This window comes from Ambystoma mexicanum, chromosome 13, assembly GCF_040938575.1.
Source record: "Ambystoma mexicanum isolate Mex_15411 chromosome 13, UKY_AmexF1_1, whole genome shotgun sequence".
Lineage (NCBI taxonomy): Eukaryota > Metazoa > Chordata > Amphibia > Caudata > Ambystomatidae > Ambystoma > Ambystoma mexicanum.
Window position 1 is genome coordinate 710,821,802 of NC_090938.1, and position 960,807 is coordinate 711,782,608.

Genomic DNA, 960,807 nt, shown 5'->3' on the forward strand with positions numbered 1-960,807 from the left:
GTGTGTCAACACCTGTCCCGACTGCATATCCCTGAACCTCCTTCCCCACCAGGGTCTCAGGGGCCTGTGTGAGTTTGACCTTGCAGGCACCCGGGACATGGTGGGGGTGGTTGTTTCGTGACACTCCCGCACCTGTACAGGGGACCTGTGACAGTACACATCCATTCATGGTGCATCATCCTATGTCATGTACCACACATGTCTCACATCCTGTGTTGACATTGTTTTGCTGTGCTACCTTGGTTGTTGCATCATTGTGGTAGTACTTGGCCTTTGTGAGGTACTGCTACGTCAAGTCATCTACTGGAGGGTGTTCAGGTTTGTTGTTATGCCTTGGATTTTGTGATTTTGGAAATGAGTGTGGATTCTGAGGGTTCAGGCATCTTTTTACACACAAGGTGGGAGATGGTGAAGAAGGGTAAAGGTGATCCTGTGGCCAGGTGGAATTGAGGGTTGTGGACTCCATGACCCAGTTGCAGTTTTCAGTGGGTCATGGTCATTTGTGAGGGGGGGGGGTTGTTGTTGATAGTTGCCTTGCCCTGCAGTGTGATGGGAACTCTGACATAGTAATGGTGGTATCCTATGTACATGTTGTGTTCTGCTGATCAATGCCTGTTCATGTGTTGTGTTTTCCTTTCAGGTGCGAGGGGATAGTTGTGGTTTGACATGCTGGGGTGTACACATGGTGGATGTTCACATGTGATGTGTAGGGAACACTGATGGTCACTTGAGTGCACATGCATATGTGGAGTGCATGTCCTTGCAGAACCACACACTTGCACTCTGATGCACTACATGTACTCCCACCCTTGCATATCCACGTGTACACTGTTTGCCTTCTGGTGCCCACTGTGTCCCGGCAGCACATGTTCTGTGACCGATTATGGATCCAGTACATGCCTAATTTGATGTTTGATGTGGTCTGTCACTTAGATGTGATGCTCAGGGTGTGCATCACACACAATGGCTGTTCACTGTGCTGTGCGCTGAGCAGTGTGATGCAGGAGTAGGACACTGCACACATGAGCTACAGTGTTGATTTTGCAATGCATAATGTGCATGTAGACAGGCATTCATTGTTATGTTACGTCTAGGACTGTTGTAATGCATTTGGAAATGACTTATTTTGGGTGGGAGATTTTGTTGGTCTGTCTTTTCATCTGATTCCGGGTCAGGCATCATTGTCCGATGCCACTGTACATTTAGGACATGGCAATGTGTAGCTTATCGTTACTGTGTTGGTGTATGGGTATTGCTTGACATGTCATGTTGATGTTTGGGAGGGTTTGAGTGACATGACAGTGATGGCCATGGCCTGTTTTGCAGGTGTGTGTGATGCACATCTTGCATGTCCGGGTCATCCGCTTCTCAGAGCAACTAGCTGGGGGTAGGTTTCTCTCCGCAGCAGGGCCCTCCCCCTGGAACAGACTTCCTGCCTGACTTGAACATGAGGGGAACCATCTCCAGTTCTGGAAGCACCTCAAGACCTTCCTCTTTGCTTCTGCTTACTCTCTGCCTCTCCCTTGCAGAATTCTTCACTGGAACTGCAGAGGAGCTGCAACTGGGCCACTCTCACCGACCTCGGTCCCTGGCCCAGCCACTCTCCACTTGCACTGCCTCCCTGGCAACCCCTGCACTGCAGTACTGTCTCTCTATCCCTACAGCCCTCCCTTCCCAGCACTTGTCTGCACTTACCTTTGCAGTTGCCACCAGCCGACCTATGTATTATTTTTTTGGGCTACTTCCCCTGTACTGGACTACCCCCCACCCTTCCCCTTGCACTTTTCCCTTCCCCCTACCCCTGCACTTGCACGATCTCAATGACACCTGGCCTAGTAGTACCGTTGTCTGTCTTCCCTGGTTCCCCCCTCCCTGCCTCATTGCGCCTTGAAATACTTGTGTATGGCCCATATCATGTCATATGTCATATGTGTGCCTTTTGGTCACACAGGATAGCTTGTGTTTAAGTAGCTAGGGATGCAGACGATGTGGCACTTCCATGGCAACTATCTCAGAGTGGTAGGGTTGTGACAGTTGACTGTCTCTTTGTCATCATCGATTGTCACCTGGTATGTGCCAGGCCTGTGTGCACTCCGCAGAGGTGGGAGTTTAGGTGAAAAATGTGGCCACAAGCTGGGTCCGGGCTTCCTCGCCACGTGCCCTGTCCCCTCCCATGGGCAGCGCCTGTGCCTGTGGTTGGGGATGTGGGGGCACCACCATGTCCACCGGGACGCCCTGCCGTGTTGCAACATTGTGCAGGACACATGCTGCCAGAATGATCCTGCACACTACTGGTGGTGCATAGAGTAGTTGCCCACCAGAGCGGTCAAGGGAGCGGAAACGTGACTTGAGCACTCCGAATGTGCGCTCCACTATGCCCCTGGTTGCAATATGGGCGGCGTTGTATCTTACCTGGGGTGGTGTGGTGGGGTTCCGGATTGGCGTCATCATGTGGTTGCTCAGAGGGTAGGCACTGTCCCCTGGGGAGGTGATAATAGTTGAGATCATTAGGGTTTGGATATTTGTCTGTGTGTGACTTGCATGCATGTGCAAGGGCATTTGTACTGACCTAGGAGCCATGTGTCGCCATGCTGCCCAGCTTCCAGGGTCCGGCTCAGGGCGGACATTCTGTATATGAAACTGTCATGGGTGGAGCCAGGGTAGTTTGCATAGACAGAGGTGATGATTCCCTTTGCATCACATACCACCTGTACATTGATGGAATGCCAGTGCTTGCGGTTTCGGTAGATGTGCTCAATGGCCCTAGGTGGACTTAGGGCCACATGGGTGCAATCTATGGCACCGAGCACTTTGGGGAAGTGTGCCACCCTGAAATAATCCAGGACAACGGCCTGCCTTTCTGCGGGTGTTCTGGGCATGTATATGTGCTTGCAGACTGAGGGGCGCGCTGTCATGATTGCCAGTACCTGGTGTAGGCAGCGTGACTGCGTGGCCTGTGAGACCCCCCCACTATGGCAGTGGTCCGCTGAAATGACCCAGTGGCCAAAAAATGCAGGACATTGAGCAGCTTCTCCAAGGGGCTCAATGCTTGGGAGCAAAGGGTGGGGGATGTGAGGTCTTCTTCCCACTCCCTGACCAGGTCTAGGATGATATGGGGTGGAAACCTATACCTGCCGTAGACCTGGTCGTCAGGCATCCCAAAAAGGCTTGTCCGTGGTGCGAAAATGCGTGCCCTGGCTATTCTCCTCCTCCTGCGGTGTCCCACGATGAGTGCAGCGACAAATGGGGCATTCATCGTAGCTGTATATAGGCGTTTGTTGCCCGCGCACTTTTATGCTGTGCGCGGGGACGCCTCCGCCTGCCTTCGTGTGGGCGGACGCGTTGACGCCTGTGCACGTCTTTTGCCGTGCGCGGGTTTCCCGTATTCGGATACGTGGTAAGACTGTAGGTCCGAGTGTCATCGCGTGTGATCGGAGGGGAGTGAGCGTACACGCGATTGGCCTGGTACGTGTGTTTCGGGGTGCGCGGGAAATTCCACACGCTATTAGCCTGGGTACGTGTGTTCCGGGGTGCCGGGAACTTTCACACGCGATTGGTGGAAATCCACGTGTGTTCTGTCATCACGTGCAATTAGGGAAACACCCGCGCGCGTCACGTCACAGACGCGCTCACGCGCTAAGGGCCTTTGGTCCAATGAAATCGCATATGCGTGCTGCCGTGCATACGCGCTAAGGGCCTTTCCTCGTATTACACGCGGACGTGCAGTTTTCCACGCGCGCTTACGCGCATGGGCCCTTTCCTCGTATTACACGCGGACGTGCAGTTTTTCACGTGCGCTGAAATGCCCATGCACGTCTGTACGCGTCACGTCACAGGGGCGCTTGTGCTTGAGGGGCCTTCTGTCCAATGAAAATGCGTATGCGTGCAGACGCGCTTACACGCTAAGGGCCTTTCCTCGAATTACACGCTGCCGTGCAGATTTTTCACGTGCCAAATCACTCCGTATCAAGCTGGCCACGCGTAAGCACACGGAAGACCACGCTCCTGCCCAGACTCCTGACTGGGATTCCATCGCTCCACAGCCCAGCCCCAGGACCCAGTTGCCCACCCACTCCTGCCTCTGGGGTTGTCATGTCGGGGAAAACACCATCTGAGACCACTGACAACCCCTGGCCAGAGAGGCAGAGGGGCACCAGCTTCAGTGCCACCGAAGTTGGTGTCCTGGTGGAGCAAGTCCTGGGGCAGTATGATGCCCTCTTCGGAAGTTCCCGCGCCGACAAGGAAGGACAGACTCGGATCTGGACTGACATCGTGACTGCCATCAACGCGGAGAGGGTGGCAGTCCGCGACTTACAACATGTCAAGAAGCGCTGGGAGGACTTCAGGTCCAGGACCCTGAACAAGGCCCGGCGCCTCTTGAAGGCAGCGGATGCCAAGGGGCGCCGGGGCCACTTGTCGGAAGAACAGATGAGGGTCCTGGAACGCATATCCCCAGCGGTCCACGTCCAGGTCCTTGAGAGGCAGACCCGTCTGGAGTCGAGCGGTGAGTGTACATGCATCCTGATTGTGAGCAGTGCGTGTGGTGATTGTTCAGTAGTGTGCAGGTTGCACATCTGTTTGTATGGGGTCGAGTATGGGTGGGGGTGTACAGGGCCGTGGGGCTAACACATGCGAGGGCTGGTATGTGTGAGACATGGATGGTGCTTGTGTGTGTAGGCTTGCATGCCAAATGCAGTTGTGTGGGCACACATGTTTGGATGAATGTGTATGTAAGTAGACATGTCCGTGATGTCACGCATGTATGTTGTTTTCGGCTGCATGTATCAGCACTGTGTACATGTGCATGTGTGTGTATTTGACAAGGGTGCAACAGTGATGCAACATGGATGCATGTGACAGCGGTATGTGGAAGCCTGATTGGCAGATGTGACATGGATGCCCGTCTGAACACTGCGACACTTGGCAGAGGTGTACACATGCATGCAAGTGTGGTGGTGTGTGTACATGTGTGGTGCACTTCCTGTGTTGCATGTGATGTCTGGCTCACCTTTGGCTGCTCATGCTGTTGTATGTGTATGGATGGTGCTGGCAGTTGCGATATGGCTGTGGTATGGCTCATGTGTGCGAGTTGAAATGACATGTGTGTTGGGGATTGTGATGACATGTCTGAGGTTTGCCAATGCCACTCATGTACAACTGTCATGTGTGTATGTGTCCATTGTACAGTGCCCTGATGCCTGTGTTTTGTTTCTCCCTGTCTGCAGCGTCAACTGATGAAGAGGGCGGAGAAGGTGCTGTGGAGCACAGCGGCGGGGATCCCACCGCCAGCCGGAGACGCAAGGCCCGGCTCCCCTCCCATGTTGTGATCTCGTCGGGGAGTGAGGAGTCCGGTGCCGCGTCCCAGGCCGCAGCTGCCGGGGGAGGTCCAAGAGGCGGAGGTTGGAGTTGGACTCCTCGGCAGCAGAAGGGGCAGCTGGGACCCCACAGGGCCCAACAGGGGAAGATGGCACAGAGTCATCCAGGTTGGTGGGGGGTTTGGTGGAGGAGGAGGCCGTGCAAGCACCAGAGACGGGGTCTGGAGGTGGGGATCCCACTGGTGCTAGTGGTGCAGTGCAGGACCAGGGACAGGAGGCAGCACAGGCCGCCGCGGAGGTGGAGGCTGCCCCTGGTGGCTGGGGGGTGGGGGTGCTGGGAGACATGGGTGGGGGCCTGGTGGAGGCTGCCCCTGCACTGCTGGGGGGTGGGGGTGGTGGGAGACATGGGTGGGGGCCTGGTGGAGGCTGCTCCTGGTGGCTGGGGGGTGGGGGTCGTGGGAGACATGGCTGGGTGCCTGGTGGAGGCTGCCCCTGGTGACTGGGGGGTTGGGGGTGGTGGGAGACATGGGTGGGGGCCTGGTGGAGGCTGCCCCTGCACTGCTGGGGGGTGGGGGTGGTGTGAGACATGGGTGGGGGCCTGGTGGAGGCTGCCCCTGCACTGCTGGGGGGTGGGGGTGGTGGGAGACATGGGTGGGGCCTGGAGGAGGCTGCCCCTGCACTGCTGGGGGGTGGGGGTGGTGGGAGACATGGGTGGGGGCCTGGTGGATGGGGGTGCTGGGAGACATGGGTGGGGGCCTGGTGGAGGCTGCCCCTGCACTGCTGGGGGGTGGGGGTGGTTGGAGACATGGGTGGGGGCCTGGTGGAGGCTGCCCCTGGTGGCTGGGGGGTGGGGGTGCTGGGAGACATGGATGGGGGCCTGGTGGTGGGTGCCCCTGGGGGGTGGGGGTGCTGGGAGACATGGGTGGGGGCCTGGTGGTGGGTGCCCCTGCACTGCTGGGGGGTGGGGGTGCTGGGAGACATGGGTGGGGGCCTGGTGGAGGCTGCCCCTGCACTGCTGGGGTGGGGGTGGTGGGAGACATGGGTGGGGGCCTGGTGGAGGCTGCCCCTGGTGGCTGGGGGGTGGGGGTGCTGGGAGACATGGGTGGGGGCCTGGTGGAGGCTGCCCCTGCACTGCTGGGGGTGGGGGTGGTGGGAGACATGGGTGGGGGCCTGGTGGAGGCTGCCCCTGGTGGCTGGGGAGTGGGGGTGCTGGGAGACATGGGTGGGGGCCTGGTGGTGGGTGCCCCACAGTGCTGGGGGGGTGGGGGTGGTGGGAGACATGGGTGGGGGCCTGGCGGTGGGTGCCCCTGCACTGCTGGGGGGTGGGGGTGCTAGGAGACATGGGTGGGGGCCTGGTGGAGGCAGTCCCTGGTGGCTGGGGGGTGGGGGTGCTGGGAGACATGGGTGGGGGCCTGGTGGTGGGTGCCCCTGGTGGCTGGGGGTGGTGGGAGACATGGGTGGGGGCCTGGTGGAGGCTGCCCATGGTGGCTGGGGGGTGGGGGTGGTGGGAGACATGGGTGGGGCCCTGGTGGAGGCTGCTCCTGCACTGCTGGGGGGTGGGGGTGGTGGGAGACATGGGTGGGGGCCTGGTGGTGGGTGTCCCTGGTGGCTGGGGGGTGGGGGTGCTGGGAGACATGGGTGGGGGCCTGGTGGTGGGTGCCCCTGCACTGCTGGGGGGTGGGGGTGCTGGGAGACATGGGTGGGGGCCTGGTGGAGGCTGCCCCTGGTGGCTGGGGGGTGGGGGTGCTGGGAGACATGGGTGGGGGCCTGGTGGTGGGTGCCCCTGCACTGCTGTAGGGGTGGGGGTGCTGGGAGACATGGGTGGGGGCCTGGTGGAGGCTGCCCCTGGTGGCTGGTGGCTGGGGGTGGGGGTGCTGGGTGACATGGGTGGGGGCCTGGTGGTGGGTGCCCCTGGTGGCTGGGGGGTGGGGGTGCTGGGAGACATGGGTGGGGGCCTGGTGGTGGGTGCCCCTGCACTGCTGGGGGGTGGGGGTGCTGGGAGACATGGGTGGGGGCCTGGTGGAGGCTGCCCCTGGTGGCTGGGACCCCACAGGGCCCAACAGGGGAAGATGGCACAGAGTCATCCAGGTTGGTGGGGGGTTTGGTGGAGGAGGAGGCCGTGCAAGCACCAGAGACGGGGTCTGGAGGTGGGGATCCCACTGGTGCTAGTGGTGCAGTGCAGGACCAGGGACAGGACATGGGGGTGCTGGGAGACATGGGTGGGGGCCTGGTGGAGGCTGCCCCTGCACTGCTGGGGGGTGGGGGTGGTGGGAGACATGGGTGGGGGCCTGGTGGAGGCTGCCCCTGGTGGCTGGGGGGTGGGGGTGCTGGGAGACATGGGTGGGGGCCTGGTGGAGGCTGCCCCTGCACTGCTGGGGGGTGGGGGTGGTGGGAGACATGGGTGGGGGCCTGGTGGAGGCTGCTCCTGGTGGCTGGGGGGTGGGGGTCGTGGGAGACATGGCTGGGTGCCTGGTGGAGGCTGCCCCTGGTGACTGGGGGGTTGGGGGTGGTGGGAGACATGGGTGGGGGCCTGGTGGAGGCTGCCCCTGCACTGCTGGGGGGTGGGGGTGGTGTGAGACATGGGTGGGGGCCTGGTGGAGGCTGCCCCTGCACTGCTGGGGGGTGGGGGTGGTGGGAGACATGGGTGGGGGCCTGGAGGAGGCTGCCCCTGCACTGCTGGGGGGTGGGGGTGGTGGGAGAAATGGGTGGGGGCCTGGTGGATGGGGGTGCTGGGAGACATGGGTGGGGGCCTGGTGGAGGCTGCCCCTGCACTGCTGGGGGGTGGGGGTGGTTGGAGACATGGGTGGGGGCCTGGTGGAGGCTGCCCCTGGTGGCTGGGGGTGGGGGTGCTGGGAGACATGGATGGGGGCCTGGTGGTGGGTGCCCCTGGGGGGTGGGGGTGCTGGGAGACATGGGTGGGGGCCTGGTGGTGGGTGCCCCTGCACTGCTGGGGGGTGGGGGTGCTGGGAGACATGGAGGGGGCCTGGTGGAGGCTGCCCCTGCACTGCTGGGGTGGGGGTGGTGGGAGACATGGGTGGGGGCCTGGTGGAGGCTGCCCCTGGTGGCTGGGGGGTGGGGGTGCTGGGAGACATGGGTGGGGGCCTGGTGGAGGCTGCCCCTGCACTGCTGGGGGTGGGGGTGGTGGGAGACATGGGTGGGGGCCTGGTGGAGGCTGCCCCTGGTGGCTGGGGAGTGGGGGTGCTGGGAGACATGGGTGGGGGCCTGGTGGTGGGTGCCCCACAGTGCTGGGGGGGTGGGGGTGGTGGGAGACATGGGTGGGGGCCTGGTGGTGGGTGCCCCTGCACTGCTGGGGGGTGGGGGTGCTAGGAGACATGGGTGGGGGCCTGGTGGAGGCAGTCCCTGGTGGCTGGGGGGTGGGGGTGCTGGGAGACATGGGTGGGGGCCTGGTGGTGGGTGCCCCTGGTGGCTGGGGGTGGTGGGAGACATGGGTGGGGGCCTGGTGGAGGCTGCCCCTGGTGGCTGGGGGGTGGGGGTGGTGGGAGACATGGGTGGGGGCCTGGTGGAGGCTGCCCCTGCACTGCTGGGGGGTGGGGGTGGTGGGAGACATGGGTGGGGGCCTGGTGGTGGGTGCCCCTGGTGGCTGGGGGGTGGGGGTGCTGGGAGACATGGGTGGGGGCCTGGTGGTGGGTGCCCCTGCACTGCTGGAGGGGTGGGGGTGCTGGGAGACATGGGTGGGGGCCTGGTGGAGGCTGCCCCTGGTGGCTGGTGGCTGGGGGTGGGGGTGCTGGGTGACATGGGTGGGGGCCTGGTGGTGGGTGCCCCTGGTGGCTGGGGGGTGGGGGTGCTGGGAGACATGGGTGGGGGCCTGGTGGTGGGTGCCCCTGCACTGCTGGGGGGTGGGGGTGCTGGGAGACATGGGTGGGGGCCTGGTGGAGGCTGCCCCTGGTGGCTGGGGGGTGGGGGTGCTGGGAGACATGGGTGGGGGCCTGATGGTGGGTGCCCCTGGTGGCTGGGGGGTGGGGGTGCTGGGAGACATGGGTGGGGGCCTGGTGGTGGGTGCCCCTGCACTGCTGGGGGGTGGGGGTGCTGGGAGACATGGGTGGGGGCCTGGTGGAGGCTGCCCCTGGTGGCTGGGGGGTGGGGGTGGTGGGGAACATGAGTTGGACATTGGTGGGGGCCTGCTGGCAGGTGCCCCACAGTGCTGGGGGGTGGGGGTGGTGGGAGACATGGGTGGGGGCCTGGTGGAGGGTGCCCCTGGTGGCTGGGGGTGCAGGGGGACATGCGTTGGTGGGCAGTAGTGCAAGTTGACATGTGGGTTGGCTGGGGGGCATGGCCATGGTGGATGGGGTGCCTGCAGGACATGTGCAGGGTAGGCCCCTGTGGTGTGAGCCACCTGCAGGGGCCGTGGAGGGTGTAGAGGGAACACCTGGGAGGACCCACACGTGCAATTCACGTGTGCTGCTCCCCGCGCACCCCTGTAATACACGTACCCTGATGAGATCGCGTGTGGAACTTCCCGCGCACCCCTGTAATACACGTACCCTGATGGAATTGCGTGTGGAACTTCCCGCGCACCCCTGGAATACACGTACCCTGCTGATGTTGCGTGGGATACTTCCCCCGCACCCCGAAATACACGTACCCTGATGAGATCGCGTGTGTAACTTCCCGCAAACCCCCGAAATACACGTACCCTGATGAGATTGCGTGTGTAACTACTCGCGCCCCCCCGAAATACACGTACCCTGATGTGATTGCGTGTGTAACTTCTCGCACACCCCCGAAATACACGTACCTCGCTCAATCGCGTGTGTAACTTCCCGCGCACCCCCGAAATACACGTACCCCGCTCAATCGCGTGTGTAACATCCCGCGCACCCCCGAAATACACATACCCCGCTCAATCGCGTGTGTAACTTCCCGCGCACCCCCGAAATACACGTACCCTGATGTGATCGCGTGTGTAACTTCCCGCGCACCCCCGAAATACACGTACCCCACTCAATCGCGTGTGTAACTTCCCGTGCACCCCCGAAATACACGTACCCCGCTCAATCGCGTGTGTAACTTCCCGCGCACCCCCGAAATACACGTACCCCGCTCGATCGCGTGCTTTGCTTCCCGCGCACCCCCGCAATACACGTGCCCCGCTCGCACAGGCCCAATTGCTGTATGTTGCCACTTTTGTGATGCGCTGGGACTCTACCGCCTGCCTTCGTGTGGCGGACGTGTTTCAGCTTGTGCGTGTCTTTGGCTGTGCGTGGCTTTGCCCTATTCGATTCCATGAATACGTGTGGTTCGAGTGCGTGTGGGCGTTCCGTCTGCTTCCCTGCAGTACATCCCCAGTTACGCCCTTATTTTCGCGCGTTGTTCCCCATTCCGCGCATTACGCCCCGTGTCCCGCCCACTTTCTGGTGTATGCGCCGAGGTTGTGCGCTTTCACTGTGCGCGTCAGGTTGTGCGCTTTCACTGTGCGCGTCCCGCACGCCTTTCGGGATTTTGCAGTGACTTGTGCGCCATGCACGGGTTTGGCGCACATCCCGAGGTGAACACGCGCAGGGACTTCCATGAATCGCACGCGTGCGCGTGCGCCTGTTTTTTTCCGCTTGCGCCTGCTTGCGCGAAGATTTTCGGCGCACGTTTGTTCCATGAATCGGCCCCTTATTGTGTAAAAATTGATTCACTATGTGACAGGGTCATTAGTTTGATCCTATAAAGGGGGAGCAAGGAACTCAGGAACTCTGATGTGATGTGGGGGAGATGAGGGGATTCCAGGCTCATGGGACTATGCATGTATATTGGTACCTCTTTCTTGGGCCTGATGACCATCAGATTCTGTCCTGGCCAGGTCTCTTTCTCTTCTCTATCAGGTGCTTCCAAAGAGAGTATGATTACCAGCATATACCAGACACCTCCAACCCTAGGGTGGATAATGGTTCCTGGGAGGCAGCAACATGCAAAGACTTAAAGTACCCCAATGTACCTAGGCCCAGCAGACAAGACCCAGCCTGAAACAGGGGGGAACATACTGTTTACCCAATTGCGAACAGGATAGGCTTCCCTATTCCTGAGCCGAATGGGAGACCAAACACCCACTACAGACTACCTATAATTGGTATAGGGGAGCAGCAGTGGGCGGGAACAAGCAGAGAACAACACATAGCTGTGGGAGACCTGGAACACCCCGCAAAGTCATTGTGGACATTACCTTACTTGATACAGACGAGAGCCGGAGAACAAACTAGCGCTATGACCGCATGGCTGGGTTGAGGGAAACAGATTGAAAAGGGAGCGGGGATAAGAGCCCTTATGAAGACTTTCTTGGAAATCCAAGTCAGCAAAAGGAGGAGATGGGAAGAGTTGGGAGTAGCTTAGCTAGAGATTGGCCCAAGGAAGCTGGTGACACAAGTAGCCAAAGTAAGCAGAGAGAATCTTTTGGGCAGGAAGGCGAGGGCTATAAAAAGCCATCAGAGTCAGTCTGCAATGAGAGGTGTGTGGGTGAGGTTGGAGGAAGGTCACAACACCAGAGAGAAGTGTGCAGTATGCGGAGGAGGACATGGAGGAGACTTTTTGCATGTTGAGAGAGGGTTACGGTAAGGTGTTGGGATTTAGAGGGTGGTACTTATTTGGTAGTGAGTGAGTGAGTGAGTGAGTGAGTGAGTGAGTGAGTGAGTGAGTGAGTGAGTGAAGATCATTTTTGGAGGGAGAGCAGGAGAAGGTTGAGAGTAGGGGTGAGAAAGAGAGACATAGTGAGAGAGATCAGGAGGAAGTGAGAGGCAGAAAGGTGGAGGAGAGGAGAGGAACAGATAGAGAAGAGAGATCAGAAAGGAGTGGGAGAGTAGCAACGAGAGGAGGGAGGGATGGAGATAAGACCAGGAGACAGAGGGTAGAGAGGAGAGGGATCAGGAGTGTGGAGACAGTAGAAGGGATTGATGGAGAGAGGGAGAGAAGACCAGGAGATGGAGTGTGGAGAGAGAGAGAGAGAGAGAGAGAGAGAGAGAGAGAGGAGAAAGGTAAGAGTGAAGAAATGTTTGCAAGATGGTCATCAAGAGGAATGACGTCGGGAAATCAGACTACCCTGCTAGGTCACTTCGGCTTCTCTATCTAACTCCCTCAGGGAGATGCTAAGGCATTTATGCCTCTCTCTGGTAGCCCTAGTCTAGATAGTAGGGGTCATTTGGCTATAGTGAATCTATGTTGCAAAAAAGAGAAAGGGTACAGGGACAAACCCATAGACATGAATCCCCAATTGGCTTCTTTTGATCATATTTATATAATAAAAGTGGCAAACCTCTTCCTTTTGCCAAGCGACTTATTGTCACAACTATCTATTGTACGTAGATATTCTGATTGAATTGCTATGGTGCAAGATGAACAAAAAAGGATGTAAGTAAAGAATTATGCATGGATGGTGGGGCGATGGGGACCCCGCAACCTGGGGGAGGAGACATACTAGGGTGATGGGCCAGAGCCAGTCCTACCACAGAGGCAAGGTGAGGGAGTTGGAAGGGCCCCAGTTTATGTTCCTCCCTTATGAGCCTGGTTGCAAATTAGAAGTACCGCTTTTGAACATCCCATGCCTGCTGTGCAAAATACAGGCCAGTGTCTTCTCTCTTTTGTGAGAAACCTGAGGGTGTTCTCACTTGCAGACCTCAGGGATCCTTTGATCAGGAGGCCAGGGAAGGGCCATCGCTCTTGGATCCCAACTCTGGGGGCGGAGGAGCAAGGGAGGATCAACTGGGCAGGGGGTCCTTGGGGGCTGTGGGAGGAGCGTCGTCAGGCGAGACACAGTATCCCCTTTTTTCCAACACACCCCCTACGCAACATGCCCTCTGTCTTTGTAGAATATTGTCAACCGAGTCCCTTCACACCCCAACTCTTTACCCTAGAAAAGGGAAAGAGAAAATACCATGGGAAACCAAACAATATTTTAACCCTTAAAAGTAACCTAGTCCCCCCCTCTTCAAAACCCAGAGGACATTTAATACATTCACCTTTTTTCTCCCTAGAGAACTACAAAACCCATAATTCTTATTTTCCAAGATATCCTTCATTTTCTGACATGTTCGCACACGAGTTACCTACAGTCACAAAATGAAACCACACCGCCCAACGTTCCCTTGACCCATTAAGTTACCCATGTACTGAGACGAGGAAGAAACATCCAAGAAGAATCAAGATTACCCATAGGAATCAATGCTCCAGGGATTCCTATGGGCAGTCGCCATTTTGTGCCAATAATGAGGCCAGGCAGAGTCAGGCAGGGCTGGGCAACTGATCACACCTGACTCCAATTAACACTCCCTGTCAGTATAAAAGGTGGAACACACAGGTCCTGCAGAGGTCTATAGTAAAAGCCCTGCACATTCGAAAGTCGTCGACATCAGTAAAAGGTCTGAGCCCGACTGAGGGAGATCAGAAGTGTGATAAGTTAAGGGAAGGGAACCCCTAACGAATGAGAATTAAGTTGGGGAAGGGAACCCCTGCAAGTGCTGTGATTACGAGGTCGGATCCCGGCTGAGGGGGATATGCGTTGAATCAGGTACTTGTTGTTTGAGAGGTCCAAACCCGGCTGAGGGAGACCTATGTGAACTGTTAAAGCTTTGAGAGGTCTGAGCACGACGGAGGGAGACCTACGTGAACTTTTTGTTGAACTGTGAACTTTTTGTTTAACTGAAATAACTTTTGAACGCTGTAAAAGTTACTTTAACGTGGAAGGCCTGAGCCAGAGTGTGTCATACTGTCTACGGGGGCCGCCTTACTCCATGCTGTCCCATAACCCATAATTCTTATTTTCCAAGATATCCTTCATTTTCTGACATGTTCGCACACGAGTTACCTACAGTCACAAAATGAAACCACACCGCCCAACGTTCCCTTGACCCATTAAGTTACCCATGTACTGAGACGAGGAAGAAACATCCAAGAAGAATCAAGATTACGCATAGGAATCAATGCTCCAGGGATTCCTATGGGCAGTCGCCATTTTGTGCCAATAATGAGGCCAGGCAGAGTCGGGCAGGGCTGGGCAACTGATCACACCTGACTCCAATTAACACTCCCTGTCAGTATAAAAGGTGGAACACACAGGCACACTCTGAGCGAGCTGGGGATGCTGGAATGTGCACAGAGGCTGAGAGTAGAGAATTTGAGCTGGAGAGACCCTGGAAGGCCAGGAGGAAGAAAGACTGCCTAACTGCTGGGCCTGTGAGTAGAGGGGAGGCTGCAGTGTGGAGAAGGAGTTCTAACTCCAGAGAGCCAAACCAGGGGCAGCTTGGGGTTACCTGGCAGTGCCCACACCAGTGCTCCTCCCCTAGGCAAAACAGGAAAGCCCAGGCCTTTGAGGGGCAGGTGGCGAGACCCTCACCTCAACAAGGTATCCCCTTTACCTCATGCAGCTCCCAAGACCCCTGGAATGCAGTATAGGGGAGCTGATGAAGTGGGAGCAAAATAAGAAAAGTGCATTCTGAGACATGAAGTTGAAAGACTTTAAAACTTTGCAAATCAAGAGGGGTCCGAGCCCCACTGAGGGAGACCTGTGTGAGGAGGGAGGGGTCCGAGCCCAGCTGAGGTAGACTCCTGAGAGGACAGAGTGAAAGAGAACAGTGCCTCCAACATTGCATTTGAAAGACACCAGCCGTAGCTGTGGTATCATCCTTGGCTCCCAAATCAAGGATACGAAAAAAGAAACCAACACAGCCGGTGAGTTGAAGCGAGTAAGTGATGAATAATAACGATACAGTATAACAGACTGGTCCGGCATAGCGACAGTTGAAAGTCTCTGTTGAGCAAGTTCTGATGTGAGCCTAACGGATATGAACTGTGTTTGATTTCAAGGCAAGAGAAGCCTAAAGAAAGTGAATCACGTTGAGTTGCAAAGTGAGAGGTCCGAACCCGACTGAGGGTGACCTGTGATGAACTGCGAGTGATTGAGAGGTCCGAGCCCGGCAGAGGGAGACCTGTAGCAAACTTTGAGAAAGTCAAAGTGGTCCTGCAGAGGTCTATAGTAAAAGCCCTGCACATTCGAAAGTCGTCGACATCAGTAAAAGGTCTGAGCCCGACTGAGGGAGATCAGAAGTGTGATAAGTTAAGGGAAGGGAACCCCTAACGAATGAGAATTAAGTTGGGGAAGGGAACCCCTGCAAGTGCTGTGATTACGAGGTCGGATCCCGGCTGAGGGGGATATGCGTTGAATCAGGTACTTGTTGTTTGAGAGGTCCAAACCCGGCTGAGGGAGACCTATGTGAACTGTTAAAGCTTTGAGAGGTCTGAGCACGACGGAGGGAGACCTACGTGAACTTTTTGTTGAACTGTGAACTTTTTGTTTAACTGAAATAACTTTTGAACGCTGTAAAAGTTACTTTAACGTGGAAGGCCTGAGCCAGAGTGTGTCATACTGTCTACGGGGGCCGCCTTACTCCATGCTGTCCAACGTGGTGAGGAGAGCTGACTCAGCCATCTTGATCTTTTATGTTACAACACTGATTTTCCTTTACATACACCTTTAGCCATGGAACCATTTATTGTAATAGCGTAAGGGCAGGCCATAGGTTCATTTAGCATAGGCCACTTTATTTTGACAGACATGACTAGGACTATGTTATTTGATGGCAGAGCGTGCTCCCATATTTAGATATAGGGCCAGATAGGAGTTTTTCCAACCCTTGTTGCTCAATAAACACCCTTGAACCTTGCATCTCTTGTGTCTGTCTTCACGTTTGATACCATGCCTCCCTTACACTTTCCTTTAGGACTACTGAACCCAGAGATCCTTGCGACAAAGTGAGAAGCATTCTACCCACCTGCATTCTCTGCGCTCCTTTTATTTGCGCTATTTTCTGAGAATCTCCTTGACTTTTAGTATGTATTAAATATAATATCATGTCTAAAGTGCAAAAATTATAACCTGCTAATACAGACAAATACAACACTGCATTATCCACGCTGCTATAGACTAATATAAGAACTGTAACCAACATGTGTTTCGTGCTTTGTTCATAAAGTAGTGACCCTAATTCCACTTTTTCACTGACTTTTCCTAACAGCCTACAGCTCATGTTTTTCTGTTGTTGGTCTTGTCAGTGCTCTGAGACCTTTGAGTGTGTGGCGCTATGCAACCAATAGATAGATAGATGGATAGACTTCCTAGAAAGGGTAATTTTAAAACAAAAAGGCAGCTTGCATGCAGAACACCAACAGTCCTGCTGTTGGGTCCTCTGCATGCACTTTTCTACTCTTGCAAGGCAGAATGCTAAAGTAAAGAGTAGAACAAGGCAAAATCGCTTCTACGCTTTACATCTAATCTCGGTTTTGAAAAAAAACATAAAATGTGCCTGCAAATGACACTTTGCAGGCAGTATTTACTAATGGATTCCTATGGAATTTGCTTGCTCATTAGCAGGTGCTAGCTAGGTTGATTCCCAAGGAATCCATTTGTTTTACGCCTGCATGAAAATCTCGAGCATGCCTAAAACGATGCGCTCACACAAAACGAAGGAGGAAAGCACGGCTCTGTGCCCCTCCTCCTCTGCCTTGTGTCAGCTCGAAAATAGGGCAGGGCAGAAAAGCAATATGCCTTGCTTTTATGTCTCCATTTTCTGCACTGCCAGGGGCAAAATGACCCCCACAATCTTTAGGCGCAATTGTAGTTAACAAAGACTTTCTTTCTTGCCTGCTTCATCTTAGTAGTGGATTGAAGTGCTTAGGGAGACATTCTCGATTGGGTCGATTGCAAAATTAATGCGTAACAGCACCTTTACGCTTTAATGTTGAGCTCCATCTCATTTTAGTGCCTTTCCAAGGCATAGGAGGGAGTTTGCGTTTTCGCTTTGCTTTCCTCATCCGTCTTACAGGAGCACATGGTTTTACGTCTGCAGGAGATTTTCATTCAGGTGTAAAACCAAAGGATTCCTATGGAATACCTGCATTTATCTTAAGTAGTAAGTGGATTCCATTTATAATCATTACAAAGCGCTGTCTGCAAAGCATAATTTCCAGGCAGTGTTTTATTTATCATAACAAAAGTGAAGAGTAAAGACGATTTCGCCTTCATTTACTCTTCACAATTATACGCCCCTTTCAGAGCGTTGAAAATTACATGTGGAGGACCAGCAACCAAAAGTGCCAAGGGGATGGTGGTCCTCTGCATGTAATTACCATATACTTTTAATTGAACCCCTTAAAAGTTAACGCTGAATACATTTTTCAGATATTAAAATACATTTTCCAGGGTAAAAGTGTGGCTATTCTTTCCAAATTCGGTCACGGAAAACATCAACAGAGAGCTCTCAAGTTTCCCATGTTATGCACGAGAAGGCCACGGAATTCTGGTCTTCTAGTTTCCCTAAATTTCAAAAGGGAAAGAAAAAACGACATATCACAGAGTGCAAAGGGGGAAAGGGGACTGGATGGAATTCTCTTTCATGACCACGGGACTCTTGAGAGCTCTGACAATATTTGAACCAATATCATTATCCCAGCACATTAGAATGATGCATGTGCATTTTCAGCACTGCCCTAAGCATTGGCTTTAACCTCTAACCACTTCAACCCACTTCCAGTATGAAGAAAACTATGCGGAACACCTTTGTTAACGGCAATGGCGACAAAAGTGTGTTTCTAGCAAGACCTTGAGAAAGCGCATTTAGGGACCTTGAAAAAGCACAGTCAGGGTCACCACTTTATGAGCACAGCGTGTAACACGTGTTTGTCAGTGTTATTTATTTATTTATTTGTGTTGGTGTTAGGCAGAAACCTGTGCAGTTCCCTTAGGGACCACTGCAAAAGATTTAAGACTACAGGTGTTGGCAGTAAACCCACTTGGTAGCAGTCTGTACCACCCAGATTTACCTGGTAGCTTTGGCTGAGCAGTCAGACTTCCCTCAAGAAGAGCTAGGCAGTATGCAAAGTATACACAATAGGCACTCAGACACAATAATACAAGCAAACACTGACCAGAGCTTTGGTATCAAAGTATATAATTATTTATTTAAAAACACACTGTTGAAAACACTCCAACACTCTTATTGTAAAATATTCTAAACACAGTTACTATTATAATATATACACCCGTTTTTCCTTATCAGATGAGTCACTGTAAAACACCACTTATTTTCATACAGAGGTGAGCGCTTAACTAGATGGCACTCCAATAAGTTTGTGAGAAAGGGACGGGAAAAGACAGAATATGGAAAGGTATACCACTCTAAGATTCAGGAACACTATTAGCAAGGCAGAAGAGCAAAAAGTACTGGTGAGCCAAAGTCCAAAGGCTGGGCCCCCTCTTAGAGAGAGCAGAGCACAAATGCGCCCAAGATCACACAGCTACACTAGGCTTAGAAAGTCTTGCAGAGGGTTCAAAAAAGAGTTTAGAGAGGCTTAGGAAAGTTTAGCCAAGGTGTCCCAGGCTAACCCAGGTTCGAAAGCCGGGGGCTAAATCTACCCCGTACAGTCGGTAGCAAGGGAAGGCAGGCGGGACACGGTACCTTAAGTGGGAAGGATTCTCCAGCAGTGGCAGTTGTTCCTGGTAGTGGGTGCAAGTTGCGTCGTCGTCCAGGGGAAGAGAAGATCTCGACTTGGAGGAAAGATGAAGGTCGTTGCACTACCAGGGAAGAAACCAGCCGTGGAGTTTTCCGGTTAAAGGTGGTACCTTTGCTTCGCGCTCGTGGTAAAACGTGGTATCCCGGTTGCTGGGGTGCTTGGCACAGGCAAGGCGGCCACGAGGTACGTCGGGAAGGCGAAAAGACGGTGAAACTGATTATCCCCACCAGTCAAAGGAAGAAGACTCTCCGGCGGGAGATCTTCTCTGTCGTTGGGAAAAGTGGTGAGGCAGTCCAGCAGGGCTCCACTGGTGGTGGTGTCGTGGCAGGTCAGCTCCGCTTCTCCCTCGTCGAATTCTTAGGTCCTGTGGCGACTTCTAAAGTTCCAGTCCCCAAAGCCCTGCTTTTATGCAGCAAACCCCCATTCACTCAGCCTAGCTGTCACTCAAACATGCTAAGTGGTGAGCCGGCCGGCTCACCACTTGGGCCAATCAGGATGGAGTGCGACTTGAGTTGCCTAGGCAACTCAGTCCAGGGTGCCTAAATTCCCCTCCACCCCTCCTAAGTACCCCAGACAGAGTGGCACCACTTTGGAGGGCTTCTGTGGAGAAGCCCGCCAAAAAGTGGAACAAAGGGCTCGACTTGGGTTGGAGTCACAGAAGAGAACACAAACGCCATTTTAGAATTAAGTTTTGGCAAAAAATACCAACCGGAGAATTAATATTAATTAAATAAACCGGAGGTATGTTCGAGGCTACCGTAAATAATTAAATAAAGATAGTAGCCTAAAACAATGGGAAATCCCATAGGAAAATATTCGCGGTTGATTATAAAAAGTAGTATCCACTGCCACCAGCCAAAACTTGATCAGGGGGGACGGAGACGTGCCCCCTCGACTAACAGATCCTGGGGCAGTACGTCCACAATATGATGGTTTGTACTGGTTCTGTTCAGAATTTTTAGACTAGTAAAGTCAATGATGACTTTACATGCCCTGGGAGATAGTAGTCAGTCCCAGGGTATGGAGTCTATACTGGGGGTTCACTATGACACCCCTGTGTCACTGCACTGAGGGTGCTATGTAACACACATCACAAAAACACATGAAGCCCTATGGGGTAAAAGACCCCATAGCCCATTAAACACATCTAGATCCAAAGAAACACACTCAAATCATGTCCAAGAGTGAGGGTAAAAGAGTCTCACTCTTGGCAGGAGAAAAAAATAAACCCCAAAAATCCAGCAAAGCTGCTGGGGGACTCACTAGGTTAGGAAATTCAGCCTAAACAGAGAATTCTCCCTAACACTCGCCCCCCCCCCCCAGACTAAGGGACATGAGGATTTAATCCACTCCTGGATGAACCTCATACCTCTAGTCGATGACATACATCCTAGAGAGTCCATCAGCATTTTGATGGTGACACCCTGACCTGTGCTCAATGGTGAAATCAAACCCTTCCAGGCAGATTGACCATCTCAATAGTTTTGGATTTTCTCCCTTCATTTGCATTAACCATCTCAAGGGTTGGTGGTCAGTCTGAATGACAAAAGTAGAACCATATAAGTATGGCCTAAACTTCTTCAGTGCCCACACAATAGCAAAGCATTCTCTTTCTATTGTTGCCCACCTTGTCTCAGGATCCTTCAGCTTACGGCTGATGAAGCAAATGGGGTGCTCCCTACCCTTCTCATCCAGTTGGCTCAGAACTGCACCTATACCTACATTGGAAGCATCAGTTTGTACAATGAAAGTTTGGTGGTAGTCAGGAGCTCTCAATACTGGAGCTTGGCACAGAGCTTTCTTCAGTTTTTCAAAGGCCTGATTGCACTCCTCATTCCATTTGACCTTTTTAGGGAATTTTGGAGAGGAGATTACATTCAGTGGAGAAGCTATGGTCCCATAGTTCTCAATGAAATTCCTGTAATACCCAGTGAGGCCTAGGAAGGCTCTCACTTGGGTTTGAGTAGTAGGTGTTGTCCAATTTTGCACAGCTTCAATCTTGCTGAGCAAAGGCCTTATTTCTCCACCTCCTACCTCATGCCCAAGGTAGACCACCTTACTTTGACCTATCTGGCATTTACTTGCCGTGATAGTCAAATTGGCCTGTCCAAGAGCCTGCAAAACATGTCCTAGGTGGTTCACGTGATCTTCCCAGGAGTGGCTGAAGACTGCAATGTCATCCAAGTATGCCATGCAGAAGTCCTCCATGCCAGCCAGAACTTGGTTTACCATCCTTTGGAATGTAGCAGGTGCATTTTTTAATCCAAAAGGCATGACCTTAAACTGGTACAAGCCAACTGGGGTGGAAAATGCAGTTTTCTCCTTGGCATGGTCTGTCAAGGCTATTTGCCAATAGCCTGACGTAAGGTCAAATGTGCTGAGGTACTTGGCTGCGCCAAGTTTATCCATCAACTCATCTGTCATTGGTAAAGGGTGGGCATCAGTCTTGGTGACTGCATTAAGAGCTCTATAGTCCACACAGAATCTCAAGTCTTTGGATCCTGCCTTTGGTACTAACACCACTGGGCTAGACCATGGACTAGTAGAGGGTTCTATTACCCCGAGATCAAGCATCTTCTTGACCTCCCCCTTGATATGGGTTCTCACATTTTCTGACATTCGGTATCCTGTGCTTTTGACTGGCAGACACTCACCAGTGAGTATTTCGTGTTGTCCCCAAGGGGTCAAGCCTGATGAGAGTGAGAACAGGGAGGCAAACTGATTTAACATAGATTTGCACTCCTCTTGTTGCTCAGGTGTCAGATCTGAAGAGAGATTGACTCCTTCAATTTTTTCATCTAAAGGTACACCTCTGAGGAGATCAGGGAGAGACTCACTCTCTTCTTCCTCTGCTGCTGAAGCTAGAAGCAAGGCTCCTTCTTCAGGTCTGGAGATGTACGCTTTCAGTCGGTTGGTGTGGAAGACTCTAGGAGCTTCCCTGGGTCTGCCCAGATCCACCAGATAGTTGACCTCTCCAAGTTTTCCCACAACTTTGAAGGGTCCCATCCATTTGTCTTGCAAGGCCCTCTGCCTTGTTGGAAGCATAACGACAACTAGCTGGTCTTGAGTGATCTCAACCATGTCAGCCTTTTGATCATGCCAATGCTTGACCAAAGCTTGTCCAGCTTTCAGGTTATCACTAGCTTCTGCCATCATGTGTGACATTCTCCTCCAGAGACCTATCACATAGTCAGTTACTCTTACTGGCTGACCGGATGGCCATAGAGAAGTTCAAAGGGAGAATAACCTACTCCCTCCTGAGGGACTTCTCTGTAAGCAAAGAGAAGGCATGGCAGTAGAAGGTCCCACTTTCTTTTCAGAGGTTCCTCTAAAGCACCTATCATGCTCTTCATGGTTCTGTTAAATCTTTCTACCAACCCATTGGTTTGGGTGTGGTAGGCGGTTGAGAACTTGTAAGTAACTTCACAGGTTTTCCACATGGCTTTCATGTAGTGGGACATAAAGTTTGACCCTCTGTCGGATATTACTTTCTTAGGAAACCCAACCCTGGTAAAAATACCAAGGAGGGCCTTAGCCACAGCCGGAGCTGTAACAGTCCTCATAGGAATTGCCACAGGGTATCTAGTAGCATGGTCTACTACAACAAGGATAAACCTGTTGCCTGAGGAGGTAGGGGGATCAAGGGGACCAACAATGTCAATCCCTACCTTCTCAAATGGGACTCCCACAACTGGGAGAGGCACTAAGGGTGCCACATTCTTGGCGCCAACCTTACCAGAAGTTTGGCAGGTATGGCAGCTCTTGCAAAACGTATCTACTTCGGCCCCCATTTTTGGCCAATAGAAGTAGAGTGAGAGCCTTTCCTTGGTCTTCTTGAAGCTCAAGTGACCAGCCAAAGGAATCTCGTGGGCTAAGTGCAAGAACTGTTGTCTGTTTTCTTGAGGTACTACAAGGCGTTTGTAGTCTCCAGGTTCAGACTCAGTTGGTTCACTGTAGAAGAGGCCATCTTCCCAGTGCAACCTATACTTCCCAGGCTCTTGCCCATCAGCCTGAGCAGCTGCCTGTTAGCGGAGACCCTCCAGAGTTGGACATTCTCTTTGTCCCTTACGGAAAGCTGCCCTGCTGGGCCCACCTTCTGCCAGTAAAGACTGCAGCTCAGGATGGTCCTCAGGGTCTAGATCTCCAATAAGTTCTTGGCCTCCCACTAGCTCTTCTTCAGAGTCTAGTTCAACCATACAGGGTTGTACCTCCCTCTCAGCCTCAGCTGGAGGTGGAGTTACAGGTGTAACTGTTGTAAGCACTGGAGTGCTTGCTGCTGACTTTTTCCTAGGAGTCTTGGGTTGCCCCTTTGCTCCTGATCTGGTAGTTACTGCAGTGGTAAAGGAGTGATCTCTGTCATCATCTCCTGAGATAACCCTCTCAGGGATTTCTCTCTTGCAGGTTTTGTGAGCTCCTGTAACCTTTTACTAGGTGGTCTGGGGGTATGTGACACAACTCCAAGAGCTTTTCGGTCATTACCCAACAGAACCCTACCTGGCACTTCACATTGTACACTGACAGGTATTTTTACAGCCATGCCATTACACTGGATGAGAACTGGTAAATGGGGACACATCTGCACAGGCCCTCCAGCTAACTTGGTGAGGCATTTGGGTGCCTTAGCAACATCCTCTGCCTTGAAAAATGATTCATCCACCACAGTTATGCTGGCCCCAGTGTCTCTAATGGCAGGAGTCTCCTGACCATTCACCTGGACACTGTCTTTATAATACTCTTTAGTATTATCTGGGATAGAATTATACACATCTAAATTCTGTTGTTCCCACAACCCCAGAGAGACTGAAGAAACACTGGCTGAGACACCAATGGGTTCATCAGCCAGCAGTAGAAAGTTTCCACTTGCCATGGGTACTTCCTCTTCTGGAGCGAAGGTTAAGGAGGCAAGTTGGATCCCTGAAGGTTTACCCTTGCATCTGGGATCTCCTTTCACATGGTCAGTAGAGCCACAAACAAAGCATTTACCAAATGCCTTCTGGAATGGAGGCTTGTTCTGACCTCCCCCTGGTTTGGCACCAGAGGAGACACTATTCTGTTGTGGTTTCCCTGGTGGCTTACCCTTCTGGTTTTGTTTGGGGCCCTCTTTGGAATTTGCAGTATTAGAATTCTCTTTGGAGTCCTTTTTAGGCTGTTTCCCCTCATCCTTTTTCTGAGTTACCCCAGAATCCTTGTGAGTGGCCCTGTTGGCAACCCACAAGTCAGCAGCCTTAGCTAGTTTTCGGGAATCTAATTCCTTTGAATCAGCCAAGTGCTGTCTGAGCTCAGGAGAGCAGGCATCATAAATTGACTCCAACATAAAAAGATTCTTCATACCTTCATAAGTGTTCACTTTGTAACCCTTAATCAATCCCTCTAAGTTTTTCAACCCTTCACTCACCCAGGTAGCCCTAGGGGTACCATCATGCTTTTTGAGGGTTCTAAACCTGTTAAGATACTGGGAAGGGGTCTTCCCAAACCTAGCTATCAGAGCTAGTTTCACACATTCATACTCTTTCCTATCCTCCTCCCCCAACTCCATTACCACATCAGTTGCAACAGGGGGAAGCCTAGAGAACAACCAGGTGAGTAAGTCATTTCCTGTGATGTTCTGGAGCCCATGATTATATTCAGACAAAGACAACCAATCCAACACATCCAGCTTAGGCTCATACATACCAACCAATTCTTTAGGCATCCGGGGTCTTTTAGGACTGGAACTTCTAGAGGAGCCAGAGAGAGAAGCATTTTCGACAGTTAATTTCTTCATTTCTAGCTCATGCTTGAGCTCCATTTCCCTTAGCCTTAGTTCTTGATTCATTTCCTGATGTCTCTGTTCAGCCAGAGTATTCAGTATCTTGAACTCTAGTTCAAGTTTCATTTTCTCTAATTCGAGATATTGAGGACTAAGTGTGGGACTTGGCAAAGGCCCAGTAGGTACAGTAGGTACAGCAGGTAGAGCAGACAGAGGCCTAGGGGGGACAGTCACAGCAGCCTCACCCTCCTCTTCTGACTCTTCCTCAAGATTATCAACATTGTGATCAATATCAATTTCTATACTGTTGTCTACATTTTCTGTCATGGTAGGTTCCTCAGAACCATCATCCAGACTTTGATTAGCTAACAACCTTTCTATTAATTCGATCTTCTTGCCTTTAGTCAGGAAGTTCTTATGCTTACATAATACTCTTAAACAATCAGCAGTTTTTGTAGCAAGGGACTCTTGACTATACGTTTCCATAGTTGACATGTTAGAAAGATTACTTTTTCAGTGCTAAGCTTTGTGGTTAGTTGTACTAAGGTATCCTCAAGCACTCTAAAGTGTATACTCAATACAAATCCCACCGCTGTACACCAGTGTTAGGCAGAAACCTGTGCAGTTCCCTTAGGTACCATTGCAAAAGATTTAAGACTACAGGTGTTGGCAGTAAACCCACTTGGTAGCAGTCTGTACCACCCAGATTTACCTGGTAGCTGTGGCTGAGCAGTCAGACTTCCCTCTAGAAGAGTTAGGCAGTATGCAAAGTATACACAATAGGCACTCAGACACAATAATACAAGCAAACACTGACCAGAGCTTTGGTATCAAAGTATATAATTATTTATTTAAAAACACACTGTTGAAAACACTCCAGCACTCTTATTGTAAAATATTCTAAACACAGTTACTATTATAATATATATACCCCTTTTTCCTTATCAGATGAGTCACTGTAAAACACCACTTATTTTCATACAGAGTGAGCGCTTAACTAGATGGCACTCCTATAAGTTTGTGAGAAAGGGAGGGAAAAAGACAGAATATGGAAAGGTATACCACTCTAAAATTCAGGAACACTATTAGCAAGGCAGAAGAGCAAAAAGTCACTGGTGAGCCAAAGTCCAAAGGCTGGGCCCCCTCTTAGAGAGAGCAGAGCACAAATGCGCCCAAGATCACACAGTTACACTAGGCTTAGAAAGTCTTGCAGAGGGTTCAAAAAAGAGTTTAGAGAGGCTTAGGAAAGTTTAGCCAGGGTGTCCCAGGCTAACCCAGGTTCGAAAGCCGGGGGCTAAATCTACCCCGTACAGTCTGTAGCAAGAGAAGCCAGGCGGGACACGGTACCTTAAGTGGGAAGGATCCTCCAGCGGTGGCAGTTGTTCCTGGTAGTGGGTGCAAGTTGCGTCGTCGTCCAGGGGAAGAGAAGATCTCGACTTGGAGGAAAGATGAAGGTCGTTGCACTACCAGGGAAGAAACCAGCCGTGGAGTTTTCCGGTTAAAGGTGGTACCTTTGTTTCGCGCTCGTGGTAAAACGTGGTATCCCGGTTGCCGGGGTGCTTGGCACAGGCAAGGCGGCCACGAGGTACGTCGGGAAGGCGAAAAGACGGTGAAACTGGTTATCCCCACCAGTCAAAGGAAGAAGACTCTCCGGCGGGAGATCTTCTCTGTCGTTGGGAAAAGTGGTGAGGCAGTCCAGCAGGGCTCCACCGGTGGTGGTGTCGTGGCAGGTCGGCTCCGCTTCTCCCTCGTCGGATTCTTAGGTCCTGTGGCGACTTCTGAAGTTCCAGTCCCCAAAGCCCTGCTTTTATGCAGCAAACCCCCATTCACTCAGCCTAGCTGTCACTCAAACATGCTAAGTGGTGGGCCAATCAGGATGGAGTGCGACTTGAGTTGCCTAGGCAACTCAGTCCAGGGTGCCTAAATTCCCCTCCACCCCTCCTAAGTACCACAGACAGAGTGGCACCACTTTGGAGGGCTTCTTTCGCCACATGACCACATTTCCAATGGAGTACAATCCTAACTCATAATGTATTGCAGTCAGGGGTACACACTTCGGCAAGCATTTAAAGACAGACCTCAGTATATGTTCTTCATATTTAACTAATCCATCAATGGCCCACATAGGAAAATGTTCGAGCCCGTAACAAAACTGAGGTAACAGCTTGCATTTGTAATAATAGGTAAGAAGGAGAATTTCCCAATTTAATATCAATTTTTTTTAACTGTGCTATTTGAGAAATAACCTTCCCTTGAAGGTATTGCCTATAATATGCCTTCTTTTTCTCCCCATAGATCGGGTACCCCAGATAACGAAGTTGTGATCGGACTGCCAATTTTTCGTGGTTCAGAAACCACACTATCCTCAGCCTACTAGGTCTAGAATGTAGGCGAAGGATTACTGTTTTTTAAGCATTAATCAATTAGTCAAAGTGTAGTCTCTAAATGCAGTCAGCAAACGTTGCAATCCTTGCAGGGTATGGTCGAACAACACAAAGTCATCCGCATATGTGGTCCAACTGATCTTAACTCCCTCTACTGTGGGAGGAATGAAAGCTGCCACCTCGAGTATGCCACTGGCATCAGATGCATATAAGTTAAAAATGGTTGGAGCAGAAACGCACCCTTGGCGTAAACCATTTAAGGCATTGATAGGCATGGACAATGTTCCAGTGTTACTAAGATTACTAAGACGTATCTGTAGCTTTGAGCCCTCATGCAGATGGTACAAAATCGATAACAAAGATGGTAGACCAATTTGATGTACTTTGCCCCATAGTATACTCCTGTCAACCATTTCGAAAGCCATAGTAAGGTCTATCGATGCTACATAAACAGGAAAAATGTTGCCCTTCCATGCTTTATCTTGCATTATGTTCAATAATAGACCCCCTGCATAAGTTCCTATGTGCTTCCGATAACCAAATTGGACCCTGGACATGATATTATTTGCATTCGCCCACTCTTGGATATGGTTCAAGACAAGACCGGAAAACTATTTCGAGTCTGCCACCAAAAGTGCAATCGGCCTATAATTTACTGGGCATGATCTGTCCCCTTTCTTATACACAGGTACTATTTAAGATATGTGCCAGGTTACCGGTATAACCGTACCCTTAAAATATCAGTAATAAGCATGAAAAGGGTTTTTGTCCACAAATCCACATTACCTTTAAAGATAACATTTGCCAGACCATTTGGCCCGGCCGCCCTAGATGGAGATGCCTTCCGCAACAAGGCTTTAATGTCCTTTTGTACGATTGGAAAGTTCCACAGAGTATTTATAATAGATATAGGAAGGGAGTGATGGATTTTAGAAGGGGTATAAATAACTCCAACGTGGCCTTCCCATTGTTTCTCCGATATTGCAGAGGAATGTACAATAGGCTGAGATAAAATCTTATTATTTATTAATGCCCAAAACGATCTAGATGTTGGATCATTTAGAGCAGTTAACATTTTTTTGCCATCAACTTGATAAAGAATTGCTCTGTGGGCCTTTATTTAGTTCTTCCATTTATTTTTAACCTTTTTTTCAGCACCTCTTTCTCTATTACAGAAAGGCTTTGTTTCTGAAGATAGCTAAGCTCTCTTAATCTATTATTTTTTAAATTTTTTAAATATCTGATCACCTGGTCATAAGTGTGTTGATGCTTCGTATTCTTGCAATTAAGACCCAAAGGGGATGCTGTATTCTTTATAGTGGCTTGCACATAGTGACAAAAGGCATCAGTGGTATAAAGAGTAAGCTTTTACTCCATATTTGAAAAAGTATAATCGGATAAAAAGACAGCATTAGTATTAACCACATTATCCTTATGCCAAACAATACGTGTCTTGGCAGTATACACCAGGTATGAGGAGGGACATGTCCCATATTTCGATGACCCCCCCCACCCCTCCGAATTCTAGCTCCAAAATTTTATGATCACTACAAGCAGTTCTCTCTAAGCGAAGCGAAGTTGCTAGATCAAACAGTGGTTTCGAAAAATAGATGTAGTCAATTCTTTTAGAAAATGTACCACTAAACCACGTTATGAGGTCTGTAGTTTCACTACTGCCATAATCAATAGATCCGGGCCCATTTCATGGCTTACTTGAAATATACGTCCGAGCGATACTAAGGACTCAGTCAAGTTGGTTTTAACACTCCAGTAAATATTAACATCAAGATGTTACAGGGGCCAAAGCACTTCATTAGCTGCAGCAATATGGCTAAGCACCATTTAGTAATACGAAAGACCTTTATAATTATTGGTCCCCCATCCGCTCGAATTGCAGTTATTAGACCCCACCAGGATCTACCTAGATCTCCCTTTCGAGGCTAGTTCAGAGTGCACTATAAATCCATCTAGGACATACGGGGTTGTGAGCCATGTCTCTTGCAAGCAAATAATAGAACATTGCATTAGACTGGAACATTTCAGGGGAATTTTTTAAAAACCTGTGGCCCCTAGTGTTCCAAGACACTAGGGCCAGTTTACCAGCTGCATTAACTATTTGGGTTCAGACCCTGAAGTTGAGATATCGAATCCCGTAGAGTCATTGCCAGCCACCTAAGAATAGAATCACTCGACTCTTCACCTCCCGTAATCCTACCTGTAACCCTCTCTGAGTCATCCACACACATTTCCCTTAATTCAGCCAACTGAGTTCCCGCACTAGTGTTTCCAAAACCCCTGCTGGCACTACACAGATCGCATCCAAATTTGTGAAAGGACTCTGCCTCCAAAAGTACAGCTTCATATACTGTATGGCAGTAGAATACTATCCATACATAATCATATTGTTCAGGGTGCACAGAATCTACACGTTTTATACCCCCCGAAGAGATCAGCGAAAGACTCAGGATTTCATTAAACAGGGCCAGCATTCTCCATCAATTCAAGGAGATTGGCCCACCATGGGAGAACAAATAATGCAGCAGGACACTGGGGTTCTCGGGATAATGGGGCTGTCGTAGCTGAATTTCATCCCCCGGGTTATGGTATTTAGGACTGCCCCCACTTTCAGGTTGAGTGTACTGTTTAGGGTTGACCTCCTTTTCCAGTTGATGATTTACCTGTGGCCGCTCCAAATGGCCACCCACCCTCTGATGGTCAATTGCCAACACACTTTGAGCTAGAACAATTCCTTGAGTCAGGGGGGCATTAGATACCTTAGGATGTTCATCCAGCATTCATTTTATTACCCTTCTAACAATTTGTTCGGTCATTGAAACCTCTCCCTCTGCATTCTTTAAGATAGATTGGTCTTTATTATTCACTAGTAATTTTTCGATACCCTTTGTCTCACCCTCCGTCGATACAACGGTTAGTGGATCCTTCAAATGATTTCGCGTACCCTCTATGCCACTGCCCTCCGGGACAACATTTGGGCGTTCATTCAAAGGTTTTGCCATCCCTTGACCATTTGACTGAATGCTAGCTTTACCTCCAAAAATTCTTGAGTATGATACAGGTGATATATTTCTATAATTGACGATTTCAGATGTAACGGGAATGGTCTTATCCCTTATTATGTCACCAGATCCCATCCCCAAAGCACAAACCAATATTGGGTTCCCAGTAGTTGCAGATTATATCCCACTGGTATTCGATGTATTAATGACCTCTGGCTCTACTGTGGATCCCCCCAGGTTTCCTGTTAGGTCGATTACAGTTTTTTTAGGGAAAAAGTTGAGCAAACTGCCCTTTGTCTCGTTATTATTCTATTGAACAAATACTTTTTTAGGTGTGCCCCCGTGTCTTTTAGATTTCCCCTTCTTTTTCATGTTTCCAGTGATGGTATCAGAGGCCAGAGATCCTCCATCCCGTTTACACATCGTTTCCTCATCCCCTGAAGTATCCAGATTAGAAACCATGTGTGTGGTAATTACATCTTCCTTGATGAAGTTACGCCAATTTTTCTTGGAATCCCTATTTTGACCCTTCCCTAACGTCTGTTTATTTTTATTGTTTTTTTGTCAGCCCCTCCTTACTTTTAGGAGAAGAGGAGCATACCTGCCCTAATGGCTTATCTCATTCAAGATCATCTTTGTTTTTTAATGTACTCTTAGGGGTTTGTAGAAGTCCTAGGGGTTTGTAGAAGTGAGGGGGGCCGTAATGCTCCCTTTTAATTGGGGGCAGCCACCCCTGTTTCAGGATAAGGTTCTGTATTGGTCTCTATTGAAACTGCAATGTTACTCTTAGTAGTTACATATTTTCAGCGTATCTACAACAGTAATGAGATTTCTAATTAATGTGGTATGCAACTGTAATTCCGCCAGAATTTGGGCACTAAACATTCCAGCAGGACCCTTGTCATGAATCTCTTCAAAGAAATCCGTAACAGGTTTCCCCACTAAGGTTCTGGAGACAGTAGAAGAAGAATTCTTCCTACAACTGTAACCCCCTGTTGTTGTAAACAGACAAGCTAAGGGGTCTAGTAGTTGGAAGATTGGACATCACTCCCGAACACCTGTATATAAACAAAATAACACAGGTTACAAATCAGTAACGCTAGTATGTCTTCCTGCCCTGCATCAGAAAGTTTCCCACCTGTATAGGATTCAGTAGGTGGAGAGGACAGGGAAGTCATACGGCAGTGACGTCCTAGACCACAGCCAGAGATCTATGAAAATACAGGAGTAACCAGCATTAATAATCCGATCATACAATAAACCAGAAATAAAGACAAAGAACTGGTTGGATCTTACCATGAGCCAAAGTCTGGGAATTTCAATGTTCCAAGGTAATATCAATCTTGCAATTCCATGAAGAAATCCAGAAGGAAAACACAGTTGCAAACAGACACCTATCCCGCCGGCACGAGGACGCCTAGGCAGCAGACAAGAAAGCATCTCTAGTTCCAAGCTGCTGAAAAGCACCACCTACCCCGACGGCACGAGGACGCCTAAGCAGCAGACAGGAAAGCGTCTTTGAATCCGGGTAGATGTGATGCGGGAAAATGGGTGTTGAAAGTCTAATGCATAGAATCCCAAAGTACCAATGAACCGAGAAGAACAGAGTTCCAAATGCCACAGGAGAGCGGGTCCGTAGAATCCAGGTAAATGCAAAGAATTCACGACAACCAGAGGGAACACCAAAGCAATCCAATACACGGTCCGGGGTCCAGTACACAAGAAGGCAGGATAACCAAAAGGAAGTTCCAAGAGTAGTCAAAAGGCAGGCCGAGGTCAGAGTTACAAAAGAAATCCAAAACGAAACGCCACCAGATTGCAGACAAAAAAATGTTCAATCAGAAGCACTGCTGCGTTTTGCCTTGGCAGTTTTATTTCCGGAAGCAAACATCCCGGAGCGACGCCATGTCACGTGACGTCGCATTACGTGACGAGGAACGCGTGTTTGGCGTCCCAGTCGCCATGGTAACTGCCAACGCCTGAAGAACGGTGCGTTGTTATCGGACCTGCCCGTAAACCCGATTGGGAAATCGGAGCGCCAAGCAGGTACCTTCCTCAAACTCTTGTGGCCAGATTGCTTTGTACTCCTGACACCCTCCTCCCAATTACGACCCGGTGGCCGCCGCTCTTTTTGGGCAGAAGTAATTTCCCAATCAGCCTCTTGGCTCACCGGATATTGAGATAGGGGACTGTCAGTTGGATCCTGAGCTAAGGCGGAAGTTTGAGAGGAGACACAACTCCCACGTTCCCTAGCATTCTCCCGCCTAGGGGAGCATAGTAGATCTGCAGCAGACATCAGCAATTTGTTAGTTACTCTGGCTTTACTCTCTCTAGAATCAATCAATAAAATGGATACTTCTCCTTCATTAGGATTCTGCATCGCTGAATCCATTATGGATGGAGGAGATGGAGGTAGTGGCATCTCAAGCGCCACTTTCATTGTCCCCCGAACCGGGGTGAACACCAATGGGGCAGACAATATGTCATCAAAAGCTTGCACCCCCGTTATCGTTTCTCTTCTAGTTATTGGCCCAGTCCTGTTATACGTGTACTTAGTGTGCTTCACAGCACCAATAAGTACAGCAATACAGGTGGGGATGAATCTCACAATAGGACCAAGAAACTAACATGCAGTTACAAGTACAGATGGCTCCTGCCTGTCAACACAGATTGCGTCAGAACACACACTAAGTGTGCTTCGTAGCACCAAGAAGTACAACAATACCGACGGGGGCGAATATCACAGTAAGACCAAACAACTAAACAGGCAGTAATAAGTGGAGATGGCTCCTGCCTATCGAAATTGCGTTAGAACACACAAAAAGAATAAATGAAATACCTGATATTCTGCCACAAAGCGTTGGTTAGTACCTATAATCCCAGCATTTGTCCATTTGTCACCAACACATACACATAGCTCATTCCTTTTTCCCAAAAAAGTATAGAATGAGACCTGATTGTTTGTTGGCATAAAAAGGCTGCAGAATTTATTCCACAAGAACACAAAACCAAACTGCACACATTTGTGGAAAATTGTTCGCAAGATGCGGGGACTGCTCCGTGTCCAAAGAACCTGCTTCCCCCTTTCCTTCCCCAAGAGTCCATAAGTAGGCCCAACTCTCCCCACCTTGGCATCCGAGCCTCTCCTGCCCCTGCAGGTGCTCCTGGGCGGGGAGAGAGCCGTTTCCTTGGTGGAAGCTGAGCCGTAGTTGTTCCTCCCAGACGCCCCTGCCGCTTAGGCTCCCAAGGGGCGCTGGGTCTGAGAAGAGCGAAGACCCTTCCCGCTTTCTCCTGGCTCGTCCGGAGTCTGTCTCCTGTGTTTGTCCGGCCAAACACCGCCACACCGCCTTGTCGTCCTGCGACGACGACGACCAGGTGCTCCTGCGTGTTCCGCTCGTAGGGTTGGTGGGTGGGAAAATGAAACCTTGCTCTGCCGTCACACGAGCGGGCGTCCCACAGCTGCAGCTGGATGCTGCCTTCCGTGCTGACCCCGCTCGATATAAAGGGAGAAACCCCTCCCCTTTCTTTTGTTTGCCCTTCGCGGGCCGCGCTTTCTCTTTCGCTGGCTTTCTGCTCTTTTGCCGCCTTGTCACGGCGCCTCCCCCTCCTTCCTACAGTGGGGGAAAGGGGGGAATCCAGTGAGGACACTGCCCGGGTTATCGGGGGTGCCTCCTCCATTTTGCTGTGCCTTGTGTTCGTCGGCACTGGCATATCCCCGGCATTTGTCCATTTGTCACCAACACATACACATAGCTCATTCCTTTTTCCCAAAAAAGTATAGAATGAGACCTGATTGTTTGTTGGCATAAAAAGGCCGCAGAATTTATTCCACAATAACACAAAACCAAACTGCACACATTTGTGGAAAATTGTTCGCAAGATGCGGCGACTGCTCCGTGTCCAAAGAACCTGCTTCCCCCTTTCCTTCCCCAAGAGTCCATAAGTAGGCCCAACTCTCCCCACCTTAGCATCCAAGCCTCTCCTGCCCCTGCAGGCGCTCCTGGGCGGGGAGAGTGCTGTTTCCTTGGGGGAAGCTGAGCCGTAGTTGTTCCTCCCAGACGCCCCTGCCGCTTAGGCTCCCAAGGGGCGCTGGGTCTGAGAAGAGCGAAGACCCTTCCCGCTTTCTCCTGGCTCGTCCAGAGTCTGTCTCCTGTGTTTGTCCGGCCAAACACCGCCACGCCACCTGTGGGTTCCCGCCCACCGTGGTTCCCCCCTTTGCTCCTCCTCTCACATTTCCAAGATTTTTGTGCAAATATTCCAGAAAAACAAGTCCATACCTAACGGAGATAGGTGTACCCCATCCATCAGAAAATATTCTGCGGATTTCAAATTAATCAGACCATATCTGATCTGTCCAAAACCTCTGCCCCTGCAGAATTTCACCATGGCACAGTTTAGCTTGCGCCTGGATTTCTCCACTGCCGCATGCTTGTCCGCCCCTCTCCATTCTAGCCTCGGAATGATCTCAGACCACACTATCTCTGTTTCCCCCAGCTGCCCCGCCAGTTCCTGCAATGAGAACATCATCTCCCGCATGAGAGCCCCTCTCCCTAAACTAGTTAAATTGTTCCCCCCCAAGTGAATGATCAGGATGTCAGGTTTTTCTCTGGTGGTTAAAAGCTTGTGCACCTGACCTAGCAGCTGCGCCCATTTCATACCCGGCACTCCGTGCCACCCAATCCTGAACTCGCCCGCCGTCAGCTTTTCCCTTTCAGCTGTCCAGCTAGCCCCAGCCCTAGACACCAAGGAGTGTCCTACAACCCAAACCGATATCTTCTTCCTTCGGGCTGGTGCTAGAGGGAGAAAGAAGAAGGCGTGTCACCACTACATTTTTTCAGGCCTAATGTACCTCCTAAAACAACCAGATTTCCATCTCCCTATTTGTTTGATTGCCACTTCACCCATACCCACGGCCGCAGCCGATGTTGGGGCCCCGATCCGGAAAGAGTGTGTTCCAAACACGCCTTCTGTCTCCCCAATTCTGTCCAGAGACAGTTCCATTACTCTCTTAAACTGAAAACGACTTAGAGCAGAACCATCCCAATGAATAAGTAAAGGAGCCTCATTCCCGGATGGAGGACTCACGCTTAGAAACCCCGCCACTGCCCTGACTGGGCATACCAGGCTCCCTGTAATGGGCAGTAATGACACTGTGCACCCTCTGTCCTCCTGATCTGTTTTTGACCTTTTTACCCATAGTGTTACTTGCTCCTCGGAACATTGCACATCCTGTATTTGTAGATACCTTGCGCCCTTTGCCCCTCTGTTCTCCGGGACCAGCTCACTAACCCTGAACGCCCCGAAGAATGCTAATGTAAAAGCCGCTCTGAACAAGAGTACCTCAAATTCCCCATGGCAGATTTGTTCCAGACTGGCGACCACCCTCTGCAATTTGACAAAATCTATGGGTCGCCTTTCGTCCCCTTTGGGTTTCCCTTGCTTTGCCCAACCTTTCATAGCCATACAAATATAATGTTCTTTGGTGGGATCGCTCCCTCCTTCTAATTTTGTAAAATGGGCGATGGCTGCCAGGTGATGATCCATCCAAGACCTGGTTTTCCCTTCCTTCCATCCCCAGCCCACAAAGGCCCTTATTGGCCTCTCCAGCTGGTTTCCGCCCAGCACTTCTTGCTTGAATTTCAGGTACCGCTCTCAGCATGACTGATAACCTTTTTGTCGTGCCCAGAGCCAGCGCCGTCTGAATCAGGGAACTCAGATTCCCCCAATCATGGCCCACCACTGTGTTTCGAACGGCGTCATCCCTTTTTCGGCTCCCGGGCAACACTCTTGAAATTTCTCCCACTGTAAACGAAAGAGAGCATCAGCTGCTGTGTTCTGTACCCCCGGGATGTGTCTAGCTCGCACTTCAATATTCCAATAAAGCATGCATCTGTTGAGTTCCCTTAGCAGCCGCAACACTCTTGCGCCGCTGGCAGACCCCTGATTAATTATCTGGACCACTGCTAAATTGTCTGACCAGAGCATGACTTTGGTGTCCCTCAGCTGCTCCCCCCATAGTTTAAATGCCACCATGGGAAAGAGCTCCAACAGTGTGATGTCCTTGGTGACACCTAGGCGATGCCACTCCTTCGGCCATGCTGCGCTGCACCATTTCTTGTCAAGGATCGCCCCGAACCCCAGCGCCCCGGATGAGTCTGTAAATAACCTGCGTCGGGGCGTGGCCAAGAGGGCCATGTGAAGAGACGTGAGCTGAGGGAGCTCCTATGATCCTGCAGTGATCCTGTGGCATACGCGCATCAATAAGTGATTGTGCTCGCCTGCAACTCCGGGGGCGGACTTATGAATAGAGCGGCCGTGCCCGCTGAAGTTTGCAGTTATCTCAGTGATGCCGTGACGGAGATATATATAAAAAAAGGATTGAGAGCCGGAAGGAGGAGGCAAAATGGCCGCCTGGACACTCGGACAAAGGAACTGACTGGCCGCAGTGTGACGAGTGCCCCTGTTGAAAGGGTATGTGTCCGATACGCTCCGAATGCCCGCAGAGGGATTTCACGCTGGAGAGGAGAGCCCAGCGCACGAACGGGAGCCGCGGACAGACGACAGTAGAGGAGTGAGCTGCCAGTGCCCGCTGATCCGTGCTTGAAGAAGGGGGGGGCTATCACGGCCCATAGACATGATCGCGTGGGGCCTGGAGGATACTTTGTAACAGAAGGGCACGCAGCCCAAGGAAGGTGCGGAAAACAGCGAGGCCCGGGTTTGTGTGTCGCAGGGAGAGAGACACGAATTCGGAGGGGCAGGCCAGCAGAGATTGCGAAGGTGCCGGCTCGGAGAGCTGGCCAGCTGAGACTTGAGCGGGCTGGAGGGGCTGGAGGGTCGTGTTATAACGGCGCTGGATATAACGAAACGGCTTGACTGAGTCAGAGCCCAGAAAGACACACGGGGGGTAGCATCGGCGCCCCAAACAGCGGATGCAGATTCTGACCCCCTCCCCAGGAGGCAGATTATTCGGCTGGGTCATTGTTGGCGGCAGGAGAACGCATAAGCCAAAAGCCGCATGGAAAGCAGAAGGACATAAAACAATACCAGGATAACCCCTAACATAACAAGGACGCTTCCAGGGGCACAGTTTCCTTGGTGACACGTATGGCTACCCCTGGTGCTGCTAACACTACCCGGCAGGAGTGAAGAAAGGATGATGGACTGAAGGGCCACTGTATGCCGCCCAGAACTGGTTGGAGGGGCCGTGACGGTGTCGGTGTCCCATAAACTGGGAGGCGTGGGAGGTGTGGAGACTAAGGGTGCGCCTCCTTGCTCGGACATCAAGTTGAATGCTGGCTTAGTAATACGTTTTGAAATGAGTGAATCCAGGAGACAGCTTGAGACAATTAGACCTGAAGATGGCGCTCGATGGCTGAGACTGGTGTCTTCACTTACTACGGTCGCTTGCCGAAGATCCGGATGAGTGTTATGAGGTACCCCAGTGGCGGATTTATCTAATCACGTGGGAGAGCACAATCCATTGTGGCAAGCGAGGAATAGGCTTGGGACGCTGGGGTAGGGCCGCCTCCAGTGCGGAAGACAGCACTGGGCCGCCCCTCTGGAACCACGTAAATACTAGTGCGGATGCATTACATGAGATGTGTTCATAGGGTTATTGTGGATGCTCTGGAACGTGCACAGTGGACGAAAGCAGGCGAGTCCGCGCCTCCAACGAGAGGAAACCTAGGAGACCTTGCACCTTGGTGTGTATAAAGGCAGACGGGGCTTGCCAAGGAGGAGGCTGGCAGAGCTTTTAAGGTTCTAAGGACCCCATGTAGGGGTGAGGCTTTGGACATCGGAACGGAGTGTGTGCCCTTCTCCCCCTGATTGTGGAGCATAAGTGGTGGGTGGACCCACGACATACGGTTGCCGCGTCATGTCTAATAAGTCTGTAAGACAAAAAGGGAAGCAACCCACGTTGGACGAGTTTGCTAAAACACCGACGGGCCTGGAAAGTACCAAGAGCAGAGACAAGCTTCCCGCAGGTGGCATGGCCGCAGCGGGCCCAAATCAAGAGGTTCTGGCTGCAATTGCGGACTTGAAAGCAGACTTGAAGGCGGCCTGGGAGGCCAAGCTCGAAATGGTTGTGGCTGACTTGAAAACAGTGTTGGACCTTAAGGTCGGAGAAGTGCGCGAGGAGGTGAATCTACTCTGGCAAGATGTGAGGGCCCTGTCGGAGCGCACAGGGAGTCTGGAGAAAGAAGCGAGTTCGAACACAGCGGACTGTGCCACACACAAGTCGGAACTGTATGTCCTGGTGCAAAAAGTGGGCAACCTGGAGACTAGAGCGGAGGAAGCGGAAGGACGCACCCGAAGGAACAATATTCGCATTGTTGGCATACCGGAGGGAACAGAGGGCCACAACCCCACGGAATTTGTCAAAACCATGTTGTTACAGGAGATAACTGGGGGTGTTCTGTCTCAGGGATTTGCTGTGGAACGAGCGCATAGGGCTCTAACAAGGAGGCCGCCGCCAGGCAACCCGCCTAGGCCAGTTATCGCCAAGATCCTCAATTATCGAGATCGAGAAAGGATTCTGGAATATTTTCGCAGAGGTGGAACAATCAAGCGAGGGGAGGCACACATAACAGCCTACCCGGACTACACCCTGATGGTGCAGCGGAGCCGAATGAACTTCGGGGCTGTTAAGAGGAGACTTAAAGAGGCGGGTCAGAAATACATGCTACTCTACCCGGCGAAATTGAAGGTTTTTCATATAAACAAGACTTTATTTTTCGACACTCCGGAGGACGCCATGGGATGGCTTCACACGCAGGGCTGCCCCCAGGAGCCGGATATCCAGGCGGAGGAAGGAGGCAGCAGAGATAAGTAATGAGTAACGGGAGCACAGGGAGATGATGGCGCTTAAGACTATGGGACTTGATTATAGTCATGGACGTGGCCTGTCCGGAGGTGGGCCCGGAGTAGAATAGACTATGCATTGTGTGCACGTTGGCTGTTGCTTTTTTAGGGAGCCTTTCAGGGCTAGTCCTCACACCCCCATTTAGTATTAATAGTTAAGTGGCCAATAGGGCGACTTCACCCTACTGAGCTCTGAGCGTACCAGACAGGGCTAGATGTGGGGGTGCCTGAGATCCAGGGATGGAGCTGGGCAACAGTTGGGGAGGAAGTTGTTGGGGAGGGGTTGGGTGGAGGGTGGGGAGGGAGGTGGGGTGTTTTGTGTGTATATAGTTTTGGGGAGTTTGAGCTTAAACACGAGCATACAGGGAACGGCCCTAGATTTGTACCTACATAGCGCAGGCGGATGGGGTTGGCTGAGAGGGGGGAGATGAGCAACGACGAGCAATGGGGGATCTTAGAATGGTGACGTGGAATGTCAGGGGACTCAATAGCTACCTAAAAAGGAATAAGGTCATGCTGTACTTGAAAAGACAGAAGATAGATATTGCATTGTTACAAGAGACGCATTTGACACGGGAAAAACTGGAGCTGGTGTAGAGGAAATGGAAAGGTACTGTAGTGGGGTCATCGTACTCGGCCTATGCCAGGGGAGTGCTGGTCTGGGTGGCTCTGCACGTCCCGTTCCACCTGATACGGGAAACGGTGGACCCCGAGGGGCGTTTGGTCATTGTGAGAGGGGTGGTAGAGAATAGAGAAGTGTGCATTGTAAACACGTACGCCCCTAATCACAATACGGCGGAGTACTTCCGAACTATGTGCACCAACCTGAGCTTGTGCCTGGGTAGTGCAGTGATCTGGGGAGGGGATTTCAATTGTGTGCTGAACCCCGTATTGGACAGGTCGGATGACAAGATGGTCAGGCCTGCTCCAGCAGCTAGGGCATTGCAGGCGTTGTTAGATGACTTTGGATTGGTAGATGTTTGGAGAACCAAGCATCCCGACGAGAGGCAATATTCACACTACTCGGCCCCACAACAGTTGCATACTAGACTTGATTATGCCTTTGCCACATCAGATGTAATGATGGAGATCGTGCATACAGAGTATAAGACGAGGGTCCTGTCGGATCACTCGCCTTTGGTTCTGGGGTGGCAATATAGCCGCCCTAGGGCACAGATTCCGACATGGCGCCTTCGTGCGGAGGCGCTTAAAGATCCGGTTTTTCGGGAAGATATAAGAGATGAGATCATCAGCTATTTTGAAGTGAATACAGGCAGTGTTGACTCTGCGGGGACACTGTGGGAGGCTTTTAAAGTGGTGATGCGGGGTGTTGCTATAGCTAAATCAAAAGGCCTGCAAGATGGGGTCCTGGCTGATTTACAGAGGGTGGAAGGAGACTTAGAAAAAGAACTAAAAAGTGAAAACATAGACGCTGAGCTAGTGCTCAAGCTACAGCAACAGTGTACAGAACACTGGGAAAGGCTCTGTAATATTAATTATAAAAAGTACGTTGAAAGAAAACATGCGGGTGGAGACAGAACGGGCCGTCTATTGGCGTGGCTATATAAGAGTGAATCCCCTAGGCCCCCGATTAGGACGGTAACCAGAGAAGATGGGGAGGTAGTAGACACCCAAGAGGGAGTCAACAGGGAATTTGCGGATTATTATAGAGAACTATATGAGGATAGAGGAGGAGGCAGCCGAGATGAGATGATGGGTACTCTGCAAGATATAGGATTACCCAAGATAAGTGCAGAAGAAAGAGAGGAACTGGACGCACCAATTACTTTGGAGGAGTTGGAGGAGGTTGTTAGGCAGCTACCTACTAGTAAGACTCCGGGAGCAGACGGATAACCTAGTGAATTCTATAAAGCGTATGGGGCGGAAGTGCTCCCCCCAATGTTGGAAATGCTCAATGAGGCGTTTGAAGTTGGACGATTGCCGGAGTCACTTAGAGAAGCGATCATAATACCGCTCCCTAAGCCTAACAAACCTGGGCATAGCTGCGGTTCGTACAGGCCGCTGTCGATGCTGAACCAGGACAGCAAAATATTAACGGCGGTCCTGGCGAATAGACTGCAGAAAGTAATAAGCGAATTGATACACCCAGACCAAACGGGCTATGTCCCAGACAGGAATATTACGCACAACCACAGGCGACTTCATCGGGTGATTGAATGGGGCTGTATCAATGAAGGAGAGATGGCAATTGTGTCTTTGGACGCAGTAAAAGCTTTTGATTCGGTCAGGTGGGAGTGGCTGTTGGCGGCTTTGGGGGAATACGGAATGGGGCCGGGGTACATTAGGTGGGCGGAGATGTTGTATAGTGCGCCACTAGCCAGGGTGCGAACAGGAACAGTGGTATCGGAAAGATGGCAACTCAGCAGGGGCACCAGACAGGGGTGCCCCTGGTCTCCGATGTTGTATATTCTGGCTCTGGAGCCCCTGGCACTATACCTAAGGCAACAATACGACACGATAGGTATTGAGGAGGGGGGCGAATGGCATCTGATATCCCTATATGCGGATGATTTGTTAATATACTTGAGATACCCGGAGGAAAATCTTCAGTATATACTGGAGGTGATGGAAAGCTATGCGAGGCTGTCCGGCATAGCGGTGAATCCCCAAAAATCGAGCATTTTCCCGCTGGGCAGTTACAAGGGAATCCCTGCAGAAAGGTTGCCGGTGTTACAGGTGCCGTGGACGGTGAGCTCTTTCCGCTACCTTGGTATAGATGTGTGTCATACGGCAGAGGAGGAGCATAGGTGTAACACCGTGATGGCTGTTGAGAAAATCCGCAAATGTATGAGGTTTTGGGAGAAACTGCCCCTAGCGATGATGGGGAGGGGAGCGATGCTTAAGATGGTGGTTCTGCCTAGGCTCCTACATTATTTTAGCAATATCCCACATATGATCCCCAAGAAGTTTTTTGTTCAATTAAATGGTATATGTAGAGACTTCCTGTGGGGGGGGTACCCGGAATAGGGTAGCGCTCTGGAAGTTGCAGAACTTTCATGACAAAGGGGGGGTCAAGCTACCTAATTTTGAGGCCTATTATATAGTGAGTCAATTGCAATTTGTGGCCAAATGGCTCTCCGATGAAGAGACCCCTGAACTTAGATTGTTTGGACAGGACTGTGCCCCGTTTTACCTGAAAGAAATTATCTGGTTGCCTGAGTCAGAAATACAGAAGTGCCCGGGGATGATGAGGCTTGGGTGGAAAATGTGGCGACGAGCATGTATAATGATGGGGGACCCGCTCCCGTGTACCCCACAGGTACCTCTGGTTGCTTTGGCGGGAGGAGATGAGCAACTGAGGGTGATTATCAGAACTTATTGGGAGTCGGTGGGGCTGGTGACCCTGGGAGATATATGGCAGGAGGGGACCATCAAGGAGTTTGAAGGACTTGGAGATGAGACGGGACTACATAGGGGCCAGTATGTTACGTACCACAGGCTGGTGCGGAAGATTCGGAAAACGTGGCCCGAAACGGTGTTGGAGGGGGAACCAGACACCATTATGGGGATGATATATGACGCAACTGAAGGGGGGCATGAGATCTCTAGATTGTATGAGATGGTAATGACTAAGGTTAGAAAGGAATTGACAGATTTGAGATTGGATTGGGAAACAGAGGTGGGAGCCCACATGGAGGATGGGATGTGGGAACGGGCCCTGGGATATCATAAAAAAGTATCTAGGAATGCCAGATTGCAGCAAATACAGTTGTATGTAACGCACAGAGAATATATGACCCCGCTGAGAATATCTAAATTCAGGAATGCTGGGAGACAGGCGTGCCCTAAGTGTTGTGAGGAAAATGTTGACATGACGCACATGTTTTGGGCATGCCCAGTGATCGAGTGTTTTTGGAGGGAAGTCGCACAAAAGCTAGCAGAGAAAGGGGTCACGCTCGCTGTAGACAGGGCTTGGGCCTGCCTGTTAGGAGGGTTTCCCAGGCCGCGAAAACTGATGCATGTAGGGAAGCTGAAGGACTTGGCGTACGTGCTTGCAAAGCGGAGGATAGCCATGGGATGGAAAAAGTGTCATAAGCCACGGGTGGAGGTGTGGTGGAAAGAATTACAGAAATGGGCAGAGGCTGAAACAATGGTGTGGCAGGAGGCAAGTAGCATGTCCTGGGAGGAAGAAATGGGTACCCTGATGGCATGGAAAGCATTGATATCTGGTCTATTTGGAACAAGGTTAGATCCAGAAGAATCTGAAGAAAATGACATCCTGCCGAGTGTAGCAGACACTGAATGTGAAGGACAAACAGGCTCGTGAAGGGGGGTGGGAACAGAGGGGCAGTGAACGACAACTAATTGATGTTGATGTAATAATTGTGGATTGCACTGCATGTTTTGTTTATATTGTTGGTTGTTTCAAAAATAAAAAAAAATATTAAAAAAAAAAAAAAAAAAAACCTGCGTCTGTCTTTGCTGTTGCTTATCGTTCTCCACATGCGCACCCCATTGAAACTGTCCAAAAAACCGTCCCACATGGCCAGGTCTTCCCGTACCTCAGCACCCAACCTGACATGTTGACCTGCATGCTGCAGGCCAACCATTTTTAGCTCAATACTCCTTGCGAATGCCTTACCCACCGGGATGACTTTTCCCGCAAAATTGAGATTATCAGCCATGACCTGAAGTTCCCTCAGGGTTGCCTTCCTCTTGAACCTCAAGCCCTTGATGCATGCCTTTAGTTTAGCCACCTTGTCCTGCGGAAGCCTGCATACCCCTTGCACCGAATCAATCTCGATACCCAAGAAAGTCAAACAGGTCACTGGACCCACAGTTTTCCTTTCGGCCAGCGGGACCCCCATTACCCCCATCAACCTCTGGAAAACCTGCATGATTTCCCTACACTCTGTCGTCCCCTCTCTCCCAATGAACAAAACATCATCCAGGTAATGTAGCACAGCGCCCATCTGGCACTCCTGCTTTACTGCGAACTCCAGGAAGGTGCTAAACGCCTCAAAATAGGAACAGGAAATGGCACACCCCATCGGCAGACATTTGTCATAATAATATCGCTCTTGCACCTTAAAACCCAACAAGTGCTGACTTTCTGGATGTATGGGCAGTAACCGGAATGCCGATTCGATGTCCGACTTTCCCATGAGGGCCCCTTTTCCAGCTGCCCTCACCATCTCTACTGCATCCTCAAATGAAGCATAATGTACCATGCATTCCTCCTCTCCTATCCCATCATTGACTGACTCACCAACCGGGAATGATAAGTGATGTATTAGCCTGTATTGTCCCTTCTCTTTTTTTGGTACAAGCCCTAGAGTCGATATTACCAGGTTAGGCATTGGGGGATGCGAGAATGGACCAGCTACCCGGCCCAAGTCCACCTCTTTGGCTACCTTTCGCTCCACAACCTCGGGCATCCCCAAAGCTGACCACAAGTTGCGGGCCTCGGTGCCCCTTTCCCTTTCCGCACATGGGATCTTGAACCCCCACCTGAAGCCTTCCCACAACAACCTAGCATCTTCAAAGTTATGATACTTATTCAACCATGGAGTCCTAGCTTGTGTGTTAACCGGAGTTGGCAGCCTCCTTTTAATCACTTCATCACACAATTTTACTGAGGCAACATCTGACAACATATTAATAGCTTCAGTCCTTCTTGACCTTGCTTTTTTCTTTCGAGCCACCCCTGTGTCTTCCCTCGCTGTTTGAGGAGCTGCGCTCCTTGCTGAACCCTCCCCTCGGGTGTTTGAGACAGCAAGTTCTGCCAAATGGGCAACCTTCCTCTGAACTGACCCTCCAGCACTCAGCCTGCTTCCCCTGGTAGCTGTTTCTGTTGCTCCAGGAGGAGTGCCTGCGAAAGGACGCCCTTCCTCTTCGGGTATAGCCACCCTTGCCCCTCCAAACCTGGGACTTCTCTCCCGTGGCTTTTTCACCCCCTTCACTAGAAAGTACCAGCTTATCCACTACACCCCAAGCCAGAGCTGGCCATACCTGCATTTTTAAGCGGAATGCCCGATCATACTGTAGCCAGCCCTCTCCTCCCCGTTTTAAATAGATATCATGGATGTAATGGCCATATGCCAGCATAGCTGATGCATCCTGTGGGAATTTTTCTATCATTATGGAGGTATAAATCATAAAGGCTTTTATCCAGTAATGAATGGATGCCTCGGTCTTGGGTGTTTCCTTATCCCTTTTCTCCTTCTCTTTCTCAGATAATTCTTTTAACCCGTTACCCAATGGCTCCATTCCCACGAACTCCAGGATCTCTATGAATTCTTTCTTCCATACCCTTTCTTTGACCGACATTGGTATGTGCCATGACAAGGAATTCACTGACACCCTAACTGGTGCGAAACCTGGCATAGTCCTCCCATACTGTGTCATAGTACCCCATACTCCATCCTGTCCCGCATTGGTGGCTTGCGGTATTCCCATGTTAGCTACCCCTTCCCCCACCATGTGGGTGGCTGAGCCACCACTCCAGAAGTTGCACCCCACTGGTTCCCCATGCCGCTCCCAATTATTGGGATCGTAGTGGTCCCTGCTACAGGCTGTTGGCTAGGAGGCACCTGAACTGTCGAGAGGTTCCCGTTGTCCCCATTACCCGTCATGCCTGCCCCTTGACTTTGTGCTTGGTGATTCCCCCCGTTCAGTGTTGACGTGATAGGCCCTCCTCCCGGCCACTGTACCCCTGTTGCCGGCCCCCCGAGACCCGAGAGGTTTCCTGCTGGCTGGCAACCCCCACTGGCCCCACCCCCTGGGCCAGATGTCACCCCTTTCTGATGCAATACAGTTGACCCGCTCCCCATTTGGTTAAATGCATTCACATTCCCACTCAAAAGTGGCCCATTGCCCCCACTGCCCCAGGCTTGCATACATTGCAACACCATACCTTTCACCATTTCCATGGAAGCTGGTCCATCATCCCTCACTGCCACCGGTCTGGTTACAGGCGTGTTGGGCGCTTCCTGATTCATGGGTGCAATCACGGGTGCGGGTGCCGGTACGGCTTCAACCTCTTGAGCCCTTCCTCTGTTTTTAGCGGGCCCTGCCCCCGCTTTCCTGTTGCTCGTGGCTTGCCCCTTACTCGCTTTCGCCCTTTGCGTCATCACCCTCTTCCTCTTCCTTGTTGGCTCTTCCTCCTCTTCCATCAGTCCTTCATCTTCATGATCCCGCAACTCCTCTTCGTCCTGAAACATTAACGGTGATTCAGGCCCCTCATTGGTACTCGGATGGTTTTCCCCTGGCTGGGTGACCAAGGCTTCCATCCAGTTGCTGCCGTGCTTGGCCACAACCACTTTGGCCATTGCGATGAAAGCATCTAAATCCATACTTAGCGGCGACTTTGTTCCAGGCCAAACGGGCTTTCCAGAACTTTGTTCTGCTCCCAAGCTAGGATTTGTCTCAGGCACAAGCAGCCCACTGCTTTAGAAGAATCTGGATGGGAGACAAGATGTAGAAACCACAAAGTCTGCTTCCGGATTCGTAACTCTCCACCCGCTGTTCTCCAAGGTACCTGTAAAATGCCCAGGATGCTCCGGACCTGAACTAGGACACAGGCCCCAAAATGTTTCTCAAGTGCCCCTTTGTTCCGCACACTGTATTATAACTCAGGTCCCCAGCATTCACAGAACACGCACCCAACCGTTGAGCCACTGGTGCCTGTGCCTCGGCGGCGCTGCACGCCCACAACAAGGCTCACTCATGGCGCCAGCTGCTTCCTGTGCTGCGCACACTGCTCCACCACCTCGGCGGCGCCACGAGCACGAGCTGCTCACCCTCGGCGGCGCCGCGCGCTCGAGCTGCTGTCCCTCGGTGGCTCCTCGTCTCCAGCTGCTCCTCTTCCCCAGGGACGCTCCCGCTGGTGATGTGCCCGCTGCTGCTGCTCTCTTTCAAGTTCACTGGACGCCCGACTTCTCAACCGGATTCACGGAGCGCAGCCGGCCGAAGCTTCCGATTGTCCCGCGGCAAACTCTCTGCTGCCTGAAGCTGCAGATGGTCCCGCGGCGAACTCGCTGCCCGAGCCGAGACCACAGCTGCTTCCCCTTCGGCGACGGTGTCCCCAAGCGTTTGGTGCCGCCGTCTCTGCGATCCCAGCTGACATCCACTGCGGCAAGACGGCGCTTCGGCAGGCACAGTCCCAGCAGGCACGGGTAAGCGACAAAACCTTCTTCAAAACTAAACCTTCCTCTGCTGTCACATGAGCGGGCGTCCCACGGCTGCAGCTGGATGCTGCCTTCTGAGCTGACCCCGCCCGATATAAAGGGAGAAACCCCTCCCCTTTCTTTTGTTTGCCCTTCGCGGGATTTTCCCCCGTTCTGCCGCGCTCTCTCTTTCGCAGGCTTTCTGCTCTTTTGCTGCCTTGTCACGGCGCCTCCCCCTCCTTCCTACAGTGGGGGAAGGGGGGGGGAATCCAGTGAGGACACTGCCCGGGTTATCGGGGGTGCCTCCTCCATTTTGCTGTGCCTTGTGTTCGTCGGCACTGGCAAAAAGAAGGGTCTATTCGCCTGGCCAGAGAAACAAACATATGCAGCTCCCCATTTCCCGCCCCCGCCACCCAGGCGAACAGCCTAACAGCTCACACTTGGGTGTGCGCGTGGTGTGCATGCACGCCGCACGTATAGGCTAGGCGAGGGAGGGGGCGTTGTCCACAGAGAAGTCGGGCTGCTGCAGAACAAAAAGGAGAAGCAAAATGCAAACGCAGGAAATAGTTGTGTCTCAAGATTGACACAAAGTCCACAATGGAATGGCAGTAATAGAGAGATTAATTACTTCAAAAGAAATGTCCATAGGGTTTCGCCGCTGCGACACACCAATAGCACTTCCTCTTGTCCATGCAGCAATGAACACAAGTAGACGGCTGGAAACAGCAAGGCGGAGCGAGGCACAGCGAAGCACAGCCTAGCGGCTCGCACTTGCTAACACAGTGTTATAGTGTTCTCTATCTGCAGGGATTACATGCTGTTTTTACAGTTACGTGTTTTGCACTTTGGACATGATATTGCATTTAATAGGTTGTACCTTCTATACACAAGTTGCAAAATTGCATTGGACTGTATAAAGTATCTTGTACTTCACCATATCCAGTTTTGACCTATCTTACATGTATAATGTGCTTTGAAATGCACCAATTGCCAGTTAGTTGCCCAGAAATGTTTTGGGCAGCACCCCCTTGTTACATTGCATTTCAGTTATATCCAGACATCTCAAGTTTGAGCTTGCCATACGTGAGAAGGCTATCAGTCTCTTTTTTTCCTTTGAATTTTTCGACTTTCCTTTCCCCATTTTATTTATTATAATTTTTTTAATTTGCTTTTATTTGGTGTTAAACACAAGAGATTCATAACGTATACTTAGCGTTCGAGACATTTTACAAACAAGCAATTCCCACCCTTCTCTCGCCTTGCCAAGTAAACATGTTGGAGCAAATACAATCCCCCGAAAACCCCGTCCCTCCACCCCCCGCCCTCCTGAACAAGGTTCAATCTCTTCATTTCACATTCTGTCATGCTGTTATGACTGTGCTGTACAAGGTTCACGTTTATGGATAATCCGTTTAGTAACAAAAAGGAAAAAAGAAAAGAAAAAACAAGGTGGTCTTGGCTATGGCGATGACTTATCTCACAGATTGCAGGGGCTAGCTTCTCTCACTGTTCATACAGTACAATTTGCAAGTAGATTTCTCGCTCAGGGTCCATGTGTCGCACCCCACCTGGAGTTTGGGGCGTGTTCACTTGCAAAGTCGCCCCACAACGTTTCATTTTGAGCCGCTCTACCATGAAAGGCTGCAGTGATCCTTTCCATAGTGTAAATGTTTGTGGAAACACCAATCCATTCTTTTTTGCTGGGGAGTTGGCTCGCTTTCCACTTGATCACCAAGCAGGCCTGTGCAGCTAGGAGCAGGGGTGCCACAATACCATTCACTCTGGTCACAGAATCATCAATTTCTTCCAGTCCAACCAATTTCAGTAGAGGTGTGTCCATCCGGGAAATCCTGTCTACTTGCTTAATCCAACCCAACACTTCATTCCAGTATATCTGCACACGGGGACAGTCCCACCACCTGTGCCAATAGGTAGCTCTCTCCCTGCTTAATCGCCAGCATAAGGGGCTCGTTGCCTGAAACATTTTTGACAGCCTGTAGAGGTCATATTGACACCTATGAAGCAACTTAATAGCATGCAGTTTGTATTGAGCTGCGGTCGAGACCTGTGCAGCCCTTTTACAGATCTTCTCCCATGTACTCTCATCTAGTTCCCTACCAAGATCTTGTTCCCACCTTTGCTTGAGTTTGGCATTAGATCTTGTCCCGTTGTCCAATGGGGCCCTATACATACTTGAGATCATACCTTTATTTTCGGTCCTCATGTCCAACAACTTCTCAAATGGCGTGAGTTCTCTTTGCACTTTCATTCGGCATTTCTCTCTAGAGAGAATGCCCTTGAGTCTAAGATAGAGGAAGATCGGGATTGTGTGAATTCCCAGCGCTTCTTCAAGTTCTCAGATCGTGTCACAACTGTCACAATAAGTATCGGAGCCGTCCCTCCCACTTCCCTCCTCCGACTCCTCACCTGACGAACTGGAATCCGTGGTGTATCTGAGGACTTCTCAGTATTGATAGAGGCTCGATGCAGAATCCCTTCTGCGGTGTGAAGCCACAGTGGCCACCGGTGAACTGTGGCCACTGCGGCCCCGTCACCAAAGGCAGGTGAAGAGGGGAAAAAGCCAATGTCAAAAAACTCCTTTGCTGAGGTTGACGTGCTGGTGGTCGGCTCGGTGAAATCTGGAAGCCTGGAGCAGTCCGGACCAGCCAGACATAGAGAACCCCGAAGGGTCAGGGCACCGGATAATCGGTTCAAAGCGCAGGGAGAATGAAAGGGAACAATGGTTTGCAAGAGAGAGCCTGGACTAAAAGCGGACGTAAAACAGGAGTCTGAGTCCAGAGGGAGAGCAGCGTGTAAGGAGCCACGTTGCTAGACAGGAACAAAATTAGACCGGGAAGGAAAGGGAACCCTGAGGGGAAAGAGAGAGAGAGCAGAAACGAAAGAAGAAGCACTAGCGTATAGCAACAAGGTAAGCAAAGCGATAGCTCAGATGTTGCAACGCGCCGGCAGCCGGGGAAACGCAGAAGTTATACTTCCCCGCTACGAACGACGTCACCACAAGCAAAACGTGAGAAAGAATAGACCGCCACCTATGCAAGGGCAAGAAAATGTGTGGCAATCTAATGGCCACTCCAACGGAACCGATGCCACAGCCTCCATGCGGTCGGGCGCGTGACAGTATGCCCCTGTCTGAAGGAAACCCCCCCTGGCTTGCCCGGATGAAAGGTGTGAAACCTCCGGAGTAACCTTGGGGAGTGAACGTGGGCCAAAGGTTCCCAGAAATCATCCGATCTGGGATACCCTTTCCAGACAATCAAATACTCCAGTCTCCCTTTGTGGTATCTAGAGTCGAAAATATGGGAAACCTCGTATTTGGCACTTTCTGTGGTGGCCCAGAGATGTGTATGGTTCAATGTGGAGTGTCCATGAGATTGAAAGAAAGGCTTGAGTAGAGAAGCATGAAACACCGGATGGATGCGTTTGAGATTAGGGGGAAGATGTAGTTTGTAAGAGACAGGATTGATATTGGCTAGGATGGTAAATGGGCCCAAATATCTGGGAGAAAGCTTAGAAGGACGGGCCCACCGAGGGAGGTATTTGGTGGATAACCATACTTTTGAACAGACCTTCCAATCGGGGCCCTGCTGACGGTGTGCATCCGCTTGTTTCTTGTTGTATTGGGCCGTATCTCTGAGACTGGATGAAGCAGTGGAATGGGCTTCTTGGATTGTAGTAAGCACAGAATCAATGGCTGGTAGCTGGGATTGTTTATGTGACACAGGGAGAATGCTTCTTGGATGAAAACCGTAGGTGCAGTAAAAGGGAGACATTCTGATGGCAGAGTGTCTGGCGTTATTATAAGCAAATTCTGCGGTAGGTATAAGCGCCACCCAATTATCTTGTTGCTGATTGCAGAAGCATCGAAGGTATTGTTCTAAAGTGGCGTTCGTTCTCTCTGTCTGACCGTTGGTCTGTGGATGGAAACCAGAAGAGAGTGCTCTTTCTATGCCCAGATGGTGACACATCGCCTTCCAAAACCTAGAAGTGTACTGTGTACCTCGATCCGAGATAACTTTATCCGGCAGTCCGTGTAGACGGAAGATGTCTCGAAGAAAGACCTGTGACATTTCCTCAGCTGATGGTATCTTGGGTAATGGGGATAAATGCGCCATCTTGGAAAAAGTGTCTACTGTCACCATGATACAGGTGCATGAATTTGAAGGAGGTAAATCGACTATAAAGTCAGTAGTGACAATGCCCCAAGGACGGGTAGGAATGGTTGACTGTTCTAGCAGTCCTATGGGTTTGCCAGAATGATACTTAGCTTGCGCACATACTGAGCATTTCCGAACATATTCTGTCACATCTTTGCACATCTGAAACCAGAAATTTGAACGCTGGACAAGATCTAGTGTTCCTGATACTCCTCGGTGACCAGCAGTACATGCGTCGTGACAGAGACGGATCACCTTCTTACGGAGTTCGTCCATGGGTAGGTAGAACTGCTGACCTCTAAACCAAAGTCCATCCTTCTTTTTGAAATGCTTAGTTGTGAAGGGTTGTTCGCTTTCCGTAGCCTGTCTTACTTGCTGTAAGAATGTGTTGATGGTTGCAATGTGAATCCGATCAGGGAACATTCGCTCTGGGTCAGAAGTAGGGGTCTTACCGGCATCCTTCCTAGACAGAGCATCAGCCAAAACGTTCTGGCTTCCTGGGTGGTAGGTGATGCAGAAGTCATATTGGGCAAAGAAGTGAGCCCACCGCGCTTGTCGCAAGTTTATGCATTCCATCGATTCAAGGACTTTAAGATTTTTATGATCGGTCCGAATGGTAAAGGGGTGAGCCCCTCCTTGGAGTAGGTGTCTCCAGGTCTCACAAGCCTGTTTCATAGCAAGCAGTTCTCTCTCCAGTACAGAATAATTCTTTTGACTAATGTTTAATGTCCTCGAGAGATAGGCGATGGGATGTTCTATGCCCTCGAATGTTTGGAGAAGACCCGCCCCAGTGGCTGCTGCAGAGGCATCCGTCTCAACTATGGAAGGCTGAGATTGAATCGGATGTCGGAGAATCGGGGCAGAACAAAATAGAGTCTTGAGATGGTGGAAACTCTCTTCGGCCTCACGGCTCCATTGGAATGGAGAAGAACTCTTCTTTAGGAGAGAAGTGATGGGGAGGACTGCATCAGAGAAATTTTGAATGAACCTACGGTAGTAGTTAGCCAAACCCAGGAATCTTTGGACCTCTTTTACAGTGCTTGGTGAGGGCCATTACAATATGGCAGCCACCTTCCGTTTGTCCATGGAAACCCCTTCATGAGATAAAATGTATCCCAAATAGGGTATGGAGTCAACGCCAAAGACACACTTTTCGAGTTTGGCACGTAGATGATTGTCTTGGAGTCGACGAAGTACTTCGGAAACATGAAGAGTATGTTGCCTTGGATCCTTAGAGAATATAAGTATGTCATCCAAGTAAATGATGACAGAGACAAACATAAAGTCAGAGAACAGGCGGTCCATGAACCTTTGGAAGACTGCTGGCGCATTAACTAAACCAAAGGGCATCACCCAATATTCATATAGACCAAAAGGGGAGGTGCGAAAAGCAGTCTTCCATTCATCCCCTTTTCAAATACGGAGGAGATGATACGCACTCCGTAGATCGAGTTTAGTGAAAATCTTGGCTCCTTGTACTGCTTCAAGGATGTCCGATATGAGTGGCATCGGGTATCTATCCCGTATAGTGACCTTGTTCAGTCCACCAAAATCGATACAGGGTCTAAGTTCGGTGGAGTCTCGCTTAGGAATGAAGAACAGAGGGGCCCCTGCGGGGGACTTTGAAGGCTGTACCAATCCCTTTTGTAGATTGCTATCCAGATACAACCGGAGGGCCTGTCTTTCAGAATTAGAAAGTGAGAACATGCGCCTAAATGGTACCAAAGCTCCGGGGACCAGATCGATGGCGCAGTCCTCCGGTCTGTGAGGAGGTAGCTCCAATGTAGTCTGATCATTGAAGACTTGTTGATATTTTATGTACTCCGTCGGTAGGGAGTGGATACCTACGGAAAGAGCTGAGGTCGAGTTGGTGGCTTGAATATTAACAGTGCACGAGTGCAGGCTACACTGTTTCTTGCAGTATTCTGACTCGAAGGCTAATAAGTTGTTGGTCCAATCAATCCAGGGGTTATGTGAGGGGTCTGACACAATTTTCTTAGATTCATGTACTAAGTGAAGAGTCTTACGGATCGTGTCAGCCCCCTGCCTACCTATAATGAAGCCCACCTGATCAGGGTGAATCAGGAAGGGCATGTGGATCTCTAGCCTGGCCGCCAGCACACGGGTGTAGATCTTTGCATCAATGTTAAGAAGGGAGATGGGGCGGTAAGATCAGCAAAGTTTGCGGTTCCTACCGTCTTTGGGGATCACTGAAATCAGTGCTTGTCAGAATGACTCTGGAACCACTCCTGTTTGCAAAATATCATTGAAGAACTGAACCATAAAAGGAAGAAGGGATGATGAAAAGGTCTTATAGAACCCAGCGTGTATCTATAATTTCCGGGTGCTTTAGCCAATGGGAGTCGCTTAATCGGGTTTTCAACTTCATCTGATCTTATAGGAGACTCTAGTATTTCCACCTTATCCTGTGCAAGTGTAGGCATGTCTATTCCATCCATATATTGATCTATCTCTGCCTTTCCCTGTGTCATTTCAGATCTATAGAGATTTTCATGTATCATTCGCCCTGAAATATTCTGTAATCTCTTCTGCCATATGCGCATGAAAGACAGGGGGCCTCATTACAATTCAGGCGGTCTGGAAATAACGGTGGCGGTAAACCCGCCCCCACCGTTGTTTCCGGACCGCCTGATCCCGACTCCTGCAGGCGGGAGGTGATGTTCCCGCCAGGTCTGACCTGGCGGGTTTACCACCGCCCGCCTGCAGGCGGACAAGGAAACACCGGCACCATCACGAGATGGTGCCGGTGTTTCCATGATCCCCACTCCCATTGAGTCCCATAGGACTCAATGGGAATGGGGATTTACACCATTCCGCCTCTCGAATTCCCGGGACACCGGGGTTGTAATGCCCTGGTGTTTCTGGGAATCACGGAGGCGGAATGGTAATACGAGTCCGGTGGTAACCAGGCGGTTTTACCGCCTCGGTTACCGCCGGACTCGTAATGAGGCCCAGGGTCTTTCCAAAGTGTCTCATTGCAGCGCCACTTTGTGTCTCTATGTGGTAGTGCAAGGAGACTCATATTGGTGGTGAGCATATTGTGATCAGCCATGAAATCGGTATGATCTCGGAGGCAGTTGTGGCCTCACATAGTCCTGCAGATAGGTATATGTAATCAATTATAGTGAATGTGGGGTGTGGTGCTGAATGAAAAGTATACAATGCTTGAGTGGGATGAAAGTGTCTCCAAATGTCCTGCAGCCCATACAACTGTATCATTTCAATTACCTCTGTTCTGCCACCGTTTGTCGATACAGATGCCCCTGGGTTGCCAGCCTGCCTATCAAGAGTGGGGTCTGCCCATATATTGAAGTCCCCACCCAGAATGATCTGTCCCGCAGCTTCAAGCATAATTTTTGGGATCCCCCGTTGGAGGACGCAGGGCTGTCCAGTATTGGGGGCATAGAGTGTTGCAAGTGTGAGTATGGTGTTGCGCATCCTACCAACCAATACGATGGCCCTTCCTTCCATGTCGGACCATGTCTTGGTGACTTCAAAGTTGAGTCCCTTTCTCAGTAGTATACCCACACCAGCTTTTCGTAGGGGGCCCGAGCTCCAGTATTCAGATGCAACCCTCGAATAGAGGACCTTACGCTCATCGCCTCTCGTGTACTTAGTTTTCTGTAGGAAGAGTACATCCAGATTCGTCCTCTTAAATTCTCTAGTGACTAATGATCGTTTGGTGCGGGAGTTGAGTCCCTTCACATTATGTGTGCCAGCCCTTAGGAATCCGGATCTGTCCGGTATAGAGTCTGTAGCCATAGCCCTTCATACTACTCATTCGCTCATACAGTGAACACATACAGCATATTTCTAAAGCAGTTATAATAATTTTGCACGTAACTTTAAATGAACTTGTCACTTTCCCTCCACTTCCCTCACTCAATTTTCCCCTCCCCTCCCCCTAAGTGGCATCCGATCTAACTGGGTTATTTTCACCTAGTCAGTTTCGGACCACCATTGAGGACCATGCATCCGCTGGTCCCATCACAGAACACTAATGTTAACTTTGAGCCCCCTTTTTCTCCCCCCCATCACAATACCACAGGTATATTAATCATTTCCATGGTCGTCGTTGTCATCCGTGTGTGAGACATTCCGCCAGTGCTGTTAAGCGTTCCGCCGGTCTGAGGTACCGGCTCTACAGAGCAGTCCTGTACGAGTAGCAGATTTAGTGTTCCATATCTGGGGACACGTTCATTCTCCTGAACTTTCTAGATCCTGGTATCTTCTGCCGTCGCGGTCCTTTAATTCTCCATTCTCTGTCTGCCTTTCTCCTTCCGTTTCGATTTGCTTCTTTCTCCTGGTCGCCTAGTAAGTCAGCCGTGCACGTGCCGATATCCTTTTCTGATTTCAGCCTGATCGTACTCCCCTCCAATTCGAATGTAGGTGAGAAGAGGTAGCCCCAGCTGTACTGTAGCCCCTTCTCTTTCAACCTTTTGGTGAGTGGGAGGCATTTCCTCCTCATAACGAAAGAGAGGGTAAATCTTGGTAAATTGAAACATTTGCTGCATCCAGGGAGATCTGAGGGCTGTGCCTGGCCTTCTCAAGAACTCTAGCTTTGTCAGCATAGTTGTGGAACCGGGCTAAAACCGTCTTTTGGCCACTAGTAGCTCCCTTCGCCCTGTGGATGCGGTCGATTTTGGGCTCATCTACCGACTCATCCTCAAATAGAAGTTTCATGAGTGTGTGTAGCTTTCTTTTCAGATCTAGTTCGGTCTCCCCGTTCACTTCCGGAATGCCGAAAATGCGCATGTTATTGCGCCTTTTGCAGTTTTGGAAGTCGTCGACTTTCAGGCGGAATTCTTCCTCCCTGGCTTCAATTTCTGCAATCCTCTGCTCCATTTGGATTTCGGATGTGCCGAGGGAGGTCTGATTGTTTTCGACTTCTTCCAGTCTTTCCTCCATTTTGTCAATTCTCTGTGTTATTTTAAGGACTTTTCCACCTGTGTCGGCTCTCATGTTCTTCATTTCATTCAACAGATCAGCAACATCAGCGTTGGTTGCTGCCGCTTCTGTTCCCGATGCTGCCATCTTTGGGATCGTTGTAGGAGAAGCACCAGTGTGATGGGGGGAGAACCTGTAAGACGCGAGTTTTGTTCTAATGTCCATGTGGTCTTCAACTTCAGCGTTTCAATGGGAGGTGCATCTGATGATGTGTAAAGATCCGTTATGACCTAGATGTTTCCTTCGCCTTCGTAAGAAGAGGGCACACACCCCAGGAGTGGGGGTCCAGCCTTCTCGTTTGTGGTCGGGGGTCCGAGTGCATGGAGTGGGCCGCCTCTTACAATGGTACCAGGTACGAGAGGGGGTCTGGCTTCTCGTATATCACAGTTGTTTTTTCTGAGGGTCTTGTTGAATGTGAATGTGTTACAGAGGTCGATGGTCTAAGCAGGGAGTATCACCATAAAGGGGGCTCCAGTTGGTAAGGGCACATGACTTATGAGGAAGACACATGCCCTGTGCAACAGGTGCCCAACCCTCGACAGGGGACAGGATATCAGAAACAGGTTCGTTGGGTGCCCTATGAGTATGTAGTCCATTGAAAACCTGTGTAATTGGACAAGCGGTATCCACCGGTGTCAAACAAGTGCAGGTGCACCGGAGGAGGGCACATGCCCCGAGTTTGATGGGCCAACCCTCCGGGTAGGTTTTTCAGTAACGTCTATGAGGCACCAGAGGCTGACCTTAACGAATCTGCGTCCTTCGTTAGCTCTTTAGGGGTGGCAGGCGTTGTGGTATACTGTGTCCACGCAGTGCCTGCTCATGAAAGGGAGGAGGAACCAGGCTGTCCTGCGGGGTAGTCTTAATGTCTGCGTGGTTCTTTGGTTAAACTCTGTCGAGCCACTAATGTCACATACCCTTTCGGGTGCAAGAATGATAATAACGACTGTTCCGAACTTGCATATTCCGATTCTGCACTGGGGAGAAGATACTGTTGGGCAGGTTACCTCTTGGTGAGGGAGTTACCTCATGGTTGTCACATTGATGTTGGTTTAGATGCAGTGGGGGCTGAGAGTCAGCTGACTTCAGATTGATTCCAGGAGCATTGACAAAGTTCCGCCCCTCATCTTTAGGTGTTAATTGTGTGCCACCTGCTGGTCCACATGAAGTGTACGTTGTGTAACATCCTTATGACCAAACTAAGCGTGTGCCCCCTATAATGGAGAGCGCAGTTTCATGGTCAATAGTGCAGAGGGCTTTTAATCCATCCACCGCTGTTACTGCAGGCGAGTGGGAGGATCGTTTAGCAATCCAGCTCAGCAGGTCGGGCGTCTGTTGGATTGCCTTCCCCTTTCTGTTTGCGTCACAGTGAACGTGGATTGTGCTGTTTACTCATACGCGACTTGCAGGCCTTTACTTTAAACGCCTCAGTGTTGGAGCCTGCTTAGTGGAACCTGCACGTGCTTATATGCTGGCTGTGCGGCGTGAACACAGTCACCCTCCTCATCGACAGGATCCCCGGTTGGGAGCCACAGGTCCGGTGTCCCAGATCCGGTGGGGTGCAGGCGGTCGGCTCGCAGCGCCTGGCTGGGAACAGCGGGCAGTCACCCAGGGCCCGCGTGTATCATTGAAAAGGAGCACGCTGGTCCAGAGTGCAACCCCCCGGGGGCAGGCATCCCGTGGGAGGCACACACTCACCGCAACCCTGGCGGGGGAAACTAAGCCACAACAGGGGGCAGTGGGGGTCGGGAAAACTCACCGGCACCCTCACCTTGCCCCGGGGGGACAGCAGGTCCAGGCCGCAGCCGTTCGCTTGTGGCCTCTTGTCAGGACGCAGCGAAGGCAAAGGTCTCCGTCGCAGGGCTCTGTGTCCAGGGTACAGGCACCGCAATGTTACTCACCACACTGCAAATGGTCGGAATGATGGAGTCTGACCTTGTAGACAGAGCAGTGGTTGGAATCTCGGAGCAATCAGCCTCTTATGCACCAGCTACCCTGATTTCAATGAATCAGGCTTCCTCATAAAGAGGGGCTCTTTTCTATGATGAATCACTCTGGTGTGTGGATATATGACAGACACAGGTATCAATCAAATAAAGGAGCGTGGAATACGTGTACCGGTAAGCTAATTGCTGAAAAGGAACCACAAAAAGGGTTAAATGAGGTACAGATGAAATCAATAAATGATAGAAGACTAATTCACAATGAGTACCTGAATGTATAGGCAGTTGGAGTAATACTAGGAGAACAGGTTCTGTGCCTAAAACAGTAATCCCAAAAAACAATGAGAAACTAGCAGACTTATATCTCCTCCCCTTATTATTTAAAGGATGAAATGACTAACCAGAAAAGGGTATGAATATGGAGTAAAGAATCCCAGCTGGACAGAACACAACGTCAGAAGAATATAATAAACAGGGAAATTAGTAGGGTAAAGTACACCAGAACGGCACGAGGGACGCGCTAGGAACGGGTTGGTGCATGAAACTGGAAAGCGTCCTGGAATGCACTTAATAGGCAAGTAGTCCAAATCCAGCAATTAGGGAAAAGTTCCAGTCTAGGAAGTCGTATCAAAATACATATGGGCAAAGTAAGGCAGCACTGAGTTGATCCAAAGAAACAAATGAAGAAACCAGAAGGGCTCAGTTCCAAGTGTAAAAGAGGTACACTCTTTAGTGAACACACGCTGCCCAGAGTCGTCCTCTCCTCCGCAGCCCTTGTGGATGGAACCAAAGGAAAAGGAGCAGCGGAGAAGGAAGGCTTCTAACAGGAGGCTGCCAGCAATCCGAGGAGAGTTCCAAATTGTAACCGGCGTGTCGAACAAAGAACAAGGATAAGTCAGTGAGGTAAACCAAAATCGAGGAACCAGGAAATCAAGCAACTAGGAGGAAGTTCACTGAGAGTGATGAGGGAAAAGTAGCACAGAGGCTAAACATGTAGGGATACGCGTTTACTACAATTAGCAGCAACGAGCCCCCGACAGGAACAGAATTTATGTAACTAAGGGGCGGAGCCTCTGCATACGCGTTGTGCGCAATGAACGTGCCAGCTGACACGGCCGAGCCCGGCGTCCATACAGCCTCCATGGCAACCGGTAACGCAGCCACACAGATGCCTTTCCCTGGGCTGTGTGAGCCTGCAGTGAGGCAGAGGGGAAGTCACGCTGCCGGAGCGCAACACGCAACTGTTGTAAGCTGCTTCAAGCAGCGCGGTATTCTCCTTTGTCCTTCGTCCTCAGTTGCCCCAGGTCCAGCTCCCTTGCGTGTACACCGGCGTGAAGTTACTTTTGTTTTCTGTCTTCGCTGCAGTATCAGGCCGCTGCAGGGAAGCGCCGTCACAGGGCTTATCTCGGTGTTCTCGCCATCAATTTTCACCGGATTTTCTGTCAGCTGGAGGAGGGGTTATTCACAAAATGGTTTTGATGAATATTTCCAGTGTGGGGGGCCTATAAGTGGGGGCTCATGCCACTCATGGGGACAAGGGGTGTGGCGCTCACACAGAGGTTGCAGTCATCCGTGCGCCCCCTGGTGGCCATCCTTTCCTCATTTTCAATTTAGAAATTACGAGTCTCAGAATTCCAAGAAAAAAACCCAGGACAGGTTGGGGAAACTTGAGACCTTTGTTTATATCCAGTTTTCACTATGCAACCGATCAAGTATGCTTTAAAATTAATCATTTTAATTCATTTTCTCAAACATCCCCTGTGGCAGAACCGCATACACTTTTGAAAAGCATTCCATTTTAACCATAGTCCCTGTGATCTAAAATTACAATTTACCAGTACTTCCCCAAACATTATTTGGGCGGGATCCTCCCATACCCACATATAAAGTTATTTCTAAAACATATACCACTTGTACATGTACTAGCTCTTTGTGATTTAAAATGAAACATTGTCCAATACTTTCACAAATGTTCCTCAGGGTTGAAAAATACAAATAAACAAAATATGCCAAACAGTTATATCCAGGGATCTCAAATGTTGCTTGCCATTCAGAAGAAGGCCATTTAGTCTTGCTTTTTTCTTTGAATTCTGAGACTTTACTTCTTTCTTTCCAATTTTTACATTTAGGAATCGAATAGTCCCAGAATGCAAGTTAAAAATAAATAGGACTTGATGCCTTCTTAACATGGTAAGAGGAAACATGAGAGTTCTGCAAATACTTAGTGCACTTAAAGATATCACCATATTGAGCCATTTTTAAAATCATTTTCTTACCATTGCTCAACTTTGTGTATCGCTGTTCACGTTAATTGGGGCCCTGGGACAGTGCACCCCAAAATAAAAAAAAGCCTGGCTACAGGTGGCATCCTTTTGTAATACATGGCAGCCTGTGATATCTGTATAAAAGCCTGTACATATTTGTGTTATTACAGGCTAATTGTGACATCACTACTGACCTCAATTAAGAAAGTTGCATCACAACTGCTCTGTATTCAGTTATTGTGCTTCAGTTATGAGATTGAAATGTGTACATGTCAACCGTTTCAAATGAAAAGGCGGGTGAAAAATGAAGATTTCACTTTTGCGGGTTTCATCTCCATCGACATCTGTGGACCGGTAAGGGGATTGGCGGGTGAGGGAATGACTCTATGGTTGGTGTCACCTGCCAAAAACAGGTGAGTTTACAGTCTTGTGCTAGCGAAGAGCAGACTTCCAGCTGCGCCACAACACTTAATCAAAGCTGTGACAAGCTTTGCAAATTCCTTTCTTCAAAAAACACTTTCTGTGACACTTTGCAGCCGCTAACTGATAAGGAACTGTTTATGGTAGTATGTTTATTTTTTGCACTGCTGGAGTTTAAAACAGAGAGCATGAATCTGCATGTTATTACTTATTTCTTTATATATGTTTTTATTAATTTTGTGGGTGGCATCACAACATAACACCAACCTTCCCAACTCCTCCCCTCCCCGACCTTCCCCTACCCAGGGAGAGCCGTCTTCACTGCTTTTCTTCGGACAGTGTTCATGATGTGAAAAGGTCCAAAATCATTATTTTGTGTGGAGACCATTGAGCCAAGTAGTCTAATTGTATATATGACAGCACTGATCCCCATTCCTTCTGAAAAGACCCTTGTTTGCCCTGGAGTTTATGTGTCATCCATTCCACTGTAACTAGTGCCCACACCTTCTGCAACCAGTCAAATATCGTGGGCGGGGCTCGCTGCTTCCATTTCTGGGCTATCGCTAGCCATGCTGCTATCAGTAAGCCCATGACCCCTCTCCTCTGCCATTTCATAAAATCCTTTGCTTTAGGGTCCCATATCCCGCATAGCCAGACCTTTTCTCCTATTTGGCCTGTGCCCGATATCATCCCCTGTATCTGTCTTATTACTTCTTTCCAAAAGCCCTGTAATCCCTGACAGTCCCACCAGATATGTCTCCAGTTCCCCACCCTTGAGCAACCTCTCCAACACTGATTTGAAGTTTGCAGGTACATTGCGTTCAGTCTCTCTGGTGTGTAGTGCCATTGGACCACCATTTTTACCCACATTTCCCTCATCTGTATTGCTGTGTCTGCTTGGGTATGTTTTTCCAGAGACCTTCCCAATGTTGTCTGGAAATTGTTTCCCCTAGAGTGACTTCCCACTTCTTCATGTAGCTCCAGTGGAGCTCCTTTTTCTGTACATTAATACATTTATATAGTGATGAGACCAGTTTCTCAGGGCCTGCATTGGTCACAGTATACGTTTCGAAAGGGGTGAGGTCTCTTGTAGCTGCGTGTTTAATGGTCGGGGATTTCAGCCAGTGTCTGAGCTGCTCGTATTTGTACCTGTCAGTCTCTCAGGTCTAACAGTGCCTTACATTCCTCAAATGTTCTAATGTTCTGCTTGTGGAACATATCCCCTATTTTCGTGCAACCTGCAGATTCCCACTTTCCATATGCCCCCTTCTCCATTCCCTGTGGGAACTCTGGGTTCCCAAATATGGGTTTAAACAGAGCTTGGTCTTCTGGTTAGGCCACACCTGCTTGATAACTCATCCCAAGTTTCAAGTGATGCTTTCATCACCTCGCTAATGTGTACATTTTGGAGTCTGTGCTGTTTCTCTTTCCACATGGTCTCAGCCAGCGTGGCACCCGCCACCGCTCTGTCTTGAGCCGCTCAGATTTTATGTCGGTCCCCTGTGATCCATGCTTTTAATACCTATAGCTGCGCTGCTTGGTAGCATTTATGGAAATGCGGAGGCACTAGCCCTCCCTCCAGGATTGGAGCTGACAGAACCGTTCTTGCTACTCGCAGGGGCTTTTTTTCCAGATATATGAAATGGCCGCCTTTGTCAATGCTCTAAAAAAGGATTTGGGGATCTTAATTGGAATGGCCTGAAAGTAATAGAGTAGCTTGGGCAGGGTATTCATTTTTATAGCAGTCATTCTATCCCACCACGATATCAATAGGGGGTTCCATCTAACCAGGTCTTGTTTGATTCTCTCCAATAGCTGCAGGTAATTTCCCCTATATATGTGCTCCACCCTGGCAGGGAGGGTTATGCTCAAATAAGTTATCCCTTTGTCAGCTATCCTTAGGTGCAGGGATTCCGCCCGTCACCTTATCTCGTCATGCTCCCCCGCCAGTATTCTAACTTTAACCCCCATTTGCCCCAAATCTTTCCAATTCTTGTATCGCTTCAGAGAGGGAACGTAGTGGATCCGTAATGGCTACCAACATATCATCTGCGTATGCTACTACTTTATGTGTCCTCTTGTTAGGCAGAATCCAGTGCAGTTCCTTAGGGAGCACTACACCAGATTAGGACTACAGGTGAGAGCAATAAATCCCCTTTGGTATCAGTCTGTACCACAAAGATTTAGTTGGTAGCTGTGGCTAAGCAGTCAGACTTATCTCAAGAGGGAGATGAGCAGTATTCAGGGTTTACACAATAGGCCTACTGTACTATGGCACAAGGAAACACAGACCAAAGCTTTTATAGTTAAAAAGTAGATATATATTTATTTTATACACTTCTAAGAAAACACATGTATCACAAGTATCAAGCAAGTTAAATTAAGTCAATAGAAAAATATACACACTCCCTATATAAATTGTAGACCAAGTGAACCAGAGTGAAAACTGAGCAAAACAGCACAGTGACAACTACACACAAGGGATCCTCTACCAATTTCTCACAAGGGAGGGAAAACACAAGTTATCTAGAAATAGGTTCTTATACACCCTAACAACACTTCCCATCAGCTGTGAACCAGTTCAGCAAGACAGTGCATCAGTATAGGCAATACTTCAAATGAAAACTGAGCAAAATGGCATTTCAAAATGATTATGCAGTGGGAAGGAAAGGGTAGTTATAAGAAAGGGTTGCACCACACAGTTCGAATGGAGAATCAATCTCGATAAGGCAGGTCTAACAAATGTGACCAGAGTCAGTGGGCCTGTGCCAGAGTTAGCGGTACAGAGCAAGGGCCCAGGAGCAAAATGTTCTTGTAGCTGCAGTCAAGTCTTTGGTTAACGATGTTGAAAAGGTGGATGCAGAAAGCGAAAGACAATGTTAAGAGAGAGGGGCAGCCAACCCAACAGGTAGGTAAAGGTAGGTAAAGGATTTAAAACACCTTTAGCACTACCGGGAAGAAAGGGCGGCCTGGCGGAAAAATGTACCTTAAAAATGAAGAAGTGGCTCCTGCGGTGGCGGTTGTTACTGGTAGTTCCTGCAGTTCGGGTGATCCAGCAGAGGAAGAGAGGCTCTCGTCGTGGAGGAAGGTTCGAGGTTCTGCACTACCCAGGGATGAAACCAGCCGCGGTGCTGCCAAACAAAGTTTAAAAGGTACGCTCCTTTTAATCGCGGTCCGGGTCGATAGCTGCTTGGCTATCCGGTCTCCAAGTGCGGGGCACTGGCGATTCGACCACAGCAGGTTTAGGGAAGGCGATGGGAAAACTGGTTGGCCACACCAGCTCAAGGGAAGAAGGCTCTTTCAGATGAAGATCTCCTCTCTTCGTGTGGAGAAAAGTGGTGAGACGCTGCAGCAGGGCTTCACCTGTGGTGGTAGTCGTTGCAGATGTCTTTGGCTTCTCTCCTCTTCGGTTCCCTAGTTCCAGTGGCGACGTCTTGCTCTTCCAGTCCTCAGGACCCTGCTTTTATGCAGAAAGATCCCCATTCATACAGCCTAGCTGTCACTCACACAGTGGAGTGGTCATCTTGGCAGGAGACCCTCCAGCCTATCAGGCTAGAGTGCAACATGGGTTGCTGAGGCAACCCTCACCAGGGGTCCTACTCCCCTTCCCACACAATGGACCCACCTCAGACTCAGTGGCGCCGGAATGAGGGCTTCTGTGCAGAAGCCCGCCAAACGGACGAACAAAGGATCCCCGACCTGGGTTAGGATTGTAGAGAAAGACACGAGAAAGAAGTTATATTAAAGTTCTGCCAAATAAAACCTACTGGAGCAAAGTTAATATTAAAATGCACCGGCGGTATGTTAGAGGCTGTCAGAAAAAGTGGTAGCCTCGAACACTGGGAAAATCCCATAGAGAAATATTTGCGGTCGAATATTTATGGTAGTAACCACTGCCACCAGCCAGAAACTTTTGAGAGAGGTACTGTAGGGTACACTCTCGAAAATGAACATAGGGGAAAAACTATTAACCCCTTCCAGTACCTCCTTAGAAAGATGGGTTGTACTGGTTTAGTTCATAGGATTTGACTAGTAAAGTCAATGGGGACTTTACATGCCCTGGGAGACAGTGGTCAGTCCCAGGGTATGGAGTCTATGTTTGGGGGTCGCTACGACACCCCTGGGTCACTGCACTGAGGGTGCTGTGTAACACATGTGAATATAGATGGTTCCTATGGGGTTGAGAAAATCCCATAAGCATTAAACACAAAAATAGCCTAGAACACACATAGCATAAATGCCTAAGAGTGGGAAAAAGAGTCTCACTCTTAGCAGTTGAAAAGAAACAAACCCTTCAAATCCAGAAAAGCTGCTGAGGGACTCTATAGGTAAGGGAAATTAGCCATAGTATGAGAATTCTCCCTAATACTCGCCCCCCCAGACTAAGGGACAGGAGGATCTAATCCACTCCTGGGTGAGTCTCTTACCTCTAGTCGGTTATAAACATCCTAGAGAGACCATCAGCATTTTGGTGGTGACATCCTGACCTGTGCTCAATGGTAAAATCAAACCCTTGGAGGCAGATTGACCATTTTAGCAGTTTTGGGTTTTCCCCTTTCATTTGCATTAACCATCTCAAGGGTTGGTGGTCTGTTTGAATGATGAAAGTAGATCCATACAAGTATGGTCTAAACTTCTTCAAAGCCCACACAATGGCAAAACATTCTCTCACAATAGTTGCCCACCTTGTTTCAGGTTCCTTCAGTTTCCTACTGATGAAGCAAATGGGGTGCTCCCTACCTTTCTCATCCAGTTGACTGAGTACTGCACCTATACCTATATTGGATGCATCGGTCTGTACAATGAAGGGTTGGTGGTAGTCAGGAGCTCTGAGAACTGGAGCTTGACAAAGGGCTTTCTTCAGGCTTTCAAAGGCCTGATTGCACTCCTCATTCCATTTGACCTTTTTAGGGAACTTAGGAGAAGAGATTACATTCAGTGGAGAAGCTATGGATCCATAGTTCTCAATGAAATTCCTGTAATACCCAGTGAGGCCTAGGAAGGCTCTCACCTGGGTTTGAGTAGAAGGGGTTGTCCAATTTTGCACAGCTTCAATTTTGCTGAGCAAAGGCCTTATTTCACCACCTCTTACCTCATGCCCAAGAAAGACCACTTTACTCTGACCAATTTGACATTTACTTGCCTTTATGGTCAGATGGGCCTGTTGCAGAGCCTGCAAGACATATCCTAGGTGGTCAACATGTTCTTTCCAAGTAGGGCTGAACACTGCAATGTCATCCAAGTATGCCATGCAGAAGTCCTCCATCCCATTCAGAACCTGATTAACCATCCTTTGGAATGTAGCAGGTGCATTCTTTAATCCAAAAGGCATAACCTTAAATTGATATAAACCAACTGGGGTGGAGAATGCAGTTTTCTCCTTGGCATGGTCAGTCAGGGCTATTTGCCAATAGCCTGACGTGAGATCAAATGTGCTGAGGAACTTGGCTGAATCAAGTCTATCCACCAGCTCATCTGTCCTTGGCAACGGATGGGCATCAGTCTTAGTGACTGCATTTAGAGCTCTATAGTCCACAAAGAATCTCAACTCCTTGGATCCTGCCTTTGGTACTAACACAACTGGGCTAGACCATGGACTAGTAGAGGGCTCTATTACCCCGAGATCAAGCATCTTGTTGACCTCGCCTTTGATGTGGGTTCTTATATTTTCTGACATCCTGTAGCCCCTGCTTTTGACAGGTAAACAGTCACCAGTTTGGATATCATGTTGGCCCCAAGGGGTCAAGGCTGGCGCTAGAGAAAAGAGGGAGGCAAATTGATTCTTTTTTTTTTTTGTGCAATCTTTTTAGATTTTTACAAAATGGTCTTTCGTCGTTACGAAGTAGATGGACTCAAAAAAAAAAAAAGAAAAAAGTTATCACAAGAGCTTTGGTCGTCTAGACTATGCAGGGAGATCTAGGTCGCCGTCTAGCTCATGGATGCGAATTCACGTTGGCATCAATGAGGGTTGGTCTTTTCCATGGCGATGATTAGAAGTTTAGCTGTCGGAATTAGCCATCTAGTTCGAGCTCCTGTGATTAGACGGTTTCACCACGTATCTTCATCATCTATGAAAGAGTTTATGTGCAGAGGGCCAAAGAAGGCATCCCTTTCTTGTGCAATCGCTGGGCAGGCCATCAGGAGGTGTCTTATAGTTTCTATTGTTTGTGAATTTTTGCAGTCGACAAGTTTTGTCGTTAGTTGCTGCTCTGATAGCTAAGATTTCCTGGGTGGGTAGTAGATTGAGACGAGCTTTTAGTAGAGTTTTCATTAGCAGTTTACTAGGATACTTTGTGCAGTACTCCATTGGCTCTCTAAGCTTGTTAGGAGCAGGTGGCAGATGGCTTAGCAGTTTGTTTGATGCTGCTTTTTCGTTTGTGTTTATCCAATCTAGCCATTCCATTTTCGATTTGATTCTTAAAGGATTTTGGAGTAGTTCTTCTTCTGAACACGCGATCTCCTGCAATGTTTTGTTTTTTAGCATCTGGTTGTTTCCATTGGTAATTTCTTCATTAATCATGCGGTATATTTGGAGGCTCTCCGGGTGTCGAATCTTTCTAAATAGCTGCATTGTGCTTTGGGCCACTATTGCAGTCAAAGAGAGCAGGCCGAGTTCTCGTTTTATTGCTGCAAACGATGTGGATTTTGGAAGTCCAAGTACTGTTCGCCAGATAAAGCCTTCCAATTTAGGCCAGAGAGTGGACGGGATTGAAGGTGTTGCATCCATGCCGTATACCAGGGATGGAATTACTTTTGCCTTGTAAAACTGGATTGCAGGTAACAGGCTAAATTTGCCATATTTCCTATCAACTGCTCGGAGCTGGGCTGTTAGGTGTTTAGTCTTTGTCCATAAAGATTGTTGCATACTAGATGCGTTCTTAGAGCTGTCAATTTCGACCCCAAGGTATTTAAACGCTGAGACGACTTCGATTTGTGACTTGAAGAGGAACCACTGCAGGCTTTCTTTCTTCTTATTTCCCTTTTTCTGCATAATCAAGATTTTAGTTTTTGATTCGTTTATCTCCAAATTGTTGTCCTTGGTGTACTGTGCGAGGTTGTCCAGTTGGCGCTGGAGTCCGACCTGTGTGTGGTCCAAGATTATCAGGTCGTCGGCATATAGAAGTCGATTGACCCTTACGTTGCTGACTTTGGGTGGAAATGACCTGATCGTATCTTGAGAATCTTTAAAGTCACCTAGGAACGATATGAAAAGAGCGGGCGCCAGCGGGCAGCCCTGTTTCACTCCACGGTGGGAAGGTATACGGTCGGATAGTAGACCTTGGTTGTTCAGACGGACAGACACGCTGGTGTTCGAGTGGAGGGCGATTATGGGAGCCAGGATTTCTGCGGGGCAGTTCCATGTCTTTAGTTTATTCCATAGTTTAGGCCTGTCAACTCTGTCGAATGCCTGAGATAGGTCGACGAATGCAAGGAAAACTCTTGGTGCGCCCGACAAGACTTTAGCCCTCATTACAAGTCAGGTGTTAAGGGTTTAACGGCGCCGTCGGCACCGTTAACCCTTAACGCCTGATTCACACTTTAACGCCTGATTTTTGCAGGAGTTAAAGTCCAAGGCGCTAAGCGACCTTGGTGCTAATTACGGCACCGTACTTTACGGTGCCGTAATTAGCGCCTTCCCCGTCCCCATTATGCCCTATGGGGCAAAAATGGGAATGGGGAAGGGCAAATGGTGAATGGGGAATTACCGCCCCACTCACCTTGGAATGGGGCGGTAATTCCACCATCCACCATGGCGGAATCTGGCATGGACCATGGTGCTAATAGCACCATGGTCCACCGCCTGACTTGTAATGAGGGCCTTTGTCTTTAATGATACTCAGGATCATTATATTGGCTGCAGTGCTAGCGTTTTTCTGGAATCCAGTTTGTAGTGGGTCAGTAGAGGGAGAAAGCCGTGCCCATTTCTGAAAGTAGCTCAGGAGGATTGTGGCGAAGACCTTACCTATGACATCCAGCAGGGCTATAGGTCGATAGTTGGAAGGGTCCTCTCTGACGCCCTTCTTGAAAATGGGGACGATAACTGCCTGGGTCCAGGAGTCGGGTAGTGTCCTTCGGCTTTTGCAGTCTTTGAAGATCAGACTCAATACCGCTGACCAGTCATCTGGGTATTCTTTTAGATCGGAGTTTGCTAACCTGTCCGGTCCAGGGGCTCTTGATAGTTTCAGCCTTGTGATGACTTTTTTTATCTCGTCTTCGTCTGAGAGGTCCACCCAATTTCCTTCTTGCGATCTCGTTGGAGGGTCGATAGACGTTAAAGGTGAGTCAAAGAGTTCTGAGAAGTGTTTGACCCAGTTTTCTTTGGTGACAGAGTTAATCATTAGGGTTTTGGGATGACAGTCTGTTTGGTTGACCATAGACCAGACGTCCCGAGATTTTTTGGTGGCTAAAACCTTGAGCATACTCTCTGCATCTGATTGGTAAAGGTCACATCTTACATTTCTCAGCCATTGTTTGTAATTTCTCCTCTCAGTATGGTAAGATTCCCACAAGGTTTGCTGTGTTCAACGCAGCGGCTTCTTTCTTTAATTTCCTTAAGGATCTGCGTTTGGTTACCAGGGTAGCGTTATACACATGTTTATGATTAGACCTTAGATCATTGGTGAGCTTCCGTGGTTTTTTAAAAAGGAAGGAGCAGAGGAATGTAGCTGTCTCTGAAGATTGCGTCTTTCGCTTCAATATGAGAAGTTAAGCTTTTGTAGTTATCAGTCAGAGATTTGATGTCTTTGGAGGACATACACAAACAGGTAGCCTGGGAATTTGTCCTGATCGATGGTTTGTAAAATAGATGGTCGCGCACACTGGTGTTACATTTAAGGTTCAATAAGTCGTGGTCGCTAGCCTTTGTTCTAATTATTTCAAAGGAGGATATGCGCTGGTAGACCTTTTCAGAGACAAAGATGTAATCGAGGGTGGCTGATGAGCTATCTCGTTTCCACGTAGGTATCAGCATTTGGTCGCTCATAACATTGGTTGCGTTGTGGAGGTTCCTAGAGGTCATTAATGCTAGCCATAGTTTTCCCCTTGACTCTGCCAGAGTGTAGGGAGAAGCATTTGTCTTTGGCGCCGTTAGGGCTAAACAGTTTACGTTTAAGTCCCCACAGATAAAAATGTTTGGGGTTTGATGTTTAATTCTTATTTCGTCAATGATATTGGCGGCTGCATCGCAGAAATTTTCTGGTGTTGTTTTTTGAGGGTTCCAATAGGAATTGATGATAGCAAGGGGCTCTCGAGAAGGTTTTCTTTCCACTGCGATTTCGTCCATCCATGTGGCAAGGACAGCCAAGAATCCATAGGTTGCTTCTATTTTCTTGATGATATGTATGCCTGAGCCTATGCGGGTAGCTGTTAATAGGCCAGATGACGGGCGACCCAGTGGGCCTTTGTAGGCAGGAGAGATCTCTATGTTGTAACCATCCAGTGCCGGTTTGTCCAACAACCAGGTTTCCTGGAGGCAAAGGATGTCGTGTACTCCCAGGTTGTAGCTGTCAAGTTCAGTTAGGTGCATATGGCCTCTGGTGTTCCATGAGGCTATGGAGAGAAGCGAGTTGTCCTGAGCTTCCCGTTTTGTTCGCGTCGGGGGGGTCGGTGGACTGGCGCCCCCTGTTTGCTGCTATCTTTTGATACCCTGTGTTAGGGCATCCCGTATCCATGACCAGCTGCCCTTTTTTGGCACGACGTCTGAGCTAGTAGTGGGCAGGTCTAATGTTTTTTTCTACTTTCAACAGCGTGTTCCCGAGAGGATCGATGGTCTTGATATCGAACTCTCGAAGGGTGTCGGGGAGTTTGGTGTCTCCCTTTGTCGTTGTAGTTTCTGTGCTTTCTTCTTGTTAGGGTTCTCCCATTTCTGGAAGGACCATGTTTCGATTTATCTGGTGTGTTTGTTCGTTCCCAGGCTGATCTGGTATAATTTTGGATGGTTTCTCTCGACTGAGATGAAGTTTTCCTCCTTCTCGAAGATCCATATAAGTCCTCCGTTCGTGATTTGAATCTATATTTTTTGATGTCTGAGGTCTTACAGTTCTCTTCGTGGTTGCTACTTGTGTTCTGAATTGGGATCTCGTTGAGTATAAAGCCCAACTGTTCTAACTCCTTGTAGACGCCCTGAGGAATTTCACGAAGTGCCGAGCTCCTGATATGAAGATACGCTTTTGCTTGCTTGGACCTGTGGTACGGCTCGTTTAAGGTGAAGTCGTTTGAATTTAAGGCCTGTAGCGTGTGTACTTGTTTTAAAATCTTGAGCACTGTTCTTCTGTTTAGAATCATGTAGTGTTCCTCCGTAATTTTTTGTTCTATTTTAAATAGACGGGTAGCTCTTGTTGTAGGAACTTTTGATCTTAAAAGGGTCTCTTTCTGGTTTGCTGGCGACGATTTTCGTTGCTTAGAGTCGGTCTGCTCGGGAGAAGTTGCCAGGCGACCTGCTGTCTCTTTCTAGTGTGGTTGAATAGTTCCCGAGAGCTGCAATGTCGTCGTTCTATCCTTGTTCTCAGATTTATGATGTAAGGATGTTTCCTTGGTTTTATCGTTCTTAGAACTGGGAGGGGCCTTTGGTGCTTCAGTTTTGGAATTGGTAGCATTTTCAACTTGTGATTCTGAGTTTTCTATTGTGTCCCAGTGCTGTGTTAAGTCAATCATGGAGCTTCGAATCAAGAAGTCCTCCGTAGTCCTGGGGGAGGGGGTATCGTGTGACTCTGCGTTGTCATTGTTTTCTCTCTGGTATTGAATATCTTGATTTTCATCCGTCATTTTTTATTGTTTTCTTTTTTTATTAGTTTTCCTTGAAGCCAGCACTAGATCAAGCGCTGACACTGTTTCCGAGTTGGAAGAATCTTCTTGGACGCCTGTAGCGAGTTTCAGCACAGGATGGTTCCTCGTGGCGGCCACCGATTTTAGAGAAATGTCACTTGGTGGCGTAGTTTAAGGTGCTTTAGTTGGCAGATGAGAATGTTTATCAGTTGTTTTTAAGAACACTGGAGCCAATTCTATAGGCGGAGATGAAGGCGTTGACTGGGTTTCTTTATCAGCCATGCTTGGTTTGGCTAGATTTTAAGGAGTTTAGTTGTTCATCGAGCGAAGCAAATTTCTGGTCCCAAGTGTCTCTGTGTGTCTTGTTCCTCTGTTCCAGGGCTGTAATGAAGCCTTCGACGAAAATCAGCTTGGTGTGCATCATTGCTGTGATTGTGATGTGATCTTTTAAAGAGTCACTGATGTTCTCGTAGAGTTTCCCAAAAGGTGCTAGTGCTATTGTTATAGCCGACATAATAGTTGTTAGGTCGGGTTTTTCGGAAAATGATTCCTTGGCGCTTGGTGTAGATATTTCACTTAACCTCCTATTTTTAGGTGGTGATCGATCTCTTGTTGTACATGGCGATGGTGGCGCTGTAAATGCAAAGCTTTCGTCTGTCTGGATCGATCTGTTCAAGTTTTTTGGTTGGAGTGAAGGTTGGACAGTTTCCAGTTGACTCTTCGATGGGCGGCCAGGGACGCTATACTGTCTAGAGAGTGGTGACAGTGCCGACTTTCTTTTGGTAGGTGAGTTTTCTTTTGGTGGGCTCTCAGTGGCTCGTGGTTGTGCGTGCCCGTTTATTTCTTGTTCTGTGGGTGAGATGGGTTTATTGATGTTCACAGCTTGTATTTGCGTTTCTGTTTGTTTTGAGTTTGTTTTAGACAGCCCTGGTGCAGTGATTTTAACTGGGGACTGATTTTTCATGGTATCACCAGGCGGGTTTGCCGTGGGCGGATTTTGGTCGTCTGTAGGGGGTGAGGCGCTATTGGGGTTAGCGCTTCTTTCCGGTGTAGATTTGCCATAAGTTGGTAGCCGGGGTGTCTTTTTTGCGTTTTCATTCGCTTTCCTTACTTTGGGCACTGGGGGTAGGTCTTGGATAGCCTCCAGAATTTCCGCGTCCGATAGTTCTTGGTCATGGTCCAGCTTTCTTTTACATTGTTTTTTGGAGACGTCTTTAAGAACGACTGATAGAAGCAGATGCGGAAGAAGTTTTTTTGTTGCACGTTTTTTTTGTATTTTGACGTTTGAGAGTTTTGTAAGCAAGACCTAGATTCCTTCAATAATTTTTGGCGCAAAGGTTTAGGGGCTTTGTCGAGAGGAGTCAGTTTTTTTGACTTTTGGTTTTTCTGTGTTTGGGTATTCTGTAATGTGGAGAGCTCTACAACTGTAGAGTCAAATAGGTCTTTTTCTGCATATTGTTGCTTAGAAGAGGGTGCAAAAGGATTGTTTGTGGTAACAGAGGAATGATCTTTGGGGGATTGCAGACTTGGAACATTTGTTTCAGTGTTTCCTGGGAGGTCTAGCTCAAAGATTTGAGACTTCCCTATTGGTAGGTTGGAATACGTTTTTTCGTTTGCGGTCTGCCGACCGTCGTTGTTTTGTTGTGGGGAGTCCGTGGTAGGGCTCATTGCTGCGTGGATTTGTGCCAGTACCAACATGATCGCTGGAGTCACGTTTGTTTACGGCGATCTGGAGGGCTTGCTTTCTTGTCCTCTGCTGCTTGTAGCTGGTGTGAGGGGCTGGGTTCGGTCCCATCGGGGGGGGAGATCCTCCTTCCCCAGTGAAGCCCGCCCACCATACCCCTCAGCTAGTTCATGGGTCGGAACCAGTCCTCCGACCTGCGGGAGTCCACCTGCCGGCGGAATGTCTCCTCAGGCCTCTGCTGGCTCTGACAGCACAGGGGCGGGTGCCGGCCGTCCTCCGACAGTCACGGCCACTGCTCCTCTCGCCAACCCGGGGGTCCGGTGGTGAGGCTGTACGGAAGGCGCAGAGCGGGGGGAGGAGGAGAAGATTGCCGCTGCAGTATGCCGTCCCGGTGAACAAGGCGCAGAAGCACCCGTGGGGGAGAGGCATTCCTCCAGCTCAACGATCCGCGGCACAGGTGAGACGGGCAAGTTGGGAGGCATAATCCGGTCCTTGGTTGGCGATGGCGGTGTGAATGCAAATTTGTTGGTAGCTTGAAAGTTAAAGTGGTTTGAGGAGATCCTGGTCTCCGCATGCTCCGCAGGTAGATTTGTCGGGGACAGAAAAGGTGAACGCCGAGAGATGTCAAACGGGTTTTCGAAATCACACCGCGTTTTTGACGTTTTGTTTGCAGAAGTGGTTGCGGTAAAGGGTGTGTTTACACTCGTCCTTGTCTCCTTTACTTTTTTGGTTGGAGGCTTCTGTAGATGAACTTCTGGAGCCTTGTAGTTACTTCTAAGCCTTCACACTTCCAAGGCTGATTCCGACGGTGACAGCGATTCTGATGGTGATGGCGATTCCGGCGGTGTTTGGGGGAGGGAAGGCGCCCCAATCGACGCTCCGATGGCAGGCTTCATCCGGGAGCAGCCGCGGACTGCCGCAGACTGCTCAAACCTCAGCTCAAAGCTCCGCTCACCGCTCTGCGGTGTCTGCTGAGTATAAGTGGGTCCTCCCACAAACGACACGGTAGAAAGACTGCCGCAGACTGCTCAAACCTCAGCTCAAAGCTCTGATTCAACAAAACTTTGCACTCCTCCTGTTGCTCAGGTGTCCAATTAGAAGAGAGATTAACTCCTTCTATTTTCTCAACTAGAGGCTTGCCTGTGAGGAGGTCAGGTAGAGGTTCACTGTCCTCCTCCTCTTGAGCTGAAGCTAGAATCAAAGCTCCCAGTTCTGGTCTCGAGACATAAGCTTTTAGATGGTTGATGTGAAAGACTCTAGGAGCCTCCTGTCAGAATTCCTCTTCACTGGTTGACCCCGTAGTGTAGAAGAAGAATTCTTCCCACTAATGTACCCCTCTGAATGGTAATAATTCACATACAGAGGGATCAATTAATTGAAAGATGTTTTCAATGATGTTTGGATTTCCCTCAGAGACCACCGTAGCTGTAGAAGGAAAGAAGCATAATTAGTATCCAAGTATACCGTGTCTTCTCTAAGTACTAACACTCCTCCCACACTAACCTGCTTAGAGATAGAACAGATCTTAAGTTGATTAACCTCGATCTAGCAGGAACCGGAAACAATAGGAATTCTCTGCAAAACAAACGACCTCTCTGGTTACTATCCCCTTTTACACTACGGTACTAATAAGAAGAAAAGCACAGAGATTCTTACCAGAGGGAATCCAGGGTTTAACTATGCATGGTAAATATTCGTGATGCAAGAGAAAGATGAATTGGGAGGAATACGGGAAGTCAAAGTGTTTTTCCTGATGTGCAACTCCCGTGATGCAACAAACGTTGTCCCACGTAGCAGCGGAGGCTGTCCCGCGGCGCAGCCGATGCTGTCCCACGTTGCAGCGGAGGCTGTCCCGCGGAGTAGTATTCAAGAGAAGTCCTTTAAACAGTCCGGGTCAAATCCATACGAGCAAATGTAAACTAGAGGAAAAGACGATAATCAAAATCCGAGGGCAGAAGGCAAGGGTCGAAAAACCAGTAGATCAATGAAATACCAAAACAGAACAGGATTATCCAAAAGCAAGGTTGGTTATGGAAGCAAGGGTTCAGGATACCAGGTAAACAAGATGCAAGACAGTAAACAAGTAGCGCCAAAAATGCTTTATCAGAAGCACTGAGCAAGCAGGGGGGCAGGGTTAAATATCCAATGTCACATGATCACCGCCGTGAACCGACACGCACGTTGCCTCTCCTTAGCAACGCAGTGCTAAGCTTCCATGGCAACCTCCAGCCACCTCGGAGGCCCGTAGTTCGGGTTATTCCTTTCTGTGAACCACAACGCAAAACTCGGTTGAGTCCCGTGTTTCTACTGATGAAACGAACAGTACGTATCCCATTCCGGGAATTTGCGCGCATAACACCTCCTTAGGATTGCCTAAATCCACCAGAGAGTTCACCTCTCCAAGTTTTCCCACAACCTTGAAGGGTCCCATCCATTTGTCCTGCAAGGCCCTCTGCCTTGTTGGGACCATAACAAGAACTAGCTAGTCTTGAGCGAACTCAACCATGTTGGCCTTCTGGTCATGCCAATGCTTGACCAGAGCCTGACCTGCTTTCAAGTTATCACTTGCCTCAGCCATCAAGTGTGACATTCTCCTCTGGAGTCCTATCACATAGTTAGTGACTCTGACTGGCATGGGGGAAGGAGCACTCTCCAACCCCTCCTTGATCAGGGCCAATGGACCTCTGACCGGATGGCCATAGAGAAGTTCAAAGGGACTGTAACCCACTCCCTCCTGGGGGACTTCTCTATATGCAAAGAGAAGGCATGGCAGTAGAAGATCCCACTTTTTCTTAAGAGGGTCTTCTAAAGCTCCTATCATGTTCTTCGTGGTTTTGTTAAACCTTTCTACCAATCCATTTGTCTGAGGATGGTATGCTGTTGAGAACTTGTAGGTAACTCCACAGTTTTTCAACATGGCCTTCATGTGGTGGGACATAAAATTTGACCCCCTGTCGGATATTACCTCCTTAGGAAACCCAGCCCTGGTAAAAATACCAAGGAGGGCCTTAGCCACAGCCGGAGCTGTAACAGTCCTCATAGGAATTGCTTCAGGGAACCTAGTAGCATGGTCTACTACAACAAGTATAAACCTGTTGTCTGAAGAAGTTGGAGGATCAAGGGGACCAACCGTGTCGATTCCTACCCTCTCAAATGGTACTCCCACCACAGGGAGAGGCTCTAAGGGTGCCACGTTCTTGGAGCCACTTTACCAGAGGTTTGGCAAGTGTGGCAACTCTTGCAATACTTATCTACCTCAGCCACCATTTTAGGCCAATAACAGTAGAGAGAGAGCCTTTCCTTGGTCTTCTTGAAGCTCCAGTGACCAGCCAAAGGTATCTCATGGGCTAGTTGCAAGAATTGGAGTCAGTTTGCTTGGGGCACTACAAGTCTTTTGTAGTCCCCAGGGAGTGACTCTGTTGGTGCACTATAGAAGAGGCCATCTTCCCAGTGTAACCTATACTTCCCAGGCTCTTGCCCTTCAAGCTCAGAAGCTGCCTGGTGGCGAAGACCTTCCAGAGTTGGACATTCTCTTTGTCCCTTACTGAAGTCTGCCCTTTTGGGTCCCCCTTCTGCCAGTAAAGACTGCAGCTCAGGATGGTCCACAGGTTCAAGATCTCCAATGAGTTCCTGACCTCCTACTAGATCTGAATCTTCAGGCTCTAGTTCAACCACACAGGGTTGTACCTCACTCTCAGCCTCAGCTGGAGGAGGAATCACAGGTGTGATTTTTGACAACCTAGGAGATTTACTGGTTGGCAGCACTGGAGTGCTTTCTGCTGGTTTCTTTTTGGAGGTTTTGGGTTACCCCTTTGCTTCTGGTTGCTTTGAAATAGCAGTTAAAACTCCAGTGGAGTAGGAGTGATTTCTTTTTCTATCATCTCCTCAGGAGAGCCCCTCAAGGTCCTCTCCCTTGCAGGTCTGGTAAGCTCCTGTAATCTCTTACTAGGTGGTCTGGGAGTACTTGACACTACCCAGGTTTTTCAGATCATTGCCCAACAGCACCCTTCCTGGTACTTCAGATTGTACACTCACAGGTATCCTGACAGTCATTTCATTGCACTGGATGAGAGCTGGTAATTGGGGAGGCATCTGCACAGGCCCTCCAGCTAACTTGGTGAGGCGTTTGGGTGCCTTAGCAACATCCTCCACCTTGAAAAAAGATTTGTCCACCACAGGTATGCTGGCCCCAGTGTCTCTAATGGCAGGAGTCTCCTGACCATTGACTAGGACACTGTCTTTATAATACTCTTTAGTATTAGGAGGCATAGAATTATACACATCTAAATTATGTTGTTCCCACAACCCTAGAGATACTAAAGATACGCCAGCTGAGACTCCAATGGGATCATCAGCTAGTAGTTGAAAGTTTCCACTGGCCATATGTACTTCCTCCTCTGGAGCGAAGGCTAAGGAGACAGTGTGGACCCCTGAAGGTTTACCCTTACATCTGGGATCCCCTTTCACATGATCAGTAGAGCCACAAACATAACATTCTCCAAATGTCTTTATGAATGGTGGCTTGTTCTGACCTCCTTCTGGTCGGGGACCAGAAGGTACACTAGCCTGGTTAGGTTTCCCTTGTGGTTTACCCTTAGAATTTTGTTTGTGGCCCTCTTTGGAATTGGAATTATTTGAATTATCTTTGTTGTCTTTCTTTGGCTGTTTTCCCTCATCCTTTTTCTGAGTTACCCCTGAATCCTTGTGAGTAGCCCCGTTGGCAACCCACAAGTCAGCAGCCTTAGCTAGTTTCTTAGAATCTAATTCTTTTGAATCAGCCAAGTGCTGTTGTCAGACTGTTGAACCTCACCAACCTTCTCCTCACCTGTGGCTTCCTCTTGTTTGTCCTTGGAGTGCTTGGAAGGCCTTCGGGGAGTCCAGGTGTCTTCCTTTGCAGGCTTGTCTCTGGACTTCCTGTCGTGCAAGTAGGGCCTGGCTCCCTCGGAGGCCTCCTCGACAGGAAGTGGGACCTGTCTTGGGGGGCCCGAGGAGCCAAGGTCCCGCAACAGGGAAAAGACCGATGGACGGTAAAAAACCCTGTGTAGTCTTCCGGAGATCGTGACGAATATTAGGCTCTCCAATGGGGGATGTGGCTGTTCGTGATCCGGAGTGAACCAGGAAACAGTGGATAAGGTAAGTCAGTCCGTCCACCAATATGGATACGGCTTGAGGAAAGGAAGCAGGATCCCATCCGTGGGAAATAGACTGGACGCAAGGTAAGCAGAAAATGAGGAGAGATTCGAGAGGAATGAGAAGAGGGGTAATCCCGGAACGGGGAAACGCTCCGAACCCAGAAGAAAAGGTAGGGGTAGAAAGGAAAGCTGTAAAGTCCCCACTTACCAGACACGGCCAGAAAGGCACAGGGAGGAACGCGTAGATACGCGAGAATGACGGCAGGCCGCTAGGATGAGTGGCAAGACGCTGTAAGAAAAGAAAAGATTGAGAGAGTGAAACGGACGAGCGCCGTGAAAGGGAAAAGGGGTTGGAAGCAAAGCCAACCGAAGAGCAAGGGCAAGCGGGTGAGAGAGTACTGCAGAAGGCACTGGAGGAGGCTAAACGCAGTTTAGCCGAGCGCTGGTATCACAAAGAAAATAACACAGATACAACGCGCCGGGAGGTGGGCGTGGCTTGCTTAAATAATGAAGGCTGCCATGTTGAATGAGGACTGGCCCGCTAGCAGAAGGTTCTCCGCGGTGAAATCTTCCATTTCTGCCATAGCTTCCATGGATGGATCCTGACAGTATAACCCTTCTCTCTCCAAAAACCCCCTGGTTTTCCCAGGTATCTTAGGTGGAATTCTCTCAGTAGCCTTGGGGCATGCAGATGGTGTCTGGGTTCCCAGGTTCTTTCTTCAGTGGAGAAACCCTTCCAGTGGACGAGATACTGTAGACTGCCCCGACGATACCGGGAATCCACCAGGTATTCCACCTCATACTCCTGTGGTTCTACTGTGGGCGGAGTCTTGGTCTTCCGGAGCTTCCGTGAGAAGGGATCCTCCTTATACTCTTTTAGCAGTGAGGTGTGAAAAACTGGGTGAACACTCTGGAGGTGCTTAGGCAGGCGGATTTCGTAGGCCACTGGGTTTATTTGTTTAATGATAGGGTAAGGACCCAGATATCGTGGTGCAAACTTGCCGGTATGTATCCATTTGGGTAGATATCTCATGGATAACCAGACCCTTTGTCCGGACTTCCATTCTGGATTGGGTCTTCTACTCCTGTCGGCCTACTTCTTTTGTGAAAGTTGGCTGTCCTCTAATGCTTCTCTCGCCAATTTATGTACCTTCTTTAGTTCCGATAACCGGTCATCTATGGTGGGAGATTTGGTGAGTTGCATTCCGGACCAAGGCATCTGCTGAGGATGGTAACCATAAGTGCAATAGAAAGGACTCATTCTCGTGGAGGTGTGTTAGTTGTTGTAGGCAAACTCAGCCTGTGCGAGATAGGAAGACCAGCTCTCTTGTCTGTTGCTGCAAAAACATCTTAAGTACTGCTCAAGACCGGCATTGAGTCTCTCTGTCTGACCGTTGCTCTGGGGGTGAAAGCCGGACGACAGTGCTCGATGTATTCCCAACTGTTGACACAACGAAGTCCAGAACCTGGAGGTGAATTGGGTACCTCTATCAGAGACTATGGTTCGAGGCAGTCCATGCAAGCGTACTATATCCCGGAGGAAGACAGAAGCCATCTTTGGAGGTGACGGAAGTCCTTCTAATGCAGAGAAATGGGCCAGTTTACTGTGTGAATCAATGGTTACCATGATTGCGGTCATTCCCTTTGATTTCGGTAGATCAACAATGAAATCTGTGGACACGTGTTCCCAAGGCTGGGTTGGTAGAATGGGTTGCTGTAGTTTACCCAATGGTTTGCCTCTTTGGTATTTGTTGGTGGCACAAATCGGAGAGGCTGAAACGTATCTCTTTACGTCCTTGTGGAGTTCTGGCCACCAGAATCTTCGGCTTATGAGATCCTGCGTCTTCTTGATACCGGGGTGTCCAGCGAGGGGGGCATCATGACACCAGGAGAGGATCTGTTCCTGAAGTCCTTTTGACGGGAGAAACAACCCAGTACCGTGGTAGTACAAACCATCATTGGCCAGATTGACTGTGGGTGGCACGGTTGATAGCGAACCGTATTGGGTGGTAAGTTCTTGCAAAAAGAGAGAGACACCTGCCATGATCTTAAGGTTGGGAAACAAGAGATTGTGATCTCGATTATGGTTGGCTTCTTCTCCTTGACATCTGGAGAGGGCATCTGCCATTCTGTTCTCTGATCCTGGTAAATAAGAGATGTGAAAATCATATTGAGAGAAGAAGTGTGCCCATCTGGCATGTCGGGCGTTAGTACACTCCATCTGCTGTAACACTCTGAGGTTATGGTGATCCGTTCGTACCTGAAATGGATGCGCTGCTCCTTGTAACAAGTGTCTCCACTCTTGACATGCCAATTTGATGGCCAGTAGTTCTCTTTCTAGAACGGAGTAATTCCGTTCGCTTTTGGGTAGGGTTTTGGAATAATACGCTACAGGATGCGCGAGACCGTCTTCTGCTTCTTGCAAAAGTATGGCTCCCACTGCTCCCCCCAAGGCATCTGTTTCCATTATGAATGGCTTTGCTTGATCCGGCTGCACCAATATGGGAGCGGAAGTAAACAGCACCTTGAGTTGTAAGAAGGCTCTTTTTTGTTCCGGACCAAAGGAGTACTGAACCCCTTTCTTAAGGAGACCTGTGATGGGTAACATCAAGTTAGAGAAGTTGGGGATGAACTGGCGATAGAAATTAGCCAGACCTAGGAAAGACTGGACCTCTTTAACGCTTCTTGGCTCCTTCCAGTCCAGAATAGCCTTTATCTTTCCTGGTTCCATCCTGATCCCTTCCTTCGAGAGGACATAACCTAGATAAGAGACTGAGGTCACTTCGAATTGGCATTTTTCTGGTTTTACCAGAAGATGATTTGCTCGGAGTCGATGTAATACTCTTTTGACTTGTTCACGATGGTCCTGTAGCTCTTGAGAATAGATCAATATGTCATCTAGGTAAACGACCACTGAAACAAACAACATGTCTGAGAAGATTTTGTCAATGAACCTCTGAAAGACCGCAGGGGCGTTTACCAGGCCGAAGGGCATAACCCTGTATTCGTACAAGCCGAAGGGGGTTCCGAAATGCAGTCTTCCACTCGTCTCCCCTCCTCACCCTGAGGAGATGGTAGGCCCAATTTAGTGAAGTAAGAAGCTCCTCTGACGGCTTCTAGGATGTCCCTTATGAGTGGCATAGGGTAGCGATCGCGGACAGTGATCCGATTTAACCCTCTGTAGTCTATACAAGGACATAGCTCGGTGGTGTCCTTTTTCGGAATGAAAAACAGAGAAGCCCCCCCTGAAGACCTTGATTCCTGTACAAGACCGTTCTGCAGGTTGTCATCCAGATATCTTCTTAAGGCCTGTCTTTCAGAAAGGGATAGAGGAAACATTCTGCCAAATGGAACAGCAGACTCTGGGGTCAGTTCTATGGCACAGTCCTCTGGCCTATGAGGAGGCAGGAGTTTGGGTGTTGTGTCCTCGAAGACCTCAGCATATTCTTGGTACTGATGGGGAACCGACGAGACCACCTTGAGGAGGGGGTTCCCTTGTCCTTGTCTTCTTTAACTTGATGGGTCGATCGGCAATGTTGTTCACAGTAGGGAGAATCAAAACGCACGCAGTTGGTAGACCAGTTTATCTGCGGATTGTGTCTTCTTAGCCAGGGTATCCCTATCCCCAAGGGAAAGTGGGCTGCTCTTATGAGGTCGAATACCAGTAGTTCCTGATGCTCTCCCAGATCCAAACGTAAGGGTAACGTCTCAGATTGGATCGGGCCTGAGGACAGGGGGGTACCATCTACTCCTTCAACCGGAATGGGCCTTTCCTTCTGCCTAAAGGGGATCTGTTGCTCTCGAGCCCATCCTTCATCCATAAAATTCCCTGCGGCACCGCAATCCAACATGGCAAATACCTCTACACATGAGGTTCCGGTTGTCCAAAGTTTGACTCGAAACACCATGAAGCTGTTATCTTCCTTTAGTTCTGTTGGTCTGGTAAGGTTGCAAGGACTGTGTCTTGTTCCCCCGAGACCTCCCTTGCAAAGGACCGAGGGTGGAAGTTTTCCTTTCTTCTTGGAGGAACTTCAGGGCAGTCTCTGAGGAGGTGTTTTGAAGAGCCGCAATACATGCAGAGACCCGAGTCCCTGCGTCTTTTGCGTTCCGCAGGCGTGAGAGGGCCTCGGGCTGCTCCAATCTGCATAGGTTCCTCTTGGGTGGACGGTTCCCTGGTAGGGTGAGGAGTCGGGCTGGATGAGGGTTGACTGGGACGAGGTCTTCTCCTTTCCTGGCGATGTTCGTTGAGACGATACTCTAACTGTAGAGTGAGAGACATGAGATCCTGAAATGACGAAGGTCGAGCAACCCTGGCTAACTCATCTTTCAACTCATCCTGAAGTCCCCTCCGAAATATCGTCTGTTTGGCAGATTCTGGCCAGTCGGTCTTCGCCGCTAGTCTTAGGAAGCGAGATATGTAGGTCTGTACATCTGTGCTTCCCTGTTTGACGTCTAGAATTGCTTCAAAAGAGGTGTACAGGACCTCAGGTCGATCGAATCTGCCCTTGAAAAGGTCAACAAATAAGTCATAATTAGCCAGTGCTGGATCGTTTCTTGTCACCAACAGGGTGGCCCAAGCCAAGGCATTCCCTGTGAGATTTGCTATGAGGAACCCCACCTTGGATCTGGCAGTTTCAAAGCGTGAGGGCGAAAGGCGAAATATACGTGGCAGGCGTCCAAATACTCCTTTAGTCCACCCGGGTAGCCGTCATATTTTCCAAAGGATAAAGGCATGGGTGGTAGATCTCCTTGCTCGTCCCTATGTAGGACCACTTGCTGGCGCAGGGCTGCATTTTCGGTTTTCAAGGATTGGACATCTAGGGTTAGCCCCTGTAACGCTGTCACCAGCTCTTGATACTGCTCAAGGGAAGCCATGTGTCTCTTTGGGCGTTGTATTCTGTCAGACTGTTGAACCTCACCACCCTTCTCCTCACCTGTGGCTTCCTCTTGTTTGTCCTTGGAGTGCTTGGAAGGCCTTCGGGGAGTCCTGGTGTCTTCCTTTGCGGGCTTGTCTCTGGACTTCCTGTCGTGCAAGTAGGACCTGGCTCCCTCGGAGGCCACCTCGACAGGAAGTGGGACCTGTCTTGGGGGGCCCCGAGGAGCCAAGGTCCCGCAACAGGGAAAAGACCGATGGACAGTAAAAAACCCTGTGTAGTCTTCCGGAGATCGTGACGAATATTAGGCTCTCCAATGGTGGATGTGGCTGTTCGTGATCCAGAGTAAACCAGGAAACAGTGGATAAGGTAAGTCAGTTTGTCCACCAATATGGATACGGCTTGAGAAAAGGAGGCAGGATCCGATCCGTGGGAAATAGACTGGACGCAAGGTAAGCAGAAAATGAGGAGAGATTTGAGAGGAATGAGAAGAGGGGTAACCCCGGAACGGGGAAACGCTCCGAACCCAGAAGAAAAGGTAGGGATAGAAAGGAAAGCTGTAAAGTCCTCACTTACCAGACACGGCTAGATCCACGAAAGGCACAGGGAGGAACGCGTAGATATGCGAGAATGGCGGCAGGCCGCTAGGATGAGTGGCAAGACGCCGTAAGAAAAGAAAAGATTGAGAGAGTGAAACGGACGAGCGCCGTGAAAGGGAAAAGGGGTTGGAAGCAAAGCCAAGCGAAGAGCAAGGGCAAGCGGGTGAGAGAGTACTGCAGAAGGCACTGGAGGAGGCTAAACGGAGTTTAGCCGAGCGTTGGTATCACGAAGAAAATAACACAGATACAACGCGCCGGGAGGTGGCCGTGGCTTGCTTAAATAATGAAGGCTGCCATGTTGGATGAGGACTGGCCCGCTAGCAGACGGTTCTCTGCGGCGAAATCTTCCATTTCTGCCATAGCTTCCATGGATGGATCCTGACAGCTGTCTGAGCTCAGGAGAGCAGACATCATAGATAGACTCCATCATAACAAGATTTCTCATTCCTTCATAAGTGTTAACTCTATAACCCTTATTCCATTCCTCTAAGTTCTTCAAACACTCATTCACCCAAATAGCCAAAGGGGTACTATCATGCTTTTTGAGGGTCCTAAACCTCTTAAGGTACTAGGAAGGAGTCTTCCCAAATCTAGTTATCGAAGCTAGTTTTACACATTCATAATCCATCCTATCCACCTCCCCCAACTCCATTACCACATCAGATGCAACAGGGGGAGCCTAGAGAATAACCAGGGGATCAACTGATTCCCTGTAATGTCCTGGAGCCCATGATTATATTCAAACATAGCAAGCCAATCTAATACATCCAACTTAGGTTCATACATACCCACAGTCTCTTTAGGCATCCGGGGTCTTTTTGGACTGGAAGATCTAGAGGATTCGGGGAGAGAGCATTTTCCAAAGACAATTTCTTCATCTCAAGTGTAACGCTCACCTGACTCCCACGGGGGCGCTGGCCTGGTTCGCGCTGCTGTGACCTCGTCTAAGGTGATGCACAGGGTTCGGAAGACGGACTGGACCGGGCCCCAGATCTGGCTTGTCTGACTCGCAGAAGCATCCTTCTGTAGGTGAGAATAGGGGGTTAACTGTCTGCGGGGTAATGCAATCGGCCTCCCACTTACCCCTCTCACCCTCCTCAAAACCCTTCGGTGCTTCCCCGTAGCGTCTCACCTTAGGGTCTGGAAGGACGAGCTCTCCATCCTGCTTCTGATGCAGGGGCGCGTTGGTATCCAGTTACGTCACTGGATTTTAGGATGGTTGAGAACCAAACTTGCTTGGCTTCCAGGTAAGTTTTTTCTATAAGTGGTTCCCCTTGTGTCCATGCATTAATGTTCTAATGCTAGTGTCTTTTTCCCCATAGGGGCCGGGGTACGGAATGCCGGGGAACAGGCACCGACCCGAGGTGAGCGGTGAAATCCTTGTGGAAATCAGGTAAGTCTTTAATGAGTGTTTTGGTAATGTCTTTTCATTCACTCATTAACGCTGATGTCTTTTTCCCCTTAGGGGCCGGGGTCCGAAAATGCCTGGATGCGGCGCGGACCCGAAATGAAAAGGGAATGACCCAACAGGTAAGTCTTGACATGGAGTTTTAGCTTCCCTTTTCCCTTCTTTCTCTCACCTTTGTTCTTGTCTTTTTCTCCCTAGGCGCGGGGGCGCGACTGCGAATCCGGATGGTCGCTGCTGAACATGGAGGCGCCCTGTAAAGGTGAGTAGAATGCGGCGCTGCAGCGATCGATGTGATGTGCTTTTAAAAATAAATGTCTTCCTTTTCAGGATTGTCTGCGAAATGTCTCTGGGATGCAGATTTAGCAGGTGAGGCCTTTTCCTTCTTCTGTTCTCTTGTTCCCTTCCTTTGCAGGTGATTCAGGATGCTGGCAGGTGTGGCAGAAGTCAAGATGCAGGAGCAGACACGGTGAGCGTCCAGCTGCTAGATGCAGAACAACGCAAAGCACGTGTGGCTGATCGGGTGTGGTTTAAATAGCCTTGGAAGAAGTTCCTAGAATGTGTCCTTCCTCCAATCAGGTATGTATCCTTCCCCGACCACGCCCGGGTGGTAAATGAGTCCCACAGGTAAAGTAGTTCCTTTCAGGCCTCAAGGAGGCCGGGGTTCTGCAGCATGGTCTGCTTCAGGTAAGTGCACCCAAACACTTTCATAATGAGCCTGGTGCCTATGGCGCCAGGACTGACATTTTCTATGAGCCTGGCGCCATAGGCGCCAGGACGCTGTCCAAAGGGCCCCTATAAGGGGTTGCTGGGACCTTCCCCGGGGACTTGATGTCCGCTTTCGGGGACGCAGGGCCTGAGCCGGCTCCCCGGGAGCGGGCATCGTGACAGCACTCCCCCCCAAGGCCCCTCCCAAGGTTGTTCCCTCCGGGGGTTTTGGTTTGTTTGGGAAGAGTCGGTGGAATTTCCTGACTAATCGAGGTGCATGCACATGGTCACTGGGTTCCCACGACCTCTCCTGAGGTCCGTACCCCTTCCAATCAATTAGGTAGAAAAGCTTTGACCTAAACATTTTTGAATCTAAAATGTTCTTCACTTTGAATTCGGGTTCCCCATCTATTTGAATAGGTTCTGGAGGTTTGAGTAGTCGGGTTCCGGGGACCACTGGTTTCAGAAGTGACACATGAAAAACAGGGTGAATTCGCATATTAGCTGGTAAATCAAGTTTAACCGCTACTGGGTTAATTTTTTTTTTTTTTTTTTAAATTTTTTATTGATTTTTCAACGCAAACAACAATACAAACCAAACAGCAGTGCAATAAACAATATTCCAATAAACATTTAACCATTAGTGCGCACTACTCCCCTGATCCCTCCCCCCTCGCGAGCCATTTTCCATGTCTTGTTCCGCTTCTGTTGCACATGAGCGGGCATCGTCATCATCTGGATTTCCCAAAACCCCTGTCCCGAATATGCAGGATATCAATGTCTTCCATGCCATCAAAGAGCCCAGTTCCTCCTCCCAAGACATACAACTCGCCTCTTGCCACACCGCTGTCTCAGCCTCCGCCCATTTCTGTAGGTCATTCCACCACACCTCAACCCGTGGCTTGCTACATTTTTTCCAGCCCATGGCTATTCGTCCTTTGGCCAGCACATACGCTAAGTCTTTCAGTTTGCTTACATGTTTCTGCTGCCGAGGTCTGGGAAACCCACCCAGAAGGCATGCCAGGCGGTGTCTATGGCAAACGTGACCCCTCTCTCTCTCAGCTTGCGCGCCGCCTCCCTCCAGAACCCCTCAATCACTGGGCACGCCCAAAACATATGCGTCATGTCCGCATTTTCTTCGTCGCATTTGGGGCACGCCTGTCTGCCTGCATTCCGAAATTTGGATATCCTCAGAGGGGTCATGTACGCTCTGTGCATGACGTACAGTTGTATTTGCTGCAGTCTGGCATTTCGAGACACTTTCCTGTGGTACCCCAAAGCCCGTTCCCACATCCCATCTCCCATTTCGATCCCCACCTCACTCTCCCATTCCAATCGTAGGCATGTCAGTTCCTTCCCGACTTTCGACATCACCATCTCATACAGCCTAGAAATTTCATGTCCCCCTTCCGTTGTATCATATATCCCCGCCATCGTAACCTCCGATTCGTCTGCCATGATATTCTCAGGCCACAGTTCCCGAATTTTCTTCCCCAATCTGTGGTATGTAACATATTGGCCTTCGTGCAATCCAATCTCCTCGCTAAGTTCCACAAACCCCTTAATAGCACCCTCCTGCCACACATCGCCCAATGTCACCAACCCCACCGATTCCCAGTAGTTCCTAATAATCTCCCTCAGCTGTCCATCCACCCCCGCCAGGGCAACCAGTGGAATTTGCGGAGAACACGGAAGTGGGTCACCCATCATTGTACATGCCCGTCTCCACACCTTCCACCCCAGCTTCACCATCGCCGGGTACCTTCTCGTGACAGCCTCGGGCAACCAAATGACCTCCTTTAAGAAAAATGGGGCACAATCTTGCCCGAATAGTCTGAGTTCTGGGGTCTCTTCGTCGGACAGCCATTTAGACACAAACTGTAGTTGGCTCGCTATGTAATACGCCTCAAAGTTTGGGAGTTTGACTCCCCCCTTTTCATGAAAGTTCTGTAACTTCCAGAGCGCTACTCTGTTACGAGTACCATGCCACAGAAACTCTCTGCAAACCCCATTTATTTTAGTGAAAAAACCCTTAGGGATCATGTATGGGATGTTGCTAAAGTAATGTAGCAGCCTAGGCAGAACTACCATCTTGATCATCGCCCCACGCCCCATCATCGCTAGGGGCAACTTCTGCCAAAAGCTCATACATGCGCGTATCTTCTCAACAGCCATCTCTGTGTTGCGCTTGTATTCTTCCTCCACCGTGTGGTAGATGTCTATTCCCAGGTAACGGAATGTATTGACTGACCAGGGCACCTGGAGCACCGGCAGCCGCTCCGTGGGAACACCCCTATAGCAGCCCAACGGGAAAATGTACGATTTCTGGGGGTTGACCGCTATGCCCGACAACCTCGCATATCTCCCCATCACGTCCAGGATATATTGTAAATTCTCCTCCGGATGACTCAGGTACAATAACAAGTCATCCGCATACAGGGATATCAGATGGTTTTCTCCCCCCACCTCAATGCCCACGATATCATACTGCTGCCGTAAGTACAGTGCCAGAGGCTCCAGGGCCAAGATATACAACATCGGGGACCAAGGACACCCCTGTCTGGTGCCTCTACTAAGCTGCCATCTCTCGGATATAATCATGCCCGTCCGAACTCTAGCCAGCGGAGCGCTGTACAGCAGCTCCGCCCATCTAATATATCCTGGTCCCAGTCCGTATTCTCTCAAGGCCGCCAGCAGCCACTTCCAATTAACCGAGTCGAAGGCTTTAACAGCGTCCAACGACACTATCGCCATTTCCCCATCACTGTTAGATCCCATTTCAATCACCCGGTGGAGTCGTCTATGGTTTTGGGCAATGTTTCTCCCCGGGACATATCCCGTTTGGTCCGGGTGTACCAGTTTGCCTATCACCCTCCGCAGTCTGTTGGCCAGGACAGCCGTTAGTATTTTGCTGTCCTGATTCAGCATAGATATTGGTCTGTACGACCCACAACTATGCCCGGGTTTATTAGGCTTAGGGAGCGGTATAATAATCGCTTCCCTGAGCGATTCCGGCAACCTCCCCTTCTCGAACGCCTCATTAAGCATATCAAGCATCGGGGGGAGTACTTCCGCTCCAAAAGTTTTATAAAATTCACTGGGCAGGCCGTCCGTTCCTGGGGTCTTGCTAGTGGGTAGCTGCCGGACGACCGCCTCCAACTCCCCTAGTGTTATTGGGGCATCTAGTTCCTCTCTTTCCTCCGTGCTTATCCTGGGCAGCCCGAAATCTTGCAGGGTCTCCACCATTTCCTCCCGGTCGCCGCCGCCCGGATCCCCATACAATGCTTTATAATAATTTACGAATTCCTCATTGACACCCTCCTGGGTATCTATCTGCTCCCCATCCTCTCTAGTTATTGTCCTAATCGGGGGCCTCGGGGTTTCTCTTTTATATAACCATGCCAAAAGACGACCCGTTTTATCTCCTCCCGCATGTTGCCTTTCAATATACTTTTTGTAATTTAGATTACAGAGCCTCCCCCAATGTTCTGTACACTGCTGCTGCAGTTTAAGCACCAGTTCGTTATCTATATGCTCGCTCTTCAGCACCTTTTCCAGCTCTCTCTCCGCCTTCTGTAAATCGACCAGGGCCCCATTCTGCAAACCTTTCGATTTAGCAATCGCCACCCCTCGTACCACAACCTTAAAGGCCTCCCACAGAGTTCCCGCCGAGTCAACGCTGCCAGTGTTGGTATCGAAATAGCTAACTATTTCCTCCCGCATGTCTTCCCTAAAAGCCTGGTCTTTAAGCGCCTCTGCGCGCAGGCGCCACGTCGGGATCCGCGCTCTGGGGCGGCCATATTGCCATCCCACCACCATAGGCGAGTGGTCCGAGAGGACCCTCGCTCTATATTCCGCACTAGACACATCCCCCAAGACGTCCGACGTGGCAAAAATATAGTCTAGCCTAGTGTGCAACCGCTGCGGGGCCGAGTAATGCGAGTACTGTCTCTCATTGGGGTGCTTGGTCCTCCACACGTCATCGAGCTCAAAGTCCCGCAGCAGCGTCCGCAGCACCCGGGCTGCCGGGGCGGGCCTAATCACCTTATCGTCGGATCTGTCCATCCCCGGATCCAACACACAGTTAAAATCCCCTCCCCAGAACACCGCACTCCCCACACACCAACTCAAGTTGGTACTCATGGTCCGGAGGTACTCTGCCGTGCCCTGGTTCGGGGCATACGTGTTCACTACACACATCTCTCTGTTCTCGACTACCCCTCTCACCATAGCCAGACGCCCCTCAGTATCCACACGTTCCTGCTGCAGTTGAAACGGGACATGCGGCGCCACCCAGATCAGCACGCCTCTAGCATAAGCTGAGTACGCGGATCCTACCACCGTTCCACCCCACTTTTTCTTCACCAGCTCTAATTTGTCTCGGGTCAAATGCGTCTCTTGCAGTAGTGCGATGTCTATCTTTTGTCGCCTCAAGTACAACATAACTTTATTCCGTTTAAGATAGCTATTGAGGCCCCTGACGTTCCATGTCAACAATTTTAGCTCCCCCATGATGTACTGATATCTTGCACTCTTCCCCCCGACCATCCCTGCTCGTTCATGCTATCCAGAAGTCTCATCCAAAATCTTCCCTCAGGGCTCGCGATCCCGTTCAAACCTCCCAACACTATGTACACCCCAACTGCCCCCACACCCCCCATTCCCCCTGCCCATCCCCTCCCCCCCAACTCCCTCCCCAACTGTTGCCCAGCTCCGTCCCGGAAACTCAGGCCCCCCCACATCTAGTTCCGGCTGTTACACACAGAGCCCAGTAGGGTAAAGTCGCCCTAGCGGCCACTTAACTAAGAAATACTAAACGGGGGTGAATGGACCAGCCCTGAAAGGCTCCCATGTACGACAACAATTACAGTGCAAACAGTGCATTTAACATCCAGTTCCAGGCCCGACCTCCCCAGGCCATAGCAATAACTATAGTCAAGTCCCATAGTCTCCGGCAACACCCTCTCTCGTCGTAGAGCACTTATCTCTCATTGCCACCTTCATCCGCCCGGACCTCCGACTCCTGGGGGCTGCCCTGCATGTCCAGCCAACCCATGGCTTCCTCCGGTGACTCAAAAAACAGGGATCTATTATTGTGGATCACCTTTAATTTGGCCGGGTAGAGGAGCATATATTTCTTCCCTGCCTCTCTCAATCTTCTCTTGACCGCCCCGAAGTTCATCCGACTCCTCTGCACCATCATGGTGTAGTCTGGGTAGGCCGTTATAGTGGCCTCCCCCCTTTTGATGGTTCCTCCTTTACGAAAATGCTCCAAAATCCTTTCCCGGTCACGGTAGTTGAGGATTTTGGCTATCATTGGCCTGGGCGGACCGCCCGGTGGAGGCCTCCTAGCCAATGCTCTATGTGCTCGCTCCACCGCAAAACCCTGCGACAGCGCACCCCCGGTGATCTCTTGGAGCAACATATTTTCAATGAAGTCCGTGGGGTTATGACCCTCCAATCCTTCCGGGATGCCCACAACACGGATATTGTTCCTTCGGGCGCGCCCCTCCGCTTCTTCGGCCCTGTTCTCCAAGTTGCGTACTTTCTGTTCCAAAATATGCAGGTCGGCCTTGTGTGAGGCACAATCTGCCGTGTTGGCGCTGCCCTCCTTTTCCAGACTCTCTGTGCGCTCCGATAGGGCCTTCACATCCTGTCGAAGTAGGTTCACCTCCTCCCGAACTTCTCCGACTTTGAGGTCGAGCGCTGTTTTCAGGTCCGCCACCACCATTTCAAGCTTGGCCTCCCAAGCGCTTTTCAAGTCCGCTTTCAGTTCAGCGAGAGCAGCCAGCACGTCCTGGTTTGGGCTAGCCGCGGCAATGGGTGGCTTCTCCTTGGTCCGAGCACTCTCTGGGCCCGTCGGTGTCTTGGTAAACTCGTCCAATGTGGGCTGTTTTGCTCTCTGTCTGACGGCCTTATTCGCCATTCCTCAGCCGCTGTGAGCCGTGGGCCCGTACACGCGACCCCGTCATAGGATCAGCCACTATCCGAGTGTCCCCCAAAGGTCAGGGCCAAAGCACGTAGTCCGTTGCACCAGTCTGCTCAGGCTGGTCCTAGTGCCGACCGCCGACCGTCGCCGACCGTTTCCCAGGCCCGCCTTAGGTCATCGGTGCCCACAGAGACGCGCTGACGCTCTCCCAAAAGCTTATCTGTATCTCCACGGCCTGCACCGCCCACGTCGCCGCCGATCACCGCGAGGGTGTTCCTTTCAACGCGTTTGTGTCCCCTCCATTGTCCGGTGTGGCCGCCATTTTCACTCCGTCCGGTCCGCGACTCCAGGAACTTCGATGGCATTTATCTACCGTTGCCGGGCTTGTGGAGGTTTCAGCTCTTCCATAGTTGTGCAGCTCACATTCATGGACAGGTGCTCTCGTTTCTGGCCTGCGGGAGTTAGTGCCAATGCACTATTGCACAGGATAAATGTAGGATCTCCGGGAGCTCTCCCAAGAGCGCGTCCTCTCACATGGCTTCCAAGCCACGCCCCCCCCGCTACTGGGTTAATTATTGCCGTAATAGAATAAGGTCCCAGATATTTTGGGTTAAAAGTTCGAGGCCCTTTGAGCGGTAAATGTCTGGTAGCTAACCACACTTGATCCCCAATCTGATACGGAGGTGCTTCACTACGATGTAGGTCGGCATTCTCCTTGTATTTTCTCTTGGCTTGTTGTAAATGCGTGGTTGCCTCTTTGAAGGCTCGGGTAATGGTAGAATGCAGATGTTCTACTGCGGGCACTCCGAGGTTCTGAGGTGAGTCGAGGTTTGAGGTTCGAGGGTGATGTCCAAACAAGGTATAAAAAGGACTATGGCCAGTTCCAGAGTGTACCGAATTATTATATGCGTATTCGGCTATCCAAAGAATGTCTTTCCAGTTGCTTTCAGATTGCTGTAACATACACCGTAAGTACTGCTCAAGGGTCTGATTTGTCCTCTCGGTCTGACCATCAGTCTGAGGGTGGTGACTGGTCGATAATCTTACGTCGATTTGTGCCATTTGACATTTGCGCCAGAAGTGGGAAATGAATTAGCTTCCCCGGTCAGAGATTAGTATAGATGGGAATCCATGTAGCCGAACAATATTTTTGAGGAATTCTTTGGCTAGGACAGAAGCTGAAGGTAAACCTTTCAAAGGAATGAAGTGGGCCATTTTGGAAAACAAATCGCCAATTACCAGAATGGTATTGTATCCCGAACAAGGAGGCAAGTCCGTAATAAAATCCATTGATAGGGTGTGCCAGGGTGCTGGCGGTATGTCTAGAGGTTGAAGGAGACCGGCTGGTCTTTTCTTTTGACCTTTATTTTGGGCGCAAACACCACAGGACATCACAAAAGATTTAACATCTTTTCACCAAGAGGGCCACCAGAATTGTCGTTTCACCTTTTCCATTGTCTTGGCAATACCGGGGGGTCCCTCTATTAATGTATCATGATAACCTGAAATAACTAGTTCGTGTAAATCCTTGTGCGGCAGGAATAAGCGTCCTTGGTAATAAGGTAAACCATTATCTATGGTAAAGTCTGATCCCTTTTGTATCCAATCCTGTAGGACTGTAGGGTCCAGGAGTTGTTTCACTCTGACTTGAATGTCTTCAAGCGTCTGTAACGAAGTCATGCCTAGAATTCTCTGTTCGGTAATTATTGGTACTGGTTCTGAGTTTGTATCAGATTCTCCCATTCCAATTCGGGATAAGGCGTCTGCTTTGCCGTTCTTGCAGCCAGGTCGATAGGTAATCACGAAATCAAATTCAGCGAAAAACCAAGCCCATCGGAGCTGCCGTGATGACTGAGCCTTGGCGGTTTTCAAATACTGTAAATTCCGGTGATCAGTGATCACCGTGATGGTATGTCGAGCGCCAAGCAGGTAATGCCGCCAGGCTTTAAAAGCGGACTTTATGGCTAACAGTTCTTTGTCAGTGATTGCGTAATTAATCTCTGGTGCCGAGAATTTTCTGGACCAAAATGCTACGGGATGCAGTTGGTTGGTTTCAGGATCTCTTTGAGACAGAACTCCTCCCATGGCTAGGCTGGATGCGTCAGTTTCGACGACATACGGGAGATCTGGACGTGGGTGTTTCAATATAGGTGCGGAGGTAAACTTAGCTTTTAAATCCTGGAAGGCCTGCTCGGCTTCTTCAGACCATTGAAAACGTTTATTTTTCCTCAAGAGTGCAGTAATGGGTTGTACTATGCGTGAAAATTCCGGGATAAACCTGCGATAGAAATTGGCAAAGCCGAGCATGCTTTGAACCCCTTTTACAGAGCTAGGTGATAGCCATTTGAGGATGGCATCCACTTTTCTTGAGTCCATTCGGACTCCTTTGGGTGTCAGGATGAAACCGAGAAACTCAACTTCTGTGGTATGGAAAACACATTTCTCCAGTTTAGCAAATAGTTTGTGTTGGCGCAGTTTTTCCAGAACTGCCCTAACGTGTTTTCTGTGATCAGATTCCGAAGAGGAGTACACTAGAATGTCATCGATATAGACGACAACACAAACATTGATGAGTTCCCGAAGGACATCATTCATGAAGAATTGGAAGGCAGCAGGTGCATTGCACAACCCGAAAGGCATTACCTGGTATTCGAATAATCCATATTTTGTACGGAAGGCTGTTTTCCATTCGTCGCCTTCTTTTACTCGCACCAGATGATATGCCCCCCGGAGATCTAACTTGGTGTATATGCAAGCGTCCTTCACCTGGTCAAGGAGTTCAGGAATCAGAGGCAGAGGATAACGGTTTTTAACCATTATCTGGTTCAATGCGCGGTAATCGATACAAGTTCTAAGGTCGCCTTCTTTTTTAGGCACGAAGAACAAAGCCGAGGATGCCGGGGACTTTGACGGGCAAATAAAACCATTGGCGAGGTATTGATCCAAATATTGTCTCAAATGCAGGTTCTCAGGTTCGGTAAGGGCATACATCCTGCTACAAGGGGGTTGTGCACCGGGCACCAGATCGATTTGGCAATCGTACGATTGGTGAGGAGGTAACGTGTTGGCCTGTTCCTTTTGGAAGACGTCCTGAAAGTCCTGGTATTCCGGAGGTAATTGCATGGAGGCAGAGGTTACAGATGCTAGATTAATCTTCAGGTTTTCTGGGTAGCATGTTTGTGCACAATCCGGGAAGGTTATTCTCTTAGCTCGCCAATCAATTCGAGGATTATGTGTCTCTAACCAAGGAATTCCAAGAATAACCTGAAACTGTGGAGCCTTGATTACATCAAACACAACTGCCTCCCGATGATCCGTCAGGACCAATAAGAGTCACCCCAGTAGTGGAATGTGTTACCGGTCCAGAGGCAATTTCAGTTCCATCGACTGTGGTGATGACATCTTTGCTGGTTTTAGGACGGAGAGGGAGGTTAATCCTAGAGGCCAATTCACGATCCACATAGTTTCCAATAGCCCCACTATCGATGTATGCCTTTATTGCATGCAACCGCTTAGGCTTTTCAGGATCTACGAGAACCATTGGCACAATGAAATGCGAGGTCTGAGAGTTAGTTTTCAAGCTCGGCAAGCGGACCCCTATGCTTGTCGGGCTGAGTCGTTTCCCGAAACAGAGTCTTCATGGTTTTTATCAGCGGCTCCTACCGCTTTTCGGGGCGGTTTTGCCGGGCAATCTCGTAGAAAGTGTCCAGAGTTCCCACAATAAAGACATAATTTTAACTGCCGCCTCCTTTCATGTTCCTTTTGAGTTAAGGGTTCTTTAACCCCTCCAATTTGCATAGGCTCAGAGACATCAACTCCCTTGGGGTTAGCGTGGGTCTTGACCAACACCCGGGTCTCAAACCTGGACCGATCTGTTTTTCTGTTTTGAAGTCTGTGATCCAATTGGACCACTAAGTCTATATATTCTGTGCATTCTTGGGGCGGATTTACAACTTGGGCCAAGACATCTTTAAGTTCTCCGCGTAGACCTCGATAAAATAACGTGACTCTTTTATCCTCTGGCCATCCCGTTTCCACAATTAGTCTATTAAAGGTTGCAATATAGGATAGGAGGTCCTGATTGCCCTGTCGCAGGGATAGAAGTTCGTCATCCAGAGCCTGCCCCTGAGAGTGTCGAGCAAATAACCTTTCCATGCTTACTTGAAATCCTTGAAAATCACGGAGAATCGGGTCATCTTGAGTAACCAGTGGAACTGACCAATCGGCAGCGCAGCCGCTGAGATATGACAATACAAAGGCTACTTTGGTCTGATCATTAGGGAAGGCCCCAGGTCTGCATAGGAAGTGCAAACGACACTGATTCATGAATACGGCGAATCGTTTGGGGTCCCCAGCAAAGCTTTCAGGTGGGGCCAGCGGCATGTTTCCAGGTAGATTAATCTGCACAGGGTTACTGGGAACCACAGGAGCGGGGTTCCCTCCGGAACAGGGTAGAGGAGTTTGTCCAGCTTGACCTTGCAAAAGCTGTCTGGCCAGGTCATCAGTTCTTTCCTTTGATATTATTAATTCCCTCTTGAGGGCATTAGTCTCTTGACGAGCGGCATGTACTTCGGCCCGTAATTCCCCCAGTAATTGGGCCAACTGATCAGTCTCAGAAGTTTCCATAGCGCCTGGGTGGGAATTTGTAGGAAGGCTTCGCGTTCTGTAACGCTCACCTGACTCCCACGGGGGCGCTGGCCTGGTTTGCGCTGCTGTGACCTCGTCTAAGGTGATGCGCAGGGTTCGGAAGACGGACTGGACCGGGCCCCAGATCTGGCTTGTCTGACTCGCAGAAGTATCCTTCTGTAGGTGAGAATAGGGGGTTAACTGTCTGCGGGGTAATGCAATCGGCCTCCCACTTACCCCTCTCACCCTCCTCAAAACCCTTCTGTGCTTCCCCGTAGCGTCTCACCTTAGGGTCTGGAAGGACGAGCTCTCCATCCTGCTTCTGATGCAGGGGCGCGTTGGTATCCAGTTACGTCACTGGATTTTCGGATGGGTGAGAACCAAACTTGCTTGGCTTCCAGGTAAGTTTTTTCTATAAGTGGTTCCCCTTGTGTCCATGCATTAATGTTCTAATGCTAGTGTCTTTTTCCCCATACGGGCCGGGGTACGGAATGCCGGGGAACAGGCACCGACCCGAGGTGAGCGGTGAAATCCTTGTGGAAATCAGGTAAGTCTTTAATGAGTGTTTTGGTAATGTCTTTTCATTCACTCATTAACGCTGATGTCTTTTTCCCCTTAGGGGCCGGGGTCCGAAAATGCCTGGATGCGGCGCGGACCCGAAATGAAAAGGGAATGACCCAACAGGTAAGTCTTGACATGGAGTTTTAGCTTCCCTTTTCCCTTCTTTCTCTCACCTTTGTTCTTGTCTTTTTCTCCCTAGGCGCGGGGGCGCGACTGCGAATCCGGATGGTCGCTGCTGAACATGGAGGCGCCCTGTAAAGGTGAGTAGAATGCGGCGCTGCAGCGATCGATGCGATGTGCTTTTAAAAATAAATGTCTTCCTTTTCAGGATTATCGGCGAAATGTCTCTGGGATGCAGATTTAGCAGGTGAGGCCTTTTCCTTCTTCTGTTCTCTTGTTCCCTTCCTTTGCAGGTGATTCAGGATGCTGGCAGGTGTGGCAGAAGTCAAGATGCAGGAGCAGACACGGTGAGCGTCCAGCTGCTAGATGCAGAACAACGCGAAGCACGTGTGGCTGATCGGGTGTGGTTTAAATAGCCTTGGAAGAAGTTCCTAGAATGTGTTCTTCCTCCAATCAGGTATGTATCCTTCCCCGACCACGCCCAGGTGGTAAATGAGTCCCACAGGTAAAGTAGTTCCTTTCAGGCCTCAAGGAGGCCGGTGTTCTGCAGCATGGTCTGCATCAGGTAAGTGCACCCAAACACTTTCATAATGAGCCTGGCGCCTATGGCGCCAGGACTGACATTTTCTATGAGCCTGGCGCCATAGGCGCCAGGACGCTGTCCAAAGGGCCCCTATAAGGGGTTGCTGGGACCTTCCCCGGGGACTTGATGTCCGCTTTCGGGGACGCAGGGCCTGAGCCGGCTCCCCGGGAGCGGGCATCGTGACATCAAGCTCCTGTTTGAGCTCCATTTCTTTGAGCCTTAGTTCTTGGTGTCTCTGTTCAGTTTGGGCACTAATTCTTTTGAATTCAAGTCTCATTTTTTCTAGAGAGATAAATTCAGGTCTTAATGTGGGACCTGGGAAGGGTCCAGTAGCCACAGGCTGAGGCCTTTGAGCAGGCAGAGGACCAGAGGGGGTGGCATTGTTATCCTCCTCTTCCTCATCTGTCTCAACAATAGCATCTTCAACATTATCCTCATTACTGTTTGCTACATTCGCTGGAGTAGTGGGCACTACAGCACCACTATCCAGACTTTGTTTCTCTAACAGTCTATCAATCATTTCTTGTTTCTTGCCTTTGACAGGAAGGCCTTTCTGTCTACACAGATCCCTTAAATAATCAGCAGTATTAGTAAGGAGGGTCTCCTGGCTGTAACTTTCCATAATTTTGACTTTTGTTTAAAATAAACTTGTTGTGATAGTTAGCCTTGTGGTTATTTGAACCAAAGCACTAGCAGAACTCTAAAATGTAAATCCAATACTTTTATCCTCACCGCTGTATACCAGTGTTAGGCAGAATCCAGTGCAGTTCCCTTAGGGAGCACTACACCAGATTAGGACTACATGTGAGAGCAATAAATCCCCTTTGGTATCAGTCTGTACCACAAAGATTTAGTTGGTAGCTGTGGCTAAGCAGTCAGACTTATCTCAAGAGGGAGATGAGCAGTATTCAGGGTTTACACAATAGGCCTACTGTACTATGGCACAGGGAAACACTGACCAAAGCTTTGTAGTTAAAAAGTAGATATATATTTATGTTATACACTTCTAAGAAAACACATGTATCACAAGTATCAAGCAAGTTAAATTAAGTCAATAGAAAAATATACACACTCCCTATATAAATTGTAGACCAAGTGAACCAGAGTGAAAACTGAGCAAAACGGCACAGTGACAACTACACACAAGGGATCTTCTACCAATTTCTCACAAGGGAGGGAAAACACAAGTTATCTAGAAATAGGTTATTATACACCCTAACAACACTTCCCATCAGTTGTGAACTAGTTCAGCAAGACAGTGCATCAGTATAGGCAATACTTCAAATGAAAACTGAGCAAAATGGCATTTCACAATGATTATGCAGTGGGAAGGAAAGGGTAGTTATAAGAAAGGGTTGCACCACACAGATCGAATGGAGAATCAATCTCGAGAAGGCAGGTCTAACAAATGTGACCAGAGTCAGTAGGCCTGTGCAAGAGTTAGTGGTACAGGGCAAGCGCCCAGGAGCAAAATGTTCTTGTAGCTGCAGTCAAGTCTTTGGTTAACAATGTTGAAAAGGTGGATGCAGAAAGCGAAAGACAAAGTTAAGAGAGAGGGGCGGCCAACCCAACAGGTAGGTAAAGGATTTAAAACAACTTTAGCACTACCGCGAAGAAAGGGCGGCCTGGCGGAAAAATGTACCTTAAAAATGAAGAAGTGGCTCCTGTGGCGGTGGTTGTTCCTGGTAGTTCCTGCAGTTCAGGTGATCCAGCGGAGGAAGAGAGGCTCTCGTCGTGGAGGAAGGTTCGAGGTTCTGCACTACCCAGGGATGAAACCAGCCGCGGTGCTGCCAAACTAAGTTTAAAAGGTACGCTCCTTTTAATCGCGGTCCGGGTCGATAGCTGCTTGGCTATCCGGTCTCCAAGTGCGGGGCACTGGCGATTCGACCACAGCAGGTTCGGGAAGGTGATGGGCAAACTGTTTGGCCCCACCAGCTCAAGTGAAGAAGGCTCTTTCAGATGAAGATCTCCTCTCGTCGTGTGGAGAAAAGTGGTGAGACGCTGCAGCAGGGCTTCACCGGTGGTGGTAGTCGTTGCAGATGTCTTTGGCTTCTCTCCTCTTCGGTTCCGTAGTTCCAGTGGTGACGTCTTGTTCTTCCAGTCCTCAGGACCCTGCTTTTATGCAGAAAGATCCCCATTCATACAGCCTAGCTGTCACTCACACAGTGGAGTGGTCATCTTGGCGGGAGACCCTCCAGCCTATCAGGATAGAGTGCGACATGGGTTGCTGAGGCAACCCTGTCCAGGGGCCCTACTCCCCCTCCCACACAATGGACCCACCCCAGACTCAGTGGCGCCGGAAGGAGGGCTTCTGGGCAGAAACCCGCCAAACGGACGAACAAAGGATCCCCGACATATATTAAAGTTCTGGCAAATAAAACCTACCGGAGCAAAGTTAATATTAAAATGCACCGGCGGTATGTTAGAGGCTGCCAGAAAAAGTGGTAGCCTCGAACAAAGGGAAAATCCCATAGAGAAATATTTGTGGTCGAATATTTATGGTAGTAACCACTGCCACCAGCCAGAAACTTTTGAGAGAGGTACTGTAGGGTACACTCTCGAAAATGAACATAGGGGAAAAACTATTAACCCCTTCCAGTACCTCCATAGTAAGATGGGTTGTACTAGTTTAGTTCATAGGATTAGACTAGTAAAGTCAATGGGGTCTTTACATGCCCTGGAAGACAGTAGTCAGTCCCAGGGTATGGAGTCTATGCTTGGGGGTCGCTACGACACCTCTGTGTCACTGCACTGAGGGTGCTGTGTAACACATGTGAATAAAGATGGTTCCTATGGGGTTGAGAAAATCCCATAAGCATTAAACAAAAAAATAGCCTAGACCACACATAGCATAAATGCCTAAGAGTGGGAAAAAGAGTCTCACTCTTAGCAGGTGAAAAGAAACAAACCTTTCAAATCCAGCAAAGCTGCTGAGGGACTCTATAGGTAAGGGAAATTAGCCATAGTATGAGAATTCTCCCTAACACCTCTCAGCCATTTGTATCCCTTGCATAGTGGTTGCTTCTCGAAGTCTGATAAGAAGGGGCTCCAGGTAAATGGCAAAGAGGAGCAGGGACAATGGGCATCCCTGTTTTGTGCGACTGGTGATCTTGACTCTACCCGTGACTTCTCCATTTATGGCTAATCCGATGGAGGGTGAATTATAGTTTGCTTGTACCATTTTTATCAATTGTTTCCCCAATCCCATGTGTTTTAGTGTCGGAAGAGGAGTGATAATTCTACCCAGTCGAATGCTTTGTCAGCGTCTAATGAAAGTAATATTGCTGGGGTTTGGGTGATGGCGATCTTCTCTACTAAGTGAATGATTTGTCTTTTGTTTTCATGGGTTTGCCTCCCCGGGATAAACCCTGATTGATCTAGCCCTATCAGGTCCAGGAGGAGAGGTGATAATCTCCCTACCAGAATTTTTGGGTATATTTTTGAGCCCAGATTTATTAGGGCGATTGGCCTGTAGGATCCTGGATGCGATGGATCTTTCCTTTGTTTGTGACATACCAATACTTTAGCTTTGTTCATTGATGCTGTAACGTTCCCCGCCTCTTTGGATATGTTATAGAGCCTCGTCAAAAATGGGGTCAGCAATTCAGTGGATTTCCTATAGAATGATACTGTGTACCTGTCAGGAGCCAGAGCTTTATTTAGTGGTAGACCTGCAATGGCTTTCTTTACCTGTTCCTCACCGATTTCCCTATCCAAGCACTGTCTATCTGCTTCTGTTATTTGCGGTATGGTCACCTTGTTCAGATATGTTTCCTGCTCCTTGCATTCGGGATGTCCGACTTATAAAGAGACTGATAGAATTCTCTGAAGGCCTCCCCTGTGTCGCTGGTGCATGTCTGTGTTTTCCCCAATCTACTGCAGAGATTTTTAATCGTTAGAACGTTTTGTTTGGCTCTCCATTCTCTCGCTAAGTATTTGTCTGCCTTTCTATAGTACCAATGTTTAAGATGTATTAAGCTCCTCTCTGCCCGTTTCGTACTAAGCGTTTCTAATTGGCCGTGTACATGTCTCAGGGCCTTCTTCTTCTTCTTATTACTGGGGTTTTGAATTATTTCCCTTTAAATTTCGAGTCGTTTCCCCTCCAATTCCTTCTCCCATTGGACCCTCTACTTATCCTTGGCCGCCTTTAGAGCTCTCATATGTCCCCTCATTACTGCATTGAATGCTTTCCAAATGGTCTCTGGCGATACCTCTTCTGTGTCATTCAGGGTGAAGTATTCTGTAATCTTTTCTCGTGTTATTACTTATTTTAATGCAGGAAGTGACAATGTATTTTAGATGCATTTTATTAAACTGCTTAAACAATTTTTCTGAAATACATTAAAAAGCTGCATATTTGTATTTTTTATCCAGATTCTAAATTGATTTTATGCTTGCAATACATTAAGCAAGAAGCCCGGAATTAAAGGGGGTGACCGCATAAGTCCATCTATTAATAAGGAATACAATATCCCCTACAGACAGTATGTAAAAGGATATTGCAGGTCACCTTGGAGTCCCCCGACCTTGGGTACTTTATCCTATAAATGTGCGCATGCTTAATAGTGTAAAATGAGGGAATACTTTGAACAAGTCTACAAGAAGGCATTATGTAACGGCCCTTGGCAATCACGTGTGGAGGTAATATGTGGAGAATTCGCGCCATTTTTTTGTTATAGTATCTTTGCAACCACCGGAAAGCAAAGTGAATTCAATTATATTAATAAGCAGCCTTCGTATTTACCTAATCTACACAGATGGTGTCCGTAGTAGAGGCGGAGTCCCGCTCACCTCGGCTTCATTAGTGGGGAAAGGAAGACACCTGACGGTTAACGTCTCCCCAGCGTCGTGCATCATGGCGGCGGCAGCAGCAGCTCAGGCAGAAACGCTTGCATCGCAACTCACTTGTTCGATCTGCTTGGACTATTACAAGGACCCGGTGATCCTTGGTTGCGGGCACAATTTCTGCCAGGCCTGCCTCGTTCGTTTTGGGGCGAGATTCGATATTTGTATGTTCAGGTGTCCCCAGTGCAAGGTCGCGCATTTCGACCGAAACTTCCAGTATAACCTGCAGCTGGGGAACATTGTGGACGCGATGAAAATTCTCCTGCCCGACATGAAACAAGGAAACCTGTGCGAGAAGCACTTCGAGCGTCTGCAGCTGTTCTGTGAGGACGACATGCAGCTCATGTGTGTGGTGTGTGACCGCTCCCAGGAGCACCGGTCTCACAAGGTCATCCCCGTAGAGGAGGCTGCGACCAAGTACAAGGTACGTGTGTTTACAGGAGCGTGGTCGATTCGCAGTAAATCGGTAGGCCATGGTTGGTTGCCAGCAAAATGTGTCCGGGGTGGGATCAATGCGAGACGTGCTTTACCGACGCTTTTGTGGTCTTGTGGGTGAGTGTCTGCACTGGGAACATGACAACTTCGGTTCAAATTGTGGTGCCCGGAATACGAGAGGATGTTTTATTAACGCTTGCCTCACTGACACCGAAGGTGACTATGGCCCGAAAATCAGCACCGGGTCAGTGAAAATAACCTCTCTAAGACTGTAACCTTTTCCCGAGCGCGTTTTCCTGACTCCCTTCCCCTCTAACGTTTTCCCTTTCTTCCCCCTATGTTTGACTTTCGACAATTTGTAAGGATGGTTTGAAAAGTGTGCAAACAGAATAAAGTAGTTGCACAGCTGTAGACCTCATTACAGAAATATGTTAAGCAAGTGTACAAATGTGGTGTTATTTTCTCCCAAACTTTGAATGGAAGACTACTAATACCAGAATGCTGTTCAACAGAAGGCTTAACAAAAAATGTGATCACGGGTCCCCAATTCAGCTATTCCAGGATCTGGCTGGGAGCACATCTCAAGAAGAGGCGGATAAGTCCAGTGGTCAAGGAGCTGCCCCACAGAGGAATAAGATACAGATGGACTTTTCCGCTTCGACTGGTCTCTGAGGGGGGAGGGCGCTCGGAAACTCATCACTTCTATCCATGAAGGTGCCAACTTGATACAACTGAATGTAGGAGATCCTGGTGAGGACCACCGTCCCAACCTGAGAACCGAGTGAGGCCACGACCTTGGGAGTGGTCGGTGGGAGAGAGCCCAGCCAGGGAAGGGCGACTTTAAGCCTGTGAGGTACAAAATATGGCAACGTTATGTTGGGGTGGTGGGACTTAATGGGGTATAGGACGCCCCATCGGTTCTGTGATTTTACAGAAGATATTTTTGTTCAATGGGTTTATTTACCCCCCCAAAAATCCATCGGAAACAAATCACAAAATGTTTCTTGTTTTTATTTGGTGAGTCCCCCACCCGTGTGGTTTTTTAAAATTTTTTTAATTTTTTTTTTTCCAATGGATTTGTTTCAGTTAAACAATCCATCGGAATAACAATTTCAGTAAAATCACTGGATAACCGCTCGATCTTGATTATCACGAGGGCGGTAGTTCCCCCGGTGGGAGGTATCGCTGAGAAGGGGGAGGGGAGCAGGAGCAACATCCTGGAGTTGGGGGTTGGGATGCAGGAGGGGTTATGAGCAGGGAGGGGGGGGGGGACTGGGTAGGTACAAGAAGCCTGGGATTAGCACCGGGACATGACAATGGGAGGGTCAGCAGAGACCGGAGCAGGGATGAGGATGTCAGCAGGTGGGACTGTAACTGGGGAGGGGGACAACGCAGTAGAGGCGGTGGCAATTCGAGTGTGGTCTAGTAGCATGACCAGTCAGGTGGGCAACAAATAATGTGAGAGGATTCAACTCTCCACTCAAGGAAAAAACTGGAGTTGTTTTCGAGGATATGCCTTGATATGTTGGCACTCTAGGAGACTCGCCTTCTGAGCTCTGATCAGGCGTGACTGCAACTGAGGTTTTTTTGTGGATCATCCAGGCCTCGGGCTCAAATAAGACGTTCTATGTTATTTAGATTTTTGTAGATCGTTTTGCCAAAAGACCGATTTAAAAAAAAAAAAACAAAAAACATTTAGGACGATTTTAGGCAGCCTACAAAAAATCATTTCGCCCTGCCCCCACCCCTTCTTCCTGGATTTACTCCAAATCGGGTTTTTTTTAAAACCTCCCCCCCACCCTCTTCTCCCTTGTGACTGCTTCCGGGTCCTGGTGTGCCTCTTGTCCCCTGCGCGCATCTGTGTGCCTCGCAGGGGCTGACCGTTTGATTTAGAAAGACCACTCTGTCTTTTCTAAATCTTTTTTTATTTTTTCTGCCTTGGTGAAAACGGTCTGTTGACCTAATACCAATAAGACATGTGGGCTGTCCCTGGCTATTAGCGATGCAGTGGACTTTAGATTTAGAGCCACCAATGTGGATATGGGGGGGCAGGTATGTACTGCGGGTGGGTTGTGTGGGTCGCATCAATATACGCTCATAGCAAAGGGCAGGAAGTGTTTTTGAGGGAATTCCTGGATACACTTGAGGGGTTCGTTATCGGCCAAATCGTGCTGCTGGGAGACTTTTTAACATTGGCTGGTCTCGGGATCTAGATGGGGAAACTCAGGGACTGACCCATAGGGGAGGGGTGGCGTCCAAGCCACTGAATGACAGACTCAACGTCTTGGGGATGTCTGGCGAGGGATGTACCGAGAAAGGGCTTTACTTTCTCCACGGTTCACAATCTCACATGATTATATTTGGGTTCCCTATTGGGTTGGGTGACAGATGTAGAGGTGGACCCTCTAGGCATAGCAGACCATGCAGTGGTCACAATGATTCTGACCCTCATCGGGTGCAAGGCGGCGCTGGACGGTACCAGGGAATTGCTCAGGGACCCACTTATAAGGGAAACTCTGGAGGATAAGATTAGGGACGTTTTCGACCTCGTCACGTCTGTGGACATGAACACCCGGTGGGGTGCGTTTAAGGTGATGCTTGGAGGGATCTAATTACAGCAAAAGCAGAAGGAGACAAACAGTGGAGGGCATTGGAGGCTCAGTTGGAAGCCGAGGTAGATGAAATTAAGACAGCCAGTGCGGGAGCGCCAACTAGACGGGCCATGAGGGAGTACTGCCAGGCAGTAGGCCAGCTCAATGTCCGAAACGAGCAGGGAGAGAGATCCCGGCTGTTTGTCCTCAAACGATTCTATGGAAAGGCCAATAAGTCGGATAGGTTACTAGCGTGTCAATTGAGGGGGAGCGTCGTCCCGTAACGTTATAGCTGCAATAAATGATAGCACTCTCTCACAGCAGACATTCAGGAAGTCTTTGCCTCGTATTACGGGGGCCTATATCATATCATTCCCAGAACCGCCTCGTGCCATTACAGAAGGACTATGTAAGTGAGGTCCATGTGCCTAAATTGGTAGCCGAGACTAGGGAGGCCCTAGGACGAGAGATAACGGAAGAGGACGTAAGGAGGGTAATTTCAGCCCCCCCCCCCCCTCCCTCCTCCCATAAAAGCAGACCTCAGTAAATGAAAAACATGAGAATCTCTTGGTTAGGCAGAATTGCAGCAGTCAAGTCAAGATGGTCACACGCTTCCTCGCCTGCTTTACTTCTTAAGGTGGTGCCCAACGCCACCTTCCGGGACCTGGGGAAGATTACGGGTCAGTTCATATGGGAAGGTATGCACCCGCGGCTTAACAGTGGCGTCCTAATATCCCCTAGGGGTCCCAAATTTCCAGTAATAGTATGAGGCATCCCAGATCTGTATTATAAGGGAATTGCTCTCGGGAAGTGAGGGGAGACTGTGGGTGGCAATGGACTGGGTGGGGTCAAGAAGGGATCTGCAAGAGGTTCTGTGGCTACCGCACCCGCACAGGTCACGTCATCTATAACTCATTGCCATAACGAAGCTTGTGTCCGCACATGGGACAATGTAGCTAAGAAGTACGGGATCACAACGTTCCCGTCCCAGTTTACCCTGCTGTACAACAACTCAGACTTTTCCCTGGGGGCTTTTATACATTGGCAAAAAGGGGATGCTGTATGATTCGGGATATGTTCCAAGGCTTCACTGTATGACCCTTAAATGCGTGTAAACAAAGTTTTGAGGTGGGAGAAAATGAAAGGTTATGTACGCTACTTCCAGATGAGGCATTGGCTTTTCGACCCAGATATCAAGAAGGCAGCAACGCACCTATTCACCCAGTTTGAAAAATTCCTAATCTACCTAATGACGTATGATGAGGGTAAGGAGGGGGCTTTATTTTGAGTGTTTTACAATGTTTTAGCAGCCGCCATCACCAGTGCAACGTTGCTTTACACGGGGCAGTGGGAGAGGACGATTGGGAGGGAGCTGGATAGGATTGATTGGGAAAGGCTGTGGACGCTGGTGCCCAAGACGGTAAAGGCCTCTCGGCTACCGGAGTACCGGTATAAACAGATTTTTAGTGGCACTACACGCCATTCTGCCTCCACAGAATATACCCTGAGCATCAACGGCATGTTGGAGGGTGTGTATGTAGGGGGTGGGGGAGTGGCTCCTGGTCCCACATATGGTGGATGTGCCCTAAAATTGAGCCATTCTGGAGTGAAGTGCTTGAGGCTCAGGAGGGAGTCTTTTCCATGGCCAGAGGAAGGAACACTAGGGTTGGATGGTGTGTTGAGGGCAGAGGAAGTCCAGAACAGTACTTACTTTGGCAGCAATGCCCCTTATAGCACAACGTTTGAAAGGGGCTGACATCCCTACAGTGCAAGACTGGTTATGGAAAATGTGGGAGTTTGTGGCCCTGGAGTGGGCAACATATGTGATGAACAATAACTTGGTACGCTTCGCCACAGACTGGGGGCATATCCTGGCGTTCCTTCTGGAAGACTCTAGAGCCCAGTGGTGCCCTAGGCACCTGAAGTTACTAGACTTGTTTTAAGTTGCCTGCTGTTCCGCCACTATTCTTCTTGGTTGTGGGTGGGTACTTGCATGGGTTGGGGGGCGGACGGTAGGTATTTCTCGAATTGTATATTGTCTGCTGAAAAAAAGTTAAAATTAATAATGTGGGTTTTATATATACTTTGAAGGTTCAGACTCCTACAATCCATGTGTGGAAAGGTTACCTGGTTATTTTTTTATTGTTGGACAAATGCATGCTTCATACATGAGGGAAATGTGGCAGGTGTTAAATACAGTCGCATGAAAATAAGGGAGCAAGTTCCAAATATTTTGTTATGTTTTGTCTTGTTAGAAGGCATAGATTTAGGCAGTTAATTGGTTAAGAACTGCAAAATGGGCATTTTTATTCTGACTTTAGAAAATGTCTTGTCCAATACAATGGTTACTTAAGACTTCGTTTTTACAAAAGGTGCAACACAACCAACAGTCTATGCCAACACCCTCCCACGCCCATACCCCTGACAGCAAGGTTCCTCCAGCAGAGCTACAATCCGACATGACGGCATACACAATACCCATAACAACTCGCATACATTCAAATGAGTCCTATGCCTGATACAACCGTCTCCTAGGTTATCGGCCTGGCTGGAATTCTTCAGTAAATACCATTTTAGAGTCGTCGTAGATCTTTGGGCCTGCTACGCGGAGGCAACATGACATACTGCGTCTCGTAATTTTCGCAGTTTGCAAGCAAATGTAACCATTGTTGAGATGTGGGTACTGGTCCTCTTAACCATGCTTTTGTTGTACGGGATCTTGCAGAAATGGATACCATGCCAAGGAGCCGTCTCATACGAATGTTCCCCCATTCCAAATAATCCAAGTACCAATATTGTTCATAGGATTCGCTGGTACATCAAGTTCCGTCATTTCACATGCAATGATAATAAGCAGAGACCAAAAGCGTATATCGCGGCACCCTGAAGCCAAATGCAGGAAATCCACCCCCTCCGCGTGTCTTCTCGCATCTAGAAGAGGCCCTGTTGTAGTATTTCTGTTTAGCAGGTGAGTGATACATTTGGTGTAAGTATTTGTAATCTGTCATCTGAAGTTCCTATTCAGTGTGATGGTTTTAGTTTGAGTGCACGCCTGCTGCTACTGTTTGTCTGTGAAGCGCACCCCCAGTGAAGCCTCCCATCTCTCTGGCAGTATCCCACATGTAAAGAATGGAGGGGGTTATCTATATAGTTGGGGTAGAAGCACAGTGCATCCCAGCCAAGGTTCTCTAATGGTAGCAATGGACAAGCAACCAAGGCTGAGACACGAGGGTGCTGATGCAGGCTGCTTCTTGGGAACAGTGAGTTCCCAAGCTCCCCACAAAGGATTGTCCACACACTGTTATGTGCTAACACAGTTCTTTTATTAAGTATAATACGGTTCAGGTAATTTTATACCAATAAATAACACGTTGTACTCGGGCAACCCTATTCTAATAAGGGCAATAATATATTTCTGTGGTACCACAGTATACTTAAATGCACCCACTGCTGACTAATTAAAATGCATAAGAATAACTAGGCATTGTGTAACTTCATAGACCATGTAGAAAGGCAGGCAATATTCAAAACATTGGCAGAATGCTATCTTTAGGACCAAAAAGGCATTACACTTGAAAGGAAAAGTGGAGGTGTACTTTGTTATATATTACAGACCAATCCAAATATGTTAATTAATAGTCTGCTTCTCTTTCTACAGATCCAACTAACCTCAAAGTACCTGGAAAGCCCCAGGAGAACAGGATCCAAGACTAATCTGGGACCCTTGTATCATTCCTGAGGATGAAAGAGGCCCTTCCTCGTCACATTATCTTTGGTGCTTTGGCAGGCGAAGTAGTGGAGTTGTTGGCTTAACTCGACAAGGCCTCTCGAAGATGGACCCTCTCTGGAATCAGTCACTGGGATGTTGGTGTCGAGCAGGAGGAGGGAACCAAGCAGTGTCGGAAAGGCAGCAATGCAGGTCTTTCGCGTTGGGTCTCAGTTGTCTAGTTGCTACACAGGCTGTGGATGTCCAACAAATATTGAACTTGCTCTGGACCTCGACAAGTCTTGAAAGAAGAAAAGTCCTTTGGTTGTCAGTGACTTTCATGGTGATGGGTGCAGTGGTAGTAGCAGGTGTCGACTTGCAGTATTTCACGGTTGGCTGCCTTTCAGTTCTTTGGCACTGCAGCCACAGCACGGTTGATGGGGGGGCCTCCGGTGACTTGGACTTGTGCAATGGCCTGGACTATGGATCCCCACTAAGTGTGGACCCTCGGGACACTTTCTTCAAGGATTGGTGGAGAGCAAGCCTCCGTGTGGCATTCTGTACAGGCAGTGAACCTGGATCTTCTACGGCGCAGAAAAGTGGACAGATATGGTGGCTGCAGTGCCACTTGAAGATTTCTTCGGTTACTTAGAACTTTGGCAACTATGGGTGTTGGGCACTTCCGGGGGATGCTCAGCAGCTTGGCTTCTAGCGGTCGCAAACACTCCTCCTGACCCTGGGCGACACAAATGGACTTCTTGGCTTCAAGATGTCGAGGCACTCCTCTTCTGGACCCACGAAGATCCCTTCTCCGGACGGCAGGCAAACAGGACTGGCTTCCAGGGCACTTCAGGTGAAGAGCAGCAGTTGCAGAATGTTCCCTTGAAGCTACAGGCAGAGGTCGCCTATCCAGATCCTCTGGCTCAGTCCTTGATTCATCAAAGCAGCCTTTGGATTTCTTGAAGAGTTGCAGCCACAGGCTGCTTCTTCCAGCTGGACCCAGGATACAAGCGTAAGATGACTTCAACTTCTTGCTTCAGGTTTTCTGTTTCAGCTTCTGACAAGGTGAGGTCCCGTGTTATGCAAAACACTTCCGATTCACTTAAGCTCAGTCAGCCAATCGCACACAAGTGCATTCATGCAGGCAGCACCCGCTCGGGCATTCAGGCCATTAACCCAAAACCAGACACCGCCAACACAGAATGTGATTTCATCCATACACCATTCATACAGGTTCCATCCAAAGGGTGTACCCACAACAAGTAGTCCCTGGGAAGTCTCCAGCCAGTTTGACTGGAGCCAGCCCCAGAGCCATATATGGTCCTTCCACCCAACAGCCATTCAGTGGAAGGGAACCATGCTAGGTCTTCTCAGGACTTTGAGAAACAAGGGGTAAAGGCAAAAGAAACCAAGAGGCTACAGTGGCCATCTTGTCTTTGTGTAGGAATCCATTGATTCCTATGGCAGGGCCTGGGTAGCCCAAAAATGGAGGTTACCTAGAATCACTGTCCAGTCAGCATGTAGCTGCCAATCTAATATCCCTCCGGAAATATTCAGGAATCGGTTGTACAATTGTTTTTGTGCGCACCTCCTATCATAGGATAATTTCTCAGACACTTCACCCTTAACTTTTTCCTTTTGGAGTGCTGCACAACATTTCATTAGACTTTAATGCCAATTTAATATGGCTCAATATTTGCAGAATAGAGATGAGAACAGTGCTGACCTTTTTGCCCCTCGGGGTACAGGCAATGATCCATTTAGAAACTGAATACATAAAACTGAGACACTAGCACAAAAATTCATCAAATTGGAGCGACTTTGTAAAAAGGAAATCAATAAATATTGGGAACAAGTCTCACTTAAGAACTATCTCAAACAAAATATTATTCCCAGAGGCCTCGGGATACTTATTTTTCTGGATCTTACCCATCTGGATGATCAAGCCCTAGCATCAGACTGGGCAGCAAATCTGACTATCAGTTCCGAAAATATGATGAACATTTTAGTAAAACATGCGGAACGTGCACATACTAGAGTTATTATAGAAATAGAACAGATCAAGAAGGAAATTTCAGAAATGCCTAACCCTACTGCAACTAAGGATAAAAACTACGACAAGATGAATACTATTTTAGGCGAGTACCAAGATGACATTAAATTATGCAAGTTCAGGAAGGTTTACAGAGACGAAAAAAATTATATTAACGATAAAGTGTACACATTTCTGGCCATATATGATGATCAATCTTTAATTAAAACTCCCACAACATCACTGGTTACATCAGACATGGACTCTGAACCAGGTTCATCCGATGACTCAGACCAAGCTGAAACTTTAGAGGCAGCACGACCTACAAGAGGATTTTTTTTGGCAGAAATTAAGAGGTACAAAAAGGGTAATATTCCAAACTATAAGCCAGTACGCTTTCAAAAAACCTTCCCTTTAGGCCCAAATACTTCAACAACTCCCATAACCTCAGAGGATAAGGAGCTAAGAGGAGAGGGAACAGGAAATATAAGCAAAAGATTTACGAGATCCAGTCTCGAACATCCCAAGCCAAAGCCGATTCTAAAAACCTAGTCATAAATCTATCGGACAAACAACTCTCATTAACGCATCACTGTGCTAAATTATGGCCTCTCCTTCGCACCCAGCATTACGTCTGATATGACGGAGGTATAAATGGACCTATACAAATTTACTAGAAAACTCAAACATTTTCATAATAAGCCCACTCTCTATAAACCTTACACAACCCCACCATCGACCAGCACCAGGAGCATTGAAGACATTGAAAACCTACATCTCCTTGCAAACCTCACAGGAGAAAATAGCCAATCTTTAACTGAGATTCAAAGGGACCTAGGGGTACACCAACGGAATATGGACATTTTGGAACTAAAAAATAGATCTAAATTTACACCACCCACTATTGGAGATAATGCAATAGAACTTTTCTACAGAGCTATCACCAGAGAAATCCATCAATATATGGATGGTCAGCATAGGGGTTACACGAGTAAGAATCACAACTTGTCTAAATTAGAACGTCAAGCTCTTAAAGAGTTAGCTGCTGACAGCACATTGGTGATTAAGGAGGCAGACAAAGGAGGAAACTTTGTTATTCTTAATAAATCAGACTATATCAGTATGGCTCAAGAACACCTCGCAACACCGGGTTGCTATCAAACACTTAATCATAATCCTACGGATGAGACTGTTCAAGAACTTTGGATATTGATACAGCAGTGGTTTCAGTTAGACTTAATCACTGATGATGATAAAATCTTTTCTGATCAACCCTACCCCTAATGCCAACTCTTTATTTGTTATCCAAGGTACACAAACCCTTCACTAACCTACCACCTGTGCGACCTATCATGAGTGGCCAAGGAGGGGCCACTGAGAACCTTGCTACATATATTGACTCCTCTATCAAGGACCTCGTACCGACAATACCGACGTATCTTAAAGATACGACTCATACTTTACAAATTCTCAATAATATCACATGGGAACCACACTACTTTTTGGTTACCCTAGATGTAACTGCACTGTACACATCTGTCGAACACACACTGGCACTCAAGACTATTGATCATTCTTTCAGATCTCATTCATCATCCCGTGCTTTGCATGTTCAAATGTTAAAAAGCTTTGTAGAGTTTACCTTAAAACACAACCAATTTATCTTTGATGATAAATATTATGCCCAAACTAAGGGAATAGCAATGGGCGCCAAATATGCCCCAGTCGTAGCCAATCTATTTATGGCATACTTTGAAGACCTGTATATCTTTTCCAACAATCCCTTCAGCCAATATATCCCCATTTGGAGGAGATAAATTGATGATGTTTTTGCCCTCTGGTCAGGTACACTCAGTCAATTCAATGAATTCATACAGTTTCTCAATCGGAACCAGTTTGGTATTAAGTTCACTGGCAACATAAACGCAACGGAAATAATGTTTCTAGACCTCAAAGTTTATATAATTGATAATACCATACAGACCTGCACGTTTCGCAAAGAAACTGCTGTAAATTCTATTTTACATGCTAACAGCAGTCATAGAAAAAGCAAACTTTTGAGAGCTGGAAGAAACTGCAGTGAGGAAAAGAACTTTGAAATAGAAAGTAAGTCAATGGGAACCAGATTTAAAGAGAGGCTATACAATTCCAATTATTAACAAAGCATTACAAGATGTCAAAACAATGGAACGATCCTCTCTCTTATCACAGACTTCGGGTCCTCCAGCCAAAAGCTCTACCACCTTTCCTCAATATGTGAACTTTATCACCAAATTCTCCAGTGATTCTAAATTCATCTATCACATTTATTCCAGAGAAACCTATGATTACATTTTCGAAAGCCCCAACTCTCAGAAATCTACTGTGTCCCTCCTTTTTGAAATCTGGTTCCAATAGACAGGACAATTGGTTATCTAAGAATACCAAACCCAGTGACTTTCATAAATGTGGGACATGTAACTTTTGTAAGTTTGCTCTGTTACCTACTAAAGTATTCACCTGTCATTGAGATCTCAAAGTCAATATTACCGATTTTATTAACTGCCGTTCTAAGTACATCATATATGCAATTGTCTGTGTGTGCAAGAAAGTGTATATTGGCAGTACCATCTGAGAGCTGAGAATAAGGACCAATTTGAATAGTCAAGATGCCAAACTGCCTTTTGCATTGCATTGGCAAACGGAACATCAAATGGCACAGCGATGCGACATCAAATATGTTGGTCTAAAACACATCAAGCCACATACAATTTGAAGCAACGTCAAGAAGAAGCATCCATGATTTGCAAATTACGATGTGTGCAGCTTGGCTTAAATCAGGAACATGAACTAAATGTATTTTTATGATTTCATTATCTAAGATACATGGAAGTGGACTCTGTTACTTGGTGAATTGGTTGACGCTGCCACATCCCAATAGGTGTATTACCTGACAAGTTTACCGTGGGTCTATCCCACACTAATATAGATCAAAACAATACCTACACATCAGTTTGGGAGACACTATCACCTAGTGCCCCACATTAGACCATACCCCCCTTTCTGTCATAAGCTACACCATTGTATTAGTTCTTGGTTAATAATATACCGATGTTCACCCATGCGCATCACCTAGCGTAAGTATTTACCCATCTTGAAACTACCTTCTCATCCTCAGCTGGACCTATTGGAGGGCTATACAGATACTGAAATCAACGTTTTTTAAGCATACCTTTAATTTCGCTTAAACCTAGAAAATGTTCTCTTTTATGATCTTTTCTGACTGTTAAATTAGTGCTATTAATTTGTTGGCACTCACCATTTCGAACATTAGCTACAAAGTTTTCACTATGCACCTATCTAATTATTATTCTGGCCATTTGGCAGCTTCATATAGAACCGCATTGCTGTTTTACTGACACGCAAAACAGATGTTGCTGGTGCATGGTACAATTGGTTCTAACTAGGGCTTTACATCTAACCCAATCCCATGACTTAGCACGGGCATGCTCTACTGTGCAACTCGTCTGTGGTCTTTTCCAGGCAAATGGCAGCAGTTAATTGGATGCACGAATCGGCAATGCTGCCAGTAATTAACAAACAGTGAGCCGTTTTTAAACGCAATTATTATTACTTCATTTAAGTGACTAAATGTTGCGTGTGATTTCCAAAATGTAATTGTCAAGTAAACTTGTGGGATACTACGTGGCGCATTAGCAGGGGGTTGCCAGGCAAGCTCTGAGCATTTAAGTCACATGACCATAGGTTATTTATTTCACCAGGGCCTTTTTTATAGGCCGACACAGCCAACACCCACATTCCGTGAGTCTGCGACCAGACACACGGCAGCAACTCTAAGCCTCGAATGCATTGAAGCATAAAATAGGTAAGCTCGCAATGTTTAAACGTGCACCCAGTGACGAGCCTTTTTTCCTAGAATCACACTAATTAGTCACCTTACAATTTTTGGCTTTTACCTTAATGTGAATGTAATTACGGGCTAGCGTGGACTATTACAAAATACTTTCTTTTTGCTTTCTCTTGTTTCTCTCATGCATCAGTATACTGCATGCTAAGCTGACAACAAGTCCTTTATTTGGCAACCTGACTCAGGACATTTTGCCCTACTGAAAAGTCAATTCGCAACTTTCAATACATTGAGAATGATAGGTAAGCCTCAAGTATTTTCCATTTAAACGTGCACATTTGACTATGAGCCTTCCCCCAAATGGTGACTGGTTATGACAATAGCAGGCTGATTCTGCTTTTCAGATCAAATACATTATATGGATGTTTCCCTCAGATTAGAAGTCTAAACAACCTAACATTCAGCGGCTTTATGCACACAGCCAGTACCTCGCTGGCATAATGTCAGGTACTTTTCAGCTAATAACCCTATCCTTTTGGGATGTGAATATGCTCACCAAGGCACATTTGTTTGACTCAATCATGATGGTATGATGAATTTGTATGTGTGCTTTTCACTCATTCTATTCTTTGTTTTCTCTTCCCCCTCCCCCATCCCTGTTTCTCTACATGCCTCGATGTTTTTTACTTTTGCTTTGTCTTTTGTATTTGAAATGGTGTGAACTTTTAATTGACTTAAACCCACTTTTGCGTGTGATTTACGGACTATGCACTACTGGTTATGTTCTGGTTAGTTATACCGGTTTACGCCCTGAAGACGGCCCGGTTAGGGTTGAAACACGTGTTGGCATGGCGTTGTTTTGTTTTTGGTTCTTGGAACATTATTAAAAAATCTTCTTTAAACCGTATATCTGATAACCTGTATTATTCCCTAGGAGGGAATTTGTGAATTCTTCATAATTATTATAAGCTTTGTACCGGGTTCTTTTCAGACTTAGGTTGGCAGCGCAGACAGTGAGGCTTTCCAAATCTCTTGTAGCTGCCACCAGCCCATTCCCTGCTCTGTGGGCAACACACATGTGCCCAAAAAACATACAAGAGGGGTACATGGGTGTTCCCCTATCCATGGGTGCCCTAAGGATATCTCATGGGTACTGTTCACCAGAAGGTAAAAATGAAGAGCTGCACTGCCAGAGGTCCAAACTGGGTTCCTGTGCCAAAAAACACACAGAAAACGCCAACGGAGAAGTGGTAGGACAAGGACCAGGAGGCATTGTCCCTCCAAATGCCTTTCCAGCATCACACTGCCTCCGAACCGTTTGAGACTTACGCCTTTTGTAGATTGTTGGCACCATCTTATTGTACCTAGGTTGAGTGGAAACGTGAAGCTAGGGGTGAAAATATAGGCACCTCGCGGGTAATCTCCACGTGCTGCCGCACAACATTTTGAGTCTCATATAGAAGATCATAAGTTTACTTCCCCTCTCTTCCCTCAGCTGCTGAAGTGTTAAATCTCCCAGCATGTGAATCCCCAACACCTGAAAGTGCAGCCGGATAACCCTTTCCTGTGTTAAAAGAAACATTAACGTCCTAAATCGAGAATACAACCCCCTATACCCATCCTTTCCACCATCTTCCTCCAAGCAGCCTTGGTTACATGAACATTCTGGACCAATGTGCCCTCTAATTTTTTTTTCCTCAAGTGCGGAAATGATATTTCTTTGTGCGCATCTTTTTGAGCATGTTTAGTTAGTGATATACCATCTCTGAAGAGTTTGAAAGGAAAGTTCCCCTTCTCAACCACTGCAATTCTTTACAAATCAGTGTAAAAGGAGCATCTTAAAACTCCTTTTCTGAAAATATAGGCTAAATAAAAATAATTTCATATGTAATTATAAGGAGAGCTCATATGCCGTAGTACCTAACAACAAAAGTACTCCTGAACAGAGAGAAAAACGTGTATGCACAAAAAAAGCTTTGCATGCTCAGGATAAACAAAAGGTTTAGTTGTGGCTATTCATTCGTCTGCACTGCTCAGAGACCACACAGAAAGTGCTTAATGCCATTGGGAAACAACTCGTGTTTATGGCAAAAAACAAGTATCACTAATCACTGATGTGACTGTCAAAAATGCAGACATTATGCAATTTTTGCAAATTGAATAATTGTAACTGAAAGGAATGTGTCAGAAAACATGCCAATAAGAGGTCATGTGCCACTTTAATGGAGTAAATCAAGGGCCAGGAGAAAATGCCTCTCATTTGTGTAAAGATAATTGCATCAGCATAACTGCACCACAGAATATGATGAGCAGAATTCCTGGGCCTCTGCTCACTAGCCACGTTATGTTGGTCTGTGAGTTGTGACGTTTACTCAAAACCGGCCTTGCAGCTAGGAGGCGCATACACCATCCATTTTACTCCCTAAAAACAGGGCAATGTGCCCAACAAAAAATAGGAAGCCATGAACCTATAGGAATCTACCCCTGCTTCGACCCACAAAATTCCACTGCTGTCTTTTCGAATCAATGACCAGCGGAGCAGTGGCATCGGTAGAAACTCAATAATATTACTGCCCGATCTCAAGAGGAATTTTAAAGGGAAAGAACCTATTTTAATAAGCATGACATATCCCTACTAGCAAAGCCAACTACATTCTTACTCCCTGGAAAAAATCTTTTGAATCAAAGTATGGAGTACAAACCCTGCTTGTAACCCTGACATAGGAAGTGAAATTACAGGGCACATAATGGTTTTGCCCACCCTTGCTCACCACAGCCTAGACTAAAATCAACAAGAGCCTTACTGAGGTTTGTTCTGGTGCCACGTTGAAGAAAATTACATATATTTGCCCTTTAAGTCAACCGTAGCAATGCTCACAGGTACAACATATTGAGTACCTTCTTTAACTAGGGACGACTCCTCTGAAATTCAGTCATCAGTTGAACAAGATGCATGGGGATACTAGAGGCAATAAATGCAAACCCATGATTATATTGACAAGCCCTCACCAGCTGAGCATAGACAGAAATAGAAGGTGCCGTTTCTTATACTAGTAATATAGTTTCCTATCCTTTTAGCAAACAAATATTTCCTTCACTTTACTGTACTGCCAAAACATCTGATTTGGTTGCTGAAAGTTGCACATTTTTTCTTCACCCCAACGGAGTGTTCTCCTGTTCCCTTTCACCTGTTCCCATCCCCGGCCCCTGTACTAGCCTCCAATATTAGTTGACAGGGCTCTGTAAAAAGTGAGGGATTGCAGCAGTAAAACACTAACTGGGATATTTGCTTACCTATAATACTTTGCAAGCATATCGAATTTAAAGCCTCACAATGGTATTGTGTGAAGTTTAAGAAAATGTCATAAATCTACATGTGCACAATTACTATGAAGTACATGCAAGATTGTTTGCCACATACCCCACCTTTCAATTGTTGGGTAGGATTATATGGTATGCAATCTTTATATCGAAGGTTTTATAAAGCATGAACATATATCGAATATTTTATAGTGAATGCATTTAGGGGTGGGGTAAACGGTTAAATATTTTTGAGAAACGGTTGGGGTGGCTTTTCAGGGGCAGGAAACTGGGGTTTGAGTGGGGATGTTAGACCAGAAACTACCCTATAGTAAGTACAGGATGTTAGCCAGAAACCAATCGCATCATGTGACAAACATCGCAATCGCAGAATCGTCAATGTAACCAGAGTGTGTCCATTTTGTGAAATGCCGGCCATTTGCTTTTTCTTTTCTGTCAAAACGCTTTGCAAAATGTATTCTATGCTTCAAACTCCTACCCGGTGCAAGGCCATGGCCTGAATGCTGAAATACTAACACAGACAGGAATGTCAAACTATGAAGCGATACATTGTTCTTCTCTCACTAAGTCTTGAAGGCGAGCAGAAGCTGCATCTAATCGGTAGTCTAGGTGCCGGCCTGTCTAGCAGACGCTTTAGTAAAGGGCAGTTAAAACACGAATTATATTCTTCTAGCAGTACTCCTTCGCAAAGAGTTGTATTTTCTGCTTCAGAACTGTCTGACCCTTAGCTCATGAACCGGAACACACAGATAACGTGCTAAGGAATGTTTCCCTGCTACGAACATGATCTTTTCACTGAACTAGGAGCTCTATGTTCCCCATAACAAGAAAGCTGTCTCTGCTGCCATTGCTAGCATAACTATGTTTAGACTGACTGAACACTTGTCATAACGTGTCATATTTGTCACTACTGTCGATCACTGAACCCTAGCCTGAATGATATGTTTATGGGCGGATCGAATTGCCTTCGTAAAGATTGTATGTTGTGTGTGTGTGTGTATATATATTGCTGCTTGAGCGTTGCTTGCTCTTGCGTCTCACGAGGTCTGGGAACACATGTTGCGAGACGTTGAGACCCAGTCAGCCGACTGAGATACTTTGAAATAAACCAGACTTGTTTGGAAATCGAACCTTGGGTCTGTCGTGTCACTAGTGTATATGGTTATTGTGCCTTAGTTTCCATATGATGTCTTTATGGCCTAGCAGGGACACCCCAAAAAGAAACAATTCTCTATAAAATGTTTTGTTTTTTATATGTTCATTCTTTATAAAATATTTCGGTATAAAGACATGTAACCGGATTATACAAGTACTCAGTGAAACCATTTTTGTATAGCAGAGAGTTAACCTATCATTTGTTAAGGTCTATGCTCCATAGAACTCTGAACAGTTTGAAAGGTTGCTGATTGTGTGAAAAACATTCTAGTTATCTGACTATTGTTGCACTCATTTTATATACAAATAATGCCAGGCAGAGTCCATACCAATTATCTCTTGGAGGCCAAGTAAATAATATTGCAATGTTGCTCTCCGCTTATAGGGTGATGTTAACAATGCTTAATTAGGAGATGCTGGGCATGACATGTGCCTACTCCAAATCTTTACAGGACAAATTCATATTTGAGATTTATAATGCGTTAACTTGCAAGGGGGACTTTTCAAAGTGCTTGTGTGACATATCTACAAAGAATAGGAAGCATGGGATGAGGTTACACATCCTAATAGCCTGTTTACTTATAGTCAGTAGCCAATATTTGAGCTGAAACTTGGGTTACATAGTTTGGGTAATGCTTTTGCTAAGGCACCATGAGTAACGGAAATGATTGTGCTTGAACGTCATTCATATTATAACAAACATAAAACAAGACTTGTATCTAAGTCTGGTAACCTTTTGCAGAGCTAAGGTAGGCAGAGTTACGGTTGTCTGGTAATATCTGAATGTGGCCTTGGGCAGAGTCGAGTCATGGTATAAGTGTGGTACAGTCAAGTATAGGAGTCATGGGTGGGGCGGGAAGATAATTTTGTTAATGTGGGCATGGCATATCTTATATGTTCTGTTCATGGAGCCACTTTTTCATATTCATTTTTAACCTTGTCAATGTATTCTGTTTTTAAGGGTTTTAGTTTTTTAAGGTCAAGCTTGTATAGTAGGTTAGACCAGAATATCAAGAATAGTTAGTATAATTTAGCTTTTTGAGAGAAGACAAATATTGGGTATCGGCTGTGGCTTGTCCTTTATTACATCTTTTTGGATAGGTGGGAATTGTCTGTGTGCGCTGCTAAAATTCTGAGCGGCACCCAGAAGGAAGCTGGGCAAGCGCACATGCGCACAGCTTAGAGAGAACATTGCCCTCAGGAGAAACGACAGGTTGTGCTGTGTGTAATCGCTAGTAAAATTTAGCAAAGGTATCGTTAATCTTCCCAGCCCTCACCAGATTTCCAGCTCCATCTTCAATATCCCTGTTCTCCCTTTCTTATTGTATCACACAGGCTGTCAGGTCTGTCTCCTTCCCCATATCTGGCCCTGTGGGGGTCTTCCAAAATACAAGCCTAACGAAAGGCCAATTCTGCAAATTCCTGTCTGGCTGATCTAGCACAAGAAAGCAGAGTTAAATCCCCTCCCTTGGTCCAGTAATGAATCCATGTCTGTCAGCCCTTTTTCAAGTTGGGAATGATTTCACTACCTCATGCTCCTTAGAAATGCAAATACCCCTTGTGTAGACTTAAACGTTTCCCAGACTGTGTGAAGTTATGAACAGAGTTCGTATTGCAATAAAAAAAGATTTCCTGTGTAATTTTCATCTCATACAATTGGGACCCTAACTGTCTCTCCTCATCCTCCTCCCCCAGCCTCTAAAGCGCCAGTGCCGATGCTGATACCTCCCATCTGGCCAGACCAACGAGTACAAACTATGAGTGATCACATAACATCCTGGCCAATATCTTGCACTGAAATGAGTTACGAAGAACTCCTGGGTTTGTCATTATGTAATCGATGCGTGAGGAAGACCCGTGAACCTGAGTGTGAAACGTGTATTCTCTGTCAGAAAGGTGTACCTTCCTCCAGTGTCGATGCAAAGTTACAGTCTCCAGCCCATATCTGCTCATAGCCCTAAAATTTCCACAAATGACTGGCACACACAGCAAAAAACTTGGAATTGCATATATTAATGAGAGCAGCCATATTAGCCCTGAGTTCACTCGCCCGTAGTAAGAAGCAACCTTGCTCATCTGAACATGCCATTTAAATTGTAGTGAAGAGTGTAGGTATCTGTAGAGTATGATGAACCATAACGTGTACACCCCCCCCCAGCCCTGTGCAGCCGGGAGCCTATCATCTCTACACAAGTGGGTCTCCTGCAGCATCAGTACATTTACCTGGTGTCTGTTGGCTTACTGCCAAAAACAAAAGGTGGGGACCCCTACATGGGCATCTGGGGTGAAATCAGTATATGCTAAACAATGTGATGCCCTATGTGCTGAAACTCAAATGTATTTCAGAAACTGCATGCTGAGGACCAGAGACTGTGTTCTTATTAAAAAATATATCATTTTATTCTATTACAATTTCATAAATCTGTAAATGCATCATTTCTAAACATATTGTTTTTTCACTATTGATATCAGCCTGTAGTTTGTGTGAGCTTCTTATTCTTACTAATGCGCCTTTCTGCTTCATTAAGACCACTACACATTGTTCCAGCTGTAGTTCAGAGGTGTCCACCGTATGGGCTAGGGAGTCTCTTTTGTCCTAATGTATCCATGCTCTCCTTAAAGGCACACTGGTTGTGTCACGATTCGCTCCTTTTGCTCCCGTTCCCACCATTGGTGGCATGATTTGGGGTTTATACCCTACTGGACTTTCCTTCCGAACCTTATGCTACAGTGCTGTGGTGAATTGGGAGCGCTAAATCCTTATTTTCCATGCTACCTCCCTCTGGATCCATTCCAGGTTTTTGGAAGCCAACATGCTGCTTTAATCAAGACTATGCTTCCCAGAAGGCCTGGCCCACTGCTTCATCTCCACCCTTGCAGGACAAGGTTCGGTGGAGGATAAGCAACACCTGTGGCTGGCAGGTGCAGCAAGCAGCACACCTGAGGCATGTGCTCATTAAGCAGCTTTAAAAGTCTGTTTGCTTCAGTTCAGCGCTGGTCATTGAGGCAGTGTTCCTGTTTGTGACTGGTCCCTTGTTCCTATTTTCTTAGCTTAGTGTCCAGTTCCTAGTTGATTTTCTTGTTCTTTTTTTCCCTGGATTTCGAATTTAATGCGGTTGTGATTTTCTGCTTCCTGGATTCCCTTTCTGTCTTACTCTGTTTTGCAGGCAGCACTTCCAGTGCTTTCCTTTTTCTGTCCAGCCCAGTTTGCCTGTGTTCAATATTTCTTTGACTTTGCCCTACTGCTGCTAAACCTTGATCCTTTAGTCTCTCTGCTCATTTATAGATTTAGCATTTTGCCTTTCCTTTCCTGGATGGGGAGGTTTTGCCTTTGTAACTTCCTTGTCCCTGCTCCTGTTCCTTTACTTACTCTTGGAATCTATTCCAGGTTTTCCCTTGCACTTCTCCATTGGTTTCCTATTGATTATTAGCCTTGGTGTGCTGTTGTAGCTAGCTCCTGTGTGAATGCCTAGGTTTTCATCACTAATCTGTAATCACTATTACTACTTGTCCCTTGTCATGAGTCTTATAGCCCCTGCTGTTATAGCCTTTCTGGGTCCCTGTTTGATCAACAGGGTTCATGGACTTCGCTAACATTTCAGGTGGTATTTCTCATCCTCGTGAGTATTGTCTTTAAGTTACCTTATACAATACCATCAAGGGTGTTGGATCACAGATCCTGTCGTTGCTTTGTGGGCTTAGAACTGACAGTACCTGTAACAGCAATTGTGGGTAAGGAGTTTGCCGATTTACTTTGTAATCGTAGGTAGCTTCTAAGTGCTTATCCCACATTGCTTTTCATATATTTGTGTTATTACGCTCTACTTGCACATTGTGGGTTTTAGTGTACATGTGTCTTGGTTCCTGTGTGCATGTTGATTGACTCAAAGCTATTCATTGTGTGATCTTATGCACATTTCCCATGCCATATTCACTGCCTTTGTCCTCTCATGATCGGGTGAGATTAAGCCCCTCTAGATCCTGCACCAAGCTGCCTCCTTCAGTTTCAACACCTGCCTTGGCCACAGCTGGCGTCTTCACAGAAGACGCCTTTTTCTGGTGTTCTCTATGGTGTTCCCTACGGGAGGCCAATGCTAGAGCGCACACCCCAGCCACCCTGCTCTCACCAGCAGCCCTCCCCTCTTTAGCTGTAGAGGGTCTTATCGGCGCCCAAGGAACTTGGGCGTCCCTTCCTGTATGGCTGTACGCCACCGCTGCATCTCTGGATGGATTGCAGGATATACACTGGCTGGCAGCGACATCGGACCGCGCAGAGGTTCTAGTCAGTCCCAGTATGGGGTCCGACCACGCAGAACCACAGAGTGTCTCTGCCCTTGAGGGACTGTTGGGTTCAGAGCTGGGGAAACCAGGCCACTCGCCCAAGGGGGTCCCCCCCCTCCCAGCAAGCAACTCTCAGCACCCTACGTTTCCTCCGGGTTGTCAGACTCCTCCTGCCACTATGGAACGGCACAAAGGGTTCGCGCAGAGCTTAGAGGGGAGGTCTCAGGCCCAACCACACAGCAGGATCCAGCCGTAGACTCAAGCGGCGCATGGAGCCAACACTGCACAGCCGGACAGAAATGCCCAGTACCAGCCCCTCTGGTGCTCTGCCACACTTTCTGCCCCACAGCAGTGCCACTTCAGCAGGCATTGGGATGTATTGGAAGGATATTCCTGGTCTCATCTTGGGAGCTCTCTGTATTTGGCCATCTTGCTGCATGGCCCACAGCACCCTCTGAAATGAACCATAGCTCCTTCTTTGCATATTCTGCTAAAGCAAAGAAAGTGATGAACAATAATTGTGAAGCCTCCATGGTCTGATGGGTGGGAGGAGCATGTTTGTCTCCAGTGAGTCACATGGGGTTGGGAATTGACTGGCAGAAAGGGTCCAATGCCTGGAAGCAGTGCAGACATCCTTGGTGTAAGGCACTCAATAAATCAATCAAATCAATCCTAGATTTCACAATTCTTTTACAGATGGATCTCACTCCCACACTCGTTTAATTACAAAAATATATTCTTCCGTTGTTCAATTTTTATTAAAAACAAATCTAAAAAGAAAATGTTACACATCTAAAAAGAGCATGTTACACATCTTATTGCGAGATCAACAATACATACACATATGAAAACCACCCACACTTGTCTCGGTAGGATAGCTTAGGGGCAATGCGCGCTCGTATTAAGGCTGCAGGCGTGCCGGAAGCAGTTTGGGTGCCGATCTTAGGTGATGGGAGCCTGAGGCTGCTGGGTCAGGGGGCTGCAGCTGTGGGAAGCCTGGCAGTGATGGCCCTGACGGACCCCGTGCTGGCCCTCTGTGGAATGGAGAAGATTCGCCGAAGCGCCTGAACCGGAGGGCCCCGCCGCCACCCAAGTAAGGAGGTGGGGGGGAATGCTGGAGAGTCTGGTAGCCCGCGGCAGCCCTGGTCAGCGTGGGGCAGGCGCACTTCTAGCTTGGCTGCCGGCCTGAGCCTGTTGCTGCAGAGGAGGGCACTGCGTGGCCGTGGCAGTGACCAGCTCAAACCGAAGTGGGCAGCCTGGGTGAAAACTAGCAAGGGCACGCAGAGGCGATTGCCTCACCAACGAAACGGCAGCCTGTGGGAAGGGCCAGGCTGCACACGGAGATCTCTCAAGCATGAGGTGGGCTGCCTGGGTGAAATGGTTGGGAAGTCCACGGAGGTGACCGTCCCCTCTCCCAGGAACGAGGCTGCTGGGGTGAAAGACCCATACACCACACAATGGAGACGGCTTCATTGATCTGGTGAAGCGGGCTTCTGGGGTGAGCAGACAGCATGAGGGGCACAATTGCTGGGCAGAGACGCTCGTGCACCCTAAGAGCCTATAAGCCTTGGCTAAACAGCGGTGGGGGCTCCAACTAAAACGGGTCGAGAAGAGGGAACAGGGGTTGGAGTGATTCGGAGAGGGATGCGGCCCTGGAACCCACAGGTCAGTGACACCTCGACATACGTTCATCTCCTCGCACACCCGGCTTCATGGCGACCCACCCCCCTCCCCCGAAGGTTATACTTGGTCCTATCCACACAGCCTGCGCAGTGGTCCGGATCTGTTGGGGAGCAACCATTTAGACACGGTCAGGCACTTCAGTAGCAAACAAGATGTCCAGGGGTGAGGTCTAAGACTGGGCCGGGCGACATCAAGGCGCTACTGGGGATCCAGGAAAGGGAGAAGGAGGCTAACCCCAAAGAAATATTGGCTGAGGTTCACCCACCTCCAACAGGAAAGGCGACGCCAACATCTTTCACGGAGGAAGACCTGGTGGAAATGCTCTCCCTATGGAAGCAAGACCTCATGAAGGAGATCAAGGACACTGAAGAGACGATGCTGAGGACAGTGGTAGACCTAAACTCCCACGTGGTCAGGCTGGAAACGAGGGTAGAGGACACACTGTGCAAGCAGGCCCATGACCAAGCAGAACTCACTAACAGATTCCTTGGCTTAGAAGAACAAATAGAAATGTGGGCCAAGCAGGAGGACCTCGCAAACCCCTTTCGATGAAATATCAGGATTTGTGGAATACCGAGTGAGGTTGCAGCCTATGACCTGGGAGGGGGGGGGGGGGGGCGGCTATGTGAAGGAACTGTTCGAGACACTATTAGACCTCCCAGAAACCGCGGTGGTGGAAATACAGAACACACAAGGTTTATACTGCGCAACAACAGCGTTGTAACCTTTTACCGGATGTGCTCTACCGTATCCACTTCTTCCAGCAAAAAGAACAGATCATGGCTGGTTCAGTTTCGTTGGAGGCAAATGGCACTATTTGAAGATCTGGCACCACGGACCCTGGCAAATAGGCAGAAACTGCACGTCGTAACAGCCTGGCTGTAGGCGCAGCAGATCAAATATCGATGGGGGTTCTCTGCAAGCAACTATTAGAGCATACGAACCAGAAATATGCCATCGGATCTGAAGAGGAAGCAGGAACATTGATGAATGGGCCACGTGAGGATCCATTCCTAGGAGAAGTGTCCCAAAGCCGGGAAGGGACTAACTGGGACACATCGAGCAGGCCGAGACAGAAGTTCTCGGAGGAGGCCCTCAGCACGACAAAGACTGAGGGGGTCTCAAGTAATAATGTGATTCGATTAACCTGCGTGCGGGGCAGAATTGAGGGGCTTGGTTCTGCACCTTTCAAAAGCTAAGGCCACTCCTCCTCATGACAAATGGACGAGTGCATACTCCAGTTGATGAAGAAAATTGGGCACGTGGGGGAGACGACGTTGTGCAAGACGGGTCCAATCTACTTTTATCTCAACTGCCCGATATGTTAGTGTGCAGGTGTAAGGACCTCTGCAATTTAGGGTTGGGGTTTTGTTGGCAATATTACTTCTGGTTTATTGTTTTTGGTCCACGGTTCACAGCCCTTCTCAAGATGCACAAACACTGAGTAAGAGGTTCCCTACTTGCTGCTCCAGCGGGCGCACTTCACCTCACCACACGGGGCATGGTTAACATAATGGACCTAATACACAATGGCTAATCCTAGTATTAAATGCCTGACCCTGAACGCGAGGGGACTAAACTCGCCTGTAAAGCGAAAAGCTATCATTCAGAGGCTCACTTTGATGGAGATAGACATTGCATTCATTCAGTAGACCCATTTATTAAAGGAAGATTGAAAAATGCCTGATCGGGAGGGGTTACACACGCATACTTTGTGACGAGTGGGCAGAAGAAACGGGTGGCTATCATGGTCCGTAAGGGGTTACTGTTACGTGTACAGGATATTAAGGGACACACAGGGGAGGTACCTGCTGGTTAAAGGGGACCTTGGAAATGGTAAAGACACGCTTGGGGCGATTTATGGCCCGAACGAGAAATGGGGGGACAGTCCCGGAAGGGCTTAATGGGATTGTTGGGAGATTCATGGAGGGCGAGGTAATACTAGGTGGGGACTTTAATTGTGTGGTGGACACAACAATGGATAAAACCCTGCCCCTGACTAACAATAACAGTTAACTTTTATGCCATTTTGAGGGAGCTTGCACTGATGGTGGCGCTTTGCTCATCAAGGGGGAAACGGGGTACACTTTCTTCTCAGCAGTACACAGGGGTTTCTCCAGGTTGGATATGTTTTTGGTCTCTCATACCATTAGTCACCACTATAGAGCTCCTGCCGAAAGCCCTTACAGATCATTCCCCGGTGATACTGGAGTTGGACCTGGAATTGGGGGGGCCCCATGGCAAAACCTCCCTGTGAAGACTGAACAAATGTATCCTTGGGGACACGGTAATGAGAACAGCAATAGAGAAAGCAATAACCCTATACTTCAAAGAAAACAAGACAGGGGATAGACATCCGCACTGTATGGGATGCAGGGAAGGTAGTATTCCGGGGGTCATAATAGGTCTGACAATAGCCTGGAATAGATCCTAGCAGAAAATGTGCGATGGTATGGGAGAAGGAAAAGGCACATATCAATAGTCAGCAGGTGGGTGCTAAGGGACCCTGAAATAGCCAGGCAGGCACTAGAAACGCATCTAATGGGGGGGGGGGAAAGCAGCACAATCATAACTTATGATAAAGCAATTTTATTACTCTAGGGGATAATAAGGCGAATAAGCTACATCATTTAGGCGATTCGGTCTCTTCATGGGGGGAGGGGAGGGAGTCCCGGGCCGGATGGGTTCACACTCATTTTACAAAACCTTTGCGGGACAGCTGGCCCCACACCTCACTACACTTTAACTCCTTCTCCACCTTGGGTAAAGTGACTGACTCTATGGCTGAATCTACAACTACTTTGCTACTGGCCATGGAACGATCCAGAGGAGTGCACCTCCTACCGTCCAATAGCCCTGTTGAACACGGACGCAAAGCTGTACAGCAAGATTATAGCGGCGAGGTTGAAGGAAGTTCTCCCACACATTATAGATGCAGATCAAATGGGGTTAATCAAGAATAGAGGGGCCCATGATAATATCAGGAGGGTGATTAATTTAATATCCTTGGCCCCAAAATTTCCAAGAGGAAACTCACTCCTTTCCCTAGATGCACACCGTGCATGTGACAGCATGGCCCGGGATTTTCTGCAAGTTCTCCTACCACTATATGGTTTTGGTCCAAATAGCAGTAGGCTAATCCTAGCGAAATTTCAAATCCCCTCTACTGTGGTCAGGGTTAATGGGAGCAATCTCCAATTCCTCATCGGAGGGGTGCCCGTTGTCACCCCTGATCTTCGCAATGGCTATGGAGCTGCTGGCACATTGGATCTGCGATAGTCCCCATATACAGGGCAGGGAACACACATAAGTAGTGCTTTACGCGGACGATGTCATCTGCTTTCTACAAGACAACAAACAGTCGATTACCCCCTCCCCCCCTCCTTAATGGACCTGCTGGCTGAGTTCCACTGGGTCTCTGGATTCCAAATCAATCAGGGGGCATGCCCATAGGAATCCTGCAAGACGTCCAGTTGGCGCTCCAGTCAGCCTTCCCCTTCAAGGGGGTCGAGAAGGAGTTTATATATCTGGGGGTAAACATCACTAACACAGAGCCCTTCACAGGGCTAATATCCCACAACAAAAGCCACCGTGAAAGGCTTGGAAATCCAATACATATTGTGGCTTGGAAGGGTGACCGCAGTCAATATGACAATCGTGCCCAGACTCTTATATACGTTTCAGGCATTACCAATTAATATCTCCGACAAACAGCTGACAGACCTGCAAGGGCTGTAGGGCAGTACATCTGGAAGGGGAAACGCCTGAGAATCCTGCGGCAAACACTCAGAACAAAGGAGCTAGGGGGATTGGGAGTCCCCTGTTTGCATAGGTGTTCGTCTGGGGTTCAGACAAAATCAACTCTAAATTGGAGGGGATAGGGCAAAGTGAGACCAACACTCCACTAGCCAATCTGCCCGTCCTGACTAGACTGGTCATGATAGGTTTGCTGGAATCCACACACACATCACTTGGATAGGGCCCGGTTGGGAATCAAAGCTTTTATAGGTCCACTAACACTAGTATTGCAGAATCCAGAGTTCTCATCAGGACTGGTATGGGAATGTTTCAACTGCTGGGAATCCCTGGGGCTTCTGCAACTTGTATATAAAGATGGGCTCCCCTTAACATTTCTAGAATGTAAGACTAAATTCACGCTCCTGGAATCAATGAGTTTTAGATGCTGTCAGATTAGACACTGGGTTTCTAATCGTAAGATAAAACGGTCGAGTACTCTAGGGCCCCCCCACCTCCCAGGGGTATCGAAATCCATCTGACGGAAGGGCAAACTAATCCTAGGATCTCCCGGTGCTATTGCTTACTTGATAAAGCCCAAGGGGTGGACAAGCTCTCTTACATGAAACAATGGGAGGACGACGTGGAGGCTGAGGACTCTTGGCAACGCATATGGACCCGAACCAACAAGAGTTCCAGGTGCATGGGGTATAAAGAATGTGCAGTTAAAACCTGATTTAGGTGGTACATGACAAGAAATGAAGTTGGGAATTAAGGACATTACTGGAGCACCACTCCCGCTGTGCCCCAGAGTCATGCTCTTGGCAGAAGTACCAGAAGATGGGGTATACCCAGCCTCCGGCCATAGGGCTGATCTAATAACCCAACTCTAATTGGCAGCAAAACTTAATCGGGCACGTTTCTGGAAAACTCAGGAGGGGGCGCTGGCATTGTACTGGTGGATCAAAGTTTGGGGCATCATTGCAATGGAAAAACTAACAGCACATTCAACAGGAAAGATGACATGGTTTTCTCGCACCTTTGCCCCATTCTTTGATTTTGTGCAGCAGAGGGAACAGAGGTTCTTCCACCCACAAATTCTGAGACACTTCCTACAGTGCTGATCATCTCGGGGGAAGAGAGTTCAATTGAGGTGGGGGTGGTTGGGGACGGGATTGAGTGGGGAATTATTAAATATTGCTCAAGCTATCTGACAGAACCAACCTTTTATTTTGTATTGTTTGTCTTTTTATTTAGTAGAATGTTGTTGCTATGTTTGTTGAGGGGGGGGGTTAAGATTCATGAACTGTAAAAGGAGATTCTGATGATTTATGGTGGACTTCTGGCTGGCGTCGTTCATCGGAGTCTAAATAAAAATATATTGCACAACAAAACATTTCACAAATCTAGCAACTTCTCCATGTGACCCCACACAATTTCATGCACACAGGAATGAGATGGACAACACATTATGTTTCTGATACAAATTATACATAATTCCAAAAGGAGAAGGCAGCAATAGTGATCCCGAAGGGTTAGTACACCAAAAACTAAGAACAATTTTAAACTCAAAAGGCAAATACTATAAACGTAAAAGACCACACGTTCTACTCTGTTGTCTTTGACATATGCTGAACATCACTATTATTGCTTTCTCCTTATGGAATTATGTAAACATTGTTTTTAGTAAAAATTGAAAAAGATAATTGTTCCTTTACCAGCTATTAACGTTTCTTGAGCAGACCTGATTTATTCCTGCTTGTGGATACTGTAACCTCTCACTGTGTCAGCAAAGGAGGGGTACCCTATTTGATGCTTTCAATGGGTGCAGATTAGTATGCTTAGGAAATAAACCAAGTGCTACTGGCTGCTTGGAAACTAGCACAAATATTGGAGCAAACAATTCATTCTTAGCTCTAAATAGTAGAAGAAAACAAGGATGAAAGGCTACAAACTGACATAATGGCTACACAGATCCGTGCAATAGGTGGCAAGCCAACAAGCTCCACAGACATTAAATACTTCCGTTAGGTGTTAGCAGAAATTGAAGTAAGCTGGTATTATTATCCATGTCTATTTAAATAATTATGCAGTAGTGCGCACACACAGTGGAAGCTTTAGCTTCAATAGGCCTTCATTACGGTCCAATATACACGAAGCCCATTGGCATTCTGGCAGCCATCCTCTCTCAGCCCCTCCAACCATGCCTCTCCCAGGCGTTTCAGAACAGCCCTCACGTATACATTCGACATACCGCATCACACAGCAAGTACACTACACACCTCCCCCTTCGCACATACGTGCACATACACACAACACAGGTTCTCACCGACATCAGCCTACTATTTAATCTTAAAATATTCTTGGGCCACATCTTTTTCTTCTTGACCTCCTTCTCACATTGTCTCTTTATTCGTCTCCTCGGGACAACGTTGTTCCTTCACCACTCTACTCGCATTCCAAGTCCTCCCATCCTCAGTCATTACCGCATTGTGAAAGAGCTTTATCGCTTCAAACGGTTTAGACCACTTCAAGGGTCCATCCATCTCTCAATGGTGTAGGTAACTTCACTCTTGACACATCGATAATTTCCACACAACTGACACCCTTTCTCTTGTTGTAGTTCCTTTGTTTGTCATTTGCCTCTCCACAACACCCTCCTTTGCTTGCAAGACACTGTCCCATGCCCACTTTGCTTTTTTCATCCAGGGAGGGCATAACGTGCAATTAACTTGTCTCCCCCCCTTCTTAATTCAAAGGGTTTCACGTCGGCAGAACTACGTGGCGCTTCAGTTCTACTTCTCACTACACTATCCCACTCTTCACCATTGGTCCATGCCCACCTGATACATTGATAACATTCACCAACGCCATTGCCTTGTGGGTGATAGATGGACCTATGTTCAATACCATTCTCTGCTAGATACCGATGAATCTCCTTGGATTTGATTTGCCTTGTTTGTAATTATGGTGCTTAGATTTATTTATTGTTCGCTTGTTAGGCTCTCACACAGCAAGTAGATACTGTTTCAAAGCGCCCATGGGGCAAAGGGACAGAACAAGGGATTGATACATATTGAATAAACAAGGAAGACAAAGGAACAAAGGACAAACCTACTGTGCCTTGTGAGTCATTCAGACCATGCAAGTGCAGCAAGGAAGAGGGCAGAGGAGGTAGGTGCTGGAGTGTCCGTACTCGTGAGTGTGCAACAGATTAAGTGCTACAAAGCCTGGAGCCGTGTTGGGTGCAAGTGTGAGCGTCCAAGGCGGAGGGAGAGCCAAGGCATGTGCTGAGAGTAGATGGAGGCTGGGCGATTGGGTGTGGTAGCTCAAGGGCTCAAGGATGCATAAGGCCCAAGGACACCAATCGCAGAAACTGTGTGATTAGCAGAGGAGAGATTGGAAGGAGCAGGTAAAGAGGAAAGTCTTGAGGAGCTTCTGGAGTCTAGAAGTCCTGCTCAAGGCACAGAGGGAGGGGAGGGGAGGGAGGGTGAGTCTGTTCTATAGTGTGGTGCCAGCTGAGGAAAGTGATAACCTCTTTCCCTCTGTTTAGCAAAGCGCTTTACATGCAGAGTTGGTGCCAGAGGAACGTAGAGGTCTGGAGGGAGAGTATTTAGTGAGATAAATTGAAGATGGTGAGGAGCCTGGACCCAGACAGCCTTGCAGAGGGATTTTGATGTTCTTCACTAATGACTTGCCACAAATCCTCCTACTTAACCTATGGTCTAATTTAATCATTTGTATAAGCAGTATAGCAGATTGGTGCTGCAAGGGGTCCATTAATCGATTCAGAAAGACCACACTGATGGATTAAAGGCTTGTGTATGTACTGTGACTCTTCCAGCCCTTTGTTGGGGGTTTGTCCTCTGGCTCCACCTAGATGGCATGGAAACGGCAGCTCCTGTTCCTAAAAGGGATAGAAGAATGGGAGGCTCTTGCATGTCTTTTTAACAAGCCTTTTCCACCATGCGTCCTACACAATCCATCAGATGCCTTTGCTGATCATGGAAGAAACTCTCTGGAATTATGATTCGGTCTCCTGGGAAGTACCAGCTATGGTGGATTCTGGAGCCTGTCGGGTGGGGGGGGGGGGTTTCATGACCACACTTGGGCTAAAGAAAATAGAGTTCCTTGTGTGACTCAGGAGGTTGCTCTCCCTGTTGAAGGGGTTGATGGAAGGGCTTTGGATGGAGGTCTGATCCAAGAAAATACAATTGACCTACACATGCAAATAACACAACACCACAAGACATTGGCCTTTGACATAATTCAAGCTGCTCATTATCCAGTTATTCTTGGCATTCTTTGGCTCACTCACCACAACCCGTATATTTAACTGGAGTGCAAATACATTGTTTCTAGGATCTGAATTCCGTATCACCTGCTGTTGTAAGTCTTATTCCCCCCCCCCCAAGAGAAGTTCTTTGTGAGAAACCACAAAGCGTGGACAAATGTGGGACTACCAACTGTACTATTCCTGTTCAGTATGCAGATTACCAAGAAGTCTTCAAACAAAAAAATGGTAAAAAGCATCCACCTCAGACCAGAGGATTGTAGAATCGATCTTTTACCACATACAACTACTCCATGTAGTAGGATGTACATCCTCTCTCCTTCGGAGAAATTGTCCCTTAAAGCTCATTGGCTTGAAAATCTGGAGAATGGATTGATAAGAGAATCTACCTCCCCTAGAGGCGCCTCATTGTTTTTTGTCTGTAAACTGGACACTATGGAGTTATGACACTGTATTGACTACAAGGGCCTCAGTCAGATCACCCGTAAAGATATGTACCCTTTACCTCCTATCCCAGATATCCTGGAAGCCTTCCGAGGAGCTACTATCTTCACAAAACTTTATTTAAGAGGAGCATATCATTTAGTCTGAATCAAAATGGGGGATGAATGGGAAACCGCATTCAGAATACCCTTTGGACACTGTGAATATTGTGTTATGCGTTTTGGTCTTTCCAACGCCCCCTCGGAGGTTCATGGACCACCTGTTTCTGATCTTTTACAACAGGCTGTGATTATATATCTTGATATATTGATTTATTCTACCAACCCCAATGATCACCAACGACGCGTGAAAGAAGTCCTTTGTCGACTACAAAGAAACTCCCTAAAGGCAAAACCTGAAAAATGTCTTTGGCGCCTCATCCGTTCACTACCTAGGTTATATTTTGTCAGCTCATGGTATTGCCATGGACCCTAGAAAGATGCAAACCATATTAGATTGGAAACCACCCTGCATTGTAAAGAAAAAACATTTTTGGTTCTGGCAAACCTCTACTGCAGATTTCATTCTGGCCTTCTCTAAAAAGGTATTCACCCTGAAAGAACTCCTTAAAGGCAATTGATTTCACTGGGATTCCATAGCAGATACCTTTTTGCTTCTAATGGAATGTTTTACTACAGCTCCCATTTTGATTAAACCTGGCACTGCTCTACCCTTTTATACCAGAAACGGACACCTCAGACAGAGCAGTTGATGCTGTTCTTAAACCGCTACAAAAGGATGGAGAAGAACATTGTGTCTTATTTCTCAAAGACATTAACAGAATCGGAACGGAACTCTTGGCTTCTAAAAAGAGCTTTGAATGGATTGTGTCCTCCATCGTATTCCCCATCTTTGACATGTAATGTCCACAGCTATGCTACTTCGGAAATTTTTCGGCAGCGGGCATCCTGCGTCGGGTTGATGTCCCTCGAAGGCCTCCATCGAGGGTGACGTCACTAGATGTTATAAATAGGATGCACGCCGCCCGTAGCCTCAGTTCCGTTTTTTCCGCAAACGTGTTTGCTTCGAGACTCGGCGCGTCTCATGTATTTTTTGAGAATGTCTTTGTCTACCCCTCCGACTCCGCGGTCTGGCTTTAATACTTGCGGGGACTAAGTCTAAGATGTCGATTACGGACCTGCGCTGCATTTGTTTGTGGTGTCTGGGCGAGAGTCATGACACCGACGACTGTTAGAAATGCCAGTCGCTGACTGCTAACGCCTTGCGGGAGTGTAAGGGAAGTTACAGGTAGGTTGAGGTACTAAACCCACAAAGTGCCGAAAAGCTGCGAAAGGGATGTCCACCGATGATTCGAGGGGTGACTCTGGGGTGACTCTCCTCATCGGAAGGAGTCCCGGGGATCTCGATCCCGGAGTGGGTCCCGCCACTCGTCCTCGTCTAGGCACTCCCGGAAGCAGCGTCACCGGTCGCCTTCCTCTTCCGATGATGGCACTACGAGGAAAGTGGCTTGTCCCTCTAAATCCTCGACTTCTGAGGAATGGGAGGCCTTACGGGAGCAGATGCTGGCGATTTTTCAATTCCAAGGCATTGTTCCGTCCGTGCCTTCGGAAGACGGTCTTGGTCCGATGCTTGCGCGCCTCCGGGCCTGGGTCCTTGGCGCGATGCTCATCGGGAACCGTTGAGGTCCTGTTTGGACAAGGTTCAGGTTGATCGCCAGATGTGCTAGGGCCAGGTCTCGATCTTCATCCCCTGCAGAAATCTGGTAAGGGCTCGAGGTCGGCATCGACTGTCAGCACCGTGTCCATCGGATACAGAGGTTGGTGCTTTGCCTTCGCTCCAGCCCTCAGCGCCAATGTCGAAGCCGTCGGAGCCCTCGACACCTTTGGGGCCATTTGGGCAGAATTTGCCAATGGAGGTCCCTGGTACTGTGGATCCTCCAAGGATGGCTAAATTCAAGTCTGTGAACCCTGTTCAGGATTCCAGACCCACTTCTGTCCCTAGGCAGGAGTTCTTTCTAGGCAGGAGTTCTTTCTTCCACTGGATATCTATGAGGAGAGGTCATGTTTGGAATTTGACCGTGTTGAGCCTGATGTGGCTCCTGTCTTTTCCGGGGACAGTCAGTTGGAAGAGTTGCGTCAATCGCTACGTGATGCCAGTGGCTTGGACACATCTCCTGAGGTGGAGTTTGGCAGGCCTGAGCCTGGGGCTCATGCTGAGTCCTCTTATCACGAGACTGATGGCTAGTGTTACTGAGTATCTTGGTTGGTCTAGTCCTCTGGATGCATTTCTACAGGATGACTTGACTAATATTTTGGATCAAGGTCCGTCCTCTGACCCTGTGTTGCCTTTCCATCTGACTTGGTAAAAAAGGGTGGTGGCTGCTTGGCAGACCCCGGAGTCTCTTCCGGTAGTTAACTAAAAAATACTGCCCTTGCAGTTGCGACCCCAGCTACCTATCCACTCACACCAGTCCCGAGAGTTTGGTGCTTCAGGCAGCCACAGCCACCTTGAGGCAGGCGGTGTACCCTACCATCCTTCCTGATGGGGACGACAAGCACTTTGATGGTTGGGCATGCAAGGTGTTTTCTGTGGGGAGAATGGCACTGAAGTCGGCCAACTCCACTTGTGCATTGGCAAGATTTTCACACACTCTGTGGACTTGCGTCTCTCTAGCGGCTGAGCAGATTCCCGAGGGGGAAGAAAGGGATGGGTTCCTTGCTCTCGTGCAGGATGGTGAGGATGTCATATGTGAATCCCTTCAGTCTGGTTTGGACACGGCCGACACTGTTAGCCGGTCCATGGCTGCGATCACCATTATATGCAGGTTTGTGTGGTTGCGGAAGACAGGGTTTGCTCCAGATTTACAGGCCCGTCTTCTGAACATGCCCTTTGATGGCTCTCATTTGTTTGGCAGCAAGGCTGACTAGAGCCTTCAGAGGTTGCAGACCTCCAAAGCTGCTGCTAAATCTTTGAGTGCAGCAGTGCGTCAACAGCCGCCTTTTCATCGTAGGGGACAACAATGGAAGGGAGGTTCCTTTCGTTACTACTCCTCTTTTGGTAGGACGCGAGGAGCCGCCAATCAAAGGAGTCAATGAAAAAGTACCTGTGGTGGTTGGGGAAATAGGTGCCAGAGCCGCTCAAACTGCAGCCTCTTTGCCTTCAGGCGCTGCAACAGCTGCTCCAAAAAAAGTTGAGGCCATGTTCCATTGTTCTCCAGTTGGGGGCAGACTGTCTCATCTCAAAGAATGGCGAGCTATTACTTCCGATGCGTGGGTTCTGGAGACAATAGCCCACGGCTATTGCCTTCACTTCCTAAAGCGGACTCACGACAATCCACCGGGGAGTGTCTCTTTGAAGCTTCCGGATCCGTTCCTTGTGCAGGAAATCTTGACCCTGCTTGAGAAAGGCTCTATAGAACTAGTATACATCCATAAGGGATGGTATTCCCCATATTTTCTGATTCCAAAGAAAGACTGGGGACTGAGACCCATCTTGGACTTGCGTTGGTTGCACAAGTTCCTCAGGAAGGACAAGTTCAAGATGTTCACTCTTTCTCAGGTCCTTCAGACCCTTCAACTTCAAGATTGGTTGGTGTCTCTGGACCTACAGGATGCTTACTTTCATGTGCCCATTCATCCAAAGTAGAGAAAGTACCTGATGTTTGCAGCTGGCAGCTCGCGCTTTCAGTTTCGGGTCCTTCCATTCGGATTGACCTTCGCCTGAGGGTCTTAACCAAGCTAATGGTGGTGGCAGCATATCTCAGGCAAGGGGGGGGATTCACATCTACCCCTACCTGGACGACTGGCTGATCTGAGCACGTTCTCCTGAGCAAGCTCTGGATCATCTCAGTCGCACCTGCCGCTCCCTCCACAAGCTGGGCTTCTCCCTCAATTTCAAGAAGTCGCATGTGCACCTCAACAGCTCCAGTACATCGGGGCTGTGTTGGACACGTCCATGGGAAAGTGTTTGCCTCCCAAGGTGAGGGCTCATCACATTGTACAGATGATGGACAAACTTCAACATGCCCAGAGTCTTCCGGCTTTCGTATTCTTAAGGTTGTTCAGTCTCATGGCATCCAGCATTTTTCTGGTGCCAGAGGCCAGACACTGGATGAGATCCTTGTAATGGGTCCTCAAGATGCAGTGGTCCCAATTCTCAGGCAAGATATCAGATCGCGTTCAGGTTCCACTCTCGGTCTCGCAAGATCTTCTGTGGTGAGCCAGCGAAGGGAATCTGATGAAGGGGGGAGCCTTTTTGGTACCCTTAGCCAGTGGTGACGGATGCTTCCCTCACAGGATGGGGAGCTCATGCTGACCACCAGCGGTCATTGGTCTCTGTCGGAGTCCAAACTCCACATCAACCTGTTGAAGCTGAGAGCCATCAGGCTGGCCCTGAAGGCTTTTCTGCCATCTGTGCGGCGGAAGAGTGTCCTGATCATGACGGACAACACAGTGGCCATGCATTACCTCAACAAAAAAGGGGTCGGGGGTAGGGTCACTCCCCTTGTGCAGAGAGGCAATGCAGCTCCTGTTCTGGGCAATCCAGCAAGGAATTTTACTCTCTGCAGTTCATCTGGCCGGAGAGGTGAATGCGGTAGCAGACGCTCTGAGCAGGCAGAGCACAATCTCTCATGAGTGGGAGTTGGCTCAGGAAGTCCTTCTGGAGATCTTCGCCCTTTGGGGAACCCCACAATTGGATCTGTTCGTGACCAGTGCCAACTGCAAGTGTGAGAGATTCTGCTCAAGGGAATTTACTGAGAGGAGCTCTAGGCGACTCATTCGTCGTGGATTGGTCATTCCCACTTCTGTACGTATTTCCTCTGGTCCCCGTCATTCCTCAAGTGCTAAGGAGGTTGCAGAGGTTTGGATCCCACATGATCCTCATTGCTCCGGATTGTGCCAGGAGAGCGTGGTACCCGGACCATGTCCATCTGTCCTCCACGCCGTCCTCCCTACCGAGAGGATCTTCTCTCGCGCAAAGGGTTTGGGTGGGATTTGTGTCGGGAAGGGTTCTCCATCCAGAGGTCTAAACTCTCAACCTTCATGCTTGGTTTCTGAAAGGTTGAGATATAAGGATTGGGACCTCCCAGATGTCGTGATGGAGGTGTTGCTTTCGGCCAGGCGGCCGGCAACCAAGTCCCTGTACCGTTGCCGTAAGTTTTGCGACTGGTGCAGAGGACACAATGTCGATCCTTTTCAGTGTTCCATTCCCATCGTTATGTCTTTCTTGCTTTATTTGGCCCACAGGGGTCTTCAAGTAGGTACCATTAAAGGTTACCTGGCGGCGCTGTCTATCTTCAAGTGCACATCTGAAGAATGTTCTTACTTTAAGATTCCTTTCATTTCCCAATTTCTTAAAGGGCTCACTGTGTTCCCACCGTCCCAGTTTCAGGTGCCAGTATGGTATCTGAATTTTGTGTTGAAATTCCTGATTGGTGCTTCGTTTGAACCTTTGCACTCTTGTCCTTTGAGACTGTCTTTCAAGATGGTTTTCTTGGTTGCTGTTACATCCGCTCGCAGAGTGAGTGAATTGCAGGCCTTTTCATCTAAGCCACCCTTTACTGTGTTCCACAAGGATAGGGTTGTACTGAGGGTATGTCCATCCTTTCTAACTAAGGTAGTGTCTGAGTTTCATTTAAGCCAAAATGTTGTACCTCTGCTTTTTATCCTCCTCCTCATCCTGGTAAGGAAGAGGAGCGACTCAATCGGTTGGACTCTAGGAGAGCTCTGAGCTTTTATACTTCTAGGATGTCCAGGGTCAGAGTGGACGATCAACTCTTTGTGGGGTACGCTGGACACCGATTGGGCAAGGCTCTTAACAAACAGACCTTGTCTAGGTGGATTATCCTCACCATTACTGAATGTTACAGATTGGCGGGCAAGGTCCCTCCTGAGGGTTTGCGAGCTCCCTCCACTAGGGGCGTGGCTACTTCCAAAGCCCTGTAGCGGGGAGTTTCTATTAGGAATATTTGTGACGCAGCTACATGGGATTCTATTCACACCTTTGTCAAGCATTACTCCCTGGATACACTCCATGGACAAAAGTTGGCCTTTGGTAAAGCAGTTCTTTATTCTGCCATCTGATTGGGTATTCTAAATTCTTCACCCTCCTCCATTTTCTGGTACTGCTTTGGGAGTCTGTCAAAGATGTGGAATACGTTGGAGGAACATCCAGTCAAAAGAACATTACCAGTTGGTAAGTAACTTGTTGTTCTTGCCATTAAATTGGCCAGTAAGGAATGGCATAACTTATTATTTGGAGCACCTGAAACAATAGAAATCTGAACAGATCATCGAAATTTACAAAAGCTTCAATCATGCAGAAACTCCAGACAAGCCCGTTGGGCTCACTATTTTTCCCAGTTTTGATTCAACCCGACTTATCTTCCCAGATCTAAGAATCTTGTTGCAGATGCTCTATCCCAATGGGGTCAGGAAAATAATACAGGGCAATGTCCTGAATAAAAAAATACTACCAAATTCTACCTTTTTATATATGCCAACTTTAGAGTATCCGTTCTACTCTTCTTACTAACCCACCAACAGAAGACTTTTGCGAAAAATGTTCATTGACCTATATAAAGATGGCCTCTTATTAAAAGCACACTATAACTCAGAGACTGGAGGTACTTTTTTACCGACCACTTATAAACAGCCCTCCAATAGACTTTGATTCAAACAATACATCATGTTTAAAGGGTCACTTGCTTCCCCACTATCCCTTCTTAGTTATTCCTCTTATGTTTTATGATCATTATATTGTCATATATCACACCAGCTTTTTATCAAAAATGGCTATTTATTTTTCTTAAAACACATCATGTAAAACATTTTTGAACACTCTTCTTTTTTTCTTTGTTCAATTGTGAGAAAAATCAATACAATTGGTTGACAAATGTATATGTCAATACTTTTCAATTTCATTGTGCACATCCAAAAATTTGTAGTAATGCATTTTTTGACAATGTTTTCAAGATAAAAATATCATAAGGATCTGTTTGCTCCCCTCTGTCATAGAGAGGTGCCTCCCAGTCCCAAAACCACTTTACTCTGTATTACTATCACCCATGCTTACGTTCATACTGCATTCAAACCATTAAAAGGAACACAGCTCTATATTCCCTTCGCTATCAATTGGGTCCAAGTTATTTACGTTGTTTCATGACGCACCAATAGGGGGACCTCGAGGAGATAAAATCTACTCCTGATGCTCTCGCCCCGGCAGTTTTGGTGACCTAGTGTCTAAAAAGACACATCGGAATATGTAAAGACCTGCAGTCTTTGTGCACAAATGCAAAGTCCCAGACAGCGACCAGTTGGTAACCTATTACAACCCACTGTACCTTCCAGACCTTGGTAGATCATTTCTACCAACATATCTACCCCCATCTAATGAGAAAAAAACCATTTTGGTCACCATTGACACATTTACTAAATTGGCTCATTTCACTCTGCTGGACAAACTCCCTTCTGCACCAGTATTTTTACCAGAAATATTCAGTTTACATGGCCTTCCTGAACACGTCATATTGGATAGGGGCCCCTCCACACCTCCAAATTTAGGACTGAACTAGGGAGAAAGATGGGAGTCCAATGCAATGTATCTTACAGCTATAATCCCCAGATTAATGGGCAGACTGAAATGGTAACCCAAACCCTAGAACAATATCTCAGTTTTTGTTACCTCTACTCAAGAAAATTGGTCCAACCTCATACCCAGAGCAGAGTTCTCTTAAAATCACTTTCCACTCATCAGTCAGAGTTAGACCTGTTTACTGTTCCAAAGGTTTCCATCCACTTCCCTTATGGTCATCCGTACCTGCCTTGGACAACTTGCTCTTGCAACGTCAACAACCTAAACAAAACCTATTACAAGTCTGAGAAGACAACCAGAAACGTTCTTCTGTTAAACGTCAAGATTCCGTACCTTACAAAATGGGCGTAATGGTTGTCTGCTCGACACCTACCAACCCATTTAGTCCCTGGAAAATGTTCTCCTACATTTTCTGGTCTTTTTTGGTGGACAAAGTTGTCAATCCCGTGGCCTTCCGCTTACGATTGCCATCATCCTGGAAACATATTCACCCTGTGTTTCACAGTTCTCTACTAAAACCTTGGATTCCAGTTTCTTCCCCCCACCATCCTAAAAAAATAAATATTCCCCCGTCTGTACTTTGCGATCAAACAGTGACTCAAGATATTATCGTGGACGACTACAATATCTAGTCGATTGCAAAGGGTATTCGCCTTGTGAAAGGACATAGGAAAACGGTATACATGTACATGCGCGCAACCTGGTAAAAAGGTATCAGGATTGCCAGTCTTTTAAGGCTTCCCTCCCTTCCTCCTCACCTGAGGTATCTGTAGGGTAGTCTTGTGCCGCCGACCTTCTTCCTGGACGTCTTCGAGCTTGATCCTTGCCATCTTTCTTGCCTTCCTTTCTTTGACGTAAGTAGGGGCGAGCTCCCAGGGATGCCACGCTGTCTGATGATTGGGGAACCGAACAGCGGGAACTCCCGGGAGCCGGCTCCTGAGCAGGGAAAAAGCCCCAATGGCAGAAAAAACCCTGCGTTGAGAGTCCTGAACAGGAAGATGTCCGAGGTGATATCTTGGGAAGCTGAGAATGACCAGAGTTTCAGACTTGGAGAGCTGAGAGTGGCCGATTGACAATAGGGGAATATCCTAGGTAAACAGATCACCGCCAGAGAAGGCGAGGATGGAGGGGAAAAACACCAGGAGAGAATGCAGGGATTTCCAGAGGAATGAAGTGGAGCACACGGACCCAAAGGAAGGTAGAGCCAAGGCGCCAATGAGGGAGAGACCAAAGGAGCCAAGCTGAGAGGAGGGAACACAGAGAGACCGGTCAGAAGAACTGGAAAGCAAGCAAATGCAGGCAGCAGGAGCGGGAGAAAAAACAAAGTCCAAAGGAGGGATGTCAAGTCAGAACGGTGGTAAAACAGCGTTACCTTCGAGCCGGGAGAAGCAGAGCAGGTGCAACGCGTAGAAACGCTGCTGGAGCCCGACACTAAATTACGTCGGTGGCCATCTTGGAAAACACTAGAGCGGTGCTTCCAGACGGCCGTCCAACATAACGGCACCTGTCAATGGCGTCTCCATAAATCCAAGAAGCGCCGCCCGACAGGAATCATGACAAAAGGTTTAATCATCATCCCTGAAAACCCATGTGCGAATATTGCCCCAACATTTGTCATGCTCACAGTGGCGGCATTGGATACCCATTCCAACATGGTGTCTGTGCCGGGTCGTTTTGCCCATACCAGAACGGCTGCCGACTCTCACATTGCGTGCTAAAAGCCTACTCCCTTCCGGAAACTAACACTATGAAACTGAAGCGGCCCTGGTAAGAGAAGTATCACAACTGCATTTTTATTACGTGGACGTTAGTTTATATCCTTTTCCATATGACCTCCTTGCCTCGTTTTTCCTTGTTTCGTCCCTTCTGGCACGCTATTAGTTTTTCCAGTGTTCCGTTACTCACAAGCCCTGGAACGTCCCTTCTGCTCTTTCAAGCTATGCTATTTTGTGAGCTTCCTTGCTCGCTCTGCTCAGAATTTTGCTGGAATCCTTTTTTTGTTGTGCTTAGCACTGCCTCAGTGCCTTATGGTGATATTGCCTATTCTACTCATGGAACTGCACCTTCCTTTGGCAACCCCCATGGTCTACAAAATTGTGCCATTATCTGATAATTCTGAGATCATTGACGCTGTTATCCATCGCTACAGAGGTTTTTTCCCAGGTTTTATTTTGTCTGACTTTCTGGCTCTCAGACAAGCCTCTTTCTACTCCCCCCCCCCCCCTCCACTGTGCCATTAGGGGTCGAGTTGGCGGCCCAAAGAGACGGGCCCTATCTCTTCCCGAAAAAAAGGCAAAGCCAAGTCTACAGTTAAGGTGTGCAACTGACCATGGTTTTGTTTGGATTTTATATACTTCGTTTTTGCACACACTTTTTGCTAATTCAAAACGGAGACATTTACCTTTGCACAAATGGTTCTTCATTTTTAGTGTGAGGGTCTGTTATGTTTTGGATACAAGGACAGTTTTCATTATTCTCACGACCAGACTCGGACAGTTTTTAGTTTTAGCTTCCTAGGCAGGGAGAAACTCTTTAGGATAGGGACAGAAGGGCCTTTATCCAACCCCTTTATTTTTTTTCCATTTAACTTTTTATTGGCAGTTGAGACAAACAAACCACTGTTTGGCAACTTTGTGATCCTCCCCTCCTTGGTCCTGCCCCCTCTGATTTCTCACTCTTCTGTGGTTGATGAGTCTTGGCGACCTTTTTTTCTGTGAAACTTTGTCTCGTCACAAAGATTTCATATTCATAAGTAAAGTTGTCTGATTTTCCACCATTAGTTATCCATAGAACACAAACGGTAAATCGCTTGGAGTTTTTGAGTAAAAACATTTACATTTATTTTTTGAAAAAATAAAGTTGAATAATGTAAGTAAATATACAATTTTAACAATGATTGATTTTGAAATGTACCTGTTGAACTTCACTGAAGTCACAGGGAATTGGCGTTAGAGTTGGCACTATGCTGTCAGCCTGACAAAATAAACCCATGAAATTGACATCAAAAATATGCTGGATTGTAATGTGATTTTCATTATTGGCACTCTAGATGTTGAGCAACAGTATATTAAAACATACATAGACCATTTTGGGAATAAAATATTCCATGTCATTCTTCTACAAACATGGTGTTGGAGATGGATTAGTATCCATGTTGCAAATGGGAAGGCAAATGACACAAGATTGATTGCATGCATTCCGATTTTTATTTTTTTATTTTTTCTTTCTCTCTCAATTATTAATTGATCATTTGTTATTACTTGGAAACAAAATTGTATTAATCAACAATCATTAATAGCATTCAATAAAGTAACACGTGTTGTACACAGGGGTCCAGATACAATTTTGTGGTGGGAATATGTTACTCCCTATTTTTAAACTTTGAGAGTAAATGTGATTTCAAGAGTAATTTGTTTTCTCCTTTGCAAAAAATGTATGTGACGTCCAGCCGACGTGTGCAAAAACTGTGATAATCATTACCAAGCTGCAGCTTTCTGCATTGTGACGGAATGCACCTTTCAATATTTCTTTAAGGTCTGGCCATTTGATTGCTCCCGTTTTATATTTAAATGTTTAAAACACAAAAACCTAGCCAATTACATAGTAAAGCAAACCTGAATTGTATCGTCTGTTTTTGAGGTTTGATAGCAGAATTGTCTTTTGGTGTTTTAGTCCTAATTTCCTGTAGCTTTTACTACCTAATGTTATGATAAAACAGTGCAGCGAGGCAAGGACTCATGCTAATATCTATACCTAATCTCATGGTCCAATCGTTATTTATATAGCGCTTTTGGCAAAGCGCTGTACATGGAACATATTTATCACAATTATCACCAAACCGAAGTCTGTACTCCTTTATCGACCTCGAAAAGGATGAAAGGCTGAATGCACGTAAATTAGACGTGCATACATTTTACCCACTGTTTTTATAATTGGTGTAAATTAAATTGTTTTTTTTCAGCGCGCAAAGCCTTGAGTCATCTAGGTGCTAGTTACAGTTAGTGCTTGTTACAGTTCATAGGTCCGAGAACATGCATTAGGATTACAGCATTGTGGTAGTTGGTGTAAGCATATTCTGACATGCCTCACCGCATGTTACAGGGGGCTACATCAAGCATGCATATATCATAAAGGGAGAATAGGTGCAAGTATACAGACTGGCGAAGCCTCACCATGTTAAGGGGGCTACATCAGGCATGCATTTTGTAAGGACATAGTGCACAGATTATAAGTGTAAAAATGATCTGCCTCGGCATGATTATGCACACAGCACAAACTACAATTGTGCAATACTGGTTTGCTTTCAGTTTTTTAGTGGGGGGTGGGGAGCATACTTTGTTCCAAAAGAAGAATTCTCAATGGCAACTTAGTTTTCCATCTTCTTAATTAAACAATCCTAACATGCTAGGGAAATAAATATGCACAGTGCTTCTGTTATCCACACACCACACAGCAGAAGCTAAATGGAAAGAACCCATTTCTTTTATCGCAGTGTCTTTTTTTTGAAAGGCTTCAGAGAAATGCGCTGTTTCAGAGGCTCTTCTCCATGGCTTGCAATTACACCCATGTACATAAAAAAAAAAAAAGGAAAAAAAAAAATCAAAAGAAGCTTTCTGGTTTCTGTCAAGTAACTTGACCTTTGCACTCACCTCTGCTCTAAACGGGTGTGTGAAAGTACACAGGAAAATAATAAAGCTGATTTTCATGCATAAAAAGGCCTGGTACGAACTTTATCTGGAATCCTGGTCGTACCTCATCCGCCCGACTAGTTGCAATAGAAGACTAGGTTGCCGAAGTACCTGCATCCCCCTGTATATACATTTAATTTTTTTATTTTACAATTGTAATGTCGTGAGAGAAGCATAGCAAAATAAAGTACAATAAAAAGAATGTGATAAGATTCTACATTCTAATATTATCCAAAAAATCGAATCAATAACCATTATCAAGTTTCTGAAGTTGTACTTGACCTTGTACATTTATAGTAGTCTCAAATGTACACTAGGAAAATATTACTTGAAACAGAAGTGAGCTTGATGTGATTCCAGAATAGTTGTCAATGTATATTCATAACAGTTGTCAATCAGAAAGATGTAGTAAAAATACAAAATGGACCATTTCAGACACCATAAATCGGTCTATGTGCATGTCCGTAGGGCTCACGATTTGTATATTTGAGGTATATGTCCTTTCCTTAGTGGTAACGGTCTGGACTTAAATCAGTGTGGTCAACCTAATGACAGACATCGTAATCATCACATTTTGTAAATGAGCCAATTTTCATATACTGCTATAAAGTTTTTAGGAATGCTCACATTGCAGTTAACTTTTCGTGTAACCGACAAGTATGGATTTAATCATGGAGAAAGTGTACAATTTAAAAACATGTGTAAATGTTAGCAATATAGATTGTCATATATGCCAATATTACACAAATCAATCGCCTTAACTATTGACACAGAAGTTCAATAATTGTTCTATATGCGCAGGGGCAGCACTCTGTAACAAGATTTTAAAGAACTCCCAGAACATGGAAAAAAGGTACAAATGCTGTGTAATTGTATTTAAGGCATAAAAATAGCCTGCAGGCAGCAAAAGAAAACACCAGAGCAACGCGTGTCACGCCTCGCACAGCCCTTGATAACACTATGAATGTGTCTACTAACCAGCAACACAGTTTAAAAGCTTGAATTCATGCTACCCTAATCACATGATTGGGTCCCATGGGACTACTTCAAGCACTGATACCTTGACCGCTATGCAACCATTTCAGCCGTTTTTTCCTAGCATAGAAAGCCATGCCTACTTAGTGCACATATATAATGGCCATCTGGTGAACCTTGAATATGCGGTAAAGAAAACTGCTTCTTATCGCAACCATTCTGCAATGACATTTGCAGTTCTCTAGAATATAACCCTGCATAAGGATTCATGCCAATTATAGATATATGCTAAAATAAGACTGCTGAGTGCATAGCAAATGATCCACGCAGCAGCCAAAAATCGGCCTGAATAATGCCACAGTGTTTGAAGTCCATGTATGTTGAAACAAGCAAAATTGAAAGTGACCCGTGCAATACAAAGAACCTTTGGTTACCAATTCATATCAACGATGAATAACAAATAGTCATAAGGTGCTTTTGATAGTATAAATTGTAAACATTGTCATTCAAGCTAAAATGACTAGTGCAGTATAAGTGTAAACATGTTCTTGCAAGATAAAATGGTAAGTGCATGCTAATAACACAAACCCTGCAGTTCACGGTAATGGGAGTATAATGGAACTGTCTGCGCTGTGGTCTCTCTGATAAGTAGTTAGAAATCGGTGCAAACTGCATATAATAACTGCCAGGAGGCAAACCATATTCTCGCAGACAACACATGATCGTAATGGTTCCAGTACCAAATACAAAATATACCCCAAGCAGGGCTGAGTATGTAATGAACACCTACTCTAAGATGGAACTATCTAATGCATGATCAATGTAAACATATCTACTCTAAAGTGACTAGTGCATAATCTTATTTGCATCAATGCAGAGATATCCTGTGTTGCTCAAACACCGAACATGTACACAATGGAGCACACAGATCTACATAAAATAAATACAATTAATACGGTTTAATCAAACTACCACATCCTCCCCTAAATACTCTAACCGGCATAATTTATTTAAAACATGATGCACTGTCAAAAGCAATTCGGACCTTAAACTAAAAAAGGGGTGGGGGTGAAAAAAGCAATTGAGTATGAAAAAAATTAAGGACCTCAAATATTTTAAAATGTTACAAAAGCATTTAAGCAATTTTAAGCAGAAGGTTCACAAGAGTCGGAGGACCAATACTTTAAAAATGGCGGGATGTCCCAAAAAAGTGTATAATTCCTAGTCACTGTTCCAACCCAGAGGAGTTTTAGTTTCAAAATCAATGAGTCTGGTTTGATTCTTTTAACTTAAGTATTCTGTCTCCACCTCTCGGATGTTTCAATACATGGTGAGCCCCAAAAAATGAAAAGCCTTCCATTTTACCCCCATGACATTTGTGGAAATGTTTGGCTACAGGATAAGCAAAGTCTCAGTGCTTAAAGCCCTAATGTGCTGTAAGGTTCTTATTTTCAGTTTACACATGGTACTGCCCATGTACTATTTGTTAAAGGAGAAGAAAAGATTGGGCAGGGACCCTCTTTCCTGACTCTAGAGGGTGTATAGCTAAGAGGACAAAGGTACGGAGAGTCGAGGCTACCCCTCTCTGACGCACAGGAGGTGCAGAAAACCTGCAGAAGGCTAGGGATTATTATAACGCAGCCATTTGATCGCACAATTCAAGTGAAAATAATACTTGTAAAACAAAATGTATGTATTAATTAATGTACTGTCGGACATTAGCAGTACATCTCTTCGATCACCCATTGTGCTACTAACCACACTGCGTACAGAATGGTATGTTTTACGCTCAGTTAATAGCGACTGCCTTTTGATGATTTTTTCAATATGTTGCCTCAGTGTGAATACATTTTGTTTTACCAGTATTATTTTCACTTGAATTGTCTGATCAAATGGCTGGTTTATAATGATCCCTAGCCTTTTGTAGGTTGTCTGGACCTCCTGTGCGCCAAAGAGAGGGGTAGCCTAGACTCTCCGTCCCTTTGTCCTATTTGTTAAAGGGACAGCACAGAGCATAGACCACATATTCTGTCTCCCAGGTTATTTTCTGTTCAATGGTATAGTTGGAATTAACAGGATGTTTAAAACTAGATATTGCAGTAGCATATTGACATACCTTGTACCTGTGGCATTTATAAAAACCAATACATGGTCCTACAAGCCAATTCCTGATTGGTTCTTTAATGGGGGACAAAAACCTGGAAACGGGCTGATCTTTCATGGATCTAGATTTTCTAAAAGTGACACTGGTTCGCACTGATAATACCGGACATAAATCATCTGTCTTCAAAGCATACCAGTATTTATTGATATTGCTTTGAATCCTGGATGATTTGGACCCATAGGTCAAAATAAGCTTGAGTTCCTTATCTTTGATGGTAGTATCTATGGCTTTATTTAAAAGGACATGCCTATTCAGATTTCTGGCTTTTTGAATTGCTCTTTCATTCTTACCCTTTTGGTAACCTCAGGAAAGAAATGTATGAGGCATAGGTGAGCATAATGCATCAAACTCTACCAAAGTGGACTATTTCACCTGAACCGTATGAATGCACCATACGGAATGCTTTTGATACAGGCAGCTGGCTGACTATTGGCTTGTAGAGGAGTATTGGAACCTTTGGGTTTACGATATACTGAAGTATTGATTTCTTCTGTGTTTATACTGAACTCGACGTCCAAGAACACAATTTCGGAATTATTGTATTTCTGTAAGGTGTAGGTTAAGATTATTGTTCAAAATGTGAACAAATTCCAGCCATTCCTTCTCATTACCCGTACAGATAATGAAAAGGTCATCAATAAACCTCAGCTAACCACTTTTTCTTTACATTTCTCATTCGGAAGACCATACTCTGTTCCTTTCGCACCAACCCATGGCGAGGCTTGCATATGTTGGGTCAAAGGTAGCCCCCATTGCAGTGCCCCTCGCCTGGTGGTAGAAGGAACCATTGAACAGAAATGCATTGTGCATCGAAGAAAATTAAAGCATATCCAAAATAGTTTGTGTGACTCGAATTCAAAGATCTTGTGCCCAAAAAAGATTTACAAGCCAATGATCGTAATAGAAGTATATAATGAAACCACGTCTAAGGTGGCCAAAAACGTGCTGGATTCCCAAGGGATTTCATCATTAATGTGTTTCATAAAATCAGTAGTGTCCTCCAAATAGGCAGGAAGTGTGGATACCAAGGGTTTCATGGTTTCATCTACAAACTGGGCCAGATTTTCAAATAATGATGTTACAATGGATCTTCCCGATAGTTTTAATAATGACTTATGGAAAGAAAATTGTTGGAATTGCTGGCATCTGAGGAAAAATACATTTTGCTGTAGTATTCTCTAAAATGCCACGATCAACCCATTTGAAGAAGTATGTGTAGTTCATACATTATGGCAGGAAATGGATCAGTAGTCCATTTATAATAGCAAGAGTGATCCCTAAGCTGTCAGCTTCCGAAACATAGTCAATATGATTTCAAAGAACTTCAGAGCCCTTATCAGAAGGCTTTATGACTACATTATCAAGTTGTACAAGTTCAGCCAATGTGGATTTGTGCTGAATAGCCAAGTTCCTGGATGGATTAAAATCAACATGCCGTAATCTCTTCAAATCATGAATCAGGTCCTGAAATGCCTCTAAGCAGCCTGATATGAGCAGATTAAATTTATATTTGGGTCTTAGATTTGTATTTGTAGGCCAGTCTGTATTAATGCCAAACATAATTTGTTTCTATTCAATATCCAGTAATGTAGGCAAATCAGATATTTCCAGATGTGTTCTGCCAGTTCACTCAGGTTTTTTTTAACTTCTTTGGCTGGGTTGACCCAAAATTAGTTTGACCAATTTATGCACAATCTTCAGTTAAAGTCCAAGCAGGTCTTTGTATAGTTAATATATATTACACAACTTTCTCTCTATGCACATTGATCACTCTTTCAACATTCACTACTCACCAGACTTGTGTGCTGAAACACAGTTGGAACAGCATTGGGAAGAAATTCGCGAAGGGGTCTTGAGCAATCCTTTTTGGTGAACTTTGATGGTTCGTACATATCTTGAGAGGAGTGCATGTTGCAGATGCAGATTTGATTGCCCTTCACGTCCTGTCCTGTGAGACATCCTTGGCTCTGCTGTCAATCTCGGTTACTGGAAATCCACAATTTAACACCCATCAACGACTGATCCTTTGGGGAAAATGTGCATAATTGTAGCCAGAGTTTTCACATGGCGGATATTCGGGCACCCCAAAACGATAAAATCTAGCAAAAACACTGCTGTACAGTTTGGTAACAGTCCTGTGACATACTCTGAAAAGAGACCCGGTGCACACCACTCTTTTGTCCAGTGAAGAGAGCTCTCTAAATATTCACATTAATCAAAAAGTACATGTCAATGTGCAGGGGAGAAAACGCAGTCCTGGCACATGGACCGTGTACTGACGAGACAGAATAAAAAGTTCCCAAGATGTGGGAACCCCTGCACACAGGCATAAAAAGCAAAGCTGTTCCATTATCGGATATATACATGGTTTATGCATGGAATTCAATAGAAATGTACATATAGTTAGTAATTGGTCATTCAATAAAGAATTCTTCATGGCATCAAATGCTGTCATAGATTTTGAATCCATAACACAATTATCAAATACCAAAACCCAATGCATTTCAAGAAACAGTTCGCTTCAGGGGTACAATCTTTAGTGAGAGCTGTAAGTAATTGGAAAAGAGATTTGATTATACATCATAGGCTTAAGTCACATATGTTCAAATATCAAGTCAAAATGTAGTGTGGGAGAGTTATCCCGCAAGTTTGTCTAAGCTATCCTCCCAAAACAAATCCAAATCTGAAAGATAAGGGAAATCTGTGTTTTATGAATGACCCATTATTCCAGAGCGTTAGGTCATTAAATCTCAATAAGGATAGAGGTCATCTTAACCAATGGTAGGTCTTAAAGTCTCGACCAAATTTCAGTGAAAGTCTCGCCACTGTACTCCTATGTCAAACCAAACCCCTCTCTGAAGGCAAAAAGTAACACATCTATGATCACTAATAAACAAAGATGTCAAAAGCAACATGTAGTAAGAAACTAATCCTCACCAGTAAATCTATTAGGTGGGGGATAATGGTAAAGGAAATCTACTGGTGATGCTCCTCGAGAGTACTGGGCCTTCCTGTGAAATTCAAAAACATTTAGGTTTGGCATTTCATGGAGGAAGTTAGCCAGAAGTCCAATACTAGACCTTTCTTGATCCTTTGCTTTGGATAAATAACTACAACTTTTACATTTTTCAATATATTATTTTATAACCAGTCCTTGACATATGCTTATGTATCCATTCCTGATCTCCCAGCGGTGTTTTTCCAAACATCTATTGCTTACCAGACAGACCTGGTGAGATTGTCTTAATATTTAGCTTATTGATAATTGAGCATTTCAAAGGTGATAAACGTACAATATTTCACCTATTTTCATATTTCACAGGAATGCCCAGTACTCTTGGAGCATCTCTGCACCAGTAGATTATTTCCTTTACTGTTAGTGCGCGGTACAAATGTCCTTTAACAATAACATTATCACCACCGAAGTGGTCGTCTGGCGGCTCTGAAAAATGGGAGTAGAGGGGGTGGGTTAGTGGGAATAAGCTGGAAAAGTGCAAGAGAGCAGTGATGTGCTGTTGGTAGCCTCAGCCCGGTGGGTCCGTTGGCTGGGCTTTGGGTGTTTCTTGGTCCGTAGTTGTCGTGTGCTGTTGTGCAGGTCTGTGTGGTTTGTTTTGTTGTTGCATTGTTGTGAAGTTTGTGCGGATTGCTGCGTTTAAGGCTTGTGGTTGTGTTTGGTTATAGTTTGAGAAGTGTATGCAGAGGGATGGAATTGTTGGCTGGTTAGTTGGCATTGCTGTCCTTGCAATTGTGGGATTCCATCTAGGTGCGGTACATGCTAACAGTCACATTTCTGTCTAGATGCGACGCAAGCTAGGGTTCAGATTTCCATACTAGTGTGGCACAAGCTAACCGTCACATTTCTATCTAGATGCGACACAAGCTAGGTTCAGAATTCTAAGTGTGGTGTATGCTAATAATCACATATGCTAACAATCACATTTCTGAAATTCCATCTAAGGGTGGCATATGCTAACAATCATATTTCTATCTAGATGCACCGCAGGCTGAGCTTGAGAATTCCATCTAGGCGTGGCATCGGCTAACAATCACATTTCTGTCTAGATTTGGCGCAGACTAAACTTGTCAATTCATCTAAGTGTGGCATATGCTATCACATTTCTGTCTAGATTTGGCACAGACTAAACTTGTCAATTCATCTAAGTGTGGCATATGCTAACAATCACATTTCTGTGCAGACTAATTTTAGAAGTCCATCTAAGTGCGGCATATACTAACAATCACATGTGACGCATGCTAAGGTTAAGATGTCAGCAGAGTGTGGCACATTCTAACATTGGCGTGTATGTTAGTGCGTTGTGCAATGCAACATTTACAGTCCATCCAAGAGTGGCTTTCAGCTGAAGTTAACAAATCTCTCTAAGCATGCAAGTTGTAAAACTATGGCAGTCTACGTTATGGAGAGGCATGGTAGAGTGGCAAGGGCTTTCTGGAGCAGAGTAATTGCTCTGCCCCCCACCCATGCCACACTCACGGTTTTGTTGGGGTCTATTTGCTGCTGGCTTCCTTGGCTTCCCCTGCTGACACCTCCCGGGGCCGCCTTTGTTGGAGCCGCCCTTTGCCTTGGGGTCCTTAGCCGAGGGGCTGCCGGGCAGAGGGCTGCCCTGGGAGGAACCTTTAAGTCCCGGGAGTCAGCCAATCACGGGTGTGGGAGGGTTGGGAGGCGGGTTGAGGGGCGGGGAGGACCACGAGAGTTGGTCTGGGCTGTGAAGCAGCACACGGGGCCTGCAAATGGAAGGCCCAAGTGTTTTAGAGGGGGCAGGCGGCTCCAGAGGACTCACCTGCTGACCGGGGGACGCCAGATACTATTATCCCCCGCCTAATAGATTCATGTTGCTTTTAGCATCTTTGTTATTAGTGTTCATAGATGTTTCTTTTTGCCTTCATTGAGATGTTTGGTTCACAATTGGAGTACACTAGCGAGAATTTCACAGAAATATGGTTGAGAATTTAAGTCCCCATGCAAAATACCCATTTGTATTGTACATGGTATTCAGATCCTTGTGCATTCGCATCCACCCACTATTACAAGTGCATGGCCCCAACTGAACTGCCATTGATGTGGTCAGGGGAAGAAGTTGGTGCAATAGGCCTGGCACCTTGTCAAAGGACACAGGTATGTTGATTGCAGGGACTGGGTTGTTCAAAGGGGAGGAGACACTGGGTCTGGGCTGACCACGTGGACAATGGTCCCTAGAGGCAAGACTCCTTTTGACATGGTATTCTGCACCTTGTGCATTCTCATCCACCCAGCCCACTTGCGTGCACACAGTCCCAGGTGACACCTGCTATTGATACTGGAGGGGTGATGGATGTGGATGAGGTGAGGCTGGAAGGCCTGGCAAACTCATCAAAGGAGACAGATCTGTTAAACGCAGGGATGTGGACTTTTAAGGGTAGTGTGGAGACAACGGTTCCTAGGTGGACAATTTTTACTAGAATACGTTGAGTTGTACATTAATTTACGCTGTGTTGGACCTGCTGGCACAAAAATAAAAATTAACTTGAAGGCTTAGAATAAATGAGTTCATTGATTAGGATAACTCGTTACATTCTGATATAGTAAGAATATTTAAAAACTATTGATTTCAGGAACCATAAAGTTTATTGATGTAGATATGGCATGGTATGGCTTACATTTTTTAAAATTATACTTGGCGGTGTTGGTTACTTAAATTACTTTTATTAAATGGTCATATTAGTTCATTGATGTATGAATGAAATGAACACAGTAAATTTAAATAATTTGGAAAAATCCAATGCAAAAATATTTTATTATATAATATATATATTTAGTTTATTTATTGAAAGTAACTTTTTATTTTTTTTTAAGTAAAATGCAACTTTTAAAAAATATATAATTTTTTTTAAAGGCATGGTTGATGGAATATACCAACTACAATTTATACTGCTTTGGTTGAGGTAATGTAATGTCTATAAATCCCATGTACTGTCCAGAGGCACTAGGAAATTGTTCACGAATGGCTCGAACCACACAGGCAGGTATTACTCGTTCAATGCGGAATCCGCGCCTTCCATGAAATACCCCCATGTGAATGCTTGATAAAATGCAAGGGATTAGTATGTTTGAAAAAGGTACATTTGTGACTTAAGTACTGACAGTACAATTCTTTTCAAGTAAGGGTGATCTAGAAAGGTGTATGCCCTTTAGAACAATAAAAGATAGGAACATAGGTAAATGGTTTTATTATCTTTAAAGCAAAAGTTATTGTAATGCTAGGTCATTAAATACAATGTTGAATAGTTTAGCTTGACGTAAGCACTATACCTTTTTTGTTTTTTCTCTAATATTTGAACAATGTTTATGTCAACACTCAAAATTTTGTAGGAGAACATAAACCGCTAAAATGTAAACGCAAAACATACTTACTAGGAGGATGAGGGCAAACTGTTGCTCTAAATTCGTGCATCAGGGCCATCATTCTCAAGACTGATCTTGTAAGGCAGGTTGCCCTGAAGGCACTGCTGCTTGGTAACTCATATCAGTGGAGTTTCTTATTTGGCTATGTGGGCCAGAGTTTTCTCTGCAATAGCAGTTCTTAACTGAAGTTGGCATTAACTCTCATCGAAGGCAGGTACACCAAGTGGAAACGTCTTCCATGCAAATAGGATCAGGATTCTGTGATTGATCAACCCTACTTAAAGTAGATTTCCCATCTTTTTGCTTTTTAAGCATTTCCTCTTCTGTATACTCCCGCTCGTGAGTATTGAAGTATAAAAGTGAGGGTGAAAAGTAAAACATTTTGTAATTTGGCTAAAGTAGAGCAATGAAAATTTAAAATGCAATGTGAAATAAAATTAAGAGACTTTTTCAAAAACCCATAGTGCAAAGACAAAGGGAATAGGCCCAAAATTAGAAATTTTGCGTTGACACATGTAAAAAATAATGTAAATATAAAATGTTCAAGTGGTTTAGTAAAGACATTAGTACATTTTAAATTAAACGTTTTAAATTTCTAAGCGGCGACACAGTTAATTCATTTGAGGTAGTTTAAGTACCTGTTCTCGGTATGTCATACTTGGTTTTTTAAAAGTGTTTGTTATTCGGTTAACAAGTAACCTTTAACAAACAAAGAACAAGTACATACAAGATTTCATTTAATACAGATTACAAGCTAATAATTTATATAGAATAAAAAAGAAAATACAAGAGAAACAAAATACCATCACATAAAATATGCATATAAAAGAAAAACAAGAACAAATGGTACCACCTAGCATCTCGTGAGGAGAGGCGCACGTTAAAAATACATGTTACATTGGTCATGTTGGCCCTCGCATGTGTCTAGGACTTCTAAGTGAATCGCAGCAGTCATCCATTTATTAGGACCAAGAGAATTCATATTCAACTGCCATACTCTACCATACTCTACCATGATGAAGCTGAACGTAGGGTTGAATTAAATGACCAAAGTATACCTTGCGCCTCACTTCTAGTGATCCACAGTACGGCACTATGTGGCGAAGCGTCTCCACTTCTTCCCTACAGGAACAGAAGCGACAAACTCTCAGCTCTCTCAGAACCTTACTCCAAACACCCAGGATTTCATTCTTGTCGATCAGATTCATTCTAAGTCTCATCACCACTAAGCGTCCTGCTCGACTAGGCGACCTACTCATGTATTCAGGGCAAGTTCCGACTGGCCTGACGTCAACCAGTAAGTCGGCATATAGCTGGTAGGTTCTGACTTTACTGATTGTGTCAATCCAGTCCCACCTATAAGTCTCCTTTTCGTCAGGGTTGAAGTATGACATAATGTGTCTTCCGAGATGTCATACTTTTTGCAGATCAATTCACTCTTTCTCAATTTTGGAGGGCAGCCCTAGATTTTCTTTGTAGCAATTGCTTTAACTGCCACCAAATTGACCCCTCCTTGGCACTGTGAATATTTCTCAACAGTGAGAGGTTCTTCCAGTATAGATGAAATTCTATCACAGATAATAAGAACTTGTATCGAATTACAGCCGATGGCACACCATTCGGTAGCTGTAAGACCCTCCTCCAGAACAAACACCCCCCCAGGGCGTCACAATCCACTAATGGCGACAGGCCCTAGTTCTCGCCCCTGTAGGTTACTTATGGTACAGCCTTCACCCTGTACAATTCTAGGACCAGGGTCAGGAAAAAGTGGCCAAACGTCCGGTCCACAGCACAGGCTTGAGTTGCGAGCTTCAACATCTTGGAGCGCGGTAACTTTGCAGCTCCATTTTCTTGTGGAGTTCAAGGATTCTACATCCCAGGTAGCACCAATTTGGAACCTTAGCCAAAGGCAAGCCACCAATATTCCACTGAAAGCTCCTATATTTTTGTTTCAAGCATTAAAGAGTTAGAGGATGGTGTCACCTGGTTGTTGTTCACTCGCCAGAAAGAAGATGCATCTTTTGAGGAAACCAACTGCAGCATCTTTCAGCATAACTTTATATTCATGAAACTGGAGCCATTGTTTATATTTTTGTTCAGGGACTTTTTCTGGGCACTCTGTGATATGGGACAGTCTAAGGGCTCGTCTCAGTTCTTTTCTTTGCCTAAATAGTGGGGTCAAAAGCATGACTTCACAGAATGGAACCTCTATTGCTAGGTCAGGGCACTGCCTTATAAATCCGGTCCAGCACATCTTTGTATGGAGCACTTAACAAGGACCACTCCAGTTTATCTAGAGGGAACAGGCGCTCCAATGTGCCATAAAACCCAACCATACTTGCCCTATTCCAGCAAATTCTATTCTCTCCTACTGACAACTCTATATTTTGTTCATACCAGACATTATCCTCTCCATGCTTTGCTACCTTTTAGCTCCACAAACAAATGGTAGTGATCACGAAGTTGTTTTTTTTTTTTTTTTTTTTTTTTTAATACTTTCATAGATTTAAACGAGTGCGGGACTTTGACAGAAACGAAGTAGCCCAGAATGCTACTGGAACTACCTCGATGTCAAGTAGGGTTTGACAGCATGTCTCCCATAATCATACCATTCAGCATAAAGTCCCAAGCCCTAATTGGCTCCTTCCATGCATTCCCACGCTTCCTAGCCGCAACATTATGAGCTAGGACACTCACATCCGCAACATCTAAACCCAATGTGTTCAAGTCACCACATAACCGAATAAAGTTGCCATTATTTGCATTTTGCCACTTGCAAATTAGTTCCTCAATAGCCCCCAAAAAGGATTCTTTCGTTATTGCATTAGAGTTCCAATACTGGTCGAGCACTAGAGTGCCGGGAACGTTAACATATATATCCTTGTTCTAAGTCTGGTGAGTACATTGATTTACAGAAAGAAGTTGAAGACGCATCCCCAGCATGCTTGACCGCTCTTAAGTGCTTATTTAGGGTTTCAGCCTCTTGCTGTCTGCCTGCTCCCTGATGATCTGTAGCTATTCATCCCCAGTAGTATGGACATATTGCCTAGGGATGGTTTTCAAATTAAAGGCTGTGTCACTTTAAATGTACCTTAGCTGGTCTAAGACAGAACTCCAGGTGTTAAGAATAAGTTAACATAGTCAGCCAGGCCGCAAATCACCAAGGAGAGCACCTGTGAGGGAACAAAAACCACCTGGAAACTACTTCATGCTTTGCATAAAATAAGAGGTTTTTTTTTGGGAAAGACTAGGCTGAAACCCTTGTGAGCACACAATGGACGCTGGACTTTGCTTACTCCATTTATGTAAACACTCTACCAGTAAAGTGACGGCAATCTGAATTGTATGCAAACTGGAGAATGTTTTCACCTGGGAGTCGGGTGCTGTCAGTCCAGATCGGATGTATACGATTTGGCTGTGGCACAATTGTTCGCTGCTGAATTGCTCGTGTTCCATTTGGCGCAAAGACAATTTTGCCACAGCCAAATCCGGCCAAACTTAAACCCCCGCCTCCCTCCCCCCCCCCCAACACCCTACTTACCTTTTTGGTGTCCACTCATCTTCTGACCCTGCAGCAGCAGATCAGTCCCTCCTACGTGGGTTGGATCCGACGTTGCACGGTCCACATTCATTTTTTAAATTTTATTTCCCATCCCAGTCTCCAACCTCCGTAAGCAGGGGGCACCCCTGCTGCCCCCAAAGGCCATCACTACCAAATGTGGGTGTGGGTGACACCCCGCTCCCCATGTTTGGTAGCGATTACCCAATCTGATAGTTTCCAAACGATCGACTGGTGCTGACCAATTTCGGCCAGATTTAGAATACAATCAGTTTGGGTACTACCGTCTGTCCTACTTGGCAGACAGAGGGCATACCCTACATAAAATACTATGGTATTGTAAGGGAGGCATGGTATCGAAAGTATGACACTGACACAAAAGGTACAATTTGTAAAACCTTTACTCACTTTTCGGGCTTAGAAAAAATCCTACTTTGCCCTATAGCTAGGATGGGAGTAGTCTCTACCGTCAATCAATAAATAGAAACGTCCTAGTTGAGTCTGTGAAATCAAAGTGGCCTACACTAACAAAACCTAATGCCTGCCCTATCGAAGGAGAATGTATGCAAAGGAAAATCTGTGTTAAAATAAAAAGAATAAATGTGGCTGAGTCGGCTCTCCTCCCCACATTCGACAGCACAGAGTAAGGCAGTCCTTGTAGACTAGTGTAAGTAACTCATGGTCCGACAAGCAAAACGGACACAAGTGATCATAGTTCAAGGGTGTTTATTGAACAATGAAGGCTGTATGCAGTTTGGAAAAACATCTAATCTAAACCTAAATCTAAGATGGGAGCACGTGTCGACCATCAAATGAAAAATAAGGCAGTCCTAGTGATGTTGTGTCAAATAAAAGGGCCTATACTAAAAAACCTATTGCCAAACCTTACAACTAAAACAAAAAGGGTGTAGGATAGTTTTCACAAGAAAGAAGTGTTTCTCAAATATGTCAGGATGCGGTAGTCGGGGATTCCCTGCCCCACATTTTAAGCGCAGGGAAAAATTGGATCTTGGAGCACAGCACAGTTTTCAAGCTTTTCCCCAGCACAAGGCTGTTCCAATTACAACTACCAGGTTAGTCGATGGCCGAGTCTAGTTTCCTTTGAAAGTCTCTTGTCTTAAGTTCCTTTTAACCAAATAAAAGTTCTTTAGGGTGATAATGGTTCACCCCTGGGTCCCCCTCTTCTGGGCGTTGACCCTTCTCAATCAGCCTCCCTCCTCTGGGTCCACTATGACTTTCTCTTCTCTTTAGTGGGTTTCACTTCCCTTGGTTTCTGAATGTCTTTTCAAACAGTTCATAGTGGACATCCCTCGGCCGGGTTCATGTCTATCAACACACTTTCTTGGGGACTTTAGACTTTGCCCCTTCTCACTGGCATCCCTCGGTCGGGCTCACTCTTGCCATTTCTCACTTAATTTCAGTTCGGGTTTTACTTTCACCAGTCTTTGGGTGACCACGTTTCACCCTTGGATCCCATCTGTCAGGCTCCGAACCCTTCTCGACTGCTAGCCTCCATCCACTGGGTTCACTGTGGCTCTCTTTGGTTGGTAGTGGTTCACCTTGGGGTCCCGCTCTTTTGCACGCGGACTCCTCTTTATTATGGCAGGAACCACGTCCCTTACTTTTCTTTACTGTTCGTAGATCAAAGTCTTTTCTTTCGATTGCGCTGTATTTTTGCTAGACCCTCAGTATGACCACTTTGACTTACTTCGGTGGCTCTCCTATGGCCTCTTGGTTTCTGTAGTTTCGTTCAGATGAGGATCGACTAGTGTGTCTCGAGTTGGCACCCACATGGTGCCAGTTTCCCTCTGCAGCTGGTCTCCCCTCAACACTGTTCATTCACGGTTCATTGAACTTGGTTCAAACTTGCCACTTTGCACTTCTCATTCAACACAGCTTGGTTCTTCTCAGTTCTCCCCTCGACTCACCGGCTGTGATGAACCGCTTGGCTTTCGGCTTCACTGGAGTCAAGTCTGGTACCACGGTCGCGGGTGTCGTGAACCGTCGAATGCATCCTTTCTGGACTTCCTGGTCCTTGACACATCGGGACTTAGACTCTGCTGTACTTCAACATGGCCGTTAAACACAGAACGCGCTCTACCTGCTTTCATGTCAGATGTAGCATGTTCCATAAAGAAGCCACGCCCCCGCGTGTCTCAACGCTACTGGTTGCTGTGGCTAGACGTGTGCTCCGTAGTTCGCTTTCGTTGAACTCTGATTCCTGGTTCCCGTACCCTCGCTTCCTCCTATCTACCCTTCCTCCTTATCCTGTCTTGCACCCAGGATCCCGTCTACCCGCCTCCGAGTACACCTCCTTCGTTTCCTGGAGATTCCTAGCGTCCCTGGACGTAGAACACTGAACGCACACTAGAACCCGAAGACACTCGTACGGGGTTGTACAAAACCCAAACCGTACGCAAGGAAACGCCTACCAAGAATTTCAGCAAACATCGAACTCGGGTGAGAAAGGGGGAAACCTGTGACAGCGGGAGCTTCCCTTGCTCCTTATCGGCGTAAGCTTGCCCCGTGTACTGTTGACATCGGCTGCAAGACACTTGTGCTTTTGTTCGCCATCTTATGTCCTCTTCCATGAGGGTTCCGCGGGCCTGGGATGAAAAAGGCAAGGTCTCTTCTTTCCTCGCCACCCTCTAGATTCCTGCTACCTTTCTCCTCCTCTTGAACTGCCATGCCTAGCAGTCTTGTCGTGCTCGCCTTGCTCGTACTGTGCTCTCTTGCTCCACATTTTATCCCTGTCGGGAAAAGGAAGGGCAGTCAGCTGTGTGTGATTTAAGTCAATTGCCTGACATTGCCTTACCCTTGTATTGGGACATGTCAACAGTTTTATTACAAGTCCGCTGTAAATCAGTGTTCATGTTGGAAAGGGTTTCAGAGGGTTTTTGGGATGAGTAATTGTTGGTCAAGTGACGATCGCAATGACAGGATTGGTAGGTTTTGCGGGGCAAATAGGAATAGTTGGGACAGTAAAATAAACAAGGGGGATTGTGGGAACTGTATTATTTTCTGTGAACAGGTTTGAAGTGTGGAAAATAATTATTGGAGGGACGGGAAGAAGGATTGATTGGCAGTATTCGAATAGGAACCAGGAAAAGTGTGAGTCTGGGAGTTGTGGTTCTTAACAAGTTTATTCGTGGGTGAATGGGCTGTTGGGCTTACCTTTTGGTTAAGGTAGATTCAATGGGTGGAGAGATGAGCAGGAATAACTTATAAATGCTTCAGGCACTTTGTTCCCCTGACCATCCACCCCGTGATTGTACTGCGTCTCACCGTGGGTATTCCCTCGAGCATAACCCTGGGTTCCTCTACCCAAGTGATCCTCCCCCACTGGTCCACCCCCAGGAACTGGATTCAACAGCGATGGCTGTGTCCTGGCCACCTGAATAAGGGATTCTCAAGGTCTTAATGGGAGAATACCTTCAGGTTTCCACAACAGGATGACGCACTCTAGCTCAGGTTCTCAAAACAAAGGCAGTTCAAAAAGTGGATCAAGGCCCTCCTGGCCTTTCATGTTAAGGGCTCTTTCCAGCTTTCAAAACACAGTTCAACAAAAAGTTCACGCCGGTCATTCAGTCAGGCTCGTACCTGTCAAACACATTTGCACGGACTTGCTTCCCCAAGCTTAATTCACATCCTTTAGGGATTCTCTTCCCCTAACTTAACACACTTTTGGGCTAACCCTCAGTCTGGCTCTGACCTTTTCTTGATGTTGTAAACTTTCGAATGTGCGTGGCTTTTACTTTAGACCTCCGCTGGACCACTTTCCCACTTTTCTCCAGTGTCTCTTGGTCTGGGTAGTTCGATTTCATAAGCACAAATGTTCAATGTTCACCTTTTTACGTTGCCCCTTTCCCCCCCAGGGTTAACTTTGAGCACTTCCCTTTTTATAGTTCATTCACTTTCTGAAACAAAAACATATCGCCTTTCACAGAGATATTTGAGTGGGCTACTTCCTTTCGCCGGACAACTCTGCATGACTGGTTTCACAGCTGTCGGTAATTCAATTCATCACAGGTCTGCCTTCCTTCGCGTCTCATCCACACGTGTACAGCCTTTAATTTTGCGATATACTGTTGCAACTTCAATCTTCCTTAACGCACACTGGTCTTTCTTGCTGATTAACACCCCCCTGCCCTCACGGCTGAGTGCATTTCTTTCTTGCCATCGCAGTTTCAATTCTGGAGGCCAGGTTAATACCGCAGGCTTGGCCTCGCTACCCCAACTCTGCCGTTCACCTGGGAGGGTCGCTGGCATCCTTGAAACACAACAGTCTTCTCTTCTCGGATTTGGCCTTCTCCATGTGTCTTTGACAGCCTTTTGGAGGCAACAACCGCCTGCAGGGAACTCCTGGGGTTCTCTACCATTTGCTCTCGTCTGTCACTCTGCTCCACTAGTTTTGCCTTTGTCCCAGAAGTTCTGCTCTTGCGCCACCTTGCTTAGAGTGTGCCTCTATGTTCCGCCTTTTATCCGTGTGAGGAGAGCTGATTGGTATCGGATGTATGCACTTGAAGTCAAGTGCCTGTCTTTGCCTGACCTGATTTAGCGGGACATGTCTGATGAGATAGGAAAGTGTTAGCCTCTTTACTCTCCGATGCCCTCTTCCTCAGCCCAGTGTCTGTGTGAAAAAGGGGGGGTGGGGGGTTGGGGACGTTGGAGGAGCTAGTAAACCGGATCGGTCATGGGTATGGGAAAAGGGGGAATACCGCGTCTCCCCATCAGTTGCCTGACCCCCTCGAAGACACCTCACACAGGTGATCCTCCTGCACTGGTCCACCCACAGGAACTGGATCCAAAAGTGATGGCCATGTCCTGGCCACCTGGATGACAAGTCCCTGAGGACTAGCGGGTGAGACACTGCCTGGTTTCTCAGTGTTCCTACCACACACTTGCTGTGTCCCTGCCATACTTGCAGGCGTTGACTATAATCCTGCTGGGTGCTACAAGGACCGAGGGAGCCCCGGTTAAAGGACAGTTTTTGGACACTGCTGTGGCTCCGCACCATGCCTGCCCACTTAAAGCCTTGAGCGTGTGCAGTCCAACAAACTTGTCAGTCTTTGTGGCATCAGGTGTGTGAGCTGCTTGCGAGGAGGATTAATGACATGGACAATAATTTGACAGGAAATCTGTGGTTCGATCCGCTATGTGTAGTGCAAACCACGCCTGTGCAGCAAAGCAGTTTACATGCGTTTCTTTTTTGTTTCCAGGAATGTCTACAGTCTAGTGTAAAAGAAATGAAAAACGACTTGAGAGATGTGTCTGCAACAGCCGAAGAGCAGAAACGAGCGATGACTGAGGTGAGTGATAAGGACCCCTCTGAGATGGTAGAGGAGCAAACAGGTTCCATGCGGTGCTTTCTCTTAGCTTTGAAGGGCACATGTACAACTGAATGACGGCTGTGTTAAACATCAGGTTTTGCACCTGGTAGGGGCATCACATGAACTTTGACCACAAATGTCACAGGAACTTATGCTGCATGATCTTTGACCTTGGTTACATCACAGAACTTGACGTTTCTAGTTTTAAGTGGAGTGTTGCCTTGACTACAACGTGCCAGGGGAGCAGCCACATAATGCCGAAAGGCATATTCGGCTGAACCACAATAGGCTAGGGGGTATGCCATCCTGGTCCAGTGCACCCTCATATGGCCAACTCCTGCCATCCTATCCCACTTACAGCTTCTCATGCCAAATGTATTTGTGCTGCAATTATATGCCAAATAAACTAATGGAAATCTCTTCTCATTACAAAAAGGAAATCCACCTGGCCAAGCGCAACTCGTACAATCGCATATCTAACATTGACAAGAGCATGAGGGAATTGTTTACCCTCCTCAAGGAATTAAGAGTCCCCTATCCCTATTCCGGACACATGCTCCAAAGATAAAACATGGCGCTCAGACATACAACAAGCACTATCAAATAAAGTAATTACACTTCAAAATAAAATAGCTAAGAAAAAAGCCACACATTCACCTACCCCAGTCTAACAATTTTAATACCGACCCCCCCCTCAAAGGCACATGACTCAATTGCTCGATTCATGTTCACCAAAACCTACCTCCCTGAGGTAGAAAAAGTCCTCCCCTCTCTCACTCAAGCCATCCAATTGCCAGGGCGACCTTTGCCCAGCTTATAAAAGATGTGGCCAGAGATCTTTCCCCATTTGTATCCAAACTTATCAATGCTTCATTTACTTCAGGCACTGTGCCCACCAACTTGAAACAATCTTGGGTGTAGCCTTTGCTAGAAAAGAGCAAACCCAAGACCCACTCATACTTACAAACTACCGTCCTATAAAGACAGTCCCATTTTTGCTAATAATCTTGGACAAGATTGCCTACAACCAAATAAAGACATTTCTTGAACTACACCAGCTCCTAGGCACACGTCAATCAGGATTCCGACCCCAACATGGTAGTGAGACCGCCCTCATCGATTTTGATGGCACGAGACAAAGGTAAAACGGCCCTTCTCCTACTGCTTGACCTCTCGGCTGCATTCGACCTTGCCGACTACAAGGTCCTTTGCAGCCACCTAGATTCAGCTGCACACTTTTCCAAAGAGGCTATAACCTGAATTGAGTCTTTCCTTAGAGATAGGACCATGAGGGTGTTCTCCCCCTCTGCAGCGGCAGACCTGATTCCCCATTATGTGCGGAGTACCCCAGGGTTCTTGTGTCTCCCCCACCCTATACAACATATTTACTAAGCCCCCTTTTGATGATCTGGACCTTCTTGGTATCACCTACACTAATTATGCAGATGATACTCAGATTCTCCTCCCACTTTCCGGGGATTACAACAAGGATTTGGCTTTGGTAAGATCTGGGCTTGCAGCATGAGCCAGTGCTGTGTTGAGGGTTGGGGTGATGTGGTTACATTTACAGAGTCCCTTTGAGTCCTGATGCAGCATGCAGGATACGTCTCTGGGTAGACGCTGAAAGCCATTCCAAAAGGGCCTTGCCACCATGCAGGAGGGAGAGGACCAAGGCTTAGACAGCAGATCTGAGACAGCAGATCTGAAATTATCTGGGATGAACTGCTTGGTTTTATTTTTTTTTTTCACAGTGTTTTTACCAAGCAGTTTATACCTTCCTTGCTTTGTGAAGGAGACATCTGTCGATGTTGAAACCAATGGACTTGGCACAAGTGGACAGCTGCAGTGTGAAACCCTACAGGCTCTTAACAGAGCCAAGTGGGGACATGGGTTGTTGCCCAAACTAAAAAACAAGGGATGAACCCTGGTCACATTGGTGCTGGGTGAGCAATTTAATTCATGTGAGTAAGTTTGGATGTCAAGAAATTGACCCTAATTTATTTGTGTTGATTTTATACAGGTGATTTTAATTCAAGATCAAGCCAACATGTGTTTTGTACTTTCCTGGTTATCAAGGTGTGTGGTCTTTGTTGGTGTTTCTATGGTCAGCTCTGTTGCATTGGAAATTAGATTCAATGAATCTTGAATGGTTTGCGAAGCTGATGGTGAAGAAAGATCACCGTCCGCTGAAAGACTTCGGAGAAAGAGTGTGGCTCAACAGAACATTGGCTAGACATCCGACTCAAGGAACCACATCCTCCTAGAAAATTTCGAGGACAACAGCATAACTTGCACCTCCAGGGCTTCCAACATCTGCGCTATTAGGTTTGCGATCCATTTCAGATTCAACAATCTCATTTCCAACTGCAACCGCACAGACCATAGAAACGCCAACAAACATCACACGCCTTGATAAAGATCCAGGAAGGTTTGAAACGCATGTTTGCTGGATCTTGAATTAAAATCGCCTGTATAAATGAACACAAATAAGGGTCAATTTCTTGAAATTCAAATTTACTCGCATGAATTAAATTGCTCACCCAACGCCAGTGACCGGGGTCCTTCCCTTTATTTTTTTTTTGTCAAAACCCAACCTGAGACGGAAGAGCACAGCCTCTCTTGAACCACACCAAAGGCAGTTGGGTCACCACTTCAGCTCAGTGATCTACATATTCTAATGCCCTACTCATGCTTTTCTGTTTTCATGACCTCTATACCAGGTACAACCTCGTATGCCTAGGTACCATGATAATCATCCCAGGAAAAAAATTTGAATAATTAGCTCAAGCATAAGCCTTGTTGCATATGAAGATTGTCTTGGGCATATGAGGTTGGACTGGACACGTACGACTGGGCCATGGCATGTAAGGCTGGCAGCCCTATGCGCCCAGACCCAGCCTTCTATCCCAGCTCTATTCTCCCTGCCCATATTTTAAGAAGGCACACAAAGCCTGCATTTATTTATTTTAACTGCAGGTCACCTGGGGAGTTTTCCCCTGGGAGGTCTTTTGTGTTGCATAGGATTTGTAAGAAAGGCATGGTATCAAACCGTAAGACCGACGCAAGTGATCACAGTTCAAGGGTGTTTATTGAACTTCAATTGGATTTGAAAAACACCTATCTAATCCTAAATCTAAAGATGGGGAGCAAGCTACGACCATCAAATAACGCAGTCCTAGTCGAGTCTGTCAAAATAAAAGGGCGTATACGAATAAACCGATCCTTACCTTACCTCTAAATACAAATAGTGTGGGAAACAATGTTATGCAAAAGAAAAGTGTTCAAGAAATATGTCGGGATCTTCAAGCTGTTGGCTTCCCTGCCTCACATTTTTAGCACGGGACAAGGCAGCACACTCTAGCTTAGCACACTCTCTGGCTTCTCTAGCACGAGGATGCAGTTCAAAACTTCAACATCAGGGCCTTCTGTGGCAAAGTCTCTTTGACATTTAGTCTTATTTCAGAGGGCCTGATGCAACACGACAAAGTTCTTTTCTTCTCAGGATTTTGTCTTGTAAACCTTCTCTGGGGATTTATCATTCACCCTGGGTCCCCCCCCCCTGCTGGGCTCAGACCCACTTTAACACAAAACCTTCAATTGGTCTGCCTCTGCGGGGTTCGGACCAAATTCATGTATTCACAAACTTTCTCTACTTCATCAAAATCGAAAACTTTCGACTGTACGCAGGATTATGCTTGACCCGTCGTAGTGCCACTTCGATTCACATTGATTTGTTCTTTCGGTCTCCCTCCGTCGGGCTTGTACCAAACTGATCTACTTTTGTCACTTCTCAGCTGGATACCTTACAGAGACTTTCAATTGAGCACCCATGTCGTGCCGGTCTACTCGGTCATAGGTTTTGTAGCTTGCATTAAAGTTCAATCACTCATCAGCAATTCAACTTCACTTGCGTCTCTCATTACACACGTTTTAACAATGATCGTTCCAGCGCTCGCCATACAATGTTGCTGCGTGCAACCTTGGCTTCAACACAGACCGGTCTTGTATCGGTCTTCCCAACTCACTGGCTGCGTTGACTTCACTGAAGCTGCTTTGTTCTAGAAGCCAAGGATGATACAACGGCAGCTGTTGATTCTCCCCGCCATGATTGATGTGGGAGGGCCCTGGGTATCTCCGACACACAATGCAGGATTCTTCAGCCTGGTTTCCTGGTCTTAGGCTTTTTATTCTCGGTCTCTGGAAAGTAACGTTCTGTGTCGAAAAGGTTGAAGGAATTTCCCTCCTTGCGATCCCATTGGGTTTTGCCTGTCTCCTCTCTTGCTCAGCTGCAGTCTCGAAATTGCTGTTTCCTGGTGTGATTTGCCTCGCTCAGTGTGCTCTTGTGCTCCGCCTTTTGTCCTTGTGGGGGAAGTGTAATAGAAGTCAAGTGTTTGTGTGTGTGTGTGTGTGTGTGTGATGGTCCGTAATTGCCTGACCTTGCCTTACCATTGTATTGGGACATGTCTGGTTATACTGCTCGGATGTTAGTCTGTTTTCTCTCATAGCGGGCTGTCCATGAGAACATGTTTGTGTTGTAAAAGAGGGGAGGCTAGAGGTCCTAAATATCCTACCTGGTAGGATGAGGTGAAGATGTTGCAGGGAAGGGGATACCGCATCTCACCATCCACTGTGACTTCCACTCCCTGAAGACCCCTCACCTAGGTGATTCTCCTGCACTGGTCCAACCCCAGGAACTGGATCCAAAAGCGATGGCTTTACCCTGGCCACCTGGATGACGGATCCCCAGTGACTAGTGGGTGAGACACCGTCTGGTTTCCCACAGATTACAGAGGCACATCTGAGGTGAGGGTAATTAATCCTGGGTGAGCGTTACCGCAGCACATGTGGGAGACTGGGCTCTCCAGAAGGAAAGGGTCTCCCAGGCCAAAGACACTGACTCAAGTCAGCTGAACCAGCCCTCTGATATGCTTGGCGTGAAGGATTAGCGCCCTCTACCAAGCTGAGAGACTATATACTAGGAGAAAATGTTGTGTGTTATGTTGTAAAGTAAAGGTTTGGAAGGATGTTATTACCTAGGACACCCTATGTGGTATGGCCTACGTCGCTTTCAATTAGTAAATGGTGTGAAATAAAGGCTGTACCCTGCCAGGGAGCAGTCTGTGCACAATCCTACTTGGTGCGGGGTCCACCACATGGACTACCCCAGCTTTAGATTTGGCTGTGGCTGGTGCTGTGCCTGGCCCCTATATTATTGTACTCGCCGCCCTGCCCCAGTGTGTTTGCTGCTATGCACTAGTGAGCGTGCTCATTTTCTGTTCAAGAGGAGTACGTCCCTCTAGAAAATGTGAGTGAAAGTGGTGTTCTCGGGAGGGGCGTGCAGGGGCGGTTGATGCACACTTGTCTGCTGGAGAAAGGGTAAGGTAAGGGGCAGCAATGAGTTTCAGATGTTTGCTTGCCGAGAGTACACATGTAGTACAATTTGAAGTCCCTTTCGTTAAGAATTGTGGGGTGCTTCATTTCTTGAATGTGTTTTGATAGTTGAGCTTCTTTTTAATGTCTGACAACATGAACATGTATAACGGTGGGCAATTAAATATGATTATGATCCTCCAATATTCTGTAGCAGTGATTTTTGGAGTGTGGGATATTAAACAGTATTTTTTTAGCCTTTATCTGTGTAATTTATCTCCTACCTGCGCACACAATTATTTTCAAGACTACCCTTAGTGCTGTGAGACAGGTGTGGCATCAAGAGATGACAGACAACTGAGATGCAGTTCAAAAGCATGTATTTTACTGGTTTGGATGGTGTAGCGTCTAACTTGCCCTAGCTCTATGGTGGGAATGTTTCCTACCTGAAAGTAAACTAAGGAAAGTCTGTCAGTCCAAAACAAAATGCTGTCTGTGTCAAAGCCTATGCTTGCCCTCACTTTAGAATAACAATGTGTAGGGGATTGGATAAACTCAATAGTGTGCAAAGGAAAATGAGTCTGGCACTGAGGTTCTTATATAGCCCCTTCCCCAAGCTCAAGACACTCTGGCATTAGGCTGCAGAAGAAGAGAAAAAACTGAGGCAGAAGCTAGGGTCAGTTGCCAGAAGAGATGTATTCAAAAAGGAGTTTTCAAACGTTTAACAGATTTGTTTCTGTAGGTATATCTTTTGGCAAATTGTCCAAGCCATTGAAGCCTGCACAGGGAAGGATCTTCCCGCTCCTCTGAGAAGTTTACTATGTGGTACAATCATATGTACTTCCTCACAAAGTCTGGTAGCTCTTTTAGCAGTATGTACTTTCATGTGATTTTTCTTTTTCTTTCAAATACCTAGGTGCTTGTCCATTACAACATCTATGTGCAATAGTTGGAGCCTTAAGCTGACTCCTAACCTTTACTGGGAGCCAGTGAAGACTTCTCCTATGTTCCGAAATGGGTTCCCGCCTATTCACATTTCTTATCAGACGAACTGTGCCATTTTGCAGAATGAAGAGTGCCTAGACTGCCTTTATTAGCACCAAGATGGAGGGCACAGTAGTCTATTCATTCTGGGCATGATCATAGCTCTGACCAGGGTTACACAATTAGATTCTGAAACCTAGGGTTTCATCCAGCGTAAAAGTCTCAGATGGTACTGTGTTTTATTCACCATATGCTGAATCCGAGCCTCTGAACTGAGAGCAGCTTAAAAAATGACTCTCAGGGTTTTCACCTTAGGGGAGACAAGAATATGATGGTTATTGATAGAGCAGCGATATACGACCTCTCGAGCTTCCCTCTAGCTTGGGGTGATCCAAAGATCAGAAGCTCCGTTTTCGCAGCGTTTAAACGCCTATCATTGTGTCATCCAATTTTGGATTTCATCATAAATATGTCACTCTTCGTCAGTTTCATAAATACGGCTTCATTCTTTGACCAACTGAGAGTCATCAGCGTAATTTGTAAAATAGACACCAAGTCTTTCGAGTAAGGCACATGGGGGTTGGCAGTCGACATTAAAGAGTAACTGAGACCGACAGAAGCCCTGTGGGACCCCGCACCTCAAATTTTGATATGGAATGCAGGTATCACCCCCAAACTACTCTAGATGTTCTTTTATCAAAGGATGCAAACCAAGTGGTTGCCTGCTCCGAGCAGCCTCTGACTCATTTTAACCTCTTTAGAAGTTGTTCAAGGTCCACTAAATTGAAGGCTGCTGAAAGATCTAATATCAGCAGCCCCGCTTTGCCCTTATCCATTTGAAGAAGCATCTGTCTGAAGATCCAGGAGAGCACTTGCAGTACCATGATAGGCTCTGAAACCTGATTGTCTCGAATGCAGTGCCTATGTATTTTCGAGATGTTCTTGGAATTGGGCTATAACAAGCTTATCAATAACTTTCAAGAGGAAAGGAGCATTGGAAATAGGTCTTCGGTTTGCGTAATCTTTTGGGTCCATGCAAGCTTTTTTATTAATGGGGTCACTGCCATCTTTTTAAGGGCAGAGGGTACTCTATTTGTTCTAAAAGAGACATTGGTCAGACGTGTGATGAAAGGTAAATAATTCAGTGCTCCAGAATAATAATTTTACTCTGGAGAGTGTCTCCCGCATAGGTAGAAGGTTTCATAGATTTTAGAATTTTAGTTACTACTTCAGTACAGGTTCGTTTAAATGAAAAACTTTCCTGCTTTGTCGACTGTCTTTGAAACTCATCCTCTGCAAAAGAATCAGCAATCAGCTGTTCTTTGCTTTCAGTGATTTTGATATTTGCCTTGTATATTTTATCTGTGAAGGCCTTCTGAATGTCCATGCAGTCAGTAGGGAGGCTGGCGCGTGACATAGCTTTGGGCTTTTCCAATTCTCTAAGTATCTCAGTTTCTTGGAGTCGTATTTAGCATTAACAATTTGTTGGTCAAAATAAATTCTCTTAGCCAAAATGATTTCTGCTCGATATTCTTCTTCTTTCTCCAAAACTTTCCAGGAATCCCTATTTACCAGAGTTGGTGTTTTTTCCCCAAACTCTTTACGCTTGACATTTTTTAAAATGTTATTTTATGGTGTATCAAACCATTCATGACTAGTTGATTTAGGTATCATAAGCTTGACATTGTTAGGGGCTACTTGGTCTAGTCTAGAAGACATTTCAGTATCAAAACTTGCTACTAATGATTCCGCGGAATCTGAGTTGGATGTCTTCATTACCTTGGCTAAACTCATGGCTAGGTCTTCGTGGCTGATATTGTTAAAATTCCTACTGCATACCTTTTTTAAGGGATTTGCCTTATCCCGGGAAAATGAGGGAAGTTAAAATCAATCGATGGAGGAAAAAAAAAATATTCAGACCAAATACATGGTCTTCTGATCAAAAGAGTTCTGTCAATATTCTTACTAACACCCAATCAAGGGTATTGGCAAGCTTATGTGTAGGTTTGTTATTGTGAATTATAAAATTATTTGCAGTAAGCCGTTTGGTCTTGAGCATCATTATGCCATCTGTTGAAATCGCCCAGAACCAGCGTAGCCACCTTAGGTTTCCTGAAGGAGGAAAGTAATTCCACTAGATGCTCAGTAAAGCAGAGCATAACCTTAGGAGGTCGAGGGAGATTCCAGAATGCAGGCAGCAGAGGCAGCAGCATAATCCTGTTGCTCCTAGCCCTCTCCCTTTTATGATTGATGGTGATTATGAACTCAAACCCAGTGCCTAAGAAACCAAAATCTGCTTCAGGGATGGAGGAGACACCTAGCACACATGATATATATTCCTTGCTGCTGAAGATGGCCCAGGATCTTGGGAAAGTTGTACAGGAGGTGAGTGATGTCAAATCCACTATGGAGGATGTTTCCTTGAAGGTGCCACAGTTGGATTGCCGGGTGTCAGCCTTGGAAAGTGGGTCTGTATCCATTTCCTCTGAAATGGCTGGTAGCTTCAGAGTTTATAACGGCCTGAAGGATGACGTTCAGAAAGGAAAGGACAAAAACCTTGAACTGGATTTGAAAATCAGAGCCAGGAACCTGAGGCTGGTTGGTATTGAGGGGGATGTCTGAGGATTTGCTTAAGCTGATCTTGGACATTTTAAAAACTTCCTTTCACTATGATCAGGCTGTACTGGGTGAATTGGATAATGCTTATAGGGTTGGCAGAAAGGATGGACCTAAATCCAGACAGATCCTCATTTCCTTCACTTGCACAAGGATCAAGTGCTCAAGTTGGCAAGGATGAAGGGTAAAGCCTACTATAAAGGGAAACAGATTTTCCTCTATCCTGATTTTCCCAAAAGTCTTTGGCCATACGGAAATCATTTAAGGAGGCTAAAGAGATGGCCAGGATTGCTCGGGTGAAGGCTTTTCTAAATAGGAATAATGTGTTGACACTTGCCCTGCCTGGTGGAGATAAATCCACTTCAGATCACAAGGAGGCGGTAGGTTGGTTGGAGCCATTTCTGAACAGGGACATTTAGTGTGACTTTAGCGCTTATTTTTGGTGTTTTTTTAATTTGTTTGGTTTTGACAATATAGCGCCTCATGTTGAATACAGTTGAATGTTTTCAATTTGAAAATAAATGACCTCACTCTGCCCGTGCAGCTCATCGTCTCGCCCACACACTTTTGCTGGAGGCTATTCAAGAAAAGGACCCTGCTGAACATCGGAGTCACATGACACAATGCACGCCGTCGCGTGTGACATCTGTTGGATCTTTTGTATTGCTACGTGCCCGTTCGTGTTGCGACGGCGGATGTTTGTGGTGCTTTCGCGGACACGCCTCGGTTTTCCTTGCTCGCTCGATATAAGATGAGCGGGGAAGTGCGCGTTGGTGCCGGGTCCATGGTGGCGTTCTTTTGGATGTTGCGCGCTAGGGTAATCACCCATACCTTCTTCTGAAATACCTCTGGATATTCTCGATGATTCACCGGCTTCTCATCCTCCAGCCCATCCCCAGCTCCAAAAAGCCACATGTCCGCCACTGTGTAAGATTTTAAAACAATACGATATGATGACTACAGGCAGCTGTTCTTGAGGGTGCCGTTTACTAGTTTAGGTAGTGACAGACAACCTGTAACTGTCCAACAGGTTTATATACAAGACTCACTGATATTCCCATGTACCTGCCTAGCTCAGAAAAACTGTTCTGTAAGCCCAATCATTAATGGCGTTGAATATTATTCCCTATTGCCGCTTAGGTCGGCAGTTCCCATGCCATGCTACATGTATCCTACAGGAATTGGGGCAGTGTGGAGAGCCATCAAATCTTTAGGTGAGTCGGCGCATGTCAGTGTGGATGCAACACGGGTCCATGCGGTTGATGGAGGATCCACCTTTTGTTCGCCCTGTTCCACTGAGCCATTGTAATGCATTGATTGCAGGGCATGACAGTGGTGGCAGGCGTGACTCAACTGATCACCAATATGCTGCCGGTACAAGTGTTCCAAGGGCATGCTGAATGAGGCAGACTACTGGAATTATGGCATGGTCTATTTGTGGAGGTGGTGTTGGACCTGGTTCCATTTGTCCAGCCGTTGATTGGAAATTGGTGTTCTGTGGAAGGTCTCCAATTGAATTTTTCCCTTTTGGAATTGCCTTGTTCCCTGCTCGAGGACTTTCCACAATTGGGAGCCGGCTGTCCTGATGCATGATTTGCTTCCTTGTCGCTAATGTTACTGCTTTGGTTCAGGGGCATCTGGGCACCTCCTGGATGGCCTATTTGTTTTTATAGATTGAACATGCTTCCACAAACATGGCAATAGGCCTGTAATATGTGGCTAATATGTTCGTTTTATTTATTTTTTTAAACAAATTTTTATTATTATTAAGCAAACGCACCAAACATTGCTACTTTTTAATCAAAGTCAAAACATTGCATTATACAATGTTATTCTCCTCCCTCCCCACAAACTCGAGCCGTCTCACCAGCATCCTCTGCATGAGCATTTTCAGGAATCTCAGTGTTTGTCGACTCATCTGAGTCTTCTGTTTCATGATTGACCTGGTGGGGGTTTGCCATTGAGGTCACCAGTTGCCTCCACGCTATTGGAGGGCCCACTTCCTCCTCTCCTCCCCTGGTGATAATTTTAAACCATACCGCGGTTTCTGCTTCCGCCCATCTCAAGAGTTCCGCCCACCACATCTCCACTCTGGGCCTATGGGCTGCTTTCCAGCACGTTGCAATTCTGCGCTTAGCCAAGATATAGGCCAGGTCCTTCATCTTACTGACATGCTTTGAAGTATGTGGCCTGGGGAAAATCCCCAGCATACATGCCCAAGCCGACCCTATGTCATGCCCACCCCCCACCAGCCATTTTCATCTTTATTTCTTCCCAGAATCTGTGCACCTCAGGGCAGGCCCAGAGCATGTGCAGCAACCCTGCCTCCCCCCCCCCCCCGCACCTAGGGCATTTCTGTATAGCCGAGCCCCTAAACCTGGCTATCATTCTGGGAGTCAGATAAGCTCTATGGGTAACGTACAGCTGGATCTGCTGGAGTCTCGCATTCCGGGACCCCTTTTGATGGTACCTTTTGGGCTCTGTCCCACTGTTCCTCTGTCATGGTTTCTCCTACCTCCTTCTCCCAGTCATGCCTCAGTTGAAGCAGCTCTTTCCCTGCCTTCGCTCTCAGGAGCTCATATATCCTGGATATTTCATGCCCACCCTCCGACATCATACATCGTTTCTAGGGTGACATCAGGTTCTTCCGTTAGCACCGTCTCAGGCCACCTCTCCTTCACCCGTTTGGCGGGTCTGGTATAAGTAATGTATTGGCCTCTATGCACCCCTGTCCCCTCCTGCAGTCTCTGGAATCCCAATGCCTCCCCACCCTGCCATATAGCCCCGAGGGTGGCCAAGCCCACCGGTTCCCAGTATCTGCGGACCACTTCAAACAATTGGGATTCGTCCCTGCATAGCCCTGCCAGCGGGGGCTGCTGAGAAAGCTGGTCTGGGTCACCCATCGTTCGCCATGTCCTGCGCCAGACTTGCCAGCCCAATTTCAATAGTCTTTCCCCCCTCCCCTCCTCGCCATTTTAGTTTTATGCAGCCACACTGTCGCTCTCAAAGTATGAAGCTGATTTGCCTTGCAAAAGCCTAGCTTCTGCCGAGTCTTCTGCAGACAACCACCTAGCCACGTACAGCAACTGACCCGCCAAGTAGTACAGTTCAAAATTCGGCAGGTTTATGCCCCCTTATCACATGCGTTCTGTAGTTTCCACAGGGCACCTGGTTTCTAGAATTGCCCCATATGAAGTCCCTGCACATGCCATGAAGCCTCACAAAAAAGCGTCTGGGGATCAGGTACGGGATATTCACAAAAATGCAAGGGTCTGGGCAAAACCACCATTTTGAGCAGAGCTGCCCTCCCCATCATGGCTAGGGGTAATCTAGACCAGAACGCCATGCTATTCTTAACTCCCTCTATCGCTTTCTCTGTATTCTGTTTGTGCTCTCTATTCTGTGGTAAATATTTATGCCCAGATACCTAAATGTCACGGTCTGCCAGGTTATCTGCAAGATGGGCAGCCTCTCCAATGGGGTGCTCTTGTACCTTCCCAAGGGGAACAGACTAGACTTCCCGGGGTTCACCGAAATGCCCGAGAGGGTGGCGTTCGGTCCATCACCTCCAGCACATATTGCAGGTTCTCCTCCGGGTAATGCAAATAGAGAAGCATATCATCCGCGTACAGCGACCTCAGGTGTGTGCCTCCTGTAGTACGGATCCCCACCTCCCGGTATTGTTGCCGCAGGCATATTGCCAGCGGCTCTAATGCCAGGCTGTATAGCATGGGTGACCAGGGGCATCCCTGTCTGGTCCCCCTACTGAGTTGCCATTTATCTGAAATTGTGGTTCCTGTTTTAACTCTTGCAATCGGGGAGCTATATAACATCTGAACCCATCTGATATATCCTGGCCCCATTCCATATCCTTTCAGGGTCGCTTTCAACCACGGCATCGCACTGAATCAAAAGCTTTGACCGCGTCTAGTGACACGATGGCCAGCTCGCCCGAGTCTCCCTCGGTTTGGCCAATGATATGGTGCAGCCTCCTGTGGTTGTCTGTGATATTTCTACCGGAGAGGGAACCTGTTTGGTCCGGGTGTATCAGCTTACCTATTACCTTCTTTAGCCTGTTGGCTAGCACTGCCGTAAGGATTTTGCTATCCTGATTGAGCATGGACAAGGGCCTATAGGATCCTCATTCCACGTCCGGCTTGTCTGGTTTTAGAAGCGGGATGATCACTGCCTCGCGGAGGGATGCCGGCAGTTCATTTTTGTATAACCAAGCCAATAATCTACCCATCTTATCCCCCCCCTGCATGTAGCCTCTCCGTGTATTTCTTATAATTTAATTTGCATAATCTATCCCAGAGTTCGCTACAAGCTAACTAAGTCCCTTATCTTGACGCTGTTCTCTCGGGTGGGCCCCTCGCTCTGTGTAAGGCCCTCCAGCTCTTTCTGTTTCCTGCAGTTCCCGTTCAATACCCCCTTGGAGCCCCTTGGAGCTTGATATAGCTACCCCATGCACCACCACCTTAAATGCCTCCCATACTGTTCCCGAAGAGTTGCCTGTGTTGATCTCAAAGTATTCCTCGATGGCCTCTCTGAGATCCTCTCGAAATCCCGCATCCTGTAGAGCCTCAGTTCTGAGCCTCCATGTCGGGATACGAGCTCTGGGGGGTTGATGTCGCCACTCTACGACCAAAGGCGAATGGTTGGATAATACCCGGGCCTTGTATTCCGCCCCCACCATTTCTCCCGCTATCCCAGCATCAGCAAACACATAATCTAGCCTCGTATACAGGTCATGAGGCACTGCATAGTGCGAATATTGCCTATCCATCGGGTGCAGTTTTCTCCACAAGTCCTCTAGACCGAGGTCTATCAACAGTGTCCCCAATGCTTTAGCTGCTGGCACCGGCTTCCCTGATTTGTCATCTGACCTATCTATCCTGGGGTTCAGGGTGCAATTGAAATCCCCTCGCCACACCATCGCGCCACCTACCAGGAGGCTAATTTTACTATATAGGGACCTGAAATATGCCGCTGTATCGTGGTTAGGGGCATACAAATTTATGATATTCACCTCCCTGTTCTCCAGGAGTCCCGCCACCACCATCATTCTGCCCTCTGGGTCTATAGTCGAGCTGAGCAACTGAAACGGCATGTGCAGTGCCACCCATGTGATCACCCCTCTTGCATATGCCGAGTATGTGGCCCCTATGACATTACCTTTCCATTTTCTTCTGACCACCTCCAACTTCTCCTTGGTGAGGTGGGTCTCCTGTAGCAAGGCTGTGTCAACACGCATCCTCTTTAGGTACATCATCACTTTGTTATGTTTTAGATAACTATTGAGGCCCCACACATTCCAGGTCGCCACTCTGAGATTACCCAATGCCATCTACTCGATGTACTCCCCATCCACTCTCCCCTCTGATGTCTTCCCTGATGGCCCGTAATCCGGCTCTTATCCCTCCCAACAACCCCCCCCCACCCTCTCCCCAACTCTACCCCACTGCACACAACCCTTCCTCCCCTCCCACCCTACCCTGCCCCAACAAAGGCCCAGCTCCATCCCTGGATCTCAGGCCCACCCGCGTCTGGTCCTGTCTCGTGACCGAGGACTAGGACCCCGCGGGGCGTCACCAATCTAACAGTGACCTAACTAAGTGTACAACTAAGGGGTTCAAGGATAGTCTCCCTGGAGCTCCCACTCATCTGATTGGAATAGTTACATCCAACGGATCCTGCCAGCATATATATGCTGCAACACATTCCCCACAAGCTTTATTTAACACTATATTCAAGTCCCAATGTCTTCATCTAAGTAGCATTGTAGCATCTAACGGATCTTGCCAGCCTATATTTGCTGCAACACATTCCCCACCAGCTTTATGTAATGCTAAATTCTAGTCCCAATGTCTTATGCTATGTCACCGGGGATGGCCCAGCTGCGCGCTACTTATCTTCTACGGCTCCCATCTGGATATCCGGTTCCTGAGGGCGACCCTGCATGTCCAGCCAATCCATAGCATCCTCCGGCGTCTCGAAGAACAGAGTTTTGTTCTTATAGAACACTTTCAGTTTGGCCGGGTAGAGCAACATGCATCGGTGGCCGGCCTCTCTCCGCCTCCTTTTCACCGCCCCGAAGTTCATCCTGCTGCGCTGTACGTGCAGTGTGTAGTCCGGGTATGCTGTGATTTTCGCCGGCCCCCTTTCTATCGTTCCTCCCTTCCGGAAGAATTCAAGGATCTTCTCCTGATAGTTCAAGATCTTTGCGATCAAGGGCCGTGGGGCGGGGGGGGGCTCCTGGGGGTGGTCTCCTTGTCTAGGCTCTGTGCGCCCTCTCAACTGCAAACCCCTGAGTCAGTGCACCGCCAGTTATTTCCTGCAAAAGCATGGATTCTACATATTCTGTTGGGTTAGGCCCCTCCATTCCTTCCGGCAGACCAACAATACAAATGTTATTGCGTCTGGCACGCCCTTCTGACGTCTCCGCCCTGTTCTCCAGGTTGCCCACACGCTGCATGAGGGCATGGAGCTCCGAACTGTGGGCGGCGCTTGCCGGCGTTTTCGGGGCCATCTCCATTTCCAGCGCGCTCCACGAGCGTCTGCACATCCTGTCTCAACAGATTGACTTCCTCCTGTACCGCTCCGATCTTGAGATCCAGACCCACTTTCAAATCGTTCATTGCCAGGCCCAGTTTGGTCTCCCAAGCAATTTTCAAGTCTGCAATCGCTGCCAGCACTTCCTGGATCGTGCCCGGTGTCTCCGCCCCTGCAGCGGTGGTGTCATTGCTTTTACCGCCTTCTGCACCTGTAGACGTCTTGGCATAGGCCTCCAGCGTGGGCTGTTTGCTTTTGGGTCTGACAGTCATGTAAGTCTGGGCCGGCAGCACCACCTCTCGCACAAAAGTTTGTGCGGCGCCAGGTCACTCCAGGTGTATCCGGGGCCGTTTCAACTGTGTTAAGGTGCGTCCTTATCGCTCATTCCAGCCCTAGAATGGGCTGGGTCCTCCCACGTACCTGCGCTCACGCCGTGTCACTCCTCCGGCATTCACTCTGTTTCTTCCCATCTCACTCCGGTGCTCCGTGAGCCCCAAGGATGTCTGGCCTGTGGTCTTGCCTCAGGTGTTTTCCTCACGCCCCTTGGTCAAGGAGGCTGCCTGATGCTGACTGTGGGCCAGCAAATGCCCGAGTTTATCCGCCTTCACTGTCTCACCCCAGCAGCTTGCAGTGAGGTCCCTTCGGGCTCAGCCCTTGTTCGCCCCTCCACGGCGTATTCCTGTTCTCAGTTTGGGCCACTTAATACCTCAGTGCCCCAGCTTGGGTGCAGCCCCACTTCGCCATAGGCCAGGGTGCGCTGTCTGTGCCCCTTGCTGGCTTCTCCGTCCACAATCGCCAGCTTGCACTCCTTGGCCTCCCCCAGGGGCTCATATATGCCCTCTCAGGTTCTATACCCTCTGGCTGCCACCCACAGCCCGTCTGTCTCACATACGCCATTCAAACAAGCTGCTCCACGCCACACGCCCAAGGCTATTCGGGCTCTGCTGTCTTGTACATGAGAGGCAACCTCCGATGCTTAGTGTCATCACTGGTGCGAGACTCGCACTTCGGTGTGCAATCTAGACGGTCCGTCCTCGCCCTTCTCTCAAGCCAGAGCCCCTTTATATATTTGCTCAGGCTGGGTCTCCTCACTTCGTCTGCCGTGACTTGCCTCAACTATTTCGAGGCTGCGGGAACGTCCCGACCGAAGTAGGTGCGTGCGCAGACCGTATACCATAGAACGCTGATTCAACCGGCAGTCACAAAAACAGTCTCGGCGCCTGCGACCGACTCCGTACACTGTCCTGGGCACCGCACCCCCGTTGCAGAGAGCCGCAGAGGGCTCCGTGGCCGGGCACTTGGACGGTCTGCCCTTTCTTTCCTTGGCTACTGGACTGCAGCCTTCTTGTTCATAGACACCGACAGGCTGCAAAATCCTCCGCGGCCTCAACACCGAAGTTATTCAGTGTGTGGATGCCACAATACAGCTCTGTATGCCCAGAAGCATCCCATACGAGATCCTTGCATTATGGTCCGACACTGCACGAGATATCATTAAGCGCTACAGGCACTTTCCGTTCTGGCCACACGCAGCCTGTCCGTCTCCGGCATTCACCGTTCCACCAAGCTGCTCCACGCCCGAAGCTATTTAAGCCTCGCTGTCCTGTACTCGAGAGGCAGCCTCTGATACTTAGTTTCACCGCCGGTGTGAAAATCGCGCTTCGTCCTCGCCTTTCTCTGAAGCCTGGGCCACTTTGTTTCTTCGCAGGCTGGGTCTCCCCGCTGCGTCTGCCGTGTCTTGCTTCAAGCTGTTTCGAGGCTGCGGGGACGTCCCCACCGCAGTCCCAAAGTCGGCGCACGCACAGACTGTATGCCGCAGAACGCAGATTCCAGTCTCTGTGCCCGCGGCCGATGCCGTACACTGTCCTGGGCACCGCACCCCGTTGTGAAGAGCCACAGAGGGTTCTGCTGCCGGGCACTCGGACAGTCTGCACCCTTTGTTCTTCCTTGGCGATTAGGCGGTGGTCATCTTTTCCATAGTCACCGACGTGCTGCGGAGTCTTCCGCGGCCTCAAACACCGAAATTATTCGGTGGGTGGATGTCACAATACAGCTCCGTGTGCCTGAACACTTCCCATACGAGGTCCTTGCATTATGGGACGTCGCAGCAGTTTCTCACACAATTTTCATCAGGATGTTTCAAGGATCAGGAGGAGCTCCAGTGAAGACACGTCTCTCTACATGGCTGTTTAGCCACACCCCCCATATGTTGGTTTTATGTGACAATGGAGGGTTTTAATTGTTTGTTGTAAGGGTTTGGGCATGTGGCTTTCATGTGTATTTGATCCTTACATGCGAATACTAACCACACGTGAATTTTATTTTGGTTTTTGAAGCTCATGAACTTGCCATTTGCATTGCCTTTGATGTTTCAAATTTGCAAGTTCTGGTTTTTAGGTATGGCTGGGAGATGCTTGCATGCATCCAGGGAGGCCTATTGGTTTTGATGGGTCCTTGATGCTCTGTCATTAATCATTATCTGATCGACTAATGTTTGGGGTTGTCTCTGGTGTGTGGGTGGAGGAGGACTGTTTGTTGGATTTTCATGTGTGATGGTTTGATGTCCATTCATTGCCATTGATGATCTTTTAATGATCCGGATTCGGGATCCCCTTGGGTGATATAGGTGTCCTTTATCCTCCAATGTATGGTGTTTGGGAGGGGGGCGGGGGGTGATGGGTGATGTGGTGGAGTTGTTCTTATGTTGTACTGAATAGATGGAATATTTATGTTTGTATAATTTGTATTGGGATTGATGGCCTACTTTATGGAGGTGTATGGGCGGAGTGAGAAGAGGTTCAACTGTGTAATTTGTGGTGTTCTATAGCAATGGGGGTGTAACTGGGTGGGAAGTGATGAGGTTTGTGCTCAAAGGGTGAAGCTTGGGTTCATGTTTGATGGGGAGGAGGTTGGGATTTAGGGACTTTAGCATGAGTTTTGTGTATTATTACTTGGGTTTATGGTTGCTGCTAGCAGACTGCATCTGTTTTAGCACGGGTGGGTTGGGTGCTCTGGGTGTGGGTGTGTGTATATTGCCTTGTTCTTTCCATTTGTTTATGGTAGCTTTGGTTGTCGGGTGGGAAAATCATACAGTGAAAATGATGGGTGAGGATTTGAGGTTGGTGACTTGGAATGTTAACGGATTGAATGTCAAGAAAAGAATGAAGATCTTGCGATTCTTAGATGAACTCAAGGGCGATGTGCGTCTCCTGCAGGAGACACATTTGGCTAAAGATGAAATTGAGAAATTGAAGAAAGGTTGGGTGGGGCAGGTCTATGGTGCCTCATTTAATACCAAATTGAGGGGTGTGGTGGTTTTGTTCAGGAAAAACGTCGGTCAGGGTTCTGAAGGAAGTGTCTGACAAAGAGGCGAGGATAATTGCTCTGCTGCTTGATGTGCAGGGCCTTGAGGTGTCCTTGTGTAATATTTTGCGCCCTCAGTGGATGACGGATCCTTCTTCAGAAAGGTGGCGCAAGTATTGCAGGATTTAGGATCCAGGCACATTGTGTTGGGTGGAGATTTTAATATTGTTTTGGATGAGTCCGTGGATAGGAGTGGGAGTCGTTCAAGAGGTGGTGCGGATCGACAACATTTGGCCTTGGCGGATTTGCTGTTGGAACATAATTTGCAAGACTGTTAGAGGCTGGAACATCCCTTGAATAGAGAATACAGTTTTTACTCAGGTGCACATTCAGTTTATTCTAGAATAGATATGTTTTTGACTGCTGGTCGGATGACGGAGTGTTGTGAAATATGTGAGATTGGTAACATTCTTTTAACTGATCATGCGCATGTGGTTTTGCAGTTACGGCTGCAATATTCCCTAAATGTACATACATTTTGGAGGATGAATGTTTCATTGCTGCAGAAGGATGTGTTGGAGGCCATGAGGAGGGAAGTGGATTGTTTTGTGGAGTGTAATCATGATGGCGAGATGTGTCCCAGTGTTGTCTCTGAGGCTTTGAAATGTACGATACTGGCCCACTTAATTGGTGCATCAAGTGGGCTAAGGAAAAAGAGCGTTGATAGGAAGGCATTGTTGGAGACTAAACTTAACGAATTGTCGAGGAGAGTGATGGTGGATCCCGTTTGTGGGGAAGCAGTGGGAGAACTTAAAAGGGTGAGGAGAGAGTTGAATACACTCATTGAAGAAAGTAATGATCGGAGTAACTTTTATTTGAAATGCGCCTATGAGAAGGGTGAAAAATGTGACCGGTGGTTGGCTTATAGGGTGAGGAAGCGGGAGGCTGAGCGGTCTATTCCTTCGCTTCGGACTCAAGACGCCAGTATAAGTGATCATCCGGGTGAGATGAACAAAATTTTTGAAGACTTTTATGCAGAACTTTACAGAAATTAATCGGAGGTGTCGGGTGAAGGTGCAGAATTTCTGGGGAAAGTAGGCCTGTCTAGGATTAATGTGAATGATTCGGAGTTGTTGAAGGATTTTTCATTGGATGAGGTTAAGACGGCGATTGGTAAATTGAATGCTGTGAAGGCCGCTGGGCCAGATGGGTTCCCGGCGGAGTTTTATAAGGTGCTGCCGGATTCGGCTCTCCGATTGTTGCTGGATATGTATGTGGAGTCGTTGAACACTGGATTGCTTCCCAAGACTACTCGGCATGGTCTGATATCTGTCTTCTTGAAAGGAGGGAGAGACAAAACTCTGCCTTCAAGTTATAGGCCTATTAGTCTTGAGTTTCTGGTGAAAATGTTGGCTTGCAGGTTGGAGTGTCTGCTTCCGTCCGTGATACATGTGGATCAATCTGGTTTTGTGAAGGGTAGGAAGACCTCCAGTAACATTAGGAACATTTTGAATATTGTTAGGAACATTTTGAATATTGTATCGAAAGCAAGTGGTCAGGAAGGGGATAGTGCTGTTTTATCTTTAGATGCGGAGAAGGCATTTGATAGGGTGAATTGGGACTTCCTCTACACAGTGTTTAACAAGATGGGTTTTGTTATGAGGTTTATTTCCTGGATCAGGCTGTTGTATAGGGAGCCGACTTTGGAGGTTGTCACCAATGGTATGAGGTCGGGGAGGATTAGAATGGAGAGAGGAACGAGGCAGGGGTGCCCTCTGTCACCTTTTTGTGTGTGTTGGCTTTGGAACTATTGGCAGAGTTTTATCAGGAAGGCTGATGATGTGGTTGGTCACGCGTGCTGGGGGATAGCGCAGACGATTTGGCTGTTTGCGGATGACATGCTCTTAGTCCTTGGTGACCTTAAGAAATCTATACCGGCACTGATGGACGTTATGGCGGAGTTCCATCTTTGTTCTGGATACAAAATTAATTGGATGAAATCGGAGATTATGCCTTTGACCTATTCTGTTGATAGGAAGTTTGTGGTGACATGGGCTTCAGGTGGTGTCCGGATAAATTGCTGTACTTGGGAGTTTGGCTAACTCCGGAGATTGGTGACATGGTTAAGGAAAATGCGCGGGACATGTGTAGTGGTTTGCGGACGGATCTTGAGAGATGGAGTCTTTTGAATCTTTCTTTGTAGGGAAAGGTGAATGCCTTAAAGATATCTGCCCCGAGGATTAATTATGTTTGAAGTATGGTCCCTTTGATGTTCCCTAAGACATTTTGGAGAGATTTAGACAGGATGCGGCAGGAGTTCTTGTGGGATAGGAAGCCCCCGAGGTTGAAATTGGGGCAGTTAAAATTGCCGTAGCATAGGGGTGGACTTGGAGTGCCGAATTTCAGGGCATATCACCTGGCTTTCTTTTCAGAATTCTTGGTTCCTTTTGTGGAAGAATTGCAGGATGTTTGGGTGGAGGCAGAAACTAGTTTCAATGGGCCACTTACCCTGAGAGCTGTTGACTTCGGTCTCAAGACAGTGTTGTGGGAAGGATTTGTTGATGTATGGCATGAGGAGCACCTGGAAGGGTGTGTCATTATTTGGATGTGGATGCTTTGAGGGAGCCTGGTGCTTCGGTGTGGCTGAATCCTGCTATCAAAATAGATGGCAAGGTGACCTTTTGGGCAGATTGGTTTCTGGGTGGGGTGCAGTGGGTTGCTGATCTGTTTACAAATGGTCGTTGGATGAACGCGAGGGAATTGCAGCAACAATATGGTATTGAAAACTTCAGAGCTTCTGATCTTGTGAAGCTTAAACGTGCGATTGGTGTTGTGGATTTGGAGAAGAGAATTGCATTGAATCTGTTTGCAGGGAATTTGGTGGGATCAGGTGGGGGACTGGCCAGTCGCCTGTATAAAGTGTTTGTGTCTTGCCTTCAAGGAAATTATTCTTTGAGCGAGGAGTGGGGCAGGAGAATGGATTGGATGTTAGAGGACTTGTGGCAAAATATGTGTATGAATGTGAAGTTGTGCTCACTGGGACTCACAGAGATCGAGACAGATACAAATTCTTAATCGAATTTTATTGGACACCAGAGAGAATGTGTAAAAGAGGGATGTTGGAGATGTTCATGTGAGATCGGTATGCTGGAACATCTGCTATGGGATTGTAGGCTGGTGAGACTGTTCTGGAGTGAGATTGGACGGGTGTGTGAAGTGATTGTTGGTTTCCCTGTCTTGGACTTTAGTGTGGTCATATTGGGAGTGATGAGTCTTTGGATGTTCTCAATCAGAGTGAGAAGTGGTTGTTCGGAGGGGCGATGACTGGTAAAAAAAAAAATATCTTGAGGAACTGGAAGAATGCTTTGACATTGAATATTGAGACGTGGTTGTCTGAGATGCATGATTTGGCAAATATGGAGAGAGTGATGTATAGGAGACTTGGTAAATTGGGTTTGTTTGAGAAAATATGGGGTAGATTTTTGCAGCTATTTTAACTTTGCAGTGTGGTTGTTGGGTGGGAGGGTAATTGGGAGATTTGGTTTGTTGGGGGTTTAGTGTAATATTTCTCACTCTGTAGATGGTACTGTGTAAAATGTGCTTTTCTTATGTTATTTGCAATGTTTTATTTGTTATACGTTGATTGTCTTGTGATTTGTAATAGATGTGTAAATGAAGATTAAAAAAACAAACCTTAGGTCGGTAGAGAAGGACAATATTCAAACAGTTAGAGGTGGGAGTAACTTTAATCTGCATGATTTCGCACTCATTACAGCTGATAGAGGTCTGGAAGAAGTGCAGGTCCTCTCGTGCCAAAATGACCACTCCTCCTCCTTTTCATACGTCTCCTATTAGTACTATAAAATGTATAACCTTGGGGTGTGGCTAATGAGATGTTTGGGCTACTTGAGTCTTGCAGCCAGGTTTAATGTCTAGTTGGTTATTAACAGTTCATCTTGATTATTTAGGGTTTCCCTTCCACATATTCAATGGTTCCTCCTGGTTTGGTTACTTTCAACTTTTCACACAGTTAATTTACATCGAAGGCTCTCCCTTGGTCTTGGTGCACTTGTCGGACCACACGGTCCACCCATTACAGGTCGTGCAATCGGGTGCCCTGGGCCTCCGCTTTCCCCTCTCCTTGTAATTCACTTTGCCCAACTGCTCTCTTCCAACTTTGCTTTATCTTTGCTTCACGTTTTCAATAATGTCGCCAACACTTTTTCCTCCTTTTTATTAGGCTTTCTCTTGTATTCATTTCACTTTGAATAACATTTCTCAGGAACAGTGCTCATAATTTACCTCGCCTAGAGTATCTCTATTTTATCCCACATACAGAGGCTTTCGAGAACATGTTTTCATACACGCGGCCACACTGTAATGGTCACTTAATTGTTTAAACAGTTCACTTGAATAGCATTCAGAGATTCAAATGAGTCTCCTCTTCTAAGCGTGAACAGTTACTTGTATCCTTTCATTGTTGAAACTTTACTTTGACAGTATTCAGAGGTTTCAAACAAACGTGTCTTCTTTTCTATGCTATTGCGCCGTTTCTTTCACAAACCGGCTTCCAAGGCCTTCTGACTCGGCAGTTGTGGGTCCTTGGCTTTGTAGATAATGTCTTTTCCTTCTGGATTCAGGGTCTTACCTCCTCCTTTAGAAAGAGGAAGCAGTTTCTACTTTTTCTTTTTACTGTCCCAAAAAACTGCAGGCCTGCAGACAGTCTTGGATCTTTCATTTCTGAATCTCTTGTTTCCCCCTAAAAAAAAAAATCAGCTAAAATCTGCAATGCCCTCAACCGGGGAGATTAATTGTGCACTGTGGATCTGAAAGACCCTTACCATCTATGCTGCAGACAAGAAATTCACCCGACTCTAGTGGGTAGCCCTTTTCATTACTGGGTACTCCCCTTTTGGTCTGAATGGGTTTCCCAGAGACTTTACGAACATTAGTTCATGTGGCAGCCCACTTGAGAGCACAAGTTTATTTGTACATATGTATTCATTTCTGGAGGCGATCTATCAGCAAGCTGGAATTAACCCTGTGTCTTTGCGATTGTTACCTGAATGTAGGAGAAGTAAATGTAAGCCTTATTCATGTGTCGAGATGAATTTGGGGACACCAGCTATTTTAGCAAGATAAACCAATTTCTACATGTATGGTATTGTATTTTTCCCTCATATTAAGTCTGGGAGTTTACCAAGATTGAATTGAACGTGTGTCCTAATGGTTGCTGTCGGCGTGAAAAGTGAATTTAACCTTTTATCCTATGTGTCGAGGGGTGGGGACAAGAGCTATCCAATTGAGACAACCCCATTTCTGCAGCTCTATTGTGTTTCCCTATGTTTGATAGACTAATTGTCTGAATGTAGGTGAACGTGCATTTAAACTTGATTCTTGTTTGTCGCAATGCACGTTGGAGGAATATGTTGCCATAGCAAGAGTAACCCCTTTCTCGAATCATGATATTGTCACCCTCCTATTAAACTAAGGTGGCATGGACCCAGGTTTCTTGCAGCAGTGAACCTGCACATTATACATGCGTGCCTAGTGCAGGGATCCCCACAACTAATATATTTGTTTTTATTTGTGTTTTCACTAGTTGAGATACAAGTCAATAATGACCACTTCCTTGAAGATGGTATTGCGAGCCCAAAAATAATCTTGACTTCTTTTCAGATGTGCTTGCAAGGCACACAACAAATGGCACTATGAGGAAGGTACCTGCTTGTCATTGTTGACCGAGGGCATTAATTTGTGTATCATTGAAAAATTGGGAAGTGCTGCAAAAGAATGTAAATGGTGTTCACTGTGTGGTTCGTGTGGCTTTGAGACCACACTGTAGAAAGTGGATCTGAAGGAATCCAATGGTCACTCTGAGCCAATAAAATGTTCATAGGGTAACAAAGTAAAATTCAGTGCATCACGGAGTACGAGGTTTGCAACATTTTAAATACATTCAAATATTTCACAGCTAAATATTTTGTCGACTGGGTAAAGATAAAGGAAAGAAGGCACTGGCAGAATTAGTGTATGCATCTTTCTTCTGATGCAGACAGACTCTGAAATACATGGACAGTAACTGCTGAATACGAACATTCCTAAGACTAACTCCTATCCACTTTTCTCAGCTAACATTCCTTCATGCACCCTGCTGAAAATATGGTATAATATAGCTCTGACAGTGATACTTTCAATCTTGCACACAACTAAGCAAAGTCTGTGGGTTAGTCACCTGATGTAGTCCAGGTTTGACGAATTGGCCATTGGCTAGTGATAATTAATTCTTGCCGAGTAAGCAATGGTGTGCTCAGGCCTCCAGATAAGTGCCGTACCAGGCCTTTTTACACGTTCAAATCTTATAAACATGACACCTTTTTTCTTGGTAAATTCAAAGGGCATGTGAGTTGACGGAAACCACAACATACATTTTGATTCTGGTATACATGGGTGAAATTGCAGGCCCTGAAGGGGTGATAGGCCTTTTTCTCGCAGCTGTATGCACAGAGCCCTTCAAACAGCACACAGCGAGATGACCAATGGTTTATTTCTGTTCAGCTTCTGCTGTGTTTTGGTCTGTAGATGTTCATGGAGAGGAACATTGTGCATGCATGTTTATTTCCCCAGCATTTTAGGATCGTAGCAGTAAGGAGATGGAAAACTAAGTTACAATAGGGAAGTATCCCTTTACGAATGGATGAGATTTTATTTTATTCTTGCTTGCATTGCACAAAAATATTTTTCGGAGTTCCATTTATCATAAAGCTGCATCTAGGTGGTTTGTTATGTAGGAGAATGTTTTCCACAGATATAATAACTTGTTTGAAGCCAGACATGTTGGGTTTACGAGCAGATGCGAGCCCAGTCTTGCATCGAGTGCGGGATTCGTAAAGATGGTGCCTGTCTCTTGAAGAGGTCAGTCTGACACCCCAATCTCTTGTGCAGGTTTGTCTGCAGGGCCACCATGGAGCACAGACCCTGAAATCACACAGAGGGAAACCCTCCAGGGACACCAACCCCTGTGTGGAGGGGGTAAGGATATGTAGCTGTCTGTAGTCTCAATTCAGGAATCCAAAACCTTCAATACGATCCAAGGAAAAACAGGATCCATGTCAGCCCAGCAACAGAGGAACCAGTATCCTGGAGGCAGTATAGTCCAGGACAAGAATCTGTGGGAACAGGCAACAAGACGGGAGACTCTGCATAACAAGGAGAAGCTGAGTAGCAGAACACAAGCGAGCGGACAGAAGAAACTAACAGCACCTAGGCTACATGGAGAGTTGCAATGCAAGGGGCTCGGGAATTAAACCGTTGATATCCCGGCTTTGCGTGATGTCATCCCGCATGCATCTGGATCAAAAGACTGCAGCAACTAGAACGCTATGTGCACCTTCCAAAAATGCAGTGTTAGCAACACAAGGTGTGCTGGAATCATGTTATGCGCTTTTGCATGACATCTTTGCTGCACAACTGTTTTGGTTATGTTCCTTCATTCATTTTATGCATTTTTACATGCTTGCTAAGACAAACTACGTTTACTCTTATTTAATTTACACTCTAATTACTCAAGCAGTGTGCAAAATACTCCCACTGGAAGACCTAATCTGGGGCACGGATGAGTATGGTAAATGGTGCTATAAATGTCCAACAGCAGAACCCTTGTCTTTACACCAGTCTCGGGGGGCCACAGCTGCTTTCAAACCTTGAAGATTACACTTAAAACCTACAAAACCTGACTCTCCAGTCAATGCAAGTGCTGTTGCAAAACAATAAAATTGTGGTTTTTGCAAATGAAATGGCAACTCGGCAAACATGTCTGTAGTGATAATCCAGATGGGTATTTAACATTTGTATGTAGCATTTCGTGCAGGATTACGCAAACTTCTAAGCACTGTGATTATTATTAGATCAGTCGATAGTCCGCTTACTGACCTCTGAGGGATATTAGGCTAACTTATACCAGCCAACCTTTGACCATAATTTTAGAATAGAGCAGAGAGGCAAGTGCTCAATGCTTAAATCTATATCTATCACAATACTGGTTCATACTATTAAGTACTACTAGTTCCAGTAAATTCACTTTTATAGTCTATCAATTCTCGAAACGCATAATACAAGCCATGTTTGCTTAACTGTGTAATTGGCCAGGTTTGTTTGTATCTTAAAAAGGTATTACTACATATTATCCCCACCAAAATTATCGCCATATATATGGTTGTCAGGAACGGCCATAGGCGATATTTTTTGGGGTGGGGGGATCATTTTGGGGGGTTTGGGAGCGAGCTGCGGGGGTGTCTCTAGCTCCTTTACTAATAATGCAGGAGTGTCCCCCACAGGTTCCAAGCCTTAAAATTGCTGCAAAAATATGGCAATATTTTTGCTGGGATATTAACACATGGAACCCCTAAAAATATATACTGAAAAATCAAATGCAGACCTTTGCATAGGAAAAATGAAAGGCGTATGAAGTGACTTCTCGTGTAATATTTACATCCCTTTCTGCAACACGCTTTAGGAAGTGAACAAGCTGTAAAGTGGCTGGGAAATGGTATGCAAATCATAAGGTTGAATTCCTTATTGCGGTTTACTAAATTTCCACTGTGTGGTGTTTTTCTGATTCCGGAAGCAGAGTTGACCTTCGTGTTTAGTCACTATCCATGCTCTAGTTCTATCTGTGAGTAGCTTGCACTGTAGAGGCAAGAAGTGTTCCTGTTTTATGTGGGTGGGGCTCCCACTGCTATTATGCTATTCCTATTCTATTTAGGGTGAGCTTGGATCTCTTCGCCCCTCCTGGGCAAGTTCTTTGTGTTGGGACTTTGGTTTGGTGAGTCCAACGCTGTTCCCATTATTTGCGAGTGAAGCTTGCATTTTTGAGGCCCTTAATGTACATGTTCAGTGTGGGAGGTGCTTACAATGCTCCATCCCATGCAGTTCGCATTGTTGGTGGAACTTCTACCGTTGTGTAACTGACAACTTGGCTGTGGTAATCATGTACTGTTTGGGACCCATGTGAGAAAAGCATGATCTCCTGAGGTCAATGGGATACATTTTCTAGATTAGGAGGGGAGTGTGCACTCCTGAAGTCTGTTCCACCTGTTGTATGTGATGGAAGATTCTACTACGGAGTAACTTTCTTTCTTGTCTCTGTGTGGGTATCTTTTACTCTTGCTTTTATCTTTCATTGGTCCACTCCATCTGTTCTATATGATGAAAGCTTGGATTGCTGTTGCCCTGATTCATCCTTATTGTTTGTGTGGGGGAAGCATGAACGACTCCTACTCAAGTTCACCTGTTTTGTGAGGGAAGCATTAAACTGCTTATGCTGCTCTTGTGCCTGTTCTTTGCATGCAAGTGAAGCTCTGTGTTGGTGATCATCAGTTCCATTTCTGAGAGCGTTTTTGTTCTACTTTATCTGTTAATTGTGAGAGAAACATGATTTTCTGTCATGTGGACCGCTAACTCATAATTCCCAGACAGTTTTAACTTGTTCATGCATTCGCTGGATGTCAGTTTTTGCTCTTGTGAAGGAGAACACTAATTTTTACTACCTTGAAATCATTTATCAGCAAATTTTAAAAACTGGGCATAAAATACTTAAACCTCAAGCTTATTTGGAGCACTGGGTGTGCTGCCTGTATGTATAGCGTTTAGGTGGCAAGTTTTGGTTTATCGTTGGTTAGTAGCTTGCAACTTCCCCTTGCATAACATTTGTGCATCTGCTTTTGGAAGTGTTCAATCCCTTCCAACAGATGCCCAGTCAAGGCCTCTTTGAGGAACCAGGAATCCGACGCAGACACAGAGGACTCATGTGTGTTGCTACAAACTTTTATTCAATAAAAAATGGGTTGTAAATGCCTGACTGTCCCTAATCCAGGAGGCCTTTCTCTTCCTCCACCAAAACTAAGGGTCTGTCCTGTGTCAAGATGTCTAAAGCAAAAATGTCCTGTGTCCGAAATCCTATCCTTGCCCTAATCTAAAAGTAACTCTGTGTGAAGGTTAATGTTTTCGGCTTTCAAAAGTGCACAAATGTTCAATCAAAAAGATGCAAAATCCAACGTAAAGGTTCCAACTGGACAGTGTTCACAATTCCCAGGGAGGACCCCCCTGTCCAGGTTTCTCGCCACAAAACAAACAGTTTCCAAAATGAGCATCCAAGTTCTTTACAGCCTAAGAGGTTAACTTCCTCCTCGCGGTAGTCACTATTCACTTCACAAACTTTGCTTGACCTGGTATACTCTCCTTCCAGGATTCTCTTGGCCAATTCACTCAGTTCACAACTCCAAGGGTATGAGGTTTCCGTAGAATTCATCCAATATACTTGTCTTTGCCTGGTATGCTCCCCTGCCTGGACTTCCTCATAGTTCATTCAACTGATAATCTCAATGGTATCCAGTTATTTCCTCGAATATATAGCATCGAATGCAAAAGTTTAGAGAAAAAATGCATTTGTGTTCAGTTCCAACCATTTTTTTTTTTACCCCTTAAAACCCATTTTAATTTAAAAAAAAAAAAAAACTTTACCTAAAAAAAGTTTTTTTTCGATGCATTCTTTTCAAGGCTTTTGCATTAAATGCTTTGGATGTCGAGGCTATCACTAGGAACCAATCTCAAGAGCATAGATCTTCCTTTGAATTATTCTCAGCTATTGGGCTTTGCCTGGTATACTTTGGCTTGATTCACAATCCCAAGGGAATGGGTGTTCCTTTGGATTCTGTCATACGCTTTGCTTTGCCTGGTATACTCTCCTGCCGGGATTTTAAGGTATAGGTCACTTAATTAATAATCCCAAGGGCATGGGTCTTTGTTAGGCAGAATTGTATGCAGTACCCTTTGGGACCACCACACACAATTAAGACTGCAAGTGACAGTACAATTTCACCTTTGGTACACACCTGTACTACACAGTTAAAGCGGCCAGACTTATCAGAAGAGTAAGTGAGCAGTATCAGATAGTTACATAAAGGGCAGCAATTACTATGATTCAGGCAAACACTGACTCAGGGTTTTCAAGTAAAAGAATATACATTTATTTTACTCTTCAGTTGTATAACATTACACTACTATAAGCAGTTAAAAAATCACTCTTAATACACCACACCACTTCCCTTAAATTCCGGACAAGTTAAGCTCACAAAATGAAGTGGGCGCAAAATGGCACTCCAGCAATTTAAAAGGGAGGGAAAGTCAGTTATTAGAAATTAAATCAAACCAACAGGTAAGTACTCGGGGGCAATTGAACAAGGGGAACTACAGTGATAAAATCAGGTAGAAAAGGCTGAAGGCCAAAGTCAATGGGTCAAAAGTCTTTTGCTCAAGATCACACAGTTCAGGGTAGTTCGCTGTGAAGTTCGTGGCACGGTTTCCGGACGAGGTTGGTTGATGGAAAAGTTAGTTCAAAGAGAAGAGGAGGACAAGCCCTCGGATTGGAGAAAGATTTGAAACACTTTCACCGCAGATTTGCACAGTACCTTGAAACGGAGAGGAAGATGTAGCTGAGGCGGACGTTCCTGCTAGTTCCTGCAGGCTCACGGTTCCTGAAGTGACTGTCGGACTGACACGAAGTAGGAAGACTGGAGGGTCCTGCACTACCCGGGGAAGAAACCAGCAGCTGTGCAAAACAACGAATAAAAGGTGCACTCCTTAAAACCCAAGCAGGGTCCGACCACCTTGGCTATCCGGCCCGCTGTAGCTCTGTACAGCGAATTCGATGGCTCCTGGCTTGCAGTTTGGGCAAACTGGTTGGCCCCACCAGCTCAAGGGAAGAAGGTTCCTGGAGGATCTTCTGTCGTCCATTTCTAAAGATTCGGACCTGCAGCAGGGCTTCACCGGGCGGTTGTTGTTGTAGGGGTCCTCTTCCATCAGTTTCTCGTTGGTTCTTTCGTTCCAGTGTGAAATCTGCCTTTCCAGTCTCAGAGACCTGCTTTTTATGCAGTTTTCCCCCATTCATACAGCCTGGCTGACCAAACAAGAGTGCGACTTGGGTTACCAAGGGAACCCATGGCAGGGGTTCAAAGATCCCTCCCTCACATCCTGCCTACCCAGACTTTCATGCGCCTTATGGAGGGCTTCTGTGCAGAACCCGTGAAAAGACGGCGGACAAAAGAATCATCCCCAGTTTGGCGCGCAGAGAAAAACACGAGAAAGACTTTAACAAAAAGAAATTGCGAATAAACCCAGCCGGAGCCCTAATAAAATGTATTTGATCAAGTGGGTTTATGTTCGAGGCTAATATAATAGCCCAAAACAATACCACGTTTATATAAGATAACCGCAGTAGAAAAGTTAGGGTAGTTACCACTGCCACCAGCCAAGTCTTGATGTAAAGGGAGCAAAACAATGCTCCAAGAGACACAGACAAAAAAGGATGAGAATTAACCCTTTCCAATACTCCATGTAAGATGGGGTGCACTGGGTCTGTGGTTTAAAGTGACTAAAAAGTTAATGGCAACTTTACCTTTTTTCTGGGGGACAGTAGTCGGGCCGAGAAAATGGGAGTCAGTGGGAAGTCTCAAAGACAAACTTGTGTCACTGCACTGAAGGTGCTGTGTAACACACATGAAAAATATGAGGCCATGAAGTAGGTGAGGCTCCAGTGCTCAAGATCACACAAAGTGAAAACACAGCCAGCAAAACACATTTAAGGGTGGGAAAAAGGCTCACACTCTTACCAGGTGAAACAAATAAATCCTAGAAATCCAGCAAAGCTGCTGAGGGACTCATTAGGTAGGGGAAATCAGCCATTTATGAGAATTCTCCCCAACAGTCTTCCTTGGGATTCTTTGGCCCATTTGGCTTTGCCTGGTATACTCTCTTGCCAGGACTTTCTTATACAGATTAATCAGTTGACAATCCTGTGGGCATGGGTCTTCCTTAGGATTCTTTTTCATACTTTCTTGATACAATTTCGGGTGTAAGTCCCAGACGATCCGAACACCTGGCATACTCCCCTGCCAGGTTTGCCTCGCATTCAAAAGGTGCAGGATGTTTCCCCCAGAGTTCTATATTTGTTTCTCCCCAAATACAGGGCTCAAACGTAGTTCCTGGTGTGAGCTTTACAGAACTTGCTTGTTTCAGTTGGGGACCAAGAATGGTTCCTCCAGCTCCAACCTGGTGCCCTAACCCTCCACTCTGGGCTAATCAGTTCTTCAAGGGCACCTTTTGGTTTCTCCGATCTCTCGGGTTCCTTCCCGCCTTTGCTCTCTTTTCAGCTCGGGCGGCACGTTCATACAACCGGAGGCAGCCTGTGTGCTGCTCCGGCTTCTCATGCTGGTGCAAAGCTCCTTCACTTCACGTTTGGTTTTGGCATCTCTTGCCAGCTCCACTCCTTTCCCTAGCTCAGGTAGCGTGGTTCTGCCGCTCGAGGCGTTTGGTGTGCTGCTCTGGCTTTCCTTGCCAGTGTGCAACTTCTGCTTCCCGTCACGTTTTGGCTTCTCTCTCGGCAATGATAGTGTCCCTGCTCGAGACGCCACCTCCTCCTCTATCTCTACTGTTTCTTTGCCACGCTTGCCAGCGTCTGGATCGCATGTCCTTGGCTTCTCTAGCAGCACTTAGCCTGTTGAATCGATGATAAATCCTGTGGCGTCATCACAGAATCCCAGCTTGAGTCTCCTCCCATGTGGCCAGGGGAAGACGGACACTACCTGATCCTGATTGATTTTGAATAACAAACTTTTGAATTTAAGCAAACTGGGCGCAACTCTCCTATTATCAGATGTCGAATGGGAGAATATTGTAACCCGCATTACCATAGCCAAAATGGGAAATATCCATTAAGGAAATATTATAACCTGCATTGCCCAAGCCAAAAGGTGGCAATTGAAGTTAAGCTAACTGGGTACAACTCTATTATGAGATGTCAGAAGAACTTTGTTGCCTGCATTGCCGAAAGGGGGGGAAATATTCACTGAGGGAGTATTCTAACCCGCCTTGCTCAAGTCGAAAAGGGGCAATATTAAATCAAAGAAGACGCACATTTCTTGAAGATGCATATCTAAAAAGGGGACAGTGTTACTTGCATTGCCAAAGTCAAAAAGCTGAAGGTGAGACCAAGGCAATTTGAATATGACAATTCCCTAACAAGATACCTTGAGGGGAAAAAGTTGTAAACCACATTGCCCTCAGCCAAAAGGGTGCGTAAAAGAAATTCAGATACTGCAGGAGACAAACCCTCCTTGTATCAACAAACAAGGGGGAGAGAAGTGGAACATGCATTGCTTATGGCAAACAGATTAATGTGAAAACGTATCCTTTTGTGTAGTATGTTGAAGAAAGAAACTGCATGCCAACTGTTACCAAGCCTCCCCACATGTTACAAGTTGCAGTAGTAGGAGTTTTTATCCTGGCAGGAGAGTAAACCAGGAAAGGAACAATTAGTGGTGGGTCCTGGCAGGCTAGTGGACCAGGAAGAAGATAACTTGAAATACTGTGAATGTAGTACAAGGTTGTTGTGAAAAGTGGCAACACCATTACAATGTTTGATGAACTGTTGTATAACCATCCTGGCAAAGATGCTTCTAAAGAAGGAATATGAAGTAGTAACGATTGATCTTCAAAGAACATTTATTCTGACTTGCTGTATGAAGAGTATTTTGGCTTATCAAGCAGAAGTTTGGGTTAACTTACCATTGTTTGGAATTGTGGAGAACAGATTTGAACAATGCCGGTCACGTTGCCAAGTATAGTACATAGTGCATGAAAAGAACTTTAATTTCGAGGGGATTGGGTCCTCCGACGTATTCCATATCTATGACATGTAATCACCACAGCTGTGCTGCTTCGGAAACTTTTTCGGCGTCTGCGTCCTGCGTCGATGACGTCGATGCGCCGTCGTCGAGGACCTCCTCCGACGTCATCCGATGTGATAAGTAGGACGCACGACGCCCATAGCCTCAGTTCCGTTTTTTCCGCGAACGTGTTTCTCGGTTCTAAGCCTCGACTCTTTGGAGTTCTGTTCTTTCTGGTTCTTCGAACCTGTTCGTTTGTGAATTTCCTTCGGCGATGTCTTCCACTTCGTCTTCAACCCCGCGTCCGGGCTTTAAGAAGTGCGGGGAGTGTGGGTCCAAGATGTCGGTGACTGACTCGCACGACGCCTGCCTCTGGTGCCTCGGGGAGGCCCACGACACGGATGACTGTATCGACTGCCAGTCGCTCACGTCCAAAGCCTTACGCGAACGTAAGAAGAAGTTGTCGGTAGGTCGGGTGTCCAAGCCCCGGAAGTCGAAGTCGGCGGGGCTTTCGACGGATGATTCGAGGGGTGACTCTCCGCGTCATCGTCGGAAGTCTCGTCGGTCTTCTTCTAGGAGTGGGTCTCGCCACTCCTCAGCCTCTTCGAGGCATTCTCGGAAGCGCCGTCACCGGTCGCCTTCCAGGTCCTCTTCCGAGGATTCTGCACGGCACGTCGGTTACCCCACCAGCCGTGCGACGCCGGAGGAATGGGCTTCCTTCGGGAAGAAAAAGTTGGCGATTCTTGAGTCGCAGGGTACTCAGCCGTCCGCGCCCCCGAGTGGGGTCGGCCGTGTGAGGTCGAGAGACGCCGCTCGCAAGAGTGGTCGGCACGAGTCACGGGAGCGGTCCCGTTCGGACAAGGAGGCTCGTTCTCGCCGTACCCGTTCCAGGTCCCGGTCCTCGACGCGTTCGAGACCGTGTGCTCCTGTGAAGTCTTCGAGGAAGACATCGACGTCTGAGGCGTCGAGGGCGTCGACAGGCTTTCTCGAGGCTCCGGCTTCGAGGACGTCGTCGAAGCCGTCGACGATCAGGTCGTCGAGGGACACGCTCGGAGCTCCGGCTTCGAGGGCTGTGTCGACGCCGCCGATACTGGAGGCGCTGCATCTGACGTCGACGCCGATTTCCTCGACGCCGATCCTCTCGGCACCGTTGCCGGTTTTCTCGGCGTCGGCGCCGATTCGCTCGACGCCATCGACGCCTTTAGTGTCGGAGGTGCCCCGTGTCACGGGTGTACCCCCTAGGAAGGCTCTGGTTAAGAGCAAGCACTCTCGGGTGCCTTTTCGCCACCTGGAATATATTTCGGAGGCGGATGAGGATTCTGATGGCCTGGTTCCTAGTCAGGTGCCAGATGAAATTGTCTCGGGCCATAGTCAGTTTGACGATTTGAGGCAGTCACTGCATGATGCCAGTGGACTGGACACCTCTCCGGAGGTGGAATTTTGTAGGCCTGAGCCTGGCTCCCATGCCGATTCCTCGTACCGGCGCCTTATGGCTAGGGTGTCTGAGTATCTGGGATGGTCTGCTCCCCCAGGGGAGTTTGTGCAGGATGATCTGACGGACATCCTTGATGTTGGTCCCCCAACTGACCCGGTACTGCCGTTCCATATGGCTTTACAGAGAAGGGTGGCGGCGGCTTGGACTGCTCCGGAGAGTCTCCCGGCGGTGGGCAGATCCTTGTCGCGTAAATACCGTCCAGCCAGTAGCGACCCCTGCTACTTGACCAGGCACCCCACTCCGGAAAGTTTGGTGGTGCAGGCGGCCACGGCCCCGGCAAAGCAGGCGTCGTACCCTACCATCCCTCCTGATAGGGACGACAAACGTTTTGATGGCTGGGCGAAGAAAGTGTTTTCTTCTGGTGGTATGGCGCTTCAGGCGGCCAACTCCATTTGTGCCTTGTCACGTTTCACGCACACTCTGTGGAACTGTGTTGCGTTAGCGGCTGAACATATTCCCGAAGGGGATGAACGGGATGGTTTCCTTGCTATGGTCCAGGATGGTAAGGATGCCATGTGTGAGTCCGTTCAGTCGGGTCTGGACTTGGCTGAATGCGTCAGTAGGTCCATGGCGGCGAGCACCGTGATACGCAGGTTTGCGTGGTTGCGGAAGTCGTGGTTTGCTCCTGATGTGCAGTCCCGGCTCCTCAACATGCCCTTTGATGGTGAACACCTTTTTGGCAGCAAGGCTGACGAGAGCCTTGAGAGGTTGCAGACCTCAAAAGCTGCAGCGAAGTCGTTGGGCGCTGCGGTTCGCCAACCTCCGCCTTTTCGTCCTAGGGGACAGCAGTGGAGGGGTGGTTCCTTTCGCTATTACTCATCCTTCAGTAAAGCGAGAGGAGCTGGCAGTCAAAGAGGCCAACGCAGGGGTACCAGAGGTGGACGACAGGGTACCTGTGGTGCCAAGGCCGCTCGGGCAGTTGCCTCTTTGCCCTCCGGTAACGCCGCAGCCGCTCCCACTCAGTCGTGAGGCCATGTCCCATGGTTCGCCGGTTGGAGGAAGGCTGGCGCAGCATCTTGTAGAGTGGCAAGCCATTACTTCAGATGTGTGGGTTCTGGAGATCATAACCCACGGCTACTGTCTTCCTTTTCGGCACAGGCCTCGCGACACTCCACCGGGGAACCTCTCTTTGCAGAGTCCGGATTCGCTCCTTGCGCAGGAAATTCAAGCCCTGCTGGAGAAGGGCGCCATAGAACTGGTGCCTGTAGCGGAGAGGAACAAGGGATGGTATTCCCCTTATTTTTTGGTTTCGAAGAAAGACGGGGGATTGAGACCCATCATGGACTTGCGCGGTTAGAACAAACTCCTCAGGAAGGACAAGTTCAAGATGGTTACTCTCTCTCAAGTCCTCCAGGCCCTTCAGCTTCAGGACTGGTTGGTGTCACTCGACCTCAAGGATGCTTACTTCCATGTGCCGATCCATCCCAAGCACAAGAAGTACCTGAGGTTCGCGGTTGGCGACTCGCACTTTCAGTTTCGGGTCCTGCCGTTCAGATTGACCTCCGCCCCGAGGGTTTTCACCAAGCTCATGGTGGTGGTGGCAGCGCATCTCGGGCAAGGGGGGATTCACGTCTACCCCTACCTGGACGATTGGTTGATCAGGGGGAGCTCTCCCGAGCAAGTCCTGGATCATCTATCGATCACCTGTCGCTCCCTTCACAGGCTGGGCTTCTCCCTCAATTTAAAGAAGTCCCATTTGACGCCAACACAGCGGCTCCAGTACATCGGAGCAGTGCTCGACACTTCCCTGGGGCAGTGTTTTCCTCCCCAGGTGAGGGCTCTTCACATTCAGCAGATGGTGCACAAGTTTCAGCATGCCCAGACGCTCCCAGCGTTCGAGTTCTTGAGGTTGCTCGGCCTCATGGCATCCTGCATTCTTCTGGTGCCAGAGGCTCGCCTGCGGATGAGATCTTTGCAGTGGGCACTCAAGACGCAATGGTCGCAGTCCTCCGGCAGGATGTCGGACTCGATTCAGGTGCCGTCCTCGGTCGCCCGGGACCTTCTGTGGTGGGCCGTCGAAGGCAACTTGATGAAGGGGGCTCCATTTTGGCTTCCCTGGCCGGAGGTGACGATCGTGACGGATGCATCCCACACGGGATGGGGAGCTCATGCCAACGGGCTGACAGTCAGCGGTCGTTGGTCTCCGTCGGAGTCCAGACTCAATATCAATCTGTTGGAGCTGAGGGCCGTCAGGCTAGCCCTGAAGGCTTTTCTGCCGACTGTGCGAGGAAAGAATGTCCTGATCCTGACGGACAACACAGTGGCCATGCACTACCTCAACAAAAAGGGGGGGGCAGGGTCACTTCCTCTGTGCAGAGAGGCGATGCAGCTCGAGTTCTGGGCCATCCAGCAGGAAGTTTCGATCTCGGCAGTTCATCTGGCCGGAGCCGAAAACGTGACGGCGGACGCTCTGAGCAGGCACAGCGCGATCTCTCACGAGTGGGAGTTGGCTCAGGAGATTCTCCTGGAGATCTTCGCCCTTTGGGGGACCCCTCAAGTGGATCTCTTCGCCTCCAGTGTCAACCGGAAGTGCGAAAGGTTTTGCTCGCGGGAATTTCCTCCAGAAGGAGCCTTAGGAGACGCGTTCGTGGTGGAGTGGTCATTCCCGCTGCTGTACGCGTTTCCTCCAGTCCCCGTCATCCCGCAAGTGCTGCGGAGGTTACGGAAGTTCGGTTCCCGGATGATCCTCATTGCCCCGGCGTGGGCTCGGAGGACGTGGTACCCGGACCTTCTCGACTTATCCATCTGCCCTCCACGTCGTCTTCCCTACCGAGACGATCTGCTCTCACGGGAGGGGGGTCAGGTTCTCCATCCAGAGGTCAGATCCCTCAACCTTCACGCTTGGCTTCTGAAAGGTTGAGGTATAAGGATTGGGACCTCCCTGAGGACGTGATGGAGGTGTTGCTTTCGGCCTGAAGGCCGGCAACAAAGTCTCTGTGCCGTTGGCGTAAGTTCTGCGACTGGTGCAGAGTTCAGAATGTGGATCCTTTTGCATGTGACATCCCCATGGTTCTGTCCTTTTTACTTTCTTTGGCCCACAGGGGCTTGCAAGTGGGTACCGTTAAGGGTTACCTGGCGGCGCTGTCCATCTTTAAGCGCTCGTCTGAAGCGTGTTCTTACTTTAAAATCCCTTTTGATTTCACAGTTCCTGAAAGGGCTCACTAATGTGTTCCCTCCGTCACCTTTCCTGGTGCCCGGTTGGGATTTAAACCTGGTTCTTAAGTTTCTTATGGGTGCTCCGTTTGAGCCTTTACATTCTTGCCCTTTGAGGCTGTTAACTCTGAAAACTGTGTTTTTAGTTGCGGTTACTTCCGCTCGCAGAGTGAGTGAGTTACAGGCACTTTCAGTTAAGCCTCCCTTCACTGTATTTCACAAGGACAGGGTTGTCCTTAGAGTTCGTCCTTCTTTTCTTCCGAAGGTAGTGACGGAATTTCATTCGTGCCAGAAGGTTGTTCTTCTGGCGTTCTATCCTCCTCCATATCCTGGTAAGGAAGAGGAAAGGCTCCATATGCTTGATCCTAGGAGAGCTTTAAGCTTTTATGTTTCACGCATGTCCCGGGTCAGAGTGGATGATCAACTCTTTATTGGTTACGCTGGAAAGCGTTTGGGGCAAGCTGTGACGAAACAGACTTTGTCTCGCTGGATTATTTTGGCCATCTCGGAGTGCTACCGTTTGGTGGGTAAGGACCCACCGGCTGGCTTGCGGGCCCATTCTACCAGGGGTATGGCTGCGTCTACTGCCCTGCAGAGGGGTGTTCCTATTCGCAACATCTGTGATGCAGCCACCTGGGCTTCAGTACATACATTTGTACGTCACTATTCCCTTGATTCCATCCGAGCACAGGATCTGGCCTTTGGCAAGGCGGTCCTTTGCTCTGCTATTTGATTGGCTATTCTACATTTTGATTCTAAATTCTTTCCCTCCTCCTTGCTTTGGTACTGCTTTGGGAGTCTGTCATAGATATGGAATACGTCGGAGGACCCAATCCCCTCGAAGAACAAGTTACTTTCTTACCTGGTAACGTTCTTTCGATGGGATGGTCCGACGACGTATTCCATATCGCTCCCGCCCGGCCTTCCCCGCTGCAGAATTTCTTTTGCGATTGCAGCTTACGTTCCGCAAGGCTTTGTGTCTGACTGGCAGTTGACTTATGTCACACGTTCTGGGGGAAAAAACTACAACTGAGGCTATGGGCGTCGTGCGTCCTACTTATCACATCGGAGGACGTCGGAGGAGGTCCTCGACGACGGCATCGACGCAGGACGCAGACGCCGAAAAAGTTTCCGAAGCAGCACAGCTGTGGTGATTACATGTCATAGATATGGAATACGTCGTCGGACCATCCCATCGAAAGAACGTTACCAGGTAAGAAAGTAACTTGTTCTTTTGTCTAGAGTGGAACTTGGCTAGTGACCTTTTCTGAAATGTAACTTTGGTTTGAAAATTGCTAACTTGATCCAGGGAAAGGGGAACCAACCGTGGTCGCAAGGATTTTTTTTTTTAACATGTTGATTGGTTTTAACAAAGCACAAATACAAACTTAACACAACAACATCATATGCAAATCAGTGACTATCGCATTCTAGGTATCCTACTCTCTACCCCAACATCCCCTCCCCCTTCCCTCCCGCACCCACCTCATTCGCACCTCCCACCTTGCCTGCATCACACTTTATACTGCAACTCACTTCATTTCAAACAATTAGGAGCCCTTTGCTCACTGGTCCGGGTCAATCCGCCCCCTGCCTCAGTGAAAAGAGGCCGCAGCAATACCTCCCATTCCATAATTCCCACCGTGGCCTCCTTGTGACCCCTCCCCACTGCCCCTTCCATGCCGCATTTTGCCTCACCCCATCTATTCAGGTCTCTCCACCAGTCCTCTATTGCAGGGCCTCTGGTCGATTTCCATGCCATACCAATTCTACGTTTGGCTAGGATACACGTGAGATCTTTCATTTTGAGAATGTGTCCGACCTTTTGGGTGAGAAAAGCAAACCAGCAAACATGCTCCTGGGGAAAGCGCATCCAATGCTACCCCCATTTTTTCCTAGTATTGGCTACCTCCTGCCAGAACAGCCCCACCACTGGACATGCCCAGAACATATGTTGCATCCCTGCATCTGTCGCAGTATGCCTGGGACATCCTTGTGCTGCCGCCCTGGAAACCTCAATCCGTTGAGGCGTCATATATGCCATGTGCATCACTAGTAGTTGTATGAGCTGTAAGCGCCCATTACATGACACCACCTTATAACCCACAATCCTCCCCCATTGTGCTTCTGTAAAAACTACTCCAAGGTCTCCTTCCCATTTTCCCCTTGTCACTAGAGGAGGGCAGGCCCATAAAACAGTAGGAGGTCATATATCTGCGATGTAGTATTCCCTCCCTCCGCTATATTATATTAAATCTACTATGGAGTGCTTCTCCAGTCAATCACTGTAATGGTCCCAAGGATTTCTATTTATGACGTTTGTGTTTGAATGTATTTTGAGAAGTTTAAAGTGCCAACTAATTCCGGTCTGATTTTTGTGTATGCATTTGTGTAAGGGACAGATATTTATGGACATTAGGTCAATTTCCTTTACTCCTACTTTGTTAGGTAGGCAAATCCTTATTAGGCTAGGGAAAGTTAGGCATTTGTCTCACTCTTTTTATTTAATCGAATGGCAACTTGTGAGAAAACTCTACCGATGTCTGTCTCGCAATTCTGACCCCTGACGGATCTGTTTTTCTCGCTGGCTCAGTTTTTAAACTCCCGACTACTGAAGGGAGTTGTTTGGAACCAATCTTATTTCCCCAGCAACGAGAACGCTCACTTTGGTTCAGCTGAGCAATGTTCATTCTGGTTTCCCTCTTCCTGTTGTCAGTCTGTGTTACAGTTGTAATTGCATGATGTTTACAAATGTTACGGTTGTATTTTAGAGAATATTGCGGGTTACTGTCACAATATGCCATGAGGGCCTGAGGTATTGAGGGGCTATCCCTAAAAGGTAACAGGCATATCATGTCGAATCCAATTATGTCTGTCCATTTTCCCAGGGTTGCCCCCCCCCCCTAGCCCCCTCATGTGGTCCTTCCTCAAATAGCCACCCCCAGGGTCAGGATCGGGTAGCGGCTGCCGTCCCCAGGCCACATGAGGAGAGTGTTCCCCGTGGAAATAAGTGACCTTAAATTCACTGCACCTCTTGCTTGGATTGGACCCGAGACAGAAACTGGGCTGTGGAAATCTGTGGAACTAATTTGTCTAATGGAGAAAACTGAATTTCAGATCAACTGTTTTGCTGATGGAGGCTCTTGTGACTTATTTCTCGCCTGTGCTGTCTTCCGTTCTGCGTGAGAATATTTGCTGACCATTTAAGTTGTGGCCATCTTGATGTATTTTGGAGACTGGACTACAGGCCACGTTGGGGGAACCCCTCCCACCCCAACTAAAAAATTGATGATGGCTCTTTTTAATAGCACTTGCCCATACCTTCAATTAAAATGAGCATTGAAGCTCCCTGCAAGTTCCCTCAAATGCTTCATCCATGCTGGAATGAGAATAATAAACAAGTGGTATTTCAAGGGCAACATTAGTGATCCTCAATGAGGGTACTTATGTTCTAGCGTTGTAGTATAGATGCAGTGAAAAGATGAGTAGCCATATGACAAGGTACACATACCCAGTATAGGTTGGGAAGTCAGACATAGACTGACAAGAGGACACAGTTCAACTGTATTCAAGAAATCAAAGCAGACCTGGTCCAAAACCCTATTTCTGTGGAGATGCCCCAATTCTAGAAAACAAATTGGTGCTTGTTGGGACAGTTTAGCTTATTAACCACTGTTCTGTCTAAATCTACTCTAACCTACCACTATAAAACAAAGAAAAGATCATCTAAGCTTGCCTTTAGCATAGGGTCACCCCCCAACCCCCATTTTGGTAACTTAGTGGAGGCTGGTTTTCTGTCCCCACCAAATAATTCTTCTGATATCCTCCAATAACAAAGTTCACACTTGGTCCCTCTTAAATGGTTCACCGTCTCGGCCTCATGCAGGCTGTAGACTTGGGCAGTCTTTGTTGTGAGATAACAAATTACTCGGTCCTGAGTGGACTACAGGCCTGCTCAGCCCAGCTTCTCAGCCTGCTTTCTTTAACCCAGTGCATTCATCCCAGAGTGTGCTTTGGGCCTGTTCAGTCCGGTTTCTTGTCTTGCTTTGCTCAACGCCTCCTGTGGTACTTGTGTGTTCAGCCTGAGGAGGGCTGTGGGCTCGATCAGCCTAGTTGCTTATTTTGCTTCTCTCAACCCCCTCCTAGGGGTGCCATGTGCTCTGCACCTCTTGGACTATTTGCTTTCTTGACCTTCTTTTCTTCCCTTTGTGGGATCCTGGGACTTGTATTCCTACATGGGCTTGTAGTTTGTTTAGGCTGGTTTCCTCGTGGGTTATGTGGATTACTTGCCCTGTTTGGACTTTACTGTGGCCTCTGTGTTCCACTCCGGCAGGACCGCGTCCTCTGCCTTACAGCAAATGGTAACATGCTGGACGCTTCCTGGATTCTCCACCCGCCCTGTTAATGATCTGGCTCTTTGTTCTTCTCTCAGTGGGGGGGGGAGGGGTGAGGGGATTCTCCTCTGCATGGTAGCGACAGGCTGGTGTTTCCTGACTTCCAGCTGTTTCTCCTTTGGTGCTGGTATGAAGGTGCATTGTTTCAGGCCTTCACAAGAAGGCAATGGCAAATGCAGGTCAGAAGCCAAGCCATCCAGGGGCCCCTTTCTATGACCGTCCTGTTGAAACCCCTCCCCTCCCCTCAAGTAACCAACAAACATTTCAGATTTATATAAAAGGGGAGGTGGATAGAATCCTGACTTGGGCATGCTTTGTCCCGAGACGGCAGGGCCAACCCAATGGGATCCTGCTTCCACTGTCCCATAGGGAGGGTATTACGTAGCAGGCTCACCTCCCCTATTCCCAAAGGGGGTGGCTCCCCATAGGGGAGAAGTAACACATTCCCTGGTTTCATCACAATGGACCAAGATCTCAAATTAGCTGTAGAGAGTGTACAACTGCTGAATCATGGACCAACGAGAACAATTGGAAGCTACAAGTGTGTACAAATACCACAGCATAGATGGAGGCTACAGATGAGAAGTTAACAGGAAGGTGCACATGCCCAAACATACTGAGATTAAATTAGAATGTTTAAGTGGTGCTGCCATGAGTGTGCCAAGGAACACATTGCAGTGTACCATATACCGATGGTCTCTATTAAATGTTCAGAAGGGTCCAAATGAGAAGAGGAAGCCTACAAGGTCCAGGGAAGTTTGGCATCAAAGATCGGGGCAAGCTTTAATGTAAGCTCTGGCTGAATCCCTGCACCTCGTCCAATTTCAGAGCGGCCCAGCCCACACTACAAGGGTACACTCCATAACCCCAAGTACTATCCAACCGTAGGAGTGACCCAACTTTAAAAGCCACCAGGCTCTGTAAAAGGGTGTAGAGTGTTTGGGAAGGAGCTGGAACAAGGTCTTTGGTGATTGGCAAGTGAGGTATATTCAGAGGAGAGTTGGGAGATTGGGGCAAAGGGTTTGGAGTGAGGTTATACTGGAGATGGGATGTTGCCATCTGGGGACAGTTGTTGAAGTGGTTGGAAGAGGAGTTGAAGGGGTATCTGCAGAGAGCTATTGAGGAGGTGGAGGGAAGGAGTTATTTGGAGAGAAGTCTAGGCTTGAGGATGAACAAGCAATCTCTAATCGGGAACGATGACTGAAAAAATCTGCAGTGGGAGATAGTTGCAAAACCTGAGGTAGAAGGAAAATGGTGAGTGCAGTGGTGGGAGGATTAAGGGGAGAAGAGACACTGCAGTTGCACTGGGACAGTGAAGTCAAAGCAGTCTGGGAGAGGCGCGGTGTCAAAGATCCCAGAACAGGAAGGTTGTCGGGGAAAGTGTAGTCGTTTTTTGACTATAGGAAAAGTGAATGGAAACTGGTAATAGTTATGTTTCTTTTTATAACCTGCTTAATACCGAAGAGGTTTCCAAGCATGGACCCGGGATTCAAAACTGTGTTCTACGTAGTCTTGCTTCCAAGTCGAGCACGTTGCCACTGAGCTATACTACCTGTGTTAATGGAAGGACCTCTTGTGGGAACTTAAATACTCTTCAGCTATGATAGTGTTTCCTCTTTATGTTCATAGCCCGTGAGGGTGTGACAAAGTTGGAATGCATCCTGTGTTAAGGATTTGCGCAGAACGGTACTCGTATAACCGTAGGAATTCCTAAAAAAATCCTAGGCTGATGTTTATCATGGGTTTGTGAAACTTGAAGTCACTAGCATTGAATTCACTATTGTTAGCTGAAAACAACTAAAAATGACATGCGAGACAAATTTCTCAATACGACTATTTTCATTCAAGCTCTAGCACGTTGCCTTCAATTATCCCAATCAATATATTTGATTGTAAATTGATTTGTGATTGCAGATTATGACCAATGTTGGAGACATGGGATTATCCTAATCTGCAATAAAAGCACTGTGGGTAGTTTTGTATTTCCGTTAGAATGTAGTTGGATCATTACCTGATTGTCAAACCAATAATCGTTATCTTGCAGAGTTGGCTTTTACTTAATGTCGTCTTTACCATGTGTTGTGATCGGTGTGAAGAACTGTTTGACTGACAGTGAATTAGTAATTTTTGGCATGAGTACTGGCTTTTGGTCCAGGGACTCTGCAAGCTATTCTGGGAGGCTTCGCTGAAAGTGGAAACAGCAAAATTATTTGAGACCAGATTATCCAGAAGCAACTGATTGCAGTATGGTGCACTACTGACATGTAGAACGACCCAGCAGCACCCTTTTTGGAGGTTGCAACTGTTGCACAGCTGAGGCTATCCATAACGGGGCTGCTTGTGTTCAGATTTCTTTAAATATTTTCTGGCAGTGATGCTTCATTATTAAAATGTTCCCCCCCAAGAACAGGTTTTGAATGTTTAGGAACACATTTAATTCTGCATGTTGTGACAAATTGAGGGATTCAGTACTTTCCCCAAGTAGAGAGCCCCTTCCTGTGAGTCAAGGGAGGTGAGTCCGCTATGCAATATTCCCCCTGGGGGTGGTAAGTGAGACCTCACCGGTAAACTACCCTCTTGGGGATAAGGACTCCCTTCCTGCTGAGTAACTCCCTTCCCATTATCCTTTAGAATGATGAGTTTATGATAGGTTATTTATATAGTGCCTAAACCCAATGTGTTTCAAAGCACTTCAAGGCAAGGGAGGGAACCAGGGAAAATACAATATTCTTACAGGCCATGAACAGTAAAGAGGTGAAATTAACTATCATACTCATCCCAATGACATTTCAGATAGTGCAAGAGCTATGACATAAGGAAGGGAGGGGCAGAGTGGGATAGAAATGGAAACAGACAGGCGACTACCGTACTAGGCCTGACGAAATTTCTGGTAGAGCCGGAGAAAACAAAAGGTGAGGGAGAGGGGTGCAGAAAGGGAGGGGAGGAACAAAACAAGCGACTTACTAGGCCTGATGACATTTCATAAAGTGCTGGAAGGGGGTGGGGAGGGAAAAAACAGTAATGGGAGGGTGGAGGAAACAGATGTAACATCATTACTTTACAAACATCTAATCTGCTCTTCTAGATTCCTCTTACATAGGTTACTGTGATATGAAAGCGGAAAGGTATTCGGCCAGTACAGTGCAGTGTAATGATCAAGGGGTCATAAAGAATACTTATTTGACAAATACTGAGATGGAGAAGCCAAAAGGAGTTATGGTGACTGTGGCCAAACGCAAAGGAAGGACTTTCCTTAGAAGCTGGGGAAGACCCAACACTGCTTCATAAAGAGGACCAGAAGAACAAGGAAGTGAGACCCAGGATATTCAAACCAGCCAGATCGAGGAGGCTGGCAAACCTGGGAAGATGCTGGTTCACACATCGAGGAACAGCTACCAAAGCGGTGCAAGTGGTGCACGTCACACCCGACGGACTGGAGGAAGCTTGTCAAAGTCACAGGAGGGACATGCGAAGAGGGGCAGAGCAGAGCCCTGAAGTTGCGATGCGCCTAGAACAAACCGAAGGAGGTCGCTCTCCTGAAGCAGAACACATGTAAGGAAGCAAAGCAGGATGGTGGAGGTCAGAGAGGGAAACGAGTGAAGAAATCCCTCTATTGCCAATACCATCATCGGACATAGAAGCGTGTTGTAAGAAAGCCGGAAAGCGGCATTGAAGGAACAAAGAGGAAATGAGAACGCCGACCCGGTGATGCAGACCCCTTTACACAGCAGGTAACTGGGAGAGCAGGAAACCCGGGAAAGAGGGCGTACATGTAAAAAGGGACAGATTTCGCAAGCCAAAAGTTAACCAGATATAACGATTGGAGACAGCCCCCTCATCCCAGTGAGAAGTACAACAATCAAAAGGGGGAGAATCACTCAAGGGTTGATCATACTTGTTCCAGTGAGGGGTACAGATATATAAAGTGGAAGAAACATGCAAACTTGTCCCAGTGTATGTGTAACTCATAAGGGGAACAAGAGCCAAATGGACATTATGTATTTCAGCGATGAGAAAACCAACCACAGGAAGGAGGGTTGTCCACAAATCTGTGTGTGAATAATCAAGGAAATAGGACTGTCAATTGGAACAGATACTCAGTTTCAGGCCATTGCGAGAGCAAGCCAAGAAAGGAGTTTGAAGAGTCTAAGGAGGCACGACTCAAGGGCCTGGGGAACCCCTTGAAAGAATTGCGGTTTAATGTGAGAAATGGCGAAAGACTATGAATCTTGCTTTAAGGAGAACATTCGATGAGAAGCATTCCAGGAGAAGTCATTCTCCTGGTACTTTTGTTTGTAGTAATATTGGTAGGGTCAGTTAGGCTAGATTCAGATGGAGGACAGACTTTGGACTTTCATCCTGACGACTAGCACCCCAGTTTAGTTGCGTTGGGACACTGTCAAGATGCACAACAAAAGGGGAAGAGCGGTCGACCCTCTCCCCCGAACCACAGAAGCCGAATGAAGTCGACCCTCCCACCGTGTTTGGCACAGGTGCCTGGTAGAGTGAACAGGACACCACGTGGCAGCCAGTGGGGGGGAAGAGGGTTAGGAAGAGGTTCTGGACAGGGTGGGGAATAGTAGGAAAACCGGAAAGAGGTTGAAGGGAACCCTAGTGTGGATAGTACGGGGGACGTAATGGGGAAAAAACCCTCCACTACTTAACTCCTAGTATTCTCATAAACCTGCCTTGTCCATGACTGACACAAATTCTATGCATCCCTTGAGACCACTTTAGCACATCTTGATACATGTACCACAATCACACATTGACATAAACACTACATAAAGCAAGCAATATGGCACAAACAATTGGGTGAGCTCCCCCTTATGAATAACATAACACATGGCCCACTCGGGCTAGCAGATGGCAACACTGATCACAATGACATGAAAGAACATATACACATGGAAACATGCTTCTTCTGGTCATTCCCCTCTGCAGGCCATAGTCTTTTAGTGCCGTAACTCTTCCTTTCAACATTTGACCACCTAATACCTGTCGAGGGAGACCTTGTGTCTGAACGTCCTTAGAAATGCATTGCATAACAGGGAATAGCCCCTAAAAGTGTCCGTATACAATGCTGGAGTAATTCATGCACATTAGTGGACCTGCGGAGTGCAGTGCCGCCACTCTGCACCCAGACCCGCTGTTAAGTAGTCAGCTGGAGACAAACAAGGTTTTCTTTCACAGTGGTTTATTGCACAACAAATTCTGGTCACAGATCAATAAATTTGGCCAACTGATGACGGTTCTTTTCACCTCATAAGTACAGGAGTTCTGCCTTACTTTACTTGCAACGGCCTCTTCTGGCCATACTTGGTTCCAAGATAACAGCCAGGCGATTACAGGCTTTTCACCCTTCAACCTGTCCGCCGGCCATGAAAACGAAATTAACAAAATGTCAATAGTACACACTTCACTCTGAATCCTTCTTCTTAGGCGTCCGTTTCTCTGCAATGGAAGGTCTTGAGCCTTGATCCGGGTACGGTGTCAATCTGTGAACTTTCCGCTTACTACTAGTAAGCCCACTCGTAATCTTGGCTGGTCTCAATCCACTCGGGTGCGGCGTCTCTCGCCTCGCGCTGCTCCTGAAAAATAAGACGCCTCCTGAGTCTCTTGGAGTTGCATTTAATCCTTGTCCGTCCCCTCCCCCGTAATCAGCCCCATGTGTTCTCATCAACGGTTTTAACACACCTGATTCAGATTCCCCACCTCCTCCCGGCTCCGTCCACTGTGGGCTAACCCTGTACTTTGTTTGTGTTCGGGCGGTTTTAACGTAAGGAAACCTGCTTCTCCCTTTCCTTTTTCTCCTTTCTTTACCCATCGGTGTGCCTCCCCCCTGATGCAGTATTTCGTGGGGCATTTTGGGATCTGTAGTTTGTCTCTTTTCATTGATGACCAGCACTTGACGGGACTCTTCCTCAACTCCCTCCTTTCTCCCAGTGTCCAGGGCGGCTGCCACTGCTTCCACCTCACATACTACCCCCCCCCCCAGGACCCATGCCGTTCGGGCAGGTCATGGCACTGACAAGTAATCAGCCACCATCTGATATTTTCCTGGTTTATGTATAGTCACGAACTGGTAAGGCTGTAGCGTCAAAAACCATCTCAGAACTCTATGGTTTGAGTCTTTTTGTGTAGCCAACCATTTTAGTGGTGCATGATCGGTAAACATGGTAAACCGTCTACCCAGTAGGTAATATCGAAAAGACTCAACAGCCCATTTTATGGCCAGGCATTCCTTTTCCAGCGTTGAATACAGAATCTCGTGTGGAAGTAATTTCCTACTGATGAAGGCTATTGGGTAAAGGTTTTGCTCAGTCCCCTGTGACAGCACTGCTCCTAAATCACATCCTGAGGCATCCGCCTGCAAATAGAATTCTTTTGAAAAGTTAGGACAATGGAGAACAGGTTTTGTGGAAATCATCCGGATCAGCTTCTGGAATGCTTGCACTGCCTCCGGGTGATCTGTAGGGGACGGTTGGTTTTCAGTGCATCTGTAAGCGGTACAGCTATGGTAGAGAAGTGTGGTAAGAATCTCCTATAATACCCCATAACCCCCAAGAAGGCTCGAATTTCTTTCCTAGTTTCGGGAGGCCTGAGTTTCTGTAGGGCTTGAATTTTGTCCAAAAGGGGGGTTATCACCCCTCCACCCACTGCATACCCCAAGTATTTGGTTGTGTGTGCTGCCAGTTTAGTTTTTTTGGGTTAATGTGCAGACCAGCTTCTTTTAATGATTGTATTACTTGGGTCAAATGTGCCAGGTGTTCGTTCCACGTATGACTGAAGATCACTATATCATCCAAGTAAGCCGCAGCATATTCTTTGTGTGGTCTTAGGATTTTATCCATTAATGCCTGGAATGTGGCCGGTGCCCCATGCAAACCAAAGGGTAGGACAGTGAACTGAAATAAGCCTTGAGGTGTCAAAGGCAGTTTTTTCCTGATCTGATTGGTTGAGGGGTATCTGCCCAATACCCTTTGGTTAAATCCAGGGTGCTCAGGAATGAGGCTGAACCCAGTTTTTCTATCAGTTCATCAATTCTGGGCATCGGGTAGGCTTCATAGTGGGATATTGCATTCAACTGCCGAAAGTCCATACAGAATCTAGTAGTACCATCAGGTTTGGGTACTAGGACCACTGGTGAGCACCATGCGCTTTTAGATGGCACAATGGTCCCCAATTCGAGCATGTTATCTATTTCCTTGGCCATTTCCCCACGTTTTGACTCCGGAATTCGATGAGGCCTGAGCCTTATAATTTTCCCTTCTTCCGTGGGTATAGAGTGGGTAGCCATATGTGTTCTTCCTGGTATTCCTGAAAAAATCCCAGCCACCTGCTTCAAGGTATCCAATAATTTGTTCTTTTGGAATTCACTCAACTGTTCCCCCCATTTCCACATCTTGAAGACTACTATGGCTATTAGGGACCATTTGCTCTGAGACTGACATGTCTGAAAGGGTCGAACATAATATGTCAGTTGTTCCTTCTTTCCATAGCTTGAGCAAGTTAATGTGGTAATTCTGAAATGTATTTTTCCGTTTGGGTTGTTCCACCTCATAGTTAACAGGTCCCAATATTTTTATCTGAAATGGGCCCTTCCACTGAGCCAACATTTTGTTCGTGTGTGTAGGCAGCAAAACCAATACCTTATCCCCTACCTTCAAAGTTCGAGGTCTGCTCCCTTGATCATAATACTTCTCTTGTCGATCTTGGGCCCTCCCCAGATTTTGTTGAGCAAAGTCTCTCAGTTTGCCTAGATGTTCTTTTAGGTCATTAACATATTCGGTGAGTGAGGTTTCCCCCTGTTGTTCCCAGGTGTCTTTTAGTAAGCCCAGTATGGACTTGGGCTGTCTTCCGAATAACAATTGAAAAGGGGAGTATCCGGTTGAGGATTGCGGTGTATCCCTTAGTACCATCAACACCCAAGGTAGAACCCGATCCCATCCCAATCCTGTGGGGCTGGTGGCTCTTCTTATCATCTGTTTAATAGTTTTGTTATATCGTTCCACCAACCCATCCGTTTTGGGATGGTACACTGAGGTTTTCAAGTGTTGAATTCCTAAGGTCTTACACACATTCTTCATAACTACTGACATGAAGTTACTCCCCTGGTCTGTCACTATCTCCAGTGGAATTCCCACTCGAGCAATGAACGGCATAAGCACATCGCATACCTGTCTTGCTGAGATTCCCCTTAAAGGGAAAGCTTCGGGATAGCGAGTGGCATAGTCCACAATCACTAAGAGAAACCGGAACCCTCTACTGGTGGGCTCCAATGGCCCTACAATATCCATTCCTATTCTCTGGAAGGGTTCCCTAATCAGGGGCATTCGTTGTAGGTGTGCTCTAGCCGGTATATGATGACTAGTTTTTTGACATATGGCACATTCTTGACAATATCTGGCTATTTCCGCATATACTCCAGGCCAGTAGAAATTCCGCAACACCCTTTTCACCGTCATGTTTTCCGCTAAGTGCCCCCCTGTTTTGTGGTCATGGGCCAGTTGGATCCGAGTTTTCCGGTTTGACTGGGGAACCAGCAATTGCTCCCTCTCCTGATTATCGGAACCTCTGGTCACCCTATATATTAGCCCTTGGTTTTCCTTGAAGTATGGAGTACTAACTGGGGTCCCACTCATTGTTTGGGCTTGTTCCCTGGCCCTTTTTAGGGTTTCATCCAGTCCGGTTTTGGTTCGGAACGAGGGAAGATGGTCTCCCACTCGCCAGTCTGAGGGCAATTTCCATCCCTTTCCCCCTGTTCTTTTCCATATTTTTTCTCTTGCTTTTTGTGAGTTTCCCCCTTCTTATTGGTACCCCGATCTCTGTTTTGGCAAATGGAGCTTCTTTTAGCCATTTGTCGAATTCTGGAATATCTGTCCCTATTAGTACCGGGGCTGGGATAATGGCTACTTTAACTGGTATCTCTTGTCACTGTAGCCCCAACACAACGTCTTTCGTAGGATACCTTTTTGTCCCCATGCACACATTTAATGTCAATGGTTCTCACCTTTCCTGGATCTTGCTCACTCACATGCGGTTGTATGGCCGTCTGTCTGCTACCGCTGTCCATCATGGCTTGTTGGGGATGTCCATCCACCGTTACCTCGATCACATAAGGTAGTTTCTTCCGATATCCTGGAGCTTGTAGTGTTCCAATATCCATTGGTTCTGCCTTGGTTTTTCTGGCACAGAACCGGGCTATATGGCCCCATTCCCCACATTCGAAGCATTGGGGTGTCTGCCCCTTTAGGACACTGGTTCCGTTGTTGGGCTTAGGGTCTGGCCTATTCCTGGGTTCTTGGATTGCTCCCCTGTAATTGCTGCGCATAATAGGAGTTTCGTTGGGGGGCCTCGCTGGTGGTGTTGTGAATGTGCGGGGTGTTCCGGCTTTTTGATAAGCGGTGGCCACATCTATGGCTTCTGACAGAGTAAGGTGGTGATGTTGCCTTACCCACCTTTGTATGGGACTAGGCAGGGCATCAATGAATTGTTCCATCATTACCTTTTCCTTAATCTGTCCAATCGTGGCTGTGTTGGGTTGTAGCCATTTTTCCGCTAAATCCTGTACGCGGTAGAACAGTTACCTGGGGCTCTCTCTGGGTTTCAGTTTGGTTTCACGAAACTGGAGCCTATAGGACTCCTCATCCATCCCCAGCCTTTCCAACACTTATTTCTTGATATCCACATATGGGGTGTCCCCTGTGGGATTGGCAGCCTGATAGGCTCCCTGCATTACTCCCGTAAGCAGGGGCGCCAAAAAGAAAGCCCATCTGTCCTGTGGCCATTGTGCTGCTCGGGCTATTCTTTCAAAGTTTACAAAGAAATAACTAGGGTCATCCCCTGCCTGGTATTTTTGAAGTATGGTAGGGGGAATAGCTGGATGTGCCTGTTGGTTAGCCATTGATTCACCCAAATCCTCAATGCTTCTCTTCCCTGTTCCTGAACTGCCGTTTGCACTTGTAGAGCCTGTTGTAGGGCCTGCCGGTCCGCCTGGGCTTGATGTCCCTGTACTTGCACCAACTGCTGTAGTTGCTGTTGGCCTTCAGCCAATGCTTTTAACACGGCTTCCATGCTGCTGGTGATTTTTGCGTTCCTCTTCAATCCCACCGCTGCCACCACTGTTAAGTAGTCAGCTGGAGACGAATAAGGTTTTCTTTCACAGTGGTTTATTGCACAACAAATTCTGGTCACAGATCAATAAATTTGGCTAACTGATGACGGTTCTTTTCACCTCATAAGTACAGGAGTTCTGCCTTACTATACTAACTATGCGGATGATGCGCAAATACTCATACCAATCACTGGATGTCATGATGCAGACTCCAAGAATCTAAAAAAAAATATACCTGGCCATCCAGGCATGGATGGTGCTCAACAAACTATGCCTCAATGACGACAAAACCGAGTTAATTCTCATCGGTAACAAAACTAAACTCTGCAAACTCCCCCAGGCATATAAATCTTTCAACATTGATGGAAATGCCATCCCAGTCGCCAATGAAATTAAAACATTAGGGGTGTACATGGATTCCTCGCTTACCCTCAATATACGGGTCAATGCTATTGTCTCCTCTGCAGCGTACACTGCCAAACTGATAAGAGCTAGCATACCGTTCTTCTCTGCTGACAACACTATCTCCCTGGCCAGAGCCTTGATATTATCCAGGATAGATTACTGCAACTCACTATCTCGCTATTTGCAGGAACCAGCTCAAGAAACATAAAGAAATTACAGGTTGTCCAGAACAATGCAATCAGAGCTGGCTTAAACATTCATAGGCATGAACACATCTCTTGCTTCAGGAGAAATATATACTGGATACCTGTCCAGGACAGAATGTATTACAAAGCACCCCAATACCTCAGCAACCTCATTCACAAAGTTCAATCCAATAGACCAACTCGCTCCGCATACACCAACCTCCTAACTATCCCTAAATACAAAAGACAAAGCAGGAGCAGCTAATTACCCGACCATAGCCCCCAAATTACAGAATGCCCCTCCTACACATCTTAGAACTGACACCTCTTTCTGGTTGTTTAGAAACCAGTTAAACTCTACTCTTCAGATCAGACCTACCACAATAGACGCTTGACCCTGGTCCAACACCTGTGAAACCTGTGTATATAAATTGTATAAATGTATATAAATATGGTCCGCATAATATGCAAAAATGCTTTCGAGTAACATGATGCTATGTTCCAAAGAAATGTAACCATATCCTTAAGCTTGTAACCGTGCCTAGCTGACTCTGGGCTTTGTTTACTTTAATACATTTATATAGCGCGGCCATGGACCCGAAGGCGTGAGGGCACTACATGACAAAAATAACAGATAACAGAAAAGGAGTATCCATGAGGCAACGCCACACGAGAAGATGTTTTAAAAGCATCCGAGGGTCATTTAGTTGAAAAGATGGGTCTTTAATCTTTTCTTAAATGATTCTACGGAGTCAATGGATCTCATCTCTAAAGGAAGAGCATTCCAAGCCCTTGGTCCATTAAAAGCAAAGGCTGAATTGGCTTCTCTGACAGTGTGGCACTTTGGTTCAAATAGAAGGTGCAGATTATTTGACCTTCGTGTTCTCACATTATTTCTTATGGCTAAAAGCTGTTGTAAATATCCAGGCATGTTTCCAGATCTAAACTTATGTATGATAGTCAGAGTTTTTGAAATAAAAATCTGGAAGCCACCGGCAACCAGTGGAGCTCACGTCTTGTCGTCGCGTCATGGTCTCTATATTTAAGTTTCATGACGGCTCTGATAGCCCCATTTTGACATACCAACAGCCTGTTAGTCGGCCTTATTGATTCCCATGAGGAGGCTAGAGCAGTAGTCTATTTTTGAGCCTACTATTGCTCTCGCAATAGTCTCTGCATTATCCTGTGATATAAGGGGCCTTAAATGTGCTAGCAGTTTAATGTAATTAATGCTTTAGAAATGAAGAAAAAAATCAAAATAAAAGTGATTGCTGCTTCATAATCACCTGTGCCCTCATCAACTCGCGTTCCTTGCCAGCACACTCTCTTGATGCTCATGATCTCATTATCAAAGACCACCTGGACCTCCTCTTCATCTATGAGATCTGGCTAACGGACATCTCTGGCCCTTCGCTCTCTTGCCATCCCTGCTGGTTACACCATATATAGGCAAGACCGGGTGGGTCAACGAGGTGGTGGGGTAGCTGTCATAGCTAGAGACATCATCTCCCTCAGGCAGCTTAACAGTGAACTATGCCAAAATTCGGATCACCTCCCGCTAAAACTGTACCTCTCCCTGAACTGTTCCATCACTCTCCACCTCGCCTACCGCCCCCCCCGGCCCTGCCACTGATTTCCATACCTCCTTGATTCATGCACTCTCAGACAATCTGAAGGAAACTTCTAAAATCATGTTGTTGGCGACTTCAACCTAGGTCTCAATGACCGTGCTGACCTGAATTCCGCCACCCTCCAGAAAGCCCTTTCAACCCAAGGATTTTCTCAAGCCATTTTACAGCCCACTCACGAGAAGGGTTGCACGTTTGACTGGGTGTCCTCCCACAACTGCTCAATCCTGGTCTCGGATATCGCTCCCATCCCCTGGTCTGATCACCACTGTATTAAATTCAGCATCATAACCCCTAAGGGGGCTCCAAAAGGAACTACTCCTCTGCCTGCCGCTCTCTCTCTCGAGGCTCCCGTAAACTCACCAAAGAGAAAATTATGCCCTTTCTCGCAGTACCACCCCTCTTGCCACCTTTCTCCATTGCCCTGACCTCTTTGCCTTAGCCTTTAATGGAGCCATCTCCGTAGCGGTTGACAAAGTCGCCCCTCTCACCTTAAAAAAACCAAACATGCCAATGCCTGGTTCACCCAAGAACTAATGGAATTCCGTGCTAAAAAGAGGGCAGCACTTGCCACATGGAAAAAACACCCCACAGACGCCTCCAAAGCAGCCTTCAAAAACATCTCCAGAAATTACAAAAATTCAGTCACTCGGGCCAAGGCGGCATACTTGAACACCAGAATTGCCAACGCCAAATCAGTGACGAGAGAAATCTTCTCCATCTTTAGGGAGCTTGAGTCTCCTGCTCCCACCCCCCCCCAACCCCCCACCATACTAAAAGACACAGCATGGTGCAACAAGATTCAAACAGCCCTCCTGGACAAACTTGAAACATTGCACACTAAAATCCTAAACCACCAAAAAGCACTCTTGGACCTTCTTCCCAAACCTCGCGGCACAGCGCCTCCAACTATCCCTGAGAACCCCACTCCAGTGTTTAACTTCAGGGATATGACTGAATCTGAGGTCTGTGCTCTCCTCAATTTCATCAAAGCCTCCAACTGTAAAGGCGATGCCTGTCCTGCTCAGGTCATTAAAGACTGCGCATCTGCCCTCACCCCAGTCATTACCACTTTTATCAACTCCTCCCTCCAGACAGGCCTACGTCACTCAAAGAAGCATGGGTCGGCCCGCTCCTGAAAAAACCATCCCTCCACCCACTAGTCCCTGGGAACTACAGGCCTATTACCACTGTGCCGTTCCTACTAAAAATTCTGGACAAAGCAGCTTATCTGCAAGTCCAAGAATTCATCGAACAACCACCTCCTCAGTACACGCCAATCCGGCTTCCGACCGAGGCATGGCACAGAAACTGCCCTGCTTGATTTTAAAAAATGAAATGGACAATCTCAGACGTCGGCAAACCTGCGCTCCTTTTCCTATTGGACCTCTCAGCTGCCTTCGATCTGGTGGATCATCAGACCGTATGTCGCCACCTCTCCACCGCAGCTAATTTCTCTCCAAGCGCCTGTACCTGGATAACCTCCTTTCTGCAGGACAGTCATGAAGGTTTGTTTCTGATTCTTCATGTGCCGACCCGAGTTGCATCAAGTGCGGGGTACCACAGGGATCCTGTATTGCCCCACACTATACAACCTCTTCACTAGGCCACTCTTCATAATTCTGGACGCCCTAGGCATCTCATACACCAACTATGCGGATGATACTCTGGTATTAATCCCCCTCTCAGGTGACTACCCGTCTTACCTTAACACCCTCAATGCCATCTAATCTACCATCCAATCCTGGATGGCAGAGAACTGGCTCTGTCTCAATAGTGAGAAGACAGAACTTCTACTAATTTGATCTTCAGGCACCCTAAGAAAACTGGGCGAGCAATACTCATCCTTTATTATCGACAACATCCCCATTGCAGTATCCAAAGTCATTAAGACTCTGGGAGTGTACATTGAACCTGACCTATCCATGAACAGGCAGGTCAATGCCGTCGCCTCTGCATCAGCATACCACTCCAAACTGCGTAACGCAGCTAGACCCTTCCTCTCCCAAGAAAATGGTCTCACTATTGCCAGGGCGATTATCGGCTCCAGGAACGACCGCTGCAATGCACTCTTTGTAGGGACCTCCCGCAAAAACCTAGCCAAACTCCAATTAGCTCAAAACAACACTTTGAGAGCCGCCACGGGCACCTCAAGACACAACCACATCTCGGAAATCAGGAGGAAGGTTCACTGGCTCCCCGTCAAGGAGAGGATTGTGTTCAAAACACTGGCCTTGACGCACAAATGCCTTCATGGGTTGGCACCACCCTACCTAGCCCAGAGAATCATCCCCCACACCACTTCCAGGCCATCAAGAACGGTCTATGCCAACAGAATAATGGCGCCCATCACACACAGTGCACGCTGGCGGCTCTAGCTTCCCTAACATGGCTGCCACCCACTGGAACGCTCTCCCTCCAGACTCCCACGCTGCCTACAGGAAAGCCATCAAGACTAGGCTCTTTGTCTGAACAGATGCCTGGCAAGCCATAAGTGGATGCACTTAGTGTATGCCTCCCTGTAATGCCCAATGTAACTGTTCACTATGTATTCCATCATTCTGCACCAAGTTTTTTTTGTGGGGCCGCATTCTTGTAACCCTGATTCATGCCTTCTTACATGTCCTTCATAGCGCCTCAATGCCCGAGGGCTGCAGTGCGCTCTATAAATATAAAAAATAAATAAAATAAATAAACCTCGCAGACATACATGGGAGAGTGTAACATGGAGTTGTGGGACGGGGTCGGGGGGTGTGAAGGAGGTGGGCCTCATGGACTTGAGGGGAGGTAAAGAAAGTGGGTTGAGGGTGAGGGGTGTTGTACTGCTTTCTCCCGAGACATCCTCCCTGATTCTCCTCCCCGTCCCCAGAGGGGGAGTCTCTCCCCATGCGATCCTCTCACTCAGTACCACCTCCAGGGGGACTATCGGGTAGCGGCCTCACCTCACTGCCTCATGGGAAGGGGTTAGACCCCCCTCCCCCTAGACTCCCCCCGCACCCCACGAGAAGTAACAACATCTCTGTATTCGTCACACTAAGTTCAGAGAGAGTACTGACTTTCATTTGGACTTTCATCCTGATGCGCACCCTAGTTTAGGTGTTGGGTAGGGAAACCCTTAGAATAGTGAAAGTTTGGAATTTTTTTCATTTTGAAATAAAAGCTTTGGAAATGGCATCTATTGGTCTGTCTACGCAATCTGACCTACCACAACGTATTTACTTGCATTTCAGTTGCACCTAGTGTCATGATCTCTGCTTCCAAAAGGTCAGGGTTTTCCCAACTCCCTTGGAAGCAGATCCATAACCCAGGTTCCGAGTGCCAACCAGTCCCAATTGGGACCTTTTGGACCCAGTCCTGGCGCCAGTGGCACCAGGCTCATAAATATGCCCAGTCCCAGCGCTGGAAGCACCGGGCTCATAATGCTTGGGTGGATTTACCTGCAGCAGACCATGCTGCTTACTTGCCTGCCAGTTGAGCCTCTGATCCTCTTCTGTTTGGAACTACTTTTCCTGTTGGGTGGGGCAGGAGCCACTCCCTAGATTCAGAACACTGGAACTCTTCTGGAAAGCAGGAACTATTTTCTTACCTAGGCGTGGCTGTGGAAGGAGACACCTAAGCACTACAGGAGGCTATTTAAACCACACCCGATGGATGAATCTTGCTTTGCGTTATTCTGCATCCTCTGCAGCAGAACGCTCATCGTGTCTTCTGCATCTGATCCTGGGCCTAAGGAAAAAGGCTTACCATCCTGAATCCAGTCTTCAGCAACACCTATAAAGACAAGAAAGAACAGGTTAGCATTACGGTCTTCAGTGACAGCTCTTCACTTACCTGGTCCATCGGCTGTCACCAACGCCTCGCGCTGCATTCCAGCATCTGAAAGACAAAGGCTTACCTACTCTTCGTGCGCTCCGGAGGTCTTCACACTGCATTCCGGCATCTGAAAGACAAAAGCTTACCAACTCTTCGCACGCTCCGGAGGCCTTCGGCGCTGCATCCCGCATCTGAAAGACAAAACAAGGTGCGTTTAAAGACATTGGGGAACTTTAATACTCACGTGCCATTACTCCTTTCCACATCTAACCCAGTGGGTATTCCGGCACCCTGCAGCCGCTCCGAACTTGTACCTGCAAAATAAAAAGACAGTTAGAGCGCATCGTGAAGCAGGCAACAAGCGCTTACTTACGTGCTTCCAGGCGCTTCTATTCATCACACGGGCTCCATCTTCAACTCACTTCAGCCCGTCATCCGCCATCGCCGGAACCCTGCAAAACAAGAAACATCATTACTAAAGACTTTAAAGACATTAGAATTACTCGAAACTTACCGTTCGTGCAGTAAACGACGGACAGCAGTCCTCTGAAGTCAAGAGACCTGCTCCCCTTATCCAGTGAAGAAACTGGTTACAGCACCCTGCCCCGAGGCAGATGGAGAGCACGGCGTTCACTTACCTAAGGTGAGAGCGTTAACCTTTGGGGTTCTACAGGAGAAGAGAAAGGGAAGAAGAGAGACATTCAATAACCCAGTTCCTTAATCCCATATTTTCTATCTGCAGACATCTTACCCTTCAAGTCAGACATACAGTGCACAGAGGTCCAGCCCAAAGAGCCAGCCGTGTGTGACACATCACCTTTGCAGATACGGTATATTTTTTTTTAAAATTTATTTATTGGCATTTGTGGTTATATGCATTACACATTTTCATTGGTCAGGTCCTTAACTCAGGTTGACTGACTTACTTGCAGGTAACATGCCATTATATTCACAGAGGTTAACAACATTAATACAACATAAAAACATTAACTGTCTCCTTATGGGGGGTAGCTGGAGGTTAGTCCGTCCTCGGAGGGGGGGGGTAGGCGGTTGGCACGGCTTTGGGGGGGCCATCGGGAATCTTCCTGGGATGGCCTGGTTGACGGGGGGCCGTATTCCAATGTTTGTCCATTCTAGTGGGTCAATAGGGTATTCGAGTTCATTGTTCAAGGGGGTTTATCATCGGAGGATCGAAATATTTTAGCCATAGTGTCTTTCCATGCCTCCAGTGCCATGCTTGATTCTTCAGTGGATCTGGCTATGCTGTCTTCCCAGGCTCTGGTTTCAGCGTTTGCCCACCTTTCCAGTTCGATGCGCCAGGCTTTACAGCTCGGACCCGCAGGTTTTTTCCATGCCATGGCGATGGTCCTCTTGGCTGTTATACATAACAGGTCCATCAATTTCACAGCGTGTTTAAGTTTGGCTAGCCTGGGGTAGCTACCCAGGAGGCATTCCGCTGGGGTCCATTTGTATCTCGTGACTTCAGCTACTTCGCAAGTCTGCTTCACTTTTGCCCAGAGAGTTTGTGTCTTAACGCAGTTCCATAGCATATGGATCAGATCTGCTCCTTCCGTCCCGCACCAGTTACATTGTGCTTGATTGTTCTTATTAAACTTTGCTAGTTTACTTGGGGTCAGGTAGGTGCGGTACAGCACATTGATTTGTATTAATCGGAATCTCTGGTTCCTTGACACCTCCTTCGGGAACGACAGTGCCCTGAGCCATTCGTTGTCAGACATTCCCTGCCTCATGTCCATTTGCCAGCGGGCCCTCATTGCTTCGCTTCGAGGGTTGGGGATGTTGCGCAAAATGCTGTATATCTGTGATACTACCTTCCCACCATCGTTCAGGTTGTATATCAATGTCAGAAAGGGATCAGCCTCCGGTTCCTCAGGCCAGGTGGCCCATCTCGATCGGGCTATGTTCCGGAGCTTTTGGTACCACAGGAATTGTCCGGCGTGGATGTCGTCCTTCTCCCGTATTTCGGCAAATTCTCTAAATATGCCGTCCATGTAGAGGTCGCCCCAAGTATATAGCCCTTTCCTTTCCCACGATCTGATGTTGTTCAGGCTAACGTGTGTTTCGCCCAGGCCAGACAATATCGGCACTTCTTGGTAGTATGGTTGTTTCAGATGCTGGATCATCATAGCTCTGTGCCATATTCTCTTGCCCAGGTCTGCCAGGAATGGTGGTTTGCACATAAGGTTTTTAGGGGCCCAGATCAGTTCTTTCAGCCGAAGCGGCTTTATCAGCCCCTGCAGCAGAGGGGACTCTGAAGTGACATCGTCTGCTAGCCATTTGGATACATGGCTCAGTTGGGCCGCCAGGTAGTATTTTTCTAAGTTTGGTAGTTGAATTCCGCCCTGCTCATACGGCAGGACCAGCGTAGATAAGGCCACCCGGTGTCTGCCGTTTCCCCACAGGAATTCCTTGATTATTGCGTCAAGGAGTTGGAAAAAGGGTTTTGTAATGTAGAAGTGCACATTTTGAAATCCGTATAGGAATCTGGGGAGGATGATCATTTTAGCTATTGAGGCCCTGCCTAGCATAGACAATGGAAGCTTTGCCCAGAATTTTATGGATTTCCTAAGTATGGGAACCGCTGCCTTCGTGTTATGCTCATGCATCAGCTCCGGGGTGTGCATTACTTGGATCCCGAGGTAACGGAAAGCCGTCGTCCGCCACTCGACGCCCACCTTGGGGAGTTCATCGGTGCTTCTATTTTTTAATCCTGCTAGTGGGAACAAGCAGGATTTAGTTTTGCTAAACTTAATGCCAGAGTATTTGGCATAGTTGTCAAGGACGTCCAATATTGTCGGGACGTTTTTATGGGGGTTATTTACGTATATCAGGACGTCGTCAGCATATAATGAGATGATGTGGTCTATTCCTGCCAGCCTGATCCCTGCATCAAAGAACTGGTTTCTAAGGTAAATTGCTATGGGTTCTAATCCCAGAACGTAAAGCATGGGAGAGAGTGGGCAGCCCTGCCTAGTGCCCCTTTGGATGTCCCAGGCTTCCGACACGTATTTCCCAGTTTTGAGCCTAGCCCTCGGATTATTGTATAGGATCTTAACCCATTTGATGAACCTTTGGCCAATTCCAAATCCCTCCATAACCGCTATGAGCCACTCCCAGTATATGGAGTCAAACGCCTTAATGGCATCTAGAGACAGTAGTGCTAGTTGTTCGTCACATGCGTTGGTTTGGGCTATGATATGTTGGAGCCTTCGCAAGTTCAGGGACGTGCTTCGGCCGGGTATAAAACCATTCTGGTCTATGTGTATGACGTCTCCAATCACTTTGGAGAGTCGGTTTGCTAGGACCGTCGTCAATATTTTGACGTCATAATTCAGCATAGCGAGCGGTCGGTAGGAGTCGCATTTATCGGGAGGTTTATCTGGCTTGAGCATTGGTATCACCAGGGTTTCTCTCATGCTGTCCGGTAGGACGCCTTCTTCGTAGGCTTCTAAGAAGACCTGGTGTAGTAGGGGGGGTCAGGGAAGGTTCAAATGCTTTATAGAACTCGGGGGGGGGGGGGGGGGGGGGGGAGCCCATCTGTCCCCGGGGTTTTACATGTGGCTAGGGAGCGAATGGCTTCTGATATGTCCTCTTGTGTGATGTCAGAGTCTAGGGTCTCGGATCGTGTTGGCGATAGCCTGGGTAGCCCTATTTCTTCTATGGTGTCCAAGATTTGTTCCTGCGGGACTTTTTCTGTATGGGAATATAGTCTGGCATAGTAAGCTTTGAAGGCATCATTGATGCCCTGTTGGGTACCATGCACTACACCATGTTCATCCTGTAGTGTCGTGGTTATGTGTTTAGGGTGCTCTCTTTTACAAAGCCAGGCTAGTAACCGGCCAGGTTTGTCCGCTTCTGAGTGTGTTCTGTTTGTTCTGGTTATGAAATCAAATTTGGCCAGTCTGTCCCATGCCCCTGAGCAGTCCTCCCTAAGAGTTCTGAGGTCATTTTCCCTCCCGGGGGTATCCACTGACGTGGATTCAAGTGTTAATATCTCACATTCTTTCTGTTCAAGGGCGGTTTTTAGGGTTCTCCTGATTCCTCCGGCTTTCGCTATAACTTCCCCTCTCGTAACTACTTTTAGGGCGTCCCATAGTGTCCTGGCGTGTTCGACGCTACCTGAGTTTTCAGTTATGTAGTTCTCTATAACTTCATGTAGTTCCTCCCTGAAAGCTGGATCTATTAAGGCCTCGGTGGGCATTCTCCACATGGGGATGGGTGGTCTGGGGCTATTATGTCGCCAGTCTAGCAGTAGGGGGGGGAGTGATCGGAGATAGTCCTCCCTAGGTATTGCGTATCACTTACTTGGGGTAGGTGTTCACTGCTTATGAAGAAGTAATCAAGCCTGGTGTGGAGTTTGTGGGGTGATGAGTAGTATGAGTAGGCCCTTTCGGCTGGGTGTAATTCCCTCCACGTGTCGGTCAGATCCAGTTCCTTTAATAAGGTGACTAGGGATAGAGTGGCTGCGGAGGGACCCTTCTGTGGGGGCCAGGATCTGTCCAGTTCTGGGTCATGAACACAGTTAAAGTCGCCTCCCCACAAAAAGAGGCCCTCCCTATACTGCACCATCTTGGAACCCAGTGTTTTCAGGTGGTTGGGGATGTTGTTATTGGGGAAGTATGAGTTAACTATGCAAATCTCTATGTGCTCAAGGGTGCCCCATATTATGAGGTATCTGCCCTCTGGGTCTATTTCCGTTTTATGCAGTTGGATTGGTGTTCGTGGGTTGATCCAAGTGTAAACCCCTCTGGCGTATTTAGAGTAGGGTGCTCCGAAGCCCTGTCCCCCCCAGTACTCATCAAGCTTTGCGTTTGCTTCTTTGTCACAGTGTGTCTCTTGTATCAGGGCTATGTCCACTTTCTTCCTGCTTAGGTAGGATTTGATTCTATTTCTACGAAGGTAGGTGCCCAGGCCCCTTACGTTCAAGGTCAATATCTTAATGTGCGTTGCCATCTAGGTTATGTTGGAGGTGCGGGAGGGTCTTGCTTCTCCCTGGTATGTCTGCGTTCTCATCTGGGGCCTCAAGGTCATCCCTTGCTCGTGGACTCCTGCCCCTCCCAGCCACCGTTCTGGCCCCCTGGCCCTCCAGTTGTGCTTCTTCATTTGGAGACTGACTAACTACTTCAACTACCGTTCCGGGGAATGGATTAACATTACAAAACAACAAGAAGAAACTGCCCCCAGCAGTTGTTTCAAACTCACAACGCTCGGGGGCTCCCAAGCCTTCCATACCTCTCCAGGTCTTCGGGTTCGGGCAGTGTGTAGCTGCGTTGACTACACCTTGTCTGTTGGGGGGGTTCAGCAGCTGTCTTGTGATTGGGGCTCCTGCTTCCTGCCCAATCTTTCTGTTTCCTTGATGCGGATCTGGGTTCAATCATTACGTTCTATTTCGCTTGCGTTGGACTCTTGCGGAGTCATCTTTTGCTGCTTTTCGCCTGTTCCTCTGTGTCTTCCGCTAGGTTGTTATGTTCGAGCCATAAGTTTGCCGCGTCCGGGGTTTCCAAGAAGATCGCCTTCCCTTTGTGTATTATTTTAAGTCTTGCTGGGTACAGCAGCATGTATTTAAGATTTAGTTTGCGTAGCCTGGCCTTTATGGGTACAAAGGAATTTCTTGCCCGCTGCACCACCGGCGTGTAATCAGGGTACATGACTACTAATGCATCATTTCTTTTGATCTCTCCCCCTTCTCTGGAGAACCTCAGTATAGTTTCTCGGTCCCTGAAGTTCAAAATTTTTGCGATCATAGGTCTCGGGTAAGACCCTGGGGGTGGGCGTTTCTGGAGAGATCTGTGGGCACGTTCCACGGAGAACCCCTGGGTGAGGTTGCCTGCCCCAATATCCTGTAGTAGCAATGATTCTATGAATTCTGTGGGGTCTGAGCCCTCCATGCCCTCCGGGATTCCCAAGATTCGAACGTTGTTCCGTCGTGCCCGGCCCTCTGCTTCCTCGGATCTTGCTTCTAGTCTTGCCACCGTTGTTTCTAGCGCTTTGACCTTCGCTTGTAGTCCCTGCGTCGCCTCTGAGGTCTCACGTGTGGTGGCTTCTGTGGCGGTGACTCTTTCAGCCAGGTTTCGGGCATCTTGCCTTATTAATTGGAGGTCTGATATTATCTCCCCCCTCATGTCCTCTACCGTTGTTCTCAGTGCCGCGATCGCCTGAAGGATCTGTGAGTCACGAGGGTCTGCCGCCGGTGTTGGCGCCTCGGCCATGTTGTTCTCCGCGTGTGATATCTGTTGTTTCGGTTTGGGGGTAGTAAATGCGTCCATCGTTATGTTTTTTGATCTGCCTTTGGGAGGAGACATTACACCGCCTGATTTTACCGGTGCCAGTTTACGGGCAGTGGCCCCGTTGAGTTATGAGGCTCTCTCCTCTGGGGATCGTTTCAGAGCTGGGTCACACCCTGGCTTGGTGCTCGTGTTCTCCCCCGTTGGCCGTGGGGGGTGGTTAGATGGTTCCACAGTCCCGCTATAACCGCGTCCTCGGTCGTCCGTGGCGCCCCCCCCCGGCGCGACCCTCAGCGGATTGTCCGTGGTCTTGCAGTTCGGGTAGCTGGGTGAATGATAGCTCCCCCCGGGGTTAGGTGGTGTGAAGCAGTTCCGAGCGTTGGTCGCCGCCGCACCCTGCAATCGATGGGACGGTCGGCGGCCCCCACCGGTGGGTGGCCGTGTGTTCGCTCGTAATGGCAGACACTTACTTCTGGTGTGCTGGTCGGGGGTGCGGTTGCCTCTACTGATCCGGGCCTTGTCCCGGGCTGGGTGATCCGTGGGTTTCCAGCTGGGGCCCACACCGATGCTCGGGTGTGTCGCTTCCGCGTGTGCTCTCGCCGGCGGGCCGGCAGGGACAGCTAGCGGCGGCTCAGGGTCCCCCCGCTCTCTGGCTGTCGCAAGGTTCTCCGCTTTCTCCCTTCTCGGGGCGATGCAGCAGGGGCCCGACAATCGTCCGCTTCCTGTGCTTGGTGGGGGAGTGTGGTTATGGCCGCAGTCCGCCCTCCGATCCTACGCTCTCGGCAGGCCGTGGCGTTGTGGGTCCCATGGTCCGGCCGCCATCTTGGACGTCTTGGGGGGAGTTTCGGGACGCTTCGTTCTCAGTGTTATCTGCTCCGATTTTCTCCGGTATTTTCGCCGGTCCTCCAGAGGTGGTTCACCTATGGCTCAGCTGAGTTTCAGCGTCAAAAGTGCATTATTTCGGCCGCGATTGTTCGCGCTTCAGGATCATGGGCAGGAGCTTCGTGGAGAGCAGTCCTCACTCCATGCGTGCTGGCCACGCCCCCCCTTGCAGATACGGTATACGCCCAGTCAAGACCGGCGCCTCTACGGGAATCAGGTGAGCGTTACACCTAGTTATGTTAAACTACAGCTCCTTTATACAACACGAGTCCCCACCAACTGTTCCTGCAGAGCAGTAGTCCATTCATCAGACGCCAAAAAAACGAAGGGATGTGTAGAATATAAAACTCTTACTCGGCCTCACTAATGCTAAAGCATCAAGTGTTCCTAATCATACAGGTAAAGACACATTGGTATGCCTCCTTTGCCTCTTTAAAGTTGCATGGGCCGAGGGCAGGCTATACTGTTGAAGGGATGTGAACTAGCACAGAAGCAGACTAAACAATAGCACTACGGTACCCAGGGTGCACAAACTCAAGTTGCAAGCTACTAGGCAGCCATAAAGTCACTTCCCACCTCAATTCTATATATACGCACAGCAAACCATTTTTTACTAGCCAAGGTCCTATCAAAATTATACTTGGAAACAGAAATATAAACACACGGATCGAGCATTAAATACCACCCCTGAAGGGAAAGTCCCAGAATATGCAGACTTTGCAATGAAAGGTTGAACACTGCCTTGTGCATACCTCTCTTCAGAACAAGTAATTTCGGCAGCAATGTCCCGTTTCCTGAAGATGGGCTTAAAAGGGAAGCGTAGTGCCTTGAGTCAGGCAGGCCAGGAGGATGGAACCCTTTCAAATGTGCTTGTTCCAGAGGCTTGATGGCATTGAACCATGCTTCTATGGTTTTTAAATGGGTTGAGTCTGTGCTCAAATGTTTCAAGATGGTGTTCCCAATGGGTCATTGGTGTTGAGGCTGTCTACTTGAGACGGTCTAATGATGCAGTCTGGACCTGTAGCTGTGATTAGCTTGAATCCAGTGAGCAGGGTTACGCTGTCTTGAAGAGGACCAGTGATGCAATCTATTCTTCAGTGGTGATTTGCTTAAATTGCTATAGCACAGGCTGGTGATTGGTTGTGCCAGTGGCACAAAAGCTTGACAGGAGATCAAAAGTGGTACGTGCTTGCAGCAGCTTGGTCTTGAAACAGTTGAGCTGGCTCAAAAATATTCCAGCTGACAAACGTGGTTCAGAGCAGTTTCTTGACTTCTGGTTGCTGGAGGACCCCATCTAGGAGTCCAAACTAAGGTTGTCTCCAGCTTTATGCCACAGGTCACCACAATGCTATATACTCCTAAATAGTTGGTCAGCAAAATTAAATTATTGCCTGCCTGTGTGTATCCTATTGTTTCTCACAGCAACATTAATTTTCATGACTAATTCCATGTATATAATATCTCTGAACACTACGCATTCTAAATACACTTTTATCCCTTGTCCATAATCTCACAATGCTTAACTGCGCAAAACATTAAATATTAAGTCTGACTTCACATTTTTCAAATGCATCAAAATGCAGTTTACCTTCCCCCAGTTCTCCAGATAAGATTTTGAAGTAAGTATACTTTACTCCCTACTTTTTTAAGTTGGGTTTAAATGATTGTTCAGGGAGTAAAAAAGCAAGTCCCATTTTGAATGGGAGTATTTTATAAGCGAGTAAAAATGTTTTAACTGTAATATGTTTCATCATAAATATTCCTTTGCGCCAAGTTATTCATGCACATTAAAAAGATAATTTCTACCTTTTTTGAGATCAGGCAGCAAGCCTAGAAGTATGTATTCCTGTGGCATTAAGTGTACTACTGGTCCAAACATATTTACGGAGCTGTGTGGATGAAAACCGTGGACCGCCTCCTATGTGTTGGTTTTTCCATTTTTGTTGTTATTTTACTCCCCATGTTTGTGGAGTACTTGCCTTTTTTTTAGGGAGTAAAAGTAGCTGATACACCCCTTATCAGTAGGGCTGCCCCCCCCCCCCATTGATACCCACCATTTGCAGAATCAGTGGACTATTGTAAGATTTACAGCGCCTGAACTGAATGTGGTGCAAGGGCTTCTTCATGTGTGCAGCTTTGTCTCAATATGTGTGCAACTTTGATCCACTTCTGCCTTGGAGCTACAGGTTTTGGGCTGGAGATGTAATATTCTCCAATAAAAGGTACATTGTTAAAGGAACTCCTTTTCCCTCAAGTCTACCTGGGCATTCAGGATAAGGGATTGCATGGGTTTTGCCGCTGAATGATTTCAGTTAATCTGATTAAGTCCTGTAAACTACTGCTCACCCTCAACACTTTTGACTACTTGCATTCAGTTTTTAATGGGGAACATAGCGCCATTGTATCTTATGCTGTGCCTGTGTCCCTGTTAAAACTAATATCCCCTTGTTGTTCCCAGGTTTCCCCAGGGAGCTACCATAGGAAATTGAGCATTTTATTTTTGGAGGTCAGTCTGGACCCTCAGTTTGTAATTTCTCAGTCTGCAAGGACACTTAAGCTGCTGCATAGGTTCCCAGTATGGACTACTTTCCTCCATTCAAATGGAGGTAATCTCTCCAGACTCCATAGAAAACTAGCACTTAAGTTGTCTCTTCTCCCGTAGCCAGCCAACTCCTTCCAGTAAATTCCTGAATAATGATATCCTGTTTATCTGTGTGCAAGCTATTTTATAATCCAAACTCCTCCCCTAATCTTGTGACTAAGTGGTGGAGCCATTCACTCCTCATCTTCTGACTGGCAAGGTGGGGCTATCCACCCTAGTCTTGTCACTTGAAGGGAGGGGTGAAACTCTTCTCTAATCTTAACGAGGCATTTTGTTTATGTAGTAATTGTGAATTTGCTAGCTTAATGAAATAGACCATTATAATCTATACATCAGGATGGACAATTTGATAAGTGATATGACAGTGAGATATTGTTACACCCCGCCGTGCACATCACTCCAGAAGACGGGCTTGTTCTTTAAAAAGTACGCACAAACATGTTTTCCTTCCTTATGGTATGCGGCGCTTCATTCCCCCGTTCCTTTCACAATGGAGATTGCGGCAGGGATTGAACAAACTACGAGTACCATGATGCTCCACTGCACTATCATGTGCCCTGCGCCTCCAATCACCATGCTCTGACGTTTTGCTTTCTCTTTCGGATAAATGCAGTCTTTTCATTCAGCTCGCTGCTTCTGATTGAAGTTGCTGACGCCTTTGAAGTTTCGTCTTCGTCCTTTCTTGAAAATCTGGAATTCTTGACCTTTGCCTGCCTAACGGACCGTCTTGTCTGCTGCTTTGTACTTTACTGCCAGGTTAGTGTACCAGGACCTATTTCTTGTTTTCTCGGACTGCCTTGCCAAATCGATTTTGTACTTCTGCTGCCCGCACGTTAACCGGACCCTTTCAAGTCTTGCTCCTAGCCCCGAACAGCACATCTAACAGGATTACCGTCTGGGATTCATTGACTTTTCTATCAAGTTTGATCTATTGGACATTGGGAATTGTGTTTACCTTTCTTCAACAAGTGCACAGGGGGACGCTGCGCAGAGTGTGCACCAACCCGGAACTAGTGCGCTCCTCGTGCCGTTCGGGTTAGAACCCTCACTAACATTCCCATTTATTATTTTATACTGCTGTTTGTTTCACCTTGGATTGATCCCAACACTACTGGTGGTAAGGAGTGTTTCTTTCCTATTCCAACCCATTGTGATAGTTCCTTGAATAGTCTTGACAGGGATATTGTCTTGAGGTAGAAATAATCCATCTCCGGTCTGCAATTATAGAACTCATCTCTTCTTCTTTATTTTTACAGCTGGTAAACCGTGGCGGTGTTCTCCCCGCTCTTTTGGGTGATCGGGCTCTTGTACTGTTTTAATCAGTAGGGGGTCATATCATTTTAAAGATCTATTCCCTCACAGAGAGGAGGCTCGGTTGGAGGCCCCATCCGAGCTCTTCAATCAAACCCTGGGAATACCGGTCCTGGTCACCTCCTTGTCCTCACCCTGGTTGGTGAGTAACATATATATTTGGAGATATTGGTTGTTACAATATCCCTAATTGCACACAATTTGGATGTGGTGTTGGTTGAAAAGTGTATATTTCATCAGACTTTATTCGACAGTTAAAAAGCCATCACACATTTACAAAGTATACAAGGTTAAGATTTCAAACTGAATGAAAAGGACATAAAAAGGGAGAGTATACTCTCAGCCCTATACTCGTTTGCAACCGAACATTAAAACAAGTAGGCAACTCTTTGGGCAATTCAGTTAATAGATCGGTGCTTAAACACATTTTCCATCTGTGCAACCATGCCCAATGCACATAACGTGCTACACAGATCATAGTATTGTGATTGGCAATGCTTTTACAAAATTCAAACGCAGCCAGGATTGTGCGAATACCCTCCGTCCTGAGCAAAGGTGTCAGGAACTGGACTCTCAAAGATTTTTACATGTCTCTCACAAAAAGTAGTTTCTTCACCTAGACCACATGGGGGGCACACACTAGTCCTGTCAAGTGACCAGAGCTTTGTGAATGTGGCGATCTGTAAAGTTTCTAACCAAAAACTAACTAGGCTAATATAGTCCCAGTAGTCCTCTTGGCCAAAGTCTCTACTTTGCACGTGCGATAATCTGTATCAAATTTTAACATTTTGGTGATTCATCCATTTTCATCCTGGTAAAACAAGTGCTTTTTTTTCTTAAGTCTAGTTCTAGCTGCCCTGACAGCGGTCTGTGGCTCCTACTGCAACCCTGCTTCGTTAAGGTTGTACACTACTTTTTCACATGTGCCACCCATGAGATTGCGTTGCCCCCTGGTATGCTCAATAAGTGTTTCAGAGCATTGCAGTATTTCCCAAGCCCCTCTGTGTTCCATAATCTAACCCAGTATAATGCTGGGATTAGGGAGACCTGTACTCCAATTGGACACACATTGGGTTTGAGATGTAACTGTTCATTCGGGGAGCCTAAAGGGACCCAGAGGAGTTGCTTCAGATGCTTGTTCTCGACCCTTTCTAGACCTACTGTATTTTCAGAACTCCACAGTTATGCACCGTGGATACTTACTGGGATTGCTTGTTTGCGATACAATTCTAGGGCTGGAGAGATGGCACCTCTGCTTACTCCTACGTCCCGTCCCCTTTCCTCCATACTTATGGGACATCTCTCCGTCCTGTGGGACAAGACCGGAGCACTTTGTAAAAAGCATCCACATTTTTTTCAAAAATGTGTCCCTCTTTCCTGTGCAGAGCCCGGCACACGGCCGTAACCCCGCCCACCTTGGCACCGCATCGCCCATCAGTCCTTTTCTCTGCACGATCGGGGCCGGACGCACTTGCATCCTCCTGAAGTTTTTTCTTCCGTTTTTCCCTCTCTGGCTCTCGCTAGCGTTCGTTTACTAGTCTGTCTGTCTTTTAAACTAGATTTTCCAGATTGTTCATCGTGTCACCGTCGCTTCGCGAGGGCGGATCCCCATCCTCTTTGTTTAGAGTGTTTGGGTCCGGAACACCGTTGGGACTCCTGTTTTTACTGTGACTCCCTTTCGGTCCGGGCTCTTCAACGTCGGTTGGAGCGGTGGGAGGAGGTGTTCGGTCGGACTCCTCCTTCGCATTTTCAGGCGTTCATCGACGAGAAGAAAAAACGCCCGGTAAGTTTTGTTTTTCAGAGCACCCCGGCCGGGGGATACCTTCCCGGGTTCCTCTCGAGCCGGAAGGGGTGTTGATCGCTCTGTTACTGGGGTTCGCCCTGAGGTGCCTGTCTGGTCTAATAATTCTACCGGAGTTTTCTCCGAGGGTCTCCGTAAGGGGCCTGTGTTCACCGGAGTACACTCCGAGGCCCCTCCTGTGGGGGCTGTGTGTAGACCCAGTTCTACTGAGTCGTGGGGTACCAGAGCTTGCTCTGAGGCCGTTCTTTTGGCTTCCCTCAAAAACAATACCGGGGTACGCCCTGAGGTCTTGGCTGGGCTTGAGGTTACCGAACACATGTTCGAGGCCCGTGTCGTTAAGGCTTCTACCGGCCCTAGGTCCCTCGTCCAGAGGCTAAGGCCACCAACAGTTCTGAGGAGCCGTGCAAGGCCCTGCCAGTGACAGTGCACCGTTCCCGCTCTTGTGACACCAGATCTGTTGAGGGGGCAAAGAAGGTTTCTTCTTTTACCGGCAGTGCCGAGGCTCTTCCTTCGAAGGCTCAGTTGGCGGTTGGCATGTCGCAGAAACATTCCAGGGCTCATAGTACCGGCTCTGCCGAGATTCCTTACGTTAAGGCTAAAATTAAGACCCCTGATCCATCGACGGGGACCCCTGCCTCACTTCCTCACGTGCCGCAGTTCCCCTCAGATGAGGACAAAATGGCACCCGTTCCCGCCACGAGCACGGTGGCCATTTTAGGTACTATCCCTACAACTACGCCATCGGCCCCTGGTGTAGGGTTCGGTCCTTCGGGTGAACCTAAGGTCCCTTGTGCGCATCCTTATCGGCCAGTTTTTTTATTGGAACGCCCGGATGCCTCTTCCGCACAATGTTTCGTTGCCCGCGGGGGCGGCTCCCTTGATTTATGTGGACACGTCGGTGGAGGGGCCGGTGTGGCACCCGTCTCCGTTGCGTCCCTGGATTTGTCCACCTCATGAGAGGCCTCCTCAGGTTCCGAAACAATCGCTTGAGGACGCCTTTTTCGGTAAGTTTCAAGCGCTTATGCGCATCGCCCCCATGAGGGAATATTTCAAGGGGCTTTTCAAGGAGATATGTCCACCCGCGCCCGGTGGTTCCGCCTTGCCTCCCTTGCCCGTGGTGCCTCCCCCTGCGCTTCCGCCTGTGCCGCCATTGTCCCCAGTGGACAAGGCAGTGCCTGACTCGGCTCAGCAGGAGCCGGACCTGTCAGATGACCCTCAAGGCGATCAGGACAACGAGGACCTGACCCGCTCTACCAGAGCTTTCCATGACCGGGTACTGGACATGATGAGCTTCTTGGATGTTCCGGTGCCCGAGGCACCTGCTCCGCAGGAGGGCATGCTTTCTGGGGCGTTTACCTTGTCTCCTTTGGAGCGTACTGGCCTGTTCTTGCAGAAGGACGTTCTGGCCGAGGTCCGAAGAGTTTGGGAAAAGCCACACTCGGGACTTTTTGTCAATAAAAAGATTGACGCGAGGTACAGGCTACATTCCTCAGAAGAAGTGGCCTTGTCGTCTTGTCCGCCTCCCTCCTCCACAGTGGTGGCTGCGGCCACGTTGCAATCAGACCTGCAGCTTCCTCCTCCGCGACGGCGACCTAGGTCTTGGGGAAGGAGGACAAGCTCCTAGACTCCCTAGGGAGGACAATCTTTGCCAATTCGGCCTTGCAGCTCAGGCAGGCCAATGCAGAATTGATTTTGGCGGGAGCTAACATGCGGATGTGGAGAGGTCTGTCAGAGTTTGAGGAGCATATCCCGGTCGAGAAGCTGGAGGATTTCAGAGGAGGCCTTTCCGATGCCAGGGTCTTGGCCCAGGATCTCCTGGAGGCTGCGGCTCATCACGTAGACACTTGGGCTCGGGGTCTGATGTTAGGGGTTGATAACTCGCGGCAAGCATGGCTGCATGCCACTAAGTTCTCGAAGGAGGTGCAAGACAAGGTCTGGACCTTCCATTTGATAAGGAGCTTTTTCACTCTTCTACTGACGTAGAGCTCACCAAAACCAAAGACAGCACTCAGACGGCTAAATCTTTTGTCTGTTCTGGTTAAACCTCCCTTCAACACTCAAAGGCCGTTGTCGCAAGGTCGACCTTCCTCTGGTTTTAGGGGCTTCCTCGACTGCAAAAATTGCAGAGTGGGTACTCATGCGGGGAATAACCGCCGTAGACAACAGTGTACGCGGTATTTCTCCAGCTCCTCAGCCTCCTCTTCAGGTGGCACCGCCACCGATAAACCTGCCAAATGAGGGTTTTCCGCGCTTGCACGAGACCCCGGTGGGAGGACGCATTGCGTCTCATTGGGAGGCGTGGCAGACCATCACAGTAGACAGATGGGTCTTGTCAGTCGCTCGAGCGGGCTTCAGCTTACCTTTACCTCCTACCCCACCCCTCAACCCTCCTTTTCAGCTGTCGGGCTCACCCTCCCTCAAGGCCGAGGTTCAGAAACTTCTGCTCCTCAGAGCTTTGGAAACCGTTCCCCTTGGGGAGCGAGGGGAGGGCTTCTACTCCCAGCTGTTTATGGTGCCCAAACCCAACCAGGCTGGCCTGCGCATCATCCTAGACCTTTCCCAGTTCAATCTTTCCCTACCCCCAGAGAAATTCAAGATGATCACGCCCGGCCAAATTCGCTCCTCTTTGCAGGCGGGCGATTGGCTCAGCGTGGTGGACCTTCAGGATGCGTACATGCATATCCTGATTTGGAACCCACACAGGAGATATCTCAGTTTCTCTCTGGGAGAGGAGCACTTTCAGTTTCGGGTGCTTCCTTTTGGCCTCAGTTCGGCGCCGCGTGTCTTCATGAAGATGTCGGTGATAGCGGCCCATCTTCGTCTCCAGGGTATCCATGTGTATTCCTACTTGCACGACTGGCTTCTACGCAGCCCTTGCCCGTTGGCAGCAGTGGGCAACCTCCAGTCTCTCCTTCAGCTCCTGTTCCATCTTAGGCTGTCGGTGAAGTGGCGGAAATCCTCCATGATGGTCTCACAGGACCTGACTTTCCTGGGTTTTCGTTGGAACACGATAGACTGCCGTGTGTATCTGACCGGGGACAGAATGGCGGATCTGTTGGTCACGTGTCAGATGTTTACACAGTCGGAGAGCATGTCGGCCTGGTGGTTCCAGAGGCTTCTGGGCCTCATGGCCTCGTGTGTGCTGGCTCTTCCTCTTGCTCGTCTCAAAATGAGCCGGACCCAGATGGCTCTTCGGAGTTCCTAGCGTCAGGCTGTGGACCCGGATTCCAAATGGATAATGATTCTGGATTCCATCAAAGTGGTCCTGGACTGGTGGTCTTCTCTCAGCAACTTGTCAGTGGGCACGGGGTTCCAGGACCCAGCCCCCATGGTGACGATCTCGACAGACTCCTCCCTTTTGGGGTGGAGTACGACATTAGATCTTCATGTCTCGGACCTCTGGTCACCTCAGCACAAGCTCCTGCACATAAATCATTTAGAGCTGCTGGCGATTTTTCTGGCGCTCAAGTCGTTCAGACTTCTCATTGTCAACAAGGTGGTCCGCATAACAACGGACAATGTGGTATCAATGTATTACATAAACAAGCAAGGGGGAACGAAGTCTCCCCCTCTCATGGACCTGTCCATCCAGATTTGGGAGTGGGCCTTGCTTCATGGGGTCTGGCTGCTTGCAGTGCACATCCCGGGCCAGCTGAATGTCGCCGCGGATGCCCTCAGCTGGCAGACAGTGGTCAGCTACGAGTGGGAGTTGAAGGCAGAGATCCTCTCATGGATTTTCTCGCATTGGGTCCCACCGGAGGTGGACCTCTTCGCCACGGCGGTAAACAAGAAGTTTCCTCAGTACGCCTCCAGAGGGGGGCTGGGAGCCTCCTCTCTGGGGGACGCACTCGAGATTCCATGGCACAACGGTTGACCTAAAGTACGTGTCCTGGAAAGTGTCCTTTCTGGTAGCCGTTATGTCAGCGAGGAGATTGAGTGAGCTCCAGCCATTGTTGGTGGAGCATCCTTTCTTGGTCTTTCACAAGGACAAAGTAGTCCTTCGGACGAACCCAGCTTTCCTACCAAAGGTAGTGACCGAATTCCATCTGAATCAGTAGATTTCCCTTCCGGTCTTTTTTCCCAACCCTGCCTCGGGGGCGGAAAGGGTTCTACACTGCCTGGATTTCCAAAGAGCTCTTAAATTCTACCTGGACAGGACTTCCGAGCTTCGGAGCTCTTCCCAACTGTTTGTGACTTTCGGTAAGCCTCAGGGCAGGCCGGCGTCTAAGGCATCCACTTCCAGATAGATTACCGCCTGTATCACGGAATCTTTCACGTCCAAAAGCTGAAACCTCCTAAAGGTATCCATGCACACCAGGTACGAGGCAAGGCAGCCGCGGTTGCTTTTCAGAAGTATGTTCCCTGGGAGTCCATCGCTAAAGCGGCTACTTGGGCCTCCCCATCTGCTTTCTGTAAGCATTACTGCCTCGATATGAGCTCTAGTGCTGAAGCTCAGTTCGCCCAGGCTGTGCTGAAGAACCTGTTTCAGTAAGGGGTATTTCCATCCACCCATAGTTCCTGTAAGGAGTGCTTGGGAATCTCCCATAAGTATGGAGGAAAGGGGACGGGACGTAGGATTATTACCAGGTTACTCACCGTAGTGACCACCTTACTCCTAGTCCATAGTCCCCTTTCCTCCATACACCCGCCGCCGTCCCCTCTAATGTTCCTCTGTTATTGCTAATGGGTCTTTGACCCTGCGATAGAAAAGGACTGATGGCCGATGCGTGGGGCAGAGCCAAGGTGGACGGGGTTACGGCTGCGTGCCCGGCCCCGCGCAATAAAGGGAGGAGGGACACATTTTTGAAAAAAATGTGGATGCTTTCTACAAAGTGCTCCGGTCCCGTCCCACAAGACGGAGAGATGTCCTATAAGTATGGAGGAAAGGGGACTATGGACTAGGAGTAAGGTGGTCACTAAGGTGAGTAACCTGGTAAATTTGAAACGTAAATGTGTCCTGGTCCAATGTGCCTGGAAATTGAATCGGGTTCTCGATCTCGGAGTGTACTTGGTGATAAACTGCAATTTCCATGTACAATTTGAACTTTGGGAGAGTCTCAATAGTGGTTATCCAATCATGTTCATATAGCTTTTTTTGACATAAATTGGACGCAACTGAAGATCATCAGTTTTCGCATTGATGTTCTCCAAAAGGCATAGCATTTCCTTATAGTATTTTTTTTGATGGATTTTAGGATGTTTTTCTGCCATCATGTTGGCTATATTTTCATATAAGGAATTTTGTGGAGGATCAAGCATTTTTGCAAAGTTGTCAAGGCGCCTCCATTCGAGACGGGCAGAGGGTGATATTAGTCAGAGTTCATGCCGCAACACTGCGCTAGGAATGGATTAAGGGGAGCCTCAATGTTTTTTTTCCAAATCGGGGCTTGAGTCTGATTTAGTTCAGGACCAATTTTTAACAGACAGATATCCAAACCATAAAGCACTATAGCTTCCACTTTTAAGGTGTAATATTCAAATAGTGGAGTCATAGAGTACTTGCAGTATCTATTGAATATATTTATCATTTACGAGTATAGTGGCTTAATTTTGTCTTGAACCATGGATTGCCACATTTATAGACGCAATGTTAGATAAATTATAGCCAAGATATTTGACTGCCGGGGTTCGTTCTATTCGAGAGCCGTCCAACAACCATTTATATGCAACAGTTTTTCCTTAGATTGGTTAAATATGATATTTGATTTTGCTGCATTTGCCCTCAAATTATGTGCATGTGATGCGAAGAGTTCTAGTTTTGTTTGTAGACCGAATGGTTTTAAATCAAATAATAAAATGTTGGCCGCAAATGCCAACCAATGACTCCCAAGCCTTGCGGCATAGATGGATTTCCCCTGCCCTTGTTGTCCATGTCACTCAAATAGGCGTTCAACAGTGTCGATGTTAAGTTGCACCCCTGTCTAACACCAATGTGGGTGGCAACTGCTACGGTCAGAGTTCCTTGTTTGTTAATACGAATTCATACCTGGGACTTTTCGTGTAATAGAACCAGCATGTGTAATAGAGTGGAATCAAACCCAATGTCTTCTAGTTTGGACCATAACAAAGAGCGTATGACTGTATCGAAGGCGGATGTAAGGTCCAGAGATGCCATATATATTGGGCCACATTCGCTTTTTTATGATTTTGCCAATAAATGTGCTAGAATAGTGGCTTTCAGTGGGGTACCCATTGCATGGCGAAATCCCACTTGAAATCTAGAGAGCACATTTTTGCGTTTCATATGGAGTTCTAATTCTTTAAGAATGAGGATGGAAAATAATTTCTGTCTAATAGCTCTATAGCTCGCTGGATCTTCTCGCCTGCCTTTTTTCCATGTAGGAACTACTATAGCAGTTTTCAATGATGTAGGTATTTTCTGGAATTTAAAGATGTTGTCATATTCTATTTTGCATATCCGGGCCCAAAAACTGGGATCTTGTTTCATTACACATGCAGGAATCCCATTAGGTCCTGGGGCTTTTGAGTATTTAAGTTTTTCTATCGCCCATTCTATTTCTTTTTCTGACCAAGGACATGCTGAGTCTGTTATATTTGCAAGGCAGGGGTTTTTATTGCAAAACCTAGAGGGGAGTTGGTATTTATTGCATATAAAGGTGGTCCAAGTTGACGCTGAGATGGAAGATTCCAGCTCATCTGTCCTTTTATCCACACCACTACGGAGCATAGCCCATATCGACCTATTGTTTGTGCAAAGGTAGGATACCATATTTTGATTGTCTTTGATTTTAATACTTCGTTTAATGTTGCAACATTTGTTGGTATGTATTGCAGATTTTCCTTTTCAATTTTAGATATTATTCAATATTGGGGCAGATTTTCTTTAAATTGCGTATGTGTCTGTTTTTGACACATTTTAATTTGTGTGGGCATTGGTTGGTGCCTGGTCTATAAGCAAATCCGCCTAGTCACAGCAGCATATCTGCAATCATCTCAGTAAAGTGCTTCTCTATACTCTGAGTGTCACTTTGATCCTGAGGAGTCAGTACTAGTGATGGTATAGCTGCTTTAATCATATTATTTACTTTGCGACATAAATTGTTATTCCATTTTATAGAAATGGCAGGACGCTCGATCTCTACATGTGATGGCACAGGATCCTTGGGTAGTGCTACTACCTTCATCCTAATAATTGTACCAATAATTACATGGTCCCCCAAATGTGCATCCATTGTAAATATAGGGAATGCTAGAGGCGCCAGAGTCTGTGAAGCAGCAAAATAGTCCATTCTGGAATGCATCTTATCTCTCCGCCACGTATACGTTAGTGCAGTGGTATCAAAATCTATAAAATGTGTCCCAACTTTCTAAAGTATGTCCATCTTTCACCATTCTCCTGCACTTGGAGTTGGTAAGTGGACAGGGCAGATTCGGTATTCTTGAGTGCGTGCACAATGCAGCATGCATTAAAGTCTCCTCCTATGATTATACAATTTGTAGAGTGGCAGGAGTGTATTTCCTCCGAGTTGAATTTGGCTGATTCAACATGAGGTCCAAAGGCATTTTCGTCAGGTTCCAATATATATCAATTATAAAGAATGGTATTGTGGATTCATCAAGAAGTGAACATTCAACTACTAGAATGTTATCTGTTACCTGTATCATCTTTGAACTCATGTTTAAGCTGTTAATGCAGATTGCAAGCCCTCCATAGGGATGCCCCCCCCTACCAAGCTTGGCCTTCATTGAATACGTGGTGAAGCCATTTGTTGTAAACTCCCGTGTATTCATAGTTTCCTGTACTATGATTATCGACGTTTGAGCGTATGCGAGAGAGTTGTATTGCCATGTATTAACATTTTTAAATCCACACGAATTCCAAGATAGAATGGATAAATCAGTTACTATGAAGAATGAGGTATTGGTTTTACTTCATTTAAGGTGTTTGCTAACAGAATTAACCATATGACCAATCCTTAATTGTCGCAGTTAAATTAGCGAGTTGGGGAAATTGCAGATATTTTTGTATCCTTGAGGCCTTGGTTTGTGCCAAGGTGTTCTTCATTAATAGAGTATTTGGGAGGTTGGAATTGTAAAGTTTTTCGCCGCCTCATGAGATTCAAATTGGAAGAGTTCAAGCCCCAATAGCTCAAAGTCAATACAGTGTTCACACAGTAGCTACGTGATTATTAAAGAGTGTGTCTTGCATACCATTCTGTTAGAATTGTGAAGTTCGATCCATTCAATATCCTCTGACTTCAAATTTCTTAAGGATGGAATGAGGTTGAAGATTTGCAATAAATGGGACCGGTTAATCCGTTTCTTAACATTTACGTCTTCATCACTTTGCCAGCCTATTATATTCTCCATTTCCCTATCCATCTCATAGGTAGCATTAGAAGTAGTTTCCATTTGCAGAGCTTGGCTCTTCAACTGTTCATCACCTCACTCACTGGTGGATGGTAATTTGGGATTTGGGCTGTCGCTCACTACATTATTAACTTCTTTTTCTATGCCGGAAGTAGAGCATGCAATGTATTCAGAATCCTTCTGTCGAAGGAGCTTTATTGGATTTCAGTTTCATATCAGACTTCACTTATGAATTGTATGAGGGTTTAATGTCTCCCTTAATAGGGAAGAAAGAGGGAAGTCTAGATGGTTTGGGCTCAGTTGGCAGAGTCCCTGCAGCACGAATTTGGGAGGATACTTTAATCTCCCCATTGTTGGATAATGCTGCGCTCTTTGTTAAGTCAATGCTATGCACCTGAGTTAAATTTTTTCCTTTTTCCTTTTTTTTGCACTCTTCATTTCATTTCCTTCCTCATTTTTATTTGTCAATTTTGTTTTTTCTATCTGGAGTGCTTTTTTGCTTTCATATAGCTGATTGAGATCAAGGGTGCCCTCTTCCACTGGATTGACATCCAGGGTGTCTTTCTTGTCAGCACCGGCGAGAAACCCTAACTCTGTTGTTCCTGTAGCCTTCGCCTCTTTTTTGGGCCGTGAGTTTCTCTTTAACTGTCGCGTATGCATGCGCTTTTGTCTGCGAGACATGTAAGGGCCCGAAGTAAATCCCCCCGTTACTCCTAGGCAATGATGAGGTTCTCCTACTGATTTTTTTTTTTTTCCTCATTTTCTCCTTCTTTATCCTTCTCAATTATCTCAACTTGGACAGAAGGAATATCACTAGTTGCTCTACAGCTAGATTGATTGTGTAGTGGAGAAGGTACGGCACCGGAGGATAAGAAAAGTGATACTCTGCCTGTTATCTGAGTTAGCATTGATTCAAGCATGTCTAGTTTTGTATGAATTGTTGATGGCTATATGTATTCCACCAGGAGCCTCTACTTGTGTGCTTTTCGTTGACATCAGCTTTTTTTATCCGCTTTAGCATATGATCTCGAAGAAACCACAAAAAATTCTTATTTCACTTTCACAGCAGGGTTGAATCTACCATCATTTGAGAGATTGTGCTCTGAAGACCATGCTTTCTGTGAAAGCTAAATTGGGTACGTAGAATATTGGTTTAACAGTTTCTCTGCACCATAAGTCTACATATGACTTTCTTCTGGTTTACACTACATTATGTGGGTCTACCATTGAAATTTAGTATTTTTAAGAGACTCCTTAGTAAGACTATGCAGATTCATTTTTTTATTTATCAAAAGAACAAGATCTGAAGTTCCTTCAATTTGACACATCTCTTGTGGTTAGTATTAGTAAGCCCTTTTTCCATATTGAGCCAATGCCAGGATCCATGATATAATTCTACACAAGTATGTACCATTTATGTCCTCGGTAATGTTTCTCCTGCGTCTAAATGTTTACAAACCAGATTGCGCCTAATATCTACATAGTTCAAATACAACTCTGGAGGTCAGGATTTCTTCATCTTTTTGAGATACTTTGTATTTTTCAAATGAGTAATTGCCCTCTGCCAACTTCCTGGCCCCCATTTCTTTTCTTTTTCCTCAGATAAACCCACTGTTTAGAGGTAGCAGGGAGATGCTGGTGATAACATAATTTCCCTAAAAATAGCACATTCAATTCTCTACTACAGGTGTAAGCTAAGAGTTATTTATGATGGTCACCTACTGCTTGCAAGCCCTGCGAGATTAATTAAAGTGCATCACCACCCCCACACCACAAGCCCCTCAAGAAGGCTCCTTGCTCACATGGTGTAGTGATGTAGTGCTTTTGATAGATCTGTTATGTGAATTAACTTAAATGTCTATGTAATGGATAGATTGTATTTACAATCTTATATTATGACATATGTTGAATGTGTTTGCGTGCTGTTTTTGAGATGTATATTATGTATGACATTTTAAATGACTTTGGTTAGAGGAACGAAAAAGTACAATTTCTAGCACTTTTTAGGAGACAACAAGATGCAAAAAATAGTTGTGACGCACATCGGAAGTTGACCATTTTGGCAGCCAACTGCCTAGTGCCCACTTGGGCTGAGGTCCTGCCGACTTGTACGACATTGCCAGTCTCAAATGTAGCCTGCATGGCTTCTGTTCATGCAGGCACTTAGTGGTGTTTGCATGCAGAACACTTACCATCAGGTTAACTGACTGGGTACTCTACATGGCCGCTGTTGTGCCCTCTACACAATGGAGCTGAACCACCCTGTTGCTATGGAGAGTTCCTCCCCCCCACCACTCCCAAGGATTAAAACCTTTGGTCTCAGGAGGATAGCTCGGGGGCAACGGGCAACACACTCGCCTTGGAAGCAAGATGACACAGAGCAACACAGGTTCGATTCCCCGGGTCCGCGCTTAGAAACCTCTGTTGTAAGCGTTTTTATAAATAACATATTATACTATATTGGGTGGAAGGCTCTGCCTCAGGTGCCAAGCATCTTCTTGCCAGTGTCTATTCACAGCTTGAACTTTCAACTGTCGCAGCTTTCAGAATTGTTCTCCTTGGGGGTAAGCAGATCTTTGTGCTAACTATTTTATGGACGACAAAGCAGAACCCCTATATCAAGTAAGTGGAAATCAAATCTCCACTGCATGGGTTTACGCTTTAAGGATTTCCCTGGACAAGGGCATGAAAGGGCTTTGCTGGGGGCCACTCAATAAAGAGTGCTAGAATGACGGGGCCAACTATGGCACATCACCACACTTTTTCATAGTTCAATACCGGCTCTTATGGTTGGGATGTGAATAAAGTGCCGCCTTGTAGGTGGGAGCACCTGGTATGGCCATTAGTGGCTTTGCAAATCTGTCACCTAAAGCTATTGGTAAATGCTTTCCGGTTTATGTGTACTGATTATTACCCTTTTTGTGTTATGCATATACTGTCTTTTGATGCGCCCGGATGCCCCTGAGCCTGTTGCGCTATATAAATAATAAAATACAAATTCACCTTAGCTGTCAAGTCTGGCCAAGGATCAGAGGCTGTTGCATACTCGTGCATATGTGCAACATCACACACTGCCTTGCCAAGAAGATTAGTCTGATAGCAAGTTCCTACCAGGTGTTTGCAGGCTGGTACTTAAGGCTTTCAAAAGACTGCGTCCACCTTGCTTCTCAGCGGAATGCTTAGCTATCAAATTCTGTCGGGTGTGTGCGTACACAGGGGAGCTCCGCCCTGTACTTGAAGGCTACATCGTGGTTGATGGCATTTAAGCCAGAACCCTAGAAGGCCAGGAGTCTGCCCAGCAACACCAGTATATTCGATCCTTTTCGAAACTTGGGAGAGCCTGCATTGCAACTAGGGAGACCAGATGGACGCCCTGACCCCAGTGCATAGAAACCAGAACCATTGACGCATCTATGGAGATGCTGGTTTTCAGAAGTTAATTGGAGAACTGGGAAAATGGTGGACCTACTGTCTAGATTATTTTGCTGTGGGGGGTGCACCCTGCAGGTAGAATATGGGTGATGGGTTTGTTGGTTCCCCAACCACTCCCATAGCTGAGGGAGAGACCTTTCCATGTACTGTTCCATTCCCCACAGAGGGCGGAGCCTCTTTGCGTGATTCTGTACCCATGTTGGGATTATGCCTCCTTGGGGCAGAGGAGTAATAAAAATGAGTACAAACAATGATTGGCTGAGACAGGGATGTGTGGGGTGTGCCCTGCAGCCATGTAAAATGTCCCTGTGCGCTCCTAGCTGTAGAGAAGCGGTGTGGGTTGGGGGATACTGGGGGTATTTGCTAGTGGATTGAAATAAGTAGTTGGATCTCGGAGAGGAAATGTGTTGATTTGTTACCCAGTGTTGTGCCGTACTTCCTGCATGTGCCCTCCCTAGTTTCTAGGGACGTGGGGGTGCAGAAAGTCGTGAAAGGCCTGACCATTCCAGAGAATGCACTGAGACAAAATGTCTAACGCTGAGCCCTCCCCCACCAACTCCCCACACCCTTCATTTGTGTTAATCCCAACTTTATTATGGCTGTTGTCTAGACTCAAAGCAAGGTTGACTCCAAATGGGAACAGTGTCCTGTTTCACTTCTTTAGCAGACATGATGTAGCGGGCAATGCGTTGAAATACCCCTGTACGCCGATCACCTGTTACTGAGCATCCTGTGTGTTGATCCTAGTTCCTCAATGCATAGAAGCACTGGTTGTCTTCCTGGTTCCCGCTTTAGATTGCTGCCTGGCTTTCTTCTTCTACAGCCTTCCTCTGCATCCCATGCCCTGCTACAAGTCTGCTTCTGCTATTCTTCTGTTGGCCTGGTCCCACTCCAGATTTGCATCCTCCTGTCTTTTGGACTCCACTTGTTCTCTTGAGAATGTACCAGACCTGCTCTTTCCTCTCCTGATGTGTATCTGCATTCCTGACTAAAACACCTGCCTTTGTGATTTTCCCACCTGGATATGGGGGGGCGGCGGTGAGTTAGGCTTCCCTATTTGGCCACCTGCACAATCTAGGGGCACAGTGGCTTCAGTAGAGGGGTCATCTGTGTGTTCATAAATGGAAAATGACACCAGGCGTCCAGGGTAAACCTTCACTTGGTACCCCGCTGTGAAAGAGGAGCAGGATTCATGACTACACTGCCGGGTCTGGTAGTACGGGAACCTGGTGCATTGGCAGAACATCTGTTCCCAAAGGAGCCCCAGGTGCTGCAAGTTTCACAAGCTGAGCTCCCACATCCCCCTTCCACGTAACGGAGAGGGTCCCCTGGAGGCCAGCATAGGTTTGGAGCAGATGACCTCATCCACAGGAAGAGCAGCCTAAAATCTACAGACTTATTGAAATTACACTAAATGATGCATAACCTGTTTTACCTGTGACTGGATGTATCTGGAGTGTAGTGTGCATTTAAACAGACTGTTATATTTAGAGAAAAACCTCTGTGCTACACCGTTAACATTTCAATCTTTAAATAGCATTAATTGCAAGCTATCCAGTGTCTTCTCCAAGTGTCGGTTCTATTCATGCATTCTCCACCACTTATATCCTGACTAGTCAGTATTTCTTCTACAAATGGGTTTTTATGAACATGAAGAGTGGCATACTGGCCTACAGGGAAGCCTGGATATTTCTCCTGGTCTACCTTTGCGCCATGGTCCTCCTTTTCTAAGAGCATTTAGAACGGTCTATGTTGCAGCATGCAGGGCACACAACTAAGATCTTTTTTCTTACTTGCATGGTGTAATATGGGGCCACTTTGGAGGACAAAACCAGCAAGGGCCTCTTGTTTCCCAGTCTAGGCCTGTGAAGGTCCTGAGCTTGTGACTGTCGTAGAAACCACAGCGGCACTATGGCAGTTTATGCAGTAGCTGATTACAGGTAACTGAAGTCGGCCATGAGAATTCCTCAACAAGCGGGACACAATTAGGCTATCCCTTGCACAGTATGTTGTGGTGTTTCCCTGGCATTAGTGGCTCCTTCAGTTGGGTGTCCTATCTGACTATCAAATGATTTAACGAGAATTCATTGATCTGAATACAGCTGGTTCTGCTCCCCATAATGTCAGTGTGGTGGTCTGGTCTTCGCCACACCTTCTTTCAGGGACTTCCACTTGGAGGGAGGAGGTGGGCAGTCTCATGCCAGCCTTTAGGCCACCCACCTAGCGCTGCTGGGGCTAGCCCACTTTCCACCCTGGCTTGACCATCTCTGCGTGAAGGCTTCTGCTTAAAGGAGGGCTGCAACGGCACTGTGCAAACTTTTGACATTCGCCACCAAGCTGTGCCGGGTCCTTGGTACAGATGGTCCGCCTGATCCAGGGTTCTTTATTGGTACAATGGCTGGCTCAGCAGAACCCAGCTCCCCTCGCTTTCTATTACTTGGCCATATCCCACACATCCCTCTATCTGTTCTCCTAGTGTTTCAGCAAGTAAGGGTTATTGGCCCGGATAAAAGCAGGGCTGTCTAACCTGCAATGCGCCATCACTTAAACTTAACACTCAATCCCATGTTAAAAATAGCCCTGTCCTGATTTGTCCCCTTTCCCATCTGTCCTGTGCAGTCAAGGTCTGGCAAGAGCAGGGCAACACAATTAAATTTCACTCCACCCCTGTTGCCAAGGCACAGAGCGCTGACCAAGAAAGATGCATTGCTACCAGGCAAGTCCCATGCATTCCTATTTCAAAGGGTGGTGGGGAGCTGCTTCTCAGCGTGGCTCCAAGCCTCATCCATTAGGGGGTTGGCACACCCACTCCTGAGTAATGTCCTTCAAGGAGTCCTCTCTAACATGATGTACAAGGCGGTACACTTGCTTGACTCTTGGGGTGTTGCACAACCGGGAGGGGAAGGGGCGCCTTCAAGGATGGCATTGGGTGAGGGTCCTTGTGTGCTCCTCATTCGCCGGCAACCTGGGTTCTCAGATTGGGTGGAGGGGACGAGCAACTGGCTGAATATGCAATCTCAATGTCCCTCCTGGAGTTACCGGTCCATCTCTCCAATGAAGCACTCTGGTTTGCTTGTGATTGCGTGCGAGAGACCATTGTGATCAGTTAGGGGAGGTGCTGTGCCTACTCGTACACTGTCACACCATGTTCCATAGGCTCTATGCGAATGGTCCCAAAACGATGGCGCCGCTGAGGTTTGCCTGCAAGGGCATTCTATATTTAAATATGCACAAAAACATCTGGGAACCCCTCTAGCAAGAACGAACACGGCCAAATAACCTGTTCTATGGGAAGTGATGTCAAGAATTCCTCTTTAGATTTTCTTTCATAGGTGGGTATACACCTATATTTGCAGACTATGGCAAGTGGCCTACTCGGGAAGGTCTAAAACCACGTTTTAGCTCCCTGTACCCTTCACAGAGAATGAATATCCATTTGCTTATTAGTCTGGCCCCACCCACTAAGGAAGTCCAGCACCAAAATGCTAGGCAGTTCCTCTGAACAAGAGTACAAATGGCAACCCCAGACACCTGTTTCGGCCTAGTCTGGCCTCATCGGTGATGTGAAGTTGTGCCTCTCGAAGCACATTGAGCAAGTCACAGCTTCACATCACTGAGGCCCAACAAGGCAATGGGGAATAGGCTGGATGAGGGGAGAAGAGGGTAGGTTGGGTGGGGGGGTAGAGAGTGGTGTGGGTGGGGATAGTTGGTTGGGGGCAGACCACGTGAAGAACAAAGCCTCAGGCGGTCTCCAGAAACCTCTGTCAAATGGGTTTTAAGAAGCCCAATTGCGCAGGAAAAATATTGCAACCTGGCAAATCGCTGCACGGCTGGGAAATGGAAAGCCTAGGGCCCGATTTACTGCTGCCAAAGTTCCTGATGAGAGCAAATATTAGTGAACTCCTCATTGGGTAGTATGGCGGAGGAGTTGATTCGGTGGCATGTCCGGTTGCTATGTCAACTGGATATTCTCAGTTCAGTACACCCTCCCGCTCTCTTCTGTAATAAGTTTCAGCATATTTGTGGTGCACGCGCAAAACAAATTCACCAAAGCCAAAAAAGAGCGTTTCTTTGTTTTCATAATAAAAAAACTGTTGCTCTGTAGTCTGTTTTCCTGAATGTTACAGCCTCGAGAAAGCATGACCTCCAAGTTTATTTTGGAAAATAAAATATTTTCATAAACATACACTCGTAGAAAAACAATACAAAGTATATATAGGATTTCTGGTGTACAGTGCTTATGCTTTGTCAATTTCAGTATTGTGTTTTCACAAAATTCTACAATTGGTATATGTCAGTGGTTATACATCTTTGCAGGGAATAACTGAGCTCAACAGTGTTTTTCCAGTGTGTATATATAAAACATGCCTTTATTAACATACATACGTTTTGAAGTAGTAATATCATGGGATATACAATGTCCTCAATGGACAGGCTATTGAAGGAACAGTCTCTCAAAGGGGGTAGTGAACACGTGTCTGCCGAGAAAGCCTACAACAGATGTCAGACGCTGCCCCTGGAAAGGATGTAGGGAATTGTGTACACAGAATGATTACCTTTATCAATATCAAGGGCAGATTCAGTTTTGTGTAAGGGCCTGTTTGAAAAAGGACGTGCAGTGCACCCTAATTTGCATATGTATTCATATTGTGAAATCAACTGAATAATGTTACAGTAAGATTTTCCAGTGCTTGTGCAGGTCTTATTCTAACACTACATGTATTTGAGTAGCAACAAAGATAGCCTTGGGGTTCAAATACTACACTCTCCTTTAGAAGGATTTGTCACTAGTCTGGTTCTATTTTGGGGAATTTAGTCAAATTTTGAGATGCGTTTATTTTTAGGTGTGCTTGAATTTATGGTCTCATAAAGGTTTGAAATTGGCTACAACTTCTCAGTTGCACATGCCCATTGACAAATACTTTAATTTACAATAAAAGGATGTAACATGCATTTATTTTCTGGTGTCTGTGCATGTCTTATTCAAGGCTTTCACTCGAGGTAGGGGAAAAGAGGGTCTGTGGGCACAAACGGATGCACTGAAAAATAAATGTTAAACAATTGTTCGAAAATACAAATATTTGTCTGTGATCATGGGATATTTTGAGGAATTTTTGAAATTTTTTAGATTTGAATCGACAGTCCTCAAAATATCCCCTGCCGCTGACGCATACACAACGATGTTACAGCAGTGGTTTTTTGTTTTTTGTTTTCTTTTTTTAAAGATCAGGGGACAGGAGAGGAAGTAATGGGAGAAAGCATACAGGCATACCGAGGGGGATTGTAAAGGGCGGGAGGGTGAGTGTTGGGCTCTTCTTTTATTGTATGCCAAATCCTCTTTCCAGCCACTGCTGCACCCCCCAACTTTTTTCCATTCTTGCTCGCACTAAGAAAATACTGGGGGTGATTGGGGGGGTGCAGTGTTTTTTTCAGTTTAAACCTAGGAGGCACCTTTTATCCCCAGTGGTATCGCTTGGTTTATTGATTTAAACTGAAAATAGGAAAGCTTATGTATATATCAGTTACTTAAAATATGCAAGGAGAACCAAACCTCAGGCAGCCCAAGAACATATACAGGGGTAACATGCACTTTAAAAAAAATGCGTTAAACTTTTCCTTTTGTTCAGTGCGCGCCTCAAGGATATTAAAGGTGCCTCTCCCACTCTGGGAGTATCTGCCCACAAGAGCTATAATAATGCTGGACGAAACGGAGAAAACGGTGCTTCTCGCAATATTTGCCTTCTAGTCCAGGCACTTATTTATGATACGCAGGGCAAAACAACAAAAAGTGGGCCAAATTCTCTAATGACTAGTTGCATATGAAACTAGTTTGGTTCACATTATCGTTGGAGCCTTTTGATGGCGCCGTAAAGGCTCTTCGAGGAAGGCAGTAACAGATTATGGACCGACCCAGCTGCACCACTCAGTCCACATCAATATTTAAAAATAGTCCAAGTATTACCTGTTCATCAACTTGCAGTGAAATGTATTTATTTTTACATAATGCTTCAGCACAAAGTATTGAAATTCCCAGTTTAGCTCAGACTTGCTAGATGACTTAATTGGGTTTTGTCTCCTTATAAGCTGTCACTATAGTTTACCTGTGGTTATTTAACTATAAACCCGCTGTGGCATAGATTATAATTTCTGCTCCGAGTCCTTATTGCAGCCCAGACATGTTTATGGAAATGCATCCTGGGACCAGTTAAAATACCCCAATTACGGGTTCTTCCCCATCAGTGTATCAACACTCCTTAGGATGTGGTGTGGGCGGGGTGGACGGCCATTACTGTACTCCAGTAAAACCCCACCACTCTTATTACCTAATAAGATATCTACCTACATTTAGCCTACTTGTCTAGGTATACCTCGCATATAGCCTCATTTAGCCATATTCTGCATGTGAGGAAGGAAATGTATTGCACTTAGACGAGGTGTTGGGGGTAGAAAATGTAGCGCACTTGGATGGATTGTTGAGGGGAGTAATTGCATTGCTACTGACATACTAATAACTCACCACTCTGCATCTTCGTCATCAAACTCTGAACTAAACCATACGTCTACCACACACAAACTGCACACAACGTGAAACTAAACCATACACAATCATACCTCAGAACCACATGATGGCTACCAATCGAAAATGCACCAATGCTCGGTGACTGGATTCTCCGAACTGAAGCTGCCAACAGCACATCGAAGCTCCCTTGCTATTCTCTCTCTCAATCCCAGTAACACCCTCGCCCCCCACGCCCTCCTTCCATTGCAGATCCACCAGTTTGCCAAAAGACCACGCAAGTGGCAAGAGTGTGCGGTACAAGACCCATAAGCCAGCAAGTCATTCGTGGTCCGCGTCATCACAGGAAATTAATCCTGTGGGCTACAATCAATCTAGATCTAAAAGCATAATGTCACCCCAGTGGGCTTGAAAAAGTGCTTTATCAAATTAAATGTGGAAATATGCCAGCGTGGCACAACCCAACGTGTTTAATTTTACCTATCCTAAGGACACCAGCCCCGCACCACATAACTAGATATACAGCGTTTTTCTTCACAGAGCATCACTTGCATTTCAAATGATTAATATGTGAACCACACCGACCTATTCCCATCCGTTAATTTGTGATGACATAATCTCAACCACGATTTAGTGAAGATAGAGTGCCCTTGTGGAAGTAAACTGGAGCCCACGCCCTTGATCGAGAGGCATGCAGTTGCAAAAGAACTCGTCATGTTTGACTTGAGCCGACGCAGCACCAAAACGTCTAGACTGCTAAACATTTCTGTTTGCTTTATTCATCTTGTGCCCCTTTGTTCTGTTTATTTCTGACCCATCAAAATCGATTTTTCTGTTAAATTACTACTTACTTGAACATTTGCCACACTAGGGTAAGTGATTTATTTTGCATTTGGTCCTGTACCCTCAAACGTCTAGATTTGTATAGAAAAGCATGTTTGCATTCAGAGACATGTAGTCATTTACCACTCGTACCGATTTATCATATCTCAGCAGATATCTTTTTGTCACCAGTAATTGTCTGCATTTCCTTTGTTTCAGCGAAAGCCATGAATGTATATCCATAGTACATAAAACAAATACATAAAACAAAATCTACATGCCAACCAAGACGGCGCAAACGATGCAATTGTAGTGTTATTGAGCAAAGTAGCAATTGAGAAGCACGTCACTAACCTACCAATCCTAAAAAGGGGCAGTCTGTTCATCAATGGATATTAATTTAAAACTATTTAATTTAAAGCTAAACTGGACAGATTCATTGGCACATAAAAATGGAGCACAACTCCCTGGGCAACAAAATAACCCGACCTAATGATGGGGACCATTTAAGTTATAACCCTTTAGATAGTTGTCAGTGGAATTAGCCACTGCGTGTGCCCTAGTTGAATAAGAGCCTTTGTACTTACGGCCCATGCCCTATGTATATATGATGACACTGACCAAATTATTGGCTGTCTTTTTACAAAGGACCAAAGCATTAGAGATTTTGAATTGAATTGTAGACCCTCTCAGCAAAGGCTCTGAATGCAAGACCTGAGATTATTGTGAAAAGGGCATAACAAGAGGACATGTACTGGGTTTACTCCTACGTCCCGTCCCCTTTGCTCCATACTTTTGGGACATTTCGTCCATCGGGACGGGATGGGAGCACTTTGAAGCATCAAAAAATAACTTTTGTTGTCCTTTTTATTTTTACGCTGGGCCACCGCACGTGACCGTAGCCCCGGCATCCTGAGCTCCGTCCCGCGCTTCGCCCATCAGTCCTTTTCTCAATGCGGTCTGGGTCGGACGCACTTGCATCGTGGGAATTTTCTTTTTTTTCCCTTGGCCTTCATCTTTCTACTCCGGTTCCACGTCTTCTTTACTCCGTCTGTGCCGAGTGTCTGGGATTAGTGTCCTGTTCTTCATGCGAACGTAGTTTCACAAGGGCAGATCCCCATTCTCTGTCTGAAGTGCTTGGGCCCGGAACATCGGTGGGACTCTTGCTTCTAGTGCGACTCCCTCTCCGTCCGGGCACTCCAGTGTACGCTCGTCAGATGGGTAGAGGTGTTCCAACGGATTCTTCCTCACACATAGAGCAGTTCGACGAATGAAGGAAACGTCCGTTAAGTTCCTTAATTTTTAGGGCACCTTCTTGTTTAGGGAGGGGCCCAAGTGGCTCTGGTACCAGGGTTTTCCCTTGGGTGTCCCGAAAGGGATCTGACCTGGATTCCTGAGTTTTCTGAGGTCCCCTGCCAAGGAGCTGCCAGGAGCGGATATTGCTCCAAGGTTCTCCATCTGGGGGCTAAGGCTAAGCCGAGCGTTTCTGGGGCTTCTTTGACCGGGGTTATTCCTGAGGTTTCCAAGTCTGGAACTAAATGTACTGAGCCTAATCTCCAGGTTTCCTGTACAGTGACTAAAGGGAGCTGGGTTATCCCTGAGGATCCCGGATAGGGGCTATAATTAAAACCGGCAGGATCAAGGGGCGTCAAGGGGTTCTGGCTATGGTGTGTGACCCTAAGCCTTCCCACAAACATTCTTGTGATGGTATGGATCCTGCTGAGGGGGCAAAGGAGGGCAAAAGCCCTAAGTAGCGCCACTGCTGAGGTTCCCTGGGGTGGTGGGGGACCGGAGGAGAAGTGTTTTTCAATTCTGGGCTTCAGCTGTGCCAGGCGGTTTATAGTCATAATTTCGAAAAAAAAATGTCAAACAATAATGTCGACATCCTATACTTATAATGTAAAGTCATTTTTTAGAAAAAAAAAATGTCGACAAAAAAAATGTCACTTAGAACTATCCACACCTCACCCAACACCCCCCTGCAACCCCCCCCCCCCACACCCCCCACCACCCCTCATACTCAACACATCTAAGTTATATATTTATTTATTCATACAATAAACAGTCAAAATTTCGAAAAAATGTCGACATTGTTTGTCGACATTATTTTTTTCGACATTTATTTTTCGAAATTTTGACTGTCGACATTTTTACTGTCGACATTATGACTGTCCACCGTGCCAGGCGAATACCAAAGTCATCTTTGCAGCGGAAAATCTCAAGCTGTGGAAGGAGCTTTCAGAATTTCAGGAATGTATCCCTCGACAGGCTGGAAGATTTTAAAGAGGGCCTAACCGATGCCAGAGTTCTGGCTCCGGACATACTGGAGGCTACAGCCCATCATGTGGACACATCTGCTCGGGGCCTTATGGTTGGCGTAGACCTCTCCTGCCAAGCGTGGTTGCATGCTACAAAGTTCTAGAAGGAGATTCAGGACAAAGTACTTTATCTTCCCTTCAAAGGTAAAGAGCTGTCCACTGATGCAGAACTTGATAAAACAAAGGCAAGCACACAAACGGCTAAATCTTTGCCGGGCCTTGCAAAACCCCCAGCTAAAGCGTCCTGTACGCAGAGGTCGGGGAACCAGACAAGGTACTTTTCGTGCTTCAAACAGTTTCAGGAGCGTCGAGCAGGCCGGGCAGACGGTTCCTCTGGTGCACCTCGTCACAAGCAGCAAATGCAAAGGGGCCAGTTTGTCACCTGGTCATTGGCCTACTCTTCAACAGGTGGTCTTGCCGCTGTCAAATCATCCAAATGATGTTTTCCTACGGTCACACGAGACTCCGTTGGGAGGACGTATATCGTCTCATCTAGAGGCAAACCAGACCATCACAGATGACTGATGGGTTTTGTCCGTCCCCCGAGTGGGCTTCTGTTCACCCCTCCCTCATGCCGCACCATCACCCCTCCAGCAGAGCCGAGGTACAGAAACTTCTGAACCTCAGAGCGGTGGAACCTGTTCCCTTGTGGGAGCAAGGGATTACTCCCGTCTGTTTACAGTGTCCAAACCCAACCAGGGTGGCCTGCGCACTGTCCTCAGCCTCTCCAACATCAATCTTTCCCCTACCGCAAGAGAAATTCAAGATCACACCCAGACGGATAAGGTCCTCTCTTCGGAAAGGCGATCGGCTCAGTGAGGTAGATCTTCAGGATGCGAACACGCATATCCTGATCTGGGGCCCACATCGGAAATCCCTTTGGTTTTCTGTGGGAACGGAACACTTCCAGTATCGAGTGCTGCCGTTTTGTCTCAGCTCGGCACTGTGTCTTCATGAACATTATGGCGGTCATTGCAGTGTTCCTTAGACTGCAGGGAGTTCATGTCTATCCATATTTGGACGATTGGCTTCTGTGAAGTCGTTGCCCATGGGCTGCAAAGGCCAATCTTCAGTCACTCCTCCAGCTCCTGTTCCAACTGGGGCTGTCTGTGAACTGGCAGAAATAGTCTGACGGTTGCTCAGGACCTGATTTTTCTAGGTTTCTGTTGGGATACTGTCAGTACCAGAGTGTTCCTACAGAATTGCGGATTTATCAGCCATGTGCCATCTTTTCCTGAATTCCATTCGCATGTCTGTCTGGTGGTTCCATAGACTCCTGGGCCCAATGGCTTCATGCGTGCTAGCCTCTTATGAGACTGAAAATGAGACGCACACAGCTAGTGCTTCGGGGCTGCTGGTCCCAAGCCGTGAACCTGGATTCCAAAATTATTCCAATACTATCCTCCATGTCTGCGGATCTTCCATGGTGGTCGATCGCCAGCAACCTTTCAGTTGGGACCTCCTTCCAGGAGCCCTCCCCACAGATTATGGTTACAGCAGACTGCTCCCTCCTATGGTGGGGAGTGACGCTGGGTCACCTCGAGGTGTACGATCTGTGGACTCCCCAGGACAGAATGTTTCAGATCAACTACCAAGACCTCCTGGCAGTCTTTGACATTTACTGCTTTTCAGCCCTCTATCATAAACCGAGTGGTGCAAATTCGCACAGACAATTCTGTGGCTATGTTCTACATCAACAAGCAGGAGGGGTGGGGGGGGGCAGGGCTCCTCCTCTGGATCTAGCTATCCAGATTTGTTATTGGGCAATTCCGCACAATGTCTGGCTTCAGGCCGTGCTCATTCCGGGTCTGATCAATATTGCGGCAGATTCCCTGAGCTGCCAGTCTGTGGCAAATTACAAGTGGGAAATGTACAGCAATGTTCTTAACAACCTTTTCCACCAATGGGGTTCTCCAGCAGTGGACCTCTTTGCGACGGCAGGAAACTACCACTTTACGCTTCCAAGGAAAGTCTCAGAGTATCTTCCTTGGGGATACCCTTGAGATTCCTTGGGACAACATGAAGGCTTATGCCTTGAGGCCTGAGCCGTTAATTCATCTGTCACTCTGGAAATTCAGGAGTGCCTGCAACTGCACTCTCCTCTTCATAGCTCCTTGATGGCCAGCCAAGTTCTGGATTTTGGAGCTCGAGCACCTGGTATGTGATCCAATCACATTGCCACAGATTCCCGGCCTCCTTCAGCAGAGCAATCACCAGGCGTGGCAGCCCTCCCCACAATCCTTCAGAGCTTGGCGGCTTGGTACCGGAGTACAGGTCTTTGGCACAGTTTAACCTTTCAGAGGATAATATGTGCATAATCCAGTCTGCACGTAATCCTAAGAGGTCTCAGTACAAAAGTAAACTGCTTAGTTTTTGTCATTGGTGTCTTGCTAAACAGCTTGATCCTCAACGGGCTTCTATTAACTGTGCCTTGTCTTTTATGTCAGACAGCGCGGCCTATGGCATCCACGTCTTATCGTGCAGAACATATCTGTCAGCCATTTGCAGCTTATCTGTCTACGGACAGTTGCTCCTTTTCACTGTCAAACCCAGTAATCAAGAGGCATTTTGCAGGTCGTCTTCACCTCTTAGCTCCGGCCAGGTCTTCTCAGCCAAAATGGGATGTGAATGTGGTCTTCACCGCTTTGTGTCATAAGCCATTTGAACCAATGGCCACTATCGAGCAAAGTTTCTTTCTCGGACAGTGGGCCTCTTGATTGACAGAGGGAGCTTGAAGCTCCCTTACTCTTCCTGCAAACATCTATTCCTAACATTCCAAAAGGTTAAGGTTGTGCTTCGCACTCCTTCTTTCCTTCCAAAAATTGTCTCGGGAGTTCCACATAAATCAATCAATATCCTTACTGGTTTTCTTTCTGAACCCATTCTCCGATGCAGAGAGGGTTCTACATAACCTAGACGTCAGACGAGCTCTGAAGTTTACTTCGACAGAATAAGTGAACTTAGAAGTTCTTCACAACTCTTTGTTACTTTCGGTGACCTTAAAGGGAACCCGGCTTCAAAAGCGTCTCACGCTGGATCGCTTCATGCATCTCAGAGACTTGTAATATTGAAGGCCTTCAACCCCCAAAGGGTGTTTATGCACATTTGGTCTGTGGCAAAGCGGCTGCTGTTGCCTTCCAGAAATGTCCTTTGGGATTCTACAGCCAAGGCCGCCCAGTTCGGCCAGGTTGTTCTTAAACTGTTCCAGTAAGGGGAATTTCCTTCCTCCCGTTTCTTTGGTCAGTACTTGGTTATCTCCCAAAAGTATGGAGGAAAGGGGACAGGTAGTAGGAGTATAACAAAGTTACTAGCCGTTGTGACTCCCTTTCTCCTAGTCCATAGTCCCCTTTCCTCCATACGCTCGCCCGCTGTCCCCTCTAAAAAAAGTATCCTCTATTTTGCTAATGGTCTTTCGACCTCGGTGATAGAAAAGGACTGAAGGGCTATGCGCAGGGTGGAGCTCAGGAAGGCAGGCTACTTTCACGTGCGGTGGCCTTGCGCAAATATAAAAGGACAAAGGTATTTTTTGATGCTTTGATCCGATGGACGGAATGTTCCAAAAGTATGGAGGAAAGGGGACTATGGACTAGGAGTAAGGTAGTCACTACGGTGAGTAACTTGGTTATTCCCTATTGCGACAAACCGAAGGGACACATCCTCTGCCACACCAACATCCGATCTTGCAGTGGCGAAATTCCTAGCCGGAATTTTATGTAGACGGAACAAAGGTGTCTAGGGGTTATAAAATCCAAATATTCCTCATAATGGAAGGGACCAAAAATCAAATGCCAGGGTAGACCTGGAACAGGCCAACGTTGCCCTCTCCCTCTGCGCCTGGTCGAACATGCAAGCCAATAGGCGCTTGCTACCATTTGCTGCGGGTTTCACCAGAGCTCAACCAGGTCAAGGTCCTGCAATGAAGCACGAACATCGGAACACCATTTTAAATCCTGGCAGCCACTACTATGGGACAAGACCTTCACCATTGCCTCTCTATATTTGCAGAGACATGTTGAGGACCATAAATATAGCCAGTACCGAGCTTGTGCAATGGCAATTAAGTCCGATATGGAGTGCTGGTTATGCTCCAGTCGCATTTCGGGGTTGCGGTTGGGAGACTCGACCCTTTTTTTGAGGAAACTATTCTCAATCAAAGGCTATTTGGTTGTAATGAGAGTAGCCCCATAATTCTGCCCCAAAGTTGGCTGCAGCTCTGGCTTGTTAGTTGTAAAGCTTTAGAACAGGGCAATACATGCCAAAATGGTGTTGCTATGTCTCTCCAGTAACGACATAGCAGCTGGACAGGCCAGGTGTACAAGGCTGTTTGCAGAAAACATGATGCCTACGTACATAAAGGAGTCCACCTGCTCAATAGCATGGCCTTAAATCGTAATTCTCTATCTAGTGGGCTCTGTGAAGGCATAATGAAGCAAGACACAGACAGCAGATTCAAAGTTCACACTAAAATGGTTTATTAAATCAAATGTCAGGATGGTGGAAGACCCAACTTGCCCTATGCGAAGGTAGTATTTCCCTACCTGAACAAAACTAAGGAAAGTCTGAGTCAAAGAGGTTAACTTAAGTCTGTCTGTGTCCGAAACCTATACTTGCTCTCACAACTAATGCTAAACAGTGTAGGGATGTCACTAATAGTTCTGAGCGTCTTCCAGCTCTTCGCTTCCTCTTCAACTCCCCTTCCCCAGTTCAAGAACGCTCCACAAAGTCTCAAGATGTACCGTGTCCAAGTTTAAACAGTTCCACCAACTCCTCAGGGTTTCCTTTCCCAAGTTCTAAGTAACACAGTTCAAACAAAAAAGGTCTTGAGGCCCTATTCTCAAGATGGTGTATGTGTGTATATACACAGTACAGACGTTCTTAGCATGTAAATAACGTTCTATTATAGTCCGGATGCCACCTGCTGTCCCCTCCCCTACAACAGCCTGTAATCTGTCTCCATTTGATTTTCCACGCATGGGGTAGCACTTCAATGCCAATGTCCTACACACACACACCGGAGGTTTCAATTGGTTCCTCCCTCCGTTAAAGTGGCAGCGCCTACTGAGGCTTGCAATTCGTGTAACAAATGTCTCATGGAATTTAAATCAATGCATTGTTCTCCTTGGCCTTGCCGGGCTATGTCCTGCCGCACTGCAGTCTCCACTAGCGTCCATTTTTGAAGATCTTTCCACCACATCTTGGTGTCTGGACCTTTGTGCCTTCCAGTTCATTGCTATCCTGTGCTTAGCCAGGATGCATGCCCGGTCTTTCAGTTTGCTTGTATGTTGCCTAGTCTTGGGGCGTACAAATATGCACAGCAGGCAGGTCTCTGGCACCACATCCAGCATTATGCCTGCCTTCACCAGCATGCACCCTATCTCCACCCAAAATTGCTGTACCTTCCCGCAGGCCCAGAACATGTGGACTATGTATGCGTTATGTAGCCTGCATTTGAGGCATTTCTGCCCTGTTTTTGCTAAAGCTCGCCATTACCTTAGTTGTGAGGTATGCTCTATGTGTTGGGTATAACTGTATGAGCTGTAGTTTTGCATTTCTGGACACCAGCTTACGATATGTCAGCACTCTATCCCACTGTTTGTGTGTGATTGGTCTATGCAGGTCCTCTTCCCAACTGCGTCTAATGGTTCCTGGTCCAGTTTTGTCTCTAGACATTAGCAGTTCATATATCCTAGATACCGTGTGACCTCCCTCGAAATATCTTAGTGTTTCTACTGATGCTATCCGCTTAGGCTCTCTGCTCTGTGCTGGCCATGACTGTCTCAGTTTTGCTAGGAGGGAGGCATATACTATGTGTTGTCCTGTGTGAAGGCCCATGTTCGTTACTAATGTGTTGAAGTCTAGTGGCTCATCAAGTAGTAAATCCCCAATTGTGGCTATTCCTAGTGGCTCCCAATATTTACTCACTAGCAGCCTGGCTTGCTGGTTGTCTGCAGAGCTACTAATGGGATTTGGGGCAAGTAGGGCGCTTGATAACCTAGCAAGTGGCAGGCTTTAGTCCATGTTGCCTTTCCTAGTCTCAAAAGAAGCGGGGGCGCAGTGCAGTACTTAATCGGTACCCATACTATTTCTTTCATAAATAAAGGGGCTCATGATGCTCGCAGCAGGTGGGTGTCTTGTAATGGCTCATCCGCTAGCCACCTTGTGACGAACTGGAGTTGGCTTGCCACAAAGTATGTCTCAAAGTACGCCACTTTTATGTCTCCCTGGTCATATGGTCTTTGCAGTTTCGCTAGGGCTATTCCGCTGCGGCCATTACCCCAGAGAAATCCCTGGCATGTTGTAGCCTTCTTAAAGAAGCATTTGGGAATATCATACGGGACGTTCGCAAAGTAATCTAGTAGCCTAGGGAGCACTACCATCTTCAGCAGTGCGTCCCTGCCCATTATTGATAGGGGTGTTTACGCCCAGAAGTCCATGGAATTCCTATTTTATCTTCTGCCTTCTGCGTGTTTTGTTCATGTGCCAACTTGGAGTTGTGGTAGATATCGACACCTAGATATTTGAATGTTTTTGTTGCCCATTGCACCTGTAACTTGCTTAGCATCTTCCCTCTATATACCGCTAATGGGAACAAGCAAGACTTATTTTCACTGATCGAGATGACTGAGAGCGCCCCATACCGTTCCAATACATCTAAAATGTATTGTAAGTTGACCTCTGGGTTTCGCAAGTAAATAAGCATGTCTGCGTAAAGGGAAACCAGATTTCACCTCCCTTGCACCTCTATACCAGCTTCTCACTATTCATACCGTAGGTACACTGCTAGTGGTTCTAGGGCTAGTATGACTAACATTGGCCATCCTGGGCATCCCTGTCTTGTGCCTTTTTCTAACGTCCACTGCTTGGAAATCAAATTGCCCGTCTTCACTCTAGTGATCGGCTTGTTGTACAACAAGGCACCCATTTCGTATATGGGGCCAATGCCATAGCTTGGTAGTGTAGCGAGCAGCCCTGGCCATCTGACAGTCGAAGGCTTTTACTGCGTCTAATGAGGCTATTGTGTAGAGGTTATCACTGTCGTTGATGTGGTCTGACATCTGTAGTCTACGCAGGTTCCCTGTGATGTTCCTGCTTGGGACGTGTCCTATCTGATCTCGGTGTATCAGCTTGGCTATCACTTGCTTGAGCCCATTAACCATGATGGCTGTTAGTATCTTACCATCTTGGTTTAAAAGCGACAGGGGCCTATACAAGCCGCAGTCTGTGTCAGGTTTGTTAGGTTTTATCAGTGGTATGATTAGGGATTCTCTCAGCGACGGCAGGAGGGACTCGGCCGCAAACAATTCATTAATCCTTGCCAACATTGGGGGGGGGGGGGCAGGACCTTCTCCTTGTATTCCTTATAGAACTCACTGGGTAGCCCGTCCGTCCTGGGTGTCTTTCCGGTTGGCAGCTCCCTAAGAATCATTCATTCTTAGCTCTTCTAGGGTTATGGGGCCTCCAACTGTGCCGAGTCCTTATTGTCACGGTCCATACCCCCAAACATCAGGTACAGACCACCCTGCCCAAGGCATTGGGTCCCATGGGGGCCTTGAAGGCCCCAAGGAATCTTGCAGGGGCTTCCTGGACTCGGTCCTGGCGCCGTTGGCACCAGGCTCATACTGCCATCACCAGCATGGCACGTTTCAGACTCGGAGAGGCACATGTGAACCAATTTGAGGCAGGCTGAAGGGATTATTTGCCGTGGGACTATTTGCTTGGGTGTGGTTGCTGGAACTATTTACCTGAACTACTTTCAGAAGACTATATAAGCCACACCCTTCATACAGAACACGCTTCGCGTTATTCTGCACTCCTGCAGCGTAACGCTCACCGTGTCTGCAGCTCCAGGCCAGCCATCAGCCACGCCCGTCCAGTTGTCTCGAGTTACCTGCAAAGAAGAGTGAGAAAGGAGAGCAGAAAAAGATACTTGCCTGTCTCTTCATCGCGGCCGCTCGGGAGTCCACGCTTCTTCAGAACTGAAAAGGAAAGAACATCAGATTAGTCTTCATGACCACGCGCTCTTCATCGCAGTTCAGCGCCGCGCTAATACTTACCAGCGAACCATCGGAACATCATCACTCGATCACCGCTCATCTTCAGATCGCCGCTCCAGAACTGCTGCATCTGTAAAACAGAAAGACATCAGGTTAGCAGAGCAGTGGGAAGGCCTCATTTTGACTTCTAATCCTGCACAAGGCAGCTCTCGCCTGAAGGCAGCAATCCTCACGGGCAATTCTTCATCACTTCTCCTTTGTTCAGGAGATTCCGCACCTGCAGAATATAAAAGCAGCAGGTTAGTTGTGCAGAAAAACAATATCGGGGGGGGTGGTTTTCTAGAAAGACGTTTGCATAGCACTGGCGCAAATCTTAACTTGGGAAGCCAGCTACCAAGAACCTCGCTCCATCGTAAGCACGAAGAGGAAATTTGTAAAGAAAGGTACAGAGAGCTTTTACACCATGAACTCTTAGCTATCCATATCTTCGGAGTAAGATTTACCATAGAGTCACAGTTGTCTGGAACTTTTAATAGGATCAGTGAAGTGACCAGATCCTAGAACTACGACGCACCCCTGCGAACAGTGGCAGGACGGAGAGCCCGCTATTCATAACTCAAAGGTGAGATCTAGCGGGGGGGGTGCAAGAGGACGCCACGGGAGGCGGGAGTCGCCCTCATCCAAATGGTTGGGTAACCTGTGATTTAACTTTCTAGGCAAGCCTGCTTTCGTAACGAAGGGGAGTACAAGACACCACTCACCACCAGATCGTCCAGCTCCGTTTGGCGCCCCTGTGGAGATCAGGTGAGCGTAATACTTAGCCCTCCCACATTTAGATGTGTGCTAGGGCCTCCTTTAAGTCTACAGGTTGTGTCACTGTCGTGTCTGCATATAACTCTTTGTAATATTTCAGGAAACTATTTATCCCCTCCTGTGTCGCATGCATTGTTCTGTCATTGACTTTCACTGCTTTTATTAATTCAAGCTTGGACTCATTCCTGTTTAGCCACGCAGACAGGCGCCCTGGTTTGTCCCTGCCCGCATGCTGCCTTTCTATGTATTTAGCATAATTCGGGGTGGTGCACAATCGGTCCCAATGCTTTAGGCAATCATGCTTCTGGCGGTCCACCTCATTTATACTTTCTGTTCTTCTGCTTGGTCTAGTCTCTCAATAGCGGCTTCTGCCTCTGTATTTTGCTATTGTGGCTTGTATACCTCCCACCTTTGCTATTGCTATACCTCTAATTTCTACTTTGAAGGCCACCCATAGAGTCCGTGTGGACGCTACGCTGCCTGTGTTATGGTCAAAATAGTCCCCGATTCTTTCCCGGAGCTGTTCTCGGAACTCCCTATCCTTCAAAGCTTCACTTCTGAGCTTCCAGGTTGGGATGCGTGCTCTTGGTGAAAGGGCACGCCATGTTAACGGAGAGTGATCTGATGGCACCCTCGCTTTATATTCTGCGGAGACTACCTCTCAAGTTTTCATCACCTGTGAATATATAATCTAGCCTAGTGAAAAGGGTAGTTTGGGCTGCATAATGTGAGTATCCCACCTCACGCGGGTGACGCTCTCTCCAACCATCCACCAGGTTAAACTCCTGTATTAAAGTGTTTAGGGCTTTTTGCTGCAGGGGGTGGGTGCGTGAATTCAAACCTGTCTAGCTTGAGGTAAAGTATGCAGTTGAAATCTCCCCACCCAGAGTAATGTGCAGTTTCTGTATTCGTCTATGTTGGGGGTACAGTGTTCGGGAGTAGACTGCCGTGTCATGGTTGGGTGCGTAGGCGTGTATAATGCTGAACTCCCTGTTCTCCAACATGCCCTTTATTATGACCATTCTGTCGTCTCTGGCATTATCTATATGCAGCACCCTGAAGGGGACAGTTAGTGCTATCCAGGTTATCACCCCCCTTGCACATGCTGAATAAGGGGAGCCCGCTATAGTGCCCTGCCATCTTCCCATGAGAGCTGTAAGTTTCTCTTTGTTGAGATGCGTCTCTTGTAAGAGCGCTATATCTATTTTCTGGTGGCGTAGATATGTCGGGACTCTATTGTTTTTAATGTAACTGGTATAGCCTCTTGCATTCCAAGAGGCTTTTTTGAGTTCACCGATCGTCGTCGTGCTTCTTTTCTTTGTGTACCTGAGCTGGAGTCTGAACCCCCTGTGCGCACATTGTGTGGTCTTATAGGCTGTTCCCCTTACTGTCCTCTTACCCCCCCTTTACCCCGCTCACTACCCCTACCCGAACATGTGCCCAGCTGCATACCTCGTGCTCTGGCGTTCCTGCTTTTCACCTTCGCACTGGTATCTCGAGCCAGTGTCCTGAGTGTGACGGGTGGTTATGTAACTGCTAGTATCCAGGTAAACAGTACATACAACTACTTTGGGTAAAGGACGCTTCTTCGTCTCCTGTTCGATGTGACACAGGATCAGAGTTTGATATTCCCGAGGGTGATGAGTCACCAAAACCAATGTCGTTAATGAGCTGCTCTGTGTTCGATTTGGTATCCTCCGATTGTCTATTGGGCTTGCCCAGCCTGACGGGTCTCCCTCTTATGTGTCCGACGTGGCTCCTTCTTGGCTGTCTACCCTAGATTGTAGGTTTTCTGCATCCATCCAAGGTTGCGCGTCCGCCGGGGAATCAACAAACCATGTGCGTCCATTGTTTTAATATTGTCAGCCTCGCTGGGAATGCGCTACCTATGGCAATTAAAGCTGACACATCGTTCTGGTCGTTCAGAGCCAAAGTCAAGGAACTGCTCATAACTCAACAATAGACTCCCAACTGCACTTAGCTGTTTTAAATTGTACCATTTACCTAATGTATACCACTATGTACACCTCTTTTTGACACCTGGATCATTGTTTCACATGTATGCCACACTGTGCGGTCCAACCTGGTCCTGCCACAACTCTGTGCCCCTTTTCTCGGACCATACTGTAATAATGTATACTGTGTCCCTCACTCCATTTACTGTACTGTATCATACTTGCCTGCCTTTGTATGTGCAAACTTCTGTAACCACTGTTGATTCTAAAGACAAAGCGCCTAGTTACCCTAGGGTTCAGCTGCGCTATACAAATGAACAAACTAAACTAAACATATACTTGAGGCCATCATCTCCGAGTTGGTTTTTCACAGCCTTAAATCGAATCCTTAGTCTTTGCACCTGCAGGGTGTAGTCGGAACGCTGTGATTTTAGCTCATGCTCTCTGTATCGTGCCTCTCTTCCTGAAGTGCTCTTGAATCTTCTCGCGGCCCGTATAATTTAATATACGGGCGATGATGGGCCTTGGTGGGGCCCCAGGAGGTGGTTTTCTTAGCAAGGGACCTATGTGCTCTTTCCACTGTGAAGCCCTGGGACAGATTGCCTGGGCCTATGTCTTGTAGCAACATGTTTTCCACAATGTGTCGGGTTTGTTCCTTCTTCCCCCTTCTGGTAGCCCAATCATTCGGACATTGTTTCTACTTGCACGCCCTTCTGCATCCTCCACGCGTCCTTCCAGGTTTGTTATTTGCTGCTGCAATGTCTGTCTCTTACGGCTCCCGACAGGACCTCCGTATTCCCGCCAACTAGTTTTTCCAGGGTGCCAGTGCGGTCAGCCAGTGACCTGACATCCTGTCTAAGGAGGTTGACATTGATACTGATGGTGTCCATCTTCGCTTATAGCACTATCTTTAGGGCTGTGATGGCTGCTAGCACCTGGTGATCATCTTGGGTACGGTCGGGCACTGGTTGTTGTCCTGAAGGGCTCATCTTAGAGTCCTCGCTGGCATGTGGATGAGACACAAACGTGTCCAGGGTGGGCTGCTTGAGTTTATACTTGGGGTGTTTGGATGCCATGTTGTGAGTTCTGCTGGTCGATTGCTCCGCAATAGATGCCTGCAACGTTGTTCTCTGTCGAAGCTTGACATCCGCTGTTGCTTGGGATGCATGCCTGTTCTAGTTCTCTGTGAGTGCAAAAAAAGAGGTGACTCCAGGACTCGGCACCAGTGGAAAAGTAATCGATTTTATTGCACAATCAAAAGATTTTTTTTTTTTTTTAATTTTTTTTGTTTGAAAAGTTAGCCCTCTACTTAGTGATTACACGTGTTTCGGCTCACCTGAGCCTTTTTCAAATCGGGGCAGATATTGGAAAGATACAGTCCATATGACTGTTGTCCAGTGAGTAATAACTGGGACAGATCCCCAAAACCACTATTCCTGCTGCTCTAATACAAACGCGTCGGCTGCATAGTTGTGTGTGAGCTCCTACTATGCCTCCTTTTGACCTGTCTTTGGAATGTAGCGCTCTTTGCCTAGGATCCAATAGTTATGGCCTATTATGATGACCGGGAAGTGCCCTGACATTTGTTGTATGTGTGGCCAGGAAAGTCACTAATGATAGTGGCTTCCCCACTTCCCAACACGTTGACCGCTTCTTCATGTACTATTCTTCAGCTAGGCCGATGGCTGACTTTTGTACAGCGGCAGCCTTACAGATCGGCCAGTGCGCCTGTACTTATTCAGGTGGTGAGGCCGGGCCTACAGTGCCTGCCACGGCCGTATCCCTGCTTATGTATGTTTAATGCAGTGTGCATCACGTGCCTTCTGTAGAGGGGGAGCCACACACTGCTCGTGCCAGGTCTTTGTGATGTCGTTCCCCCGCCCGTGTTTACTTGGAGAATGGTTCGGCAAGTCCGCCTCCTGAAAATATCCGCCCAGGCTAAGTTCCTCTTCTCCTGCTTCTCAACATCTGTGCTGTATTATGCAGGCCTCTTAGACGCCTACTACTGGCTCTCTGTGTGGGGTCTGCTGCCGTCTGTTCTGGTCGGTCTGCTGTCTCCTCCCGGGTCCCGATGCCTCGCTCGTTGCCTGGCACTCCGCACCTGCACGGATATCGCTGTTGTCCACTGCTGCGCATCTCAGCCCTCGCGGTGGTTCGCTTTCTTTGTCTGTCTGACGGTGATCCCAGCCCTAGTTCGTTCCTCTTGGGGTAGCTCGCTCAAGTGTGCGTCACGGTGCCAGGTCTGCCATATGTTCTTTACCTCCGGCATGGATCCTCACGATGCAGTACGCTCTTCAGGCCGGGCTTCTTATCTTCTGGTCTGCTGCCTTGTTTTGTCAGAGATCGCGTTTCCTGAGCCTCATGCCTCTAAGAGCGTTTCTCTGCTTCCCAGCACTGATTTGCCCTCAAAGTTTGTCCTCGCATTCCCTGAATGCTCCAAGAGTGCTGGTCATGGTTTTGGCCCTTGAAGGATCAGCTGTTTTGGGCTGGATCATGTAGGATCTCACGGGAGCTTAGAAATCTGCGTCCTTATTGCATGGCTTGCTAGCCCTGCCCCATGGTATTTATAGTTCAAGTCTCAGGGTTCCCTTTCCCCAAGACTTTAGCCTAGCAACCCATGTATGGTTCAGTCGTTCAGTTTTTTTTTAAAAAACTCTTTACTAATTTCCAACACTAAACAAACATTAACAACAACAAACATTACACTACAACTGGCACTTTGTGTCTGGATCCGCTCTCCCTCCTCTGTCTCGGCACTCTGTCCATCATATTTAGTTTCGATCTTCTCTGGCGATTGTTATACCCCTTACAGCTTGTTAGCAGTCTTCTCCCAGTTCCCCCGCTCTCGTTTAATCGTCCTCTGGCACACTGGGGCCTGTCGTGCTTTGCTCCTCTGTGCTGTTAAACAGATCCTGTAAGAGAGAGTTGCATGCAAGTAGTTTGGCCCCACTCTCCCCCAATCCCCTCTGCGCCACTCTGGTCCACACTTATATTTCCGCTATAGTGTGTTTTTTTTTTTTGTTTTAAAAAAACAAAAACAAATTTAAGGTCTGCCCACCACATTTCAGCCGATGGTACTGTGCTCGAGTTCCATGCCATTGCTATGCAGTGTTTTGCCAGAATACACATTAGGTCTTTCATTTGCACTATATGTGTTCGTTCGTTCACCACCTCTCGGGAACAGTCTCAGGAGGTAAGATTCTGGCAGCCACTCTTGCATTTGGATTCCTCCAGCCTCTGCCCTTGTTTTTACTGTGCCCCATACGTTAAGTATTACTGGGCAGGTCCAGAACATGGGTATCATGTCCACCTGTTCCGTCGCGCAACCCGGGCAGCTCCGTGTTTGTTTGTGTCCCATATGTGACATTCTCTTGGGTGTGAGATACACCCTGTGCGTAAGATGCAGCTGCATTTGCTTGAATCTCGCATTTCTGGAGACTCTTCTGGCATACCCTAGTGTCCTGTTCCACTCCCAATCAGTGATGGAGTTCCTCCTCCCATCTAGCCCTCCCCTGCAACGCGCGTTTGTTGTTACTGCACAGGAGCTGTTCGTAGAGTCTGGAAATCGTGTGCCCTCCTTGCGACACATACCATGCATCGCGTGCTCCTTCGCGATCTCCTTCCTCCGGCAGTGTCCCCCACCTCTCCTTAATCTTCTGTACCAGACTGTTGTACAGCAGGAATTGTCCACTGTGTACGCCCTGCTCATCCATCAGAGTCTGAAAGTCCCGGCCTTCTTTCCATAGATCTCCGGTCTGCGCCACTCCTTTATCTTCCCATTGTCTGCGATAGGTGGTCACGGATGCTGTGTGGGTGTCGACTAGTCCCACAAGGGGGATGTGTCTGGAATAGGAGTCCTGAACCCCCTGCATCTTCCACGCTCTAGTCCATAGGGTCAGACCCAGTTGTACTATAGCAGGGAGTGGTGTCTCGCGAGCCTTGCCCATCCATGGGAGTTCCCTCAGGTAAGTGTCGTATCGCTGGCTGAAAAAGTATTTATCGATAGACGTGTCATCCCCCAACCATTTCACGACAAATTGAAGTTGTCCCGCCAGGTAATAACGTTCAAAGTCTGGGATCTTGACCCCCCCCTGACCCCTCCCTTTCATAATCTCGTTTGTTCAGCGCTATCCTATTCCCCCTCCTCCCCACAGGAATTCGCTTGCCAGTGTGAGCAGCCATGTAAAGAAGGGCCTGGGAATGTTGTATGGGATGTTAGTGGAATAATACAGTAGTCTGGGCAGGACCGTCATCTTCAGCAGAGCTGCTCTTCCTATCATTCCCAGCGGAAGAGTCTTCCCCAGCATCATGATTTTCTCTATTTTGGCTAAGGCCGGCTGTGTATTAGCTGTATTTGTTGCTATAATGCTATGGTGTATATCCACTCCCAGGTAGCGGAAAGTGGTGGGTGTCCAAGTGAGTCCTGGACTCGGCAGCTGGTCGGGGTTGGGGTCTCATGCCTGCGAGAGGGGGAAAAGCGAGGAATTCTCCTTGTTGACCGTGATACCCGACAGTGTAGCAAATGTCCCTAGTGCCTCCAGTAGGTCTGGCATGTTCTCCCCTGGATTCCCAACGTAGAGAAGCATGTCGTCTGCATATATCGAAATTAAATGTACCACCCCGTCTATTTCTAGCCCAGCATGCCTGTACTCTGACCTGAGGAAAACGGCGAATGGCTCCAAGGCCAGTATATATAGCATTGGGGATAGTGGACATCCCTGCTTTGTGCCCCTGCCAATCTTCCACCCTTCTGAGATATGTCTACCCATTTTCACCCTTGCTCTGGGGTTGCTGTAAAGCAGCCGTATCCAGCGGACTAACCCCTCCCTTATCCCCAAGTGGGCGAGGGCCCCCATGAGCCATTCCCAGTTCACAGAATTGAATGCTTTAATGGCTTCCAGTGACGCCATTGCGTATTCCCCTTGTTCTTGGTTCGTGCTCTCTGACTTGGAGTCTGCGCAGGTTCCATGTTGTATTCTTCCCAGGTACATATCCCGTTTGGTCTGGGTGGACCAGCATGGATATGACCCGCTTGAGTCGATTCGCCAGGAATTTAGAGTCCTGATTAATCAGGGAAACTGGTCTATAAGAGCCGCACTCAAGGGGTGGTTTCCGGTTTCAATATGGGTATGATGACTGATTCTGATAGGCTCTGTGGCAACTTTCCCTCTTCACATGCCTCCTGAAACATCTCTAGCAGAAGTGGGGCTAGGCTATCTTTGTATTTTTTTGTAGAATTCCCCAGGCAATCCATCTGGTCCCCGGGATTTGCTTGTTGGGAGGTCAGCTATCACTGCAGCCAGCTCATCAAGCGTGAGGGGCGCATCCAATGTCTGCGCCTGCGATAGCCTGGGGAGGGGGAAATCTCCCCTAAGGCATCAGCTGTATCCTCTGCTTCCGCTACCTGTTTCCTGTTTCTTAGTATACAGCTCTTCATTGAACCGCGAGAACACTCCATTAATCTCGTCCTGGGTCCTTGCCTCCCCGCCTTGCTCAGCCCTGATTGCGGTCATTGGTTTGTGCCCATTCTCTTGTTAAGTGAGCCAGGCTAGGAGTCTGCTGGGTTTGTCGCCTTCAGCATGTAGTCTCTGTACGTATTTCCCATAGTCTGATATACCCAGTCTATCCCAGATTGCGCAGCACTGCAACCGCAACTCTGTGAACTCCTCCGGTTCTTCACCCTTCTCCCCTTCCCGTGCTTCTCCCTGTTCTATCACCTTTTCTATCTCCCCTAATCTCGTCAATAATGGCTCCCCTGTGTCCACTCGCCTTCCCCATCGCCGCTCCTCTTACCACCACCTTGAAAGCTTCCCAGACCGTGCCAGTGCTGTCCACACTCTCCACATTGTGGTTGAAGTTGTCCTCTATGCCTGCACCCTCAGTCTCCAAGTGGGAATGGGGGCTACTCTGTATGTGTATGCCCAAGTTGCTACAATCGGGGAGCGTTCTTGCCTTAATATGTATCCCTGTGAATTCCCTGAATGTCTCCTTACCCGTGAATGAGTTATCTATGCGGGTGTGTATGCCTTGTGGGGCGTAGTGTGTATCCCCTAATGTTAGCATGAACCTTCCTCCAGACGTCTTCCAATTCCAGCTGATCCAGGGTCTTCTGTAGGGTCTTGGCTGGCAGAGCTGGTTTCTTCTGCTTAGTGTCAGATCTATCCATCTGCGGGTTCAGCGCGCGGTTGAAGTCTCCTGCCCATATGAATGACGCTCCTCTATAGGGGGCGTAGTCAACCTGAAGAACTCGGTTGCATCCTAGTTGGGGGAATGTGTATATATCAGACACATCTCTGTACTCTCCAGCATTCCGTGCACAATCACCATTCTGCCTTCCATGTCCTTCTCCTGTCTTATTAGGCGGAAGGGGACTCCTGGAGATATCCATGTTGGAACTCCCCTGGTGTAGTTAGAATACGTTGAGCTGTACATTTGTCCTCCCCATTTCTTAGCTATTTTGCTCTGCTTTTCTGCAGTTAAGTGTGTTTCCTGTAGCATAGCGATTTGTATATTTGCCTTATTCAGCCATGTGTAGATCCTTAGTCTCTTGACATAGGCGTTTAGTCCTCTGACATTCCAGGTGGCTATAACCGCTTTTTCTTGGCCCATTTGGTTGCATTGTCCCATGGCCTGTCTGTTCCCATATGCCTGCCTGTTGGTTTGTGTCCGCTGGTGGACATTCTTGTCGCGTTGTCCACTGATTTCTCCCTTACTGGGTGCGACTGGTCCCCCCGTTCGTGCTGTGTCCTGCTCGTTTGGGTTTGCGAATATGTTGCTTCGCTGTGTTTTCTCAGTAGCAGTGATCTTGATAGATGTCAGTTTACCTGCCGTTTGCGCTCTGTTCCTGTTGCTTGGTGCTTTCTCCCTCTCTCGTGCCTTGTCTCGTCGGAACCAACTTTCCCATGGCTATCTCGCGCTCGTTGGCCCCTAGGTAGATTTGCCTCGTTATTGGCGATCCTGGGTCCCCTTTGTGGGATTCCTTGTTGGTCCATCCATGCCTGGGCCTCTTCTGTTGTGTCGAAGAAATGCGATCTTCCTGCTCATATCACCTTAGTTTTGCTGGGTATAGCAGCATCTAGTGTATACCTGCTGCTCTGAGGAGACGGTCCTTAGTGGGGCCATAACGTGCTCGTTGTCGCTGCACCAGGAGGGTGTATTCCAGATAGATTGTTATTCTGGAGGAGTTCCTGGTTATTGTCCCCCCTTCTCTAGAAAACGTCAGTATTTTCTCAGTCTTTGAAGTTCATAATCCTTGTGATCATTGACTTTGGGGGGGAGGTGGGGCGGAGGGGGCCTGGTTAGGGTCTTCTGCTATGGGCGCTTTCCACTACAAAGCCTTGGGATAGTACCTCTGCTCCGATCTCCTGGAGCAGGAGGTCCTCAACGTAGTTAGTCGGGTCCTGGCGTACAACAATCAGGATATTATTCCTTCGAGCCCTTCCTTCTGCGTCCTCTGCTCTTTGTTCCAGGTACTTGACCCTCCTGATCACGTCCGGCATTTGGGCCTGAGTGGTTGTGACATTGGTAGTGTTTTGCTGCACCTGTTCCGTCATGCCCACCCGGTCTACCAGGGTCCTCACCTCTTGTCGGAGGAGACCCACATCCACCATCACTGTGTAATTGTGTTTTTTTTTTTTTGGTCTTAGTTACATATTTATAACACGCTTAAACACCCGGAGGTTTCTAAGCACGGACCCAGGGATCGAACCTGTGTTGCTTCGTGTCGTCTTGCGTCGTCTGAGCTATCCTCCCGGGAAGGGCAAGCCCCGAGTGGTCCCACTCTGTTCCTTTGTCTCTGCACTGCTCCAGCTCCTCACTTGCACCACTGCGACTTCCCGATACCGCCCGCATTTCCACCTTCTCGGGGTTAAGGGTGCGCTGCAGTCCACAGTGAGATGACTGGTATTTCACTCCCGGCGCTTGGTTACTGTTGTTGGGTTTTGTGGACTGTTGCGGCCGCCATTTTGGTTTCTCTTCCGCATCAGTGTCCTAAGGCTTCCTTGACTCGTTCTCTGCTCAAACGCCAGCAATTTGCACTGGATATGTGCATGTTTTGTGCCACTTCACCGCCGACAACCAATTCTTAGCATTTCATGGACCCTTGCCAGCTGGGTCCGTGATTGCAAGCCAAGATATTGCAGGATCCTCGGGAGCTCTCTGTAGAGACGTCCTCACTGCATGGCTACCAAGCCTCACCCCCTCTGTCGTTCAAAGTTTAACTTGACTCTGGGTCAACCTGACCCTCCTTCTGATTTGTCACCAGCTCACTTGTAGTGCTCCTTTTTTGGTTTCGCAATGTCTTTGTCATACACAATGTAGGGTGCAGTTGTTGGACCTCACGGTCCACCCATCACAGGCCACGCAACCAGGATCCCTAGGCTCTTTATCCCACACAGGTTCTTCTGCATTTGCCCCTGTGTGCACATTTCTGTACATTTGGTTCTGCTTTCTTTTCGGAATCTTGACATTATGTGCACTTTTATACTCTTCTGACTTTTCCTAGTTAGCCACCTGGCTGTGCCATAACATATTGCACACCTTGTCCATCTTTGGCCTTGTCCCACTACATCAGTTCAAAGATTCACTTTATGGTGGTCTTGTTCATGCACCACCTTTTGGTTGCAGTCATTCGCACTTGCTCTCCGACCCCTTGCCACCCCCCATCTCCCCCAGCTGCTTTTATATGGGCATTTTACTTTTGAGCTGTTTAGTTATTTGCATTTCAGTGCATTGTTCAACATGTTTAAAATATTCAATATGCGTGGTTTAGCGCTAGTTTCAACTATATATATTCAATCTCATTTCGGTTTGAAGCTTTCATTCATACAACGCTTCTTTATTCTTGCACAGCCCGCCCGGAGCGCCCTGGCTTCTAAGTGACTTTCCCCAATGCTTACTGTGAGCCCTGCTTGCACGCAGGTTGGACTTCTGCATACGCCGGCAACCTTGTTGCTTATGGGTGGATGCAGACAGCGTCCTCTCGTGCTTCTTCGCAGCCCCAGCTGCTCAATCTCCGTCACGAAGGCTCCCACACCTTAGGGATGGGGCCGACGTCCTGGCTCCTCTTCAGGTCCCGCGACAGCTGCCTCCTCACAGAAAGGGTTCCATGATCTCTCCTACACAGACCTCATGTTTCTTCCTTCTCTGCTCCAGTGGTCTCCCTTTATACACTTGCAGCCCCTTGACGGGCTGTAGGCGTGCCTTCCTAATTAGACTCGCCTGACCATAGTTAAAGGGACATGCCTGACCCTCAATACTTTGCATGTATCTTACTCTCAGTACTAAAGTGGTCAAATGAAGGTGTAGTGTTCATTACTCCTAGTCGCTTCTTCCTCGTCCATGTACTCATTGTCAAATACGGGGAAATTGGGGGAATTGCTTTATATATACCCATAACGGTCTGGAGTGGGTTAGCTTGGCGTTCAATAAGAAAAAGCGGCAGGGGAATACCATGTCTTGCCTGTGGAAACCCCACTCCAAATCCCCATGAACCCTCCACTGAGGCGATCCTCCCTCACTCCTCCACCCCCAGGGTCAGGATCCAAGAGCAATGGCCTTTCCCCAGGCACCTGAGAAGAGGATCCGGGGGGTAGAAGTGAGACTACCCTTAAGTTTGTCACAGCTGCCTCTGTCCTGGGTTGTGAAAGACCGTTAACTTATCGTAGTTAATAATTAGGCTGCAGAATTTACAGGCATCACAAAACGCTTCAGACTGCTACACCAGCAGGAGTTGTTTGAAAGCAACACAGCCTAGTCTGCGAATGAGGGTTTTTATCCCCACTTAATTTAGGAGCATAGGATTGAAAAGCTGTGAGTCTCAGTATAATTTTATTAATAAATCAGCAGTACAAAGCTGGTTCCAGGACGCACCCCTTCATCATTAGGAATTTAAGCAGTTTGATCCCCTTGTAGGTTCCACCGCACTCTGGCATTGTTACCATTTTATATAGGCCCTGGATTGTACACACAAGCTGTAGAAGGATGTCAAGCTCTTGTAAATTCCTCCACTACGTTGCCCTAGGGGCAGCATCAAATGTAAATTTCAAGTCGATGAATGGGGCATATGGGCGTATTTTCTTTAACTGTACATACTTTTGGACCAACAAGTGGAGCCAGAAGGCTTGATGTATAGTTCTTGGACCAGATTGAAATCCAGCCTGTAGATTTTTGATAATTTTCTGGCCTCTAACCCAGGCTTCCAAATGTACCAACAATTCCCTGGCAACACTTTTGCCAGAGGCATCAAGAAGTGAGATGGGCCCATAATTCCTGGGGCTGTCTTGCCCCCTTTTTTGTAGCGCGTAACAATTCTAGCGTTCGTCTAGGATACTGGTGTCTTGGCCATCTGAATGATTGCCTTAAATAAGCAGTGAAACACGACTGCCCAGATGTCGGGTGCTTTTTTAAATGGGTCCACGGGTACCATGTGTGGACCAGGGGCCATTCCCGATTTCGGCCAGACTAGTGCTTTCTTTAGCTTCTGCAGGGCAAAACTCAAGGGTGAGGGATCCCCTTGACACTGAAAATAAGGTTACCTCGTTGGGGGTGTCAATATCTTCATGGGTGGGGCATATAAGTTGGAAAAAGGTCGGACCCAATCATTCTCAGAAAATTCAACATACCAGCTGTGTATTCTCATCCTGCTGGGCCATAAACTTCATCCAGAAAGCAGCGCTATCTTTACTCCCTACCACCTGAAGCAGCCCCTGCCAGACATCATTACTGAAGTCCCCCTTTTCAAATTTGACCAGTCTTTTGTAATGAGTTCTGCTTAATTGCTTAAGGCCAAGGGATCTTGCGAGGCTCCATTCTTAACCAGTTCAATGATGTCGCTCTTAATTTTGCTGCCCTCTCTGCCATACCAGGTATCGGAGCGTGTGGCTTGGGCCCTTGCCAGATTGCAGGGTTTTGTGACCACCGGATCCATCTTTGTTAATGTCTCAATGGGGTCATGCATTCAGCATAAGCTCCATCTCTGGGAGCGCTTTCTTAAAAATAGAAGGTTCCAAATTGTCCATTTGATCTCTTTCCTGGCCTGCCCAGACACAATATTGTGAGTGTGGGGGGGCACTGACCAGAAAACCAGTGATCCTCTTTAGCATAATTCCTACGTAGAGCGGGGTCTTTGATCACTATTGGATTGAGGATCAACCCGCTTTTCCAGCAACATGGGCCAATCTCTCATACTCCTGAATACATAATCTATATGAGAAGATCTCACTGAAGAAATGTGCTCCTAGCCGGCTGGTCACTTGGCAGTCTGCCATTGGCTGCCCTGAGCTCTAGATTAATCTGCACATGACAATTGCAAAGTACAAGCTTGCACACGTGCTGTGGGAAGTCTGTTTTCAAAGTGAGCACATCCCACAAATGATCTTAATCATCCAGTACATGCTCAAGGGGGCGCAAAGGCTTTAGCTGCAAATTTAAAATCCCCCATTAAAATAATACAAGGTTCATGCCAAGGTTTTGCCCTGGCTTACTCTGTGTTTGAGCAGGTTTATGGTTCAACTTTTCGGGCTTGCTGCAGATTCGATTTATAGATGTTCAATAAAATGAGGGTCTGAGCCTCGCCCATAATGGTACTATTACTAAAATGCAATTCCTGGAGATCACCGGAGCCGGTGTGCCACGTGATAGCACAATAAAGTTTGGTGTCATCCCATATGATTAGTCCGCCCCACGGTCTACCTCTCTCTCTCACTGCTTGCCCACAATATGGAAGGTTTTATACCCCTGTAGATGGTAATTCATTAGGGCCCATGTCTCCTGTAGACAGGTGATGTTAAATAATTCCCTTACAAAAGTCACCCATACGCTATTTTTCAGGTTCTTTGACTCAAGTGTAATGCTGTTCCATACAGGTGAACTTTTGGTGCCAAGAGACAATTTACACATTTTGGGCCCATCTATACTGTGCTCTGGGCGACAGAAAAGTGACATCAAGCATTTACCACAGGACAAGAATCCACTCTGACCTGGTGCATTTCATTGGTTTAATTAACATCACACAAAGGCGAAATAAACAACTATATTTGATTGCCCTCATTTTTTATTTTAAAAGTTTACTGCTTGAAACTTTACCACGAAATGCGGCAAGCCGCCATTGAGCCTCCAGTCTTTCTTTATTCCTCTATGTGCAAATGAAGCAAGAAGCCTGCAGCCGTCACCCTGCTGCCACTGACCAGGTAGATGCGGGCGCATCAGACAAGCATCCCTGTATATTGTATGGTTTAGCCTACCATCTCATCTCCCCAGGATAGACCCCTTCTTTTGCATTGCTTCTGTGTTTAAAAAGTCTTTCTCCCTCTTTGAATCTGAGTGTTTTGCATTGTGGTAACTATGGTACTGCTAACTGTGTCCCATTAAGCACTCTCACTTCCTAGGCCCCCCTGCAGGGAGCTCCTTGTACTGTTAAGTGTACCCATCTGCTCCGTCTGTGTGTTCCCTACTGTGTGAACCCCTCCTCCCTCTCCACATGCTGTGTGGCGCTGGGCTATGCATCCCTCCTCCTACTTCTGTGCCCTGATGCCCTCTGGTCTGGCGTGCATAATAAATAAACAAACTTCCTCCTCGCACCCTCTATGGTGCTTTCCTTCTCCCGATCTTATCCAACTGCTACTCTATCGCCTATCCTAGTCGATAAGGAAGAAGTTCAAGAGGAACATCCTGGTCTCCAACCCAGGCCTCCCTATCGCTGATACCTACATCACTGCTTCCTCCAGACAGACTCTCACCGACATCCTATTTGTCGTTCCATCTCCAGACCTATGGAACCCTCATTTGTTCTCTGTTCTCTCTCCTTTTTCCTCCTCCTCTCATTAATGGTGGCACTTGTTGCGAGGTACTCTGGGTCCCCTTCCACTCCTCCAAGACCATCATTCATGTCTATCTGAATGGCACCACCCTCTGCACAATTGCCTCCTTTTCGATAGGCATCTCCCGCGTCTTAACGTCCTTCCTTCTCCTGCTACTCCACCTGCACCTCTGGCAACCTCTTCCTCATCCTCCCTGGCTACTATCAAATATTCTGCTACCACCTATGACCACTCTCAGGCCTCTTTACCACTTCCACAGGGCGTACCTCAACCACCATGTACCCCTCCTTTCAAATGTGCAACCTGCTCCACGTCGCTACTCCACTCTCGCTCTGCTGTACCTCTGCCACCTCCTCGAAGATCTTGACCTGATGTTCTCACTCTCACAGAGAAATGGTTCACGGCCAGCTCTGTCACGAGTTTTGACACTCTCCTCCCTGATGGCTGCAAGATCCTCTCTGAACCCAGAACCAACCGTCCATGAGGTGGAGTAACTCTGATCTTTCCGAGTGGATCCCTGCTTCTGTCATTCCTGTGCAGGAATCGCAGTAATACTCCTCCTTTGAATGCCTGGTCCGCAGGCTCTCTATCTTTCCTGTCCACTCTCTGACTGTGGCCACCATCTACAGGTCACCTGGCCAGGTCGCCTTCTTCTCGGAGTGGGCTGACCTCTCCTTGCCTCTACCTCTTAACTTCTCCTCCTTGGAGACCTCACTATACAACTGCACACTTCTTATCCCTCCTCTGGACTCTTCCACAACCTCTGTGACACTCTTTCCTTTCTACCCTCTGGTCCGACACTTAGTTGGGCATACCTTGGATGTTCTCCTCTACTCAGTCATCGCCCTCTAAAACCCTCACAACTCCTCTCTTGGACTGACCACTTTCTGCTCTCCTCTCACCAGATGCTCTATCCCCAGACTAGGCCCACCCCATCACTGCCACCTACCTTCTAGGTCATTGGGCCCATGAAGCGTGTGTTATTGGATGCCGTTGCTGCTACTTTCTCTGCTCCTCCTGCGGCTGACTAACACTCTGACACAGCCCTCTCCAACCTGAATCCCTCCAATGTGCATCTCTCTATCGCCAACACTCTGGAAGTCCTTGCCCCAGTCATGAGAATCTGTATCGAGTCCAACGCTTGGCATGACTCAGACCTCGCAGCCCTGAAATGCAAGTGTAGGGTGGCTGAGGGGAAGTGGAGAGCATCGGGCGCATCCTCTGACAAACTGGCCTGCCGCCTGCTCCAAAGGCAATACAGACTAACAGACTATGTCCTGTCCAAGAAGAGAGCCCACATCCAAGCCTGCATCTCTGCGCCCTCTAACAACACGGTCAAACTCTTTAAAATCTGCAAGGAGCTGGCCAATCCTTCTGCAGTTTCCACCTCTGCTGTTCCCTCCCAGGCCCTCTGTACGGCTCTGGCTTCTCACTTGACCACTAAAACACAGGAAATGATGTCCTCTCTACTCTACTTCTCTCAGCCCCCCTCGGGCCGCCTATCCCTCTCCTCCTCCCTTCTCTTTCTTTCTGACTACACCTGATGCGGTTTATAGACCAGTCCGATCCATGAAATTGTCCAAACAGGTGCTCCACTGCTCCCCCAGAACCATCAAGGACCACATTAACTCCCTCGCTCCAGCCTTGGCCGATTTCTGCAATCACTTTTTTGCCACTAGAATTCCCCTCTCCTCAAGCATTCCCCCGACCACTCCCACCCCCTAAAAATGTCTTCTGATGATACTACCTGTCTGGGAAACTATTGCTCAATCTCACTCCTTACCTGGGCAAATTCCTGGAAAAGCTAGCTATCTCCCAGCTTACACTCCACACTGATCTGTTGGCTGGCTCCATGACCATCAGTCTGGTTTCAGAGCAGCCAGATGCACGGAAACTGCTCTCCTGAACAACACTGCAGATCTGCGCCCTAATCTCGATACAAGCCTTCCTTCTGTCCTGATCCTCCTCGACCTCTGCTTTTAACAGTCAATCATGCCATCCTGATCAGTCTACTCCATGAGAACCTGGGCATCATGGATCCGTCAGGCCTTAGAGTGGTTGTCCTCCTTCCTCCGGGACCCACCCTCCCAGGTCCTACTTTGGTCCTTTCTCTCCATCACCTCTCTCTCTCTCCACATGTGGTGTTCCCCAGGCCTCCAAGCTTCAATGTATACCTGGCCCCTTTGGCCCACCTTATCGCTACCTTTCAGTGTTGTGCGGATGACACTCGGCTCTCTTTCAGGCTCCCCTCAGCCTCCTCTCCTCTCTCGCTCATTCCTGACTGTCTATCCACGATTCCAGATTGGTGTGGCTCCAATGAGCTCTGTCTTAATGCCAGTAAGACTGACCTTCGTATTGGGACCCATGCTCCTGCTTTCCCTCTCTTGCTGCCCTCTTTGGGCCCTCTTCCTTCACCTTCCTGTGAGGCAAGACATCTTTGTCTCATCTTTTACTCCACTCTCTCCTTCTCTCCCCCCATCACAGACCTTGCCAAGAAGGCCAACTACCTCAGAGGTATTCTTCATTTTTCACTTTCCCCTCAGAAGCTCAGTCTCCAGAGCCCTGGCTCTCTGTAGGCTGGACTACTGCAACAACCTCTTTCTCAGTCTTCCTTCTTCTATTCTCCACCCTCTGCAACTAATCCAGAACTAGACTGCAAGACCTGTCCTTGGCCTCAAGCCCAGGGATCGGATATCTCCAACCCTGAAATCTCTCCACCGGCTCCCGGTGGCTGCAAGGCTGCATCGTCCACAAGGCTTTCTGGGGCTGGATTCCGCACTACATCCAACTCTTACAAAACATCTTCCTTCTCAAGCCCTTCACTCAGCCACCTCTAACTCTGAGGGTCATAAGCTTCTCCAGGCAGAGAGTGGGAGGTAGATCGCTCTCCTCTGCATGTGCCTCGCTCTGGAATGGCCTCCCTCAAGTTTGAGCCGGAACAACTGAAGTTCCGAAAGCAGCTCAAGACCTTCCTTTTCGCTTCTGCTTTCTCTCTCCCTCTCCTGCTGACCTACCCATCTGCTGTACTGACTGGTGCCCTGGCTACCCTAAGTCTCCCTGGGTACCAGGCTCCTCCACGACCAGTCACCTCTGCACTGCCTCCAGGCCTACCGTGCACTTAGGGACTGTAACTGTATCCCTATAGTCTCCTGCCTCCTTGCATTACCCAGAGCTGCGCTACCCTGGCTGCACTTACTCAGAGCAATGCTGCCTGATTGCACTTCCCCTTTCCCTCTCCCTGGCACTTTCTCCCTCTTACCCCCTTCACTTTGCGTTATCACACTTGCACAATCTGAATGACACAAGGCCTAGTAATATTGTTTGTTTTGTCCTCCCTCTGTCTTCCCTCCCTTGTCTTGTCACACCCAGAAACACTTGTGTACAGGCGTGTTATACATGACTTATCATATCATGTTTGAACTTACAAATAAAAATAACTCCCTATTGATTTCTCTATTGGTTTATCAATTATTTTACATGCACGTTTTGCCTAATTATTTTGGTCTCACCACATTTCTTGTGACATCAAATCAAATAGAATTTCTATACTGCACAGCATTTTTACAACCAAGCAATGTTGTCCCTGTCATGCCACAGTGTATGCTGCAGAGCAGTTTAGATAATTGCCCTCAGAAGCTCACAAAATGCAAAAAATACAACCTAGTTTGGATAACAATATCAGAAGAGCCAATTGCAAATGCTCCTGTGAGTTTGTCCGTGTCTGCTGTGTTGCAGTTTTTGAATTTATGTGCCAAATGTAAAAAACTCCCAATAAAATATAGCTGTCAAAAGATTGAAGATGCAGTGACATGGTCATAAATTCAGAGGGGCACTCTGTCAATCCTAATCTATATTTGTCAAGAAGATGGGCTTTATGTGCATGCCAATGTATATTACATCACACATGGTGGTTCTTCCATGTCAGCAGCAGACGTTCTTATTGAAAACATATACTTGTCAAAAAGATGCTAAATGATGGGGCATCTAAGTGAATGCCTTGTGATGAATCTGATGTCATCACTCCTTTGGTGGGGATAACCTCTCCTCATGTGACCAGGGGATGGCGCCACTACCTGATCCTGACCTTGGGGGTGGCTATATGAGGGAGGATCATATTGGGAGGGGGGGCAACCCTTGGGGGAGTGACACATCATCCACCTTTTTGTATGCACGTTATCAAGAACTGACTTTCCTTTCCCTGAATACAAAAGTACTGTAACAAGGAAGCTGAGCAGAGTAATGAAGATCAATGAAGGCCAGGGGCGCAAGCAGCGCTCTAGTTGTTCCAAGCGCATAGTTTATGCCAGGAGGTTTAAACCGGTGGACCAGCGTCTTGTCCTCTGTCGACCGAGGGACCCCTGGGCTGGTGTGAGGTTGGTGGAGCCAGCCGGATTGCAGAGCAGAGCAGGCTGCAGGAGAGGTTACACTGTGAGAATGCCGGAAGAGGAAGAAAAGCTTTTGAGTGTTCACAGGTTGCGAAAGGCAGCCTCCATGCCACTGGAGCACAGAGAAACCCAGATTAGGCGAGCAGGAGCCACGAGGGGCACAAAAGTCAGTGCAGAGGCCGCAAACCCAGAGGGAGTGGGACGCCAAAGAGCTGCAGGCTTGCTGTGGGAACCATTGCACGCCACTGAGAGCCGGCGAGTCCACTCAAGGGAAGTAGGGACAGTGGAGCATTTCAGCAACCCTACCAAAGGCAAAGCGAAGTAAATGAAACCCGAGAAAGAGACTAAATATTTCTTTGAGATGGAACAGAATAGATATAAGGGACTACCAAGATTGTAAGTGTGCGCAGTGCACCTATGAGAAAATCCAGGCAGATTCAAGTAGCAAGTGTGATTACATGAGGGAATCATGATATCCGGTATAGCTTAAGTCTGTATTGAAATCGTACTAAAGAAACAACCTGGCAGGAGAGTGTGCCAGGTATCCAACCAAAATTAACACTGGCAGCCAAGTTGTTTTGCATACAAGTTCTTTTGCCTTTTCCTTTTTGAACATTTGTGCACTTTTCAAGGCCAAAGACATTCCCCTTTTCACCTTAGTTCATTTATAGGGTGCGTGCCAAGATAGTATTTCGGACACAGAGCGATTTTGCTTTGGACATCTTGACATTGGACAGACCCTTAGTTTTTGTTTTAGGCAGGGAAATGCCTCCTAGAATAGGGATAAGGCATTTACCAACCCCTTATTGTTTCAATAAAAGCTTCTGGCCAAAACCATGAGTTCTATGTCTGCGCCGTGTTCCTGGCCCCTCACAGCATCCACAGAAGTAATCTCTCGATTGTCAAAGGCATACTATGGGAAGTAAACATTGTACATCTAGCTCTGTTGCATCATATCACCCTTGAGATCTCAGCAATCAATGTACATTATCTGACCAAATCAATTCTTTTATCCTGGTTGCTGAAATGCAGATCTAAACGGAGGACTAGACTGTCTTCTTTTCAAATTAAATTGACTAATGAAAGTGTCAATGCCATTTAAGTGTCTGCACCCACAGACCTGTTGTCTGTAGCTAGTTCATTGAAGGTGTGAATGTCATCCGGCCTGTCTGCCTCAAGCAAATGGCAACCTGACATCCTCTTGAGACCACCACCAACTTGCAACAGACTGTGGGTCTGCAACCCTTGGATCAAAAGATGTTTTGGACTACAATTCCCATGAGCACTAGTCGGCATAGTCAGTGGTGATGGCTCTTGGAGTCCTAGTCAAAAACATTTGGAGAGCCAAGGTTGCAGAGTCCTGCATTAGATTTAGCTAATTGAATTTGCTACAAGCCAACAATAATGTGCGACATTAGTCCTGGAGGATGTGACAACTCTCATTTTTGTCAATTGACAAGTCCTAGGAATATAGGCTTCAATAACATTTAAGTACCTGCCCCACTGACCTATTTTCTGTCGCTGAGCAAATGCAGATAGCTTGTACAAATAAAAGCATACTGTCCCTGTCAAATGCCCCTCCACTCCCTATTCTCAAAGGGACCACCATAAACCATTCTAACTGAATTTTAAATTGAGCAAAATGAGGTGCCTTGTTTTGGTTCTAAACGGTTGATTTGCTAGTCTCCAAGGTTGCCACATGGTATATTTTCTTTACGTTCTACTCCTAATTTGGTCATGTGACTTTTTGAATCTATTCATTGGTTCAGTCTCAACATCTTCAAAGGCATACCACAATGCTCCAATTTGACAGTCTTTCTGATCATAACTGTTTGTTATGTCACATGGCAATCAATTAAAACCTGTCCAAAGAACTGTCCATCCTGTACCTACCCGCATGTCACACCACTTGAGCTAAGGTTATAAAGTAAACTGACTCAACTTACAAGCGCTCCACTTTGGAATTGGAAACGCATCCCTGCAGGTGTGTACCTCGCCTTGCATGAACAGAATAGTTATTTGCCATCTGTGTTTTTTTTTGTTGTTGATAGTCCCACTGCCAACTATCCTTATCTTGAGCCTTTTTAACTTCTACAAAAATGTATCCACATGTTTCTTTATTGAAACATTCTTTGTCATTTATTTTGATGCTATGGAGTTATATACCTAAAAGGTTCTTTTAAGTTTAGAACTTAGATAAAATATGCATTCTTCTATTGTCATGGGATGTCCCAACATTACTCATGAGGACACCAGCGACAGTGCTAAGGATTTTTCCAGAGGACTTGTCATTGATACAATGGCTGCTTTGCGCATTATGAAATTGATGGCGTGCCAGTTGGGTCTTGCCAGACATGTGAGGTAATAGTTAACTGATCTGCAGTCTGGTGTACCAGAAGTCAGCCTAGGACTTGGCATGTTCAAAAGGTTTTATTTAAATTGAAAAGAAAAATGGCTGTCTAATATTGCTGTGAGTGTTTCCCTACCTAATAAACTAAACCAAGTGTGCTTGTCAAATGTCCAAATTAATATAGTGCTCAGTTCAAAACCTACGTGTGATCTGACCCTACCACTTAAACTTTTTTACAAAAATAGACCAGAGCAATAGCCTCTCCACTCAGGCTTTGCTTGAGCAAACTACTTTGGTCACCTCCCTAAAGCAGGGTTTTTCAAATGGTTCAAGTTCACAATACAGTTCTCCAGCCTCTTAGCAGGTTTTTCATGACAAGTTGTAAGTCTTCACATCCATCAATGATTTCCATTCTTTAAAGGGGGTAAAAGGATTTTCTTAGAATATCATAAATGGTGGGATTGCACGATTTGATAGTGTTTTTGTTTAGGGACTGGACAGTGGAACCCTCGAGGTTCAGTCTGGTCCCAGTCTTTCCCCCATTTGTTTTTCTAGGGCTCCTGAAGCCCTCTTGCCCTTTGTGCTTACTTCAGCAGGTTTTGATTGGGCGTCTGCCCATGTCCAGCGTTTTGGTTTCTTGGGCACCCGTAACCCTTTTGGCTTTCCAAGCCTCGTTTGTCCAAGCCTCGTTTGTCAAAGTCACTTAGTTATCCAGGGCTCCCCAAAGCCCTCTTGCTTGACCTAGTTAATGCAGCAGGCCTAGGATCGGGTTTCTCTGGCTCTCGTAACCCTCTTGGTTTCTCCAGTACTCGGACACAGCTGCTCGCCCCTCTCCCTGGTGTTACCTTCTCTGAAGCGTCTGCTTCCCTTTTCCAGGGCTTCTTGGTAGTCTGCACACTTCTCATGGGTAGGTCTTTCATCCGGTCTCTGTGGTGGTCTGGTCTCTGTGTAGGCTCTGCTGTGGTCGTGGTCTCTCAACCTCTTTCTTGGCTTGACTGCTGCTTGGGACACCAGCCTTCTGGCATCTTGCTAGTAATCCGCTCGCTCTCCATGCTAGCTCTGCGGTCAAGCGTGTCTCTGCCCATCCTAGACGTCTTCTCGTCGGAGACTCGCCTCTGCATAGGATTCTCTCCTACATTCAAGGTTCCTCATCTTTTAACATGTTACCAATAACAAAAGGGGTGTTGTTCCTCCTTCGACTGTTTGGTTCAGGGGGGAGTCCAGCATTACCTGAAGCCAAGAGATTGCGGTTATGTCACGGCTATTTGAATCCAAAGTAATCTCGGTCCTTTTGATTGCCATGAATGCAGACTGTTTTCTTGATAGGGAGTTCCTCATAGGAATGGGAGTCCTTGTCTCCTAGAGGGGAATCACTCCCAGTGAGGTCCCCCTTTCCCAGAATCCTTTGGAGGATCTTGCTTAAGGGGTACACCTCCGTAGCCTCAAACGGGGTGGCTCCTCTCTGGGGAGAAGGAACAAATATTCCATTCAAAGCAGCTAGCACTTTACAGTTTAGATGTACTAGTCTTCTCAATTTATAAAGAAGCCTGCACTGGCTCAGAGGTGTGCAACCTCTGTTCCCGCTATATTTTGGCATTCACATAAACAAGTGAGTATAATGTTGATCTGTTTCATCCATTCATAATGCTTCCTCAATTTATAAAATTTTGTATTTTTTTGTTGCTACGTTGATCAATAAAATTACTGCAGGCAATATGAGTTATCCACAAATTCCTTTCAATATTTAGTCCAGTAAATAGAACTAAATGTTTTTCGATAACATAGTTGGGTTCAATAAAGCAAATAATATTTGTTTGCTTTGTAGTGTCACTCTGTATTAGCAATGAACAATTTAACGTTCACCCATCTAACTTGTACTTTTGATAACTGAATTTCGAAGGGATTGTGGCCTCCGACGTATTCCACCTCTATGACCGGTAATCACTACAGCTGTACTGCTTCAGAAAATATTTTGGCGTCTGAGTCCTACGTCCATATGCTGTCCCTCGAGGGCCTCAGTTGAGTCGACGTCACCAGATGTTATAAGTAGGACGCGCGACTCCCATAGCCTCAGTTCCGTTTTTTCCACGAACGTGTTTGCTTCGGAATCTCGGCACGCCTCGGTTCTTCTCCTGATTGAATCGGTTCTTCGAACTTGGTTGTTTGTGAAGTATCATGTCTTCGTCTTCTACCCCGGGGTCGGGCTTCAAGAAGTGTCGGGACTGCGGTTCCAAGATGTCGCTTACAGACCCGCACAACGTCTGCCTGTGGTGCCTCGGCGAGGACCATGCCACTGATGGCTGTGATGAATGCCAGTCTTTGATGTTGAAGGCCTTGCGGGAGCGTATGGAGAAGCTGAGTGTAGGTAGGGTTTCCAAACCCCAAAAGTGGAAATACGCTTGGCTTTCGACCGACGATTCGAGGGGCGACTCTCCTCGTCAGCGTAAGCCCAGGGGGGTCTCGTCCCGGATTGTTTCCCGCCATTCCTCTGCCTCTTCTAGGCACTCTGGGAAGCGCCGTCACCGGTCGCCTTTCTCGTCCAAGGACTCCACCAGACGGCGGTTAGCTTGTCCCAACAAACCTTCATCTCCGGTGGAATGGGACGCATTTCGTAAGGAGATGATGGCGATTTTTGAATCGCAGGGCTCTGTTCCGTCCATTCCTTCGAGAGAAGCCGGCAAGGAACGCGCTAGGGCCACCGCTCGCATGCCTTTGTGCTCAGGCGGTCGGCGCGATCATCGGGAGCCGTCGAGGTCACGATCGGACAAGGTGGATCGCTCTATCCATGCCCGTTCCAGGTCCCGGTCCTCGACGCCCTTGAGGCCTTCTAAGAAGGCATCAACGCCATGTCCGTCGAGGGGCTCTCTCGAGGCTCTGCCTCCGAGGAAGTCATCGGCGCCGAGGCCGTCTAAGGACACGTTCGGGGCTCCGGCCTAGAAGCCGTTGTCGAAGCCGTTGGTGCCTCGCTCGGCGTCGACGCCGATAGCGTCAACACCTTTTGAGGAGGCTTTATTGGAGGTGCTCCGAAAACGGGTGGAAGGCACTGAGTAAGTCGGTGAGGCCTGTGTTTGAGCCTTTTTCTGTACCCTCATCTAGGGATTTATTCCAGCCTTTGGATTATATCTCAGAGGTGGATGAAGGGTCAGATGTGGAAGGGTTTGTCCCTCCTGAGGTTCCTGACAAACTGTTGTCTGGTCATAGCCAGATGGAAGACCTGCATCAATCCTTGCATGACACCAGTGGTCTGGACACCTCCCCGGAGGTTGAAGTTGGCAGGCTTGCGCCTGGTACACACGCCGAGTCTTCGTACAGGCGTCTCAGGTCGAGGGTGGCATGCTCCACCTGTGGATTTTCTGCAGGATGACCTGACAGATATTTTGGACCAAGGCCACCCGGTGTTGCCATTTCATATGGCTTTACAAAGAAGGGTGGCGGTGGCGGCTTGGACTGCTCTGGAGAGTCTCCCGGCAGTGAATAAGTAATTGCCGTCTTCCCTACCGAGACAATCTGCTCTCACGGGAGGGGGGGGGTCGGGTTCTCCATCCAGAGGTCAAGTCTCTCAAACTTCATGCTTGGTTTCTGAAAGGTTGAGGTACAAGGATTGGGACCTCCCTGAAGACGTGATGGAGGTGTTGCTTTCGGCCAAAAGGCCTTCAACAAAGTCCCTGTGCCGTTGGGGAAAGTTCTGCGACTGGTGCAGGGTAAAGAATGTGGATCCTTTTTCATGTGCCATTCAGGTGGTCTGTCTTTTTTGCTTTCGTTAGCCACAAGGGCCTGCAAGTGGGTACCATTAAGGGTTACCTGGCGGCGCTGTCCATATTTAAGCGCTCATCTGAGGAGTGTTCTTATTTTAAGATTCCTTTGATTCCTCAGTTTCTGAAAGGGCGAACTAATGTGTTCCCACCGTCACCTTTCCAGGTGCCTAGTTGGGATTTGAACTTAGTTCTGAAATTCCTAATGGGAGCTCCGTTTGAGCCCTTACATTCTTGTCCTTTGAGACTGTTGACCTTTAAAACTGTATTTTTGGTTGCAGTTACTTCCGCTCGCAGAGTGAATGAGTTGCAGGCACTATGCGCCAAGCCACCTTTCACGGTGTTCCATAAGGACAGGGTTGTCCTTGGGGTCCGTCCTTTTCTTCCGAAGGTTGTCGGACTTTCATTTGAGCCAGAAGGTCATTCCTCTGGCGTTCTAGCCTCCTCCGCATCCTGGTAAGGAAGAGGAGAGGCTCCATAGGTTGGATCCTAGGAGAGCTTTAAGTTTCTACATCTCACGCATGTCCCGTGTCGGAGTGGACGATCAGCTCTTTATTGGATACGCTGGAAGGCGTTTGGGTCGAGCTGTTACTAAGCAGACCTTGTCCAGATGGATTATCCTGACAATCTCTGAATGCTACAGTCTGGCGGGTAAAGACCCTCTGGTAGGCTTACGGGCCCATTCTACTAGGGGTGTGGCTGCCTCTACTGCTCTGCAGAGGGGTGTTCCCATTCGTAACATTTGTGAAGCAGCCACATGGGCCTCTGTCCATACTTTTGTAAAACACTACTCCCTGGATTCTATCCACGGGCAAGATTTGGCCTTTGGCAAAGCTGTCTCTATTCTGCAATTTAATTGGGCATTCTAAAATTCTAAATTCTTTTCCCACCTCCATACGTTGGTACTGCTTTGGGAGTCTGTCATAGATGTGGAATATGTCGGAGGACACAATACCTTTTGATGGGATGTTCCTCCGACGTATTCCACATCGCACCCTCCCAGCCTGCCCCTCTACAGAATTTCTTATGCGATTGCAGCTTACGTTTCCGCAAGGCTTTCTGTAGTCATACTGGCAGAAGATTGGTGCCACACGTTCTGGGGAAAAAATCTACAACTGAGGCTACGGGCGTCGTGCGTCCTACTTATAACATTGGCTCGACGGAGGCCCTCGAGGGACAGCGTATCGACATCATCGACGTAGGACTCCGACGGCGAACATATTTCCGAAGCAGCACAGCTGTGGTGATTACCTGTCATAGATGTGGAATACGTCGGAGGAACATCCCATCAAAAGAACGTTACCAGGTAAGAAAGTAACTTGTTCTTCGCTTGGCCCCTTTTGATCAGACACAGCAAATGCAATTGATCTCAAGTACTGTTGCAGCAGGGACCAACACTGCTCTTGGTCCACTGGTATTGCACTATTCCTTTAATCCGAACCACACAAAACCCCCCAAGGGGCAACGGTATGACCAGCATGCTTTGTTTATTTGGTATTTTCACTTAAAATGTGAACTTGCAATACATGCAGATTTTTTTATAAAAATGAGAAATCCAAATCTACATATTAATGAACTTTTCATTCGGTTTAATGTCTATGCTGACCATGCACAGTGCAGGTCATATCTTAATGACATTTGTTTACTTGGCCGCCTTCCCATTATCCTATTGTAGCTTGAGGCTGACACAGGAGCAGGCACAGTTCTTGTCACCATTATAAAAAAAAATGGTAAGTGTATATAATATTCTACTTTTATAAATGTACTCTTTTAAATTGGATCTTCTGTGACTGGCTGAGACTGCAGACTGCTAATTGTTTACCCACAAAATGAAATACAATGACATACCAGCGGTATCTGATCATTGTATGGAAAGCTATACCATCAAATGCATGTGCATTAGGTGGCTTTTTAAGGGTAAAAAAAAATGTCCCCGTACCCCCCCAAAAATAAGCATTGGATGCACATTTTTTAGATGGAAAAAATTCGATGCAAAGGCACCTCGATGCAATGACCATAATCCCACACCAGCTTACTTTTTTTTTTTTGTTAACCTCCTCTTCAAATAGAGGCCAAGGATGAAGAACAGACTAACTCAGACCACACCATCCGATCTGGACAATAGGTGTAATCAACACAATCTAAGGCCTTAAGGTGTCAGCAACATATTCAGAGGTAGTTGTCCCAATTTCACAGATTGCATCATAGCCACCCAATTTATCTCCCTTTGTCCAGGACCAAGACCTGGTCTACAGCATGTCAAGTGTGGAGGAAATATCCATGCTATTTGAAGCAGAAGAAAGCGAGTTGCCCAATAAATAGCTTTTGTGGCAACCAAAATGCAGTTAATTTGACTGCTGCATACTTGACATTTCAAAGATGCTGAAATGAAACCCATTAATCCAGGATGACAGTTTATACATTTTAAAAGGAAAGTAGTTGGAACAAATATGACTATTCAAGGGAGCTGCGAGGACTAATACTGCAGCCTTTTGTGGTTTGCTCAAACAATGCTTGGCAATGTTCCAGCGGGCAGTTTGCCAAGTTTATGCACGCCCATTTAGTGGCTCCACATGCACAAAAATTGTAGCTTTTTAGTGATTTTTTAAAAAATGTTTTTTAAAATCTGCAATTCATTTGGAAGACTTTCTACTATAAATACTAATTACAATACTTATTCCCTGCAGTACACAATGCCTGGAATCGAATCCAGGTACGACTGGACTGTTCTTTGGTAACAGACTTTGACTGACAGGTGATGGACAGTGTGACAGTCCTGCATTCAGCGCTAATTATTGCGCTTACCACCTGCAGGTCTTTTTTTTATTTTTTTTACATTTTGCATAACTTAGAAATGTCCTACTTCTTGAACAATTAACACATATTTAGTCTGCATCCCTTAGTTCCCACCCTCCCTTCAGCCTGTGTCTTTTGTTCTGCATTTATAAACGCTATGCACTGCTTGTCCATACCAGGTGTTCATGACCATGATTACTTTTCTGATGAGGGTGAATGCTTTGAATTTGCTATCTGTTTTGTGACATGTGTGGAGGCCAACAGTTCTTGAAGCATTCTTCTCCTGGAGTCTAAATCTGTGTTCTGCTCCCTGTGTCCCTGATGAGCTGATGCTTGCCAAACTGAGGTTTCGGCCAGCAACCATTTCGTGAGACCCGAGCACCACCACAATCTTGCCTCCGGGCCTTTTGTGTGTCTTCCAATTCATCGCAAACCTGCGTTTCGCCAGGATGTACACACGGTCTTTCAGTTTGCTCACATGCTTCGGTCGTGGAAAGATGCCGAGCGGGCAGGCAGTGGGAGAACGTATGTCTAATGTTATATCTACTTTGGCTAACATTTGTGCTATGTCTGCCTAGTATTGTAGGATTCTCCCGCAGGCCCGGAACATGTGCACCATGTCTGGGTTCACCATCCCACATTTTGGGCATCTTTGTTCTTTTTCTTTGCTAAAACGTGCAATTCTTTGGGGGGCTAGATACCCCCTGTGTGTTACATATAGCTGTATTAACTGGAGGTTTGCATTTCTAGACAATGTTTTATGATAAGCTATCACTCTGTTTATTAAGTTTATATAGCGCTTTAATCCAAAGCGCTTTACAGTATAACAACAAGGTACAATAATGAAAGAACAATTTACTTAAAAGGATGGGAGGGGAGAGGAGGTAGGTAAGGAAGGTTACAATGTCTGATTTGAGGTTGGGGGAAGGAAGGTAGGTCTGGGGGAGAGAGTTAGGGAAGGAGAGACAGGGGGGGGGGAGTGTAGGAGAAGGGTTTTCAGAAAGGAGCAGAAGGATGAGTAGGTAGGGGTGGAGCATATAGAAAGAGGTAGGGACTTCCAATGAAGGGGGGGGGGGGTCAAGAGTTGAAAGGAATGGAAGCGTGAGGAGGCACATGGGGCTGGGTGTACAGTGAGACGGTAGAGATCAGCTGAGCGGAGAGAGTGGGAGGGAGAGTAAAATGAAAGAGGGAAGAGAGATTGGGGGGGGGCGCGAGATCATGGAGAGATTAGAACACAAGACAGAGGAATTGAAGTTTTAGTTGGGAGAGGAAGGGAAGCCAGCCAAGTTGAGAGTGAGGTAGAAATAGAATCTCGGGGGCCAAGAAGACAGAGCATGGATAGAGGAGTGGTAGATGGATTTTAGGGGAGTCAGATGAGAGACATGGAGTCCAAAGAGGAGAGAGAAGCGGTAGAAGAGGTGGGAGAAAATAAGGGAGCAGATTAAGAGTTGAGAAGCGTGGATGGTGAGAGAGGAGCGGATGTTGAAGAGGTGGTGCTAACAGGCGCACAAGAGGTGAGAGAGATGTGGTTGGAGAAGGAGAGGGAGGAGTCGATGTGGAGACCAAGATTGCAGGCATGGGTGGAGATGGGGAGATTGGAAGGGGGAAAGTGGATGAAAGGAGGGGGGGTGTTGGGAGGGAAGAAAAGGACTTCAGTCTTGTTAGTGTTGAGGGAAAGAAAATGGGTTGACATCCAGTTTTTTTATGGCCGTTAGGCAGGAAGATGGAGTGTGATGGAGGTCGGGAGTGAAAGAGAAGGAGAGAAAGAGTTGGGGGTCCTCAGCGTAGAAATGGTGGGAAATGCCGAAAGAAGAGATGACGGGGCGAGAAGGGAGGTATAAAGAGAGAAAAGAAAAGGACCAAGTACAGAGCCCTGGGGGACGCCATAGTTCAAGGGGAAGTTGGGGGAGGTGGGGCCGCCCCAGGAGACAGTAAAGGATCGATTGGAGAGGTAAGAGGAGAGGACAGAGCCTTTGAAGCCGAAGGAGGGCAGAGTGCTAAGAAGTAAGGGGTGATAAAAGGCTGCAGAGAGGTCCAGGAGGATGAGAATTGAGGATTGCTTAGCATAGCGAGCAGTGAGGTAGAATTAAGTACATAAGTGAGAGCAGTCTCAGTGGAGTGTTTAGGACGGAAACCAGACAGAGGTGGGGAGGGGGGAGTGAGAGGATACAAAGGTTGAGTAGGCTAGGCGCTCGAGGAGCTTAGAGATGAAGGGGAAATTGGTCTGAAGTTGGAAGCGAGAAGCGGGCTAGCAGAAGGTTTCTTCAGGATAGGGATGATGGTGGCATGTTTGAAAGCTGAAGGAAAGTTGGGAGAGGAGAGACAGGTGTTGAAGGTAGTTAAGTAGGGGATGAGTAGAGGGTAGATTTTAGGGATGAGGGAGGTGGGGATGGGATCAGTGGGGGCGGCAGTAGGGTGAGTTTTGGACTGGAGACTGGAGACACAGGATGAGGTGATAGGAGAGAAGTTGGACATGTTAACAGAGATGGAAGAGGAGGAGGGGAGAAGGAAGGAGAGGATGTTTTGGTGTAGAAAGAGAATTTTGGATGAGAAGTTGGCAAAGTAGGAGGGAGAGGGGGAGAGTTGGTGGAAGGGTCAGAAGTAGGAGGGGAAAGAAGGCGAGAGAGGGTCTTGAAAATGCGGTGGGGGTGAGAAGCTTGTGAGTGGAGGAGGTTAGAATAGTAGGAGCGCTTGGCAGATGCGAGGCAAGAGTCGTAGAGCGAGTCATGAGAAATAGGATGATGGACTATTCTCAGAAGGGTATTTGAGCCAGCGTCATTTGAGGTGATGGAGGCGACGCATGGACAGAAGGTGAGAGAAGAGCCAGGTTTGGGAAGGTTTGTTAGAGAGGGAGAAGTAAGAGGATAGTTGGTCAAGACTGGAGGATATAGAGGAGGACAGTGAGGAGAGAGCGTCATCAGCCGAGAGAGATGAGAATTCGGGGACAGGGGGAAGGGAGGAAGAATAGGAGTCGAAGAAGAGAAGGGTTGAAGTTGCAGAGATCGCGACGAGAGGGGGAGAGAGGATCCCTCTCTTCCCAGTGTTGGCGAGTCACCTCTAACTCACTTCCACGCTGGGTTGTAATTTGCTCGTATATCTCGATAGTGCATGGCCCCCTTTTGATATTTTATAGAATGTGTCTATCGCTACGGTCTGTATTAACTCCCCTGCTGGGCGTTTCTGCTTCAGTCTTATGAGCAAATCGGCATGTATTATGTGTTGCCCTTCATGTAATCACATTTCTAAAGTGAGTGTACTATAGTCTGCTGGCTTTCTGTCCCGTAGTAAATCTCCTATTGTCGCCCCCCCCCCGAGGTTCCCAATATCTTCTCAGCTTTATCCTGGTTTGCGCATTCCCCCCCCTAGCGCCATCAGTGGGACCTGAGGTGAGTAGGGTGTTTTGTTTCTTAATAGCCGACAAACCTTATGCCATACCTTTTCCCCTCATGTCAACAGGAGCTGGGGCCTCGCAAATTGTATCGCATGTATCCATAACACGTCTTTCAAGAAGAGGGTGCTACTGGGTTGTAGTAGGGGGGTATCCTATGTCTGCTTATCTGACAACCATCCTGTTACACACTAGTTGGCACGCCAGAAAATACGCCTCAAAGTTGGGCATCTCGTCTTGGGAGGATAGCTCTGGGGCAATGCCCCCGTCTTGGAAGCAAGACGACGCTGAGCAACTCGGGTTAGATTCCCCGGGTCTGCGCTTAGAAACCTTGCGGTATTAAGCGCATCATAAATAACCAATTATAATCTTAATACCCCCTTGGTTATATGGTTTCTGCAATTTCACCAGTGCTAATCTACATCTGGAGTTGCGCCACAGGAAGCCCTGACATACAGCGTCTAGTTTCCTAAAAAAGCATTCCGGGATGTCATACGAGACATTAGTGAAGTCATCTTGGGAGGACCACCATCTTCAGTAACGCTGCTCTGGCCATCAGTGAAAGAGGTAACCTGGACCAGAAACCTATCGATTTCCCCATTTCCCCACCTTCTGTGTGCTTTGTGCGTGTGTTACTTTTGGGTCATGGTAGATGTCAACCCCCAGGTATTTGAATGTTTCCACCTCCCACTTCACCGGAAGCACTGGTAATGAGTTTACTGTTTTTACCTCTATATCCTGCCAAGGGGAACGAGCAAGATGTCTGTTTGTTGACTGTAATACCCGAGAGGTCTGCATAACGCTTGAATACTTCCATTATTTATTGTAGGTTGGTTTCTGGGTGTTGAAGATATAGTAGCATATCGTCCGCGTATAGGGAGATCGGATTCCATCTGCCATGTTAGTCTCTGCCGGCTTTCTGGTATTCCCTATGGAGGTACGCCGCCAAGGGTTCTAGAGCTAGTATAAACAGCATGGGTGACCATGGACGTCCCTGCCTCGTACCTTTCTCAAGCACACACTGTTCCGAAATTTGATTGCCTGTCTTGACAATTGCAACTGGCTTGCTATTGTAGGGGAGGACTGGTCCAAGAAGACCCCCCCTCGCCTGCGCTTTCTCCCCAGGTGAGGGCTATGGCTCTTTTGGGCGTCCCCTCATGCCACCCGGGCCCAGGTGGTGGAGGGTTCACCCACTGAAGACATTGCCCACATGTATTAAAATTTAGCTAGGCCTAGAAACCATTTTGTCTGGTAAAAATGGTGTGAGCTCAGCGCACTGTAGTGCGGCCCCCACCCTTGGAGGGTTTCAGTCATCCTTGTTGCCGCAGCACCCTGGCAGATCCGCTGCGAGCACGTTCCCACGAACAAGACGGACATGAGCTAGTGTAATACACTAACATTGTAACAGTTCACCTCCCGCAGTGTATCATCGCTCCCAGCATGACCCGGCCAGTAGGCCTAGGCAATGAAAAGAACAGTAAAATAGTCATTAGATGACAGACAATCTTTATATATTAATGTTGAGACTACTCGCAAAGGATGCTTTCTTCCACAAAATCCCTTATATTACAAAAGCCTGTAAAATGTATAATTACAAGAAAATCATGCTTCCATGATATAAGCAATGGTGAGCCCACACCATTGCAGTTGGGTGCTAATAATAAAGGAACGCACCAGGAATCTATTTGTTACGTGTATTACTGGGAAACTTACACCCCATGGGCTCGCGCCATAACTGAACTAATGCTGCTAGAGGACACAAGAAAGACGAATGTAACCATACCGAGGACCCATGTGAAGGAGGCATGAGAAGGCGCATGTCATGTGTGCATATCCAGGTCCCATATGTGCCACCACCGTCACGAATAGTGGCGGGGTACTTTCTATGTTCTTCACCAATCCTAATTCTACCTCACTTGTTGCAAATATATATATATATATATATATGCATATAACTAAATACTGTACTTATTAAAACATAAAGTATGAATAAGGTGCTCAGACTGGGTATAATCGAGACACATCCAGCAAAGCTTAAATGCATGTTTGTATTGTTTACAATAAGTATTATAGAGTGTTCAAATGTTTGTGATGTTTTTACCTAAATCGGCAACACACGAGGGAGATACCTTTGTGAAATACGTGCGAGGCCATTCCCCCTCCCACCCTGCGAAGGCTGCCAAGGCATGAGAGCAGAGACCGCGCTGCGTTACCTCCCCCAACCAGACTGGAGCCGCTTCAAAGACTTGTAACCCCCTCTGTAGCACCCAAGGCCGCCACCCGCCACCTGCATTATTTACAGCACAGCAGTAAACCTCTGCCTGAACACACGCGCCCCCTCGTAAACCTCGCAACCCACCGGACCATCTCAGACTTATGGCCCTGTGCAATCAGGACACCCAACACTTTGACAACACACAGCCGAACATCCATAACTTCTAACAAGGCAGAAAGACATGTACCGCCCGTCCCAGGCCCTGAAGCTTAGCCCCTCGACCTATGGCCCCGGTCAACAGGACACTGGTAACCATGCCCTGACGTATTACCTCCAGTCCCCTCACAAGGTGCATTCCTCCTGTGTTGCATTAACCTGTTGTATAACCTATTGAAAGATTTACTAAAGAAGATAATATCAAAATGCCTGAATGACTGCGGTGTGCATGGCCTAGGGCTAATAAGTCAGGAGAAGACATTCGTCTCTGCCACTGGCCGCGATGGCCCCACAACACCGCCTGGATGAACTCCGCCACCCTGCCAGGCCCAGCCCAACCCACGAGGCTGACCAGTGACATCTTCCAGCCAAAGCCAACCACATCGCAGCAGCACCTATAGTTAGTCGTCGCCACCCAATCCCATTGAACTTGTGCCCCCTATAGTGTGTAGGTTCTTATGACGTTTTTTGTAAATATATACGCCTGTCTTTGCTATTGTCAGACAGAGCGCTCTCGGAGTTTGCAGAGTTCTTTGCATGCCCTATTCTGATTGATAAACTCCCATTTACGCTCACCCGCACTCTGTCTTGGCCTTATTCCCATTTTGGGAGAGTCCTTCATTGTCTCTCATTGCGGGGAGGATCGTGCTTGTTGGGGACGCTCGCTTTCACTATACAGTCTCGAACCTATTTCATATATGCAGGTCCCATGCCAAACTGTTTTAGTGTGGCTAGCAACCATGGCCATCTAACTGAGTCAAATGCCTTAACCGCATCTAGTGAAGCTGTTGCGTAAAGATCAGTGCTCCTCTTAGTGTGGTCAATAGTATAGTGCAACCTTTGCAAATTCCATGTAATGTTCCTGTTTGGAAAATAGCCTGTCTATTATTAGTTTAAGCCTGTTGGCCAATAGGGTTGTGAGAATTTTCCTATCTCGCTTGAGTAGCAACAGCGGTCTGTATGACCCACAGTCCGTGTCTGGTTTATTTGGTTTAAGCATTGGTATGATGAGCGATTCTCTCAGCGATACTGGGAGGGCCTCTACGTCAAATGCTTTGTTTAGCATTGACGGTAGTTGAGGCATGATAACCGCACTTTATTCCTTGTAGAATTCACTAGGCAACCCTTCCATTCCTGGCGTCTTATTATTTGCAGCCTCTTGATAGTACTTTCTAATTCCTCCAAGGTTATGGCAGCCTCATCTAATCTTGGGAGGTCTATCTGAACTAGGGCCTCATCTGAGAATTGTATCCTCGATTTCTTAGCAAATACATTTTTATAACTGTCTAGGAAGCATTTATTTATACCCTCTTGCGTCGTGGTAGTCTCCCCCTCCATATTTTCAAGTGAACTTATGTCCCGCCTAGATACGCTTTTTGTATAGCTAGGCTAACGGGCGTCCTGGCGGAATACATGCTCTGGAGGGAGAAAACAAGCCACTGGACTATTAATGGCGCGTGGGCCAAGAGTACTCGCGCTTTGTATTCAGCAGTCGTGAACTTGTTGAAGGTTTCCACTCCTGTGAAGACATAATTTAGTCTAGTGAGTAAATCCTTCGATGCCGTGTAATGCGAGTATCCGCGCATCTGTGGGTTAAGGGCTCTCCAGATGTCTGTTAGGTTGAGCGCTTGTAGCAAGGTGTTTAGGGCTTCCGCAGCAGAGGCTGGTTGCGCATGTTTGTCGTCTGACCTGTCTAGCCTCGGGTTTAATGTACAATTGAAGTCCCCCCCGCCCCCCCACACCCACATATTAATGTGCTATTTCTGTATGGGCGATCTGGGGGTATAAAGAGCGGACATAGGCAGTGCTGTCATTGTTCGGGACGTGTTAATGCACACTTCGTTTTTCTCAAAGCCATGCACCGTAATCGTCCTACCTTCCCTATCTTTGATCGTCTTAAGGGCCCGGAAAAGGACAGTAGGTGCTATCCATACTAACACCCCTCTAGCGTATGCCGAGTATGGTGAGCCCAGTGTGGTACCATTCCATCTATTGGCTAAGTCGCTCTGTTTCTCTTCAGTGAGGTGCATCTCTTGCAGGAGTGCTACATCTATCTTTTGGCGTCTCAGGTATGTCTTAATCCTATTCCTCTTAATGTAGCTATTGAGCCCCCTGACATTCCAGGAGGCTATCTTGAGTACCTCCGCCATGGATAATATCTACTGTGACCTAGTAATTGCAACGTGACCAGCGTGCATATATTTTGTGACGTAGGCGTACTCCCAACTATTCCCCCCACCTCCCCACTTCTCTAACCCCCTACCCCCCCAACAATTGCCCAGCTCTGTAACTTGTGCTCAGGCATACTCGCTTCTCACCCTGTCCCAGTTATCTTGTCCACTGGTGTCCGGAGTGCAGCGAGTTGATACGTAACGGCTAGTATCCGATAACAAAAACCTTATGCTGGTAAAGGGCGCTCTTGCACTGAGCTCCTGGTTACTAGGAGTCTTGTTTGTTCCTGCTATATACTAAAAGGATTGGCGCCAACAATTTCTTTTATGTGGGTTTGCCACTTCCCACGGTTAATTCACCATTGGTTTATTCCTGCTCTTGCCGGGGTTTACGGGGTGCTCCGCTCACGTATTTGCTGTCCGCTGCTTGTCCTTCGGGCCTTGACGGGAGGTACTGTGTCCAACCACTTATGTGCTTCTTCAAGGATATCAAAGAAAACGGGCCGGCCATTACGTATGATCTTAAACCTCATTGGGTACAACATATATTTGAGATTGGCGTTCCAGAGTCGTCTTCACTGAGGTGAAGTGCATCTGTTGTTTTTGTACCTGTAGGGTATACTCTGGGTACGCTGTAATTGTTGCAGAAGCTCTCTTTTCTTTGTCCTTATAGTTCAATATCCTGACTATGATTGGTTAGGGTGGGGCCCCTGGTGGTGGTTTTTTAGCCAAGGATCTGTGTGCCAGTTCAACTGTAAAGCCTTGAGATAGGGAGCCTGCGCCGATTTCTTGCAGTAACATGTTATCGACCAAATTCGTAGGGTTCACTCATTCTTCACCTTCAGGAAGGCCTATAATTCCGGCATTTCTTCTGGCTCGAACTGCCGCATCTTCAACCCTCCCTTCCAGGTTTCTCATTTGTTGTAATATTGCTATATCTTTTGTGGGCTCTTTCAGACTCATCGTTTTCTCTGCGACCCGTTTTTCCAGGGTTCCTCTCCGTTCGGCTAGTGACCTGACATCTTGTCTTGGAAGGTTCACGTCTATGCTAATGGTGTTAATTATTGCTTCCAATGGGATTTTCAGGGCCGCAATATGATATGTATGAAACACTTGTGTATAGGCGCGTTATAAATGCCATATATCATATGTGATGGGTTATTTATAACGCGCTTATGACCCAGAGGTTTGTATGCGTGGACCTGGGGATCAAACCTGGGTTGCTCCGTCTTGTCTTGCTTCCAAGGCGAGTACGTTGCCCCTGAGTTATCCTCCTGATAGTATGGTACGTGTCCCTTATTCTGCAGGCCGTCTGAGGTCCCACATGGGATGTGGTGGCGTTTGCTTTATTTTTGCCTACTGATGCAGTGTTCCGCTTCTATGCGTTGACTGCACTGCTGTTAGCTTATGCATGCCTGGGTCTTTGTTCCTACTTTCTGCAATATGTTTATAGTCCACTTCCTTGCATTGTAAGGGCCCGGGGTGGGTGATTATTCATGTCCGCTGCATTGTCTTCTTCCTGGGTGTACCCCAGTGGGTCAGGAACCGTGTGATTATTCCACTTTGTGTTCTGCGTTGCTGTTACAGCGCGTCTTACCATTGTTCGCCTACTGATGCTACTGTTCCTTCCACTGCTGATGGTGCGTTGGTGAACCCAGCGATTCGGCTTCTCTACTGGTTAATCCTGCTAACTCTTTCCCGGCCTCCTGCTGGCCCCGGGTACACTTTGAGTCCTGTTAATGTGCCTGCTTTCCTTTGCCCTTCAACTGGGTGCCTGTGCTCATGGTCCGCCTTCGTTCTGTGCTCTTGCAGGAGGCAAATTGTAGTGCCAGTCCCTAGGGCTTGTGAGCCACTCAGAGCACAGGGATGTACAGGTGTCTGGCTGATGGCACAATGTAGGCGCGCTGCGTCTGTACTTCCTCAATGGTACCGCTTAGTACACATGCATGCTCACTTCCAGCCGCATGCACCTAGTTTCAAGGGCTTTGACTGCAATACTCCTCTGCTGCGGCAACCCCTCGGCTGTGCTTCGGGTCCTTCTGTCGTTGCCACAGCCGTCCAACCTTACTCGCGGCGCACCGTAGGAATCCATGGGGCTTTCGTATGTTGCCCGCACATTTGCTTCACCGTTTGGCTGTGGCTCACTGCACAGTCCGCTCTACGATCTTGGCTCAAGTTCTCTGCACTTGGGCAATGCGAGTGGGTCTGTGCTAGCAGCCGTGGGTGCCCTGCGTCATCTTGATTGTGTATCCACACTCACGAGTGTCTGTCGGCAGGCCCGTTCTCCACTTTACGGCTACCATAAACTTCGCCCATACGTGCTCTCATTCTCGCTCCTCGGATCGCCTCACTGGTGGGTCATAGGTCTGTCGGGATCCGCTATGTTGGCACGGATCGTGTCGGATCAAGCAAGAGCTGCGCTTACAGCGTCCTCACTGCATGGCTGCTTAGCCCCACCACCTGCAGGCCTTTAACACTGAAATTGTAATATCTGTGGTAGTTCAGATGACAATGTAAAACCTCTGTTGCCATGGAGAAGCATGGATTTGTGAAATCCATTGAACTTCTTCTATCCAGAAGATTACAAGCCTAACTAATAGCCATTGATAGACATGTGGGCATTGTCTGCCATGCGAGAGGTTCCCACAGAACCGGCATCAATTTGACAATTGCCATGTTCAGTCTGTTGCCAAAACCAAATTATTCTGCAGGCAATTAACAGGCTGCAAAGAACTACTGAAATGATCACAATCCATAAATAATATTCTCTGAAGTTCTCAATTTTGAACACTTAGGTGACATTCTGGTGGAAAAGTGTCTATCGCTTCTGCACAATCGTGCCAACAAAAAGATTAATGGGAGGCCAACACACTATTATGCCTGTGCGCATCCTGTGAGAAAGGAAGAGAAGAGTAGGAAGTAATGGCTGGAGCCAGGGTTGCCGCCTCATGCAGCCCTTGATGAAGGTAAATGTACAATAAAGGAATCCCTAGAGAATGTAAGGACCTCTTCGAGTTTTGCCACATTAGTGATTTGAAGGTGTCATAACCTGTTCCTAGCTGTGTAGTGTGGGCCCCGGCAGGCTATGATCTGGGGATCAAAGTCTGGGTGAGGGCTGTGCTTGGGACAGCTGTGGCTGTTTGGGGGCACGAGAAGGAGGCCGTTCTGTCTTTGGCTCCCCTGCACATGTCAGACTGATGTTCGCAGGGGACCTGGAGCGGCCCAGCTCTATATTTTTTTTTTTATATTGCGCCGCGTGCTTGGGCCTCGGGGCGCTCACATAGACCGATATAAACATATAACATAAAATGGTAGGCATTCTGAGAGGTGTTTCAATAGCAGCAGAGGAAAGGTGGAATTAGCTAGACCGTCCCATCAAACAGCCTTGTCTTTAGTTGTTTTTTTAAATAGAGTATTTATTTATTGCATTTTACACGCCCAAACCCTGAGGTGCCACGGCGAGGTTACAGACATCTTGATAAAGACAATTGGTCACAGACCCTTACAAAAAAGATAGTGTTACGGATACAAAATATTTACATAAAATTTACAAAAGGAAGTGTTTCAGGCAAGCTTTTGGGTGCCCTATGCTTATTTTAGTATTGATTAACTAGCCAGGTTTTTAGCGCTTTTTTGTAGCCTGAGAGGGTTTCATCTTGTTTGATGTTTAGTGGGAGGGAGTTCCAGTGTTTGGGTGCTAGGTATTGGAAGCTGCTACCTCCTGATATAGTGTTTCTATAGCGGGGCATCGCTAAGAGTAGTTGGCTGTTGGATCTCAGGGTTCTGGTTGACTTTTTTTTGGGTGTAGCCCTGTTCAGGTAGATGGGGGGATTTTTCATGGAGGCATTTGAAAGTGATGCAAAGTGTTTTAAAGATGATTTTAGCTTCAATGGGCAGCCAGTGATGAGCTCTCCTAGTCTTAGTGATATGGTCATGTTTTCTCATGCCTAGGGCAGCTCATAGAGCTTTGTTTTGTATTAGTTGTAGTTTTTTGAGGTTGGTGCCGTTGCCGAGTAGCAATATATTGCAGTAGTCGAGTTTTGATAAGATCAAGGCCCTCGCCAACGTGATGCAATTCGTAGGAGTCAGGAACTGCCTGCTGAGGGTAATTAGTTTCGCGGTGGAGGATGCTAATGTGCTAATATGCTTAGTCATCGTGAGGTTTGCGTCCAGATAGACTCCTAAAGTTTTCACTTGCTTCAGGACAGGTATCATGCTGCCGTCCATATTGATGGAGGAGTAGTCTGGATGAAGTGTAGATATTTCTGACTGGGAACCCACTATGAGAATCTGTCTTGTCATTAAGACAGAGGCTGTTGAGTGCCATCCAGTTTTGTATTATAGCATAGATTTTATTGGTTGTCAGTGTGTCTTGGGTGTAGTTACCTGAGAGTGGAATGGGGATCTGGGTGTCATCTGCAAAGTTGGTGTAGATGACACCCATATCACCTAAGGCTGAGAAGAGGAGCTTTGTGGTATGCGTTATAGAGAGTAGGGGGAGAGGCAGGAGCCTTGGGGTACTCAATAGGGACTGGGATAGGGTCGGCGGCTTCTTTCCCTATAGAGACTCTGGAGGTTCGTTCAGCTAAGAATGATTTAATCCACAAGGTGGGCATCCATCAGTAGAGAAATTGAAGTCTTTAGCTAATGTGGCGCAGAGTTTGTGATCCACAAGGTCGAACACTGCCGATGGGTCCAACAAGAGGAGAATGCAAAGTTTACCTGAGTCCCTGATATTGTCCATCTGAATTTTCAAATCCAACAGTGCCGTTTCCGTACTGTGGTTAGGCCTAAATCCAGATTGTCTAGTGCCCAGTAGCTGGTTGTGTTCCAGATGGGTTTGCACTTGGTTGTAGGCTATATTGTCAAGTATTTTGAGTAGAAACGGGACTGTTGCTATTGGTTTATAGTTAGTGGGCACGGTTGGATCTAGGAAAGTTTTTTTTTTAGTAGGGGTTGTAACCCAAGCTGCTTTGATGCTGGCTGGGACTAGTTGGTCTTAAAAGAAGCGTTAACAAACTTGGTTATGATCGGAGTGAGAGTATGGGCACAGGATTGGACTACTTGTGCTGGGACAGAATCTCCTTTGCAGTTAGAGGCTTTAAGTTTAGATATGGTGCTGAGCACTCATTTTTGTGTGACTGGAGTGAAGGAGAATTTAGGGTTGATATTAGCAGTTGAGTCCTGGATGTGGTTGTCTGTATGGGATTTGTTGGCAAGAAATTTCCTTTGGTTGTGATTTTCTTTTGACGGTCGATCTTGGCGGCTAAGGCATCTTGAATTGTGGTACACCATTCTTTGCTGGAGTTGGTAGAGATTGAGGTGGGGGAGGGATTTTCCAATTCTCTCAGAATGGAGAAGAGATCTTTGGAATCGGAGGCAGTGTTATTAATGCGAGTGTTATAGGCATTGGCTTTGTATGTAATGATGGCTGTTTTATAGGATTTGTTGGCAGCCTGGAGTGCTTGGGAAAACTCTGTGGGGTTTCTCCTGTGGGCGTGTTCAACGGCACGTTTCTTTCTCCTGAGTAGAACTAGGTTGTCGTTAAACCAGAAGCAGGATTGCTTAACATTCCATTTTGTTTTAGTGGGGGAGCTATGGCATTGACGGTGGTGGTGAGGCAATATTGGTATGCATCTGCAAGAAGGCAAGGGTTATCGCCAGAGGTAGGCAGGGTGTCTAACGTTTTGCATAGCAATGGATTAAGATTTTCCGGCGTGAGCTTGCAGAGATTTCTAGTTTCGTAGGTGCTGGATACCTTTGGTTTGGTGGGACACGGTTCATCAGCAATAATAGTGAACTTAATAAGGTGATTGTCCGACCAGTCTAGGGGGAGACAGTCAATGGTGATGGTAATGTTGAGCGAGCGGATCCAATCTAGTGTTCTGCCTTCATTATGAGTAGATTATGAGTAGGGGTGTTCACTAGTTGGGTGAAGCTCATATCCTTGAGGGCCGAATGAAGGGCTTCAGCTTTGGGATCTAGGATGTCATTAAAGCCTAAGTTTAAATCTCCAAGAAGGATGCATTTAGTGTTGGGTTTGATGAGAGGAGCTAATGATAAAGGAATGTCTGTTTCGGGGTGGTTGATGGAATTGGGTGATCTGTAGAACACTACGAAGTTGATAGTAGTTTTTTCGTTGGTGGCAAATTTGGCTAGTAGCAGTTAGTAGCCCATAATATTTTCAATGGGGCATGATCTCAGGTTGAGTTTAATTTTGGCTATGATAGCTACTCCACCGCCATGAGACTGGGACCTATCGTTTCTTAGGATGGCATAATCTGGTGGGATAGCCAACATCAGAAGGGGCCCAGAAGTTTGGTAGAGGCAAGATTATGTGATAATTAAAATGTCCAGATTTAGCTCTGATGAGGTCATGTATTTCGATGGCGTGTGCTCTTAGGGAGCGGGCATTAATGAAGGCACAATGAAAGTCCGTGAGTGGTTTCTGCCTACTTAGATCAGTGGCTGTGGAGGTTTCTGGGTGCAGTGTAGTGGGAGGTGGTTTAGTTGGGATGGTGGGCTTATGTTGACAGAGAAGCTTCAAGGGTGGTGATGGCTTAAGATGTTTTTGGTCTGGTATAATGCAGTGGTGGTGAATCTTCGTTCTTGATCTAAGGCGTTGGAATCTGGGCTTTCCCAGTATGGGGTTGGAGTGGTTCTCTTTGCAGGTGATGTGCATAAGCACTTGAGCTGAAGATTGGGAGGTGGTAATCATGTTTGTGCTATGGGTGTGGCCGTGGGATTCCGTGGCAACTGGGTGGTTGGTTGTGAACAGTGGTAGCGAAGGTAGGAATGGAGTGGGGCAAGGGATGGGGTGATGCCGAGGGCAGGCCAATTTGGAGAGTCCATTCATATAACTGATATAGTAGCTGCCAGTACAGGATGTGCTGTTTTGAGTCCTACAGTAGGGGAACATGACGATGGCTAGTCAGCATAGCATTATTGGGAGTGCCTGGCGCTAGTTGCAGCAGGGTGGTGTGGCCCCAGAGAACTATTGGCTGATTCTAGTGGACCTGGAGTGGTAGAAGGTAGGTTCTAGAGTGGTTTTTGTGTACTATGGGGTAGCAGCTGTATTGACTAGTGCTAGCAAGCCGAGGACCACATTTCTGTAGTGTAATGCATGCCTTGAAGAATAGAGTAACACGGACCTGGAATACAGTGATATGACTGTGTACAATAGGCTAGCTAGCATAAGGATATAAGTATAGGGCTGATAGTCAACATATAAGTTGTTGATGGGATTACTGGCACAGCGCATCAAAAATTAGTGTAATACAGTATGTTAGATAATTTTTACAGGAACATAAGGCTACCGTTTTGTAACACCTAGCCAAGACAGTGCTACTACTATACTTGGCACAAAGCATATGATAGATTTGAACAGGCACAGGTTGTAGCAAAAAGTTGCAGAACCAGCGCTAGCTATGGCAGTTTCACAATTGAGCTATGCAGTCATGTTGTGCTATTACATTAGCGGTATAGTACCTGGACCGCTATGGCAGTTAAACAGACAAATGCAGAAACAAAAACGTGAATAACTGTGAGTGCAAATAGGATAATAGCTACAGCTGATGCAGTGATATTCCAGCATTGGCTATCATGTAGCCAGCATGTAAGGCGTGCCCTTCGGTAGAGTGTGCTTTTGGGCAAATTACAGTGAGCAATGGACATGTAATGGACACACAGCACTTGAGATCAAGGAGCAGCGGATTCCAGGTGGTAGGTGCCCAGGCATTAAAGCTGGCGCCACCAATCCTCTTGAGTCACATGCGGTTGATGCAGCAACTGGTTACCATTTGAACGGAGCATCCTTCTTACGGAAGCTCTTTTTATCCTATTGGCAAGATAGCGGGGTGCCTTAGCTGATGGGCATTTATATACTAAAACTGCGCCTTTAAAGTCAATTTGCTGCTCAACAGAAAGCCAACGTAGCTTCCTCCTAGCAGACGAAATGGAGCATCGACGCAGTCCATAGACTGTACAGACAGCTCCATCCTAATTGGGGCTTTTTTTATATTTGTCCTGTATGTACCCATCAAGAGGCTATTACAGTAGTCCAGTTTTGTATTTTTGATTGCACCTGCGATCATGGCTCTTTTAGTCACTGGTAGGTACTAGATTTGTGTAATAGGAGCATGATTTCAAATACGAAATCTACTTAAAGATAACTGGGAGTCAAGACTCCAAAAGTGTTAACCTGTTCAGACACTGTAATATCATTGCCATTCATCTTTAAAACATTTGTACTGACAATCCAACTTTTTTAGTCTTTGTTGGGTGCCTGCAACCAGCAGTCCAGTTTTTTCTTAATTTAGAGTCAAGGCGTTTGCCAGCATCTATCTTCGTATGGCTTCAAATACACCGTTGACTCTATTGACATCATCCTTATACACTGCAGACAGCTCAAGATCTGTGATCTGTGTAATTCGCGAAACGGACACCTAGAGCTGTGAGCAAGTCGCATGGGGGGGTTTAGAAAAAATATTAAACAATAATGGAGATGAGCATGAGCCATGTGGCACAGCACATATCAAGGAAGTTTTTTCCGAGGATGCATTTCCTTTGACCACTGTGGCCATTCTGGGTCCTAAAAAGGATTTGAGCCAGTTGGCACCGTGAGGTGTATATTGCCTTACCTTCATTAGTCCATTTACCAATAAGGCGTGGTCAATCAAATCAAAGGCTGAGGAGAGGTACAATAATAGGAGTAGCGCCGTATTACCTTCTTCAATGGCGCCCACGATGTTTGACTGTAAATCTAAGAGGGCTGTCTCAGTCCCATGATTTGCCCGGAAGCCAGGTTGTTCAGCGGCCAGAATGTAATTTTGCTCGATGAATTTCTGGTATTGTATATAGGCAATCTTATCAATTATTTTTCATATGAAAGGCACATTATTGGCCTATAGTGTTTCTGGGGACAGTCGGATAAAAGTTTTCCTTTTATCAGGGGGGGTTATCTAGGCCTCTTTAATATTTTCAGGGACAAATGCCTCACTAAAAGAACGATTAATGATCTAGCATTCAGTCAGGAAACCCACTTACGACAAAAAGCACCTGATTGGGAAGGAATGCACACAGGCATATTTTGCTACGCGTGGTCAGACAAAACGTGGCGTGGCAATCTTAGTCCGCACGGGGTTACGGCTCTGTACAAGGGAATTGTTACGGGATGCACAGGAGAGGTACCTGCTGATCAAAGGGCACTTTGGAAATCGGAAGGTTACACTCAGGGTAATTTATGGACTGAATAAGAAACTAGGAGTTCTGGGAAGGCTTAAGGGGACGGTTGGGAGCTTCCTGCAGGGGGAGGTAATATTGGGAGAGGATTTTTACTGTGTGGTGAACCCAACAATAGACAAGACCCTGCCCGACGAATAATGGTAGAACCAACTTCTATGCCATGACCACTTTGAGGGAACTATCACTGATTGAGGTGTGGCAGATCGCCCATCAAAGGGAAAGCGGGTATACTTTCTTCTCAGCAGTACACAGGGGTCACTCCAGGTTGGATACGTTACTGGTTTCTCCCACTCTCCTACCATTAATCTCTGCCATAGAGATCTGTCCGAGAGCGCTTACGGACCACTCCCCAGTAGTACTGGAGTTGGATCTAGAGCTTGGGACCCTATGTCCAAAACCTCAGTGAAGGTTGAATGAGCTCATCCTTGGGGACGGGGGGGGGTATGGGAGGGGCTAGAACAGCAATGGAGAATGCAATATCACAATACTTCCAAGAAAAGATGACGGGGAGCTAAACATTCGCACAGTGTGGGATGCTGTCAAGGTAGTAATCTGGGGGGGGTGGGGAGTTGTAATAGGGCAGACAATAGCTTGGAACAGATCCCAGCGATTCATCCGCAACGATGTGGAAGAGGCGGTACGGGAGAAAGAAAAGGCACATGCCAGTAGAGTAGTAGAAGGGCGACCTTAGAATAGCTAAGCAGGCATTAGAAATTCATTTAATGGGGAAAGCAGCACAGTCATTACTCGTGACAAAGCAATTTTATTATTCTAAAGGGAATAAAGCGAAAAAGCGATTGGCAGCTAAGCTATGGAAGACCACCCATAATTACATTAGTGCCTTGAGAGCAGGGAATGGGCAGAGGGTGATTACACAAATGGGGAAGAGGCAGGTCATGGAAGCCTTTTTCAGGAAGGCCTGACCCACATGGGGGGTTGGGGGGGAACCCAATCGTGTTGGGGAGTCTGTTAGACAAGCCCGGCTCCCGAAGAGAGGGACTGGCCAGCCCTATTTCAGCCTAAGAGGTGATTCAGACCATCCGTAAACTGGCGGGGGGAGCCCTTGGGCCAGACGGATTCACTAACATATTTTATAAAACTTTCGCTGGACAGTTGGCCTCCCTCTCACAACTCTCCTGAACTCATTCTCCACCTCGGGACAGGTGACTGTATAGCAGAATCCACAACCGCGCTGCTACTGAAGCCAGGGCAGGACCTGGAGGATTACTCCGCCTACTGTTCAATAGCCCTCTTGAACACGGACGCCAGGCTGTACAGCAAAATACTTGCGGCGAGGCTGAAGGAAGTGCTCCCACTTATTGTAGATGCAAATCAGACGGGGTTCATTAAGGATAGAGGGGCACACGACAGTATTAGGAGGGTGATCGCTCTGGTAGCTTTGGCCCCGAAATTCCCAAGAGGGTTCTCGCTCATCTCCCTAGATGCGCACCAGGCTTCCAACAGCATGGCGTGGGACTTTTTGCAAACTCCCTTGCCAAAATAGGGGTTTGGGCCAAACATCAACGGGCTAATTTCAGCGAATTTTCAAATCCCCCTCAACCATGATTGGGGTGAATGGGGTTAACTCTCCACCGATCCGTCTGCGTAGGGGAACAAGGCAGAGGTGCCCACTGTCGCCCCTAGTTTTCGCAATGGCCATGGAACTATTTGCACAGAGAATTCGAGACAGCCCCTTGATACAGGGAATAGAATGGGCAGGGAACACACACAAGGTAGCGCTTTACGTGGGCGATGTCTGTTTTATAACAAACACCCAACAATGGCTGCCTCTATTAATGGAGCTCCTAGAGGAGTTCCGGGGGTCTCTGGGTTCCGCATTAACCATTCCAAGTCAGATGGTATGTCCATAGGCATTCCACAGAATATTCAGTTGGAGCTTCGGTCGGCTTTCCTGTTTAAATGGGTGGATAAGGAGCTGTCCTACTATGGAGGCCTCCAGGGGGCCAATATCCTTCAACATATGAAGGAGACAAAAGCAACCTTGAAATGCTGGGAAGCCCAAGAAATATCGTGGCTTGGCAGGGTAACGGCAGTGAAAATGACAATCTTGCCCAGGCTTCTATACACCCTCCAGGCCTTGCCGATCTGCATCTCTGACAAACAGCTGGCGGACCTGCAAAGAGCCGTGGGACAATACATCTGGCAGGGGAAGCGCCAGAGAATTCTGCGGCGAACACTCCTTAGATTGAAAGAGCTGGGGGCCCCCTCTCTGCGGAGCTACTACCAAGCAGCCCAGATTGCTCCAATGTTCACTTGGGGGTCGGAGGAACCTGAACAGAAATGGAAGGGGAGAGAGCAAGGTATGACAGACATCCTGTTAGAACACTTGCCTTTCTTGACTAGACCAGCCAGAGGGGACTTACTTGAACCCACACGCATGTCACTAGACAACTGGGATAGAGCTTGAGAAGGGCTGGGAATCAAAACCGAGATGGGTCCACTGACGCCAGTGCTCCGAAACTGAGTTCTCTCCGGGCCTAGCAAGGGAACTGTTCAACTGCTGGGAATCATTGGGACCTCTGAGACTGAGAGATTCATACAGAGGGGAACCCTCTGACCTTCCTAGAATGCAAGACCAAATCCACGTTGCTAGAATCGGAGCGGTTCCGATACTGCCTTATTATACATTGGGTATCCAACCATAAGGTAAAACAGGTGAGCGCACATCCACCAAAGGGAATCGAACTGCAACTGTTGGAAGGGAAAACTTCCCATAGGATTTCCCGGTGCTATCGGTTGCTGGACAAGGCTCGGTTACGGGACAAACTCTCTTGCATGAAGCAGAGGGAGGCAGATGTGGGGGGGAGATCCTAGAAGACTCCTGGCAATGAATTTGAGCTCGTACCAACATGTGCTCCAGGTACAAAGAATGTGCGTGTAAACTCTGCCGTAGGTGGTGTCTGACCCCACAGCGCCTGCACGTAATATCCAAGGAGTATTCAGATTGCTGCTGGCACGGTTGTGGTCGACTGGGGAGTTTCTTTCACATGTGGTGGCAATGCCCATTAATACCAACCTTCTGGCAAGAAATCGAGTAGAGAATTAAGGACATTGTAGGTGTATCGCTCCTGATGTGCCCCAGAGTCATGCATTTGGCAGAAGTACCAGAGGACAGTTTATCCAGCCTTAGGACCCAGGGCCGATCTGATAATCCAGCTCTTATTGGCAGCAAAACTGAATGGAGCCTGGCTCTGTAAAACCAAAGGGGGACCTGTGCTGTCATTCTGGGGGGTTAAAGTCTGGGACATCATTGCTATGGAGAAATTAACATCACACAACGGGGGTGATGATACAGTTCTCCCGCATCTGGGCTCCGTTTTTTGACTTTGTACAGGACAGGGAGCAGTGTTTCTTTCGCCTACAAACCGAGTCACTTGCTGCAAGGCTGAGGACTGTGGGTGCCTTGCGCCGCCGTAGTGGGATCGAATGGAGAAGGGGCAGAGGGGGAGGGGACGGAAGTGGGCACCATGGAATCTTGGTTGAACTTTTGGATGGAACCGGGTTTTATTTAATTTTATGTTGGTTTGATTTACTAATTAACATGTCTTATGTTGACTGGGGGGGTTAAGTTTCCTAAAATGTAAAATGAAATTCTGATGACACAAGATGGAACTTTGTTGGCATTATTACTAGTGTTGCACATTTGAATTTCAATAAAAAAACTTTTAAAAATAAAACTTCAAAAGTATTGTTGATCTAGGTGGACAATACAATAATAAAATTCTAAGAGAATTAGTCGGATTAATGTTAAGTTTTGAGGGGATTGGGTCCACCGACGTATTCCATATCTGACAGTAATCGCCACAGCTGTGCTGCTTCGGAAAATCTTCGGCTCCTGCGTCGACGTCGATACGCCGTCCTCGAGGACCTCCTCCGACGGCCGACGTCACTGGATGTTATAAGTAGGACGCATGACGCCCGTAGCCTCAGTTCCGTTTTTTCCGCGAACGTGTTCGCTTCGTGAAACTCGGTACGCCTCGACTCTTTGGAGTTTCTGTTGTTCATCTCGGTTCTTCGAACCTGTTCGTTTGTGAAGTTATTCTTCGTGAAGATGTCTACCTCGTCTTCCACACCGTGTCCGGACTTTAAGAAGTGCGGGGACTGTGGGTCCAAGATGTCGGTCACGGACTTGCACGACGCCTGCCTCTGGTGCCTCGGGAAGGCCCATGACACGGATGACTGTGTCTACTGCCAGTCGCTCACGTCCAAAGCCTTGCGGGAGCGCAAGAAGTTATCGGTAGGTAAGGTGTCCAAGCCTCGCAGTCGAGGGCTGCGGGGCTTTCGACGGACGATTCGAGGGGCGACTCTCCTCGTTGTCGGAAGTCCAGTGGGTCTCGGTCCCGGAGTCGGTCTCGCCACTCCTCTGCCTCATCGAGGCTCTCCCGGAAGCGCCGTCATTGGTCGCCTTCCCTGTCCTCATCCGAGGACTCCGCCCGTCGGCGGGTCGCTTACCCCACCGAGCATGCTACACCGGAGGAATGGGCTTCCTTCAGGAAGAAAATGTTGGCGATTCTCGAATCGCAGGGCACTGGTCCGTCCGCGCCTCCGAGTGGGGTCGGTCATGATCAGCCAAGAGACGCCGCTTGCACGCCTTCGGGCTCGGGTGGTCATCACGATTCGCGGGAAAGGTCCCGCTCGGACAAGGGGAATCGTTCTCGGCATGCCCGGTCCAGGTCCCGGTCCTCGACGCGCTCGAGACCGAGTGAGCCTGTGAAGTCTTTGTGGAAGACATCGACGCCTGTGGCACCGAGGTTGTCGACGGACTCTCTCGAGGCTCCGCCTCCGAGGAAGTCGTTGGCGCCCAGGATGTCGAGGGACACGCTCGGGGCTCCTCCCTCAAGACCTGTGTCGATGCCGTCGGCGCTGCCGATTCTCTCGACGTCGGCGCCGATTCACTTGACGCCTTTTGGGGCTGTGTCGACGGGGGTACCCCGTGGCTCGGGGGAACCACCTAGGAAGGCTCTGGCCAAGGTCAAGCATGGCTTTGGTTCCAGTTCTGTGCCTTCTTACCGCCATCTGGAATTCATTTCAGAGGTGGATGAGGGCTCTGATGATGGACACAGTGCCTGACGAGATTCTCTCGGGCCATAGCCAGTTTGAGGACCTGATGCAGTCCCTGCATGATGCTAGTGGGCTGGACACCTCTTCGGAGGTGGAGTTTTGTATGCCCGAGCCTGGCGCTCATGCCGATTCTTCGTACCGGGGACTTATGTCACGGGTCACCGAGTACTTAGGATGGTCTGCTCCCCCAGGGGAGTTTGTTCAGGATGACCTTACGGATATCCTCGACATTGGTCCACCAACTGACCCGGTACTGCCATTCCATATGGCTCTGCAAAGAAGGGTGGCAGCGGCTTGGACTGCTCCGGTGAGTCTGGCGGCAGTGAGCAAGTCTTTGCCGCAAAAATACCTCCCAGCAAGTTGTGACCCCTGCTACTTGTCCAAGCACCCTACTCCGGAGAGTTTGGTGGTGCAGGCGGCTACGGCCCCGGCAATGCAGGCGTTGTACCCTACCATCCCTCCTGATAGGGACGACAAGCGTTTTTACGGCTGGGCGAAGAAAGTGTTTTCTGCAGGGGGCATGGTGCTTCAGGCAGCCAACTCCATTTGTGCCTTGTCTCGTTTCACGCACACTCTGTGGAACTGTTTCCTTGGCGGCTGAAAATATTCATGAAGGGGGATGAACGGGATGGTTTCCTTGCCATGATTCAGGATGGCAAGGATGCTATGTGTGAAGCCGTTCAGTCGGGTTTGTACATGGCAGATGCGTCAGCCGGTCCATGGCGGCGAGCACCATGATACGCAGGTTTGAGTGGTTGCGGAAGTCGGGGTTTGTTCCTGATGTACAGGCGCGGCTCCTCAACATGCCCTTTGACGGGAAACATCTTTTTTGTAGCAAAGCTGATGAGATCCTTGAGAGGTTGCAGACCTCCAAAGCTGCAGCGAAGTCGTTGGGCGCTGCAGTTCGACAACCTCCGCCTTTTCGTCCTAGGGGACAGCAATGGAGGGGAGGTTCCTTTCATTATTACTCATCCTTTGGTAAAGCGAGAGGAGCTGCCAGTCAAAGGGGTCACCGTAGGAGTGCCAGAGGTGGAAAACAAGGTACTCGAGGTGCCAAGGCCGCTCGGGCTGTTGCCTCTTTGCCCTCAGGCAACGCCGCAACCGCTTCAGCTCAGTCATGAGGCCATGTCCCATGGTTCGCTGGTTAGGGGAAGGCTGGTGCAGCATCTTGCAGAGTGGCGCGCCATTACTTCAGATGTGTGGGTTCTGGAGATCATAACCCACGGCTACTGTCTAACCACCTGGGCTTCGGTACACACTTTTATACGTCACAATTCCCTAGATTCCATCCGGGGGCAGGATCTGGCCTTTGGCAAGGTGGTCCTTTACTCCGCAATTTGATTGGGCATGCTAAATTTCTGTTTTCTAAATTCTTTTCCCACCTCCTTGCATTGGTACTGCTTTGGGAGTCTGTCATAGATATGGAATACGTCGGAGGACCCAATCCTCTCGAAGAACAAGTTACTCTTACCTGGTAATGTTCTTTCGATTGGATGGTCCGACGACTTATTCCATATCGCTCCCTCCCTACCTTCCCGCTACAGAATTTCTTATGCGTTTGTAGCTTACGTTTCAGACTGGCAGAAGACTGGTGGCACACGTTCTGGGGAAAAAACTGCAACTGAGGCTACGTGCGTCCTACTTATAACATCCAGTGACGTCGGCCGTCGGAGGAGGTCCTCGAGAGCGGCGTATCAATGTCATCGACGCAGACACCGAAGATTTTCCGAAGCAGCACAGCTGTTGTGATTACTGTCATAGATATGGAATACGTCGTCGGACCATCCCATCGAAAGAACGATACCAGGTAAGAGTAACTTGTTCTTTAACAGCATTGCCTCGCAATTGTCAAGTTCCGGGATAGTGGAGGTGTAAAGCCTCAACATTTGTTTAAAAAGAACAGCAACTGCTCCCCCCCCCTCCCCTACACTCCTCCTGATCACTATGGAGAAACAGAGTAGTCGGTTGGCGTAGATAAATAGGGAATCAAGATTCTGTTCGGAAATGAAATCTGATATTTCTGTAGCATGTTTCACTAATGACTGGAATATGGAAGCTACAAAGCTTCCTGATTGTGTGCGTGGAGGGCAGGAGCCTGAGGCCTGGACAGATCATCACAGCATACTCAACAGGGGAAAGTTTTGTGTTTTTTTGTTTTTTTTTTCTGTTTTATGTGTAATGTTAAGTAGATATGTGCATTTGACTAGAGTATGTCTGGGTGTGAGTGCATGTGTCATCGTGGGAATGTTCTGGGTGGGTGTGCCTGTGGAGAATGCAGTGCGAGTTCATGTGAGAGAAGGTATATGGGTTAGCAATTCGTGGGTGTGGATGTGATTGGATGTGCGTGGTGCTATGGGGCTCGGGGACAACTGGAGCATTGTTGAAATTTCTTTAAAGTGACATAGCATGTTTTGTTGGATTTTCTGGGTAAAGCGAACTTGATTTGAGTGGCTAGATTCATTTTGGTGCAGCCAGTCTAGCCATTTCTTATTATGGCATATTTACTGGGAGTTTATGATGCAAGCATGATCCGTCTTCTTGTCATGGTAGACTGGTCTACATTGGAGCCAGGTTCGACATGTTTTTATTGTCCACGTTAACAGGAGTATGTTCTGTGGGTTTACTGGCACATATTGTCAGAGCCAGGCTGAATCTTATAGTATCATTAGTGACATTATTAATTTTATGTACAAAGCAAACAGGACTGTTCTATTGGAATACTGCCATATATTGGTGCATCCAGCATGGAAATGTCTGAGCACAGCTAGTGTGGAACTGCTTTTTATACTGGCATATATTGTGGGGATAGGCATTAAATGCTTTGGGAAATGCTCCTGTGCATTATTGGTGAAATGCATATATTGGACACTTTCATTGGTTACTTTACAAAAGCGATTGCAAACTGTCTGGCTTTTTACCCAATTTTTCACAAACCTTGCTATATTATGCACTATTTTTAATCTAGTATTCAAACAATTTTCTAGAGGGTAGAACACTCACTCCTTTCATCGGTTTGGGCTCCCTTACTGTGCTTGGTCGCTCTTGTATACTTTTGGCCAATATTTACATCCCTCCCAATTACTTGTGGCTGGTATATTTGGGTGCCAGGCCGTACCCTTGTTACTGCACTGAGTGAAAGATGTAAGCTTGGATTGAAAAAATAAAATACGTGCATCTTTCACCTAATGCAGTGTGTGCGTACCTCTGCAGTGGCATGATCGTCATGGGCATTCTCCAGCATTGGATCTTTCATGGATTCACATGCTCAGAATATTCCCCGTCGTCAGACTGGGACCCCTCGGTACACATATATAGCCTTTTCCAATAGGAAAACTTCCGACACTTTTGTGTCCTATCTACGTCCTTTTAGGACCCGCCTACGCATGCTCCGTAGGCCGTCCCCGTATAAGAGGCCCGCCCCCGCGGTTCCCCTTCAGATTTCAACCGTCTCCAAAGTAGTGGGATCTCCTCGCGTTGTCTTACTATTTTGTACAAGGTTGCATTACTGGAATTTGAGTACAGAAAATGTCCTCCGTGTCAGGAAAAGCGCTGTTCCGCCCATGCGCGACGTGCGGCTTGAAAAAAGTTTACGAGGGGGACGGACATATGGATTGTATATATTGCCTCCACACTCATCATTCGGCGGATAACTGCGACATATGCAAAGGGTTTTCTCAAAAAACCCTCAAAGACCGCAGTCGACGACTGGTGGCATGGCTGAATGATGGAGCAGGGGCATACCCCCCTTCGGAGGTAGGCTCCACACAATCGGCGAAAACATCACGCCGCGCTACCTCGTCAGAACCACCGGTGAAGAAATCTCGACCGACGGAAAAAGAGTCGTCTGGAAGTCACTCAACTAGAGACTCCTCGTCAAAGAAATCATCTTCATCAAAAAAGCATGAAAAGGAAAGGAAATCCTCCTCGGGCGATCATCATAGATCGACCACGAGTCGAGTAAAAGCAAGCCAAGTGTGGAAAAGGCGGGACCGCCAAAACCACCTGCTAACTCACCGTCGTCGATGGCGGCCCAGTCATCGGCCTCCACCCTGCCACTTACGCAGGTGGCATCCACCGTCCCACCGACAACGACGTCGACGATGGCCTCGTCGACGGGGGTTCTACAGGAGGCCTGGAGGCCTGAAGTTTTTAATCCGACCCCCCCGGATACTTTACTACAAGAACAGGCTGTGTTGCTGTCCTCGGAGGACGAGAATGAGAGAATAGCTGGCCCAGCAGACCTAGGGCTACGAGTGGCTGACAAGTCGTCGACGAGGGGATCCGTTATGCCGGTATCTGCCCCTCTTCTCAATCCTCAATCTGTTTTGTCGTTGGAAATTCTGTCCACGCTTCAGTCGTTGTTAGTCGTTGGACCAGAGACTACCTCAGACAAACCTGCCACAGTCACCCGTCGACCGACGCACCTACGCACACCAATCTCAGCGCGGGCACAAGAGGAAGGTGAGCTGCTATATTCGGGGTCTGACAGGGGAGCCATGTCGGATATCTCATCGTCCCCCTTCTAGGGATCCAACCTGGGAGTCAGAGGTGGAGTTGTTAACCCCTAGAAGCCCAGCTCACCCGTCCCCTCCGGACGACATTGCGTCATTCCATTCTATGATGGAGAAGGCATGCAAAGAATTTGGTTTGTCCCAGGAAGAACAGAAAAAGGACTGTTTTTTGTTTGACCACATGGGTAAGAGAAGGAGGTCTGTGTTCTCGATACCAATACTAGACCATGTATGGAAGGAGGGGTTGCAGACAATGCGTCACCCGTTTTCAGAGCCGGCAGTGAAAGGACGCCTGGAAAAAAAGTTTAAGGCTCCAGAGTCTACCCCCAAGTGTTTATCCTCCCAACCAACGCCAGACTCAGTGGTGTCGGCTGCAGCGGCGAGGAAGGCGAAGGCCCAGCACAAGTGCACGACTCCTCCTGAGAACGAAGCGAGACGCCAAGATGCCTTTGGCAAAAAAGTGCTATCCGTGGGAGCGACCACAGTAAAGGCCGCAAACTCTCTGGCAATTGTTGCCAGATACGATAGGGAGATGTGGCACAGGCTAGCTCCATTGCTTGATCATCTTCCGGAAGAGCATAGGAAGGCAGCGATGTTACTCGTCCGAGAAGGTGAGGAAGCCTCAAATCACGCAATAAACATTGCGGTGGACTTAGCTGAGTCAGGCTTCAAGCAAGTCAATAATGAGGTCGTATTACGTCAACAGTCATGGCTTAAGTGTACCTACTTCAGGCCAGAAGTACAATACAAAGTTTTAGATATGCCCTTTGAGGGAGACCTTCTTTTCGGTGAGAAGGTGGACGAAGCCCTAAAGGGAATGAAAGAGGACTCGGACACGGCACGTTCATTGGGTGCCCTCCAGAGTGGCAGAAACTACAAGTCTCTTCGTCCCTTTAGAGGGGCTTCAGGTAATTCAAGATTCTCTGCATCTGGAGACAGATCCTTTGGCAGATCAGCTTACCCCTCCCAGGGATACAGACGTGCCTCCCAAACGGCAAACCGTCGCCGGAACTTCCAGACTTCCAGGAAAAGACCATCATATCCGTCGTCGTCGAGAGACGAGCAAAATAAAGATCAGCAGTGACATACAACACACCGTTCTGGGGGGAAGAGTTTCAGCATATGTCGACGAATGGGAACGAATAACGACGGATAAATGGGTGCTGGATACTATAAGAAACAGACACTCTCTACAATTCAAACACAGCCCTCCGCAAATTCCACCTGCGTTCATCGCTCATTCCCATCTGAAGATATTGCAACAAGAGGTAACACTCATGTTAGCAAAGGGCGTGATAGAATTAGTTCCAACATCACAGAGAGGTCAAGGAGTCTACTCAAGATATTTTGTCGTAAAAAAGCCAAACAGCAAATGGCGTCCCATTTTAGACTTACGCGATCTCAACAAGTCTTTAAAGAGCCTAAAATTCAAGATGCTCACTCTGCAGGAAGTGATCCGCGCCGTTCAAGAGGGGGATTTTCTAGCGTCCCTGGATTTACAGGACGCGTATTTCCATATTCCAATGTGTCGGAAACACAGGAAATTCCTAAGATTTGTAATGGGGCGGACTCACTACCAATTCACGGTTCTTCCTTTTGGGCTCAAGACCTCCCCCAGAACGTTCACAAAATGCCTGGCTCCAGTAGCGGCCTGGCTAAGGAAGCAAGGCCACCATGTATACCCATACCTTGACGACTGGCTGGCAAGGGGATCCTCCCCAGCGTCGACCAACACAAGTTTACAAGCCACCATGCAGCTCCTACAACAGCTGGGGTTCGCCATAAACTTCGAAAAATCCTCTCTGCAGCCATCGAGATCGCTGGTATTCGAGACCCAGTTAGGGCTAGTGAAACCTTCTCTCGAAAGAACCTCAAGACTCAATCAACAAGCATGCCGACTACGGCGAAACACCAAGATCTCAGTGAGAAAATAAGTTTCGGTCCTAGGGGCCATGGCATCCTGCATCCATCTGGTGGAAAACTGTCGCCTATTCATGAGGCCAGTCCAGGAATTCCTCAAGGATCGTGGTCAGACAAAATAACCATCGACGACGACAAGCTGCTTCGGACCCTTCAGTGGTGGCAGAGTTTCCACAATCTGAACAACGGCGTACCCCTACAGGAGCAGGAGTTTCAGCGAACCATAATACCGGATGGGGAGCTCACATGGGTGCTCTCCAAACGCAAGGTCTCTGGTCTCCAACGGAGTCACTCCTGCACATAAACGTGTTAGTTCTCAGAGCAGTACGATGGGCCTTGAAGGCATTCCTACCACACATCAAGGGCTCGCGAGTACGAATACTGACCGACAATACAACGGCCATGTTTTATCTGATGGAACAAGGAGGGACGCGATCAAGAACTCTTTCCATAGAAGCCCAGAAAACATGGCATTGGGCATTAAAGCACGAAATTTCCATTGTGGCTCATCACCTTCCAGGAGTGAGGAACTCCCAAGCAGACTCCCTCAGCAGAAGCATGGCCCAGATACACGAGTGGGAAATGGACACAGTTCACCTGATGAAAGTGTTCGAGAAATGGGGTCACCCCCCTCTGGACGCCTTCGCGACCAAAGACAACAAGAAATGCGAGCAATTCGCAAGCAGATGGCCTCAAGAGGGCTCCAGGGGGGAGGCATTCTCCTTCCCATGGACGGACATGTTCCTCTGTTTTTCCCCCGTTCCCCCTCATACGGAGGACAATACAGTGGATACGCAGATACAATTGCCGGGTAATTCTAGTGACCCCATACTGGCCAAGGCAACCGTGGTTCTCCGACCTGCTTCACCTGTCCCTGGAACATCCCATAGGGTTTCCCAAAGCCCCGAACCTACTATCCCGGGGGAAAAAGGCACGGTGTGGCATCACGACCCGGACAGTCTCAACCTTACAGCCTGGCTCCTGACTTTTCGGAGTTCGGTGCTTTAGACGTTTCGGAGGATTGTCAAAAAATTCTGCAAGCGGCTAGAGCCCCTTCTACAAACAAATCCTACTCCTATAAGTGGCGGAGGTTCTGTGAATGGTGTAGGGGACAACAGGGCCTACAACCGTTGTCGGTGACGCCGGAACAGGTTCTACCTTACCTGCTCCTCTTAGCGGAGAGGGGATTATCCTTCACATCGATAAAGGTGCACCTGGCGGCCATCTCGAGGTTCACAAGGAAAAGGCAGTCGTCTCCTCTATTTAGCGACAGACTTGTAAAGCACTTCATGAGGGGTTTATTTCGAGTTTTTCCCCCGGAAAAACGTTTCGCCCCGACTTGGAGTCTCAACACAGTGTTGGCAGGCTTAATGAAACCGCCGTTTGAGCCTATGACCACGTCCGACATAAAATTCATTTCGTGGAAGTTGGCATTCTTGATTGCTATCACATCAGCTAGAAGAATCTCGGAACTGCAAGCGCTGGTCGTAGACTCGCCATACCTAAGATTCTTTAAGGACAAAGTAGTCCTGGCAACTAATCCTATGTTCGTCCCAAAAGTTCCGACAGTGTATCACAAACACTCGTCCATTGGTCTCCCTACTTTCTTTGCCACACCATCATCGGCAGCAGAAAAAGCTCTTCATACCATGGACGTTAAGAGGGCTCTGAAATTTTACCTACATCGTACACAGGAATTCAGGTCTACTAGACAACTGTTTGTCGCATATGGTCCGTCGACGAGAGGAAAAGCAATTTCTAAACCAGGATTGGCTCGATGGGTCTCTTCGACGATTGCGTTTTGTCACTCTAAGGCCGGAAGGCCACTGCAAGGACATCCTAGAGCCCATTCTACAAGATCGATGTCCTCCTCAACAGCTTTATGGGCAGGAATTCCGTTGACGGACATATGCCAAGCTGCGGCATGGTCAGTGCCCCACACATTTACCCGCCACTACTGCCTTGCCAGGCAGCATGCGGACGAGGTGCAGATGGGAAGAGCTGTCCTGCGCCATCTGTTTCAGTAAGGTAAGCTCCACGCTGTGGAGAATCTGTTGTCTACCTTTTTAATGACAGTTTATTTTATGTGGGTAAGGTTATATGAGTTAACTTATTCCTACTGTACATATGCATTGTGTAGTATGTTGAGGGTATATTACATTACATTCTCACCGCCGTCTCAAGTGTTACTGCTATACAATCTATTCTAAGCATGTGAATCCATGGAAGATCCAATGCTGGAGAAGGGAATAGTTTCTTACCTGTAACTCCATTTCTCCAGCATTGGTATCTTTCTTGGATTCACATGCGCCCGCCAACCTCCCCGGAATGTAATGTATTTAATTGATAAATTTAACCCTTCCTTCTTTGAAGGGGCCGAAATCTGAAGGGGAACCACGGGGGCGGGCCTCTTATACGGGGACGGCCTATGGAGCATGCATAGGCGGGTCCTAAAAGGACGTAGATAGGACACAAAAGTGTCGGAAGTTTTCCTATTGGAAAAGGCTATCTATATATGTGTACCGACGACGGGGAATATTCTAAGCATGTGAATCCATGAAAGATACCAATGCTGGAGAAATGGAGTTACAGGTAAGAAACTATTCCCTTGTGTGTGGTCCAGGCTGGCCCAGCCCTGTGTGAGGCCTGCCACATGCTGCTTTGTGGAGCTTGGAAAGGGGTTGGGAACCTCGGAATGGCTCACAGCGGGTCCCCCAAATTTTGTTATGCCACTGCTGTACCTCAAATACCACACCAAAAAGGTTTCAGGATCGATGGCATGGATCTGGCTAGTTGTGCTTGCTAATATTTATTGAGAACATGGGTAGGCAACAGGCTAGAACTGCTGGTGTGGTGGGTTGGCCTCTACACTAAAAGGAAAAAAAAGACTGGGTTGCCAAGCCGGTCTTTAAAAAAAAAAAGGAATTTGTATTTGTGAGATCTCAATTTGACATTCTTGGCGATGGAAGCATGTTGTGTTTTTGGTCCGTGCACAGAAACTTTGCACCATAATGTCGTAAGTTTCCCAGCTAACCAGGCGATCTAAAGTTTGTCTTCTGCCTATAATCAATGACTGTGGCCTGTTCACATATCATTGATTATACATTATGTACAATTATTTGATTTTGCAGAAATCGCATTGATAGCCAGTGTCTATTAGGTTGAAATGGAAATTGATTGTTTAAATGCCAATTTGGTCTCACGAGTGTCATTTATGGCTCGTTTTTAAAATATTGAAAGTTTTGTTATGCGATTTATTTTTTTCTTAATTTTTTCTTTATTTTTTCTTTATTTTTGTGTTCCAAAGCGTGGGTAGTCTTTGGTAAAGTGCACCAAATATTTGCGGCAGCTTTACACAGATGCCTCAATGAAAGCTGTGAATTCCGCATGAGTTTTAGAAAACAGGGAAGACCTATACAGAATATTTAAACATTGAGCGATGCTTGTTCATAAATGCATTTGCAAATTATCCACTTTGACAAAATTCATTTTTATGGTCTCCGTAGTACCGCCATCCTGATGGACCACCCATGAACAGAGATTTGCAGAATGGATTGTAATACAACATATAAAGTGTAACTTTTTGTTTTTTGTTTCATCCCGTCTTGATCTGTTAAAGAAAATATCTTTAGCTTAAGAGTCCTGGGTAGGAACTTTGTATTGGATGTCAATACTCCAGACCCTTGTCAAGCATGTTTAGATGCTTTGTTTGTCACAGTAGTCTTTTGTGACACTTTAAAAAATGTGCTGTTGCTACATGATCAAAATGTATTGTAAATTAGTACAACATTATACTGCACATTAATATCATGCATGTAACATCACTATCAACACTGAGGCGTCCTATCAACTGCTGGTGTAACCAATACATTTCGACATCTAAGCGGAGGCATTAAACAATTTCAGCCACACTTTTTGCTCCTACACGCTCCTCTTCGTTTGCCAATCAGCATAGCACAACAGTTTGACTTGACTCAGTGTCACTTGTTGTTTAAAGAAATATATATATTTTAGTTTACAAATATGCAATAACCAAAATTGTCAGATTAAACTATACAAAATGAACTATATACAACATCCTCTATACATTTAATAACGTCCCCAACAAAACCCCACACCCCAGTTTCACAAAAAGTACATTATAACTCTAGTACATTGAGAGAAACTTCCTCCCAATCTTCTCAAACAGTGCAATTTTCTTTTCCCTTCTATACAGCACTCTCTCCACCTCCGCCAAATTATGCATTTTAGTGATCCAGACATCAATCTTTACAGATATAATCAGTCTTCCAGCCAGATGAGGTAAAAACAAATTTCCCCATTATTACACCTCTGAACACCAATTTTTTCGGGCATATCGAGAGCCCATCTAATATCTCATCACTTCCCAGCACCAAAGTTTGGAAATCAAATCTCTCTTCCTGAACCTTCTCACAGATCGTACCCAGCTCCAGCCAGAATCCTCTCACTCTCCTACAGTCCCATAACATGTGCTCCAGGGTGCCCGTTTCATGAACACATGCCCAACAATCAGAATTGTCCATTAGACCTCTTTTCCACAGCCACTCCGGGGTCCAGAAAATCAGATTCAAAATCTTTATCTGACGATCTTCCTGTGAGCCCCAATGAACAAAGTCTAACATTCCCACACATTCTTGACCAGAGCTCCTCCGAAATATCGCTTCCAATCCTCCTACTCATTCTTCGCTCATAGGCATTACCTTTTGTACTCTGCCACAATCAATCTGTAAACTTGGCTGGCTAAACCAGCTTCTCTCAATTTAGGTTTCATGATGAACAAATCCAAATTCAGCCTCGCCTCCACCTTAACCTCACCAATAACTCTTCTGATCTTCCTATAATCTGAGATAATAAAATTAGAAATGTTAAAGTGTATCTGCATTTCGCTGGCTGTCATCCATTTCCCATTTCTAAAAAAAAAAATCCGCAATCCAAAATATAACTGTACCCTCCAGTCTAATGCTCCGATTCATCCAAATAGATGCTGCAGGATCCCTAAGCGCATCAATTCTCAGAAATTCATTCAGTTTCTTCCAGGAACTCCTCAATCCCGCAATTAAGGGATCTTTAACACAACCAGACATTGAAACAGAGGTTAAAATCGCCCTAGGCAAGAGAGGACCATTATAGCTAGTCCCACCCATTCATCTGGTTCGGGTTCTAGGAAAGCGGCCAAGAATTGGGAAATAAGGGCGAGATGAGCCCTAAAATTGGGCACCTTTAACCCACCCTTTGCTAGGTAATTGCAATTTACAAAGTTTTAATCTGGACTCGGTGTCACTTGTAGATGTGCAATCGTAGCAATCTACCGTTCAAAACATTCCAAGCTTCACATGTTGGAAGTTGGCAGATTATGTAGTAGGCTTTTGCTCAAAGAAGGAAACAGGTAGCAGAGTTACTTCAAACAGAAACCTCTGTGTCAAATCTAAAATGGAAAGGCTGTGAGCCAACCTTTATGCCCATCGGGCAAATGCAGGTGCATTGAGGAGACAGCCAAGGTGTTAACACACCATCTTTGATATGCATTCACAAGGTCACTTGATTGTTAACCTAGTTTCCATAGGACTAGTGTTTTTAGGGAGGCGTATTGTGCAGTAAATCTGGCTTGGAATGGTGCATGACTACCATTTTTTTAAAATGGCCATTGGGTCTTTACAAAATAAATGTTGTGTTGTGACGAATCTAGGCAATTCGTCCCTTCCCGAAGGAGGTGAGCCAGCGAAGCAAGACCCTCCCTAGGGGTCTGGGAAAGTGGGATCTCACTGGGAGTGACTCTAGGGGACAAGGACTCCCATTCCTACAAGGAACTCCCTACAAAGAACAGTGTATGTCTATATGGGAATAGAAAAGACTGCTATTTTTGCTCTGGATTAGCATACCCAACATACTAACATCACTCCCAGATATTTGGCTGTAGGCAATGCTGGGATCCTTGTGAAGTCAACAGCTGATGGCGATTAACACACCCTGTGGCAATACATTGGCGAGAATAAAGCGATGAGGACGCTGGAATGGAGGAAGACAAATCCTACTCAGAGGTGAGCCTCTGATGTGAGAACGTCCTGGAGGCGGGTAGCCGTTCTACATCGTGGAGCCAGCGGTAGCATGGAGAGAGAGATAGCAGAATGAGACACCCCTGAAGCCCAGCGTTGAGAAGGGAAACCATGCCGAAACAGACAGGCTCGGATGGTAGAGAGACCGTCCTGCCTGGAAGTGCGACCACACAACAGTTGTGGGGGTCCTGCGGGCCGTTCACTGACGCAGATACCAGGCCGCAACAGAGAAACCAAATCCCTGATCTCCATCCGAGAAGTGTAACTGCAGGCAGGCAAAGGGAAGTGAGTGCCCTAGAAGGTAAAGCTGTGGTGAGGGATGGGTGGTTACGTCCCCAAGTTAATTAAATCCAAAAGCAAAAGGGGCTTAACTAAAGGGAGCAAGTTAAGCAACTGGAGAAGCCGAAAGTGTTACGGAAGCCCAAGAACCCTGATTGCTGTATACAGGCAGACTCCAAAGAGACCGTGCTGAGTTGAGTAAATCTGAGATCCAGAAGGCTTTGGGGAGCACTAGAAAAATAAGTTGAACAATTGGAGTACAGGGAACCTAGAGGGTTCAATTACTACATCCTAAATAGAGAACAATTTGAAAGCCAATGTCAAAATTTGTGGAATCGCTCTAGGAGAATCTCTTTTTTGACGGAATTGGAACCATTGGATTTGTGTAAAGACTTAAACATTTAAGGAACTTGAATAGGGGACTGAAATACATACTTTTAACTATTGAAAACCCATGTTAGACTGTCGACCAGTACTTGGGAGCAACCCAAGTAGCTTTGGCCATAAGAAGCCCAAGTGGAAAGGCTACTGGTCTGGCAATTTTTTATTTGTTTTCTAAAAGTAATCTGGCCATATAGGGATTAGGTTTCCGACGGAGGACAATTTTTGATTTGTACAATTGACCGGCACCCTCAGGGAAAATCTCTCATAGTAGTAGGGACAGATGCATTTTCGAATGGATTGTGTCCTCCCACGCATTACTCCTCTTCTTAGATCTCTGCCCTTCCAGCTGAAGCTGCTTATGAAAAATACATTGGGCAGAGGGCGCTGTGAGACGATGCAGCCGACTCGATGTCCCTCGAGGGCCTCCGTTACGATGTCAAGGTCTTCACAATATATTTATGTATCTATCTCTCACACATACGCAAAGTGCCTGTTGGATTCAGTTTTTCTGCGATGACCAACTCTTCAAGAATTACTGCGCGCTTCGGTTTCCTCGGACTGCGACGTATCAAAAAATGGCCTCTTAATCGGCCATGAAGACTGGGTTTAAGTAGTGCCATGACTGCAGCGTTAAGATGTCTATTCAGATCCCCCATCGTGTGTCTGTTGTGCCTTTGTGTCGAGCACAGACGCCAGACTGTGGGTCTTGCCCGTTAAGGCATTGAAGGAGCGCAAGGGGAAGTTTGTAGTGGGTAGGCCCCCTCCAAATCCCCCTCGATGACAGTTGAAAAGGAGCTCGTCTGAGTCGAGAGGCGACTCTCCTCAGAGGAAAAGGTCCAAGGAACGCTCCCGATCTACGAGCGGATCACACCACTCATCTTCGAGAAAGATGAAGAAAAGGTGCCATAGGTCTCCTTCCACACCTCTGGTTCCTCGCCTCAGAGGAAAATAGCCTGTCCAAGTAAGTTGGCGGAGGTGTTCAAGCAAAGAATACTGGAAATCTTTGAGAAAGTGGCACAACCCGACTCGAAGAAGAAAACGAAAAGCCATGCTCCTGTCGTGCTGTCAAAAGCCGACAAGGAAAATAAGGCCAAATCCCACGTGCACTCGAGCCCGGGAAACGAGCTTGAGACCCCTGGAACCATTGAGGTCTCGATTATAGGACAGGACCAGTCCTCATTCGTCGCAGAGTCCACCGAGTCGGTGGTCAAGCTCTTCCAGGACTCCATAGACGCTGATTGCATCAAAATATGTGACGCCTAAACTGTTGAAGCCATCGACGCCTTCAGCGTCAACATTGATGCCATTAGCGTTGAAACCTTCGATTCCATTGAAGGAAGTAGAGAAATCCTACAAACCACTCCCTTGGAAGGATTTATTTTTTTAAGTCCTTCTCCATACGAGGAGCGCGAGCCATCTGACCAAGATACTCCTCCCTTTGGTTTAGAATTTGGAACACCCAATGTCCCTGAGACCCTCATTTCAGAGGACTACAGAATGAAGGATCTTTATGAAAATCTACAGTCAGCAAGTGGCATAGATACATCGCCAGAGCTGGAATTTGACAAGCCAGACCCCGCAGAGCATGCAGATACTTCATATAGATGGCTAATGTCCAGTGAAATTGATTTTTGGAGGCTGGGGCAGGCCTGCGACTCAATTTGAACAGGGCGACCTTACTGATCTTCTTGATGAGACCTCAGAAGAACCCTGTACTACCTTTTCACATTGCCCTATTGAAGAGGGTTAAAGCAAATTAGGAGGCACCGGATACAGGTCTGGCGGTGAAGAACCTCACCCAAAAATATAGACCCTCAAGTAGTGATCCAGAAAGCCTAGTAGTTCAAGCAGCTACCTCCACATCCAAGCAATCGGCATGTTCTACCCTACCGTTGAATAGGGACGATAAGCATTTTGACGCAATGGCAAAGGTGTTTTCTACTGGAAGCATGGAGCTAAAATCAGCCAATGCCACTTGCAAAGTTCTCGTTCACCTTGTGGGACTGTATCTCCATGGCGGCTGAACACATTCCCGAAGGGTAAGGGAGACGGCTTCCTGAATATTGAGAGACAGAAAGGAGGCAATGTGGGTCTCTCCAGTCAGGCTTGGGCTCTGTAGACAGTATCAGCAGTGATACCCAGGTTTGCGTGGTAGAGGAAGTCTGGATTTCCACTGGACGTGCAGTTCAGACTCAGTTCAGGGGCCAAAGAAAGTTCCCTTGTGGTGGATGGGGGAGAGGTGCCCAGTCCGCCCAAGCAACAGCCACTTAACTGTCAGCAGCTGCTTCAGCCACCTCAAAACCTCTGCGGCCTTAACTCACAAAACATAGGTGGGGGGCAGAATCTCTCGGCATCTGCAAGAATCACTGTGCATTACTTCAGATGCATGGGAACCAGTAGTTCAGAGTTATTGCCTCCCATTTATAAGAAGGCCTTGATCACCCGCTGGGGAGCCACTCGTTCAAAGTTCCGGATCGGTTCCTTTTGCAGCAGATTTTGAGCATGCCAATTGAAAGGTGCTATAGAACCAATACTGGTGACAGAGGAACAAAGGGTGGTACGCTCCCTATTTCCTAATCTCCCAAAAAGGATGGACGATTGAGACCCATCTTGGACTTGAGATGCTTGAACAAGTTCCTCCGGATGGACAAGTTCGAGGTGGTCACTCAGGCACTCCAGCTTCAGGATTGGATGGTGTCATTGGACCTTCAGTTTCATGCTTTTATGTGCCTAACCATCACAAGCACAGAAAGTACCTGAGTTTCGCAGTTGGTGGTTCTCGTGATTAGTTGAGTTCTGCCATTTGCGCTGAATCTCGCCCCAAGGCTTTTCACCAAGTTGATGCCTGTGGTGGCAGCAAGTCTCATGTGAGGGGGGGATTCACATCTACCCCAACCTGGACAATTGGCTGATCGGGGCCGTTCTACCGAACAAACCCTGCAACATCTCTGAGTAACCTGACACACTCTCCACAGATTGGTCTTCTCCCTCAATTACAAGAAGTCCCACATGATACCATCTGAAAGACTCCAGTTCATTGGAACAGTCATGGATGCATCCTTGGGGGGGGGGGGGGAAAGCCTTGCGACCCAGGGTGAGGGCTCAACAAATTGCAGTGCCCAGCATCTTCCTGCCTTCGATTTTCTGAGGTTGCTCGGCATCATGGCATCCTGCATTTTCCTGGTGCCAGAGGCTCCCCTAAGAATGAGATCCCTCCAATGGTCTCTCAGGACACGGTGGTCTCAGTTCTCGGGCAAGATGTCAGACCTGCTTCAGGTTCAGAGCAGGGTCGCAAAGGATCTCCTGTGGTGGACCTGCGAGGACAATATTCTGAAGGGAGAAAATTTTTGGCAACCATGGCTGGAGATGAGTTATGTATTCCTCACTCATGGGATGGGGAGCCCACGCCAACGATCTGTCAGTTGGCAGTCGTTGGTCTTCATCGAAGCCCTAACTACATATCAACCTTTTGGCGCTGAGGGCAATAAGACTCGCACTGAATGCTTTTCTGCCCTCTGTATGGGGAAAGAATGTCCTGATGATGGACAACGCAGTGGCCATGTGCTACCTCAACAAAAGAGGTGGTGTAGAGTCACTACCACTGTGCAAGAGGCAATGCAGCACTGGTTCTGGGCAACTCTAGAAGGAATCTCTCTAGCAGCAGTTCACCTAGCCGAGAGGAGAACAGACGCACAGAGTAGTCTCCCACGTGTGGGAACCAGCTCAGGAAGTCCTTCAAGAGATCTTCACCCTTTGGGGAACCCCTCAAAGGGATCTGTTTGCGACCAGTTTCAACAGGAACTGTGAACTGTTCTGCCCTAGGCAATTTCCTCCAATTGGAGCAATAGGAGATGTGTTTGTAGTGGACTGGGAGCTTCCACTGCTGTATGCGCTTCCTCCAGTCCCTGTCATTTCTCAAGTAATCTGCAGGTTGAGAAAGTTTGGGAAATCCATGATCTTTCTCTTTCTCAGACTTTGCTTTCAGATAGAAGTCCAGCAACAAAGTCTTTGTGCCGTTGGAACAAATTCTGCAGCTGGTGCAGGGAGCAAGGTGGACCATTATCAATGTGACGCACCTATGGTTTTGTCTTTATTACACGTGGCCAATCTGGTGCTGCAGAATGGAACCATCAAAGGATAGTTGGCAGGGTTTCGATCTTGCACACATTGGAAAAAATTTCATATTTCACAATGCCATTGATTATACGATTTCTTAAGGGGCACACAAATGTGTTCACTCCTATACCATTTCTGGTTACAGTTTGGGATTTGAAGCTCGTACTAACATTTGTGTGCTCCATTTGAGCCACTCCACTCATGCCCATTGAGACTGCTTACTTTTAAGACCATCTTATTAGTCAATTTAATGTCAGCCCGCAGGGCTAGTGGGTTACAGGCCTTATTCAGTAAACCACTGTTCACAACCTTCTATAGGGACAAAGTTAAGCCTACATTCCTTCCGAAAAAGAATTCAGATTTTCACATCTCTCAGAAGATTGTTTAGCGGCCTTTTTATCTGCCTACGCATCCTGGCAAGGAGTAGGAAAAGCAACACAGGCTAGATCTAAAAAGGGCACTTAGTTTTTACATCTTACATATGGCTAAGATGCAACAAGATTACCAACTCTTTGTGGGGTATACCTGTTGCAAATTGGGACTGACAGTTGCAAAGCAAACATTATCCAGATGGATAATGCTAGGCATTACAGAATGCTACAGGCTTGCAGGGAAAGATGCCCCCCTTGGCCCCCCAGAAGGCCTGATGTCTCACTCCACAAGGGCCACAGCTACGTCCTGCTTTGCAAATAGGGATGCCGATAAATTAGGCGGCAGCCACCTGGTCTACTATTCATAGATTTACAAAACACTGCCTGGATTCATCTTCAGGCCAGGAAGTAGGTTTTGCAAAGGCGCTTTTAAATTCTGTACTTTAAAGAATTTTAAAATAAAATTAATGATTTGAAAATGTGTATGCCCTCTTCGAAACATGATACTACTTTGGGAGTCTATCTAAAGATGAATACGTGGGAGGACACAAGCCATTTAAAGAGCATGTTACTTACCCCTAGTTACGTTCTTTCCATGGGATGTTCCTCCCACGTATTCCTCCTCGCCCCTCCAAGCCTACCCTACAGTCACATTTTTCGTGCATTACACCTTCCGCTCCTTCATTGTTTGATGCTGTCTTGGACACAATAATGCTGGTAATCCTGTGAGGAAAAACAGAACTGAAGCTAACAGGCGCTCGTGTGATATGTATACCCAGGATGTCGACCTTGTAGCTGGGGCCCTCGAGGGACATCTAGTCGACTGCATCGATGCACAGCACCCTCTGTTGAGATGATTTTCCCCTCAAAGCAGCTTAAGCTGGAAGGGAAGATATCTAGAGATGAGGAATACGTGGAAGGAACATCCAGTCAAAATAACGTTACCAGGGATAAGTAGCTTGTTCTCTTTATTTAGAATTAGCCACCTTAAATGTTAAGCTCTAGTCCGACTCATTCTGGTTCATCAGTGTCTTATTGAAAATACGACTCCGATGTAGCAACCCCTCCTTTTCTGCACGTATGAGGTAGAAAGTAAAAATCAAGTGTTATTTAGGGGAGAGAAGGCTGTCGATGTCCCAATGGACATTAGAAACACATTAGCTGGTGTAGCCATGCCGATAACTGTGCTCCTTCGCGCAGAACCACTGTGGACAGAGCCGAAAATCTCCCTACAGTGCCTATCACTGCAGGCAGCACCCAAATCAAGTTCACAGCAAAGATATGAGAACAAGAAAAGGTGGCAACACCCAATAGCAAATCGCTTTTGAATGAAATTGTATGGAAATGTTTTGTGCTACAATGTTTCTTAAGAAATGGGTTTGCGTGGCCATAAATCTCAACTGTACAAGGACCACCAGCATGATTACTTTTACTCGTCCCTCCCTTGGCCTTGTAGTGTCCCCTTTCTAAACAGATTGGTTTAGGGTGGTTTGGACGCATGCCTCCCTGCCCCTCCCACCATCCAGGACATTGTCATGATGACGGGCAAGACTCCAAGTGTAAAGTCCCAAAAGAAAACCTTAAAAGGTTGGTCTTTAGCTTGGCATGAATTGACAACTACCTAGATAGGGTAGAGACTGTTTTTTTTAAAAAAAATTTTAAATTTATTTATTTTTTTTCTCCATTGTTCAGATAGGACTTTCTGGTTCCCTATAATAGCCGTCTGCTTGTGCCTTGGAAAACTAACCTGGCAGGTCTAGGCATTCTGCTCAGTCTCCCTTATTAGTCCCGCCCCCTTGGAGGTCCGCGCTTCTTTTTTTTTGTAACTTACCAGGATGCATGCTGCAGGTGTTTGCACTTCCAGTTTAATGTCTGCTTCAGCCACTTTTGTAGCAACCTGTGCCCAACATGTCTGGATCACCTGGCATCCCCAAAACATGTGCGTCATTCCTGCGCAGGGTTTGCGGCACTTGGGGCATTCGATGGTTCTCGCCCCTTTGAATTTGGAGATCACCTCTGGCATGAGGTACGCTCTATTAAGAATGTAGAATTGTATGAGTTTCAGTCGGGCGTTCCTGGAAACCTTTTTGTGGTAGTGGGCAATGCGTTCCCATTCTTTTTCGTTGAATTCCAAGCCCATTTCGTGTTCCCACTTCGCTTTGCTCTTGAGGTCTATACTAGTTATGCTATTCAGTAATGTGTTGTAGAGCCTTGAGGTTTCGTGTCCCCCTTCGGCTGCAGCTAGCACATATGTTCGGTGGTCTTGTTCCCAGTTTCTAACCTCTCCTCCCCTGGCCATCGGCTCATGAGCCTGCGCACCACGTCTCCGTGGAGCAGGAACTGTCCCGATGGCAGCCCCAAGGTAGCCTGTAGCTCGTCGAATGTTAGGATACCTTGGTCAACCACCAGGTCCCCCAGGGTGGCCACTCCACAGGGCTCCCACCCCCGTCGCACCTCGCTCTGTCCACAGGGCCTGCCCGCCATGATGGCCGCTATAGGGATCTGCGGGGAGTATGGGTCTTCCATCTTCGCGGCCTTGCAGGCCCGTTTGCAGATCAGTATGCCCAGCTTCACCAGTTAGGGGCTGTTTCGGGTCACGTCCGCTGGGACCCAGAATAAGTGAGTAGCGCCTGGGAGACGGCTGGTTGCAGAAGTGTGGTGTCAAATGTGGTCTCATCAGCCATCCGTTGTATGACCTGTTTTAGTTGGGCTGCCAAGTAGTACAGTTCAAAGTTGGGGATTTTTAGTACACCCCTGTCGTAGGGCCTTTGTAGGACCTCTAGTGCAACTGTCTGCCTCCTTGCCAAAGAAATCTCCTGCAGAGAAACGTGGGGGAATGTTGAAGGGGATGTTGGTAAAAAAAAAAAAAAAAAAAAGCAGGAGGCGGGGGGAGTGCCACCATTTTTAAAGTCTAGCTCTACCCGCCACAAAGCGGCAATTTTCCCCAAAAGGTCATTGATTTTTCTAGGTTTTCCTTGTCTCTGACTGTGTTTAAAGTGTGTTCCATTTTGGGGTCCCGGTGGATAGTGATCCCCAGGTATTTGAAAGATGTAGTCCTCCACTGGAAGGCCATTGGAAGGAGTCTGTCGGGGGTGTCCATACTTGGGGCGGCCAGGGGGTAGAGACATGATTTTTCGTTATTGATTTGGATCCCCGTCTATCTATGAAACCCTTCTAACGTCTCCAGGATATACGGTAGTATGTGTTCTGGGTTGTTTAGGTACAGAAGTGTCGTCGGCGTACATCAACACCAGATGTGCCACTCAGTCAATCACTATACCCCAGTCACTATACTCCTGGCACAGATATGCCGCTACAGGTTCGACTGCCAAGATGTACAGCATGGGGGAGAGTGGACAGCCCTGCCGCGTGCCCCTGTGGAGATGCCATTTGTCGGAGAATGTGGTGTTCATGCGCACCCTGGCCGTGGGGGTCTGTATATATGAGTTTGGTCCACTTTAGGAAGGCTGGGCCTATCCCCATTTTTGCCATGGTCGCATATAGCCATTCCCACCTGATAGAGTCAAAAGCTTTAGTGGCATCTAAAGACGCCACTGTGCATTTCTCGGGTCTGCCTTTGGTGTTGTAAATGACATGGTGTAATCTACGTAGGTTCTCGGTGATGGATCGCTCAGGCACGTAGCCCGTTTGGTCCTGATGGATCAGGAGGGGGGGTACCCTACGCAGTCTCCTTGCCAGTAATGCCATTAGGATCTTATTATCTGAGTTCAACATGGACAGGGGCCTATATGAGCCACACTCATTCTCATCTTTGGCAGGTTTCAATAGGGAGATGATAATGGCCCCCTTCATACTATCTGGGAGGGTGCCCACTTCATATGCTTCATTAAACACTTGTGCCAGAACTTGCTCATATGCTTTATAAAACTACCCCGGGAGCCCGTCAGTGCCTGGGGCTTTCCCAGATGGTGAGGACCTAATGGTGACCATCACCTCTTCTGGGGTAATTGGTTCGTCCAGGGCTTTGGCCAGCTGTACGTCCAATTTGGGTAGTTTGATGTCTAGGACGTCATCAATTTCAATGGCCGACGGAGATGGGGTGCTGGCGTACAGTTTCTGGTAAAACCCGGCAAACAGAGTTTATGCCTAGCTGCGTGTGTACTGCAGTGCCATCCGGCCCGCGGACATGGCAGATAGGGGTCCTGGGGATTTCCGTTTGTAGAGCCATGCTAATAGCTTCCCCAGTTTGTCACCAAGGGCATGGGTTCTCTGTGTGTTTTGTGTAGCTGAGTTTCCCTAGCTTGTCCCAGTGCGTTAGGCAGGTTTGTCTATGCTCAGCTATCTTTTGTATATGTTCTGGCTCTAAGGTGGCTTTCCCTTCCAGTTCAGCTAGCTCTTTTTCCGTGTTACCAAGTGAGGTTGCTATGAATCTCTGGGTTCCCCCTATGGTTGCCAGCATTTGGCCCCTCATGACAACTTTGTACGCCTCCCATACCGTGCCAATATGCTGCATGCTATTTTCGTTTACCTGCCAGAAGTCGAGTGTTCTGCTTCTGATCTGTTCGTGAAAGGCTGCATCTAGCAATGCCTCACTTCTAAGCCTCCATGTGGGCACAGGGGGTCTGGGTGGAAACACCACCCAGTTAGTCACCAGTGGGGAGTGGTCTGATAATACTCTGGCTAGGTAATGCGTGTCCTCGAACAGCGCTAGCTATTCCTCAATAACTAGTATGTGGTCTAGCCTAGTATAGACTGCATTGGGGGAGGAATAGAAGGAATAGAAGGAATACTCCTGTTCGGTGTTTACGCCAAAGGTCTGCCAGCCCTAGTTGTTGCATCAAGGTGCATAATATTTTTGCAGGAAGGATGGGCGAGTGTGTTTGCTGTCCAATCTATCTAAACAGGGGTCTAGGGTGCAGTTGTGATTCCCCCCCCCCCCCCCCGATGAGGGTGCTTTCTCTGTATGGGCTGAGCCTTCTGTGTAGTGAGCGGAAAAAGGTTGTGGCGTCGTGGTTGGGAGCATAAGTGTTAAGCATATCTCTGCCTTCCACAGTGCCGTGAACCAGGGCCATCCAAAGGGGATAGTGGGGGCAATCCAGATCAGGACCCCTCTGGCGTAAGTGGAATAAGTGGAGCCTACCAGGGTCCCTCTCCAAGACTTGGCCAGTGTTTCTAGCTTGCGCGCATCCAAGTGTCTCTTGTAGCAAGGTGATTCCGACCTTGTTCTTTTTGATTAGGGCATGGATACGGCTTTGATTAACAAACTGTTCATTCCCCTGACATTCCATGACATAATTCTGATCTTGCAGCCATGGGGTTTCAGTGTCCTATTGTATGCAGGGGAGACTCCTCCAGGGGCGTCTCTTCTGGCTCTGGTGATTTTTTTTGGATGTTCTGGGTGGTGGTGTCTGTCCCCAAAAAATAAATTCCCCAACTCCCATGTTCCCTCCCTCCTTCAACTGCCTAGTCTCCTGTAACCAAAACTGTCCAGTGGGGTTCCACCCGCTGTGACTATCCCGTTTCCGCTCCATCCAATCAGGATGTGATCTAGTGGAGCCCTACCTGCGGGTTTAAACTAAACCCAGAAAAAGGAAACCATGAGAACTACTGGGGGCGGAAGGGTTCTGCTATGGATGTCTACTCGTCAAGAGCCGTCCCTCTTCCGCTCAGCTCCTGAGGTTGATCAATCTTGCTGCTCTCGAGTGGTAGTGTTGCCTGTTTGTATGTTCAGTGCCGGATGTTAGCCTTTTGAGTGGTCGCTCTAGATGAGGTTCAGCGCTGCTTTCGTTCGGTTTTGTCGAGGTCCGGAATCTGTTCTCTGTCCATCCAGTCTTTGGCCTCTGCCGGCGTGTCGAACAAGAGTGCTTTGTTGTTGTGTAGCATTTTAAAACGCGCAGGGTATAGGAGCATGTAATGCAGGCCTGCATTCTTCAATCTTGCTTTCGAATAGATGAATTGGGCTCTTTTCATTTGGACCTGAAAGGTGTAGTCAGGGTGGATAGAGATTTTCGCAGAGTCCCTTCGGATCTGGCCACCTGATCTTGAGAAGGCCAGGATTGTCTCCCTATCTTTGTAATTGAGCACTTTTGCTATTAACGGCCTGGGCGGGGTCCCCAGGGGAGGCTTCTTAGTGAGGGATCGGTGGGCTCGCTCGATGGTAAAGCCTTGTGAGAGTTTCTCCGCACCGATTTCTTGTATTAGGAGATTTTCTACATAGTTCGTTGGGTCGGTACTCTCGATGGCCTCTGGCAGGCCCAGAATTCTAATGTTCCGGCGCGCACGCCCTTCAGTTTCTTCAGCTCTTTCTTCAAGGTGTTTTTACCCTTTGCGCCAGTTCATCAACATCCTTTAGGAGTTGCGTTTTTGTCTGTGTGTTTTCCCAAACCTGGGTTTCGAGTGCTTCAGTCCTGCCGGAGTAGGCCCAAGTCTATGGCCACAGCATCTGTTTCGAGGGGATTGGGTCCTCCGACATATTCCATATCTGACAGGTAATGTCCACAGCTGTGCTGCTTCGGAAAATCTTTGGCGTCTGAGTCCTGCGTCGATGCGCCCTCCCCGAGGTTGTCCTCCGAAGGCCGACGTCACCCGATGTGATAAGTAGGACGCACGACGTCCACAGCCTCAGTTCCGTTTTTTCGCGAACTTGTTCACTTCGTGAATCTCGGTACGCCTCGACTTGTTGGAGTTTGCTGTTTTCGAATTCTCGGTTCGTTGAACCTGTTCGGTTTTTTGTGAAGACCTGTTCGTGGCAATGTCTACTTCGTCTTCAACCCCGCGTCCGGGCTTCAAGAAATGCGGGGACTGTGGGTCCAAGATGTCGGTCAGACTCGCACGACGCCTGCCTCTAGTGCCTCGGGGAGGCCCACGATACTGACTACTGTGTCGACTGCCAGTCGCTCACGGCTAAGGCCTTGCGGGAACGCAAGAAGAAGCTGTCGGTAGGCCGGGTGTCTAAGCCCCGGAAGTAGAGGTCTGCGGGGCTTTCGACGGATGACTCGAGGGGCGGCTCTCCGCGTCATCGTCAGAGGTCCAGTGGGTCTCGTGCCAGGAGTCGGTCTCGCCACTCCTCCGCCTCTTCGAGGCATTCCCGGAAGTGCCGGCATAGGTCGCCTTCCGAGGACTCCGCCCATCGGCGGGTCGCTTATCCCTCCATGCAAGCGACACCGGAGGAATGGGCTTCCTTCGGGATGCAGATGCTAGCGATTCTTGAATCGCAGGGCACCGGTCTGTCCGCGCCTCAGTGGGGTCGGACGGCACCGGTCGAGAGACACCGCTCATATGCCTTCGGGCTCGGGTGGTCGGCACGGCTCATGGGAGAGGTCCCACTCAGACAAGGGTAGCCGTTCTCGGCATGCCCGTTCCAGCTCCCAGTCCTCGACGCGCTCAAGACCGCGTGATCCTGTGCCTTCTTCGAAGAAGACATCGACGCCTGTGGCACCGACGTCGTCGACAATTTCTCTTGAGGCTCAGCCTCCGAGGGGGTCGTCGAGAGACACGCTCAGAGCTCCGGCTTCGAGGCCTGTGTCGACGGCGCTGCAGCTGACGTCGACGCCTTTTCTGCCGGCGCCTTTCGAGGCGGTGGTGTTGGAGGGGCCCCGTGGCACGGGGTTTGCCCCTAGAAAGGCTCTGGCTAAGGTCAGGCACTGCTTTGGTCCCCAGAGGTCTTCCTCTCCCCGCCTGGAGTACATTTCTGAGGGTGATGAAGGCTCTGATGACGGCTTGGTTCTGGTTGCGGTTCCAGTTGAGCTCCTCTCGGGCCATAGCCAGTTTGATGACCTGAGGCAGTCACTGCATGATGCCAATGGACTGGACACCTCCGGAGGTGGAGTTTTGTAGGCTGGAGCCTGGCACTCATGCCGATTCTTCATATCGGCGCCTTATGTCTCGGGTCACCGCGTATTTGGGTTGGTCAGCTCCCCCAGGGCAGTTCGTTCAGGATGATCTCACAGACATCCTTGATCTCGGTACCCCCACTGACCCGGTTTTGCCGTTTCATATGGCTCTGCAGAGAAGGGTGGCGGCGGCTTGGACTGCTCTGTAGAGTCTCCCGGCAGTGGGCAAGTTTTTTTCACGAAAATACTGTCCAGCCAGTCGCGACCCCTGCTACTTGTCCAGGCACCCCACTCCAGAGAGTTTGGTGGTGCAGGCGGCTACGGCCCCGGCAAAGCAGACGTCGTATCCTACCATCCCTCTGGATAAGGACGACAAACGTTTTGACGGCTGGGCGAAGAAAGTGTTTTCTTCGGGAGGTATGGCGCTTCAGGCGGCCAACTTCATATGTGCTTTGTCTCGTTTCACACACACTCTGTGGAACTGTGTTGCATTAACGGCTGAACATATTTCCGAAGGGAACGAACGGGATGGTTTCCTTGCTATGGTTCAGGATGGCAAGGATGCCATGTGTGAGGCCGTTCAGGGTTTGGACTTGGCAGATTGTGTCAGCCGGTCCATGGCGGCGAGCGCAGGTTTGCATGGTTGCGGAAGACTGGGTTCGCTCCTGATGTGCAGTCCCGGCTCCTCACCATGCCCTTTGACGGTGAACACCTTTTTGGCAGCAAGGCTGACGAGAGCCTTGAGAAGTTGCAGACCTCCAAAGATGCAGCAAAGTCGTTGGGCGCTGCAGTTCGCCAACCTCCGCCTTTTCGTCCTAAGGGACAGCAATGGAGGGGAAGTTCCTTTCGCTATTACTCGTCCTTCAGTGAAGCGAGGGGAGCTAGCAGTCAAAGAGGCCATCGTAAGAGTGCCATAGGTGGAAACAAAGGTACTCTGAGTGGTAGCGGTTGCGGCGTTGCCTGAGGGCAAAGAGGCAACTGCCCGAGCGGCCTTGGCACCTTGTCATGAGGCCAGGTCCCATGGTTCGCCGGTTGGGGGGGAAGGCTGGCGCAGCATCTTGTAGAGTGGCAAGCCATTACTTCGGATGTGTGGGTTCTGGAGATCATAACCCACGGCTACTGTCTTCCTTTTCGGCAGAGGCCTCACGACAATCCACCGGGGAATCTCTCTTTGCAGAGTCCGGATCTGCTCCTTGCGCAGGAAATTCAAGCCCTGCTGGAGAAAGGCGCCATAGAACTGGTGCCTATAGCAGAGAGGAACAAGGGATGGTATTCCCCTTATTTTTTGATTTCGAAGAAAGACGGGGGATTGAGACCCATCATGGACTTGCGCGGTTTGAACAAACTCCTCATGAAGGACAAGTTCAAGATGGTTACTCTCGTCCTCCAGGCCCTTCAACTTCAGGACTGGTTGGTGTCTCTCGACCTCAAGGATGCTTACTTCCATGTGCCGATCCATCCCAAACACAAGAAGTACCTGAGGTTCGCGGTTGGCGACTCGCACTTTCAGTTTCGGGTCCTGCCGTTCGGATTGACCTCCGCCCCAAGGGTTTTCACCAAGCTCATGGTGGTGGTGGCAGCGCATCTCAGGAAAGGGGGATTCACGTCTACCCCTACCTGGACGATTGGTTGATCAGGGGGGAGCTCTACCGAGCAAGTCCTGGATCATCTGTCCGTCACCTGCCACTCCCTTCACAGGCTGGGCTTCTCCCTCAATTTAAAGAAGTCCCATTTGACACCAACGCAGCGGCATCAGTACATCGGAGCAGTGCTCGACACGTCCCTGGGGCAGTGTTTTCCTCCTCGGGTGAGGGCTCTTCACATTCAGCAGATGGTGAACAAGTTTCAATTTTTCCAGGATCTCCCTGCGTCCGAGTTCTTGAGACTGCTCGGCCTTATGGCATCCTGCATTCTTCTGGTGCCAGAGGTTCGTCTGCGGATGAGATCTTTGCAGTGGGCACTCAAGCTCCAGTGGTCTCAGTCCTCCGGCAGGCTGTCGGACCCTGTTCAGGTGCCGCCCTCGGTAGCCCGGGACCTTCTGTGGTGGGCTGTCTAGGGCAATCTGATGAAGGGGGGGGCCCCATTTTGGCTGCCCTGGCCGGAGGTGACGATCGTGACGGACGCATCCCTCACGGGATGGGGAGCTCATGCCAACGAGTTGACAGTCAGCGGTCGTTGGTCTCCGTCGGGAGTCCAGACTCCATATCAATCTGTTGGAGCTGAGGGCCGTCAGGCTAGCCCTGAAGGCTTTTCTGCCGACTGTGCGTGGAAAGAGTGTCCTGATTCTAATGGACAACACAGTGGCCATGCACTACCTCAACAAAAAGGGGGGGGGGGGCAGGGTCACTTCCGCTGTGCAGGGAGGCAATGCAGCTCGAGTTCTGGGCAATCCAGCAGGAAGTTTTGATCTCGGCAGTTCATCTGGCAGGAGACAAAAACGAGACAGCGGACGCTCTGAGCAGGCAGAGCGCGATCTCTCACGAGTGGGAGTTGGCTCAGGAGATTCTCCTGGAGATCTTCGCCCTTTGGGGGACCCCTCAAGTGGATCTCTTCGCCTCCATTGTCAACTGGAAGTGCGAGAGGTTCTGCTCGCGGGAATTTCCTCCAAACGGAGCCCTAGACGCGTTTGTGGTGGAGTAGTCATTCCCACTGCTGTACGCGTTTCCTCCAGTCCCAGTCATCCTGCAAGTACTGCAGAGGTTACGGAGGTTCGGTTCCCGGATGATCCTCATTGCTATGGCATGGGCCTGGAGGACGTGGTACCCGGACCTTCTCGACTTGTCCATCTGCCCTCCACATAGTCTTCCCTACCGAGATGATCTGCTCTCACGGGAGGGGGGGTCAGGTTCTCCATCCAGAGGTCAGATCCCTCAATCTTCACGCTTGGCTTCTGAAAGGTTGAGGTATAAAGATTGGGACCTCCCTGAAGACGTGATGGAGGTGTTGCTCTCGGCCAGGCGGCTGGCAACAAAGTCTCTGTGCCGTTGGAGAAAGTTCTGCGACTGGTGCAGATTTCAGAATGTGGATCCTTTTGAATGCGACAGTCCCATGGTTCTGTCTTTTTTGCTTTCTTTGGCCCACAGGGGCTTGCAAATGGGGACCATTAAAGGTTACCTGGCGGCGCTGTCCATATTTAAGCGCTCGTCTGAAGAGTGTTCCTATTTTAAGATTCCTTTAATTTCGCAGTTTTTGAAGGGGCTCACTAATGTGTTCCCTCAGTCACCTTTTTTGGTGCCAGGTTGGGATTTGAACCTTGTTCTTAAGTTTCTTATGGGTGCTCTGTTTGAGCCTTTGCATTCATGCCCTTTGAGACTGTTAACTCTTAAAACTGTATTTTTGGTTGCGGTCACTTCCGCTCACAGAGTGAGTGAGTTACAGGCACTTTCAGTTAAGCCACCCTTCACTGTGTTTCATAAGGACAGGGTTGTCCTTGGAGTTCGTCCTCCTTTTCTTCCAAAAGGTGGTTTCGGAATTTCATTTGAGCCAGAAGGTTGTTCTTCCGGCGTTCTATCCTCCTCCACATCCTGGTAAGGAAGAGGAGAGGCTCTATAGGCTTGATCCTAGGAGAGCTTTGAGCTTTTATATTTCGCGCATGTCCCGGGTCAGAGTGGACGATCAACTTTTCATTGGTTACGCTGGAAAGCATTTGGGACAAGTTGTGACGAAACAGACTTTGTCTCGTTGGATTATTTTAGCTATCTCCGAGTGTTCCTGCCTGGCGGGTAAGGATCCTCCGGCTGGCTTGCGGGCCCATTCTACCAGGGGAGTGGCTGCGTCTACTGCCCTGCAGAGGGGAGTTCCTATTCGTCACATCTGTGATGCAGCCACCTGGGCTTCAGTACATACATTTGTACGTCACTACTCCCTCGATTCCATCAGAGGGCAAGATCTGGCCTTTGGCAAGGCAGTTCTCTATTCCGCAATTTGATTGGGCATGCAAAATTTGTTTTCTAAATTCTTTCCCACCTCCATGCTTGGTACTGCTTTGGGAGTCTGTCATAGCTATGGAATACGTTGGAGGACCCAATCCCCTCGAAGAACAAGTTACTTTCTTACCTGGTAACGTTCTTTCGATGGGATGGTCCGACGACGTATTCCATATCGCTCCCTCCCTGCCTTCCCCGCTGCAGAATTTCTTTTGCGATTGCAGCTTGCGTTCCGCAAGGCCTTGTGTGTCTGACTGGCAGAAAACCGGTGGCACACGTTCTGGGAAAAAAACTATAACTGAGGCTATGGGCGTCGTGCGTCCTAATTATCACATCGGGTGACGTCGGCCGTCGGAGGAGGTTCTCGGGGACGGCGCATTGACGCAGGACGCAGACGCCAAAGATTTTCCGAAGCAGCACAGCTGTGGACATTACCTGTCATAGATATGGAATACGTCGTCGGACCATCCCATCGAAAGAACGTTACCAGGTAAGAAAGTAACTTGTTCTTTGCTCTCCATTTTCGCTTGGAGCACTCGTATGGCTTTTAGGATCTGTGAGTTGCCTGGTTCCGCCGCCTTTGCAGGGGGCTCTGGGAGCGCTGTTGCAGTGTCCCTGGGGCCAGTTTCGGATTTAAAGGGCCCTCCAGCTGTGTAAGTCTCCATAGTGGTCTGCTTCTGTTTGGCCTTTGCCCCCTTTGAGGACATTCCCCCGCTTGGCAAGGACTACTTCAGTTCTTGGATGGGCCTATGAGTGCCTCACAGGTGGTGCTCGGCCCAGTGGCTGTGTGACAGTTTGTTTGTTGCAGGTGCCAAGGTTAGGGGCTCTGAGTCCGGGAACCCGGATTTGCTTAGTACATTCGTGCCAGGGTGAATTGGTGCTTTTTTTTTTGGGGTGGGGGACTTGCAGTGTGCGCCTGGGACGTTTAGTTCCAGTTGGGCACTAGGCAGTCAGGCACCTAGGGGCAGTTAGCTGTACTTCCAAGGCGCAGTACCCCCCCCCCCCTTTTTTTTTTTTTTTCTCTATGGCCTGCCGAACTCACCAGAAAGTGAGGGAGCCTCTTGTTCTTGCTGGCGTAGGGTTTCTTTGCTTGGGCTAGCCCCTCGCTCCCGGGTTGCAGGGCTGGCCGCGCCTTGCTTGGGTTGAGGTATGCGGCTCTTGCCCATGCTAAGCACGTAACACCCTGGGCCTTTCTCTGGGCATTTTCAAAGCGTCGCTCACCTCAGCCTGGGGGGGGGAGAGGGGAGGCCTGGGGCAGCTGGGGGAAAGTAGTCCGGTCTGCAGCCCCCTGCGTGGTTCCGTGGCTCGCTCTCCGCCCGGCGCCTCCAGTTGTGCCGCGTGTGCCTCGCCTTGCCTCTCCGCTCCACCGCCTCGTTACCCATAGGGCAGGCCCATGTCCAGCCCCTGCCACACCGCTGTGGGTGAGTTCACATCTCCTGGGCGCAGCGCCTCATTCCCTCAATTCAGTCCCCAGCTGCTCAGATGGCGGTCTGAGTGTGGGGGCCCGGAGTCCCCGGGCCGCCTGGATCTGCCGGTGTCGTGGTTCTCTTCGGTCTCTTGGCCTTCGTGGGGCAGTCTCCTCCGTCCGATCTTCCAACGGGTTCTTCCCTCAGCTCCTCTCTCGCCCTCTGTCCTGCTGATCCGCTAGGCACCGGTCCAGAGCACAGGCAGGCAGGAGTGCAGTCGCGGCTGTTTCCTTGGCAGGTGCCATTTTTTCGTAGTACGCGGGCTCCTCCGTCCACGGTGAATTCGGTCCAGACGGGGACCGACCGTCACCAAACTCCGGCTGAAGTCGCTCAGCAGCTGCACCGACAGATGCAGCGGCCCATTAGGGTGACCGGCGATCCCAAAAGTGTATATAATGCAGCGTATCTATGGACACATCAAGCAGAGCCAGCCGATAGTGCGTCCGCTCTACATGGCGGTTGGCCACGCCCCCAAGGCTATTGTTTGTTAGAGTTGCTATTCAGCTAGTGGTGGTTGCTCCATTGTTAGAATTAGTTGTGGCACATTAGTCACCTCTGTTTTTAAGTTTAGTATTGGAAATACATACGTTCTTCTCACTATCCTTTCAGCCCTAACATATTTTCTTGGAGCTTCCTCGCATTTTTTTAATTGATTTGTTTTCCCTCAATATACATACAGTAGTCCATGCTTTCATACAGGGCATTTTGACATACTGTCAGAAAGGGGTTCCTTCTCTACCTAACTCGCGGCCAATTATTTCCAACCCATTACCTTTTATAGTGTCCACTCATTACAGAACAGCTCTCCTGCACTAGAGACTCCATAGTAATTGCACCCCCTTATTTTCTTGCTAGACTCCACATATCTAAGATACCACGCTCCAGCATTTGGACTTCAATTTCTTTTTTCAAAAGACTCCCCTCCGCACCGAAGCATCATCATTCTTCAGAACAAGCACCCCTGCATCAGAGCAGGATGGATAGCTCTCTAATCTAAAAGCTCAGGTGAGCCTACTATGTTTTTGCAAGAAATATTATTCCAGTACTGCCCATGTTGTTGCACGGTGAATAGGTGGACACAGTAGTAAGATTAAGACATCGTTCTATGTTTTTTACAGAATCCACGTGACCATATCTAGTGAGGAATTGTGAACACCAAAATCATCCAGGGCGCTCCTGCAGAGTTCAGGTAAGCGTTACAGGCATATGATGGCACCTGCTGCTCTGTCTGCCTGCTGGACATGTTGAAATGGTTCCCAAAGGATTAAGCCAACTGTAGCAATTAGAGTTAGCTTCAGTGTGCGAAGGCTTGCGGCTTTCCCAGCTCGTGGCCTCCAGTTAGAATGTATGTAATAGAATGTGGAGATGGGTGACGTGAGTGAGACGGTTGAATGAGGGATGTCGAGTGAGGCTGGAGGTTGCTGTACGGGGCGCCGGATATATACATGAGAAGAAGCACGTATACAATAAAAGAAGTTAACCAACCTTTGTCGTGCGGTCGATTACTTCAAATGGCGACGAGGATGCCGGCGCCCTGAGAACCCACGGGCCGAATCGGGTGAAATTCATAAAGGGAAACTACGCAAGAGCGGATGCTCCGAGCTGCTGTGCCACACGGCGCAGGCTTGTGCGGTGAAGGAGAGCAAACGCTCCGAATCAACGTGCTGGCATTACGTTGGTTTGTGCTGAGAAGGTCGTATTTTCATGAATTGTACCCCACCCCCGTGTGACAAGTTGTGTATATAGCACATACAGTAAAGCAGAGGAAAGGACCTATATAAATGCACAAGTCACATGATATGCTTGACATTGAGGCAGAATGAGGAATAGACAGTGATCCACTCTTCCTCCTCACAGTACATAAATGTACAAGTCACATGAGATGTTTGACATTAAGGCAGAATGAGGAATAGACAGTAATCACTCTTCCTCCTCGCAGTATGTGAAGATTACTGAAATTAGATTTCTGAATTTAGAAAATTCCAACAACTGTACAATTAACAGCTGTATAACAAGAATATACAATTAATGGTTAAGAATGTTGCAAGGCATCAGTATACAACCGCCGGCAAGTTTCCTTCCAATTCCTGGTCAACCAGTGGTCTTGTGGTCAGAATGGAAAGAGTTCTGGTTAAATTACATTCAGGCTGTAGAACAGGAGGAGCTCACATCCCGAAAAAAGAAGTTACTACTATTACACGCATTGGGGTTGGAAGGACAAAGGAAGTTCAGAGAATTGCCAGAATTAACTGTGGATGAAGCTGGTGATGCGGATGAACATGATAGAGCTATTAGGCAATTGGACAAATATTATGCTCCAGAAACCAATATAGCTATAAATAGATACAAATTCTACACCAGGGTGCAGAAAGAACATGAGAGCATCGAAGAATATGTTTCTGCATTGAGAATACTGTCAAGGACGTGCCAATTTGGTAATGGCATCACTTTGGATGAGTTAATCAGAGATCAAATCATTATCCACTCGAAAGACAATATTATTCAGGATAGGTTATGGATGGTAGGTAACCCATCCCTACCAGAAACTATAGCCATAGCAAAGCGAGTGGAACACACTCAATTGTGTTCGAGAGAGATGAAAAACAAGAAAGAAGAAGCTGCACAAAGTATGCAGAAACATAGCCAGGACAGCAAGGAGACAAAAGAGAAGGAAACTGAGGAGCAAGGTCAGGTGAATGTAATTCGACCCAAAGACAGAGGTGGGACGAATATCAAGAATAAAGAGAAAGGTGAAATAAATGCAGGACGTAACAGAATGAAGAATTTAGACCAGAAAGTGAACTCATACAGAGGAATGAACTGGATCAAGAATGAAACCAGGGTTCAAAATGATCAAAGGGTTCAGTACAACCAACAGAGGGAAGGAGACAGATGTTATAATTGTGGCAGAACTGGCCATTATGCTTATGCTAAACAATGTCCTGCATTAGGACAAAAATGTGGAAATTGTGGAATAAGAGGCCATTTCGCGGTTACGTGTAGAAGGAGGAAGAAAATTTCTGCCATAATGGAAGAAGAAGAAGAAGAATCGGATGAAGAAAGAGTGTTCCTTATACGAGAACCACCTGATGGAGAATTCAAATGCCCAAGTTGTGAGGTATTCCTGGATAATTGGAAACTCAAGGTGAAGGTGGATAGTTGTTCGCCATGGACGATTATCACAATGAAAACTTGGAAAAATTTAGCAAAACGTGGTTTTAAAACCAAGATGGAAGTATCAGACATAATGAATCCTGGAGGATTTGAAGGATCCAGAATCAAAATGATTGGTTGGTTCCCGAGTATTATTAAATTCAGAGACAGACGATCTCAAGTAAAGGTATATGTTGCTGAAAAAGGAGTAAATGTTTTGGGGTGGAGAGATCAAGCTGGACTGAGAATCAGGTTGGATCCATGTAACGAAGAGCAAGTTTTGGTGATTAACAAGAGTCAAACACGAAGATCTAAGGAAGTTAAGGAAAAGGAGCAAGGCAAATCTGCAAAATTAGGATTGTTAAAAGATTTTTCACACAGAATACGTCTCAAGAAAGGAGCGATACCTGTTAGGCACACAAAATCCAGACCCATTCCATTTGCCATTGCTGAAAAGGTGGAGCAGGAATTGAGATCATTAGAAACTGAAGGCGTTCTAGAAAAAATTGAGTCATCTGAGTGGGTTAGCCCTATTGTAGTTGCATTGAAGAAAAATGGCAAACCTAGGATTTGTGTGGATTTGAGAGATGTCAACAAAAACATTATAACAGATGTGTTTCCACTTCCCATCATCTCTGAGATGTTGAATCGTATTGACAATGCTGATGTATTTTCCACTTTAGACCTATCGAGCGCATATCATCAAATATCTTTAACAGAAGACTGTAGAGACATTACAGCGTTTGTTACACCTCATGGATTGTATCGTTACAAACGCATGCCATTTGGACTAGCGTCTGCAGCAGCAGTATTTCAAAGAAATATGACAAATGTGTTGAAAGGTTTGAGTGGAGTGCTTGTATATCAAGATGACATAATAGTATTTGGCAAAGGGTCAGTGCAGCATGATGGGAGATTGAAGGAAGTGTTGAAAAGATTGGAAGAAGTTGGATTGAAAATTGAGATGAACAAATGTAAATTTGGGGTAGAGGAAGTAGAATATTTAGGGCATGCAGTAAATGGTAAAGGTTATAAACCCAAAAGATATGCATTAGAAGCTATCAAGGAGTCACCAGAGCCAAAAAACAAAGACGAACTAAGATCGTTTTTGGGTTTGTGTGAATATTACAACAGATTTGTGAAAAACTTTGCTAGTACAACGTAACCATTGAGGAAATTATTGAAAAAAGATGCAAAGTTTGTTTGGAGTGATGAATGCAGTGAGGCAGTCAGAAGTATAAAAGGAGGGATTTGCAATTCTGTAGAATTGGGAGGATTTGTTTATGGGAGACTCACCAAGATTACAGTGGATGCGAGTGGAAATGGTTTAGGAGCAGTGTTGACACAGGTAGATGAAGATACCAATGAAAAGACCATCAGTCATGCTTCGAGAGCAATCTCAGAAACAGAAGGCAGATATTCGGTAATCGAAAAGGAATTATTGGCATGTTCATGGTCAGTGAATTATTTTAGAAAATATTTGTGGGGAAACAAATTTGTAATTCAAACTGACCATAAACCATTGATAGAAGTTCTCACTGTGAGAGGAATGTGTAAAGCATCTCCAAGATTAGCTAGACTCAGTTTAAAATTGCAGGATTACAATTTTTCTGTGAGGTATGTGCCGGGGAAGAGAAATATAATTGCCGATTATTTATCTAGATTGCCGTTAAAGAATAATGAAGTGAATGCAGATCCAGATGAAGAAATAGTAGCAGTTATTTTCGAAGTCACGTCCAAGGGGATGTGGATAGAAGAATTGGCTAAAGATGAGGAATTGCAGGAGATAAGGAAGTACACAGAATTTGGTTGGCCTGAAAAAAAAGCTGTAAGCGAAGGTTGTAGGAAGTATTGGGAGATTAGGGATGAATTGTCAATGGAAGATGGGTTTTTAGTGAGAGGAGAGAAGTTAATTCCGCCTCACAAGTTTTGGAATGAGCTAATTGAGAAGGCGCACCAAGGCCATCCTGGCATCACAGGCACTAAGAATAATGTACGGTTGAAATATTGGTGGCCAGGCATGGATATTATGATTGAGAGGTTTATCAGGAATTGTTGGCCGTGTCAAAACAGCGATAAGAGTTGTAGGATTGTCAAGTCTAAACCAATTAACATTGACAAAGGTGATGCGCCATGGGAGATGCTTGGGATTGACATCATCGGACCATATTTGAAATTGTTTGGAGAAAAAGAGTTCCTTATTGTATTGGTGGATTATTACTCGGGTTGGGTGGAAGTCAAAGCAGTGAAGAAAATTGATACTTATGAGATAACTAAGTTTTTAATGCAGATATGCAGAAGGGAAGGATTTCCAAAAATAATAAGTGATAATGGAGTTCAGTTCAGAAGTAATGAAATGAAAGAATTTGTCAAAAGGACAGGCATTGAATGGAGGTTTTCGTCATTATACCACCCACAAACCAATGGGTTGGTGGAGAGATACAACCGAGTAATCGTAGAAGCAGTAGAATTGGCATTGAGTAACAATTTACCGGTTGATGAGGTTCTTAAGGAAAGGATATGGAGTACTAGGATGTCAGTCAAAAGAGGAATGGAAGTATCACCTTTTGAATTAATGAGGGGGAGAGCTCCCAATACGTTACTTAATCCTGAATGGGTTAATAGGAGGAAGGGTGTGTGTACTGGGTCACAAGGTCATGGGAAACATCAAGAATCACATAAGTTAAGTAAAATGCATGTTGAAAAGTTTAAGTTGAGGATAATGCCGGGCGACTTTGTACGAATCAAGTTTGGAAGGAAAGTTAAGAAGGGAGACTCTAAATACAGCAGGCCTGTCAAGGTAATACAAGTGTTCAAGAGAGCGGTTAGAGTTGCAGGAGGATCTGTATGGAATATGGACAGGGTTAGTAAATGGATGTGGAAAGGTGACAAGCAGGGACACATACAAGTCGAAGCAGAGAGGCCAGTAAGTGATGTGTTTGGTGATGAAAATATTCTAAATAGCAATGATGTTGTGAATGGTAGTTTGGAAAGACATGCTGGTGAGGATGTGGTTCAGCGACAACAAGGGGAGGGGGAGATTGGAAGCAGGAATGTGATTGGAAGCAGGAATGTGCGCAATTCGAGAGAAAGGAGATTGCCGTTTTGGTCAAGGGATTATGACATGTAACATACTCCATAACTTTAGTCATTCGCATTATCCTTTGTTTCCCATACAGTGGAAATTTAGGAATTCACTAATTTAGTAAAATCATTTAAGTTTCCACTATTTTGATATTTTCTTATGTTATATTAGTTTATTTTAAGTGTTCTTGATTCATTAAGATGTTTAAGGGGGGGGGATGATGTAGTAATTAGAGTTAGCTTCAGTGTGCGAAGGCTCGCGGCTTTCCCAGCTCGTGGCCTCCAGTTAGAATGTATGTAATAGAATGTGGAGACGGGTGACGTGAGTGAGACGGTTGAATGAGGGATGTCGAGTGAGGCTGGAGGTTGCTGTACGGGGCGCCGGATATATACATGAGAAGAAGCACGTATACAATAAAAGAAGTTAACCAACCTTTGTCGTGCGGTCGATTACTTCACCAACCTTTAGCTTTTTGCTGTCCCGTCCTCCACCCAAAATAATGTGAGGGCATCAGACATGGCGAATGTTGTTTTTTTTTTTATTTAATTTTTTTACTTAAAAGAAAAATCAGTGTCCGATGGAATTTGTTTGCCATCTTATCCAAAGTAATGAATTGCAGCCTGCACATATCTGCAACTAGTGCATACATTGACTGGGGGCCCTTCAAATTAATTTCAATGATGTATATATTTTTCAGGTTTACCTACTGGAGTAGCGGTTGAAAGCAGGTTGGTACAAGGAAAATGTAATTCCAGGGGAGTGAGGGGGGAGTAGAGTACAAACCACAAATGTACGCAAACCACCACCACCACCATCGTAGCACTATGCAGTCTTCTCTGCCACAATTATTGTTTGACTGTGCCATTACACAAGGGGACTAGCTATAGGCAAATGAGTATTGGTTCTGCTACCGAAAGGTGCAGTTGCAGAACATGGGGGGGTCATGTGATCCGTCTGCTTTTTTGCATTGTTTGCCACCTGCATGTGCTCTGAAACTGAGCACTGCCTCTTCTGCTGTGTGCACTCCCCTCAGTACCAGCATGGGCACATTTGCAAGAAGTTGCACACACAGCCTGTGCTGCTGTCGTGACACCCCTGCAAGGTACACAGATTTTCTGTGTGCGTAGGATATATATGGCCAATGCAGTCGCCAACTAGACTGCCTTTTTACACACATTTGAATAGGTGACCAACCACAATTGTAGTTGACATAATGGAATTAAGTGAATATTTTATTACTCTGAAGAAATGTTTTTGCACACAATGTGATTGTTTTTTATGATGCAGCAAACATTTGTAATTTTCTTTTAGGAAGAATTCAAGGGTGAGAGGAAGAAAATTGTTGCTACATTTGGACAGTTGCACCGGTTTATGGAGAAGGAAATGCAAGATCTCCTTGGCGAGCTAAAGAAGCAGGAGCAAGAAATTCTGAGCAATTTTGAGCAGAAAATGTCTGAACTGAAAGTACACAATTCCTCCCTCAAGAAACTGATTGGAGAGCTAGAGGGGGCATGGAATCAGGATTTGAAGTTACTGACGGTAAGAATGTCTCTACAGGGATGGCAGAGGCCTTTTGCCCTTTGGGGGGAGGGGGGTCTGATCACATAAAAGGCTAGCTGTATTTTAAGGCAATTCTGATGGCTCCCTAGTGTTCCGCCAGCAGGTGTCATTGGGGTGCCAGATTGGTCATGCAATTATCGATTCGGCTTCCATTGCCGGGTAGATGGTCCCAAAATGACAGGTCACTTGAGAGACAATCTGAGAGCGCAGAATCCTGCTAGCAATAGCCAGCCGCGCTACTAAGCCGGTGCACTCCTTGGCAAATTACAGAATGTGGTGAAATAATTTGCTGGTGACACGATTTTGAGACCACTGATACGCCACAGTATTGAGACTTGGAGGGGTAGGAGGCTATTTAAGCCTAGTCTTCCAGCACTTCAACCCCAGAAGAATGTCCGTCCAACTCCAAAACATTGGGAAGTGTGCGAGTTGTAATTTCTCTCAAATAAATTTCTTCTCTTATTTTTGGAGAGGATGACATGAATTCAGTTTGATGAAGTTGAAAATATGGACTGTTACCCTTGCCTGTCTAGTATATTTTACATCTTGATACTCCATGCCACCCCACCCCATTCCTGTCATTTGGCAGTGAGACATATGTAAACCACCTGAAAACCATGTTACTCCATCTAAGAAATGCTCGCATTTCCTCACTAGGTCCAGCATATCCATTAATAGGAATCTAGTTTGTGCTCATTTTTTTTTTTTTTAAACTGAAACTGTATTTCAATTAACCTCCTTAGAATGGAAATACAGGGGATCCTATTTGCACTCAAATACTTCAAGAGCCAAACGCTGGTATTTGAACTTCTCATATGCCACAAACATCGCAAACCAACTCAATTTAAGTATATTGGGCTTACTTAAACTGACCACTACTAAACACAACTCCTCTATATTAATTTCAAATCTTGCTAACAAAACTAACCTTTCAGTTACCTTGATCAATTTTATTAGCAAGAAGGTTACCTACAAACTAAATGGTCTCAATCCCACGGTTTACTCCCCATGAACTTGTCTGCGCTTCCCAATCATTGCATATTATAGTGAGAAACCTATAACCTTACACAAGGAGTGTCGTAGAGAACACTTGTTCGCAAAATCTTCTCCTAAGAAAAAGGCATGTCAGCCTACCAAATTCAGTGTTTGGAAGCTGTCCGCCCCACAAACCCTCTTGGTGCCAAGAATAGAACATACTTTCCGCGAAGTCACTGTGCTGCCTTTGGAGCAAAGGCAAAGCAACACAAGTTATGCGATGGACCGGATCCCCCGCCCCTCCACCCCCACCAGAGGAGTGCTCGCTCAGGATGTTTCCCTGGATCAAACTAGCAGAGATGAGGGTAATATGGCTCCTGCTGTCCTTCCTGGCAGGTCCCCCTAAATCCTTGCAGAAAATTACTGGTCAGGCAGGAAGTAAGCAGAAACGGTTATAAGTTGAAATTACTAGAAAGCTTCCCAACCACATCCAAGCAAAGGTCACATAGCAGAAATACTGGAATAGAAAACACACTCTCAATCTGTCCCCTTCCTTGGAGTGAGCAAAAGCCACATGTTTGGTCTTGGCCAGAGCGTTTTCCTGTGGGGTTGCACCATTATAAAACACTTCTGTAAATCAGGCCCTTTATCTCCATGAATCAAATGTTACATTACTGCCTGTATTCTTTCCGCCATCACCTTTGCCAGACTTTAAATGCCCATGTACAGAAGGGATCTAGAGCTGTTTGACAGAAATATGGGTATCTCATTTGATAATACAAAGATTTCCTTTTACTAGCTGGCCTTTCAAATGGGATGTACTTTATACACCAACCTCTAGTTTGACTGTCTTTTGGTGTCACAGTTCAAGTACTTGAAATGTAGTCTGTGTGTGGGGGGCTGGAAAGGGGGGGGGGTGTTGTCCATCCTGTCAATCTCCATTTGGTCGCCTTACTGTTCTAAACAGTAACTCCCATTCCGTTTGTACAATGAGAAACCTGGGCTGGGCACAAAGTCTCTGTACCAGTAAATATTGATTTTGGCAATTATCTGTTTTCTCTCTCCCTTTGTTTCTAGGTTGCGCAGTCCAGCATAAGCAGGTATGTCCATTTTCTGAGGTACGGTAATTGTATTACATGAAAAAACAGGAGGGGTAACATCACTGATTATACAGGCAGTGTTGCTGTCTCCTTTCATATAGACTACCTGTCCATATGTACCCAGGGATGTGTTTCATTCCTAATCTACTAATCTAACAGAGATGCTCTCTACAGCCTGGGGGTGGGGCGGGGGGTTGTTTGACTTTCATTCCTTTAACCTCATGGGCCTATGAATGTCCTATTTGTATGTTGAAAGGGCGTTAAAGTTCATGTTTGTTTAAAAAGAATTTCCATAACACACACACATCAAGCAATAAAACCATACTATTACACTGACACATATATACTTTATCATACTTTGATAATATACTATAAAAGTAATTGTAAAATCCTTCCAGCTGATAACGATCTGGTACAACCAACCAGCACAATGCAGATCGGCTGTAATATAAACCAGAGTCTCGTACAAACATAATTATAGTTCAAATTCAAGCGACTAAACAAAATTGTATTATTCGATCAAGTACATGAGAAATAGAGCTGTAAAATGGCAGATTTATCTGTGTTAATTAAGATTTATTGGTGGTTCATAAATAGTGTGTGTGCATTATAGTTGGCGAGCACACAGAGGTGATGCAATCAGTATAGTATCATCTGTGTAGGGTAACCCTGGTTTGGGTGTTGTACCTATCTTTGGTAAGTCTGTTCCTATGTTAATCAGAGTTTTTCCCAGCCAGTTATAGGGATCTCTATATTGGCTGTAGTACCTGCTCTGGGATTATGGGCTGTTGCTTCTGTGGGGATGGGGAAAATTGTTTGAGACTAGTTATTGCTTTCTGGAAGTAGCTATGACCATTCAGGAGAAATCTCCTTGAGCACTTTTTTTTTTACATTTATTTTTTAATATAAATGTTTATTGGTTGTACTTACAAAATAAGATGTTTAACCATTTAAATTTAAAAAAAATCACAACATTCGCCAGAACGAATCAACATACCACACCAATTTCCATTTTGATTAACTGCATCGTTTGACAGACATGATTCTCAGGCCACCTTTGTCACTAGTCCTAATCAGGCCTGTATGAGCAAGATTGTCACACAGGTTTTTGACAGCTTCCTCTGCATCTTTATTTCAACAGTGCCTATTTTATTTTTTATTGGACAGGATCTTTTGCCGGTTTTTAATGCTACTTCTATGAACCTCAAAACCGCCAAACAAAGACTAATTCTCTCCAGTTAGCATCCATTCCCATCACTGGAGATCCAATGTTGTCAGCCGATAGGCCCTATGGGATTGCAGGTAGCCAAATCGCAGGTTGGAAAGGGCTGTGCAAGAAGTCACCAGATGACATAAAGTTTCAACTTCCCCTGAAACGCCAGAATGTCTACAGTGCAAGGTTTCTAGGGTTGTTTGTTTCCTAAACTTTGCCAATGTCTAATATTCCATGTCTCATGATCACAGGCTTATGGACCCATTTCAGAAACCAAACTATTACTTGCTTAATTCCATTCCAATTAATTCCGTTACAAGAACGAACCATCTCCAACTTGATGGCATCCAGAAAAGCTATACAATCCTTCTATTTTAATGATCTGCCTCCACCTCTCTATCTAGATCCTCAAAGTACCTAGAAACGGTGAGTTTTGCGAGCTGTGCTCCTAAATACACCCCTGACTCAAATCCATCCACATCAAGAGCATGGTTCTCCTACTGAATTCTATTGGTCATGTGTATAACTACTTAAGAAATGACAATTTGCTCGCCTGAATTTAATGCTAGGAATTTAAATCTTAATCTAGTTAACGAGAGGCATTGGTGCTTCACAATTGCATCCGTTTCAGTGTAATTTCTGCTTGGACTCTGTTGGATGATGCAAACCTCTCCAGGTCGTCCCTCTTATCTGCAGCTTTTTGCAGTAACTGAGTTACACCGTTGAGTTCTTCAAGGTATGCTCATTTCTTGCACAAGTCCTTGTTGGCGTCTTAATGTATTAAAGCCACAGGCTTTAATTACTCCCTCGATACTACTAGATATTCTTAATAATTTCCTTGAAAGTGATGCAGGTTTACCCACGTTGCTAGCCTCTGAAATTTTGCGGCCATATCTAGAAAGACTTCCCAACATAGGCCCAAATCACAAAATATTTGGCACATCCAGGCAGGGATAACCGGTTACATAGTAAGTTATTCTTAATGATCCCTAATTTGGTTTCATATTAAATAGCCTAGATCGTGGCACCAAATGGTGAAACTGCTACTGCTTTGGCTTCATACACATTAACTGTATCAAACAAGTGCCTCTTCATTTGCTCTGCAAAACCTCTGTTGCTCGCTACTACTTGGGTCGTTAAGAGTGCTTGTTTTTCCACATCTATCAAACTTCGCCCTGAAGTATTAAATAAAACATATAGCTAATAAAAATGTGACCTTTGCTAGATAATTGCTCACCTTGAATTCCCTATTACAATTCTTCAAGGTTACAAGAGCAGATTTGTTTACACTATTTCCGTTCACTCCTAAAGCTTCTAACTATATCATAGTCTGGAAATCTTTGGGAGTGTAAAGCACATCTTCATCCGCAATGGCCAATGAAGGCGTTCTTTTTGTGGCAATATGGGGAAATTCAGATGAGGGATTAACAAGAACGTCCTCTAGTTGTTGGTCTACAGATTATTGCAAAGTAGCTTGCTGTTCGTTTACTGGACTACACAAGACTTTGAAGACACTACATGACCATTGGAATAATATTGTGGTACGGGCATTTTCCTCAGAAGCTGGAGCCTTATACTTATTTAAAGGGTGTTACTAGTGCTTTGTATTACTAGAAGTGGCTATTTAAATTGCTAATTACTCTTTATTTAGGAATTGGCCCCTCCCCTTACCCAGAAGCTTTACGAATACAGCGTGGCACGCGCATAAGCATTGTGAAGTAGCTTGCAAAAGTAGCTTGTGGTTTGTGTGCCGTGGGCAGTCGGCAGCGGGTGCATACGCCGAGTTGTATTCAGCAGACACATTTCTATTCTAACCCTGTCATTGTTTCACTATCCCTGTAAACATGGCTAGGTGAGTTGGGTGTGAGCCTTTTTGTGGTGGCCTTCATTTCATGTTATTAAGACAGTGTCTTGTCTCATCATGGCACCCGTTCCGTTGCAGCTCGGTCGCTGACCTTTCTATTCCGATCGTGCTGATCGTCCTAGCATTCCGGGTACGCCCCTTTTTCTAAAACCAGTAGTACGGTGGATGCGGTTGTGAAATAACATTAGCAATTACATTGGCGTGCGATTTGTTGTAACGTGCGCTGAGGGTTTTGACTCTGGATATGTTCAGTGTTGACCCCAGCACTTTGAGAGTTTCCTCTCTAATGATCTGACTTCGCTTACTGCTTGCCGCCGGCAAGCATGCCAAGTCCTCGGTTAGATTGTCAGTGTTTGGTGGCCGTAATTAGTGATACGCGGCTCAGAACTGTTGACAAGTGGTGATAAGTGGCACTCGTATTTGGTAATTACACAACCTGTCACCTTGTGGCTATACACTGGGTATAGTGTAATACCTGGACCAAATACAAACCAGGTTTTGTTGTTAAAGGAGCTTGTCTAATTGATCACATAGACTGCGAATAGAAAGCAATATTGTATAATATTCTCTGCTCTAATATGTCCCACTGAAGAACAGCTGCAGCTGTTATATCTCGATCAGCCCTCTGGTCAGCGTAGCTGCCTTGTGCAGTCTTTTCTTAGTATAGTGGTGAATTTTGTGTACATTGGGAATAAGTAAGAGTTAACTGGACTTCGTCTCTACTGTACTGTTAGTATTGTCCGCTACATGGTAGTGTGCGAAGCGATGAGTAACCTCAAAAGTGTGGTAGATGAATCACTAAGCATGCCACTGGCGGTGCTGTCGCAGAATTTGCACCCCAAAGACCATTTCAACAAATGGTACAACGACTAAATCAAAAAAGTTGACCACATTCTTTTTGCTAAAATCTCTGCATTGAATTGTGTTCCTGAAGAGATAGCGGCCAAAGAAATTGCAGCAGACCTTAGTAATTCAATATCGTCCCAGAAAGATTGATAGTTGCACCTCCTACTCACCTGAAGAAATATCTGGGTTTAAACCAGATGTCATCTAAATTATCGATAAGAACCTCATGAGTAGCTATTTAGAAAAAAAATTGAAATGTGTATTGACCCATTACACACTATTGCACTGGTACACAAAAACATACATATAAGGGACAAGCTCGAACTTAATGCATCTAAAATCTTAGACCTAGTCATGGATGTTTGAGAGGCAGAATACATGGGAGATGAAAATTTTTCATCTACCCCATATGTATTAGAGGTGGAACCTGAGCTATTATTTGAAAACCGAGATATGCAAAATAACACCAATGCATCACAGCTCGAAAATCCTAGAAATGATTGTGTATTCTTTGGTGCTTGATAATAGAATAAGTCGAGGTGTGGATTTAGCCCAAAATAAGTAGTCATCGAAGGTGTTGGACAGCAGTACATGAAGTATGAATTCCAACTATGTGTTTTGGGAACTAGACTATTTGTTAACCATTTTAGTAGAAAAATTTGAAAATATGGAGAAAAAAATGTATGTACAGTCAGTGCTGCTTCTTAAAAGTATAAATCGTGTCTGTAAGACAGTAAAGGAAGTTGGTACTTCTATGGATTCGACAATTACTGGGGAATACCCATTTAAAATCTTTCCTGCTAAGGAAATTAACTCTTCAGTGGAGATCTGTAACGCTCACCTGGTATCCACGGTGCGTCACTCAGCCGGTCCTGGCCTCTTACGACCGCAAACCCTTCCCTGGAGGCTATTCGACTGGCAACTGGGCCTGAAACACAGGATTGGTAGAGTTTAACTCCCTATTGTCTGTGTGCTTGAACCCCTTCCTCCCCGGGGTCCAACCCTTCCCTTTGATCCACAGCTCACCTCGTTTTCTTGGATGGTGTGCTCTCCGTCCTGCTTTCAGCTCAGGGGCGCGTTCATTGATGCAGGCTTGTTGGTGCCTAGTTGCTTCACTGGCGAGAGTCCCACTGGTAAGTATATTGAGTCTTTGAACAGTTCTCTAACTTCGTTCCTTTCCTTCTTAGATGATGGCTGGCATCCGGGGATGGCGGCGTGCTGCTGAGATGAGTGGCGCTGAAGGTGAGTGAGAGTGCGATGCACCCTTTTCGTATTTGTATTGAATTGAGTTATTTTTCTGTGTCTTTTAGGTGCTGCGACGTTGTCGGCGTGGATGCCGGTTATGAAGAACAAATGCGGTGAGTAAGCGTGTTATGCGGCGCCTCTAGATGTTTCCACGCTACCCTGGAGTGTCTTTTCCCCCTCGCAGATGGATGAGAAGTTCCGGAGACACAGTTCCCCCAGAGCAGCTGGGATTCAGGTAAGCGTTTGAAGCTCGTACTGTATTTGAAAAAAAATAAGCGAAGAGCTGTAAAATGCTTACTAATGCCTTTTCTCTGTTCTTTTTCTCTTCATTAGGAAGCAGCGTGCCGGGATGGGAATGACATCGCTGAAGATGCCCACAGAACAGAAGGAGCGTTGAATGATGGGCGGAAGGGCTGCAAGGTAAGGCTGTTCCTAACGGTGTTCTTGCAGGAGCTGATCGCAGAAGAAAGATGCAGGCCCACTGGAGACCGATCCGAACACGGTGAGTGTCACGCTGCAGGTGCAGAAAACGCAAAGCATGCTTCTCAGCCTGGGTGTGGCTTAAATAGTCTGTGTATCCCAGGTTCCTCTGGGCTGAACCACACCCAAAAGACTAGACCGCACATGTAGTTCTGGGAACCAAAATATGTGGGAGCATCATCTTGTCCCCATCAATGCATTACAAGTCCAATCCCCAATGTTATCCTATGGGAGTGAGTGAGTCTGGTGCCACAAGCGCCAAGTCTGACTCCAAGTGAGTCTTTGGAGGGATGGAGAGGCCCTTGAGGGCCATGTAGGTGATCGTGGCCTGGCTCCAGCCTGACATCTTGGAGGGCTGGGGACAATAGGGGCAGGAATCATGTCAATATCGTTCAGAAGCAAACTAAAGGTGGCAAGGTGTGTCAAAAAGTGAAACTGAAAGTGCTATCACCAGCATTCTTGTATTCCAAGAGACTGAGTGCCCGAAAATCCTCGGGTGGTGTAACAAAATTGCCTATATAAGGAAGTTGTACCAGGCCTCAGCTGAAGCTACTGATAATCAGCTCACAGTTGGCCTGAGTGCCTTGGATCTCGCATGCTCTATTGAGTCACCTCAGAACAGCACACCGTCAGCTGAAGTGGCTGGTATAATTAAAAAGTCTGTGAATGTGGGCAAAAGTAGCATGGACATAGATGAGGTGGAATCCCACCTTGTAAATGTAAACATAGTATGGTTGCTCGCCCTCAAACTAAAATTGACGAGATGTGGATATCTAATATAACTAAACCTACTTCTCCCATTTTGAACTGAATACGACCCCAATTGATTTTACTTCCTGTTCAACCACATGGGCAAGAGACGGAAATCTGTGTTCTCCGTGCCTATCCGGGACCACGTGTGGCAGGAAGGCCGGCGCACGATGCGAAATCCCTTTCGCTAAAGAAGTTGTATAAGGCCCCGGTCTCTACTCCAAAGTGTTTAGTGTCGCAACCCACTCCGGAGTCGGTTTCGGCTGCGGCCAATCGTAAAGCCCGGAGTCAGCACAAGTGTGTGACCCCTCTGGAAAGCAACGCCAGGAGACTGGATGCCTTCGGGAAGAAGGTTTTGACTGTTGGGGCGAAAACGGTGAAAGCGGCCGAATCCCCGGTGATCATGGCACGCTATGATCATGAGATGTGGCATCGGCTGGCGCCTATTTTGGAACATCTGCTGGAGGAGCACCGCAAGTCCGCCATGCTTTTGGTGCGTGAAGGGGAGGAAGCTTCCAATCACAGTATTAATATAGCTGTCGACTTGGCGGAGTCCAGCTTTAAGCAGATTAACAGTGTTGTACTGCGTCGCCAAGCCTGGCTTAAATGGACAGACTTTCGCCCTGAGGTGCATTATAAGGTTCTAGACATGCCTTGTGAGGGCGAGCACTTGTTTGGAGAGAAGATTGATGAGGCCCTCAAAGGTATGAAGGAGGACACTGAGACTGCTAAGTCATTGGGAGCTTTGCAGAGTGTGCGCTCCTTTTGGCCTTTCCAAGGGGATTTGGGAAATGCCCGGTTTACTTCCACCAGGGACCGAGGTTACGGTCTATCTGGGTATTCCTCCCTGTGGTATAGGAGGTCTGCACAGAAGAGTCGGGACTTTCAGGCCTCGAGGAAAAGAGCGGCACAGTCCTCCTCTAAAGGGAGACAGGCTAAGCCACAACACTGACTGTCTTCAGGGAAACCTGCTGGGGGGGGGGGGGGCAGGGTGGCACAGCACATGGACGAGTGGTGCAAGATTACATCGACCATTGGGTATTGGACACAGTGCGTCTGGGCTACACCCTGGAGTTCAAGTGGTCCCCGGTTTCCATTCCTCCAGTGTATACTGTGCAACCTTATCTTCACATCCTATGACAGGAGGTTGTACTTATGCTACAAAAAGGGGCTATAGAATTGGCTCCGGTGGCTGAGAAAGGTTGAGGGGTTTACTCCCGCTATTTTGTGGTGAAGATACCCAACGGCAAGTGGCGGCCCATTCTCGATCTTCGGGTGTTGAACAAGACTCTTCAACGCCTGAAGTTCAAGATGCTCACTCTTCAGGAAGTTATTTGGTCAGTATAGCCTGATAAGTTTCCGGTGTCGTTGGACTAACTGGACGCATACTGCTACATTCCAATGCGTCGACGGCACCGCAAGTTCCTGCGGTTTGTCAGAGAAGATCATTACCAGTTTAGGGTCCTCCCGTTTGGTTTAAAGTCTTCTCCTAGGATGTTTACAAAATGTTTGGCGCCGTGGCTCCGACGGGAGGGGCATCACGTATACCTGTACCTGGACGACTGGCTGGTGTGGCGTTCGTCACCAGGGGAAGCGCAGGCAAGTCTCGGCTCTACAATGCAGCTGTTGCAACGGCTGGGCTTCGCTGTAAACTTCGATAAGTCTTTTCGCTCGCCTTCCAGGGACTTGGTGTTTCTGGGGCAGAGTTTCAGACTCATCGGGGACTTGTGAAGCCTTCGGGCGAGAGGGTGATGAAGCTCCGGCAAAGGGCAGCAGAGTGGAAGATTGGTGCAAGGGTATTGGTCCGGACCTACATTTCACTGTTGGGGGCCATGGCGTCATGCATTCCACTGGTGCCGAACTGTCTCTATATGAGGCCAGTGCAGGAGTTCCTCGCGTACCGGTGCGCTCAGTCGAGGCTCATGGTCCGACAAGGTGGTGATCGATGACGGTCTAGTAGCCGCCCTTCGATGGTGGCAGTGCTCAGAAAATCTAGTTCGGGCAATGCCGTTGCTGGAACCGAGTGCCAATTCACGATTGTGGCGGATGCCTCTGACAGGCTGGGGGGAGGTGCATCTCGGTGGCTCACAGGTTCAAGGCGTGTTTTCTCGGTTCCACATAAAAGTGCTCGAGCTGAGAGCGGTACATTGGGCCCTTAAGTCATTTCTGCTGCGCATACGCGTCTCGGTGGTGAGGGTGTTGACAGACAATACCACCACAATGATTCATCTCAGCAAACGGGGAGGCATGCATTCCAGGGTGCTGTCGAAAGAAGCGCACAACATTGGCATTGGGGCGTTTCATCTGCCGGGAGTGTTGAATGTGCAGGTGGACGCGTTCAGCAGGGATGCGGCCAGCTCCACGAATGGCAGCTGAAGGAGCAACAGGTTTCCATGATATTCCAGAAATGGGGCCATCGTCTGTTGGATCTCTTCGCAACGAGGGTGAACAAACCGTGCAGGGAGTTCGCCAGCAGGTGGGCTCACCCAGAGTCTCTAGGGGATGCGTGCTCGTTCTCGTGGATGGGCTGGTTTGCTTATGCATTTCCCCTGTTTCCGCTCATTCAACGGACCCTCCAGTGGATCTGGAGATACCCAGGCAGTGGGATTCTGGTGGCTCCATTCTGGGCAAGTCAGCCGTGGTTCTCTGATCTCCTTCATCTGTCTGTCGCATAGCCGATTGGGTTGGAAGCGACGCCGGACGTTCTGTTTCAGGACAAGGGCACTGTGTGGCACCACAATCCGACTTCTCAGAGTTTGGCCTGCTAAGACTGTCCAGTGACTGTCGACAAATTTTGGAGGCGGATAGAGCCCCGTCCACGAATGTCTCCTATGGCTGCAAATGGAGAAGGTTTTGTGTGGTGTAAGGGCCAGCCAGGGGTTGATCCTTTGAACATTTCACCTGAGCAGGTTCTTCCCTATCTATTGCTGCTGGCGGGAAAGGGCTTGGCGCTATCTGTAAAGGTTCACTTGGCAGCGATTTCGAGATTTACTCGGAGGCGACATGCAGCTCCTCTGTTTAGTGATCATCTGATGGAACATTTTATGAAGAGGTTGTTCCATACCTTTCCTCCAGTCAAGAAATGTCCTTGTGTGGAGCCTTAATGTGGTTCTGTCGAGTCTGATGAGACCACCGTTTGAACCGATGTCGACGACTTCTTTGCAGTTTTTGTCCTGGAAGGTGGCTTTTCTGGTGGCCATTACTTCGGCCAGAAGGATGTCTGAGTTGCAGGCGTTGGTTGTGGACCCTCCATATTTGCGGTACCTGAAGGACAAGGTGGTGTTGGCTACTAATACGCACTTTATCCCATAGATGCCAAGAGCATTTCACAAACTCTTCAATTGTGTTGCCCTCGTTTTTTTGCTTCAACCTCCACGCCTACGGAACGGACTTTGCATTCGCTGGACGTGAGGAGAGTTTTGAAGTTTTATTTGCATCGTACTCAAGATTTCAGACAATCTAAACAACTGTTTGTGGCTTATGGGCCGTCCGTCAAAGGACGGCCAATCTCCAAACAAGGACTTGCTCGTTGGGTGTCCTCTGCTATTTCGTTCTGCCACACTAAAGCTGGAAAGCCTTTGGGAAAGACTCTGAGGGCACATTCGACGAGGTCTACGGCTTTGTCAGCGGCATTATGGTCGGGGATTCTACTGGTGGACATTTGCCAGGCCGCCTCCTGGGCGGTGCCGCATACATTTTACCAGCCATTACTGTCTGGAGCAGCAGTAGCATGGTGAAGATGTGCAGGTGGGACGGGCAGTCCTGCAACGCCTGTTTCAATAAGGTAAGCCCCGCAGCTCTGGGGTATTTGTTTGAGCTTGATCACTGGATGGGTTATTTGTCTCATGTATGTGATTCTGTTTCTATATTAGTTTGCCTTTGCACTCCGCCATGCATGATTGGTACTGCTATGTAATCTATTCACAGCATGTGAATCCATGAAAGATCCAATGCTGGAGAAGGGAGTAGTTTCTTCTCTTTAACTCCATTTCTCCAGCATTTGTATCTTTCATGGATTCACATGCGGCCGCCCCTGCAGGGAAACCTGATTCGGGTTTCCTCCACTTTGGGAGTTAAAATCTGAAGGGAAGCCACAGGGGCGGGGCTATTTATACCCTACGTCCTATTGGTGGGGTTTAAAGCACCCAAAAAGGACGTTGATAGGACACTGAAGTGTTGCAGTTTTCCATAGGAAAACGCTAAGTTAAATGACAGAGGTTCCCAGCCCGACGGGGAATATTCACAGCATGTGAATCCATGAAAGATACCAACGCTGGAGAAATGGAGTTACAGGTAATAAACTACTCCCATCCAAATTACAAAAATTACCCAAAATTTACCAGTAGTATAATATTCTGATGGGTAATTCCCAGGACATGGCGGTGCTGGTCAGGAGACTATTACAATCTGACCAGTAGTGATTAAAGCATACTAGAACCGGTCAAGAGTCCATTGCGAAGAGCCGACTTATTTAGCAGAGCTTTCCATCGTCAAGCTCTCGTCTTAGGAAACGTCATTTTAAAATTCCTTTGGTACAATTTCTTAAGGGACTCACTAATGTGTTCCCTCCACCTCCTTTTCAGGTTGGGTGTCCTCTGCTATTTCGTTCTGCCACACTAAAGCTGGAAAGCCTTTGGGAAAGACTGTGTGCACCATTTGAACCACTTCATTAATGTCTCTTAAGACTAACATTCAAAATCATCCGGTTAGTAGCGTTAACATCAGCCTGTAGGGTGAGTGAGTTGCAGGCACTATCTTCTAGACCACCTTTTACAGCCTTTCATAAGGACACCTTGAGGTCAAACCTTAATTCCTGCCTAGAATTATATCAGAATTTCATTTGGGACAAAAGATAGTATTGCTTACTTTTTAACCTCCACTGTTACGTTCACCTGGTCTCTGCAGAGGCGTTGGGGCACGGTTGCAGCCCTCCCTGAACTTGAATCACCCCCTTCAGGCCTCTCCCTCAGTAGAAAAGCTGTGAGCAGTGGTACGTGGTGATACTGCTCCTCCGTGGAGATAAGAGTGTGTGAGTGCGCCAATCAGTGATTGTTGTACATCTCGAACCCTTCAGCCCAAAGTACGGTTTCTATGAGCATACGCCGGCCCATAAAGCTCACCTGTGAATTATGGAAGATAAGCTCTCCATCCTGCTACTTCTGGCAGGGGCGCGTCGAATGGGATCTAGTCCTTCACTGATCCCTGATAAGGATTAGTCCAGTCCAGCTGCGACTATGCTTCTCCTTATGATTGGTAAGTTTTTCTTGAGCTCTTGTGATGCTGTTTGTTCTGTTTAATGTCTTTATATGTTGCTCCGATTTATGCCCGCAATAATGTCTCTTCTGTTTTCTTCCCTTAGATGTAAATGCGGCCTCAATGCAGCTGTGAGGCGCGGCCGGATGGAAGATGGATGCTACCGCAATGTTCGACAGCAGGTAAGCGATGGGTTAAGGACAATTGCGAAGTATGGCGAAGCACAACCTTAAACTGACAGTTTTTTCGATGTGTAACCTTGTCTTCTGTTTTTCCTTGCAGGCGCTGCTGGTGGCGATGGAGCGTGTCGTGCTGCGGTGCCAAGATGAAGATTTCGGCGTTCCGGAAAGTGTAAAGATGAATACTTGGTTCGCTGAAGAGATGTACAGGTAAGAACAGCTTCCCCCATTTGGTAAGTATGCTGGCAGGAAGCAGGATGTCCAGGAAGCAGGATCTTCAAAGGTAAGTCTGACCTCGGGCGATGGTGAGCGTTACGCTGCTTGCAAGTGCAGAATAATGCAAAGCGTCTCTTGAGGATCGGGGCAGCTTATATAGTTGAGAGCATGGGCACACCCATTAGGGCCGTCTTACCAGCCACACCCTGCCACTCCTAGAGAGTGAGCACGTGCAAAGGCAATCCATTAGCAGCCACACCCAGAATACACTTGGGGCTGCTTAATGGATGGAATGTTCAAGGTTAATGCATCTGAAGTGCTATGTCCATAATAAAAGCTTTTTGGTGTTAAATGGATGTTCTTGTTTACTATTGTTCATGAGCCAAAGGTGCCAGGACAGTGTCCACCCAGGTCTCCTGTGCTTGCAACCCCTGCATGCCTGTGCCCCTGACTTCATGACGATGACATCCACCTCATCCTGGCAAGGAAGGGGAGAGGCTACACAGACTTGATGCACGAAGGGCTCGGAGTTTCTTCATTTCAAGGATGTCAAAGTTTCGTTTAGATGACCAACTGTTTATAGGCTACACGGTCATAGACTGGGACAGGCTGTAACTAAACAAACATTGTCCAATATGTGGCTATTCCTGAATGCTATAGGCTGACTGGGAAAGATCCCCCAGAAGTCTTGAGAGCCATTCCACTAGGGGCATGGCTGCTTATTCTCCTCTGCAAAAAGGTGTTCCAATAAAAAATATTTCTAAGGCAGCCACTTGGTCTACCGTTCACACTTTTACAAAGCATTACTGCCTTGATTCCACCTCAAGTCTGGAGGGAAGCTTTGGGAAAGTAGCCCTTCATTCGGTTCACAGCAACCCTTGTTGACAAATGTCTTCCTCCGCCAAAACTAATACTGCTTTGGGAGTCTATCAAAGATTAGGAATACGGGGGAGGACACAACCCATTCGAAGAACAAGTTACTTACCCCCTGGTAACGTTCTTTCAACTGGATGTGCCTCCCACTTATTCCTCATCGCCCCTCCCAGCCTACCCGGCAGTAGAATTATTTTTTTTATTACAGCTTTACACTCCTTCAGAGTCTAGTATGGTCTAAACCATTTTAATGCTGGTAGTTCTACTGTAAGAATGACACAAACAAAAGAACTGAAGCCAACGGGCGCTGCACGTGCTATATATACCTTCTGTAACATCCCCGAGATGGAGGCCCTCGAGGGACAGTCGACTGCATCGATGCAGAGCACCTTCTGCTGGAAAATAAATTCAGAAGCAGCTGAAGCTGGATATTATCAAAGATGAGGAATACGTGGAAGGAACATCCAGTCGAAAGAACATTACCAGCGGTAAGTAACTTGTTCTTCTCCTCCGTTTAGCCTCTACATGCAACCTTCGACTAAATTGCATCACACCTTTGCCATGAAATGCACCGACATTCAGATTTTTCTCAACTTGGATGCGATCAGTGACAGCCAGGGTGAGAGCGTCACCCAGTACATGAGTGAAGTCTAAGAACTGGATGAATCTCAACCGTCTTATGTTTTAATACATTGACAAAGATGATTCTGCTGGCCTGTATCACTACTTTGGTCCTCTTCTGTATGATTATCTGATGTAGGGGGCTGCCTTCTAATTCACCAAATGCAATTAGAACTCTATCTAGTCATTATTCACAATGGGAGCTTACCCTTTCACCTCCCATGGTCACCCAAGGATGCTTCATACAGCTGTAGCTACTTGGGAATTGCAGGATGTTTTACATTTCCCCCAAGGGGATATAATTGTCAATTCATTCGTTTGAGACTGAAGTATGAGTGCAATTTTGCTCTGCTTCCCTTGCTGTGATTTCCCATAGTTGGAATGCATCCAAAAAGTGGCAGCAATTGCTTTAGACCTGGTCCTGTGGAGGGCACTTCCCTGGCATTGCGTAAGTTGCATTGGCTCCTGTTGTGTGTCCGATAGTTATGATACAAGTCCTCCTCACAAGCATATTTGCTAATACTCCTAAATCATGTCCCATCGCCTCCATACTATAGGAAGCAACTGGAGCTTGTTGTAGCACAATTGTCCTTTTTTGTTTTCATGCAGGCCAAGTGAATAAATACCCAGCCTCCGCCTCCCAAACCTTGCCCTTCAGTTGTTTTCTTTCCAGCCCTTTTCTTTCCAGCCCTTCTTTCTGTCCTTAATTTTTCTCCCCTCGTCTCGGGGGGGTCACAGTAGTTTTCTTAGTCTATGGCGGGATAAAAAGGTGTTTCTGGTCTTTCTTGTAGGCGTAACTATGCAGCATCAGACCCCTCATTCACACTGCGCCTGAGGCCTGACCACAGGTGGTACGTGTGCTACTTTTCTGACACGCTTTCCACTCATGCTCTCACTCGACTGCTTCTTTGCTGGGACGGGGGTCTCTCGACATGCGGCATCAAAGCACATTCAAGAATTTGCCAAGCAGAAGCTCAGACCAATAAGTGACCTTTACAGGCTAACTTTGACTGACTGGTTGTTTCTCCTAAGACATCTCCAGTCATGGGAGGGGCCACTTGGCTCCTACTGCTACCGTCCTGAGGCTTCCCTGTTGTGTGCCAATATCACCGGACCCCTTAGAGGTTTCCCTCAGTGAGGGCTAAGCACATTACCTGTAAGGGGCTCAAAACTACCAGGACTTCTCCTGAGGCTCCCTTACTAAGTGCTACATCTATCACTGGCACCGCCGATGTACCCTTCAACAGGAGGAATTTTGTAAAGGTTCAGTTACTAAACTTTCTGGAACAATCAAATGCATGTCACCCTGCCCATGTCAATGAGGTACCTTTGCTGACTCAGTAAGATTTGTCTCGGCTTATGGCCTCACTATCACCCGGGGAAGGAACAGTCTCCTCAACTCCATCTCTTCAGCAGGTGCTGCTACATGGATTTGCCATGCCTAGCACTTCTTTAGGCAGCGATCCTTTTGCGCCAAGGGCAGAATGGTCACCAACTTGCATGTCCCTGCCGCCATCTCTTCCTACCACATCCTACTATGTGGATCTGTGGATGCCAAGGCCAACAGTGCAACCCATATTGACTGAGTCTTGGTCCAGGTAATTTGTGCCTTAAAGACCTCAGATCCTATGAAGGAGTACTTCAGGGATCTCTTTCGAGTCCTTATCCCAAAAACTCAGGAACCAGTGCAGCCTCTTGAGACACCTTCGCCTCCTCAGTCGCCTAAAGTACCGGAAGTAGCTCGGGCCCCAAAACCAACCCTTCCAGATACTGGTATAGCGGACCCTGCAGTATATTCCACAGACCCTGATGACATGCCAACACGTTTTCTTACTCTGTTAGAGCCGTTCACGATGGGCTCATGGGCCGTATGGGTGTTTCTTGAGATCTCCATTCCAGAGCCGCCACCATTAAAGGCGTGAATTCTGGCAGTGGCTCACTTCAAAAAAGCTTTGAAGAGAACGGTTTGCAAAAAGATGTACTGTCTGAGGTGAGAAATGTGGGCTGAACCTCACTCCATAATGCCCACAAAAAAGAGGATTGATGCAAGGTACGGGCTGGTGCAGCGAGAATGAACCCAAGTATTGTGTCCACAGCCACCGTCTTCAATGAATCAATGATTGTGACTGCGACCAAGTTTTTTGAGACCAGCTTCCTTCACACCTTGTTCTGAGCAGGGAGGAACAGGTACTAAAGGCACTTGGAAAAAAAGTCTTCGCCTGCCACAGCTGGATTGCTGAATTGGCCAACACAATTTCCATCTTAGCTGCAGCAAATCAGATTGTCTGAATTCAAAACGTTTATTCCCTCTGAGAATTTGGAGCAGTTAAAAGACGGTCTTGCAGATGCATTGATTGTTCAAGACCTATTGGACGATACCTCTGAAGTGGAATTGGCACAGATACCTGAAGACTTGGGTAGCTTCATGCCAAATAGTTTACATAAGAAGTGCTAGACCAAGTCCTTGACCTGACATTTGATGGGATATACTTATTCCACAACACTACAGACAAGGAGCTTAAAGTAGATGAGCACGCTCAGCGCCAGATCCGTGTGGGTCCTAACTGAACCATTTTCTAAGCCACAGAGTAGCTCTATGCTGGAGTTGTTAGTACTTCTAGAGCGCACGGTCACCCGAATGTATCTTGGCGCTACCAGAGGGAGACAGCAGCAGGACATAGCGCCGCTCAGCCTAAAATAGATGAGTTTTAACTGCCTTTCTAAAGGCTAAATAGTTGGGTATTTTCTTGATGAATAGCAGGGGGTCGTTCCATAAAGCTGCAGCGGCTACAGAGAACGCCCAGCCACCAATCTGTGTCAGTTTGTACATTGGAACCACCAATCGGTCAGCTGAAGCAGAACGAAGGTTATGGCTAGGATGGTAGTCGGTGAATTTAGCTTGGAGGTATTCGGCACCCTGATCATGGAGGGCGCGATGGACTATACACCGTGCTTTAAATTTGATTTGCTGGGTCCCTGGGAGCCAATGAAGGGTTTGAAGTAGAGGAGAAATGTGTGCTCAAAAGGTGTGCCAGTTGCCACTCGTGCAGCTAGGTTCTGCAGTAGTTGCAATCGTTGAATCTGACCCTTCGGTTGAGCCAGATACAAGGAGTTGCACTAATCTAGCCGCAATAGCACCATGGCTGCCACGCAGTGGGGTAGGAATAATGGGCAGCATCATCCTTAGAATTTTCAGCTGGAGGTGGTCAGCCTGGCAAACCACAGTAACCTGTTTATCCATAGATACTGATGCTGAGAGGATCACCCCAAGATTTTTTACTTTGCCAACCGGCACAGGAAGAGGGCCTAGGGATAAGGGCCAGAAGGAGGACACCCAAAGCATGGGATTAGGGGGACATCCCATCATCACCTCAGTTTTGTCTCCGTTCAATTTGAGCCAGTTGCGGCATTCCTTCGGCTTTAGGGCCTTCATGTATACCCACACTTAGACGACTGGCTGGTGAGGTCCTAGGTCCCTGGAGGTGATGCGCAACTCTGTTAATTTCAGGATTCACTGTTTGAACTGGGCCTTTCATTAAACTGCGAGAAATCATCCTTGGTCTCTCAATGCCGATTTTTTTGTAAGATTTCTCTGATACCCGATTAGCATCCTGGTTGTTTCAGAGACTGCTGAGCATTTTTGTTTACAGGTGGTTCACACATCTCATCTCTTGCTGAGATCGCCTTGGTACTCAAGCCTCAGATTCTCAGTTACAACAAATATCGATTCCTCGCTAGTTGCATTTGGATTTGATGGTCCAATCTCCAAAATGTGATTCAAGGAGTTCTGAGACTCCTTCCTTCAGGCGGTCATCCCTTTGGATTCCTTTGTTGGGTTGGGACGTGACCATGGATATTCTCCAGATATTTTACGTATTTAAGACGGGACGCTTCCTATCAATTTCTTGGAGATGAAAACCATTTTTCGGCCACTGAAGGCTTTCCTCCCCAATATTCAGAACAAGGGACCACTCTGTTTCAATGTTCGACATAAACCAGCAAGGTGGAACCGGTTATCCTCTGACCCTTCTAACCTTGCTTATATGGGATTTGGCCACCCATCGTGTTATATGGCTACAAGTGGTGTCAGGAACTGTGAACACAAGAGGAGCAGTTGAGCTGTTTAACAGAAGCCAACCACAAGTTGCAATTTCATCATCCAGTTATCTTCTTGGCCGTGGTGGCCAGCTAGGTTCTAGTTCCCCGCCCCCCCCCAAATTCCCCCACTTATGCAGGGAGTCCCCAATCTTGTTTCCAGAACTGCTGGACTTGCTATCTCAGGTGGAGGGGGTAAGATCCAACACCAAGTCCTTCAATCATGGAACGTGGCAGTGGATCCGTAAGCCTTTTGGGGATTTCAGGGAATAACCTGCAAATTCTTCTGGAAGCAAGGAAAAATTCCACATGAACCAATGCAAAAGTGGCTTGGGTTTTGCTACTGGAGTTTGAATACTTTTCCCTGCTTCATTAAACTATGTGCTTTCCTTCATTTCGAGTCTGGCAGCCTCCTAGTAATCAAGTGGAAATGCGTACAACGTATCTATTAGCACTACGCACCTACCTTAATTTGGTTGAGCAATCTGTCACAAGCTCAAATCCAGTGGTAAAACAGACTTTTTCCCATGGTCAAGCCCTGATCATTCCAAATGGGATCTAAAAGTGGTTCTCTCCACAATGGCAGAATGAGCACTGTGGCACTGAGATGGTCGACATCTGACCTGAGACGGCTGGAAAACAGCCTTCCTGGTGGTGGATACGTCCACTAGTAGCTCTTTCCCCATGTAAACTGTTCACGGTCTTGCATTGAGACAAGGTGATTCTTGGCACTCCTCCATCTTTCCTCCCGATGCTAGCGTCAGTCCCATATTAACCAGGAGATTTTTCAGTATGTATTTCAAACCCAGAGCCTGAAAGTCCTTCATTCATTGGATGTTAGGTGGGCATTAAAACTTTATCTGGATATGACCAAAGACCTCATAACCCTGCTATTTGTAACATTTGGGTTGCAAATAAGGGTTCTCCTGCCTCTAAGGGCATTTCTAGATGGATTGTGGCATGCATCTTTGAGCTACACATTTCAGAATTTCCCTCCGCCGAAAGGTCTTCATGCTCACCTAGTCGGCGTCATTGCGGATTCTCTTTTCAAAGACTCGTCCCTTGTTACTCCCATTGCAAAAGCAGCAACCTGTGCTTCAGTCTGCTTTCAGCAAGCACTATTGTCTTGACATGAGTTTGAGGGTGGATGCCCAATTTGGACCATGTGGCAGATCAGAAGGAGGCAGACTCTGATAAACCATTTTATTTTCATATTTATTAAAGTAAAGGAAAATGCATAACTCTCCCTATTCCATAAAACGTCCCTAACACAACTAAGGTGCTCGTCAGTTGTCTGTGAATGACAAACTGTCCACCGTCCAGATCCAAACTAACTGACCCTACCCCTATAATAACTAAGAACAGGAGAATGGCTCTCTTCTCCTGTTATGCAATTTGCTTTTATCAAATTACTACTTAAATAATTCACCTTCAAGTAATCTCTGGATATGGTTTTGATTACTTAATGTATGACACGACTTTTCCTTTCTGGGATGCTTATCCTTGTTGGTTCGGTCTTGCTTCTCTTGATCCTTTATATAGAAATGTGTATTTCTCTCTTCTTGTGATTAACAACCAGGCTTTTTCCACTTTCCTCTCTTGCGCTTTATTCACTTAAGATAGAATATCACTTCTTGAGGTCTTATGATGTGGTTCTTTATCTTTACTGCGATGAGTAAGAGTAGTCTCATAACGACTTCCATGCACTTACCTTGGTTTGATCATTAAAGTATCTTGAGTCGGACACTGTGTTGGCAGTCTGTAGTAGTCTTGGAGTGATATGATATGGCATTTATAATGCATCTATACACAAGTGTTTCAGTAATTGGAGTCTTGTCTTGCAGGCAACACTGTAGCAGCCTGACGGAGGAAGAGGAGGAGTTAACATATTAAAGAAATTACAGTACCGAATTGGATGCTGAGTTGGCAGTCTGTGGTATAAGTGGACTGTGAAACTGAGGTTTGTCACCCGCTGTGCATCATTATTGGAAGACTGGAGATCTAACTACAGTAGAGCACACCATAGCCCTATGGTCTGTGCTGCCGGTGGACATGAGGAGAGAATCACTGTTAGTTTTCCATGTCTTATTGACTTTTCCTCTTGATCTCCGTTCCCGAGCCATGTCTGAAGAAAATCGAGTTGAGCTCCATCTAATCTGAGGCCCATTGGGTGATTCAGATCAAGTGTCTGTATTATGATCAGACTTTGATTGAAAGCCCCCGTAAAGGGTATAGGCTTATAAAGGGTAAATGCCCTTTGACCCAGTCAACAAGTGTCTTCAGACGAGTGGAGACATTTTTCTCCTCATGAAAAGACCAAGGTCGAGATCACGCAGTGGTTCTCGACATTCGTCCTCTTCACGACGATCGAGGAAAAGTCACCATAGGTCGCCGTCTTTGACGTAGAGTTCCTCCCCAGAACAGGTTTCATGCCTGATGAAATCGGCCTCTCCGGCTGAGTGGGAGAAGTTCATATTTAAAATGATGCAAGTTTTTGAGAATTCTGCCTTGACCCCTAAAACTCACGAAAGCCATGCCCAGGTCGAAAAACTCAACAAGAAAAAACATGAGGCCAAAAACTGTGGGCCTTCGGGCCTGGAAGGCAAAGAAATATCTCCTCAAGAGTGACCGAAGGATCCAGTGAGTCGAGACATAACTTCCTTGAGAAAGAAGTCATTGATGTCATCAGTGCCGAGACTCATCGGACCGTGACAGGTCCTCGACATCGACTGTGTCGACGATTTCGACGCCACCGACACCTTAGAGGGTCACAGAAAATATATATACACTTTACCAATTTATGAGGAAGTAGAACATTCTTCAGATGATTCACAACTTTGTGGTCTCCAGTATGAAACACCTGTAGTTCCTGAGCCTTTGATCTCCGAGGAATCGAGGCTAAAAAAATGTACTGGAGTCCTTGCAGAATGCAAGTGGACTAGATACGTCCCCAGAATTAGAGTTTGGGAGACCAGACCCTACTGACCATGCTAAAGGGTCTTATGGACAGTTAATGTCCAGGGTTGTAGAATATATGGGGTGGAAAAGACCAACACCAATATACGAACAGGATGATCTCGCTGACATACTAGATAAGGGACCCCTGGAGGAGCCTGTTCGTCCTTTTCATGTGGCATTACAAAGCAGAGTAAGTTCAAATTGGGAGACTACAGAATTGATTCTGGCAGTGAATAAAAAATTGACATCCAACTATAGGGCGTCCAGTAGTGACCCTAGTTACTTGACTAAGCGGTTTGCAGTGATAAAATCGCAGCAAAAATGTCACCTGTACAAACAATCACGGCAAAAATGCTGTGGTTTGAACTGTTAAAGGTGTACTCCATTACACCATTTAAGGGGAGCAGGGGTTGTGGGGGTGTCCCACGCTCCGCTTAAATGGTATGGGTCTAGGGGTTGCATGGGTATCCCCTTCATCGTTTACATGGATTGCGGCAGCAAAACCACTGCCTTTTTGCCGCAATATTTTGTGTCCACAGCCATTTTTGCAGCGATTTGACACATGGAACCAACTAAGCATCCCACTCCTGAAAGTTTAGTGGTGCAAGCTGCCACATCAACCTCTAAACAGAACGCATACCCAACTATTCCCCCAATCCGAGATAACAAGCATTACAGCGCTTTGGCCAAGAAAGTTTTCTCTGCGAGAAGTATGGCCCTAAAGTCAGCAAATTCTAAGTGCACATTGGACAGATTCACTCACACTATTTGGGAATGTGTAGAAATGCCGGCTGATCATATCCGCCAAGGGAAGAAAAGGGACCGATTTTTAAATCTAGTCAAGGATGGGAAAGATGCAATGTGCGACTCCCTCTAGACAGGTCTCGACACTGCGGACCGCATCAGCAGGTCCATGGCACCTAGTAGTTATGCGCAGGTTTGTCTGGTTTGCTCCAGATGTGCAGTCCAGATTGCTTAACATGCCCTTTGACGGTACACATTTATTTGGTAGAAAGGCTGACAAGAGCCTGGAGAAATTAGACCTCTAAAGCGGCAGCAAAGTCGCTTGCTGCTGATTTTAGACCGCCACAGAACTGCCCCACCGGCACACCTTGGAGGGGTAGGTCCTTTCGCTTTTACTCCTCAGTTGGAAGGGGCGAGGACTGTCCAATCGCAGGTCAGAAAAGATTTCCCCTTGGTGGATGGGGAAGAGGTACTAGAACCACCCAGGCAGCGGCTGCTTTACCATCTGCCACTGCTCCAGCCGCATCTAAACCTCTCTGAGGGCTTAGTTCACAAGAGCCCAGTGGGAGGCAGACTGTCACTGCATCTGAAAGAGTGGCAGGACATTACTTAAGATGCATGGGCATTGGAAACAGTTGACCAGGGTTACTGCCTTCCCCTTCTAAAACGCCTGTCACCCACCGGGAAACGGCTTTTTCAAACTTCCAGATCAGCTACTTATGCAAAAAATATTAACCCTGCTAGGGAAAAGTGCTATAGAATCTGTAGCAGAGAGTAATAAGGGTTGGTATTCCCCATACTTTTTTAATTCCAAAAAAGCACGAAGGATTGAATCCCATTTTGGACTTAAGAGACTTGAATACGTTCCTCAGGAAGGACAAGTTTAAGATGGTTACCCTTTCTCAGATCCTTGAGGCCCTCCAGCTTCGGCACTGGATGGTATTATTGGACCTTCAAAATGCTTACTTTCATGTGCCCATCCATCACACGCACAGAAGGTACCTTAGGATCGCTGTTGGTGGTTATTGATATCCGTTTCAAGTTCTGCCATTTGGGCTGACCTCCGCCCGAGGGTTTTCAGCAAGTTGAAGGCAGTGGTGGCAGCGAGTCTCAGGAGAGGGGGGGGTTAACATCTACCCCTCCCTGGACGATTGGCTGCTCAGGGCCAGTTCCCCCGAACAGGTCCTGGAACATCTCGGCTCCACCGGTCACTCCCTTCACAGACTAAGCTTCTTCCTCAACTTCAAGAAGTCTCACATGATACCATCTCAAAAGCTCCTATTCTTTGGAGCAGTCCTAGATGCATCCCTGGGAAAAGCCTCGGCACCAGAGGTGAGGGCTCAGACTTTCTGCAGATGGTCACCAAATTCCAGAGTGCCCAGAGTCTCCCAGCCTTCGACTTTAAGGTAGCTCGGCCTCATGGCATCCTGCATTTTTCTGGTGCCAGAGGCGCGCCCGCGAATGAGATCCCTCCAGTGGGCTCTCAGAACTCAATGGTCTCTATTCTCAGGAAGGATGTCGGATCTCCTTCAGGTCACAAGCAGAGTTGCTCAGGATCTCCTGTGGTGGGCCTAGGAGGACAGCATTTTGAAGGGAGAACCTTTTTGGCAACCATGTCCAGAGATAAAGGTAGTAACGGACGCCTCGCTCACAGGGTGGGGAGCACATACCAACGGCCTATAAGCAGTCGCTAGTCTCCATCGGAGTCCAAACTACATATCAACCTGTTGGCGCAGAGGTCAATCAGACTAGTGCTGAAGGCCTTTCTGTCCTCTGTGCGGGGGAAGAATGTCCTGAGAATGCCGGACAACACGGTGGCCATATATTACCTCAACAAGAGAGGTGCAGAGAGGCAATGCAGCTCTGGTTCTGGGCAATTCAATAAGCAATCTCCGATCAGCAGTTCACCTTGCCAGAGAGAACACGATGGTAGATGCTATAAGCAGGCAGAGCACTCTCCCACAAGTGTGAACTAGCTCAGGAAGTCCTTCAAGAGATCCTTGTCCTTTGGGGAACCTCTCGTGAATCTGTTCGCGACCAGTGTCAACTGGAAGTGCGAAAGGTACTGCTCAAGGGAATTTTCCCTAAGAGGAGCTCTAGGAGACACGTTTGCAGTGGACTGGGAATTTCCACTCCTGTATGCGTTTCCTCCAATCACCGCCATTTCTCAAGTCATCAGGAGGTTGAGAAAGTTTGGGAAATCCATGATCCTAATCCCTCCAGATTGGGTCAGGAGGACATGTTACCGGGACCTTCTAGACATGTCCAGCTTTCCTCCAATAAGTCTCCCACAAAGAGGACCTTCTCTCAAGAGGGTTGTGTTCTCCATCCAGCGGTCAAGACACTATACCTTCACGCATGGTTTCTGAGAGGTTGGGATACAAGGATTGGGACCTCCCGGAAACGGTATGGAGATTTTGCTTTCGGGAAGAAGGCCAGCAACAAAGTCCTTGTACCGTTGGAACACATTTTGCTGTTGTAGTGATAAGAATGAAGATCTGTTTACATGCAGTACACCTATGGTGTTATCATTCTTATTACACCTGGCCAACCTGGGGCCCCCGGTCGGTACAATCAAGGGGCATCTCGCAGCGCTCTCCATTTCGAAGTACTCCTGAAGAGGTATCCTTCAAGATTCTCCAGTAATACAATTCTTAAAAGGACTGAGGGATACATTTCCCCCAGTCCCATTCCAAGTCCCAAGTTGGGACCTCAACCTAGCATTGATATTTCTAATGTGTGCTCCTTTTTGAGCCTATCCATACCTGTCCTGCAAGCCGCCTTATACAATCTTCTATAAAGCTAAGGTAGTCCTTGAGGTGAGACCAACCTTCTTGCCTAAGATTGTGTCTGAGTTCCATTTAACTCGAAAGATAATTCTATCCTCCTCCTCATCCTGGAAAGGAAGACGAGAGATTACACAGGCTTGATCCAAGGCATGCACTAACATTTTAAATCTCCAGGATGTCCAAGATACGACACGATGACCAACTTTTTGTAGGTTACACGGGCTGCAAGTTGGGTATGGCCGTTTCAAAACAAACCTTTTCAAGATGGATTATCTTGGGAGTAACTAAATGCTACTGATTAGCAGGAAAACATCCCCCGGAGGGTCTTGGAGCTCATTCAACCAGGGGCATAGCTACCTCCTCTGCATTAGAGGGGTGTCCCAATTAAGGATATTAGGGATATTTGTGGGGCTGCCACATGCCGTCAGTACACACATTTAACAAACATTATAATCTGGACTCAAGCCGAGAAGGTTTATTTGGAAAGGCAGTGGTACGCTCTGTGCACACAGACGTATGAAGGAACTCCTAAATTATTATGAGCCTGAAAACTCAGACTCCCTCCTCCAGGAATACTTGCAATGCTTTGGGAGATCATCATCATAAAATGAGGAATATGTGGGAGGACACAATCCATTCGAAGAACAAGTTACTTACCCATGGTAACATTCTTTTGACTATGTTCCTTCCATGTGTTCCTCACTGCCCCTCCGAACCTGCCCTGCAGTAACATTTTCCATGTGATTGCAGTCTTTGATCTTTCAGGACAAGTAACTGTCAGGTGTGGGTTATCCTATACATGCTTTTAAAAACGGAACTGAAGCCAACTGTCGCTGTGCGCGCTTTATACCATCCATGGCATCGACACGCAGCACCCTCTGCTGGAAAACATTTCTGAAGCAGCCAAAGCTGGATATGGAAAGATCATAAGATGAGGACTACGTGGGAGGAACATCCAGTTGAATGAACGTTCCCATCGGCAAGTAACTTATTCATCTGTTACATAGATTACGCACCAGCGTTCAACCGCGTCTCGTGCACTCTCCTCTGGGATAAACCTGTCCAGTGGGACATAGACTCATCTTCTCTATCTGAAAAGTCTTTAAATTCCAATACATCAGCATTGGTGCGACTGGCACAGGTGGGACAAGCTGCACACCTTGACGGGACACATTGGATCTTGAAACAGGGTTGCGTACTAGCACCCTTGCTTAATAACCTGTATGTTGCTGACATGGATGACACAGTTCACTCCTGTCGAAACTTTCCACCATTCATTTGCATAGAAAGCGTTCCTCGTTTGGCATATGCCAATGACACCATCTTACTAGATCCAACACCAATTGGCCTCCAGCACTCATTCGAGGCTCTACTCAGCTATGCCACCAGGAATGAAATGCTAATCAACCTTAAAAAGGCCAAGATATTGATATTGGGCAAGAAAACGAACTCCTGTCCCAGCTTCAGTTGGAAATTGAGCGAGGATCCCCTTGAAGTGGTTAATTCGTATCTATATCTGGTAGCCCAATAAGTCTGCTGAACACTATCTTTTTTTAATGTAACTTTTGTAATCAATAAACTAGAAAGTGGGTGCTTCTAAAAATAAAAAATAATAAAAAAATAAGTCACTGCTCAGAAAGGGAGACCCAACATAGCAGCTTGCTTGGAGATATACAGGACTAGTGTGGTCCCAGGTATCCTTTATGGTTTAGAATTGTTGCCATCTAAGTTTAATTGGTTAGACCATATTGAGTATGTTGTTCAAGGCTTTTATCCTGATCGACACTGCACTGACTTGCAGAACTCCTGAGGCGCTTTTGAATATACTTGCGCTTGGGAATTTACCCACCTTTTGAGCACTTGGCGGCATGGCACGGAATCCCCCGGGATGCAAGATTCTGCCGTCTGTGGGCTGACACTAGAAAGTTGTCTGCACACTCTACTAGAAATGCCCTGAGTTGTGAGAACAGTATGTAAAAAGTTATGGCAATTTGCTAAAACAAATTGATTGCCAATTCCCCAACCAACTTTGGAGCACAATATTCTCCACGGAATCATTGGTCATTGCTGCAACTGCGCGTTCTGTGTGGAAGTTGGCACTAGCGAAAATCAACTCTTTGTGGTTGCATAACGGTAGGTCTTTGGGATGGGCGGTGGCGTAATTCATTGCATCTTAGAAATCTTTCTAGAAAATAATTGTCAGCATAGTTCTGTGTACTGGCAACTCTTGGAAGAGCTCAGGTTGAACCAATTGTTTTGAATGCTTTTAGATTTATATCTGTTTTATATTCTATTTTTTTTTTTCTGCATCACAATATGCTTGAGCGGTATGCTGATTAAATGTTATAATGATGGATTATCTTTTATGTGCATTTTAAACATGCATGTCTTTTTTTTTATGCCTAGTGCGAAGGTTTATACAAAATATATATATATATATATATATATATATATATATATATATATATATATATATATATATATATATATATATATATATATATATATATATATATATATCATTTTTTTTTTTTAAATCCTCTTAACATTACAATTAATGGGTTCATGTCATCTGGACCTCTTGTGGTTTGGGGTTGCTTCTCTAAATTGTCAGGTTTCTCTTTTGATGTTCAGGATGACCATAAGGCTTTCATGGTCACACCACCACCTTTGGTATTTTTCTCCTTCAACACTCCAGGACTCTGTCCTTCTGTTTCCCTTGACTTACCCCAGGTAAGACGCTGCACATCGGTATCCATTTCACGGTCTCCATTAGACATGCAACGCTACGTGTCCAAATCTCTTGTATCGCTAAGACTGCGTCTATTTCTCTTCCTTCTCTCTCCATGGAGATGCAGAGCGACTTTCTCCTTCTCTTTAGACAAGCCACCGCGTCTGTTTCTCTCAGTAACGGGCAGCATCAGCCCTTTGACACCCGCTGGCTTCTTCTGCCAGTCTCCTCCCTTCGTCTGTATGATGTATGCCTGGGACTTCCCTGGCGTACGTCTGGGTCTCTCATTATTGCTCTCGATTTTCTTCATCCCAGCGCAATGGGATATTCCATTTACAAAGATATTTTGAGTTTCTGTATGACCATAATAGATGCTGGTTTCTTGTTAATGCATGGTTCCATGATAAATGTTTTCAGAGATATTATGATTATGGATTTTAGGGAGTTGCATCAGAATGGGAGTCCTTGTCCCCAAAGGGGAGTCTCTCCTGATGAGTTGCCACCTGCCGCCATCCCTTGCGGGGGGATTGCAGAGCGGGTTCACCTCCCTAGCCTCACAGGGGTGTCTCCCCCTTGGGGAGAAGGGACACATTCTTGCGATTCGTTACAACAGGCAGTCCTTAAGAACCTCTTCAGCTACATTGTGAGTAGGATCTTCCACCCATATGAAGTTATGTGCCTGTGACGCTCCCAAATGTATGGAGGAACCTGGATGGTACATAGCACTGCAGTAAGAGTTACTTCCCACGGTGATTCCTGTACGCCTAGTCCAAAGTCCACATCCACCCGCCATCCCACTAAAATGACATGGCTTTCAGTCAGAAGCCGCTTGCGGAGGCAACCTGTGGTTGCGCATGCACTGTTCCTGCATTTTGTTTTTGTATGGTGCCACAAAAAGCTCTGGTCCCGTCACATAGGATGTAATGTCCCAAAATTTAGAGAAAAGGGGACTAGGAGTACAGTAGTCACTACAGTGAGCAAAACTGTCTAGATCTGCTAGCCCAGTCTTTTAAAAAGCAAAACATTTTTACACATCCCAAAGTACTGTCATGAACAGCTGCAAGATCCTTTGTGATTCATCCTTTGCAGTTTTTTCTCATGGCCTGTACAGAATACCTGCTGATTTTAAAAAGTGAAAATGTATTGTTTTGGCACCAGATTTAAAATCTTTTTTTCCTTATGTAAGTAAAGCGCCCTGCAAGTTTTTGAACGCTCTAATGACCATGTTGCTATATGCATCTGTGCCAGGTGCTCATGGTTGGAAGGAAGAGGCTGTATGAGAGGCTGGTACAACATCAGCATGTCATTGTGTTCCATATCTGACACTGTCCCAGAATATAGTTTAATTGTAATGCTCTTTGTGTATCGATTAAAACAATGTGTCAGGATGGTAACAAAGCACTTGCTAGTGTCATAATAATTGTCAATGGGCCTCAAGAGTCCGGCGGTAACCCTACTGGTGCTACCGGCATGTTGCCGCCAGACTCGTAATATTTTATTGGCACCTGACTTCCTGGTGGCCTGGGAAGTCAGGCTTCGGTAAAATGTAAGTCCCCATTCCCATATTCCCATAGTCACATAGGACTCTATGGGAGTGGGGACACAGAAGTGATGGCACCGTTGCCAGTGGTACCAGCGCTTTCGTGAAGTTTGCCTACCGTGGTAGCTGTGCCCGGCAGGGTCTGACCTGTCGGGCACAGTGGCCACAGCAGGCAAACGCGTAGTTTGCCGGTCTGGATACAAGGGTGCTTACCTGTACCCTTGTTTCCGGCAAACATCTAATGAGGCTCAATGTCTTTCCACCAAGCTTGAGGTTGTAATGCAAGGAAAGGGACTAGCCCTTCTTACAATGAACAGAATAGGGTCCTCCCCTCTAGCTCCAAAGGGAGTCTGTCAAAAATGTTCAATCGCACTCCCCAAAGTTCCTGAGAACCAGTCAAGCAATCCAGGCTAGGTAACTGGTGCAAATTATTAGATAGTTGAGATATAGCCCAACAAAATACAAAGGTGCAAATCAAAACGTCTCCTCAAGGTGGTTGTTGTCACTGCTCCCTGTGTTGGACCCTTAGGGGTTGTCTACTCCTCCAACCCTTGGCTTGGGGGGTGTAGGATTTCTCCAGCCACAGGCCCACGGCTCTTGGACAGATGTTCAGGGTTCCCCTGCTGACTCCCTTTTTTTAGTTTTTGTGGGGGTGAGGGGGACACGCCTCATGCAGGTTGGCAATGACCTTCTGCCAGGCTTGGTTCAAGGTTAGTGCTTGTGGGGGGTGTTTGGCTTTGCACCTTCCGCCTCTTGCTCCTCCTTGAGGTTCTCTCTTTATCCCTTACCATACAGACTACTACTGAGCTGTCCTTCCTGTCCCCTGGTGTACTCCTGCCATAGTGTTGCTCCACCCGCCTTAGTACTTTTTCCCCGACCATCGTGGTTCCTTGGAACCTTCCTGTACTTGCTACCCAAGAGAGGTGGTCTCATTCTTTCCCTTGGCCTCAGATGATCCAGCTCCATATCCTTCTCTTGTTCTTCAGTCCCTTCTTCCTGCTTCCAAGGGTAGCCTTTTATTTTTCTTCCAACAATCCTTCCTCTGATAGCATCTCATTCTCGCTTTAATCCTCCTATGAGTTCTTCTCTTTCTCGCCACAACCGACTTCTCCACCTAGATGTTGTCCTTTTGCCCAATATTCTTCTCTTCCTTCCAGATGGTGCTGTTCACGCTCCTCTCTAAAGTGATGGCACTCAAACTTCTTTCTAGCAAGCCATACCTCCCTCTTATCCCACGCAAATTGTGCTCCCCTTCTCTTAACTTCACATGCTATATCCCTAAAAATAATCTCCCTCCCTTAATTCGTGCTTCCACCTTACTCAAAACTCTCTCCTCCTTCCTGGTCTCCACTGTCCTTGTCGCATGGCATTGGGTCTCCAGGGTGCTATCATCCTTCCAGCTCCTCTAAGGCTTGAGTAAAACTGACTGGTCTTGTTGCCTTTTAAAGGCTTATCTGTCCTCCTTGGTGTTTGTGTATAGGAATTGCACCTCTACTATATGGTCTCTGCTGCTTCCTAGTTGTCTCCATGTGATCAGGGGTCTTGTGGTCTATAAGCAGCTTGGATGTGTGTTCTTCTCCCTATTCTTACAGCCCTCTTTCGGTTGCCTGCTCACTCTGGGCCCGTCTTCAACCCAATTGTGTGTGCTAGTCGGGCAATCTGGTTAGGCTGAGGGAGGGTTTCCTGATATGTCAGTTTTTTCACTTTGGAATGCACATTGTAACATCATTCATATCTAGTCTGACCCTTGTGTGAGAAATGCAGGTCTTTCTATTAAACGTATTCAGGTGGTGCACCAATGTATTTTCAGGTATCCTGCAACCTGTGCAACACCTCCAAATGAGTTACAATACCTTTTTATGGGAGCGTTGCCAGGGTGATGAATGTATCGAAACCGTAATTGGATTTAAAATGTAAAAACTACATTCAGTTGCTTGTCAGTCTCCCATCCTATGGGGGTCTCTGTCGCTGTCTCCTCTTGGAAACCTTTGGTCCAGCATGCTCTTTGGGGCTGCATGCTACTTCCCCAGCCCACAGGATTTCATCCCATATTCCCCTTTCCACCTTGTGGCCCTCACCCAGATTTATTAATTATAAGGCACTTGTACAACAAGACAGTGTTTCAATGCGCCACAAGGCAAATGGGAAGGGAAGGGAACCGGGAACATGGTGCAAATGCAGAGAAAAGAGGTGGTGCGGGGGAGTAAATGCTATGGTCCCCCAGGGCTGGGGGGGGTTCCAGGGTGCCTGTAGGGGAGGCAATAGGTTAGTGCGTGGGCATAGGCATCCCCTGTCAAGAGAGCAGTCTGACGCCCATCGGGTAAGTGCGGGATGATGTGAGATAGTAGTTGAGGGCTCCTAGTCCATCCTGTGACAATCCCAATAAAGTTGGATCTACAAGTTTCCAGGTACCATGGAGTTTCCCCTAGGTCTCCCCCTTGACATAACCCCCCCCCCCCCCAAACCATTTTCCCTTTGGGTCTTGAAGAATCTTGTTTTTAGTGACTTGTGCCTACTGGGCATCGGGGAGATGTAGAGCATTCTATGTTCTCCTTAAGGGTATCCTGTGACCTGTCCAAATCATGAGTAGGATCCTTGTGCCAACTGCCACAGATTTCATTTGAGACTGTTGGATCCTCTCGACTCTCATATCTGGGTCAAGACCATCCATTTTATGGAGTAGGTGTCTTCCTTTGGGTCAAGCCCTCTACCTTTTAGATTGCTGGTGGTTTTTCTTTCTCTTTTTCCCAGACTTCTTTCAAGCTATGGGTTACTGCATGCTCTTGGGGTTGGGGTTTAGTTTCCTGTGAAGCTAGAGTTTCGGGTTCCTCCTGGGTGACTGCTTCTGATGTCCCTAGTCAGGGCTTTAACTACTTCTCTGCCGAAATCTTCAGCTTCTTGCTAGTTGGCAGCTTCCACTTTCTTTTGGACAAGGGCTTTTGCCGCCTGCTTACCAGGCCTTCCTTATATGGACCATGATTTCTGCTTTCTCGGACCAATGCCTCTGCCTTCCTGTGCACAGGTTTTTCTCTTGCCATTGGGCCGGTGCTTCAGCTCCTTCTCTGGAACTTGGTTTCAGCCGCACTCTGCAGGATTCTTTCCTCCTCCTGGTGCCGTGCCACCAGCCTAGAATCGAGCATTTTGTGAGGAAAGCATGGTATCAACCGTTTAAATTTTTTTAAAAATGAGGCATGTAGTTAATTACAAACTTTTACCAATCATATCACAATCATCCCCAATAATCCATAACTTATCTTTTTGAGAAAAAAAATGATAATTTCCAAATATTACCAAGGCGCAACTCAACCCAACATTTCTCCCACTATACAGGGCCTCCCACTATGCTTCAGCATTTAGTCAAAAAATGTTCCTCTGCCTGTCCACATGGCGGGAGCGAACAATGACTGGGGCTGTGATCTAGAACACCCCAAGTGGAATATCCCCACTGGGAAGGCTTCCTTCTCTTGGGGTCTCCTTTTTAAAGTGTTTTCCCATGTTGATGTTGCTTGAAGTGTTCCCTTGGAGCAGACTCCAATCTCCTTCGGGGGCAATGCTTTGCTCCTTTCTTGGGATGTTCTTTGCTCTAGCAATCCTTTCCGCCTCCTTTTTCCTTGGGCCTAACTTTCTTTTGGGTTAGGATTGAACGTAAGAGTTTCTTTGTTAGCAGCGGGCTTGGCATAGTGGGCTGAATGGGAAGACAGAAAGGCATACATTTCTGAAAAGTAGACGAAATTCCAAGTTTAGGAAGGGATGATTTGCACAGGTCAGGCAACAACTATGTAGTTAAAATTCCCACAGTTTGGGGAAAAATTGGAAAAAGGACAGGAAAAAAATGTGCTGGACATGGTTGGACCTGTAAAGTAATGGCTTCTCTGAATATTGAGAAAAGCAATGCCCTGCTACATTCCCCCGACTCTTTAGTTAGGAAAGCACACATTTCTTGTAACGTTTCACAAAACAAGCAATACCACATGCCAAAAACTGACGGCCTAAACAGACGTACTTGGCATGTGTAAATAAGGAAAATAAATGTGGTGAACAATGGCATGCTTACAATATTTCGAAAGAGCACAGGCAGACCTTTTGAAGGGCAGGTGACTTGTGCAGGTTACAAAAGCGTACAGTGCCTAAAGCAGCGACTAAATGTAGATTACATTTGGGAAATTAAATGGTTGTGTAACAAAGTGCAGTAGCAAATGTATGATAACCAAGAGAAAACGACTAATGTCCTACCTTCGCACATTCCCACAGGTGTCCCGACAAAAATGGTACCTCCCGTGTGGGGGTGCACCTACCTGGGTGCAACGGGAGAAGTCCAAACCACTTGTACATCAAATGTCCTGGGGAAGACTGGATTTGGCTTTGTGGACAACCAACAGATTTGGTCCTGGGTGTTGCAGCCACCAAGGAAAACCTAGGAACTCCATGCATTTCTGAAAAGACACCTGCGGGAATCCAGAAGTCTGACTTTGCGCGAATTGCCCTAGAATTTATTACCCACAAGCACCATCAAAGTCAGAGATTTAGTGAAAAAAACTAAATTTTCAGACACTTCTCACCTGGAAACCACTGAAACACGCCGCCAAACACATGTACTACCTTCCCGCGTGCCCACAGTTGTCCTGACGGAAACGGTACCTCACATGTGCGGGTGCACCTACCTGGGCATAGAGGGGGGGAAAAGGCAAAACCACTGGTAACCCCAAGTGTTTCGGGAGAACAGACTTTGCAGGAATGTGCTCTTGTATCTAACCTACAGATTTGGGCCTGGGGTGTCGTCGCCACAAAGGTACAAAAGGTAATGCCATGTATTTTTGAAAAGCACCCATGAGAATCCACAGGGTCTGACTTCAGTGAATCACCCTAGATTTTATTACCCACAAGCTTTGGAAATTAAGGGGACAAAAAACTCATTTTTCAGTCATTTGCCACTGGGAAACTACCAAAACACGCCGCCAACAACATTTGTCCTAACTTCCCAGGTTTCCACATATGTCTTAATGAAAGCCAGACCTCGTATGCTTGGGTGTCCTCACATGGGCAAAAATGGGTAAATCGTCCATATGCCAAGTGCTCTGGGGTTACAAGAATCACTGTGTAGTACCCACTGCCACCTTGTTTTTCCTCTCCAAGCCCATTCACAGGCTCCTTTGCTCACTCTCCTCATACAGACAGTTCAGTGCAACAGGACAGGCAGGGTTGGATTTAGCACAAGGAACAAAGTTCCTGTGAGCAGCAAAGCTGTGTCAAGGCACCAACCGTTTTACTGGCCATTCATACAACTTTTGTGTCTGCAGTCAGTAGGCATCCATTTCAGCAGTCGCACCTCTACCAAATCACTAGCTCCACAGCAAACATATCTGCACACTTATAGCAAGTGGACATCCGCTCACATTGCAACCTTGTCTTCAGGCGATATCTTTCACACCATCTTCATGTACTTGCATGCCATTTGAATGCAGGCACAGTTCAAATGCAAGTACATGAAGTTGGTGTGAAAGATATCGCCTGGAGATAAGGTTCCCATGTGAGATGTCCACTTGCTGCAAGTGTGCAGATATGGTTGGTTCCACGTGACATGTGAATGCAGACACAGTTGATATGCGACACCAACTGTTTCTGCACATGGATAGCAAGTGGACATCCGCTCACTTGGCTACCTGGCCTCCAGGCGATGTCTTTGACAGCAGCTTCAAGTACGTGCATAGCAAGTATGGCAGCATTCACCAATCATGTTGAACCATCCAGATCTGCAAATGTACACACACTAAATACACATCCACTAACATGCTAATCATTGCTGCAGTGATGGCAAAGTGCATTCACAGAAATCACATCTACATGTAAAACGCAGCTTTACCTCACTCTCACATCAATCTTATCTTAGTTATTCTAACAGAAGACATTTCAGTCACACAAAACATGACCATTACGATAGTTAGAAAGGAAAAAAAAAAGGCAGGGTGGTACGATTTACACAAGACACCACTGCCAGATAGATGGTGTCCAGGTACCACTTTCATGACACTTAGCCCTCAAAGGAGGGAGCCAAAGTGGTGTTTACAAATTTTGAAAGACACTCCCGAGTGGAGGGAAACGGACTGGTGTTCCTTTCTAAAGCACCCCTCAAGTGGAGGAACCTGAATCAGTCCTTTCCAAGGCACGCCTTGAGTGGAAGGAGCACGACTAGCCTTGCTTGCCAAGGCACGCCAAAGGGGAGTGTACCAGAATGGTGTTCCCTTCTTGTCCATGGCACGCCTTGAGTGGAGGTAGCTGGACTGATGTTTCTTTGTAAGGCAAGCCTCAAGTGAAAGGAGCCGGAATCGCATTCCTTTCCAATGTACGCCTCAGTCGGAGGGAGCTTGACTGATGTTTCTTTCTAAGGCAGGCTTCAAGTGGAGGGAGCTGCACTAGCATGCCTTGCCAAGGCACGCCAAAGGGGAGTGAACCAGAATGGTGTTCCCTTCTTCTCCAATGCGCGCCTCGAGTGGAAGGAGTCTGAATCGGGTTCTTTTGCAAGTCACGCCTCTAGCAGAGGGAGCTAGGCATACCTTTCTAAGTCAGGCCTCAAGTGGAAGGTGCCGGAGTAGCGTGCCTTTCTAAGGCAGGCCTGAAGTGGAAGGAGCAGGGCTAGCATTGCTTGACAAAGCACGCCAAAGGGAGTGGGCCAGAATGGTGGTCCCTTCTTGTCCAAGGCACCCCTCGAGTGGAGGGAGCTGGACTGATGTTTCTTTCTAAGGCAGGCCTCAAGTGAAAGGTGCCGGAGTGGCATGCCTTTCCAAGGCAGGCCTGAAGTGGAGGGAGCAGGACTAGCAATGCTCGTCAAGGCACGCTAAAGTGAAGTGAGTCGGAATTGTGTTGCATTTTTATTGAAGGCAAGCCTCCAGTGCAGGGAGCAGGAGTGGTGTTCCTTTGTAAGGCTTGCATGAATTGAGAGCCTATGGGCCCCTTTCTAGGAATGATGGGCATTCCAGGAAATCACTAGATCTCCCAATACTTTTCCTGTGTATGATACAAAAGAAAACAAGGCTGTAGGCAGATGGCTGGCATGGAAGGGCATTGAGGACAGTACACTGGAATATCCCTCCTCCTTCCTTGTTTTGTACACACCTTACATTTTCTGTATGGTGGTCTTCATGGGTATGGCAGGAACATAATCAGAACAGTGACACCCTTTCAATCTGGCCACATCTGCTACTTCTGGAAAGGAGGGAGTTTGTACATGGATAATGGTCTGTGATTTTACAACTTCTTTTTCAAAGTTCAAAAATGTTTGTTTTGTGGAGCAGCTGCACAGTATACAACATAAGCATTGTGTACCTACATGTATAATGACTACGGCCAACTTCCTGTACCACATGTAAGACTTGTGTGCTGCCTGGTATGGCTCAAGCAATTTGTCTACTTTATCTACTCCACCCATGTACCTGTTGTAGTCCAGAATGCACTTGGGCTTCTGCACTTGCTGAGCCTGCTTGTGAAGTGACAAGTAAGTACTTTCATCATGAATAGTACTTGGCATGTGCACATCCCTTCTGTCACAGAATTTTACTGCCAACAGTTCATCCCGCCGCAACGCCATACATGCTCCCTTGTCCAGCTTGTTACACACAAGTTGTCTGGTGAAGCCTTTGCGGTTACTATGGATTTTACCGCATGCCAGTGTGCCCACATTGTATAATTCCTTGAGTGGTATTCCTGTGTAGAAATTGTCCACCTACAAATGGTGACCATTGTAGAACAATGGTGTGGCAAGATCCCAAACAATCTTCTCACTTATCCCTAAATGGGCTGGTCAGCCCGCAGGGTTTATGCTAGTCTTTTCCAGTATAGACTCAAGTTGTAGGCATACCCAGTGGTACCGTCGTACAACATGTATACCTTGATCCATATCCTGCTCTCTTGTTCAAAATATATTGCTTGAACAGTAGCCGACCTTTTGAACAATACCAATGATTCATCAATGGATATGTTCTGGCTAGGAACATACACCTCTGAAAATCACTGAGTAAAGTGCTTCAGAAATGGCAGAATTTTAAATGGCCTATCACAATTTGTTCAGTTCTGGGTAATGCTGCCGAGTTGTCATTGAAATGCAACATACGTTGCAGTGCTTGGAAACAATTTCTACTCTTTGTGGCTGGGGAAAAAAAAGGGGTTGTAAATACTGCTTCAGTAGACCAGAACATTGAGATGGAAGGCTTTGGCGATATTCCCAAGAGCAGAACGAGACCCCAAAATGTTCTCATCTCAATATTGGAAGTTGGAAACCAAGATTGTTCTCTGGAATGGGGTTTGAGAGTGGGACCCTGTGACCTCAAGAACTGTACAGCGTACAAATTAGTTTGCTCAACCACATCTGAAATGAACCCATCATCCACAAAAAGGTTGAAAAAGTCAATAGGCTGAAAACATCTGTATTCTCTGTGCACCCTGATATTCCAGTGAAAGGTGTCGCAACAGGCTGAGCCATTGCTGGAGGCATCCAGTCTGACTCGTCAGCCATGCCATGATCTGGCACCTTCCTCGCACGTCCTGCATGTTCCTTCAACCTTGCAGGTAACGTGTGTGTGGGAACTGTGAGAAGAGGTGCATCAGATGAGGTGACACCCGCCTCAACCGAAAACTCACTTCACGAATCAACTGCCTTCTCACCCTCAGAACAGATTGTTTCAGATTCCACATCCGGTTTTGTGCCTTGCTGCCTCACTAGACCTCTGATGAGAAGCCATGACTCCTGTTGCAATGTAACCCTTTACTGCCCAAAGAACAGACTGAAACAATAAGTATCTTTGCTTCTCAAAGTATGGAAACTAGTACAGTAAGTGGTATTGAATGCAAAATGACGCCAAAATGCCCAGACTCTGCTCACAAACTGTAGCCGCCCTCTGCAATGTGATGTACTCTCAGCACGCTAAATAAAAAGGAGTACTAATTTGCTAACACTCGCGTGAAATGCAAAGGACCAGCTTACTTTACAAGTGGTTAGACTGCTACAATACAGTTGCACCTACAACAAAGAGAACAGAACATCTAAGCAAGATTTCATCTTCAGCTATACATTACACAAATACAAGTGTGTTGAAGAGGATGGAACCCGCACTACCAATTCAAAGACAGCCACTGTGTGTTGAACCCTCCACTCCCCCATGGGGTGCAGGTGGATGGGAAATATAGGGAAGAAGCAACATTGCAATGCATTTGTGATTGAGTGAGGTGAAAAGGCAGAGGCGCACTGGCCGTAGAAAGTGAAGAGGAGGAAAGTACATGGCAGGCCCTTCAAGACATTTGCTGGCATACTTTCCACAAAACCCCCTGCTCATTCACATAGGGTTGTGTCTGAAGGTCACAAGGACCGAACGACCAAGGGCCGGCAAATGGAATTAAGGTGCTAAATGTGGTGAGGTTTTGCAAAGAAATATGCAGCACATTGAGCATATTGAATACATTGACATTCCACCAAAACATAGTAAGCAATTGTTAGGAAGTCTGTCTCACTGTCAACAGATTTAGTCATCAATTTATTTTCAGGCCACACAACCCAGTAAGTCCATCAATTATTGGGATGTCCTGCCCAACATAACATCTGGGCAAAGTTCATAATGTCCTGAATGAAAACGTCCATGCCTCTTAGGAAGGTGCACTCCGTCTCTGTGAAACATCAGTTTACCTTTGAAGCCATGGTTAATTGTCTGAATTCTGTCATTGTCCTTGGTCATTCTTGCAAGCTCGCCATTGTTTCCTCACCAAGGAGTTGATGGTCTTTTCCTTCCCAGGACTTCTACAATCCCTCCTGGGAATCATTTGCGACCAAGCCACCACAGTGTTTGGGAACCTTAATGAAATCCACTCCAGTTCAGCCATCAGTAGCTCATATAGCCCTCTCCGTCCCATAGAAGCCATATAACTTCTTCCAGATACACCACTATGAGGAAAGGAGGGGGAACTTCTCCTTTTTCCTGGGCATCGCAGATGATTCCTCTGAGCTGGTGAAGGCGCTTTTTTCCCCCCCGGCACCAAACCAGTGCACCGACACACCATCCCTCTGAGACCCAGATGTGCATAACCCTCTGAAATGTGCTGCACTCGGATGAGAGTGCCCGAAAATCCATACAACCCTCATCCTCGCTAGGAAATGGAAACATGAAAAACTAACATGAGTAGAGCCAGACGTACAGTTTATCAATTGGCACAGCAAGTGCTTCAACACAGGTCTCTTGCAACAGTCCCAGACGCACACTCCGCCCCCACCCCCAATCTTGCATGCACTTCACATGTGAGAGAACAGTAGGTCATTACGTAATTGGCACATACTTTTCAGGGAAAGAGGTGAAGGACACATTACGTCACCTTGTGCCAATGGCACAGTTGTAATCGGTGAAAGTTTCTGTTCCTGTGGCCCACCTGTAAAGACTGGTAGGGGATGTCTGTACTTCCGCTCTCTATATGGTAGAGGAGAGGCACAGAGGACCCCAGCCAAGATTCTCTCTTATTGGTACGTGGTCGAGCAATCAAGGCCTAGCTTCTCAGGAGGTGATGCAGGCTGGTTCTTAAGTACAGTGTAGTCCCCGAACCCCCACAAAGGAATGGCCACACACTGTATTACTGAAAACAGTCTTTATATCATTAATATTCAAAGGTATGTACACGATCACAATAACTCACTTTGTACTCGGAAGTCAATAATGATAAATATATACAATTCTAAAGTGGTACCACTAATGTTATCAAATCTCATTAAAGTGCATCAACTGTACTGTACGGTTAAAATGTCACACAGTAATTACGAGGAAACCAGCAATAGAGATAGGAAGGAACGCAAGATGGTTGAAACAGTAGGCAGAATACTGACCCCTACCACGAGGCACAGTTCTGTGTTCTCCGATGCGTCGACCGATCCTTCTTGAGTGACTCCCTTTCAGGCGGGAACCACGGATCGTCGAGAGGTGTCGGGGTACTTGGCGTTCGGTGTCGGGGAATCGACGGCCCTTCTTGAGTGCCCTCCCTTTAAGGCGGGAGTCACGGGTCGTCGAACGTCCGATGGTGAACAGGTTGAACTGCGGCAAGGAAGTGACAGCTTCGTTCCTAGCGGTGCTCGTCGACGACAGAGCGTTGGCGTCCTGCAAGGAAGAGGCGTGCGGGGCACCTCGGTGATGATAGTTCTGGACCGCAAAAAGATGAATTGTGGCCCAGCAAGGGTGTCGAGTCATCGGCGTCTCTGTGGTCTTTAGGTGGCGGGAAACCCACCGGTGGATGCTCCTTGGCGCGTCGACGGTCGGTCCTTCTACAGCCGGAGACAAGCGGGTGACGATGCAGACGAGAGCGTCCGATGAATTGAAGTTCTTAGGCAAACGGGAGCACGGCGACTCCGGTCGGCGATGGCGGTCGTCGACAGTGGCGGACAACAGTCCGAGTGCTTCTCCTTGGAGTTCCGCAGCAGTCCCCGTATCGGGTCGGCAGCCTGTCGAAGGTCTGTCTACCAGGGAGCGTTGGCAAAGATCAGCTGTGCACGATGGTCCCTCGTAGCTCGGGAAGAGGGCGCCTTAGCAGGTCCTCTCTGGGTCAGTCCTTGGAGGCACAGCAGCTTTCAGATTGTGAAGGAGAGCAACAGCAATTCTTCCCGTCCAACAGGGCTTCAAGGTCCAGCATCAGTTACTCCAGTTACTCGTCGTAGTGGACTTCAGCTTCTGAACACGATTCCTAGCAGTGAGAGGTCCCCAGATATACTGTTGATCTCCCATTCATTCCGCTGGGTCACACTCAAGCATCCAATCACGACTACGGGCATTCATGCAGGCAGGCAGCCAATCGGGCACACGAGGTATCCAGGCCATTCACTTCTCTCCAGACACTCAAAACAAGTTATGTGTAGTGGGACAGTTACCGAGCCATTCAACACTACAAGCTGCATTCATACCGGTTTCGGGCAGGGTTGTCTCAGTCATTGTGTCAACCACCAGATACTAGACACCCACAACACAGAATGCATATTCGTCACACACTCTATTCACCCAGGTCCCACCCACAGGAGGTACCCACAACATACATCACCGGGAAGGCTCCAGCTAGTCTGGCCGGGCCTTCACAACACCATATATGGCATTTCCACCCAACAGCCAGTCAGGGGGAAGGGACAGAGTCAGGGCTTCCCGGGACTTTGGTAAAACTAGGTAATGGGTAATAGAAAGCAAGAGGCCACCAGGGTCATCTTGTTTTCCATCAGGAATCAACTGATCCCAATGGCAGGGCAGGGGTATCCCAAAATGAAGGATACTCCGCGCACCTGCGAATTCAGCATGGAGCTGCCACCAGCCCATACCCTGCTCTGTGGGCCACCCACAGGTGCCCAAAAACATACACTAGGGGCACAGGGTTGTACCCCCGTCCATAGGTGCCGTAAGGGTATCCCACGGGTCCGTTCACCAAACCAAAAGAAAGAGAGCTGCACCGCCAGGAGTCCCACATGAACTCCTGCGCGGAAAACATTACAGAACACATGATAAAAAGCAGTAAAGGACAAGGATACGGAGGCCCTGTCCCTCCGATGCATTTCCAGCCTCACACCACCGTTTTTACTGCACGGTGGTAAGGAGGGTTGCACGTACTGCAGTGATACCGAGGTATCGGGGAAGGTAAAGGGGAGTGAGATTCAACCATAAAGGAAGACTAAGGCTCAGTGAAGTCTCCATGCCTAGCATTGCTTAGGGCACTGTACAATATGCATAATTCTCCCAGAACCCACCGACTTGCCTTCTTTACACCCCACACAATGTAACTCATTACCACCATACAATTCACATAGTGCCCCAAGATCTTCCACACCTTATCCAACAGCGGATCACACCAGTCCAACCTGCTTCCTACCTTTCCACTACAGCCCAAGCATAAACAATAAAACTGTTCAATACCTTGCACACATTTTGGCAGGGTGACTATTCTGACAGAGGAAATGAGCTCCATAGCAAGTGTGTATTGTATGTTCTGTCAATATAGGCACCCTGATAGAATGTGTACCAATCATCACAAATTGATACAATTCTGGACATTTTCATTGTGAGAGCTTCGGCCAAAAATCCAGGACAGCCAGGGATGCTGTCCCTGGCCTTGGCCGCCTGTCTCCCATGTCGGTCAACCATCCCCAAGGTCAGCAGCAGTCTCTCAGAGCCCCCGGCAGGGGCCACATCTCTCCTCAGAGGGAGAAGCTGTAACGCTGCTGCACTGGAGGACGGTCGACCCACATGGGAGATGGGCACCCAAGGCCAGGGACCTCACCCCCGACTGTTCTGGACCTCTGGGTGGCCTACGTTACACCTTTGTCCCCTGGGAAAAGATGGGGACCCTGCCGGGGCTCACTGAGACCGCCACTGAACTTGGGGATGGTCCACCAATATGGAGAACAGGCACCAGGGGCCGGGGACATCACCCCGACCATCCTGGAGTTCTGACAGGCCTGCGCTACAGGTTTTCCTTCCTGGGAGGGATAGGGACCCTGCCATGGCTCCCTGGGACCACCGCTGAACTGGGCGGGAGGGGGGACAAAATATCGACCCACATGAAAGAGGGGCGCCAAAGGCCAGCAACATCACCCCTGACTGTCCTGGACGTCTGTGTGGCCTGCGTTACAGCTTTGACCCCTGGGAAAGGATGGGGATCCTGCCGGGGCTCACAGGGACCACTGCTGGACTTGGAGATTGTCGACCCATTATTCTAATAAAAGGAAAGAGCTCCATACCAAGTATGCATTGCATGCTCAGAAGAAATGAACATCTGCATTACTAGCACAAACATATTTCAGAAAGTGGTTGTCTTTATGTTTACTAAGGTTTTCTTCATACAAAGCAGCCAGCATCCTCTATTCAGGGTACACCCATTATTCAACACATTACCTCCGCACCACCCATTCCCACCCATAACATTGACACTCCAGCCACAGTCCCACCCACCATCCACCCCCCGAATACAATGGATAATAACAAAAGCACATTTCGTACTACTTACATAAGTCAGCTAAAGCTTTTGACTAGCCACAACTGCAAAGGGAAAAAAAAATTGCTATCTGTACTCGGCCCACCAATTCAAACTTTCAGGTTATCTGCAAACCTTTGTATTCATTGGGCCAGATACAAGGGACATACCAGTCATCTGTCACCAGGGAATGGTAAACTGGAAATGCGAATAAGGCCAATGGGCATATGGAAACCCCACCACAAAAAAAAAATACTTTGCCCCTGGGAGGGCAATTTGTCACTAGGCCATCTGGACAAACTGCAATGTTCTGGTATGGGGGTACTGACCCTGCAAGTGTGTCCCAGTCCACCACAATAACTCCCACAAGCACCCACAACCAACAATCCTGCCCCAGTCCCACCCACCCCACTAACAATCTGCCCCCCTGCAAAATATTCAATGTTGAAAAAACGCACATTCAGTACTTGCATAACCAAGGATAAGCTTGAACTGTACTGGACCTGTAAAATGAAAAAAACATATTTATTATCGGTGTCAGCCCAGCAAAAAATCACACTGTCATGCTCCCATCTTCAGCTTGCGCTACTGAGCAACGGGGGTAGTCACAACGTTCATGCCTTCAAAACGCCCAATTCACTGTCAAACTCGGCTGTAGCCGGCTGTATGTCCATTATATCCAAGTCCACCTCCCCCTCCTCCTCACCTGTCTCTTCTGAAGAGATTTCACGTTGACGGGTATTTCTTTTAGTTTTCTTCTTTTTTGTGAAGAGAAATGGTCTTCCGCGGTAGGAAGCCACACTGATTCCCTGTAAAACAGGGAAACCGGCGACCTCTCTCCTGCAGAGACCAAACGAAGAGGGGGAAAAAAGCAACAGCTTAAAAAAAACCTCTTCAAGCAGAAGAACAACCGGTCGACAAGGTTCGATCCGGTTCTGGTGGACCGTATGATGCAATAAGGAGTCCCAGGAAGGTACAGACCAAAAGGTGATGTGGCAGATGATCGTTCTCTGAAGACGTGGAAGTCTTGGGGGTGTAGCAGTCGGATGAATCCTGGCCAGCAGGATGAAGAGAATGTGCCGTGAAGGAAGGCACTGGGACCAGCACTGCGCAGCGCGGCCCGAGGAGCGGGAACGCTGCAGAGAAAAAACAAAGCCTAGGTGGAAAGGGAAACGGGAGAGAGAGCAGGGAGAGCCGAGAAAGAAGGTAAGAACCCGTGCAGGGCAAAACGCGGGAGAAGAAAAGGGAAAGAAAGGCAAGTGCGTGCGGGGAAGAGAAAGTGAGCAGCAAAATACTCAGAGAAAGGGGGAGAGCAAGAGAACTCAACCCCGTAGAGGGAAGCAGCGGCAACAATGCAGCAGCAAGCGGAACAGAGCACGGCAACAAACCGAAAAGGCAAAGTTGCAATGCACCGATCCGGAAGCGAAGGCGGGGCTAAATAGGGAAGCAAGGCAGAACAGAACAAGACTGGACCGTTAACCAGGAAGGAGGAAAAGCCGAAACGGAACACTCTAATGGCGTCGCCAGCGCCAGGCGTTCCAAAGACGCCAGCGGAACTTGCGGGCTGGCGGCGGCGTGACATTCACACTTATTATGGTGCTCTCTTCCCACATTGGTGTGGTGCTTACTTCCTGTGCAAAGGTGCACAGGAAGTAAGCACCACACCAATGTGTAGTGCCATTGCTATGCGCAGATCCAGCGATCCACACCCAGCAATGCACTTGGTTGTCTTGCAAAGCAGCCAGCACCCTTCTATTCCTGGCCACACTCATCCCTGGTTGTCTAGTGACCCTCCCCCGACCCCCAGTAGAAACAATTGTACCCCTTCCTAGAGGCAGATTACACGGCCAAACTGCCCCCAGGGAGGGCTACATTGCTTGCTCTATCCATTTGGGGCAGGAGTGGGAGTGTGCCACCTCTACCCCTTTCATACAAGCCATCCCTGGTGGTCTAGTGACTCCCACCCCGCATGAAAAGCAGACTGCCCCTTCTTTGGGGCAATCTGCCCCTAGGAAGGGCTAAATGACATTGCCCATCCATTTGGGGTGGGCCGGGAGGGGAGGAAAGGGCCACTCCCCCTCCCCCCCTTTCAAATAACCCATCCCTGGGGGTTTAGTGACCCCCCTATCCCCAGTTACAACAAATGTACTCCTTCCTGGGGGCAGATTGGCCGCCTACCCTACCAATCTGACCCCAGGGAGGGCTACTTGGTATGCCCCCATCCATTTTGGGTGGGGGGGGAGAGGCTCAGCCCCCTTTCATTTATCATAATACCTTGTGTCTAGGGTGCCCCCAAATCCTCAACCACCCAAAACACGAAATACAAAACACTTTTTTGTTTTTGTTTGCCCCTTACCTAGGGGGATGGGCACATTGGTGTGCCCATCTGCCCCCAGGGTGGGGTAAACGTTATGGCCAATGCTTTAGGGGATGGGGGAGGGTCTGCTTAGTAAGCAGCCTGCTCCCCCCAAACTTAAAAACCATATCCCTGGCGCTTTATTGGCATTGCTGGGCGCGCGTGATCCGCGTCCATCAATGCTTCAAGGAAAGGTGTTGTTGGAAAGGGGAGTATCCCCTTTCCAACAACACCTCCCTCTTATCAAAACGGCAGAGAAATGTCAGAGATCGAGGCAGGGAAAGGGTAAAACATACCTTCTCTGCCGCTGCAGCCACCGCTGCAGCTGAACATTTTACTTTGTTTCACATCAACGTGCATTACGCACGCTGACGTGAAACTGAAGGAAATCCAACCCCTGGGCCGTGAGGAGGAACCACCTCCTCCTCACATAGCCCGGCTGTTGTATTTTAGTTTTGTACGATCGCTTCCTTGCTTTGCAGCGATGGCACAAAGTGGAGTGAGTAATCTCGTCCTTTGCACTCGAGGGGTTAATGTGTTTCAGATGTTTTCTTCTGTTTGTGCCTCCCTTTGGTGCTTTTGTTCCATTGGCTCATATTGATGTCACTGTGGAGCTGGGGCATTTTCATCTGCTCATTCTTCACTTTGGTGCTTTTTTTCCCCAGTTTGTGTGCTTTTTGTATGGGTCTTTGAAAACGCCAATGCAAAGTAAACCTCTGCATTAAACCTTTTCTACATGAAAAGGTTTACTAAACTTCACCAAATTTGGCATGAGTGTTGAGGGTGTAGCCAGATCAGGTGCTTGTCCAATTTGTTAAACGTTCATGAAAGCGGTCATGATTTCCATTTTTCCTACATAAAGTGTTATGTAACGTTTGAAATGTATACATCACACAACTGGAAAACCCCTCTAGAAGGACCATAGTCCATGATCATTTTTTGGGAATAAAATAGATAAAGGGGGCAACATCGATATTGAGTGGAGTAAAATGAAAACGGTGCGTTTTTTATAGATCAACAGATCTGCTGTTGGTTGAATAATACACTTGAAATTATTAGCTAAATTAAGCTAAATTAAATGTACACTCAATTCCTCTAGAATTTCCATGAGATTGGCTTCTTGGGAAACATGTGCAAGTAAAACTGGGCCCCTCTTCTGGAGCCTTCAGCTAATTCATTTTTCTTCTGACAATGGAAAGTCTAGAGTTTGAACTCTAAACTCACCACAAAGCAGACCTACAATGCGTTGCCAAATGCCTGGCCTGTGCCCGTACCTAATGGAAGTTCCTATCTATTCTAGTGCTTCACAGTAATAAATATGCATATAAATGCAGTCACCTGAAATATTGCTTTCTTGTCCACAGAGCTGCAGAAATCAAGAGTCTCCAGCTCCGTGTCGTTTGTGCTGAAATGGGCAGGAATTTTCATGATTTTGCAACACTGCATACCTATGTGCAAGAAAAGATCATGCAGCTAAAAGGCAAGTAGCGTGCGACCTAACCACCAGACCAATTTGGGGAGGATTGGGAGTTATGGAGATGTGGCATGGATCTGCTTTCTTCTGCGTCGAACACTGAACTCCCCGGAGGATAAGAAATCGCTCCTTGCTGTGTGGATGATTCAGAGAAAAATTGTTGCAGTTAATGTTACTGATAAGAGGCAATTTTGTGAAAAAGGATAGATTGAAAGCAGTTGATGTAAGGCAGCCAAGGGAGTCTGCTGCATGGCAAACCTTTCCCTCCTTGTTTTTGTGTTTGTTTTTGATTGCTGAAGTTGACACACATACCTTAAGTACACCTCCAGAGGCTCTGGAAAACAGGTCTCCAACCCCGCATAAATTATCCCTGGTTCACTTTTCCTTTTTTTAAATTAAGTATTCTATGTAACACAAGCAGGATATCAACATTAACTTCCCAAAACTTGATGGCGAGACTGGTGGGGAGGAAGGGATGACCAAGCCCCTGTTTAATGTGGTTAGAATAGAATGATTAACTCTCGCTTTAGCCCCTTGACTACATTCCTGTATCGAAACCCCACTCATAATCGACCTTTATTTCTTTCCAAGTATAAACTGTGCTTCTGAGTCAATAACCGCTAGGAGTTCACACACCCTTCCAGAAACCTCCCCTTCATGATCCCAATGTCATCACATTCTGTCCCAGAAAACCACATGCTCAAAGTTCAAAACAGTTCTAGTGCTCTGTGTTCCCATCTTTACCAGAGTGCCCATGTAAGCAGGCCATCTCTGGGCCTCTTACCCCCACACATACCTCCTTTGGAGCACTTGTCGCCACTGCTTTCCATGCGAGTCATGTTCTTTTGGTGTAATAGGCGAAGAAGAGTCTTCTCCTAAGTCTTCAGAGGGACCTGCCACCTCCTTGTGTATTGAGCATAGACCTCATGACCACATAGTCAAGTGAATCTCCTCTAGTTTGTGCTACAGGAGTACTCTGCCAAATGAAGCTCTCCTCTAATTTGGGGGGACCGACATCCCCATTGACATCATCCTGCTTTAGGCTTCATCTTGTGGGCAACCACACAGTTTGAAATTAAGATTCAATGAGCAGGAGCTTAAACCAGCTCCTGGGTGTCAGGCTTCACCCAGTAGGTAGGAGCTACCTCTGTGGAATCGGGAGCAAGTACATAGTGCACCACAAATCTACTTCTACGTGAGATTGTTTTTATCTTTATTGACCAAGTAGAACAAAAGAAAAAGCAGTTGTTCATATCAATGTTAAGATATAGAACTCACTCCTGATAATTGTGTTGTGCATTTGTAACAATGTGTGTATCAACCAGATGCTAATAAACATCTACACCCTATTATTTCAACTGCCTGCTTATCTATAATTCCCCCTTGCCCCCTCAGGTCATCGGCAACTGTGTTAGCCTACATTGTTCCTCGATATTCTGTCAATTGTTTACTCTTCTTCGTCTGGCAAATGGTCCATTATACATAATCTTGTAGGGTTGTGCGGTCGATGGGCATCCTTAAGGCCATACGCTATGAAGGGAGACCAAACCATCCCAAACCGTGTTAAATAATGGATGGCTGCTGTTTTTTCCATATTAAAGAATTCATAGTACCATTGAACAATCAAGGGTGTTTCCCTCTTCGCCCATTGCCTCACAGTACAACGCTTTGTGCTTAGTATCAGGTTTGCGCACAGCACTCCCTTCTGCCTCCTGATCGTGGGGTCTCCCGCCCAGGGCTATTGAGCAGTACCAAGGCTAAGTCGAAGGTGAGACTAAACCCTAGAATCTCTAACTCTTGATTTCACTTCCTGCCAGAAGTGTTTCAATTGCGGGCACGCCCACCAGATGTGCTCCACCGTCCCATCCTCCCAGCATTCTCGCCAGCACAATGGGGAGATGGATTATTTCATTTTATTCAACTTCTTTGGTATGTAGTGCCACCGATGCAGAATTTACTACTGCGCCTGTTATGTATCTTCCATTATGTTTAAATGTGTACCTGAGGTGTCTGAATTCTTCATTAAAGTTCTCAAAGGCAATGTCACATATATTTTTTTGTAAGGCACTAGCTGGTCTTGGGAGCTAAATGTAGCTTCTGGCAACTGTTGGTTCCAAGCTAACCAGGCTCTCCTAGGCTAGAAGCAAGGCACTAAATGGCTTGCAGCAATTTTGAACCCGAACACTTCAGTCCCCTTACTGATCTACATGGGAACTTATTTTTCCTGGGGGGTTCCACAACGGTCATCGTACCACTCATGAATGGTCATCCATGGGGTTTGGCAGAGCCAATGACATTCCGGGCAGATAGCAGACCCGTCTGCAGTATCCGTACGTAGAGTCGACCCTGCCTTTCAGCGCGGCGTTTTGCTACACCCCACTGGCAGATGTTTACTGCATAACGTTCAATCGTCTCTTCAGCCTCTGCTCATGGGTGAGGCCTCAGTGACCTCTCCCATCTTGGAAGCCACTATTGAACCTGGGGGGAGAAATACCTGATGGTTTTTTCCATAGTCACAATATTTGTTAATGAATATTAGTGATTGGTTCCCCTTCATCTATGGGTGTTTATGCTGGTACAAAAAAGGCTATCGGTGAATTCCATCCCAGATGTGAAGCCTGCCTGGGTGCGAGACAAGAAGATGTCTTGCTCCATCAAAATATGGATACGATTAAGGCAAACTTTGCCAATATTCTAATTACTTGGTAGAATTACCTGTTGTCTATAAAATGTGTGATCATTTGCTGGATTACTATAAACCCTTTTGTGGATCGTATAAATTATTGCTGAACACCAGGTGCTAAGATTCGATTTAGTTCAACAGTGTTGAAGCTAACAATTCAGATGCCAGTAAGGGGCTCATGCATGACGAGATTAAATGGATGAGGGCCTTGCTACTTTTTGTTTGGTGCAATTACCAAAGATTTATTTTATTGAGATGGTAACTAATATGGAAACGTGTATGATCATTGTATGTGGTGCGATGCGATCTTGTAAATTCATGGACCTTTAGAATTTAAGTAGTGATCCTCTGCAGAGACTTTAGTTGATACATATTTGGAGTGGTAAAAACTGTGCCTCACTAACATTATCCTTGGTTTATGAGGCATATCTAGATGACTCCCAGTTTCCAGAACAAGGTTTCATTCCCACATTTGGCACCTGTATTAAACTGTTACCATACTCTGGCTTCCTGTTTATTTTTTTTTTGTCACCAATTTTTATAGGTGGAGCATGCAGACTGCAATTCAGATCTGTCGTCCCAAATCTTTTGCCATCTTTTTGATTTTGAGGTGGACAGGAGTGACCCCGAATTGGGCTTCATTACCAGTTGGTTTGCAACCCATAGCCATCACGTGCAAATACCATGTTGGTTTTGAGTGACAAGACGTATTGGTCAATGATGAGCTCCAGTTGTTGGACGAACATGGTTTAGTCAAATTTGCACTTGTATAGATTAATATAAAAATGATCAAGGGTGTTGTTTTGGGTACTCAAAGTAGCTGATGCCGTCAGTAAGGTGAGTTATGGCCATTAACTGTCTTTGGTTTGTGGAGGATCAAAAATTCCCCATACAAATCCTTTCCCTTTCACCTATAACTCCACTGCCACTGAGTGCTTAATATTGGTTAAGGTGGTTTTAAAATCACCCATGATATTGCATGGAGGATTATGATCGAAGCCATAATATTCATTCTGGTAAGTAAAGTTAATTTGTTAAACCTATACATTGTCGTCCATCCCATTATCCTGGTTATCAGTGTTGAACCTGTAGCTCACTGCCCCTAGCGACGACACTCCTTTGTTGTCTGAAGACATTTGAATCTGGTTCTTTACCTAAATGGAAGATCGAGCTCTATAGTGAAGTCCTCCAGCTAGCAACCCTCAAGGCTCTTAAACGCTGACATAAAGCGGGCACGTCGCCATCCAGGTGCCTCTTCCCAATTGACCGGGTCTCTTGGAAACAACCTATGTGGTGGGAAAACATCAGACTCCATCCAATGCCCATCTTACTCTGAGGTTGAAAATTATAGGAATTAATACGGGTTACTGGGAATGGTAAGATTTGATTGGCCCTCCCTTGGTTCGTGGTGGGACCCTGGGTGGTGACTTGGTCAATCTGTGCCTATGGCCATGATGTGGCTACTTCACCTCGGATGGAACACAGAATGAAATGACGGGGTTTGCAGTAATGATGTCACAAGGAGAGTGATTTGGACTTGCGTCAATCTACAATCGCCAAATGTTATATTTCTGTAGCAGGATCTAGGGCTCTATTGAGTTAAGAGCGCTGTGGAATGGCTTGGTCTCTGACGTACCTCGATTTACATCTGCATGATGAAGAGGGTAAAAAATAACACCATTAGACGAAGACTGTAGCCCAGCTGAGACACGAGAGACTCAAGCTAGCGCTGATGAGCAAAGGGGGAAGTCCGACTCTGAGACCCCCCCCAACCCCCTTAGCAGGAGCTGAACGGTTGAGCGACGCAGTCTGCGTGGTGCGCAGGAATCCCAAGTCCTCCATGGAGCGCTGTGCATCACTAGAGGCAGAGAACCTGCTGAACCAGGGGCAGCTGGGAGAGGAAGCCACTTACTGAGATGGAAGACGTTTCAGCAACCTGCTCCTCCCAGACTGGAGGAACGAGCCGAGGCAAAGCAGCTGACCGTGCAGTCGAGAGCCAGGATGAGTAAGCATGTCCGTGCAGGCCTGGGAGACTGCCTCCACATGCGAAGCACACCGCTGGAGTGAATCGACCTGGCGCTGCACGTAAAAGCGGGAGGAGAATGGTGTAGCAGGCACACAGGGGCCTGACATTCCGACCCCAGAAGGGTCAGGTGAAGGCGATGGAAAAACCATAAGAAAAGCAGGGCCAAGTGCACTAATGGTCCGCACAGGGTTAATAACCGGAATAACCCTGGAGGGGTTGAAAGAAACTGACTACAAACAGAACAGAAGGTCGGGCTGAGCAAGCCCCTGGCCTACCCGAGGCCGAAAGCAGGAATATCTGAACAGGAACAAGGACAAAGTGTGTGTCAAAAACCAAGAGGTACAACGATGCCCTAGGGCTGTTGTGTGTAATACAAATGTTAATAAATAAAAAATAATAATAATAAGAGGACTTTGTAAGGTACAATGTATCTCTGAGGAGGGGATAAACCAAGAACTGTTTTTACTAATTGATAAAGCAGTTTTGTGTCAAAGGAACAGTAAGACATTTTGTGTTTTTTGATCACTGGTGCCACCAGGCGAGAGATTAAAGACTTTTTGTTGGAAAAAAACGTTTTGTTTGTTAGTACCATCAAAAAAGGAAGCTGAAGACTTGAGAGCCACCCTATTCTAAATGGTAACTTAGATTGTCTTTCTTTAGTGGTAGGATAGATATTGGGGTAGAGTAGGTTTTGACAGAGGACATATTTTATTTTTTGGACTAGGGCATTAATCTTGATGGTCGGGTTTTGAGAAGGTTTTCTTTAATTTTAAAATTATCTTGAGACATGTTATCTAGTCAGTCTCCTGTATCTGACTTACCACAGCTGCCAGTAGGCCAACCCTGCAGGGCATGTTGGGCATGACCGTGCTACCACTGAAAGTGATCAAGCTCTCTCTAGTCTGCCTTTTGTAGAGGCAGGTCAGGGTCTTCAGCCTGCTTCCCAGACCTGCTTGGGGTTCAGGATGGGGGGTTCATTATATCCAGGTGTTGCTCTACCAATGTTCCTGGGAACCTGCCAGCCCTACTCTGGGGTTGGCTGAAGTAGCATCTGCTCCAGCGAATAACCCTCCTCCCCAGGTCCCGCTCCTAGAAGGGTAACTGAGAAGGGATAGCTGCTGCTGCTTACATTGAGGTGATGGTACCAATCTGCACACTTGTAAGAGCCTGTTTCTGACTTTTGACCCCCCCCCGTCCCCCAACCCCAATTCCTCACCGACTCCTAGAAGGGGGAAGAAGGTGCTTACCTCTGCCAGCCTTGCTAGGCAAAGACCTGTGCTGCAGGTGGGCCTGCCCGCTCTGACTGCAAATGATTGACCGCCGCAAATGAGTGATCTCTTGTTTTCCAAAGTCGGCTATGAACTAATGTCCCGAGCCTTCCTTCAGCAGAAAAAACCCTTTTTCCTAAAGGGCCAGAAACCCTCTCCCCGCTTCCCTGTTATTCCACATTTATATCTTCCCGCCTTCATTCTAGCATTTGGCTGATCAGTTGGTTTTGTCATTTTGGGCTCCTTTTTTCTCTTAGTCACTTCTTCTGAATTTTGCTGACGATTGTGCATGAAGTCTCAGTCCACAAACCTTTATCTTGTGCCAATTCAACCATTTGTAGGTTTTTGGTATGCCCAGCATATGTATACATATTTATCCTATTTTGCTATGCTGTTTTCAAAAAAAGATGTAAAAAGTAATGTTACATTTTGGATCTGATTGCAATCATTTAGATTCTGACATGCGGGACATTGTAAATATACGTTTTGAAGGAAGTCTAATATTGACATGCTTTTTGACTTGAGGCGTAGCTCTGAGTAGAATTGAAACCAACCTCTGAAAGGAGGTAGCACATATCTGGCACATAAACATTTACATTTTTAAAGTTTTTTTTTATTCATAATTTATCAAAATGATGGAAAGGATTTTGAAATACATTGAAACAGATATTATAAACTATCGTGAATAGGTGTGGAGAGGTGTGCCTGTTTCTTTAGATGGCTTAATGTGCTCTGGGGCTGCTTAAAAGTATTTTAGTTCGGACTGGGATGAGATTGAAGTGAAAGTCTGCACTTGGTTATGAAGCACAGTGAAAAAAGGATTCGGGCAGAGGTCCCAGGCATGCCGGCTTGTCTTTTGTGCCAAAAGTTACGGTGACTGCAGAAAGGCCTTCCTTGTTCCCTTGCTCTGTCCCTGATGGATACCTTGAACTCTGGAGGTAGGGGGGTCCAGAGTTAATGAGTAACACCAAGGGGTGTTCTGTTGGCTCTGAACCGAGTTCTCCCTGCAATTCCCTTATTCGGCTAGTCTCCTGGGTGAAATCTGGACTTAAGATTGTACTTACCCAGGATGACCCTTTCTAGGCTACATATACTGCGACCTGACCCTACAATGCTTTAGCTGCTTTGCTAAAATGGATGTGGTTGCATTCCATAGCGATGGGGGTCAAAGGATGCAGAACTCAACATTTTGCTCCAGTATTCCGTCCTGAATGTGCAAATATAATTAATCCCCATGCAGTGGTCAGTACATTTCATACAGCTATCCACAATGCTTTATTGAATGGCTTAGAGAAGATAATTGTAAATCTGACATTACCACTTATTATATGTAAGATTAAGAATTGTATGGAACATGTGTACAATTAACATTTTCAGAGTTTATAATTGTGATTTATTAATTGAATTGAGGATATCAAATTGTACCAATACACAAGCTTGATGGAATCAGTATAAACTGTTGATGAAGGAGGATATGCTTTAGTTAATTGATTAGTTGATTTATTTTTATTTGTGACTAGAGTAAGCCTAGAAAGAAGCACCTTTTTTTCTACTTTTCTTTACTTGGCGGCATGTCCTGTTCAAGACTCTAAAGAACTACATAGAAGAACACTTCTTCCATCAACTTATCACTTTCCCAGCACTCGTTTGTTAGTGAAATTCTTAGTAAAGAGTATGGACAGAATGTGTTCTGGGACTACCATCAGTTGCTCGGAGCAGCAAATTATTTTTAACATGGTTAATGCTATCCTTTGATATTAAAGCATATAGTACAATTTTGAATGCAGGATAACATACATGTAAATTCTGATACTCTTTATTTCTCCGATGCAGAAACCTTCCCGGATGAACTGGGTGAGTTTAATTTTTTCATCTTTCAGTTTATAAAGGCATAGCTTTAACAATATTCTGTTAAAATCCATACATGCTGTAAATGACAATTATAATCAAAACATAACCTGCACCTCCTCAGAGGTATTCTTCCTTTCCTCTCCTTCCCCTAGAAGTTCACTGTCTCCCGAGCCCTGGTTCTCTCAAAACTGGACTACTGTAACCTACACTCCGCCCTCTGCAACTTATCCAGAACAGGACTGCGAGACTTGCCCTTGGCCTCAATCCCAGGGACCGTATCTCTCCTGGACTGAAATCTCTACACTGGCTCCCATTGGCTGCGAGGATTAAGTTCAAAACCCTCTGCATTGTCCACAAGGCCTTCTGGGGCCTGGGGCCTAAATACCTTCAACTCTTTTCCGAAATATCTTCCCTCTCGAGCTCTTCGCTCATCTGCCTCCAACTCCCTCAGGGTCAGCCGCTTCTCCAAGCGACGAGTTGGGGGTAGATCTCTCTCCGCGGCAGGGGCCTCCCTGTGTAACAGCCGACCTGCCTCCCTGAAACTTGAGGAGAACATCTCTGGTTCTGGAAGCACCTCAAAACCTTCCTCTTGGCTTCTGCTTTCTCTCCCCCTCGTCCCTGCTAATTCTTGACTGAAACTGCACTGAATCTCCAACTGGGCCACTCTCACCGATCTCGGTCCTGGCCCAGCCACTCTCCACTTGCACTGCCTCCCTGGCAATCCCTGCACTGCGGGACTGTCTCTGTATCCCTAGAGCCCCCTTCCCAGCACTTGTCTGCACTTACCTTGCACTTGCCACCAGCTGGCCCTATTATCTGTTTTTCTACCCTGTACTGCACTTCCCCCCCTCCCTTTCCCCTTGCACTTTTCCCTTCCCCCTACCCATGCACTTGCGCGATCTGAATGACACCTGGCCTAGTAGGATCGTTGTCTGTCTTCCCCCGTTCCCCCCCCCTCCCTGCCTCGTCGCGCCTTGAAACACTTGTGTATAGGCTCGTTACAAATGCCATATATCATATATCATATACCTATTAAAAATTACATACAATTTGAAACTAAACAAAATGCAATGCTGCGCGCCACTTAAAAATTCCCTCCACGTAGGCATACATTGAATTAATCTTCACCTTCTGCCTTAAGATCCTAAACTTAATCATTCCTATATTGTGGGGCTCCGAGTCATGCCACAATGTAGACACTAGCAGCAAAAGTGTGGCTAGTGTGAATATTTATTTAGCACACCCTACAAGTCCCACACCCCTAAACGTGGTCCGATATGAAAAGCCCATCCGTTTTTCGAACAAATGTGCCTTGGATTTTTCTCAGCAGTCCTTATGCAAAATGGAGTCGAAAATACTGTATGCCTGTGCTGCAAGAAGGAAAGCCTTACTAATATGAAGGTTTGGGCTTCAGGGAAATTGTTTCTATACAACTCACACTTTAAGGCAGCTTCAGAATGTTCTTGAAACAAGCAGGGAGAGTTGAGTGAGGAACAGGACAGAGAGATGTGCTCTGAGCAGGTGACTGGCCAGTATGGAGGGGAGACAATAAATGTGGTTTAAGAGGATGCCTGAGTAGAGTGGCTCTTAGGAGGGTTTTTCAGAAACACTACGGTTGTAGGGTTTTTGGAAGCGAACATTCGTGCCTCACAGATTCACTTGGTAGAGTGGCTGAGCAGTAAGGAGATCAAGACGTTGGTGTAAATTAGTTAATTTTAATTTTACCCTAACATTTGTGTAATGCCCAGACCCACAGGTATCACAGCATTTGTACAGGGTAGTAACAAAGTTCTAACTTACAGATCATTAAGTTAGTAAGTAGTAGTACAGGAAACATAGACCGTTCAGGGTTAAATTGTTAGTCATGCTTATTGAATAACCAGGTTTTCAACAGTCGCTTGAATGCTGGGTAGAAGGGCTAATTTCGTAAGTGTGGAGGTAAGGAGTTCAACAGGTTGGGGGCTGTGGTGCTAAAACAAACCCCTCCTGTTCTGGCTAGTTTAAAGCGTCGATCAGCTAGGGTAATCTGGTCAGAGGAGCGGAGTGAGCGACAGTGCCGTTTCTTTGAGATGCAATGGTTCAAGTATGTGGGGGCTTTGTTGTAAATGCAACGGTGCGCTATTAAGGTTTTGAAGTCAATCCGTGCTTTTATTGGAAGCCAATGGACTTGTCGAGTTGCAGAAATGTGGTCCGATTTGCAGAGGCCCAGAGTTGGCCGCAGGGCTTTGTTTTGAAGCATCTGTAGCTTAGCTAGATTGGATGCGGATGTGCCCTTGAATAGGGCATTACAATAGTCTAGTTTGCTCAGCATAATGGCTCTGGAGAGTGTGAGGCAGTTGTTGGGGCTCTGGAATTGTCTGCTTAATTAGATGTTTGGCGGTGTGGGAGGTTGAAGATGCCAGAGCATTGACATGACTCGTCATGGTTAATTCCTCATCGAGGTAGACCCCAGGGTTTTGGCATGTTTGCGGACAGGAATGGTAGAGCCGTTAATGGTGAAGGAGGCGTAAGAGAGGTTGAGGGCTTTGAGGCAGGTGGGTGAGCCTACAATGAGTAAATCTTCTCATTGAAGCAAAGGCTATGGGTAGCCATCCAAGACTGAATGATGCGGAAGACTTTAATGGTCAACATACACAAGGGATTGTCAAGCAATAGATTGTCCACAAAGGTAAGTATCTATCGAATTATGTATTGATTAGCACAGTTGAATTAAGGTATGTACTCTGTTTTACATGAGTTAAAAGCCCACATGAAATCCGTTGACTCCACAATTACCTATAAATCAGTTGTCTTTTAGGGGGGTAGAAAGGGGGTCTTGGGTAAGAGTCCTGGATGTCGACTGCCTAGCTCAAATTTAACCTATCCAAGAATTAGTTTTCCCTCTGTTCCCCTGCTAAGCAACAATTTATCCAACAATGGCTCAATGAAATGTGCCTAGAAGGATTTAATCCACAACTCTTAATTCACTAAAATCCTTAGGCTTCACCATTGATGGCAGCCTGTTATTGAAACACATAGCCAAGAAATCCCATCTCCACCCTTCATAAAATCAAACCCTTAAAGCCGCTGCAGGACTTCTGCAGAGTAGCGCAGCCCCTTGTTGTCCAGCACATCGATTTTGGGTGGGGATCCACCTACCTACTTGGCTCCCCTAAAAGCAGTCCACCATACAACAGTATGTCTTTGCACAGGTGCGTGGAAATTTGACAGACTCAGAACTAAGTGGACTACATTAGCTTCCTCTCTGTGTCAAGATACTGTTCAAGACTGCATGCATCTACAAAGCAGTCACAAGTAGCACACAAGCTAACCTGGCAGCTTCTTGCACAACAAATCGACTAACCAGCTCAAATCACAACTATTTTGCAAAGCAAGGACTTGCAAAATATACTTCTCTTGTCACGCACCCGTCCTTTGGAACTCAATCCTGGAATCGGCTTGTAATGCACCCATGCACCCATAATTCTCCAATTTGGCAAATCTCTCAACCTGGATTTTTCAACACCTGACCAAGGACTAATCCCAATGGACTCGTACTCCTACGTCCCGTCCCCTTCCTCCATACTTATGGGACATCTCTCCGTCCTGTGGGATGGGACCGGAGCACTTTGTAATTTTTTCCCTCTTTCCTGCATGGGGCCCGGCACGCGGCCGTAACCCCGCCCACCTTGGCTCCGCCCCACGCATCGCCCATCAGTCCTTTTCTCAGCACGATCGGGCCAGACGCACTTGCATCCTCGGAAGACTTTCTTCCCTTTTTCCCTCTCTGGCTCTCGCTAGCGTTCGTTTACTAGTCTGTCTTTTAAACTAGATTTTCCAGATTGTTCATCGTGTCACCGTCGCTTCGCGAGGGCGGATCCCCATCCTCTTTGTTTAGAGTGTTTGGATCCGGAACACCGTTGGGACTCCTGTTTTTACTGGGACTCCCTTTCGGTCGGGGCACTTCAACATCGGTTGGAGCGGTGGGAAGAGGTGTTCGGACAGACTCCTCCTTTGTATTTTCAGGCGTTCAACGACGAGAAGAAAAAACGCCCGGTAAATTCTTTATTTTTCAGAGCACCCCGGCCGGGGGATACCTTTCCGGGTTCCTCTCGAGCCGGCAGGGGCGTTGATCGCTCTGTTACCGGGGTTCGCCCTGAGGTGCCTGTCGGGCCTAATAATTCTACCAGAGTTTTCTCTGAGGGTCTCCGTAAGGGGCCTGTGTCCACCGGAGTATGCTCTGAGGCCTCTCCTGTGGGGGCTGTTTGTAGGCCCAGTTCTACTGAGTCGTGGGGTACCGGAGCTTGCTCTGAGGCCGCTCTTTCAGCTTCCCTCAAAATCCAAACCGGGGTGCGCCCCTAGGTCTTGGCTGGGCTTGAGGTTACCAAACGGATGTTCGAGGCCCGTGCCGATAAGGCTTCTACCGGGCCTAGGTCCGAGGTCCCTCGTACAGAGGCTAAGGATACCAACAGTTCTGAGGGGCCGGGCAAGGCCCTGTCGGTGACGGCGCACCGTTCCTGCTCTTGTGGTGACACCAGATCTGTTGAGAGGGCAAAGAAGAAAGTTTCTTCTTTTACCGGCAGTGCCGAGGCCCTTCCTTCGAAGGCTCAGTTGGCGGTTGGTATGTCGCAGAAACATTCCAGGCCTCATAGTACCGGCTCTGCCGAGGTTCCTTACGTTAAGGCTAAAATTAAGACCCCTGACCCATCGACGGGGACCCCTGCCTCACTTCCTCACGTGCCACAGTTCCCCTCAGATGAGGACAAAATGGCGGCCGTTCCCGCCTCGACCATGGCGGTCATTTTAGGTTCTACCCCTACAACTAGGGTTCGGTCCTTCGGGTGAACCTAAGGTCCCTTGTGCGCATCCTTACCGGCCGGTTTATGATTGGAACGCCCGGATGCCTCTTCCGCACAATGTTTTGTTGCCCGCGGTGGCGGCTCCCTTGATTTATGTGGATTCGTCGGTGGAGGGGCCGGTGTGGCACCCTTCTCCGTTACGTCCCTGGATTTGTCCACCTCATGAGAGGCCTCCTCAGGTTCCGAAACAATCTCCTGAGGACGCTTTTTTGCGGTAAATTTCAAGCGCTTATGCGCACCGACCCCATGAAGGAATATTTCAAAGGGCTTTTCAAGGATCCTGACCTGTCAGATGACCCTCAAGGCGATCAGGACAACGAGGACCTTCTCCGCTCTATCAGAGCTTTCCATGACCGGGTGCTGGACATAAGTTTCTTAGATGTTCCGGTACCCGAGGCACCTGCTCAGCAGGAGGGTGTGCTTTCTGGGGCGTTCATCTTGTCTCCTTTGGAGCGTACCGGCCTGTTCTTGCAGAAGGACGTTCCGGCCGAGGTCCGTAGAGTTTGGGAAAAACCACACTCGGACTTTTTGTCAATAAAAAGATTGACGCGCGGTACAGGCTGCATTCTTCGGAAGAAGTGGCCTTGTCGTCTTGTCCGTCTCCCACTCCACAGTGCTATGTTGCAATCCAGGCCTGCAGCATCCTCCTCCGCGACGGCTACTCAGGTCTTGGGAAAGGAGGACAAGCTCCTGGACTCCCTAGGGAGGAAAATCTTTGCCAATTCGGCCTTACAGCTCAGGCAGGCCAATGCAGAATTGATTTTGGCGGGAGCTAACATGCGGATGTGGAGAGGTCTGTCGGAGTTTGAGGAGCACATTCCGGTCGAGAAGTTGGAGGATTTCAGAGGAGGCCTTTCCGATGCCAGGGTCTTGGCCCAGGGTCTCCTGGAGGCTGCGGCTCATCACGTAGACACCTCGACTCGGGGTCTGATGCTTGGGGTTGATACCTCGTGGCAAGCGTGGCTGCATGCCACCAAGTTCTCGAAGGAGGTGCAAGAAAAGGTTCTGGACCTTCCATTTGATGGTAAGGAGCTTTTTCACTCCTACTGATGTAGAGCTCACCAAAACCAAAGACCGCACTCAGACGACTAAATCATTGTCTGTTCTGGTTAAAGCTCCCTTCAAGGCTCAAAGGCCGTTGTCGCAAGGTCGACCTTCCTCTGGTTTTAGGGGCTTCCTCGACCGCAAATCTCGCAGAGTGGATACTCCTGTGGGGAATAACCGCCGTAGACAACAGCGTACGCTGTATTTCTCCCGCTCATCAGGTTCAGGTGGCACGGCCGCCGATGAGCCTGCCAAATGTTTTCCGGGCTTGCACGAGACCCCGGTGGGAGGACGCATTGCGTCTCATTGGGAGGCCATCACAGAAGACGGATGGGTCTTGTCAGTCGCTCTAGCAGGCTTCCGCTTACCTTTACCCCCTACCCCACCCCTCAACCCTTCTTTTCAGCTGTCGGGCTCACCCTCCCTCAAGGCCGAGGTCCAGAAACTTCTGCACCTCAGAGCTGTGGAACCCGTTCCCCCTTGGGGAGCGAGGGGAGGGCTTCTACTCCCGGTTGTTTACGGTGCCCAAAACCAACCAGGCTGGCCTGCGCACCATCCTAGACCTTTCCCAGTTCAATCTTTTCCTACCCCAAGAGAAACTCAAGATGATCACGCCCGGCCAGATTCGCTCCTCTTTGCAGATGGGCGATTGGGTCAGCGTGGTGGATCTTCAGGATGCGTACATGGATATCCTGATTTGGAATCCACACAGGAGATACCTCCGTTTCTCTTTGGGAGAGGAGCACTTCCAGTTTCGGGTGCTTCCTTTTGGCCTCAGTTCGGCGCCGCATGTCTTCACGAAGATGTCGGTGATTGCGGCCTATCTTCGTCTTCAGGGTATCCATGTGTATCCCTATTTGGACGACTGGCTCCTACGCAGCCTTTGTCCGTTGGCAGCAGCGGACAACCTCCAGTCTCTCCTTCACCTCCTGTTCCATCTTGGGCTGTCGAGTGTATCTGACCGGGGACAGAATGGCGGATCTGTTGGCCATGTGTCAGATGTTTGCGCAGTAGGAGAGCATGTCGGCCTGGTGGTTCCAGAGGCTTCTGGGCCTCATGTGTACTGGCTCTTCCTCTTGCTCGTCTCAAAATGAGACAGACCCAGATGGCTCTTGGGAGTTCCTGGAGTCAGGCTGTGGACCCGGATTCCAAGCGGATAATAATTCCGGATTCCATGAGTGGACCTGGACTGGTGGTCATCTCTCAGCAACCTGTCAGTGGGCGCGGGGTTCCAGGACCCAGCCCCCATGGTGACTATCACGACAGACTCCTCCCTTTTGGGGTGGGGTGCGACGTTAGATCTTCTTCAGGTCTCGGACCTCTGGTCACCTGAGGACAAGCTCCTGCACATAAATCATTTGGAGCTTCTGCCGATTTTTCTGGCGCTCAAGGCGTTCAGACCTCTAATTGTCAACAAGGTTGTCCGTATAAGAACGGACAATGTGGTATCAATGTATTACATAAACAAGCAAGGGGGAACTAAGTCTCACCCTCTCGTGGACCTGTCATCCAGATTTGGGAGTGGGCCGTGCTTCATGGGGTCTGGCTGCTTGCAGTGCTCATCCCAGGCCAGCTGAATGTCACCGCGGATGCCCTCAGCTGGCAGACAGTGGTCAGCTACGAGTGGGAATTGAAGACGGAGATCCTCTCATGGATTTTCTCGCGTTGGGGCACACCGGAGGTGGACCTCTTCGCCACGGCGGTAAACGAGAAGCTTCCTCAGTACGCCTCCAGAGGGGGGCTGGGAGACTCCTCTCTGGGGGACACACTTGAGAGCTTACGCCTTCCCGCCTCTTCCCCTAGTTCATTGAGCAATTTGGAAGTTGAAGAGCTTTGTCAACTGTTCTCTTCTACTGATAGCTCCGTGGTGGCCGGCCAGGTTTTGGTTCTCAGAACTTCAACACCTGTCGGTGTGTCCGCCGATCAGGTTACCAGTAACTCCTGATCCTCTTCACCAAGGGGAACAGCGGATGTGGCACCCCTCGCCACAATCGCTCAACTTGGCGGCATGGTGCCTGAGTTCACGTCTCCAGAGCATTTGGGTTTGTCTGCGGATAACATGCGCATTATCCAGGCAGCCAGGAAACCCTCGACCAGATCCCAATACAGGAGTAAACTGCTCAGGTTCTGTCATTGGTGTTTGGAGAAAGAATTGGACCCGAGGGTGGCAACGATTGACACGGTGCTGTCCTTCGTATCCTCCCTAGCAGAGTCGGGGGGGGGGGGGGGGGCGGGGGGGGGGGTTCATGTTCTGTCTTGCAGGACTTATCTCTCGGCGATTTCCGCTTACCTCTCTACAGACCGGTGTTCTTATTCCTTAACTAACCCGGTGGTGAAGAGACATTTTGCTGGCTTGACACGCATCTACCCTCCAGTTCGTAGTCTGCACCTGCCTTGGGACCTAAATGTAGTCCTGACGGCGCTGTGCCATAAACCCTTTGAGCCAATGGCTACGGTTGACCTCAAGTACGTGTCCTGAAAAGTGTCCTTTCTGGTAGCCGTTACATCAGCGAGGAGAGTGAGTGAGCTCCAGGCAATGTCGGTGGAGCATCCTTTCTTGGTCTTTCACAAGGACAAGGTAGTCCTTCGGACGAACCCAGCTTTCCTACCAAAGGTTTTTATCTGAATTCCATCTGAATCGGTCGATTTCCCTTCCGGTCTTTTTTCCGAACCCTGCCTCGGAGGCGGAAAGGGTTCTACACTGCCTGGATGTCCGAAGAGCTCTTAAGTTCTACCTGGACAGGACTTCCAAGCTTCGGAGCTCTTCCCAACTGTTTGTGACTTTCGGTAGGCCTCAGGGCAGGCCGGCGTCTATGGCATCCATTTCCAGATGGCTTGCCGCCTGTATCACAATCTTTCACCGCCCAAAAGCTGAAACCTCCTAAAGGTATCCATGCACACCAGGTGCGAGTCAAGGCAGCAGCGGTTGCTTTTCCCTGGGAGTCCATCGCTAAAACGGCTACTTGGGCCTCCCCATCTGCTTTCTGTAAGCATCACTGCCTCGATATGAGCTCTAGAGCTGACGCTCAGTTTGGCCAGGCTGTGCTGAAGAACCTGTTTCAGTAAGGGGTATTTCCATGCACCCATAGTTCCTGTAAGGAGTGCTTGGGAATCTCCCATAAGTATGGAGGAAAGGGGATGGGACGTAGGAGTATTACCAGGTTACTCCCCGTAGTGACCACCTTACTCCTAGTCCATAGTCCCCTTTCCTCCATACGCCCGCCCGCCGTCCCCTCTAATAAGGTTCCTCTGTTATTGCTAATGGGTCTTTGACCCTGCGATAGAAAAGGACTGATGGGCGATGCGCGGGGTGGAGCCAAGGTGGGCGGGGTTACGGCCGCGCAGGAAAGAGGGACACATTTTTGAAAAAAATGTGGATGCTTTTTACAAAGTGCTCCGGTCCCGTCCCACAGGACGGAGAGATGTCCCTTAAGTATGGAGGAAAGGGTACTATGGACTACGAGTAAGGTGGTCACTACATTGAGTAACCTGGTAATACTGGCGCACATACCTCCATTTGCAATACTGCGCTACTGTTAAGTTACCAGCCCAAACACTGTCCCAGCGCTTCACTGCTCACAAGCTTTAAACAGTATAAAACAACTCACTGCCAGTAAGTAAACCATCAATTAGGACACCTAGTACACCTTAAAGTTGCCAGTTCAATACAACTTTTCAAGAGCTAAAGTGGTGGTGGGGAGAAGATGATGGATTAGTTATCACAAGTCTTTAAAAAATGTGTATATCCAGACCAGCAAACTGGAAGCTATCTTAAGGAGTCCAATTGTAACCTAAAACAAGCATTCAACAAAGTTTCAGGTAAGTAGCCAGGTTTTGGAGACTTTTGGCAAAGTTATTCCATTAGAAACTACCTGCTCAAATCAGCAGTTTGGGTGGGCAGAGGGGGCTCAAATTTGTAGTATTGGTCTTCTGTCTGGGAAGGGCGCAGGTGCTGATTGTGGACAGCTGTACAATTACAGGATTCCTATCCCCAGGTTTCAAAGATAAGGCAGCAGTGGCTCTTAAGAAGGACTTTATCCGTTTGAAACTGAAGGAGACCCAGGCATGCTTACCAGCTCCCCCAGTTAGGATTGACCTTGATGGTTTGTTGCGGCATAGGGTGGGGGGGGGGGTAGGTGATATAGGAGGGACTTTGCTTGTTAACTTTGACAGCTGAGTCCTATGGTTCCAGTCCCCCCTCAATGAACTCCTGGTTCTGAAGACCACCAAGCTAGACTTGGGTTGACCATGGACCTCTGGCTCTGATCCCATGACGATGGGGGACAAACTGATTGCTGGGTCACTGACTGCTGATCCCGACTGGCAAAGTGTCTGCAGAATGAGGATAAAGGTCTTAAGGTCCAGTAAAGCTCCTTTTTGGCACAGCACAGAAGCTGAAAAGTTACAAAGCCCAGATTCCATGAGAGTGCACTGCAGGGTTCAGACATAGGGCTGCTTGAAGCTCAGACAGGAGTCCACAATGAGGCTAAGAACCAGTTGCACCCACAACTCTTCTGAGCTCAGGAGCATGGCCACAGCAGTGCAAGACCCAGTACTGATATGATCCACCAGTTCAAGGTGGATGCACCTTGGAAGGACTTCTGTCGAACTAGTAGAGCGCCACCTTGAAGTAGATGCTTTAGAGTGGTTGGCCCAGTGTCCCTCTGCTTATCATGCTTTGAATCATAGCGCTGCAGGATCTACTTTCTGAAAGGCTCCTGATGAAGACCTGCACTTGGGGGGGATGGAGGGGGGGGGAGTAAAAGGGTGCAGGGGGTGTAAAATGGCCATCTCGCGTTAGATTCATAGTGGTATCCTCAAAAGTGTAAAGTGAAAGTGCAGTTGCCCTCCGCTTGTTCGGCTACACTGTGTTTGGGAGTAATTTAAAGTAAAAAGGACACTTGGTTCCACTGTACTACACTGTGTTAAGGAGTTGGTAATGCTACACAACAGACTTAAATGGGGCGAGTACAGGTTCACTCACTCATAGCCTTAAGCACTTACCACTGTGTCCAAAACAAATGAACTAAGTAGGTGAGTGAGGTTAAAAAGACCCTACTTGAACAAAAAATCTTGATCACAAGAACTGTCGGCAGATATTCTGGGGGTCGCATTGTAAGATGAATGGGGTGGGAGCTGCAAAAAGAAACATTTCTTAAGTTCCTCAGCTCAAGCATTACCAAGATGTTCAACTATTGCAGGGACACAGGATTGCCCAGACAAATGTGTGGCTACTTCAGCAAAGTCACTAGTCAATAATAGCATAATAGTTTGAGCTCATTATTCAGCAGCCGGAGAAGGTTGAGGATGTGAAGAGCTGCTGCAGGAGAGCAGCATCTCAGAACCCGCAACGTGAGGCCTGCGCACATGGGTTAGCTGGCAGACTGTTTTGAAATGATGGACAAGACTCATAGGCTGTGTCGGCACACCATAGTGGCCTCTGCTCCCAAATACAAAACAGCTGACCTAGTAAGGGATCAACAGCACACAATCAAAACTTTAATTTTTTTTTGGGTCCCACTGGTAATACAACCTTTGCACATTATTGCATAAAATAACGCAATGAATCACCTTATAAGAGAATACGACAATTTAAATGAATGCTTCATTAATACATAACAATCTATTAATAAAAAACATTAAAAATAACACAGCTCTCGCAGTCAAATTAAATAATATTGCAACCTTATCCAGGAAAGGCTAAGTGCCCCTTATTCAATTCATATAATTAAAAGTTAATTAGTCCACGAGCAAGTTCACGGCTAAGTTCCGCTTTACCACTCGTGAGGACTTCGCTCTGCACTTGGATGTGTTTTTGGACCTTTGCCTAGCCAGTGTTTCATTTTGCACTCAAGCGGACTGCTTTCCTGGTTACACCAGCCTTAGTGACTGACACAGCCCTGCCCAGGAAAGGGCGTGTTCTCTACTATTCTGTTTCCTACTAAAGACGTCCCTACGCGCACAGCGCGCGCGCACGAGCAAGTTCACGGCTAAGTTCCGCTTTACCGCTCGTGAGGACTCGTGAGGACTTCGCTCTGCACTTGGATGTGTTTTTGGACCTTTGCCTAGCCAGGTGATTGCTTTGGCTGGAGGATTTAGACTTGTAAGCCCTCTAGTGGGAGTTCACAGCGCTCAGCAACTTCTCAGCAACTTCTTGATATATGTTTGTTTGTTTTGTTTTTACAGTGTTTCATTTTGCACTCAAGCGGACTGCTTTCCTGGTTACACCAGCCTTAGTGACTGACACAGCCCTGCCCAGGAAAGGGCGTGTTCTCTACTATTCTGTTTCCTACTAAAGACGTCCCTACGCGCACAGCGCACGCGCACGAGCAAGTTCACGGCTAAGTTCCGCTTTACCGCTTCACCGCGTCTCTGCGGTCGCGGTCTGGCTTCTTAGTGCAGGTGTTTTTACCAAATTGTCTATACTGCGCTTTCTCAGGTTTTAGTTTGAGAGTTGCCCTATCTCCAATGACCTTTGTGCCGTACTCATTGAAATCAAACATGCCAGACTTGGCTTCCTATCCCAAGCCTGGCTGTCCTAGTACTGGGCTCTTTCAAACGAACTTTCCAGCGTTTACGCTATCTCCCAGAACTCCAGTCGACCTCCCTTCTGCCAATCCCACCATGGGCCCGTTGGCGGATCCACTCCTGACTGTCCCTTCTTTGATACAAGGGTGTGCGGGATCTCATCCTTCAGCTGTGGATCAGCAAACGGTCCCGTGTATGGTGCTTCCCAGTCCTTCCATAGTGCTATCAACTCCCTCTCGCACACGTGGTATTTCCGATAAAACGATTCTTGCATCGTTAAAAGCACGGAATGTGAGGAGGAAATTCAGCTCGCATTCAAACCACACTCTTTCGTCCATAACTCCAAATTCGCCCTTACACCTTGATAGTACGAGTATCTCCTTATATGCCAGCCATCATGATACTTTGCAGTCTATGAAATCCTCTTGCGATGTGGCTCCACCTTGCCTCTATCCTCAAGGTATTTACTCCACACCAATAGATTCAGCAATCGCCTCCTTTGCTCTTCCCACACCTCGTCCAGTTGTGCCTGCTCGCAATACATTCGCTTCAGCCATCAGTATTGGTGTTGAACCAGCCTTACAGGCAATCAATACCTCTATTTTGGGCATGCACAAAATGTTTGATATCCTGCACACACAAATAGCTACCCAAGGTGCACAACTGGAGGAGTTATTACACTGGAGTCGTCGCCATGATCAGCAGTGCCTCTCACCTACCTCACCATTAGAAAGGCCAGTAGTGAGCCATGAAGCCTCAATTATCACCTGTGGTAGCTATACTAATCTAGACAGGCACATAAGTACAGCTCTGCCCCCTGCGATTTGTGTTCCACATGTGAAAAGCGCGAATGTCCCCTCTGCCTTGCCTCATTTTCACCATGTCATTTGTGCAGCTGACGCTCCTCCTAATACTATAACTTCTGTCTCTGTGCCTCAAATTCAGCTAGCCCCAAACAACATTGATCTGGTGCCTGCTCTTGAGGTGCCTCTCCCGGTTGCAACTACTACTTCTAGTGCCATACTCTCCCTCCCTGAGGGTTTCCTTCCGGCAACCCCCGTCATTGCAGTATCTCTGGTCTCATCCAGTGGCAAGTCTAGGACCACAATGATTTCAAAAAAATCGCATATCGCAATGAAAAAAACGAAAAAACAGATCCCTCGTCGAGGCAACAAAAATACTCTGAATGCCTTCTTTAAAGCTATTGGTGGGTCTTTGGCAGCAGGGCAGAAAGATCCCTCCCAGAGTCATTCCCCCAAAATACCCTCGGCAACTCCTAACCCGGCGCTGCTGCCAGCGAGTCTTCAGCCGTCTGATCAAACGAAGGAAGCATCACTTCCCGTGCCTATTGATATTCCGGCACAGATACCCCCCACCCCCCTCTGGACGCTCTGGTTGAGTCCCTTGAGATGCTGGAGCAGCGTACCGACCGAGTTGTGATCGACATACCACCCATCAAAACTGTCTCTTTTGCTTCAGGTACCAGACGGCCCTCCTTCTCAACATCTGTACCGAATCAGGGCCCGTTGAATGACCTGAGACAAGCTGTTGACAAGTTTCTAGAGGAAAGGCTCTCTACAGCGCCCACACCCCAATTCATGTCTACTATGACAGCCCCCTCCCAACTCATTTCTAAACCTTCTGACACGTCCAACTTTTCTAGTCTTGAGCAGTACAATCTCGAGTCTCAAGTGACTGAGTTTAAAGATCTGCCCCCCCCAACAAGGGTACCAATCTAGATTGCCTAATTCTCATAATTCTGAAATAAGGCGTCCTCCCTCTCAACCTGCTCAAATCCCTTCCACCCTCTCGGCTTGTACATTTATTTTAAAATGTCGAGATGGTCCTTATCCTGTTTACAATTTGAATAGGAGGAGTGTCTTAAACATCTTTAGTGACATTGATGAATTAAGGGATATTTCTACTCTCGATATAGCACAAATTGAATTTATCTCTCTCTCTTCCAATTCCATCATCAGACTATGGATACCATCGACCATTGTTGCCAACACGATCTGGCGAGCGAGAATGGCCCTGTTTGACATGGGTTTCTTATTGGCTCATGAACCACATGATAACACAATTCAATCTAGGGTCACCATCCCACAGCCACGCATCTATGAAAGACAACAAATTGATAGATGTGATACTAATAAAGTGTATGATACTCGGACCCGCATCCAGAATTAACCATCATTGTGTCAAAATGGCAATCCTTTGTATCTTGCATGTTGGAACACCAGGGGGCACAATCATCTACAGGTTTCTATTAAATCTATGCCTGTGACTTCTCACATCCTTGTCTTACAGGAGACCTGGCTTTTAGTCCCCCCGGTGTGGGACGGGTATGAAATTACTCTACTACCGGCCACTCGAACTAAAGGTAGACCCACCTCGGGCTTGCTGGTTGCCGTACTACAAAGGGCTGGTCTCCATGTAAATGCATGGGCTTCCTTTGGGGTTCATCTGCAACTAGTTAAAATTGATCTGGGTACTGCCTCGCTCGCATTGTTGAATGTGTATAGAAATCCTGTTGCCTGCTCTGATGCTCACTTTTATGGTGGCCTTATTTCCTTGTTGGATATTATAAATATGGCAAATACCAACTTCACCATCATATTAGGGGATCTCAATATGAATTGTATTGTTAACAATCCATATTCAACAGTTAGTTCTCGGTGGATCCAACTTATGAATGAACGGAACTTTATCATGATCAATGGGGTCCTCAAAGGTGATTCTCCATCCCAATCGACTTGGTATCGCAATAACAGTGCAAGTACACTTGATTACATTTTTGTGGATTCGCCACTGTTCAAACTCTGTCAGGGTCTTTCAATTACTGCATATCCTGGCAGTGATCATAAGTTACTTCTTTTGACCCTTTCATGGCAAACTTTTGCGTTAAAATCTTCTTCAGTCAGCTGTGGCTTTATCAACTCGGCCAGATCTAGACTGAAATGGACAGACTACCGACTTTATGAATTCGAAAAATCAATTCAAAAGAACTTGTACACAGTGGGTGTACAATATACCGATATACTTGCACCATTTGCGCATACCATTTCGACCCCCAGGCAACTTCAATCCAAACACACCCATTCCTTTGATCAGCTGGTTAAAGACCGTAAGACCGAGTTTAGGCGCCTAAAGCGCCAGATTCTATCCTCCTCTTCTTGTAATCGTTGGCAAGTGCTTACCAAGTTAAAAACACAACACAAAAACTGGTTAAAGGGCCATAAATCATTAATGTTCCAACATGACAGTGAAATAATGTTAAAATCACTTGCCAACAAAAACTCGGCCCAAATGTGGCATCTGTTACACAATCATGCATATATTAGAGATGCCGATGCACAATTAAACGCAGTCAATGAAACACAATGGATCTCGTATTTCACAAACTTATATGCTGATGCCAACTTTGATCCGGACACCTTTCGCCCTACTAGAACTCCAACTTGGAAGCTGGCTTTTACAACTGACGACATTGTATCAGTCATCAAAAAAGCTAGCTCCTCCCGAGCCGTCTGCCCAGATGGCATTTCCAACGCCATGCTGAAACTAAACCCTGACACATGGGCTCGTATATTGTATGGCATTTTTCAAGACATACTGCACACATGCACCATCCCTTTATCTTGGAAATCCTCCATCATTATCCCGATTTTCAAAAAAGGTGAAAGGTGTCTACCCCAGAACTATCGGCCAATTGCACTATTAGACTCCCCGAGTAAAGTTTTTACCAAACTTGTTCTGAGTGAATTTAATAAGTGGACGCTCCAGAACTCATTTAGAGATCCGTATCAGACTGGTTTCATTGCGGGTATGGGCACCCAGGTCAATCTCTTTGCATTGAACTCTATTAAAGCTCAGTGCCAAGAATCGAAACAACCTTTATTTCTTGCGTTTATTGATCTACACTCCGCTTTTGATTCTATTTCTCGCCCTCTGCTCTTTGCCAAATTAAAACGTGATCATTGCCCACAAACACTGTTTGATATCATCCTGGATCTCCACTCTGAGACGTGTATTTATGTACGATTAACCCTTGATGGAGCTCTGTCCGCCTCCATACCCACGGCTCGTGGTCTTAAACAGGGCTGTCTTTTGGCATCATCTGTTTTTAATTATTTTATCCATGACATAGCTTTCATATTTCAAAATCTTGATTCAGATTCTCCTAAAATTAATAATCATCAGGTACAAACCCTAATGTATGCTGACGACATGGTATTGCTATCAAAAACTCAAATTGGCTTGCAGAAACTGCTGACTGCTTTTGAATCTTATATGATTCGTAATGAATTAAAAATTAACTCTAATAAATCTCAGATAATGCTGTATCAACCAACCAAAAGAAATAAATCATTCAACTGGCACATTAATCAGGCACAGTTGTTGATTGTGCCGCAATACACCTACTTAGGTGTGATATTTGAATTGCGTGGGTCCTTCAATGCTCAAGTAGATGGGATTTTGAAAAAGGTGACAAAGGCCACGTCACAAGCTAGTCTGATTATGTCTAGATATGGCAAATTTTCCATCATACCGGCCCTTGCCTACTGGAATCAGAAAGCAGTGCCGTCAATATTGTATGGGCTTGAAACTTTCACATGTCAGTCTAAATTTGTCTTCCACAAATGGGAAAGCCAGTTCTGGAAAAAGATACTACAATTACCAGCTTGTATCCCCATTTCGTGGATTAGATATGAACTAGGCCTAATTTCACTTGAAACCCTATACATTTGGCGTCTGTGTGCGCTTTTTCAGAAAATGCCTTCTTGTATCTAGGGATCACACTCTACTTTCAGAACTTGCTCTTCATATGTTTCATACTACACAAACATTTTTTGCCTCTTGGGTGACCACTGCCTACTCTGCATTGAGTAGTGCTGATATCTCCCTTGATACATTAATTAACAATCCTGATAAGGCTAAACGTCAGCTATATGAATTTGACTGGATTAAGACAAATGAATTGTGTTTATCCTATTGTGATGGTAATGCTCTCCGTTTTCCTCCAAAAAAGATGAGAACACTCCATCCTTATCTAGTCAAAGCCCCAGCAGTCAATATCCGCTCTGCAATTATGCGTCTACGTTTTAACATTTGGCCAACCAAAGCCATTCTTCACAGACGCAAGCTAATAACAGATCGTGATAACTTTTGTTGCTTTTGTAAGAACAATTGTCAACCTGAGACTTTGGAGCATCTTATCATCGAGTGTCCTGCTCTCACTCTTCATAGACTCAAGTTCCTGGGTCGACATTGCCGGCATTTAGGTTTCCTAGACTATGAAGCATCATGGCTTACAATTCTGAACTCTACGTACCTGCCTATTCAAACTGCAGTTGTTAAATTTATTGAAAGCTTGTCCTTGACAAATTCAAATGGTTAACTCATTGATGTAGTTGCATTTTAATTGGGTCACACCTTCTGAGGTCTACCCACTAGCCTCTTGTTATTGTGTCTTGCTATTTATGCTATGAACCAACGAGTGCATTTTTGAAGAAAATTTTGTTATTATGTCTTAACTTGGTCTATGTGCTTGGTAAATTGTTAACTTATCTTTTCTAAATACGACTAGATGTCGTATTTTGTTTTATACCATGTCTTTGTCATAATAATTTTTATCTCTTTTGCAAATTTCTGTTTACCATTCCATTTTGTATAATATTTATTGTTGTGTTTTTCTTCTTTTCTTTTGTAACATTTTGAAAGGTTGATTTGTTTCAACCAAATCAATAAAAAAAAAAAAAAAAAAAAAAAAAAAAAAATAGTCCACCACTGAGATCATTTTTAAACACCAAATTGAAAAGAGTATACAAATTGGATAATCTGCCCCTGACATGATGCCAAATATGGATTGCAGCTGATGTGACCTCAAGCGATTCAACAAGAAAGTGGGGATGGGGGGCACAACTGGATTTGAATGAGGTTAGAAGATTAAATGCCTGTGGGATTAGTAAGAGTTCCCAACGTTGATCAAACATGTATAGTTATTTCAGGTCCAAAGGGGCAGAGTCTCAAGGCCACCCAAGACTCGAGGGAGGAAAAACAAAAGTGTGACCTGTTGTGTGTCAGCAGGTAACCCAATATGCACTCAAACGCTATACGTGAGGCATCACGCTTGAGATGACGGCTTGCATAGGGACCCGAGGGAATACGCACTAAAATTCGTAATTATTGCAGTACAGCACATATGCACGGGCGCACCCTGTAGATGCAATTATGTATAGCTCCCGTATAGCTTTTGAGTTTGTAATGACACACTATAATGGCACGTAGATATTACGCCCAGACGAATGGCACAGTTAACACAATAGATGCCTTTACTACGTAAGGCGTACTCTGATTCGAGTGCTCCTGGCTGAATGTGCACACGAGAAGCAACCCATCGCCACGATTAATTTCACTCTTTATCTGTAGAAAACAGTGGTTTTCAGGATAAGCAACCCGCCAGAAGACCTTTGCCTTTCCCGGCGAGCGTCGCCTAGGGAGTTAATTGAGGAGTTGAATTCCAGCAGTGTGGCTGGTTAATACACAGTAGCGAGAACATAATTCCACAAACTGTATGAGATTGCAATACAATGGACGGAAACTGTGTTTACATAAGGAAGACTGAAGGTTAATTACCTTTCATACCTAGTACATATTTTTGTATTTTTTCTTTATTACCAATTGATCCTTTTCTGAACCTAGCCTCTGTGTGTTACCTTTCAGGTACACATCCAGGCTCTCAAGTTTGATTACATGGACAAGGAATAGGCTCCAAGGCCCTAAAGCAGGATTTAGGAAGAATCTGAAACGCGTTTGCAATTACTCTCAAGACTATCACTATTGGAGCTTATTAGGATGTTAATGATTGCACCTACATGGGAAACTTTTAAAGTTCAATACTGTTACAAGTTGTTGTGTGATGCATAACGCAACTCATTATTGTATGGCTTAAACCTCTTGTATATGTGTTGATGTTCATACCATTTGATTTTGGAGAGTCAGTTTTTTCCTTCATGACATTCATCATAATTATATTTTGAAACAAACTTATTGAAGCTTTTCTTTTCAATTCTTGTAGTATTGAATTGTTTGGACTGGTGTAAGGTCCTCTGCTAAATATGAATGTATATATGGGTACTTGCCATCTGTCTTAGACCAGATACTGAATCATCTAAACCTTTAAGTTGGATAACGTGTTTGGGGTGACCCAACGTATAGGGTCTGCTCCATTACACGTTTAAAAAAAAAAAAGGTTTTGGGATTGCTTCATCCCTTGGGAGTGCATATTGGGGCTACCTGCTGACACACAACAGGTCACGCTTTTGCACAAGCGATTAAACGCCATACAGAACACTCCAGAACCAGTCTGAGACGTAATATAAGAAAAGGTCATAGCCCTTTTTTATAGAGCTCTACCAATGGGGCACAGATGGTAAGCACATTTCGAGGGGATTGGGTCCTCCGACGTATTCCATATCTACGACATGTAATCACCACAGCTGTGCTGCTTCGGAAACTTTTTTCTGCGTCGATGACGTTGATGCACCGTCGTCGAGGACCTCGTCCGACGTCATCCGATGTGATAAGTAGGACGCACGACGCCCGTAGCCTCAGTTCCGTTTTTTCCGCGAACGTGTTGTTTCGTGAATCTCGGTTAACGCCTCGACTCTTTGGAGTTCTGTTCTTCTCGGTTCTTCGAACCTGTTCGTTTTTGTGAAAATCCTTCGTGTGAAGATGTCTTCTACTTCGTCTTCGACCCCGCGTCCGGGCTTCAAGAAGTGCGGGGAGTGTGGGTCCAAGATGTCGGTGACGGACTCGCACGACGCCTGCCTCTGGTGCCTCGGGGAGGCCCACGACACGGATGGCTGTATCTACTGCCAGTCGCTCATGTCCAAAGCCTTACGTGAACGTAAGAAGTTGTTGTCGGTAGGTCGGGTGTCCAAGCCCCGGAAGTCGAAGTCTGCGGGGCTTTCGACGGATGATTCGAGAGGAGACTCTCCGCGTCATCGTCGGAAGTCTCGTGGGTCTCCTTCTAGGAGTCGGTCTCGCCACTCCTCAGCCTCTTCGAGGCATTCTCGGAAGCGCCGACACCGGTCGTCTTCCAGGTTCTCTTCGGAGGACTCTGCCCGGCACGTCGCTTACCCCGCTAGCCGTGCGACGCCGGAGGAATGGGCTTCCTTCGGGAAGAAAATGCTGGCGATTCTCGAGTCGCAGGGTACTAATCCGTCCGCGCCCCCGAGTGGGGTCGGTCGTGAGAGGTCGAGAGACACCGCTCGCAAGAGTGGTCGGCACGTGTCACGGGAGAGGTCCCGTTCGGACAAGGGGACTCGTTCTCGACGTACCCGTTCCAGGTCCCGGTCCTCGACGCGTTCGAGACCGTGTGCACCTGTGATGTCTTCGAGGAAGACCTCGACGTCTGAGGCGTCGACAGGCTTTCTCGAGGCTCCGAGGAAGTCATCGAAGCCGTCGACGCTCAGGTCGTCGAAGGACACGCTCGGAGCTCCGGCTTCGAGGACTGTGTGGATGCCGCCGATGCTGCATCTGACGTCGACGCCGATCCTCTCGGCGCCGATGCCTGTTCTCTCGGCGCCGATTCGCTCAACGCCTTTCGTGTCGGAGGTACCCCGTGGCACGGGGGAACCCCCTAGGAAGGCTCTGGTTAAGAGCAAGCACTCTCGGGTGCCTTCTTTTCGCCACCTGGAATATATTTCAGAGGCGGATGAGGATTCTGATGGCCTGGTTCCTAGTCGGGTTCCAGATGAAATTGTCTCGGGCCATAGTCAGTTTGACGATTTGAGGCAGTCACTGCATGATGCCAGTGGACTGGACACCTCTCCGGAGGTGGAGTTTTGTAGGCCTGAGCCTGGCTCTCATGCCGATTCCTCGTACCGACGCCTTATGGCTAGGGTTTCTGAGTACTTGGGATGGTCTGCTCCCCCAGGGGAGTTTGTGCAGGATGATCTCAGACATCCTTGATGTTGGTCCCCCAACTGACCCGGTACTGTCGTTCCATATGGCTTTACAGAGAAGGGTGGCGGCGGCTTGGACTGCTCCGGAGAGTCTCCCGGCGGTGGGCAGGTCCTTGTCGTGAAAATACCGTCCAGCCAGTAGCGACCCCTGCTACTTGACCAGGCACCCCACTCCGGAGAGTTTGGTGGTGCAGGCAACCACGGCCCCGACAAAGCAGGCGTCGTACCCTACCATCCCTCCTGATAGGGACGACAAACGTTTTGATGGCTGGGCGAAGAAAGTGTTTTCTTCTGGTGGTATGGCGCTTCAGGCGGCCAACTCCATTTGTGCCTTGTCTCGTTTCACACACACTGTGGAACTGTGTTGCGTTAGCGGCTGAACATATTCCCGAAGGGGACGAACGGTATGGTTTCCTTGCTATGGTCCAGGATGGTAAGGATGCCATGTGAGTCCGTTCAGTCGGGTTTGGACTTGGCTGAATGTGTCAGAAGGTCCATGGCGGCGAGCACCGTGATACGCAGGTTTGCGTGGTTGCGGAAGTCTGGGTTTGCTCCTGATGTGCAGTCCCGGCTCCTCAACATGCCCTTTGATGGTGAACACCTTTTTGGCAGCAAGGCTGACGAGAGCCTTGAGAGGTTGCAGACCTCAAAAGCTGCAGCGAAGTCGTTGGGCGCTGCAGTTCACCAACCTCCGCCTTTTCGTCCTAGGGGACAGCAATGGAGGGGTGGTTCCTTTCGCTATTACTCGTCCTTCAGTAAAGCGAGAGGAGCTGGCAGTCAAAGAGGCCAGCGCAGGGGTACCAGAGGTGGATGACAGGGTACCCGTGGTGCCAAGGCCGCTCGGGCAGTTGCCTCTTTGCCCTCAGGTAACGCCGCAGCCGCTACCACTCAGTCATGAGGCCATGCCCCATGGTTCGCCGGTTGGGGGAAGGCTGGCGCAGCATCTTGTAGAGTGGCGTGCCATTACTTCAGATGTGTGGGTTCTGGAGATCAAAACCCACGGCTACTGTCTTCCCTTTTGGCACAGGTCTCGCGACAATCCACCGGGGAACCTCTTTGCAGAGTCCGGATCCGCTCCTTGCGCAGGAAATTCAAGCCCTGCTGGAGAAAGGCGCCATAGAACTGGTGCCTGTAGCGGAGAGGAACAAGGGATGGTATTCCCCTTATTTTTTGATTTCGAAGAAAGACGGGGGATTGAGACCCATCTTGGACTTGCGCGGTTTGAACAAACTCCTCAGGAAGGACAAGTTCAAGATGGTTACTCTCTCTCAAGTCCTCCAGGCCCTTCAGCTTCAGGACTGGTTGGTGTCTCTCGACCTCAAGGATGCTTACTTCCATGTGCCGATCCATCCCAAGCACAAGAAGTACCTGAGGTTCGCGGTTGGCGACTCGCACTTTCAGTTTCGGGTCCTGCCGTTCGGATTGACCTCCGCCCCGAGGGTTTTCACCAAGCTCATGGTGGTGGTGGCAGCGCATCTCAGGCAAGGGGGGATTCACGTCTACCCCTTCCTGGACGATTGGTTGATCAGGGAGAGCTCTCCCGAGCAAGTCCTGGATCATCTGTCTGTCACCTGCCAATCCCTTCACAGGCTGGGCTTCTCCCTCAATTTAAAGAAGTCCCATTTGACGCCAACACAGCAGCTCCAGTACATCGGAGCAGTGCTCGACACTTCCCTGGGGCAGTGTTTCCCTCGCCAGGTGAGGGCTCTTCACATTCAGCAGATGGTGCACAAGTTTCAGCATGCCCAGACGCTCCCAGCGTTTGAGTTCTTGAGGTTGCTCGGCCTCATGGCATCCTGCATTCTTCTGGTGCCAGAGGCTCGCCTGCGGATGAGATCTTTGCAGTGGGCACTCAAGACGCAATGGTCGCAGTCCTCCGGCAGGATGTCGAACCCGGTTCAGATGCCGCCCTCGGTCGCCCGGGACCTTCTGTGGTGGGCCGTCGAAGGCAACTTGATGAAGGGGGGCTCCATTTTGGCTTCCCTGGCCGGAGGTGACGATCGTGACGGATGCATCCCTCACGGGTTGGGGAGCTCATGCCAATAGGCTGACAGTCAGCGGTCGTTGGTCTCCGTCGGAGTCCAGACTCCATATCAATCTGTTGGAGCTGAGGGCCGTCAGGCTAGCCCTCAAGGCTTTTCTGCCGACTGTGTGAGGAAAGTGTGTCCTGATCCTGACGGATAACACAGTGGCCATGCACTACCTCAACAAAAAGGGGGGGGGGCAGGGTCACTTCCTCTGTGCAGGGAGGCGATGCAGCTCGAGTTCTGGGCCATCCAGCAGGAAGTTTCGATCTCGGCAGTTCATCTGGCCGGAGACGAAAACGTGACGGACGCTCTGACCAGGCAACCGGAAGTGCGAAAGGTTTTGCTCGTGGGAATTTCCTCCAAAAGGAGCCTTAGGAGATGCGTTCGTGGTGGAGTGGTCATTCCCGCTGCTGTACGCGTTTCCTCCAGTCCCCGTCATCCCGCAAGTGCTGCGGAGGTTACGGAAGTTCGGTTCCCGGATGATCCTCATTGTTCCGGCGTGGGCTGGGAGGACGTGGTACCCGAACCTTCTCGATTTGTCCATCTGCCCTCCACGTCGTCTTCCCTACCGAGACGATCTGCTCTCACGGGAGGGGGGTCAGGTTCTCCATCCAGAGGTCAGATCCCTCAACCTTCACGCTTGGCTTCTGAAAGGTTGAGGTATAAGGATTGGGACCTCCCTGAAGACGTGATGGAGGTGTTGCTTTCGGGCCGAAGGCCAGCAACAAAGTCTCTGTACCGTTGCCGTAAGTTCTGCGACTGGTGCAGAGTTCAGAATGTGGATTCTTTTGCATGTGACATCCCCATGGTTCTGTCCTTTTTACTTTCTTTGGCACACAAGGGCTTGCAAGTGGGTACCATTAAAGGTTACCTGGCAGCGCTGTCCATCTTTAAGCGCTCGTCGGAAGAGTGTTCTTACTTCAAAATCCCTTTAATTTCACAGTTTCTGAAAGGGCTCACTAATGTGTTCCCTCCGTCACCTTTCCTGGTGCCCGGTTGGGATTTAAACCTTGTTCTTAAGTTTCTTATGGGTGCTCCATTTGAGCCTTTACATTCTTGCCCTTTGAGGCTGTTAACTCTGAAAACTGTTTTTAGTTGCGGTTACTTCCGCTCGCAGAGTGAGTTACAGGCACTTTCAGTTAAACCACCCTTCACTGTATTTCATAAGGACAGGGTTGTCCTTAGAGTTCGTCCTTCTTTTCTCCCGAAGGTAGTGATGTAATTTAATTTGGCCCAGAAGGTTGTTCTTCCGGCATTCTATCCTCCTCCGCATCCTGGTAAGGAAGAGGAGAGGCCCCATAGGCTTGATGCTAGGAGAGCTTTAAGCTTTTATGTTTCACGCATGTCCCGGGTTAGAGTGGTCGATCAACTCTTTATTGGTTACGCTGGAAAGCGTTTGGGGCAAGCTGTGACGAAACAGACTTTGTCTCGCTGGATTATTTTGGCCATCTCGGAGTGTTACCGCTTGGCGGGTAAGGACCCACCGGCTGGCTTGCGGGCCCATTCTACCAGGGGTATGGCTGCATCTACTGCCCTGCAGAGGGGTGTTCCTATTCGCAACATCTGTGATGCAGCCACCTGGGCTTCAGTACATACATTTGTACGTCACTATTCCCTCGATTCCATCCGAGGACAGGATCTGGCCTTTGGCAAGGCGGTCCTTTGCTCTGCTATTTGATTGGCAATTCTAAATTTTGATTCTAAATTCTTTCCCTCCTCCTTGCTCTGGTACTGCTTTGGGAGTCTGTCATAGATATGGAATACGTCGGAGGACCCAATCCCCTAGAAGAACAAGTTACTTTCTTACCTGGTAACGTTCTTTCGATGGGATGGTCCGACGACGTATTCCATATCGCTCCCTCCCTGCCTTCCCCGTTGCAGAATTTCTTTTGCGATTGCAGCTTACGTTCCGCAAGGCTTTGTGTCTGACTGGCAGTTGACTAATGTCACATGTTCTGGGGGAAAAAACTACAACTGAGGCTACGGGCGTCGTGCGTCCTACTTATCACATCAGATGACGTCGGACGTCGGAGGAGGTCCTCGACGATGGCGCATCGACGCAGACGCCGAAAATAGTTTCCGAAGCAGCACAGCTGTGGTGATTACATGTCATAGATATGGAATACGTCGTCGGACCATCCCATCGAAAGAACGTTACCAGGTAAGAAAGTAACTTGTTCTTCTAGCAGTTTCCATCACCTTACTGTTGATTCTACAGATACACTCCTCTCTCGGTATACCTATCCATGCTCCTGTGTTGCTAAATACAGGGAGATGGTCAAAATGAAGGTATACAATGAAGCAAATCAATGGAGGGTAATGGGACTTGATCAGACACTTTGTGGGCTATCATTAAAGCCACCCTGGTGCGTATAACTTTCATACTTGGGCTTAATTACCAAAATAGTCAATACGATCATCATCTGTTTTTCTTTTTCTTTTCCTATTTATCAAACCAGAGTAGTGGAACTCGGTCAAGGTAGATGGTATACAAGAAACTCAGATTGCACCGAAATGGTGGACCACAGTGTGATCAAGTACAGAGAACCAAGAGCTGTGGGACCGCTTCTTCTGATGTTGCTCAGCGGCCCTCAGCAGCTGATTATCGGTTTCATCTGAAAATGTTATGTTGGCCTACAATCTGCAAGCTGCCAATTTCCATTGGGCCATTAGAGATGTTACACCAAGTTAATCTAATGGCCTCGTCTGGTGTGGCACAGGGTACACAAAGTAAAGATTGTAATACATTGCATTTTCCGGGAAAGCCTCTAGGGCCTATATTTATAACTGGTACCACCGCAATCTTGTAGGCTTGTACCATCACCTCGATTGAGCCTCCACCAAGCCTATGAACTTTTCTCAGAGCCAGCCATTTCTTCCAAGCTTCGGATTTAATGCTGTTCGAGAGGTGCTTAAAGGATCGATCGTTAGATAACACACCAAGGTACTTAAATGAAGTCACCTGCTCAACTACAGAGTCGCCTACTCTCCAGGCAAAGCTTTTGTTCCTCGTTGCCTGCTTGCCAAAAATAAGAATCTTGGTCTTGGCTATGTGGATAATGAAACCATTATCTGCCACGTATTGGTAAAGCCTATTAATGGTACGCTGGAGACCAGTTAGTGTTCTAGAGATCAAGACCGTATCATCTGCATAAGTAAGACAATGCAGTCGCTTGGGGCCATACAATGGTGGATGACAATTCAATGCCTTTTCCAAAACACTGGGAAAATCTGAAACCTACAGGTTGCAAAGCAGGGGAGCAAGAGGGCAATCCTGTTTAAGCCCCTTGTTGGTGGGGAGAGATTCCGATACATCACCCCTTTGGGAAAGGCGGATTCTTATCGACGTGTCAGAATACAGCTTCTTAAGGTAGTTCAAGAGTGATGGGTCAATACCCCAGTCACTCCACTTTCTCCAGAGTCTGCTCCGACTAACTGAAGCAAAAGTGCCAGTATAGTCATCAAAACACACATATAAACAGGACTCCTTGTGCTGCAAAACATCAGAAACTAAGGTCTGCAGGGCCCAGATAGGATGGGAAGTACTGTACCTCTTCCTAAATCCCGTTTGGGAATAATGGAGCTGTCCCCCCCCCCCCCCCTGTGCCCAACTAGCGAGCATCCCCAAAAGGATGCTGGAGAAGATTTTAGAGGAACTGTCCAACATTGCCAGCAATCGAAAATTAGATGGAATATCGCAAGGGCCTGACTTGTGAACGGGCACCAGGACTGATTGCCTCCATGAGCCCAGAATAATACCAGTTTCACCAATGTGAGAAAAGAGCAGAGAACACCTCTGCCCAAAGATTAGGGTTCTCTTGAAATACCGCATTGTTCAACCCATCAGGTCCTGTGGCTGCAAAGGATTTCAGAGAGGTAATTGTTGCCACAAGGGCTGTTTCTTTAAGGCCTTGCCATACCCATGTATCTTTCATTGATAGTGTATAAGCCGACCCCAACATCTCTCCAATAAATACTCTTTATGTGGGACGCCTAAGACTACTCGGACATCAATGACCTCATTTGCAACAGAACCGGCCAAAGCGGTATGCATGATGTGCCAGAATGTCTTGGCATCATTGGTAAAAATGAGTCTGTTAATGTAATACCAACTAGCACTGGCCATCGATGGATGGCCAACCAAGATTTATATCGTTTTAGAATGTGGTAGTATTCCAATTTCCTTCCACCCCAGTCCAATCCAACTTGTTTATGGAGTAAACAAAACTCTGTTTCGCTCCCTTTTCTTGTTTGCAATCGCAATGTCGAATGGTCTCAAATGGACTTGGCTAGCTTTAAAACGTAGGAGGTGTCTAGGAGTGGAAGGACCCAATGATCAAGTTAGGCCTGATAATTGCCAATCATTAGAAGCCAGCATCTGAACTCCCGATTCATCAGAGACGGCAATTAAATGATGGACTTGCTTAATCTTTGTGGTAGACCAACAAAGGCGGTTGCCCTTCATATTTACTGCTGGGTTATTTTGAGTTACTCTCTCCCTAGTTGAACCCACTGAGAGTAACATAGTAAGAATAGCGTGATCGCTCAGGCGAGTAGGCAATATTTCACCCACTGGATTGTGCTGTAGAACAGCATTGTTTATGTAGATGGTCAATTCGGCTTGAATGCGTGCCATTTGACCACGTGGGTATAAAGCCCCCACCAAGCAGTACGAGAGGATTGACCTCAGATTCCAAAAGTAAGCCAAACCAGACACCCCCCCCCACCTCAAGAGGAATAAGGTCCGTTCTCTCTCCCTTGGCAGCCAGACGGTCAACCTTAAAATCCCTGGCCATGATTATGTGGCTCTTAGGAAATTGGGCCAACCATTCTCTTAGGCAGTACTTCACCGCCCCAGCTGCCATCAGGAAGATCGTAAAGAGTATTTAAAAGTGAGGGACGAGTATAAAGGTGGGGGTGGGGGAGGGTCTAGGATCCACAAAGATTTGGGTGAGAAAAACGACCCAAGAAAGGTTTCAGGCCAAAAGCAGTCTTGGCCCCCATACAAAGAACACCCTTAGGGCGACCAGCGATGGTGGTATTAGAAAGACTAAATAACAGGGTATACCCATTCAAGTCAAAGCTTCGTGTTAACCATGTCTCCTGTAAGAGTAAAATGTTACTTCCTTAATTTAACAGTCCCCTCCGGCTTAACCAGAAAGGATCTGTAGCCTCGAGTAGTCCAGGAAATCAACTTGAAAGTGTCACACCATATAGACTTAAGCCATTGCTTGGTCAAAGGAACACTCTGCCAAATTCCCAGCATACGTCCTTCTTGTTTGAACACCTTTTTAGATGTAAAATGCTGGTCGGTCACTCTGGTAACTCTTTGGTCTCAAATTGCAGAAATCCAACAGGCGTTATATGGTTGGAAAGTTGCCACTGCAAAGCCCAGCCCAAAGGCGGAGCTGCCCTGAGGTGCTCGCAGTCTACGTGTCTACGGCAGTCTCCTGTTCCCTGCAGTCTGCTCTCCATTGCTGTGGTGGGAGGAGTGATCCACACAGCCTTCTTAACCTCATTCGAGCTGCTGAGCGGCTGCAGAGCTGCTCGCTGAGGTGCTCGCAGTCTATGGCAGTCCGTGGCCGGTCCGCTTGCCTCAGATGCTAGTCTGTGAAACGGGCAGTGAGGGGCACTGGCTTTGGAGCCAGCAAACCCGGAGCGAGGACAGTGGCCTGGAGCGGCGGAGTCCTTTGAAGCCGGTGAGCCGCGCCAGAAAACCGCCCTCCACGAAGGCAAGCACAGCTCAACAAAACCCCAAACCACTTGAAGCTTTGGTACTGCGGGACTCTAGCAAACACCAAGAAGACTACACTAAAGCCTTAACCAGCTTGGAAGATGTTCCTCTAGTTTCAACACCACCGGAACGGCATAGTCACATGGAGGCGAGTGACCAGCCCGCAATGGCAGTGGTGGCGGTGGAAGCCTTCAAACATGCCCCGCTGGTTGACAAGACCTTACCCCACCACCCCCTCCCTCCTGAAAACAGTACATCGGGCTCTACTAGCCCTCAAGACCTGCAAGCGGAGGAGCCAGCAATTTACCTTGCCGATTACGCCGTCACCGAGGGGGAAGTCTCTGAGTGCGAAATTGCAGACAAGGCGCACTGTTCCTTCCCCTTGGATCTGCAAGTCTCGCCCGTCCGAAATCCTTCTCCTTGAACTGAACGTCACCGCTGGCCGGGAGCCTGCCGCAGAGGCGACGAGTCTCACTGCCGATGAGCCGCGAATGGTGGAGAGTGAGCTGGAAAACACAAGGCAGAGTGGCGGCTCAGTCTCGGAGACTCTGCCGACCATGCAGCCCTTGTGGAACTCTGATGAACTGCGAAGCTCAGAGGCTCAGCCCGCTTCAACATCAGGCCGGGGTAATCCTCAGAACCCGACTTCGCTAGAAAACCTAAAACTGGGTCCTGCTCCTCCAGAAAATCAGGAGACCCAGATAACAAAGGAGCCACCTGCATCGGGGGTCCACCAACCAGCTGTTACCCCCCTAAAAGTGCCAGGTATGCCTACGCCTTTGGCAATTACCATCTTGTCAGCCAAATTAGCCGACCTTTAGAACAAAGATGAAACCAAAGTGGAAATTCATCAACCACTCAAAAATGAGAACCTACCCAGTCCCCCAAAAACAGGCCTATTGGCAAGAGCACTGAGGACTGCTCGTACTCTACAATTACTCTGAAGACGACCTGGATGTATCGTGGGATGCCACAAAACCTCCAACCATCCCCCAAAGACTCCAATTCTCTGAGCCACACTCCATGCCGACTGAAACAGTATTCACAAGTCGCCTCAATCCTATGGTAGCAACCAACATTAAGTGCCAGTCACAACAATGTACGACGTCTCTTCCCAAGTTTACTAAGCAGCAGCCGAGTAAAAAAACACTGATGAAAGGCAAAACACCATCACGCCCTTGCAAGGCTCAAAAAACACCAACGACGGGATCCATAGTCGATTTCTTTGCGACAAAAAAAAAAATACCTGCAGGAGGAAGACAAAGCTGAGTTATCGGACGCCGAACTCTTGGAAGGAACTCATCAAGACATGAACCACGAAAACGATACTCTTTGCGCAAACTTGCGTTCCTGAAAAGATGGCACCTCAAAGTGGAGAGGACAGGCCTTGGAACCACCTTGAACGCACCGGAATCCAAACCGACACAAAAGGATACCAAACCCTTCACTGACCAAGCGCAAATTAACTGCGTCCCTGTCACAAGTAAGACAGTCGAGGATCCTGTGCTAAGAGGTTCTGTAATTCCAATGAAGAGTCAATGCCGGATCCAACTCCCAGGCAAAGACTTAATAAATTCGACCGACCAGGAAGTGAGGAAAAGAGACGCTGCTCCTTGTAGTTCCACCCAAGTGAACTCTGCAAGTGAGAGGCTCAATAATTCACGTCAACCCTCACCGGAAAGATATGAGCCTAACTCTACGCCCGACTCTAGAGCTGCTCCTGGCTCATCCACCAAATCTCCAAAAAGAAAAACAGACCTCTTTGCCATCATGTCATACCTGACTATAGCACTAGCTCCTTTCACCAAGCTGTATGAAGCGCTCAACGACTCAGCAAAAGACCAAGTAACTTTACTGGCCCACATGCAAACGCGACTTTCCTTCATCGAAGGCTACATTATAGCAAAGGAAATCAATAAACCTCCTACGGGAGAAGTTTCTCTGCAACCTGGATATCCTGCCGTTGGCACAAAGTTTTCGAAGTCCACTCAAACGGATGAGCCAATCATCAAAACCTTCCAATTTACAGCAAACTCTGCAAAATAAGCCACGATAGCCATTACCACTCAAGCAATAAGCAAGCCATCTGGCCGAAAGGCAGCAACAAAAGCTGAAGTTCCTCCTGCAAGTTCGACTACACTGAAATCCAAAGAAAAAAACAAATCTTTGAACACTAAGACTTTGCGGTCGTCTCCAACTAACCTGAAGAAAATCCATCTGAAAACTGTAACCAAACCTCAACTGAAAAATGGATGTGCAATCTGGTCCTCTGACCAATCCATCCAAAAAGACGGTGCTAAACTGAGTGGGCACTCCAAGGCGACGACGAGTAGGCCCTCAGCCAGACTCAAAATCGATGACGACAGTCTGGCATCTTAATTAAAACAATCCTGCCTACCTTTTGAGCCCAAACCTAATGATCCTACGCTTCTTCCTCAACCAAAGATTTCACGTACCTACACCAAAGGAAAGCAAGATACGGACAATACCACCTTGTCAATCACGGAAAGTGAGTTGATGGAGGCGGCCTTGAATGAGACAGAAACCTGGGAGGACTGGGACGAGGTCGATCAGAAGCCACCACAAAAACGGAAAAGAAACCTAGTAAATCTCCTGCGTCAAGTACCGAGGACATTGACCAAGAACAAAAACGAGAAAAAAAAAAAGGCTCTCTCCGGAGCAAACAAGTCCAATCTTTTTAACACTGGAGAAGAAACTAAACCTCCTGGCAACAAATAAAGGCACTAGAATGTTTCAATACCCACCGGCCAAGAAAACGGAAAAGTCTCCTGTGCAAGCTAGGTCCAGGCCCCGTTCATCTAACAGGAAACTATCAATGAGAGGTGATTCTCAAAAACCAAAATACGAACGGCCGACAGAAAATTCAACTCATTGGTGCTCTAGAGTGCATAGAAGTCGCCACAGGGATGAGCGTTCAACTTCAAGAAATTGGACACAAAAAGGCAACCAATATCGGATCATGCAGCCAGACCCTCGTTTACACCAAGAAAACAACGAACTTCAAATTCCAGAGGGCCCCGAAATTCAAAGCACGCGACAACACCCAGAGAAAAAAGCAAAGCACGCCGAGCAAAAAAAGAACTCCTAAGACGTTCTGCTAGGTCTAAAACCCGCTCTTTCATCTTGAAAAGCATATGGAAAGAAGATTCCTCTTTCATTCTCAACAGGAAAACCATTCTAAAAATCCTGCACTTGGTTCCAGCACTAAAAACTCTATCAACAGAAGATCTTACGATTGTGGAGTTTCAAGACAAAAAGCGAGTTGACAGTGTTTACTTACACATACAGTCTGAAACAATAAAGTCTCTCTTAACCAAGGCAAAAAATAAATTAAGAGCTTTAGGATATGATCTCATAGATTACACGATCAATGAAGGTCACAAACACAAAGAGCATTCAACAGATCGTTTGGAAAGACGCTCGAGACCCAGAAAGACGAACGACCAACGTACCAACGGGACTTCTCACCGGTATGAGCGAGTTTCGTCATCTTCAAACAGGCGTCACACGAGGTCCGCTCTGCGGAAACCGAACGAGGGCCATCGTCCAAGCTCTCTAGAATTGGAAAGAATCCGTCAGGTCCCCAGAAAAACTGTAACATTACCATCGAACAAGACATCTCAACTAAAGGAAAAGAGAAGTCATCTGGCGACCGGAACCAAATTAGTCTCAAAGAAGATCCAAACTGTTGGGCCTGGCTGCCCAAAGCCCTGTCAACAAAACAAGGATACTAGCAATCAAACATAGGACAGATAAACAAGGATTCCTCCGGTCAGTCATCAAACATGGAATCCATTACCGGCCTAAACTTGGGTTCCTGGAACACACGAGGCTTCACCCACCTGACAAACTCCTCAGATTGTAAACTTGGGATCATATGACATTTGGTGTCTCCAAGAAACATGGATCCAAAACAAACCAACGATGGAGGGCTATGTAACTATCTTTTCTCCAGCCCTGAGAGGAGCCACAGGTCGACCAAGGGCCGGATTACTGACTGCTCTGCGCATCGGATCCAACCTCCAGTTTCTTAAAGTTATAAAGGAGGAGCCGCACATCTTGTCAGCGCTGATTCAATGAGGCGCCAGCCAACAAGGATCAAGTAAACAAAAGAAAACTACTTACTTACTAGTAAACTTGTACTGGAACCCTAAAGAATGTGCAACGGAGCACTTCTTATCAAACATCGAAAACATTTTGAAAGATGCTCTATCAAACAACTCAATCGACAGTATAATCATCTGTGGTGATTTAAATGTCAAGATCATGCAAAAAAGAGTTGAAAATTCACAAATAAAAGCCAACATCTTAACATTGCCAGAAAACTCCCTACAAAGAGGAAAGAAATGGGCGAACTTGATGGACATTTTCGATTTTCACAATGCCCACTTCTTGGGCAAAGCATCCCACCCGGTCCTCCCAACCTGGGGGTTAGCAGGAAGACACGCTACCCTATCTCTCCAGAAACCTTCTGACGCAGATCACAGGCTTTGAGGTTATCAGAACACGCAACGGCGACCACAACCTTTTGAAAATGACATGGACAGCTTCCCGCCTACACGTCCATGAGAGCTTGTGTGTCCTGAGATCGGCCAACATTGAGACCCACGCCAACTCCACACGTCTGAGGTTGAAAGGCTCAGCCATTACGACACTAACCACAAATTGTCAAGCAAAAGCACTGGACATTTTAAGAGGCAGGTAGCCTCACGGACTACTGTCCCCTACTACAGCCATACCAGATTAAAAAAACTGGTAGCCGAAGCAAAGTGAAGACCCACCACTATAACAATTTGATACTTAGAGAAAAAAGGCTGATAATGAGACGAGCCACAGGAAAGGCTAGACGTTTTCCTTCCACTATTAATAGAGAGGCAGCTCGGACCGCTACCAATGTTCATAAGAACTGGTTAAAAGGCTTCAAACTCCAGCTTTATCAAGACGATTCCGGGAAAATGCTGCGAGTACTTGGTGGCAAGCAAACAAAGGCTTTCTGGTCATTGATTACTTCAAAAAGCTCATCAAGTGAGGACGCTTTATCATCCAGCGTCCCAGAAGAAGCCTGGATTGCCCACTTTTCAGCTCTCTTCGGCCTACCCGAGAAGGGGATAGAATCTTTGAAACATCGAAGTACCCATTGGGACATCGAACTTGACCCAACTTGCATTGAATCTAAAATTAAGAAACTAAAATCATCACGAGCACCCGGCCCTGATGGTCTGTCAAACATGGACTTAAAATCCAACCCGGCAAGCTGGTCTATCGTGATAGCGGAAATCTTTGAGTCGTGCATGGCAACTGGATCTATTCCGACGTCCTGGAAGACCGCAAACGTTGTGCCTATTTACAAATCCGGAGACAGAGGTGACCCGAACTACTATCGCCCCATCGCACTCCTCGACTGCATTGGAAAACTCTTCGGATCCTTCCTACTTGACAGCTTCAAGATCTGGGTGTCGTCTTCAGAAGGGTGGGACAATTTCCAAACTGGCTTTAGGAAAAACCTAAGCACCATGGCAAACATATTTAGTATCAACATTCTCAAGGCCAGAGTCCAGGAAGGGGCGCCCCCCCTGTACCTGGCTTTTATCGACTTGTCCAAAGCATTCGACAAAGTAAACAGACGCTATGGACAAAACTTACCAACTGGAACTGTCCCCCCGCCTTGTTGGATCCTATACAAGAACTTTACTCCGAAACATCTATCAGAGTCCAACTCAGTGGTACAGGTCTACTCTCCTCACCAATTGGTACAAACTGTGGGGTAAAGCAAGGATGTCCCTTGGCACCGGCACTTTATAACGCCTACACTGGCGACTACCAACATGCCAAAAGAAATGTAAAAGCTTTTCCCACTTCTCTGGGCTCTGAGAAGATCAGTAGGCTGCTTTACGCAGATATCATCATTCTAATTGACCAAACGAAGATAGGGATCCAGCGAAAACTGGACAATTTGAATGAATATCTGAAAACCAACGATCTGGAAAGCAACGCCCTGAAAATAAGTGATGCGCCTGATAAAAGCGGCCAAACGAAAAGCATCAGAGGCATGGTTCTTCAACAACGTCCGCCTCGAGGAGGTGGAATCTTTCCGATACCTGGGCACCATGTTCAGCAATAAGATGAATAAGCAACCAATGCTAGACCTCTTGATCCAGAAAAACAAAACCTTGACTAATCAACTGATCATCATGGACAAAAAATGTGGTCGCTTCTCAGTCAAGGCGGCAATCAACTTTTTTACAGGATGAAGTGGTTCCAGCGCTTCCCTACGGTGTGGCAGCCATGCCAAGTATTTCAGACTCAATTTGGCCCAAACTGGAAGGCTTCCTCTGGGAAAAAAAAGTCCTCTGACTGCCTATCTCTACCTCAATAACTCTTATAAGAGAACTCGGCCTTATCTCATTCGAAGGCACGGTATCCCTTAACAGCTTGATGTTCTACAGGGAAGTGAGATCTAAGGAGAAAATCTACACTAATCCAAGAAGAAATCAAGAAAGGCTCAAACGAAATGCTAACAACCTGGATACATAAAAACCAAACTCTCCTAAAAATAATAGGAAGTTCAGAGGACGAGCTTTTGGTTAATCCAACAAAGACGGCAAAAAAATGGAAAGAATTTGACTGGTGTGACACACAGCTGAAAGCTCTGAATTACAAATCTGCGACCCACCTGCTGCTTTTTTCCCAAAAAATAAATGAGCCCATCGGCTATTTACTGAAGTTCCCGAACAAGATCTCTTGTTCGACTTTCTTGAGAGCAAGACTGAACATTTTAAAAACAAACGAGGTCTTGAGAACTCGAGGCAAATCTGTGACTGACGCTTGCCGTTTTCGTCTGAATCAGGACTCAAAGGAGAGCCCAAAACACTTCATTCTCCATTGCCCGGGTACCACTGGCAACAGGGATACCCACCTAGGTCATCTCTATTCTGAATTTTCAAGACTGGACGAGGACTATTGGTGGTCTTTCTTGATGAATGGGCTAAGTCGAAGACCAGTCGTCGCTGTTGTAAACTTTCTGCATAGTTTGAACTTGGACGCTATCTGTCAATGACCAGAAATACCTTAAAGGACTTAGCCCTTCGATAAGCAACTGGACAAGCAATTTGAAGAAACAAAATGTGAAAACATGCAAAGGTTTTTGGGGAAATAGGATTTTCTTTTGTAAAAACTGTTAATTCAGTTAACGCAATAAAAAAAAAAGCCCAGCCTAACCAGCATGACTGCAGATCAATTTAGCGGTCTCGGAGGTGACCATAGTTGCTAACACCCAATTGGTAGTGCTTCCAACCCCTGGTGGCTCCAGAGAAGCTATATCGGATAATGTTAGCTTTGCTAATTCTGGAACAAGGCCAAACAGCTGGAGGAGCCAAGTATGATTAAGAAAGGAGCTAAAGTCAGTAGGTTGTTTCTCCACTATTTTCCCAAACCTCGAGCCGGACACAGGATTATCAGGAGCATTGGCTTTCGCAGCCGCCTTTGTGCTGTTGTAGATGTTCCACACAGGCCAGCCAGTGCTGGGATCTATTATCAATGCTGTTAAATTTCACCCTGTCTGGAGCCTGTTTCAGCAGTTTATATTGCGGCGGCTGAATTTGCTGGTCAGTGCTCCTCACCCTCCTTTTTTTCTTGCATCCAGCCAGCATGCGAAGAGTTAGTTTAACCTGACTAGCCGAAACTTGGCTCACCTCTTTGGGTGGGGCTGATGCTCTGCCCTCATTATTACATTTATTTGATGTCATCAGGCAGGTAGCAGGAGTCTCTGTATACGTGGTTATACTACAATTGACCATTTTTGCCTTATGAAAGACGTTCTCGGTTGACCTTTGCAACAAACTTTCCTTCTTATCATCCCTTTTGTTACCATGGCCCATCTATCAAGGGGACCACGTAACTGAACCTGCCTTGGTGAACCCTCTCCCATGTCCCTTATGATGGAATAAAAGCCTGTAACTGATGGTTGAAAGGGGGAAGGATTTGGGCTATTAATGGGGGCCGAAACTTGTACGCTAGGCAATGGACGTCCCACACCTGTTCAGGAGGTGGGGGAATGGCTATTGTGATCATTAATTTGGGTCAGGGCTGGCGGACTATCTAGCACGGACATTTCAGTGCATAATGCTTCAAAAGCGTAGTCCTCAGATCGGGCCACAATGTTCACTGTGTCCATGCCACGATTTGTCATTGCCGGAGGATGACGCGGTTTAAGCACCCTAGGTTTCACCACCAGACCACTGGCTTTGTGAGGTGGTTTACCCAAGGGTTTAGGTCTAGCAGGGGCTGGGCTTCCCATTTTAGTAGAAGCTTGGCTCTGCTTCCGTAATGTTTGTTCACTGGCAATAATCCGCTGCATAGGTATTTCAAGAAGCGAAGTAGTATTTGATTATCGGCCAACTCAGTGACTAATAATAAAGATTTCAATTTCTCTTCCATAGACTGCATAGTCAGAAGGACCTCATCCTCTGCTTTGCCCAAGTCCACCCCCCTCCCCTCACTGACTGATATAAACGCGTAAAATTCTCTGGCTTCATTCACACTACTGAGTAGTTCCAAACTTGTCCAGGATTGGAGTTGGTGACATGTTAGTAGCTTAGGTGAGTACTTGTGCCGGGGCTTCCAAGCCCAATGATTTCCTTTGAATATTTTTGCAAAGGTTTAAAATGGAACCCTTATTGTCTATTGTGAAGGAAGTAACCATAGAAATCTTCTGGGTCAGCAGATCAATAGGAACTCTTTGTGGCCGAATAGCTGGTGACTGGACAGTCAACATGTCTTTAGACACTGCAAAAGTAGCATCTGGTCTGGAAAAGTAGCCTTTAATTTTAGGTTGTTTTCTTGTCCCCGTTATGTCCTTTTTCCTTTCTTTGCACGAGGGGGGGTCCACGTTTTCCCCGTGCGGATGGACTGTGACCCCTCTTCCCTCCTAAGAGCCAGCGTACTTCACAAGCAATATCTAGTTTTCCTTGGAGCCATCTGAGTTGACAAAGGGTTTGGGGGGAGGGGGTGACACCACAAAAGGAAGTAGAGGGCGTTGAGTAGTAGGCCGTGAAGTGCAGAAAAGAGAAATATAAAGCACAGGAGAACCTCCTGTGTTTAAGCAGGTGATGCTGTAGTCAAAACGCCCACGTGTACACCCTCTTTCAAGAGAGCAGGGCACGAACGGCATGCCAACCACTCAATTGAATACAAAGCAGGAGGAGGGCGTAATCCCTTCACACATGCTCAGCGCTCCGACCCCTTAAAGCGATCCCACCGGTCACCCCTGCACACTGGGCTTCAGCAAGATCTCTGGTGATACGAATTTAGTGGGGCGCCCTACTCTGCCTTTAACTGCTCCAACTGCAGTGACTCTGCAGACTGTGATGTGCTCTGCGCAGGGTTAGAGCGTTGTCTGCTCCTCCTTTCTTGCCACAGGCAGCAAGGAAAGACTGCCCAACATGCCACAAAACAAACCGCTGCGCCAACTGCAATGACTCTGCAGAATCAAACCATGAATCCCAGATACTAACATTTATGAGAAGCCTGGCCCAGGGGAAGAAGTAAATGTCTGATATAACCAGGAAGGGCTAGTGTGGAAGTTCAAAAGGAGGCAGGATGCCAGAGTTTGGAGTACTAAGTAGGAGATAGAAAACAGAGCTGAAGAGAAGGTGGGAGTAAGAACTGAAAACTGAGCAGTGAAGAGGTGAGGTGGAGGATCCAAAAAGGATGTGGAGAAGGAGCTTGAGGTAGAGTAGTTGGAGGCAGTCAACGAAGGTGCAAAACGGGAGGTGGAGAGAAGTACTGGGAAAGGTGTGGGAGAGAAGAACTTGGAGGTGGTGGTGGTTGGAGGCATTGAGGAACAGACGGATACCCTATTTCTACACAGTGAGGGGGGGACAAGCATGTGGCAGAGCATCTAGGACAGTGGTAAGTCAGCAAATTGAGCATGTGGCGAGCATAGAGGACAATTGTGATTCAGCACATTGGATGTAAAAAGGTGACAATACCCTGGGGAATAAGCATGTTACGTGGACTGGTTTGACTGGCTGGTGACCAGCTCAGAACACTGGTTCTGGGGAGTGGATCGGAGCCTGGTGAACAGACTGCTAAGGGTGTGATGTGGCCTCTCATATGATAAACGCATTGGACATTGTTGAACAATCTGCCCACACCTTCCTCCCCAAAGCCAAGACCAGCTGCCTCCTCTATTTTATTTGTTTTTTCGATCCATCTGAGGTCAGGTGCCGAACCCTTGCACCCCGACAAGAGACCAGGTCATTCTGTATTGGAGACTGTGTCATTATGGAGAGACCCAGGGAACCTCCTAGAACTCAGATATTATGTTGATCACATCCTGTCAGCCTAACTGGGGGAGAGACTGAGAATTGAGAAAGCTTTCCTTGGGAACTATATTAAAGCTGATGACAACCCTGTCTATAGATTAATGCCTAGTCTTTCGTGACCTGTTTTCAGGAGGAAGTCCAATATGGACTTGTGAATTGTTTGGACCACCCCTCTTTGCATAATTTATTTATTAAACATGTGTATGATGCCTATGCACAAGTTTTTCCAGGTGCCACAAGACAAGATGGGGGGCGGGGTGGAAGAGTTCATGGGAATCGCAAAAGTGGAACAGTTATATTGGCCTTGTGACAATCCTACTGTGCAAGTGCTTGACATGGTGGCAAGTGCTTGACATGGTGGCAAGCTCAATGGGGAGGGGCTAGAGGGAGAAGTGCAGCAGTGGGGTGCCCCAAGGCTGGCGACGGGCAAGTGCTGGGTGGACCAAGGTGGTAAGGGTCAGGGGAAGGGAGGATGAGTGCAGTGGACAGGGAGGACCAAGTTGGGCTAGTCCAGGAAAGGGAGCCCAAGGGCAATTGCTGGCAGAGGATGCTGGGGGAACTGGTAGAGGGTGGTCTGGCCCCTGTATGAGACTGAAGGGACCAGGCCCCAGTTGCAGCAGCAGAGGGAGAGTTAGCACAGAAGGGGGAGAGGGAAGGAGGAGTGGGAATAGTAAAGCCTCGAGATGTTTCTGGAACTTAAGAAGATCTGTCTCAAGTCTGAAGGGATAGGGAGGCTGTTCCAGAGGGAGGAGCCAGCTGAGGAAGGGGATCTACCCCCCCCCCCCTGTACTTGGAGAAACGTTTTACCTGCAGAGAGTTGGTGCCAGAGGACTCTGGCAGCGAGGTATTTGCGCAGGGAAAGCTGGATGTAAAGAGGTCCCATGCCCCAGACAGCCTTGCGGAGGATACAAAGGGTCTTAAATGTGATCTTTGCGGTCACCGGGAGCCAGTGGAGGGATTTTAGGGCTGTAGAGAGGCGGTTCTGTGGGCTTGAGGCGAAGGATAAATCTTGTGGTCCTATTCTGGATTAGTTAAAGGCGGTTGTTTTGCTCTCCCACAATAGGTGCACAAATGTCTTCCCAATACACACAAAAGGAAAATCAGTGTGCTTTTTGTACCGCAATAACTCATTCACTCTTAATTAGATTATTAAACTGGCACTTATCTGCCCGTTTATTAACTCAGATAAATGTTACAGAATAGAACGCAAAATTAAGAAAACCAATTACTTCACCGTTGGTATAATTTTGTAACGCTACATCCCTGCCAAGAACTTCACTGGACAGCTTCTTAAACCAGGATTGGCGCATAGAGACAGCACAACAGGACTGGAACTGGATTCGATGCATCCAATGTTCTCAGGTCAGCTGAAGCTATGTCTCTCTTTTTGCCAGCCTTGTCTGATGCCTCCCATGCTAACTTGTACAACTATAGCCTCTTACTTTTCCAGAGAGGTCACCTGCCAGTAGCACTCCAAAGCTACCCGGCCGATGTAGGCTGCAGAATGCAATGACAAGCAAACACCCTCTGTTTCTTATGGGGGCCAAAAGAACTGCTTTCGGCTCCTGCAGAATTGAATGGCCCAGGTAAAAATAAGATGTTTTTCTACTGAAAGTGCAAACGGTGTTAGGCAGAAACCTGTGTAGTTCCCTTAGGGACCACTGCAAAAGATTTCAGACTACAGGTGTTTGCCAGTAAACCCACTTGGTAGCAGTCTGCACCACACAGATTCACTTGTTAGCTGTGGCTGAGCAGTCAGACTTCCCTCAAGAAGAGTTAGGCAGTATATAGAGTATACACAATAGGTGCAGAGATACAGTAGCACAAGCAAACACTGACCAGAGCTTTGGTGTAAAAGTATATAGTTATTTATTTAAAGACACACTTGTAGATTACACTAGCACAAAGAGGGAAGTAAATTCAGCACAGTCACTAATATATATATATACAACCCTAATTACTTATTAGACAAGTCTTAATGAGAAACTCCACTTATTTTCAGACAGAGCGCTTAACATAAGATGGCACTCTAATAAGTTATTAAAAAGGGAGGGAAAAAGGCAGAGTTATGGATGCACACAAATGTCGATACTTTTAAAAGGACCACAGTAAGGCAGGATAGGCAAAGTTCTACTGGAGAGCAAGGAAGTCAATTGCAAGGCCCACTCTTGGAGAGAGCAAGCAGAAGGGGTCCAGGTTCACACAGTGGGGTTATGCCCAAAGAGTCTTGTAGATAGTTTGTACACAAAGAATGAAATTAAAGTCATGAAAAGTTAGCTAGGTTGTCCCAGGCCAGCCCAGGTTAGAAAGTAGAGGCTTTACTGTCACCCCGAACGATCTGTTGCAAGGGAAGCCAGGCGGGACACAGTACCTTAAGTGGGAAGGAAGCTCCAGCGGGGGCAGTTGTTCCTGGCAGCGAGTGCAAGTCGGCGTTTCGTCCAGAGGGCTCGCCGTGGAGGACAGATGAAGGTCGTTGCCTTTCCAGGGAAGAAACCAGCCGCGGAGTTCTTCGGTTAAAAGGTACTAGCCTTCTATTCATGGTAGTGGTAAACCGTGGTATTCTGGTTGCTGGGGTGCTTGGCACGGGCAAGGCGGCCACGAGTTGCTCCAGGAAGGTGAAAAGAAGGCAAAACTGGTTATCCCCACCAGTCAAAGGAAGAAGACTATCCGGACTGGAGATCTCCTCTGTCGTCGGGAAAAGTGGTGAGACAGTTCAGCAGGGCTCCACCGGTGGTGGTGTTGTTGCAGGTCGGCTCAAATTCTGAAGTTCCAGTCACCAAAGCCCTGCTTTTATGCAGCACACCCCCATTCATTCAGCCTAGCTGTCAATCGAACATGCTAAGTGGTGAGCCGGCCGGCTCAACACTTGGGCAAATCACACAAGAGTGTGACTTGAGTTGCCAAGGCAACTCAGTCCAGGGTGTCTGAACCCACACCCCCTCTGGCACCCAGACAGAGTGGCACCACTTTTGGAGGCTTCTGTGGAGAAGCCCGCCAAAAAGTGGAACAAAGGGCTCGACTTGGGTTGGAGTCACAGAAGAGAACACAAACGCCATTTTGGAACCAAGTTTCGGCAAAAATGACCAACCGGTGAATTAATATTAAATAAATAAACCGGCGGTATGTTCGAGGCTATAGGAATTAAATAATTCAAGTTGGTGGCCACTCGAACAATGGGAAAATCCCATAGAGATATATTTGCGGTCGAATATAAAAAGTATCCACTGCCACCAGCCAAAACTCGATCGGGGGGACGGAGACGTGCCCCCTCGAACAGACCCCAGGGCAATCGAATTGCCCCGACCAGTACATCCACAATATGATGGTTTGTACTGGTTTCTGTTCATAATTTGGGACTAGTAAAGCCAATGGTGACTTTACATGCCCTGGGAGACAGTAGTCAGCCCCGGGTATGGAGTCTGTTTGGCGGTCGCTACAATACCCCTGGGTTACAGCACGGAGGGTGCTGTGTAACCCACATCAAAAACACATGAGACCCTATGGAGTAAAAGACCCCATAGCCCATAAAACGCATGGAAAGACAAAGGAACACCTCAAATCATGTCTAAGAGTGGGAGTAAAAGAGTGTCACTCTTAGCAGGAGAAAAAAATAAACCCCAATAATCCTGCTGGGGGACTCACTAGGTTTGGGAAAATAGCCTTTACAGAGAATTCTCCCTAACAGGTGTTAAGAACTAAGGCCTTTGCGGAACCTTGGAGTCAAATGTTCAATGCTGCACCCAGAATGCATTTCACTTTGACTCCATATCAGAGTCAAAGATATAACATTTTTTAAATTCATTACAGGGGCAAAGGGAGGAAAGATGCAAATTGAGGAAGAGGCTGTTGCAGTAGTCTAGCCTAGAGAGAACCAGGGTTCTGAAGAAGTTGAGCTTCTGGGGGAAGGTGAGGAAAGGTAGAACGCCCCTGAGGAGATGCAACTGAAAGTTGGACTTCTTGGCAAGGTCTGTGATGTGTGTGGAGAGAGTGTCAGAGAGTGTGAGAGAGAGAATCAGAATCACAGGGTTTTTTGCCTCCCATTTGGGTAAGTGAGGAGGACTCAATGAGTCAGGCCAGAGAGTTGGGGGCGGGCAGGGGGCAAAATAAAGGAGCAGGGGTCCCAATGAGAAGAATCTGTTTTACTGGCATGACGGCAGGTCATTGGCAGAGCATCATGCCTGAGTAGCAGTCAGGCAGTCTGGTATGAGGAAGTAGGTATAGGATGGCAGCTTGAAAGAGCGGTCTTGTCTGAATAACGCTGGAAATTGGGAGAGTGGTGATCAGGTGGGCCAGAGGGGCCAGGTAGATGTTGACGAGCCATAGCGATAGGATGGCGCCCCGAGGGATGCCACAGGTAGAGAGTGAGGTGGAGGAGAGAAAAGGACCCATTTGCACTTGGGATGGTCTGATTGAAAGAAAGGAAGGAGGTAGGCCACGCCAGTGCCCTGTCTGTGATGTCTAGGGTATCATAGAGACGGTTTGAGGATGGAGTGGTTGATTATGTCAAAGGAAGAAAATTGAGGAGGATCAGAGCAGAGGGAGTGTTTTAGTCCAGGTTAGAGACTAGGTCTTCACAAGTGTTTAGCAGAGCAGTTTCCGTGTCTCTGGCTGCCCTGAAACCGGACTGGTGGTCATGGAGGCAGCCTGACACTTCGCTGTGGAGGGTCATTTATGGGCATGACCAGCTTCCCCGTGAGTTTGTCCAAAAAAAGGGGTGATGGGATAGGCCGATAGTTAGCCGGGCAAGAAGGGTTGGCAGATGACTTTTTTTTTTTTTTGCTTTTGAGTGTGCTTAAGGGGTTGAGGGAAGGAGCCAGTGGCAAATGAGTGGTTGCAGAGGTCAGCCAAGGCTGGGGTGAGGGAGGCAATTGTGTCCTTGATGTTTCTGGAGGATCAGGAGAGCACCTGTTTAGAGACTTTCATAGATGACTCTAGAGATCTCATCTGGTGCAATGGGGGAGAGAGAGAAGAGTATGGGAGTGGGAGGGCAGAAGAGGAGGCGAGAGGAGGTGGGGGGCAGATGACAGACGACAGGATGTCCAGAGTTTTGGAGGAAAAGTGGGCGGCCAGTGCAGAGCAGGCAGGCCTGGGAGAAGAGGAGGCTGCAGTAGGATTGGCATGTTCCTTGCACATTTTTAAGAGTTCAGTAGTGTTATCAGTGGCTTCAGAGATGCAGGCTTGGACATGAATGTGTACAAAAGGGGGGGTTGTCCTGGGTGTAGAAGTCAGAGCTAATTGCAACTTATTTATTGCAAATCAATGTTTTAGAGTATTCACTACCCTTCGGTGGCACTATTTATGCATATCCTAGGGTAGGTGTACATGAAGGAGAATAATAATCCACATGTGCTAGCTTGTTTATAAGAGGTGGTACAGCTTTTATTAAGTAACTGTCCTCATCCATTTAAACACTTTGTGAAGGGATTATGAGTTCAATATACAAAGGTGTAATCATTCCGCCCATATAACAGACCACAATTCAAACAAATGTAAGCGGTAAGCATAGATCAAAGCCCAAAACAAATTGATGCATGAACATGCTGCATGGTAACAGTGATAGAGACGAAATACAAAGACATCTTATTGCTTCTAATACATTCTTTTTTTCTCATTGTTAACCATGTTTTTACAGCAGGTTTTAAACAAGTTAACCTAACCAAAGTGGAACTAACATAACCTATTGTTCCTCTAAAATGAAGACCTTGGAAGGGTCTAACATAGCCAGGCTAAAGGGTGACCAAAATAATGGATCGACGTCACTGAAATGAATCCAAACTAAGATTTTGAGGGGACCTAACAACACCAAAAGGGTGAAAGAGTCCCAGGATGTTTCGGCTTTCAGTGGGTCACAGCCTTCTTCATGGAGCCAAGGAAAGTAGTCCCCTGTAGAAAATGAAGGGTAACTAAGGTTACTACATGTGGTGTATAAAGAATAATGTAAAAGCGTGGTGGTTAAAAAGCCATGTACATTAACATGTCATTGTCAAAGGCACAGGACCCAAATAGTTAAAAACACTAGTTTACTCATATTGGTGGTAAAGTACTGACCTTACACAAGACTGGGTCCTAGGTGGAAGCCAGGGGCTAAGGATGTTTCGAATCTGAATTCCTCATCTCGGATGTGGTGCATTCAACTGCAGCGAAGAGCTGGGTAAAGGAGGGAAAAACAGAGCAGGGCTCTGATGAGTGATTGACCCCTGTATTTCGAGGGGATTGGGTCCTCCGACGTATTCCATATCTATGACATGTAATCACCACAGCTGTGCTGCTTCGGAAACTTTTTTCTGCGTCCTGCATCGATGACGTCGATGCGCCGTCGTCGAGGACCTCCTCCGACAATCATCCGATGTGATAAGTAGGACGCACGACGCACGTAGCCTCAGTTCCGTTTTTTCAGCGAACGTGTTGCTTCGTGAATCTCGGTTAACGCCTCGACTCTTTGGAGTTCTGTTCTTCTCGGTTCTTCGAACCTGTTCGTTTTTTTGTGAAAATCCTTCGTGTGAAGATGTCTTCTACTTCGTCTTCGACCCCGCGTCCGGGCTTCAAGAAGTGCGGGGAGTGTGGATCCAAGATGTCGGTGACGGACCCGCACGACGCCTGCCTCTGGTGCCTCGGGGAGGCCCCACGACACGGATGACTATCGACTGCCAGTCGCTCACGTCCAAAGCCTTACGCGAACGTAAGAAGTTGTTGTCGGTAGGTCGGGTGTCCAAGCCCGGGAAGTCGAAGTCTGCGGGGCTTTCGACGGATGATTCGAGAGGTGACTCTCCGCGTCATCGTTTGAAGTCTCGTGGGTCTCCTTCTAGGAGTCGGTCTCGCAACTCCTCAGCCTCTTCGAGGCATTCTCGGAAGCGCCGACACCGGTCGTCTTCCAGGTCCTCTTCGGAGGACTCTGCCCGGCATGTCGCTTACCCCACCAGCCGTGCGACGCCGGAGGAATGGGCTTCCTTCAGGAAGAAAATGCTGGCGATTCTTGAGTCGCAGGGTACTAAGCCGTCCGTGCCCCCGAGTGGGGTCGGTCGTGAGAGGTCGAGAGACACCGCTCGCAAGAGTGGTCGGCACAAGTCACGGGAGAGGTCCCGTTCGGACAAGGGAACTCTTTCTCGACGTACCCGTTCCTGGTCCCGGTCCTCGACGCGTTCGAGACCGTGTGCACCTGTGATGTCTTCGAAGAAGACATCGACGTCTGAGGCGTTCAGGGCGTCGACAGGCTTTCTCGAGGCTCCGGCTCCGAGGAAGTCGTCGAAGCCGTCGACGCTCAGGTCGTCGAAGGACACGCTCGGAGCTCTGGCTTCGAGGACTGTCGATGCCGCCGATGTTGGCGGCGCTGCATCTGACGTCAACGCCGATTTACTCGACGCCGATGCCTGTTCTCTCGACGCCGGTGTCGATTCACTCGACGCCTTTCGAGGCCGGGGTGTCGGAGGTACCCCGTGGCACGGGGGAACCCCCTAGGAAGGCTCTGGTTAAGAGCAAGCACTCGCAGGTGCCTTCTTTTCGCCACCTGGAATATATTTCAGAGGCGGATGAGGATTCCGATGGCCTGGTTCCTAGTCAGGTTCCAGATGAAATTGTCTCGGGCCATAGTCAGTTTGACGATTTGAGGCAGTCACTGCATGATGCCAGTGGACTGGACACCTCTCCGGAGGTGGAGTTTTGTAATCCTGGGCTCTCATGCCGATTCCTCGTACCGACGCCTTATGGCTAGGGTTTCTGAGTACTTGGGATGGTCTGCTCCCCCAGGGGAGTTTGTGCAGGATGTTCTCAGACATCCTTGATGTTGGTCCCCCAACTGACCCGGTACTGCCGTTCATATGGCTTTACAGAGAAGGGTGGCGGCGGCTTGGACTGCTCCGGAGAGTCTCCCGGCGGTGGGCAGGTCCTTGTCGCGAAAATACCGTCCAGCCAGTAGCGACCCCTGCTACTTGACCAGGCACCCCACTCCGGAGAGTTTGGTGGTGCAGGCGGCCATGGCCCCGGCAAAGCAGGCATCGTACCCTACCATCCCTCCTGATAGGGACGACAAACGTTTTGATGGCTGGGCGAAGAAAGTGTTTTCTTCTGGTGGTATGGCGCTTCAGGCGGCCAACTCCATTTGTGCCTTGTCTCGTTTCACACACTCTGTGGAACTGTGTTGCGTTAGCGGCTGAACATATCCCCGAAGGGGGACGAACGGGATGGTTTCCTTGCTGTGGTCCAGGATGGTAAGGATGCTATGTGTGAGTCCGTTCAGTCGGGTTTGGACTTGGCTGAATGCGTCAGCAGGTCCATGGCGGCGAGCACCGTGATACGCAGGTTTGCGTGGTTGCGGAAGTCGGGGTTTGCTCCTGATGTGCAGTCCCGGCTCCTCAACATGCCCTTTGATGGTGAACACCTTTTTGGCAGCAAGGATGACAAGAGCCTTGAGAGGTTGCAACCCTCAAAAGCTGCAGCGAAGTCGTTGGGCGCTGCAGTTCGCCAACCTCTGCCTTTTCGTCCTAGGGGACAGCAATGGAGGGGTGGTTCCTTTCGCTATTACTCGTCCTTCAGTAAAGCGAGAGGAGCTGGCAGTCAAAGAGGCCAACGCAGGGGTACCAGAGGTGGACGACGGGGTACCTGTGGTGCCAAGGCCGCTTGGGCAGTTGCCTCTTTGCCCTCAGGTAACGCCGCAGCCGCTACCACTCAGTCATGAGGCCATGCCCCATGGTTCGCCGGTTGGGGGAAGGCTGGCGCAGCATCTTGTAGAGTGGCGTGCCATTACTTCAGATGTGTGGGTTCTGGAGATCATAACCCACGGCTACTGTCTTCCCTTTCGGCACAGGCTTCGCGACAATCCACCGGGGAACCTCTTTGCAGAGTCCGGATCCGCTCCTTGCGCAGGAAATTCAAGCCCTGCTGGAGAAAGGCGCCATAGAACTGGTGCCTGTAGCGGAGAGGAACAAGGGATGGTATTCCCCTTATTTTTTGATTTCAAAGAAAGATGGGGGATTGAGACCCATCATGGACTTGCGCGGTTTGAACAAACTCCTCAGGAAGGACAAGTTCAAGATGGTTACTCTCTCTCAAGTCCTCCAGGCCCTTCAGCTTCAGGACTGGTTGGTGTCTCTCGACCTCAAGGATGCTTACTTCCATGTGCCGATCCATCCCAAGCACAAGAAGTACCTGAGGTTCGCGGTTGGCGACTCGCACTTTCAGTTTCGGGTCCTGCCGTTTGGATTGACCTCCGCCCCGAGGGTTTTCACCAAGCTCATGGTGGTGGTGGCAGCGCATCTCGGGCAAGGGGGGATTCATGTCTACCCCTTCCTGGACGATTGGTTGATCAGGGGGAGCTCTCCCGAGCAAGTCCTGGATCATCTGTCCGTCACCTGCCACTCCCTTCACAGGCTGGGCTTCTCGCTCAATTTAAAGAAGTCCCATTTGACGCCAACACAGCGGCTCCAGTACATCGGAGCAGTGCTCGACACTTCCCTGGGGCAGTGTTTCCCTCCCCAGGTGAGGGCTCTTCACATTCAGCAGATGGTGCACAAGTTTCAGCATGCCCAGACGCTCCCAGCGTTCGAGTTCTTGAGACTGCTCGGCCTCATGGCATCCTGCATTCTTCTGGTGCCAGAGGCTCGCCTGCGGATGAGATCTTTGCAGTGGGCACTCAAGACGCAATGGTCGCAGTCCTCCGGCAGGATGTTGGACCCGGTTCAGGTGCCGCCCTCGGTCGCCCGGGACCTTCTGTGGTGGGCCGTCGAAGGCAACTTGATGAAGGGGGGCTCCATTTTGGCTTCCCTGGCCGGAGGTGACGATCGTGACGGATGCATCCCTCACGGGATGGGGAGCTCATGCCAACGGGCTGACAGTCAGCGGTCGTTGGTCTCTGTCGGAGTCCAGACTCCATATCAATCTGTTGGAGCTGAGGGCCGTCAGGCTAGCCCTGAAGGCTTTTCTGCCGACTGCGAGGAAAGAGTGTCCTGATCCTGACGGACAACACAGTGGCCATGCACTACCTCAACAAAAAGTCGGGGGGCAGGGTCACTTCCTCTGTGCAGGGAGGCGATGCAGCTCGAGTTCTGGGCCATCCAGCAGGAAGTTTCGATCTCGGCAGTTCATCTGGCCAGAGACGAAAACGTGGCGGCGGACGCTCTGAGCAGGCAGAGCGCGATCTCTCACGAGTGGGAGTTGGCTCGGGAGATTCTCCTGGAGATCTTCGCCCTTTGGGGGACCCCTCAAGTGGATCTCTTCGCCTCCAGTGTCAACCGGAAGTGCGAAAGGTTTTGCTCGCGGGAATTTCCTCCAAAAGGAGCCTTAGGAGACGCGTTCGTGGTGGAGTGGTCATTCCCGCTGCTGTACGCGTTTCCTCCAGTCCCCATCATCCCGCAAGTGCTGCGGAGGTTACGGAAGTTCGGTTCCCGGATGATCCTCATTGCTCCGGCGTGGGCTCGGAGGACGTGGTACCCGGACCTTCTCGACTTGTCCATCTGCCCTCCATGTCGTCTTCCCTACCGAGACGATCTGCTCTCACGGGAGGGGGGTCAGGTTCTCCATCCAGAGGTCAGATCCCTCAACCTTCACGCTTGGCTTCTGAAAGGTTGAGGTATAAGGATTGGGACCTCCCGGAAGACGTGATGGAGGTGTTGCTTTCGGCCCGAAGGCCAGCAACAAAGTCTCTGTACCGTTGCCGTAAGTTCTGCGACTGGTGCAGAGTTCAGAATGTGGATTCTTTTGCATGTGACATCCCCATGGTTCTGTCCTTTTTACTCTCTTTGGCCCACAGGGGCTTGCATGTGGGTACCATTAAAGGTTACCTGGCGGCGCTGTCCATCTTTAAGCGTTCGTCTGAAGAGTGTTATTACTTTAAAATCCCTTTAATTTCACAGTTTCTGAAAGGGCTCACTAATGTGTTCCCTCCGTCACCTTTCCTGGTGCCCGGTTGGGATTTAAACCTTGTTCTTAAGTTTCTTATGGGTGCTCCGTTTGAGCCTTTACATTCTTGCCCTTTGAGGCTGTTAACACTGAAAACTGTGTTTTTAGTTGTGGTTACTTCCGCTCGCAGAGTGAGTGAGTTACAGGCACTTTCAGTTAAGCCACCCTTCACTGTATTTCACAAGGACAGGGTTGTCCTTAGAGTTTGTCCTTCTTTTCTTCCGAAGGTAGTGACGGAATTTCATTTGGCCCAGAAGGTTGTTCTTCCGGCATTCTATCCTCCTCCGCATCCTGGTAAGGAAGAGGAGAGGCTCCATAGGCTTGATCCTAGGAGAGCTTTAAGCTTTTATGTTTCATGCATGTCCCGGGTCAAAGTGGACGATCAACTCTTTATTGGTTACGCTGGAAAGCGTTTGGGGCAAGCTGTGACGAAACAGACTTTGTCTCGCTGGATTATTTTGGCCATCTCTGAGTGTTACCGCTTGGCGGGTAAGGACCCACCGGCTGGCTTGCGGGCCCATTCTGCCAGGGGTATGGCTGCATCTACTGCCCTGCAGAGGGGTGTTCCTATTTGCAACATCTGTGATGCAGCCACCTGGGCTTCTGTACATACATTTGTACGTCACTATTCCCTCGATTCCATCCGAGGACAGGATCTGGCCTTTGGCAAGGTGGTCCTTTGCTCTGCTATTTGAGATTGGCTATTCTAAATTTTGATTCTAAATTCTTTCCCTCCTCCTTGCTCTAGTACTGCTTTGGGAGTCTGTCATAGATATGGAATACGTCGGAGGACCCAATCCCCTCGAAGTACAAGTTACTTTCTTACCTGGTAACGTTCTTTCGATGGGATGGTCCGACGACGTATTCCATATCGCTCCCGCCCTGCCTTCCCCGCTGCAGAATTTCTTTTGCGATTGCAGCTTACGTTCCGCAAGGCTTTGTGTCTGACTGGCAGTTGACTAATGTCACACGTTCTGGGGGAAAAAACTACAACTGAGGCTACGGGCGTCGTGCGTCCTACTTATCACGTCGGACGTCGTGGACGCAGACGCCGAAAAAAGTTTCCGAAGCAGCACAGCTGTGGTGATTACATGTCATAGATATGGAATACGTCGTCGGACCATCCCATCGAAAGAACGTTACCAGGTAAGAAAGTAACTTGTTCTTCTCCAATACAGGATGACATGAACAGAGGTCATTTTTTTTAGTCTGTTTGCATGCTGTGCAGTTTCCACAGGGATGGTGCCCATTGATTTCTCTAAGGTTCCACAAAGAGGATCTGGTATCATTTTTGCTCATCCTAGCATGGGTGAGCATGTCCTTCAGATTTTTAGATCTCTTTAATGCCATTCTTGGCATGGGTTCATCAGGCAAGTTGAGCTGAATAAGTGGCCAGAATTTTCTTATTAGTCCTTTAAGTTTTGTAGTGCTAGGTCCAAATGTGGTGACGCAAGCCATCTCTTTCGATCCCACAGACTCATGCAGCACCGCTCTTTCACTGCGCGCTAGGCCCCTCCAGTACGCATTTCCAGTATGCATATCGTCCAGGAAACAGATGTCCATGCTGGATTTTCGTTTCACAATCTCAAGGTACCTTCCGCCTTGCTCTCATTTTCTATGCAATCATGTGATCTGTTCATGTCATCCTGTCATCGATGCAGGACGCAGAAAAAAGTTTCCGAAGCAGCACAGCTGTGGTGATTACATGTCATAGATATGGAATACGTCGGAGGACCCAATCCCCTCGAAATACAGGCGTCAATCACTCATCAGAGCCCTGCTCTGTTTTTCCCTCCTTTACCCAGCTCTTCGCTGCAGTTGAATGCACCACATCCCAGAAGAGGAATTCATCAGATTCCAAACATCCTTAGCCCCTGGCTTCCACCTAGGACCCAGTCCGGTGTAAGGTCAGTACTTGACCACCAATATGAGTAAACTAGTGTTCGAAGGGATTGTGTCCTCTGACGTATTCCTTATCTCTGATATACGTTTCCAGCTTGCTGGCCTCGGAATTTTTTTCTCTGTAGAGGGCGCTGCGCGTCGACGTCCGCCGAGTCGATGTCCCTCGACGGCCACCGTATCGGCCCCGACGTCACCATGCCCATAAATACACACGCTGCGTCCGTTGCTCAGTTCCGTTTTTCCGCGCTTCGTGGGGCCTCGGAACGTCGTTGCTCAGTTCAGTCGGTTAATCTATATCTAATTCGACGAATATTCCTTATCGTTCTCTATGGCTTCTTCATCAGAACAGACGACGCCGCGATCCGGCTTCAAGAAATGTTGAGACTGCGGTAAAAAAATGTCAATAACGGATCCACACAGGGTCTGTTTATGGTGCTTGGGGCCCGAGCACCATTGTTCGGAGTGTGAGGACTGTATGTCCATGACGGCGAAAGCCCTGAAGCAGCGAAAGGGGAAGCTCGAGAGAGGTAAGTCAGCCGAAACCTCCTCAAAGGTTTCGTCGGCCGAGGCATTCGTCTCCTCGCCGTCGAAAACACTCCCATTCTAGATCTCGAAGCAGCTCCCACCATTCGTCGAGATCTAGACACTCGAAAAGGAGACGTCGAAGGTCCCATTCCTCATCGTCTTCGGTGTCACCCAAAAGAGTTTCCTGTCCCACCAAACAGTTCTCAAACCGAGTGGGAGGAATTCAGAAAGAAAATGTTAAGCGTCTTCGAGAACGCGGCCTCGACCCCCTCGAAGACAGCTGAGGGGTGATACCCCGGGTGAAAAACCCAAAAAATCAAAACGCTCCGAGTCGCAGCACCCGGTGAAACATTCTACCCGAGAGCGCCATGAGCCATCGGGTAAGAAGGCAGAGTCTTCGACACCGTCGTCGAGGGTTCCTTCGCCGTCGTCGAAGATTCCCTCGACGCACGGGTCGGCACCATCGACGCCGTTGTCGAAGGGTTCCTCGACGCATCGGTCGATCGACTCGACGCCATCGCCGATGAAAGAGAGGACCAAGGCTCCACAGCCAACGGTGTTTTCAAGGGCCTCCGGCACGACGCCGAGACTGTTGTCGATGCCCTCGAGTAGGATCCCGATCCTCTCAATCTTCGAGGCTCCTTCCAGTTTTCTCAACGCCATTTTCGGCGCCTTCGAGGCCGGTTACATCGGCATCGACGACGTTGACATTTTCTCATCCGATAACGAGTTTGGCTCCTTCAGCCCTAGAGATGGGCTTTACTCCATTTCAGAGAGAATACCCTGCTCTTTCTTCAATTTATGAAGAAAGAGAAGACTCTGACCAAGAAACTTTTGGTTTACAGAGATCCTCACTGCCTGCTGCAGAGGATTTCACCTCTGAAGAAAGGAGGCTGAAGGAACTACAGGACTCACTTCATGAGGCCAGTGGACTTGACACTTCCCCAGAAGTGGAATGTGTAAAGCCAGACCCAGGGGAACATGCAGAAACACCATATAGAACCCTGATGGCAAGAATAATTGAATTTATGGGTTGGTCTGCACCTTCACCTGTTTTTCAACAGGATGATCTAACGGATATATTGGACAAAGGCCCACAGGAGGACCCGGTGGTCCCCTTCCATGCAGCCCTACAAAGAAAAATTGCTTCCAATTGGGAGACTCCCGAAGTCATCCCAGCAGTCAATAAGACTGTCGACAAAGTATAGGGTAGCGGCTGCTGACCCTGAATACCTGTCAAAACACCCGACCCCTGAGAGCCTGGTGGTTCAAGCGGCAACTTCATCCAGCAGTAGGACTGCTTACCCTACTGTCCCACAGGACAGGGATGACAAGAGGTACGACTCTATGGCAAAGAAAGTTTTCTCTGCCTGTAGTATGGTGTTGAAGTCCATCAACGCCACCTGTACGCTCGCCAGGTTCAGTCGCACATTATGGGAGTGTACTTCATCAGCGGCTGACTGCATACCCGATGGAGAGGAGAAGGAAGCCTTCCTTAACATCATTCAAGATGGCAAAGATGCCATGTGCGAGTCTCTTCAAACTGGCATCGATTCCGCTGACAGTATCAGCAGGGCCATGGCGGCTAGTACAACAATCCGCAGGCATGCGTGGTTACGAAAGTCTGGCTTTGCTCCAGATGTACAGGTCAGACCTTTGAATATGCCCTTTGACGGCTCTTCGTTATTCGGAAAAAAGGCTGATGACAGTCTGGAAAAGTTAGACTTCTAAAGCAGCAGCAAAATCCTTAGGAGTTGCTATCCGCCAAACTCCTTTTTGCCCCTCAGGAACCTCTGGGAGAGGAAAGTCCTTTCGCTATTATTCCGCATTCGGAAAAGGCAGAAGACAGCCGGCTCAAAGGGGCCAAAGAAGATCCCCCCCCGAGGTGGACAGGTCAAAGGTACTAAGACCGCAGCAGGTGCTTCTTTACCCTCGGCATCTGCATCAGCCGCATGAGGATGCTTATTTCCATGTGCCAATCCATCTCAAGCACAGGAAATACCTGAGGTTCGCAATTGGCAACTCTCATTATCAATTTCGAGTTCTGCCATTTGGGCTGACCTCCGCCCCGAGGGTCTTCACCAAACTGATGTCGGTAGTGGCGGCGAGTCTAAGGAGGGAAGGGATCCACGTCTACCCCTACCTGGACGATTGGCTGATCAGGGCCGTATCTTCGGAACAGGCCCGGACCCAGCTAGATTATGTCTGCCTCTTCCTTCATAGACTGGGCTTCTCCCTCAATTTAAAGAAGTCAGATGATACCATCTCAGAGACTCCAGTTCATTGGAGCGGTTCTGGACACTTCCCTGGGAAAAGCCTCGCCACCAGAGGTGAGGGCTCAAGATATTCTACAGATGGTCACCAAGTTTCAAAATGCCCAACGTCTCCCAGCCTTCGACTTTTTGAGGTTGCTAGGCCTCATGGCATCCTGCATCTTCCTTGTGCCAGAGGCTCACCTGAGAATGAGATCTCTTCAGTGGGCACTGAGAAGTCAGTGGTCACAATTCTCGGGGAGAATGTCAGACCTCCTCTGGATTCCGGACAAGGTAGCCCACGACTTTCAGTGGTGGGCCTATTCAGAGAACATCTTGAAAGGAGAACTGTTTTGGCAACCATGGCCGGAGATAACGGTAGTCACAGACGCCTCGCTCACAGGGTGGGGAGCCCATGCCAACGACTTGACCATCAGCGGTCGTTGGTCTCCATCGGAGTCCAGACTACATATCAACCTATTAGAGCTGAGAGCGATCAGACTAGCGCCGAAAGCTTTCCTGCCATCAGTACAGGGGAGAAATGTCCTGATAATGACGGACAACACGGTGGCCATGCACTACCTCAACAGAAGAGGAGGCGTAGGTTCACTACCACTGTGCAGAGAGGCAATGCAGCTCTGGTTTTGGGCAATTCGGGAAGGAATCTCTCTATCGGCAGTCCATCTAGCCTGAGAGAAGAATTTGACAGCGGACGCTCTGAGCAGGCAGAGCAGTCTCCCACGAATGGGAGCTAGCTCAGGAAGTCCTTCAAGAGATCTTCGCCCTTTGGGGAACCCCTCAGGTGGATCTGTTCGCCACAAGCACCAACAGGAAGTGCGATCTGTTCTGTTCAAGGGAATTTCCCCCGAGAGGAGCTCTGGGAGATGCGTTCGTAGTGGACTGGGAGTTTCCACTCCTTTACGCGTTTCCACCAGTCCGTTATTCCTCAAATGATCAGGAGGTTGAGAAGATTCCGGAAAACCATGATCCTAATTGCCCCGGACTGGGCCATGAGAACGTGGTACCCGGACCTTCTAGATATGTCCATCTGTCCTCCAATCCGTCTTCCACTCAGAGAACCTTCTCTTGCAGAAGGGAGGTCAGGTTCTCCATCCAGACATCAGAACCCTCAACCTTCATGCTTGGCTTCTGTAAGGTTGAGGTACAAGGATTGGGATCTCCCTGATAACGTCATGGAGGTGTTGCTTTCGGCCAGAAGACCAGCAACAAAGTCTTTATACCGCTGCCGTTGGAACAAGTTTTGCAGCTGGTGTAGGGAAGAGAATATCGACCCTTTTTCATGCGGTACACCAACGGTGCTATCGTTTCTACTCTACTTGGCAAACTCAGGCCTTCAACTTGGCACTGTAAAAGGCTATCTCGCAGCGCTTTCTATCTTCAAGCGCACTGCGGAGGAACCATCGTATTTCAACATTCCTCTAGTGGTACAATTTCTCAAGGGTTTGACTAATGTTTACCCTCCAAAACCATTCCAGGTTCCATAATGGGACTTAAACTTGGTCTTAAACTTCTTAATGGGCACTCCATTCGAGCCACTTCACTCTTGCGCATTAAGATTTCTCACACTTAAAACTGTCCTACTTGTAGCACTAACACCGGCTAGAAGGGTGAGTGAGCTTCAAGCTCTCTCCTGTAAACCCCCACATACAATCTTCCACAAGGACAAGGTTGTCCTCCAGGTGAAGCCTAATTTTCTCCCAAAGGTAATTTCTGAATTCCATATTACTCAGAAAATTACCTTGCCTTCATTCTACCCTCCTCCCCATCTGGGGAAAGAGGAGGAAAGGCTACACAGGCTGGACCCTAGGCGAGCTCTCAGCTTTTACATCAGCAGAATGGCTAGAATCCGGCAAGCAGACCAGCTGTTTGTAGGATACTTAGGTCACAAGTTGTTACTACCCATAACAAAACAAACCATCTCCAGGTGGATTATCTTCGCCATCCTGGAATGTTATAGACTAGCAGGGAAAGAGCCACCCCAAAACCTCAGGGCTCATTCAACCAGGGGTATCGCAGCTTCTTCGGCTTTCCAGAGAGGGGTACCGGTCCGGGACATATGTGCGGCTGCCACATGGTCGTCCGCACATACATTCACAAAATTTTACAATCTGGATTCCTCCACTGCTCAAGAGACCAGATTTGGCAAAGCCGTATTACACTTGGTCCATCCCTAAAGGTATACATAACACTATCACTCCCTCCTCCAATTACATACCACTGCTATGGGAGTCTATCAAAGATAAGGAACACGTCGGAGGACACAATCCCTTCGAAGAACAAGTTACTTTCTTACCTGGTAACGTTCTTTCGACGGGATGTTCCTCCGACGTAGTCCTCATCGCCCCTCCCATCCATCCCCGCAGTGATAACTTCGCTTGTGGTTGCAGCTTTCGCTCCTTCAAGGTTACTAACCAATTCAGGCATGTCTTTCTTATACTACAAAACGGAAATGAGCAACGGACGCAGCGCATGTCTATTTATGGGCATGCTGACGTCGGCGGACGTCGACGGGACATCGACTCGGCGGACGTCGACGCGCAGCGCCCTCTACAGCGAAGAAATTTCCGAGGCCCGCAAGCTCGAAACGTATATCAAAGATAAGGAATACGTCGGAGGAACATCCCGTCGAAAGAACGTTACCAGGTAAGAAAGTAACTTGTTCTTTTTAACTATTTGGGTCCTGTGCCTTTGACAATGACATGTTCATGTACATGGCTTTTTAACCACCACTCTTTTACATTATCCTTTATACACCGTATGTAGTAACCTTAGTTCCCCTTCATTTTCTACAGGGGACTCCTTTCCTGGCTCCATGAAGAAGGCTGTGACCCACTGAAAGCCGAAACGTCCTCGGACTCTTTCACCCTTTTGTTGGTGTTGGGTCCCCTCAAAATCTTAGTTTGGATTCATTTCAGTGACGTCGATCCATTATTTTGGTCACCCTTTAGCCTGGCTATGTTAGACCCTTCCAAGGTCTTCATTTTAGAGGAACAATAGGTTATGTTCCACTTTGGTTAGGTTAACTTGTTTAAAACGTGCTGTAAAAACATGGTTAACAATGAGAAGAACAGAATCTATTAGAAGCAATAAGATGTCTTTGTATTTGTGTCGGTCTCTATCACTGTTACCATGCAGCATGTTCATGCATCAATTTGTTTTGGGCTTTGATCTATGCTTACTGCTTACATTTGTTTGAATTGTGGTCTGTTATATGGGCGGAATGATTACACCTTTGTATATTGAACTCATAATCCCTTCACAAAGTGTTTAAATGGATGAGGACAGTTACTTAATAAAAGCTGTACCTCCTCTTATGAACAAGCTAGCACATGTGGATTATTATTCTCCTTCATGTACACCTACCCTAGGATATGCATAAATAGTGCCACCAAAGGGTAGTGAATACTCTACAACGTTGATTTGCAAAAATTTAAGTTGCAATTAGCTCTGACTTTACAGCCAGGGCAAACGCCCCTTTTTGTACACATTTGTTTATAGCCCTTAGTCCTGGGTCTGTGTTGGGCTCTTCCTCCTGTGTATACGGCTTGGACATGAGCCCTCTTCTCGGAGCAGATTGAGACAAGATTGCCTTTGGAGTAGTCGGCAGGCTAGTTTGAGGATGAGCTAGATGCCTGCCGCTTCCGCTCTGCTGCTTTGTACTTGCATTTTAAAGCGGCCAAATCGGAGTCATACCAAGAGTTTGATTTGGAGACAGGATTCATGAGGATCCTCATGACGGGGGCAAGGATGTCCAGGATGTTAGAGATGGAGGTTAGCTAGAACAGAGTCAGGGGAGTCAAATGAAGGGGGCAGAGGGGGAAAGAAGAGACAATTGCAGCGACTGACACATGCTTCATCGGTGGAATGATGGAGAAGGAGACTGGCAGTGCAGGCGGAGGCATCTGGGGCGGTCACGGTGGGAAGAAGAGAGGGTGGTCAGACCAGGAGAGAGGGGGTAGTACAAGGTTTGTAGAGGAATGTCCGTTTATGTGAGAGCATCCAAGCTGTGTCCAGCAGAGTGGGTTGGGCCAGAGGGAAGGCTAGTCATGGAAAGAGTGTTTCAGAGGTCGTAAAAGAGAACAGTGGCCACATCCGGAAGGTCGAGATGGATGTTAAAGTCCCCAGGGAAGATAAGTTTGGGGGAGGAGGTAAGAAGAGAGGAGGACATGTCTGCCCATTCTGAAAGGAAGAGGGAGGTCGGTCCAGGGGCCTGTAGTGAGAGTAAGAGAAGGTAGCCGAGACGGAAAGCCTGCAGCCTAGGCTGTCAAAGGATGAGTAGGTTTGAGTGGGGATGATGGAGGCAGGAACCCATTCAGGGAAGATCAGAGCCACTCCACCACCAGGCTGGGAGGCTCTGGGATTAGACAGGATCTTGTAGCCCTCAGGGAGAAGAGTGCCAAAAGCAGTGATGGAGCTGGTGTTGAACCATGTTTCCGTGAGAAAGGGAGTTACTGTCTTCAAGGAGGTGACAGATGTTAGGAGTGTTTGATAGCAGAGCAGGAATTGAGGGTAGCGAAGTGAAGCTGGTTGCCCCCTTAAAAGATTTGTGAGGTGCGGCACAGGGGTGGGGTGCCACCAATGGGGAGGGGGCAGGAGAGGGGGGTGATGTAAGGAGGGAGGGGTTGAAGAGAGATGGAAGACACATGTCAAGAAGGAGGCGGTTGGGCTGAGAGCCTTGGGCCATGATAGTGGCATTATGGTACACATTAATGGTGCATTTGGAAGATGTGAAGTGAGCCAAGAGCACTTCCCGTCTGGTGCCGCCAGTAATGGGTGAGGAGGGGGAGAGGTCGGAGAACATATTGGGGCCGGGGGAGGGGTCTATAAGTTGGAAGAAGAAACAGCAAAGAGAATGTCAGTGATGGTCTGTCTGGAGGAAGCATTGATGTAGGTGTCTGCGATGGGCAGATCAGGGTTGGAACTCAGGAGTGCCTTATTAAGTTTCTTCCTTCCAGACTTTGTGGAAGAGGGAGGATAGGTGATGGAGAAGCAGTTAGAAAAGATAGGGGAGATGAAGAGCACCATGGGTCAGAGAAAAGAGGGGGGGGGTGCGGAGGACAGCAGGGGAGAGGGTCAGAAGTACTAAGCAACAATAGAATCTCACCAGGTGGCTAAGCAAATAAAAATCAGTGAGCGTGCTGGAATGGGCAAATTTAGAGATCCTTAACAAATTGGAAAGCACACCTAAGTTTGAATTTTGTCAGAAAGCACTCAAACAGTACAAAATGGTGTATGCATAGTGGGAAGCACACAAACAATAGACACATTATATTCTTTTTTCTTTTGAAGCAGGGCGTTAAGAGGGCATTAGAGAAGCAATCTATATGAGGCACATCACAGTGCATAGAACAGTTGTTGCAGAGATTAGAGGTTAAAGATTAGGCAGCTAGGAAAAGGAGCAGGTAACATTTTGAGTAGTCAGTCATGGTGTCCAAGGAAGGTGGGTGGACCAATGTGATCCATATTGCTTACCAGGGCAATTGAAAGTCAAGATTCAGTGCGAATCCTGTGGGAGCGTTGCAGAGTAGCTGCAGGGAGAGGTGCTCCCTCCAGCTCTAGACAGGCTCAGACATGGGCCTTTGTGTGGGCCTTTAGGGTGGCCGGCGTTTGCCTGCCAGCGCCCCTTGGTTGGCCTTTGAATAGAAGTGGATGGGCCAATCACGAGCATGGATGGAGGGCAGGCCCAGCACTCTGATCCAGGCCGGCCGTGTTTATGTGAAGAACTGGCCGGGGAAGAATAAAGGCTCTGCAGGCAAATTCCAAGCACACCGGCCCAAATTGCGGCATAGAAGCATTGCTGCGATGTTAAGAATGCAAAGCAGGGAATTGTAAAGTATGAAGAGGGCTCGCCGCTCAATTCATACAAACCCTGCTACACTGCACACAATGCCCATCAGGGCTTACCTTGATGAGAGAGCGCTGCTCCTGAAGCCTTGTGGCAGGTAGGGACCGCAGGTGAACAGTAATTCTGAGAACCTGTCCACCTTGACTCTGCTACCAGAAGAGGAGATTGGGGAGGGGAGGGCAATGTAGCCAGAATGGGCAGTTGGGAAAAGACTGGTCTACAATGCTTTACCTGTTTAAAGCTAACCTTCAAACTTTTCTTTCTAACAAAAATTGATTAAAAGTGTCCGACACATTTTAGATCCATGTTCCTTGTGTAACCTCGGCTGAACTGGTCATGGCAATTGTGGGATAGGGGGGAGGGGTCACTGGAGGACGCTGACATTGCCACTTTGTTTGGGAGTGTAAGTCCTATTTGAAAGAGAGACCTGGATGTGCTGCCTAACGATGGTACACTGATCTTTCCAAAGAGGGTATGCAGGAACTGTAGTTATATAACCAAGATGAAATTGCAAAAGTGTTTGTGCTGGTAAACGAGGTATTTGGGCGGGGTGTGGGGAGATCCATTTTAATGTGAGGCCATATTCAGAGTAATGATTACCGAACCTGTGGTTGTCTGAATGGAACTACTCAGAACCAGGGAGAAAAGATAATGCTCCAGTGCCCTTTTTTGAGTACCGACAACCCATTTCAGGATTGGGTCTACTGTCAGTGTGTCTTTTTTATATCTGATTTCACAACCTTTTTATTTTTGTTTTCTGATTTCAGAGATCACATATGCCAAATACTTCCAGTTTGGCCCATTGCCACTCACAGAAGGTAAGGAACACTGATCCCGATTGTCTATCCTAGGATGTTTCTGAAACTTGTAGTCACAAGTATGGCACTCTGCTGGGTTGACGCACACTGTCCTTGACAGACTTGAGGTTATATTGAATAATCGGTGTGTAAGTGACTCACATGTGGTTACAGTGTATCCATGGCACAGCCAGAGTTGGAGGGTGATGACTGACATTTAATGGTACAGATATCCCGGGAGGATAGCTCAGCAGCTATATGCTCGCCTTGGAAACAAGACGACACGAAGCAACACAGGTTTGATTCCCCCGTCTGCGCTTAAAAACCTCCAGGTATTAAGCACGTTATAAATATGCAACTAAGACCTATTCCTGTAACAGTGCCTCGATGCCCCTGAGCTGTGTGAGCGCTTTAAACATGCAAATAAATAAATTAGTCAGTGGTTTGCGAGTTTGGATTGGGTTTCAGAGATGGTATACAAGAATCCGTGCTGAGGTGATATTTGGTATTCGTGGGGCAGGGAGATCTAGAAACTGGGGTTGGGGGATCTAGCAGGGGTTGCATGCATTATCATTGGAGAGCTGCAATGTTGTGAATGTCTCTAGTAGAGAAGGTGGTTTACCCCAGCTCACTGTTGGTGGTGAGCTGGTCTCTGAACTAGGATTTGAAATAGTAAAGCAGTGATCAGTCCATGGGGAGCTGAGGCACAACATTTATGGTAGGAAATGTGTGTGATACTAGAGAATGGGGAAGGTGTTACTATTGTGAACAGGACTGAGGTTCACCTGTGAGCTGTCTCCGTGCCAGAGCTGACATAGGATGGAGCAGCTCGGCTGAATATCTATATGCTGTCTCAGCAGCAAGACTGCTTGCTCATCACATATTAGGTTCTAGAGCAAGATCATAGCACTTGGGCTCAACTGAAACCTCTGCACCTGGCAAATCATTTAACCACTCTTTCAGGCTTGAAAAATATTTACTACAGCACATAACCAGGTTGAATTGGTTACATTTTCTTGTGGGCCAGTGAAGGAATGACTTCTGTGTTGGCACCTCTGATTTAGCAAGCAAGGATTGAATAGGTAGTGTAAAAGAAAATATGAATATTATGTAGGTTGTTACCTGTGACCTTTCTGATTGGACAAAACAAGAGTTTACATTCTGTACTGGGTGTCCCCTTGAAGGGTTTTTGACGAGGGATCGGGGGAATCGTGCAGTGCCCCAGGAAGCCTCCCACTACGTGGTGCAATCCTTTGAGGTGGTGTTCAGGGAATCCCCTTCCCTCCTCTCCTTGAACCTGCAGCACATCCCTTGTCTGCCATCTACCATGGGTTTTACGGAAAGGGCAGAAGCAACCTCGACAATGGCGCATCAAGTGTGGAATGCATCCAGGAGGTAGACTCCTTAATCGTACACATAAGAAGAGAGGTGTAGGAGGCATGATCCATCAATCATGCTGCCTTCCTTAAACTCGTTTTACAGACAAGTTTGTGAGCATTCTCCTCAACTCTCCACAAAGGTGGATAAGTCAGGCGTGGACCACAAATGGGAGTTTGGGGAGAAGCACACATGAAGCAGTGAGGAGACTACACGTGTACAGCACGGGAATATCTTGAGCGTGGGAACACAATTTGCAGCTGTGCAGAGAGCTGGATCAAGGGACCATCTGGTGCCCATGCTGATTGTGCCTGGCTCTACCGTGGTGGCTAACGTACTTGATCCTGTATCGAGTCATGATCCATCAACCCCTCAGCAAATGGGTAATGTGCAATAGCTGAATCCAGTGGGAAAGGTGAAAAAGGTGTGCTCACAAAGCACCTCAGATACCATAAGAGGTAAGGGTCTAGCCAATTTCTGCCATGGAGTTATTTGTACCTGGTAAAATAGTGTAAGAAGCCACGAAATGTGTGCCCTGGCACTCTAAATAACCTAGGAATAGGAGTGAAGTGACTAGTGCTCCCAGGTTGGGACAACCCCGAGATCTTGTTCAAAATAGGCAATGGGGCATTGGACGTGGATGTTCAGTCCTCTTTGAAAATGCCTTTGCCCGTTTTTGTTCCAGTTTTTCTGGATTCAGTTAATCCTCATTATCTGGTCTTGAGTTCCTATCTGGTACTCCAGGGCCTGTAGTGGTTTTCCCTCACCCTAAACCTTGATCCATAAGGTGAAAGTGAAGGCTGGTTTAGACCTGCTATGGCAACCTCTTGTCTAGAGTTCTCAATTTGTTTTCTACTTCAGTCTTATAGAACGCCAAGTGGGCTATCCTTTTTATATACCTCCTCAAACACCTCCAAACTCTCCTGCCTCGCACTTTCACAAACAGGAAGTTCTTTCACCCTAGATGTGTAGTGTTCTGTTGTTCATCCATGAGGATGACTGACAACCTTAAAAGGAGACTTGTGGGGATTCTCCTCGGACGATTAGCAAAATGTACCACTTTAAACCCAAATTTGTTTTGTTTTGCTGGTCAGTCGTAACAATACAAGTTTCATTAACAATTGTGAACTTGGATTTTTCACCCGGCTAATAACAAAAAAGGCACTGTATTTTAGGGTGACTTTCATCAAAATGTTAAATATTGCAATTTAAAGACCTGTTTCACAGATTATCATCTGTCAGGTTAATTTCATAAATGACTGGACTTCCCGTATTGCTTCTTAGTTTGCCCCATACTTTCCAAAAGTCATGTGTCTAAAGAAATGTGTGGTGGTAAGACTCTTTGGAACATTGTGTAAATGGGACAAATTTGCAGTACAAACCTTTTCATGACCATATATAGTCTCCATTACAAGCATTGTGTCAAATAGAATACTTGTGCCTCTCAAAAATAGTCCCACATAAACCCTAAAACCATTGCATTGAACTGGCTTCATGGGGCCAGATGGACAAGCGTTCTGAATAGCTCTTTTGAGCGGTGGAATGTCATGCATGGGTTGTGAGGAGTCTGTTGCAGGGTGCTTTTCAATGACTGAAGACCCACTAGGAGTGAATAACTGAGTGGTCAGGTGGCCTACCGTGGTGCGAGATGTGCAGGGCACTGGCTGTTCTGGAGTGCTAGTGCCTCGGTTTATGCACGGACACATTCAGGCAAAAGCTTCATGGGGTAGATTAATAATGTGCCAGCAATAGGGCATTATAGACTGCTATAATAGACTGTGAAAGTCATTCATATTTATTAACATAGTTTTTGTGATCATGTGGTTTAAGAAATATCTGCATCAATAAAGGATTGTAATTGTTCGATTGGATAAGTACACATTAAATAGATGGAAAACATGCAGGCCCCTATCTGAAATATTGTATTGAATGATTTAGGAAAATATAATGTCTTTTCAATTTGACTTGACCAATTACTAAGTGCATAATTAAGGATTTTAAGGAACATATATAATGGTGCAATTGAGCAAGTTCCTTTACAGCGATAAATCTAAGATAGCCGTACAAAACAAAGGGGGGGGGGCAGATTCCCAAAATTTTCATTAAGGGGAGTGTGGGTGCCCTCCGCTCTCATTCATTGACATTCCAGGACTTCAGGGGTTGCGGGGGTGTCCCCCCTGCTTCCAGAAAAAGGAAAGCGGGGGACAAGCAAAGTGGGGGGGGGAAAAAGGAAAGGACCCTGCAGCGCTGGTTCCCATCTAAGTGCATGAAGGGAACTGCAGAGGAATGGCCGAGGCGGCGCACACTTCCATGTGTGCTGCCGCAAGCAAGAAAGTGGGTTGGTGGGAGCGGGTTGCAAGAAACGTCTGGGGGAGACTAATCTCTGTAAAATAACTTTCGTTTTTTTTTCTCCCTCAGACATTTTCAAATTCGATCTATTCATGGTCAATCAAATCTAATTGTGCATAATCTATTCACTGAGTTTTGTATTGTTTAATTAAGCAATATGACCCGAGCGGCGGGGGTATTACCGACTCAGGTAATGCCCCGGAGCCCATAGTTAACGAAGGCCCTGGGGCATTACATGAGTCGGTAATGCCCCCTCCGTGAGAGTCATATTGCTATTAGTACCCCGGCCCGCATTATGTGCGTGACCGGGGCACTAAAAGCTTTTTTTTTCTGTCCAGAAAGGCTGCAGCGTTTCGGGACAGAAAAAAAAAAAGACCAAGAGAATGGCCGCCATGGAAAGGGAAAACTGAGTCCGTTTTCCCTTTCCATGGCGGCCATCGGGGGCGGACGCGCTTGGAACACAAGTGTTCCCAGCGCGTCCGCTCCCGAAAAAAAAGGTAACTGGGGTTGGGAGGGCAGAAGGGAGGGAGGGGAAGAAGAGAAAAAAATTTACCTGCGTCCCCGCTGGGGGACGATAGAAGCCTCCAGCTGTGTGGAGGCGCAGAGCGGGGATGGCCCGCTCTGAGTCTCCACACTGCTGGAGCCTGCTATCGTTCCCCAGCGGGGACGCAGGAGCAAAAAGGTAAGTGGGGTGGGGAGGGCAGGGAGGAGGGAAGAAAAAATAAAAGAAAAAGCTTACCCGAGTCCCCGGCGGGGGTGAAGGCAGCCTCTCAGCCGCGTGGAGGCTCGGAGCGGGGATGGCCCAGCTTCGAGCCTCCTCATTGGCTGAGGGGCTGCCACGCCCCCCACTGAGGACAAGGCGGCTGGAATCCCGGCCGGGTATGGACCCGGCAAGAGCCAATCAGAATGCTTATTGCATTCTACTCGACTCTCGCCGGGTACTAATAAATAATATGGACCAAATGTTTTCTTGTACTTAAATCGGTTGTGCATTGTGTCAGTTAACCTGATTAAGGAATATTTTATGTAATGACATTAAAACAAACATTACTGTTATGAATGCAGAATAACAAGTCCTGTGAATTCTGACATATCTTTTATTTATTAATCATTGGCTTTTTGCAGTCATCAGAACTCACCACATTACAATGAAAACCTGCAACAGACATGATTTATAATAATAAAGTGGACTTGTATAGCATCGTTCCACAATGTTTGTGGGCCTCGCTGCACATGGCTCTGTAGTATGAGGAGACTGGCTTGTTATAGGGAATTCTGTGAAACCTGCAGTGTTTGTGTAGGTCTGAAGTACTGTGTCCTGTTTGGTATCCTTCTATGAGATTGGTGTAGTTTGGGAGCATGTTTTCCTGAGGAAAAAGCCTAAGGACTGGAAAATGGAGTCTCTATCACTGTTAGTAGGCTGTCCTTGTCAAAAGGTATTGGAGAGAGTTCCCTCTTTGCATGGGGTGGGAGGGCCTACCAGGGCGAAAGCCACAGCCAGTCTGGCAGTACGGAAGGAAGGTGGCATTTGGGAGGGCCCCAATCCCAGTCCCTTCTGGTAGTGCCAGTTTGTTTGCATACAGTGCCACTGACCGGCTCCCAATGCCTTTCTCTGGTGATGCTGGCCAGAGTCTCTATTTTTTTTTCAGAATCTAAATCGCCTAGCATACGTCCATGACTGAGAGAACCAGTGCCGAACTAACACAAGTTAACCCGAGGGACCAGGAGCCTGTAATCTACAACCGGCAAAGTTTGGAAGAGATCGATCAACTGCAATTGGACACATAATGGAGGAGCTGCTGTGCTAAATGGAGGCAACAGAAGGCTGCGCACACCATAGGCATTGCACTTAGCTTGGGGAGAGGTGTGGAAAGGCTCCCCAGTCAAACGAATGGACAGTCAGGCCTGCAAGGCCCTCATACGTACTGTACCTTGAACGTCATAATTCACCACTGTGGGCTACCATTGCAGAACCACGGCATCCCCGCACCTGATGCCTGGGCTAGGGTGGGATTGCCCCTTCCCAGGTTGGAGAGCGGGACAGCCATTAGAACGAACCTGGAGGTCCACGGAGTCCAGCAGAAACTTAATTAGAAGTTTGCTCTCCCCGACCCGCGGTGCCGCTGCTCGCTGATCTGAGGCCCATTTTGCAGGGGGAGGGAGGCAGTCCTGTGCTTGACTTTGCATGCGCCATGAGAAGAGTGGCACGGGCGCTCGCCCTTCCTTGCCTGACCTCCATCTGCCAACACCGGGCGTGTGTCATGTGCTCACCCCCTCCCCAACCCCCTCCTGGCAAGGAAACTGATCCCGAGCGGTTGCCGCAGCGGGAGTGAGGCACTACTCTCTCGCTGCCCCATCAGGAGCACCCACAATGGGGATGTGCTCCTCTCCATTGAGCACGTAGCAGTCCCCAGCTATTAGAGGAACCAAACTCAACTCCAGAACTGGGCCTCACGGCTCCATCGTGCGCCAGGTGAGCCCCTAAGGGAGAGAGGTCCATCTGTCTCCTCCAACATAGCTCTCAACCTTTCATGGCCCTTGAGCGGGTGAAAACAGCCAATTTTGTATTTGGAGGGTGAAAGCCCATTGATTCCTGTGGGTGTGTAGGGAGCTTGGCAAGTGGCTGGTGACACCAGCCAAAAAGTGAGGGTTGAGAGGTATACTCCAGTGTGGGTGAAAGGGTCCAATAGGTGGGCCTGGGGAGGGGGCTGAGCATCAGCTTCACCTTTTGGGAGGAAACTCCCCAGACTTTGTGAGGAACGGCCTGGGGTCGAGGTGGGCCATTGTAAGCAGCAATACCAAGTCCCAGCAAGCAGGCTACCACAGGCCCGCAGGAGAAAAATATCCTGGATCTTCAACGTCCCCTTACAGAAGGTCAACCTGGCCAGTGCTTCTCAACATGTCGGAACCCTAAAACCTGACACCCGTACTGGATTAAATGGCACTGCACGTGGGCGGGGGGGCGTACATGCTGCACACACGCAGCCACGCCCGAGCAATCAAACACCTTGGCATACCTAATCGCCCCTGCTGCACCCACTTAGGTTGCTGACCCAGAATCACCAGGTGGTCACCACGCCAGCGTGAGTGGGGCCCTAGGACACGTAGGAACCCATCTGGCCTCCCTCGCCCCCCCTAACTCCCCTTGACACTCCATTACGGAGAGACTTGTTCCGCAGTGTCCCTCAGAAAACATAGCTATGAACAAGCCATAGTCTCCGGCACCCAAGAAGTACTGCGTCAAGTTATCTAAAACCGTCCATGAGGAGGCACATGGCGGCAATATTGGAGGAGCTCAAGGGCTTCTGATCTGACGTCGGCCGTCGGCTTGATGGCCTGGACAAGAAGGTGGGTGATAGGCTCCAGGGGCTTGAGGCCAACCAATTCTCGGTAGAAATACTGGAAACCCAAATGGACATGAAGATTTCTGAACTAGAGATAAGTGAAGAAGAGTGTGCCCTAAAAATTGACTATTTCGAGAATCTGGTAAGCTGTAACAACCTCAGATTCTTCAGGTTCCCTGGAAAATGAGGGAGAAACACAGTGGGACATCGTCAAAGCAATTAACAAAGTTATCAAAAGACCTTCTAATGACCACAGAACCAACTATCGATGGAGCCCACAGAGCAGGTGATTGAGTCCGGGGTCCACACTCTGTACTGGCGAGGTTCCACTACTACCCTGAGAGCCAAAATTCTCGACAAGCCCATGACAGTGGGCCCGATAGAATGGGGATCGACCTGTATCGCCATCTACCTACACCCATCTACATTCCCCTCGTCTAGGCGTTGACTCTGTGCCCCCTTGACAATATGGCTTACCATCAAGGGTGCTCGATATAGGTGGGGGTTTTCCTTCTCCCTGAACTTTGAATATGAGGGATATAAGTAGAACCTAAAAACGGAAGACATCAGTAGAGTTTCACGAGAATTGATGGGAGAAACGTCACAGAATGAGTCTATAGGCGGGGTGGAGACGCGTGGGAAGAACCCTAAGAATGGGGGACCCAATAACTGGCGTCGCATCAGAGGATACTGCAAGTTCAAAACATTAAACCTGCAGTCCTGATTAAGGAATTGAGGGAACTAATTTCATATGTAATGGTGGCTCATCCTGCTCGCCTGTTCTGTCGCCGGCAGGAGGGACCGCATTGTGCCAAATCTTTCTTAGCCCGGGAGCGGGATGTCCTGTTCCTGGGGAGATGCCCTGACTAGTAATAGGCTGAAACTTCTATGCAGGTACTGGGGGTGCATGGGGGTTTCAAGTGGTAATCGTTGTGATGTGGGGGGGGCTCGATGGAATGGTTTTTGGAGAAACGATGCCCAGAGTAGGAGGTTGGGTTGATGATCTGGCCCGATGGTGGAGCATGTCATCAAAGGCCCAGACCCGATCTGCTGGGCGGGGGGAGTTGAAGTTGTTCTGTTTGGGAGGGTTTCCTAAGAATGTTCTTGGTGCTAAACGGGGACCTCAGTTAAGCACAACAAGCAAAGGAAGGAAGCTCAAGTCCCAAAGTATGACCCTTAAAGCTCGGAGTTTTGTTGATGACAATGTCTGATTTGAACACTTTCAATCTAGGCTCACTAAATGTTCGGGGCCTTAAGTCCCCTCTGAAAAGATCCCTAATGATTTGCGAATGTAACCGTCAGAAAACAGACATTTTGTTTTTGCAAGACCCCCACTGGAGGAGGGGTGAGGAGCCGGCCATGGAAGCGAGGTCGATCAACATAATCTATCATGCCTCTAGTAAATCCAAAAAGAAGGGAGTGGCTATTGTATTATCTAGTAAACTGGGTTTCATTGCGGACTCCATCCTTATAGACCCAGAGGGACGCTTTCTATTAGTGAAAGGGTGAATAAAAGGACAAAGTGGCCCTAGGTTCAGTGTACTGCCCTAATGAGGGACAAGAGCAAAATTGGGATATGGTAAAAGGGAAGATAGACATTTGTAGCGGGGCACCTGCTCATTGGGGGGGCATAGGGGGGACTTCAATATGGTCCTCAGTCCAGCAACAGATAGGAAAGGTGCTATCCCGTCTGCAGGGTCCCGCGCCCAACTGAATAAGGCCCAGCGTTTCAGGCAAATTAATAGTGTGTTGGGGATGACAGACTCTCTGATACGAAGAGAGGGCTGACCCGCCGTACCCATTCTACTCTAAGGTCAACAAGACATATTGAAGGATATACTATGTCCTCTTAGAGTCTTCCCTGAGAATATTGGAAACTACCACTGAGCCTATTCCATGATCGGACTATGACCTGGTCAGAGTGGATCTGGAAGACTTGGCTAGAGAGGAGGGGTATATGGATATGTAATGACGTACTGTTGAAAGACAAGGAGGCGGCCCAGGGTTTGATGAAATCGATAAATTCTTTCAATTTAACGACAATGGTGAAGTAGGGATCATGACAGTATGGTAAGCATTTAAAGCCTCCCTACGAGTGGAATTGATGCGATTGGGGGTAAAAAAAAAGGGAAAGGGAGAAAGAGGAGTTGGAAGTAAGGAGCAAAATAGAGGTGAAATGGCAAAAATACATAAACACAGCAGAGGGCCCTACTGATACACCAGTCCGAGAAAAAGCTTGCATTTCTCAACAAAACTATATGGAGAAAGGGGAACACGCAGACAGGACACTGGCCTAAAGATTGCGTGCTCAGAGAAGTGCCAGGAGGGTGGGGTCAATACAACAAGCTGGGACCAAGAGGGTCTATAGGGACCGAAATATAGCAGAGTAATTACGCAAATATTATGAGCTTCTCTACACGAGTGAATTTAGGGGAGATGGGGCTCATATACATTCCTAGACACCCTCCCCATCCCTGTTATACCCCCTGATAAAGCAGCTATATTAAATCTAATCACGGTAGAAGAAATATCGATTGGGAAAATAAGGGGGAATAGTGCCAGGGGGCAATGGCTTCACAGTGCGCTTCTTTTAAACATTCCGGTCTACCTAAGCTGCGTTGATGGCCAGACTGTTTAACCAGGCACTTGAAACAGTCTTACCTGACTCCCTACTGGGGGCCTTAATAGTAGTGATCCCGAAAGAAGGTAGGGATCCGACACACTGCCAGTCATATCAGCCAATCTCCCTGCTAAAACACAGACTTAAAGATCTTTCCGAAGGTGGTGGGTAAAAGACTAGAAAAACTCATGCCAACGTTAATCCATGGTGACCAGGTCAGATTTATCCCTGTGCGGCAGGACGCTGATAATATTAGGAAGACAATCGACCTACTGCACATGGCACAAGAGCAGAAACTGGACGGTTACCTAGTCTCCAACTCTGAAAAAGCCTTTGATTAGAATGGGCTTACATGGGGAAAGTGCTTGAAAAAATGGGCATCAGCCACAAACTGCCGGTGGTGGATCTCTGCACTTTACAGAGACCTCACAAAGTCCTAGTCGGTGGCACTATCTCAAACCCTTTCCATCTAACCAGAGGTACCAGGCAGGGGCTGCCCAATCTCCTCCCCTCTTGTATGTGCTCACTATGGAACCATTGGCGATAATAATTAGAAACAATCCTGACCTAGCAGGGATAGGGGCAGTGACATTGATTTTAAATTGTCCCTTTTTGTGGATGACATTCTGTTATTTAAATGATGTCCCCTGCGCCCTCTGAGTCTCCTAAACCAGATTACTTCCTTTGGGGCCTTCTCCAGCCTAAATTTAATGCATCAACGTCCAGTGTTATGCCACTACAGTCTAATCACCCCCTCCCCCTCCATTGAAGACCTGGGCCCACTGGGAGGATTGAGAATTGAATCCAAAGAAATCACCTACCTAGGATACGCTTAACCAGAGATCTGAATCGGTTGATTGACGTCAGTTACATCCCTGCACTGAACAAACTGAGTTTTGATCTAACCCGCTGGGCCCCCCTTGACCCTCTCATGGTAGGATGACATTGATAAAAATGACTGTCCTCCCACGCTTTTTATACTTGTTAATTGCCATCCCATCACTGCTACCCAATAACTTCTTTGGGAAACCTAGTTCCATGATGGCTTGATTTATCTGGCAAGGGAAAAGACCCAGAGTTAAAAGAACTACTTTGTCCCTCCCCAGAGACGTTGGAGGGTTTGGCCTCCCAGACTTCTAACTCTACTATAAGGCTGCCCAATTATTCATTATGCTGGAGCATATGAGGGATGACATGGGCACATACTGGACATACTTGGAAGACTCCTATTCCCACCCCAGGAAAGTGAGAGATCTGTTGTGGTCTCCAACGAAAACAATCCCAGTCAAAGTTATGAATCACCTGGTATTGGGGGTACTATGGTCATTATGGAAGAGAAAAGGTCCAAACAAACGTCTTTCCTCCTGGCCATCCCCATTGAGCTCTCTTTGGGAACACCTATGGATCTGGGTAGAAAGGGATTTTAAACACACACAACTATGGTCGGATAGGAGCCTGGAGCTGGTGGGTCAACTCTTTCAGGAGGGACTATTTAAAGACTATGCAATGGTGATAGAAATGCTGGGTGAGGATGTAATTAGTGTATTTGATTATTGGCAGTTAAAGGGCATATGCGCAGACCCCAGAGTGCTCACCAATCTTTCCTGCCCATTGACTGACTTTGAACAAATCACTAATGATGTCACCACCAGGAAAGGGATTGTATCAAAGATGTACAGAGCTATTGCGACAGCAGACCTTACAGGGAGAGAAAACTTTAAACAATACTGGGCTTCACAAACTGGACTGCATATATCTGAGGATACTTTGGGTAGGGTCCACGAGACTGTTTCATGGAAACCTCTTTACTGCTACAATGGAACAGACCTTCAAAATGTTGCACTGTTTAGCACCTATCCCCCAGAAAATGTTTAAAATGTTCACCGAAGTGTCCTCCCTCTGCCCCAGGGAATGTGACCAGTTAGGTACATTGTACCATCTTTGGTGGTCTTGTCCCAAGATCCAGGTGCTCTGGGCTGAGGTCCTTAGTTGGATGAAGGAGATTGTGGGAATATCTTTGAGCCCGGATCCTCTGCAAATGCTTTTGGGTGTCCAGGGGGAGGGCAGGGAGGAGGCCCGGCTTCCGAGAATGTGGGAGGCTATGTTGAGAGCTAGGAGGTGTGGTGATAGCACACAGATGGAAAAGTAAATCTGCACCCTCGAAAGCGGACTGGATGAATAAACTGTTGGATATTTTCCTCCTAGAGAAGCTCACCGCAATAGTTAACAATGGTATGGAGGCTTTCGACATGGACTGTGTATTCATTTTGTAGTAGGGTAGTAGCAAACCAAGCTCGTAAACTGAGTGTCCTTGGCCAGCACTTTCAATAATAAGGCACTCTAGCTCTGTCCTTTTTACTTAGGACAGATCTGCGAAGAGCAGCCTTAGGCATTTCACATGCGGTGTGTCCAGACTTGTTTCCTTTCATGTTTGATCAAGCGCCCATCTTAAGAGTCATATGCTGTAACCTGTGTAGTGTAGGTTTCAATGAGAGTGGGTGGGGAAAGGGGAAAGCTTGAAAAGGGAACATAAGTCATGGAAAAGATGTAACTGTATTTGTAAACATTCCTTATGTTGCAATTGGATAAAGTGTTTTTTTTGTTGTTTTAAAACCTTCACTGTCACTAGGCGTTTGTATTCTTGAGGCCATCTGTGATAGTGCTTAGTGTGGTGCTGTCCATAGTAAAGGTGAAATCCAATTCCTTATGGGTGGTGCGAGTTAGGCATGGTGTCAACAGTAGACACAAATGAAAAGCTTGAGGACCATTATTCAAATCACAAGGATGGAGTGGAGACTTCCTAAGTGGCCCTATCTCTAGAATGGTAGTAGTCTTGACCATAAAAATGAATGCAAGAAGTCATTGCCAGTCTAGTCAAAAGAAAGTGTCTATATCAAACACCTAAAATGGCCCTCACACTTCTAGAAGGGATGGGATAGGTCAAAATAAAGAGTGCACCAAAGTAACGTCAGGATGAAAACTGGAGTTTACTAGCACTCCCTTCCCCAAGATTGAGTACCACCAGTTCAATAGAAGCTTGGATAGATATTTCACACAGTTCAATAGCATAGTTCTTCCAGGTGGCCCTTGCCTGGCTCTTTACTCAGTTTAATGTTCAGACAGTTCCAATCCTTCCAGGCTGCTCTGGCCTGGGTCAATATACAGTTCAATATCTGTTTCTCAATGTCCTGCTCTCTCAGTCTTTCTTTGCCCGAGGCAAGACTCGCAACAGGGTTTCCTTTCCCCCAGCACTTAAACACTTGTAGTTTGACTTGTCAATGGGGTTCCCTTCCCCAGCAATCCTTTTAGACTTGTCTGGCAGAGACCTTCGCAAATGCACAGTATTCACCAGCCCTGTGCAGGTCCACTCTGCCAGTGAGGCTAACGCATCAAATTACTTTAACAGGACTTTCGCAAAGGCACAGTATCTTCACTGGCCTTATGCGGGACCACTCTGTTACCAGGCCACATTGCAGTTCACCACAGTTCACTTTGTCATGCCCTCTGCACTACTTCACAACTTTCCTCTAAGGTCCTCGACCCAGTTCCTTCGTTCACAATTCTGGGTTCCAGATCCCACTTCACAATGTTCATTTGGCTCGGCTCTCGAGCCCTGCCCAGCTTTCCCTCCTCTCTGAAAAGCTGCCTTTTGTATTTCTTTATCAATAAGTTTTTTGATCTGTGTACACAAACGCAAAAACAATGAGATGGTGGCTGGAAGGTTTAGACTGAATCTTAACCACTAGCATTGCTCTGGGCAACCCTCCAGACCATCGTTCTTTGCCTGCCAAGCCATTACAGAAGGGGCAAGACCAAATGCAAATCAGGCTTGGTCCCACCCCAAAAGGGGCAGTCTGGCTCGAACTGCTAGGTCACATCCCTGCTGCACGAGACCACAAGCATCCCCAAACATGTTTCGGCCTTGTTGGGCCTCATTAGTGAGGAGTAGCTTGGGTCTCTAGGCCCAGCAGGCACGGGGCCCACATCTGCCCGTGGTTATGATTCATTCAAAACCTTCCAGCCATCACCTTTCTGTTTCACACACAAACGCGAACTTGCTGCCGACTTGTTCCTTATCACAATCTCTTCTCAATGCACAATTGCTGCGCCCATCTTTACTGTGTCTCTCCACACGTATCTTGCTGTCTGGCATCTGTGTTCAACTTGCGCCTTCCATCAACCGGTCTCCCTTTCCCTCTGTACTCACCGGTGATGTTTCAGTCTTTCTTTTGCTGCGTGTCAGTTAGGGTTCTGCGTGCTGCACCTCAGACACTCCTGGGCCTTCTGTAAAGAAGGTATAGTATCAAACAGTAAGACACACACAAGTGATCACAGTTCAAGGGTGTTTATTTAACTTCATTTCGGTTTGAAAAACGGCTACCTAAATCTAAAGATGGGAGCAATCTATGACCATCAAATAATAATGCAGTCCTAGTGATGCCTTGTCAAAATAAAAAGGCCTAGACTAATAAACCTATTGCCAATTCTTACTTCTAAATTCAAGTTATGCAAAAGAAAAGTTTTCAAGAAATATGTCAGGGTATTCAAGCCGTTGGCTTCTCTTCCCCACGTTTTCAGCATGGGGATAAGGCGGCACACTCGAGCTTAGCTGAGTCTGCGCCTTTTCTAGCATGAGGGTGCAATTCAAAACATCCTGGACTTCTGTGCCACCTTCTCTTTGCCATTCAAAGTCTCTTTTTCCGAGGGCCTAGTGCAATACGACAAACATTCAAAGTTTCCCTTATCAAGATGCTCATGTACAACTTCTTGGGTGATTTTTGATTCACCCCGGGCTCCGACACACTTTAACACAAACCCTTCTCGGGTGATTTTCATTTCACACCAGATCCCCCTCTGTTGGGCTAAGACCCACTTTAACACACCGCTTTCAATTGATCTCCCTCTGCTGGGCTCGACCAACTTTATCAACCTTGCCACAAATGTTCTTTACTGTTTCAACATCGAAGACTCAATTGTGTGTGGCATTTTGCTTGACCCGTCGCAGGACCACTTCGATTCACAATTCTCTACAACTCTTTCACTTTTAAACAATCTCTGTCCGCCGGGCTTGGAACAAGTTCATCTACTTTAATCACTCTACAGCTGAATACCTTAATGAGACCTTTGAGCACCCACACAGTGCCGGACTTCTCTGTCAAACGTATTGTAGTTTGCTTTAAAGTTCAATCACTCATCAGTTCACTTCACTCGCGTCTCTTATCATACGCGTTTTAACAATGTTCTTTCCAGGGCTTGCCATACAATGTTTCTGCTTGCAACAATGGATTCAACACAGATCGGTCTTTTTTCAGTCTCTCCAACTCACCGGCTGTTGCTTTCATTGAAGCGGCTTTGTTCTTGGAGCCAAGTACAGTACCACAGTGGCTGGAGATTCTCCCCTCTTTGATTACTGATGCGGGAGGGCCCTAGGTACCTCCGACACACAATGCAGGATTCTTGAGCCCGGTTTCCTGGACTTGGGCTTTCTGTTCTCGAAGTTTTGTGAAAGTAATGGTTCTTTGTCGAAAAAGTCAAGGGAACTTCCTTCCTTGCGACCCCCCCCTCCCCCACCCCCCTTCTGTTTTGCTGTCTTTCTCCTCTCGTTAAACTGCCATCTTAGAACTGCTCTTTCTCCAGCATTGGATCTTTCATGGATTCACATGCTTTGAATATTCCCCGTCAGGCTGGGAATCCCCGGTACATTATATAGACCCTTTCCTGTAGGAAAACTTTTTCGACGCTTATGCGTCCTATCCACCTCGTTTTGTATCATGCGTGCCCGTGCCGTCAGGACGTCATGATATAAATACAGGCCCCGCCCCCGCGCTCCCTCAGATTTCAACCGTCTTTCAAAGTAGTGGGATCCTCGTGTTTTACTACTAGTGAAAACTAGGTTGTTTTGTCTGTTTCGCTTCGGCGAAGTTCAAATTCTGGAGAATTATGTCTGGAAAGGCGTTGTTTCGCCCGTGTGCAACCTGTGGCCTAAAAAAGGTTTATGAAGGAGACGGCCACATGGACTGTATCTACTGTCTCCACCCGCACCACACGGCGGATACATGTGAGATATGCCAGGGTTTCTCCCAAAAAACCCTTAAGGACCGTAAAAGAAGGCTGGTCGACTGGCTTAATGACGGAGCGGGTGCCTACCCGGCTTCGGAAGTTGGCTCCACGGCCTCCAGGAGCAAGTCGGAGCCTCCATCGAAGAAGGTACGGCCAGCAGAAATTCGCGCTGAGGACAAGCATAAGGGGAAACATGCTGGATCCTCCTCTTCACATAAAAAGCCCTCCTCCTCCTCATCTAAGACGGAGAGGCTAGCGCTGTCAAAATCCTCCTCAGGGGACCGTCCCAGGTCTTCCATGAGTCGAGAAGCTTCAGCCGGGAAGTCGGCATCGAAATCGACGACGAAGTCTAAGGGCTCGACGACGACGACCGGCTCGTCGACCTCGGTGTCATTGACGATGCCTATTACCGCTCAAGCAGCAGCGGTTGGGATTCCTTCGTCGACGGAGACTCAGTCTATGGCCTGGCTGCCTGAGGTCTATGACCCGATCCCCCCTGAGGTCTTACTGCAGCCAGACACGGCCTGCTCGGCGGAAGGGGAAGGTGACATGGTTCTGCAGCCATCGGATTTAGGCTTACGGCCTTCCACGTCGACGACGAGTGCGAGCGGGGGTATGGTACCTATATCATCCACGTTACTGACCCCCCAGACGGTTTTGTCTCTGGATGTGCTTAATACTCTCCAGAAGCTCCTCCAGCGGCTGGATACGCAGGTCCCTCAACCTAGGACGTCATCGTCGCTTTTGTCTGTACCTTCCGTCGACGAGCAAACTTGTACGGCTCGCTCGACGACGAAACACCCATCGGCTCCCCAGGCGGTAAAAGATCGTCCTCGAGCTCAGGAGGAGGGTGAGTTGTCGGAGTCCGACTCTATACTGGATGACTCCGGGTCAGACATCTCCTTGTCACCGTCGAGGGACCCAACATGGAATTCGGATGTAGAGTTGGAGTCTACGAGGAGCCAGACACAGCCATCTCCCCCTGATGATGTGGGAGCCTTCCATGCAATGATGGGGAAAGCTTGTTCTGAATTCGGCTTGATTCCTGAGGAGCAGAAGAAAGACGGTTTCCTTTTTGACCATATGGGTCAAAGGAGAAAATCTGTATTTGCCATCCCAATCCTTGACCACGTGTGGCAAGAAGGTCTCAAGACGATGCGCCATCCGTTCTCGGAGCCAGCCATAAAGGGACGGATCGAGAACAAGTTTAAAGCTCCGGAGTCCACTCCGAAATGTCTAACATCACAGCCTCTGTCTGACTCGGTGGTGTCGGCGGCAGCGGCTAGGAAGGCCAGGGTCCAGCAAAAATGTTCAACGCCACCTGAAAGCGAGGCTAGAAGGCAGGACGCCTTTGGAAAAAAGGTGCTCTCGGTCGGAGCGACGACAGTAAGAGCAGCCAATTCCTTAGCGATCGTGTCACGATATGATAGGGAAATGTGGCACAAACTAGCCCCTATCCTAGAACACCTGCCAGACGAACACCGGAAAGCAGCTATGTTACTGGTGCGGAATGGCGAAGAGGCCTCGAACCACGCTATTAATATCGCAGTTGACCTAGCAGAGTCTGGTTTTAAACAAATCAACCATGGAGTAGTGCTTCGTCGACAAGCGTGGCTCAAATGCACTACTTTCCGTCCTGAAGTACAGTACAAAGTCCTGGACATGCCATGCGAAGGGGAACACCTGTTTGGCGAAAAGGTTGATGAAGCGCTGAAAGGGATGAAAGAAGACACGGATACTGCTAGGTCCCTCGGCGCCCTTCAAACGGGTAGAAATTTTAGCTCTTTTCGCCCCTTCAGGGGTGCTTCTGGAAACTCCCGCTTTGGAGCCTCGAGGGACCGTGGATTTAACAGGCCCTCGTACTCTTCACAAGGGTTTAGACGAGCGTCCCAGTCGGCACGTAGAAGCAGGGACTATCAAACCTCCAGGCGGCGAGGCTCAGGTCCGTCGTCGACGAAGAACAAGCAAACCAGCAACCAATGACGGCCTTCGGAACGTCCTGGGGGGTCGAGTCTCTCATCACTTCGACCGATGGAAATGCATCACCACAGATCGATGGGTCCTAGACACGATTCGCATGGGTTATGCGCTGCAATTCAAAGACAAGCCTCCGCGCCTTCCCCCTTTATTCTCGACACAGCCCCACCTCCGAATCCTACGACAAGAGGCGGCGCTTATGTTGCGAAAAGGGGCGGTAGAAAGAGTTCCTGTGGCACAGGAAGGACAAGGAGTTTATTCCAGGTTCTTTGTTGTCAAAAAGCCAAACGGCAAATGGAGGCCCATTCTCGACCTGAGGGTACTCAACAAATGGCTAAAGAGCCTCAAATTCAAAATGCTAAAGCTCCAAGAGGTTATCAGGTCGGTGCAACCCATGGATTATCTATCATCACTAGACCTTCAAGATGCTTATTTTCACATCCCAATTCGCCCACGACACAGGAGATATTTAAGATTCGTTGTCGGGAGAAAGCATTTTCAGTTCAAGGTCCTCCCGTTCGGGCTCAAGTCCTCCCCCAGGACGTTCACCAAGTGCTTGGCCCCTATAGCGGCCCATTTAAGGAAGGATGGTCATCATGTCTATCCATATCTAGACGACTGGCTGGTCAGAGGTTCATCCAAGGAACAAACACGAGACAGTCTACGAGCCACAATGTCCATCTTACAGGAACTGGGCTTCGCAATAAACTTCAACAAGTCCTCCGTAGAGCCTTCGAGGACCTTGGTCTTTCTAGGAGCGGAGTTTCATACACACACAAGCCTGGTGAAACCATCCAGCGAAAGAATTCAGAAACTTCTAAACAAGGCGTCGGAATGGAGAGACGGTTCCAAGGTCTCAGTGCGCAAGTACATGTCCCTGCTAGGGACCATGTCGTCCTGCATTCCGTTAATAAACAACTGCCGTCTGTTTATGAGGCCTTGCCAGGAATTTCTAGCGGACCGTTGGGCGCAGAGCAGAGGTCGCTGGTCCGACAGACTGGTCGTCGACGAACAACTAGTTCAAGCACTCGGCTGGTGGAAAGTGTCGACTCATCTAACGAAAGGAATGCCTCTACTGGAACCAGAGTTCCAAAAGACGGTGGTGACGGATGCATCGCTGAGCGGATGGGGAGCTCATCTGGATACGTTACAGGTACAAGGCCAGTGGTCTTTGCAGGAGTCCTCCCTGCATATCAACCTGCTAGAACTGAGAGCAGTGCGATGGGCTCTGAAGTCTTTTCTTCCTCAACTGAAGGACTCGGTGGTGCGTGTCATGACGGACAACACCACTACGATGTTCGACTTGAGGAAACAAGGAGGGACACGTTCCAGGTCCCTATCGACGGAGGCACAGAAAATCTGTCATTGGGCCCTACAACACAACATGCAAATCTTAGCGTTCCACCTACCAGGAGTGAGAAACGTGGAAGCCGATGCCCTCAGCAGAGAAATGAACGAAGTCCACGAATGGGTGCTGAACGACCAACAACTTCAACAAGTATTCAAGGAATGGGGACAACCTTCCATAGACCTGTTTGCAACAAAGAACAACAAAAAATGCCATCAATACGCAAGCAGATGGCCTCAACAGGGCTCACTGGGGGATGCGTTCTCATTCCCATGGACGAACAAATTCCTGTACGCATTCCCTCCATTTCCCCTTGTCCGGAGGACGTTGCAATGGATCCTCAGGTACCCATGTCGGGTAATTCTGGTGGCCCCATACTGGGCCAGACAAGTGTGGTTTTCAGACCTACTACACTTAGCAGCGGCGGAACCAATGAGATTCCAGAAGGCCCCCGACCTTCTGTCTCGACAGGAGGGTGTCGTTTGGCATCACGACCCGGACAGCCACCAGTTGACGGCCTGGCTCCTGACTTCGCCGAATTTGGTCGGCTAACGATTCCGGAGGACTGTCGACGTATCCTGCAAGCGGCAAGAGCACCTTCCACAAACGCCTCATACGCGTACAAATGGAAATGTTTCTGTCAATGGTGTGAGGATCAACCAGGTTTGGTCCCGCAGTCGATTAAGCCGGAACAGCTCCTTCCATACTTGCTGTTCTTAGCTCAAAAGGGCCTGTCGGTGTCGTCAATAAAAGTACACCTAGCAGCCATTTCCAGGTTTACTCGTCGACGGCACTCGGCACCATTGTTCAGCGACCGCCTGATTAAGCACTTCCTTAAAGGCTTCTTTCGGATTTTCCCTCCAGAGAAGAAATTTCCGCCGGAGTGGAGCCTCAATCTGGTCTTAACGTCTCTTATGAAGCCTCCTTTTGAGCCAATGTCATCATTGTCTCTAAAGTTTCTGTCGTGGAAATTGGCCTTCCTGGTGGCCATCACTTCAGCCCGACGTATTTCAGAAGTTCAGGCTCTAATGGTAGACCCACCATACTTGCGATTTTTCAAGACCAAGGTAGTCCTAGCCACTAACCCACAGTTCATACTAAAAGCTCCTTCGGTGTTCCATAAACACTCCTCTATTGTGTTACCTGCGTTTTTTCCGGAGCCATGCTCGGGAGCGGAGCGCATGCTACACACATTGGATGTACAAAGGGCTCTCAAGTTTTATCTTCATCGTACGCAACCGTTCAGAGAAACGAGACAGCTGTTCGTGGCCTATGGTTTGGGTGCTAGAGGAAAAGCCATTTCAAAGCAAGGACTATCAAGATGGGTGTCATCTACTATTTCGTACTGCCATTCCAGGGCAGGGAAGCCTCTTCTACGACGGCCAAGAGCTCATTCAACTAGAGCAGCGGCATCGTCGACGGCACTGTGGGCCGGAGTCCCTCTAGGGGACATCTGCATGGCGGCTACCTGGGCGACTACACACACCTTTACCCGCCATTACTGCCTGTCGCAGCAACATGCCGAAGACACCCGGATGGGACAGGCGGTGCTTCGACACCTATTCCAGTAAGGTAAGCCCCGGCTGCGGGGTTGCATCCTGTGGAATTTATGACTGTATGTGGTCCGTTTTTTCCTATGTTAACTATTACTGATGTATACATGATCATAGGGAACGGCCTTTGCGAAGAAAGTATATGGGTTTGCATGCACGCCTCCTCTTGGGGGTAGTACTGCTATGTAATCTATTCAAAGCATGTGAATCCATGAAAGATCCAATGCTGGAGAAGGGAATAGTTTCTTACCTGTAACTCCATTTCTCCAGCATTGGTATCTTTCATGGATTCACATGCGCCCACCTGCCTCCCCTGATCATGCAAACCGGTTCCCCCACTACTTTGGGGGCCGAAATCTGAGGGGGCGCGGGGCCTGTATTTATATCATGACGTCCTGACGGCACGGGCACGCATGATACAAAACGAGGTGGATAGGACGCATAAGCGTCGAAAAAGTTTTCCTACGGGAAAGAGTCTATATAATGTACCGGGGATTCCCAGCCTGACGACGGGGAATATTCAAAGCATGTGAATCCATGAAAGATACCAATGCTGGAGAAATGGAGTTACAGGTAAGAAACTATTCCCTTCCTCGTGTGCTTTGCCTTGCTCAATGTGCTCTCGTGCTCTACCTTTTTATCAGTGTGGGGCAGTGTAATCGAAGCTAGGTGTGTGTGCGATCAGTAATTGTCTGACCTTGCCGGACCGCTGTATTGGGACACGTCGTGTATAAGGCTCTGGTGTTATCCGTTGTCTCTCATAGCAGGCTGTCGGTGAGAAAGGTTTTCAAAAAAGGTAGCAAGCGCCCCTAACCAGAAACAACTTGGCATGATAACCTGTTCTGTGGTTTTTTTCCCACTTTGGGAGTTTGCAGCCATCGCTTCTTGCTCACTGTACCTTTCACAAATAGGAAATACCAGTATTTGTCCCGCCCACATGGGCATTCTAGCACCAAAATGCTATGGCAGTTCCCTTCTGAACAAGAATACCAACAGACTGTGAGAAAGGGTTTGTGTTGTAAAAGGGGCGGCGGGGTAAAGTTTCAACGTATTAGTAGGATGGGGAAAAGGTGTTATCGGGAAGGGGAGATCTCATCTCACCATCCCCTGTCCCACTCCCCGAAGATGCCTCACCCAGGTGATACTCCTGCACTGGTCCACCCCCAGGAACTGGATCCAAAAGCGGTGGCCATGTCCTGGCCACCTGGAAGACAGATTCCCGGTGACTAGTGGGTGAGGCACCTTCTGGTTTCTCACACTTCCCATGCGCACGCGGGACGGAAAACCTGCAGCAGAGTCTGTCTTGCTCACGGCTACCAGCTCCTCCCCTCTGGCCTTCTGGAGATGCGACTGCCCTGTCATGCTGTCTGCAGCACCTCTGATTTTCAGGCGCTCAGCATTTTAGCAGTTTTCTCTCTGGCCACACAGATCTGGGCACCTTGGCTTCTCCGCACTGCGGCCTGTTTGGGCTCCTGCTCATGATTCCTGTCGGCCTCTAACTTGCTCTGCCTCTCCAGCTCACACTGACATTGGTTGTCCGACCCAACATTTATACAGTACATCTTTGGGAAGGGTTGTCGGGTGTGAATAGTCAGGATGGGCGCCAGACCTTGCCTGACCTCATTAATGGGACCCCGCCATTGCCTATAATGGACAGTGTTCCTCCTCATTTCGATCTCCCTCTTCGTCCCAGTTTTTCATCTTGCACTACAAGGAGGGGAATTGTAGGAGTTTGAGTAGTCCGCAGAGGCAATATGGAATAAGGAAGGACTAGGGATTTGTGGAATACCCTGTCTCGCCCTACCTGGGTAACTCCCTGCTCCCAAAGGACCCCCTCCCCAATCAGGTGATCCTTCCTAGCTTGTCCACCCCAGGGTTGGGATCCAAAAGCAATGGCCCTCCCCTGGCCACCTGAATAAGGGATCCCTGGGGACCAGGTGAAGAAACACTGAAGAGGATAAGCCTGAATCTTTTTTTTTTCTTCAAATTAGTTTTTTTGGCATCAGCACTTTTACAACTCGGCGTAGGAGTCCTGCATGCATCGACATGTTATTAGACACCAACAGGGTTTTAACTTTTCACCCCACTCTGACCCCAACTTTTTTCCGGCCATTCTAGGGTAGTCTCTTTTCTTTAATTTAGCCCCTCTGGGATCTTAGATCCTAGTCCTTTATTTGCACCTTGAGGTTCGATGGCCTGGGTGGTGGCACCCTCAGTTCGACTGGCATTGCACCCATTCCAGTTCATCTCTGTCCGGCTCTGTGTTATCTTGCCACTAGATGGGCGGCCCTTTGTTCCTGACTCCATTCCAACCCTTCTCAAGCTCCACCTGTCACCTCTCAATCTTGCAAATGTTCTGGGTCATATTTTGTCAGAAATGGGGCCCATTCCATAGCTCTTGTTCGAGATCGATTGTGTATCAAACTCGTTAGCTCCTCCATTCTGTATAAATCCAGTGCTTTGGCCGCCCATTCCTTTTTACTCCGGAGGCTCTCCCTTTTCCATCCCCCTGCAAGACACGCCCTAGCTGCCAGCTGGTGATAGTGCGGCATATGCAGTAGTTTTTCCCAGTATTCGTCTGTCGTTTCAGTTCCAAATAACACCAGTAGTGGGTCCACCCTCCTTTCCACCCCCTCCAGGTCCCTAATCCAGCCCAGCACTTTTTTTCAGTACTTTTGTAACTTTCCACAGTTCCACCACATATGCCAATAATCAGCTACTTGACCACATTGCCTCCAGCAGTGGGGGTCAGCCCCCAAGTACATTTTCCCCAGTCTTGCCGGGTCCCATTGCCACCTATATAGCAGCTTGATTCCATGTAGCTTATACTGGTAGGCCGCTGATGTTCGATGGGCATTTAGGCACAGCGTCCTAAACGGACCCGAGTCCAAGTCCATTTACCTCCCCAAATTTCTCCCACCTCTCCTTGAGTGTAGATTCCTCATCCCCTCTGGCCTCCAGTAGTGCCTTGTACAACTTTGAGATGAGACCCTTGGTGTCCTTCGCTGTGTCCATCACTCTCTCCATGTGTGTCAGGTCTCTGTCGTTCCTGCATCCACCTTTGACTTTAGTACCCCCTTCAGTTGTAGATATTTAAAGACTGATAGGTGACCCTCCCCCCTAGGGCTGCTTCCAGGTCTGCTATCCCCACAAATTTGTCCTTCTTAAGAACCTGCCCCCCCCCTCTCTAGGCCCGCTTTAAACCAGTCCTGGAACAGTCCATGGTCCGGCATGTTGTCTCGTATAGGTGGTGCCCATATATGGCTCAGTGGGAAGGGCCACGTTGTGACTCCTTCTAACTCTCCATAACTTCAGTAGTGGACCCAAAACATTGTGTAAGTGGATTCTCCTCGGCATGGCTCATTGGTGCCCATAACCACTCCCCCAGGGTGACCGGGCGGAAGCGGTAGTTTTCTATGCCTACCCATTGTTTATCTTTGTCCATACGCATGTGAGGGACCAGGGCTCTGAACTGGGCCGCGCTATAGTACGCTTTCATCTCAGGAAGTGCCACCTCTCCCTTCTCCTTTGGCTGGATCAGTAATCTATAGGCCACCCTCTGCTTGCCCCCTTGCCATAATAATAGGAGTATTTTCCTCTACAGTTCCCCAAAGTGTATGTCCGATAGTTCTATTGGGAGTGCTTGCTATTCTGGGAAGAATCACAATCTTAAGAGTATTCAGCCGCCCTAACCAAGAAATAGTCAGTTTTTCCCATTTCTCAATTTCACCCGCTAGCTTGTGCATTAGTGGGGGGGGGGGGGGTTACATTCGTATATTCTATCCAATCTCTGTGGTATTCGCACCCCTAGGTACTTTATGCAGTCCCTTTTCTACTGGTATCCCCAGGCCCGACCATCTCAACAATTGTTCTGGTGTGCTGTCCCCCAGGGGAAGGATAGTTGTTTGTCAATATTTATCTTAAAGCCTGACACCCGTCCATATTCCTTTATTGTCCAAAGTGCTCTCTGTAGAGGGTACCCTTTATTCGACAGGTACATTAGGAGGTCATCTGCGTACATGCTTATTTTATGCTTCTGCTGCCCCACCACAATCCCCTCTGTCCCATCATCTCCCCTTATACGCTCGCCCAAGGGCTCCATTGCCAGGGCAAACAGTAGCGGTGATAGAGGGCAGCCCTGCCTGCTACCTCTAGTCAGGTGGATTTCCTGTGACGTCACTCCATTAATCATTACTCTGGTTGTTGATCCTCTATAGACCGCTCTAATTGCCCTGCACATCTTGTCTCCTACACCTATTTTCCACAGCACCGCAAAGAGGAAGGGCCACACCACCCTATCGAATGGCTTCTCGGCGTCTAAACTTAGGAGTCCCTGTTCCCCTGGGTGCTCCCATGCATGCTCCATTAGGCCAAGTGTCTTTCTAATTGCGTCCGGCCCCTGCCTACCCACTATGAATCCCATTTGATCGGGATGTATTATGTGTGGTAATTTTTCTTCAAATCTTGTTGCCAAGATGCGGGTGAAAATCTTTTCATCCACATTTAGGAGGGAAATTGGATGGTATGAGGAACGGGTCGCGACCCTCTTTGGGGATGACAGAGATCTGGGTCTTGCTAAATGATATTGGGCCTTCCCTGTCTCCAGGATACAATTGTACAGTTTGACCAAGTGTTGTCAGGGCTCCAGAGTATTTTTTGTAAAACCCTATCGTATACCCATCCTCTCACGGGGCCTTCCTGCTCGGGAGGTGGGATATCGCTCACTGGACCTCCTCCGGCGTAATCGGACTGTCTAAGTGTTCTATCTCTAGAGGTGTAAGTTTATTCATATGCACCTTGCTCAGGTATGTCCCAACTTCTCCATCCGCTCCCCCTGCTTCAGTCGCGTACAGTGTTTCATAGTACTGCGCGAACCCTTTTGCAATGTCATTCGGTGTATGCCTGTCTCCTGCCCCTTCTTCCGGGTTCCCCAGTTTTGCAACCCACCTTTCTCGCCTGTGGGCTCGGAGCATAGCCACCAGGAGCGCATTCGCCTTGTCACCTTTTTCGTAATATTTTTGTTTCAAATATCTCAGCTTCTATAGCTTCTCTCCCATACCCAGAGCCCTCAATTCAGCCTTCTTAGCCAGCACCATCCCTCCGAGTTACTCAGTGTCCCCTCTGTGTGCATCTCCTTCTCCCATTCTGCTATTTCCTTGTGGATTTTCTCTTCTACCAGATCTTTCTCGCCCCTTCTCTTATCAGCATACCCCTCTAGTTGGCCTTCCCAGCATCCCACACTGTTTCTATATTCACTTCCCCTGTGTCGTTTAATTTGAAGTATTCTGCTATTCCTTCGGACAAGTTATCAGAGAAGAGGGGGTTGTTCCAAAGCGAGTCATTGCACCACCATGTGCCCCTTGATCTGTATAGGCTAGGGATTTTGAGAGTGCCTGTTACCATGTCACGGTCTGACCATCCCACAGGTCTTATAACACTTTCCACCAGTCTCAAACTATACTCTGTTGAGAAGGAGGTAATCGATCCTCGTATATGTTTTATGTGGGGGAAGAACGTGTATCCCTCTTCCCCTCAGGTGTTTCTGCCGCCACATGTCCACCAATGCGTACCTCTCGATTGTCCGGCCCAAATGAGCCCATTTATCAACACCTTTATCTGTGTTATTGTCATGATCTCTGCTTCCAAAAGGTCAGGGTTTTCCCAACTCCCTTGGAAGCAGATCCATAACCCAGGTTCCGAGTGCCAACCAGTCCCAATTGGGACCTTTTGGACCCAGTCCTGGCGCCAGTGGCACCAGGCTCATAAATATGCCCAGTCCCAACGCTGGAAGCGCCAGGCTCATAATGCTTGGGTGGACTTACCTGCAGCAGACCATGCTGCTTACTTGCCTGCCAGTTGAGCCTCTGATCCTCTTCTGTTTGGAACTACTTTTCCTGTTGGGTGGGGCAGGAGCCACTCCCTAGATTCAGAACACTGGAACTCTTCTGGAAAGCAGGAACTCTTTTCTTACCTAGGCGTGGCTGTGGAAGGAGAAACCTAAGCACTACAGGAGGCTATTTAAACCACACCCGATGGATGAATCTTGCTTTGCGTTATTCTGCATCCTCTGCAGCAGAACACTCATCGTGTCTTCTGCATCTGATCCTGGGCCTAAGGAAAAAGGCTTACCATCCTGAATCCAGTCTTCAGCAACACCTATAAAGACAAGAAAGAACAGGTTAGCATTACGGTCTTCAGTGACAGCTCTTCACTTACCTGGTCCATCGGCTGTCACCAACGCCTCGCGCTGCGTTCCGGCATCTGAAAGACAAAGGCTTACCTACTCTTCGTGCGCTCCGGAGGTCTTCACACTGCATTCCGGCATCTGAAAGACAAAAGCTTACCAACTCTTCGCACGCTCCGGAGGCCTTCGGCGCTGCATCCCGCATCTGAAAGACAAAACAAGGTGCGTTTAAAGACATTGGGGAACTTTAATACTCACGTGCCATTACTCCTTTCCACATCTAACCCAGTGGGTATTCCGGCACCCTGCAGCCGCTCCGAACTTGTACCTGCAAAATAAAAAGACAGAGCGCATCGTGAAGCAGGCAACAAGCGCTTACTTACGTGCTTCCAGGCGCTTCTATTCATCACACGGGCTCCATCTTCAACTCACTTCAGCCCGTCATTCGCCATCGCCGGAACCCTGCAAAACAAGAGACATCATTACTAAAGACTTTAAAGACATTAGAATTACTCGAAACTTACCGTTCGTGCAGTAAACGACGGACAGCAGTCCTCTGAAGTCAAGAGGCCTGCTCCCCTTATCCAGTGAAGAAACTGGTTACAGCACCCTGCCCCGAGGCAGATGGAGAGCACAGCGTTCACTTACCTAAGGTGAGAACGTTAACCTTTGGGGTTCTACAGGAGAAGAGAAAGGGAAGAAGAGAGAGACATTCAATAGCCCAGTTCATTAATCCCATATTTTCTATCTGCAGACATCTTACCCTTCGAGTCAGACATACAGTGCACAGAGGTCCAGCCCAAAGAGCCAGCCGTGTGTTACACATCACCTTTGAAGATACGGTATACGCCCAGTCAAGACCGGCGCCTCTACGGGAATCAGGTGAGCGTTACAGTTATCCCCTCTAGTCGTTCTGTCCCATGTTTCATTCGCCGGGCATTAAAATCCCCACCAATGATGTATAAGTCAGCCTCCCGCTCGTGTATCCTATCCATTGCTTCTTTTATGAACCTTTCTTGTCCCCGATTAGGGGCGTATACTGCCGCCAGTAGCACTTTCGCACCTTCCAGAGTTCTTTCTACTGTTAGCAGTCTGCCCTCAAGCAGATTAGTGGCTACACAGTCTTGGATTTGACATTTGTTTTTGGAGGATTATTCCCACCCCTCCCTTTTTTGTGGGTCCGGATGCCCAGTGTACTCGCCCTACCCCTCCAGCTCGCTGTTCTTGCTCCTCACCCTGCACCCGTCTGGTCTCTGCCAAGAATAAGATGTCCAGGGAGGCTTTCCGAAACTCCCCGGTTACCAACGACCTTTTGATCGGGGAGTTCAACCCTTTTACATTTAGAGTGCCCACCCTCAGGCTCTTCTTAGCCTCACCTTCCTCCATTACCAGTTCTGTTTTTCCTATTTGTCATCTCACGACTTTGGTTTGGTGCCGCCTCAAGATGTATGTCCTTTCCCCTCGGAGGGCCAACAATTCCTTAGGTTAGCCCTACTGGTACCGGTAAACACCATGAACTTAACTTTTAACCGCACAACTTTGAACAAGGTGACCCTCTCCAACTTGGAGTTGTAAACATTTATATGGGAGACGCCCCCTCTCACTGGGGGCCACTTTGGAGAGGTTAGGGCAGCCTCCCCCCAGCACCTTTCCATGTTTACCTGAGCTTCCACCCCGGCGTCGTTGATGAATGTGTAACCGCTCGCCTTCTCTACGCTTTCATCTCAGCCCCCCTCTTTTCTTGGGGCCCCATGTCCTTTTTTTGGTGAGGGGCCATTGAACCTCATGAATTTCTGCCCTGTCTGGACTAGCCTCCTTCTCTGTGGCCCTGGCACAGGCCGAGGGTGTGACTCCTCCGAGGTCGAGTCTTGTGGACCTTGCGGGCCCCTCGTCTGATGCTCTGCGTCCGATGTGAGGTGTCAAGGCTTGTTCCGCCTCTTCAATTGACGTCAGTCTGTATTCAAATCCTTCGGCCTCAAATTCTAGTGAGAATGGATAGCCCTACCTGTATCGGATTCCCCTCTCCCGCAGCCAAGTCGTGAGTGGCCTGCAGCCTCTTCTCCTTGCCAGTGTAAAGTTAGAGGTCCTGGTATATAAAAACTTTAGAACCTTCAAACTCAATTTCTTGTTTTTCTGTTTAATGCCTCCTGTCTGTCTCTGTAATTTAGGATTCTGGCCACTATGGAGCGGGGGCAGTTTCCATAAGGTTTCCCTCCCCTGTGCGCCCTTTCCAGCTGCACCGTCTTGCCTCCTTCCGTTGCGAAGTTGGTGTATTAGTGTGTGTACTTTTTCCTCGACATGACGCAGCATTTCTCTGTCAATTTCTTTCAGGCCTAGTATTTGCACGTTGTTCCTTCTCTCCCTGTTTTCATAGTCGTCGATTTTTCACCTAATTTCCTCTTCGCTTAGGTCCAACTCCGTCATTCTGGCATCCAGACGCATCGCCACCATGTCAGCGTTGAGCTGGTTGTGTTCCAATGCCTTCACTTTTTCTTCTACTGTGGTCACTCTGCCCGTCAGGTCGGCTAGCGATGCTTGTATATCCCCTCTCGGGGCCTTGATCTCTGCCAAAATGTGTCCTGTATCCTCTTTTGTGGAGAACCATGAGAGGTCGATTCCTGTGGCCATCGCGGTGTGGGGGTGGATCCTCTGTGCTTGCCTCGATCCCTTCGGCGTAGACTCTCATGATCCACCTTTTACCTCCCTTTTCAGTGCGCGCTCCAATCCTCCCTTCCCCCTCTCCTGTGCAGCTTCTCCGCGTTATTCACTGTCCTGGCCCACCGCGCTCGTGTGGCCCCTTTTGCTGATTGATTTGTCTCTGGGGGTCTCTGAGTGTGTCCTCCTGGTTACCCCCTCTTGTCACCCCCTGTAGTGTGGCGTGATGGGGGCTAGGGAGGCTTGCCCGGGTATTTATGCTGGGTCTATCAATGTATGGTTCTTTCCTTGCCCCAGACTAGCAGTGCCTGCAATTTTCGCCTCTGCGCTCAGGGTTGGGGGTCCAAGTCGGCCTGCTGGCCGCGTTTGTGCTTTACAGTGGTGCAGCACCAGTTTGCTTCTCCTATGTCCTGGTTCCCAGTTAATGCACCATCAATTCTGGGATAAGTCTACCCCTACCTCTTTATTACCAGTCGTATCACGTCTCATTTGTGTGACAAAGGTGGGGGTCTGGGCACATACCTCTTTGTGTGTTGATGCTTGCCCTTTTCTTTCCTCCTGCGGATCCAATTTCAAGATGGCCTCCCCCTTAAGGTGTGCCCATGTCCTAATGTCGGACCTTTACTCGACGCTCTTCGGCACGTCCTGTGGGCCCCTCCACAAATTTGTTGAGAGCTCCTTAGTTACCTGATAAGGTCCAGTGCTCTTCTGTGGACACTCTCTGGGGCTTAGGGTGCTGTTTCTCACCACACTTCCCTTTTTGGGATCTAGTACGCTGTCTCCTGCTTTATCTCCGGCCCCTCTCTCCTGGCGCTCTTCTTATTTCCGTGATTTTCCCCCCTTTCCTTGTGATCGGGGGGGGGGGGGGGGTGGGGAGCACTTCTCAGGAAGCTACGGTCGCCAGTCCCTCGGGCGGGCCGTCTTAGCTGCAGGGTCTCGCCACAGGGCTGTACCTGCACGCTGCTATCCCTTGCCGTCTCCTTGCTGCTTCTTTGCGCTGGCGGGGACCACTCTGGGTGCTCCGTGCTCTCGTCTGGGTCCCCCGGCGTGCAGTGCGCTGCCTAGCGATTCCGCTGGGCTCCGCCTGCAGGACTGCTGTTGGGTGTGCCGCAGGGGGCATGCGATTCACGTCGGTGGCTCCTTCCGTTGCCCAGCGCTCTTCGTCATAGTGGCTTGACCCGTTCCTTTGTGCAAGTGCTGTTATGCATGGCGTATTACCCCGGGCCACGTTGACTTCCAGGCGCGGCGTTTGCCCTACCTACAATGTTGAGTGCAGGCCCCTCCGTGTTACTGCTCTTTACTCCGGCGTCCGAGGCTGCCTTTTCGCCCTGCAGGTGCCTCCGTTGTTTCCGCTTCGAGCGGGTGTCACCATTTAGGATTCCCACGGGTCTGGGTGCTCTATCTCATCTCTTGAGTGCTAGAGGGAGCAGTGTTCTCAAGCAGCCTTCTTGTCCCTCGCCCCCCTAGTGGTCTCCCCAAGCCTGAATCTTTTAACGAGATTTTCCAGTTGTAGGCTGCTTAAGATTACCATTGTCAAAAAGCCCAGTAACTCTTAAAACCATTGCTTTCATACAATTTCACAGTCCCATCTAGAGGTTGGTATCTATACCTAGAGCAGCCGATCTAGGTACCAAAAGCGATAATGCAGCCAGTGGTCTGTTTCATACACCCATTTGACTTCTCAATGTTTGTTTCCATTCAGGTTTTCATTAGTTATGCCCAGGTACTTAGTCGAATGCTATGGGAGGACTTCACATTGGGATTTAAACAAAAATGAACAATAAGTTTTATGTGGACCTAAAACCGGCCTTTCCAATTTCTTTACATTCACTGAGGGAGATGTAGGTTGTCCATAAAAGATGTGTAGGACAGACTATGCAAGGTGCAAGCTATAAGGACTTTATCATCCACATTTGATAAAACAGGAATTGAAGCTGTATATTTACAGGGACACACAACCTTAAATTAACCCAAAATATATAAACCGTTGGGTGAGCGATTTGGAGATCTATATCCTAACGAAGCCCGATTTGGGTAAAATGCGCTGTTTATCTGCGCTAATTTGTCCACCAAGCAAATTGATTAAAGGACATTATTTGGAGGTTTATTATGGATTCAGTGGGATTTTCTTGGGGACAATTTGCCTGCGAGCTGCTGCATCAGCCGACTGCTTCTGTCCTTTTCTTTCATATATATTCAAGGAAAACTTTAGTAGCATGGAGGTTAAGGTGTGAACTTAACACCACAAAACCCTTGAAATACAGCTAAAGCCACCTTAACTTTGCGCCGCCTATGACCACAAGGATATCACTGGTGGCCTCACTGATGACCTCATCAATGACCTACACAAAAGTCAATGTATTACAAAATTGGATACTATTTAAGATTACTTTTTACTTTTACATTGTACAGTATGTGCTTTATTTCAATTTGAACATATGTTGACTTTAGAACTTCATTTCTTTTCAGGAAACTTTTATTTAGTTTATTATGTTGTGGGTACAGAAACTAGCATAAGGACGGGTTCAGATTAGACAATTCAAGTGACCATGAACCATATAGAGCAAATGAGATGCATCTCAAGACAAAAGCCCAGTTCTGAGCCCCCTCCCCCATATACAGTGTCAGATAAACTACCATTCTGGGCGCATGAGTGTCATAGGGAGTAAAAGTGCTGCAACAATGGGAGCCAGGCAGCAATCGTAGGATAGTTCTCCGTAAACTCAATGAACGCGGTCCTGACCAAGACCTATTTAGCATACCATCCTTCACATAATGCTGTAATATCAGTGACCAAAGTGTCCCAAATCTTGACCCACCACATCTGAGCCACCGGGCCATCAGTGGACTTCCAGGTCCGGGCAATAGTCTGTTTCGCTGCCAGAGGAAAATGCCCAATTAGGGTGGCCATTGGACCAGTGAGGGGGGAACAGACCAGTCCCTATGTCGCCCAGAATCTCCACCCGTGGGTCCATGGGCAGAGACAATCCTGTAACATCCTTTATTTTTAAGATCACCTCCATCCAAAAGAAGCCCACCCTGGGACACACCCACACCATGTGAAAGAGAGCCCAATGCATCACAGCACCACCAGCAATTGGCTGAATAATCCTTGACCATGTGATGCAACTTTTCCTGGGTGAGATACCACATGTAACAAATGGTATAGGAACATTCCCCATCTGTGACGCACCTGGAGGATTTGAGCATCCTACCCCATATCCTCAGCCATTACACTTCCTCAATGGGCCCACCCAAGTCATCTACCCATTTAGCCATACATGGTAGGCACACAACAGGGTCCCCTGTGTCCAGAAGCTTATGAGCTTTGAGACCTGTCCCCATCTTGCAATGTTTACTCGAGAGCAGACAGCGGTCTAGTAGCCCCCTTCTTTGTGATTGGTCGAGAAGCCCAGTGCCGCAATTAGGCATAACAGAACCATTCAGTTTCCTGCAAATCAAAAGTCATTGGACTACCACCTTTATAGAGCTGTGGAAGTTCACCAGTCCCCCCGCTACCCATCTCCCAAAGCCCCCACGGTCATGACCAGGCTGAAAACATGGACTGCTCCAGATGTGTGTAAGGGGCCCCAACCCCATGGACATACCGCACCTAGGAAGGGTCCTTCCCCATGTAATAAAGCGTACATTTGGTAGTTGCTAGCAGAGAGAATCCTTCCCCCTCTCCTGTCCCAGGGAGTTCCTGTCCATATAAGGCAGTTGACGCAGGTTTACCACTGAGTGGGCCTGTTCAATCAGTTTCCACTTTTGTAGAATATCTGGCGCATTTCAGGTAAGAGCATGAGAGCTGCGCCGCCAAGTTGTAGCGGAAAACATCAGGGACCCAAGGCCCCCCACCCTCATTAGCCTGAGCAGCACTTTCCCGAATATTTTAGCACACTTATTTCCCAAGTTAAATTTAAAGATCTTCCCCTGGAGTGTGCAGAGATCCGATTCAGGGATCCTCACCAGCAACGCTGAACATAGGAAAGCAGAATCAGATTCATTTTGACCGCTGCAATGTGACCAAACCAGGATATCTCCTGGTGTTCCCACCTGTCAAAGTCCTCGGCCAGCTCCTGAAGCAGCAGTGAAAAATTAGCCCGAAAAACCTCAGTGACCCTTCTAGGAATGCTAACTCCCAAATAGGGGATAGACTCCCGGGACCACTGTATTGGGGTCAGGGCCCCGATGGCACTCGTCTCCTGGGACTTGAGTGATACATCCAGCCCATGCCATTTATTATAGTTTACTTGGAAACCAGATGCCCAGCCAAAGTCATCCAATTTATGCAGTACTGCCTCCAGGGAGGAGCCGGTATTACTCAGCATGAGCAGGGCATCCTCTTCGTAAAGAGACCCCTCATAATCTGCCCCCCCAACCCAGACGCCCTCTATTGCCCCATTTGCTCTAATTGAACTAGCAAACGGCGCCATACATAAGGTGAAAATCAACAGGGCTAGTGGGCAGCCCCCGTCTCGTGCCACTGGTGATTGGACGACAGTTAACCCTAAGGTGTGTAGATTGGTGTTGGTAGATTGCCATGACCCAAGTAATGAACCCAGGGCCAAACCCGAAGCGCACCAGGACCCCCGAAGGTAGCCCCAGTCCACCCTATCGAAAGCCTTATGACCCACCAGTGCGATAATGCCTAAATCGATACCCAAACAACTCCCTGCTTCCAGCAGACCCTGGACCTGTTGCACATTATCCTGCGCACTATGACCCCCAATAAACCTCGTCTGATCACTGGCTTTGAACCTGGCTTGAGGATCAGAACGGTTGTATAACTTCCCATAGTGGAAGTTACCCGTCCAGGAGTTGTAAAGGAGTTAAACAATCTACCAGGGAAGGGGGGGGGGGGGTGTGGACCAGGAGGTCACAAAACTTCTTGTAAAAGAGAGCCGTGAAACCATTGGGACCCGGACCCTTATTCTTCAGAGTCTTAATTGCCCATTCTACTTCATCCGCTGAGATCTGTGCCTCGAGACTCCCGATCCTCGCAGGATACACTGGGCAGGTGTGCATCTCCCAGGTAGTGTGCCTGGGCCTCTGTCAGCGGGAGCTCGCCCCTAAACACCAAACTAAAATGAGCCTCAAGAATCCCCATTTTATTGACCTCTCCGCACTGCACCATCCCTTGCTCGTCAGGCAAGGCTAACTCTGAATTCTTGTTTTGAAGCTTGCGCAACGGCAACCAGAAGGTGATTAGCTTGGTTCCCATTGGCATAGTAGAACTGTCTGGTTTTTAATACTGCCTGAGGTAACCTGTCAGCCAGATGAGCCTCCAATTGCTTCCAGGCCACCCGGAGTTCACGAAATGCTCTGCGAGAGCCCAACCTCTTATGCTCCTGCTCAGCTAAGGGTAACCTCCTTTTTCTAATCTCACCTGAACCAGTTGACTTGCTCTAGTGTAGACTGGTGTTTTGCTAATGAACTCCCCCCTGACTACCACCTTCATAGCGTCCCACACTATATCCTGTGAGGGTCCAGAATAATTGTTTTCCCTAAAGTAATTGGAGATCAGCTCACCCAACTCGCCAGTCAAGGCGGGGTCTCTAAGCATCAGGTCATATAACTTCCATGGGCGCCTGGGCCTCTCGGGGCCCATCCAGTATTGCCGGGGCCACTGACACGGGCATGATCAATGTACGTGTACCCATCTCCACCCCCAAACACAGGGTTAGAGGGCACAAAGAAGGATGGGATCCAACCTAGAGAAACCCCCATGAACATGTGAATAAAAGGAGAAGTCCCTATCCTCCCCATGCTCCAGCCTCCATGTGTCAACTAACCCCATTTCCAAGGAAGAGGCCAAAAACTGTGGAATGTTTGAAATCTATCTTGGTCAGGGGGGAGAGACTTGTCAACCAGAGGGTTGGTACTAGATTAAAGTCCCCTCCTAGCACAACTTGCCCCTCAGCGAAAGGGAGCACTTTAAGTAATACGCTTTTCAAAAATACATCATGGTCAACATTCGAGAACATATAGGGACACCATTGTTAACATTCGATCCCACAATAGGCCTTTGACACATACATAGCACCCCTGTGGATCCAGAAGGACTTTGTGGGTAAGCAAATCCTGATCTCGAAAGTGAAAGATGGCCACCCCCATTTTTTTCTCGCCTCCAGACGTGAAAAACTGGTACGGGAATGCCCATTTTTTCATTCACTTCTCGTCCTGAACAAGCAGGTGGGTCTCCTGTAGGAACACAATGGAGACATGTCCCTTAGTTTGCCCAACACTGATTTCCTTTTCACAGGGGAATTCAAGTCCTGTACGTTCCATGTGCCCATCACCATGAGGTCCTCCCCCCCTCGGCATCAACCACTACATCAGCCAAAGTTTCCCCACAAATCAAGATGCTCATCTCCTATCGTCACTACTTGACCTGACCTGCCCACACAGTTGCATAAAACAACTGTCCGACCCACAACAAACATTTAGAAACCAACACCCCGCTTGCCCCAGCCTCAAACCATGCTCAAACATGAGCGATTTCTAGACTTCTGAAAACTTCATCCGGAGACCGACTTGGAGGGTGGAAAAGAGCTAAATCAACTCAATCACCAAAGGTGCCCCAATAGCTTCAGCTCCAGGGAACCCTACACAGCAAACAAATAACCTCTCAAAACCACAGAGTATTCAAGTCTTTCTGATTCACTAGCCTCCCCCTGCCCACCTTACACCATTACTACTAGGGTGCCGGATCAGTGCCCTGTCTAAAATCCCGTTCACCCTCCGGACCCGACCCGCCCCCTCCGGATTCAGCAGGCTCTCAGCTTCCTTCAGTGTTCATACTACCCAGCACCTCTGCTGATGAGTGAAATGGAGAGCTGTACAAAAACCCCACCTATAGGGCACTTCCTTTGTACATGACCACTGAGTCACTGGGCGCAGTGCCTTTCACTTCACCAAGGTCGTTGATGCCAAATCCTGGTACAGGGAGAGTGATATGTTGCGAAAAGTGATGGTAGACCAGGGTCTAGCTGCAGCCATTAGAAGTTCCTTAAGTTTAAAGAAATGAACTTGGGACAGCACATCAGCAGGTCTGTCCTGGGGTAGGACCATACGAGATCTGGCCTGATGAGTCGTGTCAAGTTCAATCTCCTGATCCTCAGGCAGTTCAAGAATGGAACGAAAGAGGTCGGCCACAAATTTGGGTAGATCTTCATCCTGCACGGCCGAATAGATGCCCCGGTTGCAGATTTCTCTGTGCGAAAGATTTCCCCCATCCTCCTGTTTATCTTCCAGGGCCTCGCAGCGGGCCTTAGAACACTCGCCCACCTCGTAGGACTGCTCACGGAGAGTATCCTCCACCTCCAATACCCTGTGCTCGGCTTCAGAAACTTTTGTCAAGTGCCAGGATCTTGTGGGAAAGTTCCTCTGTGCTTTTGTGAATTTCTTTCAACATTTCAGGCAACAGGCCCTGCAGGTCAGACTTTGTAGACATCTGTGTGAACATAGCTGGGAGGGGGTCAGCCCCATGTACTTGGGCCGTTACAACCTCAGTGCGCTTGCTCTCGTCTGTGGACTGCAGCATTGTAGAGATTCCCCTGCTTCCCCGTTTTCTGAGTTTTAGCCATGATAAAGTTAGGAGGCAGCAGCTGATCCAGACTGCCTGTACTGTAAGCTCCCCCCACCAGAGGACAAGCGGTATGCTACCAGGGTGGTATCAAGCCAGGCAAGACCCTAACTCAACAGGCACAGAGCTGGCCAGTTCTACTCCCAAAGTGAAGGTGTTGGCATCGGTGGCAAAACCTCAATGGAGGGGGGGTGTATGACAGAGCTTTAGAGGAGGTTGCAAATGGGGCCTGGGATCCTCAGCCAGGGAAAACGGCAAGCTTGAAGCCAACCCCTTCAATCCCTCACCAAAACATCCTGCCCACAGCAGGGGCATATAGCGAGATGTGCCAAGGTAACCAAACAGGCAATGGGGACGGCAGGGCGCCAGGCAATGTTCACCCACCTCAGGGTGGGCTTGAGGGACCAATACAGCAGCCTGACTGCTAAAATGTCACATTAAATCCACTATGTCCACTGCAGAATGATCACAGAATGCTGGCAGTACCTCGCAGTATGCGGCAGAAGGACCAGTGAGCCCCAGGCACTGCACTGCAGCATTGGCCGGCTTCCCATAACATTGCCACAGTCTCCCTGAGCCTCCATCCACCACGCTCATTCAGGCTGTCCCTCAGTACTGCCTGCACTTCTCCCCCATTGCCTGTCGACTGAGATCCTCATCTGCACAAGACCAGTGCTCCTGAGCTGGTTCGAGGTGGAGCCACGGCAAATCAGCAGGCCCCGCCGGGCAACCCTGCATCCTAGGCCTATCCAGGCGCAGACAACGTGGCCAGAGACAGCCAGAGGGGGCTGCGCTCCCGTGCGACAGGCATTGCGATGCCTGCAGGAAAATTCTTCTGGGGGGTTGCGGAACTCTCTCCAGGCACACTATCACCACCGCTATGGCCCATGGGCTCTTTCGAACCCAACACCGGTCTCAGACCAAATCACAACCCCACTGCAGAGGGGCAGAGGGGAGGGGGGGGCAGACCTCGCTGGGGACAGCGCTGCTGATGGAATGGCAGCTCTCACCCTGCCACAAGTTTCGTAGGGGGAGCTCTGACACAACGCACCAGTCGGAGCCGCTAAGCAGATGCACCTTTTCCCTTCACAGACGGGCCCAACCCGAGTGCCATCTTTTCGTCCGGCCTGCCGCACACCATCAAAGTCTATCCTCTGAGCGGAAGCGACCACGGCTCACAAGATTGCATCAAAATGTTGCCAGAAAGCACCAGATCACCCTCCTGGCTTCATTTAGGATGCCAGGAGAGGGCTATGGCCTCCTGCTCTGTCCGCCAGAGACACTCGGGCAGCCATCTTCACGATGGTGTGCATATCCACGCCCCCTTCATTTCTTTTCTATACATATGTACATTTAGTCATCTTTTTTTTTTCTCTCTCAGTACCCATGTATGGAAATCTTAAAATATATCCTAATGCATATAGTTGCTCCTTGTTTTAAAGCACTTCTCGTGTCATTTAGAAAATGATACATGCACACATTTTTCTTACAATAAAACAATTGTTTATTTTAAAGCATAGTAAATAATTCGGGTTTAACACGTGTCGCTTTCTATTGATTTCTATTTTTTTTGTGTAAATGTATATACTTTTTATATATATATATTTTTATACTGAACATGTCTTAGATGTATTTGGCACAAACAGGAACATTCCATCCAGTGTAATATTTATAATTCAGATGTCTTTTAGCTGTTTACCGTTTTAAAGAATGTACTTGTTATGAACTATTATAAAATGCTAATATCACATATGTAGAAATGTTAGGTCTAAATATTGGCAAAATACGTATGTTGTTTTTTATATAGTTATATATATATCTCTCAAAAAGCATCAAAGAGCACCACACACCGTGGATAATAAGCAGCGCTCAGGTACCCGAGGGTTCATAGCGCTATATAAATGCTATATTATTATATAGCGCTCTATATATCATTTGTATTACCTCAAAGCGCTGGTAGGTTGAACGTCCTCGGGGACTGTGGTCCAGGTCAGTAGAGAGTAAGGTGGCATAGGGTGCATGGGTGCACCGATTGTGTGCAGCTGAAGCGTCCTAGCATTGGGTGTGGTGGTATTTGATATCAGTAAAATGTGTGCAGCCAGTGCAATGGTCACCAGGACTGGGTTCTGGCTGCGTTAGGCCTGTTTAGGATGCTTGTGTGTGCGCAGCTAGGCCAGATTCAAGGGGTATAGCTGCGTTTTATCAGAGTGTTGTGGTGTTCATGAGGCAATGTTCGTATGTGAGCAGCTAGGCTGAAATTGATCGAGGGGTCTAGCTGCATTCTAATTGTGTGTTGGTGTAGAGAAGAGTGAGCGTAGTGATGAGAGGAGTGTATGGGAGGAGGGTTTTGATCTAGCGGGACTTAAGGTCCGCGTTTGCGATTGCTGCGTTCAGAGTAAACTTTATCGTAATTTATTAGTTGTCTTCAGTGGCATTGATGCTCAGGGTTTCAGAACATTGTTGTGGGGTATAGGGTGGTTTGTTAAGTTGGGTGCGCGGGCCATGGGCAGGGGGATGAATTACGGCAGAGGGAAAGGTCTTGAGGGCCGGGAGTGAGGGGGGTGGGCGAGGAGGGTTCTGTTGATGTGGGGTCTCAAGGACAGAGAGAAAGGGCCAAAGGGGCAACTGAAATTGCAGGAATCCGGTGCAATAGTGGTGCCTAGATTTAGGATGCCTGGATAGAGTGGGAACGACCGAGTGCGGGAAGAACCCTGGAAGTAACAATGGTGTCAAGACTAGGAGCACTAGGATACCGTGGGAAAGCCTGACATAGGGACAACAGTAAATGTGGTGGCGTGTGATCGATGATATCCTAAGCTGAAACCGCAGACCCTAGATTTGAGATACTAGGATGGAGGGAGAACGGCCTAACACATGGACAACAGAATTTACTAAGTGCGAGTCAATACAATGCTAACAACTTTCTAAGTGTGAGACGCGGGCTAGTAAATTCACAGTACTATCACAGTGGGCACTTTAGGTTTGAGTCAATGCAATGCTAACAATTTACTAAGAGGGAGATAATGCAATGCTAACAGTTTCTTAATTGTGCGATGCAGGCTAGTAAATTCATAGTACTATCACACCAAGCACCTTCGAGGGGTTAATAGTTTTTCCCCTATGCTCATTTTCGAGAGGGTACCGTACAGTCCCTCTAAAGTTTCTGGCTGGTGGCAGTGGTTACTACCAAAAATATTCAACCGCAAATATTTCTCTTTGGGATTTTCCCATTGTTCGAGGCTACCACTTTTTCTGACAGCCTCTAACATACCGCCGGTGCATTTTAATATTAACTTTGCTCCGGTAGGTTTTATTTGCCGGAACTTTAATATAACTTCTTTCTCGTGTCTTTCTCTACGATCCTAACCCAGGTCGGGGATCCTTTGTTCGTCTGTTTGGCGGGCTTCTGCCCAGAAACCCTCCTTCCGGCGCCACAGTCTGGGGTTAGTCCATTGTGTGGGAGGGGGGAGTAGGACCCCTGGACAGGGTTGCCTCAGCAACCCATGTCGCACTCTATCCCAATAGGCTGGAGGTTCTCCTGCCAAGATGACCACTCCACTGTGTGAGTGACAGCTAGGCTGTATGAATGGGTCTCTTTCTGCATAAAAGCAGGGTCCTGAGGACTGGAAGAGCAAGACGTTGCCACTGGAACTACAGAACCGAAGAGGAGAGAAGCCAAAGACATCTGCAACGACTGAACCACTGGTGAAGCCCTGCTGCAGCGTCTGACCACTTTTCTCCACACGACGAGAGGAGATCTTCATCTGCAAGAGCCTTCTTCCCTTGAGCTCGTGGGGCCAACCAGTTTGCACATCGCCTTCCCGAACCTGTTGTGGTCGAATCGCCAGTGCCCCGCACTTGGAGACCGGATAGCCACGCAGCTATCGACCCGGACCGCGATTAAAAGGAGCGTACCTTTTAAACTTCATTTGGCAGCACCTTGGTTGGTTTCTTCCCTGGGTAGTGCAGTACCTCGAACCTTCCTCCGCGACGAGAGCCTCTCTTCCTCTGCTGGATCACCCGAACTGCAGGAACTACCAGGAACAACCGCCACCGCAGGAGCCATTTCTTCATTTTCAAGGTACATTGTTCCGCCAGGCCGCCCTTTGTTCGCGGTAGTGCTAAAGGTGTTTTAAATCCTTTACCTACCTGTTGGGTTGGCCGCCCCACTCTCAACATTGTCTTTCGCCTCTCAACATTGTCTTTCGCTTTCTGCGTCCACCTTTTCAACATTGTTAACCAAAGACTTGAGTGCAGCTACAAGCACATTTTGCTCCTGGGCCCTTGCCCTGTACCACTAACTCTGGCACAGGCCTACTGACTCTGGTCACATTTGTTAGACCTGCCTTCTCGAGATTGATTCTCCATTCGAACTGTGTGGTGCAACCCTTTCTTATAACTACCCTTTCCTTCCCACTGCAAAATCATTGTGAAATGCCATTTTGCTCAGTTTTCACTTCAAGTATTGCCTATACTGATGCACTGTCTTGCTGAACTGGATCACAACTGATGGGAAGTGTTGCTAAGGTGTATAAGAATCTATTTCTAGATTTTTTTCCCTCCCTTGTGAGAAATTGTTAGAGGATCCCTTGTGTGTAGTTGTCGCTGTGCCGTTTTGCTCAGTTTTCACTATGGTTCACTTGGTCTTCAATTTATATAGGGAGTGTGTATATTTTTCAATTGACTTAATTTAACTTGCTTGATACTTGTGATACATGTGCTTTCTTAGAAGTGTATAAAATAAATATATATCTACTTTTTAACTACAAGGAAACACTGACCAAATCTTTGTATCATAGTACAGTAGGCCTATTGTGTAAACCCTGAATACTGCTCATCTCCCTCTTGAGATAAGTCTGATTGCTCAGCCACGGCTACCAACTAAATCTTTGTGGTACAGACTTATACCAAAGGGGATTTATTGCTCTCACCTGTAGTTCTAATCTGGTGTAGTGCTCCCTAAGGGAACGGCACTGGATTCTGCCTAACAAATTGACTCGTTTTTTCACAGTTTGAACCAAAACCAACATAATTTGAAATTTACAGAAGAGCATAATAAGTCAGAAATAGTCTATTTAGACATTAAAGTGAAAGTTATTGGAAATATCATAACCAGAGTTACATAGAAAAGAAACAAGCACCAATACACTTTTACATGCGACGATTGCTCATCCACAATGCCTCAAAAATAGCATTCCGTATGGTGAGTTTCTACGGATTAAAAGAAATTGCAGTGAGCATGAAGTGTGGTAGACCAATGTGAAAAAAACTGCAGTAAGATTCCTAATGCGAGGATATAAGAAAGGAATTGAAAGTAAACCATATGACTGTAGCTGCAACAAAAGACGGGAGATGATTCTAGCTAAAAAAGAGCTTGCATAGAGAGCAGTCAAAGAAACAAGATAATGAAGATCCTGCTATTATATTAATCACCACCTACAACTCGGGAGCAAAAGAAATGAAACAGATGTTGAATAAGCATTGGCATCTGTTGAAACGGGATCAAGACATCAGTCCACACGTGCCGTCCCATGCCACAATAACTTACAGGAAGCCATCAATACAAACAACTGTCACCCAGCATGTTTCGGTGACCCAAAACACAAGGCACCAGTACCTGGTTAACAAGATCACCAGGTTTTTATACATGTGCCAAATGCAAAGCGTGTCACTATGGAATGAACACCAAAGCTTTCCTACATCCACGGACTAAAAGGAAATCAAGATTAAACAAGTACTCTGATGTTTTACACAATTTGTCCTCTACGTAATAACATGCGCATGTGATCTGGGGTACATTGGTAGCACAAAACTGGAAGCCAAGTTACGACCATTACAGCATCTACGTGTAATTAAGAATCGTGACATGTCGTATCCACTTGCAAAACACTTTGAGGACATTCATCACAGTGACATTGGATCATTCAAATATTTCATCATTGATTCAGTGGGAGTACACCCAAGAGGTGGGGACAGATTACGCAAATTGAGACAAATGGAATCAAGATACATAGTGGACTTTAACACCAAGTACCCTGGAGGTCACAATCGTGACAAAGAGTTATATGTATTTTTGGGATCCTGAAATTATGAACACAAGAATCTTTATATATCCCTATAATAAGATCTTAAGAAGATAAATGAAAAGCATTTCTGAGCAATTTGTCAAATATTAAAATATGGTGCATATTCAACTCTTTTCTTTTATCTTTCTATTAACTATTATTAGGTATACACTCTGTTTGTTCCTAGTTTTGACAGTGAGTCTTGGACGTTCTCATCTCTGTATCTTTTGTGCAATAAGTTAGGGTTTCAAGCACAAATGTACACTAAGTACAAACTAGACGTCCATGCATCTACCTGCAGTATTTGCTCTCCTTTTCTTCTTATAAGTATTTCTTAAAGGTTTTTTAAATTATTGTACTATCACTTGTAAATAGGATAGAGTAACGTGCATTTATAGACAAATCATGTTGTATTTGTAGAACAGTGTGCCACAATTTAACTACTGTGAATTTCGTCGAAACTTGGAGCAATATGAATAGATTTGACATTATTTTTAAACTATAACCAGTTTATTAAGCACTTTCGCACTTTATACAAGTGGTAATTCCACTTCTGGAGACCTCCTTGTTAGTATGTTCAACCCCTTGGTTTTAACAATTGACCCGTTTACAAAGCACTATGCACCTGTATCACTTTAAGTAATTTACTATAGAGGGATTCATTTGGGATTTTACGAAGGGTAACAGTCTCTAATCATAACTAGCCATATATTTAAATAATTTTTTCAAAATGTTGGAATTTAGTTGGTCAATTAGTTCATAGGGACGCCCGCAAGGATAATACAGTCTCCAATTTGAACAAATCTATGCAATGATTTCTAAATGCTCAAATTAAGTTGGTCCATGTATAGAGGCGCCCGCAAGGGTAACAGTCTCCAATTCCAACAAGTTTTCTATTCAATGGTTTTTAATGTTCCTATTGAAAGCACATAGCACTTTATCATTTTGTGTGGGTTCAAGTATTCCAAATGTCATCAGAAGCACTCAGTGCTTTATTACAATGCACCCCACTAGGGATAACAAAGCGTTGTATATTTCACTTGAAAATACAGTGTAAAGAGAACACTGGAAAAATAAGTGTGTCCAGACTACGTCACTTGAGATGAACAACCAATGAGATACCTGTACAATGAAATTGGACATTAAAAGGTGCTTCAGAGTTGTAAAAAGTGTCGAAATTCCAACCACAGTGATTTTGTCTCATTTAGTATTTCAACTTTGGCACAAACTGAAATTTACTGCATATGCAAAATGATCACTCTTCAACTGCATTGTCATCAGACGGGCATTGAATAGAATTAATGCATTGTTAAAGACGTTACAAAATGGCCGCATGTTTTCATAAGGAACAGTTGGATACCATACCAACAAACGAGTGCTAAACAGCAAAGATGGACTCACACAAACAAACAACATGACAATAATTATGCAGTCCTCTATCCATTACACATACCAGACGAGCTGCCTTCCTTGTCCATATACTTTCACAAATAAAGGACTTCATGGCTGCACAGCAAACCGTCTGTGTGTGGATTTCATTATTAATGATGGAGTTTTTCAATACAATTATTGCTGGAGTGCTGCTGCGCCCCAGCTGTGGTCTTGCCTCGTGCAGCTCCAGCTGATATTCTGTCATAGGAAGTGTGAGGTTGAAGCCAGCTGTGTAATTACGTAGATGACGAGAACACGTGTTCATGAAATGCACGTGGTTTCCTGTCTTGTATTCAAACTCAAATCCCCATCCCTAAGCTTGATGAAACTGATATGCCACAGCATGCTTAGGCCTGGACCCTCTAGGGACAAATACTTGAGCCCATCCGAAGATGGATCCCTTGGAATTTCCGGCAATGCAGGCATCCGGCTCCCAGTATACAATGCACACAGGATATACATATCTGTGAAGTCCCAAGGTCAATGGCTGAAGTTGTAACACATGGGTGTGGCACAGAAGCTGTTCCGGGTTGTGGAATGCCGCCACTTTTGAGATGTGCCCTATAAATAGTGGTGTTTAGGGGAAGACCGACCTCTGCCAATTGCTGTTCAGGAATTAACCCGTGAAGCCCTTTGTGTGAATCCGGGCTGTCTGCTTGAGTTGCCATCATGCGCAAAACAGTTTCAAGTAAGGCATTGTAAAAGCTCTGCATTGAATTAGCACAGGCTGGCCATATGTAAACTCCAGGCTAACTTTTTAATTTTATTTCTAGGACCACTATCCAGACCTCTCACTCGTGGATGGTTTAGATCTAATTCACATATCGGGTACTATTTTTTTTTTTTTTTTTTTTTTTTTTTTTTTTAAATATTCATTTTATGGCATGTCTGTAACCAGGGGAGCCGACTTATGAATTTCCTGGGGGGGGGCCCAAATACAGGAAGTGACATCACTGGCAGTTATGACTGCAAATTTGCATGTAGTCGCCAGCTTGGAGCACCGGCGCGCGGGGGGGCGGGTGTTGGGGTGCGCAGCGCATAACAGTGGAAACATTGGCTAGCATGCACTGCATATACTAAAGTCAAGAAAGAAGGAGATTTAAGCCTTCGAGTTGCATTCCAGTAAGACATCACTGCCCCTACTCCACCGCTCTATAATCGTCCAGCAACACAACTAGGATGGGAGAATGAAATGCTTGCTAAACAGAAGGTACAGCTGCAAGGTGGAGTACCACCACCACCAAAAAGAAGTTCCCAATTCAAGGAAAATGAGAAGTAAAGACGTTTCTCGATAATAAAGTACCAAGCAAGACGTGTGTGGTGCCATAGTTCAGTAAAACATCAACAATTCAAACTTACAATAGTGCTGCTGTAGATTGGCCAGCCACAAGTGACATTTGCTAAGATGTTACCAACTCCCACTTTCCGGGTTTTCAACATTCATTTGAAACACCCCTTATACAAAAAATGAAGGAGTCAGTAAAAAAGCCAATGCTGAAAAGCCTATTTCGCACAAGTAGTAAGACCCAAAGGGTAAGAGCGACTGTATAGCAGACCATGTGAATGTAGGATACTCCAGGATTACCTTCAGTCAAAATTCACCCACTGCAATGTTCCTAAATTCAGATTGCAGAGTAGTGTCCGACTGAACAGCTCTTCCTGGGCATCAAATGGATGATGCACCACCACCTCTGCTAGAAAAGTCTGCATCACCCAGTCATTAATGCCAGCATTTACTTCAGGGAAGTATTCATCAAAGCTGGACCTTAATGTTGCTAGGTGGCTTGCCCAGCTTCAACTGTTTTTTTGCAAAGGTCTAGCTTCCTCTTGAAGGCAAATACTTCTTTATTCATTCTTTCCTGTGTTCCCATGTCCACAGGAATGCCCCCAAAGGTGGGATTGGGAGTTTTTGGGGTGGCGAGTTCTAGTGGTTTTAGTTTCCTTTATAAAATACACAAATCACATAGTATGTCAACCAGACAATGTATCATTGTGTACAGCTTAAAGGGGGCCACCTGACCCAAAGCAGCACACTAGGAGATGTATTTTGGAACAATCAACATTGTAAACCCATCTCTAGTTTAGATTGTAAAGAGTGCTTGTGCTGCAATTACAAGCACCCAGTTAATAAAGTCCAGACTTAAAACACTTGATCAGCATTCAGTGAGTAAAATAACCTTATAAAAATAAAATGCAGCTTTGCATAAAATTACAGAGAATTTTGGGATTATCAGGCACTGGCAAGCGGGCTCTGCTGTTGCGCTGTTGCTGTGGGAATAGTGAGACTTGCAATGGCGACAAATGTAAGGTTAATAGCTGCCGTTTATCACAGGATGGCAGGCCAGCATAGATCTTAACCACCGAATGCCCCCTGAACAGCTATAAACCCTTCTATGTCAGAAAGAGGCTGATGTAGAGGAACCAGTGTTAGAAAGCAATGGGGTAATTATACTGTACCATATCCCGTGGGAGGTGATGCCCCCCCCAAGACTCAGTGAAGGCCCCTCGTGTCAAAAGGTTGAAAAGTCCTGCCGTCTCAGTCCCCACAGTCCTAACTTCATCCCCGCTTTAGAGTGGAAGCAGTCTGCGGCACATGGCTTGTAATACAAATCGCACATTTTAAGCGTCAGGACAAAAAACAGAGAACTGAATACATTGCACTGGCAACACTGGTAATACCGTATAGAGCCATATTATCGCACCGCCCAACTATGAGTTTGTGGGCAAAGGTGGAGGAAAATCCTCCAGCTTTCCTCCACCATACCGCCCAAAATAGAACAATTTGGGATATTACCACCAGCAAAATTACTACCAGCAGTAATACCGCTGAAATCCACCATGGAGTCCTATGGACTCCAATTAATGGGGACTAACACTGCCTACCACCACTTGTAATCCGGCAGTAATACCGCCAGACCAAGTGGCACTAATGGTAGTACAGTTTGGTGGTATCTCGGCAGATTTACAGGCCACACAGAGACATCACCTCTCTCCATGTTGTCTTATTGTAAAGTGGATTACCAGGTTTCAGACCTGTAAAATACCCCCGTCTCCTCAGGTGACTCAGACCCCCACCATTCCATCCTACATAAACTTGATGCCCCCAGACTGTTCTTCTAGTCTACTTTTATTCTACCCATGTAGATCCAGGAACGTCATACTCTTGTTACTTTCATGGATTATTTTACTTCCTGTTCCTTAAAGCCAGGGGTCTTAAACATGTGGCTCTCCAGATGTTTTGGACTACGACTCCTATGATCCATCACCATTGACTATGCTGGTTGGGGCTGATGAGCATTGTAGCCCAACACATCTGCAGAGCTAAAGGTTGCAGAACCCGGCGTCCAAGCAGAGGCCTGGAACTCCATACTGCCACAAGCACCTTATCATTTGACTCTGGCTCTGAAATAGAGACTTTATGCCGGCCCTCTACCCACAAAGACTGGTTGTTAATATACCTTGGAGCTGCACGCGTTAATAGCACTAGTGCAAGAAACAGACGTTCAGGACGGGCGGTAAAGACTTCTGTGGGTCGTATGCGGCCTATGATTTCACAGGGTTTGGTTGACCTGGGAATAGCACACGAGGCATGGAGTTGGGACAGGATGGCAGGTTCTCCAGCATGGCGTCTGGCATGGATTCACATGCTCATGAATATTCCCCGTCGTCAGGCTGGGAATCCTCGGTAAAGAAAAAATCAGTATCAGTTTCGTTTCTGATCTGTCTTTCGTAGTAGTAACCAATCACTGATCTCTGCGTCATACTGACCACAGCCAATGACTGCCCTCTACCTAAGCCCCGCCTCTGGAAGCCATCTTCAGATTTTTACCGCACGTTCAAATGTTTGGATCCTCGTGCTATTGCTCTCGAGCGTTAGTGCTATTTTTTTCACGTTTTTTCTCAAAAATCCTCAAGCTCCACCGTTTCTTCATCCGATCAACGGGGACCCGTGTCGGATTTGTCTACGCCCCTCAAGGGTGAAGATTTCGTCGAGCCACGCTTTTGGAGGACTCCAGAAGTTTCTCAGGCCCATCTCGGACATGGCCCAGGAGAAGGGAAGCTCGACGCCCGGAAAGCTGTTCAGGGTCTGCCCTGGATGCCAGCTTCAGAATGTCTTTAAGGAGGACGAACACTCCCTTTGCCTTTACTGCCTACATGAGGACAAGACGCACGTGGAGAAGGACTGTGCGTTTTGCGGCAATATGTCGGAGCGGACCATGAAGGACCGCCATGAACGTCTCGCCAACTGGCTGGAAGGAAAGAGCCCGTCAGGCGAGAAGAAGTCCGAGCGGTCTTCTAAGACCTTTGAGGGCGCCCCGGCGACGGGGGTCCAACAGAAGACCAAGCACTGCGAGTCCGCTGGCACCGGGAGCGCCGAACGGTCGGGCTCTAGAGGCGCCAGGCAGGGCGCATCCTCCCCGGCGCCATCAACCACGAGCCAACGCTCTGGCTCGGGTAAGAGGAAGGCCGAGCACCCGGCGAAGCTCCTGGAGAGACCCCGGTCGAGCTCGAAGGCCCCATCGGAGGGTGAGCGAGGCGGTGACCCTCCCCCCAAGGAGAAGGCAGTGAGTGCACCTAAGGTGGTGAAAGCCTTAATCCATCCGGCCAAGGCCTCTATCGAGACAGTCGCGGCGGCCCTGGCTCAGCCTGTGGAGGCTACACCAGTGGTGGCGACCTCGGGGCCCAGAGTCTCCCTGCCACCGCGGAGGGAGTCCTCTTTCATGCCCATCGACAGGACCCCGTGAAACCTCCGGAGAAGAAAAAGGGGGGACAGGAGGTCGTCGTGGATTCAGCCTCAACCTCTGAGGAGGAGCTGGTCGAAGTCTTAAGCCACGGCGTTGGCATGGAAGAAGACCAGCCCGACGTAGGAGACGACGAAAACGTCGAGGGTGCCGACGGGGCTCCTGACCGCCCGTCGGACTCCCCTCAACCAGTGCCGCAAGACAACTCGGCGGCCATTTTGTTGGCTATACAGTCCTTATGCTCAGAGATAAGGACGAGACTGCCGTTACCACCAACGGAGGAACCGCTCCCGACGGGGGACCCGGAGCCAGGCCCTTCTGGGAGCCCTCCCCCTAAGAGAAGAAGGATTCATCCTCCACCTCCTTTTCAGCCATCGCGCCCTGTTCAGCCCTCCTCCCCGTCCACGACACGTGGGGATGATACGGGCGCGACGGGTACAGACGAGGTTTACGACAAGTATCTCCCGTCGTCACCTCCCACCCGGGCTTCCCCGCCCGACGAGATTGGATCGTTTCACTCCATGATCGCCAGGGCACCCGAGCTTTTCCAGCTCTGCCCGGAAGAGAAGGAAGGAAGGTTTCCTTTATCAACGGCGCGAGGCCAAGAGGAAGACGGTCCTTGCTGTACCTCTACTGTACCTCTATATTTGGGATGAGGGCCTCGCCCTCCTCAAGAACCCATCCACGACGCCGGCTAGAAGGGATCGGTACGAGAAGTACCGGGTCCCGGACGCGGCCCCCTTGTGCCTTCGGGCACAGCCGACCCCGGACTCGGTCGTCTCCGCGGCGGCTAGGAGGAAAGCGGGGGGCGCGGCCTCTACGTTGACCTCCCCACTGGACGGCGAGGGAAAGAAATTGGACACGATGGGACGCAGGGTCATCTCGTCGGCAGCGACGACAATTAAGGCGGCCAACGCCTTGGCTATCGTAGCCCGCTACAACAGGGAGCTGTGGTACAAACTGGCCCCCCTGCTGGACTTCCTACCAGACGACAAGAGGGCGGAAGCCCTAGAGATCTTGCAGGAAGGAGAGGTGGCGTCGGACCACGCCATTACGATTGCGACGGACATCGCTGACACTGGATTTCGCCAGTTGGGCAACGGCGTGTGCCTTAGGCGGCGTGGATGGCTAAAGGCTACCGACTTCCTTCAGGACGTGCAGACCAGAGTCTTGGACATGCCGTTCGACGGAAACAACCTGTTTGGGGAAAACAGTGGACGATTCCCTTCAAGCCATCAAGGCGGACACCGAGACGGTCCGGGCTCTTGGGGTTCTCCAGCAACGGCGGCCGCCCTTTCGGAGCAGCGGAGGCAAACGGGGTGCCTCCAAAGGTTCCAGCGGCGGATTTTCCACCTACCGTCAAGCGGCCCATTCGTCGTCACAGGAAGCTTACAGGGGACAAGGCAAGTCAGGTGGACCCCGCCGTCATCGCCAAGGTGGCAAAGCCTCGTCGAAGCAGGACTGAACCGGCCGTGGGGTCGGGCCCCTACCGAAGCACCCCGGTGGGAGGCCGGCTGGCGAGCTTCGTCAGCATGTGGGAGTCCATCTCCACCGACCGTTGGGTGCTGGATGCCCTAGCTCAGGGTCACGCGCTCGAGTTTCTAAAGAGGTGCCCGCGCGTCCCCCCTGTGGCCAGGAAAGAACATCACGTCCCTCAACTTCTCTTGGAGGTAAAGGTGATGCTCAAGAAGGGCGCCATCGAGCTCGTCCCAAAGAGGCTTCGGGGCTCCGGAGTTTACTCAAGATACTTCCTCGTGAAGAAGAAGACGGGAGGATGGCGTCCCATCCTGGACCTACGACGACTGAACAAATTCATCAAGGCACAGAAGTTCCGGATGGTCACCCTCCAACACGTCCTGGGTCAACTGGAGGAGGGCGATTTCCTGTCGTTGGATTTGGAGGATGCCTACTTCCATATTCCCATCCTAAAGGGACACCGAAAGTTTCTCAGGTTCGTGGTCCAGGGGCGTCACTACCAGTTCAGAGCCCTTCCCTTCGGATTGAGGTCGGCACCCAGGGTGTTCACCAAGTGCCTCGCACCGGTGGCGGCGCAGCTGCGCCGAGAGGGGATCCACGTCTACCCCTACCTGGACGACTGGCTCATCCGAGCAAAGACGAAGGAGCTCGCCGTGGAACACACGGCAAGGACCGTCCAACTACTCATGGACCTGGGATTCTCCTTAAACTACGCCAAGTCCCACCTGGTGCCTGCGCAAGACGCACTGTTTCTGGGAGCGAAGCTCGACAGTGTCGCTTCTGGCCTCTCCGTCGGAGGAAAGGACGAGGGCCATCTTGGGCAAGGTGCAGCGGATGCTGGTTGCGGACGCGGCCAGGGTGAGGTCCATCAAGTCCCTCCTCGGAATGATGTCTTCTTGCACTTATGTCATCCGCCTGGGCAGGCTCCGGATGCGCCCGTTGCAGGAGTTCCTGGATGCGTGCTGGATCCAGACGACGGGCAGCTTCGAGGAGAGGATCACACTCGATGAGAGTTTCCGACGAGCGATCCGGTGGTGGGGCACCCGCGCGCATCTGACGGCGGGCATGGACTTCCAGACCCCCGGCCACCAGGAGACAGTGACCACGGATGCCTCCCTGGAAGGGTGGGGAGCGCACACCGAAAATCTGCACGCGAGAGGCCTTTGGCTTCCGACGGAGAAGTCCCTCCATATCAACGTCCTGGAGCTCCGTGCAGTGTTTTGGGCCCTCAGGTCCTTTCTTCCGTCCCTCAAGGGCAAGGTGGTGAGGATCTTTACCGACAACACCACCACCATGTTCTACATCAGGAAGCAGGGCGGAACCAGGTCCCCAGCCCTGTCCAAGGAGGCGCAGGATCTGTGGCATTGGGCCGTCGCCCAAGGGATGGTTCTGGTGCCGTTTCATCTGGCAGGGATAAAAAAACACCATCGCCGACTCGCTCAGCAGAGAGCTGCGCTCGTGCCACGAGTGGGAACTATGACGGGATCTAGTGGACCGCCTCTTCCGACGGTGGGGCACACCCCAGATCGATCTGTTTGCGACGGCGACAAACTCCAAGTGCCGGAGGTTCGCCAGCAGGTTTCCCCAGCCGAGGAGCATGGGCAATGCTTTCTCGTTCCCCTGGGAGGGCCTGTTTCTATACGCGTTCCCTCCAATGCCATTGCTGATCCGTCTCATCAACCAGCTCAAGAGGTCACGGTGCAGGATGATCCTCGTCGCACCTGCGTGGCCGAGGCAGATATGGTTCCCGGACCTTCTGGACTTGTCAGCGTCCCCGTCAATCAAGCTGCCAGAGGACGCGGATCTTCTCTCCAGGGAAGGAGGCGCCATCCTCCATCACGACCCGAAGTCGCTGAACTTGCAGGCCTGGCTCCTGCAGCGTTAGAGTTTGGAGGATACGACATACCGGCCGACTGCAGAGAGGTTCTTGCAAAGGCCAGGGCGTCCTCAACTCTTAAATGCTATGGACACAAATGGAAGAGGTTCTCTGTCTGGTGCCACGCACAGAAGATTAACCCTCTACGGATTACGGCTCCCCAGGTACTGCCGTAACTTCTGATGCTGGCCAAGGCTGGACTGGCGCACGCGTCCATCAAGATTCATCTTGCTGCGATCTCCCGATACACCAGAACCACGGGGCGGACGTCTTTGTGGTCTCATCGTCTGGTGAAAGAATTCATGAAGGGACTGTTCAGATCGTTCCCACCGGTGAAGGCTCCGGCCCCGGCGTGGGAGCTCAACGTGGTGCTGACCAAGCTCATGGGACCTCCGTTCGAGCCTCTGCACTCGGCTCTGTTGAAGTTCTTGTCGTGGAAAACAGCGTTTCTTGTGGCCATCACCTCCGCACGAAGAGTGGGAGAGATCCAGGCCCTTTCCTGCAAGCCCCCGTACTTGACTTTTCACGACACGAGGGTAGTGCTCAGGACGCACCCCTCCTTCATGCCCAAGGTGCCGTCGGACTTCCACCTCAACGAACCCTTGGTGTTGCCTGTTTTCTTCCCGTCGCCTTCGTCGCCGGCCGAAAGGACTTTGCACTCGCTGGATGTGGCTAGAGCGCTGAAGTTTTACGTGGACCGCACGAAGTGTTTTCGGAAGACGTCACAACTTTTTGTGAACTTTGGACCTGTCAATCAGGGGAAGGCTCTCTCAAAGGCCTCCATTTCCAGATGGCTCTCCGGCTGTATCATGTACTGTCATCGGTTGGCAAACCGACCGCTGCCTGGCCGTCCGAGAGCCCATTCCACCAGAGCGATCGCAGCTACCACGGCGTTCCTATCTGGTGTGCCCTTGCTGGACATCTGCAGGGCTGCTACGTGGAGGTCGACGCACACCTTCACGAAATTCTACTGCATCGATCGGGATTCCAGGGAGGAGTCCAGGGTCGGCCAAGCAGTGCTGCGCAATCTGTTCGCCTAAGGTGAGCCTGGTGAGGAGGTAAGAATTGCTTAATGTTGAGTTTGATGTAATGCTTAATGTTGAGCCTTTGCCACCTCCCGTGGTTGTGCATGTGTGTACTGCTATGTATTCTTTATTCATGAGCATGTGAATCCATGCCAGACCCCATGCTGGAGAAGGAACAAGTTACTTACCTGTAACTGTTGTTGTCCAGCATGGGTCTGGCATGGATTCACAGGCGAACCCTCCCGCCTACCCCTCTGCGGCTCTTCACTTGGTCATACTGCCACTTCACGTGCTACCAAATCTGAAGATGGCTGCCAGAGGCGGGGCTTAGGTAGAGGGCAGTCATTGGCTGTGGTCAGTATGACGCAGAAATCAGTGATTGGTTACTACTACGAAAGACAGATCAGAAACGAAACTGATACTGATTTTTTCTTTACCAAGGATTCCCAGCCTGACGACGGGGAATATTCATGAGCATGTGAATCCATGCCAGAGAACAACATTTACAGGTAAGTAACTTGTTCCTTAGCTGCTGGCAACCTTTCAGGTGGCAACCGTAAACCCATGAAGAGGGAGCGGAGATGTGCAGTGCTTCTTTGCCCCCCCCTGATTCTCTGATTTGTCAGAGCTACATTTTCAAAGCCTCTCTGACTGGAGCATTAGTGCATTCATCTCTGTTGACTCACAGTTATTGTTCTGTCTGCGTCTTTCATTTGTTATAAAACAGCACCCAAGGTTGGTGGCTCTCGGGGGGTAGGGAGCCTGGGACGCTCCAAGGACAATGAACTGGCAGCCAGGGGGTTTTTAGCAATGTGCTACTTTTGTAAACAAACTGCACCAGTAAATCATCAAGAATCGATGACTGGGAGAGAGGCTGCAGGAGAGCGAGTTCACCCTTATTTGTATGGTACAGTAGCACAGATGGGAGAAAGAGGTTGGTTGGCTCTCGACTTATATCTACCTGTTCAGTAGCACACCTGGGAGTGGGTAGTTGAACTGGCTTTGGGGTCCCCGTTTCTCTGCGATAGCATACTGTGGGATGTATTTACCCATGCATCCTAGCCCTACCTCAAAACTGTGCAGTACTGACATGGAAAACATCATGATGGCCAGAGCTTCCCAGAAAAGGCACAGGGAAATGCATGAAGAATAGGCTGCCACTCATTTTTGCCGATGTTATGGGCCCAGAAGGAAACTGCCTAAAACCACCATTGGACTACCCGCACAGTAGTCTGAAACCATTGGGAATGGCAATGCTGATTGCCAAATGCAACCTAGAATTGTGGGGAATTCATTTTCTTAAATCCCAAAAATGGGTGCAGTACCAGTACTCGCCACTATCCAAAAGCCGGCGTTTTAAAACCACTCTGTTTCCCTGAAGGCAAGTCAAAATGCCTATTTTCAAACATTGCAATATGTGCAAAATATTTACTGAACACCAGCAGACATTTGGCAGAATGGAGTTTTGTGTGCCTACAAAATCTGGGAAATGAAGATCATAAGACAAGGTTTATAACAAGACTGGCTGAGCTGTGGATTGCAGCAGTTTAAGTTGCACTGGATTTAAAGACACTAAAATCGAAAATGTTTAGATTAAATGAGTGACCTATGTTTGGTATCACATGCCTTTGTAACTGTTGAAATGTCATAGTTTTGCACTTAGAATCAGCATTCTAGCTGCATGTGTAAAAATTGCAAGTTTAGTTAAAAAGCAACAAAAAAACCTGCCAGTTAGCTGAAGGTCTGGCTTAAGGAACTTGATTTTGCTTGGCAGCTACCCCCATCAGGAGTGAAACTTGAGTCACCACTGTGTTCCCAGGCCAACCTTCCTTTTGCTGCCCACACTAAGGATATGCCATCTATCTGATAATTGAATTACCTGTGCTCTGCAGGAGAGTGAACAAAGCCCTCTTCACTCAGGCAAAGGTTTTATTACGCAGTCGTAAAATGTAGCTTCCTCTTGGCAGGAGCTGGGAGGGGCACTGCCTGTGAGAGCAAGCTGGCTTGGCAGAACTGGATTAACCAGTATTTCTACCTTGTGCTGAGAGAAAACCACACCCCTTTGGAGCCAGAACATAACTCTAAAAAGATGAATAACTCATAGAGCGGACATGTGAAAATTTTATAAATGATACCATAATTCTTGTGATTTTCTGCCCACATTTTAAGAGGTTTTTCGACCCGGTGGCGTGTTCAGGGGGGTTTTAGCGGAAAAATGGATATTACTCTAACTGTATGCATGTTAAAAATCTGAAACTTCTTCAGTTAATGTCCATACTCCCTGCACACATGTATGTAAAGTTGGGTCAATGTCAGAAATTGAAAAATCAGTTAAAAAGTGAAATATGTGCCATTTCTGAATGCAAGCTCTTAGAAACAGCAGACTTGGACAGAGACGTGGCTAAATTCAGCCACACCATGTATATGTAATTTCAAACAACTGTGTAACTCTGAAATATGTCTTTTATTATCAAATATAGAATATGTGCAATCTGACAGAGGAGTGTCCTATCTGCAAGCCATAAAATGACATCCCTCTGACTCACAGTTCATTCCCCAATCAAATGATAAATGGAAGTTTGACCAATTAGAAGCTGAGAGAGAGGTAGGGTCAGTGATGCTAGAACACACCCACATTCTAAACACATAAAAGCAGACAGACAGGACAGATAGGGACCTTCAATTCCATTTGCTGCAACGCGCTCTGCCGGACCATACAACATCCAGAGATCCAGACTCTACCTCCATCAAACCTCCAGAGAGCCAAACTAGAGACTTCAATCTATCCAGAACTAGAGACCAGACCAGAGGGAGAAAGCAGTGCTGTACCCAGAGAGAAAGCAGTGCTGTGCCCAGAGAGAGACCCAAGCCCAGTCCAAAACCCTGACCAGATCCATGGCGAGGCCCATTTCACTCAAGAATATAGTGTGAGTACCTAGAAAACTGTGCAGAACCAATCTCTTAGATTAAATAGATTGAATTATATTATTTTAACTAAGTAGAACTGCCTCCTAACTGTCACCTGTCATTTGTAAAGCTGTCACTTGTCATTTTCTAGTCGCAAGCTGCACTTGTCGTTTTGAACTTTAAAATTTCAAATCTGAAAAACGACCTTCACAAAATCGCTCATATCTCGCAACCGTTTGTGCTAGAGACTTGCAATAACTTTTATTTGAAAGCTTAGAATCTTAGCTTTGAATCGCACCTAGAACCGCATTCCTACCCCTTATAGTTTTACCGCAATCGCGGAACACGCATCCGCGAATTTTACCGCGATTTGCAATTTCTTCACGTGTAAAAAGACAGCAGTTTTGCTTTTCCATTTGCCAGAAATTCGTTTAACCTGTTAACTATCCCTGCATCATTGCTAGTGTGAGCCTGGTCTAATATTAACTCGATACCACTCACCCTGAATCTCTGAAAGGGAATTAAAAGCAAATTTAGCATATTTCTCATCCATTGCTAGCACATATCAAAGCATTTGGGCTTGTGTTTTCAAAACTCCTATCTGTTTTCTGTTGTCTAAGCTTGCTGGGTTGAACTGAATTACATTGATTGCATTTCTGAGAACTGTGTGTTTCCTTCCATTTCCTTGCCTTGCATCAAGGGGGGGAGGGGATTGCCAGAGAAAAGTGATTACATTGTTTGGTTGAAATCATATTGAGTATTTTCTGTACTGCATTCATTGAATCTTGCATCCACCTGAGCTTACATAAAGCATCCTCTACCACATTATACTTTTGTTCCTATTTACCAGTGTGCTACCTCATCCATTTCATGTCAACTCCTTATTGACTATAGAGAAGCGTGTTAGTGCCAGATTCTCCGTTGTTAATCTTTATCATATCAGATTAAGTGTGCTAGTCAATTATTAATTTATTATAAAGTGTGATATATATATATATTTTAATTTATCAAATAAACCTTTTAAACTTGCAAAACAGAACTACTTCTTGGCTCAGTGGGGTCAGGGGGATTCCAAGAGAGGGGTGTTATATAGGGGTAGTCATCCAGAACGCATGAACTGGACCTAAAGATATATCAATAAGGGTTTTCATTCAGTATTATAGACTAGGCGTTGACTTAGCTGTAGGGTTGAATTGAATCCTCTTACAAATTGGGGGCTCGTCCGGGATGTTGGGTTAGATTTACCACTTGTGCAGCTTAATACAGTGTGCTAACTGACAGGATACATACATCCGGTCGGATCACCACGCTGCATTACGCTGTGAAGCATTCCTCAAAAGGGACACTCCAAGAAAAGTTCTGTTCTGCAAAAAAATAAAATACTAACTTCTGTAAGTCAGGACAGAGACCAATCTCTAGAATGACGACCTTGGTAGATATGAAAATAGCCAGAGAGCACTTCTTACATAAATTATTTGTGAGAGGTGAATGGGCTGAACAGGGCCAGGATGCCTGGTTGCAGGCCATCACGCGACAGGTCACTGAAACAGGGTCAGATATATATAGAGATCAGGGTCCCTTACATGTGGCCCTGAGTGAACTATATATGGCTCCTAAAGCCAAAGAGGAACACAATAAGATTGCCAGGATAGCGGCATACCTGTACCTATATATGGGAGACATGCAGGATAGATGTGCTGAAAGCCAAAATCTGGCAAATAGGCAACAGATGGCGTTAGAGAAGGTCCAATCTGACCTGGTCTCTTCTGAGCAGAGGCTGCAGAGGAGCCAGGAGTCAGAAGATGATAGTAGGCAGCACATCATTAAAATAAAGGATGATATGGATGTGCTGCAACAGGAAAAGGTAGAACAGGATACCAGATTTCTGGCCTTGCAGAAGGAATACCAAGAAGGTTTGGACTCCCTACTGCAAAACCAGAAAAAGCTGGAGCAACAACTGGACTTCAACAGGGTATGTGCTGAGCAGGTAGTCACCCTGCAAGGCCACCTAGATAGAGTGAAGGCAGAGAGCAACAAACTAATTCTGAAAGACCTGGATACCCAGACAGAGTTTGACCAGGAGCGCCAGAAAGCTGGTGCCTTTCAAAGGCAGAGGGACGACCTGGCGGCACAAATGCAGGCTCTTAGTCAGGAAAGAGACGCCTTAGGCCAGGAAGTCTGCCATTTAAAAAGAAAAATGGAAGAAAATCACCTGGCCCGCCAGGGACTGGGTGACCTCCAAAAAGAACACCAGAACTTGGTAGAGCACACCAGAAGGGTGGAAGATGCTCTAGCAAGAAAGGAGCAGGCCAATAGGGACACAGCTCAGGAGGTAACCCTCCTGCAGCAAAGACTGGCCCAGTTCTCCAGGACCACCCAGGAAGCACAGAGGGAAAATGAGGCCCTCTGTCAACACAATGATGGGCTCCAACAATAGGTAGCGATGCAGGAGAGACTGATAGAGTCGAGTAAGGCCTTAACAGAGGAACTGAAAGCACAAATGCAGGCTCTTGCATTGCAACAGGGAGCAGGGGCGGATAGAGATGAGGTTCGCTGGGAAAGGGAAACTCCGGAGCATAACCTCAGGAGCACTAGTACCAGAGGCCCTCATACCTCTCAGTCCCTGGACTCTGCCACCCCCATGTCCCCTGGCGCACATAAGCACAGGGCTGCAGGGATGGCAGATTACTATCCAGCTAAGAGTATGGGGCTCATAGGCCAGTACCACTCAGGAATGGAGGGGTGGGCATCCGGGTATGGGCACCCAAGTACAGTACAGTTCAATGGGGAACCCCAGGAGAGTAGGCCCATTAAGGGCATCCTGAAAACCTCTGCCCAGTTAGGTCAGTGGAGGGGGTACCCATCAAATCCTGGCAGCAAGGAGGAATCTGAAGACTCCTCTGAACTGCGCAGGACACAGGAGACCAGGTCCCCACATTCTGCCAGCCATTCCCAGGCTCGCAGAATCCGGGAAAACCTGGAAGAACAGACGGGAACCTCTGGGAGCAGTGCCTCTGAGTCCGAGGAAGAATGGACAAGGGTTACCCGAACCAAAAAGGCCAATAAGGCAAAAAGGGCCTTGCTTAAGGACCCCTTAAAGCAGATTAAGGCGATCAGGAGCGTCATCACGCCTTACCATAAGAACGCTAAGTATTCTGTTTGGGAGCACTTAGAGTTGTTTGAACAAATGATGGAGACTTTCCATTTGAAGGACAGCCAAAGCTGTATTCAATATGTAAAGTGGACATTCTCCCCGGAATACTCCAGTTTCTTTGCGGGGCTGGAGGACCAAAATCATTTAAGATGGTCCACATATAAGGCGGCCATCCTGAAACATTTTTCTGTTCACAGAAATCCTCAAGAGGCTCGCAAGGCAGCCTACAATTTGCAATGTGGGGAGGATCAGGCCCCACAAGAATTTGTGGAGGAGTTAAAGCGTGCTTTTGCACAGACCACAAGAAGGGTGCGCACGGATAGCAGGGAATTTATAAATACGTTTTTCCATGCCTTGCCCAAATATATCATGACCCAGCTCGTGAGGGATTTTCACGAGAAAAGATCTTTAGACTGGGTCATTGAACAGGCTACCCGGATCTATGAGGTGCAGAAACCGGTAGATAGCAAAAGTAATGCCCAGAAAAACCCCAAAGCCAACAGCACCCCTGCTGCTGCCAAGGTGGCAGAGGTAAAGGTTACCCCCGTTTTGGATTTGGAGATGGGGGGGCCTAAAAACCTGCCTGCACCTAATAATGCTAGGCCCAGGAGGTCCTCGGGTCAGTCACAGACAGGGAGCCAAGGAGGCAGCCCCACAAATGGGGTCCCTCGCTCTCCTGATTATGTAAGTCCCCGTTACAAGGGAAATCGACCCATCCTGGGTTATGTGTGGACTCCTCCAGCCCAAGGGGGGGGATCCAGACAAGCACCTAACCCAGGGAACTTCCCTCCAAACTTCCCACAGGAGGGCAGAAATTTACCAAACCCTGGGCAGAACTTTTTCCCCAGATATCCACCCGACTTTCAGCCCCAAAACCATCCATCCTTCTTTCCCCAATTCCCTGAGCCCAGACCACTGAATCCGGGAGAGGGGAGGCCAAGGGTGGAGGGGTACCCAAATCTTCCCAACCCGGGGTATTACCAGAGGAGGGACAGCTACCCTTCCCGGGATCAGCCCAGGGGAGAAAACAGGGCCCCGTATCAGCCTGAGCGGGTTTCCCAGTTAGAGCGCCAGGTTCAAAACATGGCGCGGGACCTGGGTCACATACTGAGGGCTCAGCAGAACCCTCAGATGGGCGTGCCGGCGCAGAACGCACCCAACTCTGGACCTGGTGCTCCAGAACAATGACGGGGGCAGCACCCCGATAACACACCGGTTCCCAGGGAGGAGGCACAAAGGGAAGGGGGGTGTAAAGCCTTGGAGGAAGCTTCCTTCCTCACTTGTAAACAGCCCCTGGAAACCCAGGAACCGGAAACAAAATCTCTTGCCCCTGAAAGTCTGCCTCCTAAGGAGCAGAGGGGGGGTAGGAGAAACAAAAGACCCAAACAGACTCAGTTTGAGGAGGAGGTACAGATCTTCCAATTTGAGGGAGAGGGATCCTCAGAGGATCCTGGGAAAAGGATCTTCTCCTTCAGAGAGGGGGGAACTCCTCCCAAAGAAAAATGGGTCCCTAGGGATGCAAATCCAGACTGGGGAGATGTGGAGACTGAGCTACCGCCGCCCACCATCTCATCCCAGAACCAACAGCAAGAAAATCCCCTGGTTCAAACCCATCCTGGTGACTGCCTCCAAAAAGGGGGGGCGGCCCAGAACCGGAGCCAGGGGAACCCACAATGGCTCTGATCTCCAGTTGCCAACTTTTTCTTTCAGATTCCCAAGACTCTCCACAGAATTCTGCCCAAATCTCTTCGCTAGCGATGTCCAAAACCAGAAAGTTAGCCCACCAGTTGTCCAAAAATGTGCATTATCTGTGCCCCCTTGAGGAGAAGGAGGGAAGATATTATGCCCCGGTACAAGTACAGGGGCAGGGTACAATCTCGGCACTGGTGGACACTGGATCTCAAGCTACCCTTCTGTCAAGAAGGGCCTTTGACGAACTGAATGCAGGAAGGGGAGGGAATTACCAAATTCCTCTCACCTCTCTTCCTGGGCAACTCCAGAACTTTGACGGGAAGGAAATTCCTGTCGAGGGGACTGCAGACTTGGACATTAAAATTGGGCGACATAAGTTGAAACACCCGGTCATAGTTGTGACCCCAGAGGGCACCCCTTGTTTACTAGGGAATGACCTCCTGAGAAGGTTGTCACCCCTAATTGATTGCGTAAACAAGGTCCTCTGGACCCAGACTAGCCGACCGATAAAATTAAAACAGAGTGTCAACCATGTTAGTTTAAACGGCACCTGCCACATGGTTGAACAAAAATCTGACCAAGTAGAATTTCACTTCCAGAACAACCAAATTCCAGACGTGACAGTCATAGCAGTAGGACAACAGACTGGTGATGGGGGGTCCTCTCTATTTCTGAAAATCAACCTTCCTTCCAGTCTAAAGTGGTATTCCACGCTGGAAGGAAACACTTTGAAATTCTATACCAATCCACAATCTGAAACTCCCACTCCTATAGTCCAGAAAGATGTGAAATCAGCTCAAAGCCTGGCTGATATTCAGCAAATTGGAGAGCAGTTGTTCATCCCTGTTCAGTTAAATGATGGGAAGGACTCTGTTCTCGCTCGAGTGTGCGTGAACAATGGTAAGAGCTTCATCAGCGAAGCCATGTTTCGCCAACTCCCAAAAGATCCAGCCATTCCCACCTTCAAACTGATAGACAAATGGGAAATGGACCTGGAAGCACCCAATTCAAAACATCTCCTGCCAAGCAGGTGTATGCTCAAAATCTCCATTGGCAACAAGAGCATAGTCTATAATTGTTGGGTCGTGCGAGACGTCACTGCCGCCTTTTACTTAGGCAGTGACATTCTCAATCGCTTTGCCATTAGTTTGGACCTAATAAACTTCAAAGCTTGGTCCCGATTAGCGGATAATCCCATGGGCTTTGATGATCCAGAAAAAGCATTTAGGTCAGCTCAATTGCTACCTTATGCAGTTGAAATTCAGGTTAAAGAGGAAGTCACCATCCCAGAAAGGACCAGACAATTCTCCCTGGAAGTGAAAGTTAAAAGGGGACAAGAGTTGAAAAACCCTGATGCTTACATACATCTAAATGCTTCTCTCCAACAGCAAGGGTTGGGGGTAAACCCAACTCCATTAGTCAACATAGAACATGACACCATTCCAATAGAGGTGGATAACAGCGACTTAAAGATATTACTCTAGCCGCAGGCACCATTATTGGAATGGCGGTTGATGACCGACATTTCTCCATTGACCTTGGAAATGAACTGTTAGGACCAATCCCCAAGGACTGTTTTGACAGTGACAGTGATGACAACACAACACCAGACAGGATTTTTACCCGGCATGGGGGGAACTTCCTGGTGTACACTTCCTGCCCCTATGGTAAGGAAGATGTGACTTGTGACTTCAGGAGGGATGAGGTGATTTTCCAGGTCCATGAGGGCTGCCTTTCCCACCTGAAGCCTCCAGTCCAAATCAGCACTCTGACCAGGGACTTCTCCACCCAGCTGGAGGAGGCCGCTGAAATCGCCAAACCAGAAGTCTTTCCAGGCTTCAGGCAGATGGTGGAAGAGAGAGTCAACCTAGCTGACGCCTGTGTGACTCTGGAACAGAAGCAAAAGTTGAAACAAGTTTTCTTGGATTTCCAAGATCTCTTTGCGGTAGACTCATATGACTGTGGTCGCACTGACATCCACACAACAACAATCCCCACGGACCCTGGCATGACTCCAGTGTTTGTGAAGCAATATCGCTTGCCTCTCGCATCAATGGAGTCCCTTACTGAAATAATTAAGAACCTTGAGTCCCGGGGAATAATCCGTCCAGTCCACAGCACCTTCAATAATCCGGTGCTGGGAATATTGAAGCCAAACGGCCAGTGGAGACTCTGCGCTGACCTCAGGGAGCTCAACTAACGGGTCCATACTTCCCGATGGCCTCTGCCCTACATTGACCAAGGGCTGGCCCAGATCCAGGGGTCACAGGTATTCACTGCAATAGACCTGACCAATGGATACTGGACCGTGCCTGTCAGTAGGGAGGACCAATACAAACTGGCTTTTACCTTTGGGGGCCAACAGTATACATGGACCCGGACGCCCTTCGGATACCTCAATTCCGGCAATGAATTCAACATTTTCCTACATAAGGCCATGCCCGACCTGGGTGCAAGGGGTAACCTGGCTTATGTAGATGATGTCCTCATCAAAAGCTCAACTGTTGAGGAACACATAGCGGAGATCCGTTATGTTCTGACACAGTTGAGGGCCGCCGGAGCAAAACTTTCCTTTCAGAAAGCACAGTGGTGTAAAACCCGTGTTAACTTCTTGGGGCATGAGATTACTCCTCAGGGTCTTTGTCCCCAGGAAAAGAAAGTGGAAGCACTTCAGAAACTGAAAGACCCCACAACTCTGCGGGAACTAAGGAGCCTCCTTGGACTGACTAATTACAGCAGAAAGTTCATTGAGGGCTACGCAGAGATCACCAGACCCCTGATTCATCTCCTGAAGGGGGGGGTCAAGTGGGAATGGGATCCAGAACAAGCCGAAGCAGTAAAACAACTCAAAAGAAGCCTCTCACAAGCGCCCTGCCTAGCTTACCCTGTCAGAAACAAGGAGTTCTTCCTGGAGACGGGGTTCTCTAATACGTGCTTGACGGCAGTATTATATCAAAAGCATGACAAGGTCAATAAAGTAATCTCCTATGCGAGCAAAACTTTATCCTCTGTGGAGGAGAAATTCAACGATTGTGAGAAGGCACTCCTGGCGACGGTGTGGGCATTGAAGAATTACCGCCCGTTTATCCAGGGGGAGCACATCATAGTGGAGACTCCACACCAGCCTCTGCAATATCTCCAAAGTGACAGAATCCGGGCCGGAAATGTGAGTAATTCCCGAATTACTTCCTGGATTCTGTCAATGCAAGGCTTTCCTGTGGAGGTCAGATATGGCCAAAACAAGAAGAGTCCCCTCGCGCAAGGTCTGGCTGACTTGCATGATTGTGCCAGAGAAAACTGTCTCGAGGACGAAAGTCTAAAAATAAAGGACAACATGGAGGCACACCTTAATTCCCCCCACAAAGTCTTTGAAGAAGACAAGTGTGAGGGAATGCCCACTGTGTATGTGGATGGATGCTCTTACCATGTTGACAACGACGGGGAGAAAGAACTGGTGGCTGGCGTAGGGAATGCATGGGTGAATGAGTCCCCAGAACCCTCCGCTGGATACAAAATTGGTCCCCGAAGTAGTCAGGTGGCAGAATTGATGGCTGTGCATCAGGCCATCCTCACTGCTGTCCAGCATCAACTCCGCGAACTGGTCATAATCACAGATTCGGATTATGTACGGAACGGGTTCGTGGAGCACCTGATTAATTGGAAAACCAGAGGCATGTTATGTGCTAACAACAAACCCTTGAAACATGGGAAGTTGATCCAAAACATTGATGATCTGGTCACATCGAATGGGATGACCACCTACTGGAAAAAGATCAAGGGTCATTCCAAAGTAGAGGGACCAGACAAAACTGGAAATGACTTAGCTGATCAGCTGGCCAAAACCGGGGCCATCCAAGGGGATCTAATTGAGATTGAGTCCCTGTTGGGGGAAATCCAGGTCACTGCTATCACTAGGTCCCAGACAAATGCTCACAACGACCTTTCAATTGCACAATGGAGTAAGGAGACCCCTGATGATGATTTGATTACTGCTCAGAAGGGGGATCCAATTATTGGTAAATTTTACCAGCACCTTGAGGACCCTGAGAACTTTCCCCTGACGGATACCGATTACATTGGGAAAGAGGACCTAAGAGTGTTGATGAAATGTCCAAAAATGTTCCGGATCCAAGACGGTTTGTTGGTAAGGAAATCCAAAGCTGGCCACGATCAGTGGGTGGTTCCTACCTCATTCCGAAGCCTGATGTTAAGTCACGCCCATGATGCGGCCACCGCCGGTCATAGGGGGTTTCACACAACATTGGAAATCTTAAGAGAGGTTGCATACTGGCCACACATGGGGCAGGACCTCGACCAATACTTGAAGGGGTGTCTTGTGTGTGCACAATTTCAGCCATCATCCCTTACGCACCGGGCGCCTTTACAAAAGAGGGGAATGACACTGCCATGGTCAGATTTACAAATCGACTTTGTAGGTCCTGTGATTCGCTCGGCTAGGGGGAATAAGTACATGTTGACTGTGACATGCTTGTTTACCAAGAGGGTGGAATGTCTCCCAGCCCCAAATTGCAAGGCAGAAACTGCAGCTGCTTTGATGATTAACCACATCTTTTCCCGTTTTGGTCTACCTCAAAGGATTGAGTCAGACAGAGGTAGCCACTTCACCAGTGAAGTAATGACAAAGATGTGGGAGATACTGGGGGTCAAAAGGAAGTTGCATATTGCTTATCGGCTAGCTTCTTCTGGGGCAGTAGAGAGATATAACCGAACCATTGTGAGCATATTAAAGAAGTTTGTGGCAGATTCTGGGCCAAGTTGGGATATCCGATTACCTCTGGTCCTAATGGCCATCAGATCTACCCCTTCATCTGCAACCAAAATGTCACCATTTGAGTTGATGACTGGGCGCAAGATGGTGCTTCCTCAGCATTTGCTCTATAGGACCCAAGAGCAGACACTGATAAATGCCTCCACTACTCATGAGTATGTAGAGAATTTAAGGAAACACCTCCAACATGCTTTTGCTTATGCTCAGCGGAATCTAGAAAGATCAGCTGATAGCATGAAGACCCACTCTGACCTGAAAACTTCCAGGAAGGAATATCAGGTGGGAGACCGGGTCTATCTATACAACTTCCAAAGGAACCAGGCCAAGCAGCGCAAATTTTTGCCTACATGGAAGGGACCATTCGAGATCATAGACAAAATCTCCCCTGTGGCCTACAAAATCCACATCCCCAAAGGTCCTTTGGCAGAGGGAGAAGACAAGTGGGTCCACATAAACCAGTTGAAGTGTTGCCATCCCAGGCACGCTCTGCAACAACTGGAGGAATCCTCTGGAATCCTAGCGGGTACTGTCTCAGACTAATTCTGTTCCAATCATAAAACATACCACATCTAGTCTCTAAAATATTGTGATTTGCATGAAACTGTCTTAGTTATACTGTTTTTTTATCAAAATAAGAATGTAATGTTTCGTCATGATGAAAGGCATATGCTGTCCCACCATCTCAACAGTGGTGGAAAAAGTCTGAGTAGGTATTGCCGCTCTTCCTTTGTCGTCCTAGGAGAAAGAAAACCTGAAGACGGGCCAAGGAGGATGATACGGAGACCGGGAACGAAGATCCAATGGGCCCAGTGGACCGCCCAATACTCCCATCAGGACTGGCGAGGAGAACCGATCGATCAGTACCGGATGGAGGAAAAGATGCTGAACTGTGCCATCTATTGGAAGAAGATGAGGAAACATCCCAGATCTTGCGAGTCCCATCAGTGAAACCGAATGGCCATCGCAAGAGGGGGGCTTGTGGGATGTATTTACCCATGCATCCTAGCCCTACCTCAAAACTGTGCAGTACTGACATGGAAAACATCATGATGGCCAGAGCTTCCCAGAAAATGCACAGGGAAATGCATGAAGAATAGGCTGCCACTCATTTTTGCCGATGTTATGGGCACAGAAGGAAACTGCCTAAAACCACCATTGGACTACCCGTACAGTAGTCTGAAACCATTGGGAATGGCAATGCTGATTGCCAAATGCAACCTAGAATTGTGGGGAATTCATTTTCTTAAATCCCAAAAATGGGTGCAGTACCAGTACTCACCACTATCCAAAAGCCGGCGTTTTAAAACCACTCTGTTTCCCTGAAGGCAAGTCAAAATGCCTATTTTCAAACATTGCAATATGTGCAAAATATTTACTGAACACCAGCAGACATTTGGCAGAATGGAGTTTTGTGTGCCTACAAAATCTGGGAAATGAAGATCATAAGACAAGGTTTATAACAAGACTGGCTGAGCTGTGGATTGCAGCAGTTTAAGTTGCACTGGATTTAAAGACACTAAAATCGAAAATGTTTAGATTAAATGAGTGACCTATGTTTGGTATCACATGCCTTTGTAACTGTTGAAATGTCATAGTTTTGCACTTAGAATCAGCATTCTAGCTGCATGTGTAAAAATTGCAAGTTTAGTTAAAAAGCAACAAAAAAACCTGCCAGTTAGCTGAAGGTCTGGCTTAAGGAACTTGATTTTGCTTGGCAGCTACCCCCATCAGGAGTGAAACTTGAGTCACCACTGTGTTCCCAGGCCAACCTTCCTTTTGCTGCCCACACTAAGGATATGCCATCTATCTGATAATTGAATTACCTGTGCTCTGCAGGAGAGTGAACAAAGCCCTCTTCACTCAGGCAAAGGTTTTATTACGCAGTCGTAAAATGTAGCTTCCTCTTGGCAGGAGCTGGGAGGGGCACTGCCTGTGAGAGCAAGCTGGCTTGGCAGAACTGGATTAACCAGTATTTCTACCTTGAGCTGAGAGAAAACCACACCCCTTTGGAGCCAGAACATAACTCTAAAAAGATGAATAACTCATAGAGCGGACATGTGAAAATTTTATAAATGATAACATAATTCTTGTGATTTTTCTGCCCACATTTTAAGAGGTTTTTCGACCCGGTGGCGTGTTCAGGGGGGTTTTAGCGGAAAAATGGATATTACTCTAACTGTATGCATGTTAAAAATCTGAAACTTCTTCAGTTAATGTCCATACTCCCTGCACACATGTATGTAAAGTTGGGTCAATGTCAGAAATTGAAAAATCAGTTAAAAAGTGAAATATGTGCCATTTCTGAATGCAAGCTCTTAGAAACAGCAGACTTGGACAGAGACATGGCTAAATTCAGCCACACCATGTATATGTAATTTCAAACAACTGTGTAACTCTGAAATATGTCTTATTATCAAATATAGAATATGTGCAATCTGACAGAGGAGTGTCCTATCTGCAAGCCATAAAATGACATCCCTCTGACTCACAGTTCGTTCCCCAATCAAATGATAAATGGAAGTTTGACCAATTAGAAGCTGAGAGAGAGGTAGGGTCAGTGATGCTAGAACACACCCACATTCTAAACACATAAAAGCAGACAGACAGGACAGATAGGGACCTTCAATTCCATTTGCTGCAACGCGCTCTGCCGGACCATACAACATCCAGAGATCCAGACTTTACCTCCATCAAACCTCCAGAGAGCCAAACTAGAGACTTCAATCTATCCAGAACTAGAGACCAGACCAGAGGGAGAAAGCAGTGCTGTACCCAGAGAGAAAGCAGTGCTGTGCCCAGAGAGAGACCCGAGCCCAGTCCAAAACCCTGACCAGATCCATGGCGAGGCCCATTTCACTCAAGAATATAGTGTGAGTACCTAGAAAACTGTGCAGAACCAATCTCTTAGTTAAAATAATATAATTCAATCTATTTAATCTAAGTAGAACTGCCTCCTAACTGTCACCTGTCATTTGTAAAGCTGTCACTTGTCATTTTCTAGTCGCAAGCTGCACTTGTCGTTTTGAACTTTAAAATTTCAAATCTGAAAAACGACCTTCACAAAATCGCTCATATCTCCGCAACCGTTTGTGCTAGAGGCTTGCAATAACTTTTATTTGAAAGCTTAGAATCTTAGCTTTGAATCGCACCTAGAACCGCATTCCTACCCCTTATAGTTTTACCGCAATCGCGGAACACGCATCCGCGAATTTTACCGCGATTTGCAATTTCTTCACGTGTAAAAAGACAGCAGTTTTGCTTTTCCATTTGCCAGAAATTCGTTTAACCTGTTAACTATCCCTGCATCATTGCTAGTGTGAGCCTGGACTAATATTAACTAGATACCACTCACCCTGAACCTCTGAAAGGGAATTAAAAGCAAATTTAGCATATTTCTCATCCATTGCTAGCACATATCAAAGCATTTGGGCTTGTGTTTTCAAAACTCCTATCTGTTTTCTGTTGTCTAAGCTTGCTGGGTTGAACTGAATTACATTGATTGCATTTCTGAGAACTGTGTGTTTCCTTCCATTTCCTTGCCTTGCATCAAGGGGGGGAGGGGATTGCCAGAGAAAAGTGATTACATTGTTTGGTTGAAATCATATTGAGTATTTTCTGTACTGCATTCATTGAATCTTGCATCCACCTGAGCTTACATAAAGCATCCTCTACCACATTATACTTTTGTTCCTATTTACCAGTGTGCTACCTCATCCATTTCATGTCAACTCCTTATTGACTATAGAGAAGCGTGTTAGTGCCAGATTCTCCGTTGTTAATCTTTATCATATCAGATTAAGTGTGCTAGTCAATTATTAATTTATTATAAAGTGTGATATATATATATATTTTAATTTATCAAATAAACCTTTTAAACTTGCAAAACAGAACTACTTCTTGGCTCAGTGGGGTCAGGGGGATTCCAAGAGAGGGGTGTTATATAGGGGTAGTCATCCAGAACGCATGAACTGGACCTAAAGATATATCAATAAGGGTTTTCATTCAGTATTATAGACTAGGCGTTGACTTAGCTGTAGGGTTGAATTGAATCCTCTTACAATACTCTTGAGGGCATACTTTTTTAATGAACATTTAATTGCAACTGCATGTGTATACCAAGTGCTTAATTTGTAAAACAGTAGGTGCCTGTGCCCAAATATGTTCTAGCACTTCTGTGACACTTGGGCAGTTCCACACCACTGCTGCCACCCAGAGTCGAACTGGGACAAGAAATAGGCCCGGTCACCCAAAAAAAAGTGGCCCACCCCTCGCCTCACGACACTTGACCTCTGATGATATCACCGAAAGTGATGTAATTTGACCCCACACCAAAGTGACATCCCGGGAAGCGATGAAACACAACCTTTCACCCCTTGACAAAATAGGAAGTGGCATCAAATAGCATTGTTCCTAAGTAAACTACATTACGAAAAATATGGTTATGATTTCACTAAGGTGCTATACTTTTCATACAAGAATGGATCACCATACGTATCATTAATATCTGTGTATAGATCCATATTATCAAATTACTGTGACTCCAAGCAGACGTCCAAGGCCACATGATAATGTGGTATTATATAGCACTTACCCTTAAGCTCTTTTTTATAGAACAAAAATGCATACAATATCACCCAATCTGTGTTGGTACTCATATCGACCCAAGAAGGATGAAAGGTTTTTGAAGAATAAAAAATGAAAAAAGAAATTTGAAAAAAATGCATTTTTCCCCAAGTAATGTTTCAAACCGGCCCAAGCATGGCCTGAAACCAGCCCTTACTCCCCAGGGACGATTTCAGCCCGGCCAGGGGTCAATCCGACCCTGCTGCCAGCACCCATAGTGCGACAGGGGCCGAGCCTTTGTGGGGCCTCAGGCTCCATTAGGAGCCTATTCATGAAGACAAAAAAAGCACACATTCTTTTGCCGCGATGACCATCGAGGCAAAAGGTGTGCGCTTTTTCTTTTGTCTTTATAAATAGGCTCCTATGGAGCTTGAGACCTCACAAAGGCCCGTCCCCTGTCGCACTAAGCATGTGTGGCAGGGGCCGTGGATCGGGCTGCTGCTTGTTAATGAAGCAACAGCCCGACCCTTTGGTCATTTAACCTTTTTTTTTTTCTCAAACTGTGGCTGCACACCGCCCCCCCCCCCCCCCATGAGGCTGCGGCCCACCAGAGGGGCGCGCCCCACAGTTTGAATACCGCTGCCGCTAAGCCCTCCCCTCCAGGACCATACACCAATGAGTCCTAGAGGGGAGGGCTTCATCGCACATTTTCGAATTTATACCCAGCCAGAGAGAAGTGATGCAGTATCAATGGAAAGGACCATCATGCTGCATCACTTCTCTCCGGCAGGGGGGGGGGGGGGGCTCAGCCCCGACTTGATTTTGCGGATGGGGCTCAGCCCCCGTACTCGGCGCCCCTGTCTGTAACTCTGTAGACTACTTATACAGCTCCTCTTTTAAATAGAAAGCGTGACTGAAAGCCGCGGTTTTTGAACGGCTTCCCCCGCGCTTTCTATTTACAACTTGTATCCAGTTACAAGCTTTGTTGGCTGTTCTTTTAACTGGATGCTAATGAGCCCCTGGGGTGGGGAGCCGCGCACACGTTGTTCTCCACTCAGTAGTGGTGCTCAACCAAATGTATGTGTTTTTTCTTCTTTAAAAGAGGGGGATGCCATTCAAGCACATGGCATCCCCCTCTTTAAATTGTACAATATGGTTGATGAGCACCGGGCGTGGGGAGCCCTGCACATGTGACTCCCCGCCCAGTGTGGTGCTCCTCAGATTGTGTATTTTATTTTAAAGCGGTAATACTGCGTCTTTTGTTTTAATTGGGAGACATTCCTTATTCTTCATGGAGCAGCGGGCCGCAGTGAAAACAAAACGCTGCGGCCCGGGTGTGCCTGAATAATGAATAAGATTTGCCATCTGATTAAAATGGCAGGCGCGGCATTACTGCGCCTATGTTTTAAGGGCATGCGCATTTTTTTGAAAGGGCACTGCATAACCACCCAAATTGCACAGATGGCGTGGTTATGCAGCGCCCTTTTAATGAAATGAAAAGCCGTTAAAAGGTGTACATGCTTTAAACTCCTAGAACCAATACACATTTTCCCTCGAGCATACAGTACGGAAATGGGGCATTTCACCTCTAGTTTCCTATTTGGGCATCTGTTTATATAGTGCCGTGGGGAAGTGTCAGGTCTGCAAACTTTACGCCTGTAGGTTTTATCCCTCGAGGTAGATTTTAATTCATAATTTTAATGAAGGCAATCGTTTTTTATTTTAACTGGGGACACTGTTGGCATTACTGTATCATTTTAAAAAATACACAAATCAAACATTGAAAGCTGATCAAATGATTAAAATGTATCATGAATGGTAAGCAGTGGATGTGTTGCTAAATAAACATGCTTTAAAATACATAATTATTTGACGAGTAATTATATATTTTAAAGCTTATTTATTTAGCAGCACAGGGAAACTATAAGGCTCATAGTGGAGTAACTCAACAAAATGCCCCCCAGGGTCCCCTATGTAAATGGTATTTTATGCCTTTTCATTTGTGACACTGTTTGAATAACACTCAAGGCGAAGGGTCATGATAAAATGTGATAGTTTACATTTTAAAACATTTATGTAGCAACACTGGTCAAAACTACTAACCCCAGAACCCTGACATCCCGGGGCATGCCCGTGGCATAACATTGTCTCAGTAACCAGTTGAAAAATGTGGCACACCAATGCATAAGTGGCATGCATTTCTCTTGTGATCATTTCTCATCTGCTAGAAAAAATAAACATCTGGCCGCCCATACTGCAAATGATCAAACCACGTGACACCCGACTCTTGAGCGCACAAGAAACACAAACCTATTCACTGGGGCCCATTGGGGGACCTCTTGATGCGTTACTGAACTGTGGGGCTAATAGTTTTGAACAGGTCTGATGCATAAACATTCTTTAAAATATACAAAGTGTATCACACGTTATCAAAGGCCTCCTTCTTGGGCGCTGTTCAAACAGTCACAAGAGAAATGCATGCCACTTATGCATTGGTGTGCCACATTTTTCAACTGGTTACTGAGACAATGTTATGCCAAAGGAATGCCCCGGCATGTCAGGGTTCTGGGGTTAGTAGTTTTGATCAGTGTTGCTACATAAATATTATTTCAAAATGTAAACTATCACATTTTATCATGACCCTTCGCCTTGAGTGTTATTCAAACAGTGTCACAAATGAAAAGGCATAAAATACCATTAGGGGACCCTGGGGGGCATTTTGATGAGTTACTCCACTATGAGCCTTAGTTTCCCTGTGCTGCTAAATAAATAAGCTTTAAAATATATAATTACTCGTCAAATAATTATGTATTTTAAAGCATGTTTATTTAGCAACACATCCACTGCTTACCATTCATGATACATTTTAATCATTTGATCAGCTTTCAATGTTATGTTTGATTTGTGTATTTTTAAAATGATACAGTAATGCCAACAGTGTCCCCAGTTAAAATAAAAAACGATTGCCTTCATTAAAATTATGAATTAAAATCTACCTCATGGGATAAAACCTACAGGCGTAAAGTTTGCAGACCTGACGCTTCCCCATGGCACTATATAAACCGATGCCCAAATAGGAAACTAGAGGTGAAATGCCCCATTTCGGTACTGTATGCTCGAGGGAAAATGTGTATTGGTTCTCCGAGTTTAAAACATGTACACCTTTTTAAGTTTTTCATTTCATTGAAAGGGCGCTGCATAACCACGCCATCTGTGCAATTTGGGTGGTTATGCAGTGCTCTTACAATAAAATGTGCATGCCCTTAATTAAAACATCGGCGCAGTAATGCCGCGCCTGCCATTTTAATCAAATGGCAAATCTTATTAATTATTCAGGCACACACGGGCCGCAGTGATTCTGTTTTTACCGGCACGCTGGTGCATGAATAAAGACTAAGGAATGTCTCCTAATTAAAACAAGACACAGTATTACCGCTTTAAAAAAATAAAATACACAATCTGATGAGCACCACACTGGGTTGGGAGTCACACGTGCAACGCTCTGCACGCCCGGTGCTCATCAACCATATTGTAAAATGTAAAGGGGGGATGGCATGTGCTTGAATGGCACCCCCCCCCTTTTTAAAGAAGAAAAAAAACATACATTCGACAACGCGTGCACGGCTCACCACCCCAGGGGCTCATTAGCATCCAGTTACAAGAACAGCCGACTGTGCTTATAACTGGATGCATGTTGTAAAGAGAAAGCGAAGGGGAAGCCGTCCCAAAAACCGCGGCTTCCAGTCACGCTTTCTATTTAACAAAGAACAGCTGCAAAAGTAGTCTACAGAGTTACAGACATGCCATACAATTAATATTTAAAATAGTACCTGATATGTGAATTGGATCTAAACCATCCCCGAGTGAGAGGTCTGGATAGTGATCCTAGAAATAAATTAATTAAAAACAGCCCGGAGTTTACATGTGGCCAGCCTGTGCTACTTCAATACAGAGCTTTTACAATGGCTTACTTGAAAATCTGTTTTGCACATGATGGCAACTCTAGCAGACAGGCCGGATTCAGTTGCGACTTTACAGATATGTATATCCTGTGTGCACTGTATACTGGGTGCCGGATGCCTGCATTGCCTGAAATTTCAAAGGATCCATCTTTGGATGGGCTCTTAAGTATTTGTCCCTAGAGGGTTCAGGCCCAAGCATGCTGAGGCATATCAGTTTCACCAAGCTTACAGATGGGGATTTGAGTTTGCACACGAGACAGGAAACAACGTGTGTTTCATGAACACATGGGTTCTTGTCATCTACGTAATTACAGAGCTGGCTTCAACCTCACACGCACTTCCTATGAGAGAATATCAACTGGAGCTGCCCGAGGCAAGACAACGCTGTTAGAATCGGCTGCTTGATATATATATATCTCAGCTCAGTCCTATGTATAGATGCTGCAATCTTCCAGCTACTCCGGCCGTCACCCCGACCCCGGAGCCATGCCTTTTCAAAGAATGCAGACCCTGCTTCACAAACATGTGGATTCAACCCCAGCACCCCACCCGTGCTTCTGAATATTAATATGCATATTAATATTCAGAAGCATGGGTGGGCCGGCTTTTCCTTGCACCGGTCTTATTAGAAGTGTAGACACACAAACCACCATGCCCAATACCCGGAGTTTCAGCCTTATTTATTACCTTCCACACCTGTAGGTCTTGCTGATGCTGTTTAAGCAGAGTTGCCCTCGGCTTCAGGAACTGCGTGTACCGTCCACCCAAACCCCAACTGTATATATACACTCCGCACGCCCCACCCCTAAAGAGGGCCGCCATTCAGACATCTCCAGGCCCCCCACCATGCAAAACCCCAGCGCCACACTTCCGGCTCTTTCTGGGGGCCATCCGGGCATAATGGTCAACACACATTCCCATGAGCTCAATAGGTTGGTCTTTCAGGTCAACTCACTTACCAGCTTCCGGGTTAGGGCACCCAACATGTGGGGAAATCCACTGGAAACCCCAGTGGGGTGCCAGGCTTTAGGGGGTACCTCCCAGCTACCACCTATGGTGCCACATCTGGTGGGAAATCCCCGATAGGGCCCAAGTCCCTGTTAAACACACTTGTATCACTTCCGGGATAGGATTTCCGCCCAGGCGGAACTTCCAGGTCACCCAGCATGACGTCACTTCGGCATGTGACCTCCGATGGGCGGGATAACCGGTCTAAAGGGGCATGGCAGCCTGTCAAGCTTTATTGCTGATGAAGGGTATCCTCTTATACTACTATGCCGGCTAGTAAATTCATAGTACTATCACACTAAGCACCTTTTAAGGTTTGAGTCAATGGAGTGGTAACACATTTTTAAGTGTGCATCGCTGGCTAGTAAATTCAGTGTGAACTTTCTAGGTTTAAGTCCATGCAATGCTAAATAAGTATGTAACAATTTTCGAAGTGTGAGACGCAGGCTAGTACAGTCACAGTTCTATCACAGAGGGCACGTTCAAGGTTTGAATCAATGCAATGCTAACCATTTTCAAATGTGGCACATTCACAATCCTGTTTAGAGGCAACGCAAGCTAATCACTATTCTATTTAAATGTGGCAATGGTTCATATTCTCAATCCTGTCTAGAAGCGTTGTGAGCTAATCACAATTCTATCTAAATGTGGCCCTGGCTAACATTCACAATCATGGCTAGATGTGATGCAAGCTAATAATCAGTTATGTCTAGTTGTCAAGGTGTTAATATTAATATCCTGGTCTGCTATGTTCTGAGGGTAGGTTGAGTGGCAGGGCTTCCGAAGTAGAGTGATTGCTCTACTCCCCTCCCAGGCCACACCTACCTTGATTGCTGCTGGTTGATGGCTCGCTTCCCCTGTGGACACCTGCAGGCACAATCTGGAGCTGCCTCTGTTGGAGCCGCCCCCTGCCTTTGGGCCTTTAGCCGCAGGGGCTGCTGGGCAGGTTGCTGCCCTGGGAAGGTGGGTTAAGAGGCACTAGTGGCCAATCATCGTGATGGTGGGCGCGATGGAAGGAGGAGGGAGTAGGAAGCAGGAAGACCCTGCTTCCATAACTGCCCAACCCTTGTTAACCCTGCCTCAAACCAACTTTGAAATTTTTCCAAGTTTGGAATATGATCCTTAACACCAGGAGCCCACAGATGACTCAGTGGGGAGGCCAAGTTGTTACACCACTAATCTCCCCACCCTTTCCGACAGATATTCCAAATCACCCCGAGGATAGGGTGTTCTCTGATCTGTCTCGGAATCCTATCCCTCGGCACCCATAGCCATTCCACCGTTGCTGGCCTAAAGAAACCATTGTCCAATACCACCCGCTGACGTTCCCACTGCTTCCTCAAATGTGGAATCGGAACTCAAAGTTGGGTGGCCTTGTAATGAAGGTACAGGTCCGGAAGACCCACACCCCTCCCCTCTTTTTTCGGAAGTTAAAGAATATCATATGCCACCTGCGTCTGCTTTCTCTGCCACAAAAACCTCAGAGGCATTTTCAGTTCTTGGAACATGGACTCGGATAATAATTGGTAGTATCTGGAGTAAATATAAAATCCTGGGAAGGAAATTCATCTTCATGGCGTTAAGCTGCCCAAGCCATGGTATAGTTACTTCTCCATGTCCTCGGATAACTTCTACAACAAGGGAGGAAAGTTTGCCCCGTAAAGCCCCTGCATATCTCTGGTCACCGTTCTCCCCTAATAACGTAATTGGTCCTCACTTATCTTCATCTTCAGGGAGACCAAGCCCTTCCAGCCAATCTCCCCATCTGGTCAAAAGGTAACGGGATGGATTAACCTCATTAATTTTGAACCCTGAAAACCTACCATAATATTCTATGAATTCGACCACCGCTGGAACTGAAACCACCAGGTTTCGTAGGTGTAACATTTTATCTGCGTATAGTTATAGTCCCAGTTTGTATTCCTTTCCGCCCACCTCAATACCTTCCACTTGTGGTCATCACTTAACTTTTGGGCCAATGGTTCCAAAGAAAGAGCAAACCAAAGTGGCGGAAGAGGACAGCCCTGTCTCGTAACCCACCCTAGACCAAACCAGCGAGAAAGCCCTCCATTCCCTGCTACGCAATTCTTTGGGTCCACGTGCAACGCCATAACCCCCTACAAAAATCTATTCCCCATTCCGAATTTAAGCAAGACTTCCTTCAAGAAGCCCCAATCTACTGTCAAAGTCCTTTTCAGCGTCAACCATGAGAAGAGTAGGGTTACCTCCCTTGCCTCGCGCCCATTCAAATGCAAGGATGTTCGCATGGTCTGCTACCCTGTGGTCCCTTTTATGAAGCCCACTTGATCAGAGTGCACCAGTTGTGTCATATGGCCATCCAGCCCCTATGCCAGGAACCTAGTCAATATTTTTGCATCCACATTAAGGAGTGAGATCAGGCGGTATGACCCACAAATCTGGGAGCCTCGATCTCTTTAGGTATCACTAAAATGAGCCTGGACAAAGAATGCAGTGCTCTGCCAGTTTCCAGAATATTATTGAACAATGTAACCAGGTGCGGGACTCGTAGACTGGCTGCCAGCAATGCGTCCGCCTTATCCCCCTTCTTGTAATATTTTTTTTTAAAGAATTGAAGCTTATGGACTATGCTACCTTCCTCCAATGAGCGCAGTTCCTTCTTATTCCTCACCACCTCTATCCTTTCATCCCGCTTCACCCTTTGGTGCTTGTATCTGTCTTTCCAAAGCCCCAATCTCTTCTCTAAATCTGACCTCTCCCACTGATCCGAGCACCCTCTCTAATCAATAATCCCCTCCATGTCGCCTTTGCCGCCTCCCAGTCTGTGCCCAGGTCCACTTCCCTCGTGTCATTTAGAAGGGAGAAATTCCTCAATCGCCCCCTCAAATTACTCCCTGAAGACTAGGTCCTTTCATAAGGATTCATTACATCTCCAGCGAGTTGCGTGCAGTCAACCCAACCATGATAAATCCATTGAGACCATATCGTGGGCCGACCAACTGATTGGATAAATCTCTGAACCCAAGGCCACCTCCCACAACTCCCGAGATACACAGGTAATCAATGGCGGTATAGATTCCATGTGGTGGGGAATAAAAAGTAAAGCCCCTCTCCTGAGGGTGGAAATGGTGCCACATATTCTGCAGGCCATGCAAATCTAGGCATGCCTGCAAACCTTCCCCTCCCACTGTTGGAGGTCTCCAATCCCCATACACCCAAGGAACTGCATGTCTATTGTGTAGTCTGCCCACATATTGAGGTCCCCCCTACCACTATTCTGTGCCCTGCAGCCTATTTCAAGACCCTTGCCAATATTGGCTTCATGAATTTCAACTGCCTATGATTTGGGGCATACAGCGTTACAAAAGTGAATCTCACTCTCTGAAGGAGACCCGAGACCAACAGTGCTCTCCCATCCACACTACTCCACAACCTCCCCTCTACCATCTGCAACCGCTTATGTAACAAGATGCCAACCCCACCCTTTCTGGAGTCCCCTGACACCCAAAACACCTGTCCAAGGAGACCACAAGGCACCACCCTTTCTTCACCCTTGACAGTCTCCTAGAGAAGAATATCCATCTCCCTCTTCCGAAATTCCCTAGCCACCAAGGATCTTTTAGTTGGCGAGTTGAGTCCCTGCACATTCAACATACAAAAATGCAAAGGGTCCGTTCTTCCCTCCTTGTTAAAGCCTGCCATTGCCACAACACCAATATGACCCAGAGCCACCACCACAAGCCCCCCACCCCCCGTTGGCCTCTACTTGGGTCGCACCAAACTCCACCTTCAGTTCCCCGATACCATGTCCTCCTAATCCCCAACTTCCCAGATCGCCTGTTCCCTCCCAGTTAACATCACTGGTCGAGTGCCGGACCACCATTAGGACCCGACCCACTGGGTCACCTGCACAATTTCCTCCAGGTTACAAGCCCTCCCTCAACGCCTCCCCAACTTAACACCTCTGTTCCCAATTGGACCCCTACTCTACACACCAAACACCCTCTCCCCCCAAATGACCCTCCCGTCCTAGTCTGTCTACCCAGATGAAGAACCTAGCTTGGGCAGAAAAGAAATACACCTCCGAAAAAGAAAAGCTGAATCCTCAAGTGTCTCCTGGAGGAGTAGAGTTCAGTTTCCTAAATGTCCTTGATCCGGGGACCCTGCGCCTATTGGGCTCCTTAATACGCCACTGCCTAGCTTCAGGCCCCTTTGGTCCATCCGCAGGCGATGACTCAGCTTCTCTGACCAACTCTCCGGTGACCCTCTGAATGTCCTCCTTTGTAGTCCGCTTGTATTGATAGCCATCTATCTCAAAGGAGATGGAAAAGGGAAACCCCCATATGTACCTCTTCCCCTTGCAAGTCGGCCATTTCGTCACCTACATTCTATTATCATTTCATCAAACAGTTTTCAGTTACATCATATGACTCATTACAAAATCACCACAGGAACAGCTGAAAATCTCTTCCCACCAACCCAAAACTCCAGGGATGCTTACTTCTGTACACAACCAAAAATACGATAAATGTGACTAACAGAACAGATGTCTATCATGGTGCCCATGTGCAAGCCAGCTCTACGACTTAAAACCGGTGACTCGCACATGTAGGTAGCTCTGTGATTTAGTCAGTGAGACGGCCCTCCCATCGCGCACCAGCGAACAATCCCCACAATGCTTCTTGTTTTGCTTCACCTGGGACCACCTCCCTGCCTCTTAACTCACTCCCCATTTACCAATTAGTGGGTCCCACTCCTAATGAAACACTCCCACTTGATTGTTCATGATTGCTGTTAGCTTCTCCGTTGTGTAGATGTCCCAAGTTTGTTCCCAGACCGCCCTGTTGGGAGGGCTCCCGGGGACTTCCATTTTTGCGCAGGCACAATCCTACCCACTCGTAGCATTGATTCCCACAGTCTAGGATACCTGGTCTCTCCACCCTCCGTTCGTGGGGGACTCCCTTTAAATTCTGAAGAGTGTCTAGAGCAAGGCGGATTACTGTGACATCTTTCATCCAACTTAGGATCTCCAACCAATAAATCTGAATCACTGGGCAGTGCCACCACATATGAAACCACGTGGCCCACTGTCCACAAGCCTGGGAGCAGAGCGGGAAGGATCCCCGAAATATCCTGGAGAGCTTAACCGAGACTCTATGCCATATATGGAAAATGTTAAATTGTGCTATAATGTGAACGTAAAGAGGTTCCCATGGAAGGCAATTTAAAAAATCTTGGACTGTCTCCTCATTAATTTTTTCCCCCAGCCAGTTCTCCCACCGTTGCTTGAAGTCCTATCTGTTCCCCCATCTCGGCTGTGATCATAGCCCTATATAGTCGTGAAAGGATAGCCTTCCAACCCTCTGCTGAAGCCACAACCAACTCGAATTGTGTCTAGTTCCTAGACAAGTTACCTTCCCACTTCATATAGGTGAGCAACCCTCTGACCCTACATCATCAGACAAGGCTTTGTAGCCTATGAAGGTGCCTTCTGCGAAACTGGCACGCCCATTCTATTCCCCTGTCCGACCAGATCTGGGAGTGTCAAACCTTTTTTCGTGAGGTCTATTGGGGGCCCCCACACCAAGGAAAGTGGGTACGGCCAGGAGGATGGGTTGTAATTAGTCTTCGATTCCTTCCATACTGCCCACATGACCCCTAGGCTTGGGTGAAGTCTTATACATAAGGGAATTGTCCGCCGCAGGCCCATAGATCATCTCTAATTTTCTTTGGGTGTAATGCAACGTCTTCACGGAAGGTCCAGTAGTTGCCCAGGTCGTCCCTCAAATGCTCTACCCTCACCCTCTACTGATCCGCCTTAAAATAGATGTGAAAGTCAGGGTAAGCAAATCCCTCTCCCCCTTTATCCCCAGTTAATGTTGGCGTTGGATGTTTAATCCTGGGGACCATCTTCTGCCAGACCAAACTGGCCAGCATGGACTTCAACTCCTGAAGATACTCCTCTGGGACCACCGTGGGCAGGCTCGAGAAGAGATAGACATCTATGCAGCACATTTAATTTTAACAAACCATCCTCCCATACCACAAGATCACCCGGGGAGCCCACCTCACCAAATCCTTTCTCAGTGTTGCAAGCATTGGGGTATAGTTCATGGAAAACAGCTCGGTCAGATCTCTGAAATTGACACACATCCCCGATATAGGCCTATATGAAGAACACTCCCCCGGCTTATGGATCAAGGCTGGAAGAGCCTCCCAATCTAACACCCTGTTTGTGGGGGGCCCAGAAGTGACCCAAACGTCTTGTAGAATTTAACTGAAAATCCATCATCCCCCGTCGTGGTTCCCAGCTTTAATCCCTTGATCGTAATGGCTACCCCCTCCACAGTAATCGGGCCATCTATTCCAGATGCTGCAAGGTCAGATAAACTCGGGATCTGTAGTGAACCAAGAAAGTGGGACACCAGCCCACTATCTCTGAAGTACTCAGATGAGTAAAAGGGCTTGTAAAACTTATAAAAGGCCTTTCCTATTGCCCCTAAATCGAAAATATGTTGACCCTCTGGATTGCAAATGCTATGGACTAGCTTAGGTTTCTGGGCCTCCCGCAGGCGACATTCCAAAACTATATCCGCCCTGTCACCTTTCTCATAATGCTTCTGCTTCCAAAAAGGTTAACTTCTTTTTCGTATCTTGGATCAGCAGGCTCTTTAGCTGCGTTTTGTACAGGTGCAGATGTGCTGCCCGTTGCAGATTTGGACCTCCCGCCCTAGCCCCCCCGGGCTAAGATTCTCAATCTTTGACCTCAGATCTGCTTCTTCCCTCTGTCTTTCGCTTCTTCTGGTTCCTAACCCTATCACCCCCACCCCAATAGTTGCCTTGAACCCTGCCTACACAAACCGTGGACTGTTGTCCCCCTATCATTGAACTCAAAGTATTCTTGTATGTGGGCTCGACGCATCTGCGCTAGCACCTTTATCCTTCAGCAGCAAATCATTGCACATCCACCTCCCGGAGGCCTGCGCACCCATCCCTCCACAAACACCACTCTGACAAGGTAGTGGTCCGACCGGGGGCAGGGTGATGGTAACAGAGTTGACTAATCCCTTCAGGGTTGCATCAACTAGGACTAAATTGATCCTGGAATAAGAGTCATGGACTCAGGAATAAAAAGCGAAGGGAGAATTCTCTTCTGGATTCAACATGAGGGAGTCTACAACATCCAGGTCAGTGTTAATGCTGTGAAACATCTTGGCCTGGCCTGGGACCACTCAGCGTGTGATGCACTCTCTCCCTTCGGGTGTTTCCTATCCCTCTATGGATCTAGAACCATATTAAAGTCGCCCCCAATTATCAGCTGTCCCTCAACAAACTGTTCCAATTCCTCTTTGAGGGTGGCCCAGAACGCAATCTGCCCCTCATTGGGTCAGTAGACAGGCACCCACAGTAAGTGGGCTACTCCTCAGTGACCCATTAACTGCAATGTATCTCCCCTCCGGGTCATGCAGCACATCCCGAACTAGAAGTCCAAGCATGGCTGCTACAACAATGGCTGGCCACCCCTCTTTTCTTGGTCGTGTCTGAGGCCTGGAACACTGCCCCAATACCCCTGGACTTCAGGCCTGGAAAACCCCTTCCAATCCAATGGGTTTCCTGTAAAAGAAGCAGGTCTAGTTTTGCTCTCTTAAATTCACAAAGTACGAGTGACCGCTTTGTGGGGGACTTTAAACCACTGACGTTGAGACCCCACCACCAAATAGACATTCACATCAACCAGCATACAGCATTACATTTCCCACAATGGTCACACCTGGACATCTGACATGTCACCAAAAGAAAAAAGCCAGGTTTCCACCCGACAGACTCCTCAAGCTCTGCAACCTGCCCCTCTGACCCCCAGTTGTCCAGTCCTGCCAAGTTACCATCACTGGCATAGGACCGAACCACCAGGAAAAGCCTGCTCCAACAGATCATATCAAATAAACTCAAACTCTGAAGAGCCCTCTTTCACCCCACACCCATCCACAACACCACTGCAGTTTCGGAGAGCTACACAACTCAACCATTGGCACCCTAATATTAGGCAAATCCCCCCCATTCCCCCAAGCAGCACCACTGTGTATTTGCCCCGTATTATATCAAGCATTACATGCCACAAATACAAACGGACAATCAGAACTTTACTCATTCCCTCCTTCCACAATCACCCAAGTCAAGGGCATCGCATGCTTAGTGCTCCATCTAAGAGCTCCCTCCCCTGTTTTGTGTGTGGACTTAAACCAGATAGGGCTAGTGCAACAGGTCATCTGCTTCAGCTCAAACACTTGACCCAGACGTTCTAGTGGCCAGTACCATTCATGAGTCTTCTGTCTGGGGGGGGGGTGAATTTTTTTTAACTTTCTGAAGCCTGGCACTATACGCCGCCTGCCCCCTTAACCTTCTGGAACAAAATCGTCCTGGGGTCCATGGTCTTCTGGAGGCTGCTCACCCGAAGGACTGATCAACTCATCCATGACCATCTGAATTTTGTCTTCCGTAATCAACTTAAATTTGTGACCATCCTATTCAAAGGAGATGGAGACGGGGAATCCCCAGCGATATCAGACCACCTTCTCATTGAACCAGTGGGTGAGGGGGGCATACATACGCTGTCTCGCCAGCGTGAAGGTCTTGGAAAACAGTCATCTTCTAGTCCCTCAAAGACACCGGACCCTCCCTCCTGGCCTTGTAAAGGATCTTTGTTTTCTCTTCATAATAGTGGCAGCATGACAACACTGACCCCAGGGGCCCATACCTCCCCCTCCCACCTGGTGTGCCCTGTCAATAGGTTTGGCCGTGGAATCCCCACCAAACAAGAGCTTTACCACCTTGAGGATAACTTTTTAAATCAGTTTCCCCCTCTTTCTACAGAATCCCAAACAAAGAGGTTATTCCGCCATTCAGGATTCTCAATCGCCCATTCTGAGTGGCATTTCCGATTCCCGTCTCTCAAGCTCGGAGAGCCACATGTCGATATGCACTTCCATCGTATCTAATGAAGTCTGATTGTTCAGGTTCTGTAATCTATTGTCAATTTTGTCCTCGCTTGCCAAGTGTCCAATACCTGCATATATCCGGGGTATCTTCTGAAGCAAAGCCACTGTCTTTTTTTGGTGGCAACCGGGTCAAGAGCAGACTCTGACATTGTCTCTGTTCCTGTGCCTGGCCCCAATGCAGGCGAGGGAGAGCTACCAAATTGGAACCTCTGCAAGGAGGACTTCCAGTCCATCCAAGTGCAGGGGGGAGTGGGGGGACCCAGTGGAATATCCACCAGCGATATCACCAAGTCTTTAACACAGGAAAACGCCACAGCCTAGGGCAGCCCCAATGTCCAATCGGGCTGGGTGTGCATGAGAAAATCAAACCTGCCCTCCGACCAGACCCTGGAGGTACAGTCCGCCTCCACCGTCAATCAGGGCAGCCAGGTACAGTATTCAACGTCCTCACCACTGGGCCAGGGCTACACAACAGCAAGGAGCTCCTCCCCGAGCCGCGTGGCAAACACCACCTCCAGCCCCATTTTATGCATGAGCTGTTGTCAACCAGGAATCTTCAGTACTCCAGGGGCGGGGCAGACAGACCGTGTCCCCAAGTCCACCATAGCAGTACACAATGGTGGCGCGAGTTATGGTTGCTTAGCTTACCATAAGTGGGGAATTTCTGGGGGTTTTTGGTTTTGTTATTCTAAGCATAGTATGGATAGGTTGTTTCTATTGCAAAGTAGCTGTAACGTTCCTGTAGCAAACGTTTTTGCACTGAAGTTGCTAGGTTGTTCTTGGGGCAACTGAAGCATAACGACCCTTCACCAACGTGTTTTCATTGAAGTTGATAGGTTTTTAGTAGGCCACTGTAACCAGACCCTTTCTTTAGTATAGTTTTTTCAGTAAAGGGGATAGGTTTGTAGTAGTGCAACTTAACAATAACGTCCCTTTAACAATGTTTTTTGTTAGTGAATTTCATAGGTTTTTAGTAGGGCACTGTAACCGGAACGCTGCTTTAGCATAGTGTTTTCTGTAAAGATGATAGCCGTTTGGTACTGCAACAGAACCAGAACGTCCCGTTAACTGTTTGTCACTGATTCCTTGGCTGCCTTCATGATGAACTTGTGGAAAGGCCACATTCTCTGGTTTATGTATCAATGTGTTCTACCCCTTACTTTTCCTTATAGTGTTGGTGTATCCAAGCAATTGCAGATGTACATGGTAAGTGTTGGTGAGTGTTTGCTCTTTTTGTGTTAACATTGCATGGTGAATCTGTGCCGCACAGTACTGGCCGAGATGACTGCAGATGAACAATATGGGTGTTTCCTAGGGAGACTGCACCTGGCTGGCGTATGTGCAATCACACTGCAAGTATCCGTAGGACTCAGTTAGTGGCCACATCTTCTAATGCACTTTTAAATAGTTGTGGGAGTGCACGTGTATCCGTTGTACAGCTATACCCATGCACAGGGCATCCTCTGTTTGCTGGTAACGCCGTCCCTGTCGCCAGCCCTACAGATTCATACGGTAGGCTACCGCATTTAAAGTACTCCTGCCGACTTACGTGAGTGGCTCTGCAAACCTACCAATGTATGGCTGCAGCACGCCTGGCTGTATGAGGCCCACTAGTAAACAAGGAACAGCAACCTGCCATGTATCGTGGGCGTGTTAAATGTCGCATTAATTTGATTGATGTGCTGCTTGCCTTTCCATGACCTGTGAAACAGACCCACTGTCTGTCAAGAGGTCGCCTGCGGGTCTTACAGTTGAAGAAAACCTGTAACTGCAGGTGTGACAGTTTGTAGTGAGTCTGCAAAATGGCAAAGCTGGTACGGCTTGGTCATGCACATACTAGTGCATGTAAAGGCAAGTAAGCAAACAGCAGAATTTTCAGAGCGCAAACAATGTCAGTGGTGGTTAGAAGTACTGTAGCCGCGTGTTTTCCGCATTGTTGTACACATTCTTGTATTTTAGAATGTATGCATCTCTGTGAATGCTACTCCTACGGCTAATAGCGTAGTATGAAGTGCTTGTACTGCATGTGACAACTGAAATGGAAGCACAAGGGACCAGTGGGCAGTGTACCGCCCTTCCGACAATGCAGTAGGGTTATTTCATGTACAGCATTTTCCACATCTGCTGTGGCCAACAGGGGCACTCCTCTCTAAAACATACTTGCAGACAATATGCTGCACTACAGACCCTTACCCGGCAAAGGGCATTGTATTATGCATGTCCTGCAATGCGCTACTCTACAGAGGGGAAGGTACTTGGAAGTGCATAGGAAGGGTCCGTCCGGGAGCATGACGATGACTGGCGCCTATGTAGGTGAGGGCCACCAAATATTTCTGTGTCCCAGCACGTCCCCTTAGTATCCATGCAGGTGCTGCTCCTCCCGTACCGGTCCTTGCCTGCCGTTCCTTCTGTGACGTGTGTTAGAAGACCAAAATAAATGGAAATGAACTGCGAAAAGAAAAAAGGGGAATAAAAAAAGCTAATTTCAGAGAACAATGGAATTGCCAATGAACGGATGCAGGGCGGGGCGCACTGTATACGCTCCACACAATGCGCAAAATCAAGGGAGGCATGGCACTGTGCAAAAGAGGTTTCTTTACGTGTTGCAGAGCATTTTGAAGAGTTTAAGCGCGTAACACTTAATACAAACATTCTTCCACTACTTTCAAGAAGGGCAGCAAGGCAATTTGGATGGGCTGTGCAGAAATCGGGATGGCAGGAATAGTAAGATGACCGTTATTGGTGGGGAAAACTGCTGTGAAACGTCATATTCCTATGTGTGAAGTACGCCATTGGTGCATGGATAAAGGCACAAATAGACATCTTTGCAATGTACCACGCTTTCTCCATTTGCGGACCAAATGAAAAATAACACAGCCACATCGGTGTCTGGGTAATGCGATACAAAGTTATGCAGGAGATCGGAAACGAACGCATGACTTGGGCAAGTGCTTCCTTCATCGCAAACGGCACTGAAACTCGTGTAACATGCTGTGAATTTCCCCTCCACTATGAACAATAATGTCGGCATGATTGCACGTCACCGAGTGTCAAAGACAAACCAAAATCAGTCACTTTATTGTAGGTACTCCATAGCACTACACATCCACATGATGGAATCCAAAATGAGCAGCCACTGCAGTGTTTTCCATTCACTTTCAATCAATGTATTGCAAACTCCCCCAAAACCTGCACGCTGTGGCTCGTAAAACAGTCATACCCGCACATTCTGCATTTCTGTCGACAAATACACTGTGTACCACAGTCTGTGCCCAACACACCACACCCAGAAACCTTACTGACCAGTCCCGTAGCCTCTACAGGCCCATTTCTATGGCCATCATCTGCAAAAGGGGAGTATCTAACACGTGCCACCTTGCAACGGTCGTGATGTCCGTGGACTTTTCGTGCTGTGCGCACGCGGGAGTCGGGGGGGTGAATTAACTTTCAACCAGGGTAGGGAACGTCGTTAGTTGTGGTGGCTCTGAAAAGAGCCTTTTTTAAAGTTTTTTTTTTTAAAAGGTGCTTCCATAGAAACACCTTTTTTTGCAGTTTGTATAAGTATTTTGGGGTTTTGTAAATCAGCTCACAGTGCAGCCTGTAGACTGTGAAACAAAATGTCATTGCCACTGGTCGACAAAGACATGCCATTTGCTTTGAAAAGGTTTATATATTGAGAACCAATGTTCCGATTCTCACAGGAGAACATCCCAGCAGCACTCAAGAAATCGCACATGCTTCTGTTGATGAGACCCCTTCTGACCTCTGGCTGGCGACAGGAATCATTGGAATAGTCCCATACCATTCTCTGTGGTATACATGAGAAAAGCACCTTGGCAGTTGGGAAAAATGCACTGCACTGCTTTCATCATCTTCAGTTGACGGTACACACAGGAACAAGGCATGGCACCCAAAAGAAGGCTACAAAGTGCACGACCACAAAATGTACAGTTGCAGAAGTGGCCATGCGTCGACATTCTGCAAGCACTCCGCCGAAACAGCATGCTTCGACACTGCACCACAAAGCCTCCACTCCCTCCAAATTGAAATTGGCACAAAAGCCTTTTTGGAGGGCATACAGGAACAGATCTTCCACAAAGGCATCACCCATGACGAAAACTGCATCTTGCCATGTTTGCCAGCCGCACTACACACATTAATGATTGCCACCCTTTCCTGTGAGGCACACCCTGATTGGACATTTCCCACAGTCCCATTGGCCAGCAGTGTGAGAAGCGCAGAATGTGGCATATGCCCTTGCCCAAGTACTGCGAGGGCCGCGCCCCAGTGAAGCAGGAGGAGTCCTTATCCCTATTGGTGCCCTTGCCTGTGATGCACACACTGAGCACCTGATTGGACAATGCCCACAGTCCCATTTCCATTGGCCAGCATGGTGAGAAGCACAGAATGTGGCATGTTTGCGTCCCCAAGTACCACAAGGGCCACGCCCAGTAAAGCAGGACTCCTCCTCCTTCGCTGTGCACTATTTCTTGTCCAACACTACCTCATTTGGGACTGTTAAATAGTCACACACGCATCCACCAATGACATTCAAGATATTATTTTTATTTTTTTATTTATTTATTTATTTGCATTTGTTAAGCGCACTTGCAGCCCATGAGGCATCGAGGCGCTGTTACAGAGGAAACACAGATTAAGATTAGATTTTTTATTTGTCTTAGTTACGTATTTATAACGCGCTTAAACACTCGGAGGTTTCTAAGCGCGGACCCGGGGATCGAACCTGTTGTGGCTTTGTCGTCTTGCTTCCAAGACGCGCACGCTGCCGCTGTGCTATCCTCCCGGGATACGCAGCATCGTACGCTGTCACTTCTGTACAACACTTCATATGTACTGTTTCACATTAAGCCTCCAAGTGGTGTCATTGTAAAACATGTGCAGTAGCAAGTTCAGTAAAATAATACAAAATGTGTGCATCAACATTCATCCATGTGAGCACCCATCACCACAAACTGGAGGTATGAATATTATTTCTGCAAAATGGGTACAACTCTGTTATAAGTACCTGTGCGCATGGTATGTGCCACTGAGCGTCCATTACGTTCGTAAAAATGTAAATGTTTTTTTTCTTCCATCCACTGTTATATTGCAACAGGAAGTCTCTTCTTTCCTTCTGACAATAGTATGAATGTTCCTTCCCATTAACCCATGTCTTAGAGAAATAGTAAAAATGTGGCTTCAATACCAGCACTGAATGTATATTAGAAAGTAAAACCAGGTCCGACAACCTCACTGTCTCCCCAGCTGTGGTTGTCTGTAGGCTGCACTATTGCAACAGCCTCAGTCGAAATGTGCCTCCTTCTGCTCTACACCCTCTCCAAATCATCCAGGAGAGACTGTGCACCTTGCCCTTGGCCTCAAGCCCAAGCCCAGGGATGGTATCTCTCCTGGACTGAAATGTCTGCACTGGCTCCCAGTACCTGCGAGCAATAAGGTGAAAGCCCTCTTCATTATGCACAAGGCCTTCTGGGCCCTGGGGCTTCAATACCGGCAAGTCGCTTTGTAAATATGTACATGCTCAAGCTCTTCCCTCCTCTGCCTCCAACTCCTCAGGATCCCTCGCTTCTGCAAGCAACCACTTGGTGGTAGATCTTTCTTTGGCTGGGGCCTTCCTCTGCAATAGCCTCCCTGAAACTTGACAACCATCGCTGGTTCCAGAAGCAACTGAAAATCTTTCTCTTTGCCCCTGCTCTTGCTCCTCCTCTCCTCTGCTGACTTACTGCCTGAAACTGATTCTGCACTGGTTACCTGGCCACCCTCTGTCGGCCCAGGTCCACCTCCCCCCGCCAGTTGTACCCCTGCACTGCCTTTCTGGCAAACACCTCACTTGGGGGCTGTTTGCTGTATCGCTAACAGTTCCACCACCTCCAGATGTATGCACCTATCCTTGCACTTGCCACCATCAGGCCGTATTTTCACTTGACATTTTTTCTTCTTCACATGTACTGCACTTTCGCCTCCCCATGCACTTGGTCGATCTGAGTGCCAACTGGCCTAGCAGGTTTGTCTGTCTCCCCTCTGTTCCCCCCCTTCCCTTGCCTCACACCTTGCACAACTAGTGTATAGGCGCATTGTAAATGGCCTATCCTACAATTTGACATCATATCATACCCACATTGCATTCATAACAGGATGCCTACCACTTACCTTGTGCACTTCATAGGTTTTTATTTTCTGCAGTGCCGCACTTACGACAATCGTTTAAAAAAATGATTGAAGTTGGTAACATGCATTCAGTGGTGCTTTTGTGCAAACAAGTACTTGCACTGCATGCATACAAACAGGATGCCTGCCCCTTACCTTGCACACTTCCACCATGGGCTTCTGCACTTCTTTGTACAAAGAGACCTTCTGCCAAAGTTTTTGCTCACACCACAACCACAAACCTTATTGAGCAACGCCTTAGTCTCCACAGTCCCATTTCCATGGCTCCCATCCTGCAAAATAGCTGGATGTGGCACGTGTAATTCTGAAACTACCACAGAAACCGCAGAGTTTTTGTGCTGGGGGATTGGAGGGAGTGGGCAGTGTGTGATACAGAGTAGGGGTTTGGGTCTTTAGTACTGTCTGAAAAGTTTTTTTTTTTTGTCCTGTTTTTGATATGTATGTGCTTGCATACAATGTTGTAACGCTCACCCGGCTCCCACGGAGGTGCTGGTCTAGTCTGGGTTGCTGTGACCTCTTCTAAGGTGATGCGCAGGGTTCGGAAGACGGTCTGGACCGGGCCCCCAAATCTGGCTTGTCTGGCTCGCAGAAGTATCCTTCTGTAGGCGAAAATAGGGGATTAACTGTCTGCGGGGTAATGCAATCGGCCTCCCACTCTCCCCTCTCACCCTCCTTGAAACCCTTCTGTGATTCCCCGTAGCGTCTCACCTTAGGGTCTGGAAGGACGAGCTCTCCATCCTGCTTCTGATGCAGGGGCGCGTTGGTATCCAGTTACTTCACTGGATTTTCGGATTGGTGAGAACCAAGCTTGCTTGGCTTCCAGGTAAGTTTTTTGATAAGAGGTTCCCCTTGTGTCCATGCATTAATGTACTAATGCTAGTGTCTTTTTCCCCATAGGGGCCGGGGTACGGAATGCCAGCGAACAGGCACCGACCCGAGATGTGAAATCCTTGTAGAAATCAGGTAAGTCTTTAATGAGTGTTTTTGGTAATGTCTTTTTATTCGTTCATTAACGCTGATTTCCTTTTTCCCTTTAGGGGCCGGGGTCCGGAAATGCCAGGATGCAGCGCGGACCCGAAATGAAGAGGGAATGAATCAACAGGTAAGTCTTAACATGGAGATTTAGCTTTCCGTATTCCCTTCTCTCTCACCTTTTTGTTCTTGCCTTTTTCTCCCTAATTGCTGGGGCGTGACTGCGAATCCGGATGGTCGCTGCTGAACATGGAGGCGCCCTGGAAAGGCGAGTGGAAAGCGGCGCTGCAGCGATCGTCGCGATGAGCTTTTAAATAAAAGTCTTCCTTTTCAGGATTGTTGGCGAGATGTCTCCGGATTTAGCAGGTAAGGACTTTTCCTTCTTCTGTTCTCTTCTTCTCTTCCTTTGCAGGCGATCCAGGACGCTGGCAGGTGTGGCAGAAGTCAGGATGCAGGAGCAGACACGGTGAGTGTCCAGCTGCTAGATGCAGAACAACGCGAAGCACGTGTGGCTGTTCGGGTGGGGTTTAAATAGCCTTGGAAGAAGTTCCAGGTATGTATCCTTCCCCGACCACGCCCGGATGGTATATTAGTCCCACAGGTAAAGTAGTTCCCTTCAGGCCTCAAGGAGGCCGGGATCCTGCAGCATGGTCTGCATCAGGTAAGTGCACCCAAGCACTCCCATAATGAGTCTGGCGCCATAGGCGCCAGGATACTGTCCAAAGGGCCCCTACATGGGGTTGCTGGGTCTTTCCTTGGGGACTGGATGTCGGCTTTCGGGGACGCAGGGCTTGAACCGGCTCCCCGGGAGCGGGCATCATGACAAATGTTTTTTTTATCTCTTTCGATGCATGTGTTTGCTTCTTCTCCTGACATTTTTGCCGACTGAAGGTGAACGCTTCTCTTTTATTTCTACAGGTTTCTCTGCAACGCTTTGTGCATAGTGGCAAACAAAACAGCATTGTCAATGGGGGTAAAATAAATGCCATTTCCTTGAAACCACTGCAAATCTTGCTCGTTAATGCTGTCATAGTCGGTGCAGAACATCCCAGCACTGCACATAAAGTCACACATGCTTCTGTTTATGAAACACCTCCCGACCTCTGGCTGTGAACAAATTACACCGGCATGGTCCCATGCTCCCCCCCCCCCCCCCCGTTGGTGGTATGGCTGAGAAAATCAACTTGGCAGTGGGAAAAATCTGCATCACTGCTGTCATCTTCTTGAGGTGATGGAGCAAACGGGAGCATGACATGTACCCCAAATGTAGTGCTCCATAATGCACGACGACTACATCAACAGTACCGACAGAGGCCACACATGTACAAAGGAGAACAATGGCACCGAAACCCCACACATAGACTGTGCCCCAAAAAGCCTCCACTCCTTCCAACTGAAGGTTAGCAAAGCCTCTTTCCACGGCATACCTGTGCAGATCTTGCACAAAGGTATCACCCACGATGAGCACTCTGCGTCTCTCCATCTCTACCAACCTCGCTGCATCGACTTTTGGGGAATGATATCACCGCCCCTTCCCGTCAACCACACCCTCGACACCTGATTGGGTAAATCCCACAGTTCCATTTCCATGCCCACCATCCTTAAAAGGGCAGGATGTGGCACATGCGCGTTTCCAGCTAGTGTGGCAGGGACAGTCCTTTTTCCCTTTCCACTCCAGCCATGCATGCAAGGCGCTATGCCCTCACCACAGAACACACCATAGTACACGCTATGTTTAAATGCTCTTGTCATGTGCACTGCACTCCCCATCTGCAATTGATGCCTGCCAGCTTTCACCCTGGGCACATATTTGCATGCATGGCTGCATAACATTGTGTTGGGTGTGCTGAACGGTATGTAGGGGGATGTGTACATTAACCATAGTTTACATGTGTGCTGCTGAGCACGTCCTTTCATGCTGCAATATCTTAAAGCACTCCCTAAAGCAAGGGGCTTGTAAGGGCCAAACCATGAGAAATGCACATGGTGATATTTGGCTCCCTATTGTGCAACAGGGGCAATGATGTACACCATATGCTAATTTACGCATACCAGCTGACTTCTGCTGGTCTACAAAGTCTACAATGTCCTCCACAACCATTGTGTAAAAGTCACCAACTTCAAATGAATGACCACTGCATGGCTGCATTATGTTGTGGTTGCTGTGATGAAGGCCTAGGCTGTTATTTTTTATTTGTATAGCGCTGCAGCCTGCAGGCATCGGAGCGCTTTCCCTAGAGACAGGGAAACATGGTGACAGGACAACAATTGGGTGTGGGTGTATCAGTTTAAGGTGCTCAATTTAGTGCGTGATTATTTGAATAGGAAGGTTTTCAGTTTCTTTTTAAAGCATTGCAGGTTTGTTTCTGTTCTTAGGGACTCGGGTAGAATGTTCCATTTTGCTTTGGTTGGGAATGCCCTACCTAAGCCGGTAGTTTTTTTAGATGGCTTGGCCTGTAGAAGTCCTTTATTCATGGATCTGTGGTTTCGAATTGGTTTGTATCTCTTGAATTGTTTTTGGAGGTATGTTGGACCATTTCCATTTGTGGAGCGGTGAACCAACATCAGGGATTTCAATGTAATTCGTTCATCTATGGCTAGCCAATGCAGGTCCCTCCTTTTTCCTGTGATGTGGTCCCTCTTTATTTTGCTGGTGATGGTTATGACCGTGTTCCGGATCACCTGGCACTGATTTATGCATTTTTTAATGGCTCCCAGCATTTGTGCATTTCCATAATCTAATCTTGAGAGAATAGTGGCTCTAGCTATGGTTGTGCTGTTTTGCTTATTTAAAAGGGGTCTGATTTTCCTCAGGAGTTTTTGGTAGTATTGACAATTTCTTTTCAAGTATGCTACCTGGGCTTCAGCTCCAAGTGATTCCTGCATGTATATTCCTAGTATTTTAACTTTTTCTGCCACCATAATTGGTGTTTCCTCGATGTTAAATGTAGCGTAAACTGGACTGAGTTTTTCTGTCTTGAGGTGAGCCAAAGATCATAAACTCAGTTTTAGTGCCATTGAGGGAAATCCAGTTAGCCTTCATCCAGGCTATGATGGTGTTGTAAATGAGTGTTTGTTTTTTGCTGTCTTAGTTCTAATCTCCACTGAGTTCGAACACTAACTGTGTTGTCAGCAAAGTTCGTAAAAAATATGCCAAGTTGGGTTAGCAAAGTGCATAGGCACCGTAGGTACAAATTAAACAGTGGGGAGAAGCTGGCCCCTTGTGGGAGGCCACAATCCACAAGTTTAGTTGTTGATGCGTGATTTCCCCAAATTATTTTGGATTGTCTGTCTTGGAGAAAAGATGTGTGTGTATATATAGAAAGTGCCACAAAAACAGCTACCCGCCTACACACGTACTAGGTGTGTCTAGTTGCAAAAACTGCTATCTTTCATATCAATCAAATTATGCCGACAGAGAAAATAGAGATCTACATATTTTAATTTGTAAATACAAAACACTCAAAAGTTTTTGTTAAAGACAAAATGCATTGTTTACGCATATCACATAAAATACATTCAGTGAAAACCATTTCTTTAGACTAAACGCAGCTATGTTTTTATGATGTGAGTTTAGTAAGGGTGTGAGGTGAACATATTGCTATTTCATATATCCTCCACTCGTAATTAATTTTTCCTTGACTCTTTCGACACAGAAAAACGTATTTCTGGGTCCTAACAGCAGTAGTTAAAAAGAAACACTCTATAGCCAAATTAATATGCTATTAGACGGGTGTTGGACCAGTCTTCAGGATGTTGTATGATGACACCAGGAAATGGGTATCGAAAGGTGGCTCATTAGTTGATGGCCTTCACTTATGACAATCTAAAAACTAAAACTAAAAACTGTGTTGGTAACATAGTAAAAAACTAAAGAGTGTATCTCTATTGGTGTGCACATGCAACAATTTCCACTAACCTTTTTATTGCTTAACAGACGTGTGTGGCCTCGAGTGGAGTGAGATTGGGGCGATTTTCAATTGCCCAAACTGTGGATCCTGAGTCATCAAAACTGAAAGAATGAATAAGCCGTGAGTGCTTATATTAACAATTTCCTGGCACGGTATAGTTTGTTGCGCAAAAGTTTTTTGCAGTCATTAGTCAATAACATCATTGCAGAGAACAACCTTCTGTCTATTTTAGAAAAACCAACAATCTGAACCTACAGTGTTGTTCATCACTTATCGTGCGAACCGTCAACCAAAACCCCAGATATATTTTTTACTTAGAACTTTGTTATCAGTTCAAGACCGAATGTGTGTTTTAAGGATTTTGAAATTAATTATTGCGCATCCTGGCCAATTGTAATTGAATAAATGAATGAATACCTGCAGGTGAGACAAGACTTGCTCTCGCGTTGTCTTAAGCGACAGCAGATGCGGCTTTTGCATGTATTGGCAAAATATTTGGCGGTTGTCCATTCTGCAAATATAAATTCTTGGATTTAGCGACCTTAAATTAGCGATGCAATCCACTGGCGTCACACAAATACATACTATCTCTTGCGCAAACGTTCATGCGCTTACCTTTGCAATTTCTTGTATCCATTGCTCTCGGTTTTACACACGGTGTACTCCTCGCGGCCGTGTCAACCTGTGGCTGCCGGCTATAACTTTAATTTAATGCCAGAGACTAGACCTTGTGCTGTAAAGCAACATGGGTCATTGCGCCCGCCATCTTAAAATGTGGCATTTCTGAAATAGCATTGGCCGTATCTTTAAGTGTGTATCAGAAGAGGAAAAGTGTAAATATATGGGTTGAGATAGCCATTAGTTTCAAAAAGGTACGTCAAGTCCAGGTCTTATTGAACTAAACGTGCAAGCCAATCAAGCACATTTTACTGTGCCTGCATCATGTATTCATTCCAAAGGCATTTAGTGTACAATTTTGACATTCTTTGTCGTACTGATGAAGTAAATGGCTCGGATCTGGTGGCAGGGTCTCAACAACATTGTGAAATAAAAAGTCATTTGTGGAGAAACAGACTCCATTCGATCCCAACATTGAGACCGGCCTGGACAGTATTGAGATCATAGATCCATTTTCGTTTCAATTGTCTTAACTTACGATCTCGGTCACCTCCCCAAGGGTGGGATGGCACTGATTGAATTATAAACCACTTTATATCTTCTTTGGTGTGTTTAGCCTTGACAAAATGGGCTACTAGAGGTTTTTCAGGCACTGAGTTTTTGACACACAACCGATGTTCGCAGATTCTCTGCTTAATGGGTCTCTGTCTTGCCAAAATATAGTAGCCCACATGGGCATTTGATTGCAATACTTCATGGGCAATTTATGCAATTTGTAAAGCTTTTTAGGTGCCAAATGCAGCCATTCAAATTGACGTTTTTAAATTCTTAGTCAAACGACACACTGAGCAGTTCCTGCATTTAAAGTGTCCACTAACTGGTGGGAGATGCCATAATGTTGTCTGTTTCGAACCAGAAGGTGTTTTCAAAACTGTGTGTGCACCAATTTATCACGTAAATTGGGCATACGTATGAATGCAAAACGTGATTTTTGCAAAATATAGATGTCAGTTTGAGTTAAGGGCCAGTTCTTCAATATGCAGCGACGGAGGTCATTGCTAATTGGGGAATAGGTAGAGACCCATGTGATTTTATCCTCTTGGACTCTACATTATTTCTCCAAACACTGGTCTCTGTTGGTGTTACGTGCCCTTTTCATTGATCATCGGATGATATGTGGTGGGTATCCCCGTTCTTTGAGTCTTAATGATACATTTTTACTATTGCTATCAAAATCTTTTTGTTGAGCAATTTCGTCTGATACGTAAAAATTGGCCAAAAGGAAGATTTTCTCGCAGCGATTGTGGATGGAAACTTTTGAACGATAGCAATGTATTCTTCTCAGTTGGTTTCTTATATAGAGTAGTGCTTAGATTTCTCAAGGGTGTTTTGTGGATCTCTAGATCTAAAAAGGCTATTTTTATGTGGTCAAAATTCATAGTGAACTTGATACATGGATCTTGTAGATTAAGCCATACAAGGAAATCTGCCAGAGTTGTTTCACTGCCATGCCACAAAAGGAACACATCTATATAACAATGCCCAGCTTTAATTTGCATTTTAAAGGGATTATTTTCATGGTACACAGATTTTAGTTCTAAATTGTCCATGAATAAATTTGCTAGATTGGGGGCAAAGGTCGCACCCATGCTAGTCCCGTGTAGCTGTTGGTAAAATATATCTTCCACCATGAAAAAGTTATTAATCGAATGCATTAACATATAAACTCCGAAGGGACTGTCTTGTCTCTTCTTGTTTCAATATAGGAATGTATAATTTCAATGCATTGTAATTGGGGAATTCTGAGTATAGCGATTCCACATCTGATGTGACCAAAATATCACTCGGATCAAGGTTAACAATTTTGATCATATTGGTAGTATCCTGGACATATGATCGCATTTTCAGCACAAAAGGTCTAAGGAACAAGTCTATATAGATAGACAATGGTTCAAGTAGAGAACCAATAACAGCTACAATAGGGCGCCCTGGTGGTTTAATGGCGTCCTTATGTATTTTGGGGAGACAGTACAGGGCTGGAATAGTGGGATGACTTTTGATAAAGACCTTTTCATCCTCATCTATCCAGCCTTCATGTAATGCATGTAACAAAAGACTGTTCATTTTATCCCATATGGTGTTAGTTGGATTCCCCGGGAGCTGTCTATAGAACATTTTTGTTTTCCAGTTGTTTATTGACTTCAGTTTTGTATTGCTGAGTGTCCCATAATACTACTCCTCCGCCTTTGTACACCGGTTTGATGACAAATAAATCCTTGGTTTCCAAACCAGTGAGAGCTAGTTTTTCTTTTTTAGAGAGATTGTTAATACATGGTTTTTTAAAAAAAAAAATTTTAACAAGTGTTTTCATCTCTCAAAGCACTTTTTTTTCTCAAAACTAATGATCTCAGGTGAGATCATCGATGACAGCGGAACAAATGAAGGTGGCTTAAGGCCTGTGGCACTTGATGTTTTTTGAATTGTGGGGTCTTTATCACATAAAAAATATTTTAGTCTTACAATGCGAAAAAAGTTACGCATCTCGATTTCAGTTTGAAACAAGTCGGCACTATTGGTAGGCACGAACGATAAGCCTTTACTTAACAGGCTAATTTCAATCGGAGTGAGATTGTGTTTACTTAGGTTAAAGATCGGAATCCCCAGGGTCAGTTACCAGGTTTGGGGAGGTGGTTGCCACTGGCGAGTGCGCATCCCGTGGTTGCCCGGCTGTCGCATTTTGCCCCGCCCTTGAAGAAACTGGCCTTGTGAAGTATTTCCTCCTTTGTTGTTGGGAGCATTATTCACAGAGCCTGAATCACTGCTATTACTTGAGTTGGAAAAAGAGACATTTTTTTATAGTGTCTTGGCCAGTTTGGGCCCCGTGGTGGGCCTTGGTTGGCATTCATTGATTGATAAAACCCAGGTACTAAGTATGGGTAAGTGGTCTCTTCCTTGTAATTTTGTAAAGGGATATACAGTGATATCCCTAGGTATAATTAAAAAACATATCTGGGGTTTTGGGTGACGGTTCTCACGATAAGCGATGATGAACAACACTGTAGGTTTTTCTAAAATAGACAGAAAGTTGTACTCTGTTATTGACTAATGACTGCAAAAAACTTTTGCGCAACAAACTAAACTGTGTCGGGAAACAATTGTTAATATACGCACTCACAGCTTATTCATTCTTTCAGTTTTGACGACTGTGAGGATCCACAGTTTGGGCAATTGAAAATCGCCCCCAATCTCACTCCACTCGAGGCCACACACGTCTGTTAAGCAATAAAAAGGTTAGTGGAAATTGTTGCATGTGCACACCAATAGAGAGACACTTTTTGTTTTTACTATGTTACCAGCACGGTTTTTCGTTTTGGTTTTTAGATTGTCATGAGTGAAGGCCATCAACTAATGAGCCACCTTTCGATGCCCATTTCCTGGTGTCGTCATACAATGTCCTGAAGACGGGTCCAGCACACGTTTTATAGCATATTAATTTGGCTATAGATTGTTTCTTTTTAACTACTTCTGTTAGGACCTAGAAACACATTTTTCTGTGTCAGAGTCCAGGACAAATTCATTACAAGTTGAGGATATATGAAATAGCAATACGTTCATCTCACACCCTTACTAACCTCACAACATCATAAAAACATGATGGATGTGTATGGTCTAAAGAAATGGTTTTCACTGAATGATTTTTGTGATCTGTGTAAACAATGCATTTTGTCTTTTTAACAAACTTTGAGTGTATTATATTTACAAATTAAAATATGTATATCTATTTTCTCTGTCTGCATAAATTGATATGAAAGATAGCACTTTTTGCAACTAGAGACACCTAGTACGTGTGTAGGCGGGTAGCTGTTTTTGTGGCACTTTCTATATATATATATATATATATATATATATATATGTTTACAATTTGTCCTCTGCCACACAGCCCCCTACAAAAAGAGGACCTCATAGCTCTAATTGCTTGGTTTACTTGGAGAAAAGATGTCCAGTCAATAGCTCTCTGGGAGCAGTTTCTGACACGGTCTAGGGCCTCTCGGAGCTTCCGGTGATCCAACAAGTCGAAAGCTGCCGAGAGGTCCAATAAAATCAGTAAGCCTGCTTTTCCTTTGGCGAGGAGTCCTTGAATTTCTGTCTGCAGATCCAACAGAGCGGATTCAGTGCTGTGCGCTTTTCTGAATCCTGATTTATGTGGATGGAGGAGATTATTACCGTCTACGTACTCTTGTAGTTCTGTAGCGATTTTGTCCAGTATTTCAGTAAGAATTTACAGTTGGTGATGGGTCGAAGATTTGATGGGTCCTGTTGATTTCATTGTTTTTTTGGGCAGAGGTGTGACTAACTGTTTTTATTTCTGAGCCGAGCACAAAATAGTAATAAATTGCAAGATGTAAAACTAGATGCAGTTGCTGTGGTCCTTAAGGAGAAGTTGTGCTCCATTTGCATAATTGTAGCAGAACAGATTAAATCTTTAAAAGAGGGGAGGGAAGGTTAAAAGAAGGGAGGGAAGGGGGATAAAATTTGAAAGGTAAAGGGGAACGTGAAGACCCTTTCGGTACACTGTAAGGACATTTTTGAAATCTGAATGAAAGAGGTTGAGATAGATGCATTACGAAAGCTTATTCTGGGAGTGAATTCACAACCCAAGAGCCTTAGCTTAGACTTTCTCTCAAATTGGCATTGGGAGAAAATGTTGAGATTAGGTAAATTGAATGTTGCTGATAATACTATTAAGCCAACGCATTCTCGGTTGCCGTTGATTTTGAGTTTGACCCAGATGGAGAGAATGAGATTTTCTAGAATGTGACCTGGTCTAAAGCCAGCTTAGAGCTCTGCTAATGATGTTGCCGTCTTCTTTGAATCGCATGCATTTGTTGTGAGGAGCTTTAGCTGCAAGCTTTAAGTGCTAGCATTTGGCAATGGCTCTGTATTTTAGTAGTCACTTGGTGTAGCCCTGATGTTTTATTTCAGTAAAGGTTAAAGTTGTACATACTGTGTTATGTTGCCCTGACTTCCAGGTGGACGGACCCTGCAGTGAAGAATGCATTTATTCGAGATCCGGGCGTCTCCCAAGAAGCAATTTGAAGGCAGGTGGGCATGGGTTGGCAGGTAATCATGTAGTAGAGCTCCTTGAAGGAAGCAATTTGAGCCTTTGAGAAGGGGCGAGAACAGGAGAAACTTTGTGCCAGGGGCAAGGCCCAGAGGTAACGAGCGGGTGTTTGAGTTTTAGGGAGAGGTTCTGGTTTTTGCTTCGAGAATTTGGGGAGATATGGGTGTTGTGAAACAGGGCCGATGGTGAGCTGCAAAGTTCTTGGGAAGGGGACACAGTTGATTGGGCTGCTGGCATTGGAATTCTGAGGTGAATATGAATGCTGTGGATTTGAGGCCTCTTTGGCAGTAATGTTTTTACCGATGTTATGAATCTGAGTGATAACCTCTTCTATGTGTGATCATTTGCCTTTGTGAATGAATCACTAAGCCACAGAGTGATTTTATTAGTGTGCTGTAATTTTTCTAAATAAGCGAACCAGCTAGGCTTATTAAGAGTCTTCGAAAGTTTGTCTGGTAAGCAGGGCAATCAAACCTAGTGCTTCAGAAATGGAAGTATCAAAAGATATTATTGGTAACAATTGATTTAGAATTGTAGGGATAAAGGGGTAGTTTCTTAAGCATTGAGGTAAACTCCTCAATGTTTGTTTTTATGTTTCTCTATGGGACACTTAGTACTGTGGGAAGATGCTCTGGATTCACTGGCTGAATTACTGAGAACTGAGCCTGAGTGGTCAATCCATGGAGATGCCAAGAACCTTGGCAGATGAGGGGGGAAGAAAATGGCTCATAGGGTGTCTGGCTGTGTGCTGCATTATGGCTAGGGATACAGTGGTCTAGGCATCTTGAACACCCTTATCTGGCTGGAGCAAACTTTCTTATAGGCTCAGCGGGACCAATTTCAAAACTAGAAACACATTGTAGCCCCCATGACCTACCCCCTCTCTCCTGCCCCCACTCTCCCCCTCCTTTAAATAAATAGTTCTACATATTGTTCCAATGATTTGTTTCATGTTTGTAAATATGCTTCTCTCACTATTGTACCCAGGGCTGGACTGCCCCACCGGGACACCGGGACATCCCCCGGTGGGCCTCTGGCCGTAGGGCCTCTTTGGAGCGGAAGGACACACATTGCGTGAGCGCCACATCTGCCTGGGTGGTTTGCTCAGAATTGGCTGCCTGCAATGCCGGCTGCCAACACAAACCGATGCAGGCGCTACATATTTTTTTTTTCCTTCTCAGCAGGGCTGGGCATGGAAAGTGTTCGCCTGGTACGGGGCGTCACGGCTGGAACTCGGTATGAAATGAGTGGCTGGGAGCGGACTGCAGCCCCCCTCCGCTTCGTGTGCTGGCCGGAGGAGGTGTGAAGGCCCCCAGGGAGTCCAGCGCTCTAAGGAAGAAACCCGGCGCCGCAGCGACTCCTACATGCTTTTCAAGTGTGTGTCTGCCGCGGCGCCGGGCATGCACAGGCCGAAGCTCTGCAAGAGAAGGGCTTCCGGCAATGAAACTGACTCAGTTGAAATACACATGCAACCACGAAGCAGCCTCGGCGCGAACTGATATTGACGTGTCAGGGATTACAATTTATTATGAAGCGGGGCTAATGTTTCCGAGGCCCCATAGCGATACCAGCATAGTGCACAGCAGAGGGGTACAGAACTGCATGAGCCAGTTTCGCTCGCACAGTTGAGCAGTGTTCTGACTCATTACTGAGAGTCACTACGAATGTCCTTTTATGAAGAACATAAGGTGGGATCGAAGCGTAAATCCCTCGATTTTGTAAGGCAGCATAGGTAGCGCAGTGGCTACAGCCGCCCCGTTTTGACATATGTACAGGGCCTGCGGACGCAGGTTCCAATCTCGACATGGATAAGCTCGGGGTTTTCTTTGCCTTCCGAGGTTCACAGGACATACAAGCGCGTGTGCTGGCGGGAGGAGGTGTGAAGGCCCCCGGGGCGTCCAGCGCTCGGAGGAAGAAACCTGGCGCCACAGCGATTTGCTACATTCAAGTAAGTTTCTGCTGCGGCGCCGGCATGCACAGCCCAAAGGGAAAAAGGTTACAGCACACTCCGTAAGAGAACCTAAGCACCGCATAAGTCCCTCTGTTGTTAAGGCTACATAGATAGCCCGCTTTGACATCTGTGTTTATAAGTAAATGGGTCACAGCATACTGCGTCAAGGAAACGAAGAAAGAAGGCACCACATCACAGCCTCCCGTGTCATTGAAAGCCACAGTGGGCAGGTTGGCCAAATAAAGTTAACAAGCCATTAAATGGCAGGGCTAATAGGATAGCACAGCAAGTAGAGTACTTGCGTTTGACATCTGTGCGGAGCCTGCCGATCCAGGTTCCAATCCCAGAAGGGCCAACCCGCTCTTTTTCATTCTTAAAACACACTGCATTTGGGAATATGTTTAGCCCATTTTTGGCAACACAAAGACATATAATGCAGAGTTTATGTATTTGCTAGGTTAACAAACGCGGGGTTCTTTCTTTTAAAACACAACGTTGTGCTAACAAACCGCGTTTGCAAACATGTTTTGTCCTAATGACATCTCGTGCACAGTTGGAATGTAATGTCGAATGCAAATGACAAATAATTGCAGATCTAAGAGTCCCACATCACTGGGGACGGTAGGCATATGCATGGCAAGGGCAAATAATAGTTAATATGGTACAAACCGCAGAACTTGCACGAACGCCTGCTGCTAGCTAATGTTGTAGGTGTTTAAATCCAACCGAACGCCTGCTGCTAGCTAATGTTGCAGGTGTTTAAATCCAACCGCTTATACCGCAAATTCTATAAACAACCTTACAAGGCAAACTGTTAATTATACGATGTATTGTGCTTGAAGCCCCACAAGTATCACACCAGTAAGGATATTAGTAACTCACATGTCAGGGGCGGACAAGGGTTTTTGAGTAAGATATGAAGCTCAGAACTGCTACGAACACCTATGCCACCTATGCCAGCTAATAAGTATAAAAATACAAACTGTCATTGACCACAAATAATTTTCTGGGCCTTCCTAGGTCAACTTTACTTTATACGGGGCAGAGAGCCAGGCAGTTACCCAAAACGGGTGACAAATAAAATCTCAGCATGGAGTTGCACAGTACAGGGCTGGACTGGCCTATAGGGAACTCTGGAGATTTCCTGTTGGCCTCTGCACCCTGGGCCTCTTTTGTGTGGTATTTTCGAATTCTCCCATAGGAAAAGGGTTGGGCTTGCTGAGAATGTGTAATATGGGGCCACTTTGAAAATTATTTCCAGGGCCTCTTTTGATTCCCAGTCCACCCCTGATTGTTGCTAGACCATCAAGAAACTTGACAATTAGTCATGTAGTAGTCAGTTTTTGAGATACAGTGAAATAGCCACATGTATTTTTTACGAATGTTAGATATAAAACAGACTTGCACTTCTAGATTTTAGATGATTAGCATCAAGTTGTTACTTCAAAAATAGTCCTGTTGTATAACTACTTGTCAACAATATTTCATTCATATTGTACAGTACGGTATTGTAAATATCACTTCTTCACAAGATATTTCTTATAGACAAGTTAATTTAAAGAATCAATTTGTATACAAAGCTCGACGTGTTTCGGGATTTATTGTCCCTTCCTCAGGAGCTAGAGGTCATAATATTCCAGTGGATTTTGTCTTACAACAAATGTTCTGTGAAGAACTGATACATTTACAATACCGTACAGTACAATATGAATGAAATATTGTTGACTAGTTATACCATAGGACAGCTATGTTTGAAGTAAAAACATGATGCTCATCTAAAATCTAGAAGTGTAGGTCTGTTTTATAACTGACATTTGTAAAAAATACATGTGGCTATTTCACTATCTGAAAAACTAACACTACTACATGACTAATTGTCAAGATTCTTGATTGTCTATCGACGATATCCAGAGTGTGCACGGGGCACGAATGTTCCACAGACAGTGGACACTGTTCTTCTCTGCTCTGTACTAATAAGTCAATAGTCTGGGTCGGAATTCATTCCCGCACACCTCATTAATTTTGTTTGTTAGACATACTGATTCTATAATAGTAGGTGTGCTTCTGTATTTTTTGTTTGCATGTTCTGGTTTCCTACTGTCAGACCCTGTTAACCCTCATGTCTTCACTTGAGTTGCTAGCTGCTATACCCATAGAGTGAGAAGCTCCTACAGGACCTAACTCTGGATGCATGAAGTGAAGCTTGAGGGCAACATTTAAGGACCCAGGCTGTAATATCTGGTTCACACAGAGAACCAAGTCAGGGGTTGTCCCATTGACTTAGTTTTCTACCTCAGTTACAGTTTGCTGTGTACCGCCAAGTTGGCTAGCCTTGCTTTTGTGTACATGCATTCTTCTCATGCGCTCCAGACACTTTTCCTCTGAATACATTTGTTTCACCCCTTTCGATACATGTTAAGTTCCTTGGATCCAAGCTGACATTTGTTTCAAAGGTTAAATATGGGGTGCATTTGGCAGTCTAATCTTGGTAGTGAACATGTTGTTGCCAAGGGGCAGGCTGCGTTGTACTCCCTTCTCCTTTTGCACTGTCCTTCGTTTTATTCCCCAGCAAGATAATGCCCCTTTGATAGGGTCCTTGATTAACACAAGACTAGATTATGGCAATGAGCTGCTGGCGTGGACCCCGGACAAACGAATGTCCAGTCTTCAGCGGGCACCGTAAGCAGCAGTGAGACTTATCTTGAAGGCTCCCAAAACAGTGACGATTTCGCCCCTTAGAAGATCTCTTCATTGCCTCCCTGTCAAGCATAGGATCGAATTTAAGCTACTTTGCCTCACTTTTATGGTTATTCATGGTCTAGCCCCTCAGTATATTTCTGAAAGATGATGCGTTATGATATTCGGATACATTGTGATTGGTGATACCACCCTTGAGATATGTGTATCTGGTTGACTGCTCTTTTTCAGTGTATGACCGTAGATTGTGGAGTGCATTGCCATCGGATATTCACATCATTGCAGTATTAGCGGTTCCGGAAGACCTTGAAGACTTTGTTTAGATAGTCTGACTTTCCTTGTACGGGTCTTACCAGTTTGTATTTTACTTGTACTTCATGATTTTGTCCTCAATTGAATATACCTTCGCTTAGATGCAGTTTGTTCTGCCTTATGTGCATACTACATGTAAAATTAAATCAAATCGCTGCTACACATCCGCCGCAATAAGTGATAATCCTGAAAGGGTGGATTTTAGGAGTTTTCGAACTGTAAACCCTTTTTGTGGTAGGAGGATCAATGGCACCTGTTAGTGCTAAGCCTTCTATTGGCGCTCCGTATGGTATTTGGGTATTGAGCTAAAACACTGCGGGTGATGTCTTGTTACATTATTTGGTAGTGAATTGCTGCAACTATTTCAGGTGGGCTGTAGTCTGAACATACCATTCCTGGTCTATATCTGTGTGTGACTGTAGTAACAGTGCGTCTAAAACTTTGGCTAGTTGAAATAAATGTCACAAAATGCCACAGTTTAATTAGTCTGTTATTGGGGAGTAGATGGCAGACGCATGTTTCGCGTGGTCGTTTTTATAAAGGCTGTGTTCCATATTCATAAATAGATTATCTGAAATAATTACTTAACAATAGGGCCAAGGCAATTGTCATTCTGCTCGGCTGCTGAAATCCCAAAAATCTGAGTTCCAAGAAAATGTTGGACTTCTCTCCTTAGTGCTATACAAAATGGTGATACCAAGGTGTTTTGGGAACTGGTTAGTGAGGGGCAGCCAGCAGAACAGAATGTAGCCCAGGGTGCTATTCCTGATGATGCCTGGATCTCACTTTGAAAGTTTGTATAAGGAGAACATGGATTTGGGAGGCGGTTGTTCATGTTGCCTTGGTTGCAAATTAAGGTTTAATCCTTGGTGTTGGGGAGAATTCTCATAAATGGGTAATTTCCCTTACCTAATGAGTCCCTCAGCAGCTTTGCTGTATTTCTAGGGTTTAATTTTTTTCACCTGGTAAGAGTGTGAGCCTTTTTCCCACTCTTACATCTGTATTCTGTGTGTGATTTTACCCTTTGTGTTCTCTTGGGCTCTGGAGCCTCACCTACTCCATGAGCATCATTTTTATGTGTTACACAGCACCTTCAGTGCAGTGACACAAGGTTGTCATTTAGACTTCCCACTGACTCCATTGTTCTGGTACTGACTACTGTCTCCCAGAAACATGTAAAGTTGCCATTAACTTTATGTAGTCTCTTTAAACCACAGACCCAGTACACCTCATCTTACATGGAATATTGGAAAGGGTTCATTCTTATCCCTTTCGAGGGGATTGTGTCCTCTGACGTATTACACATCTTTTACACGGATTACCACAGCTGTGCTGCTTCGGAAAACTTTCCGCGTAGGCGTCCTGCGTCGATGACGTCGATACGCTCCCTCGCAGACCACCTCCGACGGCCAACGTCACCAGATTTTATATGTAGGACGCTCAACGCCCGTAGTCTCAGTTCAATTTTTTCCGTGAACGTGTTCGCTTCAAAATCTCGGCATGCCTCGGTTCTCCTGGGAATCTGTTCTTCGAATATCGGTGTGTTAAACGAAAATGTCTTAGTCTTCTGCTACCCCGAAGTCGGGCTTCAAAAAGTGTTGGGACTGCGATTCCAAGATGTCTGACGGACCCTCACAAAGTCTGCCTTTGGTGCCTCAGTGAGAGCCACGCCACGGATGACTGCGACGAAGGCCAGTCTTTGATGTCGAAGGCCTTGCGGGAGCTGAAGAAGCTGTCGGCGGGTAGGGTTTCCAAACCCTGTGAGTCGAAGTCCGCTGGACTCTCGACCGCCGATTCGAGGGGCGACTCCGCGTCGGCATAAGTCCAGGGGGTCTCGTTCTTCGAGGCATGCAGGGAAGCGCCGTCATCGGTCACCTTCCTCGTCTGAGGACTCCGCCAGACGGCGGGTTGCTTGTCCCACCAAGCATTCATCTCAGGCGGAATGGGACGCCTTCCGTAAGGAGATGATGGCGATTTTTTTTGAGTCGCAGAGCACCATTCCGACCACGCCTTTCACGAGAAGCCGGCACGGAACGCACAAGAGCCACTGCTAGCACGCCTTCGGGCTCAGGAGGTCAGCGCGATCACCGGGAACCTTCGAGATCCCCATCGGACAATGAGGATCGCCATAGTGCCCGCTCCCGGTCCTCGACGCCGTCTAGACCGTTGGAGCCTGTGAGGCCTTTGAAGAAGGCCGTCGGTGCCATGTCCGTCGAGGGAATTTCTTGAGGCTCCGGCTCCGAGGAAGCCATTGGCGCCGAGGCCGTCGAAGGATGCGCCTGGGGCTCCAGCCTCAAAACCGCTGTCTAACTCGTCAGCGCCTCGGTCGACAGACGCCATTCCCATCGGTGCCCTCGACGCCTTTTGACCCCGGAGAGCTGTGGAAGCTCCTAGGAAGGCACTCGGCAAGTCTGTGCGGCCTATACTCGACCCATACTCTGTTCCTCCTCCCAGGGTGGACTTGTTCCAACCCTTGGCGTACATTTCAGAGGTTGAAGGGTCTGGGGATGAGGTGCCTCCTGAGGTTCCTGATGACCTGTTGTCTGGTCATAGCCAATTGTAAGACCTTCGTCAATCTTTACATGACGCAAGTGGTCTAGATACCTCCCCGGAGGTTGAGTTTGGCAGGCCTGAGCCTGTTACGCATGCTGACTCCTCGTACTGGCGCCTCATGTCGAGGGTGAGAGTATCCGGGGTGGTCTGCTCCACCTGTGGATTTTCTGCGGGATGACCTGATAGATATCCTTGACCAAGGTCCACCCACTGACCCGGTGTTGCCATTTCATATGGCCTTACAAAGAAGGATGGCGGCGGCTTGGACTGCTCCGGAGAGTCTTCTGCAGTAAATTAAGTTGTTACCGAAAAAATACCGTCCAGCCAGTGGCGACCCCTGCTACTTGTCCACGTACCCCACTCCGGAGAGTTTGGTGGTAGAGGCGGCTATGGCCCCAGCAAAGCAGGTATTTTCTTCTGGGGTATGACTTTGAAAGCAACCAACTCAGTTTGTGCCCTTGCAAGATTCACGCACTCTCGGGGGGCGCTGTTGAGCAGCCAGCAAGATGGCCGCTTAGCTTTGACGCTCCATAGCCCGAGCGCTGCATATCCGCCTCAATCAGCGGTTTCATGGACACACTGAGGCCGAGACCCCGCGCATCCTGCTGCCCATTGCCCCCACTTCATCCTGCCCTGTGTTGGGGCGAATCCGGACTACGGGGAGGCCGCCTCCCGGCAGAGGCCTCCGGGCTGCGCGGCTCCTCGGCAGCCCGTTCCCGCCATCGCCCTGCAGCGCATTGCTGTGCGGAGACGGCCGGCCGCCCGCCCTCTGGGATTGCTATCGGAGCGGCGCCCGCCTCGGCGACTCTTCCCTCTCTGGCCGCTCGCCCCGGGCGTCGCGGCCGGCGCTGCTGGAGGACACGGCCGTCCGCCCCCCACGCTTCCCTTGGGGGCGAGGCTACACCCGGGGCCTGGTGGTTCCCTTTTGCCGGCCCGCTCCGCCTCATGTGCTACGGACATCTGCCCTGCACTCCTTCCCTGTGCTGCAGTGACGGCGTCGCCCCCCGATGGGAGACATCGTGCTGGAACTCGGTGGGGGCTGCCGGAGCGGCCCCCACACTGATAGCAGCCCGGCGCCTCTCCCGCTCCGCCTCTTGTGCTACGGCGCCGGCCCCCTGGCAGAAGGCAGCACTCCTAATACGGCGGGGGCTGCTGGAGCGGCCCCCGCAGTGATACTGCCCAGCACTCCTCCTTCTATGCTGCGGCGTTGGCCCCGGCCCCCGGTCGGGAGGCATCACTCAGGAATACGGCGGGGGCTGCTGGAGCGGCCCCCCGCACAGACATCAGCCCTGCACTCCTTCCCTGTGCTGCGGTGACGGCGCCGCCCCCTGATGGGAGACATCGCGCTGGAACTCGGCGGGGGCTGCCGGAGCGGCCCCTGCACTGATATCAGCCCGGCACCTTTCCCTCGCGGCTCCGTTGCTGACTCCGTGGGTCCCGTGGCTGGCGGCCGTGCTGGGGCCTCCTGGCTACGGGATCCTGCTGGTGCTTTGAGCCCCGCTCCAGTCTGGATCCACTGCTGCTGATTGGAGTCCTGCTACTACTTGAACTGCTACACATACTTCGCTCCGCGGAGTCCCGAGTTGAGGAGGTTGGGGGAGCTGGGCGCCACACAATCAGCCTATCTTGTCTGCCGTGTCCTCGGGCTGTCCCTGCTTCACCCTACGCAGGATAGTGACCCCCCCCCCCCTCGCGCACACGGCTTCCCCCCTGGACCACTCACCCGGTGCTGGTGCCACCCTAGGCGTCTACTATTCTCCTCTCCCTAGCCAGCGCATCTTCTTGCTACGCCCCGGGAGCGTCATGCGCCCCTGACAGCGCTGCCCTCCAGTGCTGGCCATCTCTGCCTCAACCCTCTTGGCTCAGAGGTGGGCGCTGCAAGATACTGTTCCCCCCAACCCCCCAGATTGCACTGCCCCTGGGACTCCTCGCTTGCCCCACGGAGCGGGCTCACCGCCCTAGAACACGCCTGTTGGTGGGGTTCCTGCCACCTTCCCACTGGGCGGATGCCGCCCCATTGTTGATTTGGACCTAGTTCCTCCATAAACCCCCGGTTCCTGCTTCTGTCTTTCAACGATACACCCTCTACTGTTCTCAAAGCCCCCCCAAAATGTCCGGCAAAGCACGTGGGGCCAACAAGGCTGGAGCAATGGACAAGTTTGCCAAATCGCTTGCCAAGCAAGATCAGGCTGGGGCTGCCCTCATTCAGGATGACCCGGATATATCCTCATGTTCTCCTCAGCCGGACCTTGCGTCAATCATGGAATCCATGGGCAAAAACTTTGCGTCATTTCATGAAAAATTAGATGACAAAAATGCAAATGTTGCCTCACTACGCACCAAATTGGACCAGCATGGCACTAGGCTGGTGGAGGCCGAGACCAGAATTGGGGCCACTGAGGACAAGGTACACACGCTCCAGAATACGGTCTCTGAATTGGTGCGAGACATGAAGCAGGTCAAGGCGAAGTGCGATGATTTGGAGTCCAGATCTCGTAGGAATAATATCTGCATAGTGGGAGTTCCTGAGACAGCCCTCAAAGGCAAAATGGAGCTGTCAGTCGAGACCCTTCTTAGAGACCTCCTAGGTGATCCTCAACTCTCCCCTTTCTTTACTATTGAGCACGCCCATCGGTCACTGGCCCCACGCCCCAAGCCAGGCGATTTCCCCAGACCAATTATAGCTAAGGTTCTCAGCTTCAGAGATAGAGACCACATCCTACGGCTTGCCCGGGAGAAAAGGGAGAACTGAGACTTGAGTCCCAAACTATCCGCATCTTTCCTGACTTCTCGGTCAACGTCCAAATGGAGCGCAGACAATTCAATGGCGTAAAAAAAATGCTCCGGGAGAGGAAGGTGGAATATGCCATGTTGTTCCCCGCAAGGCTGAAGCTCACTCATCGTAACAAACTGTACTTTTTCATTGTCCCTGAGGAAGCGGTGAAATTCGAGTCCCATATTCCTGTCCCAGGCCCTGAGGGAGACCCCGTAGATGAGGGTTGAGCCGACTTGCCTTGCACACGCTACTTGAATTATTGTGGTACTAATACCACACCTGTCATTCGCATCTTCCCTGTAATCTTATGTATTCTTTTCCTTATGCTCTCTGTAACTCATTGAAATTTCATGAATCATAACATGGGTCACGGCTGTATGGTTGACGGTATATTGCACTTGTACTGGGATCCTCTATTCCTATAGCCCATGCTCACTGTGCCCTACTGTGTTGTCCCCTCTAAAGTTTAACTATGCCACCGCTGCATGGTATTTGATGTATTTCACCGTAATACATTCTTATCGGGCTCACGGCAGCAGCTTCCCCGCTGCAGTTGCAACGCCGAGTTTGGCTTGTTTAGTTTATTGGTTGCACCCATGTTTAGTTTGGGGGCTGGCCCAGCCCCGTTGGGCTCGGCACAACGGACGTGAGACTTTGGGCGGGTTTTTGGGCACTGCTGTGTTGGGGGTGGCAGTGAGGGAGGGGGGCGGGGTTGTTGGGGGATGTTTTAATAATAAAAATGGTGAGACAGTGGTAGCTCTTGGTATGACACATCTGGCAGCTGTACAAGTTGCTGGCACCAGTTCGACAAAATATGACGCACATTACTTGGACCCCCCCCTAAATTGCTGCTGAATGGCTATTAGGCTGATGTCTTGTAATGTCAGAGGGCTCAGCAACTTTACGAAGGCACGCAGGATCACGGCCTACGCCCAGAGACACGGGGTCAAAATACTTCTCTTACAGGAAACTCACACCCTCGCACAATTATCGGCTTCTCTTGCCCCGTCATGGGGCCCCAGCAGATATTATACTGTGTTCTCCTCACAATCCAGAGGGGTCCTCACTTTGATTCACAAATCCTTGCAGTTCTCCCTTCGCACCAGCCATATAGATGCCCAGGGTAGATATGTGATCCTTCACTGTTTCCTCGCTAATACAGAATACCTCCTGGTCAACACATATGCCCCATGCATAGATGCACCCGAGTTTTTTGACCACATCCTTGACATTTTACTTGGCTATGTTGGGGTTCCCATCATCTGGTGGGGGGGGACATGAATCTCATCATCGACTCCGACTTGGACAGATCCGGTGTTGCACCTAGAACACTCTCTAGGGCCGCTCGCCGCCTCCATGCACACATGCTCACTACATGTCTGGTGGATGCCTGGAGAGCACTCCACCCCAAGACGAAACAGTTTACATTTTACTCCTCCGTCCATGAGTCATCCCAGGATCGATCTCTTCCTTCTCTCCGCGGGGCTCATGGGCAAAATACATACCACACAGATCCTACCTCGCACACTCTCCGATCACTCCCCGATCACGTTAGACATCACCTTGAGCCCGACCCTCCCTCCACACTCGCACTGGCGGTTTAAGTCAGACGCACTACACGATAGTCTTCAAGGCTGACATCCTTGCAGATATCACCTCGTTTTTTGATAATAAAAAACGCCACGATACAACGAATGGGGTGAGGTGGGAGGCCTTTAAGGTTTTCATCAGGGGCATGTGTATCTCCAGGGAGGCTGGGGTCCTGAAGGACATTAGAAACTCGCTGCGCCGCTCTGAGTCCAGACTCCGGGAGCTAGAGCGTGAATATGCGGCCACCCCCTCTCCGCCCAAGCTACCTCAGATTAGAAATGAACTAGACACATTCGAGTCCTTCGCCCACAGCGAAATAAGATATCTCGCCCGTCCCATTGCAGCCCGTAAGTATGGTGAAGGAGAGAGGCCTGGCCTTAATCTTGCCCGCCTCGCCCGGCCGAGGGAGGCAGAGCTCGAATTGATAGCATCATCGATAGTGGCGGAGTGCAACAATGGTCTGACCTGGCCCATTCTTGAGACCTTTGCAGATTTCTATACAACCCTCTATGCCCAGCAACCAGAGCACAGCCCGCGAGATCTGGATGACCTCCTGGACCGCATCCCAATGTCCCTTATATCTCTAGCCACCAAACAACAATTAGATGTTCCCTTCACCCTTGAGGAGATTACCGCTGTCATTTCGGCCCTGCCTAAGTGTAAAGCCCCTGGTCCAGATGGCCTGACCGCCGAGTTCTATCAGGAACATGTTGCCCTTCTTGCCCCGCGCCTGCACGAGGTCTGGGAGGAGTCGCTGCGTCTTACTACCCTCCCCTGTTCCTTGCGCGAGGCTGTTATTACGGTGCTTCCCAAACCGGGTAAGCCTCTAGATGAATGTGGCTCTTATAGACCCCTCTCCCTCATAAATACCGATACCAAAATCTTCGCCAAAATCATAGCAAATAGGTTCCTCCCCATCATGAAATACTGGATTCACCCAGACCAGAGCGGTTTTGTCCCTGCCCGTTCCACTGCCTTAAACATTCGGCGATTGTTTAACGTAATCTCTAGAATCGACCCCCGAGCCAATGCGGTGGCCGTGATGCTGGACACCCAAAAAGCGTTCCACTTGGTCTTGTGGCAATATTTGTGGGCGGTACTGGAGAAGATGGGGATTGGTCCGTACATGATGTCCTGCATTAAATTGTTATACACTAACCCTGTAGCCAGAGTCCTAGTCAATTCTAACCTGTCAGCCCCCTTCTCCCTACATAGAGGGACGCAACAGGGCTGCCCATTCTCTCCCTTGTTGTTCGCGATGGCCATCGAGCCCATGGCTGACAGTGTACGTAACAACCACATACGCAAGGGGATTCGGTTGCGGGATACTCCCGAAATCATTTCACTTTACGCCGATGACGTGCTGTTATATATTAGAGACCCTTCAATTCACCTCGACCCGATCATACGTCAAATTATCAAAATTGGCACATTCTCGGGCTTCACTATTAATTACTCTAAATCAGAAATCTTTCCCCTCACCCTTGCAACCCCCCCAACCTGCATGCGAGTTCCCTCTCAAATGGGCACCTGATGGCATTAAATACCTAGGAGTCCAAGTGGCCCTCTCTAGACCCTCTTTATTGTCTGAGAACTATGGGGCTGCCAAGATGGAAAGATGGCGGAACCTCCCCCTATCACTCTCAGGAAGAATGTCTCTAATAAAAATGATAATAGTCCCAAAACTTCTGTACATATTCGCTAACGTTCCACTTTGGCCCGGAAAACAGTACTTTGCGGACTTGCATGCGGGGTGCGCCCCGCTTCCTCTGGCACTCAGGAGCCGTGCGCAGAAAGTGGCAGCATATGACCCTGCCTTACGAGAAGGGTGGCTTCAGTGCCTCGGATCTCGCCCAGTATTGGATAGCCGGCCAGGCCCAATACGCTACATACTGGCACCAGCACCAGGAACGCCCCCCGCATGTTAAACTCGAAATCCTGGCCGCCGAGGAGGTGAACGTCATGTCATTGATCCTCTTTCACTCGGATCGATCGCAGGCCCCTGCGGACCCGGTGGCCTCCACTATAAGGGCGTGGCGGCAGATTCTGACGCCCGACTCCGGCTCACCCCCGTATTACAAATGGCTTCCTCTCTGGTCTTTCCCTGGCCTCACCCCCACACACGATAAGCTTCCCATGCGTCACTGGTCAGACCTGGGATACAGATCATTCTCCGACCTGTTCCGTGATGGGAAATTCATCACCTCAGACACGTGGAAGCCTGGACACTCCAGGTCCCCACTGGAGCTGCTGCAATACTTCCAAGACATGTGGCCTTCATACCCGGACGAACCCCCCCCCCCGCCCCCCCCCCCCCCCCCCCCCCCCCCCCCCCCCCCCCCCCGAGTCCCCCGAGGTCAGCTATAGAGCCAATTCCGTTGGTGGTAGGGGCATCGTATCCTCCTTGTATAAAATGTTGATGGCGCGCGCTGCCGAACCCCCCCCCGCTCGGTTCGGGATGCCTGGAGCCGGGATCTGGGATTAGACATTACTGATGCTATGTGGACCAAAATGTGTATTCATACTCGCAAGGTTTCTCTCAATTCCAGAGCTAGATGTATTCAATACAAACTACTCAATCGCCTATACTACACTCCCTTCGCGATTGGGAAATTTGCCCCGGATCAATCCCACCCCTGTCCAAGATGTAGATCCACTGAAGCGGACCACGCACACATGTTCTGGTTTTGTGGGGCACTGGCCCCGTTCTGGAATGCGGTGCTTGGAACCCTCTCCGAGGTAGTGGGGTTCTGTGTAAGCCCGGAACCTCTGTCTCTTCTGTTTGGGCTCTGGGAGGGGCCGGAAGCGAAACGGGAAGCTAGGTTTCTGAATGTGGCGGCTATTGCGGCCAAGAAATGCATTCTGCAATGTTGGAAGCGCAGATCCCCCCTCCCCCCTTCCCTAGAAATGTGGCTGAAGGCCCTCACCTGGACACAATCCTGCGAAGAGGACTATATTAACTTGCTGCCTAGCAATGCTCGCCCTAAAAACATATGGACTGAGTTCTGTAGCTACTTGAACCGCAAGGTGGACCTTGTACTATTGTCATCCCCTCCCTCTCCTGATCAGGGGGCGGACCGCTCTACATGATACATGCCGATATTGTAATTAACTGTTAGATTGCATGGGACCTTCTGTAGAACCTGCGTTTTGTCATTCACGCTTCAATATGTATTGTGTATCATGCGTGTAAATTGTGCTATGCCGGTTGCTACTTCTGGCCAATAAAGAAAAGTTTTAAAAAAATAAAAAAAATAAAGATTCACGCACTCTCTGTGGAATTGTTTCTTTGGCAGATGAACATATTCCGAAGGGGAGGAACGGGATGGTTTTCTTGCCCTCGTTCAGGATGGCAAGGATGCCATGGGTGAATCCGTCCAGTCGGGTCTGGATGTGGCAGACTGTCAGCCGGTCCATGGCGGCGAGCACCATGATGCGCAGGTTTGCGTGGTTGCGGAAGTCAGGGTTTGCTCCTGATGTACAGTCCCGGCTTCTCAACATGCCCTTTGATGGTGTCCATGTTTTTGGCAGCAAGGCTGACGAGAGCCTTGAGAGGTTACAGACCTCCAAAGCTGCAGCAAAGTCGTTGAGCGCTGCAGTACGTCAACCTCCGCCTTTTCTTCCTGGGGGACAGCAATAGAGGGGAGGCTCCTTTCGATACTACTCTTCCTTTAGTAGCTCGAGGGGGGCTGCGCTGCCAGTCAAAGGGGCCAACGTAGGAGTACCAGAGGTGGAAAACAAGGTACTTGAGGTGCCAAAGCCGATCGGGCAGTTGCCTCTTTGCCCTCAGGCACTGCCGCAGCCGCTTCCGCTTAGTCAATGAGGCCATGTCCCATGGTTCGCCGGTTGGGGGGGGGGAAGGCTGGTGCAGCATCTTGTAGAATGGCGTGCCATTACTTCAGATGTGTGGGTTCTGGAGATCATAGCCCACGGCTGCTGTCTTCCTTTCCGGCAGAGGCCTCACGACAATCTACCGGGGAAGCTCTCTTTGAAGAGTCCGGATCTGCTCCTTGCGCAGGAAATCAAATCCCGGCTGGAGAAAGGCGTCATTGAACTGGTGCCTTTAGCGGAGAGGAATAAGGGATGGTATTCCCCATATTTATTGATTCCGAAAAAAGACTGGGGCGTGAGACCCATCATGGACTTGCGTGGTTTGAACAAGCTCCACAGGAAGGACAAGTTCAAGATGGTTACTCTCTCTCTCTAGTCCTCCAGGCCCTTCAACTTCAGGACTGGTTGGTGTCTCTCGACCTCAAGGATGCTTACTTTCATGTGGCAATTCATCCCAAGCACAGGAAGTACCTGAGGTTGGCGGTTGGCGACTCGCATTTTCAGTTTCAGGTCCTGCAGTTCGGATTGACCTCCGCCCTGAGGGCTTTCACCACGCTGATGGTGGTGGTGATGATTGGTTGATCAGGGCGCGCTCTCCCGAGCAAGTCCTGGATCATCTGTACGTCATCTGCCACTCCCTTCACAAGCTGGGCTTCTCCCTCAACTTGAAGTCTCATGTGACACCTACCTAGTGGCTCCAGTACATCGGGGCAGTGCTAGACGCATCCCTGGGTCAGTGTTCACCTCCTTGGTGAGGGCTCACCACATTCTGCAGATGGTGGACAAATTTCAACGTGCCCAGAGTCTCCCGGCGTTAGAGTTCCTGAGATTGCCCGGCCTCATGGCATCCTGCATTCTACTGGTGCCAGAGGCCAGGCTGTGGATGAGATCTCTGCAGTGGGCACTCGAGATACAGTGGTCGCAGTTCTCTGGCAGGATGTCGGACCCCATTCAGATTCCGCCCTCGGTCGCTCAGGACCTTCTGTGGTGGGCTGTCGAAGGAAATTTGTTCAAAGGGGCTTTGTTTTGGCAACCATTGGCGGAGGTGACTATTGTGACGGACGCATCCCTCACGGGTTGGGGAGCTCATGCCAACGAGCTGACAGTCAGCGGTCGTTGGTCTCCGTTGGAGTCCAAACTCCACATCAATCTGTTAGAGCTGCGGGCTATCAGGCTAGCCCTGAAGGCTTTTCTGCCGTCTGTACGGGGGAAGAATGTCCTGATTATGACGGACAATACAGTGGCCATGCACTACCTCAACAAAAAGGAGGGGTGGGGAGGGTCACTCCCACTGTGCAGGGAGGCGATGCAGCTCTGGTTCTGGGCCATCCAGCAGGAAATTTTATTCTCGGCAGTTCATCTGGCCGGAGACGAAAACGCAGCGGCGGATGCTCTGAGCAGGCAGAGTACGGTCTCTCACGAGTGGGAGCTGGCACAGGAAGTTCTTTTGGAGATCTTTGCCCTTTGGGGAACCCCACAAGTGGATCTCTTCACCACCAGTGTCAACCGGAAGTGCGAAAGATTCTGTTTGCAGGAATTTCCTCCAAGAGGAGCCTTAGGGGACGCGTTCATAGTGGAGTGGTCCCGTCCCCGTAATTCCGCTGGTGTTGCAGAGGTTGCAGAGGCTCGGTTCCTGGATGATCCTCATTGCTCCGGCATGGGCCAGGAGAGCGTGGTACCCGGACCTTCTAGACATGTCCATCTGCCCTTCACGTCGTCTTCCCTACCGGGACGATCTGCTCTCACAGGAGGGGGGTCGAGTTCTCCATCCAGAGGTCAAGTCTCTCAGCCTTCATGTTTGGTATCTGAAGGGCTGAGTTATAAGGATTGGGACCTCCCTGAAGACGTGATGGAGGTGTTGCTTTCGGCCAGAAGGCCCGCAACGAAATCCCTGTACCGTTACCGTTGAAAGAAGTTCTGCGACTGGTGCAGGGTACAGAATGTGGATCCTTTCCAATGTTCCATTCCTTTGGTTTTGTCTTTTTTGCTTTCTTTAGCCCACAAGGGCCTGCAAGTAGGTACCATTAAGGGTTACCTGGCGGCGCTGTCCATATTTAAGCGCTCGTCTGACGAATGTTCTTATTTCAAAATTCCTTTTATTTCTCAGTTCTTGAAAGGGCTAACTCATGTATTTCCACCATCGCCTTTCCAGGTGCCGGGATGGCATTTGAATTTGGTTTTAAAGTTCCTGATGGGAGCTCCGTTTGAGCCCTTACATTTTTGTCCATTGCGACTGTCCTTTAAAACTGTATTTTTTGTTGCGGTTACTTCAGCACGCAGAGTGAGTGAGTTGCAGGCACTTTCCGCCAAACCACCCTTCACTGTGTTCCATAAGGACAGGGTTGTCCTTAGGGTACGGCCTTCCTTTCTTCTGAAGGTTGTGTCGGAATTCCATCTGAGCCAGTAGGTAATTCTTCCGGCATTCTATCCTCCAAATCCTGGTAAGGAAGAGGAGAGGCTCCATAGGTTGGATCCTAGGAGACCTTTGAGTGTCTATCTCTCACGGATGTCCCGGGTCAGAGTGGACGATCAGCTCTTTATTGGTTACGCTGGAAGGTGCTTAGGTCAGGCTGTTTCTAAGCAGACATTGTCTAGATGGATCATTTTGACGATCTCTGAATGTTATCGTTTGGCGGAAGGACCCTCCTGTAGGTTTACGGGCCCATTCTGCCAGGGGTATGGCTGCCTCCACTGCACTACAGAGGGGTGTTCCGATTCGCAATATTTGCAAAGCGGCCTCATGGGCCTCTGTCCATACTTTTGTGAAACATTATTCCCTGCACTCTATCCATGGGCAAGATTTGGCCTTTGGCAAGGCAGTCCTCTATTCTGCAATTTGGGCATTCTAACATTTCTAAATTCTTTTCCCACCTCCTTATGTTGGTACTGCTTTGGGAGTCTGTCAAAGATGTGGAATACATCGGAGGACACAATCCCCCTCGCACAAGTTATTTTCTTACCTGGTAACGTTCTTTCGATGGGATGTTCCTCCGAAGTATTTCACATCGTACCCTCCCTACCTGGCCCGCTACAGAATTTCTTTTGCAATTGCAGCTTCCGTTTCTGCAAGGCTGGCAGAAGATTGGTGCCACACATTCTGGGGGGAAAAAACTACAACTAAGACTATCGGAGTTGTGCGTCCTACAGATAACATCTGACGTCGGAGGAGGTCCTTGACGGAGCGTATTGACGCAGGACTGTCTGTTTCTCTTGGAGCACTGGTTCGCTACTTTTACATCAAGACTTGGCTGGTGCAGGGGTAACTACCCTATTTTTCATACTGCGATTATCTTATATAAATGCGGTTTTGTTTTAGACTATATTAGCCTCAGACATAAACCCACTTGACCAAATCTATTTTATTTCGGCTCCGGCTGGGTTTAGTCGCATTTCTTTTTGTTAGTCTTTCTCGTGTTTTACTCTGCGTGCCAAACCAGGTTTGGTCCCTTTGTTCGCCGTCTTTTCTCGGGCTTCTGCACTGAAGCCCTCCTTAAGCTGCCTGAAAGTCTGGGTAGGCAGGATGTGAGGGAGGGGTCTTAGGACCCCTGCCATGGGTTCCCTTGGTAACCCACGTCGCACTCCTGTTTGATTGGCTGGGTGACTGTCCTTGCCAGGACAGCCACCCTGCTGTGTGATTGACAGCCAGGCTGAATGAATGGGGGAAAACGGCATAAAAAGCAGATCTCTGGGACTGGAAAGGCAGAGTCGCCACTGGAATGAAAGAACCAACGAGGAGCTGATGGCAGAGGACCCCTACAATGACTGAACTGCCCGGTGAAGCCCTGCTGCAGGTCCAAATCTTCAGAATCCGACGACAGAGCAGATCCTCCAGGAAACTTCTTCCCTTGAGCTGGTGGGACCAACCAGTTAGCCCAAACTTCAAGCCAGGACCCCTCCTCTGGTAGAATTTGCTGTCCAAAGCTACAGTGGGCCGGATAGCCAGGAAGGTGGGACCCTGCTTTGTTTTTAAGGAGCGCACCTTTTATTTGTTTCTTTGCTCTGCTGCTGGTTTCTTCCCTGGGTAGTGCAGGACCCTCCAGTCTTACTACTTGTCAGTCCGACAGTCGCTTCAGGAACCGTGAGCCTGCAGGAACTACCAGGAATGTCCGCCTCAGCTACAGCTTCCACTCCGTTTTAAAGTACTTTGCAAATCCGGTTGTTCGTTTCGTTCAGCCGCAGTGAAAGTGTTTGAAATCTTTCTCCAAACCGAGGGTTTGTCCTTATCTTCTCTTTGAACTAACTTTTCTACCAACCAACCTCGTCCGGAATCCGTGGCACGAACTTTACCGTGAACTACCCTGAACTGTGTGATCTTGAGCAAAAGACTTTTGACCCATTGACTTTGGCCCTGAGCCTTTTCTGCCTGATTCTATCACCATAGCTTCTCTTGTTCGATTGCCCTTACCTGTTGGTGTGGTTCAATTTCTATTAACTTTTCTTTTCCCTCCCTTTTACATTGCTGGAGTGCCATTTTTCTCCCAGTTCATTTTATGAGCTTAACTTGTCTGGAACTTATTGGGAGTGGTGTGGTGTATTAAGAGTGATTTTTAAACTGCTTATAATAGTGTAATGTTATACAACTGAAGAGTGAAATAAATGTATATTCTTTTACTTGAAAACCTTGGGTCAGTGTTTGCCTGAATTATAATAATTGTTGTCCTTTGTGTAACTATTTGATGCTGCTCATTTACTCTTGAGATAAGTCTGGCTGCACAGCCATCGCTACCACTTTACTGTGTCGTACAGGCTTGTACCAAAGGTGAATTGATACTGTCACTTGTAGTCTTAATTGTGTGTGGTGTTCCCAAAGGGTACTGCATATAATTCTGCCAAACACTTATGGAGGCTGAAGCCAAATTGGCGTTGAGTTCCCAAAAGAAGGGTAAAGCCCCAGGCACTGATATGATCCTGGTTGATTTGTTTGTCTACGAACCACTTGTTTGGGTACCCTACCTGACCAGACTCTTTAATGCAGTCTTATGCCTTGGACGCATACCACCATCCTGGACTGGGGCAATAATCATCCCAGTTTTCAAAAAGGGGGTGTAAGGAAGGCATGGTACCAACAGTAAGACGGACACAAGTGACCACAGTTCAAGGGTGTTTATTGAACTTTCACTCAGTGTGATAAACGCCTTTCTAAACCTAAATCTACAGATGGGAGCAAGCTACGACCATCAAATAAAAATAATGGAGTCCTAGTGAAGTTTTGTCAAAATAAAGGGCATATACTAAAAAACTTATTGCCAATCCTTACTGCTAATTTTACAAATAGTGTGGAATATTGTTCATGAATGTTCACAAAATGATATGTCAGGATGATGGGGCCTTTGGCCTCCCCCACATTTTCAGCACTCGAGCAAAGCACACTCTGGCTTCTTTGACACAGGGATACAGTTCTATTTCCAGCAACAGGGCCTTCTGTGGTCAAGTCTCTTTTCTCCTCAGTCTCTTGATTCAGAGGGTCTGTTTGTACAAAAATAAGATGTTGCTTTTTCTGCGTACATGTATTCAACAAGAGTGCTTCACCCTGGATCCCCCTCAGTCGGCCTCAGATCCTACTTTTCACAAAGTTCAGAGAATATTTGTTTCCCTGGGTGATTCACGGTTCACCTCGGTTCCTCGTCAGCCGGATCCTTCCCCTTCTCCAGCATTGGATCTTTCATGGATTCCCATGCTGTGAATATTCCCCACCAGGCTGGGAAACCCCAGTAACTTTGACTTAATCCTTTTCCTATGGAAAAACTTTGACACCTTGAGTGTCCCGTTGATGATGATGATGTGGGTGCTTTTGGTAGCACCAATGGGACGTCTAGTGTATAGTTCCGCCCCAGCAGCTTCCCCTAAGATTTCAACCGTCTTCTGAGCTGTTGGGATTCCTCAAATTTCTCTCCTGAGAAAATTGCATTTCTTCAAGAAAATCTTTTTTTCTTCAAATTTCGTCTTTCGGTGCATCCGACTTCGAAATACATTGAATTCCAGTTCCAAACTAAGAAGTCTTTATTTAGGCCATGCAAGACCTGTGGCCTAATTTTATTTTTTTTTACAAGAGGGACAAGCCTGGAGTGCCTTTTACTGTCTATACCTGAACCATTCAGCTGACGGCTGCAACATCTCCCAAGGGTTCTCTCAGAAGACCCTTAAGGAAAGGACCCGGCGCCTAATCTGGCTCAACGAAGGAGCTTATCCGGTGTCAGAGGTTGGCTTGTCACAGAGTGGGAGAGCAACTACTCCCTCTGACAGGAGGTCACTGTCAAGAAAGAGGTCCAGATCCGTGGAGCCGATGGCAAAGAAGCAAAGGACAGGTGAGGCGAAATAGTTTTCGGGGCAGGATAAGGCCAAGCACTCTTTACCTATAAAGAAACCACTGTCCAGTGGTGAAAAGTCCCATGCAGGGTCTAAACACTCTTCCATGGGTACTTCGTCAAAGTTGCTGTCTGACAAACCTAGAGAGAAGGGCTTGCACCCATATTCAAAATCTGCGGACCCTTCCCGGAAATCTCCGTCAATGGACCAACATAAAACCAAACCGGCTACGACATCCTCCTCAACCACTTTGTTGAAAAAGTCTACCTCGATGAGAAGTAAAAAAATGCCACTCGTCAGAATCGCGGAGATCCTCCTCCAGCCCCGAGTCATCAATGCACCAGTCAACGACCAAATCGTCGTCAAAGTAAAAGTTGATGTCAACACCAACAATGGCATCGACCATGACAGCATTTTCGTCAGTCTACTGCTCGTTTCCAGTCGACGACCACCTTATCGACCACCAAGAAAGTTGCCTGCTGAAAAGATGATGCGTTCATTGACCACCAGGTTGGAAGCTTCAGAATTGGAAGGCAACATATTGTCACCTAAGGGTATATTGAAAACCCCAACAGAGACCACGATACAGGCTCCCCTGGGAATGTCTGATTGTATACCCAGTTATTATGCCAGAAGACATTCTGCAGCATGAGATTACGTCAGATTTTGAGCCTCTGCTATATGAATGCCAAGCTGTGTTTGAATCGGATCCTGAAGAAGAAACTTCTGATGCTCCCATTCAGGGACCAGCTACAGTGGTAGTCATGCCTCTAAGGTTTCGGACACCAACTCTACCTTCAACATCGGCTGGAATAGGAGGTACGCAGACTGAATACTCGTTTATAAATCTTCAATCCCTGCTTTCCATGCAGGTCCTTACTACACTGCAGTCTCCATTAGGTCAGCTTGACGCCAGACTTCCTCTTCCTCGTGCTCCAACAATCCACCCATATGGAGATCCACACATGAACCCTCAAAGGGATGCAACCTACCCCTCTCGAGACCAGGCCACACGCTCTAGGATGCAAACTCCTCATAGACCTCCACATGCATTTAGTCCACGAAGGAGGGAACAAGAGGATGGGAGGAATTGGTCGACAGTTTGGCCTAAATCCAGATGAAGAGAAGGATTGTTTCCTCTTCGAATATATGGGTAAACGAAGGAAGGCAGTCTTTTCCATACCCATTCTGGATCATGTGAAGCAGGAGGGCCTCCGTACCATGAAACATCTTTTACAGAGCCTGTGGTGAAAGGAAGATTGGAGAAGAAGTTTAAAGCTCCAGCACAAGTGTGCCACTCCACCAGACAATGACAATCTAAAAATTGAAGCCTTTTGGAAAGAAGGTTCTCACCATTGGGGCGACAACTGTAAAAGCAGCCAATGCCCTGGCTATAGTCGCTCGATATGATAGAGATGTGGCACGGTTTGGACCATTTATTGGAACGGCAGAGAAAGGAGGCTATGCTGCTGGTGCGAGGAAAAGAAGCCTTGAAGCACAGCATCAACATAGCTGTAGACCAGGCCGAAACTGGCTTTAAGCAGATCGGCAACAGGATAGTCCTTAGAAGCCAGGCATGGCTACGCTGCACAGACTTTCGCCAAGAAGTGCAGCACAAAGTTATCGCTATGCCATGCGAAGGCGAAAATCTATTCAGCAACAAAATCCATGAAGCCATGAAGGCGGACTCTTACAAGGCTTGATCTCTCACTACCCTTCAAAACAGGAGGTCCTTTCGCTCCTTTCAAGGAGTCTCAGGCAACACAAGAGTCTCTGGCTCAAGAGACAGCAAGGGCTGTAGTAGACCAGGATATTATTCTCAGGGCTTCAAGCGCAATTATCAATCCTCCCAGTGCAATAGACAATACCAAGGGCAAAGAAAGCGCAGATCTTCCACCTCCCAGAGAGGTTGGCAGAGTAAGGCACAACAATGACTGCCGCAAGGGCAGTTGGGTAAGGGGAAATGTGGTGTTCTACTTTGAGTGGCAGACGACAGACAGGTGGGTGCTAGATGCAGTCCAGTACGGCCACTTGTTGGAGTTCAAGCACCCACAATTCCCCTTTTTTGTTTTTGTTCCCCCCCTCTATAAAGGTATCTCACCCGCACCATCACGTCTTACAGCACGGGATACGTCGCATGCTAAGAAAAAGCCATCGAAAAAGTGCCTCTATCAACAAGAGGAAAGGGAGTTTACTCAAGGTACTTTACTGTCAAAAAATCAGACGGCAAGTGGCGCCCTATTCTGGATCTACGAATACTGAACAAAAACATCAAAAAACAAAAATTCAAAATGGTAATGCTCCAAGAGGTCATTAAAGCCGTGCAGCACAGGAGTTCCTTGGGGCCCCTAGACCTCAAAGATGCATACTTCCATGTGCCAATACATCCAAGGCACCAAAAATACCTCTGATTCGTAGTGGGCGAAAACCATCATCAATTTCGGGTTCTACCTTTCAGCCTAAAATCGGCACCCAGAACGTTCACGAAGTACCTAGCACCAGTCGCAGCATTCCTCTGGAAGCAAGGCCACCATGTTTATCCGTACTTCGACGATTGGTTAATTCGAAGATCAACGTATCAACAAGCCTTATTGTCTCTCAACCAACCATACGTTGTTGCAACAGTTGGGCTTTACAATCAATTATATGAAATCCTGTACTGTTGTTTCAAAATGCTTGGTTTTTCTGGGTGCACAATTCCTTGAAACCCACAATCTGGTCAAACCTTCTGCGGAAAGAGTCAAAAGATTGGTAACTCTAGCGAGCTCATTAACACCGAGCAAACTGGTCACAGTCCGCTCATAGATAGCTCTTCTGGGAACCATGTCCTCTTGCATTCCGCTAATTCTCCACTGTCGGCTTCACATGCGGCGGCCAGTGCAAACATTTCTCGCGACACAGATGGTCCCAAATCCAGGGTTTCTGGTCAGACAAGGTAACCATCTCCCGGACTCTGTCAGGCACACTGAAATGGTGGACGTGCCCCTTCAACATCACAAAAGGAATGCCACTGATGGAGCCAAATTTCCATCTTACCATTGTGACCGATGCCTCCCAGCCTGGGTGGGGTGCTCATTTAGACAAGTACCAGGTCAAAGGCCTCTGCCCCCCGTCACCCCTGCAAGAAGCCTTACTACACATCAATTTACTAGAAATTCAAGCAGTCCTCGTATCGAGAATTCGGTGGTGGTGGCCTCAACGACAACACGACCGAAATGTTTTACCTACAGAAGCAAGGGGGGACGAGATCGGACGCCTTATCCCAGGAAGCAAAGACCATCTGGCACAACATTCTACTTCAGATCTTCCACTTATCTGGGATGCAGAACAAGCAAGCAGATACCCTCAGCAGGGACTCCTCGCAGACACACGAGTGGCAACTGCACAGCATCCAGATAGCCAACATTTTCTCAAAATGGGGTCATCCCCCCCCCCCCCCGGACCTCTTCACCAGCTCCAACAACAAACAGTGCCAGAAATTCACCAGCAGGATTCCGCATCCAGACTCTCAAGGGGGCGCATTTTCGTTCCCTTGGAACGGGATGTTTGCCTACGCGTTTCCGCCTTTCCCCATCATAAGGAAAACTATACAAATGATATGCAAGGGCTCTTGCAGGATAATCTTGGTTGCCCTGTACTGGCCCAGGCAGACCTCGTTCTCCGATTTGCTTCAGTTGACAGTAGACTATCCAATTCATCTAGGGTATCAAGCCAATCTTCTATCCCAGAACAGCGGGATAACCTTCATCATGACCCAGGCTCTCTCGTTAACCGCGTGGCTCCTGACCACTCAGAATTGGGTCATTTGAATATCCCTCAAGACTGCTGACACATTCTGGCAGCTGCTAGAGCCCCAGCTACCAACATCTCCTATAGCCGAAAATGGAAAAGATTCTGTGCGTGATGTAAACGGCAACCCGATATGCAGCTGCTAGCTATAACACCTCATCAGCTCCTTCCTTACCTGCTGAAATTCGCTACAGAAGATCTGGCGGCCTCTTCCATCAAAGTGCATTTATCAGTGATCTTCAAGTTTACACAGAAAAGATCTTCTCCGCTTTACAGTGACGGGCTAATCAAACATTTCTTAAAAGGCCTTTTTGTCCCTTTCCACCACAGAAAAGGATTCCACCTGTATGGAGCCTGAACCTGGTCTTGGCAGGACTTATGAAGCCTCCATTCGAACCCATGTCAACATCCCACATCAAGTTTCTAAGTTGGAAGGTGGCTTTTTTAGTGGCCATTACGTCTTCTAGACGTGTTTCGGAGCTCCAAACCTTGGTTATTGACCCTCCATATCTACGGTTCATGAGATAAAGTGATTCTCTCCACTAGCCTGCATTTCATTCCTAAAGTACGATCTGAGTTTCATTAAAATGCTACCAAAACTCTACCCACATTTTTTCCAAATTCCACTTCACCAGCAGAAAAGGCTCTGCACTCTCTGTATGTCAAAAGGGCATTGAAATATTACTTTGATTGCACAAAAGCTTTTAGATCGACTAAGCAGCACTTTGTAGCGTTTGGTCCATACAAGGGAAGATCCATATCAAAACGGGGAATTTCAAGATGGGTTTCACCTTAAATATCCTTCAAATGGATTGTCCTCCAACGTATTCCTCATCTTTGATAATCATGTCCAGCTTCCGCTGCTTTGGAACATTTATTCCCTCGACAGAGGGCGCCGTGCATCTATGGTGTCGCGTCGATGTCCCTCGAAGGCCTCTGTCGAGGGAGAAGTCATTGGTTGTATAAGTAGCATGTGCAGTGCCCGTTGGCCTCAGTTCTGTTTTTCCGCACACGTGTTTGCTCCGGAGACTCAGCGCGCCTTGCTGGTATTTGTATCGACCCCGACTAGATCTTGCTCGGGTTTAAAAAAATGTGCTTCAAAAATGTCCATCACAGATCGGCATTGCTCTTGCCTGTGGTGTTTGGGGGAAGACCACAACAAGGATTCCTGCTCGAAGTGCCAGGCAATGACGGGAAAGGCCGTGCGAGAACGGAAGGGGAAGTTGCAGGTAGGCCGTAAAAGTAAAATCGATCGTTCCTTAACCATCTAGTCTGGAGATCGTTCTCCTCGACGCAAGGGGGACAAAAAGAGATCAAGATCCCGTAATGGCTCCCGTCACTTATCGTCCTCGACGAAACAATCGAAGAGACGGCACTGTCGTTCGCCATCCTCTTAATCATCGTCCGACGAATCCCCCAGAAAATGTAAGTGCCCCACCAAACATTCATCATCTGCAGAGTGAGGCATTTCATTTGAAAATGCTAGATCTATTCGAAAATGGCAAGCCTCACTCTGCACCTTCTTCGGAAGCTGGCCAAGAGCGTTCCCGTTCCGACACTCGCGCGCCCTCGAGCCCGGGTGGTGCAAGGAAGGCCCATTGAGAACCCTCGAGGTCTCTGATGGAAAAGTCACCCAAGTCGTGACGAGCGCTCGAGATCCTCCAGGCAGTCGAAGACTTCAAAACCCTCGAAGGCCAAATCAACGAAGGGAGGCGTTGAATCCTCAACACCATTGGGCGCCATTGCTTTCAATTCCATGAACGCAGTTCTCGACGTTGACGCCAAAACCATTGACCCTGATTATTCTGGTGGTTCCAGCAGAGCCTTCTGAACATACTAAAACTGATAAGGGTGCCAAACCAAAGCCTCCTATGAAACCTTCTACACCTTTTGGTTGTTACTGAAAAAACGTTTACCCCTTTGCCAAGAAAGGAGTATTTTAAATCCTGGTCTTCAATTTATGACGATGACGAAAGGTCGGAAGAGGAGGTGGTCCCCTTTGGCCTTGAATTTGGAACTCTAAATGTTCCAGAATGTCTAATTTCTGAGGAGAGTAAGATGAGATCTTGTGGACACACTACATAATGCCAGTGGTGTTGATACATCACCTGAAACCGACTTCGGTAAGCCAGAGCCAGGGGAACACGCTGACTCTTTGCATCGGCACCTCATGTCAAAAGTAGTAGAATATCTAGGCTGGGCTAGACCATCAGTTCAGTTCGTCCAAGATCTTACAGACATTCTGGACCAAGGTCCACCTACAGACCCAATCTTACCCTTTCATCTGGCCTTACAAAATAGGGTGGCCAAAAATGTGTCCCCGGATTCTATCCCTGCAGTGGATAAACCCTTCACGAGAAAATACTGCCCTTCCTGTAGCAACCCCGGCTATCTGTCCAGGCACCCCCCTCCCGAGAGTCTGGTGGTCCAGGCAGCCACAGCTACATCTAATAAAGATGCATACCCTACCATCCCTCCGGACAGGGACGACAAGCGAGTGGATGGATGGGTGTGAAAGTTATTATCTGGGCGTATGACTCCACATGTGCCTTAGCCAAATTTTCGTACACTCTGTGGGAGTGCATAGCAATGGTGGCGGAGCACTTTCCAGAAGGAGAGGAAAGGGAGGGTTCCCTAGTTATCGTTAAAGATGGCAAAGAAGCCATGCGTGAATCCCTTCAATCTGGATTGGACACTGCGGACAGCGTTAGCAGGTCCATGGCTACGAGCACAGTGATGTGCAGATGTGCCTGGTTACGGAAGTCTGGTTTTGCACCGGATGTGCAAGCTCGTCTTCTTAACATGCCCTTTGACGGGTCTCACCTGTTTGGCAACAAGGCTGACAAGAGCCTTGAGAGGTTGCAGACCTCCAAAGGCGGCTGCCAAATTTTTAGGGGCCCCCGTTAGACAACCTCAACCTTTTCGTTCGTCAGGACAGCCATGAAGGGGACGATCCTATCGTTACTACTCATTTGGAAAGGCGAGAGGAATGGCCAGTAGAGGCCAAAGGGGAAACCCCCTTGTGATGAATGAGGTAAAAGTGCAAAGCCAGCTCCAGCTTCTTTGCCATCAGCAACTGCCCCAAAAGCACTTTGAGAACTTGCGCCATAAATCACCAGTGGGGGCGGACTGTCTCAGCATCTCGAAGAATGGCGAACCATTACTTCAGATGTTTGGGCTCTGGAAACAATAGCCCAAGCTTGCTGCTTTCCTTTTTATATCGCAGCATCACAACAATCCACCAGCGAAGCACTCTTTGAAGATTCCAGATCCGCTCCTTGTGCAGGAAATATTAACCCTGCTAGGGAAAGGTGCTATAGAACCAGTACCTGTAGCGGAGAGGAACAAGGGTTGGTATTCTCCATATTTTTTGATCCCCAAGAAAGACTGGTGACTGAGACCCATCTTGGACTTGAGATACTTGAACAAGTTCCTCAGGAAGGACAAATTGTCACACTTTCTCAGATCCTTCAGGCCCTCCAGTTACAGGATTGGTTGATGTCATTGAACCTTCAGGATGCTTATTTTCATGTGCCAATCCATCTCAAGCACAGGAAATACCTGAGGTACGCCCTTGGTGGCTCGCACTATCCGTTTGAGCCCTGCCTTTCGGGTTGACCTCCGCCCGAGGGTCTTCACCAAACTGATGGTGGTGGTGGCAGCGCATCTCAGGAGAGGGGGATTCACGTCTGCTTCTACCTGGATGATTGGCTGATCAGGGCGTGTTCTCCCAAACGAGCCCTTGATCATCTGTCACCTGCCACTCCCTTCACGGACTGGGCTTCACCCTCAATTTCAAGAAATCACAGATGACGCCTTCCCAACAGCTCCAGTATATCGGAGCTGTATTAGACACATCTTTGGGAAAGAGATCACCACCCAAGACGAGGGCTCAAGACATTCTTCAGATGATTACCACATTTCAAACTGCCCAGAATCTTCCAGCCTTCGATTTCTTGAGGTTGCTCGGCCTCATGGCATCCTGCATTTTTCTGGTGCCAGAAGCCTGCCTGAGAATGAGATCCCTTCAATGGGCTCTAAGAACTCAATGGTACCAGTTCTCCGGAAAGATGACGGACCGACTTCAAGATACAGACGGGGTCGCATAGGATCTTCTGTGGTGGGCCTGCGAGGACAATATTCTGAAGGGAGAACATTTTTGGCAGCCATGGCCAGAGATTACATTAGTGACGGACGCCTCACTCACGGGGTGGGGAGCACATGCCAACTATCTGGCAGTCAGCGGTCGTTGGTCTCCATCGGCGTCCAAAATACATATCAACCTTTTGGAGCTGTGGGCAATCAGTCTAGACTGAAGGCCTGCCTGCCCTCGGTCAGGGGACAGAGTGTCCTGATGACGGACCACACAGTGGCCATGCATTACCTCAACAAGAGGAGGTGTAGGGTCACTACCACTGTGCAGAGAGGCAATGGAGCTCTGGTTCTAGGCAATTTGAGGAGGAATCTCCTTATCGGCAGTTGACCTAGCCGGGGAGGAGAACACAATGGCTGACGCTCTGAGCAGGCAGAGTGCAGTATCCCACGAGTGGGGATCTAGCTCAGGAAGTCCTTCAAGAGATCTTCACCCTTTGAGCAACCCCTCAAGTAGACCGGTTTGGCACTGCAATCAACCGAAAGTGTGAAAGGTGCTGCGCAAGGGAATATCCTCCTAAAGGAGCTCTACGAGACGAATTTGTGGTGGATTGGGAATTCCCACTGCTATACGCGTTTCCACTGATCCCAGTCATTCCTCAAGTACTCAGGAGGTTGAGATGGTTTGGAAACTGCATGATCTTAATTGCCCAGGATTGGCCCAGGAGAATGTGGTTCCCGGACCTTCTGGATATGTCTATCTGTCCTCCGATACATCTTCCACAAAGAGAGAATCTTCTCTTACAGAGGGAGGGTCAGGTACTCCATCCAGAAGTCAACATTCTCAACCTTCACACGTGGTTTCTGAAAGGTTGAGATACAAGGATTGCGACCCCCCCCCCCCGGATGACTTGATGGAGGTGTTGCTTTCGGCAAGAAGGCCAGCAACAAAATCTCTGTACCGTTGGAACAAGTTCTGCGAGTGGTGCATGGAGAAGAATGTTGATCCTTTTCTATGTTCAACTCCGGAGGTGTTCTTTTCTCCTATCATTAGCACACAAAGGTCTTAATGTTGGGACTATTAAAGGTTACCTAGCAGCGCTTTCTATTTTCAAGCGCTCTTCGGAAGAATGCTCCTACTTTAAAATTCCCTTGGTGATTCAATTTCTAAAAGGGCTCACAAATGTGTTCCCACCTTCTTTTCTGGTTCCAATTTGGGACCTTGACCTGGTTCTAAAGTTTTTAATGTGTGCCCCATTTGGACCCTTGCACACATGTCCATTGCGATTATTGACCTTCAAAACCATATTGTTGGTTGCATTGACATCTGCACAAAGAGTGAGTGAGTTGCAGGCCCTTTCTTCCAGGCCACTCTATACCGTATTCCACAAAGACTAGGTTGTGTTGAGGGTAAAACCCTCCTTCCGTTGTATCCGATTTTCATCTAAATCAAAAGATTGTTCTGCCAGCGTGTTACCCCCGTCGCATCCCAGTAAAGAGGAAGGAAGGTTCCACAGATTGGACCCTACAAGAGCTTTAAGTTTCTACATTTCTAGGTTCTCCAAACTTGGAGTGGATGACCAACTCTTTATTGGATACACCGGAAGGAAATTGGGACAAGCTGTTTCGAAACAGATTTTATCAAGGTGGATTATACTTGGCATCTCAGAATGTTACAAATTGGCAGGTGAGGACCCGCCAGAGGGCTCGAGACCTCATTCTACCAGAGGTATAGCCTCTTCGGCAGCCCTTTGAAGGGGCGTACCAATTAAATCTATTTGTGATGCGGCAACATGGTCATTGTTGTATATATTCACAAAATATTACTGTCTAGATGCTTCCCACTCTCGATATGTGGCTTTTGGGAAGGCTGTGCTGTATTCGGCCTTATAAAATGCCGACAATTTAAAATTCTACTCCTTCCTCCAATTCTGCATACTGCTGTGGGAGTCTATCAAAGATGAGGAATACGTTGGAGGACACAATCCATTCGAAAAAGTGACTTACCAACTGGTAACGTTCTTTCAACTGGATGTTACTCCAACATATTCCTCATCGCCCTCCCAGCCTACCCCTCTGTAGAATTTCCTATGCTGTTACAGCTTTAGTTCTTGCAAGGCTGACTACTGCTTGCCTAGGCTAACAGCTAACACTAACCGGAGGGAAAAACAGAACTGAGGCCAACCAGCGCCGCACATACTACTTATACACCCAATGACGTCGCCTTGGACGGAGCCCTTCGAGGGACCTCGACTCAATGCCATCGACGCATGGCGCTCTCTGCCGAGGGAAACATTTTTCCGAAGCAGCCGAAGCTGGAAATGGATATATCAAAGATAAGGAATACGCGGGAAGAACATCCAGTCGAAAGAATGTTACCATGGGTAAGTAACTTGTTCTTCTGCCACTCCAAGGCCAACAGGCTGTTAGTCGGCCACGAAAGTGCACTCCACTAGAGCCATGGCTGCCTCTGCAGCTCTCTGGTCTGGGGTACCCGTTAGAGACATTTGCCAAGCGGTGATATGGGCAGTGCCCTACACTTTCACAAGGCACTACTGCTTACACCAGCAACACGCTTAGGATGTGCAGATGGGACGGGCAGTCCTTCAACGACTGTTCCAGTAAGGTAAGCCCTGCAGCGTCCGGGGCCGTTACCGTTCTCTACTTAAAAGATGTATTCTTTTCGCATTAATGCACACATCGTCATAGTATCTATTCAGTGTTTGCCTGGTCTACACCTCCGAGCATTTATACTACTACAAAATCTATTCACAGCATGTCAATCCATGAAAGATCAAATGCTGGAGATCGGAGTAGTTTCTTACCTCTAACTCCGTTTCTCCAGCATTGGTATCTTTCATGGATTCACATGCGCCATCCAGCCTACCCCCCTCAGGCAAACATCCTTTAAGGGCCATCCTCCAGCTGTAGTGGTACAAATCTGAGGGGAAGCTGCTGGGGCGGAGCTATACACTGGAAGTCCCATTGGTGCTGCCAAAACACCCACAACGATGTTGATGGGACACTCAAGGTGTCAACATTTTTCCATAGGAAAATTACTAAGTCAAAGTTACCGGGGTTTCCCAGCCTGACTGGGAATATTCACAGCATGTGAATCCATGAAAGAACGAACGCTGGAGAAATGGAATTACAGGTAAGAAATGACTCCCATCTACTGCTTCGGCAGAACCACAGGAACTGGGTGTGGACTGTTGGCGACGTGAGGGTAAGGTGTGGGCCTGGTGCGCGGAGGGACACGCGCGTGACGTAGGCCCCCCTTTCCCTTCCCCTTCTAAAACTCAGTGACAGCTACCTTTTTCATCGCACTTTTCTGGCACGCCTGCAAATGCAGGCGTTCCCAACCAGTTGTGAAGGAGGGACTTTCAGAACTTTTCCAGCCATTGGATGTAGATTTTTATGCTTTGACAAAATAAGACCGTAAAGAAATACTAATTTAGAAATTAGTAACCCAAGAGGGTCGGCCACATTTTAGGATGGATGCTATGAGATTACATGAATTGGGGTATTGAGCTATTATTCTTTTGTATATTTATTACTTTATGAAGTTATCAAAGGAATTTTTAACATTCGTCCACTTTAAGAAAGTATCCATACATGTATAAACCATGAGCTACTGCAGAAAGGATTGTCAAATAGATGCAATTGGATGAGAACATTGTTGTAGTAGGGCAGTTACTAAAGTAGGTCATACAGCCCTTATTTTGCTCATATATATGTGACAGGCACTGTGCACTATATAGTTAATGAAGCATGACTGGCTGATAGCTAGAACATAGTATTTGATATAAAGGGCAAAGATTCAACTGCCCCTGTAGAAGCACTATGCACTTAACAGGAATGGAAGATCATTTGATTGTCACAAAAAAGGGGTAGCCAGACATGTGATATCATCAGTGATGTCATGAATGACATTTGTGATGTCATCTTTGATGTCAAGGGTATTAGTCTTCGCAGTGCATGGTGGTGGCTCGAGTTATGGTTGCTTACCTTACAATAACTGGCGAATTTCAGGGGGTTTTCAGTTTTACTTGTAACATTAACATCCCTTAAACACATTTTTTTCACTGAATATAGATAGCACAAATTTCATAGGTTTTTGCCAGGATACCCTTAGCTTATATAGATATACCATACAACATACTGAACCCCCTAGCTCCCGCTAATTGCCACAATGTCTGCGAACTGTGCAAATGTCCGCAGACTCGGCAATATCAACACTGTCCAAAAGCTCAGGGGGTATCTTACATTGTTGTGTCATACAACAAACCCACTGAATATGTTCAAAGAGCAGCATATAAATGAATTTAATTCAAACATAAATAAGAAATACAAACTGTATACGTAAGACACCAACAATGCAATTACATAGGATATGGAACATAATGGAACACACCAAAAAATAACCTATTCCTCCAGCAGAATTACCTCACTGATGCTTTAAACAGAAACTGCAAACCAACTATCAACAGTACACCTACAAAGCAGTAACAGCAAAAGTGAAAAACAAACTGGTAAGTACACTACATTAATTCCTATAGTTATAAACTTTCTTTAGTAGGATATACTAAACACAATTTTTTTTTTTTCTTTTTTTTCACAGAAATGGCTAGCGATCTGGAGTGGCTTAAAGAAAATTTTCCTTGGGATGAAATGAGTGAAGATGGTGATAGTACTGCAGTTTTCAAAGTAAGCTAAATACACATTATTTCACATGTACCTAACACATTTTTTTTTTATTCAACAGTACATGCAGAAAATAAGAATACTCCAAAAACAGTACATCAAGTAGTAATAGAACAGATCGTGTGGAAAATCATCTAGTGCAATTAGAAGAAAGAAATTGATCAATTAATGACCAATTTCATTATTTTGAAGAACTTTGTAGAAAAACATATCATGGAAAAAAATGTAGATCACTGTCCCACATGCACCTGTACCCCTTCTCCATGTCCCAGTCAACCATCCCCAAAACTTCCCCATCACCCAAAATGTTACGATGAGACTTCAATTCCCTTCCTCCCCTACCACCCACATGTAGAAAACCCTAATTCCCCTGTATATGTCTCTATTTCTGCTTCCCGCTCTATTTCATAATTTCTATATTTTTGTATATTAATAGTGATATGTATACTGTTCCTTTATGTGTCTGCATTTAACAAAAAAAATGAAACAGTGTGGGAGTCCGCAGACAGCGCGACTGTCCGGAATGTCTGCGAGTAACCTAAACGGGGGTGTCCTAAGGACACTTTGCGTGCTCGTACTGTCCGCAATCAAAATGGAGGTGTCGGTAGAACAGAACTTGTCTGCATGTTACGCACCTTTAATTAGTTTGGGGACCCTAAACCTGTCTAGCGGACACTTGTGCGCATGTGCATCCCACCCTCGGGGTCCTACGGACATCACACCTGTCCATAACTGTCTGCAGCACATGTGTCGCACTTATAATTAGATCGGGGACCCATACCCTGTCCGTAGAACACCCATACACATGTGTACAACCAATCCCACGCAATAGGTGTCCTACGGACAGCCATCCCATTCGCGAATGTGTTCATGACGTCATCATGTGACCGCACCCACGCTGAGTTTACGCCCATGACCGCGGACAGGATATGGGCACCCGGACACTGGAAAAGGTTTTTTTTTTTTTTTTAGCAATCCAAGGTGTTTTTCAATGCAACTTCACCCTTGTAGAGGTCTGACTATGCCCCTACTGATCTGGATACTTTTTTAGGCCGTTTCGGTGTCTGAATTGTCCGCCGACAGCATGCCTGTCCGCGAAACGCTCCCCAGCACCCCTATAAAAGGCCACACCCTAGAGCTGCTCCTAATTCTGCTTTTGGCTACCAGAGAGAGCATTGCTCAGTATTGCAGATATTCTATTGGATTAGCTGCTGACCTCTGCCTCCTGTACTGTGTGTGCTGTGCCACATTTGGAGAAGAACATTCCTCTGCCTGCTGTGCTGTCCTGTGCTACATCCCAGGTGGCAACCATGGCTTCAACATCTGCAGCTGCCTTGGCCTCAGCACCACCCCCACCCCCTCCACCACCACCTTCCCAAAGGACTGGAGAGGGGAACAGGTGTGGCGGTGAAGAGAATGACGTGGATGAGGTAGTGGAAGTCCTTGCTACTGCCAGCCACTGTGAGTCTTGCGTGTGGAGGCTGTTTACCACCGTTGGGAGGGTACCCAAGGCACGTGCAGACAAGGTGCACTGCACTGAGTGCAACATTGTGCTCAGTCGTGACAAAACAGGTCTGTACAGCTACCGGACCACTTCCATGCAGCGACACCTAAGGTCATTCCACAGGGCGGCAGTTCGGAGAGTCGTCCCCTTCGGTCAAAGTAGCAGGTTGAGTTCCTCTACAACATCCTCTGGTTCTACTCCTGCCACCACAAGAGATACTCCTGTGGGGCAGCGCATCCCTGAACCAGCCTTGCAGGCCATACACGCCGCAGAAGACCCATACCTTTCGAGGGTCACTGTATTGTGTATGTACTGCAACGCCGTACTCTGCAGGGGGGGAGACACTTTGAAGTGCTTTCAAGGCTACCGTCCGGGAGCATGAGAAAGTCTGCCACCTACCTAAGTAAAGCCCACTCAACATCTTCCTCTCTCCACCTGCCCTTTCGTATCCCCGTGGTTGGTGCCCCTTCCTTACCCTCCCTTCCTAGTGTGTTGTGTATAAGAAAAATACAAAACAAAAAACCCCAAAAAAGGTTTTTCAGAGCCACCTTTCACAGTTTAAAAATAGAAGTGCCAATGAAATGGTGCAGGCCCTGTGCAAATTGTAAAGTCCGCAGACCTTTTAAAAAAATTATGGGTGGTGGCGCTATGAAAAACATTGGACTGTTCTCCAGGAGAAATTGGTGGCTCTGAAAAGAGCCTTTTTGTAGTGTTTGTTTTTGGAAGGCTTAAGTTGCCAACACGTACTGGAAAAAAGCTGGCTACAGTTGCAAAAAGGGCTGCAATGCATTTTGCATATTTCACAGAAGAAGCTGATTGCCAGCATCAATAAGATGGACTCCATCTCTGCGGAAAAATTTGTGTTCTGAAAAATATTTTCATTGTGGAAAGAGGACATGCCAACATCTCAAAAAGGCATAAACAGCCTTGTTGACATTGCGTTTCACTTTCTTCATTTGCGGACCAAATAAAGAAGAGCGCAGTCACATTGGTGACTTACCGTCATCCAGACATTATTCAAAGTGGCACAAAGAGGAACCAAATCCAGCCACTTTATTCCGCGCACTGCATTCCAGTGCACCTCCACATGATGGAATCCCAGATCTGCAACCACTCCATATTTCTGTGCATGCACCTCCAACCAATGTATCCACAAGTCTCCCACAATCCAGACACTCTGCCTCCTAAAATACCTAGCCATCTGCTCTCCTCTCAGCAATCCGATCTTCTGGCACAGTCTTTCCTTACACACCATACCCAGAAAACCTTATTAACCAATCCCCAAGCCTGCATAGTCCCATTTCCATGCCAAAAGACACATGCTCCATTTTCAAAAGGTTCTCATTTTGGAATGAAGACATGCCTACAGAATACATAAACAAATGTATTCCTTCATTAACAAGACATCTTGCTATGTCTTGTTGAGGTTTAAAGACATCCATGCAGTCCTAGGTGGTATTTGGGAAAATAAATTATTTGCAGATGTTAAAAAGGAACTGATGTACCTTTTTCCAACTGCTTCAGTGCAAACGTATTGCACTCAGATACCCCTAATACATACCTCCACAATTAACCACCAAGATATCTGGTGTGTTGAAAACGGCCATATCTTTACAAAGTGTAAACACACCTTCCAAATGTCTCCTTGGCACATTACACCACATAGCCTCCACTCCCTGCAATCCAGCATTGGTAGAAATGCCACACATCTTTGCATACCACTGCAGATTAGTGATAAAACAATCGGCCGCTATCCACACACTAACTCTGTACATCTCTGGAACCACAGCAATCTCCACTACACACAGCAATGAAAAAAATGATTTCCTTCTCTCCCTATGAATGACACACTCAACACCTAATTGGCTAATCCTCCTAGTCCCATTTCCATGCCATACATTCTCAGAAGCCCCGGATGTGGCACGCCCTGTCCGCAGAGACCTTAACAAAGGGGCAGACCACCTTCCCTTTTCACTTCACTCTGTGCACCACTCCCTCATTGGTACTTTTAAGCAGTCTCACAACCATCCACCAATCACATCCAAGAACTCTACATCTAACTCCATCACATTTCAGCACTTTAGATGTACTGTTCATCACTCTGAGTACAAGTGTCCTGTGATTGCAAAGCACCTACAGCAGAAACTACTGTAAAACTGCAAGATTTCTGCTTCCAGATTCATCCACATGCATCAACACAAACTACAGGTATGAATATTTTGTGCACAGTACATTTACAACTCTTTTATAAATGTATATGAACAGGGTACCTACTACTAACCCTGTATAACCTGTTAAAAAATCATACTGCAATTTCTCCCATCTGCTATGATCAAGTGGCACTTGCAAACCTGTGTGCTGTCCACGTTTTCATTTACCCATATCACTCATTGTAATGTGCAAACTGTTATTGGCTTCATTCTGTAATTTGTACAACACTGCCCCCTTAACACACCTATTTATCCACATTTCAAATGGCACTGTTCTCAATATGGACATGCATTTGTTTGTTTTTCCAGTAATGGTGCATTCTGTTGTGCATAGGATGTGCATGCAGTTTCCTTTGTCAGTGTGCATTCTGGGCATTTTACATAGAACCTGTCACTTGAACTTGCTTTAGAAATGATTCCAATAGGATTTTCTTTTTTTCATGTGAAATATATCGGAGGGAGTGGTAATGAATTGGAAATATGACATTTGAAACAATTATGCAAATGGCCATTAAAAGAGATGTTTATAAGCACACAGCTTTGTAAGAAAGTGCCTTTTGATGTTGGGAGATGGGAGAAATGACAATATGATTGTGGAAAGTAAGTGGCAGGAAGCCTGTTGAAATGCAATCCTTGTTCTGTTTACGGTTGCACTTTCAGGTTTGTTCCTGGTAGTCGAGGGGAAGCTGGATTTGCTAGAAAGGAAGCGTCTTCTACCTCCTAGCCATAATTCCTGAGATGGTCGATGCAATCTGTGAGTTGATCTACCAGGATAACTGTGGGCAGAGGATCGTTCATGTGTCTTCTTATTAAGTTCATCAAGTGTATAACCCCAATGATATAAGTCATCAGTTGCTTTTCTCATCCAGTCTTTTACCGTGGAAGATTCAATAAACAAAGCTGAACCATTGCGCCCGTCTATTCCCGGCTCCGCGATTTTCAAATCTCTTGATCTTAATCGTTTTAGACTTGGTATTCTTGAGAATAGTTGCATCAGGGTTTGTCTGTTTAATATCAGATTATCCCTTTTGTTAGCTACTCTTCCAATTTTAAAAGATCTTTCGAGTCCTGTCTTTTTCTCCTGCGGCATTTTTTGATAAAAATTTTGGTCTGAAACTGTCATGTATTTTGTTGTTGAAAATGTATTTGTATATTGCGGCGATCTTCTTGCTCTGTGGTCGTCTAGCACCAGAGACCTATAATTCGGCCTTTTATGAGAATTGGTGGTCTTGTTTCCGGTAAACTTTATTTCCATTTTCATGCCTCTTTAGATCTGTAGTTGGTGGAATAAACTGTTGGAGTTGCAGGTTCTAAGATCTTGTGGCTTTCTTTCAATATTTTATTCATTTGGATTTTTCTTTTGTCTTCAAGCATGAGGAACATTGGAGCCAAGGAGTCTTTCGTTATTTTCTTTTTTTACTTGTGATGGTACGCCTTTATCATCATTTGTTCCCATCACTGCTTTCCTTTTCCGTCCTTCTAGAGGCGGGTGGTTCGAATCCGTGTCATCTTCAAGATGTACACTCATGTTCAGTAGATCCAGGGAATCATCTGAGATTTTGCTGAGGGCTGAGCACTTCTTAGCTTAGATGTAGAAGCCTTGGGCTGTCCTTTAAGTGTGTGTAAGGAACTTGGTTTTTGTATATTCAGCAACACCACTCGCCGGTTATTTATTTTAGATGGTTTCAACAGGGGCTGTTTGTCTGTGCTTGATTTTGACTTTAAATCCGATGCCCACACAATATCAGTGATTGTTGAGGCCTTTTTTGAGAATATTCCGAAAGATGCCACCTCGTCCGACAGTTTCTTTAACCCGCTGTCTGCCAAGAGGGGTCTTTCTGTCGTTGGTTCTAAGCTTATCTCTAAGATGTTGTTCTGAGATATGCATCCATTTATTGATGTTCGTCCCTTAAGTGAGTTCTTTATTACACTGCTTGGTTTGTTTCCTGTCCCTAAAGGTGGTAGTTCTGCGGTCGCTGCTATCTTCTCTGATGTTTGTGTTTTTTGGATTCCAACTCCCACAGTCATGTCAATAAGACCATTTTCCAAGTCCGGGATTAAGATGACAGGAGCCTTTGGCCACTCATTAGTTTGAGTTCCCTGTGAAAAAGAGCATTTCCCCCTTACATGATTGTCAGATTTTTTACTGATTTTAGGAGATACAAGCTGAAGGTCTATGGGGGAGATTTCAGTTGTCTGATTCTTTGTGTTTGATGCTTCTATGTTCTTTGCCTATATATAGCCTTCCAATAGAGCAAGTTTTGAAGTCATTAACTATTCCAAACTTTCTGCCTTTCTCCTGAGTGTTTTTCTGGGTTCTGGATAGGATCACTGTCATGATGCCTACCTCCAAGGAGCCAGGTCCGACCCAGCAACCCCAGAGGCAGGCATCATTCCCCCCCAGGGAAGTGCCAGCGGGCCCAAGCTGGGGCCCTTTGGACACAGTCCTGGCGCCTTAGGCGCCAGGCTCATGTTGGACCCCTGTCCTGGCGCCTTAGGCGCCAGGCTCATAAAGCTAGACATGTGTTCAAGTGTTTTATTGTGCACTTACCTGATGCAGACCATGCTGCTACATCCAGGCCCTCTTGAGGCCTGAATGGAACTACTTTACCTGTGGGACTACTTTCCACCTGGGTGTGGTCGGGGAAGGATACAAACCTGATCGGTGGAAGGATACATGCCTGGAACTTCTTCCAAAGCTATTTAAACCACGCCCGATCAGCAACTCACGCTTCGCGTTGTTCTGCTCCTCGCAGCTGGACGCTCACCATGTCAGCTCCTGCATCTGGACTTCAGCCACGCCTGTCAGCATCCTGGGTTGCCTGCAAAGGGAGATAAGAGAGAATTGGAGAGAAAGAAGACCTTACCTGCTAAAGCTGCATCACGGGGACATCACACCGACGATCCTGAAAGGGAAGACATCATTTTAAAAGCATTTCGCTTTGATCGCTGCAGCGCTGCATTTCACTCACCTTTCCTGGGCGCCTCCATCTTCAGCAGCGATCATCCGGATCCGCACCCACTTCCCAGAGCCTAGAGAGAAAAGACAAGAAAACAAGGTGAGAGAAGGAAGGGAAATAGGAAAAGCTCAGTTTCCTTCTAAGACTTACCTGTTGGGTCATTCCTATTTCATTTCGGGTCCTGCCGCTTCCTGGCATTCCGGACCCCAGCCCCAATGGGGAAAAAAGACAAAGACATTGAATGAGCGAATGCAAAGACATTACCTGAACGCTCATCCAGAACTTACACTTCGGGTCGGCGCCATATCTCCGGCATTCCGAACCCCGGCCCCTAAGGGGAAAAAGACATAAGCATTAGCGCTTGCTGCAATAAGACAATGAACATTATTATTAAGCTTGAACTTTTGAACTTGCAACAGAACTCTTACAGCGCCTCACCTGAATAGTCAAGCTTATTTTGAACTCCCATCAAACCTCAATCCAGTGAAGTAGCTGGGTTTCAACGCGCCCCTGCATCAGAAGCAGGATGGAGAACTCATCCTTCCAGACCCTAAGGTGAGACTTCACGGGGAATCGTGGAAGGGTATCGAGGAGGGTTGGAAGGGAGTGGGAGGCTTGAGCATTATTCCGTCAGTAGGTAATACTCCCTTTTCACGCACAGGGGAATATTCCTGCGAGCCAGAAAAGCCAGAGTAGAGGGGCCCTTCCTGTCCATCATCAGAGTCCTGCGCTTCACCATTGAAGAAGCATCAGCACTTGAAGCCAGACCTGCGCCCCCGTGGGAATCAGGTGAGCGTGACAATCACCCCTTGCAGCAAGAGTGCCAGGCATGTTGGTCTCTTCTGAGATACATATACTGGGGTCTGTCCAGACCCTTTATATGCTGCAGCTGTTCTTACTACTTATTGGTTATTCATTTCATTTTGAATTCCCAGCTTTAATTGTTTATTCTCTGGGTATTGTTTAATTTCCCCCACTTATCATTTTTATTTGGGAGGGTTTCACACTGGTTAATTGTTCATTATTGTTGATGGCTGTTTGCAAGGTTTTAAATGTGGCCACTGTGGGTAGCACCACCTTAATGATCTGCAGAGGGCCCCTCTGCAGTGCTCTGCAGCCTGACCGCACTGCTGAGATGTGGAACATGTTGGACAATTCTTACCACACAACACATCAAAACCCACTCAAGGAAACAACTATAATGTATTATTTTTCCAATGTTTTATTCATATTCCCTTATCACATTCAAAGTTTGTTACTCCAAAAGCTCCTTGCATTACACTGGCGGAATTGAATAATGCATTTCATCTCAAATTGACAACGTTAAGAACATGCACAAAGTTCCACAGTGCCCACTATTCATCACTCTCAACCATACCTAAAGTGCTTGTCTAATGACAATTCTTAAGGTGCAGTAGTGCTATACAAACTTGCTTCAATTCAATAGTTGGGTTGTGTCTACCATAAAAACCGCCTGCCGATAAGGGAATAGAATGAAACATTGGAAAACAATACATTATAGTTGTTTCCTTGCTTTGGCTTTGATGTGTTGTAGTTTTCATGGGTAACCCCCTCTCTATACCCTGAAGTCTGTGTGTTTTTTTTTTTTTTTTGTTTTTTTTGGGCAGTTCTTATCTACAGGAGTAAGAGCGAGGTCCAGATGGCCGAATGATCTTTGGTTTCATCACAATTCGCGATCCCTGCAAGTTTGCAAACTCCTTGTCACTGTTGATGGCCTGGATGTGGCTCTGATCTCCAGCTCACCATTACCTCTTGCAAGGCTATCTGGTATTGTAATCCTGTAGATCCAACTCCTGCCATGGGCTTCCAACTGGGGCAATACCATGTCTCTGGGGGGAGGGTGGCGGGGGGAGAGGGAATAAAGCCTCATCCAACCTCTGGGCTGCCATTTGGGTTGTGCCAGACCAACCTAGACCCTAGTGGGTTTCCACTTGCATACAAGGATGGCGAGTTCACACAACTCACTAAAAGGCCACAATATTGTTAGCTGTTCCAGAGGCCTGAATATACACTAGATGCAACAGAGAATTGTTTAGACTATTCAACACCCACACACTGTTTAGATACCAGGACTCTTCTGGGTCACTGATATGTTTTGTTCTGCTGTTGGGTAATCTGGCATTGATAAGAGATTGATTGAAGGGGTGCTATTCCTTACAGGCAAGCATATTTGTTTTGACCATACATTAGCTGCCTCACTTGTACTACCTAAAAGAACCAATCTAATGGTTTGTCCATGTTGGTGGCTCTTGATCATTTAATGTGTGCAAAACGAGAGGTTTGTAGTCTTTGGAAATATGAATATGTAAGATTAGGAGCCTGTTTAAGAGACACAATAATCTAGGCTAATGAGGAAAGAATATCTTTGGGCCTGAGAACGAAAGATATGTCCAACCTTTGAATTGTAGGACACACACAGATGATCTAAGTGTGCAATATAAGTATGTTGTGACTCATGTTCACCCTCTGTGTCTTTTTTCTAACCGAATTACCTTCTACCCTGCTTGTCTTTTACCTGCTCTGCTTTAGCCCATACAGTGTGAGGGCTGTCATACTAGACATGGACTGCAAACCTACAGCACATGGTATTGTACCCCTAGCTATGCGTTATTGACTACTGCTGAGTATGTTTGAATTAAGAGCTTTAAAGGATTTATAGGTATAGTGTTTTAATGTTTGTTTTTGATTAGGCTGTGCAGTTGTGTATATGGGTCTAATATTGTTTGAATGCATTAAATTCTGTTTAAGTGTATCCTGCCTTTTTGATCTTTCTCTCACTTCTTTCTACATTAACCTATATGTACCATCTCTCCATTAGCACAAGGTATGACTCTAGACACAACTAGCGTCATCCCTGCAACACCTGTGAGAAGAACCAAGCTCCAATCACAGGGCCTAAAGCTTCACTTCATGGATGGTGTGCGTCCAGATGTTGATTCAGAACCTCCCATAAGAACGAACGTCAGAAGATCATCTTTGGGAAGCCTCAGTAGCGGGTGCAAGAACACTGGCTGTGGGGTCCTGGGACCGTCTAAGTTGACGCGGTTTTAGTGTTGACTGTCATTTTCCTGTTCTATGATGGTTCCTATCCCATATGTGTGGAGCTGCAGTCCTTTTACGTTGGGATGTCCGTTTCCTGTTCTACAAGTCACTTTCCTTGGGCGTTGGCATAATTCTTGTTTTTTTTTCTAGTGATTGTCTGGTAGCAGTTAGTCCCCCTCAAGTGATGTTGGTACCCTCATATTCTGCTGCAATGGGGAAGGCCTTCTTGTTGTATTGGGCTTATTCTCCCATAGCATTGATGGTCAGTATTTTACTTATTCTTCTGCAGTGTCCTGATGATTCTCTTGCAGTGTTTAGTGTTGTAGCCACTCTGGTAGTTTGGGGACACTTTTGTGCAATATTTCTGTAGTTTAGCTCACTCTTGTGGAGTTGTGGGATCACAGTCTTGCAGTGTTGATGGTCACTTACCTGCAATATTATTGTTACTTTAATGAAATGTTGCGTGTACTTCTTTGTAGTTGGAGGAGGTGGGCACTCTAGTGGTGTTAAGGGTGACTCTGGTGTAGTGTTAGGGCCCTCTTACTGTATTGGCCATGTCTTTATTCTATATTATTGGAAGGTCACATTGTTAAATTGAGTGCCTTTTAGATTGTAGTGTTGGGCCCTCATGCAATAGCCCCCGATTTGAGGTCCTTCTCCAGTAGTCATAAGGTCACTGACCCTGCAGTGCTATGGTTACTCTGGCATAGTTTTTGTTCATATTTTGGAAGTGTTGGAGCTAACATCCTGTAATGTTAGAATGTCCAAATCCTGTAGTTTTGGGTGTCCCTATTCCGTATGTAGCTCGGAGGATCAACATCCTCACTGTACTGTTTGGTGTCACGCTGTTGGGGTGATGGGGTCAATTGCCTGTAGTGTATTGGGGTTAATTTGTGGAAGGTGTATGGTCTAGTGATTAAACTGCTGATTGTGTAGCAAAGAGAATTGAGTATTCATCGGTTTCTCAGTCTCCTGACAGATTTTGATTCACAGCATATCAATGTGTATTCCTAAACTTCAGTTTCCATGTCTGCCAAAATTAGGGGTAGTTAGGAGCAGACCGTTTTTGCCATAGTTTAGAAACTGCAGCCGATTGTTTAGCCTAGAACACAGTGGTTGTTATCCCCAGATAGAAGGCACTGTCTAGAACGACTCTGCCCAGATTTGTTGGTGCTCTCCTAAGGACCCTCCCAGTAAAATAAAAATTCTCAATTACAGCCTGACCTTAAATTGCCTTCAGAGGAGTTCAATTTGGATGACTGGCATCCGCCAACTAGCTAAACCCCTACGTTCCCTGTAGATAAGACACCTCGAAGCCTTCTAGTGAGGTTGGTCTTCATCCAGCAGGAATTTCCATTATACTGGAACTGCATCAAAAGTCCTGCGAGACATTGTCCAGAACGTATCAAATCTTCTGTGTTGCAATATGAAATGTTGTCTTTGTGAGGTGCCGGGCAAGGTTCATGACAATGCCTTCCTCTTCTATGTGACCTCACTTGGAAGTACTACATTAGACCAGTGTCTGGCCTATGAGCATGTCCAAAAGTCTATCTCTGCATGCTCCACTCTGCACCAGCACTCTCGTAGACCCGTTCAGACCACTGAGAAAGCGATGGGTATCTTACTGGCCACATATACCAGATTTGAATTAATTATTACTACTAGCAAGCATTTTCCAAGAGCATGCATAATCCTGCTTACTACAGAAAGGACACTGTACGTTTGGGGGTAGATCCCTGACGATGTGTGAATGCTGTACATCTGTTGCATTACATTGCTTCACTCAGGGAAAACCGTTGACTTCTCCCCCAAATCTTGGTGTTCTACACAACCGTGATTTGAGGTGCAGCAACACATTAGTCCACCTTGCACTACACAAACTGTACTACGAATGTTAATATGTATGTGGGTACCCCTTGCAAGCCTGAAATACTGCCACATTCTTCCCCGATAGCCTCCTAAAAGGGCCTCTGTACCTCTTCCCTAATCTCTATCCCAGAAAGAATGTCCAGGAAAATACTGAATGGAAAAATTACATTTTTTTTTTTATAATGTGGGGCAGACCCTCCCCCCTACCTTTGCCCTGTACCCTAACTATTACCCTTACCCCACAACTATATTTTGATAAAATGTCCCCAAAATGTGACTAAAATCAGAAATGTCTCCATTAGTTATTTGTCTTTCCTGTGGATTCCATCCCAGAATTGTCTGAAAGGTCCCTTGCTGTTTTAAGCTCTGTATAAGCATACACATTTGCTTTTACACAATACAATTGACCATCTAATTCAGCTTTGTCATAAGATAATGAAATATTTAGATTATCATTTTACCAAAAGGGGAATAAACTCACTGATTAGTCCTATAGGGCACATGCATTTTAATAGAAGGATCCACTCTGGATTTCGCTAAGTGACACCTTTGAGTGTAGTTTCACTATTGGTCTTATTACATTTGATAAACAAAATTAAGTAATTACAAAAATAGTTACTTTGTCTTGGGCAGAAGGAACTATAGTTTGAGTTTGTTACATAGCTTAAAAAAGAGGGTTTTGATATCTACAAGGATATCTGACCTGCACTTGATCAATTCTATAAGGACGTTCAATGTGTTTTGCCTCTTCCCCGTCTTACTCAAATTTGTCAATAACACCCACTTTGTCTTGTCAAATGTATAATCTTTTTTTCACTTTCATGCACTTGGTGTCCATAACAAGGAACTTTTTACAAACTTATGTGGACATCTGGTTTTCACTGAATGTATCTGACCATTTTGAAAATCATGTAAATTGTTCAATAAACCATAGTATTTGAAGCATGTTAAAATGATTTATTTTACAAATGGTACACAATTGCTTGGTTAGCAATCTATACTGCAGATGTAATTAACAGATCCTAAAGAGTAAATCTGTAAGAGCCGATTATGGGACGTAATCTTCTGCGATTCTCTGTAATACTACTATTCCTTGAGATGGCCTGTTTCCTGAAAACCGTTTATCACGTGACATTGTTGAAAACGGGTGCCAGTGTGCGTTATAATGTGGATTGCACCCACTAGGTCTGCAAGGAGGGTACCTCTATTTTGCGGAGGAGGAGGAGGTTGTGTACATGAGCAATAGTTTTAGAGAATTGTGAAATTGAATGTAAGATTTTCATCTTTAATGGAAAAATCTGATTATTATTTTTTTTTTAGTACCTTTGTTTTACATCAGATGCTAATTGTCCTTTGTGAAATTGAGGGTTCTATCTTCTATGATATGTTTGTTTTACACCGTCAGGTGGCAAAGCTGTCCAGTGATGACCAGATTGAGTATTCTCAACTCTGCCATGGTTTTAAAGTCACTCATTTGTAGGTAAACGGGTGCATGCGCACGCTCGAAGGAATTAGGTGTAACTGTTCAAGTCGTTTTTGCCCCCTTTTCCAGGGTCTTTAAACCAGAACACTGCTGCCACCCCCACCGTGCCCTCTGGACATGACACTATTACAAGTGGAAGCGCAGATACAACATTAAACCCTAGGGAAGTGAACAGCCCACTTAGACCTTGGCAGACAAAGGCCCAGATAACACAGTAAGCATACACTAAACAATCAGGACATGCTGAGCGTGGCAACCACACAAAACTACACAGATACATTCCAACATAAAAATGTTTTGAGCAGACCCTTGGCATGTTGACTACCTGCATATAGGTTGCCTTACCAAATAACATTGAAGGAACCTTAAGTCTGCTTTTTGTGGAATAACGGGAAAACCTCCTGCAATTATCTGACCCTTCAATATTGGCTCTAGTCACAGATTCCGGGTCACTTTACAAGATCATTTTCACTTTCAATAAAAACACATTCCTCAAAGTTTAATCAATGTCTCATTACAGTAGACTACAATACGTTGGGCCTCATTACAAGTATACTGGTCCAGAAATAGCGGTCCCGGTCGCTCCGTACCGGCACCATTTACCGGTCCGGCATACTCTGAGTTGCGATGCTGCTAACAGTCACTGCACATGACCTACTAGATCCGGCAACACCGTGACCGAAACTGCAGGAAAACGCGTCGGCCGTGCCTGAGACACAGACATGGCGTTAGTATGTGCACATTCTGAGCACCACGTACACGGTAGTACCGTGATTACTGCAACGGAAACACTGGCATCGCGAACCAGGTGTGCACAGGTGGCCACCATGAGTACTGCAAAAGCACAAAAGGACCACTCCTACACCCCACACCCCTTCCGATACTACCATGCTAGAAGTAGCAATACTGGAGCTGGAGCTCCTGCATGCAGGAATACACCTTGAAGAGGCAGAGGCACTAGAGGAGGCGGCCATTATGGCCCTGCAAGACAATGGCCAGCAGGTTGCAGCCTGCAGGCATCACCCATACCACACAAGGGCCACACTCTTCAACCTGAGCCAAACCCAGATCCTCACTCTGTACCGGCTAGACAGGGACACCATCACAACCATAGTGGACCTGATTGATGATGACCTTGTTGGCCTCATACAGATCAAGACTGCCATCCCCCCTTGCTCAAGGTAGTGTCTGTGCTACACTTCCTTGCCACGGGCACCTACCAACACACTGTGGGTGAACTGCATGGGCGATCACAACCCTGGTTTTAGCGTGTCCTGTTTCAGATTATTGATGCACTCCTGCGGCACATGGCAGATCAGAGGCATACCCAGAACAGCTGACCAGGTCAATGTCACAAATGGTATTCCATTCCCTTGCAGGTATGCCCAATGTTGGGTGCATTGGACTGCACACATGTTGAGCTGGTGGCCAGGCATGCCATTGAGGCAGTGTACAGGAACCGAAAACTATGCCACTCACTCAATGTGCAGATGGTGTGTGATGCCTGCCACCTAATCACCCATAGCTGTGCCAGATTCCGGGGTTCAACCCACGATTCCATGGTGCTGCGGAACTACACGCTGCCAGGGTACATTGCATGTCACAGCTGAGAGCGTACCTGGCTGTTGGGTGAGTCTGTTTACCAAAGCATGTGCACAGTTGAATGGGGGTGGGAGGGGAGATGTCCAACACCTATCTGCAGGGCATGTGTGCAATGCAATGTTTGACACAGAAATAGCATGCCTGAGTTAAAGGCCTTGACTGGCGTGCGTCAAATGGACAAACTGATCATACGCTTGCATAACATCAAAGCTGTACTGCGACATCAAACGCACTACATGTACCAGAATGCATCACACCAATATCCCAAAACCCAGGAAAACACGCTCAGCCCAACCCACGCCACCTGCAGCACAGACTAATCATTCTAATGCATCACAACACCCCACCTCCAAACCACTAGCGTACTGCACACCAAGTAGCCAGGCCCCCTGCCTTTTTCAGGTCCACATACACATATGCATGTGACCTGACCCGCAACAATTAGCCAGACATATCTATGGATGTGTGATATGCCCATTTGAACTTGACAAGAACACACACCAGTCTCATTCGTGTGTGTCTTAGTGAACGGTTCAGAGGTCAAGCTGGGTGTGAATGGGCCGTGGAAAAGCGACTGGAAACCACACATCCACCACGCATATTGACAAGATGTATTGGCTGGTTTGCAATCATTGGGCTGTCATCGCTTCCCCATCCATTCAATTCCTCGTATGGTACCCCTCTGTGAATATATCCACATCTATCATTTTGCAAGATTCATTGATGCGGTGCAACCACTCACATGCAGCAGAACATGTACATCAATATGCAAGTACTCCTTCAGGCATGTACAGAAGCCCAATTTAATAATTAATCTTATTGTAATGCAGATAAATGTTCTTACCTGGGTCAACTCTGCCTACCAGGTCTGCGGCCCCCGGCAGGGTCTGCCGTGTCGGGTACACCGACTGTGTCAGGCCGAATACTATCTTGCAGGCCCAGAAACATGCCATCTGGTAATGGCACAGGAACACTTACACCCGGACAAGCCACATTTGCTTTTTGTACATGTCATTACATTGACGACTGCAGACATAAATCCCTAAGATCACCCCATTCCACACAACAATGCCCATACAATGCATAGACCTCCTTTTCCACTGACAATGCGCATGTTAACATGCTCAACTAGGACATATGCTATGTTTTCAGCAATTTGCATGTGAACACTATACTGACTATTCCCACATGATACAAACCAAACAATGACCTTTCCCCTTTGTCACGTGCAGGTGATGCTGGATACCCGTAGATGCCATGGCTGACGACCCCCGTGAGGCAACCACAAAACCAGCACGAGCAGGGATACAATGGTGCTCACATCAGAACTCGTTGCACGATTGAGCAGGCATTTGGCCTGTCAAAGGCGAGGTTCCTCTGCCTGGGCAGATCATAGGGGTGAGAGGGGGCACTTATGTACAGCCCTGTGAAGGTGGGCACGATAGTCCTGGTCTGTTCCATGTTACACAACATGTGTATCGGGCGCAACATCCCACTACCCCCAGACATGGACATGCACCCACCAGAGGCGGAGGAGGATGACCGTGATGATGACCGTGATGATTGGCACATCTCAGGGATGCCATGGATGGCCGTGATGCACACGCACTGATTCACCACTATTTTTGATCACTTCACACACGCACCTGTCACAGGCCAGCTAATGCACTGAGCACTGCACAGTAAATAAATCACTTCCCTGCACTAAAAAATGTATGTCCGCACATGATTTCAATGCAACACCAAAAATAATGTGTAAAATTGAATGATTAACAAATGTGGATGGGAAAATAACTGCCAAAACTATCCCTCCTCATCCCCAACGGTCTCTCCACAACTCCTGTCCTGTTGGGCAAGTAGTACTTGCACAAGTCACATACATGGCACATGTCTGTTCTGGGCCTATTTGCATCCTCTTTTTGTGTCTCGCAGGCCATTGTGCGCAGAGCTGGACAGCCGCATTGAACACCGCCTTGGGCTGCTGGGCACATAACTAGCAGTCGTTGAACTGGTAGATGGGATATGGGCCTGTTCCGTGGGCAGTCTGTTTAGGAATGCCTGTAGGAACATAGCCATTGTCTCGGCTATTGAAGACATCACACTGTGGCCCTCCTGTACCTCTGTACAATAACATTCGTTCCAAGTGCACAAGCATTTCAACGCCCACTAGCCTGAACAATCTTGCGCATCAAATGCACCTCCTGGCGGTGCTGCTGCACTAGGGCAGTTGGGGCATTCTGGAGTCTGCCATCCATTTCATGCACACTGGGGAAGGGTGGGCGTTGTGGGCTCGTTGGCTCCATCGGGCTGAATGCAAATTGGCTCATGTGCTGTGGTGTGTGGTCTCCCCTGTGTCCACTCCTCCGTTGTCTGTCCTCTGCACTGGACAGATGTGCATGCTGGTGCTGCCTGGATGGGTGCACCTGGGTGTGACCGGTGCTGCCTCAATGGTTGCAGCTGAGGTGGCAATGGCAGTTGTGCCTGTTGCGGCTGTGGTGTCCTAGGTGAAGGTGGTGGTCCATTGTGTCCTACGGCGTCGACAGCTGGTGTCCCTTGGCTGGGCCTCTTCATTGTCAAATGATGTGCCAGAGGGAGTCAGAAATGCAGGTTGTCAGTGAACAGTGGGGATTGATGAGGCAGAGATGCATGCATTATGTTGGTTGTGTCTGCTGTGTCGGGGACATGGCAAGGTACATGGCATGGTGCACACATGCCTGTGTCATGCGTACGGTGCAGGAGGATGTATGTTTGTACATGGTAGAGTAGTGTGCTGGGGATACTGTTGTGGTGTACTGCCAATTGATGGGTATGCTATTAGGGGTGGGCCCTTCACACTGTGGGATGTTGGGGTGGGGAGGGTGTGGTATGGATGGGGCAGCATGTGCCTGCTTCCTGTAGCAGTTGGAGATTAAGTTGAGCATTTATGCTCATGGGTTGGGCTGGCTGGCACGAGGGGGGGGGGCTTGCATGTTGCCTTTGTGTGTGATGGTGGTCGTTTGTGAGTGGAGATGGGGCTTGGTACTGTTACTTTGTGACAGGGGAAGCAAGGCAGGCACACGTGCATTGAGTTGTGGCAGGTTGATGTGTCTGTGTGGAAGCAGAAGCATGTTCTGTTGGCAGTACAGTTGCCTGTGCTGTGTTCTAGGTGTATTAGTGGTATGTGTCATGTTTTGGGGGCCAGGGTGTATGTCGGTTTATCCACCCAGGTTGCTGCACTCTTGGGGGAGATCGGGGGGGGGGGGGGATCATGCAGGTTTTTCTTTTGTTGTTGTGAATGATGCAACTGACATTCATGTCATATGTTGGTACAGTAGTGGGTGCAGGGTGGACAGTGAGGTTGACATTACACTGGGGTTAGGTGTACTCGCCAGCCGCTTCAGGTGCCCCAGCTCCAGTCTCTGCAGCACTGACCCCTTCAATGGCCTTGAGGTGCAGCACACTGCTGCGCGTCTCCTCCCAGGGCAGCAGATGTATAGGGGAGAGGTGCTTCTGCCACCTGTGGCCATGCCCTGTCTGTGCCGGGCTGAGAGGAGGTTGCGTACCTTCAATCTTAGGTCGTCCCACCGCTTGTGGCAGTCTTGCACTGTGTGGGGGGTTGTGCCGACTGCAGAGACCTTCTGTGCCACCACCTCCCAGATGCTCTTCTTGCGCAGCTGGGCCTGCCTGCGCTGGTCGTTGGAAAATAGCTCTGCAGCATGCTGGACAATGGTGTCCGTTAGCATGTTCAATTCAGCCTCACTGAAGCGTGGCTTCCGCTTTAGGGTTCCACAGACTCTTGATGTCATGGTCGCAGTGGAGTTTGTGTGGTGAGAAGGGGTGGATGTCGCCTGTGCTTTCAGGATTGCAATGGATTGTGTTTTTATGATGGCCACAGGCCGATTTCCTTTTCCGGCGATCACTTGGTTTCCAGTCACTGTGTTTGCGGGACCGCTGTTACCGGTGCCAGTGGTTGTGGGACCGTGTTGCCGGATTCGGAGGCACTGGCACAGAGGACGACTGTGTTGGAATTTTGGGGTGTTTCGATGGTGTTTCAGGGAGGCCAGTACCACCGTTTCCGGCATGTCGTAATGCACGTGCATGACAACACGTAATCTGGAGATTCCGCCATCACAGGTTGCCAGAAACGGTGGCACTGGCATGCCGGAACTGTGATTACTTACCGGCATACTTGTAATGAGTCCCATTGTCTTAAATTGTTTGAAAATATGCAAACGTTTTGCTCACGATTAGCCTTTCAACACATTAGAGATATATGAAAGGCCCCTTAACACAGTTTAGGCAGGTGGTGCATTGAAATAAAATATAAAAACAAAACACAAACAGGCTATGGCTGGCACCAAGTGGCAAGGGGTTTAGACTCCTTTATCCCACTGTGGAAAGCAGGAGGTGGTCAGAGGATAACAAAGTAGGCAGAGATGAGAGGTGGCAAGCCCAAATACTCCCAGCTCAAGAGAAATCCCTCCTATTGATGATCGTAACCTTGCAAGAGGCAGGGGAAGGTGGGAGTCGAGGCAGAGAAGCCATTCAACCGAAGTTCCCAAGCCCTAAGGGTCATTATTATATCATCTTGTAAAGCAGCCTTTCAAAAAAAATAAAATGGAATGAATTCTCAGGACTTGTTTGTGCACTGTAGCAACACAGGAAAACTGAGGCACAACTGAGTCATATTCACCAAATGTCTTTCAGTAAAACTGACACTGAAGGCCCACAGGACAGCCTCCAGCACTGGGATCAGTTGCAGAGGGATTCCTTTTTCAACCTGTCCATTGACTCCTTTTAGTGTTTCAAGAGGCACTCCTCAGAAGGATGCAATTGTGTCTATTTTTCAAAGGTAGTTATTTGCACTACTAGGAACACTACTTCTTCCAACACCAATGGTTTTAATGTCAGTACTAGTAGTGTTATTACTTCCAGAACTATTATAACTGATACTGCTACTTACTATCCATAGTATTACAACTAGTATTTTAAGTAGTACTTCTGCTTTTGATAAGACTATCGTTAATACTATGAAGTCATAGCAATACTAGAATTTGTATTACCACTTACTTCTCTAAAAGCACTATTAGACGAAATCACAGCAGCTCGTTTGCTTACTAGTGGTGAGATTACGCTTCATACTAACAACACTACAAGTAGGTTGTGTACTAAAGGTGGTATTAATATCACTGGTATTACTACTAGTTTGTCTATTAACGGTACGGCTACCATCAGTAGAACTATCTTCCTCACTGGTATTGCTACTATTGATAAAAATGCTGCGGGTCATACAAGACCTAGTAGAATCGTTCCACCCTCAGCCCACCCACCCTTGCTGTGTTGAACCTTGACACACACGTATAGGCGCATAATAAATGGGCAATAACAAAAATGTAACCAATGATTGGCCTCCTAATGGTATTGTGATTTTAGTTATGATCTACTACTATTGGTTTTAAACTACTACTACTACTGATTGTATTTTTCGGAATACAGTTGCTGGCTTTGAGTGGTGAGGCACTTCAAGGAGACATTTTGAGAAAATTAGTTTGAAGCACTGAAATTGGTCATTTTGAGAGTCAATGCACCCAGAGCTTTCCAATCCATTATCAATTCATTGCTTTATTTCGACAAAGATAATGCCATAAAAGCAAACTGTTACCATCACAATCTATTCATCAGAATCTTAAAACGTGTAAAAACCAAAGTGCTGCAGAGAGTAAAATTACATGATTACATTAACTATACATTAACTAGACATCTGTGCATTCTTCCATCTTAACCTCCAGTCCCACACCAAATATTTACAGGTTGAGTAAACTGCGAAAACATCATTAGTTAGTAAACAGCCCTTTTCTCAATGGTCGTGCGGCTTCCTCAAGCAAAAAACAAGGGCCTCGGGTAGTGTTTCCTTTGTCAGGACATATCAATAGGAAATTAACCAGAGTTTCATTGGGACAGCCACATAATGCACATGTTGGAGGTAAGGCATTGTTCCATTTATTGCAGACTGGCAATTGGGAGGATCCCAATGAAGAGTTTGATCTACAGTCCACTCCCATTTTTGTGATTTACATAGTTCAGATACCCCTCATAACCGCGGTTCAACTTTACACCCCAGTAGCGAGTCAGGACCGAGGGTGCTTCTACCTTGGAATGAATATCACGGTCAGCTTTGAGCAAGGAAGATAACTTAACCACTTCCTTGGCTGAGCGAGTTGTTTATTGGGTTAGTCCAGTACTCTTCTAGGCCCAGGTTGAATAGTTCATCCTTATGTTGACAAACCAGGAGAGTGAGGGGCCCACATCTTGTGGGAACATCCAACACCGATTCTTTATATTTAAGCAAGGAATCGCTCGACCATAGGTGAACCCAATAATAGACTGGTCACAAACGGCAGATTGATTTGATGCATTGCATCACTGTTTCTAAGGATACAGGTAGGTTAGGCGCAGAGTAGGATAATCTCAGGAAGGTCTTCAAGTACTTATTTTCCAATATGGATAAAAGAGTAGTTCTAGAATCCCACTATAGCTCTGCTCCATAGATTGCCACCTGTCTTGCTTGGGCTTTATAGGCCATTAATGAAACATGGACTGCAGTTTCCTTGCCTCATTGTGAACCTTGAGAGAGCTCTGCTACATCTTGCCAGCGTAGCCTTTGTCTTCTCTAGGTGCATATTCCATCTGCAGGAAGACATTACCCTCAGTCCCAAATAGTCGTAGAAGTCAACCTGCTCAATAGAACTCTAACCTAGCTCTATCCTTAGTGCTCTAGGTTTCCTCCCTCTTGTGTCATTGAAAATCATTGTTTTCGTCTTGAGATCCAACCCATTCCTCTTACAAAAGTCCACAAATCTCCCAAGCTACTTGGCGACGCCTTCGGGTGTGAACGACAGTAAAATTGTGTTGGAAAACATTAAGACTGGAATCTTGTCTTGTGATTCTGCCATTACTAAACAGTTTGGGGGCCAGGAGACACCCTTGGTGGATTCTATTCTCGATAAAAGGGTTGAGAAGTGCTAACATTGATGCCCCAGCAGACGGTTACGTTGTCAGAATACAGATACTGGGTGTCACCGGCAGGTTTGGGGGGCTGTTTAGGCCACGGAGGACGTCCCACAATCTGCTCCTTGATACAGTATCGACTGCTGTCAAATGTTTGACTATGGCATAAACACTCCTTTTTCTACAGAAATCATATTTGACGCAAACTAGTCTCAGGCGAAGGCTTTGAACAGTGCTCAGCCCACCACAGAACCTTGCTTGGCAGTGATTAATATTATCAGAGATACAAGATCCCAGGTGAGTTAGGATCTCTCTAGCATACATTTTACCTCTGGGTCAAATAATGAGAGAGGACAATTATCTGGTTATTCCCTGGTGCCCTTTTTGTGAATTGGGACTATCCCAGCTTGAGTCCATAAAGACGGAACCGCAATGTGCTTGTGGACTACATTAAATAGCTTTGTGAGATATGGAATCCAGATGCCTGTTTCTGTGGTGTATAGATCTATTGGAACCTTATACTGACCAGGGACCTTGCCCAGCTTTTGCTACGTAGGGCTCTTCCAACTTCCTTACAAGTGAGGACAGAGGGTGTTGTTCACAAACTTCAACACTCGGTCCAGGGGCATCTTCCCCCACATTTCTCGGGCTAAAGGCTTTGTTATTCCTGTTGATCCCTGAAAAATGGTCGGCCCAAGTGGATTCTGTGATGCAGCCCTGCTGAATATTGCTGCCCACTTCTCGCCCTGCCCCCATGATTCCCCAGAATGCCCTTGAGTCACCCTTGCATATAGCTGTTTATAGCACCGCCAGATCTGCTCATCTTATGCCTTGTTCTTATTTTTCAAAAGCTTACAGTACTTCTTCTTAGCTTCCCGTAGGGCTGAGGTGCCAGCTACCCGTTGCAGTCTAGCCTGGCTGATTATCAAACCTTTGGCCTGTCTACATTCTGAATGGTACCAGGGGTCCTAGACTCCACCTGGTTATGCACAACTTTCTGTGGTTTGCAAACAACTTCCGAGTCAATTCCTTGCGGGTTTCAATCGTCTTTGTTCTTCAGGGCCAAGGGCAGCAAAACCCTCCAGAACTGTCATGGTATGCCCTGGGCAAGATATTATCCAGATCTAAGTTTGCCCATTTGATGTTATGTCTAGCATGGTGGGTGATATTCTGGTACATTCTCCTTGGGTACCTTAGATGTCATAATATCGTTCTGGCCCAAAAATGACTTTAAGGTCCAGCACCAAGGGGTGATGGTCGCTTTTGGGCCTGCACGCCATCCCAGAGCTATTTATATGCAACCAGGTCTCCACATTGACAAAGATATGATCTGTTTTACTTTTTTCAACCTCATTGTCGTAGGTTGGTCTTGCTGGTGCATCCTGGGGGAGATCGGCCATTGCAGGCCCTGAGGTTAGCCGAGAGTAAAAGGATAGCCACATCTTTGGCATGTCTATATTGTCTTCTCGGCTTGACTGAGTTTAAAATAGCTAGGCCCAGTGGCTGTCTTCCTCATCCATTATTTCTACCATACTGTCCATGGGTGCAATTTGCAGATTAAGATCCCCCATAACAACCATCCTCGGGGAATTCAACGGGTTTGATCGTTATTAATTCTATTGGTCATGAATGCCCACCCCTGGTAAGCCCCTGTTGTAAAAATATGAGAAGGATCTTGGAGCCAACTGCTAGTTTCATGTCCAGTTCAAGCAGACCCAGGGACCCACCATCCTGCACCTGTATGGATTTTAACAGGGAGACATCCACCCATGTCAACAAACCCCCCCTCCCTGCCCTTCCCCCCCCCCCCCCCGGCTTGGGCGACCTTTCTGTCCCTTAATAGCAGGGTTGGCATACGCCTGGATGTGCGGGGCGTCAAAAGCCGAGGCTTCTTGTAGGCTAACTATCCCACACGCCCGCACAAAATATACCAATCATTATACATGTGGTATTGATTTACCCCAGCTATGTTCCAAGATAAAACATGTACCCCAGACCTCTGTTGGTCTAGAGTTCCAGAAGGGGCCTGGGGTCTCCTAGCCCCTGCAGGCTCCAGCACCCCTAGGATCGGTTCTGGTGCCTGCTCCAGTCTGGGGCGCCCATACAGTCAGTCGTTTGGAGCCCCTGAAATCCCCTGGCTAAATGCCCACAACCTGCACTGTAATCTAGATGGACCGTTCTTGGTGCATTACACGCATTTATTACCTGGGGCATGTGTCCCAACTCCAGCTACTCCAGATAGGCTCTGTTGGGAGAGCTGGTTTGCTCGTGTATCACCCACGGGACCCTGAGACCAAGGGAGCTGTCTGGGACTGGCCAAGCCACTTGGCTGCCCCACAGAAGCTATAAATCCCTCCTCCACTTTCCTTGGTCTGAGGCCCTGACAGGAGAGAGATTTTAATAGAAATGTCCAATTTGTTTTGTTTGTAAATGTATTAACCTGTTACACCGTTGTAAAAAAAGACAGCTCGAAGACATTCCCCTCCAAACTCCAATTAAAACGTTTCATTTTACAGAGAAGAGGGGTACAAACCATGACCTTGGTTTTGTTTATATTAATGGCTAAGGAGTTGGAATCTGATTAAAAAAAAAATAATAATAATATATATATATTAAAAAACATGTAGGCTGATTTAGGGATGTCTGTAGCCCTGCCGGGGGGACGTCTCAACAGTACAATATCGTTGGCATACTCGTCCACTGTAGCAGGAAATTTCCCTGCTTCGGAGCAATCAATGTATTAGTCAATGCCGCTCCCATGTCTGCCAGGTACAGAAAAAATGAGGGGTGCAAGAATGCATCCCTGCTTCAGTCCCTGCTGAGTGGGAATTCAAGTTGACGTCCTACCTGATTTGGTCAAACCGAATAACTCTAGTGCTATCATAAAGGGTGATTCTCCAGCATGGGGTCTGGCATGGATTCACATGCTCATGAATATTCCCAGTCGTCAGGCTGGGAATTCTCGGTAAAGAAAAAATCAGTATTCGTTTCTGATCTGTCTTTCTTAGTAGTAACCAATCACTGGTCTCTGGGTCATACTGCCCCCAGCCAATGACTGCCCTCTCCCTAAGCCCCTCCCCTGGCAGCCATCCTCAGATTTTTACCGCACGTTCAAGTGTTGGGAGTCCTCGTGCTATAGCTCTCGAGCTTTTACTGCGTTTTAGCGATTTATTTATTTTTTTTCAAGGAATTGTACATCTTTTTCGGTCAATCGAGCCTCAAGCTCCACCGTTTCTACTTCTGGTCAACGGGGACCCGTTTCGGAACCTTCTACGCCCCTCAAGGGCGGAGTTTTCGTTGAGTACGCTTCTTGGAGGTTTCCAGAAGATCTGAGGCCTACCCTCATGGACATGGCCCAGGAAAAGGGAAGCTCGACGCCCGGATCCAAGCTGTTCAGGAACTGCCCTGGATGCGGATTACAGAATGTTTTCAAGGAGGATGAGCATTCGAGATGTCTCTACTGCCTTCATGAAGACAAAATGCACATGGAAAAGGACTGTGCGTTTTGCAAGAACTTATCGGAACGGACCATGAGGGATCGTCGGACCCACCTCGCCAGCTGGCTGGAGAAGGGCCCAGCAGGTGAGAAGAAGTCTGAGCGGTCTTCTAAGTCCTGTGAGGGCGCGGCCGGCGACGGGGGCCCAACATAAGGCAAAGCACCGCGAGTCCGTGGGCACCGGGAGCGCCCAAGGGTCGGACTCTTCGGCTGCCAGGCAGGGCGTACCTTCACCGGCACCATCAACCACGAGCCAACGCTCTGGCTCGAGGAAGAGAAAATCCGAGAACCCGGGTAAGCTTCTGGAGAGGCCCCGGTCGATCTCGAAGGGGTCAGCCGAGGGGGAGTGAGGCGGTGACCCTCCCCCCAAGGTGAAGGCCCCAAGCGCGCCTAAGGTGGGAAGGGCCTTGATTCACCCGGCTAAGGCCTCTATCGAGGGAGTCGCGGCCTGTGGAGACTACACCAGTGGAGGCGACCTCGGGCCCAGAATTTTCCTGCCACCGCAGAGGGAATCCTCTTTTCAGCCCATCAAGACCCTGGTAGAAAAAGAGGGGGGGCGGTGGCCATTACGGACACAGCCTCCGAGGAGGAGCTGGTTGAAGCCATTAAGGGCCTCAGCAAGAGGTCCGAGAAAGTCCTATCCCATGGGAAGGATCCTGAGGAGGTGGAAGGCTGCGACGACGAGGCCCCAGTGGAGGAACAGCCATATCGGCCGTCGCAACCAGTGCCGCAGCCTCAGGATAACTCGGCAGCCATTTTGATGGCAATCCAAACCTTATGCACGGAGATAAGGATGAGGTTGGCTCTAACCCCGACGGACGACCCGGCAGAACCGGGCCCGTCTGGAAGCCCTCCTAATAAGCGGAGGAGATTTCACCCCCCCCCCTGCCCTTCCAGCCCTTGCGGCCTGGTCAACCCTCATCTCCCTCTCCGGATCCCAGGGAGGACACGGGGACAGATACAGCGATGACAGGGACGGATGACGACGTTGGTGACAACGGGATGGACCTTCCATCACCACCCCCCCCCCCGGGCTTCCCCGCCCGACAAAATTGGCTCCTTCCACGCCATGATTGCCAGGGCATCTGAGCTCTTCCAGAGGGAACAGAACAGAACAGGCTTCCTCTATCTATCAACAGCGAGAGGCCAAGAGAAAGATGGTCCTTGCGGTACCGTTGCTCGACGATATCTGGGACGAGGGACTTGCACTCCTGAAGAACCCATCCACGAGGCCTGCCAAGAGGGATCGGTACAAGAATATGTACCAGGTTTCCGATGCCGCCCCCTTGTGCCTCAGGGATCAGCCGACACCGGATTCGGTCGTCTCAGCAGCGGCCAAGAAGAAAGCGGAGGGGCGACGACTTCTACTTCCTCAGCCGACGGCGAGGGAAAGAAACTAGACGCCATGGGACAACGAGTCCTCTCGTCGGTGGCAACGACAATTTAGGCGGCCAACGCCCTGGCGATTGTGGCCCGCTACGACAGGGAGTTGTGGTACAAGATCGCTCCACTGTCGGACTTCCTACCAGACAAGAGAGCGGAGGCCCTGGAGATTCTGCAGGAAGGTGAGGTGTCGTCGGACCACGCCATAACGGTGGCCACGGACATTGCCGTCACCGGGTTCCGCCAGTTAGGCAACAGTGTTTGCCTCAGACGGCGGGGTTGGCTCAAGGCGACAGACTTCCGTCAGGATGTGCAACCCTGAGTGTTGGACATGCCCTTCGACGGGAACAACCTGTTTGGGAAAACAGTGGATGAGTCACTTCAGGCCATCAAGGCCGACACAGAGACTGCTCGGGCCCTAGGAGTTCTACAACAGCGACGACCGCCCTTTCGGAACTCTGGAGGCAGACAGGGGTGGCTCCTCTACGTACCGCCAGGCGGCCCGCTCCTCGTTGCAGGAGGCCTACAGGGGACGCATCAAGCCAGGAGGATCCCGTCGTCAAGGAGGCCAAGGCGGCAAGGCCGCCACCAAGTAGGACTGAATCGGCCGTAGCGTCGGGCCCCCACCGAAGCACCCCGGTGGGAGCCCGGCTGGCAAAGTTCGTCAGCGTGTGGGAATCCATCTCCACCGACCGTTGGCTGCTGGATGCCCTGGCCCACGGGCACACTCTGGAATTTCTAAAGAAGTGCCCCCGCATTCCTCCCGTGGCCAGGAAGGAAAGTCACATCCCTCAACTGCTGTTGGAAGTAAAGGCGATGCTCAGGAAAGGTGCCATTGAGCTCGTCCCCAAGAGGCTCTGGGGCTCCTTAGTGTACTAGAGATATTTCCTCGTCAGAAAGAAGACAGGCGGATGGCGCCCCATCCTGGACCTAGTTCGGTTAAACAAATGCATCAGGGCCCAGAAGTTCAGGATGGTCACCCTCCAGGACGTTCTGGGACAGCTGGAGGAAAGCGACTTTCTGTCGTCGCTGGACTTGGAGGATGCTTACTTCCACATCCCCATTCTAAAAAAGCACCGAAGGTTTCTCAGATTCGTAGTCCAATGACGGCACTACCAATTCAAAGCCCTACCATTCGGATTGAAGTCGGCACCCAAGGTATTTACCAAGTGCCTAGAACCAGTGGCGGCACGGCTGCGCCTGCAGGGGATCCACTTTTACCCCTGCCTAGACGATTGGCTCATCCGTACAAGGACAAGAGAACTTGCCGCCGAACACACAGCGAAGACCGTCCAACTGCTCACGGAGCTGGGTTTCTCCATCAACTACTCGAAATCCTGCCTGGTTCCGTCGCAGGTTGCACTGTTTCTGGGAGCCAAGCTCGATACAGTGGGACGATTGGCTTCTCAGTCGGAGGGGCGGATGAAGGCCATCTTGGGCAAGGTACAATGCCTGCTAGCCACGGACGTGGCCAGGGTGAGATCTATCAAGTCCCTGCTCGGCATGATGTCCTCATGCATCTACCTGGTGCGCTTGTGCAGGCTTCGGATGCTTCCTCTACAAGAGTTCCTTGCCGCTCGCCGGATACAAGCGACGGGCAGCTTCGAAGAGAGGATCCCGCTCGACAAGGCCTTCCGTCAAGCGATTCGGTGGTGGGGCACCCGCGCGCACCTCGCGGCAGGCACGGACTTTCAGACCCCGGCACATCAGGAGATGGTGACGGACGCCTCCCTGGAGTAATGGAGCGCACACACCAGAGTTCTCCACGCAAGAGGCCTCTAGCTCCCTCCCGGAGGAGAGGTCTCTCCACATCAACATCCTGGAGCTCCGAGCCGTGTTTTGGGCACTCAAGTCGTTCCTTCCGTTCCTCAAAGGCAAGGTGGTGAGGGTCTTCACCGACCACACCACCACGATGTTCTACATCCGGAAGCAGGGAGGCACCAGATCCCCAGCCCTGTCCAAGGAGGCCCAGGATCTGCGGCACTGGGCCGTCACCCAGGGGATGTTTCTGGTTCCTTTCCACCTGGCAGGAATAAAGAACACCATCACCGACTCACACTCAGCAGGGAGCTGCGCTCGTGCCATGAGTGGGAGCTGCGTCAGGATCAAGTGGATCGACTCAACGGTGGGGCAAACCCCAGATCGACCTGTTCGCGACGGCGACAAATTCCAAGTGTCAGAGGTTCGCCAGCAGGTTTCCCCGGCCGAGGAGCATGGGCGATGCTTTCTCGTTCCCCTGGGATGGCCTGTTCCTGTATGCGTTCCCTCCGTTGCCATTGCTTCTGCGACTCGTCAACCAACTCGAGGTCCCGGTGCAGGATGATCCTCATCACACCGGCGTGGCCGAGGCAGATCTGGTTCCCGGACCTTCTGGACTTGTCGGTGTCCACCCCAGTCAAACTGCCGACGGTCGCGGTTCTTCTCTCCAGAGAAGGAGGCGCCATCCTCCATCACGACCCGGGGTCGCTGAACTTGCAGACCTGGCTCCTGCAGCACTAGAGTTTGGAGGGTACGATATCCCGGCGGACTGCAGGGCAGTGCTTGCAAAGGCCAGGGCGTCCTCCACTCTAAAGTGCTATGGACATAAGTGGAAGACGTTCTCTGTCTCGTGCCGTGCACAGAAGATTAACCCTCTGTGGATCACGGCCCCCCAGGTGCTGCCATACCTGCTGTCACTGGCCAAGGCGGGGCTGGCGCACGCCTCCATCAAAATACACTTAGCTGCGATCTGCAGCTACTCCAGGACGATCATCTCTGTGGTCTCATCGCCTAGTGAATGAGTTCATGAAAGGACTGTTCCGTTCATTCCCGCCGGTGAGGGCTCCAGCCCCGGCGTGGGAACTCAACATGGTGCTGAGCAGGCTCATGGGACCGCCATTCGAACCTCTGCATTCGGCGCTGTTGAACTTTCTCGTGGCCATCACCTCCGCACGACGAGTGGGAGAGAGCAAGGCCCTTTCTTGTAAACCTCCATATCTGACTTTCCAGAAGACGAGGGTAGTCCTGAGGACGCACCCCTCCTTCATGCCCAAGGTGCAGTCGGACTTCCATCTCAACGAGCCCTTAGTGTTACCCGTGTGCTTCCCGTCGCCTCCGGCCGAGAGGACTTTGCACTCGCTGGATGTAGCTAGAGCGCTGAAGTTCTACGTGGACCGCACGAAGAGTTTTCGGAAGACATCACAGCTGTTTGTGAACTTTGGACCTGTGAACCAAGGGAAGGCTCTCTCGAAGGCTTCCATTTCCAGATGGCTCTCCGGCTGCATCATGCACTGTCACCGGTTGGCAAACTGACGGTTGCCTGGCCATCCGAGAGCCCATTTGACCAGAGCGATCGCTGCTACCATGGCGTTCTTATCTGGTGTGCCCCTGTTGGACATCAGCAGGGCTGCTACGGGGAGGTCGACGCACACCTTCACGAAATTCTACTGCGTTGACAGGGATTCCAGGGAGGAGTCCAGAGTCGGACAGGCAGTGCTGCACAACCTGTTTGCTTAAGGTGAGCCTGGTGAGGAGGTAAGAGATGCTTAATGTTGAGTTGTTGTATTGCTTAATGTTGAGCCTTACCACCTCCTGTGGGTGTGCATGTTTGTACTACTATGTATTCTTATATTCATGAGCATGTGAATCCATGCCAGACACCATGCTGGAGAAGGAACAAGTTACTTACCTGTAACTGTTGTTCTCCAGCATGGGTCTGGCATGGATTCACTTGCGAACCCTCCTTCCTTCCCCTCTGTGGCTCTTCACTTGGTCATACTGCCACTTTACGTGCTACCAAATCTGAGGATGGCTGCCAGGGGAGGGGCTTAGGGAGAGGGCAGTCATTGGCTGGGGGCAGTATGACCCAGAGACCAGTGATTGGTTACTACTAAGAAAGACCGATCAGAAACGAAACTGATACTGATTGTTTTTCTTTACCGAGGATTCCCAGCCTGACAGGGAATATTCATGAGCATGTGAATCCATGCCAGACCCATGCTGGAGAACAACAGTTACAGGTAAGTAACTTGTTCCTAATCATTGACGGCAAGCCAGCTGGAATGTTCGTATCAGAAAGTTTGTGCCAGAGCCTACCCCTATTGACAGAGTTGAAGGCCGCACTGTAGTCAATAAATGCCGCAAAGACCGGCCTCCGGCAAACTCTTTAGGCTTGCTGGATAACCATCAGTAAGGCAAGGCAGTTGGTGGTCGTGCGAAGTGCCTTCTGGAAGCCTGTCTGATCTAGCGGTATAAGTTTAGCGCCTTCTGCCCAATTTCATAATTTGTTTAGCAATAAACGAGAAAAGATCTTTGACGGGGCATCTAGCATCGCTACCAGGCGATAATTACCAGGGTCCGCCTGATTACCCTTTTTCCAGGTGTGCACTACAATGCTATCACACCACAATGGAGGAACAAGCTGAATTTCTCCAATCCAAAATAACAAGCCAATCAAGAGTAGTAGCCCAATGAATAGCATCTGATGTAATCAAGGAAGTACAAATGCCATCAGGGCCCGCTGCAAAGATTTGCTTCCCCTATTCAACTTCAAGATGTCAGAAGGACAGGTGCTACGAGTATCCTCCATTTTGGGGATACCCAGACCCTGCCGTAGTAATCAGTTGATTCCTGATAGAAAACAAGATGGCCCCTGTGGCCTCTTGCTTTCTATTGCCTGTTAACTTGTTTTCCCAAAGTCCTGGGAAGCCCTGACTATGTCCCTTCCCCCTGACTGGCTGTTGGGTGGAAGTTCCACATATGGTGGTGTTGTGAAGTCCAGGCCAGACTGGCTGGAGCCTTCCCAGTGACTGTATGTTGTGGGTACAACCTGTGGGTGGGACCCGGGTGAATGGAGTGTGTGACCAGTATGCACTTCTTATTGTGGATGTCTAGTTTCTGGTGTTTGACACAATGACTGAGACAGGCCTGCCCGAAACTGGTATGAATGCAGTGTGGATTGTTGAATGGATGGGTACTTGTCCCAATACACACAACTTGTTGTGAGTGTCTGGAGAGAAGTAAATGGCCTGAATGCACTATGCACCTGATTGGCTGCCTGCCTGCATGAATGCCCTTCTGACTGATTGGTTGCCGAGTGTGATCCAGCGGAATGAATGAGAGATCAACTAGTATATCTGGGAGCCTCTCACTGCTAGAATTTGTTCAGACGCTGAAGAGAAACTGGAGTTGAAACTGAAGCTTAACCTTGAAGCCCTGCTGGAAGAGAAGTCTTGCTGCTGCTCTACTTTGTCGATCTGAAAGCTGCTGTGTCTCCAAGAACTGAACCAGAGAGGACCTGGTTAGGTGCCCTCTTCCCGAGCTATGAGGCACCCTCGTGCACTGCTGATCTTTGCCAGAGCGCCCTGGTAGACAGACCTACGAAAGGCTGCCGACCAGAGACAGGGACCACCGCGGACTCACAAGGAGAAGCGCCCGGACACTGTTGTCTATCACTGTCGATGACCGCCGTCGCCGACCAGAGACTCTGTGCTCCCTTTGCCTAAGTAACATTTGATCCAAGGGCGCTCTCGCCTGCACCGTCGACCGCTTTGTCCCGCCGGAGAAAGTCGAGGCCGCCTACGCCCCGAGGAGCATCAGTTGGTGGGAAACCCACCACCGGCGGAAGACCGCAGAGTCGCAGACTACCCGACGCCCTTGCTGGGCCAATGTTGTTCAAACTCTTTGTGGTCCTGAACTATCGTCATCGAGGCGCCCCGCATGCCTCTTCCTTGCAGGACGCCAACGTTCCATCGTCGCCGAGCACCGCTAGGAACGAAGCTGCCACCTCACTGTCGTTAACCCTTTTCCTTGTGGGATCTCTACGATCCGTGGCTCCTGCCTTAAAGGGAACCGCTCAAGAAGGATCCGTCGACGACCCGACGTCGAACTCTGCTATTCCAGGTACATTGGGGTTGTAGAACTATTTTAGAAGGAAATAAGACTCTTGTGAACAACATATGGACTGGGCTTGTATGATGTATCTTTATTTACAGGTTGCCCAGATGGAGGGGGGTGATCTCCACACAGAACTGTCTATTGGTAGGGGCCAGTATTCTGCCAATTGTTCTAACTAACTGCTTTCCTCCTATGTCTGTTGATTGCCTTTATTAATTGATTTGTGTGACATTTGACCAGAGTACAGTTGATGCACTTTAATGAAATCTGATAATTGTGGTACCCCTTAGAACTGTATATATTTGCCATTATAGATTAACTAAGCACAAAGTGAGTTATTGTGATTGTATATAACCTTGAACTTAATTATCTAAAGACTGTTTTAACTAATACAGTGTGTGGACATTCCTTTGTTGGGGCTTGGGGACTACACTGTACTTAAGAACCAGCCTGCATCACCTCCTGAGAAGCTAGGCCTTGATTGCTCGAATATGTTACCAATAATAGAGAATCTTGGCTGGGGTCCTCTGTGCCTCTCCTCTGCCATATAGAGAGCAGGAGTACAGACACCCCCACTCCAGTCTTTACAGACCCTTAGAATAGATCCATTTGGCCCAGGAGATATTCAGCATACATGTTATTACACCCTCATTCCACAAGGTTTTGGTAATGTTTTCAACCCATACAGGATCCGGAACCTACAGGATCCGGAACCCCAATGATATTACGAGTCGCCGGAGAATAACCGTTAATGGCTTTCCAAAATTGTCAGGAGTCATTGGCTAAAGCAAATCCTGCTAGGGATTGCCAGCGAAGGCAGTGATTATCTGTGGTTTCACAGCCATTTACCGTAGTTGCTTTTCACTAAATCAACCCGCAAAGCAATTTCACGGAGTCCAGAACCAATCCAGATGATTCACGAAGGGTGATGCGCATTTCCCTCCTCCTGGTAACAATTGACCTATCAAAGGAGTGTTTGTGATCAATCCTAGTGATCAGTCTAGCACTAGTGTTTCTTTTAACAAAAGTCCTGGAAATAACTGTAGTGATGGAATCCCCAAAATCCTTGGTCATCAACCGATGTGGCAGGGTTAATTTAAGATGCCCTTTCCAAGCTATGCTCAATATGAGAAACCAGTGCAACCTGCATGCTACCCATAACTTCCTCCAACTGTCAATCATTCCAGGAAATATGGTTAAAAGAGGCCTAACACATTTCCCTAGTAGAAATTAGGGGCAGGGGTGGCACTAGGTCATTCAAACTCGGAACAGATGGTCACTTTCCAATCTGTGTTATGCCCATGTCAATAACCAGAGGAGCATTAGCCATAAAGGCATAGTCCAAGATATTATAGGACTTCTGTCCAATGCGGGTAAATTGGGGGGGTTGGGGGGTGGGAGGGTCCAATGGAAATTCTCCATTAATCATGGAGTACCCAGATGAATAAAGGATACTTGCCCACTCAAGTACCCTCTTACAGAAACGTGAGAGCAAGTCCCCGTCCACCATAGTTGAGAAGGTGTCCAACCAAAGGATCTAAAACAAAAGGATCGAATGCTTTTTTTGTTCGACACCAAAAGGACCGGGAAAAAAAGGGTTCAATGCTTTATTTATTTATATTCTTTAGTTTGATATGCATTAAAAAAATTGAAAAAGGGCATTTGATCCTTTTTTTTTCGATCCTTTCACCTATAACCATTGATAACGAAGTAACTTCCCGATCCAAGGTTTTAGTTCCCTTGGGATCTTGGAGTTGAAGTCTACACACACGATAAGTGGGAGACATCCTATTAGATTATAAATCACAGCCTCCATTTCCAATAGTACCAGACCATGTGGGAGCCTATAGGGTGGATCGTATACATTGACAATGATTATCTCATTGCTTCCTCCTTTACGGTACTCGGCTGGGAAAGATTTTACCCACTAGTATGTTAGGAGAGTTTGAAGTAAGTTCCACCAGACACTGAGGTTTCCTTACACCCAACAACAATCCCCCTTTAGGCCGCCCACGAAGACTCAAGATAGCTGTTAGGAAAGATTTCATAATTGTATGCAATTTTCTCTCCATGTGTACACCCCCAAACTTTTTGCTGCTGTTTAGACACCATAGACTGACTTTGCCAGAGAAGCACAGCCTTCAGCTGCATTGCTCTGGGCTTTCGCTCACTTTTAATGGGGAAACTGACATGCCCTTACTGGGAGACTTTGTTTCCCTTAGTCCTTTTCCACTGTTGCAACTTTTCTGCAACATGTAACAAGTGTGCAATGTATCATACCATACAACACACTTGGGTCTCTTAGTCATTTCCAAAGGCCCTAGATACTCCCGATTGACTTTTTGTGAGATGTGCAGATGTCATGGACAGGGCTGGTGGCAGCTATCTTTTTGCATTATTTTTAACCCTTTCCTGCCATGTTAACTGCGTTTGGCACGAATAGATGGCCTGGCTCCAAAAACACCATGTCACGAGGTTTTGTCCTGTCCTTTGGCCAGCTTGCCCCTTCACCTTCCCCAGGTCGAGTCGACCCGGGTCAGTCCTTATTTGGTCATGCATTTTCCCGCGAAACGCAATGCTTTGGCGGGCTTCTGCATGCCTTGTGTGGGTTCCCTCAGGATGTGGGCTGGAACGTCCGAGTCCAATACACATCCTGGGTGCCAGAGAGTCTGGAGTGCCTCGAATGACTGGGACCACCGTGATTGGTCCACATATGGAGTGTGTGTTTGTGAGCAGATCTCCCATTGGGTCCTCTTCGTTTTGGCGCGAAGGGAACTTTGGATAAGAGGAGGACAAAAACACCCATACCAGGTTGATCTCTGGAGTTTTCACTGAACGAAGGAAAGGATCCAAGTATTCTGCAACTACGAAGCTGAGTCGAGGAACAGCTGGTGACCTGCTGGAAGGTTTGGCACCCTGAGCCCGCTGTCGTACCGTGGGACCCCTCTGTATCTGGTCCTCCTAGAAGGTCTGTGAAGACTCTTCGACCCATTGGAATAGTGGGACCAACTATTCTCGGCCCCTTCACCAAAACCTGCAAGTAAGCATTCTCTGAAGTGTCCCTGGGCCAACCACTGGGCTGACCAGCTTACGCAGGACCTTTGCTCTGTCACTGCCGCCGTTTCGAGGAGGCCCTCGAAACTTGGTATATCCTGCTAACTCTGTCCGTGGCACCCTCACACCGGGTTTCGTACACTTGGCCTTCCCAGGTCTGAAGTGAGACGAGTGTGCCAGGACCGGAGTAAACGCGGTTGCCATGTTGCCCTTTCGCGGCAACGTCTTTTGCAAATACGATGCATTTGTGACCCTCTTGCCCAAGAAGCCTGCTGCAGTGAAACTGGGTTGATTCATCCACCAGGAGCAGAGAAATCACCACTGTCCTGTTTGGGAATCATCACTGTAACTCAGGAAATGGAAGCCGCAGAGACGTCCTTTTTGTCGCGTTCGAACCTGCAACCCGAGTGGACTGAACGGGCGAAGTTTGGGTCGAAGTGCACATGGGACCGGTGAGTACTTACACTAAATGGTGGCCCCTGGCACCAAGGGCCCCTTTTACGCACAAGTGGCCCCTGGGGTCCCTCTTCTTTCCACTACAAGTGCGAAGTAGCGAATCCATCCCGCACTCTGGAACCGCCTCTGTCTTCAAGTGGAGGCCCTCCCTGAATAGTGGGAACTTGGTCTTCATCGTCTCATCCACCTTCCTGAGCTGCTAGAGACCCCTGAAGAGACCCCCTTTTTGCCCATTGGAACAACCCCGTGCGCTTGCATTTCATGAACTATTGGGCACAAGGTTCCCCTCTTCTTAGGGCTTGGACTGCCTCTTAGTTAGGTGTGTTGCTGATGTTGAAGGGGCCTAAAAACTACCTGCACTGCCGGTTTCTAGGTTGTCAACATATTTCGTGCATTTAACCCTCTAGACCCCAATGGTCTTGTATATACCTTGTATTGATAGTGTTGTGTTGGTTTACTTAGTGTTACTGCAATTCTTTTGCTATGGTCTGTTACAACGGCCTTGTAATAAATGTGTCTATATTTTTGATATAACACCTGTCTGGAGTAATTTGTAAGTGTCCTTGCTCTGTGTGCTCATTGAGGTCTTTGTCACCCTCACCCCTCCTGAGACTTAGTCTTGACAGTCTGCATAGCTACCTTGATTGGTCTGGCTTGTCCAGAGGTTACCCTGCTCCAAGAAACTAGGTTGGCCTTCTGAACCTCTGCCCACCAGGTCAGAGTTCAGAAATCCATCTAAACAGCCAATTTGTGGAGAAAGTGCCAGCCTTCTACAACTATCGGGTATGTGAGCCAAGTCTCCTGTAGTGCCACAACAGAGTATTGGTAAATTGGTTCCATGTGATTTTAAACAAATCAAATAGCAGAGAATTAATAGCGAACCCATAACAACGAAAAATATCGAATTTTGTTTTTTTAATTTTGGGGAGTGCTTCACCGCAAGCCCCTTGTTTCTCTGTTTGAAAGCCCACCCCAAATCCCTCACCACCAGATTGAACCCCTTAAACCCTATATATATATATATATATATATATATATATATATATATATATATATGTTTTTTTTTTTGTTTACCCAAAAATGTTATTTCTCGTTGTTTTCAATTATGTGAGAAACTTGAGGCGTTTCTCCCAGGCTATTCCCGGGTACAGCTTCACCTCACTGATGAGGCCCAACAAGGCTGAAACACGTGTATGGGATTGCTGTTGGTACTCTTGTTCAGAGAAGAATTGCCATAGCATTTCGGTGCTGGACTGCCCATGTGGGCGGGACAAAGACTGATATGCAAATGGATATTTCCCATCTGTGAAAGGTACAGTGAGCAAAAGCGTGTGCTGCAAACTCTCGTCTCAGAACAGGTTATCATGCCATGTTCAGAACAGGTCATCATGCCCTGTTCTTTCTGGAGAGGCGCGCCTGCTACCTCTTTGGAAATATTCCCGGTGATCAGGTGGCCAGGGGAGGGCCATTGCTCTTGGATCCCAACTCTAGGGGTGGACCAGTGAGTATCACATGGGCAGGGGGTCCTTGGAGACTATGGGAGACACTCCTTCTGTCGTGACATGGTATTCCTCCTGTTCCGATGCACCACTCCCGACATCCCCTCAGTTGTCATGGGATATTGTCAGCAGAGTCCCATCATACCCCAGTACCTTTTAGTAAGAAAAAGGAGAAAACGACCAGGGAAATTAAAACCCAATAGAAAATCCATTCACCCATCACAATACATTTACCCCCTTCATTCTGACAACCTACATGGTGTTGCGATGATCTCCAGGAAAACCTACAACTCCCAAAAAAACCATTCCCATATTGAAATACCCAAGAACTGAGACAAAGAAGAGAGGGACTAAGAGGATAAGGATTACCAAGGAAAAGCCCCTTAGAAAACAGACTATCACAACTTGACAGTAGGCAGACCCAATACCTACAGCCTCTTAACCTCGTCCAGGTGTATAAAGGAAGGCTGCTGAGCAATAAGGGTCAATTGCTCTCGGGACGGCAAGAGGGAGGCTGCAAGGCCGAGTCTGGCAGAGGATCCCTACCTGAAGCCCAAGCACTGGGAGAAAGCAGTGGACCAGACCCAGCACTGGTACAGGGAGGCTGCACGGCTGAGACCAGCAGAGGATCCCTACGTGTTGGCAGTCGGAAAGCCCGGAGAAGAAGGCAAGACGCAAAGCGGAGCCACAGAGCAGAGAGCAGAACCCCAGATCCTTTTCAGCCCAGGACTGATTGGTGGAGGGACGGATGTGGGGCATCGCAGGAGCTCCTGGCAAGGTCTGCTTGGCAGAAGAGGTGGAGGTGGAGAGTGAATGCTTCCAACCCCCCCCCTTACGTTGAACTGTGCGTTCTCCTGCCATGGGTGCCTGGAGGCTGCCCGGGTGAACGACTGAGTTGGGGGAGGAGCAAGGCCGGCCCCAGAGGCCCCAACCTAAGGCAAAGATTGATGAGAAGGAAGGCCAACACAACCGGTGAGTTTTCGTGTACAATGGGAGAGAACTCGGTTTGTGACATTTCAAGTAATTATCATAACAAGTGACTGTTGCATTGTGGAACCTATAGTTCTAGAAAACAGCGACAGAGATAGAGAAAGGGGAATTGTGATGGAAGGTGTCTAAAATGAACTGTTGAAACAAAGACAGACTCAAGCCTGACTGAGTGAAGCCTGAGTAAGGTTGAACTGCTGATGAGTGATTGAATTTAAAAGCCAAATATGATACCTTTGACAGAGTGGTCCGGCACAGCGTGGGTGCTCAATCAAAGGGCTCTGTAAGGTATCCAGCTGAGAAGTGGCAGAAGTGAAAGTTAGAGTTGCAAAGAATTGTGAATCGAAGTGGTCCTGCGACGGGTCGAGCAAAATCCTGCAGTCAAAGGTCTTCGATTTTGATGAAGTAAAGAACGTTTGGAAAAATAAATAAAAAAATGTGGCCCAAGCGGAGGGAGACTATTTGAAGGTTTTGTGTTAAAGTGGGACTCAGCCTGGCGGAGGGGGACCCGAGTTGAACAGTAATCACCTGAGAAGTTGAACTGTGAAATCCAGAGAAGAAAGGAACTTTGATGTTTGTTGTGTCATATCCTGCCCTCTGAATAGGAGACTTTGAATGGCAAAGACACTTTGGCAAAGAAGGCCCTGACACTGAGGTTTTGAACTGCATCCTCATGCTTTAGAAGCCAGAGCGTGTGCTAAGCTTGTGTGCCGCTTTGTCCTGTGCTGAAAACGTGGGGAAGGGAAGCCAACGGTTCAAATATCCTGACATATTTCTTGACCACTTTTCTTTTGCATAACATTCTTTTGCACAAACACTATTTGTATTTTGAAGTAAGAATTGGCAATAGGTTTATTAGTATAGTCTGTTTTATTTTGACAAGACTCCTCTAGAACTGGGTTATTTGATGGTCGTAGCTTGCTCGCATCTTTAGATTTAGGATAAGATGGTCGTTTTCCAAACCCTTTTTGAAGTTCAATAAACACCCTTGAACTGTGATCACTTGGGTCTGTCATCTTACTGTCGATACCATGGTTTCCTTACAATTAGTTATGAATTCATTCGTTATTTTGGATTCGTTTTAATCACTGTATACCTGGTCAATTTGCTCCATCAAACCATCACCCTCAAATAGATGGAGGTGCCTCTGAGTATTACAGCTAATAGTTGGGCAAGGGGAACCTTGCTAGGTGCTTGGGACCCAGTTTCCTGTGATGTGCAACCAGATTGGCCCACCAGGCCCAGTGAGCGTCTTCTCCCTGGATATCCTCGGTCTCGGCTCCAAAAGGCAGGCTTGAGACAGCGGAGGAGTTGTCACTGCATGGGTGGTCAACATCAGTCTTCCCGCCCGGATTTACTGGGCAATATCTCTTTCTGTACTCCATTTCAATAACTGTGCACTCATAGGGCAACCAGTTAAAAAGGTCAGCATGTTTCAGGATATGTCTAATCCTCTCGGCAGGGGCAGGTGGGCTAATGTCAGATGGTCCATTAGCAGTATCTCTTGTATCATCTTGTGGACTTTCATTTGGATTTGAATTGCATCATTACCATTCAGTCCCACCAGTTGCACACAAGCGGCTATGTCACTCCGGATGATTGAGTAGCATCCCCTTTTTGCCCGCAGCCATGTTTGGTGCTTGGAGACATTAATTAAAAACAGTTCTATAGTGGCTTGGTGCCAGAGCAAGGAGCACGAATAAGTCTGGTGTTGGAACAGGGTTTCGTAGGGGACTTCTCATGTAGGCCCTGCCCATGCGGCAATGTGATGTCAGTGTGTTTCCCCTATGCTCTTAATAACGTTTACTGATTTAGAGCAGGCATTGTGCTTATCGGGACGACTGCTAAACCCCCCCTTTGTCAGTCCCCAACCCCCACCCCAGCTATCTGGCCTGCTGGGCCATTGCAACCCTTGCCAGTTTGGCCTCTCCAAGAGTCTGTACACGAGATGCCAACCACGCCACTACCTTATGTAGTGTACTCAACTCGTGTCTCAGTGCCCCGTTATCTTTTTGTAATCCGGCCACAAAGGATAAAGCATACTTGCAACCCCTACAGCTCTCCACTCCACAGTCTACACTTGAGTCACACAATGGCCATAACCTTTGTAAAATTGGACTAGGATGAACTTGTTCCGTGACGGGAATGGAATCTGCCTCATGGTCACTCAAGATCTTAAACCTGTTCGATGTGACTTCTGAGGTAACAGAAACCCTCGTTTACAACCAAGCCCTGTCTGACACCACCCCCATCCCTGACCCCTTTCGCCTCAGTTGTCACCAGAGTAGTGGTAGTTTAACTCTACTGGAATGTTAAACAGTTTCCCGTCCTGCTGCTCAGAGCAGTTGGGGACTTCGTAATTAGGGCAAATTATTTTCCCCACTTCCACTAGTGTCTGGGAGAGGGATGTTGAGTGACTCCAAGCTATACAGGGCTAGCTTCTGCATGTTCTCTAGGGAGAGCTTATGCTGGGGTATTTTTCATCTAGTGGTTTCCAGGCCACCGTCATCCTTGTTAGTAATAACAGACAACTCATCGTTGACCACTATACTGCAGTTGGAACCCACTTTTGCCCCCCCCCCCCCACCCCTTCTCTGAACTCTTAATAGTAAACTTAGACCCCTGTGAGGCTGTCCTGCAGGAGTCCCACTATTTCATTGCATTGGCCTCGTCAGTGAGATTAATAAACTTGGTAGTTCTTGTGCCAGTGTTAGTGTATTGGGGGGCTCCTAGCTTTCCAACATTTTACAAAAACTATGGGCACACTATAGAGTTAAACTGTGGAGCTCACTTGCGCAAGTAAGAGGGAAGCACACCCTATACCCTACTCTGTATGTGAATGGGGGGGGCGTGCATAAATATGAAGGTGCTTAGTGCAAATTCCAAGGTGCGAAGTACAAATCGCTGTGTGCAGTGTTCCATGGGGCGAGCCAGTATGGCCTAATAAAGTGCAAGAGTACAAGATTACAATGCCACGCCGCTTCAAGGTGGGGAAATACAGAAGCACAGAGTATTAGAATCTTTCCCGGGATGAATCTGTCACAGGGTGAGGTACGGCCGACAGTTTAAGGGGCCGCCATAGTCCCCCCCCCGCCCCCCCAGGCCGCCTCTCACCTTGCCACTCCCGTGGTCACCTGACAAGGATTCCGTGAGAAGAATCGGCATAGTCGGACCAGGACTCTCACATTCCAGGTTCCCAACGTATAGCACGACAAGCAACGCGGTGCAGACCTGTGGGTCGCTGAGGGCTTCAAAACCGTATCTTCCAAGATTTCTCGGCCTTAATCCTAGGCACCTTCAAAGTCAAACACTGGGCCCTTACACCGCCCCGTGCTTCTCCCATGCGGCGACTCAGCTGCCGTTATAAGCCACGGGGATGAGGGGGAGGGGGTGGAACGGGTCCCAGAGCGGCACCAAACAAAGTGACCTTACCCTGGTCCCTGCCGCGTGCTTTCCCTCCAGTAGAAAATGGGCCTGAGGGCTGCAGCATCTCCCATGGCCCCTGCTTAGTGTCAGGTGCTTACTGAAATCGCAACCGCTGGATTGCAAGATCTGCCACTCAGATCAGATCTCAAAACTAAGGGATCGAATTCAGCAGTTGTTTTTGTCGTCATTAGAAGTGTAAGATATTTTGTGCAAATGTATTCCGTTACCCTTGCCTGGAACCCTCAGATATTTCAGCAATGGGCAAGGTTACATGAGGCAGAGGAGCGATTCAGGCAGGTGGAGGAGGATGGCCATGGATGGGATGATGAGGCCAGTACGAGGAGCAGAGGTAGGATTGGACAATTTATTGATGCGTCAGATGATAGCAAAATGGTGGGCGTGGGAAGGCCTTAGCATAATGTTTAGCATGATGGGCAAACGGGGTCGTCGGATGTTGTTTTCTGTTGCCAGTCTTTAATTTTAGATCTGAGCACTTCTTTCAAACTGGAAGAAATACAAATATACGGTATTCCTCATACAATTTGAACAGATAAATCTCATGAACATGGTGGACATGAGCACATAATATATGGAATACATTACTGGATTAATATTTTAAATTGAAAAAAACTAAAGCACTGAAGTAAAGCTCTATGCAGGAAACTTAGTCCTGGTACAACTCGCTTTTTTCGACCAGTCAAAATTGTAGCTTCACAAAAGCTTTCAAAAGAACCTCCTTGAGTGGTGCACCCTTATTTTTGCACTGAAACTGCCAATTTTCATTGTGGCTCGCAAATTGGTCAGCACCCCATATGCATTATGAATTGTAATAGTTTTGAAGCCTATAGAATAAAATGTCACAAAGTTTGCATAACTCAAACCTAGAGATTATGGTGTTAAATTAAGGGATTGGTTTTGAGAAATGGCCAGATGGACCAATGCCCCATGCTGCTCTTTCCTGACAGGCCTTGTTTCCTGCAAAAAATAGCTGTGTTCCTGGCATCATTGTTGATTTTGGCACTTTCGTGACATAAGCCACCTAATTGCCGGAACCATTGGTACGGTAAATGTGAAAAAAGAAAAGGAGAAAGGGGAGTTGCATGGCTAAGAAATGGCCGAAGCACCAGCTGGGCCTTCACCCTCTCGCTCATGTCTTCTGGGCTGCTGCTGTTCCCGGGGAGTTGTGCATGCTACCGAAGTCGGAGCAAAATGACTGCAGTAACTATATGCCAGTTATTATTTTCATTTCTATGAACCAATGCTTTTTTTCCCCCCCAGTAACTCCAACGGATTATGTTTTTAAAGTCCACCTTGGAGTGATTTATTTTCCAGCCAAAGTGGCAGCCGTTTGCAACCTGGCGCAGTGGAGCCGGCTCCACCAACTGCATCAGAGCTTCACAGCGCTCAGCTGAGCGTCCCAGGAGGTGGAAGTTGCCCACCCCTGGGGGCGCAAAAATGGCCTGGGCTGAGAGAGCGTGACCTTTTTTCCAGCCGCCCACTCTGGGTTCTTAATGCTTTACAACCTGGATTACAGCGAGCACTGGTCAAATAGCGCAGTGCTATGTGGCACTGTCTTGATATCAGGACGGCTAAGGTCACCAGTATGGTTTTAAAGTGGTTTCCTGTGTGCGGTAAGGAAGGCCGCAGTGCTATGGGGAAAAGGTGCCATGGAGGAAAGCTCTCAGTAGGGGCGGCGATGGCAACGTGTTTTTGTGAGAAGGGTCGAGCACCGCTTCTTTATTGCAGAACATTATAAAAATGTGCACTGGCAGCAGTTGGGTCGGCGCATTTGCAAGGTTAACCACCCTCAAGGTTGGCATTGTTTTAGTCACTGCGATGATGCTAGGGTGAAAAGGTGCCATGGAGGTTAATGGGACAGAAGTTCGATCGGCGGGATTAATCAGGCGCACGTTTTGGCATTGCTCTGGTCGCCGCGCTGCTTGGAGGGGTTGGGGGATTGGGTTTGACGCAAATACAAGTTTAAAGTAGTTATAGTTGCCCTGATGGGCAAGAAGGCTAAAGGTATTAGGCCGAACACCACTAGGATTTGCGGAAACACTTTAAGGTGCAGTCTATCCGACTGTGGGCAAATAAGTATTGCATCTTTTATTGTAGCATAAGGATGCGCCACAAATACAGCATTGTTCACGTGTATATGGCCACCTGCTTCCCGCAAGTTCTGGTCTCGTGGGAAAGCAACTTAGTACTTAATGAAAAAACTGTAGTTCCTATCAGAAGGGGATGATGATAGTAAACAAACTTCCTGCTCCCACCTGTGAGGCTAAGAACCTCTGAGTCCTCTTCGAATCCACACTTTCCTTTTCTCCTCACATCTGACATCTCTAAGAAGTCAAACTACCAAGTGCACCTCCTCAGAGGTATTCTTCCTTTCCTCTCATTCCCCCCAAAGCTTGCTCTCTAGAGTTCTGGTTCTCTCCAGATTGGACTACTATAACAGCCTCTTTCTAAATCTGCCTGCTTCTACTCTCCGCCCTCTGCAACTCATCCAGAACAGGACTGCAAGACTTGTCCTCGGCCTCAAGCCCAGGGATCGTATCTCTCCACCACTGAAATCTCTGCATTGGCTCCCAGTAGCTACAAGGATTAAGTTTAAGAACCTCTGCATTGCCCACAAGGCCTTCTGGGGCCTGGGTCCTCAATAACTCCAACTCTCTCTTTGTAAATACCTTCCTACTCGAGCTCTTCACTCCTCCAACTCCCTCAGGGTCAGTCGCTTATCCAAGCAACAAGTTGGTGGTAGATCTTTCTTCGGCTGGGGCCTCCCTCTGGGACAGCCTCCCTACCTCTCTGAAACTTGAGAAGAACCATCTCCAGTTCCGGAAGCACCTCAAGACCTTCCTCTTTGCTTCTGCCTTCTCTCTTCTTTCCCCTGCTGATTTCCTGTCTGATACTGCACTGGTCACCTGGCTACCCTCTGATTTCAGGCCCAGGTCCCTACCAGCCCAGTTGCACACCTGCACTGTCTCCCGGCAACCCTTGCACTTGGGTCTGTATCTGTAACCCTACAGTCCCCTACCTGCACTTTTGGGCACCTGCTGTCTGCGCTTACCCTTGCATCTGCCACCTGCTGGCCACACTACTTGTTATTGTTTTGATCCCATGTACAGCACTGCCCCTTCCCTTTCCCCTGGTACCTACGCCCTCCCCCACACTCGTGCGATCTCAATGTCACTTGGTCTAGTAAAATGGTTCTCTGTCCTCCCTCTGTTCCCCCTTCCTTGCCTCGTCATGCCTTGAAACACTTGTGTATAGGCGCGTTATAAATGCCATATCATATTCCCTCTACCCCACCCTACCTCCACTCTGTACCCCCACCCGCCATATCCCCACTCTACCCCGACCCACTCCACCTCCACTCTTTCCCCAAACATCCACCCCACCCCCACTCTCTCTACAACCCACCCCAACCTCATTCCCTACCCCCTCTCATACTTTCTCTCACACACTTGTTTTACTACTTACCCTGGCACTCTCAACCTCTCCCACTAATTTTTCATCTTTCTCATCAGTGTCTCCCTCAATCTTTTCCTCCCTTGCTCAATTCTCCTTCCTTTGCATTCTCTTACACACCCACGCCCCTTATCACATATTCCTTTCAAACTTTGCACCCTGGTACCTATAAATCCAAATCACAGCAGTAAACGCCAATAGTATTGGCATTGCCAATGTTTGTTTTTACTCTGATGCAGAGGTATTTTGGCATTTACAGCATGTTTTACTTTCTGTCTCTAGTGTTCGGAGTATCATTCTAGTCCTATGTAAACAGTGCTTGTGAATACTGGACTGGTGGCAGGAAAGTGGAACACCATGGCAGGACTGGTCCAAGCATTATGGCAACTTCCAGTTTGTGGAGCCATTGAAGGGGCGGAATGCGTGTGTATCTGCCCTGCATTGCAAGTTCCTATCTACCGCACAGCTGATCAGGAAATATCGAGACGAACTATGGGCAGTTGACGTGGAGATAGTTGCAGACTTGGATGTACCTGATCCCTGTGTCGATAACGGCGAAACAAGTGGTTCAGCTGATCTAGATGTCTGCCCGATTGTACCTAAGGGAAAGAAAGTGGAAGTGGCGGACATACAACACGTGCTAAAATGGTTGGCCGAACCGCTTCCCGAAGCTTTATCCAATCATTGAACCTGTTCATTACTATCGTGGAATTGCAGAGGCTTTGCGCATCTGCTGTCCTCTGAGGGGTCAGTAAACTTTGTCGCCAAACATGAGCTAATATGTTTACAAGAGTCCTGGGCGATGGACCCATTATTACTGGATGGTTTTGTGACTTATCAGTCTTTCGCGAAAAGGGGAGAGAAGGGTAGACCATTCGGTGGGTTGCTTACTGGGGTGGCAAGCTGTTTGCACTCGAAACAGATACCCTGTAGCCAAGACAATAATCTGCTGGCAGTGGAAGTTGAATATGGGCCTAAGGGCAAAGGAGAAAAGGTACTGTTGATAAATCTATATAATCCTCCTTATGCCCGGATAAGTGAACCACTCCAAGCAGCCCTTCATGAGCTGTTGGCATTCTGGTCAGCGACTCAGGGAAACGGAGCGGTAATGGTAGTTGGCGACTTCAATTGCCGAATACCGGGGGAGGGAGGGCTACACCCACAAAACCCTAGGCTAAGAAACAAGCGGTTACTTACGCATATCAAAAAAGACACTGAAGGCCCGCAATGGCGTCTCTTGTTTGATGACTGGGATTTGGCGATGGTGAATGGTTACACTGTTAGTGACCATCCAGGGAAACAAACGTGGGCTAATGGGTCTTCTTCCAGTATAATTGACTATATTTTTATGTGCCCTAAAATGTTGCTGTGTGGTGTTGACCTAACGGTATCTTTAAATGAATGGAGTGACCACGCTGCACTTCAGTGTGTACTAAATATTTCCCATATTAATCCAGAAAAGAGTAATATGGGTACAATTCGGGTAAACAAAGCGGGCTCTAGCATCAGGTGGACTGCCAAGAATATACACTTGGCATCAGAAGCACTAAACATTGAGAACTGGCCCCAAATACCCAACTTCAACGATATGTCTATAGAAGCTATAGAAACTTGGATCAGTGTTTTTTCTAATACTCATGCCTCAGCCCCCAATCGGAGTATGACTAGACCAGAGGGTGGGATACCCCCGTTTAACAAAAAGATCAGAGACACTAAGAGGGAATTTAGAAGGGAGCTGCGCACGATCAAACAAAGGAGCGAACCTATAGAAAATCTTAGGGTGGCTGTTAGGAAATGCAAAAATAAATATAGAACCAATATCAAAAAGCTACGGCTTACCGAAAGAAATCTGGCATATCAGAAATTGATACACACCATCTGCTCGAAAAACACTCGCAGCATTTGGGCACTTCTGGGTGAAGCTAGGGAAACAGTTAAGGGGCAATTGGTAAACCCCATCGGTGCTAAGGAATGGGAGGATTTCCTGCTGAATCGTAATGCCATCGTGCAGACAGAGGAGAGGTTTCCACCGCTTCCTCCAAGATCTAGTATATCATTTGATATGTCATACACAGCGATATTCTGTAAGATAAAAACTCTAAAATCCTCTAGAGCTCCCGGCCCTAATGGCCTAGCCAATATAGTTATCAAAGACCAACCTGAGTTCTGGGCAGGATTGTTGGCAATTATGTTTGAGAAAATTTTGAGCCAGGGGGTGATACCTAAGTCGTGGCAAACATCCGTGTTGATCCCGGTATTTAAAAAGGGAAACCGGCTAGACCCGAATAATTATAGACTCCTCTCGATGCTGGACACGACAGGCAAATTGTTTGCCGCTCTGCTGCTCAAGGACCTTCAGACATGGGTAGACGAGGCCCATATACTATCTAAATTCCAATGTGGTTTTAGAAAAGGCTACTCCACCGGGTATAATTTGATGGTAATGAACCTATTAAGAGCAAGAGCCCGTAAAAGAGATGAGCCACCGCTGTATGCACTATACATCGACTTTAAAGCAGCTTTTGATCTGGTACCTAGAGAACGCCTATGGTCTAAACTTGCTGCCCTGTTGGCGTACTATATTTTCTCAGATTGTTACATCATAATACCTCAGTCAGGTTAAAATTGGACCAGGAGGGACATCTGACTAGCAAGGTATATCAAAACAGGGGGGTCAAACAGGGATGTGTGACTGCCCCCCTAGTGTACAATCTTTATGTGCATGATATTCCGCTTGCTCTAACTTCTACCCGTAATTGCCCCCCCAAAATCGGGGACTCCGCCTGTACTGTCATGGCATATGCTGATGATTTGGTCATCTTTGACCACACTATTAGTGGCTTACGTAGATCAGCCACTGCATTATGGGAGTACGCCGAATCTAATGGTCTCATTATTAACCTAGACAAAACTAAGGTATTGAGATTTACCAGCAAAAGAGTGTCCCGTGTGAACCTCACGGTGAATAATAACTTGATTCCTTACGCCCCACTCTACCGTTATCTAGGTATTGATTTTGAGCCCAATGGGGATTATGTGGCTCTTAAGCTCTCACGTACAATGCGAGCGGCGCAAGTAACTGTCATGAGCAGCCGACCCTGGCGGGTATGGAGAAGGTGGAAATGGTAGACGGACACCGCCTTTGTAAACATCAGGCGCATTCTAGTCTTTCAGCCTATAATTACCCGGAAGAAGCTAACGCGCATGCGTTGCAACTTTCCAGTGCTACGGGAAAGTTTTTCCTAACGCTCCGTTTGTATTTCTTCCTACCCGTTTTCAGACGGGATCCCTTCCTTCTCCTTTCCCGGCTTTCATGCCCTTCCCTCTTTCTGACTTCTTCCCAGTACGTTGTTCCCTGTGTTTCGTACTTTCTACCTGTTCCGTGCTTCCCTGTTTATTTAGCCGTGTGCTATGCTTACCTTCGTCTGACCACTCCCTCTGTTGGATCCTCCGCCTGGCAATCTTTGCTGTACTGTTGCTGTTCCATTTCGCCGAACTCCTGCTAATGCTCGCATCCGCATCACAGTGCATCCTGGGAATTGAAGTCTTCAGCTGGTATACGCCGTCACGACTTGCCAGGGTTTTTTCGACAAGCTTTTTCCCTGGTCTGGGGTGGGCTCCCTGGGGTCCCCGCTGCCCGATTTACCCACATTTCTGGCAGAGTGGCTTCCGGTGGAGCCCATACCTGCAACTACAAGCAGAAGGGAAGGATTTACCAGAAGGAGACCAGCGAAACTTGGCGACAAAGAAGGAAGGACTCTCCTCAGGCGAGACGGAAGAATCCTCTACGGCTCATACCAGTTCAGGTGAGGAGAGGGTCGGGGAACCTGGTGTTACCACACAGTCCATACCTGAGAGAACCTGAGAGTAACATCTTTAATAGCCAACTTTACCAATAAGCAAGGAGGATTTTCGCTTTGGGGTACGCGCCAATTATACATGCAGGTATTCATCCCTATGATGACTTATGGTCTAGAATCACTTCTAGACCTAGATTTCAGCTGGCTTCAAATCATCGAGGGGAAGTTCTGGCGTCGTATACTTGGCCTGGGCCCGGGAGTTCCGATGGCAATTATTCGATTAGAATTAGGACTACCCTCTATGAAGGCTATCGTCATGAAAAGGAGATTGGGGCACTTCTTGAAAATGCGCAGTACAACATCTAACCCTCTCCTGCTTACTATCTTCCAAGAATTGTGCAAGAAACAAAATCCTCAGTCACCTTCTGTGATGATGATAAAACTTCTTGCTACAATTGGATGGACCTGGCGAGAAGGTCCGTATTCTAAGCAAGTTCAAAATGCACTTGATAAGCGGGTAGAAATGTGGGATTGGCTCGAGAATTTCGCTCACCTTAGCGCGTTGAAAAGCTACGCATTTGTACAATACAGGTTGTACTCATTCTTGCAACCCCAAGGGTATCTCAATCTCTGCCCTTCAAAAAAACTGCGACGATTTATTCTTCTATTAAGGATGGACCAACTCCCTATCCTGTTGGTCACGGGCAGAAGATTGCAGTTGCCATTGGAACAACGCACCTGTCGGTTGTGTGAAGGAAGCAATGTATTAGAGTCAGCAAGACATGTTTTGACAGAATGTGGCACTATGATTGATGTAATCCATTGTCATCTGGGGAAGTTCTCCCATAATCTAGCATCAATCGGAACGTCATTATTCTGGCATCACTGCATGAATTCTGAGAGTATGCGAGAAATGGTAGCTTTCTTCAACATCTGGACTAGGATAGAAGAAATATTGAATATTCAGATTTGAAATTAGTACTCGTATCCTAAAACAGTCACTGCCCCGGCCCTAGGAGGAGGTAAACGGCTGTGCTGTGAGTGCCCTTGGCATGGTAGTTATGAGAAATGAACTAAGTATAGTTTACCGCTTTGTATTGCTATCCGTATATTATAGTGAGCATTGTGGATGTTACTGTATAAATATGTAATGTTTTTTTTTTCTTTATATTTTTCTTATTTACATGCTATTTGAGCTTTTAGATTGATTTCATATGTGTAAATAGTTCATTATTTATCATATTGTTATTATTTTGCTCATGGAAGTTTAGTCTATATATGTGCTTACTTATTAATATGTGTAAAGTTTATTAAATAGACTGTATCACATTAAATAAATAAATAAATTATGTCAACTAGGGTGTAAGCCAGCAGAGTTTGCCAATAAGCATTTTCTTGCCATATGCTTTTATGAAATACAAAATGGATTCAAACAAATCAGAGCGCCATTGGCTGCAGGAAATCCTACCTAACTGAGGTGATCTCCTACAAACCACAGTGCAGAGATCTAACTATCTCTGTCTTAATGCCAGTAAGACTCTGATTCTTCCTATCTTAACTCCTGTTCCCCATTTCCCTCCTTGTCTCGGTCTGCAGGAAATGGAACGCTCATTAGGCGTTCATTTCGACCGCATACCTGGAAACTACCCTGGCATTTATTTCAATCCTGCATGTGCTCTCGCCTAGACAACGACATGGGACTGCGCGATCACCAGCGCATGCGCGTATGTTGGCCACAGTGTCCCATAGTCTAGGTAATGACGTGGGACTGTGTGGTCATCTGACCGCGTCCAACGTATATCTGTTGTGCGAAATTCTACCGCAGTGCTTCTGATTGAAGTTGTTCCGCGTTGTCAGTGCTTTGTGTGGCCCTTGACTAGCCTGTCTTTGACCTTGGAACGTTCCCGGAATTCCTGTTTTCCTCTGGTCGGCCGCCTTGTTCTTCCCTGCTACTACCTCAGAAACGTTACGGAGCAATTAGCTGCCTTATTTCCGTACGACCTCAGCACGTCCCCAGATTTCCAATTGCCTGCTCCTTATCTGTTACGACAAAGGTCTGTCTTCCACTCTTGGAAGCCCACTAGCTGTTCTTTGCTGTTGCTCCTCTCTCCCCCATCTTGAAGTGTACCATATACTTTCAGCTCTTTACCTAAACAGTTCATTAATTCCCTTACCTGAGGAAACTCTGAATGACATTTCTTCTAACCTACTGGATTGGATTGCTGGTGAATTTTATCTGCTGATTTGGATGCTATGCAGTACTGGCCTGGAATGGATTTTTCTCCATAGAACCTTAGTGCGTCCTCGTTCCGTTTGGGATAGGTCCCACAAACCTACTAACCGCTTCGAGCCCCTTATTATCAGGATCTTTGGTAAAGGAACTATTACATGCCTGGGTTAGACTCCCATTCATACAAGGTTAGTGTTTCAACCACTCTTATCCTGTCTGTCTGATCTTTCCCTATCCGATATCTCCTCATTTTCTTTTTCCTTCCCTAGCTTGGCGTGTAGCATTCGCACTTGCTCTTTCATTCGAACCACTGTACTACCCGTTCATACTATGTGTAACACGGTCTCTCAAAGGAAAGGTCCCCTTCCATTGAGGAGACCTTCATGGGGTTTTTGAACGTGTCTCAGCGAGAAGTAGTCCAAGTTCACCCTATGCTGTTTCCAAGTGTCTAGTCCTGGGTGCGTGAGTATGATACTCCTGTATTCTGGCTACCCTTTATGGTCTCTCTTCCTCCTCCCTCCTCTGAAGCCCAAAACCTTGGTCATCTTTGGCTCCTCTCTCCTTCACCCCTTACAGCTTGGACCTTGACAAGAAGGCCCACTTTCAACTTCACCTCCTTGGAGGCATTCTCCCTTGCCTCCCTTTCCCCCAGAAGCTCAATGTCTTTAGAGCTCTAGTCCTCTCCAGGCTGGATTATTGCTACACTCCTCCATAACCTTCCTCTTCCTTCCATCGCCCTCTTCAACTAATCCAGAAGAGGGCTGCAAGACTTATCCTTGGCCTCAGGCCCAGGGAGTGCATCTCTCCAGCCCTAAAATCTTTCAGCTGGCTCCCGGTTGCTGCATGGATCGAAGTCAAGACCCTTTGCATCATCTATAAGGCGGTCTGGGACCACACTATCTGCAGCTCTCCTACTAAATATTCTCCTTTCTAAATACCTTTTGATCTTTTGGCCCCAACTCTCTGCTGGTTAAACGATTCTCCAAGCAGAGAGCTGGCGGCAGGTCCCTCTTCTCGGCTGGCTCCCTCCTCTGGAACAGCATCCCTCTCTTGCTCTTTCTCAGTCTTGAACTGGATCTCTGTAGGTTTCACAAGCAACTCAAGACTTTTCTCTTTTCCTCTTCCTTCCCTCTCTCCCTACCTTGTTAACCATACTCGGAGTGACTGTGATTGATGGCTTGATCCCTCAAGTCCTATAGGGTCCTGGCCCTCTACCCAATCGCCACCAGCATCAGCACACCAACCCCCCTGCACTGGCCGCTGGACCCACACCTGCCTGGCGGTTGGTCTGTCACAGGCCTGCACTTACCACCTAGAGGTAGACCTCCCCTTTGTTTGGGACATCTCTGCCCTTGCACTTACCTGTGGCTTCCGTAATAGGCATCTCTGGCACTGTGCCCGGGGGACCCTCCTGCACTTACCCTCCTGTCCCCCTCCCCCTTTTTCTGCACTTGCACGTTCCTAATGTCACAAGGCCTAGTAGGACCACTGTTTTATGATTTATTCATTGTTTTTATTGTCCATTTTGTTCACCTGCTCCCCGCTTTTGCCTTGAAACACTGTCTTGCTGTATAAGTGCCTTTTATAAATGACCAATAAAATAAATAGAGTTGCGCTTTCTAACTCCACTCTCAGCGCTACTTCCTGTTGACATTTCATTTTACCCTGTAGCACTACAGAGTCTCAGGAAAACATGGAGACCTAGAAGGATACATTCTTGATGAAATAGCATGGTCTGACTAGGTGATGCACCCCAGGTAGGTCAAAGGTCCAGTAACTTCCTGGACCTGGAACTTCTGGAGGCAGATCATGTGCCAGCCAAACCAAAACACACGTCACAATTAAGGGTTGGGATTTGAGACTTGACAGAGAAGGAAGTTAGGAGTATTATGCGGTTACAGCAATAGGTAGTGCAATGCCTTTGGCCTCAGACTTAGGCCGGGCAAGCTATGATGCTATGATTGTAGCACTTTTGGTCCTTTCATTGGCCTGAACAAGCTGCTGATCTATAGTATTTTTCATGCAGTGCTGGACCAAAGTGCCTCTGATGTATTGTCCTCACAACTGATTTTGTTGTACCATTTCTGCTCAAACCAAATTATATTTATACATGTAACTACAGTGTATAAAATTCAAAACTGTGCACCTTTTTAGTGATAACTTTACAAGTAATGTTGAACCACACTGCTCAGGGATTGCCAATGTAGGGTTATCAAGTGTAGGTTGCACAGCCATGGTGAGAATGTGTATGTTAAGTAAATGTCCGGTGCTTAACCTGACATGTATGTAATCTGATGTTAAAGTGCTGGCCCAACATTAAATATGCATTGAAATGCATTAGATGAAAAGAACCTTTTGGAGGGTTATCGAAGGAAATATATTTTGTTGTAACCATCTAAAGCCTTCTGCCTTGTGGTGTGTAGACCACTCCCAGAGCCCACCCAAGATAGTCTGACCATGGCTAGCAGTCAGACTTTGGGAGGCGGGAGGTAGAAACCACATTGGACAACAGTCATGGTCCTGCAGTTCCTGTTTAACGAGTGGGCATTTGTGTAGCTCTTCCAACCACTATACTGACTTTCGCAGCCCGATAGCCCTCACTCCGCCCTATGACACAAGGAGATGGGCAGAGAGGGGTTAGATTGCAGAAAGCAGCTTTCGGCATGGCTCCTGTACACGCCAATGTCCCCAGCAGATCCTAGGTTGCGGGTACCAACTGTTGAGGACAGAGGGACATGTGAAAGCAGGGTGCTTGGCACATGTGGAAATTGGCAGGCTACATGGTAGTCTGCACCCATTCTGTACCAGTTATTTGCGAAGGAAGCCAGCACTGATCTTGCTCATTTTGTTGTGCCCATTGTGTCTGTGGGGAAGCTTACATTGGCCTTGCCCATACTGTAAAAGTGCCCATGTGTGGGGGCGTGGCCTGGAGCACCAGCGATGTGGCAGCTCCATTGATGGCCTCCGCACGGGTCTGCGGCCATTAACTTAATTCCTCCGGTTCCTGCCATGCCACTCACCCGCACGACCTGAGATGTGCTGCGGAAGCCTCCCCTGCATCGCCGTCCGCACTCTGGGCGCTTAACGGGCCTGGGCTTGCCGAAACGCGGCGAGGGCGGCTCTCCGGCGCCGGCATGATGGTCCCCCCCCAAGATGGCGACTGCTCCTGTGTGCCCCTCCCCCCATGGCTTGTTGGCCGCATTTAGCCCATCAGGGCCCGGCTTCGGAGACCAGACCCCCTCCAGCTTCAACCGGAGATACGCCGATGCGGGCGCTGCCTAGCTGAGCGGCCCCTCCCTTCAACTTCGTCTGGCACAGGAGTTTTGACATGGGTGTCCTCCGAGCGCACGAGCCTGCCTGCGGGGTCTGAGCCGCCGGCTCCATCTTCCGGCCCTCGCCCGCTGCCTCCCTCCAGCGGTGCGGCTTGGCCTTTACTTCTCTGTGGCCCAGAGGAGCTGCTCCCCTTCTTCTGCAGCCTAAGCTACGCCACTGACTTCCTGGGGCGCCCCTGCCCACCCCCGTTCCTACAGCCGAAGGGAGCAGACCTACGACCCCTGCAGCTCGGCCTAATCCACGGAAGGAGACCTGCGGACCTGCAACCACCCGGCCTCTGGGAGCGGCGCCACCAAGGTATTTGACCACTATTGAGGGGATTTGACCATTGACTATCTGCACAGCCTCCTGGGGCACCGCGGCCCACTTCACCTCTCTAGCCCTTGCTATCCCCGGACCCTCCGACCGGCGCCTGGAGTCCTGGTGCGCAGTTGCCGAGCCCCTTGAAGCGGTCCTTCACCTTGGAGCCATGACTAAAGCTTTAAAAACCACTAAATCTGGTGACATCTCCACCATGCTGCTGGCCCCAGAGAGGGGGAAGAAGACCGACCCCCTCCCCCCCAAAACTCACCCCCCAGAAATCCACCAAAGATAAAGGGTAGCTCGCAACTAAAGACGACCTCCAGGCTTTCATGACCGACATTAAGTCGGAATTCAGGTCCTGCATGGCCGAACTAACAACCAAACTGGAGCAAACAGAACAACGAGTCAGTAACATCGAACATAGGTTGGGAGTCCGAGGAGCTGGCTACGGAACACTCTAATGCATTGACGGAGGTCCAGCGTTCCATCCAGGCACTAATGGACAGAACCAAAATCCTCGAGTTTAAACGGGAGGATTTGGAGAATCGCTCTCGGCGCAATAACCTCCGCATTCGCGGGGTGCCCTCCGCGATCACTGATGAGGAGCTTCCCGGATACATAAGCCTCTTTTTTTCAATCCCTGCTGCCAGACCTGGATGAGACGCAGCTCCTGCTTGACCGCACTCATCGGTTGTGCCCCCGCCGAGGATCGGACACGGATTCCCCTCCGGACGTCATTACAAGAGTGCACTTCTACACTACCAAGGAGGCCATCTCAGCAATAGACTGCTCAAAGGATGAACTCTCCTTCCAGGGCTCCCCATTACAGATTTTCCAGGATCTCTCCCCCTTAACCCTTCAGAAGCGCAGGCTGCTGCGCCCTCTCTCGCTCTTCCTGCGAGACCAACAGATCCGCTATCGCTGGTTGTTCCCCACGGCACTACAGTTTTCGTATAAGGGCACTCTTCGCACCATTAGTCACCTGGACGACGCAGCATCCATCCTCTGCCCGGACTCCCCTGGGACTACAGAACCGCACTCTTCGAGCCAGACAAGTTCCGGACAGGTCGCCGCCTCGCCCAAGCCAAGGTGGACCCCGTGGTCAAGGGTGCAGAGAAACCGGAAACCTAGATAACAGGGGCTGGTAGCTCCGAAGCACACATAGCGCAGGAACCACCAGAATCCCCACAAGCTCGCCGCGGACCCAGTGCGGTCCATACCGTCCTTCAGGGTGGATGTCACCTTTTTTACCCCTGGAGAGAGACTCAACTATGTTGGAGATGTCACTTTGTGACATCCAGAGTGGCCCGGGGAGCCACCGATTGATCAAAATTGACCCCCCCCCCCGTCACAGTTTGGCCCTCCCGTTGGAGGCCGCCGTTGGAAGTTCTTATCTCCCGTGGAGACCATTTCTAAAAAACCCTCAGCCACAGGAGACCCCAATGCAGCGTATTCCTCACAGCTATGGCCGACCTAATCCGTTCCCATTCCCCACCCCACAGAAATTGGACTTGGAGCACCAGCCCCCACACCTAAAATTAAAGTTCACCACCTTAAACGTCAGAGGCTTGAATTCCCCCCGAAGAGGAAATCCATCCTCCAAAGACATAATGAGGAGACCTCAATTGCTTTTTTACAAGAAACGCACCTACTCCCAGCAGACTTCTCTCGCTTACGAAGTAGACTCTATCCTCTCCAATTCCTAGCCTCCAATGGAACCAAGAAGGTAGGCACCGCTATTCTTTTCGCTAAGGACTTACAGCCCCAGATCCTGGATTCGCGGAGTTGCCCCGAGGGCCGCTTCATGGCAGTTAAGTGCTCTGTGCTCGGCCAACTTTACACCCTAGTCTCGGCCTACGCCCCGAATGAGCACCAGGTGGGATTCTATCGGGACTTGGAGGACTCCTTTCTTCCATTTATTGAAGGGCAAGTGGTGTTCGGCGGTGACTTCAATGGGGTCCCGGACCCCCTCAGGGATAGATCTCACCCCCCAACGGCCAGGGACCTGAACTTGGCAACAGTCCTGCTCCGCTTATTCCGCGCCCTGAACGTCGACTCCTGGAGAGTGCTAACCCCGGAAGAGAGAGACTTTACCTTCTATTCATACGTCCACCGTACCTTCTCCAGAATAGACTTATTACTGGTCTCCCCTCAGATGTTGACCTTTACGGACAATGTCACAATTGGCTCCCGGATCCTCTCAGACCACGCTGCGGTCTCGCTGACCCTGCGGGCACACGACCCGGATCCCCGTCCCCGCCGCCAATGGGCCTTGTACCACCCTATCTTGGGGAACATGGCGACGAGAGACACGATCGCCAGAACAATCAAATTTCTTTGCGGAAAACCCCGACGAGGACACCTCCCCGGCTAGTACCTGGGACGCCATGAAGGCGGTGCTTAGAGGAGAGCTGATCGCCCAAGGAGCCGCGTACCACAAACAGATGAGGGCAACTCGAGCCACTTTGGAAGCTGAGGTTCATGAGGCCGAAGCCACCCATAAACGTAAGGGCTGGTCCCCGAAGTCCTACAGGGTCCTACAAATGGCAAGGAAAAGACTTGAGGCGCACTACGCCGATGCTACAGCTAATCTGCTGACAAGAACCAAACAGTGGTACTACGCTCATAACAATAAAGCTAATAAACTACTGGTCAGCAAGCTGGCCAAGGAAAAGAGCAAACTTCATCCTGGGTCTCCGCGATGCACAAGGGAAGATCCATCACGCGGAGGGTTAAAAAGTACGGCTGGCGGTCGCCCACCAATCAGAAATAATGACGGCTGTGCCGCGGGACCCAGATGAGCAGCACTCCTGCATTCAGGAGGCGTCGCTACCGCTTTTGAAACCAGAGGCGAGAGAGGAACTAGAGACACCTATCACCAATGAGGAAGTGGAGGAGGCCATTAAGAGTCTAAAGCCGAGGGCCCCTGGCCCGGATGGGTTCTCCATACGCTTTTATAAACTCTTCCGCCCCCAACTGGTGGCTCCTCTGACCCGCCTATTCAACTCGTTTGTGGCCTCTGGCACAGTCACCCCATCAATGCAGGAGTCCATCATGGTGTTGGTTCTTAAGCCTGGAAAGGACCCCCAAGAGAATAGCTCATACAGGCCCATCTCCCGGTTGAACTTGGATGCCAACATCTATTCCAAGGTCCTGGCCAACCGACTTGCTCCAGTTCTCCCAAGCATAATAGACCCGGATCAGACAGGGTTTATCTTCCACAGATCAACGAAGGACAACATTTGCAGGGCACTAGACTTGATTGAAATCGCCAGTAAGGACTCCCAGCAGCTAGCCTTGATTGCGCTAGACGCCACTAAGGCCTTCGATAAGGTGGACTGGCCCCATCTGTCTCTCGCCCTAGCGGCCTTCGGCTTTGGACCTACTTTTATGAGGATGGCTCTGGCAAACTACCAGGCTCCAAGGACCCGACTAAGAGTCAATGGCCGCCTGTCGGACCTGATCCCTATCACATGTGGAACACGACAGGGGTGTCCGCTATCCCCCCTGCTTTTCGCTTTGGCCATGGAGCCGCTGGCCCAGCGAGTTTGCTGGGATCCCCTGATCTCTGGCCTGAGGATCGGCACGACCCACCACAAAATTGCTCTCTATGCGGACGATGTACTGCTGACCATCACAAACATCAGAAATTCCATGAGGGCGGCCCTGGCTGAATTCCGGGCCTTCGGGAGAGTCTCAGGTTTCGCTATCAATTTCCACAAATCGATTGCACTCGGAGTGGGCCTGCCCCCGGGCATAAGGGAAGCCCTGGAGAGCTACAGCCCGTTCCAATGGAGCACCCAAGCAATCCCATACCTAGGGGTCCGGATTCCCGCCGACCCAACGACGGTCTACCAGGCCAACTTCCCCCCATTTTTTGCGGAATTGGAAAGGACCTAGCCCGCTGGCAAACCCAAGAGATCTCACTGCTGGGGCGCATAACGGCGAGCAAAATGAATCTCCTTCCGCGCTTTCTCTATGTGCGCTGCCCTCCCAACCGCAATTCCCCTCCCCCCTTTGCAATGACTTCAAAGGAAAATCAGTGACTTCATCTGGAAGGGCAAGAAACCACGGATCCCTCGGAGAACGTTGATGGCCAGCACGAGATTGGGGGGACTCGAGGTGCTGGACCTTCGAAAATACTATATCGCAGCGCAACTGGCCCACTTCCAAGCATGGGACCTCACCTCCGGACGTTCAAAATGGGTAGAGATTGAACAATCCCGCCTCCCTCTCCCGCTCCGCTTCCTCCCATTCATTCCTACCACGCTACGCCGCACCTGGCCAGATGTGCTGACCACCACGAAGCAATTGATAAAGGCATGGAAGTGGGACGCAAATGGGGAGACATCCCAGGAGGCTTCAGCGCATTCTCTCCGATTTTCCTCAACCCCGCCTTCGCCCCGGGGGCCCGCCCATGGAATTTTAGAAACTGGGTGGCAGGAGGCCTCGAAACTCTGGGGCAACTCTTTGAAGGGGGTGCCCCCCTCGCCTTCGAACGCTGTAAATCAACCTTCCAGCTAACGGAGGCAGACAGATTTACCTATGCTCAACTGAGGCACTGGTGCTCCCACCCCCAGACCCGGGCAGCTGCAACGAGGCCCCTGGCCCCGCTGGAGCTCACAATGAAGGACCTGCCAGCCCGGGGAAAGATCTCGGCCCTCTACAAACTATTGCTGGAAGACCCCTTCCGTGTCAGACCCTCCTTTATGGGCCACTGGGAAGCGGACCTGGGCCATGCGATTGAGGACCACACATGGGTGGAGGTCTGGACCAGAACACGCACGGCATCCCGCTGCGTCACCAACCGGGAATGCACCCACAAACTCCTGTTGCGTTGGTATTACCCTCCCCTACGCCTCCACCACTTTCAGAGCGCTTTGGCCCGCCACTGCTGGCGCCTCTGCTGCAACCCAGGCTCCTACTTCCACATGTGGTGGTCTTGCCCTAGAGTGAAGGAATTTTGGACCCAGTGTCTGGCCACCATTCGGGACATCACCCAGGTCGTAATCCCCTTGATGCCCGAGCAGGTCCTCCTGGGAATCCCACTCCCGGGCGTATACCCGAGAACGGGGAGGAGGGCGGCGCTTATATCCCAACTTCTATTGGCCGCCAAAATCACACTGGCCCGCACCTGGAAGTCCGCGGACGGACCACTGATAACCCTATGGTGGCTTAAATTATGGGACATATTGATAGCAGAAAAGGTCAGGGCAGCCAAAGCGGGTCTGCTCTACCGATTTACCGACATTTGGCCCCGGTCCTGGACTATGACCAGAACTACCCAGCTCTGACCTTCCAACCACGCTTGATCGCGAGAGCCCTCCACACGGTAGGAGAGGACTCGCCGCCTGCCCAGGCCGAATGAGGCGCGTATCACTGGCTTCCGGGAATTTGGGGGTGGGGGACGGGACACTATGGTCTGATATGCTCTGTGAGATGTAAGCATCGTTAATGCTCTGTTATCCTGTGTGTTGAACTATAAATAAACAAGTTAAAAAAAAAAGTGCCCATGTGTGCGAGAAGCTTATGCTGGTCCTGCGTATGTATGCCATCTGTTTTTGTAGTAAGCTTTCACGGGCCCGATTCATGGTGCACTATGGAGAGAATCGCCTATTGCCTCTGCCCTTGCTGTACGTGCTCAATGTGTGGGGAAAGCTTGCACTAGTCATGCCCATAAGGTACCTCTTCATAATGAAAGGTTGCACTGGCCCTGCCACTGCCATGTGTCCTATTTGAGGGAAGGCTCTGCTTGCCCTTCCCATGTTGTAACTGTTTGTGTTTGCAATGGAAGATTCTCTTTTATGGTATATTCTCTACCTGATTGATTGGAGAATGTGAGTTAGAGAGCTTACAGTGCTGCCTTTGCTGCGACTGTGGTCTGTGAGTGAAGCTTGCAGAGTGCATATAATCCCCTTGATGTACATCCTAGTGAGTTTGACATGAATCAGTAGTTTAATTCTGGTGTGTTTTATTTTAATCTATCTCCGATGTGATGCCAAATTTGGTAATTGTGTTCCACTCCTGCCTTGTATTTACATTTCTAATGCTGCCCGATTTTAGCCATTTCAGCTAAAAAGCTGCACATTCACAGTGCTTTCTAATAGCCATCACTGGAAGTTCACACTCACCCTGCAGATCATTATTGGTATGCACATTTTCTTGCCCTTTGGAAAATTAAGATCTTGGGTCAGGGACTACTTTGAAACTCCCCAGACTATGTAAAAACCGTGGTGCAGGTTATTTGCACAAATTGCAAGGTGTACCTGGGCAAAAAAGGGAATTCCAAACAAATACTAGTATAGTTTAGTTTAATTGCTTATAAAGCGTGCCTAACCAGGGGCTATCTGGGTGCTTTTTACTTATGAAAACAACAAAAGTTAGATGCATGTGGTACAAAACTCAAATTACAGACACATAGGTAATTCGACATAGAGAGATAGGCGATTATCTTGTGTTACAAATCAGATAGCTGGCCTTATCTAGCATGAGGGTTAAGTGCGACATAGTTTGTAGAAACGGGAATGGTGCCTAGTGTTACCTATCTGGGCACAGATACTCAGGTAGGCAGGGGATGTGTGCTATAGTGGTTTGTAGTGCTTAATTAAGCTGGGAGAAGAGGCAGGTTTTTACCATATTTCTAAACAACCAGAACAAGGGTTCGGCTCCGACTGCTAGGGGGGTAGAGAGTTCCAGGTTTTGGCAGCTGGTATGGGGAAGCTGGACCCACCTGCTTTTTGTAGTTTGAATTTTGGGATATTGAGACAGTGAGAGTGGTTACATCTAGTGGGTCCGCTTGATTCCTTTCTGGAGAATTTGTTGACTAGGTATTTAGGTGTTGAGTTTGTGAGACATTTGTGTGTGATCATTAAGGTCCTGAAGATGATCCTGTCTTGGATTGGGAGCCAATTGGTGTTACGCCTGATTTGTGATATATGGTTGGAGCGGGGAATGTTAAGGGCAGTTCTGCGAGCGTTGTTCTGTAGAACTTGTAGCTTATTCAGGTTACGCTTACTGGTGCCCAAGTATAGGGTATTGCAGTAGTTCAGTTTCGAGAGTATGAGAGCTCTGCCAGAGTGATGCAGCTATTAGTGGACAAGAAGGGCCTACATGCATTAATACGTTTAGGGGTGTAAGCCGTTGCTGGGGCTGTAGCGTTGACTTGTCTATGGAGGGAGAGTGTGGAGTCCAAGTAAATCCCTAGCATTTTGACATCATTGGATACATTGCTGCTGTTCCCTTCAATGTTGAATGAATTATATTGAGAGTCTAGGTTAAGTCAAGTCTTGACCTAGAACCGATGAGTAATATCTTGGTCTTCTCGTCATTGAGGTATAGGCCATGATTGGCCATCCATGCCTGAATTCTGAGGTCTCGTTCAGTAGTTTGGAATCTTTGTCATAGGCGCCTGAGAGAGTGATGAGGATCTGCGTATTGTCTGCATAGTTCGTGTAGGATACTCCAGATCGTCTAGGTGGTAGAACAGTAGCTTTGTAAATATATTGTCGAGAGTTGGGGAGACACAGGAGCCCTGGGAGACTCCGCAAGTGACTGGAGCGGGTTCTGCTGAGGCTGTAGGAGCGAAGACCCTCATAGTTCTGTCTGCGAGGAAAGACTGAATCCAAGTGGCAGCTTTAGGGGAGAATAAGGCTACTGTAGTCAGGTGTTTGGTTAGGACGTTGTGGTCAACTAAATCAAATGCTGCCGATAGGTCGAGCAGGAGGAGAAGTGCAGGATTCCTGTTGTCTTTCAACTCATCCATCTGGATTTTTAGATCCAATAATGCTGACTCTGTAACACGTCTTCGTCTAAACCCCGATTGGCGAAGACCCAGGAGGTTGTTTACTTCAAGATAGTTTTGAATTTGGATATATGCCGGTTTGTCAAGTATTTTCAGAAGGAACGGCACTGTTATCTGGCTGAAGTTGGTCGGAATACTAGGGTCGAGATTAGGTTTTTTAAGGAGAAGCACGACCAAGGCAGCTTTGAGATTTATTTTGGGACAATGCATGATTCGAATGAGGCATTGATGAGAGAGGTAATGAAAGTAGCAAATTCCTTTGCTGCTCCTTTTATGATTGTTGATGGGCAGATGTTCCCAAGGCACCTTGTAAGTTTTAGACTAGTGATGATCGCTTCAACCTCTGTCGTAGTGACTGGGGTGAATTCAAATGGGCTGCAAGGTTTAGGCGGAGATGTGTGACTCCCTGGTTTTGCTTCTATTATTGCTTGTAAAAGAGCAATTTTATCTAGAAGGGCTTTTTGAATGTTGGAACACCAGGAGGCATCTTTGATGCATGATTCAGGAGGAGCGACTGGTGATTCCAGCTCTCTGAGGATAGTAATTTGGTAAGGTTATTGCATATATGAAATCAGCATGAGGCAATATTTGTAAAGTATGTATTGCCTTATGTTGACATATCTACAAGATAAAATACCCCAGCCTCCAAAAGAAAACGTACAAGTAGTCGCATTTCCACCCCTATCCAATGTTGGGATGCACGTCTAGCTCCCATGCCCTCCCTAGAAGCTATGGATATAGGATGTGAAGGGTAATGACATACAGAAATTACAACACAGAGCAAAATAATGATGGTATAGGCCCTGGTCCTGAACACGAGAAATATTGAAACTTAGCCATACTAGGAGCAGGGCCTGGTAGTTTTCAGGTCCAGTTAGAAATGGTATTTGCAGAAATGATCACCAATAGATTTCGAATGGTGAAATGACCATATTTTTTTTCTGGAATGTTTGGACATTTTATTAAAATATAGATGTGGGGCAGGGCAAGGGTAATGGTTAAGGTGGGTGGTCCCACCCGCATTATTAAAAAAAAAAAGAGATGCGTTATTTCTTCCTTCTCAAGTCCCAGCAGTGAAACCGAACACGCATGCCTTCAAACATGATTGTATCAAGCCATGGATCTGCGAAACCAGAAAGGAATGTGGATGGCTGAGTCCCGGAGGACAAACTCATGGGAGCAGGTGCAGAAGTTTTGAGCTGCTAAAAGGCCCAATCCAGATTTAGAGCACTAGCGACCCCCCCCTCACCCCCCCGAACAATGGTAATCCCATTTGAACTGCCAGATGCCCATAAAAATGTGGCTGATTAGTGTGGTACCTGAGCAGCCCAGGAGATGCTCTGGGGAGGGGCAGCTAAGGGGGGAGCTAGGAGTGAAACATCCCTTGATTTGTGCTATGAGTAGAAAGAGGTGATGCCAACAAATTCAGTCCCAGGACGGGTAGGCATGGTGGGGGCGCCCGCATGTTTGGTATCCAGATAAGCTCTCCTTTATTCTCAAGGGCCAATTTTACCTTTAAGGTATCCACTGAGGTCATGTTAACGACCATGTGACAGCCCATGGGGAGGGGAACAATGCAGGAGGCCTGCCATTTGGGTAGAGGGAATCCAAAGTGACGAGTAGGCGCCCACGGTTTAGGGGGCAAGAGTGGGTTGGAGTGTGGCCTATCTGCCGAGGAACTATAGGGGACTGGTAGTATGTACCCAATGAGGTTGGGGGGGTGAACACTGCATACTGTGTGTGTCATGCCTGACAATGTTTGCCTTTTATAATGCGCTGTTTGCTTTGAACTAAAAGAGCTCTGTATCAGTTGGGTTCTATGGCACCCTCTGTCACCTTTTTCCTTTTTGTATACAAACAAAATCTTGTTTTCCTTGCAAAGAGGTGCACCAAGCTTGTTTTCCTTTCTAGGATTGTTTTTGTTTACTGTCTGATGTGTTGAATGAAAGTGGCAAATGAAGGGAAGTTCAAAGAACTGTTAACGTCTTAGGGGAAAACCAGCTGCAGAGGGGAACACAACCATGTGGGTGCTCACTCGAGAGACACTGGTTGATTCCCCTTTTTGTTGAAACTACTGATACCAGAAGGCCTTAGGAGAGCTGGCAAGAAAATGGTCCAAGTGGTCATACAGGGGTCCAGAAAAATCCTCTGTACAGTAGAAAGTCTTTGACCGACAAACAAATGCAAAATGAATGGAAGGCAATCCTGCATAGTGCGAAAGTAGAAGGAACTGCAAGGCTGGTAAATGTGAACCCGAGAGAGGGATGCCTGCAAAGCGCCGCATAGCATGATGTCCCAACCAACATTGTGTTGAAAAGAGTGAACTCGACTGGGATGTCCACAGTGGATTATCTAAAAGGACATTCAAAAGTTGTGAGTGCAACAGGTGAAATTATTTTGGAATAAAAGCCGTAGTGAAACCAACGGAGGGAAGCAAACCTTCGAAAAGGCGCTAAGCCTGGAAGAGGGGGATCCATTGGTGGAAAACCTTCAACCAACGACACATGAATATAGCAGATGTAATCTTGTGAATACAAGCCATAGTGAACCCGACAGAGGGAGGCTGATATTCGAGAGGGGTCTGAGAATCATGATCCTAAAGTGCAATCAGAAAGGAACTTTTTGTTATTTTGAACATATCAGGCCCTCCGAAGCAAAAGATTTAACCACTGAAGGTCCTGATTTCGTTACAAAGTTTTTGTGGATCTGAGCCCGGAAGAGGGGGATCCAGGAGTGAAAAGTAATCACCCAACGTACATATGGAAAGGAAATTTTTGGTTGTTATTTTGGACACATCGGGTCCTTGGAGGCAAGAGCCTTTTTATTTTTTGTAGAAAAGAGACTTGCCCCCACCGATGGTCCTCCTGATACTGGAGAACGTAACTGTAGTCTCGTTCTGGGAAAGCGCAAGCATGTGCTGTGCTCAGGAGTCCTGCCTTGTCCAGTGTTCAAAATGTGGGGAAGGGAAACCCCCGGCTACCACATCCTGACATTTCATTTGTGAACACTTCTTTCTTGTGAACCCTATCCCACACTCTTTGTATCTCGTTCTAAGGATTGGCAATAGGTTTTTCTTAGTATAGGCCCTTTATTTGACAGGACTCTACTGGGACTGCCTTATTATTTGATGGTCGTAGCTTGCTCCCATCTTAGATTTAGGTTTAAATTAGACGTTTTTCCAACCCACCTTTACAGTTTAAGAAACACCCTTCAACTGTGATCACTTGTGTCTCTTTAATGTTGCCACCATGAGTTCCTTACAGATCCCTTCCGCCCAATATAAAGAGGGTGAGAGGACAAGATGTATTATTTTGGCATTTTTATTGCAGTGGTCTGGACCAAAGAAGGCTTCGGTTTTGTTATATATTGGAGTGAAGTGAGGTTGTGGATAACGTGTGTGGGACAGTGGTGTGAGATAAGAGTGAGGTGTGTGTTGAGTTTGACGAAGGGAAGCGGTGGAGTAATGGGATGGTGAGGCACCGCTGCATCGGAGCCTGGGTTAACTAAGGGCGTAATGTCATCTGGATAGGAGTGGCTAAAATGGAGCCGGCGACCCCATTGGACTATGTGTATGGCCCTTTCGCTGTATAAGGAGAAGATGATGAAGTACCATAAAGAATGGGTGGCCGAGACGAGAGGTGGCATGTATAATCCATGGCAAGAACGGGGAACAACCAACAAGGGTGTTCTGGGTCACATGTACACATTCCTAACAGCAAAATACAAGGGGACGAAGTTGAAGAATAAAAAGGAGGTGTTGGAGCTATGGAGACTGTTGGAGGATTAGGAATATGTCCCCCCGATGGCCTCACAAAGGCAGCAGGCTGAGCACCTCTATTGTGCGTCCCGGCCCAAATCACAGCCACTGCCCCAAGTGTTCAGGTGCATCCCATTCCACCAACTACCACCCAAGTAAAGCAGCCTCCCCACTGGGATGTACCCAGCGGCATCTGGGTACACAAATCCCACCTATGTCCTGCTGTCTGCCACTGCTCCTCCTCCTTGGTCATTAGCCCAGTATCTGAATCTCCCGAACTCTACCGTTTACAGCCGCTCTAGCTCAAGACCATAGGGACCTAAACCGGAGGCAACAGAAAGAGTTCGAAGACGCTTTAAGAAGGACTGAGGAAGAATTAGCAGGACTGAAGTTGGATATGATGTACGTCATTTATAACGCGCCTGTACACAAGTGTTTCTAGACGTGACAAGACGGTGGAGGGAAGACGGAGGGAGGACACGACAAACAATCTTTCTAGGCATTGTCATTCAGATTGTGTAAGTGCAAGAATGAGAAGTGCAAGGGGAAAGGGAGGGGAAAACTGGGCAGCAATGCTCTGAGTAAGTGCGACCACGGCAGCAAGGCACTGGGTAGTGCAAGGAGAACAAGGGACTGTAGGGTTACAGTTACAGCCCCTAAGTGCATGGTAGGCCTGGAGGCAGTGCAAGGGTTACTGATCAAGAAAGAGCCTGGTACCCAGTGAGACTGAGGGTAGCCAAGCAACCAGTCGGTACAGCAGACGGGTAGGTCAGCAGGAGAGGGAGAGGGAGAGGGAGAAAGTATGGGGGGGGGATGAGCAGCAAGCTCCAATTGGAACAGATGAATGGAGAGTGGGGGACATTTTGTTTAGAATTGACAGTAAGGGAAAGGGATGGTTTGGAGGAATTGGCCCAAGAGGGGGCAATGTGGGGCAGTGTTGGACCTGTGGGACGATGGGCTACTTCTCACTGGAGTGTAGGAGCAGACAAGCGGCTGCATATAACCCGCAAATCCCCCTGTACATACAAGGTGCCCCCTCCCCTTAACCACAGCAATATGCTCCGGCCCGCAAGCGCTCTTTATGGTGTGTCTCTGCCCATAGCCCCTCCTGCACCCCCACCGCAATTCCCTCAGTTACCAGCACCCCAGCTTATGCGATACATCCAGCGCAACCACAGGCCTCGCTAGTGCTCAAAAGTAACATCATGCCCACGGCACAGTAACAAACTACCGGGAGGACAGCGTAGTGGGAGGACATACATTAATCTTCCCAGGTACGAACACCGACCCAGACAAGGACAGCCCACACAGAACTAGCTTGCCCAGTCCTGTTGGTCACTGCCAGTCCATAAGAGGAACCATTGATAGGTGTGGAGATAGGAAATAAATCATTTGTTTTTATGGTCGACACTGGTGCAACAAAATCATTTATTAGGCTGGGGCATTTCCCCTTATCGGGTGAGGTAATAGTCACAAAAGTTCTCTGGAGCAATCAAATCAGTTCGGTTAACAAAAGAGCTGCCCATTAAGGTACTTTACAGGGTAGAACAAGCTCCACTGTTGTTCTCAACAGCGTCTCCTATAAACCTGTTGGGGAGGGACGTGTTGAGTAAGTTGAATGACATTTTCGTTCACGGAAGGAGGGATAGTGTGTTCCACCCCAGGCACATGTTATGTGAGGGGAATGCTCATTGTACACTCGCTAGGAAGCAATGAGGCAACTAGAGGAGTGCTATACACCCAGACCCATTTACGTATGGCACCACAGTACTATTGAATGCAGTGCCAGCTGTGGCTAACCAGTTGTGGGGAGCATCATCAGAGTTTTTATTCAGGCTGGCCCAGCCCCAAAGGCATGTTGCAGGGACCATTATTACTCTTGATTTAGAAGGGGTGGTGGTTTCAAAATATAAGATTGTGCTGATGGGGACGGATGCCGAGGTAGGAGAATGACGCACAGTTTTGTGCATCAGACGGCCCGTTGTTTGAAGACATGGACAATGATGGGGCAATAATATTAGCAGTTTGTGTCCCATGCAAAATAATGATATAGTATCACAATGTCCAATGCCTCATGATGCTAGCAGGAAATGTCCCACAGTTCTGTCAAGGAGATTTAGAGCAGGTGGCTGACGGTCTATGGACGAACAAACCCCACAACGTAGGGCTGTTGCGAAGTATCACACCAATACACATTACACTTAAACCAGGCACAGTGCCACCCAGAGTAAGACAGTACCCATTGTCCAAAGAGGCAGAGGAGGGGATACACCTGTGTCGGGGATTACCTCGGAACTCACCAGTAAAAAATTACAAAAGTAGTAAAAAAGGAGTGTACACCAGGCAAGAAGTAACGCAGATTTATTTCAGGGCCCAGATGCAGCTGGGACAGCAATATTCAAAAAGATCGCGGAACAGAACTGCATGCAAAGGCGCGGTCAAACGCCACTAAATCAAAATCTTTCATAACTGTCTAACCTAATTAACATTAGTAACTTTGCAACACAAAGTCTAATCACACATAGTTGATTGGTGTTTGCACTTTGAATCCCTATAGAGCAACATACATTGTATTCTGTGATTGAGGCCAGAAACCTTCCCACACTGCCCCTGGTTCCACCCATGTGACATCACAATCCAACCCCCAATTCCCACATTGTAATGTCACTTAATTTAAACATTTGAGATGAACACCAGAACTTTATTCGTCTGCCCGGTCATCTCATCAATGTTCCTGTGGGGGTTGGAGGGAGAAGGGGGTGCCGTATCTTGATACTGTGCGGTATCAAATCGTTTTGAGCCTCTGGTCTCAATGGATGACCAGGATTGACAGTGTGTGTATTCCGGCTCAACATTGGTTCTGGAGCCAGAGTCTATTGTTTCCCCTGTCTCAGAGGTAGTTTGTGGCACCAACCAGCTGGGAGCACCCTCTAATCCCACTGGCTCTGTACTTCGTGGTAGGGAGATGCACATCAAACTAGTTTCTTGGAATATAGCGGGTTTGAGGAACAAGTTGCAGTTGGCCGAGAACGTGGAGTTTATCAGGCTTCATGAGATTGTCCTACTGCTAGAATCCTGGGACCTGGCACTGCCTCATTTTGATGGTTATTTGAGGCATGGTATCCCTGCTAAAAAGAATAAGAGGGCGTAACTCCTCAGGGGGTATGGCAGTGTTGGTCACAGCCTCCCTTGATTGTGGGATTGATGTGGTAGACACTGGCCTTGAATGTATACAATTGCTGAGGTTTAAGTTCCCGGGATTTGAGGGGCTTGACCTTCTGAACCTGTACAATAGTCTAAATGGGGTAGTTGGGTGCAAAATCAAAGAATTTGCAGATCGGTATTTAGATGATCTGGTGTACTCGCAGAAAAGGCTAATTTGGGGAGGGGATTTTAACATCAAAATGGGCAGTGGTCTTTGCACTGACCTATATGAGCCCACGGAGGAGCAATTGTTTGGGGTCACGGAATCAATAATGGCCGATAAGAGGGTTTGCTCCAAGCACCTTCCGATGAGCACTTGGCATGGGGCATGCGCTCTGTCAATGGGCAATTTATTCCAGATATCCCTGCTAAATCTACTTTTAGCAATCATGTGGGGTCCTCCACGATGGACTATCTTTGCCTCACGCTAAACCTATGGAACACATTGAAACATTTGATGTGGCCATGGTGGGGAATAGTGACCATTACCCATTGGTCCTAACCCTGAAGGGAATAACATCTGTGGACCATAGTGCGTCTAGTGTTTTATGTCATATAGAAGTAGACGCGGTTTCCCGCAAGAGAATTAAGTGGGGGAAGATTTTGGACCATGGCTTGCATTGGAAAATCCTGGCCAGTCAACAGTCCTCGGTTTTGGGGATCCAAAAAACATGGGGTAGTGGTGGGCCTCTTAGTGGGAATTTTGGAAGCCTTATCAGAGGGTTTTTTGATGGTCCCGAGACCGATAGGTCTAACAGGTAAACGGGGGTGGTTTGACAAGAAATGCAAACTGGCAAAATTGTCACTTTTGTCTGCTCTGAGGTGTCCTGCGGCAGATAGACGTTGCATTGCACAGGCACGGACAGTCTACAGTAGGACACTTGAGCATAGGAAATGGGAGTTGGAGACAATAGCCTGGGATGAATTTCTGGAGGCCATAAGGGTTATTGATACAAAGGGCTTTTGGGAATGTGTGTCCAGGGAGCCTAGAGACAGTCCTTCGGGGACTCATGTGGGGGCTTCCGATTGGGTGACTTATTTCGCTACCCTAAATGGCGATGGCAAAGCCAGAGAAGAGACTAAGAGTGGGGGAGTGGAGTTACGTTTCTCCTTGGAGGAAGTAACCAAGGCTAATCGGGGCTTAATCTTGCAACTGAGCTCCTGGGATGCCATAACTGCAGATATTTTTATGAGCCAGCTTTGTTTTTGGGCTCCGTTGCTAACAAGGGCCTTTAATGCCTGTTTAACCTGGGCCGATATCCACCATCATGGAAGACAGCTACAATCTTCCCCATTTTAAAAAAAGGAGGTATCACGAAACCCTCTTCCTATCGCCCAATCTCTCTCCTGGACACAACATTCTAAATTTTTGGACAGGCCTTGTTGGGGCATTTGAAGTGCTGGTTAACCGAGAGTAATGTCCTCACTGATATTCAATTTGGTTTTCGTCCAGGTCTGGGGACTATGGAGCAGGCACTTAACCTCTACTTGTTAATATCAAATGTCGTTTTTTGCTGGGGAGAAACGGTCTATCTAGCTTTCATGGACTTAAGCCCGGCCTTTGACAGGGTGGATCGCACCAAGTTGTGGGTCGTGCTTGAGTCCATGGGCTGTCCGGCTGATATTGTGACAGTTTTGCAGGAGATTCTCACGAACACTAAGGCCAATGTTCGGTTTGGCCTGGGGGGAAGGTGCACAGAGTGGTTCAAAGTTATATTGGGAGTACACCAAGGGTGTGTACTGGCACCCTTTCTCTTTACCCTGTACATTAACAGACTATTGCAAGCACATTAAAATACTGCTGCATATTTTTTACGTGTGGGGGGGGGGGGGGGGGTAGACCATTCCCCGATTTGGCATACGCTGATGACACGGTGCTCATGCCCAGAACGCCCAAGGCATTGCAGGCTTTGCTCGGCGCGTATGCCTCATTCATGACAAGCTTAGGTCTAAAAATAAACTGTCAAGTCAGCGGTCATGAGCTGCAGTGCCAGCAAAAAGCGGACTAAAATGCGCCCCATTGTTTGCGTGTGAGACATAATCCTGAGTGGTTCATGAATATGACTACTTGGGTGTGCGGTTCTCAGAGTGTTTCTCGAGTAAGGCACATGTCACTAAACAATCTTTGAAAATGTGCCAACATGTGGGCAGCCTTAACCATTTTTCTTCTAGGTGTAAGGGCCAACAGGTCAAATCTACACTTAAGGTCTATTCCATGCAGGTTAAAGCTGCCTCTCTATATGGGGCAGCCATTTGGGAGTTCCAACAGCCGGGTGATATGCAGGCGAGGGAAAACCGCTATTTCAAATGGCTCATCATCCTGTGCATCTGTACACAGAGAACTGGGAATGCTGTTTCTGGAGGATGAGTGGATGACAGCACCTGGCCTATTGTAGCTTAGAATCTGGGGAAATCCGAAGGCTGAGCTGTGTCACTTTATTAAATCTACCATGATCATGAACTTGGGGCAGAAGGTAGCCTGGCTTAAATTTGAACATAAGCATTTGTCTAGGGATAATTTGGCAGTTATGCCACCTGCAATCAGCCTGCTTCAAACTAGAGAAGTTAACTCCCTCAAGAAGCTGCTAATCAGGGAACAAGCTGACACCCTTATTAGTGCAGCACGGCCTTCGCAGGCTGATGCGCCTCATTTGCTAATCAGTGGCTCATTCACAACTCAGCCGTATCTCACCTGGGCTAGAGTGGGTCACATAGCTGGCTTATTACTAGGGCCCGCTTTGATTGCTTACGTTTGAGGGGGAACACGGCAAAGTGGACAGGATACTCGGATGACTCAAGCTGTCCAGTCTGTGGTGCCCCCTTTGAAGATTTGGCACATTTTATTTTGTTTTGCCCTGGCTACTCAACTATGGGAGAGCGTATAATTTTGAAAGTACTGAGATGTACTGGCTTGCGTTCAGCCAGCGCTGATGCTACGATTAAAGGCTGAAACAATATATATTAATTGTGCACTGCTCTCATATCTGAAAACTGCAATGTTAATTAGAAGGGGTGCCTTAAGAAGTTGTATTCCGCTCTCCTAAAATATTTTGTAATGTGTGGTTTTTGTAATTGCATCGTTTATTTTTGTATTTTAGAATGACTGATTAATTGCCCTATTGTGATATTTAACTTGTGCTCTTGGATCATACTGTAGATTGCTTAATTTTATGGACTAATGTTTTACTAGTGGTGACCAATGTATTTTATTATGAAATTTGATATGTGTTTAATGGACATTGTATTGTCTGAATAAACTTTTCAAACAATGTTCCTGTGAGAAAGCCTTCTACCATCACACTGTTGGAGCCTTGAACCAAGAACAAGCTACTGTGCAAATGTTGCGTTTTAAGAACTCTTCGGCCTTCTTCCCAGGCAAAATGTATTCAGCGGCAATTTGAAACCACTTTTTAAAAAAAAACTGCCAATGATTCATGCTTTGCAAATAAAATATACAGAATTATAAAATGGTTGTCCATTCATTGCCTTTCGGCGGGAACCATGAACTCTAATCTGTGACCTCTAAAATGACAAATGTTGATTGCTTCTTACCAGGATATCCTGAGATTGTGGGGCTTGCAATGTACTACCAGCCGCTGTGGCTTCCATACCAATTAATGAAAATGCACACATTTCTACAAAAGCATGCTTCGTGGCCTATTTACTGCACCTCAGCCGAATGCCAAATTTTGTTATACTTACCTGCAACCTGTCTGTTTCTTTAAAAGTGAGTGACTGTTCTACTGGGCAGTGCAGTGTGGCCATCAGGGAAGCCCCGTCCAGAGTGCTACTACCAAAGCTGTTAAGTTTGCATCTTTACTGCGCAGAACTTGCATTTTTACCACATTAATCCCACCTTTTATTGATCTATCAATAAATAACTCTTTTTTTTTTTTTTTTTTTTCCCGTTCCCTCTCTGCCACTATATCTTTGTATCAATATTTTTTTCTAATCTTGGTAGTCTCCCCCAGTCTCTTCCCAACCATCCAATGCGTCCCCCAACCATATACACCCTGTTCCATCCTTACGACATGCAATTCAAAAGTGCTCATAGTTTTCTAAATCTGCAGGCTGTTTCATGACCCACCCATTTGTCTTCCTCTTCATTTTCCATAATTAATGGCTTAGTACCCTTCTTTCGAATGGATTGCGTCCTCCAACGTATTCCACATCTTTGACATGTAATGTCCACAGCTGTGCTGCTTCGGAAACTTTTCTGCAGAGGGCGTCCTGCGTCGGGTCGATGTCCCTCGAATGCCTAAGTCGAGGGTGACGTCATCAGATGTTATAAGTAGCACGCACGGCGCCTGTAGCCTCAGTTCTGTTTTTTCCACAAACGTGTTTGCTTCGAGAACTCAGCGCGCCTCGTGTTATCTTCTTCGATAATGTCTTCTACCCCGCCCACCCCGCGGTCTGGCTTTAAAAAGTGCTGGGACTGTAAATCCAAAATGTCCATCACGGACCCTCATCACGGACCTATCTGCTTGTGGTGTCTGGCTGAGAGCCACGACATGGACAACTGCTCGAAGTGCCAGTCATTGACTGCCAAGGCCTTGCAGGAGTGTAAGGGGAAATTGCAGGTAGGTCGGGTATCCAAACCCCGTAAATCCAAAAAGACTACTGGTCTTTCCACTGACGACTCGAGGGGTGACACTCCCCGTCGGAGGGAGTCCAGGGGATCTCTGTCACGGAGTGGGTCCCGCCACTCGTCCTTGTTGAGGCACTCCCAGAATCGGCGTCACTGTTCGCCTTCCCCATCCTCGTTGGATCATGGCTACGTGAGGAAAAGTGGCTTATCCCACTAAATCCTCTGTCCGAGTGCGGCTGTCGGGGCTTTGCGTTCGGTCAGGCCCTCTGAGCCTTCGGCGCCCTTGTCGATGTCGACGCCAAAGCCATCGGGGCCCTCAACGCCATCAGGACCAAATGGCCAGAATATGCCGGTGGAGGCCCCTGTGGCTGTGGATCCTCTGAGAAAGGCTCTGTTTAAGACTGTGAGGCCTGTTCTTCCTAGGTACAGGAGCAGACCTAGATTCAAGAAGTGCTTTCATTCTCTACAGAACATTTATGAGGATGAGGAGAGGTCTGATGTGGAGTTGGAGCCTTTTGATATTCCTGGTAAAACACCCGAAGCTCCTGACATTGTCTTTTCTGAGGACAGTCAGATGGTGTCATGATTCCTGCCCCTCATGTCCCCAGCCCTCCAAGATGTCAGGCTGGAGCTAGGCCACGATTACCTACATGGCCCTAAAGGGCCTCTCCATCCCTCCAAAGACCCACTTGGAGTCAGACTTAGCGCTTGTGGCACCAGACTCACTCACTCCCATAGGATAACATTGGGAATTGGACTTGTAGTGCATTGATGGGGACAAGTTGGATGCCCCCACATATTTCGGTTCCCAGAACTACATGTGCGGTCTAGTCTTTTGGGTGTGGTTCAGCCCAGAGACACCTGGGATACCCAGAGACTATTTAAGCCACACCCAAGCTGTCAAACATGCTTTGCGTTTTCTGCACCTGCAGCGTGACACTCGCCGTGTTAGGATCGGTCTCCGGTAGGCCTGCATCTTTCTTTTGCGCTCAGCTCCTGCAAGAACAAGAACACCGTTAGGAACAGCCTTACCTTGCAGCACTTCTGCCCATCATTCATTGCTCCTTCTGTTCTGAGGGCATCTTCGGCGGGGTCATTCACATCCCGGCACGCCGCTTCCTAAGGAAAAGGGAAAAGAACAGAAAAAAGGCATTAGTAAGCATTCTGCAAATCTTCGCTTATTTTTAAATACTGTGCGAACTTCAAACGCTTACCTGAATCCCAGCCGCTCTGGGGGAACTCTGTCTCTGGAACTTCTCATCCATCTGCAAAAGGGAAAAGACACTCCAGGTTAGCGTGGAAACATCTAGAGGCGCCCCATACCGCGCTTACCCACCGCTTTTGTTCTTCATAACCGGCATCCACGCTGAAAACATTGCGGCACCTAAAAGACACAGAAAAAGAACTCAGTTCAGTGCAAATATGAAAGGAGTGCATCGCGCGTCACTCTCACTCACCTTCAGCGCTACTCATCTCAGCAGCATGCCGCCATCCCGGACGCCGGTCATCATCTAAGGAAGGAAATGAACGAAGTTAGAGAACTGTTCAAAAGACTCATACTTACTTCACTGGCAAGAATCTGACAGGTAACTAGGCAGCAACAAGCCCGCATCAATCAATGCGCCCCTGTGCTGAAAGCGGGACGGAGAGCACACTATCCAAGAAAACAAGGTGAGCTGTGGCTCAAAGGGAAGGGTTGGACCCCGGGGAAGAAGGGGTTCAAGCACACAGACAATAGGGGGTTAAACTCTACCAATCCTGTGTTTCAGGCCCAGTCTCCAGTCGAATAGCCTCCAGGGAAGGGTTTGAGGTCGTAAGAGGTCAGAACAGGCTGAGTGACGTCCCCGTGGATACCAGGTGAGCGTTACAGATGGAAGATCTGTGTCCGTCTTTACATGATGCAAGTGGCCTTGACACATCTCCTGAGATGGAGTTTGGTAGGCCAGAGCCTGGGGCTCATGCTGAATACTCCTATAGGAGGTTGATGTTGAGAGTTACGGAGTACCTAGGGTGGTCTGGCACTCCAATTGACTTCGATCAGGATGACCTGACTGACATTTTAGATCCGGGTCCGTCCACTGACCCAGTGTTGCCTTTTCACATGGCGTTACAGAAAAGGGTGGCTGCTACTTGGAACACTCCGGAGTCTTTTCCGGCGGTCAACAAGTTGTTGACTAAGAAATACTGTCCATCCAGTAGCAACCCCAGCTACCAATCCACACACCCCACTCCTGAGAGTTTGGTGGTTCAGGCGGCAACGGCCACCTCAAGGCAAGCGGCGTACCCTACCATCCCAATGTTCGCACATTCTCTCTGGCGGCTGAGCATATTCCCGAGGGGGAAGAAAAGGATGGGTTTCTTGCTATTGTGCAGGATGGCAAGGATGCCATGTGTGAATCCCTTAAGGCTGGGTTGGACACGGCTGATAGTGTTAGCCGGTCCATGGCTGCGACCACTGTGATGCGCAGGTTTGCGTGGTTGTGGAAGTCGGGGTTTGCTCCGGATGGGCAGGCCCATCTTCTCAACATGCCCTTTGACAGTTCTCATTTGTGTGACAGCAAGGCTGACAAGAGCCTTGAGAGGTTGCAGACCTCCAAAGCAGCTGCTAAATCTCTGGGCGCAGCTGTGCGTCAACCTCTGCCTTTTCGTCCTAGGGGACAGCAGTGGATGGGTGGTTCCTTTTTGTTACTACTCCTTTTGGTAGAGCGAGAGGAGCGGCCATTCAAAGGGGCCACCATAAATTTCCTCGTGGTGGACAGGGAGAGGTGCCAAAGCCGCTGCCTCTTTGCCTTCAGGTGCTGCTGCAGCTGCTCCAAAACATCTGAGGTCAGGTCCCATTGTTTGCCGGTTGGGGGCAGACTGTCTCAGCATCCCGCAGAGTGGCGAGCCATTACTTCAGATGCGTGGGCTCTGGAAACAATAACCCACGGCTACTGCCTACCCTTCCTAAGTCGGCCTCCTGACAATCCACCTGCGGAAGCTCTTTGAAGATTCTGGATCCGCTCCTTGTGCAGGAAATCTGGACCTTGCTGGAGAACGGCGCTATAGAACTAGTGCCTGTGGTGGAGAGGAACGAGGGCTGGTATTCCCCATATTTTTGGATTCCCAAGAAAGACGGAGGACTGAGACCCATCTTGGACTTGCGTTGCTTGAACAAGTTCCTCAGGAAGAACAAGTTCAAGATGGTCACTCTTTCTCAGGTCCTTCGACTTCAGGAGTGGTTGGTGTCTCTGGACCTACAGGATGCTTATTTTCATGTGCTGATCCATCCAAAGTACAGAAAATACCTAAGGTTTGCGGCTGGCAACTTGCACTTTCAGTTTCGGGTTCTGCCATTCCGGGGTGACCTCTGCCCAAGGGTCTTCACCAAGCTCATGGTGGTGGTGGCAGCTTATCTCAGGAGAGTGGGGGGTTCAACGTTTACCCTACCTGGACGACTGACTGGTTGAGATACAAGGATTGGGACCTCCCGGATGACGTGATGGAGGTGTTGCTTTCGGCCAGGCGTCCAGCAACCAAATCCCTGTACCGTTGCTGTATGTTTTGTGACTGGTGCATAGGACACAAGGTCGATCCTTTTCAGTGTTCCATTCCGATGGTTGTTTCTTTCTTGCTTCTTTGGCCCACAAGGGTCTTCAAGTGGGTACCATTAAGGGTTACCTGGCAGCGCTCTCTATTTTCAAGAGCTCATCTGAAGAATGTTCTTATTTTAAGATTCCTTTGATTTCCCAGTTTCTAAAAGGGCCCACGAATGTGTTCCCGCCGTCCCCTTTTCATGTATCGGTTTGGGATCTGAATTTAGTCTTGAAATTCTTGATGAGTGCTCCTTTTGAACCTTTGGACTCTTGTCCTTTGAGAATGTTGACCTTCAAGACGGTTTTCTTGGTTTCAGTTAAATCTGCTCACAGAGTGAGCGAGTTGCAGGCACCTTCATCTAAGCCACCCTTTACTGTGTTCCACAGAGATGGGGTTGTACTGAGGGTACATCCGTCCTTCATACCTAAGGTAGTGTCTGAGTTTCATTTGAGCCAGAAGGTGGTTCTTCCTGCTTTCTATCCTCCTCCTCATCCTGGTAAGGAAGAGGAGAGACTACATAGGTTGGACCCTAGGAGAGCTTTGAGCTTTTATATTTCTAGGATGTCCAGGGTCAAAGTGGACGACAAACTTTTTGTGGGGTACACTGGGCACTGATTGGGCCAGGCTGTTACCAAACAGACCATGTCCAGGTGGATTATCCTCACCATTGCTGAATGTTACAGATTGGCTGGCAAGGACCCTCCTGAGAGTTTGCGAGCTCACTCCATCAGGGGTGCGGCTACAAACACAGCCTTGCAACGGGGAGTTCCTGTTAAGAACATTTGTGATGCTGCAATGTGGTCTTCCATCCACACCTTTGTCAAGCATTACTCCCTGGATACTTTCCATGGTCAAGATATGGCCTTTGGTAAAGCAGTGCTTTATTCTGCCATCTGATTGGGTATATCTAAATTCTTCTCCTTCCTCCAATCACTGATAGCTTTGGGAGTCTGTCAAATATGTGGAATACGTTGGAGGACACAATCCATTCGAAGAACAAATTACTTCCCAACTGGTAACGTTCTTTTGACGATGTTCCTCCAACGTATTCCTCATCGCCCTCCCAGCCTGCCCCTCTGAAGAATTTCCTATGCTATTAGAGCTTGTGTTCCCACAAGGCTATGTGCAGTCGAGCAGGCATTGCGTACGGGTATGTTGCACGTTGTGGGGGGGGGAACATGAACTGAGGTTACGGGCTCCGTGCGTGCTACTTATAACATTCGATGACATCACCCTTGACTGAGGCCTTCGCGGGACATCGACCTGACGCCATTGACGCAGGAAATTACATGTCAAAGATGTGGAATACGTTGGAAGAACATCCAGTCAAAAGAACGTTACCAGTTGATAAGTAACTTTGTTCTTCTTACATTCTCTTTATCAACACTTGGGTGCAACATAAATATTCCTCTTAGCTTGTTAGTATATAGTCTCAAAATATGTTTGCCAATACAGAAGGTGACAAGAATGAGCTCCAATGTGGGGACAGCCATTGGAAATACTCCAGAAAGCCAGGTGGGCACCCATGTGAATAAACTGTTAAGCCAGTTACTTGATGGCACTCCATTAAGTTCATTTGTCATTGTTTTCATGGAGGGTCTGTATTTCCCGTATGGCTGCTTTCAGTGTTCCCTTTGAAGCCTCTCCATAAGTATTAGAGTACAACAGCTACTCTCAAATTTTGTACAAACTCCACCTTCAAAAGCTGTTAGGAGATCAAGGACAGTGATTCTGGAGGGGCCACCAAACGTAGTTCCCTTATCTCCTCTTTTATTGCATTGAAGCCTTTTGCTGCTGAGCTTTCTAGTTGCAGCAGCTCATAACGCGTGAGCTGCAGCCACTTCGCATTGACAGCAGCCTGCACACCTGGAAGCAGCAGGGATGTGAACAATGTTGCAGCCTTGGTGAATAACCTAAATTCATCAGCGATGGCGGCCACATTTTCAGCACTTTTTTCTGAAAAATAATTATTCTCCCTTTTCTTTCTCCTTATCAGCTTTTGCTTTTCATTTTGCCCTACCATTTGTTTGTGCAACACATGGCAGTGTTTCGAGGCACCACCAGGGCAGAACTGTGTAGGTTGACGATAGCCCAGAGGCCACTCTAGTAAGACGGAAACTGGGCATAAGCCTTGGATCCACACGCCCACCACATGTCCATTATAGCTACAGTCCCGTGTCGGCACCGTCCTCTGGATCACCTTGGGCACAACCTGTGTTAGACCTGAGATGCAGAGGGAATCGTGTAAAGCTCTTGATGTCAAATGGTAGATGTTTTTAATGTAACCAAAGTAACTACAGAAATGGAGTCGATAGGTGTACGCCTCCTATCTATACCTCAGTATTTCAACACATATGTGACAGAAGGCTATTTTATTTTACAAAGTTATTCCTAACACTAGGTCCCTAATAAAAAACCTTTTTCGCCCTATGTGTTGACAATCTAATACCCGTGGGTGCTTAGCCCTGGTGGGTGCTGATGTGCCGACTGCAAGGGGATGTTGCGAACCTGTCCCTATCCTCTCTAAACCACTTTCCTATTAGCTAAAAACAAAGTGCACACATTTGGGGGTCGATATCTGTATTTTAATGTTTTCGCCTCCCAGCCGTGTGGCTTATTAAATTACAAATCAAAGAAACACAAGGTTTTATAAAAAGAGATTTCTATGTCCTACTTGTCACATAGAACTCTATTAAAAAAGCTCCCTTTGCTCTGTACAGTGTCAGGACTGTGGGATGCAAGGGGAGTTATGATAACAGTGAATTTCTTTTTGTAAGCCCTTTACTTAATATGTAGGGGTATTGGGGTCTGGGTTATCCACCAGATCCTGCTAGACAACAGTCAACCGGTTTCAGCGGGATTCATCAGTGGCCGCTTTCTTCAGGACGAATATTATTAAATGAAATATTCTCTTATGGATTCTTCACTGTTAGGAAGAATGCGGAGGATGTCTTCAGGTCTCAGACCAGCTTAGTTGCGTCGATCCCTAAGTCCTACAGGACAAACAACAAAAAGAGATAGATGGACTATCATCAGTCTCCGAGTACTATTAGAGACTGTTGGACATGTATTTACGTCATCATTCTGGGGTGAGGTGCATCTTACCTCTTATTCTGGCATTTGTTGGTTGTTCTCTATTGGAACACTTTTACCGAGTCTATGAGACTACATATGTAGTAAGGATCAGAAATCCTCATAGTGAATTAGATACGGGTATATATGGACGTTGAAAACCAACCTGTTTAAGAATGGAGACAAGCCCATATAGACTGTAAGCTGTAGCGTATAGTACATTTTCGGAAATACAAAGCCCTGTAACGTCCCGTTCTCTCCTTCCTTTTTTTAGGAATTAATATTGAGAGACGCAGGCTATCTGACAGGAAGATTCAAGACATCTATACCTGTGTTCCAATAGAGAACAACCAACAAATGCCAGAATAAGAGGTAAGATGCACCTCACCCCAGAATGATGACGTAAATACATGTCCAACAGTCTCTAATAGTACTCGGAGACTGATGATAGTCCATCTATCTCTTTTTGTTGTTTGTCCTGTAGGACTTAGGGATCGACGCAACTAAGCTGGTCTGAGACCTGAAGACATCCTCCGCATTCTTCCTAACAGTGAAGAATCCATAAGAGAATATTTCATTTAATAATATTCGTCCTGAAGAAAGCGGCCACTGATGAATCCCGCTGAAACCGGTTGACTGTTGTCTAGCAGGATCTGGTGGATAACCCAGACCCCAATACCCCTACATATTAAGTAAAGGGCTTACAAAAAGAAATTCACTGTTATCATAACTCCCCTTGCATCCCACAGTCCTGACACTGTACAGAGCAAAGGGAGCTTTTTTAATAGAGTTCTATGTGACAAGTAGGACATAGAAATCTCTTTTTATAAAACCTTGTGTTTCTTTGATTTGTAATTTAATAAGCCACACGGCTGGGAGGCGAAAACATTAAAATACAGATATCGACCCCCAAATGTGTGCACTTTGTTTTTAGCTAATAGGAAAGTGGTTTAGAGAGGATAGGGACAGGTTCGCAACATCCCCTTGCAGTCGGCACATCAGCACCCACCAGGGCTAAGCACCCACGGGTATTAGATTGTCAACACATAGGGCGAAAAAGGTTTTTTATTAGGGACCTAGTGTTAGGAATAACTTTGTAAAATAAAATAGCCTTCTGTCACATATGTGTTGAAAAATTTAATGTAACCAAGTCAATGCATGGACATATTTTCCCCAAATTGCCTTGCCTGTCATTCACTTTGGCATCCACGTTTTGTTCATAGCCTGCCAACCCCTCAGCAGGACATTGCATTATTCCCCCCTCCCATTGGCCCCTTGTACCACACCGCCCCTTTTATTTTCATTAATGGTCTTGTCCTCATCTGCTTTATTTCGGTTAATCAACCATAATAGCACATGTAATTAGAAAAGACCTAGGTCAATGACATGGATAAAGAATAAAAATGCAATTAACATCTGTGCTTCCATGTAGTTAGTTAAAATGTCAATAAAATAAAATGTAATTAAAAACAATAAAGATTTAGCAACACTATTCTAAAGATTGGTGTCCAGTCATAATATCGAAAAAATAAAGTCGAATGACAAAGTCGAATCAATAATGTCGAAAAAAAAAAAGTCGAATTTGGTTTTTTATTATTTATATATTTTTTTTGGGTTTGGTAAGTAAAAAAAAGGGGTAAAATAAAAAAAATAGAAAAAAAGGGGGTTTGGGGGGGGGAACCCCCCCATTTCGAATAAAAAACGTATTAAAAAAAATTCGACTTTTTTTTTTTCGAGATTATTTTTTCGACATTTTGACTTTCGATTTTATTGATTTCGATTTTATGTCTAGGAACCCTAAAGATTTGCTAATTTACGAAAAAGAACCAAAATAAAGTCCGAGGAGAGCCAACTGCTCGCAGCCTCACTTAAACTGCCATATTAGAGTCTTGCTGACACGCTAGGGACTTGGCTCTTAAAATCCACACTCTATATAATCTACTGAGCGGTTAATCTAACAACATGGATGTCCAGACAATGGCCCTGAAATGTCACCAGACTTGTAGCTTGCCGGATATTAAGAGCTCTCCATAGTGGGGTCAGGCAGACATTTCCAAGGACGATGGAGCTGCTGCAAAATAGCAGGGAATGCATGAAAGTCTCCTCGCCCTTCCTACATAGTGGGCATATGCTCGTATTGCCAGGTAGCCACTTTTGCGTGACAACGGCCATTGGAAGGGTTCCCAATAGGAAGCGCAGAAACAAAGGCTTTTCAAATCCTGGGTAAATAGGGTCCAAATATTGTTTATAACCTGCTGAGTGCCTTAGTTCGAGGAGATCTGGACCCACTTTGAGGCCTGCATCCTCCACCAGCAGAAATTCAGTTCCCCTCAGTTTGGTGGACCGTTTTTATCATCGCACCTGTGGTTGGTCTTGAATCAGTGGGATGCTGCCAATACTCTAGTAGGTCCAAATCCTGGAGGCACTTCTTTACATGGGTAGCCCACTGAAGGTTTTTACCCCCATCCATGGTCCAGCGGTGAAGCACTGCATTCCAATATTTCTCGAGACCACATTGCCTCCATAGTCTGGTCCAGAAAAGGGCAGGCCTGGTGCGGATCAAAGCTTCAGCCGAGGTGCAGCCCAGCTTCAGAAATACTAATGCTGATGGTGCATTGACTGGTAACAGTAATAGTTTATTCAAGATCTTTTGTTCAGTGGAGCATAGCTTCGAGACATTGCAGAATCCCCACAGTGCAGAGCCATATAGAGCTGAGGGCATATCCTGTTTATAAAATAAGTCCAAAGCTGGAGAGATTGCACCCCTGCCATGCTTTGCGTGAAATGCCAGTATTGCTCCGCCAATCTTTTCCAGTGTCATGGATGGTTTCGAAACCTGACCTGTCCATCCACCTGTCTCCTCGAATCTCAATCCCAGGTAATCCTAAAATGCCACCTGTTCAAGCACAGAGCCATCCACTTCACCCTTTAATGGGCTACGTGTTGCGCCTTTTGGGCGGAAGACCACAGGGACGTTATTTGGAGGTTGCCAGGGGTTGCAACTGCGACCCCTGAAGTCTTCCTTGCTACCCCTGTGGTCTGCTTTGCTACCCCTAAATATTTTCTTTTTAGAAATGGCGTCTCCTTGGCTCTGGCCAGCGCCATGTGGCACTTTGTTTCTGACAGGCTGGGTTTTTGGTTTAGGCTCTTTAAAATAAATAAAACAATAAAACTCAAGAGGGTTCCACATGTGTAACACTGAGCAGTGACCCTAAATAAGACAGAATAGGAATAACAAATTTGTCTTTCTGAAATTCTATACAATAATTGCTGGACTCGTTAAAGATTTTATTCGGGCGGGGGTGAGTCACTGATTTAGCCTGTTCTTAAACACCTCAAATTCCCAACGCAGGCAAACCCTTCCAAAAAGCATTTGGAGTATAATAAGCATTCCTTTTGGACTATGTATTTTGCTTTTTGCAAGTTGCAGTTATCGCATGTTTATTTCTGCTGTTGTCTCTGTTACGATCATCACAAGACATTCCATCTCAGTGTCATCGGTCACTTAACAAAATCCTTGTGCCAAAAAGCTTGTGTATAGTGCAGAAATGTTTGACCATATCACATAAAGTGGCTCTTGATTGTGCCACAATGAATGCGTTGTTGTAATGTATCTTTCCTGTCTCCATGGCAGTGAGATACCTGGAATCTGGGTGTTGTGCGATGGAGAAAAGGGCATTTTTCCAATCTACCACTGTGAACTAGTGTGCCTCTGCAGGAATGCTGCAAAAAAAGGTTGCAGGGTGTAGGACCAATGGATATTCTGCCTCAATAATATTGTTACGGGGTGTACATTCTGTATAAAACACCACACCCCTCGTTTTGATTTTTTGATAGGCTAGATAGCTGTGTTGCAAGGTGATGTGGATTCCTGTTTTATACCTTACTGCCATAGGGCATGCAGTGTCTCATAAATCCCCGCATCTGCTTCTCGGGAGACTGGGTATTGCATCAGTTGTGGTAACAGTGGTCCTTCTTTTAATTTGATGTGTACTGCCCCTTTTGGTATTCCTACATCATGGGGTCCTGTTGTCCATATGGTCTTTAGCACTTTTTCCAAATCTTCCTGCAAGTATTGTACATGTTTTGTTATTTGCATCATCCGGGGAACTACCCTTTCTTTTCTTGTGTACTGGACATGGTATGCTTAATTTGAACACTACTGCTCCCTCTTCATCGTCTTTTGTAGCAAACAGCCAGTTTGTCAGTTACTCTGGTCAATGTGGGATCAATACATAATATGGCACGCAACATGGGAGTGCACGAGCGAGTGCTGTCCGCGCTGGAAACCCTTTCCTTTTTCTCTGACTGTGCTCTCTTGTGAACCAGCCTGCCAGTGTTATAACATACTATTGGATTGAAACTAGTAGGAGAACGTTTACATAAAATATACATTGTAGTTTTGTTCTCTATTTTTCAAATATAAGCAAATAATCGCTCTTTTTCCTATAGTGGCTCTCAAAGCCATGCCCCTAACTCCTGATAACATAAATAAGAGACCCTGCGTGCAAGAGCGAGTGCTGTTCGGCTGTTTAGCTGACCAGCCGCCGCCGCCACTTCACCGCTTGACGGCTTCAGTTCAGAGCGAATGTCCTTTCCCCAAATACAGTCAGGAACCTTTGGCCCAACATGTCAATGTACACACTAAAATCAGCGATGCCGAATGATGCAGGCACGTTGATTACAAAACCAACAGATATATTGGAGGTAACCTCCAAGAAACCGAGAAAAGTACCTCTAGGAAAGGAAAAACTGTCAAAATCTAGATCTATAGATATACAGAACTTTTGTCAGTTCAAACCAGACGCTTCAGCGACTGTTGCATCAAGCGTAAACATTATCACATTATTGCCAAAACCTCAACTTGAGTGTCATGACGGTCATGAAGCGTTATTAAAAGACCACATTGCAGACACAGAAATGCTGGCATATCGTACGTACCCAAGCCGAAGCTGTAATTACAACAGAAACAGAAGATCTAGGGGGTTGCCATGTTCTCTTCCCAGTAGGGAACAGGAGGCAGCTTTGCAGCACACAAATAATTAATTGCGAAAGCACAAATATCTCTTTACTGTATTCACAAGTTGTACAGAAAACGCTAACCTCACCTCCGGTAATGGCGTACAAAAACATAATGCAAAAAAAAAAAAACACAATCTACCAAATGATTACGGCGAAAGAAAAAAAACGGCAAAAGAAATTGCCCATAAACCCAATCTCAGTGCAGATGTTCGTTCCTGAAACACAAACTGAAATCTTAAATATGGCCAGAGGAGAAAATATGACAAATTTATCAAACTCACCGATTTTATACCCTAGTCACCAAACAACTCCTCAATTCTGTCAGCAACATCAGCCATTTCATTTGCAAATCCAGCACCTCGTCCGTCCTTTGGGTTTCCGTAGCATTTGTCAATCTTGCTTGAAACGACGTTGACTACGATCAACAACTGACTCTTTGCTCTAACGACAGTCTATGAGGTCCTTAGCAGGAAAATAGTACACAACGCAATACTAAGGACCTTCCTTACTACAAAAACTGATCTGATAGTGAATTTACAATCAGCCATAGCTACCACTGTGGAAAATACCAAAAAAAATGCGACCTGCCTTTCATTTGCCTCAGAAACACATCATAAAAGCTCCCAAGACATAATGTACGAAACGAAAATGAGCCAAGATCTCAAAAATCTCCTCAGGCTCAAAGAGAGGCAAACAAAACACAAGATCCAGATAGCGGAGAGGATGCTGCAATCCCTTTAATATCAGAGGTCTCGGTTTTTGAAGTTTTCAAACCAATCGGTTGTAAAAAGAAAAAAACACCTGACCACCCTACGACAAAAAAAACGAAAAAATAAAGCACTTAAAATAAAACAAAAAAGGGGCATGGCCACGACCGTCAGCGATGTGGCAGCTCCTTTGGTGGCCTCTGTATGAAGCCTGCAGCTGTCAATAACTAAACTATGTTCCTGCCGCTTCTTTAAGGCACAAAAGGCAGTGGCTGGAATCGGAGCTCTGAGGCTGCTACTGGTGACAAAACAAGCCTCCAACACTCGTTGGAACCCTGAAACGAAGCCGGCTGCCAAGTTAATCCAAGATGGCAGGTGGTCCGAGAAGACGCGACCACAGCGCCTCATCCGAAATCTGTGGCTGATGCTGACGGCTGCGACTTACATTGAGCAGGACCCGGACTCCCTAAATGGCCCCCACCTCATCAATGCTCCCCATATGAACTCACCTCGTCACTGCTAGCCGGCCACTGGTGCAACAGGAGAGAAGTCCTGCCACGTCTTCCCCGGCGCCCCAGCCCCAGATGGAGTGGGAGGACCGGTTCTTGCAGCGCCGCTGGAGAAGAAGACGCGACTAACCTCTGAGCGGGGCCCACCACGAACATCACTGGTCCCCACCGATGAATTGAAGCAGATTCTGGTGCCCTGGCAGCCCGGCGCACCCTGGACATCCCCTGCTCCCTCTGCTTGAATCCCCGAGCGCGGTGAGTGGTGTGAGATCCCAACTCGCCTGGCGCCGGCTGCTGCTTCCTGAGAGGCGCCTCCTGCAGCACCATTCCTCTGGACCGGTCTGCAGCACAGCCCGCCTCTAATTGTGACTCGCTCAAGACCCATCGGAATCCTCCCTACAGGAGGGCTCTGGCCTCCGTGACCTAACCCTGCCCCCACTCACCTGCCAGGACCTTCCCGGGCGCCATCAGAGGCGTGGCCAGCAGTACACCACCACGTAACTTCATCACACTTTTTTTTGATGGTGGGCTCACCTCATTGTTTCATGGTGGCTTGAGACGGCGGGGGACTCGCCAGTAATGGGACGGCTCATAGGGGGCTCATCCACCTACCCCAAAAGCCTCCCCCGCCGTGCTTCAATTGCTTCAGCCTGTCCTCAGCCGCACCGAGACTGGCTGCTGCCTCCTGGGGCGCCCCGGCCCATACCCCTATTCACCGCCTGAAAATACAGGCCCAGCTGGTGTCTACTGGGGGAGCCCCCCCGCCCCTCACACAGTAAAAGTGGGAAGCTGACTGTTCTGGAAATATATCCGCTGACATGTAGACCTACTTGGATCCCAAAACCAGGTGCCTGACACTACAGAGTTCAACACGAAGTGGCAAGGCTTGTGTCTGGATCTACTCCTAAACTCTGATTTCCCTCCCTCTTGGTGCCCTATTCCACGAAGACCCAGCCAGTGGCCCTAATACACATTAAAGTTCTGGACTCGCCCATAAACCCGCTTTCCAAACACCAACATCACACTTCGGGTGGCTCCCTCCTTTGTAAGGTGTTGGACAGGATCTTGCGGAACTCTCTGTTATGATGTGTGTTGGTGTGTGTTTTGAATGCTTGCATACCTGGCTGGAATGCTACCGCGGTAGCATTCCACTCCTGCTGTAGGCTCCTTGTTTACTCTTGAGAAGATTCCAAGTTCCAGGGATTAAGTTAGTAGATGTAGAGGTCGAATCCTGCTGGGCTCGGGTTGGCTGCAATAAAGCTGTTCCCTCATTCTCCAGTGTGTCACCTCCTTACTACACTGGCGACGTGGGCAGCCAACCTGACTAACCCACGTGCCTTTTTGAAAAACCAGAAGGCCCAACAGGGAAGGAGAAAATAACCGGCTCCTTTGATGTACCTCCGCCTGCTGTCTATCCGGGCGCTGAGTGAACCGTGCCGCATCAGCTGTGAAGCCTGCGGGAGGAAGGATCCCCTTGCCAGCGCCTGCTGCCGCAAGTGTCCATTGGGCGGTGAACAAACTGTTGCTCTTCAGCTGTGAGGCCTGTGCTCCCCAGTCTGGGTCGAGTGTGGCGCTGCTTCCGCTGTCAGGAAGGGAAGGCACTCCAGAAACAGTGGAGCGAGGGAATGGGGAGGAATTTCCCCTCTTCTCTGTGCCTGGTGGTCTGTACAGAAGGCTTGAAGGAGCAAAAAGGGAGTAGCGTCCCACCCCTCTTGCTCGACGCTCAGAATCCTCCCAGAGTACTGCAAGGGTGGAGGGAGCCTCCGTATAGGCTCACACTGTAGTTGAGGAGAGAGAGATCGGCAGGAATTTGTCGAGAGAGAGACAGGCCAAAGCTTGTCAACAGCACGTATTGGGCTGCCCATCACCCAAATAGCAGCAATAACTAACCAGAGAAGTCAAGTATGGTCATCAACTCATGTTAGACTGCTCATAATTCAGACTGCACCCTGTAAGCATCCAGAGGGGTGAACAGAGGGGTGAGAAGAATCCGTGTTCTGCTGCACATTTACCATTACCCTGATCTGTCGAGTCAGTCATACATCAAGGGCCTAGCCCACAGTCAAAATGCAACACAGCAATGCACGCCCGCTTCCCGCCTTCCTTCCCAACCCAGGTAAACCCTCCATAGCTTGGGCTTATGGGTAGACACCTTTAAGGTGTATTTAAGGGCTGCTGGTGGGACCAAACTGACAGACTATGACAAAGAAGCCGCCCTTTTAAATTGCTGGGGCACGGAAGGACTCAGAATCTTCAGGCACCTTCCTGGTTCCAACGTGTGTGCCCCTCGCACTGATGACGGAGACGGAGGAGAAGGAGGTGAAGGAGCAGTGCTAGCATATGAGACCGCTTTAGGGAAACTGGAAGCACGCTTTGGAAAGAGGGCCAATGTGGTATTAGAGAAATACCATTTCATCTCGAGAGCACAATGAACTGGCAAAAGCATTGACGCTTACATAACAGCCCTACGTACTTTGATTGCCACGTGCAAATACGCCGGTCTGATTGATGAATACATCCGCGATCAAGCCATGATGTGGACAAGTGATGCGAGAGTGAGAGAGAGACTATGGATAGAAAAGGACCCACCGTTGGAAAAGGTCATAGAGATAGCGAGAGCTATTGAGGAATCCAAGAAGAGCGTCAGAGAGATGACAGATAAGGGAGAAAATGTACATGCTGTAATGCCCAGAAGAAACAAGGACCATAGAAACAGGTTCAAGGACAACAAAGGGACGTCCGCACCAAGGGACGCCTGTAGGAAATGCGGATGGTGAGGGCATGCGACCGGATCAAAGGAGTGTCCCGCTTCTACTGTTGACTGCAGGAAGGGACATGATGCTCGTATGTGCAGAAGCATTATACAAAACAGAGAAACTGTTAGGATGGTAGATCCTGATCAGGTTGATGAGAGTGTGACAGTAGTGGGGTATGTGGGTAACGTGAGTAATTCTGACCCCATGAATGAAAGCGACAGAAGGGTTATTGCTGAGTGTGGGTAATAACTGCAGGAGGAAGGGTGCATGGGCCACCCTGGTGGTGAATGAAGTACCTATGGAGATGATGGTCGACACTGGGTCCCCTTATACCATGAGATCTCCTGAACTTTATGTAGCCAGTTTTCACAAGCAAGTAAGCGAATTGTCTCCTCCAGACATCAATCCATGTGCCTATGGCCGGGTCCCAATAAGAGTTCTGGGGGTTCGAGTGGGCACCTATAGTTTTGAAGTGCGTAGAACTGTGGGGAAGCTGTATGTAGCTCACAAAGGGGATTCCGTAGTAGGGTGGGACGAACAAGCTGCCTTAGAGATTGAAATACGGCCCGGCAAAGCTGTCCCTGTTTTGAGTGTGACCGAAGACAAGACCGGTGCAGCGAAGGCTGTGGGGCTGACTGCAGAGGATCTGGAGGGAAGGTTTCCCACTATCTTCACTTCGACCTTCGGGAAACTAAAGGGGTTCTCTCACAAAATAATACTGAAGGGGACCACTCCCAGCGTGCATAAAGTTAGAAGAGTTCCCATGTTAGCCCGGGAGGGGCCAAATACTGAACTGGCCAAGCTCCAGGAGGCAGATGTGATAGAGGAGGTGGAGAGTTCCGAGTGGTTGGCGCCTATAGTATTGGCACGGAAGGCGGATGGAAGCATGAGAATGTGCGTTGACCTTAGAGACTTGAACGCTAACATTTGGATAGATAGGCATCCCCTAGCTAATATAAATGAAATGCTTGCTTTAGTTGGGGCAGCTTCTTGTTTTTCCACCTTCGATCTTTCATCTGCGTACCACCAGATCGATCTTCATGTAGTCTCGCCCCTTGACATCGTTTGTGACCCCGTTTAGAGCCCTTCGGTTCTGTAGGATGCCTTTCGGATTGGCATCCGCATCTGCAGTGTTCCAAAGGATCATGCAAAAGTTGTTTGGGAACATCCCGGGAGTTGAGTGTTTTCAAGATGATATTTTGGTCTGGGGAGGACTTGCGCCGAACATGACGGGAGGGTGCTGGAGGTGATGAACGTGTTGAGAAGTAGTGGTCTCACTGTGAAATTGAGTAAGTGTAAGGTGGGAGTGCCCAGCGTGACGTACCTTGGGCACACTTTAGACGCAAGAGGGATCCATCACAAGGAGGACCTGGTGAAAGTGCTAAAAGATGCCCTGGCTCCCATGAGCAAGGAGCAGCTTAGATCGTTCATGGGCCTTGCAGAATATTAGTCGTTTCGTGGCATCATATGCTGACAAAACTGTCAACATGAGGGCTTTATTGAAAAAGGGCATTCGCTTTGAGTGGTCCAGTGAGTGTCGAGTAGAATTTGTTGAGTTGAAAAGACAAGTTGACCAGGCCCCTTCCCTGAGTTCGTTTTCGCCCTGCAAGAAAACTATCCTGATGGTTGATGCCAGTGAAATCGGTATTGGTGTTGTATTAGAACAGTGGAATGGAGGGGAGTATCGCCCTATTGCATTTGCCTCCAGGGTTTTGAGGGAGGCAGAACAAAGGTACACGGTCGTTGAGAGGGAGGCCCTTGCTCCTGTTTGGGCCTCAAAACACTTTAGGACCTTCCTGTGGGGGTTGGCATATACCCTTCATACTGATCATAAACCGTTGGTGCATGTTTGACCACGAAGGGTCTGTTGCATGCGTTGTCCAGAATCATGAGGTGGATGGCTGATGTAAGTGAATTCAATTTTAGAGTGGAGTACATTCCTGGGGCGAAGAATGCCGTTGCGGACTGTTTGTCCTGTTTTCCCCGAGCTGACAGTGTTGATGAGATGCATAGAATGGATGATGACGAGTGCATCTTAGTTGCTAGTGTCATTCCAGCTGTTGATGAGCAAGTGTGGAGTAAGGAGTGCGCTGATGATCCCACCCTTATTAAGATCAAGTCTGCCCTTAAGAGTGGCGTTTTGGATGAAGGTTTAAATAAAGATTATGGTCATGTTTGGCATGAGTTGTCAGAGGGCCCGTGGGGAATTGCGGGGGGACAGAGACTGGTGCCTCCGGAGTCATTAAAGAGTAAGCTAGTGGCATTGGCTCACGAGGGCCACCTAGGAAGATCAATGACAAAGAGGAGGTTAAGAGAGTTGTATTGGTGGCCCAGATGAATAATGAGGTGGAATAGGCGGTAAAGGAGTGTGGGGCGTGTGCCACAAGTGACAAAAGTAAGACTCTGTCCCCCCCAACCTGTGTATCCTGTGGAGGTGCCGAAGGAGGTTTGGTCAAAAGTGGCAGTCGACATAATGGGCCCCATGGATGTGCTGGGTGGGGGACTCAAGTTCATAGTCGTGTTGGTCGACTACACCTCCAGGTGGGTGGAGGCAACCGCACTATCTACTGTGACGTCTGAGTAGGTAGTTTATTTTTTTTTTAGCAATGTCTTTGATAGAGAAGGAGTTCCAGCTGGGGTGGTTACTGATAATGGAGTGCAGTTTGTGTCCGATCAGATGCAGGAGTTTTTGAGGAATTTGGGCATATGTCATCACAAGGTTTCATTATATAACCCAGCTGCAAATGGCCTTGTATAAAGAATGAATCGGTTCGTAAAAGGGGCGATTCAGCTGGCTCTTGCCAATGGCCTGCCGTGGAAGAGGGTAGTCTCTGAGGCGCTGAAGGCATACAGGTATACCCCGTCTACGCTTATAGGTTATTCCCCATTTGAACTAATGCGCGGAAGGAAGCCAGGCACCAAGCAAAGGGTGCTGGCCTTGGGTGGTGGGTCTGACTCGGAGGTTAACATGCAAGAAGTATTAGATCGGGTGCGTCGTAAACAAGAGAAGCTCACCCAGCATGTAGGAGACCCTTGGCCGTAGAAGTAGGTGATTGTGTCCAGGTTAAGAACCCCGAGGTTTGTGCCCAAAGGTTGTAGCATGTACATGCAGCCCCGTAAGCTGGTTAAGGCAGGACGGGGGTATGTCAAGCATGATGATGGGTCCAGGTGGAGCAAGAGACGTGTAGTGGTAGTGGAGAAGGTGTAGGTGGGTTGTAAACCCAGTAAGAGTGGTTGGGTTGCGTGTGCCACTGGGATCACATCTGGAGGTGAAGTTTTCTGGGATTCCAGTCCCGAGGCGGCTGTACGTCCCATTTATGATCCGCGGTGTGCCAGTGCCGGCGTCCACGCGGGGTGCCAGGGTGTTTGTACTGGTGGTTCTTCCGTTGATGGTATTGGTGTTGAGGGAAGTTCAGAAGGTTCTGGAGCTATGACTGGGGGGACTATCAGGGTGGCCACCCCGAATTCCGCCGTCCCTGTTAGGGTTAACTGTCACCCTGGGCGGGAAAGGAAGATGCCTTCCAAGTTTAATGATTACGTGGTAGGTGTCGTCAGGTAGTGTAGTAGCTTGGCTTTTTTTCCTATCTGTTGGGTGCGTGGATGCGTAGTGTATGAATGGTGTGTGTGTGTGGGTGGGTATACTTGTGTTGGTAGGATTATGGGGGGAGAAGTGTTATGATGTGAGTTGGTGTGTGTTTTGTATGCTTGCTTACCTGGCTGGAATGCTACCGCGGTAGCATTCCACTCCTGCTGTAGGCTCCTTGTTTACTCTTGAGAAGATTCCAAGTTCCAGGGATTAACAGTTAGTAGATGTAGAGGTCGAGTCCTGCTGGGCGTGGGTTGGCTGCAATAAAGCTGTTCCCTAATTCTCCAGTGTGTTGCCTCCTTACTACACTCTCCCTACCTCCCCCAGCAGCAGCCCTCTCCGGGTCCCCTCACCTCTGCTGTTCTACACCCGAGATTGCATGAGAGTGTGGAGCGATGGCTAAACTCCTTAAACCTTCGAGGAGCTCTGACATTACTACCATGTTGCTCTCAGCGGATAAAGGGAAGAAGTCTGAGCCCCCGAAACTCACGCCCCAGAAGATCTCAGAGGACAGGGGGATGCTGGCAACCAAGGACATTCAATCCTTTGACATTAAGGCGGAATTCAGGTCCTGCATCTCGGAGCTTACCACTAATCTAGAGCCGGCGGACCAGAGGGTCACAGAGGCCGAACAAAGGCTGGGGGAGGTCGAGGACTTGACCCAGGAACACGCCTCAACCCTCGTGGAAGTGCAACGCTCGATTCAGGCCCTGCTTAACAGAAACGAGGTACTTGAATTTAAAAAGGAGGACCTCGAACACAGGGCCTCCCGCAACAATTTGCGGATACGTGGGGTTCCCTCTTCAGTGCCGGATAAAGACCTAGCTGGATATGTGGGCAATTTTTTCCAATCCCTATTCCTGCACTTTGACAAGTCGCAACTCATACTAGACCTTACCCACAGGCTGCACCCGAGACTGGGGGTGGACTTGGACTCCCGCACCGACGTAATAACAAGGGTTCACTTCTACACTACCAAGGAAGCCATCTCTGCAATAGGGCGTTCCTGAGACAAGCTCACTTTCCAAGGCTCCTGCTCCAAATCTATCACAATCTCTCCCTCCTGCGCTGCAGAAGAGGAGGGCCCTTCGGCCTCTGACGCTTTTCCTCCAAGACCACCAAGTCTGATACCGATGGCTGTTCCCAACAGCTTTGCAGTTTTCCTACCACAGGACCCTTCGTAGGATCAGCCACCTCGATCCTACGCCCTGATTCCCCTGGGGATTAGAAAGACCCCACACCTGATCGCCCTGGGGGCGAACCAAACATGTCTCACCCCAAGCAGAGACACTTGTCCTGGTCAAATGTGCAAAGGTGTCGAAATGTGAAATGATCATCTGCGGTCCTGTCTATGGAATAGTCAACGCTGGAACATGGTGCAACAAGAGCGATGCCGCGGACCTCATACGGCCCATGCCCATCTCCAAGGTGCATGCCACAGAATTTCCCTTGGAGTGGAATTCCTTTGACTGTGTTAGCCCTGTTGGCTAGGGGATTGCCCGACAAAAAGAAATCGGCTCCCCGGGTTAATATCTCAACCCCCCGTTGAAGGTTGAGAGCTCTGCCCGCCTGTTGGAGGTTATTGTTAAAACCCTGGCTACACAATGACCACTTCTTAACCGAACCTTCGGACAATGACTGAGCCCTGCTCTGCCCAACCCTCACCCCTAGGACCTACGGAAATCCAGGACTCGCTCCCTCTGCACCAGAAATTAAAATTTGTCACGCTGAATGTCAGAGGTTTGTACTCAGCCCCCCCTCCCCTCACCCACTAAAAGAAAATCTATGCTGCAGCGCTTGCAGAATGGCGAATCCTAGGTAGTCTTTCTGCAAGAGACTCACTTAATTCCAGCTGACTTTACCCGCCTTCACATCAGATTTTTCCCACTGCAATTCCTGGCCTCCAATAGCTCCAGGAAAGGTGGCACCGCAATTCCCTTTGCAAGAGGGATTAGACCACACATTCTGGAGACTCTGTGTTGACCTGATGGCCGCTTTATGGCAGTCAAATGCCTTATTTTCAGACCGCTTTACTCCCTCATCTCAGTGTATGCTCCAAATGACAATCAGGAAGGGTTCTACAGTGATTTGGAAGAGGTCTCCTCCCGTCCATCGAGGGTCAGGCTATCATTGGAGGGCACTTCAATGGGATCCCCGATCTGCTTAAAGACAGATCACATCCTCCAGCCCACAGAGACTCTAGGCTGGCGACAGGCCTTCTCCACTTGTTTCGGACCCTGGATGTTGTGGACACACGGAGGGTGATTTATCCCAATTAACAGGACTACTCCTTCTACTCATATGTGCACAGAACTTTCTCTCGGATCGACCTCCTGCTGGCCTCCCCCCGAATTTTGGCCTTCACTGATGACACCACTATTGGCCCCAGGGTGCTTTTTGATCATGCTCCAGTCGCCCGAACGCTCCGGGCCCATGTCCCTTATCCTCCTCCCTGGGGCCGATGGAACTTATGCGACCCCATCCTTAACGATATGTCATTAAGAGACTCCATAGCTAAGATGACCAAGCATTTCTTCAGGGAAAACCTGAACGAGGACACGTCCCCAGCTAACACGTGGGATGCCATGAAAGCTGTGGTGCGAGGGGAACTGATCGCCTACGGAGCAGCCTTCCACAAACGCAGGCGGCAAATCCGTATAGACCTGGGGAGCGAGGTTCACGAAGCTGAGGCCATCTGCAAACGCAAATGTTGGACCCTGAAATCCCATCTGGCCCTGCAGGTGGTGCGAAAAGCGGCTGGAGGCACTTTACGCAGAGGACACTGCACCACTTCTAGCTAAAACCAAACGGGGGTACCATGCCAATGGAAATAAGGTGAACAAATTACTGGTTGACAAGCTCGCCAAGGCAAGGAAATAGAACTCTATCCTGGGCCTACATGACCCCCAAGGCAGAGTCCAATTTGAGAGCAGGACAAGCTACGGCTAGCGGTCGCTCACCTTTCGGAAATAATGTCGGTATCCCCATGGTGTCGCTCTACCTTGCCGCAAGGACTCTGTGAGGGAAAGCCTGGAGTCCCCTATCTCAGATGAGGAGGTCGATGCAGCTATCAAGAGTCTTAAATCTAGAACCCCGAGCCCAGACGGGTACACAACACGGTTTTATTAAATCTTCCGCCCCCAACTTATAGCCCCCTTGAAAACCCTATTCAATTCCTTTGCCACCACTGGAACTATTACCCCCTCTATGCAGGAATCAATCACAGTCCTCATCCTTAAGCCTGGGAAAGACCCCAGAGATAATAGTTTGTATAGACCTATCTCATTACTAAACCCCAACGCTAACATATATTAAAACATTCGAGCAAATCGCATGGCAGGTGTCCTTCCCGATATTATAGACCCAAACCAGACAGGAATTGTAATGCAGAGGTCGACTGGGGATAATATTCGAAGAGTGGTGAACCTAATAGATGTTGCGAATCATGAATCACGGAAGCTCGCTTTGCTGGCCCTAGACGCAACCAAAGCGTTTGACAAAGGGGACCGGTCTTTTCTGCGACTTTCCCTCGAATCCTTCCACTTTAGACCCATCTTCCAAAAGCTTGTCTTAGCCAATTACCAATGCCCTCTGTCTCCCCTGCTCTTTGCCCTGGCCATGGAGCCCCTCGCCCAACGAATCTGGCTAAACTGGCAGATTAAAGGCCTCAAAGTGGGCCCCTCCAGTCCCAGCACAAGATCGCACTATATGCTGATAATGTGTTGCTATCTATTACAGATATCCCCGCTTCACTGAGCCCAGCCCTTGCTGAGATTCGTAGATTTGGGAGGGTAGCAGGCTTTACTTTAGCTTTGAGAAATCATTGGCACTGGGGATTGGGTTGAGGCCGGAGGAGCGAGAATCTCTTGAATCCCTATGCCTGATTTGATGGAATGAAAAGGCCATTCCCTATCTTGGGGTCCAGATTCCTGCTCTCCCGGGAGACATCTACTCTGTGAACTCCCTCCTCCCCTGCTTTTCAAGGAACTGGAGAGGGACCTTAATTGCTGACTCTCGCAGGAGATCTCCCTCCTTGGCCGTATCACTGCCTGCAAAATGAATCTCCTCCCACGATTCCTCTACTCTTGCTCATCATTCCCCATCACAATCCCTCTGGCCCTGCTCCGCCGCCTGCAGAGGAAAATGTTCTGATTCATTTGGAAGGGTAGAAAATCACGGATCCCCCCAGAAGTCCATGATGGGCAGTTCCAGACTCGGTGGACTGGGGGTCCTTGACCTCCAGAAATATCAGGTAGTGGCACAGTTGGCCCACATCCAGGCTTGGGCTGTTGCCTCAAGCGCCCTAAATAGTTAGAAATAGAGCAATCTCGCCTACCTCTCCCCCTACAGTTCCTCCCATATATCCCCCCTCCCTTGTGCCGCACTTGGCCGGGAATTCTTTCTTCCACTAAACATACCCTGAAAACATGGGACTGGGCTCTGAAACATAAGGGCACCCTGAGAGGTCTGGGCCCCTCCTCTCCAGTTTTTCATAACCTTCTCACCGGGATCCTGCCCCTCGAACTTTAGGAACTGGGTTACGGGTGGCCTTGAATCCTTGGGCCAACTCTTTGAGGGGGGACAGCCACGCTCCTTTGAACAATGCAAAGCTGCCTTCCAATTGACAGAAACGGATAGGTTCACCTATTCGTAACTCTGACACTGGTGCTCCCATCCGCTGACTCGATCAGCGGCGCTGCCTGCCCCCAGTCCCCTTGAACTCACCGTAAAAGACCTCCCATCAGGAGGGAAAATCTTTACAAGTTACTGCAAGTAGATGCACTCGCCGCTAGGGCCACTTATATGTCACAGTGGGAGGCAGGTCTGGGGCGTCCCGTGGAGGATCAGACCTTCTCCAGCATTGGATCTTTCATGGATTCACATGCTTAGAATATTCCCCGTCGTCAGACTGGGACCCTCGGTACACATATATAGCCTTTTCCTATAGGAAAACTTCCGACACTTTTGTGTCCTATCTACGTCCTTTTAGGACCCGCCTACGCACGCTCCTTAGGCCGTCCCAGTATAAGAGGCCCGCCCCCGCGGCTCCCCTTCAGATTTCAACCGTCTCCAAAGTAGTGGGATCTCCTCGCGTCGTCTTACTATTTTGTAGGTTGTGTACTGGAGTTGGAGTTCGAGGAAATTTTTCCTCCATGTCAGGAAAAGCGCTGTTCCGTCCATGTGCGACGTGCAGCTTGAAAAAAGTTTACGAGGGGGACGGACATATGGATTGTATATACTGCCTCCACCCTCATCATTCGGCTGATAACTGCGACATATGCAAAGGGTTTTCTCAAAAGACCCTCAAAGACTGAAATCGACGGCTGGTGGCATGGCTGAATGATGGAGCGGGGGCATACCCCCCTTCAGAGGTAGGCTCCACACAATCGGCGAAAACATCACACTGCGCTGCCTCGTTGGAACCACCGGCGAAGAAATCTCGACCGACGGAAAAAGTCATCTCGGAGTCATTCAGCTAGAGAGTCCTCGTCGAAAAAATTGTCATCTTCAAAAAAGCAGGACAAGGAAAGGCCGAAATCCTCCTCGGGCGATCACCATAGATCGACTTCGAGTCGAGAGTCGTGTAAAGGCAGGCCAAGTGTGGAAAATTGAAGATTTCTCGCAAAAAAAGACCCTGAACCCCATAAGTTGCGATGGAACAACTGGCAAACTAATGTGAAGAGTATGTCTGGATAACCCCATTACTTTCTAATTAAATCCCTCATGGAACTGGCTAAAACAAGTGACAAAACAAACAATGCATAATGAACAACATTAGTGCCGTAGGAAATCGTAATCCCCCCTCACCCCGTTACAGCTCTAAATATTGCTATATGTAATACCAGAGGATCTGCTCATCTCATGGACCCGGCATTAAGCAAACATCTAGCTACATATGATCTGTTAATCCTACAAGAAACATGGATAGTAAATAAACCCATCTGGCCATCCGTTGAAATTATAACAATTCTGGCCATCAAGCAATTAAAAGGTCGACCAATGGCAGGACTGCTAATTACAGCCAAAAAAGAACTAAAAGCAACACTTACACCATGGGAAAATCCTCACCCCTGCATCCAACTGGAAAGGCTAGATCTAAGTAATGCCCAAAACAAACAATTTTCCCAAATAGCGATACTGAACCTTTATTGGAATATCAGGCTAATCACTGACGAGGAATTTATTGAGATGACAAGATTGCTAGATATTATGGCAAATGAAACATTGTATCTGGTCCTAGTAACAGAAGACTTACATATAACACGTGTTAAAGGAAAAGACAACTCAATACAACCAAAAGCCAAGAGATGGTTAGCCCTTATTAAGCAAAACAACTTTACAATGCTGAATGGTACATTTGAAGATGATTACCCACCAAAACCCACACGGACAAGAGAAAAGCCACTTCCAATCATTGACTATGCATTCATCTCATTGAAAGCAATAACATTAGTAAAACAGTTTTACTGACATCTCTCTGCGACCACAACATACTAACGATCAAGTATCAATATGCCATGGAAACTGAGAACCAATTTTACATGCCCCAGTGTATATTAACGGAACAACGGAATAAAATCAAATGGTCCCTGCCTAAACTAAAGAAATTAACAACCTTATCTATTGTGAACTGAACACAGGCAGAGAAATCAGGTGAAGATTACACACAGGCACTAATGATGTTTAAAGAAAGGACCTTGAAAATTGCCAAACTCAGGTTCCAACAATATGCCATATGTGACCGACTAATCAAAAACACAAAGAAAAAGAACTAAAATCACTAAAGTGCCTATGCTGGCAGGAAGCAGAAAAAAGGCTTCCAATATTCGTACAAAATATAGGAAATTTATAAAAAAAATTACAAAGCTTTAAAATATCAAAGAAACAACAAACTAATCATATCAGCGCTGGCTTCTAAATCAAGTCAACAGATATGGAAACTACTCAATGAAGCAAGAAACACTGGGGCATCCACACTACTTTTAAACTCCATATCAGAAGCCACATGGGAAGCGTACATATCAGGAAACCTGTGTAGAAAGCGAAGCAAGAAAACATAACCGGATAATAGACAAAACTACCTTTGCTCATCTTAAATTCGACCTGATGGATATTCTGATATTAATTAAGAAACTGAACAACTCACGAGCCCCAGGCCCTGATGGTCTTATCAATGCAACCATGTATAAACATCCAGAACAATGGGCCGCGATCATAAACAAAATCTTCAAAGAAGTAAAAAGTACAGGCACAGTTCCTAAAAGTTGGAAATATTCAATTTTCATACCAATTTTTAAAAAGGGAAATGGAACCCTGCCAACCAACTACAGGCCTATCGCTCTGTTATATACCACAGGGAAAATCTCTACACGTTTAATTCTTAAAGATTACAAAATCTGGCTAACTGAATAGAAATTAGTGGACTCACATCAATCTGGGTTCATAGAAGGCTTGGAACATCCATATATCTATTGATATTAACAGCTGTAAAAAAAAACAACAAATATGGACCACTAAGGAATCCTTGTTTATATAGCATTTACAGACTTTCGTCTAGCTTTTGATTCCATATCTAGAGAGTTACTGTGGGAAAAACACATAGAGGATGACTGTCCAAAACATATCATCCAAGCAATACAACAACTCTACACAGAAACCACAGTCCAGGTGAAGCTAACACAAGAGGGACTGCTAACTAAGTACATAAAAACAGCTTGCGGATCAAAGCAAGAATGCGTCCTAGTCGCCACCCTTTTTAATTACTACATCAGGAAATTAAACAAACCTATCCATGCTGTAAGAGCGTGCCCACCCAAACTCGACCAACATCCTGTATCCCACTTAGTATATGCCGATGACTTAGTATTGTTTGACAGAACTCCAATAGGCCTGCAAAGCAATTAACAGCACTATGTCATTTTGTTCAACAGAGCAAACCATCAACATTGCAAAATCAAATATCAAGCTGCAATCAAAACCTCAGCTAAAAAAACAACTGTTCAAGTGGCGTATTCATAAAGAAATAGTAGAAATAACCAACATATACAAATATCTGGGACTTAACATAAACAATCTCAAAACAGACCTTCAATATAAAATCATGGTCGAGGCAACGGTACAGTCACAGTGGGCGGGAGCGGTCGGGAGCGGTGCTCCTATACTTTTTATTTTTAGGGTTCACCGTTCCTATACTTCTATTTGAAAAAGAAACCATTCTGCAACAGTTTCGTTTTAAAATAAAAGTGTAGGAAGAAGTTGAAGCTTGCACTTGAGTGCACTGCACATTCCCTTAAATAGCAGGTGTTTTCTTGGGGGTTTGGATTGGGTGTGGAAGGGGACGCAGCAATGGGATTTGTGGGGAGCAAGACCAGCAGGGTACATAGCTCCACTACTTCTTTTTGTACACTTCGACCACTGACATCCACTAATACCACAGGCAAAAATAATACACAAAAAATATGGGTCTTATTCATATCTTCCCCTCATAAAATAAAATTCTACAAGGAAAAAGTGGTTGCCACAATGACATATGGAGCTCACGCTAAAACCCTAGAAAATCACCCAAAATGGGATTTCATTGAAGGCCGATTTTGGAAAACGATATTAGAAGTACCACAAAACTTACTAATGCAAATAATTTGCTACAAACCGAGCCTTACAACAATGGAAGCATCAATAATACGGAATGCAATATCATTTTACGCCAAATTCATCAATAAAGAAAAAAGCAAGATACAATGTTACCTGTCATAGCGAAACTCCTGGTAACAAAGAACACAACACCATTATCAACATGGGAACAATACTGTATCGCCCAAATGCAGAAAGCAAATATTGATCTAACGCTTAATGGTCTAACCCCACAGAGCAAAAGCAAAATGCTGGTAGACAGCCTGAAACGCAAATTGGGAGGAATGCAAAAAATACAAGACCTTCGTCGCTGGAAATTTTCATCTAAAAAAAATGAATACACTACCTACATACTTAAAGAAATTTCCAAGTCAAGAGTATCGTGCCAAGATAATGTGTCTAAGATTCAACCTTTGGCCAACGAACACTGTACTACCAACAAAGTCTAAAGGAACCTGGAAAAACACATGTCGATTTTGTGAGTTACCTGATAAAGCAGAAACCCTACAGCATCTCATAACTGAATGCGCAAAATTATATACTATGTGGCGCAAGTTCTTAAGTGTTTTTAACCAGTATCGACTGGTCGACCCGCAAAACAACTGTGGGACATGATTTTCAATGCCACAAAAATATTGGTAAATTTGGCAACAATACATTGGAAATTGAACCTATACTCAAATTTGATGCCAAAAGAAGGCTATAACATCCAAACGAGAGTGTGAGAAATTGTAATTTTTGTACCCTGTAAATAAAGGGGGACGGTAAAGGGACATAATTTATCATACACCCCTAAGAGGTTATTGCAGCGAAAATTGTAATGAATTTAAGAAGGATGATATGTTTGTGCCCTCTGTTAGAACTCCTCTCTCTCTCGTCATTTTTATTGAACAACTTCTTGCTACATGCAATCCCTTTTTAGATGCAATTTATTTATTTTCTCCGCTTCCCCTCTTTCTTTTTGTTTTTTTCTTACTTTATTTTCTTCCTTTTTTCTTTTCTTTTTCTTTCTTTAAATGTAAATACAAAACCAACATGTACAAAACTTGTGATTTTTATTGATTTGAAAAGTTGTATGTCAACTAAAACAAATCTTTTAAATAAAAAATTTAAAAATATTGATTGCCACTTTATCATATTGTCATCATCAGTTGACAGTGGAGTGGCACCGAGGCCTGAACAGAAACTCGTTGGACAATTGAAACACTGGTATCCATCCCAACAACACATGTGCCCCATACAAAAACCCCTCCATGTGTGTGGGTATCCCTCTCATTGTGCTGTGGGCATAATCTGCCTGGATCAGCACTACCACTCTAGCTGGGTACATTCCCGGTTTGGTGCACACTATCCCTTTTGAGGAAAATTAAATCGTGGCGTTCAGTTTGCTGAGCAAGTCCCTTCCTAGAATATTAATGGGAGTATCTTTGGAATACAGTAATGGTGCTACAATATACTGTGTTGCTATTGTCAAGGGTAAATCTTTAGTCAGAGGAACTTTCAAAATTGTCCCAGAAAAGCCTTGTGTGGCCAAACTGTTGCCGCATAATGGAAATGCCTCTTCTTTTATGTATGATCTGATTGCCCCAATAGCTATAAGAAAGGAAAAACGCTTCTGTCCTATCTAAACTGCTACTTCTGGTTCCTCCTCAGGATCCTCAGGTACTGCTAGAACAGGACACACTTGCTCTCTACATGGGCACCCCTATTGGGACAAAATGTTTACAGAAGACATAAATGGGTTGCCGCCCACAACTGTCACTCCCGTTTTTTGGGGTACAGTATCCGTCCCAGTATTGTTACTTTTTCTGGTATTTGTGCCTGTGTTGGTGCTTAAAGTATGCTCACTGTACCTTGTGTTCCTGCCATTTCCCCACCTTGCACTAGTCCCTGGGCGGACATACCCTGTGTTTGCGTGGGCAGCATTTGTAATTGCTGCTGCAGTATCACCTGAATTTGCTGGGGTGTCTGTGCCTGTATGCATGTCTGCTGTTGTCCAGCTTGTGCTATTAATGAGCATGTCCAGGCAAAGTGACCGAAGTTGCCGCATGCAAAACACTGTTTCTCCCAAAACTGCGGCCCCATTCCCCTGTATCCTGCTCCGCTTCTCGTGTGTAATACCCTCTTCTCCAGCATGGGGTCTGGCATGGATTCACATGCTCATGAATATTCCCCGTCGTCAGGCTGGGAATCCTCGGTAAAGAAAAAATCAGTATCAGTTTCGTTTCTGATCTGTCTTTCGTAGTAGTAACCAATCCCTGATCTCTGACCACAGCCAATGACTGCCCTCTACCTAAGCCCCGCCTCTGGCAGCCATCTTCAGATTTTTACCGCACGTTCAAGTGTTGGGATCCTCGTGCTATTGCTCTCGAGCGTTAGTGCTATTTTTTCACGTTTTTTCTCAAAAAATTTCCACCGTTTCTTCATCCGATCAACGGGGACCCGTGTTGGATTTGTCTACGCCCCCTCAAGGGTGAAGATTTCGTCGAGCCACGCTTTTGGAGGACTCCAGAACTTTCTCAGGCCCATCTCGGACATGGCCCAGGAGAAGGGAAGCTCGACGCCCGGAAAGCTGTTCAGGGTCTGCCCTGGATGCCAGCTTCAGAATGTCTTTAAGGAGGACGAACACTCCCTTTGCCTTTACTGCCTACATGAGGACAAGACGCACGTGGAGAAGGACTGTGCGTTTTGCGGCAATATGTCGGAGCGGACCATGAAGGACCGCCATCAACGTCTCGCCAACTGGCTGGAAGGAAAGAGCCCGTCAGGCGAGAAGAAGAAGAAGTCCGAGCAGTCTTCCAAGACCTTTGAGGGCGCCCCGGCGACGGGGGTCCAACAGAAGGCCAAGCACCAAGAGTCCGCTGGCACCGGGAGCGCCGAACGGTCGGGCTCTACGGGCGCCAGGCAGGGCGCATCCTCCCCGGTGCCATCAACCACGAGCCAACGCTCTGGCTCGGGTAAGAGGAAGGCCGAGCACCCAGCGAAGCTCCTGGAGAGACCCCGGTCGAGCTCGAAGGCCCCATCGGAGGGGGAGCGAGGCGGTGACCCTCCCCCCAAGGAGAAGGCGATGAGTGCACCTAAGGTGGTGAAAGCCTTAATCCATCCGGCCAAGGCCTCTATCGAGACAGTCGCGGCGGCCCTTGCTCAGCCTGTGGAGGCTACACCAGTGGTGGCGACCTCGGGGCCCAGAGTCTCCCTGCCACCGCGGAGGGAGTCCTCTTTCATGCCCATCAACAGGACCCCCTTGAAACCTCCGACGGAGAAGAAAAAGGGGGGGCAGGAGGTCATCGTGGATTCGGCCTCAACCTCTGAGGAGGAGCTGGTCGAAGTCTTAAGCCACGGCGTTGGCGTGGAAGAAGACCAGCCTGTCGGGAGGGACCCCGACGTAGGAGACGACGAAAACGTTGAGGGTGCCGACGGGGCTCCTGACGGCCCGTCGGACTCCCCTCAACCAGTGCCGCAAGACAACTCGGCGGCCATTTTGTTGGCTATACAGTCCTTATGCTCAGAGATAAGGACGAGACTGCCGTTACCACCAACGGAGGAACCGCTCCCGACAGGGGACCCAGAGCCAGGCCCTTCTGGGGGCCCTCCCCCTAAGAGAAGAAGGATTCATCCTCCACCTCCTTGTCAGCCATCGCGCCCTGTTCAGCCCTCCTCCCCGTCCACGACACGTGGGGATGATACGGGGACTGACACGGCCGCGACGGGTACAGACGACTAGGTTTACGACGAGGATCTCCCGTCGTCACCTCCCACCCGGGCTTCCCCGCCCGACGAGATTGGATCGTTTCACTCCATGATCGCCAGGGCATCTGAGCTTTTCCAGCTCTGCCCGGAAGAGAAGAAGGAAGGTTTCCTTTATCAACGGCGCGAGGCCAAGAGGAAGACGGTCCTCGCTGTACCTCTACTGGACGATATTTGGGATGAGGGCCTCGCCCTCCTCAAGAACCCATCCACGAAGCCGGCTAGAAGGGATCGGTACGAGAAGAAGTACCGGGTCCCGGACGCGGCCCCCTTGTGCCTTCGGGCACAGCCGACCCCGGACTCGGTCGTCTCCGCGGCGGCCAGGAAGAAAGCGGGGGGGGGCGTGGCCTCTACGTCGACCTCCCCACCGGACGGCGAGGGAAAGAAATTGGACACGATGGGACGCAGGGTCATCTCGTCGGCAGCGACGACGATTAAGGCGGCCAACGCCTTGGCTATCGTAGCCCGCTACGACAGGGAGTTGTGGTACAAACTGGCCCCCCTGCTGGACTTCCTACCAGACGACAAGAGGGCGGAAGCCCTAGAGATCTTGCAGGAAGGAGAGGTGGCGTCGGACCACGCCATTACGATTGCGACGGACATCGCTGACACTGGATTTCGCCAGTTGGGCAACGGCGTGTGCCTTAGGCGGCGTGGATGGCTAAAGGCTACCGACTTCCGTCAGGACGTGCAGACCAGAGTCTTGGACATGCCGTTCGACGGAAACAACCTGTTTGGGAAAACAGTGGACGATTCCCTTCAAGCCATCAAGGCGGACACGGAGACGGCCCGGGCTCTTGGGGTTTTCCGGCAACGGCGGCCGCCCTTTCGGAGCGGCGGAGGCAAACAGGGTGGCTCCAAAGGTTCCAGCGGCGGATTTTCCACCTACCGTCAAGTGGCCCGTTCATCGTCACAGGAAGCTTACAGGGGACGAGGCAAGTCAGGCAGACCCCGCTGTCGTCGCCAAGGGGGACAAGGCGGCAAAGCCTCGTCGAAGCAGGACTGAACCGGCCGTGGGGTCGGGCCCCCACCGAAGCACCCCGGTGGGAGGCCGGCTGGCGAGCTTCGTCAGCGTGTGGGAGTCCATCTCCACCGACCATTGGGTGCTGGACGCCCTAGCTCAGGGTCACGCGCTCGAGTTTCTAAAGAGGTGCCTGCGCGTCCCCCCTGTGGCCAGGAAAGAACATCACGTCCCTCAACTTCTCTTGGAGGTAAAGGCGATGCTCAAGAAGGGCGCCATTGTCAGGAAGGTCTGTAATCTCTTCTTCCTCCTGAGATGCTCCAGACTTCCTTTCCTCCCCTTCCTCCTCACCTTGAAGTCTCCGGCGTTGAGTCAGCTTTGGATTGTCCTTTGTTCGAGTCTTCACCCCTTTTTTTTGAAGATAGGGACGACCAAGGTAGGACGCCACAGTGACACCCTTTGGGTGATCTGTGGCAACCCTCCTCGGTCGCTGGTCAATGGAAGTGGCACAAAAAACCCCGGAATATTTGGATCTTCAAACGCAGAGAGGTAGTAGTAAACACACTCCGGAGGCAGCAGCAGAGGGAGAGGAATCTGGTGAACACGGTCCAGAAATAGAAGTTCCAATGAGAATCGGGTATGAGACCAGATAATGGGAAAAGTTCCAGTACAGATAGACAGTAGAGGGCTTGGCGAGGCAATCCACAAGACAGGCTGAGGTCGGTACACCGGGATATCAACAGGAAGTAGTTCCGATACAGGATAAACAGATGAGGGCTGGGCGAGGCAATCCACAAGACAGGCAATGGTCGGTACACAGAGATATAAGCAGAATAGGAACAGAGGGCAAAGAAGAGGACCAAGAGAGGTAAGCACAATATAGGAAGGAAGCAAGAATCAACAGAATAAGAATAGAGAGAAAAGCACGAGACGGGAGGGAGGAAGGATAAGAGACGGGACAGACAAGGGAGGAGGAGTCAAGAAGGCGAGGAGAAATACTGGCTAAAGGTACGGAGAGCAAGGAAAGGGGAAAAAAAAAGGAAAGGAAGGACTACGGTGGAAAAAAGGGAAACTCCACGAAAAAACAGCAGCACTGGAAACAGGACGAAACACTCTACGTTGCAACGCACCTGACCCCGGAAGTGAAAGGATTAAATACCGGTGTCAGGAACGTCGCAACGACAGCTAGACCTGCACAGCGCGCTTCCCAAAAAACGTGATGGAACCCGCTATGGCGGGCGCAGCTTCCACTTCTTCCAAAGCCGCCAGGTTCCCTGAGGCGTGACAGCCATCAAGCTCGTCCCAAAGAGGCTTCGGGGCTCCGGAGTTTACTCAAGATACTTCCTCGTGAAGAAGAAGACGGGAGGATGGCGTCCCATCCTGGACCTACGACGACTGAACAAATTCATCAAGGCACAGAAGTTCCGGATGGTCACCCTCCAACACGTCCTGGGTCAACTGGAGGAGGGCGATTTCCTGTCGTCGTTGGATTTGGAGGATGCCTACTTCCATATTCCCATCCTAAAGGGACACCGAAAGTTTCTCAGGTTCGTGGTCCAAGGGCGTCACTATCAGTTCAGAGCCCTTCCCTTCGGATTGAGGTCGGCACCCAGGGTGTTCACCAAGTGCCTCGCACCGGTGGCAGCGCCGAGAGGGGATCCACGTCTACCCCTACCTGGACGACTGGCTCATCCGAGCAAAGAAGAAGGAGCTCGCCGTGGAACACACGGCAAGGACCGTCCAACTACTCACGGACCTGGGATTCTCCTTAAACTATGCCAAGTCCCACCTGGTGCCCGCGCAAGACGCACTGTACAGTGTCGCTTCTGGCCTCTCCGTCGGAGGAAAGGACGAGGGCCATCTTGGGCAAGGTGCAGCGGATGCTGGTTGCGGACGCGGGCAGGGTGAGGTCCATCAAGTCCCTCCTCGGAATGATGTCTTCTTGCATTTATCTCATCCGCCTGTGCAGGCTCCGGATGCGCCCGTTGCAGGAGTTCCTGGACGCGCGCTGGATCCAGATGACGGGCAGCTTCGAGGAGAGGATCACACTCGACGAGAGTTTCCGACGAGCGATCCGGTGGTGGGGCACCCGCGCGCATCTGACGGCGGGCATGGACTTCCAGACCCCCGGCCACCAGGAGACAGTGACCACGGATGCCTCTCTGGAAGGGTGGGGAGCGCACACCGAAAATCTGCACGCGAGAGGCCTTTGGCTTCTGACGGAGAAGTCCCTCCATATCAACTTCCTGGAGCTCCGTGCAGTGTTTTGGGCCCTCAGGTCCTTTCTTCCGTCCCTCAAGGGCAAGGTGGTGAGGATCTTCACCGACACCACCACCACCATGTTCTACATCAGGAAGCAGGGCGGAACCAGGTCCCCAGCCCTGTCCAAGGAGGCGCAGGATCTGTGGCATTGGGCCGTCGCCCAAGGGATGTTTCTGGTGCCGTTTCATCTGGCAGGGATAAAAAAAACACCATCGCCGACTCGCTCAGCAGAGAGCTGCGCTCGTGCCACGAGTGGGAACTATGACAGGATCTTGTGGACCGCCTCTTCTGACGGTGGGGCACACCCCAGATCGATCTGTTCGCGACAGCGACAAACTCCAAGTGCCGGAGGTTCGCCAGCAGGTTTCCCCAGCCGAGGAGCATGGGCGATGCTTTCTCGTTCCCCTGGGAGGGCCTGTTTCAATACTTTTTCCCTCCATTGCCATTGCTGATCCGGCTCATCAACCAGCTCAAGAGGTCACAGTACAGGATGATCCTCGTCGCACCTGCGTGGCCGAGGCAGATATGGTTCCCGGACCTTCTGGACTTGTCAGCGTCCCCGGCAATCAAGCTGCCAGTGGACGCAGATCTTCTCTCCAGGGAAGGAGGCGCCATCCTCCATCATGACCCGAAGTCACTGAACTTGCAGGCCTGGCTCCTGCAGCGTTAGAGTTTGGAGGATACGACATACCGGCCGACTGCAGAGAGTTTCTTGCAAAGGCCAGGGCGTCCTCAACTCTTAAATGCTATGGACACAAATGGAAGAGGTTCTCTGTCTGGTGCCACGCACAGAAGATTAACCCTCTACGGATTACGGCTCCCCAGGTACTGCCGTACCTTCTGACGCTGGCCAAGGCTGGACTGGCGCACGCGTCCATCAAGATTCATCTTGATGCGATCTCCCGATACACCAGAACCACTGGGCGGACGTCTTTGTGGTCTCATCGTCTGGTGAAAGAACTCATGAAGGGACTGTTCAGATCGTTCCTGCCGGTGAAGGCTCCGGCCCCGGCGCGGGTGCTCAACGTGGTGCTGACCAAGCTCATGGTACCTCCGTTCGAGCCTCTGCACTCCGTTCCGTTGAAGTTCTTGTCGTGGAAAACAGCGTTTCTTGTGGCCATCACCTCCGCACGAAGAGTGGGAGAGATCCAGGCCCTTTCCTGCAAGCCCCCGTACTTGACTTTTCACGACACGAGGGTAGTGCTCAGGACGCACCCCTCCTTCATGCCCAAGGTGCCGTCGGACTTCCACCTCAACAAACCCTTGGTGTTGCCTGTTTTCTTCCCGTCGCCTTCGTCGCCGGCCGAAAGGACTTTGCACTCGCTGGATGTGGCTAGAGCGCTGAAGTTTTACGTGGACCGCACAAAGTGTTTTCGGAAGACGTCACAACTTTTTGTGAACTTTGGACAAGTCAATCGGGGGAAGGCTCTCTCAAAGGCCTCCATTTCCAGATGGCTCTCCGGCTGTATCATGTACTGTCATCGGTTGGCAAACCGACCGCTGCCTGGCCGTCCTAGAGCCCATTCCACCAGAGCGATCGCAGCTACCACGGCGTTCCTATCTGGTGTGCCCTTGCTGGACATCTGCAGGGCTGCTACGTGGAGGTCGACGCACACCTTCACGAAATTCTACTGCGTCGATCGGGATTCCAGGGAGGAGTCCAGGGTCGGCCAAGCAGTGCTGCGCAATCTGTTCGCCTAAGGTGAGCCTGGTGAGGAGGTAAGAATTGCTTAATGTTGAGTTTGATGTAATGCTTAATGTTGAGCCTTTGCCACCTCCCGTGGTTGTGCATGTGTGTACTGCTATGTATTCTTTATTCATGAGCATGTGAATCCATGCCAGACCCCATGCTGGAAAAGGAACAAGTTACTTACCTGTAACTGTTGTTCTCCAGCATGGCTCTGGCATGGATTCACATGCGAACCCTCCCGCCTACCCCTCTGTGGCTCTTCACTTGGTAATACTGCCACTTCACATGCTACCAAATCTGAAGATGGCTGCCAGAGGCGGGGCTTAGGTAGAGGGCAGTCATTGGCTGTGGTCAGTATGACGCAGAGATCAGTGATTGGTTACTACTACGAAAGACAGATCAGAAACGAAACTGATACTGATTTTTTCTTTACCGAGGATTCCCAGCCTGACGACGGGGAATATTCATGAGCATGTGAACCCATGCCAGACCCATGCTGGAGAACAACAGTTACAGGTAAGTAACTTGTTCCTTCCTCTCTAATACTGTCCTGTGTCGTTTTTTACTCCACCTGTATGCCCAAACTCTGGCTGTTGCTGTTCGTTTATGAATGCTGGCTGCTGTTGCATCTGCACCGTCCCCCACTTCTGATTATATGGTGCTTAAGTGTACCCTCCTGGCTGCATTCCCTCTGCTACTGGAAGCCCCCCTTACTGGGCGGGAGGGATGGTAACTGGTCCTGTAAGCACTGCTCGTTCAATGCTTAGTTTAGCCTTTTTTTTCAGAACTAAGTTTTCTGCTTCTGCTGTGTTGTCTGCTGTTTCTTTACCCTTCTCCTGCTTCCTTTTACAATAGTGTACAATCCTTGCCTGTATTTCAGGCCACCCTTTTGCCTCAATTCCCACAATGTTTTCCAGGGAAGCTTGCACATCTGTGAGGAGCCCCTGCCATTAATGAGGGTAAACTGTAGACCAAATTATCCCTATCCTTTGTCTGCCAGGCTTTCTGTAAAAGGGGCATCTGCATTTGTGCACTGTTTATTCACACACTGTGGTCTTACTGCCATTCTAGTTTTCCTACTCTGCAGCCTATTTCCCCAGTTCCCTGATGATTCCTCTCGTTCCACGTCTTACCTCTCGTTTCTTCTCCTTCCCCTGCTCGTTAAATTGCATGTGTCGAATTTGTCACCCTGATGGTCGCTGTCACTACTGTCTTCCCAATCTGATGCAGTGTGCTCACACTCAGTCGTATCTTGTTCGCCCTTGTCCGACTCGTGCCCCCAGTTACTAATTTTAAATGTTATACGCCCTGCTGTCCACCCCTGTTCGGCAGCTGTCTTTCCTAGCTTCTTCCCTTTTTTCTCTCTATCTGCCTTTCCATAGCTTTCTCTGCTTCCCTGAACAGAGTCAAGTTGCTGGTCAGTGCTTTTTTTTATGTCCACAAAATATTTCCGCCTCCCCCTTCTCCTCCTTACTAGTGGCATTGGCTTCACCCTCATCTTTCTTTCTACTTGTTCCCTCCCTATCTTGAGAAGCTCGCTTAGGATTTGTATATCCTGTAGCTAGTTTTAGCAGTGGGTACATTGCATATGGAGGGGGCGGCGCACTCCCCTTCTCTGCTGCCCTTTCTCCCTTCTCTTTCTCTTTCCTCGTAGAGTTTCCAAAGCCCTAACACATTATGCCTCTTTTTGAGCTTTGCACCTTTGTAGCTAGCAGACATGTATGAATACATACTGTCAATAATATTTTTATTGACTGTTCCCTCGCTGCGCTTTTCCTGACAACACTTCCCCAGTGTGTCATTTGTCAACTGAAAGTGGTACTTCATTATCTTATTGTGGTATTGAGGCAGTTTCCTGCACATCTGGTTAAGGGGCGCATCCTTTAATAGAATATTATCCCACCCTAGTCTTAATTGTTAGAGTACTCTTCACTCCCTTTTTCGTCTTCACCCTTATTATTTAAATCGTTAATTTCTCTCACCCCTTAGACACTCACTTCTACTCACTTAATCTCATACTTATCACTTAACTTGTTTGCCCTAGTTTATTCACTCTGGCCCTCTCTACAGGCCCCGCCCTTGCACACCTCACATTCCACACTCGCATACACTGGCCTTGTCGACAGGCCTGTCTTATTATTTTGTATTAGTACACAAATGGCTTTCTCCCCAGGCCCACCGCCTTAACTATAATGCGCTGTGTTAATACACTGAGAGCGGGGTTACTCCTCTTTTTGACCACACCTCTTCACACGCACTAAAGAGCTCTTTTGATATTTACATGTTATTTCCGGCACTGGGCCTTCTGTAATTTCCATAGCCACAATAAACAAATACTATGACAACTTTTACTTTAGCACAACAATCTACTACTACTCACAAAACACCTGCGCATATGCTCTTTACACCACAAAGGAAAATATGATGCAACTATACCAATGGCCTGTACTACGTGCAACTCTGGTCTAAAAAGGTCTGCCACTTGACCAGCAGAACTTTATTTCGTCTGCCCGGTCATCTCATCATTGTTCTAGTGAGAAAGCCTTCTACCATGACATTGTTGGAGCCTTGAACCAAGTCCAAGTTACTGTGCAAATAGGGCATATTAAGAACTCTTCAACCTTTCTTCCCAGGCAAAATGTATTCAGGGGCAATTTGAAACCGCTGTGGGTTTTTCTAAACCTACCAATAAATCATGCTTTTCAAATAAAATATACCAAATTATAAAATGGTTGTGCATTCATTGCCTTTCGGCGGGACCCGTGAGCTCTGATCTATGACCTCGAAAATAACAAATGTTGTTTGCTCTTACCAAGCCATCCTGAGATTGTGGGGCTTGCAATGTGCTACCACCGCTGTGGCTTCTAGACCAATTAATGAAAATGATCACACGTTTCTACAAAAGTTTTTTTCGAGGCCTATTTACCGCTCATCAGCCTAACACAACATTTTGTTATGCTTACCTGCAACCCGTCTATATTATCTATGTTGCTTTAAAAGTGATTGACTGTTATATTGAGCAGTGCTGTGTGGCTATCAGGGAAGCTCCCCCTCCCTGTCCAGAGTGCTACTCCCACAGCTGGTAAATGTGTGTCTTTTTACTGCTCTGAACTTGCATTTTTACCATACACAATACCATCATGGCCCTATTATAGCAAGGAATTATAGTACCATCAAACCCCTCTCCCCCAGCAACACGGCTATATAGCCAGTCAAGACATCAAAGGGATTGAGTTGGAGAATGATTCAGGATCTACGCCCTCTTAACAGTATGGTACAGGATGAATTTCCTGTTGTACCGAACCCTACGACAATACTCTGAAATATACCTACCACAGCAACCCACTTCCACAGTTGGAGATTGCTTTCTTTTCTATCCCCCTTACACCCTGATTCTCAGTTCCTAACTGCATTCACGTATCGCAGGATGCAATTCCAGTACACAATGCTCCCACAGGGGTACTGCAAATCCCTCAGCATTTTTAACGGGGTACTGCACGTACATTTAGGTAGCATACATGTGCCAGTACCATCATTCAATATGTGGACGACTTATTAGTGTGAAGTGCCAACGAGCAGCAGTGCTGGGAGGACTCAATCACCTTACTTAAACTGCCTGCAGACAAAGGGTACAAGGTAGACTGAGCGAAGATGCAGTACTGCCAACAGGAAGTGTTATATTTAGGCCCACTGATTTCCATCTATGGTAAGAGAGTAACGTCTGAGCGCACAGCTGCAGTGCGCAGCACCCCTCAGCCAGTGACAGTAAAAGACATGCAGATGTTCCTAAGGTTGTGCAATATTGCAGGGCTTGAATATTTGATTGCACCCCATACACAAAACTAATACTACATGCACTTAAGTAGGCCCAAAAGACAAAAAGCCCAATCACATAGATTGAAGAAATGCTCATGAGTTTCCAAAAGCTCAAGTAAGTTATCAGTACAGCCCCGGTTCTAGCAACCCCTGATTATGCACAACAATTCGATATGTTTTCACATTCATATGGATAGATGATGACTGCGGTACTAACGCAGAAAAGCACTATGGGCCACAAGCGTTTTGCGAACTACAGTGGCATGCTGGACTCAGGAATCCAGGGCCAGTTCCCCTGTGAACAAGCTCTGTAAGCAGCAGCCTTTGCTATTGAGAAATCCATCGCAATCACAATGTGTTCATTGAGGTATGTGGGACATGCTGGGTTCGCAATATTGGAGAGGTCTAAATCCACGATGACGACACAAAGGGCCTCAGCATATGAAGTGATACTATCCAGCCCCTCCATTCACACTGTCAGGTGTAAGACAGTGAATCCAGCCACTTTTATCACTGACCCCATCACAGATGATGTACATGACTGTCACCTATGAGGGGGCCAGAGGATGACATACCCGAAGCAAGGAAATGTGCTCTTGATGACTGGAAAGTATTCCTTGTTGTTGGGTCAGCACCTATTGACTAGGAGACAGGCAAGAGGTACACTGGGGCCGCAGTGGTCTACCTGGTGGATGGGGAGTATGAAGTACTAGTGCAGAAGAGGTTGTCCATGCACTATTCTGCCCAAGCTGCAGAACTCATTGCCTTGATCGAAGTACTGGAAGCATCCCAAGGGTGTCGGGTACCATATATTGTGATTCAGCATATGTTACCACCACTGTGTATTCAGGACTATTGCGGGGGAAAGGAGGGTGTTTTGATGGGCTAATGGATCCCGTGTTCAGCATGCAGCACTATTAGACGGACTGATCTAGGCTCTCTTGTCAAGTGCTCTGCTCATACTAACAATACTGGCCCATTTTCTCTCTGCAACGAGGCAGCAGACCAATCAGCCAAAATAACAGCATATCTCCCAGTGCCAGATATAGTGGCATATCCAGAAGGTGCTAGTATACAACTACAATTAGAAGTGCCATATAACGCAGTACCCGTTACTCGGGTCATTGAGTTACAAGGACAGGCCCCTCAGACTGGGAGAAACTCTTATGGCAAGAGAAACCCTTAAAGAGGGTCTGAGCAATTACCTCATGTGGAGACAGGTCATCACAGGTAAGTTGGTAATGCCTCAGGAGTTGGTGATCGTTGCTTTTGAACGGTTACACTACCCCTCGCATGTGTCGAAGCAGCACATTGCTGCAGATATACAAAAGGACTGGCTTTTGCCTAATATTCAGGAGTTGTTGAATGCTTTCATTTTGAATTGCATTGTCTGCCATATGTACAATATGGGGCAAACGTTGTGAACACTGAGAAGTACATCACCTAGTGCAAGTGGATGGTTCAGAGAATTACATATCGACATGGGAGAGTGGTACAATACATATTGGTATTTGATCGTTGTTGTTTTCCTGTTCTCCCGGTGGGCTGAGGTTGGGCCATGTGTACATCCAGAGGCTAAATCAGCAGCCACATTTTTAGTATGATGAGTATTCCCTCATTGGGGTGTGCGCAAGGCACTTAAATGTGATAACGGCGTACACTTCAATTAGCTGTTTAAAGAAATAGCTGCATTGTTAGGAATCAAGCATAAAATGTGCTCCAGCTACCATCCTCAGGCCAATGGTATTGTCGAGAGAATCAATGGCCTCCTAAAGTGACTGTGTCACTCAAGAAGAATTGGGTCCACTGTTTGCCCGTGGCCCTGTTCAGTTTGTGAACACAACCCTGCAAGGACCATCACCTCTCCCCTCACAGGATAGTGACAGGAAGGCACATGTACATGCCACTTTCACCTATGCATAGTGCATCTGATGTAGATGCTCACAGGGCTGCGTCCATTCTACGGGATGAATTTACAGCATACTTGCATCAGTTAACAAAATGCATAAAGCTCCTCTCTCGACAGATGGCACCAAGAAGAGCAGAAGAGGACAACAGCACTGCACCAGAAAATCTGCAGCTATTACCAGGAGACACTGAATTTGTCAGGAATTTCATCCAAAGTCTACTATGCCAAACATACCACAGACGCCACCTCTTCAGTGTACCTTAATGAATGCCAGATCTCTGGTCGCTCATGCCCCAGACCTCATCACTGAAATTCTGGCCACCACTGAAACATGGCTCAACCCATCTGCTGGCCCATCCATATCGATTGCAGTCCCACCAGGTTATGCAATTCTCTGATGCGACAGAGCCCCTAATAAAGGTGGCAGAGTTGCCTTCATCTATAAGAACACCATCCCGCTATGCCAATCCCATCCCCCCCACTGCAAAACTATCTCTGCCAAAGTCAACTGCTCCCCCAACAACACTATCTCCACCTCCTCTACCCCCACCCCCCCCCGGGCCCATTGCCTCCTTTAAGGATGACCTCGCCCAGCATATCTCCACTAATTTCACACCCACTTCCTCCTCCTCCTAGGAGACCTCAACCTTGGTTTCAATGACCCTTAAGACATGGGCGCTGCTGCCCTCGCTAAAACCACTGCTGTCTTAAGTTGTCACCAATGCATACACAACCCCACCCATCCCCAAGGAAGCACCTTAGATTGGATCCTTGACTAAAACTGCAATGTCTCCATCCTTTTGAACCATCCCTGCCCATGGACAGACCACCACGACGTCACCTTCACCATCCCCATCATGGTTAGGATCCCTAAATTGAATTCCACCCTTCCCCCACCCTATTCCAAAGCACCCGCAATCTCACTAGTGACTGCCTGCATCCCTACCCCCCAGCGTACTACCGGCCTGCCACAACACAGATGCCTTTGTCGAACACTACAACTCAGTGCTGACTAATGCAGTAAACTCTATTGCTCACCTCAAACTTCGCAAAGCCAAAAACGCTAGTCACAAAAATGCGTGGTTTACCACTGACCTCAACACTATCTGTGCCAGAAAAGACAGCCGAAGCTTCCTGGTGCAAAAAGCATGCAGCTGCCAACAAAGCTTCATTCTTTACTATTTCACTGAATTATAAGGATGCAATCCACGCCATCAAAGTCAGCATTTACAACAGAAAAGCCACGGCATCTTCCAGCTCACAAGAACTGTTTGCTATCCTTCTTGAACTAGAATCCCTGTTCAACCTTCCCACCTAACCCCAATCCTCACTAAAGACTCAATTTGGTGCAGCAACGTTCAAGGAGCCCTAACAGGCAAAATCTCAACACTACAAGTCAAAATTGCCACCGAAGCAGCTATCACTCCCACAGCCCTCTCTCCTCCTGACCCTCTTAACGAGTTGACTTGCGTCGCCCAGACCAACCCGCCAGGTCTCACCCCTTCTTTTTCCTTCCACGCTATCTCTGAGTATGACCTGGTTTCAATCATCAAATGGCTTAAACCCTCACGCTGCAAACGCAACATCTCTCTGGCCACTCAGGTAAAGGAATATTCTGCACCTTTACTCCCACTCATTACAGCCATCAATGCCTCCTTTGCCAGCTGCTCCATCTCAACCTCACTCCTAGAAGCCTGGGTTACCCCATTGCTCCATTGCTAAAGGTTGCTAAAAATAAAATCCCTGGACCCTGCCATCCCTACCATTTACTGCCCCTTTACTACAGTCCCCTTCCTCCTCAAAATCCTCCACAGAGCAGCCTACCTATAAATCCAAGAACTCCTGGAAACCCACCATATACTCAGCCCACGCCAATCAGGCTGCCACCCCAAACACAGAATAGAAACAGCTCTCCTTGATAAAAAAAACAGCTCGATACGGCCATCGACACCGGCAGCCCTTCACTTCTCATTCTCTTTGACTTATCTGCTGCATTAGACCTCATTGACCACTAAACCTTGTGCCACCGCCTCTCCATAGCTGCACTCTTCTCCCCTAAAGCCACTCAATGGAGTGCCTCCTTCCTCGCCAACTGAACGCCCAGGGTATTCTTTGGCGAGGCCTCTGCCACTCCCACCCCAATCACTTGCAGAGTACCTCAAGGATCTTGCATCTCCTCAACACTGTAACATCTATACCAGACCTCTCGTTGACCTCCTGGATGCTGTCAGAATCTCGTACATGAACTATGTGGACGACATGCAGATTGTCTTCTCTTTCAAGGATGTCTACGATCGAGACTCACAAAGAGTGGATGCCATATATGACATTATCCAAACATGGATGGCCTCACACAAACTCTGCCTCAATGATGAGAAAACCAAGCTTCTCGTTGGATTCCACTCCTGCATCTCCAAACTTGACCATGCCTTCCAATCATTTGAGATCGATGGACACGAGTCCTGTGTCTTCATCTGGGAAAACCTTAGGCTTCTACCGTGATGCATCCCTCAAGATGTCTACATCAATCACATCACCTCTTCAGCTGCTACGCCACTGAACTTATTTATGCAAGCAAACCATTTCTCTTGTGATGGAAGGCTCAACTTCACAAGCGTCATCGTCTGTGGAAGAAGCGCCCACTAAAGGAAAAGGCGTCAGAGGCGATCAAATTATCTATCTGAATACTCCTCTAATATCTTGAAGGCAATCTCAGAAAAATATCACCTATACATGCAAACAGAAGTGTTATTTGTCCCTCTTTTATTGCCAGGGGTCCAGGCCGCTGCCAACACTAAATGGCTGCAAATAGTATGGTGGGAAATGATCCAGCTGGTGAATAAACCAGAACAAGAGTTGAACGTGATCAAAAGCCAAATGCACGCCATATGGCTGATGACCCTTATGATGAATCATCACTGTTTCCTCGGTGGTGACCCCCTCCCATGTGGCAAGGAGACAGCAGTCACCACCTGATACTAACCCTAAGGGTGGTTATATCGGGGGATCACAGGGGAGGAGACAACTATCAGGGGGATGGGATGATTCCATTGGATGAGGTATGAGTATTCAGCCCTTTTTCCTGGTAAAGAAGCCATCACATCTAAATTCTTGAGGGCTTGTAGTCATCCCACAAATTCCTCTTATTGTGACAATCAGAAACCCCTTTGCTTATGTCACTAGACAAGACTGTGTATGCGTCAAATATTCATAATCCACGTTAACACATCTTCTGTTTCAGAAATTTCTGTATAGGAAGTTTTAAAGCAACAACATTTTGGAAAACACATTGTATCTATCGACTTCAGCACCCATAAAGCCTCAAGTACTGAGAAGAGAAGGGAAGAGTTAATGCAGTCTAAGCAAAATCCAAAGACTAGCATGCAGACTAGTTGTTTAATTCAAAGTAAATTGCCTGGGACATTTAAAAATTGCAACCACAGTATTCAACAGAGCGATGCGGGCGAGAGCCGTGGAAGAGAAGATGGGCACATTCATGCGGCGGCTCGCGAATGCGAGTTACAGACCCTGAGTGGCGTGAAGGAAGGAGAGGCACAGCAAGCATACCTGAAGGACCACAGGAGCACCAGGAGGCACATCAGAGCTTTGGGAACTACGGTTGTAGCAGGAAACCATGTTCTCTGGTCCAGGCCACCGAGCGAAGCCGGCGAGTAACCGTGAAGCTGCAGGGAACTCTGAAAAGACACCTGCATTGTGTGGAAAGCCAACACAGGAAGGAAGCTTCACCACAAGTTGGAGACTCCACGAACTACCAGTGAGTCGGCCCAGAGCTAGTGGGGACCCCAGGCGTAGCGACAAAGAGTCACTCAAGTAAATGAATCGTGTGAGATTGATATTTTGGACATTGCTCAAAGGCAACTTAAATACAGACAAACAAACTTTAATGTTAAATCCATGTTTCAAAGAGAGAAGATTTGAATACTGACAAGAAAAAATGCAGCAACGAAGCGTGAACAAATATATATGTACGAGATGTCAATGCGTAACTACTTGACACAGACTGATTCTTAGTTTTAGTTGTTTAAGTTGGAAACCTTCTATCTTAGGATAGGGCTAGAAAGGAGTTTTTCCAACCAGTGTTATGTTAAATAAAATGTCTGACAATGAGAATTCTACAACTTTGTGTCCACCTCTCATTTCTGACCCCTTGCAATTTCCAGAACAGACACATGTTGGACTTGTTAATGGCCATGGAGGGGGTGTGTGCTAAAAATTGGACTGTCATGTTGCACATACCACCCCCAAATGATGCAGCAAAAGGGTCCCTGTCATACATCATAATGGCCTTTCACAAGCTAAAGACAGGCATGAAACTGAAGCAGGAGTGGAAGCTGAGGATTGGTTAGATACAATGTTCTCGTGGGCACCATCATGGAAAGGGGCAACAGTGAAAATACTGGTGACCATTGTGGTGCTCCTGCTGGGGCTGATCTGCATGTGCCAAATGATACTACAGTGCTGCTTGAAGACACTCCCGAACAATGCCATGAGGATGGTCTCGATGGGGGAAGCAGAGCTCCTCCTAGTACAAAACACAAGTATGCCCAAATAAAGGACCCTAATGCATTCTGTATGGTGCCAATTGACCGGCTCCGGCAGCCACTTGAAAACTATAACAAATATTGGATTGACTTAGCAGGGGATGGGGATTGTCTCTTTATTCCGGGTACCCCAGAGCAGTATGCCCAGGCTTGGTGGAGCCTACGTTAAGTGTGTAGGACATGGGTGCCCAAGGATGAGAATGATAGAAAAAGGTAAGCAGCTGGGTTAGTTAATGGAGGATTAACTAAAGAGGGGAATGTTGGGGTGCATGTCCAGCTCCCATGTCCTCCCAATCGCTTTAGGTTTGTGAAAAGTATATTTGCGCACAGGAAACTGAACATGAGTGGCTGTAGGTTGGGGAAGTGTGTAAAATGGGAACACCAAATATAGTGTTTTTGTAGCAGCTATGAACATATAGGTAAGCCCTGGTATAGGGCGTGAAGGGTAGTAACATACAGACGTTAGAAAACAGTGCAAAATAATCATGGCATAGACCCTAGTCTTGAACACGAGAAATACCCCATCACCATATTAGAAGTGAGGTCTGATAGTTTGCAGGCCCAGTTAGTTGCCGTGTAGTGTGAAAAGAGTATAAGCCACCTTCCCAACTCATGTCCCAGCACTGAAACAGAGCACAGAGGCCTTCAAACATGATTGTATTGAGCCATGGGTCTGCAAAACTAAAAAGGACTGTGGATAGCCGAGCATGGGCAGGGTTGCGCCCGTCCCCAAAGGACAAACTCATGGGAGCTGGGACAGAGGTCTTGAGCTGCCAAAAGGCCCGGTCCAGATTTAGAGCACTAGCGCCACCCAGAACAATGGTCATCCCATTTGAACTGCCTGATGCCAATAAAATAGAACACCTAAATCCATCAGAATCCGGCTGATTAGTGTGGTCCCTGAGATTCCCAGGAGCAGCTCTGGGGAGGCGCAGCTGATAAGGGGGAACTAGGAGTGAAACATCCTGTGATTTGTGCTACGAGGAGCAAGAGATGATGCCAACAAATCCAGTCCCAGGACGGGGACACATGACAGGGGAACCCACATGTCAGGTATCGAGAGAAGCACTCCTTTATTCTCAAAGGCTAATTTGACCTCAAACGTATCCAATGAGCTCATGTTAACGACCAGGCACACCAATGTGACTAAGCCCATGAGGAGGAACCATCTGAGAGGCCTGCCCAATCAGGTAGTGGGAATCCAAAGTGACTGAATAGGAGACCACATGTTAGGGGGCAAGAGTGGGTTGGAGTGTGGCCAATCAGCCGAGAAACTATAGGGGACTAGCAGTATGTTAATAGGTGGTAAACATTGAGGGTGGGCGATGAAAACTGTATACGTTGTGCATCATAGCTGACTATGTTTGCCTTTATAATGCAATGTTTGCTTTGAACTAACAAATAGCTCTGAGGCAATTGGGTTCTACGGTAACCTCTGTCACCTTTTTCCTTTTTGTGTACAAAACAAATCTTGTTTTCATTGCAAAGAGGTTCACTGAGCTTTTTTCTTTAGAGGATTGTTTTTTACTGTCTAGTTGTCTGGAAGTCTGCCTTACACCACATGCAAACCCAGAAAACAAAACGTGCACCAAGTAAAACTGCACTAAATCAAGCCAGTCATACAAAAATCAGAAAACGTACATTTGATTCAGTGCCATTGCCACCTTTACCTACCATGAGGAGTCAGCAATGAGAGTCAGACACAAGTTTGTCATGTTGTGACTAAACACTGTTATTAAATGAAATTGGATTGGGGAAGTTTCCCTCCCTAGAAACCAGAACTAAAGAGCTGTCTGTCTGTGTCAGGATGTCAATAACTGAAAACAATCACCAACTCATTGAGTGAACAGGCTGAACTAAGAATAACAGCAGTGGAGGGGGTTGAGCCATCGATACATCATTAATCAGCCTAGTAATAGATGTACGTCTACGTGATCCAAACCTGAGACCAAAGTTCGAGTTTCCTCTTTTGTCCACACAGCTAAAGAAATACGGAATTCGCGCTGATGGGTCTGAAAAGAAAAAAGTCCTTGTAAAAATCATTAAAATATTTTCGATTAAAGTCAAGTAAAAAAATAAATAAATAATAACTGAAAAATGGTCCATGTGTCCGAAACGTCCTATCCTGGCCATCGCACTATACACAAAACTATTAAGGGTGCAAGGAAATGTATTCAACCTGATATTGGCAAATAGTGTTTACAACTAAAAATATGAATAGCTCCAACAAAAATGTTTCCAAGGAGAAAGACCTTGGATCCAGAGGGTGTTCCTTTTCCCTGGATTTTTAAGTAGGATGGCAGTTGTCTCTTTTACTAACAGTTCCTTTGTGTCTCTCCTTGATTCACAAGGTTCGTGTTTAGGCAACAAGTTCTGTAACAGTTTTTCTTTAATACAAGTTTCTTATTCTGTTTAGAAAACAGGGTCCTTCTTTATTGTCTCTGGTAGCTTTGCAAATCGCCTGATATACTCCCCTACCAGGACTCTTTGTGCAATTCCAACTTCCTGATATACTCTCCTGCCAGGATCCTTTATTCAATTTCAACTGCATTGTGTACTCTCCTGCCAGGACTTCTTATGTGTTGCAACTGCCTGGTATCTTTCCTTTGCCAGGACTTCTTATGTGTTTCACAGTTCCTCTGTATCACCAAACTTGTATGTGTTCTTGGTTTGGTATATATGTCTGCGGTAATGTTTGCTCAAACTTTGCCCCACACTTGCATCTCATGCATCTGTAGCTTACTGGGGCTTGAATCTGTACTTTGCCTTTCCTTCATTCAAACAAACTTCTTGTAGTTTTAGCAATAGTATCACAGTCAAATTGTGGTTTGCGTGGTCGCTACAATGCCCCGGCAACCCCACTGGCTTCGGGCTGACTCAGCGGTTCTCTTCAGCATCTCCGGTCTGCGCTTCTTTGGTGAGGCTCTTTTACTCGCTTCCCACTCTGGAGTGTGTAGACCTCCTTCCGGCTTCCTTTGCTGCTCTGCGGTCACATGCCTGCTTCCCTTCCGGTCCCAATATGGAGAACGCTGCGTCTTTGAGCTGCCAGGCACCCAGGAACTCTCTCGCGGTTGCCAGCGTTTCCATGGCACTTCCTGCTTGTGCACTGCGTTTCTCCTTCGATCTCTGCGGTCTCCTCGCTCGGCCACACACCAGTACAAGCTTCTCGTGCTGAATAGCCCCTGTATACAAGCCAACATCTTCTCCTACTCCTTCACTCATAGTAGTGCAGTCGTTAAATATCCCGCCACAGGTAATTTGTAAAAAATAACTAGACTGCATGTTGTAGTTTTAGCTCTTGATACTTCGTACAAACTCCTTCATCCTCCTTGTCTCAGTACTTGGGCGATTCTGGGCGTTGGAGTCCATAGGTGTCATTGGACAGATGTTGTTTAAACAGTTCTTCTTGATGATTTTACACAAAGGTACCTCAGAAGTGTTGGGTTGGAGCTTTGTCTGCGTCTTGTCCAAGGAAGTTATGACATCTCCCCAGTAGTTGTCTCCTCCATGTGATCCTCCCTCATATAGCTGCCCCCAGGTTCACATGAGAGGAGGTCACCGCTGGAGAATCTCCATTGGAGTCATCACGCTACATTCAGCATTGAATATACTTTGAAACTCCTTAACCAGACCACGTACAAGGTGTACCAAAAAAAGGGGGAGTCCAAGCACATACTACTTGGGTAATTTCACGCGGTTATTGTATTTACAAAATCAGAATGAGGTAATATATGTAAAACCTATATATATTGACTCATGCTGACATATCTACAAGACAAATCACTCTACTGTCAGCCTGATTGCCTTGTTATCTCAAAAGGGCCCGCAGGAGAAACCTGTCTTTCTGCAGAGCCTGCACGCCGTCTCTCGCTGGAGAGTGCGAGTTGCCTCAGAACGCTGAGTCACAGAATGGTTCACGGAGGCCAGCCAGGGCCCTTTTGAGATAACAAGGCAATCAGGCTGACAGTAGAGTGATTTTTTCACCTCCTTTTGAGAGGATTATATAGAGACCAGCTAGTGTGGCTAGTGTATCTCCCAACAACAGAACCTGTGGAATTAATATACCCATAGCCCAGACATCATACAGTACAGACCCCCGTCCTGATGAAGGCCGTATACCAGATGTGGCACATCAAGCACACCTAGAAACGCCTGAAACACCGTGGTGTAGATGCATTACACCCAACTGCAGTATATTCACGCTGCCTAAACACAGAGAAAACTATTTGTGTCCCTTAAATTTACATGTGATGTTACAATTGTCTAACTGTTTATGTGGTTTCTAGTTTTATGTGAACTTCATGGCAAACGATACCTGAGGTTAAGTTTGTCTTACACACACAAAGTGGTTGTTGTGCCAAGAAACTTTTGGTTTCGTGTGTTGTGAATATCTTTCTGTACTTTCGGTCACAATACCGTTATTTGATGCTATCTCTTGAGTGTCTATTTTATGTTGAACTGAATAACTGTAGATAAAGAACAAGATTGAATCCACACAGAGTATGAATAAGTAACTTTATCCATATGCAGAGGTTGACTAAAATGAGGAGTGTTCTGTGAGCACATTTCCTTTTGGACCTATTCAATTGTAATTGTTGTTCCCGGGACTGCCAGAAGGTCTTGATTCATGGACCATAGTGACTGTGTAGGACTGTAGGTCTTGATCTTTGAGATTAAGTATGGTGGTGCTAAACCACACATACATCTAAAAACAAGGCACAATAGCTTAAACTGAATCCGCTGGTGGACCAGAATCGATAATAACTTCCCTAGAGACTCTACAGTTTTAACAGCTTATTGTGAAACTGAGGTCTTATATGATCAAAACATTGAGGACTTCAAGGCCCACAATACCTTAAGTACTGGGACGACGAAGGTGAGCTCAGAGGTCAAAAACTGCAAAGTGCAGTTTAACGTTCCTAATGACCCACCCCTGAGTGAGACCTCTGACTATATAAGGCCTCCTCGGGTGCAGGCCATGAGAACAGGAGGATGGAGGAGTTGCCAGTTGAAGTTGCAGAAGCAGAGAGAAGATGCCAGAACCGCCGCTGTTGCACATGCAAAGCCTGGTCCTGAGAGGGTCTTTAATGCTGAGACACTGAATTGCAGAGATTGCACAGTCGAAAGCAGTAAAGGAAGAACCCGTCCTGTGGGAGAGAGAAGCTCTCCTTGTGTACCTGATCCCGGTGGCTGGCAAGCCCGGAGAGGAGAAGGAGCCAGGTGGGCTCCTTTCCCAAGCCTTGTGGGCCGCGGGAAGGCGACCGAATGATCTGATGTTCAGCAGAGTGCAGAGGAGGCAACACGAGTGGATGCGTGTGGAAAAGCCGGTGAGTTTACGTAAGATAGGAAACCCCGGAATGCTCGGTAGTCAAACGCTGCCGGCGAAGTGTTATTTTGAATACCAAACTAAATGTAAAGGTTACATGAACAATATACTCCACTGAAAAAAGCCAGATTACAATTTTCATTGCCTAGACAAAGAGGCAAGAGTGTAAGTGTTTGTTTGAAGACGTACTTTGCCAAAGTAAAGAGGGGGGAAGTTCAACCAGAAGCAATATCAAGCATTGCCAAATTAAAGAGGGGGCAGTACTTTGGAAGGCAAAGAACCCATATTGGCAAGATAACACTATTACATGGAAATTGTAAATATTATTCCCAAAGCAAGGAGGCGACTACATTTGGTCCCTATAACAACAAGCATTGCCCAATTCAAGGAAGGGCAAATGTGACCAAGAGACATTACCAACAGCTGTTTGACGTGGAGTTAAGTACTAATGAGTGGCAGGAGAGAAACTGTCCTTGTAAGCAGTATCAAGGAAGAGGGGAATGTAACCTGCATTGCCTGTGGCAAATCACTCGGTGTAACAAACAGCACTAATGTGAATGATACACTTAAAGAAGAGATGTTGAATCCTTATGTTGTCTAAAAGCCAAAAACCTTTTTAAACCATTGAAGAAAAACCTTACCACAAAGTACTGACAGCAGTGTTAGGAGTTTGTAGTCCTGGCAGGGAAGTATAACAGGACAGGGATGGTTGTAGTGGTAGTCCTGGCAGGTTAGTGAACCAGGAAGAAGAGATTAAAGGACTGCACTGTCTGCACTTCCCCCTCTCCCTCCCCAGCACTGCTCCCTATCCCTTCCCCTGCACTTTGCGTTGTCGCGCTTGCACAATCTGAATGACACAAGGCCTAATCAGATGGTTTGTCTTGTCCACCCTCTGTTCTCCCCTCCCTTTTCAAGCCTCGAAGCACTTGTGTATAGGCACGTTTTAAATTACATATCACAAATGAAAATAAGTGGCAAGACCACTGTGGTGTTTGTACTGTGGTAAAATCCAGTTAGATGTAAATGTTGTTTTGAAATGAAATATTACAGCTTGTGGAAATGTTTGTTGTCGAAGAAGAAAGCCATGCTGACAAATCATCATTTCAATTGAAGAAGTAGTAATAATTATTATTGCAACTTGAAGATAACAACTTTTCTTTCATTATAAGTTTGTTGAATGCTAAAGACTTTTCGGAGTACTAAGAACATTGTGAAGAGAACTTGGTTATCCATGAGGAACTTTATTCTTTGGAACTTTGATTGATAAACTCACTTTGAAACTGGGGAAGGGAATCCAACTAAGATACAAAGATATATTGGTAATAAGGTCTTGTTGATGGTGATTGTTTGTTAACATTGATAAGCCATATTTATCCTTTATTAGTTTAATGTATGTTAAGTGTGATTCCTTTAATTATAGTGTTTTGCTTTAGTTTATTTTGATAGGCAGGGAAATCTTCTTTAGGTTAGGGATAGTGAGGCATTTGTCAAACCCATTTGATTTAATAAAATGGCTAACAGTGAAAAACCTTTACAAAGTTGTCGGCCTCACATTTCTGACCTCTCACGTTGCATATACGTATGCAAACTAAAAATGTAAAAATTCATGTATTCAAAAAAGATAAGTATACCTGCAGGTTTTACATGCAATTGTATACATTAGTGTAACTACGTACGGGTGGACTCCATCAGTTGAATGCGTACACGCATTGTATAATTTGCAATTTAAGTTTAACCAAATTGTTCTTACCAGGTAAAAGTAAGCGAACCTACATCCATAATTAACATCCCCTTTAATTTTTAAAGGTTTCTGGTTGTTTATAACAAGACACAAAGCTGATTTAATATACTTTCAAGCTCATTACAATACACAATGATGCATGTACTATTTGAAATACATATCACATGCACACAATATGTATATTTATTTTACAAGCCTTACTTTCCTAAACAATGTTAGCTTAGTACAAACATGTTCTTCAGTTGCCCTTCAATTTCGGGTAATGTCCTCCAGATTCCAAATAAAAAAGAACACAGCTTATTTAAAACAAACTAGTTAGTTCATGTACATAATAAACACATACAATTATAGACTTGTGCGCGTTAGTAGCTGTGGTGCCTTTATAATACATAATTTAAACACCAAGTTGGGCACCTTATGTTGAAATAGGCACACATTCCAAAAACTTAACATCTCAGTACGAATGTAAGCCAATATTTACAAGTTGTCATTACCAGCATTCCCTTATGTTGGCGACGACTTTACTTTCTGTATATTTAAAACAAAGTAGGCAATTCACTTGCATAGTACAACATATACACATCAGTAATTTCTAGTAGCCAGTGTGTTAAGTGTACAATAGGTAAATGTTTCACACGTGCATTCATTTTCATAATTGCTAAATCACACATGTGAAAAACGACATGGATAATAAGACATTGCAATTATGAATGCTTTATACCTTTAAAACTCAATGTTAATAGCATACCCTATAAACAACAGTTTGTAAACTATGCATTACAAACCTTCCCTTATGTGCTGTAAGCATTTAGCTTGTACATTACTAGATAAATAACACTCACCTTAATAAAAGATATGTATAGTTATTAAAAACACTTTGGGAAAGTTGGAATCTTCAGGTTACTTACAGTTTATTGAAAGATGACCATTTGAAAAATACATGAAGATGAATAGACAATGCAGTTTATATATAAACAGAATAGTAGTTCTAAACATAACTAAATGGTTGGACATTACACTTGTATTGATAACAAATAAAATTTCCAGAATGTTATTAATGTGCTTCTTAATACACTGGAAACAACCTCCAAATGCTTGAAATCCTGGGACCCGTGGAACAAGCAGTTAAAAAAGTACTCTTCAAAGAAAATAACCCATCTCATAAATGCTTTTATGTATATAAACCTAAAGCATCTTGCTGTTGGTTAAAATGAAGCATGTTCAGTTCTCAGAACATTCTAGAACTATATAGTCCTTCCGTGAAATGGATCTGACATACACTTCCAGTTCATTTACAACATTCGAAAATACAATTTAGTCTAATGTACTTTATGCTGGTGCTGACCAACTTTATACAAGTCATTTGCACCACTTATACATCTGTAAAGAAGGTGTTGATTCAGCGCCAGACAGGGGGTTGGGGGGAACACCTACATATTGCAGGAATAAGGGGGATGGAGTGGGAAACCCTCTAGGGGGGGAAACAAGAGGGCCACAGGGAGCTGTAGCCAGCCCCAAGGACTACGCATGGAGGGAACAAGGGGGGACACTTTGTATATAACATACCATGGACACAAGGGAAGTAGCTGCACAAATTCAAGGAAGACGGAGTCACAGGCAAGTGCTCTCCATAGGGGCACCACAGGTGGGCCACACCTCATGGGCCCACTTTGAACACATGGCCCATGGACCACGGCTGAGGGAGTGGGGAATCTGAATTCAGGCTGCTCGTCTCTAGCAGACCGGAGTCGGTAGGAACAGCACCGGGTGATGTAATCAAGGCTGACGAGCAAGTCCCACGACTACTCGTGGGAGCTGGGGAAACCAACCTGACCCAGAGAGGCACTCACATAGCACCAAGGTGGTTTCAAATCACCCCTTGGATAGAAGGTATGGGGACAAGGATGTGGAATGGTGGGGCGCTCCAAGAAGAGCCAATCAGACGGTAAATTCTGGTGTCCCCAGAAAGTAACAAGCCCTCACAGTGTCCACAAAAGTGTTTTTGAAGGTTATTCTCTTGCAGGTGTGTGTGAATGTCTCCCTTCCCACAAGTTCAGGGTGTCTCGTGTTCCATCCTTTCTGGTACTGACCAATGGCAGATGAATAAAGATCCGGAGGTCAAGACAATTTTGTTATTACTAATGACAAAGTGCTTGAGGGGAGGAGCAGGAAGCAATGTGGCGCCACACGGGGAGTAGATGGGCATGGTTTGAGCAAACAGACCTACGCCCTTTCAGCCCAACTAATGTATGTCTAGCTATAGGGGTATCTATGACGTAGTTTAACTAGTAAGCTTCTTGGGAACCGGGGAGATGCGAATTCTGAAGTGTAACTGTTTCTAATTGTAGAAACATTGTATTAGCGGTATAAAACTACTGTCCATTGTCAGCCAGTTTGTTAGCTCTCATCAATCAGTTCTGTTCGACTGAGCTGTTTGATTTGTGCTCACCCAGCTGTAATAAACATTGATACTTCTTGCCCCGTGTGCGCTCCTGTTAGGGAGAATTCTCTGTAAAGGCTAATTTCCCAAACCTAGTGAGTCCCCCAGCAGCTTTCCTGGATTTTTGGGGTTTATTTTTTTCTCCTGCTAAGAGTGAGACTCTTTTACTCCCACTCTTAGACATGATTTGAGGTGTTCCTTTGTCTTTCCATGGGTTTTATGTTTTATTCCATAGGGCTTCATGTGTTTTTGATGTGGGTTACACAGCACCCTCCGTGCCGTAACCCAGGGGGTGTCGTAGCGACCCCCCAACATAGACTCCATACCCTGGGACTGACTACTGTCTCCCAGGGCATGTAAAGTCACCATTGGCTTTGTTAGTCCCAAATTATGAACAGAAACCAGTACAAACCATCATATTTTGGACGTACTGGTCGGGGAAATTCGATTTCCCCGGGGTCTGTTGTTCGAGGGGGCACGTATCCGTCCCCCCTGATCGAGTTTTGGCTGGTGGCAGTGGATACTACTTTTTATATTCGATCGTGAAGATATCTCTATGGGATTTTCCCATTGTTCGAGGCTACCAACTTTAATTATTTAATTCTTATAGCCTCGAACATACCGCTGGTTTATTTATTTAATATGAATTCACTGGTTGGTATTTTTTGCCAGAACTCTATTCTAAAATGGCATTTGTGTTCTCTTCTATGACTCCAACCCAAGTCGAGCCCTTTGTCCCACTTTTTGGCGGGCTTCTCCACAGAAGCCTCCAAAAATGGTGGCACTCTGTCTGGGTACCACAGGTGGTGTGGGAGGGGGTTTAGGCACCCCGGACAGAGTTGCCTTGGCAACTCAAGTCACACTCTTGTGTGATTGGCCCAAGCGGTGAGCCGGCCGGCTCACCACTTAGCATGTTTGATTGACAGCTAGGCTGAATGAATGGGGGTTTGCTGCATAAAAGCAGAGCTTTGGGGACTGGAACTTCAGAAGTCGCACAGGACCTAAGAATCCGAGGAGGGAGAAGCTGAGCCGACCTGCAACGACGACACAACCGGTGGAGCCCTGCTGAACCGTCTCACCACTTTTCCCGACGACAGAAGAGATCTCCAGTCCGGAGCGTCTTCTTCCTTTGACTGGTGGGGATAACCAGTTTTGCCTTCTTTTCGCCTTCCTGGAGCATCTCGTGGCCGCCTTGCCCGTGCCAAGCACCCCAGCAACCGGAATACCACGGTTTACCACTACCGCAAATAGACGGGTAGTACCTTTTAACCGAAGAACTCCGCGGCTGGTTTCTTCCCTGGCAGTGCAAGGACCTTCATCTTTCCTCCACGTCGAGACCTCCTCTTCCTCTGGACGAAGCACTGACTTGCACCCGCTGCCAGGAACAACTGCCCCCGCTGGAGTTTCCTTCACACTTAAAGTACTGTGTCCCGCCTGGCTTCCCTTGCGACAGATCGTTCGAGGCGACAATAAAGCCTCAACTTTATAACCTGGGCTGGCCTGGGACAACCTTGCTAACTTTTCCTGACTTTAATTTCATCCTTTGTGTGCGAACTATCTACAAGACTCTTTGGGCATAACCCCACTGTGTGAATCTGGACCCCTTCTGCTTGCTCTCTCAAAGAGTGGGCCTTGCAATTGACTTCCTTGCTCTCCAGTAGAACTCTGCCTATCCTGCCTTACTGTGGTTCTTTTAAAAGTATTGAAATTTGTGTGCTTCCATAACTCTGCCTTTTTCCCTCCCTTTTTTATAACTTATTAGAGTGCCATCTTATGTTAAGTGCTCACCTCTGTCTGAAAATAAGTGGTGTTTCTCACTAAGACTTGTCTAATAAGTAATTAGGGTTGTATATATATATATAATAGTGACTGTGTGCTGAATTTACCTTTCTCTTTATGCTAGTGTAATTTACAAGTTTGTCTTTAAATAAATAATTATATACTTTTACACCAAAGCTCTGGTCAGTGTTTGCTTGTGCTACTGTATCTCTGTACCTATTGTGTATACTCTATATACTGCCTAACACTTCTTGAGGGAAGTCTGACTGCTCAGCCACAGTTACCAAGTGAATCTGTGTGGTACAGACTACTACCAAGTGGGTTTACTGCCAAACACCTGCAGTCTTAAATCTTTTGCAGTGGTCCCTAAGGGAACTGCACAGGTTTCTGCCTAACAGCTCCTTTTCGGACTACTGATGGTAACTTACTTATTGCGAGCCGTAGAGGAGCCCTGATACACATCATTGGTGAACATAAAAACAACTTGCATTAAATATCCATTTTATACTGTAAAGAACTTTAAAGTTAACGACACAACATCTTTGCTTCTTTTACTTCAATAGGGCTTTACTGCATAGGGCCTCATTATAAGTCAGGCGGTAAGGGGTTAACGGCGCGAGTAAAGGTGCCGGCGCCGTCAACCCCGTACCGCCTGAAGGAGCTAACATCGGGCCGGTCGTAATCGGCCCTTTGTTAGCTCCCTCCCCATACCCATTCAGCCCTATGGGGGCTGAAATGGGAATGGGGAAGGTCCGGGCCCGGGTTCCCAGTAGGAGGAAGTAACAGGCCCTCCATACTCGGAATGGCCCGGTACTTCCCCATTCTGGGAACCCGGATCTGATTTTGGCTGTAGCCATGCCGCCAATCGCGGCATGGCTACCGCCAAAATAGTAATGATGGCCCATATTCTTAAATAACATTTACTTTTGTAAGAAAAATCATTCGTAACATGTATAAAGGGTATTTTAGTGCCTAACATTGTATTAACTATTCCACTCAATTTACATATGCATTACACACTTTTGTGTCTGTGTTTACAACTGAAGAAAAATCTTTACATACAGCAATTTGTAATCTAGCTTCATCGGTCTAAGCCACATTGAATTTATTAAATGTCATATTGATTGCAAACACCACATAGTTTGTTGCAATAAATACAAAATGTAGAGATGGAATTATGTGCTCAATGTTTTAAAGTGGCTTATTTATAATATAAGTTTAGTTGTGTATGTCAACTTTATAACATTAGTTACTAATGTATTACAACTTCATTACACACTGCAAATCCTAAAACATATATATTTACATTTGTGCCATATATTCGTCCAGCTTTTAAGTAAGTGTTATGTAAGTACGCATTCTGTATGCGCATAGAATAACATAGCATGTGTAGGAAAGTTAACCAATGTGCAAATACTGTAAACTAATGTACCCTAATTTGGTTTTCCAGGTTTCAAATTTGTATTTTGTATGTTTTTTAAAGAATTATGCTGAAATACAGTGAAGTATGGGGATCAAAACTAAGATTGAATAAGCAGTAGCTAAAAACAGCTCCCGGGTATCCCGCATTAGCTAGTATGTGTTACGCTCACCTGGTCTCTGCGGAGGCGTTGGGGCACGGTCGCAGCCCTCCCAGGGATGAAACTCCTCTTGTCTGTTCCTCTCTCTGCGTCTGTGTGGGGAACTGCGGTGATAAGCAGTGCGGTTCCTGCGTGAATGTAAGGGGGGGTCATATGAGTATGCAGCGCCTGTGGTCCCTGAGTCCTTCTCCCTGGATGTGGCTTCCCTGTTGTTGCACTACTCTTGAGGCTCGCCTGCTGAATAATGATGATGAGCTCTCCGTCCTGCTGCTTCTGGCAGGGGCGCTTGTAGAAGGGAACCAAGTTCCGTCACTGGTCCCTTGTTGTGGAAGTCTAGGCCAGCTGCGACTAGTCCACTTATCTTGTAGGTAAGTGTTTCCCTTGTTTCCACTTGCCCGCTTGTCTTCTGACTGTTGTAATTGTATTTGTAAAGTTTTTTTCTCTGTCCTTTGTATGTAATGTCTCTTTCTCTGCTCTCTCCCCTTGCAGGTGGTGTAGCGGCGCCGGCGGTAGCTGCGGTAGAAGAAGGGGAGCTAGCAGTATAGAGGAGCGGGGCTGAGATGGTCCGACAGCTGGTAAGTAGCCTTTAATGGTGCCTTAGGGTGCGCGTTGGGTTTTAAATGCGGCACAACCCTGGGTTGGGTGTTTTCGGGAGTTCTAACTTGTCTTCTTTTCTCATTTCAGGACTTTGGCTTCGTGGGACAGAGAGCGCAGGTGCTGTGGCGTCGATTCGGGATCTGCCAAGAAGATGGAGCGTTGCCGTGAGATTCGAGCCAGGGTCCAGGTAAGGATGCTGTTGTTGCATGATCATGAGGTAAGTAGCTGGTCCAGGCGGCTGTCAAGATTATCAGACTGTCTTACTGGATTGACCACGGAATCTGCTATGTCCTCCTCACTGCTAGAATTACTGCGCACCCCCAGAGTCCCTTCCTCCTCCTCACCTGATGAGGTAGAATAGTTCAGCTTCTTTCTTCAGAGGTGTCGCGCTGGAGACTTCTTCTTTGTGAGCAGATACGTTCTGCCTCGAAAGGAAGCAACTGTGACTCTATATAGAGAAATTCACAATGACTCCTCTCAGCGACAGCCAGATATGTTTCTGGGGAAAAAGCCACAAGGGCATAAAAAAAACCCACGATGCACTGAAGAGGACTGTCGATAGGCTGGTCCGATTAGAGGTAACTTGCCGTTACTGAAGCAGAAATCTCCGGAGGAGCAGCACTCCAAAGATGGGTGTGAGATGCAAAACACAACTGCCATGAACGTAGCAGAACGAGGAGAGGCAAGGAACCAGGAAGAAAGAGGCAAGGTCAAAACAGGTAGACTGGTAGCAAGGAAGGAAAATAGGAAGTAGGGGAGAGGGAAATGAGTCGGACTAAGACCGTAGAAGGAAACATAGAAAATGAGCGCACGCAACCCGGGAAAACACAGTTGCAACGCGCTGAGCCGCCGAGTAACGAATGGTAAAATACTCGACAAGCGGCCATGTTGGAAAAAGACTAGACCGCGGGATAGCGTTTTGAGGAAACGTGGCGGAACAGTCTAATGGCGTTGGAGTTTCCACCTCCGCCAGACTCGCCAGCTGCCAGCAGTCGTGACAGTATGCCCCCTTCGAAGACCCCTTCCTCCCGGTTTACCTGGATGAAGTCTGTGAAACTGGAGTAGAAGTCGGGGGGCATGAACCTGAGTCTCTGGTTCCCAAGTATCTTCTGAGGAGGGATAGCCTTTCCAGTGTATGAGATACTCAAGGTGCCCTCGATGGTATCGAGAGCCACGGATTTGGGAGACTTCGTATTCATCCGAGGCAGAAGTGGGCTGGATCATTAACTTGGGCGAAATTTGCTTCCTAGTATCAGGTACAAAAGAGCGTAAGAGAGAGGAATGAAATACCGGATGGATCCGTCTGTGTCATGATCTCTTCTTCCAAAAGGTCAGGGTTTTCCCAACTCCCTTGGAAGCAGATCCATAACCCAGGTTCCGAGTGCCAACCAGTCCCAATTGGGACCTTTTGGACCCAGTCCTGGCGCCAGTGGCACCAGGCTCATAAATATGCCCAGTCCCAGCGCTGGAAGCGCCGGGCTCATAATGCTTGGGTGGACTTACCTGCAGCAGACCATGCTGCTTACTTGCCTGCCAGTTGAGCCTCTGATCCTCTTCTGTTTGGAACTACTTTTCCTGTTGGGTGGGGCAGGAGCCACTCCCTAGATTCAGAACACTGGAACTCTTCTGGAAAGCAGGAACTCTTTTCTTACCTAGGCGTGTCTGTGGAAGGAGACACCTAAGCACTACAGGAGGCTATTTAAACCACACCCGATGGATGAATCTTGCTTTGCGTTATTCTGCATCCTCTGCAGCAGAACGCTCATCGTGTCTTCTGCATCTGATCCTGGGCCTAAGGAAAAAGGCTTACCATCCTGAATCCAGTCTTCAGCAACACCTATAAAGACAAGAAAGAACAGGTTAGCATTACGGTCTTCAGTGACAGCTCTTCACTTACCTGGTCCATCGGCTGTCACCAACGCCTCGCGCTGCATTCCGGCATCTGAAAGACAAAGGCTTACCTACTCTTCGTGCGCTCCGGAGGTCTTCACACTGCATTCCGGCATCTGAAAGACAAAAGCTTACCAACTCTTCGCACGCTCCGGAGGCCTTCGGCGCTGCATCCCGCATCTGAAAGACAAAACAAGGTGCGTTTAAAGACATTGGGGAACTTTAATACTCACGTGCCATTACTCCTTTCCACATCTAACCCAGTGGGTATTCCGGCACCCTGCAGCCGCTCCGAACTTGTACCTGCAAAATAAAAAGACAGTTAGAGCGCATCGTGAAGCAGGCAACAAGCGCTTACTTACGTGCTTCCAGGCGCTTCTATTCATCACACGGGCTCCATCTTCAACTCACTTCAGCCCGTCATCCGCCATCGCCGGAACCCTGCAAAACAAGAAACATCATTACTAAAGACTTTAAAGACATTAGAATTACTCGAAACTTACCGTTCGTGCAGTAAACGACGGACAGCAGTCCTCTGAAGTCAAGAGGCCTGCTCCCCTTATCCAGTGAAGAAACTGGTTACAGCACCCTGCCCCGAGGCAGATGGAGAGCACGGCGTTCACTTACCTAAGGTGAGAGCGTTAACCTTTGGGGTTCTACAGGAGAAGAGAAAGGGAAGAAGAGAGAGACATTCAATAACCCAGTTCCTTAATCCCATATTTTCTATCTGCAGACATCTTACCCTTCAAGTCAGACATACAGTGCACAGAGGTCCAGCCCAAAGAGCCAGCCGTGTGTTACACATCACCTTTGCAGATACGGTATACGCCCAGTCAAGACCGGTGCCTCTACGGGAATCAGGTGAGCGTTACAGTCTGAGGGTCTTTGACAACTTTAATCGGTAGGCAACTGGATTGACTCTGGACTCTATTTCAAATGGTCCGATGTACCTGGGAAATAGTTTGGAAGGGCGAACCCAACGGGGCAAGAACCTTGTGGACAGCATAACCTTCATGCTTGTACCCCAAGTAGGCACTTGACTCCGATGTTTATCGGATTGCTTCTTATACCATCTGCTGGCCTCCTGTAGGCTTTGTTTAGCCGTGTCATGAGCTTCCTTAAGCTGTTTGAGTGTAGTCTCCAAAGACGGGATGTTGGTCTCTTTTCAGATGTTAGGTATGATGGATCGAGGATGGAAACCATACGTACAATAAAAGGGGCTGAGACCAGTAGCAGAATTTACCGCGTTGTACGCGAACTCAGCGGTAGGAAGCAGGGCTACCCAGTTGTCTTGTTGTTGATTGACAAAGCATCTCAGATACTGTTCCAATGTTCCGTTGAGCCTTTCGGTCTGGCCGTTTGTTTGGGGATGAAATCCTGACGAAAGGGCTCTCTCCATGCCCAAAAGTTTACACAAGGCCTCCCAGAATCAGGAGGTGTATTGGGTACCTCGATCTGACACAATCTTCTGGGGCAATCCATTTAACCGAAAAATATCTTTGAGAAAGACTTCAGCCATGACGGAGGCTGCCGGTAACTTGGACAGCGGAGAGAAATTAGCTAGTTTGGAATAAGAGTCCACAGTGACCATAATACATGCACAACCCTGGGAACTAGGCAGTTCAACGATGAAGTCGGTAGAGATGGACTTCCAGGGACCCAAAGGGATCGGATCTTGGTGTAATAATCCCAAAGGTCTTTGGGTGGAATGCTTGTTCTGCTGACACACTAAACACGACTGTACGTAGGTCTGTGGATCAGTCTTCGTGTTTGGCCAATGGAAAGAACGTTTAAGCAATTCCAGCGTTCCTCGTATCCCTCGATGTCCGGCGGTTTTAGAGTCATGACACCATCGAAGAACCTGTTGGCGGAGTCTTTGTGTGGGCAAGAAGAGTCTTCCTTGGACAAAGCATAGACCATCTTTACAGCTGACTGGCAGTCTACTATTATCCAGTGTTGTCCCATTCAGAGAGGCTTCTCTCACTTCCTGCATAAAGGAGGACACCAAGGTGATAATTTGGGTGTGTGGGAACATCATCTCCTTCCTGTAGGTCGAGTTAGTGTCGTCTCGGCGGGACAATGCATCCGCAATCTGGTTCTGTGTACCAGGTATGTAGGCGATGGAAAAATCGAATTGAGCAAAGAAGTGAGCCCATCTGGCTTGTCTGGTGTTATAACATTCTTGTTGTTTGAGGATTTGTAGATTCTTATGGTCTGTACGTATTTGGAAGGGATGAAGACTCCCTTGGAGTAGATGTCTCCACTCAAGGCAAGCCAGTTTCATGGCAAGGAGTTCCCGTTCAATGACAGAATAGTTCCGTTGACTTGAGGTCAAAGTCTTTGAATAGTAAGCCACTGGAAGTTCCCAGGCCTTGGTCAGATTGAAGGAGAACTGCACCTATGGCCGCTGCTGAAGCATCGGTCTCCAGGATAAAGGGTCTGAGTTGATTTGGCTGCTTAAGAGTGGGTGCTGAACAGAAACTCTGCTTCAATCTGAGAAAGCTGTTCTCAGCTTCTACTGACCAAATAAAGGGTCTGGAAGATTTCTTTAACAAGGAAGTAATGGGAAGAGTAAGTTGGGAGAACTCTGGAATAAACTTCCTATAGAAATTTGCAAGTCCCAAGAAATGTTTGATTTCTTTGATGGAGGTGGGTGACGGCCAGTCTAGTATGGCTTCGACCTTTTTGGGATCCATGGTGATTCCTTGCTCAGATAGAATAAATCCCAGATAGGACAAAAAGGACTGGGTAAAGGTACATTTCTCCGGCTTTACCAGAAGGTGGTGGTGTCATAATCTGTGTAAAACCTCTTTAACTTGGGGGATAGGGTCTTCCTGATTGCGGGAATACACTAGGATATCATCCAAGTAGACCACTGTGTTTTGTCCCAATAGATCTGAAAACAAACGGTCCATGAACCCCTGGAAGATTGAGGGTGCATTAACCAGGCCAAAAGGCATCACCTGATATTCATACAGGCCGTAGGGTGTGCGAAAAGCCGTCTTCCATTCGTCCCCCGCTCTGATCCGAAGTAGATGTCAGGTATTCCGTAGATCGAGCTTGGTGAATACTACTGAGCCTTGGACAGCTTCCAAAATTTCGTAGATGATGGGCATCGGGTAGCGGTCCTTGATGGTCACTTTAAGTCCCCTGTAGTCGATGCACGGCCTCAACTCCTTGCTGTCTCGCTTGGGGATAAAAAACAACGAGGCACCCGCAGGTGATTTAGAAGAGCGGATCAGTGTCACGGCCCGCTCCCTTCGCTCCCGTTCTCGCTCCCTTCGTTCCTGTTCCCGCCACTTGGGGGCATGTTTTGGGGTTTATCCCCTACTGGACATTTCCTTCGAACCTTATGCTACAGTGTTCTGATGAATTGGGACCGTTAAAACCTTATTTTCCAAGTTTCTTCCCTTCCGGATCCATTCCAGGTTTTTGGCAGCCAGCATGTTACTCAAATCAAATGACTATGCTTCCCAGAATGCCTTGGCTCACTGCTTCACCTCCTGCTTCCCAGAATGCCTGGTTCACTGCTTCATCTCCTCCCTTGCAGGACAAGGCTGGGTGGAGGATAGGCAACACCTGTGGCTGCAGGTGCAGCAGGCGGCACGCCTGAGGGGTGTGCTCGTTTAGCAGCTTTAAAAGCCTCAGTTTGCTTCAGTCCGGCGCTGGTCATTGTAGCAGTGTTCCTGTTGTGACTAGTCTCCTGTTCCTTGTTCCTGGTTTCTGTGCCTTGTACCTAGTTCCAGTTCCTAGCTTTTGTGCCCAGTTCTTAGCTCCTGTATCTTGTTCCTCTGTCCTGGATTTCAGATTAATGTGCTTAATTGATTTATGCTTTCTGAATTTCCCTTTCTATCTTCCTCTGTCTGCAGACAGCCTTTCTCTGTGCTTACTCTTTGATGCAGCCCAGGTTGCCGGTGCGTTCTGTCTCTTTATGCTGTCCTGGTTACTGAAAAGCTTGATGCATTAACCTTACTTTTGTAGTATTAGTTTACTGCCTTTTTTCCTTGGTTGGGTGGGAAAGGTTTCCTTTTGTAATAGCGTTTCCCCTGCTCCTGATCCTACCTTATCCAGATTCCATTCCATATTTTCCATTGCACTTCTGCATTTACTTTCCATCGAATATTAGGTGTGGGTGTTGTTGTAACAAGTTCCAGTGGGTATTCCCTACCACAATTCATACTTGCCCCTGACTAGGGTTTTATGTATTTTGTTATCTTTAACCCTTTGCTTTTACAGCCTTCTGGGTTCCTGTTTGATCTACAGGGTTCGTGAAATCACTGACATTCTAGTGGTCTTTCCGGTCCTCGTGAGTACTGTTTGAATGTTCCTTATTCAGTATTTTACAGAGTGTCAGTTCACAGAATCTGTCCTTGCTTGCCCGCTACGTGGGTTTAGCGCTGTCAGTATCTGTAAGAGCATAGTGGGTAAAGAGTTTGCTGACTTTCCTTTCAGTTATAAGGAGGTCCTAAGTGCTTACCCCACATTCCTTTTCATATATTGGTAAATACCTTATTTGCACTCCTGGGTTTATATATACACAAGTCTTGGGTATTATATGCACGTTGTTAGATCCAAAGTTGTTCACTGTGCAATTCTGAGCATTTTTCCCCTTGCCATAGTCAAGGCCTTCTTCCTTTCTTAACAGAATGACCAGACGCTATTCCCGTTTGAATATGGCCAGAAAGAAGTTTTGATTCCGTTTGCCTGTGATAATCAAATCACTGATCCTGACTTAAACGAACTCCTTGACACAAATGGGTATTTGCGTGCAAAATATTTTTTCCACAGCCTGACCCATCATACATTGCCTGATCCTAATTCTGTCTTTAATTTTGATCCAGATATGTCCGCAGAAGCCTTAGCAGCGGAAAATAAAACACTGTTAGATTTACTAAATACGAGTACATCTGTTGTTGAACCCCATGATTCCGGTTGTGCTTTACCTCAGATTGAACAGTTTCATGATTCAAACATGAAGAATGAAGGGGTTCAGTACATAACTTCTGTTTTCAGCCCTCAGTCAACTGCTTACTCCTCTGCACAAGTACTTACTGTAGTTCCTGATGTCAAGAGGTCTGATGTCAGTAGTTTACTTAAGGGTAACACAGACCAAGTCGGTAAGAGAGAGTATAGATCACAAGACTTGCAAGCAGTAAATGACAATGTACAATCAGTAAACGTCCGGATGACTAGGGTAGCATCCAGTCCTGATGCCACCATGCCTTCCCCTTGTGCCTACTGATAGGGATGTACAGTTAAGCCTGGGCATGCTAAGAGCTGAATTTGAGGAGTTAAAACGAGAATACATCAGTTTACTAGAGGAGAACAAAACTTTACGATTTTTTCTGACTACACTTCAAACTTTATCCGTTGATGAAGTGAAGACTGTTCAATCTCTGAGTGAGGAGGTTTTAGTAGGCCATGATACTTGTCAATATGAAACATCTATTGGGAGTGAAAGTCCTCTTTCTTGCACAGCACTTATTCAGAGCACTGATTCTGACAATTGTTCTACTGTTTGTCAGGAATTGCTGTTAGTTGAGGATTTACAAGCCACTCCTTTACCTAAGGTTTCCTCTGTAGCTGTCAGTCATAATTCAGAGTTTGAACACATACATGCTTCTGATTCCCAAACATTATCCACAATGGTGGCGTACACAGAATCAGTCACTACCGTAGGCTTAGGTTCTGCCCTTGATCTAGCTGCTGAGACTGAAGTAAACATTCAAGCTGATGTGGAGAACGATGCTACCTCTGTGTTCACTCCTTCTTCTGCCACTTTTAGTCACAATGAACAATCAAAGACAGTACCTAACTCTTGTTTTGATGGACTCATTCCACAGTGTACTAAAACAAAGACCCGGCAGGCGATTCCTGAACTGTTGATTGATAATCAGCCACCTTCAGAAGTGAAGACAAAGGAATGGACACTTGACGAAATCCTGATTAACAGAGACTTTGGAAATGACTCTGTGTCATCCACTAAGGAGAGGTACGGCATGGGTCCTGCTCAGTCTTTGGTTAATGGTGTCATGGAGTCAACCGCCCTAAAGATGCTTTCCATTCCTGAGCCACAATTATGTCTGTCAAATTCTGGAACTCCGGTCTGTCCTCCTACAACCTTGGACTCCTCAATGTCCCAGTCCACGGCTCTACAGTCATCGTTGACACACGTGTTTTCAATCAATGAACAATTGCTATGCCAGCCAGTTACTCAAGAGCCTTCACCATGTACGTGGTCAGAGCCAAAGACTTCGACAAGTTTGTCTTCAGCAAACGAGACGGCTTCAGTTTGCATGTCCTCAGCCTCAGACTATCCTTTAGCATGCCAGTTTTCAGCTACAGTGACTCATCCAGTGAATTCTCCTTCTGCCTTGGAGCCTGCAGTAGCACATCCTGAGTGTCTGTCTTCGGTCTCAGAACCTACTGCTAGTTTGGCTTCAGTTCATGAAAGACCTGTATCCTGCTCAGCCTCGCTGTCAATATCGGAGGTGCACCTGTCTGCTTTGTTTGATCATGTTGAAGATTCATCTACTTCAGAGCTACCTCCTAAATCACCACCAATTATTACGGATGAACGTCCAATCTGCCCATCTTATGCTTCAGGAGGATCACCAGAAGGCCTGCCTTTTACACAAGCTAATTCTTCCAACTGCTTGACTGTAGAAGTAGCACCTCCCGCATATGCTACATCTGAGTCTGAGACTTCTGCCAAAAACATCAAGCTGGTTCACAACTCGGGAGGTCCTTACATGCAAGGCCGTTGGTCTTGCCTGGAGTTTGGCAAGAGGGAGACGGATACCATCCGCCATGGCCTAGACATCGAACAAGTAGCCAACCAGGATAACGGGCTGGACGGTTCACATTTGGGGGCCGGTTTGGATCAGCCGCTTGACAGCTCTTTTGTTGCCGGATCCCACATGAGCCTGAAGGAAGGGACGGGCACGGCCCTCCAACTGCTGCACCATTCGGGTGCTAGTAGTCAAAGGGAGGACTTGACTGCTGCGGTTCATGATGTGCCTGTTATTGCTCCTGCTGCGAGTGTGCTTGATGTACCAAGTACTGCGTCTATCACTCTCATCGGTATGCCAAACGTCCCTGCGGCTGTATCCCAAGTGCAACAAGGTGGCTATATGACTAACACCAGGAATGCCAGCCTTGTACAACCCATTGGACTTCCAGGCCCCCAAGGTGTTGAAAAGATGCAATCTAATCTTGGTCACCCTCAACCTCAGGTCTTGAATCAGATAGATGATGAGAGAAGATCCGAACCTCTATCTCGGCCACCACCTTCTTTGTCTGAACATGAACATTTCCTGAAACCTGCAGTTTTCTCGCCTCTTGTGTGTAAGCCTTCTGCAAGGGGGCTACCAGAGCATCTATCCTCAGCCAAAGCATGTTGCACCAGCCAGCCTTCCTCCTCAATGATGTATGAGTGTTCGCTCCCAGAGACTGAGTTTCATGGACCTTCCAACTCTGCTTCGGGTCCTGCAAATCCTTCATGCTTTTCTTCAACCCATGAGTCTCATCCTCACCAAAAACCTGCCTATGGCTCTTATAGACTGCAGCCTGATTCTATTCATTCCAGACCTTCTGCTTCTACCCGTGGATCATCGTTTTCGTCAGTGCCGCCTCCAAAATCAAGGCGCTCCCATCATGGTAGGAAGATGTTTTGTGCGAGTAACGGCCGCCTGGAGTCAGCCGTGGGAGGGGGTATACTGTCACGGCCCGCTCCCTTCGCTCCCGTTCTCGCTCCCTTCGTTCCCGTTCCCGCCACTTGGGGGCATGTTTTGGGGTTTATCCCCTACTGGACATTTCCTTTGAACCTTATGCTACAGTGTTCTGATGAATTGGGACCGTTAAAACCTTATTTTCCAAGTTTCTTCCCTTCCGGATCCATTCCAGGTTTTTGGCAGCCAGCATGCTACTTAAATCAAATGACTATGCTTCCCAGAATGCCTTGGCTCACTGCTTCACCTCCTGCTTCCCAGAATGCCTGGTTCACTGCTTCATCTCCTCCCTTGCAGGACAAGGCTGGGTGGAGGATAGGCAACACCTGTGGCTGCAGGTGCAGCAGGCGGCACGCCTGAGGGGTGTGCTCGTTTAGCAGCTTTAAAAGCCTCAGTTTGCTTCAGTCCGGCGCTGGTCATTGTAGCAGTGTTCCTGTTGTGACTAGTCTCCTGTTCCTTGTTCCTGGTTTCTGTGCCTTGTACCTAGTTCCAGTTCCTAGCTTTTGTGCCCAGTTCTTAGCTCCTGTATCTTGTTCCTCTGTCCTGGATTTCTGATTAATGTGCTTAATTGATTTATGCTTTCTGAATTTCCCTTTCTATCTTCCTCTGTCTGCAGACAGCCTTTCTCTGTGCTTACTCTTTGATGCAGCCCAGGTTGCCGGTGCGTTCTGTCTCTTTATGCTGTCCTGGTTACTGAAAAGCTTGATGCATTAACCTTACTTTTGTAGTATTAGTTTACTGCCTTTTTTCCTTGCTTGGGTGGGAAAGGTTTCCTTTTGTAATAGCGTTTCCCCTGCTCCTGATCCTACCTTATCCAGATTCCATTCCATATTTTCCATTGCACTTCTGCATTTACTTTCCATCGAATATTAGGTGTGGGTGTTGTTGTAACAAGTTCCAGTGGGTATTCCCTACCACAATTCATACTTGCCCCTGACTAGGGTTTTATGTATTTTGTTATCTTTAACCCTTTGCTTTTACAGCCTTCTGGGTTCCTGTTTGATCTACAGGGTTCGTGAAATCACTGACATTCTAGTGGTCTTTCCGGTCCTCGTGAGTACTGTTTGAATGTTCCTTATTCAGTATTTTACAGAGTGTCAGTTCACAGAATCTGTCCTTGCTTGCCCGCTACGTGGGTTTAGCGCTGTCAGTATCTGTAAGAGCATAGTGGGTAAAGAGTTTGCTGACTTTCCTTTCAGTTATAAGGAGGTCCTAAGTGCTTACCCCACATTCCTTTTCATATATTGGTAAATACCTTATTTGCACTCCTGGGTTTATATATACACAAGTCTTGGGTATTATATGCACGTTGTTAGATCCAAAGTTGTTCACTGTGCAATTCTGAGCATTTTTCCCCTTGCCATAGTCAAGGCCTTCTTCCTTTCTTAACAGAATGACCAGCCGCTATTCCCGTTTGAATATGGCCAGAAAGAAGGGCAGCAAGGCTACTAAAAAATGTGTACAGAAAGTTTTGATTCCGTTTGCCTGTGATAATCAAATCACTGATCCTGACTTAAACGAACTCCTTGACACAAATGGGTATTTACGTGCAAAATATTTTTCCCACAGCCTGACCCATCATACATTGCCTGATCCTAATTCTGTCTTTAATTTTGATCCAGATATGTCCGCACAAGCCTTAGCAGCGGAAAATAAAACACTGTTAGATTTACTAAATACGAGTACATCTGTTGTTGAACCCCATGATTCCGGTTGTGCTTTACCTCAGATTGAACAGTTTCATGATTCAAACATAAAGAATGAAGGGGTTCAGTACATAACTTCTGTTTTCAGCCCTCAGTCAACTGCTTACTCCTCTGCACAAGTACTTACTGTAGTTCCTGATGTCAAGAGGTCTGATGTCAGTAGTTTACTTAAGGGTAACACAGACCAAGTCGGTAAGAGAGAGTATAGATCACAAGACTTGCAAGCAGTAAATGACAATGTACAATCAGTAAACGTCCGGATGACTAGGGTAGCATCCAGTCCTGATGCCACCATGCCTTCCCTTGTGCCTACTGATAGGGATGTACAGTTAAGCCTGGGCATGCTAAGAGCTGAATTTGAGGAGTTAAAACGAGAATACATCAGTTTACTAGAGGAGAACAAAACTTTACGATTTTTTCTGACTACACTTCAAACTTTATCCGTTGATGAAGTGAAGACTGTTCAATCTCTGAGTGAGGAGGTTTTAGTAGGCCATGATACTTGTCAATATGAAACATCTATTGGGAGTGAAAGTCCTCTTTCTTGCACAGCACTTATTCAGAGCACTGATTCTGACAATTGTTCTACTGTTTGCCATAGTCAAGGCCTTCTTCCTTTCTTAACAATCAGTCCGTTAGCTAGATTGTCATCGAGGTAACGGCTGAGAACAGCCTTTTCTGACAAAGAGAGGGGATACATCCATCCGAAAAGGAACCAAGGCCTGAGGGACCAGGTCAATACTACAGTCCTCAGGTTTATGCGGAGGAAGTGCAATGGGTACCTGTTCCTGAAATACTTCAGAGTATTCAGAAAAACAACCTGGAATACAATGAATGGAACTCTTTTCCGTAGCGCATACCGTCTTAACGGTTTCATGTAATGGTTCCGGTAAACACTCCCTTTGACAGTACTTGGAGTGAAAGCTCATTAGGTTGTTAGTCCAATCCACCGTGGGGTTGTGCTTCCGGAGCCAACCGATTCCCAAGATGACGGGGAAATGAGCAGCACGGATTATGTCAAACAGTATCTGCTCCTTGTGTTGCTGTATAGAGACTTGTACCATCTCGGTGGTGTGGGTTATGAGTCTGGAACATAAGGGAGTACCGTCCACCCCTTCAACCTTCTGATCTTCTTTCTTGGCAATTCTGAGTAGACCCACCTTATCTGCCCACAGGGTGTCCAGAAAGTTACCTGCGGCTCCGCAATCCAATAACGCCTGAGTGTCGACCTCTTTATCTCTGAAACGAAGTTTGATTCGTATTACCATCAGTCGCAGGTCTTCGGATGTCTTTGCAGAGGTTACCGAGAGTGTGGTGTAGGAACAAGGGAGAGTCCCTCGGTAGTCTGTCCCACCAACTACCGAGGGCGTTCGTTTCCCGACCTTCTGGGGGGCACATCTGGGCAATCCCTCAATAGATGATTTGTCGAACCGAAATACAAACAGAGATTCTCATCTCGTCTCCTTTTCTTCTCTTCGGCAGTCAATGGAGGTCTGGTGGTGCTGATTTGCATGGGTTCATCTCTGGCATTCCGGGTAGCAGATGAGGAGGCAGGAGTGTGAGTGTCCGGGAATGAGGTAGAGTTGCGACTCTTCTTCCTTTCGTTCTTCCGTTCGGTTAAACGGAAATCAATCCGTAGAACCGCCGCTAGTAGATCCGAGAAGGAGTCAGGACGAGGAATCCTGGCAAGTTCGTCTTTAAGCTCTTCCTGCAATCCTCTGCGGAAAATCGTGTATTGGGCTTGTTCTTGCCAACCAGCCTCAGTAGCCAATTTCTTGAAGGTGAATATGTAGGAGAGTAGGTTGGAGTTCCCTTGGCGAACATCCAGTAAGTCCTCACTGGCGATGTGGGCATATTCGTCTGAAGAAAGGTCTGTTTCAGGAGGTCTTTAAAAGCAGCGTAATCTTGTAGGACTGGATCGGACTGGGAAACAAAAGGGGTTGCCCATGCCAAGGCGTTCCCGGTTAAATGCGTTATCATAAAACCCACCTTAGCATGGTCCGTGGAAAAGGCATTTTGTCTGAATGTGAAATGTATATTGCAGGCTTCTAGAAATTCCTTTACCTTCCTTTCGGAGCCATCAAACTTCCCTGACACCAGGGATAAAGGGGGTAGATCCATAGACTGTTGTTCTCTAGCGGCTACTCTCTGCTGGAGAGCCGCGTTGTCGGTCTTGAGTGTCTGGACCTCAACCTGGAGGTTCTGGATCGCTGCCACCAGCTCTTGTAATTGCTGTGGCGTGGCCATGTCTTCACTTTGGCGTTGCAATCTGTCAAGATTATCAGACTGTTTTATTGGATTGACCACGTAATCTGCTATGTCCTCCTCACTGCTAGAATTGCTGCGCACCCCCAGAGTCCCTTCCTCCTCCTCACCTGATGAGGTAGAATAGTTCAGCTTCTTTCTTCGGAGGTGTCGCGCTGGTGACTTCTTCTTTGTGAGCAGATACGGTCTGCCTCGAAACGAAGCCATTGTGACTCTACATAGAGAAATTCACAATGACTCCTCTCCGCGACAGCCAAATATGTTTCGGGGGGAAAAAGCCACTAGGGCATAAAAAACCACGATGCACCGAAGAGGACTGTTGATAGGCTGATCCGATGAGAGGTAACTTGCCGTTACTGAAGTAGAAATCTCTGGAGGAGCACTAAAAAGATGGGTGTGAGATGGAAAACACAACTGCCACGAACGTAGCAGAACGAGGAGAGGCATGGAACCAGGAAGAAAGAGGCAAGGTCAAAACGGGTAGACTGGTAGCAAGGAAGGAAAATAGGAAGCGGGGGAGAGGGAAATCAGGCAGACTAAGACCGCAGAAGGAAACACAGAAAATGGGCGCACGCAACATGGGAAAGTGCTGTTGCAACGCGCTAAGCTGCCGAGTAACGAATGGTGAAATACTCGACGGGCGGCCATGTTGGAAAAAGACTAGACCGCGGGATAGAGTTTTGAGGAAACGTGGCAGAACAGTCTAATGGCGTCGGAGTTTTCACCTTCGCCAGACTCGCCAGCTGCCAGCAGTCGTGACAGCGGCGGTGAGTGTCACGTTGCACAGAGGTGCAAAGTAACATGAAGCATTTGCTTGAGGGGTTGGTGGGTTTATATAATCTTGTTCCTGGCCACGCCCAGTAGCTCTGGCTTGCCTGCTGCCCCACCCTGCCACACCCGATGAGTCCGTACCTGAAGACCAGGCCTAGGGAACCACGCCCGATGAGTCAGCACATGGGGATGTTCTTCTGCAATAAAGGCTTTCAGCAACTGGAAAGTTCTTGTAAAATAAAAGCACTCCAGCACTGAAGTAAAATAAAGCACTCCTGCACTGAAATAAAGTGTTCCCGCTCACATCTTTATATGAGCCTGGCAAAGGCGCCAGGACTGAGTCCAGCCAGGGCCCGTGTTTGAGTACCAAAAGGACATACGTGAGTCATCTGACCCATTGCCCCAGTCACTAGATGGTGTGGTTTTTCTGTTCTGGGGCCCGTGGACATGACAGCACACCCCCTCAAGGCCCCTCTCAAGGGGGGGGGGGTTCCCCCTTCCGGGCCCTGGTTTAGTGGGGTTATTGCGGTGGAACTGGCTGATTAATCGTGGAGTGTGGACATGTTCACTGGGTTCCCAGGTCCGATCTTGGGGTCCATAACCTTTCCAGTCTATAAGGTAGTATAGCTTGGACCGGACCATCTTCGAGTCTAGGATCCTTTTAACTTCGTATTCTGGTTCTCCTTCGACTATTTCGGGATCCGGTGGAGTATCGATACGCGTACCTGGTCTCAGTGGATTTAGGAGGGAGACATGGAACACTGGCTGGATCCGCATGTGGGCTGGTAATTCTAATTTCATGGCCGCAGGGTTGATCACGGCTTTGATGGAATAGGGTCCTAGGTACCTGGGACGGAAGATTTGTGGCCCCTTCAGAGAAATGTTTTTGGAAGCTAACCAAACCTTGTCCCCGACCTGATAATTTGGAGCCTCCTTTCGGTGTCAGTCTGCAAACTGTTTCTGCTTTTCTTTGGCTCTGGTCAAATGTTCTGCTGCCTGCTTAAGGACTCGAGTGATGATTTCATGTAAGGTTGTTACCGCTGGCATCTCCACTGCTTCAAGCAAATCAAAAACAGATGTTTGTGGATGTCGACCATATACTGTGTAAAATGGCGTTTTTCCTGTACTGGTGTGGATGGAATTGTTGTATGCATATTCGGCCAACCAGAGTATGTCCTTCCAGGTATCTTCGGTTTGTTGTAACATGCACGTTAAGTACTGCTCTAGAGTTTGGTTGGTCCATTCGGTCTGGCCATCGGTTTGGGGATGATGAATTGTGGACAATCGAAGGTAGATTTTGGCGATTCTGCAACACTTCCTCCAGAGAGCTGAGACAAACTGAGTTCCGCCGTCTGATATCAATATTGATGGGAATCCGTGTAGTCAGACAATTTGTTCCAAAAAGACGGTCGCCAGAGTAGAGGCCGTAGGGACCCCTTTTCGAGGAATGAAATGGGCCATTTTAGAGAACAGATCCACGATGACCAGGATGGTGTTGTATCCATTGCACGGGGGAAGATCAGTAATAAAATCCATAGACAGCATATGCCAAGGTGCCGGGGCACCATCAAAGGACGACGTAGAAGGCCTTCAGGACTTTGTTTTTTAGACTTGTGCTGAGCGCAAACACCACAGGTCGTAATGAACTGGGCAATATCTTTTCACCAAGTGGGCCACCAGTCATTTTTCTTTATTTTAGCTTGAGTTTTAGCCATTCCTGGATGTCCTTCTATTAAAGAGTCATGGTAGTTTGCTATAATTTGGTTTTGCAGGTCTTTATCCGGAACGTACAGTCTCCCTTGAAAGTGCAGTAGATTGTTCACAATAGTGTATTGGTCTCCTCTTGACAGACATTCCTGCTGTTCTGATTGATTCATCAAGTGTTGAAGGTCAATTTCTAGGTCGTCCAAAGTGGCAGTTGCTGAAATCGTGTTCAGGATTGTTAAGCTGTGCGTCTCTGGAGCGCTGCGTACCTGAAGTTTCAGTTGCTGGTCTCGCCGGTGACGCCAGGCTGGTAGACCGTCAAATAGAATGCAGAAATTGTAACGCTAGGAAGCGACCCCGACCCAACCCTAATGGAACAGGGATGGATTGGAATCACCTCCCAACGCCACTGGCTCACCTCCCTGCGGATTAAAGTGACGTCGAGACAGTGCAAGCACTGACAGGGAGGTGATGAGGTGTTGAGCTGGTTTGGTCCGGTAGAGGTTCACAAACTGGAGGATGAGAGGTCTTCAAAGATGTCCAGGCACGATCCACCAAGGCAGTTGATAATCAGGAGGGCTGGCACCCAGAGCCAAATAGACAAGGAAGATCCAGGCCAACAAGGAGATCAGGAAGAGAGCGGAACCCAGGGAACAGGGAGGCCCAAGGAGAGGGAGAAAGCCAGGAGGGGAACCCCACAACCTCCTAAGGGCCACAGAGCCAAGGGAAGCTAATCCCAATAGAAATGAACCCAGGAGGGAAGTGGAAACTGGAAGGCAGGAACCACAAGGAAGGGACCCAACAGGAGCTAAGGCAGCCCGAAAGGCCAGAGAATCGGACAAGGAAGCAGGAGCCAAGGAGCAGGAACCTGATGCAAGGCACCAAGCGACGGTAAGTGGGGAACAAACCGCGTTAAGACGCGATCTGTAGAGGGCCGGACGCTATTTACAGCGTCCGGCACGAAAGTGAGGCTTGGAACGCTAGCGGGGCTGCGCATGCGTAGTGGCCGGGCGGGCACCAGACGAGGCTTGGAACACAAGCTTGTCTGCCCGTTCCTGGTTACCCGCGAGGTTTGCGCATGCAAGCGAAGGTGTCGAGCGTCGGCCCGCTGCCTACAGCCACGCTTCCCAAGCTGGTAATATGGGTACAACTGCCACGTCCGGGAACGGATGCGACGAGAAGGCCAGGTAAGTGTCCTAACAAGGATTCGTTCTTCAGGAATGATTGCCACGGGGTCTGGTGTGGTGAACGCCTTTTTGTCTTCGCTCATTCGTGATAGGGTGTCTGCTTTTCCATTGCGTACTCCGGGTCTGTAGGTAATGACAAAGTCATATTCTACAAATAAGAGCGCCCAACGGAGTTGACGTGATGATTGTGCTTTTGCAATTTTCAGATATTGTAGGTTACGATGGTCCGTAATGACGGTGACTGTGTGCCTGGCTCCAAGAAGTTAATGCCTCCATGCCTTGAATGACGCTTTTATTGCTAACAGTTCTTTATCTTTGATCGCATAGTTCAATTCGCGAGCAGAGAATTTACGAGACCAGAAAGCCACGGGATGTAATTGTCCTGTTTCGGGATCTCGCTGAGACAAAACCGCTTCCATTGCTACGTTGGAAGCATCGGTTTCAATGACGTATGCCAATTCGGATCGGGGATGCCGTAAAATGGGTGCTGATGTGAATGCTCGTTTTAGGGTCTGGAAGGCTTCTTCTGCTTCTGTGGTCCACTGAAATGGTTTGTTCTTGCTCAGCAGGGATGTGATGGGGTGAACAATCTGGGAGAATCCTGGGATGAACTGATGATAAGCCGATGTTGTCGAAGTCTTTCTAAAACAGCCCGGACATGTCTGACATGATCCTCCTTGGTGGTTGAGTAAATGAGGATGTCGTCGATATAGACGAGTGCACACACGTCCAATAGTTCACGGAGCATGTCGTCCATAAAATATTGGAACGCTGCGGGGGCATTACATAGCCCAAAGGGCATAACCTGATATTCGTAAAGGCCATATTTTGTTGAAACATGCCACCCCTTTGTCCGACTCCTTACTACACCCCACTACAGTAATTTAGTCTATTTACTTATATAGCGCACCTAACCCAGGGGTATCGGGGCGATTTAACTTAGATACATGGTATGTTACAGGATACAATACAAATGATAAAATGTATAAGGTTACAAAAAAAATGTACAATGTTACAATAACAAGTAGGTTCCATAGTTAAAATAGGTTTAAGGAGCACTTGTGAAAAGAATGTACAGGTTGCAATATCAAGTACATGCCATAATTACAATAGGTTTTTGCACATTTACAGAATTTACAGGTTGCAATGTCAAGGTGGAACCATGGTAGCAAAGAATTTACAAAAATATGTAGCTAACTGTACAATTATGAACATTAAGGTATGTCAAACCTTGGTGGTTGGTTGAGCTAAGGCAGGCCCTGGGAGAACAGCCAGTCTTTTGTCCTGGCTCTAAAGGCCTAGAAGGAGGCTTCTCCTCTAATAGCTGGGGGGAGCGAGTTCCAACATTTGGCTGCTAGCACAGGGAAGCTAGATCCTCCTGTGGTTTTAAGTTGTATTTTTGGCTGGTGAGTCGGTTGAGATAACCAGATCTGGTAGGTCTGTCCGACTGTGTCCTAGAGAATTTGTTTGTTCGGTATTTCGGGGGCTGTGTTGGATAGATATTTATGTGTGATGACTAAGGATCATAATGTAATTCTGTCACGCACAAGTGAATGTCCCACCTGACGGATGATATATGAGAGTAGTGTGGGATATTCAAGGCAGAACTCAAAGCATTGTTCTGCAGGACTTGGAGTTTATTTAAGTTCCGCGCAGAGGAACCTAAGAATAGGGTGTTACAATAATCTAGCTTAGAGAGGATCAGGGCTCTGGCTAGTGCAATACAGCTGTTGGTCGATAAGAATGGTTTGAAGGCATTTATGAGTTTATTTGTGTAAGCCATAGATGAGGCTGTCGCATTGACTTGTTTTTTGAGAGATAATGTGGAGTGAAGGTAAACCCCAAGTGTTTTGACTTTGCTGGCAACTTTTTATGGTGTTTCCATCAATAATGAAGGCTGTGTAGCGTTTGTCTACTTTATTTAGTCGAGCTTCAGAACCAATGATCAAGAGTTCGGTCTTGTCGTCATTTATACAAAGACTGTGAGCCGCCATCCATGCTTCAATCTCAAGATAGATATCGTTTATCAATTTGCATCTTTAACATAGCAACCCGAGAGTGCGATGAGGACCTGGGTGTCATCTGAATTATTTGTGTAGGTGACACCCAGGTTGTCAAGGCGATCAAAGAGGAGCTTTGTAAATGTTTTATAGAGTGTGGCAGACGTGCAATATCCCTGCGGTACTCCACAGTAGATGGGTGTTTGGGCCGAGGAAGCTAAAGGCACAAAGACTCTGGTGGTTCTGTTTGAGAGAAATGATTTGATCCAGCTGGCGGCATTCAGTGAGAAAGCTGCAGCAGCCGTTAGATGTTTGGTCAAGATTTTATGGTCGATAAGGTTGAATGCTGCAGAGAGGTCTAATAGAAGGAGATAGCCAGTTTGCCCTTTTCTTTGGTTTCATCCATCTGTATTTTTAGATCGAAGAGAGCCTATTGTCTTCGTCTGAAGCCAGACTGTTGAAGGCCTAGTAAATCGTTGTCTTCCAAGTGTTTTTGTATTTGTATATAGGCAGCACAATCTAGAATATTTAAGAGAAAAGGTACAGTTGTTATGGGCCTAAAGTTGGTTGGTATATTAGGGTCTAAATTGTTTTTTTTAAGAAGCGGCATGACCCATGCTTCTTTTAGGTTGTTGGGGACAACGCAGTTTTTGAAGGAAGAGTTAATCAAGGCTGTTATGAATAGTGCCAATTCTCTTGCTCCATCCTTAATAATCAGGGCTGGGCATAGATCGCCCTGACAATTAGAGGGTTTGATCCCTAAGGTGATATTCTCTACTTCTTTGATGGTAACTGGTGTGAAGTGAAAAGGGGTGCACGATGGATGTTGGAAGTCCAGAGTTTTAGGGTTGTTAGGGCTAATAGCTAGGCTGTTTTTTTTTTGTTTCTATTTTTTCTTGTAGTAAGGCGATTTTGTCTGAAAGGGCTTTCTGGATGTTTGCACACCAGGCAGCGCCTTTCAGGCAAGTTTCTGGGGGGTGCTGGAGCCTCTAGTTCTCTTAATATGGTGAAGAGTGTCATGCGGGTTGTGACTGACAGATTCAGGTGTACCCTCCCGAGACCCCTCCTCACCTATTTCTTCTGAGGAGCTGTTCAGGTCTTCGGATGACACCTTCCGTCGGGTCTTCTTACTATCCTTGGGCTTCCTTGTCTTTGTCTTCTTCTCCTTTCGATCGTGCAGGTAGGGTCTGACTCCCCCAGAGGCCACCTTGACTAGAAGGGGTACCTAGCCAAAGGGAACTCCAGGGAGCCAGCCCTCGTAACAGGGGGAAAAAGCCTCTGGGCATCAAAAAACCCTGCCTAGAACTTCTTGCAAGCTGATAAAGTTCTTTCCAGAACGTGTCTTAGATGGTAGACTGTTCCTTGATGATAAAGGTAGGTAATTTCCTTTTAGCGACTCCATGCCTTGTGGATTAGTAAGATTCCTTTTGAAATTAATAAAGTCCAATGTAAGTGGATGTAGATACAGTAATCCACAGAAGGAGTTGTTGCCACAGTGGTTGGAAACAGGATTTGCAAAGGAAATACTGCAGTTGATGAAGCATCGTTAGGCATAGATGGCTACCCATGGCCTCTGCCTGAACGATGATAAAATGGAGCTCCTCATCCTGGGATCTGCATCTCTTCTTACCAGACTGAGCACTGATTATTCATCATTCTTCGATGGGAACTCTATTAAGGTAGCTAAAGAAGTAAAAACTCTAGGTTTATATTTAGATTCCACTTTAACATTCACTAAACAGGTAATCTCCCTAGCCTCTTCCACAGCATAAACATACAAATTAATTAGAGCTGACAAACAATTCCTGTCATCCAACAGTTGCATGACCTTAGCAAGATCCCTTATTTTATCCAAACTCGACTACTGTAACGCCTTATACATTGGTGCCAACAAATACATTATTAATAAAATACAGATACTCCAAAATAATGCCCTTAGAGCTGCTCTCAGTATCTCTAGGAAAGAACATATTTCTGAAACAAGAAGAAAACACAAGTGGCTAGCAACATATGAGAAAATCCTACTAAAAACTGCATCCCTTATCCACAAATGCCTAAATAAATAAGCACCATGCTATCTGATAAATACAGCCTCTTCCTTCTTTGGTATAAAACGTATTGGGGCCCCAATGGGAGAGGTAGAATGCCTAATGAAGCCTTTATGTAGATCGTGTGAAGGCATCATCAAGTAGACACTGACAACCGATTCAAAATTGGTTCTCAAAAGTTTTATTAACGTAAAAGGCAGGATGGAGTAAGGCCTAACTTGTCCTATGCTAGGGTGGGATTTCCCTAACTTAAGAAAACTGTGTCAGGAAGTCCATATCAAATGTCTGTCTGTGTCCAAAACCTATACTTGCCCTCACAACTAACTGTATACAATGTGTAGGGATGTCAGCATCAAAATGAATAGTGTTCAAAAGAAAGTTCAGAGCTTCTTCCAGTTCTTGGCTTATGATCACCTTCCCCTTTCCTAAGTTCAAAACAGTTCACAATATATTGGGGTTCCCTTCCCCAAGAGTTCAAATCTTTCAGCAGCTTTCAAAATGCACAGCTACTTGTTACACTCCCCAGCTCCAGTATACCAATACTTTTCACCAGTTCACATAGGCAATTCTGTGTTTTTACTTCAGAATCACCTACAAGGTTGTTGCACAACACAAGCTTCTTTGTGTACTTTCGTTGGCTTTTCCATACAGGGGCACTCAGTCTAGGCACAGTTGTTGGACCACACAGTCCACCCATTACAGGTCACGCAACTGGTACTACTTTCTTCACTGCTTCCATCAACAATTAGCCACTGCTTCTGTTTAACAGTAATGGTTAGTTGATTCCCCAGTGTCACACTCTTCTGACACTAATGTGGTTTGTTTGGCCACCATGCACTTTGTTACTCTTTTCTGTATTGCTCTGGCTCTTGCCAACACAGGTTTCCTCTTTACTTGCAATTCCTGGAAACCCATCAGCTTTGTGCCAATGCTTGGATTCTCATTTGATACCCTTCTTGGTATTCTCTTGATTTTGCCAATATTTTTGCTTCATACAGTACATTCCATTGTATCTGGTCCATGCACACTTTGCATTCACTCCACTAACGATTGCTCAACTTGCTTTTTACTCTGTGCGGCATTCAAAAAGTGCTTACAATAACTTTTAGTTCATTCGGTATTCAAAAGTACTTGTTTCAGCATTCAAAAGTACTTGCAATAACTTTCAGTTTGTTTGGCATTCAAAGGTACTTGTTTCGGGATTCAAAAGTACTTGTTTCGGCATTCAAAAGTACTTGCAATAACTTTGTTTGTTCAGCATTCAAAAGTGCTTGCAATAACTTTCAGTCCGTTCCATATAGCTCACCTGTGCTTCGAGATCCGATTCGCCAGAGGAGAGGTCGGATCCGGAAAGAGTCGTTGCCGAGAGATCAGGCATTCCTTTTTTTGTGAAGAGGTAAGGTCTTTTCTGGGAGCTTGCCACAATTGTCGTGCTGAGTAACAGTCACAGACAGAAATGACAATCCCCCTGTGCAGACCACGGAGGGGAAAAAGCCTGTGGCACAAAAACCCCTATAGATGGAATGGCAAGAAGGTGTGGAGGTGATGGCTTGTCCGATCCAGTAGAATGACTTGAATAAATCAGGTAAATTGAAAAGTAACTATTCTTTCTGCAAATCTGATCCTGAAGGCTGGTGTGATGGAGATCCAGCGGACGAAGAAGATACAAAACTCTGAAGGCAAGATGCGAACTGGGAATTGTGGTTCTGAAGAAAAAATGGAGGGTGGAAGACTACCAGAAACAGGAAGATGAAACTTCGGTGGAAAAATAGAAGGAGAAAGGAAACCAAGGAAAATATCAGGGGGAAAAGATAGAAGGAGGTTAAGTTGGTTTAAGAAAGAGAGAATGGTACAAGCGCATAAGGTCACCGTATTAACGTGTAAAAAAGAAACCCCTGCAAGTGGAAAACTTCTTACCCCCAGAATGAAGGCACCGAAACGGGAGCAAAGTGGTCAGGATACCTGGGAACTCCTGTAAGGAAGGTAAGGTAATCAAAGGGACTAAAAGAGGCGGAGTAAGAAAAGCGGCGAGCGCCGCGACGGAAAGTGAAAGTAAACAATGTCAGAAACCCTCGAATTACTGCATGCAGATAAAGGTAACAACAGTAGACAGGCAGGAAGAAATGAGCTCTGGAAGGAACGCTACGGAGGGCTTTCAGGAAGAAACGAAGGAGGGCTGGAACTACGAGAGAACCAGAGAGCGGGGAAACCGCAACACAGTTGCAACGCAGTGAGGGGGCGTGGCTTCCCTGCATTTAAAGGGGAAGAGATACATAGTTGCAGAGAGATAGAAACAGGACTAGCGGAGTTTCCACCGGGACCACATCTTCCATGAACCTCCTTTCATGACAGTATGTCCCCTTCTTGGGGCGACGGGCCCGGGTTTACCTGGGTGAAGGGCATAGAACTGTCGTAGACATCTGGGGGCGGAGATGTTGGTTACAGGTTCCCAAGAGTCTTCCACGTGAGAGTATCCTTTCCAATGAACCAAGTACTGTAGTCTACCTCTATGGTAACGAGAGTCCAGAATACGTTCCACCTCATAGACTTCTGGCTCCAGTTTCTTATTTTGCAACTTAAAGACCTTCTTCCGATGGTGGAGATCCGGGAGATAGGTCTTTAACAAGGAGGAATGAAAGACTGGGTGAACTCTGCCTAGCTGAGAAGGCAGTCTCAGTCGAAAAGCCACCGGATAGATGCGGGCCGTGATGGGGAAGGGACCCAAAAACTTGGGGCTCAACTTGGAAGGATGAGTCCATCTAGGTAAGTATCTTGTTGATAGCCATACCTTATCTCCCACTTGCCATCCTGGAGTCTGAATGTGGTGAGCATCTGCTTGGAGCTTATATCGGAGACGACTTTCCTGTTAATTAGTGATGGAATTCTTTTGTATCCTAGCAATATCATCCAGAAGAGAGTCCACCGAAGGTATAGAAGAACTGGGGATGTTACTCAAAGGGAAAGAACGAGGATGACGACCAAAAACACAGAAAAACGGCGACATCTTGATAGCAGAATGAACAGTGTTATTGTATGAAAATTCTGCCATGGGGAGGAGAGATGCCCAATTGTCCTGTTGTTCATTGGCGAAGCAACGCAGATATTGTTCCATGGTTGCGTTGAGTCGCTCCGTTTGGCCATTGGACTGAGGATGGTATCCGGAAGTAAGAGATCTTTCTACTCCTAAAAGAGCACATAAAGTCTTCCAAAATGCTGAGGTAAATTGTGAACCTCTGTCTGACAGGATCGTTTCTGGTAGACCATGGAGACGTACCACATCTCTCAAAAACACTTGTGCCATCTCGGGAGCAGAGGGAATCCCCTTTAAGGGAGAAAAATGGCACATCTTGCTGAAACTGTCGATTGTGACCATGATCGCTGTGAATCCCTTTGACCTGGGAAGATCCACCACAAAATCAGTAGAGACATGAGACCATGGAGTCAAAGGTAGTCTTGGTTGATGTAACAAACCCGCCGGTTTAGATGTGGATCCCTTACTTCTGGCACATATAGGGCAGGAATGTACATAAAGTTTGATGTCAGTAAGCATTTTCGGCCACCAGAACATCCGACTTATGAGTTCGGATGTGGCGGTGACACCCCTGTGTCCCGCTATCTTAGAATCGTGACCCCAATAAAGGATTCGTGCTCGTAACCTAGTGTCTGGAATGAAAAGTCTCCCCTGGTAAAACCATAGATCTTCTTTGGTAGTTAATCGGCTTGATAGACTTCTGGGGAGCGGAAGTAGGGCTTCTGGAGAGGCTTTCTTGACGTCTATCAAGAATTTTGAAATGACCTGTATAAAACGGACTTTGGGAAACAACACCTCGCCTTCAAAAGGTGGATTATTGAAGGAGTTGGGACTGCGAGATAAACTGTCGGCTAGGATATTCTTACTTCCTGGAAGGTATGTTATGTAAAAATCATATTGAGCAAAGAAGTATGCCCATCGGGCTTGGCGGGAATTCCTCCACTCCATGTTTTGAAGCACCTTGAGATTACTGTGATCGGTGCGTATCTCGAACTGATGTCTTGATCCTTGGAGAAGATGTCTCCATTCAGCGCAGGCTTGTTTAATGGCCAACAATTCCTTTTCAATTACGGAGTAATTGATCTCGCTGGGACATAGAGTGCGAGAGAGATATGCGATCGGATGTTCCACTCCATTATGTTCTTGCTTAATCACGGCTCCTAGGGCTCCAGCAGAGGCATCAGTCTCAACAATAAAAGGTCGACTCTGATCGGGTTGTTTCAGGATGGGTGCAGAACAAAAGGCTTGCTTAAGCCCGCAGAATGCCTGTTCTGCTAAAGAATTCCATTCGAACCGAACATCTTTCTTTAATAAGGCTGTGATAGGTAGTACCCGCTCTGAGAAGTTGGCGATAAATCTCCTGTAAAAATTGGAAAGGCCTAAAAAGGCTTGTACCTCTTTCACATTGCAAGGAGAGGGCCAGGCAAGAATTGCGGAAACCTTCTTGGGATCCATCGTAACTCCTTGTTCGGATAGTATAAAACCTAGATAGGGTACTGAAGATACTGCAATGAGACATTTCTCCGGTTTTGCAAACAGCTGATGACGTCTTAATCGCTGCATGACCTCCGTGAGATGAGCCTGATGTTGGTGAGGGTTTCGCGAAAAAACCAGGATGTCATCTAAGTATATAATAACTGAGACAAACAGAAGGTCAGCAAAAAGGTGGTCCATAAACCTCTGAAAGACTGCCGGGGCTTTGACTAGGCCGAAGGGCATCACCCGGTATTCGTACAGTCCAAAGGGAGTACGGAACGCCGTCTTCCATTCGTCCCCTTCTTTGATCCTGAGAAAGTGGTAGGCACCTCTGAGGTCAAGTTTGCTGAACAAGCGTGATCCTTCTACGGTTTCCAATATATCCCTTGTTAGAGGCATTGGGTAGCGATCCCGATCCTTCACTGTGATCTTATTCAGGCCCCTATAGTCAATACAAGGACGTAATTCTTTCGAATCTTTCTTGGAAATGAAAAATAGAGACGCCCCAGCTGGAGACTTAGATGGTCGGATGAGACCGTTTTGAAGGTTTTGGTCTAAATACTCTCTTAGTGCTTGTTTTTCAGGAATGGTTAAAGAAAACATACGTCCAAATGGGACCGAAGAGCCAGGCAGAATGTCAATTGCACAGTCCTCGGGTCTGTGTGGAGGCAAAGTCTTAGGTAACTTGTCTTCGAATACGTCGACAAACTCTTGGAAGATAGAATGGATATTATGGACTGAAAGTGAATCTGATGAGAAGGACGGAAAAGTCACCACAGCTTCTTTCATCTTGTTGGAAATCTCGCTTCGGTAAACTCCGCATCGTTGATCACAGTACTCGGATTCAAATTTCAGGGTGTTAAGAGACCAGTTGATCGTCAGGTTGTGTCTGCGAAGCCACGGAATTCCCAGAATGATTGGGAAGTGAGCTGCTCTTATAACATCAAAAGTGAGGGTTTCATGATGATGGGAGATACAAAGCCGAAGGTCCACTGCAGCCTGAACAATGGGTCCAGAACTTAACAGACGGCCATCCACACCTTCTACCTTCTGTTCTTCCGGTTTATCAACAAGATGGATGCCTTCTTGTTTGGCCCAATGGATATCAATGAAGTTTCCTGCAGCTCCACTGTCAATAAGGGCTAAGACATCTTTTTTTTGTTGGTTCTTCTTGGATATGGTTGCTTGAAGAACCATGAAGCGAGAGTCCTCTCCTGATGTTTGTGCAAGGTGAGCCTTTGACTGAATCCCGGTAAGCGGCTCCTTCTAAGACAGGGGTCCGTCGTTTCCCCGACGCCGTGGAGGAACCTCAGGACAATCCCTCAACAGGTGAGAATCATAGGCGCAGTAAAGACATAAACCCTTGTCCCGGCGTCGGCTTCGTTCTGTAGATGACAACGGTCCCCTGGCCGTGCTGATTTGCATCGGTTCGTCACCAGTACGGTTTGAAGATAGTGGTAGGGATGAAGGAGATCTGGATACAGGTAACATTGGGTTTTGACTCTTCTTTTTCTCAGATCTACGCTCCGATATCCTGTATTCGATTTGGAGTACCAGCGTAAAAAGATCAGCCAAAGTAATAGGTCTGGGTACCCGCGCCAACTCGTCTTTCAGATCCTCATGCAAGCCCCTTCTGAATGCTGTATATTGGACTGGTTCAGGCCAATCTACTTCTGCAGTCAGTCGTTTGAAACTCCAGATATATGACAAAAGATCCATTGTACCCTGTTTAATATCAAACAAGGCTTCGCTGGCTGCGATTCCGATCTCTTGTCTCTCAAAAGTCTGTCGAAAAAGCGTAGTGAAGGCGTTGTAGTCTTGTAGAATCGGATTATTGGATGTAACCAATGGGGTGGCCCAGGCCAGGGCATTTCCCGTCATGTTAGAGACGAGAAACCCCACTCTGATGCGATCCGAAGCGTAGGTAGCCGGTCTAAATGTGAAATATACCATACAGGCATCCAGGAACTCCTTGACTCTCTTGGGTGCTCCATCAAACTTCCCAACTGCTAAAGACAAGGGTGGAAGATCAGTATGGTGAGCGTCTCTGGCAGCGACTATCTGGCGAAGAGTTGCATTTTCAGCCTTAACCCCCTGTACTTCCATAGACAGGGTCTGAACTGCGTTCAGCAACTCCTGGACCTGTTCTGCCGTAGCCATCTTTTGGCGTTGCAAACTGTCATCAAAAGTGGGGCTCACCTGTGCTTCGAGATCCGATTCGCCGGAGGAGAGGTTGGATCCGGAAAGAGTCGTTGCCGAGAGATCAGGCGTTCCTTTTTTTGTGAAGAGGTAAGGTCTGTTCCGGGAGCTCGCCACAATTGTCGTGCTGAGTAACAGTCACAGACAGAAATGACAATCCCCCTGTGCAGACCACAGAGGGGAAAAAGCCTGTGGCACAAAAAACCCCTATAGATGGAATGGCAAGAAGGTGTGGAGGTGATGGCTTGTCCGATCCAGTAGAATGACTTGAATAAATCAGGTAAGTTGAAAAGTAACTATTCTTTCTGCAAATCTGATCCTGAAGGCTGGTGTGATGGAGATCCAGCAGACGAAGAAGATACAAAACTCTGAAGGCAAGATGCGAACTGGGAATTGTGGTTCTGAAGAAAAAATGGAGGGCGGAAGACTACCAGAAACAGGAAGATGAAACTTCGGTGGAAAAATAGAAGGAGAAAGGAAACCAAGGAAAATATCAGGGGGAAAAGATAGAAGGGGGTTAAGTTGGTTTAAGAAAGAGAGAATGGTACAAGCGCATAAGGTCACCGTACTAACGTGTAAAAAAGAAACCCCTGCAAGTGGAAAACTTCTTACCCCCAGAATGAAGGCACCGAAACGGGAGCAAAGTGGTCAGGATACCTGGGAACTCCTGTAAGGAAGGTAAGGTAATCAAAGGGACTAAAAGAGGCGGAGTAAGAAAAGTGGCGAGCACCGCGACGGAAAGTGAAAGTAAACAATGTCAGAAACCCTCGAATTACTGCATGCAGATAAAGGTAACAACAGTAGACAGGCAGGAAGAAATGAGCTCTGGAATGAACGCTACGGAGGGCTTTCAGGAAGAAACAAAGGAGGGCTGGAACTACGAGAGAACCAGAGAGCGAGGAAACCGCAACACAGTTGCAACGCACTGAGGGGGCGTGGCCTCCCTGCATTTAAAGGGGAAGAGATACATAGTTGCAGAGAGATAGAAACAGGACTAGCGGAGTTTCCACCGGGACCACATCTTCCATGAACCTCCTTTCATGACAGTTGCTGTTAGGTGAGCTCTCAGGATATTCTCCCTTGGTTTCTCTATGTGTTTCATTGGAGGGCAATTCCCACAAAATGTCATATATTAGGTTGCCTATTATCTCACCCTGCTGATCTTTATGGAAGTTGAAGAAAAATGTAGAAAAACACATTTCAATTAATCTCCACAGGAGTGAAGGGGTAGTATTTTTAACCCTCCTTTTCCGCAGGGTATAACATAGATAGACAAGTTGGTGGGAAAACGTATTTGTAAACTGTAAGAGACTATCATTTTGTCTCTCCTTTGTACTAGACAATCTTGGGGACAAAGAAGGTAATACGTATTTCTCCAGCATTGGATCTTTCATGGATTCACATGCTTAGAATATTCCCTGTCATCAGGCTGGGAATCCTCGGTAAGTTATATAGACATTTTCCATAGAAAAAATTCTGACACTTTTGTGTCCTATCTACGTCGTTGTGGGCCGCGCACGCCGGCGCCACTAGGACGTAGAGGTATATATAGCCCCGCCCCCGCGGCTCCCTCAGATTTCAACCGTCTTCCAAAGTAGTGGGATTACCTTGCATATCTGCTATTTGGTTAGGTTGTGCTTTCTACTTCTGCGACTGTTTGTTCTTCTCGAAAAAATGTCTGGAAAGGCGTTGTTTCGTCCGTGTGCTACATGCGGTCTTAAGAAGGTGTACGAAGGGGATGGTCATATGGACTGCATTTACTGCCTTCATCCTCACCACACAGCAGACACTTGTGAAATCTGTCAGGGTTTCTCCCAGAAAACCCTTAAAGACCGGAAAAGACGCCTTGTCAATTGGCTCAATGACTGGGCGGGTGCGTATCCGGCATTGGAGGTGGGCTCCACGGCCTCAAGAAGTAAGTCGGAACCCCCGACGAAGAAGGCACGTTCTGCTGAAAAACGCCCCTCGGAGAAGCATTCGGAGAAACATTCGAAGGCCCCCTCTTCACACAAGGCGCCGTCTTCTTCCTCCTCATCTAAAAAGGAGAGAAAAGAACCATCTAAATCCTCCTCAGGAGACCGTCATAAGTCTACCTTGAGTCGAGAGGCCTCGACCAGCAAGTCGGCCCCAAAAGCGGCGGGAACACCTCAAGGCCCTGCGCCACTTGCTTCGTCGACGACCCGCTCGTCGACGCCTGCGTCCTGGGCGGCTCCTCCTACGTTTCAGACTGCGGCTGTAGGAAACATATCGTCGACGGTGGTTCCGTCTATGGGATGGCAACCTGAAGTTTTCGATCCCGTTCTTCCGGAGGCCCTGCTACAACCAGAGATGACTTTCTCCATCTCATCGGCTGATGAGGAACGCGGCCCGGTCGTGCACCCAACCGATCTGGGGTTGCAGCCGACTAGCGCGATGACGCTCTTGGGTGGGGGTACCATCCCTACAACCTCGTCATTACTGAACCCCCAGGCGGTTCTGTCCTTGGAGGTGCTAAATACGCTACAAAAGCTATTACAGCGTTTGGACACACAAATACCCCAGCCTAGTTCCCCGGCACTGCTACGGTCTACGCCACTCGTCGACGAGCTGGGCCCGGCTCCTCGCTCGACTACCAGGATTACTGCCGCTTCCCACGCGGCGGAAGATCGCCCTCTCCCACAAGAAGAAGGAGAACTGCCGGACTTTGATTCAGACCGTGAAGGGTCTGGTTCAGACATCTCACTATCCCCATCAAGGGACCCAACTTTCCTTTTTGATCATATGGGCAAGAGAAGGAAATCCATATTCGCCATCCCTATTTTGGACCATGTGTGGCAAGAGGGCCTGAAGACCATGCGTCACCCGTTCTCCGAACCAGCAGTGAAAGGTCGTTTGGAGAAGAAGTTCAAGGCTCCGGAATCGACTCCCAAGTGCCTCACGTCTCAACCTTCTCCGGAGTTGGTGGTATCTGCGGCGGCGGCTAGAAAGGCCAGGTCTCAACATAAATGCACGACTCCGCCAGACAACGAGGCCAGGAGGCAGGACGCTTTTGGCAAGAAGGTACTGTCCGTCGGCGTGACTACAGGTAAAGCAGCCAACTCCTTGGCGATTATGTTGAGGTATGACAGGGAAATGTGGCACCGACTGGCTCCTAGCTTGGAGCATTTGCCAGAGGAACATAGAAAGTCTGCCATGTTGCTAGTACGGGAAGGAGAGGAGGCCTCCAACCATGCTATAAACATTGCTGTCGTCCTAGCCGAGTCCGGTTTTATGCAAATCAATAATGGCATAGTTCTACGTAGACAGGCCTGGCTCAAGTGCACTACGTTCAGACCGGAGGTGCAATATAAAGTCTTGGATATGCTGTGTGAAGGGGAACAACTGTTCGGTGAAAAAGTTGATGAGGCCTTGAAGGGCATGAAAGAGGATACTGACACGGCGCGGTCACTCAGAGCCCTCCAGAGTGGTAGGAATTTTCATTCCTTTCGTCCTTTCATAGGGGCTTCTGGTAACTCCCGGTTTGGGTCATCTAGAGACCGAGGTTTCAGCAGACCCTCCTACTCGTCCCAAGGCTACAGGCGTGCGGCCCAATCTTCTCGTAGAGGCAGAGATTACCAAACCTCCAGACGGCGGGGTGCCTACCCTTCGTCGACGAAAGATAAACAAACCAAGAACCAACAATGACATGTTTCAGGACATCCTGGGGAGCCGAGTGTCTCGTAACATCGACGAGTGGGAGCGCATAACAACACACCAATGGGTTTTGGACACGATTCATCTGGGCCACTCTCTACAGTTCAAGGACAAGCCACCACACATTCCACCGGTGTTCTCGGCCCAGCCCCACCTTCGAATACTACTGCAGGAGGTGGCGCTTATGCTGCAGAAAGGGGCTATAGAACTGGCCCCGGTGGCAGAAAAAGGACAGGGAGTGTACTCCCGGTACTTTGTCGTCAAGAAACCAAATGGAAAATGGCGTCCCATTCTGGATCTACAAGTGCTCAACAAACTGCTCAAAAATTTAAGATTCAAAATGCTTACGCTACAGGAGGTGATCCGATCGATACAACCCGGAGATTATTTGTCGTCGCTAGACCTTCAGGACGCATACTTCCATATCCCGATGCGTCGACGGCACAAAAGATTTCTGCGGTTCGTCGTCGGACGAACCCACTATCAGTTCAAGGTCCTCCCGTTCGGACTAAAATCGTCCACCAGGACGTTCACCAAATGTCTGGCTCCAATAGCAGCCTGGTTAAGAAAGGAAGGTCACCATGTGTACCCTTATTTGGATGATTGGCTAGTGAGGGGACTGTCTTCGGGAAGGGCACAAGAAAGCCTAGATGCCACCCTGTCCCTCCTGCAACGTTTGGGCTTCGCAGTAAACTTCGACAAGTCCTCGTTAAAGCCATCAAGGACCTTGGTCTTTTTGGGGGCAGAGTTCCACACACAGTCGGGGCTGGTGAAGCCATCCCTCGAAAGGATTCACAGACTGCAACAAAAGGCATCGGAATGGAAGGTCGACACCAGAGTGTCAGTACGAAGGTACATGTCCCTGCTGGGGACCATGTCGTCCTGCATACCCTTGATAGACAATTGTCGCCTCTTCATGAGGCCTCTTGAGGAATTCTTGGCGGATCGATGGGCACAGAGTCAAGGACGCTGGTCGGACAAGTTGACCATCAACAGCCAGCTCGTGCAGGCGCTTCAATGGTGGAGAATCTCCATACTCCTAACGAAGGGAATGCCCCTACTGGAACCTGCGTTCCAGAAGACAGTGGTAACGGATGCTTCTCTAACTGGGTTGGGGAGATCATCTGGACTCCTTACAGGTTCAGGGTCGTTGGTCATCGGAAGAGTCCTCCCTTCACATCAATCTGCTAGAGTTGAGGGCGGTGCGTTGGGCCCTAAAATCCTTTCTGCCACAGATAAAGGGCTCAGTGGTGAGAATCATGACAGACAACACAACAATGTTTCATCCACGAAAGCAGGGAGGAACTCGCTCCAGGAGCCTGTCGACGGAAGCCCAGGAGATCTGGCATTGGGTCCTCCAACACGACATACATCTGTTGGCGTTCCACTTACCAGGAGTAAAAAATGTGCAAGCAGACGCTCTCAGCAGGGAGATGAATTGTCTACACGAATGGGAACTGAACGACCAACAACTGCACCGTGTCTTCGCGGTATGGGGTCATCCGGCCCTCGATCTCTTTGCGACGAGAGACAACAAGAAATGCTCACAATACGCGAGCAGGTGGCCACAACAAGACTCGCTAGGGGACGCGTTCTCCTTCCCGTGGACGGGCAAGTTTCTGTATGCCTTCCCCCAATTTCCTCTCATCTGTCGGACTCTGCAATGGATCCACAGATATCCATGTCGGGTGATCCTGGTGGCCCCGTATTGGGCCAGACAAGTGTGGTTCTCTGATCTACTTCACCTCTCACCGGCAGAACCAATGAGGTTCCAGAAGATCCCCAACCTTCTGTCTCAGGAGAATGGGGTCGTTTGGCATCACAACCCGGACAGCCTCAGTCTGACGGCCTGGCTCCTGATTTCTCCGAGTTTGGCGCGATAGCGATTCCAGCGGATTGTCGTTGCATTTTGCAAGCTGCAAGGGCACCTTCCACGAACACTTCATACACATACAAATGGAAAAGGTTCTGCATATGGTGCGCAGGTCAACCAGGTCTGGTCCCGCTGGCGATCACACCGGAACAACTCCTATCATACCTGTTGCTCCTGGCAAAAAACGGTTTATCTGTTTCATCCATAAAGGTGCATCTGGCTGCCATCTCGAGATTTACTCGGAAGAGACATTCAACTCCATTGTTCCGTGACCGCCTAGTTAAACACTTCCTTAAAGGGTTGTTTCGAACCTTTCCTCCCACGAAGAAGTTTCCTCCGATCTGGAGTCTGAACCTGGTCCTGGCAGCCCTGATGAAACCCCCTTTTGAACCAATGTCATCGACATCATTAAAATTTTTGTCTTGGAAATTGGCTTTCCTGGTGGCCATTACTTCAGCCCGACGGCTGTCAGAAATACAAGCTTTGGTGATCGACCCTCCGTATTTGAGGTTTTTCGTTAATAAAGTTGTGCTGGCCACTAACCCGCATTTCATACCTAAAGTGCCCTCTGTGTTCCATAAACACGCTTCTATAGTGTTGCCTACATTCTTTCCAACACCGTCTTCAGGGGCAGAGAAGACTCACCATACATTGGACGTGAAAAGAGCTTTAAAATGTTGTCTCCATCGCACTCAAAGCTTCAGAGACACGAGACAACTCTTCGTAGCTCATGGTCCTGCGGCTAGGGGTAAGGCGATTTCCAAACAAGGACTATCCAGATGGGTGTCGGCCATTTCTTATTGTCATTCCAAAGCCGGCAAACCGCTAGAAAGGCGTCCAAGGGCCCATTCGACGAGATCTACATCGTCGTCGACGGCTTTGTGGTCCGGAATTCCGCTGGGGGATATCTGCCAGGCGGCTTCCTGGTCGGTACCACACACGTTTACCCGACATTACTGTCTCGCACAGCAACATGCTGAAGATATACAGATGGGGCGTGCAGTACTACGTCACCTGTTCCAATAAGGTAAGCCCCAAGTGGGGGTTACATCCTTCGGCAACTATGCTTTAAAGTGTCTTGTCTTTCACGGTTAACATACTATAATGTAATGTGTTGCCATAGTAAATAGGCATTGTGATTATTGTGATGTTGGTTTGCATACACGCCTCCAATGTTGGGGGATACTGCTATACAATCTATTCTAAGCATGTGAATCCATGATAGATCCAATGCTGGAAAAGGGAATAGTTTCTTACCTGTATTTCCATTTCTCCAGCATTGGTATCTTTCATGGATTCACATGCGCCTGCCTGCCTCCCCTGAGCATGCAAACCAGAGATCCCCCCATACTACTTTGGGGGCTGAAATCTGAGGGAGCCGCGGGGGCGGGGCTATATATACCTCTACGTCCTAGTGGCTCTGGCGTGCGCGGCCCAAAACGACATAGATAGGACACAAAAGTGTCGGAATTTTTCCTATGGAAAATGTCTATATAACTTTCCGAGGATTTCCAGCCTGACGACGGGGAATATTCTAAGCATGTGAATCCATGAACGATATCAATGCTGGAGAAATGGAGTTACAGGTAAGAAACTATTCCCTTCCTTCCACAGTTTTCCTCACAGGGAGAATAGCCTATGAGGTTAAAAGATGAAAGGTGATTCTGATTCCTAATTGACAGTCTGGTTAGTAATGGGGATCATAGTTCCTTGTAGATCCTTTTGGCAGTTTGTTAGAAATTAATGGAGGTGGTTCCTTATTATGGTTGGATCCTCTTTTCCACAGCCCTCTAGTTCTGGCATCAGATGGGATTGGGCTATTTCCAGCATCACCTGGTATAGCTCTTAGGGATGACTAGTTGTGTTCTTACTAGGCCCTCAGAAGTAGTGTTTCGCCAGAACATTGTCTCAAAAAGAAAAAAGGTCCTCCTCTCTCACGGCCCTCTTGCTCGGTATAATTTGCAAAAAGGCTTCAATCAACAATGGGTCGTTCCTTTAGACAAAGGCTAAGTCGGGAAGATTTTCTGTTTCTTCTTCCTGGACCCTTCTGGGTTTGGGGTCTTGCGGGGCATGAAGTGTATCATCAGCCTCCCCAAAGCCTTGGGTACCTCGATCTGTCATCTCCTTCCGGGCCTCTTTCTTTATCCTAGGGAACACTGCTCTCTCAAGCACCCTTTGTACAATTGTATCCCCCTGATGGATTTGGAAGGGATCCTTTCCATGATTCTGTAATATTTTTATGTCCCCGCTGAAGTCTGGATCTATCTCCCCAGCCAGTACATAATTTCCAAACCTCCATGCTAGTGTTGATTTGGAAGCCAGTCTGATGTAAGTATTTGGGGGTGGAATCAAAATCAAATCAGTGGGTATTAATCTTCTTTCGCCTGGGGGAATGTTTTCTTCCCTACTACTGTAAATATCAAACCCAATAGAGCCCTTTGTGGCTACTGAGGGGCCCCATGCTCTGGGACTTAACTTCTCAAATGTGAGGGTTCCCCAACTTGTAACGGCAGAGCCGCATCCCACTCGTGACACCATTTGTGAAGGCATCATGAGTCAGGCACAGACAACAGGTTCAGGTTTTCTTAATAAAACCTTTATTCAAATGAAAAGGCAGGGTGGATGAATGCCTAACTTGCCTTATACTAAGGTGGCATTTCCTTACCTAAAGAAAACTAAGGATAGTGAATGTCAGGAAGTCCAAAGTAAAACATCTGTCTGTGTCCAAAACCTATACTTTCCCTCACAACTAACTGCATACAATGTGTAGGGATGTCAGCATCAAAAAGCAATAGTGTTCAAAGTAAAGTTGAGAGCCGCTTCTAGCTCTCTGGCTTGTAATCAGCTAACCTTCCCCAAGTTCAAGGTAGCTAATCAAATACAGGGGTTCCCTTCACCAAGTTCAAGATAGTTCAATACCTACAGGGGTTCCCTTCCCCAATTTCAAATCTTCCAGCTTTCAAGCCAAAGTGAGTTATTTTCTTCCAGCTTCCAAAATAACACTTGTTTTAAGTATCACAACAAATTCTCTGTACAACACAAGCTTCTTTATAGGTGTTTATAGTGGCTTTTCAATCACTGCCACACGGTACAGGCGCAGTTGTCGGACCACACAGTCCGCCCACTACAGGTCACACAACCGGTACCCTTTCTTGGCTGCTTTTCCTTTGCCACCAGGCCACTGCTTCTCCTCAGCAGTGAGGTTTGCCTAGTCACCTGACACAGTATTGTGGCTTGATTAACCATCTTGTACTTGTGACACCTCCTTATATCTCCTTGGCTCTTGCCAATGCTTGTTTATGAAGTTCTTTGCACCAGTGTTGGATTTCCTGCATTTAACTCCTTGTGCCCTCTTGGCTTTGCTAGCACTTGTTTCTGTTAATGTAGTTTGTTATTTCCATGTGAGTCACAACTTTGCTTTCAGCAAAGTTCACAACTCTGTCTTTCATTCCTTTCAATATGCCCAAGTATTTCCAACTTGTTTTCAAAGTGTTTGTATTCAAAATGCGCTTCAACTTGCTGTCAATCCATTCGGTATTCAAAATGCACTTTAACTTGCTTTCAATTAGTTTGGTATTCAAAATGTTCTTTAACTTGCTTTCAATGTGTTCGGTATTCAAGATAAGCTTTAATTTCATTCAGCGTCACCGCCAGCTAGCCCGGTGTTCCCCCTCTCTGGTTTCACTCACCAGTCGGTCTTACGGCTCCTTGCAAGTACTTCTGCCGCCATGGGTTCCTGGTTCTCCGTGCGGTCGCATGCGTCTTCTCCAGACGGTCTCTTTCTGGCTCGTGCAGACCCAGCAATGCTTCCACAGAGAAGCAGGATACTCAGGACCGCTTGCTTTGGTCCAGTCGGCTTTCTTCTTGCGGCTTAGCACCGGCCTCCAGCTTCTTCCACTGCCGCTCCCGACTGCATACACTGCTCTGCTTCTCAGGCTTACAGCGCTCCTCCTGCCATGCCAGAGAGTTCTCCCTGCAAGCAGCTGCCTGGGCTTTCACAGCTGGACATGCTACAGCCACTCTGCTGCATCTGAATCGGTTATTGTCGGGCTTCCTATTTTTAAAGCTCCCACCTCCATTTCTGTTGTAAAAAAGACTAGACCACTCACAAGTAAAGCGGCAGTCCTTTGTTGCTCTTGTTGTCCTCGTCCCAATACTTGGTTGGAGCTGATGTTTGTTAATGTGCACGAAATGAGAATCTGTTGGTCTGGTTGTCCTCTTCCTCGTCCCAGTATCAAACTGATGGAATGTGGGGGATACTTTAGGGGAGTCACAATAAAAGTGCTGCCAAAAGCCTACAAATGTTTTGGGGGATGGATGAATCGTGGTGAAAGGGAAACGGGGAATACCATGCCTCACCTAAGGATGTCCTTTCCCCACTCCCCGAAGTCTCCTCCACCCAGGTGATTGAGATCTAAAAGCGATGGCCTTTCCCTGGCCACCTGAGAAGGGGATACCGGGGGAGAAGAAGTGAGGAAGACCTCAGGTTCCTCACAGTTGTCAAATACATACCAGGAGTGAAAACTTATACTGCATATTGCTTGTCCAGAATGACGTCTGTGGAAGAGCAAAAGGACAAAAAGGAAGAACAGGAAGTAGTTCTGTAGGTGCCTACCTTGCCTATTCCTCGAGTGGAAGGAAGGAGGCCAGGAGATGAGATGTCATTACCATCAAGGTCATGGACCATCTACCAGAAGGGAGGCACGGTAGGAAAAGATTTGAAGATTTGGGCCTGTCTTCTTTGTGGAATGTGCAGGATAAACAATGTGTCCAAGGTGGGATGCTGAAACTGGGCGACAAGATTGTTCCACCCGAAGGAGTACGGAAGCATCTTATAGAACGTGAACATAAGAGTCACCAAGGCATTGTAAAGACCAAACAGAGGATAAGAAACTATTATTTGTGGCCGGCCTGTGATCTGCAGATCGAGAGGACCGTACAAGAGCATAACCTTTGTGAAAAAAGTGATAAAATGTGTGTGGGTCCAGATGTCCCATGGCGTTGAAAGATATTCATTCCAGTGCGACCGTGGCACAAATTGGGGATGGATGTGCCGGTCCCGTTTGGAGTGATGGTGTGCAGTCTTTTTGCCTGGTTGTAATAGATCTCCTCACCAGGTGGGTATATGTTTTTGTAAAACCATATGTAACTGCAAGAGGTGTGATTGAATTCTTGGAGGAATTGTGTGCCTGAGAAGGATATTCAAGTGTTATTGTGACTGATAACGGGTCACAGTTCAAATCTTGACAGATGGAAGAGTACTGGCCACACTCTATAGTACTTAAAGGGATGGTCTAGTAAAAAATTTTATTTAAAAAATAGATAGGCCACATAAAAAAAATATACTAGCATCCTCCGTTTTAAAACTTCCTATGTAAAATTTTGAGCTATTCAAGCTCAAAATTCGAAAAAGCAAGCACAGGGGCGCCGCCATTTTGTGAAATGGAGGCCCTCCTGTGCTGGCTTTTGCTTTTGCGGCACTAATGAAGGAAAAGCCAGCCAGCTGTAGTAAACAAAGTCTACCGCTGGGTGGCTTTCCCTTCATTAGTGCCGGGACTCGGAGGACGCGGACCGGAGACCAGAGCAGGAAAGCTGCAGCTGAATCTCGGTAAGTGCTATTTATTTTTTTTACAAAAAATAAGCACTAGCTGCGGTTTTTTTTCTAAGTTTTCCGGGCTGGAGGAGCCCGGAAAACTTAGAAATAAAACTGCAGCTTTAAAAACGTTGTATTTATGTTTGCGGTCGCTTTTGAAGCGACCGCAAACATAAATAAAACGTTATTGTGTTGGAAAACGCTGCGGTTTTAAAACCGCAGCGTTTTCCAACACAACCGCGTGTGTTTCTGCCTGCTGTGGCTATCACTTTGGGTCTCCGGTGCTCCCAGGGGAGCACCGGGTTTTAAAACCGCAGCGTTTTCCAACACAATAACGTTTTATTTATGTTTGCGGTCGCTTCAAAAGCGACCACAAACATAAATACAACGTTTTTAAAGCTGCGGTTTTATTTCTAAGTTTTCCGGGCTCCTCCAGCCTGGAAAACTTAGAAAAAACCGCAGCTAGTGCTTATTTTTTGTAAAAAAAATAAATAGCACTTACCGAGATTCAGCTGCAGCTTTCCTGCTCTGGTCTCCGGTCCGCGTCCTCCGAGTCCCGGCACTAATGAAGAGAAAGCCACCCAGCGGTAGACTTTGTTTACTACAGCTGGCTGGCTTTTTCTTCATTAGTGCCGCAAAAGCAAAAGCCAGCACAGGAGGGCCTCCATTTCACAAAATGGCGGCGCCCCTGTGCTTGCTTTTTCGAATTTTGAGCTTGAATAGCTCAAAATTTTACATAGGAAGTTTTAAAACGGAGGATGCTAGTATATTTTTTTTTATGTGGCCTATCTATTTTTTAAATAAAAATTTTTACTAGACCATCCCTTTAAAAAGAGTGCCATACATCATCCCCAGATCAAAGGGGTGGTGAACGCTTCAACAGGGTCTTGAAGGAGGCCAAAAAGTGGGCGTGGGCTAATGGCAGGGACTAGAAAGTTGCGGTAAGTCAATCTGTAATAGCTCACAGTTTCACCCCCCAAAGCACCACAGGGGTTTCGCTTTTTGAATTTAGCAGGGGGAGGGAGGCCAATACCAAGCTACTGCTCCCTTGGATGGGGAGAGCCCCTGTGACAGTAAGATGGAGTGTTGTGGAGAATATCAGGAGGAGTCAGTTGAGAAACAAATGGTTGCATGACAGACCTGGTGTGATGGAAGGTCTCTCTCCTGAAGTGGGGGATATGGTAAGGAGTAAGCTGCCCATGGCTCTTAGGAATGGAGGAAGTAAATGGTCGAAACCCATCAGAGTGAGAAAAGTGTTCCGGGGTGCTGTTAGGACAGAAGACAGCAGTGTGCGAAATATGGAGAGTATGATGAGAAAGAAGTCTACTGGAGATATGAGGTGCAATGTGGTTTGTGACAAAGACACAGGCAGTGATTCTTTCTTGACGAGTACAATAGATGGACAACCTCCCAGTTCAAGGCCTGGGAGGAGGCGTCAGAAGCCAGGTTATCTCAAAGAATATGTGTAGGGAAAACACAGCCACCCTGGTGAAGTGGATGGTGGAACTTTGAAGCTGGTGGTGTAGTGCTGACTTCCTACATCGCGAGGATAGCTGCGCAAGGCCCTAATCTCTGAAGATTCCAGGAAGGAACTCGGGGGGGGGGGGGAGACGGTTGGTGCAGCAGCAGAGCCGGCGAGAGACGGAGCAGTCGCGGTTCTCTGTATCTTATAGCTACTAAATAAATATTGTTACATTTCAATCTCTGTGTCTGGAGTCTTACACTACAGTTTACATCAGACATAAAGGTAATAGTGAGCATCCCAAAAACTCACAAATTCCTCACTCCTGAAAGGAAACTACTACACTGAGAGATTGCATTGTAATTTACATCTCATCAAAAATCTAAATGTACATTATATATTGACATTCATTGTGCCATCCTCACTGAGCATAAGGTTGGTTTCTTAAAATATGCTTAGTTGCTTATCTAAAAATGGTCTAGAAATCTAGACCATTGTATCTGAGACTGCACTTTGTGTGGGGTCTTTTTGAATCCATGATTTAAAAACTGTTTTTTTATTTTCCATGAAACCCGCTCAAAGTGATATAGGAAAACTCAGATTGTAGAAATAACCTTTGACAATTTGTTGCTGGTCACTATCGCGAGGACCGGGGAGAGATTTGCCCAAGTCCTCTGAGCTAACAATACTAGGTACAATACGTTAATGTGGCCTAAGAATGTTCCTAGGACAGTCGAAATGACTAAGACAAAAATTGCCACATCATACAAAATTCCTATTTGGGGGAGAAAAGGCAATCACGCCAAGAAGTGCTTCCCTATTCAGAAGAGAATAGCTATAAGAGGTTTGCATCTCTCCCTTCTCATCTGGGGAAGGGGAGAGAATGGTCCTATTTACGTGTGCACCACACAAATTCCTGAAGATGACTTCACTCCTTCCCTACAATAGAGGGAGAATTAAGGAAATCACTTCACATCGCCCTAGAGATGCAACACTGGCAGACACTCTCCTGCCGTCAATGCTTCCATTGGCATTAATGGGTGAAACACCTGCAGTGGAGAACATATTTTTCAGACTCCACATACATCAAAAGGCAAGAGGAGGGAGCCAGGACAGCCGCACCACTGCAGCAGTCAGCAATTCTACATAGGAAAGAAATCCAAAATGGTGGCCGACACCTATCCCAGATGATGGATTATAAAACCTCTTTCTTACTGAGCATGCTCTCACAGAACAGAACTTCTGACCTATTTAGCCATTCAGAGACAACCAAGCCTTCTAAAAGGGCCAGCTCCCGGGGCAAGGAAAGAGGGCATTATGGAGTGCAGAGTTGCTGAGGTGTTATACTGGGGTTGTTGGAGAAGGAGTTGAGAGACTTGTATAGTGAAGGAAGGTGAAGAAAAAACCCTGAGGCTGGAAGAAGGTAGAAAGAAAGTGATTTTGCAACGCTGAAGGAGTAGGGGGGAGCAAGAAAACCTGGACAATAGAAGGCAGAGAGAAAGAGAACCCAGAGAGGTGGTAGGGCACTGAGTGAATATATCTTTATTTTTGTTTTTTTTGGGCTCAAACTCAAAAAAGATCGATTTAGAAAGACTGCTCAGATCTCGCTGAGATCGATTTCTAAATCGATCTGTCATGCCGCTGCCGCACATGAGTGTGTCCAGGGGCTGACATGTGCGGCCAGGTGTTTCTGAGTAATTATCTGTGTTTGAGAGGAGGGTGAATGTTTGTGGTGGGGAAGGGAGGGGCGGGGGAACGTCTTAATGTCTGTCTGATTGGTGAAGGTTGAGGGGAAATGTGTTGGGCGGAGAAGGGAGACAGCAGGGGGTGAAAGTGTCCCAATCCTTTCCCAAGGGCTCACCGGTTCGGTGTGTTGACTTCTCGCCAACCTGCTCTTGTTCTGGTGCTTCTCCGGCTCTCGCAGCACTGTCTCGGCTGTACAGACCTCGCATGCAGGTGCACAGTATTCCTCTGGCGTTCCAGCTCCCTGGAGTGTCAGAAAGCCTCCACTGCTGCTTCCCGTCATCACCCGTCTCACAGGTGCTTTCCTGGACACACCGCTCTTCAGGGGTCCGTCTCGTCTCTTCCTGCTTCCTTTCAGTTCAGCTACACACTGGTCCCGCACTCCCAGTCCTTACCAAGAGCAAGTCTCTCTCTTGGTTCTCCTGCGTTTGTTTCAAATGGCGCTTGACCATGAGAGAAACAACTAGACCAAGCACTTTGGATTTCTCTGGTGCTCTGTATTACTCAGGACATCTTCTTCATTGCAGTATTCCAGTCTGACCAGAATGCAATAGAGTCCTTCTTTGTCATGGGTCTTGGAATAAGTTCTTCTCTATAAATATCACAACAACACAAAGAGTACTAGGGGCCAGGGTCTGGCGGGTAGGGGGAATACCATGTTCTCTGCTGGTAGTCGTCCCTAAACCCACATGGGGCATCCCTTCCCATCTTATCCTCCCCCATTTCACCACCCCCAGGGGGATTCGTGGACTGCGGCTGCACCGCCCTGGCCACATGAGAAGGGGCCCCCTTAGGGGAACATGGGACATCGGCAGATTCGTCACATCTGATACAGTAGCAATTGAAACAATTGTACAGTGGTACCAAAATAAAAGAAAGCCCAACCAAAGTTGTATAAAACTAGAATCCTGAAAATGTGCACAACTAATAAAAACACTATTGGTCCTGTAAGAAACCCGAGGGTATTCTCACTCCAACCCCCCTTGGATCCTCTACGCAGGTAGCCATGCAAAGGGCATCGCATTTGGATCCTATGCCTGGAGGTGGAGAAACAAGGGAGGATCACCTGAATGGAGGGTCCTTGGCGGTTGAGAGAGATACTCTCCAGTGAGACTCAGTATCCTACATTATCCCTTCAGAAAGAAACCCCTATTCCCGAAGTAGCTATGGGATATTGTTCTAGATGTTCCCTTTGCCCCAGGACTAAAAGGAGATATTATAAGTCTAGACGTAGTAGAAGGAGGAGGAAAAGAACTAAAGATAAGTTGGGTGAGCCATGGTATATCCCCTTTTCAAGTAACAGTCAACCTAACCCTACCCAACCTTTATAGGCTGTTACAAACCAATTGCCCTCATGCCACAGACTATACCTGACAGGACTGAGACGAAGAAGAGGCAAATGAGTAATGAATATCTCCTCTTCGCCACTTAGGTACTGAGATGAGGAAGCTGCATCCCAAACACTGGGAAGGTCAGGCATGTCTGCCTAATTATGACCATGCATGTTTAATTAACCTGACACACCTACAGCCTGTTAGAGGGCTGCAGATGCAAAACATAAGCGACCAACGAGGAAAGATAGAGCCTGCAAGGAGAACCAGTAAAGAGAGCTGTGAAGAAGAAGCGGAGAGAGCAGCAGGGGATCCGCTCTTCAAGGGACAGTCATGGTGGGACTGGACGCCAAACCAGAACGCAGGCAGGTCCAGGCCTCAAAGAACTCTGTTCATGTTCTTAAGAAGCAGCAAGGTGAGCAGGGCTCGCATAAGCGGTTTGCCCTGCCCCAGAAGCTGATGGGAGCATGAGTAGGCCGCTGGTGAGTGTCAGAAGGACACGAGAACACTGGTGAGCTGTGGGACGACCCGCAGGCAACAGGCGCAAACCCCTGGTGAATGTCAAGGGACACACAGACACTGGGAGCACTGAACAGGACCACAGGTAAGTGCCCGTCCACATATTGAATGTTGAACTATATGAAAATGTAATCTTGCAAGAAGCCAAGGTATACTGAATACCGAACTACTTGAAACTTTAACATTGCAAGAAACCAAGGTATATTGAATACTGAATTACATGAAACCTTAATGGTATACTGAATACCGAACTACCTAAAACCTTAACATTGCAAGAAACCAAGGTATATTGAATACTGAACTACATGAAACCTTAAAATTGTAAGAAACCAAGGTATGCTGAATACCGAACTACATAAAAACTTAATATTACAAGGAAATGCAGATATACTGAATACCGACTTATATGAGACTTTGACTTTTGAACATCGCATTATAGGAAAACTTCCCGTTGAAATAAACCAACACATTGAATTGCAAACTCTAAAACATATTTATCTTGAAACAATGCAAGTGTGCCTTCAAACTGGAATTTGAGTAAGAAACATAAGAATACTTTTGAACTCTGAATTGAAACTCAAATCATAGTAAAGCTGTGTTGTACAGTGAATGCATCTAACCTTACAATGGACTGCAGTAAAGACTCAAGAAAGCATAAACAATTAACTTTAATGAATGTATGCACTGTGGCAAAACAACTAGTTGGCGATGGGTGTGTGATACATTGTGGCACGGCAGGAGGCAATCCAGAAAAAGCTAAAGGACATACGATTGCACCCTAAAAGCCAGGGGACCAGCACAGCAGAGTCAAGTAAGGGTGACTTGGTGCACAGGTGCAAGTCCCAAGGAACTTGTATGTTGGGCTGAGAAGTCCAGGGACACTGGTTGCGCAACCTTTGATGGGTGAGCTGTATGGTCTGACAACTGTGTATAGACCAGAAGACCCTGAATGATGAAAGCTAAGAACACCCCAAAACCAGCCCAATGAGAGTCCAGGGATCCTGGTTGCGTGACCTGTGATGTGTGGTATGACAACTGCGCCTAGACCAGAGAATCCTAATTGGTGAAAGCTAAAGACATTATGAAACAAGCTCAACAAAACCACTGCAACACTTTTGAATTATATTTGTTGTCTAGGGAGCGGAGTCCTGAGACCCTGTCTGTTCTGGATTGTGCTACTTAAAACTTGGGGAATGGAACCCCAAGGATTAGTCTTGAACTATATTGCCTTGAACTGAAGAAGGTAACCTTTGATATTTTTCTTTCATGGAACTTTCTTATGCTTGGGGCAACAGGAGCTGAGAGAAAGCTGTGAGCTGGAAGGAGCTCAGAACTTTGAGTTGAACACTGTTTCTGTTGGGTTTGACATCCCTACACATTGGTTTAATATAGTTGTAGGGGTAAGGACAGGTCTTGGACACAAACAGACTTTTAAGTTGCACTCTTTGACACAGACTTTCCTTAGTTTTATTCTGGTAGGGAAATCCCATATGAGCATAGGGCAAGTTAGACGTTCAACCATTCTGACATTTCAGTTAAATAAACATCTTTTGTTTAAACTTGAAGTCTATTGTCTGTGTCGTACTTTATGATGCCTTCACAGCCCAACCCTGTAATAGAGAGCGCAGAGAAAGTAAGTGGAGGGCACTATGTTGAGAGGGGGGCTTAAAAGTCACAAAGGTCCATTAAGTAAGACGCAGGGGACCAGACTTCTCAGAAAACTCATGGTCTTGCCTTTGGGACACAGCAGTGTTGAGCCAGGCTTTTTGGGAGTCTGGGTTCTTTTGGCTCAAGTATAGGGTAGGGACGAGGAGAGATCACACTGGGTCCCAATTATGCACTGTTGTTCAGCAGCAGCTAATGTTTGCTGGTCAAATACACTGGGGACAGCAGGCAGTGTCAGGTCAGCAGTGCTGAATGACTTGATGGCAACATGTGTGGTGAAGTAGAGACTGACCGGTGGTGTTTAGGTTTGGCTGGATCATGAAGGCATCTGGGTACTGCAACGGTGACTGCTGTAAGGAAGGCATGGCATCGAATTAAGACAGACACAAGTGATCACAGTTCACGGGTGTTTATTAAACTGTAAAATGGGTGAGATAAACACCTAATCTAAATCTAAGATGGGAGCAAGCTATGACCATCAAATAATAATAATACAGTCATAGTGGAGTCTAGTCAAATAAAAAGGGCCTATACTAAAAGAAATGATTGCAAATCCTTACCGCTGTGCTACAAAAGAGTGTGGGATAATGTTCACAAGAAAAGAAAGAAGTGTTCACAGAATGATAAATCAGGATGTTATGGCCGGAGTCTCCCTTCCCCACGTTTTTTAACACGGGACAAGGTGGGACTCTGGAGCACAGCACACTCCTGGGCTTCTCTGGTACAAGCTTACAGTTCCCTTTCTCTGTATTAGGGCCTTCTGTGCCCAAGTCTCTTCTCATGCAAAGTCTCTTGCTTCAGAGGGCCTGATATGTCAAAAACAAAAGTTCCTTCTGTTCACATTTGTATGTCGGGTGATTACCCTTCACCCTGGGATCCCCCCCTCAGCCAGGCTTTGATCCTTCTCTGTTGTCAGCCTCCCTCAGACCAACCAGAGCACTTCCCAATTTAAACAGAGACTTCCAACGGGCGATCTCGTCTCGCTGGGTCACTCAGTTAACCTACGCAAAGTGCGTGCTTCATACGATCACAGTTCGCATGGTGTTCCCCACAGCCGGATGCAAACGCCTGTTTCAAAATATCAAAACTTCTGCAATGTGTGGAGGACTTTCGATTGAACAAGGAATTCGGCTTGACGCTTGTATGACCACCTCAACACCTTATGCCAGCCTTCCTTAAGACCTTTCGGTACTTGTAGTTTCTTTACCCTTTTTTGTTCAACAGTCTCTTTATTCAGGAGAGGGGTACCAGTCAGAGACCTCCGAACAAGCACCCACCTGGCACCGGAACAGTCCACCTCTGGTACCAAGTTCATTCACAAAAGACCTCTGTCCCTTAATCTTCTTAATGTTGCCACTGTAACCTTGAGTCTAACACAGCCCAGCCCAATATCAGGTTCTTCCGACTCACCGTCTGTGCTGAACTCGCTGGCATTTCTTTTGCCGCTGGAGTCAAGGACAGTACGACGATGGCAATCCAATCCCGCCGCTCTGGCTATCAGTGCGGGAGGGTTCCATGTACCACTGACATCCGTCGCACCATTTGCCAGCTGCGATTGCAGGTCTTATGTTTCTTTCATCAGACGCTTTGTGGGTCTGGGTTGAAAAGGGCAAGGGCAACTCTCTCATTGACGTCCTTTCAGGTCTCGCTGCCTTTCTGCTCCTTTTGAACTGCCGTCTTGGACTGGCTGCTTTCTCGTGCGTTCGGCCTTTCTCGCAGTGTGTTCTTGTGCTCTGCCTTTTATCCCTATTGGGAACGGAAAGGGTAGTCACGTGTGTGAAAGTATGATATGATAGTTTATTTATATAGTGTCTATACACAATGTGTTTCAAAGCGCTTCAAGGCAAGGGAGGGATCAAGGGAAAATACAATGACATTACAGGCCATGAACAGTAAAGATGTGAAATTAACTATAGTACTCGGCCTGACGACATTTCAGATAGTGCAAGAGCTAAAACATAGATAAGAAAGGGAGGGGGAGAGTGGGAAGCAAATGGAAACAGACCGGCGACTACTGTACTAGGCCTGACAACATTTCTGGTAGAGCCGGAGAAAAAGAAAAGGTTAGGTGGTGCAGAAAGGGAGGGGAGGAACAAAACAAGCGACTATCGTACTAGGCCTGACAACATTTCAGATAGTCCTGGAGGCAGGAGGGGGGGGAAACAAGTAAGGAGACAGGGGAGGAGACAGGGGAGGTTGCTATCATATTAGGTCCAGGGACAATTCTGATAGAGTAAGTGCATAGAAGAAAGTAAGGGGAGGAGGGGAGGAGATAGGAAAAAGGAGAAAGAGAGAGGAGGAGAGAACAGAGAGTAAGCAGTCATAAAGAGTGGAGAAGCAAGAGGGGAGAGCGAATACAATTGCAGAAGTCAGTAGTAAGACATATTGTTGCAAGCCAGGATGCAAGATGAAGCTAGGAACAGCGTGATTCAGGGCCACCATGAGTACAAGATGCAAAGGAAGTCCAGCATGAGAGTTCAGAAAGGGTGATGCACCGTGAATCAATGAAGTCCATAAAAGTCAAATCCAGCATTGGCCACAAGACGGTGATGGTGAAACCAGAATGTATCAGGACAGACTCCTGCAGAAGTAGGTTGGAGGGGGTTAGGGGAACATCACAGTGGGACCAGAGGGGGTGGGGATGGCCTGTGGGGACAGAGGGAGTAAACACATGTTGGTGCATGCTTACCGGCTGTCTGATAAGGGGGTCGGGCCCTGAGTCCTCCTGGTCCAAACAGGAATTGCCCGTTTCTTTGTCTGCCCTTCGCTTCGGACGCCCGGGTGAGAGACGCACTTGATCTTAGAGTTAAGAGCCGGAAGGTAAAGATAGGGCTAAGAAGGTGGGTGGTGCTTAGGCCAGGTGACCTAGATCCACTTGCACCTGCTCCCCATCTGCAGAGGAAAAGAGGATGGAGGGCCCCTTAAGTAGGGAAAAAGAGCGGCAACCAGGAAGGTACCAGGTGAGCGGGGAGTAGACCAGGCGACCTAGATTCACTTGCACCTGCTCCCCATCTGCAAAGGAAAAGAGGCTGGAGGGCTCCTTAAGTAGGGAAAAAGTGCAGCAACCAGGAAGCCACCAGGTGGGTGGGGCTTTCTAAGTAGGGAAAAAGAGCGGCAACCAGGAATGCACCAGCTGGGCGGGGCTTGCTAAAGAGCAGAGACCAGGAAGGCACCAGATGGGCGGGGCTTGCTAAGTGGGGAAAAAGAGCGGCAACCAGGAAGGCACCAGGTGGGCGGGTCTTGCTAAGTGGGGAAAAAGAGCGACAACCAGGAAGGCACCAGGTGGGCGGGGTTTAGGCCAGGTGACCTAGATCCACTTGCACCTGCTCCCCATCTGCAGAGGAAAAGAGGCTGGAGGGCTTCTTAAGTAGGGGAAAAAGAACGGCAACCAGGAAGGCACCAGGTGGGCATGGCTTGCTAAGTGGGGTAAAAGAGCGGCAACCTTGAAGACACCAGGTGGGCAGTGCTTAGGACAGGTGACCTAGGTCCACTTTCACCTGCTCCCCATCTGCAAAGGAAAAGAGGCTGGAGGCCCCCATAAGTAGGGAAAAAGAGTGGCAACCAGGAAGGCACCAGGTGGGCGGGGCTTGCTAAATGAGAAAAAGAGCGGCAACCATGAAGACACCAGGTGGGTAGGGCTTGCTAATTAGGGAAAAAGAGCGGAAACCAGGAAGGCACCAGGTGGGTGGGGCTTGCTAAGTGGGGAAAAAGAGAGGCAATCAGGAAGGCACCAGGTTGTGGGGGGGGCTTAGGCCAGGTGACCTAGGTCCACTTGCATCTGCTCCCCATCTGCAGAGGAAAAGAGGCTGGAGGGCTCCTTGAGTAGGGAACAAGAGCGGCAACCAGGAAGGCACCAGGTGGGCAGAGCTGGCTAAGTAGTGAAAAAGAGCGCCAACCAGGAAGGCACCAGGTGGGCAGAGCTTGCTAAGTAGTGAAAAAGAGCAGCAACCAGGAAGGCACCAGGTGGGTAGGGCTTGCTAAGTAGGGAAAAAGAGCGGCAACTAGGAAGGCACCAGGTGGGTGGGGCTTGCTAGGTGGGGTAAAAGAGCGGAAACCAGGAAGGCACCAGGTGGGTGAGTCTTGCTAAGTGGGGAAAAATGCGGCAACCAGGAAGGCACCAGGCGGGAGGGGCTTAAGCCAGGTGACCTAGATCCACTTGCACCTGCTCCCCAGCTGTAAAGGAAAAGAGGCTGGAGGGCCTCATAAGTAGGGAAAAAGAGCGGCAACAAGGAATGCACCAGGTGGGTGGGGCTTGCTAAGTAGTGAAAAAGAGCAGCAACCAGGAAAGCACCTGGTGGGTGGGGCTTGCTAAGTAGTGAAAAAGAGCGGCAAACTAGCAAGGCACCAGGTGGGTGGGGCTTGCTAAGTGGGGTAAAAGAGCGGAAACCAGGAAGGCACCAGGTGGGTGAGGCTTGCTAAGTGGGGAAAAATGCGGCAACCAGGAAGGCACCAGGCGGGAGGGGCTTAAGCCAGGTGACCTAGATCCACTTGCACCTGCTCCCCAGCTGTAAAGGAAAAGAGGCTGGAGGGCCTCATAAGTAGGGAAAAAGAGCGGCAACAAGGAAGGCACCAGGTGGGTGGGGCTTGCTAAGTAGTGAAAAAGAGCAGCAACCAGGAAAGCACCTCGTGGGTGGGGCTTGCTAAGTAGGGAAAAAGAGCGGCAAACTAGGAAGGCACCAGGTGGGTGGGGCTTGCTAAGTAGGGAAAAAGAGCGGCAACTAGGAAGGCACCAGGTGGGTGGGGCTTGCTAAGTGGGGTAAAAGAGCGGAAACCAGGAAGGCACCAGGTGGGTGAGGCTTGCTAAGTGGGGAAAAATGCGGCAACCAGGAAGGCACCAGGCGGGAGGGGCTTAAGCCAGGTGACCTAGATCCACTTGCACCTGCTCCCCAGCTGTAAAGGAAAAGAGGCTGGAGGGCCTCATAAGTAGGGAAAAAGAGCGGCAATAAGGAAGGCACCAGGTGGGAGGGGCTTGCTAAGTAGTGAAAAAGAGCAGCAACCAGGAAAGCACCTGGTGGGTGGGGCTTGCTAAGTAGGGAAAAAGAGCGGCAAACTAGGAAGGCACCAGGTGGGTGGGGCTTGCTAAGTGGGGTAAAAGAGCGGAAACCAGGAAGGCACCAGGTGGGTGAGGCTTGCTAAGTGGGAAAAAATGCGGCAACCAGGAAGGCACCAGGCGGGAGGGGCTTAAGCCAGGTGACCTAGATCCACTTGCACCTGCTCCCCAGCTGTAAAGGAAAAGAGGCTGGAGGGCCTCATAAGTAGGGAACAAGAGCAGCAACCAGGAAGGCACCAGGTGGGTGGGGCTTGCTAAGTAGGGAAAAAGAGCGGCAACCAGGAAGGCGCCAGATGGGCGGGGCTTGCTAAGTGGGGAAAAAGAGCGCAAACAAGAAAGGCACCAGGTGGGCAGGGCTCAGGCCAGGTGACCTAAATCCACTTGCACCTGCTCCTCATCTGCAGAGAAAAAGAGGCTGGAGGGCTTCTTAAGTAGGGAAAAAGAGCGGCAAGCAGCAAGTCACCAGGTGGGTGGGGCTTGCTAAGTAGGGAAAAAGATTGGCAACTAGGAAGGCACCAGGTGGGTGGGGCTTGCTAAGTGGGGTAAAAGAGCGGAAACCAGGAAGGCACCAGGTGGGTGGGGCTTGCTAAGTGGGGAAAAAGTGCGGCAACCAGGAAGGCACCAGATGGGAGTGGCTTAGGCCAGGTGACCTAGATTCACTTGCACCTGCTCCCCATCTGCAAAGGAAAAGAGGCCGGAGGGCTCCTTAAGTAGGGAAAAAGTGTGGCAACCAGGAAGGTACCTGGTGGGCGGGGTTTGCTAAGTAGGGAAAAAGAGCGGCAACCAGGAAGGTGCCAGATGGGCGGGGCTTGCTAAGTGGGGAAAAAGAGTGCAACCAGGAAGGCACCAGGTGGGCGGGGTTTAGGCCAGGTGACCTAGATCCACTTGCACCTGCTCCCCATCTGCAGAGGAAAAGAGGCTGGAGGGCTTCTTAAGTAGGGAAAAAGAACGGCAACCAGGAAGGCACTAGGTGGGCAGGGCTTGCTAAGTAGAGAAAAAGAGCTGCAACTAGAAAGGCACCAGGTGGGCGGGGCTTGCTAAGTGGGGTAAAAGAGCGGCAACCTGGAAGGCACCAGGTGGGGAGGGTTTAGGACAGGTGACCTAGATCCACTTGCACCTGCTCCCCATCTGCAAAGCAAAAGAGGCTGGATGCCCCCATTTTTAGGGAAAAAGAGTGGCAACCAGGAAGACACCAGGTGGGCGGGGCTTGCTAAATGGGGAAAAAGATTGGCAACCAGGAAGACACAAGCTGGGTGAGGCTTGCTAACTAGGGAAAAAGAGCGGCAACTAGGAAGGCACCAGTTGGGCGGGCTTGCTAAGTAGGGAAAAAGAGCAGCAACCAGGAAGGCACCAGGTTGAGGGGGGGCTTAGGCCAGGTGGTGACCTAGATCCACTTGCATCTGCTCCACATCTGCAGAGGAAAAGAGGCTGGGGGGCCCCTTAAGTAGGGAACAAGAGCAGCAACCAGGAAGGCACCAGGTGGGAGGGGCTTGCTAAGTAGGGAAAAAGAACGACAACCAGGAAGGCACCAGCTGGGCGGGTCTTGCTATGTGGGGAAAAAGAGCGGCAACCAGGAAGGCACCAGGTGGGCGGGGCTTAGGCCAGGTGACCTAGATCCACTTGCACCTGCTCCCCATCTCCAAAGGAAAAGAGGCTGGAGGGCTCCTTGAGTAGGGAAAAAGTGCGGCAACCAGGAAGGCACCAGGTGGGTGGGGCTTGCTAAGCGGGGAAAAAGAGCGGCAACCAGGAAGGCACCAGGTGGGAGGGGCTTGCTAAATAGGGGAAAAGAGCGGCAACCAGGAAGGCACCAGATGGGCGGGGCTTGCTAAGTGGGGAAAAAGAGCGGCAACCAGGAAGGCACCAGGTGGGCAGGTCTTGCTAAGTGGGGAAAAAGAGCGACAACCAGGAAGGCACCAGGTAGGCGGAGCTTGCTAAGTAGAGAAAAAGAGCGCAACTAGAAAGGCACCAGGTGGGCGGGGCTTGCTAAGTGGGGTAAAAGAGCGGCAACCAGGAAAGCACCAGGTGGGTGGGACTTAGGCCAGGTGACCTAGATCCACTTGCACCTGCACCCCATCTGCAAAGGAAAAGAGGCTAGAGACCCCCATAAGTACGGAAAAAGAGCAGCAACCAGGAAGGCACCAGATGGGTGGGGCTTGCTAAGTAAGGAAAAAGAGAAGCAACCAGGAAGGCACCAGGTGGGCCGGACTTGCTAAGTGGGGGAAAAGAGCGGCAACCAGGAAGGCAGCATGTAGGCGGGACTTAGGCCAGGTGACCTAAATCCACTTGCACCTGCTCCCCATCTGCAAAGGAAAAGAGGCCGGAGGGCTCCTTAAGTAGGGAAAAAGTGCAGCAACCAGGTAGGTACCTGGTGGGCGAGGCTTGCTAAGTAGGGGAAAAGAGCGACAACCAGGAAGGCGCCAGGTGGGCGGGGCTTGCTAAGTAGGGAAAAAGAGCAGCAACCAGGAAGGCACCAGATGGGCGGGGCTTGCTAAGTGGGGAAAAAGAGCGGCAACCAGGAAAGCACCAGCTGGGCGGGTCTTGCTAAGTGGGGAAAAAGAGCGACAACCAGGAAGGCACCAGGTAGGCGGAGCTTTCTAAGTAGGGAAAAAGAGCGCAACTAGAAAGGCACCAGGTGGGCGGGGCTTGCTAAGTAGGGGAAAAGAGCGCCAACAAGAAAAGCACCAGGAGGGCAGGGCTTAGGCCAGATGACCTAAATCCACTTGCACATGCTCCTCATCTGCAGAGGAAAAGAGGCTTGAGGGCTTCTTAAGTAGGGAAAAAGAGCGGCAACCAGCAAGGCACCACGTGGGTGGGGCTTGCTAAGTAGGGAAAAAGAAAAGCAACCAGGAAGGCACCAGGTGGGCCGGACTTGCTAAGTGGGGGAAAAGAGCGCCAACAAGAAAGGCACCAGGAGGGCAGGGCTTAGGCCAGATGACCTAAATCCACTTACACATGCTCCTCATCTGCAGAGGAAAAGAGGCTTGAGGGCTTCTTAAGTAGGGAAAAAGAGCGGCAACCAGCAAGCCACCAGGTGGGTGGGGCTTGCTAAGTAGGGATAAAGAGCGGCAACTAGGAAGGCACCAGGTGTGTGTGGCTTGCTAAGTGGGGTAAAAGAGCGGAAACCAGGAAGGCACCAGGTGGGTGGGGCTTGCTAAGTGGGGAAAAAGTGTGGCAACCAAGAAGGCACCAGATGGGAGTGGCTTAGGCCAGGTGACCTAGATCCACTTGCACCTACTCCCCACCTGCAAAGGAAAAGAGGCTGGAGGGCTTCTTAAGTAGGGAAAAAGAGCGGCAACCAGGAAGGCACCATGTGGGCGGGGCTTGCTAAGTAGGGAAAAAGAGCAGCAACCACGAAGGCACCAGGTGGGCGGGGCTTGCTAAGTGGGGAAAAAGTGCGGCAACCGGGAAGGCAGCATGTGGGCGGGGCTTAGGCCAGGTGACCTAAATCCACTTGCACCTGCTCCCCATCTGCAAAGGAAAAGAGGCCAGAGGGCTTCTTAAGTAGGAAAAAAGTGCGGCAACCAGGAAGGTACCTGGTGGGCGGGGCTTGCTAAGTAGGGAAAAAGAGCGACAACCAGGAAGGCACCAGGTGGGCGGGCCTTGCTAAGTAGTGAAAAAGAGTGGCATTCAGGAAGGCACCAGATGGGCGGGGCTTGCTAAGGAGGGAAAGAGAGTGCCAACAAGAAAGGCACCAGGAGGGCAGGGCTTAGGCCAGATGACCTAAAACCACTTGCACATGCTCCTCATCTGCAGAGGAAAAGAGGCTTGAGGGCTTCTTAAGTAGGGAAAAAGAGCGGCAACCAGCAAGGCACCAGGTGGGTGGGGCTTGCTAAGTAGGGAAAAAGAGAAGCAACCAGGAAGGCACCAGGTGGGCCGGACTTGCTAAGTGGGGGAAAAGAGCGCCAACAAGAAAGGCACCAGGAGGGCAGGGCTTAGGCCAGATGACCTAAATCCACTTGCACATGCTCCTCATCTGCAGAGGAAAAGAGGCTTGAGGGCTTCTTAAGTAGGGAAAAAGAGTGCCAACCAGCAAGGCACCAGGTGGGTGGGGCTTGCTAAGTAGGGATAAAGAGCGGCAACTAGGAAGGCACCAGGTGGGTGTGGCTTGCTAAGTGGGGTAAAAGAGCGGAAACCTGGAAGGCACCAGGTGGGTGGGGCTTGCTAAGTGGGGAAAAAGTGCGGCAACCAGGAAGGCACCAGATGGGAGTGGCTTAGGCCAGGTGACCTAGATTCACTTGCACCTGCTCCCCATCTGCAAAGGAAAAGAGGCCGGGGGGCTCCTTAAGTAGGGGAAAAGTGTGGCAACCAGGAAGGTACCTGGTGGGCAGGGCTTGCTAAGTAGGGAAAAAGAGCGGCAACCAGGAAGGTGCCAGATGGGCGGGGCTTGCTAAGTGGGGAAAAAGAGTGCAACCAGGAAGGCACCAGGTGGGCGGGGTTTAGGCCAGGTGACCTAGATCCACTTGCACCTGCTCCCCACCTGCAAAGGCAAAGAGGCTGGAGGGCTTCTTAAGTAGGGAAAAAGAGCGGCAACCAGGAAGGCACCAGGTGGGCGGGGCTTGCTAAGTAGGGAAAAAGAGCAGCAGCCACGAAGGCACCAGGTGGGCAGGGCTTGCTAAGTGGGGAAAAAGTGCGGCAACCGGGAAGGCAGCATGTGGGCGGGGCTTAGGCCAGGTGAGCTAAATCCACTTGCACCTGCTCCCCATCTGCAAAGGAAAAGAGGCCAGAGGGCTTCTTAAGTAGGAAAAAAGTGCGGCAACCAGGAAGGTACCTGGTGGGCGGGGCTTGCTAAGTAGTGAAAAAGAGTGGCATTCAGGAAGGCACCAGATGGGCGGGGCTTGCTAAGGAGGGAAAAAGAGTGCCAACAAGAAAGGCACCAGGAGGGCAGGGCTTAGGCCAGGTGACCTAAATCCACTTGCACCTGCTCCTCATCTGCAGAGGAAAAGAGGCTGGAGGGCTTCTTAAGTAGGGAAAAAGAGCAGCAACCAGGAAGGCACCAGGTGGGCGGGGCTTGCTAAGTGGGGAAAAAGTGTGGCAACCGGGAAGGCAGCATGTGGTCGGGGCTTAGGCCAGGTGACCTAAATCCACTTGCACCTGCTCCCCATCTGCAAAGGAAAAGAGGCCAGAGGGCTTCTTAAGTAGGAAAAAAGTGCGGCAACCAGGAAGGTAACTGGTGGGCGGGGCTTGATAAGTAGGGGAAAAGAGCGCCAACAAGAAAGGCACCAGGAGGGCAGGGCTTAGGCCAGATGACCTAAATCCACTTGCACATGCTCCTCATCTGCAGAGGAAAAGAGGCTTGAGGGCTTCTTAAGTAGGGAAAAAGAGCGGCAACCAGCAAGGCACCAGGTGGGTGGGGCTTGCTAAGTAGGGAAAAAGAGAAGCAACCAGGAAGGCACCAGGTGGGCCGGACTTGCTAAGTGGGGGAAAAGAGCGCCAACAAGAAAGGCACCAGGAGGGCAGGGCTTAGGCCAGATGACCTAAATCCACTTGCACATGCTCCTCATCTGCAGAGGAAAAGAGGCTTGAGGGCTTCTTAAGTAGGGAAAAAGAGCGGCAACCAGCAATGCACCAGGTGGGTGGGGCTTGCTAAGTAGGGATAAAGAGCGGCAACCAGGAAGGTACCTGGTGGGCGGGGCTTGCTAAGTAGGGAAAAAGAGCAGCAACCACGAAGGCACCAGGTGGGCGGGGCTTGCTAAGTGGGGAAAAAGTGCGGCAACCGGGAAGGCAGCATGTGGGCGGGGCTTAGGCCAGGTGACCTAAATCCACTTGCACCTGCTCCCCATCTGCAAAGGAAAAGAGGCCAGAGGGCTTCTTAAGTAGGAAAAAAGTGCGGCAACCAGGAAGGTACCTGGTGGGCGGGGCTTGCTAAGTAGGGAAAAAGAGCGACAACCAGGAAGGCACCAGGTGGGCGGGGCTTGCTAAGTAGTGAAAAAGAGTGGCATTCAGGAAGGCACCAGATGGGCGGGGCTTGCTAAGGAGGGAAAAAGAGTGCCAACAAGAAAGGCACCAGGAGGGCAGGGCTTAGGCCAGGTGACCTAAATCCACTTGCACCTGCTCCTCATCTGCAGAGGAAAAGAGGCTGGAGGGCTTCTTAAGTAGGGAAAAAGAGCAGCAACTAGGAAGGCACCAGGTGAGTGGGGCTTGCTAAGTGGGGTAAAAGAGCGGAAACCAGGAAGGCACCAGGTGGGTGAGGCTTGCTAAGTGGGGAAAAAATGCGGCAACCAGGAAGGCACCACACTGGAGGGGCTTAAGCCAGGTGACCTAGATCCACTTGCACCTGCTCCCCAGCTGCAAAGGAAAAGAGGCTGGAGGGCCCCATAAGTAGGGAAAAAGAGCGGCAACCAGGAAGGCACCAGGTGGGCGGGGCTTGCTAAGTAGGGAAAAAGAGCGGCAACCACAAAGGAACCAGGTGGGCAGGATTTGCTAAGTGGGGGAAAAGAGCGGCAAACAGAAAGGCAGCATGTGGGTGGGGTTTAGGCCAGGTGACCTATATCCACTTGCACCTGCTCCCCATCTGCAAAGGAAAAGAGGCCGGAGGGCTCCTTGAGTAGGGAAAAAGTGTGGCAACCAGGAAGGTACCTGGTGGGCGGGGCTTGCTAAGTAGGGAAAAAGAGCGGCAACCAGGAAGGCACCAGGTGGGCGGGGCTTGCTTAGTAGGGAAAAAGAGTGGCAACCAGGAAGGCACCAGATGGGCGGGGCTTGCTAAGTGGGGAAAAAGAGCGGCAACCAGGAAGGCACCAGGTAGGCGGAGTTTGCTAGGTAGAGAAAAAGAGCGCAACTAGAAAGGCACCAGGTGGGCGGGGCTTGCTAAGTAGGGAAAAAGAGTGGCAACCAGGAAGGCACCAGATGGGCGGGGCTTGCTAAGTGGGGAAAAAGAGCGGCAACCAGGAAGGCACCAGGTGGGCGGGGCTTAGGCCAGGTGACCTAGATCCACTTGCACCTGCTCCCCATCTGCAAAGGAAAAGAGGCCGGAGGGCTCCTTGAGTAGGGAAAAAGTGTGGCAACCAGGAAGGTACCTGGTGGGCGGGGCTTGCTAAGTAGGGAAAAAGAGCGGCAACCAGGAAGGCACCAGGTGGGCGGGGCTTGCTTAGTAGGGAAAAAGAGTGGCAACCAGGAAGGCACCAGATGGGCGGGGCTTGCTAAGTGGGGAAAAAGAGCGGCAACCAGGAAGGCACCAGGTAGGCGGAGTTTGCTAGGTAGAGAAAAAGAGCGCAACTAGAAAGGCACCAGGTGGGCGGGGCTTGCTAAGTGGGGTAAAAGAGCGGCAACCAGGAAAGCACCAGGTGGGTGGGACTTAGGCCAGGTGACCTAGATCCACTTGCACCTGCTCCCCATCTGCAAAGGAAAAGAGGCTTGAGGCCCCCATAAGTAGGGAAAAAGAGCAGCAACCAGGAAGGCACCAGGTGGGTGGGGCTTGCTAAGTAAGGAAAAATAGAAGCAACCAGGAAGGCACCAGGTGGGCCGGACTTGCTAAGTGGAGGAAAAGAGCAGCAACCAGGAAGGCAGCATGTAGGCAGGACTTAGGCCAGGTGACCTAAATCCACTTGCACCTGCTCCCCATCTGCAAAGGAAAAGAGGCGGGAGGGCTCCTTAAGTAGGGAAAAAGTGCAGCAACCAGGAAGGTACCTGGTGGGCGAGGCTTGCTAAGTAGGGGAAAAGAGCGACAACGAGGAAGGCGCCAGGTGGGCGGGGCTTGCTAAGTAGGGAAAAAGAGCAGCAACCAGGAAGGCACCAGGTGGGCGGGGCTTGCTAAGTGGGGAAAATGTGCGGCAACCGGGAAGGCATGAGGTGGGAGGGGTTTAGACCAGGTGACGTAGATCCACTTGCACCTGCTCCCCAGCTGCAAAGGAAAAGAGGCTGGAGGGCCCCCTAAGTAGGGAAAAAGAGCGGCAACCAGGAAGGCACCAGGTGGGCGGGGTTGCTAAGTAGGGAAAAAGAGTGGCAACCAGTAAGGTACCAGGTGGGTGGGGCTTGTTGCTAAGTGGGAAAAAGAGCAACAACCAGGAAGGCACCAGGTGGGGGGGCTTAGGCCAGGTGACCTAGATCCACTTGCAGCTGATCCTCATCTGCAGAGGAAAAGAGGCTGGAGGGCTTCTTAAGTAGGGAAAAAGAGCGGCAACCAGCAAGGCACCGGGTGGGTGGGGTTTGCTAAGTAGAGAAAAAGATCGGCAACTAGGAAGGCACCAGGTGGGTGGGGCTTGCTAAGTGGGATAAAAGAGCGGGAACCAGGAAGGCACCAGGTGGGTGGGGCTTGCTAAGTGGGGAAAAAATGCGGCAACCAGGAAGGCACGAGGTAGGAGGGGCTTAGGCCAGGTGACCTAAATCCACTTGCACCTGCCCCCCAGCTGCAAAGGAAAAGAGGCTGGAGGGCCCCATAAGTAGGGAAAATGAGCGGCAACCAGGAAGGCACCAGGTGGGCGGGGCTTGCTAAGTAGGGAAAAAGAGTGGCAACCAGTAAGGTACCAGGTGGGTGGGGCTTGTTGCTAAGTGGGAAAAAGAGTAACAACCAGGAAGGCACCAGGTGGGGGGTCTTAGGCCAGGTGACCTAGATCCCCTTGCACCTGTTCCCCATCTGCAAAGGAAAAGAGGCTGGAGGGCTCCTTAAGTAGGGAAAAAGTGTGGCAAACAGGAAGGCACCAGGTGGGTGGGGCTTGCTAAGTAGGGAAAAAGAACAGCAACCAGGAAGGCAAGAGATGAGCAGGGCTTGCTAAGTGGGGAAAAAGAGTGGCAACCAGGAAGGCAACAGATGGGTGGGGCTTGTTGCTAAGTGGGGAAAAAGAGCGACAACCAGGAAGGCAACAGGTGGGGGGGGGCTTAGGCCAGGTGACCTAGATCCACTTGCACCTGCTCCCCATCTGCAAAGGAAAAGAGGCTGGAGGGCTCCTTAAGTAGGGAAAAAGTGCGGCAACCAGGAAGGCACCAGGTGTGCAGGGCTTGCTAAGTAGGGGAAAAAAGCAGCAACTTGGAAGGCACCAGGTGTGCAGGTCTTGCTAAGTAGGGAAAAAGAGCGGCAACCAGGAAGGCACCGGGTTGAGGGAGGGCTTAGGCCAGGTGGTGACATAGATCCACTTGCATCTGCTCCCCATCTGCAGAGGAAAAGAGGCTGGAGGGCCCCTTAAGTAGGGAAAAAGAGCGACAACCAGGAAGGCACTAGGTGGGCGGGTCTTGCTATGTGGGGAAAAAGAGCGGCAACCAGGAAGGCACCAGGTGGGCGGGGCTTAGGCCAGGTGACCTAGATCCACTTGCACCTGCTCCCCATCTGCAAAGGAAAAGAGGCTGGAGGGCTCCTTGAGTAGTGAAAAAGTGCGGCAACCAGGAAGGCACCAGGTGGGTGGGGCTTGCTAAGTGGGGAAAAAGAGCGGCAACCAGGAAGGCACCAGGTGGGCGGGGCTTGCTAAGTAGGGAAAAAGAGTGGCAACCAGGAAGGCACCAGATGGGCGGGGCTTGCTAAGTGGGGAAAAAGAGCGGCAACCAGGAAGGCACCAGGTAGGCGGAGTTTGCTAAGTAGAGAAAAAGAGCGCAACTAGAAAGGCACCAGGTGGGCGGGGCTTGCTAAGTGGGGTAAAAGAGTGGCAACCAGGAAAGCACCAGGTGGGTGGGACTTAGGCCAGGTGACCTAGATCCACTTGCACCTGCTCCCCATCTGCAAAGGAAAAGAGGCTGGAGGCCCCCATAAATAGGGAAAAAGAGCAGCAACCAGGAAGGCACCAGGTGGGTGGGGCTTGCTAAGTAAGGAAAAATAGAAGCAACCAGGAAGGCACCAGGTGGGCCGGACTTGCTAAGTGGAGGAAAAGAGCAGCAACCAGGAAGGCAGCATGTACGCAGGACTTAGGCCAGGTGACCTAAATCCACTTGCATCTGCTCCCCATCTGCAAAGGAAAAGAGGCGGGAGGGCTTCTTAAGTAGGGAAAAAGAGCGGCAACCAGCAAGGCAACGGGTGGGTGGGGTTTGCTAAGTAGAGAAAAAGATCGGCAACTAGGAAGGCACCAGGTGGGTGGGGCTTGCTAAGTAGGGAAAAAGAGCAGCAACCAGGAAGGCAAGAGATGAGCAGGGCTTGCTAAGTGGGGATAAAGAGTGGCAACCAGGAAGGCAACAGATGGGTGGGGCTTGTTGCTAAGTGGGGAAAAAGAGCGACAACCAGGAAGGCAACAGGTGGGGGGGGGGCTTAGGCCAGGTGACCTAGATCCACTTGCACCTGCTCCCCATCTGCAAAGGAAAAGAGGCTGGAGGGCTCCTTAAGTAGGGAAAAAGTGCGGCAACCAGGAAGGCACCAGGTGTGCAGGGCTTGCTAAGTAGGGGAAAAAAGCAGCAACTTGGAAGGCACCAGGTGTGCAGGTCTTGCTAAGTAGGGAAAAAGAGCAGCAACCAAGAAGGCATCAGGTGTTCGGGGCTTGCTAAGTGGGGAAAAAGAGCGGCAACCAGGAAAGCACCAGGTGGGCAGGGCTTGGGCCAGGTGACCTAGATCCACTTGCACCTGCTCCACATCTGCAAAGGAAAAGAGGCTGGAGGGCTCCTTAAATAGCGAAAAAGAGCGGCAACCAGGAAGGCACCAGGTGAGTAGGGCTTGCTAAGTAGGATAAAGAGCGGCAACCAGTAAGGCACCAGGTGGGCAGGGCTTGGTAAGTCTATCACAGGCAATGAGACATGTACACTGATTACTAGTTAAAGAGCGTATTCTTTTCAAAAGTATGGCCATCACACACAAATGCCTCTCCCACACTGCTCCCCCCTACCTATCAGGGAAGATCTTTCCTATCACATCGGCTAGACCCATTTGCTCACACCATGCTAACATGATGCACGTCCCCACCTTCAAAAGATCAAAAGCTGGAGGCTCCAGCTTCCAACATCTAGCGTCCAAACACTGGAATGCCTTGCCCACAGCACTCAGAAACGAAATATCATGCACTGTCTTCTACAAAGCCCTTAAAACCATACTGTTTAACTAAACTGTATATGTTCAATAGCCGTCACTTTGTTCCACTGTAACCAAGGAACACACTGCCAACCCAATCGGTTAACATGTATCTGGAATGGTTTATAGTCAAAATCTCGAAAAAAAAGCACGAATTTAAAATCTCGAAAAAAAAAATATCGAATTTTTTTTTCAATGCATTTTTTTTCAAAATGGGGGGGTTCCCCCCAAACCCCCTTTTTTTCATTTTTTTTTATTTTACCCCTTTTTTTTACTTACCTGACCCCAAAAACACATATAAATAAATAAATAAAAAATTCAATATTTTTTTTTTCGAGATTTTTGTTTCGTGCTTTTTGTCATTCGAGATTTTGTTTTCGGCCTTTTGACTGACCACCATCTCGAATGTATGCCTGTACTTATGAATGTCTATTACTGTTTTCACTGTCGTTTGTCTGTACCACTCTCGCAACTAAGTCAGCCTACTACAACAGCGCCACAATCCCTAAGGGCTGTTTGCGCGCTTTAAAAATGAAAATTCTTTTTTTAAACAAAAAGTGGGGGAAAAGAGCGGCAACCAGGAAGGCACCAAGTGGGTGGGGCTTAGGGCAGGTGACCTTGATCCACTTACACCTGCTCCCCATCTGCAAAGAAAAAGAGTCTGGAGGGCTCCTTAAGTAGGGAAAAAGAGCGGCAACCAGGAAAGCACCAGGTGGGCAGAGCTTGCGAAGTAGGGAAAAAGAGCGGCAACCAGGAAGGTACCAAGTAGGCGGGGCTTGCTAAGTGGGGAAACAGAGCAGCACGCAGGAATGCACCAGTTGGCGGGGCTTGCAAAGTAGGGAAAAAGAGCAGCAACCAGGAAGGCCCCAGGTGGATGGGGGTTGCTAGGTGGGGAAAAAGAGCAGCAACCAGGAAGGCACCAGGTGGGCGGAGCTTAGGCCAGGTGACCTAGTTCCACTTGCACCTGCTCCCCATCTGCCAATTGTCGGTAATTGTCTGACCTTGCCTGGCCCTTGTGTTGGCACATGTCAGGTAAACGGCTCGGGTATTAGTCTGTTGTTGTTCACGCTGTGAGAAAGTGTTCATGTTGGAAAAGGGGGGGTAGAGTTTCTAAGCATCCTACTGGGCAGGATGGGGAAAAGGTGTCATAAGGAAGGGGATACTGTGTCTCACTCTTCGGTGTCCCACTTCCACACACTGAAGACCCCCCATCCAGGTGATTCTCCCGCACTGGTCCACCCCCAGGAACTGGATCCAATAGCGATGGCCGTGTCCTGGCCACCTGGATGATAGATCCCCGGGGACTAGCGGGTGAGACACCTTCATGTTTCTCACTCTGCTTGCAACTCGAAGCTGGTAACCAGACAGTTGGTTCAGAATTGGAGATGCTAGAAGAGTACCCTGGTCTTGATGTGGAGATGGCAGGGCATCAGCATTGAGCAAAACTCAGATGTTAAAGTGGTTGAGGATGACTTTCCTGGCAGCCGCTTTGCCGGCATTGGACATGCCAAAATTGGTATCAAGGGGTTTGGAGATGCAGGGAATTGAGAATAGCACAGGGGCAACGTGTTGTTCTTGGAAGCAAGACCACGCAGAGCAACAGAGGTTTGAATTCCAGTTCCACGCTTAGAAACTGAACTCAGGTACTAAGCGCATTATAAAAAACCAATAAAATAAAAACAATTAAAAGATAAAATGAGGGAGAGCCTGAAGTTGCTTTCTTGGTCCTGTGTTTGCTGTTAAACCCAACCCCAACTTCTCATGTTCATGGCGAGTCCTTTCATTCCCCATTCCAAAGCAAGAAGGGTTGTAGAGAGCACTTTAAGGGGTTCCATCACCTTCATTGGCAGGGTCCTCGATACCAGTTCCCCAGTTGCAGTAGGCTTTGTCCGCAGAACAGTTTCACCCCAAATGTGCCCTTGGGATGGTTATGGAGAAATGCTTCCCTTTTTCTTGGAGCCTTCTTTCTTCCTCCTGGCAGAGGACTTTGGAATAGACTGTGTCTTCAACCGAGTTCCAGGTGAACCCTTCTTGTCTTGAAGTCTAAAGATGAGCCAACTAAGGGGAGGGTCTTCTACCCCTCCTCCGCTTTACATAGGCAACATTCTACAGACCAGTGGTCCAGTGCAAGCCTGTTCGTCAAGAGTGCTGTGCAGGCTGCTGTAACAATTGTCCTTTGCCTGTTGATGTCGTACCCAAGTTACTTTGGGTACATCTATCTAAGCTACGCTTACCCCTTGTCTTCTATCTATTCAGTCATGGATGTAACAGCCTTTTCTCCATCTTAATCCTTACAAGACTGAGGTCCTTTTCTTTCTGGCTATTGCCATTCCCCCTTCTCTTCCCCTACCTTGATTGCCCCCCCCCATCTTTCTTCCCATCTTGTCTGCTCTTAACCTTGTTTTATATATTTAGTTTTCCCTCACTTTTTCCTCTCATATCTCCGCCCTTTCTTTCTTTTCACCTCTTTAATATTCAGAAAACTAGGCCCGTCCATTCATTTCACGCCACTAGATACATGTGTCCTCCATCATTTTCTCTCATCTGTTCTATTGCTCCAGTCTTCTGCATGGTCTTCCTGTTACTCACTTCCCTCCACTCGGCTCTGTCTACAACTCATTTTTATGTCTCTTCTTCTCACAATTCTATTTCTCCAGCATCTCTTCGCTGGCTCACTTTTCATTCTCACGTTCTCTGTCTTGTCTTTAAATTGCTTCATAACTTGCCCCTTGCTACCTTTCCCCGCTCATATCTTTTCACACCCCTATGTGTTCTTCACGCTCTCAATCTCTTTTTCTTCTTTCTGTTCCTCGCCTTCCATTTGCTCCATCTTGCTTTTGCTCTCTCATTGCGTACCCCTCCGTTTGCTGCCTCTCACGTTCGCTCTTTCTCATTGCTTGCACCCAGGCATTTCATCTTTCTCTCCACTTTCTAGCCTCCTATCCTCATTCCCAATCCCATTTTACAGACTAACTTCTTTTCTCCTAAACTCAACAATGTTATCATTTTGTCATGGTTTGTACTGTTTTTAATGTCTTGTAAAGCATTCTATAAATACATATAAAATACACATACTTTGTCTGCAGGAAGTGGGGGAGGGACAGGACGTCTGGGGTGCCGTAGCAAATCACCTCTATGATCTGAACCTCTCCTCTAGGCGACTGTAACTCCACCCCCTTCGTCTGTCTGCCTACTTAAAAAGGACTCTGGTAATCAGCACACTGGTGTGAGTGGGCCATTGTCATGGATGGACTGTCTTTGAAGCACTAGTTCCCTTGGGACATCGCAGTGAGGGTTCTTGTATCAATGAGAATTGTGTGTACTCTCCTCATGGGCACCAAAGAAGAAACTTCCTGGGCTGGGTCCCACATGATTGTTGTTGGCACACCAATGCCAGACAGCTAATACACACCCAGCCCTGTCATGCATGAATCATTGCTCACCAAACTGACAATGACACCCAATGCTTGTAGCTGTATGATCCTGTAATCACAGCGGCCACCTTGTCAAAATCAGACACAGCTTACATTTTAATAACTGCCACCGTGCTGCTAGGGTAAACAGTTATAATATTTTGAATCAGAGGTGCAGACGGTTAAAAGGCCACCCCTTCCTGTGGGAACCTTTGAGTCCCAGCAGGTGTGTTCAAGGATGCACATGTGACCTTTCAACCTGCCCTGCTGCCACTGCATGGCAGTTGTTGGAGAGGTCCGAAGATGGTCACAGCAACACTATGCTTTTTGGCATGAAACATTATCGAAGTAGGATCAGATTAACAGTTCTCACTTTCTGAAACAGAATGACTCGCATTTTTTTATAAATATAAATGAATCAAACTCCGGCTGTTTCCCCCTCACAGATGCCATTCCTTCACAACGGTGGAAAGAGAAAATCCGGAGCATGGAAAAAGGTGGTCAGAAAGAAAGGGAAAACCAGAAGTAGAGTAAAGAAAGAGAACAAGATGGATTGTGATGTAAGGCAGATAGAAAAAGAAATCCTGGCGATGGTAAGAAGGTGGACAGAAAGATAACCTGGAGAGTGAAGTTAGGTGGAGAGAAAGAAAAAACCTGGAGAGGGGAGGCTGTTGGAAAGGAGAGAAAACCAAGAGAGTAGAAGAAAGCAGTTAGACAGAGAAACCAGGAGAGTGAAAGAAGCTGATGAAGAGAACCCAAGCGATTGTTAGGCCCAGCTACAGAGACACAACTCCCAAAGAGGGGAAGCTGGCAGAACGCGGCGCACCATGTTCAGAACGCATACCGTCATCAGTGCTCGCAACGCACTCATGCAGACACCATGACAACCGATGCCACTTCCAAAGCTCCATAAAAGGAGGACGAGCTCGGAGCATAGCGCATCTTAACGCTCTGTCGAGGCCCTGCAGTGTTCTTTCCTTCTCTGCCTGGCCATACCTTACTGGACTGCCTTCTTGCTCCTTATTCTCTCCTGCCCTGGTGCCTGCATCACACAGGTTCTTAGTTGGCCTCTTCTCCCTAGTGGTTCCCCTTTCCTGATATAATCCTCCTTCCTATGTGTTCTGGCCACCTTCCATCTTTGGTCTGGCTCTGACTTCCCCTTCTATTAATTGGAGTATCCTTACTTGGTTCATCTGGATATTCCATCAGAGTCCCTTGTGCCTTCCGGTTCAGTGTTCGCACTGTCTTCACGCCACGGAAATCCTGTAAGGAGAACCTGTGGTGTGAGGACTCAGTATCCAACCATCCCTGAGTTACAGATTCACAGGGTGGAAGGGGGATGGTTCCTCCTACCCCATATCCATCCACACCGATCCTGGAACGACCACAAACTGTTCCTCCCCCCTCAAGATCCTGCGGACTCGATGCCCTAACGATCAGGTATTTGACAGATTAAGACGCCCATCTACTGGACCAGATATGGGTGACATCGAAGAATTCTGTGATGAACTACAAGCTTTTTGTCTTGAGGTCACTACACTTAGACAGGAAATACCACCCTAAGGGCTGCATTAGCTCATGACTTAACCTCAGTGTCTGAACATGCTGCGGCACATACCTCACCTCTAAAATATGATGGTGATCCCAATAAGTTGTCAGAATTTTGCAATCATTGCAAAACACAATGTATGTTTCGACCGGCTCATTTTGTCCAGGACAAAGCAAGAATGTGATATGCTTTAAGCAATTTGGTTGGGACCGCCCTGGCTTGGGCTACCCTTTATGTCTTGGCAAATAGCCCCATCTTGAATAATTTTCAAGACTTTGAGAAAGCCTTCCTGGAAACATTCCAATCTCCCAATTTAGTGTCCAAGGCCCAGAATCAGCTTGTGGACATTAAGCAAGGATCGCAGGACTTGATTCAGTATATCAGTCAGTTTCACGAATTGGCAACAGATGCACAATGGCCGGAGATAACCAAACAAACACTCTTCTGGCGTGGTCTCCTTGAAGAAAACAAAGACAAACTGGTACATACTGCTGAGCCCCCAGATCTCTCTTCTTTGATTGATTTGGTCATCCTTATCGATCATCGTTTGGCAGAACACAAAGGCAAAAAAAGAAAAGGTTTGTGCAAACACATCCCACATTTTAATCCCACCCAGTAGAGCCTATCCTTCTGTGGAAACACTGCATACTAAACCTATGCAAGTAGGGACCATTCGGGGACCGCTTTCAGATGAAGAAAAACGCAGGAGACGCACCCAGCGTCTATGTCTGTATTGTGGGAGATCAGGTCATTTCTCTGGAACATGTCCCACACGTCCTGGCGGAAAACTAACAGGATTGTTGTCCGTTTGGAACAAGACAACAAGCCTATTGGGACTACCCTCACTTGCCACATCGTTTCAGAACCCATGCCCGCCACCCAGCCACTAGTTCATCCCTACCCTAGCCTTGTTGGACTGGTTGGACTCAGGAACCTTGGGGAACTACATGGGCATCTCTTTTGCTTGCCGGTATGGTATTCCTCTTACAGCTAACGATGTACCGGCCAAAGTGGAATTAATTGACTGCACTTTTCCCGGGATTCAGGCCCGATAAAACAGCACTCTGTTCGATTGGAAAATGGTGATTTGTCAACATACCGCACAGCTGGCTTTTGTTGTCCTCTAAACTCCCTTGTATCCCTTGGATTTGGGCTATCCTTGGCTGACGTCTCATAACCCTTCAAACAATTGGGCTAATTAGACCTTGTTATTCAACTCCCCATTGTGCATCACATGCTGCTCTATTCACAAAATTAGAGCCACAGTACTGTCAGGAGCTAGCGCTAGTCCAGTATTCCGTGTTTGTTCCGTGCAATGAATGCCATTTGAATATGCAGACTTCTGGAAAGTGGTCTCTGAACCAGAAGACATTCATCTTCCCCTGGATCAACCTTCTGATTGTGGTATTGAGTTAGTGCCTGAAAAACCGATTCCTCATGGACAAATCTATTCCCTCTCCTGCAGAACACATTGAACTACAGACATACCTACGCGACAGTCTCCAGAAGGGCTACATTGTGCCTTCACATTCCCCTGCTGGGGCTCTGTTGTTTTTCATGCCAAAGAAGGAAGGCACCCTAAGACCACGTGTTGACTACCAAGAGCTGAATGAGATAACAGTCTGTGGTCGCTACCCATTGCCCCTAATCCATGATATCCTGAAGTCCCTTAAAAATGCTAAAGTTTTCACCAAACTGGATCTTCGTGGGGCCTATTACTTGGTCCGGATAAAGCCAGGAGATTAATGGAAAATAGCTTTTTAGACCTCCCAGGGGCATTTTGAGTACTGAGCGATGCTGTTTGTTGTCTGCAATGCCCCTGCAGTGTTCCAGAGATTTATGGGCCACATCTTTTCTGACTTAATCGGACTGAGTGAGTGGGTCTTGTGAGAAACCTGAGGAATTTCTCCCAGGCTATTCCTGGGGATCCTTTGTTCAGGTAGCCAGAGAAGGGCCATCGCTCTTGGATCCCAACCCTGGGGGCGGACGAGCGAGGGAGGATCACCTGGGCAGGGGGTCCTTGGGAACTATGGGAGACATGCCCTCGGGAGAAACATGGTATTCCTCCCGCTCTGATACACCCCCATCCAATATACCCTCGGCTTTTGTAGGATGTTGACATTCTACCGCAACCTCAACCCAACCATGTCCTTCTCGAAAATGCAGAACCGTCCCCTACATATAGTAATAAGAAGTTCCTCACTCGCTATTCCCAAGTCCCCCTTCCAAGTCATAACTCTAAGAAACATTATCCGAAAAGGTCCATTCTATTTGAAACCCTTCAAACCTATTATTTACCACATTTTTCAAAACACTACAACTCCCATAATCCTCACCTTTCCTATCCTACTAACATGACTGAGACGAGGAAGAATAAACCTGGAGCAATGAGGATTAGCCATGGAAACCCATGGGCCATTAGTTCCTATGGACAAACCCCATTTTCTAACATTAACAAGGCCAAGCAGGATCAGGCACTCCACCCCAATCATCTACACCTGCAATTAATTCACTTTCCCAACCTGGATAAAAGGCAGTGCTCAGAAGCACACATTGGGCAAAGCTGGAGATGAGGAAGGACGACTTCTGCAGAGCGGCAGCTGCAGCTAGAGCTGGATAAACCCAGAGACCCAGAGGCTGTGCGAGTACAGGAAAAACTCCCAGAGAGCCAAAGAGGGAGACCACGTTTTGCAACCCCAGACAAAAAGTCAGCATTTTCCTCCATTGAAGCCATGGAGAGAAGCCTGGTCCCCTCCCTGTGTAGGATTGAGTTGGGGAGATGTGCTAAAAGTAGAAGACTGAATTAAGGAGGTGCGAGAACACAGACAGACCAGGGAGTAACGCAGCCGGTGAGTGGAAAAGGGAAAATACAAACCCAGTTGTGATGAAGTGAAAAAAACTGTATCCAAGATGTAAGGCTGCATGTAGGACAGCAATCGTAAGAGAAAGAGAATCTCGAGTGTTTGACAACCTGAAAGGTGATACAGAGTCACAGAGTGACTCGGCGAGACGCGATAGCCTATTCGGAAGTCACCGTGCAATGTCTATGAACTGTTAAAGGCTTTAAGAGTAAAGTGCCAAGAATGATGTAGCAATAAGAATGCCTGGAGCTGTTTAAAAGTCTTGCGCCCAAACGAGGGAAGCCACAATATTGAATGGTGGCAGATCTGAGCCCAGAGGAGTTGGATCTGAATCATAAAATACGTGGCTCGAGCCCGAACGAGGGAAGCCAGGAGAAGAGAAGTGAACTTTGATTTAATTATTTTGATAATTTTTTGATGAACGCTGGTTTGAGCCCGATTGAGGGGAACATGTTAAAGGAAAACAATGTATTGAACTGTGCTACGAATGAACTGCTAATGAGTGATTGAACTTTCAAAGCAAGATACAATACCTTGTGAATCGAAGTGGTCCAGCGAGGTGTCAAGCAAAATCCTGCGCATAAACACCCTTGAACTGTGGTCACTTGTTTCTGTCTTACTGTTGATACCATGCCTTCCTTACATGTGGTGTCAGGCGTGGGGTATGGCTCAACAGAGACAAGTTGGGGATCCCACCCATCGGAGACCAATACCCTTTCAAAACCATTGCCCTAACCAGCATAATTTGTAGGAAAACGGACACAACCTCCCTCCATAATCCCAGACCGTTTTCCACTGAAGGCAACCAGTCTCCCAAAGGTTCCACCATTAGAATGGGGGGCATTCTCCATCCCTTGGACCCACAAGCAATTTCCCCTGAAAGGAAGACGTAGAAGGCAATGCCTATTACCTATTTTGCCCCAAAGGTTGCTGGATACCAGGAAAGGACAAGATGATAATGTCCCTAAACTTAGAATAGAACATCCTCCTAACTGGGCTCTCTATGTTTTACCCCACCACTGTGGAAGGTTGAACATCTTACCTCTCCCCTCATATGGGGTGGAATTGAAATTCATTATTTTAAATTTCACTCTTGTTCTGATAAAAATACATGGAGGAGAAAAAGTAGGGAGATTACTCCTTGACATTCCATGGGATCCATATATTGGGAGAAGCAAGATAGAACAAAGAAATGATCAGCCCCCTAAGAATGTATTTTACCATCTAAAGAAAAAGGACACAGAGAAACCTTTTTTGGAACATCAAACCCAGGTACCCTTTAAGCAACCCCCTTCTTTATCAGAATCTACCTTCCCAATCCAAAGGATAAAACAAAAAGCTCTACAAGGGAAAGAATCATTCCCTAAATTTGTAAACTCAACTGTTAAAGGCTTTAGGAGTAAAGTGCGAAGAATTGAAGTAGCAATAAGAATGCCTGGAGCTGTTTAAAAGGCTCGCGCCCGAAAGAGGAAAGCCTAGAAAGTGAACAGCAGCAGATCTGAGCCCGGAGGAGGGGGATCTGAATCATAAAACAAGTGGTTTGAGCCCGAACGAGGGAAGCCAGGAGAAGAGAAGTGAACTTTGATTTAATTATTTTGAACATTTTCTGATGAACGGTGGTTTGAGCCCGATTGAGGGGAACCCATTAAACAAAGGCAAACAACGTATTGAACTGTGCTACAAATGAACTGCTAATGAGTGATTGAACTTTCAAAGCAAGATACAATACCCTGTGAATCGAAGTGGTCCTGCGACGGGTCAAGCAAAATCCTGCACACAGTTGAAAGTCTTCGATGTTGATAAAGAAAGTTTATGGCAAAGTAGGTAAAGTTGGTCCGAGACCGATAGAGGGAGATCAACTGAAAGCTTTGGGTTAAAGCAAATCTGGGTCATCACGAGTTTGGCAGTAACCCTTAAATGCAGTGCCGCACTTAAGGGTCCGCCAAATCAGGGTTTTGGCAGGATTTACCCCCGGCTCTGAGCTGGGGGCAAATCTGCTGCGATTTTGCATTTTTCGGTGCTATTACCGCCGCGCTAATACCGCCGTCGGTAATAGCGCTGAAAATTCCCCATTGGACCCAATGGGGAATGGGGAATTCCCGAATTGGCCCAATGGGGATTTACCGTTCCGCCAAACCCGTGATCCGGTGCTAATAGCGCCGGAGGGTTTGGTGGTAACGCTAATAGCCCTGGCGGTACCGCCCAACTCGTGATGAGGCCCAAAGTGTGTTATCTGTCCGAGCCCCGCCGAGGGAGACTGATTGAAGATTTGATTTTAAAGTGGATCTCAGCCCGGCAAAGGGGGATCCGAGTGAACAGTGAATTACCAGAGAAATTGGAATACGGGAGAATCTTAAGAAAATTATTTAAAGTGTATATGAGCCCAGGGGAGGGGGATCCGAGGTAGATGGTAAAACACCTAAGAAAATTGTGTATATGTGAAATACTAGAGGAAAGGAACTTTATTATTTGTTTGTTGCGTCAGGCACTCTGAAAGAAGAGACTTTGAATAGCAGTTAGACTTTGGCACAGAAGGCCATGATGATGAAGTTTTGAACTGCACCCTTGTGCTAGAGAAGCCAGAGACAGTGCTAAGCTTGAGTGTGCCACCTTGTTCCGTGCTAAAAACATGGGCAAGGGGAGCCAATTGCTTGAATATCCTGATATATCATTTCTTGAACACTTTTCTTTTGCATAACATTTTTCCCACACTATTGGTATTTGGAGGTAAGGATTGGCAATAGGTTTATTAGTATAGGCCCTTTTATTTTGACAAACACCACTAAGACTGCGTTATTATTTGATGGTCGTAGTGTGCTGTCATCTTTAGATTTAGGATTAGAAAGGCGTTTTTCAAACCCTTTTTGAAGTTTAATAAACACCCTTTAACTGTGGTCACTTGTGTTTGTCTTACTGTTGATACCATGTCTTCCTTACATTCTACTTAGACGATATCTTGATTTTCTCGTCTTCCCTCGAAGACCACCGCCTGCTTGTATCTTAGGTTTTTCAATGTCTTCAGGACAATTACCTATATGTCAAGACTGAAAAGTATGCATTCCATAAGAACCGGAGAGGCTTTTTGGGATACATTATAAGTGATTCCGGTATACAAATGGATCCCATAAAAGTACAGGTTATTAAGGATTAGCAGAGTGCTTCAGATGCATTCGTGCTTGGTCCCCCCAAGGGTATGCGCGGTATAAATTCACAAATCAATTCATTGATATGATATGATATGGCATTTATAATGCGCCTATACACAATTGTTTCAAGGTGCGACGCGACAAGGAAGGGGGAACAGAGGGAAGACAGAGAGAACGATCCTACTAGGCCAGGTGTCATTCAGATCGCGGAAGTGCAGATGAAGACGGAAGGGGAAAGGTGCAGGGGAAAGAGGTGGGGACAGTGCAGTACATGGGATAAATAGAATAAATAAAACAATAAGTAAAAGTACGGCCAGTTGGAGGCAAGTGCAAGGGTAAGTGCAGACATCAGGTGCAAAGTGCTGGTAGGGGACTGTAGAGATACAGAAAACAGTCCCTAAGTGTGGTGGTTGCCAGGGAGGCAGTGCAGGTGTGCAACTGGTGAGGGAGGGGATCTGGGCCTGAGATCAGAGGATGGCCAGGTAAACAGTGCAGTTTCAGTTCCAGCCAGGGGTTCAGCAGGGGAGAGGAGGAGAGAAAGCAGAAGCAACGAGGAAGGTTTTGAGGTGCTTCCGGAACCGGAGATGGTTCTCCTCAAGTTTCAGGGAGGCAGGGAGTCTGTTCCGGAGGGAGGCCCCAGCTGAAGAAAGAGATCTACCAACAACTTGTTGCTTGGAGAAGCGACTGACCATGAGGGAGTTGGTGGCGGATGAGCGAAGAGCTCAAGAAGGAAGATATTTAGGAAGAGAGAGTTGAAGGCATTCAGGTTCTAGGCCCCCAAAGGCCTTGTGGACAATGCAGAGGGTTTTAAACGTAATCCTCGCAGCCACTGGGAGCCAGTGTAGAGATTTCAGTCCTGGAGAGATACGATCCCTGGGCTTGAGGCCAAGGACAAGTCTCTCAGTCCCGTTCTGGATGGAGGGCGGAGAGTAGAAGCAGGCAGATTTAGAAAGAGGCTGTTGCAATAGTCCAGTCTAGAGAGAACCAGAGCTCTGGAGCCAATGAACTTCTGGGGGAAGGAGAGGAAAGGACGAATACTTCTGAGGAGGGGCAGCTGGTAGTGTGACTTCTTAGAGACGTCAGAGATGTGAGGAAAGAAGGAGAGTGTGGAGTCGAAGATGACCCCAAGGTTCTTTAGCCTTGCAGGTGGGAGCAGGAAGAGGGCCAAGGGAGGCCGGCCAGAGAGTGTCAGGAAAGGAGGGAGCAGGTGTGCCGATAAGGAGAATCTCAGTCTTACTGGCATTAAGGACAGATTAAGGACGCTACAATACAAGTATTGACCCAGGTTCAAACCCTCGGCATGATGGTGAATTCCGCCGTCAACTCTGAAGCACAGGCTAATTACTTGCAAATAAATACAGCATATTACCTGCGGCTCATGAAAGCCATTAGGCCATTTCTGAACAAATGCAATATGTCCACAATTGCCAGAGCCATTGTGTTATCTAGGCTTGATTACGGCAATGCCCTTCTTATTGGGGCTTCTGTCAAACATTTAGTGAGATGCCAAGTCATACAGAACGACGCTGTGAGGCTTGTAAAACAACTTAGGAGAAGGGACCACACCATCCTGGCCAGAAAATCTCTTCACTGGCTCGGGGTAGAGGAGAGAATAAAGTTCAAATCTCTTGACTCTCGCGCACAAATGTCTTTATGGTAAAGCCCTCAGCCACCTTAAGAACAGCTTGGTACCATATCCCCCGCAGAGACAGCTTTGCTCCGAAGGTAAGAGCTTATTGATAGTAAGTATAAGCTCAAATCTGGTATGGGCAGATCCTTCGTAGTGCTGGCAGCTCAGTTGTGGAACACACTACCAACGACGCTGAGAATGGAAGGCAGTCATCCTCAGTTTAGAAACCTCATGAAGACCCACCTTTTTAGATAATTCAGGAATTTTTTTCCAGGCACCTTTCAGACACTGTTTTTCCTTAGTATTAGACTTAGGAGGCCCATCCTTTATTTTAGTTTGTGTTTGTTCTTGTTGAAGCGCCCTGATGCCTGCGGGCTGCCGGCGCTATATAAGATGAAATACATACATATATACATACATAATTGGCAGCACACCACTCCTGGATAGCAGACAGACAGTCAGATATGAGAGAAGGAGAAGAGGTGGCTGAAGGTACCCTGAAAATGAGCTGAGTGTCATCCTCATAGCACTGAAAGTTGGGGCAGAGAACGGCAATGTGGTGGGCAAGGAGTGCCAGGTATTGGTTGAACAGCCAGGGAGTGAGGTTATACCCCTGAGGAACACCACAGGTAGAGATAGAGACAAAGGAGAGTGAGGACCCAAGTTGGACCTGGGAGGGTCGATCGGAGAGGAAAGAAGTCAGCCACGCCAGGGCCTGACCGGTGGTGCCCAGGTTATCACAGAGACGGTTGAGCAGGATAGCATGGTTGACCGTGTCAAAGGCAGAAGAGAGATCAAGTAAGATGAGGAGACAGGGGGTGTTGGAATCAAGGTTGGAGAGCAGGTCTTCATGGATGTTGAGGAGAGCAGTTTATGTGCTTCTGGCAGCTCTGAAGCCAGACTGATGGTCATGAAGACAACCAACAGATTCAGTGTGAAGATTAAGCTGGGAGATGGCCAGTTTTTCCAGGAGATTGCCCAGGAAAGGAGTGATGGAGATTGGGCGATAGTTAGCCGAGCAGGATGGATCGGCAGAGAGTTTCTTAAGAAGAGGGTGCACAAGGGAGTGCTTCAGGGGGGATGGGAAGGCTCCAGTGGCGAAGGAGTGGTTGCAGAAGTCAGCCAGAGCAGGAGCCAGGGAGTCAATGTGGTCCTTGATGGTTTTGGAGGAACAGGGATGAACCTGTTTTGACGAGACTTTCATAGATCGGACTTGTCTAGAGACCTTGTCTGGGGAGAACAGGGGAAAGCCAAAGAAGGAGGAAGGGGAGGTGGCCAAAGAAGGGCCAGAGGAAGAGCAGGGAGTAGAGGCAGGAGGGAGAGAGGAAGAGATCGAGGACAGGATGTCCTGAGTTTTAGAGATGAAATGAGAAGCCAGGGCCATGCAGAGGGCCTGGGAAGGGACAGGAGAGGTAGAGACTGCAGCAGGATTGCCCAGTTCCTTGCAGATTTTAAAGAGTTGGCCGAGTTGTTAGATGCCGCAGAGACACAGGCTTGGATGTGAGCTCTCTTCTTGGTGCAGCCAGAGAGCCGGTATTGCCTTTGGAGCAGGCGGCAGGCCAGTTTGTGAGAGGATGTACCAGAAGCACGCCATTTCCTCTCAGCCACCCTGCACTTTGAGGGTGATGAGGTCTGAGTCGGACCAGGAGTTGCACTTGACTTTGGGCTTCAAGCGGATCCTCATGACAGGGGCAAGAACACTGAGAGTATCAGATATAGCAGAGTGGAGCATGGAAAGGGCTGTGTCAGGGTGTGAGTCAGCCAAAGGGAGGGGGGTGAGAAAGTGGCAGTGAAAGCCTCAACTGACACACGCTTCATGGGTCGGATAACTGAGAAGGTGGGTGGCAGTGCTGGAGTTGGCTTGGCCTGAGGGGTAGAGAGGGTGAGCTGGGAGGAAAGGAGAAAGTGATCACTCCCGGAGAGAGGGTTGTGAGACGGATAGAAAGGGGAAGGTCTGAAGAGATCACAACATCCAGAGTGTGCCCTGCAGAGTGAGTCGGGCCAGAGGGGAGAATAGAGAGTGAGAGAGAGAGTCGCAGAGATCGCAAAAGAGTCCAGAGGAAGGACAGGAAGCATCCAGGTGGATGTTAAAGTCTCCAAGAAGGAGGAATTGAGTGGTCGAGACCAGGAGGAAAGAGGAAAGGTCCGCTCATTCAGAGAGGAAGGAGGAGATTTGACCAGGTGGCCGATAGATAGTAGCCACAGTAAGGGAATGGCTAGGAGAGAGAGCCTGCAGACGAGGCATTCAAAAGAGGAGTAGGCCTGCGTAGGAATGACAGAGGCAGGAATCCACTCAGGGAAGATCCGGGCTACACCCCGTCCGGAGGTTTGGACCTGGGCGCGGAGAGGATCTTGTAGCTGTCAGGGAGGAGGGTGTCAAAGCTCGTGACAGAGCTGGCCGTGAACCATGTCTCGGTGAGACCGAGGATATTGAGGTCAAGTTCCTCCAGGAGGCGGCAGATGTCAGAGGAGTGTTTGACAGCTGAGCGAGAGTTAAGAGTGGCAATATGGAGAAGGTTGCCGTCCTTGAAAGACTTCCGGGGAGGGGTACGAATCAGAGGTATGCCCTGAAAAGGTGTAGAAGAGGCCTGATGGGGGGACATAAGAGGAAGGAAGAGGGGGCAAGGTAGCCAAGGAGGAGACAGTAGTGGGAGGCAAGGAAGCCTTAGAGGGAAGAGAGGGGACAGCAGGAGAAGGAAGGAAATTGATGAGGCACAGGAAGCATCTATCAAAGAGGAGAAGGTTGGCCTGAGGGCTTTGGACCAAGACGATACCATTCAAGTAAACATTAATGATGACGTTAGAGGAGTGGAAGGAGGCCAGGAGGGCCACCCACCGGGTGCCACCATTAATGGGAGTAGAAGAGAGAGTAGAAAGCACAGAGACCATATGAAGAGTCCATAGGTCTGGCGAAGGAATGACAAAGAGGATGTTGGTGAGGGTTTGCCTAGAGGTGGCACTGGTATAGGTGTCAGCGATAGGGAGGCCTGGGTTGGAGACCAGGATATCCTTTTTAAACTTCTTCCTACCAGATTTAGTGAGGAGAGAAGGCTAGTCGATAGAGAAGCAGTTAGAAAATATAGGAGTGACAGAGAGCACCATAGGGTAGGAGGGGGTAGAAGAGAAGAGGAAGGGGGGGATAGGGGCAGGGAGAACCCTAGGGAAGGACGCAGGGGGGGAGCAAGCAGACGAGACAGGGAGAGATGAGACAATAGTAGACAATTGGACAAGACAGAAGGCTTTCAGATAATGGTAGAAAGTTTACTAGATGAATGCTTTGCTAAGAAGTTAAAACCACAGAATGGCACTACTTTCATGGTGTCGTTTAGATACTGGAGAAAAACACATCTAAGCCTGAGAGTCCTGTAAAGGGGAAAAAAGGCCTAGGTTTCACAATGCCATTTTTAAATAATTTCACAATGCAATTTTAAATACTCTCACAATGCAATTTTTTTAACACACCTAGAAAAAGACATCTAAGTCTGAGAGTCTTGTAAAGGGGAAAAAGGCCTAGGTTTTACAATGCATTTTTTAATACTTTCACAATGCAATTTTAAATACTTTCACAATGCAATTTTCGAACAGACCTAGAAAAACACATCTAAGTCTGAGAGTCCTGTAAAGGGGGAAAGGCCTAGGTTTCACAATGCAATTTTTAAATACTTTCACAATGCAATTTTAAGTACTTTCACAATTGCAATTTTTGAACACACCTAGAAAAACACATCTAAGTCTGAGAGTCCTATAAAGGGGAAAAAGGCCTAGGTTTTACAATGCAATTTGTGAATACTTTCACAATAAACACACCTAAGTCTGAGAATCTGCTATGTGGCAGGGTTGTTAAGGTAGAGTGTGGGCTCTATTACTAAACAGAGATGCTCCTACCTTGGTTAGTCGCTGCTGGTGTACAGCTGTCCACTGGCTTCCCCTGCTGACACCTGCGGACACTAGCTGGAGCTGCCTCTGTAGGAGCTGCCCTTTGCTTGGGGGCCCTTAGCCTCAGGGGCTGGCGGGCTGCCCTGGGAAGGATTGTTAAGTGTAGAAAAGCTGATCAACAGTTTTTCGGATTTGCCAATTATTAGCGGGATTTAATTTCTGATTTGGTACATTATTTATGGACATCACTCAGGTCATGCGTGCCAACCAACCCTTTTATTGGACTGAATAAGCAGAAACAGCCTTTCAATCACTAAAGAGGACCTTTATGTTTGCATCCACCCTTCATCAACCCAATGATACCTTGCCCTTCATAAATGAGGCTGATACATCTGACAGCGGAGTTGGAGCAGTATTAATGCAAGCCGATCCAAGTACTCTGATCGACCATCCAGTTGCATACTGTAAGGAAGGCATGGTATCGAAGTAAGACAGACACAAGTGACCACAGTGTTTATTGAACTTTCACAAGGGGGGTGAAAATCTAAACCTAAATCTACAGATGGGAGCAAGCTACGACCATCAAATAATAATAATGCAGTCCTAGTGGAGTCTTGTCAAAAGAAAAGGGCTTATACTAAAAAACCTATTGCCATTCCTTACTGCTACTTTACAAATAGTGTGGGGTAATGTTCATGAAAAAGAAAGAAATGAAATTTCGGGAAGATGGCCGCCGGACCGTGAGGACGTACTCCTCGGGTCCTCCGTGCAGGAAAACTAAAAAGGAGAAAATCGCAGCGTTTATAAGCTCACAGACAAGTGAAAATATGCAGCTGGAAAGCACAACAAGATTCGGATCAAACATCCATGAGGTGTGGGTCTGAGGAAGTGGTCCGGTGTGTGTGGCAGAGCCCAAGGCCCCCGCAGCAATTAGGCGTGCATCCAACGGTGGGGGAGGACATACCCCACTGGAGGCCTCAGGAGGAAGCGCGGGGCTCCAGAGCAGCTATAGCCAGCAATCGGCAACGCAGGGCTGCACACGATCGGAGGTATCACCCCATCCTCCAGGACACAGCAACAGCGGGAGGCAAGAGACCCGGGTCCCGACGGTGGACTCGCCCAGGGACAGAAAGATAGTCTGTGACGGAGGATCTCCCTACCAACGGAGCACCACGGCAGACCGGTAGAACCTGCAGAGCACCGGCTACTGCCGTGACGAAGGTACCAGCAGCGGCTGCTAGCGAGGCGAAGTGCCCAGGGGAGAGGGTGTCATGATGCCTAACCCCGGGCATCAGGATCAAGGCCCTCCGCTCCAGGAGCAGGCATCCAGACATTTGTTTAAACATCAGCAGCCCCGGCTACGGGCTGTCTGGGTCCAGTCCTGGCGCCTAAGGCGCCAGGCTCATCATAGAAATCAGTCCTGGTGCCATAGGCGCCAGGCTCATAGACTTTACTTACCTGATGCAGACCATGCTGCAAAAGAGTCCAAGCCTACATGAGGCCTGGATGGGACTATTTTGTTACAGGGACTATTTTTTACTCGGGCGTGGCTCTAGGGAACTTCTTATCTGGAACTACTTTGGAGGCTATTTAAACCACACCCGAACAGCAGCACATGCTTTGCGTTATTCTGCATCCAGCAGCGTGACGCTCACCGTGCCTGCAGCCAGCATCCAGTCTTCTGCCACGCCCGCGTGCCTGCAGCCATCATCCAGTCTTCTGCCATGCCCGCCTCGAATCCGGAGCTCCTAGAATAAAGAAGAAAAGGACAAGGTTAGAAAACGAACTTATTTCAAATTCCTCACCTAATTCCGGAACCATTTCATCTCCGGACCTGGAAAGTACATCAGTCCTGCACACGTCGCTTCGCCAGCTCCAGCACGGTGCCATACTCACCAGTTCTCACAGCATATTTCGATCCGGCGCTGTGTCCATCATTTCTTCGCCGTAATCCGGAACCTAGGGGACACAAGAAAAAACAAGGTGAGCCATGGGAATCAACAAATACAACCTCTTACCACCATAGACTTACCTGATTTACCACCGGCGGTATTATTCCATAACTCTCCACATTTTCATATGCCGCATCTGTAAAGAGGGAGAAAAACAACACGTTAACGCATGCAATAGTTACCGGACAGCGTTGGGTAACACAGACACTTACCTGAACGCCAGCAGCAGCTACGAGACCTTGTTCTCACAAACTCAGTTGCAACTTAAGGAAGGAAGGGGAACAAGAGTGAACATCGGGCACATTGAACACTTTGAACTTGATACGTACCAATCCCGCCAGGGACTTCGGAGTCAATACTTACCGGAACTCTCCCAACGCCTTCAAACCAGTGAAGTAACTTGTATCTACGCGCCCCTGCAAGACACGCAGGATGGAGAGCTCATCTTTTACGAACATAAGGTGAGGTTACTAAGGGGATATCGGAGGTGATTAGTGGGGGTGAGCGAGAACAGTTGGGAGGCCATCACTAAAACCCACAGGTGGCTAATCCCTGTCTCCACTTGCAGGAAAATACTTCTTCGGGTCCAGCAGACAAGACTAGGCGGGCCAGTCCAGACAATCATCTCTGCACTACGCATCACGTTGAAGGAGACCGCAGCTGTCCGGGTCCGATCGACACCCTTGTGGGGTCCAGGTGAGCATAACAGAACGCGAAGCCTCTCTACAAATACCCACCCGGGTGTTATGGAAACCTCGGAAACCGACCAACTGGCCCAATTATTGGGGGAACTTAGGGCAGAAGTACATGTTGCTCGCCAAGAGTCTAATGCCCTCAGGAGAGAACTGATTATCTCAAAGGAGCACATGGATGATCTGTCTAGGCAACTACTGCAAAACCAAGCTGGGCAAACGCCCCTACCTGGATATGGGGGGGAACCCAACCCCATTTCATCAAGCAATCCTGTGCAAGTGGTTTTACCAGGAAATATTCCGTTAGCTCCACCCGAACGCTTTGCTGGGGACCCCAAAAGGTTTGCCATGTTTATGAACCAATGCCGCTTGCACTTTTTATGCAGACCGGGAGCCTTTCCAAATGACCAAGCCAAAGTAGCCTTTGTATTGTCATATCTTAGAGGCAGCGCAGCGGATTGGTCCATTCCATTAGTCAACCAGGATGATCCTCTTCTCTGGGATTTTCAGGGTTTTCAAAGGAGCATGGAAAAACTATTCGCCAGACACTCACAGGGTCAAGCCATGGACAACAAACTTTTATCCTTATGACAAGGTAACCAGGATCTGCTAACCTATATTGCAACCTTCAATAGGTTGGTGGTGGAAACCGGGTGGCCGGAGGAAAAACTAATTACATTGTGGACTTCGGGGAGAACTCAAAGATGTCTTGGCTCAAGTGTGAACCCACCTCAGGATTGCACAGAATTTATAGACTTAGTGGTCCAGCTAGACCACCGACTTCAGAACCGAAAGACTGATTGAGCTAAGTTTGATAACCCAACGTTGCCCCCAAAGGAACAGATGCATCTGAACCTATGCAGATCGGGGGGTTAAAGGACCCTTAACTCAAAAGGAAAGAGAAAGAAGACGACAGATGCAGTTGTGTCTGTACTGTGGAACCTCAGGACATTTTCTACGGGATTGCCCTACAAAACCACCCAAGAAGGTGGTAGGAGTTGCTGATAAAAGCCACATAGAGCCTGATTCGGGAAACGACCACGCCCGACAAGCGCAGAGGTCCGCTTGCCGAGCTCAAAGAAGGACACTCAAACCTCACATCTGATCATCCCAATGGTCCTACTTGATCCCAGGCAGCTATCACGTATGCACGCAGTAAGGGCATACATAGATAGCGGGGCCGTAGGAAACTATATGGACCACGAATTTGTGTCAAGGATGAATCTACCTCTTTGCAAAAAGACCACTTCGGATGTCATCACCACAGTTGATGGAACTGAGATTGCCTCGGGGCCTTTAACTCATTCCACTACAGAGATGACACTGTTGAGTCAAGATGGGCATCGAGAGACTATTGTGTTTGATCTAATCAAAGCCCTACAGTTCCAGATAATACTAGGGATGCCATGGTTGGAAACACATAATCCTTGTATAGATTGGCGAGAGAAGAGAATAACCTTCCTGGATTGTGCACACACCTGTTACCCGGAGAAAACTTTGAACAAAGGCCTGGCTACAGTTGTTAACCCAATCGTGCAGTTACCTCAGGAATACCAAGAATTTCAGGATGTTTTTCAAAAAGAACAGGCCAATACATTACCTCCTCACAGATCATACGATTGTCAAATCGACCTTCTACCCGGTGCACAACCCCCATGCAGTAGAATCTACGCCCTCACGGAACCTGAAAATCGTCACCTACGGCAACACTTGGACCAATACCTTGCTAATGGCTTTATTTGTCCTTCCAAGTCTCCTGCATCCTCAGCTTTATTCTTCGTGCCAAAAAAGGAAGGTGACCTTAGAACGTACATAGATTACCGCGCATTAAATCAGATTACGGTAAAAAACCGATACCCATTGCCTCTGATCCCCGAATTACTAGACCAAGTAAAGGATGCTTGTATCTACACTAAGTTAGATCTCCGAGGGGCATATCAACTGGTACGTGTCAAGAAAGGCGACGAAGACTGCCTTTCGCACCAAGTACGGATTATTCGAATATCAGGTGATGCCCTTCGGGTTGTGCAATGCACCAGCAGCCTTCCAGTATTTTATGAACAATGTCCTTTCGTGAACTCATTGACGTCTGTGTCGTCCTATACATAGATGATATTCTAGTGTACTTCTCCTCAGAATCAGACCATGTTAAGCATGTGCGTGTAGTCCTTGAGAAACTACGCCAGCACAAGTTATATGCAAAATTGGAAAAATGTGTTTTTCATGCTACGGAAGTTGAATTTCTTGGATTTATCCTGACTCCAAAAGGGGTCCGAATGGACTCTCGAAAGGTGGATGCAATTCTCAAGTCACCCAGTTCAGTCAAAGGGGTACAAAGCATGCTCGGATTTGCTAATTTCTACCGCAGATTCATTCTGGACTTCTCCCATGTTGTACACCCAGTCACAGCACTTTTGTGAAAAAACAAACGCTTCTTGTGGACCGAAGAGGCTGGAAAGGCCTTCCAAGAGCTGAAAGCGAAATTCACATCAGCACCTGTCTTAAAGCATCCACGCCCTGAGCTTCCATACATAGTAGAAACTGATGCAACCAGTTTAGCCATTGGGAGCTGTCCTGTCCCAGAAGGATCCTGAAACTGGTCAACTTCACCCAGTAGCGTTTTGGTCCAGAAAGTTCTCAGCACCTGAGTTAAACTATGCGGTTACCGATAAAGAGCTATTAGCCATCAAATATGCCTTTAAGGCTTGGCAGCACTATCTTCTTGGTGCCAGGCATACTATTACCGTAATCATCGATCACCGAACCTGCAATATTTAAAAACAGCCAAAGCCCAATCATCGCGACAACTTCGAAGGGCATTGTTCTTTGCCGAATTCGATTTCGTGATCACTTATCGACCAGGCTGCAAAAATGGCAAAGCAGATGCATTATCCCGAATAGGGATGGGAGAAGCATATGCAAACCCGGAACCGGTGCCAATAATTCCTGAGCAAAGAATTCTTGGCATAACTACTCTACAGACATTAGAAGATATTCATTCAAAAATCCAACAACTCTTGATTAGTTTTGGTGAGCACTCCATCCTGCTGCTTCTGGCAGGGGCGCTTGTATGATCTGGACCGAGTTCCTTCACTGGTCCCTTGCATGTGGTAGTCCAGTCCTGCTGCTACTAAGCGACTATACTTCAGGTAAGTGTTCCTGTTTGCCTTTGTCTTTCCTCGTCTGTTTTTGTTTTATTGCAAAGTTTGTTGTCTTGTATTGCTGTCCGTTCCACCTTTGATGTTTGCTCTTTTGCTTTCTTTCCTTGCAGGTGATGTTGCCGGCCTGGCAGAAGCTGCGGAGCTTGAGGCGACTGTTATGCTCACCTGGCTCCCACAGGGGCGTCGATCTGAACTAGACAGCTGCGGTCTCCACCAATGTGACGCTTAGTGCCGAGATGACGGACTGGACTGGCCCACCTAGCCTTGTTTGCTTGGCCCATAGGAATATTCTTCTGCAAATGGAGAAAGGGAATTAACCACCCGTGGAGTTGAGCGTTAACCCTCCCCCACTCCCGCTGTTCTCCCCACTGATCACCTTTGATGGCCCTCTTATAGTCTCACCTGATGGTTTGGAAAGATGAGCTCTCCATCCTGCATTGAGCGCAGGGGTGTGTAGATAACCAGTTGCTTCACTGGCTCGAAGGAATTGGTGAGTTCCAGAACAATATTGACTCTGAGATTCCCAGCAAGACGCCGTAAGTATGTAGTTCGTAAGAGTTCAAATGTCTGACCTTCACTCTTGTCCGATTCCTTGCAGGTTGCAGCTTCACCCTAGCGAAGAGTTCCTCGTGGCAACCGGTAATATTCAGGTAAGGATTTGTGTTATCTAACACAGTTCGATAAAATGTCAATATGTAACCTGTTGCTTTCTCCCTTATTCAGGCGCTGAGAGAAAGTATGAAGTCTCGGGGAATAATGCCCCCGGCGGTAAAATCAGGTAAGTCTATTGTGGTGAGGAGGTTTCCCCTTGTTTGTCCTTTTGTTTCACCTTGCTGTCCTTTTGTTTCCCCTTATGGGCCGGGGTCCGGCGAGGATGCAGTGGAAGCTCCGCCGACCCGTGAATAGGAATAGTACCCCGGTGGTAAAATCAGATAAGTCTATGGGGGGTAACTAATATTGCCTCTGTGTATTCCCTTGGCTCACCTTGCTGTTCTTGTCTTCCCCTTAGGTGTCGGAGTGCGGCGGGAACATGCAGAAGGATGCGGTGGAATGTGAAGATGCTGCGAAGGCCGGTGAGTTCAGCGCGGTGCTGCAGCAGGCGAGGCGACGCGCATAAAATAACTTCTTTCTTCCAGCTCGAAGGCGCGATGGATCGGGAATTCAGGTAAGGATCAAAGGTATTGCTCTTGTTCTAACCTTTTCTCCTTCTTTCTCCCTTTTTCTAGGAGCTCCAGACTCGAGGTGGGCGTGGCAGAAGACTGGATGCAGACTTGCAGGCACGGTGAGCGTTACGCTGCTGGATGCAGAATAACGCGAAGCGTGTGCTGCTTTTCGGGCGTGGTTTAAATAGCCTCCAAAGTAGTCCCAGGTAAGTATTCCTCCCCAGCCCCAACCGAGTAAAAAAATAGTCCCTAGGTAAAGTAGTCCCTTCCAAGCCTCTTTTGGCTTGGAGCTCTTGCAGCATGGTCTGCATCAGGTACATTTGCAGCATGGTCTGCATCAGGTAAGTTTTAATCTATGAGCCTGGCGCCTATGGCGCCAGGACTGACTCTCCATATGAGCCTGGCGCCATAGATGCCAGGACTGCACCCAAATAGCCCCTAGCAGGGGTTGTTGGGCTTGCTTGGAATAACTTGATGCCTGCTTCCAGGGTTGCTGGACTTGGTCTGGGTCCCCGGGGGTAGGCATCATGACAGCACTCCCCCCCCCAAGGCCCCTCCTAAAGTCGTTCTTCCCTGTGGTTTCGGTTTGTCTGGGAAATTGCGGTGGAATTTTTTCACCAATCGGGGTGCATGCACATGGTCACTAGGTTCCCATGACCTTTCCTGTGGTCCGTAACCTTTCCAGTCGATTAAATAAAAAAGTTTTGACTTTATCAGCTTGGAGTCCAGGATGTTCTTAACTTCAAATTCGGGTTCCCCGTCTACAAGGATGGGGTCTGGTGGCTTGGTTAGTCTTGTCCCTGGTTGCACTGGCTTCAAAAGTGACACATGAGAGACGGGGTGAATTCGCATATTAGCAGGTAAGTACAACTTGACAGCCACCGGGTTGATAATGGCCTTAATAGATTAAGATCCCAAATATCTGGGGTTAAAGGTCCGTGTTCCCTTTAGAGATATATGTTTTGTGGCTAACCATACTTGGTCCCCTATCTGGTATTGTGGAGTATCACTTCTATGCCGATCAGTATCTTTCTTGTATTTTTCTTTCGCCTGTTTTAAATGTGCCGTTTCTTCCTTAAAGGCTTGTGTAATCGTAGCTTGCAGATGGTCCATTGCGGGCATTTCTAAGTGTTGGGGTGAGTCAAGGTCTGAGGTTCGAGGATGGTGCCCATATAAGATATAAAAGGGGCTTTGTCCAGTTCCAGAATGTACTGAATTATTGTATGTATATTCGGCGATCCAAAGAATGTCTTTCCAATTACTCCCAGTCTGATGTAACATACAACGCAGGTATTGTTCGAGAGTCTGGTTGGTCCTCTCCATTTGACCATCGGTTTGGGGGTGGTGTCTGGTCGATAACCTCACATCGATTTGCGCCAATTGACAACATTTTTTCCAAAAATGTGAAATGAATTGATTGCCCCGGTCAGAGACTAATACGGACGGAAATCAGTGTATGTGAACAATGTTTTCGAGGAACTCCTTGGCCATGATTGAAGCTGAAGGTAATCCCTTTAAAGGAATAAAGTGGGCGATCTTGGAAAAAAGATCCCCAATAACTAGAATGGTGTTAAATCCATTGTATGGGGGTATATCAGTAATAAAGTCTAACGATAAGGTGTGCCATGGTGTAGGCGAAATGTCTAAAGGTTGTAAGAGTCCAGCTGGTTTTTTCTTTTGACTTTTGTTTTGGGCGCAAATGACACAAGACATCACAAATGATTTAATATCCTTTCGCCAGGTGGGCCACCAGAATTGTCTCTTAATTTTAGCTTCAGTTTTTGCAATACCTGGGTGCCCCTCCATTAGGGTATCATGATAACAGGAAATGACTAGCTCTTGTAGTTCCTTGTGTGGCAGAAATAGCCACCCTTGGTAATAAGGCAGGTCATTGGTGACAGAGTAGTCCGGGCCTTTCTTTACCCAGTCCTGCAGGGCTGTAGGATCAAAGAGTTGCTGGATCTTTACCTGAATGTCCTCTAGTGTCTGTAGACTAGTCATGCCAAGAATCCTTTGTTCGGAAATTATAGGTACTGGTTCTGGGTTCACTTCTGCCTCTCCCATCCCTATTCGGGATAAGGCGTCAGCTTTACCATTCTTACAACCTGGTCGATAGGTTATCATGAAATCAAACTCGGCAAAGAACAATGCCCATCGGAGTTGGCGTGACGATTGGGCCTTGGCTGTCTTTAAATACTGTAAAGTTCCGGTCATCGGTGATCACAGTAATGGTATGCCTGGCACCGAGAAGATAGTGCCGCCAAGCCTTGAAGGCGGATTTAATGGCTAATAACTCCTTGTCGGTAACTGCATAGTTTAACTCGGGTGTCAAGAACTTTCTGGACCAAAATGCTACTGGGTGAAGCTGGCCAGTTTCAGGGTCCTTTTGAGACAGGACAGCTCCCATGGCTAGACTGGATGCATCAGTTTCCACTATGTATGGAAGTTCAGGGTGCGGGTGCTTTAATACAGGTGCAGACGTGAATTTCGCTTTCAGCTCTTGGAAGGCATTTTCAGCTTCTTCAGTCCACATAAAGCATTTATTTTTTCGCAAGAGTGCTGTGATGGGATGTACAACATGTGAAAAATCCGGGATGAATCTGCGGTAGAAATTGGCAAAGCCGAGCATGCTTTGTACTCCTTTAACTGAACTTGGTGATGGCCATTTAAGCATTGTGTCCACCTTTCATGAGTCCATTCGGACTCCTCTTGGGGTCAGGATAAACCCAAGGAATTCAACTTCTGTGGCATGAAAAACACATTTTTCCAGTTTTGCATATAGTTTGTGCTGGCGCAATTTCTCAAGGACTGCTCGGACGTGCTTCACATGGTCAGATTCTGAAGAGGAGTATACTAGAATATCATCGATATATACGACAACACAAACGTCAATGAGTTCACGAAGGACATCTTTCATGAAGTATTGGAAGGCTGCTGGTGCATTGCACAACCCAAAAGGCATCACCTGGTATTCGAATAACCCATACTTAGTGCGAAAAGCAATCTTCCATTCGTCTCCCTCTTTTACACCTACCAGATGGTATGCCCCCCGGAGATTTAATTTAGTGTATATGCAAGCGTCCTTCACTTGGTCTAGTAGTTCAGGGATCAGAGGCAATGGGTATCGGTTCTTAACAGTTATCTGGTTCAATGCGCGGTAGTCTATGCACGTTCTGAGGTCACCTTCCTTTTCGGGCACGAAGAACAAAGCTGAAGATGCAGGGGACTTGGATGGGCGAATGAAGCCATTAGCAAGGTACTGGTCTAAGTATTGTCGTAGGTGAAGGTTCTCAGGTTCCGTAAGGGCGTAGATCCTGCTACAAGGGGGTTGTGCACCGGGTATGAGATCGATTTGACAATCGTACGATCTGTGAGGTGGTAAGGTGTTTGCCTGTTCTTTTTGGAAGACATCCTGGAATTCTTGGTATTCTGGAGGTAATTGCACGACTGCTGTGGTTACTGTGGCCAGGCCTGCGTTCAGATTTTTCTTTGGGTAACAGGTTTGTGCACAATCCGGGAAGGTTATTCTCTTCTCTCGCCAATCAATACAAGGATTATGTGTTTCCAACCAAGGTATCCCCAGTATTATTTGGAACTGTGGGGCTTTGATTAGCTCAAACACAATAGTCTCTCGATGCCCATCCTGACCCAATAGTGTCATCTCTGCGGTGGAATGAGTTACAGGCCCAGAAGCAATTTCAGTTCCATCGACTGTGGTGATGACATCTGAGGTGGTTTTTCGGCAGAGAGGTAGATTCATCCTGGAAGCCAATTCGTAGTCCACATAGTTTCCTATGGCCCCACTATCAATGTATGCCCTTACTGCGTGCATACGCGATGGCTGTCTTGGATCTACGAGGACCATTGGTATGATGAAATGCGAGGTCTGAGTATCCTTCTTCAAGCTCGGCAAGCGGACCTCTACGCTTGTCGGGCGTGGTGGTTTCCCGAGTCTGACTCCATATGGCTTTTATCAGCAGGTCCTACCACCTTCTTGGGTGGTTTTACAAGGCAATCCCATAGAAAATGCCCAGAAGTTCCACAATATAGACACAATTGCATTTGCTGTCTCCTTTCTCTTTCCTTCTGGGTTAAGGGTCCTTTAACCCCTCCGATTTGCATGGGTTCTGAAGCATCTGCTCCTTTGGGGTTAGCGTTGGTTTTGACCAACACCCTATTCTCAAACTTCGCTCGATCAGCCTTTCTGTTCTGAAGTCTGTGATCTAACTGGACCACTAAGTCTATATATTCAGCGCAGTCTTGAGGTGGGTTCACGACTTGAGCCAAGACATCCTTGAGTTCTCCTCGAAGCCCTCGATGAAATAACGTGATTCGTTTTACCTCAGGCCCTCCAGTTTCCACTATCAACCTATTAAAGGTTGCGATGTAGAATAGAAGGTCCTGGTTACCCTGTCGTAGGGACAAAAGTTTGTTATCCAGGGCCTGTCCTTGGGAGTGCCGGGCAAATAGTCTTTCCATGCTCATTTGAAAGCCCTGAAAATCCAGAAGAATTGGGTCATCCTGAGTAACTAGTGGAATTGACCAATCAGCTGCACTGCCGCTGAGATATGACAATACAAAGGCTACCTTGGCTTGATCGTTTGGGAAGGCTCCAGGTCGGCTTAAAAAGTGCAAGTGGCATTGGTTCATAAACACGGCGAACCTTTTGGGATTTCCTGCAAAGCGTTCGGGCGGAGCTAATGGAATATTTCCTGGTAGGTTTATTTGCACAGGGTTACTCGATGACACAGGAGCTGGATTTCCCCCGGGACCTGGTAGGGGTGCTTGTCCAGCCTGGCTTTGCAGTAGTTGCCTAGCAAGGTCATCAGTTCGCTCCTTTGACAAAATCAGTTCTCTCCTAAGAGCATTGGTTTCTTGACGGGCAGAATACACTTCAACCCTCAGTTCCCCTAGTAATTGGGCCAATTGATCAGTTTCTGAGGTATCCATAACACCCGGGTGGGAATTTGTGGGTCGGCTTCGCGTTCTGTTGCGCTCACCTGGCTCCCACAGGGGCGTCGATCTGAACTGGACAGCTGCAGTCTCCACCAATGTGACACTTAGTGCCGAGATAATGGACTGGACTGGCCCACCTAGCTTCGTTTGCTTGGCCCGTAGGAATATTCTTCTGCAAATGGAGAAAGGGAATTAACCACCGGTGGAGTTGAGCGTTAACCCTCCCCCACTCCCGCTGTTCTCCCCACTGATCACCTTTGATGTCCCCTCTTATAGTCTCACCTGATGGTTTGGAAAGATGAGCTCTCCATCCTGCATTGAGCGCAGGGGCGCGTAGATAACCAGTTGCTTCACTGGCTCGAAGGAATTGGTGAGTTCCAGAACACTATTGACTCTGAGATTCCCAGCAAGACGCCGTAAGTATGTAGTTCGTAAGAGTTCAAATGTCTGGCCTTCACTCTTGTCCGATTCCTTGCAGGTTGCAGCTTGACCCTAGCGAAGACTTCCTCGTGGCAACCGGTAATATTCAGGTAAGGATTTGTATTATCCAACACAGTTCGATAAAATAATGTCAATATGTAACCTGTTGCTTTCTCCGTAATTCAGGCGCTGAGAGAAAGTATGAAGTCTCGGGGAATAATGCCTCCGGCGGTAAAATCAGGTAAGTCTATTGTGGTGAGGAGGTTTCCCCTTGTTTGTCCCTTTGTTTCACCTTGCTGTCCTTTTGTTTCCCCTTAGGGGCCGGGGTCCGGCGAGGATGCAGTGGAAGCTGCGCCGACCCGTGAAGAGGAATAGTACCCCCAGTTGTAAAATCAGGTAAGTCTATGGTGGGATAACTAATATTGCCTCTGTGTATTCCCTTGGCTCACCTTGCTGTTCTTGTCTTCCCCTTAGGTGCTGGAGTGCGGCGGGAACATGCAGAAGGATGCTGTGGAATGTGAAGATGCTGCGAAGGCCGGTGAGTTCAGCGTGGCGCGGCAGCAGGCGAGGCGACGCGCATAAAATAACTTCTTTCTTCCAGCTCAAAGGCGCGATGGATCGGGAATTCAGGTAAGGATCAAAGGTATTGCTCTTGTTCTAACCTTTTCTCCTTCTTGCTCCCTTTTTCTAGGAGCTCCAGACTCGAGGCGGGTGTGGCAGAAGACTGGATGCAGACTTGCAGGCACGGTGAGCGTTACGCTGCTGGATGCAGAATAACGCAAAGCGTGTGCTGCTCTTCGGGCGTGGTTTAAATAGCCTCCAAAGTAATCCTAGGTAAGTATTCCTCCCCAGCCCCACACGAGTAAAGAAATAGTCCCTAGGTAAAGTAGTCCCTTCCAAGCCTCTTTTGGCTTGGAGCTCTTGCAGCATGGTCTGCATCAGGTAAGTTTGCAGCATGGTCTGCATCAGGTACGTTTTAATCTATGAGACTGGCGCCTATGGCGCCAGGACTGACTCTCCATATGAACCTGGCGCCATAGACGTCAGGACTGCACCCAAATAGCCCCTAGCAGGGGTTGTTGGGCTTGCTTGGAATAACTTGATGCCTGCTTCCGGGGTTGCTGGACTTGGTCTGGGTCCCCGGGGGTAGGCATCATGACAGCGACAGCCGGAGGGAATGAGGAACGAAGCTGCAGCGGTACAGTAGCTGATAAGTTGCGAACTAGGGGGCGCACGGGGTTCAAATGTGGCGCGGCCCTAAGACCAATGTTCTAACCTTGTCTTTCTTCTTCTTCACAGGGTTCAAGTTCGTGGATGCGGAGTGCGGTGCTGCGGCATCAGGATCAAGATCACTGGATGTCAGGAGATGAGTCTGCAGATGAAGCGATGAAGCACCAGTTTCCTCAAGATGAGTATGCAGGAGTACGCCTGGTTTCAAAGGTAAGTAAACTGGTCTAAGCGGCGGTGAGCGTCACGTTGCACATGAGTGCACAGTAACGCAAAGCACCGGCCTTAAGGATGGAGCAGCTTATATAGCTGAGCTTCTGAAGCCACGCCTACCAGGTTCAGCTTGCCGCCACACCCTGCCATACCCAATGAGTGAGCACATGAAGACCAGGCCTAGGTAGCCAGACCCGATGAGTCAGCACATGAGGATGTTCTCTGGAATAAAGGCTTTTAGCTCCTGGAAAGTTCTTGTAAAATAAAAGCACTCCTGCACTGAAATAAAGTAAAAGCACTCCTGCACTGAAATAAAGTGTTACTGCTCACATCTCTATATGAGCCTGGCGCCAAAGTCCAGCCAGGGACCCTGTGTTTATAGGTCTCAAAGAGACATAAGTGAGTCAAGTGAACCATTTCCCCATCACTAGATGGTGTGGTTTTTGTGTTCTGGGGCCTGTGGCCATGACAATACCGCGTCTCACGCTTCAGTGTCCCACTTCCACTGCTGAAGACTCTCATCCAGGTGATCCTCTTGCACTGGTCCACCCTCAGAAACTGTATCCAATAGCGATGGGCGTGTCCTGGCCACCTGAATGACAGATCCCAGGGGACTTGGGGGTGAAACACATTGAGGTTTCTCACAATACTTCTCACAGAAACTTACCCCTAGTGAAAACAAAAAAGAATTCTTGCCCATCGAAGGGGCCTTTGAAAATTGGCAGCATTACATTAAAAGATCAAAGATTCCGATTTCTGTACGGACTGATCATTGAAACTTCCAATGTTTAAAAAACCTACTGTGAGGCAGACATGGTATCAGAAGTTAGACACAGACACAAAGATACAAGTTTCAAGATCTTTATTAGGCTTTGAATGGGGATTGGAGACATCCTAGCTGGCCCTAATTCTATAACGGCAGTAGTCTCAACCATTAAATAAAAATAGTCGAACTCAGTCTAGTCAAAATAAAGAAATGTCTATGTCAGAAACCTATGCTTGCCCTCAAGCTTTCACAACTAAGTAGTGGGAAATAAGTCAAAGCAAAAAAGTGTTTCAAAAGAAAGTCAGGATGGCAATGGAGTTGGATGACACTCCCTTCTCCAAGCTTGAGTAATACGAGTTTGTTAGAAGCTTCATGGCTAGTTCACACAGTTCAACAGAACACAGTTCATTCAGGCTTCCCTCACCTGGTTTGGTATCAAATTCTCTAAACTGTTTTCTCAGGATTCCCTCGCCTGGTTCGGAATTCACAATGAGGATTCCCTTCCCCAACAGTCCAACACTTGTTTCACACTGAATTTCCCTTCCCCAACAGTTTAACAATCTTTCAAGGGTTTACGTGACAGAGACCTTCTCAAACGTACAGTATTCTCCAGCCCTGTGCAGGACCACTCATGTCAGTGAGGCTTTCACACAATCGTGCCCCTGGCACTTTTTTACCCCAAAGTAAAGTAACATAGACTTTTGCAAATGCACAGTATCTTGGTCAACCCTGTGCAGGACCACTCTGTTACTAAGGCTGTCTGCACAGTTCATGCTCCTCACACTATTCTTCACTTCGTTGTGCCCTGGCACTGCTTTTCAACGCGTGGTCCCAAACCCTCCTCTCAATTCTCATTAGGGATCCCAGACCTTTGTCTCAATTTTCATCACGGGTCCCGACTCCCAGACCCACTTTCACGACTTCACAAACATAACAGTTCTTATTTCACTTTCGCTCGCGCTTCTGTTTTCTTCACTTAGATGGAAATGCGGCCTCAATGCAGCTGTGAAACGCGAGACGCGGCCTGATGGGTGATAGATGCAACCGCAATGCTCGACAGCAGGTAAGTGATGGTTTAAGGGAAAGCGCGAAGTATGGCAAAGCGCAACCTTAAACTGACTGTTTTTTCGATGTCTAATCTTGTCTTCTGTTTTTCCTTGCAGGCGCTGCTGTCGACGATAGAGCGTGTTGTGCTGCGGTGCCAAGATGAAGATTTTGGCGTTCCGGAAAATGTAAAGATGAATACTTGGTTCGCCGAAGAGATGTACAGGTAAGAACTGCTTCTCCCAGTTGGTAAGTATGCTGGCAGGAAGCAGGATGTCCAGGAAGCAGGATCTTCAAAGGTAAGTCTCACCTCAGGCAACGGTGAGCGTTACACTGCTTGCAAGTGCAGAATAAGTTGCAGTCTGTCTTGAGGATCGGGGCAGCTTATATAGCTGAGATCGTGGGTACGCCCATTAGGGCCGTTTTAACAGCCACACCCAGCCACTCCTAGAGAGTGAGCACATGCAAAGGCAATCCATTAGCAGCCACACCCAAGAATACACTTGGGGCTGCTTAATGGATGGAATTTTCAAGGTTAATGCATCATGCTTAATGGATGAAATATTCAAGGTTAATGTATAAGAAGTGCTATGCCCATATTAAAGTCTTTTGGTGTTAAATGGATGCTCTTGTTTACTTTTGTTCATGAGCCTGGTGCCAAAGGCACCAGGACAGTGTCCACCCAGGTCTCCTGTGCATGCAACCCCTTCATGCCTGTGCCCCTGACTTCATGACCATGACACCTTCCCTTTAGTAAAGCTGCTTCTGTAATTTACAATCTCCAAAAGTCTCTCTTTACTCGTGTAAATGTACACGCATACTCACGTCACTTTTATTCTTATCACACTCAACAATGGATAATTGAAGCTTTGATCTTCATTGCGTCTCTCGCCATACGCGTGTCCTTGTTTTGCAACATTGTATTTCACTTGCATCTCACGCCTTTCACAAATCGGTTGGCTTTGACTCCGAGGAGAAAAAAAGCCAAGCGGTTCATCACAGCCGGCGAGTGGAGGGGAGAGCCGATAAGAAACCAAACTGTGTTGAATGAAAAGTAGCAACTGGCTAATTGAACTTTGAAAGCTTAAAGAGCAATTGTTGTGAAAGGGGGGAAACCAGCAACAAAGTTGTCCGGCACCATGTGGGTGCTCACTCAGGAAACTCTGGGCGATTACCCAAGTATTGAAACTACTGTAACCAGAAGTCCTCGGGAAAGGCGAGAAGAGGGGTCAAAGTGGTCATACAGGGGTCTTATAAAATCTTATGTGTAGTTAAACGTCTTTGACCGACAGATGATTGTGAAGCCAAGGGAAGTGAATCCCGCATCGTAAGAGTAGAATGGAAAAAACAAGTTTGGCAAGAGCAAACCCGGACGAGGGATGCCGATAGAGAGGGGGCGAAGTCTAAAGTCCTTTTCTCCAGCATGGGGTCTGGCATGAATTCACATGCTCATGAATATTCCCCGTCGTCAGGCTGGGAATCCTCGGTAAAGAAAAAATCAGTATCAGTTTCGTTTCTGATCTGTCTTTCTTAGTAGTAACCAATCACTAGTCTCTGGGTCATACTGCCCCCAGCCAATGACTGCCCTCTCCCTAAGCCCCACCCCTGGCAGCCATCCTCAGATTTTTACCGCACGTTCAAGTGTTGGAAGTCCTTGTGCTATAACTCTCGGGCTTTTACTGCGTTTTGTGCTTTTTCAAAGAGATTTTCTCATTTTTTCGGTTTAATCGAGCCTCAAGCTCCACCGTTTCTACTTCCGATCACCGGGGTCCCGTTTCGGATTTTTCTACGCCCCTCAAGGGTGAAGTTTTCGTCGAGTTACGCTTCTTGGAGGATTCCAGAAGTTTTCTGAGGCCCACCTTGCGAACTAGAGGAACATGGCCCAGGAGAAGGAAAGCTCGACTCCCGGCACACTGTTCAAGATCTGCCCTGGATGCAATCTACAGAATGTGTTCAAGGAGGACGAGCATTCGAAATGCCTATACTGCCTCCACAAGGACAAATCGCACATGGAGAAGGACTGTGCGTTTTGCATGAACATGCCGGATCGGCCTATGAGGGATCATCGGACCCGTCTCTCCAACTGGCTGGAAGGCAAGAGCCCAGCAGGTGAGAAGAAGAAGAAGTCCGAGCGGTCTTCTAAGTCCTGTTAGGGCACCCCGACGACAGGGGCCCAACAGAAGGCAAAGCACTGTGAGTCCGCGGGCACCGGGAGCGCGGAACGGTCAGGCTCCTTGGCTGCCAGGTAGGGCGCACCTTCACCGACGCCATCAACCACGAGCCAACGCTCTGGCTCGGGGAAGAGAAAATCCGAGAACCCGGCTAAGCTTCTGGAGAGGCCCCGGTAGATCTTGAAGGAACCGGCCGAAGGGGGCGCGGCGGTGACCCTCCCCCTAAGGTGAAGGCCTCAAGCACGCCCAAGGTGGTGAAGGCCTTGATCCCGGCCAAGGCCTCGATTGAGGGAGTCACTGCGGCCCTGGCGAAGCCTGTGGAGGCTACCCCAGTGGAGGCGACCTCGGGGCCCAGAGTTTCCCTGCCTCCGTGAATCCTCTTTTAAGCCCATCGAGAAGACCCCCGTGAAGACCCCGGTGGAAAAAGAGGGGGGGCGGTGGTTGTTACAGAGATGGACACAACCTCAGAGGAGGAACTGACCGAGAATTTGTAAGAGGCCCGGTCCGACGGGAGGAATCCCGATGAGGGGGACGACGAGAGCGAGGGTGGCGACGATGAGGTTCCCGTAGAGGAGGAGCAACCGTCGCGCCCGTCACGCCTGTCGCAGCCCGAGCTGCAGGACAACTCGCCGGCCATTTTGACGGCAATCCAAGCCTTATGCATGGAGATAAGGACGAGACTGCCCCTAACCCTGACGGATGACCCAGCTGAAGCCCTCCAAACAAGAGGAGGAGAATTCATCCAGTGCCCTTTCAGCCCTCATGGCCTTCTCAGCCTTTGTCGCCTTCCCCAGTCCCGAGGGATGACACGGGAACAGACACGGCCACGACGGGGACGGATGACGATGGCAGTGACGACGGGACTGACCTCCTGTCTCCGATTCCTCGGGCGTCCCCGCCCGACAAAATTGGCTCCTTCCACGCCATGATTGCCAGGGCGTCCGAGCTTTTTCAGCTCTGCCCCGAAGAGAAGAAGAAGCAAGGCTTCCTCTACCAACGGCGCAAGGCCAAGAGGAAGACGGTCCTCGCGGTGCCGTTGCTAGATGACATCTGGGACGAGGGACTTGCCCGCCTCAAGAACCCGTCCACGACACCTGCCAAGAGGGACTGGTACGAGAAGAAGTACCGGGTCCCCGATGCCGCCCGTTGTGCCTTAGGGCACAGCCGACCCCGGATTTGGTCGTCTCCGCAGCGGCCAAGATGAAGGCGGGGGGGGCATCGGCCTCATCTTCAACTTCCCCACCCGACGGCGAGGGAAAGAAACTGGACGCCATGGGACGACGAGTCATCTCGTTGGCGGCGACGATGATTGAGGCGGCCAAAGCCCAAGCGATTGTGGCCCGCTACGACAGGGAATTGTGGTACAAGATTGCTCCCCTGTTGGACTTCCTACCGGATGACAAGAGGGCAGAGGCCCTGGCGATCCTGCAGGAAGGTGAGGTGGCGTCGGACCACGCCATAACGGTAGCCACGGACATTGCCGACACCAGTTTCTGCCAGTTGGGCAACAGCGATTGCCTTAGACGGCTGGGGTGGCTCAAGGCGACGGATTTCCGCCAAGACTTGCAAGCCAAGGTTTTGGACATGCCCTTCGACGGGAACAATCTGTTTGGAAAGACAGTGGATGAGTCGCTGCAGGCCATCAAGACCGACATAGAGACAGCTCGTTCCTTGGGAGTTCTGCAGCAATGTCGGCCGCCCTTTCGGAACTCCAGAGGCAAGCAAGGTGCCTCCAAAGGGTTCAGCAGCGGCTCCTCGATGTACCGTCAGGCGGCCCGCTCCTCGTCGCAAGAATCTTACAGGGGACGAGGCAAGTCAGGTGGATCTCGCTGTCGTCGCCATGGAGGCCAAGGCGGCTAGGCTGCTTCTACGCAAGACTGAACCGGCCGTCACGTCAGGCCCCCACCGAAGCACCCCAGTGGGAGGCCGGCTGATGAAGTTCATCAGGGTGTGGGAGTCCATCTCCACCGACCGTTGGGTGCTGGATGCCCTGGCCCACGGGCACACTCTGGAATTTCTAAAGAAGTGCCCCCGAATTCCTCCCGTGGCGAGGAAGGAAAACCACGTCCCTCAACTGCTGTTAGAGTTAAGGGCGATGCTCAAGAAAGGAGCCATCAAGCTCGTCCCAAAGAGGCTACGGGGCTCCAGAGTATACTCAAGATACTTCCTCGTCAGAAAGAAGACAGGAGGATGGCATCCCATCCTGGACCTGCGTCAACTAAACAGATACATCAAGGCACAGAAGTTCTGGATGGTCACCCTCCAGCATGTACTGGGCCAGCTGGAGGAAGGCGACTTCCATTCGTCGTTGTATTTGGAGGATGCGTACTTTCAAATCCCCATACTAAAAGGACACTGAAAGTTTCTCAGGTTCCTGGTCCAGGGACGGCACTACCAGTTCAAGGCCCTCCCATTCGGGTTGAAGTCGGCGCTCAGGGTATTCACCAAGTGCATAGCGCCAGTGGCGGTGCGGCTGTGCATGCAGGGGATCCACGTCTACCCGTACCTGGACGATTGGCTCATCTGAACAAGAACAAGGGAACTTGCCGTCAAACACAGAGCGAAGACCGTCCGGCTGCTCACGGACCTGGGATTCTCCATCAACTTCCCCAAATCCCACCTGGCTCCGTCGCAGGTCGCACTGTTTCTAGGAGCCAGGCTCGATACAGTATTGCGGTTGGTCTCGCTGTCGGAGGAAAGGACGAAGGCCATCCTGGGCAAGGTGCAGCGTCTGCTGGCCACGGACGTGGCCAGGGTGAGGTCCAAGTCCTTTCTCGGGATGATGTCCTCATGCATCTACCTGGTGCGCCTGTGCAAGCTTCGGATGCGCCCTCTACAGGAGTTCCTCGACGGCCGTTGGATGCAAGCGACGGGCAGCTTCGAGGACAAGATCTCGCTCAACGAAGTATTCCGCCAAGCAATTCGTTGGTGGGGCGCCCGCGCGCATCTTGCGGCGGGCACGGACTTTCAGACCCCAGCACACCAGGTGACGGTGACGACGGATGCCTCCCTGGAGGGGTGGGGAGCGCACACCGGAGATCTTCACGCGAGAGGCCTCTGGCTCCCAGAGGAGAAGACACTCCACATCAACATACTGGAGCTCCGAGCAGTGTTCTGGGCCCTCAGGTCATTTCTCCCTTTCCCTCAAGGGCAAGGTGGTGAGGATCTTTACCGACAACACCACCACGATGTTCTACATCCGGAAGCAGGGAGGAACAAGATCCCCAGCCCTGTCCAAGGAAGCCCAGGATCTGTGGCACTGGGCCATTGCCCAGGGGATGTTTCTGGTGCCCTTTCATCTGGCAGGGACAAACAACACAATCGCCGACTCGCTCAGCAGGGAGCTGCCTCATGCCACGAGTGGGAACTGCGTCAGGATCAAGTGGATCGACTCTTTCAACGATGGGGCAAACCCCAGATCGACCAGTTCGCGACGGCGACGAACTCCAAGTGCCAGAGGTTCGCCAGCAGGTTTCCCCAGCCGAGGAGCATGGGCGATTCTTTCTTGTTCCCCTGGGACGGCCTGTTCTTGTATGCGTTCCCTCCGTTGCCGTTGCTACTGCGACTCGTCAACCAGCTCAAGAGGTCCCGGTGCAGGATGATCCTCGTCGCACCGGTGAGGCCGAGGCAGATCTGGTTCCCGGACCTTCTGGACTTGTCAGCGTCCCCACCAGTCAAACTGTCAATGGACGCAGATCTTCTCTCCAGAGAAGGAGGCGCCATCCTTCATCACGACCCAGAGTCGCTGAACTTGCAGTCCTGGCTCCTGCAGCACTAGAGTTTGGAGGGTATGATATCCCGGCGGACTGCAGCGAGGTTCTTGCAAAGGCCAGGGCGTCCTCAACTCTCAAGTGCTACGGACACAAGTGGAAGAGGTTCTCTGTCTGGTGCCGTGCACAGAAGATGAACCCTCTACGGATTACGGCCCCTCAAGTGCTACCGTACTTACTGTCGCTGGCCAAGGCTGGACTAGCTCATGCTTCCATCAAGATTCATCTGGCAGCGTTTTCCCGATACACCAGAACTGCAGGACGGTCATCCCTGTCGTCTCATCGCCTGGTGAAGGAGTTTATGAAAGGACTGTTCCGATCGTTCCCGCGGTGAAGGCTCCAGCTCCGGCGTGGGAGCTCAACATGGTTCTGACCAGGCTCATGGGCCCGCCATTCGAGCATTTGCATTCGGCCCCCGTTGAAGTTCCTGTCATGGAAGACAGCGTTCCTTGTGGCCATCACCTCTGCACGACGCGTGGGAGAGATTCAGGCCCTATCCTGCAAGCCTCCATACTTGACTTTTCACGAGACGAGTGTGCTGCTGAGGACGCACCCCTCCTTCATGCCCAAGTTACCGTCGGACTTCCATCCCAACAAGCCCTTGGTGTTACCAGTTTTCTTCCCGTCGCCTTCGTCGCCGGCCGAGAGGACTTTGTACTCGCTGGATGTAGCTAGAGCACTGAAGTTCTACGTGGACCGAACGAAGAGTTTTCGGAAGACATCACAGCTGTTTGTGAACTTTGGACCTGTGAACCAAGCGAAGGCTCTCTCGAAGGCTTCCATTTTCAGATGGCTCTCCGGCTGCATCATGCACTGTCGCCAGTTGGCAAACCGACCGTTGCCCGGCCGTCCGAGAGCCCATTCGACCAGAGCGTTCGCTGCTACCATGGCGTTCTTGTCTGGTGTTCCCCTGCTGGACATCTGCAGGGCTGCTACGTGGAAGTCGACGCACACCTTCACAAGATTCTATTGCGTCGACCGGGATTCCAGGGAGGAGTCCAGAGTCGGCCAGGCAGTGCTGCGCAACCTGTTCGCTTAAGGTGAGCCTGGTGACGAGGTAAGAGATGCTTAAGGTTGAGTTGTTGTATTGCTTAATGTTGAGCCTTGCCACCTCCCGTGGTTGTGCATGTGTGTACTGCTATGTATTCTTATATTCATAAGCATGTGAATCCATGCCAGACCCCACGCTGGAGAAGGAACAAGTTACTTACCTGTAACTGTCTGGCATGGATTCACATGCAAACCCTCCCTCCTACCCCTCTGCGTCTTTTCACTTGGTCATACTGCCACTTTACGTGCTACCAAATCTGAGGATGGCTGCCAGGGGCGGGGCTTAGGGAGAGGGCAGTCATTGGCTGGGGGCAGTATGACCCAGAGACCAGTGATTGGTTACTACTAAGAAAGATAGATCAGAAACGAAACTGCTACTGATTTTTTCTTTACCGAGGATTCCCAGCCTGACGATGGAGAATTTGTGAAAGTCACAAAGAAGATTGTGTTGAAAGCCATAGTGAATCCGGCGGAACAAATGAAAAGGGTCCGAGCCCGGAGGAGGGTGACTCAGGGGTGGAAAAGACATCACCCAATGTTTATGTGAAAAGGAACTCTTTGTTTATTTGAATACATCAGACCAACGGCAGCAAGAGACTTTTTGATAAGAAAAGAGACTTAACCACCAAATGCCCTGATTGCTGAACGCAGAACTGTTAGCTTGTGCTGGGAAAGCTTGAGCGTGTGCTGTGCTACAAAGGGTTGCCAGACATTTGGTCGAAAAAAATTGGTCGACCAGACAAATGGTCGAACCAATTTGGTCGAAAACCAAATGGTCGAATTTTTTATTTTTTTTATTTTAACCCTTTTTTTTATTTTTTTGGGGGGGTCCCCCCCAACCCCCTTTTTTTCTCTAAAAACCCCTTTTTTTACTAAACGAAAACCCGAAAAATAAATATATAAATAAAAAAAAAAATTCGACCATTTGGTTTTCGACCAAATTCCGTCGACCAAATTGCAGTCGACCAGTTTTTTTTCGACCAATTGACTGGACACCCTACAAAGTTCACCCTTGTCCCGTGCTGAAAACATGGGGAAGGGAGACCCCAAGTACTGCATCCTGATTTATCATTTGTGAACACTTCCTTTTTTCTTAAGAACATTATCTCACACTTCTTTTTGTATTTAGCATAAGGATTGGCAATAGGTTTTCCTAGTAAAGGCCCTTTTATTTGACACAACGCCACTAGGACTGCCTTATTATTATTTGATGGTCGATGCTTGCTCCCATCTTAGATTTAGGTTTAGATGAGGTGTTTTTCCAACCTACCTTTACAGTTTAATAAACACCCTTGAACTGTGATCACTTGCGTCCGTCTTTACTGTTGCCACCATGAGTTTCTTGCAGAGTCACAATGGCCCAATAGGGGAAGCTGGCAGAACGCGGCACACCACGTCCAGAACGCATACCTCAATCAGTGCTCACGACGCACTCATGGCGTCGCCATGACAACCAACGCTGCTTCCAAAGCTCCATAAAAGGAGGACACGACCGGAGCATAGTGCGTCTTAACACTGTGGCCAGGCCCTTCTGTGTTCTTTCCTCCTCCTCCTGCCATAACTTGCTGCACTGCCTTTGTTCTCCTTATTCTCTCCTGCCCTTCTGCCTGCTTCGCACAGGTTCTTGGTTGGCCTCTTCTCCCTTGTTGTTCCCTTTTTCTGCTTGTTCTGCCTTGTTCTAATCTAAACCTCCTTCCTATGTTTCCTGGCCACCCTCCATCTTTGGCCTGGCTCTGACTTCCCCTTCTCTTATTTGGAGTATCCTTACGTGGTTCATCTGGATATTCCATCAGAGTCCGTTTTGCCTTCCGGTTCAGTATTCGCACTATCTTCACTCCACAGAAATACTGGATGCTGAACCAGTGGTGTGAGAAGCCAGTATCTGATCAGCCCTGAGTTACAGATTCACAGGGTGTAAGGGGGCTTGTTCCTCCTAGCGCATTTCCATCTAGACCGATTCTGGAACGACCATCAACTGCTCCTCCTGCCCCGACCCAGAGGACGCCTTAGCTATCAGGCATTTGACAGCGATGAAATAAAAGATGAAGGGAGATTGTGTGATAGAGATAGTGATAAAGATCCAGGCAGTGAAGAAAGGATTAAAAAGGGAATATCAAGAAGGGGCCAATAGGGGGGAGGGCTCCTGGGAATAAATGGTGTATACTACACTGGAAGAGAGGAGGGAGGCATCCAAAGATGTTGGAGAAGGTGTGTATGGCAACAAACCCCAGGAGGAAGAGAGCAAGCCACCTTCCCAGTCTATCAATGACATGACTCGGAAAACAACTGAAGTACTCACCATAGTGAGTAATGATCCCAATTCCTGTTAAGGATATCCTCAGAAAATCATGCGATCAGACACATTGGGTGCATACTCTGAGAAACCTGAGGGTATTCTCACTCCTAAACCCCCTGGATCCTCTTCTCTGGTGGCCAGGGAAAGGGCATCGCTCTTGGATCCGACCCTTGGGTGGAGAAGCGAGGGAGGATCACCTGGGTGGAGGGGCCTTTGGGGATTGGGAGTGCGGTGAACAAAGGCGAGACATGGTATTCCCCTCTCCCTATTGACAAACCAAACTTACCATCCCCGGACCTATATGGGCTATTATAAACCAGCTCTCCTCATGTGACACTTGACAGTACAGAGACGAGGAAGAGGCGACTAAGAGTGATGAACACTATGCCATTTCACCACTTTAGTACTGGGACGAGGAAGATGCCTGCAAAGTGTTATGAGGGTCAGGCATGTCCCCTTAATCATAGTCAGGCAAGCTCGATTGAGAAGGCACACCTGCAACCTGTCAAGGGGTTTCATGTGTGTAAAATGAGAGGCAGAGAACACCACAGCGAGCAACAGGGAGGCATGTGTGGGGGAGACCAGCAGGGGACCTTGTTTGAGAGGAGGTGAGCCATTAGAGGAAACTGCTGTGAGCGGGTCTGCCATTTGCAGAACGCCGAGACTATGGGGACTGCAGAGAGAGGTGGTCTCATGAAGCATGGTGTGGGAGTTGGGGCAGAGAGAAGGCTGAGAAGGGAGCCGTTTGGAGAGGCACCCCTTTGCCATTAGACAAAAGTGATTGTTCTCCTGTGTAGGTGAGCAGGCAGAAGAGTGTCCAAGGGGCAGAAGTTGGACCCCTAACATCAGATGCAGACGTTTGTGTGCTCTGCGTTGCTGTGAAGGCTATCAATGGGACCAGTGAGTTTCTGACATATGAGCATACCGGTATAACTTTATAGGCGAGTGCATTAGCAGGAACATTTCCATTGTTGAATTTTGAGAAGGAATATTTTGTATCAGAGTGGTTGCGTGTCTCAGAGAGTACATTTTTGAAAGTCTCTGGTTGTTGGAAACTTAAACTTAAGCAAACCAAATGTATATTGAATCCCAAACTGAATGGAAATTTAAACTTAAGCAAAACCAATGCATATTGAATACTGAACAGAATAGAACCTTAAAATTAAGCAAAGCAAATGCATATTAAATACTGAACTGAATGGAAACTTAAAAACTGAACGGCATGAATGCATATTGAACGCCAAATTAAATGAAACCCTGAAGCTTATTAAATGCGGAATGGAATAAAAACTTCATGGGCCAAGCAAATAAAGAGAACAGCCAAGGTGCCCATCTGAAAACAAATTATGGAAAAGGGCGCAAGTGTGACAGAGAGTCGTAAGAAGGGGGGGTGCGAACAAAATTCCCTCAAAGTGAACTTCTATGAATGAATGCAGTGCAGCAAGACCACAGTTTGGCAAGAGGTGTGTGACACGTGATGGCAAAGCCACAAGGCTGACAATGAAAAGCCAATGGAGTGTAAATCTGTATATAAAAGCCAAGAAGCCGATAAAGACAAAGGCCCTCATTCCGAGTTTGGAGGTAAGTTCCGTCCATTACCGGCATGGCGCAAATAGCATGTCCGAGCTGGCAATAGACCGCTAAAAGCGCACCATTACGAGTTTGCAGGCCCAAGCTTTGCGCCATGCCGGTAATGAATGTTGCGGAATGCCGCAAAAGGGCCTGAAAAACCCCCTACCGGCATGAACTGCCCCGTACCGAACACTACTGCCACAGAGCGATGCCGGTAAATAGCGGAACCGGAAATAGCGTCATCGTACAGGAACAGGAAGGAGCAGGGCGTCCACCTTTAAAAACACAATCCATTGCCATCCTCACCAGGCAGGACCCCTGGCACACTGTTGACCTACCGGAAAGTAAATACCACTTCCGAGCAATGCCCAAAGCGCCAAAGAAGGGAGCTGCCCACCTCCGAAAGGAGCGTTTCAGCCCAGATGAGCTGCAAATGCTTGTGGAACCCTCCATGAGCATGCTGGGACTGTTTTCAGCAGCAACATGCGGAGGGAGGCGGTGGTGAAGAAGAAAGAAATATGGGCACTAGTGGCCCAGAAGGTGAGCGCTGTGGGCAACACCCCCCGCACCACAAAGGATTGCCGCAAAAGGTGGGATGACCTGCGGCTGAGTGTGCGGAGCATCCTCTCTGCGAATAGAAATCAGGCCTTGGAGACTGGAGGAGGCCCAAGTTCGCCGATGAAACTCATGCTGTGGGAGGAGACATGTGCGGCCATGATAGGCTCCGAATCCATTGAAGGGGTGGGAGAAATGGAGTGTGGTGCAACGTCATCCGCTGATGGAGGTGAGTGTCCAAAGTCAATACTGCCAACGCTAATGTTACGTAAGTCACTGCTAAGGTCTGGCCAAGGAGTCACTGCATGGTCGGCCACCACCCCCCTCCTGTAAATCATGCCGAAGCAAGTGAGACCCAAGCTAGTGCCAGGTGCAAGGCCGTAACATATATGACACATACCACACAAAGTGGCCCATTCCATTAGGCACACAGGGCAGTTGAGCTAAACAGTGTGCATGTTAGACAGCACAGTACCCGGCCAACATGAGTGAAACCGACATATGCATGCATTTACCACCCAAGTATTGAATGATGTGCCGTTCCCTACCCAAATGCTGATAACCCACAAATATTTGAATGTGCTATTGTACCCATGTATAAATGCTGGCTCTCAAATCATCATTCATACTGTCCCTCTCTTCCACCCCCACAGGCAGTGAGCATGACAGTGAGGAGTAGGAGAGCAACCATCCCAGCACTTCCGGGGGCCAAGGCAGGGGCTGCCGTCTCCCAGCGAGGAAGACAACATCTGGACATACACCACCAGCTCCAGCAAGGCCTGTGGAGGGTGCACCACCCCCGCCCCCACCCCTCCCTGCACTGGCTGCAGACACATGCCCAATTCCACGGTCTGAGGAGTCGAGTCTGGCTGGGGAGGTGGCAGCCACGTCCCCCCTCGAAGTTGCGGACAGCCCCAATTCCATCTGCGGAGCGACTGAGGACGACACAGTTGAAGTCGTGCACACCCCTGAAGACTATTGTAACCCCCAGGTATCCTTTAGTGACTCGGGTGAGACAGACACACTTGAGTAATCTGGCCAAGGACTAACACAGGGACATGCCAGTCCTGTGCCCAGTTCCCTTGAGGAAGCGCCGGCAGGACATGTCAGCCCGATTACCAGCAGGGCCACTACCTCATCCGCCGATGCACAGCGGGCTGACCAGCTCACAGCCCTGATCACAGATTTTGTGCAGGACAATCGGCAGGCCAGGGTGGAGTGGCATGATGAATTTAGGGCACTGGGCCAGGTAATAACGGACAGCACCAACCGGCTCTGTGAGGTGCTCGGCCGCATAGCCGATGCTCTGGAGGCTGCTCATCCTGGCCAACAGCCTCAGCATGAGGACACCCCTTCAACAAGCAACTCCACCCAGACCAGCCCACTCGTCGGTCGCTCCGTGCCCAGCGCCGCCGGGACATGCCTCCCCCTAGCTCCGGTAGCGCAGAGTGACTTTACTGCCAGCCACATGTGGGCTACGTGGACCCTATGGACTAGTGTGGGGGAGTTGTGGGGGGAGGGGGCTGAGGGTGTGTGGGGGAGTTGGGGGTGAGGGGGAGGGGTGTGAGGGTGTGTGGGGGAGTTGGGGGGAGGGGGAGGAGGGTGAGGGTGGTGGAGGGTTTGTTATTCACTTAGACATTTTAACTTTTAATACACCGGTTGTGTTGCAAAGAAAAACCAGAGTGGACATTCATCATTGCGCATGTGTCATTTAATATATAACAGTGCATAGTGTACATGTATCCCCACACCGAGTGCCCTGTGTCCTCAAATTATGATACCCTCTGCTGACTTGTGTGTCAGAAATATTTTCCAATCAATGACTGGTGCACGGCACGTCCCTCCTGTGCATCGGCACCCTGATGATGTCCTGCCACATCTCCCTCCTCCCCTTCATCATCATCTGGTGGTAGCAGTTCCATGTCAGGGGGCAGGAGCACTTACGACGGATGCACATATTGTGCAGCATTACACATGCCATGGTGATCTTGGACACCTTCTCATGGCTGTAGAGGAGTGCCCCACCCGACCGGCTGAGGCAGCGAAATCGTGCCTTCAGCAGGCCAAAGGTCTGCTCAATCACCACACGTGTACGGGTATGGGAACGATTGTAGTCCGCCTCGTGCCTGTTCTGTGGGTTTCGGACAGAGGTCATGAGCCACGGCTTCAAGGATAGCCATCAAGGGATAGCCACCATCACCTGCATGAGAATGTAAGTGTTCATACATTCATGGTCGACAACTGTACTAGTCTCACATGGCAGCAGGTAATTTCTGCCCACACGCACATGTCCCTGGATGCATTTACCCCATTTCTGGCCACGCTATGTGTCCTGTGCAATGGACTGATGGAGTGGGTTGCATCTTCGAGATGGGTCATGGTGTGCACTGACGTCTTGTTGCACGCGCATCGTATATACATGCAGCAGTGTTGGAGTAAAATCATTCATGTGTTGTGTCCTGTGAGATTTTATAGTAGGGAGTGTTGGCTGTAGTCAGTACCATATTCATCATTCTGCACTGATCAGTTCCATGGTGACTTGCAGCGCTTCATTGGGTGTGCGGAACCAGGGACACACTGTGGTATCCCTGGTTGACTCAATTCAATGCACTCCCAGGGATGAGTGTCATGTGTGGTGATATGCTGGATACAGCAACATAGTGCATATGCATTGCATAGTGAGGATGGCCTTAAGGTGTGTGAGGGCCGCCGATGAGTGGTGCATGTGGTATGGGATGTGGGCTGGTTAACTGTTAGTCATGTAGTGATAGGTGTCAGACTTACTTCATCACTATGGAATTTGATTGTCATGTGCCGTTTCAGTTGTTTGGGGCACAGTGTTCGGTGATGTGCACATCGTGCACTGACGTCAACATTACCACCCAGGTGGAGTATGCAGCCACCTCCCTTCCCACCCAGGTGGAGTATGCATCCCCCCACCCTTCCCACCCAGGTGGAGTTTGCAGCCACCCCCCTTCCCACCCAGGTGGAGTATGCATACCCCCCTTCCCACCCAGGCGGAGTATGCAGCCACCCCGTGTCAGAATCACCAGGTGAGTAACCTCCTTTCCCAACCTCCTCCTCACCTGAACCTTCGGAGATGTTGTCCTTGGTTTCTGTGGTGGGTCTTCTCTTTGCTTTCTTGTCTTCGGCAGGCAACTGCCTTTGGAATGTCTTCTTCTTCTTATCGCGTAAATAAGGCCTGGCTCCCTCAGAGGCCACCTTGACAGGGAAGGAACACCTGCCCAAGGGGAACCCCGAGGAGCCAAACCTCCAATGGCAGGGAAAAAGCCGAAAAGGCACAAAAAACCCTGGTAGGATGTATTTCTTCCTTGAGATGGATAGTCAAAGACTGTAGAAGAATTGGAGTCTTTTCTTAGCAACTTCCAGTGTTGATGCGGAAAACGGTATAAGGAAGCTTGGACTTCGATAGGAGTCTGAAGAAGGGAATTATTATACAGAAACAGTTCCCACTTACCGAGAGTTCTGGCAGACCCCAGAGAGTGAAGGTACCCAAGTCGTGATCGCGGATGCCTAAAATAAACAGTTCCGCGACCACGAACAAGACAGGAGTGCCGCGGCGCTGTGAAATGAAGAGGGAAACAGTGCCGCGGTCAGGGAAAGAAAACAGAAACAATACCGCTGTAACAATACCGAGTAAGTGCGAAATACAGAACGAGCGGACAGGACAGAAAGAAAGACACGAAGGAAGGCAGAAACTGGAACACAGGCGAGAAGGGAGAGAATACAAGATATGAAGGGCATGAACGGAGGGATGAAAAGCCAAAGGCTAAGCTGGAACTCTGTGGAAGGACGATCCGTAGCTCGCAGCGTTGAAGAGTCTGAAGGAAACACAGATACAACGCGCCGGAAAGGGGGCGTGGTTGTGTCTTATAGTCCAGCGACGCCATGTTGGGTGAGGACTAGACCGAAGTATACTATTCTTAAAGACGCCATGAGCTCCACAGCTTCCATGGACGGATCCTGACAGTATACCCCCTTCCCTTCAGGGGCCCTCCGGGCTTCCCTGGGTGGAGGCGGTAGAAACGTTGAATGAGCCTAGGAGCATGGAGATGACCTCTAGGTTCCCACGTTCTCTCTTCCTGAGGATAACCCTTCCAGTGTACCAGATATTGAAGTCTTCCCTTACGGTATCGTGAGTCCACCAGATAAGCCACCTCATACTCCTCTTGAACAGGTGGGTGTAAAGGGATCTTGTTAGGCAGCTTTCGTGCATACGGGTCCGTCTGGTATTCTTTGAGCAAAGAGGCATGGAAGACTGGATGCACCCTTTGGAGTCTGTCCGGTAGTTTAAGTCTGTAAGCAACCGGGTTGATCTGTGCGAGAATGGAGAAAGGCCCTATATATCGTGGTGCAAATTTGCCAGCATGGACCCATCTTGGCAAAAACCTTGTGGACAACCAGACTAACTGGTTGGGCTTCCAGGCCGGATTACTACATCTCTTCCGGTCTGCCCACTTCTTGTGCGTCTGTCTGCTGGACTCCAGTGCCCTCTTGGCAGTCTTCTGAACTTCTAGGAGTTCCGCAAACAAGCTATCAATAGCAGGTGTCCTGGTGGAAGGTATACCTAACCATGGCAATGGGTTAGGATGGTACCCGTAAGTACAGAGGAATGGGCTCATTCGGATGGATGTATGAAGAGCATTGTTATAGGCGAATTCCGCCTGAGGGAGAAAGGATGCCCATTCTTCTTGCTTATTAGAGCAAAAACATCGAAGGTACTGTTCAAGGGTGGAGTTTAGCCTCTCGGTCTGACCATTGCTCTGCGGATGGTAACCCGATGACAACGCTCTGTCGATGCCTAGCTGTTGGCATAAGGTGGTCCAGAATTTAGAGGTGTATTGGGATCCTCTGTCCGAGACTATAGTCTTAGGCAGGCCATGTAGTCTGACAATGTCCCTGAGGAATACTGCTGCCATCTATGGAGCCGATGGTAGGTGGGGTAAGGCTGAAAAATGTGCCAGTTTGCTAAAGGTATCGATAGTTACCATGATGGTATTCATTCCCTTTGAGAGGGGTAGCTCCACGATAAAGTCTGTGGAGATATGTTCCCAAGCCCTTCCTGGTACTTTTGGCTGTTGTAGCAAGCCAATCGGTCTCCCTGTAGGATTTCTGCTACTGGCACACACCGGGCACGAAGAGACGTATTTGTCTACGTCCTTGCGGAGAGTGGGCCACCAAAATTGTCGACCTATGAGATCCCGTGTCTTGCGTATGCCAGGATGACCCGACAACTGAGAGTCATGGCACCACTTGAGTATCTGTCTCTGCAGGGTCTTAGAAGGGATATAGAGAGCCGTCCCTAGGTAGTACAAACCATTTGGGTCTTGAATGACTGACCGGGGCAGTGCTTCTTCCTCCTTATATTGTTCCATAAGTTTATGCAAGAAAGGGATCACGGTGGACACTCCCAGTGCCTTAGAGAGCAATAATTCATGACCCTGGATCTTGGTGGGTTCTTCACCTTGGCTCCGGGATAGGGCATCAGCAACATGATTTTCGGTACCAGGTATGTAGGTAAGACAAAAATCGAACTGTAAGAAATAATATGCCCAGCGGGCATGGCGGGAATTGGTGCATTCCATTTGTTGGAGTACCTTTAAATTCCTGTGGTCAGTGCGAACAAGGAACTTATGGTTTGCCCCTTGTAGTAAATGGCGCCATTCTTGACATGCCAGCTTTATGGCCAATAGTTCCTTTTCAAGGACTGAGTAATTCTGCTCACTGCTAGACAACGTCTTTGAATAGTAGGCAACTGGATGTTCCAGTCTGTCTTCTGCTTCTTGTAATATCACTGCTCCTACTGCTCCAGCTGAGGCATCGGTCTCAAGGACAAAGGGTCGGTTCTGATCTGGCTGGACTAGAATAGGGGCTGTAGAGAAACGTTCCTTTAAACGCTTGAAGGCCTCCCTCTGGTCGTGATCAAATGAAAACTTGACGCCCTTCTTAAGCAAATGAGTGATGGGTTGTACTAGCTGGGAAAAATTTGGAATGAATTGTCTATAAAAGTTCGCCAACCCTAGGAATCTCTGTATCTCCTTGACATTTTGGGGTTCTTTCCAGTCTTGGATAGCACGTATCTTACTTGAGTCCATCTGTACTCCTGCCGCAGAGAGAATAAAGCCCAGATAAGCTACTGACCTGGCTTCAAAAGTACACTTCTCGGGCTTGACCAATAGTTGGTTTGCCTGTAAACGGGATAATACTTCCTTGACCTGATCCCTGTGTTCTGGAAGGCTACGTGAGTACACCAAAATGTCATCCAAGTACACCACTACTGACACAAACAATAAGTCTGAAAATATCCTGTCCATAAAGCGCTGGAATATGGCGGGAGCGTTCACAAGCCCGAACGGCATCACCTTGTATTCGAAGAGACCTAAAGGTGTCCGAAAAGCAGTCTTCCACTCATCACCCTTACGGATCCTCAAAAGATGATAGGCTCCTCTGAGGTCCAATTTGGTATAGAATTGTGCTCCTTGAACTGCTTCCAGAACGTCCCTTATCAAGGGCATGGGGTAGCGGTCTCTAATCGTTACCTGATTAAGCCCCCGGTAATCTATGCAGGGTCTGAGTTCTGCTGAGTCCTTTTTTGGTATAAAGAACAGTGAAGCTCCGCAAGATGACCTGGATTCTTGGATCAGTCCATTCTGGAGGTGAGCGTCTAGGTAATCTCTTAAAGCCTTCTTTTCAGGCAAAGACAAAGGGTACATCCGACCAAACGGAACTTGAGAGGAAGGCTCGATGTTGATGGCGCAATCTTCCGACCTGTGGGGAGGAAGTACTCTTGGCAATATATCCTTGAAGACTTCAGCGTATTCCTGGTACTGGAGTGGGATAGAAGACACTGTCTTCTTTATTGGATTACTTAACTCTTCTACTCCGATCTGGAGGTTAGGGACCTCCATGCAATGTACTTGACAATAATCCGAATCAAAACATACCTTGTTTGTGTACCAGTCAATTGAAGGGTTGTGCCTTCGAAGCCAGGGAATTCCGATGACCAACGGAAAGTGTGCCGCCTTAATCATATCAAATACCATGTCTTCTGTATGCTGTTCCATCTTCATTCGTAAGGGAACGGACTCCTTGACTATGGGCCCTGAAGACAGAGGAGTACCGTCCACTCCTTCCACTGGAATGGGTTTATTCTTGAGGCGCTCGGGCACCTTGTTCCTTCTGGCCCAGTCGATGTCAATAAAGTTCCCTGCGGCCCCGCAGTCCAGCATGGCCAACACCTCGATGGGCTCAGGACTCGTTATCCAGAGTTGGACCTTGAATACCATGAGTCTATTGTCTTCGCCCCCTGTTATTGGTCTTGTAATGAAGCAAGGGCTGTAGCTGGTTCCCCCGACACCTCCCTTGCATAGGTTCGGGGGCTGGAGTTTTCCTTTCGACAAGGTGGTACTTCTGGACAGTTGCGAAGTAGATGCTTAGAAGAGCCACAGTACATACACAGTCCTGCTTCGCGGCGTCTTCTTCGTTCTTCTGGAGTTAGAGGCCCCCTGGTTGTTCCGATCTGCATGGGTTCATCCCCTCCGGTGTTTTCTCGGGAAGGTTGGGAAAGAGGTGTGGTAGTCAGTGGACGAGGTCTTCTCCTTTCCTTTCGTCGTTCGTTAAGACGGAATTCAATCTGTAAGGCTATAGTAGTGAGTTCCTGAAAAGACGACGGGCGAGCAATCCGAGCCAGCTCGTCCTTGATATCCTCATGAAGACCTCTCCGGAATATAGTCTGTTTGGCAGAGTCCGGCCAGTCTGCCTTTGTGGCAAGCCGGATAAAACGGGATAAGTAGGTCTGGACATCTGAAGTGCCCTGTACCACATCCAAAATGGCCTCTAAAGAAGTGTACAAGACCTCCGGCCGATCGAATCTCTCCTTGAACAATTGTATGAAGCAGTCGTAATCCTGTAGCGCAAGGTCATTATTTGTGACCAACGGAGTGGCCCAAGCCAGGGCGTTACCAATCAGGTTAGCTATGATGAATCCCACTCTGGACCGGGCTGTCTTGTAGGCGTAGGGACGGAATGTGAAATATACCTGTCAGGCATCCAAGAACTCCTTGAGACCTCCAGGATGTCCATCATATTTTCCAAACGACAGGGTCATAGGGGGTAAATCTCCCCGGTCATCTCTTTGCAGGACTACCTGCTGTCTTAGAGCGACATTCTCTGCTTTCAATGCCTGTACTTCAACCGTAAGGTTCTGCATAGCCACCACCAACTCCTGATACTGCTCCAAGGACGCCATGGGTGTCATCAGGCGTTGTATACTGTCAGAATCACCAGGTGAGTAACCTCCTTTCCCAACCTCCTCCTCACCTGAACCTTCGGAGATGTTGTCCTTGGTTTCTGTGGTGGGTCTTCTCTTTGCTTTCTTGTCTTCGGCAGGCAACTGCCTTTGGAATGTCTTCTTCTTCTTATCGCGTAAATAAGGCCTGGCTCCCTCAGAGGCCACCTTGACAGGGAAGGAACACCTGCCCAGGGGGAACCCCGAGGAGCCAAACCTCCAATGGCAGGGAAAAAGCCGAAAAGGCACAAAAAACCCTGGTAGGATGTATTTCTTCCTTGAGATGGATAGTCAAAGACTGTAGATGAATTGGAGTCTTTTCTTAGCAACTTCCAGTGTTGATGCGGAAAACGGTATAAGGAAGCTTGGACTTCGATAGGAGTCTGAAGAAGGGAATTATTATACAGAAACAGTTCCCACTTACCGAGAGTTCTGGCAGACCCCAGAGAGTGAAGGTACCCAAGTCGTGATCGCGGATGCCTAAAATAAACAGTTCCGCGACCACGAACAAGACAGGAGTGCCGCGGCGCTGTGAAATGAAGAGGGAAACAGTGCCGCGGTCAGGGAAAGAAAACAGAAACAATACTGCTGTAACAATACCGAGTAAGTGCGAAATACAGAACAAGCGGACAGGACAGAAAGAAAGACACGAAGGAAGGCAGAAACTGGAACACAGGCGAGAAGGGAGAGAATACAAGATATGAAGGGCATGAACAGAGGGATGAAAAGCCAAAGGCTAAGCGGGAACTCTGTGGAAGGACGATCCGTAGCTCGCAGCGTTGAAGAGTCTGAAGGAAACACAGATACAACGCGCCGGAAAGGGGGCGTGGTTGTGTCTTATAGTCCAGCGACGCCATGTTGGGTGAGGACTAGACCGAAGTATACTATTCTTAAAGACGCCATGAGCTCCACAGCTTCCATGGACGGATCCTGACACCCCGCCCTTCCCACCCAGGTGGAGTATGCATCCCCCCTTCCCACCCAGGTGGAGTATGCAGCCACCCCCTCTTCCCACCCAGGTGGAGTATGCAGCCACCCCCGCCTCACAACCCCGATGCACTGCCATGGGTCAGTCAGGCAACTCACCAAGCAGCCAGGCACATCGTCCAGCATGTCGCTCCATGAAGCGTGTTAGCGTGGAGTTTCCGCAGGACCAAAGAGTCATGAGGTGATCCTGGATATCGGGCACAGCAATGTGTGATGATTTTGCTGGCGTTGCATTCCATCTGCACATTGATGGAGTGGTATTGCTTGCAGTTGCGATACACCACCTCCATGGCATGCAGGACTACCAACTCCACGTGGGTGCAGTCAAGGGCACCTACACAATTTGGCATGCCTGCCAGTGCATGGAAGGCAGCTTTTGTATCGAATATCTCCTGGGGAGTCCGTGATAGGGATATGCAGTCCCTTGTGCACCTGAGGAGGGCATCCAGCACTTGGTTCAGTATCCGGGAAAATAAGGGTTGTGATATGCCATGCATGTGCCCCACTGTGTGCTGGTAGGTGCCTGTGGCAAGGAAGTGCAGCACAAACACTACCTTCAGTAGAGGGGGGATGGCGGTGCGTATTTCTATGAGGCTCACTATGTTGTTATGTATCAGATCCACTACGGTGGTGATGGTGTGACGGTCAAGCCGGTACAGGGTGTGGATCTGCTCAGGTGTTAGGTTGAAGGGGGTTGCTCTGATGCGAGGAATCGGGGGCTGCCGGTGGGGCATGCTGGGCCTGTCTCACCCTCCTTCTCCTCCTGTGTCTCCTCTGTGGTGGGGGCTGTTGTTGTTGTTGAGGCCTTGCAAGCAGGGCCTCCAGCTCCAGTAATACTACTACTATTGGTATCATCTTGGTGTGGGAGGGGGTGTGGTGTGTGGGTGTGCTCCTTTTGTACTGGCACTCACTCTATTGCCTCCACCTGTGTAGATTGTGTGCACCTGTGGCACTTCTAAACACTGCTCAGGGTTCTTTACACCTTCTCGGAGATGCTGGTATTTACACCATGCCGGTAAGCTCTTTTTCGGCCTTCAGGAGGCCGTTATTTGCATGTCCGCATTACTGGGGATCAGCTCCAGTTTATGGCATGCGGCTAATGCCGGCATGGTGTGTCGTGCGCAGGTGCATAGACCGCTATTTACGGCATCGTAAAGTATGATGCTGTAAATAGCGGTCTGGTTGGTCAGAATAGCCCATAGCGGTAAGCGATGCCGGTAATCCTTTACCGGCATCGTTTTTCCCTTACCTTCAACCTCGTAATGACCCCCAAACTGTGTGAAGGTGACCTAGTGCACAAGAGCCAGTACCAAAGAACCTGTGTGTTACATCCCGGCCGCGATAGGCCGCTTTTTCATGGAAAGCGGATTCGACCCGAGGCAGATTGCACATGCGGGCTTCACTTAGGAATCGCTACCGGTTGCCATGGCGGCTCTCGGCCAGGCGTGGGAAGCCACGTCAGCTGACCCGATTCTTGCGTGCAGGACCTGCCCGGAAGCCCCGCCCCCCTGCAGCATAAGACTCTCTCTCTCCCGGCAGCTTGTTGCAGCTAATTGTGGCATATTATTGCGTAACACTTGGTTCCTTCGCATCATTCCTGTGCAATTTCTTCCAACTTCCCGGCTCCTTGACCTCCGCCTGCTTATTGGATTGCTTGCCTGTTCCCTTGGCTCTGTCTCTAGTCCGCACGTTAACAACCTGGACCGTTTATTGGATTGCTTTCTCCCGTATGACTGGTTACTCACTTGCGAGTCTCTGTTTACCTAAAGGACTGCTCCAGTCTTGCGCTCACTGCCTCCTTGCAGTTTGTAGCAGCATAGCTCCTCCCGTTCATACGGACTCTTCCGCTTCCCCAGTATTGAACTGTGCTGATATAAGGTAAACAACTTCACCTGTTCTGTGTGGGATTACTGTTTATTACTACTTGTCATTCTTGCCAACTCTGGGATTCCAAGAATTCACCTTTTGACTCTCCTGGAACGATTACCTGACACTTCCATTTTCCTCAAGAACCCTGCTAAGTGCATTTGAGTGACGCTATCCAGTAGATTCACCAACTCGTCCCTAATGCGACCTTCGTGCCGCCCGGGTTTATTTTCCGATACTAACTTCCCTCTTTGTTATTTTATCCCTGTCGTTGCTCAGCATCTAGTTCTGCAGTAATATTCACTGTTGGCGAATCCCTCTTTTCAGGTCTGTTATATGTTTATACTTTATACTTTATTTAGGCAGTTTTGACCTAGTTATCTCCATACTCATACTAGTAGGTCTGTTTCTCTTCAGGTGCTTCTTCAACCAAGGGGACCCGTACCAAACAATCTACGTAGTTCATTTACTGTCCTCTGTACTTGTTGTCTGAATGTGATTATATTCCACCATTAATATTCTTGTGGTTCCTTTTCAGCATTGGTTTTGCGGTGCGTGTTTTCCCCGCTCTTTTAGGCGATTGACATCTCTGTCTGTTTCTGGATTCGAACAGCAGAGAGGTACATCGTGGAAAAGAGCCCCTCTATTAGAGGGAGCCTGAATCTAGAATTCAGGGGAGCTGGAACATCAGAATTAAGGTCAACTCTCTGTGCAGACTTCCGTCTTCGAGGTCTTCTCATCCCACGTGTTATACTAATCACGGAGCGGTGAGTAACACTGTGTGTGCTGAAGAGCCCAGGGATCCTGGTTGCGTGACCTGTGATGGGTGGACTGTTCGGTCTGACAACTGCGCTTAGACCAGTGAGCCCTGAATGCTGAAAAACAAGGACATTGTCGTGGTGAAGTTAAAGTCTTGGGGAAGAGAACAACACCTCAAGATCTTTTTGTGTTTCAACTCTGTTGTCTGGAACTTGGAGAAGGGAACCCTGAGGATTGATTTGAACTGTATCACCTTGAACTTGAGACAGGTTATCTTGAGACTTTTTGTGGAACTATTTTACATTTGGGGAAGGGGAGCTGAAAGAGAGCTGCGAGCTGGAATAAGCTCACTATTTATGTTATTATTGACATCCCTACACATTGTTCAGCTTTAGTTGTGAGGGCAAGTATAGGTTTTGGACACAGACAGACTTTTAAGTTGAACTCTGACTCAGACTTTCCTTAGTTTTATTCAGGTCGGCAAATCCCACCTTAGCATAGGGCAAGTTAGGCCTTCTACATCCTGATGTTTGATTTAATAAAGTTTTTTTTATTTTTAACTTTAAGTCGGTTGTCTGTGTCTTGCTTTATGATGTCTTCACAATACACACAAGAGTAAAGTCTGGAGACTATGTACAACTAGCCCCCCACCATAGTGTAACTTTCCTCTTCACCAGTAAATATGGTTGCATCCATCATTTGGACCATGTATTATAAGAAGATAAATAATACCAGGCTAATATTAACTTCCCTAAAAAAAAAAGCTAAATAAGAAAATGCTTTCACTTTTATGTTCCATCTAGCTTGAGGTCTGTGACTTTTGGTCCCCAACAGATGCATCTGTTGCAGCATTACTATTCCAAATTTCTTTCTGTTTAACTATGAAAATATTCTACTTCTTTTCACTGTCCTAGTGATGTCTGCACAGTCCAGCTGACTAAACTAGTGTCTGACATGCAGGTTGAAATAACATGTGTGCATTATCATACTTCGCACATCTGTGTGATGAAGTCCTCTGCCTGTCGTTAGGTGTACCAGGGAGGGTTTTCCAGGGGCCGGGTATCTCACCAAGCTAGAAAATTATGGGTACATGTGTATTATGTAGAGGCTGTGGGCACCCTTCTTTGGTCCCTGTAGGATGGCAGGAGACCTTGGGCCTCATTACTTGTCTGGCGGTAACCCTGCTAGTGCTACTGGCGGGTTGCAGCCGGACTGTAAACAATTACCAGCGCCTGACTTCCCGGTGCCACTGGGTTATTACAAGTCCGGCGGCCGGGAAGTCAGGCGCTGGTCATTTTGTTAATCCCCATTCCCATAGAGTCCAATAGGACCATTGTTAACAGTGCCGGTGCTTCTGTGATGGCTTTGCCTACCATGACCGCTGTGACCGGCAGGGTCAGACCCGTCGGGCACAGCAGCTTCGGCAGGCTAACACGTAGTTTGCCAGTCTGGAAACAAGGGTGGCTGTGAGCTTACCGGCACCCTTATCTCCAGACCGGCAAACTCGGCATGAGGCTCCTTGACTTTGGTGGACCAAACTGACCACCTACCCTTGTGTGAGAGCATGATGCTCTCAATACCCAGACCCAAAGAAACCCCACTGTTACTGTTTATACAAGCCTAGTGAGGGAGTAGGTATATTTGTGAGCTTCCAATGCTGTGATAAGACCAATGAACCCCACACCCCAATCCAAGAGGCAGGTCAGGCTAGGTTGGAAGCTGGCAGCAAGACTCCCTCTCATGGCCCACAAACCCTGCACCAGGCCACCAGACAAAGTCTTACTGGCAGTAGAGTCTGTCACAAGGGCTGCAAACTTGCAGTTGAGACACATACTCCATACTATTTCGAAGGCCTGCCCGACTAATGATACAGCCACAGAACATACCTGCTAGGGAAACCAGAGGGCTAGATGCTTTCAACCCAGCCCTCAGCACAAACAAAGCAGGGAATGTAAAAACAACGATGGGGATGACTCTCTTTCCCGATTGGGCCCAGGTGAATATAAAAGAACAGCCAATGACAGGGAAAGATTAATGTGGACACAAATGTGCAGGCCCTTGCCCGGAGCACAGCCCAGGGGGAAGAGGTAACCTCAGCATATAGGCTCATGCTCCCAGTCCATTAGTGTGAGAGTTTGGAAGAGGGAGGCTGGAGAGTGGAGAAGGAAAGTGAGAGGAGACTGGTGAGCATGAAGAGCTTATGGAGGAGGTTGGAGGAGAGGTTGGTGATCAGAGTAGGAGATGAAATTGCGGTGTTAAGAAGATTACAGACCAGAGCGATGAAGGTGGTGTTAGGTGAGGTGGAGGTTGATGGAGGCGAACACCAGACGAAGGAAGTCTGACCAAGAGAGAAGTCTGGCACAGGAAACATTAGAGGGAGTTGGATGTATAGAGAGGGGAGCTTGATGGAGGAGAGCCACCTCAGAGGAAGGGGATTGGCCAAAGAGGGGAGCTGGGTAGAGGAGAACATCAGAGGAAGATGTTTGGAGAGTGAAGAGGTGGGCAGAGGAGGATATGAGTGGAAGAGGTTAAGCCATAAAAAAGAGAGAAGGCTGGCACAGGAAACATTAGTGGGAGCTGGTTGTATAGAGAGGGGAGCTTGATGGAGGAGAGCCACCTCAGAGGAAGGGGATTGGCCAAAGAGGAGAGCTGGGTAGAGGAGAACATCAGAGGAAGATGTTTGGACAGTGAAGAGGTTGGCAGAGGAGGATATGAGTGGAAGAGGTTAAGGCATAAAATAAGCAGTGTTGAATAGCAATTTGCTATGCTGTTCTGTAGATTTGCTAATTAAATGGACACTTGTGTAGCAGAGCTCGCTATTTAAATTACCCTGTTCAATGAAAGCACAAGTCACCCTGCATTCCTCTCTTGACCTCCGGGATCGCTCCAGCCTCTTCTCTCGACAAGTTCAATAGGGCAAACAGAGAGCGAGTGCTGCAGAAATCATCTCCTCCACTACAATTACCAAAGGCCTGTGTTTGAGTGCTAGACAACTGCAAATAGAAGTAATCCAGATGATACTGTTTGGCAAAGACCAGCATGTGTTAACTTTTTTTTTTAAAGACAGTCCTGCAATTCCCTTCCTAAAAATGTTGATACATAATGCATAATTACAGTATTGCTACTATAAAACACTGCATTGTTTGTTTTTCATTGAAGTTTAGGTTAGTGTAGCTAAATATCATACTGTCAACATATTTCATTTTGTTGGGGAAGGTGCATCACTATTGATGAGTGAACAAGAATTAAATGCTTTTGATGGTATAACTAGTTATGTGAGCTGCTGGTGGCATTTATCTGTGAAACAGGTGCTCAACCCAGGAGCTGATCCCAAACTCCTTAACATTGTATCTTATCACCCTGTTACTTTATAACAACTACCCTATAAATGAGATGGCTGCAAACTACAATATGCCACCTAGTTTGCCCAGTTCTCTGCCTGCTATGCCATCCACTGCTTGCTCTCTTATTTTCCTCTTGCATAATTAATATACAAAGCTGACTAGATGTTTACGCAAAATAGCTCCATCCAGTCTGTACATTTACAGTCTAGTACAATACCATGCACTGTAGTTAGCCTACAGAGCTCACTTTGCTCTATGGTTATAACTGCATTATCTATTACCACCTGTGGGAGAGGCCGTGAACACAAGTGGAATCTGCAACTAGCTGCCCGCATTTCATGCCTTCACCCTGTCCTTGGTGGTAGTGCCCCAGGACAGATTTCCACTGGAGTGTCACACCTCCACTTCCCCTCCACCCTTGGCCACTCACCTGCGCGCCTACCGGCTTACATCCAGATCCTGGAAATAGTTATTTTCAATTGCGGACATGTGTAATTTCTTTTTAAGGGAAGTAGGAATACCGCAAAGCCTGGTTCCTTAAATACTAACAAAACAGTTTCAGCACCCCAGATGGGGCTCAATGTGCTAATAGCGATAAATACTGCTTTGATGGGTTCTTGGGCTGGAATTTTGTACTTGGGCTTACCTGGCTTTGCGCTTGAGGACCTTTGGAGGTCCTGCCCTCCCCCGAAAGTGCTTTTTAACGCTATAATGAAAATAGTTGATATTAATGACAGGCAAGCTCCATCTTGTCCGCCTGAAGTTGACGATTACCCTGCTAGCCGAAACACCATATTACGTAGTCAGTTTCAGGTTATGACTTTCCTTTACCTTATGAACTTTTTGATTTACAAAACCTCTACCTTTCCTTACATAGCAAATGATAGGTCAAGCATGCAATAAACGGACACTGCCCTGTGCAACACCAACTGCACCCAGTTGCACAGAGCCTTGCACTGAAAACAGTTTTCAGAGCCTTTTTATCATATCATATATATTTGGGCCAATTTATGCGGCTAACATTTACATTTTACAGACACTCAACGTGGTTATGTCTTGCTTCAGCGGTATCCAAAAATGCTGTATTGTTGCTCATTGTATGTCTTGCGTACAAATAACATCTGGTGACATTATAAATATCAGTACAAAATTGCTAATCAAATACGTTTGTTTGGCAATCAGGAAAATTTGAATTAGCAAACTCTGCTAATCCATTTTTGAAAACTGATGTATGCCTTGTGAGGTACTAGACAGAGTTGGTTGGAGAGAACATCAGAGGAAGGTGGTTGTACAAAGAGAGAAGGTTGATGGAGAACATCAAAGGAAGAAGGGTGTTCCATGAGAGGAGGTTGGACAGAGAGGACATTCGGTGAAGGCAACATTGTTAGGAGGAGGTGGTGAGAGACAGCAATAGATCAGTGGACCTTAGGAAGGAGGAAATAGGAGAGAGAGGGCCTCATTATGAGTCTGGCGGTTGCCATGCCAGTAAATGCCGGCACGGCTGCCGCCAGAGTCATGAATTAACCAGCTCCCGGCAATGGGGACTTAGCGGGGCATTCCAGCCCCTGCGGACCCGGTAAATCCCCATTGCTGGGTGCCGGTAATTATTATTCCCCATTCCCATTTGCGTCCCATTGGACTCAATGGGAATGGGGAGGCCGGATGCACCGGCACCATTTATGAATGGTGCCGGTGCATCCGTCGAGGTCTGTTTGCGGGTGCCGGTCCGCCCGCCAGGTTTGACCTGGCGGAGCTGACCGGCACCCGCGAGCAGAACTCGTAGTTTGCTGGTCCTGTAACAACGGTGCCAGTAGCTTACAGGCACCGTTGTTACCGGACCGGCAAACTTGTAATGAGGCCCAGAGACCTTAAGGAGGTAGTAGGAAACAGTCAACAAGATTGGTCTTGTGAAGGAAAGGAGGACGTGGCAGACTTGGGGAAGGTGAGGTTTAGAAACGGACAGACAGGGGCATATAGATTTGGATGGTTCCAGCAGGCCTATTTGGCCCCAGGAAGGTGCCAGAGGTGGGAGGAGGAATGTGTGGCTAAGATGGAGCCTATTACAGGATCGGAGAAGAGAAGTGGAAGAGAAGGAGACCCCAACCCAGGTCCAAGGAAATGGCGGACCCTCCTCCATGGCACTGCCTCCTAACTGGCACTAAAAAGAGATGGGAGAACCAACTGTTATCCTAGGGGCGGTATCCTTGTGTGGTTGGGAAGGCATGTGAAATATCATCACCTTCCCCTTCAGGAACTCTACTCCCTCTAAAACTCCAAGCAAATGTCCTATCAAATGCTGTTCCTATTGAGTCAGTGATTGGGAAGGAAAGCTCAACCAGGTCAAGGAAGAGCTGGTGCTGGTACAATTTATTAGTTCTTGACCCACACATCTAGAGTAATCCATTGGGCAGATCCACCAACCCAGTCTATCACTACTCATTCAAAAGACCACAAGTGCAACAGGCCCTGCAGTGAAGGCTTACTGGATCAGAACCAGCCATGTGAAGACTGCTTCCAAATCAACCCGGGAGAAAGCCAATCCCAAACCTGCCGAGAAAATGCTAAACCTGGAATTGGGGCACTACTAGGACCACGAGCCAGCCCAAACCATGGAAGCCAGCCCCATGTAAGGAATCAAGAGTATGACTTGGACACAGTAATATGTTTTAATGTCCATTAGGACCTTTATTTTGAACACAATAAGAGGGTTGGGGGAACCCTGACCTGTCCCTATGACTATGAGGGGTTTCCCTACCTCAACAAAACCGAGGAACGTTTGTGCCAGGATGTTAAACAAAAGAGTGTCCTCCGTCCTGTGTCAAAAATTCCTAATCTTGACACCCCGATCACGCTAGACGAAATAGTCAAAGCCATCACTGACTTGGGGAAGCGTAAGGCCCCTGGTCCCGACAGACTTACCTCAGAATGTCATCAAGAACATATAGTGCTCCTGGCGCCTAGACTGCTGGAGGTCTGGTCCGAATCGCTTTGTGAAACCACCCTCGCCCCTTCTTTGCGGGAAGCGATTATCACTATTCTTCTCAAACCTAGCAAACCTAGTGATAAATGCGGATCCTACAGGCCCCTGTCGCTTATGAATATAGACACAAAGATATTCGCCAGGACTATAGTGAATAGATTTTTGCTGATCATGCCACACCTGGTTCATGATGACCAGGGCGGCTTTGTGCCCAGGAGGTCGACAGCGCTTAATATCAGACGGCTCTTTAATGTTATGTCCAGGATTGATCAAAATGTAGAAGCCGTGGCGGTCACGTGGACGCTCAGAAGGCCTTTGAGATGGTCTCATGGCGCTATATGTGGGAAGTCCTGGGAAGAATGGGGGTGGGCCCGAATATGATAGGATACATCAAGTTACTGTAAACATGTCGCACAGCTACGGTCCTGGTCAATTCTCTGACATCTACATCTTTCGCACTACTCAAGGGCACCCGACAGTGGTGCCCGTTCTCCCTGATCCTTTTCGCATTGGTCATTGAACCAATGGCGGACTACATTAGAGCGTGACACGTCCGTAAGGGAATACGCTTAAAGGATACCCCTGAGATAATATCACTCTATGCAGACGATGTACTGCTATATGTCAAGAGCCCTGCGACTCATCTAGACCCCATCCTGCGCAATGTAACGCGAGTAGGCACCTTCTCCGGTTTCACGATTAACTGCTCCAAATCAGAGATATTCCCATTTATGATCATAACCCAACAGCCTGTGTGCGAGTACCCCCTACGCTGGTCCCCGGGAGGAATCGGGTACCTTGGGGTCCAAATCGGCCTTGCTTGCTGAGAATTACACCGCTACAGCACAATATATTGAATCCAAAATAACGAGATGGCGCTCCCTTCCGCTTTCACTAGCGGGGAAACTCTCGTTGGTTCAGATGATCCTTGTCCCTAAACTTCTCTATATCTTCGTGAACGTACCGGTTGTCATGACTTGCCGTTTCCGCCCTTTCTGGACTATGTGGTCCATCAGACACCACAACATCGGTGTCCAATCATAATTTCGAAAACATAATTTCGAAAGTAAAAAAAGTCGAATCAAAAATGTCGAAAAAAAAAATGTCGAATTGTTTTTTTTTTCGACGTTTTTTTTTCGACTTTTTGACTTTCGAATATTTTGTATTCGAAATTATGTCTATGAACCCACAACATCCTTTCGAGCATATTTCCAACATGGCCGATGCCATTGCAAAGTTACTGCTCTAGTGTTTCAACTGACTTGCCATTTCCTAGAAAATAGACGCGCCCCCGCGACTCTGCACGTCTCAAAGCTACCTTTCCGAAGTTCCGGCAAGTGTGTGTCTACCTTTTCCTCTTCTCCGTGCTATCACCCTTGTTAGCGCTTATTTATCCTTCCTGGTAAATATTGGCTCAACCAGCGCTTACTGCTTGTGAACCGTTCTTTCCACCTCCTCCTTGGGGTCCATGCCCAGGCCCATTGTGCACTCGTACTCTACCTGTTTTACGGTACGAGTTCCAGATCCTTCCTGGTTTCCTTACCCTTCCGGGACACTGCCTGTCCTTACCTGATCCACCCTGGAGTTCTGAACGCCTGCATCTCTACTGGACAGATACCTACCAGCACACTGGCGACAGAGGACACTCGCCCATGTTTATACAAATTCCGAGTCATCAGAAAGAAGGAAAAATCTCTGAACAAGACTTCAAAGGATAAACAGATGAGATTTGAGGCGAAGTGTGACAGTTTGAGACGCCAAGGATTTGATATTGATACAAATATGGAGGCCGCTGTTCAGGACCTCATGAGAGGAATGCCAGCAAAGGTCCCCTTGGATTATCCTAGTCCAAAGGAAACAGCCCCTCCTCACTCTCCAGATCCTGAGCCTATGCAACTTGGTTCTTTACGGGGACCCATTTCTCCACAGGAAAGAACTTGTCGGATCAACACTGGACTTTGTATGTATTGTGCTTCTGACAAACACCTTGTAAGAAATTGCCCAATAGCTCCACCTCGGCGTTTGGGAAACGCCAGCTGCCGATCTTGAACGGAGCCCAGCTTCGGGAGAAAGGCACATGCTGCGAATCTTCTCCATGCGAAAACAGTCAACATTTAAATAGCTTGGTGATACTTCAGGTGCTCCTGTTAACCACCAATAAGGAGAAGCACTCCATCCGGGCCCTGGTAGATTGTAGAGCAATGGGTATTTTTCTGGACCATGAGTGGGCTATGAAACACCATATTCCCCGAGACTCCAAGGACATCATACAGGCAGTCGAAGGAATCGATGAGAAACTATTATCTTCGAGACCCATAACTCAGCAAACTACGAAACTACTACTGTCAATAAACAACCATCAGGAGACACTACGTTTTGACATAATAAAAGCAGCCCATTACCAGATGGTTTTAGGCATGCCTTGGCTCCAAAAACACAACCAATATATCAACTGGGCAGCAGGTTCATTGTTTCTAGGCTCAGAATATTGTCTACCACATTGTCTGTCCCAGAATATGCAACCCATTTCCACAGAAACCCAGGCTTCCAAGAAATCATCCATTAGTGTGTCCAACATTACCCAGGTGCCTGAGAAATACCAACAATTCTCAGATGTATTCTCATTAGCTATTGTTCAATCATTACCTCCCCATCGTCCTGAAGACTGTGCTATCGACACTGAGGATTCTGCATTTATACCATTTGGAAGGATGTTTATACTTTCTGAACCTGAGAAAAGAGCTCTACGTGAATACTTGGACACCAACCTCACCAATGGAACCATTCGTCCTTCTAAGTCCCCTGCCATCCTTATTTTTTGTACCTAAGAAGGATACCAAGAAACTCCGACCCTGCCTGGACTACCGGGGTCTTAATTAGTGCACTCATAAGGACCGTTATCCATTGCCTCTCATTTCGGATATCCTGGAAGCGGTACGCATCGCCGTTATCTTTACCAAACTTGATCTACGGGGCCTGTATCATCTGATCCGTATAAAGGAAGGCGATGAGTGGAAGACTGCCTTCAGGACACCCTTCGGACATTTCGAGTATTTAGTGATGCCTTTCGGTCTAGCCAATGCTCCAGCAGTTTTCCAGCGCTTTATGGACAGAGTATTCTCAGACATGCTATTCCTTTTTGTTATTGTTTATCTGGACGACATTTTGATTTATTCCAATGATCCCATACTACATCAAGAGCATGTGTCTCTGGTCTTACAACTCTTGCGAGAGAATAAACTTCTGACTAATCCTGAAAAGTGTATTTTCCATGTCCCTACTGTTCATTATCTGGGTTTTGTCTTAGGTCCTCAAGGAATAGAAATGGATCCTGCCAAAGTTGACTCAATCCTTTCATGGCCGGCTCCTACATCAGTAAAACAAATACAATCCTTCCTGGGACTTGCAAACTTTTATAGGACATTCATCCCTACATTTTCTGCCATAGTACAGCCTATAGTTGCATTGCTGAAGAAAGATATTCCCTTCAACTGGTCGACAGACCAAGAATCCGCCTTTCAAGAACTAAAATGAAGATTCACTCAAAGACCCATCCTGGCTCAACCTGACATCAATAAACCCTTCCTGGTGGAAACTGATGCCTCGGATTATGCCATAGGGGCAATTCTAAAACAAGAATCTGAGGACAAGGAAGAACATCCCATTGCATATTTATCTCGTACTTTGAATCCTAGTGAAATTCATTACTCAGTACTGGAGAAGGAATTGCTTGCCATCCGGCAGGCTTTTACTGAATGACGTAATCTGCTCTTGGGTGCCAAGTTTCCTGTACAAGTTCGAACTGATTATCGGAATTTACAGATCCTTCAGTCCCTGGAGTGTAGAACCAGTCTTCAGGCTCGCTGGGCCTTCTTTTTCACCCAATACCAGTTTCACATACACCATGTACCAGGAACAACTAACATAATAGCGAACGCATTATCCAGACGTCCTGATTATGAACCTGATGAAACCTGTGCCCTTCCAAATATGTTTCCCGAGTCTGTGTTTATTGCCCATGCCATTCTCTATTGGACAATTGGCACAGAGACTCCACTCTCTGATCTTTGGATGAATACACTATGACGAACAGATGGGTTCTCACTGCTAAAGACGGTTACCTTTTCAAGGACAAGTGTCTGGTTATACCTACACAAAATTTGAGAACCAAGATAACAAACCTCTGTCATGATACCTTTCATTCTGGGCATCGGGGCATTACAGCAACTCTTCGACTTATTCAGAGGAACTTTTGGTGGCCTAGAATGACCGATGATATAAAAGCATGCATCCAAGCCTGTGCTGTCTGCAGTCAGAACAAGTGTCACAATAAAAAACCAGCTGGTCTTCTTCATCAACCTGCATTACCGGATCGACCTTAGGAGATAATTGCCACCAATTTCATTTTGGAATTACCTGTGTCCAAGGGCTTCACAACCAAAATGGTTACCATCGTCCTGTTCTCCCATATGGCCCAGTTCATTCCCTTGGATAAGCTCCCATCGGCACAAGAAATGGCAGGAATGTTCTTAAGCCACAGCTTTAGACTTCATGGTCTCCCTTCCAAAATAATTTCTGACCGCGAACCTCAATATATTTCTCAGTTCTGGAAGTACTTGTGCAAGATGTTGGGTATTCAACGTGCCTTGTCTTCAGGATACCATCCTCAGACCAACGGAATAACCGAAAAAGTAAATCAGACCCTAGAACAATACCTACAATGCTTTGCCTCGAAGGTCCAGGATGATGGGTCTGTTCTGATTCCAGTGGCGGTATTTGCTTATATCAACTCTGATCATTCTGCCATTAAGACAAGTCCTTTTTTATGCACTCAAGGATTCCATTCATCTGTTCTGCCAACACTCCTGCCTCACTCCACCCCAGTTCCATCGGTTGATTCCTCGATAGAGCATTTGGTCAATGTACACAAGGATGTGAAAGAACATGTAGAAAAGGCCAGGATGGACATCAAAAGATATGCTGATACCAGGAGGAGACCTGGTCCGATGTATGCCATCGGCGACAAAGTCTGGCTTTCTTCTAGACTTTTACCTCGACACCAAAGACCCTACAAGTTGGCTCCACGTTTCTATGGGCCTTTTGCGATAAAAGAGATCATTAACTCTGTAGCCTTCCGACTACAATTACCAGATTCATGGAAGAAGATCCATCCTGTTTTTCACACATCCTTGCTAAAGACTTATTCCCAAACCACCAGGACAACTCTTCGACCAACCCCCGTACTTAACAATGATCAAATCGAATTTGAAGATTCCATGATATGTGATTCCAGATATAGAAGTGGTCGACTGCAATATTTAGTGGAATGGAAAGGATATCCACCCAGCGAACGTACTTGGGAACCAGTGTCCAACATGAATGCCCCCCGTTTGCTACGGAGGTTCCATTTAATCCATCCAGGTAAACCAGGTGGATCACAGTTTAAGAGGGGGCATGCTGTCATGACTCACCGTTTCCGCCCTTTCTGGACTACGTGATCCACCAAACACCGCAGCATCCTTTCGAGCATATTTCCAACATGGCCGACGCCATTGCAAAGTTACTGCTCTAGTGTTTCAACTGACTTGCCATTTCCTAGAAAATAGACAGGGCTCTGCGTGTCTCAATGCTATCTTTCCAAAGTTCCGGCAAATGTGTGTCTAACTTTTCCTCATCTCCGTGCTATCATCCTTGTTAGCGCTTATTTATCCTTCCTGGTAAATATTGGCCCCACCCGCGCTTACTGCTTGTGAACCATTCTTTCCACCTCCTCCTTGTGGTCCATGCCTGGGTCCATTGTGCACTCGTACTCTACCTGTTTTACGGTACGAGTGCCAGATCCTTCCTAGTTTCCTTACCCTTCCGGGACTCCGCCTGTCCTTACCTAATCCTCCCTGGAGTTCTGAACGCCTGCATCTCTATGGGACAGATACCTACCTGCACACTGGCGACAGAGGACACTCGCCCGTGTTTATACAAATCCCGAGTCATCAGAAAGAAGGAAAAACCTCCGAACAAGACTTTAAATAAACAGGTGAGATTCGAGGCAAAGTGTGACACCGGTCTGGCCACAAACTGCGCGCACAATTCCTGTGGCATGCTGGTGCGGTCCACAAAAAGTGGATACATATGACTTTGCCTTATGAGAGAGGTGGCTTCACCGCCCCCAACCTGACACTATATTGGATAGCGGCACAAGCCCAGTATGCTACACACTGGTACCCGAGGCTACCTACTCCACCTCATGTTAAATTAGAAAGACTTGCAGCGGCCGAAGTAAACATTATGTCATTAACTCTCCATCGCAACTACGAGGTTGACTCTCCCTCTGGCCCCATTGCGACCACATTGCTGGCATGGAACTGGCTACTACGCCCGGGCTCGGAGATGCGCCCCTACTACAAATGGCTCCCCATGTGGAGATTCCCCAGGCTCGAACCCACACACGACAAACTACTATCTCAGCACTGGCAGACACTAAGCTATCAGGCATTGACCGATTTATTCCCTGAAGGGAAGTTCATTACTCCACAAATGCCATGGTCACTCCGGATCGGCACTTGAGATGCTGCAATAGTACAGGCTCTGGGCTGCTGTTCGTGCCATGTCGTTATCCTACCCGGACGAGCCCCCTGACATACCTGAGATATGCTACATAGCTAATTAGAGTGGTGCCCGGGAAGTGGTTTTCTCTCTATACAAAATGCTGCTGGCGAAATCCCCTGACCAACCCCTTGCAGCCCGTGATGAATGGGCTGACAAACTCAGCACTGTGATCTCAGATGACACATGAAAGAGACTGTGCTCTCATACACGGCGAGTTTCACTCAACTTCAGGTTTCGCTGCATGCAGTATAATCTACTGAACAGGTTATACTATACCCCACATAAATTAACTAAGTTCACTCGAAACCATGTACATGCCTGCGCAAGGTGTCACACTGAAGATCCTGACCACATGCACATGTTCTGGTCGTGTGCCGAACTCAGTGGATTCTGGGATAAGGTCCTGCGGGCTCTTTGTGATATTGTGGGCACTACAGTTGACCCGGACCTGATAGGTGTGTTGTTTGGTGTGTGGAGGAGTGACAGTGTCAAGAAAATGTCTACATTTCTGAATGTTAGCTGTATGGTGGCTAAGAAATGTGTGCTGCAATGTTGGAAGCGCCCTGCCCCCCCACCTTTGATATGTGACTGAATGCTCTTATCTGTACTCAGATCTGCGAGGAGGAGTATGTCAACTCCCTCCCTACACATTCCCGCCCCTAATATGTATGGACTGCATTCTGTAGTTACCTCATCAAGCTGCCCGAAAGTGACTCAAGACGTACCTCACCGGAAGCTCCACAAGGGTAGCCCGAAATGCTAGGGCACTATGTAACTCTGTGTCATGCCCGATGTTACTAACAGTATTTAAATATCTCAATTGCCTCTGTGAAATGAGAACTGTGTCTACCTAATGGTATGAAAGGTTTTACTGATTGTGTATGCTGTAAACATCCGCCTTTAAATAACGTTTTTTTTAAAAAAAATACATTCCTAATCTTACCGTTTACACTATAAACTTAATACAATATGTATAGGTAAGGTACTAATAAGCTTTATGCCTATGGTGTGTTTCATTAGTTCTCAACATAAAGTCTTAAAGTGCATAACGGAAAAAGGGCACAAAGGTTTTGATAGAGAAAAGGGGTCCTACCTTCCCTATGGTTTCCTTAGTAGTTTGTAAGTTTATCCAGCACTTCTGGATGAAGCCTTTCCCCACTTTGTTCCTTCTATGCTTCTTACTTCCTTATAGTTCCATAGTATTGGGTAAAGGACTTATTTTCCTTTGTAAAGTTCACTCTCAACATTCAACACGTTAACATCATTCCACTTATCACCAGGAAAATGACTCTTCCCTTCTAGTTCTTTTGGCTTATTTATATTTGGACTCAATTTGGTTTTACTTCTGGGGTATGCGTTGTCCCTTATTGTCACGCCCTGGGGGAGATGGCGTGTTTGGAACTGCTGGAATAGAGGTCCGCCATTAACTGTTCATTCACGTCTCACCCTACGGCGCGTGCAGGTCTAGTTCTTTTCTGCCTGGCGTCCGTCACCGGTAGTATATTGACAGCCACTTCTGGGTTACGGACGCATTGCAACGTACCTAGGTTTTTCCTCCTGTTGTTGCCATCGCTTACTGTGTGTCCTTCTTGCGGTTTCGCCCGTCTGTCCTGTTTTCCTCTACCTCTGTGTATTCAGATCCTCTCCTGCTCCTTCCCGCTTTGCTCCTTTTCCACCCTTTCTCTTGCTCGGTCCTCCCTCTACCCTTGCTTTCCCGGTCTTGTCTGTCCTTGCTCTACTTCCTGTTTTCTGCTTTCTTTCTTAGCTTTGTCTGCATTTCTTACTCCTGGACCGGAACCCCTTGCCTGCCTTCGGACTGCATTTGCTCTACGTTTTTGTGCCAATCAACTTACCTGTGTACCGGAACCCCTTGCCTGCCATCGGATTGCTTTTGCTCTACGTTTTTGTGCCTCTCAGTTTACCTGTGTACCGGAACCCCTTGCCTGCCTTCGGACTGCTGTTTCTTTACGTCTAGTGCCTCTCAGCCTGCCCGTGTGTCGGAGACTGCCCTCTTCCAACCCTTGGAAGCCTCATTGGGGTTATTTGTGCCACTGGCTTTTTCCCCATATTTGACGGCCACGAAGGATTGTCCACAGCCCACCTATACGGTGGCACTGTGGTGTCCTTCCGTGGACGCCCTTATCTTCATTAAAAAAAGGAGAGACCCGGGAGTAAAGGGAGAAACAAGCCAGAACCTAAGTGGAAGAATAAAGGTGAGGAGGAAGGGGAGGGAGGAGAGACAGAGTCCTCTTTTGAGGAAGAGGATATTTCAGACCCTTGTGACAGTTTGCAACGCCAGGAAACCAACATGGCAACTCCACAGCAAATACAGGAACTAGTAGCAGCAGTCCAGAACCTTAACCTGGAAGTCCAGAACCTCATGAGTGCTAACGCTACCCTACAGCAATGGATGACCGAGAGAGAACGACCTTCAACGGATTTGCCCCCGCTTCCTTTGGTTTCGGGCAAATTCGATGGCTCGCCAAAAAGAGTGAAAGAATTTCTGGATGCTTGTAACCCACATTTTTCATTTCGAGCTCAGACTTTTTCTTCTGATCATGCCAAAGTGGGGTTCATAATCACCCACATGACTGGCAACGCCCTGGCATGGGCCACCCCTCTAGTGAATCAAACCGATCCAGTACTCCAGGATTACAGTGCCTTTAAAACTCTTATTCAACAGACTTTTTTACAAACCGAGAGCACTTTTTTGGCTTCTGAAGACCTTCTGGACATCAGACAAGCTAACTCAGACTTATTGTCTTACATTACATCCTTCAAACAAGTAGCGGCTGAGGCAGGATGGCAGGAGCAAGCTCAATACGCCATCTTTCGGAGAGGTCTAAGAGAAGATCTAAAAGATGAGCTGGCCCGAATAGCCCGACCTCCAACCTTTGCAGAGCTTGTTACAGCCACCCTCCGCATCGACTTCTGTTTGACGGAACGTCGTGCTGAAAGAAAGAAAACCAAGAACTATGGGTCTCCTCCCCTTGAAACCCTTCCTCCTGTTTCTTCATCTACCTCACGACAACCTAGAGAAGAGCCTATGCAAATAGGTACCACTCGCGCCCCTCTTACCCCTGAGGAGCGTAAGAGGCGTAGAGATGGGAGCCTATGTATGTACTGTGGAGCATCTACCCATTTGCTAAGAAATGATCCTGATGTCCCTGCCAGACACTCGGGAAACGAGCACCCTCAGTAAGTGTTAGGACTCACTTCCGAGGGGCTATTGCAAGTCCTTATGTCACCCTCTCTGTAACGTCCTCTGAGAGGACAGAAGACTCTCGTCTCATAGTCATTTTAGTGACTCTACAACTTGGAGGTTCCGAGATGCAGTCCCAAGCCCTGCTCGATTGCGGAGCGGTCGGAATTTTCATTGATACTCAGTGGGCAGAACAGAAGGGTTTAACCCGTATCGCCAAAAAAGAAGACCAGAAGGTAGAGGGCATGGACGGTGGACCCTTAAGCTCAGGCCTGATTACCCATACCACAGAGGAACTCACCATGTCGATACAACAACACTCGGAACGTATCATCTTCGACATCATTCGAGCTGCACACTTTCCTCTCATCCTTGGTATAGGCTGGTTGCAAAAGCACAATCCCACAATTAATTGGACCAAGAACCTCCTAAGCTTCCATTCTTCTCTGTGTATGGCCGAATGTCTACCAGAACCTAAGTTTGAGACTGTAAAGACAGTGTGCAGCTCTGAGTCCAGAGTCGTTCATTGCTTGCCAAACCATCTAAGGGACTACGCAGAGGTGGTCACGGAGAAGATTCCCTTAAAGTTACCACCTCACAGATCTGAAGACTGCAGTATTGAACTCACTCCTGGAGTCCTGGTACCCTTTTGTCGCATGTTTCCTCTGTTTTTGGAAGAGAAGCGATATCTCAAGGAATACTTGGATGACAATCTCACCAATGAATTGATTCGACCCTCGAAATCTCCAGTTGGGGCCTGGTTATTCTTTATCCCCAATAAAGGGTCCCAAGAACTACGCCCCTGTATAGATTACAGGGGCTTGAACAAAGTGACCATCAAAGATCGGTACCCCATGCCTCTCATTACCGAAATCATCCAAGCCGTCCAGGGGTCTACAATATTTACTAAACTCAACTTGGGGAATGCTTATCATCTGCTCTGAGTCCAGACTGGTGATGAGTGGAAGACAGCTTTTCGTACTCCTTTTGGGCTTTACGAATATCAAGTGATGCCTTTTGGGTTAGTCAACGTCCCCTCGATATTCCAACGTTTTATGGATCGCCTCTTCTCTCACTTGTTGGGCCATACAACCATTGTATACCTCGATGACATCTTGGTATTTTCCCGCTCGCAAGAAGAACATGAAAGGCACGTTAAGGAAGTGTTTCAGAGGTTACGGAACAACCATCTATCTGTAAAACTTAACAAATGTGTTTTTTCTGCCACATCCATTACATACTTGGGATTTATTCTTTCCAATAAAGGCATTTCAATGGATACACAGAAAGTCGCCTCCATCCTGGATTGGCCCTCACCGAAGACAGTTAAAGAGGTCCAAAAATGTCTTGGACTTGCGAACTTTTATCAGAAGTTCATCCCTAATTTCTCTCAGAAAGTCTTACCCATCACTACTCTCCTCAAGGAATCCTCTGCTCCGTTCTGTTGGTCCCAGAACGCCGAAGACAGTTTTCGCCATCTCAAACAATCCTTTTGTTGGGCACCCATTCTGCGACAGCTGGATCAATGTCTTCCTTTCATTTTGGAAACAGACGCATCTGCTGCGGCCGTAGGGGCAGTTTTTCTGCAGGTGCATCAACATAAGGAGCATCCCATATCCTATTTTTCCAAGACACTCAATGCCAGTCAAAAGAACTATTCGGTCATTGAACGAGAACTGTTAGCTATGAAGCTGGCCTGTCTGGAATGGCGTCATCTTCTTCAGGGAGGAGAACACCCCTTCACTATCCAGACCGATCATAAAAACCTGCAGGTCTTAAGACAGTTTGAGTGTTATAACACCCGTCAGGTGAGATGGGCCCATTTCCTTGCCCAGTTCGATTTTAATATAACCTACATACCAGGTGACCATAACTTGGTGGCAGATGCACTTTCCCGACGCAGTGATTACTCCTCCGATACTGAAATCACTAAGGAATTAATGTTCCCTCAGACCAAGAGGATCGGAGTACTCTCCACCTTCCTACGGCAAGTAAGAGAAGCGTCCAAGGTCACTTTGAAGTAGAACAACATCACAAGGATACCAGTTACGACATCAAGGATGGTCTCTACCTCGTAAAGGGAAAACTGTATTTACCTACACGAGCCCTACGGAAGACCGCATTAACTTGGTGTCATGATTCCAGGATAGCAGGACATAGAGGCAGTAAGGGTACTCTGGACTATCTCCAAAGACACTTTTATTGGCCAGGCATGAAAGAAGATACTAACCAATATTTACAGTCATGTACCATTTGTCTCTGCAACAAAGTACCCACTGAAAGACCTTTGGTTTTATTAGAACCTTGTGCTGTACCTACGGGTCCCTGGAGTACTATCTCGACTGATTTCATTGTCGAATTGCCTATATCCCAGGGATGTACCTGCATAATGGTCGTTGTAGATTCATTTTTCAAAATTGGCTCACTTTTCCCCCTTGCCATGGGTTCCCTCCGCAACCAAGATGGCAGAAGTCTTCTTAAAAGATGTGTTTCGACTACATGGTATTCCTACCAAGATTAGCTCAGACCGTGGTAGCCAATACACATCATGATTTTGGAAAGCTTTCTGCAAAGGGTTGGGGACTGAGAGGGCATTGACATCGGGCTTCCACCCCCAATCCAATGGGCAGACCGAACAGCTTAATGGCACACTTGAGCAATATCTTCGATGCTTTGTGAATCTGCAACAGGATAACTGGGTCACACTCCTACCCACGGCTGAATTTTCATATAACAACTCCATCCACTCTGCTCTTGGGATGAGTCCTTTCTACTGCACTTTTGGGTACCACCCACGTTCTGTTCTACCCCTTTCTGGCATCTCATCTAGTATTCCCTCCATTGATTCTTCCCTAACTCTTATTCAAGAGGCCCACGATAAAGCTAAAAAGAGTCTCCAGGAGGCTCGAGATCGCAATAAGGCCCAGGCTGACAAACATAGTAGGCTAGTTCCAGGTTGGGAAGTAGGATCTCGAGTAATGCTGTCCACTAAATATTTACCCCGATGGGTAAGTCCCTCCAAGCTGTCCCCTAAATATATAGGGCCATACAAGATCACCCATAAAATAAACCCTGTGGCTTTTCGACTTTTGCTTCCAGTGGGTTTACGATGAGTCCATCCAGTGTTTCATACTTGCCAGCTAAAACCCTTCCAGGTTGAAAAATGGTCACGTATCTCTAAGAACACCTCCTTACCCTCAGACTCTACTCATGAAGAATACAAAGTCGCTCAGATATGTGACTCTAGATACCGTCGGGGAAGGTTGGAATACCTCATACACTGGAAAGGCTATCCCTGGTCAGAGAACTCCTGGGAACCTAAAACTCATATTAATGCCCCTCTTTTGTTGCGCAAGTTTCATCGATGTCATCCAGGCAAGCCTGGGGGGTGCGTCCCAAGAGGGGGCATACTGTCATGCACTGGGGGAGATGGTGTGTTTGGAACTGCTGGAATAGAGGTCCACCATTAACTGTTCCATCACGTCTCCCCCTACGGCGCGTGCAGGTCTAGTTCTTTTCTGCCTCACGTCCGTCACCGGTAGTAAATTGACAGCCACTTCCGGGTTACGGATGCGTTGCAACGTTCCTAGGTTTTTCCTCCTGTTGTTGCCATCGCTTGCTGTGTGTTCTTCTTGCGGTTTCGCCCGCCTGTCCTGTTTTCCTCTACCTCTGTGTATTCAGATTCTCTCCTGCTCCTTCCAGCTTCTCTCCTTTTCCGCTCTCTCTCTTGCTCGGTCCTCCCTCTACCCTTGCTTTCCCGGTCTTGTCTGTCCTTGCTCTACTTCCCGTTTTCTGCTTTCTTTCTTAGCTCTGTCTGCATTTCTTACACCTGGACCGAAACCCCTTGTCTGCCTTCGGATTGCCTTTGCTCTACGTTTTTGTGCCAATCAACTTACCTGTGTACCGGAACCCCTTACCTGCCATCAGATTGCTTTTGCTCTACGTTTTTGTGCCTCTCAGATTACCTGTGTACCGGAACCCCTTGCCTGCCTTCGGATTGCCTTTGCTCTATGTTTTTGTGCCCCTCTGCTCGCCTGTGTACCGGAACCCCTTGCCTGCCCTCGGACTGCTGTTTCCTAACGTTTGGTGCCTCTCAGCCTGCCTGTGTGTCGGAGACTGCCCTCTTTCAGCCCTTGGAAGCCTTATTGGGGTTTTTTGTGCCACTGGCTTTTTCCCCATATTTGACGGCCACAGAGGATTGTCTACAGCCCACCTATACGGTGGCACTGTGGCGTCCATCCGTGTACGCCCTTATCTTCATAAAAAAAAGGAGAGACCCGGGAGTAAAGGGAGAAAAAAGCCAGACCCTAAGTGGAAGAATAAAGGTGAGGAGGAAGGGGAGCGAGGAGAGACGGAGTCCTCTTTTGAGGAAGGGGATATTTCAGACCTTTGTTACACTTATATTACTTTTATGTATATAATTCAAGATCTTTGTAACTTTCCCCTCAATCCTTGAAAGGAGTTTGGGCCTCATTACACGGATGGCGGTAAACCATGGCACTATTAGCGCCATGGTGCATGCCGGTAATTTACCGGTACCGCCTTGGAGGAAAGGGGAATTACCGCCCTATTCCAAGGTTGGGAAGGCGGTAATTCCTCCTTCCTCCATTGCCCTTCCCCATTCCCATTTTTGCCCCATAGGGCATAATGGGAATGGGGAAGGCGCTAATTACGGTACCGCAAATTGCGGTACTGTCACTAGCACCCCGGTCCCTTTGCGGGTTCGTTTTTTAACACCTGCTAAAAGCAGGCGTTAATGTACCAACCCACAAAGGGACCTCGTAGTAAGGCGGTAAGGGTTTACCTGTACCAGTAAAATACCGGTACCGGTAAACCCTTACCGCCTACCGTGTAATGAGGCCCTTTGAGTTTTCTCATTAAGGTTCACAAGTTCAGGTTCTTCTTGTCTCTTATCTCCTAATTTGTTCCTCGGTCAGGACACCACTCAACTTGTCTTCTTGCTCCTATTTTATTCCTTTTCTAGGATATCACTCTTCTTAGTCCGGGTTTATTCCTTTGTTAGGATACCTCTGTATTTCTAATTCCTGGATCTTCTCCTTGTCAGGATATCACTTCTTTTTCTCATCTTGTGTAGAAGTCTCACTTCTCTCTCCTGGATTACTCCTTAGGCAGGATATTCCTTTGCTTCTTACTCCTGGTTCGCTCTCCTGCCAGGATGTCACTTTCTCCAGCATTGCATCTTTCATGGATTCACATGCTGTGAATATTCCCCGTCGTCAGGCTGGGAAACCCTGGTTACTTTGACTTAGTTATTTTCCTATGGAAAAACTTTACACCTTGAGTGTCCCATCAATGTCATTGTGGATGCTTTCAGTACCCATCAGTGGAACATTGAGTGTATAGATCCGCCCCAGCAGCTTCCCCTCAAATTTCAACCGTCTTCTGAGCTGTTGGGATTCCTCGTGGTTCTTTCCTGAGAGAAAATGACGTTTCTTCGAAAAATGTAACTTTTCTTCAAATTTCATCTTCTGGTACAACTGGCGTCGAAAGACATTTATTTATTTATTTTAATTTTTATAACGCCCCACACACCTGTAGGTCTCAGGTCACACACAAAACAAATACAAAAGCTGGATCGGAAGAAGAACATGGAGAAAAGGGTCAATTTATGCAAGGTTGAAAAGATTTGTTTTCAGTTCCAACCATGGAAACTTCGGGACCTAAGAAGTCCTTATTTAGGCCATGCGACACCTGCGGCCTAAACATTTTTTATGAGGGTGACAGACAAATGGAGTGTCTTTATTGCCTTTACCCGAACCATTCTGCTGACGGCTGTGACTTCTGCCAGGGCTTCTCACAAAAGACCCTGAAGGACAAGAACTGACGCGTAATCTGCTGGCTCAATATAGAAGCCTATCCGGTGTCTGAAATGGGCTCGTCATGGAGTGGGAGAACAACCACTGTCCAGATCCGAAGAGCCTGTGGCAAAGAAGCAGAAAACAGATGAGGCAAAATCGTCCTCGAGGCACGTTAACGCCAAACACCCTTTACCTGTAAAGAAACCACCACCTAGTGATAAAAAGTCCAATTCCGGGTCCAAACACTCTTCCAAGGGTCTGTTGTCGAAGTCACCATCGGTCAAACCAAGGGAGAATGGCTCTCACTCATCTCCAAAATCTATGGACCCGTCCAGGAAATCTCCTCTGTCGACGGACAAACACATGGCCAAATCGGCTATGACATCCGCGACCTTGTCGTTGAAAAAGTCTACCTGGACGAGTGGCAAAAAACACTATTTGTCGTCAAAATCTAGACAATCCTCCTCCGGCCATGTGTCATCATCGGGACACCCGTCAATGGCCAAATAGTCATTGAAGTCTGTTCCGATGACACCAACGACGACAGCAACCACCCCTACGACGATGGCAGCTTCATCAGGGTCCACGGCTCATCTCTCATCGACGACCACATTGACAATGACTACCTCGCTGACAACCACCTTGGCGACGACCAAGAAAAAGTTGTCTGCTGGAAAGCCTACGCACCCAGCGACCACCACATCAGAGATTTCCGAGTTGCCAACAGAAGGAAATATATTGTCCCCTAAGGGTAGTTTAAAAACCCCAACTGTGACCACGCTACAGCACGACCAGGCCCCCCTGGTAATGTTTCCTATGGGGTACCCAGTTATCATGCCAGAAGGTATTCTGCAACACAAGATTACCTCTGATTTTGAGCCTCCACCATATGAATGTCAAGGTGTCTTCGAATACGATCCTGAAGAGGGAACTTCTGATCCTTTGACCTAGGGACCGTCTATAGAGGAAAACACACCTCTAAGGTTGCAAGCAACTACTCTGCCATCAACATCTGCAGGAAAAGGCGCTATGCTGACCAAATACCCCCTTATAAACATCAAAACCGTGCTTTCCATGCAGGTTCTTACTACACTGCAGTCTCTGTTTGGCCAGCTTGACGCCAGGCTTCCGCTTTCTCAAGCTCTAGCAATTCAACCTTATGGAGAACCTCAAGTTATCCCTCCACAAAAGGATCCAACCTATCCCCGTAGAGACCAGCGCATACTTCCTAGAATTCAAACACCTCATAGACCTCCACCTCCACATACATTCAGTCCACGTAGGAGAGACCAGGAAGAAGGGGAATTGATCGACACAGACCAGGACACTGGTCCAACAGATACAAGTGCCACACCTCCCCATCTCCACGGAGAGCTGATACTTGGGACACAGATCCTGACCAAGATGCACTGGGTAGCCCGGCTCAGCCTTTGCCTCTGGACGATATTGGGGCATTTCACTCATGATGTCTAAGGCATGCAAGGAGTTTGGTCTAATCCCAGATGAGGAGAAGAAAGACTGTTTCCTCTTCGACCATATGGGCAAACGCAGGAAGGCAGTCTTTTCCATCCCCATTCTGGATCATGTGTGGCAAGAGGGCCTCCGTACTATTAAGCATCCTTTTACGGAGCCGGCGGTTAAGGGAAGGTTGGAGAAGAAATGTAACTCTCCAGATACTATGCCATGCCTCACTTCGCAACCTGCTCTGGAGTCAGTTGTCTCTGCGGCAGCAAGCTACAAGGCTCGAACACAGCATAAGTGTGCCACTCCTGCAGACAACGAAAACCGGAAAATATTTTTACCAAGAAGTACAACACAAGGTCATTGATATGCAATGTAAAGGGGAAAATCTGTTTGGAGACAAAATTGAGGAGGCCCTTAAAGCCATAAAGGCTGACTCGACATGGCTAGGTCTCTCACAGCCCTTCAAAGCACAAGATCCTTTCGCTCCTTTCGAAAAGCCTAAGGCAATGCAAGATTCTCAGCCTCCAGAGACAACAAGAGCTATGGAAGGCAGGGATATTATTCTCAGGGCTACAAGCGCAATTATCAATCCTCCCAGCGCAACAGAGAGTACCAAAGCCAACAAAAGTGCAGATCTGCCACCTCACAGAGAGATAACAAAATAAGGTGCAACAATGACTGCCGGAAGGGCAGTTAGGTGGGGGGAAATGTGGTATTCTACCTTGATGAGTGGCAATCAATAACGAGCGACAAGTGGGTGCTAGATGCAATCCGGTACGGCCACTTGTTGGAATACAAGCACCCGCAAATCTTGATACCCGCTACAAAAGTATCTCGTCCGCATCAGCAGGTTTTACAGCATGAGATACGTCTAATGTTAAGAAAACCAGCCATTGAAAAAGTCCCTCCGTCAGCAAGAGGAAAGGGAGTATACTCCCGGTACTTCGCCGTCAAAAAAACAGACTGGAAGTGGCACCCTATTTTGGATCTATGAAGACTAAACAAGAACATCAAAAAACAAAAATTCAAACTGGTAACGCTCCAGGAGGTCATAAAAGCCGCTCAGCCCCAGCAATTCCTTGCGGGTTTAGACCTAAAAGATGCATACTTCCATGTGCCAATACATCCAAGGCACCACAAGTACCTCAGATTCGTAGTCGCCGAAAGCCATTATCAATTTTGGGTACTGCCTTTCGGCCTGAAATTGGCACCCACAACATTCACAAAGTGCCTGGCACCAGTAGCAGCCTTACTCTTCAAACAAAGCCACCACGTCTACCCGTACTTGGATGATTGGCTAGTTCGAGGGTCAACATATCAACAAGCCTTATCACTGCTCAACCAAACAGAGCTGCTACTCCAACAGTTGGGCTTTACAATCAACTATACAAAATCCTCTACATTTCCCTCACAGAGTTTGGTTTTCCTGGGTGCTCAATTCCTTACAAGCCACAATCTGATCAAGCCTTCTGCGGAAAGAATTAATAGATTGATAACTCTAGCAAACTCATTCACGCCAAACAAAATAGTCACAGTCCGCGCATACATGGCTCTTCTGGGGACCATTTCCTCTTGCATTCCACTTATTGTCATGACTCGATAGGCCTTCTGGAGATCGTGGTCAACACAGCACCGTCTTTGCGGCATCCATTTTATCTTCCAACATGGTAACCAACGTCCTTCCAGCTGCATCAACGGTCTAGTTTCCGGATCCTGTCTTCGTCACGGTAAATAGGCGCCGGACTCAAACTCTGCAGCATGTCTCAACGCTCTACTTAGAGCTCAACGCGTGTGTTTGCTCCTGGTTTTCCAAACCCTGTTCAGGCAGCCTTCTTCCCTTCTCCTTCCTAACCTCCATTGCTGCCGCCTTCCTTCTCTCTCCCCCTCGCTCCTTGCGCGCAGTAATTTGCGTGCTTCCTGGACTCTTACCTTCCTGGTAATTCTTCCCTGGCCCCTTCCAGGATTCCTTCCGGGATTGACACTTGTTCAGACCTCTAATCGGACGGTACCCTCTGGTGCCTGTCAATCTAGCCCTGGCTGGCAGGGTGGCATCTGGAGACACGCGCCCTTATCTTTGAGACACTCGCACCAAGAAAAAGGACAAGCCTCACGCAACTCAGAAGAAGAATTCCAAGTTCAAACAGGTGACCCCTGGGTTAACTCCTGACACTTATTCCCCACTGCAAAGGTTTCTGAATTCCAGATGGTCCCAAACCCGGGGTTCCTGGTTGGACAAAGTAACCATCTCCCGGACTCTGTCAAACACTCTGAAATGCTGGACATACCCCTGCAACATTGCGAAAGGAATGCCACTGATAGAGCCACATTACCATCTTACCATTGTAACCGATGCCTCTCAGGCGGAGTGTGGGTGCTCATTTGGATGAGCACCAGGACAAACGCCTCTGATCCCCAGAGGAAGCCTTCCTACACTTCAATGTACTGGAATTATGAGCAGTGCACTGGGATCTAAAATCCTTTCTTCCTCTAATTGAGAATTCGGTGGTACGCGTTCTCACCGACAACACGACCACAATGTTTTATCTATCGAAGCAAGGCGGAACGCGATCAAACGCCTTGTCCCACGAAGCACAGACCATCTGGCATGGGGCCATCCGGCACAACATTCAACTTCAGATCTTCCTCTTGCCCGGGATGCAGAACAAGCAAGCAGACACCCTCAGCAGGGACTCCTCACAGACACACGAGTGGCAACTGCATAGCATCCAGATAGCCAACATTTTCGCAAGGCGGGGGTCATCGCCCTCTGGACCTTTTCACCAGGCCCAACAACAAGCGGTGCCAGAAATTTTCCAGCAGGATTTCGCATCCCGACTCTCAGGGAGACGCATTTTTGTTCCCTTGAAACGGCATGTTTGCTTACACTTTCCCTCCTTTTCCTCTCATAAGGAAAACAATACAGATGATACGCAAAGGTTGTTGCAGAATAATCTTGGTAGCCCCATACTGGCCCAGGCAGACCTGGTTCTCTGATCTCCTTCAGTTGGCAGCAGACGATCCAATTCCTCTAGGGTCTCATGCCAGTCTTCTATTCCAGAACAACGGGATGATCTTTCATCACGACCCAAGCTCTCTCAAGTTAATAGCGTGGCTCCTGACCACTCCAAATTTGGTCATTTGAATATCCCTCAGGACTGCAGGCGCATTCCAGCAGCAGCTAGAGCCCCTTTTACCAACATTTCCTATAGCCAAAAATGAAAAAGATTCTGTGCTTGGTGTGCACAGCAGCATAACCTGCAGCTGCTAGCTGTAACAACTCATCAGATCCTTCCTTATCTGCTAATGTTAGCTACAGAGGGCCTGGTAATCTCTTCCATCAAAGTGTACTTATCAGCAATCTCCAGGTTTACACAGAAAAGAAGATCTTCTCCTCTCTACAGTGACAGGCTATCAAAGACTTTTTAAAAGGCCTTTTCATACCTTCCGGCCAAAGAAAAGGATTCCACCGGTATGGAGCCTGAACATTATCCTAGCAGGGCTTATGAAGCCTACATTCGAACCTCTGTCGACAACCCACATCAAATTTCTTACTTGGAAGGTGTCTTTTTTAGTGGCCATTACGTCTCCTAGACGTGTTTCGGAGCTCCAAGCCTTGGTTGTAGACCCTCTGTATCTACAGTTCATGAGAGATAACACAGTTCTCTCCACTAATCCTCATTTAATTCCTAAAGCACCTTCAGAGTTTCATAAAAATTCTACAATAACTCTACCCACATACTTTCCAAATGCCACTTCACCAGCAGAAAAGGCTCTGCACTCTCTGGATGTCAAGAGGGCATTGAAATATTATTTGGATCACACAAAATCTTTTAGATCGACTAAGCAACTGTTTCTAGCCTTTGGTCCATCCAACAAGGGAAATTCTATATTGAAACAGGGCATTTCAAGATGGGTTTCATCTACAATCTCCTTCTGACACTCTAAGGCCAATGGGCCGTTACAATCGGCCACCAGAGCGCCCTCCAATAGTGGACCAGCACCCTCAGCGGCTCTCTGGTCTGGGGTACCCATCAGAGACATTTGCCAAGCAGCAACATGGGCAGTACCCCACACTTTCACAGGCACTACTGCTTACACCAGCAACATGCTGAGGATCTGCAGATGGGACGTGCTGTCCTTCAACAAATGTTCCTGTAAGGTAAGCCCCGCAGCTTCCGGGGTTATTTCCTCCCTTTACTTGAAGAGGTATTCTTTTCGCATTAATGCAGACAATTTTAAAGTACCTAATCTGTGTTTGCCTGGTTTCCTCTGCCTAACATTTATACTGCTACAAAATCTATTCACAGCATGTGAATCCATGAAAGATCCAATGCTGGAGAAGGGAGTAGTTTCTTATCTGTAACACCATTTCTCCAGCATTGGTATCTTTCATGGATTCACATGCGCCTTCCAGCCTATCCCCTACAGGCAAACATCCTCTTCAGAGATATCCTCCGGCTGGAGTGGTTAAAATTTGAGGGGAAGCTGCTAGGGTGGAGCTATACACTCGACATCCAATTGGTGGGTACCGAAAGCACCCACAAAAACGTTGATGGGACACTCAAGGTGTCAAGTTTTTCCATAGAAAATTACTAAGTCAAAGTAAACAGGGTTTCCCAGCCTGACGACGGGGAATATTCACAGAATGTGAATCCATGAAAGATACCGACGCTGGAGAAATGGAGTTACAGGTAAGAAACTACTCCCTTACTTCCTACTTCTGGTTTACTCTCATGCCAAGACGTCACCTCACTTCTTACTCTTGGTTTACTCTCCAGCCAGGATGTCACATTACTTGCTACACCTAGTTTACTCTCCTGCTAGGATATTACTTTACTTCCTACTCCTGGTTTACTCACCTGACAGGATGTCACTTCACTTCCTATTCCTGGTTTTCTCTTCTGCCAGGGTATCCCTTTGCTCCTTATATGTCCTACTTGTGTATGAGTTTCAGACTCTTTATTTATGTGATGACCCCTTTTCAACCTTGCATGTATTTATATCAGTTTCTTTTGTTAAGGTTTGCGCTTTCATCTCGCATTCATCAATATCCATATACACTTTACTCTCTTCTCAACAATATTGGGTCACTGACCCTTCTTTCACACTATTCTTGTTTGCATCATTTCATCAGTTAATTTCAATGATTTCCTCATTTGTATCAGTTAGTTCATTATTTTCAATAATGTCCACATTTGCATCAATTTGTTCGTTATTTTCAATAACTTCCTCTTGCACGCTCAATGCGACCCAACAAGCGCTCTCAGCCGCCCCGGCAACCCATTCCGTCTCTCGGGGTTTGCAGGGCATCTCTAGCGGTGCTCGCAGCTTCCTGGGGATTTCTTGTTCAGTCCGCTGAATAGTTGTTCGTCCAGTCAGCCGGTCTGTCTTCATTCTGTTTCTCCTGCTCTGGGCAGCTTCTGTTGCTCCCAGTGAGCAAGTCGTTTACAGCATGGCTTCGCCTCATGCCGTGTGTACTCGCCTCTGCCCTGCAATGTACAATTCCCTGCTGTCTCGTCTTCTCGTCAGCGCTTCCATGGATTATTGACAGCCTTCCACTCTGCCACACACTCCCATTGCCATCAGCTGAGTGGGTTTTAAACTTCCTGGTAGAAGTTGAAAGTTCCCAAAGACTACAGCATGGCGTTGGCTTCCCACCTCTAGCCATCTTCATTGCTCCTTCTCGCTTCCTCGTCTCAGTACTTATATGGAGCAGGGATGGCAAAGATGGTATTTGGCTAAAAGAACTTGGGATTTCTTCTTCTATGTTGCAACAGACCATACAGCTATATTGTACAGGTGTGTGGGTGTCATGAGGTGTTACGGTTTTCAGGTTATTTTGCGCTATGTGTTACCTACCTCTCTGGAGTGGGCCTTCCCCTGTGGGGTCCTCCCGCAGATAGCCATCCCCAGGGTCAGAGTCAGGTAGCTTCTGATTTTCTGTGGCCACATAGAAGCTTCCCCCCAGAGACTCAGTGACGACATTGTCAAATTCATCACACCCAGCAATGGTTGAATGACTGGTAATGCATTACTATGCTTGCAGGCAACTGAGACACCTGGCTAGATCCTGTGCCACCCACTCACCACCGGTCCTGAGCAACACAAGTTACTGCTTCCCAGAAGATACAAAGGAAGCGGACCAGAATTGGTAGCTGGAACCTGAGTACCAGACTGTCCAGACCACTAAAGAGGCAAAGATTCTAGCCCAAGCTAGACCTGTGAAGTCCTATGTTCCCATCATTGAAGAATGACAAGAGTTATGCTGAGCTCAGGTAGCCATTAGATCTTGTCCTCGAGAATCAAATCAACACTGTTGGCATGGTACCAGGTACTTGTGTCCGTTTGGACTGGGATGTTATTGCCAAGTCTAACCACAAATAATTCAGCTTGGGTTGTGTGATGAATCTGATGATATCATTACTATCTTTCCGGTGGTGACCTTCTCCCATATGGGCAGGGGACAGCAGCCGCTATGTGATCCTGACCCTGGGGGCGGCGATATGAGGGAGGATCACGTGGGGGGGACAGCCTCCGGGGAGGAGTGATGGTATCAGCGGGTGAGACATGTTACCCCCATTTCCCCTTGAAGAGGCTATCCCATTTTTAACACTCTAATGCCCTATTGTGATTCTTTCCCTGCTCCGTCAACGAAGAGTTTTAAATCTCTCGCATTCCAACCTACAGACCAATCCTCCATGACTGACCTTTCATCAAAACCTATTTGGAAAAGTCATCCTATGCTGTTTTACAAGTTTTCGAAAAAGGGACTACTGTTCCCAGAAACGCCTTAGCACTGTGACGAGGAAGAGGAGTGGAGGAATGCAGAGCGAGAGAAGCCCTGAGCACATGCATCGCTCTAGTCACTGGAAGCATGCACATGTGCCCAAGACATTTAAATCAGGACCACCAGAAACCATGGTACACTGCTGGGGGGAGCGGGCTGCTCCTCTCTATACAACCAACGGGCTGGAAGAGGGATGGTGGAATCAACCGGCTCAGGTGATGAGAAACAGAAGGCTGCGAGAAGAAGGGTACACACGGCAGGAACGCCAGAAGCCAGCGCAGGGCTCCTTGGTGTTCGCTGGTGACAGGAAGCAGCAATACACCTACCAGAGGCCTGTGGGATTCGTGCTCAGCAGAGAAGCTCCGCTGGAGCTGTGGGAAGCAGAACACCCAAGGACAAGCCCTGGATAACAAACTATTGTCACTCAGGCAGGGAAACCAAGATCTGCTGACTTATATCGCTACCTTTAATCGTCTCATAGCACAGACAAATTGGCCAAAAGAGAAGAGGACCACACTCTTTTATCAGGGATTGCGCGGGGAACTAAAGGATGTTCTAGCCCAAGTGGTCAATCCTCCTGAAGGTTGTGCGGAATACATCAATCTGACGGTGCAACTTGACCACAGGTTACAGAATCGAAAAATGGGCTTGATCTCTATGTATGCACAGGTGTTGTGGAAATTTTGCAATTTTTATCGTAAACTTTTATTGGGATTACAATCAAATAACATTTTAGGATTCGTTGGCCATCATATGTGTTCCTCACCAGATACATTTTCTAAGAATTGGAGGCTGTTTGTGCTAAATGCTCTTGCGGATGCAGATATTTCTATAGAGACGCTGCTCTCTAATCCGAGTAAAGCCAAAATAAGTTTATATCGCCATGATTGGATTATAACCCAACAGGTTTGCTCTGGCTATGTTGACTTTGACATCAATATTTTTCCTCATAAAAAAATCAGACAAATGAGTGACTACTTGGTTAAATGCCCGTCTATTGTGGTTCGTGCCACTATGTTAAGAATACGATTGAATTTGTGTTCAACCAATCAAATTCTAGCAAGACGTGGAATTATTCCCAAAAGTGAAGCCTTTTGTCGGTTCTGTACTAATATGAATCAAATTGAGACGTTAAGCCACGTAATAGTAGAATGTTTGGCTTTGTCCGGATTGAGAGAACAATATTTCAAAAATGTAATGCAATTTTCTTGCCCGCGCTCACACTATGAAATATGGATTGCCTTGATCACGAGTAACAGAACAGTAATACACATTGCTTTAACTCAATTTGTCCAAACAGTGTTACCATATACTGCTAAGGATGATGCCAATTGATGTCGAAGTGCTTTTATATTGTTTATATTGTTTAGTTCTTTCAAAGTTGTGTGCTTTAGAGTCAACTTTTAAATTTTTAATTACAATGATCTCTTAATTTTAAAAAGAATGCTGAGAAATCCTTTTGTGAAATTGCAATAGAATGTAATGAAATTATTATGCCTTCTTATGTTTATGGAGGTAATATATCTATTTTAAGATAAGCTGATAGACATATAGTTGTATTTTTATTTTGCTTTGTATAGTCTAATGTTTAAAGTGTGGCAAATCTGTGATACTCTGAATTTGAAAGGTTGAAATTTTTAACCATATCAAATTAAATAAAAAAAAAAAAAAAAAAAGAATCGAAAAATGGATTGCACAAGGACTGAAGGGAGGTCGGTCTATATGCGACCCCGGGACAACCAAACTAAAAACCACGAACAAACTGAGCCTATGCAGATCACAGGATTACGAGCTCCTATCTCCAAGCTGGAGAGAAAAAAGAGAAGACAACAACAACTCTGTTTATACTGCGGAAGAGCAGGACATTTCCTCCAGGAATGCGCGGTAAAACCCCCTAAGAAGGTAGTTGGTGCAACAGACAATGGCAATGATGAAAAGGAAACAAAACACAGAAAACTCCAAAGCCCGGGTCCACTTGTCGAGTGAAAAGAAGGAATCTGTACAGACCTCAAATCTGGTCATCCCGGTACTTTTGGTCAACCACCAACAACCGTCAAAGGTACATGCCTTGGAGGCATATATTGATAGCAGAGCGGTGGGAAATTATATTGATCAAGATCTGGCTGCACGAATAGGCCTTCCTCTCCAGCAAAAGCTACAATCGGAAAACGTCACAGCTGTGGATGGTTCTCAGTTGTCATCCGGCCCAGTGACGCAACATACCGAAAAAGTCATGCTGATGTGTCAGGATGGTCTTTGGGAAGACATCTCTTTTGATCTTATTGGAGCTCCTCAGTTCCAGATGATCCTAGGAATGCCTTGGCTGGAAACCCACAACCCTAGGATCGACTGGCGAAAGCGAGTGCTGACCTTCCCTCAAGAATGCGCTAACATCTGCTACCACAAAAATGTGAAGAGCCGGGAACTCAAGATGAAATCTATCCTGGAGCTCCCTGGTTCCCTAACCCCTGAATATCTGGATTACCAGGATGTTTACCAGAAGGAGCAAGCAAACACCCTGCCTCCACACAGACCTTACGACTGCCAGATCGATCTGGTGTCCGGAGCACAAATTCCCTGCACTCGAATTTACACTCTAACGGAGCAAGAAAACCAGTATCTGAAATCTTACCTGGATCAGTACCTAGCTAACGGCTTCATCCGCCCGTCTAAGTCTCCTGCCTCCTCGGCTCTCTTTTACGTACCAAAGAAAGAGGGCGACTTAAGAACTTGTATAGATTATAGATCGCTGAACCAAATCATGGTAAAGAACAGATACACCCTGCCACTCATTCCGGAGCTTCTAGATCAGATGAAGAATGCTCAAATGTACACAAAACTGGACCTATGAGGAGCCTATCACCTTGTGAGAGTTAAAAAGGGAGACGAGTGGAAGACGGCATTCCGAACCAACGATGGGCTTTTCGAGTATCGGGTCATGCCTTTCGGATTATGTAATGCCCAGGCCGCGTTCCAGTTCTTTATGAACAACGTGCTTCATGAATTATTGGACGTTTGCGAACTCGTCTACATAGATGACATTCTTATTTACTCAACGTCCAAGGAGGATCATGTTGGCCATGAGCAGTTCTGGAAAAGCTTCAACAGCATCGGCTGTCTGCCAAATTAGAAAAGTGTATCTTCCATGTTAAGGAAGTTGAATTTTTGGGCTTCATGCTCACACCACGAGGAGTACACATGGACACACGCAAGGTGGATGCTATCCTTCAATGGCCATCACCAACATCCACAAAAGGAGTACAGTGTGTGCTCGGATTTGCCAATTTCTATCGTCGGTTTATTCCAAGGTTTTCACAAATAGTTCATCCAATTACCTCCCTACTGAGAAAAAATAAGAAATTCTTCTGGTCCCCCGAAGCAGAAAATGCCTTCCAGGAACGGAAACTTGCTTTCACCTCAAGCACCAGTTCTTTGACACCCTCGACCAGACCTGCCATATGTGGTCACAACAGATGCCTCCAACGTAGCCATGGGAGCAGTATTATCACAAAAGGACCTGGACACGGGGCAATTACATCCTATAGCATGTTGGCCCCGTAAGTTTTCCGCACCAGAATTGAACTATGCAATCACTGACAAGGAACTGCTAGCAATCAAAGGAGCCTTCAAAACATGGAGACATTATCTCCTGGGAGCAAGACACACGGTCACAGTTATCACAGATCACCGTAATCTACAATACTTGAAGACTGCCAGGTCCCAATCCTCACGCCAGCTTCGCTGGGCTCTCTTCTTTGCAGAATACGATTTTGTCATTACTTACAGACCAGGAGTTACGCAATGGAAAGCAGATGCTCTGTCACACATGGGTGAGGTCAAAGAAGCTTTCACTACATCTGAGCCTGTGGCCATCATTCCCGAAGTGCGGATCCAAAACCAGATTGCCGCAACTGCCTGTTTGGATGACTTGAAAACCGATCTCCGATCTCGGATGAACCAAACAGCACAACAGGAGTGGCTAGCTAAAGGAGACCAATACACCATCGAAAATTATCTACCCTATTTTCAAGGGAGACTATGGGCCTCATTACGACCCTGACGGTCCCGTAATGAAGGGTGCCAGTACGGGACCTGCACCCTTCATTACGGGAGCGCCTTTTACGAGGTTCCCTTTGCGGGAACCGTAACAGATGTCTGGTAAAACCAGACGTCCTTTCCGGGACCCGCGAGGGGAACAGGGAGCTAATAACGGTCCGTTATTAACGTGCCCATTATTAGCTCCCTCTGCATTCCCATTGATCCCCCTATGGGGGCTCAAATGGTAATGGGGAATGGTTCCTTCAAGGAGGAATTGCCGGATCCTCCAAAGTCGGAATGACCTGGTTATTCCTCATTGAAGGAACCCGGTACTGAGACCTGGTATGGAGGCAGCCATGCCCTTATTAAGGGCATGGCTACCGCCATACTCGTAATGAGGCCCTATATATTCAGGACAAGAAATTACAAGACCAGATAATAGCAAACTACTATCAATCATTAGTGGAAGGACACCCAGGGATTGCCAAGACTCGGGCTTAAATACAAAAGGGCTATTGGTGCCCAACCTGGAGAAAAAACATTGCTCAATTCATTGCGACCTGTGGTGTCTGCGTGCAACACAAATCTCAGAAGTTAAGTCCCTCAGGGTCCCTTGACTGTACCACCAGCACCATGGCATACGCTGTCTGTGGACTTTATCACTGATCTTCCTCCCTGCAATGGGTTTAACACGATCCTGGTTACTGTAGACTTATTCTCTAAGAGGCCCCATTTTATTCCATTGAAGGGGTTTCCTACTGCTTCCGCCCTTGCCACCATGTTTTTGGAGCAAATTGGTAAGTTACATGGTTTCCCATCGGTATTGATCTCAGATCGCGGAACTCAATTCGTCTCAGGAATCTGGAGGAGGTGCTGCAAAATAGCCAAAATTGACCTCCGGTTATCCACTAGTCATCATCCCCAAACCGATGGCCAAACCGGACGAACCAACCAGACCTTGGAGCAATACCTGAGGTGTATGTTACAACAAACTGAGGAGTCCTGGAAAAACATTCTCTGGTTGACTGAATTCGCCTACAATAATTCCATCCACACTAGCACTGGACAGACCCCATTCTACACAGTACATGGTCGGCATCCTCAAACGTCCACTTTTGATTCACTTGACAAATTTGAAATGGCAGCTGTTACAACCTTGCACAAGACTATCACTCAAACCCTTAAAGAAAAAGCTGAAAACCCTACCAGAGCTAAAGAACAACAGAAAAAATGTGCAGACCGACACCGAAGAGATGCTCCGCATTATCAAGTCGGGGATAAGGTTTGGTTGGCGTCCAAGAACATTCCCTTGAAAGGACCATGAGCCTTCCGTCCCAGGTACCTGGGACCTTACCCCATCAAAGCCATTGTTAACCCTGCTGCCATGAAATTGGATTTACCATCTAATATGCAGATCCATCCGGTGTTCCACGTTTCTCTCTTGAAACCAATAAAACCAGATATTCAAATTGAGGCACTGCCCGAGCCCAACATCATTGAAGGAGATCCAGAATACAAAGTCAAAACTATTCTGGATTCCAAACTGTACTACCTTATAGACTGGAAAGGTTATGGACCTCAAGACCGTACATGTGAACCTAGAGAATTCGTCCATGCCCCACGACTAATCAGACAATTCCATCGTAACACCCCCACCAAGCCAGGATCAGGAGGAAGAGCACCCGTGAGAGATGCCTTGAGGGGGTGTGCTGTCATGGCCAGAGGGCAAGAACCACAAGCTCCACTAGCTAAAGGGTCCAGTTTGGCACCAGGCTCATAAGAAAGTGTGCTCTGCACACTTTTATTCTGGTGCACATGCTACTTTCTCCCCTGCAGGGACTCCACGTGCCTCCAGGTCAGGCGTGGCCATAGGAGTGCATTGGGCTGCACGTGCAGCATCTTCTGGGAGTGGCAGGGTGGGGCCACAAGTCAGAGCAAATGGGTGTGGCTGGGACCAGGCTATTTAAACCTGCCCTGCCCGCATGCAAGCGCTTTGCATTAGTCTGCTTACAGCAGCGTAACGCTCACCGCCGCCTGAAGCGCATCTTACCTGATTTCAACAATAACCATCGCCTGAAATGCATCTAACCTGATTCCAGCAATAACCATTGCCTGAAGCGCATCTTACCTGATTCCAGCAACAACCATCGCCTGAAGCGCATCCTTACCTGATTCCAGCAGCAACCACAGTCGGAGCGATCCTTACCTGATTCTAGCAGCAACAGCAGTCAGAGCGCATCCTTACCTGATTCCAGCAGCAATCGCAGTCAGAGCTCATCCTTACCTGATTCCAGCAGCAACAGCAGTCGGAGTGCATCCTTACCTGATTCCAGCAGCAACCGCAGTCGAAGCACATCCTTACCTGATTCCAGAAGCAACCGCAGTCGGAGCGCATCCTTACCTGATCCCGGCTCTCAGTCTCAACACTTACTCGGGAGTCCATCTTCGACCAGTATCCTTGCTTTCCAGTCTGACTTCGCCAGGCCATCCCTGCAAGAAAAAAGGGCAAACAAGGTTAGAAAAACTATAGAGACATTACGCTAAGGTTACTCGCAAACCAATCCTCGCGCTTGACCTAAGAACCAAATTTACCACCAATTGGGACATCGTGAACTCTCCTGTTCTCCATTGGGGCTTGCTTCTTGCACCGCCATTCCGCTGGGCCTCACATCACCTATTGGGGAGAAGGAAAGACATTCCAAGAGATACGGACAATAATCAAGGAAAAAGACATTACAAAAGAATATGGACAATAATCATTATGGAAGGATACTTACCTTTGAAGTGGTTCAGCCACAGCCGGTCTGGGCTGCCACGCACATGGACCAGTGAAGAAACTAGGTCTATCTAAAAGCGCCCCTGCAGTGAGAAGCAAGACGGAGAGCTCGCCATCATAATTAAACAGGTGAGACTATATGGGTAGGCGCATGCTCACCACATTCTGGGAAGAAGGGTTTGAGGGAGACCACAGCCATATCACAGCATTCTCACGGCCTCTCGTATTCTCGCAGGGGCAGTACTAAAAACCAGCGTAGTCCACAACACAGGAGCAGGGGAAGAAGCCTGACCCAGGGGAGCCAGTTCCAGGGAGGGCTGCAACCGTGCCCCAACGTCCCCCCAGAGACCAGGTGAGCGTAACAGTGTCCCAGATTATGCTCACACCAGAATAAAAAACTCCCCTCTGGAGATACAAGGCCAAAAGTCTATCTTGTAAGGATAACAAGTTTAATCTTACATGAGGATGGTAGCAAAGGACTCTGCTGCCTGGGCGGTCTTCTCCTGTCCCTCTTCCATTCTTTTCCCTGCCAAAGTGGTTTACAGTCATTCTCTCCATATTCCACTCATTCTACTCATGTTTTTATCTGGTCCTGTAATCTCCTTTAAACCTTATTTTCATAATTCTGCCTTTTGTCGCACAGAACATGTAAATTCCCTATTCTTAGCCTGCATGGGCCCTTGACAGACAGTAGACAGCTGGTGAGTCACTTCCTGTGCTCTGCCAGTGCTAGCCTTAGTGGCGAACAACGCGGAGCCTGTAGTCCATTTTCAGCACAGGCTGCATTCCTTCTGGGAAGGAGCTCGACTCTTCTATAGCATTTTAGATTTTTACACTGCCTAGGATCTTACCTAACAAATCCATCCAACTAATAGTTACTTATGCTTCATATTTAAACAATAACTACCTTATTCAGTGCCTGCCCATGTCTGTGTATGTGATTATATCTGCATGAAAGAGCCTTCCCAGTGCCCCTCCTCCCCCCTAGTCCATTATAGTACCTGAAAGAGGTCTTGCCTAATTCTAAAGCGCTTGGGGGTGCAGGAGGACCCTGGTTCCTTCCCAACAATACTTAAAGCTCAATCGCTCACTATGAGAAAAGCCACGCTGCGCAGTGCGAAAAAACGCTTGTCTAATTGCTTAGGTAGCATCCCTGTGCGAGCAGAACATATTTCAACAGCAACAACCTCTAAGGGCAAACAGCTGAATCAGAAAATCTTGCAGGCAGCCATTACAAACTTTTTGACACCTCTAAACCATTAAGGACAAAGCAAAAGACTATGAGTAGCTCTGCTGATATCTTGGACCATTCCATATCAACCACATATCAATATCCACCACCAGGGGGCGCAGAAGCCAGTAGCCTGAACCGAGGCCTCCTCTCAACAGGCTGAATCTCTCGTAAATAAACAGTCAAGAAAGCAATTTCTGACTCTTACCTCTCTCCGTTCCGACTACCCTACTCCTGGGGCCCCTCCACCTGCAATCCGGACGAAAATCGGACCCGTTTTCATCTGCTTCGGGATCGTCCCTAGTTCAGCTCCTCCTCCAGCTCGGCTCCCGTGGTGATTTCCCACTCGGCGGACGGCTTGGCCTGCGGTGTACTCTGCCTCCCGTACTCGCACAACGCCTGCAGCAGTCACCAGTCTTCCATCCTCTCTGCTGGATCGTCCCTGGAGAGGCCTCCTTCCATCCTCTCTGCTGGATGGTCCCTGGAGGGGCCTCCTCCAGCTCCTACTCCAGCCCGGCTCCAGTGGCGATTTTCCCGCCTGGCGGATGGCCTGGCCTACGGGGAGCTCTGCCCCCCGCATTCATCCAACGCCTACAGCAGTCCTTAGTCTACCATCCTCTCTGCTGGATCGTCCCTGGAGAGGCCTCCTCCAGCTCCTCCTCCAGCCAGGCTCCAGTGGCGAACTTCCCGCTCGGCGGACAGCCTGGCCTACGGTGAGCTCTGCCCCCCCACTCATCCAGCGCCTGCAGCAGTAACCAATCTTCCATCTTCTCTCCTGGTTCCTCCCTAGCGTGGCCCCCTCCAGCTCCTCCTCCAGCTTGGTCCTTACTGTGAGTCTCCTACACGACGGACGGCTTGGCCTGCGGTGTACTCTGCCTCCTGCACTCGTCCAGCGCCTGCAGCAGTCATCAGTCTTCTCTGCCGGAACGTCCTTGGCAAGGCCTCCAGCCCGGCTCCTGCGGCGATCCCTCCAGCTGGAGACGGACGGGCCTGCCGAGTGCTCCTCTCTTCTCCTCTCCTCACTCGCCCTCTCGGAGTCCTCCCGTGCTCTCTGTGCTGGCCCGCCTCTTTTCCGGCAGCAGGGATCCCGGCTGGGTGAGGCCGTCTTGAGCCCATCATCTTGACTCCGTGACTGCCGGGGGTACCTCCTACCATCTCTGAGCCGCAGCCACCGGTGCGCTGCCACTGGAGCCTTCCTTGCAGCTGTTCTCTCCAGGTGCCTGCCTTGCTGCTGCTATCCCCTTGTCATCCGTCTCCATTCTGACTACTGGGATCCGGCTGTACCACTGTGCCCTCCTGGTACCTGTCCTACCGCTGCACCCCCTGTCCCATCACCCTTCCATTCTGGCTACTGGGATCCCGGGGGGGGGGGGTGAAGCTGCCCAGAGTTCCTCCTCCTTGACTCCCCCCTGCTGCCGGAAGCCCTTCTAGTGCATGGAAGGCGTTGGAGCCTGAAGTCACCCATATCATCTAGTGGTGCCCGGTGCCACAGTGTTCTCCTGTGCCTGTGCCTGGATCGACTCTGCTCTGCACCTGACCCATCCACCTGTCAAACTATCTCTCAGGGTCCTGGCAGGACCTTGATTGCCTGTGTTACCTCCTGCCTTCCCTGACCTGCTGCCACCGGCCTGCCCCCCCCCAACAACGATCCAGCTACTTAGGTTTGCCCTCTTTAGCCTGGCTCCTCTTGGCTGACTACTTGGGTTTCTGTCCAGCCTTTCTGCCTCTGAAGCCTGAAGTTCTCCCCCAGCAGCTGCCCAGGTCTCCAACCCCTCTTTGCCGCCAGCAATCCCTTCCCACTCTAGCACGGGTCCACTCACAGAACTTCACTGCTTCTGTCCACCTTCCTTGCCTGACTCTATTCTCCTCTTGTGCCCACACCACTCCTGATCCCATTGCCAGCGGCCCTTCCAATTTAAGTGCGAGCCCAGCTACGGTGGACCCCTGCTTCGAACCATCCACCACCTGTGTTCCTCCTCTAGCACCTTTCTCCAGAATCTGGTACTGCCAGCAGCCCCCCCCCCCCATCCTCTCCTCATCACTCTCCTAACTCATTTCCCTGACCACAGCCCTTACCTGAAACTGCCACTCTAATCTCCGTTCTCTTCACCACAGGTCTCGAAAGGATCGAGCCTTACGCACTCGCCCATTCATCGAGTCCTCTGTTATGCAATTCTGCAAATCTCCTTCTCCCCACCCTTCCTTCTCTCCTCCCCCCCTTTCCCCTACTCCCATCTTCTCCTCTCCCTTCTACTCTCCTTCTCCCTCCTAATGCCCAGCCCTTCCCCCTACCCTCTCCCACACTCCTCCTGTTACTCTCCTTCCCTCTCTCACCACCCTAACCTTCTTTACCCCCCTACCGTCCATCACTCTTCCCACTTGAACATGGCACTCTGGAATGCCAGATCCATCGGCAACAAGACCGCAGCTGTTCTCAACCTATTCTTCCGCCTTAGCCTCCATTTTTTATGTCTTACTGAAACCTGAATTCCCCCCAATAACACTTCTGTCCCCGCTTCCTTAACCACCTCCTCATCTTCCTTTACTCACACCTCACGTACTACTGGCCGTGGTGGAGGCGTTGGCCTCTTCTACCACCCCAAATACATCTCCTCCTCCTCCTCACCATCTCTCCCTTCTTTCCCTACCTTTGAATTCCTCTACAAATCTTTCTCCTCACCCCACCCTATTTCTTTTCTGATCATATACCGTCCCCCTGGCCCTCTCTCTTCCTTCTATGAAGACCTGGATCACCTCCTCTCGCTCATCTCTCCCTCCTCCTTTCCTCTATCCGTGCTCGGCGTGTTACGATGGGTCTCCGACGCGGTCTATTATGGAACCGCTGGCGGCTTCAACCAAAGTTGTGGCTGTGTTCCTCCAACATGGCGCCTATACTCGGTGTCAATGGTCTAGTTGTCAGGACGGGAGACGGAAGCGAAGCTCCGGCTCCCATCCCGGAAACACTACAAGAATCCACGGCTCCTGAACAACAACGCGTTGCTACTGCTATCAGAGGCTTCGCTTCGTGAGTTGCCGCTAGGAACCTCTCATTACTATTGCCTTAGAACCTTTGCATCTACTAACCCTTGATTTCTCTCCTTTCCTTTTCGAGCAGAGAAGCCCCTCCTCCTCTGTCAACCACGCTTGCATTATCGACTCCATTCGACCACCGGTGTGTCTCAGCCTTCACTCATGTAAGCTTCTTTCCGCTTTACACCCGGTTATCAGATATATAGTTCAGACCTTTCTAAATTACTCTTTCCTTATTCCTCCCAAAGAAACCCAGTTTTTCAGCTTACCGTCCTGCTCCTTATCGGAACCCCGTCTGGGATCCATCTTTAAAGGCACACACTCTTACAAACAGCGATCGGAAATCCTCTACCGACACCCAGTCCCTACCACTTGCAGGTATTATCATTCTCATCCAACCCTCATAGGAAGTCCGACACCATTACCTTCGCTAACTTCTATACGTTTATTCCTAGATCTCTACTGAGCCTGATACTTCCTAGACAACGACTTACTTACCATTAGAAGACTTCATCCCGCAAGATCTTTGAGAGTTTGAAACCAGTTTTGCACCCAACGCTCTCTACCGGCAGCCGGGTTTTCTCCCCCACGAGGGTTTCCCGGGAGTCTCCTTTCGATACCTGAGTTAGAAGGGGTCGGAAGCAGGTTCCAGGTAGATCTAACCTTTCTTCATGTTTGGACGAAGACAAGGTAGGCCTTGTTGTATTGTTTTTACCGACGAGTTCGCATGTGGGGATTTTTCCAGAGAGTAAAAAGATAAAGAGTAACACGGCGACTTAAATCTCCATCTCCCTTCTCCCCATCAATCCTCTTCCCTCTTCTCTATCCTTGACTCCTACCTCCTTTCCCCTCTTCCTTCTTCATCCACCCACTCCTCTGGGTGCACCCTGGACCTCATCTTCAATTCTTCCTACCCCTCTTCCCCTGTCTCTTCTCTTCCTATCTATCTTTCAGACCATGCCTTACTCTTTTCTCCTTTTCTCCTCTTCCACACTCCTCCCCTCCTAACCCCTCCCCTCCAACCTACTCTCGGCACGATTTCCGCAAATTTGACCCATCCCTCTTTACTGACACCTGCTCTTCTTTCCTTCCAACTCTCCAAGACTTCTCCTTATTATCTGCGATTGATGCTCTAGCCTCTCTCTCCTCTGATATTTCCTCCTCCCTTGACAGACTCCACCCCCTTTCTCTGTTCTGCCCTACCCGGAAACCCTCTCAACCTTGGCTTACTCCTCATCTCCTCTCCATGCGACGCTTTCTCCGTCTCAAAATTCCCTCGCTTTCTAACCAAACCTCTTACTTCTCTTACCATGCACTCTACGACCCTTGTCTTGCCTCGGCTAAATCCTCTTATTTCTCTAACCTACTCCAATCTGAAGCCACTCACCCTCGCCGTATCTTCCAAACTCTTTCTCGACTTCTCTCTCCCCCCAATCCTGATCCCTCTTCCAATTCTACACTCTCCCCCTCTGACTTCGCCAACTTCTTTTCCTCTAAGATTCTTACCCTTCGTCAAAAAATCCAAACCCCCTCTGACTTCATTTCTACTCCTCCGCCCTCCCCTCCCTCATCCTGCATGTCCATCTTCTCTCCTGTCTCCCCTTCTGAAGTCTCCACCCTACTATCTAAGGCCCACCCCACTGCTGCCCCCTCTGACCCTCTCCCTTCCCTTCTCACCCCTAAGATTTACCCTCTTCTTATCCCCTACCTCACCTCCTTCTTCAACATCTGCCTCTCCTCAGCTACTTTCCCCTCTGCCTTCAAGCATGCTACAATCATCCCTATTCTGAAGAAACCTTCTGCTGACCCTCTTCTAACCTCTAACTTTAGACCCATCTCTCTTTTCCCATTCCTCTCCAAGCTTCTCGAGCGCCTTGCCTACTCCCAACTCTCATCCTTTGTCACTAACTCCTCTCTCCTTCCACCCTACCAATCTGGCTTCTGTCCCAAACATTCCACAGAAACTGCTCTCACCTCTATTCTCAATTCCCTTCTCTCTGCTCGCCACGCCAAACAATCCTCCATACTTATTCTCCTAGACCTCTCTGCAGCCTTTGACACTGTCGATCATCCCCTCCTTAGTCACACTCTTTCTTCCTTTGGCTTCAAAGACTCTGTCCTCAACTGGCTATCCTCTTACCTCTCTTCACGCTCCTTTACTGTCTCCTGGGGAGGCCGCTCCTCTCCTACCTATCCTCTTGAATACGGTGTACCCCAAGGGTTGGTAGTTGGTCCTTTCCTCTTCTCTCTTTACACCTCCCTCATCGCCCCTGTTATCTCCTCGTTTGGCTTCTCCCACCACTTTTATGCTGACGACACTCAACTCTTTCTCTCTTTCTCCTCCTTCTCACCTGACCTTCACCAAAAACTCTACTCCTGCCTTACTGCTATTAAAAACTGGATGTCTTCCCGATTTCTCTCTCTTAACCCAGACAAAACCAAAGTTTTATTCTTTCCCTCCAACTCTCTTCCACCTCCCTCCCCTCCCCCATTCATTCACTTTCCTCCCTCCAATCTTCCTATCTCTCTTCAAGCTCGTCATTTAGGGGTTCTATTTGACTCCTCTCTCTCCTTCTCTCAACATATTTCCCTCACTTCCCGCACCTGTCGCTACCACCTCTTAAATATCAGCAAAATCCGTTCTTCTCTCACCTTCCATGCTACTAAACTCTTAATCTCCTCCCTCATCTTCTCCCACCTCTTTTACTGCTCCTCCCAACTCTTTGGGCTTCCTACTTCTCCCCTTGCCCCTCTTAAATCCATCTACCACTCTGCGGTTTGAACCCTCTGTCTACTTACCACCCGTGACTCCATCTCTACCTCTCTCTCTTCCCTTGGCTGGCTTCCTTTCCACTCCCAACTTAAATTTCAATTTCTCTGCCTTGTCTTTAAATCTCTCCATGGTCTCACTCCCCCTTATCTCTCCTCCCTTCTCTCCTTCTACTCTCCCTCCTGTTCCCTTTGTTCAGCTGACCACCTCCTTCTCACTGTACCTCCCTCCCCCTGTGCCTCCTCTCGCTTCCGCTCGTTCCAGCTCCTAGCACCTCTACACTGGAACTCCCTTCCACTTGCCATCTGCTCTACCCCCACCTTCACCTCCTTCCGCTCTTCCCTTAAATCTCTCCTCCTCCATTCTCCTCCCTGAATCACCTCCCCCCCTCCTGCTTCCCCCCTCTCCTCCCTATTCTTCCCCTAACTATTCCCCCCTCTCACCCTCCCCATTCCTCCTCCTACCATTTTTCACCACTCCCCTCCCATCCACTCCCTCTCCCCTCCCAACCTAACTCCCTCAGTTAATTGCTCTTTTCATTGTTTAGTCGACTGATTCATAATGTATTTGCTTCTACTGTTATTGGTTGTTTATGTAATTTGTTGTTCAATTGTACAGCGCTTTGGCGTAAAGCGCTTAATAAATCAATAAATACAAATACAAATACAAACACAAATATCACAAACGATAGATAATAACAATTCACTTTTGAAAATGGTTGTCAGACTCAAAAGAGCATCGTTATAACCGCAAAATGAAACTGACACTAATATAATAGATACAAATCTATCCCATACCCCGTATTTTGCCGCTTTGGCGTCCTCTTCAGACTCCTCTTATTCAACGGTAATCGCTGAGGAAAGTGTTAATACACGTTTTAATTATCAGGAAATGGAGACTATCATCAAGGCAAATATGCTGCAAAGTGACTACAAAGCACTACTGGTTAAAGAGGATGCCTTAGCACTGCTAATAGCCACCATTGCTAGGGATCAGGTGGAAATGTAGGGGTCCTTAGCAATGCTAGTGGAACAGCAGCAAAGACAATTTAAGGCACCTCCTCCTCCTAACTCACTTAAAGGAATGACGGAATGAAGTGCACACTTATTCCCATCTTATCAGCGAGTGAGAGAGCTGTATTAGCCGCCTGCCCTTTTATTAATTCATCTGAAAACGAAGATTGTATTGCCGACTGGGACTATGAAGAGGTTTTTATACCTCCTAATCTAGATCAGATAAATAAAACAAACAAGAGGTCCCTGGAAAAAAAGCATGCAAAATTTTACAATTTAGCCAAAACCCGCCAACTCGACCCCAAGGAATTAAAGGCAGTTCTAAAACAAATACATCAGTGGGTTTGCAGAAGGATGCAAAACATTGATTGCCAATGGGAAAGGAAAAAACTCATAACAAATACCCCCACCAATGGCTCCATCCGCAAGGCATTCCTTAAAGGGCCTACGGCTCACACATCGTCTTCTAAATTGGTCGATACGTCACGGCCGTCCAAAGTAACTAAGGCCGACCCCAGATCGCATGCAATATCATCTTTCTGTTGCCTAAATCCTGAATATTGTTTCTGGTCGACAACGCTAAGGCAACTCAGACGATCTCGGGTGCAAAGCCTAATAAATCGGGCTTGTCAACAAAAAATCTGGGACATAAGAGCAGACATCTGAAAAATGGAATGCCTGATATAAGTTTTTAGAGGGACTTGGGCAAATGCGTTATTTTAGAAGAAATGCAACCCTCACCCTATAGCCCTTTTCTAAATCGTCTCTATCTTTTGGCCTTGTTAAAGCAGCTTCGCAATTTAGGTTTGATAAACTCATCTGATACTGCTTTTATTGAACTACCAAGAATTGAAAGCCACACAAATTGGGTTTTGGTTGAATTTACTACAGTACTTGTTGTGGCCTTATTAAAGGCAAATATTGCAGACTTAACAAAACTGGGACTATCACTCGCCATTTGTCGTAAGAATAATACACCTATTGTCATGCCAGATCAAATTAAACCTATAACTAAAGCAACGCAAATAAGAGGCCCTGAGATTACGGCTAGAGAAACACTTTGCACACTTTTTACTAACAAGACCTACAAGGAGAAGTCTGAGGCAGACTTCTGGGCCCCTGAATGCATCAACAATGGGGCAAACTGACTCTATACCCCGGAGAACTCTTTAAAGTGGGTCTTGTGGAATACTCGAGGATACCGGTCTTTCTTAGTTCATCCCACTAGCACAAAGGTGCTTGAGCAGAGTGATTTTTTTATGTTGCAAGAAACTTGATGTACACAATCATTTTTTATTGACGGCTTTCAGATTATATATAATGCTGCTGTGCCTTCATATAGAGGATGTGCCAGTGGCGGCCTGGCGATTGGTACTAAACTAGAGCATGATCTGATCAGCTTCCCAGATAAAATATATTCTCCTTACATACTAGCAGCCATTTTCAGAGCAAAAAGAAGTAAGTTGATACCTATATTTATAATAAACCTGTATGACCCGCTTGGAGGGATGCATACTAAAGCTATACAAGCTGAAATAGATGAGATGACATTATTGTCAAGTGGCACAACATCTCTTCCTCTGCTTCCATTATCTTGGAAAGTGATTTTAATACAGGTAGCCTTAGCTTGGTTCCTACTGCGGTATTAAAAAACAGAGCTCATTGGCCAAGTTTTGTTAAAAAACATGATTTAACACAGCTACAATTTGAAAAGCAATTTAGGGGTCAAAAAGAAAACTATACATGGACAAATGGTCTTTATAAATCACTTATTGAATATGTTATGGTAGATTATAGTCTTGATTTAAAATGTAGTCGGATTATGATTCAATTGAACAGGTTCCGTGATCATGCTATCTTGAGTTGGGACTATTGTCGTAAAACTGCATATGCAAACAAGAAATACTATGCTAACATTGAGCCCAATATTCAGGGAAATAGACTTAATTGGTCGCAAACTGAGATTAGGACAATAAATGCATCCTTAAATCAGCCTAATTACAACCTAGATGTGGCTCTTCACTAATCTAATTAGGTGAATGAACACATGCTCCATGCAAGAATGGGAGGTATGAGACCTAACAATAAAAAAAGGATAAATTGTAATGGAATTTCAAAAAAGTCCTTTTTGACCCACGAGTGGCAAATCAAAAACAAATATATCTTAAGGCACAAACACAAATTAGGAGAGACACTGTTGAGAGCGAGGATACGAAACAGGCCCTTATTAAAAAATTAACAACTTCATACAGAAATTGGAATGAGCAGCATAAAAGATCTGTGAATACCGACAACTGGACTATGTTGTTTGGGTGGCTGCAGAGACACAATGCCCAGAAATGTTCGTCTCATATCAATGAATATAGCAAGAGATGTTCACTGTTGGAGCTAAACCCAGTCTCGGAAGACGAATGGTGCACACATATTGCAGACCTTTGTAATGATTCAACTGCAAATTGTTGCAAAATTAATTTGCAGTTTGAGGATTTTAAACCTTCAAATTGGATATTGACAAGGACTCAATAGTGAATATTATCACTAAACTAAAGAGGTCCCAAGCCCCAGGACCGGGGGTATACCTAACATTGTGATGAAGGCAGATCTGGACCTTTGGGCTAAAATACTGAATAAATTGTAGAATCATATTCAACAAACTGGTATGATACCAGCTAGCTGGCGTAGTTCCGTGTTGGTGCCGATATTTAAAAGGGGGGACAGATTGAACCTTAATAACTATCGCCTACTGGCAATGAACGACTCCAGCGAAAAGATGTGTGCAATGGTTATATTTAAAAAAAATTACCAGCTGGGTGGAAAAAAACAAGCTTTTGAGTTATTTTTCAGACTGGTTTCCGTAAATCATACAACGCAATCACTAATATTTTGGTACTGCAATATTTAATTGTGGAAACTAGTATTACATTTAAACCTAATCTGTACTGTTGTTAGATTAATTTTAGTAAGGCATTCGATCTTGTCTCACAACTTCTTCTTTGGAGCAAGCTTTGTGACTGGGGCATAGATAGTACTTTACTATACTTTATCCAACAACTATATACAGACACCTCCATTACAGTTAGATTAAACACTGTAGGTCTATACACTAAATCCTGTGGTACTAGTAGAGGACTGAATGAAGGATGTGCCCTAGCCCATATTTTATATAATTTGTATACTGGTGATCTTGACCGAGTGTTAATTAATACACAAAATGCACCAGCTAAAATTAATGGGGTACAAGTGCTGTTGCTCGCATATGCGGACGATATAATCTTATTTGATCAGACGCCAATTAGGCTCCAGCGCTCACTGAATGCCTTGGTTCAGTATCCAGCTAGGAAAAATGATTATGAATAAAACAAAAACAAAAATGATGTGTTTGGGTAAAGGTATGAGGGTTATTGGTTCCCGGGAATGGAAATTAGATGAATATCCACTTGAAAATGTGAATGAATATACTTTTTAAAAAAAAGTATTTTATTGATTTTCGCAACATACAAAACATAACCAGCACACCCGACTTTTCTGGTTACTTCCAGCATAGCTCACATTTCATGTTATATGTTACAGTCATCCCCCCTCCGTCCCCTTTAACTCGAGCTTCCCCTCAGTTCCACAGATTTCTATAATCCGATGGCTAGTCCCCTTCGCCATTCTCAGGAGTGTCACTTTTGCTGGATTCGACAATGGAAGATCCCGCCAGTGTGGCAACCATTTGCCTCCATGCCATAAGTGGGCCCACTTCCTCTCCCCCCCCTTACTGACTGCCTCATACCATGCCATGGTCTCGGCGTCTGCCCATTTCAGGAGATCATTCCACCATACTTCTAATCTGGGTCTGTGAGCTGCTTTCCACCCCATGGCTATTCTCCTTTTGGCCAGGATGTATGCCAGGTCCTTGAGTTTGCAGATGTGTTTTAAATGCTGTGGTCTGGGAAATCCCCCCAACATGCATGCCCATACAGATTCCACATCTAGGTTAATCCCCTTCTCAGATAATCGTAGCTTGACTTCACCCCAAAATGTTCCCATCTCCGGCCCAGAACATATGGATCATCCCAGCATCCACCTCCCCACACTTGGAGAATTTTTGTACGCCTGGGCTCCCAAATCTGGCAATCCTTAGGGGGGTCATGTATGCCCTGTGGGTGACATATAACTGCATCTGCTGCGTGAATGAATATACTTACCTGGGTTTTCCCATTAGAATAAACTTTCCCTTACCTTTATATGAGGAGTGAATAACTAACAAGATATGGAAGAAATGGCTGGTGGTGCAAGACACTATGCTAGACACTGTGGCGGCCGTAAAGTGCAAGGATTACTGGAAGTATATCACACAGCCATTATCCCAGGTATATTATATGCGCTGGTGGTGATGCCATTAGCCCAAGCAAAATGGTTGGACCCACTGCAAGCTAGAATTTTGCACACAGTCATTAATATTCCACAAGCTGTGCCAGTTGAGGCACTGCGGTTGGAGTTCGGTGTCATGATCTCTGCTTCCAAAAGGTCAGGGTTTTCCCAACTCCCTTGGAAGCAGATCCATAACCCAGGTTCCGAGTGCCAACCAGTCCCAATTGGGACCTTTTGGACCCAGTCCTGGCGCCAGTGGCACCAGGCTCATAAATATGCCCAGTCCCAGCGCTGGAAGCGCCGGGCTCATAATGCTTGGGTGGACTTACCTGCAGCAGACCATGCTGCTTACTTGCCTGCCAGTTGAGCCTCTGATCCTCTTCTGTTTGGAACTACTTTTCCTGTTGGGTGGGGCAGGAGCCACTCCCTAGATTCAGAACACTGGAACTCTTCTGGAAAGCAGGAACTCTTTTCTTACCTAGGCGTGTCTGTGGAAGGAGACACCTAAGCACTACAGGAGGCTATTTAAACCACACCCGATGGATGAATCTTGCTTTGCGTTATTCTGCATCCTCTGCAGCAGAACGCTCATCGTGTCTTCTGCATCTGATCCTGGGCCTAAGGAAAAAGGCTTACCATCCTGAATCCAGTCTTCAGCAACACCTATAAAGACAAGAAAGAACAGGTTAGCATTACGGTCTTCAGTGACAGCTCTTCACTTACCTGGTCCATCGGCTGTCACCAACGCCTCGCGCTGCGTTCCGGCATCTGAAAGACAAAGGCTTACCTACTCTTCGTGCGCTCCGGAGGTCTTCACACTGCATTCCGGCATCTGAAAGACAAAAGCTTACCAACTCTTCGCACGCTCCGGAGGCCTTCGGCGCTGCATCCCGCATCTGAAAGACAAAACAAGGTGCGTTTAAAGACATTGGGGAACTTTAATACTCACGTGCCATTACTCCTTTCCACATCTAACCCAGTGGGTATTCCGGCACCCTGCAGCCGCTCCGAACTTGTACCTGCAAAATAAAAAGACAGTTAGAGCGCATCGTGAAGCAGGCAACAAGCGCTTACTTACGTGCTTCCAGGCGCTTCTATTCATCACACGGGCTCCATCTTCAACTCACTTCAGCCCGTCATCCGCCATCGCCGGAACCCTGCAAAACAAGAAACATCATTACTAAAAACTTTAAAGACATTAGAATTACTCGAAACTTACCGTTCGTGCAGTAAACGACGGACAGCAGTCCTCTGAAGTCAAGAGGCCTGCTCCCCTTATCCAGTGAAGAAACTGGTTACAGCACCCTGCCCCGAGGCAGATGGAGAGCACGGCGTTCACTTACCTAAGGTGAGAGCGTTAACCTTTGGGGTTCTACAGGAGAAGAGAAAGGGAAGAAGAGAGAGACATTCAATAACCCAGTTCCTTAATCCCATATTTTCTATCTGCAGACATCTTACCCTTCGAGTCAGACATACAGTGCACAGAGGTCCAGCCCAAAGAGCCAGCCGTGTGTTACACATCACCTTTGAAGATACGGTATACGCCCAGTCAATACCGGCGCCTCTACGGGAATCAGGTGAGCGTTACAGAACGCAAAGCCTACCACAAAACTCCCGTCCAGGCGCTATGGAAACCTCGGATACCGACCAGCTAGCCCAGTTACTTGGGGAACTAAGGGCAGAAGTGCATGCAGCCCGTCAGGAAACAAACGCTCTAAGAAGGGAACTGATTATTTCCAAGGAGCGAACAGATGATCTCGCTAGACAATTGCTACAGTCACAAGCCGGACAGACCCCGTTACCCGCATCTGGGGGAAATCTTCCTTCTACATCCTCTATGAATCCAGTGCAGATCAACCTACCTGGGAATGTACCTCTGGCTCCGCCCGAACGATTTTCTGGTGACCCAAAGAGGTTTGCAGTATTTATCAATCAGTGCCGGTTGCATTTCTTATGCCGGCCAGCAGCCTTTCCAACTGATCAAGCTAAAGTAGCTTTCGTGCTTTCGTACCTTAGTGGCAATGCGGCAGACTGGTCGATCCCTCTAGTAAATCAAGATGATCCGGTCCTCCATGATTTTCAAGCTTTTCAGCTCAGTATGGAAAAACTGTTTGCAAGACATTCACAGGGGCAGGCCTTGGACAATGAGCTTCTTTCGTTGCGACAAGGTAATCAAGACCTTTTGGCTTATATAGCGTCTTTCAACAGACTGATAGTGGAAACTCAATGGCCTGAGGACAAAAGGATTACGCTGTTTTATAGAGGTCTACGTGGAGAGCTCAAAGATGTGTTAGCCCAAGTAGTGAATCCCCCACAAGATTGTTCGGACTATATAGACTTAGTTGTTCAAATAGATCACAGACTGCAGAACAGGAAGGCCGATCGTTCCAAGTTTGATGCTCGAGTATTTTCCAAACCGCCAACTCCTTCCAAAGGAGTAGACTCCGGGGAACCCATGCAAATAGGCGGTCTGAAAGGTCCTCTAACACAAAAGGAGCGGGAAAGGAGAAAACAGGTGCAATTATGCCTCTATTGCGGAAACTCAGGGCACTTTCTTCGAGACTGTCCGGTGAAACCTGCCAAGAAGGCAGTAGGAGCTGCAGTTACCAAAGTTACAAACTCTGAGCAGGGAAACAACCTCGCCCGACAAGAATAGAGGTCCTCTTGCCGAGCGTGAAAACCAGTTCCGTGACCTCGCATTTCGTGATACCTATGGTCCTCATTAGTCCTGATAATCCGGATCGATTACATGCAATTGAAGCTTACGTCGACAGCGGTGCCATCTGCAATTATGTGGATCATGAAATGGTTTTGAGGATGAATCTAACTCTTTGTCCCAAGGCTATAAAGGACGTCATTACTACGGTGGATGGTACGGAGATAGCCGCCGGGCCAGTAACGCATACCACTCAAGAGGTGACGCTAGTAAGTCAAGATGGACACCATGAGAAGATCGTGTTCGATGTGATCAAGGCCCCTCAGTTTCAGATTATTCTAGGAATACCTTGGTTAGAGAAACACAATCCTCTGATCGATTGGCGAGCAAGAACGGTCCAGTTTCCAGAATGTGTCTCTACTTGTCACCCTCCACCTGGTGTTGCACTGGCAGCAATTTCTTCAGAGACTCCCCAGTTACCTCCCGAATACCTAGAATACCAAGATGTTTTCCGGAAGGATCAGGCTAACTCTCTACCTCCTCATAGGTCTTATGACTGCCAGATAGACCTGATACCTGGATCTACTCCTCCTTGTAGTAGAATGTATGCCCTCACCGAGCCTGAGAACCTTCACCTTCGACAATACCTGGATCAATACCTGGCAAATGAGTTTATTCGTCCTTCCAAGTCCCCTGCTTCTTCAGCTTTCTTCTTCGTTCCAAAAAAGGAAGGAGACCTTAGAACTTGTATAGATTATCGCTCCCTGAACCAGATCACCGTTAAGAATAGATATCCGTTACCTTTGATCCCTGAACTCCTGGACCAAGTCAGAAAAGCATGCATATATACAAAGCTGGATCTTAGAGGAGCTTACCACTTGGTACGAGTAAAAGAGGGCGATGAATGGAAGACGGCCTTCCGCACCAAGTATGGGCTATTTGAATATCAGGTCATGCCCTTCGGACTTTGCAATGCCCCGGCCGCCTTTCAATATTTTATGAACGATGTCCTCAGAGAGCTCATAGATGTGTGTGTTGTTGTTTACATTGACGACATCCTCGTTTATTCTTCATCGGAATCTGAACATCGGAAACACGTGAAAATGGTCCTCGAAAGATTGCGTCAACACAAACTTTTCGCTAAGTTGGAAAAATGTGTTTTCAACGTGACTGAAGTTGAATTCTTGGGATTCATATTATCACCTGGCGGAGTGCGTATGGATTCAAAGAAGGTCGATGCAGTTCTCAAATGGCCATCACCATCCTCCGTAAAAGGTGTGCAAAGCATGTTAGGCTTCGCTAACTTTTACCGCAGGTTTATCCCCGAATTCTCTCGAATAGTCCAGCCCATCACTGCCTTGTTAAAGAAAAACAAATGTTTTGAATGGTCTACTGAGGCGGAACAAGCTTTCCAGGATTTGAAGACTAAATTTATCTCTGCACCAATCTTAAAACACCCTCGCCCCGAACTCCCCTACATCGTGGAAACTGATGCTTCAAGCCTTGCCATGGGGGCAGTTCTATCACAAAAGGACCCGGTAACCAATCAGTTGCATCCCGTGGCATTTTGGTCCCGCAAATTCTCGCCTCCTGAAATCAATTACACGATTACTGACAAGGAACTTCTGGCTATCAAGTCTGCCTTTAAGGCTTGGCGGCATTATCTGCTGGGGGCCCGACACACCGTTACTGTGATTACGGATCACCGAAACCTGCAATATTTGAAAACCGCAAGCCCAATCCTCTAGACAACTCCGTTGGGCATTATTCTTTGCTGAGTTTGACTTCATAATTACCTATCGACCTGGTACAAAGAACGGTAAAGCTGATGCCCTTTCTCGGATGGGAGTGGAAGAACACTTGATCAACCCTAAACCTGTACCAATCATTCCCGAACAAAGAATTCTGGGTGTAATCGCCACAGAATCCATAGAGGAAGTTAAGGATAAAGCCAGGCAACTTGTAACTCCAGCAGACATACAGAATTGGCATCTGCAGGGAAAGGACTTTGCAGTAAAGGACAACTTATTGTATTTCCAAGAACGATTATACCTACCCAGCACAGATTTACAGGAAAAAGTAATCTCTTGTTATCACGATTCTTTAATGGAAGGACATCCCGGTATGGCCAAGACCTCAGAAAAGATCAAGCGCTACTTCTGGTGGCCGTCTTGGAAAAAAGATATCAGAGACTTTATAATGTCCTGTGGAGTATGCGCCCAAAACAAGAGTCAAAAGGAAAGACCAGCAGGCCTCTTACGCCCTATTGACATCCCACCTCGCCCTTGGCATCGATCTACCTCCATGCTCCGGATACAATACGATTCTAGTAATCGTGGACTTATTCTCCAAGATGGCGCATTTCATTCCGCTCAAAGGCTTGCCAACAGCAGCAACTCTGGCCTGAGAATTTCTCGAAAAACATCGTCCGACTGCACGGTTTTCCTTCGGTTCTAATTTCGGATCGAGGTAGTCAATTTATTTCTCATTTTTGGCGAAGTTGCTGTCGGTCGGCTCAAATTGATGTGAGACTATCGACCAGTCACCACCCTCAGACCGACGGACAAACCGAGAGGACCAATCAAACTCTGGAACAGTATTTACGCTGCATGCTGCAACAAACTGAAAAAACTTGGAAAGACATCCTTTGGATAGCCGAATATGCCTACAATAACTCTGTCCATTCGGGAACTGGGAAAACCCCGTTTTTTCTTTTGTACGGCAGTCACCCTCGAACCTCGGAGTTGGATCCCCTCCAAGATCTTGAAACACCAGCAGTAGACTACCTGCATTCTACAATCACCCAAGCCTTTAAGGAAGCTGTTTCTCACCTTCAAAGGGCTAAAGAACAATACAAGAAAGGAGCAGATCAACCTCGGAAGGAAGCCCCTCAATATCAAGTAGGGGATCAAGTCTGGTTATCCAACAAATATCTACTTCTAAAAGGGCCACGCACATTCAACCCAAGATACCTTGGTCCCTATTCCATCACTACCATAGTAAACCCAGTAGCGGTCAAGTTGGACTTCTCCCCGCACATGAAGATACATCCGGTCTTCCACGTCTCTCTATTAAAACCCGTGCAACCTCAAACCCGACTAACTAAATCTCCAAAACCTATCCTAGTTGATGGAGAACTCGAGTTTGAAGTCAAAAGCATTCTGGACTCCAAGATCTCCAAATCTAAACTATTTTACCTAATTGACTGGAAAGGCTACGGCCCCCAAGAGAGATCCTGGGAACCTGCTGAATATGTCCACGCTCCTCGCCTAATCAAAAGATTTCACCGAACATTTCCTGACAAGCCAAAACCCCCGGAGAAGCCCGGTTTGGGAGGGGCCTTGAGGGGGGGTACTGTCATGATCTCTGCTTCCAAAAGGTCAGGGTTTTCCCAACTCCCTTGGAAGCAGATCCATAACCCAGGTTCCGAGTGCCAACCAGTCCCAATTGGGACCTTTTGGACCCAGTCCTGGCGCCAGTGGCACCAGGCTCATAAATATGCCCAGTCCCAGCGCTGGAAGCGCCGGGCTCATAATGCTTGGGTGGACTTACCTGCAGCAGACCATGCTGCTTACTTGCCTGCCAGTTGAGCCTCTGATCCTCTTCTGTTTGGAACTACTTTTCCTGTTGGGTGGGGCAGGAGCCACTCTCTAGATTCAGAACACTGGAACTCTTCTGGAAAGCAGGAACTCTTTTCTTACCTAGGCGTGGCTGTGGAAGGAGACACCTAAGCACTACAGGAGGCTATTTAAACCACACCCGATGGATGAATCTTGCTTTGCGTTATTCTGCATCCTCTGCAGCAGAACGCTCATCGTGTCTTCTGCATCTGATCCTGGGCCTAAGGAAAAAGGCTTACCATCCTGAATCCAGTCTTCAGCAACACCTATAAAGACAAGAAAGAACAGGTTAGCATTATGGTCTTCAGTGACAGCTCTTCACTTACCTGGTCCATCGGCTGTCACCAACGCCTCGCGCTGCATTCCGGCATCTGAAAGACAAAGGCTTACCTACTCTTCGTGCGCTCCGGAGGTCTTCACACTGCATTCCGGCATCTGAAAGACAAAAGCTTACCAACTCTTCGCACGCTCCGGAGGCCTTCGGCGCTGCATCCCGCATCTGAAAGACAAAACAAGGTGCGTTTAAAGACATTGGGGAACTTTAATACTCACGTGCCATTACTCCTTTCCACATCTAACCCAGTGGGTATTCCGGCACCCTGCAGCCGCTCCGAACTTGTACCTGCAAAATAAAAAGACAGTTAGAGCGCATCGTGAAGCAGGCAACAAGCGCTTACTTACGTGCTTCCAGGCGCTTCTATTCATCACACGGGCTCCATCTTCAACTCACTTCAGCCCGTCATCCGCCATCGCCGGAACCCTGCAAAACAAGAAACATCATTACTAAAGACTTTAAAGACATTAGAATTACTCGAAACTTACCGTTCGTGCAGTAAACGACGGACAGCAGTCCTCTGAAGTCAAGAGGCCTGCTCCCCTTATCCAGTGAACAAACTGGTTACAGCACCCTGCCCCGAGGCAGATGGAGAGCACGGCGTTCACTTACCTAAGGTGAGAGCGTTAACCTTTGGGGTTCTACAGGAGAAGAGAAAGGGAAGAAGAGAGAGACATTCAATAACCCAGTTCCTTAATCCCATATTTTCTATCTGCAGACATCTTACCCTTCGAGTCAGACATACAGTGCACAGAGGTCCAGCCCAAAGAGCCAGCCGTGTGTTACACATCACCTTTGAAGATACGGTATACGCCCAGACAAGACCGGCGCCTCTACGGGAATCAGGTGAGCGTTACATTCGGGCAGATGGCCATAATGACGCAGTGGCAAGTCCAGAGAGTCCTTCTATTGGATACATTTGGGCAGACCAACCAAAATTGTAACTGGCTATTAAAGCTCCTGGGTGTAAATATTGAGAATGGGGACAAAAATGGGTTTCTGTTAGATCTTAACCACTCTGCTATGGCACATGTGGAATCACTTGGGTTAGAAAAAGACATGTTTGATACCAACCCAAATTATGAAGTGAAAATAAAAAAGAAATCAAGATTGTGGGTGTCTTGATATGGGCCAAATCGTCCTCGGGACCAGCCCTCGGGAGCAATAATTACCCAATTCAGCCCAAAATACAGGTTCTATTGTGCTGAGCAGTGATCTCATGCTAGTGACAAATGACATCTTCAATAAGTTTTAGTATTTATTCTAAACAGTGAATTTCATATACATTTGGGATTCAAGTTAGAGAAGATTACAAAGCACAAAACTTAGAGAAATGCAAAATATAGAGAAACATAGAAACATAGAGAAACACAGTCTTACGCCCCTTCAATCAGCACTGGGAGACCCTGGCCCTCATAAGCTAGCTGTAACAAGCCCCGCTGAGAGGACAGCGCTGCTGGGTGCCGTCAGAGCTCCAAATTCCGGGCACTTGATTTTGCTCGAACCAAGTCCACAGGACGATCTCCGACCTGAGTCATGTGAGCATGCATATTTTATAATCTCGTGCTGCCCATCCATGACGCACAGTTCCAGAACTTTCCCTGTGCAAAATATAGGCTGGCTCATGGAAAAAACCCAACTCTGTTAATTTCCACTGTGCTTCTTCTTCTGAACCCCTCCCTGGAGCCCATCTGCGCGAAAGCTCAGGAATGTCTTATCAGTGCCTTCCCAGAGAAAAGGAAGATTAGCTTAGGGGCCATGCAGGGCTACCGTTAGTGAGGCAGAGCAAGCTCTAAAAGACATGCACTCATAGCTTAGTGTTCATAGCGCTTAAGACTGGCTATCTAAGCGCTATATAGGTGCCATAATGTTCCAAACACTCCAATATTGTCTATTAGCTTACAGAGCTGGGGCCTTCGCCCTGCCTGTCTATCAACAATGCATAATCTGACCTATCACTCATACTAGGCCTGCATATTTCTTGTAGCTCACTACTGCATAATGGAAGTGCTACAACAGACTACTGTCAGCATTTTTGGCACATACTTTGAATACACTATTGGCTTTCAGCGGCTAATGCTGTCATCTAAAGCCCTGATTGGCAAGGTTGCAATTTTGTGAATCACTACATTCCACCCCTATTCAAAGTGTGTGCGACAATGCTGACTAATACCCATCAATATAGTATTTAGTGCAGTGATAAAGACCTTGGGGCTTTGCAAGAGGTTTAAGCAAACTATCTTCTAGCGGTTAGTCAGCGTGGCATGCAAGGTAAAACACTACCTAAACAAGAATGTACACAAAGTGAACAGTGACATATACCCTTGCCAAAACCTGGCCTACACAAAAATACCTACACAAAGTGAACATGGGCATTTACTCTAGCCAAAACCTGGCCTACACAACAATACCTAAATAATTATTGTATAACTGATTGTCAGTTAAAAAGCAGCATGCAGTTAGAATGTCAAGGCAATCCAGTGTAGTCTAATCTACAATGCACTATTGCATTTATGTATGGTTACCAACTCTAAACCTGGCAGCCTTTCACTCTAAGGGCCTACCCTCCCCCTGATCCCAGGGCATTCAAATGTGACTATGGGCTGTGTGATTAGACACTTCCCCCATGTATGTGGAACCCAACCAGAAACCATCTAATTTCGTGAACAAGGTGAACCCATGGGCACCAGGTTATCAAAATAAAAACAATTCTACTAATTTGCATCAAAGCATGGCATGTGTTATTCATGCAATCAAAAGCAAGCAATTTGATCCATATGTTTGCTGGCAACTGTAGCTCTGTGTGTCAGTGTGTGGAGGATGGTCGCCCCCACTCAGTAAAAAGCCAACACCTGCTGATTTAACAATGTTTGCCATACAATGCATCGTGTGTATTTAGCAGTCTTGTTGACCTGCCCTATGGCAGAAAAAATGTCTTCATACCTAAAATTCTGCCATCTCCAGTGGTTGCCAATACTTGTAGCAGTGTTGGGCGTATCAATAGGCCCCACTAGGCCAGAATTTCTATAGCAGAGCTGGCATCAGAACCCATAGTGGCTAGCTTATTGTGCACAGTTTCTATGTCACAAGCATATAAAGCTCCTGTTACTCCCCGCTGCTCCTGCAATTAATGAATCTAGCTCCCTAGCTACGCGCACTCTAGTGATGGGCCATAGAAATGGACTCCATTTGTAGCAGCTTGGTAGTACTAAGGAAACATTGCCTCGTGATAAATCTATGTCTAAGTGTATCACTGCAATAATAGAGGTGTGCATTACCAGCCTACAATTTAAATGTTGCCTTACTACTGGAAAATCTAACATGTTCACAGTGTCTACCTATTGTGACTTGGAGAATACCCTTCTTCAAGTGGGATATCTACCATATACAATATTAGTTTTAGCTACAAACACCATACTACCATCCGGCAGTGGCTGTTTCATCACACCATTGTGTGAAATGCATTTAGTCAAATTATAGTCCATAAAATCTTGGCGAGAACACTCGCTGCATTTCTTGGTCAGAAGAAACATCACATTAAACAAATGAAACAAATAGTTGTATCCATTCACTGTAACATTTGGGCCTAGGACTTCATAGACACCAGTCATATGAGTCAGTGACAAAAGATGTCTGACAATGTGCCAGGCCAGTACGCTAACAATTCCATGTGGATACTCATTTGTAGCGCTTTTCCAAAGAATTATTCCAAATGTCTACAATCAAAAGGTGACTCTTTGCATTAGTGTGCTGGAGACAGCTGTCCCCACAAAAACATGAAACTGGTTGGTTTAACAAAAACCGTGTCACACACTGTGTCATAAAATCAAATATCAAGTCAGTCATCGTTTCATTTACCTGCCTTAAGCTGGCTGTAAAAGTATCCAGTGTTTCAAAGATTACCATTTCAAATTGGAGCTCACACACTTGGCAGCATTACTTCAAATTAAGGATCTTAACCTACGCACAGGTGACCTTGATGTGCGCACTCATCTTATCTCAAAATAAATTACACTCCTGCTTGCATAATCCTGCTGCCCCAACAATTCATAAATCATTTTCCTGCCTACGTGCAACGTAGAAGTTTTTTTTTCAAAAAGCAAAACATCTCTGGTTAAAGCAATTCAGTTGGAAGAGCAAAACCATTTCGTTTTTTCAGATTCATCTCAAAAAGTGCATTTAAAAACCATTTTTCAATGTGTTAGCATTCAAGTGCTGTGTCTCACAGCTGTTTGTGGTGCATGATGTTACAGTCCACAACTCATTGTCCACAGTCCTTTAAACAAGAAAGGCAAGACATGTCAATTAAGTTATTTCCAGCAACTGAATCATTTGAATGTGCAGCATCAAATATTTGGTAACTAGCCAAGTCTGCACCGTGCCAGTTCAGCAAAAGTTATTACTCTGTTGGACACCTTTCGCAGGTTGCAGAACAAATGTCCTCATACGTCATGCATGTTAGCAGCATTGAGTGCGGTGCAGGACATTTCGCAGTGACTCGCATATTTCATCACGCAGTGACTCGCTTTCTCTGAGAATGCGTCTGCTTGACTGATCAGTGTCACCCGCAAATTGAACACATCTACTTCAATAATGGCACGCACCTGTCTTGCTTTTTTGCCTAGGCAAAATACAAACAGAAATGTTAGGATGTCATCAAAACTTCAATATCAGCGTTATCCACCCCTTCCCTTAACACCACCCCCATCTTCAGAAGTCTCATCAGTTAACTACACACTTTATCATTGCTACTGCATTTATTTGTCACCCTTCTGCATGTTATTGGGGGCTTATTTACACTCAACCATACGGGGTGTAACTGCCTAATCACAAACTCATTTGTGCAAGGCGATCATAGTTGGTCAATGGTACCTCAGACTGATCTGTGCTTTTACAAAAGCCATATAATAAGTACCTAGGTCGCACAATGCTTTTCTTTTTCACCAAAGCGATCACGAATGCCAGGCGCCAACTTGCTTCCAGTGTCTCATGATCTTGATTTAGGTTGCCCTGCTGGCATCACTCCATATTTCAAAGGTAAAGTTTTTCAGTCCCAATACCGCCTGCAGTTGTACAAGCAGCTTTGTTTATTTTTCTCCATACAGCTAGTGTCTTCCACGCCTCTGGTTTTTTCACTTATCATTTTTCTCAAAGGGTGTTTGCTGATTTCTTGGACCACCCCTTTGAGCGCGATAGTCTAAGTCAGTTTCTTTTGTTGCTTCAACAAATCATTCATTCTTGCACTAAGCCGTGAGGCTTCTGGATCATGGCTAATGTGCAGTGTTCATGTTATACTCCAAAGCCCAGCTCTGCATGTTGTCTCTTGCAAAACGGCTAAGCGCTTTTGTCAGTTTTGCTTCCATCTGGAATGCCATAATGTCTTTGTCAGTTACTCCAGCCCTGGCAATGTAGCTTGCATTTTTAAACAGCTGTGTATTTTCACTTCTCAAAGCGCCTAGAGGTTTCTTCTCCAGTGCACAGCGCTTTACTTCAGTTCACATCACATGGAGCACTGGAATGCAGCTTGCACAGCAATGTCGCTTCACTTCACATCACATCACATGGTGCCTGGGAATGCAGCTTGCACGGCAATGTCTCTTGAAATGGGCAGCTGTCTTTTCTTAGCCCATTCACAGATGCACAGGTTCCCCAAATGTTCAGATGTGATGTGCCCATCTGCCATCCTGCATGCAGCGTTTGTTTTCCTTCCAGTGTTGATACTGGGCAAATTCTTTACTTCTGATCAGCATTTCTGTCTTTGCACCCCCTCTCCTCAGTTTTTTGCTCACACTGACGTTGTCTCTCACAGGGGATGGAATGCAGGAATGTCATTGTTTATCTTTCGCGCAGCAAGCTTATCTATTTGCTCTATAACTCTTAAACTGTGGCGGCTTCAATGGAAGGCACTCGTTTCAGACAGTTCATCCAGATTAACTCTTTCTTGCACTGCTCTTCTCCAGCAACTCAGAAAAGCTCTCATATCTGCCAGCTTCTGTAAACACCATTTCACTAAACAGGAGCGCAGTATTCTGCTTTTGTCTGCCTTCCTCCAACAGTTTTTTTTTTCTTCGCGCACCTCGCCCAAGACAGTGCAAGTTATCTTCAAGGCACAAGCTCTGCACACACAGCAAGACTCTTATTTTCAAAAGAGGCACTTTCTCTTGTCATCAGATTCTACTCCATGTAATTTAGCAAAATGTCAAAGCGTCTTTTAGACTGTTTTGAACTGATTAATGTCCCATTTAAAAGCATACGTTTTTTTTTTCTTCTTCCTCGTAACCTTGTAGTTTGGCTTCACGAGCTCACTCCTATGCAATGTGCGATCTTTCAAAAGAACCCGCAACCCACAAAGAGGGTAATTCATAGAATTTCGCAGAAAAGTGTCGCAAGCGGCTGGCGCAGAGTGTCCGCGTGCGATTGTCTGCGCCAGGCACGTGCGCTAAAACCGATTTCCGCGCACAGCGTATTCATGGATTTTAGGCTCCCAAACCAGCCGTGGCGCAGAGAATCGCAGCGACCCTGCAGCAGCGCCAGTAACGCCCCGAAGAACGCCCTCGCGCAAGGAAAAGCCATCAAAATCGCTAAATCATCGCAAAGGGCTGCGCTAACCCTGGACCAGTTCACCGGGCTGGCAAACAGCAAACGCCAAGCGGGGAACGTGTATTTCAGGGGTGCGCGGGATGTTCCACACGCGATTGGGCCAGTGCGAGCAAGGTATGTGAATTTCAGGGGTGCGCGGGAAGTTCCACACGCGATTCCAGCAGGGTACGTGTATTTCAGGGGTTCGCGTGAAGTTTCTCACGCGATCGGGCCTGGGGGAGCGTGCTACGTGTATTACAGGGGTTCGCGTGAACTTTCTCACGCGATCGGGCCTGGGGGAGCGGGCTACGTGTATTTCAGGGGTTCGCGTGAACTTCCTCACGCGATCGGGCCTGGGGGAGCGGGCTACGTGTATTTCAGGGGTTCGCGTGAACTTTCTCACGCGATCGGGCCTGGGGGAGCGGGCTACGTGTATTTCAGGGGTTCGCGTGAATTTTTTCAGGCGATCGGGCCTGGGGGAGCGGGCTATGTGTATTACAGGGGTTCGCGTGAACTTCCTCACGCGATCGGGCCTGGGGGAGCGGGCTACGTGTATTTCAGGGGTTCGCGTGAACTTTCTCACGCGATCGGGCCTGGGGGAGCGGGCTACGTGTATTTCAGGGGTTAGCGTGAACTTTCTCACACGATCGGGCCTGGGGGAGCGTGCTACGTGTATTACAGGGGTTCGCGTGAAGTTGCACACGCGATTGTCCCAGTGCGAGCAGGGTACGTGTATTTCAGGGGTGCGCGGGAAGTTCCACACGCGATAGTCCCAGTGCGAGCAGGGTACGTGTATTTCAGGGGTGCGCAGGAAGTTCCACACGCGATAGTCCCAGTGCGAGCAGGGTACGTGTATTTCAGGGGTGCGCGGGAAGTTCCACACGCGATACCAGCAGGGAATGTGTATTTCAGGGGTTCTGGGGAGTACTACACGTGAATTGGCCGTGTGGGTCCTCCCAGGTGTACACTCCACAACCTCCACGACCCCTGCAGGCAGCCCACACCACGGGGGACTACCCTGCACCCCTGCCCATGTCCCGCAGGCAGCCCATTCACCATGGGCATGCCCCCCAGCCAACCCACATGTCACCTTGCACTACTGATCAACAATGCATGTCTCCCACCACCCCCACCCCCCAGCAGTGCAGGGGCAGCCTCCACCAGGCCCCCACTCATGTCCCCCTGCACCCCCACCCCCCAGCATCCAGGGTCACCCTCCACCAGGCCCACACTCATGTCTCCCACCACCCCCACCCCCCAGCCACCATGGGCAGCCTCCACCAGGCCCCCACTCATGTCTCCCACCACCCCCACCCCCCGGCAGTGCAGGGTCACCCTCCACCAGGCCCCCACTCATGTCTCCCACCACCCCCACCCCCCGGCAGTGCAGGGTCAGCCACCAGCAGGCCCCCACTCATGTCTCCCACCACCCCCACCCCCCTGCCACCATGGGCAGCCCCCACCAGGCCCCCACTCATGTCTCCCACCACCCCCACCCCCCGGCAGTGCAGGGTCACCCTCCACCAGGCCCCCACTCATGTCTCCCACCACCCCCACCCCCCGGCAGTGCAGGGTCAGCCTCCAGCAGGCCCCCACTCATGTCTCCCACCACCCCCACCCCCCTGCCACCATGGGCAGCCCCTACCAGGCCCCCACTCATGTCTCCCACCACCCCCACCCCCCGGCAGTGCAGGGTCACCCTCCACCAGGCCCCCACTCATGTCTCCCACCACCCCCACCCCCCAGCCACCATGGGCAGCCTCCACCAGGCCCCCACTCATGTCTCCCACCACCCCCACCCCCCGGCAGTGCAGGGTCACCCTCCACCAGGCCCCCACTCATGTCTCCCACCACCCCCACCCCCCAGCAGTGCAGGGGCAATCCCCACCAGACCCCCACTCATGTCGACCACCACCCCCACCCCCCTGCCACCATGGGCAGCCCCCACCAGGCCCCCACTCATGTCTGAAGGTACACATGCATATGTAACGTTGTGCTCACACTTGGAGTTTGTACTAATCACCATATGCGTTAAATGAATGTACCTTTTGTTAAAAGAAGAGGCCTTCTCTTTATACGGTGGCGTTTAAGACTTGCTGACCTGGCAAGAACTTGTTTTTAACAGAAGAATTGTGTTTGGTCACTGTATGTCGAAGCATGCTGAGCCTGCTAAAACTATCTGCAGATTACGGGTGGGGGGAAGGAATGAGTAAGCATGGCCTTGAGCACAGAGATACGGGCACAAAGGGGCACGAAAGAATGTGAAGACCGGGATAACAGGAAACCACGATAGACCACGATAGCAAATGTGCAATGGTTGTTCGTTAAACTCCAACTGGATACTTCAGATAAGCTCCAACTGGAGATCCGCCCTGGGGTGGACGTGTTCTATGTGCAAGGCAATGTAAACAGAAAAGTATAAAAGAGCATGGTGTGTAGAGGAAGGCGCGGCACTTCGACGACTTGCTTAGCGAGACGTTTGAACTTGCAGCCCATTCGCGAATGCTTGTGCATTAATAAAGTAATGTTTACTTGGCTCTTTTCTGTCTGAGTTATTGCAGGGTCCCTCATTGTACTGGTTATGGTAACGGCGAGAAATCGCACCCACAATTTTGGTGTCAGAAGTGGGATGCGAAGGAGCGACAGTCCGTCACTGGGTGAGGAACGCCGCGGCGGAACCGGAGAAGGAATTGATCACGGGGCCCCAACAACTGAATCCGCACCTTTGATTGCAACCAACGCGTCATCCTTGTTTTTCCGGCTCCGTCGGCGGTGGAACAGCAGGCTGTCGCCCTTCGGGTCCGGAACACTCTGGCGGGACCCTTAAGGTAAGTGGTATGGATGGATGCATGATGGAATAAGGAAATAACGATTTAGGGTTTATGAAGAGGACGGTGGTATGTCCGTCTATGGAATAATAATGATGAAACGGTGATGTATTGATATTGGTATGGCGATATATGTCAGGAGGATGTACTGTTAATGTTAGCCTATTAATGCACATTTGGGAAAGGTGAGTGTTTTTAGGCAATTGCGGTATACCAACAAAATGGGTCAAGCGGCTTCCAGCAAGAGTGGTATAGGCAAGAGACACTATGCCCCTCTTGAAGGAACCCCTGAATTTGATATGTTGGTTAAACATGGATTGAATTCAACATTGTTCTTAAGGGAGTGGTCTGAATATACAAAAGATTCGATTGAGCATAAATGGCCAGACACCGGGTCCTTTGATGTGGACCGCATATCCAAAGTAGAAATAGAATTAGTAAAAAGACGGGTCAGACCCGCACAGTTTGAGGCTATACGACTATGGAGGGTAGAAGCAATGCGCAGGCGCAATGCTCAGAACAAACAAAAGGCAAAGGGGCAGAAGAGAACAGTAAATCAAAAATTACGTGACCTAGAGATAAAAGAGAAGGATGAGAAACTAGACCAGTTGGATAGACGTATGATGATTAAGAATAGCGGGGGTATGTATCCTGCCTTGCCGGTGCCTCGGTATGAAGATGTAATAGGACTAGAAGCAGAACAAACAACGACTGAATTGTTATTTCCAGGGGCTACGGCTCCTCCGAGAGAAGGTGAGGGTAAGAGGGCGGAATTCCCAATGAAGTATGGAGACCCAGATAGGTTGATAGACCATAGGAGAACGACTACTGTAGAAAAGGATAGAGATGGAGACTTGCAAATCCTTATGACCGGGCTGTATGGCACACCCCTCAATGACAGCCTACAGGACCAATTGGGGCGTTTGACAGCTTTGGAATTTAGGACAGTGGCCACTAAACTATATACCTTTCATGAGGGTAACTGTAAATTGAGAGGACAGAGTACTGCGGATCTGCCCTCAGCATATCAGGACGCTGTCGCGTTACTACCAGTGACTGCGTCCAGTGTTCAGTTATGGGGATGTATGTCCGACATAATAGCGGAAGTCATAAGGGGCGGTGTTGAATGGGAGAAGGAAAAGAGGGCATGGGAAAGAGAGGTGAGGGAAAGAGAGGCTAAACTCAAAGATGCAGACCAGGCGGGCCAAAACTTAGCTAATCGTATGATAGCATCCATACACTCGCAGTCCATGTCCACCCTGGTGAGTCTGATGGAGGGCCTTGGCTGGCCTATACAAGTAAACGTAATTAAATATCTTCTTATTAGGGTGGATGATATAGAAGAGGAAAAGGAGCCTAGATATGTGTTCCAGTGGAATAGGATTAAGACGGAATTGGATAAGAAACTGCTACCTAATATAAGAGTGGATGATTCTGGGGCGGAAGAATGGAGAATGGCTAAGGTAGAGAAACTGTTAAAAGATTATAAAAAAATAAAAGAGAAAAACCTTAGTCACCAGTCCTCTGCTTCATCACCAGTGCAGGCCCTTGTAAGTGAACAAACAAACATGGAAAAGTTACTATTAATGCCAATGAGAGAGTGTCAACCCACCATAGATGCAGTTACTGGTAACATGATGCGCACCTATGTGTATGTCCCCTTATCTCGAATAGAATTGATGCATATCACCAAGTCCATCCCCGACCCCCGTATAGACCCGGCAGGATTCTACAAAGAAGTAGGAAAGCTATTCAGACCCGGGTTATTTACTGTAGAGGATGTAGATAACATATTGTTAGCTATTGTCCCAGAGGAGATATGGACCCCCTTTCGTGCCAAAGACAATGATACAATAAAATGGAAAGATGTAATGGAGGCGAGTAAAAATAGGAAACTGCATGAGGAATATCCCGAACCCCTAAGGGGGCATGGCATGGCAGTCCTGAGGGCTCTAGAAAAGGTATTACCCCCATTTGATGTGAATGTGGAGAAACTGTCTGCTGTGATACAGGGTGCAAGTGAGGAAGTAGCACAGTACTTCCTGCGTTACGAAGCAGCATTTAAAGCACACAGTGGGCTAGAGATAGGGTCTGAGACGGGCCAACGGTACTTTGCCACAAACTTTATAGAAGGGCTCCACGGGCCAATCCAGGAGAACATTAGGAAGGCAGAAAGTACGTGGATGACTAGAAACCCCCGGGATCTCCTCGAAATGGCCAGGTATTATGAAAGAGGAGAAAGAGTAAAGGGACAACAAAAGGCACGACAAGAGAAGGATCTAAAAACCAAAGTGTTGATGCAACAGTTGCATCAAGGGCCCCAAGGCAGGTATAACTACAATAATAATGGCCCGTCACAGGGCTATAGTAGCAACATGATAGGGGGCCAAGGGACAGGTAGAGGTACAGTGCAAGGAGGTGCGCTATATGGGAGGAGGGATGGGCTACCCCAAGATGTATGTGCCTTCTGCAAGAGACCCGGACACTGGAAATCCCAGTGTCCCCAGAGTGGTGGGAGAGGAAGGGGCGTACGGCCCCCTTTACAGACAACATTTGCCCCAGGAAATAGGACTGGTGGGTACGGCAATCAAGACAATAGAATGTTTAAACCCCCTCAACCCAATGCCTTTGACGGACAAGCAAGAGGGGATGTTCCCTGGCCGCCCCGCCTCCCCCCAATCTACTGTATCAGCCACAACAAACAACACAAGTACAAGGTGTATGCCAGGGCGAAGGATGTGGGGAAGGGGTATACTATAATGACGACTTCCAGGATAACACAAGTGATATGTCCTGAGGAGGCCGAAATGAGACAGCGGGAGAGGTACAAGTACCTATAGATCAGAGGGGGCCTTATGCCTCCATTAGGATCGGCCCCCACCGAAACTTGAGATGTCTGGTAGACACGGGAGCTGGAAACAGTTCCGTGAATATCAGAGCCGTCCCCGCTGTCCCATTATCGGATAAAAGCAAGGTATCAGTTGGATTTGGGGGAAATCCAATAAAGACTCCTGTAAGTGAAATAGTAGAGGCGGAACTTCATGGGGTAAAATGGGAGAATGGGTGGCTATTGACCAATCACTGCCCAGAAAACTTGTTAGGTATTGATGCATTAAAGACACTAGGGGCCACAATATATTGCTCCCCTCAGGGGGTGAGAATGACTATAAGCAAACCTATGGGTATGATAGGAGTAACGCAAACCCTGCCCCCGGAACTCCAAGACATCCCGAATGAACTATGGGCCACTCATGGGAATGATGTAGGGGTGTTGGATGTTTCCCCAGTAGTAATCAAACTAAAGCCCGGTGCCAGGTTGCCCAGGATAAAACAATATCGCATATCACACGAGGGAGAGCAGGCACTATATCAAATAGTACAGGATATGATACGGTTAGGGGTGGTAGAGCCAACAAATGATAGCCCTTGTAACTCTCCGATCCTTCCGGTACACAAGAAAGGTGATGAAGCGGTACCCTATCGTTTCATTATTGATTTGAGGGAGATAACCAAAATAGTAGAACCCAGATATCCAGTTGTCCCTAATATTGCAAGTGTACTCACTTTAATTCCCAAAACAGCGAAATGGTTTACGGTAATTGATTTGAAAAATGCCTTCTTCAGCATTCCTATTGCCGAAGAAAGCAGGTACCTGTTTAGCTTCACTCTTCGAGATAGACAGTACCAATTTACTAGAGCCCCGCAGGGATATACAGAAAGTCCCGCCATATTCAGCCAAGCACTAAAAGCACAGATGGATAACCTAGCCCTACCCGCTAACACTGCTCTGATACAATATGTTGATGATTTGCTATTATGTGCAGCCACCGAAGAGGAATGCCATTATGTGACCAGATTGGTGCTAATGCACTTAGCAGAGAATAAGCACAAGGTAGCCCTAGCCAAAATGCAGTATGTAAAACAAAAGGTCCATTATTTAGGCTTTGAGTTGTCCGAAGAGGGGCGAACTCTGTCTACTGATCGCATTGCTTTGATACAGTCCATAAAAGGCCCCGACACGGCAAAAGGTCTCCGAAGGATAATTGGTGTTTTATCCTATTGTAGGCACTGGATTCCTGAATTCTCTGTATTGATCCAGCCCATGCTAAAAGCCTTAAAAGAAGTACAAGAAAACGGACCATTAGAATGGACACCTGAGATGGAAAAAGCCCTGACAGCTATGAAAGATGTTTTATGCCACGCACCGGCCTTAGGCACACCTAATTATACCAAGAGATTTTGCCTTTTCGTTGATGAACAGGAAGGTTGCGCTGTGGCAGTCTTAACGCAGGAACAAGGGGGTAAACAGAGACCATGTGCATATTTCTCCAGTGCTCTGGACTCAGTAGCTCGAGGCCTACCCCCATGCATGAGAGCAGTGGCCGCAGCAGCGGCAGCCCTAAAACAAAGTGCAGGTATCATCCTAGGGAGCGAAGTGACAGTAAAAGTCCCACATGCGGTGGACGTTCTCCTGAATAGAGTGCATACACAGCATTTGACCACAGCTAGACTCACACAGTATGAGATGATTCTGTTTGCCAGTAATGTAAAAATCGAACGATGTAACACTTTGAATCCAGCGACACTGCTTCCTTTGCCCGTCTCACCTAATGACATTAGGCATGATTGTGTGATCCAAATGGAAGAACACACTAAGGGTAGAGCAGACCTGCAAGACACACCGCTGGTTGATAACGAGGGTATATTATTCTGTGATGGTTCTTGTTTCAAACTGCCAAATGGGGAGACAACAGCAGGGTATGCTGTAACCACAGGGGAGCGGTTGATTGAGAGTGGGAAAGTGTGTGAAAAATCGGCCCAGGCAGCAGAATTGATTGCGCTAACGAGAGCATTAGTGTTAAGCAGCAGTATGAAAGTGACAATTTATACTGATTCAGCCTACGCTCATGGGGTGGTTTCCAGTTTTGGTAAACTCTGGGGAGAGCGTGGGTTTTTAACCTCCCAAGGTGATACTATTAAACATGCCCAATTGATTGCTGAATTATTACAAGCCCTTACGTTGCCCAAGATGGTGGCCATAGTGAAATGCCCAGCGCATAAAAGGACTCTAGATTATGTCACGCAAGGAAACTCCTTAGCCGACCAGATGGCTAAACTAGCTGCCACAAGGGATACACGGTGGGAGGCCCGACAACTCATAGTGGGGAGGGATGTGACTATGGAAGGGACGAAGGAGCGCGTAAAGGAAATCCAAGCAGATGCAACCATTGAAGAAAGACTATCTTGGCACAAGGATGATCAATACGAGGAGACGGTAGATGGGCTATGGGCACATACCAATACGAACACTTGGGTACTACCTGATGCATACTTACCTGTGATAGTGAGTGTGGCTCATGGTCCAACTCACGTTAACGCAAGGACTATGGAAGAAGTTTTGAGTGCTGTGTGGTACAACAAAAGATTGGGAATGTATTGTCGTCAATGGGCAAAACAATGTGAAATATGTGTTCTATACAATGTGGGGAAAGGTGTACCAGCCCCGGCGGGCCACAGTAAGTTACCCACCTGCCCTTTTGAGGTGGTGTATATGGACTTTATACAGCTGGAGCCTGTAAATAAACATTCCTACTGTTTGGTGATGAGATGTGGGTTCTCAGGATGGGTGGAAGCATATCCCCTGCGGGACAATAGTGCCACCTCCACAGCACAATGCATATTGAAACACTGGGTGCCCTTGTATACGGTCCCCAGATATCTATGGTCTTACAATGGGACTCATTTTACTGGTGAAGTAGTACGCAAAGTTTGCAAGGCCCTTGGTATTGATCAACGCTTCCATGCAGTTTTTCATCCTCAATCAGCTGGGATTATAGAGGGCACAAATAAGGTACTGAAGAACAAACTGGCAAAGGCTTGTGCTGAAACGGGACTGAAATGGCCGGATGCATTGCCTATTGCATTATTGAGTATGCGTACTATGCCTAAGCGTACACATGGTTTATCTCTTTTCGAAATTGTTATGGGGCGTCCACCAAGTATTGGGACCCCCATATCACCTAAGAGATTGTCTGAGCAAGCATGGCCTGCATTACAACAGTACTGTATTGGGTTAACTAATAGACTGATTTCTATTAATGCACAGGTGAACGCAGTAGCTCCATCTCCTCTGATAGGAGAAGGTCACGACGTGCAGCCCGGTGACTGGGTTGTTATAAAAGCCTTCGATCGCACCAGCGGACTGCAACCCAGATGGAAGGGCCCGTTTCAGGTGCTCCTCGCAACACAAACTGCGGTAAAAGTTGATGGCAAATCGCACTGGTACCACGTGAATCACGTCAAGAAGACGCTTCCATTACTGATTCCTCCAGAAAAGGGAACCAACCAACCCCAGGTTGCAACAGTACTGCCAGACGCCATTAGTAGGTGTGCCCATTGTCTCCGATCCCGTGACGTGTATGTGCCAAGCAACGTGTAAGGACACTGTTTTGAACTTTGATCATTAGGGAGATGAACATTTGGACTCTCTTGTTGGTTTTAGCAGGATTGTGCCTTACTGAAGACAACGGGCTTGTAGCCTGAAGGGCCTCCGGCGTTCCCCTCATGGGACAGGCACTACGAGGCGTGGGACAGATCGGATGAAGGTTTTCAGTGAGACCTACCACTATTAGAGTAATAAGGACACTGGTGCTTTAAATAGGGAATACAGCTATATCGCTAGGTTGCATCTGATACGCATACATACCTATAATTGAGCCACATACTGAATTATGTCTGCACCCGTATATGCTGGTTTAATCCCTGAGCAGATAAATGTATGCTCCCCAAACACAGAAGGTAAGAGAAAAACACCACTTTGCACCACAAGGAACAAAATCTTATTTTTTGTATGCTCGATAGTAGTATTAATAGCGTTCGCCATATTATTCTGGTATTTGGAACATCCATCTAGATATGAATTAAAGAACTTGTTACCCGTGTCAAACAGAACAGGGAGACTAGATCGGGTCAAGAGCAGGAATCGAGATGCCTATGACCAACACGACCCGGAAGACTATGCTAAAAATGAATAAGTGAAGATAATAAACACAACATATGGGGTAGTGAATAAAACTGATTGCTGGATCTGCACCCACATGCCCCGACATAGCAGTGAAGGCATCCCAGTGTACGCGTCGCCAGTTACTGAGGATGCCGGGTGTACATTAATTTACATGAGAATAGTGTCAGCACAGCAATACATGATGCCGAATACCGCTTGTTATGTTAGAGGAGAGAACAAAACCCTTCTAATGGAAAAGATACGCTATAAAATCAAAACTGAGGGAATCGGGCTTGCACCTGCTATGGTACAGATAGTAAGAGAACCTCCTCCCCCTATCACCATCACACAAGAGTTTAGGCCAAAGAATATATGTTTTAAGAGAAGCGCAAGAGGTAATCAAAGAATGATCTCGGGGTGCAGTCAAATGGTGAATCTAAATAACTACACGAAGGGATTGTTACAGATAGAGGGACATGCCTACGTCTGTAACAAGAGGGCTTATTTGTGGTTAGCGAAAGATTTTGTTGGGGTATGTTACATAGCCAGAATAATGCCGGCTGTGATGGTATATGCCCCATCTACTCTGCATAAAGAAATACACAGCAGAAATAAACGAGCAGTAAACCCAAAAATTCCTACGTATCAACCTACAGGATGGGAAACGTTTATAGATCTGATGGGGGCCCTGGTTCCTCCAGCGGGCATCTTTATGAACAGTCAAGAAATCCAAAAGCTAAGCAGGGCCCTTGAGTTCGTAATCGAAGAATCTGCAGACCTAATGGAAAACATCACTTATGAAATGAAAGCAATTCGGCTAGTGGCTCTCCAGAATAGGTATGTCTTAGACATACTCACTGCAGAAAGGGGCGGGGTCTGTTTCATGGTGGGGTCCCAATGTTGTGTTTACATACCAGAAGAAAGTACAGGAATCTTAGATGGAATAAACAAACTACATAAAATAGCGGATAGTATCCACCAGGAGGAAGGGTCAGGAGATAGCTGGTGGATGAAGCTCCTAAAAGAAATCGGGTGGCAGCTCCTTACGCCCATACTGGTTCTAGCGGCAATAGTTGTAGGAATTTGTCTCTGCATCCAATGTTTCCCGGTATGTGTGTCGTGCTGTGTTTCCATGTGTTCTTCCAGCATAACGCGCCTAAATCCAATGGATAAAAGCCATGTACAACAGGAATTTTTTGACATGGGAGGCCTGGAGAAGATTATGGTACATACATTATGTAATGATGTTGCTTTCCTGCCATCTGCTTATACTAGGACTGTTTAGATTGATGCTCAAGTGTGAGCAAAGGGTGGATTGAAGGTACACATGCATATGTAACGTTGTGCTCACACTTGGAGTTTGTACTAATCACCATATGCGTTAAATGAATGTACCTTTTGTTAAAAGAAGAGGCCTTCTCTTTATACGGTGGCGTTTAAGACTTGCTGACCTGGCAAGAACTTGTTTTTAACAGAAGAATTGTGTTTGGTCACTGCATGTCGAAGCATGCTGAGCCTGCTAAAACTATCTGCAGATTACGGGTGGGGGGAAGGAATGAGTAAGCATGGCCTTGAGCACAGAGATACGGGCACAAAGGGGCATGAAAGAATGTGAAGACCAGAATAACAGGAAACCACGATAGACCACGATAGCAAATGTGCAATGGTTGTTCGTTAAACTCCAACTGGATACTTCAGATAAGCTCCAACTGGAGATCCGCCCTGGGGTGGACGTGTTCTATGTGCAAGGCAATGTAAACAGAAAAGTATAAAAGAGCATGGTGTGTAGAGGAAGGCGCGGCACTTCGACGACTTGCTTAGCGAGACGTTTGAACTTGCAGCCCATTCGCGAATGCTTGTGCATTAATAAAGTAATGTTTACTTGGCTCTTTTCTGTCTGAGTTATTGCAGGGTCCCTCATTGTACTGGTTATGGTGACGGCGAGAAATCGCACCCACATGTCTCCCACCACCCCCACCCCCCGGCAGTGCAGGGTCACCCTCCACCAGGCCCCCACTCATGTCTCCCACCACCCCCACCCCCCGGCAGTGCAGGGTCAGCCACCAGCAGGCCCCCACTCATGTCTCCCACCACCCCCACCCCCCGGCAGTGCAGGGTCACCCTCCACCAGGCCCCCACTCATGTCTCCCACCACCCCCACCCCCCAGCCACCATGGGCAGCCTCCACCAGGCCCCCACTCATGTCTCCCACCACCCCCCGGCAGTGCAGGGTCACCCTCCACCAGGCCCCCACTCATGTCTCCCACCACCCCCACCCCCCAGCAGTGCAGGGGCAGCCCCCACCAGGCCCCCACTCATGTCTCCCACCAACCCCACCCCCCTGCCACCATGGGCAGCCTCCACCAGGCCCCCACCCATGTCTCCCACCACCCCCACCCCCCAGCAGTGCAGGGGCAGCCTCCACCAGGCCCCCACTCATGTCTCCCACCACCCCCACCCCCCAGCAGTGCAGGGGCAGCCTCCACCAGGCCCCCACTCATGTCCCCCTGCACCCCCACCCCCCAGCATCCAGGGTCACCCTCCACCAGGCCCACACTCATGTCTCCCACCACCCCCCAGCCACCATGGGCAGCCTCCACCAGGCCCCCACTCATGTCTCCCACCACCCCCACCCCCCAGCCACCATGGGCAGCCTCCACCAGGCCCCCACTCATGTCTCCCACCACCCCCACCCCCGGCAGTGCAGGGTCACCCTCCACCAGGCACCCACTCATGTCTCCCACCATCCCCACCCCCCAGCAGTGCAGGGGCAGCCCCCACCAGGCCCCCACTCATGTCTCCCACCACCCCCACCCCCCTGCCACCATGGGCAGCCTCCACCAGGCCTCCACCCATGTCTCCCACCACCCCCACCCCCAGCAGTGCAGGGGCAGCCTCCACCAGGCCCCCACTCATGTCTCCCACGACCCCCACCCCCAGCAGTGCAGGGGCAGCCTCCACCAGGCCCCCACTCATGTCCCCCTGCACCCCCACCCCCCAGCATCCAGGGTCACCCTCCACCAGGCCCACACTCATGTCTCCCACCACCCCCACCCCCCAGCCACCATGGGCAGCCTCCACCAGGCCCCCACTCATGTCTCCCACCACCCCCACCCCCCGGCAGTGCAGGGTCACCCTCCACCAGGCCCCCACTCATGTCTCCCACCACCCCCACCCCCCGGCAGTGCAGGGTCAGCCTCCAGCAGGCCCCCACTCATGTCTCCCACCACCCCCACCCCCCTGCCACCATGGGCAGCCCCCACCAGGCCCCCACTCATGTCTCCCACCACCCCCACACCCCGGCAGTGCAGGGTCACCCTCCACCAGGCCCCCACTCATGTCTCCCACCACCCCCACCCCCCAGCCACCATGGGCAGCCTCCACCAGGCCCCCACTCATGTCTCCCACCACCCCCACCCCCCGGCAGTGCAGGGTCACCCTCCACCAGGCCCCCACTCATGTCTCCCACCACCCCCACCCCCCAGCAGTGCAGGGGCAGCCCCCACCAGGCCCCCACTCATGTCTCCCACCACCCCCACCCCCCTGCCACCATGGGCAGCCCCCACCAGGCCCCCACTCATGTCTCCCACAACCCCCACCCCCCGGCAGTGCAGGGTCACCCTCCACCAGGCCCCCACTCATGTCTCCCACCACCCCCACCCCCCGGCAGTGCAGGGTCAGCCACCAGCAGGCCCCCACTCATGTCTCCCACCACCCCCACCCCCCTGCCACCATGGGCAGCCCCCACCAGGCCCCCACTCATGTCTCCCACCACCCCCACCCCCCGGCAGTGCAGGGTCACCCTCCACCAGGCCCCCACTCATGTCTCCCACCACCCGCACCCCCCAGCCACCATGGGCAGCCTCCACCAGGCCCCCACTCATGTCTCCCACCACCCCCACCCCCCGGCAGTGCAGGGTCACCCTCCACCAGGCCCCCACTCATGTCTCCCACCACCCCCACCCCCCAGCAGTGCAGGGGCAGCCCCCACCAGGCCCCCACTCATGTCTCCCACCACCCCCACCCCCCTGCCACCATGGGCAGCCCCCACCAGGCCCCCACTCATGTCTCCCACCACCCCCACCCCCCGGCAGTGCAGGGTCAGCCTCCAGCAGGCCCCCACTCATGTCTCCCACCACCCCCACCCCCCTGCCACCATGGGCAGCCCCCACCAGGCCCCCACTCATGTCTCCCACCACCCCCACCCTCCGGCAGTGCAGGGTCACCCTCCACCAGGCCCCCACTCATGTCTCCCACCACCCCCACCCCCCAGCCACCATGGGCAGCCTCCACCAGGCCCCCACTCATGTCTCCCACCACCCCCACCCCCCGGCAGTGCAGGGTCACCCTCCACCAGGCCCCCACTCATGTCTCCCACCACCCCCACCCCCCAGCAGTGCAGGGGCAGCCTCCACCAGGCCCCCACTCATGTCCCCCTGCACCCCCACCCCCCAGCATCCAGGGTCACCCTCCACCAGGCCCACACTCATGTCTCCCACCACCCCCATCCCCCAGCCACCATGGGCAGCCTCCACCAGGCCCCCACTCATGTCTCCCACCACCCCCACCCCCGGCAATGCAGGGTCACCCTCCACCAGGCCCCCACTCATGTCTCCCACCACCCCCACCCCCCAGCAGTGCAGGGGCAGCCTCCACCAGGCCCCCACTCATGTCCCCCTGCACCCCCACCCCCCAGCATCCAGGGTCACCCTCCACCAGGCCCACACCCATGTCTCCCACCACCCCCACCCCCCAGCCACCATGGGCAGCCTCCACCAGGCCCCCACTCATGTCTCCCACCAACCCCACCCCCCGGCAGTGCAGGGTCACCCTCCACCAGGCCCCCACTCATGTCTCCCACCACCCCCACCCCCCGGCAGTGCAGGGTCACCCTCCACCAGGCCCCCACTCATGTCCCCCTGCACCCCCACCCCCCAGCATCCAGGGTCACCCTCCACCAGGCCCCCACTCATGTCTCCCACCACCCCCACCCCCCTGCCACCATGGGCAGCCCCCACCAGGCCCCCACTCATGTCTCCCACCACCCCCACCCTCCTGCCACCATGGGCAGCCCCCACCATGCCCCCACTCATGTCTCCCACCACCCCCACCCCCCGGCAGTGCAGGGTCACCCTCCACCAGGCCCCCACTCATGTCTCCCACCACCCCCACCCCCCTGCCACCATGGGCAGCCCCCACCAGGCCCCCACTCATGTCTCCCACCACCCCCACCCCCCGGCAGTGCAGGGTCACCCTCCACCAGGCCCCCACTCATGTCTCCCACCACCCCCACCCCCCAGCCACCATGGGCAGCCTCCACCAGGCCCCCACTCATGTCTCCCACCACCCCCACCCCCCGGCAGTGCAGGGTCACCCTCCACCAGGCCCCCACTCATGTCTCCCACCACCCCAACCCCCCAGCAGTGCAGGGGCAGCCTCCACCAGGCCCCCACTCATGTCCCCCTGCACCCCCACCCCCCAGCATCCAGGGTCACCCTCCACCAGGCCCACACTCATGTCTCCCACCACCCCCACCCCCCAGGCACCATGGGCAGCCTCCACCAGGCCCCCACTCATGTCTCCCACCACCCCCACCCCCCGGCAGTGCAGGGTCACCCTCCACCAGGCCCCCACTCATGTCTCCCACCACCCCCACCCCCCGGCAGTGCAGGGTCACCCTCCACCAGGCCCCCACTCATGTCCCCCTGCACCCCCACCCCCCAGCATCCAGGGTCACCCTCCACCAGGCCCCCACTCATGTCTCCCACCACCCCCACCCCCCTGCCACCATGGGCAGCCCCCACCAGGCCCCCACTCATGTCTCCCACCACCCCCACCCCCTGCCACCATGGGCAGCCCCCACCAGGCCCCCACTCATGTCTCCCACACTCCCACCCCCCGGCTGTGCAGGGTCACCCTCCACCAGGCCCCCACTCATGTCTCCCACCACCCCCACCCCCCTGCCACCATGGGCAGCCCCCACCAGGCCCCCACTCATGTCTCCCACCACCCCCACCCCCCGGCAGTGCAGGGTCACCCTCCACCAGGCGCCCACTCATGTCTCCCACCACCCCCACCCCCCAGCCACCATGGGCAGCCTCCACCAGGCCCCCACTCTTGTCTCCCACCACCCCCACCCCCCGGCAGTGCAGGGTCACCCTCCACCAGGCCCCCACTCATGTCTCCCACGACCCCCACCCCCAGCAGTGCAGGGGCAGCCTCCACCAGGCCCCCACTCATGTCCCCCTGCACCCCCACCCCCCAGCATCCAGGGTCACCCTCCACCAGGCCCACACTCATGTCTCCCACCACCCCCACCCCCCAGCAGTGCAGGGGCAGCCCCCACCAGGCCCCCACTCATGTCTCCCACCACCCCCACCCCCCTGCCACCATGGGCAGCCCCCACCAGGCCCCCACTCATGTCTCCCACCACCCCCACCCCCCGGCAGTGCAGGGTCACCCTCCACCAGGCCCCCACTCATGTCCCCCTGCACCCCCACCCCCCAGCATCCAGGGTCACCCTCCACCAGGCCCCCACTCATGTCTCCCACCACCCCCACCCCCCTGCCACCATGGGCAGCCCCCACCAGGCCCCCACTCATGTCTCCCACCACCCCCACCCCCCTGCCACCATGGGCAGCCCCCACCAGGCCCCCACTCATGTCTCCCACCACCCCCACCCCCCGGCAGTGCAGGGTCACCCTCCACCAGGCCCCCACTCATGTCTCCCACCACCCCCACCCCCCTGCCACCATGGGCAGCCCCCACCAGGCCCCCACTCATGTCTCACACCACCCCCACCCCCCAGCAGTGCAGGGGCAGCCTCCACCAGGCCCCCACTCATGTCCCCCTGCACCCCCACCCCCCAGCATCCAGGGTCACCCTCCACCAGGCCCACACTCATGTCTCCCACCACCCCCACCCCCCAGCCACCATGGGCAGCCTCCACCAGGCCCCCACTCATGTCTCCCACCACCCCCACCCCCCGGCAGTGCAGGGTCACCCTCCACCAGGCCCCCACTCATGTCTCCCACCACCCCCCCCACCCCCCAGCAGTGCAGGGGCAGCCTCCACCAGGCCCCCACTCATGTCCCCCTGCACCCCCACCCCCCAGCATCCAGGGTCACCCTCCACCAGGCCCACACTCATGTCTCCCACCACCCCCACCCCCCAGCCACCATGGGCAGCCTCCACCAGGCCCCCACTCATGTCTCCCACCACCCCCACCCCCCGGCAGTGCAGGGTCACCCTCCACCAGGCCCCCACTCATGTCTCCCACCACCCCCACCCCCCGGCAGTGCACGGTCACCCTCCACCAGGCCCCCACTCATGTCCCCCTGCACCCCCACCCCCCAGCATCCAGGGTCCCCTCCACCAGGCCCCCACTCATGTCTCCCACCACCCCCACCCCCCTGCCACCATGGGCAGCCCCCACCAGGCCCCCACTCATGTCTCCCACCACCCCCACCCTCCTGCCACCATGGGCAGCCCCCACCAGGCCCCCACTCATGTCTCCCACCACCCCCACCCCCCGGCAGTGCAGGGTCACCCTCCACCAGGCCCCCACTCATGTCTCCCACCACCCCCACCCCCCTGCCACCATGGGCAGCCCCCACCAGGCCCCCACTCATGTCTCCCACCACCCCCACCCCCCGGCAGTGCAGGGTCACCCTCCACCAGGCCCCCACTCATGTCTCCCACCACCCCCACCCCCCAGCCACCATGGGCAGCCTCCACCAGGCCCCCACTCATGTCTCCCACCACCCCCACCCCCACCCCCCGGCAGTGCAGGGTCACCCTCCACCAGGCCCCCACTCATGTCTCCCACCACCCCCACCCCCCAGCAGTGCAGGGGCAGCCTCCACCAGGCCCCCACTCATGTCCCCCTGCACCCCCACCCCCCAGCATCCAGGGTCAGCCTCCACCAGGCCCACACTCATGTCTCCCACCACCCCCACCCCCCAGGCACCATGGGCAGCCTCCACCAGGCCCCCACTCATGTCTCCCACCACCCCCACCCCCCGGCAGTGCAGGGTCACCCTCCACCAGGCCCCCACTCATGTCTCCCACCACCCCCACCCCCCGGCAGTGCAGGGTCACCCTCCACCAGGCCCCCACTCATGTCCCCCTGCACCCCCACCCCCCAGCATCCAGGGTCACCCTCCACCAGGCCCACACTCATGTCTCCCACCACCCCCACCCCCCAGGCACCATGGGCAGCCTCCACCAGGCCCCCACTCATGTCTCCCACCACCCCCACCCCCCGGCAGTGCAGGGTCACCCTCCACCAGGCCCCCACTCATGTCTCCCATCACCCCCACCCCCCGGCAGTGCAGGGTCACCCTCCACCAGGCCCCCACTCATGTCCCCCTGCACCCCCACCCCCCAGCATCCAGGGTCACCCTCCACCAGGCCCCCACTCATGTCTCCCACCACCCCCACCCCCCTGCCACCATGGGCAGCCCCCACCAGGCCCCCACTCATGTCTCCCACCACCCCCACCCCCCGGCAGTGCACGGTCACCCTCCACCAGGCCCCCACTCATGTCCCCCTGCACCCCCACCCCCCAGCATCCAGGGTCACCCTCCACCAGGCCCCCACTCATGTCTCCCACCACCCCCACCCCCCTGCCACCATGGGCAGCCCCCACCAGGCCCCCACTCATGTCTCCCACCACCCCCACCCTCCTGCCACCATGGGCAGCCCCCACCAGGCCCCCACTCATGTCTCCCACCACCCCCACCCCCCGGCAGTGCAGGGCCACCCTCCACCAGGCCCCCACTCATGTCTCCCACCACCCCCACCCCCCTGCCACCATGGGCAGCCCCCACCAGGCCCCCACTCATGTCTCCCACCACCCCCACCCCCCGGCAGTGCAGGGTCACCCTCCACCAGGCCCCCACTCATGTCTCCCACCACCCCCAGCCACCATGGGCAGCCTCCACCAGGCCCCCACTCATGTCTCCCACCACCCCCACCCCCCGGCAGTGCAGGGTCACCCTCCACCAGGCCCCCACTCATGTCTCCCACCACCCCCACCCCCCAGCAGTGCAGGGGCAGCCTCCACCAGGCCCCCACTCATGTCCCCCTGCACCCCCACCCCCCAGCATCCAGGGTCACCCTCCATCAGGCCCACACTCATGTCTCCCACCCCCCCCACCCCCCAGGCTCCATGGGCAGCCTCCACCAGGCCCCCACTCATGTCTCCCACCACCCCCACCCCCCGGCAGTGCAGGGTCACCCTCCACCAGGCCCCCACTCATGTCTCCCACCACCCCCACCCCCCGGCAGTGCAGGGTCACCCTCCACCAGGCCCCCACTCATGTCCCCCTGCACCCCCACCCCCCAGCATCCAGGGTCACCCTCCACCAGGCCCCCACTCATGTCTCCCACCACCCCCACCCCCCTGCCACCATGGGCAGCCCCCACCAGGCCCCCACTCATGTCTCCCACCACCCCCACCCCCCTGCCACCATGGGCAGCCCCCACCAGGCCCCCACTCATGTCTCCCACCACCCCCACCCCCCGGCTGTGCAGGGTCACCCTCCACCAGGCCCCCACTCATGTCTCCCACCACCCCCACCCCCCTGCCACCATGGGCAGCCCCCACTCATGTCTCCCCCCACCCCCACGCCCCGGCAGTGCAGGGTCACCCTCCACCAGGCCCCCACTCATGTCTCCCACCACCCCCACCCCCCAGCCACCATGGGCAGCCTCCACCAGGCCCCCACTCATGTCTCCCACCACCCCCACCCCCCGGCAGTGCAGGGTCACCCTCCACCAGGCCCCCACTCATGTCTCCCACCACCCCCACCCCCCAGCAGTGCAGGGGCAGCCCCCACCAGGCCCCCACTCATGTCTCCCACCACCCCCACCCCCCTGCCACCATGGGCAGCCCCCACCAGGCCCCCACTCATGTCTCCCACAACCCCCACCCCCCGGCAGTGCAGGGTCACCCTCCACCAGGCCCCCACTCATGTCTCCCACCACCCCCACCCCCCGGCAGTGCAGGGTCAGCCACCAGCAGGCCCCCACTCATGTCTCCCACCACCCCCACCCCCCTGCCACCATGGGCAGCCCCCACCAGGCCCCCACTCATGTCTCCCACCACCCCCACCCCCCGGCAGTGCAGGGTCACCCTCCACCAGGCCCCCACTCACGTCTCCCACCACCCGCACCCCCCAGCCACCATGGGCAACCTCCACCAGGCCCCCACTCATGTCTCCCACCACCCCCACCCCCCGGCAGTGCAGGGTCACCCTCCACCAGGCCCCCACTCATGTCTCCCACCACCCCCACCCCCCAGCAGTGCAGGGGCAGCCCCCACCAGGCCCCCACTCATGTCTCCCACCACCCCCACCCCCCTGCCACCATGGGCAGCCCCCACCAGGGCCCCACTCATGTCTCCCACCACCCCCACCCCCCGGCAGTGCAGGGTCAGCCTCCAGCAGGCCCCCACTCATGTCTCCCACCACCCCCACCCCCCTGCCACCATGGGCAGCCCCCACCAGGCCCCCACTCATGTCTCCCACCACCCCCACCCCCCGGCAGTGCAGGGTCACCCTCCACCAGGCCCCCACTCATGTCTCCCACCACCCCCACCCCCCAGCCACCATGGGCAGCCTCCACCAGGCCCCCACTCATGTCTCCCACCACCCCCACCCCCCGGCAGTGCAGGGTCACCCTCCACCAGGCCCCCACTCATGTCTCCCACCACCCCCACCCCCCAGCAGTGCAGGGGCAGCCTCCACCAGGCCCCCACTCATGTCCCCCTGCACCCCCACCCCCCAGCATCCAGGGTCACCCTCCACCAGGCCCACACTCATGTCTCCCACCACCCCCACCCCCCAGCCACCATGGGCAGCCTCCACCAGGCCCCCACTCATGTCTCCCACCACCCCCACCCCCCGGCAGTGCAGGGTCACCCTCCACCAGGCCCCCACTCATGTCTCCCACCACCCCCACCCCCCAGCAGTGCAGGGGCAGGCTCCACCAGGCCCCCACTCATGTCCCCCTGCACCCCCACCCCCCAGCATCCAGGGTCACCCTCCACCAGGCCCACACTCATGTCTCCCACCACCCCCACCCCCCAGCCACCATGGGCAGCCTCCACCAGGCCCCCACTCATGTCTCCCACCACCCCCACCCCCCGGCAGTGCAGGGTCACCCTCCACCAGGCCCCCACTCATGTCTCCCACCACCCCCACCCCCCGGCAGTGCAGGGTCACCCTCCACCAGGCCCCCACTCATGTCCCCCTGCACCCCCACCCCCCAGCATCCAGGGTCACCCTCCACCAGGCCCCCACTCATGTCTCCCACCACCCCCACCCCCCTGCCACCATGGGCAGCCCCCACCAGGCCCCCACTCATGTCTCCCACCACCCCCACCCTCCTGCCACCATGGGCAGCCCCCACCATGCCCCCACTCATGTCTCCCACCACCCCCACCCCCCGGCAGTGCAGGGTCACCCTCCACCAGGCCCCCACTCATGTCTCCCACCACCCCCACCCCCCTGCCACCATGGGCAGCCCCCACCAGGCCCCCACTCATGTCTCCCACCACCCCCACCCCCCGGCAGTGCAGGGTCACCCTCCACCAGGCCCCCACTCATGTCTCCCACCACCCCCACCCCCCAGCCACCATGGGCAGCCTCCACCAGGCCCCCACTCATGTCTCCCACCACCCCCACCCCCCGGCAGTGCAGGGTCACCCTCCACCAGGCCCCCACTCATGTCTCCCACCACCCCAACCCCCCAGCAGTGCAGGGGCAGCCTCCACCAGGCCCCCACTCATGTCCCCCTGCACCCCCACCCCCCAGCATCCAGGGTCACCCTCCACCAGGCCCACACTCATGTCTCCCACCACCCCCACCCCCCAGGCACCATGGGCAGCCTCCACCAGGCCCCCACTCATGTCTCCCACCACCCCCACCCCCCGGCAGTGCAGGGTCACCCTCCACCAGGCCCCCACTCATGTCTCCCACCACCCCCACCCCCCGGCAGTGCAGGGTCACCCTCCACCAGGCCCCCACTCATGTCCCCCTGCACCCCCACCCCCCAGCATCCAGGGTCACCCTCCACCAGGCCCCCACTCATGTCTCCCACCACCCCCACCCCCCTGCCACCATGGGCAGCTCCCACCAGGCCCCCACTCATGTCTCCCACCACCCCCACCCCCTGCCACCATGGGCAGCCCCCACCAGGCCCCCACTCATGTCTCCCACACCCCCACCCCCCGGCTGTGCAGGGTCACCCTCCACCAGGCCCCCACTCATGTCTCCCACCACCCCCACCCCCCTGCCACCATGGGCAGCCCCCACCAGGCCCCCACTCATGTCTCCCACCACCCCCACCCCCCGGCAGTGCAGGGTCACCCTCCACCAGGCGCCCACTCATGTCTCCCACCACCCCCACCCCCCAGCCACCATGGGCAGCCTCCACCAGGCCCCCACTCTTGTCTCCCACCACCCCCACCCCCCGGCAGTGCAGGGTCACCCTCCACCAGGCCCCCACTCATGTCTTCCACCACCCCCACCCCCCAGCAGTGCAGGGGCAACCTCCACCAGGCCCCCACTCATGTCCCCCTGCACCCCCACCCCCCAGCATCCAGGGTCACCCTCCACCAGGCCCACACTCATGTCTCCCACCACCCCCACCCCCCAGCAGTGCAGGGGTAGCCCCCACCAGGCCCCCACTCATGTCTCCCACCACCCCCACCCCCCTGCCACCATGGGCAGCCCCCACCAGGCCCCCACTCATGTCTCCCACCACCCCCACCCCCCGGCAGTGCAGGGTCACCCTCCACCAGGCCACCACTCATGTCCCCCTGCACCCCCACCCCCCAGCATCCAGGGTCACCCTCCACCAGGCCCCCACTCATGTCTCCCACCACCCCCACCCCCCTGCCACCATGGGCAGCCCCCACCAGGCCCCCACTCATGTCTCCCACCACCCCCACCCCCCTGCCACCATGGGCAGCCCCCACCAGGCCCCCACTCATGTCTCCCACCACCCCCACCCCCCGGCAGTGCAGGGTCACCCTCCACCAGGCCCCCACTCATGTCTCACACCACCCCCACCCCCCAGCAGTGCAGGGGCAGCCTCCACCAGGCCCCCACTCATGTCCCCCTGCACCCCCACCCCCCAGCATCCAGGGTCACCCTCCACCAGGCCCACACTCATGTCTCCCACCACCCCCACCCCCCAGCCACCATGGGCAGCCTCCACCAGGCCCCCACTCATGTCTCCCACCACCCCCACCCCCCGGCAGTGCAGGGTCACCCTCCACCAGGCCCCCACTCATGTCTCCCACCACCCCCACCCCCCAGCAGTGCAGGGGCAGCCTCCACCAGGCCCCCACTCATGTCCCCCTGCACCCCCACCCCCCAGCATCCAGGGTCACCCTCCACCAGGCCCACACTCATGTCTCCCACCACCCCCACCCCCCAGCCACCATGGGCAGCCTCCACCAGGCCCCCACTCATGTCTCCCACCACCCCCACCCCCCGGCAGTGCAGGGTCACCCTCCACCAGGCCCCCACTCATGTCTCCCACCACCCCCACCCCCCGGCAGTGCACGGTCACCCTCCACCAGGCCCCCACTCATGTCCCCCTGCACCCCCACCCCCCAGCATCCAGGGTCACCCTCCACCAGGCCCCCACTCATGTCTCCCACCACCCCCACCCCCCTGCCACCATGGGCAGCCCCCACCAGGCCCCCACTCATGTCTCCCACCACCCCCACCCTCCTGCCACCATGGGCAGCCCCCACCAGGCCCCCACTCATGTCTCCCACCACCCCCACCCCCCGGCAGTGCAGGGTCACCCTCCACCAGGCCCCCACTCATGTCTCCCACCACCCCCACCCCCCTGCCACCATGGGCAGCCCCCACCAGGCCCCCACTCATGTCTCCCACCACCCCCACCCCCCGACAGTGCAGGGTCACCCTCCACCAGGCCCCCACTCATGTCTCCCACCACCCCCACCCCCCAGCCACCATGGGCAGCCTCCACCAGGCCCCCACTCATGTCTCCCACCACCCCCACCCCCACCCCCCGGCAGTGCAGGGTCACCCTCCACCAGGCCCCCACTCATGTCTCCCACCACCCCCACCCCCCAGCAGTGCAGGGGCAGCCTCCACCAGGCCCCCACTCATGTCCCCCTGCACCCCCACCCCCCAGCATCCAGGGTCAGCCTCCACCAGGCCCACACTCATGTCTCCCACCACCCCCACCCCCCAGGCACCATGGGCAGCCTCCACCAGGCCCCCACTCATGTCTCCCACCACCCCCACCCCCCGGCAGTGCAGGGTCACCCTCCACCAGGCCCCCACTCATGTCTCCCACCACCCCCACCCCCCGGCAGTGCAGGGTCACCCTCCACCAGGCCCCCACTCATGTCCCCCTGCACCCCCACCCCCCAGCATCCAGGGTCACCCTCCACCAGGCCCACACTCATGTCTCCCACCACCCCCACCCCCCAGGCACCATGGGCAGCCTCCACCAGGCCCCCACTCATGTCTCCCACCACCCCCATCCCCCGGCAGTGCAGGGTCACCCTCCACCAGGCCCCCACTCATGTCTCCCACCACCCCCACCCCCCGGCAGTGCAGGGTCACCCTCCACCAGGCCCCCACTCATGTCCCCCTGCACCCCCACCCCCCAGCATCCAGGGTCACCCTCCACCAGGCCCCCACTCATGTCTCCCACCACCCCCACCCCCCTGCCACCATGGGCAGCCCCCACCAGGCCCCCACTCATGTCTCCCACCACCCCCACCCCCCTGCCACCATGGGCAGCCCCCACCAGGCCCCCACTCATGTCTCCCACCACCCCCACCCCCGGCAGTGCACGGTCACCCTCCACCAGGCCCCCACTCATGTCCCCCTGCACCCCCACCCCCCAGCATCCAGGGTCACCCTCCACCAGGCCCCCACTCATGTCTCCCACCACCCCCACCCCCCTGCCACCATGGGCAGCCCCCACCAGGCCCCCACTCATGTCTCCCACCACCCCCACCCTCCTGCCACCATGGGCAGCCCCCACCAGGCCCCCACTCATGTCTCCCACCACCCCCACCCCCCGGCAGTGCAGGGCCACCCTCCACCAGGCCCCCACTCATGTCTCCCACCACCCCCACCCCCCTGCCACCATGGGCAGCCCCCACCAGGCCCCCACTCATGTCTCCCACCACCCCCACCCCCCGGCAGTGCAGGGTCACCCTCCACCAGGCCCCCACTCATGTCTCCCACCACCCCCAGCCACCATGGGCAGCCTCCACCAGGCCCCCACTCATGTCTCCCACCACCCCCACCCCCCGGCAGTGCAGGGTCACCCTCCACCAGGCCCCCACTCATGTCCCCCAACACCCCCACCCCCCAGCATCCAGGGTCACCCTCCACCAGGCCCCCACTCATGTCTCCCACCACCCCCACCCCCCTGCCACCATGGGCAGCCCCCACCAGGCCCCCACTCATGTCTCCCACCACCCCCACCCCCCTGCCACCATGGGCAGCCCCCACCAGGCCCCCACTCATGTCTCCCACCACCCCCACCCCCCGGCTGTGCAGGGTCACCCTCCACCAGGCCCCCACTCATGTCTCCCACCACCCCCACCCCCCTGCCACCATGGGCAGCCCCCACTCATGTCTCCCCCCACCCCCACGCCCCGGCAGTGCAGGGTCACCCTCCACCAGGCCCCCACTCATGTCTCCCACCACCCCCACCCCCCAGCCACGATGGGCAGCCTCCACCAGGCCCCCACTCATGTCTCCCACCACCCCCACCCCCCGGCAGTGCAGGGTCACCCTCCACCAGGCCCCCACTCATGTCTCCCACCACCCCCACCCCCCAGCAGTGCAGGGGCAACCTCCACCAGGCCCCCACTCATGTCCCCCTGCACCCCCACCCCCCAGCATCCAGGGTCACCCTCCACCAGGCCCACACTCATGTCTCCCACCACCGCCACCCCCCAGCAGTGCAGTGGCAGCCCCCACCAGGCCCCCACTCATGTCTCCCACCACCCCCACCCCCCTGCCACCATGGGCAGCCCCCACCAGGCCCCCACTCATGTCTCCCACCACCCCCACCTCCCGGCAGTGCAGGGTCACCCTCCACCAGGCCCCCACTCATGTCCCCCTGCACCCCCACCCCCCAGCATCCAGGGTCACCCTCCACCAGGCCCCCACTCATGTCTCCCACCACCCCCACCCCCCAGCCACCATGGGCAGCCTCCACCAGGCCCCCACTCATGTCTCCCACCACCCCCACCCCCCGGCAGTGCAGGGTCACCCTCCACCAGGCCCCCACTCATGTCTCCCACCACCCCCACCCCCCAGCAGTGCAGGGGCAGCCTCCACCAGGCCCCCACTCATGTCCCCCTGCACCCCCACCCCCCAGCATCCAGGGTCAGCCTCCACCAGGCCCACACTCATGTCTCCCACCACCCCCACCCCCCAGGCACCATGGGCAGCCTCCACCAGGCCCCCACTCATGTCTCCCACCACCCCCACCCCCCGGCAGTGCAGGGTCACCCTCCACCAGGCCCCCACTCATGTCTCCCACCACCCCCACCCCCCGGCAGTGCAGGGTCACCCTCCACCAGGCCCCCACTCATGTCCCCCTGCACCCCCACCCCCCAGCATCCAGGGTCACCCTCCACCAGGCCCACACTCATGTCTCCCACCACCCCCACCCCCCAGGCACCATGGGCAGCCTCCACCAGGCCCCCACTCATGTCTCCCACCACCCCCACCCCCCGGCAGTGCAGGGTCACCCTCCACCAGGCCCCCACTCATGTCTCCCACCACCCCCACCCCCCGGCAGTGCAGGGTCACCCTCCACCAGGCCCCCACTCATGTCCCCCTGCACCCCCACCCCCCAGCATCCAGGGTCACCCTCCACCAGGCCCCCACTCATGTCTCCCACCACCCCCACCCCCCTGCCACCATGGGCAGCCCCCACCAGGCCCCCACTCATGTCTCCCACCACCCCCACCCCCCTGCCACCATGGGCAGCCCCCACCAGGCCCCCACTCATGTCTCCCACCACCCCCACCCCCCGGCAGTGCACGGTCACCCTCCACCAGGCCCCCACTCATGTCCCCCTGCACCCCCACCCCCCAGCATCCAGGGTCACCCTCCACCAGGCCCCCACTCATGTCTCCCACCACCCCCACCCCCCTGCCACCATGGGCAGCCCCCACCAGGCCCCCACTCATGTCTCCCACCACCCCCACCCTCCTGCCACCATGGGCAGCCCCCACCAGGCCCCCACTCATGTCTCCCACCACCCCCACCCCCCGGCAGTGCAGGGCCACCCTCCACCAGGCCCCCACTCATGTCTCCCACCACCCCCACCCCCCTGCCACCATGGGCAGCCCCCACCAGGCCCCCACTCATGTCTCCCACCACCCCCACCCCCCGGCAGTGCAGGGTCACCCTCCACCAGGCCCCCACTCATGTCTCCCACCACCCCCAGCCACCATGGGCAGCCTCCACCAGGCCCCCACTCATGTCTCCCACCACCCCCACCCCCCGGCAGTGCAGGGTCACCCTCCACCAGGCCCCCACTCATGTCTCCCACCACCCCCACCCCCCAGCAGTGCAGGGGCAGCCTCCACCAGGCCCCCACTCATGTCCCCCTGCACCCCCACCCCCCAGCATCCAGGGTCACCCTCCACCAGGCCCACACTCATGTCTCCCACCACCCCCACCCCCCAGGCACCATGGGCAGCCTCCACCAGGCCCCCACTCATGTCTCCCACCACCCCCACCCCCCGGCAGTGCAGGGTCACCCTCCACCAGGCCCCCACTCATGTCTCCCACCACCCCCAGCCACCATGGGCAGCCTCCACCAGGCCCCCACTCATGTCTCCCACCACCCCCACCCCCCGGCAGTGCAGGGTCACCCTCCACCAGGCCCCCACTCATGTCTCCCACCACCCCCACCCCCCAGCAGTGCAGGGGCAGCCTCCACCAGGCCCCCACTCATGTCCCCCTGCACCCCCACCCCCCAGCATCCAGGGTCACCCTCCATCAGGCCCACACTCATGTCTCCCACCCCCCCCACCCCCCAGGCTCCATGGGCAGCCTCCACCAGGCCCCCACTCATGTCTCCCACCACCCCCACCCCCCGGCAGTGCAGGGTCACCCTCCACCAGGCCCCCACTCATGTCTCCCACCACCCCCACCCCCCGGCAGTGCAGGGTCACCCTCCACCAGGCCCCCACTCATGTCCCCCTGCACCCCCACCCCCCAGCATCCAGGGTCACCCTCCACCAGGCCCCCACTCATGTCTCCCACCACCCCCACCCCCCTGCCACCATGGGCAGCCCCCACCAGGCCCCCACTCATGTCTCCCACCACCCCCACCCCCCTGCCACCATGGGCAGCCCCCACCAGGCCCCCACTCATGTCTCCCACCACCCCCACCCCCCGGCTGTGCAGGGTCACCCTCCACCAGGCCCCCACTCATGTCTCCCACCACCCCCACCCCCCTGCCACCATGGGCAGCCCCCACTCATGTCTCCCCCCACCCCCACGCCCCGGCAGTGCAGGGTCACCCTCCACCAGGCCCCCACTCATGTCTCCCACCACCCCCACCCCCCAGCCACCATGGGCAGCCTCCACCAGGCCCCCACTCATGTCTCCCACCACCCCCACCCCCCGGCAGTGCAGGGTCACCCTCCACCAGGCCCCCACTCATGTCTCCCACCACCCCCACCCCCCAGCAGTGCAGGGGCAGCCCCCACCAGGCCCCCACTCATGTCTCCCACCACCCCCACCCCCCTGCCACCATGGGCAGCCCCCACCAGGCCCCCACTCATGTCTCCCACAACCCCCACCCCCCGGCAGTGCAGGGTCACCCTCCACCAGGCCCCCACTCATGTCTCCCACCACCCCCACCCCCCGGCAGTGCAGGGTCAGCCACCAGCAGGCCCCCCACTCATGTCTCCCACCACCCCCACCCCCCTGCCACCATGGGCAGCCCCCACCAGGCCCCCACTCATGTCTCCCACCACCCCCCACCCCCCGGCAGTGCAGGGTCACCCTCCACCAGGCCCCCACTCATGTCTCCCACCACCCGCACCCCCCAGCCACCATGGGCAACTCCACCAGGCCCCCACTCATGTCTCCCACCACCCCCACCCCCCGGCAGTGCAGGGTCACCCTCCACCAGGCCCCCACTCATGTCTCCCACCACCCCCACCCCCCAGCAGTGCAGGGGCAGCCCCCACCAGGCCCCCACTCATGTCTCCCACCACCCCCACCCCCCTGCCACCATGGGCAGCCCCCACCAGGGCCCCACTCATGTCTCCCACCACCCCCACCCCCCGGCAGTGCAGGGTCAGCCTCCAGCAGGCCCCCACTCATGTCTCCCACCACCCCCACCCCCCCTGCCACCATGGGCAGCCCCCACCAGGCCCCCACTCATGTCTCCCACCACCCCCACCCCCCGGCAGTGCAGGGTCACCCTCCACCAGGCCCCACTCATGTCTCCCACCACCCCCCACCCCCCAGCCACCATGGGCAGCCTCCACCAGGCCCCCACTCATGTCTCCCACCACCCCCACCCCCCGGCAGTGCAGGGTCACCCTCCACCAGGCCCCCACTCATGTCTCCCACCACCCCCCACCCCCCAGCAGTGCAGGGGCAGCCTCCACCAGGCCCCCACTCATGTCCCCCTGCACCCCCACCCCCCAGCATCCAGGGTCACCCTCCACCAGGCCCACACTCATGTCTCCCACCACCCCCACCCCCCAGCCACCATGGGCAGCCTCCACCAGGCCCCCACTCATGTCTCCCACCACCCCCACCCCCCGGCAGTGCAGGGTCACCCTCCACCAGGCCCCACTCATGTCTCCCACCACCCCCACCCCCCAGCAGTGCAGGGGCAGGCTCCACCAGGCCCCCACTCATGTCCCCCTGCACCCCCACCCCCCAGCATCCAGGGTCACCCTCCACCAGGCCCACACTCATGTCTCCCACCACCCCCACCCCCCAGCCACCATGGGCAGCCTCCACCAGGCCCCCACTCATGTCTCCCACCACCCCCACCCCCCGGCAGTGCAGGGTCACCCTCCACCAGGCCCCCACTCATGTCTCCCACCACCCCCACCCCCCGGCAGTGCAGGGTCACCCTCCACCAGGCCCCCACTCATGTCCCCCTGCACCCCCACCCCCCAGCATCCAGGGTCACCCTCCACCAGGCCCCCACTCATGTCTCCCACCACCCCCACCCCCCTGCCACCATGGGCAGCCCCCACCAGGCCCCCACTCATGTCTCCCACCACCCCCACCCTCCTGCCACCATGGGCAGCCCCCACCATGCCCCCACTCATGTCTCCCACCACCCCCACCCCCCGGCAGTGCAAGAGGGTCACCCTGCCCCCACTCATGTCTCCCACCACCCCCACCCCCCGGCAGTGCAGGGTCAGCCACCAGCAGGCCCCCACTCATGTCTCCCACCACCCCCACCCCCTGCCACCATGGGCAGCCCCCACCAGGCCCCCACTCATGTCTCCCACCACCCCCACCCCCCGGCAGTGCAGGGTCACCCTCCACCAGGCCCCCACTCATGTCTCCCACCACCCGCACCCCCCAGCCACCATGGGCAACCTCCACCAGGCCCCCACTCATGTCTCCCACCACCCCCACCCCCCGGCAGTGCAGGGTCACCCTCCACCAGGCCCCCACTCATGTCTCCCACCACCCCCACCCCCCAGCAGTGCAGGGGCAGCCCCCACCAGGCCCCCACTCATGTCTCCCACCACCCCCACCCCCCTGCCACCATGGGCAGCCCCCACCAGGGCCCCACTCATGTCTCCCACCACCCCCACCCCCCGGCAGTGCAGGGTCAGCCTCCAGCAGGCCCCCACTCATGTCTCCCACCACCCCCACCCCCCTGCCACCATGGGCAGCCCCCACCAGGCCCCCACTCATGTCTCCCACCACCCCCACCCCCCGGCAGTGCAGGGTCACCCTCCACCAGGCCCCCACTCATGTCTCCCACCACCCCCACCCCCCAGCCACCATGGGCAGCCTCCACCAGGCCCCCACTCATGTCTCCCACCACCCCCACCCCCCGGCAGTGCAGGGTCACCCTCCACCAGGCCCCCACTCATGTCTCCCACCACCCCCACCCCCCAGCAGTGCAGGGGCAGCCTCCACCAGGCCCCCACTCATGTCCCCCTGCACCCCACCCCCCAGCATCCAGGGTCACCCTCCACCAGGCCCACACTCATGTCTCCCACCACCCCCACCCCCCAGCCACCATGGGCAGCCTCCACCAGGCCCCCACTCATGTCTCCCACCACCCCCACCCCCCGGCAGTGCAGGGTCACCCTCCACCAGGCCCCCACTCATGTCTCCCACCACCCCCACCCCCCAGCAGTGCAGGGGCAGGCTCCACCAGGCCCCCACTCATGTCCCCCTGCACCCCCACCCCCCAGCATCCAGGGTCACCCTCCACCAGGCCCACACTCATGTCTCCCACCACCCCCACCCCCCAGCCACCATGGGCAGCCTCCACCAGGCCCCCACTCATGTCTCCCACCACCCCCACCCCCCGGCAGTGCAGGGTCACCCTCCACCAGGCCCCCACTCATGTCTCCCACCACCCCCACCCCCCGGCAGTGCAGGGTCACCCTCCACCAGGCCCCCACTCATGTCCCCCTGCACCCCCACCCCCCAGCATCCAGGGGTCACCCTCCACCAGGCCCCCACTCATGTCTCCCACCACCCCCACCCCCCTGCCACCATGGGCAGCCCCCACCAGGCCCCCACTCATGTCTCCCACCACCCCCACCCTCCTGCCACCATGGGCAGCCCCCACCATGCCCCCACTCATGTCTCCCACCACCCCCACCCCCCGGCAGTGCAGGGTCACCCTCCACCAGGCCCCCACTCATGTCTCCCACCACCCCCACCCCCCTGCCACCATGGGCAGCCCCCACCAGGCCCCCACTCATGTCTCCCACCACCCCCACCCCCCGGCAGTGCAGGGTCACCCTCCACCAGGCCCCCACTCATGTCTCCCACCACCCCCACCCCCCAGCCACCATGGGCAGCCTCCACCAGGCCCCCACTCATGTCTCCCACCACCCCCACCCCCCGGCAGTGCAGGGTCACCCTCCACCAGGCCCCCACTCATGTCTCCCACCACCCCAACCCCCCAGCAGTGCAGGGGCAGCCTCCACCAGGCCCCCACTCATGTCCCCCTGCACCCCCACCCCCCAGCATCCAGGGTCACCCTCCACCAGGCCCACACTCATGTCTCCCACCACCCCCACCCCCCAGGCACCATGGGCAGCCTCCACCAGGCCCCCACTCATGTCTCCCACCACCCCCACCCCCCGGCAGTGCAGGGTCACCCTCCACCAGGCCCCCACTCATGTCTCCCACCACCCCCACCCCCCGGCAGTGCAGGGTCACCCTCCACCAGGCCCCCACTCATGTCCCCCTGCACCCCCACCCCCCAGCATCCAGGGTCACCCTCCACCAGGCCCCCACTCATGTCTCCCACCACCCCCACCCCCCTGCCACCATGGGCAGCTCCCACCAGGCCCCACTCATGTCTCCCACCACCCCCACCCCCTGCCACCATGGGCAGCCCCCACCAGGCCCCCACTCATGTCTCCCACACCCCCACCCCCCGGCTGTGCAGGGTCACCCTCCACCAGGCCCCCACTCATGTCTCCCACCACCCCCACCCCCCTGCCACCATGGGCAGCCCCCACCAGGCCCCCACTCATGTCTCCCACCACCCCCACCCCCCGGCAGTGCAGGGTCACCCTCCACCAGGCGCCCACTCATGTCTCCCACCACCCCCACCCCCCAGCCACCATGGGCAGCCTCCACCAGGCCCCCACTCTTGTCTCCCACCACCCCCACCCCCCGGCAGTGCAGGGTCACCCTCCACCAGGCCCCCACTCATGTCTCCCACCACCCCCACCCCCCAGCAGTGCAGGGGCAACCTCCACCAGGCCCCCACTCATGTCCCCCTGCACCCCCACCCCCCAGCATCCAGGGGTCACCCTCCACCAGGCCCACACTCATGTCTCCCACCACCCCCACCCCCCAGCAGTGCAGGGGTAGCCCCCACCAGGCCCCCACTCATGTCTCCCACCACCCCCACCCCCCTGCCACCATGGGGCAGCCCCCACCAGGCCCCCACTCATGTCTCCCACCACCCCCACCCCCCGGCAGTGCAGGGTCACCCTCCACCAGGCCCCCACTCATGTCCCCCTGCACCCCCACCCCCCAGCATCCAGGGTCACCCTCCACCAGGCCCCCACTCATGTCTCCCACCACCCCCACCCCCTGCCACCATGGGCAGCCCCCACCAGGCCCCCACTCATGTCTCCCACCACCCCCACCCCCTGCCACCATGGGCAGCCCCCACCAGGCCCCCACTCATGTCTCCCACCACCCCCCACCCCCCGGCAGTGCAGGGTCACCCTCCACCAGGCCCCCACTCATGTCTCACACCACCCCCACCCCCCAGCAGTGCAGGGGCAGCCTCCACCAGGCCCCCACTCATGTCCCCCTGCACCCCCACCCCCCAGCATCCAGGGTCACCCTCCACCAGGCCCACACTCATGTCTCCCACCACCCCCACCCCCCAGCCACCATGGGCAGCCTCCACCAGGCCCCCACTCATGTCTCCCACCACCCCCACCCCCCGGCAGTGCAGGGTCACCCTCCACCAGGCCCCCACTCATGTCTCCCACCACCCCCACCCCCCAGCAGTGCAGGGGCAGCCTCCACCAGGCCCCCACTCATGTCCCCCTGCACCCCCCACCCCCCAGCATCCAGGGTCACCCTCCACCAGGCCCACACTCATGTCTCCCACCACCCCCACCCCCCAGCCACCATGGGCAGCCTCCACCAGGCCCCCACTCATGTCTCCCACCACCCCCACCCCCCGGCAGTGCAGGGTCACCCTCCACCAGGCCCCCACTCATGTCTCCCACCACCCCCACCCCCGGCAGTGCACGGTCACCCTCCACCAGGCCCCCACTCATGTCCCCCTGCACCCCCACCCCCCAGCATCCAGGGTCACCCTCCACCAGGCCCCCACTCATGTCTCCCACCACCCCCACCCCCCTGCCACCATGGGCAGCCCCCACCAGGCCCCCACTCATGTCTCCCACCACCCCCACCCTCCTGCCACCATGGGCAGCCCCCACCAGGCCCCCACTCATGTCTCCCACCACCCCCACCCCCCGGCAGTGCAGGGTCACCCTCCACCAGGCCCCCACTCATGTCTCCCACCACCCCCACCCCCCTGCCACCATGGGCAGCCCCCACCAGGCCCCCACTCATGTCTCCCACCACCCCCACCCCCCGACAGTGCAGGGTCACCCTCCACCAGGCCCCCACTCATGTCTCCCACCACCCCCACCCCCCAGCCACCATGGGCAGCCTCCACCAGGCCCCCACTCATGTCTCCCACCACCCCCACCCCCCGGCAGTGCAGGGTCACCCTCCACCAGGCCCCCACTCATGTCTCCCACCACCCCCACCCCCCAGCAGTGCAGGGGCAGCCTCCACCAGGCCCCACTCATGTCCCCCTGCACCCCCACCCCCCAGCATCCAGGGTCAGCCTCCACCAGGCCCACACTCATGTCTCCCACCACCCCCACCCCCCAGGCACCATGGGCAGCCTCCACCAGGCCCCCACTCATGTCTCCCACCACCCCCACCCCCCGGCAGTGCAGGGTCACCCTCCACCAGGCCCCCACTCATGTCTCCCACCACCCCCACCCCCCGGCAGTGCAGGGTCCACCCTCCACCAGGCCCCCACTCATGTCCCCCTGCACCCCCACCCCCAGCATCCAGGGTCACCCTCCACCAGGCCCACACTCATGTCTCCCACCACCCCCACCCCCCAGGCACCATGGGCAGCCTCCACCAGGCCCCCACTCATGTCTCCCACCACCCCCATCCCCCGGCAGTGCAGGGTCACCCTCCACCAGGCCCCCACTCATGTCTCCCACCACCCCCACCCCCCGGCAGTGCAGGGTCACCCTCCACCAGGCCCCCACTCATGTCCCCCTGCACCCCCACCCCCCAGCATCCAGGGTCACCCTCCACCAGGCCCCCACTCATGTCTCCCACCACCCCCACCCCCCTGCCACCATGGGCAGCCCCCACCAGGCCCCCACTCATGTCTCCCACCACCCCCACCCCCCTGCCACCATGGGCAGCCCCCACCAGGCCCCCACTCATGTCTCCCACCACCCCCACCCCCGGCAGTGCACGGTCACCCTCCACCAGGCCCCCACTCATGTCCCCCTGCACCCCCACCCCCCAGCATCCAGGGTCACCCTCCACCAGGCCCCCACTCATGTCTCCCACCACCCCCACCCCCCTGCCACCATGGGCAGCCCCCACCAGGCCCCCACTCATGTCTCCCACCACCCCCACCCTCCTGCCACCATGGGCAGCCCCCACCAGGCCCCCACTCATGTCTCCCACCACCCCCACCCCCCGGCAGTGCAGGGCCACCCTCCACCAGGCCCCCACTCATGTCTCCCACCACCCCCACCCCCCTGCCACCATGGGCAGCCCCCACCAGGCCCCACTCATGTCTCCCACCACCCCCACCCCCCGGCAGTGCAGGGTCACCCTCCACCAGGCCCCCACTCATGTCTCCCACCACCCCCAGCCACCATGGGCAGCCTCCACCAGGCCCCCACTCATGTCTCCCACCACCCCCACCCCCCGGCAGTGCAGGGTCACCCTCCACCAGGCCCCCACTCATGTCCCCCAACACCCCCACCCCCCAGCATCCAGGGTCACCCTCCACCAGGCCCCCACTCATGTCTCCCACCACCCCCACCCCCCTGCCACCATGGGCAGCCCCCACCAGGCCCCCACTCATGTCTCCCACCACCCCCACCCCCCCTGCCACCATGGGCAGCCCCCACCAGGCCCCCACTCATGTCTCCCACCCCCCCACCCCCCGGCTGTGCAGGGTCACCCTCCACCAGGCCCCCACTCATGTCTCCCACCACCCCCACCCCCCTGCCACCATGGGCAGCCCCCACTCATGTCTCCCCCCACCCCCACGCCCCGGCAGTGCAGGGTCACCCTCCACCAGGCCCCCACTCATGTCTCCCACCACCCCCACCCCCCAGCCACGATGGGCAGCCTCCACCAGGCCCCCACTCATGTCTCCCACCACCCCCACCCCCCGGCAGTGCAGGGTCACCCTCCACCAGGCCCCCACTCATGTCTCCCACCACCCCCACCCCCCAGCAGTGCAGGGGCAACCTCCACCAGGCCCCCACTCATGTCCCCCTGCACCCCCACCCCCCAGCATCCAGGGTCACCCTCCACCAGGCCCACACTCATGTCTCCCACCACCCCCACCCCCCAGCAGTGCAGTGGCAGCCCCCACCAGGCCCCCACTCATGTCTCCCACCACCCCCACCCCCTGCCCACCATGGGCAGCCCCCACCAGGCCCCCACTCATGTTCTCCCACCACCCCCACCTCCCGGCAGTGCAGGGTCACCCTCCACCAGGCCCCCACTCATGTCCCCCTGCACCCCCACCCCCCAGCATCCAGGGTCACCCTCCACCAGGCCCCCACTCATGTCTCCCACCACCCCCACCCCCCAGCCACCATGGGCAGCCTCCACCAGGCCCCCACTCATGTCTCCCACCACCCCCACCCCCCGGCAGTGCAGGGTCACCCTCCACCAGGCCCCCACTCATGTCTCCCACCACCCCCACCCCCCAGCAGTGCAGGGGCAGCCTCCACCAGGCCCCCACTCATGTCCCCCTGCACCCCCCACCCCCCAGCATCCAGGGTCAGCCTCCACCAGGCCCACACTCATGTCTCCCACCACCCCCACCCCCCAGGCACCATGGGCAGCCTCCACCAGGCCCCCACTCATGTCTCCCACCACCCCCACCCCCCGGCAGTGCAGGGTCACCCTCCACCAGGCCCCCACTCATGTCTCCCACCACCCCCAC

At 48.4% G+C, this 960,807-nt stretch overlaps 1 protein-coding gene across 2 annotated transcripts; it reads left to right on the plus strand.

Moving 5' to 3' along the window:
- The first annotated feature begins 102,539 nt into the window (after window positions 1-102,539).
- On the plus strand, window positions 102,540-622,098 carry LOC138521767 (E3 ubiquitin-protein ligase TRIM39-like). 2 transcript variants are annotated; one of them, XM_069634834.1, is made up of 9 exons: window positions 102,542-102,977; window positions 164,676-164,765; window positions 355,353-355,580; window positions 357,654-357,676; window positions 403,759-403,874; window positions 411,679-411,699; window positions 473,388-473,438; window positions 559,310-559,343; window positions 619,061-619,203. In XM_069634834.1, exons 1-9 carry the CDS (start codon window positions 102,564-102,566, stop codon window positions 619,086-619,088), a joined length of 1,005 nt encoding a protein of 334 aa, XP_069490935.1. In that variant the 5' UTR covers window positions 102,542-102,563; the 3' UTR covers window positions 619,089-619,203. The 2 variants fall into 2 exon arrangements, with proteins under 2 accessions (XP_069490934.1, XP_069490935.1); XM_069634833.1 differs by lacking the exon at window positions 559,310-559,343 and having other exon boundaries at window positions 102,540-102,977; window positions 619,061-622,098.
- Window positions 622,099-960,807: the final 338,709 nt, after the last annotated feature.

What these genes read in the sequence shown, in the direction of transcription:
- LOC138521767 (XM_069634833.1), top strand. Translation starts at nt 102,564, where the DNA reads ATGGCGGCGGCAGCAGCAGCTCAGGCAGAAACGCTTGCATCGCAACTC. An exon ending in AGGATTTGAAGTTACTGACG is followed by an intron (nt 355,581 to 357,653) that starts GTAAGAATGTCT and finishes CTTTGTTTCTAG; the next exon opens with GTTGCGCAGTCCAGCATAAG. An exon ending in AAAGATCATGCAGCTAAAAG is followed by an intron (nt 403,875 to 411,678) that starts GCAAGTAGCGTG and finishes TCTCCGATGCAG; the next exon opens with AAACCTTCCCGGATGAACTG.